Here is a 1075710-nt window from a genome sequence, read left to right as displayed (position 1 = left end):
TCTGTATAGCACCTAATTAAATCCTATTAAGACTTTTTTTTACTTATTAGAAAACTGGGGGTGGTGGGGTACAAAGCGGTTAAATTACTTCCTCCAAAGTCACACAAATAGCTGACTCTTGAACCCTAGACCTAAACTACTACTCTCCGCTACCTCCCCAATGTAAACACGTGCACTGCATTTACCTGCTCAGATATGCATTTAATACCAGTCCAGGAAGGGGCAAAGCTCTTGAAATAGACAAAGTTTGTGTTCACGATATTCGCTCCTGCCCTCCCTTCTCTTTCAGCATTATCCCCTGGTCACTGGGCGCTGGAGTCTAGTGCCTAATACCTTAAGCTGCCTCTCCCCATCATCAAGAAACTCCCACATCTGCCATATAAAGGAAATGTTTCTCATTCACCCCCTCTCACCTCTTCCCCCATGATAACTTCTTCCATTTTCAAAGGATCTTCGGCTCTACTTTTCAAGCAAATTCAACAAATCAGTGTATGCCTATGTAACTGGTAAATAGTGAAGGGTAATTATTTCATGTGCTTCTAACTCAGAAACAATGGAATATTAACAGGGGTTTTCTGAAGATCCAGTTGGACAATTTTCATCTTCATCATATAATGGACATTTATCTCCTACCTGTCTTATCCACTGTCTTCCCTTGGAGACCTTCACTGAAGGCAGCATCTATGTCTTATTCATGCTTGTGCTCTCTACCTCCCCTGACTCAGAAGGACTTACTCTTCTTTCTGCACATTTTAGTAGATGGGTAAAAAAAAAAAAAAAGTTTGTTAAAAAGATGTTTTAATGGAAGGTTTGTCAGGCATATAGCAGGATACATGACCATATTTTTGGAGCATGCACACCTTGTAGCCCATCTCTATCATAGCCTGTTTTCTCTGCCTGTGTGTATGGATCATCCTATTCAACATTTTGTAAGGTCTAGAAGCTCTCCCCATCATGAAGAAACTCCCGCATCTGCCATATAAAGGAAATGTTTCTCATTCACCCCCTCTCATCTCTTCCCCCATGAAAACCTCTTCCATTTTCACTAGGTCACTGGAAAGTAATTTTGTTAATTTTGCTGTGATGTGAAGAGGTTCTCTATGATGATGTATGACTGATAAATTATGATGATTAATGTCAGAATAAAAGAATCACTGCCTAACTCATTCTCCATTATCAGTAGAGGGAAAGGAGCTGCTTTCTCTTCACTGTATTTTTTTCTAGAAGAATTTTCTATCCCTGTGTTTTCCAGTACAGTGACTGCTAGCCATTTAGCCACGTAAGATGTGGCTAGTTCTGCGATGTGAAATAGATGTTAAACACACATTGAATTTCAAAGACTTAGTACAAAAAAAGCAAAATATCTTAATTTGTATAGTGATTACATGTTGAAGTGGTAATATTTTGGATATTTGTGTTAAATAAAATAGATTATTAGAACTGATTTTACCTGCTTTTTCCTTTTTTAATATAGCTACTAGGAAATTAAAAATTACTTATGTAGCTTCTATCATATCGTATCATATTATGCAGGACTGATGTAGAAAACCAGGAATCTGATTCCTAGGATCACAATTTGAGATGATGACCAGCCCATTAAGATGGCCATTTATGACTTTGCCCTTGAAATGTTCATGCAGGGAACTAGAAGGGCTTTGCAAGGTCAGTACAGTATCATAGACTGAGCAAAAGTCTGAAGAAAGTCCAAAACTAGCACTCAAGCCTACCTCCACGGAAGACCTAAAATAGAAGCATGTTTTGTCAGCATTACACAGCTGAAAACTATAACTGAATTCATCTGCCTAGAAGCCCACCTCAAATGCTGCCCTGGTTAAGAGAGCAAGATAAGCTGGAGAAAGAAGGGATTGGAGAAAATCGTTTTGACACCCAGCTGTACCATTTATATCCTGTTTTGTTTTGTTTAATAAAGTAATACTAACAATCCTTGCCTTGTCAATCTCACTGGGTCAGTGGGTCATAGGACATGAAAGGGCTTTACAAACTCACCCTAGCTATACTAAAGAAAGAGAACATTATCAACAAGAATGAAGATAATGTTAATGTGTCCTGATACAGTACTCAGTTCCAAACCAAACTTCAGATTAGTGGGGCAGCCCTATTCCCAATTTTCTCTCAGGCATAAGATTTCAATTGCCTATGGAGTGTAATTGGATTGTAACTCAAAAAATAAATGCTTGAGGGGGATAGATACCCCATTCTTCATGATATGCTTATTTCACATTGCATGCCTGTAACAAAATATGTACCCCAAAATATATACACCTACTATGTACCCGTAAAAAATTAAAAAGAACAGAATCACCTATGAATGTCACGATGAGCCTTGAGTGCTTTAATTAATAACGCTAAGTCACGTTTAAATGGCAAGAAAGAATGTCCAAAACCCAATCATAGAATTCAATCTGTATTTTGGCGCTGACACTGTATTTTCTAGCGTGATGGACTACCATTGACCATGGGAAACATCAGCAAAGAGAAATAGCTACTGTATAGCTAGTCCAACTTGTCTCTCTTGGTCATTGTTAATGTTTTATGGTGGAGGGATAGGGTCACAACCCTCATTGAAACTCATAAAATCCATGGACACTTGCCCCAGCACAACACAGATACTGCAAATTTCTGCACCAGTTCTTTAAGTTTCTTGTACCAATCCTCTAAAAACCATTCATAGATACCCCCACAAGCTTAGATTATCTTTCAGCTCCATTTTTCGGTGATTTTTATCTCACCATTCAGATAACCTCTTTGAAGATAGGGACTAAGTCCTTTAAATATAGGACCCTTTGTAGCATCTAGTTCTGTTCTGGATACAGAGTAAGCATTCAGCACTTACTGGCTAATTGGAACTTACAAAGATGACCAGAAGAAATGACCTGCAGACACTTAATCAACGCTACTTGACATGGAAAAAGTGGAGTTGCTGTTCGAACAAGGGCAGGAGAGAGGACAATTTGGTATGGAGCTATAGAAAGTAAGATGTTTTCTGAATCCAGGCTCTAGATGTCCTGTGAGAATGACAGAAGACACAGCAAGAGGGCCTATTTTTGTTATCCTATCTCTGAAGTGTGGAAGAAACTGCTGGTCAGTCACCTTGTGAGTCGAGGGAACATGGACAAAATGTCAATAATTTAAAATCTGTAAGGCAGCATGATAACTACAAAATAATGCAAAAATTAAGGAGTTCCTAGTACTCTATGCTTTATGGAAGTAGCTGCTATACCATCTCTGATGATTGCTGCCAGTATTGTCTAGAATCATGTAAGCATGTAAAGAGAACTATTACTTTCTTATTCATTATTTTCCTGTAAAACATGCAGAGCCAGGGGTCTATTATTAACTACCCCATCTCCTGCCTCCCACCTGCAAGACTGTCATCCTAAATTGCTCTAGTAGACAAGCTAGATCTGGAGACTTGAAGAAATCTTGGGAAAGGCTTTTTTGTCTTATCTTAGTGTTTAAACTGAAATGAAATCTGCGTATCAAAGGAAAAACATAAAGCTCTTCCTTACAGAATAATTCAGCTAATACATGTAGGAGAAATAATAACATTAGAAAATCACCATTTTGCAGCTTCCAGTATAATGATTTATTTAGATAGGCCAGGCACAGTGCCTCAAGCTTATAATCCTAGCACTTTGAGAGGCCGAGGCGGGCAGATGACTTGAGCCCAGGAATTCAAGACCAGCCTGCGTAACACGGCAAAACTACGTCTCTACAAAAAATACAAAAATTAGGTGGTCATGGTGGCATGCACTTGTAGTCCCAGCTACTTGGGTGGCAGATGTGGGAGGATCACCTGAACCCAGGGATATAGAGGCTGCAGCGAGCTGTGATTGTGCCACTGCACTCCAGCCTGGGCAACAGAGCAAGACCCTGTCTCAAAAAATAAATAAGTAAATAAATTAGGCAGCTTATCAATAGATGCCAAATGTGGGGAAAATGTTGATGAGTATGTGGTCCTAAAAATCACTCTATACATCACACATGAATTCTGAAGTGAAAAATGGACCTTTACAGTAAAGAGATAATGGCAATCACCCACATGATTCACCCACGTAGCCATGTGATCAAATTTATTACCAGCAATACTGGGACAACTAGACACTATTTACATACATATATGATTCTATAAGAAGTACACAACATCACATATGAAATGTTCTTGCCAAAAATGTTCGTGAGGAAGCACTCAAACAAACTCAGAATGCAGGACATTCCACAAGACCATTGGCCTGTATTCTTCAGATAAATCAGTGTCATTTAAAAAAATATGGCAGGAGGATTATCTAGATGCAAATGTTTAAAGTGATGCATTTGGTAATTATGCTGATTGGATCATTATACTATGTATACATCCATTGAAACATCACATTTTACCCCATAAATATGGATGATTATGTGTCAATTACAAATTAAAAACTAAATTTAAAATAGAGACTGAAACAAACTTTACAACTAAATGCAACATGTGACCTTTGAATTTTGGATTAAAAGAAACATTAAAATGAATCTATAGAAGACTTTTTGAGCAACTGTAACAATTTGAATATTATAAAAATTGTAAATAATTTTATTAGGTGTGATGATAGCATTGTGGTTATGTATGAAAATGTCCTTGTCCTCAAGAGATGTATACTAAAGCATTTTGAAGTAAAATCTCATGGTATCTGAAACTCACTCTCCAAAAATGTGTGGTGGCATGCACCTGTAGTCCCAGCTACTCTGGAGGCTGAGGCACAAGAATCCCTTGAACCCGGGAGGCAGAGGTTGCAGTGAGCCAAGATCGTGCCATTGCACTCCAGCCTGGGTGACAGAGCAAGACTCTGTCTCACAATAAATAAATAAATAAATAAATAAATAAATAAATAAATAAATAAATAAAATGCATGCCCATTTAATCTAAAAAGTATATATTTTTATGTTTACACTTACCTATCTTATTCAAAAAATTATCTAAAATCTCACCACATTCATAGAAATGTTGGTGCCCATTTTTGTGATAGTTTTACAGTTATGCTGGAGAAATAATTATTTTTTACTTTTGAAGGTGATAGCCATGTTTCAACAAATGATTGAAAAATCTACTCTTGGCTTTTTGGGTAAAATGCAGAACAAGCTACTTACTATAACTAAGCAACTTTTGTGTCAGTCTCCAAGTTAGGAGTAATTGTATTTGTTGCAGTATTTCCTTCTTAGTGTCTTTTCAAATCAACCAGAAAAGCAAAAAGAATTATGCATAAGAAAACGGAAATGGAAGGCCAGGCACGGTGGCTCATGCCTGTAATGCCAGGACTTTGGGAGGCCAAGGCAGGAGGATCATTTGAAGTCGGGAGTTCGAGACCAGCCTGGGCAACATGCCAAAACCCCATCTCTACTAAAAATACAAAAATTAGCTAGGTGAGGTGGCACATGCCTGTAGTCTCAGCTACTTAGGAGACTGAGGTAGGAGAATCTTGGAACCCGGGAGGCAAAGGCTGCAGTGAGCCGAGACCGCACCACTGCACTCCAGCCTGGGCAATAAGAGCGAGACTCCATCTCCAAAAAGGAAGTGGAAAACTTGAGTATTGCAGGCTTCATCTTTCCCTTCTCCTGTGAAAGTTTTTTAATGATCAACAGACTTAGTTACTAAACTGGGCAGTGAATTCCACTATGTAATTCAGTTACCAGTGAAGTGAACTTACAGCTTTTTTCACTTGCCATGCTCTATCAGTGTAGACTCTTGCAAATTAACTGCTTTCTTTTGCTTCCACTTAATTTTATTTTGAGATTTTTAAGTAATATTTCCCCCTCTAACTTTAGCTTTAGGATATAGGTAACCTGTGTGATGAGTTCAACTCAGAGAGATAATTTGAGTCAATCCTTTATGAAACAGATCATTTAGGTAGGGTCAGCCCAGGGAAGTGGGATTGGAGTGGTGAGGAATAGGGTAGAGGGAGCTATTAAGAACATTTTGTTGGTTGCATGTCTGTCATTATTAAACTGATATTGAATGGGTACCTACCTACCCTACCGGGTGCTACACTAGGCACTAAAAAGACTGAACAGAATGCAAAGTACTTTTGCGCTCTGCCTTTTTCTTGATCACTACCTTTCCTACAGATGAATTTCATACATGGTGCTTAGAGGATGACAAAGAAGACTGGCTGCTTTTTAATCAGAGGTTATTGTCATCAGCTGGTCTTTCATGCCATTTCCCTCCTTGTTTCTTCTTTCAAGTAATAGTTTGCAGACCTAGTAGATGTGACCTAGGAAACAGCTAGGTGCTGTGGTCCTCTGATCTTCCTTGGTTTCTTCACCACCATCCAGGCACCTGTCTATTCACACTGGAATATTTCTCCATTATAGGTCATATTATCAAGATGATTCTTTGTCACTAAAACATTTATGTTGAATATAATATAGCAAGTGAATGAGGGAAATAGCTTCTTCTAAGTAGTTTCTTTGCTCAACTCTCCTCCAAACAAGCCCTTTTATTTCAATTTTTAACTGTGTTACCGCTTAGAAGGAAGAAGGGGAGGAGGAGGAGGAGGAAACAGAAAGTGCATCGATTTAATTTAAAAGTAGTCTAAGTCTTACTCAATACCTGAAATACCTTAAGAAACAGAAGGCGGCCATGGCTCATGCCTGTAATCTCACTTTGGGAGGTCGAGGTGGGCAGATCACTTGAGGTCAGGAATTCGAGACCAACCTGGCCAACATGGCGAAACCCCATCTCTACTAAAAATACATTAAAAAAAATTTAGCTGGGTGTGGTGACACACACCCAGGAGGCTGAAGCAGGAGAATCACTTGAACTTAGGAGGCAGAGGTTGCAGTGAGCCGAGATCATGCCACTGCACTCCAGCCTGGGCAACACAGTGAGTCTATCCAAATAAAAGGAAAGGGGACAGGAAGGGAGGGGAAGGGAGGGATTGGCTATCTTAAAGCAAATTAACCATTCTGTAAAGATCAGTGTTTATTAGAAAAAATAAATAAACAGCAAATAGTACTCTTATAATCAAAAATAAATAAGGGTGGTGACTCAGGCCTGTAATTCCTGCACTTTGGGAGGCCGCGGTGGGCAGATCACCTGAAGTCAGAAGTGCAAGACCAGCCTGGCCAACATGCCAAAATCCCTTCTCTACTAAAAATACAAAGAATTAGCCGGGCGTGGTAGCAGGCACCTGTAATCACAGCTACTCAGGAAGCTGAGACAGGAGAATCGCTTAGACCCAGGAGGCGGAGGTTGCAGTGAGCCAAGATCACGCCATTGCATTCCAGCCTGGGCAATAGAGCGAGACTCCATCTCAATAAATAAATAAATATATTTAAAAGAAAAAGATTGTTATTTCCAAAAGAATCTCACTCATAGGCAGATCAAGACTTTTCTTTCTAAGTTTCTGAATATACTCTTTTGTACCTGAATGAGGAAACATTGTTATAAGGCTCAATGAAAAAATTTCCATGCGGTAATATGTAAATAGATTTGGTCTTTCCAAAAAAGGATTCAGTCCCAGCACTTTGGGAGACCAAGATGAGCTTGAGCCCAGGAATTCAAGACCAACCTAGGCAACATAATGAGACTCTTTCTACAAAATAAAAAATAAAAACATTAGCCCAGTGTGGTGGCACAAACCTGTAGAACCATCTACTTGGGAGGTTGAGGCTGCAGTGAGCCATGATTATGCCACTGCACTAGCCTGGTCAGAAGAACAAGATTTTGTTCCAAAAAAACAAGGGGGGTGGGATTTGTTAATCATTTTTAACTTGTGTATTATTGAACACTCATTTGGCCTTCAGAAAAAGCAAAATGGTCCTGGTACAGTTGCTCATGCCTGTAATCCCAGCACTTTGGGAAGCCGAGGTGGGCCGACCACTTGAGATCAGGAGTTTGAGACCAGCCTGGCCAACATGGTGAAACCCTGTCTCTACTGAAAATACAAAAATTAGCCAGGCGTGGTGGCAGGCGCCTGTAATCCCAGCCATTCAGGAGGCTGAGGCGAGAATCGCTTGAGACTGGGAAGCGGAGGTTGTAGTGAGCCGAGATAGGGCCACTGCACTCCAGCCTGGGTGACAGAGTGAGAGTCCATCTCAAAAAAAAAAAAAAAAAAAGGAGTTTAAGTCCATCTGGTTTTGGAAATTTTCACTTGGTTAGAGAAGTAGGGTGAGAAGTTGCTATTATTAGGTTGGTACAAAAATAATTGCAGATTTTACTTTCAATGGGAAAAACACAATTACTTTTTCACCAACCTAAAAAAATAGAAAATCTTTGTATTATGTTTGTTGTCCTTACTTTTTTTTTCTTAAAGGAAGAATGTGTACATTCTGACCCCAAATCAGTATTAGAAACTAGGTTCTCAGATTAAATTGGCCTTTATTTCTCTTCCACTTAAATTATTTTCAGAGCATATCACAAGGGAAGAGGCACCAATGTTAAAAAGAAAAGGGAAAAAAAGACTTCTTATAATGTTAACCTATTTTAGAATGATGTTTTGAAGCAACAGAGTGGCACTTGGTAACATATTAATCCATACCACAAGGTAAAGGAAAAGGAAAAACACTTCTCATGGGTTTCATGTAATAACTCTTAATAAGTAAACTGATTAATTGTGATATTAAATTATGAGTCATATTTTGTGTCACTGTCTCACTTAAAATGCAATAGAGGTTGGGTGAGGTGGCTTAAGCCTGTAATCCCAGCAATTTGGGAGGCTGAGGCGAGTGGATCACTTGAGGCCAGGAGTTCGAGACCAGACTGGCCAACATGGTGAAACCTTGTCTCCACTGAAAACACAAAAAATTAGCCAGTCGTGGTGGTGGGTGCCTGTAATCCCAGCTACTCAGGAGACTGAGGCAGGAGAATTGCTTGAACCTGGGAGGCTGAGGTTGCAGTGAGCTGAGATCACGCCACTGCACTTCAGCCTGGGAGAAGAGCACGACCCTGTCAAAAAAAAAAAAAAAAAAAAAAGCAATAGAAACAGAAAAATTCTTGGTGAAATAAGGAAACAGTTGAGTTTGTCTTAAAGGTCTATTTTGGGTGAAAGAAATCATGGACCTCTATCATTACTCCATAAGGAAGAAGCCTATTCAGGAAATGTAGAAGACTTTCTGCCGTAGGATGATATACTCTTCTAGAGAAGTATATTTAGCAAATATTGGCATACATAAAACATACAATAATAAAGAGATTTGGGTAGAATTTAGAATGCACATGTGGATTTCAGGATAATTTTCAACACTATGCCTTTTTATTTTGTTGGTTCTTGGGTTCCTACCACAATGCCTGGCACATAGTGGATACTTTATATATGTATTTATTATATAGGTATGTGTAGTCAACATATTTATGGGTCTCTAAAGTGATAATGAAGATCCTTAAAATATTATAAACAAACTAGGTGACCCTGGTTATTTAATTTTCAATTATATATATTAAGCAAAATTCATTCACTTAGAAATTTTAATTAAGTTAAGATACAGCCAATTGGGCACAGTGGCTCATGCCTATAATCCCAGCACTTTGGGAGTCTGAGGCAGACTGCTTGAGTCTAGGAGTTCAAGACCAGCCTGGATAACATGGTGAAATACCATCTCTACAAAAAATGCAAAACTTAGCCAGGCACAGTGGCACATGCCTATAGTCCCAGCTACTGGGGAGGCTGAGGTGGGAGGATGGCTTGAACCTGGAAGGTCAAGGCTGCAGTGAGCCATGATTGCACAACTGCACTCCAGTCTGGGTGACAGAGCAAGACCCTGTCTCAAAAAAAAAAAAGAAAAAAAAGATATAGACAATACTGACTGGTAAGCTATCTGTACCCTAGACCGGCCAGACTTCAAGAAGCTTACCATGCCCATAAGTACAGTAGACTCAAAGTGCCTAGATTTTCCCACTCCTAGTTATCTGTTTACTCAAGAGAAATGAAAACATACATCCGCACAAAAGCTTGTACACAAATGTTCATCGTAGCATTATTCGTAATAGGTAAAAAGTGGAAAGAAATGTCCACCAACTAAAAAACAAAACATGGAATATCCATACAATGGTATATTATTCAACTATAAAAAGTGAACTACAGATATATGCTATACAACATGAATGAACTTTGAAAATATTATGATAAGTGGGGGTCAGGCACGGTGGCTCACTCCTGTAATCCCAGCACTTTGGGAGGCTGAGGCGGGTGGATCACCTGAGCTCAGGAGTTCGAGACCAGCCTGGCCAATATTTCTACTAAAAATACAAAAAGTAGCTGGGTGTGGTGGCAGGCACCTGCAATCCCAGCTACTTGGGAGACTGAGGCAGGAGAATTGCTTGAACCCGGGAGGCGGAGGTTGCAGTGAGCCGAGATCACACCATTGCATTCCAGCCTGGGGGACAAGAACGAGATTTCATCTCAAAAAAAAAAAGAAAGAAAATATTATGCTAAGTGAAAGAAGCCAGTCACAAAAGGTCATTTATTCTATGATTCCATTTATATGAAATGTCCAGAATAGACATATAGAGACAAAGCAGATTAGTGGTTGCCTAGGGCTGGTTGGTGGAGGGGGTACTGTGAGGAAATGAGGCAAATTGCTAAAGGGGATGGGATTTCTTGTTGAGGTGATGAAATTGTTCTGAAATGGATTGTGATGATGATTGTAAAGTCTGTAATTATCAAAAAAATCATTGAATTGTATACTTTAAATGGGCGAGTTGTATAGCATGTTAATTTTTCTTTTTTCAGACAGGGTCTCACTCATTCCCCCAGGCTGGAGTAAGGTGGCATGATCACAATTCACTGTAGCCTCAACCTCCCCAGCCCATGTGATCAACCAGCCTCGGCCCCCAACTCAGTAGCTGGGACTACAGGTGTACACCACCACTCCTGGCTGATATTTTAATTGTAGCCTAGGCTCATCTGGAACTTCTGGAATTAAGCCATTCTCCTGCCACAGCCTCCCAAAGTGCTGTAATTACAGGCATAAGCCACCACACTCAGCCCAGTTATTTATCAATGAAGTAGTTACCAAAAAACAAAAAAGTTGAATCTGAATCCTGGGATTTGCCATTTACTAGTTTAGGTAAATTACTTATGTGAAAAGGGACCAATATAGTTTCTACCTCACTGGATTGTTGCTATAAAGAGAAAATCCTGGTAAAAAGCCTCTAACTTAAAAAGCAAAAATAAGTAGTAGCTATTATTATTATTATTATTATTACTATTATTATTATTATTATTATTATTGACAGAGTCTGGCTGTATTGCCCAGGCTGGAGTACACTGGCACAATCTCGGCTCACTGCAGCCTCTGCCTCCTGGACTCAAGTGATCCTCTTGCCTCAGCGTTCTGAGTAGCTGGGACTACAGGTGCATGCCACCACGCTCAGCTAATTTAAAATTGTTTTTTGTACAGATGAGGTCTCACTATATTGGCCAGGCTGGTCTAGAACTCCTGGACTCATCAGGCTATTATTAATTAATTGTTAAAGGACATTGGTCCATTCACAGACCACCCTGCTTTACTTTGTACCATTCAGGATGCATCTCAGGTCCTATGCCTGACAACCTGCAGCACTGCCTTATGTAAAATGTGCCCTGGGTCAATCAAATTCCTGCTCTTTAGATTTAAGTGGTGAAACACAGACTAGGGCAAATGACTGTGAGGCCTGAATTTTCGGTCATAGGGGTTGGGTGAGCAACAGGCAAATTGTCATGATGAGGGAGCAGAAGTAACCATGAACTGTGAAAGATAGGTAGGTAGTGAGAGGAGAACACAGACGCCATGGAGAAGGAGAAATTCTGTGAGTGATGTCCGGGTGGACAGTCCCGAAAATTATCTGAATTCCTGGTAATTTACAGATCCAACCCCAAGCCATTTGGAGCGTTGCAATACGCCACCACCATTGTGTGAGGTGCCACCACCAGACTGCAGAGGTTCAAGACCCACATTCAAACCACAGTTTACCACACCACCTACTAGACTTCTGACTTGGGCAAGTCATTTAAACTCTCTGAGCCTCACTCCCCTCATCTGTCCACCTGGCATCATGATAGAACTTCCTTCACAGGATTGTTGAAAGAACCACATGAAATCTAAGCGCTCAGCACATAGTAAGTACCAATAAATGAGAACTATTATTAATTAATACTACAGTCTATTTTTATTAATGTGTTTTTACTCCGTGCAAGCAAAGATACTTAATTAAATAGCTGGTTATACAAAGTTATTCACAATGTGAAGTCTTTTGGTTGAAAACTGATTTTTATAAAAGGATACTTGGTAATGAAAGTTTTAGAAATGTTAGTGATCTACTCAATCCCTTCTTGTACTGGTAAGGAACTGACACCTAAAGATCCTTCCAGATCACACAACCAAACAGACTATGCCGGGATGAGAGGCTGAGCTTCCTGACCCCAGGCTTGAGTTCAGTCTGTTGACTCTCAGATTACTGGGATTTCAACTACTAAATACATTTAGCAAACTTTTCTATACCTATTCTCTTTTCCAGTTATTCATTCATTCATTCATTTTTTGAGACACACCCAGGCTGGAGTGCAGTGGCACAATCTCGGCTCACTGCAACCTCCACCTCCCGAGTTCAAGGATTCTCATGCCTCAGCCTCCAGAGTAGCTGGGAATACAGGCATGTGCCACCACAGCTGGCTAATTTTTGTATTTTGTAAATTTTATATTTTTAGTAGAGACGGGCTTTTACCATGTTGGCCAGGCTGGTTGCAAACTCCTGACCTCAGGTGATCCACCTGCCTTGGTCTCCCAAAGTGCTGAGATTATAGGTGGGAGCCACTGTGCCCAGCCTAGTTCTTTATTTAAAAATTTTTTTTAAACAAAGGCATGATTAAAGTCCTAATGCTACTTACTGTATTATACACATGTTATGTTATAATAAATTCACTGTTTATTACAGCAGTTTTATTCCACTGGGTTATTGTCCATTGATATGCCCAACTGTCACCAGGAAAGAAACACTTTTCCATGGGGGAAATCACAAGACTGTCCTAGTTTCCCAGTGACCTATCCTGTTCTGCTGCTGCTGTGACCCAGAGAATGAATTCCTCATAGCGGAAGGAAAATGGGGTCCTTCCACGGATGGCTTTTTCTTTTTTCACATAATGATACCAATTATCCCAGAACAAGGAGGAGAAAAAACCAAAGTTCTTACTTTCTTGTCAGATTTCCCAGAGGAAAGAGCATGGCATAGTTCCTTTTTCTTCTCTGAAATTATTTCCAAATTAGTTTGCTCCTGGCCCAATTTACGTCTATTCATTTCTGTAGCCATTGCATCACACCCAAATGAGTTTCCTCTTTCTATTGTTGGACAAATTTTCACAAAATATTTGAAAATTGTCTGCTTCCTCTTCCTTCTGTTCTGTGGGTAAATCATTATATTCAGACTCTTTCCTCTGGGAGTCCTTTGAGTTACAAAGTTAAATGACATTCCATGGGCGGGAGACTTGGAGAAAGCTCTCACTGTTGGGAGGTGAGCGGTTTGTGAGTGGACATTTATCATCTCTGTTGGCTTATCCATGGGTGTGCCTCTGGTGCCTTGTATGCTACTTAGGAACTTGTCATTAATTATAATAATGGTAACACATTATAATAGAAACTATTAAGGTCTTACTATGTGCTAAGTCCTTCACATAGATCATCATATTTAATCCTCATCACAATCCTAGGAGGTGGGTTTTATTTGCTCTATTTGATAGATTAAGAAAATTAAGAATTCCAAAATGTAAGTAAGCTGTCCAAGATCATTCAACCTGGAAGCAGCAAGGATGGCCTGAATCCTAAACTCTTATCCACTATTCCCATGGTGCTCAAATTGTGGTCCTCAGACCAGGAGCATCAGCACTACCTGGGAAACGGACAGAAATGCAAATTCTTGGACTGGGCAGTGGCTCATACCTGTAATCCCAGCTCTTTGGGAGGTCAAGGCAGGAGGACTGCTTGAGACCAGGAGTTCAAGACCAGCCCGGGCAACCGAGTGAGACTCTCCATCTCTGTAAAAAAATTTAAAAAATTAGTTGTGCATAAGGCTGCACAGTGAGCTATGTTGTGTCACTGTACTTTAACCTCTGTGACAAAGTGAGACTCTGTCTAAAAAAAAAAGAAAAAAGCAAATTCTCAACCTGCACCTCAAATCTACTGAATTAGAAATTCCCAGGGTGGGGACCAGCAATCTATGTTCCAACCAGCACTCCACGTGATTGATGGATGCTGAAGTTAGAGAATTAATTGCACCTTGCTATGCTTTACATGCACAAAGACATCACACATATAACCAGAGAACTACAAAGATTGTCTGGGAAATGACTCCAAAAACTCTGGGTTGTTGGCCAGGAACTTGCTGGGAACTGAGGTTTCCTATCTCTCAGTGGGAGGGCTGAGACCCCCATGGTGTTTCAGAGACTCCCCCGGCATCTCCAAGTCAGGGAAGTTAGCATTTTTCAAAATTCCCATTAACGCTGACATCTGAACTCAGACTATCTGTGCCTGAGCCCCAAATGGTTATCACCACCTCTACCCTATGCAAGACCACTCTCCCACTTTCCTGGCAAAAAATGGAGAGTGGTGAGAGGTTGAGGGGCAGAGTCCCTCCTCTGGTCACAGTCCCACTGTGGTCCAGCTGTGTCATAGCCAAAGCACATTGTCTGACTCGCCAAAGGATGCCGAGAGGATGGAGGACACACATCTGTTGACCCTTTTGCCTCTGAGTTCCAGCCTGCACCTAGTGATGATGGTGGAACTGAAATATTTGGATTAGTTTCCCCTTGTTGCCATTACAAATGATCACAAACTTAGTTGCTTAAACAATACAAATTTATTATCTTACAGTTTCATAGGTCAGAAGTCCGATCTGAGGCTCATTACGCTAAAATCAAAGTGTTACCAGGGTTGTGTTCCTTTCTGGGGGCTGTAGAGGAAAATGTTCCTTTGCCTTGCCCAGCTTGTGACAGCCGCCCAATTCCTTGGCTCTTGGCTTCCTTCCTCTATGTGCAAAACCAACAATGTTGCATGTTTCTGAGCATTGTTCCATGCTTTCTGACCACATTGTTGCATCTTGCTGACCACAGCCAGGAGGGGTTCTCCTGCTTATAAGGACGCTTGTGATGACATTGAGACCTTCAGGATAATCCAGGTTATCTCCCTATCTCAAGGACCTTAACTGAATCATATCTGCAAAGTCCTTTTTATCATGTAAGGTGGCATATTCACAGGTGAGATAGGAAAAAAAAGAGAAAATGAATTCACATATTATTTATCAATAAGAGGAATATATAAAGCCATTTTTCCTTTATTCCAAGACCATTTGCTAAAACATATATCTCTGCTTTAAAAACTTTTTTTTTTTTAGGGAAGAGGAATTATTACCACATTATAGGCATTTGTAGCTCAAAAAAATACGTCTAGATTTCAGAAACCATAAGCTGGGACAGAAATTTGTCTTATAAGCAAAATAATATGATAATAATTTCATCTAGTGTTTATTTTCCTTCTTATACCTGCCTGCTTGATTTCAATGGAGCGCTGTTATGAAGTAGGCAAGCAGAGGAAACTCAGGCTTACAGAAGCTTTGTGACTAAACCTAAAGTCCCCTAAATAAATTCCAGGACCCAAAGTCCAATCTTTGACTCTTAACTCCAGGACTCTTTGTATTATAGTAGGCAAGACTGCTCTAAGTAAAGTAAGTCTTCCTGGAAAGAAGTTACTTCCTCGCTGATCCCCTAAGCTTTAGTCACAGACCCCCGGGAAACCACAGAGTAATTACAAGGATTGAGAGTTCACTCATATGTTAAGCACTAGCTGAAGTCTGAAAAGGTGATGTATATTTGTACCTTCAAATATATACAGGTGCTGCTGATGTGATTTCATGTGCAGTTTCCTTTGCTAATGCACAGCCTCACAGCAGCATCTTGACATTCCATTTTCTAAAAAAAATGAACACGTAAAGTAAAACTGCTATTGAATGAACATCTGAAAAAAATACATATATACACACACAAACACATATATATCTCCTCTCTACAATTAAGCTCTCATTTGTGAAAAACTTGGGAATCATTTTTCTTCCTCATTTTATTTGACTTCAAACATTGTGATAGCTAGGCTCTAAAAGAGACTCATGACTGTGATTTCTGGTATTATTTCTTCCTCTTTCTTTCCGAAGGCACATAAACCATCTTTCACTTGCTCTAAATTTGTTTTGGTGCCATTCTGGCTACTTCTCACCCTTCTCTCCAAACACCACTGTCCAGAAACATCAGGAAGATAAACGGTAAGTTTTGAGGAGAATAATTATAGGCTGTACTAGAGTAGTCCATCACAATGCCTGCAATGCTGCTAGCATTGCTAAGAGAAAAGTGCCCCACCCAGCACAGGTAGTAAGGCGTAGAACTAGTGGCTTATTTTGTGAACACAGTAGTTTGCAAAATGTATGGATTAGCATCATTTGGAGCTTGTCAGAAATGTGAATTCTTGGGTCCCACCCAAGACCTGCTGAATATGGTGGCATCCCCAGCAATCATTGCTTTAAGAAGGCCTCTAAGTGAGTCTGATGCAAGCTACAGATTTGCCTGACCCAATTGCAACTGATTGGACCAGAAATAGCTACCTGACTCAAATGCAGCTAAACCATAGGCTTCCTATTGGTCTATGGTGTCTTATGGCGAGAGAAAGAAGAGCGGGGCAAACCAGGCTTCCCCTTTGTAGCGGGTGAATGGGGAAACAGTGATGCTGAATGAGGCTGTGCAGTAGCATTGAGGCCATGAAGGGTCATGAGCATGCTGGGAACAGAAACTGTGACTAAGCAGAAGCTGTGAAGCCAAAAACAACAATGACAAAAAGACAACGAGGAGAGGGTGAAGAAGGCAAGCCAACTGGAAGAGAAGAAATAAGTGTGCAGGGAAAAGCAGAACTTGGAGAGCTGGGGAGTGAACCAGGACAGCAGGAGAGTGAAGTTCAAGAAAGTCCACTGCTGAGCTCCCAGAGCTGCTGCAGCCTCTAAGCCTGGTTCTGTTTTTCACAGTGTGCCAGTGCCTTCTGAAACTAATCATTCTGTTGTCTGCAGCTTCTGTCCTCTGTATTCTTAAAATGTATCTTTTCTTTGCGTTTTCCTTAAGGAAGGCTTTCCCCATGCCCTCCACCCTCTACCCCAGTGCTTTCAAGGAGTGGGGAAAGTAAGACCAGAAGCATTAGAAAAAGAAAAGAGGGCCGGGTGCGGTGGCTCACGCCTGTAATCCCAGCACTTTGGGAGGCTGAGGCGGGTGGATCACGAGGTCAGGAGATCAAGACCATCCTGGTTAACACGGTGAAACCCCGTCTCTACTAAAAATACAAAAAATTAGCAGGGCCCAGTGGCAGGCACCTGTAGTCCCAGCTACTCAGGAGGCTGAGGCAGGAGAATGGAGTGAACCCGGGAGGCGGAGCTTGCAGTGAGCGGAAATCGCGCCACCGCACTCCAGTCTGGGCGACAGAGCGAGACTCCATCTCAAAAAAAAAAAAAAAAAAGGAAAAGAAAAGAAAAGAGGAAATGAACAAACGAAAATGAAACATTCTCTGTACATAACTTTCTCTAAAGCGTGAACTAGTAAAACTAAAAAGCCTAAATTAATAGGCTTTCCAATCATGATTTCACCAATAAAGGGCTCCGAAGAGAGTCTAAAGAAAGAACCATATGGAACAATTTTTTTCTGCATCTAATTATTTGGACTTCTCTCTTTCACTCTCTAAGTATAGAGGAAGGTGTCCAAAAAAAAAAAAAAAAAACTACTTTGAAATGCTCAGTTTAGATATTAAATGGGTTGATAATAGAAATAATCATAACTAAAAACTCTTGAGCTATTCTTATGCACCAAGCAATGTGTAAGTATGTCACATGTTTAAGTTATTTAATGTCATTTTCACAAGGGCAAGAATTCTTTTCTGTCTTTTTTTTTTTTTTCACTGATGTATTCTCAGTGCCTGGAATAGTGCTTGGCTACTAGTTGACACTCAATAAACACTTGTTAAATGAATTAATGAGAATCTTCATACAATCCTTGAGTACTATTATATCCATCTTGCAGGCCCTCCTGACCGTAAAAATGGAAAGCCACATTTCAAATGTCTATGTGAGCATAACACTGTCAGGCAGCAAGTTTCTACTTGGACCAAGACCATGAAGGTTTTTATTCATTTGATGATATATTCATTCATTCAGTAAATATTTACTTAGCACTTATACATACCAAGTATTGTTCTAGCCATTGAGGTTACACTATTGAATCCTAAAGATGCTATAGCTGCCCCCATGGGGAGACAGAGGAATAAACGAAGTCACTTCAGGTAGTGACAAGTGCTATAAAGACAATAAAAGAGGTGAGGTAAAAGAGCAGAATGGGAAAGGGTTATTTTGCATTTGACAATCAGGGAAGGTTCCTCTGAGGAGATAAGGTTTGTGCTGAGACCTACATGACAAGAAACAGCCAGCTTTGAAAAAAGTAGGATATTGCAGGTAGAAAGAACAGCAAGTGCAAAGACCCTGAGATAGGGCTGTGCTTGATATGTTCCAGGAGCAGTAAGAAGGATACCATGGCCAGAGCATGGTGAGTAAAGGACAGTTCGATGGAAGAGATCAGAAAGGAAGGCAGGGGCTAGATCATGGAGGACCTTCTTGGCCACGGTGTGGCAGCCTTATAGTATGGGCTGAGATTGCTCTCCAAGACAGACCCTGCCTCAAGGTGTACAGTCAACGGAGAGCCCACAGCAGAGCTCTCGTGGGATTGACCAGTGTTCCAACTGAGGCCACGCTCGCTTTTCCTGGGCAGCTCCAACAAATGATTGAATCTTGTGGGAAGAATAGGGCTCACCATTTTGGCTCAATGCATACCTCCTCTAATAAGCAGCCTTTGCTCTGGACTTCTGGTTGACCCGGACTAGACTTTCTCAGTGCAGTACCAGACTCAGAGGCTTTTCCTCCTCCATGTTCCTTCCTGCCTCCCTCCTTCCACAGGTATCAGACTTGTATTCAGTTTGGAGGCTTTCCCTTCTGACTGCTTCCTATTCCCTCACTCCTTGGGGTTTCACAGGTGCGACTTCTATGCCCCCCCGCCGGCCCCATTAAAATTTCTTGTATTTCTTTTTCTTTTTTTATTCTCTTTTTTCTTTTTATTTTCCTTTTCTCTCCTTTTTTTGCTTTTTCATTTTTTCCTTTTTAATTTTTTTTCTTTTCTTTTTCTTTTTAGAGGTGAGGTCTTGCTGTTACCCAGGTTGGCTTTGAACTCCTAGGCTCAAGTGCAACTACAGGTGCACCACCATGCCTGGCTTTCTCTTGCATTTTAATGACATCTTGGCATCTCTTTTTAAGAGGAACCACACTGAAACAATTGGTAGTGGGAATGGTCTGAGAAAGCAGGTGGTAAAGTGGAGTTTGGGGACTGGGTCACCCACTGCCTGCCTGATGATAAGGATCCCATCTTGAGTAGAGTATGACTATTTTTGGGCACGAGGCCCAACTGCTAAAAATGTTACCGGCAGTGACCCGGGAAAATGTCCAGGTGAAAAGGAATGCCTGCGCCAGCATGCTGACTCAGGAGTTTGAAAAGTGTACAGGAACAACGAATGAAAGGATAATGGAATTGGCTGATTATTACCAAGCTGCACTGACCCTCCTACAAGGGATAATGAGAAACTGAGAGCATTTAATAAACAGCTGAGAACCAAGTGTGAGAGCCAGAGGGCCTCTTTGGTAGCTTGCAAAGAAGTCTTCTTCTCCTGCTGTGCAAGAGCAGGCCCAGCCGAGCGGCAGGCTGATGATCTAACTGTCAGAACCCAGAGCTCTACAGATGTTTGGATGCTCAGCCAAAGTAGTCTCCTATGCTAAAGTCAGGAATCTGGTTGGAAAAACATGGGGCCTGGACCCTGAAAAGTGGGGCAGCAACATCTAGATGGATGGCCCTGTGAAATGTGGCTCTGCAGACTCCTTTGGGACCCCGGAGGGAGCTTGCAGAGGTAGCCTCCCTGTCGAGAACCAGTAGTTTCCACATGGGGAAAATACTGCATATACCAGAGCTTTTTTTTTTTTTTTTTTTTTTTTTTTTTTGAAAAAACAACAGCCTCCCAACCCCAAGAAAGTGCCTCCACATCCTCTTGTGGCTGCCGGGTTATAACCAGGGTCAAGTTTCAGTATAACCTGGCTGAGGGTAGGCTGGGCCTGATAAAGGAGAAGAGATTTTACTCTAAAGGAAGTGGAAGAATTAACTACATCATGGAGAAATTGGATGCCTCATACATTGTTAGTGGGAATGTAAAATGGTGCAGCCACTTTGGAAAAGTCTGGCAATTCCTCAGAAGGTTAAACAAGGCCAGGAGTGGTGACTCACACCTATAATTCCAGCACTTTGGAAGGCCAAGTCAGGAGGACCACTTGAGGCCAGGAGTTCAGGACCAGCCTGGGCAACATAGTGAGACCTCATCTTTACAAAAAAATAATAAACTGACCTGGGCGTGGTAGCAGCCTATGATCCCAGTTACTCTGGAGGCTGAGGTAGGAGGATTTCTCAAGCCCAGGAGGTTGAGGCTGCAGTGAGCTGTGATCATGTCACTGCATTCCTGCCTGGCAGCAGGGCAAGATCCTGTTTATTTGTTTGTTTTTTTTAAAAAAAAAAACAACAGCAGCAACAAAAAACCCCAAAAGGTTAGAGTTTCCATATGACCCAGCAATCCCACTTCTAGTATATATGAAGACAAATGAAAACATTTGCAAACAAAAACTTGTAAATGAATGTTCATATCAACATTATTCATCACACCCAAAAAGTGGAGCCAACTGTCCTTCACATGCGAAGTAGATAACATTTTGACCTGTGCCTTTCCTACTCCAAGAGCCTCAGGCAGCATCACTGTCTGAGGGCTCTCAGAATGCCTTATGCACAGGCATATATTCCTACACCACATGGCATCTGACCAGGGGACCCACTTCACAGTGAAGGAGGTGCAGGGGTAGGCCATGATCATGGAATCCAATGGTATTATCTCATACAATATGAACCCAAAGCAGCTGGCCTCATAAAAGGGTGAAAATGACTTACTGAAGGCACAGCTGAAATGCCAGCTTGGATGCAATTTCCTGCAAAGATGGGGCCATCTATAAGGATGCAGTATATGCACTCAATTAGAGATGTCAGACGTGTCCCCACGTAGGAAGAACATACAGGTTCAGGAACCAAGGGGTAGAAGTAGAAGTAGCCCCACTTACTATTACTCCTACTGACTCACTGGGATTTTTTTTCTCCCATCCCTGCGACTCTGAGCTCTGCAGAGTTGGAGGTCCTGATCCCCAATGGGATGCTCTCTTTCTGTGGATACAACAAGGATCTCATTGAACTACAAGCCATGGCTACCATCAGGGCACTTTGCATTCCCCGTGTTCAGGAACCAGAAAGCAAGAGAAGCCTCTAACCTGGAAGGAAAGTTGATACTGCTCAGCAGGAAGAGTGTCAGGTGTCTTCTCAAAACTGCAATGGCACCAACTTTCACAGTAAAAGCTTACCAGATCCTCCATAACCTGGCCCAATGTTACCTTTCTGATCTCCTTTCTTTTTTTCTCTCCCGCTTGCTCACTCCACTGTAGCCATGCTGACCTCTTTGATGTTCAGTGAGCAGACAAGGTGCTTTCAGGACTGGGGTCTTTCATCCAGCTTCATGAGATAGAAGAAACAAGAAAGGCTACAAAATGCAGAAGGAGCTCAAACGAGAGATGGAGGGTGGGAGATATTTTATATAATTACACTAATTTATTCAGAGCCAATGACAGAGTTGGACTTTTTAACTCTTAATTTTTAGAACAAGCATCCTCACTGAGAGGAGGAAAATATTAGTGTGGAAAATATTGATGAGAGAAACCTCTCATCAGTGTTTCTCTCATCAATATTTTCCACATACTCATTGATTAGTGACTAAAAAGTTAGACTGAGACAAAAGAATGATCTTCCTGGAGAACGAACAAAGTTCCATCTTTGATAATGATTAGTAATAGCAAACTTATTTTTGAGATATGCTAAATGTCAGGCACCAAGGTAAGCCTTTTACATACTTTGTCTTATTTAATCCCTATGAAATCTCTAAGAAAAAGGAATTATTATTCCCATTGTGAAATTCCCTTTCCTACACATGAAGAAATAGAGGCTCAGAAAGGTGAAATACTTTGCCTAGGTCATACTTCATGTAGTGGCCAGCTTTAACCACAGCTCTTTCTGAGTCTAAGACCTATATTATTTTCTCCACGATTTGCTTCCCCTTAAGAGAAAGAGCTAATCATTACTTCATTCATGCATTCACTTATCCATAATTTAATAAATGTTCACACTGAGTGTTCATGTGCCAGGCTTGGCCTGATTTTGCTGATACAGTGGCAAATGAATAGGCAGGAGCCTTACCTTCATGGAGGTTATTGCCTAATGGTGTAGCTGGACCGTGAATCAAAGAAGTTCAGGTCTCTGAAGCGCAGCTGACACAGCATGTGCTGAGAATGACATTTGAAGGAGGCGAACAAAGATTACCGTTGACCTAGACCTTGACTATATATTATGCACAGTAAATACATACAACCTTGGTTAAGACATTGACTTTTTAGCTTCATCAATTTTGAAATGGGTATAGTAATAATACATTTCTTGCCAAGTGGGTGTAATCTCAAATGAGAAAATGTGTGAAAGGCCTTGGCAAACTGTAAAATAGTCAACAAGGAGAAAGGGTCTTTTCTTTCCTTTTCCTTTTTGAGACAGGGTCTCATTTTATCACCCAGGCTGGAGTGCAGTGGCACAATTACGGCTCATTGCAGCCTCCGCCTACCAGGCTCAAGTGATCCTCCTGCCTCAGCCTCCAAAGTAGCTGGGACCACAGGTTTGCATCACCATGGCCAGCTAATTTTCTTAATTTTTTGTAGAGACAAGGTCTTGCTATGTTGCCCAGGTTGGTCTCAAGCTCCTGGTCTCTAGTGATTCTCCTGCTTTGGCCTCCTAAATTGCTGGGATTACAGGCATGAGCCACAGTGACTGGCTGGTCTTTTCTTTATGCTAAAAAAATTCAAACATATACTACATTAGAATAGTGCAATAAACACCCAGACACGTATCAACCAGCTATGACCAGTTATCAACTCATGGCCAATCATGCTTCATCTTTAGCCAGACCCTAATTACCCATTTTTTTGGGAAGCAAATCTTTGACTGCCTATATTTTTATCCATGTATATACCTCAATGAGGGGATTATCTTAAAAAACATAGCCACAAATACCATTATTACTCCTAAAAGCATAAAAACAAAATTTACAGCAATTCCTTAATTTTATCAAATATCATAATTTGACTTAGTGGTCAAAAGTCCCTGATGATCTCAAAATTTTTGAAATCAGTAGATGTGAATTAGTATTTAGATAAGGTTCATATATTGCAGTTGGCTGCTATTTTTGTTTGTTTGTTTTCTTGAGACACCGTGTTAGCCAGGATGGTCTCAATCTCCTGATCTCGTGATCTGCCTGCCTCAGCCTCCCAAAGTGCTGGGATTACAGGCGTGAGCCATCACGCCCGGTCTGCTATGTTATTTTTTAATCTGTAAGTTTTTCCTTAATCTTCTTTTTGTTTTGTTTTTGCATTTTGTTTGCTTACGAAACTGTAGAACAGTGGTTCTTAAACTTAAGTGTGCATTAGAATCATCTGGAGAGCTTGTGAAACCCGGGATTGCTGTGTCCAGTCCCCAGGGATTCTGATTCTGTATTGCATTTTTTTTTTTTTTTTGAGACAGAGTCTTGCTCTGTTGCCCAGGCTGTAGTGCAGTGGCCTGATCTGGGCTCACTGCAACCTCCGCCTCCGGGGTTCAAGCGATTCTCCTGCCTTGGCCTCCCAAGTAGCTGGGACTACAGGTGTGCCCCACCATGCCTGGCTAATTTTTTGTATTTTTAGTAGAGATGGGGGTTTCACCATGTTAGCAAGGATGGTCTGATCTCCTGACCTCATGATCCGCTTGCCTCGGCCTCCCAAAGTGCTGGGATTGCAGGAGTGAGCCACCATGCCCCACCTCCATATTGCATTTCTAACACTTTCCCAGGTGATGCCAATACTGCACTCAGGAAGGACACTTTGAGAACCATTGTTTTGCATATCCCACAGTCTGGATTTCCTTATCCCTTGGTAAAGTATCCTTACACATGTTCATCTTCCTCTCTATTTCTTGTTAGGAGGAACTTATTTAATTGTCTGCAGTACAAGATAATGGTTAAAACTCAGGGTTTAAAGTTAGATTCCCTGCATTTAAATCTTGCTTTTGATATTTATGTCATGATGTTGGGCAAGTCACTTCACTGTTCTGTGAACACAATATTACAGGGTCTTTGTGAGGATGAAATGAGATTTTAAAAAGTGAAGTGCTTAGCATAGTACTCTGGCACTTAGCAAATGCCCAACAAATTTGATTGTCATTTTTCAACCAAGAAATCATAAAGGGGTGCACGGTCTGTGGAAGGCCTTGAGTTTTGTGTTTTGCTGCGTTTTGATGTCAGCACAGGCAAGCAGCAGCGCCAAAAAAGAACCTATTTAAAAGTGAAGAACAACTCTCCTGGCCACTTCGTGTCATCTCAAAATTCTGCCCCTTTAAGGAGGGCTCAGCCACGTGACCCAACGGGTCACATGGCTCGCGGGACAACATGGCTGCGCCCGCACTAGGGCTGGTTTGTGGACGCTACCCTGAGTCGGGTCGCGTCCTCTTGCTGCTGCTGCTCTCGCTGCTGTGTGGAGCGGCAGGGAGCGAGGAGGCCGGGACCAGTGCGGTCGCGGGGTCCCTTGCGGGTTCTTGCGGCTGCGGCACGCCCCAGCGGCCTGGCGTCCATGGCAGTTCGGGAGCCGCTCACCGATACTCGCGGGAGGCTAACGCTCCGGGCTCCGTACCCGGAGAGCGGCCGCTCGCGCACTCAAAGGTGCTCCATCGATTCTTCCAAGGCGGGTGGGGGCTGCTGGGTTACTGGACCGGGTTGGAGTAGGCAAAGCAAGGGACTAGTAGGAAAGGAAGTAAAGGTTATAACCACACCCCAAATCGAGCACCTGCTGATCCCATATGAGGAGTTCTTCCTCTGTGCCTCACCGGAAGACTCCGTTTAATTGACCATTAGGGAGTTTGGTTTGAGGATTATTGTTACTTCTTTACCCCCTATTTCTTCCTCCCTCCAACCTATTCTCTTGATGAGGGTCTCAGAATTTTAAGTCAATCAAATTATGGTTTAAATCACCATTTCCTCTCTTATTAACGGAATAAATTAGGATCCTGGGTCTCAGTATCTTCAACAGGGTTGTATACTTATCTGTAGTCTCCTCGAGTACACTCTGCTTGAGGACAAGGGCTTGTATTGTTTAGCCTGCTATTCTTAGCACTTTAGCACATAGGAAGGACTAAGCAAACTGTAGTTGTTTTATTACTATTATTTATCTGTGTCTTGCTTAGCGCCTCTATGTGTTAGGTGCCAGGATATATAAATAACTTACTGACCGGGCGCGGTGGCTCACATGCCTGTAATCCCAGCACTTTGGGAGGCCGAGGCGGGCGGATCACGAGGTCAGGGGTTCGAGACCAGCCTGGCCAACATGATGAAACCCCGTCTCTACTAAAAATACAAAAATTAGCTGGACGTGGTGGCGGGCGCCTGTCATCCCAGCTACTCGGGAGGCTGAGGCAGGATAATTGCTTGAACCTGGGAGGCAGAGGTTGCAGTGAGCCGAAATCGTGCCACTGCACTCCAGCCTGGGCGACAGAGCAAGACTCCGTCTCGGGGAAAAAAAAAAAGAAAAAACAAAAAACTATTACTTCATTCTGTCTGCCCGGTATTTTGCATGTTGGTGTGTTGTCGAAACAATTTATGGAACTAGAAGTCAGGTGTTCTGACTCTTAAACTAGTGCTCTTTCTTGTTTTCTTAGCGGACCCTATCCTTTTCCCATTCCATTTTTCTTTTCTTTGGGTTAATCCTGACTAATATTTAGGGCTTAGGTGAGAGGTAACATCCACAGCAGGTTTTACCTGACCGCCTCTCTTTCTCTCTCCTTCAGTATTTCCATATCCTGCCTCAGTAGTATGTGTTTACTCTGACATAACAATTATTAAAGATGTTTTTCTGCTGATGTCTCTCCCCAGTTGGACTGTGAGGGTGATAGGGTCAGGACCATGATTTAGTCTCTCAGGTGTAGAGTGTAGGAGGTTGATACATGGGCTTCTCATTGTTTTTCCATCCTGTGTAATTTTTGGTCTTTAATTTTTTTTCTGTTACCCCTTAGAGCATGCCCTGCAGCATTGTGTATCTTCTGTGTGTTGAAGACTCCTGATTACTGTTTTAGTGTGTATTGGCCATACTTGATTTTAATTCCTCTCTAACTTGCCGATAATTGATAATCAATCTCTCCCTCTTTCTTTCTTTTTTTTTTTTTTTTCAGAAGGAGTCTCGCTGTGTTGCCAGGCTGGAGTGCAGTGGCACCATCTCTGCTCACTGCAGTCTCCACCTCCTGGGTTCAAACGATTCTCCTTCCTGCCTCAGCCTCCCAAGTAGCTGGGATTACAGGCACAAGCAACCATGCCCAGCTAATTTTTGTATTTTTAATAGAGATGGGATTTCACCATGTTGGCCGGATAGTCTCAATCTCCTGACCTCGTGATCCGCCCGCCTCGGCCTCCCAAAGTGCTGGGATTACAGACATGTGCCACCGCCCCCGGCCAATCTCTCCCTCTTTCTAAGGAGAAATCCTTACATCTGTTTATCTATTTTTTAATAGGGAGCCATCTCATTTGCATATATGCATTGGTCTGTCTCATAATTTTGTCTAGATTCCTCTGGCAAGCCCTGAACATTTCTCATTTTTAAACATTCTGTTTTCCTATGGGTTCCAGAATGGATGTGGATGCTAGAATCTTTTGAATTATGTTTACAAGATGTACATTTTTCATCCCTATAGAGTGGTTTTGTGTCTTGATTGATGCTATATGGGTCATCTTTGGCCAGTTCTTATAGTCTGCTTTCTACACTGTTTAGGGGCATCTCAATTTATTAACAAATTAGTGGTTGATGAGAATATACCTTCAAGCCTTCAAGGGCACAACCTAATGACTGAACCTGAAGTAGTCTTGTTGCAAATGTCTTAGTTCATGTGCAGATGACTTTGGTCTAATTCTGACACTTTGCCATTTATTCTAAATTCAGGAACTCCAATATTTCAGGAGAAGTAAATGATCATAGTGGTGGTTCTGCTTTTTTTTTTTTTTTTTTCTCTTTGTTTTCTGTTTATTTGGTTTAATTCAACAAATGTTTATTTGGTACATTACTGTATAACACTTGTTATATAAGATTCATCCTATGTGCTGGGCATACAAAAAAAGACCCATACACTACCCACATGGCATTTACACTCTGGTAGGTGTTTCTCTCTCTCTCTCTCTCTCACACACACACACACACACACACACGTACGTAAGCATCTTTTTTCTGTAGTGAGAATACTATAGGAGAAATATGTCCAGAGTACCTGGAGAGGAAGAAAGAATTCATTCTTCATGGACAAGTCAAGTAGTGCCTCAAAGAAAAGGTCACATTTGAGCTAGGCCTTGGAGGAAATATTTTTAGGAGCTGGGAATGGAATTTCAGATTCAAGGACATTCCAAGAAGGAGAATAGTATCAACACATGGCACACTGTGGAAATGCATGGTGTGTGCTGGGAAACATAAGTGATTTAAGATCTGGGAGTGACCTGTTCGCACTTTTTAATGTAACACTTTTTCGGTAAGTCTTTTTTGTTTTTCTATATTCATACAATGAATGTGTGGCAAGGTGAGGGACACAGAGAAATAACACTGGGCTTTGCCCTCAAGAAATTTTCAGTTTCACTGGAAAGTTATGGCAATTAGAATTGTCTGGGAAACAATATAGACATTTAAAAATTTGATGTGTATTCCCTCTGGTTATAAAAATACAATTCTCATTGAGAAAATTATCTTAACAGTTTTCTGCACGGCTTATGATTGTGTAACAAGGAAGCAAAATGTTTTAGTCTGCTTTTATCTTTTAGAAGAGTTATTTGAAAGGCATTTAGGATCATCGGATGCTAAGATTGTAGGTAGCATGTCTGTACTTGTGGATAAAGTCAGTCTTGATTTCCTGTCTGAGGAGGTTTCTGTCTGGTAATGCTTCCCTGGGCATCCAGGCACAATCGAATGTCGTCTCTTCCATGAAACCTTTCCACCTCCTACAAAGAAGTAGTTTTTCTATCCTCTCAGTTCCCATAGCTTATTTTGTTGTTGTTTGATGACAGCTTGTATATTTTCTTTAATATAGTGCTAGTGTTTTTTTTGTTTGTTTTTGTTTATGTTTTGTTTTGTTTTTGAGACGGAGTCTTGCTCTGTCGCCCAAGCTGGAGTGCAGTGGCGCAATCTCGGCTCACCACAACCTCTGCCTCCTGGGTTCAAGTGATTCTCCTGCCTCAGCCTCCCAAGTAGCTGGGACTACAGGCATCCACCACCACGCCTGGCAAATTTTTGTATTTTTAGTTGAGATGGGGTTTTACCATGTTGGCCAGGATAGTCTCGATCGCTTGCCCGGCCCTAATGTAGTGCTAGTTTTGTAGTTTTCTGATATTCTACATTGGAAGCATTTTTAGATGTTTTAATCTCTATATCTTCCACGTGCCTTGTACATTTTAGGCATTCTGTAATAATTTCTTGAATGACCTGTTTCCTTTTATGGTGGATACAATATTGAGAAACTGCCTTGGGAATAAAGAAGGTCACATCCTCTTTCAAGAAACATTTGTAAAGTATTCTTTTGCTCTATTCATCCTCCTGAGAATCCTGTGAGAGAGATTGTCTCCCACTTTACAGTGAGGCAACTGCGGCTTAATGGAATCATATAGCTCAGAACTGCAAGAAACTTTGAATGTCATTTCATCTATGATTAGTGTCTGTTTGTAGAGGCAGGAGGGTGACAGAATGGTAAAGATAGATAAGCCCTGTATAGATAGATAAGGCAGGGGTTTGTGGACAGATCCAGAGAGCATACTTCTCTTATTCACCCAGCTTTCTCATGAGCCTTTAGCTTATTTTATTTTATTTTATTTTATTTTATTTTATTTTATTTTATTTTATTTTATTTTATTAGAAGGGACTCAGAACAAGAGCCTTTAGCTTTTAATGTTAGGGCTGAGGAGAGGAAAGAAGGAAAAGGAGAAGTTACACAAAAAAGTTATGTATGATCTTATTTCATCTTTGTGTACAAGACAAAAATCACTAGCAAGTGAAAAAAAGACAAGACTGGCTTAAGCAGGAAAAAACTGGAGGGGACATTTATAGCTCTCCTGGTTGGAAGTTCAAGAGTAAATATGGTCCCAGACACACCCGGATACAGGGCCTCAGGCAGCATCTCCAAGGCCTTTCTCTTTGGCTATCTCTTGGCTCTTCTGCTCCATTGTCAGGTAATGTCCTTTCTCCTACTGATAAGATAATGAGAAGAGAAAAAGTTCTTTCCTGGTAGCTCCAGCAAAAGTTCAAAGATGAACTTTGATTGGGTCTTGGGCCTATCCCTAATTACATCTCTGTGATCAAAAGAATGCTATGGTTGGCCAGGCTTAGTGGGTCGTGGGAAGTAGGATAGAGTTATCCAGTACCCCTGGGCCACTTAGAAAGCTTAAGAAATGGTTTTGGAAAGGAACTTCAATATTTTACAAGTAGAGGGAGTGGGTGCTGGATGGACCAAAATAGCAGTGCCCACTGCACATGGCCTAAATGTGTAGCCCACATATGGTGCTGTTATTCCAATGAATAATAGAGTCATTCTTGACTTCACTTACACTTCTGGCTTGAGTGGCAGTGGCAGAAGCTGTGGTGTGGCGGGAGGGGTTTATCTCACCTTCAGATTGGAGGAGATGTGGATTCTTTGAATTTGGACCTTCAATGAAGAGTTGACTAAAATGGTCCTTTTTATGTGGCTTAGGATCCTACAGAGTGAGACACTTGATGCTCTGGTTTTGTCCTCTTAGGACTGCGCTATCTTGTGTCCCAGCATTTATAGTGAGAATAATGGACAAACTTAGTTCAGTCCTTGACCTGCATCTGTTAAACAGGTTTCACTGTGATGTTGACATGTTATGCATGTCTAGGACTATTTAAAATTAAATAGCATTTTTATAATTATGCATAATTCAAATGATAAATTGCTGATTACAGTCATGACCTCATTCAATTAGTAAAGATTTTTTGTGTCTACTGTGGACCATGCACCATGCTAGGCACTGGGGATATAGAAATGAAAGATTCATTTCTGGTCCCCAAAGAGCCTAGGTTCTAGGGAAGATGAAAACACAGAATTAAGATACTTTGGGTGAGATGCGGTGGCTCATGCCTGTAAGCCCGGCACTTTGGGAGGCTGAGGCAGGAGTATCACTTGAACTCAGAAGTTGAAGACCAGCCTGGGCACATAACAAGACCTCGTGTCTACTAAAAAAAATTAGCTGGGTGTGTTGGTGTGTTATGCCCAGACCCTCTGTTCTCTAAAGAAGACCACCAGAGTCCAGAGTCAAAGCCAAGCGGCAAGGATCTTTACGACAAGTTCGAACTTGGTCCTTCCATTACACAGCATACAAGAGGGCCCCGAACAATGCGAGTGTTTGCTTTTTATAGCCCGAAAGTTACAGGGGAACAAAGGAATTCTTTTGGTTCCCGCGCTTTCAGTAAAACTTTGAACGGCTGCCTCCTTATCGGAGACTTTTCCAGGTGGTGTTTGTACTGGGCTCAGGAAGTTTGAGAGATATATGGCGATATGTGGTGGGATGGGAGGATGGGATGTGTTTGTACTGGGCTCGGGAAGTTTGAGAGATATATGGCGATATGTGGTGGGATGGGAGGATGGGATGTGTTTGTATTGGGCTTGTTTGTTTTGAGCCCGGGGCTGAGGAATGTGCCCGGCTCCTCTCATTCCCCCCTTCTTTTCAGGTATCTCTAGAGCCAATCTTGGGTCTTACAAGTCTGATTCTGTTTCAGCGTCTACAGGTTGGTATTGGGCTCTGAGGACCATGAGTTGTACAGTGTCAAATCTTTCTCTAACGAACCGCAAAATTCTGTTAACAACACAAGGTCCTACGGTAAGCAGAAATAGAAGACTCAGCAGGGGTCTGAGGAAGGGGGCTAACAGAGAAAACATAGATGAGTTCCACCATTGGTCTGCAGCTGAAGCAAACTGCCGTGTTCTTACTTCTGTGCTTAACTTGCGTAACTGTTGGACCCGGTCCTCCACAAGTCCTGATTCATTTATGTAGAAACAACAGTCTTCTTTTAGGAACATACACGTACCTTCTTTTTCAGCAGTGAGTAGGTCTAAGGCCCTCCGGTTCTGCAAGGTTACCTGTGCTAGGGACATGAGCTGCCGCTGGAGGGAGGCAAGGGACTCAGCTGACTCCTCTATAGCAACGGCAAATTGTTGGTACAGCTTGTTACTTTCTATGAGGGTGTGACCTAAGGCTCCCCCCGCCAGTCCGGCTGCCATGAAGGATGCGGTGAGGGAGATTCCTGCAATGAGGGGGAGAAATATGGCTCGTGCAGGTCTCGGTCTAGGGACTGGGTGAATAACAGCACTAGTCCAGTTACCGGTATACCTTAGGAACTCTCCGGCAGTAAGTAGAGTCAACTGGGGAACTAATGTGACAGGAAGACACAGTAGGTTGGTAACAGAGGGGCTTGATAGGTTTTTAGATAATGTTCTATTACACCAGAAGAATATGCCTGACGGAGCCCTTAAGGTGATATTAGGGGGCGTTGCAGTGATGCTGCAGAGGCTGGAATTAGTTCCTGAGAAACAGTAGGGAAACTTTTCTTGACTGGGGTTTAGGTATAGTGGCACGTTAGGGATAGGGGCATATGAGAGGTTTCGGTGGTTGTTAGCTTGGGCAGAAGTAGAGGATCCTCACGGCAGGGGGACAGTGGTTAGTGGTGGACGCCCTAGAGTGGCACACAGAAAGCAGCCAGACAGGCTGTGAAGTCCTGTAAGGTTAGCAAGTTCTAATCCTTCTTGCAATAATTTTAACCAGGAAAAAGGACGTAAATCTTGTGTCAGGCGGTTTTCTTGTCGCTGGATATTTCCATGGACCAGGGGCCGTATCTGCACTAGACCCCGCCACAGATAGAGGTGACCGCTAGGCCATGTGGAGGCGGAGGAGTAGTATACAGCCTTGTGTTGAGGCGTGGTCCAGCGGGAGTTCTAGGGGTCTCTAACAATCCATGTATATGAAAGGTCTCCATCTCGTCTACGATGGAAGGGCCATCTGGGATCTATCTGTTCTTTTCCACCCCACCATTGGTATTTATGGACGATACAATAGTTATAAGGGCAGCCGGCACTTTGGTGCCACCAATAGTGCTTACAATTGTATTGAGTCTGATCATACTCGAAGCATATCATTGGTGCCACTGGTTTGGCTATTGGGAAATCGGTAAAATTTAGTAAAATTGGGCTATTGCACCCTGAGGAGGGGCAATCTGCACTGGCCACTAATTTCCTGGGCTTATGAGGTTGCCCAGGGTGGGTTTGGTTTTCATAAAGCCAGAATCTCCAGACAAAGGGATTAGGAGCTGGCTTTATGTTTTCCCTAGCGGCCACTAGGGCGACCAACGTTAGAGTCAGACTACCTAACTGCATGTTTGCAGTGAGCTATGCTGTCGGCTCAGGGTGAGTTTTAAGGGGTTGTTCTTAGCTCTGTCCACAGTCCACGTGTCCGGTGCTTCAGCCGCCACCGTGATTGGTCCCAGGAGGTCGGAGGTTGGGTCCACTGGCTTGACGTGGGTGTAGTGGATCCACGACGCGATGCCTTCTACCTTTAGGGCGGTGGGTGTGGTTAGGAGTACCTGGAGTGGTCCTTTCTACCTGGGTTCTAGGGTCTCTTGTCGGTGTCGCTTGACCAGGACCCAGTCTCCCGGCTGGTACGGATGGGGTGTCGGCGGGGGACCGGTCTCATATAGTTTTTTCAGCTTGGGCCAGATTTCTTGATGAATTTTCTGCAAGGCTTGTAGGGAAAATAAGAGTTCAGAGACATTTTCTGTTTCAGACTTGAGCAGATCATCTTTTAAGCTGGGAACTAGGGGTGGGGGTCTACCATACATGATTTCATAAGGGGTAAGGCCCAGTCTGTAAGGGGTATTATGGGCCCGGAACAGAGCGTAGGGGAGAAGGACTACCTAATTAGAGCCAGTCTCCATAGTCAATTTAGTTAAGGTCTCTTTTAAGGTCCGATTCATCCTTTCTACCTGTCCTGAACTCTGGGGCCTGTAAGCGCAATGGAGTTTCCAATTTGCCCTAAGGATGGAAGCCAAATCCTGACTTACCTTAGCGACGAAAGCGGGCCCATTATCTGACCTTATCTGGACGGGGAAGCCATACCTGGGAAGGATATCTTCCAGAATTTTCTTTGCTACGACCTGAGTAGTTTCTCTTTTGGTTGGGAATGCTTCAGTCCACCCTGAAAAAGTATCTACAAAGACAAGTAAGTACCGGTACCCGTACTTTCCTGGCTTTATTTCAGTAAAATCTACTTCCCAGTAGATACCGGGCCTGGTTCCCCTGAGCCTTGTTCCTGTTGCAGCTTGAGATTGGGGGTATGCGTTGTTAAGCTGGCAGACTTTGCAACTTGTCACGATACTGCTGGCCGTCTCAGCTATATGTCTGATTTTGAGCTTGGAGCGTCTGATCAGGTCTATCATCCGCCGGGCCCCCAGGTGGGTGGTTCGGTGGATGTGTTCTAACACCTGTTGTCCTAATTTTTCTGGTAGGATAGTTTGGTCATTAGTATCAGTCCACCACCTATTCTGGACTTGTTTCAGGGGAAGTTTGTCAATCCACTGGAGATCTTGTTCTGAATATTCAGGGAAATTTGGCAAGTCCTGGGAGCCCGGGTCAGGGAGCTGGAGTGTAAGGAGTTGGCTGGGAGCCTTTGCCACATTCCTTGCAGTTTGGTCTGCCAGAAAGTTGCCTTGAGCAGTTGGAGTAGTTGGTTTCTGATGCCCTGGGCAATGCACAATGGCTAACTTTTCTGGCCTCCATAGGGCTGTTAGCAGGGCTAGGATCTCTTGCTTGTTTTTTATTTCTTTTCCTTCAGCCGTCAGTAACCCTCGCTCCCTGTAAATGGCCCCATGTATATGCGCCGTTGCAAAAGCATATCGGCTGTCTGTATATACTGTCAGCTTCTTCCCCTCCCCTAAGGTAAGAGCTTGGGTGAGCGCTATCAGTTCGGCCTTCTGGGCCGATGTCCCCGGGGGCAGGGGTTCCGCCCAGATTACCTCAGTCTCTGAAGTCACTGCCGCTCCAGTGTACCTCTGGCCTTGATGCATGAAGCTGCTCCCATCAGTGAACCAGATGAGGTCGGCGTCAGGAAGTGGGCGGTCCTGCAGGTCTTCTCGAACTCCGTGCACCTGAGCTAGTATCTTGGTGCAGTCATGGAGTGGGGCGTCCAGGTCCGGGTTGGGCAGCAGCGAGGCAGGGTTTAAGGTCGTTGGGGGCAGGAAAGTTATCCTGAGAGGATTTAGTAGTAGTCCTTGGTAGTGGGTGAGCCGGGCGTTACTCATCCATCGATTAGGTGGCTGTTTGAGTACACCTTCGATGGCATGTGGAGTAACGACCCGCAATTCTTGTCCCATGACAAGTTTATCAGCATCTTGCACCATCAGAGCCGTGGCCGCAATCATTCGGAGACAAGGGGGCCACCCGGCAGCCACTGGGTCTAACTTCTTTTACAGGTAGGCAACTGGCCTCCGCCAGGGGCCTAAGTTCTGAGTTATTACTGCCTTGGCGACACCCGTATTCTCGTCCACATATAGGTGGAAGGGCTTGGTAACATCAGGTAGCCCCAGTGCAGGTGCAGAGAGTAAGGCAGTTTTAATCTGTTGGAAAGCCGACTCGGCTTCATCTGTCCAATTAAATGGCTGCTGCCCCTGGGTTGCCTGATACAAGGGTTTAGCCAGTTCTGCGAACCTAGGTATCCATAGTCTGCAAAATCCCGCCGACCCCAGGAATTCCCTCACTTGTCGGGTGGATTGTGGCCTGGGGATATGCAGAACAGTTTGTTTCCGGGTGTCTGTTAACCAGCGCTGCCCTTCTTTGAGCAGGTACCTTAGATATGTTACCTCTGGCTTACAGATTTGAGCTTTCTTTGCCGAGGCTCGGTAGCCCAGATTCCCCAGAGCTTGTAAGAGACCTTTGGTCCCTTGGATGCAAGCTTCTTGGGTCTCAGCAGCAATTAGGAGGTCATCAACATACTGTAGTAAAGTTATTTCAGGGTGTTTGCGTCGGTACTCACCCAGGTCTTCATGGAGGGCCTCATCGAACAGGGTAGGAGAGTTTTTAAATCCCTGCGGCAGCCTGGTCCATGTCAATTGGCCAATTATGCCCTTATCAGGGTCATTCCACTCGAAGGCGAAGAGCTTTTGGCTCTGAGGGGCTAAAGGCAAACTGAAGAAAGCATCTTTCAAATCTAAAACAGTGTACCATTGATGTTTAGGGTTTAAGGTACTCAGGAGGGTATATGGGTTAGGCACAGTTGGATGTATGTCCACAACCCTCTTATTGATTTCTCTTAAGTCTTGTACAGGTCTGTATTCTCTACTATTAGGTTTTCGTACCGGCAACAATGGAGTATTCCAGGGCGAGTGACATGGGCGAAGGACCTCTTGGTCAAGGAGCCAGCGGATATGCGGGGCATTTCCTTTCTTGGCCTCTAGGGGCATCGGGTATTGGCGTACCCGCATGGGGTCTGTCCTAGGCTTAAGTTCAACAAACAAGGCAGGCCGGTGTTTTGCTAGTCCTAAGCCCCCCGTTTCCGCCTAAGCTTCTGGATATTGCTGGAGCCAGGTTGCTATGTCCTGGTGAGGGGCCGCTCGCTCCTGGTGGAGCCGGTACTCATCTTCTAGGGTTATAGTCAGGACGGACACGGGTTGATTGTGGGAGTTGGTCACGACGGGCCCCTCAGGGAGGAAATGGATCTGTGCTCCCATTTTAGTTAGCAGGTCTCTCCTTAATAGGGGACAGGGGCTCTCAGGGATGACCAGGAAAGAATGGGTTACATTCTTGGCTCCGAGGTTTACTGTCCTTTGTGTTGTCCATGGGTATTTTTTAACTCCTGTGGCCCCTTGTACCCACGAGGACTTGGAGGACAATTTCCTATTAGTTTTAACTAAGACTGAGTGCTGTGCTCCCGTATCGACCAAGAACTGGACTGGGGACCCCTCCACTTGCAAAGTTACCCTAGGTTCGGGGAGGGGATCCGAACCCTGTCTTCCCTAGTCTTCATCTTGAGTGACTAGTACGGGTGTAGACTTAGGGGGTCCCTGTCCTCGTTGTTTCTTTTTGGGGCAGTCTCTTACCTAGTGGCCAGCCTCCTTGCAGTAGGCACATTGGTCTTTTCTCAGGTTATCATGCCTGGGGGGCTGCCTAGGTTGGGTGTACTCTGGCTGTAGATGCTCTTTCTGTACCACTGCTGCCAGGACCTTGGTCATTTTTTCAGTGGCCTTAAATTGCCTTTCCTCTGGAGTATCTCTGTTATTGTAAACCTGCTGGGCTATCTGAAGGAGGTCTTGAATCCACTTTCCTTCCAAGTCTTCTAATTTCTGGAGTTTTTTTTGAATATCTGGGGCTGCCTGATTTACGAAAGACATTACAACAGCTGCCTGACTTCCTGGAGCCTCTGGATCCATGGGGGTGTACTGTCTAAAAGCTTCCATTAATCTTTCTAAGTAGGTGGCTGGGCTCTCTGTCTTTCCCTGCAGAATAGAATATACTTTAGCCAAATTAGTGGGCTTGCGAGCAGCTGCCCGGAGACCTGCCATTAGAGTCTGGCGATAAAGGTGTAGCCGTCCCCTACCTTCTGCCGTGTTGTAGTTCCACGCTGGCCTGGTCAGAGGAAAGGTCGCGTTTATGAGGTCAGGGTTGGCAGTCGGTTGACCGTCGTCCCCTGGGACCAGCTTTCTAGCTTCTACCTGTATTCTCTCTCGCTCTTCCATGGTAAACAAGATTCGGAGGAGCTGCTGGCAATCATCCTAAGTGGGCTGGTGGGTGAACATGACACTATCCAGTAAAGCCAGTAAATCTTTGGGGTTGTCTGAAAACCGAGCACTCTGAGTCTTCCAGTTATACAGATCACTGGTGGAGAATGGCCAGTACTGGAGCCTGGGGATTCCTGTGTCATCTGGGGGTCCTATTTCCCGAAGGGGTAAAGCCACCGTGGAGTCAGGCGGCTGGGGGGGGGCTAGCCCGCGAAGTGCGCCTTCGCGTCCACCCCACTGGCCCTTCAAAGTTACCTTCCCTGTCAGCGGGCCCGTGTGTGCCGGCCGCCTCCCCTCCGCCTGCTCCTTCCCGCGACTCAGCCCGGGGGGTCGGGGCCTGGGTCCCGGAGGGGTACGGAGGGGGTTCTGTGAACAGTGGGTCCCCGCTATCAGGTAGAACAGGATGGGGGGGGACAGTTGGTTGCTTGGATTTTAGTGGTCGAGCAACCAGTGTCTTACAGGGTTCAGAGGCTAATTGGAAAGGGGACAGCCAAGGAGGCGGGTTCTCAACAAGGTCCTGCCATATGAGGATATATGGGATTTGATCTAAGTGGCCCGCACGCCCAGGTAGGAAAATCTTGGACTTTACCCTAGTGATGACCGCAAGTTGGAAGGTCCCTTCGGGTGGCCACCTTACATCAAAGGCAGGCCATTCGGAGCGACACAGAGTAATTAGCTTTCCTTTCCTGATTTCCATACCAAGATCATGGCCCCTTGCTCTTACTTCTTTGAAATTATTCGTAAAGAGAGATAGAGGAGTGCTCTGGGTATTACCCATCTTGTAATAATTTGTAGTCCCTTCCTGTAAAGGAATGTGGGTTTGAATCCCTGCAAAGGAAATCTGATCTGACTTACTAATGATATTTAGTCGCGATCGTGCTCCGACAGCCCAGATCAGAGACAGTTACTGCCCAAACCGCAGACCGGCGCTCGGGGCAGTTCAGGTCAGAGACAGCTACTGCCCAAACCCCAAACCGGCGCTCGGGGCAGTTCAGATCAGAGACAGCTACTGCCCAAACCCCAAACCGGCACTCGGGGCAGTGCAGATCAGAGACAGCTACTGCCCAAACCCCAAACCGGCGCTCGGGGCAGTGCAGATCAGAGACAGCTACTGCCCAAACCCCAAACCGGCGCTCGGGGCAGTTCAGATCAGAGACAGCTACTGCCCAAACCCCAAACCGGCGCTCGGGGCAGTTCAGATCAGAGACAGCTACTGCCCAAACCCCAAACCGGCGCTCGGGGCAGTTCAGATCAGAGACAGCTACTGCCCAAACCCCAAACCGGCGGTCGGGGCAGTTGAGATCAGAGACAGCTACTGCCCAAACCCCAAACCGGCAGTCGGGGCAGTGCAGATCAGAGACAGTTACTGTCCAAACTGCAATCGCGCTCGGGGCAGTTCAGATCAGAGACAGCTACTGCCCAAACCCCAAACCGGCGCTCGGGGCAGTTCAGATCAGAGACAGCTACTGCCCAAACCCCAAACTGGCGGTCGGGGCAGTTTAGATCAGAGACAGCTACTGCCCAAACCCCAAACCGGCGGTCGGGGCAGTGCAGATCAGAGACAGTTACTGCCCAAACCCCAAACCGGCGGTCGGGGCAGTTCAGATCGTAAGCTAGATCAGACGAGCGCCAGGGGACGTCTCCTACCGGTCTCCGCTGGCCGTCCTATAGCGCGTCCGCCAGGACTGTGCCAGCTCCAGTTTCAGACCTCGCGAGTCACAGATTCAGATTCAGAACAGACACAGACAGACAAACGGAGACGAGCCGGCTCACCTATCAGTAGATCGATCCTAGTAGATCCGTTGACCAGGGGTCTGGTGGGCTTGGGGGAATCCCGGACGAGCCCCCAGATGTTATGCCCAGACCCTCTGTTCCCCAAAGAAGACCACCAGAGTCCAGAGTCAAAGCCAAGCGGCAAGGATCTTTACGACAAGTTCGAACTTGGTCCCTCCATTACACAGCATACAAGAGGGCCCCGAACAATGCGAGTGTTTGCTTTTTATAGCCCGATAGTTACAGGGGAACAAAGGAATTCTTTTGGTTCCCGTGCTTTCAGTAAAACTTTGAACAGCTGCCTCCTTATCGGAGACTTTTCCAGGTGGTGTTTGTACTGGGCTCAGGAAGTTTGAGAGATATATGGCGATATGTGGTGGGATGGGAGGATGGGATGTGTTTGTACTGGGCTCAGGAAGTTTGAGAGATATATGGCGATATGTGGTGGGATGGGAGGATGGGATGTGTTTGTATTGGGCTTGTTTGTTTTGAGCCCGGGGCTGAGGAATGTGCCCGGCTCCTCTCAGGTGTTCACCTGTAGTCCCAGTTGCATAGAGGCTGAGGTGGGAGACTTGCTTGAGCCCAGGAGATAGAGGGTACTGTGAGCTATGATCATGCCTCTGCACTCCAGCGTGGGGTGACAGAGTGGGACTCCATCTCTTAAAAAAAAAAAATGTATATATATGTGTGTGTGTGTGTGTGTATATATATACGTGTGTGTGTGGGCTGAGAGTTTTAAGTAGAGGGGTATTGTTGGTTGGAGGGGTGAGGTGGGGGGGATGCTGTTGGTGATAAGAAATCCTGTGATTATGCTGCCTATTGTGAGGCGTTTAATTGGGTTTAGTAGGGCGGGGTTGTTTTCGTTAATGCTTGTTAGGGCTGGGAAGCGGGGTTGTCCTGTTAGGGTGAAGAGGATAGTTCAAGTAGTATAGGCGCTTGTTAGGGAGGTAGCGATAAGAGTAATAAATAGGGCTCAGGCGTTGGTATATGATGTATTTGTGGCTTCGATAATGAGGTCTTTGGAATAGAAACCTGTGAGGAAGGGTATTCCTGTGAGTGCCAGGCTGCCAATGGTTAGGGAAGTTGAGGTGAGGGGTATTGTTTTAAATAGGCCTCCTATTTTTCGAATATCTTGTTCGTTGTTTAGGTTATGGATAATGGATCCGGAGCATATAAAAAGTATGGCTTTAAAGAAGGCATGGGTGCAGATGTGTAGGAATGCTAGGTATGGTTGGTTGATGCCAATGGTGACTATTATTAGGCCTAGTTGGCTTGAGGTGGAGAAGGCTACAATTTTTTTAGTGTGTGTGTGTGTGTGTGTGTGTATATATATATATATATATTTTTTTTTTTTTTTCCTGCAGGCAGGAAAGGCCTCCTGGAGGAGGTGATCCTTGAACCATGACAATATTTACAAAGAGACAAAGTAGTTTATGAAAATGCAGGTGAAACACAGGGCAAGAGATAGTGTGAGAGATGAGCTCTGATGTTTATATATGTTATTCTGAAAGGTGATAGGAATTCCTGACAATTTTAAGTAGGAAAGTAGTATGGTCAGATTGACACTTTTTTTTTTTTTTTTTTAAACAAGAAGTACATTTACGTGGTTTAAAAATTTAAAAACATATAAAAAAGTATATAGTGAACGATTTCTCATTTACCCAATAACCTTCCCCTCAGACAACCACTGCATGCATTTCTTGTATATTTCCTCAGAGCTATGTTCTGCAAATATAAGTAAATACAAAAATATGTGAACCTATGTACCTCAACCTGCTTTCATGCTAATGACAGCATACCTTACTTACCATTTGTGCACCTTGCTTTGTTCATGTAGCTCATCATAGTGAGATCTTTCCATATCAATACATCAAAAGCTTCCTTTGATATCCCCCTCTTCTTTTTTCTTTCCTTTGGGCTGCTTAATTTTCCATTTTATCGAAGGCCCACAATTTACTTAAAATGAGCCTACTATTGATGGACATTTAGGTTGTTTCCAACCCTTTTCTGTTGGAAAATTGTGTTGGGTACAGTAGACTAACATTTTTAGAAGGATTAGTAGGGGCTTAAATATTTGTTGAATGAATTATTGAATGGAAAATAGATGACTTGGAAGCAAGTGGGGATGTGAAAGGGAACTGAAGACAGCAACACCAATTACAAGGCTTCTGCAGTTATCTGGGGATAGAAAAGAGGGAGAGATTAGAGAGATACATACTTAGGAGATCGAGTGAGACTAGGTGGCCTGTGTAATGTTGGGAGTAGGGGATGCGAGTAGTCAAGGTTGATTTCTTGGGATAGCAGTAATACATTGGACAAACAAAAACACATTTATTACTAATTTATCATAGATGAAAACAGCACAGTTTTTATTGGGAAAAGCATGCATAGAATCAAAGCAACCACTAACAAGGAAAGTCAGTAGAAATAGAAAGTAGAATCAATGATTGTGGATTCCTAATTTGTTTCTTCTGATGTTATTTTTTTAATGCTTCTGCCCTTATTGCTAAGCAACTCTTTTTTTTCCAGCTAGTCGTCTCTCCTTGACTTCTTTTTTTCCTTTTCTAATTTGAGCCCTTGTTTTTTAAAATTTTATTTTTAATCGACAAATAATTATATAATAATTTGTGGGGTACATTGTGATGTTTTGATATATGTTTACATTGTGGAATGAGTCAAGCTAATTAACAAATCCATCAGCTCACATACTTATATTTTTTGTGTGTGGTGAAAACATTTAAAATCTATTTTTTAATAATTGTGAAATATATAATGCATTATTTATTATAGTCACCACTCTGTGCAATACATCACTAAAGCTTATTTCTTCTATCTAACTGAAATTTTGTACTGTTTGATCAACATCTTTCTTTTTCCCATCTTCCCCACTCCCCTAGCCTCTGATAACCACCACTCTACTTCAATTAGTTCAACTTTTTTCGATTCCACATTTGAATGAGATCATCAAGGTATTTGTTATTTTGTGCTTGGCGCATTTCACATAGCATACCGGCCGCTAGGTTCATCCATGCTGTCATAAATGACAGAGTTTTCTTCTTTTTTTTTTTTTGAGATGGAGTCTCGCTCTGTTACCCAGGCTGGAGTGCAGTGGCGCAGTCTCTGCTCACTGAAAGCTCTGCCTCCCGGGTGCATGCCATTCTCCTGCCTCAGCCTCCTGAGTAGTTGGGATTACAGGTGCCTGCCACCATGCCTGGCTAATTTTTTGTATTTTTAGTGGAAATGGGGTTTCACTGTGTTAACCAGGATGGTCTTGATCTCCTGACCTCATGATCCAACTGCCTTGGCCTCCCAAAGTGCTGGGATTACAGGCGTGAGCCACCGCGCCTGGCCGTTTTCTTCTTTTTAAGGCTAAAATGTATAAATAAAATATATGTATATGCATATATATATATCATTTTCTTTATCCATTTATCTGATAAGGGACACCTAGGTTGCTTCTGTATCTTAGCTATTGTGAATAATGTTGCCATGAATATGGGATTGTAGATATTTTTTGAGCATACTGGTTTTATTTCCTTTGGCCATATACCCAGAAGTGGGATACCTGAATCATATGGTAATTCTGTTTGCAAATTTCTGAGGAACCTCCATATTGTTTTCCATAATCACTGTATTTACATTCGCACCAACTGCCCAAGGGTTCCTTTTTTTCTACACCTTCTCCAACACTTGTCATCTTTCATTTTTTTGATGATAGACATTCTAACAAGTGTGAGGAGATAGCCCATTGTAGTTTTAATTTGTGTTTTCCTGGTGATTAGTTGTGATGAGCATTTTTTCTTATATTTGTTAGCCATTTGTATGTCTTTTGAGCAATGTCTCTTCGGGTCCTTTGCTCATTTTTAAATTGAGTTCTTTGTTTTCTTGCTATTTAGTTGAATTCCTTATATATTTTGAACATTAACTCCATATAAGATGCATGGGTTGCAAAGATTTTCACTCATTCTGGGATATCTTTTCACTCTGTTGTTTGCTTTGCCTTTTGGTTTGATGCAATCCGATTTGTTTATTTTTGCTTTTGTTGCCTATGCTTTCGGGGTCAAGTCTGAGAAGTCTTTGCCAGGCCTGTCTCATGGAGCTTCTTTTCCCAATGTTTTCTTGTAGTAGTTTTACAGTTTCAGACCGTACATTTAAGTCTTTAATATAGTTTGAGTTGATTTTTGTATATGCTATGAGATAAGGATCTAATTTCATTCTTCTACATGTGGATATTCAGTTTTCCTAATACCATTTATTGAAAGATTGTCTTTTCTCCATTGTGTGTTCTTGGTGCCTTTGTTGAAAATCAATTGATGGTAAATGCATGAGTTTATTTCTGAGCTCTCTATCCTGTTCCATTGGTTTTTGTGTTAGCTTTTATGCCAGTACCATGCCATTTGATTAGGTTTGTATTTATTTTGAAGTCAGCTAGTGTGGTACTCCACCTTTGTTCTTCTTGTTCAAAATTGCTTTGGGTCTTTGGGGTCTTTAGTGGGTCTGTACAAATTTTAGGATTTTTTTCCTATTTCCTTGAAAAATGACATTGGAATTTCGATAGGAATTACATTGAATCTGTGGATTGCTTTGGGTACTATGGACATTTTACTATTAATTCATTTAATCCATGAACATAGGATGCCTTTCCATTTATTTGTCTTTTTATACTATTTTTTTCATCAATGTTTTATAATTTACAGTATATAGGTGTTTCACTTCTTTGGTTAAATTTACTACTAAGTGTCTTTTTTTTTTTGATGCTACTGTGAATGGGATTAATTTCTTTTTCTTTTTTTTTTTTTTTTTTTGAGACGGAGTTTCACTCTTGTTGCCCAGGCTGGAGTGCAGTGGCACGATCTTGGCTCACTGTAACCTTCGCCTCCCGAGTTCAAGCAGTTCTCCTGCCTCAGCCTCCCAAGTAGCTGGGATTACAGGCATGCACCACCATGCCCAGCTAATTTTGTGTTTTTAGTAGAGATGGGGTTTCTCCACTTTGGTCAGGCTGGTCTTGAACTCCTGACCTCAAGTCCTCAGCCTGCCTCGGCCTCCCAAAGTGCTGGGATTACAAGCGTGAGCCACCGCGCCCCGCCTGGGATTAATTTCTTAATATCTTTTTCAGATAGTTCATCATTAGTTTAAAGAAATGCTGGCTGAGCACGGTGGCTCATGCCTGTAATCCCAGCACTTTGGGAGGCCAAGGCGTGTGGATCACCTGAGGTCAGGAGTTCGAAACCAGCCTGGCCAACTTGGTGAAACCCCGTCTCTACAAAAAATACAAAAATTAGCTGGGCGTGGTGGCAGGCACCTGTAATCCCAGCTACTCGGGAGGCTGAGGCAGGAGAATCACTTGAATCCGGGAGGTGGAGGTTGCAATGAGCTGAGGTCACGCCATTGCACTCAAGCCTGGCCAACAGAGAGAGACACCGTCTCAAAAAAAAGAAAAGAAAAAAAAAAAGAAACGCTGCAGATTTTTACATATTGATTTTTGTGCCCTGCAACTTTGCTGAATTCATATATCAGTTCTGACAGTTTTTTGGTGGAGCCATTAGGTTTCTGTATGTAAGATCATGCTGGCCGGGCACGGTGGCCTGTAATCCCAGCACTTTGGGAGGCCGAGGAGGGCGGATCATGAGGTCAGGAGATCGAGACCATCCTGGTTAACACAGTGAAACCCCGTCTCTACTAAAAATACAAATAATAATAAAAAAAAAAGATTAGCTGGGCGTGGTGGCAGGTGCCTGTAGTCCTAGCTACTTGGGAGGCTGAGGCAGGAGAATGGCATGAGCCTAGGAGGCGGAGCTTGCGGTGAGCTGAGATCGCGCCACTGCACTCCAGTCTGGTAGACAGAGTGAGACTCCGTCTCAAAAAAAAATCAATCATGGCATCTACAATCAGGGACAATATAACGTCTTTGTTTCCAGCTTGGATGCTGTTTCTTTCTTTCTCTTGCCTGATTGCTCTGTCTAGGACTTCCAGTATTATATGGAATAGAAGTGGCAAGAGTATGCATCCTTGGCTTGTTCTGAATCTAAGTGGAAAAGCTTTCAATTTTTCCCCATTGAGTATAGTGTTAGCTGTGGGCTTTTCATATATGGCTTATATTAAGGTACATTCCTTCAATGCCTAACTTGTCAAGAGTTTTTATCTTGAAAAGATGTTGAATTTCGCCAATGTCTTTCTGCATATATTGATGTGAACGTTTGGTTTTGCCCTTCATTCTGCTAACGTGGCATATCACATGTGTAGGTTTGCATATGTTGAACTACCCTTTGATCCTAGGGATAAACCCCACTTAATTTTGGCATATGATCCCTTTAATGTGCTGTTGAATTCACTTTGCTAGTATTTTGTTAGAATGTTTGCATCTATGTTCATTAGGGATATTGGCCTGTGTGTATATATATATATTTTCTTCTAGTAGTATTCTTGTCTGGCTTTGGTATCAGTGTAATGCTGGTATCATAAAATGAGTTTGGAAGTGTTTCCTCTTCTTCAATTTTTTGGAAGAATTTGAGAAGGATTGGTATTAGTTCTTCTTTAAATTAGAATTCTGCCATGAAGCCATCTGGTTCTGGGCTTTTCTTGATGGAAAATTACTGTTGTTATTATTATTATTATTATTACTTGAGATGGAGTCTCACTTTGTCACCAGGCTGGAGTACAGTGGTGCAATCTTGGCTCACTGCAACCTCCGCCTCCTGGGTTCCAGTGATTCTCCTGCCTCAGCCTCCCAAGTAGCTGGGATTCCAGGCGCGTGTCACCACACCTGGCTAATTTTTTGTATTTTTAGTAGAGATAGGGTTTCGCCATGTTGGTCAGGCTGGCCTCAAACTCTTGCCCTGAGGTGATCCACCTGCTTCAGCCTCCCAAAGTCCTGGGATTACAGGCGTGAGCCACTGTGCCTGGCCAATTTTTAAAATTATTTATTCAGTTTCCTTATTTGTTATCAGTCTGTTCAGATTTTCTACTTCATCTTGATTTGGTCTTGATAGGCTTTATGTTTCTAGGAATTTATCCTTTTTTTTCAAGGTTATCAAATTTGTAGATATATAATTGTTTATAAGTAGTTTCTTATGATCCATTTTATTCTGTAATATTGAGCCCTTGTTTATAGATGAGGGACTTGACAGTTCCTAAGCTGCTGTGGAGTCTATTAATTGACTCACTCAAATGATTTGAAAATAAGACATTATGTCTGTTAAGAGTGTATTTCTGACAGATGGTATGGTTGAAGCCCTGTGGTTTTTGAAAAAAGTTGAGATAGAATTCATATAGCATACAATACACTCTTTTAACATGTACAATTTAGTGGTTTTTAGTATAGTTATGAGGTGTTACAACTATCACTGCCTAATTCCAGAGTACTTCATCATCTCAAGAAGAAACCTATGCCCATTATCAATCATTCCCCATTCCTGCCTCCCTCTAGCAACCACTAATCTACTTTGTGTCTCTTTGGATTTGTCTATTCTGGACATTTCATACGAATAGATTCATACAATATGTGGCCCTTTGTGATTGGATTCTTTCACTTAGTATAGTATTTTCAAGGTTCACTCATACTGTAGCATGAACCAGTGCTTATTTCTTTTTATGTCTGAATATTATTCCATTTTATAGATATACCATATTTTGTTTACTTATTCATCAGTTGATAGACATTTGGATTGCTTCTGCTTTTTGGCTATTATGAATAATGCTGCTATGAATGTTTTTGTACAAGTTTTTGCATGGACATATGTTTTTATTTCTCTTGGGTATATACCTAGGAGAACTGCAGGGTCATATAACTCTTTGTTTAGCTTTTTGAGAAACTGCCAGACTGTTTTCCAAAGCAGCTGAACTATTTTACATTCCTACCAGCTATATGTGAGGGTTCCAATTTCTTCACATCCTCATCAACACTTGTTATTGTGTCTTTTTTGTTATAGCCATGCTAGTGATCATGAAGTGGAACCTCATTATAGTTTTGATTTGCATTTCGCTAATGACTCATGATGTTGAGCATGGACCTGCATTTTTTAACTGAACATTTTCAGTGTGATCCTCAGACCCTGTGCTCAGTGTTGGGAACAGAGCTGTGAATAAGGCAGCCCCAGTTGCTGTCTTCTTGGAGTTTAGAGTTCATGTGGGAAGGTAGGTAGGAACAAAGTAATTGCAATTAGGGTTTTTATAAGGAATTATACAACACATAGCCCCTTAGTAAACTTTAAAACTTTCTATTTTAGTGAGGTAAGCCTTTTTCATGATTGTTGGAGGCCAAAATTCATGCAGTGGTTATTTAAAGATAGAGATTGCATTTTTACATGTGCTTTTAAAAATAATTCAAAGAAACAAAAGCATATGCGAATAAAATATGTATAAAGAAAACAGTGGGGCTGGTCACGATGGCTCATAATCCCAGCAGTTTGGAAGGCTGAGGTGGGAGGATCACTTGAGCCCAGGAGTTGGAGACCAACCTTGGCAACACAGTGAGACCCCATGGCTTAAAAAAAAATTAGCTAGGTTGGGCGCGGTGGCTCACACCTGTAATTGTAGCACTTTGGGAGGCTGAGGTGGGTGGATCACCTGAGGTCAGGAGTTCAAGACCAGCCTGGTCAACTTGGTGAAACCCTGTCTCTACTAAAAATACAAAAATTAGCTGGGCATGATGGTGGGCACCTGTAATCCCAGCTACTCAGGAGGCTGAGGCAGGAGAATTGCTTGGACCCAGGAGGTGGAGGTTGCAGTGAGCCATGATCATGCCACTGTACTCCAGCCTGGGTGACAGAGCAAGACTCCATCTCAAAAAAAAAAAAAAAAAAAAAATTAGCTGGTCATGGTGGCACATGTCTGTACTCCAGCCATTTGAGAGACTGAGGTGGAGGGATCTCTTGAATCTGGGAAGTCAATAGTCAATGCTGTAGTTAGCCCTGATCATGCCACTGTACACCAGCTTGGTCAAAAGAGTGAGAACCTGTCTCAAAAGAAAAGGAAAGTTGAATATTCTCCCTACCTCTGCATTCCAGCCATTAGCGGCTTGGTGACTGTTATTCCAGACCTGTTTCCAGTACAGGTATAGATTTGTATCAGTAGAGGTTTGATTAAGGAGATTACCTTCCTAAAGAATTTTCACTTCTTTTTGAGAGACTTGTGATTCACCTTCTTTGGGGTATAGAGAGATTTTTCCTAATTTTACAGTTATTACTGTGGTGAAGATTTACTAACTATTGAGTGCTTACTGGGTGCTAGGAACCTTACCCCTACACAGGTACACCTTGGTTGTGATGCATGACTTCCTGTGTTTCACCTTTCATTGTAGATGGTCCCCATCCCTGCCGGAGTATTTACAATGGGCACAGATGATCCTCAGATAAAGCAGGATGGGGAAGCACCTGCGAGGAGAGTTACTATTGATGCCTTTTACATGGATGCCTATGAAGTCAGTAATGCTGAATTTGAGAAGTTTGTGAACTCAACTGGCTATTTGACAGAGGTAATGGGATTGGGGAAAGGAGGGAGAACTTGTTCTTTTCCAGAACTTTTAAGAATGCTTTAATAGCAGCTCAGAGTGACTGACCACTTTTACCACATTCTGTGGTAGAACTGTGTGAAGCATTTTATTGTATATATTTCATCTTAATTTCTCACAACAACCCTATGAGGCCGGTTATTTTTCAGGTGACATACTGAGGATTAGAAAAGTGATTTGCCCCACATCACACAGCTAGTTGGTGGTAGAGCTGGGATTCCAGCCTGGCCAGTGTGACCTCAGAACCTGTGCTGTAACTATTATACTATATTGTGTTAATGCTTAATGTGTCAGAGAATACCACTGACCACTAAGGCTTTTTGAGATAACAGATGGCATGCAAAGTAAGACCACTTTTCTTCTCAGTAAATCGCAGTTTGGTTTTTCCAGAAGCATTTCATATTTTTTAAGTGATAAATGCAGAAGTGCAGTTTTTCATTTTTGTGGCTTTATTCCAACACCTTGGCGACTCACACACACTGTGCTGTGGCAGCTCCAAACATTATGTGGTGGTCACTGAATCACAAAGCAAGATTCTGAAAGTGGATGTTGTCCTAAATGGGAATAGGAAGAGGAAGGCTTTCTAGTCTATGAATGTTTATGTCACTTTCTGAAATACACTTATTTTATTTGCTTTCTAGTTTTCTCTCACAAAAAAACTTTACTCTTGTCTTCAGTTCGTGGAGTCCCTGTTCCTTTTTTTTTTCTTTAAGGCCCCAAATGTCTTTTTGTAAATTATTATTAAGTGAATAATTTGAGAGTGAATGTATAAAGTAAAACAACTTTCAAATTTGGTTTTGCATTGTCACATTTCTTTGGAATTTCCTCAAATATACAAAGTGGTTAGAAACCTTTTTTGTACACATTTCTAGTAAGCAGAAGTCCTTTTCCTTTTGGTTTCACAGGATATTCTCAGCTCAGGTTCCTCATTAGTTTACTTAAGTTAGAAAACTTCTAAAGAACAGGGTTGTCCATGAAGATTAGATAGAATAAGCAGAACTTAGGGCATCTAAAAACATGGATGGGGAAAAGTTATAAGTTGGTACAAAAGTAATTACGGTTTTTGTCATTGCTTTTAATGGCAAAGACCGTGATTACTTTTACACCAATCTCATATATCTGGTTATTTACTACCCTCAAGCCCAAATGTAATATTTCCTTTAATTATGATGCAAACAACAAACCACAGCAGTAGTAGCAGTACCTCTGACTTTGTTACCAGTAGAAATCACAGACATTTTTAATCATATTTTTGTTGTTGCAGAGATCTTGAAAGATTGTCTGCATTCATCCCCACTTTGAAATATGATAATTATGAGACCTGCCACTAGATCTTATTTAATATATTAATGAAGAGCATATTTAATACTATAGCACTAATTTGCTTATTAATATTTTGATATAATGACTTTTCCTCATAATACTATTGATTTTATTTTATGCATTTAAATGTTTTATTCTGAGAAGGGGGTTCTTAAGCTTCACCATACTGCCAAGGAGCTCAAAAAGGACCAAGAACTGCCTTGGACCATATGCTCTATTTTTTTTAATGGCACTCTATAGACTTCTTCTCCCATCTCTCCAGCTTCACTTTATATCACACTCCTCTTGTGAACCGTGTTCTAGGCCTGCTGGTTTTGTTTCTATTCCTTGAAAACTCAACATTCTTTCCCACCTCAAGAGCTTGGTCCTTATTTTCTCTCTGCTTGGAATTCACAGTTCTCTTGCTTATCACCCTTATGCATGACTGGCTCCTTCTCATTCTTGAGTCGTCTCATCTTAAGTGTCACTTTCTCAAGAACGTTTTTCATGACACTCTTTACCTTACAAGGTGAAGTAAAGTTATAATTATTTTCTTCCATTCTTTGTTTGCTTGATTTTTTCTGTGCTCCCACACTTAAGCACAATAAGGATAGGGACCATGGCTATCTGATATTGACCTTATATCCCCTAATTTAGCCCCAAACTAGGCACAAGGTAGGTGTTTGATACACATTTGTTGAATAAATAAATGGCTTAGGTAGTTAGTCATGGCAGTGTCACAAGGGAATGCAGGAAGAAGATTGGGGTGAAGAAGAGATGGTAGCCTCCCCTCCGGAAAAGGAGTTGGAGGTGCTTGTAAGATCTGCAATATAAGATCCGGTACTCAGTTAATTTCATCTAGTAAGAACAGGACAGAACTAGAGGTAGAGATTTGAGAGTCATTTGGAGTACTGGCTATAGTTAATTTGATGAGGTTGAAAGAAGTTGTCCATCAACAAGCATCCATCAGTGTATCTCAAAGTGTATCTCTTGAGCTACCTGTATTAGAATGACTAGCTGTGTGCTATTTACACATACAGACTCCTTGACCTCACCCTAGAGCCCCAGAATCAGAATCTCTGGGGTTGGGGAGCAGCAGTATATAGTTTGAACCAGCTGATTACATAATCTCAATTGCATAAAGCCTGAGAGCCACTGGTGTAGTAGAAGTGCAGAGAGCCAAGGGCAGAGCTCTGGGGAACAACAGTGTTTCAGTGGCTGAAACAAGAGCCCACATATTTTAGGAGATGAATAAGAACACTCAGAAATGTAGGAGGAGAGTCATGGTTACCAAGGGACAAATGACCTAATTTTCAGAATAGGGTTACATACAACAAAAATAATCAGGTGGATGAAGACTTGAGACACTAATGGTAAATAAAATCGTTAAAATACAGATTTCTATTTGGTGCTTGAATTGGCCAGTTGAGATTTGTAAGCACATTTGACCCCTTAGTGGAGCTAGAACGTGTCAGAATATGAGCAAACAGTGCCGTTTTTTTCATTTAGCTAGATTCAGGACAAAGGACAAAACTTGATTATGTAATCTCACATGTACAGAATACTATTTCCCAGAGTCATTTGTAATACTTGGGGAAATGTATTTCCTTCAGGAACAGTCATGTTCTCAAAAACTAATCTTGTTCAGTCTGCATTCTTATCAGCTAAGTGAGTCTTAAACGAAAATAGTCTCTGTAAGTGACATTAACTTGTTTTAAGAGGAAGCCAGAGACTTTTAGGTCATTTCTGAGTCCCCTGGGAAGTCATAAGAAAGACCCAAGTTCAACCGGACAAGAGGAATAACTTTAATAGTGTGGAGAGAAAATGGCACACATGAAACACATTACCACAACCTTTTCTGGATTTTTATTTCCTACCTTCCTTATAGGCTGAGAAGTTTGGCGACTCCTTTGTCTTTGAAGGCATGTTGAGTGAGCAAGTGAAGACCAATATTCAACAGGCAGTAAGTAATGTTTCAATAGGCTCCTGTATTTCTCAAAGGCTCATTGAAAAGGGTTTGGGTGAAAAATCCAAACCACACATGTCACCCCCCTCTCCCCCTGACACCTAACCATTCTCCTGCTGAGGCCTGACCCCAAATAATAGGCCCATGGACCAGGACGCCTTATCTTAAGGAAAATGGGACAAGACGGTATCTGAGGAAGTGCTGGGTCTGCCTTGAGCTTCTGTCTCATGTGCCAAGGAACACACTGCATTGCTAGGTAGAGCTCAGTAGGCTCCAGACACTTCTGAGTTTCATTTACTTATAGCCATTTCTAGAATGGAGAGCTCAGTGAGAACATTTTAAAATTCTGTTCTTAAAGTCTCCATCTCTTCAGGTGCTGGTGTGGAGATAGAGCTTCTTTAAACATTTTTGAATTCATGGGATCAGAGTAGCATTCAAGAAAGGAGCCTTTTGTTCTGGATATTCATAAAAAATGGAGGTGGTGAACTGGTTCTTACACGCAGGGGTATACCCTCTCATATGGAGGATCCAGGGGATGCAGATGAAGTGTGTTTTTCTCAGACATCATGGAAACAAATGGTGGAGTAGACTTCCACAAGCACCTTTGTGATGAGTGGAACTTGGGATTCTTGTTCCAGACATTTTAGCAGGTTTGTGTATGTTTGAGTATTTGCTTGCTTACATGTCTCTTGAAAATATAAGAACAAGGGATGGAGTGAGGGTAAGTTGGGAAGTTGAGGGTTCACAAAACAAAGAGGGTAGAGAATGCAAAAGAGATAGGAGATGGTGAGAGAGGGAAGGAAATGAGGGTCTGCCCACTCAAGGGAAGCTGATGAAGCTAGAGGCATTGAAGACAGAGGAATCCAACCCTTATCTTCCTTTTTAATGCAAGTTGCCTTTTAGTTCCTGTCTGCACTTCATCTTTATGGGTGGGCCTCACTCTGTCCTCTCTTGTGAGCATCAGTGCAAGAAAAATTAAACTGTCCTGGCTTATGTTTTCTTTCTCTTAAAACTGACGTAGAAAAACGGGGGAAATGGTGAGGTAAAACAAGACTTGTTTTCAGATCATATGTAGGTGAATCGAGCCACTTTTTAATATGTGTTTTAGATAAATGTTTGAAAAATGTGATTGAGTTCCATTCGAATTCACAGCTTGCTTTGCTCCTTACAAGTTTATAAGTCTAATATGGAATCTGATACCTGCCCCCCCCCACCTTTTTTTTTAAAGGACTTTGAGGTCAGTTTAGGCTAGTGTTGATGAGCCAGCAACTTGGGACAGAGGGCCTCATTTTAAGATACTGAGTTCAGGTGAGGGAGGGCGTTTGTGCTTATATTTGTAATTTGGGTTTTCAGGTACAGGGCCTCTTGTCACTTGAGAACCTCCAAACACATTAGGTGTGAAGACAGAGGTGGGTCATTGCTAGGCTCTGAAGGTGCCTGTTGAGTACATAGTGAAGTGTGTGTGCTTGTAACTAGGATGAGGACAAGCAGCTCTCACTGGGTTGTAGTGTCAGTCACTTGCTTAAATGCTTATAATGGAAAAGCAAACCTTTTAAAGCTTATTTAGAAAGGGCTGAACGAGTAACATAAATCTGTTGATGATCAGGGAGAGCAAAGTTTTTGTTTTTTTCATCCTCCTCATAAGGCCTGACTTACCTTCATTCACTGCACCAGAACTCTTTTTTTTTTGTAACTCATTGTCTCCAGAAGAGTAAGATGTGAGCTGGCCTACGAAGTAGATTTAAGCAGTAGGGAAGATGATTTTGAGTGGTAGATAGGCAAGCCTCCCATCTCCCTGAATCACATAGTGAGAAAGTGCTTTCCTTTTAGGTGTCTTTCAAGACTTGATTAAGTTAAAAAGAAAGACTCTTGAGTGCTAGCATATCCTTAACACTTGACTACACTTCTTATTCTCCATTTTAACATAGAAAAGGGCTTGGAAGTGTCCTCAGGCTACCGCAGCTAGTTAATAATATTATTTTCATGTAATTATTTTAACTGTTGCATTCTATTTATGACAGGTTATAAAAGTGAGATAAATTCTCCTTTTTTAAAAAAAATCTTTTTTTTTTTTTTGTAAAATTAGACAAATACTGAAAATAACACAACACAAATGTGCAGCTTACTGAGTTATCCTAAGGTGAACACACAATTAGAATTTTTCTGCCTGGCCTAGCAGCCCCATCCAGGTGCCACATCCTAATCATCACCCCTCTCTGTCCTTAAAGTAGCCACTACCCTGCTTCTCAAAGTAGACACTTGTTTGCATTTCTTTATAATATTATTATCCAGGTGTACATCTCAAGTTTAATCTTGCCAATTTAAAGGAAATTTGTGTCTTTTAAGACTCTTCTAATCTACAGGTTTCCCTTTCATTGCGTTGCTTCCCCTTACCCCCTAGTTTTTCGTCCAGTGATTTATCTGTTGAAGAATCTAGGACATTTAGCCTTGAGACTTTCCTACAGTCTGGATTTTGCTGAATGCTCTATCATGGTGCTGTTCACCTATTCTCTCTGACCTCTGTATTTCCTGCAAATTGGTAGCTGGATCCCCAAGTGTCATCAGACTCAGGTATGAACCCTACAGTAAAGACATCAGATAATTGGTGGGTTCTTTCCCCAAGAGGCACCTGATGTCTGGTGCTGTTTCTTTTTACGATGTTAGTGGCTGTTGATGCTCAATGTCTAATCCATTAATCCATTGGGGGCCATAAGATGGTGTATTACTCTCTTCTCGTGCTGCTAATAAAGACATACCCAAGATTAGGTAATTTATAAAGAAAAAGAGGTTTAATGGACTCATAGTTCCACACGACTGGGGAGGCCTCATAGTCATGGCTGAAGGTGAAGGAGGAGCAAAGGCACGTTTTACATGGTGGCAGGCAAGAGAGTGTGTGCAGGGTGACTACCCTTTATAAAACCATCAGATCTCATGAGACTTATTCACTATCATCAGAACAGCACAGGAAAACCTGCTCCCATGATTCAGTTACCTCCCACCGAGTCCCTCCCATGACAGTTGGCGATTATGGGAGCTATAATTCAAGATGAGATTTGGATGGGGACATAGCCAAACCTTAGATGGTGATAATCTAATCTTTTTCATTTATTAATGGAGATTCTTTCATAAAGAGATAGTTCCATTCATCTACTGTTTCTTAACTATTGTTGCAGGTCATACAGGAAAGATAGGATAAATGCTTGATTCTTTACTAGCTTTTAAGATATAGATTTGGTTCCCTACTGTTCTTCAAAGGTGACCAGTTAGAGTATTTTTTGATTAAATATTTCATCTTCAGATAATCATATATTCTCATGCATTGTAAGGAATAATACAGAGAGATCTGGTGTACTTTTCACCCAGTTTCCTCCAATGGTACCATCTTATATAACTATAGTACGGTTTCACAGCTGGAAAATTGAGCATTCATATGACCCACTTGTTTTTGTCTGATTTCACCAGTTTTATATTATTCATTTGTGTGTCTGTGTATATATTTAGTTCTGTACAATTTTACCACAAATGTAGATTTGTGTAATCACTGGATTTAAAAAAGTCTTCATGAACTCATGGATTTAAATATATTTTATGGCCAGGCATGGTGGCTCATGCCCATAATCCCAGCTGAATTTTGGGAAGCCGAAGCAGATGTTCGCTTGAGGCCAGGAGTTCAAGACTAGCCTGGGCAAGAGAGAGAGAGACCCCATCTCTACAAAAAATACAAAAAATTAGCCAGGTATGGTAGCATGTGTCCATAGTCCTAGCTACTTAGGCTAGCTACTTAGGCGACTGAGGTGGGAGGATCACTTGAGCCCAGGAGTTCGAGGTTTCAGTAAGCTGTGATAGCACCGTGGTACTCCAGGCTGGCTGACAGAGTGAGACCCTGTCTCTGGGGAAAACAAAACAAAACATATTTTATTTTATTTTATTTTACACTGAAATCATGATCCCTTTTGAAGGTTTGGGCATATCTTTTTTTCCAACAGCTTTATTGAGATGTAATTTACATACCATAAGTTTCAACATACTAAGTGTACAGTTTCATATTTTTTATATAGTACAGTTTCACAACTAGAAAGCTGACTGTTGATACAACTCACTTATTTTGGGTTTGTATCAAAAATTTATCTATATCATCACAATCAAATTTTAGAACATATCTATCAGCCCTAAAAGAAACCACATGCCCATTTGCGGTCATCACCGATTCCCATCCCCAGCTTTAAGCAGCTGTCCTGTGTCCTAGCAGTGACCCTGGTGGTCCTTCATGGCTTCATGGCTTCATAGCTTTGCTTTTTGTAATGAAAAGATCTGCTCCCATCCCTACCCTCACCCTTAAAGCCATTTCTTTAAGAATCTCTAGTATCTTTTAGTAGGAAATAGTATTTCGAGGACCCTGTCTAGGCCCTGGGTGTGCTCATTGCTATTAGGTTTCTAGGCCACTGCAGTGGACAGACTGAGATAAAATGCCAAAATCAGTTTACACTGATACTTCCATTTTGTGATTTTTAGTTTAACCTGTTCTGTATTACATCTATCCCCTTTCTTCCACAGCAGGAATCCTGGTTTTCAAGGACACAGGGGATGATAGACTACTCCATAATCACTCATTTATTTTATCCCAGATTATATACATAATGGTCTCAATAATACTAATGCTACCATCCCCAGTGTAATTACTGAGAATAGGTTTTTAAAAATCCAAAAAGTTTATATCTGCTTTTGCTGTTTCTCCCCTAGTTTTAAAATATTGTACTATTTCTGTATTATTGAAACATATGTCCATTATAGAGAATACTCTTTCCATTTTAGCTCTCAACTAATCTCAGTTCTATAAGTAACTACATGTTTAATGCTCTCTGTGATCATGTCTCTGTAGTCATTTGAATTGATCAAGCTCATTCTCAACTGGATTCTTCAGGAAGTGGCCATGGGAACAATATGCCCTGAGTTTTTGCATGTTGATAACAGTTTGTTAGTGCTCTTTATACTTTGAAGTCAACTTTTCTGGATATGAAATCTTTGGTTCACATTTATTTTTCTTGAGTAGCTCACATACTTTATTTTATTTATTTTTTTTGGAATGAAGCATTGCTATTGAAAAGCCTGATGATAATCTATTTTTTTCCCTTGAAAATTCGTTGTTTTTGCCTAAATACCCATTATTTTCTTTTTCTCATTCTCTAGTGTCCAGTGATTTCATTAGACTGTGTGTTGGTGTTGGACGTTGTGGGTCAGTATTCTCAGGTATGGGGTAGAAGCTTTCAATATCTAGTTTCATAATTTTTTTTTAAACTTCAGGAAATTTTTATATTATTACTTTTTATCATTTTTTGTGTCCTTACTTTTATTTTATTCTTTAGGAACTTCTCATATCTTTCTTTACATAATTCTTTTTACCCATTTCATTGTTTATCACTTTCTTTTTAATCATTTTTATCTCTCTCTCTCTTTTTTTTTTTTTTTGAGACAGGGTCTTGCTCTGTCACACTGGCTGGAGTGCAGTGGCACGATCTTGGCTCACTGCAGCCTTGACTTCCCGGGCTGAAGTGATCCTCCCACCTCAGCCACCCAAGTAGTGGGGACAACAGGCACATGCCACCATACCTGGCTAAATGTTTTGATTTTTAGTAGAGACGAGGTCTCACTATGTTGCCCAGGCTGGTCTCAAACTCCTGGGCTTAAGCAATCCTCCCACCTCAGCCTCCCAAAGTGCTGGTATTACAGGCATCAGCCACCGTGCCTGGCCTCTTCTTTTTATTTTAATTTTTTCTTCCTTTTTGTCTTCTGTGTCTTTTAATTATCTGTTTATTTTTGAAATGACTTTTTATTTTATTTCTAGTTACCACTTGACTTCTCTACCTCATCTGAGTTTGTGGATTCTGATTTATTTTGTTCTCTCATGCATCATTTTCTTTATGCCATTTACCTCATTTTATTTTTATTTTTATTTTTATTTTTTGAGACAGAGTCTGGCTCTGTCACCAAGGCTAGAGTGCAGTGTGCAGTCTTGGCTCACTGTACCCTCCATCTCCTGGGCTCAAGCAATTCTCCTGCCCCAGCCTCCTGAGTAGCTGGGATTACAGGGGCCCGCCACCACGCCCGGCTAATTTTTTGTTTTTTTTAATAGAGACGGAGTTTGGTCATGTTGCTCAGACTGGTCTCTAACTCCTGAGTTCAGGTAATCCATCTGCCTTGGCCTCCCAAAGTGCTAGGATTATGGGCATGAGCCACTACGCCACACCATGTTGTTATTTATTTATTTATTTATTTATGAGCATGTCTTCCTGACTGCATTTGTTATTCATAAGGATGTTGTTCTGCTGCTTCTTCTCTTACTTCTTATAGAACTTTGGATTGCATTTGAGCTTGAGTCATTTCTGTTGCTCATTTCTATTTGAACTCAGTTTTTCTGAACTTATAGAAAGAGATATGGTTCAGGGTAGCTTTGTAACTTCACTGAGCTCCCTCTTAGCTGTTCTCAGCATAGTGTTTAAACGATGGCCTCCTGTCTCCTGAGATTTCCTGGATTTCTTTCCCTCCTCCACTACTTCTCTTTCCTTTTTCTCTCTTGTCTATCTATTTCAGGAGTTTGGTTTTGTCTCTTGAGATTTCTCCTTGGTGTGAGGTTGTATTCTGGAAGGGAACCCTGGCAGGTCAGTTTCAAGAGTTCATGGTGCACAACTGCTTGGGCGCCTTCACAGTTTCTTACCATGGGCCCCTTAAACCTACTCCTTATTGGAGTGGACAGAATTCCTTCCAGTGTGAGCTACTATTGTCAGACTGTCCCTCTATGTTTTCTAGTAATGCCTGTTGGCTCTTTTGGAATTTTCCTTTTCACAGGTCTGATTGCCTGTTGCTTTGTTTTTCCTGCCCAGCCACTGCCCAGCCACAGACACCGTGCAGGTTATATGGCTGTTGGTGGTTTTTCTTCACCTTTTTGTGTTCTGGGTTTGGTGAGGATACTTTGTCACATGGATTTGCTGTGCACATTATTCCTGGGTTTTGGGTATTGCTCTCTAGTTGTTCTGTCTGGTTTTATACGTAGAGAGGAGAGATTCAAAAGCTTTGCTGATGTTGTTCCCATCTTAGCTAGTTTTCTTTTTATGTAAAGTTTTGAGGTGAAACATTGAGCTAACTTTCAGAGTTTGTGTGTCAAAATATCTTAAACTGGTGAATTTAATGGTTTAAAACAGAGTATGATTAATTCATGATTATTATTTGGACATTGAATTTGAGACAAGAATCTTAAAAGGTATAGATATTAAGTCCCAGAAAGGATTAAGGTTAGTTTTGCAATTGTGGCAGTGTTTGCTTTTTGGGGGATATTATACTATAGATCAGCAGTCCCCAGCCTTTTTGGCACAAGGGACTGGTTTTTGTGAAAGACAGTTTTTCCTTGGATGTGGGGCAGGGGAGGGAATGGTTTTGGGATGATTGACGCACATTACATTTATTGTGCACTTTATTATTATTAAATTGTAATATATAATGAAATAATTATACAACTCACCATAATATAGAACCAGTGGGAGCCCAGAGCTTGTTTTCTTACAACTATGTGGTCCCATCTGGGGGTGATGGGAGACAGTGAGAGATAATCAGGCATTAGATTCTTACAAGGAGCCAGCAACCTAGATCCCTTGCATGAGCTCTTCACAACAGGATTCGCACTTCTGTGAGGATCTAATGCCACTGCTGATCTGACAGGAGGCAGAGCTCAGGCGGTAATGCAAACAATGATGAGCAGGCTGTAAATACAGATGAAGCTTTGCTTGCTCGCCTGCCACTCACCTCCTGCTGTTTGGCCCGGTTCCCAATAGGCTACAGACCAGTACTGGTTTGTGGTCTAGGGATTGGGCACCCTTGCTATAGATAACCCTCCTTTCTTGAAAAAACGGATAATATTTAAGATATACTTCCAGTATTTAAGATGAAGACTGTTTTGATTTTATAATTGTGTTATTAATATGCCTCATAAAACTTTGACCCAAGGGATAGCCATAGGCTGGGTAGAAAACAGTTGCTGTTAGTGGGAGCTTGAGGAACAAAGATTATCTCTTCATTTGTAGCTTGGCACTTTCTAGATTAACAGTTTAAGGAAACAAATTCCTGACTAGGTATCCTTGACAAATGAGAGGAGTAGGCTATTTTAAGTTCTTTTCAACCGAAAGTCAGTTTCAGTGAAGGATGAGAATTACCAGGCATCTTTTTTCCCCCTGCAGTAAAAAGTAATTTCTAGGCAGTCATATCCTGCCCAAGTGGTGCTGGGTGCTTTGTTATGTGGATGACACTGGACTGGGACAGAAGGCAAAGAATAATGCAGTCTGACCTGCTGTTATTTAATCACAACTGCACAAAAACTCTAAACTAGAAAGAGAACTGTTAGTAAGGATGCCATCCAGTTATCTGAAGGTGCATGGGTTGTAATGAGAAATGCCTTGAGGTCCAGCAGAATTCTGTCACACCCCCCAAAATAATTTTTAGAAAAGCTTTACTAAGTTAACTTCAGTGTAAACCAAGCCAGAAAGTATTCAGGAAGGCAAGTTTCAGTACATAGGAAAAGTAAATTAAAATAACTGAAAACACATGTAAGTCAGATAAATTGCTCAGCGTTTTTTTTTTTTTTTTTTTTGAGATGGAGTCTGGCTCTTGTTGCCCAGGCTGGAGTGCAGTGGTATGATGATCTCAGCTCACTGCAACCTCTGCCTCCTGGGTTCAAGTGATTCTCCTGCCTCAGCTTCCCAAGTAGCTGGGATTACAGGCTTCTGCCACAATGCCTGGCTAATTTTTTTGTATTTTTAGTAGAGATGGGGTTTCACCATGTTGGCTAGGCTGGTCTCGAATTTCTGACCTCAGGTAATCCACCAGCCTCGGCCTCCCAAAGGGCTGGGATTACAAGCATGAGCCACTGTGTCCAGCCTGCTCAGCATCATTTTGAATGTTTGAACTTTCAGTTTTCTAGTAGTTTAAGCAACACCTTCTTGAAAACTTCAATTCTGCTTTAAGAGTTTTTTTTCTTGGCTGGGTGCCGTGGCTTCTGCCAGCACTTGGGAGGTTGAAGTGGGAGGATTGCTTGAGGCCAGGAGTTTGAGACCAGTTTGAGACATACTGAGAGCTCATCTCTAATATTAAAAAAAATAATAAAAATTTAAAAGTAAAAAGAAATTTAAGAAAGAATTTTTTTTTTCTCTTATAAGACCACTAAGACTTTTCTTGCCGAAACTCACTTGTTTATTTGGAAAAGCCATGTGGAAAAGATCATAGCCTTTGAATGAGAGAGATTTGGTTTTGAATCTGAGCTCTGCCATTTATCAAATGATTTTGGGAAAAGCCACTTAACTTTTTAAATTTAATTTTATTTATTTATTTATTTTTTTGAGGCAAGGTTTGGCTGTCACCCAGGCTGGAGTTCAGTGGCGTGATCTCCGCTTATGGCATCCTTGACCTCCTGGACTCAAGCCATCCTCCCACCTCTGCCTCTCGAGTAGCCGGGGCTATAGGAGTATGCCACCACACCCGGCTAATTTTTGTATTTTTTTGTAGAAATGGAGTTTTACCATGTTGCCTAGGCTGTTCCCAAACTCCTGAGTTCAAGCGATTCACCTGCCTCAGCCTCCTAAAGTGCTGGGATTACAGGCATGAACCACCACACCCAGCCTCACTTAACTTCTTTGCTCTTCTTTTTTTGACTTCTTAAGTTTAATACATAGTTTAAAATTGTTGAGTCTTCTTTGCTAATGTAAACATTTTAGTCTGCATATTTCTAAGTGACCACTACAAGTGTTATTGTAGTTTTGTAATTGTTTATTTCTAAATGTTTTGTAATGTCCATTAGCATTTCTTCTTTAACACATAGTTTATAAGATTTTTACTTTTTAGCATGCAGCTATTTTGCTATCATTTGGTGCTAAGATCTGACTCAGTGGGGCTGTAGTCAGAGAATGTGGCCCTCATGATATTGATCCCTGAAATGTGTTGGGACTGGCTTTAGCACCTACCAGGGGTCAACTTTCATAAATGAATCCTGTGTATTTGAAAATAATTTTTTATATTAATTGGGTGCAATATTCTATACATATCCATTATAGGAAGTTGTTAATTCTGCTGTGCAAATTTTCTATATCCTTACTAATTTTTTCCTTCTGCTTGATCTTAGTAATTGCTGAGAGAGTTGTTAAAAATCTCCATTTAAGATGGTAGATTTGATAATTTCTCTTAGTCATTCTGTCAAGTTTTGCTTTATATATATTAAAGCTATGTTACTAAGTGTATGTAAGTTTGGAAGTATGTCTTCCTCAGACAGAAAATTACTAAGAGGAAACATCAAAGATAAGTAGAGGTTCTGGCTCAACTAGCCTAACAGGATTCTTGCTGAAGGCAGGTCAGTGTGATCAGACATCACCTGGGGGACTGGGGAGGATGAGGAGTTTGATCAGATATCAAGGGTGATCACGCATTTAAGGGTAGGCAAACTGACTTAGCAGGATTCTTGGTGCAGCTGGACAATGCAGAGATGAGATTGGAAGCCCAAAACTCAGGGCCTAGTTGAAAAGAGAGTTCAGAGGAGCCTCATTAGAGTTTTGCCAAGGAGAGAATCTTTGTCATTAATGAGGTGCATCTTTCATTGTAATCTATGTACTTCTATGAGATGTCTCTTTTTTTTTTTTTTGCTCTTATAGCTGTTGAAACTAAATATTGAAATATTTTTATTGAGAAAAAAGTTTTTATGCTATTTATAAAATGAAATAATTAAAATAGTAAGAAAAGCATGTCTTACCATTGAATTGAACATTTTATTATTATATAGAGATTCTCTTTTACTTTGATAATGATTTTTATCTTAAAGTCTATTTTGTCTGGTATCTGCTATATAGGTATATAAGCTTTCTTTTGGTTAGTATTTGTCTAATATATACTTTTTCTTTTTTTCACTTTTATTTTATTTATTTTATTTTATTTTTGTGTTTTGAGACAGTCTTGCCCTGTTGCCCAGGCTGGAGTGCAGTGGCACGATCTCAGCTCACTGCAATCTCTGCCTCCAGGGTTCAAGAAAGTCTCCTGCCTCAGTCTCCCAAGTAGCTAGAATTACAGATGTGCACCACCACGCCCAGCTGATTTTTGTATTTTTAGTAGAAATGGGGTTTCACCATGATGGCCAGGCTGGTCTGGAACTCCTGACCTCAGGTGATCCCACTACCACAGCCTCCCAAAGTGCTGAGATTACAGGTATGAGCCACTGTGCCCGGCCTTCTTTTCACTTTTAATTTGTATCTTTATGTTTTTAGGTATATCGTTGTAAATAATATATAGCCACATTTAAAAGTAATTTATTCTTTGTGTTTTAATTAAGACTTTAGTTCATTTATATTTATTGTGGCTACTGATATTTTTGAATTTAGTTCTACCATCTTATTTTTTGCCTTCTGTTTATTCTGTTTTTCTCTTCTTTTTCCTTAATTTCTGGCCTGTGTTTTATTTTTCTTCTCATTCCAACTTTGCTTGTCTTCTTAGAAGTCATACACTTTATGTCTCCTCATTTAGTGATCAATTTTAATACTTGAGTATAAAATCTAAAGTTTATTATTCCATTAATTTTTCTGTTGTATAATCCCATAACCTTACTCTAGTCATCCTTATCCAACTTACGTATTACTGGTGTCCACTCTTTCATTCTAATTTGTTTTCTTCCTCCACTAATTAGACATTGTTAATACTTTTTTATATAGTCAGTATTTCTTTACTCCTATAATTACTAATATCTGTACTCTCCATTCCTTTCTGCATCTCTGGGATTCTGTCTGAGATCAATTTCTCTTCTGCCTAAAGGATTTCCTTTGGCAGTTAACTTTCTTGTTATTGTTTGAAATATCTTTAAGTACCTCATTTTTGAAAGATATTTTCACTAAGTAAAAATTTTAGGTTGGCAGTTATTTTCTTTTGGCACACTAAAGGCATTATTTCACTGTCTTCTAGACCTCCTCACTCCATCTTCCAACATCTCTTAACCTCACTTTTGAATATTTTCGTTTATATCTATATCTATGTCTATATCTATATGTATTTAGCATTCTATTGTAATTCTGTTGTCTCTTTGGCTATATCTTTAGTATCATTTTTAGTGGTAGCTTTAAGGATTACAATATAATATATATACATAACAACTTACACTATAGAGTTAACATTTTAACACTTTAAGTAAATGTGTCCTATAACCACATAGATTCCATTACCCTATCCCCTGTGTTAGAGTTGTCATATATTACATGTACATACATTGGAAAAAACCTAGACTATGTTCTGCATTTTTTCTTGCAATACTCATACATATTTAATTTAATTTATTTATTTACTTTTTAAAAATAGAGATGGGGTGTTGTCATGTTGCCCAGGCTAGTCTGAAACTCCTGGCCTCAAGTGATCCTCCCACCTTAGCCTCCCAAACTGCTGGGAATTACAGATGTGCACCACTGCATCTCACCTCGTACTTATTTTAAAGATGAAAAATAGTCTGTTATATCTATCCAAACCATTTCTGTTGCTCTTCCTTCATTCCTAAAGTTCCATGTTTCCTTCTGGTATCATTTCTCTTCAGCCTAAAATAAAACCCTCTAGTACTTTTTTTAGAGTAAGTCTTATGGTAATGAGTTCTCTTAGTTTTTCTTCATCTGATGTTTTTATTTCACCTTCATTTCTGAAGGGAATTTTCTGAGCTGACAGGTCCTTTCTTTCATCACTTTACAAATGTTGTTTCACAATCTTTTCTGGTCTGTGTGATTGCTGATGATAGTCATTTCAAACACTTTTCTTATATGTATTGTGTCATTATTTTATGTCTTCCTTCAAGTTTAAAATTTTTTTGTCTTCAACAGTTTGATGATGATGCATTTGGACATTGTTTTCTTAGGGATTATCCTATTTGGGGTTTGTTGAGATTCTTGTGTGTGTTCATTTATGTTTTTAACCATATTTGGGATATTTTCAGATATTGTTTCACTTGTTTTTTAAAACCAATTTCTCCTCTCTTTTTGGGACTCCACTGTATAAATTTTAGACCTTTTGATAGTATTCCAGAGGTTCCTTAGGTTTGTTCATTATTTTAAAGTAGTCATTTCTCTGTATTCTTCAGATTGTGTACTTCCTGTTGATATGTCTTCAGATTCCCTATTTTCTCTGTCATTCTCTTGAGTTTCTTCTCCATTTTTTTGCAGAGGTTATCTAGTAAGGTTTTAATTTCAGGTGTTGTACTTTGCAATTCTAAAGTTTCATTTTTTAAAGATAGCTTTTTTTTTTTTCTGCTGAGAGCTCTCATCTTTCCATTCGAGACCATTCACCTTTGCTTCATAGCCAATGATTGTAATAGCTCCTTTAAAGTCTTTGGCTGGGCATGGTGGCTCACACCTGTAGTCCCAGCACTTTGGGTGGCTGGATCACCTGAGGTCAGGAGTTGGAGATCAGCTTGGCTAACGTGGCGAAACCCCATCTCTACTAAAAATACAAAAATTAACCATGTGTGGTGGCGCAGCCTGTAGTCCCAGCTACTCGGGAGGCTGAGGCATGAGAATCTCTTGAACCAAGGTGGCAGAGGTTGCAGTGAGCTGAAATCACGCCACTGCACTCCAGCCTGGGCAACAGAGTGAAAGTATCTCAAAAAAATTAAAAAAATAAAGTCTTTGTCTGATAATTCCAACTTCTGGGTCATCTTGGGGTTGGCATCTGTTCATTTTCTTTTTCCTCCAGTATTGGGTCTCTAGGGCTTGTTATAATTCTCTGGGGAATTTTTTAATTTTTTTTTTCCAGCAAAATCAACCTTGTTAGGAACACACTGTAAGTTTTGTCTCACCTAAAGCTCGTGATCATTCTGCAACTCTGTTCATTCATGTTTTTCATGCCAGCACAACATTGTAGTTTTTTATTCACTAGTATTTTACTTGTTTTAATCATAGAAAGCCTTTTAGTAAGTGGCATTGTTCTAGTTTCTTCCAGTGGACTATCTCTTTGCTTGATATAATTGAATATTAAGTTAAATTTCCTTTACTGTTGCTTATTTGTAAGATTTGGTAATGCCTCATATAGTATTCTGCCAAGTTACAATGGTGTTTTGAAAAGATTTGCTATTGTGGAATACCAAATTGCGAAATTTACTATGAAATAAGTCCTCTTAGATTATCTCAGAGGCCTTGGCTGGAGGAATATACTAATAACATACATTGTATGTGTGTGTATGGTACACTATACATAACATAAAATTTACCATTTTAACCATTTTTAAGCATAAAATTCAGTGGCACTAAGTATAATACCAGTGTTATACAACCATCAACATTACGCATTTCCAGAACGTTTTCATCATTATAAACAGAAGCTCTATGCTCATTAAACAGTAACTCTTCAGCCTCTGGTGACCTCCATTGTACTTTGAGCCTCTATGAGTTCTCCTATTCTAAGTACCTCACGTAAGTGGAATCCTTGTCCTTTTGTGCCTCACTTACTTCACTCAGCATTACGTCTTCAGCGTTCATCCATGTTGTAGTATGTATCAGAATGTCCTTCCTTTGAGCCCCTGCTTTCACTTGTTCTGGATCTATACAGTGACATATCTCTTGATCTATCATTTGTATTCATGCCTTCTTGAGGTCTGTTATCCATCAGTGGGGTGTGTTCTTTGACTTCCAGTGATGGAAGTGAGTCTAATTCCTTCTGTGACAATTTGCTTTCTGGCTTAAGATGTGGTCTGTGTGTTTAGCATACAACTCTAGATGTCCCACTGTCTTCCAGGTACTATGGTGTTCTGTTCCTGAAAATAAAGGGATGAAAGATACCCTCCGTGCCTTTTAGCTGCTCAAAGTCTGGGAGATGCAGTAACACACTGAGCCAAAAGTAGGTTGGATTTCTCCCCCAATTTATACATTTTAACATCAAGTGTATTAGAGAAATAAAGTGAAATATATATATTTTAAAAATTATGCAATAATTATTCAAAAGGAACAAGAGTATGTGAAATCCACATTATCCTGGAGTGTCCAGGTCGTATGAAATAACAAATTGAGAATAGTATTAGGATGGGAACCAGCAAGGTGCTGTAGTCAAGAGTACCAATAAGGAGTTGGGGAAGTGTGTGGAAAGCAACATTTGTTTATCTAGGAAGGCCTGGGTGAGGAAGAGGCATTTGAGGGGAACTTTGCTGATGAGGAAGAAGTCATCTTGGGAACACTTGGGGCAGAGCATCTGACAGAGGGTCTGCTGTGTCCACATGCTTTAAGTGCGCACCTTTAGCTTTGCAGCATCAGATCTCAGCCACACTTCCTCTGGGATGTCCATTTGGAACACTGTTCTGTCATCCACATCCCAGATTTAGACGATCTGCATGTGTTACTTGTTCCTATGGTTTCTTGTGCCTTCCTTTCATATCATTAGTCTCACTTATGATAATTATTTCTATACATGTTTCTTGAATGTTCTTCCCTTTACTATAGGAGTGTTCAATCTTTTGGCTTCTCTGGGCCACATTGGAAGAAGAAATATCTTGGGCCACACATAAAATACACTAACACTAATGATAGCTGATGAGCTAAAAAAATTGCAATAAATCTCGTAATGTTTTAAGAAAGATTACGAATAAGTGTTGGGCTGCATTAAAAGCCATCCTGGGCTGCTTGTAGCCCATGGGCCATGGGTTGGACAGGCTTGCTTTAGTAGTTATGTTCTGTGAAGGTGGTGGGATTGCATCTGTATTAGTCACCACTTTATCCCCAGCACATTAACTGTTACTTAGTAAGCACTTAATACATATTTGTCAAAACATGAAAGAATGCCATTTGAATATCATCTATTGGAGCCTTTAGTTTTTGAAAGCAGCAGGGCTCAGACCTGGTATGACCCATCTCATGTTGTAAAGTCAGCTTTTCCTTGGCGAGAGAACACTGGCCCAGTCACCAGGGTGAAGGTGGGTTCACAGTAACTGAGTTATTTGGGAAGGGCAGGCCAGGGCTGGCTGACTGGATGAGATAAGAAGGTAACACTGTCTTTTGTGCCTTTTTTTGAAAAGAGTAGTTGTTCACTTGACTTAGGAGCCAGTGTGTGGCATAAGCTCAGGAAGCAAAACATGATAACCCTGGAAGGTGAGAACCTAATATAATAGGATAACAGGGCACACAATATTTTTTTCTAACCTGCTGCAAGAGACCTGATCAGAATGAGTATGTGTGAGGCCTGCTGGGGTCCCAGAGGTGCAGGTTTGAAATACCTGTTTAATATGACCTTAAATTTCTTTTCATGTCTTGGTTCTTTTGAGGCCAAACTTAGATTAAGAAGTAACAATGATTTTGATATTCCCCGCCCCTCGAATATTGGACTCTGTATCATTGGCCTCTGTGGGAAAACAAAGGTAAACTGTTGAGTAGAGAGTCATGCCCAGGGATATCTAGCTTTAAGAGAAACTTATGAAAAAATAAGAATTTAGAATGAATGAAACTTTCAAAATTATCTGGCAAAAAATCCTCTTATAGATGAGGCAACAATGGCCCACGAAGGGGCACAAAAGGATATCCCACTGAAAGACTGTATTCGAAATTGATGTTTATGCAGAAGAGGGTCACCTAGGGATAGGGTGGGTTTGGAAATCATGCAAACCTAAGGAACAGATGAATTTTTTCATTAAAAGTATTGTTTATCCAGTATGTACTATGGGCTAGGTTGTGTTTTAAGTGCTGTAAATACAACAGATAACTAGATATAAATCCTTATTCTCATGGAGGTTATAATTCTAGTAAGGAACAGATTCTAAACAGGTAAATTTATAACTGACTATGATGATGGACTGCGATTAAAATAAAACAGAATAATGGAAAAATGATTGGAGTATAATGCAGTTGAGCTCTTGGGTCTTTTATTTGTAGGATTAGTGATGGCCTGTCTGAGGTGATGACTTCTGAGCTGAAACCTAAACAATGAGCAAGGCTAGCATGACCAGGAAGGAGGGAGTTAGGAACAAGGGGGACTGTGATGTGGGGTCAGGGTTAGGTTGGAGAAGTAGGCAGGGTTGGATTACACAGAGCTTTGTAGGCCTCAAAGAAGTTTGATTTTCATCTTAAACACATTAGAAGCACATTTGAAAACACATTTTCATCTTAAACACTTAGAAGCCATTGGATCTAATTAACATTTTAAAGAGACCCTCTGGTTCTGTTTGGGGTTTTGTGATAGTCCAGGTGAGAAATGATGGGTCTGAGGAACAAGGTGGTAGGAGGAGAGAAGCTAAGAAGTGATCCGATATTTGGAAGTACCTCTGAAAGCATAGGGAGAAAAGAAAAGACAGGAATCCAGTATGACTCCTGGGTTTTGGGGAGATGGCGATGCCCTTAATTTGAGATTGGAGTGCCTGGGAAAGGTTGAATAAATTACTGAACCTAAAGACTAAGAGATAAATGAGTTATGATTATTCTACAAATGTCTGAAAGATGATGGAGAAAGAATTTGATCTATTCTGTGTGATCTCTGGGAACCTAGAAAGGGACAGCAGAGGCAAGGTCTCCAGGAGACAGATTTCAGTTTAGCTAAAGATTAGGAACTCTGTTAGAATGATCTGAACATGACAGGGACTGCCTACCAGGAAGTGATATCTGTCACCCAAATTGTTCAAGCTGAGACTGTGGGACCATCTATTCACAGAGTGACTTCATAATTTATTGTCCAAATCAAGGCACTTTTGAGAGTGAAATGGGATGCTCTTAATTATGCTTGGATAATAGTGACTTAGGACTTTTCTCAATCACTTTTGCCAGCTGGAGATACCTGGCTGGCAATGCCCTTGCCCCACCTTGGTCTGTGACTTCAGGGCTAGCTTGGCCTCACCACCATTTTTGTCATGTGGGGTGGCTGCTCTCTGCTGGTGAAGGGCAGAGGGCATGGTGTTACAGCCTTTTCTGCACCATGTTCAGGGGGTCCCAAGCTCTTGTCCCACATCCAGGAAGAATGAGGATATGCTGACAATCAAAGACTGAGGAGGCCGGAGAAAAATTTTGTTGAGCGATGCAACAACTCTCAGTGGAGAGAGGACATGGGGGTGGTCCCTACCCTCGCAGTTGGGTGGTTTCTCTCTCAGTGTGCCTGAGTCCAGGGCTTTTATGGGCTCGGAATAGGGGAATGCATGCTGATTCGTTTGTGTGTATGCAAAGAAAGGCTAAAGCAAAGAAACCACTCAAAGGTGGGCATGGCAGTGTAGAAAACCAGTTAGTAAAGGGTAGGTATATGTAAAATTAGTAAAGGGTAGGGATCAATCATAGGAAAGTGTGCCAAATGGGAAGGCAGGTTCTCAATCTGGTCTGTGGCTTTGACTTAAAGCTTGGCTTTCAGGCTTTAAACTGTCTTCCACTTTTAGGTGGGGTTTCACCTTGGACCTGCCTCTATCTGCCTAGGCATTTGTCTGCTTCCTGCCACTATCAACAGGTATAAATTTGGACTGCCCTTGTCAAATAGGGAACAGTATTCATCCTACCTTATTTCTGTTCATCCTAGAGACACTATAGAGGGAATGCTTTTAGGTACCTGTTAAAATCAAGTAACCTTTTGGCATCCTTCCAGATCTAAGGTTCTGAAGATCTTTGGTACATTTTATTTAAAAAAAAAATATTGATGCCCAAATTTTCTGGATTAGTTCAAATCCACCTGTAATACAGGTGGCCTCCTGTGTGGAACACCCTTCCCACTCCTGCCCTGCCTTACTTGCTCCTCCTTCTCACCTCCTGCAGGAAGCACCTGCAGGGCATCACCCCGCTGACTTTGGGTGCCCCACCTTTGGCTACCATAGCTCATTGAGCTTCTCTTGGCCACAGTACTTAGAACAGGCTTGAAATCATCTGCTTGTTTGTCTCTTTTCCCTTCTCAATTATGTATTTTGGTTGTGTATCCCCGGGGGCTAGCACAGGAGTGGCATAGAGAAGATGCTCACCAAGTATTTGCAGAATGAGTAGATAGCATCATGAACCTATTCTATAGATTTGCAGTCATGTGCCAGTACCTACATAATACCTAACTACATGTTGAGTGCTTTTTATGGTATATCCTCATAACAAGCCTGTATGATAAATTTTCATAGATTACTAATTTTACCGATTGAGGAAACTGAGGCTCAGAGAGGAAAGTAATTTGTCCAACCAACATTACATGGCTAGTGATGTAATAGGAGAGCCAAAATTGGCACCCAGAATTAGCCACTTGGCTCAAGTGCCTACTATCTGTCCTGTTACTCAAGACTTACCATACACTTTATAAGATTCTTAGAAGTCCTGCCGTTAAAAATTAGTTTAACTTTGAGTAACCCAGTGCTTTCGTAACTAGTGTGACTCCTTTGATGGTGGAAATCTTTTATTCTCTGTACCTTCTACCATCTTATGGAAAACTGTCAGGAAAGAGCTGTTGGGAAATGCTTGAATAGTGGAAAAAGTTCTGAATTGTAAACATGCAGCCGTGGGTTACTTTCCTGGCTCTGCCACTATCTTCCACTTTTCAAGGGCCTATTTTCCCATTTATACAATGAGGGAATTTCAGTAGATATCTTCTCAGATTCTTCCCAACTTTAAAGTCTTTGCCACTTTTAAAATCCTTTAAAAGTATGCAAATGTTTCCTGCATAGTTTGCCTCCACCAGGAGGAGAATCAGCAGTCACCATCTTGCCACTGGTGCGGTGTCCTGCTGCAGGGTGAAATGAGATGTGCCAGGCTGGCAGCCTGAGGAAATTAGCTTTGCAGAATGTTCAGAATTTGTTCTGTGCTCTTGTGGCCATAGGCTGAGATTGGCTTATATAGTACCAGCCTCTTGTTTGAAGGGCCAGCAACAGAGCCGTGATGTTATATAGTCATCTGCAGGTGTGTGTCTCTTACTATTAATGTTAGTAGGAAGTACATCATCTCAGGCTGTGAGCCTGTGCTGCCTTTGCAACTAGAGCCCCTGTCCCTTGAGGATGCTCTTTTTCCTGTCTTTTACAAATAATAGATGAGATTATTTATATTGTTGTTTACCTCCAAGACAACGTGTGTGGGAGAATTTCCTGTTCTTAGAATGCCTTTTCTATGTTCTGTCTTCTCTTTGACCCCTCTTCTCAGAAGCTTGAGAGCTTATAAGGCGTGAAAAAATAACATAGGAGCAATCAGATGGCCTTCCAACTTTCTGTAATTTCCCTGTTTTAGACACTGGAAAAGATCTATAAGTAAGCTACTAGCAATGTAAGGAACCTAATGGAGCCTTCTTTTAGAGTTGAAATAAATACCTTCATCTTGGGTGTACACTCAGACGTCTTTCCAGAAGGAAACTAACCATACCATCTAATAATATTGAGGATTTTTGTAAATTATTTTTAGCAAGGGCTATGAAGACACGCTGTTAGGTTGCAGTGATGCTACTTGTGGAAATTTAGCAGAAGCAAAAAATGTACATGAAGGTGTTTGAACATCTTCATTGTAGTGTTATCTATAACAGCAAAAAAAAGCACCAACAGACAAACTTGAACATAACCTGAATGGTTCAATGTTAGGAGACCGGAAATTATAGTGTATTGACAAGACAAAAATATTGGCAGCCACTAAAAGTGAACATTATGAAGTTCAGATAAAACATAGAAAAATATTTAATAAAATCAGTGAAAACATTTAATATAAAATTTGGAAAAACTGTAAAAATGTGTATGCTTACTGATGAAACTGGAAGGTGAATATAAAAATGAAATTTGTAGTAGAATGATGAATATAAGTAATTTTTAATGAACACTTATTTGATATTGCTTACTTTTGTTTTTTTCAATATAAAATTAAGCCTCAGCTCCATTAAAAGAAGAAACTAAATGAAACTAAAATGAAAATACGAATAAAAAAATATGTTCACTGTAGGCGTTTCAGACATTAAAAATGGAACAGGACCTAGAGAGGTGGCTCATGCCTGTAATCCCAGCACTTTGGGGGGCTGAGGTGGGAGGATTGCTTGAGGCCAGAAGTTCAAGTCCAGCCTAGGCAACATAGCAAGACTCCATCTCTACAAAAAATGAAAAAAATAGCCAAGTGTGGTGGCATTTGCCTATAGTCTTAGGTACTTGTGAGGCTGAGGTGGGAGGATTGCTTGAGCTCAGGAGTTTAAGATTACAGTGAGCTGTGATAGTGCCACTGCACTCCAACCTGGGTGACAGAGCAAGACCCTGTCTCCAGAAAAAAAAAAAAAAAAGGCACAAGAAGAACATTAGATATACCCATAATCTCACCACCCAGAAATAATCATTATAAACATTTAAATATATGTTCTGCTAATATTTTCTTGGGATGTGTGGGTATGTGTGTGGGTGTCTCTATATATTGATATATTTTTAATTGAGCTTGTACAAACATTTTTGTAAATGGCATTTTTCACTTTCAGTAAAGGGTAGACATTCAAATTTTAGTTTTTCAGCATATAATTTTTAATGACTACGATGTATTCTTTCAAATGGTATAAAATAAATGATTCTGAATATTGTCACATTGCTTTCAAGGTAGGTTATACCAATTTACAGTTACTTATTTGACAAAAATGAGTAAAACTTATTTTTAAGTAATAAAAAGTGTTTTTCTTTCATTTTTGTTAATTTTTTTTACAAGCCCCAAATCAGTTCCCCCTGCCCCCTGATAGTCATGCGGGTCTTAACTGAAAATGAGTAAACTAGGTCAATTTTAAGACTTCTTTAAGTCCATAGATTCCTTGGGCCATTTTTTGCACATTCTCAATAGTGCCTAGAAATTCTGCCTAGAATTTCCACTCCTCTCTTCAGGACATGAAATGTTTTGAGTATGCTGATTACTGATTGTGTGCCTTGGGAATGCAGTGTATTATAGCATGAGGAATTTCACTAAGAACTGAACCAAAAAGTATTGCAAAAGTTCAAGTCTGCCTGAAGTTTCATAAATATTTTTACCCTATTTGAAAAAGCACGCATTTTTGTCTCCCATGCAGTCTATTAAGTCGTCAAGGAACCTGATTTAGGATTTAACTTGAAGTAAGCTGTCAGACTTGACTACCTATTTTCATGATGAATTTGTTTTTAGCCTTTATTCAAGCCTCATTCTTAGCTTTCCACACTTGTATTGGGTACTTAAGAAATATTTTTACTGTGTGCTCTTTACTCCATTTAATTCCTTCAGTTGCTAAATCCTCTTCTGGTTTTATTTACACTTCATGAATTTGAGCAGATCTGTAATTTCTCATTGTTCACTGATGCCAGCTGAAAAATTCTCCTGGGTTGTTTTTATAGGGGTAGCTGTCATGTTTATACTACATTTCAAGAGACGTCCATCTTTTAAATTTGCTTGTCTAAATGCATTTAAAATTTTTTTTTTTTTTTTTTTTTTTTTTTTTTTTTTTTTTTTTTTTTTTGAGACGGAGTCTCACGCTGTTGCCCAGGCTGGAGTGCAGTGGCGTGATCTCGGCTCACTGCAAGCTCCGCCTCCCGGGTTCCCGCCATTCTCCTGCCTCAGCCTCCTGAGTAGCTGGGACTACAGGCGCCCGCCACCGCGCCCGGCTAATTTTTTTTTTGTATTTTTAGTAGAGACGGGGTTTCACTGTGGTCTCGATCTCCTGACCTTGTGATCCGCCCGCCTCGGCCTCCCAAAGTGCTGGGATTACAGGCTTGAGCCACCGCGCCCGGCCAATGCATTTAATTTTTAAGAGAGCAGTTGTAAAGTTGTGAACTTGACATCTTTACACTTGAGTATGCATAATTATACAGAGCTTTCTTTTTTCTGTGCTGATTTTATCCTGGGCTGTGTGTGTATAAGAAGCATAATTTGCCACCTCTGGCAAGAATAAAGACACCTTTGCTGTCTTGTTTCCTTTTCTTTAAGCTGCTACTACAAGTCTGGTTATGTCCCCAGGGAGAGGTGGGAAATACGTCTTTGCTCTCTGAAGCCCATTTCTCAAGGGGACTTCAAAACTCACATGGGTCCTATTTACATTGTAATTGGTCACTGGCTGGCTCATACAGCTGTTTCAAGTTAAACCCTAGACAGTTGCTATGGAGATGGTTGACTAGAAATAGGTCATGTTAAAGTACTTTTTCCTCTGGATATAAGGGGGTGCTGTAACTCTGGAAATTGTCTCAGTTGAGCAGAGAATGCGTAGGTGGAAAACCACATCCAAAAAAATGTCTCTTTTTAGGTTGAGGTTTATCATAGATGCCAGTCCATTCATGTTGCTGCTTCTGCTCTGTAAACAACACACCTGAACACTATTCCTGTTAAAAGGAATTAGAGATGTCACAATCTGCAGTATAGCCTTGATAAAATGCCTAATATATGACTCTTAAAAGTTGTTTATTTTGTTAAGTTCCGAAACCTAGTAGAATAGCACTTATTTTCAAGACAGAGTCAGGATTTCAAGAACAAGTTATTTGAAATGTTTAGAAACAGTGACACTTGGAAAAGGAAAGCATTTAGTGAGTTTGGATGGGATTTGCCCTAAATTTGGCCAGAAAATATTTGACATTCCAAGGGAAACTTGGGCAGGATGAATAAGGCCCTACCTCTGATTTTGTCAGTCCTCAGTTGTGGGGTGACTTTGATTACTTGTCTTTCCTTCTTCATGTGTGAAATGGGAAAATGGTTTCTGACTGTGCATCTGACCATCACAATGGTGACTTATGATCTGTCTTACAGACAAGTGTGTAGTTTTGTTCCCTTACAGGGGCCCAAGCTTTCTGGAGTTTAGAGGTTGAGGAATGTGGATCCCTCCTGTATTGTGTTTACCCCTCACACCCTCCCTGATATGGTTTGACTGTGTCCCCAACCAAATCTCATCTTGAATGAATTGTAGCTCCCATAATCTTCACGGGTCGTGGGAGGGACCCGGTGGGAGGTGATTGAGTCATGGGGCTGGGTTTTTCCCACACTGTTCTTGTGAGAGTGAGTAAGTCTCACAAGAGCTGATGGTTTTATAAAAGGGGGTTCCCTTGTGCATGCTCTCTTGCCCTCTTGCCTGCTGCCATGTAAGGCATGCCTTTGCTCCCCCTTCACCTTCCACCATGCCGTGATTGTGAGGCTTCCACAGCCATGTGGAATGTGAGACAATTAAGCCTCTTTCCTTTGTAAATTACCCAGTTTCGGGTATGTCTTTATTAGCAGTGTGAAAATGGACTAATACACTCCCCTTGCCCTACCCTCATAGTGCTGCTTGCTTTAGAGAGTGGGTTAGTTCATGTGTGGATGGTTCTCACATCATGACTGTGATGGAAGATGGTACGTCTTCTTGAGAAGTCTTTGGAAGTGACACATGTTCCAACACTTCCTTCACCTCTTAGCACTTGGTCACTTTTCTCAGCTGATCAGTACTCTGAAAAGGGTGAACTGGTGGGTGGAGGGGGCTCAAGCTGAAGAGATATGGGGGTAGATTTTCACTAATTAGCATATATGTTCTTTGAAAGCTCTAAGAGAATATTGTAACTTGTAATAACATAAATGAATAGTAGTAATAATGACAGCTAACATTCTGTACCAGGTGCTTTTCTAAGCACTTTACATGTATTTTAAAATTTAATCCTTATAACAACCACAGAAAGTAGATAGTAGTATTTTATCCCCACTTTGCAGATGAGTAAACTGAGGCCTGAAGGGGTTAAATAAGCAGCTAGAGATCTTGTAGGTTGTAAAAAGTGGTACTGTTGTTCAAGCTTAGGCAGCTTGGCTTCAGGGTCAGATACTCTTACCACTATGCTACTAAGAACTGTATATTAATATTTAAGAAGAGTAATCTTTTTTTTCCTAATTATCATAATGCAGTAGATAATTTGCTCTCCCCAGAGGACATTTAGCAATGTCTGGAGACATTTTTATGTGCCACAGTTGGTGTGGGAGTGGGAGGATGCAACTGGCATCTAGTGGGTAGAGGTCAGAGACACTGCTAAACATCCTGCAATACATAAGACAGTCTCCTATAACAAGGTATTTGGCCTTAAAATATCAGCAGTACTGAGGTTGAGAAAACCTGTGATAGTGATGCACACTCACTCTAAAAATGTCGAATAGTACTCTCCTGATCCTTTGCTCATGTTAAGTTTATGTATAGTCTTTCCAGACATTTTTCTCCTGATGATACTAACAAAGATTGTTATGCATACATTTTACAGAAGCGGAATCAGATGTGTATTCCATAGGTTACCTTTGTGACAGTATATTATTTTCATATTTCCATATTAGAGTATATTTTGATAACTAGCCATATAGTATTCCTTTTTTCATGGACACCAAGGACAGTTGGGTTATTTTGTAATTCTCAGTTAGAAATAATATTATGTCTAGATTTACTATACATATATCTTTGCATACTTGCTTCAGGTCTTACTGTTTTGGACCAAAAAACTAGGTTGCAGCCCTTGGTCAAGGATAGTGTTATCGTGGTGGTGTTCTCTTTCTCGTGCTCCGGCTAGTGTGTTGACGTGTTTTTTCCATCTTACTGTGCACCTCATTGAGATTGGTGATCATCGTATAGCTCCATGATGTTAAGCTAGTAGTGTGTTTTGGGTGGGTTGCTAGGGTAGCATGAAAGATTTCAGAAAGAATAGATCCTGAGAAAAAAGAAAAACAGGTGTCTAGAATGAGAGAAAGTGTGAGTGAGTAGGTGTGTGTATAGCAGAGGGTGGGGTAGCGGGTAGAAGGAGATAAAAAACCTATAGTACTAACATGTGTAAGGTGATATCTGGACCCACCAGTTTGAATTTTAGAGACATTTATCAAGGAAAATGAGGTGATTAATTGCACACTTTCTGTCCCAGTTATTGCAACTGAGGAATTAATTGTTGTATTAAGCCATTCTTGCATTGCTATAAAGAAATACCTGAGGCTGGGTAGTTTATAAAGAAAGAGGTCTAATTGGCTCACGGTTTTGCAGGCTGTACCGGAAATGTAGCTCTGGTATCAGCTTTTGGGGAGGCCTCAGGAAGCTTTCGATCATGGCAGAAGACAAAGTGGGAGCAGGCGCTTCCCATGGTGAAAGCAGGAGCAAGAGAGTGAGGTGGGGGAAGATGCCACACACTTTTGACCAGATCTCCTGTGAACACAGTGAAAGCTCACTCATCACCAAGGGGACGGCGCAAGCAATTCATAAATCATACTCGGAGGATTACTGGGACTTGTAGATCCCCTCCAAGAATCAGGTTCAGTGCTAGCCATATAGTGGGTGCTCAATAAATATTTGTAACCAGATTGAATTGAGAGGAAAAGGAGAGTAGAAGAGTATGGGCCGAGAGGCCACTAGAGAGAAGCCCTGGGGACTTCTATACATAAACTGACTTGAGGGAAAGCTCCCCTTTGAAAAAGGGGTAGGCTCCAATCCCATCCAGGTTGCTGTGAATGCCCTTAATTCATTCCTTTTTATGGCTGAGTAGTATTCCATTGTGTGTGTGTGTGTACGTGTGTGTGTGTATCACAGTTTCTTCATTCACTTGTTGATTGGTGAGCGTTTGGGTTGGTTCCACATTTTTGCAATTGGGAATTATGCTGCTAGAAACGTGTGTGCAAGTATCTTTTTCACGTAATGACTTCCTCTGGGTAGATACCCAGTTGTGGGATTGCTGTATCAAGTGGTAGTTCTACTTTTAGTTCCTTAGGGAATCTCCACGCTATTTCCATTATTCTAAGTGAAGTAACTCAGGAATGGAAAACCAAACAACATATGTTCTCATTTATAAGTGGGAGCTAAGCTATGAGGATGCAAAGGCATAAGAATGACACAGTGGACTTTGGGGACTCAGGGGAAGTGATAAAAGACCACAAATTGGGTTCAGTGTATACTGCTTGGAAGATGGGTGCACCAAAATCTCACAGATCACCACTAAAGCACTTACTCGTGTAATCAAATACCACCTGTTCCCCAGAAACCTATGGAAATAAAAAGTTTAAAAATAAATAAATAAATAAATAATTTAAAAAAAAAAAAGAAGAAGAAAAAGGGGTAGGAAATGGCAGGGGCCTTCTCCTGTTTAAGGCTTGTGTGTGTTTGTCTCTGCTAAAGCTGTGCACATGTGTATTCTAGGACCCAGCTGTTCCACTCCACCATGTACTGGCGGCAAAAATGCATACATATATTTGCCAAAAGCCACAAACTCTTTTAAGAATATCCATAGAAGCAGTACTATTCATAATAGCCCCAAACTGGAAACTACCCAAATGCCCATTAGTAGTAGAATGGATAAACAAATCATAATTTAAAAAAAAAAATCACTAGTGACGAAATATTCTCATACCCACAAAAGGGTATGAGAAGAAAAGTCGTTCTAGTATCTACCACTCAGATTTCACAGAGGTTAACATATTGCTATATTTTATCATTCTTTTAAGCTTTTTTGTTTTTAATTTAAGAACTAGAACCTTCTGGTGGTGGCGTTAGTGTTGGGGACAGGGTAGAGTTGGGAGAATGATCTGAGGATCCTCCTGAAACACAAGTGTGGACTAACCTGAGCTTTCACTGCAGCTCCTCCCTTGACACTGAATGAGTTACCTGTCATGGGCACCTAAACCTGCACAGCCCAGTCAGTGAGAACAGCCCCAGATGAGCTTCTACAGCACCACAAATGAAATAGAAAGAAGCCATGCCTTTTCACTCTCCTGTTCTCTGTAAAATAAAACACCTTTCCGTAGTGTCATTTAAGGACCTAATGCCTTCTTTAGTTGAAATATTTTAAAAATTGGTTTTTCCCATCAAATTGTGATTGAGATATCATGAATGTTCTGATTGTGTTGGTGTGAAAAGAGAATGAACAAGAATGCGGCTTGGTGTTTTCAGTGATTGCTGTAATGGTTAGCAGGAACATGTTCTCCCTTAACTTCTACTCAGACAAACTCAAAAGGATGAAAACAATCAAAGAGTAACATTGTTGTGGGGATAACCGTGAGTCACTTTCTTTTGTATTTGTATTTGTATTTGTATTGGAAGAATCATTTGCAGGCCAGGTGCAGTGGCTCACACCTGTAATCCCGGCACTTTGGGAGGCCAACTTGGGCAGGGATCACTTGAGCCCAGTAGTTCAAGACCAGCCTGGGCAACATGGCAAAACCCCGTCTCTACAAAAAATACAAAAAATTTAGCTGGGCATTGTGGCGCACATCTGTAGTCCCAGGTACTTGGGATGCTGAGGTGGGAGGATCACCTGAGCTGGGGAGGTCAAGGCTGCAGTGAGCCATGACCGTGCCAGTGTTCTCCAACCTAGGCGACAGGGTGAGACCGTCTCAAAAAAAAGAAAAAAAAAAAAAGAATCATTTGCAACGTCTGTTCTTTAGCTAGTATTAGCAGCAATGATTAGTTTTGTGGCTCTCCTTGTGACTGAGTGTCATGGGGCCATAGTGAGACTGTTTCCCTTTACTGAGTGCTTGCTAAGTCATATTAACCTCAGTTGCTAAGGGCATAGTCATAAGTCCTGTATGCGTATTATATTTCCTCCTTGTAATAACCCAAGATATAGGTTCTGTTACTATCTCTATCTCCACATGAGAAAACAGGCTTGGGGAAAGAGGTTAAATAAGTTGCCTTGGGTCACACTGTGAACAGCAGAGCCATGATTCAAATCTCATTTTGACTGGCTCCAAAGCCTGTGTTCCTAACTAAACCATTCACTAAATGAGGACCACTGACTGTTGTTATTTTGGTTAACAGAACCATAAAGTAGGAGTTAAGGTTCTAGTTGCAGTTTGCTGAGCATTTTCCAATCTTACCTCATTTGACCTCTGTATTCTGAGTTAGGTGAGGCAGGTGGGTGTGCTCCCATTTCACAGACAAGGACTAGGAGGGTCCAGACAAGTAGTGAACTTGCCCAGGGTCACCCAGCCAATGTTGGGTTGGAAGTTTAATCAGGGTATTTTGAAAACACACCCCATTTTTTCCTCTGTGCTTCAGCTTGATCTCTGACCACCATGGTTGACCTTCAGCCTCACATTTAATTGTAAGGTTAACTCTGTTTCCCCATCTTTTAAATAGGAGCAGCACTACCTGTCTCACTTGTTAGAGATTATAGAGGATTGACTAGCCATGCACTTTTAAAAAATTCTTACAAAGGCCGGGCACGGTGGCTTACTCCTATAATCCCAGCACTTTGGGAGGCCGAGGTGGGTGGATCATGAGGTCGGGAGATTGAGACCATCCTGGCTAACACGGTGAAACCCTGTCTCTACTAAAAATACAAAATATTAGCTGGGCGTGGTGGCACATGCCTGTAGTCCCAGCTGCTTGGGAGGCTGAGGCAAGAGAATCAGTTGAACCTGGGAGGCAGAGGTTGCAGTGAGCCAAGATTGTACCCCCTGCACTCCAGCCTGGGTGACAGAGCAAGACGCCGTCTCAAAAAAAAAAATTCTTACAGATAAACACCATTTAAATATGTATTTATTTGTTCACTCTGATGCTTTATGATATTAAGTAATACTTTTTTGTTAAAGATTTATTTACATATAAGTCTTTTTTTTTTTTTTGGTATTCTGGCAAATGTATTTGTTTGGTAACCCAAATGGAAGTTGAAGACATTGAGATTTTTGCTGCATGCACTAAGTTGATGTTTTTCTAGAGTTGATGTTAGTAGCTAACATCAGCCTGTTCTGGGTTGCTTTGAGGTTGCAGCTGCTCCCTGGTGGTTACCTGTGAAAGGCGCTAACTGGAGACACCCAGAAGGGCCTGACTCTACTATTCGGCACAGGTGAGGCTGGTCCCTCCTTCCCCAGTTGACAAGTTCCATTGCAAAATAGATACCCTTTGCTCTGGCAAAAGAACTCAGTGGGCGTCTTCATCTGTAAAATGGTGAGAATGACAAACTGTAATTGGTAGGAAAATAAGATGGCGGGAAATAATGTATGTAAAGACCCAAACATTGCACCTTGCTCATAAGAAGGCTCTTAATTAGTGGCCTCTTTCCTTCCTCATTTGGCCTGTCAAAGAGTTGCCTCTTTCCAGTTTCCCTGCTCCTTTTGAGAGGCCTATTCCAAATCTCATGACATGTTTAATCTTTACATTCTGTTTCTATTCTCTCTTATTAGTGGGTCATTATGAGGAAGAAGACATCTGTCTTATGGATAATTAATTGTGTCCTGCCAGGTTGCCACTGTAGAAGCCTAGGCCTTGGGTATAGGATTCACATGATCTTTAGTCCCGGATTGGAATTCTTTGAAGCCACCATCTAACTGGAAAACCACAGAGAGCCAAGTCGGTCAGCAAGTCTCCAGGGTGGCAAGGAAATAATTATCTCAAGCAAAAATAGAGTAACACTTCAAACTCTGGAGTTGGAGCAAGGTTTGGGTTAGGACTCAGCATCTCAGCAGCCCAAGAAACCTGCTCTTCTAACCTAATTTTTCAGATGCCATTTTTAAGTCACTATTTTTAACAACATTCCTGGTTATTGCCCTCATTGTCAGGGAGCTGGGAGTATAGGAAGTTCAGCTTTAGGGATATAGCCCCTTGACAAAAGTCAAACGTCTTTCAAAGCCTGAGTTGGAAACCTCTGTGCTGAAATTAGTCTTCAAGGTGGAAAGTTATAGGATTCCTGGGCTTCTCAGGTGGACTTGGCTTCTTAGCTCCCAGTTAATATCTGCTTTCCTGAATTTAGTAACAGAGGAAAAAGCTAAGGGAGGAAGGAAAACCCAAAGGGAAATGTATGTTATTCATGCAGTCAACACCAATGGGTCTTCTGAGAAGAGTACATCTCTTGTCTGTGCTGGGAAACAGTGACTGGCACGTGATGGGTACTCAGTAGATGTTTGTTGAAAGAATAAATGGAAGGCCTGGTGTAATTACTGTGGGGAATTGAAAGGTGTATAAGGAATGGACTAGGAATGTGTAGCCCACTTTAAGAAAAGTGAGCAGGGAATTCATCCAAAGCCATCTAGTGCTGGGTGAATAAGTCTATCCCCTTTTTCTGTGTGTGTGTGTGTGTGTGTGTGTGTGTGTGTGTGTGTGTGTGTGTGTTTAAACCAAGCTTCCACACCCTTTATACCCTCAGGAAAAAAAGACTGGCCACCTGTAGAGGAAAATAGAAAGACACAGAATTGAAAGCCAAGGGTCACAGGTTGGGTTCTCTGGAAACAGAGGCTGAGTTGGAGTTTAGGATGCAGAATGGTAGGGCTCCACACCTGTGGAAAGGAGGGGGCCAGAGCAGGACCAGGCAGAGGGAAAAATCAAAGCCACAATGCAGGTCCAACCAAGCTCCAGCCAATACAGGAGCCTCTAGGGTGTATATGGCCCTTAGGTTGAGCCACTATAGGCTGAAATGGCTGGGTCTGTATGCCCCTGCTGTGGTTGGTTAGTCACTGGTGGCTCTGAGATGGCTGTCAGCTCTGCTAAACCCCAAAGGAGCTAGAAGCTTCTGCTGATGGCCCTCCTAGCAGCTGGAGTATCTCTGCATCTGCCATAGCAATGAAATTCTGTGGGAGTCCAAGCCTACAAAGTGAAGAAATGTTTTCAGTCTAGTTCCCAGTGGAACTGTAACCCATTTTGGAGCCTGGGTTGTCAGAAACCTTTGGTGGAGTGTGACAGATGTAGCATGGCTGGGGTTTGACTTCAGGACCAGGATGACCTCAGTGTCACAGATTGAAATGAGGGGGATTATGGGCGCTTTGCTGAAGCCAGTTCCTGCTTCCTGTTCTGTTGCTGCTTTTCATTCTACTTTTGCTGTTCCCCAGGCCGGATCATCCAGTTCTCCATGTCTCCTGGAATGATGCGGTTGCCTACTGCACGTGGGCAGGGAAGCGGCTGCCCACGGAAGCCGAGTGGGAATACAGCTGTCGGGGAGGCCTACACAATAGGTACATAGAGGGTCTCATCTTGCCTGACAATATGTTGATCATTTGAACAAACAAACAACAACAAAAAACTCCATGGAACTTACTTTGGTTAGAAAGTTAGTAACGACAATAATTCTTTTTCTTATTTTTCCACAAAATTACTTAGAAGACACTGCAGAATGGTTCACAAATCTTTTATCGCCCCTAAACCAAGTGTCTGGCCAAGTGGGCTCCCTGCAGCCCCAAAGCAAGTCCTAGCAATTCAACCCCCTTGAGTTACATATCACTGCTTAGAGCTTGGCAGACTGCCTTGCTTTTAGCATTTTCTTATTTTGGGCATCTCCTGAAGCAGCAGTATTTCTCTGCTTCTAGAGCCATGAGACAGAAAACTCATGTTGGGTTCACATCTTCTAGGAAAGGCTCCTTAAAATAGCGCAGGCTTTATAAAAAAGTGTGGTGTGGTGGTGCCTGATCACGCTACCATATAAGTCCAAAGTGAGGTCTACTCTCCCAGCTTTCTATAAGTCCTTCTTTTAGTTTTGTGATTTATTTCAGGCCTCCTGAGTACCTGGGCAAGACTGAGGCTGTTGTGGATGTGACATGAGAAGTTATAAGGAAATTGAAAATAAATCTTGATTAAAAGCTTTATTTATTTATATATATATTTGAAAAGGCTCACTCAGAACAAGTGAGCAATGTTCTCTTTTTCATTGCATCCCTTCTCTTGACTTTAATCCAAAACCTGTGCCTGTTTGACAGGCTGATGCCTATGTCTCTTCTGACAGACTTTTCCCCTGGGGCAACAAACTGCAGCCCAAAGGCCAGCATTATGCCAACATTTGGCAGGGCGAGTTTCCGGTGACCAACACTGGCGAGGACGGCTTCCAAGGAACTGCGCCCGTGAGTAATGAGACCTCTGCAGGAGGGTGGCAGCTGCTGAGAACTGCGGCTCCCAGTAGACATGGGTGAAAGGCATTGCTCATTTTCTGACTCACATGGTGTTCCCTTCGTGTATGCATTCACTGTTGCACGTAGTAAATACTAATAATTAATCAGATGCTCTTTTTGTATAATGGATTTTCTTTTCTAATTCCATAATACTTATTGTAGAATATTTGGAAAAACAAGAAGACTATAAAGGAGAAAGCTAAACTGACCTGGAATTCTACCACCCAGAAATAACCCCTGTTAGTATATCGGTGCATTTCTTCCCCGTTTGTTCTCTGTGTTGATGATGCTAATAATGACTTGTAGTTGTTGAGTGCTTGCAACGTGCCGGGCATTGTGCTAAGGCATTTGCATGAATTGTCTCATTTACTGTCCATTCAACTCTGTAAGGTAGGTACTATTATCCCCATTTTCCAGGTGAGCATTCTGAGGCACAGAGAGGTTAACTAACTTGCACAAGGTTACACAGCTGGAAAGCGGCACAGCTGGAATTTGAACCAGGTCGGTTTGTTTCCAAAGCCCATGCTCTTAACTACCATATTTGCCAGCATATGTGTTTCTGGGGTATATGTATCATATTTTTTTACATATTGCATTTAGGTCAGACTGGATACAGTATTTAAAATCGTACTATTTTAAATAGTTTTAAATTATAGGCAGGGACTATATCAGAAACGTTTCATCTGTCATTAGCAGTATGCCACAAATACATTGTCTTTCAGCAGCTGGGTAACCTATCATATAAATAAGCCCCAATGTATTTATCAGAAACAGGTTATTTCTGTTTTTGTTTTTGTTCCTACAGTGAATATCTTGTACATAAATATTAACCTACATCTTTGATGATTTTTGAAAGATAGATTCCCAGCAGTGAAATAATTCAGTCAAAGGCTAGAAAACTTTCTTTTTTTTTTTTTTTTTTTTTTTAATTTTTTTTGAGATGGAGTCTCACTCTGTCGTCCGGGCTGGAGTGCAGTGGCCGGATCTCAGCTCACTGCAAGCTCCGCCTCCTGGGTTCACGCCATTCTCCTGCCTCAGCCTCCCGAGTAGCTGGGACTACAGGCGCCCGCCACCTCGCCCAGATGGTCTCGATCTCCTGACCTTGTGATCCGCCCGTCTCGGCCTCCCAAAGTGCTGGGATTATAGGCGTGAGCCACCGCGCCCGGCCTAGAAAACTTTCTTGGTAAGAGTTTCAGATATATGGCCAAATTGTTTTCCAGAACGCTTGGGCCATGTTTTCCTCTGTGGATGTATAAGAGTTCTTTTCTCACCGTTCTTTTGTTGGCATAATCATATACTCATAAAGCCATGACTTAGTCTTAGTCCCTTTGTGCTGCTATAAGAAAATACCACAGACTGGATAATTTGTAAACAACAGAAATTTATTTCTCACAATTCTGGAGGCTGGGAAGTCCAAGACCAAGGCACTAGCATGATTGATGTTGGCTGCATCCACCAGAAGGAACTCTCCTGGCAGAAGGCAGAAGAAGGGCAAAAGAGCACTCACTTCAACCTTGAGCCATTTTATTTGCTTAATTATCTATCTATTTATTTATTTAGTTTTGAAACGGAGTCTCACTCTGTCACCCAGGCTGTAGTGCAGTGATGTAATCTTGGGTCACTGCAACCTCTGTCTCCTGGGTTCAAGCAATTCTCCCATTTCAACCTCCCAAGTAGCTGGGATGACAGGTGCACACCACCATGCCTGGCTAATTTTTTTGTTTTTATTAGAGACAGGGTTTCACCATGTTGGCCAGGCTGGTCTTGAATTGCTGACTTCAGGTGATCCTCCTGCCTCAGCCGCCCAAAGTGTTGGGATTATAGGCATGAGCCACTGCACCCAGCTCTTTGATGATTTTTTAAAGATAGATTCCCAGCAGTAAAATAATTGAGTCAAAGGTTAGAAAACTTTCTTGGGAAGAGTTTCAGATATATGGTTGAATTATTTTGCAGAACACTTGGGGCATGGTTTCCTCTATGGGTGTACAAGAGTTCCTTTCTCACCGTCCTTTTGTTGGCATAATCATACACTCATAAAGCCGTGTTAAAGAGTGTCTTAGTCCCATTGTGCTGCTGTAACAAAATACCACAGACTGGATAATTTATAAACAACAGACATTTATTTCTTACAGTTCTGGAGGCTGGGAAGTCCAAGACCAAGGCACCAGTATGATTGGGTTGACTGTATCTGCCAAAGGGGACTAACGCTGTGTCCTCACCTGGCAGAAGGCAGAAGAAAGACAAAAGAGCACTCCCTTCAACCTTGAGCTCTTTTATAATGGTGCTATTCCCACTCGCGAGGGAGGAGCCCTCATGATTTTGTCACACCCTCAGAGGCCATACTTGCATTGAGGATTAAGTTAATCCCCAATGGGGCACAGTGGTTCACGTGTATAATCCCAGCACTTTGGGAGGCCGAGGCAGGTGTATTACTTGAGGTCAGGAGTTTGAGACCAGCCTGGCCAACACGGCAAACCCCTGTCTTTTGTAATAATACAAAAATTAGTCAGGCGTGGTGGCAGGCACCTGTAATCCCAGCTACTCCGGAGGCTAAGGCAGGAGAATCACTTGAACCCAGGAGGCGGAGGTTGCAGCGAGCCGAGATTGTGCCACTGCACTCCAGCCTGGGTGACAGACCAAGACTCTGTCTCAAAACAAACAAACAAACAAAAACAACAACAACAAAAAATCAAGTTAATTCTGTTGCATTGGGGATTAAGTCTCAGTATGAATTTTCGAGGGGACACCATTATTCACAGCATAGCAAACACATTTTTATTTTTTCTTAACACTGTGAGAAAGGAAATCTTGTGGTGGAGAAATAGCCCTTTACTAGGTTTGTTGTTACAGAGACTAATTTTCTTCCAACAACCCTTCTAACAGTAGTCATTTAAAAAAATATTTGTCTTTTTGTTTCATGCAGTAATTGTTCTTCCAAAAATTTATTTCTTTTTCGTTTCCTTTTTTTGAGACGGAGTTGCACTTTTGTTGCCCAGGCTGCAGCGCAGTGGCACGATCTTGGCTCACGGAAACCTCCACCTCCCAGGTTCAAGCGATTCTTCCACCTCAGCCTCCCAAGTAGCTGGGATTACAGGCACCTGCCACCAAGCCCGGCTAATTTTTTGTATCTTTAGTAGAGATGGGATTTCATTGTCTTGGCCAGGCTGGTCTCAAACTCCTGACCTCAGGTGATCCACCTGCCTTGGCCTCCCAAAGTGCAGGGATCAAAATTTATTTCTAAGTGTGACACAGACAAGCTATTGGAAACATCACCAAGTGATTCCAAGATTTAAACTGAAAAACTAAACAAGCAATAGAGAAAGAACAAGAGATTTTTAGAAAAGATGAAGAACAAAGAGGCACTTGACCTAACAGAAATGAAAGATTATTTTTAGCTATAGTAGTTAAAACATTATAGTTGTGGCCCAGGCACGATGGCTCATACCTGTAATCCCAGCACTTTGGGAGGCTGAGGCTGGTTGATCACCTGAGGTCAGGAGTTCAAGACCAGCCTGGCCAACGTGATGAAACCCTGCCTCTAGTAATAATGTAAAAATTAACCAGGCATTGTGGCGGGCACCTGTAATCTCAGCTATGTCGGAGACTGAGGTAAGAGAATTGTCTGAACCCTGGAGGTGGAGGTTGCAGTGAGCCAAGATTGCACTACTGCACTCTAACTTGGGCTTCAGAGTGAGATTCTGTATCGAATGAATGAATGAATGAATGAATGAATGAATGAATAAATAAATAAAGCATTATTCTTCTTAGGGTGGAATTAATATAAGAAACAAAATACTGCATGAGAGTATTTGTCCCTTAAATAAGTATATGAGTGCATATGTGTATAAAATTCCATGTATGTGAGTTGCATATGTAATAAACCAACACAAACTCATGGGAAATGGATGCATTATTTGGTAGCGGCAAATGACTTATCAAACCTAGTAGCTGTTTCCTCTGATGTTTCCCTTAGAATGAACTACTATTGCAGGTGAATCATTTTATTAGAAAAAGTGACTGATTAGAGGTCTTGGGAAAAAAATGATCTCAACCTTTTCTCAAACTTTAAATGGGTAGGAAGCCCGGCTTGCTGGTATAGAGCTGGGTGTGGAATGAAGGTGCCCAGCGAGCTACTTTTGGTTCAGCAGAAGTGGTACTGCAGGATGCACAGAATGTCAGTGAAGGTACCTGCTGTGGATGCTCATTAGACACCAGGAAAGGTATTGGTTGTTACAGACAGCAGGACAGTAGCCATTAAAGTCAGAATCTGCTAAGGAGTGTATAACAACTGACCTGTGGATGCATCTGACCCTGAAAATGGATGGCACTGGGCCACCAGGCCCATATTCGGCCTTCTTAGGCAGTGGACACACTAGAGACGCTGGCAGGAAAAGGGCCTTAGCCGCCTGGATCCCCCTCATGCATGCCGGGGTGTGACAAGCAAGGCAGCTGCAGTACAGCTTGAAGCCTAGGTATGGGCCTGGGTGGAGCTGTAGATGCAATTCTTAGTTGTCCTAGTAGCAAATATTCAAATAAGCGCTTTGAAAGCCAAAGAGCAGGAGGGTCCATGTGATCAGCAGTTGAACAGGATCAGTTGGTCCTGAAAGATAGGTGAGCTCTGTTCCAAAGACACCGGCGATGGCCTTTTTGGCCCTCATTTGGACAAGACCGTGATAATCATTTCTTTTCTTTTTCTTTTTCTTTTTTTTGAGGTGGAGTCTTACTCTTGCCGAGGCTAGAGTGCAATGGCGTGATCTTGGCTCACTCCAGTCTCTGCCTCCTGGGTTCAATCGATTATCCTGTCTCAGCCTCCTGAGTAGCTGGGATTACAGGTGCACGCTGCCACGCCTGGCTGACTTTTTTTGTGTTTTAGTGTGTTTCCCAGTCTGGTCTCCGAATCCTGAGCTCAGGCAATCCACCTGCCTCGGCCTCCCAAAGTGCTGAGATTACAGGCGTGAGCCACTGCGCCTGGCCTGTGATAAGCATTTTTGATGAACCAAACAAATGATATAAGTGCCTGTTCATTTTAGCAAAAGGCCATGACAAGGTTTTCTTGGACAGTTATGCATATTTGACAGCACTTGCAGCTACAGAGTTTCTTTTCTATTTAATTACATGAGCTACCAAGGAATATAGAGCCATTTACTCTTTTAAAATCAGTGTACCTTTTCAAAAAACACGTTGTTCAGTATGAAATAAGGACACTCTACAGATGTTTAGAATTGGAATATTTAACTGGAAGTTCAGCATATGTGTAGGAAATTAACCTGAAGAAGTTGCCATGGAAGTTACTAAAACAAATTAGAACATTTACTGGGAGTCCTAAAGGAACCAATTTGACAAACAGGACTAAAGGAAAAAGCAAGCAAGCCAGCCAGAGAGACAGCTGCCATCTGTGTTTAGAATGAGACTTAATGAGATCTCTATCTTATGGAAATCGTTTACACGTAGTATCTCAAGTCCACCTAAGCTGCTCTTTTGTATCCACATGCTCTGGTCAATTGGAGCAGGAATTTAACTTTGATGATGAAATGGACTACAGGGAAATAGCTTCCTGACCTGATATTTCATGTATTTATTATTTCAGGTCTGATTTTATTTATTTGAGACAGGATCCTGTTCTGTTGCCCAGGCTGGAATGCAGTGGCATGATCACAGCTTGCTGCAACCTCAGCCTCCTGGGCTCAAGTGATTCTACAACCCCAGCCTCCCAAGTAGCTGGGACTACAGGTGCACACCACCATGCCCAGTTAATTTAAAAATTTTGGTGGGGCAAGGCACAGTGGCTCATGCCTGTAATCCCAGCCCTTTGGGAGGCCGAGGCAGGTGGATTGCCTGAACTCAGGATTTGGAGACCAGATGGGAAATGCAGTGAAACCCCGTCTCTACTAAAATACAAAAAAATTAGCCGGGCGTGGCAGCGTGCACCTATAATCCCAGCTACTCAGGAGACTGAGGCAGGAGAATCACTTGAACCCAGGAGGCAGAGATTGCAGTGAGCTGAGATCAGGCCACTGCACTCCAGCCTGGGTGACAGAGACTCCATCTCTAAAAAAAATATATATTTTTTTTTATGGAGGTGGGGTCTCATTGTGTTTCCTAGGTTGGTCTTGAACTCCTGGCCTCAAGCTATCCTTCTTCCTCAGCTTCCCAAAGTGCTGGGATTACTGGCATGAGCCACCAGACCCAGCTAGATCTGATTTTATACTGAGCAAACTATTTTGACCCCAGTGAGCCTAAAGAATTTACATTTTGCTATGCTGCTTGTTACACAATGATTAGTTTTGGCTTTAATGCATATCAGCTCATTCATCTGAAAATGTGCCAGGAGTATTCTCATATACATTTGTTTGCTTTTGAGGCTCCTGAGAGGAAGCTTTAGTTAGTGGATTGGTTTAACAGCAGGCAGTTAAAATTTTTATTTTCCTTAGTGGTATACTCATGTATGGTAATTTTAGGGGTGGTGACCTCCACATTCTACCTCACTTAAACATCCAATTATTTAAGGTGGGTAAAGAAAAAAATACCCAAACCCTTGAGTAGGTACTATTATTTTTCCCATTTTACAGACAAAATATAGGTTAAGTTACTTAACCCATATAGGTTAAGTTGCTTGCCTAATGTTAGCTGTTAACTGTTGGTGTCACTGGGTCTGGTGCCTCATGCTTATAATCCCAGCACTTCGAGAGGCTGAGACAAGAGGTTTGTTTGAACCTAGGAGTTCAAGACCAGCCTGGGCAACATGGGGAGACCCCATCTCTATAAAAAATTCCAAAAATTAGTTGGGTGTGGTCGTGCACACTTGTGGTCCCAGCTACTCAGGAGGCTGAGCTGGGAGGATCGCTTGAGCTTGGGAAGTTGAGGCTGCGGTGAACTGTGATCGCATCACTGTACTCCCGTCTGGGTGACAGAGCAAGACCCTATCTAAAAAAAAAAAAAAAAAAATAGTGTTGGTGCACAGATAGGACCTCAGGCAGACGGATTTGAGAGCACTTCCACCTGTGCTCTTTGAGTCTGGAAAATGATTCCTTCCTCCAGCATGTGTTTCATCTGTTTTTGTTTGTTTGTTTGAGATGTAATCTCGCTGTGTCACCCAGCCTGGACTGCAGTGGTGCCATCTTGACTCACTGCAACCTCCGCCTCCTGGGTTCAAGCAATTCTCCTACCTCAGCCTCCTGAGTAGCTGGGATTACAGGCATGGGCCATGCACCTGCCTGGCTAATTTTTTTGTATTTTTAGTAGAGACAGGGTTTCACCATGTTGGCCAGGCTAGTCTTGAACTCCTAACCCCAGGTGATCCACTCACCTTGACCTCTCAAAGTGCTAGGATTACAGGCACGAGCCACTGTACCTGGCATGTTTCATCTTTTAACTGCACTTGCTCCCCTGGCTCCTTTCCTTTTCTTCCTAAAATAACTGAATTTCTTCTTTTCCTTCCTACTCCTTCCAGCTATTACTCTACCAGGTTTTTTTGGATCCTCTCCAAATTGTTGAAAAAGTTGTTTATGTCTGTGGCCTCTTCTTTCTCTTTTGAACTCTGAGCCCTATTCGAAATCTGCCCACACAGCTCTACTTTTGTAAAGGAGAATGCCTTCAGCCAGAAATTTCTCCCTCTTGTGAATTTCTCTGACATTTTATTTCCCTCTCTTACCCTACTCATCCCATTCTGCCTTTCAGAATTGGATTTTGAGTTTTGGGCATATTCTTTTTTTCTCCCTCATTAAACTAGTTGAGGTCATTCATTATTTGTCATTGAAGCCTTCCCTGTCTTTAGTCACTGTGCATGGAATTACTGAATGAACCAATGAATAAGTACTGCTGTTTCCATAATGATTGCTGATTTTGGAAGCAGTGTGGTGAGAATTTTCAGCTTTCCAACTCATCCAGATTAAGTTCTTTTCACACTAGCTTCGTGACTTTGATTGGAGTGCTCTGAATTGCCCAAGCATCAGATGCTTCCATATTCATGTGTAGATGTGAAACCATCTGAAGCCACATGGAATGAATTTTAGTTTATTCATTCCTTCCATTCTACTTCATTTAGTATGGAAAAAGCATGGATTTACAAAAAGATTGTTAAACCCCCAAGGATTACTTGATATATGTATATATATTTTTCATTTTAAAAATGAAATTTTCCTTTATGTTTGAGAATTTCCATTTTAAAATGTTGAGAAAAATGTTAAGCCATTAAGCCAGCAAAACTTTCTGCATTTACTATTGTTCAGTTAGATTTTTTTTTTTTCTCTTGCTCTCCCCGCTTTTATAAAAACTCTACACTTTGGTCCCGTGTTTGTGACAGTATTATGTGGCAGACTGTCTGACCTGCCTTTGAAATGTATAATTTTCTGCTGAAGAATACATACACTTTGCCTGAGACTCAGGTTTCAGAGACTGAAAACCCTCTATTACCAATATAGTTGATAATGAATTCACATTTTCTTTATAAAAACAAATCCCCTTAAGTTTTGAGGCTTAAGATAAGATGATGAGTTGGCAGAAACTTGTGGAGAGGACAGAGCTGACTGACTTGGGGTCTCTCAGTGCTGAAAGACATTTTGTGGCCAGGAAAGTTGAGCTCTGATGGCAAGACTCATATTGGGTCCAATGGGATTTTCCTGTGAATGATTTTGAAAGTCTAAGTATCTTCTATCCTCCCCCTACTCACCCAATGTTTGATACAAATTTTTAATTTATGATAATATTAGTAACTCTATTAGGAATAATTTATCTGACTTTCATGCCATTTAATATGAACTCTCTTTAGGTTTCTGAATTCTCTAAGAGCTCAAAGCCAAAAAAAAAAAAAAATGCCCCTTTCTTTGTCTTTATGTTGGCCGAATTGTACTTTGACTATTGGAATAAAAATCAGTATTCATACTCTGAAATTAAAGCTCTTGTTGCATTTCTGCACTGAAGACTTTTTGTAAACCAGGTGAATAGTTTGACAGCATTTTTCCTTTCTTTATTTTTAGGTTGATGCCTTCCCTCCCAATGGTTATGGCTTATACAACATAGTGGGGAACGCGTGGGAATGGACTTCAGACTGGTGGACCGTTCATCATTCTGTTGAAGAAACGCTTAACCCGGTGAGTATTATTCGCAGAGCATGTATCTTGGAATGGTAGCATCTGTCCTCTGGGCAGTCTGCAGCCAGACTTTCATGTATTTCCAAAGGGTATTTCCATACTCTGGAAATTAATCTTGGGATTTCCCTAAAGGGGCGTTAAGCACATGTTTCTTATTTCAACCTTAGAGCATTTTGTAAAAATGTCTGTGAGCATCTTATCTTTTCCAGGATTGTGATGGTGATAACTATTTGAGGAAATCTGCCTATAACTTTAGAAATTGTATTCAGTCTCGTAAATTTGATCAAAGCGTGATATATAAATAATTATAAAGTTTATTACTGTTTTATTATTAACTATTAAGATCTGTTAGATGGTATTTATCATGCCTCTAGTTGCCTGAGTTCTGATGGGTTGAAATTTTGATTCAGCAGCATTGTTTGGAGAGAATGAGAAAGGGTGTTTTCTGGTTAAATGTTGAAGCAGGAAGTTGTGTCATTTAGTGATTAATTCCTGAACCTCTTAGTATGTCAGGTCAAGGCACCTTATACCTTGGGAACAGAAGACAATCATGTTTGTCTCAGTTTTACTTATTCTGGCATGTGAAAAAAGTTGAATGCAAATAGTATACTACCCTGCCTCTAAAACCAAACTATCCCAGCAGAATGTATACAAATTGAGACACTACATGGGCATGTGTGTGGAAAGTGCTTCCTTTAAAAAGAACATCTCTGAATATTTTTTATGGTGTGAACAGATTGGGGGGAAAATATCATGCAAAATCCTATCTCTAGCAAAGTAGCCATTCATAAGTCAGTTCCAGGAATGTATATTTATAACCAAACTAGCTAGACTGGGTACTTGATGTGCTTAATTTTAAACCTGAACCTTTTGAAAAGACTCAAAGGGTAATGATAAAGAAAATTAATTCTTAAGTATTTTCTCAATATAGGATTATAGAGCAATTGAAGAAATAGTCAGACTCTGCCTGAGGTTCATTTTTCAGAATATGGGAATAAAGTTGTTTGATATGCTTAATTTTTCTTCACAGAATAACACATGGGCTGCTCATGAATAATCTAGAGAAACAGATCTACTTTTGGGGGGGGTGCAGATAAAAAAGCTGAGTTCTTCAGAAACTGTCATCCCTCCTCAGTTTCTTTTAATTTCCAGCAGGGCTGGTGGAAGTAGTGGTCAAAATGAAAATAAGGTTGTAAAATTTTAGGTGGGTTTGTGGTTGGGAGATGTCATTCTCTACTGGCAAGATGTGACTTGGCATTTGCTGTCAGAATCAGAAGTAGAATTTTTTTCCTCTCAGATAAAAGCATCTGCATGCTTGGAAGGGGGTGCACAAGGCCTTAGAATGCTGGCAAGTTGTGAATGTATCTATCTGACCATCTGGTGTGGAGCTGAGTGCTTGTTAGCTTTCAGTTTTAGAACTACTTGTGTTTCTTCTAAGGATTTACAGAAAAATTCACATTTTTCTTTTTACCAATCCCAGGCTTTATCCTGGATGTTGCCCTTGCTCTAATGAAATTGTTCTCATTTTAGGTTTCTCTTTGTCCTAGTGGCCTCCTTTGCTTCCTCATTTGACTGGGATATAATTTAGCAGTTTTGAGAACTAAACCCCAAATCCTTAGACAATTCATACTCTGTAATTCAGGTCTTTACAGCTATTCTTCATTGCCAGCAGAAAAGCCATGATCATCCCTTATCTGGGTTACTGCAGCAGCCTCCCAGAGGGCTCCCTTGCCTTCCCTCTCTTTGTCATATTGAGACTAGACTGATCTATATAGAGAGCAAGTCACATGCGGTCACTCCGCTGTTTAAAATCCTTTAATGCCTTCTTATTACCTGAAGAATAAAGTGTAAAATATTTTTTAAAAACTTATTACTTTTATCTTTTTATTATTATTATTATTATTTTTTGGAGAGAGAGTCTCGCTCTATCCCTCAGGCTGGAGTGCAGTGGTGTGATCTCAGCTCACTGCAGCCTCTGCCTCCCATGTTCAAGTGATTCTCATGACTCAGCCTTCCAAGTAGCTGGGATTACAGGTGCCCACCACCACACCCAGCTAATTTTTGTATTTTTAGTAGAAATGGGGTTTTGCCATGTTGGCCAGACTGGTCTTAAACTCCTGACCTCAGGTGATCTGCCCGCCTTGGCCCCCCAAAGTTCTGGGATTACAGGTGTGTGAACCACCATGCCAGGTCTTATTACTTTTATTTTTAATTTTTGTGGAGATGGGGTCTTGCTCTGTTACACAGGCTGGTCTTGAACTCCCGGCCTCAAGCAATCCTCCCGCCTTGGCCTCCTAAAGTGCTGGGAGTACAGATGTGGGACACTGCACCTGGCTGATTAAGTATAAATTCTTGCACATGACTTCTGAAGGCTAACATAATTTAACCCTCGCTGATCTCTCTAGCCACATCTTTTTTTTTCTTTTTTAAACAGTTAATTATGAAATGTTACAAAAATTCAGAATAGTACAGAAAATAGTATAATAGATAACTGTGTACCTACTATATAATGTTAATAGTTTACTGTGTTTACTTTCTGTCTCTTTTAGCCAAAGAAAAAGAATAAAAACTGTTCTTCTCATCAGTGCTTGATATCATCGGTATGTTTTATTTAAGCTGCTCTGGTCAGTGTGCAGGGCTATTTCACTGTGTTTTTCAGTCATCATTTTTTAAACTTTGTCTGATAACTCTGATATCTGGCCACCAGGTTGATCTGTTTCTGTTGTTCTTGGCTTTCAGTCACATCTTTTTCTCTCACATGCCTGGTTAGTTTTGACTGAGTGTCAGACATTTTATGTGAAAATTTGTGGAGGTAATTTGAGATCTAGATAGTGTGATGTGTCTCTGGAGAGGATTTACCTTTGCTTCTAGAAACTTCTATTTCAGATTAGCTTTAATCTAGTCAGGAATTGAGATGATTTGAAGCAGAGCTTCAGACCCTGTAATGGCCGGACTATTCCAAGTTCCCCCTGGGTATGGTTCTTCCGGGTGCCAGCCAAAAGTCTAGGGGTTTTACCATAGATCCTCCACCTTGGAGGGCCTTGAACTCCAATGTTTTATTTCCTCAGGCCATGAGTCTATTGAAAGTTCTGCTCAGCTTCTCAGCCTTACATCTGCCATTTGAGGCAGTAGATCTCTAAGGACAACAGTTTCACCTCTCTAGGATTTGAGCCCTGCAATTCTTCACAGCTGTGGTAGTTCTCATCGGGTCTGGTTAAGTCCTATTTCTCTTTGAGATCTTAATTTATTTGCTTTTCTTCCCTAATGGACTGTGTATCTCTAGTGCTTAGCAAATAACCTGTATATAATTATTGACCCTACAGTAATACCAATTCCAGATATACGGAATTGGGGGAGTTTGGTGACTGTCCAGACTCCAGGTGTTTCATAAGCAGAGGCTGGTTAGAAGAGACATTTTCAGGGAAAGTTTAGAACCAAAATATCCGTGTGGTTAGTAAATATTTCAATTCAGGAACTGACCTCTTCTATGTCGTGTATTTATGTTAGTTCTGTGACTAACTCACAACGGCAAGTCATTTTAAAGCTTCTTTGGAGAGCTTGGGAATATCAGTGCCCTATATGCAAAGGCTATTCAGGAAATATATTTTTCTTATTCAGTGATTTCCAGGGCACAAAAGTTAATCATTAGTTTTTATTTTATTGGGCAGTCATTTATGGCAAAAGCAGGTTGTGGAAACAGCCGTGTGTGCTTTGTACACATCTAAAAGAAGATGAGGTATTTGTCCATGTGAAAAAAGGATCAGCTTGGTTAGCATGTGTGTGTGTGTGTGTGTGTGTGTGTGTGTGTGTACTATGTGTGTGTCCTGTGGAGGTGCTACATTAAGATGGCCTCATTCCCCTCCTCACAGACACAATCTAGTATATGGCCAGTGCTGCAATGTATTTTAACCCAATAATTGGTTTTTGCAAATGTAGTTTGTGGTTATTTGCTTCTCAGTTACCTAAGTCTGAGACGAATATTAATCTGTGGCGCCATGTAGTGCTTTCAGTTAAAGAAATATGTAGAGGTTATATAGCATTCTAATTTCCCACATCTGCGTACTCACTTTCAGTACCAAGGTACCCTGCTGACTTGTTCAGTTGATGATGTGACAGGATGGGGTGATCTGTGATATCTTTCCCTCTCTGTTAGGGACACAGTTGCATTTAGGTGGCGTCTTTTTCTCAGGGAAAGAACTCTAATTTTGTTTTTGTTTTATTTGAGGTGGAGGCTTGCTCTGTCACCCAGGATGGAGTGTAGTGGCACAACCTTGGCTCACTGCAACCTCCGCCTCCCAGGTACAAGCAATTCTCCTCAGCCTCCCGAATAGCTGGGATTACAGGTGCCCGTGCTACCATGCCCAGCTAATTTTTTTTGTATTTTTAGTAGAGACGAGGCTTCACCATGTTGGTCAGGCTGGTCTTGAACTCCTAACCTCTGGTGATCCACCCGCCTCTGCCTCCCAAAGTGCTGGGATTACAGGTGTGAGCCACCACGCTTGGCTGTCAGGGAAAGAACTCTAATTTTGGACTTAACCAAAATAACTTGGATTACAGCTCTGCCACTTAATGTTAAAGGACTACTGCTAAATTTGGAATATATCTTCATTTTCCTTGTCTACAAATTGGAAATAATTATACTGGATGAAATTGTGTGAAATTTAATTTGTCACTGTATGTGCAAACTTTATATCACTTCCAGACCACTGTTGTTATTTTACTGTTTTTGTTTATATTATGTTTTGGCTATCTAATTATAATATTGCTTACTTCCATCAGCAGAGTTAATGAGAAACGTTGGTCTTCAGAGGCATGGGGGAAAAAAAGAAAAAAGAAGCAGAGGGGAAGTAAATGATATTTATAAATACTGATTGCTGATATTCCTCTTACCCTTACCTTTTGTTGGCTTATCACATACTCATTCTCTCAATGAAAACCTTGCTCATCAAAGCCCAGTGAGATCAAAGTTTTCCAAAACGTATTCCTCCTCTGAATGAATCTCTGCTACTTACCACATTTTAGCCAGAAATTCAGTTTGTTTTGCTTCCGTTAATGTGGAATTTGATTGTCTAATAGATTGTATAGCTCTCGATATTTTGGAAAGTGTCCTCTGTTTCTCAGGGTTGTTTGATGTATGGAATTGACCTGGGATATGCTGGGTGCAGTGGCTCATGCCTATAATCCCAGCACTCTGAGAGGCTGAGGTGGGAGGATCGCTTGAGCTCAGGAGTTTGAGACCAGCCTGGGCAACATGGCAAAATCTCATCTTTACAGAAAACACAAAAAGTTAGCTGGGCATGGTGGCACATGCCTGTAGTCCCAGCTACTTGGGAGATTGAGGTGAGAGGATGGTTTGAGCCTGGGAGGCGGAGGTTGCAGTAAGCCGAGATCACACCACTGAACTCCAGCCTGGGCAACAGAGCCAGACCCGGTGTCAAAAAATAAACAAAATACACACAAAAAATAAAATCGACCTGGGATAAGCCCTCCTTGTCTGTCCTCCGTGGTGTGCAGAGGCCACCCCTCTGAGCTCTTGCCTATCCACACATAGCACATTAAGTACATTTGGGGCACATACCAGTTCTCTGGCCAGAGATTAGCATGTATACTCATGCTTGCAGATGCCATACTTGTTGACCCTGCTCAGATCCTTCTTTGTCATTGCATGATAGGGCTTAGGGCTTGGACTCACAGTAGTTTTTTAGATCCTCTAAACTCCACACTTGATTGTTCCTCTTCCCTGTGATCCTCTGGCCTCCCACCACTGTGTCTCAGTGTGCAACAGAAGCATGAGACTGTTACTTAGCTTGCCTCCTGATCTTCTTCTGCCCAGGCGATGAGACTGCCATTTTCTCAGTCTGGCAAAAACCAGTAAATATCATGTCATCTTTCTCCTTAATTAAGACTTTCATACCAATTGATGGTCCCATCAACAGTCTCATCATTTCAAGCAAGCATTCATTGAGTACCTAGTATGTGCTGGGGGCTGAGGGAGGAAGTTGATTGAGAATTTCTCCCTGCCCATAAGGCCTTCACTCACATGTTTTTTGTTTTGTTTTGTTTTGATTTTTGGAGACAGTTTCCTTCTTGTTGCCCAGACTGGAGTGCAGTGGCACTATCTCAACTCACTGCAACCTCCACCTCCTGGGTTCAAGTGATTCTTCTGCCTCAGCCTCCCAAGTAGGATTACAGGCATGTGTCATGTGCCACCACGCCTGGCTAATTTTGTATTTTCAGTTGAGATGGGGTTTCACTGTGTTGGTCAGGCTGGTCTCGAACTCCTGACCCCAGATGATTCACCTGTCTCAGCCTCCCAAAGTGCTAGGATTACAGGCATGAGCCACTGTGCCTGGCCCACTCACATGTTTTTGATCAGGACATTCTGAGGACATGAATAAATCAGTTTGATGGAGAACTAACCTAGTGTTCAAAATGAAAAGAAGCATAAAAGTGATAATGAAGTTCACCTGATAATAAATTTAATACGGCTACAAGTTATACATAGTAAATGCCAAGGGCAAAACAAGGTGATCAAAATAACAGCCTTTTGGGGCTATGTTTGGGAAAATAGTTTTATCTCCTTATCCCTAGTGGAAGATGAATGTCTTCTGGAGGAAGTACTAATATTTGCCCATTGTAATTTTTCACTGTGGATCAGTTGCAAGGTTCTTCATCCAATAAAATAGAACTATTGAGAAGTAGAAATAAACTCAAATGTATGGTTCAGATATTTAGATCCTGCAGACACATTTCCAAACACGTTATCCAAACATATGCTTCTTGCTTGAAAAGAACGAATTCTAATTCCAGTTACTCTTTGGACGATGTTAGAAATACCATTTGTTTCCAGTTCGGGACAAAATTACCCTCAGAGCCTCATGTTACAACTACTGATTGTTCCTGAGCAAAAAGAGCAGAACACCAAAATGTACCATGGCCTCCTTAGTTTGGAGGGTCAGGGGGGTATCTGAAAGGTGGGAAGTGGAAACCTCCTCTAACCTCTCACCCTGTAGGAATTCCTTCTTTGATACCCCTGACAGCTGTGGTCCTGCAGCCTCTTGCTAAAAGCTTCTTGGTGAATAAGCTCTCCCTAACACTTGGGGCAACTTACTGCCTTGTCAGATGTTCTCACTGAAGGTTCCTCTGTCCAACTCAAATCCTCCTTGAAGTGTCAACTCAGTGGCCCTCATTCTGCCATTGCTGAGAATAAGAAAGTATCTTCCTTCTGCCTTGTACATACAAGCTCTTGAGATACCTAAGGACAGTTGTCGTGTCTCCCCTGCCCCACCCATTTTTCTGTTTCTAGATAAGCATTCCCATTCTTCTGCTGCACCTGGGATAACTGGGTTTGCAATTCAGGGCAACCCAGTTACATTCCTCTGAATAACATGAATTGGGGGAAAATGTCCCTTTTTGTAAATGGACACCCAGAATTATACACAGTGTTCTTATACACAGTGTTCTAGATGTTGTTGGATAGATGCAAATAATAGTGGGGCTATCCTTTTTTTATTTATTCTGTCTCATCAGGTCTCAGATTATGTCAGCAGTTAAGGGTTTGGTTAGTGGATGCCAATCAAGCTGGGTTTGAATCTTGTCACTGTAACTGTGGCTTGCCAGATGTGTGACCCTGTGCAAGTCACTTAACTGCTCTGAGACTCAGTTTGCTTCCTTCTTAAATGGAGATGAAGATTCCTACTTCATAGAGTTGTAAGGAAGTGAGAGAGTATAGTACGGTACTTAGCACAATGTTTGGCAAATAGCATGTGATACATGGTAGCTTCCATCCTAATTGCTATCAGTGCTACACTACCACTACTATGGGCACTACTACTGTTACTATGAGTAGTAGCTGCAGTAGTAATGAAGAACAGTATCCCACTGATGGTTCCTGTTAAGCTTGTAGCCAAATAAAACTTGCATTTTTCTTCCATGTTGATCTCAGGCTAGGTCTCCCCTAATGTTGTTGTTACACGGCAATTTTTTTTTTATGTAGCTATTTTTTACATGCAGTTATTTTTTAAGAAATATTTTTAAAAATTTTGAATCTTTTCTTTGTTTTGTACGTGCATTTTGAAACTTCATGCAATGCCTATCTCATGTCTCCATGAGATTTCATTTTGTTTATGGGTTTCAACCTTGAGAGACAGCTTATAGAAATCATTCTGGCTATCAGTGCTGTCTTCAATGGTGGTAGCTTTCCCTTCCAATTTATTATAACCAACAGATTTGGCTGTTTTAAAGTCATTGATATAGTATGAATGGGACAGGGCCCAAGGCAAAGCCCTGTAGCACTGGAGTCAGCCTACATTTCCTGAGTATCTACTGTAGTATCAGGATATATATACTCTTGGGATACAGAGATGTGTAACACAAGTCTTGCTGTTAAGAAGCTCCTAGTTTGTTGAGGAAAGATTGAGTGCCATTCAGATGAATCAAGATGCACTATGGTAAGATTTGTTATGGATATGATTGAGGTGGAGCCTTGGTGACCTCTCTACTCTCTACCAGTTGGAGCTGTGAAGGCTTCTTGGAGGAGGTGCCTTTAGAAAGAATGGCAGCAATTGGCAAGGTAACTATGATAGGTCCGAGGGATCCAAAGATGAAGAAGACAGGGTCCAGCCTTTTGAGGAATTCAAGGTAAGTGGTGAAAGGATTTTCTTCTTTCTTTCCCCACTTCTTTTAGTTTCTTAAGTAAATGCCTAATCAGTGCCCTGAGCCATAGCTGCCCTCCATTTACCCTTCAGTCCTGAAGCGTGATGACTTTTCCATACCCAAAGTAAATACAGTGAGAGGGAAGCATGTGTGTATGTGCACTTCTTTCTTCTCGTTTTTCTGCAACATATTTTCCTACTTCTTACGGAGCAGTAGAACTGTTTCAAGAATTTCCTTTAGCTTACCAGCTAGAGGCTTTGGAGAGTGACTGGTAAATTGTCTTCCTTACTTCAGTGTGCTGAAGAAAGGGGCTTTTATTGGTTACCTTTTCACAGTGTTCACACTCCTGGGAAGGGAGAGCCATATGCTATAAGATTGGGATGGCAGCAAGTGAGCAGAATGGGTTGGGCTTATAACAGAAACATTAAAAAAAAGAGCAGAGAGTTTGCTAATGTAGTTATTCGTCATTCTCAGTAAAGTTATTTCTGCTGCACTGAATAACAGAGTCATGGTTAAGTGATGAAAGTGAGGTCAGTCGCCTGGGTTTCCATCTGAGATTTAGCTTTAAAATGTCGTGGGGCCCTAGGTGAGTTATGTCACCCTTGTAGGCTTACTGCTTCATCTATAAGTTGTGCTGAGGATGTAGCAAGCCATTCCTAAGGGTGCATTAATCTGGGGAACTGCCCTTGGGTCTGCTGCTGGCTTGCAAAGTAGGCAGTGATGGAGGCTGCAACTGACAGTAACATGGTTAAGAGGGTGGTTTTAAAATGATTTCCACAGAGTGTAAACTAGTTCAACCATCGTGGAAGACAGTGTGGCAATTCCTCAAGGATCTAGAACTGGAAATACCATTTGACCCAGCGATCCCATTACTGGGTGTATACCCAAAGGCTTATAAATCATGCTACTACTATAAAGAAACATGCACACGTATGTTTATTGGGGCACTATTCACAAAAGCAAAGACTTGGAACCAACCCAAATGTCCATCAATGATAAACTGGATTAAGAAAATGTGGCACATATACACCGTGGAATACTATGCAGCCATAAACAAGGATGAGTTCATGTCCTTCGTTGGGACATGGATGAAGCTGGAAGCCATCATTCTGAGCAAACTATCGCAAGGACGGAAAACCAAACACCGCATGTTCTCACTCATAGGTGGGAATTGAACAATGAGAGCACTTGGACACAGGGTGGGGAACATCACACACTAGGGCCTGTTGTGGAGTGGGGGGAGGGGGGAGGGGTAGCATTAGGAGAAATACCTAATGTAAATGACAAGTTCATGGGTGTAGCACACCAACAAGGCACATGTATACATATATAACAAACCTGCACGTTGTGCACATGCACCCTAGAACTTAAACTATAATAAAAATAAAATAAAATAAAATGATTTCCACCTAGGTCCACATCCCAGCTCTGCTATCTTAGGGCCAGGGGGTGAAATCCTTTGCTTCTGTTTCCTTGTCTATAAAATGGAGTAATAGTAAGATTCAACAATATCGAGCTGTTCTGAGGATTAAAAAGAAAGGTTAACTCACTGTGCCCACCACACAGCAAGCACTCGGTAAATGAGAGCAGATTATGGTTTCTAAGTGCCTCTCAGTCAGAACATCTCCCTTTGGAAAATCCTTTCCCCTTCAGCATTGCCTCTTGTTGTGTAGTAGACCAGATTATGTTCTTTTTCTTTCGTTTATTTAATAGCATTTTTGAGCACCTGCTCTGTGCTAGTGGCAACCATAAACATCACACAGTCCTTGCCTTCAGAGAATTTGAATCTCAGAATTCCTAATGGTGGTTTCTTATCATTTCCATGGTAATAGGCACTTTTGCTCCACTGATGCTTAGGAAGCCAGAACCAAAGCCCAGGTTTTTGAATTTCTTTCAATGAAAAGATTGTTTATTCCTTTCCTGTACTTTTCTTCACCTGGAAAGGCCATGGGGAAATTTCAGGGTGACGGCTTGAAAGCCTGTGTCTCTTGGCTCCCTTAGTTGCATCCACAGCTGACAGGCCATGTCTGAGCAGCTTTTCTGGGCAGAGGAAGGGTACTCTGGGAATTCAGGTAGAATTAGGCCGCCAGTTTGGGTCAGTTGCTTGAGGATTTTTATCTCTTGTCTTGGTGTGGTTTGAAGTATGAATTGAGAACATAAATTTAGGCTCTCGGCTGGGTGCAGTAGCTCATATCCGTAATCCCAGCATTTTGGGGGGACCAGGTGGGCGGATCACATGAGGTCAGGAGTTTGAGACCTAACATGGTGAAACTCCGTCCCTAATAAAATATACAAAAATTAGCTGGGTGTGGTGGCATGCACCTGTACTCCCAGCTACTTGGGAGGCTGAGACACAAGAATCACTTGAACCCAGGAGGCAGAGGTTACAGTGAGCTGAGATCGTGCTACTACATTCCAGCCTAGATGACAGAGCAAAACTCTTGTCTCAAAAAAAAAAAAAAAAAAAAAAGAAAGGAAATGTATGCACTGTTTGGAGGGCCAGACCCTTTGCCAGGACTGGCATCCTGTCTTCCACTTCCGTGTTCCTTCCTTTCCATCTTCTTCATGACCTGGGATCTCCCTGGACAGATTGTTTTTTCTTGGCAGTGAATTACAGTTAACCCCAAATGTTCCTGCATTGTCTCAGCCTGTGATTGCTGCTTAATATTTTCAGATAGAGTTCGGTCTCATCACTCTTGGCTGTAAGCAAAGATTAATATACATATATACTCCAACTCACACAATAATTCTCTTCCTTACATTTTCTCACATACAGTAGTCCATATTCATAAACAGTTTTCCCACAGTACTCCTGAGTCATCACAAATGGTTTGGGGAGGAAGAGTGGTCTCTGTCAACTTAAAGATGGCCCCCAAGCCCTTCCCCACTGTAGCTTTATAGATTTTTAGTGTGAAATGTGTTTCGGGTTAAAAGTATATGCCTCAGACCCTGCATCCCTGTGTAATAGTCCTGACTTTACTCCAGACTGCGGTGCTTCTGGAGTGAACAAAATGAGGAGTGAGGAGTGAAGTCAATGTCTTAAAGCTTTGCATTTATATGGGACTTTTCTCCCCTGAAGAGCTCTAAGTGTTCACGCATGCGTTTTCCCCACCGCTCCGCCCCCTCTCGTTCTCATATCCTCAAAATATTCCTGATTATGCAAAAAAGAAGACGTGGTCTTGGACTCATTTTTTATGGTGTGGAGCTCTAGAGGTTTTGACTTAGCCGAGATTTTGAACTTGATTTGTGGTCAGGATTAAATCCCAGATCTTCTGATCCCCAGATTGTTAATGTTTACTGGATTCCAGATGTTATTTCAAATACAAAATACGAAAGTCTACTTATTTCCTTCTAGTAGTATTTTGTCACAAGCCCCATATGTTAAATCAGGCATCTCAAGACTTGTTATAAATATAAAGATAATTTAAGAAATGGGAATTGCTATGTCATACAGTGGCTTCTTCCAAAAGCAAGAGAGAGGCAGTGAATTTTTTCTATGGTTTTCGATCTCTTGAGATTTTAAATCAGTTTCTTGTCCTTCTTACCTTCCTAACCTCTTATTTCCATTAGATTATTTTTTAAAATTATTGATTTGGCAAGCTAGTTTTTGTATCTGACGTCTGACTTGTTAATGAATTGTAAAGTAATATAGTGCCATTTCCCATTCCTATAGCTTACTTTTAGTGACTTCCCCATGTCATAGTATGACTCATTTGTTCTTTCCCTAAGGATCTGAAAATAAAACCAGGTTATTAAGAAGAGAAAATAGAATAGTTAAATTGTCTTTTTTTGTTACCAAATTATGCTATGATTTTTTTCATGTGGATGTATGGATGCCTTTTAAATATGGGAATATGCAGATCCACACATAGAAGTTTTATGCAAGGGTATTCTCCTATCCATTCAGCAAAATTTACTGGCAAGCTACTGAATGCCAGATTTGTGTGCTGGGTTCTGGGAATCTAACAGACAAAATCCTCTTTTCTTAAGGAGCTTGCAGATGTTAAAAGAGCAAGCAAAACCCACCTCAGTGGGTTTACATACATATACATTTATAGCAATAAATACATATACATAATTAAGGAGGAAGTATAGCATGATGGTTAAAAGCATGCAGTTTGGAGTGGGACCTGGATTTAGGTCATAGCTCAGCCACCTACTTGCTGAATAACCTGGAGCAAGTTAGTTAACCTTTCACCCAGCTTCCTCATCTGTAAGTGAGGAAATAGTAAAACCCTTTATGGAGTTATTGGAGGTTTCAAGGAGATGCTACAGAGAAAAGGTCTAGGATAGAGGCTGTCATGTAGTAAACACTTGATATATGTTAATTATGAGTATTATGTTTTATGTATAATGAAAATTCAAATAAAATAAGCTAGCAAGCTATGAAATTATACCTTACTCTGGAATCTAATCCATGGAAGACATTTTTTTTGGACCTTTTTAGGGATGTGGAAAGGAGATAGGCCATCTGGTAGCATGCGATTATAAATAACACTTCTTTCCATGGACAGTCTCCACTTTATACTCAGTAAAGGAAGTAAACATGGCATCTAATCAAGCAGCAGAACATACAGAATTGGGCTCTTAGCACTTATCCACTTTCAAAACGTCCACATAAAATCATGGAAGTCTTCAAGTGGTTCTCTGAAAATAATGTTTAAGTAAAAATGCCATTTGGTATAAGCTAATTGCTTTATTCTCTCATAACTTGCTAATGAATTGTCACAGAAGAACACAGAAGATTGTGAGAATAAAAGAATGTGATAGATCCGTAGTGAGACTAAACCGTGTCTACTTTTCTCACTTCAAGTAATACTTAGAACCATATGTGGCCTTGCAGTCAGGACTGACAGTTTTATACAGCTATTCTAAGCAATATAAGTGATTGATTCTGGAGCAAATCTTTCAGTGAATGTAGTCTGTACCCTGTGTTGTTGGTGGTTTGGTTTTAGTTGACCTAGAAGTCGCCTTTGCATTTCGGATGCTGCTGCTGTATAACATGCATTGCTTAGGATAAAACAAACTGATTTCTCTATACCTTAGATCTAATCTGTCTGAAATTGGACAAAGCAGGCATGTTCTTTTGTGTGGCATATTAGTGTGTTACACTTTCTGAAGTTAAAGAACCACCTGCATTATTAGGAAACTAATTCCATCTAGCAGTCTACTGCATTCCATCTGACAGTCTACCACTACCAGTAGGTGAGGAGGTTTCTTCTTTGTTGCAGAAATCTAATGTGTTATATGTTTTCTCTTAATCGTTGCTTCTTCTGTGTTTAGGTTGACTGGTTTTCAGCACATAGATGCTTTATAGCCTTGTGTTTCACAGCTATAATAATTCATGCTTCTTAAACAGAGCATATGTATCTACCGTTATACAGGTCAGAGAATTAACCGTTCTCCTGGGGCCTCACTCTTTTTTCTACTCTCTTTCCTTCCTGTCTCGTAGTGGGGAGAGAGGCTGCAAAACTTGAGGCCCTCGAATGAGGCACCTCAAAGAAGATTGTAGTTGCTTATCTCACACCTCAGCAAGAAACCATGGAAAGTTCCCTGAAGGAAGTGACACAATTTGGGATGGAGAAGCTCCAAGATGAAAGGATTTGGACATGTGTCCACCAGCTCATATCAAATGGTTGGCAGGGAAGGACCTTATAAGGTCTCTAGAGGAGCACAAATGAGGGAACTCAGGCCAGGAGGGAAAGAATGGAGCCCAGACTAGATACTGGTTCTGCCAACTACCTGGCCTATACGGTGGGTCCCCGGTGATGCCTTCTGCCTGGGCTCACCCTGTGGAGTCTCTGCAGGTTATTTTGCAGGCACTTTCTACTTGCAATCTCTTGTAAGACTTTTTATTGTGTGCTTTTAGGCCTTGTGAAACTTGTGAACTATAGAGAGGTTTGTGTGTCTGAAACTAGAATAGTTGAATGATTTATTTGAAAAATGTTACAGTCTATGAGTTAGCTCAGAAGGGGCACATGGCAGAATGGCTGAGTATAGTGCTGAAGCCAGACGTCCTGGCCTTCAACCTGGCTCCTCTGCTTACTAGCTGAGTGACCTTGGGCATACTATTCAACTTCTCTGTTCCTTAGTTCTTTAGCTGTAAGATAAGGCCAATGAGTGGGTATCCAAACATTCCTGGTTTGTATCTGTGCCTGGCACAAGTGTTAATAGTGCCACCTTTCAATCTCTAAAGTATCCTTATTTGGATGATCAGTTATATGTCTGCCATACCAATAAGAGAATCTATATCAAAAATTTTTTTGGAAGACTAAAAATATAGAAAACAATACCCAATTGTAACATGCTCAGTAAATATTAGCTGCTATTGTTTTTTTATGTGCTATTTATTTTACAAGTAGACTGGTATTTTAAATACCCAATTTCATGTATTACTCCAGGAGCAAAAACTGTTACCACAGACTTTGGGATCTGAAAGTGACTTATATTATTGGATAATGAGGAGCTAACAAGGTGTGAGCAAGTGTAATACAATTTCAAAAATTCTCTTCCTTTCTAATCTGGCGTGGGTGAAACAAGTAGCATGGAGGAAATGACTGTTTTCATTCATTTCACTAAAATGGTAATCACCTCAATGGCATGCTGGTTTTACAGAGAAAATACAGTGGAGGTTGCTAATTTGGTTCGTGTGTTTTACTGCACTGTTCTTTCCAATTTGATCTCTAGTTTTCTTTCTTTGACCTTTCTTTGGGTGTCACCTTTTCCTCTCGCAGGAGAGGCTAGTTGCAGTCCCTTCTTCATTGATCCTTGTCTCCAGAGATAAATAAAATTAAACATAATTCAGAAAGCTTTATTTGAAGTAATGGTTTCATCTGCTCACTCTTAAAATATTTTTTCATGTTGGACATTAGGTAAAATAAATACAAAATATTTGTATTTTGACTTTATTTTTCACAAATATGTACTTTGGGTAGAGATGCTGCTGAACCTAGAAGATCCTCTATCTGGTTAGGCAGGGGGGTGGGATAAGCTTGCGGAGGCCATGGTGTGATGGACTTTGACTCCTGGTTCTCACTTGCTAACTGTGTGATCTTGGGGATGCCATTTATTTAATCTCTCTGAGCTTCAGTATTTTTCATCCTTAAAATGAAAAGAATGATACTTCCTGCTCTACAGGGTGATTATGAGGATGAAATAGGATGATAAGGATTAGTATACTCTCAACAAATGGATGGTATGGTAATTAACAGTTGTCAGTCATTTTAAATTCTAGGATATTTGGAAACAAAGAGTTCCTTTCTCAAAAGATGGTTGAGGTGATTGAAAGAGACTTCTTTTAGGAGGAAGATGTGCAGAGGCTGTGTCTCTGATGATAAAAATGCTTTGATGATGTGGGTTTCATACAGGAGAAGCTAGTGCTCTTCATCACAGAGCTAAATACAGACCTGCCCAGGACCTGGAGAAGCTAAAGGAGGATATAAGGTCAGTGAGAAACAGCTGTAGCCCCACCTGGATCCCTTGTATCAGTCTTCTGAGAATAAAAGCACTGTGGCTATTGCTAGTCTTTTGTCTTCCAGATCGCTCAGTAAATGTCTTTTGTAGCACACCCTAACCAGAAACATAAAAGGAAGAGAATTCTGGGAAACGAGGTTCAGTCTAGCCAAGGTGACACATTACCAAACTGGCACAGTAACAGTTATCCAATCTAGTTTAATCTAACACCTTTAAATTATTTTAAAACCAACTCCAAATAATATATACCTTTTTCCCTAGAAAACTTCAGTATGTGGCTGGGTGCTGTGGCTCATGCCTGTAATCCCAACACTTTGGGAGGCCGAGATGGGAGGATCACTTGAGCCCAGGACTTTGAGACCAGCCTGGGCAACATAGTGAAACACTGTCTTTACCCCAAAATTTAAAATGCTGCATGTGTCTGTGGTCCCAGATACTCAGGAGGCTGAGGTGGTAGGATTGCTTGAGCCCAGTAAATTGAGGCTGCAGTGAGTCATGATCATGCCACTGCACTCTACCCTGGGTAACAGAGTGAGACCCTGTCTCAAAACACACAAAAAAGCACTTCAGTATGTGACTGTAAAAGCTAAACACTCTTTTTTTAAAAAATAAAAAAAAATAAAAACAAAACTAGAATGACATTATCAAATCTCAAAAAAACTAAAAATAATTCCTTAATATTATCAGATACCCAGTCAGCATTCACATTTCCTTAATTATCTCATGAATGTTTTTCTGTAATTGGCTTGTTGAGAATCAGGATCCTAATAGGTTCCATTCTTTTTGGGATCCTAATTACATTTGGTTGAGTTCTTATTTTGGTAATTGCAATGTCAGAAGTCAAGTGATTCACTAATACAGAAAACAAGTACAAAACTGAACAAAATTGTAAAGATAAAAAAACACACACCCAACCACTGGAAACTGAAAATCCACCAAAGCGAGGTGAAAAATTGAGAAGTGTTGATTCTTGAGAAGCTTCTGTAGCTTTGGCCAAGAATGGGTGAGAATGTGGCATTCTTGCTTGGAACTGATTCCATATCCTCTTCCTGCCACACTCTATTATTTAAAAAAAAAAAAAAACGGCCAGGCATGGTGGCTCACTTCTGTAATACCAGTACTTTGGGAGGCTGAGGTGGGATGATCACTTGAAGCCAGGATTTCAAGACCAGCTGGTCAATATAGTGAGATGCTGTCTCTGCAAAAAAATAAAAAATTAGATAAGTGTGCTGGCGTATGCCTGTAGTCCCAGCTATTCAGGAGGCTGAGGTGGGAGGATAACTTGACCCCAGGAGGTCGAGGCTATGGTGAGCTATGATTGCACCACTGCATTGTAGCCTGGGTGACAGAGGGAGACCCTGTCTAAAAATAAAATAAAATTTTAACTCAGTTCAGGACTGGCGGCGAAAACCAAAACCTTACAGCCAAAGGTAGACTTGATTCAGGGTGGAGGATGGGGGCACTGAAAGCCTGTGGCTTTGTGAGCTAAAAAAGCAGACTCACGTTAGAATATTTCAGGAAATCCTGCAGCATGACTAGCCCACGGTAGCAGTTGTGATTTGGGATGGGTGGTAGACCAGCCAGAATTTAACAGGGAGATCGTGCAAGTGAGAGAGACATTAAAGGTGTGAAATAAGCTTTTCTAGGCTTTCTGGGAAACTAAACATAAGCAGGGAAGACCCAAGAGAGCCCAGCAAAAAGTAAAAGCCAGGGAGACCTGCGATGACTGCCACTTTGAATGCCATTCCTCAATCCATACACCTTGGTTAAGGAAGGGTGAAAGCACAGTGAGTTCAGGGTGTCTAAATTATTGGTCAGCTGTTCAAGTATGTAACACAAATATGACCTCAATGGAATTGGAAAAAAAAATTCTGAACAGAGACATCAGTGGGTACAGACCATGGAGAATGAGATTCTACAGTTTATATTCAGGTAAGTTATCAAAACAAAACAAAACAAAAACCTTCAGAAAAATAAGGTAATCAAGTGTTGATGTTACATATACATGTGCTCTCTCTCTCTATATATATATGTGTGTGTGTGTGTAGATATATATACACACACATATATATCTGAACATATAAACATTTAAGATTATATATGTAATCTTAAATTATGTATATTATATATATAATCTTAAATGTCTAGTTTTCAGCTAAAATGCAATAAACATGCAGACTAACAAGAAAGTGTGACCCATACTAAAGAAGATGAGTATTTAAGTTAAAACTAACTCTGAGTAGGCCCAGATGCTAGATTTAACAAAGACTTAAAAATAGTTATTATGATTATATTTAAAGAACTAAAGTATATTTGAATAGTTGCTATAAAATATGCCAACTGTGAATCAACAAATAGAGAATCAAATGGAAATTATAAAAAAAGAACCAAGTAGAATTTCTAGAATTGAAGAGTATACTACTAACTGAAATGAAAAATTCCCTAGTTGAACTCAAGAGCAGATTAGAAATGGTAGAAGAAAGATTCAGTGATCCTGAAGGTAGATCAAGAGAAAGTATCCAGGACAGGTGCAGTGGCTCACACCTACAATCCTAGCACTTTGGGAGGCTGAGGTGAGTGGATCGCTTGAGCCCAGGAGTTTGAGATCAACCTGGGCAACATGGAGAAACTACGTCTCTACAAGAAATAAAAAATTAGCCAGGTGTGGTGGTACACATCTGTAGTCCTAGCTACTTGGGAGGCTGAGGTGGCAGGATCACCTGAACCTAGGGAGGCTGAGCCTGTGGTGAACCAAAATCGTACCACTGCACTCCAGCCTGTGTGACAGAGCAAGACCCTATCTCAAAAAAAAAAAAAAAAAAAAAAAAAAAAAGGAATTATCCAAACCAAAGAGCAGAGAGGGCTGGGCATGGTGGCTCATACCTGTAATCCCAATACTTTTGGAGGCTGTGGCAAGTACATCACTGGAGCCCAGGAGTTTCAGACCAGCCTGGGCAACATGGCAAAACCCTGTATCTACAAAAATTAGTCAGGTGTCATGATATGCACCTGTAATCCCAGCTACTCAGGAGGCTGAGGTGGAAGGATCTCCTGGGCCCAGGAAGTTGAGGCTGCAGTGAGCCAAGATCATGGCGAGTACTCCAGCCTGGGTGACAGAATGAGACCCTGTCTCAAAATAAATAAATACATAAAAATTTAAAAAGCAGAAAAAAATTCAGAGAAAAATCAACAGAGCCCTGTGCAACAACATCATGTGTCCCAACATAATTTTAACACCTGTGTAATGGGAATCTCAAATGGAAAGACGCAAAAGGGACAAAAAAATTGAAAGAAAAATCTGAAAACTTCCCAAATTTGATGAAGATTATCTATAGATCCAAGAAGCTCAGTGAACCGCAATTAGCGCAATTACGATAAACCGCAAAAAAACCAAAAAACAAAAAACAAAAAAAAAACCATTTAGACAAATCATATTCACACTGTTGAAAGACAAAATCTTGAATATAACAAGAGGAAAACAAATCATCACATACAGGGCAACAATAATGTGATTAATAGCTGATTTCTGATCAGAAACAGTGGAGACCAGAGGATGATGGTGTGACATAATCAAAGAGCAGAAAGGAAAAAACAAAAAACCTGTCAACTAAGAATTCTATATCCAGGAGAACAATCCTTCAAAAATGAAGGTGAAGGAGGTTTGACTCATGGTTCTAGAAAGATGGAGTAAATGTACATTTACTAGTTGTATCTTACTAAATACAACTAAAACTCTGGACACTGCACATAAAAGAATTGTAAGCATAATTATAACCATGGAAAGTTAAAAGAAAGCAGAGTGGCTAAAGATCTGAGTCCTAGAAATCACATTATGGTGAGCCCGGGAATTCGAGACCAGCCTAGGGAACGTGACCAAACCTGGTCTCTACAAAAAATACAAAAAGTAGCCAGGTATCATGGTATGTGCCTGTAGTCCCAGATACTCAGTAGGCTCAGGTGGAAAGATCACCAGGGCCCAGGAAGCCGAGGCTGCAGTGAGCCAAGATTGTGCCACTGCACTCCAGCCTGGGTGACAGAGTGAGACCCTGTCTCATATATTTCCTTTTTGCTGCGTATATCCCAGACTTGGACCTAAAGAAGCAAGCAACTCAGAAATGCTAACAGGTGCAGACAAAGGAAGTCTCAACAAAAGCCTGCTCTCTCTAGCCAAAGGAGCAAGTAGGAAATGGGCAGTCTAGCAATACAGAAAGCTTTTAGACAATAACCACTCTACTCTATCTAAACACCAAAGAAAAAACTGTCCAGCAAAGGTTGAATGGGGAGCCTAGGCTTGTACCCTCGTGAGGCTGTATTTAGGTGCCAGAGAAGGCCAAGTAGGTATTCAGGTCTTTCATATTGTCTAGTAGTAAAGAGGTTACCTCTACCTTGCTGTAAACAACCAGGTGGGGAGCCAAAACGCCTACCTACATCTAGTAGTAATGAGGTGTCCCTTTTTTTTTTTTTTTTTTTTTTTTTTTTTTGAGACGGAGTCTGGCTCTGTTGCCCAGGCTGGAGTGCAGTGGCCGGATCTCAGCTCACTGCAAGCCCCGCCTCCCGGGTTCACGCCATTCTCCTGCCTCAGCCTCCCGAGTAGCTGGGAGTACAGGCGCCCGCCACCTCGCCTGGCTAATTTATTTTTTTGTATTTTAGTAGAGACGGGGTTTCACCATGTTAGCCAGGATGGTCTTGATCTCCTGACCTCGTGATCCGCCCGTCTCGGCCTCCCAAAGTGCTGGGATTACAGGCTTGAGCCACCGCGCCCGGCCGAGGTGTCCCTTTTGAGTTGTTAACGGAGGCTGAGCAGGGAACCTGAACTTCTACTTCTGCCTGGCAGTAACAGGATCACACCTCCTCTCTTCACCTGCCAGGGTGGTATCAGAGAAAGACAGCTAGAACTGGGTGTTTAATAAGATCTAGAGTCTTTTAACATAATAAGAACATGTCCGTTTAACATAATAAGAACATGTCCAGGTTTAAGTTGAAAAGTCACTTGCCATTCCAAGAACCAAGAACTTGCCAGGAAGATATCAAAGTAAATTTAAATAGACAGCAGATGCCCACACTGAGATGACAGAGATGTTAGACTTACCCACCAAAGACTTTAAAGAAACCGTGGGAGAAAAAAGAAATCAGTGAGCAACTATGATCACACTTGAAACAAATGAAAAAATTGAAAGCTTCGGCAAAGAAATAGAAAATATAAGAAGAACCAAATGCAAATTTTAGAACTGAAAATTGAAAAATCAAACTAAAAAGCTCAGGGTATGGGCTCAGCAGCAGAATGGAAGGCACAGAAGGGAAAAATCAGTGAACTGTAAACTAGAACAAAAGAAATTACCCAATCTGAATAATGGAAAGAAAATAGTAAATAAATAAAGAAATGTTGACAGCCACAAGGATCTACGTGATTATAACAAAAGATCTTACATTTATGTATTGAGACTCCTAGAGGAGAAAAGAAAGAAGACAGCACAAAAAGAGTACTTTACAAAATAATGACTGAAAAGACCTCCAGTTTGGCAAGAGACTTAAACTCACAGATTCAAGGAGCTAAGCAAGCCCCAACGAGGGTAATTCCGAAGAAGTCTACAAGAAGGCACAGTTATAATTAAGCTTGTGAACACTAAGGACAAAACTTGTAAAAGCAGCCAGAAAAAATGACACCTTACCTATAGGGGGAAAAAAAAACAATTTGAATGACAATGGATTTCCCATTGGTGACCATGAAGATCAGAGGAAATGGCATGATGTTTTTTAAGTGCTAAAAGAAAAGTACTGTTAACCCAGAATCCTTATCCCGTGAAGTATCTTTTTGGAATAGGGAGAAATCAAGACATTCTCACATAAAGGCAAACTAAGAGAATTTGTTGCTAGCCAGCCTATCCTAAAAGGATGGCTAAAGGAATTTTCTTAAACAGAAAGAAAATGATTAAAGAAGGAACCTTTGAATATCAGACTAGAAGGAAGAACATGGTAAGCCCAAATATGAGTATATACAATGGGCTTTCCTTCCTCCCCGGAGTTTTCTAAATTTTATTTGACAGTTAAAACAAATTATAACATTGTCTGATATTGTTCTAAATGTACTTAGAGGAAATATTTAATATGATTATATTATAAACAAGGGAAGCTAAAGGGATTTAAAGAGAGTTATGGTTTTGTTACTTCACTGGAATTGTTAAAATGACATGAGTAGACTGATACATTTATGACTATACATACATGAGTAGAGCGATATGTTTATGAATATGCATACACCTTTTAGCAGCCACTAAAAAAGCTACACAAAGAGGTATGCTTAAAAGCACAATAGGTAAATAAAAATGGAATTCTTTTTTTAAAGTTTAGGTAACCCACAGGAAGTCAGAAAAAGGAAAATAGACAAAAACATAGAGAACAGACAGAAAACAAAAAATAAAATGACAGACTTGTCGACATATCAATAATTATATTAAAAGTACATGGCTTATTATATCAATTAAAAAGACAGATTGGCATAGTAGAATAAAAAAACCAACCCAATTATATGCTGTATACAAGAAACTTCAAATATTATGATATATAAGCAAGTTGACAAGAAAATGATGGGGAAATATATATTATGTAAACATTAATCAAAGGAAAGTCAGAGTGGCTATATTCATATCATGTAAAGCAGACTTCAAAGCAAAGAATATTACCAGAGTTGGGGAAGAACATACATAATGATAAAATGGTTAATCCGTCAAGAGGACGTAGTAATACATATATGCCCAGTGAATGGAGCTGAAACATGTGAAGCAGAAACTAATAAAATTGAAAGAAGTAGACTAATCCACAATTTTAGTTTGGGACCTTACCACTCCTTTCTCAATAATTGATAGTACAATTAGACAGAAGGTCAGCAAGGATATAGAAGAACTCAACAATACCATCAACCAAAGGATCTGATAGAGATTTCTAGCACTGTCTAGCACTACCCTATAACTACAGAATACCCCTTTTCAGGTATGCCTAGAACATATACCAAATTAGACCATATCCTGTGCCATCAGATGAACCTCAATACATTTTTAAAAATTGAGGACATACAGAATGTGTTCTCCAACCACAATAGAATCAAACTAGAAATCAGTAACAGAAATATAATAGGAAAATCTCCAAACAGATGGCAACTATGAAACATGCTTCTAAATAATCCTTAGGTCACAGGGGAAGTTCCAAGGTGAATCAAACAATGTGCTGAACTGGGTGAAAATGAAACATATCAAAATTTGTGGGATACAGTGAAAACATTGCTAAGAGGGAAATTTACAGAACTGCATGTGTACATTAGAAAAGAGAAAAAGTCTAAAATCAGTATGTTTCAACTCAAGAACCCAGAAAAAAAAGGAGAAAACTAAACCCAAATCAAGCAAAAGGAAAGAAATAATAAAAACAGAAATCAATGAAATAGAAAACAGAAAAACAGAGAAAAATCAGTTAAATGAAGAGCTGGGTCTTTGAAAAGATTTATAAAATTGACAAACCTCTAGCAAGTCTGACAAAGCAAAAGGAGAACACCCAAATTACTAATATGAGAAATGAAACAATATATCAATGCTAACTCTGTAGACATCAAAAGGATAATGAGGGAATACTGTGAACATCCATATATACACATAAATGTGACAACTTAGACGAGGAACAACAATTCCTCAAAAAACTCCAACTACCACAGTTCACCGCCTATAACTATTAAGGAAATAGATTTAGAAATTTTAAAACTTCTCCAACAAACAAACAAACAAACAAACAAACAAAAAACTCCAGGCCCAAATGGATTCATTGAAGAATTTTACTAGACATTTAAAGAAGAATCAACACCAATTCTACACAATTTGTTTAGAAAATAGAAAGAAGGGAGCACTTTCTAATCATTTTATGAAGCTAGTATAGCTTTGATTCCTAAACCAAAATCAGTTAAAAAAAAAAAAGATTACTACAGGTGAACATCCCTCATAAATATAAACACAAAAATCCTTAACAAAATGTTAGCAAATAGAATTCATCAATGTATTTTTAAAAACATGATAATTGAGGTTTATTCCAGGAGTACAGTCTGGTTAAATACTTAAAAATCAGTCAGTTTAATCTACCATAATAAGAAGCTAAAGAAGAAAAAAAAATCACATGATTATATCAGTGCAGAAAAAGCATTTAACAAACTTCAACACTCATTTATAACAAAAATTCTCAGGAAAATAGGAATACAAAGATTTTCTCAAACTTAATAAAGAGCATCTACAAAAAAACTGTATAGTTACCATTATATTTAATGGTAAAAGACCAAGTGCTTTTCCACTAATATCAGGAAAAAGGTAACTATGTCTGTTTCAAGAACTCTTATTCAACATAGTGCTGGGATTTCTAGCCAGTAGAATAAGGTAAGAAATGGAAATAAAAGGTATACAGATAAGCAAGGAAGGAATAAAACAGGCCCTATTTGCAGATATATGAGTGTTTGTTTACATAGAAAGTCCCAGGGAGTCTACCAAAATCTTCTTAAAACTAATATATCAGTTTATAAAGTTTATAAGACACAAGATAAACATAAGTTTATTTCTGTAGACTAACAACAAACACATGGACATTGAAATTTAAAATACAATACATTTACAGTTACCAAAACCAAATGAAATGTTTATGTGTAAATCTAATAAAATGTGTATAGTACATGTGTGCTAAAAGCTATGCAACACTAATAAAAGAAATATCTGAATAAATGAAGAGACAACGCTCATGAATTGGAAAATTCAGCCTAGTAAAGATGTCAGTTCTACCAATTGTTTAATGTAATTCCTGTCAAAATCCCAGCAAGATTTTTTGTAGACATTGTCACGATTATTCTGAAATATATATGGAAAGGCAAAGGAACTAGAATTGCTAAAACAATTTTGAAAAATAATAATGTGAGAGGAACCAGTATACCCAATTTGAAGACTTACTACATAGCTACAGTAATCAAGACTGTTTGATATTGGTGGAGGGATATGCTCATAGGTCAGTGAAACAAAATAGAGAACCCAGAAATAGACCCACACATATATGATGCCCAACTGATTTTTGACAAAGTTGCCAAAGCAATTTAATGAAGGAAAGAAAGCCTTTTCAACATATGGTGCTGGAACAATTGGACATCCGTGGGCAGAAAATGAACCTCTACCTTAGTCTCACACCTTACACGAAAATTAACTCCAGATGAATCACAGAGTTAAAATTTAAACTGCAAAACTCTAAAACCTTTAGAAAAAAACACAGGAGAAAATGTGAGATCTAGGGCTAGGCAAAGAGTGTATATAGACTTGACACCAAAAAGCGTGATCACCCACATATGGAAAAATAAATAAACTGGACTTTATAAAAATTAGAACTTTTTTGCTGTGAAACATCCTGTTAAGAGGATATAAAGACAAGCTACAGAGTGAGAGAAAATATTCGCAACCCATATATCTGACAAAAGCCATGTATATTTACAATATATAAAAAACTCAACACTCAACAGTAAAAAACCAAACCATCAAATTAGAACATGTGCAGAAGACATGAAGAGACACTTCACAGAAGAAGATATACAGATGGCACTAAGCACATGAAAAGATGCTCAACATCATTAGCCATTGGAGAAATACAAATTAAAACCATAATGAGATACAACTATACACCTATCAGAAGGGCTAAAATTAAAAAGTAGTGACTGGCTAGGATACAGATAAACTGGATTATTTATCCATTGCTGGTGGTTATGTGACAGAGTACAGCCATTCTGGAAAACAGTTTGATGTTTTCTTTAAAACCTAGACATTCGACTGGGCGCAGTGGCTCACTCCTGTAATCCTAGCACTTTGGGAGGCAAAGACAGGCTGATCACATGAGGTCATGAGTTCGAGACCAGCCTGGCTAACATGGTGAAACCCTGTCTCTACTAAAAATACAGAAATTACCTGGGCCTGGTGGCGTGTGCCTGTAATCCCAGCTACTCAGGAGGCTGAGGCAGGAGAATCGCTTGAACCCAAGGCTCAACCCTTGGAATGAGCCAAGATTATGCCACTGCGCTCCATTCTGGGTGACAGAGCGAGGGACTCTGTCTCAAAAAAAAAAAAAAAAAAAAAATCAAGTAAACATTCGACCACCATATGCCCTTCTTCGGCACTGATTCCAAAGGGATGAAAATTTATGTTCATACAAAAACCTACACATGACTGTTTATAGCATCTTTATTCGTAATAGCCAAACAAACAAACAAACAAACCTAGAAACAGCCGAAATGTCCTTCAGTGGGTGAATATTTAAACAAACTGATACATCCCCACCATGGAATACTACTCAACCGTAATAAGGGATAGACTGTTGGTACGCGAAGCAACCTGGATGAATCTCTGGAGAATTATGCTGAGTGGAAAAAAAGCCAGTTCAAAAAGTTTACATACTGTATGTTTCCATTTATATTAATATAACATTCTTGAAATGACAAAATTATAGGAGTGGGAAGGGGTTAGTGTTTTCCAGGGGTTAAGAAGGGGTTGGGGGATGGGAAGGAAGTGGTCGTAACTATAAAAGGGCAACGTCAGGGATCCTTGTGATGGAAATGTTCTGTGTCTTGACTATGTCAATGTCAACATCCTGGTTGAGATAGAGTACAGAGTTTTGGAAGATGTTGCCATTGGGGAAAACTGGATATAGAGTACACCAAACATAAGATTGTTTAAAGCAATAATGGTCACACTGTGTTGTTAAGATTTTCACGTATATAACTGGAATATATATGCCAGTAATACTATGCATTTTGTTTGTTGATATGTCTTCATCAAGACTATGAAGAGTCTGAAATTTTATCCTGTTTGCAAGCTCATGAGTTAGGCCACTACAGTATCATGGATGCTGGCAGAAGACATGAAGTTTCTGTGTCAGAGTTACAGATTTTTCTAGTCACAGCACAGCAGGCAACATGGACTTCATGTTCACATCGCTTCCCCTTGTCCCCCAAGTCCCACAAGGATGACACAGTAGGTCTTTGTCACAGCTAGATAATCCTGAGCTTAGGAGACTTCCAGTCTTATAAAGAGGTTTATAATAAACACACCCAACCTTTGACATTATTGTTCTGGCCAGGAAACAAACCTGCCTTCTTCTGTCATCTTCTGAGACTCTTGGTTACACAAACATCCTTCAAAAGATAATCCAAGACAAAAACTGCCACAAGGCATATAGAATTGCCCCATGCCACCACCACGACCAGAGAATATTTTAAGTCTCTCAATTTATAACTTTTCTCTTTTTCCTCCCTTGTTATTTATTTGTTGAAAACATGTCTAATCTCTTCTTATTTTTATTTATTTATTTATTTATTTATTTATTTATTTATTTATTTGAATTGGAGTCTTGCTCTGTCGCCCAGGCTGGAGTGCATGGTGCAATCTCGGCTCACTGCAGCCTCTGCCTCCCAGGTTCAAGTAATTCTCTTGCCTCCCCCTTCCTAGTAGCTGGAATTATAGGTGTGTACCACCATGACTAGCTAATTTTTGTATTTTTACTAGAGACATTCACCATGTTGGCCAGGATGGTCTTGAGCTCCTGGCCTCCAGTGATTCATCTGCCTTGACCTCCCAAAGTGCTGGGATTATAGGCATGAACCACTGCACCCGGCCCTGATCTCTTTTTTTTTTTTTTTTCCTTTTTATTGTACTTTAAGTTCTGGGGTACATGTACAGAATGTGCAGGTTTTTTACTTAGGTATACACATACCATGGTGGTTTGCTGCACCCATCAGCCCATCACCTGCATTAGGTATTTCACCTAATGCTATCCCTCCCCTAGTCCCCAACCCCCAACAGGCCTCAGTGTGTGATGTTCCCCTCCCTGTGTCCATGTGTTCTCATTGTTCAACTCCCACCTATGAGTGAGAACATGTGGTGTTTGGTTTTCTGTTCTATTGTTAGTTTCTTGAGAATGGTGGTTTCCAGCTTCATCCATGTCCCTGCAAAGGACATGAGCTCATCCTTTTTTATGGATGCATAGTATTGCATGGTGTATATGTGCCACATTTTCTTTATCCAGTCCATCATTGATGGGCATTTGGGTTGGTTCCAAGTCTTTGCTATTGTGAGCAGTGCTGCAATAAACATATGTGTGCATGTGTCTTTATAGCAGAATGATTTATAATCTTTTGGGTATATATCCAATAATGGGATTGCTGGGTCAAATGGTATTTCTGGTTTTAGATCATTGAGGAATCACCACAAATGATCTGTTTTTAGAAGAATTTCCCATGACCTGGGTTTTGTTCATTGCATCTTTGTGGAATCATTTTAGAATATTCTTCTATTCCCTGTATTTTCTACAATCTTTATTTAGATTTAAAGTCTTGATTATATTTAGGCTTTAGGTAGGGGGTGTGTGTGTGTATGTGTGCATGAATGAGTGTGTGTATGTATAAGAGTAATTAAAAATACTTCATAGGGCTGTGTACATTCTTTATATCATATCAGGAGGCATATTATGCATGGCTTTTATTGTGACACTGATAAGATTATGTTTGTTAATAAGATTGATCAGTATTTAAGTAGACATTGTCAGTCTGAACCATCTGTTACAAGGTTCTTCATTAGCCTTTCACTCACTGATTTTAGCAGCCATTGATACTCATTGCCTAGATTCAGTTCTTTAGGAGGGTTTGTTTTTGTTTGCTTGTTTGTTTGTTTGTTTTCCTGAGACAGGGTTTCTCATTCCTGTTGTCTGGGTTGCAGTGCTGTGGTGCAGTCACCGCTCACTAGAACTTCTGCCTCCCAGGTTCAAGTGGTTCTCCTGCCTCAGCCTTTTGAGTAACTGGGACTACAGATGTGCCCCACCACGCCTGGCTAACTTTTGTATTTTTTGTAGAGATGAGGTTTCACCATGTTGCCTAGGCCGGTCTTGAACTCCTGGGCTCAAGCAATCTTCCCACATTGGCCTCCTAAAGTGCTGTGATTACAGGCGTGAGCCATTGCACTTGGCCAAGATTTTTGAAATAATGATATTCTATTACTCTTTCTGCATTAATTATCTGGAATTCCTCTATAAAGAACATTCACTCATAACTCTTCTATTTTCCTGAGGCATAGTTTGTGTGAGGAAGTCAGAATAAATGCTTGATGCTGTTATTTTCATAGTAAAAAAGTGATAGTAATGTGTACACATACAGAAGTGCCTCATTCTTTTTAATGGGTGCTTAGCATTTCATTACTATGGATTGTGTCAAATAACATGTTTATTATTTGTTTTATTTTTAAAATTTTTATTGGTTATTGGGGAACAGGTGGTGTTTGGTTACATGGGTAAGTTCCTTAGTGGTGATTTGTGAGATTTTGGTGCACTCCCACCTGAGCAGTATCCACTGCACCCGATTTGTTGCCTTTTATCCCTCACTCCCTTCCCACCCTTTCCCCCTGAGTCCCCAAAGTCCATTGTGTCATTCTTACGCCTCTGCATCCTCATAGCTTAGCTCCCACTTATGAGTGAGAACATGTGATGTTTGGTTTTCCATTCCTGAGTTACTTCACTTGGAATGATAGTCTCCAGTCCCATCCAGGTCGCTAGTAGTGCCTTTTGACTGTTCGCTGAGTGATGGAAATTTGTCACACTCTCCATCCCTTCTGTTGCTTTCCTTGTCAATGTATTGGGCATGATAAGGAGGGAAAGGAAAATGTCTCTTGACTACACAGAGTGCAGTCATTGTGCTGTGAAAAATGTCCTGGTAGCCCTCAGCAGGATGGCCACCCCTCTTCCTTACAGACTCATTCCTCCTCTAAACAAGCCAGTCTCACTGATTCGTGGTTCTGTGGCATCTCCAGTGGATTTGACTCATTGTTAAACATGCCTTCCCAGGTGTTTTAAACAGGAGTAGATTTCTCTGCACTAATGCTGAGCGTTGCTTCTTCATCTCTTTTCCTGAGAACTTTAGCTTTACCTTGGCCTTTTGAGATTATTGGGACTGATATGTAGAAACCTGTGTGTTTGGCTGTTCTTGCAACCATGCAAGCATTGGAGATGTGTTAATATTTTGGTGTCTATGGGACTAGAGCAGTTACGGGCAATAGTACCTTTGAAGATAGCATTCACGATGGTTCCTGCCTGGTTATAGGCAGAATCCCTATGTTCCATGTGTTTTTCCACTGAGACTTTTTTTTCTTTCCAACTTTCATTTTAAGTGCAAAGGATGGATGTGCAGGTTTGTTACATGGGTAAATTGTGGGCTGAGGGGGTTTGGTGTACAGATAATTTTGTCACCCAGGTAATCAGCATAATACTCAGTATGTAGTTTTTCAGTCCTTATCCTTCTCTCACCCTCCACTTTGCTCAAATAGGCCCCAGTGTCTATTGTTCTCTTCTTTGTCTCCATGTGTACTCAATGTTTAGCTCCCATTTATAAGTGAGAACATGGAGTATTTGGTTTTCTGTTCCTGCGTTAATTCACATAGGATAATAATGGCCTCCAGCTCCATTCAGGTTGCTGCAAAGGACATGATTCATTCTTTTTTATGGCTGTGTAGTATTCCATGGTGTATATGTACCACATTTTCTTTATCCAGTCCACTGTTGATGGATATCTAGGTTAATTCCAAGTGGTTTCTTATGCATCCCTGAGACTCTTGAGCACAGGAGGTGGAGGTGGTAGGGCCCTGCGGCTGCTCTTCCTGCTGCGGTATACAGGCAAACAGATGAGGTGTTTAAACACCACCACCAGTAGCCACTTAAGTTGTTTAGCCTGCAGTAATAAACTTGATCATGAGAGAGTGTTAATTTTGATTTATTAATGTTTTTTTTCCACAAATGGATATGGAGATACCCGTCTTCCCCAACTCTCCGGATTAGTCTGCTAGGGCTGCATAACAAACTACCACACACTTAGTGTTTTTTTTGTTTTTTTGTTTTTTTTTTTTTTTTTTTGAGATGGAGTCTCGCTCTGTTGCCAAGCTGGAGTGCAGTGGCGCGATCTCGGCTCACTGCAACCTCTGCCTCACAGATTCAAGTGATTCTCCTGCCTCAGCCTCGTGAGTAGCTGGACTATAGGTGTGTGCCACCACAACCAGCTAATTTTTGTATTTTTAGTAGCGATGGGGTTTCACTATATTGGCCAGGATGGTCTCTACCTCTTGACCTTGTGATCTGCCCGCCTTGGCCTCCCACACTTAGTGTCTTGAAACAACAGAAATTTATCCTCTCACAGTTCTGGAGGCTAGCAGTCTGAAATCAAGGTGCCAGCTGGGCCACACACCATCTGGAATATCTAAGGGAAGATCCTTCCTGGTGGCTTCCAGGAATCCTTCGCATTCCTTGGCTTGTAGCTGCCTCACTCCAGTTCCTGCCTCCATCACCATATAGACTTCTCTGTGTTCCTCTGTGCATACTCTCCTCATCTTACAAGGACACCAGTCGTTGGATTTAGAGCCTGCCCTAATCCAATATGATCTTATATTAATTACAAAATTTACAATCTGCAAAGTTCCTATTTCTGAATCAGGTCAGATGCTAGGGCTGTGAATGAACATTAATTTTGGGAACATTTTTCAACCCACTACACCCTCCTAGTAATTTTTCTGTTTTTTGGCAAAGTGGCAAGCATTTCAAACAGTTTTAGTTAATTATCATGTTGTTTGCTAGCAAAAATAGTTTTATTTATAAGAAGCAGCTGAGCAGTCACCTAAATTGAGGACTGTGTTAGGGGCTACAGTTGTGTCAGTCTGGGATGACTGTCATTAGTACTCGCGTCACTGTGGTAAGTGTCGTAGTTATTGATTGCAGACTTAGTTCATTGAAGTTGATGATGAAAGGGAACTATTTTGTTCCCATGCCTTCCCATTGGCAAATCAGCTCCTCCTTGTTCCTAGATCTACTTGAAGAGTCTAAATTGCATGCTAGCAGATACTGTGAAAGACTTGAATCACAATTTGATACATTGTAACAGAGCATGCAGAGAACCACCTAAAGCAGTGTAATGTAAGAACTGTTAAGCAAGAAACAGTATAGGAGAGTGTGGCCGTTACATGGAAGAGTTCCACAGTTTTAAATGCTTTCATTGATGCCACGGTGAATTCTCGGTAATTGTCTTACTTTTATAGAGTAATAAAAGTGACTCAGAATGTTTGTCAGATTCTAGATATTCCTGGGAAGAAAACTGCTGCCAGCCATTATTTTGACATGTAGCTTTTCACGTTTGCAGTGTGTCTGTTTATAATTAACAAAAGTTTATTAATATAACATTAAGCATTTAAGGCCTTGGAAAAATTGTAGCCCTACAGATGAAGGAGGACTAGCCAATGGCTTTGTCTGTGATAGTTTCTAAGCACAACAGTCCCCTACTTACAATGGTTTGACTGAAGATTTTTTTTGAGTTTACAATTGTGTGAAAGTGATATGCCTTCGGTAGAAACTGTGGTTTAAGTATCCATACAACCATTCTGTTTTCCACTTTCAGTTCAGTATTCAGTAATTTACATGATATAGTCAACACTTTATTATAAAATAGGCTTTGTGTTGTTAGATGATTTGGCCAGCTACAGACTAACGTAAGTGTTCTGAACATGTTTAAGGTACGCTAGGCTAAGCTATGATATTGGGTAGGTTAGGAGTATTAAATGCATTTTTGACTTAATAAATAGTATTTTCAACTTATGATGGATTTATCAGGACAGGACCTAATCCCATGCTAAGGAGCATCTGTACCTGGAAATGCTTAGAAGATAATGTGCACTTCTGCCCACATGGTTTACATTTGCAAGAAAGTACATTAGCTATGCTTCGAGAAAGCGTGGTTCTTTTAACTTCTGCCAGTTAACTAAGGACCCTTTTGATTCACAGGAAAAGGAAAAACTAAGATGTGAGCGGGGTTGTCCCAGCTTCTTGCGTTTTTGGAGCAAATAGTAGACGGGTGTGTGATTGTCTTTTTGAACCAAAAAAAGGAGATAAATCCCTCTCCCCACAGACTCCCCTGATATCGTTCTGACTTATTAGAGCCTATTTATTGGTACCTTTCAGATGCTGTGTATGGCTTACCTGATATTGAGGCTTTTATCTTGGCAACTGATGCCTTAGGATTTTCATTTCCTTTGAACTTTTATCTGAAGCCCTTCCTAGAAAAAAGTCTTGCCATTGTGCTGGCTCTGTGTAGATCTCAATTATTATTACAGCGGTAGACATTGCTCTTTCTTGCCTCCTTTTAAGCACTACCTAATTTCCTATACTTCTTGTCTCTAAGTGGGTGCACAGTGGAGTGCCTCAGAGCTTGGAGTCTGGAGCAGGGCTTCCTGGTTGTGCCACTTATTTTGCTGGTAACTTAACCTACCTCCAAGATTGGATGGAGAATACCTGAGTTAATATTTGTAAAGTGTTCAAACTGTGCCTGGTTCATAGTATGCATGTGTGTCTTTTTCTTTCTTCAAGATAAACCATGTTCTATATCTTGATTGTGGTAGCGGTTACATGACTATATATGTTTGTCAAAACTCATTGGAACTGTGCACTTAAAAAGGATGAATTTTGCTGTATACTAATTATATCTTAATAAACCACACCTAAATTTTTTGTTAAGGCTAACAAACAAACTCTTTCATTCAATCAGCAAAGTGTTTATTAAGTGTTACACAGTGGGATTATAAAAACATATAATTCTGGCCTGGCATGGTGTTGCATGCCTGTAATCCCAGCACTTTGGGAGGCTGAGGTAGGAGGGTCACTTAAGCCCGGTAGTTCAAGACCAGCCTGGGCAATAGAGCAAGACCCTGTCTCTACAAATAATAATTTTTAAAAATTAGCTGGGCGTGGTGGTTCATGCCTGTGGTTCTAGCTACTTGGGAGGCTGAGGAGGGAGGATTACTTGAGCCCAGGTGGTCAAGGCTGTAGTGAGCTGTGATCATGCCACTGCACTCCAGCCTGGGTGACAGAGGGAGACCCTGTCTCAAAAAAATTTTTGTTTCAAAAAAAACAAAACAAAACATGTAATTCAAAGACGCTTGCCAGTGTAGATGAATAAACTAATTATAACACAGGATAAATTTGCTTATTAGCATGACATGGTAAGAGGTGCGGCCAAGCAGCTTATTAGTCATCCAGGCAAGAAATGCTGTAGGGGCTTAGAGGCAGGATTGCTTCCTGTAGTCACGAAGACTTCACCAAAGAGTGGGAACGTGAGGTGGACCTTAGAAGATGGGTAGGATTTAGGGAGGTGGGCATTTGGGAGGGCCCATGAATACAGATACAAAGCCTAGGGGTGGAAACACATGTGGAGAGTTTAGACAACCATGAGAGAGCCGGTTGGATCAAAGTGGATTCTCTCCCACTGTGTAAGGGGCAGCTTTGCCTTCTGGTCTAACACAGCCTTTTTTCTTCATCCGTAGAAAGGTCCCCCTTCTGGGAAAGACCGGGTGAAGAAAGGTGGATCCTACATGTGCCATAGGGTAAGTCATGTCACTAAACTATTTTGTCGTTCTTGTTCTGATAGCAGTTTTATGGATCCATTGTAAATGATAGCCCCGAATGTCTCATTCACTTCTGCAAATGCATACCTAACCCCACTGAAACCAGAAAAAAAGGAGGATAGTCATCTCAAATTTGGTTACAAGCACGGAGAAAAGTAACACAAGTAGCAGAGGTTGTGAATGACGTATTGTCAACCACATTTCATCTATTGAATCTTGCCCCTTTGAGAGACCTTTGTTGTCTCGTGAACTGCGTGGGGGTGAGTGTATATACCTTTTCCAGCATGTGAGTCTGAAAGCACACCCTTAATTTATTTGAGAATCCTGTACATTTGTGGATTTTTTGTTGAGATTCAGGTGAGAGTTATATATGGAGGGCAGATTGTGATATACTGAAATGGAAGCATCCCGTGTTCTAGGTACAAAGTGTGCCTTGTGAAATGAGCATCATTCCCAGAGTGTTTCTTCTCTTCGGGCTATGATTTTAGTGTCTGAGCTGGCTTTCTTCATCAGTTAGAGTGACTTGGTGTTTCATAAATAACCTTTATAAGGAATTTGGAAATAGAATACCTTCCCTTCCCTTTTTTCTTTGAGTCATGTATTTTTCACATCTCCTGAACTCCAGCTTTCTCTCCCTGTGCAGAGATGGCATTTTGCAGATTGTTATTGCTGCAAAGCTTCCCCTAGTAATTTATTCAGTCCAGGTGGTTAGAGACTTAAAACCACCTATAATGGCTCCAAATTAAGTTACTAATTTGATAATGATGGCATTATCGAATTTTGTCTTAAAACAGTGGTTCTCAAACTTTATTCCACATTGTAATCATCTGGGATCTATATAAAATACTGATGTCTGGTTCCTCACTCACCCCCATTCTGATTTGATTTTTCTTCAGTGTGAGCTGGGCATTGCATTTTTTAAAGCTCTCCAGGTGATGAAAACATACGTCCAAGTTTGGGAATCACTAGCCTAAAGCAAATCTCTCTAGATTATATATATATATATGAGTTTGTATGTATGTGTATCTTCTGTATTTCTTAGGATTTTTAATCCAGTGATTCAGGTAGAAGTTCATAAAGCAGAGCTCAATTGATGCTTTAGACCTACACTGATAATAAGATGTAGACCAATTTACCTTCATAAAATCTTTTTTTTTTTTTTTTTTTTGGTGACAGGGTCTCACTCTTCATCCAGACTGAGGTGCAGTAGCACAATCACAGCTCACTGCAGCCTCGACCTCCTAGGCTCAAGTGATCCTCCCATCTCAGCCTCCCAAGTAACATGGCTAATTTTTAAATTTTTTGTAGAGATGGGGTCTTGCCGTGTTGCCTAGGCTGGTCTTGAACATTTGGGCTCAGAAAATTCTTCCTGCCTTTGCTTCCCAAAATGTTGGGATTCACTGCGCCTGGCCTAAAATTCTAGTTTTAATTTTAAATTAAAAGCGTTGTCCCAGGTCTTCCCAATATATTTATATGTTCACATATACATCAGAGTCTTTAATCCCAGATTGTTTCTCTATTTGAAGTTGTTGCTACAAATGTACCTGGATCTTCTTGCCAGGGAAGCAGGCTTCCATGGAAAACAGGTGAATCTCTCTTTGTACAGTAGTGTCTCAAAATCCTAATTGTCACCAGTTATGTCTCTGACATATGGCACTTTTCTAAATTGAGAATCCATTTACTTTCTAAGTAATTTAGGACCAGAAGATTTTTCTTCAAGAATAAATGGGGTAACAGAAGCTTGTAAAAAACATTTTAAGCAAGTAAAGAACATTAACTATCCTAATTCCATGCATATGAATGTATCTACTTTCATGTTTATAATTTTTAGCTTACTTGTAATCTACATTTTTATAAGCTTCCCAGTAGATTCTTTAAAAATATCTTTTAACCTCCTACATGCTTTATTAAGTATGCTTACATGGTACTGATTTTTGTATGTTCATCTTGTATCTTGCAACCTTGCAAAACTCATTTATTAGTCCTAGTAATGTTTTTGTAGATTGTATTATATTTTCTACATAGGTGATCATATGATCTGTGAATGTTGACAGTTCTTCCTTTCTAATCTAGATGCCTTTTATAACTTTTTCTTGCTGTATGTCATTGGCTAGAACTTTCAGTATAGTGTTGAGTAGGAATGATAAGAGTAGACATTCATACCTCATTCTTGATCTTAGGAAATAAACATTCAGTTTTTCAAAATCAGATATGTGTTAGCAATAGCTTTTTCATAGACGCCCTTTACAGCTTGAGAAAGTTTTTTTCCATTGCTAATTTTTTGTGAGTTTTTTTTTTTTAATCAGCAATGGATGTAGATTTTGCTGGGTGCTTTTTCTGCATCTATTGAGATGATAATATGATTTTTCTTTTTCTTTTTTTTTTCTTTCTTTCTTTCTTTATTTTTTATTATTATATTTTAAGTTCTAGGGTACATGTGCATAATGTGCAGGTTTGTTACATATGTATACTTGTGCCATGTTGGTGTGCTGCACCCATCAACTCGTCAGCACCCATCAACTCGTCATTTACATCAGGTATAACTCCCAATGCCATCCCTCCCCCCTCCCCCCTCCCCATGATAGGCCCCGGTGTGTGATGTTCCCCTTCCCGAGTCCAAGTGATCTCATTGTTCAGTTCCCACCTATGAGTGAGAACATGCGGTGTTTGGTTTTCTGTTCTTGTGATAGTTTGCTAAGAATGATGGTTTCCAGCTGCATCCATGTCCCTACAAAGGACACAAACTCATCCTTTTTTATGGCTGCATAGTATTCCATGGTGTATATGTGCCACATTTTCTTAATCCAGTCTGTCACTGATGGACATTTGGGTTGATTCCAAGTCTTTGCTATTGTGAATAGTGCTGCAATAAACATACGTGTGCATGTGTCTTTATAGCAGCATGATTTATAATCCTTTGGGTATACACCCAGTAATGGGATGGCTGGGTCGTATGGTACATCTAGTTCTAGATCCTTGAGGAATCGCCATACTGTTTTCCATAATGGTTGAACTAGTTTACAATCCCACCAACAGTGTAAAAGTATTCCTATTTCTCCACATCCTCTCCAGCACCTGTTGTTTCCTGACTTTTTAATGATTGCCATTCTAACTGGTGTGAGATGGTATCTCATTGTGGTTTTGATTTGCATTTCTCTGATGGCCAGTGATGATGAGCATTTTTTCATGTGTCTAAAACATGTCTAAAACACCAAAATGTCTAAAACACCAAAAGCAATGGCAGCAAAAGCCAAAATTGACAAATGGGATCTCATTAAACTAAAGAGCTTCTGCACAGCAAAAGAAACTACCATCAGAGTGAACAGGCAACCTACAGAATGAGAGAAAATTTTTGCAATCTACTCATCTGACAAAGGGCTAATATCCAGAACCTATAAAGAACTCAAACAAATTCACAAGAAAAAAACAAACAACCCCATCAAAAAGTGGGCAAAGGATATGAACAGATGTTTCTTAAAAGAAGACATTCATACAGCCAACAGACACATGATTTTGCTTTTTCTATCTGTTCATATGGTGAATTACATTGATTTTCAAATATTAAGCTATCCTTGCATTCCTGGGATACGTATCATTCCACTTAGTCATGATGTATTATCTTTTTTATACATTTTGGATTTGATCTGCAAAAATTATGAGTGAGTATTTTTGCATCTAGTTTATTCTGTGTTTTCTTGTAATATCTTTGTCTGATTTTGGTTTCAGGGTATTGGTGTCTTCATAGATTGAGTTAAATATTAACTTATTTTACATTTTTTACAAGAGTTTATGTAGAATTAGTGTTATTCTTGAAATGTTTGATAGGATTCCTTGGTGAATGCATTTGGGCCGAGAGTTTTAACTATTAATTAATTTAGAAAACAGGATCGAATTTCTGAACTCAAGCAATTGTCCTGCCTCAGCCTCCCTAGTGGCTGGGACTATACATATGAGCCAGTATGCCGATTTTTTTTCTTTTACTATAGGCCTAATTTTTAAAATAGATGTGGGACTATACAGCTTATCTGCTTCTTCTTGAGTACATTCTGGTAGTTTTTATCTTTTAAGGAATTTGTCCATTTCATTTGATTTATTGTATTTATTGGCATAATCTCTGCCTTTCTTTGGGTGTTTAGACTATTTATATTTAACGTGGTTTTTGATATGGTTGGGTTGAAATGTGCCATCTTGATTTTTTTTTCTCTTTGTCTCACCTGTTCTTGTTCTCTGTTTGTCTTCCTTTTGATTGCATACTTTTTATCACCCTATTTTCTCTCCTTAATACTTATTAGCTGTAACTCTTTGTTTTATAATTTTAGTATTAATTTAAAGTTTATATTACGCATTTTTATCTTTTCTTAGCTTACCTGAAGGATTTGTTTTAATTTAGTTAGGTTCCATATGATGGGGATAACATTTTAGAAGAGGAGAATAGCAGAGTGACAAAACTGAGTGGGATCCACAGGATTTTCCATAGAAAAATGGCACTTCCAGGATCTTGGTCAAGTGAATTGTTTATTAGGTTGGTCTTTAACATCAGTCTGATTATATCTGTAAGGTCAGGAAAATAGCACAGTGTTGATTGTGAATTATTTTCAGAGTGCTTAGCCTTTCCAGTAGATTAAGAGTGACAGCTTTTACTAAATTATTGGGATGTGGATTAGGGAATTACATCTGGATTGGAGTTCCTATATCTGTTTCTTGCCAGGTATGTGACCTTGGGGAAATTACTTAATCTTTCCAAGCCTCAGTTTTCACATTTGTAACATGCTATAATTATACCCATTATAAGGTTCTGGTGAAGATGCTATAATTATACCCATTATACCCATTATAAGGTTCTGGTAACATGCTATAATTATACCCATTATAAGGTTCTGGTAAATGAACCAACATATATAAGTTCTTGGTACAGTGCTTAGCTTGTGGTAAAGGCTCAGTAAAAGTTAGTTGCTCCTATCAGCATCATCTTTATTGTAATTAGATTATTTCCCCTCTTCTTTTTTGAAGAAGGAACTGACTAATAAACTGCCAACTAGACAGGCAAAAACAATGTTTATGGCATAGGTGAAAATCAATAAAAGGAAAAAAAATCAATAGAAAGAATAATGTTATAATTCATTTTTAAAAACATTTTCTTGCTTAGATGATAACTTATTTTTGATCATGGGCCAACACGAGTTTGTCTGGCTAAAGTAAATTCTTTTTTTTGAGACAGACTCTCACTCTGTCACCCAGGCTGGAGTGCAATGACATGATCTTGGCTCACTGTAACGTCGGCCCCCCAATTTCAAGCATTTCTCCTGCCTCAGCTTCCTGAGAGCCGGGATTACAGGTGTGTGCCACCACGCACGGCTACTTTTTGTGTAGAGATGGGGTTTTGCCAAACTGGCCAGGCTGATCTCGAACCCCTGACCTCAAGTGATCCTCCCGCCTTGGCCTCCCAAAGTGCTGAGATTATAGATGTGAGCCACCATGCCTGGCCTGCCTGGCTAAAGTTAATTCTGATGATCATTCATAATTTTTTGAAAATCTATCCAAAGTATAGCTTCAAGAAGGAGATAGGGGCACAGAAAGAAAAACTATGAGGCAACATGTCGTCTGGTTAAGGGTGCAGACTTTGTAATCAGATTGAATAGGCTGGAACCTTGGATCCACCATTTATAAACCATGTAACCTTAGGCACACTATTAACATCTGTGTGCCTCAATTTTTCCTCAAGTATATAGTGCAGATACTAATAATGCCTATCTCATAGGATTGTTGAAAGGATCAAGTGAATTAATACCTAAGAAGTTCTTAGAATAGTTCACATAGTAAGTACTCAAGAAATACTCGTTGTTGATGTTGTTAGATTAATCCCTCTGGGTCTTTAGCTCAGCCTACAACATTGAGGAAATCCTCACCTTCCTGCCAAGATGAAGAGCGAAAGGAGTTGGTCTAGTGTCAGTGGCAAGTGTAATGGATGGGAAATTGAGACATCTCTTCTGTTGTGGAGTTCTCAATAATGATTTTGTTTAACATGAGCTACAATTATCTTTAAAATGCCCTTTGTCCCTAAAAGTCTTCCTCTCATAAAAACCATATTGCTGTTCCACTTGACTTTGAAGCCCCAAGGCTGGTAAGTCCTTATCTTAAATGGATTGTTCCCAAGTCCAGGATCACATTCTTAGCACAGACATGGAGATCAATTTCACACAGTAATTAGCCATCTTGATGAAATAGGACTAAAACAGGTCCTTCCCACTTGCCCTGTTCTTAATTAATAGAATGACCCATTTTTCAGCCACCTAGACCTCGCATCCTTAAGAACCACTTTTGGTGCTAAAAATAAAGTTGGAAAAAAAGAAAGAGCAATGAGGACATTTATAATGAGGCCATTTACCTCTTTCATTATATGCTTTGAACGATTAATAAATGTTTGCTGAGTGAATGAGTGCATTTGAAATGGAATGATGTGTGAATTGACTGTTTTCTCAACTGATGGCTCTGACCTCTCAATACTAACTTTTGTAGTGAGTGTTGCTTTTTAGGGTTTAATTTTTTATTGTCATTTTGGCTAATGGACAGTGTCAGGGATTGCTGTGATCTAATAAAAAACTTTTGGTGGTGGGGAAGGGAGAAGCACTGATTTTAAACTTTTTATTATACAAAGAAAACATTTTCATAGCATACAAATTAGAAAATATATAATAAAGATCAAAACGAAAATGAAATCATTATGTTTCCTAAAGAAAACAATTGATAGTATTCCAGCAAACTTAATTTTTGTCTTTCAAGAATGGAATTATTCTGTATATTCCAGGGTCTTCAGATACAGCCCTGGGAATAATCTCTTATATATCTCTTTTCTACTGTCCTGTGTCACAGCTGTAGAATCCTCAACACAGTGCTTTGGGCAGGTCCCACCAGTTCATTTGAGTTGTTATATGCTAGGTTTTGTGGCATATGAACATCATCTTATTTTAAAATAGTTTCTGATATAATTTAAGAGATAAGTGACAGGTAGAAATATGCCGTTCAACAAAAACCTAAGTCCTATGCCCTATCACCAGAGAGATTTCTTAACTTTCCCATTTATGCAGCAATTGTATATCCACATTCAGATGCTGGCAGGGGTATTACCATCTTCCTGCAGTTGAACACAAGGTTTCTAAGACCTACTTAGAAGCTGGCTAATACCTTTGTTGTTTTAGTGAGGAAGCCAGTTACCCCAAAGACAGTCATTGCTCTTGCCTGGAATTCTCATGCTCCAGATCTTTGAGCAACTCAGCCCACATGTGATCTTAGAGGGGCCTTTCCCGACCACGACCCTATCCAAAGTAGCTACCCAGTCACTCTCAGTCCTCTTTCCCTATTTTCCTTCCTGCAGAGGTGACTACTCCTGGAAAACAGCTTGAATGTATTGGTTGATTTATTGTCTGACAATTCCCTGTTGAATGTCAGCTCCCTGATAACAGGTATCTTGTTTGTCTTGTTCTGATTGTATCCGCCATACCTAAAATAGCATCTGGCATATTGTAAGCTCTTATATATTCAATGAATAATTAATCCATGCTCTGATATTATCAGGCTGTGGCCTTGCTATCCTCTCAACTTGCCCTTCTAAATCCTATAAACCAGTGTTACTCAAAGTGTGGCCCATGGGCCTGTAGCATCAGCAGCACCTAGAAACTTGTTAGAAGTAGGTTCTTGAGCCCCATACTAGACTTCCTGAATCATAGTTTCTGAATGTGTGGCCTAGGAACATGGATTTAAGCAAGCTGTATTGGCCGTTGTTATGTATGCTGAGGTCTGAGGACCACTGCCATGATCATGGAAATCTCATCCACATCAACTTTTGCTTTCTAAAAAAGCCTTTCCTAAAATCTGTGGCATTCTACAAGGGACAACTCCTTCACCTGAATTACTAATTACCTCAGAATTGTTTACCCCTACATGCTTTGTAGCTGTTTGATGTATAGTCTGTTTCTTCAACCAGTCTGAGATCTCCAGCAAGACGGGAACATAATTCTACTCTGATCTTTTCTGTGGGTGTAATGAGTGAGCAATCAGGAAACACTTGATTGTTTTGGTCATGTGTGTACATTTATGGGACAAGAATGTTATGTCGTCTGTGTAGCTCCCCCGAACCTGATCTTTGCTGCGGTGTGGAATTGGCCACACATGCTTGGTTGCATGGGGCCCTGGATTATCCACAGGAACTTGGTTCTGGAAATACCAAAGCACTGTTGTTTCACAGCAGCCCAATGAGTAGGCCCTGCATGGGATGAGGCTTTTGCTCTCTCTTCCTGCATGGTCACCTCTAGTCATTTGAGAGCTTCCGTTGCATGCGCATCACCTATAGTAGGAGATGCCATCAATTTATCAATTATTTCAAGCACATTTTAAATTCATCGTCCCTCTGTCTACCTGAGAATTGCTAATGTCATATTCTTCACTGACCACAAGGCAAATTAGAAAATTGGTTGCTATCATTTCACTATCTATAGAAGACAAAGCACTGTGTCTCTCTTTTTACAGTAGAAGTGCTCCAGAGAATTTCTGTATCAACTTTAGAGATACTTTTCATAAAGATAAGAAGCATTTTATTCTTCTGAGAGAAAGGAGAATAATTAAAAAATAAAAAAACCTTTTGCATGCTGACTTCCCCCTGACTCCAAATTATCGCTTCTGCACAGATTCTAAAGTTATTCCACACGTTTCTTTGTGAAACTTCTTTAACCAGCTTGCGGAGACTTGAGCTGTACTGGGCCAACTCATAGTGTATGCTCATGGCACACAGGATGACTAGTTTATTTTTATTCTCCGTTATTTTGGATCGGAGAACAATCCTAGGGCACAAGAGTTTCATGCGTGGTTATTTTTGGCATGTGGAGGCTTTTGAAGTAATCTGTGGTTAATCACTGAATACCTGCTAGATAGGCAGGGATATGTGCGTTAGGCTGTCTTATGTTTGTGCAAGTGTACAAGTGCATGCAGGGCTTGTGTATTGGGCAGTGGGAAAGAAGACATGAGTTGTGATAACCTTCCCTCTGGAATGTAGAATCTTGCCAGGAAAGCAAGCACACCAGTTAGACCTGAGCTGGAATTCTGCTTTCTTTAATAACTGTGCAATCTTGGGTAAGAGTTTCTCTGGGCTGTTACAATCAAATGACGTAACAGATGAAGATGCCTAGCCCCATGTCTGGTGTGTACTAGGTGCTGAAGGTCTGTGTTGGTGTGCATGTGTGTACTTGTGCCTGGCTCTTATTTAATAACACAGATGTAAAACAAACTGCACACAACATTGTATAGCTTTATTAGTTACTATGTTTTAAACTCCCAAAGCAACACATTTTTAAAAAGCAATGTTGTCCCACAGCCTTTCCTACATTTGATGTTCCTAGGCTTATTGTTTAATTTTTTGCCAATCTACTGTATTAAATGAGATCATAAATATGATTTAGATAGTAAATGATATCATAAATATTATTTAGATATTAAATGATATCTTAGTGTTATTCTTAATATTTTTTCAGTGGCCATCTATCACTTATTACTTAGTTTAATTTAAAAAATTAATATATATTAATTCTTATTGTATAGGAATACTGCATAGGTTTCATATAGGAAGTATGAAACTCAGGTTGCTTGAGGGATAACTGCTGTGCACACTGTGGTGCATTCAGAACCTTCCAGTCTTTTCTTCTTGGCATATGTAGTTATCTACACTGAGGTCATACCACATATACAGCTTTATATTCTGACTTTTTCATTTAACTTTTTTTTTTTTTTGGAGACAAGATCTTGCTCTGTCACCCAGACTTTAGCACAGTGGCTCAGTGATGGTGCACTGCAGCCTCAAACACCTGGACTCAAGAGATCTTCCCACTTCAACCTCTCGAGAAGCTGGGACTACAGGTGCACATCACCATGCTCAGCTAATTTTTTGTAGAGATGGGGTCTTGCTGTGTTGCCCAGGCTGGCCTTGAGCTCCTGGCCTCAAGCAGTCCTCCCATTTCAGCCTCCCAAAATGTTGAGATTACAGGTGTGAGCCAGTGCACCTGGCCTCATTTTACATTTTGTCATGAAAAAGTCTTGTGCCATTAAATGTTATGTAAAAACATGACTTTCAATGGCTGCTTGCTTTTCTGTTATATGGATGTGCCTAAACTTAGGCAATCACTGGTTTTTATGTTTTTCTTTTTTGCTGTTCTATCTAACGCGGAACATCTTTGTACTATATCTGTGTTACGTTTATAAGGTAAAGGATGTTGGAAAATATGTGGTTAATTCTTGAATGTACTGCCCTTTTTAAAGCATACATGTGAAGTATCCATACAGCCAGGGTTGTGGGGAAGCACTGTCTGCAGCTGGTGCTTTTGTGTAACATGCATCTGACAGGTTAGAGCCCTCAGCTGAGAGTCCCAGTAGCACTTACCTTGCTTTTTCTCTCTGCACAGTCCTATTGTTACAGGTATCGCTGTGCTGCTCGTAGCCAGAACACACCTGATAGCTCTGCTTCGAATCTGGGATTCCGCTGTGCGGCCGACCGCCTGCCCACCATGGACTGACAACCGAGAAGAATTTTCCCAATCCAAGAAGGAGTCGTGTCCGACCTACAGAACTCTGAACGATCTCATGCAAAGAATTCCCACCCTGGGGTGGGTTACATACCTGCCCAACGGCCAAAGGAACCGCCTTGTGAGACCAAATCGCTGACCTGGGTCAGTGCATGTGCTTTATTGTGTGGTGCATCTTTGAAGATCATCGCCATATTTTACTTTTGAGAGTCTTTAAAGAAGAAGGGGAGTGGAGGGAACCCTGACCTAGGCTTCAGGAGGCCCGCATCCTACACAGGCTCTGCCACAGGGGTTAGACCCCAGGTCTGACACTTGGCCTTCCTGGGCCTCAAGTTCCCTCCCCTATCAAATGAGGGGATGGACAGCATGACCTCTGGGTTTCTCTCCAACTCATCAGTTCTAAAGAGGATATCAGATTCTATTGTGACTTCATAGTGAGAATTTATGATAGATTATTTTTTAGCTATTTTTTCCATGTGTGAACCTTGAGTGATACTAATCATGTAAAGTAAGAGTTCTCTTATGTATTATTTTCAGAAAAGGGATGGTGGTGACTCCTTTATATTCATACTGCACTTTGTTTTTCCAAGGAAATCAGTGTCTTTTACATCGTTATGATGAACCCCACATGGGCCAGTGATGGTATGCTGAAGTTCAGCCATTGAACACACAGGAATGTCTGTGGGGTGACTCTACTGTGCTTTATCTTTTAACATTAAGTGCCTTTGGTTCAGAGGGGCAGTCATAAGCTCTGTTTGCCCCTCTCCCCAAAGCCTTCAGTGAATGTGAAATGTGTGCTAAATGGGGAAACCTGTTTAATTCTAGGTATAGGGTAAAAGGAATGAGGACCTTGAATTAGCTATATTCAGGGTATCCGGTATTTTGTAATAGGGAATAGGAAACCTTGTTGGCTATGGAATATCAGATGCTTTGAATCATGCACTATGTTGAATAAACTTATCTGCTAAATCAGGCTTCACTCTCATCAGCTTCTTTTCTCTTTCTCTTCTTTGAGTTTTCTTTTAAAGAAAGGACTTTGTGATATGCATGTTTTATTTGCTAGAAGACTTCCATGTTTATTAGCTAGTGGATAACTTTGATATATAGGTAATTTGTGGGAATTTTTATTCCAAATAGCAAGGCTATTCCACCAGGAACCCTATCATGACCTTGCTGCTTGTTGCCACAGTAGATAAATGCCAAGTCAAAGGCACTGCCCCGGTTGGTGGTCTTGTAAAACCCAGCATTTGCTTCCCATGCCAGGAAAGCACCTTGTTTTAGAACAAATGGATTTTGACCTAAGGTCCCTCTTATCAAAGTTCCCATCCTGATTCCTCAGTCCTGAGAACCCCTAAGCCATTTCTTGCATGCCATTCAAAAGAAATGTTTAAATCAAATAATATTCAAAAGTGTTTAACCAACACATTTACTACTTTTGTGCTTCGCCTCTTAACATGTTAAAACATTTCACTTGAAAAGCAATTGTGTAGGCCAGGCTCAGTGGCTCATGCCTGTAACCCCAGCACTTTGGGAGGCCAAGGTGGGTAGATCACTCAAGGTCAGGAGTTCGAGATTAGCCTGGCCAACATGCCAAAACCCTATTTCTACTAAAAATACAAAAAAAAAAAAAAAAAAAAAAAAAAAAAATTTTGCCAGGAGTGGTGGCATGTGCCTGTAGTCCCAGCTACTCAGGACTGAGCCAGAAGAATCGCTTGAACTCGGGAGGCAGAGGTTGCAGTGAGCCAAGATCACGCCATTGCATTCCAGCCTGGATAACAGAACAAGACTTTGTCTCAGAGAAAAAAAAAAAAGTCATGTAGCTGGCATGTTTAGCCACATTTGTGGTTCATTTTGTGGATATTAAATGTTTTTCTACAAACTTCCACCTACTGATGATTAATCCCGGGGCAGGGGGGAAAAAAACATTTGTAGCAAATAACTAATGTAGGAAATAAGAGATTTTATTTTTAAAGTCGTCCTACTCCAGTACAGTTTGTTTTTACTTGTTACCTCCCACCTGCATATATTTTTTACATTGTTATATTTATAGTGTGTATATTTTGAATTCTTCTCTTGTTAATTAATGTTATATTGCATAAATATTTTTGGTGTTTTGGGTATACTTTTTAGAATTGCATTTTTAGCAGCAGCACAATACTGGAAGGCATTTAAAATGAATTCCTAAGTTGGGGACAGTGGCTGATATCTATAATCCCAGTGCTTTGGGAAGTTGAGGCGAGAGGATCATTTGAGGCCAGGAACTGAGACCAGCCTGGTCAACTGATATGGTTTGACTGCGTCCCCACCCAAATCTCATCTTGAATTGTAGTTCCCATAATCCCCAGGTGTTGTGCAAGGGACCTGGTGGGAGTAATTGAATCATGGGAGCAGTAACCCCCATGCTGTTCTTGTGATAGTGAGTTAGTTCTCACAAGTTCTGATGGTTTTATAAGGGGCTTTTCCCCCATTGCTCAGCACTTACTCTCCTGCCACCCTGTGAAGAGGCGCCTTCCACCATGATTGTAAGTTTCCCCAGCCATGTGGAACTGTGAGTCAATTAAACCTCTTTTCTTTATAAATTACCCAGTCTCAGGTATTCCTTCATAACAGTGTGAACATGGAGTAATATAGCAACAAAGCGAGACCCCATCTTTACAAAAAATGAAAAATCAAAATTAGTTGGGCATGGCAGTGTGTACCTGTCATCCCAGCTAACTGAGAGGCTGAGGTGGGAGGTTTGCTTGTGCCCAGGAGCTCAAGGCTGCAGTAAACTATGATTGTGCCCGTTTACACCAGCCTGGGCAACAAAGAAAGACCCTGTCTCTAAAAATACATAAAATAAAATGACATCCTAACAAGCCATTTATTTAAGAACTACATGTCTGGGTTACCAACTAAAGAGTACCCTAAACTATGGCCAGCTATAGTCACTACGGTTTATAATGCTGGATAATGACATATGAGCAGACCAACAAAATGGGACTGTGAAAAGTTCGGTTTGAATGCCATAAGTCCTGAAAAGCCTCACTTTCTGTAAAATTGCACACAGAAAAATAGAGGCATAAGGGGAAAATAGGGGTAGAGGCAGATTACTCAAAACTTAAGGAACTTTGTACATTGTACCATAGCACTAGCAAAATAATAACTATCCTAACAAAACCAGTAGCTTAATTCAATCTCCACTGGCATTTGCAGCCAGCATTACAGCCCAGTTGATCCTTTGCAGCCTTAAGCCTTGAGGCACCTTCTTTCTTCTCCAAGATGTAAGACCTTCAGGACATATGCTTCTAATGGAGACCACTTCCATCAAAAGTAAAAAATCTGATCTGGGATGTAGATTTCTTCATCAGTCAACTTCAAGAGGGGCAGTGTCTTTGCAGCGTCTTTACCTGCACTCTGCTTAACGCAGAGAGAGCTTAACACAGTGGAAACTGTAGCAGTTCTTGAAGCCACTAAATAAATCACTAGATGCACTAAAAGAAGGCACTTTCATAGGATTATTTTTTTTTTTCCTGAAGGTCTTCATATATTGCTAAGGTTTTCTCTTAAATTATGAGAAAGTTTGTGCCTGCTTGTTTCAATACATGTTTTAAACCACATGTGATCCAACATGACTTCCACATTCTACTGTCCTCCATTCTGTTTATTAATCGCTTGTGAGCTATTTCTGCTTTAAACAAACACTTGGAGCAGAGCAGACCATTTGGTCAATGTGCCAGTTCCAGTTGCAGTATTAAAAAACTGTTTTTTATTGTTGTTGTTGTTGTTTTAGGAACTCTTATATCTAGAGTTGGTTTCTAATTCTCGTTTCTTGCCCCATTGAAACATGGAAGGAATTTGAGGTTTGTTCTCAAGTCTGCTTTAGTCCTGAATCCTGGATGGTCTTTATTTTTGGATTGTACGTGACAGTTGAGTGAGAAGCAAGGTGTATCTCTGTTTTTTAAAAGCTGTAAACATGATTAGAAGAAGGTAGGGGCTGGGGGAAATAGGGGTGGTAATCAAGAGGGACCTCTTCATGGAAAATGGGCTGCATAGATGCCTCAAACTACATGGTTCAACCTACAGCTTAAAATGGAGTACAGCTCTGTGTCAATATGGACATTTTCTTTTCACCCTCACCTTCTACCTTTTTTTGAACAGAGCATCTCAATTGTCCATATGACCCTTGAGGAAAAAAAGAAATGGAAGCTACCATTTATTTTAGTAAGAGTTTGTTGGGGCCAGGCACGGTAGCTCATGCCTGTAATCCCAGCACTTTGGGAGGCCGAGGTGGGTGGATCAGCTGAGGTCAGGAGTTCATGACCAACCTGGCCAACATGGTGAAACCCCGTCTCTACTAAAAATACAAAAATTAGCTGGGCTTGGTGGTGGATGCCTGTAATCCCAGCTACTCGGAGGCTGAGGCAGGAGAATCAATTGAACTCAGGAGGCGGAGGTTGCAGTGAGCTGAGATCACGCCATTGCACTCCAGCCTAGGTGACAAGAGCAAAACTCTGTCTCAAAATAAATAAATAAATAAAAGTTAGTTGGGGCAGGGGTGTGGTGGGGGTGGTGGCTTCAAAGTAGTGCATTGGTAAATTCTATTTTTCAGGGACTGTCTTTACTGAGAATTCTGTTGATAAAAAATAATGACTGAAATTTCATCCATGAGAATCTAGTATTTTAATTCTCTTGCTAATCACCTTTTCAAAATAGATCACATTTTTGTCCTCAGTATTCAAGCTGCAAACAGAATTTTTGCATGTGGTAAAATCCATAGTTGACTTCAGGAATATCTTGAAAAAAACACCGTAAACATAGTGCTTTCTGTTCTGAAACTTCAGGAATTTTGTGAAAGGGATTAGTGTGGGCTTATGTTTTCTTTTTTAAATATTTGGCATTTCTGTCTCCCTCCTGCCCTCCTTCCTTCCAACAAATATTAACATTCTATTATCAGTATTTCTCATAAGGGAGTTAACCTGCAGGCTGGTTATGGAGGAACAAAGGAAGTGCAGAGCCAGGCAAGATGTGTCAACAGGTGAAGCAGGCTGGGCGTGAGTGAGGCCTGTTGTAAGCGTGCTGCCACTGCTCTGTTCTCGTCCATGGCTGCCCTGCAGAAATGTCAGCCGGGAGTTGCTCAGTTATCCAGTTTCCAGGACTGGCTGGATGTTTGCATTTTCGTGTGAAGTCTTCTGAGTTTTTAATGTTGGCAACCAACTAAGATTTTAAAAAAGCAAACACTGTGAAGACCTAATAAATTGCTTCTACAGCTCTGTTTCATCTGTGGGGTGCCAGTTTGCATTTGCAGCCTGGATTATGAAGAGTTGACACAGAGCAAAAAAAAAAAAAAAAAAATTTGTATGTATTTATATCTGAAGAATGACTGATGAAGTAAGTAATGTACTAGTAAGAAATGTATAAATGTGAAAAAGGGCCGTGGCTTGCCCAGGGACCTCATCTTGCCTAGAAATGCCTTACGAGACTCCTCTCTTCTATCCCCACGCCGTCCCCACCAAAAACCATTTAACAGCGATGGGTAATCTCAGCAGAGCCATGGACAGCCCATTTTCATTAACTTGAGCACTTATGGCTAAGTGTGCAGATTAATATCAGAGAATAGCAAAATTTTAATTTATTGACTGTTGATTTACTTTTATTTGTTAAAACTTAATTCTCTGGATACAAACCACCCTAGAGCAGGCCTCATTTTTATAGGTTTTCCAGAGTCAGTTGTGCTATTAGTGAAAGCTAGCCTTTGTTGTTTCAAATGCTTAAAACACCATGGAAATTATTAACTCCGAGAGCCTCAGATGGAGCTTTGGCAGGTGGCCAGAACTTCCTTCCTCTGACTCTTGTGTTTAGACCATTAGAGCAAGAGTTTAATTAATTTTTTGATTAAGCAAAATCGTTACAGACAATATTCAGGTAGGCTGTAAAATGAGAAATGCTCTTTCCTGAAACTTGCCCTATTTAGGATTGGAAAGTTCAAGGGATTAGTACCAAGGGAGCGGAATTTTTCAGCTTCAGATCAGATTCTAATCTGTCCCCAAAGTAATTGACCCCAAAGTCATCATTACGAGCAGGCTGGTTAGGCCTTTGGAATTAGTCACAGTCGTCAGGGAAGAAGGCGATTCCAGTTCAGAGTAATTGAAGGTCGGATAGGATTGCTCTCCCACCCTTGGGTGTGGGCCATATTTGACAAACCCCTTGTTTTCTTTGCCAAGGGAAATGGAAGACTGATCAGAGCGACTCTTTTCCAGCATGTCAGCTTGGACCTCAACAGGGTAATGCCAGAAGCTGTGAATCAACGCTTAGGGGAAAAGTGAAACCACTAACAGACTAGCAGGGGAGAAGAGATAAGGCTTTCCTTGTCAGGTGGCACTGATAAAAGGTTCGCCTACATTTACTTTGGTGCCTGTGGGGAAGAGCCATTTGTTGCTTTTTCAAAGTCCACCATTTTTCTCTGCTCTACACCTTTGCCAAATAAGATTTTATTTATTTACCTTTAAATGACATGGGAAGGATGGCCTTTTAATCTCTTCAGTCACTGTGTTTTATTTTTATTTTTATTTTTTTGAGACAGACTCTCCCTCTGTCATCCAGGCTTGAGGGCAGTGGTGCAATCATGGCTCACTACAGCTTCTACCTCCTAGGCTCAGGTGATCCTCCCACCTCAGCCTTCTGAGTATCTGGGACTACAGGCACATGCCACCATGCCCAGCTAGTTTTTTGTTTTTTTTTTGTAGAGATGGGGTTTTTCCATGTTGCCCAGGCTGGTCTTGAACTCCACGGCTCAAGCAATCCACTTGTCTCAGCATCCCAAAATGCCGGGATTATAGGCGTAAGCAACTGTGTCCGGCATCACTGTCTTTAAAAGGCAGTTTAGCACCGTGGGTAGAGAGCCTTGGGATAAGATTGTCTGGGATCATATCCCTGCACCACCACATACGTAACTGTGCCACCTTGAGGCAAGCAATGTCCTCTAAGGTAAAATGGAAATAATAATACCTCCCTTGTGGGGTTGTGAGGAGATATGAGACAATGCAAAAACAAAGTGCTTAGCACAAAGTACTGGGATACGTGCTTCCTAGGTACTTGGACAAGTGCTTCCCAGGTACTGGGATAAGTGCTTCCTAGGTACTTGTTCCTGTTACAAATATGATTATTAGAAGCAAAGGAGCAGGAAGGTACTACCAGATGGTCCTGGGCAGTCATGGAGTTACAGCCACAGAGCAGAGGACAAAATAGGCTAAGAGTAAGAAAGAACGAAGAGACTGCATAGAAAAGCTTAACCTTGACCCCCATATCAAACATTAAAAAAGAAAAAAGCTGGCATGATTAATCCCCAAACTTCTGTTAGTACTTGAATTTGGAAATACCTGCTCCTGCATGATCTGTCTGTCCTACAAAGTTCTCACGGAAGGGGAAAGTGAGACCTGGTTATTTCTACATAAATCGTGAAACTCTGGGACTTTTCCTCTTGAATCCACCTCACAAAGGACCTCTAGCAGGTTTAATACCAATGGAAAAGTCATTCGTGGGCATAACAATAATTAAAAAGAAGGAATAAAGAAAAGGGAGGATAGTCTGTTGGCCCATGCTATGTTGATCAGCCCGTTCAAGGTTTTCTGTGGTGTCCTCAGTGCTAATTTGCATTTCAGTTTTAGAGAATAGTTGTTTGGGTAGTTCTGCCTAATTGTTTACATTCTTCTTATTTAATCCTTCTTTGAGATTACTGGTCCAGGATCTTAATTCTAACTACATAAATTACCAGATTTAAAAGTCAAGATGGGGGCTGGGCAGGGTGGCTCCTGCCAGTAGTCCTAGCACTTTGGGAGGCCACGGCAGGAGGATCACTTGAGGCCAGGAGTTCATGATCGGCCTAGGCAACATAGTAAGACCCCATCTCTACCAAAAATAGAAAAAATAGCTAGGCATGGTAGCACAGTCCTATAGTCCTAGCAATTCAGGAGTAAGGCTGAGGTGGCAGGATGGCTTGACCTCAGGAGTTTGCTATGATCACACCGCTGCACTCCAGCCTGGGTGGCAGAGCCATACCCTGTCTCTAAAAATCATAAAAATGAAAATAAACAAATGAAAATCAATATGATGTCCAAGGAGAGGAGTTCAGGATGTGGCAGACAGAACTCATTACAACCTGTTGTAGGAGGTTTTTTCTAGCTCAGCAGTTCTCCAAGTGTGGTCTGGAGACTCCAGAGACCTCCAGCCTCCTTTCAGGGGGCCTGTGAGTCAAACCGATTTTCATATTAATATTAAGATGTTGTTTGTTTTTTAAATTATCTCAAGAGTGTGCAGTAGAGTTTTCTAGAGATTACATGATATGTAGCCTGAGGGCTCACAGAATATGAGCTTGTATATTTTTAAGTTAAAAAATTTCCTAATCTTAATTTTTTCTTAAAATGCAAAGGGGGGGGGGGTCTTCCTGTGTTGCTCAAACTGGTCTTAAGCTCCTGGCCTCAAGCCATCCTTCTGCCTTGAGCTCTCGAAGCTCTGGGATTACAGGTGTGAGCCACCGTACTTGGGTGAATCTTTTAATATGTTCAATGTCTGTAGATAAAATGCACATTACAGACATTCTGTGGGGTCCTCAATGATTTCTAGGAGTGTAAAGGGATCCTGAAACCAAAAAGTGTGAGAGCTGTTCATCTAGTAGAAGAGCAAGGTCTGAGGGTGATTGAATCTGTCTTGGGAGAAAATGACAACCTTTCTCCATCTCGTCTGAGGATGGTCAAAAAGAACTGGGTTTAAATGACCACAAGAGCAAGTTAAATTAACTGTTAAGAAGCACTTCCTTCCTGTTTGTTTTGGGAGACCTATGAAATGCAGAGGTGAATTTCCTTCCCTGGCCCCTTCACAGACAGATGGCCCTGCCATGGGTTGTCACACTTTTTTTTTTTTTTTTTACAGGCAGCAATAATGGACCTACATCCTTTGGAACATAATTCTATGCAAGGACTGCCCTCAACAGTCCTGTAGTTGGAATCACTTTGTATACAATGACTCCCAAAAAGGGCTTTGCAAGTATTCGGTGCAAGTCATGGAAGATTCCCTATTGCAGCCTCCACTCAAGGTGACGTGGTGGTGGGACCCTGCGATGTCCCCAGCCATCTTTCCCCAGATGGTGGCTGTATTATAAGGCCAATGAGGAAGGTGAAAATGTTACTTTCTGAAACAGCTCTTTTCTCCTGGTAGACTGTGTTCATTATGTGATAAATTGTGGTTGTTCTATGTCTTCTCTTGTCTTGGCTGGTTTGCTTTCCAGCCAACGGGCACCTCTCAGGTGCCAAGCACTGTGCTGGAGGCTTTGTGTAAATGACCTAATTTAATTTGCAGAGCAGTCTTGGGGGAACTGGTTATTTTTGGTTAATATTCCCAATGTGCATTTAGAAAACTAGGACTCAAGATGCCCTAGGTGACATGGTTGAGTGAGGCAGAACCAGGACTCACACCATTTTTGTGACTTCCATTCTCTCCACTGTATCATTGAGTCCGTTGTTTTATTGTGAGTTTGGGGTGGGGAGCAGTGGACTGAAGACAGGAGATTACTGGGGCAAGGGATAGCTTTCAGGAGAAAAAAGGCAAAGAGTGAGGAGGTGGAATGGATTAGTGGTTAAGAACATGGGCTCTGGAGCCAGACTGTCTGGGTTTAAATTCTTCTCCTACCACTTACTAGATTTGTGACTTTGGACAAGTTACTAAATCTGTTTCTTCTTCAGATTTTGAAAATTAAGTGCAAGTACTTCTAGAAAAGGTAGAATCAAGGCAGGAGGGTTAAAGCAGTAAGTATAGAGGGATCTGAGTGTAAACCTTTGACCTGCTTTAAATCCACTCCAAACTTCAAGAGCTAATGCTTAGTCACAATGCAGTAATTATTCTCAATATGGTAATGAAATGGCCAAGGCTAAGACTACACATTTTTGAAAGACGTGTTTTCATCACACCTCCCTCCCCACCCATGTGTCACTTCTTTTTTAAAATGATTATGTTACCCTAAAGAAATGGAGTATTTTTTTTTTTTTTTTTAGGGGCGGCATGGGAGAAGACTAGGGTGCATGGAACACATTCATCCACTGGAAAAAATGATCAAAAGGTGCATTATCAGCTAATTTGTTCCAGGCACAAATACATAAAAAAAAATGTGGCTGATAAAGATGACTGAGATCAGTGTGTGAAGAATGAAAGGGAAAGTGTGCTGCATCCTCATTAAATAGCAGTCTGAAAAAGTATACGAGAGGACTTCCTTGATAAGATTAAATCCCCTGGTCTTTGTAAAATGAGGCTGAAGTTTCTTGCTTGCTTCTAACTCTGCGGCTGGGCTCACAACTGGGTATTGTTTCTTAAGACTCAGTTTCAGGGCAGCTTCCAACTCAACATTTGCTTCTGTTCCAGAACATTTTGTAAAAATTTAGTTCAGAGCAGGGAGGGTAGGGGGACTTCGCTAATATGGGAAACATATTTGCATTTGTAATTTTATATTTATTAACAAAACCCTTTGCTTCAGGACATATTAGGCAAGCCAAAGACTGAATCACATTGATGATTGCTTGTGGGCTTTTAGCTTTGAACAGTCTCTTGTGGAGCCAACCCTTGTGCCTCCGTCTGTGGGTATGGTTCTCCGTGGAGTGGGAGCTCAAAGTGGTTTTATGTGTGATGTTCTCCCTCTAGTGGCCAGTTTGGGTTTGTTGTATTGATTTGATTGGATTTTTTTTCTTTTTTTGTCCTACAAATGATCTCTAGAGTTGGCAAACCTTTTATTTAGGGGTAGTGTGGATTTGGGAAGGCTAGGGGGTGTGAGTAAAAAGTGAGGGGGTGCAAAATTTTATTCCATAGGTAAAACAATTGTTCTAAAGTGTCTGTTCCAATTGCTAGCTTTTTAAAGAGGAGAAAGAGAAGGAGATAGAGAATGTGACCTGCAGAGATGAAGAGAGCTCTGGAATAATTTGTCATCTTTTTACTCTAATCATTTTCTGAACTTCTACTGCCTTTACTAAGAATTATCTCATTTTTAACTACTTATCAAGTTTCTTTGAAAATTTATTATTTTTTAGTTATCAGAGCATTGAAATGCATAGATAAAATTAGAAACTCAAAACATAAGTAAAATATATATAGAAGCTCCTCATTCTGTGAGTTTCTGGTCTTCTCCCACATCCATGCTAATAGGCGACTACTATCAACAGTCTATCTTTCTGGACTTTTAAAAAATGTATTTACAAACATCTATACTATATGTATATATGGATATATATTGAATACAATTACACACACACACACACACACACACACACAGAGAAAGTGGTGGCTCACTCCTGTAATCCCAGCACTTTGGAAGGCCGAGGTGGGCAGATCACGAGATCAGGAGTTTGAGACCACCCTGACTAACATGATGATTTTATATAGTAAAAAATGGTGATTTTTTTATACTAAAAAAATACAAAAATTAGCCGGGTGTGGTGGCGGGCACCTGTAGTCCCAACTACTCGGGAGTCTGAGGCAGGAGAATGGTGTGAACCCTGCAGGCAGAGGTTGCAGTGAGCCGAGATCATGCCACTGCACTCTAGCCTGGGCGACAGAGCGAGACTCCATCTGGAAAAAAAAAAAAAAAAAGGGAAATAATACGTAATATATACAACTTATTTTTTATTTCTTCTAAAAAAAATGGATACATGTACAGAACGTGCAGGTTTGTTACATAGGAATATGTGTGCCATGGTGGTTTGCTGCATCTATTGACCCATCCTCTAAGTTCATTCCCCTCACCTCCTACCACCCAACAGGCCCTGGTGTGTGTTGTTCCTCTGTGTCCATGTGTTCTCAATGTTCAACTCTCACTTATGAGTGAGAACATGCAGTGTTTGGTTTTCTGTTCCTGTGTTAGTTTGCTGAGGATAATGGCTTCCAGCTTCATCCATGTCCCTGCAAAGGACATGATCTCATTCCTTTTTATGGCTGCATAGTATTCCATGGTGTATATGTACCACATTTTCTTTATCCAGTCTATTATTGATGGGCATTTGGGTTGGTTCCATGTCTTTGCTATTGTAAATAGTGCTGCAAGTAACATACGTGTGTGTGTCTTTCTAGGAGAATGATTTATATTCCTTTGGGTATATACCCAGGAATGGGATTGCTGAGTCAAATGGTATTTCTGGTTCTAGATCCTTGGGGAATCACCATACTGTCTTACACAATGTTTAAACTAATTTACATTCCCACCAACAATATAAAAGCATTCCTATTTCTCCACAGCCTCACTAGCCTCTATTGTTTCTTGGCTTTTTAATAATCTCCATTCTGACTGGTGTGAAATGGTATCTCATTGCATTTCTCTGATGATCAGTGATGTTGGGCTTTTTTTCATATGTCTGTTGGCTGCATAAATGTCTTCTTTGACAAGTGTTTGTTCATATGCTTCACCCACTTTTTGATAAGGTTGTTTGTTTTATTCTTGTAAATATGTTTAAGTTCCTTGTAAATTCTGGATATTAGACCTTTGTCAGATGGGTAGATTGCAAAAGTTTCTCCCATTCTGTAGATTGCTTGTTCACTCTGTAGTTTCATTTGCTGTCCAGAAGCTCTTTGGTTTAATTAGATTCCATTTATCAATTTTGGCTTTTGTTAAAATTGCTTTTGGTATTTTTGTCATGAAGTATTTCCCCATGCCTATGTCCTTAATGGTATTGCCTAGGTTTTCTTCTAGGGTTTTGTTTGTTTGTTTGAGATGGAGCTTCACTCTTGTTGCCCAGGCCAGAGTTCAATGGTGCAATCTTGGCTCACCGCAACCTCTGCCTCCTGGGTTCAAGTGATTCTCCAGCCTCAGCCTCCCGAGTAGCTGGGATTACAGGCATGCACCACCACACCTGGCTAATTTTTTTTTTTTTTTTTTTGTATTTTTAGTAGAGACAGGGTTTCTCCATGTTCATCAGGCTGGTCTCAAACTCCTGATCTCAGATGATCTGCCTGCCTCAGCCTCCCAAAGTGTTGGGATTACAGGTGTGAGCCACCGCACCTGGCCTCTTCTGGGGTTTTTACGGTTTTGGGTTCTACATTTAAGTCTTTAATCCATCTTGAGTTAATTTTTGTGTAAGGTGTAAGGAAGGGGTCCAGTTTCAGTTTTCTGCATATGGCTAGCCAGTCTTCCCAGCACCATTTACTGAATAGGAAATCCTTTCCCCATTGCTTATTTTTGTCAGGTTTGTCAAAGATCAGATGGTTGTAGATGTGTGGTGTTAATTCCGAGGTCTCTGTTCTGCTCCATTGGTCTATATGTCTGTTTTGGTACCAGTACCACGCTGTTTTGGTTACTGTAGCCTTGCAGTATAGTTTGAAGTCAGGTAGTGTGATGCTTCCAGCTTTGTTCTTTTTGCTCAGCATTGTCTTGGCTATACAGGCTCTTTTTTGGTTCCATATGAAATTTAAAATAGTTTTTTCTAATTCTGTGAAGAATGTCAACAGTAGTTTGATGGGAATAGCATTGAATCTATAAATTACTTTGGGCAGTATGGCCATTTTCATGATGTTGATTCTTCCCATCCATGAGGATGGAATGTTTTTCCATTTGTTTGTGTCCTGTCTTATCTCCTTGAGCAGTGGTTTGTAGTTGGAGAGGTCCTTGCAGAGGTCCTTCACATCTCTTGTTAGCTGTATTCCTAGGCATTTTATTCTCTTTGTAGCAATTGCGAATGGGAGTTCATTCATGATTTGGCCCTCTGTTAGCCTATTGTTAGTATAAAGGAACGCTTGTGAGTTTTGCATATTGATTTTTGTATCCTGAGACTTTGCTGAAGTTTCTTATCAGTTCAAGAAGTTTTGGGGCTGAGATGATGCAGTTTTCTAAGTGAAAAATCATGTCATCTGCAAACAGAGACAACTTGACTGCCTTTGTTCCTGTTGAATACCCTTTATTTCTTTCTCTTGCCTGATTGCCCTGGCCAGAACTTCCAATACAGTGTTGAATAGGAGTGGTGAGAGAGGGCATCCTTGTCTTGTACTCGTTTTCAAAGGGAATGCTTCCAGCTTTTGCCCATTCAATATGATATTGGCTGTGGGTTTGTCATAAATAGCTCTTACTATTTTGAGATATGTTCCATCAATACCTAGTTTATTGAGAGTTTTTAACATGAAGGGATGTTGAATTTTATCAAAGGCCTTTTCTGCGTGTATTGAGATAATCATGTGGTAATTGTCATTGGTTCTGTTTATTTAATGGATTATGTTTATTGATTTGTGTATGTTGAACCACCCTTGCATCCCAGTGACGAAGCCAACTTGATCGTGGTGGATAAGTTTTTTGATGTGCTGTTGGATTCAGTTTGCCACTATTTTATTGAGGATTTTTGCATCGATGTTCATGAGGGATGTTAGCCTGAAGCTTTCTTTTTTTGTTGTGTCTCTTCCTGGTTTTGGTATCAGGATGATGCTGGCTTCATAAAATGAGTTAGAGAGGAGTCCCTTCTTTTCAATTGTTTGGAATCGTTTCAGAAGGAATACAAAGCTCCTCTTTGTATTTCTGGTAAAATTCAGCTGTGAATCTGTCTGGTCCTGGGTTTTTTTTAGTTGGTAGGCTATTAATTATTGCCTCAATTTCAGAGCTTGTTATTGGTCTATTCATGGATTCAACTTCTTCCTGGTTTAGTCTTGGTTGGGTGTATGTGTCCAGGAATTTATCCATTTCTTCTAGATTTTCTAGTTTATTTGCATAGAAGTGCTTATAGTATTCTCTGATGGTAGTCTGTATATCTAAGGGGTCAGTGGTGATATCCCCTTTATCATTTTTTATTGTGTCTGTTTTATTCTTCTCTCTCTTCTTCTTTATTAGCCTAGCTAGTGATCTTTTTGTTAATTTTTTCAAAAAACCAGCTCATGGATTCGTTGATTTTTTTGAGGGTTTTTTGGTGTCTCTATCTCCTTCAGTTCTCTGATCTCAGTTATTTCTTGTCTTCTGCTGGTTTTTGGATTAGCTTGCTCTTGCGTCTCTAGCTCTTTTAATTGTGATGTTAGGATGTTGATTTGAGATCTTTCTAGCTTTCTGATGTGGGCATTTAGTGCTATAAATTTCCTTCTTAATTCTGTTTTAGCTGTGTCCCAGAGATTCTGGTACATTGTCTCTTTGTTCTCATTAGTTTCATAGAACTTCTTGATATCTGCTTTAATTACATTGTTTCGCCAGGAGTCATTCAGGAACAGGTTGTTCAATTTCCATGAAATTGTGTGGTTTTGAGTGAGTTTCTTAATCCTGAGTTCTAGTTTGATTGCACTGTGGTCTGAGAGACTGTTTATTATGATTTCAGTTCTTTTGCATTTGATGAGGATTGTTTTACATCCAATTATGTGGTCGATTTTAGAGTAAGTTCCATGTGGCACTGAGAAGAATGTGTATTCTGTTAATTTGGGGTAGAGAGTTCTTTACACATCTACTAGGTCCAATTGATCCAGAGCTGTGTTCAAGTCCTGAATATCCTTGTTAATTTTCTGTCTTGTTGATCTAATACTGATAGTGGAGTGTTAAAGTCTCCCACTATTATTGTGTGGGAGTCTAAGTCTCTTTGTAGATCTCTAAGAATTTGTTTTATGAATCTGGGTGCTCCTGTATTGGGTGCATGTCTATTCAGGATAGTTAGCTCATCTTGTTGCATTGATCCCTTTACCATTCCCTTGTCTTTTTTGATTTTGTTGGTTTAAAGGCTGTTTTGTCAGAGACTAGGATTGCAACTCCTGCTTTTTTTTTGCTTTCCATTTGGTTGGTAAGTTTTCCTCCATCCCTGCATTTAGAGCCTATGCATGTCTTTGCACATAAGATGGGTCTCCTGAATACAGCATGCTGATGGGTCTTGACTCCTTGTTCTATTTGCCAGCCTGTGTCTTTTAACTGGGGCATTTAGCCAATTTATATTTAAGGTTATTATTGTTATGTGTGAATTTGATCCTGTCATCATGATACTATGTGGTTATTTTGTGCACTAGTTGATGCAGTTTCTTCGTAGTGTTATTGGTCTTTATAGTTTGGTGTATTTTTGCAGTGGCTGGTACCAGTTTTTCTTTTCCGTATTTAGTTCTTCTTTTAGGAGCTCTTGTGGGGCAGGCCTTTTGATAATGAAATCCCTCAGCATTTGAATCCCTCAGCATTTGCTTGTCTGGAAAGGATTTTATTTGTCCTTCGCTTATGAAGCTTAGTTTGACTGGATATGAGATTCTGGGTTGAAAATTATTTTCTTTAAGAATGTTGTATATTGGCCCCCACTCTCTTCTGGCTTGTAGAGTTTCTGCTGAGAGGTCCACTGTTAGTCTGATGGGCTTCCCTTTGTAGGTGACCTGGCCTTTCTCTCTGGCTGCCCTTAACAGTTTTTCTTCATTTCAACCTTGGAGAATCTGATGATTATGTGTCTTGGGGTTGATCTTCTCGTGGAGTATCTTAATGGTGTTCTCTGTATTTCTTGAATTTGCATGTTGACCTGTCTTGCTAGGTTGGGGATGTTCTCCTGGATAATACCCTGAAGTGTGTTTTCCAGCTCGTTTCCATTTTCCCTGTCTCCTTCTGGTACTCCAATCAATCATAGGTTTGGTCTTTTTATGAGGTCCCATATTTTTTAGAGGCTTTGTTCATTCCTTTTCATTCTTTTTTTCTCTATTCTTGTCTGTGTGTCTTATTTCACTTCAAAGTCTTATATCCTTTCTTCTGCTTGCTCTATTTGGCTGTCGACACTTGTGTATGCTTAACGAAGTACTTGTGCTGTGTTTTTCAGCTCCATCAGGTCGTTTATGTTCCTCTCTAAGACTGGTTATTTTAGTCATCAATTCCTGTAACGTTTTATCACGGTTCTTCGCTTCTTTGCATTGGGTTAGAATGTGTTCCTTTAGCTCATCGTAATTTTTTATTACCCATCTTCTGAAGCTTACTTCTGTCAATTCATCCATCTGATCCTCCATTCAATTCTGTGCCCTTGATGGACAGACGTTGCAATCATTTGGAGGAGAAGAGGTAGACACTCTGGCCTTTTGGATTTTAAGCATTTTTTCACTGATTCTCATCTTTGTGAGTTTGTCTAGCTTTGGTCTTTGAGGCTGCTGACCCTTGGATGGAGCTTTTGTGGGGGGCCTTGTTGTTGTTGTTGATGATGTTGTTGTCACTTTCTGCTTGTTTTTCTTTCACTAGTCAGGTCCCTCTTCTGTAGGGATGCTGCAGTTTAGTGGGGGTTCACTTCAGGCCTTATTCGTCTGATTTGCTCCTGTGCCTGGAGATGTTACTCAAGGAGGCTGGAGAGCAGCAAAGATGGGTGCCTACTTCTTCTGGGACCTCTGCCCTCAAGGAGCACCGACCTGGTGCCAGTGGGGGTTCCTCTTCCCTGTGTGGCTGTCAGGTAGGCCGCCACACCACACTGCTCTTCCTTCTCTCCATGGGTCATGGCAGCCTTCTAGTCAATTTTGATGAGAGAACCTGGATACTTTGGTTGCCAGTGAAGGATTCTCATGCTTATTATGGTTTTTTTTTTTTTCAATGGGAGCCTCATTATGCTGCTGCTTCTAGTCGGCCATCTTGGCCTGTCAATCACAACTTATATATGGTTTTTATAAAACAAAATTGAACCATACTGTAAAGGCTATTTGTTTAATTTATTTTGTATACCTCATGAAAGTTCTATACAGGTCTAGGTCTTTTTAAAATAGCTGAATTAATTTATTTAAGCATTTCCCTACGGATGAATATGTGAGTTATTCCCAGTTTTCACTGTTAAAATTTTTTCCAATGAACCTATTTGTACCTATTTATATCTTTGCCAATTTGTACAGCTATTTCTGTGAGATAAATTCCTGGGAGTCTAGCTGCTGCATCAAAACATATGGTTATGTCAAATTGTGTTGGATATTGACAGCCCTCCAAAAAGGTTTTACTGGTTTACCAATTTACATCCATGCACAGTGAATTTGCAGCATTTCAATGCTTCTTTATTCTAAAACTAATTTGAGAACAGCCAAGGTAGCTCAACATAGGAGAAATTCTTCTGTAGGGTGCAGGCATAGTTGTCAGGGGAGATGAATGAAATCAAACTGAGATCTTCATCTGGTCTCAGTTCTAGAGCATTCTCTGCTTTCTGTGGCTGAAATACAACCCTAGGGTATGCTAATTGGTCCAACTATAGTTGCAAATAACTCCAGTCTGCAAAAGTGACTCACTGTTAATGAAATCAGTCTTCAGGAACAAATTGTTTGCACTCCCCTCTCTGCCTCCAATCTACAGTGACCTCTAAACTGTCTGTAATTGCCATGCTCTTTTTCTCCCTGTGGTTTGGTGATCCGGAGCTCCTCACTGAGTTAATAATTCTGACCTTTCCTACATATGGCTTGGTTGGGAATGCTTCTGACCTCACGTACTCGTGAAAGTTAAAAAATCATGTTCTGTAGGCCAAGGGCCTTATGTATTATCCAGTCTCATCAGCCTCCTCTCTCCCATCGCCCGTCTCCATGTTATAGTCCTCAGAGCTGGTCCCTGGCCTAGGCCTGGCTTGTGTTAGAAGCAGGGGAAATGGTTCAAAATGCACCTATCTGAGCCCTCCCTCTAAAAGACTGAGTTAATAGGACTAAACTGAGACTGGAGATTATATACTTTTAAAGTCCCTATTTGTATCCCCTGAGCCGTGGGGCTTTTTATCCCTTGGGAGCTTTAGTTACATTATCTATAAAATGAGGACTTGAATTATATTGAGCTCTCCTGTAGGAGAAAGAGGAGAGAGGGTTGCCAGGAAAATTCTGCCTGGAGACTTGAGGACAGCTGTTCCTGGGAGTCACTAGTGAGTCCACTTTGGTGGTTCTGTGACTGCAGATATTGGTGGGGTGCTGCTTCTGTGTTAGGCTCTATTTCTCGAGTAATAGTAAACCAGTTGGTGAGAAAACAAGACTGAAAAAATGCTCCCTTGACATAAACCTGTTGTAGACCCCTCATTGTACATTCTTTGAGGACCTTCCACTGTGGAATTCTGTAACTGAAGTCCAGGGGTAAAGGAAGCCCAAATGTGAAACCAGCCATATATAACTAAGGAGTGACTTTTGTTTTATAATTATTATTGTTATTATATATTTTTTGAGACAGAGTCTTACTCTGTTGCCCAGGCTGAAGTGCAGTGGCATGATATCAGCTCACTGAAACCTCTGTCTCCTGGGTTCAAGCTATTCTCATGCCTCAGCCTCCCAAGTAGCTGGGACTATAGGCATTTGCCACCACATCTAGCTAATTTTTGTATTTTTAGTAGAGATAGGGTTTCACCATGTTGGTCAGCCTGGTCTTGAACTCCTGGCCTCAAGTGATCCACCCACCTTGGCCTCCCAAAGTGCTGAGATTACAGGTGTGAGCCACTGCGCCTGGCCAACTTTTAAAAACAACAATGACAACAGAAAGCTTAACCATGATGTTGAAGCACCTCAAAATAGCTGGTATGTAGTGAGTGCTTAAAAAATGTTGGCTAAATGACCTGAGTTTTGACATTTGTTGGAATTGAAGACCTAAAGTTAGCCTGCTAGATTACATTTGGCATGTGCTTTCTTTGTTGGAACCTGTGGGTTTTTCAATATAAACTTGGAGTTTTAGAACTTTAATGTCCCATAATCTCTATAAGACCCTTATAATCAAATTGGATTTGTGCTAAAGTATAAATTATTACTTATTGCCTTGTTTGTCCTTAGAGTGGCACTATTTATAAACGAATAAGCTGCAACTGGAATTGGAGTATTTTCAAATGAAAGACTTCTTATTTTAAAAAAACCGTATAAATAGCATTTGATATTTTGTGACAGTGTCTAGGCAAGGAAGGTAAGAAGTCTAATAGTCACAAAAGCCACAAGCCATGTATAGGTGTCTTGGGAAAGAAATAGGGGTTTTTAAAATGTAGATAAGAAATACACATTCTTTTAAATGGGCAGTGAATCCATTTGATCTTTGTCCAATAGCAAATGACTTATAAATGCTTGTCATACCTTAAACCATTTCAAAAGACGAGTGTCAAAAAATCTCTCTTGGATGTAGCCTTGTAAGTCTCTTAAAATTCTGAAATTAAAAAAAAAAAAAAGATGTCTATTTGATGTAACACTATTGTATTCTGGAAACAAAAAACCCTTTGTCCATTTGGCAGATTAAAAAAAATATAAAAAAGCTGTGTATTCATTCACAGCAGAACTAAAGAAAGAGTCCTAAATCTTACAGGTTAAAGCCTGAAAATTCCTTTTAAAAAAACCAAAATGCCCCTAGTTTACCAGGGTCATTATTATTCTAAGAGCCACTCCGGCATGGTAGGAGGTATGCTTGAATCGTATCGTGATGTCTACACTGTTTGATCATATTCTTCTTTATGTCAACTCTCTTATTTTTCTTTTTTTTTTTTTTTTTTTTTAATGTTGTCATCATAGTGGCCAGAGCTTGACTGAGGAGAACAAATTTGGCAAGATGCTGATGTACTTTCTGGCAATAATGCCAGCCCATGTGATGTTCTTTGTTACTTTTTGGGGGGTACAGACAGTTCAGGACACAATGTTCTCTTAGGAGACTTTAAATCAGGTTTTGACAATGAAATCTTCTTAAAGCATTTGCAACTTGATGCTTTAAGGAATTAAAAAAAAAAAAAAAAAAGTTGTAAAAGCCCTGTAGATGAGGCCCTCATGTTCTACAAGCTGTTTCTCTTCCAGTGTTCGGGAAATGGCGCTTCAACACATGTTCAGCTGTGTGAGCAGAAACTGCAGAGTCATTCTTGCCCTCACAGGATCTCCCTTCCCTGACAGCTAGTCCATCTCCAGGTCCTGTCACTATTGCCTCCTGAATATCCCTTGAATCTCTCTGTTTCTCTCCATCTTCATTAGTGCAAGCTCCTCCTATTTATTAACTCTCCCCTGGACTACTAGAACAAAACTCCTAATTCCACCTGAGTCCTCTCTGGCAACATCCCTTTGCACTCCCATAGCAAGTCAGTTCTCTTCACTGTAGCGAAAGTGATCTTTTTGAAATATACGTGTGACCCTACCCCATGCAGCTCAGATTCCAGCAGTTGCTTTCCATTTACTTTCATGAAGACCATAAACTATTACACAGTCTGTAGAGCTCTGCATTCTCAAAAGGATGTAGCTCGGGAAAAGACAACACAAATAACATGGCACCAAGCAGCAAGTGGTAAGCGCAATGTGAATGATCAGAAGTTACATGGGTTGAGGCTTTGTGTGGGTACAGTGTGTGGTGCAGTGGTTCTTAAAGTGTGGTCCTGGGTTCAGCAGCGTCAGCAGCATCTGGAAACTTGTTTCAAATGCAGATTATCAGGCTCCACTCCAGATCTACTACATTAACAACTCTGGAGTTGGGCCAAGCAGTGCGTGTGTGTGTTTGGTGTGTGTGTGTGTGTGCATGCACATTGGTGCCTGTGTGTGTGTGTTTTGAGACGAGGTCTCACTCTATTACCCAGGCTGGAGTGCAGTGGTGCGATCATGGCTCACTACAACCTCGACATTCTGGGCTCAAGTGATCCTCTTGGTCTCAGCCTCCCGAGTGGCTGTGACCACAGATATGTGTAACCACACCTGGCAAATTTTTGTATTTTTTTGTAGAGATGGGGTTTTGCCATGTTGCCTAGGCTGTTCTTGAACTCCTGGGCTCAAGCAATCTGCCTGCCTGCCTTGGTCTCCCAAAGTGTTAGGATTACAGGCGTGAGCCACCATGCCTGATCCAGTCTGTGTTTTAAAAAGCTTCTGGGTGATTTGGATGGGTGCAAAACTGTGAGAACATTTGTACAGCAGTTGCTGTGTGCATTGCCCAGATGTCCTAGAAGGACTGAAAGATTTATTCATCTAATTGCTGAGAGTGCTCTCAGCCTTCCTACCCAAGACCTCTTTCCAGGGGGCAGTCTACATCCATTGACTGGTTGATGCAGAAATCTAAAGCCCTTGTCCTCAGCTACAACATGGAGCCACCCTAAAAGGCCACCTTGGCTTCAGAGCTCCCTGTGAGTTGGCTGAGGTCTTCGTTGAGATTTCATTGCACCCCAACTCCTCCTTTGCCCAGCCTGCTTCCTTTCCTTCCGTTCCACAGGTGGGAATCCTAACAGCACCTCTTGATCTTCCCATGCTCCAAATTTCCTCCCAGAGACTGCTTCCTTGGGTACCCCTGAGCTGTGGGGCGTACTCCATAAGGAAAATGGGACAAGTTAAGACTTTAAAGAGGATAGGGAAGAAGTCAATAAGTGATGAAGGGAGGGGTGGAAGGATTGGACATGGGAGGTGTCCCAAGAGAGGAAAGCAGCATGAGTGAAACATATCCTAAGGCCCATTAGGAACAGGAGAATCACAGAAACGGGCTAGGTCACAGGATCAGGAGGGAGTAGTGGGATATTGCCAAGTAAGTAGTTTGTGGAAGGTATTAAGGTCCCCAAATAAATAATTTGAACTTGATTGTAAAGTTAACATCAGGCTCATCACACTAACATTAGTTGGCTCAGTCAGCAATACCCATTCAGTGCTGGAGAGGCACTGGAGAGCAAAGACAGACCTGGTCCCAGTCCGCAAGGATCTTACAGTCTCACAGAGTAGCTAGACATAACTGAATCACATGAATGCCAAATTTGCACACACTAAATTATAGGGGTTCAAAGACCCCATGAAAGGTATACCTATGTACTAGGTATACAAATTTTGTTGTGGTTTTTCCCTTATGAGACTCTGTCATTAAAATTTTATTGTGGTTTTTCCCTTATGAGACCATGAATTATTTGAGAATGAAAATTGCTTTGGGTCCTGATTTCTCCAGAATGTAACAGTAGTTGCTTGAAAACATTTGTTGAATGAATTATAAGCTCAGGGACTCAACTTCCCACCACTTAACACGTACTAGATTCTTGACAGACGTTTGTGAATGAATGAATGAACGGTTTTGGTGTCAAAGTGGTTCAACAAGAACTACTTTCAAAGTGCTGATAAGGTGTCATGTTGTTCATAAAGTCACACTGACTTTATTTTAAGAACTGCTGAGAGATTTTAAGAGACCTTCCTTGTGTCAAGATGCCTTTTCTTTTTGAATGGATAGGGATAGTAAATATTACTTTATTTTTAAAGTATCTTTTTTTTTTTTTTTTTTTTTAAAGAGACGGGGTCTCACTTTGTCCACCAGGCTGGAGCGTGTGGTGTGATCATAGCTCACTGCACATTTGGACTCCTGGGTTTAAGTCATCCTCCTCCTGCTTCACCTTCCTGAGTAGTAAGGATTACAGGGATGTGCCACTGTGCCAAGCTCTTAAATATTCTTACTACTCAAAATAGTCAATAATTTCATTGCCAAAATTAATTTTTGAACTAGTCAAAAATTTGGAAGCAATTTCTGCAAAGCAAGTTGGGATAGAGGGGAAACCTGGTGTCTGTTGAAGATCAAGGATTAATCTTTGAGCTGCCCTTGATTTTTTCATCCTTGAAAAAGTTGAGGATGTCTATGATTGGGGGTTTACTGGGAGGAAGGTGAGGTGATTACTGGAGAGGAAAGGGAAACAAGGTTATTTTCAAGAGTTGGGTAGGAGATACAGATTGGCAAGAAAACACTTCCAAAATAAGCAACAAAAACAAACCCACCTTGTAAAACTGTTTGAGGGCAGATGAAAATTCTAACTGAAGAGATTCAATTATGTTCAATGCAAGTTAGGAGAAATCGGTTTTAGATTCATTTGAAAGCACCTTTCTGTATCCACCTACTATGCACAAATGCTTTGATGTAGTGGTAAGTTAGGAAAGAGGAGGGAAATGGTCAAGGGATGGAGGGAGGGTAGAGTGTGGGCTGCTCAGGAAGGTACCATGGTGAGCAGAGGTTGTGGGCATGTGGGGTTGGAATTAGTGGGATTAGCAGTTTGTAACTGACTGCCCTTATAAATTCGGGAGCATTAAATATGTCTGGATGAGAGGACTAACAAAAGTTGGCAAAGCGATACATGGTAGAGATGGTCATTCAGTAATCAAGTAATTTGTGTTTTCCCCGGAGTGTAGCAGTGAGGATGAGGCTGGGCAGCTGGCTGCAGAAAGATGAATGACAAGGGGACAGCAGGTTGATGGAGGTGATGGATAGTTGGTTGACAGCAAACAGGAAGAAACAAAAGGAGGGAGGGAGAGAGTGAAGGAGGGAAGGAAGGAAGGAAGGAAGGAAGGAAGGAAGGAAGGAGGGAGGGAGGGAGGGAGGGAGGGAGGGAAAGGAGACAGAGAAATAGAATATATTGCTAGATGTCTTGTTGTTTTAGCTGCCTAGTGGCTATGTAAACAAGAATCATAAGAGATGAAGTATGGGAAATCCCAGCAATATCCAAAAAAGAAACCACGACAAAGAAAATCCAGAGTGTTTTGCAAAGAAGGCAAGGGTAAGAGCGTGTAGAGTTGGAATTAGTGGGATCAACAGTTTGCAATTGGTTGCTCTTATAAATTAGGGAGCATTGAATATATCTGGACCAGAGGACTAAGAAAAATTAGCAAAGTGGTACATGGTAGAGATATTTATTCAATACATCAAGTAATTTGTATTTTCCCAGATTGATGAAAGTGTCTTCCTAACCACAAGAATGAAAAACATGTATGAAGCTATGGTTTTTATGTGACTAAAAGTTGGCAAAATATCAAATGTATCTAAATTGAATTACCTTTGATCATGCCTGGGCATTCAGCTGAGCTAGTGATATTTGGATGGGTAATAAAATAATAACCTATCTGATTAATAAATTATGATATGTTTTTCCATAAAATTTGTTCTTCTTGGCTTCCTTTCAGCAAAATCATAAATTGTGTTGTTGTAAAAGAAAAGTAGAATATCAGGACTTCAAACTCACTATGCCAAAGGGAAAGTTAAGTTTGGGAATTGAGCCACCAATACTGTTTTCCTTTTGTACCCAAATAGATAACTGTAATTTCACAACCGGTGTCATAGCCTCCTTTGCTCTACTCCCTCTTTTCACATGCTTACTTTATCTTATGTAAAATGTAGATTTACTGAGCATGAGACAATACACAATTGGCTCTCCCACACTCCCTCTTTTCACATGTAAAACGTAGATTCAGTGAAGCTAATCAGAGCTTCACAAGACTGTAACCATCTGCCTCATTGCCTACCCTTCCTCCCATTTCCTTTTTTTCTCCTTCTTGCTTGCTCTTTCCCCTTTAAACACTAAAGTTCACAAAATCTCCCTTGGAAAAATCATAGGTCAAAGATGCTCCTGGGATTTGTGTTTCTTCCTGGGCACATCCTCAACCTTGGCCAAATAAACCTTGAATCATTTAAGACCTGCCTCAGTCACTTTTTGGCTTCCATTTTGGTAGCCACAGAGGGATTGTCTGGGTAGAGTTGGCCCTTGGACAGCAACAACTCTCCTATCAATGCCTGGTACTGGCTGGGGGTAATTTTTTTTTGTTTTTTTTTTGAGTTGGAGTCTTGCTCGGTCGCCCAGGCTGGCGTGCAATGGCATGATCTTCAGTTCACTGCAACCTCTGCCTCCTGGATTCAAGCAATTCTCCTGCCTCAGCCTCCCGAGTAGCTGGGATTACAGGTGCCCACAACCACACTGGGCTAATTTTTGTATTTGAAGTAGAGATGGGGTTTCACCATATTGGCTAGGCTGATCTTTTGGCCAGGCTGGTCTCGAACTCCTGACCTCATGATCTGTCCGCCTTGGCCTCCCAAAGTGCTGGGATTACAGTTGTGAGCCACTGTGCCTGTCCAGCTGGGGCTATTTTTATTTCTATGACTACTGGGATGATTTGCTGAGATCTGGGAGCTTCTCCCTTCAGAGGTCCCTGACTTCCCCCAAATTTTCAGTTGAGATGAGGTTAATTCTGCTGCAGACCTCCTTTATGGGAGTTTTGTTTACTTTCAACAAGGAAGATGAGTTTCCCACTTCCATGATTGTGGAGAGCAGCCTTTAGCTTAGACCCCATCTCCAGGTAAGAGGCTGATTTGGGGAATCATTTTGGTATTTGGTAGCTGTAGGTCAAAGTTAATTGTCAGCTGCCTATCACTTCTCCTTATGATCAGAGATCTAGGCTATATGTAAATTTTAAGAGGTGAAGTGAAGAGGTAGGTAGGGGCGGTCTGGTCTCGTTAAGTTTGAGCATCATCTTTCATCTGAGAGTGATGACAAGTCATTGAAGAGTTTAAAGGTGGAAAATGCATTGTGAGGAATGGGTGGGAGGATGGCTAGGCTGCAGGCAGAGATCACTTTTTTCTGTTTTTGTTTGTTTGTTTCAGCACATCTTTTGTTAGATTTGACCAACTTTTCGTCCCCTCTTATGTCAACTGAAACCCCTGCAGCTGCAGATGAAAGGACACAAAGATAGATGTGTACCCGCCCCCCACCCGCTACACCCTTGTTCTGCTCTCTAATCTTTGCACATACCAGAGATTTCGTAAGTTCTGTGAGTACCTGGTTTTCTGCACGTACCAGAGATTTTGTTTTGCACATACCAGAGATTTTGTAAGTTCTGAGGCAAGGTCACAAGACGTGTTTAAGTAAGATAAACTCTTGCTGCCATAAACCTGCTCTCCCGCCTCAAAGTTTGAACCAAAATATCAGAAATGGCAGGAACCAATCATAGTTAGCCAAATCGCCTTGTTCAAACACTAGCCAATCATATATCTGATTTTTATAATAACTCTATGCCCACTTTTCTTAGACTATATAACATCGTTCGGAGCTGAGTGGGGGAGCTCTCCTGCCCGTCTTGTTTCACGAGCGAGGGAGAGTTCCAGGTTCGAACCTGTAATAAAGATCCTTGCTGCTTAGCTTTGACTCTGGACTCTGGTGGTCTTCTTCGGGGAATAAACGGTCTGGGCATAACAAATGGGGGCTCGTCCGGGATTTCCCCCAAGCCCACCAGACCCCCAAGTCAACGGATCTTAATCTGTAGGTAAGCCGGCTTTGTCACTGTCTCTGTCTTTGTCTCTGTCTGTCTCCCTGAAATTTCGCGAAATCCGTAATCTGTAATCTGTATTGGTCTGTTCTGTAAGTGGCACGGTCTTGGTGGACGCGCTAGAAGACAGCCACTCGGGACTGGTGGGAGACGTTCCCCAGTGCCCATCTGGGGGCCTCCATCCTTGGTTGCCCCGTCTGACTCAGGTCGGAAGTCCGACACGCGCTCGCGAATGCTCATCGTTATTACTGTCTGTCCGTTATTGTTAAGTGTTAAGTGTAAGCCCAAAACGAAACATAAAACCTTTTCTTCCCCTTCCAGGACCGGACCTGTCGGATACTCCCCTCTGCTTCACACTCATTTTCGTCCCCCCTTCTCTTTGTAGGAGCAGTCCAAAGATGGGCAACAACCAGAGCACGCCGCTCTCACTCCTTGTTACCAATTTTAAGGATGTGAAGGCTCGGGGGCGTAACTTAAGCGTAGAACTAAAGAAGGGAAAGCTAGTTACTTTCTGCCATTCGGAGTGGCCCTCTTTCGGCGTAGGGTGGCCCTCCGAAGGAACTTTCTGTCTCTCTATTATTACTAAGGTAAAAACTAAGATTTTCCTGCCAGGGCAGTCAGGACATCCTGATCAAGTTCCTTATATTCTAGTGTGGCAGGATCTTGTGGAAAACCCACCACCCTGGATAACTCCATTCATCCCTGAGCCCTGCAAAGTCCTAGTAACGCGACCTACAAGACAAAAGACTCCCTCTGCCCCCTCGGCCCCTGTGCTGCTGGACAGCCAGGACCCCCTAACGTTAGAACCCACATTTCCCCCACCATATCCGCACCTTATCCCGCAGGACCCAGTCCCCCAGGGTGGTGCTTCCGTAGAGGGAAACCGAGAAGCGGAAGCAGCCGAGAGCGAAAGTAACCTGGGGGGGCCGGCCGGCCGAACACGAGGCCGCGTACAGCGGGACCAAGCTTCCCAACTCCCTGACTCCACTGTAGCCCTGCCTCTCAGAGAAATAAGATCGCTCGATGATACCGGGCTCTCCCGTCTCATGTATTGGCCTTTTTCCACCAGTGATTTATACAATTGGAAGTCCCAAAATGCTCGGTTCTCAGATAATCCCAAAGATCTAACCTCGTTGTTAGACAGTGTCATGTTTACTCACCAGCCGACCTGGGATGACTGTCAACAGCTCCTCCGAATCCTGTTCACAACGGAGGAGCGGGAAAGAATCCAAGTTGAGGCCAGAAAACTGGTTCCAGGAGATGACGGCCAGCCAACTGCAAATCCTGACCTCATTAATGCGGCTTTCCCTTTGACCCGGCCCAGATGGGACTACAACACGGCAGAAGCGGCCAGGTCCCCGGAAACTTGTGTTCAAGGGACTGAGGACCTCCTGAAGACTCTGGGGGAGCTAGGCTACCGAGCCTCAGCAACAAAGGCTCAGATCTGCAAGTCGGAGGTAACTTATCTAGGGTACCTATTAAAAGGGGGGCAACGCTGGCTAACCAAAGCCCGAAAGGAAACAGTCCTACGCATCCCTAGACCCCAGTCAACACGGCAAGTGAGAGAATTCCTGGGGTCGGCAGGGTTCTGTAGGTTATGGATACCCGGATTTGCTGAGTTAGCCAAGCCCCTATACCAGGCAACAAAGGAACGGCAGCCCTTCAATTAGACGGAAGAGGCTGAGCTGGCCTTTCAGCAAATCAAAACTGCCTTGTTATCAGCCCCCGCGCTGGGGCTCCCTGATGTCTCCAAGCCCTTCCACTTATACGTGGATGAAAGTAAAGGTGTTGCAAAAGCCGTGTTAACACAGTACCTAGGCCCCTGGCAGAGGCCAGTTGCCTATTTGTCAAAAAAATTAGATTCAGTGGCTGCTGGCTGGCCACCCTGCCTCCGGATAATCGCGGCGACCGCCCTAATGGTCCGAGACGCTGATAAACTTATCATGGGGCAGGAGTTGCGCGTTATAACCCCGCATGCCATTGAAGGCGTCCTCCGGCAGCCGCCGGACCGATGGATGAGTAACGCCCGGCTCACCCACTATCAAGGACTGCTGTTAAACCCCCTCAGAATAACTTTTCTGCCCCCAACCTCTTTAAACCCTGCTTCACTGCTGCCAAATCCAGACTTGGACGCCCCGTCCCATGAGTGCACTGAGATACTGGCTCAGGTGCATGGGGTGCGGGAGGACCTGCAAGATCGTCCGCTCCCTGACACAGAACTCACCTGGTTCACTGATGGCAGCAGCTACGTCCACCAAGGCCAGCGGTATACAGGAGCGGCTGTAACGTCAGAGACTGAGGTAATCTGGGCGGAACCCTTGCCTCCAGGGACATCAGCCCAAAGAGCCGAACTGATAGCCCTTACACAGGCCCTCACCCTAGGGGCAGAGAAAAAACTAACAGTATACACGGATAGCCGCTATGCTTTCGCTACTGCGCACATACATGGGGCCATCTACAGAGAAAGGGGACTATTAACAGCCGAAGGCAAAGAAATAAAAAACAAGCAAGAGATCCTAGCTCTATTAACTGCTTTGTGGAAACCAAAGAAATTGGCTATCGTACATTGCCCTGGGCATCAGAAACCAACTACGCCAATTGCTCGAGGCAACTTCTTAGCCGACCAAACCGCAAGGAGCATAGCAAAAGCTCCCAGTCAGCTCCTCGCGCTCCAGCTCCCCGATCCTGGCCCGCGAAATTTGCCATGTTTTCCCGACTATACCGAACAGGATCGTGAATGGATGAACACGCTTCCCCTAAAACAGGTTAAAAATAGGTGGTGGACTGATATAAATGACCAAACCATCCTACCAGAAAAATTAGGACGGCAGGTGTTGGAACACATCCACCGGACAACCCACCTGGGTGCCCGGCGAATGATGGACTTAATCAGGCACGCCAAGTTTAGAATCAGGTGCATAGCTGAACTGGCCAGCGATGTCACAACAAATTGCAAAGCCTGCCAACTAAACAACGCTTGCCCCCAAACCCAGACCACCGCAGGAATTAGGGGTAGAGGAACTAGGCCTGGTATCTATTAGGAAATAGACTTTACTGAGATAAAGCCTGGAAAATATGGGTATCAGTACTTACTTGTCTTTGTAGATACTTTTTCAGGATGGACAGAAGCGTTCCCAACTAAGAGAGAAACTGCTCAGGTTGTAGCAAAGAAAATTTTGGAAGAAATCCTCCCCAGGTATGGCTTTCCCGTCCAAATAAGGTCAGACAATGGACCAGCCTTCGTTGCTAAGGTAAGTCAGGATTTGGCTTCCATTCTGGGGGCAAATTGGAAATTACATTGTGCTTATAGGCCCCAAAGCTCAGGACAGGTAGAAAGGATGAATCGGACTCTGAAGGAGACCTTAACTAAATTGACCATGGAGACTGGCGCTAATTGGGTAGTACTTCTCCCCTACGCTCTGTTCCGGGCCCGAAATACCCCTTACAGACTAGGCCTCACACCATATGAAATCATGTATGGCAGACCCCCACCCCTGGTCCCCAGTCTAAAAGATGACTTACTCAAACCTGAAACTGAAAATGTCTCTGAGCTCCTGTTCTCCTTACAAGCCTTACAGAAAATTCACCAGGAAATTTGGCCCAGACTACGAGCGAGGCAGGACCTCCACCGACGCCTCATCCGTTCCAGCCGGGAGACTGGGTCCTAGTCAAGCGCCACCGGCAAGAAACTCTTCAACCCAGGTGGAAAGGACCACTGCATGTACTCCTGACTACTCCCACTGCTCTCAAAGTAGAAGGCATCGCTTCGTGGATCCACTACACACATGTCAAACCAGTGGACCCAACATCCGACCTTCTCGAGCCGTCTGGAGCACCGGTTACATGGACTATATACAAAGCTAAGAACAATCCCTTAAAGCTAACCCTGCGCCGTCATCCCCATAGCCGTAACCATGTCTAGCTTACCTATGCTTTTATGCCTTATGCATCTGACTCTCCTCACTGCTGTGCCGTCTAATCCCTATGTCTGGAGGTTCTGGCTCTATGAGAACAAAACTCACCCCGGGGAAACCCCCCAAGCAGGTAAACTGCTAGCTAGCGCAGACTGCCCCCTCTCAGGGTGTAATACTATAGTTTACCTCAATTTCACTAGGTTCCAGATTGCCCAACCAGCAATACCCATGATCTGTTTTGAATATGATCAAACTGAATATAATTGTAAAAATTATTGGTGGCACCAGAGTGCAGGTTGCCCATATAGCTACTGTAAGATGCACTCTGTCCGATACTGGAGAGAACGACAAGGGTGGTATTTTTACAAAACTGAGTCTCCCGTCACTTACACTTGGATAATTAGAGACCCATGGGACTCTCGGTGGACAACCCCACAACATGGGGGAGTATATTACTCATCAACTAGTACCTGGCCCAGTAGCCATTTATATCTGTGGAGAAGTCTAGTCCAGATTCAACCCTTAATCCACACACAAATCCACAGGCAAGAAACCAAGCCATCACAAGACTTGCAGCCCTTCTCCTGGCTAACTCTATTACGGGAAGGGCTAGCATTCGCCAACCTCACTGGTTTAGGCGACCTGTCCTCTTGCTTTATGTGTGCAACCCTAGGAAGACCACCATTAACGGCTGTTCCTCTATCCTCCCCTCCCACAAACTATACAGGTTTTAACTCATCGATAGTCACGATACCCAATGTGGCCCTGTACCGTGACCCATACCAAGAGAAATACCCCTATTGTTATTCGGCATTTAGCAACAGCCTCTGTAACCAATCGGCTACATACCCTAATAGTCCCATATATGCTCCCCCTGGTGTGTTCTTCTGGTGTAATATGACTCTGTTAAAAACTCTGTCCAAAAGCATCTCTGACGGACAGTTGTGTATCCCTGTTACCCTAGTTCCCCGACTGACACTGCTAACCCCGGCAGAGTTCATAGGCTGGGCAAGGACCGCCCCAACTAAAACTGCGCGAAATAGACGAGCAGTTTTTCTACCACTAATTGCCGGAATATCCTTAACCACCTCTGTCATCGCAGCGGGGTTAGCAGGAGGGGCCCTACAACACTCCATGATAGAAAACGACAAGCTGTTACAACAATTCTCTGTTGCTATGGAAGACTCCGCCTATTCCCTAGCCTCCCTTCAGCGGCAGCTCACCTCCCTAGCACAGGTCACCCTTCAAAACCGCAGAGCCTTAGACTTACTCACGGCTGAGAAAGGAGGTACCTGTATGTTCCTCAAAGAAGAATGCTGTTTCTATATAAATAAGTCAGGGTTAGTTGAGGAAAGAGTCCAACGCCTACACGAACTAAGCTTAGAAATGAAAAAGCAACAATTCACTACAGCCGCTAACAATTGGTGGAGCTCCTCAATGTTTTCCCTTCTGGCACCCCTTTTAGCCCCCCTAATGTCTTTACTACTTCTATTCACTATAGGCCCCTGTGTGGTAAATAAAATTTTACAATTTGTCAGAGAAAGGTTTAATACCATCCAACTAATGGTCCTCCGTAGCCATCACCAGCCTCTCCTGCACCCAGAAAGTGAGGCTATATTATAAGACTCTGGAAATCCAAGATTGGACATCCAGTTACTTATGAGAAGGGGGAATGAAAGGACACAAAGATATATGTGTACCCGCCCCCCACCCGCTACACCCTTGTTCTGCTCTCTAATCTTTGCACATACCAGAGATTTCGTAAGTTCTGTGAGTACCTGGTTTTCTGCACGTACCAGAGATTTTGTTTTGCACATACCAGAGATTTTGTAAGTTCTGAGGCAAGGTCACAAGACGTGTTTAAGTAAGATAAACTCTTGCTGCCATAAACCTGCTCTCCCGCCTCAAAGTTTGAACCAAAATATCAGAAATGGCAGGAACCAATCATAGTTAGCCAAATCGCCTTGTTCAAACACTAGCCAATCATATATCTGATTTTTATAATAACTCTATGCCCACTTTTCTTAGACTACATAACATTGTTTGGAGCTGAGTGGGGGAGCTCTCCTGCCCGTCTTGTTTCACGAGCGAGGGAGAGTTCCAGGTTCGAACCTGTAATAAAGATCCTTGCTGCTTAGCTTTGACTCTGGACTCTGGTGGTCTTCTTCGGGGAATAAACGGTCTGGGCATAACACAGAAAGACAAATTCTACCTCTAAAATCCCTGGCCGGTTAAGAAAAATCAAAATTTGACTACCTGAGAGGTTTTATTTACATAAGACTGCCTTCCCAGCCTCTCTCTCTGTCTCTGTGCTGTTAAAGACTTTAGAGATCTCTTATACTAAGCAATTAATGAAAAAGATAAACTTTTTACAAGGACACATAGTAGTGTTAAGGCTAGCCTAAAAAAATTCTCTTGACTAAAATAGGTGCAAAGAAGTCTGACCTAAAATAGCTCTGGTAGTTAAAATTCCCATCAGGGCTTGAGTTCGTTTCTTAATCTGGGAACAAGAAAGGCTACTCTATCTTGTGGCCTAATAGTTAAAATTCTGCAGTTTTACCTCCACTGCGTGGGTTTGATTCCTGGTCAGGGAACCTACCCCTCTTGGTTTGATACTTGTGTGAATGTCTTTTGGGGTACCAATTTATTATTGATCCTTTCCCTTTCCTTGGGAAGCTTTTGATTTCCTGTTTTCTTCTATCTGTTTGGGGTCACATAAGGCGTTTGAGCCCTTTGTGTGTGGACAGTCAGCTGAGAAGCTAAGATCCTAGAGTACATGGCCTGACAGAAATGTGGTCTATACCCGCTTTATGGATAGTGAAATTTTCCTTCTCTGAGTTGTCTTTGGGGTGATTCTGGATCCTGCAAAAAACTGCTTGCCACCTCTTTGGAGACATCTCCTGTGTTTGTGGTTGTTATAACCTTGATTAAAACACTTGGGAGGATACCTTTGCTTAAGAAGTTCAAATGCAAGAAAAATCATCCGTTTATCCCAGCTAAAATCTGATAATAAAAGATCTGAAAGGATTTTTTTTAAAGAGCTCTATGGTTAGAAGTCAATATAATTAGAAACTGATATCTTGCCTTTATGCTTTCAACACCTTTTGTTTCCTGTTTTTTGGGATTTTGTTTTAGTTGACTAAAATCTTTTTATTTAATTTTATTTATTTATTTATTTATTTATTTATTTATTTTCTAAACATGGGTCTTGCTTTGTTGCCCAGGCTAGAGTGCAGTGGCACAACCATGGCTCACTGTAGCCATGCTCTTTGGGGCTCAAGTGATCTGCCCACCTCAGCTCCTCAGTAGCTGAGACTACAGGTGTGCACCATCACATCTGGCTAATTTTTAAATATTTTTGTAGAGATGGGGCTCACTATATTGTTCGGGTTGGTTCTAAACTTCTGGTCTCAAGCAGTCCTCCCACCCCAGCCTCTAAAAGTACTAGGATTACAGGTGTGAGCCACTATGCCTGGATGGCTAAAACTTAAAAAAAAAAAAAAAATTATGAGCTTAGTACCTTTGTTTGCTTCCTTTAAAAGAAATTGTTCTCCTGTTTATATTTACTCCACTCTATTCCTCCTTCTTCTTTGCCATTTTCATTGCTCTGAGTCCTCATCCCATGGGATACGGGCTGATCATAAAATCGGCTGATTGGGTTGAGTTGTCCACCAGACTTGAAGGAACGTCCTTGCAGTGAGGTGCACTGCGGAAGCATTGTCCTGTATTATCCCATGGCTTTTGCTTCTTTTTGGGGACCCAGGATTTGGTATAAAAAATGGGATCCTTGAAATTTTGGGGGACCTGTGTTTTGCCTTCCAGCTATGCCTGCTTCTGACATATTTAAATATTAAGCCCTAAAAATTGCATGCTTTCCTTTCTGTATTCACTAAATGGCTCCACCTGATGAGGTGGGAGAGTTAGTTCCCTGATATCCCCCAGAGGACATATGACAGGGATGTGGCATGTCTGTTTGGTCATCACCGCTGCTCAAACCCCTTATGGGAGGGGGAACATGCAGACGGACAGGTGCAGGAGCCGAAGTGGGCATATGTTACAGTGTGCTCGTTTAGCCTTGCCATCCGTGGATGGCTTAAGTGTTAACCAACTCAGTGGACCCTCTGCCTTTCTGCAAGGGCAGAGGGCAAGTGTGACAGCTTCCTGTATCCTGAGCTCTTGTCCAGTGTCCTGGAAGAATCAGGTCACACACAAACTTAAAGGATGGTGAATATTGCGTTTTACTGGGGGTGGAGGTGGCTCTCAGCAGGATGGATGGGGAACTGGATAGGGGCTAGAGTGTGAAGCTAATCTTCCCTTGGAGTTTGGCAACCCAGTGGCCGATTCTCCCCAGCCAAACTCCTCCCAACGTTTCTTATCTTCTCTCCTTCTCTGCCGCGCTGTTCTGCCATTTGTCTGTTCATTGCCTCCTGGAGCCAGGGGTTTGGGGTTTATATGGGTACAGGATAGGGGGAGTGGTGGGCCAAAAGGCAACTCCAAAACAGGAATGCCTGTTCTCTTAGGGCCACAGGTATCCAGGCTTGAGGGTGGGGCCTTTGCCAGGGAACTGCCCTCTTCTACCCAGTATTTCCCTGTCTCCTGTCTGTATCACCATGAAACCAGTAATCTAATTAAGAAAACAAGCTAGCCAAAAATCCCAAATACAACTTTCAGGCATTTAGCTGGTTATCTTTAAACTCCTTTGTAAAAGAAACTTCTTTAAGAAAATTCCCATTTTGTAAGGGTGTCATACCATTAATGTCAAAACATTAAAACATTTACCATTGTTTTAATGTTACAAGTCATTCCTTTGCTTAAGGTGGTTTTCCTGGCCTCTTAATTGAACTTTTACTTACACCCTTTAAAACCCCTTTGGTTTGAGCAAATGATGGTACAATATTGGTGCTTTGAGATATGAATTTTCTACCTTGTTTCACATAAGAGCTGTCTCTTTAGAAATGCAAATTTAGGGTTGCCTAGCTAACAATTGTTTAGGGCAGGAAACAGGTAATCAAGAGCCTGATAGTCTAAAGTGGAGGTGAGATTTTGAAAACTGGCAATTGAAGAATCTGATATATATAAGATCTGCTACTGTCTATCTGTCTATGTGTTTATATGTGTGGTGTGCATGTGATGTTTCACTACCAAAATATATTAAAGGGCTCTAATTAATTGGCTTAAAGAAAAAAGTAAGTGCTTAAATCAAATGTGTTATCACAAAAATAGAAACTTTAATTCAAATGCCTCATAGTTCACATGACTTTACTAATCTTTAGTAAATTAAGACAATTTAAAAATTATTGGTAAAATAAAAAGTCTTCAGAATTTAATTTAGACATTTTGTCTGAGTCTATTGATCAGATACTATCTCTACTAGATGTTTTAAGGCATAAAACTTGCTTGTATGATTTGTTTTGATACCTAACTTGTATATAAGCTTATGTCTTTAGATTTGTTTATTTGTTTAATTTTTTTGGTGATGCAGTCTTGCTCTGTTTGTTACCTACGCTAGAGTGTGGTGGTGTGATCTTAGCTCACTGCAACCTCCGCCTCTTGGGTTCAAGCAATTCTCCTGCCTCAGACTCCTGAGTAGCTGGGATTACAAGTGTGTGCCACCATGCCCAGCTAATTTTTTGTATTTTTAGTAGACACAGGGTTTCACCATGTTGGCATTGGCTGGACTTGAACTCCTGACCTCAGGTGATCCACCCGCTTCAGCCTCCCAAAGTGCTGTGATTACAGGCATGAGCCACTGTGCCCAGCCTTATGTCTTTAGATTTAAGTTTTTAGGATATGACAAGGCCTAGCTCCAGGCATTGTCCTTTGTTCTGGACTTTGCATCTGGTACATAATTAAAACTGCTTATCTCCTGGGTTTTTCACTAAAAATCAGAGTTACTAACAGTTAACATTGTAATAAATGTATATAATTAACATTACTAAATACAAGAGAAAAATTCTCCATCGAAAATATATAAGGAAAGTAGGATATGTTTTTGGTTAAAAAAAAGTTATCAGAAGGCACGAAAATGTGTCTTTTGTTAAAAGGAAAGTAATTTTGCCTAGTTTAAAGGGTTTTTTAAATTAAAGGAATAAAAAAAGGACAGATAAAACTAAACAAATATAAAAAGTTGGGAAAAAAGGTCAATTTTTGTCCTAAAGTAAGATGACAGGACAAAAGTGAAGGTTTAAGCAAATTGTAGAAGACTGACCTTGTGAAAGGAATTCTATGTGCAGTTAAGTTGGCTAAAATTTAAAATGATTATTTACTTTTTCTATACAGTAAATATTAATATCAAAAGCACATTGATGTTAGAGTCTGGGCCCTTGTATTGGAATAACAGAGTTTTATAGGAGCATTGATTTGTTCTTTAATAGAAAACTGTAAAAAGGTTATAAAAAGACTTATGGAAATCTTACCTTATGATCAAACTGATTGAGATTGAGATGAATTTGTTGAAAATATTTTAATAAGAATTGGCTTTAGCATTAATAATACACTAACGTAAAGGTAAAATTTGCTTTTCTCTTTTAAATAAGATTTTTGTGAAATATTAAGAGATAAGAAAACATTTATCTTTTGAATGAGCTGGAAAAAAAACACAGGTGAGAGACAAATTCATCTGGCCTCATGCCATCTGATTTGGTTTGGCTGTGTCCCCACCCAAATCTCACCTTGAATTGTAATAATCCCAATGTGTCAAGGGCGGGGCCAAGTGGAGAAAATTGAATCATGGAGGCAGTTTCCCCCATACTGTTCTCGTGGTAATGAATAAGTCTCATGAGATCTGATGGTTTTATAAATGGGAGTTCCCCTGTACAAGCTCTCTTGCCTGCCACCAAGTAAAATGTGCATGGTCCTCCTTTGCCTTCAGCCATGATTGTGAGGCTTCCCCAGCCATGTGGAACTGTGAGTCCATTAAACCTCTTTTTCTTTATAAATTATGCAGTCTCAGGCATCTCTTTATTAGCAGCATGAGAACTCACTAATACAGTAAATTGGTACTGGTAGAGTGGGGTGCTGCTGTAAAGATACCCAAAAAATGTGGAAGAGACTTTGGAACTGGGTAACAGGCAGAGGTTGGAATAGTTTGGAGGGTTCAGAAGAAGAAAGTAAGATGTGGGAAAGTTTGGAACTCCCTAGAGAGTTGTTGAATGGCTTTGACCGAAATGCTGATAGTGATATGGACAATAAAGTCCAGGCTGAGGTGTTCTCAGATGGAGATGACGAATTTGTTGGAAACTGCAGCACAGGTGACTCTTGTTATACATTAGCAAATAGACTAGTGGCATTTTGACCCTGCATTAGATTTGCAGAACTTTGAACTTGAGAGAGATAATTTAGGCCATCTAGTAGAAGTAATTTCTAAGAAATACAAAGTGTTCAAGAGGTGACTTGGGTGTTGTTCAAAGCATTCAGTTTTATATATTCACAAAAATATGGTTTGGAATTGGAACTATGTTTAAAAGGAAAGCAGAGTATAAAAGTTTGGAAAATTAGCAGCCTGACGATGTGATAGAAAAAAAACAAACAATTTTCTAAGGAGAAATTCAAGCTGGCTACAGAAATTTGCATAAGTAATGAGGAGCCAAATGTTAATTGTCAAGACAATGGGGAAAATGTCTCCAGGGCATGTCAGAAGACCTCACGGCAGCCCCTCCCATCACAAACCTGGAGGCATAGAAGGAAAAAATGGTTTTGTGGGCTGGGCCCGGGGCCTTGCTGCTGTGTGCAGTCTAGGGACTTGGTGCCCTGTGTCCCAACCACTCCAGCCATGGCTAAAAGGGGCCAACATGGAGCTCAGGCCATTGTTTCAGAGAGTGAAAGCCATAACATATACACACACACACACACACACACACACACACACACAGGCCATATTTGTGCCTGCCACTGATGTATGGACTTCTCAGTAGTACAGCCTGAATTGGTTTTCCAGGATTGCTTTCCCTTTGCTGCTACAATTTGTCCTTGGTCCCTTTTCTCTTTCTTTTTTTGGTCTTTTTTTTTTCTTTCTCTCCCTATCTTTCTCTGTGGGGTATAAGACTTCATGACATCTTAGAAATGAGCCTTCCTAGCCATGTGGATACTAACCTTCTAGGAATAAATCATTCCAGTGATGATTTATTTTCTTCTACAGTACTTTCTTTGAAATATTTTGAAGAAGAGTGGTGATATGGTTTGGCTGTGTCCCTACCCAAATCTCATCTTGAACTGTAGCTCCCACAATTCCCATTTGTCATGGGAGGGACCTGGTGGGAGTTAATTGAATCACAGGGGTGGCTCTTTCCCATGCTGTTCTTGTGATAGTGAATAAGTTTCATGAGATCTCATGGTTTTGTAAGGGAGAGTTTTCCTGCACAAACTCTCTCTTGTCTGCTGCTGTGTAAGGTGTGCCTTTCACCTTTCAAAAATGATTGTGAGGCCTTCCCAGCCAAATGGAATTGTGAGTCCATTAAACCTCTTTTTCTTTATAAATTACCCAGTTTTGGGTATGTCTTTATTAGCAGCATGAAAATGGGATAATACGTGGGGGGAAAGTAAAAGAAAAATAGAATTACAGGGCCTCCAAACTCACTATGCCAAAGGCAAAGTTGAGCTTGGGAAATTAACTTGGTAATCACCAATACTGTATTTCTTTTGAACCCAAACAGATAACTGTTATTTCACAACCCCATGTCATAGCCTCATTTCATCTGCTCCTTCTTTTCACATGTTTACTTCATCTGATGTAAAAATGTAGATTTACTGAGCATGAGACAATGCATAATTGACTTTTTCCTCTCCTCTCACTTTTCACATGTAAAATGTAGATTTAGTGAAGCTAATCAGAGCCTCACAAGAATCGAACCATCTACCTCACTGCTCATGCTCACTCCCACCTCTTTTTGTCCACTCTCCTGCTTATGTTTTCCCCTTTAAATATCCAAGTTCACAAAATCCTCTTTGAAAAAATCATAGGTCACAGACACTCTTGTGATTTATGGTTTTCCTTGGCACTACCTCAACCTTGGCAAAATAAACCTCTCATCAATTGAGCCCTGCCTCAGTCACTTTTTGGTTTATATTATAAAAAATATTTTTACATAGTTGGTGTTCTATTAACAATGATACCAAATGAGGCCATCTTTCTTCAGTCAGTGTAGGTCTTTGACAGTTTTTTTAAAAAATTAAGTTCAATTTGAGAAAGCTTCACTCTGCTGAGACACAGTTGAAAACAAACCATGAAATTTATGCATCATGTTCAAACATTCTAATGGGGTCACATTTGGTAAATTATTATTGCAGAAAACAAAAAATCTTAATTTTATCACATAAGCTATCACTTATGCTTTCATTTTCATCATCTGTTAAATCTATACAGTAATATAAAGAACCAGTATCAAATTTCTAGACTTACACATACACAGATTTAAAATAGGAATTGGAATTCTAAGTAATAGTAATAGGAATTAAAAACTATACATTGTTATTCATGAATCTGTTAAATTTATGCTGAGAGGAACAGCTGTCAATTAATGTGTCTCTTACCTATTTAACTAAGCACTTCTGTCCAAATTCTCCCTGCACTCCAAAGCTGTGTCACCCTCTGATGGTGGTAATGGCCCAACCCAAAAAGGTTGAGAGCATTAGGCACAGTTATGTTTTGTTTTTGAGGACAGAAAGTAAGTGGAATAGCATTTTCCTGGGGCCTAAAGCGTTCTCCCAGAAACAAATGTTCAGAGTCACAAGTTACCAGTCTCCAAACCAGAGGTACCAGGTGGTGGTTGTCCTCCTCCTCCTTCTTCTGCTCCTCCTCCTTCTCTTTCTCCTCTTCCTTCCTTTTCTTCTTTTTCTTCTAATACCTTTATGGAGATATAATTCACATACCATAAAATCCACCTAATTAAAGTGCTTTTTAGTGTAGTCACAAGTTGTGCAACGATCACAACTAATTCTAGAATGTTGCATCACCCCCAAAAGAAACCATGTACTGCTAGTAGTAACTAGCAGTCAATCCCTATACTCCTTCCTGCTCCCAGCCCTGGTAACCACTAATCTACTTTGTATCTGTATGGAGTTGCCTATTCCAGAGAGTTCATGTAAACAGAATACCACAAATGTGACCTGTTGTGTCTGGCTTCTGTCACTTAATGTTTTCAAGGGTCATCCATATCAGGGCATTTTTTGGTATTTCATTCCTTTTTATGGAATGGCCAAATAATATTATGACCAAACAATATTCCATTGCATGGATACTACATTTTTCTTTAATCATCCATCAGCTAATGGATATTTGGGTTGTGCCTACTTTTCTTGCTCTTATGAATAGTGTTATATGAACATTTGCATGTACTTTTATGGCTAAATAATATTTCACCATATGGATACTACATTTTGTTTATTCATTCATTGGCTAATGAATATTTGTGTTGTGTCCACTTTTTTGTTGTTATGAATAATGCTATATGAACATTTGTGCATACTTTTTTTTTAAGACAGCATCTTGCTGTGTCATCCAGGCTGGATATGCATACACTTTTTGTAGATATGTTTTCAATTCTATTGGATCCATGCCAGGGGTGGAGTTACTGGGACATGTGGTAATTGTATATGGGCTTTGAGAAACTGCCAAACTGCTTTACAGAGTAGTTGCACAATTTTGCAGCCAACCAACCAACCAATAGATGAGGCTTCCACTTTCTCCACATCCTTGTCAATGCTTGTAATTGTCTTTCTTCTTTCTTTCTCTCTCTCTCTTTTTTTTAATAGGCAGGTCTCCTTCTTTCACCCAGGCTGAAGTGCAATGGTAGGATCATAGCTCACTGCACCCTGAGCTCCTGGGCTCAAGGGATCCTCCTGCCTCAGCCTCCTGAGTAGCTTGGACTGAAGGCATGCAGGCATGCACCACCATTTCTGGCGCCAAAACATTTTCATTTACAGTAGACTTTCATGGAACAGTTTTAGATTTTCATAAAAATTGAGAAAATAATACAGAAAGGTCCCATATATCCCACAGCTGGTTTTCCCTATTACTAACATTAGTTATGGTACATTTATATTACATTATTATACACATCATTATATATTATTATATATTGATACATATATATGATATACATATCATTACATGATGCTACATTTGTTACAATTAAGAACCAATATTGATACATCATTAACTAAAGACCATAGTTGATTCAGATTTTTAATTTTACCTGTTTTGATTCTAGAATCTCACCCAGGACACCACATTACATTTACTTATCATGTCTTCTTTGACTCCCCTTGGTTGTGACAATTTCTTAGACTTTTCTTGTTTTTCCTGACCTTGACAGTCTTGAGGAATGTTCAAGTATTTCATAGATGACCCTGTATTTAAATTTATCTGATTCTTTTCCTCATGATTAGTCTTGGGTTAAGGGTTTGGGGAGCAAGACCAGAGTTAACGTACCATCTTTATCACATCCTGTCAATGGCATATACTACCAACATGATTTATCACTGTTCATATTGACCTTGATCACCTAGCTGAGGTAATTTGTCAAGTTTCCCCAGAGTAAAGTTACTCTGCTCCCCTCCCTTTCCTCCACCCTCAACTTTCCATTCTACACTCTTTGGGAGGAAGTCACTATGTATAGCCTACACTAAAGGAGTAGGAATTTATGGTCCCCCTTTTTGTGGGCAGAGTAGCTACATAAGTTATTTAGAATTCTTATGCAAAGTTAGATTTGTCTTTACCCCATTTATTTATTGATTCAATCATTTATATCAGTATGGGCTCACAAATATTTTATATTTTGTATTATAATCCAGTACTACTTTATTTATTTTCTTGCTCAAATTATTCCAGATTTGGTCACTGGGAGCTCTTTCAATTTGTTTCTATACTCCTTTGACACCCCCATCAATGGTTTCTTTTTTTTTCTTTTTCTTATTTTTTTTTTTTTTTAAACATTTCCTTACTTTCTGGCACTGCAAGATACTCCAGTCTCAGCTTGTTGATTTCCTTCTCTAGTAGCAGAATTAGCCATTTCTCCAAAAAGCCCTGATTTTTGTTGTTGGAGAATGGTATAAAAATCAAGATCTGGGTGCTAAGTGTGCTCCTTGCTACTGGAGCATCATTGCTTCTAGACTCTCTGAGCTGACAGAGAAAGGAAATATATGTGTGCATACTAACTGTAATACAGACACTAATCTAGAAATATTTCTATATGTAACCTTCTGTATCTATATTAAGCTAAATGTGAGTTCATGCTGATGTCTCAAATTGATCTATTACCACATGAATCATCCTTCCTTTGCTTAAATGTAAATTCCCAATCCAACAGTGAGAAACCTGGCTCCCACGATCTGCAATCAATTTGTTTAATTCCAGTATATACGTAAGGCAATAGCAGAGTTGTTAATATCAGAATTGTACCCTGTTAAGGCTCAGAAAATGATACCCCAATGTATAGTCTTTTAACATTCCTCTAACAAGCACTTAGAATTAAAGGAAATTGAAAAGCCTTCGAAGCTGCCCAAGAATCGAGGCCTGTCTGGCTTTCTCTTGTTTCTCATCCTACTCCCATAAGTGCAGGGAGGGGCTCTCCTGAAGTTCCCTTCTCTGACTGAGGAAAGTTCTTCCAAAAGGAATACATTTGTTTGGAGCCTCCTCCCTAGGAATTTCAACAAACAACCAGGAAAGATTTATCACCAGAGGAGATTAAAAGTTGTCACCACACCAAAACAGGCTATTGCCTATTCTTCAGCAGCAATAAAAAACTCCTAAACAACTTTTATGACCTGAGAGACTTTATTTACATAAGACAATCTTTGTTCACCATGCAGTTCCTCCCCTTTTCCTCCCATAACTTGTCATCACCTCCCCTTCAAGCCCCTATTCATTTTATGCTATAAAGCCTTCAACCATCTGCCCCCCTCTTTGAGTCTCATATTTTTCTGAGGCTTCCACGTGCATGTACATAATTAAAATGGTGTTTCTCTTCTTAATCTGTTTATTGTCAGTTCATTTCAGCAGACTTAATTATCAAACCTCCAGAGGGAATGTTTAAACTTCCCTACCCCATGGGAAACAACTTGTATCAGCTAGGAACTGCTTACATGCAGTTCCTTTTGCCTTTAGTCTTACAAACTCCAGTAATTTCCAAAGTTACTTAGATCAGCACCTTTCACCCCTACTCTCGAGTTTGTTTCTACATTTGTACTAATAGTTATGTTCTCTTGTCACAGTCTGCATTCCTATGATTCCCTGACTTCTTAAATGATTAAAATTGTTTACATAGAATTTTGACCCTTTGTGCAGTAAAGTTCTATGTTTTCACAAATACACAATGTCATGTATACACCATCACAGTATCACACAGAATTGTTTCATTGCCTTAAAAATCTCCTGTGCTTCACCTATTCATTCCTCCCTCCCCTCAAACTCTGGCAACCACTGACATTTTTATTCTCTATTGTTTTGTCTTTTCCAGAGTGTCATATAGTTGGACTCATAGTATGCAGCCTGTTCAGAATCACTTCTCTTAGCAGTATGCATTTAAGGTTCATACGGGACTTTTTTTGTGGCTTGATAGCTCATTTCTTTATTGTTGAATAGTATTCCATCATATGGATGTACCAGTTTGTTTATCCATTCACTTACTGAAGAAATGTGTGTTGCTTCAAGTTTTAACCAATTATAACCCTGTTATGAACATGTGTGTACTGTTTTTATGAGGACAAGTTTTCAAATCAGTAAATACCTAGGAGTGAAACCATTCCAACTGTCCCATAGAAATGATATTTAAAAGTTTTGACATAAACATGGAAATTGACCCTTCAGGTCTTAAAACTTGAAATTTACATTTGTCTCATCTGAGTTCCTTCCTCAGCAAACAGATCCTCAGGCAAGGGACTTAAAACTCACCAGATCACCACATCGAAACAAGATGCCAGACACCCTCATTCATCATAATTGCTTTTTTTACCCTCAATTTCTTCCCTCAGTATATAAGCCTCCCCAGTTGTAGTTGGTCAGGGATTTGAGACTTTATCTCCCATTCTCCTTGGCTGCAGCACCCAATTAAATACTTCTTGGCAACATTCATTGTCTCAGTGATTGACATTCTGTGTGGTGAGCAGCAGGACTGAACCCCTGTCATTTTGGTTAACAGGAGCATGATTGCTGGATCAATGCTATGTCTAGCTCTTTAAGAACCCACCAAACCGTCTTCTAAAGAGGCTGAACCATGTCACATTTGAATGAGCAATGAAGAGTTCCTGTGTCTCCACATCCTTGCCATCTTTTGGCATTTTTAGTGTTTTCGCTTTCTACCATCCTAGTGGGTGCTAAGGGATAACTTATAGTTTTAAGTTGCAATTCCCTGATGACAAATGATGTTGACCACATTTTCACATTCATGTTTATTTTTGATGTCTATTCAGATCTTTTGCCCATGTTTAAATTGGGTCATTTGTCTTATTTTTTTAAAGTTTTTTTTTTTTTGAGAGGCAGTCTCACTCTGTCACCTGGACTGGAGTGCAGTGGTGTGATCTCAGCTCATTGTAACCTCCACCTCCCAGGTTCAAACGATTCTCCTGCCTCAACCTCAGGAGTAGCTGGGATTACAGGTGTGTGCCACTAAGCCCAGCTTGTTTTTATAGTTTTAGTATAGATACGGTTTTGCCATATTGGCCACGCTGGTCTTGAACTCCTGACCTCAGGTGATCTGTCTGCTTTGGTCTCCCAAAGTGCTGGGATTACAGGCATGAGCCACTGCACCTGGCCCTGAGTTTTAAGTTCTTACCTGCTTAATTGTCCTTGCTAGAAACTCCAGTACAATGCTGAATAGAAGTGGTGAGCTTGGAGATCATTTTCTTGTTCCATATCTTAGGATAAGAGCTTTCAGTCTTTCATCATTATGTATGATGTTAGCTGTGGGTCTTCATAGATGTCCTTTCTCAGGTTGAAGAAGTTCCTGTTTACTTTAGTCTGTTCACTGCTTTTATCACGAAAGGCTGTTGGAGTTTGTCAAATGCTTTGTGTCTATGGAAATCATTATATATTTATTTTTTGTGAATTATCCCATTAACAGACTGGATTTACTGATTTTCATATGTTAAAACAACCTTGCTTTCCTGGGATAAATCCCACTTGATCACGGTGTATAATTCTTTTTACATCTTGCTGAATTTCATTTGCTAGTACTTTTTTTTTTTTTTTTTGCCTCTATATTCAAAAGGGATATTGGTATTATTTTTCTTTCCTAGTAATGTCTTCGTCTGGTTATGGTATCCATGTCTTCTTTATGCATGTGTGCCTATGTATGTAACCCTAGGCACTCTAAAACGCAGGGCTCAGGGCATGAAACTCTCTTGCTCAGCTCTAACCCTTCTGGTCACCTCTTTGTGACTTTTTCCCCCTTTAAGTCTGCCATTGAAGGACATTATATCCTAATTACACCTGAATAGAAGGGAGAACTTTGGGTCACATGCTACAGACAGTTCTCAAGACTAATAATTTACATTTATTGAATACTTTCTATGTACTCAGGCATTGTTCTAACCCCTTTGCATGTGTTAACTCAATCTTCCCAACTAAGGAAACTTTCACTTGGAAAGGTTCAGTGATTTGTTCAGTGGTAACACACTGGAGAATGACTACATTTTAATTAGGGCAAAATTTTTCATTTGGCCAAGAACAAAATCTAATATCACTGATACTTTGTGAATAGTAATTTGAAAATTAAAAAAAAATTTTTTTTAAAGAAAAGCTTTGTTCTTCAAGTGTGATTGTTATTATTCTTGGGCCAAAATGTTTTTCAAGGTACATATTTCTACTCTTTTAAAAAAAAATTATTTTATTAGAGTCGGGGTCTCACTATGTTGCCCAGGGTGGTCCTGAACTATCAGACTCAAGTGATCTGCCCACCTCAGCCTCCCAAAGTGCTGGGATTACAGTTGTAAGCCACCATGCCAGGCCACATTTCTACATTCTTAATGAAGTCTGTGGAATCTACTTCAAATGCAATTTTAATTTATGTTTCAATTCTATGAAGATATTGGGTTGGTGCAAAACTAATTGCGGTTTTGGACCGTGAATTTTAAATCATTATAACTAGGCTCAACACATTTTTATTAATCAAAATAGGCACCATTACAATCAACACATTTTTGCCAACGAGAAATAAGTTGGTTTATTCCTGTAGCATAAAAATCCGTGCTTCGGGATTTGACAAACTCTTGGAAAGCATTTTCTGCATCCTGCTGGTTGTGGAAGCGTTTTCCCTGCAAAAAGTTGTTGAGATGTTTGAAGATGTGGTAGTTGGTTGGCAAGAGGTCAGGTGAATACGGTGGATGAGGCAAAACTTCATAGCCCAATTCATTCAACTTTTGAAGTGTGGGTTGTGCAACATGCGGTCGGGCATTGTCGTGGAGAAGAATTGGGCCCTTTCTGTTGACCAATGCCAGCTGCAGGTGTTGCAGTTTTTGGTGCATCTCATCGATTTCCTGAGCATACTTCTCAGATGTAATGGTTTCACCGGGATTCAGAAAGCTGTAGTGGATCACACCAGCAGCAGACCACCAAATAGTGACCATGATCTTTTTTGGGTGCAAGATTGGCTTTGAGAAGTGCTTTGGAGCTGCTTCTTGATCCAACCACTGAGCTGATCGTCGCCGGTTGTCATATAAAATCCACTTTTCATCGCACGTCACAATCCGATCGAGAAATGGTTCGTTGTGGTTGCGTAGAATAAGAGAAGATGACACTTCAAAACGACGATTTTTTTGATTTTCAGTCAGCTCATGAGGCACCCACTTATCGAGCTTTTTCACCTTTCCAATTTGCTTCAAATGCCGAACGACTGTAGAATGGTTGACATTAAGTTCTTCGGCAACTTCTCTTGTAGTTGTAAGAGGATCAGCTTCGATGATTGCTCTCAGTTGGTCGTTGTCAACTTCTGATGGCCGGCCACTACGCTCCTCATCTTCAAGGCTCTCATCTCCTTTGCAAAACTTCTTGAACCACCACTGCACTGTACGTTCGTTAGCAGTTCCTGGGCCAAATGCGTTGTTGATGTTGCGAGTTGTCTCTGCTGCTTTACGACCCATTTTGAACTCGAATAAAAAAATTGCTCGAATTTGCTTTTTGTCTAACATCATTTTCATAGTCTAAAATAAACATAAACAGCAAGTAAGATGTCATTAGCAAAAAAACACAAAGAAATGCCCATTAAAATGATGTATATGACCACATTTATTTAAGAATGTATTCCAATATTAAATGCCAAATTCCAACAATGCAAAAACTGTTACTACTTTTTTTTTTTGGAGACAGAGTCTCGCTCTGTCACCCAAGCTGGAGTGCAGTGGTACAATCTTGGCTCACTGCAATCTCTGCCTCCTGGGCTCAAGTGATTCTCGTGCCTCAGCCTCCCGAGCAGCTGGGACTACAGACATGTGCCACCACATCTAGCTAATTTTTGTATTTTTAGTAGAGATGAGGTTTTAGCATGTTGGCCAGGCTGGTCTCAAACTCCTGACCTCAAGGGTTCTGCCTGCCTAGGCCTCCCAAAGTGCTGGGATTACAGATGTGAGCCACTGCACCCAGCCCCATCTTTTAAAATTTGAATCTTATAATTATAAAAATGTTACTTTATCATGGGAAAATAGGCAAGTGGAAGTATATTTTTAAATGTTTTCTCTCAAAAGAAGTGTCAACATTCTTAAGAATATGGCACTGAAGCAAACAAATGCAGTTAACTTGCTGCTTAGAAAAGACTTGGAATAAAGACTCTTTGACTCTTACCTTAGGAATCGGGTTTCTAGGACTAAGTGCTATATAATAAACTAGTGCCTGAGTACAAAAAATTTTCAGGGGTCCACATTCAGTCAGTTGTCTCTGGCAGAGGCACTGAGTTGGAGGGGGCTGTTTGTGTCCTTGTCTCTGAATGGAAGATTGTCCTCTGGGAATATCTCTGCTGTTCAATAGAGAAAGGCAAAAGGACATAGAAAAGGGTATCTGCAGAATCAAATGGTGAGCCAATCATTTTCCTTCTGACCATTTCTGTATTGCTTCTGAAGCAGCTCAGTTATTAGGTGAGCTTGTGAGTGAGAAAAAGCACATTTTCGAGTGAGGGATACAAACTACCTTACAAAAAGCAGGACTGCTTCAGAGACATTGAACTAACAGAGGAAAGTTGGCATGGAGAAATGATTAATTTGGAGGAAAATTTTTGATACTATATATTTGTAATTTGGGGCATGTAACTAGGACCATTTGTTCACAGAGAACCATTCCATATAACGTTATATGAACACGAAAACCCTAAGATACTTAAAAACAACCCAGCTTTATTGAGATATAATTCACATGCTATACATTTCACTCATTTAAAGTGTACAATGTACTTATATTACAGAGGAATAGTGTTATATATAACACGGATTCCTATAATGTTGAAACTGCAAGGCCTCCTAGTGGTAGGGTTTAAATGTACTAGAGAAGAAATTAAATTACTTAATATCATAGGGGCTCTAGTAATTATTTTAGCTTTCAAAATGTCTGATAAACTTACATAGTAATTTTTTTGGCAACATCCCTGCTTTAAGGAAGGTAGTTAGAGATGTTTGATGCTCTAGAAGTTTAAATGGGATTATAAAACTCCCATCTCCTTCTGTGGTGTGGACAGCGTTATTTTTCTGTTATTTATACAAGAAGTGAGGCTGTTTGAAGTTTTGAAGCATAACTTCACAAGATTTGGAGTACAGCCAAGTATATAATGAAACATTTACAATGTGTTTCCTTTTCTGACTTTTGGTTACAACATGTAAGTCATTTTCATGGTTATATTTTTCACTACTGGTGGTACTTATTAGGGTTTTAGCAGGTGATGGTTAATAATGCGTTTTTCCTTGATTCATGCTTAGAAACAATTAAGTAGGATACAGGAGTCAGACAGAAATCAAAATGTCAGCTTTATTACTGTTAAAATTGGTTGGAAAGCAGGTTTAGGTATGCAGCCACAAGGGTTTCTTGGATTATTAGGTTCGATGTTAGTGCTAGAAAACTTACAATAACAGTGGCTTAAACAAGGGAGACACCATTTCTCACCTGAAAGTACAATGGTGTCAGACCATGACTGGCAGGATATTCTACAGTACCAGACACCTAGACTCCTTTTAATCTTGTTGATTTTTCTATGCAATGGCTTCCTTTCCCAGGGTCATCCTGGGGTCTAGGATGACTGCTCCAGTTCCAGTCATCATGTATACATTCCAGCCAGAAGGAAGAAAGAGGAGGTGAAGGGCAGGATATCTCCATTTAAGGACTTGTCATTTTTGCTTATATCCCATTAACTAAAACAGTTACTAAGACAAATCTAACTAGGAAAGTGAATATTCTGGGTAGTCATGTACTCATGTTAAATGGAGAATTCTATTACAGAAAGGGAGAAAAGATACTGATGGACAACTTGTAGTCTCTGCCACATTCCTGAGTTCAACTTACATAACTAGGCAGAGGCAAAGCTAGCCAACCACTGTCTTCCACTAGAGGGAGGCGCAAGCTGCTTATCACTGAACAGACTCACCTCAAGGGTCAATCGCTTGCAGGAGGGGAACACAGAAGGGGCTGAGCCACACATGCTGGGTTCCTTCTCATTTCCACAACTGATGTTCGACTTTTCTAAGGGGCAGTACAGAGAACCGTCAAAAGGCAGGAAAGCAGTACATGATTTGGCACCACAGTAACAAGGTTTTCTTAGTTTCCCATTATCTAGCCTTTCTTTGTCTTCACTGCCTGTTAGATTAAGATATCTTCCTGAATAATCATAAGAGAGTTCTTCTTCTGGCACAATATCTTTGGCTGCAAAAAGTGCCAACTTAGGTACCATTGAGTCAATTCGGACAGGAATCATCAAAAGGTTTGGCTCACAAGAATGATTAAGGAATCTTCCAATATTTCCTATATAAGTAGGGTCAACAAATGTTTCCATTACCTGCCCAGTATAAACATGTTCCCTGATGGCTATAATGTAGTTAGAGTCAGATTTTGTTTGTAAGTGAATTCTTCTCTGAACTTCAGAGAATCCTAAAACCTCACCAGCATATTCACAGACAAACCTTCCTTTTGGTATAAATTCCAAGGTACGAAGCCCCCAGCCTTTTCTATGCGTCTTGAACACTTGGAAGTGGAACTGCAGACCTTTCTGGACCACTCTGTTTCTGCAGTGGTCACTGCATCGGCACAGGACATTGCATTCAAAAACAGGCTCTGCATACTTTCCTCCAGATCCTATATCTCTAAGGCATGAGTTATCATCATAGTTCTCTCCATGGCGGAGACAGGAGCAAGTGCCAGGGAGGCAGGGAGTTTTGACACAAATGCATCCGGGAAAGGTTATTTGAGTGGGATCAATGTCTGCTCCAGGTCCAACTACATGATCAGGAGTGTACTGTAAAAAATATACACACTGTAAGTGAGCATGGCATGTCATATATTTCCTATATATTCCAAGTAGTTTTTGACTGGGACCCATTCTAATTCTAACATATATAAAAACAGTTCAAAACTGACAAAACACAGTGTACTAAGATATTGTCCAAAAAGATCTTTCTTCAATAAAACAAGAATTTTTTTTTTTTTTTTTTTTTTTGAGACAGGGTCTTGCTCTGTTGCACAGGCTGGAGTGCAGTGGTGTGATCACAGTTCACTGTAACCTGGGCTCAAGTGATTCTCCTGCCTCAGCTTCCTTACTTGCTACAGCTACAAGTGGGAACAACCATGCCCAGCTAAGATTAATTTTTAGAATTTGTGGTTTTATTTTAGGTTATGTATAAGGATGAGTTGGGCATTATAATACTTAATGTATATAATAGTATGTTATATATAGGTATGCATAATGACATATACATGTATTTATATATGTATTATGTACGTATAAGGACAATAAGAAAAACAGTATTTTTTTCTCTTATCAGAAACGGAAAGTTTTGTAACTTATTTTGTTTCACTCTTAGCTTTGGATGTCAGAAAACTCAGTGCTGAATTTAGTGTCTGAGTACAGTTAAGCATTTTATCCTTAGCTTTTGATCTCTTTTACCTTTACCTTATATACATGCATATATGTATTTTAATTGTGAGTTACCTCAGATACTAGTTGGGGATGAGAAAGTCATAAATGACAAGTCAATTGCACACAGAATTCCAAAAATGCTATTTCTTAATTAGATATTACTAGATATTTAAATTTATTATAGATGTACACTTGTAAAGAAATTCTGTTCTAATTAAATGGGAAAGGAATATAAAAAATTACATTTATATAAAATATAAAAACATTACATTTATAAAATGTTATATAAAAAGAAGACAATCCTCAATCTAAACTCTATGTGAAGCCTGATCTCTGGTTAGATCCTCATTAGCATCGTGAAGCATATTTTCAAACTGTGATTTCATATTAAAGTATCTCTCATGAACCCAGATTTTTTTTATGTATACAGTAATTCTTGCTTACATAAAACCGAATCCATTTTATACCTGCTTTATTCCAAAAAGGATTTAATGAGACTCACAAACAGGTAAGATAAATGAACAAGTAAGGACAGTAAGGTGAAAGGGAAATAGAGCAAACAGGTCCAGTGAGCTTAGACACACAGTGTGTGGTAGAAGTAGACTGGACATTTGGCTCTGCCTAAGAGCTGCCAATTCAGAGAAGGATATATGATTAGATACGCAGTTTGCCCTGCCCGTAAGGAATAATCTCATTGTTCAGAAGCGGCACTGACTTTTTTCAGTATTGATACCAGGAAGGAATTCCACCAATGTGTTCTTCTAAACCATTCTTTTCCAGGAAGCAGTTTCATGGGCTTTTAAAATTCTGGTCCTCAATAAAGGCTGCTGGGATCCCACAACAGCAGAGTCGGGTAAGAGCAGTTCTGCAAGGAACGAGTTGCATGGCCTTTCATTGGGGATAGATTTTAAAGCACCTGGAGGAACGTTTGCACCATGTCTTCCAGTCAATCCTCCATTAATATTTTGTCTCCAGTCCAAGCTTTAGAAAGGTATTGAACAGCAGGTAGTTATACTCCTTGTGGAGGCCTCAGGTGGAGCTATGTAGTTAAGTGCAAAACCCTATGCTAAAAAAAACTCTGAGCTGGGGAGGATTGACATCCTCTTGTGAAAGATGAGGAGGACAACCAGTGGGAGGAATTGTGGGGGAAGGCCAACATTCTGCTTAAAAAGTCATTTGGGGGTGGAGAGAGGAAATAGCTTTTGTTTGTGTTGTTTCTTACAGCTTTAGCTTAGCAGGAATATCCTAAATGGATAAAGGATGGGTTAGAAAATGATGCTCTATCAGTCAAACTCAATGACTGCTGTTTTATATAGAATCTACCTTCAGCTTTTTAAAGGTTCAGTGTTGAAATGTAAATGGTTACTCAGACATTTTAAAAAGTACTTGTAAAACGAAGATCTCTGTTAAACTTTTCATGTTAAACTTGATTTGTCATTAAAGGCGCACATAGTTTTAAGGTATATATAAATCACTAAACGCTAAAGTTTTTTTTTTGACATGGATAACTTCTTTTAAAATCAAGTCTGACTTACTGCAGTTTTCTAATCAGGAAAGCAGGTGAAAAACAGTTTTATTTAGTTATTTTTACTTACAAATTTAAAAAGATTTTGGAGAATCTCATGATATTTCTTAAAATTCTGCAATTAAACTTGCTGCACAATCTATAATCCTCTAGGGACTTATAGATGGTAGCTAATTCCAAATGAACTGCAGATACCTTCCAAAAGGTAACAGAGACTTCTGGGAAAAATTCCTGTTTAAACAAATTTTTTCCCCTTGATGGATATAATAACTGATCCTGATACCAATAATTGCTTTGAGTCATCTTATCTTCATGTTTCCATTTTCTCCTCCATAAAAGGTCAATAAAATATCATTTCAGATGATAATGACTTATAAAATGACTATACTCAAGAATAATCTGGCCGGGCGCGGTGGCTCAAGCCTGTAATCCCAGCACTTTGGGAGGCCGAGACGGGCAGATCACGAGGTCAGGAGATCGAGACCATCCTGGCTAACACAGTGAAACCCCGTCTCTACTAAAAAATACAAAAAAACTAGCCGGGCGAGGTGGTGGGCGCCTGTAGTCCCAGCTACTCGGGAGGCTGAGGCCAGAGAATGGCGTAAACCCGGGAGGCGGAGCTTGCAGTGAGCTGAGATCCGGCCACTGCACTCCAGCCTGGGCGGCAGAGCGAGACTCCGTCTCAAAAAAAAAAAAAAAAAAAAAAAAAAAAAGAATAATCTTTTGAAAACCTTAGTCTAATTTAATATCTGATTATGTAATTACCCATCTTTAAAGGTATTTACATATTGAAAAGCTATTTATTATTTTCAGAAATAATGTTAGGTCATTGTCCTAACATTCTATTCAAATATTTACATGCCATGTGGTTAAACTTTGAGTAGTCATGTGCTGCGTAATGACTTTTCAGTCAGACTACATATATCTATATACAATGGTAGTCCTGTAAGATTAGAATACAGTATTTTTACTGTATGTTTTCTATGTTTAGATACACAAACACCACTGCATTACAAGTATCTACAGTACTCAGTGTAGTAACATTCTGTGCAGGTTTGTAGCCTAGGAGTGATAGGGTATTATCATACAGCCTAAGTGTGTAGTAGGCTATACCATCTAGGTTTGTGTAAGTACTGTGCACTCTATAACATTTGCATAATGATGAAACTGTCTAATGATGCATTTCTGAGACTGTTTCCCCATAGTTAAATAATAGTTGTTTCTGGAGTATAACTGTATCTGAAAGCTAATGTAAAGTAGGTTACAAACTGGGAGTCAGCTGATATGACCTAAGCCAGACTTCTGCTGAAACAATTAGGGAAGAGGCATTCTCTTTCCACTAGAATTGTTCAACTGTAGTGTTTGCCTGGCATTTCCAAGTTCCGCCACATAGATGAGGCCTACTGAGTGGGTAGCCTACCACAGAAATGGGGAGCAGGGGTGTGAAGGGGGAGGGTGGTGGGAAGAAGTATCTGACAATACTTTTAGAATTATTGGGTCCAGACATGCCTATAGTTACCACTTTTGGACTTTTCTGATTTGAGGCAATTCCTTCCCTTTTTTGTTGGAGCCAGTTTGTATTGTTTATGTTTCTTGCAAACAAATGAGTCCTGACTGATACACCCTGGGTAGAAGCTGAGGATGGTTTCAGGAAATGGTTAGAAAATGTACTCTGTTAACCAAAAATAAAATTCTAAGTCTCCTGATCATCTGAACAGACCCCTCCTCTCAGCAAGAGCATTCCAAAGCTAACCTGAAAAACTGGTTCAGGTCATGATGGGAAGGGGGCGGGGGTCAGACATGCCTCATTATACCCTCTTCCCTTTTGGAATTACTGATAGAACAGACTCTTTAAGTCTGATAAAAAACATTTACAATCTATTCTCTCTGAAGCCTGCTACCTGGAGGCTTCACCTGCATGATAATAAACCTTGGTCTCCACAACCCTTTATCTTCCCCAAGACATTGCTAAGTTTTTAGATAATAACAATTCCTTCAAGCAAACTGTTAATCAGAAACTGGAAGCTTCCGCTTCCAGCTGTGCTGTCTTTCTGGACTGAACCAATGTACATCTTACATGTATTTGACTGTTGTCTCATGTCTCCCTAAAATGTATAAAACTAAGCCATATCCCAACCACCTTGGGTGCATGTTCTCAGGATCTCCTGAGGGCTGTGTCATGGTCCATGGTCACTCATATTTGGCTCAGAATAAATCTATTCAAATAGTTTGCAGAGTTTGACTCTTTTCATAGACAAGTCAAAGGTGTAAATGGTCAATGAACAAAGATGTCTTCAATTAGGAGGTTAGACTAGAGCAAAGTATGCAGGAGACCACTCAGGAAAACTCTATGACTATGGTCTTGAACTGTGAGGAAGCAGCGGAGAGCTTCCTAGTGTAGAACATGGAATGCTCTAAAGGAGATACAAACTACAGCCAAGTATTAGCACTGTGATTCTGGACAAGTGACTTGTTAGGCTTCAGATTAGTTGCTATAAGACAAGGATAATACCCACATTTGGGGTGCTATCATGAAATTTTAATGAAATAATGCTGGACTCCATGTCAGACACTTTATAAAAATATTGGCTTCTTTCAGTTCTTCTAGATATTACTTTTAGATGTGATATTTAAAACAACATATGTTTCTGGCAAATTACTTAACATTACTAAATATCTTATTTATTTCACAGGTTTCTGTGAAAGAAAAACTGACAGAACAGGCTTAAAAAGCTTACTCTAGGGATTAGCACATATATGTTCGATAAAAATTTTGCAGGTAGTATATAGTAGGGTAGTGAAGAAAATAAGTTCTGGAGTTAAACATTCCAGGTTCAAACATATTCAAACCAAAACTGTGTCTAGGAAGTCATCGGACTGTATACCTTTCCTCCATTACTTCTCCATTTGAGTGGGGAAAAGCTAAGAGCTGACCCAGACCAGACTTCTTTCATTTATCAAGTATTACCTTACTGTCTGCAATATGCACATACAGGGATTTAGAAACAGTCAGAAAAGTATAAAGGACATGGAGAATGGGATTTTTTTTTTTTGAAGATACTGCTGCCCAGGCTGGAGTGCAGTGGCATAATCATAGCTCACTGCAGCCTCCAACTGCTGGGCTCAAGGTCAGCCTCCCAAGTAGGTGGGACTACAGGCATGCACCACCATGTCTGGTTAATTTAAAATACAACGTTTTTGTAGAGATGGGGTCTCACTTTGTTGCCCAGGGTGGTCTTAAACTCCTGACTTCAAGTGATTCTCCCACCTTGGCCTCCAAAAGGGTTGGAATTACGGGAGGGAGCCACCATGCCTGGCTGGGATTTTTAAAATTTCCTGCATTTTTTTTTTTTTGTTGTTGTTGAGACGTAGTCTCGCTCTGTCACCCAGGCTGGATGGAGTGCAGTGGCCGCATCTCAGCTCACTGCAAGCTCCGCCTCCCGGGTTTACGCCATTCTCCTGCCTCAGCCTCCCAAGTAGCTGGGACTACAGGCGCCCGCCACCTCGCCCGGCTAGTATTTTGTATTTTTTTTAGTAGAGACGGGGTTTCACTGTGTTAGCCAGGATGGTCTCGATCTCCTGACCTCGTGATCCACCTGTCTCGGCCTCCCAAAGTGCTGGGATTATAGGCTTGAGCCACCGCGCCCGGCACGTTTTACTTTTTCTTCGTATGTATCAAAGCACAGAATTACTCATGCAAGAGCTGGGAATAAATGCAAAATGATCAGGGCAAAATGATATATTGGAAACAAGCACTGGGTGAAGAGTTCAAGTTTTCTGACAGAAAACTTAAGAGAAAATACACTCTTGTCTTGGCTATTCCTGTCTGCAATACTTTCTTTCTTCTCTGAAATAGACTTAGTTAATAGCATGAACTTCAGGGTCTAAATGACACAGACTGTAGGGCTCTCTAATTGTGTTGAATGTGTAGGTCTTACCTTTCTAACAGATATGTGTCTCAGGGAAAAGCATGGTTATGAGGTTTGGAGTGTGGCATGCTGATGGGGGTGGGGTTCCTATCCATAGGACCAGGCACACAGCAGGTGCTCAAGAAGCATTTTTTGATTGCCAGATTGCAGCTCTTGATACTTTTTTTTTTTCTTGATACTTATTAACGAGAAGTTTGACTTTTCTGAATCACATTCTGTACTGAAGACCCAGAAACTGAAGTATGACACTATAATATTCTAGGCCTAAAACCTGGGCCTCTGAATTATAAAGAAGTGCTGTGAAAATCTTCATTCCTTTTTTGGTTGTGTTAAAACCCCAGCTACAAGAATCTTTGTACTTGGCCTCTAGCCTCATAAGTTTGTTTTTCCTCCAAGCAGCTATTAGAAGACTGTGAGCCAGATAATTCTTGTCAAGGCCTGCTGAGATCTTAAAAATAATGTTTGAAGCTGGTTTCAGAGACCTGAAAAATGGTTAGATCCAACTGTTAGCTCAAGAAAATCAATTAGTTTATTCTCTACTTGGCTTTCAACACTGATGACATTATGATATGCTTGTTTCCAATATGAACATTTGAATTTCTTTTTGCTTTTTCACACAGTAGCCAAAGGCAAAACAGACACAAAGTTATTTTTATCTTGAAAGTTTTTCATGCCTTAATTCTTATGTGTGCATATGCCTGTGAAGGCAGGGTTTGGAGCAAGCAAGCTGTTTTGACCTTTTATAAGAGTGGTTTTGTGTTCCATGAATATATGGAAGAAAACGACTTGAATGCACTTTTAGGCTTGTCACTTAAATGTTTTAAGCATGTTTGATCTTCTTGGTAAGAAAGACAATAAGGTCTCTTAGGAGGGGATCCTGTCTTATTTTTGTAACTCTATCTCTATTGAGAACTGTGCATGTACAGAGATAGAACACTGGGGGACTGGGTTTTAATGTCCCAGTTTTCATTTATGCCTACCAACTGTAGACATAACAATCAATCATAAAGCTTCCTCTTGTCACTCCTTTCTCCCCTTTTAAAAATAGATGTGTTTAATATACTCTGCGAAATATAAAACCTCAAGATTTTATGGACATTAATGATTACAGTGATTCTAAGGGAGATACTTATATTACTTATTTTTAAATAATGCTTAAAGTGAGTTAATTAAAAAATATGTCGGGCAGTTTTACAGATTGTTCTTGGATATGGCAAAGAAAAATATGACCCAAGATTGTAAATAGAATAGCCTCAAACACACACACATACACACACACATATATATATATATATACACACACACAGGCACAGCAGGAATATTGAAGCTAATCATAACAGTTGTAAACACCTTGAGGGTAGAATGTGTTTTTCTGTTTGTTGTATTCTTTGCAGCCCAACCCACCACCTTGCATATATTTAGCTCTCAATTTGTTGAATTAAGAATGGACTAGAACAGTGGTTTTTTTAATCAGTGTTTTTGACCAGGAACTCAGCAATGCTTAGTGCTGAGTAAGTTTTCAGGGACCACTGTTTAATATTGGGCCAGCCAACTGTATTATTAACATAAATTGCCAAAGGTAGTCTGGGGAACAATAATAATTTCTGACATTAATCTTATTCTACTCTTTTGAGGACTAAACTCTGATTTTTTTTATCTTGCCCAAATTCCTACCTAAGGCACCTGAGGAGTCATGCCTCACAAACCATAAAATCTCATCAGAGGAGTTTTAATTTTAACCCTATATAGCATGGTCTGCTTTCTAACCTGACTCTGGCATAACATCACATAACAAATAAAGGAAGAAATCAAAATATTTTAACCCCAAATATATTTCCTTGCCATATTTTGACATTGCCCTGGAGGGTTGTCTCTTGTGGGAAAAATCCACACTCTATTATAGAGAATCCCCTTTCCCCCTCTTTTTCTTTCTTTCCACAACCAGGAGATAATAAACTAAGAGCGAGGCACCTTTTTAAGTTCGGTAAGAAACACTTTCCAAACTGCTCCCTCTGAAGTCGGCTGAGAGTTTCCTCCGCACAATAAAACTTGGTCTCTACTTGGCCTGGTGTGGTGGCTCACTTCTGTAATCCCAGCACTTTGGGAGGCCGAGGTGGGCGGATCACTTGAGGTCAGGAGTTTGAGACCAGCCTGGGCAACATGGTAAAACCCTGTTTCTACTAAAAATACAAAAATTAGCTGGGCGTGGCTGTGGGTGCCTGTAATCCCAGCTACTTGGGAGGCTGAGGCGGGAGAATCGCTTGAACCTGGGAGGCGGAGGTTGCAGTGAGCTGATCGCACCACCACTCTAGCCTGGGTGATGGAGTCAAGCTCCGTCTCAAAAGAAACCCCTTTATCTTAACCTAAACATTTCTATTGATCCCAGGTCTTCAGATAAACTCTACCAATTGTTAACCAGAAAAATTTTAAATCTACTTATAGTCTGGAAGCCCCTCTACCACTTTGCGTTGCCCTGACTTTCTGAACCAAACCAATGTACATGTTAAATGTATTTGATTGACGTCTCCTCTCTCCCAAACGAGTATAAAACCAGGCTGTGCCCTAATCACCCGGGACACATGTTCTCAGCATCTCCTGAGGGCTGTGTCACAGGTCATGGTCACTCGTATTTGGCTCAGAATAAATCTCTTCAAATATTTTACAGAGTTTGATTCTTTTCCTTGACATCTTTGAAAGCTGCTATTGAATCTATTATCTTAACTGATCCTCACAAGATTCCTAGGAAAAAGAAAGGGCAGATAGGGTTCATTGTTGATAATGGATGGCTATGTATTTTTAAATTATTATTTTCATTTTGCAGATGAATAAACTCAGGCTCTGGGAAGTAGCTAAGATGGCTAAGCTCTGAACCATGCGGATTACCTGAGGTTGGGAGTTTGAGACCGGCCTGACCAACATGGAGAAACCCTGTCTCTACTAAAAATAAAAAAATTAGCCGGGTGTGGTGGCACATGCCTGTAATCCCAGCTACTCGGGAGGCTGAGGCAGGAGAATTGCTTGAACCCGGGAGGTGGAGGTTGCGGTGAGCCGAGATAAGAGATAATGCCATTGCACTCCAGCCTGGACAAGAGCGAAACTCAGTTTCAAAAAAAAAAAAAAAAAAAAAGAGTAGAAAGGGCTTTGAGAAGTTAATAGCAGCGAACATTTACTGAGTTCTTAGAGCAAACCAGAAAGTGTATTTTCCTTGCAATTTTCAAAGCAATCCGGAAGAGAGGTACCGTTAGAACTGGAAGACTCTAAGGCTTAGCCAAAGCTAATTTATACTTGCCCAAGAGCCCACAGCATGAGGGAGACCACAGCTAAGGCTGACTCGCGGGGCTGTTTTTATGCACGACACCGGGTGCTATCCACTAACAGGCCCCACGGCTTATCCTACCTGTGAGAGACACCTGAGACCGGAGAGGTAAATGACTCCCCCCTTGATGCCTCCTTGAGTTCTGAGGACAGGTCTGGGACAAAAAGCCGGGTTCTCATAAGGCCTCTGGTTCTGCGCTTCAGGGAATGGACTGAAAAGGACAGCACCCTTGCTAAGGTGATGCCGTGGGTTAACAGAAAAAGGCCCAGGCCGGGGCATGCACACCTATTCCCGCGCACCACCGGTGTGCTATAAGAGAAGACAAAAGGTCGCGATTGGGAGGCCGTCCCGGCGAGGCTGCTTGAGAAGGAGACCACGTGGGGGAGCCGCGCGTCTGCCTCCCGCGCCGCCTGGCCCCGCCCCTACCTGGAAGGGCGCCGGCGCGGCCCCCGGGGGCCACGCGCCCACCGGCAAGTTTTCCTGGCCGCACGCGACATCCAGCTGCTCAGTCGGGGCCTCAGGCTTCTTCTTAAACTCCGCCATCCCACAAGACCCTGTCTTCTTCGCCGCTTCCGCGAACATTTACCCGCCTCACGCAGCGCTTACTACCCTGACAGGCCTGGGCCGCGCAGTGGATGCTGGGACTTGTGGTCCCTTGGACCCACCGCCTCATGGGAATTGTAGTTCTTTTCTCCTCACGCGAGGCCTGTGAAGGCGCTTCCCTTCCTTGACTTTTTGGGTCTGGCTCCCGCTTTGATTTGAGCCAGAGGCACCACAGATAATTACAAAGCCGTGTAAGGTACGGACAAAACAAACTGAGGTGCTTTCGTTTTTCCTGGGAGCATCAGAGAGGGGGCTTTGGAGGTGAGGTCATTTGTCCGGGTTTTTGAGGACTCAATGGACGTTTGTGGAGTGGAGGCAGGGGTGCGTCCTAAGCCGAGCAGGGAAATACACACCAAGGTTTCTAAAGATCTGCGACTTGCCGGGAAGTTGACTGACATGTGATAGGGTTTGTGCCAAGGCGATAGCCTCACAGGTTGCCTTAAGGAATTTGTGTGGGGCATGCTCACTCCCTGATGGAGATATCTGTGCCCCTTTGCCTGTCCTTTTCTCTCCTCTCCATCCCTCTACCCTCACCCCTCCAAGCCCCTACCCTGCCAAAGGATTCTGATAGCTTAAAGACTGCTGAATCTGGTGGAGCATTTTCAGCCTCACTGAAGCTCTCTGACATGATTGTCCTGCTTCTCCTTGAAACTGTAAACCAAAAATAAAATTCTAATCCTCCAAATCATCTGAATGGACCCCTCCTCTCTGCCAAGGTTAACCTGAGAAACTGGTTCACGCCATGATGGGAAGGGGGGTCCAACATGCCTCATTATGCCCTTCTTCCTTTTGGAATTCAGGAAAAGCCAGCCAGCATCAACATCAACACAGACCTTAAGTCTGATAAGAAACATTTACAATCTGTTCTCTCTGAAATTTGCCACTTAGAGGCTTCATCTCCACGATCATATTTGGTATCCACAACCTCTTATTGCAACCCAGACATTTGTTTCTATTGTTTCTAGGTCTTTAGATAATAACCAATTGCCAATCAGAAAATCTTTAAATCTACCTATGACCTGGAAGCCACTTCTCACCCACTTCTAGTTGTCTGCCTTTCCAGATCCAACCGATCTTACGTGTATTGATTGATGTGTTATGCCTCCCTAAAATGTGTGAGAGTAAGTTGTATCCCGACTACTTTGGGCACATGTCATCAGGACTGCCTGAGGCTATGTCAGGGACGCATTCCTAAGCTTGGGAAAATACTCTTTCTAAATTGAGACCTGTCTCAGATACTTTTGGGTTCACAAATCCTTCTGACCTTGCAGTTTCTGAAGTCCCACTGGCCTAAACTTGCTTCCATCTTGCAGACCTTTCTTTGTTAGTATCCTCTTGTTGTTCTCCTGTCTGACTGTTTCTGAAAAGTGGGTGTGATTCTGGGTTCTGCCCTTGACTTTTTTTTGGTTGCCCTTCCCTGGTCTTTCTCATTAATAACATCCACTCCCACGGCTTCAAATATAAAGGATTAGGTCACCAGTCTCCAACTCAGATCAGACATTTCTCCTCAAATCCAGTTATGCGTATTCAGCTAATGATTTGGCATTTCTGTTTTCTGTCCTACAGGCTGCTTAAACTCAAAATAATCTGAATTGACTTCTTCTTCTGCCAATCTTGCTTTTTCTTCTTTAAAGTTAACTGGGAAAATAATTTGTCAGCTACAGAGCCACTAAAGCAACACACCAGTTACTCTGTATTCCTTCTCTTCGCTAGACTCATATAGCTAAGGACGTGGTGGGTAAGTCTTGTTGATTCTGCCTTCATCATGTTTTCATTTTTGTCTCTTCTCACTTAGTCCTAGGCTCTCTCATTTCTTGCTTGGACTTTGGAAGTTACTTTCTTTAAGTCTGTCATTCTTCATACCCCCAAATCACCCTACTGCCACTGCTACAATGACCTTTGAAGATGCTTGTCCAGTTATTATATTTTGCTGCTTAGAGTCTTGTTTGCTCCATTTTCTCTTAGTTTACCTTCTATGTGCTGCGTTATAAGCCTTTGAGGACCCAGACTTTACCTATTTCCTTGGTCTCTGTTGCTGCTGTTCTCTGTTGGAACCCCTTGTTCTGTTGATGTTCCTTCAATAAGCCATTCTACTTGGCCTATGGGCCTTTGTCCACATTGTTCTTGTATCTTCAGTGCCTTTACCCAGGACTGTCTGTCTGCTCAGCTCAAGTAGTCCCTTCTCTATATCCTTCTTTACCCTGTTTCCCATAGCATTGGTTACATTAGTTCTCCTACTTTATAAGCCATTTCTTATGTTCCCTGCAACTATGTAATGTAAGCACAGGCAAAAAAACCCATCTTATTGAACTCGTAAAAATTACATGTATATTGGTGGAGGGTGGGGAAATAGATAGGGAAACATTTTGTTTTAACTTAAATGATTTTGGTACATTTATATTCTAGTATTTTGGTTTAGGGCCAAAAGAGAAAGAGAGAGAGTGTGTGTGTATGTGTGTCTCTCTGTGTGTGTGATTTCTACTGATTAGAGCTCCAGGTCAAGCTTACTCTGAGTTTCGGCTTGCAATGTAACGGACAAATAACTATATACTTACAGAACGTGATAGAAACTGTAAGAATATTGTGAGAAAAGAATTATAAGAGCCATGAGGAGAGCCACACTCCTGTATTTGCTGACTGTTATGCCGTTTTTAGTTTTTGACTCTTTCTTGGTAATACTGTCTGCTATTTGGAAAGTTTTTTTGAAAGTTCCACTTTATTTTATTTTTTCGGAAGCTGTCAGCAGTGGTGCTTCCAGAATAAGATATTTTGTGCATATTGGCCCTTTTGTTTAATTTGTTTTTATCTTGCTGGCAAAGGATCCAAAAGTATTTTATAGAGTATGAGATTAAAATAATGAGAGGATGTTTGCAGGCTGATATAACCAATCTTCAGAATGCCAAGCAGTCGGTCTTTCAACTTTGCGGGGTCTAGAAATCTGTCTTATTTTCTCTAGACACCTGCTTTTCATTGACCAGGAACCTTGATCTTCAGAATTTGTTCTGAAAATGATAGATGGTGGGAAAAATGTATTTCTGGACATTAATGAATTGCCCTAATAGATTTCCGTATATAGGTTTTGGAACTGAATATTGCGTTGATTATTCAGATTTCTTTCGGATTTTTCACTGGCAGAAGAGAAACTAATCTGATCAGTAATAATAATAAAAAAAGAAAACAATGCAATATGGTAAAACTCTGACATTTCAAAAGTTCAGTTATCTTTGGCTAAATTATGAGGTATGACTATTTGAGCTTTACATTTATTAACAAAAGTGGTCTTTAGTTGGGGTGTTTTTATGCTTTTTGGTCAGGGTTTTTAAGAAGTTCTGCATGGCTTTGTATTCAGAAGGCATTCTTTTATGAAAGTTTCACTAGCATTATCTAAGCTTAATATTCTGGGATGTACTTTATTGCCAGTGATGAAAGGACAAAAGTCAGCAGAAATTACTTACGTATTTGTTAGCATTTGAAACATCTTAGCCTTTTAATAAGAACTATCACAGCCAGGCACAGTGGCTCATGTCTGTAATCCCAGCGCCTTGGGAAGCTGAGATAGGAGGATGGGGGATGGCTCGAGGCCAGGAATTCCAGGCTAGCTTGGGCAACATAGCCAGACTCCATCTCAAAAAAAAAAAAAAAAAAAAAAAAAATCCAGGTATAGTGGCTTGTGGCTGTAGTTCCAGCTACTAGGGAGGCTGAGGTGGGAGGATTGCTTGAGCCCAGGAATCTAAGGCTCCAGTTAGCTATGATTGTGCCACTGTACTGCAGCCTGGATTGGGCGCCAGAGAGAGACCTCCTCTCTAAAACAAACCCCAAACACTTGATACCAGTAGATACCAAGTAGGCATAGTATAGGAACTGAATCCTCTCATGAAAAAAGATTATTGCATGAAATCATTTTGAAAAGAATCATGGTAATTGATACTTTTGGGATTTCTGTCCAATTTGGTGACCATTTCCCTCGTGAGAGCATGCCATCCCTCACCCAGCCCATCTAATGGGGGTGGGCTCACAGGCAGTCATGCTTATGTTACACAGTGAACTCCTAAAAAACCTCGGCCCAAGTTTTTAGCCTACAAGTGCACACCTTTTTTCAATCTAGGACAATTAGATTCTCTTGGTCAGGAGCTGAGACCAAATCACAGCTAAAACTATTATTTATAATTCTGGAGCTGAGAGGTAGGTTTATTTGGTATATAGACGGAGAAGCAGAGTAAGGTCCATCATTCAAGAGAAACATAAAGCAGATGAGTGATAAGGAGAAAGGACAGCTATCTATTTCTGGTTCCAGTCTCTTTTGATTCACATTACATAACTATATTCTTATAATAAATTCTTCCTTTGGGTTTAGGTTAAGTCGGAGGGGTTTCTGTTACTTTAAAGAATTTTAGCCAGGAAAGGTACTGTGAACATTTATAATGACATTATTATTATCATTGTTATCATTAGAAAGTGTGGGTTGGATAATTAGCTACTTTGCCCTTGATACGGTTTTGCTGTGTCCCCACCCAAATCTCATCTTGAATTGTAGCTCCTACACGTGTCATGGGAGGGACCCCGGGGGAGGCAATTGAATCATGCAGGTGGGCTTTTCTCCTGATAGTGAAAAAGTCTCATGAGATCTGATGGTTTTATAAAAGGGCAGTTCCCCTGCACACACTCTCTTGCCTGCTGCCATGTAAATGTGCCTTTGCTCCTCCTTCACCTTCCACCGTGATTTTGAGGCCTCTCCAGCTATGTGCAACTGTGAGTCCGTTAAACCTCTTTTTCTTTATAAATTACCCAATCTCAGGTATGTCTTTATTAGCAGCCTGAGAACAGACTAATACAGCTCTGTATTGAAGTTTTATGATCTTTATGAATTTTAAAAGTTGGGTAAGCTAAGCTTTTTATTTTTTATTTTATTTTTTATTTTTTTAAACTACTTTGCCTTTCTGATGTGTCTTCACTAAAGAGTGTCTTCCCAAAATAATATTAATAGAATTTTATAACATCAAACAGTAGTACAAAATAAGAAATTTCTATCTGGTGGAAGGAATAATAATACAGTAATAATGGCTAATGCTTCTATAGCACATAAGTCATACCCAATATCTTCTTTTTTTTTTTTTTTTAAAAAGGCATATGGGTCATTTTTTGATAAGGAAAAATATGGCAATTGATTAAAATAACTTGAAACTTTTATCTTACAAAATTGTGACCCTGTGTTATTTGTGTTTTCCAAAAGACAGCAGCTTACATTTTTGTGTTTAGACTGCTAGTAAATACGTTTTCAGCAGAATAAAAAACTCTTCCATATTGTGCTGGGTTTTTATCATTGCATTATGGTTTCAGGAAACCCATAATTTCCCTTGTTGATATGATTAAAAACATAAAGATAAAATCACAATCAGAATATTGTTAGTGTAAGTACTTTAGCTGTGAAGTAATATCCAGGATTGATGATTGTAGACTGTCTCAAAATGTTATGCAGTCAAATGTGGATTGTTTGATAATATGTGAAGAGGTGAAAGAAAAGTATTATGTATTTATATAACCTGCAGTGTCACCAGCAAGAAATTAATTTCACTCACGGAAAACATATGAACAAATTTATTATCATGCATATTCAAATACTGTTATCAAGGCTATGAGAGCAGACTTGCTTTGTTGGCAGTTTGACCTTGAAAAGCACAGCCCGCAGTTATGTTCATTTCATGTTCTAGGTAGTAAGCTTTGCATACCACCCATAAGTACAGCATCTATAAACAGATTTTTTTCTGAAGTACTAGATCTTCCTTCTCATCTGTAAAAGGCACACCGCCAGCCTTTTCTACTTGCAGTTTTGAAAGCAAAGATGTGTAACCTTTGAAGTTTAGTTCCACAGGTGTCCTATTTTAGAGCAATCTACCCAAAACATTCTAAGCCCAGATCTACAAGTATCTACAGGATAATGTCGCCGGATACCCCCAAATATCATTTGAGACTAGAATCCTTCTTATAGACTGTATTAATTTTCTGCTTCTTATAATACAACGTTTCTGCAACTATATAGGCCCCTGGCATTCTCACTCTGGTAGCTTCACAGCCCCAGTTCTAGCATTTGGGTGGAGAAAGGAAATGAAACCATGGAAACAAAAAAAACAAATGCAAAAAATTTTACTCAGTGGCCCAAGACTAACTTGTCTAAAGCATCTCTTGGAAAAATGTTGATGATCTATAATTATTTTTAGATATTTCAACCAGGAAAAGTTTGGCATAAAAAGAATTCCAGAGAGGGAAAAGTTCTTTTCTTTTTCATTATCTCAGTGTTAATGTGTTAAAGTCAGCGTCACTGCAGACAGTGGATCTCTACATATGGATTGAAGAGTACTGTGGAGACTCCTTTTTACTCTCCTCACACATATAGTTAGTCCAAAAGACCTTCTTCAGTGTCTGACTACCGTGCCTGAAATCCTCATCATTAGAACTCCCATTTGCGATCAACATTGCTGTTTCCATGTCATGTTCTTTTAGAACTCCAATGTTCCTGGGAATGAAAAACATGGTAAACACAGATATGTTTTAAATACTGCTTTCTTTCCAGACAAGGAGAAACCTGGGCAGCCTGATAACTTAGAGGAATTGGTGAGGAGGAGGAAAAAAATGTCAGACACACCAAATTAACATTTGTTGTTGTTGAGACAGGGTCTTGCTCTGTTGCCCAGGCTGGAGTGCAGTGGCACACCCTCTGCAACTCAGAGGCTCATTGTACCTCAGAGGCTCACTGCAGCCTCGATCTCTCAGCCTAAAGCAATCCTCCTGCCTCAGCGTCCTTTGCAACTGAGACACACACTATGATGCCTGGCTAACTTTTTAAATTTTTTGTAGAGATGGGATCTTACAGTGTTGCCTGGGCTGGTCTTGAACTCCTGGGCTCAAATGATTCCTCTCCCTTGGCCTCCCAAAGTGCTGGGATTGAATTGATGTGGCCACGTGTGACTATTGAATACTTGAAATATGGCTAGTGTGACTGAAGAGCTGAATTTAAAATTTATCAATTTGAATTAAATTTGATTTAAATAGCTACATATAGCAATGAACAGCACATTCCTAGATACTGTAGTAAACATTACGCATATTTTAAATTTGATCCTCACAACAATTCCATGAAGTAGGCAGTATTAATATCTCCACTGCCCAAGATCTGAGAACTGAAATTCCGACAGATTCGGTATTTTAAAAAATGTATTTCACATGTATGAGTGGTAGGGGTGAATGTGGGCCTAGGTTTGAAACTCTGCCTTTCTGAAGATAAAGTTTCTCACTGTTTATGTTTCTAAGCCTTTGCCATATTCAGAGACTACTTTTCTTCTGGCTGCTGTGCAGGAAGGAAAGGATTAGAAATCACGAAATTAGAAAACATACACAGTTTTTCATCCCATTTGAAAGTATAGTGATTTATATAGTGAAGGGCATTATGTAGCTTGAGAGATGTTTTTACTAATGGTTGTGCTCTTGGGCTTTGAAAATATAATCACATTAATTAATCTGCCTCAGAGGAAACCTTGATCTCACTGTGAATATCCTAGTCTTACAGCCTGACTACTTAGAACAGTCTATTAGGCTACTGAGGTTTCTGCTTTGTGACATTCAAATGTTACTACTATGATTTTACTAATTGTGAGTTACCTGAGTGAGGGAACTGAATAATAAATCTATTGCATATATGATTACGTCTCTCTTAGTAGTAAAAATGTGGAGGAAATTGCCAATTTATGAATGGTCATAGAAATGATTTCTCGTTCTATTCTCTTTATCTTTTGGGGCTTTTAAAAATAAGTGAATGGAGGCAACAAACTGCTCTATGCCTGTGCCACTCAGAAGAGGCAAAAGAGGTGGCTCTTTGAACTCCAAAACCTTTTAAAAAGCTTCAGAATGGAAAGTCAAGGAGGTTGTGTTTTGGGAAACTGAGCTTTCTTTGCAACAGTGGAAAGGATTTTTTCAGTGTCATTCTAATCCTAACTCTTCCACTTCCAGTTACGTATTATAATTGCACTACGTGGTTGATGAATGATTGGCCATATCATGCAGTTCTGAATTCCCATCTCCGGAATCCTGACTCTAGCTTTAATCCCTCAGTTCGAAAGTCTTTCATTTAGTTGTTCATTTAGCTGTTCCCTTGTCATTTTAATTTGCAGTTTTTAAAAAACTCAAGTATTTTCAAACATCTTTGCTTTGGTAGAGTTTCAGCTCTGGAAGATTAAATTTCATGTTCTGGAACTCACCCATGAGCTTAGCTTAGAAGAACATTGAATATAATTGTTTTTTACAGAGCCTGGAAATTATAGGGTTAATGACACAGGAAACCACTTCTCACTGCAGATGAAATATGTATGTCTTTCTTCATCTCTTAGCAAATTAGGTAAAGTTTTCCCCCAAAGAGCATTTTTGTTTTTAGTTGGTAAATTAAGCAGTTCAGATTGCACTTTCCAGACCCTAAATTTTGTAGGTATTTGTTGCTGGGGCTTTTGTCTTAATGAAATCTGGCAGTACCTGTTCAGATGAAATAGCCAATTTTACCTTTGCTCTGGCACTTAATCCAGCCATCTTCTCTAGCTTTGGCTTTCAAGCACAAAGGGAAAGTACAAAGTATAGCTAACTTGTTGGTGACAGCTGGTGGGTAAAAGAATCATTGTGTTTGACAGTGTCCTTTGGAACAGACCATGAGGTGAATAAAATACAATATACTGCCTCATCTTATAGCTGCCTTTAGGTTAGTTGAAATTTAAATTTCTGACTCACCCACCTTATTTTCAGTTCTTAGGCAAAGCCCCTTCTTGTCATGTACTGCATAAGCCATATGTTCTTGGGTAAGGGCATTGTGTAGACCAACACTGAAGTAGATATTCCACTAAACAAAATGCCTTGCATTTAACCACTGACTTATAGACATGCTATTTGTTTTAGCCTATGTGTATTTTTAAACTAGAAATTATCATGGACAGCATTTATATATTCTAGGGCAAATGATCCTCTTAGAGAAAAACCAATACTTTAAATTTTTTTCCTGCATTTAAAAAATGTGCCAATGAATAATTGATAAATAAGGAAAATTTTATTTTTGATCAATAGATTTACATTTGAACAACTGGTGTTTTATTCCAAACATGTTTTTGCAAATAATTAGTTGTTTCAATCTTTGGTTTTATTTTTTAGTGAGAAAATGAAGCTATTGGCTGATCCTCAGACATACTTAACTATTGGAAGCAACCTTGTATCTAAAGAAACACCATGTTAGGATTGGGATAAGGTAGCTGAAGTGAGGTGAGAGGAAGAGAAGCTCACAGGAGAGAGTTGGCAAAAGACATTTGGCGGAAGATTATTTTAGATAGAATTTATTCTAATCCAGATCAGAGAAGCAGTGAGAGATTATATATTTGGAAATGTGGCCCACATCAACCTTTAAAGATAAGGACATTTTTTTGCTTCCCTTGGTGGAAAGTATTTGGAATTCATGGCAATTTAGTTTTCCACTTTGCACTTCGAAACTTAATTTCATCTTTCCCCAAAGGTCTATATAAAGAACCCATTTTCTGCCAAGGACCAATCAAACAGGATCATGGAATCACTGATAGAAGTGGTAAAAAGCAACTTCATTTCCTTCCCTTGGAGAAGTATAAAATCCTTACTCACTAAACATGAAACCAAGTTATCTATTATTCACTGCAAACCTTTTCTGGAACAAAGTGAGGCATAAATTATTTATTTTACATTATGAAATAAAGTGGTAAAAAGAGGAAGGAGAGAGGAAGGTACTTTAGAGTCAATAAAAATGGGAGAGAAATGCAGGAGACAAGCAGAGAGAGCAGAGATGAGTGGGGGAGAGAGATTGATTTAAAGCAGGAATAAGATGGGAGTCAGAGCAAGCGAAAACATCTGGATTATTTATAAGTCAACAGTTTATATCCCCTGTAATGATTTCGCCTATGTTAAGCTGGGACTACCATCAGTGTTAACATATCTTAAATTTCCCATTGAAATTCTTGACTGTCATTTAACAATTGAATGTTTATTGAGGACCTGCTACTTGCAATGCACCATGATAGAGTTATGGGGAATAATTATTATAATATTTGGTGGACACATACTATGTGCCTGACATTAGACAAAGCATTTTATGTGGGTTCTTTTATCCTTACAAGAGTCCTGTGAGGTAGGCACTATCACTACCTCTCCTCACTACACATTACTGTAGAGATAATGAGATATGAAGAAGTTAACGTTGGTCAACAAAGTTTTATAAGTGTTCTGATTTACAATTTGTTTTTTTTTTCCTTCTGACTTCCATTTTGTAAATGCACCTACCATGTCAAATTTTAAGCTACCAACACTTTAACAACCAACTTGCAAGCTTTCTGAATATTAAGCTATTGATGACAGTAGGTGTGGACTGACTTCAGTACACCTCTGAAGGTGACTGTCCACATATCCTCAAAATACCTACAGTCTAGCAGGGGAGATAAGACTATACAATATGAAGTAGAAAATAAGAACCAGATAAGGCGGCATGGAAATTTAAAGAGATACAGTTTGATTTAGAAGGTTCTATGAGGGGGACATTTAAACTGTGTTTTGAGGAGTGAGTAGGATTTGAAGATGTAGAATTGGGGCAGAAGAGCTGGAGGGGAAGGGAAAAGCATGAGCAGCCGATGTTCAATGTTACCTTCTCATTCTTAAAATGTGCTTTGGCTCTATAGCAGCAATACCCTTACAGTCCACGAGGTGGTGTGATAACCCTATCCTTTTGTCCATTTAATTACAAATGATAAAATACCCATTTTACATAAACTGGACAAGAAGTTTTTGCTCTGTTGAAAATAAGGAAGGAGTTAAAAAATGTTTATAGCAAATTGTGATGAGAAAATTCAGATAAACGTTTTCCTTTGCTGTGATTTGTTTAGACTCACATTTACACAATCTAAGAGAAATTTATGTTCAAGGTATAACGAGTACATATGCAGTTCTAAAATGACTGAGTGAATATGTTTGACAAAAGATGGAAAATACAGTCTAAAGATACTAAACTTGGGAATGTGTTTTATTCGAGAGTTAAAAATTGGGTATGTCTTTTAAGTTTCATTGTGATTAAAAAACCAAACCCAGCATAATTTAAATTGATCCACCAGATCTAATGGCCACAGTGTGCCACTCATTATGCCATGTGTGATTTGCCTATTATACCTTATACCTAGATCTCATATCTAGATCTGCCAATAGTTGCAAAAATGCAACTTAATCAATTATGGAAGAAGTTTTGAAACATTTTGTTGTTTTTGTTGATACCACAATTTATTTGATGCTAGAGTCATTCATAATAAAGAAAGATTTATTTTTAGCATTTGTTCATTTAGTTATTCAACATATTTATTAAGTACCAACTGTGTGTTGGCCATTGTGCTAGGTGCTATTTTAAATGGTCATTTAGTTTGCAGAGTGCTGTAGCTAGAAACCCTGCAACCAGATGCTTTACCTCTTCTGGATGATAGCAACAAAGAAAATGGGTTTAAATTAAGAGAAGTGATAGATCCAGTTGACAAAAGGAAAGGAAGTACTGTAATGGGAGATGGAGGGGGTTCCTTGTAGGAAATCTGTAAGAACAGAATTGATATAATTAAGATATATACTTGCTTGAAGGCAAGGGCTTAAGCCCTGACTCAGAGCTTCCTATCTTATTTCAGGTTTCTAATTGCTAGCGTAGTAATGTAAGAACACCCTTCAACAGACAGTCTATAGGTGACCAGTTTACACCACAGTGTCCCAGTGCGGTTCCTTGCTCTTTGGAGCCTGTTTCCTCACCCATAAAATGAGGTTGATAATAATGCCAGTTTCATAGGATTGTCCTGGAGATTTAACTGAGCAGGAAATGTAGGACTTACTTTGGAAACAACTTTGTAAGTGCTAAGAGGAGGAGATCCTTGGATTCTTGCCCCTCCCTAAGTGGGACTGTCTTGGCCTCCAGCTGCTCTGTCACCTCCAGTCTGAGTTTCCCAGGCTTCCTTTCTGTCACTGTCTTCCTCCCCATTTCCCTGAAACCTCGTAGTTGCTTTCAGTGTAGTTCAGTTCTGGTTTGGCTGGGATAGGGTTTAAAATAGCCCTCGCTCTGAATGTGGTGGCATTACAGCCCACCAGGAGCAAATTATGCTATGTACTGTAGCAGAAAAGGCTGCATGATAATGAATAAAGAGATGGAGTTGGTAGAAAGAACACCACCACTGTGGGCTTGAGGTCCTTCTTGATTTTCATGGGTAAAATGGTAAATAATAAGGAAGTTAAGAGAACGTTGTGAAGTTCTGAAACCATCTTCCTTTGGGGGCAGAAATTAAATTGTATTTAGAAACAACAGAGGGGCTTTGAAGGTTCAATTTTTTTTTTTTTTCTAGACAGAGTCTCGCTCTGTCGCCTGGGCTGGAGTGCAATGGCGCAATCTTGGCTCACTGCAACCTCCTCCTCCCGGGTTTCAAGCGATTCTGCTGCCTCAGCCTCCACTCTGAGTAGCTGGGATTATAGGCGCGTGCCACCATGCCCAGCTGATTTTTGTATTTTTGGTAGAGACGAGGTTTCACCATGTTGGTCAGGCTGGTCTCGAACTCCTGACCTCGTGATCTGCCAGCCTCGTAGCTTCTAATTTTTGAGTGGGGTGATTATATTGCAATACTAAGCTATGTTAGCGGGTATTAAATTTTTCATACTACTGTAGAGTTAGGAAAGGGAACTCAATAGGACTAGTTGTTTTGGGGATAGAGACCCATCATAGTAATTCTTTCAGAATGCTTTTACATCTGTCCAAAAGCTTTGGAATATTAATTTTTTAAAGTGGAAAGACACACAAAATAATAATTTCTGGTTCTTAATTCTTTGCCTAAAGCTGATGACATTTTTGTGCTGTGCCAACAGGAAGATTCTGTCCATGCATAGTTTTTTCCCTTGTCAGTATGTTTGCTTACTGCTCAGATGTATGACAGAAATTAGGAAACTGGCATCTGTGTACCAGTGATGAAGCAATTAAGAACTTCATTCATATTATCGTATATTCCTCACCTTCCCTAGGTGTTTTCTGGTGAGGTAATTCTAAATGGTCGCAGACCTAGATTGCAGATAGCAGGTGCCTGAACTCTCCGGGGTCATTATTTTGCCTTAGCATGGGATCATCTTTAAATTTTTCATACCACTGTAGAGTTAGGAAAGGGAGCTCAAAAGATGAGCAGAAGAGAAGTATGGATGTGAGAACAGTAGCATCAATTATCCAAATCCATGAATTATCAGAAAGCTTACAAAATATTCTATTTCCCTATATTGGAACATTTGCTAATTTACTTTAAGCTTTGCTTAGTTGATGATAATAGAATTTTCTAAGCACAAACAACTAGCTAATGCAGAACTAACAAGATGACAAGGAAAAGCCCTCTATTCCTTGCATCTATTGTTCCTAAACTGCACTGAGGCACCTTGGGACTCCAAAGGGAATATTATAATATATTTTAAATATTCAAGGAAAACAGCGATATTCAACATCTGGGCAAATTACTAGCTCTAGGTGGGTCATGGTTTCAATATTAGATTGTGCCACTTTCCTTTTGGTCATATATTTGTGAAACTGGGTTTTTGGTAATTGCCGTAATATGAAGCAAATACCAGTGAAAATCAACGTGGAACGGGAAATGAGACTGACAACATCCCATCTGATTCCAAAGTTAGAAGGTTGTGTGGTGACCAACAGGCACACACATCCCATTAGTAAGAAAATGTGTGAAAGATTTTTTTTAAAAATATAATTTATGTTCATTATTCTTCTAAATGGCTATTTGGAAAATAAATGTTTAAGTTATTTGAATCTAATGGAACTCTTAGGCATTTCCTTTGACTTGTAGACATCATGAAAAAATTAGACACAGAGGTCACCACAGACCAAAACAGTCTGGCAAACTACAGTTTAAACAAATTTAAAATACTGTATATGGTGGCCTGTTTTCTTAAAAGCTTTTGTATTTTTTCTCCATTATTTAATTTAAATGTTCAGATATAACCACAGACTTGTTTTAAAAATATCTTTCCTGTTTCTTCTAGCTTTCCTCTGCTTCCCCACTCCCCTACCAGATGAAATAGTAGCAACCTAGTATGTATTAAACGTAATAATTTATTCAACCATACATTGCACTTCAATGTATATTTCATTTCAACAGTGGCTGGGAAGGGCCACTGTTTTATGAAAATAAGATCATACTATTGCATTGCATCTTGCTTTTTCAACCTATCTGGTACATTTCTAATGTTTTCACTGAAAATTTTATTGAGTAATTTTAGTGATTTCTAATTTTAAAAGCATTTTATTCATATTGTGGAAAAATTAGAAGAGAAATAGGCAAAAAGAAAAAAGTTAAAATCATTCATAACTATTATTGATATTGTGGTATTGGAGCTTTTAAACTTTTAAAAAAAGTGTGTAAAAAATGCCTGAGTGGCTGATGCATATGTACGTATGTTTCTTTTCATGAAATAAAAAGCAGTACATACTTGTAAAAATTCAAGGAACGTAAAATACCTAAAGTGAAAGTCCTCTCACTTCTATCCCTCAAAGTTAATTTCTAGAACTTTGTTATTGTATGTATAAACATCCATATATGCATATATACTTTTTCCCTTTCCAAAATTGAATAATTTCATGTTAGTACAACCTGTAAAATATCTCATTCTTTTTAGTGGTTGTATAGAATTCCATTGGACTGGCCGGGCTCCGTGGCTCAAGCCTGTAATCCCAGCACTTTGGGAGGCCGAGACGGGCGGATCACAAGGTCAGGAGATCGAGACCATCCTGGCTAACACGGTGAAACCCCGTCTCTACTAAAAAAATACAAAAAAACTAGCCGGGCGAGGTGGCGGGCACCTGTAGTCCCAGCTACTCGGGAGGCTGAGGCAGGAGAATGGCGTGAACCTGGGAGGCGGAGCTTGCAGTGAGCTGAGATCCGGCCACTGCACTCCAGCCTGGGCGACAGAGCGAGACTCCTTCTCAAAACAAACAAACAAACAAACAAACAAAAAGAATTCCATTGGACATATCTACTATAATTTAACCTATTTTCCTAATGGTGAGATTTCCGGTTGCTTATAGGTTTTCATATTGGAAATAATGTCTTAATGAATATCCTTATGTGGGTAACATATGTTTTTATATGTAAATGAGAGTATTTGGTTGGTCATAATACTAGAAGTGGAATTTTTACCCAAATGATGTTCTATATTTTACATTTTGGTAGATAATACTAGGTTGTTTTCTAAAAAGGTGAGCCAATTTGTAGTCTAAATAAGTAGAGAATTTTATTTATATCAGTGATCTTGTTTGTGGTTTTAAATATCTTCCTAGTTTTTGATGAACTAACATAATTTACATTAATTTTTCTAACACTTATAATACCACCTGAGATTTCTATATATTCAATATCTGTGTTTCAAGTAAATAATCATTTATTGGCCTATCATGTATAATTAACTGGCTTAATTTATTTTTGACCACTTTTTTTTTTTTTTTTTTGAGACGGAATCTCACTCTGTCGCCCAGGCTGGAGTGCAGTGGCGCGATCTCGGCTCACTGCAAGCTCCACCTCCCGGGTTCACACCATTCTCCTGCCTCGGCCTCCCGAGTAGCTGGGACTACAGGTGCCCGCCACCATGCCTGGCTTATTTTTTTTTTTTGTATTTTTAGTAGAGACGGGGTTTCACCATGTTAGCCAGGATGGTCTCGATCTCCTGGCCTCGTGATCTGCCCACCTCCGTCTCCCAAAGTGCTGGAACTACAGGCATGAGTCACCACGCCCAGGCTTTTGACCACTTTTAGTTACGGAGCTTAGCAAATATCATTCAGCCAACTTTTTGGATTCAATAAATTGAAACAACTTAAAAAATTCATTATGTCATTCACTTTTATCATCAGAAACAAATGCAGTTTTACATCTAATAGTTCTTTTTTGAAATTGATTCCTTATTTCAAATTGTCTAACTTGTAAAAATGTCTGCTTTTTCTCTTTTTAGCTACTTTTAAAAATTTTATAAATTACATTTATTTTTGTCAAAGTAATGTGTTAACTATAAAAATGTGAGTGAGACGTTTCTTGAAGCTAAAGATAATTCTGCTACAACATTGTTTATTGAAACCAAATCTCCAAAAAATGGTGTATTTCCTAGGTTTAATTGTTCTTGTTTCATAGTTGCCTTAAAAGTGAATATATAAAGTCTGATACAATTTTCAAACTGCTTTTGCAGTTCTAGACTTAGAGCCTAAGTCTGGACTTAAGACTAAGGCCCAAATATTTCTCCATTTTTCATTATTTCAATTCTGAGCTCTTAAGGTATATTATTTAAATTTTTTGCATATTGCCTATTAGAGTATGGTAATACACAGAAAGCATGTAAGAAAAAATATAGTGAGAACTTGATTAATACTGTGCCTTTTATGGAATCACCCATAGGTAATTGAACAAGGTACCTTAGCATCAAATTAAATATTTTTTAACATTTGCTATAATTTTGGCTAAGCCTCTAGACTTTTTCCTTATTATATTGCCTGTAAAAATACAGTAAAGATTTATAATGTAAATATTATTTATTGGCATCATTTTCTCAAGAACTTACAAAATAATTTTGATATATTATATCAGATATTATTCCTCCCAGCTCCACAAAATCAACAGAAACCATTAAATAGTCTTCAAAAGTTTTAAATTTCATGTGACAATATAATAGGAAACATTTGAATATTCATTGTGAACAATTGATGTTTTACTGCCTTGATTTCTGAAAGGTTATTTTCTTATTTTGTTAGGTTGCTGGTTCTGAACTTTTTGGTTTCAGTTCCCTTTATATTCTTAACAATAGTTGAGGACCCCCCGAAAGCTTTGCGTTGTGTGGTTCTATCTACCAGTATTTAACATATTAGGAATTAAAACTGAGAACATATAAAAACTCAGGAACATACAGCACGCATTCCATTAGCTGTGAGAAAGATGATGTCATGTAGCCTCTGGAAAACACATACACTTGTGAGAGAACGAGAGTTACAAGGCAAATGACACTTACATATTATTATGAAAATAATTTTGATATTGCAGCCCACCTGTAATGATCTCAGGTATCCCAGGCATCCCTGGACCACACTTTGAGAACATTGCAATAGATAGTTTTACAATAACTGAAAACAGAAATCTAGGTTGCAGTGATACACCCATTGCATTGTTTTTTATTTTAAAGTCTGTGTAAATATTTCATGTCTAAAATGCTTAATAATTTTTATCTATAGTACACAGTTTTATAAGTGTATGTTAGGTGTTATATGTTATGACAGTGTTATGATGGATCTTAATGTTTTACATTTGCCTTATTGACACTGATAAAACTTCTTTGAACTTATTATTTTACAAGCTTTAACTTGTGAAACTTATTTGTAATATTCTTTTATATTTTCCTCATTAATGATTGCATTTTCTTTTGGAATCATGGGCTTTAACAGAACATGACTGCTTGTGTGATGAAAATGAAATTTAGACAATAAAACCTTCAGCACCATTTTACTCATCATTTTGTTCAGAAAATAAACCAATCATATTCTTTCTTCAAATACGTTTTTCATTCCAGAGCTAAAATTTGTTTTACTATGCACTGATTGTTGCACAGCATAAAAAGACTTTCTAGGCCGTTACTGCTTTTGTGCTATATTAGAAGATGTTCCCAGCCCTGGTTCTTTGTTAATACAGTTTTTACTTTGTTTTCCTATAGATGCAGAAAATTCACGTTTATAATATTCAAAAGGAACAATAAGAAACTTGCCCTAACTTTATAGTACTTTTATTCTGATAATTTGTTTTTAATATTTTATTGTAAACTTTTCCATTTATAAATATTAAAAAGCTACACTTATTACTTACACAAGAATTGTAGTGCGCTGACAATAAAAACCAGAGAAAAAACTAAACTATTTGAAAATAGAACTATGTAATTTAAGAATGTAACAAATGAATGATACTCTTAAGGAGTCTTGTAAAGAATGTGCAGTACGTTCTTACTGCATACTTTTGCTGTGGGCCAAACAGGTGGATATTTCTGCAAGTATTTCTAATTTCTCCCTTGATGGGGGACCTAGTTAGAATTTATTTTCACAACATGCTCTGACAATTAGCTTGAATTAATGAATTTGAATTATAATTTATGCTTTTAGTTATTATTATTATTTTTTTGCTTATTGCATTGCTATTATAGTGTTTACCAATTAGTATGGAAGTATTTCAACATTTGAGCAATTCTGTGCATATTGGATGAATAGATCAACTTTAACCTTTGTGTTATTGGAAGTATCATTCATCCCTCATACAGTCCTGATCACTTAGCAAATATGAGGCACTATGAGGTACTATAGGAGGCGACATATATGTGTAAGGCCCAAAATGCGTCCTCAGAGAGCTTGTAATCTATTACATACCTATACAAGGAAATATAATATATGGAACAAAGTACTAAATACTAGAAAAGAATTGTTAATATTACATACAAGTTGTATTCATGTAGAGAGATTAATCTTGTTTGGGAAATTTCATTGTCAAAGTTTAGGAACAACCATATACATTTTTTCCTTATAAGAATCATGCATTCTCATTGTGAAAAATTCATAAAGTCTAGAGACTCACAAAAAAGAAAAATCACCCGTAACTTTATATAACAATTACCATCATTAATATTTTGGTATTTAGCTTTAGCCACTTTATTATTCTGAGTAGACTCTTTAGAAAAGTGCCTTGTAAAGTTACTCATTCTGAGCATAGTCGTAGGAGTAATGCAAGTATTATATACAGCCCTTACTATTAGTGATTTCGAAAGAGGAGATACTATTAAGTCAAACTACTTTAAGCGTAAGTTATTTTGTGGAGAATAGTGATTTGGCTATAATTATGCCCATTATAATTATAATTATAATTGTACCCAAGAATTATGAAAGAGATAATGCAGCTGCCTTACTTGGTGACTTAGAGACAGGAGAACTACACTTGTGGAGTTCTAGGAATGTGATAGTTTCTATTGAGAAACAGAAGAAAGCCTCATCTTACTTCTGAGAAGATGATCAGCTGATTCTTAGAGACTTATTCTAAATGGCGTGAAAACTTAGCAAATCTACCATAAAGTATGTTCATATCAAAGTTATCAGCTAAATCTTTGTATTGGAAGTAACATTTGCTTACTAAGATACTCAATTTACCAGAAAAATAATGTATTAAATAATCCCTTTATCTTAGCTTTTCTCATTTACAGGGGCCACAGATAATCCCAAATAACAAATTACCCCATGCTTCTTTATATTTTGTGTTGGAATCTATGGTACTGTTTTTTTTTCAGTAGATCTTTTTGCCTTCCCTGATTTTTGAAGTAATTGTTGACACTAATGTGAATGCCTAGGAAGAGCCAGCTTAAAGACATTCTTGGTGGCAAGAAAATGTCACACTGGTGTGAAATATATGTCAAAGATAGTATTTAAAGTGGATCAATCACATGTGGGAAGTGCAAACTTGATGCCAGGGCCACCTGTAGCAAAATGGGAAAGCAGGGCAAACCTCTTCTTTTGTACTGTCTCTTCTCCTCCTCCTTCTCCTCCTCCTCCTCCTTCTCTTTCTACTCCTTCTCCTCCTTCTCCTCTTTATCCTCCTTCTCCTCCTTCTTTCATTTTTTATTTACTTATTTTTTTGGGAGGGGACAGGGTCTCATTCTGTCATCTAGGCTGGAGTGCAGTTACATGATCACAGCTCACTGCAGCCTCAACTTTCAGTGCTCAGGAGATCCTCCCACCTCAGCCCCGGGGTAGCTGGCACTACTGGCACGTGCCACCATGCATGACTTTTTTTTTTGTAGAAATGGGGTTTTGCCATGTTGCCTAGGCTGGTCTTGAACTCCTGGGCTCAAGCCATCTGCCTGCCTCAACTCCCAAAGTGCTAGCATTCTAAGCATGAGCCTCTGCTCCTGGCCTCCCATCTTCTCTGTTAGCACTTCACATTCTTAGCTCCTCCTTGATATTTTCTCTAGGGTTCTTGCTATGGTCTGAATGTTTGTATCCTCCCAAAATTCATATGTTGAAATCCTGACCCTCAAGGTGATGATAATGGAGAGTGGGACATTTGGAAGATGACTAGGTGATGAAGGCAGATCTCTCGTGAATGGGACTAGTGCTCTTAAAAAAGAGGCCCCTGAGAGATCCTGTACCTCTTCTACCATCTGAAGACATAGCAAGAAGGCACTGTCTTCTTGAAAGCGGTCCCTTACCAGATGCCAAATATGCTGGCACCTTGATGGTGTACTCCCCAGCCTCCAGAACTGTGAAAAATGAATTTCTGTTATTTATAAGCTACCCAGTCTACAGTATTCCATTATAGCAGCTTGAATGGACCAAGTCAATCCCTTTCTGGTGAGTAACACCATTCTCTTTAGGTAGTGGCAATTACTTAGACTTCTATTATGATTTTTTCCTTTATTAAAGCCTATACATACTGTTGGCCATTTTCTCTGTTATCATGTTGAAAAATAAGGCATACACTGATCAAAGGTATTCGTTACTTAGGTTATTTTAATTTGTTAATCGTTTGCTCTTATTTGAATTTTAACAAAGGGTTTCTGGAGTCAAAGCTTTAACCAAGAAAAGACAAATATTTAATGAAATTTAATGAAATTTCAGATGGGTTGGAGAATGTATTAATATTTGGAAACAGGCTAACATTAAGGACCCATAAGTTTATCCCACAGACTGTCAAATAGTTCTAGTTGAACGTATAGTTCTTTTTTGACAACAATAAAGGGATGAAATGATACTTGTGTCTTTTAATACAAATGGGCATTTGAAAATTCCTTTTCACAAGGTTTTCTGTGCTTCATTGTTGCCTCTAGAAGTTGAAAGTGGGGGTGGTTTTCATGAAGAGATTGGAGCCAAAAGGAACAAACTGGTAGCAGGTTTGCAAGCCTTCTCTCCTTAGCTATTTCTCTGAGAGTCTAAAGATCCTCAAGGGAGAGGCACCAAATGCAGGTCATCAATTCCATTCAGGTCCATAGTCTGAGCTCCTAAAATGGCATAATATGCAGTCTGAAAAAGAGAGGCAGTCATCTAATTCATTTTTTTCTCAGAGTAGAGAAGTGTAGTACATGATTACAGATTGAGCCTTTAGGAGATCAATAAAAATAGCTCTGACAGCCATTTCCAATAAAATTTTTTTTTTTCACTGAGCAGAGTAGCCAATCAATGAAGACATTTTTGGAGTTCTTGTTTGGTAGAATGTTTGGAGATATTAAGTCTCCAAAGGCAGTCATGGGAGAAAGGAACGTATGATTGATGCAGGACAAAAACGAGATTCCTTATTTTAAGAGAGTGTTTTATGACCTTTAAGTTTCAAAATAAGATTTTCTTTTAAAATCTGTCTCTAAATAAGAGTTGACTGAGCAATAGTTTTCCCACTTTCCACTCTTGTGCTGGTATCATTATTTTCACTGAAAGTGCCATTTAGTATAAAAGGGTTGAAATTGTAATAACTGTGGTCTGAGAGTCATTCATGTTACCATAAGGATTTTTCCCCACTCTCAGTGCCAAGTAGTTATTTCTTTGCTCTGATAAGGCAAGAATTAGGGAGTAGAGAAATTGTAGAAGGTTTGTGTGAATTGATTTTTATTCTAACTAATTATTGTAGAAATTAAGAATAGCAGTGTATTCACTTTACACCCTTTTCATCTGTATATTTCTTCCCTTTAAAAGACAAAATTTAAAATTCTTAGTACTGTATTTTATTAGCAACCATGCATTTCTTCTGGTAAAACCACAATAAAGCCTTTTCCCTCGTATTCATCTGAATGTGATTTCTTTCTGCAGCTGGATAAGTACATTGATTTTATGTTTCATGGAGATTAGAGGTTTAACAAAATGATAATAGGGATTACTGATTCTAATTTTTCCTACATTGTTATTGGATTTAGCTGTCTTTTTAACCCACACAGAGTCTTTAAAGATGTTTTCTCTTTGCTCTAGACAACGTTAAATAAAATGTATCATCATAATGACAAATCAGTCATGTTAAATAAACAAAATTAGGGTTGTAAATTTTTACCAAAAGACTTAAGCCAGCTTTTAAATGCCTATACAATCTTCTTCATTCTGGCTTGTCTTTGCTATTTTACTGAATTTTTCTTTCTTTCTGAAATCTTTTTTGTTGTTTTTTTGAAGAGGAAGTATGTTCACATGGATTAAAAACTCAAAAGAATATAAAAATATGTGTTAAGGAGTCTCATTTCCACTCCTGTTCCCACTTTTCTTCTTCTTTCTCTACTCCTTCCATTCTACCCTCCAGGTAATAACTTTTATTGGTTTATTGTAAACTCTTCCAATTGTTTCGTGTAAATACACCTATTTATTTTCCTTACCCCCGTTTTTTTCCCCCCCAAAGTTTATTTAATATGTAAATTGTTCTAAACCTTTTTAATTGTTATTTCTTCTAATTATTTTCTCTCATCCCTGAAACTGTAAACATCTCTCAAATTTTTTGGCTTTTTCGGTCAGACAAGTCTCTGAGTGCTGGTTTTGCTACTTACTAAGTGTGTGACCTTGGATTAAACTTGAGGGTCTTAGTTACTTTACCTGTAAAAATGGAATTATCAATATCTATGGCTTAGGGTTGTTATGAGGACTAAATGAGGTAACTTACAGCTAGTAGCCAATGTGGGTGATCAATATATCTCAGTTTCTCTTTTCTTTCCTCTGGCTTTTTCTCTCTCTCTCATAGTGAAAGCAACCCTCTCCATCATCCCTTCCCTGAATCAAAGCTATAGTAACATCACAGATGGTCTCCTTGTCTGTAGTATAGCTCCTGTACATCTATTCTTCACAGTGCAAGTAGAGTGGTCTTTCTGTGGCTTGTATCACCTGCACAGAGGAGATCCTTCAAAGGGCATGTTATACTCTTCATGATACTCTTCTTATCTGTGCAGTTTCATTGTATATGCTTTCCTCCTTGTCCAGAAGTCCCATTCCCAGCTTTTGACAAGCTCTTATGGATTGATTTGTGGCCCCCCACCCCCACTGTCACCCCACTCAAAGATGTTGAAGTTCGAACTCCTAGTACTTGTGAATGTGACCTTATTTGGAAATAGGGTCTTTGCAGGTGATCAGGTTAAGACGAAATTATTAGGGTGGGCCCTAATCCAACATGACTGTGCCCTTATCTAAAAAAAGAAATTCAGACACAGACCACACACACACACACACACACACACACACACACACACGGTGAATGCCGTTTGAAGATTGGAGTTATGCTGCCATAAGCCAAGGAACTACCAGAAACTAGGAGGGAGGCCTGGAACAGGCTCTTCTCTAGCTACCTTCAGAGGGAGCAGAGCCCAGCACGCACCTTGATGTTGGACTTCTAACCTCCACAACGGTTAGACAGTAAATTTCTGTTGTTTAAGCTTCCCAGTTTGTGGTGTGTTGTTAGGACAGCCGCAGGAAACCGATATGCAAGCCTTTTAAATTTTCGTCTCAAAGCTACCTTCTCTATAAAGCCTTCCTCTCACATAAGGGGTTCCTGCCTCTGTTTTTTTTTTTTTTCTTTCTCTATTAGATTATCTTGCTTTATAAAAAAAATTTAAGTTAAGGTACTTCAAGTTCAGTACCTCTAGACCATGAGCTACTTGAGGAGAGCCATTGCATCTTTTCATCTTTGAATTCCCAGTGGTCCATAACATATAGTATGCACCAAGCAAACCTAAGTTAAATGGAGTAGGCTAAAACTTTTTAGGACCCCAGGGTGTTCTTGGTTAGATCTTTGGTTACATTTGTAGTGCATTTATAAAATGCCTCTTGGAATTTTTAAAAACATTTTAATTTTTAATTGACAAACATTCTATATATTATGTACAACATGATGCTTTAAGATATGTATACATTGTGGAATGGCTCAAGAGAACTAATTAACATCTGCACTACTTCACATAACTTGCCTTTTTGTGTGTGGTAAGAACACTTAAAATCGACTGTCTTAGTAGTTTTCAAACTTGGAATTGTTGTCTTTTTACAGATGGCTAGTGTCATCTCTTATGTATGTGTTTTTACTATAGTTGAGTCACATCCTTTAAAGAATACAGCTTTAAGGATTCTTTAAAGTTAGCTTTAATATATAGCCAAAATTAAATTTAAAAAATCTTTAAAAAATGTCTTATAAAATATAGTACATACAGTTTTTTTGGTGTGTATGCCATCTGGTACACTAATTTTTGTGCATCCTAAAGTTGAGAATCTTAGGAAATGGGTTCCCTAAATAAAGCCAGAAACTGGGAAAAAGTAGTTCCATTTAAAAAATTATCTTCCAGCCTGCAGAGGTGGCATATGTAACTTGGTTCGTATTATGAGTCTCTTCTCAGAGTGTAAACACAACATGGCTTTATTTTTTTTTTGCATTTATTGCTTCCAGCTCTGCTGTGATGAACCTTCACCTCCCACAGAGAAAGCAGTCCCAGCTCAATGGCATCTCCTCAGATTTGTTCTCATATAAGTGGGATCATAACACCTACTATTTGTGACTTGCTTATGTACTTTCCAGTATATCTTGGAGACAGTTGTGAATCAGCACACATTAAGCTACCTCATTCTTCTTCATGGCTTTATAATATTTTGTTGTATGACTGTGTCATAATTTATGTAGTTGTTAATGGGCATGCAGGCTGTTTTCATTCTTTTAGCTAGTAAAAACACGTATGTGACTTCTTAGAGGCCCTTGATTGTTTTGTTTCTACATTGTGAGATTATGAATTGACAGAATAAAAGTTTAAAGGTATTTAGATGATTTTCTTCACATATCTGGCTTTTAATGAACTATTTTAGGTTACCATGACTTTCATATAGTACTTCAGTGTAATACTAATAATCTGTCAAATGAAGTGACTGGTGAATCATTCAGTGTTAGTCTAGAAATGTCTAACTCAGTCGTGCAGGGTTGAATTAGAGCAATTCTTCTCAAACACACATGTGGCAAAAGTCAGGTTTTGTTTTGTTTTAAAAAATTTTTCCAATCCTTTGTAGACCAATACTTTTGTAAAATACAGTAAAAACAAATTATCATAAAAATAAAATTAAAAATGCATACAAACTACAAAGCCTAGATGATTAATACAGACCAGTGGTTCTTAAAGGATACTCTGGTATCCTCAATCATTTGTCTGATGTAAAAGGCATCAAAAAATTTGACAACAGCTACTATCAGGAATTTTTATTATTTTTATAAGTTTTTGTTTTTCCACCATTATAAATAAATGAAATGTTAAAAGTGAACCCAGGGTTTCTTTTATTATATACCTATAACCCATTTTGAAAGAATACCATGTATATCAAGATTCAATGCCTTCGATGTGACAAATAAGCTTGCTTTTTGCTTGTTAATTTATCTAATCTTGGTTCGATTGATGACAGTGCCACTTGAGGGAGATAACGTATGTCTAAACTGTTTCCGTTGTCTGTTTTAATAACACTCCTAGTAGAGAAACCAGTCTCATAGAAGTATTTGATTGTTATATAAGAAGAGATTTTAAGAAAAGTTTAGCAAGCTCAGGATGTTCTTTTTAAAATTTTGCTCAAAATTAAGCAAGTCATCCTGTATTTTCAAAATTCATCTTCAATTTTTTATCAGTAGTTAATTCTAACAATTTGTCCTTTAAAGTTATAGCCAAATTTAAATGACCTTTCACTAGAGGTAATAGGTTTGAAATTAATGCATCTCCTATGTTTTGATCTCCTTTAATGGAAAACAAAATTCAGAAGTTTCATGAAATTAATAAGGTAATTGGTATAATATATCAATTATCACCTACTTCACTGATAATTATTGATAAATTATAGAACATGCCATAATGTTTTTCCAAGGTTTTAAAATTTGCTTTTCTCCTTTGATCTCATATGCCATCCCAAAAGATGTTGCAGTCCTTTTGTTCTATTGAAATATTAAGAAAATAAAAATGCCACAAATATCAGCTAAACAAATCTGGGTGTTCAATTAACATGTTTAAGTACTTGGGACCAAACTGCTCTCTTCTGTTGCAGCCAAAAAAGAAATTCATTTTGTAGTTCAAACATTCTCTACATAATTTTTCCCCTTGATAACTGCTGTAATTCAACTGCATAAGTTTTTTTAATTGATGATGATAATTTGATGATAATGATAGTGATGATTAGATTACCATTTCAATACATTAAAACTCTGGATGGGTCCTGCTTAAAGGTACTTGTGGAAATGGGAGACCCCAGAGGAAGCTCTTCCTGGGCTGCAGTGACCTGGTTATTGGCCTAGTATTTAATGGAGGTACTCTAACACTGCTGATAGTGCTCTGTTGCAATCTGTCCATCCACAGATTATTATGCTGATTGAGAAAGTATAATACAGAAATGCAGCATATAAAGTCATTCTCATTTATGCCAGTTCTTTTGAGCCTCCTAGATGTAAAGATTATACATGTTTTTCATTTTGAGTTTAATTCAAGGTCCTACTGTGTCTATTTTCCCTTACTAATTTGCATAGCATCCCTGTCTTTCCTGTCTCCTGCTTCTTTTCCTCCAGTTCCCTCTGTTCTTCTTATTAGGTCTAGATCTCTCTATATGATGTAAGTTTTCCTCTAGTTAATCCTCATTTTCTTGCACTGTCCTGGGTAATCTTTCTCCTTGGATCCAAAGAATTGTAACTGGTTTTTAATTTAATGTTAGGCATATTATTTATATGTAATTATAATTTATGTTGATAAGGTAGTGGAAAGAACACCAGGCTTTTGGGAAAGGAGGCCTGGATATTTTCATTTTGTCTTCATTCTTTATTTGAATTTTATTTTTCTCCTTTATTAAATAATGTGATTAGACTATATTGATGGTTCTTAGACCTGCCTGTACTTCAGAATACCTGAGGAACTTGATAAAAATACAGATGTTCAGTATTTTACTTTACTCCAGAGCTACTGAGTTTGTTTAGGGACTGGGGGATTGGGAGTGAGGGGGATAGTTTGTTAACAGCTTCCACATATAATAGACTTCATAACAAGGTTTGGGAATGACTGGATTAGATTACCTCCAAAGTCTTCCACATCTAAAATGATGTGTTTGATATTTTACCTCATCTTTCTTTCCTTTCAACCATCCCCATCTTCCATCAGAACATCTTGAAGGCTGAAAGTGTGAACTTATTTAAGACAGTGGGAGATTATTGTGTCCAGATCTATATACTTATTTTGTCAAGGTTTCTAAACATTGCTGTATTTTGCAAAATTATTTTTTAAATGACTAATAATAATATGCACAGTATGGGAATTTACCTAGAAAATAAAAAGCCACTAAAGAAAGACATACATTACAGGCATAAAGCCTATGAAACCATATTTGGAAAACATGAAAACAAAAAGAAATACCGTAGCTTGTTGCACCCAAGAACCATACAAAATTTATGATATGGCACAATATGACTGATTCCTGGAATCAATTATATCTTGCCATAATAAATTGTGAGGTTTAGAAGGAGCCTATAAATCATGTGCATTTTACAAAGGAAGGAATGAGGAGACCCCAAGAACTTAAGACCACCATCCAATGAGTGATGGAGCTGGAGTTACAAATGATTTTCAAAGAAATAGTTTCTTCTTTTAATGGAAACAAGACTACTTCTACAACAAAGTATTGGAATATTCTGCTGATTTTTAATTATGCTTAAAACTTCTCATTTGTCATAGTAGAAGATAGTTATATTTTGAATATAATAAAGCATTTTGAGAAATCAGTTAAACATAATATTATTATGTCTTTTTAGGTCATTTCTTCATTTAAATCAACTTGCGTATTCATAATGTGCTGTCTTACAGCCTCAGTTTTAGGAAATGCAATAAATATTATTATCTGTCCGTTCCCACAGCAGTTAATCATGCCTGTTGTCCCCTGTAAAAGATCTCTTCAAATCTCTTATCAGAGAATGATGCTGGGCCTTGGGGGTGGATTTCTGGTCAATAAATTTCCCTAGGGAAGATAGGATCTGAGAAGAATTAATGTCTTGTGCTTGAACTCATGAACTTGGAACCACACAGATCAGGGCTTGAGTATTTTATTTCTTATGGGTAGGTTAACCAGAACTACAGAGAAATGAAACTGATTTGGGAAATCAGCCTTCTAGGAGTTAAAGAAAATATTTTTAATGATCTAGGTTTTCTTCGGATTCTAGTATACAAGCAGAAACAGGCCAGTATGATTATTTTCTGTTACTGTTCTAAAGCTGGTGCTTCTGCTAGTTCTGATACTTGTACCATAGTTGCTTGGCTAAGTGACATTTACTGACTTCAGCAATAGCATCCTTAGGTAGAGAACATTGTAGGTTACATGCTCAACCAACTTTTTGCTTTTGTCTTCTTCCTGAGAGAATTCTGATTTTGTCCAAACATCCATCTCTCCTCCCCAGAACTAAGTGCTTTAGGAGAAGTTGGCTTCATCCCCAGTTATAGCAGACAGGTCCTGAACAGACTAAGCTGGTCTTGACTATTCCAAAGGGATCACCAGTGATTGGTTTAGGAGTGACATGTCTTGTTCTGACAAATAAGATGTGAGGGAAGGTCTGCTGGAATGCAGGTGGAGAGTTCTGGGAAAGGTTTTCTTGGTCTTATGAAGGGTGCACCAGAAGAGACCATCCCTCTTCTGCCTCTTGACATTGCCCTGTTGAATGTTATATCTGGAACTAGTCCATTTTACTACCATCCTAAGGATGAAGCCAACACAGAGGAGAGAACCCGTATCACAGAGGGAAGTAGTGCCCCAATCATGCAAAAGCTGCAGTTTTTCTGCCTGTGAACATCTCATATTGTATATGAGACAATACATATTATTTCAACAAATTAAAACTGTGTTTAGAGCTGCAGTGATTCTAACTACTTCATCTCTTCTATCATTCTACCACGGTCAGGTTTTTTCCTAATTTCTCATAGCACAACCAAGGCCAGACTATAAAGAAAATAATGTACAGTCTGGAGGCTAATTTTCAACTGCTCAAAAACCCAGACCAACCCTAGGGTCTGTTCCTAGGTTTGGGAGACATGCACATGCATCAGAGAACACTTCTGATGGGTAATGCTTGCTCCAGAGATGCCCTCCGGTGTGATCAGGGCTTCATCAGGCTTGTATGACATTTGGACTTTTTCCTTTGTCCAGTTCTGCTTCCTTGCCCCTCCTCTCACTGGTGTTATTCCCTAATAAATATTTTGATCCTAAACAATGTCTTGACAGCTGCTTCTGCAGAATTCAACCTGTGATTCCAGACCAGCTTCATATTACCTTCTGTCCTGCCTCTATGAGGCCAAGAGCAGGTCATCTCTTTTGATCATTCTAGATTTTTCTGAATTTTCGTCTCCTAAGCAGAGTGACCAGAGAGAAGCTTTTTTATTTCCAGAGATTCATTTTCAGCTGCAGGAAAAACTTCTTCCCAGGATGTTTTACAGTGGGATATTCAGTTTTTTCAGGGGAAAATCCATCCCTGTTCATAGGGGCAGAGTCTGGCTGCCTAACTCCAAAAAGACAATTGCAAAGTAGTCTGATATTTTTGTATTGTCTTGTTTATATAGTCTTACCTGTGTTCATCTTATTACCATCCTAGCTGATTTCAGATGAATGGCTTAATCCTCTTAGTCTCTACTTTCTTATTCATTAAATAAGAATAATGTCCCCCTCACAGAATTGTAGTTAGACTAAGTGACATAATATGTAACAAGTACAGTGCTGAATATAATATGCTTTCAGTAGAGCTTAGATACCTAGGCCTTCTCCCTCCCCATCCTCACTTCTCCCTTTGCCCCCCTATAAATTTAGTTTCTTGGTGAAATTGTGTAAAAATGAACATCAAGGTCAATCTTGAAAAGGGAAGTTGGTCAAACATGGTATTATTATTAAGCCTAGGTATATGTGTAGAAGGGAGGAAGAACAGTTTCATTTGTCAGACTGATGAAGATTTTAGAGATACATTGAAAGTATATATCTTAGAGTGGTTTGTTTGTTTTTAGCAGTTTGTTTTAGCAGTCTCCTACCAGCTGCTTTAGGGAGGTAACTGTCATACTGTTTATGGGCTCTGTTTATGCTGAGCTTTCCCCAAAGTGAATTTAGATCCTAAACACTGAGGTCCAGGGACCTGCTGATATGACGTATTCTGACAGATGCAGACTAGGCTATTATTTTAACCCCATATCCTATGTTTAGATTAAAAAAAAAAAAACAAAAAACTGATCAGAGTTGGCCACCTAGGAACATCATGACCTCTCCTCCCCTCCCATGCTCTCCCTTCCCGCATCCTCCCTTCCCGCATCCTCCCTTCCCGCATCCTCCCTTCCTTCTGCTTTATTGAGTGTAATTTACTTAATGTAAAATTTACTCATTTTAAGTATATAGTTAAAAGATTTTTAGTACATTCACAGAGTGGTGCCATTACAATTCATTGTTAAAACATTTCTATGACCTCCAAAGATTGCTTATGCCATTTTCAGTCATCCTCTGTTTCTGCCTTCAGCCTCAGGCAGTTGTTGATCTACTTTCTGTCTCTATAGATATTTTTCTAGATATTTCATATAAATGGAATCATATAATATGTAGTCTGTTGCTTTAGGGTTTTAAAGCATATTTTGAAGTTCATCCATGTTGTAGCATGTATCAGTACTTTGTTCCTTTTTATTGCCAAATACTATTTCGTTCCATGGGCATAACACATTTTGTTTGTCCATCCACAAATTGATAGAACTTGGAATGTTTCCATTTTTTGCCCATTATGAAAAATGCTATTGTGAACATTCCTGTATATGTGTTTGTGTGGACAAACGTGTTCCACTTCTCTTCCATCTAGGAGTGGAATTATTGAACCATATGGTAAATTTTATACACACACACACACACACACACACACACACACACACACACACATATATATGTATATATATATTTTGGAGACAGAGCCTCACTCTGTCCCAGGCTGGAGTGCAGTGGCATGATCATAGCTACATAGTAGCCTCAAATTCCTCCTGCCTTGGCCTCCTGTGTAGCCAGAACTACAGGTGCGTAACACAATGCCTGGCTAATTTTTAAACTTTTTTTGTAGAGATGGTGTCTGGCTATATTGCCCAGGTTGGTCTCAAACTCCTGGTCTCAAGTGATCCTCCTACTTTGGGCTCCAATAGTGCTGGGATTACAAGTGTGAGCCACAGTACTTGGCCCATATGGTAAATTTAATTTTTAAAGAAACTGCTAAATTGCTTTCCAGTGTGGCTGCATCATTTCCTATATTTATTACCTTTAGTTTTTGTAATCATTGCAAGATTAGTTACACTGTGTTTGCCACTGTGTTTATTAAGAAACACTTATTCACGACAGTATAGAATAATTATGTAGCAGACACTGTCATACCACCCCCAGGTTCTCCCTTAGGTCTGAAAGGTCTACTCTTCCTGCTTCCAGGTCTGCTGCTACTTGATAGTTTCCTTGTGACAGCCCCCTTCAGAAACTGTTCTTAGAGAGAGTCACTTTGCTCAGGGTCCTGGCTCCTTGTCCAGGGCCGTGGACGCCTGTATCCAAGGGCTGGTTGATGTGAGGATGTGAAGGCCTAGTCATCTTGTCCCAACTCAGAACAATTCTGAAGGTCCAGCCAGTTTCAGAATTCTCTGTGGTGTCGATTAAGGCCCTCGCTGGAATCACATTACAGCCCAGCCTCTGCGTTTTCCTCCCTTCCGCCAGAGAAGGGGTTGATCCCCAGAGCTCTCCCTAATGTTTCCTGCACAGTATTCTTCATCTCTCAGGAAACCAATCTTGAAAACAACAAATCTCTATCTTTTAAATATTACAGATTACTTTTACAGTTGCCTTATTAGGTAGATTTCCCTACTGGCAAGAATCAAGAATATTGTCTTGAAGCCTGAAGCCAAATTCCAATCCCGATCAGGAAATCAGCTTCTGTTATCTCAGCATCTACCAAGAGAGGGCAGTCATGTAGTGAGATAAAGAAGAATTTAATTATCACAGAAATTCCCAGCACTTTGTTCTTAATAAAAAAAAAATTTTTTTTGGCTTATCTTATATCAACCAGAGGCTATGTAGGAATAGTCTTCATTTGTGTGCTCTAAGAGAAGCAGAATTCTGAGGAACTCCTTTTTAGGGACACTTTTGAGCACAAGCTATGATTTTAGTTTTTAATTAATGTTTAAATTGATGGCATAGACCAGGTTGGCTCATTCTTGTAATCCCAGCACTTTGGGAGACCAAGGTAGGAGGATCGCTTGAGGCTAGGATTTTGAGAGTAGCCTGGGCAACAGAGTGAGACTCCTGTCTCTACAAAATAAAAATAATTAGCTGGGTGTGCTGGCATGCTCCTGGAGTCCCAGCTACTTGGGAGACTGAGGCGGGAGGATCACTTGAGCCTGAGAGTACAAGACTGCAGTGAGATATCATCATGCCACTGCATTCCAGACTGGGCAATGTTGAGATCCTCTCTGTCTCTCTCTATCTCTCTCTCTCTATCTATCTATCTATCTATCTATCTATCTATCTATCTAGATATAGATAGTATAAAACATTTGAATAGAGTAGTTTTTTAAACAGTCAAGGATGCCTTATGAAATCAGAGAATGTTAGACTCCAGAGTTGATCTGGCTTCACCTCCTTATTTAGTAGGTGGAAATATGTGGTACGTAAGACATGGAGTGGTTGGCCCAAGATCACCAAGGAGAACCAAGACTGAAATTTGGTCAAATGCTTTTTTATTATACCATGCTCCTTTTCTTGTATTTTAGGACTTTGGTTATTTCTAGTTTTTCAGGAGTTAAAAACTTTTCCTCATAAAGAAAATCACTGTTGAGATCCTCATGAAATGTGATTGGTGGTAGGTATTAGCATAATCAGACTGACTATATAGCACTTTCAGTGACTTTGAGTTTGATGTATTCTAGGACTTAGTTTTTATCCTCTGCATTTCAGTTATTTCTAATACTACCATTAACAAAAACGTTTGTGAGACATGTAAGTATTCAGACTTAAAAGTGTTTTCTCTTTGTTGCCTTCACAAATAGAAGAGTGCAGTCAGAGCTAGTTGACCAGTTTCCATTTTACATGATTTGGTTTCACTTTGTGGTGTCTATAACTCTTCTCTTGGGTAAAATGCTATTTAAGAATACAAAGCTCTTTAGGGAAGTTCCTAACAAAGTGAAAACCAAATACCCATTCCCTTATCTTTGTTAATATCAATATTAAATTATCTAACTTTTTTGCTTGGCAAAGCCAGGAAATGTCCTAGTTCCAGACCTGATTAATTTTTAATATCAGTTACACTTAGGGAGCACCCCACATGCTGGTATCCTTTGTTGAAATCTGAGGCAAAGTTCAACGCTCTCTATTTTTTGACGAGCTTCCTTCCCATAAATTGAAATTCCCCTTACACTCAATTCCCTTTGTCTCTGTAAATATATACCCTTGTTATGGCAGAATCCTTAAGAATTAGTAGTTGTAATTATAAATTCATTGCTTATTAAGTGGTTTAAGCTTTCTATTTACCTATATCCTTCGAATTTAAGTGGGTGGGGTGTGTGTGTGTGTGTAAGAGAGAGAGAGAGAGAGAGCAAAGAGAAGAGAAGCGAAAAGAAGGGAAGGGAAAGGAGGAGATAAGGAAGAGACTTTGCCCTCTTGATCTCCCTGTTTTCTTGCAGATGGAGACCTGGGACCACTTTATCACCTATAGTCAGTATTGCTTCAGTGCTTAATTATTTCAATACTGAGGCTCCTTTGAAAGGAGCCCAAGGTCATTGACTCAGCATCAGTGTATCGTCAATTTATTTCCCTGATAGTCCAGCTCTGACCCCAGATTCTTCATTTGTTCCTCCTGAACTTTGGGTAAATAACCTACCTTTTCTGGGCCTTGGCTTTCTTATACATGAAATGTGATTAAAAATACCTTATTTGTAGCACTTATATGGGGACTAAATGAGATGGTAGCTGTAAAAAGCTTAGCACATTATAGTTACTTAATATATGGTATCATTACTTCATCATCAGCTCTTCACCTTCAAAAAGTTCCCTCTTGTAGACTGTCCTTACGCAGAATGCGGGTAGCTAAGAGCAGCTTGTATTGTATACCCTACATTTTCTAGTCTGTCCAAAGAGGGGTGAGAATTCAATAGGGCAAAATCCTCAGAGGGAGGCATTTCTGGTAGAATTTTGTGCATTAATAGTTGAATGGAAGTGCCATTGTGAGCTTCATGGCTTCCAGTATTATTCTACTTAAAGAATTTGCCTGTTTTGCCTTTGGGCATGACTGTTGGATTTTGGGAAACGTGAATTTTTGTCAGGGTAACAACTCACCCATTCATTCTTTCTTACCCCCGCTTTTGGTCTTTGTTAACTCTCCCCTGCCCTGTAGTGCTGCCCTATCTTGTGCATATACCAAGTAATTGGGAATATGGCACTTTGGTTAAGATTGTTTGATATTTGCATGTATCTACTAAACACCCTTTAATTATGATTCATAACTAGCTCTGGATTAAAATCGTATTTCTGCATTTAAGGTTTAAAAAATTGGAATGCTATTATAGGCCTTTGGTAAGTATGTGTTGCTAATAGTGAATTATGAAGCACAAACGTTTCTGAGATAAAATCCTGTAATTCTTTCATTCTTTAAAAGAAAAACATTTCATTTTACCATGTAAAAGTAAATTGTGGGGTTTTAAAATATTTTCTGCTTTTGTAAAATAGCATAATTTGGAGGGTAGTTAGGTAAACTTGGAGCAATTAGCAGAGACACTGAGAATTTAAATAATATTGTGTGAAAAAGTGTTTTGTAAACTATAAAGTGTTATTTATATATGAAAAACCATGATCATTATTGCCAAAAAATTGACAAATCACACTGAAGTCACTGTTGTAAATAACTATAGGAATTTTAAATGAGCAAAAAATGTGGATTACACGTTTGTGATCTCTAAGCTAAAAGTTTGGCTACATTATCTTTAAGATACTCAACATTGAGATTCTTAGAAAACATGAGCAGGAATAAAATAGTAACAAAAATATTCACACAACCGGGGATCTTCCTGCTCCTGCCAGATGCATAGAACATATTTGTCCTAAGTGTTCTTTTTTTTTTTTTTTTTTTTTGAGATGGAGTCTCGCTCTGTCACCCAGTCTGGAGTGCAGTGGCGCAATCTTGGCTCACTGCAGCCTCCACCTCCCCAGGTTCAAGCGATTCTCCTGTCTCACTCAGCCTCCTGAGTAGCTGGAATTACAGGTGTGCACCACCACACACAGCTAATTTTCTATTTTTAGTAGAGATGAGGTCTCGCCATGTTGGCTATGACGGCCTAGATCTCCTGACCTCAGGTGATCCACCTGCCTTAGCCTCCCAAAGTGCTGGGATTACAGGCGTGAGCCACTGCTCCTGGCTATGTCCAAAATGTTCTTAACTGATGAGAGTTGGGGTCAGACTTGTTAGAAATTGTTGCTGTAATGATGTCTGATATTAGGTAGTTAAACGTCACTTTTATAGCCTGAGAGAGTCCAGGCTCTCCTCCCCTGACATATCTCACATTTGCAATAAGCCCACTTTCTGATGTGAAAGTACCCATTTTATCACCCAGACTTGATGGAAAACCTAAATGGGTGTTATTTCTCTCAGAAGAAAAGCACTTTAAAAGTAGTCAAAGGGCAACTGAGTTAGACGTCTACAAGTCATATCTATGGAAAAATAAAATGTGTGCCTTTTCCTGCTGTTTCTTGTGTATATAAAAAAAGTGTTCTGATGCTGAGAATTACAGAAACGTCCCATGGCTCATGAAATTTTCATCCCTCCAACCTCCCCTTCCCCATGTTTGTCAGTGTGGTGATGCTTGACGGTGAGAAAGGAACTGGGATATTTTGAAGAGGCATAACATGAATGCGATGACTTGTGGGGCTCTTTTGCTAAAAGTCTCGCTGCTCCTTCACAGACTCCCTCGTTAGCTCCAGGCTCTGGCCCAGAGGACTGTGCACGGCTGTATCTAACTGCCTCGGAAGTGTCTCTGGAAAGATGCTGGCTCAGCCTAACTGGGTTGTATCCTGGCTGCCTTTGGGTGGGAGCTTTATTTTTAACTCTACTCCCAATTTCAGATGATTGCTGAAGTCAGATTATAGCAAGGAGAGCTCAGTTTCATTCTTAGACCTTCTTTTCTTACTTAGTATGGATCATAACCATTTTCCTCTTCTCTTTTGCCACTAGGAGAAGGAAATAAAATGATAAACTGCTTCAGAAAGTGTTATGTGCGTAATAGGGAAGATTTGCTATTAGTATGTATTTTCCTGTCTGAGGTTATAGAGGAACAAGTCTATCTTCTTATCTTTGGGCCCTCTATCACTCAGTGAAACAATAAACAAAATAAGCAACTCAGTTGCAATCATCAGGGTAGGAAAGAGATTATAAATATATAGATATGGCCTTGCCTACTAAGTGCACAAGACGACTATAATTTTAGGCAGAATGGAATAAGGGCCAGAGAGGAGTATTCATAATATGCCTTGAGTATTCAGAGAACTTAATAAGTGGGCAAGGGAATATTTCCTAGAAAATGTGGTGTTTGAATTGGACCTTTAAAGATGAGAAGGATTTTATAGGCGAAGAATAGTCTGAGGGCATTTCCCAGTGAACTGGGTGAAAGAAGACAGGAATCATGAGAATGCTTGGTGGGTTGCTGGAATAGAAATGGACCAGTGTTGATGAGTGTGGCATACTTGGTTGAGTATACTAGGAGACAAAACTAGAGAGACAGATTGGGGCTGGATCAAGGAGGGTTTGGATCTGCTAGGCTAAGGAATCTTTATAGTACTAGATCTTTCCTCATAGCATTTAGAACCAGTTGAAATATCTTTTTCTTGGATTTTTTGAAAACATCACACACTTTTACCTTGAATTATTTTGGAACCATGCTCGTGGATTTAGAACAAGACAATTTAATGAAGCAGAAATCATTTGGAAGGCAGTTCATAATGCCATTTGTCTTAAGTCATCTTCAGAAGGAGTGACTTTTAAAACTGACCAAATGAGATTATACACATGGAGAGGCATTAAAAAGGATAGCCTAATATTACAGATAGGAGATTTTCTTATTCTGCAGGAAACCCTTGACCTTTATGTGATCGTATCTCCATATATTTAGAACTTATCATTGCTTTTCTTTTTCTTTACCCCATGCCCTATACCCCCATTAAAAAAATAAAGATAATATAATAACATTACAGAAAGTTTGGAAACAGGAGAAAACATACACATGAATTGCCTCCTCTCATAGAGCTAGTGCCATCATTCTGGCCCTAGGTTAGGGCACAGTTGTGCTTTGGTTGTTTCTGCCAGCCCAGCGTTAATTTCCTTTTCTTCTTTAAGTAGCACTTAGATTTTCCTTAGACAAACAAACTACTCTTGGACCATGTGGTTGGGGTGGAACTCACCTATTGATACATCTAGGTGGATCCTGTCATGGCCTAATGGACAGTTGCACCACCCTGGCTATAGTGATTGGTTTAGGGCGTATGGTCAGCCAGGCTATTGGGAGCCAGAGATTCACTTCTGTGACTTTTGTTGAAACTTTTAGAAAAGAGGCATGCCTTTCTGCTGGGGCTGCTAAGAAAATAGAATGTAAAGCTTAAAGCTGCTGGTAGCCATTGTGCTATGTCTTGGGTAAGAATGGAACCACATGGCGGAAAGCGAAGCCAGGAGCCAGAGAGAGATCACATTCTGATGATCTTGCTTGTACACCAGCCATGCCAGAATTTGGCACCTTAGTCATGGATTTTTTGGTTCGTCTACCAGTAATCATCTTTTTATTGTTGTTGCTTTGACCGCTTTGGCACATAGAGAAATACTAGAGGTGTTAGGGTTTGCACTCAGAGGGAAGAGACAGTCTCTGGGAGTGGAAGTGAACTGGGAAGTCATAATGTTGAAGATGGAATTTATAATGAGCCTTGCAGTGTGGCTAGGATTGCTTTGTTATGTTAGGCCCAACACTCTCCATCACATTTTGGAGGTTGTACTAAGCAATGTGCTTCCTCCTACCTGGCTCAAGGAAAGGGCACTTTCAGGTACCCTCCAGGTCTGTTTTTATGGCAGGAGGGGCAGTTACACTACCCGTTAGCTCTTTGCTTGGGTTGAGGCCTGGGCATAGACATACTTTGGCTTTTAGCAGCTCTGAGTGCACAGAGAATATCAGGGATGTGGTCAGTTTTGGCCATTTTGAAAAGAAGAGGGCCAGACCTTGTTATATGTTTGGTTTCCTTCCCTTTATTCTCATTCAGAATATTTATTTCTTGGTGAAATCTGGCTAAAATGTACATCAAGGGCAGCCCCTGAAAGGACAACCTGTAGGTTGCTTATAGAAGTGGAACGGAATGCTTGCTGTGGCCCTGCCACCTGACTCTGTACATCAGTACTGAGTTGCCAGCAGTGCAGGCACTAGTTGTGGGGCCTTTGGGAGAAGTCTGTATGTGGCACTGATGCTGGTTATCTACTGAACACCAGAAAGGGAAGCAGAAGTGAACATGGATAGATTTTTCAAGCAGGCTTGAGCTCTGATGTCCTTCACGCTGCTGACTCTGGCATTGCTGCCACCGTTGAGCTGTGATTGTAATCATGATCTCGGCAGGCATATCACAGCTCCAGTTACACTGCAGATGGTTGACACCTAAGCCAACAGAAAATGTGCATAATCCCTGGGATAACAGATCCTTATAAATCCTCCAGAGACAGCGGGACAAACAACCCATGCCCAGGCTGTTTTAATTTCTGCAAATTCCAAACTAGACAGCAAACTAAGTTCCCAGTTAGACAGCAAAGCATCAAAGGCAGGCGTTTAAGTAAAAGTAACAAGGTAAACTGATTTCATTTATTGGAGCAGCTTTGTGTTTTTGAACTGAATGTATCTTCTTTCTTTTACTTACTTGTCCTCTCAATCCCAAACCAGATGTTTCTATTCAAGTAAGTCCCAGTTAAACAGAATGTTTCTCCCCCTCTGTCTCTCTGCATGTTATTTATTCTGCCCTTATGAGAAAATTACATAAAGGCAAATACAAAATCTATCAAGGCAGGCTCATACAGTGGGAAGATCACCGAATGGGGACTCTTGAGATGTGTTTTTTCCCTTGCTTTGCCTTTATACTCTGTGGACCTTAGTTTTCCCATCTGTACAGTGTCAAACTAGGGTGAGTATTAGTTATTGTTGCCATAACAACTTATCACACATTTAGTGGCTTAGTGACAAAAGCTTTTATGGTTCTGTTGATCAGAAGACCAACACAATTCTCACTGGGCTAAAATCAAGGTATCACCAGGACTTCCTGGGAGATCTGGAGGAGAATTCATTACCTTGCCTTTTCCAGCTTCTAGAGGCTGCTGCATTCCTTGGCTAGTGGCCCCTTCTTCCATCTTCAAAGACAGCAATGGTGGGACAAGTTCTTCTCACATTTCCCTGACCTACTCTTCTGCCTTCCTCTTCTATTTTTTAAGAATTCATGTGTTTATATTGGGCTCACCAGGATGATCCAGGATAATCTTCCCATCTCAAGGCTTTAACTTTAATCACATCTGAAAAATCCCTTTTGCCATGTAAGGTAACATATTCATAGGTTCTGGGGATTAGGACACGCACATGTGGAGGGTTAGCATTAATCTGCCTACCAGTTGCTGAACTCCTAAGTCTCTGTCAATATTAAATTTTTCTTTTTTTCCTGAGATATGTTCTCAGTCTGTCACCCAGGCTAGAGTTCAGTGGCTCCCTGCAACCTCTGCCTCCTGGTTCAGGCGATTCTCGTGCCTTAGCTTTCTGAGTAGCTGGGACCACAGGCGTCACCACAGCCAGCTAAATATTAAATTCTCTTTATGGAAGCTTACTATCTGTCCAGAATTCTTCTACAAATAAGACAATATGATCTAGGTTCTGCCCAGGTTTATCCCAGTCTCTGATAATCAGGGCTGGAAACTGGTAACCAACAGGCCAAATTAGGCTCATAGTCATGTAGATTGGCCTACATATTTTAAACATTTCTGTTTACTTGAAAAATTTAAAATGTAGAAATTTCACGTAACGACACAGATTTTGGGCTCCTCTTTAAGAAACAACAGTAACAACAATTAGGAGAATGTGGTAACCCTAGGCTGTTTTATTGCCTGGTGGCAATTAACCAGAGCTGACTAGTGCCTGTTGGTTGTCTTTTATAGAAAGGATATTTGTACCTGCTTTTAAATATTACCAATATGTTTTATATCAGTCACTGTGTGAGCATTTGCATATTCAAGCCCTGTTCTATTCCTTTATGACTTCAGCCCTTGCATAAAAATTGATTTTCACCCTGATGATCCAGAAGTATTGTAAGTTCCTGAGTCATAAATTAGATTCTAGATTTCACTAATTCATTATTCCTGAATTATTGACCTAGATAAACATATTACTCTTTTTTATCCTTTTTCTGGTTTCAAAGTCAACACATATGTTATGACATTTGAGAAAACTTTTTAACTCACCACAACTATAACTTCTCCTCTGAGCATTCCAGTTAGTTGAGGATTTCAATATTATTGTCTCCATTGATAAATAATATTAAACAAATGGTAATAGTTGCTAAGTAGTAAATTATGGGTTGTTTTAATAGACTTCCCTTTGGAAATATATTTTCCACCTATCCTTGATACTTTTGTATCAAGGTGCAAATGATAGGTGCAAATGATAGGTGCAAATGATACTTTTATAATATGAAAAAATGTAATATAAGTTATTTATTTTAAAAATATCCTTTTGCCATTAGGCTTTGTGCTTTCACTACTGAGCTCTAGGCAAAGAGAGTTGAATAGAGAATTATTCATTGCTTGGTATTTTGAGATATGCAATTCCCTTCTTAGATTGTCCCAAGCTGTTTGTAACCCAAAAGGCAAGATGCTGAGATTTATTGATAGAAAAAACAAATAAAATAAAAATAAAAACCAAATCACAATCCCCAAAAACCTTATATCCCACATGGAATCCAAATATTTTGTCAAAAAAACAGAAGCATGTAAATAATTCACATCTGAGATTTTCATATTGTGTTGAATGATCATTTGATCATATGACTGCAGATTCTGTAAGTGCTGTCCTTTTGCCTTATGTAACATGTAGGTCAAATAAGGTGATATTAATGTAAGTTAACATCGCAATAGCCATGAAAGTACAGGAACAATGAAAAGAAACTTTGTTTCTTTCCCTTTTTTTCCAATGGAAAGAAAAAAGCAAGATTCATCCTCCAATTATGATCCCTTCTTGAGAGGAATACAAGAGATAGAAAGTGAACCAAATTGAGCTTGTGTCATAACCCAAAAGCCTTTTCACAGTGCCTTTTTTCTTTCATTATACTACATGTTATACATATAACATATAGCTAGATTTTTTAAAATTTTGAAACTCTTATGAGAAAACACATAATAAAGTGTAATTGGTGATAAACTGCATTGAAAGTTAGGTAATCTAAGTCAAATGTTCCCAATGCTGGTTTCAGAAGAGTAACGAGTCAGTGGAGAACTTGATATTTTAGATAATGAATATACCAGGATCACGTTTGTTTTAGGGTGCATTTTTGTGTTTAAATATTAAAAACAGGTGCAATTTTAGATTATCTATTGACTGCCTGAATATTCACTGCGTCAGGCCATTGGCAGTTTTTTTTTTCTTGGAGGTGAAGTTCTTTGCTTTGCTACTATTTTTCACTGTACTTGGTGAAAGAATGGATTTTCCCCATCATTAAAGGGGTTGGCCGGGTGCATGTAGCAAATTGGGAAGAAAGTGGTTTGATGGAAACTGCTTGAGCTCGTAACTTTCAGCTTTCCTAGTTTTTTGTTCTCTCTCTGAGACCTTTAAGTTCATTGTACCTGTAAAAATGGCAAAAAGGCAGGCTGGTAATGAGCTTGGCTGCCTTTATTCCCTACTTTTGCCACTCAGGGTTTGATTTTTCAATATTTGAAAGTTCAGCAGTCTCAAAGGGTGAATCTATTTAGAGATTATTTTATTTTTATATTTTGGGATAATAGACAATGCAGGCAGGTTGTGCCAATGTTTTAAACAGCCAATGGTGTGTGTGTGTGTGTTTGTGTGTGTGTGTGTGTGTGTGTGTGTGAATGCGCTTGTGTGTATTTGAAGGGAATCCAAAATGTCCCTCAGAACTATGATTTGATACTTTCTTGTTGACTTTTCGGAAGATTTGGCTGTCCTAGAAATGACACTTATATAGCTCATGGAGAAGAGGACATGGGGCAACCGTTAATTCCATCATCATTTGTAGCTACAATATATTTTGTAGGAGATTAGAATTGTTCTCAGAAACCATTGCTGAATTGTGCAGTGTTACTCATTTCTTCACTTAGGTCAGTGGGGTGAGGACAATGAGGAAATTATGATGGAAACTACCACTATCTACAGGCATACCTTGAAGATATTGCAGGTTTGGTTCCAGACCAGCACAACAAAGTGAATATTGTTATAAAGTGAGTCACATGAAAATTTGGTTTTCCTGTGCATATAGAATTTATGTTTACACTACTGTAGGTCTGTTAAGTGTGAAATAGCATTATCTCTAAAAATGTAGATACCTTACTAAAATACTTCATTGCTAAAAAAATTCTAACAATTAACTGAGCCTTCAGTGAGTTGTCATCTTTTTGCTAGTGTAGGGTGTTGCCTTGGTGTTGATGGCCCCTGACTGACGAGATGGCTACACTAAACAACAGATTTTCAATGTGGGTAAAATAGCCTTATAATAGAAGAAGATGCCATCTGGTATTTTCAAAGCTAGAGAGAAGCCTAGCTTCAAAGCTTCAAAGGATTGACTGAATATTCACCAGGATGGAGGTCACTGAACATTGGGGTGGCTGTGGTAATTTCTTAAGACAACAATGAAGCTTGCCACATCAATGGACTTTCTCTTTAGCAAAAGATTTCTCTGTAGCATGTGATGATGTTGGATAGCATTTGACGCACAAAACTTCTTTCAAAATTTGAGTCAATTCTCTCAAACCCTGCTGCTGCTTTATCAACTAAATTTATGTAATATTCCAAATCCTTTGTTGTCATTTCAACAATGTTGACAGCATCTTCACCAGAAGTAGATTACATCTCAAGAAATCACCTCTTCACTCATCGATAAGAAGCAACTCCTCATCAGTGAAAGTTTTATAATGAGATTGCAGCAATTCAGGCTCCACTTCTAATTCTAGTTCATTTGCTATTTCTACCACATATGCAGTTATTTCCTTCTCTGAAGTCTTGGACTTACAAAGTCAACCATGAAGGTTGGAATCAACTTCTTCCAAACTCCTATTAGTGCTGATATTTTTACTTCCACGCATCATGAATGTTCTTAATGGTATCTAGAATGGTGAATCCTTTCCAGAAGGCTTTCAATTTACTTTGCCCAGGACCGTCAGAGGAATCATTATCTATGGCAGCCATGAATATGAAATTTATTTCTTAAATGAAAGGACTTGAAAGTCAAGATTACTCCTTGATCTATGGAATGCAGAATGAATGTTGTTAGCAGGTGTGAAAACAACATTCATTTCCTTGTTTATCTCCATTGGAACTCTTGGTTAAACAGGTACATTATCAATGAGCAGTACTATTTTGAAAGTAATCTTTTTTTCTGATTAGCAAGTCTTAACTGTGGGCATAAATATCCAGTAAACCATGCTGTAAACAGACATGATTTCATCTAGGCTTTGTTTTTTTTTTTTGTTTTTTTTTTTTGAGACGGAATCTCACGCTGTTGCCCAGGCTGGAGTGCAGTGGCGCGATCTCGGCTCACTGCAAGCTCCGCCTCCCGGGTTCCCGCCATTCTCCTGCCTCAGCCTCCTGAGTAGCTGGGACTACAGGCGCCTGCCACCGCGCCCGGCTAATTTTTTGTATTTTTAGTAGAGACGGGGTTTCACTGTGGTCTCGATCTCCTGACCTTGTGATCCGCCCGCCTCGGCCTCCCAAAGTGCTGGGATTACAGGCTTGAGCCACCGCGCCCGGCCTAGGCTTTGTTATTCCATTTATAGAGCATAGGCAGATTAGAATTAGCATAATTCTTAAGGACCCTAAGATTTTCAGAATGGTCATTGAGCACTGGCTCCAACTTTAAGTCACCAGTTGTATTAGCCTCTAACAAGAGAGTCTGCCTGTTCTTTGAGGTGTTGAAGCCAGGCATTGACTTTTCCTCTCTAGTATGAAAATACTATATGGCATCTCCTTCCAGTATAAGGCTGTTTCTTCTACAATTAAAATCTGTTGTTTAGTGTCACTACCTTTATCAATTATCTTGGCTAGATCTTCCAGTTAGCTTGCTGCAGCTTCTCCATTGGCCCTTGCTTCTTCACCTTGCACTTTCATGTTCTGGAGATGGCTTCTTTTCTCAAACCTCATGAGCCAACCTCTACTAGGTTACTTTCTTTTCTTTCTTTCCCCTCCCTTCCTCCCCTCCCCCTTTCCCTCCCTCTTTCTTTTCTTTCTTTTTTTTTCTTTCTTTTCTTTCCTTTCTTTCCCCTCCCTTCACTCCCTTCCCCTTCCCCTTCCCTTTCTTGTCTTGCTCTGTTGGCTGGAGGGCAATGGCACAATCTTGGCTTCCTGTAACCTCTGCCACCTGGGTTCAAGCGATTCTTGTGACTCAGCCTCCTGAGTCATTGAGATTATAGGTGTGTTCCACCATGCATGGCTAATTTTTGTATTTTTAGTAGAGACAGAGTTTTACTATGTTGGCCAGGCTAGTCTCGAACTCCTGGCCTCAAGTGATCTGCCTGCCTTGGCCTCCTCCAAGTGCTGGGATTAGAGGCGTGAGCCACTGCCCCTGGCCCAGTGAGACTGTTTTGCATTCTTATCATTTGTGTTTTGACTGGAGTAGCACTTTTAATTTCCTTGGAGAACTTTTCCTTTGCATTCACAACTTAGGTAACTGGTACAAGAGGCCTACCTTTCAGCCTTTGTTGGCTTTCAATGTGCCTTCTTCACTAAGATTCATAATTTCTGGCTCTTGATTTAAAGTGAGAGACATGTTTTTACTTAAAAACTTAGAGACCATTTTAGGGTTATTAGTTGGCATAATTTCAATATTGCTGTGTCTCAGGGAATTGGGAGGCCTGAAGGAGAGGGTAAAGAGAAGGTAATGACTAGTTGGTAGAGCAGTCAGAACACATGCATTTATTGATTAAGTTTGCCATCTTATGCGGACATGATTTGTGGTGCCTCCAAACAATTACAATAGTAATGTCAAAGATTACTGATTGTAGACTACCATGACAAATAAAATAATAACAACATGTTGGAAATACTTCGAGAATTACCAAAATGTGACACAGAGACATGAAGTGAGCATATGCTGTTGGGAAAATGAGGCCAATAGACTTGTTCGACTCAGAGTTGCCATAAACCTTCAATTTGTAAACAATGAAATATCTGTGAAACACATTAAAATGAAGCAGAATAAAATTAAGAATGTATATTCTATTTGGTTTTGGCACTTAGTAGAATGCATAGTTCATAGCAGACTAAAATTCCTTTGATATTTGATATGCTAAGTGTCAAAGACAAATTATATTCACTCTTCTAGAGAACACAGAACTTATTTTCCCTACTAATTTTAAAGCCAATGCATTAGGAAGATACTTTCTGAGTTAGGGGCAGGTGACCCCATGTGCCTCATGGGCCAAGCGACTCCAGGCACATCAGCAAGGCCACTCAGTAAGAAGCGAAGGAGAAGGGGACCAAAGATGAACTGCCATGGCCACTGGTGGTTTGTTTGTCTTCTTGATCTTTGAGTCTGCTGATCCTCTCAGCAAGTCTGCAGGCCACAGTGTGGGTAGGTGGGAATGTCCAGTTTTCGTCCATACCACATGCAGGCTCTAGGAACGTATTGCTCTCATCAGCACTTTCTTTTCCTATACTTCTTTCCTTCTGTCTATAGTTCTCTTTTTCTTCGATAGCCACCCCATGTTGCTGGATTATACATTGAATGATTGCATTTCCCTGGGATTCCAGGTGGAAGCAGGAAAAAAGTCCCTTCTGCTTTTGGATTCTAAAGTGTAGCTGAGAGATGGGATGTTTCTTGTATCAATTCTCCCATTCCAGAAATGAAATCTCAGGTATGTGGTGATGCGTGGGGGGATGTGGCAGAAGCCCTCAATTATGTCTAAAGCTTCTCTTTTTATCTTGCCGCTCATTAATCCGGACTAGGAATGATTTTGAGGACCTTTCTTTTTAGTGGGAAATTGCTTTTGCCTTGTGGTCTTCTATGTTTTCTTCTCTACAGCTTACAGGAAAACAAAAAGTGATGTCTTGAATTAATGAGGTACTGGTTTTTAATATAAAGCGTGGCTCCTGGAATTCAGAAAACTTAAGTGTATGGTTCTTGTAGTTAAAACGAATTCCTTTCATGACTGGTATGCCTTTTATGATTTAAAACATTCTATTTTGAATGTTGAAGGTTTTGCTCTTCAGTAGTGGACATTTCAGCCTCAATGGCTAGAGCATCACTGGGCAATGAGACTTACCCAGGACAAAAATACATCAGTTAATCTTTAAAATATTATCCCATTAAATTAATACTAGTAATATCAAAAGCCATGATAATGCCATCACCACCACTAAATATTTTTGTCAATTTGCATTTTACAAAATATTTTCTGATGAAATAGGTAGTTTTCCCCCATGACTTTGCAAAGTAGTTTGAAAAAAATTCCCATTTTGTGTGAAGGAATTAAGACTCAGATCAAGGGACTATCCTAAGATCATATATGTGAGTTTTCAATTTTAGACTGGAACTGAGAAATTTTGATTTCAAGCACTTTTTGCACTTTATCAAGGTCTTGGTTTCTGGATCAATGGGCTTTATAAGGACTTGTCTGGATCATTACATTTTTCTGCTTGTATTCTTTTACGCCTAGTGGACTGCTATTCTTCCTTGGGTTCTCAACTGACTCCCTCTGTCTATGTTGAAACTTGTGCCTCCAGTTTTAGTCTAGATGTCAGCTGCTTACTCCAACTCATGTCTTAATTAGTCTCCAATAAATCTAAGCCAGTCTTTTTCCCCCAGCTAGTACTACAAATCTCCAGCTGGGCTTCTCACCCCCTCTTTCCCTTCTTTGTAGTACTAATCTACTGTAGTAGGTTATAATCAGATTTCCTGAATGATTAATGCAGTGAATGGTGAACATTGCCACTTTATAAAATCCTGAATTCTAATTTCAGAACCTAATATTGAATTTAATAGCTTTACATAGAAATCTTTATTGGTAATTTGGGGCCTGTTGACTTGACTGTAGCATAGAGTTGAATTGAATTAATGGTTTTTGCTGTTCCTGGAAATATCAAGAACATTTAGCTCAGAGTAGACTGGACCAAGAGTGGAAATTATAGAACACATGTTCTTAAATACTACTATATTCGATGCAGTGGAAGTTGCATAGTAAATTAATTACTTGGCCTTGACTCAGGTTTTGCTTCTGTTGCTGACTCACAGTTTCACCATCTGGGCAATGGGGCAGTGCAAAAATTGCCTCCTTTGCGTTGTATTGCCATACTCTCTTATTATTTGCAGAGAATCTATTTAAGTGGCAGGGTAGAAATTAATACTTAAAACATGAAGTCACCTCATGTATATGCCTTGAAACCAATTGTACATGATATATACTTAAAGCTGCATAGTTTCTAGGCACTCATGAGCCCTGAAAAAAACTGGTTAAACTTACCCAAAACCAAATTATGTGTTAAGGAAATATACAATTAAAAAATGGATCCATGACTTACAGAATTAGCGCTGAACTTCCTCAGGTTACTGTTGTATTTGCCCTTATTCTCATGTCATGGGGAAACTTAGAAAGGTCAAGATTTGAAGGGAACTTGGTTAAAGCTGCTAACTCAACCACTTCTCTTGGTGGTTAGTGAAATATCTTCAACTAAAAGACATCAAGAAACAGAGAAAAAGGCTGGATGCAGTAGCTCACGCCTGTAATCCTAGCACTTTGGGAGGCCGAGGCAGGCAGATCACGAGGTCAGGAGTTTGAGACCAGCCTGGCCAACATAGTGAAACCCTGTCTCTACTAAAAATATAAAAATTAGCCTTCATAGTGGTGTGCACCTGTAGTCCCAGCTACTCAGGAGGCTGAGGCAGGAGAATCTCTTGAACCTGGGAGGCGGAAGTTTGTGGTGAGCTGAGATTGTGCCACTGTACTCCAGCCTGGGCAACAGATGAGATTCTGTCAAAAACAAACAAACAAACAAAAAAGCAAACAAACAAAATAAATGTCCTCAAGATGGCCGAATAGGAACAGCTTCAGTCTACAGCTCCCAGCGAGACTGACACAGAAGACGGGTGATTTCTGCATTTCCAACTGAGGTACCTGGTTCATCTCACTGGGTCTGGTTGGACAGTGGGTGTAGCCCACAGAGGGTGAGTCAAAGCAGGGCGGTGCATTGCCTCATCTGGGAAGTGGAAGGGGTCAGGGGATTTCCCTTTCCTAGCCAAGGGAAGCCATGAGTGGCTATACCTGGGGGAACAGTACACTGCTGCCCAAATACTGCACTTTTCCCACAGTCTTCACAACCAGAAGACCAGAAGATTCCCTCCCATGCCTGACTTGGTGGGTCCCATGCCCACAGAGTCTTGCTTGCTGTAAGTGCAGCAGTCTGAGATGGACCGGGGACGCTGGAGCTTGGCCAGGAAAGGGACATCCACCATTGCTGAGGCTTCATTAGGTGGTTCTGTGCTCACAGTGTAAACAAAGTGGCAGGGAAGCTCGAACTGGGTGGAGCCCACTACAGCTCAGCAAGGGCTACTGCCTCTCTAGATTCCACCTCTGGGGGCAGGGCATATCTGAACCAAAGGCAGCAGACAGCTTCTGTAGACTTAAACATCCCTGCCTGACAACTCTGAAGAGAGCAGTTGTTCTACCAGCATGACATTTGAGCTCTGATAATGGACAGACTGCCTCCTCAGGTGGGTTCCCTGACCCCTGCATAGCCTGGCTGGGAGACACCTCCCAGTAGGGGCTGAAAGACACCTCATACAGGTGGGTGCCCCTCTGGAAGGAAGCTTACAGAGGAAGGACCAGGCAGCAATATTTGCTGTTCTGAAGCCTCTGCTGGTGATACTCAGGCAAACAGGATCAGGAGTGAACCTCCAGCAAATTGCAACAGACCTGCAGCTGAGGGTCCTGTCTGTTAGAAGGAAAATTAACAAACAGAAAGGAATAGCATCAACATCAACAAAAAGGACATCCACACCAAAACCCCATCTGTAGGTCGCCAACATTAAAGACCAAAGGTAGATAAAACCAGAAAGATGGGGAGAAACCAGAGCAGAAAGGCTTAAAATTTCAAAAACCAGAAAGCCTCTTCTCCAAAGGAACACAACTCCTCGCCAGCAAGGGAACAAAACTGGATGGAGAATGAATTTGACGAGTTGACAGAATTAGGCTTTGGAAGGTCGGTAATGACAAACTTCTCCGAGCTAAAGGAGGATGTTCAAACCCATAGCAAGGAAGCTAAAAACCTTGAAAAAAGGTTAGATGAATGACTAACCAGAATAACCAGTGTAGAGGAGAACTTGAATGACTTAATGGAGCTGAAAACCATACTACGAGAACTTTGTGAAGCATACACAAGCTTCAGTAGCCAATTCCAAGTGGAAGAAAGGATATCAGTGATTGAAGATGAAAGTAATGAAATAAAGCAGGAAGACAAGATTAGAAAAAAAAAGAGTGAAAAAAACCCAAAAATGAACAAAGCCTCCAAGAAATATGGGACTATATGAAAAGACCAAATCTACGTTGGATTGGTGTACCTGAAAGTGATGGGGAGAATGGAACCAAGTTAGAAAACACTCTTCAGGATATTATGCAGGAGAACTTCCCCAACCTAGCAAGGCAGGCCAACATTTAAATTCAGAGAACACCACAAAGATACTCCTCGAGAATAGCAGCCTGAAGACACATAATTTTCAGATTCACCAAAGTTGAAATGAAGGAAAAAATGTTAAGGGCAGCCAGAGAGAAATGTCGAGTTATCCACAAAGGGAAGCCCATCAGACTAACAGTGGATCTCTCTGCAGAAACCCTACAGGCAGAAGACAGTGGGGGCCAATATGCAACATTCTTAAAGAAAATAATTTTCAACCCAGAATTTCATATCCATCCAAACTAAGCTTCAAAAGCCAAGGAGAAATAAAATTCTTTACAGATGAGCAAATGCTGAGAGATGTTGTCACTACCAGGCCTGCCTTACAAGAGGTCCTGAAGGATGCACTAAACATAGAAAGGAACAATTGATACCAGCCACTGCAGCAACATGCCAAATTGTAAAGACCATTGACACTATGAAGAAACTGCATCAATTAATGGGCAAAATAACCAGCTAGCATCATAATGACAGGATCAAATTCACACATAACAATATTAGCCTTAAATGTAAATGGATTAAATGCCCCAATTAAAAGACGCAGACTGGCAAATTGGATAGAGTCAACACCCATTGGTGTGCAGTATTCAGGAGACCCATCTCACAGGCAAAGACACACATAGGCTCAAAATAGAGGGATGGAAGAAGATCCACCAAGCAAATGGAAAGCAAAAACAAAAAGTAGGGGTTGCAATCCTAGTCTCTGATAAAACAGACTTTAAACCAACAAAGATCAAAAGAGATAAAGAAGGCCATTACATAATGGTAAAGAGATCAATTCAACAAGAAGAGCTAACTATCCTAAATGTATATGCACCCAATGCAGGAGCACCCAGATTCATAAAGCAAGATCTTAGAGACCTACATAGAGACTTAGATTCCTACACGATAATAATGGGAGACTGTAACACCCCACTGTCAATATTAGACAGATCAAGTAGACAGAAAATTAACAAGGATATCCAGCACTTGAACTCAGCTCTGGATCATGCGGACCTAATAGACATCTTCAGAACTCTTCACCCCAAATCAAAAGAATATACATTCTTCTCAGCACTGCATCACACTTACTCTAAAATTGACCATGTAATTGGAAGTGAAACACTCCTCAGCAAATGTAAAAGAACAGAAATCACAACAAACTGCCTCTCAGACCACAGTGGAATCAAACTAGAACACAGGATTAAGAAACTTACTCAAAACCATGCAACTACATAGAAACTGAACAACTGGCTCCTGAATGACTAATGGGTAAATAATGAAATGAAAGCAGAAATAAAGATGTTCTTTGAAACCAGAGAACGAAGGAACAACATGCAACAATCTCTGGAACATGGAACACATTTAAAGCAGTGTATAGAGGGAAATTTACAGCACTAGATGCCCACAAGAGAAAGCAGGAAAGATTTAAAATCGACACCCTAACATTACAATTAAAAGAACTAGAGAAGCAAGAGCAAACAAATTCAAAAGCTAGCAGAAGGCAAGAAATAACTAAGATCAGAGCAAAACTGAAGGAGATAGAGACACAAAAAAACCATTCAAAAAATCAATGAATCCAGGAGCTGGTTTTTTGAAAAGATCAACAAAATTGTTAGACTGTTAGGAAGACGAATAAAGAACAAAAGAGGGAAGAATCAAATAGACACAATAAAAAATGATAAACGGGATATCACCATCGATCCCACAGAAATACACATTACCATCAGAGAATACTATAAATACCTCTATGGAAATCAACTAGAAAATCTAGAAGAAATGAGTAAATACCTGGACACATACACCCTCCCAAGACTAAACTAGGAAGACGCTGAATCTCTGAATAGACCAATAACAGGCTCTGAAGTTGAGGCAATAATTAACAGAGTACCAACCAAAAAAAAAAGTCCAGGACCAGGCGAATTCACAGTCGATTCTACCAGGGGTACAAAGAGGAGCTGGTACCATTCCTTCTGAAACTATTCCAATCAATAGAAAAAGAGGGAATCCTCCTTAACTCATTGTATAAGGCCAACATCATCCTGATCCCAAAGCCTGGCAGAGACACAGCAAAAAAATAAAAATTTAGGCCAATATCCCTGATGAACATCGATGTGAAAATCCTCAATAAAATACTGGCAAACCGAATCCAGCAGCACATCAAAAAGCTTATCCACCACAATCAAGTTGGCTTCATCCCTGAGATGCAAGGCTGGTTCAACATATGCAAATCAATAAACATAATGTATCACATAAACAGAACCAAAGACAAAAAACACATGATTATCTCAATAGATGCAGAAAAGGCCTTCAACAAAATTCAACAGCGTTTCATGCTAAAAATTCTCAATAAACTAGCAGAAGGCAAGAAATAACCCAAGATCAGAGCAGAACTGAAGGAAACAGAGACACAAAAAAACCCTCCAAAAAATCAATGAATCCAGGAGCTGGTTTTTTGAAAAGATCAACAAAATTGATAGACCGCTAGCAAGACTAATAAAGAAGAAAAGAGAGAAGAATCAAATAGACGCAATAAAAAATGATAAAGGGGATGATATCACCACTGACCCCACAGAAATACAAAGTACCATCAGAGAATAGTATAAACACCTCTATGCAAATAAACTAGAAAACCTAGAAGAAACGGATAATTTCCTGGACACTTTCACTCTCTCAAGACTAAACCAGGAAGAAGTTGAATCCCTGAATAGACCAATAGGAGGCTCTGAAATTGAGGCAATAATTAATAGCCTACCAACCAAAAAAAGTCCAGGACCAGACGGATTCACAGCCGAATTCTACCGGAGGTACAAGGAGGAGCTGGTACCATTCCTTCTGAAACTATTCCAATCAATAGAAAAAGAGGGGATCCTCCCTAACTCATTTTATGAGGCCAACATCATCCTGATAAAGAAGCCTGGCAGAGACACAACAAAAAAAGAGAATTTTAGACCAATATCCCTGATGAACATCGATGCAAAAATCCACAATAAAATACTGGCAAACTGAATCCAGCCACACATCAAAAAGCTTATCCACCATGATCAAGTGGGCTTCATCCCTGGGATGCAAGGCTGGTTCAACATACCCAAATCAATAAACATAATCCAGCATATAAACAGAACCAAAGACAAAAACCACATGATTATCTCAATAGATGCAGAAAAGGCCTTTGACAAAATTCAACAGCCCTTCATGCTAAAAACTCTCAATAAATTTGGTATTGATGGAACATATCTCAAAATACTAAGAGCTATTTATGACAAACCCACAGTCAATATCATACTGGATGGGCGAAAACTGGAAGCATTCCCTTTGAAAACAGGCACAAGACAGGGATGCCCTCTCTCACCACTCCTATTCAACATAGTGTTAGAAGTTCTGGCCAGCACAATCAAGTAGGAGAAAGAAATAAAGGGTATTCAAGTAGGAAAAGAGGAAGTTAAATTGTCCCTGTTTGCAGATGACATGATTATATATTTAGAAAACCCCATCATCGCAGCCCAAAATCTCCTTAAGCTGATAAGCAACTTCAGCAAAGTCTCAGGGTACAAAATTAATGTGCAAAAATCACAAGCATTCTTATACACCAGTAACAGACAAACAGGGACCCAAATCATGAATGAACTTCCATTCACAATTGCTTCAAAGAGAATAAAATACCTAGGAATCCAACTTACAAGGGATGTAAAGGACCTCTTCAAGGAGAACTACAAACCACTGCTCACTGAAATAAAAGAGGACACAAACAAATGGAACAATATAGCATGCTCATGGATAGGAAGAATCAATATCGTGAAAATGGCCATACTGCCCAAGGTAATTTATAGATTCAATGCCATTCCCATCAAGCTACCAATGACTTTCTTCACAGAATTGGAAAAACCTGCTTTAAAGTTCATATGGAACCAAAAAAGAGCCCAAGACATTCCTAAGTCAAAAGACAATCCTAAGTCAAAAGAACAAAGCTGGAGGCATCACGCTGCCTGACTTCAAGCTATAGTACAAGGCCACAGTAACCAAAACAGCATGGTACTGGTACCAAAACAGAGATATAGACCAATGGAACAGAACAGAGCCTTCAGAAATAATACCACACATCTACAGCCATCTGATCTTTGACAAACCTGACAAAAACAAGAAATGGGGAAAGGATTCCCTATTTAATAAATGGTGCTGGGAAAATTGGCTAGCCATAAGTAAAAAGCTGAAACTGAATCCTTTCCTTACTCCTTATACGAAAATTAATTCAAGATGGATTAGAGACTTAAATGTTAGACCTAAAACCATAAAAACCCTAGAAGAAAAGCTAGGTAATACCATTCAGGACATAGGCATGGGCAAGGACTTCATGTCTAAAACACCAAAAGCAACGTCAACAAAAGCCAAAATTGACAAATGGGATCTAATTAAACTAAAGAGCTTCTGCACCACAAAAGAAACTACCATCAGAGTGAACAGGCAACCTATAGAATGGGAGAAAATTTTTGCAATCTATTCACTGACAAAGCACTAATATCCAGAACCTACAAAGAACTCAAACAAATTTACAAGAAAAAAACAAACAACCCCATCAAAAAGTGGGCAAAGGATATGAACAGACATTTCTCAAAAGAAGACATGCATACAGCCAACAGACACATGAAAAAATGCTCGTCATCACTGGCCATCAGAGAAATGCAAATCAAAACCACAATGAGATACCATCTCACACCAGTTACAATGGCAATGATTAAAAAGTCAGGAAACAACAGGTGCTGGAGAGGATGTGGAGAAATAGGAACACTTTTACACTGTTGGTGGGATTGTAAACTGGTTCAACCATTTTGGAAAACAGTGTGGCGATTCCTCAAAGATCTAGAACTAGAAATACCATATGACCCAGCCATCCCATTACTGGGTATATACCCAAAGGATTATAAATCATGCTGCTATAAAGACACATGCACACGTATGTTTATTGCAGCACTATTCACAATAGCAAAGACTTGGAATCAACCCAAATGTCCATCAATGACAGACTGGATTAGGAAAATGTGGCACATATACACCATGGAATACTATGCAGCCATAAAAAAGTATGAGTTTGTGTCCTTTGTAGGGACATGGATGCAGCTGGAAACCATCATTCTCAGCAAACTATTGCAAGAACAGAAAACCAAACTCCGCATAGTCTCACTCATAGGTGGGAAGTGAACAATGAGATCACTTGGACTCTGGAAGGGGAAGATCACACACCGGGGCCTATTATGGGGAGGGGGGAGGGGTGGCATTGGGAGTTATATCTGATGTAAATGATGAGTTGATGAGTGCTGACGAGTTGATGGGTGCAGCACACCAAGTATACATGGCACAAGTATACATATGTAACAAACCTGCACGTTGTGCACATGTACCCTAGAACTTAAAGTATAACGATAAAAAAAAACAAAAAACTAGGTACTGATGGAACGTATCTCAAAATAATAAGAGCTATTTATGACAAACCCACAGCCAGTATCATACTGAATGAGCAGAAACTGGTGGCATTCCATTTGAAAGCTGGCAGAAGAAAGGGATGCCGTCTCTCACCACTCCTATTCAACATAGTTTTGGAAGTTCTGGCCAGGGCAATCAGGCAAGAGAAAGAAATAAAGGTATTCAATTAGGAAAAGAGAAAGTCAAGTTGTCTCTTCGTAGATGACATGATTGTATATTTAGAAAACCCCATCGTCTCAGCCCAAAATGTCCTTAACCTGGTAAGCAACTTTAGCAAAATCTTAGGATACAAAATCAATGTGCAAAAATCACAAGCATTCCTATACACCAAGAACAAGCAAACAGAGGGCCAAGTCATGAGTGAACTCCCATTCACAATTACTACAAAGAGAATAAAATACCTAGGAATCTAACTTATAAGGGATGTGAAGAACCTCTTCAAGGGGAACTATAAACCACTGCTCAATGAAATAAAAGAGGACAAAAGAAATGGAAGAACATTCCAACCTGACAAAAACAAGCAATGGGGAAAGGATTCCCTATTTAATAAATGGTGCTGGGAAAATTGGCTAGCCATACATAGAAAGCTGAAACTGGATCCCTTCCTTACACCTTTTACAAAAATTAACTGAAGATGGAGTAAAGACTTAAACATAAATCCTGAAACCATAAAAATCCTAGAAGAAAACCTGGGTAATACCATTCAGGATATAGGCATGGGCAAAAACTTCATGTCTAAAACACCAAAAGCAATGGCAACAAAAGCCAAAATAGACAAATGGGATCGAATTAAACTAAAGAGCTTCTGCACGGCAAAAGAAACTATCATCAAAGTAAACAGGCAACCTACAGAATGGGAGAAAATTTTTGCAATCTATTCATCTGGCAAAGGGCCAACATCCAGAACTTAAGCAAATTTACAAATAACTTAAACAAATTTACAAGAAAAAAACCAACACAACCCCATCAAAAAATGGGCGAAGGGTATGAACAGATACTTGTCAAAAGACAACATGCATCCAACAGACATATAAAAAATGCTCATCGTCACTGGTCATCAGAGAAATGCAAATGACAACCACAATGAGATACCATCTCATGCTAGGTAGAATGGCAATCATTAAAAAATTAGGAAACAACAGATGCTGGAGAGGATGTGGAGAAATAGGAATGCTTTTACACTGTTGGTGGGAGTGTAAATTAGTTCAACCATTGTGGAAGACAGTATGGCGATTCCTCAAGGATCTAGAACTAGAAATACCATTTGACCCAGCAATCCCATTACTGCGTATATACCCAAAGGATTATAAATCATCTACTGTAAAGACACATGCACACATGTTTATTGCAGCACTATTCACAATAGCAAAGAGTTGGAACCAACCCAAATGTCCATCAATGATAGACTGGATAAAGAAAATGTGGCACATATACACCATGGAATACTGTACAGCCATCAAAAAGGATGAGTTCATGTCCTTTACAGGGACATGGATGAAGCTGGAAACCGTCATTCTCAGCAAACTATCACAAGGACAGAAAATCAAACACCATATGTTCTCTCTCATAATTGGGAGTTGAACAATGAGAACCCATGGACACAGGGAGGGGAATATCATGCACTGGGTTCTGTCGGGGTTGTTGGGCTAGGGGAGGGATAGCACTAGGAGAAATATATATATATATATATACACATATATATATATCTCTCTCTCTCTCAGATGGCAATGGCAATTAAAAAGGAGTGTTATAAAGTGAATCTCATGAGGATAAGGGGCAGATTGATGGTTACCAGAGGCCAGGAAGGGTAGAAAGGAGGGGTATATGAGGAAAGGTTGATCAATGGTTAATCAACCATGAAATATGGTTAGATAACAAGAAATAAAACCTAGTGTTCAATAAATCAGTAGGGTGACTATAGTTAACAATTTGTTGTATATTTCACAACAGCTAGAAGATATGTTTAAGGTAATAAATATCCTAGTTATCCTGATTTGATAATTACATGTTATATGAATTTATCAAAATATCACATATACCCCCAAAATATGTACATCTATTATGTATCAATGAAAAAATAAAAAGTAACAGAATAGAAAGGAATATTGAGTGACCCTGGGAGTTCCTAATGAATCCTTGTATCATAAGGTCATATACCTAGACCAGCTCTTAAACAAATTGTAACCAAAGATATAAACATAATGACTTCAGTCGACTAAATAACAAAAGGCTATGGAGTATGGAAGAAGTATTTCAACAGAGTTCTCTATCAGAGAAACAAAAGCAGATATCTTCAGGAGAAATAAAACAAACCAGCAATTGGTCCAACCATATGCCATAATGGAAGAGGTCCTGATAATTACCAGAAATGTGAGTACACTTCAGAAAGATAGATGAAGAGAGAGATAGATAGAAAGATAGATAAGAGGCCGGGCGTGGTGGCTCACACCTGTAATCCCAGCACTTTGGGAGGCTGAGGCAGGTGGATCACGAGGTCAGGAGGTTGAGACTAGCCTGGCCAACATGGTGAAACCCCATCTTTAGTAAAGATACAAAAAATTAGCCAGGCATGGTGGTGTGAACCTGTAGTCCCAGATACTCGGGAGGCTGAGGCAGGAGAATCACTGGAACCCGGGAGGCAGAGCTTGCAGTGAGCCGAGATTGTGTCATTGCACTCCAGCCTGGGCCACAGGGCGAGACTTTGAAAAAAAGAAAAAAGAAAATAAAAAAAAAAAAAAAAGAAAAACAAGAAAAGAAAAGAAAAAGAGAGAGCTGGATCAAGATTTCAGTAAACTAGTTATCAGAATTATTTAATTCTTACAGAAGTTAGGGATTCCAAATTGACTTTGACTATGGATGAGGGAGACACTGTCACTTAAAGTAGTAAAAGTAATTTAAAATATTTTGATTCTTTAGGATACTGTGTTTTCCATTATCTTCTTTTGTGGTCTCAATATGATCTTTGCTTTTATGTTTTGTCTACTAATCTGAGGGACAAATTATCATTTGTTACATACTATAATATTGTGTATGTGGTAGGCACTCAATAACTATTCGTTAAATTGGATGAATGGCTGGATCAGTCAATAATTACAATGAAAATACAGGGATTTTGTTATTGTAATGCCTTGTAGTTTTACATTTGCCGTGATTGCTTGTTGACTGGCTAGGTTTAGGGCAAAAATTGATTGAGGTCATGGATCTTTCAGAGCTGATTTAGAGTTTGATGTTTCAAGGTGACAACTGTAGAAAAAGGGATGTATTTACTACTAAAAATGTAGGTTGTGAACGCTTTTACAATTAACTTTTTTTTCAAGTCCCTCATTTTCTAAATGTCTCTTTGAAACCCGCTGCTCCCAACAGGACCTGTTTAAACAATGCCATCATTTACTTGACATATTTGTAAGTCATGATTATCTGAGGCCATTTATACAAAAATAGGAGCAATTGAATTTTTTTTTTTTTTTAAAGCAGCAGGAACTTGAGGTTAGTATTACACAGCTGCTGCTTTTGGCTATTGTTTGAATAGAAGTATGATTTGGGTGGACAAGACTTCTAGAGCCAATGAGCCAGTTTGAGCACTGAGGCCACATTGTCCAAAAGGAGAGTTGTAGACTAATGAATATTTTCAGTTATTCCCCCAGATAACTACACTGTTCTGAGAGTGAAGAGATTATTTGAAGCAATAAGTACTCATTTCTAAGATTAAGAATATTGTTCAGTCATAACATGTGTAGAAAGGAAAAAAGAATCACATAAAATCAAGGGAGGGAATACTAACTATATGTAGAAAAGGCCACCATGGCTTTGTTACATGTATGTGAAACAGAAATCGTCTGTATTACCCTGTTGGTGAAAAGTGCTGATAGATATAAGGGAGAATGTATGGAAATGGACATTTATTTTGCCAGGATCCTTGTTCTTTCACATATATTTTCCCATATATGGGGGTCTCCTTAACAGCTTTGAGAAGTGGAAATTATTAGTCCTATTCATCTTATGTACATAAGGAAACCAAAACACACGGAGGTTAAATAATTGACCTGAATTCAAGCTGTTCATAATAGAGTCAGAATTTGAACCCAGGGGTGATTTTCATCCCTCCATCTGAAGCATCTTACACAATGAATGTTTTCTAGTTAATGTTCTGTTCTTTGTAGGTTTCCCTGCTTTTTAAGATTTCCTTAGGAGGTTGAACTCTCTGGTCACAAGAAGTGTGTGCGCCTTAATGGCTGCTGGCATACTCTTTTGTTTTCCCGCACCGAGCCGGGAGCCCACAATCTGGGCTGAAGTCAGATTCATTACCACTCTCTTCCTGTCCTCTGCACTCTCAGTGTTTGGTCTGTAGCTCTTATTGCCATTTTTTAAAAGCCTGGATTCCAATTCTTATTACTCTCAGTGTCTGAGTCACTGCTCCTGTGTTCCCTGTGTTCTCACTGAAACTCTTACTTCTAGTTCCCTTCACCCTCACTATGTGTTTATGCTACCCACACTGTGCTGAAAGCCAGCACCTCTTAACTCTTTTATGCTTACCTGTCCCTTCTTACTTGTGTTGATCTGCCTCTCCAATCTCAGCTGCCCACTTCACTTTACCTTGTTAAGGCCCTGAGACACCAGACTTTTTCTGACATGATGTTATTCCCATGCATATTACCCTTCCACGGATGCACCCAGATTTGGATAAAATCCAAACCACCGGGTTTTACTCATTTAGCATGGCATTCCTTAAGGTATTTTACTGACATGTAATACATTTTCCAATTTTATAATCTTAAAAATTATAATTTATATGGGAAAATCACTTAACATGACTAATCTGGTTTTTATCTTTACTTTAGGAGTTATGCTTTAATAGATGATGAAGCATGCAAGTCTATACTTCATTTTATCATGATTGTAAGACTTATAATTTCAAGATTTTAAATATGTTGAGTGGCTAGTATTACTATGAGGCTTGCTTGTCCTGTCATGTGGTTTTTTACCTAGAAATTGTAATTGTATCAGTATTAGCAGAAATATTCTTAGCATAATTTTCACTCATGTACTGAGTACATGTGTGTGGACCATTCATTCTTGCTTTCTTCTCTTTTTTTTCTAATTTAAAAATAAACTTTAATGTCAAAAATGCAAACCTGGGGAGGGCATAAAGATCACACACAAGGCTGCCACTTCACACTTAGAGGGTTGCACAGCCGCCCGGCAGAGGTGCTCCTCACTTCCCAGATGGTGGAGCGGCCGGGCAGAGGTGCTCTTCACTTCCCAGATGGGACTGCGGCCGGGCAGAGGTGCTCCTCACTTCCCAGACGGTGGGGCAGCCAGAGGGAGGTGCTCCTCACTTCCCAGATGGTGGGGCGGCCGGCAGAGGTTCTCCTCTCTTCCCAGACGGTGGGGCAGCCGCATTCATGCTTTCTTAATCTATGCTTGCTTTCTTAAATATTATTAAATATGTATGCATGTTTAAGAAGAAAAAAATAAAATTATGGATCACATATGGCACAAAAAAATTAAAATAGTTTCAACTACCGATAGTATATTAATGATGAGAAGTCAGTGAAGTTTTTAGCACAAATGAGAGTCTGTGAGTCTCCTATTTAACATAGTATTAGAAGTTCTGGCCAGGGCAATCAGGTAAGAGAAGGAAATAAAGGCATTCAAAAAGGAAGTACAACTATCTTTGCAGATGATATGATTCTATATCTGGAAAACCTAATTGTTTCAGCCTCAAAGCTTCTTAAACTGATACATAACTTTAGCAAAGTCTCAGGATACAAAATCAATGTTCAAAAATCACTAGCATTCCTATACACTAACGACAGGCAAACAGAGAGCCAAATCATTAATGAACTCTCATTCACAATTGCCACAAAAGAATAAAATACCTAGGAATGTGGCTTACAAGGGAAACAAAGGACTTCTTCAAGGAGAACTGCAAACAACTCCTCAAAGAAACCAGAGATGATACAAACAAATGGAGAAACATTCCATGCTCATTGACAGGAAGAATCATTGTGAAAATGGCCATATTACCCAAAGCAATTTATAGATTCAGTGCTATTCCCATTAAACTACCATTGACATTCTTCACAGAATTAGAAAAAACTATTTTAAAATTCTTATGGAGCCAAAAAAGAGCCTGTATAGCTGAGGCAATCCTAAACAAAAAGAAGAAAGCTGGAGGCATCATGCTACCTGACTTCAAAGTATATTACAGGGCTATAGTAACCAAAATAGCATGGTATTGGTACAAGACAAATATACCAATGGAACAGAATAGAGAACCCAGAAATAAGACCACACACCTACAACCATCTGATCTTTGACAAACCTGACAAAAACAAGCAATGGGGAAAGGGTTCCCTATTTAATAAATGGTGCTGGCAGAACTGAGTAGCCATATGTAGAAAATTGAAACTGGATTCCTTATGCCGTATATAAAAATCAACTCAAGATGGATTAAAGAGTAAATGTAAAACTCAAAACTGATCCCTAGAAGAAAATCTAGGTAATGCCATTTGGGACATAGGCGTGGGCAAAAATTTCATGATGAAGACACCAAGAGCAACTGCAACAAAAGCAAAAATTGACAAATTGGGATCTAATTAAATGAATGAGCTTCTATACAGCAAAAGAAATGGTCTACAAAGTAAACAGACAACCTACAGAATGAGAGAAAACTTTTGCAATCTATGCATCTAACCAAGGTCTAATTTTGAGCATCTATAAGGAACTTAAACAAAATTACAAGAAAAAAACAAGCAACTTCATTTAAAGTGGGCAAAGGACATTAACAGACATTTCAAAAGAAGACATACATGCAACCAACAAACATGTGAGAAAAAGTCTCAGCAGCACTGATCATTACAGCAATGCAATTAAAACTGCAATGAGATACCATCTTACACCAGTCAGAATGGCTATTACTAAAAAGTCATAAAATAACAGATGCTGGTGAGATTGGGGAGAAAAAGGAATTCTTTTACACTGTTGGTGGGAGTGTAAATTAGTTCAACTATTGTGGAATACAGTGTGACAATTCCTCAAAGACCTAAAGACAGGAATACCATTCGACCCAGCTATCCCATTACTGGGTATATACCCAAAGGAATATAAATCATTCTGTTAGAAAGAAACATACACACTTATGTTCACTGCAGCACTATTCACAATAGCAAAGACATGGAATCAACCTAAATGCCCATCAGTTTTAGACTGGATAAAGAAAATGTGGTACATAAACACCATGAAATACTGTGGAGTCATAAAAAGGAATGCGATCATGTCCTTTGCAGGGGCATGGATGGAGCTGGAGGCCATTATGCTTAGCAAACTAATGCAGTAACAGAGAACAAAATACTGGATGTTCTCACTTACAGGTGGGAGCTAAATGATGAGAACACATGAACACATGGGGGGCACAACACGCAATGGAGCCTATTTGAGGGTGGGGGCTGGGAGGAGGGAGAGGAGGATCAGGAAGAATAGTTAACGGATGCTGGGTTTAATACCTGGGTGATGGGATGATCTGTGCAGCAAACCACCATGGCACACATTAACCTATGTAACAATCTGCACATGTACCCCTGAATTTAAAATAAAAGTTGGAAATAAAAAAAAAGATTATTTAAAAAGATATAGTCTGAGTTATGCACACTTAACTGTGCTGTAACTGCTTCTTTTTCTTTCATTCAAAAAATATTTCAGAATATGAGTGAGAGTGAAGTTTAGAGGGATAGCCGTAAAAAGCTTGATCATCCACTAACTTCAGCACTTTGGTACCTTTGCTATTGTTAGGTCCAGTTACCTTTGATACCTTACAGTTGATCAGCACCTGTACTATATCTTAATATTGTGAGTAAGAACTTCGTTGTGGATGTTGTTGGTTAAATTTACAGTACTTGTTAGCATTTTCCAGTTTTTCTAGACTTCAGCCTTTGCCTGTTTTTATCTTTCTTATTCTTTTCATTAACCAAAACTTTTTGATATGCCATATTGGGAAGGGATGGGAAAAATGAGGCCAGAAGCTCATTATAGTTTATTAATTCCTCCTAGGATGTATTGATTATGATAGGATTCATTAAGAATGTCTTGCTATTTTTGTTCATCAATATTATTGTCTTATAGCATCAAGAAAATAAAGTGGTCTTCTGAAGTTAAAAAAATTTTTTAATGTTTTTTATTTTTCAGAGACAAGGTTTCACTCTGTTGCCTAGGCTGGAGTGCAGTTACATGATAATAGCTCACTACAGCCTTGACTTCCTGGCCTCGAGCAATCCTCCCACCTCAGTCTCTTGAGTAGCTGGAACTACAAGTGTGTGCATCTTTACAAAATTGTTTTGTAAAGATGAGATCTTGCCTTGTTGCCCAGGCTAGTCTTGAACTCCTGGCTTCAAGTGATCCTCCTGCCTTAGCCTCCAAAGTGCTGGGATTATAGGCATGAGCCACTGCACCTGGCCTCGAGTTAGAATTTTAATAAAACACTTTCAACTATACCAACTTATATGTGATTGTGTATGTAAAAAAAAAAACCTTTATGCAAATCTCATATTCATTGACCTGACTTTCTGATATATTATAGTCTGAATGATCTTTTAAAATGTGAATTAGATATTGTCATTTCTTTGCTTGGAAGCTTTTAATGGCTACCATTGCTCTCAGAATAAAGACTACATAGTTGCTAGGGACTCATGAGCCCTGAACATAGTGTACCCTTGACATAGTCTACCCTTTTACTTTTATCTTGAACCACATTTATTTTCATGCTCTGTGCTCTAGACATATTTTCATCTTACCATTTTCTTGAATGTCACTGCCTTGTATCACAGGGTCTTTTCACATGCTAATCCCTTTACTTGATTCTTTTACTCTTTTCTCCCCACCTATTCATCTCTCAAATGTCAGCTCAAGAAAGACTTCCCTGAACCCCTTGGTATAGATTAACCCCTCTGATATGGTTTGGCTGTGTCCCCACCCAAATCCCATCTTGAATTGTAGTTATCATCATCCGCACATGTCATGGTAGGGACCTGGTTGGAGGTAATTGAATTATGGGGGCAGCTTATTCTTGTGATAGTAAGTTCTTATGAGATCTGATGCTTTTATAAGGGGCTTCCCCCTTTGCTTGGCACTTACTCATTCTCTCCCGTGCCGCTCTGTGAAGAGATACCTTCTGACATGATTGTAAGTTTCCAGAGGCTTCCCCAACCATGTGGAACTGTGAGTCAATTAAACCGATTTTCTTTACAAATTACCCAGTCTTGAGTATTTCTTCATAGTGTGAGAATGGACTAATACACCCTCCAACTAAATATTCTGATAACCCCAGAATCTCTCCTTTTATTGTCATCACAATTTCATTTTACATTTGTGTGTATGATTCTGTGATTAATACTTGATTCTCCCTCTTTGTATGGTCTCCAAGTGGGTAGTGATATGTCTGATTTCTGTTCTTTATTTCTTGTTTTCAGTGCTTGGCACATAGTATTCTCTCATTGAGTAGATAAGTGGACAAATAAAGCAATATAACATGAAAGTGGTTTATGGTGCATTTGGGGGCTTGTTTGTAATTCCACCTAGAAGCACACAGCCTTATATAAACTTCAGCTAAAGAATGGCCATTATCCATATTCTCATTTATAAGTGGGATCTGAACAATGAGAACACATGGACATAGGGAGGGGAACAACACACATGGGGCCTGTCAGTGGGGTGAGTGTGGAAGGACAGCATTAGGAAAAATAGCTAATATATGCTGGGCTTAATACCTGGGTGATGGGTTGATAGGTGCAGCAAACCATGATGGCACGTGTTTACTATGTAGCAAACCTGCACATCCTGCACATGTACCCTGGAACTTAAAAAACAAAAAAAAGGCTGTTGTCTACAGTTGAAGGTTATCTGCCATTTTGGACCCAGATTCAGGAGTGCTGCACATAGAGTAGCCAGGGAGGAAGAAGTTGCTTCACTTGGCCACCAGATCAGTCTGTCACTTAACCTTTCAACCAGGGATTACATTTTTCCTCTTTTTGATATAGGAGTTAAAAATAAATTATTTAGGCAGATAGCTAGGGTAAGGAAGTTCTCAGTAAGGTTTTCCTTTTAATGAAAAGCAGCTCCCAAATAATTTTCTTTTCCGTAAAATTGAGCTGCAGACATAGACAAACAAGCTGGAAGCTTGCATGAGTGAATGCTGTCAGCTGTGCCAATAGGGAAAGGCCACCTGGGACTAGGCATGTTCAAAATGGCAGCTCCATCTTCCCTTTTCCGAAGCAAGAATCATACCCCTAGACCAAAGAGCTGGCTATCTTCCCTTTTCCTTTCCAAGCACGTGTGCAGTAGGGAACAGAAAACATGGTGCCAGCCAAGTGGAAAGCCCGTTTGCATAATAAGCAGATTAGGGTAGGGTAGCCAACTTTCCTGTGTGTTATGTAAATCTCACAACTGGTCCAACCAATCTCTGGGCCCTATGTAAATCAGATACTGCCTCCTTAAGCCTGTTTATAAAATCTGGTGCAGTCTACTGTGGGCCAGAAGTCCCATTTGGTTGCCCCCCTCTCTCTCTCAGGAGAGAGATCTGTTTTCCTGTCTCTTTCTTTTGCCTATTAAACTTCTGCTCCTAAACCCACTTCTTGTGGTATCTGTGTCCTCAATTCCCTTGGCATGAGACAACGAACCTTGGGTATTTACTCCAGACAATGCTGCTGCTTCATTTTTAAGTGGCTACTGGAGGCCAAACAAAGAATTGTTGATAGAATGACAATTTCATTATAAAATACATTGTTTAGCACTTCTTAGCTCTCATATATAAGATCTCATTTGGTTCTCATGATAACTCTATGTTAAGAGACACAGCCGGTAGCATGAACAGATGTGATAACTTCTATATTGGTTACATGACTCAGCCAAGTCAGGCCATAAATAAATAGTTGAGCTGGGACTTAAACTTGGATCTTCAGACTTCCATCCAGGACCTATCCCACAAACACCAAGCTGCTTCTTACATAAGCATACATATTATTTGGGAATAAAGGGTCAGAAAAGTTTTATTTGGTAGCTCCTCATCCTGAAGTGAAGATACATGTGAAGCATCAGATAGTCTGAATGTATTAATCATTTATATCACAGAGTTTCAGAAGTTGAAGATCCTTTGCACTCTGTAGAAATGTTCTATTATGCAGATATATTTGTAGAGCCTTTTCAGGTTCCTGACTATAATTCTCTCATTTATCCTTACCTTGTAGTTCCTAACCCCCAAACCTCCCCCCTAATTATCTAAATTCTGTCTCTAATAAGCCAACCACTACTAATTACTTTCTACTGATTTCGGATGTAGAGATTTACATGTGCTTTGGGTGCTGAAATCTACTTCATAATAACATTAGGAAAGGATATCATATCTTTGGTTTAGTCTGGTGTCCTGAAAAATATGTCATTTGTCATTTAAATCTTTATAAAGGCCTTTATAAAGGGTCACTTGACATTTCAGTTCCATAGGAAAAAAAATCTTAATTTTTTTTGATTATAAAATGAATACATATTATATAAAAACATATAAAAATAAACTATAAATAACCTACATTCTATATTTTAATGATGACGTTTGGTATAATTTCTTCCAGGAAAGTAAAAAATATTTAAAAACAATACTTAAAAGAGCTTTATAACATTTTATGAAATGGGTATAATCTACTTTAATTTTTCTTGTAATTTTTGATACTTGGGTTGCTTACAGTATCTCACTATCATAAATAGTGTTGGATGAACATCTTTGTCTAAGCCTTTGGTTATTTTCTTAGAATAATTGCTTAGAAGTTGAATTATGAAATTTATGGGTAATCTTAAAAAATCATTATTCTAAAAGTAAAATATGCAATTGAAGATAAAATAAAATAGAACCAAAGGGTTCAAAATGAAAATTATTAACGTCACAAACTTTAACTAAAATATAGGCTATAATCCAAAAAACAGCCCAGGACCAGATGGATTCACACCCGAATTCTGCCAGAGGTACAAAGAGGAGCTGATATTTTCCTTCTGAAACTATTTCAAGCAATAGAAAAAGAGGGAATTCTCCCTAACTCATTTTATGAGGCCAGCTTCATCCTGATACCCGGCAGAGACACAACAACAAAAAAAAGAAAATGTCAGGCCAATATCCCTGATGAACATCAATGCAAAAATTCTCAATAAAATACTGACAAACTGAATCCAGCAGCACATCAAAAAGCTTATCCACCACCATCAAGTCAGCTTCATCCCTGGGATGCAAGGCTGGTTCAACATACCCAAATCAATAAACGTAATCCATCACACAAACAGAATCAATGACAAAAACCACATGATTATTTCAATAGATGCAGAAAGGGCCTTCAGCAAAATTCAACACCCCTTCATGCTAAAAACTCTCAATAAACTAGGTATTGATGGAATGTGTCTCAAAATAAGAGCTATTTATGACAAACCCACAGCCAATATCATACTGAATGGGCAAAACTGGAAGCATTCTTTTTTGAAAACCAACATAAGACAAGGATGCCCTCTCTCACCACTCCTATTCAACATAGTATTGGAAGTTCTGGCCAGGGCAAACAGGCAAGAGAAAGAAAGAAACAGGATAGGAAAAGAGGAAGTCAAATTGTCTCTGTTTGCAGATGACATGATTGTATATTTAGAAAACCCTATCGTCCCAGCCAAAAATCTTCTTAGACTGATAAACAGCTTCAGCAAAGTCTCAGGATACAAAATAAATGTACAAAAATCACAAGCATTCCTATACACCAATAACAGACAAACAGAGAGCCAAATCATGAGTGAAATCCCATTCACAATTGCTTCAAAGAGAATAAAATACCTAGGAATCCAACTTACAAGGGATGTGAAGGACCTCCTCGAGGAGAACTACAAACCACTGCTCAAGAAAATAAGAGAGGACACAAACAAATGGAAAAACACTCCATGCTCACGGATAGGAATAATCAATATCATGAAAATGGGCATACTGCCCAGAGTAATTTATAGATTCAATGCTGTCTCCATGAAGCCACCATCAACTTTCTTTACAGAATTAGAAAATCTACTTTCAATTTCATATGGAATTAAAAAAGAGCCCGTATAGCAAGACAATCTTAAGCAAAAAGAACAAAGCTGGAAGCATCACACGACCTGGCTTCAAACTATACTACAAGGCTACAGTAACCAAAATAGCATGGTACTGTTACCAAAACAGACATATAGACCAGTGGAACAGAACAGAGGCCTCAGAAATAATGCCACACATCTACAACCATCTGATCTTTGATAAACTTGGCAAAAGCAAGCAATAGGGAAAGGATTCCCTATTTAATAAATGGTGTTGGGAAAACTGGCTAGCCATATGCAGAAAACTGAAATTGGACCCCTTCCTTACACCTTATAGAAAAATTAATTCAAGATGGATTAAAGACTTAAATGTAAGAGCTAAAATAATAAAATCCCTGGAAGAAAACCTGAGCAATACCATTCCAGACCTAGGCATGGGCAAATACTTCATGACTAAAACACCAAAAGTAATGGCAACAAAAGCCAAAATAGACAAATGGGATCTAATTAAACTAAAGAGCTTCTGCACAGCGAAAGAAACTGTCATTAGAGTCAACAGGCAACCTATAAGAATGGGAGAAAATTTTTGCAATCTATCCATCTGACAAAGGGCTAATATCCAGAACTTTAACAAATTTACAAATAACTTTAACAAATTTAACAGGATAGTAAATAGTTTAAAAGGGCTAATATCCAGAATCTACAAATGACTTAAACAAATTTATGAGAAAAAAAGAACCCCATCAAAAAGTGGTCGAAGGATATGAACAGACACTTCTCAATAGAAGACATTTATGCAGCCAACAGACATATGAAGAAAAGCTCATCATCACTGGTCATTAGAGAAATGCAAATTAAAACCGCAATGAGATACTATCTCATGCCAGTTACAATGGTGATCATTAAAAAGTCAGGAAACAACAGATGCTGGAGAGGATTTGGAGAAATAGGAACACTTTTACACTGTTGGTGGGAGTGTAAATTAGTTCAACCACTGTGGAAAACAGCATGGCGATTCCTCAAGGATCTAGAATCAGAAATACCATTTGACCCAGCAATCCCATTTTACTGGGAATATACCCAAAGGCATATAAATCATTCTATAAAGACACATGCACACGTATGTTTATTGCAGCACTGTTCACAATAGCAAAGAATTGGAACCCACCAAAATGCCCATAAATGATAGACTGGATAAAGAAAATGTGGCACATATACACCATGGAATATTATGCAGCCATAAAAAGGATGAGTTTATGTCCTTTGCAGGGACATGGATGAAGCCGGAAACCACCATTCTCAGCAAACTAACACAGGAACAGAAAACCAAACACCACATGTTCTCACTCGTAAGTGGGAATTGAACAATGAGAACACATGGAAACAGGGAGGGGAACATCACACACTGGGGCCTGTTGGGGGTTGTGAGGCTAGGGGAGGGATAGCGTTAGGAGAAACACCTAATGTAGATGATGAGTTGATGGGTGCAGCAAACCATCTTGGCACATGTATACCTGTGTGACAAACCTGCACGTTCTGTACATGTATCCCAGGACTTAAAGTATTAAAAAAATGGGCTGTAGATCTATGTGTAAAATGAAAAAATTATAAAAGTCCTAAAATATAACTGCAAATCTAGATGATCTTAGACTTGGCAATGACTTTTTAGATCTTTCTAGACACAACACAAAAGGCACAATTCACGAAAGGAATAATTTATAAGTTGTACTACATTAAAATTTAATACTTCTGCTCTGCAAAAGATACCATCAAGATAATGATAAGTGACAGACTGGGAGAAAAATATTTGCAAAAGACATCTATGATAAAAGACTATTATCTAAAATATTTAAAGGACTTTTAAAACTCAGGAATAAGAAAATGAACAACCCAATTAAAAAATGGGCAAAAGATCTGAACACACACATAATCAAAGAAGATATACAGGTGAAAAATAAGCATATGAAAATATGTTCAACATCATATGTCATTATGGAATTGCAAATTTTAAAAAGTGTGATACCAGTACACATTGATAAGGATTGTGAAAATCCTAAACACTAACAACATCAAATGCTGGCGAGGACGTGGAGCAACAGGAACTCGTTCACTGCTGGTAGAAATGCAAAATGGTACAGCCACTGTGGAAAACAGTTTGGCAGTTTCTTGTAAAACTAGATTTACTCTTACCATGCACTCCAACTAAAGATGTTCTTCAGTGGGTGAATGAGTAAATAAACTATGGTATATCCCTATGATGGGATATTATTTAGCTATATAAGGAAATGAGCTACCAAGTTATGAAAATACATGGAGAAACTTAAACACATATTACTAAGTGAAGGAAGCCAATTTAAAAAGGCTATATACTGTATAATTTCTATTATATGACATTCTGGAAAAGGGAAAAGTATGAAGACAGTAAAAGATCAGTGATTGACAGGGGTCTGTGGGGTGAGAGGGATGAATAGGTGGAACACAGGGTTTTTTGGAACAGTTAAACTATTCTGTATGATATAATGGTTTGTCATTATACATTTGTCAAAACCCATAAAATGTACCACACTAAGGATGAACCTTAATATAAATGATGGACTTTGGGTGATAATGGCGTATCAGTGTTGGTTCATTGATTGTTACAAACATACTGCTGTAGCACAGGATGTTGATAGGCAACAAGGGATATATAGGCTACAGGGGATATATGGGAACTCTGTACTTTCTGCACAATTTTGCTGTGAACCTAAAACTGCTCTAGAGCATAAAATAAATTTATTTATTTATTTATTTATTTATTTATTTATTTATTTATTTAGAGATGGGGAATCTCACTATGTTTCCCATGCTGAACTTGAACTTCTAGGTTCAAGTGATCCTCCTGCCTCGGCCTCCTGAGTAGCTGGGACTATAGGTACATGTCTGCTTGCCTGGCTAAAGTCTATTTTTTTAAAAAAGTGTTTTCCCCTTTTCCTAATGGCCCAATCATTAGAAAAAACATTTATCTTTGACCATTTCTCATTTTTCTTTTTAGTTCTTTGGTAGTTATAAGGTGCTTATATTTCTTGTCCTTGATTTCTTAGCTTTGGAAAATTTACAACGTATCAAAATGAATATGAGGAATTTACCTCACATTTATTATCCCTTGCCAATTTCTGTTAGATATGTGGTTTTTCTATATTAGTTTCCTTTGTAGCTTTTAAACTGAATTTTTAGTGTCTAGGTGGGAGGATCACTTGAGCCCAGGAGTTCAAGACCAGCCTGGGCAACATGGCAAAACCCCATCTCTACAAAAAATACAAAAAATTACCCAGTTGTGGTGGTGCACGCCTGTAGTCCCAGCTATCTGGGGGGCTAAGGTGGGGGAATGGCTTGAGACAGGTAGGCAGAGGTTATGGTGAGCCAAGATCCCATCACTGAACTCCAACCTGTATGACAGAGCCAGACCCTGTCTCAAAAAAAAAATTAATGTATTGTACACATTGGTATAGACAAGTGCTTGTAGTTCCTCTTCAATACTTCATCACTGCCATGGAAACCACCTCAGAGATGAGTAGGCATGGCAGGTGGGGAGGGGAAGCAGTGATTCAGGGCAGTGTTGAATGAAAAGAAGGGAGGGACATGGTACTTGCATCTTTTGGCAATATCAATTCAAAATGATCTGAGATGTTTATTCATAAAAAATAACAACAGATAGTTTTCCTGACTCCTTGTCCCAGCCTCCCGCTGCCATAAGAAATATGAGGGCATGAGGTTCTCTAAGAATGTCCAGAGAAGGGCTTAGGATGTCCCCTTGTAAGTACATGGAGGTAATACATTTGGTTTTAGGATATATCTCTTAAATGCAACAGAATATCATAAAGCATTTTTCCTAATTACAATTTTTAGCACTTGTATAATTACTTTAGCGTTGTATAATGGCTAATTTAGCCATTTACTAATTGGTTATCCCTAAGGGCTTTCTTCTATGCCCTATTTTCTTCTTAGCACTTTCTCCCTAGTTGATTTTGCCTTCAATCTGCTGGTGACTCCCAAATCTGTATCTCTGGTCTAGCCTAGTATTATTCTCCCAAACAGGTGCCTCAAATTTATGAAATTCAAAACTGTATTTATCCCTACCTCTAGAACTTGTTAATCTGCCACATGACAATGGATGGCACCACCCTCAGATAATTGCTTAGGCAAGAAAATAAGGTGGTTAATCTTGACTCCTTCCTCTCCCTTATCCCCCTTTATCCAGCCACTCATCAAGTTCTGTTGATGCTTTCTGCTACATTTTAGATATTTCCATCCACTTTTCTTTGTCTCTACTGCTGTTGCCCTTGTCCAGTCCACTGTTGTTGCTCAGCTAGGTTACTGCAGCTGTTTTCTGCCTGGTTTCTCTGCCTCTGGTGTTACTGTCTTCAAATTTATTCACCCAACTGCAGCCGGAGTGATCTTTTTAAAATACAAATTCAGTCGATGTTACTTTCCTGGTAAACCTTTGATATATATTATATATACATAGATATGTGGATACACATACACATGTACATACAAATGCCCTTGATAATGCACCTTTAGACCTCATTATCCCATTTCTTGCTAAAAGAATTTATTTTCCTTGACTATGCCATGCTCTTTTTGCTTCTGGAATGTCACGTAGGCTTTTTTCTTTTTTGACCTGAAATAGTCCCTCCACCCCTCTTTAACTGGTAGCTGATTCTCATCTTTTGCATCTCAGCTTGGCTGAGATACTCCCTTCTCCCCAAATCCTTCCTTAACACTAGTCTGGAGTAGGTACCACTACTAGGTGTTTGCAGGGAAATTTTTACTTCTTCTTTTGGAGCGTATATCATGCTGTACAGTAATTCTTGCTTGCACAAATGATCCTACTAGGCTGTGAGTTCTGTATATATGTGAATACACATAAACAGTCATATACATGTTAGTTGAATGGATATGTGAATGAGCAGGAGAAATGAAAAGATTCATCCAGCATCTACATAGGGATTTAGTGTTATAAAGTCTGAGGGAGGATAAAACAAAAGCAGAAACATGCAAGAAAACATTTAATACCTGAAGGTAAAATTTCTAATTACTGCTTGTGCTTAGAAGTTGAAAGACCTATAACAGTTCATATTCCCTTTGACTTTTGATGAATCAGTTCCTTTTCTTGCATGCGAATTTATTTCTATAAAATATAAATATTTAGTTATAAAAATTATGTAATTATTCGAGCTCTGACTTTAAAAGTGAGGAAACAGAGGGTCAGAAAGGTTAAGCAACTTGTAGAAACAAGAGTCAGGACCAGATCCCAGCTCTTTTGACTATCAGTTACTATGGATAAATTAAACACCCTTACAATTGTTAGCATTGTGCATCTTTTGAAAAATTATCCAAGTCCCCAGTTTAGGCACCTTTAGAAAAATGGCCATAATTCTTTCTGGTCAGGAGGTCATTGCTTCAGTACATATGGGACACTAATGAACAATAAGAGTTAATTGCTAATTAGGTAAGTGTGACCTAGTCCCTCGGGGAATCTGGTCAATACTGGAGCAGCTCTGGGTACAAATGAATGTTTATTGGTGCCTCAGTGCAGACCCTGGTGCTGTTACTTTGAGGAAGGGAAGAGCAGTACTCTGCTTTTAACCACATACTCTTTTTTTCTGAAGCTTGTTTAGTATTGACTTTGTTTTAAACTCATGTCCTTATCTAACTCACATAGGTTCAGGGACTCCCGTGAGAAACTTCTGTAATAGCATTTCACGTCTGCTCATCTGTGCCCAAACAGTCTTTCATGACTCAGACATTTTGAAACTGCAGTGTGGTATTTTAAGGCCTTTCTAAATTGCATACTTTATTTTAAACAATTCAAATTGGTTGTGTGTTCTGTCAGTGTAACAGGGAAGCCTTTTGTTTATGTTAAAACACCACACACACCAAATTAGCTTGGTACTTATTTTATGGCTTAGTAATTGCTCACTAAAAGCATCTAAGTTGACTACTTTCTCATAGAATAGGAGGAAGAGCTTGTGAGAAATTTATATCAAAAAATGAAAATGGCTCATAAAAAAAGAAAATTGCCCACTGTAGGTCAAAACTCCCTACAAGAAATTTTATTGCTATACATATACCTCATTGTTCAGTGAAGTAGGAAGGTTTGGAATAGATAGATTTTTAAACACATCAACTAACATTGACATGCTAGGCCATAATGACATCTCTCATAATGCCATCTGCAGATCTCAGAATAAATGCTGGCCAAGCTCCCACCGAAGGTGTAGCATTTACCTAGTAATCTATAAAGGGTCTGCTGCTACCAAGCTTCCCATTTGTTTTTGGGATCTGAGGATGAGGCTTCCTAAGTCCAGATCATTTGTTTTGGATTCACTATTGAAAACCTGGCTTAGGAGTGGGTACAGATGTTTGCTTTACTTAGCACCATAGGCTTTTGTTAACTGCAGCTGCACATATGAAGTATTTAAATTTGAAAGTTAGGGGCTCCTGGTGAGAACCGTGGAATCACCTGCATTTTTTACTCTTCTTCAGATGAGGGAGGAAAAGGAGGACAGCAACCCAGTGACTTTGTGAGGATTTGTCCAGCAACCTGGTGCTTGGACATTTTTGCTTTTAGTACAGGCATAACACCTGAATTGGAATCCCATTCTTTCTTAACACACAACAGCTCCAGACATCTAAGGTGGTGAGAATGTATTAGATACTGCTTTTTTTTTTTTTTTTTGATAGTGAGATCTTCTATACCTAGACTGCCTTTTTAAAAAAAAAAAAAAACCATATGGCCTTGAATAATTTATTAAATGATAACCAAACAAATACAGATACGACTCTGTTGGTTATAGCTTTCTTTTTTTTTTTTTTTTTTCTTTTGGCTGCAAGCAAGCATAAATTCTTCCTTCTGAATAATTCCCTGGTTTCCTTTGAGGGACTGTTCTTCACTGTTTCATGTAGCACCGCTGGGAGGGTAAATTTTCAGGTGCTTGTCTCTCTGTGGAATCTGAGGAGCACAGAGCCTCCTTCTCTCAGCTCACAGGGGACTGATGTGACCAACCCTGGCAGTCATATTCTTCCGCAGAATTTTGAATCTTGAGTGAGTGATTTAAGGACACAAAGTACAGTTGGATATTATTCATCATGGGGAACAGCTGCAGTGACATTTTGGTCTGACTGTTCTGGCAACAACGTGCTTGCTGTCTTTCCCTCATCTTGGCCTCTTGGAGTTCCTTGATTGCTGCATGGTTCTAAGCTTGCTCTTCCAGGCTCCTGTTGGGTCTGACACTCTTCTGCCCCAGTATGTTTGCTTTTGGTAAAATTAGTCAATGTCAGTTTTGCTGCTTACAAATAAGAACTTTGATGCATATGCTAAGTCTGGTTACCTAAGAAGGACTCCATTTACATTTATCAATGAAGCACCAGGAGGAATTTACATGAGATACTCACTAGTTTCAGTTACTTGTTCCGATCACTCCCATTAAAATAATTCTCTTCAACACCACCTATACTCTTTGCCACTTGACAAATTAAGAAATGCATCTTTTTCCTAGACTTAATAAAACGTATAATGAATTTCTCTGTAATGAGATCACTCTGAGAGTTGATACATTCTTTATGTGATAAAATTCTTTATGACCGTGACATAAAGGCAGGGTGATTTTTGTTTCCCAGATTCCCATGTAGCACACATATTTACCTCCCATTGCTAAGATTCTTCTCAACATGCATCTGTCTACACACTTCTCAGATAAACGCCCTGATTTTTCCAACATGAAGGGCTATGTGTTATTAAGGTACAGTGGTTTCTTAACAGAAGGCTGTTGTGCCTGCCAGTGACTTTTGAAGAGGATGTCCTCTTCTTTGCATGTAAATCAGGAAATGGCATATCATTGGGGTAATTAGGATAGCAGATACTTCTGTGACCTACTCTTCAAAATAATCAGTTCAAGTTTCATTTCTTACAGATTAAATTGTTAGCTGGTTTGGTAACAGCAAGGGACAAGGTTAGAGATTGAAATAAAGTATTAGTAGCATGCTTTCTATTTGAAGTGTGGTGTTATTTGAGAAAAGTTCTCTGTATCATCTTCTGCAGGCAATGGTAGCCTTTCTAAGGTCATTGCATTTAAAAGCCAAAATGGAACTGAAAAATCATTTATGTACAGTGATCTCGTTTCGTTAACAGGGAAACTGAAGTCTTAAAGGTTCTGTGACCTGGCAAAGATTACATAGTTGGTTGCATCACAGTCCTCTTCCTCATTTTCTTGTAATAAATGCATTCCCACCTCTCAAAACTCGATTGTGCCTAGCTATTAACAGACCAGCTCTGTAGTCCATTCCAGACTAGAAAATTTTGCTTTTTGTCATTCTCTGGCATGGTGAATTGTTTGGGAATATCTGTTAGCTGGTGTTCTTTCTCTAGAAATGGACAGGTCTTTCTGATAACATTCTTATTCCTTCTATAAATCTTTTGTAGACATAGGGTTATTAAGCCCTGTAATTCACACGTACTTCCCTTTAAAGCATGGACCTTTTTCGAAGTTGTGGTAAGGTAACTTTTGGGTACCCATATGTGATAAAATAAAAAATATGTATTTGGTCCCCAGTTTCTTATACACAGGTCCTAAAGTTCTTGGAATCTCCAGAGTGATAATAGCATCTTTTGTATACCAATGGAATGACTGGTGGCTGGAGGCCCCCAGACAGCTTCAGAATGGGGGCTGGTCACCAGAAAGACCAAGGCATGATTAGAGGATTGGGAATTTCAGCCCTACCACTGGGGAAGGGAGAGGGGCTAGAGATTGAGCTAATCACCAGTGGGCAATGATTTAATCAATCATACCTAGGTTATGAATCCTCTGGAGAGCTTCCAATTTGGTGAACATGTTGAGGTGCTAGGAAGGTGGCGTATCCAGAGAGGGCATGGAAGCTCCACACACCCGTCTCCTCCTTTCTTGCCCCATGTGCCTTTTCCGTCTGGCTTTCCTGACTTGTATCCTTTACAATAAACAAATAAATATAAGTCAAGTGTTGCCCTGGGTTCTGTAAGCCATTTTACCAAATTATCAAAGCCGAAAGGCGGGTTGTAGGAACTCTTCCTCCTTTTTTGCCAAGACAGACAAAACTGTGGGCACTTATGATTGTGTACACAATACTTACGATTGGCATCTGAAATGAGGGCAGTCTTGTGGGACTGAACCCTTAAACCTGTGAAGTTTAACTCTGAGTAGTTAGTGTCAGAATTGAGTTGGATTGTACGGCACCTGGTTGGTGTCTGGAGAGTTGGAGAATTGGTTGGTGTGAGGAAAGAAATGACATATTTGGTGTTAGAAGTGCTGTGAGTAGAAACAGCACAGACCAAGTCACATTTGTAATGCTCTAGGGAAACTTCTATCTAAAAAAAATTCTATGGTAAGTCCTCTAAAATGAAGTTTCTTTTTTCTTTTCTTTCTTTCTTTTTTTTTTTGTGACAAGGTCTTGCTCTGTCACCCAAGCTGGAGGGCAATGGAGTGATTATAGCTGACTGCAGTATTGAACTCCTGGGCTCAAGGGATCCTACCGCCTCAGCCTCCAGAGTAGCTGGAACTCTAGGTGTGTGCCACCTTGCCCAGCTAATTAATTTTTTTTTTTTTTGTAGAGACAGGGTCTTGCTATGTTGCCCGGATTGGTCTCAAACTCTTTGTCTTAAGCAATTCTCCTACCTTGGCTACCCAAAGTGCTGGGATTAGAGACATGAGCCACTGTGCCTGACCCTGAAGTTTCTTTTAGTGTTGTTAATAATTTTTAAGTTATCCATTTGGAAATCCTGATTTTCAGACTTCGTATTTTCTTGGAGCAGATCATGCCTGATCTGCCAATATATATATATATATATATGGCCAATAATAATTGGAATTTATTAAATGTTTACTGTGTGTCAGGCACTATGCTAAATGCCAAATGTTATATATGAGTTATTTCATGTAGTCCTCACAGCAACCTCCTAAGCAAGGTAATTTCATAGATGAGAGAAATAAGGCTCAGAGAAGTACAATAGTTTTTCTCAAATTACCTGGTTAGTAAGGAATGGTGCTGAAAGTCTTAGGAGAAATGACACGACTAAGGCATGCTCTGGTGGTTTCTCTTCTTGGCTTTTGGGGCTGTGGACATTTATAAGAAAGGTGGATTATCAAAGGCTCACCAGAGGATTTCACAGGAATGGAACATACGCAGCTAGTTGCTAGCATATGAAGGAGGATGATTGTCCGGATGGGCAGTGGATTCTTATGACAACCGGGGAAGGATGCTTCTCTTGAGCCCTAAGTTTAGACCAGCCAGTGAGAGATTGGCCACACGGGGTGTGTTTATTTGTTCAGCACTTTACTTATCTCTATGTATGTCCTAGTTTTATTTCACTTGGAGTTTACATTCCTGGAGGTTAGTTGCCGTTTTGATCTAAATTGCTTCGTATATCACTCAGCACAGCTTCTTGATAATGAAGGTCACATAACACCGTAGTTATTGGCACACACTTTGGCATCTGGGTTTGATTTTCATTTCCTACCTTTACCTTCTAGCCACGCTTAGTTGCAATAATTCACCTTTTTAAATTTCTGTATTTGTAATTTGGAAAAAATTGTAGGTTTATGAGACAAAGGATGGAGGGGCTCCTCTTGGTGCCTGACATCTAGTAATGGCTGTAAGAGGCATCTCTTTCTAGTGCTGCTGCCACTGGGTACTTTTATTACTAACTAAAATAGTCCATTTAAAAGAATTGATATGTCAGGATTCTAAGAATTTACAGCATGGTTTTTAGGATTTGGGACCTTGGAAAGCTGGAGGAAAGAATATTGAATGTCCTTTTATTTAAAGAGAGCAGGTGTTTGAACTTCTCAGTAACCACATTTTCTCCCACCCTTAAATTCCCCGTACATCAGACCTAGGGAAGCAGTAAAGCAGAGCTGTGTAAAGGTGAGGGCAGATCAGAGAATGTGGCTGCTGCTATTAGTTAGAGTTGGTTCTAATTGGCCCCATGGGGGCTCCTTTCCATAAACTTAGTTATTGGAACAGCAGTGCTATCCTGAGTATTCTGTCCCCTGCCATCTGCTACCATAGGATGTATTTTTTTTCTAGTCTAGGATGGGGGAACTGGGGCCCAGAGTTAGCTGAATGTGGCAAGAGATGCGTATATACAAAGGGTGAAGGAGACATAGTAGAATGGCTTGGTATGTGAATAACTATGTTTTGAGTTAGAGCAGGTGTCTAGGAAAATTAATTTTGACTTAAATAAAATTATTTTAGCTGAAATCATAAGATTAACTGCAGATTCATAGTTATAAATGATATATTGAAAATGACTTACAAAGTCATCCCCATAGTCTGCCTGCTCTGACCCCAACTACCTCTCTCTCCTCCTCTCCCACCACACTGGTCTACCACACCCGCTCTGCTTTTAGTTCCTGCAGGAAGCTCTTTCCCACTGCAGGGCCTTTGCATATATTGTTTTCTTTTTCTGTAACCTCCAACTGTCCCCATGGCTACTTCTACTCATTCTTTAGGTCTTAACCTAAGTATTACTTCTTCAAAGAAGCATCACATTCAAATATAAATTATGTCTCTATTCATAATGATTGTTTGCAATAAAGTAATGAAAATTAGAAAAGGGAATGTGTTGGCTCCTGAACCAGCGAGCCCAGGGATGGAGCTGACCTCAAGTATGGCTGGCTCTAGGGACTAAAAGCAATGCCTCCTGCATTTGAGCTCTGCTCTGCTCCTTCCACTTCTTAATTCCACGACTCACTGTTCTCATTCTTCCCACCTGAGGACTGACTTCGACTACATAGCAGGGGGAAAAGGAGCAATGCCTAGAGACCATTAAGGTTTCTTTTTTCTGGCCTGGCTAGGCCTGGATTAGGGAGAGTGGGGAGCCCTGTGTTTGAGGTCAGTCTCCCAAGGTAGTGTGGAGAACATGTCTGTCTGTGTGAGGGAGGGGTGACTGAGGAATTCTGGCGAGGAGGAACAGGGAAGAATGGCAACTGGATAGATGAAAGCTGATGGATCTCCACTACAGTCTCCCTTGTGGTTTTCTGTTATAGAAGCAGTCATTTTTCTTCATAGCATTTGTCCAATTTGAAATGTAGTGTATTTTGTGTGTTCATTTGGTTAATATCTGCTGTGTGCTTCTCCAGGGTGGCAATCAATTCTGCAGTGTTCATGGGTGTATCCCCGGTGCCTGTGGCACATAGTAGGAGCTTGGTAATCACGTGTGGAATGAATGAACTGAATGGTCAAGGAAATTAGAGTGTGTGAAAAGGAAGAAAATGGATATGTTGTAACCATATCCTTATACCTAAAGAATCTCTAGAATGCTTCTTGGAGAACTTGGCCATTTGAATGATTCGTAGAGACATGAGTTGAGGGCTAGAATGGGGCAGGGGTTGTTACAGTGTAGTGTCTGTACTAGCAGGACCAGTATTATTAGAGAAAGTGCCAGAAATGGAAACTCCCAGTCCCACCCTATGCCTCCTAAATCAGAAACTCTGAGGATGGGACCCAGAAATCCGTGTTTTAGCCCCCAGAATAATTTTAATGTATGTGATGTTTGAGAACCACTGGAGTAGGGGATAGGGAGAAGTGAGAAGGTCATGCTTACATAGTCATAGCATGTAAAAATTACTGGCAGGAGGCAGTTTCTTGGGTTTTCTGAAACTCCGTTTTGATTTGAAGTGAGGCAGTGGAGCATAATGGTTAAGAGCACTTGAGCCAGGTTGTCTGGTTTAGAATCGAGGCTCCTCTGCTTATAGAGTAACTTTGTACAGCTCACACTATCTCTCTAAGTGTCCAATTCCATATAAAATACGGACACAAATATATTAATAAAATAACCATAGCAAATAGTAGCTAATTCGTATAAGTGCTGTGGGGATTAAAAATGATAATCATGGGCAGGCGCAGTGGTTCATGCCTGTAATCCCAACTCTTTGGGAGGCCGAGGTGGATGAATCATGAGGTCAAGAGATCGAGACCATCCTGGCCAACATGGTGAAACCCCGTCTCTACTAAAAATACAAAAATTAGCTGGGCATGGTGGCACATACCTGTAGTTCCAGCTACTCAGGAGGCTGAGGCAGGAGAATTGCTTGAACCCGGGAGGTGGAGGTTGCAGTGATCCGACATTGTACCACTGCACTCCAGCCTGGGGACAGTGTGAGACTCCATCTCAAAAACAAACAAACAAACAAAAAACCAAAAAAAAAACCCAATAATCATGATGGTGGTGATAATAGCTAACAGTTATTAGGCCCTTTAAGTGACTAAACACTGTCGAAGCTCTTTCCAAGTGCTGGCTTATTCAGTGCATACAATTTATTGAATGCTTACTATTATTATGCTTACTATTATTGTTTATAAATGGAGAGTGGGTAGATCCTATGTATTTGGAGTGGGCCAGAAGTTTCCCCAGTTGAGGGAATCATGTTAGAGGTTAATCAGTCATCTTTATGATTTGGAAGAGTGTGGGGCTGGTGTCCTCCTCCTATTCTGTTTCTGCTCCCATCATCCTGCCCTCTGATGGGCTCTCCATCCCACATGTTCTTGTCTTATTGGCTTCACTTGATGCATAGCCTTATAATAAGCCATAAGTACTTGTAAGCCTAGTCATGTCTGACTGGGGTTATTCAACCATTTTGATGTACTTTTCCAGGTGGGATAAACTGAAGGTATTTTTTTGGTACAGGCCTTTACTAAGCTTTGCATTTTTAAGTATTTGCACTTCAGGGATTTTTCTTAAATGCAAAGAACCTGCAGAGACTTTCATAACCTCAGTTGACTTCTACTCTCTGCTCATGACTAAGGTCACTGAGATGTGGATCAATCTGACAAACCCATGGGTTTTGGTCATTTGAGTTCCTGTCACCAGGGATTTGGACTATTCACCAGTGCTGCTTGTCTGTATGTGTGTTAGCTGGGTTTATATACCATAGACTGAAGCTGCTATTCTATCTGGTCAGGTTGGAGATTGAGAAATTTGTGTTGTGGTGCATGGTTATTCTTTTATGACACTAGCATTCACTGGGTGTTTACTATATGTGAAGCCCAGAGACTTCATTTCTGATGAATGCTTAAACAGTAATAGTTTGTCATAGTGGAACTTGCTTGCTCAAAACAACCTGGGGTTAGTGATATCTCAGCCCAGGAAAAGGTGTGTATTAACTTGAAGCTGACTGAACTCCTGAGGCCTGGGGGGTACTTAGCACAGTCAGGGATGCTGTGACAAGGAAAGGCACTGTGAGCCTTCAAGGCTCAATTGTCAGCAGATGCTTTTCTAAGATTAACTATCTCCAGTGGCCAAATGTGCTGTGGGTGGAGATGTTTTTCTCCCAAGAGTGAATCCTCAGATTCAGGACCTTTCCTTTTTTTCTCCTTCAAATGCTCCCTTGTCTTTCTATTGTAATTAATTTGGTACATGGCCACTTCTTCTGCACAGCTAAAGTTCGCCATTGTGAGTGGAGGAGTTTTTGTCAGAATCCCTGATTGTCCGTGACAAACCCAATTTGAATCAGCTTAAGAAAAAATGAGTTGATTGGCTCAGGCAACTGGGAAGGATGGTGGTGCAGACCATAGAATTAAGGAAAGAACTGTAGGATCAGGGACTTGAGAATCAGGACACAACTTCACCAGGGATTTTTCCTTGCTCATCTCTCATTCCTGCTTGTCTGATTGTTTTCATTTTGCTCTCTTATCTCAGGTTTTACATCTTAACTATCCTAATGTAAAGAGCTTTACTTCTTTCCAAGGTCCATTTTTTTTTTTTCATGCCTAGAGAAAGATCTGATTGGCCTCATGCAGTCTTGGGTCCACTGCTAGACTCATCCTATGCCTAGAGGAGTGGGCAGGGCTGACATTCAACAGGTGTATACCATGGTGGCAGGAGCCCATCATGTTGGCCCCCTTGCTGTGCTAGTTGTGAACTATTTTGAGTAGCATCCCTGGAAATGGGATATCCAGATTGGCTGATCTGGGTCATGTGTCTATTTCTGTGAGCTCAGGGTGAGGGTAGTGGTGCACATGGCAGGGTTTGCTACAAAAATAAGAGATGGGGAAAATGTGCTAGGGAGCCAAAAACCCAAAAACTTGCCACCAAAATATGCCTTGAACACTGGTTAGTTGAATTCAATATAAAACAGTTCCTCATTACACAGCTTGTCATGGAGCATCTGTTGACACTTTGAAGGATAAGTTGTTGCCTTTTTCTCCCCTATCCAGGTCTTTTCCTAAATAATACCTACCTTACTTTTCTGATAGAAACTTTATCTGCCCCAATCTGCTGGCATGAGGCCCATTGGGCTCTGCTGATAGGAATCATGACTGGTTTTTCTGCTAATGACGGACATGAGGTCCTTGCACTGTTCCCCTTAACTGGGTTTTGTCCATCTTCATCACACTCCACCCCTGGCCCCTGGTCCTGTTGCCTGCCTTTGATTCTTTTTCCCTCCTGTTCCTTCTTGCTTGCTCTTATTCTTAATGCTGTTCTCTATTGGACTGTTTCTGTCAGAAGAGACAGCTAGGGGGATTATGATGCTTATTTAACAGATGAAGAGATGAAGGCTCAGAGAGTTTAAAGTGATTTGTTCCAGGTCACACAGTTGGTATTTGGCAGATGAACAATTTTTAGTCGGAGCCTTTTGATGCCAAAGCTCAGCCTCTTTCCTCTTTGCTGTGTTCTCTCACTGTGTTTGCTCAGACCTTTAAACGTTACCACCACCTTCCCAACACATAATCACCATTTGGAGAGGGGGAGACTTTTGACAGTGATTTAGGGATAATTTTGGAGTGTAGAAGGAAATTCAGGCTTTTGATGGGCTGGAAGAAGAGAGGAGGCCATTCTAGGGAACAAGAGCAACCTGAATAAAGCAGCTGAATGAGAAGTGGCCTCTGTCTCGTGTCACGAAACCAGTGTGGGGGTAGTGGTAGCAATAACAGTAGCCTCAAGGAAAGTGATGATGAAAAACCAAGGTGGCAAAGTGAGCAGCTGCTATGCTCCAGGCACCATTCTGAGCACCGTCATCCTTTACCTTGTTTAATTCTTAAGGTAACTCTGTGAGCTATGAAATACCATTATCTCCATCCTCCACTGCTGAGGAAACAGAGGCACAAGGAGGCCATTAATTCACCCAAATCACATAGCTGGTAAGAAATCAAGTTTACATTTAAACTTGAACCTATCTGATCCTGAAGTCTATTCTTTCTCTTAACCGCGTACTTTGCAGCTAGAGGCTGTTGCATGAATTTGAGAAGAAGCCAGACAACCTGTCCCAGAAATTTGTCCAGAGAGCTGATGCTATTAGTACAAACTATTCTATTTGTCAGATGTTTTTGTTTTAAAAAGGTGTATCTTTGTTGAACATTAATCATCAATTCATAAATATCTTGCAGTCTCCTTGTACAAGATGCAAACAGCACAGAGAAAAACATGAAAGTTTCCCGTTTACCTCACTGTCCCCTCATCCTGTGCAGATTACTTTGTATTCTAATTTATCTCTTAGGCTACTGCACTCTGCCATCAACTTATTGTAGGACTAAGGGCACATTGCTCATTATCTCTGTACCTGGCTTCTCCGTTGGTAAGCTTGAGCCTCTTGCTTGCCTCCCCCTTCCGGGCTCAACGTTTTCCGAATCTCTTTCCTTACCCAGCAGCAGTGACTCAGGAATCCTGTGGGTAATAAATTATGTTCTGTAATAATGAGCCCTTTCCTTCTGTTCCATCTGCTGGTTTCCCTTTTCACAGTGAACCTTGATGGGTTGAGGCAGAAAAACTCATTTCATTTAGAAATGAGCTTCTACCCCTTGGAAGTTCACTTGCTGTCAGGAGATGATGATGACAGGCCCTCAAGGAGAGAGCTAGGAACAAGGTGTGGGGGCTGCTCTGGGGAGTAACTCATAAACCAACCCTACACACAGCAGTGGTACATCCAGGTAGGATTTGAGGGTACCAGTGATTGAATGGAGATACCCGTATTTATTGACCATGATAAAATAGTTGTGTGAGTGAAAGAACTCAAACATCTGGTACCTCCCTCACAGAGCTCACAGAAAAATAATGATGAACCGTATCTTGTGCTTGGTGTTAAGGTGGCAGCAAGCTGTACAGGCATTGAGTAGAGGAAGATCACGTGATTAGAGTATGGTGCTGGCCAAGGAAGGCTTCCTCAAGGTGGTGAGATTCTAAGGCTAAAATAAATAAAATGTTATATGCTCAATATAGAAATCTTGGATAATTTTTGAAAAGCATAAAAGAAAAAATGGTCTATTATCCCACCAAAGATAACTGCTACTAGTATTTTGGTATGTGCTCTTCCAGTTTCTTATTACTGTAATTATATAATCAAAATGAAATCCTATTATATACTTGTCATTTTGAAACTTTTGTTTTTAGCAATATATGATATTTTCCTGTCAATACATCTTCAAAAGCATAATTTTTTTACAATGGAAATTGCTTTTTTTTTCTCATTATAAAACTGTAGTGCTTGCAAAAAAAATCAGAGGATATGCAAAACATTATAAGGAAGAAAAGAAAAAAAAATCACAATTCTACCCCCAGCAATTATTACTATTACCATTTGAGTATATATACTTCCCAACTTTTTCCAAATGTGTGTGTGTGTGTGTATGTGAAACATATAGGTATAATATATATTACATTTCATTCTTGTAGATCTTTGATTACTATCTCTCATCCACCTTCCTCTCACAGATTTTTAAACATCATGAGGGCAGAGACTGTGCCTGTCCCCTTCACTAGAGAATTCTTAGTTCCTTGCACAGTGCCTGGCACGTAATGGGCATTCATTTAGTAAACATTTATCAAATGAATGAATGGGTGAATGGTAGGTACACATTGTAACGGATCTTGAATGAGATGATGATAACAATGTTGTCTAATCACTGGGAAATGGGACAGGGCTTTCAGAACTATGGACATCAGGTTATGGATCTTTGCTTATATATGTTTAGCATCTGTGCATTAAGAAAATGCAACACACACACACACACACACACACACACACCCAAAAAACCAAACCCAAACCATTTGTTGCTTTTAACTACATGAAAAGTTGCACTTTTTGCTATATTATGACTGTTAAGATTCATGACAACTTAAAACACCTCCATCCATCACTGTCCACATGTCTCTAACTAGCTCTAAGAAGGCAAGGAACATGTGTTGTTCATCTTAGTACTGCTGCTGCAGTGACATATATGTCTTCGGCATCAGCTCATGTTTCTTGGTGAGTGTGATGGTAGGAGGATGAAAGGGGTGGAAAATTATTTCTAGAGAGGCCCTGTGGTGAATAAAAGGCATGCAACACTTCTCTGATGTGACCAGATGCTAAGGTGACTGCTTATTACTTTAACATTTCTCTCCCTTACCTAGTTTCACTGGACCTGATTAAACAAGTCATAGTAAGAAATATGTGTGGGCAGACAGTTAAGTAGCTAAGCCAATTTATAGTTCCACTGCCGTAGCATAAGACTCTGGTGCACACTCTTAGAGACATTTTTTACGCTCTGAACTCAAATGAACCAAGTAATAATTCGGACCTGGAGATTTTAAACTTTCATGTTGCTGGAAGGGATCCAAATAAGTCAACTTAGAAATTAAGAATATTTGGATTGGAGTGACCTTGGATACCAGCTAGTTCTGTCTTCTCATTTTACAGACGAAGAAACTGAGCCCCAGAAGGGAGAGTGGAGTTACTCAAGGTCCTATAGCAAGTCCATGGTAAAACCGGAACTAGAACTCGGGCATTCTAAATTCTAGGGTGATATGACTTTAGCATCTGCTGTGAGAAAGATAAAAACTTAAAACATCATCCAAGAACACTTGACCACCATTTGAGGGAGGGAGGGAGGGAGGGAGGGAGAGAGAGAAACGGGGGGGGGGTGGGAAGAGAGAGAACAGAGGAAGTGAGGACAAAGGAAACAAATGAAAATGAAAACTGTCCTAGATAATATATTCTGTGGTTTCACAGAATGACTAGGAAAGCAGTGCTCCTATGAACTTCTCCAGCACACATGAAAAACCTGGAGGGTTGTAGTTTTAGAAATGAATTTGAAATGCTTTGGACATCACTATTGGAAGCTTACCACCTTTTCTTCTGATCTAAATGAATTTAGCAAAGGAACTCAATTTTAGTCACTGGAGACTAATTAAGCAGTCTAGCATGAACCGTAGCTAAATCCCCTTGTATAAAGTGCAGCACGTACACAGATAGATGAGCTGAACTGTGGCCCTGATGAAATATGCTCACAGAATTGGTCTCTTACTAACAGCTAATGGAGCCTGGGTGAAGTGAAATTGTTATAGAAAACAAAGAGAAGAAATTGTAGTGACTTCATGTAATGCCCCTTAGAATTTTTCTTTCTATTTCCGTGTTTACTCTTTCCCTCCCATCCTGCTTCTCAAGTTGGGCTACTGCAATAATCTCGGACAGTTCTCCTAGACTCCAGTCTTTCTACTCCAGCTCATGTGAAACATTGCTTCCAAGTTTATCATCGGAAAATAACCCTTTGGTGATTCTAGTCTCTGGCTTAGAACATCCCAGGATTTTCATTGCTGAAAGCTGCGCTTCTCAACTTTAAGGCTGGTAATCAGCTTGGGAGAGCTTGTTAAAAATGCAAATTCCTAAACACACCCCCAAAAGATTCTGATTCCATGGATTTGGGATGATGCCCAGGAATTTATATTTTTAACATATTCCCAGTGTATTTCTTATGGAGATAACTCAGAAACAATAGTGAGAAAAACTGGCCTGCATGGTGAAGTCGAGCTTGTTAGCTGAGGAGTAACCTCAAATGGTGGAAATACAGATCCATGGCAGGCCAGAGAGTGAGGAAAGAGAGACTTTGGGTCCAAAACATCTAGAGGAATTGAATACATTAGACAACCATGACTGTGAGAGACTTTTCAACTTATAGGTAGATATAAAGGAATTTGAAAAGTTGTGTCACTAGTTTTTTTGAGTTGAGTCTGCAAACATCTGGCACAGTGGAAAGAACTCTGCAATAGGGCCAGAAGATGTGAGTGTGGGTTCCATTCACCTATGAGCTATATAACTTTTTGGTTAGCCACTTCAGTTCCCTGAGTCTCAGCTTTCCTCATCTGTAAAATGGGATCAACAATACCTCCTCTGCCTCTTCATTGATTTGTAAGGACTGAATATGTGAAAGTGTATGAAATGTGGAAAGTGTTGAATAACATAAGGTACTTTGTATTTACTTATATGAATAGTCTGTTCTCTTTACCCTCTTTTCATCTTTGCTAAGTGGCAACAAGAATCTTGCTCAGGAGAGTAATTGCAGTTAAACAGGCTAAGCTTGTCTGGGGGTGGTGTGGGGGAGTGTGTGTTGACATTAATCCTGCTACTGTTATTTGCAGGAGGAAAGAAAAAAGTCATACAGCAGCCTACAGAATGTTTTTGATTACCCAGTGGATTTGGGTAGCTTGGAGATCTGCTGTCGAGCTGCATACTAGAATCTGACTTCCTCTGCGAGCACGAATTTGGCTGAGTTTAATAGTGAGAAAAGCTTAAGAAAACCCACACATGCTGAAACCCAAAAGGCTAATGAGGAGAATAAACAGCTTGTGTAATTAGACCTTGTGCATTTCTCTAAAAAGAAATCATGAAATATGTACAAAATGTTGTCTCTGAAGGCATCATAGTCAGTCTGGTTTTTAATTTGGAAACTATGCTCATTGCCTATAGGAATTACAAGAACAATAGGCTTCTGGTTTGTCTGTAAACTGATGCTCTCACATGAAGTCTGACATTTGACTCTCTGGTCTGGCCCCCATTCACAGCAGCAGGCATTCACACAGGTCCAGATTTGCTCTGCACTGAATGCCCACAGTTTAGTGTGACCTTAGGTGGCTCCAGAGTGACTTCTTGATGAGCCAAAACCTTCTAAATGTACTGTATTGTTTTGGCTTCACACATGTTTATTCTTCCCTATACTGTATGTCCATACGAAACACACAATGAAATGCTTTATCTTTGAAAAATCAATTATTATTCTCAGAGGCCCATGGTGTCTTCAATAAAAAGGACACAATTTAACTTTTTCCCCCTACCATCTAAATTTGTCAAATCTTTGCATTTTGCCATTTTTGCTTCATGTTTTTTATTACATATTATTATTATTTTGTATGTGGCTTACACAACAGAAGTTTATTCTCTCACAATTCAGGAGGCTAGAAGCCTGAGGTCAACGTGTTCGGTTGGCAGGGTTGATTTCTTGTAAGGCCTCTCTCTTTGGCTTATAGATGGCCTTCTTCCAGGGTCTTCACCTGATCTTCCCTGCATGTCTATTTTTTTTTTTTTTTTTTTGAGACGGAGTCTTGCTCTGTCACCCAGGCTGGAGTGCAGTGGCCGGATCTCAGCTCACTGCAAGCTCCGCCTCCCGGGTTTACGCCATTCTCCTGCCTCAGCCTCCCGAGTAGCTGGGACTACAGGCGCCCGCCACCGCGCCCGGCTAGTTTTTTGTATTTTTAGTAGAGACGGGGTTTCACCGTGTTAGCCAGGATGGTCTCGATCTCCTGACCTCGTGATCCGCCCGCCTCGGCCTCCCAAAGTGCTGGGATTACAGGCTTGAGCCACCGCGCCCGGCCGTCTATTTTTTTTTAAAGAAGTGAAATAAAGATACAGTTCAAGCCTCTGAGAAATCCTCCCCTCCTCGTTCTTGTTCCTCTCCCTTGCTTTCCAGAAGTGACCACTATGCCGATTAAGCGAATAACATGATGTTAAACTGAACGTTTTGACCGAAGTAACAGGATTTCAAGGTGAGATTCTCATCCACTTGTGGAAATGTGGAAGTAGGTGTCCAAAATCAGACCTTGCCTGTCTTTCAAAAACGGTATGAAATTCTGTTTCTCCTGCAAATTGTTTCTTAACTGGTATACACCTTAATTTTTTCCCTGGAGAATTTCAGTTGCAGTACTTATGGCTATACCTTATTCTTTTCTTGTGTTTTTAAAAAAATAGGTGAGAAATTTTGTGGTTCAAAGATAAAAGTTATTTTTTAGTTTTAAAAATAAAAATATATAAGAAAACCTACACATGCTGAAACCCCAAAGGCTAATGAGAATAAACAGCTTGTGTAATCAGACCTTGTGCATTTCCCTAAAAAGAAATCATGAAATATGTACAAAATGTTGTCTCTGAAGGTGTCATAGTCTAGTGTTCTTTTTTATATATATATATATATATATATATATATATATATATAGAGAGAGAGAGAGAGAGAGAGAGAGAGAGAGAGAGAGAGAGAGAGAGAGTACTTTTATGTTCTGGGATACATGTGCACAACATGCAGTTTTGTTACATAGGTATACATGTGCCATGGTGGTTTGCTGCACCCATCAACCCATCATCTATATTAGGTATTTCTCCTAATGTTATCCCTCCCCTAGCCCCCTACCTCGTGACAGGCCCTTGTGTGTGATGTTCCCCTCCCTATGTCCATGTGTTTTGATTGTTCAACTCCCACTTATAAGTGAGAACATGTGGTGTTTGGTTTTCTGTTCTTGTGATGGTTTTCTGTTCTTGTGATAGTTTGCTGAGAGTAATGGTTTCCAGCTTCATCCATGTTCCTGTAAAGGACATGAACTCATCCTTTTTGATGACTGCATAGTATTCCATGGTGTATATGTGCCACATTGTCTTTATCCAGTCTATCATTGATGGGCATTTGGGTTGGTTCCAATTCTTTGCTATTGTGAATAGTGCCACAATAAACATATGTATGCATGTGTCTTTCTAGTAGAATGATTTATAATCCTTTCGGTATATTCCCAGTAAAATGGGATTGCTGGGTCAAATGGTATTTCTGGTTCTAGATCCTTGAGGAATTGCCACACTGTCTTCCACAATGGTTGAACTAATTTACACTCCCAGCAACAGTGTAAAAGCATTCCTATTTCTCCACATCCTCTCCAGCATCTGTTGTTTCCTGACTTTTTGATGATCCCCATTCTAACTGGCATGAGATGGTATCTCATTGTGGTTTTGATTTGCATTTCTCTAATGATCAGTGATGATGAACATTTTTTCATATGTTTGTTGGCTGCATAAATGTCTTCTTTTGAGTATTGCCTGTTCATATCCTTTGCCCACTTTTTGATGGGGTTGTTTTTATCTTGTAAATTTGTTTGAGTTCTTTGTAGATTCTGGATATTAGCCCTTTGTCAGATGGATAGATTGCAAAAATTTTCTCCCATTCTGTAGGTTGCCTGTTCACACTGATGATAGTTTCTTTTGCTGTGCAGAAGCTCTTTAGTTTAGTTAGATCCCATTTGTCTATTTTGGCTTTTGTTGCCATTGATTTTGGTATTTTAGTCATCAAGTATTTGCCCATGCCTATGTCCTGAATGGTATTGCCTGGGTTTTCTTCAAGGATTTTTATGCTTTGAGGTCTTACGTTTAAGTCTGTAATCCATCTTGAGTTAATTTTTGTATAGGGTGTAAGGAAGGGGTCCACTTTCAGTTTATTGCATATGGCTAGCCAGTTTTCCCAACACCATTTATTAAATGGGGAATCTTTTTGTGTCAGGTTTATCAAAGATCAGATGGTTGTAGATGTGTGGTGTTATTTCTGAGGCTTCTGTGCTGTTCCGTTGATCTATATATCTGTTTTGGTACCAGTACCATGCTGTTTGGTTACTGTAGCCTTCCTTGTAGCATAGTTTGAAATCAGGTAGCCTGATGCCTCCAACTTTGTTCTTTTTGCTTATGATTGTCTTGGCTACGTGGGCTCTTTTTTGGTTCCATATGAAGTTTAAGGTAGTTTTTTTCCAATTCTGTGAAGAAAGTCATTTGTAGCTTGATGGGGATAGCACTGAATCTGTAAATTACTTTGGGCAGTATGGCCATTGTCATGATATTGATTCTTCCTATCCATGAGCATAGAATGTTTTTCCATTTGTTTGTGTCCTCTCTTATTTCCTTAAACAGTGGTTTGTAGTTCTCCTGGAAGAAGTCCTTCACATTCCTTGTAAGATGTATTCCTAGGTATTTTTTTTTTTCTCTTAGTAGCAATTATGAATGGGAATTCACTCATGATTTGGCTCTCTGTCTGTTGTTGGTGTATAGGAATGCTTGTGATTTTTGCATTGATTTTGTATCCTGAGACTTTGCTGAAGTTGCTTATTAGCTTAAGCAGATTTTGGGCTGATAAAATGGGGTTTTCTAAATATACAATCATGTCATCTGCAAACAGAGACAATTTGACTTCCTCTCTTCCTATTTGAATACCTTTTATTTCTTTCTCTTGCCTGATTGCCCTGGCCAGAACTTCCAATACTTTGTTGAATAGGGGTGGTGAGAGAGGGCATCCTTGCCTTGTGCTGGTTTTCAACGGGAATGCTTTCAGCTTTTGCCCATTCAGTATGATACTGGCTGTGGGTTTGTCATAAATAACTCTTATTATTTTGAGATACATTCCATTGATACCTAGTTAATTGAGAGTTTTTAGCATGAAGGGATGTTGAATTTTGTCGAAGGCCTTGTCTGCATATATTGAGATAATCATGTGGGTTTTGTCATTGGGTCTGTTTATGCGATGGATTATTGTTTATTGATTTGCATATGTTGAATCAGCTTTGCATCCCAGGGATGAAGCTGACTTGATCATGGTGGATAAGCATTTCATGTGCTTCTGGATTTGGTTTGCCAGTATTTTATTGAGGATTTTCGCATCGATGTTCGTCAGGGATATTGGTCTGAAATTTTCCTTTTTTTTGTGTCTCTGCCAGGTTTTTGTATCAGGATGATGCTGGCCTCATAAAATGAGTTAGGGAAGATTCCCTCTTTTTCTGTTGTTTGAAATAATTTCAGAATGAATGATATCAGCTCCTCTTTGTACCTCTGGTAGAATTTGGCTGTGAATCCATCTGGTCTCGGAACTTTTTTTGGTTGGTAGGCTATTAATTACTGCCTCAATTTTAGAACTTGTTATTGATCCATTCAGGGATTCGACATCTTCCTGGTTTAGGGTTGGGAGGGTGTATGTGTCCAGGAATGTATTCATTTCTTCTAGGTTTTCTAGCTTATTTGCACAGCGGTGTTTATAGTATTTTCTGACGGTGGTTTGTATTTCTGTGGGATCAGTGGTAATATCCTCTGTATTATTTTTTATTGCAGATATTTGATTCTTCTATTAGTCTTGCTAGCGGTCTATCTATTTTGTTGATCTTCTCAACAAACAGCTCCTGGATTCATTGATTTTTTGAAGGGTTTTTCGTGTCTCTGTCTCCTTCAGTTCTGCTCTGGTCTTAGTTATTTTTTTGTCTTCTGCTCGCTTTTGAATTTGTTTGCTGTTGCTTCTCTAGTTCTTTTAATTTTGATGTTAGGATGTCAATTTTAGATGTTTCTTGCTTTCTCTTGTGGGCATTCAGTGCTATAAATTTCCCTCTACACACTGCTTTAAATGTGTCCCAGATGTTCTGGTACATTGTCTTCATTCTCATTGGTTTCAAAGAACATCTCTATTTCTGCCTTCATTTCGTTATTTACTCAGTAGTCATTGAGGAGCAGGTTGTTAAGTTTCCATGTAGTTGTACGGTTTTGAGTGAGTTTCTTAATCCTAAATTCTAATTTGATTGCACTGTGGTCTGAGAGACTGTTTGCTATATTTTCCATTCTTTTGCATTTGCTGAGGAGTGTTTTACTTCCAATTATGTGGTCAATTTTAGAATAAGTGCGATGTGGTTCTGAGAAGAATGTATATTCTGTTGATTTGGGGTGGAGAGTTCCGAAGATGTCTGTTAGGTCCCTTTGGTCCAGAGCTGAGTTCAAGTCCTGAATACCCTTGTTAATTTTCTGTCTCATTTATCTGTCTAATATTGACAGTGGGGTGTTAAAGTCTCCTATTATTATTGTGTGGAAGTCTAAGTATCGTTGTAGGTCTCTAAGAACTTGCTTTATGAATCTGGGTGCTCCTATATTGGGTGCATATCTATTTAGGATAGTTAGCTCTTCTTGCTGCATTGATCCTTTTACCATTATGTAATGGCCTTCTTTGTGTCTTTTGATCTTTGTTGGTTTAAAGTCTGTTTTATCAGAGATTAGGATTGCAACTACTGCTTTATTTTGCTTTCTGTTTGCTTGGTAAATATTTCTCCATCCCTTTATTTTGAACCTATGTGTGTCTTTGCACATGAGATGAGCCTCTTGAATACAGCACACTGATGGATCTTGACTCTTTATCCAATTTGCCAGTCTTTGTCTTTTAATTGGGGCATTTAGCCCATTTACATTTAAGGTTAATATTGTTATTTGTGAATTTGATCCTGTCATTATGATACTAGCTGGTTGCTTTGCCTGTTAGTTGATGCAGTTTCTTCATAGTGTCATTTGTCTTTACATTTTGGTTTGTTTTTGCAGTGGCTGGTGCCGGGTTTTCCTTTCCATGTTTAGTGCTTTCTTTAGGAGCTCTTGTAAGCCCGGCCTGGTGGTGACAAAATCTCTCAGTATTTGCTTATCTGTAAAGGATTGTATTTCTCTATTTCTCCTTGACTTATGAAGCTTAGTTTGACTGGATATGAAATTCTGGGTTGAAAATTCTTTTCTTCAAGAATGTTGCACATTGTCCCCTACTCTCTTCTGGCTGGTAGGGGTTCTGCAGAGAAATCCGCTGTTAGTCTGATGGACTTCCCTTTGTGGGTAACTTGACCTTTCTCTCTGGCTGCCCTTAACATTTTTTCCTTCATTTCAACCTTGGTGAATCTGATGATTATGTGTCTTGGGGTTGTTCTTCTCAAGGAGTATCCTTGTGGTGTTCTCTGTATTTCCTGAATTTGAATGTTGGCCTGCCTTGCTAGGTTGGGGAAGTTCTCCTGAATAATATCCTGCAGAGTGTTTTCCAACTTGGTTCCATTCTCCCCATCACTTTCAGGAACACCTATCAAACATAGGTTTGGTCTTTACACATATTCCCATATTTCTTGGAGGCTTTGTTTGTTCCTTTTTATTCTTTTTTCTCTAATCTTGTCTCCTTGCTTTATTTCATTAATTTGATCTTCAATCACTGATATCCTTTCTTCTGCTTGATCGATTTGGTTATTGATACTTGTGTATGCTTTCCGAAGTTCTCGTGCTGTGTTTTTCAGCTCCATTAGATCATTTATGTTCTTCTTGAAAATGGTTATTCTAGTTAGCAATTCGTCTAACCTTTTTCCAAGGTTCTTAGTTTCCTTGCATTGAGTTAGAACATGCTCCTTTAGCGTGGAGGAGTTTGTTATTAACCACCTTCTAAAACCTACTTCTGTCAGTTCATCAAACTAATTCTCTGTCCATTTTTGTTCCCTTGCTGGTAAGAAGTTGTAATCCTTTGGAGAAGAGGTGTTCTGGTTTTTGGAATCTTCAGCCTTTTTGTGGTGGTTTCTCCCCATCTTTGTAGATTTATCTACCTTTGGTCTTTGATGTTGGTTACCTTTGGGTGAGGTCTTTGAGTGGATGTGCTATTCCTTTCTTTTTGTTAGTTTTCCTTCTAACAATCAGTCCCCTCTGCCACAGGTCTGCTGGAGTTTGCTGGAGATCCACTCCTGATGCTGTTTACCTGGGTATCACTAGTGGAGGCTGCAGAACAGTAAAGATTGCTGCCTATTCTTTCCTCTGGAAGTTTTGTCCCAGAGGGGCCCCTGCCAGATGCCTGTCAGAGCTCTCCTGTATGAGGTGTCTGTTGGCCCCTACTGGGAGGTTTCTCCCAGTCAGGATACACGGGGGTCAGGGACCCACTTGAAGAGGCAGTCTGACCCTTAGCAGAGCTAGAATGCTGTGCTGGGAGGTCTGCTGCTCTCTTCAGAGCCATCAGGCAGGGACGTTTAAGTCTGCTGAAGCTGTGCCCACAGCTGCCTCTTCCCCAGGTGCTCTGTCTGAGGGAGATGAGGGTTTCATCTGTAAGTCCCTGACTGGGGTTGCTGCCTGTTTTTTCAGAGATGCCCTGCCCAGAGAGGAGAAATCTGGCATCAGGCTGCAGAGGCCTTGCTGAACTGCAGTGGGCTCCTCCCAGTTAGAACTTCCTGGCTGCTTTGTTTACACTATGAGCATAAAACCAACTACTCAAGCCTCAGCAATGGTGGACACCCCTATGCCCACCAAGCTCGAGTGTCCCATGTTGATCTCAGATTGCTGCTGTGCTGGCAGTGAGAATTTCAAGCCAGCAGATCTTAGTTTGCTGAGCTCCATGGGGGTGGGACCCGCCGAGTCAGACCTCTTGGCTCCCTGTGCTTTTAACACTCAAAACACTGTATTTTGTATTCATTGTTCTATATCATTTTTTCCACTTAATAACGTATCCTGGAGTCTCCTCCTATCAGTACACAGGTACGTATTAGTACGTAGGCATCTCTCACTTTCTTTCTTTTTTTTTCACAATTTCATATGTTAAGATTGCATAATGTTTCATCCAGCGAATGTCAATATATAAGACTCCCCTCTGTTATTTTTATAGTTACACTGCATGGGTATATTTTTTCAGCCATACTCCTACAAACCCATATAGCTGGACACTTGGGTCATTTTTAAGTTTTTGATATTCTGAACAATGTTATGAAGGATGATCTTGTACACATGTATTTATGAAATTCCAGAAGTGAGATTGTCAGAGGGTAGATGGGTCATTTCATATGGGTTCCAACAACATTCTACATTCCTAAAAATGATGTTAACTTGTGCCACCCCATGACTGGGCGCGGTGGTTCATGCCTGTAATCCCAGCACTTTGGGAGGCCAAGGCGGGTGGATCATGAGGTCAGGAGATCAAGACCATCCTGGCTAACACGGTGAAACCCCGTCTCTACTAGAAATACAAAAAGTTAGCTGGGCATGGTGGTGGGCACCTGTAGTCCCACGTACTCGGGAGGCTGAGGCAGGAGAATGGTGTGAACCTGGGAGGTGGAGCTTGCTGTGAGCAGAGACCGTGCACCACTGCACTCCAGCCTGGGTGACAGAGCGAGACTCTATCTCAAAAAAAAAAAAAAAAAAAAAACAACCTTGTGCCTCCCCACAGTGCACCAAGTGAGTATATTAAATAATGTTTGGATCTTTTGTTCCACTACAATGGTAAGAAATGATACCTGAAGGTAGTTTCATTTTTTTTCCTGAGAAACAGGGTCTTCATATGTTGCCCAGGCTGGTCTCAAATGCCTGGGCTCAAGTCATCCTCCTGCCTCAGCTTCCTGAGTAGCTGGGACTATCACGCCCAGCTTCAAGGTAGCTTTAATTTACATTTATCTTACTTAGGTTCAGCATTCTTAACAATTTTGAAAGTAATGTATACATAAAGTATAAAAATGTAAAGTCCACATCTTGATGAATTTTTGAATATGTAGACATCCATAAAATCACAACCAAGATAAGATGTAAAACATTTCCAGTACCCTGGAAGGTTGCCTTGTGCCTCTGTCTACTCAATACTAACCATTATACTGAATTCTATTATGTAGCTTAATATTTGAACTTCATGTAATTAGCATCATATGTGCTCTTTTATGTCTTCTTCACTAAACATTATGTATGTGAGATTTGTCTGTGTCCTTGCATGTAAACATTAGTTTATTCACCTTTTTATTGCTATGTATTTTTGCTATCAATATACAATAATTTTTATATCAATTATCCAGGAAATTTACATTTTAGTTGTTTCCAGATTTTGGCTGTTATGAATAAAGCTGCCCTCAACATTTTTGACATGTGTTTTAGAAGAATTATGCAGTTTTTTGGTGGGGGGTGGGGATATGAATTAGGATTGGAGTTGCTGGTATGTTTAGTTATAGTAGATACAACAGTTTTGCAAAGTGATTATATCAATTTATATTGCCAGAAGCAATGTATGATAGTTCAGATTGCTCTATATCCTTACTAAGACTTGATTTATTATTGGTTCTTATAATTTTAGCCAATCTGGTGAGGATGAAGTGGCATTTAATTGTGGTTTTACCTTCTAGTACCAATACCCTCTAGTTTATAGTCTAATGGCATCTTTTGGAGAATTGAAGATCTGAATTTAAATGAAATTGAACTTGTCTATGTTTTTTAAATGATTGGAGTTTTCTGTGTCCTGTTTAAGAAATCTTCCTTACCTCAGGGTCATGAAGATATTCTCTTATGTTTTCCTCTTGAACCTTTATTATTTTCTCCTTAATATTTACCTCTTTCAAAAGCTGGAGACCATTATCCTTAGCAAACTAATGCAGGAACAGAAAATTAAATACTGCATGTTCTCATTTTATTAGTTGTAGCTAAATGACGAGAACATGTGGACACAGAGAGGGGAACAACACATACTGGGGCTCATTGGAGGGTGGAGGGTAGAGGAAGGAGAGGATCAGGAAAAATAACCATCATGGGAGAAAGATGTATGCTGGGAGGCTAAACCAGTCTAGCCTTTTTATGTTTTTCTGCCTGCTTTGTATCCTGGCTGCACTGGCAGCTGATTAGGTGGTGCCCACCCAGATCAAGGGTGGGTCTGCCTTTCCCAGCCCACAGACTCAAATGTTAATCTTCTTTGGGAACACCCTCACAGACACACCCAGGATCAATACTTTGCGTCCTTCAAACCAATCCAGTTGACACTCAGTGTTAACCATCACACTGGGTGATGAAATAATCTGTACAATAAATGCCCATGTTGCCAGTTTACCTGTGTAACAAACCTGCACGTATACCCCTGAACCTAAAAGTTAAAGTTAAAATAAATAATCTTTGTGCATTGTGGAATTTAAGAGTCAAGGTTGCTCTTTCTCCATTTAGTTTTCCAATGATCCAGCACCATTTATGGGGACTGGGAAAGGGTCATTCTTTCCCCTTTGAACTTCAGTGGTATGTAAATTGGTGATAACATGTGTGGGTCTATTTCTGGGCTCTATTCTGTTCCATTGGTGTATATGCCACATTGCCTTAGTTGTTGTAGCTTTTTTCTAAGTATTGACATTTGGTTGTGTAAATCCTCAAGTTTTGTTCTTTTTCAAGATTGTATTGGCTTTTCTAGGTCATCTGTGTTTTCATGCACATTTTCCAGTAAATGTGGAAAATGTCTGCTGGAATTTTTTTTTTTGATTGCATTGAATTTATGGATACATTTTGAGGAGAATTGACATTTTAATATTTCTAAGTTTTGGCCGGGCACAGTGGCTCACACCTGTAATCCCAGCACTTTGGGAGGCCGAGGCGAGCAGATCATTTGAGGTCAGGAGTTTAAGACCAGCCTGGCCAACATGGTGGAACCCTGTTTCTACTAAAAATACAAACATTAGCTGGGTGAGATGGAGCACACCTGTAATCCCAGCTACTTGGGAGGCTGAGGCAGGAGAATTGCTTGAACCCAGGAGGTGGAGGTTACAGTGAGCTGAGATCATGCCATTGCACTCCAGCCTGGGTAACAGAGTGAGACTCTGTCTCAAAAAATTTTTTTTTTCTAAATTTTAAAATCCATGAATATTTATTTTGGCCTTCTTTAATTTCTCTCAGCAATGTGTGGTAGTTTTTAGTGAAGAGATCTTATACAAAGTTTGATAAATGTATTCCCAAGTATTTGATGTCTTTTATTGCAATTTAAATGATTATTGTTCTAAAATTATGTTTTCCAGTTACTTGTTAGCATATAGTTGATTTTGATGTTCAGTAATTTTCCTGTGTTTAAGGATCATTTGGTGTTTCTTTTTCTGAATGTTATTTTTCTGTTACGTTGTTGTTTTTTTCTTCTTGATCTCTAAGATCTTCTCATAAATTTGGAATAATATTTTGTCTGTGCTTTGAATTACAAACATTTTTCTTAGATTGTCATTTGTGATAAAGTTTATTTTTAAACTTTCCTTATAGATTAAATAACTTAAATATTGGAAGGATCTTAGAAGTATTCTCATCTAGCTCTATTATTTTACAATGAGGAGACTGCAACTTAGGATGTTTAAGTGATTAAGGTTCAACTACCAGGTAATGACAGAAATTGAATTTGAATAAAGTTTCAGTTAGTGTTTTGTTCTCCATGATGTTTGCACATAATTAGAAAGTACTTCATATTACAGCATGGTTGATTTTTGTATGTGGGATTTTAAAAATCTTTATAGTAGAGTGGAAAATTTATACATATTGGAAACTGTATGTCCTTAAAGTCAACTGCAGAGGTGCATATATAATAGGTACCCAATAAAATTTTATTGAATTGAGTCATTAAAAGGATAATATCCCATAAAGTGGCTGGGTCTAGATGTTTTAACTGGAGGATCTTGTGAAGTATTTAAGGAAGAAATCATACTGGTTCTACACAAACTTTTTCAGAAAACAGACAGGAGAGAACTTCTTCCCAACTCATTTTAATGAAGCCTGACAAAGCTGACAAAGACATCACAAGAAAACTATAGACCAATATCCTTCATGGACACAGATGCAAAAATCTTTAACAAAATATTAACAATCTGGGTCTAGCAACAGGTCCCTTTCTTCTCTTTGTGATATTCCCATTGTGCATATGTTACCTCTCTGGTTGTTGTCCAGCAGTTCTTGGATTTTATGTTAGTCTTTTTTCTTTTCAGTTTGGAAAGTTTCTATTGTCACATACTCAAGCTCGGGGATTCTTTCCTTAGTCACGTCTGGTCTACTAATGAGTGCATTAAAGACATTCTTCATTTCTACTATACTGTTTTTGATCTCTGGCATGTCTTTTGGTTCTTTCTTAGAATTTTCATCTCTCTGCTTGTGTTACTTATCTTTTCTGCCATTAACCTTAGCATATTAATTGCAGTCAAAAAAATCCTTGTCTGATAATTTTAACATTTCTACCATATCTATCTCTGATTATGATGCTTGTTTTGTCTCCTCATGTGGTTTTTTTTTTTTTTTTTTTTTTTTTTTTTTTTTTTTTTTTTTTTTTTTGCCTTCTAGAATGTCCTATACATTTTTTGTAGAAAGGTTGATGTGATATACTGGGTAAAAGGAACTGCAGTTAATAGGCCTGTAGTAAACCAGCAGTAAGGTTTGCAGGGAGGGAAAGCATTAGTCCTATGAGTAGGTTTCAGTCTTTTTATAAGACTGTGTCCCTGGACTGTGACAGTTGCAAATACTTCTTAGTCCTCTCCTTACCCTTTAGGTGGGACACGATGGCTAGAGGGGGCTGGAGTTGGGTATTTCTTTTCCCCTTATGGAAGGCTAGAATTGGCTGGAGTTGGGTATTTCCTTTTTCTGAGGTAGTCTCTGGTAAGACCCTAGCAGTTTAGGCTATAATAAAATTGTTTCTCTTGAGGGTATTCCTTATTAAGAAGAAGACAGTGATCTGGCATACTTCAGAATGCTTACTTTTCCCCAACCCCTGCCAGAAGCATGAAAAGATTTTCCTAGATCTTCACTGTGAGAGTTTTGTAGAGCTCCTGCAGGTGGAACTCATAAAAACATGGGGGCCCTCCTATGACTCGTTCTCCCTGGAGTTTTTAACTTTCAGACTTGTTCACACTGAGTCTCCAGCAATTGTCAATTACATTTCAAGTTTTCCTATCTGGGCACTGGTTCTGCACAGGCTTCTTCTTGTGAGTTTCTGCTCTAGTAAGTTGTGGTACTCTGTATCTCCTTGTCTGTTGCTATGATTTTGGGGGCAGAAGTTTGCCCTGCTACCTCACTTCTTTGATGAATTTAAGAATAGTTATTGATTTTTCAGTTTGTTTAGTTTTTTATTTGTTGTTTGGATGGAGTGGTGACTCTTGAGATCCTTACATGGCAAACCCAAAATCAATTAGTGTAATACATCATGTCAATAGAATAAAGGACAAAGTCCATATAATTATCTCAATAAAAACATTAGAAAATATCCAACATACATTCAAAGTACAAATTTTCAACAAACTAGAAGTAAACATTTCTTCAACCTGATAAAGAGCTGCAGATAATTTCATGGTTAATATTAAAAGCCTGAATGCTTTCTCACCTTAATATTTGAAAGGATACAAAGACGTCTCTTCTTACCACTTTTATTTAACATTGCACTGGACATTTGAGGCAGTGCAATGAGTTAAGAATAAGAAATTAAAGATATGCATATTGGAAGAAGGTAAGAAGTAAAATTGTCTTTATTCATGGACGATATGATTTGTATGTAGGAAATCTTAAGGAATCTGCCTTAATAAGCAAGTTTAGCAACATCATAAGGTACAAGATCAATATACAAAAATCAATTGTATTTCTGTTTATTAGCAATCAACAATCTAAAAATAAAATTAAGATAATATCATTTACTATGAAAGTAAAAAGAATAAAATATATAGGAATAAATTTTTAAAAATACAAGAACTGTATAAAAAAACTATAAAACGTTGTTAAGAGAAATTAATGAGACATAAATAAGTGGAAATATATACTATGTTTATGGATTAGAAGACTTAGTTTAGTTAAAATGACAATTCTCTTCAAATTGATTTATAGATTCAACATAATCATTATCAAAATTCCAGCAGGCTTTTTATAGAAATTGACAACTAGTTCCTAAATTTAAGTGGAAATGCAGAGTACCTAGAATAAACAAAATTTTAAAAAAAAGAATGGGGGAGGTGGAGCAAGATGGCTGAATAGAACCCTCAGTAATTATTCCCCCACAATAGTTGTTCAGTCACCAAACTGAACAACTGTTGACAAAAGAAAGCACCTCCATGAGAACCAAAGAATCAGGTGAGTGATCATAGTACCTGATTTTAACATCATTTCAAGGAAAGAGGCACTGAAGAGGTAGGAAAGACAGTTTTGAATTGCCTCCAACACCCTTGCCCCATCTTCTGGCAGTGCCATGTGACATAGAGAAAGAATCTGTGTTTGGGAGGGGGAGAACACAGTGACTGTTGAACTTTGCATTGGAACTCAGTGCTGCCCAGTAACAGTGAAGGGCAGAATTCACCTGGTGCCCGCAGAGGCGGTATTTAGACCAGCCCTCACTGGAGGGGAATCCTTCAGCTACAGTGCTCTAGGGTACTAAACAAATTTGAAAATCTGTCTAGGCCCCAAAGACTGTGATTCCTGAGCAAGTTCTGGTGCTTTGCTAGGCTTGGAACCAGTGGACTTGGGGTGCACATGACTCAGTGAGATACAGCTGGGGCAGCCAAAAGAGTGCTTGTGTCACTCTTCCCCAAGTCCAGGCAACACAGCTCGCAGCTCCTGGAGAGACTTCTTCTGCTTGAGGAAAGGAGAGGTGAGAGGAAAGAGGATTGAGGAAAGAGGACTTTGTCCTGTAACTTGGATACCAGCCTAGCCGTAGTAAATAAAGCACCAAACAGTCCTGAAGCCCTCATTTCAGGCCCTAGTTCCTAGATGACAGTTCTAGACCCACCCTGAACCAGAAGGAAACTTGCTGCCCTGAAGGGAAACACTCAATCCTTGCAAGATTCATCACCTGCTGACTAAAAAGTCTTTGGGCCTTGAATAAACATTAGTGGTAGCCAGGCACTAGTTAACATGGGCCTTGGGCAGGACCCAGTACCATGGTGGCTTCAGATGTGACCCAGTACAGCCCCAGTGGTAGTGGCCATAGGGATGCTTGCATCACCTTTCCCCCAACTCCAGGCAGCTCAGCATGAAGAGAGAGACTCTGTGGGAGAAAGTAAGAGAAGAGAACAAGAGACTCTGCCTGGAAATCTAGGGAATTCTTCCAGATCTTGCCCAAGACCACCAAGGCAGTACCTTTATCAGTTGGCAAGAGTCACAGTGTTACTGGACTTGGGTTGCCATCAAAGCAGATATGGCTGCAGTCATCAAAGGCTTAAATCACAACACTCAATGCCCTTTGAATACTTAGAAAGCTTTCTTAAGAAGGATGGGTGCAAACAAGCCCAGAGTGTGAAGAATAGAATAAATCCCTAGCTCTTTAATGCACAGACATCACTGAATATCTGCAAGCACCAAGACCATCCAGAAAACATAACCTCACCAAATGACCAATCCTTGTGTGACAGAGATATGTGACCTTTCAGAGAATTCAAAATAGCTATTTTGAGGAAGCTCAACAAAATTCAAGAAAACACAGAGAAGGAATTCTGAATTTTATAAGATAAACTTAACAAAGTAACTGAAATAATAAAAAAAAATCAAGCAGAGATCCTGGAGCTGAAAAAGTCAATTGACAAACTGAAAAAGATGCATCAGTGTGTCTTAACAGCTGAATGGATCAAGCAGAAGAAAGAATTAGTGAGCTTGAAGACAGGCTCTCTGAAAATACACAAGCAGAAGAAACAAAAGAAAAAAAAAGGAATGAAGCTTGCCTATAAGATCAAGAAAAGAGCCTCAGAAGGGCAAATCTAAGAGTTATTGGCCTTAAAGAGGAGGTAGAGAGAAAGATTGGACCATAAAATTTATTCTAAGAGATAATAACAAATAACTTTCCAAACCTAGACAGAGATATCAATATTCAAGCACAAGAAGGTTATAGAACACCAAGCAGATTTAACCCAAATAAGACTACCTCAAGACATTTAATAATAAAACTCCCAAAGGTTAAGGATAAAGAATGGGTCCTAAAAGCAGCAAGAGAAAACAAACAAATAACATATAAAGAAGCTCCAATATGTCTGGCAGCAGACTTCTCAGTGACAATTTTGTAGACCAGGAGACAGTAGCATAACATGTTTAAAGTGCCAAAGATAAAAAAAATTATCCTAGAACATTGTATGTATTTGAATATCCTTCAAACATGAAGGAGAAATAAAGACTTTGCCAGGTGAACAAAAGCCAAGAAGTTTTGTCAACACCAGGCCTGTCCTACAAGAAATATCAAAAGGAATTCTTCAGTCTGAAAGAAAAGGCCATTAATGAGCACTAAGAAATCATCTGAAGGCACAAAACTCATGGGTAATAGTAAGCATACAGATAAATACAGAATATTACAGCACTGTAATTGTGGTATATAAACTACTTGAGTAGTAAGACTAAAGGATGGAACTATCAGAAATAATAACTACAACAACTTTTTAAGACATCAAAAGTATTATAAGATAGAAATATCAAAAAGTTAAAGAGCAGGGACTTGAAATTAAACTGTAGAGCTTTTTTAGTCTTCTCTTTGCTTGTTAGTTTTTGTAATCAATGTTAAGTTGTCATCAATTTAAAATAATGAGTTATAAGATGTTATTTTCAAGCCTCATGGTAACCTCAAATAAAAAAACCTACAAATATATACTAAAAATGAAAAGAGAAATTAAAATGTATGACCAGAGAAAATCACTTCCACAAAAGGGAAGACAGGAAGAAAGGAAGGAAGGAAGAGAAGACCATAAAACAACCAGAAAACAAATAACAACATGACAGGAGAAAGTCCTTACTTATCAATAGTAACATTGAATGTAAATGGACTAAACTTTCCAATTAAAAGACATTGCATGACTGAATGGATTTAAAAAACAAGACCAATAATCTGTTGCCTACAAGAAACACACTTCACTTATATAAAGACACATGAAGGCTGAAAATAAAGGGATGGAAAAATCTATTCCATGCAAATGAAAACCAAAAAAGAGCAGGAGTAGCTATATTTATTTTACATAAAATGGATGTAAAGGTAAAAAAACATAAAAAGAGACAAAGAAAGTCATTGTATAATGATGAAGTGAATTCTGCAAGAAGATATAATAATTGTAAATACATATCATCCAACACTGAAGCACCCAAATATATAAAGCAAATATTATTAGAGCTAAAGGGAAAGGTAGACCTCAATACAACAATAGTTGGGGACATCAATACTCCACTTTTGGCACTGGACAGACCTTTAGACAGAAAACCAACAAAGAACCATCACACTTAATTGGCATTATAGACCAAATGGTCTATTTGATGTTTGATATTTATGGAACATTCATCCAGTGGCTGCTGCTGCTTCTCAGTACATTCTTCTCCTCAGTACATGGATAATTCTCAAGATTAGAGAATATGTTAGACCCCAAAATAAGTCTTAAAACATTAAAAAAAAATGGAAATAATATCAAGTATCTTCTCTGACCACAATGGAATAAAACTAGAAATCAATAGCAAGAGGAACTTTGGAAACTATATAAACACATGGAAATTAAACAATATGCTCCTGAATGACCAGTGGGCCAATGAAGAAATTAAGAAGGAAATTGAAAAATTCGTTAAAACAAATGAAAATGGAAACACAACATACCAAAACCGATGGGTTACAGTAAAAGTTCATGGACTGGAAGAGTCAATATTGTTAAAACATCCATACTATCCAAAGCAATCTACAGATTCAATGCAATCTCTATCAAAGTACCAATGACATTCTTCACAGAAATAGAAAAAGGAATCATAAAATTCATATAGAACCACAAAAGACCCAAAATAGCCAAAGCCATTTGGAACAAAAGGAACAAAACTGGAGGAATCACATTATCTGAGTTCAAATTATACTACAGAGCTGTAGTAATCAAAACAACATAGTACTGGCATAAAAACAGGCACATAGACCAATGGAACAGGGCAGAGAACTCATAAATACAACCGTAAACATCTGCAATGAATTCATTTTTGACAAAGGTGCCAAGAACATACAGTGAGGAAAGGACAGTCTCTTCAATAAATGGCATTGGGAAAACTGGATATCCATATGCAGAAAAATGAAACTAGACCCCTATCTGTTGCAAAATCAAATCAAAATAGATTAAAGATTTAAGTCTAAGACTTCAAACTATGAAACAATGAAAAGAGAAAATTGAGAAAACTGTCCAGGACATTGGTCTGGGCGAAGATTTCTTTGGTAATATCCCGCAAGCACAGGGAACCAAAGCAGAAATGGACAAATAAGATCACATCAAGTTAAAAAACTTCTGTACAGCAAAGGAAACAATCAACAGTGTGAAGAGACAACCCACAGAATGGGAGAGTATATTTGCAAACTATCCATCTGATAAACAATTAATAACCAGAATATGTGAGGAGATGAAACAACTCAATAGGAAAAAAATTTAATAATTGGATTAAAAATGGGCAAAAGATCTGAATAGACATTGCTCAAAGAAGACATACAAATGGCAAACAGGTATTTGAAAAGGTGCTTAACACCAGAGAAGTGCAAATTAAAACTACAATGGGATATCATCTTACTCCAGTTAAAATGGCTTTCCTCCAAAAGACATGGCAAGGATATGGAGAAAAGGGAACCCTCGTACTGTTGGTTGGAATGTAAATTAGTACAGTCACTATGAAAAACAGTATGGAAGTTGCTAAAAAAACTAAAAATAGAACTACCACATGATCCAGCAATCTTGCTCCTAGGTGTTTGCCCAAAAGAAAGGAAATCAGTATATTGAAGCAATATCTACACTCCCATGTTTATTGCAGCACTATTCACAATTGTCAATATTTGCAATCAACCTGTTTCCATCAACCAATGAATGGATAAAGAAAATGTGATTCATATATACAATGGAGTACTATTCTGCCATAAAAAGAATGAAATCCTGTCATTTACAACAACATGGGTGGAAGTGGAGGACATAATGTCAAGTGAAATAAGCCAGATGTGGAGAGACAAACTTCACATATTCTCACTTATTTGTGGGAGCTAAAAATCAAAGCAGTTGAACTCATAGAGATAGAGAATAGTAGAATGATGGTTACCAGAAGCTGGGAAGGGTAGTGGTTCAGGGGTGGAAGTGGTGATGGTTAATGAGTACAAAAATATAGTTATATAGGATGAATAAGATCTAGTATTTGATAGCACAATAGGGTGACTATAGTCAGCAGTTTGTTGTACATTTTAGAATAAGTGAGGAAGTAAAATTGGAATGTTCGTAATGCAAAGGAATGATAAATGCATGAGGTGATGGATACCCCATTTACTCTGATGTGATTATTATACATTGTATACCTGTATCAATATATCTCATGTACCTCATAAATAGATACATTTACTAGGTACCTATAAAAAATTACAAAGAACAAAGTTGGAGGGTTTATGCTACCTAGTTTTCAAAACTTTACTATGAAGTTATAGTAAGACAGTGTTGTATTAGCTAATATGAACTATAGCTCAATGGAACAGGATAGTCTAGAAATGAATCCATACATTTATGGCCACTTGATTTTTGACAAAGTTGAAAGATAATTCAGCAGAAAAACATGCTAGGACAATTTGGTATCTGCATTAGTCAGGGTTCTCCAGAGAGACAGAATCAATAGTATGGATAGACAGATAGATTGGTACATAAGAGGAGATTTATAAAGGAAATTGGCTCATGTAATTTTTGAGGCTGAGAACTCCCATGATAGGCCATCTGCATGCTAGGGAATCAAGGAAAGCAGTAGCATGGCTTGGTCCAAGTCCAGAGGTCTCAGAACTAGAGAAGCTCATGGTGTAACTCTAAGCCTGAAAGCCTTAGAACCCAGGGAGCTGCTGGTGCAAGTTCCATGGTTCAAAGGCTGGAAAACCTGGAGTTCTGATAATCAAGGGAAGGAGAAGGGTGTCCCAGCTCCAGGAGAGAGAGAAAATTCATCTTTCCTGTGCCTTTTTATCTGGGCTCCCAGCGGAGTGGGGAGTGACCAGCCCACACTGAAGGCAGATTTTTGCCCACTGAATTCACTGACTCACACACCAGTCTCCTCTGGAAACACTATCACAGACAAACCCAGAAATATTGCTTCACCAGCTATCTAAGTATCCCTTAATCCAGTCAAGTTGACACCTAAAATTAACCATCACAGTAGCCATATGAAAAAAAGAAAAATTCTTGATGCTTACCTCACACCGTACACAAAATACAACTCAAAACGGATCATAGATCTAAATGTAAGAGCTCAAAGTATAACAGTTCCAGAATTAAAGATGAGAGAAAAAATTTGTGGCCTTGGGTTAGGCACAAAACACATGAACCTTTATGTTGTGACCTTTAGATAGGATGCAAAACACATGAACAATAAAAGATAAATGAAAACTTCTGCTCTACAAAAGATGACATTAAGAAAATGAAAAAAAATAAGCAAAAAGGAATGGATGCAAATGCTTGAAAATTATATATTTGATAAAGGACTTGTGTCCAGGTATGAAAAGACCTTTTACAATTAAATAACCTGAAGATTCATAATCCAATTAAAAATGGGCAAAAACTTGACTAGACACTTCGCCGGAAAAGATCAATAAATAGCAAATAAGCATATGAAACGATGTTCAACATTGTTAGTCATTAGGGAAATGAGAATTGAAACACCAGGGAGATATCACTACACACTTATTAAAATATATGTAATCAAGAAAGACAGAATGCTATGTGTTATTTAGATTTTTGAAGAAACTGGATCCCTCACACATTGCTGATGGAAATGGAAAATGATATAGCCACTTTGAAAAATTACCCGCCAGTTTCCTAAAAAGTTGAACACATAATTACCATACAACCCAGAAATGTCTTTCCTATATATTTGCCCAAGAGGAATGAAATCTTATGTGCACACAAAGATTTGTATCTGAGTGTTCATCTTATAATACCTCAAAGTTGGAAACAATGTAAATGTCCTTCAGCTGGGGAATAGGCAACTAAAATGTGGTCTGTCGCTGCAATGGAACACCATTCAGCAATAAGAAGGAGCAAACTACTTATACATGTAACAACATGAATGAACTTCAAAAGTGAAAGAAGCAATACACAAAAGAATACATATTGTATGATTCCATTTATATGAAATTTCTGGAAAAGACGAAACTATAGAGACAGAAGATCACGGGTTTCTGTAGAGCTGTGAGTAGGAACAAGGATTGAAGGCAGCTGAATACAAGGGAACTTTCTGAGTGATAGAAATATTCTAAAGCTTGATTGTGGTGATGGCTGCACAACTGCATACATTTACCTAAACTCATTTGATCTGTATACATCAAGTGCGTGAATTTTATGGTATTGTAAATTGCACTTTAAAAAGTTGTTAAATGAGAAAAAAATTTGGAAGAGGAAGCATTTCAGAGAAATAATAGCTTGGAAGGGTATCTTTCTTCAATGATTATTTCTTTTTCTTCTTTTTAAAGTGAGTAGACTTTTTTTTTTTCTTTTTGGATAGAATACTTCCTGGTGGTTCTTGGAAGGGATTATTCCCCAGAGCAGATGTACATTATAGCACATGCTGAGTCTCTTCTTCAGTGGAGACAGTTGCCAACCAAGAGTGAGACTCAGCGGGAGACGGTTGAGTGAGGCTTCTGGGGTAGGCTCCCCTCAGATCTTCCTCTAATTACTCCAGCTGAGCACACGAGAAGAAAGGCAAAGCCACAGGGAGGCATATTAATTAAAATGTCTTCTTTTTGTTGGGCCATTGTCAGTCTTTTCACTTTTAGGAGGCTATAGTTGTGGGTTTACAATTTGTTATTTCCTTCCATTTCCAGGATAGTTGCATAATGAAAGAATACCACATTTTAATTTTCAGGAACAGTCACTTAGGTAGATTAATAAGCAGGAATATCTATTTGTCAAGTGGGGAGCTGGGAGGAAGAAGTATCTACTTCAAACTGAGACTGTTGGGTACCATCTTGTAAGGGAGCTTTTAGTAAATCAAGAGATGACTTCCTTCAGAATGATCTTGCAGTTCCCATTTCCTTCTGGTGTCACATACTTAGACATGGCAGGAGAGATCTTGGCCCTTTAGCTTTTTGGTGTCTAACTGCATGTTACTCCATAGGAGGTATAACAAGAGACATGAAAAACCCCAGTCACTGGTTTTATATCCACTCTTTGTTTATACCTTCACTGCTAATGAATAAAGAATAGGAGAGAAACATACCTCTTAGGGAATATAGAGAAAATATTGCTTTGATTTTATCTATTGCAATTATCGAATACATTTTTCATTTGACCAATAAGAATCTCTCTTTCCAGAAAAAAAAAAAAAAAGCCTAAAACAAAGAACAAAAAACCATCAACTTAAGCTCATTGTTATTCAGGAACATTTTTGATTTGATATTTTAATTTAAAGATTACCCTGTTCATTGTAAGATCCGAGGCTGATATTTTCAGAGCCATATGCTGCTTTGATTCCATGAATGGATACCCCGTGGATCACAGTGGGAGTTGAAGCAGAGATAGTGGCAGAATGGTGCTTTCTTCATTGTATTGCACAAGGCGTGTTTTACTTGGTTTTTCTGAAGAGTGTAATCTGCATGTATTAAGGTTACTCGTTTGGCATAAATGTTTGCTGACATGTTTGGATAGATAATAGAGTATCTTTTATAGGCATTTCCTAGTTTACTTGTCAGAATAGACTTGCTAAAGATTATTCTATAAGAGTAGCATCCTTCGCTATTCGTTGGGGGACCAACTGTATTCTATTTCCTTAATCAAAACATTCTTTCTCCTGTTCTTTTCCAGAGAAGTAGGGTAATTTCTTCTCTGTCTCAGAAGTTTATTCTTTCCTCAAAACCTTTCCTTAGACTATTTATTCCATCTGTCATGCCCTCTCATCTCTAAACCTTATCTATCTTTTAGAGCTGGTTTAAGTTTAATCTTTCTATGAAACCATCTCCTTGCTGGGTACACTGACTCACATCTGTAATCCCAGCACTTTGGGAGGCTGAGGTGGGTGGATCACTTGAGCCCAGACTGGGCGACATGGTGAAACATTGTCTGTACAAAAAACACAAAAATTAGCTAGGCATGGTGGTGTGCATTTGTAGTCCCCACTACTCGGGAGGCTGAGGTGGGAGGATCACTTGAGCCTGGGGAGGTTGAGGCTGCAGTGAGCTGCCATCGCGCCACTGCACTCCAGGTACGTGATACCATCTCCTGATAGTTCAGCCAAACTGCTCTCTTTTCTGAACTCCTAAACCTATATTCTCCCTATAGAATTCATTTCCAAAGTATGTCAGTCACTGATGGTTGTCTTTGTAGACAATTTTATCTAGGAGTGGCCATGTGTATCTCAGTTGAGGCCAGTAGGGTTAGAATGGAAGGTTGCTGTAGTGTCCCTGGTAAGGTTTGTCATCCTGTCAAGATGCCAGGTGTTGAGGTAGCCAATTAGGACAATGAGCCAAATGAAAGTAACAAACAAGGCTTTATTGATTTATTGCAACACAGCAAGCAAGAAGCAAAAAGTGGCACTGGCTCCCTAGTATTTCATCTCTAGTACTTTTCCCATGGAACAACACTTTGAAAGGGTGAGATGGATACATTGCAGATGGGGAAATATTTTATTGCTTAGGAGCCCTGAACAGAAGAATCCTGCCTTTTTATGGACCCAGGAGGCCAGAGAGAGGGAAAAGGGCTAGGGGTAGAAAAGCACTAAGTCAGAGTGTAGAATACTACTTTAGCCAAGGTCCCTGATAAGGAGACTTCAGTGTAGATGTCTGGGAAGTGCCTCAGCCAAGGCCTCTGATAAGGAGGCCTCTGAATGGAGGTGCCAGGACTGGGAATAGAGATATGCATATTAGTATGACTGGCTTCAGAGAGGATGTCTCAGTCCTTGACTGCAACTCCTTCCAGAAAATTGCAATGCACTCACTGCGTACCAAGTCTGGTATAGGGAGGGAAGCTTCCGCCCATTAAGCCTGCCAAGGAAAGCCTGGAAATTGTCTGTGGTTGGGTCTGAATGGTCACTTGTAGGATTCTGGTTTAGAGATGGACTCCTCAATAAGTACCACCTCTTTCTTCCTTCATTAAGCTGAGATGGGACCTTATGATTGGAGTTGCAACAGGTAACCTGGGTCCATGAGGGAAATATCAAGGGAATTCAGAGGCTCTGGAGCTAACTAAACCAGAACTAACAACTGCATGATTCTGGACTTCCCCTTATGTGAGAAGAAATAAGTTACTAATATTTAAGTCACCATAGGCATGTTTTCTGCTCCATGTAGCCTAAAGTATTCCTGATGATATACCGTTTAATCATATAGTGCTTTTTACTATTGTATAATTGATATGATTTAAATTATTATATATAGTTTCTGGTATCCAAAGGGACCAAAGTCAGCCATTCTTTCCCACCATACTGTTTCCTTGTAATCTTAGTGCAATTTAGAGTTGATGACAAGCATGTTTTGAAGCTATCTGTTTTGGTGTTTTTTCAGAGATAAGGTATGGAAGATGAAAGCTCTAGGATTCTTAGTTTATTTCTTAGTGTTCAAGAAGAGTGAAATTGAACTAAACTCTTAACTTTAAAAACCATGATCAATTGCCTTGAAATGAAAAACTTTAGTCTGGGTCCTAGTAAGTATCTCTGATTAAATAAAGAACAGATAAAGGTCATCTGCTTTTGGAATATTCAGCACTGCTCTCCATAATATGTTTAGATCCTTGTCTATTCATAATTCCTACTCCCTGGGAGTCAACAAATACCTAAAATCATACCTAGAGTGATTATGATAAAAAATATTTTCTGCTCCCTCTACATTTTCCCATTTAAATGTAGGCCAGTTTCCTTTTTGTTGAATGGCAAGTCTGGGTTTTTTAGGACAATATTTTGTAGGAGGAATATCAGGGCTTTAGGCACAGGTCTTGCCTTGTTGAGCAACATTGTATAAGTAAACAGTTTGTGAATAAGTTCTTTGAGAACCTTGAAAATGTTGATTTTATTGATCTTCCCTTGGCTTATGTATAGGAATTAGTTATGACCCACATGTATACTCCTAGCTACTGATACTTATATGGAACTTGTAGCTTGTCTCCTAACACCACTGCCAGAATCTATGTCATTAGACACAGTTTCTTGGCAGATTAGATAACTTCAAGGAAGACAAAATATGATATGTTTCAAGTTCTCCTTTTTAATGTGTATCTTAATGACTTGTTATTATTCCTGAATGAGCCAAATTCGTGTTTCCTTGCTATAGAGAACAGACAGATAAGCACTTGCCTAAATGGTGATGACACAGTTTTATTTTCTTGAATAAAATAAAGCCTCCACAGACAAGACCATATGATCTAATTGCTTTACTTTAAATAAGTGACTTCAAAACCTAAATCATTAGTTTTGGCAGACAGCCTTTAGCATTTAATTGCTCAAGAACTAAAAATACTATACAGAAGTGTTAACTCTTTTACTTTTTATAGCTTGTATTTTACCTCTAGCTTATCTTGAAGGGGTCATCAGTAAATAACATTGTCCGAAATTCTGTATTATATAGGAACTGTAATGACCGTATTAATGTGTGCTTACATAGTTTTACAGGTTGAAATTATTACAGTATATTTTATAGCATAGAATAATTCTGCTAATGATAACAAGAGCTAAAATGTATTGAATGTTTGCTGTGCAAGGCAATGTGCCAAGCAATTATAAGCATTTTCTCCTGTAATTCTCACCACAACTTGAAAAGGTAGGTAGAACTTTTGAGTCTCTTATTATTATAAATTATAGTAAACTCTGGACTGTTTAGACTAAAGAAAGCCTTATCCATATCTGTAAATATTATCTTGGCCCGTCTCCACATGGCAGATGGTGGGCTTCTCTCCAGGCTCCTGCCTGATGGGTAGACTTCTTGAGTTTCAAAACAAAATGTTAATCCTACTCTTTATTCAGATGCACATAGCACATGATTCCACCCTTAACTAGCCACTTAGAATTAAGTGGACTTGAACTCTTGCCTGCCCAGTTGTTGCCAGAAGCTTGATTATAAGAAATATTGTTCATGAAAGAGCACCCAAAGGGCATGTGACCTGTCTAGTATTCACCTGCATTCTCTGTTGTCCAATATATGGTAGTATCTAGTCTCATGTGGCTATTTAAATCTAAATAAAACAAAGTAAAATAAAAAAACTCAGTTCTTCAGTTGCAATACCCATATTTCAAGTGCTCAGTATCTATATGTGCCTAGTGGCTTCCAGATTGGACATCACAGATATAGAATATTTTGATCGTAGTGGTCTATAGGACAGTGTTGCAATAGACAATTGTAGAGCTTCATATCTGGACTGCATTAAAAATTACTTTCATTGAATTGTGTTTTGATATCCTTATATTGGCCTGTGTTGTAGCCTACTCCAATAATAATAGCTAGTGTTTATTGAATATTCATTCTTACATGTCAGATACTGTTTTAAGTACTTTTTATGAATTGACTAATTCTTAATTTCATGAAGTAGGCATTATTTTAATCAACTCCATTTTCTACATAAGGGAGTGGAAGCTCAGAGAGGTTGAGACTTGCCTATGGTCGCCCTGATGGTAAAACAGTAGAGGTGAAATTTAAGTCCTGTAAGTTTGACTCAAACCCATGTTTATAACCACCACATCATGCTACTTCTGAAATCCCTATGAAACTGCTTTGGAATTATTCTCAGGGTATGAGGAGTAACTACGTTACTTTTATGACACTATTTTTGTACTCCTGCTCCTCCTGGCTATAGCTGTTTATTTTATTATTATTATAATAATGTCATAATACAATTCTGATGCTAACTACATGGAGTTGGCACAGACTCTACAAGTTAAGGGCACAGTCTCCCCTAAAAGACTGCCAACAATTAAAATGCCAGCCACAAATTCGGGTGTCCCCAGACCACCTGCACTTCTGACCAACTGGCTACAAATTCAGGCGTTCCTATTAATCCAGGACTAGCTAAATGAAGAGACACAAAGGGTGATGGCTGGGAGGGTCTTGGATGTCGAACTTCCATTATTTATTTAACTTTAATAAATTAAAAACAAAACAAAATTTCAGTTCTTCATATATAATACCCAGATTTCAAGTGCTCACTATCTACATATGCCTAGTAGCTTCCAGATTGGACATCACAGATATAGAACATTATGATCATTGCAGAAATGATTATTGGACAGTGCTGCAATAGACAATTATATGGCTTCATATCTGGACTGCATTTAAAAATCTTTAATTGAATTATGTTTTGACATGCTGATTTTGGCCTGGATTGAGGCCTGTTCAATAATAATAGCTAATGTGTATTAAATATTCTTACATGGCAGACATTGTTCTTACATGTCAGACTCTCCTTTTGGAAGCAGGGCCCATCATCCGCTTGACACTGTAAAGGTAAACTGAGGCTGGAGCTGAACCGGGAACGAAGACACAAGGCAAATGGCAGTGAGAATAGCCTTTATTAGGACTTGCAGGCTAGGTTCGTCTGTCCAAAGGTGCGGGCCGAGGAAGTCGCACTGAGGGGGGAGGGTAGGGGCTTTTTATAGCCCGAGAGGTAGGGAAGCTGGTTGTGCAAACAGGGCCTGGGGGTTCTTGAAACTACTAGGGCAGGAGTTGAGTAAGGGTTGAGGAAGGGGTCTTTGGAAACTGTCAACCGAAACTGCTGTTTACGAACATGTGGAATGCAGGTGAGCTGCAGGTCATGGGGGAGTGTGGTTGCCCAGCCAGAACTCTGACGCATGTAAATCTGCGGGTGTGTACAAGGGTGAAGGGAGTCTTTAACAAAAGGCCTGCTACACTGGGTAATGCCACCATGTTGGGTCTAGATGCCTGCCTAACAGACACATTGGTCTATCCACCAACCATGATGCTTACCTGAGCCTTGACATCCAGAGTTTTTATTGGAGTTTCATTACAAAGGCATGATTAATTAAATTATTGGTTGCATGATTGAACTCAATCTTCAGCCTTCCTGGAGGTTGGCCTAACTCAAAGCCTCAACCATTTAATCTCCTGGTTAGTCTTTCTTTGACCCATCCTGAGTTATCTCATTCACATAAATCATGTATTATGCAAAGAACCTATCAAGAATAACAAAGACACTTCTATCTCAGGAAATTCTAAGGATTTAGAAGTTATCTCCTAGGAACCAGGAACAAAACCAGACAAATTCTTTATTATACAATAGTATGTATTTTTTTAAGGTGGCCTCAAATCCTACTTGAAATAAGACAGAGGATTTATGTATGTTTGTGTGTGTATATATAAATAAAAATATAAACATTATAGGTTTATACTAGAGGACTATTAACCATTGTCATATGGATTTCTAGAACTAAAGGTTGCCTTAAAAATAGTTTGGCTTTATATTCTTATTTTATAAATGGAGAAATAGGCCAAGAGAAAGGAAGTGGCTCGCCTAGCTTCTTAGTGGCAGAGTTGGAACTGGATCTTTAGGACTTTAAAGCTTACATTTAATGCTCTTATCATCTTCATAGCCTCAAGCTCCTCCTGTGACACTGGTCATGAACTGACTGTCTCATACTTTTCTCCCTGCTTTACTATGCCTAGAAACCTCAGGCCACTTTCAGGAGACAGCTGTGGTCCAATGGGCAAAACTCAGCCCAGACTGTATTTTTGTACCTCCTGCCTTTCACATATGCCATTCTCTCAGCCTCTAATGCCATTTTTATCCACTGGCCATTTCTTAATTGTTTTTAAATATACAAGCTAAACATCACCTCCTCTGTGAAGCTTTCCCTGATGTCAATTAAAATGCCATTCTTCTCACAGAATTAATCTCTGTTTCCTCTGTGTTATTACATTATTTAGAATATGCCTCTACCTCAGCAGTAATTATCACACTGTATTGTAATTCTTTTTCACCTTGTCGAATAGACATTTCAAACCTTAACAGAATTCTTGATTCACTCTTATTACCAATAAATCTGTTCCTCTTTTTGTCTTTCCTATCCTGATATAGCATTATTACTGACCCGGATGCTCAATCCAAAAATCTAGAAATCATCTTGCTTTCTCTCTTGTCCTCATCTTACACATCTAATTAACACCAAGTCCTTTGATTCTCCAGCCTAAATATATCCCAAAGCTTTCATCTCTCACTGCCTACCCAGTCTACCTGCCTCTACTCCTGCTTTCTTTCAGTTCATTCTCCATGCAGTAGCCTGAATTCTTCTTTCAATATATAAAACAGATTATGTCACTTCTAGGTAAAAATCTTCCATTGGTTTCTCCTTTCAGTGAGATTAAATCTAAACTTTTTGTCGTGGCTGGCAAGGACCTACATGATGTAACCTCTTACTCCTTCATTTGGTACCAGGCTTGCTAGACTTTGCCTAAATTTCTTCCTTAAACACACTTCGTTTGTTTCTTTATCAAAGCTGCACCAAAGCGTGGCTTGCTCTGTGAGTATGGTGGGAAGAGAAAGATTTGCCCTCTCTCCAACTTGCATATTCTCCTTAACTTTCCTCAAAGCCACTCTACATGAACATAAAATCCAAGTAAAAACAGTTGGCTTGCTATACAAAGGCAGCCTCAAGATGAGTTTCCTGGTCCCTCCCTTCCAAACAGATTGCTGCCAGAATGTCCAGGCTTTATTCTTTACCAGACTTGGTTAAAATGTCATCTCCTCAGAGAGGCCTTCCTTGATCCATGACAGCACCCTCCCAGCTCTGTGATCCCACCTTGTTTTTAGAGTTGGTAGGACTCAATAAATTGTCTTGTTTGTCTGTTTGCCTACTGTCTGGCTTCATTAGAATGCACACTCCTCAATAGCAGGAACCTGGTGTGTTTTGTTTATTCCTTATTTTCTAGCACCCCAATTGTAGTGGGGACACAGTAGACCCTCAATATGTAGTTTTCAAGTGAATGAATACCCATCTGTGATCTTCAGTAGGCTGTGAACTCCCTGAAAGCAGGCATAGTGGCTTATTTTTTGGTATCCCCAGTGCTTAGTACAGGGTAGGAAGTCAGTAAAAATTCATTGAGTAATATTGAATTAAATTTGTCCTGTACGATAGTCTATGTGACCTTGGGAAAGTTCCTTAATCTCTTTGAACCTCATTTGTAATACCTGTTTCTTAGGGTTGTTGTCAGGATGAAAGGTGATCAATGGATACAGAGTTCTACAAATGTAGGGAATCAGTATTGTTATCGTTGGTCACTTTTCTGCTAAACAGGCCCACAGAGCTCATATTAATAATGCATTCCTCATTCATGCCAAAGGTACTTCTTCTTGGCCTTCATAGGACTGAGATGCCCCATATGATAAGTTCTCAAGAGGCTGAAAGGATGTTATAATAATTCTTTTGCTTCTGTACTCTTTATAGTAATGGAAGCCTACTTGGTAATGGGGAGCTGCCTACAGACACGTTGCTGTTGCCAACACACGGTTCTTATTTCCCCTGTGCTTCCTTAGTGTTTCCATTAGCTATGTAATATAGTTTTCACCAGCTAAATGATTAGCGTCCAGCTGTTCCTGTGTTAATGCTTGTGTTCAGTTCATTAAAAAAAAAAACAACTCATGATAAGTATTCTTAGTTCATTTAAAAACTGTTTAAAGCTCAGAGAATACTGTTTCTTAATTTTTTTTACAAAAGGAATCATTCAGCTCAGGGAATTTTTTCTATGGCAAAACTAAAAATCTTTATAGATATCAATGGTTATTTGGAAAAGTTAAATTGGAGTCAATTCACTGATGTTGTTAAGCACAACAGCTACTGGAGCTATATTTAAAAATGCGTTTCTAAGTGGAGGGCGAGGAAAATTGATTTTGCAGATGCTCAGATGAAAGCAGTCACTTTACATGTGGCAGAAAAGGCAGTATGAGCTAATCTGTTGGAGAAAGATTTTAGACCAGCAAAAGAATAGGCACATAGTCAGGGGGCGTAGTGCTGGAAATGTGAAAGGTGTCATCACTGATCCAAAGGGTACAGAGGATTTGGGGGAGCAGGAGGAGATGGTACCAGCCCAGGTGAGGTTGGATCGTTTACTTTTAGCTTTCTCCTCCTTCCTTTAGTTCTTCAAAATCTTGAGTCTTTAATCTAGGATCCTCTTGTTCTCTTGCCCTACTTTTTATATTTTAACTTTCCCCACCGTTTGCCTCGTCACAGCATCTATATCCTCTCACCTAACCCGTCGACAGTCTCTTAGCTGAACTGAAACCCTATTTAGCAGGTATTGAATGGGTAAAGTATGATGTTGTTCAGGTATCATGTTTGTACATTTATCAGGAATCTTCTAGGAAAATTATTGCTGACCCCAAAATGACTATGACTATGAACTTGGATTTTAGACACTTTAATTTAATTAACATGGCTGTCTTTTCAAAATTTCCCTGGAATCACTTAAAGGCATTCACCAACTCTATCATAATGGACAAAGTTAGCCTTGAGTTGGACCACTGGGTAGTGAATTGTGGGTGATAGTGAAATGCAGAAGTCTACTGGTATGGAGTATTCAAGGTCGTCTCCCAATTTTGGACCCCTCCCCACAAATAGGCTTTCCTGTTCTGTCCTGAGCCAGGAGATACAAATACAACAAATCCCCAGCTTGTTATATTAAGATAATATTACTGATAGATTAATGTTTTGGACTTGATGTATAAGCAACTAGTTTATATCATTTTACCATGTTCTGATTTAACAGAACTGATTGACTTGACCGAATCACTTATGTATCTTAAATTCATAGCATAGGAGCTAGAACCCATGTGAAATTGTTTTTGTAGGTCAAAATGGTGAAATATTGGAAATTTTTTTACAGTTAAACCTAATAACAATAGCTAGTAACTAAGCTTTGTTACATATAACATGTATTAATTGTAGTGTTTACTCAAATTAATATAAGCAAAGCACTTATGATAGCCCTTGGCATAATAGGGATACCATGTACAAGGCACTATTGAAAATGTTTTACATGGATGATCTCACTTAATTCTCACACTTTTTGAGGTAATTGTTCCTATTATCCCCATTTTATAGACAAGGAAAATGAGGCTCACAGAGGTTAAGCAAATTACCCACGGTAAAACAGCACTAAAAGATGAGCCAAGATAAGACCCTGAGTGGTTTGTCTCCCAGCTGCACTCTTAGACACTAGGCTGCACTGCCTTATATAGTCCCAGGCCATGTCTGTTGCCACCTCATTAAACTCATGTTTTGTGGAAAACCTAGTGCCCAGAGTTCTGTCCTTGGTGAAGTTTCTGGAGAGAGGGAACATGTGTATGAAAAGGTTTTATCACGGATTGGGATAAGTTAGGGCTGAATAGGTGGAACATGGAGGATTTTTAGAACAGTGAAAATATTCTGTATGATCCTTTAATGTTGGATACATGCTATTATATTAGACATTTTTCCAAACCCATAGAATGTGTAATACCAAGAGTGAACCCTGCCTCCCGTAGTCCCAGCTACTCAGGAGGCTGAGGCAGGAGAATTGCTTGAACCTGGGAGGTAGAGGTTGCAGTGAGCTGAGATTATGCCACTGCACTCCAGCCTGGGTGACAGAGTGAGACTCTGTCTCAAAAAAAAAAGCATGAACCCTAATGTAAACTATGGACTTTGGGAGATCATGTATGATGTGTCTGTGTAGGTTCGTCTGTAGTACACATGTACTACTCTGGTGAGGGATGTTGATAATGCGGGAAGCTAAGAGCACATGTGTAGGGGGTATATGAGAAATCTCTGTACTGTCCTTCTAATTTTGCTGTGAACCCAAAAGTGCTCTAAAAAAATAAAGTCTTTTTAAAAAAAGTTTTATCATGAGGGGTCAAAATCAATGTCATAACGAAATAGTAACATCGGGCTATCACAATCAAGTGCATGTTAAGGTCCGGGTATATGGTCAGAAAATACTGTTAAATTAAAAAAATTATTTTGGCAATATGAGGTCCAAAGGAAGTTTAAGACAAACCATCAGCTTAGGACACAATATTCAAAACTGAAAGAAGTTTACTAATCCATAGGTTTCAATTATTATTGGTACACATATGCAAACATAATCACTCCTCTACACACATGCTATTAACATACTACCTGTAGTTAGTGAGAATAGATGCAGGATTATTTATACTTGCTGCTCTGGAAACAACTTTGATTTTTCATTTATTGGGAAACCCTCAACAAAATTCTGTCTTCTTCAATTTTAATTCCTCAGTTTTGTTCATTTGTTCATTAAACACTGAGCATCTGTATTGTGCCAGGCACTGGGAATTATATACCTGGGAATTACATACCACTAAGCAAGACATAGTCCCTGACATTAAGAAGCCTACAGTCTTCTGAAGGAAAAAAAAATCAAATGTTTGGGCAAGAATTCAAATGTCTACACAAGACCTTGTCTCTAATTTTTTTTTTTTTTTTTTAAGAGACAGGGTCTCATTCTGTCACCCAGGCTGGGGTGTAGTGGCACAATAATAGCTCGCTGCAACCTCAAGCTCCCATGCTCAAGCAATCCTCCCACCTTTGCCTCCCTAGTAGCTGGGACTGCAGATACCTGACATCGTGCTGGCTAATATTTTTATTTTTTGTAGAGATGGATTCTTGCTTTGTTGCCCAGGCTGGTCTCATACTCCTGGCTTCAAGCAGTCTTCCCACCTCAGCCTCTCAAAGTGCTGGGATTATAGGCATGAGCCATTGTGCCTGGCCTGTGAATTAATTCTTTTGGCAGCTCAGAAGATTTATGGTCCACCATCCAATGGTATAGTCCCAACACACAAGGTCCTGAACATAGTGCATAACTAGCGATATGTTATGCTAGTAACGTATTGGTTTGTATGTGTTACGTAAAGGATGATTTTTAATAGGCGTCTGGTTTTGGGGTACATCTAAACTTTTTCTGGAACCAGGTAAAATTATATAAAAGGAACATAGAGAAGAAAGAGAAGATTGTGGCTCATTGCATCTTCATTGCTAACCTCATGAATATCTGGCATCACACAAAAGGACAATTGAACTTCTCACATTTTCTCTGAGAGGAAAATTTTAGTCAATATTTAAATAGTGAATTTGCATTTTACATGCAGGTTACCTTCTGTAGTTAGTATGCAAGCCAAAATTTGGGTATAATAAATATTGTTTATGAACACCAATTAAAATTGGTCATAGGGACAATTTTATTTTTCAGCACAAATGAACTGAGATTGGCTAAAGGAGAGTATATTAATGCATTATATTTCAGCTTCCATTCACTCTAGGCCATATACTTACTGAGCGAAATGGTGGGCTGAATTGCCCTATTATTTAAATTATTTCTTACCGAGCAACATATATTTGAATTTGTGTAGGATTAAAGAGCATATTATGATAAGCCACTGTATGGGTTATGTCTTTACTCCTCTTTATATAATTATCTCCAGTGCAGCTCACCTCCCCCCATTACCATAGCAACCTACATGAGTAGAGTCTTAATGGAAAAATAGTAGGATTGAACCTCCAAATACAAATGTTATGCCCAATTTGGAGGTGTTGGCCTCCAGGTTCTGATTTTCTTCTTGTGGATCTTTGTATTTTGTGACATACAGCATCTGCCCATTAGCATGAGCCTCTAGGTTAATTCAGACCATCTTTATGTCTTGGTGCCAAGGATATAAACTCTCTATGTACAGTAAACATAGAACTTACAACACCTTGAGTGTATTTAAAATTACTCTATCCCCAGTGATGACTGGAATAGAAACACAATTGATCATCTTGAAGGTACTGTCCGTAGGAAAGGGAAAGAATAAAGGATCTTAGGTCAAAGTGAGTTTGAGATATCCAAGGCAAGACATTTGCTTCTGGTACTTCCAGTGTGGCTCCATCTCAGAGCCATGAGAGAATGCCCCTTTTTTATCCTGCCACTATAAGGAAGTTTTTCCATGGAGGAACATTCCTGAAAAAATAAGAACAAAAATATCCTTGTTCAAGACAGTATAATCTATCATTCCAGTAATTAACATGTACCTGCAGTTACCCATGTATGTACAAACACTTTCCTTCTCTCTCTTTATTAATCTTTTATAAAATTATACTCTAACCCACTATTTCAGCATTTATTACAATTGATCTATTAATTTATAATCATTATAAACATTGCAGTAAATCAACTGTGGCATCTCTTAATATCATTGTTGTTTTGGGTTCCAAATATTAACTTTCAACTGCTATAGTTCTCATTAGTTTAACTTTGGAAGTGTGCTATCCCAGTTTAGAGAAAGGAAACATTTCTATCTGCTAGATCCAAGGCTTAGAACATTGTAGACTCTCAGATATCTGTTGAGGACAGAAAGCATGAAAGCATTCATAGTAGTTATTGGACTGGAGGAGGATAATGTATCTTACATTAAATAATTCAACGTCTCAGTTGTTAGATTCAAAAAAAGAACGAAAAGTAAAATAAGTCTGTTATCATCCCCTAGAGCTGGAAAATCACTTTTCACCCACTGTTGGTTATTTTTGTGTACTAGCCAACATTTTGAACATATAGAAATCTTTCTCTATATTAATATGGGATTATATATGATGTTCAGTCATCTCTTTGAAGCTTCAGTTATGGATTGTTCAGTAACCAAGGACTATGCCTCTGAAGCCTGCATACAGTATGATTTCTTTAGGGAAATTCATAGACATGAGAAAATAATGATATGTAAACAATCTTTACTTCTTGTTATGAAGCCATAGTCTACTTCATAGGTCTAATTATCTCATAAAATTTTACCAACAAAATCTCCTTGTATATGAAATAGGATGACCATACCTAATTTTAAATCAGAGAGGAGTATACACAGCATTTTGGAAATCCTTTTAAAAGCATATGGAGGCCAGGTGTGGTGGCTTATGCCTGTAATCCTAGCTCTTTGGGAGGCCCAGGCAGGTGGATCACCTGAGATTGGGAGTTCAAGACCAGCCTGGCCAACATGGCAAAACCCCCGTCTCTACTAAAAATACAAAAATTTGCTGAGCATGGTGGCAGGTGCCTATAATCTCAGCTATTCAAGAGGCTGGAGCAGGAGAATTGCTTGAACCCGGGAGGTGGAGGTTGCAGTGAGCTGAGATAACACCACTATACTCTAGCCCAGGCAACAGAGCAAGACTCTGTCTCAAAAAAAAAAAAAAAAAAAAAAAATCCAGGGAAATTGTTTTCTGCAAATATATAGACAGATGGTATTTGATTTAATTAATTATGATCTGAATCTTAGATCACAAAACATTAAAGTTGAAATGACCTTCAAGATCATTATGAGACCAAGTCTCTCACTCAGTGTAAGAATCGACTCTTTTACCTTTTCTTCTTCTTTCTTTTTTTTTTTTTTAATTTTATTTTTGAGACACAGTTTCACTTTGTTGCCCAGGCTGGAGTACAGTGGCATGATCTCGGCTCACTGCAACTTCCACCTCCCGGGTTCAAGTGATTCTCATACCTCAGCCTCTGGAATAGCTAGGATTATAGGCACACACCACCATGCCTGCCTAAATTTTGTATTTTTAGTAGAGACAGAGTTTTGCCATGTTGGCCAGGTCTCGGATTCTTGACCTCAAGTGATCCGCCCACCTCAGACTCCCAAAGTGCTGGGATTATAGGCATGAGCCACCACACTTGGACTCTTTTGCCTTTTTTCTTTATTTTTTATTTTTTTTGAGACAGGGTCACATGCCATCACCCAGGCTGGAGGGCAGTGGCACGATTTCAACTTATTGCAACCTCCGCCTCCCAGGTTCAAACGATTCTCATACCTCAGCCTCCCGAGTAGGTGGGTCTACAGGCATGTGCCACCACGCCTGGCTAATTTTTGTATTTTTTTAGAAGTAGAGATGGGGTTTCACCATGTTGGCCAGGATGGTCTTGAACTCCTGGCCTCAAGTGACCACCCAGCTCCCTAATTGTAATTTATCTTTAACGCCTCTTTTGATGGGGTATCACTACTTTTAAAGTAGCCCATTACCTTGTGAACCAACTTCCAGTTCTTTGTTTTAATTAATGAGAATCTTATTTCCTTTTAACCACTTTCCATTGGTTTTGCATATCCAAGAATCATATAGGCAGGCTTAAAGTGGATAAGAAAATCATACTGATACTGATTTTCAGTGTTTTTCAGTTTTTCCATGAATTGTTTTTGTCTTTAACATCATGAACTATTTTTTAGGTGTAGATCCTGCCAAAGAAGTGAGCTTGTAATGCTTTTCTCTGTAATTAGTTAACTCTCAAACTAAATTAGTTCTGAATCAGCAATCTGCAATAAATACATCAAAATTATTATCTGATGAGTGCTATCAATTTTACTCCTGTCTCCAAATTATTAGTCTCCTATTTGTTTACATTACAAATTCAGTAGGAGTAATTATATAATAAGAAAATGATACTGTCACTTTAAATAAACTGCTCAGCAACTATAACATCAGGTCTATAATTAAAGGCATCATTCACAGCTTCCAATTTTAATACATAAAGGAGAAGGACATGATTAAATGTCAGTGAATTTGCTTTTGTTTTAACTATATTTTTGTTTTATTTTAATCTAGATGTGGTGATATCAAAATGCCACAAATACTACTAAGCATTCTTAATTTTATACAATGGGGTTGTAGTAAATTAACTGTCCTTGCCTTTGACACCAAGCTTTTAGTTTCTAATTTGTTCCTTAGATATAAGCTCAATACTTGCTAGTACTTGGAATGGAACAGTTATCCTAGGCAATTCAGACAAGTTCCCACACCTATAAACTTTCTTATTCCCAGTTGGCCGATAGCAGAAAGTGTATAGTCACACATTAAACCCTCAAGCCAACTTCAGTGTCTACTGGGGCCCCGAGTCCAAGATAATTGGCTGGATTTTGTCTGTCTGAGGAATAATGGAAGGAGACCCATGACCTGAGCTGAGTGTCCAACTTACCCTCTTTCCCCATAGGTAAAACAGAATATAATCTACCTCTAGGATTATTGTTATGAGTGTCCCAGATTCAGGATGTGAGCCTGTTTTAACTCTAAAGCATAGTACTAATATTAACCATCATTACTCTCCCCTAGTGTAATCCCAAGTGTTCCAAAACTATGCCTGAAGTCCAATAAGATCTTCCCATTGTCCTGCCATCATGTCTGAAATTTGCATTATAAAAATCATGAGAAACCACAGCGAGAAAGGGAGAGAGAATGAACACCAGCATTTGGAGAACTGGAATGGAATACATAGCAGAACAAAGTCTATTGAATTATTCCAGCTCTTTGGGATCCTTAAGACTTCCTTTTCATTTAATGGAAGCATATGTCTGAAGTTCTACGTTTTACCCTCTGAACACAAGTTTCTTTTTTCCTTAAGGCAAAGGGGGAAGAAAAGAGGGGAAATAATATAATAATAAATATAATAAAAATATAAATAAATTATAATATAATTTATTAATAGATATTACTTGGAAGTTAGATTTATGATGCACAGATTACTGATTTACAGTGCTCTATAAATGCCAATAGAATAACCTAGGGGCTTTAACATATTTAGGAATAGGCATAATATTTTATTTTTGAGAGAATGACAATTCATTTGTCACTCTGAATTAATGTAGATAAACTCCATCTACCCCTTGCTTACCCATACCCTGTATCATTATTTACACCTTGTATTAACTAAAACTTATAAAGCTCTGAAGATCTAGACTCTTGAATATGAATCTCTAGGGCAGCCTTTGAGATTTTCAGGGCCCAGGGCAAGAATGTAAATAGAAGCTCTATCACAGTATGCCTTGTATTTCAAAGTTACAAATCAAGCTATAACAAACTATGAAATTATATATATTTTATATAATAAAATATTATAACACATTAACAAATATTATAATGACTTGGAAGGCCAGGTTCTGGACTCTTCAGAGCTCAGTGCCAGAATGCAGTAGCAGAGACAGCCAATCAGCAGCCTGCGTTCCCCAGACTCAGGTCCATGTAGTGCTATATGAGGCCCTCAAACACACATGCGTGTGATAAGTATGTCAGCCTGCACAGCCAGAGAATTCTGGGGTCCTGGGCTCTTGGAGCCAGGTCCAAGACTAGGCTCATCCCTTTAGACCCTGAGACTATGTAAAATGTGGGTTCCAGGACAGGGGGCACTCTTGCCTGGGCATAAGGCAGGTACTGGGAACCTCAAAAAATCATGGCATTATAAAATTGGAAGGAAACATGGAACTCATTTGATCCAAGGCATTCATTTTACAAACAAAGCAACTGAGATACAGAGAAGTTTTGTGACTAGCCCAAGGTCAAACCCTGAACCAATGGCAGAGGTAAGAAGACTAGAGCTCAGATCTTCTTTCATTCTTTCCTCTCTGTCCAGCGTCTTTACGTAGACCGAAATCCCCAAGGAGATATATTTTTCTATTGCTTCTTCAGCTTCAGAATGTTTTTCAAACAGTCTTTTAAAAAAGAATGCTCCCTAGAGTAGCCAGTGATTTAAGTATCAAACCATAATCACTGAGCTGGCAGAGGGTTCATCCGGGTGTTGTACAAACCAGAAATGAGGAAGAAGGTAGAGGTGAGGAGGTGAAGGCTCCCCTGAGCAAAAGCTGTAATTGACAACAGAGCGAAGGAAAATATGAATTAAAAAATGCTCCATTTACCAAACATAAGTCAGAGAACCACCCTCATGAGGAAGCACAATGGGAGATACCCTCGATGGCACACCAGTCTTTTCTTCCACTATTCTCTATGTGGAAAGAAATTCCTGTGACTGTCCATTTTCTGATATGGATAGCAATTACATAAAATACGTTTTTACTCTAGCTACTTGATTCACTAACCCCCAGAGTTAACCAAATGTATTATTATTATTTTGGTTAGTAAATGAATTGGAAGCATGTTTTTCCTTGTGTTCTCAAAGAGAAGTGTATTTTAGTAGGAGAATTCTTACCAACCATGTGGGGTGGGGACTCTAAGTTTATTTATTTTTTGTTGAGATGGTCTCACTCTGTCACTAAGGCTGGAGTGCAGTGGCGTGATCTCAGCTCACTGTAACCTCAACCTGCCAGGCTGAGGTGATCTTTCCACCTCAGCCTCCCAAATACCTGGGACCATAGGAGTGTGCCGCTGTGCCTGGCTAATTTGTGTGTGTGTGTGTGTGTGTGTGTGTGTGTGTGTGTATTATGCTTTAAGTTCTAGGGTACATGTGCACAATGTTCAGGTTTGATTCATAGGTATACATGTGCCATGTTGGCTTGCTGCACCCATCAACTCATCACTTACATTAGGTATTTCTCCTAATACTGTCCCTCCCCTAGTCCCCCACCTCACAACAGGCCCTGGTGTGTGATGTGCTCTGCCCTGTGTCCAAGTGATCTCATTGTTCAATTCCCACCTATGAGTGAGAACATGTGGTGGTTGGTTTTCTGTCCTTGTGATAGTTTGCTGAGAATGATGGTTTCCAGTTTCATCCATGTCCCTGCAAAGGACATGAGCTCATCCTTTTTTATGGCTACATAGTATTCCATGGTGTATATGTGCCACATTTTCTTAATCCAGTCTATCACTGATGGACATTTGGGTTGATTCCAAGTCTTTGCTATTGTGAATAATGCCGCAATAAACATACATGTGCATGTGTCTTTATAGTAGCATGATTTATAATCCTTTGGGTATATACCCAGTAATGGGATGGCTGGGTCAAATGATAATTCTAGTTATAGATCCTTGAGTAATCGCCACCCTGTCTTCCACAATGGTTGAACTAATTTACACTCCTACCAACAGTGTGAAAGCATTCCTATTTCTCCACATCCTCTGCAGCACCTGTTGTTTCCTGACGTTTTAATGATTGCCATTCTAACTGGCATGAGATGGTATCTCATTGTGGTTTTGATTTGCATTTCTCTGATGACCAGTGATGATAAGCATTTTTTCATATGTCTGTTGGCTGCATAAATGTCTTCTTTTAAGAAGCGTCTGCTCATATCCTTTGCCCACTTTTCAATGGGGTTGTTTGTTGTTTTCTTGTAAATTTGTTTGAGTTCTTTGTAGATTTTGGATATTAGCCCTTTGTCAGATGGGTAGATTGCAAAAATTTTCTCCCATTCTGTAGGTTGCCTGTTCACTCTGATGACAGTTTCTTTTGCCGTGCAGAAGCTCTTTAGTTTAATTAGATTCCATTTGTCTATTTTGGCTTTTGTTGCCATTGCTTTTGGTGTTTTAGTCATGAAGTCCTTGCCCATGCCTATGTCCTGAATGGTATTGCCTAGGTTTTGGTTTTTTTCTTCTTGGGTTTTAGGTCTAACATTTAAGTCTTTGATCCATCTTGAATTAATTTGTGTATAAGATGTAAGGAAGGGATCCAGTTTCAGCTTTCTGCATATGACTAGCCAGTTTTCCCAACACCATTTATTAAACTCCTTTCTCCCATTTCTTGTTTTTGTCAGGTTTGTCAAAGATCAGATGGTTGTAGATGTGTGGTGTTATTTCTGAGGCCTCTATTCTTTTTCATTGGTCTATATATCTGTTTTGGTACCAGTACAATGCTGTTTTGGTTACTGTAGACTTGTAGTATAGTTTGAAGTCAGGTAGTGTGATGCCTCCAGTTTTGTTCTTTTGCTTAGGCTTGTCTTGGCAATGTGGGTTCCTTTTTGGATACATATGAACTTTAAAGTAGTTTTTTCCAATTCTGTGAAGAAAGTCATTGGTAGCTTGATGGGGATGGCATTGAATCTATAAATTACTTTGGGCAGTGTGGCCATTTTCATGATATTGATTCTTCCTGTCAATGAGCATAGGATATTCTTCCATTTGTTTCTGTCCTCTTTTATTTAATTCAGCAGTGGTTTGTAATTCTCCTTGAAGAGGTCCTTCACATACTTTATAAGTTGGATTCCTAGGTATTTTATTCTCTTTGTAGCAATTGTGAATGGCAGTTCACTCACAGTTTGGCTATTTGTCTGCTAATGGTGTATAGGAATACTTGTGATTTTCGCACATTGATTTTGTATCCTGAGACTTTGCTGAAGTTGCTTATCAGCTTAAGGAGATTTTGGGCTGAGACGATGGGGTTTTCTAAATATACAATCATGTCATCTGCAACCAGGGACAATTTGACTTCCTCATTTCCTAATTGAATGCCCTTTATTTCTTTCTTTTGCCTGATTGCACTGGCCAGAACTTCCAACACCATGTTAAATACGAGTGGTGAGAGAGGGCATCCCTGTCTTGTACCAGTTTTCAAAGAGAATGCTTCCAGTTTTTGCCCATTCAGTATGATACTGACTGTGGGTTTGTCATAAATAGCTCTTATTATTTTGAGATGTATTTCATCAATACCTAGTTAATTGAGAGTTTTTAGCATGAAGGGCTGTTGAATTATGTCGAAGGCCTTTTCTACATCTATTGAGATAATCATGTGGTTTTTGTCAATGGTTCTGTTTATGTGATGGATTACATTTATTGATTTGCGTATGTTGAACCAGCCTTGCATTCCAGGGATGAAGCCCACTTGATCATAGTGGATAAGCTTTTTGATGTGCTGCTGGATTCGGTTTGCCAGTATTTTATTGAGGATTTTCTCATCGATGTTCATCAGGGATATTGGTCAAAAATTCTCTTTTGTCTTTGTGTCTCTGCCAGACTTTGGTATCAGGATGATGTTGGCATCATAGAATGAGTTAGGGAGGATTCCTTCTTTTTCTATTGATTGTAATAGTTTCAGGAGGAATGGTACCAGCGTACCTCTGGTAGAATTTGGCTGTGAATCCGTCTGGTCCTGTACCTTTTTTGGTTGGTAGGCTATTAATTATTGCCTCAATTTCAGAGCCCATTATTGGTCTATTCACCTTCTTCCTGATTTAGTCTTGGGCAGGTGTATATGTCCAGGAATTTATGCATTTCTTCTAGATTTTCTAGTTTATTCACGTAGATGTGTTTATAGTGTTCTGTGATGGTAGTTTGTATTTCTGTGGGATTGGTGGTGATTTCCCCTTATCATTTTTGGTTTCCTCTATTTGATTCTTCTCTCTTTTCTTCTTTATTAGTCTTGCTAGTGGTCTATTAATTTTGTTGATCTTTTCAAAAAACCAGCTCCTGGATTCATTGATTTTTTTAAAGTGGTTTTTTGTGTCTCTATCTCTTTCAGTTCTGACCTGATTTTAGTTATTTCTTGTCTTCTGCTACCTTTTGAATTTGTTTGCTCTTGCTTCTATAGTTCTTTTAATTGTGATGTTAGGGTGTCAATTTTAGATATTTCCTGCTTACTCCTGTGGACATTTAGTGCTATAAATTTACCTCTACCCACTGCTTTAAATGTGTCCCAGAGATTCTGGTATGTTGTGTCTTTGTTCTCATTGGTTTCAAAGAACATCTTTATTTCTGCCTTCATTTTGTTATTTACCCAGTAGTCATTGAGGAGCAAGTTGTTCAGTTTCCATGTAGTTGTGCAGTTTTGAGTGAGTTTCTTAATCCTGAGTTCTAATTTGATTGCACTGTGGTCTGAGAAATAGTTTGTTGTGATTTCTGTTCTTTTACATTTGCTGAGGAGTGTTTTACTTCCAATTATGTGGTCAATTTTAGAATAAGCGTGGTGTGGTACTGGAAAGCATATATATTCTGTTGATTTGGTGTGGAGAGTTCTGTAGATGTCTATTAGATTGGCTTGTTGCAGAGGTGAGTTCAGGTCCTGGATATCCTCGTTAACCTTCTGTCTTGTTGATATATCTAATATTGACAGTGGGGTGTTAAAGTCTCCCCTTATTTTTGCGTGAGAGTCTAAGTCTCTTTGTAGATCTCTAAGGACTTGCTTTATGAATCTGGGTGCTCCTATATTGGGTGCATATATATTTAGGATAATTAGCTCTTCATGTTGAATTGATCCCTTTACCATTATGTAATGGCATTTTTCGTCTCTTTTGATCTTTGTTGGTTTAAAGTCTGTTTTATCAGAGGCTAGGATTGCAACTACTGCTTTTTTTTTGCTTTCCATTTGCTTGGTAGATTTTCCTCCATTCTGTTATTTTGAGCCTATGTGTGTCTTTGAACATGAGATGGGTCTCCTGAATACAGCACACTGATGGGTCTTGAGTCTTTATCCAATTTGCCAGTTTGTGTCTTTTAACTGAGGCATTTAGGCCATTTACATTTAAGGTTAATATTGTTATGTGTGAATTTGATCCTGTCATTATGAAGTTCACTGGTTATTTTGCACATTAATTGATGCAGTTTCTTCATAGCATCAATGGTCTTTACAATTTGGCCTGTTTTTCAGCGGCTGGTACCAGTTGTTCCTTTCCATGTTTAGTGCTTCCTTCAGGAGCTCTTGTAAGGCAGGCCTGGTGGTGACAAAATCTCTAAGCATTTGCTTGTCTGTGAAGTGAAGGATTTTATTTCTGCTTCACTTATGAAGCTCAGTTTGACTGGATATGAAATTCTGGGTTGAAAATTCTTTTCTTTGATAATGTCGAATATTGGCCCCCACTCTCTTATGGCTTGTAGGGTTTCTGCAGAGAGATTTGCTGTTAGTCTGATGGGCTTCTCTTTGTGGGTAACTCAACCTTTCTCTCTGGCTGCCCTTAACACTTTTTCCTTCATTTCAACCTTGGTGAATCTGATGATTGTATGTCTTGGGGTTGCACTTCTTGAGGACTATCTTTGTGGTGTTCTTTGTATTTCCCGAATTTGAACGTTGGCCTGCCTTGCTAGGTTGGGGAAGTTCTCCTGGATAATATCCTGAAGAGTATTTTCCAACTTAGTTCCATTTTCCCCATCACTTTCAGGTACACCAATCAAATGTAGATTTGGTCTTTTCACATAGTCTCATATTTCTTGGAAGATTTGTGTGTTTCTTTTTACTCTTTTTTCTCTAACCTTGTTTTCTAGCTTTATTTCATGAATTTGATCTTCAATCACTGATATCCTTTCTTCCATTTGATCAAATCAGCTATTGAAGCTTGTGCATGCGTCACGAAGTTCTCATGCTATGATTTTCGGCTCCATCAGGTCATTTAAGGTCTTCTAGTTAGCCATTTGTCTAATATTTTTTCAAGGTTTTTATCTTCCTTGTGATGGGTTTGAACATTCTCCTTTAGCTTGAAGAAGTTTGTTATTACCGACCTTCTGAAGCCTGCTTCTGTCAGCCTGTCAAAGTCATTCTCTGTCCAGCTTTTTCTGCTGCTGGCTAGGAGCTGCGATCCTTTGGAGGAGAAGAGGAGCTTTAATTTTTAGAATTTTCAGCTTTTTCTGCTCTGGTTTCTCCACATCTTTGTGGTTCTATGTACCTTTGGTCTTTGATGTTGGTGACCTACAGATGGAGTTTTGGTGTAGATGACCTTTTTGTTGATGTTGATGCTATTCCTTTCTGTTTGTTAGTTTTCCTTCTAACAGTCAGGTCCCTCAGCTGCAGGTCTGTTGGAGTTTGCTGGAGTTACACTCCAGACCCTGTTTGCCTGGGTATCGCCAGCAGAGGCAGCAGAACAGCAAATATTGCTGCCTGATCCTTCCTCTGGAATCTTCGTCTCAGAGGGGCAGCTGCCTATATGAGGTGTCTGTTGGCCCCTACTGGGAGGTGCCTTCCAGTTAGGCTACATGGGGATCAGGGGCCCACTTGAGGAGGCAGTCTGTCCATTCTCAGAGCTCAAACGCCGTGCTAGGAGAACCACTGCTCTCTTCAGAGCTGTCAGACAGGAACGTTTATGTCTGCAGAAGTTGTCTGCTGCCTTTTGTTCAGCTATGCCTTGCCCTCAGAGGTGGAGTCTAGAGGCATTAGGCCTTGTTGAGCTGTGTTGGGCTCCTCCCAGTTCAAGCTTCCTGGCTGCTTTGTTTACCTACTCAAGCCTCAGCAATGGCAGACACCCCTCCCCCAGCCAGGCTGCTATCTGGCAGATCAATCTCAGACTGCTGCGCTAGCAGTGACCAAGGCTCCCTGGGCATGGGAGCCACCGAACCAGGGATGGGAGAGAATCACCTTGTCTGCTGGTTGCTAAGACCTTGGAAACAGCACAGTATTTGAGCGGGAGTGTCCCATTTTTCCAGGTAGTCTGTCACAGCTTCCCTTGGCTAGGAAAGGGAAATCCCCCAACCCCTTGTGCTTCCTGGGTGAGGGAATGCCCTGTCCTGCTTCGGCTTGCCCTCAGTGGGCTGCACCCACTGTCCAACCAGTCCCAGTGAGATGAACCACGTACCTGAGCGGAAATACATCAATCACCCATCTTCTGCATCAATCTCACTGGGAGCTGCAGATCGGAGCCGTTCCTATTCGGCCATCTTGGAATGCCCCCCCCCCCCCATGTGTGTGTGTGTGTGTGTGTGTGTGTTTAGTAGAGATGGGGTTTCACCATGTTGCCCAGGCTGGTTTTGAACTCCTGAGCTCAAGTGATTTGCCTGCCTTGGCCTCCTAAAGTGTTGGGATTACAGGCATGAGCCACCGTGCCTGGTTGGATTCCAAGTTTAATTTCCAAACTGGGTAACCATAATTTAATCCTAGCTAATACTAGGTAATTACATGTCTCTGGGTAAGTCACAATTTCTCATTAATAGAGTAAGGGAGTTTGGCTATATATCATAGAGATTAAGAGAATGGGCTTTGAAACTTACTCTTTTATTACTTAATTAATTTATTTATTTTACTTTAAGTTCTGTGATACATGTGCAGAACCTGCAGGTTTGTTACATATGTATACACCTGCCATGGTGGTTTGCTGCACCCATCAACCTGTCACTTGCATTAGGTATTTCTCCTAATGTTACCCTCCCCTACTCCCCCACCCCCTGACAGGCCCCGGTGTGTGACGTTCCCCTCCCTGTTTCCATGTGTTGTCATTGTTCAACTCCCACTTATGAGTAAGAACATGCAGTGTTTGGTTTTCTGTTCCTGTGTTAGTTTGCTGAAAATGATGGTTTCCAGCTTCATCCATGTCCCTGCAAAGGACATGAATTCATCCTTTTTTATGGTTGCATAGTATTCCATGGTGTATATGTGCCACATTTTTTTAATCCAGGCTATCATTGATGGGCATTTGGGTTGGTTCCAAGTCTTTGCTATTGTGAATAGTGCTGCAATAAACATACGTATGCATGTGTCTTTATATAAGAATGATTTACAATCTTTTGGGTATATACCATTAGTGGGATTGCTGGGTCAAATGGTATTTCTGGTTCTAGATTCTTGAGGAATTGCCACACTGTCTTCCACAATGGTTGAACTAATTTACATTCCCACCAGCAGTGTAAAAGTGTTCCTGTTTCTCTACATCCTCTCCAGCATCTGTTGTTTCCTGACTTTTTAATGATCGCTGTTCTATCTAGCATGAGATGGTATCTCATTGTAGTTTTGATTTGCATTTCTCTAATGACCAGTGATGTGACTTCAAAGATACTACAAGGCCACAGTAACCAAAACAGTGTGGTACTGGTGTCAAAACAGATATATAGACCAGTGGAACAGAAGAGAGGCCTCAGAAATAATGCCACACATCTACAACCATCTGATCTTTGACAAATCTGACAATAATAAGCAATGTGGAAAGGAGTCCCTATTTAATAAATGGTGCTGGGAAAACTGGCTAGCCATATGCAGGAAACTGAAACTGGACCCCCTCCTTATACCTTATACAAAAATTAACTCAAGATGAATTAAAGACTTAAACTAAGACCTAAAACGATAAAAACCCTAGAAGAAAACCTAGGTAATACCATTCAGGACATAGGCATGGGCAAAGACTTCATGACTAAAATGCCGAAAGCAATGGCAATGAAAGCCAAAATTGACAAATGGGATCTAATTAAACTAAAGAACACAGCAAAAGAAACTGTCATCAGAGTGAACAGGCAACCTACAGAATGGGAGAAAATTTTTGAAATCTGTCAAAGGGCTAATATCCGGAATCTACAAGGAAGTTAAACAAATTGACATGAAAATTTAAAAAAACACATCAAAAAGTGGGCAAAGGATATGAACAGACACTTCTCAAAAGAAGACATTTTTGCAGCCGACAAGCATATGAAACTTATTCTCAGATGTGTGACCTTAGGCAAGTAACTTAACCCCATCTGAACCTCACTTTTCTCATCTGCAAAGCCGAGCTAATAATCTTATCTTTCTCATAGAGCGGCTGTGAAGATTTAAATGAGTTGATAAGAAAAGTTCTCAGAAGAATGCCTGGGATTCAAAAAGTGTGCTACTATTATCAGCTGGACTTTAGGTCCTAGTTTTTAGTGAATACCTGGAAAGCACATTTTAAAAGTTTATAGACATTAAAAACTCAACGTGTCTAAAATCAAGCTTATCATATTTCCTGCACGTCTCTCCTTGTATTTTTAATTGTGGGTCTGACACCACTATTCACTCAGTTTCCCCAAAACGGAAATCTGGGAATCATCTTTAATAACTCCTCTTTCCCTTTTTCTGCAAAGTCCAATCAACTTCTATGTATTGCTAATTGAATTTTCTAAATATTTAAAGTCAGATCAAGATTTCATTTAAGTATTTTTCATTCCATCCCCCTACTTGCATTGGCTACTGTCTTATTTGAAGTCTGTTTCCTACAGAAACTTTCTAACCAGTTTCTCTGCCTCATTTCTTGCCACATTCAACCCGTCATATTGCCTTCAATGTGATCTTTCTAAAACATACATTTGATAACATCACTTCTTAAAAGTGATTTAAAGGTGCCTCAAAGGGTAGAGTGTGCTTTCCTCTGACTGGCATAGAAGGATATCATGGATGAACCACTGTCTCATTCCTCTCTACACCTTCTGGTACCTGATGTTTCAGGTATATGGAAGAACGTGCTTTATCCTGAACTTAGCTCGTGATTTTTCTTACCTCTGAACATGCTGTTCCTGTGTGTAGCATGTGCTTCCCAGACTACAGCTCTATCTCCTCCCTACCTCACAAGTGCATTTATCTGGAACATCAGCCATTCTTCAGAACTTGCTGTCAGTGTGAAGCCTTTTGGGCCAGGGCAATGTTGAGTACTGCCTCTTTGTGCTTCCATATCAGAGGGTTATCTATTTTCTCATCTACATTCAGATTCTCCTAAGAATAGAGACGCTTGTATTTCAGTGCCCAGGCAAGTAAACAATAAAAAATATTAATTTATTTTTGACATAATTTTCTGGTCTAATTTAGATGTAATCATTTGGCCGGATTATTCAGATGACCCTTGGGTTTGTTTGGCCCATGTAGAAACATCTGTGAAACTCAAGTCTAACTATCACCTAACCAACACCTCAAAAAGTTAATTTACCCTTTCCTTTTTGATTTTTCTTCTGTTCTGGAGAGCTACTTATAGATTCATGTGTGCTGACGAACATATTTTGTCAAACGCATGATGAGGGGATTTCCTTATGTATTCGAGAATCCTGGAATAGATTGCAGAGCATCTGCAATACTTCTTGCTGCTGATGGCAAAATCCTTAGTAGTTAGCAAAATTCTGCATGATGGGGGTGAAAAACTGTTGTAAGGAGTAAGGTGTTTATTCAGCAATAGTTGAATATAAAGTATCCTCTCTCCTTAAGGGCACTGAATAATTCTTTTTAACAAAATTTGAATTAGAGATTGAGATTCTGTTGAAGTCTTCATGTTAGAGTCTCAACAGTATTCTTCTGATGTGAATGCAGAGTTTGGGTGAATGGCGTAGAGTACTACATTGCCACATTCTTCAAACTTTTTCAATTTTTCCAACTTATAAAAATGTTGACATGTAGTTCATGCAACAGTGCCTGACTTCATCTGCTTCTGGGTTTATTTCTCCTACAAACCATGAAGAGAAAGCTGGCTATTCTCCTTTTTGTACTATATATATGGTATAAGGAATGAATCAAAGTTCATTTTTTTTGTTGTTGTTAATGGATATCCACATGTTCCATCAACATTTGTTGAAAAAGCAATTCTTTTTTTCCCTGAATTATCTTTTCACCTTTGTCAAAGTTTAGTTTACTATATATGTGATGGTTAATCCCAGACTCTCTACTCTGTTTCATTGATCTGTTGTCTGTTATTGTGACAATACTACACTGTCTTGATTACTGTTGCTTACTAGTAAGTTTTAAATCAGTAGGGCAAATCTTCCAACTGTGTTCATTTTTCAAAATCAAATGCAATTTTAAAATTAACTGCCCTTCCTTATTCCCCACTCCTGTCTTACATCATGCTTAAATTGGTGCATCGGTCAGCATAAACTTAAAGCAGTGATTCTCAAAGTGTGGCCATTGGAACTTAGAAATACAAATGCTCAGGCCCTACACCCAGATATTTTGAATCAGAAAATCTAGGGCACTCAGCAATCTGAATTTTAACAACGCCTCCAGGTGATTTTGGTACCCACTAAAGTTTGAGAGCCATTAATATAGATCATTTTTCTACTCTAGGGTTCAGCCAACTTTTTGTGTAACAAGCCAGATAGTAAATATTTTAGGCTTTGTAGGCCCTGTGGTCTCTGTAAAGATGACTTCACTTTACTGTTGTAGCACAAAAACAGCCGTAGACAATATGTAAATCAATGAGCATACTGTGTTCCAATGAACTTTACAAAAACAGGTGGAGTGGTGGGCAGATTTGGTCTGCAGGCCATAGTTTGCCAACCCCTGTTGTATTCCATTCTCACCTCTCCCACATCTAAATACTTGGCGTTTGTCTCATTCTTTTTGGAAATCCATGTTCTACATCATTTTAGAATCTCTTTAATTTAGAACCTTTTAATTTAAAACCTCTTAAGGAAAACTATCTTGCTGAGTAGTTCTTTTAACAGGTCTTTTCCAGTGCTGAAATTTGATAGTTCATCTCACTCCATCTTATCCTTAATGCCTGCTACTATATCTCTACTGTTTATTTGAAAAGCAGACAGTTTGTCATTTAGCCTGGCATTTGCACGAGCATGCCATCGAGCATGCCATTTGCACAAGCCCTACATTATGGCCATATGCTATAGGAGCTTTTAAATCACTGCAGATCGCCAGCCTCAAATGGGGTCTTGGTAATGGTGATTGCATTATTTTGCTACAGCTTCAGTAAAAAGGTACCCAAACTGGTTAAAACAAAAGAGATTCATCTCATAGTTCTGGAGGCTAGAAGTCTGTAATATAGGTCTCTGCAAGGCCATGCTTCTTCTAAAGGCTCTAGGGGATCCTTTTTTCCTCTCTGGGATTCTGGTGTTGTTGGCAATCCTTGGTGTTCTTTGTCTTGTAGATGCCTCATTCCAGTCACATGGCCTGTTTTCTCTGTGTCTTCACATTGTTTTTTCTCTGTCGTTGTGTCCAAATTTCCCCTTTCTATAAAGATACTAGTCATATTGGATAAGGAGTCACTCTAATGACTTCATCTTAACTTGATCATTGTTAACTTCTATTTCTGTAAAGTCAGATTCACAGGTACTGGGGATTAGGACTTCAACATTTTATTGAGGAACACAATTTAACCTATAATAGTGATTAAGGTGGAAACTGAAGTTTAATAGAAGCTGTTCCAGATAGAATCTTCACATGTGAATTTGCCGGCATTATCTATTAGAATGTGATATTTACCTCTGGGAAAGCTGCAAAGAGACATCTTTGCCTTACTTCAGGAAAAGAGACAACAATTACAGTTTTCTATCTATTTTTTTTCCCAAGAGAGAAAAATATTATGACTTGTACAGCAGATGTTAGAAGGGACTCAAGCCATCAGCAGGGGTTTAACCAATATGTTCCTGGAATAATACCTAACATGGTTGGTGAATATAGCTTGTGCTTAATTAGTGGAAGAAGTGTCTAGAGTTTAGATGGAAATTGACATTCATTCATTTTATCAACTGTAACCACGATTTGTTAAGCTCTTATTGTGTGTTCAGCACTGTGCTAAGCACTTCACATGTATCTCATGAAATCCTCGTCACAATACTGGGTAATATAACGTCTCCTCTTTACAGATGAATCTTAGAGAGATGAAGTATGAAATGACTTGCTCATTACCAGAAAGTGACAAAAAAGAGATTTTACCCAAAGTAGCTTGAGAACTCATTAAAAAAAACTTTTTAAACTGAAATGTAATATGTACACAGAAAAGTATACATATTGTAAGTAAAGAGGAAGCCCATGTTTTTAACCACTGTGCTAATTTTATCCCACTCTGAAATTCATTTGCATAAAACATTTATTAAACTACATAATAATTTAGTGATTAGTGATTTGAAGACCAACCTTGCTTCTGAGCAGAGCTGGAGTTGGAGAGGGCAGATCTCTTCATCTGTCATCACATTATTAAAGGCTCAGAACTCAAGGCTAAAGAGTTTTATATTTATCTTTGGGAAATCTATGTCATCGAACGTTTTTAGGCAGGGTAGAGACACAAATTGAAATTTGGGATATGTTTTTGGGCAGGTCGAATCAGTAACAAATGTAGATTTTGTTCACTAGTTCAAAAGTGTACTCCTTAAGATTCAGACCACACGGGGGTTGTAATCATATTTGGAAAGAGAAGAGTTCTTTAATTCCTATTAACAATTACCGAGTTCTGACTGAAGGGATATAATGTGCCACACTGTAAACTCCCTGAAAATAGAGGCTCTGTATTGGGTAATGGTCACTGCCAAGTGCCCAAGAGAGTTTTAAACTCTTATGAGCACAATAAATATGCATGTATAAGACTCTGGACAGAACTGGACAAGAGTATGGCTATCATTGGAATACTGTACTTCATGCTTGGCTTTCCAAGAACCAAGTGACAAAGAGATGCCTGCTCTATCTTCCCCCGTATCTAAGAAGTAGTTTCCAAGAGATGTATTACCTCATCGTTCTCAGATAAATATAAGTCAAATCCTAGGGCTTGCTTCTTTGACCTTTCTGCTGTGCTCCTTGCAGAAGAAATAGGCAGGGTGTATTGTCTGAGTTGCCACTGCTACTGACAGGTGAAGCAGCTGGACTTCCTTGATCACTGGGGACTTAGAGAACTTTTCTGTCTTACAAGGGGATTGTAAAATACACCAATCAGCACTCTGTAGCTAGCAAGAGGTTTGTAAAATGTGCTAATCAGCACTCTGTAAAAACACACAAATCAGTGCTCTGTAGCTAGCAAGAGGTTTGTAAAATGTATCATTCAGTGCTCTGCAAAATGGACCAATCAGCACTCTGTAAAATGGACCAATCAGCGCTTTGTAAAATGGACCAATCAGCAGGAGTCTAAGAGTAGCCAATCGCAGGGAGGATTGAAAAAAGAGCATTCTGATAGGACAGAAACAGGACATGGGAGAGGACAAATAAGAGAATAAAAGCTGGCCACCCCAGCCAGCAGTGGCAACCCGCTTGGGTCCCCTTCCACTCTGTGGAAGCTTTGTTCTTTTGGTCTTCACAATAAATGTTGCTGCTGCTCACTCTTTGGGTTCATGCCACCTTTAAGCGCTGTAACACTGCGCAGGTCCGCGGCTTCATTCTTGAAGTCAGTGAGACCATGAACTCACTGGAAGGAACCAGCTCCAGACAGATCTTGGGGTCTCATCTGGGATATCACCACGTGGTGAGTACTGTCGGACCCCTTTCACTTGCTATTCTGTCCTGTTTTTCCTTAGAGTAAGGAGGCTAAACACCGGACACCTGTCGGCCAGTTAAAAGTGACTAGTGCGGCCATGGGACTAAAGACATGAGTGTCAGGCTTTCTGGGAAAGGACTCTCTAACAACTCCTGACTCTTCAGAGTTGGGATCATTGGTTTGCCTGGAACCAGCTTCTGCTTTTCCTGTACTTCCGGGCTGAGCCGAGAGTCAACAGAGAGGAAAGCTATTCAGCTCTGGGGTCCTGACAAAAAGTTGGTTGACCCTGCAGTCATGAGCAGAACTCTCAAAGTTATGTTGCCCAAGTGAGACTCGCCCATCTATCCTACCTATCCTGACCCTTGCCTCCTGGGTCCTAATGCCTGTCTGACAAACTTCCTTCCGCCTCTCTCCTCCGAGGCTAGTCCTGCTTCTAAAACCACTTGCTGTCTCTGGTGCTATTCTAGTTTATCCAGTAAGAATGATTTCTAGTATAAATTTCTGGACTCTGTTCCCTTCTTTAGGCACCTTGTCTGACCAATTAGAAAGACATAATTTTTGCCCAAAGTCCTGTTGCAGGGGACTATCTGGAATTTTAGGATCCCTTCTCAGACTAGTAGGCCTAACGAAGCCTATTCCTGAAGCTAGGATATGGGAAGCCTCAGAAGTTATATCTTTCCTATTCATATGGTGAGAAGTGCAGACAAAAGGCATCACTCCTCCAACCCTGGAGATCCCTTCCCTCCCTCAGGGTATGGCCCTCTGCTCCATTTTGAGGCATATCATCTTTATAGGACAAGGGTAAGGTCCCAATACTAACAGGGGAAAATGCTTAGGATTCTAAAAGTTTTTCAAGAATGCATCAGTAAGGGCCACTAAATCTGATTTTTCTTGATCCTCTTTGTGGTCTAAGAGGAAAGGCAAGGGTGTAGGTTTTCAAGAATGCATCTGTAAAGGCCACTAAATCTGACCTTCCTCAGTCCTCTTTGTGGTCTAAGAGGAAAACTAGTGTTTCTGCTGCTGCTTTGGTGAGTACAACTATTCCGATCAGCAGGGTCCAGGGACCGTAGTGGGTTCTTGGGCAGGGGGAGAAAACAAACTAAAACCGCGGGCTGTTTTTTCTTTCAGATTGGAAACACTCAGGCATCAACAGGCTTACCCTTGAAATGCATCCTAAGACATTGGGACCATTTGGCCCACAAACCTTGAAAAAGAAGCGGCTCATTTTTTTCTACACCACGGCCTGGCCCCAATATTCTCCCTGTGATGGGGAAAAATGGCCACCTGAGGGAAGTATAAATTACAATACTATCCTGAAGCTTGACCTTTTCTGTAAGAGGGAAGGCAAATGGAGTGAAATACCTTATGTCCAAGCCTTCTTTTCGTTGAAAGATAATCCACAACTATGCAAAGTTTGCAATCTACATCCCAGCTTACCTCCATATCCTGGCCTTCCTACAGCTCCCCTTCCTATTAATGATTAGCCTCCTTTAATCTCCCCCACCCAGAAGGAAAAAAGCAAAGAAATCTCCAAGGGACCACAAAACCCCCCGGGCTATCAGTTATGTCCCCTTCAAGCTGTAGAAGGAGGGGAATTTGGCCCAACTCGGGTACATGTCCCCTTCTCTCTCTCTGATTTAAAGCAGACCAAGGTAGACCTGCAGAAATTTTCAGATGATCCTGATAGGTATATAGATGCCCTACAGGGTCTAGGGAAAACCTTCAATTTCACTTGGAGAGCTGTGATGCTATTGTTAGATCAAACCCTGGCCTTTAATGAAAAGAATGCAACTGTAGCTGCAGCCCGAGAGTTTGGAGATACCTGGTATCTTAGTCAAGTAAATGATAGAATGACAGCCGAAGGAAGGGACAAATTCCCTACCAGTCAGCAAGCCTTCCCCAATATGGATCCCCACTGGGACCTCGACTCGGGTCATGGGGAATGGAGTTGCAAACGTATGTTGACCTGTGTTCTAGAAGGACTAAAGAGAATTAGGAAAAACCCATGAATGATTCAATGATATCCACCATAACTTAGGGAAAGGAAGAAAATCCGTCCTCCTTCCTCGAGTGGCTATGGGAGGCCTTAAGAACATATACTCCCCTGTCAGCCAACTCACTCGAGGGTCAATTCATCCTTAAAGATAAGTTTATTACCCAATCAGCCGCAGATATCAGAAGAAAGCTTCAAAAGTGAGCCCTGGGCCCTGAACAAAATCTGGAGGCATTATTAAACCTGACAACCTCAGTGTTCTATAATAGGGACCAAGAGGAACAGGCCCAAAAGGAAAAGTGAGATCAGAGAAAGGCTGCAGGCTTAGTCATGGCCCTCAGGCAAACAGATCTTGGTGGTTCAGAGAGGACAGAAAATGGAGCAGGCCACTTGCCTGGTAGGGCTTTTTGTCAGTGTGGTTTGCAAAGACACCTTAAAAAATATTGTCCAACAAGAAACAAGCTGCCCCCTTGCCCATGTCCACTATGCCAAGGCAATCACTGGAAGGCACACTGCCCCAGAGGACAAAGGTTCTCTGGGCCAGAAGCTCCCAACCAGATGATCTAACAACAGGACTGAGGGTACCTGGGGCAAGCACCAGCTCATGTCATCACTGTCACTGAGCCCTGGGTATGTTTAACCATTGAGGGCCAGGAAATTGACTTCCTCCTGGACACTGGTGTGACCTTCTCAGTGTTAATCTCCTGCCCTGAACAGCTGTCCTCAAGGTCCGTTACCATACGAGGAATCTTGGGACAGCCTGTAACCAGGTATTTCTCCCACCTCCTCAGTTGTAATTGGGAGACTTTGCTCTTTTCACATGCCTTTCTTGTTACACCTGAAAGTTCAACACCGTTATTAGGGAGGGACATATTAGCCAAAGCTGGAGCTATTATCTATATGAATATGGGGAACAAGTTACCCATTTATTGTCCCCTACTTGAGGAGGGAATCACTACCATCAAGCTATTCATCAAATAGCCAGTGGTTCTAACAGTTTTGCTGACTATCGTTTGGCTTCTCACAGGTGATTCTCAATACAGGCTTGTGTGTGTTCCAGGGCAGGGCCATAGAAATGGAAAATATATGGTCTTCCCCACTCCTTTCCAAGGTAATTCATAGAAAAATACAAGATGATGCCTGTCTATTAGAAGACTGATGTTGGAAACTAAGAAACAGGATCAAACTTAACGATACATCTTGATCTCCCTTTGTGATGTGGATTGGTAGAATTGAAAGAACATGGAGCTGCAGTTAGGAAACCCAGGATGTTGTTTTAACTCTGCACCACTTACTCTAGACCTCGAGCATGGCACTTACCTTTCTTAGGCTTTGATTTCCTCTCATACAGAGGAGCTGGAAGACTGTTCCTTTACAGAAATGTTGGAGAAAATGAGTCCAAGGAAAGTATCCTGGATGCCAGTACAAGAAAACCAAAAAGTCACCAAAGAGATAGAAGAAAGGTCCTGTAATAGGTCTTTGAGAGATACATTGGAGAGATTTTCTTACATCTTTATAAAGTCTTTATAAATTCCCATTCTCCGTTCCCTCCCTCCCTACCTCCCTCCTCTCTCTCTCTCTCTTTCTCTCTCATCTTCATGAAAAGGAAGGTTAAAAAGAGGCAAGAAGATTAAGCCTGTTTTTGGCACAATGAAAACAAGGAGAGATAATTGGTTGTTGGAGTGTTTTTGTTTTTCTTCTCTTCAATGAACTAAGTGCAGTGACCTGGAAACCCTAGCAATCTACTGGGAGAAGAGTGGAGGCTGCATTTCCTAGGTGTAGCAGTAGACAGTGATTTTTTTTCATGCTGCTGCTTAGTTCGATACCCAGTGACTTTACATCAGACATCTGTAGGTTTTTGATCCATATGGGGCATTTTTCTTCCTTCAGCTGGGCTAAATAATAACTTTACATTTTTAGAGTGCCAGCAGTGGGCACTAATGTGGTGAGTTTGTAGCTCTGTGAAACAGTCCACATTTTTCATTTTTCTTTCATTACCTTCAAAACCTTTTTTTTTTTTTTTTTTTTTTTTTTTTTTTTTTTTTTTTAGGAGGGAGGCATAGTGAGATGGCTGAATAGAAGCCTCCACTGATTGTCCCTGCAACAGGAACACCAAACATAACAACAATCCACACAAAAAAGCACCTTCATAGGAACAGAAAATGAGGTGAGTGATCACAGTACCTGGTTTTAACTTCATATTGCTGAAAGAGGCATTGAAGAGGGTAGGAAAGACAGCCTTGAATTGCTGATACCACCTCACTCTCATCCTTCTGGCAACAGCCACATGGCATGAAGAGAATCTGTATGCTTGTGGGAGGGACAGTGCAGTGACTGAGGGGCTTTACATTGAAACTCAGTGCTGTGCTGTCACAGTGGAAAGCAACACCAGGCTGAACTCGGCTGATATCCATGGAGGGAGCATAGACAGGCCCTAGCCAAAGGGGAATTACCCATCTCAGCAATCAGAACTTGAGTTTTGACAAGCCTTGCCACTGCTGGGTAAAGGGCTCTGGAGTCCTAAAATAAACTTGAAAGTCTGCCTAGGCCACAAGGACTGCAACTCCTGGGCAAGTCCTAGCCGTGTGCTGGGCTCAGAGCCAGTGGATGTGGGGGATAAGCAACCTAGTGAGACACCAGACAGGGCAGCCAAGGGAGTGCTTTACCACCCCTCCCCCAGCCTCAGGTAGCACAGCTTGCTCCTCCAAAAGAGACTCCTTCCTTCCACTTGAGGAGAGGAGAGGGAAGAGTAAAGAGGACTTTGTCTTGCAACTTGGATATCATCTCAGCCACAACAGGATAGGGCATTGGACAGAGTTGTGAGGCCCCCATTCCAGGCCCTAGCTCTCAGATGATATTGCTAGATATACCCTACACCAGAAGGGACACTGCTGCCTTGAAAGAAGAAAGGACCCAGTCCTGGGCAGGATTCGTCACCTGCTGACTAAAGAGCCCTTGGGCCCTGAATAATCAGCAGTGGTAGCCCAGTAATACATTCTATGGGCCTTGGGTGAGACTCTGAGATGTGCTGGCTTCCAGTGTAACCCAGCACATTTCCAGCTGTGGTGGCTATGAGGAGAGACTCCTTCTGCTTGAGAAAAGCAGAGGGAAGAGTAAAGGGGACTTTGTCCTACAGCCTAGGTGTCAGCTCAGCCACAGTGGGGTAGAGCACCAAATGGGCTTTGGGGGTCCCTGCTTCTAGGTCTTGGTTCTTGGGCAGCATTTCTGGACCTGCCCTAGGTCAGAGGAGAGCCCACTGCCCTGAAGGGTGAGCGTCAGGCCTGGCAGCATTCACCAAAAGCTGACTGAAGAAGAGCTGTTGGGCCTTAAGTGAACATTGGTGGTAGGCTGGCAGTACTCTCTGTGGGTCTGTAATGGTGACAGCCATGGATAGAGACTCCACTCCACATGGAAAGGGGAGGGAAAGTGGGAAGGACTGTGTCTTACGTTTTGTATGCCAACTCAGCCAGTAGAGTAGAGCACCAGGTAGATTTCTAAGGTTTCCAATTCCAGACCCTGGCTACCAGACTGCATCTCTGGACCCATCAAGGGCCTGGAAGAACTCACTGCCCTGAAAGGAAGAACACAAGCCTAGTTGGCTTTCCCACGTGCTGATTGTAGAGGGCCTTGAACAAACATAGGTAGTAGCCAGGTAGTAGTTACTGGGCAAGATGCAGTGCTGTGTCTGACCCAGTGTAGTTTCAGTGTTGGTAGCCACAAGGTGCTTGTGTCACTCCTCCCCTAGCTCCAGGCAGCACAGCATAAAGAGAGAGACTCCATTTGTCTGGGAGAAAGTAAGGGAAGAGAACAAGGTCTCTGCCTGGTAATCCACAGAACACTTTTGGATCTTATCTAAGACCACCAAGGTGGTATCTCTATGAGTCTGAGCGCTACTGGGCTTGGGGTATTCCCTAAAGCAGATACAGCTGTAATGACTAAAAATTTAGTTTACAATACCCAATTTCTTTTGAATACCTGGAAAGCCTTCCCAATAAGGGTGGGTACAAATAAGCCCAAACTGTGAAGACTACAATAAATAACTCTTCAATGCCCAGACACTAAAAAAACATCCACAGGCATCATGGCCATCTAGGAAAACATGACCTCACCAAACAAACTAAATAAAAGACTAAGGACTAATTCCAAGGAGACAGAAATATGTGACCTTTCAGACAGAGAAGTCAAAATAGCTGTTTTGAAGAAACTTAAAGAAATTCGAGATAACACAGAGAAGGAATTCAGAATCCTATCAGATAAATTTAACAAAGAGATGGAAATAGTTAAAAAAAATCAAGCAGAAATTCTGGAGTTGAAAATGCAATTGACATACTGAAGAATACATCAGGGTCTCTTAATAGCAGAAGTGATCAAACAGAAGAAAGAACTAGTGAGCTTGAAGAGAGAGTATTTGAAAATACACAGGCAGAGGAGATGAAAGAAGTAAGAATAAAAGAGAATGGACCAAAGAGGGCAGATCATCTGAGGTCAGGAGTTCGAGATCAGCCTGGCCAATGTGGTGAAATCCTGTCTCTACTAAAAATACAGAAATTAGCTGGGTGTGGTGGCTCACCCTTGTAGTCCCAGCTACTTGAGAGGCTGAGGCAGGAGAATGACTTGAACCCGGGAGGAGAGATTGCAATGAGTTGAGATTCCACCACTGCACTCCAGCCTGGGTGACAGAGTGAGACTCTGTCTCAAAAAAGAAAGAAAGAAAGAAAAAAGAATAGAGCATGCCTATAAAATCTAGAAAATAGCCTCAAAAGGGCAAATCTAAGAGTTATTGGCCTTAAAGAGGAGGTAGAGAAAGAGACAGGGGTATTAAGTTTATTCAAAGCAATGATAACAGAGAGTTTTCCAAACCTAGAAAGAGATATCAATATTCAACTATAAGAAGGTTAAAGAACACCAAGCAGATTTGAACTAAGGAAGGCTACCTCAAGGCATTTAATAATCAAGCTGCCAAATATCAAGGGTAAAGAAAGGATCCTAAAATAAGCAAGATAAAAGAAACAAATAACATACAATTGTGCTCCAATATGTTTGGCAGCAGACTTTTCAGTGGAAACCTTATAGGCCAGTATAGAGTGGCATGAAATATTTAAAGTGCTCAGGGAAAAAACTTTTACCCTAGAATAGTATGTCCAGTGAAAATATCCTTCAAACATAAAGGATAAATTAAGACTTTCTCAGGCAAACGAAAGCTGAGGGATTTCATCAACACCAGGTCTGTCCTTTAAGAAATGCTAAATGGAGTTCTTTAATCCAAAAAGGATTTAAAAAAGATGTTATTTAACAATAAGAAGTCATCTGAAGGTGCAAACCTTACTGGTAATAGTAAGTACACAGAGAAACACAGAATAGTATTACACCATAATTGTGGTGTATAAACTATTCATATCTAAGTAGAAAGATGAAAAGATGAACTGATAAAAAAATAACTACAACAACTTTTCAAGACATAGTACAATAAGATAGAAAAAAAAGTTTTAAACTGGGGGGAATGAAGTTAAAATGTAGAGTTTATATTATGTTTTTCTTTTGCTTGTTTGTTTGTTTGTTTATGCAATCAGTGTTAAGTTGTCCTCAGTTTAAAATAATGGATTATAAGATATTATTTGCAAGCTTCATGGTAACCTCAAATCAAAAAACATGCAATGGATACACAAAAAATTAAAACATAACTGCCAGAGAAAATCACCTTCACTAAAAGGAAGACAAGAAGGAAGGAAAGAAGGAAGAGAAGACCACAAAACAACCAGAAAACAACAACATGATAGGGGTAAGTTATCTGAAGGTACAAACCTTACTGGTAATAGTAAGTACTCAGAGAAACACAGAATATTATTATACTGTAATTGTGGTGTATGAACTATTCATATCTAAGTAAAAAGATGAAAAAATGAACTGATAAAAAAATAACTACAACAACTTTTCAAGACACAGTACAATACTTATCAATAATAACATTGAATGTAAATGGACTAAACTCTCCAGTCAAAAAACATAGAGTGGCTGAATGGATAAAAAAACAAACAAACAAAAAAAACAAGACTCAGTGATCTGTTGCCTACAAGAAACACACTTCATGTATAAAGGCACACATAGACTGAAAATAAAGGGATAGAAAAAGATACTCTGTAATCAGAAACCAAAAAAGAGCATAAGTACCTATGCTTATATCAGATAAGATGGATTCCAAGATAAAAACTGTAAAAAGTGACAAGATCATTATATAGTAATAAAGGGGTGAATTCAGCAAGAGGATATAATAATTGTAAATATATATGCAACCAACACTGGAGGACCTAGATATATATGAGCACATCTCTATCTATCTATGAGTCTGAGTGAATAAAGGAAATATTATGAGAGGTAAAGAGAGAGACAGACCCCAGTACAACAATGGCTAGAGACTTCAACACCCCACTTTCAGCATTGGACAGATCCAGACAGAAAATCAACAAAGAAACATTGTACTTAATTTGTCCTATAGAACAAATGAACCTAATAGATATTTATAGAACATTTTATCCAATGGCTGGGGAATATATATTCTTCTCCTCAGCACATGGATCATTCTCAGGGATAGACCACATGTTAGCTCACAAAACAAGTCTTAAAACATTCAAAAAAATTGAAATCATATCAGGTATCATCTCTGAACACAATGAAATAAAACTAGAAATCAATACAAGAGGAACTTTGAAACTATACAAAACCTTTGTTTATATCTCCATTGTAACTTACTGCATTTGGCCTCGTATCTTTATGTTTATCTTTTAATCATCTAGAACATAATAAGCTCCTTGAAGACAGAGACTGTGTTTTTGGCCTCTTGATAATTGCAAAGGATGCCGAGTACAATGCTTGGCACAGGGCGGATGCTCTTTGAACTGAACTCAATTGGATTGAATTATCTTGGGTTGTCTAGCAATTAAGGCACTAGTTTAAATGAAATAAATGCTTTTCTGTAATATATTAAACTTGCTCACACCAGATATTGGGTAGGGCTGCCAGACCCAGAGACTGAAAATACAAAGTACAGTATGGGATCTATGACTGAGTATAGAAGTATCATTCTTGTGGGATTAGCACCCAGAGGCTAAATCATTTTTAACTTGGCGACAGGGTAGAAGTGGTCACTTCTACAACCTATGTCTTTTGTAATAATAGTAATTACTAATAGATGCCTGTCTGTCTCATTTCTATGGGAAGAACTGAAAGTCTTGATTGCCTTATGCTGGAAAAAGGAATAAATAAAGAAGCATATAGAGATAAGGAGAGCTATAAGGGAAACAAGATGTAAATCACTCTGATGATTAGAGAGAAGAACACAGGGAAGAGGAAATCCATGGGCTCATTACAGCAGGATGACCCAGAAGTCAACTCTTGCCCTTTCAATAATATGTGATTCTGAGAAAGTGACCCTGAGGGTAAAATATTGTGATATAAAACTAAGAAGAGAATTATTGATTTAAAAATATTTTTGGAAAAGAAGTAAATCACTTTCTACATGAAATGGAACAGAATAAAATAGCTGTAATGTTGATAAATATTCCATCATAAACTTATGGATAATGCACAACCACTTGGAAAGCAGCCTCAAGTGACTGTCAAGGGCTAACACTATGTTAAGTGAGGAGGGAAGGTAAAGGCCTCTTCCCTGAAGTGGTTGCTAGCTTAAGGAACATGACCAGCACATGTGAAAAACTGGCCCAGCAGTGAGCTAGAGAAGTGAGAATTCTGAATTGGAGATGTCTGTAATGCTAAATAACCTAGTATTCTATGAATTATCCCTGTGATAAGACCAAACACCAAGCAATTAAATGGGGTGGGCACACCTGAGAGCAAAGGGATTATTGATTAACTTCATAGTCAGGAGGATGAAGGGTAAGAAGTTAGTCTCCAGACACTGAAGGGTCCTATAGGTATTCAAAGATGCAGACAGATGTGTTCAAGGCTTCTCTCTGGATCAACTTTGAAAAAAAAAAAGAAAGGCTGTGAAAATGTTTTAATGATGGCATGCATTTGCATATGAAGACACATGCATTTTATAATCAGCAGCGTTACTCATTCAAGTTTGCACTTAGTCACTGGGAACTAGGAAAAAAGTATTAATTTATGTAAAATATTTACTGAGATATACTCTTTGAGTTGAACTCAATTGGATTGCATTCTCTTGGGTTATCTAGCAATTAGGGCAATAGGTTAAATGAAATAAATGCTTTTCTATAGTCTATTAAACTTCCTCACTCAGGGAAAAACCTGGGCAGGGCTGCTAGACCCAGAGAGTGCAAATACAAAATACAGCATGGGATATATAACTTGAATATAGAAATATCATTCTTGTGGGATTAGCACCCAGAAAAAAAAATAGGTTTTTGCTTGGTGACAAGGCAGAAATGGTCAATTCTAGAGTCTGCTTCTGTTGGAATAAAAGCAATTATTGATAGATGCCTTTCTGTCCCCCTTGTTTAGGAAGAACTGTATTGTATACTGTTTTATACACTGAAGATATAGTGGGGAACAAACCAGAAAACACCTGCTCTCACAGAGCCTTCATTCTAGCAAACATATATAACATTAGATTCGGTACTAATTAGTGCTGCAAGGCTGAAACGTGGTAGGGGATAGAAAGAGTGCAGGAGTGTTGGCAGGAGATGGAGAAAATTTTCATTCCGGTTTATGAAAGTTGCGTGACCTGTTGCAAGTTGTTTCCCTTCTGCAGGCCTTGTGTTTTTCATTTGTCAAATCTAAGAGACAAGCTAGCTTAAAATTCCTATGACTCCTTTCTTCTGTTCTGCAGGAACCCTTAAGTCAGATGTAAAGGACCAGGCTACTTTATGGTGGAGGGAAGCCAACGGCATTTTGCTATTTTATACTTTAAATTTCATAAGCCAAGTTACTCTTGTACTGTGGTGTGCAAGGTTTCTTTCTTAGTTTCAGATAAAAAAAAAAAAAAAACACAAACCAAAATTCCTAACTAGACTGCTGGGCCCAACTTTGGTCAAGTGTTATACCTGGAGTCATTACTGTGTTCAGGGGAAAGGGACACCATGATTAGCTTGGTGTTTGATTATGAAGAGTATCTGTGGAGGGGAAGGTCTTGGGGAGCCTCTATGATGGGAAAATTGATTTTTGGCCCTGGGTTTAATTTGATATTAAGGCAGTTCCCCTCCGGAAATGGTGTGATGTTACAAGAAGAAGAGGCTAAGGGATGCTTCGGACTGACAGGGTTCGTATCTGTAATCAACGGAGGCTGATTCTGGCTGCTTAAGCATGAAAGTTTACTAAATTAATGTTGGGAAACACACAGATTTGTTGAGATTTGTTGTGAAGGCTAGGAGCCAGGTTTAAAGCTGAGCCCCAAATCACATCATAGAACTGACCTGAAGAGAAAATTGCTGCCACCACCACTAAATCTTGGACTGCTGCTAAAGTTTGTACTGCTGCTATTTTCTCACCATAAATGTGGTTTTTCTGTAACTTACTGCTGCCAGGAGGGTAGGAGCGGTCCCTTATCTCCTTCCTTTTGCTTCAAAGCTCCTACATCACTGTTTGACATGAGAACATCACATGCCTAAAGGAGCTGGGAAAAACAAGTACCTAGCAGTTTCCATTCCTATGAAGGAGGAATTTTTGCTCCCCTTCCCTCATTAGGACTCATTAAGTGGAGATTCCTCAAACATGGAAAGAGTTTCTGAATCTAGGCAGCAAATATCTGCCATACCTGTTTCACATCATTAATAGCACAGGGCTTCCTTCCTCTGTACATGAACCCAAGCACAGTGCCTTACTTGGCATAGGCACTGGCCTGCAGGGGTGAGACACTCAGCCCTCCATCACAAAAGCATGCCTCATGTCAGGAGCTATAGAAAGAAGGTTGATGTCTCAACAAGATGATAGGTCCCTAATGTCTTCCTCAGCAAACCCTGTGCACCCCTTTGAATGAATGTCACCTGTGTTCCTTTCAAATTGCCTTTTTGAAGTCTGCCAACATAAAACTAAAAGGTACATCTCCTTTCTCTGCTGAGCCTCAGCAGTTTTCCCTTACCTGAGTTTACAATGACCTCCTTCCTTGCTGACCATATGACAATTTTCAGAGAGGGTCTTACTTCAAGTTGCAGTCATATATCAAAAAAAGCTGTAATTTTGATGTATTCTGGAACTGGGATGTAGTGGTTGACCAGATATTGGCTGGTGAGCATCCTCATTTTTCTTTCCTACAATGCAGTTCTTAGAAAATTCTTATTTAAAAATTCTCAGTCTATGGACCTGTTTTCCTCAGCAGAGGGCACACAGTAGGCAATCAAGAAATATTTTTTTGAATAGATGAATGAGGCAGTGTGGAGGCCTCAAAAGAGCCCAGGTTTGGGGGACAGATCGACTGAGAGGTTGAATTCTGTTTCAGATACTTCATAGCTGTGTGACCTTTGATAACTCACTTAATGGCAATGAAACTCATTGATTCATCTATAAAACAAAGATAATAGTCCCCAGCTTGGAGGTTTGTGGCAAAGATCAGATGAAATAATGTATGCAAAGTGACTGGAACATAGTTGGTGCCCAATAAGTGTTAACTATCTTATTATTCATGCTGGAGTGGTAATTCTTTAAATGTTAAGTGAATAAATGAAACATTAATGAAATTCCACTGATGGGTGGAGCTTCCTAGTGGGTTCCTGGTGAGGTTATGTTCCCCAGGATTAGAGTCACTTTATGTGATGGTTGTGAAGGAGAATAAAAACACTTTAATTCATACCCAGAATCCACCATCATGCCTTTCTCCATGCCATCAGTTCTTTCTGGAGTAGCTCTGCCCCACTTCTTGGATACCTCCACACATTCTACCACATGTAGCTCAGGAGTCACCTCCTCCTCTGAGAAACCTTTCTGGACTTCTCAGTCTAGGTTTGGTGTTGTGCCGTTCCATTTAATTCTGCCGTAGTCCATGTTACAGTGCTCAACTAGACTTGGGTCACTAGCCCCAACTGCCCGACTCTTTGCAAGTCGAAGGAATGAATGGGTGGATTGTTGTCCAAAGTAGGCAACAATAATTTCTATACAATCATTTTTGCTGAGTGTAACATACAGAAATGGAATATGTTTTACAATAACTATACAAAGAAGGTGAATGGTAATGTAGTTATGTTGAAATAAGGAAGTAACACTAGTTTTTAACTGAAATTCATAGGCAAAAAGTGAAAATGAAAATGGTAAATAAGAAAGTTAATATTTTTTAGGGCTTGAATATATTTTTTATTTATAGGGAATTCTTCTGCCAATGAACAGTGGAAAAACTGGAAATACAGTAAAAAAAAAAATCTACAAGGCACGGCATTGTGGCTCACACCTGTAATCACAGCACTTTGGGAAGCCAACATGGGAGGATTGCTTGAGGCCAGGCATTCAAGACCAGCCTGGGCAACATAGCAAGATCCTGACTCTACAAAAAATAAAAATAAAAAATTAGATCAGCATAGTGGCACATGCCTGTAGTCCTAGCTACTTGGGAGGTTGAGGTGGCAGTGCTGCTGATTCCAGGAGTTCGAGGCTTCAGTCAGCTGTGATTGCTTACTGCATTCCAGTCTGGGCAACATCCATTCCAGGCATGATGGTGGATTCTGGGTATGAATTAAAGTGTTTTTATTCTCCTTCACAACCATCACATAAAGTGACTCTAATCCTGGGGAACATAACCTCACCAGGAACCCACTAGGAAGCTCCACCCATCAGTGGAATTTTAGAGATCCTGTCTCTAAAAAAGCAAAAAAAGAAAATCCTCAAGTAACTGATCAAATATATGTTTCTGCTCAAACAACTTTAAAAAATTTTATTGTATGTATTTAAGGTGTACAACATGATATTTTGATAAATGTATCTATTAAACTTTTTGAGGATAAAGTGATTGTAGTTGCAACTTTGCAGGGTTCTGAGAGCTTGCTTGCAGTTCTCAGAAGAATAGGGCTTGGTTCAGGACCAGGCTTTTTGCTTAGCTTATGCTAAACAACTAGCTTTTATTGTGTTGAGTGGAGACTGCAAGGTGATAGGATTTCAAATATCTGTGCCAGGGAGAGAGACTAGGGATGTATAAGGGATTCTAAAAATGTTTTCTTCTGTCTATCCATGAGTCCATCAGTAACAATGATATTACTCAATAGTGCTGTTGGAGTTAAGTGTCTGGGGTTTTGTTTGAGAGGTGGGGCTGGGTGCAGAAGGTGGGCTGAATTAGTGGCTGTTACTAGCCTCAGGACGGCCTTGGGCTGCATGAAGCATTGGTCCAGCCAAGTGTAGACAGTTTGATTTATAGAAGTAAAAGTTATTTGTATTGAAGCTCGTGTATGAAATAAGTTACGGAGCTGATCCACATACTGTCACTTCTGTTTTAGAAACCACACTGGGCCGGGCATGGTCGCTCATGCTTGTAATCCCAGCACTGTGGGAGGCCAAGAGGGGCAGATTGCTTGAGCCCAGGAGTGTGAGACCAACCTACACACCATGATGAGACACCACAAAAAGAAAAAAACAAAAAACAAAAACCAAAACCCGGGTGTTGGGGCATGTGCCTGTAGTCCTAGCTACTCGGGAGGCTGAGGTGGGAGGATTGCTTCAGCCTGGGAGGTGGAGGTTGCAGTGAGCTGAGATTGCACCACTGCTCTCCAGCCTGGGCAACAGAGTGAGACCCTGTTTCAAAAAACAAACAAACAAACAAACAAACAAACAAACAAAAAACCAGACTGCTCTTCTAGACTGTTCAGAAAGTGACTTCTTGAATAAATCCTTTCCTATCTCTCACTGCTTTGTGCCAGGCAAATTTCTAAGTTCATTTCAAACATTACAATTTTTCCAGTTCTGTGTTATTTGCACTGCTCCCTTCCCCAGTATAGTGCTTCTGTATGCTCCTAATCTTCATTCACCTTTGTGGCTCATAGTCATATTGGGAATATTGGTTATTTAGATATTGAGGTTAGATTATGAATGCTTGTATTTTCATCATATTAATTCTTGAACTGAATTAGGGAACAAAGGTCATTGTTTCTCATTAGTAGGATTTCAGAAACCATCCAGCGAGTAGAGGAGAATTTTGAGTTGATAGAAATAGCTATTTACCATGCTTACATGGGAAGGTCAGTTATGCCTGGAGTTGTCTAATCTGTCCTAGTGTGTCTTTTCGCTGTGTCAAGCTTGTCCAACCCATGGCCCACAGTCTGCATGTAGCCTGAATTGGCTTTGAATGTGGCCCAACACAAATTCATTAACTTTCTTAAAACATTATGAGATTTTTTTAGTTCATCAGCTATCATTAGCATATTTTATGTGTGGCCCAAATCAATTCTTCTTCCAGTGTGGCCCAGGGAAGCCAAAAGATTTGACACCCCTGCTCTGTGTACTTGTGTGTGTGTGTGTGTGTGTGTATATATATATAGTGTGTATGTATATTTATATTTTTCTTCTTCCCTGTAGGGAGAAGCACCCCAGACTAGCAGCAGCACTCCATATTTACATGTATAAATATCTATATTTTAATGTTTATTATACATTGATATATGTATTTATATTCATTATATATTTCTTTATATGTGTTTAAATATATATTTGCATGTGTGTGTGTATGTGTGTGTATACAGTTAAGTCTTTGCTTGTCCTCTGTTGCATGAAACCCCCAGACTGATAGACTATGCTATACTGTTTCTTGAGAACAGTGATTCTAAAAGATGAGACCCCAGCAGATGTTTATCCTCTGTTGAAGTGTGATGAAGCAGGCTGTACATTGGACTTCAGGTGTGAAGGCCATTTGTCCCCTTGGTGTTCCAGAGGAGATACTCTGTCACTTTTGAAGAGAGCAGAAAGAGTTTGTTGGCTGTTTGGGGGCACAGGGAGACAGCTAAAGCCTGTGGAACCTGGTAATATCAGGGGTCTCCTATTCAAGTCCTATCTGGTTGCTACCACCCTGAGCTCCGAAGAACAGAAGAGATGGAGCTCCTTTTGTCTGGGGCAGCCATATACTCCTCAGCCCAGCTATGAGATGATTCAAAAGCATGCCCAAACTTCCCAGTGCATGTTTTCATAGTGGTATCACTGTTGCTTCTTTTTCTTATTAAGAGTAAAGTTGAAGCCCGGCATAGTGGCTCATGCCTATAATTACAGCACTTTAGGAGGATGAGGTAGGAGAATTACTTGAGCCCAGGAGTTTGAGACCAGCTTGGGCAACATAGCGAGACCCTGCCTCTACAACTTTTTTTTTTTTTTTTTTTTGAGATGGATTCTCACTCTATTGCCCAGGCTGGAGTGCAGTGGCACAATCTCAGCTCACTGCAACCTCTACTCACTGCAACCTCCACCTCCCCGGTTCACGCAATTATCCTGCCTTAGCCTCCCGAGTAGCTAGAACTACAGGCACACGCCACAACACCTGGCTAATTTTTTGTATTTTAGTAGAGATGGAATTTCACTGTGTTGCCCAGGCTGGTCACAAACTCCTGAGCTTAGGCAGTCCACCCGACTCGGCCTCCCAAAGTGCTGGGATTATAGGCATGAGTCACTGTGCCCAGTCTACAATTTTTTTTTTTTTTTAATTAGCTAGGATGGTGGCACACCCCTGCAGTCCCAGCTACTTGAGTGGCTGAGGCAAGACAATTGGTTGAGCCCAGGAGATCAAGGCTGCAGTGAACTGTGATTGTGCCAGTACACTCCAGCCTGGGAGACAGAGTGAGACCTTGACCCCCATCCCCCCAAAAAATAAATAAAAATAAAGTTGAGATAATTATTATAACGATTACTAATCTTAAGGTATTTGTTTAGCAGCAGAATTCACTAAAGTTTTTTTCTTCATATTTAAACCTATAAATCAGTAAACCAAATCTGCAGAGGCTAAAATTTAAATATGGAAGATATGCAAGTGAAATCCACTGTTATAAATATGTACCCATTGAAGTGATGCATTTCTTATAACAAGTAAATCAGTGGCTCAGACATGGCATCAACTGAAACAAGCAGAACTTCATTGGCCCCTATTCATCACCACTCTGCTTTACCTCTAGGCACCAAGTAGGACTGCACGTCCACAGACCAGGGAGCAAGCCTGTATGTAGGAAACTCCCAGTCTTCCTCATCCCAAATTGCAATATCAGTGAATTTTCAAGATAGTAGTATATGGACATAGATTTTAATTGTGCCAAGTGGGGACAGTTGCATCCTGTGTGGGGATTATCTGTAGTACATGCAAAATTTTGGAAGGACAGATATATCGGCACAGTCTGAAGAAGAAATTCCTAATTACGTGGTTCAAAGAGGAACATGTTGCCTCCAGAAGTCATTAGCTTCCTATTATGGTGATTGTCTCATTATGTTGGCTCAGTGACCACGTGGGGATGTGGTAGAGATGTTGCAAGCATTGAGTAGATTGAGTAGGGCTGGGCTAGGTGTACTGGCATTGAATCCCAAGGTGAATAAGGTTTTGAAGAGTATGTTTAAGGATAAAATGGTGTGTAGTCAGAATTACTTTTGAAAAATCCCTCAAGAAGACTCCATTATGGGGCTATAAATGCTCTCAGCAGGTTCAGTGATTCTCCTTTCCCTTCCAGGCTGGATATGATTGCTGTTACTTTATTTGAACACCAGATGAAGTAGTTTATGAGCCCTATAGTAAGAAAGTAATATGGCAGCTTTAAACACTACAACAAGAACTCCTCTCTGTAGGGCAGAACGCTCATGTGAGGAAAGTTCCAGAGAGTTGCAGAGCTCCTGAGGAACTCCAGAGAATCCAGAGTTAGGAACTGTGAATTGTTGTTGAAACGTGAGATTTCACTCCTTAACTTCCGGTCTCTCTCTTGCACCAGGGCATAAGTTCAACTAAATGGGATGGTAGGTTAATGTCCTATGCTCTTGAAATTGTTAAGTTTTTTCTCTTTCCCTTTCTCTTTTTGAACTTACAGCATGTAGAATCGAATTTGGGTAAGTAAATGCACAGTTGGTATGACCCCTGTGTAAAGGTCCTTCCAAATGTGAGATTTGGTGATTTCTGCCTTATGGATCTATAGAGATCTAGTTTAAGAAGTTGCTAATGTTTTTAGGCCAGGATTAGTAAACTGTGTTCTGGTCTGTGGATCAGATGTGGTCCATTGACTGTTTTTGTAAAGAAAATTTCACTGGAACATAGCCATGACCATTTACTTGTATACTGCAGCTGCTTTTGAACTACAATGTCAGAGATGAGTTGTAGTAACAAGGAGTGTATAGCTTGCAAGGGCTAAAATATTTATTATCCTGTCCATCACAGGAAACTTTGCTCATCTCTGCACTAACCCTTTTGTGTGGGAGGGGTGGGGAGGGGAATAAGAAAATATCCACTAGCGCATATGGACATAAAATGACTTCTTGTGAGGTAGGAGTTTTCTAGGTGATTCTGGGGAAATAGCTCATCTACTGAAGCACTTTGACCCAGAAGATTACTATTGCTTGTTTTCCATCTACTAAACTGAAGCAAATAACTTCTATAAAACAATCCTTGAAACGCTACATGTAACTATATCAAATCTACCAGTAAAAAATCAACCCCCATCTCTTGGGTGAGAAATTCTGCAAATGGTTATGGCTTATGAGAAAGATATTTATCTTATCCCTTGTCTCAACAGCAGCTTTTCTTTGCCTGATTAGCTAGGGTGAAATTTAATTCTGCATTCAAAGATTTCAGATTAGATTAAAAGAAATGTTTGTTCAAAGGAGTGGGTAGGAGCTACACCTATGTGCGGAAATGCTGATATTCAACATTGTGATTAAACTTAGTTAAAAAATGCTTCATTTTTTTAAAATGTGCCAAAGGAGGCTTATATTTCATGCAACCTCAATTTCCCTGAATAGAGCTAAATGAGATTTCCTAGCATAGTGCAGAGCTGCTTATCTTCAGGTGGGAAAAAAAAAAAAAAAAGGATCATTAGCTGATTCCTGCTGAGCCATCATATTTAGAAGGCCTAATGGTTAGCTGACTAAAGATCAGGGAAGGGGAAATTATTGCTTATTATAGGACTGTTTCCATCTCCGATTGATATGTTCATTCTGCTGGATTAGGTATACAGGAAAAGAGGGTGGTGGTGGTAGGTAGTTCTTTTTATCTGCATCCTGTATCATGACTGTTATAAGGAAGCATCTGGTTCTGTACAGCAATAAGTTAGTCACTGTATGTGGCAATAGTTTATTTTCTAAAATAATTTTTATGTAGGCGTGGCACATAGCTTTTGTCATTTTCAGAATGGCTAGAAAAAGACCATAAATTCTGTCAAACAGCTTTTTAGGCGAGGCATTTATTATCTCGGCTCTGGTACCAAGCAGCTGCTAGCAGAGTTAAGAACTTTCCCTTTTCTAAGATTCAGATTTCTCACCTATAAAAAAATGAAAGATTAGGTAGATGATTTATGTGGGTCTTGATTTTTGATCAAGAAATTCCAAAGGTCTTGGTGCTATCTATAACTGCAAAGTTTTTGTTCTACTTTTTCATATGCTGACAGTGTTGATTTCATGTGGAAGGTTGGAAAATACTACAGACTTCTCCATTCACCTTTCCCCCCTCGCCTCTCTCTACTGGAGGCTTCATCACTCTCCATTTTTTTTTAGACTGTGGCTCCCTCTTTTTCCTTTACCTCCATAGTCTCTGAAAGCTCCCCATTTTTGTGCTGCTCCCTCTTCTGTTCTTACCATCTCCCTTCATTTCTGCATGTTTTAATCATTGCCTTCCCTCTCTGCCTTGTTTCCTTCCCTCTTTTATCCACCCCTCTTTTCCCCAGGTTTTCTTTGAAATCCTCCCAGAACACATGTATGGTTCTTTTCTCTCAGCCGTAATGAAGCTCTTAGGTGAAATGCTTTGCTGGTGGTTTTGGGCAGAATGCTAAGTGTGCTAAAGATCTGTGAAGGTCAGGTACTTGTCTGCTGGGATAAATGGGGCTTCACAGTGAGGCCAAGTCGACACAACAGGGAGACCCAGTGGATTTTCCCTCTCTCTTAGCCCATGGTGAAATCAATCATAATATGCCGCCCTGAAAATTGAACTCAGGGAATTGGAATTGCTGAGGTTCTTTGTAACAGGGCCTAAAGCTGTAGAAGTGGGGAAGAGGAAGAGATGAATGGGGCTGGGCAGCCTTTTAACAGAAGTATCTTAAAATACTTATCCCCTGCCGATTCATGTTTATCCTTTGCCTCAATTGTCTTGAATACAAAACAACAATCAACCATTCATCATGAAACCCAAAGCACTCAAAATTCCTGGATTGAGTTTTGAATATGTTTTCCATTAATCTTTGATGCAGACATGAAAAGTCAAAGGAGGCTTATGGCAAAAATTGACCATGAACTTCATATCTATTACGAGTCAACCCTGCATTATGCACAGAGACAAAAGTAATGTATGTATCGATTGAGAAGGCATTGTAATTGCTTATTGCTGAAGGGAGGTCCTGTAGGAGAAGAAAGCAGTTTTGGTCTGGCCAGAACAAAAGGGACAAGATATGAATTGCAGAGAGGTAGGATTTAGCAGAGTATAAAGAAATAATTTCTTTTTTTTTTAATAGGATTTATATTGAATATATTTATATATTTATAAATTATGTATACACACACAGAGAGAGATACAAATACTGATTTACTTAAAGTAACTGGCTCATGTGATTGTAGGGGCTGGCAAGTCTGAGTTTTGCAGGAGATACTGGCATACTAGAGAACCAGGGAAGAGTTGATGCTGCAGCTTGAGCCTGAAGGCAAGCTGGAAATATACTTTTTTTTTTTTTTTTAATTTTTTTTAAATTTATTTATTATTATTGTACTTTAAGTTGTAGGGTACATGTGCATAACGTGCAGGTTTGTTACATATGTATACTTGTACCATGTTGGTGTGCTGCACCCATCAACTCATCATTTACATCAGGTATAACTCCCAATGCAATCCCTCCCCCCTCCCCCCTCCCCATGATAGGCCCCTGTGTGTGATGTTCCCCTTCCTGAGTCCAAGTGATCTCATTGTTCAGTTCCCACCTATGAGTGAGAACATGTGGTGTTTGGTTTTCTGTTCTTGTGATAGTTTGCTAAGAATGATGGATTCCAGCTGCATCCATGTCCCTACAAAGGACGCAAACTCATCCTTTTTGATGGCTGCATAGTATTCCATGGTGTATATGTGCCACATTTTCTTAATCCAGTCTGTCACTGATGGACATTTGGGTTGATTCCAAGTCTTTGCTATTGTGAATAGTGCTGCAATAAACATACGTGTGCATGTGTCTTTATAGCAGCATAATTTATAATCCTTTGGGTATATACCCAGTAATGGGATGGCTGGGTCATATGGTACATCTAGTTCTAGATCCTTGAGGAATCGCCATACTGTTTTCCATAATGGTTGAACTAGTTTACAATCCCACCAACAGTGTAAAAGTGTTCCTATTTCTCCACATCCTCTCCAGCACCTGTTGTTTCCTGACTTTTTAATGATCGCCATTCTAACTGGTGTGAGATGGTATCTCATTGTGGTTTTGATTTGCAAGAAATAATTTCTAATAAGTAGATCTTTCCCACAAAGTAATGGGTTCTCTGAGTTCGTAGTTCAAGAGCTGGAAGAAAGTTTGCTAGAGATTTATTCATTCAGTCAGCAAATATTTACTGGGTACCCACCTAATGTCAAACACTCTGCTAGATTCTGGCACTCAGCAATGAACAGAGATGTCTGTAGGATTCAGGTATTACTTGCTTGACTGTAAGAGTCAGCTTTTTTGTTGTTGTTGTTTTGTTTTGTTTTGTTTTGTTTTGAGATAGAGTTTCACACTGTTGCCCAGGCTAGAGTGCAATGACACGATCTCCGCTCACTGCAAACTCCACCTCCTGGGTTCATGCCATTCTCCTGCCTCAGCCTCCCAGGTAGCTGGGACTACAGGGGCCCGCCAACTCACCTGGTTAATTTTTTGTATTTTTAGTAGAGCTGGGGTTTCATCGTTAGCCAGGATGGTCTCGATCTCCTGAGCTCGTGATCCACCAACCTCAGTCTTCCAAAGTGCTGGATTACAGGTGTGAGCCACCGCACCCGGCTGAGATGGCTTTTAAGATCCCTCATACTGTAAGAATAATTCTGTGGTTTGTTCAGCTTTTAGGAATTTGGATTTTAATTAGCTAAAAGTAAATGAAGCTATCACACATGAATTATCTGTTTATCAAGAATCAAAATAAAACTTACTTATAACTGAAATTACGCTAAACCTAATGGTAAGAAAAACTCATCTCTGTAGATTTTACATACAGTACAGTAATCATTCTGAATATTAGTTACAAGTCTCAGAAAAAAGCAAGTTCTTTGTGTTTTGGAGTGGGTTGGATTATGAACAAACAGGCATTAACCTTTCTCATTAGTTTTTTCTTAAAGTCTAATATTGAAATGCATTTGTATTCCTAATAATAAGGCATGTATGAGAAACTGAAAAGAAAGGAAAATTTGTTGCTGAAAAGAAAGGAAAATTTATCTCTTCTTTTTTGTTTTGTCTTCTCCTAAATCCAGAATCTTCTCTAACTTGCTTCAAAGATTAGTGATGCTGTCAGGGTCCAAAGCGCCCATGCTTCACATTGTTTTCTACCTTCCTCTACCTTCCCAAAGTATCTCAAGCTTGCCAAATCGTATATTTATATCACCTCTCTTCTCATCTGCCACATGCTTATTCTTTTCTTTGGCCTTGCTTCCCAAACTACCAATATAAGAAGAAAGTGGGCCAAGTGCTGTGGCTCATTCCTATAATTCCAGCACTTTTGGAGACCGAGGTGGGAGCATTGCTAGAGCCCAGGAGTTGGAGACCAGCCTGGGACACATAGTGAGAGCCCGTCTCTACAAAAAAATAAAAAAAATTAGCCAGGTATGGTGGTGCCTACTTGTGGTCCTAGATTGCTTGAGCCCAGGAGGTAGATGCTGCAGTGAGCTGAGATTGGGCCATTGCTCTCCAGCATGGGTGACAGAGCAAGACCCTGTGTCAAACAAAAACAAAAACACAAAACAAAAAAAAGAGAGAGAGAAGACAGTGGTCACTTTAAGGAGGCACTATGGCCTGGTGCAGTGCTTCTCTAACTTTATCATGCATGCATATCATTGTGGCTCTTGTTAGAATGTGCATTAAGATTCAGCAGAACTGGATTGGAGCCTGAAATTCCACATTTCTAACTAGCTCCCAGATGATGCTACTACTACTGCTCTGTGAGTCCAAATTTCAATAGTGAGGGCTTGATGGATTAGGAATTAGGAGCCATCTCACTTGGCTTTTTGACCTTGGGAAAATTACCTAACTCCCTTGGCCTAGTTTTATATAAGAATGAAAGAGATAAATAAATTCCCCCTTTCTCTGTACATTCTCAAATCTAAGATTCAACTAGTCTACATCCACAGAAAATGGGTTTTTAGTTCACAGAGAGGGCTCATGAATATAATTTGATTACATTTTATGTCAAAATAATAATAATGTCAAAATAAATGATGACTTTCATTTGGGCCCATTGGAATATCAAGAGTGAACTCCTTGTTCAGATGTAATTGCTACTGTTCTTGCTTGAAATCCTACTTTCTGACCTTCTCATTATGTTCCTTAGGAAAAAAGACAACTCACTTCTTGCAAGATACTCTTGACAATCTTGTAGTGAGGGTTACCTGGGAAAAGTTACTGCTATGCAACCTGACTTATCCCTGGTACACTCTGGGGAGAAATTTGTGCCAACTTTTCTGCACTGGTCTGTTCTTGAATCTGGCACTTAGCATCTCTCTAAATTTAATGGGCATTTTCTGTTTTAATGAACATCTAACTGTGTAAATATAGATGTTGTTTGTTCAGCACTTTTCCCAGCAGTATTTTCCAGGGATAATTTGCCTGCAGTAAACTCCCGAGGCAAACATGCTTCCCCTCTACCAGCCTTGCACAAATAGCTGATTGAGGCTCAGGGACATAAATAACCTCTTTGCAGAGAGACACTTACCTCCAGAGAGTCCCAGACTTTGTCAGAGTCTTCTTTGTCTTGGAGGTGACTGCCTTTCACATTTCTATTGATTGAGTCTCTGAGTTCTTCTTGGGACTTAATATTGGAAAATACTACCTTCTCTTTTTTAGGATTCTGGATCCTTTTGGAGCTAGAAAGTCTTTGAGATGAACATTCTAGTAGCTCTTAACCTGGAGTCCATGGATAGATTTTTGGGGGCTTAATTTGCAAATCCCCTCAAATTATATGTATGCTTTGGAGGTGTGAGGGCTGTGCGGAGAATCTCGTAGCATTCACGAGATTCTTAAGCAGTCTGTAATTCAAAGAGTTTTAAGAACCTCTGATCGAATTGAGGTTCTCTGATTCCCAAGGCACCTATTTTTCAAACACATAAAATAATGATTAGCCTTTATCTGTATTTTGTAGTCCTTAAGCAAGCAGAAAACTGATTGTGTTAGGTACTATCAAGTATACAAAGAGTTGCAATGAATAATAATTGCTTTCCTACACCTTCCAATGTATTGTTTATTCATTCATCAAATAATTAAGGATTACAAAATATATGATATCCCCTATTTAGACTGGGGATACAGAAATAAAAGACACTATTCCTACTCTCAGTAAAACTTTAGTGTAGGTGAAGGCATGTGACTATACAGCAATATGTGTTAACCATCAATGTGTCATATGTCTCTCAACTTCTTAAAGGAACTGTAGGACATGTGATGGAATTGTCAAAACTCTGTGGAATCAGCTATGTGAATTCGGAAACCTAGCTGACAATGCCATTTTTTCTTTAACAGTGAAAAAACTGTTTCTCAACAATAGAGAAAAATAGACAAACTATTCCTTGGGAAATTTTTGAGAGGAGTTAGCAGTATACCAGGATTAAGAGAAACAACCACATTTTTCTAAGTAGCCCCCAAATTTTGCTATACATTAGAATACCCTGGAGATACTTTTGTCTTTTAATACATATCAAAATCATTCATGCAGACAGTTATAAATATCACATAGTAGTTTGCTGATAATGAAAAACAGCACCCCTGTTCAACATTCTTTATTCTCTGGTCTTGCTTGAGCAATTTTTAAAAACATGTGGGTTCCTAGGGCTCCACCCAGAGCTCCCAAATTGTTGGATGAGTGGGAAAGGTCCCAGACCTTCATTTTGTGCTGGAGAAGTATAGTTTCAAAAGTTCTCTATGGATTGGCCCAGGCTGTATGATTAGAATCTCTTGGCCTGGGACTTTTCTGCTCACCCCAACATTTTAGGCCTTCACTGTCTGTGGATAACGTGCCATAAAAGTATAATTTTTTTTTTTTTTTTTTTTTTGAGGCTTTGAGGCAGGATCTTGCTCTGTTGCCTAGGGTAGAGTGCAGTGGCATGATCATAGCTCACTGTAGTCTTAAACTCCTGGGCTCAAGCAATTCTCCCTTCTCAGCCTCCTCAGAAGCTGGGATTACAGATGTGAGCCACTTGAGTTGACATTTAAGTGACCCTTGATAAATAAGTTGGATTTTGCGGCATACCCTGCTCTTCCTTTCCTGGGAGGCCAGCTTTGTTGCTGGTCAAGTTATCCTCTGGGCAGTGGCACAGTTATAACTGAGGTTGCATTTCTGGTCAGATCTTCTTAAAGGCTTCTAAGTGAGATGGATTTCAATTTCTTCTCCCCCTTGGCCATTTCAATAAATCTTTTGTTTACACACATGCCTAACTCCAGTATGCACAGTGCTTATTGATGATTACCTCCAGATTAGGGGGGAAATGAGATAAAAGGTCAACACAGTACTCTCACTGCTGCATTTCTTTGAAAGGAGTACACATTGCCTTGCAAAATACTGTGGCAGAAAATACAGTGAACCAAAATGAAAATATGCTTGTGACTGACTTGACCTATTCTCATAACAGTCTCTAAATACTAATCATATTATATGCTTCTAATACCGTACATGAGGATGGATTCTTTTAAAGGTCAACAAGTGAATGTATTAAACAGTCTCTTATTTGCTTATCAGGTGAAAAATCATGAAATGCAAGCTTTTTCTATTTTCCAGGGACTGTGTTTTTTTTCCTCTTCCCTATTCCTATTATGTTTCCTTGACCTTAATCTTTACAGATTACTAATAATCTGAATTCCTTGAGAGCTTTATTTTCTTCAATGAAACCTTTAAAAAAAAAAGTTTACAGCTAGAGTTTTCTCTTTTCTAAGGATATCCCTCTACTTTGAGGATAACCTATACTATTCTCTGCTGAAGGGACCACAAAACTAAATATTATATTAACAAAATAATTTTGTATTTTGGGGAGAAATATACTACATAAAGTAGTGTCACATTGTTTCAAGGAAGAAGTACAAAAATTAGGTAAAGTCAAGGAATAATGTAAATAATTACATGGGAGTATATGAATAGAAAAATAATTTATAAAATATAGGATGAAGTCAAATGTTTCTTTATTTCAACAGGAAAGAAAGCAAATAACAGATGAGTCCAAAGTGCACTGATTTTTCCTACTTGACAAAATACTAAACTCTATTTGAAAACTGAAATAGACAAATGATAGAGTTCTAGGTGGGGACAGCAGAAAGTTACATAATAACAGAGTGATAATCAGTTTCCTGAATCCTTAAAATGATTTTCAAAGAATGTTAGCTATGGGAAAAGAGAGAGAAACCCTAGTCCTTGGAAGGATTTACAGATGCATCTGATGTGTAAATAAGAGCCCCGTTTTACTACATTCACATCAGTGTCTAGAATTTGGGGGAAGCATCAGGGGTTAATCTCAGAAGGGGAAAGCCAGAAGTATAAATTCTATTCCAGGTATCCTATGGAGAATTAAGTCAAATGCTATGAAAATTCTGATAAATTCCAGTCCAAGGCCTAGAATTAGGATTAGAGTTAGGATGGAGAGCCGAGAGTTTTGAGTTAGGTGAAAATAGTGGCCTAGGAAAAGTTGAGAGTTTTCAGAAATGCCTTAGGACATTTATGATCCCCTTATTTTGAGTTCCTGCAAAGGACGTGTGGTCCTTTGGAATGTCTGAGTGGCTAAAAGAGACAGAAAAGAGACATGAACTACATATGCCAAGAGCATGTGTTCAAATAGCACAAATAAACTCTGTAGTCTGTCTTAAAGAGTAGCCTGGAGTCATTGCAGAACTGGTCTGTACCATTTTTCAAGAAAAGATGGAGACCCTGCAAGTGTAAAGGGGGGATTTTTTTTACTTGTCAGCCTAACTTCTCTCTAGAAATTATTAAAGGCAATTGACTTACTATGCAATTGTTTGCCATATCACTAGTCCTCTTTCCTCCAGAAAAAAACACTAAAATCAGTTGTGTCCTGGTAAATGATTCACAACTGGCACTCCCCTTAAGAAATGTGTGTGTGTGTATATATATATACACACACATATGTATATATGTGTATATGTGTGTATATGTATATAAGTGTATATATACACACATGCATGTATATTATACATATATACACATGTATGCATCTATATAAGTTTATTATACATTTTGTCAACATGAAAGGTGTGCAGCACACAATTTACACTTAATAATAAAATATACATGACTATTATAAATTCCATATTGCCAGTTGATTCTCACAGGATGCTATTGTTGGTTCTTTTCTGAATTCTTATATCCATAGCCCAGCTATGGTTGCAGTTGATGAATGAATCTAGCTCTAACATGAGTGTTGGTTGATCTTTTCGTTTATAATAATGACTGATATGAAACTGAAACAGTGAGGACATGTGCTGGAAATTTACTCTTTTGTCAATGATGTCAGTAAATTCTCTGCTGAATTGGATAATTTTAAATACTGATAGAATATTTCCTCAACTTTTTGTACTATTTGCAATGTAATGGCTATCGAAACAATACAATTTTATATTTAATCTGTATTATTAATAGTTTTGCTATTAGCAAAATAATAAATTAAGCTCTGATTCATAGCATTTGCTGATTTCTGTGATATACTTTCCCCATGGTTGATTTCAAGGTACCAAAGTGAATCACTGAAAGTGGAGTTGAGAAGAAATGTTCATTACCGTACTATGCTATAATATATAAAAAATCCAGCATACAGAAAAAATATATGTAAATAGCCTAAAGAGTATGACATCAGCTGGCTACAAATTTGAGGGTTCCCATGACCATCCTCAGGTTTAGTAATCCACTAGAATGATTTACAGAACCCAGGAAAGTGCTATACTCACTATACCCATAATTACAGTTTTATTGTTGCAAAAAGGTATAAATTAGAACCAGGTAAAGGAAGAGTTGCATAAAGTGAAGTCTGAAAGGGGCCCAAATATGAAACTTCTAGTCATATTCTCTGCATGGAGTCCTGGATGGCATTACTTCATCCTGGCTGTGATGTGTGACGATACTCAAAGCTCAAAGGGAATTGCGAACTAGGGAAGCTCACTGGGCTTTGGTTTTCAGTTTTTAGTAGAACTTTATCACATACTGTCCACATGACTGATTTTTAGTCTCCAGTCTCTTCTGGATGGTCAGGCTAATAACTTTAGTCTCTTATTCCTCTGGAGGTTGGAATTGACATGGAATATCCCAAAGCCCCCATCGTAAATCACAGTGTTCGCTGTCCAGTGGCCAAAGCTCCAGGCAAACAAAGATATTAATATTAGGCAGGACATCCCAGGGATGTAGAGATCAACTTCTGATAGTTGAGGTGAAAGGCCAGTCCTCTTTTTGAGTAAAGTTAACTTTTCACTATGCAGAGTTCGATAGGAATTATGTTGAAACTGTAGATCACCTTGGGTAGTGTTGTCATCTTAACAATATTAAGTCTTGCAATCCATGGACACAGAATGTCTTCCCACTTACTTAGGTCTTTAGTTTGTTTCTACCATGTTTCATTGCAAAAGACCTAACCCTTGTTAAATTTATTCCTAAGTATTTTATTTTTTTGATGCTATTATAAATGGGAATTTTTCTTAATTTTATTTTGGGATTGTTCATTTCTACTGTATTGAAATACAATTAAATCTTGCATATTGAATTTGTATTCAACAACCTTGCTGAACTCACTTATTAGTTCTAATAATGTATGTGTATATTATTAGTGTTTGCTATATACAAGATTATCTCATCTGCAAATAGAGATGGTTGTACTTCTTCTTTTACCATTTGGATCTTTTTAATTCTTTTTCTGCCTAATTGCTCTGGCTAGAGCCTCCAGTACAATGGTGAATAAAAGTGGTAAGAATGAGCATCTCTGTCTTGTTCTTGATGTTAAAGGAAAAGCTTCAGTCTTTCATTAAGTATGATGTTACTTGTGGAATTTTTGTAGATTCCCTTTATCAGGTTGAGGAAGTTTTCTTCCATTTCTTGTTTGTTTTAATAACATGTTTAACAACAGGCTTGCAAAATCCCTCAAAGTATAACAACTGGCGCTTTTGAGTCAGTACATGCCAAATCCAGCACATCCACTGTAAAGTCAACTGTTTTGTTTTTTTTTTTCACTTCAACATACCATCTCCAGGTGGGGCAAACATAGGCCTTCCAGATGCCAAACGAATGGGTGTTAATTTGGTTATAGTGCTAACAAGTGCCTTAAAAATAAACTAAATGAAAACATTTCCATAATAAAAATTAGTTCTCATGCTTTTTTTTGAAAACATAAAATATTTATTGTATAAAATCAGTAAGTAGCTTGATCTGATATTAAAAATGTTCAAGTGCCTAATATATTATGTAACTTATGTGATTACTGTATGAAATGAACATTTTCTAAATCAATTATCTAGAAATCTGGTTGTCTTTGTGCTAGTTTAATTTACAAAAGAGATTTTCAATGAACATCATGTCTATTTTGATCAGGGAAGTTTCTGTGATGTAAAAAGTTTTAGCCACAAAATAATATCTAGTAATAACAATTAAAACATCAGTACTATATTCATGCAAAAGGCCTCGTTAAAAAACACATTTCAAGATACGATATTTTGGTTTTGTCTCATTTCATGGGCAATCAAGGAATAAAAATGAGAAATAAAGTTTTCTGCTCTCCCTTACTCCAGTTGTCTTTAGGAAGTTTGATTAGTTTATGACATTTGTAAAAGAAGTAAGTTTAGATATGCAGTTCTGTCATGTAGCATGAAAATATATTAGTGGAACTCCATAATGCTTATATCTATAATTTCTATGGAAATGGAAAAAATGGCATCAATGAAGCTGGAATCTGACATTTATGGTCTTCACTTATATTTAATCTTGTTTTTCAAATTATGTTCAATTATTAAGACATTTGCTGCCTTTTGTGTTCTTATTGAAACTAAGTTGTTTTTTGAGCACATAGTAGTGACTGTGGGGAAAATTTATTTTCCATCTTAGAGTTTGCAATAGAGAAACCTCCTGGGCACAGCAAGTTGGAACTAGGAAAGTAGTCTGACCCAATCATTGTAAGAAGGTTTTTCCCCCAAATGCCGATTTGTGAGAGAGTGAGAGAAGTTCTGGGTAGCCACTTAGGAGTCCATATGGAAAATACAGTTCTAGACTGTCATCTGTTTTACTTCTAGGAACACCATGATCAACTAGCCAACAGTATAGGCCTATGTGAGTCAGACTATTATAATTCTTTGACCCTGCTGTTCATTACAATAACCATGCCCACCATGCCTTTGACAATTGAGTGCCACCACTTGGCCCCTACCACTCTGGGATCTAATTACTCCCACTGCATTCAGGCCTCCCAATCCAGTGACAGCAGTTCCCACTAAGTTCTGGCCTACAGAGAAGAGCAATCATAGAGTTCTTCAGTAATGCTGGAGTTCCCCTCACAAACTTATTTTTCAAAGTTTTGGTAAAAGACGTGTTCTCTGGGCCTTCTCAGAGCAGGTAAGTAGGTCTTAAATGAAAAATCCACTTTAACACAACAATATCCCTGAGCCTTTGAATCTCTTCCTCTGAAGTAAACCTAGACAGGTATGACATTTCAAATTTATGTGGGCTGCCTTTTGGTCTATGATATGGTTTGGCTGTGTCTCCACCCAAATCTTACCTGGAATTGTAATTCCCATAATTCCCATGTGTCATGGGAGGTGATTAAATTACGGGGGCAGGTCTTTCCTGGGCTGTTCTCCTGATAGTGAATAAACCTCATGAGATCTGATGATTTTTAAAATGGGAACTTTTCTGCACAAGCTCTCTCTTTGCCTCCTGCCACTCACATAAGATGTGACTTGCTCCTCCTTGCCTTCCATCATGATTGTGAGGCCTCCTCAGCCATGTGGAACTATAAGTCCAATAAACCTCTTTCTTTTGTAAATTGCCCAGTCTCTGTGTGTCTTTATCAGCAGAGTAAAAACAGACTAATACAGTCCATGTTTCAGGTAATCAAAGAACATTTTAGAGGCCTTTCTGATTCCTTGAGCTATAACATTAAATGCAGCATCTCTGTCTGCTTAGTGTGCTCATACTAATAAATTTGGCCTGTTTTATTATGTCCCTTCCAGCATTATCTCACACCCTTAATATCCATTCCTGTACATATTCCCTGAATTTCTATCTGTACAAATTAGAAAATTCAAGTAGTTCTTTGGGAATATAGCACTCCTTCTGATGGGTCACAATTTGTACCTTATCTTTAGGGACGTGCTGGGACTTGATTCTAGTTATAGGTCTAGAAGCAAAGAGGAGTGGAGGGAGTGGGTCCTGCAGAGAATCAGCATTGTCTTGCAGTTTCATCCCCTTAGAGGAGGTCATACAGTTTTCTCAGAAAATGTAGGTTTAATCAGACCGGGGTAGAGTGGTGGGGTGGAGAGAGAGAGGCTGCTTCTAGTGGCAGAGAAGAGTCATTGGAATTTAGGAGCTCAGTATCCCCAGATTCATCAGAGTCTGCCCGTATGTTCCTATCCCAATTTTAATGATCCTGTTCCTTCCCAATCAATGCCCCCACTTTAGCAGTAGACACCTGTATTAGCCAGGGTTCTCTAGAGGGAAAGAACTAATAGAATAGATACACATATATAAGGGGAGTTTATTAAGTATTAAGTCACATGATCACAAGGTCCCACAATAGGCCATCTGGAGGCTGAGGAGCAAGGAGAGCCAGTCCGAGTTCCAAAACTGAAGAAATTAGAGTCTGATGTTCAAGAGCAGGAAGCATCCAGCATGGGAGAAAGATGTAGGGTGAAAGGCTAGGCCAGTCTCTCTTTTCACATTTGTCTACCTATATATATTCTAGCTGCACAGGCAGCTGATTAGATTGTGCCCTCCCAGATTAAGGGTGGGTCTGCCTTTCCCAGGACACTGACTCAAATGTTGATCTCCTTCAGCAACACCCTCACAGACACACCCAGGATCAATATTTTGTATCCTTCAATCCAATCAAGTTGACACTCAGTATTAACTATCACAAGTTCACCCCTTGTCAACTTGAACCCATACACATCTCCTGAGATCATATATAATTTTCAAATAAAGATGATAATAAGGTCATAACTATGCCTAATGTAATATAACTATCCCTCATACAACCCAAAACACACCAATCCCCAACCCAAATGCTATTACATAAAGTTAACAATACTTAAATGCTGATTTGAAGTCAATAAATCTTATATCACATGATAAAGGAGAAAGGAAATAAAATGAAGATATTTTCTTAGTACATGTGTATACATGCACAAACATGTTTTTAACAAAAGAAGAGGAAGTACTCATGACAATTACAGTCCTCTTTCTGCAGCTGGTCATGTCGTCATAGCTGGTATTAATGACTACATTATTCCAATACCCATTCTGTATTCCCTTTGCCTTCAGCAAGCACCTAAGCAGGTTGTGGTTTTTTTCCTGGTAGAGTGACCCAAACCTTCGTTCCTGAAGGGTCTGGGCCATTTGTAGTCCATCCTGGATTGGGGTGCTGTAGTTTCCCATTGATCTTAATCACAGGGCATGGTAATACTAAGAGATGCCCTAATGGATCTCCTGTATTCCATGCATACTCTCCCTTACCTCCATTATGGAGTAGTAGACTGATTTCATCTTGATAATCTGGGTCAGTCACCCCAGCCAACACTGTAACTCCCTTCTTAGCCTGTTGACTTAAAGGTTGGAGGAGCCCCAAGTGTCCAGGTGGCAGTCTTAACTTCCAGTTTAATGGAATCGTGTTTCCTGGTGGCAGCATTCCTCCCTCCGGAACTAAGACGTCTAGGCCAGCAGAACATAATGTAATGGAAACAGGAAGCAAAAATTGTGCTAGTGGATCACTAGGGGTGATGGTGAGTGATGCCACTTCCATTTTCACCCCTTGATTCCTGGACCCATGAATCCTGGCTATGGGAGAAAGAGTACCATATATTGGATGCTGATTCAGAGCATACATGGCCTTCTAGAGAACTTTGCCCCAGCCCTGCAAAGTATTGTCACCTAGTTGATATTGTAATTGTGACTTCAAAAGGCCATTCCACTGTTCTATCAATCTAGCTGCTTCAGGATGATGGGGAATGTGAGAGGACCAGTGAATTCCATGAGCATGAGCTCACTGCCACACTTCTTTAGCCATAAAGTGAGTGCATTGGTCAGAGGAAATGCTATGTGGAATACCATGATAGTGGCTAAGGCATTCTGTGAGTCCGTGGATGGTAGTTTTGACAGAAGCATTGTGAGCAGGATAGGAAAACCCATATCCATATCCGGAGTAGTGTTTATTCTAGTGGGGAGAAACCTCTGCCCTTTCCATGATGGAAGAGGTCCAATATAACCAACCTGTCATCAGGTAGCTGGCTCATCACCCTGAGGAATGGTACCATATTGAGGGCTCGGTATTGGTCTCTGCTGCTGACAAATTGGGCACTCAGCAGTGGCTGTAGCCAGATCAGCCTTGGTGAGTGGAAGTCCATGTTGCTGAGCCCATGTGTAACCTCCATCCCTGCCACCATGGCCACTTTGTTCATGGGCCCACTGGGCAGTGACAGAGGTGGCTGGGGAAAGAGGCTGAGTGGTATCCCTAGAATGGGTCATCCTATCCACTTGATTATTAAAGTCCTCTTCTGCTGAGGTCACCTGTTGGTAAGCACTCACATGGGATACAAATACCTTTACTTTTTGACTACTCAGAGAGGTCCATCAACATACCTCTTCCCCAAATTTCTTTGTCACCAATTTTCCAAACATGCTTCTTCCAAGTCCCTGACCATCCAGCCAAATCGTTAGCTACAGCTCATGAATCAGTATATAATTGCATATCTGGCCATTTCTCCTTCCATGCAAAGCACACAACCAGGTGCACTGCTCGAAGTTCTGCCCACTGGGAAGATTTCTCTTCACTGCTGTCCTTCAGGGATGTCCTAGAAAGGGGCTGTAGTAGTGTAGCTGTCCACTTTTGGGTGGTGCTTGCATATTATGCAGACCCATCTGAGAACCAGGGCCTAGTCTTCTGTTCCTCTGTCAACTGATCATAGGGAACTCCCCATGAGGCCATTGGTGTAGGCTGGGGAAGAGCAGGCAGGGTGGCAGAAATGGAGACCATGGGAATTTGAGCCAATTCCTCATGTAACTTACTTGTGCCTTCATGACCTGCTCTAGCCTGATCATGAATATACCACTTCCATTTGATGATGGAAAGCTACTGTGCATGACACACTTTATGGCTAGATGGGTCAGAAAGAGCCCAGTTCATGATAGGCAGTTCAGGTTATATGGTGACTTGATGACCCACAGTCAAATTTTCAGTTTCCATCAAAGCCCGGTAACAGGCCAAAAGCTGTCTCTCAAAAGGAGAGTAGTTATCTGCAGAAGATGGCAGGGCCTTGTTCCAAAATCCTAGAAGGCTCTGCTGTGATTCACCTATGGGGGCCTGCCAAAGGCTCCAAACAGCATCCCTACCTGTCAGACACCTCAAACACCATTGGATCTGTTGGGTCATATGGCCCAAGTGGCAGAGCAGCTTGCACACCAGCCTGGACCTGTTGCAGAGTCTTCTCTTGTTCTGGACCCAACTCAAAACTGGCAGCCTTTGGGTCACTCGATAAATGGGCCAGAGTGATACACCCAATTGAGGAATGTGTTGCCTCCAAAATCCAAATAGGATCACTGGGCATTGTGCTTCTTTCTTTGTTGCAGGAGGGGCCAAATACAGCAACTTATCCTTCATCCTAGAGGGGATATCTCAACAGGCCCCACACTACTGGATCCCTAGAAATTTTACTGAGGTAGAAGTTCCCTGAATTTTAGTCGGATTTATTTCCCATCCTGTGGCATGCAAATGTCTCACCAATAGTTCAGTGTGTTTGCTACTTCTTATTCACTGGATCCAATCAGCATAATGTCATCAATGTAATGGTCCACTGTGATATCCTGCTGAAGCAAAAAGAGATCAAGGTCTCTCTGAATAAGATTATGACACAAAGCCAGGGAGTTGATATACCCCTGAGGTAGGACAGTAAAGGTATATTGCTGGCCTTGCGAGCTGAAGACAAATTGCTTCTGATGGGCCTTATAAACAGAAATGGAGAAAAAGGCATTTGTCAAGTCAATGGCTGCATACCAGTTACCAGGAGATGTGTTAATTTGCTCAAGCAATGAAATCACATCTGGTAGAGCAGCTGCAATCAGAGTCGCCAGTTGGTTAAGCTCACAATAATCCACTGTCATTCTCCAAGATCCATCTGTCTTCTGCACAGGCCAAATGGGACAGTTGAATGGGGTTGTGGTGAGAATTACCACCTCTGTGTCTTTCAAGTCCTTGATGGTGGCACTAATCTCTGCAATCCCTCCAGGATGCAATATTGTTTTTGATTTGCTATTTTTCTAGGTAGAGGCAGCTCTAATGGCTTCCATTTGGCCTTTCTTACCATAATAGCCCTCACCCTACCAGACAGGGAGCCAATGTGGCAGTTCTGCCAATTGCTAAGTATGTTTGTGCCAATTATGCATTCTGCCACTGGGGAAATGATGACAGGATGAGTCCAGGGACCCACTGAACCCACTGTAAGTTGGACCTGAGCTAAAACTCCATTAATTACCTAAGCTCCATAAGCCCCTACTTTAACTGGAGGACCACAATGACATTTTGTTTCCCCTGGAATCAGTGTCAGCTCAGAGCCAGTGTTCAGTAGCTCTCCAAATGTCTGATCATTTCCCTTTCCCCAATGCACAGTTATCCTGGTAAAAGGCTGGAGGTCTCCTTGGGGAAGCATGGGAGAAAGATTCACTGCATAAATTGTCAGTATTGTAGTGGTGTCCTTAAGAGGACCCAGCCTCCCCTTCATTCAAGGGGTTCTGGGTTTGTAAACTGGCTCAAGTCTGAAAATTGATTGAGGGGCCATGATTTGCTGTTTTTATAATTCAAATTAGTCTTTTTTCCATTTGATCTAGAAGTTTTCTGCTTATATAAATTAAGTAGGAATGCAGTAGGCTTCCTATCAATTTCACTTCTAGGAATGCCATGATTAATTAGCCAATGCCAGAACTCTACCTGAGTCAGATTATTCTGATTGCTGCTTTGTGTTTGCTGTCCATTATGGTAGCTACACCCACTTTGCCTTTGACAGTTGAGTGCTGCCACTTGGCCCCTGCCACCTTGGGATCCAATTCTTCCCATTGTATTTAAATTTTGTAGTTGAGTGACTGTGGTTCCCACTGTTAGATATGACACACAGAGAAGAGCAATTACAGGGTTCTTCAAAGATGCAGGTGCTGCCCTCACAAATCTATGTTGCAAGGCATTGGTCAAGGGTATATCTTCTGTACCCTCCCAGCTGGGATGAGTAGGTCTAAAGTGACTAATCAACTCCACCATCCCAATCTCCCTAAGCCTTTGGATCCCTTCATCTACATTAAACCAAGGGAGATCAGGCATTCCCAGCTCACTCACAGTAGGCCATCTTTCAATCCATATTTCAGCTAACCAAGCAAATAAACTATTAGAACCATTTAACTGCCTGAGCTGGAACATTAAATGCAGAGTCCCTCCTTAGTGGGCTCAAATTAATGCATTCAGCCTGATCCAACTCTATGTTCCTTCCACCATTATCCCACATCCTTACAATCCATTCCCATGCCCGTTCTCCAGATTTCTGTTTATATAAATTATAAAACACAAGCAGTTCTTTTTGAGCACACCTTTTCATGGGTCATGCTCCGAACCTAACTTCTAAGTGCCTGCCAGTACTTTAGTTATAGGTCTAGAAGCAAACAGGGCTGTTGTGGGTGGCTCCTGAGAAAAATGTACATTATCTTGCCTGGTAATGAGGTATCTTGCCTCAGGGGAGGCCATCACTGTTGCCCCAGGCAGTGCAGGGTTGATCTCCTCAGACAAAGGTGGAAAGGCTGATGGCAGCATGGGTTGGTTAGGGGATGTTGCCACTACTGGGGATGGGGAAGCTGTTTCTTCTGGGATGAAAAGTTCATCAGAGTTGACAAACTCAGTGTCCCCAGCTTCATCAGGGTCCTCCCACATGTCCCCATTCCAAGTTTCAGGGTCCAATATTTTTCCAATCAATGCCCTCACTTTAACAGACACCTGGCAAGGCTGTGCATGCACCTTTTGTTGCAGGTCAGTCACTCGCATGATAAGAGCTTGTGTCTGGTTTTCCACAATTTTAGCTTTCTCTACGGGAGATAAGACTCTTACTCAGGGCAATCTTAGCAGATATGAAGCTCAGTATCTGATTCTGAAGCCAGGAGATAGAATCCCGGAGTTCATCATTTTCTTTTATCACTTTGTCCACTGAAGTTAGGAGCAACTAACCTGCTTCATTATGTTCCTTGGTTCTCTACGTATGGTCAAAAGTATTATGTATAGAGTCACTAAACTCCTTGCCTCTCATAAGTGATGAATCAGGAGTGTCAAATGCATTTGTATAAGTCTCTAAACAGTTCATGCCAAGGACTATCAGTGTTCTCCATACTATTAGAAGTAAAGTCCTTAGCATTTTTGAGTCTAATCATATTAAGCAGCCAACTCCAGAAACCCCAAAACCAATGAAAGAACTCCATCCTTAATATTCTGTTCCTCTGGAAACACTTCTGGTACCAAAGTCTGTGTCAGTCAGGGTTTGCTACAGGAAGAGAACTAATGGAATATATATAATATATATACAAAGGGGAGTTTATTAAGTATTAACTCACACAATCATAAGGTCCCACAATAGACTGCAGGCTGAGGAGCAAGGAGAGGCAGTCCGAGTTCTAAAACTGAAGAACTTGGAGTCCAAAGCATCCGGCATGAGAGAAAGATGTAGGCTGGGAGGCTAGGCTAGTCTTTCTTTTCACATTTTTCTGCCTGATTATATTATAGCCTCACTGGCAGCTAATTAGATTGTGCCTGCCCAAATTAAGGGTGGGTCTGCCTTTCACAACCCACTGACTCAAATGTTAATCTCCTTTGGCAACACCCTCACAGACACCCAGGATCAATACTTTGTATTCTTCATTTCGATCAAGTTGACACCCAGTATTAACCATCACAACACCCTGTGAGGTTGGGAATTCAATTTGCATTGTAACCAACCACTCTCAGGATGAAATCCTGGGTTTGGTTTTTAGCAATTTCAGCTCCCTAGATTGGTATCACTACATTTTTGTATGCTGTACATTAATTTTTATTGTTTGAACATCACTGTGGGCTCATAGCCTTTTATACATCCAACTTGTTTCAATTAATTATTATTTGCTTAAATAGACAACTTGGTCAGTGAGAGATCTCTTAAATGGGCTCCTTTGTCATCTGGAATCCTTGGAAGCAATCTTTACTTTTTGGTCACGGTGGATTTCTAACCCCATTGTAATTTTGTTCTTCTCCACGATGCAGAATCATTTACCCTCTTTTAAGTATTGGTGAATTACCTCAGGGAATAATATTAGAGATTTGAGTTTGAGTACACATTAGATTGAAAGTAGGTAAGACTACTGCCACTTTCATTGAGTCACTCTTGATAGTGACAGGACTGAAAAAATATTTCTTTTCATGATTATGAATTCAAACATCTTTTCAATTTAACTTGTTGTTTTCTACTTTCCTTATATTATAGGTTTATCAACCAATAAGACTTTTGCCCTCTTTGAAATCTGATACCCCTTCCACTGCCAGTTTTAGTTCTTCCTGAAAAGTGGTTGTATTAATTCCCTTGTTTTGGGGGCATAGCCTTACTTTCTTAGACTCCTGTTGCTGAAGTTAGCTCGAGTGAGCTTCTCCTTCTAACAATCAAAGGTCTTAACTAACAAATCTTATTAACTAAGAATGAATGTAGTGAGTCTAGTAGATGGTTTGGAGGCTAAGATGTACTAAAATCTGCAAAAAAAGGTTTTAAAAATAAGATGAACAAAATTCTACGTATAGTTGTGTTTAGAGAAAGAAGAGTAAGGAAGGAAATCCTAATGATGTATCACTAACAGAAGAAAGAGGAAAAGCTAAATTAATAGAAGAAATAAAACTGTCAAGAAATACTATTTTTAAACTTGAATAAGTAGAACAAGCATGAAGAAGAAAGAGCTGACATCTACAGTCCTACTTTTAACTGAGTTAAAATTTATCTACGATGCACAAATTATATTTATGGGTACAAAGAATTGGCTAGACTATTGTTAGTGATCTTTGAGGAGTCCTGGGACACAAGAGACACAAAATGGAAAGGAAGCATCTATAGTTCTGATTTTTTTTTAAATTGAAAGCAGAATGATCAGCATGGCACTGACAGGTGGGATGCAATTCTAGGGATAGTTTGTGCATGCTTAGGAAAATGGCATGAGGCACTAGCATGGGCTTCATAATAAGTGATGGTTGGGCATGGTGGCTCATGCCTATAATGCCACCACTTTGGAAGGCCAGTGTGGGAGGATCACTTGAGCCCAGAAGTTTGAGACCAGCCTGGCCAACAAAGCAAGACTCTATCTCAATGAAAAATACAAAAATTAGCCATGTGTGGTCATGCACACCTGTAGTCCCTGCTACTTAGAGGGTGCTGAGACTGGAGGATTGCTTGAGCTCAGGAGGTCAAGGCTGCAGTGAGCTGTGAGCATGCCACTGCACTCTAGCCTGGGTGGCAGAGTGAGAGCCTGTCTCTAAAAATAAACAAACAATAATTGACCATGACAGAAGAACTTTCTATTCGGTATTTCTTTTGACAGAGTTACAGATGTCTGTTACAACAGACAGTGGGCACTTGGATTTCAGCAAGCAATTTGATAATATCTCTCATGACATTCTTATAAATAAGGAGAAAGTTTGTGAGTCAATGGTAAAAAGCAGATAGATTTGTAACTGGTTGAATAACTGTGCCCATGGGTGTTAATGTATAGATTGATGTTTATTGGAATATTCAGTTGAATGACTGAAACATTTCTTTTAGTGCTATGTAAAGATGATAAAGCACAGTGCTTTTTCTGTCACTTCATACCAGTGCCATTAAATAAATCTTCCTGTGATTACAAAAATGTTCTATACCTGTGCTGTCCAGTACAGTAATAACTGGTAACATGCAGTTATTTGAGCACTTGAAATGTGGCTAGGACAACTGAGGCATTAATTTTATTTTACTTTTAATTATTTTAAATTTAAATATCCACATGTGGCTAGTGGCAATTGTATTGTACAGCACAGCTTTATGCTATCTACAAATTTTTAATAAAACATATGCAAAGGTTTTTTTATTAAGAGGTATTTAATATTTTATTTTGTAGAATCATAAAACCGCTTTACTAAGATGTTCTTCTAGTGTTTTACAACTGTTTACAGTGAGAAAAATTAGGCCTAAAGCAATTAAATGATTTGATTGGAATCGCATAACTATCAGATGGATAGGGGCTGAAATGAGGGTTCTTTGAATTCCAGTCAATGCATTTTTTATATGTACCATATTATAGAAAATGGCCCTTCATGAGTATATAAGTGTATATGAGATATTGACTTTCAGTGGTCAAGCAGTAAAAATTTTTCCTGAGATTTTTTTGATATTAGATATAGACAGGTAGTATTCTCAAATCAATACATTGATTCTTTGTAGGTAGGTATTGCTAAAAACAGAACCTCAAGATTTTTGTTTCTTGGCCATGAAAGTCAAAGATAATTAACATTAGCTTCCAATGAGTAAATGTGTGTCCTTTTGGAGAAGACTATTTTTAGGGCCCTGAACTTCAGAGTTATTTCCTCTTTTTTTTTCCTTCACTCAGTTAAAATATATAGTATTTAGAACTATGGTACTGTGCTAATGTATTTCTGAGAAAATAAAGAGGTCACTTGCTGCTGTGTAAAATTGTAGCAAGAAATCAACAGGGAAGGGATTAGAACAATTAAAATTTTACATTTGCAAAGGGAGGAAGTGAAGTCTGATTAATAAGATCTACAGTCTGTATTTATAGGAAGGAGAACAACATTGTGTTTCATAAACATTACTTGTACCGAACTGACCTCGATATCTTCTCCTACTTTCCAAGATACAGGAAAATTCCTCCTTCTACTATTGAATTGAATGGGCATTTGCTGCTTTTATCATTTTCTTCAGGGTAGATTTGTACTGTCTTGATGCCATTTTAAAGAAAAATCTGTTTATTCTGTCTCCCCAAGTGCAGGGAGGTAACGTGTAAAGCTAATTTGCTTATAAGTGAGATTTTTATTTTTTGGAAAGAAAAAGACAAAAAGAAATTGATGTAGCTTTCAAGTGTTATTGCTTTATTCAAAACCTCTTGTTTTATTTATCAACAGGAGTCTCAATCATTCTCGTAAGTAAAGAGAGGGAGGGAGAACTTTTAGAAAAGGAGCTGAATCTGAGAAGTGCTTATATGAATGTGAAGACAGGGAGAGCAATTATGTCCCAGAGAAATAAACACTCACATGGATCAGCCATTGTCGAGTCCCCATGTCTGATCAATGTCTGTGATGCCCTAGTTAAACCTTTCTCTCTGAGCCCTACTCTCCTCTGATCCCATATAGATCATATACCAGAACAAGACCTCAGAGATTGTATAGTTCATTTTTCCCACTGTTTAGAGAAAATCAAGGTACAAATAGTTGAATTGATTTTCCTATGATTGTATGGAATGTTAGAGGAAAGTTGGGACCAGAACAATGGTCTCATAATTCCCAGGTCAGGGGAATCTCTCTACTGTGCTACTTTTCTAGTTCTGCTTTTCAAGGAAGCTTGAAAATGGCTTAATTCTTCCTTCTAACCATTTGATCAATAGAACAAGTACAATACATGTGCTTCATTCTGAGCCTTGTCAGCAGTTATATTTGAGTAGAAGAAACGATGTTTTAGGGCAAATGTCTTGCTTCCTACAGACAAAACTGGAACAAAAGCAAAGCAAAACCAAACTAAACAAACCTTTTGGATGCCATCTAGATACTCCCTCTCATTCTTACCTCCATCAATATTTGTTAAGTGTTCACTGTGTGCAGAATATGGAACTTAGCTCTGTAAGGAGTTAGGAATTGTGAGGTAAAGTGTCTGTATTAGTAAACTAGCTTCTGCTGTGCTGTGGTATCACTCCCGCACACCAGTCCTCATGCTGAAGATTTAGGTCTCAACTAACATATTACTTCTTCAAAGATGTTTCCTTGACCACTATCTAATACTGCGTCTCTCATCCCCTCTAATCACATCTACACAAGATTGCATTGCCTTCTTTTCTTCATAGCTGTGATCAATTATCTGAATTCATCTTTTTTCTTTTCTTATCTTTTGTGTACTTTACTCAATATTATATACGTTGCATGAAAGCAAAGGCCATTTCTGTCTTACCTAAAGTATAGAACGATGCCTGGTACTAAGGAAATGCTGAATACCTATTTGTAGAATGAATGGATTTGTTGTTGAATGGGCACACATCCACTGTGCCCCAGCGCCTGGGTGGTTGATGCAAAGGTGTTGCAACGTCAGCCACACAGTGCCCTATGGACTGCATCCTCCAAAAGCAGACCAGATCCTGCTGCTGAGCCTGGGAAGCAGTCCCAATACACTCCCCTCCTTTGAAGGCAGGTTTGCCTTTCAACCTCTTGGCTTCTCTCCTATTAGTTAACCACAGTCACAGCCACTTAAGTCCTTCTCAACAGATTTTAGTTACTTTAAACTTTGGACAGAATGGGTTGAGATCTTGATCCCATCTCTGCCATGAGGACTTTGGATTCTTAATGCTCCTTTTCCTTCATCCCTATGTCCAGTTTTCTCATATTATTGGGCATGAGTTTTTTTTTTTTTATTGAGCTGAAATTCACATAACATAAAATTAACCATTTTAAAGTCAACAAATTAGTGGCATTTAGTACATTCAAACTGTTGTATAACCACTGCCTCTATCTAGTCCCAAAACATTTTCATGATCCCAAAATAAAATTCTATACCATTAAATACTTACTTCCTATTTCCCACATACCTTCTCCCTGGACCCTGGCAACCACCAATCTGCTTTGTGTTTGTGTGGATTTGCCTATTCCGAATATTTCATAGAAATGAAATCATATAATATGTGACCTTTGTGTTTGGCTTCTTTCACTTAATGCTTTTGGAGTTCATCCATGTTTTAGTCTGTATCAGTACTTCATTTTTATACTGAAATAATATTCTATTATATGGATATACCACAATTGTTTATTTATCTGTTGATGGACTTTTCAGTTGTTTCTACCTTTTGCTTATCGTGAATAGTGCTGCTGATGTAGTCACCATAGCAAAGACATGGAATCAACTTAAATGCCCATCAGTGTTAGAGTATATAAAGCAAATGTGGTACATACACACCATGGAATACCATGCAGCTATAAAAAAGAACATGATCATGTCCTTTGCAGGAACATGGATGGAACTGGAGGCCATTATTTTTAACAAACTAACACAGGAACAGAAAACAAATACCACATGTTCTCACTTATAAATGGTAGCTGAATGATGAGAACACATGGACACATAGAGGGGAACAACACACACTGGGGCCTATCAGAGGGAGGAGGATGGGAGGAGGGAGAGGATCAAGAAAAATAACTAATGGGTACTACTAGACTTAATACCTGGGTGACAAAATAATCTGTACATAATCCCCATGACACTAGTTTACATATAAAACAAACATGCACACATACCCCTGAACTTAAAAGTTACATAAAAAAAAAATAGTGCTGCTGCTATGAATATGCATATATAAGCATTTGTTTGAATCCTTATTTTCACTTCTTTTGGGTGTATACCTAGGAATGAAATTGCTAGGTCATATGGTAACTATATCTTTAACTTTTAGAGCATGTGTTTACTTTTCAAATTATGTCTACAGGCTGCAAGGAGCCTCAGTGGTGGTTCTTGACAGAAAAAAAGAAGGTCTACCTTAAGTGGACATCACCAGTTCTACTAATCATAAACAACACAACTATCATTTTTAAAGGGTTGGTAGCTTTGCTAAAAACATAAAGAGACTCTAATACCTATTATAAGAAGATTAAGTGAGATCCAAGAATAATGCATGGAACCTAGTACATAGTAAAGATAATATATCTTAGCTCCCATCTTCTGTAATTTATTAGCTATTTGACCTTGGAGAGGTCATTTAATCATTCTGGCCTCTGTTGTTTTATTGTTAAAAGTTATGTTCTTTTTGAAATTGGGGATCTAAAGCTAGATGCATGGAATCTAGAATGTTAATAATGGCTGGAAAAAAAAATTAATTGTCAAGTCAAATTTCCTGGATTTATAGTTGAGGAAGCTGTATCCTTGAAAGATTATGTAATTAGCCCAGGGTCACAGTGCTGTTGCTGTTTATTACCCTGGTCTGAAGTCTGCTCCAGTGTTTTTCTATCCCATAAAGTCAATTCTTCTTCTAGTTCAGTTATTTCCTATCTGTTATCAGCTGTTATTTACCTAGCACAAAGTCGATACTAGGTTAGGTATGTGAAATACTTTATCTTATGCTCTTACAATTATCCTGCGTCTTACCGATGAGAAAATAGAAGTTCATGGAATTTTGGCAGTTTGCCATGGTCATTCAATTAGTAAATTGTGGAACCAAAATGAGACTTCAGGTGCATCTAATACAAAACAGTGTACTTTTCCTGACACCATAAGTTGGGGGTCTTGCTGAAGGAGGGGTAGAGTGTAGAACCAGCAGTCCAGCCAGCCCAGCTGGAGTGACCTCATAAGTCACTTTGCCCAAACCTCTTCCTGGTAGCATCCTGGAAATCCCCTCCTCCAGACAATCTCTATCTGATATCTGTGGTGAGAGAGGGACCCTTTCTTTTTTAGGCTGACTGTTTGGCCTTGAATTTCCCATAGGGGTAATTGTGACTCCAGGAGGCCAGGCAGTATCATGATTATTTTCCCAACAGGTAGACAAAGAAGATGGTATTTTAGGTCAGAATTGTACAAGACCATCACAAATAACCTGTAATTTTAGCTGCCCAAGATTACTTCTTTGAAATATCTTTTTGTACAGTGTGTATCCTTCACCAAGTTATAGAAGCTCAGAATTACAAATAGATTGTGAGATCTAACAAGCTTTCAGAAAACCAGATTTTGAAAGGCGTTTTAGGCTGGCTCATCTAACAAAATTTATTGTGTGTCCTACTAGGTACCAAATGCTGGGCTTGTCACTGAGCATACAAATATGAATAATATATGGCTTTTGGTTTCAGAAAGCTCACAGTTCAGTGCTAAAGACAGAGACATAAATAAATTATAATACAAAATTGGCAACTTTAATAGTAGAGGTGTGGGAAGATGGACTTCCTGTGACTGGAAGTCTGCAGGCAGAGACATTATTCAGGAACATTGAGCCCTGGCTCAGCTCTCTCTCCTCTGTGATGATATGTCTGCACAGGGGCTAAATTAAGAATCAGGAGGGTCTGCTGTTTGTTAACATTTCCTAAAAAGGAAGCTCATAGGTGGATGATGCTATAAGTCCGAGTATAAAGGAGGGATGGTGTAACAATATTGCCACTTTTTTCTCAAACATAGCCATACCCTACCTAAATGGACAGTGGCAGTGGCAGCTGCACAACCTGTGGGGAACCAAGAACCAAGGAAAGACTTCCTGCATGTGCCTGTACTCTGTGCAGCCACTTCTATTAAGTTTTGTACTTACTGCAAGCTAAATACATGAGAACTTGGAGGGGTGTGTGTGTGTGTGTGTATGTGTGTGTGGCCTCTTGCTAGAGATCCAAAGCCTGACTCACAATGCTGCAGGAGATAACAACACAGGATATCAGGATATTGGGAACACTGAAGAAGAATTTTCCCTGCATGGCTTTATAGATAATGTGATATTTCAGTAAGGCCTTGAAGAATTAGTAAGTTTTCCAGTTGAAGAAATCAAGGTGGGGAATTCCAGGCAGTTGGACCAGGTGAAGTGATGAAAGAGCCTGAGGCATTCAGGACCAGTGAAGAATCCAGTGTGTCTGGGGCGGAGGTTCTGTATTAAGGCACATTGTCTGGAACATGGGTCATAGTCAGACTGTGAAGGCCTCTAATGACAGGCAAAGAAAATGTTACTGATAATGAGCTGTTGAAAGCTTTTAGGCAGGAGCAGATATGGTTTTAAGGAATATAACAGGCAGTAATGCAGAGGATGGACTGGATAGGAAGAGAATAGCATCTGAAGATAAACGATAAACTTAAGATAAGGTAGTGACAATGTAGGCGGAGAGAGCAGTCCAGACTTATAGCTCTTTCTGATCTGAAGATTGAGGAAGGAGTTGAGAGTAACCTTAAGGTTTTTAGCTTGGCCAGGCCATTAAGCTGGAATGAAAAATGTAGCAGATTGGGTGGATTTGGGTTTGGGGAGTGGAGGAAAATAGGTAAATAATGAAATCAATGTTGTGTATGCTGTGTTTGAGGTGTATGTAGGACATCACATAAAGATGTAGACAACTGGAAATCAAGCTCATGGGATACAGATTTGGCAATTATTGACTTACAGATTGGAAATCAAAACTTAGGAGTAAGGCTATCCAGCAAGTGTGTAGAGTAAAAGGAGAATAAGTATCAAGATGGGACATAAAAGTTTAATGTAATGTAGAAGAAAAAACAGCAATGGTGATGTTGAGCTCTTGGAGAAGGAGAACTAAAGAAGAGTGACATTCTAGAAATTAAGGGAGGGTTGGGGAGTGATCACGTGACAAATGTTACATAGTTCTCAAGTAGTATGGGTATTGGAAGCTGCCCACTAGATTTGGCATTTAGAAAATCAATGTTGACTTCAGTAAGTGTAATTACTATGGTGTGTTTAATGAGTAAATTAGAAGTGACAAAGTGGATACAATAAGTACAAATAATACTTGAAAACTAATTTCTGTTTTATTAAAGCAATACAGGTACACATTTAAAATATTTAAATAGTACTAAAAGGCTTTTCAGAAAAACTAGCAGTGCCTTTCTCTGGAACTAATGTTAGACTTCCTGGATTCATTCTCTAATTTTCTTATTTTTTCCTCTTTTATTTCCATTTCTTTGATTTTTTTTTTTGACTCTATATTTTGGAGTTTCCTTGATTGAATCATTAACCTCTTTTATTGCATTTTAAATGTGGATAATCACACTTAAATCTTCATGGTTCTTTTTTGTTCTCTGTTTCTTTTTCATGTATCCTGTTCCTTTTTTCAAGCATGCAGTATCTTCTTTTATCTCTCTAAATAAAGAGAGGCAAAGCTAGAGGTGATGATGGTCAAGAGTATAAAGAGAACTCAGGAGAACATTCCTATGTCTTGTGGGGAGAGGAGGGTCTTATTTACTCATGCAAATGAATTCTCATCTACCCTACCCTATTATCTGCCAGATCTGCCCTGATATGTCCTGACCATGAATGTTAATGGTGGACACAGCTTAGGTTCAAGCTGAGAATCCTGCTTCAAAGACACCTATTCATGCCTTGTTTTGAATGTTTAAAAAAGTTCAGAATAGTCACAGTCTCTTGGTGGGAACCATGTCTTCTTTGGCATAATAGGATGATTAGAAAGGCCTAGCTGTCATGCCATCTCAGCTTGAATACCAATTAGAACCATGCAGCCAATGGAAATGAGATCCGAGAACCTGTGTACTTAATGTATCTGTTTTTATTTCAGACAGAGCAGAAAACCAGTGTGAGAATCGGGAGAGATTCATGTTTAAGTTACAGCTTTTGATTTCTAACTCCATGCTCCAAATTTTCACACATATTTTCTCAGGGAATTCTTACCTGAATTAAGTATTATTGTCTTCATTCTTGATAAAGAAATCAAAACTCAGAGAGCTGGTGAATCCTACCCAATTAAGAGGAGAGACTAACAAAGTAACCAAGGCCTTCTGACTCTGAGCCCAGGCCTCTATCTTACTAAGCCACCTATTTGCTTCCCCTCCCCCAAAGGAAGAGAACTAAGAAAACAAGTTCCAGAAAAGATGAGGAAGAAGCTGCCCTTAAGTCCCTGCTTACCTAATTTATTGAGTATTAATTAACATGTATCATAATTTAAATCCTTCCCAGGAATAATTTGTCATTTTGTCCTAAGAGATTTTTTCCTTTACACTTGTTGTATTCTGTAACTCATTTGAAAGACGGAAAGGGAGGTCCATGGCCCTATTAACCTTTGCTTTAGTTAAATTTCCACAGACAGGCTTTGATTTATAAAGTAAGAAAGATAAACTCATTAGAGAAAAACTAGAAAGTATAAACAAAAATTTAAAAGTATAAAAAATCCATAATTCTGCTGCTTAGAGAAAATTACAATTTCCAGATTTTCTTCTACACATGGATAAAATTTAAGATGCAGTTGCATTATCTATACTTCTATAAAATGTTATGAATATCTTATATCAGTAAACATAGATCTATGCCATTGTCTTTAATGACTGTAGACTTTTCCATGTATAACTGTAAGTAGGGTTTTGTTTTGTTCACCTAGCATTCATTAGCTGTTTGCAAACTGTTTTATATAAAGTCTCAAATAGATTTCCTTTGTTTTTTGCAATCCCACATCCCTGATCTTATTTATCTTCCAAGTGGTGACAGATTTGGACTCGTGATTTGATAACTGCCAATCTCACTAAGTATTGAACTGACTTGATAGAAATTGCTGGAATTGTCCAGTGAGAAGTAAATAGTTGTATAGTACTTATTTTCAGCATGATACCCTATAGTGAAAATACCAGATAAGAAGTGATTAAAGTACAGACCAAAGAGTCTCTGAGTGAAAAGCATGGGTCACTGGTTTATTGCTTTTCGTATAAAAGAAAGGATAAAAAGGAAAGAAACTTGGGGATAAAGTGTAAATGAATTTGACTTGCTGACCCTTGAGCAATTTGGGATTTGAGCACTGAATTTTAAACACCTTTAAAGAAGCACTGAGCTCAAAATTTAATAGATCAAGCTGGGATATGGGAAGATAAAACCACAAGCTTCTTCACACCTCCATCTAGCAATAGATAACTTTTTTGAAAATTTCAGGGCTTCTAGGGGAAAACTTTGCAGGAAAGCAACTATGTATGTTAGTAGCTGGAAATTGCTTGTTCTGCACAATGCAGAGAGGAGAATCCAGGGGAATAATAATCACTGTTCTTACCTGCGTTTCTTGAACACACTAAAGAGATGTCGCTGTTGATGTTGGGGGGTGAAGTGACATGGTAGAAAACAAATTAGCAACCAGGAGATCTGTGTTGATCCCTCTTCTATGTTAACTTTCTGTGTGACATTGTATAGGTCACACAACCTCTTTGTGTCTCAGGATCCTCATATATAAATTGGGGATGATGTTAACTGTGGCCTGATCTACCTCATAAACATATGTGGGAATCAAGTGACATAATCATATAATGGGTTTGGGGACATTTTGAAAAGTATAAAGCTCTGCAAATTAGGGGGTCATGAAAAATATCAATAACTTTCATTTATTTATGTTCAATCAAATGCCTGATTTTTGTTTCCAGAGTCCAGTGTTTAAAAACCAGAACTGATAGAGCTCTACAGTAAAAAATCTGCCAGTCCAAATGGCAAATATGCCCCAATTTAGTCATTTGTTTACAAAATAGTTTTTTGGTGGTATATTTTTTGAATGTAGTCTGGTATCTAGAAAGTTTCAGCATCAAGGTATTGAGAATAAAACATAAGACCATTTCATTCAGAAATTAGACTCAAATATGGAAAGAATGTAATTCATTTTAAAATGAAAAATTAGCAAGGAAATAAATAATCAATCTGCTCAGCTAGTCCAGGTAAATGAGAAAAGTTCCCTTATTCCCCTCGCAGTGGGTGCGATGAGGGTGTGGCTTGATCAAACCCCTCGGAGGAACACGCAGACTGGCAGGTCGTGAGGAGCCTTTTTGGGCTCTGACCCAAGGGCAGCATCTAGGGTTGATTGACTACAGCTCCCGAAGCCCCGGGTGTGTGTTACAGTGCACTCTTTCAGTGTAGCCATCCTCAGGCTGCTTGTGTTAGTCTGCTCAATTAGACCCTCTGCCTTATCGCAAGGGCAGAGGGCTTTCTGTATCCCGGGGTTCTTGCTTTCGTGTACTGGGAAAATGGGATCACACGCGGGCTTGGAGAATGATTGCAAGGTTTCATTGAGTGGAAGTAGCTCTCAGTGAGGTAAATGGGGAGGACAGAAGGGGGATGGAGTGGGAAGGTGATCTTCCCCTGGAGTCTGGCCACCCGCAGCCAAATTCCGTGTTGTCCTGCCTTTCATGGCCCGCCGGAGTCCACTGGTGCCTGTCAGTGTGCTCTTCCGTTCCTCTGCTCCTCTCGAGGTCCAGCTGCCTGTATTTGTGCCCGTTATGGTCTTGGGGTTTTTATAGGCACAGCATGGGGGGTGTGGTGCACCAGGGTGGTCTTGGAAAAATGCAGCATTTGGGCGCAAAAGCAGGAGTGCCTGTCCTCGCCTAGGTCCGTGGGCACAGGCCAGAAGGGAAGAGCCCTAGCCAAGGACCCTGCCTTTCTCTACCCAGCGCTTCCCTGCCACTTCCTATGTCACAAGGACTAGATATTTTCCTTCAGAAATAAAGCATATATATTTTAAATAAGTTGAAAATGTATATTTTTATTATACTTTATGTTCTAGGGTACATGTGCACAACGTGCAGATTTGTTACATAGGTATACATGTGCGATATTGGTGTGCTGCACCCATTAACTCGTCATTTACATTAGGTATATCTCCTAATGCTATCCCTCCCCCCTCCCCCGACCCCACAACAGGCCCCGGTGTGTGATGTTCTCCTTCCTGTGTCCCAAGTGTTCTCATTGTTCAATTTCCACCTATGAGTGAGAACATGCAGTGTTTGGTTTTCTGTTCTTGTGATAGTTTGCTGAGAATGATGGTTTCCAGCTTCATCCATGTCCCTACAAAGGACATGAACTCATACTTTTTTATGGCTGCATAGTATTCCATGGTGTATATGTGCCACATTTTCTTAATCCAGTCTGTCATTGATGGACATTTGGGTTGGTTCCAAGTCTTTGCTATTGTGAATAGTGCTGCAATAAACATACGTGTGCATGTGTCTTTATAGCAGCATGATTTATAATCCTTTGGGTATATACCCAGCAATGGGATGGCTGGGTCAAATGGTATTTCTAGTTCTAGATCCTTGAGGAATCACCACCCTGTCTTCCACAATGGTTGAACTAGTTTACACTCCCACCAACAGTGTAAAAGTGTTCCTATTTCTCCACATCCTCTCCAGCACCTGTTGTTCCTGACGTTTTAATGATTGTCATTCTAACTGGTGTGAGATGGTATCTCATTGTGGTTTTGATTTGCATTTCTCTGATGGCCAGTGATGATGAGCATTTTTTCATGTGTCTGTTGGCTGCATAAATGTCTTCTCTTAAGAAGTGTCTCTTACATATACTTTGCCTACTTTTTGATCGGGTTGTTTGTTTTTTTTCTTGTAAATTTGTTTGAGTTCTTTGTAGGTTCTGGATATTAGTACTTTGTCAGATGAGTAGATTGCAAAAATTTTCTCCCATTCTGTAGGTTGCCTGTTCACTCTGATGGTAGTTTCTTTTGCTGTGCAGAAGCTCTTTAGGTTAATTGGATCCCATTTGTCAATTATGGCTTTTGTTGCCATTGCTTTTGGTGTTTTAGTTATGAAGTCCTTACCCATGCCTATGTCCTGAATGGTATTGCCTAGGTTTTCTTTTAGGGCGTTTATGGTTTTAGGTCTAACATTTAAGTCTCTAATCCATCTTGAATTAATTTTCGTATAAGGTGTAAGGAAGGGATCCAGTTTCAGCTTCTACATATGGCTAGCCAGTTTTCCCAGCACCATTTATTAAATAGGGAATCCTTTCCCCATTTCTCATTTTTGTGAGGTTTGTCAAAGATCAGATGGTTGTAGATGTGTGTTATTATTTCTGAGGGCTCTGTTCTTTTCCATTGGTCTATATCTCTGTTTTGGTACCAGTACCATGCTGTTTTGGTTACTGTAACCTTGTAGTATAGTTTGAAGTCAGGTAGCATGATGCTCCAACTTTGTTCTTTTGGCTTAGGATTGTCTTGGCAATGTGGGTTCTTTTTTGTTTCCATATGAACTTTAAAGTAGTTTTTTCCAATTCTGTGAAGAAAGTCATTGGTAGCTTAATGGGGATGGCATTGAATCTATAAATTACCTTGGGCAGTATGGCCATTTTCACGATATTGATTCTTCCTATCCATGAGCATGGAATGTTCCTCCATTTGTTTGTGTCCTCTTTTATTTCATTGAGCAGTGGTTTGTGGTTCTTCTTGAAGAGGTCCTTCACATCCCTTGTAAGTTGGATTCCTAGGTATTTTATTCTCTTTGAAGCAATTGTGAATGGGATTTCGTTCATGATTTGGTTCTCTGTTTGTCTGTTATTGGTGTATAAGAATGCTTGTGATTTTTGCACATTGATTTTGTATCCTGAGACTTTGCTGAAGTTGCTTATCAGCTTAAGGAGATTTTAGGCTGGGATGATGGGGTTTTCTAAATATATAATCATGTCATCTGCAAACAGGGACAATTTAACTTCCTCTTTTCCTAATCGAATACCCTTTATTTCTTTCTCTTACCTGATTGTCCTGGCCAGAACTTCCAACCCTATGTTGAATAGGAGTGGTGAGAGAGGGCATCCCTGTCTTGTGCCAGTTTTCAAGGGAAATGCTTCCAGTTTTTGCCCATGCAGTATGATATTGGCTGTGGGTTTGTCATAAATAGCTCTTATAATTTTGAGATATGTTCAATACCAAATTTATTGAGAATTTTTAGCATGAACAGCTGTTGAATTTTTAAAAGGCAGTTGATGTTCTCTTTTGTGAACTGAACTTGTGTGTTCATGGGTGTGTCTAATGCACATGGACAAATTAGGTTTAATGTTTTCTTAAATACTTCTCTGTTATGTAATGTTAGCGAAGAAGCTAAACATACTCCCCAGTGTCCCACGACCTCCAGTTTAGCCTCTCCTTACCCAAGTAACTCCAGATCAGCTGAGGTAGCTTTATGAAGTGGTTTAACCTGATATGAGTCTCATTAATTTTTATGTTGGCCACTTAAAGTACTTATGAAATGTAATGTATTATAAAATGCAAACAATAGTTTGCATTAACTAGTGCTAGTCAGTAACTTGGTCAATAAGGGTAGTACATTAAGGATTCTAAAAATCATGCGAACAGTTACACTTAACCTTGGATGAAGTTGTATTTTTCTAGCATCTTGCCTTAAATGTGGGGAATTACACTAGAATTTAGAGGTACTTTCACCACATGGTAGTCTAGACTCATTTCCTTTTTCTTTTGTCCCAGAATTTTGTAACTGTAGATGACATAGGGGTGTGATAGAGAATATAAAAGCTTTGATTCTGCCATTGCAAACTCTGCATGGTACCTTACTCACTCAAAAACTTCATCCTTTCCCAATGTGAGTAATTTTCTCTTTATTCATGGGTAAAATCTGTCCTAGATCAAAAAGTTCAGTGGTGTAACAGGAAAGAAAGCTCAATCTTGATTTTAGGTATTTGGTTCCTCAGTTTAAGTGTGGGACATCTCCCAGCTTCCACCCAAGAAATTAGCTGATGAAATTACCACCAAGAATCTACAGATGAAGTGGGATCTCAGAAATATCCATTCAGCATCTTTTAAAATTAGCTTGTAGAGAAGGGATGACCTTTCTGTTTGCTCTCTTCTATATAGTATATGTTGTTAATGTCCATATTCCCACGATCTAAAGGAAATTTAGAGAAGACAAATGTACTTTGTTCATTATTTTACCTTTTGAAGAGGCATTGGATCTGTGGAGTAACTTTCAGTAATTTGTTCCTATCTGCCTACCCCATATAAAGGTCATGATGACCTTTTTTCCTGATCCTGATCTGGGAGTGGTGGTACATCTTAATTGTGCCACATAAAGAGAGAGTGAGGTTATTTTTTCCTGTTGTTAAGAGTGGTACATCTTCCAAAAAACCTTTAGTATTCTCTTAGTTTTGACCACCTCTTTTAGCATTACTAGTTTAAAAATCCTCTCTTTTAGTTCTAATGTTTGATAGCAGAATAGGATGACTATAGTTAGCAATAATGTGATATATATTTCTTTCTTTTTTGGGGGAGGTGACAGGTTCTCATTGTGGCCCAGGCTGGAGAGCAGTGGCACCATCATGGTTCACTGCTACCGTGACCTCCTGGCTCAAGGAATCCTCCTGCCTCAGCTCCCCACATAGCTGGGACTACACGTGCAGGCCACCATGCCTGGCTAATTTTAAATTTTTTTTTTTTTTTTGTAGAGATAAGGTCTTGCTATGTTGCGCAAGCTAGTTGAACTCCTGGCCTCAAGCAATCCTCCTGCTTTGGTCTCCCAAAGTATTGGGATTACAGGTATGAGCTACTATGTCCAGGTTGTAACATATATTTCAAAGTAGCTAGAAATGTTCCCAACACATAGAAATGATAAATATTCTAGGTGATGGATACCCCAGATACCCTGACTTGATTATTACACATTCTATGCATGCAACAAAATATCACATGTATCTCATAAATGTGTAAAATATTTACAATTATTTTTTAATCTCACTTTAAATCAGCTTTACCAAATGTATTTTCTCAATGAGTGATGAGGACCAGAGGGAATAAGTGCATATGGGATCAGAACACCTCGTCCTGCCACATACTTTAGAAATTGTAACAATTTATGCAGATTGGCCTTCAATATTTGATTGACAAACAAGATCAATTCAGATTCTGTGGGCTAGCTAGCACCATGAAAGCTTGAAATTATTTGAGTTCGTTGGTAAGCATCTACGGCTTTTAGTGTCTGAAAGCACAGATCATTCTCTATTGGATAGTGGTGTGGAGGGGTAAGAAGAAATCTCAAGTTTGCTGTTTGCTTTCTCCAGCTGTTTCCACTTATGCTGATTATAGCCTCATTAACAATTTCCTTTGCCCCTTTCTTTCCTCATCCAGCCCCCAAGTCTAGCTTCTTACCCAGAGTAACTCCAGACTAGCTATGGTGGCTTCATGAAGTACTTTAACTTGATATGGGTCTCATTCATCTTTATGATGGTCTTAAGATACTTTGAAACAGCCAATTTTAAGCAAATTATAAATTAAAAAGAGATACTAGAAGATGCTGAAGACAAACAACTTAGCACCTTCTAATGCCTCTTTTTACAATTTCTTCTCACCATTAGCAGTTTTATCTATTTTTGACACAAGCTAACTCTTTTATTGGAAGGGACCAGGTACACTAACTAATGCTAAGGTATAAATGAACAAGAGATGATTTAGCTGGCTATCCCTCTCAGCATTGTCATGTGTATAAAGAAAGAAACATGCTCTTGGGCTTAGAAATGTTTTGTTCCATTCATCAGGCATATTTTATGTCTCTGGCGTTCTAGTTTCATTTATAAGTATCCTCAGTAGATTGATTCTTTGCTTGCTTGAAGTGCATTCCGATTTGCTTTATTTACTGGAATTATCAACAGATCTTAAGGCCAGTCTAAACTAGAGTTAATTGTAGATCTTTTTGTCTCAGATTAGAAATAAAAAACAAAATGAGGGGTAATAATCACATACATCTTCTTAGAACAACGACTGTTTTCTCATGCCTTTCTTGTCATTTACATATGCACATTCATATTTTCTATATTTGCCATCCTAATATCTACACCACTTTGTGACCAACTTTTTCCTTAACATTATTATAAATTTTCTCCAGAATTTCTCTCAAGTAAATTCTAATGAATGAATAATAACCTAGGCCAGTGCACTTCAAATTTTTTTGTCATTTTCCATACTAAGAAAGATCTTTTACATTATACTTGGTATACATACACATAAACACATTCATATTTACAGAGAAATAAAGGTTGTTTTTTTTTGTTTGTTTGTTTTTTTGACGGAGTCTTGCTCTGTCGCCAGGCTGAAGTGCAATGGCGCAATCTCGGCTCACTGCACTCACTGCAACCTCCGCCTCCTGGGTTCAAGCAATTCTTGGGACTACAGGTGTGCACCACTAGACCCAGCTAATTTTTGTATTATTAATAGAGATGGAGTTTCGCCATGTTGGCCAGGGTGGTCTCAATCTCTTTCCATCTCTTGACATCGTGATCCGCCCGCCTCGGCCTCCCAAAGTGCTGGGATTATAGGCCTGAGTCACTGCGCCTGACTGAGAAATAAAGGTTTTATGAGATAATTCTTACCCTCACAAGGAGTGATGTAGTCTGATATTTTCTATTTCATTTTGTTCTGTTTTATAATACAGTTGACCCTTGAACAACACTGGTTTGAATTGCACAGGTCCGCTTACATGTGGACTTTTTTCAACCAATCATGGATTGAAAATGAAAATACATTATTGGCGGGAGGTGAAACTCAGTATATGGAGTGCCAAATTTTCCAATACCCAAGTTCTACTAGGCCAACTGTGGGACTTGAGTATGTGTGAATTTTGGTACATGTGGGGGTCCTGGAACCAATCTGTGAATATCCTGAGGGAGGGGTGTATTTTCTTTCTTAATCATTTAATTAAAAAAAACTGCTGACTTTGATCAGCTGAAATATTTTCATCTCTCCTTATGAATTGCAACCTACAGTTTGAAAAACACTGTTCTAGCCTTCGATATACTACAGTTTATTCCCCTATTTTTGGGCATTTGGGTTATTTCCAGAAATTGTTTTCTCTGTCTTCCATCTCTTTCCTGACCTCTTTAATTCCTTCTTTCTTTTTCTTTTAGTTATCACAGAAAGCACAACACCAAACAGCTCATGTATTTAGTAGTTTACTTTTGTCGAATTATTCCTAAGAATTGAATTACTAGGTTAAACTTTTTTTTAAGGTATAGCTCTTTATATTTGCACTTAATTCATTTATTTATTTTAGGCTGTAGTGCAGTGATGCCTTCATAGCTCACTGCAGCCTCAAACTCCTGGTCTTAAGCGATCCTTCAGCCTTGACCTTCCAAAGTGCTGCTGTTACCGACGTGACTTGCCACACTAGGCCCTGATATTTGCACTTTAATAGGGAATAATTTCTTCCGCTAGAGGGCTGAATGGCTGATCATTGAATGTCAGGCAATTCAGATAGGCGGGTAGGAGACAGGTGGGATTACAACGAAGAGAGACCTTTATTCACAAATATCAAATAAGCACCTACAAAAAGCTAGGCAGGATAGTACTGTGGGAGAATGATAAGAGTCAGAAACCCTGGATATCAGTCTCAACTTTGTCATTTGCCCATTTTGTATCCTTAGGCAGCTGTGTGAGTGAGCCTTAGTGATAGCTCTAGAGTGTTGTGAATAGTAAATAAAATAGCACACTACTGCAAAACATTAGTTATTGTTTTATTACTACTAACTCTATTCCTAAGGCTAACTCTGTACACAGCTCTCCTAAGGAAAATTATCTTCCCCATTTATTCAGTATGGGCATCAGAGAAAGAAAATTTGGCAGATATTAGCTCTTAGACAGTTTACTGTGTATCTAAAAACCAAGAACAATTCTCAACTCAGAGATTAGTGACACCAGAGACACTGGCTTCTGCTGCTTGTCTCTGAAGCTCCTCCATGCCCAACCTTGGGCTATTGATCTGAAGAGCCAATGGTAGAATGAAGTTGAAGAGGTAATACAACAGGAAACAAAAGGAAACCACAAAGCCCTCTAGGTACAGCCTTTCTGAGTAGGTTGGAGGGATATCTGAATTTTTTTCTCTTTTATATTTTGTCTTTGTCTTAAAACCATCATGTTCTGGAAAAATATAGTTTATTTTACCTGATAGTGTAGCTTTATTATGAGGATTCTAATAAATGTGGCCTGTGTTTATCTAGGGTAAATCCTAATTTATTTCACTGCCAGGAGTTATTGAGGGTTTCTGATGCAAGTTTGACATCTTCAGTTAATTGAAGAATAGATCTTTTTGCCTCAAACCAGCAAACCCTCATTGGGAGGACAAATAGATTTTAAGAGTTCAAGTAGAGTCAATTCCTGATTTCCCCAGGGGTTGACTACTTTGTGGATTATTCAGCTTCTACTTTTCCTATTGCCTTCAAGTTACTCATTATTTCTTTATTAGTGACTTTACTCTTTGTTTACATTGGAAAAGATGATTTTAAAAAAGGATACACTTCAAACAGTTGGAATTTCCTATCTGTTGCATTATTCTGATTAAAAGAAAAGGGAGTTATAGTGGAGGTGGAAACTATTACCCAAAATAAGGCATTGGTGAATGTCAGTTATCTCTTGAAGGGTATAGGTGAAAACTAAATGAGATAATGACTGTAAGGTGCCTGGTTTATGGCCTGATGAACAGTGCTATTTTCATCCCCTAGCTGGAAAAAGAAATAGAAATATCACTACAAACAGATATCTTTATCTTCATTTCTTCTTTGTTCTTTTATCTTTTCCCTTTAGGCCTATATTTACTAATGAGTACTGTTAAAATTCCATTTTGATGCCCGATTGCATAGCCTATACCTCAAAAATAAAGGTTTCTAAACTCATTTTGGTTTTTTTGGCCCAGCAATGCCACAGGAACCCTACAGAAATTCTCCTAAGGTGACTTAGACAAGGAGGTTCCCTGAAGTATTGTTCATTGTAGTGAAAAGTTTGTTGGTAGAGGAACAGATAAATCAAACAGATAAAGCAATTATGACCAATTATTGCGTAACTGTTAAAAAAATGAAACAGAGGTGTATATGCCAACATGGATAGATCTTCAAAACATAATTTTGAGTAAAAATTTTAAGTTGCCAAATTATGGAAATAGTGATTTGTAGTTTATTAAATAAACCACATATCATTTTATAGTTGTATTGTTAGGAATAATAATGTCCTTGGGCCAGGATATACATTTCTGTAAATAGCATATAAAAATAGTTTGTAAGAATGCATATTCAATTTATGATACAGATTGCTCTGGTAAAGGGAACTAATAGGAGCGGTGTAGACTCTAATTTTATCATATTGTCTTATTTCTTTTTAACAGAAAAATTGTAGTTCCTCAAACAGATATTCAAATGAAGAGACAGATATTCACAGGAAAACCTCTTAAGTTTCCTTTAATAATGTTCCTATTTCTGTCAGTATTACCATTTTCCAGATTACCTGAACCCAAAAATCTTTGATGATTTTTGATATTATTCTGCTTTTCTTAACCTCTTTCAGTATTTCACTCAATGATGTTCCTTTTTCCAAAATGTACCTCAGATCTGGACCTTTCCTTATATTTTAAATATCACTATTCTAATTCACAAACTTATTGCCTTTGTTAGTCAGGCTTACTGCAGAAAACTTAAGTTGTGTAATTGAGGAAAATTTAAGGGATTCTTTTTAAAAATATGCATTATTATTAACTATAATCACCAGCCTATGCAAGATATCGCAAAATCTTATTCCTCTTGTTTAACTAAAACTCTGCATTTGACAGACATCTCCTTTTCCTCATTCTACCCTCCCAGGCCCTGGCAACCACCATTCTATATTCTGCTTCTGTGAATTCAACTGTTTTAGATTCCACATGTAAGTGAGATCATGCGGTATTTGCCTTTCTGTACTTGGGTAATTTCACTTGGCATCATGTCCTCCAGGTTCATCCACGTTGCAGCAAATGACCGGATTTCCTCCTTTTTTTTTTTTTTTTTTTTAATAGCTTAATGGTATTCCATTGTGTATATATACCACATTTTCTTTCTTTATTCATTCATTGATAGACACATAGGTTTATTCTATATCTTGGCAATTGTGAGTAATGCTGAAATGAACATGGGAAATGCAGGTATGTCTTCAATGTACTGATTTCAATCCCTTTGAATATATACCAGAAGTGGGATTGCTGCATTTTATGGTGTAAAAGGACTGTATATATGTTTGAGCATAGAAAAAGAAGCAAAGGGTGATAGAGGCTGATGATAGGAAAACTTTTAGTTCTGGAAAGGTTAAAGGAAAAAAATATTACATTGGAGAATAGGGGAATTGATAGGGGTTGGAAGGAGAAAGAGAGAGAGAGAGAGAGAGAGAGAGAGAGAGAGACAGAGACAGAGAGAGAGAGAGGAGAGAGGAGAGAGAGAGGGAGAGAAATTGAGATTTACTAGGATCCTCTAGATCTTCCACCTTTAGTAGAGGACACCAACCTGAGGTGGCCCAGCAGGGAGGGTATCTGGAGAATACGGACCCTGACCTCTCTCTCTCCTTCCTGATTCCCTGTGAGTACATTCTGCTGGATAACCTCTCTGGGAAGCTAAAGAGAGGTGCACTGCTGCAGACTCCACAGATTACCTGTTGGTGCACAGAGCAGGATGAAGGGTGGTGAGTGGATCTGAAGGGCTGTATTAGTCCATTTTCATGCTGCTGGTAAAGATATACATGAGATGGGGTAATTTATAAAGAAAAAGAGGTTTAATTGACTCACAACTCCATGTGGCTGGGGAGGCCTCACAATCATGGCAGAAGGTGAAAGGCATGTCTTACATGGCAGCAGACAAGAAAGAATGAGAGTCAAGTATAAGGGGAAACTCTTTATGAAGCCATCAGATCTTATAAGACTTATTTACCACCATGAGAACAGTAAGGGGGAAACTGCCTGCATTATGCAGTTATCTCCCACCAGGTCCCTACCACAACATGTGGGTATAATGGGAGCTACAATTCAAGATGAGATTTGGGTGGGGACACAGTCAAACCATATCAAGGGCTAAATGAAAATATCCAGCATGCTGTCTCATCTTCTCGTATCTGGACTTCTGAAAACTTAGATATAGAATGTAAAGACAAAAACTTAGGTTAACCAGAGTAAATTTTGCTGTCAAGTAAACTCTGTGTTATCATTAAAATGAAAAATTTGAGAGGGAATTGGAGGGTCTGTTTTTGCTCTTTGAAATTTTCTAAGCATCGGTGGTTGATTTCTTCTATCAGCTGTTTTCAGTTGTGTGATATGAAGCAACTGGTTCTTGGCCTGGGTTCAGTTTTCTTATCTGTAGAGTGGACATAATCATAGTGGTTTGTCTAAGGATCAGATTAAATGATTTATGTTCAGTTCCTAGCACAGGACCTGTTACATAGTAAATGTACCCATTAAATTTTTGGGTATTAAATGTTGGTATTTACTCTCCATCGGGGTGAAAATTATTCTCCAAGCCTAAGAAAGTCAAGCTTCAATTACTGTGCTATTCAAAGCAGAAATCACTCATCACTAATGACAAATACAAGAAGAGAGATAGAATATCAAGGAACATTCTAGGACTTGCCAACATCTTTCATTTTTGCTTATCCATTTCACCACTTTCTTCATGTTCCAGCAAAGAATTCCCTCCATTTCATAAAGACTTCACTGAGTTCTGCAGCCATGCTGAGCTTCATATTTGAATTCCTATAGTATTCCTTTTAGAAGCCAAGCACTAGATTGTGTGGTTATAAATCATCTAATATGGACCTCCTGTTATAAAAAGTAAATATATTTCTATCTACCCAACTAGGTCAGAAGCTTTTTGAGGGGAAACATAATCTTTTTTTTTTTTTTTTTTTTTTAATGCTTAGAAGTGTTGGTTGAGCGCAGTGGCTCATACCTGTAATCTCAGCACTTTGGGAGGCCGAGGCAGGCAGATCACTTGAGGTCAGGAGTTTAAGACCAGCCTGGCCCACATGGCGAAACCCCATCCCTACCAAACATACAAAAATTAGCGAGATGTAGTGGCAGGCACCTGTAATCCCAGCAACTTAGGAGACTGAGGCAGGAGGTTGCAGTGAGCTGAGATTGTACTACTGCACTACATCCTGGGTGACAGTAAGACTCCATCTCAAATAAAAAAAAAAAAAAGAAGTGTCTGTTCATCTATCCATTTTTCCTTCTGTCTCTTAATCCTTTCCTCTCTCCTTTTCTCCCTTTCTTCCTTCTTCCCTTCCTAATTTCTCTCCTTTCTTCTCTACTCCTTCATTCACCCTATCAATTAAGCTACATTAATTTATCAAGCACCTATCAAGTACTGTGCTACTGGTGCAAGGACTCTGACCTTGTAGAACTTAAGGTACAGTTGGAGAGATAGAGTACATGAATAAATTAACCATAATCATAATTGTTCCATATATAATACTATGCAATATAGAATACAGGAAGCACTGTTAGAAAATTTCAGTTGAAGACCTTTGCATATTTAGACCTTAGTAAGATAAGCTTTGAATAATGGACAAGGCCTCAGCAAAGAAAGCTTTGACAAATGGCTAGAAATTGAGGTGAGAAGTTACCCTCACTACTGGCTAAGTAAGGAGTGGATGAAGACAAAGGAAGACTGGACTCTATCATTACTGCTGGTATGGGGTTCCAGGGACAGACACAGCAGTAAGGTTAGCCTAGAGGAACTTATGTTTTGGCTAATAAGGGTTTCTTGGAGGCCACTTTTCTACTAATCTTTTTATCACAGCTTTCCAGATAAAACATCTTCTAGTATTAAACTTTTTCTAAAAATGCTTATTGACATCTCTTACAAGCTCCTGATCTTTCAGAATCAAGTCTTCATATAGATTTAATGACATTAAGAAGAATATTCCAGATTATGTTATGCAAGTGATATAGTTTGGCTGTGTCCCCACCCAAATCTCATGTTGAATTGTAGTTCCCATAATCCCCACATGTTGTGGGAGGGACCCAGTGGGAGGTAATTTAATCATGGAGGCGGTTACCTCCATACTGCTCTTCTCTTGGTAGTGAGTTCTCATCAGATCTGATGGTTTTATAAGGGGCTTCCCCTTTTGCTCAGCACTCTTTTATTCTCTCTTCTGCTGCCCTGTGAAGAGGTACCTTCCACCATGATTGTAAGTTTCCTGAGGCCTCCCCAGCTGTGTGGAACTGTAAGTAAATTAAACCTCTTTCCTTTGTAAATTACCCAGTCTCAGGCAGTTCTTTATAGCAGTGTGAGAGTGGACTAATACAGTAAATAGCACATTTTAAGTAAAACTCATATTTTCCACCTTTCTGAAAAAAATTGATAGTAGAGTTCTGTGGATCCACTATAGAACTATAGCTATATGAAACAAATCAGAGTAAATAGCATATCTGTCACCTCAAATAGTTATCAGTTCTTTGTAGTGAGAACATTTAAAATCCTCTCTTTTAGCTATTTTGAAGTATACATTATTATTAACTGTAGTCACCTTGCTGTGCAATAGAATACCAGAACTTATCTCTTCTATCTAACTGTAACTTTGTGCCTATTGACTGCCCATCTTCTCCACCCCCAGCCTCTGGTAACAACCATTCTACTCTTTACTATAAATTTGACTTTTTTAGATTGCATGTATAAGTGAGATCACATATTTGACTCTGTGCTTGACTTATTTTACTTAACATAATGCGGGTCCTCTAGGTTCATCTATATTGTCATAAATGACAGAAGTTACTGTTGTGTTTTTTAAGGCTGAATAGTGTTCTATTGTGTATAGGTACCACATTTTAAAAATGTATTCATCCATTGATGGACATGAGTTGTTTTCATATCTTGACTATTGTGAATAATGCTTCAATAAACATGAGAATGCAGACATCTTTTTAACATACTGATTTCAGTTCCTCTGGGTATATACCTGGTAATGATATTACTTGATCATATGGTAATTTTATTTTTAGTATTATGAAGATCCCCCATACTGTTTGTATCAATTTATAATATCACCAACAGTGTATAAAAGTTCCCTTTTCTTCACATCCTTGGCAATACTTGTTATATTTTATCTTTTTAATAATAGCTTATCTAATAGATATGAGGTGCTATGTCACTGTGACTTTAATTTGCATTTCTCTGATGATTAGAGATGTTGAGTATTTTTATACATCTGTTGATCATTTCTATGTCTTCCTCTAAGAAGTGTCTATTAAAGTTCTTTGTCTATTTTCAAATGGGGTTGTTTGTTTTCTTGTTATTGAGTAGTTTGAGTTCTTGATATATTTTGAATATTAGCCTATTATCTGGTATATGATTTGCAAATATTTTCTCTCAATTCGTGGGTTGTCTCTTCACTCTATTAATCATGTCCTTTTAGTTTGATGCAATCTCATTTGTTTACGTTAGCTTTCATTGCCTGTGTTTTTGGGGTCATATTCAAGAAATCTTTGCCCAGACCACTGTCATGTAGCTTTCCCCCTATGTTTTCTTCTGGTCGTTTTGTAGTTTCAGGTCTTAAATTAAGTCTTTAACTCATCGTGAGTTGATTCTTGTGTAAGAGTGAGATAAGGGACATTTAAATTTTATCTGTGGTTTTTCAAGCACAATTTATTGAAGAGACCATCTTTTCCTCATTGTGTGTTCTTGGCACCTTTGTTGAAAATCAATTGACTGTAGACATGTGGGTTTATTTTTGGATTCTCTATCCTATTCCATTGGTTGATGTGTCTGTTTTTATGCCTGTACTATGCCATTTTGATTATTACTACTTTGGAATATATTTTGAAATCAGGTAGTGTGATGCCTCCAGCTTTGTTCTTTTTGATCAAGATTGCTTTGGCTATTTGGTGTCTTTTGTGGTTCCGTATGAATTTTAGGAATTTTTTTTTATTTCTGTGAAAAATTATGTTAGAGTTTTGATAGGGATTGCATTAAATCTGTAGATTGCTTTGGTTAGCGTAGACATTTTGATAATACGAATTCTTCCAATCCATGAACATGGGATATCTTTCCATTTATTTGTGTCATTTTCTATTTCTTTCATCTGCGTTTTGTAGTTTTCAGCATACACGTTTTTTACTTCCTTAGTTAAATTTACTCGTATGTATTTTTTTGTGCCATTGCAAGTGGGATCATTTTCTTAGTTTCTTTTTTCAGACAGTATGTGGTTAGTGTATATAAATGCTACTGATTTTTGCATGTTGGTTTTGTACCCTGCAACTTTACTGATTTTATCAGTTCCAGTAGGTTTTGGGTGTGGAGTCTTTAGAATTTTCTATATAAGATCGTGTCCTCAGCAAACAGACAATTTCAACTCATATTTTCCTATTTGGATGCATTTTGTTTCTTTCTCTTGTCTAATCACTCTGGCTAGGACTTCTAGTAGTATGTTGAACAGAAGTAGTTAGAGTAACTATCTTTGTCTTATTCCTGATCTTAGATGGAAAGCCTTTGACTTTTCACTGTTGAGTATAATGTTAGCTGTAGGCTTGTCATATATGGCCTTTGTTGTGTTGAGGAACATTTCTTCTGTATCTAATTTGTTGAGAGTTTTAATTAAAAAATTATGCTGGCTTTTGTCACATGCTTTTTCTGCATCTATTGAGATGATTTTATGGTTTTTGTTCTTCACTCTGTGAATATGCTGGATCACATTTATTGATTTGTGTATGTTGAACCAAACTTGCCTCCCAGGGGTAATTCTCACTTGATCATCCCACCACAACCTCTTATAATATCTTGCTGGTGTATGGAGTGGGGAGGTATATAGCAAGGGAGGTTGGCGGTTTAAAGTCCACAACTATCTGTTATCATTTAACTCCTGATTTGGAGGCACAGCAGATTATACCCAAGCCACCATTATCTGGATGCTATATCAGGGCAGATCCTTATTTCTTTTAATGCCATCTCATAACTCATGGAGAATAGGCTTTATTTTGCTGTGTTAAGGACTGCAGTGACCAGAGTCTACTTCACTGTCACTAATGGGTTAAAAAAACCTATTTTCTGAGGCCCTAGTACATCAGATGTGAAGTGAATGCTACAAATCTGCTTAATGAGTCTTGAATGTTAACAGTGTTTTGGCATATTTAAGACAAATTGCAGTGGTCAGAAATTCCTTTGTGGCTTCTTCTCACGCCTGTGAATGGAAGTAAGTTAACTCTATGGTTTTCTGGCAGTTTTAATCTTTAACTTTTTTCCCTTTTGGTTTGAAACCATGAAGGATGATTATCTGCAGAATGCCTCTCGGCAGATGGAGGAAACATCCCAAAGGTCTCAAAGTAAAATCCTATACCAGTGTTTATCTAGCATGATTATGCAGTTTCCAGGGGGAAAATATTGTGCATAAAAATATGGTGATATTTATCACAGAAAAAAATAGCATACATTTAGAGTGTCAGAAAGCTTTCAGAGGAGACAGCTTCTTTTGCTTTTGAGAGCCATTAATCATTGCCACACAGAGGGCATTTCTGATGTCTGGAGATAGAAGAATACAAGAGAAATACACTTAAGAATCCTCTTTGAAATAAAACAAGATTAAAAAACAAAATGTAGGTGGGGCACACAATTTTTCAGCCTCTACCACATTTTAATATATCATGTTGTGTGTCATAGTATGTGTCTATAGCCTTGAAATGTTTATGTATGCTGGTCCTGAACCTACCTTGTTAGAGATATCAATGGACTTGGAAACATACTTCCTTCTAAATTTTTAGTATATTTTGTAGTTTTGTTGATCCTCTGAAGAGATGTCTGTAAGAATGGCCTTGTGCTGCTAGGCCATTCAGTTTCTATCTGATGCTCTACCACTGAGTTATTCTGATGTCCCAGTACTTCTCAGTGAACTTTAACATTAAAGATAAAAGCAGTATGAAGCAATTTTGGAGGAAGTTTTGTAGTCTCAACCCTGACAGGAAGATAAGTTATTCTTCTGGGCATTTCAGCAGACACATTGTTTTGAAAGGCAAGGGGCCAGAGAAGGCCTGAAAAATCATAGCCATTGTTTCTGACAGTAGTCAGGGTGTTGATCAGATTAAGCAAGACCAGCAAGCTGTGTCTTGAGAATTCTTAGGAGCGTGTCTCTTTTTGTGTATGCCACACCAACTTCAGGCCCTTGACTATTGTCAATCTGATGGATAGCTGGAGCTAAAGCTTTAGGTCCAAGGACAGCTGGATGTAAGAAAGGGTGGTACTCTTGAGAGAACTCTGGTTAATCTATGCTTCTTAAACAGGGTTTGTAGAGGTTTTGAAAGCCACAGAATAAATGTGGCACATTGTCCTGGAGAGTCTTTACTAGAGATTTTGGGGGTGAAAAATCACCTTTCTTGATATTAAAAGGAAGAACACATGCATTGTGAATTGGAAGGCAAAAAATATGTGAATTTTTAATATAAAACCAGAGGTTTTTTTTTTTTTTTTTTTTTTTTTTTTTTTTTTTTTTTTTGAGACAGGGTCTCACTATATCACCCAGGCTGGAGTGCAGTGGTATGAGCTCGGCTCACTGTAACCTCTGCCTCCCGGGTTCAAGCGATTCTCCTGCCTCAACCTCCCGAGTAGCTGGGATTACAGGCACCTGCCACCGCACCTGGCTAATTTTTGTATTTTTAGTAGAGATGGGGTTTCACCATCTTGGCCAGGCTGGTCTTGAATTCATGACCTCATGATCTGCCTGCCTTGGCCTCCCAAAGTGTTGGGATTACAGGCGTGAGGCACCATGCCCAACCCAACCAGAAGTTTTAAAGAAATAATAAACTTATAATAGGTATATTTAGGTTGACTCCCCAACCCTTATCTCAGTGAATAGGTGAAAATTCTAGTTTACTTCTGTGAGCCCTCTTTTGGACATTTGGAGCAATTAGATACAATTTTTCATGAACCCAGAAATTTTCAAACATGTCTTGTTGAATAAACCAGAAGTTTTAATAATGAAATTTGAAGTTGAAAATTGTTAGTCCACAGGCTGAATCTGACATACTGGCTAACTCTAATCAACAGACATGTTTGGTTGGATCCATGCTATGTTACTTTTTTCATTTAGTTGCTAGGAATCAAATTCCTCCTAATAATCCAGTTTCTCTTTAAAGATAAAAGGGAAGATTTGAGAACACGGAGCCTGTTCTCTTGCATAACAGGACTCAATTAGAGCTAAATAGTGCCATTCCTTTCACATAGTAGCTCACCCCGGTTCCTACTCAGCCCACTTCCTTCACTATGTTACCTGCCTGATTGCTGTGCACATTTCCTTTTGTGACCCTCAACTTCAGCTAAGATATCACCAGAGTTTTTCTTGCTTTATCTTTACAGATTCATGTCTCCTCCTAATTTTGGTTATGTGTCTTTCTGATGACCATGGCTATCATGATAATCTGTAAAGAGATTTAGATTCCTTCGGATTCTGTGGACTAGTCCTTACTTAAGTATTGATTTCACCTGTATACAGAGAAGCTGCTGTGCTCAATGGCTGTCTGAAGACTGAGTCCATAGGCTAATGTCTGCTGCCTTGATATCAGGGACCTACAAAAGCTGCCCATTTCTACTTTTCACCCACTGTTTGACTGGGTGAAGTCAACCCTTTCAGTTGTTATCATTTATTTTAAAACTTATTGCGAAAGAGGCAAGCAACAACTTTGTTATGAGGAGCAAGTATAGAGAACTTGATTGCTTAACAGCTATAGTGTGGGAGAAAGATCCTTAGATAGGGAATTAGGGTCCTTGTGTTGCAGTCCTAACTCTGTACTTACTGGAAGTTCTCAGGCATGATGACCAGCTGAGTTGGTGATGCTCAGCTTTCTGTTCTGATTTGGATGTTGTATTACCTGCCTTGACTATCTCACAAGCGTATTGAGAAACTCAAATGTAGCGATGTAAGTGAAATAGGTTAAAGACCATACAATCTAAGATATCTTGTTTATATAGAATTCTAAATCAGTGGGCTATGCCTAGTAATTCTCTTTTCTCTGTGACCACTATAATCCCATACAGTTAAGTGCTTAGTATTTATTTTACCAGGTGGTGATGTAGTTTCTATTTTTAAAGACTGAAGAGAAAAATCAATTAGAAAAAAATGTGTCTTTATTGGCTGAGTTGGGCCTTAAAATGATAAGAGTATTTTGCTTTCTCTTGTTCAGTGAATGCCAGAGTTATCTACCACTAGCCCTAAACAAGAAATAATAGAGTTATATAAAAGTGTGTTTGATTTTTACAGGCTTAGAGGTCACTGGGACCAGGTTTATATTCATTTTTTTGTTAACACTATTTTTCTTTCATGCACTGTGGATTTGTGAGGGTTTTTTTCCTTTCAGGCAGTCAGGAATATGAATTTGTTTTATATTGATCTGCTTATAGTAGTTGGTGTAACAGCATCTTGTAGCAGACATGCTGCTGGTCGTATCTCATTTTACCTTTTATAAAAATCTTAGTGTTTCTCGTCAGTGGCAGAAAACATCAATGTTTCTCCTTGAACAATGCTGAACAAGTCATTTGATGTTTTCTGGCTTGGCTCTTAAATCTTGTGTGGTGTGGATTACAAAAAAAAGAGACATTGGGAATTCTATCATCAATCTCATTCTTCAGAGCTTTCAAAAGAAAACTTTGAAAGGCACTAGATTTTCTGCAGCCATGAAGGTTTCTGGCATTTTACATTCATAGAGATGAGTTGCACAATAATCCCTTTCAAAAAGAAAGCAGAACTCCATTTGTTCTGTTGCTTATGGTGCCCTATGGTCAGAATTTTAAAAACTGTTCTGGAGTTTAAAATATAGAGTTTAGGACCATAGATCGAGTCGACCCTGTAAAAAATCATTTCTTAAACATTTCATTATTCCTTTGAACAAGCCAAGACATTATTAAGAGACTTGTATTTTAGAGCAATCTATCCTATATAAATATTACACTGTAGGTGATACAGAAATTATCCTATTTCTATATAGAAATGCCTAACTAACCATCAATACTTCATTCAGCATTCATTTTTCTCTTTATAACATCACTGCCAATTGATCGTTAGGTTTTATTTTCTTGAAGTGTGTTCTGTAGAACACTGGTTCCATGAGATGCCTCCTCAAAGTAGGGTTCAGTGGTGAAGTAAGTGTTAGCATGACTTGGAGTCAGCCTACATCATGATCCCTCTCCTTTGAACATAGTTCCCTTTTCTCTTTGTGATATTAGTGAGTAGTTGGTTTTGGGACCAAGGAGAACTGGTCCTATAAGTATTATATTATTATAATACTAGCTATAAGTATTATATTATTAACAGCCTTTTGTCTCACTGACATTGCTTTTGAGCACAGGATGGCACCCCTTCACCATAACTAGGGCATTCTTTATTGTTAAAATTAGAGAGTGAAGGTGGGGTTAAAATTAGAGAGTGAAGGGGACTGTTAACAATTATGCTTGACAAAAGGCATAACTGGGACTGTGTAGTGTAAACTGGGACTTATGGTCACTCTGTGTTTAATAAGCTTACCTCACCTTCAAAGCCTAGCTCACATCCTAACCTCTCCATCATGACTTTTCTGGTTTCCCCAGTTGGAAGTCATTTTTCACTACACTGATACATATCCTTCTTTGGTAATTATATCATTTACTACCTTGTCTTATATAGTTACTTAGGTACGTTCCATTTCTCCCCTAGTAAGCTATAAATACATGATCTGCATTTATACCATCTTTCTATCTCCAGTGCTTATTCATATTACCCTGTCAGGAGAAATACCAATAAATATTTGTTGAAGGAGTGAGTGAATGAATAGATTAATAAATGAGCTCAACACAAAAAGTCTGATAGGCTTCTCAACTGTTATATCTTTTCCCTCTTAAAGCAAATCATCTACACTCAAGCTACACTCAAGGTCATTTCATGGTGACCCATACCTTATAAACCTTACTTCCTCTAGGCATCTTTGATTGTCTTTCTTATTTATTTTCTGTATCAGTTCAATTTAGGTATCTCTTGGATTCATATCTTCAAAATCCAGGTCCAGAGCCTTACTGTATCATTCTTGAATATACCTTATTTCGAATCTCTTTCCAATTCCCATTTTGGATATATACCTGCCTAATCTACCTAAAATAGAATTTTAATATTTATCCACTCTCTTATAACTGAAAATACTTTTCAACAGTCCGTAGGCTGAAATTCAAACTCCCGAGTTGGCATTTAAAGCCCTTCATTAACAGAATAATTTACAGATTCCACCTTGCCTTGTTAATTTATTATTCTTCTTTAGAATTAGTCGTTATCATCTGACTCCTTTGCCTGAAGAAGCAAATTCAAATCTGTTTTTTCCTAATTGTTCAGCCTTGTCCCCTATTGTTTCCCCTCCATATCCTATACTCCATCTTCCACCAAACCATTTGCAATTCTTAGATTGTTTCTTAAATATCTGTATCTTTGCATGTAATATTTATTCTATCTGGAAAACTTTTTTTGTTTAGTGTTTGTATGTTTCTACACATTCTTTTGGACTTAGAATTCTTACCATCTTTGTGATCTATTTTCCTCATCCTTTCCTTCTCCCCAACCACTGTTAGGTGCTTGCTCCCTGTGTTCCTATTTGCAAAGCTCTGGTACAATATGTGTCACAGTGAATTATTGATTTGTCAGTTGGTTTCAGATTGAGAGTTTTTGTGGCCAGCATCTTAGTTTTAATTTATTTGTATTTCTTGGGCCTAAGAGTGATTGACATATAACAAGTTCTCTACAAATATTAGTTGATAGTGATATCAATTATGACTAAGCTTATTGAATACTTGCTATGTGGTAGGTATTACCTTGTTTAATTTAATTTAATTAAATCCTCATAACCAATTCCTGAGCTAGCCATTCTAAATATCTCCATTTTATAGGCAAAGAAATGTAAAGGCTCAGAGTGGTCAAGTGGTGACTTACCTAAGGACACACAACTACAAATGACAGAACCAGGATCAGAAGCCATTCTACCAAATTGCAAAGCTCTTTCTTTCAAGCATTGCGTATATTCAGTCATTTCTATCTCTACAAACATTGGCACATTCATGGAATAACTTCCTCCTTGTTTTTTTTTTCCTTTTATCAAAGTTTTTTATATTGTAAGGCACACACCAAAATTTACCTTTCTAACCATTTCTTCCATGACTATATCAGCCTTACTTTCTTATATGTTCACTCACCTGGCCATATGAAGTTCAGTACTTAGGCATGAATGTTTCACATGCAACAATTTTCTTATCAATTCCTTGACTCTCTCTAGACTTGGATTGTGTTCTAAATGACACATTACTCCACCCCCTGATATACACACACACTACAGTTCTGGACACTTAGTAGATCTTAACAAGAATTATTGCTTTTATACTATACGTAGTTGGTCACTTTCATTATTTTTCTTGTATGAGTCTCTAGAAGATTGGAGGCAGCTAGGAATATGACATGGTTAACCAATCTGAAGATTAATCCTTGTCAAGTTTTCTTCACTTAAGGAAAGGCTTAACTACTTTCAACAAAGAGAGAAAGTAAAGCAAAATAAAACTGACACATTAAAATAGTGGTATCATTGAAGGCATAGATGCTCAATGTGGAAAGGATCCTTTGAAGTCATGAAATTCACCACTCTCTGAAAACAGAAAAGGAAACTGGGGGATACTTGTGCTGTTACTTGCCTTGCTCCAAATCTCCCACTTTAGATGCAAAGCCTGGAGCGAGAATTGGGATCTCCTGGTGATTTGAAGTCCTGTGCTATCTCTCTTTTGGACAGGGGCTTCTGTGAATTAATGTGCAAAGGGTCAAATGCAAATACTTTGCACTTAAGAGTGTTCCAGACTGGAACCCTGGCCCTGTGTGAGATTGTGCTTTGAACACCACTGTGTGTCAAAGCAGATTATGATAGTGAGCTATGGAACAGGACAAGCAGCCAAGCAGCTCTAAGAGAGGATTAAAGAATTGATTGTTGATAGTTGGCCTATACAATAATACATCAGGCCAAGTAGATGAAGCTGGCCAGGATACCCAGTGAGGCATTTCCAACCTATTCGTTTACTCCTTGCTGATGTGGCCTTTTGAGAGAAGAGGTGATAACTGGATGACTAAGTGCCTAAATGTATTGCAGCTGTCCTTTGGGGGGGGTCCAAGAATTACTTAATGTTCCCTGGAAGATTTTTTTTTTTTTAATTACACACTCAAAAATACAGTTGAATTGAAATGGGAGCATCCAGAATAATGACTACGCTCTGAACCAGGCTGTGAGCTGTATGTCCTTGCGAGTAAATGATGGTCCCATGCAAGGGCCTCTTACATAGCCATTATTACCAGCGAATAGGTTGCACAAACTGGTCCTGCCGTGCTGCCAAGTCTGGCAGAATATTTTTTTGCCTTTTGGTTCTAGTACATACTGGTTAATTTCAATAAAAATGAATTTTTGTTGAAGTCATAAAGGGCTATTATCCTATTTGAGGTTGTCTTAAAGGCTGCAACAGGTTCTTTGTCAACAGCGTGACAACCTTGTAATTGTTTAAATGAATATTAGACTTGTACATAAAAAGGAAGTCTTCTGAAGGAAGACACAGGTAAAAGGCAGAAAGCTGTGAAACATTTTTAAAGGTACATTCAATTCCTTGCCACACAGATGCACATACACCCTCATGCACATATACACAAATACAGCTTTATGAAACTATATCCAAGTTAATATTTATGGAGCCACTATCATGTTCAAGGCATCAGATTCCCTGTTATGAGAGGTAAAGGAGTTTGCTGTCTTTTGGGAAGATACCACAGTAAGTCTTCACTTAATGTCAATAGGTTCTTAGAAACCGCAACCCTAAGTGAAACAATGTGTAATGAAACTAATTGATGTAAATAAAAGTTAAGTTTCTATGGCATTTTTCTGGTCACAAAACATCACCAAACTTCTAAATAAAGACCCAAAATCCTTTTTTTTTTTTTTTGACAGAGTCTTGTTCTGTCGCTCAGGGTGGAGTGCAGTGGCACGATCTTGGCTCATTGCAACCTCCGCCACCTGGGTTCAAGTGAGTCTCCTGCCTTAGCCTCCCGAGTAACTGGGACTACAGGCACGTGCCACCACGCCTGACTAGTTTTTTGTATTTTTAGTAGAGACAGGGTTTCATCATGTTAGCCAGGATGGTCTCGATCTCCTGACCTTGTGATCCACCTGCCTTGGCCTCCCATCACACTTCTACTATTAAGCATTGAAATAAATGTGAACTATGTATATACTTAAGAAAGAATAACAAACATAAGATAATATTTACCCAATTTTTAATGAATCTGTGAGTGACAGTGGTTGTAGTAGTGGCAGGTTAAATCAAGGAATAAACGCAAAGTGAAAATTGTCAGGAGCCCCTCCGACCACCATGCAGTTCAAAAACAGTAACAAATATGGGGGTTTGCTAGGTGCTTTTATACTGCACAGTTTATTGTCAGGCATCTGTGTGTTTACTGTACACTCCATAGATTTTTATTTTACAGTGGTTTATATTTATTCATCCCTTTATTCTTTTTCAACCTGCTGAATTCCAATTCAGGGTCATAGGTGGCTGGAGCCTATCCCAATAGCTTAGGGTACAAGGTGGGAAATGACCTTGGACAGACCCCATCCCATTACAAGGTGCACTCACACATAGCTGCCTTTATTCTGAGTGGGACAACTTAGACTTGCCAGTTCACCTGACATGCACAGCTTCGAAATGTGAGAGAAAACCAAAGTACCTAGAGAAAATCCATGCAGACATGGGGGAATGTGCCAGCTCCACACAGACAGTGGACCTGGCTAGGAATTGATTTTTTTTTCCTCTCATCAATTCTATAACAAAACAATGTTGAATGAAGCAGCATTATTCAAGGACCTGCTGTACATGCACTCAAATTACATATCATTCATTAATCTATTCATTTACCAAATATTAATGAAGCACCTGCTATGACCAGGCACTGTGCTAGTGCTGGGAATACATGGCCAACAAAATCACATGTGGTCACTAGGGTCATAGAGCTCACAGTTTATCGATTTGTGATAGTCTCAAGCCAAATGAATATAAAGATAGTTGTGTAACTGTCGCTGAAATAAGTGCCCTGAAAGAATGGAACATGGCTCCATGAGTATGTAGATCAAAGGAAACAGTCTGAGATTGCAGTAGTGATCAGTGAATGAAAGAACTCTGAAGCTGAAATTGAAGGACCAGCATGAGAAGAAATGTGATGAGTATCTTAAAGAAGATACTACAAAAATATGATGTGATCAATGTGTAGGAAAAATGAAATTTGGGTTGGGGAAGTCAGAAAGACTTTGCTAGAAGGTGGTGGATGAGTCTCAGAGAATGAGTTAGGAGTTGCATAGGTTTGAGACCTTTAGGATCTCTGGTATATCACTTAATGACTACTACATTATTCTTCCTGTGTTCTGCAATTTAGTTTTTTAATCCAGTGCTTTATTTATTTATTCATAATCCCTGAAGTTCCAGGCATATGATAGGCTGTGTGATAGAAGGGCATTGGGAAAATAGACAAAGAATAAGAGCTCACATTCCGGAGAATAAGACCTGAAAACAATGTTCTGTATTTTTTATACCCAGTATTTTCCAATTGTTTATTAAATATTTCTCTAATAGACCAAGTAGCTTTCCTTATTTCTCAAGTGACATTCTTCATTCTGTTTTCTAGGCAAGCAGTTTTACAAAGCAGAGCTGGACATTCTGAAGTGTTGCTAATTGTTAAGAGTTGTATTATGAGTAACTGATTACTAATCATAGGGAAAGTATTACATTTTAAGAAAATTTATTTTACAAAATGGAACTGATTCAAGGTCAACCCTATGCAAATACCATGTTCAGTCTAGATCTTGGATGCTTTGTGATAGGAGCAAAAAGGTGGAGTTTCAGAATACATGAGGGAGAATTATACATAATCTGCAGTTCATGTTGTTAGTGCCAGCGTCCACAGTGTGGGTGGCGGCCATAGAAATGTGTGACAGGGGTGTATGTCATCTGTCACACATACCTAGTTGAGAGTCATTGGTGTACTGTAGGCTCCTTGAGAAGATAGTCCATGACTTAAATTATTATTTTTCTCCCCACCTAGATTGCTACATTCATTTGTCCATATATTCATTCTAATCACGTTCATTCATTCAACACATTTTTGTGTGTGTGTGGTTTTCTCATCCCATTTCTACCTCTCTGGAATTAAAGAACTTATGCATATTGAGTCAGGTGGGGAAATTGATCCAGATGGCCAATCAGAGACTTGTGCATCTTAAAATCTCTTCGGTAAGGAAGGAACTATGTGCAATAAAGGCAGAAATAATTTTATATATGTCAGGCTCCCTCCTAGGTGCTGGGGACTCAACTGTGAAGGAAACATTAAAAAACACTATTTGTCTTCATGGAAGCTACATTTTAGCTGTGGAGATAGAAAATAAGTAAGTAAAATGAATAAATGAAATTTAAAATGTGCTAGTGATAAATATTATAGACAAAATAAAGGAGGAAGGGAGGAGAGGGAAGAAGTAGAGACATGGTGATATTAGTGCTGTTTGTGGTAATGGATGGCTCTTGAAGGCCTTGCTAAGATGATATTTGCATAAAGACATGGAAAAGATAAAGGTACATAGTAGTTGTTCACAAAACATTTTTTGGGCAAATATATATTGTCTCAGTGTGAGGTGATGTTTATCTGGTGGACCAAGAAGTGAAAGGAATTCAGAATATGATTTTTGCCTATTTCCTAAGGTTGAATGTCAATATCATGGCATTGTAAAAAGCAGACTGGTCTTACCTGAGTATGGAGAGTGGAAGGAATAGATGGAGGAAGGAATGGTCTGGCACAGGTTTAAGGAAGGAAATCATGGAAGTAAATCAGAGGTGTCCAAAGAGAATACTCACCTGAGTTCAGAGGCTACCTGGATCCCCATCTTCTCAGTGGAGTCAAAGTATATATCTCACTGACTTATTAGCCTACTCAGGTTATCATTTTCTTCCTTAGACCATAATTCTGCTTAGGAAAAATTGTATTATGCCTTCTTAGAATCAAATAGGAGTGTGCCTTTTTTTTCAAATCAAGCTCTCAATCATTAATTTCTCTTCATAAACTTTTTCAGGCTGTTAACAAAAATAAATTACCAGTAATTGCTGGGAATGGCTGATTTATCTGGGATTGTCACTGAAGTAAAAAATGCAATTTAGAATCTCATGATTATTATTACATTTCATTCACTAAATATGTGACCTTCTAATTTAGAAATTTAAGATGCATATTAGGTAAATATTAAAATTGTGCTGTTTTAATTGTAATTATTTTTTTTCCAGTTTCCTTTTAATTTGATTATATAATATTTTGTTTGATTGGTATTGGGGGCTGCGGTGGGGAAGTAATGGCCATTTCTCCTACTGTCTTCCATGAAGCCAGACATTAAAGAGACTTCTAAAACTGTAAAACAATGTGATTCTTCGTACTATTTTACTTTTTGGAAAAATATAGTTTAATTTTTAAGAATCCTCAGGCCAAAAAGTTTGAGAACTACTGGTTAGAGGTCAAGAATATGGACACTGAAGTTAGATTGACTGCCTGTTACTGAGCTGTAGGTGACCCTTAGCAAGTTATGTACCTGCGCAGTGCCAGATACTCCACCTGTAAGATGGGAATGGTCATCTTACCTATGTCATATGGCTGTTTTGAGGTGTAATTGAAAGAAGGCATGCTGCATAGTAACTATTCAGTAGATATTTGGTATTATAACTTGCCCAGCTCTATGTCTGTGAGATCAGAAAGCTGAGGCAATCAGATTAAATATCTTGGTTGAGGTCACGCAGAGAGTCAGTGTCAGGACTTGTCTTCTGATTCTCACTACCCCACATTGACTTTCCAGTACCTTTATCAGCCATTGGCTCCAAAGTTGCTCAGAGCCATAGAATCATTATTTAGTGATTGTTCTTTGGAAACTAAAGGGGGGAAAGATCTTTTCTATTCGATGTTTTTTGGGAAGTTAAAATGATGATAGTGCTTTGTATTAGTCTGTTTTCACGCTACTGATAAAGACATACCCAAGACTGGGTAATTTATAGAGAAAAAGAGGTTTAATGGATTCACAGTTCCACATGGCTGAGGAGGCCTCATAATCATGGTTGAAGGCAAAAGGCATGTCTTACATGGCAGCAGACAAGACAGAAATGACAGCCAAGTGAAAGGGGTTTCCCCTTATAAAACCATCAGATTTCATGAGACTTATTCACTACCATGAGAACAGTATGGGGGAAACCGCCTCCATGATTCAATTATCTTCCACTGGGTCCCTCCCACAACATGAAGGTATTATGGGAGCTAAAATTCAAGATGAGATTTGGGTGGTGACACAGTCAAACCGTATCATAGTTCTAGTTCATTATGACTGTATGACATTTACAGTTCTCTAACCACTTGCAATCTGATTATCTTTATCCGTATAAGATAAGCAGAGCAGGTGATTTTGTCTCCATCTAATAGATGAGGAATTCTGGTACTCAGGGAAGGTTAAATGACTTGCCTAATATTTCATGACAGATCAGGCATGAGATACCAGGTCTTCTAACTCCTTTGTGTTGTATTATGCAGCTGTTCAGTATTGTAAATATTATCTAATCCAACCTCTTAATTCCACAGAGGAAAATAAGTCCCAGAGAGGTGAAGTGACTTTCCAAGGGCACAAAAGACCGGAAAAAGTTGGAGAAGAAGTTAAAATAATAAATGTGGGGTGGGGATTATTTTATTTCTTTGTTAGAGGTTTTAGTTTACCCTAGTTTAATGATAATAATTATGGTTTTTTTCTGATTCTAGGTGTATAAACACTGCAGGGCTATAGTTTTAGTGGTTTAATTATCATGATTTGGGTAATGTATATTTTGCTTAATCAGCCAGGTTGTTTAATGACCCTTGTTCTTGTGTTCTCTGTGTTTAAAACCCCAGCCTTATTGTGTTGTGGATCTTGTTGGAGGCGATTGGCTTTAACTTGCACCAGGGGATACATAGATTGCTTCTCAGGACTGAGTTTCACTTCAGATATTTGCAAATTTCAGTTGTACACACTTTTCATGCTAGACTCGGTGGTCTGAGTGTTTATTCTTTTTTTTGAGAGAGGGAGGAGGAAAGGAATGATTGATATCAATATCAAATCATGGGAGTATTATCTATTTTTGTAGGAAAGATGTGTAGTATAATGTCAAGAAGGCAATATTTTTGTCTACTTTTGGGCTTTATATTAAAACAACTGCATATATCATGTTTGTAGTTCTTTGGTTAAAAGAAAAGGGCAAAGTAGAGCAAAAAACACTAAGTCTTTGTAGCATTATTGTTTTTTTCCATGAGTGCCATATGACATCAGTCTTGTCCAGGGTGGTCTAGGAGAAGGAGAAGGGGTATGGAAATGATTGAATGACTGGAAGAATGAATTTTTGTTTTACTTATGTTACTCAAGACTTTAAGACTGTGTGTGACAAAAGGGACTATTCACAATTTAACAAGACATGTGGGTATCTCTTGCAGGCTAGTAATTTGATGCCTCTTTGAACAGATGTACTTAATAGTTTGTTCGTTTAGAGGCAAGTTTGAGTACTCTATGGGGTAGGGATGAAGAAAGATCACCACTGGTGGAAGCTCTCAACCTCATCTCTATTGTCTAAGCTCTGGTCCCCAAATTTATATTCTCCCCTCAGCAAAGCCAAAACTCTAGGCTCTTCACATCCACCCTCCTTATGAGGCAGTCATCTTGAACTTGCTTTCTGGGGACTCACACAACACCCAAAGCAGTTTATTAAGTAATTGTTTCCAGCCACATATATTTTAACCCTACTTGAAGTACTGGGAAACACATGTTCTTCATCTCGTTACTTGTATAATAACAATTTAGTATCCCAAGACCCATTTTTTTAGCTTTCCGTATTTGATGGGGCCCTGACTACCTAAATGGTTGGCCCACCCTTAATCTGCCTCTGAGTCTGTGATATAGGATGGGTCTTCTATTTTAATATGCATGGAGTAGATAGACATCATTTATTTCTTGAGTAAATGAATCAAGACACATACTATAAAACTTATATTTCATTGACTTGTAGTTGCTGGAAGATTCAAGATGGTCTGTTTGAAACTTGACCCATTATGTTGAAAACTGGGAAAGATGTAGAATTGGCACTTCTGAGGGATGATGGTCCTCTCCTCATCTTTAAACAAGATAACCACACAATGTTTTTTCTAAACTCTAGGAATTGTAACCATACCCTTTTGCAAGATACAAAGAACACTATCACGAATTATTTACCAATCTTTGAAATAACTTTTTTTTAATATTAAGGATAAGGTAATCATCTTCCCAATTTACAGAGTAATATTGCTAATAAACTCAAGAGCAGTTCCATATACCAAAGATCACCCATTGTGCTAAGTGTGAAAATCAGGAAGAAACTTAAATCTTGAGTTTCTTTGTCTTGTATTCTGTCTACTTCAGTTCCTTGCCTTGGTTTTGGAAATGCTTTAGTTCTTACTAATCAAGTAATTTTAGCATATACTCTTCACGTATCCTGTGTCTGAGAAAGTTTTGTTGTATGTAATTTCTCAAGCAGATTCTCTATAGCAGAGGTGAATTATTTCCACATCATTCCATTGGCTGCTGTGACTGCTGAGTGGAGGAACACTCATAGGCAGGTCAGAATCATGAGCTGGCACTTGTTACTGACATTTTGGGAAGTTACAACATTTCTCAAAACATCTACTCCTGAGTAGCCTCCTCTATAGTCAGTCTGTTGGGTCCGGTGATTGAAAAGACCCTTGGCTTTCATGCCACTTGCATTCTCCTGGACTTTACTGGCAGAATAATTAGAGACAAGAAGCAGGGAGTTGTGAATTTGCTCAGGCTCATGAAAGAGGTGCCTTTCTTCCTTTAATGACTTCCAAAGGAATTAGAGTAGGGGTCAGATAAACAACAAATGCTTTATTACTCCTCTGAATTATGTCCATTTAAAAAGTGCCATTTCCTCCATGAACCCTTTTTTCTTTCTTATTCCATCTTGAAATAAACATCATTGTTTTCGTAAAAACTATTCATACTTACTGTAAAATTGAAACAAATCATAAAGTACAGAGAAAAAGGCAAGAAGCATCCCCAAACCAACCACTCAGAGAAAACACGATAACATCTGGTGAACACCCTAATCCTACAAGGTCCATTTCTAAGCTCCTTTTGACATGCCTGTGTGCCAAAGATGATGTCATATTTGTATTTGTATTTGTGTCTGGTTAATATTTATGTTTTATCTCTCCCACAGAGTATAAACTCTGAGGATAGGCATGGTGTCACATATATTTTTGTACAGTGTCTAATAAGGCATTACATATTTGGTAGGCTTTCAAATGTATGCTTTAAAATAAAGAAGCCAAATGTATAAGTTCTTCTATAAGACCCTAATTTTGGATGGAATGTGCTTTCCTTGGAACAGATTGCAAATGGGCGATAGTGGTAGCAGAAGATTGGGGGAATTAGATAAAGTAACAAGGCACATCAACTTTTCTTTCCTTCTCCTGGGTGTTTCATAGTCATGCTGGGGTGCAGCCCATAGGCGCCCTGGTGATGAGCTCTGGTTTGCTGTGTATCCTCATCGGCTTAACTAGAGCTCCTCACAATGGGTATTGAAGGGTGGTGATCAGGATTCAGGGTTTGATTGCTGAACTTCTGCTGCATTTAGGTTCCAGTGATTTTTTAGTAATGTGTGTCTTGGAAAAAGGACAGGGTATTAACTCAAATGTCATGTTTAAAGGGTAGGCAGACTGTCCGTGAGGTTCCAATTGTCTAGCTGCCAACAAAGTTTGAATTACAGTATTAACAAGTCATTTGCAATCTCTTAATCAAAAGTGAGGTGTTAGAACAAAGCTGCATCCCAGCAGATGGCCCAGGATTTCATCCTTTTCAGTCTGGGCACATTTATCCATGGGGTGCCCTTTGATCAAGCAGGAGGGCCTGCCATTGTCTCTAATATTCTAGACCCAGGAGACATTTAGATACTTTCTAAATAAATTTCTTAGCACTGTGCTTGGAGGAGGAACTTTTATATATGAACCTCTTTCAGGCAGTGCACCAGTCTGGTCGTTTATCTGCTGGGCACTTATTACACAGAAGAAGAGTTTAAACAGACATAGATTTCATCATCTAAAATAGATTGACTTAACTTGGCCTGTTCTGATTGCCTGAGAGACCCTCCTTTTCCATCTTTTATTTTTTCCTAGTGAAATTATACCCATTCTCTCTATAATCTCCTCCAAACAGGATGCAATCTCTCTTTCTCTCTTTTTAAAATGTCTATTCAGTAATAGTTCATAGAGGTAATATTGCACAATGAAAATATGGGTAATTGAGTTGTTTATTAAATAGATTAATAATTTTAAAATGTTTACAATAGGCATTTTAACTAATCTGTTTCACTCCACATCAGCAATCCTTGTCTCAGAACTTTGGTTGTTGCCAGAGTAAATCTGTTGGAACATTTTAAATATAATTTAATTCTATTGATTTTTAAAATTTAACGTTAATTTAATTAATTAATTAATTAATTAATTAATTTTTGAAACAGGGATCTCACTCTGTTGCCCAGGATGAAATGCAGTGGCATGAACATGGCTCATTGCAGCCTCAACCTCCCAGGCTCAAGCGATTCTCCCAATTCAGCCTCTCGAGTAGCTGGGACCACAGGGTGCATCACCATGCTGAGCTATTTTTTTTGTATTTTTTGTAGAGATGGGGTTTTACCATGTTGCCTAGGCTGTCTCAAACTCCTGAGCTCAAGCGATCTGCCAACCTTGGCCTCCCAATATGCTGCGATTACAGGAGTGAGCCACCATGCCCAGTCTAACTTTTTTAAAATAATGATTTCAGACATAAAATGTTTTAAAAGTAGTGCAAAGAATTCCCATTATCCTGTCATCAGACTCCCCAAATGTTAATATTTTCCCATATATGCTTGATCAATATCTATCTATATACAGTTTCAAACTACTTGTTGAAGGCATAATCCCTTCAGGACAACTGTAGACAAATACATATACCCTTACATTTAAAGTCATTGTGTTAAGGCTTTTGGTATGTGTTCAACAACAATGGAAATATCACTAACACTATTAGCAGTTAACATTCATAAAGTATGTTGGGCCAGGTATGAGCTTTATATACTTTATCAGTCAGAGTTCCTGATTGTAGATGTTAAACACACCTACAGAATACTTTTGTGGCTGCACCTAGTTGTGTTGGATTGAGTAACCGAAATTATAGGCTAGTCAAGTTCACACATACAATTGACCATTGCCTGTTATTCCAAGTTATCACTCATAACCCTGTGACAGAGTTGTTATTGTCCCATTTTATAACTGAAGAAGCTGAGGTGAAGTAACTTGGCCATGGTCACATTAATTAGTAAGTAGCAGAAGTACAATCTGAGTCCATACAGTGTGGCTGTGGAGCCTTTCTTCTAAACCACTCTACTGGACTGTCTCCTTAAGAACTAAATAACTGGCAATCAGCTTATTTGCAACATCTAAAACAACTCAGGTGTATAAAGTAAAGAGCTGATGAATGAATTCAACTGCATTAGATAATAAAGTTTACTATATTGTAGGAACGGTGCCAGGCAATTAGAATATGACACGAATCTTCCTCTCAGGAAACCCATCTGAGTAGAAGCAGGTAGTGAAGCAGGAAGATGGGTATGTGTATCTACCCGAGGTGAGGCAGAAGGAACACTGATTTGAGGAAAGCAGTGCTCTGAGGTTTAGAAAAATTGGGTTCTGGTCCTGGCTTTGCTACTAGGTAGTGTTCTGTCCTGACCTGCTCAGCGAATGTTACTTTAGGCAACAGCTCTTCTCTGAACTTCAGTTTCTTTATCTGCAAAATAGGAGGCAATAAATAAGTTGAGGTCGTTATGTTAAGAGGCTTGAATTCACCTTTATCTTGACAAGTGGGCAGTCACTGGGCTAAACGCTTAATATGTATTGAGTCCTCGAAACAATTCTTTTTTTTTTTTCTTTTTTTTTTTTTTTTTTTTGAGACGGAGTCTTGCTCTGTCGCCCAGGCTGGAGTGCAGTGGCGCGATCTCAGCTCACTGCAAGCTCCGCCTCCTGGGTTCATGCCATTCTCCTGCCTCAGCCTCCTGAGTAGCTGGGACTACAGGTGCCTGCCACCACCCCTGGCTAATTTTTTTGTATTTTTAGTAGAGACGGGGTTTCACCATGTTGACCAGGATGGTCTCGATCTCCTGACCTCATGATCTGCCCGACTCGGCCTCCCAAAGTCCTTGAAACAGTTCTTACCAGGTCATCATTATTCCCATTTTTCAGTTGAGCAAACTGAGGTAAGAGAATTTATTTAATGACTTGCTCATGGTCACCAGCTAGGAAGTGAGAAAGTCAAGATTTGAATTCAGATCATGTGGCTCTTGAGTCCAGATTCTTAATATGTGTGTTATACTTCTCTGAAAGACATCAGGAATGTCTTAGTGAAATTTGAATATGTGACCTGCTCCTTTACAAAACCAGTGCTTTAATTCCTGAGCTAAGAAACCTTTAAAATATTTATACAAAATTATCTAGTACAAATATGTGTTTTATATTGTATTCTTTTATTTGTTCCCACTATAAAGATAAGGTATATTACATGTATGTCTGTGTGATTAATGTTAAGTCCATATTTTATTATTTTTCTTCCTTTTTAGAACATTGTTTGGATGCTTAATTAGCAGTAAATGCCTATCAGAAAATGAATAAAAACCTGGATTTTTTCCAGTGTTTTAAATTTGACATCAGATTTTGAAGCAGGGTTCCCAGGTACATTGCATTGGATTCAATTTAAAAAAGAAGAGTTGGTTCAAGTATTATCATAGGTGCAGAAAGTCTGAGATTAGGAGAGTTGGAGATAAACTGGGAGTTGCACCTCACCACCACCTTGGCCCCCGGCTCAAGAGGAAGTGGAAGGCTGCTGAGATGACCATGTGAGTCATAGCCCATTAGACCCCCTTAGGCATACTGAAAAATTAATGGGATAATCTTTTGCTGTCCAGCTGTAGGATTCATTCATAAAAAACTTGAGTTTGAGATCAAAGCAGATGGAATGTACATGTGCATTTGTGCAAGGAACACTGGAGTGATTAGTTAGCACTAAAACTGTCAAAACTGGAAGGAAAGAATTGCTGTTTGTAACATCCACTGAACTAAGGGTAAAAGTGTTCCTCACCCCTTGGAAATACAGGACCTTCTGAGAGTGACTACTCTGTGAAGATCAGTTTGGATTCTGATTGATTTATTATACAGATAAGGACACTGAAGTCCAGAGAGCAGTGCTTTGCCTGAGGTTGCACGCAGGCAGAGGCAGAGACTGGGCAAGAAGATTATGTTCCCTGAGTATCTTTAGTTTTGAAGGAGACAATATATGTGATTTTGGGAAAGCCCCACAGTTGCTGCAGCTTCAGCTTCTCCATATGTAGGTTTAAAAGATAGGATTAGATCAGAAATGGCATATATATGGCACTGTTGCTGCCACTGTCACCTCCAGGACCCATGCCAGATATCGCAAGTTGTTTATGATCAATATGTGATAACAGCATGTTGAGTACTTAGGGCATACTAGATATTCCAGTAAGCACTTCCCATATACTATTTCACTAAATTCTCACAACCAACCTATCAGGTAGATTTTATCAGCCTTAGTTCACAAACAAGAGAACTTAGATATATTTAGAAACTTGCTTAAGTTTGCACTATCAGCAAACAGTGAAGCAGGACTTTGATCCTAGGAAATCTAACCCCAGAGCCCATACTCCTAAGAGCTACGCTGTACTGCTAGGACAGCATATGAGCTGCTGCTGCTCTCTCCTTGTACCCAAAACTTAGGCATGTACCTTATTCTAGTAAACTCCAAATGGTATCAAAACCCTCCTCATGTAACTCCAGGTATCTACTACCAATCGATCATATCAGAATGGGCATGTGAGGTAAACCTTTTTATTATCCGTTGATCAGATTATTTCCAAAGACCCTTCCAACTCTCAGATTCTACTGTGTGGTTTTAAGGATTGAAGCAAGGTGTTAGCTAATAATATTTACAAAACCTGGAATACAGGGTGTTTTGGCTGGCTGAGCTGATGCCATGGATGTTGTTACTTCTTGGGCTGATCTTGAATTCATGGTTAGTGTGACAAGGGCTGAAATGAGTGAAGTTGCTCATCAGGGACTGTGAGGTAGCTCAGATAGAACTGCTCTAAAGGTACAGATGACAAAGAATGTCACATAGGAGGAGCAAAAAACCCAGAGAAAACCCTGAGAGCTTCCTGAAACAACATCTTTAGCAAAACATTGCCATGTCTGTGATGGACACCTTCTACAGGGACTCCTTCAAGAGATTTTTAGAGTATAAACTCTAAATCCACACTACTTGACTCTGCTATTGATTAGGTGATGACCTTGAGGCAGTTATTAAACTCCTCTCTGTCCCAGTTTTCTCACCTATAAAAATGGGATAACCACAGTACCTACTTCATAGGTTGTTGTATGGATTTAAAAAAATTTTTTTTGATTTTTTTTCTAGAGATGGGGGTCTCCCTGTGTTGCCCAGGGTGGACTCAAATTCCTGGACTTGAACTCTTGGCTTCAAGTGATTCTCCTGCTGTGGCCTCCCAAAGTGCTGGGATTATAGGTGTGAGCTACCACACTGGGCCTGTTATATGGATTAAATGAGTTAATATATGAAAATCACTTAAAAATAGCACCCGGCATATAATTAGCACCATATAAATAATGATCCATTCATTGCATTATACATTTTTTAGAGGATTCTACTCTAATATAATGAGAAAGAACTCTAAATTGTGGGCTGTTTCTGTAACTAATGAAAGACATGATCAAAGTTAAGTCTAATTACCTTGTTTGTCAAGCTGATTTTTGTTATGTTGTTTTACGTATAGAACTGGGATGATGGGTTCACAGGTAGGGGATAGTTTGCAGTTTAGCAAGCTTGGCCTACTTGTTACTCTGATACACACCAGCCAGTATTTTCTTTGGAAAGCCAGCTCCATTTCCATCTGCATAGTTTGATATTGAAGGATGCCCATAGATTTAGCTTGTATGCCTGCTCAGATTGCACTTTTGAACTCTGCTTTCAAAAGAATTTTGAGGTCATATTTGGGCTCAGTGAGGAACAATACCATATGCAAACGGTAATGTCTGCTATTAGCATAGGAAAGGGGAAGCTGCACTCTTGCGAACAGGGCTGGCTACATAATTTGTGAGTCCCAGTGCAAAATGAAAATATGGGCCCTCTTGTTCAAAAGCAGGAAAAAAGTGCCATGAAAAGGACTAAAATATCAAGCTTTTTTCTTTCTTCCATGGTCTCTTTGTCTTGACTTATCATGGTCTTTTTACTTACTACTTAGTATTGTTAATAAATAAAATTTTAAATTTAAATTATTAGCATGAATTTTACTATTCATCTTATATAGTTTAATGCCAGTTTTTAAAATTATCATACTTTAAGTTCTGGGCTACATGTGCACAATGTGCAGGTTTGTTACATATGTATACATGTGCCATGTTGGTTTACTGCACCCATCAACTCGTCATTTACATTAGGTATTTCTCCTAATGCTATCCCTCCCCCAGCCCCCAACCCCATGACAGGCCCTGGTGTGTGATGTTCCCCTCCCTATGTCTATGTGTTCTCATTGTTCAACTCCCACTTATGAGTGAGAACATGTGGTGTTTGGTTTTCTGTCCTTTGATAGTTTGCTGAGAATGATGGTTTCCAGCTTCATCCATGTCCCTGCAAAGGACGTGAACTCATCCCTTTTGATGGCTGCATAGTATTCCATGGTGTATTTGTGCCACATTTTCTTTATCAAGTCTATTATTGATGGACGTTTGGGTTGGTTCCAAGTCTTTGCTATTGTGAATAGTGTGGCAATAAACATACATGTGTATGTCTTTATAGTAGCATGATTTATAATCCTTTGGGTATATACCTAGTAATGGGATTGCTGGGTCAAATGGTATTTCTAGTTCTAGATCCACAATGGTTGAACTAATTTACACTCCCACCAACAGTGTAAAAGTGTTCCTATTTCTCTACATCCTCTATAGCATCTGTTGTTTCCTGACTTTTTAATGATCTCCATTCTAACTGGTGTGAGTTGGTATCTCATTGTGGTTTTGATCTGCATTTATCTAATGACCAGTGATGATAAGCATTTTTTCATATGTCTGTTGGCTGCATAAATGTCTTCTTTTAAGAAGTGTCTGCTCATATCCTTTGCCCACTTTTCGATGGAGTTGTTTTTTTTTCTTGTAAATTTGTTTAAGTTCTTTGTGGATTCTGGATATTAGTGCTTTGTCAGATGAATAGATTGCAAAAATTTTCTCCCATTCTGTAGGTTGCCTGTTTACTTTAATGATAGTTTCTTTTGCCGTGCAGAAGCTCTTTAGTTTAATTAGATCCCATTTGTCTATTTTGGCTTTTGTTGCCATTGCTTTTGGTGTTGTATTCATGAAGTCTTTGCCCATACCAATGTCCTGAATGGTATTGCCTAGGTTTTCTTCTAGGGTTTTTGTGGTTTTAGGTCTTACATTTAAGTTTTTAATCCATCTTGAGTTAATTTTCGTATAAGGTGTAAGGAAGGGATCCAGTTTCAGCTTTCTACATATGGCTAGCCAGTTTTCCCAGCATCATTTATTATATAGAGAATCCTTTCCCCATTGCTTGTTTTTGTCAAGTTTGTCAAAGATCAGATCAGTTGTAGATGTGTGGTGTTATTTCTGAGGGCTCTGTTCTGTTCCATTGGTCTATATATCTGTTTTGGTACCAGTACCATGCTGTTTTGGTTACTGTAGCCTTGTAGTATAGTTTGAATTCAGGGAGTGTGATGCCTCCCACTTCGTTCTTTTGCTTAGGATTGTCTTGGCAATGCAGGCTCTTTTTTGGTTTCACGTGAAATTTAAAGTAGCTTTATTTCCAATTCTGTGAAGAAAGTCAGTGGTAGTTTGATGGAGATAGCACTGAATCTATAAATTACTTTAGGCAGTGTGGCCATTTTCATGATATTGATTATTTCTATCCATGAGCATGGAATGTTCTTCCATTTGTTTGTGTCCTCTTTTATTTCATTGAGCAGTGTTTGTAATTCTCCTTGAAGAGGTCCTTCACATCCCTTGTAAGTTGGATTCCTAGGTAGTTTATTCTCTTAGTAGCAATTGTGAATTGGAGTTCACTCATGATTTGGCTCTCTGTCTGTTATTGGTGTATAGGAATGCTTGTGATTTTTGCCCATTGATTTTGTATCCTGAGACTTTGCTGAAGTTGCTTATCAGCTTAAGGAGATTTTGGGCTGAGATGATGGGGTTTTCTAAGTATATAATCATATCATCTGCAAACTGAGACAATTTGACTTTGTCTTGTCCTAACTGAATGCCCTTTATTTCTTTCTCTTGCCTAATTGCCCTGACCAGAACTTCTAATACTATGTTGAATAGGAGTGGTGAGAGAGGGCATCTTTGTCTTGTGCCAGTTTTCAAAGGGAATGCTTCCAGTTTTTGCCCATTCAGTATGATATTGGCTGTGTGTTTGTCATAAATAGCTCTTATTATTTTGAGATACATTCCATCAATACCTAGTTTATTGAGAGTTTTTAGCATGAAGAGCTGTTGAATTATGTCGAAGGCCTTTTCTGCATCTATTGAGATAATCATGTGGTTTTTGTTGTTGGTTCTGTTTATGTGATGAATTACGTTTATTGATTTGTGTATGTTGAACCAGCCTTCCATCACAGGGATGAAGCTGACTTGATCATGCTGGATAAGCTTTTTGACGTGCTGCTGGATTTTGGTATATTGTATCTTTGTTCTCATTGGTTTCAAAGAACATCTTTATTTTTGCCTTCATTTTGTTATGTATTCAGTAGTCACTCAGGAGCAGGTTGTTCAGTTTCCATGTAGTTGTGCAGTTTTGAGTGAATTTCTTAATCCAGAGTTCTAATTTGATTGCACTGTGGTCTGAGAGACTGTTTGTTGTGATTTCTGTTCTTTTACATTTCCTGAGGAGTGTTTTACTTCCAATTATGTGGTCAGTTTCAGAGTAAGTGCGATGTGGTGCTGAGAAGAATGTATATTCTGTTGATTTGGGGTGGAGAGTTCTGTAGATATCTATTAGGTCCGCATGGTCCAGAGCTGAGTTCAAGTCCTGGATATCCTTGTTAATTTTCTGTTTCATTGATCTGTCTAATATTGATAGTGGGTTTTTACGGTCTCCCATTATTATTGTGTAGGAGTCTAAGTCTCTTTTTAGGTCTCTAAGACCTTGCTTTATGAATCTGGGTGTTCCTGTATTGGGTGCATATATATTTAGGATAGTTAGCTCTTCTTGTTGAATTGATACCTTTACCATTATGTAATGGCCTTCTTTATCTCTTTTGATCTTTGTTGGTTTAAAGTCTGTTTTATCAGAGACTAGTATTGCAACCCCTACTTTTTGTTGTTGCTTTCCATTTGCTTGGTAAATCTTCCTCCATCCCTTTATTTTGAGCCTATGTGTGTCTTTGCATGTGAGATGGGTCTCCTGAATACTGCACATCAATGGGTGTTGACTCTTTATCCAATTTGCCAGTCTGTGTCTTTCATTTGGGGCATTTAGCCCATTTACATTTAAGGTTAATATTGTTATGTGTGAATTTGATCCTGTCATTATGAAGTTCGCTGGTTATTTTGCCCATTAGTTGATGCATTTTCTTCATAGCATCGACAGTCTTTACAATTTGGCATGTTTTTGCAGTGGCTGATACTGGTTATTCCTTTCCATGTGTAATGCTTCCTTCAGGAGCTCTTGTAAGGCAGGCCTGGTGGTGACAAAATATCTCAGCATTTGCTTGTCTGTAAAGGAATTATTTCTCCTTCACTTATGAAGCTTAGTTTGGTTGGATATGTAATTCTGGGTTGAAAATTCTTTTCTTTAATAATGTTGAATATTGGTCTCTACTCTCTTCTGGCTTATAGGGTTTCTACAGAGAGATCTGCTGTTAGTCTGATGGGCTGCCCTTTGAGGGTAACCCAGCATTTCTCTCTGGCTGCCCTTAATATTTTTTCCTTCATTTCAACCTTGGTGAATCTGACGATTATGTGTCTTTGGGTTGCTCTTCTTGAGGAATATCTTTGGGGTGTTCTCTATATTTCCTGAATTTGAATGTTGGCCTCCCTTGCTGGTTCAGGAAGTTCTCCTGAATAATATCCTGAAGAGTGTTTTCTGCCTTGGTTCCATTTTTCCCGTCACTTTCAGGTACACCAATCAAACGTAGATTTGGTCTTTTTACATTGTCCCGTATTTCTTGGAGACTTTTTTCCTTTCTCTTCACTCTATTTTTTTATAATCTTGTCTTCTCACTTTATTTCATCAATTTGACCTTCAATCACTGATATCCTTTGTTCTGCTTGATCGAATCAGCTATTGAAGCTTGTGTATGCTTCATGAAATTCTTGTACTGTGTTTTTCGGCTCCATCAGGTCATTTATTTTCTTCGCCACACTGGTAAGCCATTCCTCTAACCCTTTTTCAAGGTTTTTAGCTTTTTTTTTGCGATGAGTTAGAACATGCTCCTTTAGCTTGGAGAAGTTTGTTGTTATCCACCTTCTGAAGCCTACTTCTGTCAGCTTGTCAAACTCATTCTCCATCCAGTTTTGTCCCTTGCTGGTGAGGAGTTGTGATCCTTAGGAAAAGAAGGGGTGTTTTGGTTTTTGGAATTTTCAGCCTTTCTGCTCTGGTTTCTCTCCATCTTTCTGGTTTTATCTACTTTTGGTCTTTGATGTTGGTGACCTATGGATGGGGTTTTGGTGTGGATGTCCTGTTTGTTGATGTTGATGCTATTCCTTTCTGTTTGTTAGTTTTCCTTCTAACAGTCAGGCTGCTTAGCTGCAGGTCTGTTGGAGTTTGCTGGAGGTCTACTCCAGTCCCTGTTTTCCTGTGTATCACCAGTGGAGGCTGCAGAACAGCAAATATTGCTGCCTGATCCTTACTCTGGAAACTTCGTCCCAGAGGGGCACCTGCCAGATGCCGAGCATGTTCTCCTGTATGAGGTGTCTGTTGGCCCCTACTGGGAGGTGTCTCCCAGTCAGGCTACACAGCGGTCAGGGACTCACTTGAGGAGGCAGTCTGTCCATTATCAGAGCTCCAACACTGTGCTGGGAGAACCACTGCTTTCTTCAGAGCTGTCAGGCAGGGATGTTTAAGTCTGCAGAAGCTGTGCCCACAGCTGCCCCTTCCCCCAGGTGCTCTGTCCCAGGGAGATGAGGGTTTTTTCTGTAAGTCCCTGACCAAGCCTGCTGCCTTTTGTTCCGATATGCCCTGCCCACAGAGATGGAATCTAGAGAGGCAGTCGGCCTTGCTGAGCTGTGGTGGGCTCCACCCAGTTCGAGCTTCCTGGCAGCTTTGTTTACACTGTGAGCATAAAAATGCCTACTCAAGCCTCAGCAATAGTGGATGCCCCTCCCCCTGCCAAGCTCCAGTGTCCCAGGTCGTCTCAGACTCCTGCGCTAGCAGTGAGAAATCCAAGCCAATGGATCTTAGCTTGCTGGGCTCCGTGGGCGTGGGACCTGCTGACCCAGGCACTGGAGGGAATCTCCTGGTCTGCCGGTTGTGAAGACCATGGGAAAGGCACAGTATTTGGGCAGGAGTGTACTGTTCCTCCTGTTACAGGCTCTCATGGCTTCTCTTGGCTAGGAAAGGGAAATCCCCCAACCCCTGGTGCTTCGGGTGAGGCGATGCCCCACCCTGCTTTGGCTTGCCCTCCATGGGCTGCACCCACTGTCCAAACAGTCTCAGTGAGATGAACCAGGTTCCTCAGTTGGAAATGCAGAAATCACTTGTCTTCTGTGTTGATCTCACTGGGAGCTGCAGACCAGAGCTGTTCCTATTCAGTCATCATGGAAGCACCTCCTAATGCCAGTTTTAAATGCAAGTAAAAAAGCAATTAACTTGTATGTAGAATCACCAAAATTACTCAACTTGTTTTTCATAGCTTACATATATATACAAATATATATGTATTGTTCTTACCAGAACAGTGAAAATGCTACACAAAACTAAATCGACTTACTATTTTTCTTCTTGATATGCACACAGTCTCCCAACGTCTCTGCCTTAAGGTTACTGATGAGTAAGAAAGGACTGAAAGGAAAATCAATATGAGTTGCCCTATCTTTCCCTTTTCTTTTGTGTCATCGTTTTCAGCATGAGTAGTTAGTTAATAAAGTAGCATAATTAAGAAAGGATATGATGGGTTTCACTGGTTGTTCGTGTTTCTTAGAATGGTGTGTTTCTTAGAAAGAATGACTTCATTCTGTGATTGAAACCATTTCTGGTTCAAAGGGACATTGTGGCTTCTTGGGGTGCTGTCTTCTTACTCCATTTGTTGATGAAAAGAGTCAAACTTTTTATAATATTTTAAGAGATTGATTTTGAGCCAAATGTGAGTGACCATGCCTGTGACACAGCCCTCAGAAGGTCCTGAGAACATGTGCCCAAGGTGGTCAGGGTACAGCTTGGTTTTATATATTTTAGGGAGGCATGAGACATCAATCAAATACATTTAAGAAATACATTGGTTGGGTTCCAAGAGGTGGGACAACTCAAAGTGGGAGCTCCCAGACTATCAGTAAATTTAAACACTTTCTGGTTCACAATTGGTTGAGTTTTTCTGACGACCTGGGATCAATGGAAAGGAATGTTCAGGTTAAGATAAAGGATTGTGGAGACTAAGTTTTATTGTGCAGCGGAATCTCTCAAATAGCAGACTTCAGAGAGAGCAGGTTGTATGTTTCTTATCAGACCTAAAAGGGTATCTGGCTCTTAGTTGATTATCTCTTGGATCTGAAAAGAAAGGAAGGAAAACAAAAGGGAAAGGGGATTTTCTGTAGAATGTGGATTTTTCCCACAAGAGACTTTCAGGGCAATTTCAAGATATGACAAGAAAATATATTTTGAGGTTATATATTTTTCCTTATCTCATAATGGTATTCCAGAGTGAGATTGAAAAGTAAGTTACGATATATAGGGTCAAATAAAACCCATCTGATCAGAATTTGTGTAGAGCATGATCCTCTAGACCCCTTATGTAGGAATTTGGGCAACATAAAAAATCAGAGCTTAGTTCTCAAGTTATATTCATAACACACTCACCTTGTACTCCCTTTAAATCTCAGTAAACTCCCACACATGTGCTCATGGGGCATCATGAATGCTGTATGCAAATAGGCAGCAAGAAATGGAAGAAGACACATAGAATGCATGTTACCTGTATCTCCTCTGCTCATGAACATTCTCCATTGTCCCAGCAGACTTCACTTAAAAAATATAAGTTCAGTGATAAAATTATTAATAATTTCAAGACCATGATAGCTGAGTATTTAACCAAGTGTGGGACTCTTCTGAGCACAGGGCCCTAAGTGATTGCACAAGTCACACATGCCCATGAAGTAGGACCTACTTGCATTTGCTGTTGTATTTCATCTCCCCCTTGCAGGGCCCTAAGACTCTACATGGATCACTGCCCCTATGAATTTCTGTAGAGCTCACCATTGTTTGCCTGTTACATGCCATAAACTGCCTTCTGTGACTAGTTATCTCATCCCATGTGTTCTTTCTCTCTACAACATTATAAGCTCCTTGAGGGTAGTGTCATAATAATGGCTCCATTTATCATGCAAGTTTGGCCTTGCTGAGGCCTTGCTGTGGCCTTGCTGATTCTATCAACTTCCTGGGTATTTAAATATATTATTTGTAGCTATTATTGTTATTATTATTATTATTCTCGTAAAAGGGTTCAGGCCCTGTAGTCAGATTGTCAGTGCTCAAATTGTTATCTTAGTTGTGACCTGGGGCAAGACACTTAATCACTTTAAGTGTTGATTTTTTGTTGTATTTTGTTATAAGAATTAAGTGCTATAAGTTCTCTAAAATTTAGCATGCCTGTCACATGATAAATAAATATTACCTATTCATGTTATTATTATTTCTTCTTCTTCTTAGTATTATTTGTTTTAGTCCCAAGAGTACTATGATCCCTATTTTCAGGATGCGGCATCTGAGATGTTGAGAAGAAACACAGCCAGCAGGTGGAAGACCTTCTCATCTCTAGAACCATGCTGCTCAATATGTAGGCATCAGCAATATGCAGGTATTGAACATTTGACATATGACAAGTTTGAATTGAGATGTGCTGGAAGTACAAAATACACACTGAATTTTGAAGACTTAGTGTGAAATAAAGAATGTAAAAAACCCCACAAACACTTTTCTATTGATTACATATTGAAATAATATTTTGCACATATTGGGTTAAAGTACATTATTAAAATTAATATCATTTTTTTTTACTTTTTAAAAGGTGACTCAAATTTAAAATGTAAATTTTTAAAACTTTGATAATGTGGCTCACATTATATTTCTATTAGACAGATTGCTATTTCTGGAGGCTGTGATTGTGGGGGCTCAGGACTGGGGGTGAAGCCATCTTTAAGAAGACATTCCACTGAGCAAGCTAATAAAGCTCTTTGAATTCCTTGCTCGTCATAATCTTTAAGATTTAATTTTAATGACCACAGGAGGGAACTTTGGATTTTACTTATCAATATAAGAAAATGTTTTAAGCTGGTAATTGTTTTGCATCTCAGATGAACCTAATTTTCCTTGACAGGAAGCTGAGAGGCTTTCTATTCCTCCATGTGGTACTAATGGCCTAGGGAAGAACACGAGTTTTAGAATGGAAGATTTGAACCTCAGCTTCCTCTTCTAGCTGTGTGACTTTAGGCAAAATATTTTTGCTTTTTGGAGTCTTAGTTTCTTTATCTGAATAAAGGGACACTAGTATCTACAGAGCTGAATATCTTTGCCCTCTGGTTACAGTCTTTATCCTCTCTACCTTGTTCTGTGCTCTGGTGGGATGACCTATGAATGACACCAAAGGGCTCTCTTGACCATTGGTTTCAGGTTGAGTTTGGACCTGAAACTCCCTACTCTCTTGAGTAGGGCTGTGCACCTACATGACATCAAAATTCTGGGAGAGAAGTATATGAATGGATTTCTTTGGAGTGAGCACAGATATTTGTGTACTGTGTTAATGTCCATAGAGAGCACCCAGAGTGGATGAGGCTCTCCACAACTAGGTGGATGAGCTGCCCATTCTGGGTATGCCCCAGAGCTTGCTCAATTGTCTCCTGTACAGAATGCCTTATCTGTCCCAATATTACTTATGACTTGGGGTCACTTTTTCTTGCAAGAGGTATGACATAGTCAACTTAGCCTGATGGAATTCATTGGCCTTATCATGTGCAACATCATCTAGAAGCAGCTACTTAACAGAATGGTGGGATGGCCTGCCAAAGGCTAAGTTATGAAGATGGTAGGAAGGCAACGTTCTACCAATTTGGAGTGCTGTCCTTCATGATATGGTATACATGCTTCAAAACCAATGGCTAGGATATAGTGTCATCCCTTCGAGCCAGAATGCCCAGGTATGGGAACCAAGGGTGGAGATGGGAGTGGCCTGTCTTACCAATACATCAAATAACCCATAGGAAGTACATCTGCTTAATGTTCTGGAGATCCTAATGCCCAAAGAAAGAACACTTTTAAAAGAGTCATGTTCCTAGTGAATTGGAAGCTGAAGCTGCCTCTGGCCATTTTGAGCTCCTCATATAGCTGGACCATTGTATAGAAAAGGGGTCACTGAATTCAGTGAGGTGACTGGTCCTGATTACCAGGGGATAATGAAGTTATCCCCTAATGAATTCAGGCCCTTCATAAATCAAGACTGTGGTCAATTTTTCAGTAAGGAACACCATCCAGTTGAGAAGTGGGCAGAGGATAGGGCAAACATGGAATAATGGTAGAAGAAGGCTGGCTGCTACATTTATTACCTTAGGTCTTATGCTCACATGCGAAGCTACAGGAACTGTTATGGAAATGCCAGGTGTTTGATGTAGGTCCTGTCATTCACTGCTCAGAAAACCAATCACTGAAACAGTGAGTATTGCCAGGGGATAAGGCTTTGTTATATTGCAGGTGACATCAGCTGGGAAGATGGGAGGCAAGCCTGTTCTTTCTAACCAGCTAAAATGGGGTTGGGGGTATATATAGCAGGAAGGAATTTAGAAAACAGAAATTAAGAAAGAGTAAGGAAGCAATCAGGAGGAATAAGGGGTCTGGCATCTCACCAATCTGGTGAGTATCAGTTTCCTTGATACTATCTGGGAAGCCTGAGGGTTGGTTTTCTGAGAAAGGAACTCAGATAAGACAAATGTAAGTTTCAAGCTTTAATACCAGGAGGACCAATTTCTATGTTTATTCAAGAACCATAAACATCATTCTATGAGACAATTGGGTTGGTTTCAGAAATATAACAGTCATATTTTATGTTAACTAGTTATTTCCTCACCTTTTATTCTCATATTTTTACGAAAAAAGATAGTTTTATGGAAACCATCTTTTGGTGATTACTCATGTTTTGGGTTTCTGTTGGGAAGATGACTGAATTGATATCATTTCATCCTGGTTTGGTATTTTTGCAATTGAATTAAAAATACAGTAAATGATGGGGGAGGGTTCCTGGGGGAGGGTTGGACTGTGCTGGATGTCTTCTGTTTCCCTTTCAGATCCACTTTTCACCCTTCCCTACCCTGTTTTATGACCCAGGAGGCTCATTCTATTGGGTTTCATCAGTGGGATCCCTTGTCCTCTGATTCCAATTGTGTTTAGACAATGGAGTGGGAAGGGAGGCAGAAGTGGTAGATCAGACAGCAGGTGAGCAGTGAGTTAACAGTATCTATTCCCCTCATTTTTTTCCCTGTCATATCACAAGGGTTGGCCCCTCACTCCATGGAAAGCCATAGTTTGTGTTGCCATTTACTACCCTCTCTGAGTTGTCAGAGCTGTTGCTAGCCTCAGGTTGCTGCAGCAATCCTTGCTGGATGACTTTAAACTCTGCTGGGACCAGGGCTGATGTTCCTGCCTTGCTGGGTTGTTGTAAGAATTGGAGATAATGAATGCAAATCACTTGGTACAATGACTAGCACTCCGTAGGCACTTAAAATGATAATTTTTGTTTCTGCCAAATCCTTTTAAATTCCTAGTTCAAATGATTGCTTAAGGAATTAGCACTGCTTTAAGAAATAAATGAGATAATGTATGTGAATGCTTTGTTAAGTGTAAATCACTGTAGAAATGCAAGATAGAGTTATACTAGATTCTCTGAACCTTAAAAGTATTATTTTTAAAAAATACAGTTCTGTTTGTCTTGCCTTAGTCAGATGCAATTAGGTTTTTCTCAGAAATGGAGTAGGATAGAAACTTGAACTGCAGATTTTCATGCAAATCTCATTGAATTAAAAACTTTATACATCTTCTTCAGGCTCTAGGCCTTTGGTTTTAGATTTCCCATTCTCATTTCCTCTTCTTTCTAGCCCAGTGAAGCATAGGTATCAAGATGAGCAGATGGAGAGGTAATTGCTTCTCTGTCTCATTGTAGAAAGAGAAGCAAAAAGCAGTGAGAAAGCATCTTGAAATGCGGAAGAAATTATTGAGTCTGCATAGTGGCTTTGCACAGTCCCTTCTGAGATGGGAAGGGAAATGGTGAGGCAAGGTAAACAGGAGTTGATTTTCCTTCTGATGTAGAACTTTACATACCATAAATCAGAGTTATTAGGAGGACTTGCCAGGGAGAAATCAGAGTAATTAGGAGGACTTGCCAGGGAGGGTGGAGAACTGCACCATGGTGCAAACCTTGCTTTTTTATTTACATGTTGCAAGTGACCATTAGAGTGTTTCTTCTCTGTGCTTCCATTTGTTACATCAGTTTAATGAAACTCACCACTTTTTGCTGTGTCCCATGCTGTTTTATTTTTCTTTCAAATGACATAGCTTGAAGAAATTATCTGAGCAAAGAAATTTAGCACTTGTTCATTGAAATGTGTCTGAGGCGTATTCCTTCTTAGGAGTGCAGAGACAATGATTAGAGCACAGTGTTTAAGAGCATGCTAGACCTGGGTTCGATTACTGAGTTCCCCACTGATCAGGCTGTTACTGGAAAGAGGTCCTGACCCACACCTTGAGAGAGGGTTCTTGGACCTTGTGTGAGAAAGAATTTGAGGTGAGTCCATAGAGGAGTGAAAGCAAGTTTATTAGAGAAGTAAAGAAACGAAAGAATGCCTACTCCACAGGCAGAGCAGCAGTATGGGTGGCTCAACTGAGTATTAGTCATTTCTTGATTATATGCTAAACAAGGGGTGGCTGATTCATGAGTTTTCCAGGAAAGGGGCAGGCAATCCCAGAACTGAGGGTTTCTTCTTCTTTTAGACCATATGTTCTGCATGTTTCTATGGCATTTGTAAGCTGTCATGCACTGGGGAGAGTACTTTTTAGCATGCGAATGTATTATAGTTAGCATATAATGAGCAGTGAGGACGACCAGAGGTCACTTCATTGCCCTCCTGGTTTTGGTGAGTTTTGGCCAGCTTTTTTACTGCATCTTCTCTTATCAGCAAGGTCTTTGTGACCTGTATCTTGTGCCGGCCTCCTAGCTCATCCTATGACTAAGAATGCCTAACCTCTTGGGAATGCAGCTCAGTAGATCTCAGCTTATTTTACCCAACTCCTATTCAAGATGAAGTCACTCTGGTTCGATTGCCTCTGACAAGGCCATTATCTCAGCCTCAGTTTCTTCTCTGTCAAGTAGTGCTAATAATTGTATCTTGTTGGGACAATCAAGTTCAGCAATGACTGGCTAAGCCCTTTATAGAATGTCAAGTGCGGTACTGATTTAAGGTGTTATTATTACTAAGCTACCAATCTATGATTAATAAATCTGACTTTCATCAAACTGTATTTGTTTTGAAATAAAGACCAAGAAACATATAATAATTTAATAAGGTATATGTTGACATTGTCCACAAAAGTAAGTTTTCTGATTGAATATATAATACATGTAAAAATATCTAGAATAGGGCCTGATGTCTTCTCTGAGATTGCAGAGACAATGATTAGAGTGCAGTGGTTAAGAGCATGCGTTCTGTAGACCTGGGTTCAATTCCTGAGTTCCCCACTTAATCAGCTGTTACTGAAAAGGGGTCCTGACCCACACCTCAAGAGAGGGTTCTTGGACCTTGTGCAAGAAAGAATTTGAGGTGAGTCCATAGAGAAGAGTGAAAGCAAGTTTATTAGAGAAGTAAAGAAACAAAAGAATGCCTACTCCACAGGCAGAGCAGCAGTATGGGTGGCTCAACTGAGTATACTTATAGTTATTTCTTGATTATATGCTAAACAAGGGGTGGCTTATTCATGAGTTTTCCAGGAAAGGGGCAGGAATTTAGAATGTTAGACTCCCTATTATCTAAAGCAGGCATCTGGTTGCCAAGTTTCTTTCCCAAAAATGTATAAGTAACTAGAATTTCTATACATCTCCAGAATGCATGCATGTTGAAACTCATTGTGCAACCCTTGCTGACATCCAAGTATCAAAACACCTATAAATGCAATCATTTATCATGACCTACATGGCTAATATGGTTCTAATTACCCTTAAGTACCTGCTTTAAGATTCATAAATACTCCCAAGGAAAAATCCACCATGTTGCACTCATTCCTCTCCTGCTGAGGCACCCTACTCATTCTTCTGCAGTGTTCTTTCTATCTAATAAAATTTTCTTCTTCAAACCTATATGTTTGTTGGTAAATTCTTACTATCCTATGACCCATGAACCAACCACTTTCTGATGCTGGGGCTCTGACACCTTGTCTGGCAGCAACAGTTGATAATAACAATAAGCTGCACTTTGTAAGGTAACTTTTACTTGCGTTGCACCTGGTGTGACCCTCACAGTAGCAGTATGAAGAAGGTTCTATTGCTATTAATATCATTCCAATGTTGCACATAAGGGAGCTGAGGTTCTGAGCAGTTAATTTCTGACTCTTCCAAAGTCATATGGCTAGATTCTTTGATGCCAACTTTGACCATGCTCCCAATACATTTGAAAGCAAGCACAGTGAGAATAGTTGTCAGCTTCCATTTCCCAGGCAAGGGTTGGCTCAGGAGTTTGTTTTTCCTGGGAGTCTGATGATTTGTATCAGTGATTAGGAGCTTAGGGGATGACTGAATCTGTGGTAAGGGTGCTATGAGGAAGGGAGGCTGTTCAGGCTGAGGTGTAGGAGAATGAGGGTGAGATGGTATTAGAGGAGAGGTAAATACAGAATCGAGTCTGAGTGTAAATGAACTGACCAGTGGGACAGAAGAGGTGCGAGGACCAGGTATCAAATGGCTATAGCATCATCATTACCTGTTGTTAATTTAAGTGTAGCCTAAAGCGGCCTCCTTACATACTTTAAGTTTGGCCTCAAGGTTTCTCCTTACACAGTGCACTGTAACCTAACTAGATGTGTAAACCGACTATAACCTACTCTTGTACCAATCATAGAGTTTTGGCCTGTCACAGGCTGCCAGCTGTTCAACCCATGTTCTAATAAGGCAAATGCCAAGCTGTACCCAATCCAACTGTTTCTGTATCTCACTTATGTGTCCCCACCACCCCACTATTACCAAAATGCCAGCGGTTTGGTCTAGTTCTTGCTGCTCACTGCATAGAAAGCCAATCGCTGAGACAATGAGTATTGCCAGAGAAGAAGGCTTTAATGGGGTGCTGGAGCTGAGGAGATGGGAGATCAGTCTCAAATTCATCGCACTGACCAACCAAAATCAGGGGTTTATATAGCAGGGAAGAAATGTAACTACATGCAGGAAAACATGAGTTAATGAGGGGTAAGGAAGAGGAACTGGTCAACAGGAAGCAGGGAGTCAGTTAGGCAATCATGATGGGTGAGAGATCTGGTGTTTCATTGTCCAGATGTGGTGTCTAGTAAGCTTCAGTTCCTTGATACTATCTGGGAGGCCTGATGGTTGGTTTTTTGAGAAAGAAACTCAGATAAGACAATTCTAACTCTCTCCACTTTTAAGATTGGGAGCATCAATTTCTATGTTTATTCAAAAGAAACCATAAACATCAGTGCTGTGGGACAATTGGTCTGGTTTCACCATTGCTCTGAAGCTATTCTGGATCAGGGGGCTGCCCAATTCTCAAATTATTTTGTGCTCAATTAAACTCTGGTAAATATAATTTGCCTAAAGTTTTTCTTTTAACAGTGATTAGGAATAGATTCAGGGCCATCTCCTGACTTCTCCACAAAGTATTGGAAACAGACATTCCTCAAGACACTTTGAGGTCTTATGGAACTTGAAAACTGGAAGGACCTCAGAGGTCATCTTACCATCCTTCCATTTACAGAGTAGGAACTCCTAAGTTCATGCAGTTAGCTAGTTTGGTACATAAGAGCTTTATTTACTTAACAAATGCTATTTACTATGTGCCAAACACTTTCCCAAGGGTTTACAATGATTCATTTATTCCTCATGATAACCCTAGGAGGAAGGTACTACATATGCATAGTCCCTCATTTGCAGTTCTGAATTTCAAAAGATTCTGAAAAAACGTAATTTTCTTGAAAGTTGGTGCAAACTCATTTGATGGCAAAACTTGATCTGAATTGACGTAAGTCTTATTGGTCTTTATTCCACAGTGTTAATAATCATACATCTTGCATCAAAATGTGTTTGAATATTAATATGTTTGAATATGGGGTGCTACCTAAGACTCTGCTGGAGGTGTTACAGAATATTTAGTATAATCTCATGCCTTTCAAAGTCCAAAACATTCTGAATTTCAAAATATATTTTGGTCACGAAGATTTTGAAACCTGTATTATTATTCTCATTTTACAGTTGAGAAAACTGATGCAGAGAGATTATATAAATTGTACAAGGGCACACAGTGGCATTCCTGGGATTCCAAACCAGTTCAGCAGTCTGTGTTTTTAACCAATCTGTGCCCTGGCAGGCCAAACATGGATTAAGAGGCTGCTATTCATTGCTCTGCCCAAATACTCTGTATATGATGTCATGTAAGTTCAGAAATCTCTAATCTCCATCACTTTAGTTCTGACATATTGCTTGCCTCCACCAATTTATTTACCACTGGGCAGTTAGAGTGATTTTTCAAAACATAAATCTGATTCATATCATAACTTCTTTATCAGCCTCTGCTTCAAATGGCTTTCTTCTGCATTTATAATAACCTAAATCATCCACTTGGAGTGGTTTGACCATGCCTGTCTCTCCCATCTCAGCTCATCCAGAGCCCCTCAGGCTTCCTGTGTTCTAGGCATCCTCACCTTCTTTCAGTTCCGTTTAACTGTATTGTGGTCCCTCTTGTTACAGGACCTATGCATATATGGTTCCCTCTTCTAGGAAGACTCTTCTCATTATCCAGCACATCACCCCTGTCTTGCCCTGGTCACCTCTGATTTACTTTTCAGATCTCAGCTCAAGGGTTTTTTTTTTTCCCCCACCACAGGGATACCTTTTAAATTCATAACAATGATCACAGGTTTTTTTGTTCATTTATTTGTCTGATTATGCATTAATGCCTGTCTTCCCTCTATAATGTGAACTCCATGACAGCAGAAATTGTTTTCATTTTTGCTCACCATTGTGACTTCATATACTCAGTAACATAGTCAAAGCTGCCTTTTGGCTCGCCACAGCCCCTATCCTGTACCCATGTAAACCCCAGACTGCAGGCTCCAGAAGCAGATAAGGAGAAGAGTAGACAAGTGGCAGAATGGCATGGGAGGGAGAAGAGAAGGGCCATCTGAATGCTGAGAGGAGTTTGGCTGGGAATGGTCAGAGAGGAGATTGGCCACCGAATGGCCAAACTCCAGGGGAAGATCATCTTCACACTCCACCCCCCTTCCAGCTCCCCATTCGTCCCATCGAGAGCAATTTCCACACTCAATAATACCCGTGCGTTCATCCTTTGAGTCTGTATGTGACCTGACTCTTCCAGGATGCTGGATGAGAGCTTGGGTACAGAAAGCTGTAACACTGGCTGTCTGCCATTGTGAAAAGGCAGAGAATCCACTGAGCTGGTTAACACATAAGCTGTCCACGAATGGCAAGGCTAAAAGAGTGTACTGTAACACAGCCCATTTGGGCTTTGGGAGTTGCAAGCTCTCAACCCTGGATGCTACCCTGGGGCTAGAGCCCAGGGGTGCTTGGCTCTGGCTCCTGAACCTGCCTGTCTGCATGCTCCCCCTCCCATAAGGGGTTTGAGGAGCAGTGGTGACTAAACAGATGAGCCACACCCCTGCCGCACGTCCAGCAACGGGGGGTCAGGGAATTCTCCCATTTCAATTTCTCAGTGTTTTCTCCTATGCAGTCTGTTGTGGTGGTGGTCATTAGTGCCATCCAGCAAATGTTTTGGCATGACCTCTCTCCTGTGGAGTAACAGGGCATTTTATCACTTCCTTGAAAGTAGACATAGCCAATGAAATATGAGAAGAAGTGATACAGCATTACATCCAGGTAAAAGCTCTGAGAGCTATTGAATTATTTGCCTTTGCCCCACTTTCCTTCTGCAACCAGAAATGCTCTGTTAGCTTAGGTCCTGGAGTTAGGATGATGTAGAACAATGACCTCAGACAGCCTGCAGTGTCTGTGTAGTGTGAGTGAGAAACAAACCTTTTCTTTAAGCTGCTGTGTTTATCATAGCAACATAGCTTAACTTATTTTGACTGATACACTTTTGTGACATGGGTTTCATGCTCCCCATGGCTTTCAAATCTATACCTGTTAGGTTAGAAAACTCTTCTGTGGGCATCTTATTCTATAATTAAATCCAAGGCCTACTTAGAAGCCTTGGATGTTACAGAGTTTCAAATGGTACAGACAGACTGATAAGCAAAATTTATCCAGTAAATGTTTATTGGGTTCCTATGAAGTACAGAACATCATGAGGGATCCAGAAATAAATTAGGTTGGTAACCTGCCTCAGAGAAATTAGAATCTAGCAGGGAAGGGCTCTTTTTATGTATTAAATGTATACAATGATATGTACGTGGTTTGTGCATTTATTCAAACATACTTGTATAAGGTCTGTGACTACTATATTTGTCAAGTGTTGGGGATTTTATAGAGCAAAAAGAGATATGGTCATTCATACATGGAGTTAGGGCCTAAAAAAGGAAATTAAAATTAATCACACAAACATAGATAAAATTATAACTGGGGTGGGGGCTATAAAGAAGCACATGGTGCTATGAGGTATTATAACAGGGGGAATTATTTAGTCCAAGGGCATAATGAAGAGCTCATAGTAAGTTTGTGGAAATGCCCTGGGCTCCACAATCAAGCAGACCTGGGTTTAAATTCTGGTTCTGCCACTTTGAGCCATAAGACTCTGCTCAAGGCATTTTACCTTTCAAAACAGATATGAAAGTTTTTTTCTCAGGGTAGTTGTAAGACTAACATAAGCTTTTGACTGTGACAGTACCTGCATACTGTATATGCTATTAAATGTTAGTTACTGAGTCTCCTTCCCCTATGTGATTGACTCTATATGACCAATGCAGAGAAAGGTGATGGTGAATATGGGTCTGTCTGGGGGTTAGAGAAAGCTTTGTGAAAAAAAGTAGCATTTGAGCCCAGACTTGAAGAATGGAAAAGGTTTGAATAAAAAAAATTGTCATCATATGATGAGATGATAATTATAGGAAATGGAATATTACTTAGTAGCTAAGGTCATAGGCTTCTGAATAAAACAGACCCCAATGAAAGGATCCATCATTATTAGCTCTGTGACCTTGGGCAAGGTGCTTCTTCTCTTTATTTGGAAGTTTCCCCATCCATAAAATGAGGATAATATTGGAACTATGCCATAGGATCAAAGTAAAGATCAAATGATAAAAGCATGTAAGATATTTAATACAGATCCTGGTAACTAAGGAGATGCTCAGTATAATTGGCAACCAATGTTTACTCTTATAAGCAGAGAAGGGATAGTCTCTGGGTTCTTTTTTTTGCAGTGCTTTAGATTCAAACTCCCAATGCATTGTTTGACTGTAAGGGGCTGATGTCATTGAGTACAGCATGAGATTTATTGTCTCCTTTGAGTATTAATCCCCACCAATTAATAGTGACAGTCACTAAACATTTAGTACCTAATGAGGTGCATCTCCTCAGTATGGCTGGAATGGTGTAGCAAAGGAGCTATGTAATCCAACTTACCAGACTTCCTTCTCACTGGCTCTCCATGACCTCCCCACTGGGCTGCCTGAGGGCATTGACTTCATTTGGAAAATGCATTTAGAAATGTCACTGGCTGGAAAGTATTAAGCTCTAAAGCCTCCTTGGAACTGTGGATGCAAAGAATGTCAGAGCCGGTCTCCTGTAAGCACTGAATCCCAAGTCATCATCTTAAAAATGGAGAAAATAAGGGTTAGAAAGGGGAATGAGATGACCAAGATTGTGCCGTTGGGGATACAGCAGAAAAATAAAGAAGTTAGGTAAGGTCCTTGCTCTTATGAAGCTAAAGATTCAGTGAGGGAGATTGACAACACGCAAGAAAACAAATAATTCCAAAAGTAAAACAGAGTACAATGACAAAGAATAATGAGCATGGGAGATATTTGATATATGGTAGTCAGAGGATTTCTCTTGGAAGAGGTGATATTTAAACTGAGACTTGAAATATATAAAGGCACCAGCAAAGATCTGGGGCAGGAGTGTTCCAGGAGTGGAAAGGAATAGCAAGCTCAAAGTTCGTAAGGCAGGAATACGCTTGGTGTGTTTGAAGCTTGGTGTGGCATGAATCCCAGTGAGCTAGGGTGATAGTGGTAAGAGATGCAGTGACAGAGGTCAGTGAGGCAAAATGTGTAGGGTTTAGGTCACGTTCAGAGTTCAAATTTTATTTAATTTCAAAGGAAGAGAAGCCTCCTGGAAAGTTTCAAGCAGTGGAGTGACATCATTCTGCCATGGTATACAGAATAGGCTGTTGGAGGATAAGAATAGAAACAGAGAGACAGTTAAGAGTTTAAATTCCAGGTAGGATTTTATTTCAATAGTGTAATTGAGAGATGGTGTTGGAGTAAACCAAGGTAATAGACTGGAGAAGAGGGAGAGAAGTGGACAAACTGGAACGATATTTGGAGCCAGATTTTGCAGGACGCTGGGAAAGAGTAAGGTAAAGGGAATGAGTAGTTGAGGATGGTTTTCTCCATTGTATTTTTCCTTGAATGATTGGATATGTGCTAGTGACATTTACTGAGACGAAGAAGGCTGGGAGAAGAGACGACATGGGGGCATAAGATTAAAAGTGGGAAGAGTTGTGGGGAGGAATTTATGGGTTAGGCCAATGGAAACTTCCATCTTTATCCCACTGGCTGAAACTCAACTTCACAGCCAGATCTAACTGCAAGGGAGACTGGGGCAGGTGATCTAGGTGTGTGACCTGAAAGAGAAGAAAATCGTTTGGTGATTATCTCTCCCACAGTGCACCACTGGCCACTTGATTCTTAGGTATGAAAGCTTCTCAACCTAAGAGTCATTCGACTCACAACTTGGGCCGGGGGTCCTTTCTTCTCAGTCATGACCTCACTCAGCCCCTTGGGAGCTGAGCTAGCCCACATTCAGGTAAGACCTGAGCTAGAATTTGGAGTAGGTTCCCCTCCTTTCTCCCCCTGAGTTCAGTTAACTTCTTTTTATCCTGGAGCTCTAACACTGGACTCAATCTTTTTTTTTTTTTTTTCTTTTTTAAGAGACAAGCTCTCGCTCTGTCCCCCAGGCTGGACAGTAGTGGTGTGATCTTAGCTCACTGCAGCCTCAGACTCTTGGCCTCAAGCAATCCTCTTGCCTCAGCCTCCTGAGTCACTGGGATTATAGGCATGGAGTCAGTGTGCCCAGCTCTGGACTCATTCTTTATCTCAGTCATGTCCAGGCTCCTGTTTGAACATAGACCTTATATACTTTAGACTTGTCTTCTGATACCTATCCCTGTAGACTCTGTCTCAAGTTCATTATTAGTTTCTTGTGAGGAGCACCACATTTGGATGTTTGTGGCTTTGGGTATGATTCTCTGTCTTCCAAACTGTAAAGCTGGGTTTGGTAGTGTTGTGAGGCGGCCTTAGAATGTAACAGATGTGCAGAATCTGGAAAACAAAATCAAAAGCCAGTTAGGAAAGAGCAGTGATTATATGGAGTTGTTAGCTGGACTTGAGTTAGTCATATCAAATAGTAATTCTATGTACATATCCTTACATTTATTTTGTGTTAAAATAATTTCTATGTATACAGTCTCATTTTATTCTTATAGCACTGCTGCAGAATATGCATTATTATCCTCATGTATCAGTCAAGATATAACCAGAGAAACAGAAGCAGTAAGATGGATGGATGGATGGAGATGGATGGATGGACATAGCATTATTGGAAGGAATTGGTTTACACAACTGGGGTCTGCTGGGTAATTTCAAAATCTGTAAGGCATGCTGTTAGGATGGGGAGGCTGGAGCTCCTTGGCATGATCTGAAGGCACAGGCAGAACTTCTTCCTCAGGGAAGCCTCAGTTCTGTTCTTAAGGACTTTCAGTGGATTGAACTAGACTCACCCAGATTACCTAGGATAATCTCCTGTACTTAAAATTAACTGACTGTAGACTATACTCACATCTACAAAACACCTTTGCAGGAACACCTTGATTAGTGTTTGGCTGAATAAATGAGGACTGCAGCCTCGCTAAACTGACAAATAAAACTAATCATCATAGCCCATTTTATAGGTAAGGAAATAGAAGCAGAGAGTAGGAAGTTGCAGAGCTGGTTGTTAAACTATTTATCATTCTAAAATATCCCTTTAACTATTTTTTTCAAGTCCTTAAATTTCATATAATATTCTCAGCAGAATCTAAAGAAAATGTTTGGATTGACTTACCAAGAATGATCTAAATGATGCAATATTCCAAACAGAATAGTGAAGAAAGTTATTACCTGCTGGGCAGCCAAAAGAGTGTGAGAATGACTTATTTTTTTCCTGGTCTAAGAGTCTCATCATGAATAATTTCCAATATGGATAAGGCCTTGATTTTAAGTAAGTCAGTGATAGTAGAGTTTGCTCCTTTAATTCTTCGTGCAAGATTACGAGACACAAATCCTTAACATTTATTTCCAGCCCAAGGCTGAACAAGTTATTGGTTTAATTATAGAAAGCTGAACTTTCATCTTTCTTTAATTGAGCATGGATAATTTGTACCTGTGATCAGTAGCCAAAATGCCATAAAATTACTTATGAAGCCTCATACTCATACCCTTTTAATGCAGTAAAAATACCAATTTTGTAGGCTTGTACAGTCATCATTTTGGGCAACCATTTCAATTTGTTAGTAATTATTGTCAGCACTTCATGACTAATGTGGTTTGGAAAGTGTCACAAGAAGTCCTTTTTCCCTTTTGGTGATGGGCAGTACATTTAGAGAACAAGAGGCTAGTGAGGAGAGAGATGCTGGCTTCCTGGGCCCATGGTTTGAATGACAATCAGAGAACAGCAGATCATTATTTTTCACAGCAAGGAAAGGAGGAAGGGTCTCAGAAATCCTAAACTAAATGTCAGCTCTTGGGTGCTTTTTGTTATGCATTCTAACATAAGAAGGCAAGGGCATTTTTATTTCTTTTCTTTTCTCCAATCACACCCTGGGAAGACAAAACTATTATTATAGGTTATGTGTAACCACTGAGCTCATGGTCTTTAATGAGAAGGCACCCTAGAGGCCAAAATGACTATTGTGCCTCTTTCTGCTATAAATTTTGATGATGAAAAAGAGTGTTGGGCCACTGAATTATTGCAGCCTTGGAGACAGTTAGCAGCCCATGTGCTTAGTAACAATTGTGATCTAGTCTGAAAGAAATGCACTTGATTGTATTGCCAGTGTAGAAATAGTTGGTATAACCTTGAGGGCAAAATTGATAGGGTAGTCAATTTTTTATCCCTTTTAGGCAGAACTACCTTTAAAAAAAGAATAGTTTACAAATTCAGAGTTGAAAGAAACATAGTTTGAATAGAGTATGTTTCCCTGAAGGTATTCAAAGAGTATTTTAATGCTCTGTTTCTCAATCCAAATTATACAGCAGACAGATCGATAGTTCAAATTATTTCCTGTGGAGAAATAAAGTGTGAGACAGACGAAGAAGAGAGGATAGGGAAATAGGAGCTAGGGAGAGGGCTTAGCATCTTTTAAATTAATAGAGAAGAACTGGCAAAGGGCAGGTTCAGACCCATGGTAAATTCGTGCCTAGAGAGGAAGGAGGGTGGCTTATGGCTTCCTGTGAAGGGAGTCTGGGTAACATGAGGAGAGGGCTGAGAGAGGAACTGGGGACAGGTGGTAAAAGTTTTCGGCAGCCTGTGAACAAATTGTTTGAAAAGGAGGAGTTTCTCAGTTTTCTCAGCAGAAATAGAAGACATGCTCCATTGGAATTTTACAGATAATTGAATAAAGGTACAATTTAAAGATGTACAATTTAAAGGTACAATTTAGAGATGTGTGGGCAGGGCTGAGGCACCTAGGAAGAGAGGATGAGGTGCCAGGTTTTAGCAATAGCAGGAAGTTGTTGTACTGCCCAGGCCTGAAGAGCACGGGGTGAGCATGGGGACCCAGTGTTCATGGGGTGACATGACCTACCACTGTGGAAGGAGGCACTAGATAAGAGTTGAAGTTGTAGAAGGATCCAGTCATTGTCAGAGCCACAGTGCTGAGGCAGGGGGAGAGCCAGGGAACGAATGCCCAACTCCACTCTCCTGCCACCTTTTGGTCTTTCTATTAACCAATCCAACCTGAAGGCAGAGGAGACAGGAGCTCTTGTGATGTGGAGAAGGGCAGTGAATGATTTTGGGGAAACAGCAGAGAGAATAACCAGCACTGATGGAGGGTCTAGGAGGTGATGGGATGCAAGGGCACTGAACTTGCCTTGGCAGCCAACTTGCTGAGGGACTTTAAGCAAATAGCCTGATCCTTTTCTGTTTCTCCCCCCAGCCCATCAATAAAATAGGGATAATAACTTACCCATTTCCTGGGGTTGTTATTGTCAGCCTAAATAACAAACAGAGAGAGGCTTTCTAAAAGAAAAAAAAATACTTATTTGGGAATAGTGCATGAGAATGCACTGCAATGAGAATGCTGTGCCCGTGTAAGTACTCAGGGAGGTAAAAGAAAGAAAAGGTTTTTAAGGGAAACAATGAGGAGAATTACAAAATTGTTTTGAAATAATTATCCTTGGTTACAAAGCTAAATAAGAAGAGTGACACCAGTCTGAGTTTGGACAGGCAATTGCTGGGCAGATGTCCTTGCAGAAGTATTCTTTTGTGTAAGTTTGTAAAGGTCTTTGTACAAGGTTGTGTTTTTTGCAGTCACTGTGATAGTGTTTCTTATCAGGTATACAAACATGAGAACCCTCTCTTCATGGACTTCTCTGGCTCTATTTGTCAGGTTTTTTTTCTTTTTAAAAAAACAAACAAACAACAACAACAACAAAAAAAACTTTAGGGACTCCATTTTGATTTGGACAATTGCCATGTTATAAAGATCAGGTGACAGATGTACCTTATTAATTTGTATTTATGTTGAATTTTATAATTTCTAAATCTTCCTCATGTCTCTTACCTCATTTGCTTCTCAATACTAATTTCTAGAGTAGTCAAGATAGGTTTTATTATTCCCGTTGTATAGCGAAGATAACTGAGTTGGAGAAATTAAGTGGTTTCCTAAAAGTTACCAGATTAAGAGATTTTTTGACTAACTTGACTGTAATTTTCTCCTAGTACACTTTGAATGCTATTGAATTCAGCATTGTAGGTGGTTTTGAGGGACTATTGTCATCTTTGTAAAGCATAAAAGTTCCAGATGAGGAGCCTGAGACAGTACCTTTCATGTGGTCTGGAAGAACAGCACCCGGGATTCAGGCCTGCTTTCTTATCTGGGAAGATACCACAGGGAGGGAAGCTGCCAGTTTTCATAACCAGCCACTCCTATTTCTCTCTGTGAAAAAGGCAAAAAGTGGTATAGCTCATGTAGGTAGCACACAGCCACAGATTGGAGTTACCTTATGTGTATGCCTGTGCCTTGCAAGATGTGTTATTTTTTATTTTTGCCCTCTTGGAACTTACCTGTAGAATGTCACCTATGCATAAAAATGCTACTAATGGGGGCAACTTTTCTTCCCCCTAACTTGTGTCTGGTCTGTAGATATGCCAGCTATCTGAGATAATCAGATACTACTGTATTAGGGGAATTTTACCATCTGCTGCTTTTATGTGGCACTTCCTTCTTACTCAGTAAGTTTCCACCTGAGCAAGATTGGAGTACTGAAGCTCTCTGAAGGGTATTGTCTACAAAAGTAGTTATTTTGTCAGGTGAACGTGAAAGGGAAATAAAAAATAAGTCACCTGATATATCATCATAAAGATTGGTTGACTGGGTGCTGTGGCTCGTGCCTGTAATCTCAGCACTTTGGGAGGCCGAGACGGGCAGATCACTTGAGGTCAGGAGTTCAAGACCAGCCTGGCCAACATAATGAAAGCCTATCTCTACTAAAAATACAAAAATTAGCTAGGCATGGTGGTGTGTGCCTGTAGTCCCCCCTTCTCAGAGGCTGAGGCAAGAGAATCGCTTGAACCCAGGAGGTGGAGGTTGCAGTGAGCTAAGATTGGACCACCGCGCTCCAGTCTGGGCGACAGAGCGAGACTCTGTCTCAAAAAAACAAAAGCAAAAACAAAAGGAATGGTTGCAGTGATTGAATCTGAATATCCCAGGAGGGAGGCACTCTTTGGGAACTGCCATAAATTTCAGACCACAAGGGCACCCAACCTGAGGTTACTCCTGAAAAGTCTGAATAAATGAGTCTACTAACATAGTTCTGCCTTTGCTTGAACACTTCTGGTCATGGGGAACTCAGTGCCCTCTGAGTTAGCCCACTCGGTCCATAAAGAGTTCAGTAAAAATGTTTCACTCCCCAAACTGAAATTGGAATGGATTGCCTCTCTGGTTCTAGTTACTCCACATCTAGTAATACACAATTAGCCCATTTCAGCAGCAATGTTGCACACTGTTGAACTGTATTAAGCTCACTGTCTACTAAAATCAGATTACAATTTGTCAGTTTTACATGACATACTGCTGCTAAATCAAATCTCAGACATTTTTCACTTTTTTAGGTTTTATACCCAATCTTGTATTTTTATTTATGTTAAACTTCCTTTTATTTAGACTGGCTTGATGGTTATGAGTATTTTGGATGTTGATTTTGTTCATATAGTTGCTATTGTTTCAATTGCATGTTCAATAAATATAGCCCCTGTATCTTCATCTAAATCATTGATTAAAATGCTAAACAGGGCTGGAGGAAGAGTTGTTAGAGGCCTACTGGGTTCCTGGTGACTATAGTAGGGAGACATGGGGAAGAATAAATTATGAAGAGTGACCATAGTATGTTGTAAAATTAATGAGTTAGTAGCAATAGGCCTAGAAAAGTAGGTTATAAGGAGCCTAGGAAATAATTTATCCCCATTCTGAGGGACATAATTTGACCTGTTGTTTTTGTTTATTTTCCCCAGGTTTATTGAAGTATAATTGACAAATTAAAATTGTATATATTTAAGGAGTACAAAATGATGTTTTGATATATTTACAGATTGTGAAATGTTACCAAAATTAAGCTAATCAACGTATCTATCACCTTACGTAGTTATCTTTCTTTTGTGTGTGTGTTAAAAATACTTAAGATCTACTCTTTTAGCAAATTTTCAAGTATACAAAACATTTCTTTTCTTGAGGCAGGGTCTTGCTCTGTTGCCCAGGCTGGAGTGCTATGGTGTGATCATGGCTCATTGTAGCCTTAAGTCCTGGGCTCAAGTGATCCTCATACCTCAGGCTCCCGAGTAGCTGAAATTGTAGGTACATGCCACCGTGTCCAGTGAATTTGAAAATTTTTTTGTAGAAGCTAAGTCTCACTATATTGTCCAGGCTGGTCTCGAACTCCTGGCCTCAAGAGGTCCTCCTGCCTCAGCCTCCAAAAGTGCTGAGATTACAGGTGTGAGTCACCATACTTGATCATACAAAACATTATAATTAACTATAGTCATCATGACCTATTGTTTTTAGAATATTTAGCTTTCTTCACTTTTTAATCTATGGTTAATTTGCATAGATGTTTCATGCATGCTTGAAAGAAATTCTAGATCCATTTTTAGAATATGGATTATGATGTATATTAGACTAAATGTATTTTCTGTAATTTTTTTCTACTTGAACTATAAAAAATTAAGAGGGGGGTGCTTTAATGTTTTCCATTGCTGTTGTGTTTAAATGGTTCTCTTTTCAAACAAAATGTAAATATTATGATATGCTTTTTTCTTTATAAATGGTTAAGTTGCTGTCTTAATTGTGAATTAATGAATTAATCTCTTTATGTTCTTTATTGCTTTTTTGCTTGAATTAAGCATTGTCTGATATTAATATCACAACCCCTGAACTCTTTTGATTTACATTTTCTGGTAAAACTTATCTATCCTGGGCATACCGAGTGGTAGTGGTCTGGAGTTTCTCTGGGGAGAGGCTCCAGAGCCATCTGACTGCCTCTGTTCCACTGCCACAGCAGTGGTTCTATTCCTGCTGCCCTAAGTCTTTGGAAGAAACAAAGAGCCAGAGGGCTACACCTGAGCTTACAGCATGCCGCTATCACCATATGGAGAGACTAGTCTCTCTTCCCAGTGAGCCCTTTGCCTTTTGCTCCCCAACAAGAGGAGCCCCAAGCTCACACCAGCAGTGCAGCTGCCCTACCCCAATGACTGAACACTCTGGGTAACAGCTGGGAGTCCACATTTATCAGGCATAGAGCCCTCTGGAGCAACTGAAAGCCACTCTGCTACTACCTCTGTAGTGGTACTATCCCTGCTACCCTCAGTCTAATGAAGGAGCAAAGACTGTAAATGTCTTATTCACACCTCTAACAAGCTTCAGTCGTCCTATGGGGAGGAGGCCAGTCCTTCTCCCACAGGCTCCACCCTGTCACCCATCACCAAGCAGGGAACCCCTGGCTTGGGCCCACAGCACAGACCCCCTATCCTGGGCTGATTGCTCTGAGGGATTGCTGACCTGCATCTCTCTGGGATGGAGCCCCCAGGAGACAAGTGAAAGATCGTCAGCCACATCTATTGATAAGGCCTCTTCCTCTGCTGCCTCCAAGTTGGTGAGGAAATATAAACCTAGAGATCACCCCACAGCAGTGGTGGGCAGCCCAGGAGTGCCAAGCCACGATCTACAGCCAACACTTAAGTGGGAGAGGAGCCCACACTTTCAGGGCATTGAGAGGGAACATAGTGACTAAGCAAGAACCTGCCAACTGACCACTCCACCTAAGTGCCACTTATTGGATCATACCCCAAAGCTTCAACACCAAAATACCTCATTAACTCACCCACTGTGAAACCAAAGGCAAGATGTCAGTTACAAATGAAGACCCTACACAAAGCCTTGGCCCTGTGAACATACCCAGAAAAGAAGTCTACTGACCATATTCAATCTATGTCACAGTTAAAGGAACACACACATGTAGAGATGAGAAAGAATCAGCATAAGAACTCTGGCAACCCAAATGGCCAGAGTGTCTTATGTCCTCTAAATGATTGCACCAGTTCTCTAACAAGGGTTCTTAACTAGCTGAGTTGTCTGAAATGGCAGAACTAGAATTGAGAATATGGATAGGAATGAAGATAATCAAGATTCAGGAGAACAGCAAAACCCAATCAAAGGAAACTAAGAATCACAATAAAATGATACAGGAGCTGACAGATGAAAAAGGCAGTATAAAAAAGAATCTGATAGAACTAAAAAACACACTATTCCTCCCTCTACCATTAACTTTCCTTCATCTCTTGTTATATTGGCATATGTGAAATTTTATTCCGATGTATTGGCCATTTATGTTTTTTGGGAAGAATGCTAAAATGGTAGATGTGAAAAGAATGGGTTAAAAGTGGAGGTGGATAAGGAAAGCAGTTAGAACTTACTATAGAAGTTGAAGGAAGGAGGCCGCGATGTCAGAATGAGACGGAAGGGACCAGATAAGGGATTATTTAGAAACCTAGTTTCAATTTTATCTTTGCTATGTTACTTTCTTCATTGAAAATAAATGTGGGCCATCCATATTATTTCCTTATTCTGTGTCACTCATGCCAATAGATCATTCTTCTCTCAATGTATTTGACTAGATCTGAGTCTCAGAATATTTCTGTGGTGTATTCTAGTTTGGGAATACTTGAATTTATTTGTTTCTCCTCCTGTGGTGATACACCTTTCTGATTTGTGTCTCCTTGAAACTTTTAAGCTGTGTGTATATCTTGGAACCTGGTCATCTTCATATTCGGAAACCCCCAGAGTGTTCAGAACAGTGTGTTGGTTCCCTCAGTATCTCCACCTAGTTCTGTATGATTCACCTTGTGATTTCACCATGGTCTCTTTATTTATTTATTTATTTATTTATTTATTTATTTATTTATTTTTTGCCTCACTGATCTCAGCAGATCTGCTTTGCCTGGACACTAACAATTAATTTTTTTCTCTTGTTTTAAAATTAGAAAAAAAAAATTAAAGCAAAGCCCCTCTACTTTGTTGAGGTAGAGACAGAACAGTCAGCACTAGATTATAATGTTAGTTTCTCCTCACAGTGGGGCTCTGTATAGCTTCTCTGGACTGAGCAGGTCTTGGTTGACCAGCTTTGTTTAGTCTTTTTTTCTAATGAATTCGTTTCTGAGGATCATAGCAAAGAAGGAAATGGAAGTGAGGAGTGAGAAAACGCCTCCTGCAGCAGTCTTCTTCACTCAGGCCTATGGGAAGAGTTATAGAACCCTCATGCAGGTCTTCTTCCCCCCAGAGCCTTCAGTTTTTCTTTGTGCCCTCTGCCCTCCAAAAGTCAACAGAAAATTTTCAGCAGTACTTAATTTGATAAGAAATGTGATCCAGGGAGGTGGTCTCTCCCTGAACATCTGGAAGGGCAGACTTCTTGCCCAAGGCAGAGCCTCAAAATAAGATAACAGTTTATAGGAGCTCTAAATGAGCTATTTCACACAAAAGTACTTTGTTTACATTCCAAACACGAGGTCTCCATGTGTGAGTGACTACTTTCTCATACACATGATCCTTTGTCTCATCCTCATAATCACCGAGTAGCTCAATTACTGTGTGCTAGGCTAGGCACTGGGATAGATGTTTTACATTCATTACTTGGTTTTGTTTTGTTTTCTCATATTCTAGTGGGAGCTAAATACATTCATTATTTTTTTAAAACACTAACAGCAATGTACTGATGTAGTAAATATTATAAATTTCCTTTCACAAATATCAGATTAAAAAAACTCCAGGGGACAAAGTCATTTTCCTCAGGTCACATAGGCCATTGGTCATATAGGCTAAGAACTGCACCAAAAGCATTCATTTCTCAACCCTGTCCACTCACCTGCTAAACTGCACTGCCTCTTTAACGTATCGCATAAAGCCCTAGTACTTTCATGTCATTAATATTATTACGGTTTATTGAGACCTCATTATGCACCAGACACCTACTATCCTAGAAAGGTAGAGACATTATTCGAATCCTCACAACAACCCTACAAAATATTTGTTATCACCATTGTGCACATTTTTTCTATGCCCAATAAGTAGCAGAATTGATTTTACAAATCAGGGTAGGTCTGTCTTCAAAAACTGCTCTCTGTCTCTCATACTGCCTAATGGAAGCCTATAGTAGGTTTAATTGTGGCCTCTCTAAAATATATCCTTGTCCTAACCTTCTGTGAATATGACCTTATTTGGAAAAAAGGGTTTTTCAGGTGTAATTAAATTAAGCATCTAAATATGAGACCATTTTGAGTCATCTGGTTGGGATCTTAATCCTATCACAGATGCTCTCATAAGAGACAAAAGAGGATGACAACAGAGAGAAGATGCGAAGCTCACGTCAACGCAGAGGCAGAGATAGAAGTGATAGAGCCGCAAGCCACGATGACCTGGAGCTACCAGAAGATGGAAGAGGCAAGGAAAGATTCTCCACTCTAGCTTTTAGGTGGAATCTAGCCCTACCAACACTTGATTTCAGACTTCCAGCCTCCAGATCTGTGAGACAGTACATTCTTGTTGTTTTAAGCCATTCATTTTGTGATTTCTTATGGGAGTGACAGGAGAATGATACATAGCCTATTTCATTTTGAAACCATAGACTAACTCATACCATTTCTTTAAAAACTCAAAATGTACCCCACTTTATTATGGCCATGAGTGCCTTTGGTGTCCTCCAGCTGGACTGATTTTCTGACTTCCTTACTCACAGCCTTTGAGGACCTCTCTTCCACCGGAGCATCAGCCCTGGACGTGCTTTTGTGCCTTTGCTGACCTTGGTCTGGACCTTCCTTCTGCTTGTGGAACCAACTTACTATTCCCCAATCTTACACTGTAATCTGCTGACCTCATTGTCAAGTTTAGTCTGACTGATACCTTTCCCTAAAATCCTGGAGGGAGAGCCCTGGCTAGAATTAATTGCTCTGTTTCTGTGTGCCCAGAGTGGTCTACTTATACCTACCTCTATGTATGACTTATGTCTGTCTGTCCTGTATTGTAGTTCATCAATTGCCTGTGAAATCCTGGAGCCAGGGCAAGAATTTTTATCTCAGTACTTCTCATGGAGCCTGCCACAGAATATCTGCTGATGCCTCCTGACTTACCTCTGGATACCCATGTAAGTCTCTACAAAGGGTTTCTTAAACTTGAATTTGCAAGAGAATCACTGAACGAACTTGTTAGAAATGCAGATTCTGGGCTTCTGCAAATTCTTTGCTTTTGGGAGAGGGACAGGAAGCTATATTTCTTTCAGGCAACACAAGTAATTTTCAGGCAGTGGTTGCCTGACTATACTTGAAGTGGTCTAAAATTTGAACTAGAATCTCCTGTGGTATTCACCTGTTGAGTAACAGTTTCATGGATTTCTCTTGGGATGTAACGAGTGACCTAAAATTGCATTCTGCTTGGGAAAAGAAGAATCAAATCATCCTTTAAGACTTTGGTCAAAAGAGACTGCACATTTGATCCTATTTCTAAACTGTGTCTCAGTCCACCTGAAGTCCATTTCGTATTTCCTGAGCTGCTGAGGATTTGGAGTCGGTTTCCTTATTTAAAGGTCACATGCTGTGGGCTCTCAGCAGGCACATGGCTAGGATTGTCTTGCTCAGACAGCACAATTCTTTTCTGTCTCTTAAACAGTTGCAAGTTCTAGTGCTTCTGTGCACCTCTCCCTGTTTAACTTGATTTCAAAGAGCTCCAACCATCGCTTTAGGCATTGATGGAAAGAATGTGTTGTGTAAGTATCTATACTCATTAAAGGAATAACTCATTGTGCTGTATTTTTGTCTTTGGGGACATTATGAACTTTTCCCTCCACTTAGGAATGTCTTATGTCCTTGATAGCTTCTGCATAACACAAAATCACTCAGAGCAAACCTCAGCATAAGATAAATGAACTTTTCTGAGCTCCAGTTCCTCATGAAAATAGGTATAATTGTACCTACTTCATAGAATAGTTTTGAGGCTTAGATAAAATAATTTACTAAATAGAAAACGTTTAATAGGATATCAGATTCACAGGAGGACCTAAAAATCTTAATATTGTAATTATAGGCAGGCTTAATATTCATAATTTCAGATGTAACCTAAAACTTCTTTGTCATTCCCCTCTTCCTCATCAACATTGCCGTCATCAAATTGCTGGATTTTAATTAGATTTTACTCTGTGTGCTGGGGACATTCTAAGTACTTGACATTCTGTACCACAATTCCTTTACTGCCATAACAAATTACCACAATCTTAGAGCTTAACACAACAAAAATCTACCTCATAGTTCAGTAGGTCAGAAGTCCAACACAGGTCTTATTGGATTGAATCCAGGTGTTACGAGGACTGCATTCCTTTCTGGAGGCTCTAGGGGAGAATCCGACTCCTGCTAATTCAAGTTGTTGGCAGAATTCAGTTATTTGCTGTTACAGGTCTGAAGTCCCTGTTTCCTTGCTGACTGTCAACTGAGTACTGTTTCTAGCTTCTAGGGGCCACCCACTTTTCTTGACCTGTGGCCTCCTTCCTCAATCTTCAGAGCCAGCAAGGGTGGGTTGAATCCCTCTCATGCTTTGGAACTCTCTAGCCATGTCTCTGTCTGACTTTTCTGCTGCTTCTTCCACTTTTACTTTTACGGGCCCATGTAGTTAGATTGTGTCTACCCAGATAATCCAGGACAATCTCCCTATTTAAAAATCTGAAACCTTAATTTCACTTTCAGCATCCCTTTTGCTATGTAATATGATGTGTTTACAGGTTCTGGGAATTACGACATGGACTTTTTTTGGGGAAGGGGACATTATTCTGCCTATCACATATTCATTGTCTCACTGAATTTTCTCAGTGTCTCTATTTTGTTGTTCCCGTTTTACAGATGATAAAAGAGAAGGCTAGTGAGATTAAATAACTTGCTCGGGTCCAGTTGATGATAAGCGGTGAAGCCAGGATACAAATCTAGGGACTTTGCTTATAGAATATGATTAGTTTAGAACTATGCTAGGTTGGGCTATAAGATTAGCTCTGGTACCAGGGTCAGGAACCCCTTTTCTGTGTTTACGACCTGGGACAACACAAAAGGAGAAAAAGACTGGCTTGGATTTAACCACTTGGGAGAATTTAATTTTCCACAGAAGGTCAGAGAGCCAAACAAGAGCTCTCAGGTCTGTCTCAAAGATGTATGTTTCTGACCAAGTTTTTTTGACATAGGGCATGAACACCATCTTATTGCTCATTTCGCAACTTTCTCCCAATTTCATACCTTTTCCATTCTAACTTTCTCACCACTGAAACTTTCACAGGAAGTTGGAGGAAACATTATTAGGAACAAGAATTTATCTCAGCAAATATGTAGAATACCTCATAGGGTCACATCTATTACCTATTTAATACTTACCCTGTGTTAAATGCCTTACTTAGTGACCCTGCAGGTAGATACTATTAATGGGGGGAACTTACAGACAAGGAAGCTGAGACACCGATAAGCAAACTTGTTGGGATTTCACTCTTGGCATCCTGATGCCAAACCACTACACTCTGTGATCACTGTAATCTTCTCTTATCAGATGAAAATATTTGGATCTTTTTTTTCCCTGCTCTTAGCAATTTCCATACTTTGCCGTTAACTGAAGTATCTGATACCAGGCATCTTGGCATTAAGGCTGCTCTCCTATGTCCAGCTGGATGCTATGATAATAGAGCCTCCATACCTCTAGGCCAGGCAAAGGAGAAAATCATTTTCGAACAAGAAGTTTGCAGACTATCACCTGGTAGCTCTGTGATTTGGTTTGGCTGTGTCCCCACCCAAATCTCATCTTGAATTGTGGCTCCCATAATCCCCACACGTCGTGGGAGGGACCCGGTGGGAGGTGATTGAATCATGGGGATTGAGTTCCCCCACGCTGTTCTTGTGGTAGTGAATAAGTCTCACGAGGTCTGATGGTTTTATAGGGCGAACCCCTTTTTGCTTGGCTTTCATTCTGTCTTTGCTGGCCTCCATGTAAGATGTCCCTTTGTTCTTACTTGCTCTTCTGCCATGATTGTGAGGCCTCCCAGCCACATGGAACTATGAGTTCATTAAACCTCTTTTTCTTCATAAATTACCCAGTCTTGGGTATGTCTTTATCAGTAGCATGAAAACAGGCTAATACACTCTGTTTTATTTATATGTAAATGCACGGTATATTCACATATTAAGTGCAGAGAACTTTTATATTGTTTAACCTGAAGTAGATAAGTCTTCTGACTCCTCAGGTTTAAGTGGGAGCCTAGAACTTTGTCCCAACTGTTATTATTAGTCTCATAGTATGGGCCTTTTTGATAATATTATTTCTTTATGTCTGTATTAGTCTATGTTATTCATAACATAGTTTTAAATGTTTTTGTTCAATCCTCAAAAACATCTAGTGAAATAAGAGGAAAAAAATCACATGATTATAATTAGATGGTGATGATGAAGATGAAGAAGAAGAATGCTTACCATATGCCAATGTCATATACTCTTGTGGTGGTTAATACTGAGTGTCAACTCGACTGGATTGAAGGATACAAAGTATTGATCCTGGGTGTGTCTGTGAGGGTGTTGCCAAAGGAGATAAACATTTGAGTCTTCACTGGGCTGGGAAAGACAAATCTACCCTTAATTTGGCTGGGCACAATCTAATCAGCTGCCAGTACAGCTAGAATATAAACAGGCAGAAAAATGTGAAAAGATAGACTGGCCTAGCCTCCCAGCCTACATCTTTCTCCCCTGCTAGATGCTTCCCGCCCTCGAACACTGGACTCCAAATTCTTAGTTTTGGAGCATGGACTGGCTCTCTTTGCTCCTCATCATGCAGATGGCCTATTGTGGGACCTTGTGATCATGTCAGTTAATAATAAACTCTCTCTCTCTCTCTCTCTGTGTGTGTGTGTGTGTGTGTGTGTGTGTGTGTGTGTATGTATATATACACACATATATATGTATATATACACATATATACACACATATATATGTGTGTATATATATATTCCATTAGGTCTGTCCCTCTAGAGAACCCTGACTAATACACTCTACAAGTTTTAACTTGTTTAATCTACTCAATATCTATTGGGGTAGGTATTGCTACTATTTCCATGTTAAAGGTAAAGCTAATTTACTTCTTCAAGTTCATCCATCTAGTAAGCATGGGACTAGGTTTTAACCCAGGCTACTTGACTCTTCGGACCACATCCTTGACTAAGGCTCCATAGCATTATTTTCATTCTGTAGCTGAGCTAATTAAGATCCAGAGTGAAATTAAGATTTGTTATAGGCCGCCCAGCTGGCGATTCTAGGACTCTGACCAAGTTTTCTGCCTTCTATTTGGAGGCAGTAATGATACAGCAGAATTATATGGAATCAGAGAGAGAGTTCAATTCACATCATGGCTCTGATGGACAATAAACATGTGACCTTGGGTAAATCATGAATATTCTCTAATCTTTAATTGACTCAGGTAAAAAATGGGGGTAATCATACCTATTTCCTTAGGTTATCAGCAGAATGGAGATAATGCATGTAAAATGTTTTGCATGAAGTGAGTAAACAATAGCTGTTATTATTAGTCAATGCTCTTTCCACTACACCAGCTGCCTCTCTAGAAATAATGGAGCAACGCTCAATTATTTTTAGCGTGAACCATAGGCTGTTGGCAGTCACTACCTGATAAATCAACATCATCGTAGGGGACAGGCTCAGAGGTATGTCCCAGACCTGGGAAATACAGTGGCTGAGACTAGGATACCTAGTAAGGTTCCAGTGAACTTGTTAGGTCTAATGCAATCAAAGCTGAGAATTGGGGCTTGTTAATAAGCTTCATCCCCTCTCCTTAGCTGTTTTCCTAGATGAGTCTATAGTAAACATGATTGCTTATTATCTTTTCTGCTGCATATAAGCTCCCTCCTAAAGATGAGATTCCAAAGGCAGTTCTGGAAAGCTGAGCAAAATGTGGTGGTGTTGGGGAACTGGTGAAGGCTGAAGATTGTTCTTTGTGTCACATTATAAGTATTGGAGTAGATTACTGAAGTATACATTGGTGGTTAGTTTCTAAAGCATGATCCTTTGAATAAACATTGATGTGCCCCAGAAACAGAGTTCTGTTCAGAATGATTTATGGTCCGTGGTGCTATGGTGTGATCTGAATTACCTTTGAAAGGAAGAGCAGATATCAAATGAATTTAGAGGATAAAAATAGGTGGATGAGCAAAAATGCAGAAATGTCCTAGATTTCTCAGTTCCTTGCAAGGAGACTTTCAGGGGCATACCTGAAGCTGTATTACCTGACACTTACTGACACTGAAGGTTAAACTGTAGAAATGTGTGAATTGTCTGCTCCTTTCTGAGGTTTGTGTATTCCTCTTTCCGCCAGTCTTTCCCTCCTAAAAAAGGAAAAAAAGGAGTAGAAGGAGGCTCAGAAATAGTGACATCTAGCCTGTCTTGGTGGCTGCTTTTCAGTGAACACGAACTAATGTACAGCTCTTTTAGATGTGTTAGGCATCTCAGGCAGAAGAAATGATCAAGTCTGTCATATCCAACTTGATTTTTTTTAATCAAAATGAATTCCAAAAAGCCATCCTGATGGTAAGGGAGGTACCTCTGTAAGCTCTGGAATCAAGTGGATCTACCTATCTCTAAATCCTACCTCTGTCACTTAATAGCTGTGAGTCTATGGGAAAGTTACTTTATTTCTCTAACCTTCAGTTTCCACATCTGTAAAATGGCAATAATCGTAGTGCCTATCTATTACATAGGCTTGTTATAAAGATTAAAGATTAAATTAGAAATATACTAATTAACAATATCTAGTTTGCAGTACACATTTGGTGTTATCTCTCATGATTATTTTAGCATTTCCTGTCCCAATTCTATGGATGTGTTAATCTTGGCAAATTACAATGGGACTAGTTTATTCTACTTTTCTTGTAGATTAGTATTTAATAAAAGGTCAACCTTCACTTCAGAAGGCAGAGTTTTAGCCAGGCCCAGCGAGACAATACCCAGAACAGTGTTTGGAGCCAAGAAGAAGGAGAGACAGCATTAGGTGTTGACAAGACCCTTAGGTATCTCCTGGCTCAGTCACCTGGGACAGGAGGCTCAGAGAACATCATAGACAACTGCTCTTACTCCTAGCCTGCTGCCAGTGCAGGCGGGAAACAGAAAGCTCGAGCCAGCCAGATTGCAGGTGCAAAAGCCACTGGAGACAGGAGCCCATTCCAAAGCTGCCTGGCACAGCTGTTTAAAATGAAGGTCGGCCAAATTCTGAGGCATCACCTCTATTGCTCTTGAAGAGAAACAAACCAACAGAAAAAGTAGATTTGAGAAACATGAATGTCTGATTTGGCCTTTCAAGGTGGTCAACTAGGGTGCTTTGAAATTATAGAATTAGACTAAATGTAAGCACAAACTCTGCTTTTACAGAGGGGCACACTCAGAACCAGAGAGGGAGATGAATTGTCCTATCCCACACAGACATTGTTGCAGAGTCAGCCTGTGGCCTGAATCTCCGGACTCTGGCTTCTGTTACACAGCACTGCTGGCCAATGCCTCTTGGCAATTTGAGGGATACAAGTCATGCAAGAATCTAATATACTGAGTTTCTTAATAGTAAGTTTCTGAAAAATAAGAAACATAAATGTGTTTTTCTATGATCTTCTAAATCTCCTAGACGGGCAGGATTTTGTTCACCCAAATCTGGACCTTTGTAGCTTGAGAATGGTTTTTCTGCAAGCAAATGAGGGAACAAATACAATACCTTTTATGTTTTTGCCTTTGCTTGGCTTTTGAAACTTGTAACAGATGTAGCCTTAAAAAAACCTTCTTTTTTAACAAAGGAAAATAATATGCTTTCCTTTATATGAAAAGGTGGTACAGGTGATGCTGTTCCCCTAAAGGATGAAACTGAGCTACTTTTTGTAGTGGTGATGATGGATTTGATAAGCGTACAGCACCATTATTTCACTGGCCCCTGTTGTAACCAAGAATGAACATTTGCAAGAAAGCAACCCCAGGTGGTGAGTGCATCCCTGGTCCACAAAAAAAGCTGAGCTAAGTTTGTCTGGCTGGGGATTCAACCCTTAACCTTAGATTCCTTAGCACGAGATTCTAACAGCTGAGCTGTAAGCATTCTTCTCAAGTGTTAGAATTGAACACCCACGTGCCCCATCACACAATGCTGAATCCGTGTAGATCAGTTAAACAGACACTGTTCCTACCGGAGATAATGAAAGATCAAACTGCCCAAAACAACCAGGCAAACAAACACACTGTTTTCATCCTTCTACTTTCAAAGAACCTTAGACAGCAAGTAAGCACTTTCCAACTTACCCAAATTCAGGGTCATTAAAACATTGCATCTATTAAACCTACCTAAATGACTTGATAGAGATCTTGGGGAATAAGGATATGTCCTTCAGAGCATTAAGGCCCTATAAAAATATAATATAATTCACACATGTGAACTACGTTTGTAATTTAAAATTTTCTAGTATGTATATTATTTAGGGTAAAAAGAAACAGGTGAGGCTGGACGCAGTGGCTCACGCCTGTAATTCCAGCACTTTGGGAGGCCGAGGCGGGCAGATCACGAGGTTAGGAGATCAAGACCATCCTGGCTAACACGGTGAAACCCCGTCTCTACTAAAAATACAAAAAATTAGCCAGGTGTGGTGGCGGGCACCTGTAGTCCCAGCTACTCGGGAGGCTGAGGCGGGAGAATGGCGTTAACCCGGGAGGCGGAGCTTGCAGTGAGCCAAGATTGTGCCACTGCGCTCCAGCCTGGGTGACAGAGCAAGCAGAGCGAGACTCCATCTCAAAAAAAAAAAAAAAAAAAAAGAAACAGGTGAAATTATTTTTAACAATATATATTTAGTAATCTATTTTACTAAAACAATCCCTCCAAATTACTATCGTTTTTACATGGAATCAATATAGAAATTACCAATGTTATTATTTTTATTCTAAGTCTTCAAAATCTGATGTGTATTTGACATGTACAGTCTGTCCTGTGAAAAGGCCGCATATGCAAAGTGACCGCCAAGCACAGAAGGAGCTGAGAAACCAAAGAATGAGGCAGACAAATCCAGTTTGCTAGTAAAGGGTGATTTACTGGGGAACTTGCCACATGGTCTTGGGTGGCAGCAAGACAGGTAGATCTCCACGCCATTACTCCTCAGACCAGGAGCTTATATACCACAGAGAAAGGGCATATGTGCTCTATAGCCAATTAAAGCCAACCCTCCAGAAAAGGCAAGAATGTTATGTGTGTCATAGCCAATAATTTGTGCATAACATCAAGGTTGCTTTGATGTAAAGGCGGGATTTATAGCAAGTACATGTTCTCACACTGAGGACAGTAAATAGAGTGGGAATCAGAAAGCATTCCTGGGACTGGGGTTAATAAGTCAACGTAGCTATTAACATTTAATATGGAGTCACTTTGTCTGCACACAGTCCATGCCACTTTGACTGGCCCTATTTCAGTGCTCAATAGCTCTGTGTCACCTGTGGTGACTGTGTTGGTCAGTGTAGTGTCAGAGCCAACATGAATATCCCAGCCAACAGAGATCCCAGGGATTGCTAGCATTCTCCAGGACTGATGTCTGGAAACAACTGGTTCTCTTAGTCAGTACAATTAGGTAGAACAAATACTAACTAAGCAAAAACCAGAATAGTTGTTTCGGGGTAGATTTTACTGAGTACTCAATGGATTTATCCATTCAGCTCTCTGGGGGTTGCACAGGAGGTTAACATATTCTTATAGGCCTGTTGGTGGGTGGGGGGCCAGTCTTGTCTGCCCCAAGTCACATTTTCTTGTGGAACCCCTCTTTGGCAGCAGACAACTGCCTGTGTAGACAGGAGTACAAAGGGGCACTGTATTATTCTCTTGTGTGTGGCCATGGCTGTTTTTGAGGATATGTTATGGTATAGATGTATCCATAATGCTTGAAATTTAACTAGAGCAGAGTTGTACACTTTTTTTCCTTTCCATTATCAAGTAATCAAAAGTTATTTCTCAGGGTGAAGCTGTTCCTTGTGGTCACTCTTTAAAACTAGGCAAGAGGAAGTGATCTTGTCACTCCAAAAATTGTCTAAGGCTATTGCCTACAGGCCAAGGGAAAAGGCTTCCCTTTTCTGCACGAAGGCTAGTTTTGTCAGTGGTTACAATTTTATGGTTGACACTGTACCTCTGTATTAGTGTTAGTGCAAGGCTCATAAACCTTAGCAACTTCGTTACTTACCAATTAGTTTCGAATGAATTTTACTATCTTGAATCTAATGGTGCTCTTCGTGGAGTAAGCTCCATGTTCATAAAGGATTTAAGGATTTCACATCTGACTGTCTGGAGGGATAGCACAGATTCAGAGACACCAGTTTTTTCATGTGCATGTCTGTGTGTATGTGTGTTTGTTTAGAAATGGGGTCTCACTAGGTTGCCTAGGCTGGCCTTGAACTCCTGGTCTCAAGTGATCCTCCTCCGTCAGCTTCCTGAGTGGTTGGGACTACAGGCTTGTGCCACTATGCCCAGCTTACCACCAGTTTTTTAGTTGGGAATTTTGATTTGATGGAGACGCCTCAGGTCTCTGAGTCAGAGGAAAATGGCTTCCAATCGCTGCCTTCCAATTCCATTGATGCGACCTTCCCTTTTCTCAGAGGCTGTATACAAGTGTGGAAAATGCCCTGGAAATGGAACCAGAGGACTTGAGTTTCAGTCCAGGCTCCTCTGCATCTTGGTATGGGACCTCAAACTGGTTGCTTAAGCTTCCCAAGTTTCAGTTTGTTCATCTATGAAACGGAGATTAAACACATAGGGCTGTCCTGAGAGTTAAGTGAGATGATGGACATTAAAGTGCTTTGTGAACTATAAAGTATTCTGCAAGTGTGAGGAAGGAATGCTTGTTGAGCCAAGGAGAAGTATATACTTGTAAAGACCATGCTCCTCTTGAGAGCCATTCTTGAGTTCAAGAAACTTGGGGTGCTAGCTTAGATGCTGCTCTTTTTGGAATCCCCCCATTCTGGTTTGGTAAGACAGTGACTTAGGAAAGACATGAGGCCTTACATGCATTCCAGCCAGTGGAATGATCCCACCATCACCATATTAATTTTTCTCCTCTCTACGCAGACTCATTTCCCTTCCAGGCTGTCATTGATTGTAATTTCATCCTGGTTTCACCTGGATTAAAAGTTTAGGATAGAGCAGCATTGTTATATGTTGCAGGTTCAGGGTGGGTAGATTTGGCCTTATACATTCTTAGCCCCATGGGAGAAATATTCCCTGAGTTCAGTTCACATTGTAGACTTCTGATTACCCTATAGCAGATGTGAGTTTAAATAGATCTCATTATCTTGTATTTCCGCAAACTCTTGTCTCAGAGATAGCCAGCTTAGTTTCCTCCGTCCCCACCTTCCTCCCCCTCTCTCTTCCTATCTGTCTCCTTCCCTGTCTTTGAAATTAGGATAATAACATTTGATATTCAGGTAACTTATTAATTTGAGCCATTTCAAACAGCTAGATTTGTTTATGTATTAATAAGTTTAACCTGTAACACTTTTGTCTATTGGAACCATATCTTATTTATGTATGTCTTTTTATTCTGTAGAACCTAGTACAGTGTGTTATACATTGTAGCTGCCTAGTAAGTGTCTACTGAATGAATAGTGAATAATAACAATCAATACTCTTGAAGATCCAAAATGTGTCAGAAATCCTCCAGAGACATTCCTTTACTCTTCACAGTGATGGGTTATATTCCTCCCATTTTGTAGATGAGAAAACTGAATGGCAGTGTGCTTAAGAGATTTACCCAAGGTCATTCAGTGGCAAGTTACATGGATTTAAAATTGGTTAGTATTGCTCCAAAGCTCATGCATTTTATGCTATATTTCCACATCTTTTAATACTTGCCTCTCAATCTTAATATAAATAGTTCTTTTTTAGAAAATGAAACTTTTAAAAAAGGTAAAATGGTATTAGAATAGGGGCCAGAGGCTATAGAAAATTCATATTTAAGAAAGAGAAAGAGTCTGACATGGAGATACTTCTTTTCTTTAAATCCCATTCTACTATTACATTTCTCTTTAATTTTCACAAAACAACCAACATTTAATGAATGTTTATATGCCAGGTGCTTTAATTAGTGCTTTACATGCATTTACATCTCACAAAAACCCCATGCAGCAGATACTATTATTTTTCTAATCATCAGATGAAGAAATTATGACACAGAGAGAATAAGACCCTTGTCCAAGATCACACTGCAAATCCTAGATTAATTTTAAACCTACGTCTCTCTGACTCCAGAGTGGAAACTTTTAACTGCTACATGGTGCTATCTCTCACTTTTTCTGCCTTTATAGTCAGAACTACCAGTTATGTGTTAGTTTGCTTGTGAATGTTAATAATCCCTGTAAGATTGCAAGCTCCTTGAGAGTTGGGCATCTTGACTTTAACTTATGCATTGCTTCATACTGCTCAGCTAGTGTTCAACAAGTGCTCATTTAATACTTGGGCATTCTCAGACTGAGTCAGCTGATCAGTCAATCTCACTATGACACTAAGAGAAATGAGTGTTTATATCTTCAGTGATATTCTTAACAAGATCATTTTAAACAAAATTTTATTTTTAATTAACAACATAATTTTTATGCTGAAATAGACACTTTTTGTGCCCTGTGCTACAATCTCTTGATCCACCACTAATTTCCACTATAGCTGTGCTGGACAGTCCCATGCAAAATGACCTCATCCCACTTTAAGCACCTCCCACCCCTCTGCACTTCCACCTCAAGGCTTTTTCCAAAGGCCCAGGAGCTGGCTCGATCTGCCTTTTGGGTAGCACAGAACTTTGGAAAATTAATGCTCCAGGGGCAAACTTCAACCAGTGGAAAGTAGGATAGGTGCCTTAACCTCCTGTCCTTCAGAAGGAAATTCTTAGGTACATTCTACCTGCCACTCAAGAATTAGTCACCAGCTGCATTGAGCACCACTTGCTTACAGTGGTTACCAGCACCTCTTATTGTTTCTTCCTACCTCTCTGTTCCAATCTCCCCATTCCTTAACTGCTGCTTCCTGGGGGTATCTCCAAAATAAACTCCTTGCACCTAAGTCCTTGTCTCTGTTTATTTATTTATTTTGGATGGAGATGTATAAAAAAACAAATTAGATACATGCTTATTTGCTCATGGCTTCATGCCAGAGGCCACATATAATGTCACATAATGTGAATAAACCATGTGGTTGGATTCATTAGCCAAGTCATCTCAGAGGAGGTGGAGCTTTAAAGGTCTTGGATACATAAGGTTAAGGTGAATGGAGAGACAGTTTAATTTTAAGAATTGCTCTTTCCACCTTTAATAGTTTGCAACACATAACCAATTAAACTGATGAAAAGGTGCAATGTTTTAAAAGAATGCAAGAAATAATTTACTGAAAACTAAGATGGCTACAAATTCAGTTTACCTTCATTCTTAGTTGCATTGTTGATTTTGGTGTAAAAAAGGCTACCTTGCAGTGCATTCCTAGGTCTGTGGTCCATAGCACTTGCCAGTGGATATTTGTTCGTTTTTTGTTTTGTGAGACAGAATCTCGCTTTATCGCCCAGGCTGGAGTGCAGTCACACAATCTGAGCTCACTGCAACCTCTGCCTCCAGGGTTCAAGCAGTTCTCCTGCTTCAGCCTCCCAAGTAGCTGGGATTACAGGAGCCCGCCACCATGCCTGGCTGGGGTTTTTTTTTTTTTTTTGTATCTTTAGTAGAGACATGGTTTCACAGTGATGGCCAGGCTGGTCTTGAACTCCTGATCTCAGGTGATCTGCCCGCCTTGACCTCCCAAAGTGCTGGGATTACAGGAGTGAGCCACTGCTCCTGGCCAGATATGTTTTTATTACTTGTTTTACTCCTTGAGATCTCTGACAGAGTTTTAGTTTTAAAAGATGCCATGACATTATGACATTCATAATCACTGAGTAGTCACCCCACCAAAAAAAGTTGAGAAAAGAACATGGCAGATGGTGTCATGAAAATTATATTGAAGAATATCCCTCATAATGATGAAAGATGAAACAGTGAAGTCCTGGCGTACATATGGATGGCAGGAAGGATTTATGCCTGGTGTGTCTGGGCTCATAATAACTAATGTATCAACTTGTTTGAAAACTTTTTAATTAGGAGGATCAGCAGGCTTTGTGGATGAGTCATGAAGAGAAGACCTTTCCCTTTCAGCAAATGAGGACAAACTAACCATCAGTAGCAATAGCTGCATTTATTTCAGTCCCCAATATAAATGGCACTGTTCAAATGAAGATAAGACCAAGGGTTTTATCTTTCTATGGGCCAAATCAGCTGCTTGGTTCCTTTGCCCTGACTGCCCTTGGTACTCTCTGGCAGCTATCACACAAACCACAGGTCTAATGGACTATGCCACAAACTACAAATTTAAATCGGACCTTGCCGCTTGCCTGATGAAAAACTTTTGCTGATTCCCTATCACACTCAGCATAAACCCCAGACTCCTTACCATAGGTTTTAAGTCCCTAAACAGTTTGTCTTCTGCCTCTTATTTCTATTACCTCAGTTTGAGGGATGCTCTCCTTGCTTCCTGTTTCAGCCAAACTGTCATCCAACAGATCCAAGTTCTTACCAAGCATTTTTATACTTTGGCACTTATCACTCTGAAATGCTGGACCTGGAGTGCTTTTTTCTGGCCTTTTAATGACTAGCTCCCTAAGGTCTCAGCTTAAAGTGTTATCTCATAAAATCCTCCCAGCCTGTTTCTGCTACTCTTCTCTAAGCATTTGCTATCAAGTCCTCTGCTTATTGGCTTTCTGGCATTTATGATGAGCCATATTATTTAGTTTATTTATTTATGTATATATTTTTGCTTCACTGTCTATTTCTCCCATGAAGACAAAATATGTTTCCCAACAACTAGTCTAGTGCCTAACATCTAACAGGCATTCCATCAAATATGTGTTGATTGTGTAGCAGACAAAGTGAAATGCACACTCTAGGGGTGGTGGGCTAGAAAGATCATCTTTTGCACGTAAAATGAATTTGGAACAATCTAGAAAATGTCTACAGGATTCACATCTGAGCCTTTCAAGCATTGGTTGGTGATTCTTGTGTTGGTCCTAGCTAGAGAGCTGCAATTTCTGTTTGGAAATTTGTGTTGACATGCTTGGGAAAGAGCTGATGTTGAGCTGAGGTATTGCAACATAGATGAACAGTTTTCTGGCCATTAAATGAAGTTATGAACTTCCCATTGGCATAATGATCCACAGGTGTTTCAGAGATGAAGCGTTGAGACTGCAACCCGAATGCCACATTTCTTAGATCTCACTCTTGCTCAGTGTTGAAATATGATGTTATTACTTGAGGTTTTTGTGACTGTGAGGTTTACCATTTTGAATTGGTTTTTAGCAGGGTAGAACTCCCAATGGTACATTGTAGATATTTGACAAATATTTAGTGAAAAAAGAAAGATTTATGTTTTCTATGATTAATCAGTAGCTCGTCTTTTGACATTCAAGTCCTAGTTTAGCCTCTCCCACGTTGGATGGGGTGGATCTGTATAATCAGTAGGATATTGTGGAAATGGCAGTGTGACTGCTGAGGCTAGGTCACAAAATATAGTGTGACTTTCTCTTGTTCTTTCTTGGATCATTCACTCTGGGGGAAATCAGCTTCCATGTTGTGAGGATGTTCTGGCAGCCTATGGGGAGGTTTCTGTGGTGAGACTGGGGCCTCCTGCCCATATCCATGTATGTGAACCATATGGAAACTGATCTTCAACCCCCAGTCAAGACTTCAGATGACTGCTGCCCCAGCCAACTAAGCTTCTAAGCTGTAGGATAATAAATATTTAATGTTTAAAGCTACTTAGTTTTAGGTATTTTTATATGAAAATAGGTAACAAATACACAGAGGAATCAAAGCAATGACCCTAAACAAAACTTCATTAGAAACCAGGCCTCAATTCTATTGTCTTTATCATTTTTTACCCGTGTTCTCACTGGTGTCTTAGTGACCTTGTTGTATATTTAAGATTGTAATCTGATGTCTACCATATTATTTGCCAATGTTTTCCCCAATCTATAGTTTATCTCTATTTGGGGTTATTCTTTTGATATTCAGAAGTGTGTTCATTTACAGGTGACATAGTATGTCCATCTTTTTCTTTCTGGTTTTTCAAATTGCTTCTAGTTCCTCTTTCCAAAGCTTTGATAAGTATTCAATTAGTTTTTTAATAACTTTGTATATATTTAAAATTGTTAGTATACATTATCCTGTTGTTTAGTTAACCACTCTTTGCATATAACTTTCCAGTCATCTCATTACTATAAAAATCTAGATTTTTATCTTATATGGTACTATGTATTGCATGGCAGAATTGAAAAGTTTGCTAAGGTTACAATAGATTATACACTCCTTTTCCCCTTTGTTTATGTGGTCTTTCGCTTTGTCAAAGAAGAAAATTTACATTGATCTGCTCTGTATTACCATGCTGATTGCTATCTAGTATGTTGTTTCTACAAATTCCTTTCCATTTAAGTTGTAGATGGTTCTGGTTTAGATTTTCTATAAGCATAAAATCCCACAGGTCTGCAATTTCGTATGTCTTAGCTTGTCCAGAAACTTTTAACCCACTTTCTGGGTTATACAATATCACCTTGACCTTCTTCCTTCCTTTGGGTTTGTGTTTGATCTGATAGTCTGAACTTGCAGAAATGTCAACAGTCAATTTTCTTTTAATTAATATCCTTATCGGAGCTGACATTATATCACCCTCATTTATAAGTCTTAAAAGTAATTTCCCCAGCAGTGTTCTTGAGAAAGACAAATGACCTATCAATTCTATTGATATCTTTTTTTTAGTTTCATGCAAGTTCAAAAGAAAATATCCATTTTGTGGGATAAATTTTAGTTGTGACAAAGTCAGCTTATAATTTCTGTGGTTGAAACTTGACCCAGGAGTTCAGGAAGTCCGTTGTTTGCATTTTGAATTGTTTCTGAGCAGCTGCATTTGATCACAACCTGGGGGCTTCTGTTCTGGCATTTTACCTGTACTGTGTCAAACTGGGTTGGTATTCATTGGTGGTTCTGCAGTGGAGATTTCTGACAAATTCTGTCATTTGTTTGCCCTACAGGCAGGTTCTTTTATGCATGGTGAAACTGTATCTTTTGTTTTTTCTGCTGCAAGATTTTCAACTTGAAAAAAGTCACCGTGGTGCTGTTTTATTCCATTCCTGCCTTTATTAGCAGAGTACCCTAGTCACTGAACAACACCAGCTAGTATTTTGACAGTGCCTTTGTGTTGGGGAAGAGTTCTTTTAGATGATTCGTATACTTTTATCCTATCAACACCTAATATATTTTGTGCTTTAATACTTAAAGAAATGTTCTGTGCCCTGTTTCATATTGTCTCACAGCTACCCTGTAACATTCACTCTCATATTTTAAACTTTTCAGTGGCCATTTTTACTGGCCCTCTTTTCATTTCCTCAAACCAGCTATGCTTCCTGCCACCACAGAACCTTTGAACATGGTGGTACCTTTTCCTCGAATATACGTCCTCTTAACTCCTTCCTCCTTTCAGTGAATTAATGAATACTCATCTGTCAAATCCAAGTTGAAGCATCACCTGCTACGAAGGAGGTCAGGTACTTTTGTTATATTCTCTGAAGGGACCATATTAGTTGTCTTCAAAATCCTCATTCATTTATTGTATGATTATTTAATATTTAACTCTCCCACTATACCATAAACACCATGAGAATGAGTGAATAGTTCTTAAATTATACATATGGAAATTAGGCTTAGAAATCTTAAATAGCTTGACCAAGATCCTACCACAACTGAGTAGCAGAGGCAGAACTTGAACATAGGTCTTTTATTTCCTAGTTTCATGATTTTTCTATTAAACACAGCTGCTCTACACTTCTAAGTCAGCCCTAATTTTAAATATATCTTCCATCTTCAAGTCGTTTTTTGTTTTGTTCCTTGCAGGTGACCAGGATAACTGTGATCCACACCTTGAGTGTGGTTGCAGCTTGAAAGCAAATTATGCAAAGTAAGTGATAGGTGTATGAAGGCTCTTCACAAGTTCATAGAAAATGTGTGTTATGAAAAAACTATGCATAGATTTAAAATTTTTGCATCAAAGTAAATTTGTACTAACTTATTATAACATGTCTGAACAGAATCTAGTTTGAGACACTAAGAAGGATAAGACATCAGTCTGAAAAGAGTCCTATCAGAGCAACATGAACATCAAATTTATAATGAAGCTTGGGTGAAATCATTGATGCTTTACCAAAAGGTTATGGGGACAGTGCCCCAAAGAAATCAGCAGTTCACAAATGGATGACTTGTTTTAAGAAGAGACAAGATGATTTTGAAGATGAAGCCTGCAGTGGCAGGCCATCCATATCAACTTGCAAGAAAAAAATTCATCTTGTTCATGCCCTCATTGAAGAGCACCAAGGATTAACAACACAAACAATAGTATACACCACAGATATCTCAGTTCATTCAGTTTACACAGTTCTGATTGAAAAATTAAAGTTGAACAAGCTTTCTACTGGATGGGTGCTATAAACTTTTGTGCTCAGATCAGCTGCAGAGAAGAGCAGAGCTTTCCATGGAAATTTTAAACAAGTGTGATCAAGATCCTGTAGCATTTCTTTGAAAAATTGTAACAGGAAATGGAACATGGTTTTATGGATACAATGCTGAAGATAAAGCACATTCAAAACAATGGCTACAAAGAGGGAGAAGTGGTCCAGTCAAAGCAAAATCAGAACTGTCAAGAGCAGAGGTCATGGCAATAGTTTCTTTGTATGTTCAAGGCATTTTGCTTGTTGACTTTCTGGAGGACCAAAGAATGATAACATCTTCTTCTTATGAGTGTTTTGAGAAAGTTAGCCAAAGCTTTAGCACAACGCCTGGGAAAACTTCACCAGAGAGACCTTCTCTGCCACAACAACGCTCCTGCTCATACTTCTTAACAAACTAGGGCAATTTTGCAAGAGTTTCAATGGGAACTCATTAGGTATCCACCTTACGGTCCTGATTTGGCTTCTTTTGACTTCTTTTTGTTTTCTAATCTTAAGAAACCTTTAAAAGACACTCATTTTTATTTTATTAACAGTGTAAAAAGACTGTGTGGACATGGTTAACTTACCAGGACCCTCAGTCCTTTAGGGATGGCTAAATGGCTGTTACCATTACTTATAAAAATGTCATGAATCTGATGGTGATGGTATAGAGAAATAAAGTTTATATTTTTTATTTGTATCTTTTAATTCTGTTTTTCCAGAAAAATGGTTTTAGATTTGTTACCTGGGTTTATTATGTGATGCTGAGGTTTGAGGTCTGAATGATCCCATCACCCAGGTAGTGACCATAGTACGCTGTGATTTTTTGCCCCTTTCCTCACTTTCCTCCTTTCTCCATCTAGTAGTTCCCAGTTTCTATTGTTGCCATTTTATGTCCATGAGTACCCAATGTTTAGCTCCCACTTATAAGTGAGAACATGCAGTATTTGGTTTTATGTTCCTCTGTTAATTCACTTGGGATAATGGCCTCCAGCTGCATCCATGATGCTACAAAGGACATGATTTCAATCTTTGCTATGGCCGTGTAGTATTTTATGGTATATATGTACTACATTTTATGTATCCCAGGGATCCCCAGCCCCTGGTACCAGTCCATGGGCTGTTAGGAACTGGGCCGCACAGCATGAGGTGAGCAGTGGGCAGGTGAGCATTACCACCTGAGCTCTACCTCCTGTCAGATCAGCTGCAACATTAGATTCTCATAGTAGTGCAGACCCTATTGTGAACTGCACATGAGAGGGACCTAGGTTGCATGTTCCTTATGAGAATCTAATGCCTGATGATCTGAGGTAAAACAGTTTCATCCTGAAACCATTTCACCACCTCCCCTCCCCACCTCCATCTGTGGAAAAATTGTCTTCCACAAAACCAGTCCCTGGTGTCAAACAGGTTGGGGACCATTGCTTTATCTGATCCACTGTTGATGGGAACGTAGGTCGATTCCATGTCTTTGCTATTGTGAATAGGGCTGTGATGAACATATAAATGCATGTGTCCTTTTGGTAGAACAATTTATTTCCTTTTGGATATGTAGCCAGTGATTGGATTGCTGGTTTGAATGTTTTACATTTTAAGTTCTGTTCTAAGTTCTCTGATAAACCTCCAAACTGCTTTTCAAAGTGGCTGAAGTAATTTACATTCCCACCAACAATGTATAAGCATTCCCTTTTCTCTACAGCCTCAACAGCATCTGTTGTTTTATGATTTTTTAATAATAGCCATTCTGAATGGTATAAGATGGTATCTTTTTGTAGTTTTGGTTAGCATTTCTCTGATAATTAGTGATGTTGAGTGTTTTCTCATGTGTTTGTTGGCCACTTGTATGTCTTCTTTTGAGATGTGTCTGTTCATGTCCTTTTCCCACTTTTTAATGATGTTATTATTATTATTTTTTGCTTGTAGAATTGTTTAAGTTCCTTATAGGGTCTGGATATTAGATCTTTGTCAGATACATATTATGGGAATATTTTCTCCCATTCTACAGATTGTCTGTTTACTCTGTTGATATTTTCTTTTGCTGTGTAGAAACCCTTTATTTAATTGGGTCCCTCCCACTTGTTAATTTTCATTTTTATTACACTTCCTTTGAGGACTTAGTCAAATTCTTTCTCAAAGCTTGATGTCCAAAATTATATTTCTTAGGTTTTCCTCTAGGATTCTCATATTTAAATCTTTAGGTCTTACATTTAAATCTTTAATCCATCTTGAGTTAATTTTTATATATGGTGAAAGGTAGGGGTTCAGTTTCATTCTTCTGCATATGGCTAGCCCTTTATTCCAGCACCTTTTGTTGAATAGGGAGTCCTTTCCCCATTGCTTATTTTTGTTGCCTTTGTCGAAGATTAGATGGCTGTAGGTGTGCAGTATTATTTCTGGGTTATCTTATCTGTTCCGTTAGTCTATGTGTCTGCTTTTGTACCAGTAACACGCCATTTTGGTTATTGTAGCCTTATGGTATAGTTTGAAGTTGGGTAATGTGATACCTCTGACTTTGTTCTTTTTGCTTAAGATTTCACAAAATCTTTAAAGTCCCTTTTTATATCAGTGTGCCTGTACATATGTGGGTAGAAAAGGAAATAGAAATTATCCTTCTTCAAAAGTCTTTTCCTTTTAATGTGTTTCAGTTTCAGAGATGTGGATTGGGCTGTGGAAGATATCATAAAGAAATTCTTTGGGTGTAGGGCTGTGGGGGATGGTCAAAGCACTGTTTTAAACTTATCATATGTTTAGCCTAAACTCTGAGATCTAAGAAGGATTACACTCAGCCCAGAAATGATTAAATATTTATAATCCTGAATTTTCTACTCATTAGCTGTGAGATTTTGTACAAGACCCTTTGCCTCTGTGACCTCAGTTTCCTGTCTAATAAATTGTGTGTGTTGGGGCTGGAGATGATTGTAGAATTATTGACAGATCTTCTGACTGTAAGTGTATAAAAAGACTCATTCTGTTTTCCCTCGCATTCTTTGCTTAGTGAACTAGAACGTGCTAGTGACTTGGGGATCTATGATAGAAAGTTATTCTATTATGTAATCCAGCTTTTCCAAGAGTTCAGAGGGACCGGTCCCACTTGTCTTTGGATTATAGCAGTTTGTGGGCCTCATTTTAAGCCATATCTCATAAGACAGGATTGAATGCCTGGTGTATTTATTTCCAGTTAGAATTATGAAATGTGAGTATTAGTAGGGACTTTGTGAGTCAGTAAATACAGCCACTTATTTTATATATGAAGACAGCTGAGGCTCAGATAGGAAAAACAGAGAGGTGGAACTCACAACTGAAGGCTGGCTTGTAGGTCCAATATTGTTTCCACTACACTGAGTAGTTTAAAAAGATCTTAAAATAATATCTGATATAAGTAATATTAAAATTTGGAAAACATAATGAAGAATTAGTCTCTTTATCTTCCTTTTCTGATAGAAATATCGTTTTTCTAATTATAAAAACAGTACATACTCATTGTAACAAAGTCCAAGCCATTCAGAAGTGCATAGGGAGAAAATGAAGGATTCACTAAAATCCTAGTCTTCCACAGAAAAATCACTGTTAATTTGATTCACCATTTTTATGCTTTTCTCTTTCTCAAACATACATACAAAGTTAAAAATTAGTTCATGTTATACATACTATTTGCATCCTACTTCTTTTTCTTAGCAATATTTAATGGACACATGGGCAACAGATGGACATCTTTTCTTGTTAGTACATCTAACGTACTCTGTTTATTGGCTGGATGATAGTTCAGTGTGTTACTGTAATATACTTAAGCAGTCATCTCCTGATGGATGTTTATATTGTTTTGAGTGTTTATCTTGGGCATTGCTGCAGCAAACATCTTTCTGCATACATCATTCCATATTTATCTGTTTCCTCATAAGAAGTTTTTGGAAACCACACTTCAAGTTAATCATAGTATTTAGGTACAAAGATGGCATAAATAGAACAATACAGTTAGTCAATTCCTGTAGAAGAAAAAAAGGATATTTCAGACTAAGGGTGATTTTAGGTACAAGTCCACAGAATGCACGAAGCTTTCTTTGGTCAAGCTTTGTAATTTTATAATCATAGTTTTGCAGGATTAGCTCAGTGCACCAAATTCCAGCTCAGTGGATTCCACAAATCCTTTCTAGCTGCTCTCTAAATCATTGCTTCCCTTGGCTAAAGTTGACTGTAAATGGATCTAATGAGGTCAAAGACGCCTAGAGTTTAGTTTATTTCTTCCAGCTCACAATAGTTATTTTCTCTTCAGCTTTGTTCTGAGATATGGGAGGTACTACCAATTATGTGTTAAGGAGTCAGGCAGAGGAAAAATATCACTTTCTTACTGATAAGTAGCTTCCCTTGGCTAAAGTTGACTGTAAATGGATCTAATGAGGTCAAAGACGCCTAGAGTTTAGTTTATTTCTTCCAGCTCACAATAGTTATTTTCTCTTCAGCTTTGGTCTGAGGTATGGGAGGTACTACCAATTATGTGTTAAGGAGTCAGGCAGAGGAAAAATATCACTTTCTTACTGATAAATTGTTGTTTGTGAGAAAATAAGCTGATGATGTCTCTGAACTGGCTTCTTGCCCAGGGGGATCATGAGAAAGGGAAGAGCCCCCCACATAGCTTGGATTTTCTATTCCCTTTAGTTGCTTGAACTTTGCATTCTTTGTGATCCCCTAAAATATAGCCATTCTTTCAGAAGGATTTCATAGCTTCCCCAACCTCCAAGCCCTATCTCAACTGATGTGGTCCTTATCTATGATAAGGGATTGTTGTTTCTTCTTCAGCATGAATCCTTCAGCATGAATCAGTGATCTGAGAGGGAGATTTCAGAAGTCACTTGGTAGGGTAACTTCTTCTTCTTCTTTTTTTTTTTTTTTTTTGAGACAGAGTCTTGCTCTGTCACCCCGGCTGGAGTGTAATGCTGCAATCTTGGCTCACTGCAGCCTCTGCCTCCTGGGTTCAAGCGATTCTCCTGCCTCAGCCTCCTGAGTAGCTGGGACTACAGGCATGCACCACCACGCCCAGCTAATTTTTGTACTTTTAGTAGAGATGGGGTTTCACCATGTTGGCTAGGATGGTCTCAATCTCCTGACCTCATGATCCACTTGCCTTGGCCTCCCAAAGTGTTGGGATTACAGGCGTGAGCCACCTTGCCTGGAGGGTAACTTCTTATCTCTGGAATTTCTCTGTCAACATCTCTGTAAGGTCGTCTTCTTTGAGTGGCTCCTATTGGTCCTCAGAATAAAACTTACATTCCTGGTCTAGTGGTTAAAACTGTCTCCAAAGAAGATATAGACGACCTTTCAAATTGTATTTTCTAGCTCCCCAAAACATGCCCTGTACTCCAGTCAGCCTTCAACTTCTCTCTATCTTGGCTGATACCATTTTCTCTATCTGTTAATGTCACTCATATAGCTTAAATGCCGTCACTCTCCCAATATCTTCCTTCCTAAACTACTCTGAACTCCTGTGGCATTTTAACTGCACTTTTTCTATGACACATAGTTTTATATTCTATACTGGAATTTTCTACGTATCTACCTTATTTCTCCTACTAGAACCTAAACTCTTTGAAAGCATGATTGATGTGACTGGAACTATTCTTTGTATTCCTCCAATATCCAGGACATTGCCTAATACTCAATAAGTATTTATTATGGAGTTGAATGGATAAATGAACCCAGTCTTCAGTTGAATTACGCTGTGCCAGGAATGCTAGATGAGGAAAGCCATTCTATTGTGGAGACAGCGTTAATTATCAGGCCATCTGAATCTCATGAACAGAAAACAGTGCTATATCCAGGGTGTCTAGAGCCACTTACTTCTCACCTTGTTCCTAATTTATCACCTGAAAAACTGATCCTGTCAGATGAATGGGAGAAAAGTGGGAAGTCCGACCCTCCATAGAGAATCAAAACATCTGCCCAGCTCATACTCAGATGAGTTTCCTGATAGGTTAACATATACTAGTTCTCCGCTTTTATAATTTTGTGCTAAAAAACAGTCCCATATTCCATGGCCCTTATGTTATCTCTTTTTAAATGTACTATAACAAACCCAATAGTATCTCCCTTAACATCCTTCTTTTATAATCTTTACTTTGAGGGCAATTTAGCTAAATTTATAACAGGTTTAACATATGTAACATGTGTAAAAGGTGTCTCACAGGAGGAGACTCTATGTCAGCTTGGTCGGGGACACTGTGTGAGGCTGTGTGGTGTATGACATCTAAGGCAGGAATGCACCATGATGTGACCCTGGGAATGCTGCCCTCTGGAGCTCTGCACTGTACAGTTGGATGGCTGCAACAATTTAATGTTCATGGACATGCACTTCCAGTTTGAAACTCTGAATTTCTCCTGTATTAGTTTGTTGGGACTGGCATAACAAAGCACCACTGATTGCATCACAGTCTTGGAGGCTGAATGTCCAAGATCAAGGTGTTGTTGGTAGGCTTGGTTCCTTCTGAGGATTGTGAGGGAATGATCTGTTCTAGGCCTTTCTCCTTGGCTCATAGGTGTCTGTCTTTTCTCTGATTCCTCTGTGTCTCTTTCTTGGTATTCATATTCCTCTTTGTATAAGGACACCAGTCATATGGGATTAGAGCTCACACCAAATGACCCTATTTTAACTGTTACTTCTATAAAGACCCTATCTTCAAATATAGTCACATTCTGGGGTACTAAGTGGTTAGGGCTATAAAATATGTTTTTCAGGGAGGATGGAGGAAACACAAGTCAACCCCTAACAGCCCCTAACAGATGAAAAAAAAAAAAAAAACAACTAGACCTCTTCATGGGAAAGAGCATGGGGTTCAGAATCAGAGAGAGCTCAATTTGAATCCCCAGCTCTGCCAGTTCTACTTGTACTCAGAGCAGAAAGGAACATGTGGGCCTGCATGCCAAGCCACCTTACATAGTATCGTGGGCTAGACTGAAATTAAGAACGGAGCTATAGACAAGAAGGATAATATGGTTTTAATCAGGACACTGAGCCAGAATTTTTTATTATGGACTAGGCTGGGCATTACTCCAAACTCTCCTGATAATGGGACTATGACAGCAATGCTAATTTTCTGCACAATATATTGCAGGAAGTGTGTGTGTGTGTGTGTGTGTGTGTGTGTGTGTGTGTGTGTATGTGTGTGTGTTAAGGGGACCTGGCATTGCCTAGATCAGTAAAAAAACTGGTCAGGATGGAACATCTAAATGAAGATCTTTCCCATCTTTGAAGGGGTGGGGAAGATAGGGAACTGCACATTATGAACTCTTTTGCAACAATCCTCTGAGACACAAAGACAACCCCCAGATGCTGCCTCTGCTACAAAAAATTATGCTGCCCTGCTTCGTCTCCCAGGCATCCTGCTCCCAGTAGTGTCTACATAGGTGGAGCTTTGCACCTTGAGGATATCCCATGCTGACTTTTGTGCAGACATGGCCAAGGCCTTTACCACAGGACCTCAAAATGCCTAGAAATATAAATATAGATAATACACACAGACACAGAAACACACACAGAGACATATATGTGTATATTTACATGTTTACTCCAGAGTCCAGAGGCTCATGTGATCTGAGAAAAAGAACTATCAGAAGTTGTAAATATATATAACTATACATAAAAATGTAGACATTTGAACCTTCTTTTTCTATTTCATCAACTTCCAAAAAGTTATCAAGAAGTATTATTCATCACTTCATAAATATTATCAATGAGGTATTGTGGGGACCAGGACAAACAGCCAGAATGTATACAACCAGAATGTATCTCAGCCCTAGAGGTAAACTTACAGAAGTATGCAGTAGCAGATATATGATTTTCTCATTGTTCATCACATTCTAGGGTAGCACACAGCAATTCGGCATAGCTGCAAGTCAGATTCTGGGAGAGACCCCCCTGGGGCTTTCAAGTTGAATTTTTAGGGAAGCATCAGCTCCTCCTTGCTATATTCAGAGATCAGCCAGGATACAACAGCAATATGAGTTGGCTCTAGCTCCATGCTGCTAACTCAGCGTTGATGTTTGGGGTAGCACCAGCCTCTCTGCTGGAGTAATTAGCAGGCTGGAGTCCAACTCTTGTGGTTGCAGCTGTGTAGTCTAGCAAGCTATTGGCTGGATTTACCACATCAGCATTCACTGCTAGAGAAACTGGCATAACTGGGGGACTGGGATCCAAGACTTGCCATCATTGACTAGGATTAATGTCCTTAAGATTTAGGCCATTGCCAGTTTTCATTGGCACTTTGCAGAAAACCCACTTGTTTCTTGGGAGGCCTGCTTCAAGGGACAAGTCTTAAATACTAACCCTTACCTCTTAAGGGAAATAGGTAAGTGTAGAGCACAAAAATAGATAGGTGCAGTCCCAGTTATTCAGGAGGCTGAGGAAGGAGGACTGATTGATCCCAGGATTTCAAGGCTGTGGTGTGCTATGATTGTATTTGTGAATAGTCACTGCACTCCAGCTTGGGAAACATAGCAAAATCTGTCTCTTAAAAAAAAAAAAAGTAGGCAGCAAGGGAGTTGGTCTTTAAGTAAAGATTCAACATATTTGCCCTCCTGTCTGATCCTCCAGTCTTACCTCCCACAGAGTCAATATTTGAATACAGATGTTTTTATTCCAAATTCACTGATTTTTGCAACATCTTTTAGCTCCTCACCTGTTTTTCTTTGGAATGGTTGTAGAGCCTGTGGGAGGTGGGCATAGTATGGATTAATCTTTTTTTGGCTATAGCAGCTATGTCCAAATAATCCCCCAGATAAAAATAAGATTTACTTCAGGGTCCAGAAGTTCCTTTTCTTCTCTGTGGGTTGTGGAGAAATCTTAAAGACATATCAGCACTATATTCATTTTTCTGCACAGTAAGACTTCAATTAATCACTTATTTCAGTTCTTTCTTTTGGGAGAATCAATCTTTTAAGTAAATTGTGAATTAAAAATTATACATGTTTCAGGCCACACATCTTGTGGATTTCTAGTTTTGTTGCTCTTATTGATTGGTATTTTGCTTTCTTCCAGTCCTGGATAGCCACACACTATTCAACAAAACCATGTTGCTGCAAGTGAAAATAACTACATTTGTCAGCTCGGAGAGTTACAAAATGGAGTCCAAATTAAACTGCACATTAGATGCCATTCTTGAAATTGAAATGTTTATATGACTAATAAATATGTGAATTGTACAAGATGTCCAAAGCCATGCTCTTGGTTGAAACACACCATTTTTGATCCATATGGAGTGAAAGACTCCTCCGCAAGTCTGGTGATTGCACTGCAGCCAGTTTCCACTATTTTTGCCCAGGACACAGACTTATGGGTAAAACTACCTTGGCAACATAGTTTAAGAAAAGCTAGTCTTTAATTCACACTATTCCCTTGTTTTGAACTTCTTTTCCTATGATCTTTGCCTATTAAATTTCTACTACTCAAAAATTAGTAACTAGTAGCTAGTAAGCACTTACTATGGGCCAAGCATGGTACTAAGAGACCTACGTACACACGCTCATTCATTTTTTGGTTTGTTTTTGTATGGCTTGTGCTGCTCTAGGCAGGCCGTGAATGAGAAAGAAGTAATCTCATTGATCCGATTTCTCTATTACTTACATTCTAATAGGGGAGATAACAAAATAAGATAATTTCAGAGAGTAGTAAGTGTCATGGAGAATGTAAAATAGGGTAATGGGAGTAGAAGGGGCAATTTTAAAGCAGGTAACCCCAGAAGGCCCTTCTGAAGCTATGGGAAGGAGCCAGCTCTGTGAAGATCCATCAGCAGACCTACAGGAGGAGAGATTTTTCAAAACCCAAAACCTGAGGCAGGAATGAGCATAACAATGTCATGAAGTTGGTAGGTCCATTTGTGTGACCTGGCCAAGATGCATAGCTCGTCTGAACCCCAGTTTCATATCTTGCAAAGGCAGATTCATTAGCTCATTCATAAAATTTCTGTTGAGCGCTTACTATATGTCAGGCACTGTTTAGACTCCTCTGGGGATATATAAAAATAAACAGTCACTGCCCAGTATCCTGAGAGAGAGTAAATGTTTACATTCTAGTGGAGGAATGGGGAGACAAACAATAAACAAATATAAATAAAGAAAGATTGGTAATGACAAGTGCCTTGAAGAAAAATAAACCAGAGTAAGGAGGTGAGAGTGGAGCTGAGAGGTAGGTTATTAGGGGAATCAAGGAGAGCCTTTCTGTGGAAGCAATGTTTGAGTAGAAGGAAGAGAGAGAGAGAAGCAGGCCATATGGACATCTGGAGGCAGTGGGGGGACATTTGAGCTGGAGAGAACAGCAAGTGCCCTGAGGTTGAAGGGAGACTAATATGTTCAAGGCATAGGAGAGGGATCAGTGTAGTAGGATGTATGTCACAGAGGAAGGCAGGAACCATATCATGCAAGACTAGGTCATTCTAAGGGTGATGAAGGTTAGGAGGAGGAATATGATGGGAGTAATGATATTGACAACTGGGTATTGGGAGAATTGAGATAAGGCAATATATAGCTAACACAGTGCCTGACAGACAAAGCCTGCCTGCCTCCCTCCCTCCCTCCCTTCCCTTCTCTCACCTCCCTTCCTCGCTCCTTCCTTCCTTCCTTCCTTCCTTCCTTCCTTCCTTCCTTCCTTCCTTCCTTCCTTCCTTCCTTCCTTCCTCCCTCCCTCCCTCCCTCCCTCTCTCCCTCCCTTCCTCACTATCTCCCTCAATTCCTCCCTTCCTCGATCCCTCCCTCCCTCCCTCCTTCTCTCCCTCCTACCCCAGCTTTTCCTCAATGTCTCCCTCCCTGTTCATTTTGTTCCCCCTTCTTTGTACATGTGCACTGCTCAAATATATCTCTGAATAAGATGTCTAACTTGCTGTTGTCTGTTTACTTACCACTTTCATGCTAAACTATAAATTCTTAGAGGACAGGAAAGTTGTCTTTTATGTCTGTGTAGTAGCCACATTTCCCCCAGTACCTTGCAAAATTTGTTGAATTTGCTTTCCAAAATTCTCTCCATGGGGAATGGAAATGATTCCTGGGAGTTAAGATGTATGAATGGATTAGCACGACCTCCTTGTTTGGACTGGAGAGCCCCGAGTTGGTCATGGCAACTACACTGGGAAAGCTGCAGTAATACGGTTGTTCACATAAGAGCTCTCTAGTTTGCTATTAGTTTGGAGCCTGGTGCTAAATCTACTGGGATTTGGGCAAGTCCCTTAATTTTTCTGAAGTTCAATTTTCTCATGTGTACAACTGAAATAATAATCTAAAGGATTATTGGGGGATTGAATGAAATAATATACACCAAGCTGTAAGCATGGTGGACAGCTCTGAGTGACTGATAAATACTATCTAGTATTGAAGGTGTTGTCCCAGTTTCCTTCTCCTCCCCCATAATCATCAAACCAACTTTGGAAGCTGTGAAAAAGCATGGGGAGCCTTTCCCCTACTGAAGTGGTAAATTCTACTCTCTTAGTTATAATTATACTATGATCCTGGTGCTGGGAAGAAAGTTGAGTCACTTAACACCAACTCCTCCTGTTGGACTTTGCCTACCCATCTGTGCCTGATTTACTGTAGTTGTTTGAGATCAAAGAACTTGTTTTATTTTTCTGTATGATAAAGAGGATAACTAACCTAAGGTCACACATAAAAGTGGCAGAGGAGGCTTTGCATAAAGATGTGGCTCATTCTGAAGTTCATGGGAACAGAAGAAAACATGCTCTCCTAAGAGGCAAGAAACAAAATGTAGGCACTCTACTACTTATCTTGTCACCTTGGGAAAAATTATTTATCCTCCTTCAGGGAAAAGACTACCTTTCTGATTCCCAGGCCAGTGCCCCTTCTGTTGACCTTCTTGGGTTTCATTTTTCACATGTATGAATTGAAGATGTTGGCATAGCTTGACTCTGTCCTGCATTTTCATACCTACGTGGTGATATACATGCCCCAGGCCCTTTTTAGTGACCTGGTTCTGTAAAGTCACCTTTCTGCTGAGAGATCCATGTGATTATTCCTAGGCACTGATTGCCACCAGTACTTGCTAGAGTCATTCAATATTGCAAAGCAGTAAATAGAACCACTTTGTGTGTGTAGTTCAGCAGAGGAAATAACCTTACATTTCAGAATTCTTTGCTTTTGTTCTCCCAGTCCTTCTCTAAACACCCTTCCCCCAGCCTTGCTTTTTTGCTTTCATCAGGTACCTTCTGCTTTTATTCCCATCTATTCTTCCTTTTCCTCATTTTCTCTCCAATGGGGACCTGGAAGATAAGAAAACATACATCTGAAATCCAAGATTTGTTGCCTGGGAGAGATCAGAGGATTGTTTATTTCTTTTCTTTTCTTTCTTTCTTTTTTTTTTTTTTTTTTTTTCCTTAACAGCATGATCAAATCTTGGTTCTTTGCTGAAAACTTTTCCAGATGGGGTAGTTTCTTTGCTAATTAAAAGGTTGGATAATGAGCATTTAGTGTTCTGGTGATTAAGACCTCCTCAGCCTCACAGGTCAGTGCCACCTGAATTAATTGGCACCTTCTCAGTTGGGGTTCAGTTCTCACATCTTATCCTACTAAGAATGGCATTCAGAGCTTTCTGTAATCCGCCCTCATGCAGTTTTCCCAGCCCTTCCTCCCTTTGCTACATCACTCTCTGTTGATGTAGTGATTTACCCTCTGTCACTCTCTTGCTATGTGATTTGCTTTCTTGCCACTATATTCCCTTTTTCTCTCTGCCTGAAATGGTTTAGTTATGATTATAGACTCAGGAGACAGTATGCATTGGAATAATTGGAACTAGCCCTGTCACACTAGTTGTTTAGCACCTCAGCTTTCTTTTTCTTTTTCTTTTCTTTTGTTCCTTGTTTTTTTTTTTTTTTTTTTTTTTGTTTTGTTTTTGAGACAAAGTTTCTCTCTTATTGCCCAGGCTGGAGTGCAATGGCGTGATCTTGGCTCACTGTAATCCTTGCCTCCCGGGTTCAAGCAATTTTCCTGCCTCATCCTATCAAGTAGCTGGGATTACAGGCATGCACCACCATGCTGGGCTGATTTTGTATTTTTAGTAGAGATGGGGTTTCTCCATATTGGTCAGGCTGGTCTCGAACTTGCGACCTCAGGTGATCCACCCATCTCGGTCCCCCAAAATGCTGGGATTACAGGCGTGAGCCACCACGCCTGGTCTAACCTCATTGATCTAACCTATAAAAAAGAGAATAATAACTTACCTCATTGGATAGTTATGAAGATAAAATAAGATAGAGTATAAAGGGTTTGGCAGAGCACCTGTCCTATGGTAAATGCTCACTAACTGTTAGCTACTGTAATTTTCTATTTATATCTATTCAAATCTCACTGCTTCTGCAAGTCTCCTAAAAAATATTTTGCCAAAATTTCTTTTGCCATTGAAAGTAATGGCAAAAGCCATAATTTTGCACAAACTAAGAAGCCTCCTTTGCTCATCTTCCAGCCCAAGATGATCTCTTCTTCCTAGTATTCTTATTTTGTGACTTTTATAGAAACACTTGGTTGGTCTGGATTTATGTTCAAAGTTCCTGACTACAGGTGAAATACTCTTGGAGGAAGAGACCCAAGCTTCTAGCACAATGCTGAGGCACATCTCCATAGAATAGAATTGTTATTTTATGTCCCCAGTTAAAGGAATTTTATTTTTGTTGATGTTGTCTTGGGCTCTTGAGTGTTCTACTGATTTATTGAATAGTCCACTGATTTCTCATTATGTGAAAACTCTGGAGTCCTAGGTGTGTTTCTTCCAAGAACCTAATTAATTCAGGCTGCTAAGGCTGCCACATGGACTGTGGTTTAAGGACTAGGCTATTTGGTGAGCAATTCTAAGTCCTGCTTTGGAACACTAAGGTCATATACCTTTGGCATGCCAAATTACAAGATGCTTTGAAGGAACTTTTAGGGTAAATCACAATCTCATCCATGTGCATCCTTAGTTAAGGTTTATAAAGAGAAGTTTGGTTCCTGATTTTCAGTAGCAGTATCATTAGTTTTTTAAAAACCACTGAAATTTTACATATATTTTGCCTCATAAATACCTACAATTAGGTCAGCATTCAGAAAAGGGGGCTTCTGTTTGCATAGAATTACATTAATTCTGCATTCTCTCATAGCAAAGTTGAAAGAGAGGATTAATCACTTATTCATGCAAAACCAATTCGCATGAATCATTTATTTATCTTGTTCTGGTAATTTTGCAGAGCTCATTTTTACATGCCTCAGGTTGCAGATAAAGCGAAAACTCAGAGGGTGATTTACCCTCCACAATAAAGACCTGATGGCCGTGTAAACAGTATGCTTCCTATAGGAAATCAATAGGTAACCATGGAAATGACTCCACAATGGGAAATTCTATTTCTTTATGAACAAATCATCAAAAAGATCAATTGTAAGAGGAAAAGGCTTTGCCTGTGTCCTTACCTTTCACAAAGCCTTTTGGTCTGTGTAAAGAAGAAAACATGTGCCTTGGTGACAGTAAAGAATTATCTTAAAGCTGTATTGAGAATGAACACACTTTTTACTTTATAAAGTTTGGGCTGAAATGTCTTGTCCTCCGTTCCTGGAGGTCTAGCTAAGAAACTTATATCTAATGGCAAGAAGAATGTTCCAGAATACAGGATGCTTGAATTCTTGATCTGGCCTAATTTCTTCCCTCCCTACCTTCCTTCCTTCCTTCCTTCCTTCCTTCCTTCCTTCCTTCCTTCCTTCCTTCCTTCCTTCCTTCCTTCCTTTCTTCCTTCCTCCTTCCTTCCTTCCTTCCTTCCTTCCTTCTTCCTTCCTTCCTTCCTTCTTTCCTTCCTTCCTCTCCTTCCCTCCCTCCCTCCCTCTCTTTCTTTCTTTCTTTCTTTCTTTTTTTTTTTTTTAAAAAAAACAAGGGTAATAATATCCAACGCCAAAGGAGTCTTTGATAATTAAATGAGGTAATAATTAGTAAAGAATATAGTACAGTGCCCAGCACACAGCAAGTAGAAAATGCTATTAACAGCCACTTTTACAGTAATGACAATTGCCCAAACAATATTAATCCCACTAGTAAAGGGTTTTCACATTATAGGTACTTTTTAAAAACTTTCGTCTTAGGTTCAGGGTACATGTGAAGGTTTGTTACATAGGTAAACTCATGTCATGGGGGTTTATTGTACAGATTATTTCATCACCCAGGAATTAAGCCCAGTACCCAATAATTATTTTTTCTGCTCCTCTCCCTCCTCCCACCTTTCCCACTCAACTAGACCCCAGTGTCTGATGTTTCCTTCTTTGTGTTCATAAGTTCTTATCATTTAGCTCCCACTTATAAGTGAGAACATGAAGTATTTGGTTTTTTGTTCCTGTATTCATCTGCTGAGGATAATAGCCTCTAGCTCCATCCATGGTCCTGCAAAAGACAAGATTTCATTCTTTTTTATGGCTGTATAGTATTGTATGGTGTATATGTACCACAGTTGCTTTATCCAATCTGTCACTGATGGGCATTTAGATTGATTCCATGTCTTTGCTATTGTGAACAGTGCTGCAATGAACATTTGTGTGCATGTATCTATATGGTAGGGTTGCTTTATATCCCTCTGGGTATATACCCAGTAATAGGATTGACCCAGCCTAATTTCCAGCAGCAATGAGATCTTTAACAAGCAATTTCATCTCAGTGGGCCTTGATTTCCTCATCTGTAAAGTGATCAGACGAGCCTAGGGATGGCAGTCTGATTTAGCCCAGATACAGATGGATGTTGCACATATAGCATTATCTCACTTTCTCTTACTTGGAAGACATTACTAATCAATAGTAATCTTCTTTGTCACTGAGCTTGGATAGAGTCTCCAAATCCTTATTTATACATTTCTCCAGGCAGCTGCTGCCTATGGATCAGAGTTGTCATGTGTAAGACATCCGTTTACCTCTATGTGACCCTTAAGGTTTATTTAGCCCTGACATTACAAGAATCTGAAAACTAGCTTTAAGTACTGAATATTCATGTCTATTCAGCTAGTCTTAAGCACACAGTCCAAGTAACAAGGATAGCACCAACAATAAACAATTATGATATTGTCTTTGTTAAGCCAAATAAACTGATCTCATTAATGTCAAAATATTTATTTCAATGCTAAAGTTACTATTGAACCACTAATTGATAATAATGAAATAATGTTTGTAGCACTCTGCTGCTGTTCACTTATCAGCTTAGTGACACAACTTAAGTAGCAAATCTGATTGCAGTTTTCATGCTTGCTCTTTTTTCAACAGTAGAGGGCAGCACAGCTATTTTTAAGTGTCTTCTTTGGGAGCCATTTGTGTGTGCACACAGGCATTGTATACAATGGGTGCAAAGATGTGACCTGTGGTGGGTTGTAATAGAAGAGTATATTCAGGTGACAAAATAGTCTGCTTAATTAGATCTCTTGGATTGTGGTGTGGAATTTTCCTCTTTAGGCTTTCAGAAATTACCATTACCCTATTAGTATTTACATGTTTCAGCATCTCATATTGATTCTTTTTATTTTGTTCTTTCTGTTGTTTTTTTCCTCCTGTTGTTACTTGTCTCACTTTAGAGGCAGTGTTATGTAAGCGAAAATATCACAGCTTTTGGCTTCTGAAGGTGTAGACTCCAATCCCAGCTCTCCTGCTAGCTCTGTGACTGAGCTGATCAGAATCTCAGAGCCTCAAGATTCTCCTTTTTAAAACAGATATAGAAATACACAATTGAGAGTTTTTAGCATGAAGTGGTGTTGAATTTTATCGAAGGTCTTTTTTACCTCTATTGAGATAATCATGTGGTTTTTGTCATTGGCTCTGTTTATGTGATGGATTATATTTATTGATTTGTGTATGTTGAACCAGTCTTGCATCCCAGGGATGAAGCTGACTTGATTGTGGTAGATAAGCTTTTCGATGTGCTGCTGGATTTGGTTTGCCCATATTTTATTGAGGATTTTTGCATCAATGTTCATCAGGGATATTGGCCTAAAATTCTCCTTTTTTGATGTGTCTCTGCCAGGTTTTGGTATCAGGATGATGTTGGCCTCATAAAATGAGTTAAGGAGGAGTCCCTTTTTTTCTATTCTTTGGAATAGTTTCAGAAGGAATGGTACCAGCTCCTCTTTGTACTTCTAACAATTCAGCTGTGAATCTGTCTGGTCCTGGGCTTTTTTTGGTTGGTAGACTATTAATTACTGCCTCAATTTCAGAACTTGTTATTGTTCTATTCAGGGATTTGACTTCTTCCTGTTTTAGTATTGGGAGGGTGTATGTGTCCAGGAATTTATCCATTTCTTCTAGATTTTCTAGTTTATTTGTGTAGAGGTATTAATAGTATTCTCTGATGGTAGTTTGCATTTCTGTGGGATCAGTGGTGATATCCCCTTTATCATTTTTTATTATGTCTATTCAATTCTTCTCTCTTTCTTCTTTATTAGTCTGGCTAGCCGTCTATTTTGTTAATCTTTTCAAAAAATCAGCTCCTGGATTCATTGATTTTTTGAAGGTTTTTGATTTTGTGTCTCTATCTCCTTCAGTTCTACTCTGATGTTAGTTATTTCTTGTCTTCTGCTAGTTGTTGAATTTGTTTGCTCTTGCTTCTGTAGTTCTTTTAATTGTAATGTTAGGGTGTCAATTTTAGATCTTTCCTGCTTTCTCCTGTGGGCATTTAGTGGTATAAATTTCCCTCTAAACACTGCTTTAGCAGTGTCCCAGAGATTCTGGTACGTTGTATCTTTGTTCTCATTGGTTTCAAAGAACTTATTTATTTCTGCTTTAATTTCGTTATTTATCCAGTAGTCATTCAGGAGCAGATTGTTCAGTTTCCATGTAGTTGTGTGGTTTTGAGTGAGTTTCTTAATCCTGAGTTCTAATTTGATTGCACTGTGGTCTGAGAGACTTTATGATTTCCTTTCTTTTGCATTTGCTGAGGAGTGTTTTACTTCCAATGATGAGGTCAATTTTAGAATATAAGTGCAAAATGGTGCTGAGAAGAACGTATATTCTGTTGATTTGGAGTGGAGAGTTCTATAGCTGTCTATTAGGTCTGCTTGGTCCAGAACAGAGTTCAAGTCCTGAATATCCTTGTTGATTTTCTGTCTTATTGATCTGTCTAATACTGACAGTGAGGGTGTTATAGATATTGATGGAACACATCTCAAAATAATGAGAGCTATTTGTGAAAAACCCAAAGCCAATATCACACTGAATAGGCAAAAGCTGGAAGCATTTCCTTTGAAAACCAGCATGAGACAAGGATGCTGTCTCTCACCAGTCCTATTCAACATAGTATTGGAAGTTCTGGCCGGGGCAATCAGGCAAGAGAAAGAAAGGGCATTCATATAGGAAGACAGGAAGTCAAATTGCCTCTGTTTGCAGGTGACATGATTGTATATTTAGAAAACCCTATTATCTCAGCCGAAATCTCCTTACGCTGATAAGCAACTTCAGCAAAGTCTCAGAATGCAAAATCAATGTGCAAAATCACAAGCATTCCTATACACGGTTAACAGACAAAAAGAAAGCCAAATCATGAGTGAACTCCCATTCACAATTGCTACAAAGAGAATAAAATACCTAGGAATACAACTTACAAGGGATGTGAAGGATCTCTTCAAGGAGAACTACAAACCACTGCTCAAGAAAATAAGAGAGAACACAAACAAATGGAAAAACATTCCATGCTCATGGATAGGAAGAATCAATATTGTGAAAATGGCCATACTGCCCAAAGTAATTTATAGATTCAATGCTATCCCCATCAAGCTACCATTGTCTTTACTCACAGAATTATAAAAAACTACTTTAAATTTCATATGGAACAAAAAAAGAACTCATATAGCCAAGACAATCCGAAGCAAAAGCAACAAAACTGCAGGATTCACACATCCTGGCTTTAAATTATACTACAAGGCTACAGTAACCAAAACAGTATGGTACTGGTACCAAAACAGATTTATAGGCTGATGGAACAAAGCAGAGGCCTTAGAAATAACACCACACGTCTACAACCATCTGATCTTTGACAAACCTGACAAAAACAAGCAATGGGGAAAAGAATCCCTATTTAATAAATGGAGTTGGGAAAACTGGCTATCCATGTGCGGAAAACTTACACCTTATACGAAAATTAACTCATGATGGGTTAAAGACTTAAATGTAAGACATAAAACCATAAAAACTCTATAAGAAAACCTAGGCAATACCATTGAGGACATAGGCATGGGCAAACATTTCATGACTAAAACACCAAAAGCAATGGCAACAAAAGCCAAAATTGACAAATGGGATCTAATTAAACTAAAGAGATTCTACACAGCAAAAGAAACTATCATTAGAGTGAACAGAATGGGAGAAGCAATCTATCCATCTAACAAAGGACTAATATCCAGAATATACAGGAACTTAAAGAAATTTACAAGAAAAAAACAACCCCATCAAAAAGTGGGTGAAAGACATGAACAGACACTTCTGGAAAGAAAACATTTATGTGGCCAACAAGTATATGAAAAAAAGCTCATCATCATTGGTCATTAGAGAAATGCAAATCAAAACCACAATGAGATACCATCTCATGCCAGTTACAATGGCAATCATTAAAAAGTCAGGAAACAACAGATATTGGAGAGGTTGTGGAGAAATAGGAATACTTTTACACTGTTGGTGGGAGTGTAAATTAGTTCAACCATTGTGGAAGACAATGTAGCAATTCCTCAAGGATCTAGAACTAGAAATACCATTTGACCCAGCAATCCTATTACTGGGAAATATACCCAAAGGCTTATAAATCATTCTACTATAAAGACACATGCACACATATGTTTACTGCAGCACTGTTCACAATAGCAAGGACTTGGAACCAACCCAAATGCCCATTGATGATAGACTGGATAAAGCAAATGTGGCACATATATACCATGGAATACTATGCAGCCATAAAAAAGGATGAGTTCATGTCCTTTGCAGGGACATGTATGAAGCTGGAAACCATCATTCTCAGCAAACTAGCACAGGAGCAGAAAACCAAACACTGCATGTTCTCACTCATAAGTGGGAGTTGAACTATGAGAACACACGGATACAGAGAGAGGAATATTATACACTGGGGCCTGTCGGGGGTGGGGGCTAGAGGAGGGATAGCATTAGGAGAAATACCTAATGTAGATGATGGGTTGATGGGTTCAGCAAACCACAATGGCACATGTGTACCTATGTAACAAACCTGCACGTTCTGCACATGTATCCCAGAACTTAAAGTATAATTTGAAAAAATTCACAATCTTCTCTATCATCTCATCGTGTTGTTGTGAATATCAAATGAAATCAATATATGTGAAAGCATTATTGAAATATAGGTTTTAAAACTAATAACCAATCTCTTTATGCTATTATTGCTGAATCAAACTTTTAATTCAAATGAATTACACAAATAATTTTTAGGATTTATTTTTGAATTATAGGATGGCATCTGCCAATGGGTAGATTTGTCTGCAAGGCATCCTGAGACATCCTTGGCCTGCAGGATGCCTTGTTGGGAGCTGAAGTGCAGGAACTGATGCAGCTGTAAGGGCCAAGCCATGAAAGGGTATGGTTGGAATCTACAGGGTTTATTGAGAATATTCACTGTATTCTGGATAAAGACTAATACTGAACGTAAACCTATCAGACCTAATGTCCCCTTTCCAACAGATATTTTGTAGTTCCCTTTTTACTTTCAAAGATAATATAATTTTTAGGTAATACAATATCTCTACATACCTAATTTCACACAGAAAATAAATTAATATCATGCCCTAATTTTTATATAAAGGTTTAAAAGTGTAAAATAATTAAAAGTAACATAATATATATGTCAATACATAAGTGCTTGAGCTTGGTTACTAAAAGACATGATGAGTTAGTCAGATGCTATACCTACATGAAGAATGGAAATTGCAAATGCAGACTGTCACAGGAGCTTTGTACTTGTGACTCAAATAGCAAGAATGTCATTGTAGTATTGGTGAAGTGATTTTCAGGATGGTGAACAATTTTTGGTAAAGTTTCCTCCCCATGATTTACAGAGTAGAAACTGTCCTGGAAAATTAGTTGTATATTAAAACGTGCTGCAAAAAGTACTTTGAGATTATGTGTGAAACCGAGTTAGCTTCTAGGCTCAGATACTAACAGAGAGGTTTTTCATCTATATGAGTGTTTGAGAACACAGTACAACGAGTCCTTGGGTGGATTATACAGTGCTTTCATTGTGGGATGTCTGTTTTCTCTGGCCTGCACACTCTAAATGCCAGTAAACATGTGGTGATGTTGTAGAAGGAGGCAGATGTTACTGTTATGACAACCAAATATGTCATCAACAGTTTCTGAAACATTCTATTGGGGGTAGAACTATCCCATCTGAGAATCAATTGATCTAAGCCAGGAGTCCATATAGCAGCTCAGGCATGTCAATAGTAAGGAAATATCACCCAGCCACTGACTAGATGTATAGGGAATGGAACCCAGCCCTGAAGTGTGCAGGTGGCAATGACTGGACAGAGTATCAGACCAACCAAACAGGCTGGGGTTCCTGTGAGAGCTCTAGTGGAGAACAGGAACCCCAGATAGAAGTCAGTTGAATGGGTTAGACTGAGGGCTGGCAGCAGGCGGGATGAAAAGGAACACTGCAGTGTAACAGATATTCAGCTGCCCTGGGCTTATAACCCACTGAAGCCTGGGATAATGGCCACAAAATTAATTCCAGACTCCTAAAATACTTCTGCTGCTAAGCCTAGTGATCTTGATCAGCCTTGGTCCAGATTTGCTCAGGAGCTTCAGAGGGCTATGTTCTAGACATAAGGCATTGTGGAACCTCACCCTGAAGACTTCTGGAGAAGGCATGCACTGAAAAGTATAGACCTAGACACATTGGAAGAAAGTTACAAAAAAGAACCATGTGTTGGCTCAGTATTTGGAAGCTCTTAAAATGAAATGATCTGCCTTGTAAAATGGTGACCTACTGAGTAATAATAATCTTTTATGTTTAGAAAGGGATTTCATGTCTTCTATCAAGTTTAATGTGCATTATCTGAAATCAATCATGCCTTCTCTTGCCCAGTAGTCTCATATTGTTCTGGATCATTTATTGCTAGCCATCTAGAGAGTTTATTTACACTGAGGTAGTAGGTTCTTCACATATTATCTTCTAGAGTCATTAGTGTTTAGAAGAAAAGGCCAATGCTTATCTCAGGTCTGGACGGGATTTTCATATTGCTGTGCTTCAGAATCCCCTAGAGAGATGTTTTATATATATATATATATATATATATATATATATATATATATCTCAATGCCCAAGGCGTCCCTCAGGCTGTTTAGATTCAGAAGATATGATTATGGAATATGTATTTTTTTAAAGTCTCACAAGTGATCCTTTGTGTAATTCAGGTTAAGAACAACTTTCTTATACATAGATTTTTTTCATCCATATTAGAATGTAAATGTCTTCAGCGAGGAATTCAGTTAACATACTCTGTTAACACTAGTTCAGTGCCAGATAGAAAGTTCTTCCTTGATAAATGTTTGTTGAATCTTTGATTAATATGAAATTTTAGGCACTGTGGCCCATGTGTGTTTATGTGCAGCATGTTGGAGCAATGTGAGGCTTTTCTAACACTTTTCAATTTTTTACCTCACAGGCAATAGTTTGCTTCCAGCAGATTTAAGTCTGACTGTAGTCCTACCTCCTTCGTGGCCCCACCCTTATAAGCTCATTTAACCTTAATTATCTCCTTAAAGGCCCTATCTCCAAATACAATCACCTTCGGGTTAAGGCCTCCTTCATGAGTTAATCATATCCCTCCCTCCCTTCCTCCCTCCCTCCCTTCCTCCCTGCCTTTTTCCTTCCTCCCTCCCTTCCTCCCTCCCTCCGCCCCTCCCTCCTTCCCTCCCTCCCTCCCTTCCTTCCTTCCTTCCTTCCTTCCTTCCTTCCTTCCTTCCTTCCTTCCTTCCTTCCTTCCTTCCTTCCTTCCTTCCTTCCTTCTTTCCTTCCTTCTCTTCTTCCCTCTCTCCCTCCCTCCCTCCTGTCCATGCATCCATCCATACATCCATCCATGCATCTGTCCATCCATCCACATCCATCCATCCGTCTATCTGTTATGGACTGAATTGTGTCTCTCATCAAATTCATATTTTGAAGCCTTAACCCAAAGGTGATTGTATTTGGAGATAGGGCCTTTAAGGAGATAATTAAGGTTAAATGAGCTTATAAGGGTGGGGCCGTAATCCAATACCTTATACAAAGAGGAAGAGATACCAGAGAGCTCATTTCATTCTTTCTCTGTCAGTGCACAGAGAAAAAGTCATGTGAGCATTCCACAAGAAGGCAGTGACCCGCAAGCCAGGAAGAGAGGCCTTGCTAGATACTAACCCTGATGACACCTTCATCTTGGACTTTCAGCTAGCAAAAGTTTGAAAAAATAAATTTCTATCATTTAAGCCACCCAGTTTGTGGTTTTTAAGATAGTCTGCTATGGTCTGAATGTTTGTGTAACCCCCAGATTCATATGTCGAACCCTAATCCTCAATGTGGTGGTATTGGGAGGTGGGGGAAGTAGTTAGGTCATGAAGGGCAGGTCCCTCAGAAATAGGATTCCTGCCCTTATAAAAGCGGCCCCAGAGAACTCTCTTGCCCCTTTTGCCATGTGAGGACATATCAAGAAGTTGCCATCTGTGAACCAGAAAGTAGGCCTTCACCAAACAGCAGATCTGCCAGTGCCTTGATCTTGGACTTCCCAGAATCCAGAGCTGTGAGAAATATGTTTCTGTTGTTTATAAGCTATCTGGTTTATGGTGTTTTGTTATAGCCAGCTGAATGGATTATGACATAGCCCAAGGAGGCTAATACATTATCTATCCTCTATCAATCATCTTTTACCGGTGGGTAGCAATTTGTCGGGCAGATAGTAGCCTCTTTCCCATTAATTCAGAGGCATCCCAGAAATGATTGAGTTTTTGGAATTATTATTAATAACAATTCCAGGCACTAAAGTTCCTGTTATTATATGTGAAAAGATGTGGGTGGCATAAAGGATTAGGTGACCTAGGTATTTTTCAGAATTGAGGCTTGAGTGACAGACAGTTTAATAACATATCGGCTGACATCTCGTACTGCTAATGAGATATATTTTTTGAACCCTGGGATTGAGTATCTTGAGTAACTCATGAGGTCAAAGGAGAGCCAATGTCTTCAGGCAGTTTTATGCATAATAAGTTTAATAAGATTTTTATTTTTAGGAGCAGTGGCTGTGCTTTACTTTCTGATAATTTATGAGAACAACAAATTGAGACAATAAGGCAGAGAAGGTGAGAATTTGTGAAGCATTAATTTTAGTTTATTGTCTATTGCATTTTTTGTCAGTTGACTCATTTCCTCTCATTTTTACACTTACCAATGAGCTTAACACCTTTTTAATGGATTACATGCCCAGTAATGAAGGACTAGACAGTCATTTTCTCTCCCTTACAATTCTGTTTAATATGACTAAATTATACCCAAAGAATGGCCTTTTCAGACCACCTTTTATGAGCTCTAAGAACGTAACAAGAAAAGGATCTGAGTTTATGAACCTATCTAGGTGGAGTTTTAAGTCAATGCCAAGTGGTTGTATGTGAAAATCTGTAGATTGCAGTTAGATTTTCAGTTGAGTGAAAATGTTTCCCTGGGAGTTTCTATTCTAAGAATTATTCCTCTACTTATAAATTATCTATGTGTCTGTCTATTTCCCTTGAGAGTGCGTATGTGCATATTATCTCTCTATCACCCTTAGCACTGAGCTTTCCATAGAAAACGTCATTCATTCATATTTATCAAACATATAATTATTTAGAATCCTACCGTTTTTAGACTTATTTGGGAGATAGACATGTACGTAAGCAAATAATTCAAGTAATCTCTTACAAGAGATGTAAAAGTTGTTATAGGAGCACAAACGAAGAGGTAATTAACTCTCCCAGGGAGGTTGGAGAAGAAGTAATATTGTAGATGTATCAGGAGGGACAGTGGGGAGTTGGCATAGAGGAAAAGGGTAAGGCCTTTCTTGACAGAGGGCACAGCATGGATACAGGCAAGGAGAACACAATGATGCTCTTTAGAAGGGCTGGGGAATATAGAGATTACCTAAATGTGTACAGCTGTGAGGATGATTTACCATGATAGGTCTGTGTAAAAGCAAAGGCTGTTTTGCTTTAGATGTGCAGTATCTTTCATGCTGTATGCTTGCTGCTCCTCAAACATGTTGTTCACATCCATGCCTTTGTTCTCATCATTCCTTCTGCCTAAATACCTCTTACTCATCCTTTGGGGCCTAGCTCTTCTGTGAAACTTTTTAACACTTTCCTGGCAGAATTTATTGCTCCATCTTCTATGTTCCCGCAGCACTGTGCTCATATTGCTATGCAAGTATCATATGGGTATTGTTCATGTTGACATTTTCCTTACTGGATTGTGAGGTCTTCAAGTGCTGATACTACATATAGTTTTCTTTTTGTATTCTTATTAGCATAATGACTGGCAAACAATATGTATTTAAAACATGAAGAATCAGTACGGATGGCCCCCTTAATGCTCCAGACAGAATTATTTTTAAAAGAGAAGTAGCTTGGCTCATTGGGAAGAGGCCAGTATGAGGATACTAGAAACTGAAATCTAACTTCACTTTGCTTCTTGGTGCTAACCAGCTGTATGGCAACAGGCTTGCCCCTTAACCTGGGGCTTCATCTTCGCTCATATGGATAGCGTAGTACCTTATCAGCATAAAGCCAGGAGGTGGAGTGAAATGATCTTCTGCGATTCTTTCTGACTCTAACAGCTGGAATTTAAAAATGTCTCTGATGAATTGATTTTATATTTACTCATATTTTCTTCATTTTCCTTTGAAGTGTCAGGAGACTTTATTATTTATCTGCTTAACTGTTCTCATAAATAATACATGGAGGTTTTTTATTACAAGGTATTAGTGAAGGAAACTAAAATCCTGAGTTTGTGCTCAGAATAGTCATAGAGTCAGAATGGATACTTGGAGCATCTTGAGAATATCTTGCTGTCTCTAGACAGTTCTCAAACTATTCTCCAACTGACCTTGTGCAAAAGTAATTGTATGTTGTTTTCTCTAAACTGGTATATTAACATACTATCTCCAAAAACTTTCTTTTTGAGTTGAATTTCTAATGAATTGATTAGCAGACAGATGGTCAGAATCTAGGAAAATAATAATAAATTATTTTGTCAATATTCACAGTGAACATCCTTTGAGATACTGAAGGAAAAAGGAAATAACTCAAATTCTTTTTCATCTGTTTGTTGTAATCAGCAAAACATGGCCAACTAAGTGTATCAGGTAAAAATATGATTTTATAAACTATTATGTGATTCATCAATGAAGTATTAAAACAAAACCAACATTTATAATACTGTTCCAATAAGCAATAAATCACTTTCACTGTTCTGATAACTGAGAAGATTGTGAATCTATTCTTGAAAATTATTACTTTTTATTAAGTGATATTGTGAACTGAGCACTGTAGTAATTAACACAAACACAACCTGTGGCTCTTGGGCATTGAGGGACTTTTCAGAGCTTTGTCTGAAAATGGTGGTCTGCAGTGAGAATAGCAGTTAAGAGCACACAGAGGGCTGACTGGGTAGGATAGGGCTGCAGAAACAGCCTTCTGCTTCTATGTGTTGGAAGGTAATGGCAGGTTAACCTGAGAAGGGAATGGTGTCTTGTTATGAGAGAGACCTATTTTTTTTCCTCTATGTCTCAGAAGAGAGTAGCTACATCACAGATATTAGTCTTCCTTAGGGGAGTATTTAGAAGGCTTTGTTTTGATGTTGCAGTGTCCTGTAGGGAGGAAGAGGCTAGGCTCCTTTGCCAGCTTGCCAGCTTGCTAACCTGTTTGGCAGGGAAGGTGGGGCATAGATATTAAGCTCTCAAGACCCAGACCAGAGTCTAGCTAGATTTAACACCTTCAGCTGCGTGCAATGACCACCTGGACCAGGTAATCTTTTCACATGCATAATTTAAAGTAATATTTCAATAGTTTTTTGATTATAAAAGTAAAACATTACTATTGCAGGAAACTTGAAAAATATAAAATAGAAAGTTCAAACAAGAAAATTAGAAACACCCCAAATCAGAAATGCCCACTGTCAATATTCTACACACTTGAACATAATTGAGATCCTAGTTTGTATACAATTGTTTGTTGCTGAACATTATGTTATAAGCACTTGTTAAACCTTTGAAAATGCTTCTTAAGCATTATTTTTAATAGCAGGTTTACATGGAAGAAGATTCATAGTTTATATAACATATCCTCTATTTTTGATATTTAGATTGTTTCAAAATTTTTCTGCTTATATATTCTGTTCAAAGAATGGCTTTCTTCATAAAGTTTCTTCTACTCTTTAGATATTTCAGTAGGATGATTTCCTAGAAATAGAATTATGTCAAGAGATATGGGTATTTTTTAGACTCCCAGTATGTACTATCTTTATAGAACTGTTATGTTGCTGCATCCTCTGTTTAATTTTCATGTTTCCTCTTATGCTTTTCTGATGGGGTGCAAGATTTTCTGAAACTGAGAATGACTATGTCCACCCACTCTAGGCCAACCACTCTAGTGCCAATCAGTGGATCAATGATGGTCCTTTGACTTTGACTTAGACCCTGTGAGAGATTTAATAAGAAGTGAAACATATAGTTGTGTTATAGAAGTCTATAATCCAGCAAAACTAATGCATGTGGAAAAATTCACAAACAATTCAAGATAGAATCTCTGTAACCTTTCTTTGTAGGACACCTATGCAATAGGAATCTGAGGTTTCTACAACGTAGATTCTCAATGATCAGTGTGAGTCCCCAGTCAATCCTGGGCCACCATCTGCTCTAGGTTTCAGGGAGGAGTTTCTTATTCTGTCTTTTCAATGAAGGTGTCTCAACATACCAACAAGTGTGCCTTCTAATCCCCACAATCTTCCCCTGGATAATGACAATAATGATGATGATGCCTAACACTTACTGAGCCATTTACCTTGTGCCAGGCATGGAGTAAAATCATTTATATGTATTATCTCATGTTATCTGTCTAACATCCCTGTGAGGTGGTAGTATTATCCTTATTTTATGAATGATAAAACTGTTGCTTAGAGTGATATTAAGAGATTTCCCCAAGGTCATACAGTAGTCAGGGGAAGAGAATTATTCCAGCCAGGTGTGTCAGTTCAGAGTCTGTGATCTTGAACACAAAACCACACAGCCTCTCATGCTGGAAACGCAAGAAGCTGAGCCTCTGCTAGGGAGTGTTTCTCTGTCAGACTCTCCAGCTAGAGTCTAACTGCTCTTTGCAGAGGCAGCTCCAGGCAAAGGATTTTCTTGTTGTTTGTGGGCACAAGTCCAGCAGCTACTCTCCATGATGTCTCTTATCAGGGATGTTACTATTCAGCATTGCTCTTACAGATCCTCCCATCAGAGCAGTTCAATAGATTCTCTGGTGTTTGCTGAAGTCTGACTTTCTGGACTCCCTCTCAACAATGGCGTATTTAGCCTTACTCTTGGCATCACCTCTGCAGGGTGTCTGACAGCACTGCACCCACAGCTCTGCATAAATTCTCAACCCTTTGGAGGAATGACGGAAGCTGCAGTTGCCCCCACTCAAGGCTAAATGCCTAGACTCACTCATGGCGAGTACGTGTTCTTTCCCTACGTATACCCTCTGTAGAACTGCAAAATCATAGAATATTATCATTCTCTCCCTGCAATATTAAAATCCATACCTGTTGTGGACTTGGCAGTAACCTAAAATTCCTCTTTTTGTGTTCTCCCCATGGACCTTTGACACAGATGAATATCAAGCTCCAGGAATATCTTCCCAACCAAATATGCAAACTCAAGTCTTTTGCCTGGATCCCATTAGGTGGTATTAAGGTTAAGCATTATAGGAACTCAAAGAAGATGCCAATAAAGGCTGAAATGACCAGGAAAGATTCCTTGGAGGAGGTGAAACTAGAGGTGAGTCTTGAAATGCCTAGGATTTAAACACCTGGGCTTGATGAGGGTGGACATTTTGAGAGGGACGACTTACATGTGTGATGTCAGGATACAAGAAATTGTATTTACCAGAATGTGAGAAAGCTGGGCTGACAGGAGTCACGCTATGGGCACAGAGATTATTTAACCTTCTCTTTGGTTGCTGAGGCCCCACAGCTCCTCTATGTAATGTACTATTTAAAGGCCAATGCTGAGCATTTCCTGGTGTGACAGCTCTTACATTAGCTGCTTCTCCTAGGTAGATCTTCCTGGTAAATGCCTTGAAAGTAGCGGCCCCCTCTAAATGTTTCTTTTGCAAGCAAGCTAGCTAGCTGCCCACTCAGAACTTTCTAGTTGTTCTTGAGACAAGTTTTTTCAGTTTTTCTTTATTCTGATTAATTTTTTTGTTTGTTTTTGGTTGTCAGATATTCAAAATAGCTTAAACATTGAGGGAAATGTACTGGCTTGTGTATCCAACAGAAAAGTTCTTCTTAGGTTTCAGGAACAGCTTGATTCAGGGGCTCAACGTTTCCATGTTTCCGTATTTTGGTTCTTTATCCCTCTGTTTTGGCTACCTGCTCAGAGAGAGTCTTGCCCTGTTGATGTCCCTGGATTCTTCTTTATATGTCTAAACATGTGAAATAGAGGGCTTTTTTTCTTACTGGTCGATTTGAAAAAGTGTCCTGGACTTGACTCTCAGTGGAATGAATTGCATCATATGCCCAACCCTGAGCCAGTTACTAGGGAAAAGGAGATAAGATGCTCTGATTGGTCAGGCCTGAATCATGCACTCACCCATGAAGGCAGACATGAAGTGCATTCAGCCCAACTACATGGACCAAACCTAGACCACATATAGTCTTCCATATAAAAGTAAGGGATGATGTTAACCAAAAAGGAGTAAATATATGCTAGGTAGTAAAAAACAACCTACATTTCCCATAGTGGGTCTCTGACTCTCCAAATATTAGGTCGAATAATCTCATTGGCCTAAAAGAATGGCTGGAATACCCTTCATTATTGCCTGGATTCCCTGGAAGGCTAGAGAGCTGTGCTGCTCACTGATGGATGCACCTGCCTCACGTGGCCATGGCTGACATCCTGAAAGTCACTGAGAAGATTGAAGAGTCACTTTGATCTCAACTGGGAGAAAGTGATGAATGCTCTGGATGTGCATTGGATCAGCAGAGAGAGAAAGGAGGATGAGTTTATTATCTGGCTTGACTATGTTGGAAGTAAATAAGTGAAGCTGCTTAACTTAATCTCTCAGAGGCATCTTGTCTGAGGCAGGAGAGCACAGAAGTTTATAACATTGGCCTCTAAAGTCAGGCTGCCTGGGTTTGAACTTAGTTTCTTAGTATCAGTAAGCCTTAGTTTTCTATCTCTACAAAACAGTGTCCTGAGGATGCAATAAAATTATGCATGTAAAGCACTTGATACAGTGCATGGTACATACTCTATTATCGGCTTAATTCTAATGTTAACAAATAATCCTTTACACCAGCACATAATGTCACAAGAGCTTGAGAGAGTCTGTCTATCCAGAGGCATGTGAAGTGTAGGACATATTTTCTCCTATTGGACATGAAACTCTTTCAGCTCCATTTTATTTCCTGAGGGGCAAACTAGTCTGACTATAATCTTCCCATATGTGCTCTGACAACTAATGGCTTCTGGGAGTCACTACCACATCCCCTTCTCCCTCCCACAGAGTCCTGCCTATTCTATGAAAGATTTCATGAATCTGATCTCCCACTTCACTGCCACTGCCCCTATTCTTGTTCACAAGCTCATCTCTCCTGCCTGGTTAATTCAGGAATCTCTAACTGAGTTCCCTGTCTCTAGTCTCTTTCCATCTGGTCTAGTCGATATAATAACGACCTTACTACTTAGCAAGGTATTACTTAAGGCTCTTCTTAGTCTGATTCCAGTCAACCCTTTCATCTGCAAGAATCTCCCCAACAAGACTTTTTTTTTTTTTTTTTGAGATGGAGTTTCACTCTGTCGCCCAGGCTGGAGTGCAGTGGCCCGATCTCAGCTCACTGAAAGCTCTGCCTCCCAGGTTCACAGCATTCTTCTGCCTCAGCCTCCCGATTAACTGGGACTACAGGCACCCGCCACCGTGCCCAGCTAATTTTGTTTTTTTGCATTTTTAGTAGAGACATGGTTTCACCATATTAGCCAGGATGGTCTCGATCTCCTGACCTCATGATCCACCCGCTTCGGCCTCCCAAAGTGCTGGGATTACAGGCATGAGCCACCATGGCCAGCCCACAAGACATTTTTTTAGGATCACAGCCACTGATGTTCGCTGTTCTTAGAAAACTCCATGCACCAGCATACTGGCAGGCCTTTCCCGCATTGTTCTCACTGCCTATCTGCCTTAGCTGTTCTCTGCTTGGTTAACTTCTGCTTATCTTTTAAAGTTCAGCTCCTCTTCCCTGGGTCCCTTGTCCCTGTGCTTCCAGAGCTAGAGACAGATGTTAGTAGCATAGCATTTATCACACTATTTAACAATTGGCTGTGTACATGCCTCTACTCTGATATGCACCATAAAGTCTTAGAAGAAAAGGAATATGGCTTATGCATTTTTATATACCAAGGGCCTAGAAAAGTGTCCTCGAATGCATATTTTTCTACAATAAATATTTATTCTTAGGTTGTAAATTAAAAAGAGTAAAACACACTGCTATACATTTCTCATAATACACCACCATTTCAAGTGGTGCTTAGGACTTTTCTTTCTTTTCAAATGTATTTTTAATTATGTAAGTAAAAAGAAATATATGAATGTTGATATGGTTTGGTTCTGGGTCCCCACTGAAATCTGAACTCGAATTGTAATCCCCATAATCCTCATGTGTCGAGGGCCGGACCAGGTGGAGGTAATTGGATCATGGGGGCGGTTCCTCCCATGCTGTTCTGGTGATAGTGAGTTCTCATAAGATTATGGTTTTACAAGTGTCTGGCATTTTCCCTGCTTGCATTCACTTCGTCCTTCCACCTAGTGAATAAGGTGCCTGCTTCTCCTCTGCTTTCTGCCATGATCCTAAGTTTCCTGAGGTCTCGGCAGCAATACGTAACTGTGAGTCAATTAAAGCCCTTTCCTTTATAAGTTACCCAGTCTTGGGTATTTCTTCATAACAGTGTGAGAATGGACTAATACACATGTATTCTTTTTCTTTTTTTTCTTTTCCCGGAGACAGGATCTTGCTCTCTCACTCAGGTTGGAGTGCAGTGGTGCAATCATGGCTCACTGAGCCTCGAACTCCTCCCACCTCAGCCTCCTGAGTAGCTAGGACTATAGGTGTGCTCCACTATACCCGGTTAACTTTTAACTTATGTTTTGTAGAGACGGGGGTCTCATCATATTGCCCAGGGTTTGTGAATCTATTCTTACTCTTAAAAATATATTAATTCCCTTTCCCTACATAACCACTGTTACTGGCTTGGTAGGTACTTTTCAAGACCTTTTACAATTTTTATTTATTTTAAAATAACAGCTCTATTGAGATATAATCCACATGCCATAAAATTCACTCTTTAAAAATGTACAGTTCAGCGGTTCTTAGTGTTTTCACACAGTTGTGCAACTATCTGATTTTAGAACATTTTCATCATTCCTTTAGTAGTCACTTCCCATTCCTCCCACTCCTCAGCCCCTGGCAACCACTAATTTACTTTCTGTCCGTATGGATTTGCCTCTTGTGGACATTTCATATAAATGGAATCATATGAAAAGCATTTTGTGTTTGACTTGTGTCATTTTAGCATAATGTCTTTAGGGATCATACATTTTGTAGATATGTTAGTATTTCATCCCTTTTTATGGCAGAATAATATTTTATGTATGCCATATTTTGTTTATCTGTTTATCAGTTGATGGACATTTGGGTTGTTTTCAATTTTTGGCTATTATGAATAATGCTTTATGAATATTATTGTATAAGTATTTATGTAAATGCCTGTTTTTAATTCTCTTTGGTATATATCTAGGAATGAAATTGGTGGATGATATGGTAACTATCTTTAACTTTTTGTTGGACTGCCAAACTGTTTTCTGCAGCAGCTGCACCATTTTGCATTCCCATCAGTAAAGTTTGGGGATTCCAACTTTTCCACATCCTTGTTGCCATTTGTTATATTGTCAGTCTGTTTGACCATAAGCATCTTAATAGGCATGAAGTATTCTCTGATTGTGATTTTGACTTTGATTTTCCCAGTGACTAACGATCTTGAGCATTTTTTAATGTGCCTATTGGCAATTCATATATCTTCTTTGGAGAAATGTCTATTTAAACCTTTTGTTATTTTTTAACTGGGTTATTTGCCCTTTTTTTGAGTTGTAAGCATTCTTTATATATTGTGATATGTGACTTACAAATACATATAGAGATATTTGTATATGTTATTAGATATATATCAGATATATGATTATTAGATATATATAACTTACAAGTAAATACCTCATATATGTAATCAGCTATTTGTGAATAATATATATTCACAAATCACGTATCAGATAATTATTTACAAATATTTTCTTCCCAACTTTATCAGATATATAATTTGCAAATATTTTATTCACCTTTTTATATACATTTAAATAAATATATATTTATTTTGTGCATATATTTTTATATATAAAGATTTAACTTGTTTTTTTTGATACAGAGTCTTGCTCTGTCACCCAGGCTGGAGTGCAGTGGCACGACCTCGGCTCACTGCAACTTCTGCCTCCCGGGTTCAAGTGATTCTTCTGCCTCAGCTTCCTGAGTAACTGGAACTACAGGTGCATGCCACCACTCCCGGCTAATTTTTGTATTTTTTTTTAGTAGAGACGGAGTTTCACTACATTGGCCAGGCTGGTCTCGAACTCCTCAGGTGATCCACCCACCATGGCCTCCCAAAGTGCTGGGATTACAGGCATGAGCCACCGTGTCTGGCCTTGGTTTCTCTTTTTAATACACGTGGGATTATGCTATTTGTATTGTTGTGTAGGTATCTTCCTAGGTCATTGTAGTGTAAGTCTTCCTCATTATTTTAAATTGCTGCATATATGTGCATAGATCATTCCCCTGATGATAGGCATTTTGATGAGTCTCAATATTTTTACTATAATGAACAATGCTGTAATGAGCATCGTGTAGAGGCTGCTTTCTATACATGTGCAAGTATGTAGCATACCTTGAAGAGGAATCACTGAATTTAAGGACATCTGCACTTCACACTTTAATATACACTATCAAAATTCCCATTAGAAAGGCGGTACAAATGTACTACTCTTCTAGCAACATACGTGGGAATAACATTTCCTTGAATTCTGACCAACATTCAAATTTAGCTATTCTTGACTATCTGATAAGCAAAAATGTACCTGATTGTTTTAACTTGGAAGACATTATTTCAATATCATGATTTCCATAATTTCTATCATTTGGTGTTCTTATAAAAGCTATCTCTCATCTTATTCTGGAGATCTTTCCTTCACATGGGAACCTCTACATGACACACAAAAGAAAAGATGGATGGGCGGGGAGAGTCTAGATTTTTATTCTACCTGTTATGTATGGTGAGGCCAGCTTAAGAAACACATGGCTTTTAAAAGACTTTCCATTGTATTTGGAGCAGACCAGACTTTTAACCACAATCCAGAGACTTTTAACTTCACAAAGATGTGGCATTTTATTTTAATAAAGCTATCGACAGAGCTCCCTTTTCGAGTGACTTTTCAAAAGCATCTTTTGTCAGCAGAGGGCTTTTATTAGCTAATGTAACCTTTCTGTACTCCATGTTAGCAGAGAGAGAAAGGAAATGTCCTTGGGTTCCAAATATGGAAAGTTGTGCAAAGACTCTCAAGGAGAAAAAAGGTGTTCCGCTTTCCGAAGCTGCATTTGTCACTCAATGTTGTATCGTAACTGAAAGTAATGAACTTTCCAATGCTACTGTCCAGAAGGTAAAAGGTTCACAAGATTATGCCTCTAAACTGGCAATTGCATAAAAAGAGATCACAAAGGATTAAAATGTGAAGAAGAAGTAAAAGTCTGAATTTAGCTGTGAGTGACAACTTGGATAGACTCAGCTATAAAATATCTGAAATGGGGGGAGTTAGGCAAGACCTAGGAGGGAGGAGTGAGAGTAACAGTCTTGGCTGTGGAACAGGGTAGCTAAATGTTTAGGGCTTAATCTGAGCCACTACTGATAATTAAGCGGCATCGATAAACTGAAGGAGCATGGGGAAGGAGTATAGATTGTGGACTCTGGGTGCAATTCATGTGGGGTGTTGGTGTTGTGGTTCCATTAATTAGTCCTTCGATGTAAGAGCTCAGTCAGTAGCGGAAGAGGCTGGTGACAGGGGCTTTGACAGGTCTTAGGACACTGGGAAAATAGATTGAGATTCTGGAGCAGGGCTAGTGCAGTGTGGGATCTGAACGTGTTGTCAGGACCGAGCCCAGCGCTTTGATTAAGGTCAACATAGTAGGAATGGAGAAAGTCACGTAAACGGGAACCTGAACCGGGGCTTCATTTCAAAGCCCATGGAACAGATAGGGAAGGGTGACTAATGACTTTTCTGCTGTTGCAGTCTGGCTTACAAACTGAGTAAGGCACAAAAGGCAGAACTGGTGTTGATAGCAAAGGGTCATCAGAGAAGGCAGGAAGGACACCCTGTCACACTGCCCCTTGGCTCCCCTGATATCACTATGTTTTTCTTTTTTTTTTTCCGTCATCCTTGTTAGGAACTGGCAGGTAGTTGTGCTTGATATCTATTAGACTCCAATTCAATTTTGAGGTCCATAATTCAATGGGGATAGATATAAAAAGGGTTCCTTTTTCATTAAAAGGGTAATTACCTTGTTATCAGAGTGCTGGAAAGATGAGAGCTTATGGATTTTTCATAAAATTATAAGTTTATAAGGGGCCGGGTGAAGTCATCTTATTCTGTCCTCAAGCCAGGGACAAATTTAATTCACCCTTGATGGATGGGACATTGTTTAACAAGGATCTCTAGAGAACAAGCGTTGATAACTTTCAGTGTTTTGCAGCCCTCAGTTGTGATATTTCTTCTATCCTGTTGAATATATTGACACAGAATGGAAGTCCATAATCTTTTGTGTTCTCTTTGGGTAGAAAGAACAGTGTTATAAATGTACTTCATTTTCATTATGTTAAAGAATACTTATCAAATGCCTTGTATGTGCTTGGTGCCAGATACAACTGTGACACAGGGAGGAAGACAGACTTGATCCCTGCTGTCATTTAGCTGTGAGACTCATGAGGGATAATAACCAATAATCACATCAGTAAATGACTACAAATTGTAATAAGTGCTGTGAAGGAAACACTAAGGCATAGCTACAGAGGATAGCAGGAGGAAGCTAAGACCTCACTGAGCCTCCAGCTCTGGCCGCTGAGCGATGGTCCCTTCTGTCTGCCAGGGTGGGATCGGGCACTCATCCAGTTGCAGGTGTGAGCACTATTGAGTAGCACAGGGTCTTGAGCTGTGGCCGTGGACTTGGGCAACAGGAAATTAGAAATATCCTCTGGAAAGCTGGCCAGATTTGCAGATGGCTCTGCTGTAGTACAGTCAGGTGACACTGCAGTAATGGTCACAGCAGTCAGTAAAACAAAACCTTCACCTTCCCAGTTTATGCCTTTGGTGGTTGACTACAGACAAAAGGCTGCTGCAGCAGGTAGAATTCCCACAAACCCTCTGAGAAGAGAGATTGGTACTTCTGATAAAAAAAATTCTTACAAGTTGAATAATAGATTGTTCAATTAGACCTATCTTTCCAGCTGGCTACTTCTATGATATACAGGTTCTTGTAATCTGTTAGCTGTAGATGGTATTAATGAGCTTGATGTCTTAGCAATTAATGGCATCTCTGTAGCCCTCTCATGATCAGATATTCTTTGGAATGGACCTGTTGGGGCAGTATGAACAGGAATGACTGATGGAGAATGTGTTGTTAACCCAACAAGAAAAGAAATGTCTTCTAGTACTTTACATGTAGTGGTTGCTGGAGCACCTAAAAGTCAGATTGTCATGTGGAAGCCTCTGCAGAGAACATTTTACAGCAGGACTTTTGCCATGCTGTCAAAGTGGGAGTGAAATATACCCAACAAATAATTCAGGGCATCCAGCAGTTGGTAAAGAAATTGGTGTTACCAAGAGGACACCTCAGAAGTTACTTACCCCTTCACCAGAGATTGTGAAACATGCTCATAAACTTGCTATGGAGAGACTCTATGCAGTTTTTACAGATTGTGAACATGATAAAATTTCCAGAGATGAAGCTGTTAACAAAATAAGATTAGATACAGAGGAGCAACTAAAAGAAATATTTCCAGAGGTTGATCTATATGAAATAATAGAATTATTCAATGTTGTTGCAAAGGAAGTTTTTAGAAGTATTATTTTGAATGAATACAAAAGATGCCATGGTCGGGATTTGACTTTACTTAGGAATATAGCTTGTGAGGTAGATATATTTAAAACCCTTCATGGATCAGAATTATTTCAAAGAGGCCAACACAGGTGCTTTGTACTGTTACATTTGATTCATTAGAATCCAGTATTAAGTTGGATCAAGTTATAATAGCTATAAATGGGATATATGGGATACTATGAGTTTCCTTCTTATGCAACTAATTAATTGTCAAAGTCACTGGTTTAAATAGAAGAGAACTTGGGCATGGTGCTCTTGCTGAGAAAGCTTTGTAAAATGTTATTCCCAAATATTTTCTTATCACTGTAAGAGTTACATCTCAAGTCCTAGAGTCAAATGGGCCATGTTCTATGGCATCTGGATGGGGTGGAAGTTTAGCATTAATGGATTCAGGGGGTCCAATTTCACCTACTGTCACAGGCGTAGCAATGGGATTGGCCACCAAAACTGATCTTGAGAAGGGTGAAATAGAAGATTATCATTTGCTAACAGATATTCTGGGAATTGAAGATTACAGTGGTGACATGGACTTCAAAATAGCTGGCACTAATAAAGGGATAACTGCATTACACGCTGATATTAAATTACCTGGAATACCAATGAAAATTGTAATGGAGGCTATTCAACAAGCTTCAGTGGCAAAAAAGGAGATATTACAGATCATGAACAAAACTATTTCAAAATCTCAAACATCTAGAAAAGAAAATGGACCTGTTGTTGAAACTGTTCAGGTTCCATTATCAAAACTAGAAAAACTTGTTGGACTGGGTGGATATAACTTAAAAAACATCAGGTTGAAACAGTTGTAACTATTAGGTGGATGAAGAAACGTTTTCTATATTTGCATCAACACCCAGTTCTATGCATGAGGCAAGAGACTTGATTGCCGAAATCTGCAAGGAAGATCAGGAGCAGCAATTAGAATTTGGAGCAGGGTATACCGCCACAATAACTGAAAGCAGAGATACTGGTGTAATGGTAAAATTATATCCAAATATGACTGCGGTACTGCTTTATAACACACAAGTTGATCAATGAAAGATTAAACATCCTACTGCCCTAGGATTAGAAGTTGGCCAAGAAATTCAGGTGAAATACTTTGGATGTGACCCAGCTGATGGAAGAATGAGGCTTTCTCATAAAGTGCTTCAGTCTCCAGCTACAACTGTTGTCAGAAGTTTGAATGACAGAAGCAGTATTGTAATGGGAAAACCTATTTTACAGTCATCATCTAATTATTCTCAGTGATTTTTTTAAAGAGAAATCCAGAATTCTATTTTTTCTAGGGTAAGGTGCTATAGAGCAAAATTTTAGTAGTATCTTCCATTGTGTAGATTTATATACGATATAAATATATTCTAATTATTTGTATTAAAATGCTCATTTACATGTGCCAATTTTGAAATTCAAGAGTAACCCATATTCGTTTAATCTTATTTACATTATAAATCAAGAAATATTTTTAAAAGTAAATCATCTATACATCTTAGAAAAGATTACATACCTTTGTTTCTCTAATTCTGAAATATATGAAAAACATAGATATGTCATATATAGTATTATAACAGATCTCTTCCTACATCTCATTTGTCTTCTTTATATACAGTAGTGACAATTTACCCTCAGTCATCCTACAGCTCACCTCTTTGCCCAACAACTTTACTTGCCTACAACTGTCCATAAACTGGAACAGGCCATATTCAAAGCCAGTGCCTATTTATTCAGAATGATTACTAGACATAGTGAGTTGAGGGAGCTAATCTTATACACTTTTAATAATACGATGTCTTTTAAATTTGTCACAAAATCATGAACATAGTGGAATAAATATAAATGAGATTCTAACTAGGATGAGGTAGTAATTATGTATATTTTTCAAATTTACCTAAACATAGGAAAATTATTTACTTGTCAAATTGAACTAGGTCACTTTTGGAATATGTATATTGCTCTAATGTCTGGAAGTTCTTAGTATAAGAGCTGGAGTAATCATGACTTTCAGTTAATAGATGTTTGAAATAGATGTTTAGAGGTTACTGATATACATGTCAAGTTGTTCATTCCCATCATTTAAAATATCACCTTATAATTCCACACAAAAGTAAATGGCATGTGGATGTCATAATTTAGAATGTGTAATCTTTTAAAAAATCTTATAAAAATACACTGGACTCAGTGGTACGTGCCTGTAGTCCCAGCTACTTGGGAGGCTGAGGTGGGAAGATCACTTGAACCCAGAAGTTCAACACTGTAGTGTGCAACAATCATGTCTATGAATAGCTACTTCACTCCAGCCTGGGCAACATAGCAGGACTTTATCTCTAAAAAATGTTTTAAATCTCATAAAAAATAAGTAAATCTGGCCGGGCATACTGACTTGCGCCTGTAATCCCTTTGGGAGGGTGAGGCGGGTGGATCACCTGAGGTCAGGAGTTTGAGACCACCCTGGCCAACATGGCAAAACCCTGTCTCTACTAAAAATACAAAAATTAGCTGGGCGTGGTAGCAAGAGCCTGTAATCCCAGCTACTCAAGAGGCTGAGGCAGGAGAATCTCTTGAACCTGGGAGTCAGAGGTTGCAGTGAGCTGAGATCGCACCAGTGCTCTCCAGCATGGCCACCGAGAGTGAAACTCTGTCTCAAAAAAAAAAAAAAAAGCAGGTAAATTCATGACTTAGGGCTAATTAGTTCATAAAATATTAAAAATTTAGCTGGTTAAACCAAATATTTTAAAGATATGTATATTTATGTCAAACATTGATCATATATCTATTGTGTGTAAAACAGCATGTTAGGCAATGTTGATATACTTTCTGAAATATTAATGATTAATTGAAAATGAAAAGTTAAATTAAAAAGAAAACCTCATTGAGATGAGTGATCGGGAAAGGCCTCTTTTTTATAAGTGACACATAACATGAGCCCCGAATTATAAAAGGAACTAGCCTTTCACAATGAAAAGAAGAACACTTCTGACAGTGGGAGCAGCATGTGCAAAGGCCCTGCACTAGAAAAAGCACAGTGCATTTTGGGAATTTAGAGAGTTCACTATGCCAGGAGCGGAGGGGTCAAGGAAGAAGGTGGCGTGCTATGAGATTAGAGAAGTAAAGGGCCAAATAATGCTTGATCTTATAGGCAATGGTGAAGAGTTTAGATTTTATTGTAAATGGAATGTATTTAAAAGATCACTCTGGCTGCTGTGTGGCAAATGAACTGGAAGTGGAAAAATCAGAACAGAGAGAGAGGGAGGTTAGGAGGCAGTCCAGGAGGAAGATGTTGGTGGCTTGGACTAAGCTGGAGTCAGAGAAAGTGGATAGATGTTTTCGAGATACACTTAGGAGGTCTTACTGATGGCTGGATGTAGGGAAAGGGTAAAAAAAGATACAAATTCAAGACTGACACTGGTAAGATGATAGTTCCATCTGGTAGATAGAGAACAAGCAGGGAGAAACAAGCTTGTAGTGGGAAGGATGGGGGCAGATGTTTACATTTGCACATGTTAAGTTTGAGCTGCTTGGGAGACCCAGAAATAGAACTGTTGATTCTAAGTCTGGAGTTCAGAGATGTCAAAACTGGAGAAATACATTTGGATGACTAAGTCTGTCAATGAGAATAAAAGCTTGGGAAAAGAATGAGATAAGGAAGAGGAGGAGAGAGAAAGAAAGGAGGCCCAGTTGTGAACTTCAAGAAACTCTGAACATCCCCCCACAGCCTTGAGAACAATTGATTGCAGAGTAGAGAGAGCACCAGACTCAAAAGGATGTGGGTTCTAATCCCATTTTAGTTTTAGACACTATGACCTTGGGCAAGTAACTGCTTCTTTCTGAACTCAGGATCTATACTTTAAGGTAAAAATTATTCTCTAATTCTCTTCCATCACCAATATTCTGTAATTCTCTTGGTATTAAGCTCATTTTCCAATTACTTTGGGCATATTTGTAACTCTCTTTACCTACCTTAAATTGTCATATCCAGAATACCCTTTTCTAATCATGATTTGAATCTTAGGTGCATTAAGTTAACATTCCTCTAAATCTTTCCTTTCTGCCAAATTGTGATTTCTTGGGGGGTGGAGGGGCAATTGTGCTTGTGCTTTTTGGCTTGTGCATTCCAATCCAATTTGGGCACAGTGAGGCATCTGTGGCACAATGGAGATTGGTATTGGTAGGCTTCCTTGTTTGTTAAAAATGAACTTCCTTATTTTTGCCATTTCTGTTGAGCTCAATTTCCCAGTCTCTTTTAAATCAGCTTTAGAGATTTGAGGATTGCCAGTGGGGTGTGTTATTTGACCTCACTTAATGTTTGTGTTTGGTTCAGATCATAAAGCAAACCAAATTGACTGCCTCTGCTCAGTACCCAATAGGACTTATAACCCAGGCAAAATGTGGGTTGAAAGATGTATTCCCAATTGCAATGTAGTGGAAGAGTTTGTATTAACAAAGTTTCAGAGAACTGCTTAAGGATCTCTGTTCTAGAGATTTTTTTCTTAACAAATTAACACTGTAAAATTATTCCGGTGGAAATAATTTTTTAACAAAGTGTCTTTGCTGTCCTGTCACAGTGCTTTATTGCTAATTTTTCTCATGAGATGATTCTCCCTGTTGCTTTTGCCTTTGTCTCACAATGCACCATCTGAACCTACTAAGAAAGTTGGAAAATTTTTTTTAAAAAGACTTTATGCTAAAAAACAAAAACCACAGTTCAGTGGTTAGTAAAAAATGATAGCTAAGATAGCAATTAGATGTCCTTTCCTTTTGACCTAATAAAGACTCTGAAACTGGCACTGGGTCATCTCAGCAAACACAATTGTTATAGTGATGACTTTCCTCCTATTATAGGTAAGGGCTTTTCAGTAATTTATCTTTACTACATATCCCTGTTTTCAGGATTCAAGCCTCTAGTCATGACTGATATGGTTATTAGAGACAGAAGAGGTTAGATTAAAGAAAGCAATAATTCCTTGTTGCATCTTGGGTTATTTGGCCAAATTAACAGTGATGTTAAATGCATGATGCACGTAATGAATGTAGTGAGGTATAAGCCAGTACCATGATTGTGCCCAGGTGAAATACAACATTATCAACCTGCTTTTGCATATTTTTTCCTTCATGGTCCTAGATGGAAACCCTTTCAAATTCTTCAAAATAGATTCAGCTAGGGGAAACCTCAATATCTGCTTTTATATGAGGCAAATATTCCCAAATTGTGACTTTGACTGCATTATTTACCCTTCCCCTTTTCTACCTTTTGAAAGTTGAATTGTGCCCCCTCCCAAAAAGAATATGTCCACGTCCTAACCCCCAGTACCTGTGAATGTACCCCGATTTGGAGAAAAGGTATGTGTGGATGTAATTCAGTGAAGGATCTCTAGATAAAATCATCCTGAGTTTACTGGGCGAACCCTAAATCCAATGACAAGTGTCCTTATAAGAAGAAGAGAAGACATAAACAGAGGATAGGATAAGGCCATGTGAAAACAAGGCAAAAATTGGAGTGATTTGTCTGCAAGTGAACTAACATCAAGGATTTCAAACAATCACCAAAACTAGGAGAGAGTTGTAGAATGGATTCTCCTTCAGAACCTTCAGAAGGAACTAGCCCTACCAACACTTTGGTTTTGGATTTCTGGTCTGTATAATTGGGAAAGAATAAATTTTTTCTTTCTTTCTTTCTTTCTTTCTTTCTTTCTTTCTTTCTTTCTTTCTTTCTTTCTTTCTTTCTTTCTTTCTTTCTTTCTCTTTCTTTCTTTCTTTCTTTCTTTCTTTCTTTCTTTCTTTCTTTCTTTCTTTCTTTCTTCCTTCCTTCCTTCCTTCCTTCCTTCCTTCCTTCCTTTCTTTCTTTCTCTCTCTCTCTCTCTCCCTCTCTTTCTTCCTCCCTCCCTCCCTCACCTCTCTCTCTCCTTCCTTCCTTCCTTCCTTCCTTCCTTCCTTCCTTCCTTCCTTCCTTCCTTCCTTCCTTCCTTCTTTCCTTCCTTCCTTCCTTCCTCCTTCCCTCCTTCCCTCCCTCCCTTCCTCCCTTCCTCCTTTCCTTTCCTTTCCTTTTCTTTCTTTCCTTTCTTTCTTTTTTTATGGAGTCTCACTCTGTCACCCAAGCTGGAGTGCAGTGTTGTGATCTTGGCTCACTGCAACTTCGACCTCCTGGGTTCAAGTGATTCTTCTGCCTCAGCCTCTCAAATAGCTGGGAATATAGGCAAGTGCCACCACGCCTGGCTGATTTTTATATTGTTAGTAGAGACAGGGTTTTACCATGTTGGCCAGGCTGGCCTCAAACTTCTGACCTCAAGTGATCTGCCCGCCTTGGCCTCCCAATGTGCTGGGATTACAGGTATGATCCACCACTCCCGGCCAGGGAGAAAAAATTTCTATTGTGTTAAGTTTCCTAGCTCGTAATAATTTGTTACAACAGCCCTAGGAAACTAATATACTATACTCTACCAATCATTCTGCAAGAGGCAGCATGCTGGAGTGAGAAAGACATTGCACTTCAAAAACAGCTTCTGCGCTTGATGCTTTCACCAGTAGCTGTGTGACCTTGAGCATACTGCAACTCCACCCTGAGTCTCTGTTGCTTCGTCTACAAAAGGGAAGGGTGTGGACTTTCCTTTCAAGTTCTTTCTAGCTCTATCCTTGCTCTCCCACCATAAAGAAACCCAGAAAATTGAAAAAACTTTAAAATAATGATTTTTGGTTGTTGGACAACCGGTATTGTAGGACTGTGGCTCCTGAGAGAAGGACAACAGACAAGATAATTCCTAAGCTCACTCCAAGTTTAGCCTGAAGGTACTTTCTGGACTATGCCACAGAGAGATGAAACATAATCAAAGCCCATCAGGACTTCTGAGTTGAAGGGATAAATATTGGAATTTGTGGAGAACAAAGTTACTGACATTTGTGGTACAGAGCACCAGGAGGAGAGAATCATGTATAAAAAATAGTTCCAGAAATATGCATAGGATTCTTCTTGAATGTTTGCTGAATGCTAAGATGTTCCTGCAAATGGTGAAGCTTCACAAGGCTGGGCAATGGAAGTGACTGGATAACTGTGAGCTAAACCTTTCCCAGATCTCACACAGGGTTGGGAGATGTTTTAAGTTCCAACCATATTGGGAGACTGCATTAAACACCTCGTGCATTCATTAGAGCCACCCAAAAGGGTTATGTCTCAGTAGGATGACTAAATTAGCTCTAAGGTAAAGGCTACATTCAACTTATCTTAACAGATCATAAAAATAAGGCTTTAAAATCTCATTTGCAAGAAATGTTTACTGCTTGCCAAAATAACCTTCAGCAGTCTTTAGAAGAAGACAGCAAAATCCAGATACTCAGCAACATAATGTTCATAATGCCTTTCATCTAATTAAAAAGTACTAGACACTCTGAGTAGCAGGAAAATGTGACCCATAACCAGGAGACAAATTAGTCAATAGAATCAGACCCAGGTATAATAGAAATAGTGGAATTACCAGACAAAGATTTTAAAACAGCTCTGTAAACATGTATGAGATTTCAATTAAAATATGGACACAATGAAGTGATGAATGAAAAATACAGAAAAAGTCAAATGGAACTTCTAAACTGAGAAACACAATATCAGGAATAAAAAAACTAACTAGATGAGGATAACAGTTGATTGGACCCTCCAGAAAAAAAAGATCAATCATATAACTTAAAGACATAATAGAAATTATCTGAACTAAAGCTCAGAGGAAAAATAAAGCTCAAAAATAATGAACAGGGCCTCAGTGACCCATAGGAACACAGGGTTCTATCGTATGTAACTGGAATCCCAGAAACAAAAGATGGGACAGGAGATACAAAATTAATGACTGAAAAATCCCCAAATTTGATGGAATCTGTAAACCTACAGATCCAAGAAGCTCAATGAGTCCAAAGTAGAATAAGCATAAAAAAACTATAACAATGTATATCACAATTACAATCAGAGATTCTTTAAGAGTCTTAAAAGCAGCCAAAGAAAAAGACATCTTACAAAGAAACAAAGTAAGATGTACCACTGACTTTTTGCAAGAAACAATGCAGTCCAGAAGATAATGAAATGGCATCTTTAATATCATGTGCAGAAAGAAACAAAATAGTAACTTAGAATTCTATATCCCCAGTGAAAATATCCTTCAAAAGTAAAGGTAAAATGACGCTTTCAGACAAACAAAAGCTGAGATAACTCATTCCCAGCCTTTCTGCACTAGAAGAAATCATAAAGAAAATTTCAAGATGAAGGAAAATGCCAGAGGGAACTTTGAACCTCCACAAAAGAATGAAGAGTGCAAGACATAGTAAATATGTAGGAAAACACGCAAAGACTTTGTTTCCTCATGTTTACGTTTCTTTGAAAAACTAATTTTATTTTTAGCAAAAATAATAATGCATTGTGGGATGTATAACATAAGAGTAAAATATGATAATAGCGCAAAGGAATGAGGGAGGAATGGAAGTATTCTGTTGTAGTGATTTGGTTATTACATTATGTATGAAGTAGTATAGTATTATTTGAAGGTAGACTGTGAAAAAATTAAGATGCCTATTGAAATCGCCAGAGTACTAGTTGTATTATTGTGATGACCTCCTAACTAATGTCCTTGCTTCTGGCCTTCTCAATTCAGCAGCTAAGTTATATTGTATCATACCTCTGCTCAAAACTTTCTGAGGACTGCCCACATCAGAGCAAAAACTGTTGTTTTATCAATCCATATATAATTTGGTCCAAAACTACTTCTCTGACCTCATCTCTAACCTCTGCCCCTATCACTGTCTCTACTGCAGGTATGAATCCTGCTTACTGTTCTTTGAACCTGGCTGGCAAGGTCCTTCCTCTCAGTCTTTGCTCTTGCTCTCTCCTTTTCCACTACCACTCTTCTTCCCAAATATCTGGTTTACTTCCTTCCCTCCTTCAAATCTTTCAAACTTTGGCTTTGCCTGTAATCTTCTCTGAACACCAATTTTAAATGGCAAGCTACCATTTGCCCTTCTGGCAATTCCTATATCTCTTCCTGGCTTTATTTTATTTATAGTGCTTTTTATTTTCTAAGGTATTATAAACTTATTTGTTTAATTTATTGTCTGTCTTTGTCCCCAAAGTCTATTGCAACATAACCTTCACATGAGTAGATGATTTTTTTTTTCCTGCTTGGTTCACTAATACATCCACAGGACCTAGAATAGTGGCCAATATGTAGTAGGCACACAATAAATATTTGATTGAATAATAGTATCCATGGTCAATAAAGCCTGGGAACTCCAATAAGAGCACCAAGACTCCTCTTTGCTGTTGCTGCCCCTCCGAGTTTGTCTCTGAATGCCAGCATATAGAGTATAGCCCTTTCCCTGCCCCATCGGCAGTTTCCCAGTCATCTCCCAGTTCTCAAGGCTGCAAAAAATTGGGAAGGCATTCCTTAGCACAGAGAGACTTGACAGTCCTGCTCTAGGCTTTTTATTCACCCTGACAAATGTAACAACCTGTTTTTGTCTTTAAAGCATTTGTGTGTCTGGTGTCTGGAAAGTAGCCACTCTGAGAAGGCCTTTTTTTTTTTTTTTTTTTTTTTTTTTTAATTTCAAAGTGAACTTGTGGTCTTTTTTGTTTTTTTTGATTTTTATCTTTTGGAAAAGTCGGCGCCTGCAGCTGTGTTGCACTTGAGAGTTGGAATCTTTCATCCCTGACAGCAGGAGGATAAAAGGGGGCTTACCATGGTCTACTAAGGAGCCTTTCTTTAGCGTTAGGCAGCAATGGATGTAAGCAAAGGCAAAATGACCACAAGACTCTTGCTTTTTCCTGGGGCTGGGGTTGAGGAAAGGATAGAGCCCATTTTGCCCTACACTAATTAATTTATTTTGCAGACACAGCATTTGTCTGTTTCCAAGTCTGCCTCTATGCCCCATGGATGGAGTTCTGGTGGGAAAGCCCAGAGCACTTTGATTCCAGCCTCAGCCTTTGGCAGCCAAGTTCCCTTGACATCCAGGGCACTGAAAGGAAAAGTCAGTACAAGACAAATGGGCAGATGTTGAATGGTCTAAGGTAAAGTTTGAGACTAAAGCCTGCTTCACTAGTAATGAAAAAGTACCTTTTAGGTAATGCTTTTGCACCATATTTGAAGGTTAAAAGATTAGGTGGTTATTTGTTGTTTTAAGCTGGCTTTATCTTTACATATGCCCAGGAAATGAATAGTGGTAGTTTCCATTAGTAAATTTAATTTTCTTTTGAATTGATAATCAAAATAGCAGTGCTTCTCCATTTCCCTAACATATTCAGCATAGCTAACCTTCTAGATTTATTTCTGTAACAGTAGTGAATAAGGCTTTTCTGAGCTCAGGATTTTTGAGCATTTGCTGATGGTTAGACATGTTAGCTATTGTGCCACTAGGCTACAAACTAAGTTTTATCTTCTTTTCTTGACTCTTTCTTCTGTCCCCCAGTTCATTTCCTGGCATCCTGGAGGATAGCACTTTGTGAACTGGTAATTAAAAAGACAGGTTAAGCTGGGTGTGGTGGCTCATGCTTGTAATTCTAGCACTTTGGGAGACCCAGGAGGGCAGATCACTTGAGGTCAGGAGTTTGAGACCAGCCTGGCAACCTGTCTGTACTAAAAATACAAAAATTAGCTGGGTATGGTGGTGTGTACCTGTCCAAGTAGTCCCAACTACTTGAGAGGCTGAGGCAGGAGAATCGCTTGAACCTGGGAGGTGGAGTTTGCAGTGAGCCGTGATCACAACACTACACTCCATCCTGGGCAACAGAGCAAGACTCTGTCTCAAAAAAAAAAAAAAAAAAAAAAAGAGAAAAAAATCTGTGTTGATCTGTAGTTAGACAAGGGAAGAAGGGGCTTGACTAGAAAGTAAAGAATGCAATCAGGTTGGTGGCTAGGATAAGAGTGTTACATTGTGTCCCTTGCTTTTTTACTACGGTCTTTCTTAGTTTACTATTAGAGATACTTTTATCCTCATAAGAGATTAATTGCCCAAACAAATTATGAAAGGTCTCAGATGATTTCAATATACCTCTGATGCTTTCATTTTATTTTCAGTCAAGATTCTTTTGGAACCAGTGGACAGAAATCCAACTTACGTTAACTTGAATGGTAAAAGAGAATTTTTGGTTCACACAACTTTGAAGTAAAGGTTTATCACAGTTTTAGGCACAGCCTGATCCAGGGGACCAAGCGAAGTTATCAAGACTTGGTCTGTCTCTCACCTCTGTTTGTCTCTATGGATCTCATATTTTGTTATAGAATATAGGCTTTCTCTGTGCAACAGGGAAGATAGTGGGATAGTGTTTGATTCACATCCTTCTGACCAGTGACTCAAAATTCAAGCCCTTCCTCCATTAGCTCCAAATCTAACAATTCTTGGGTGAGGAATCTGATGGAACCAATTGCATGCCACACCCGGCTCTGAGGACAGGAGGACAGAGTATTACAATCCTCAGCCCTATTAGAATTGCCTGTTTGAATGTGGGGAGACATTGTTTAATTAAGTTTGGGTAGAGATTTTACAGTTAATTTTTATTTTCTTCTGCTGCTTGTAAGTGCATAAAAGATCACTTTTGCATTGCTGTGGTCTGAATAAGATAGTATGTAAGTAAGTTCTAACCCCAATATCAAGATTTGATAGTTGTATCTCATAATTATCATTTTTGCATGGCATAATAAACCTCGGGGCAGGTAGGGGTAGAATCATCTTAATTTTTCATTTAAAGAGACTAATCCTCTGACAGGTTACGAACTCAGAAGCCTTAAGAAGAGCCAAGCAAAAGAGCAAAAGCAATTGAATACACACTCTCTTTTATGTTCATTTTTTGGGGGCTTAACATTCTATGGGTAGAAATGAAATATTAAAATCTAAGTACAGTACATATTTCATAATTTACTTTGTGTATTATCAACAGCAAAAATTAAAATATAGACTGGGCTTCTCCAATTTTCCTCTTTGCTTTCCTTAGTTTTTCTAACTTCCACTTTACTCTTTTGGGAATGCATAAGAGTCAATCTACCAAAAAGTATTTACCTTCTGTAGACCTAAAAGTTCTTAAAGGCAGTAGGCTTATCTTGATTTACAGTAGGACCCATAGTAGTTAACAAAGACACTCACATGTAACAAGAAATAGGGGCTTAATGAATATATAAATGAATAAGTTTAAATTAATGAGTACATGAATAAATAAGTGAAGAAAAAGAGCCATAGTCTCTTCTGATTTTCCTACTTTACCAGGCTTTCAGTAAAATAATCATACCCAGCCACAAGAGAAAAGCAATTGCTTCATCACTTTTTCTTACTTTTAGAGTTGTATTTTTCTATATTATGCCAAAAATATTGTTATAGTTATTTATTTTATTTCTAGAGTTGTGTTTTGCTATATTATACCCAATGCTCTCATTTCAAGAAAAATACTGCAGCTCTTTATCTATTGCTGTATAACTAGTCACCCCAAAATTTAGTTGTTTAAAGCAACCATTTATTATCTCTTGCTATTCTGTGACTTGACTGTATACTGCTGGGTGGTTCTTCCACTACATGTAGTGTTAGTTGGGGCTGCAATGATCTCAGTGTTCAACAGGCCTGAGATGCTAAGATTGCTTACACACATGACTAGCTTTGGTGCTGGTTACTGAGGCTGCTGACTGGCACATCCTGGTTCTGCTCCCTGTGACCTGCTGCATGGCTTGGGCTTCTCACTCCACAGTGGTATGGTTCCCAGAATGTTCCAAGAAGGTGATAGCAAAAGCAGCAGATCTCCTTTGTGCTAGTTTGGAAGTATCTTAGTCACTTCTACCACATTCCATTGGTCAAACCAAGTCACAGGGCAAGTCTATACTTAAGGAGAGAACAATAGGTTTTGCCTTTCAATGAGCACAGTGACAAAGAATTTGCAGCCATCTTTCTGCTACAGTGGCATTTCTTTAGGACAAAGATATTTGTTGAATAAATTAATATACTCATGAATGAATGAAAGATATAGGACATGTCTGAATTCAATCCTAGCTCCATCATTTATTTAAAGTGTGGTCTGATCAATGTATTTAAACTTGCTGAGACTCAATTTTCTCAACTGTAAGTAGAATTGTTTTAAGGATTAAATGAGGTCACTATGTAAAGTATTTAAGTCTGATTCAGTTCTGTTGTATATACTCAAGAAATTGTTAACGATTATTGTTTTTGTTGTTATTATTAGTTGAATAGTTACAGATCTATAAAGGGCAGAAATAATCAACTGCACTCAGATATTCATTTTAAATGAAGTGTTAATGCCTTTTTAAAAGTAATCAGTACTGAGATTATATGAAAGCATCTTGGTATTCCCAGGTACTTGAATTAAACTCAAATTCCTATTTTTACTGATTGATCTTTTTTCCTGCTGACTTTAGTGATTGTTCTGTGGATAGGGTAGGCAATGCATCAGAACAATATAAAGGCTGGCATATTCAGGTCCAGGGCTGTCATATTTTATTGATGTTAGATTTGTGGAAGATACTTAGTAGAAAATGAAAAGCCTTATAGGTTTTTCACTTTTCAAAATTTGCTTTCAGTGAGTCAGAGTAAAAGATCAGAGAGATTTTTAAATAAACCTATTGAACTAATAATACGAGAACTGAAAAGTGAGCCAATCTAGTTTTCCTCCTGACTTTGAAATGGTGTTTCATTATTCACAAATAATCTTTCTGAACATTTTGATGCACTTTTATAAAAATAGGTTTTGAAATAGTACTTAAATATTCAGTTCAGGGGTCTTTCAGAAGTGAGTAACAATTTTTGTCTCATCACCAACGTGTGCTCATTACAACAATTTAAAACACATTTCTCGATGTGGTTGTAATTCTTGATAGTTCAATCTGAGGTACACTTCAGATGTTTAATAGTCTTATCTTGCCACAGTTTGGTACAGGTTGAGTATCTGTTATCTTAAATGCTTGGGACCAGAGTGTTTTGGATTTCATTTTATTCAGAATTTGGAATATTTGCATATACATATGAGATATCTCAGGGAAGGGACCCAAGTCTAAACACGAGATTCGTTTTTGTTTTATATACATCTTATGCACATAGCCTGAAGGTAATTTTGTACAATATTTTAAATAGTTTTGTGCATGGAAAGGTTGACAGCATTTTGACTGCAACCTGTCACATGAGGTGTGGTGTGGCATTTTCCACTTGTGTCATCATATTGTTGGCTCAAAAAGTGTTGGGTCTTGCAGCATTTGGATTTTAGATTTTCAGACTAAGGATGCTCAACCTGAAGCAAAGTTAGAACCATCATTTTGATAACTTGTTGTTATTTTATTTTTGGCTTTTTAAATTAGACAAGATTTTTGGGGTAAAGTTTCTTTAAGATACTTGCCATGTTCTTCAATCAAAAATGTGTTAAGCATATCTAGAAGGATTTAAAGCTGAATTTTAATGATTCTTTCAGGGCACAAAATAATATAAATTGAATGCCTACTGGAAGCCAGGAGAATTCAAGTTCTCAGAAACTAATACTTTAAGGTAGGTATTACTCATTAGCCTCATTTTGTAAAATAGAAACAAAGGCTCAGGGAGCTGAAAACACTTTTTCAAGGTCATATAACCAATATGGCAGAGTCAGGATTTAATGTAAGGTCTGCCTTGTTTCAAAAGGTTTTGGTCATCCACAATACAAAATACTATTTTTTAGGGTTGGTATCATCTTAACCTGTTCTTCACGATCATTTGAAATATTAATGATGAAAATTAGAAGGCACAGGAAGGGAGTTCAGTGTAAGACTAGTAAGCCCCAAGGGAAATTAATTGGAAAATTTCTAATTTACAATATTTGTACAGCCACAGAATTTTATAGAGGGGGAAGCATACCTTAGAGATGATCTGTCACATCTAATCCAACCTCATTGTGCATATGGTGAGGGTGAGATGCTGATTGTTTGGGTTCCCACAGTGAAAAGGAGGTTGACTGGATTAGAAACAGGCTTTCATCTCTAGAAAAAATATTTTCCAATCACTGGAAGACCATACCCCTCTGTAATACCAATGCTTTTGAACTTCTCTCCTATGCCTATAATATCCACCATTTCATGATGGTCAGGGATATAACTAGGTACTTTGCAACAGTATCTCATTTGGCTTCCATAGCAGCTTGTTGAGATAAATAGTATAATCCCCCAAATAGTAGTGAGTGTTGGAACTGGGAAAAACTAAATAAATATTCTTTGTCAATAGGTGAATTGGGGAGTCAAGCCCGAGTCTATTTGACCAAGCTGTGATGGCCCCCACGAAAAGGTTAAGTGTGGCAATCTGATTAGAAAAGAGGTTTAGGGGAGGGCACTTGAAGCTACTTGGATTGAGGAAGATCACAAGAATCCTACCAAGGTCTTAACTTAGAATCGCCAATGACTCTTTCCCAAGCACCTGCTGCTTGGAATCTACCTCATTACATGCTGTGCTGAAACCAGATAGTCAGGATTATATCCTGTGCCTGATTTTAAGGTCTTGTTCCTTTGGATGTTGTTGATTATGATAACTCTGTTGTAAAAAAATAACGAATACATTTTAGGCTGTTTGCAGAAAGGCGAGTGAATTAATTTTGAATCTGTGAGTGATAACAGTGGGTTATCAAGAAAAAAACTGGAGCAAGTCCTACTAAGCTTCTAAGAAGTAGTTCACTTATATGCTATGTTAAAATTTTTCTATTCTTATCTTTATTTCTTTACATTTCCTTTGTTCTTTACCTTGTGCTCCCGATTCTCTGTTCTCTCTCTTAACAGTAACGTTACGCAACTGCCATTTTTTTTTGTACCCATTGCTTCCTTGTATTCTCCATCCATCAATCAATAAGCCTTGGGCTTCCAGGACTCTGCTTCTTTGGATCCAAGCCTGGCCTTCCCTCTCTGTTATTTCTGGTGCATCCAACCTCTAATTTTAACTTTGCTTGACCCTATCATGTAAAAATGACTATTTAGAACAAATCATTTTAACCTACTCAAACTACAGCATTAGCACATATTGAAAATAAGTCTGTATTAGGACAATATGAAATCATTCTGGCTTGAGTATATCAGAATCAATAAAGTAGTAAACTCAGGACAAATTCAAGCTTTAGGAATTTTGCATCTCTCTGTATATGCATATCTGTGTATATGTATACATATTATGCTCGGCTTGCTAGGTTCTAATGTTTACAGACATACTTCAGATACAATGTAGGATTCTCTTTTGCTATTCAGTATTTTATTTTGTATTGGAATAACCTATATTGTTCACTTTGGGGACTTTGAAACTGAAGTACCTAGGTTATCATCCACTATTAGCAAGTGGACTTCATGGAATGCATATTGAGTACAAACTTCATTCTTGGTTTTAGCTTGCTTTTATACTCTATTTGCCTTTTGCTTCATCTTGTTTATTTTACTTTGACATCTTTGAAATTGCTTTAAATTCCTTTTAGAATTAAATACTCTCTCTCTCTATATATATAAACAATAAAACATATATACATTAGAGTTAAGTATTTACACTTAACATTATTATTTATGAGCTATTTAGAGATATATTTAATTTACTTAGCTTGAAAATAGTCACTTCTTAGGCTGGGCACAGTGGCTCACACCTGTAATCCCAGCACTTAGGAAGGCTGAGGTGGTTGGATCACTTGAGGTCAGGAGTTCGAGACCAGCCTCTGCTTGGCCAACATGGTGAAATTCCGTCTCTACTAAAAATACAAAAATTAGCGTGATGGTGCATGCCTGTAATCTCAGCTACTAGGGAGGCTGAGGCAGGAGAATCGCTTGAACCCAGGAGGTGGAGGTTGCAGTGAGCCAAGGTTATGCCACTGCACTCCAGCCTGGGTGATAGAACGAGACTCCATCTCAAAAAAAAAAAAATAAAATAAAATAAAAAAATAATCACTTGTTCCTAGTAAGCAGAAAGAATGTTCATTGTACTTAATCTGTTGTCTGTTTCTAGCCACAGGGGTTTGTGAAATGGGAGAAAAAAGAACAGAAAACAAGGAACAGAAAATAATCACTTTAAAATAATTTGCAAGGCTATAGACTCCATGGTATATTAATTTTTCTAAACCTGTTAACAGTTAAAATAATTTTTTTTATCTTTATCTTGAAGAGGTGGATACAATGTCTGAAAGTATTTCTAAGAAAAAATTTTAGTTTTATTTTACAAATGTAGTGGGCAGCAATGTATAAGTAATAAATGTATCATTATTTAGGAAGAAGAACTAAAGGCTATTTTTTGTTTCAACTAGAAGTTATGAAGAGTTGGATTTTCCCTGAGGAGCTAATTATTTGCTGAGATTACTATAGTAACAGATTTTACAAGGAGATCAAGATTCTGGTAAATAGCAATTAAAAATAACTATAGATGTCATTTAAATGGAGCACTGAAACCATATAAGCCTGTTCATTTTTTTAAAAGAATTGCCAAATATATAAACGATTATATTAATTTTGAAGGATTTTTTAAATTAAAAATTTTATAATTATGAAGTAACATTTGAATTTTTTCTGATTGCCTAGTTTCTTGGCCTACCATTATAAAGGCAATAACATTTTATAATTTTCAAGTTGGCATATAAAGTTCATACTCTTTCAGAAGATGTCTTTGTAAAGCACCAAGAGTTATATTATATGGTTCATCCATAATGATCATCCATATGTTGACATCGTTGTAAAATACTACCTTTGGGAATATTCCATGGCAACATATGCTTTCATGAGGTACTTTCGTATTTTCTAGAGTATGTGTTCTGGTAGTGAACCTTCTGTTTCTTGTCCTTGTGACCAGAATCTATTCTCTCTTTTTCTGGTAAGAGAACCAGGTTTTTGTGCAAGAGGAAACTATTCCTCCCTTCCAATTAGTATATATAATTCGGATGGCCTTGAGTCCACCTTCTAATCACAGGGTCTGAAACCCAGGCTTGCCCAAAGAGAATACTCACATGCTTTGTCAGGGATGGGTGTATGACCCAAACCATGTTATGGTCAGTGAGCATAAGTCCTGCCATATTTTGCTGGAGCTTCGGAAAGAGGTTCTTTCTCTTCGTTAGGGTTGGTAAGCTGGGAGAATGTCTGTGTCTATAACCAGACATACCCAAGGATGTTCTAGCTACTTGCACCACTATTTTACCTCATTTTGAGGTATTATTTTACCTTATTTTGCTTACACTAGTTTGAATTGTGATGATATCATTTGCCAAAAAGGTTGGAAAATTCAGATTGAATTTTAGATAGTCCACTGTACTCTGGGTTACAATATGTGATTTAATAACAAGATACAGTTTTACTAAGATGAAGCCCATGTTTTTTGTGAAGGAAATTATTGAAGCAATTATCAGGAAAATTCAAGGAAAAGTATTCTTAATTACATATTTTCCACCTAATTATTTGCATTTTAAAAATTTTTAGTAGAATAGTATAACTTTGACTAATATTAATCTTGAAAGGATGAAAGGAAAGGAGCAAAAGTAAAATGTCAGGAGCACTAGATTAAGAGTGAGAAAATGAATTCTGCTGGGTGGATGTAAAAGGGAATATTCAAAAAGCATGGAGTTGAGCTCTACTGGGCAACTAGCTTAAGATCCAGTGGTCTGGCTGGGCAGACATTCCAAGCCTGCTTTGGTAGGCTTCTGTTTCCTCTTCGTTCCCCTCAATATGCTCTTGTATCTTGGTGACATCTTAATATTTTTTAAATCAGTAGCATAGTTTCCTACAGACCTTTCTGTTATGAAACAGTCTTTATAGTCTCCTTTTGTGATTAGGATTTAATAATTCAGTTACAGCTGGGATTCTTCATCTCCCCTCTCTTTGCTATGTAGGATTTATATAATTTGGAGGTTATCTGTAATGATGTCTTTGGGCATTGTGAAAACCGTGTAATGAGTCTCAGTGATAAATCTGACCTAGAGAAGTTAGAATTACCTAGGATTCTTCTGGGAATATTTTTCAGTCCTAACTGGATAGTGTGCTATAGCAAACAAAGTCAATCCTCTACAAGTCAAGATGCTTAGATCTTGAAAAGAGATATCAAATCTCATCTCTTTTGTGTCTCTTGATAATGGCCCCTACTCAGCTTTTTATGGATTGTGGTTTGCTAAGGTTATAGTTGGAGGAAGAGCACAAACTGGGAGTGAATTGGGAAACATGTTACTGTGTGTGCGCGTGTGTATATATATATTTGTTAACATATATATATTTGTTAACATATGTATATACACAAATATACACACACACATTTATATATGTCAATCTCTTGTTTATTATGAAGGGTTGTGATGTGACCTTGCTAACCCATATATAATAATATGAAGAAAGTCTCTTGAGTACCTGAAAACTAGATGTATCTCTTTTGTCTATTTGTCTATGCCCACTGACTACTTGGAGGTCAAAACTACTAAGCAGTGCCTGTTATTAGTAACAGGTTCTATTCCTGTTACTAAGTAGCCTTGACCTTGAGCAAGGCACTTTCCTTATCTGGATATTTGCCACAGATATTTTAAGTTATAAATTTTTTATTCTATGGGAATCTTTTGTAGGTCATTCTAATCTTAACACCAGAAATATTTTGAGCTGAAAAGTGTAGTCATATTATTTGATATTTGAGCTGAAAAGTGGGTAGTCATATTATTTCAGTTTCTTTAGCATTTCTTTCTTGCTTAATTATCTAATGTTGTTCTCTGTATCCTTGGGGGAGCACAGCACACTACATTAACATAAATATTCTAACTAGAGAGAAAACTGAGTGATGAATCCATTATTCTATATGCTTATCAAGAAAGATTACTGTGAGTCAGAGCATCCTTCTGAGACATTTTGTTTATTTTTGATACAGGTTGTCCTTCATGTAACCTCCACCTTGAATTCTCTCACCTTGGTGATCTTCAAACTAGAACACTAACAGGTTCCTTTTATGTTGCCACTTGTTATAAAGATAGACGGTTTCTGACAATAACTTGTACAGATTTGGTGACATGTTTGAAAATAACGTAGCATTTCCTAGAAAAGTACTGTCTTCTGGACGCATCATTGATTTTTTTCCTTCTACAATTCTGTTTCTTACCAAGTGTACTACCAGATTTCTTATCAATCTTATCAGAGATATGAGAAATGCAGTATTCCTCTGGGAATATTATTTGTGTTGTGTCTTTCCAAAAATGCAACGGACATAGAGACTCTATAACTTCATACAATCTTTCAGACAGAGTTGGAATACTAAAATTGTAGAACAATTGTATATTCTAGCTATAAAACAACCACTTGTTAATTTTAACGTTAATTATCTTAATTATTAAAATAAAAAAGAGATACTTTCAAAATTTATATCAGTAAATTGGCATCGTAAAGTAGTGATTATAATGACTTCAAGGTTATGAATGATAGCTATTTAAGGACAATTAACGAACAGAACACTTCTGTGTATTTTATGCAAGAGTTAATATTAGTTAGGATAATCTACTATCTTAGAAAGTTTAGCTTCATCTACGTTTGCTTTATACATAGAATGCTAAGGCCGTATGGGAACTTATCCAACTCTTACATTTTATAGATGATGAAACTGACCAAAAAAAGGTAAATGATTTGCCTAAAGTGCATCATTTACCTTTTTTCATCAGTTTCATCATCTATAAATGTATATAGTGATAGAGATGAGAAAAGACCACAGATCTCCTAATAGTCACTTACTTTTTTATTTTAAAAGATTCTTTTATAAATAAAGACAAATTATTTTCATTCTTGGGGCATTTTAGAGTAGGTATCTTTGGGAGTCTCCCTTATTTAATAATACACGTTTTAGTAAAAAATTGAAAACAATAGCATTTAATTAAAAACAACAAAAGATCAGTTTGTAATTAAGTTAACACAGATACCAATCTAAGCCAAGTATTACTTTTGTTTTTTATACCCAAAGCCTATGTTTTCAAAATGTAAAGAGCCTTTGGCTCTTTTCATTTCTCTTTCCTATGCCTTCAGAAAGTTGGTCACATTTCTTCAGGTCTATAAGAGCTGACAACTATTGTAATGATTTTATTCAAGAAACCAGGGATGAATCCTAAAATGGACAGTTTATAATACACAGACATAAAAGAAATCTTCTAAAGGCATCTTTTATAGTGTTGTTCACTTATTTATATTGTGGATATGGCTAATTTAACAAGTTTTTTTTTTTTTAATTTTAGCTGTGGATTCAGTATAGTGTTTAGAATTATTTTCTGTCTTTATGCAAATATTTGTGCAGATATGTATTTGTGTAGAATCTTTATTTGTGGTAATCACAGGTAACATATGCACAAAAGTAATGTACATATTTTAAAAAGCGTAAGCATATAGCCAGTGAATTTTCACAAAGTGAGCATGCCTATTTCAGCACTATGCAGATCAGAATAAAACGGTATCAACTCTTGACAACCTCCTAATGTGCCCTACCAGTCTTCAGCCATGCCTCTCACTTACCATGCCCAGAATCAGCTGTTCTCCTGACTTCTATAATCACTAATTAGTTTTTCCTGATTTTGACCAATACATTAATGGAACCATATATTAGGTACGCTTTTATGAATGATTTTCTTCATTTAATGTTGTATTTGTGAGATCTATCCATATTGTTGCAAGTGACTGTAGCTTGTTCATTCTCATTGCTGTGTGGTATTCCATGGTATGAACACATCATAATTTATTCTATTATTGATGGGCATTATGTCATTTGGCTATATAGATAGTGCTACTCTGAACATCCTGCACATGCATCCTGCACAAATATATATATTTCTGTTTGATAAATACCTAGAAGTAAAATTATTGGGTCATAAAGTATATATGTCCAGTGTTTGTAAATACTGCTGAACAATTTTCCACATTTTTATTCCTAGCAGCAATATGAAAATTATAGTTTTTCCCCAATTTCATCAACATTTTGAATTGTTAATCCTTTAAATCTTGCCATTCTGAAGGTCTGGAGAAAAGGGAACCCTTGCATACTGTTGGTGGGAATGTAGATGGGTACAGCCATTGTGGAAACAGTATGGAGGTTCTTAAAGGAATTAATAACAGAACTACCTTATGATCCAGCAATCCTCTTCCAGGTATTTACCCAAAGGAAATGAAATCACCATCTTGTAAAGATATGTGCACTCCCAAGTTCATTGTAGCACTATTCACAATAGCCAAGATATAGAAGCAACCTAAGTATCCATCAATAGATGAATGGATAAAGAATTCAGTTTTAAAAGAGGATAAGATTCTGCTATTTCCCACAACATGGGCAGACCTAGAGGATGTTATGCTAAGTGAAATAAGCCAGACATGGAAAGAAAAATATGTCATACTCTCACTTATATGTGGAATCTGCTGGGTGGGTTGGGCAGCAGAGGAAGGTCAAACATATAGAGATAGAAAATAAAATAGTAGTTACAAGGGTTGGGGTTGGGAGGAGAAATGGGGAGATGTAGGTCAAAGGATGCAAAATAATAAATATGATGGATTAACAAGTCAAAAGATCCAATGTAAAACATGAGGAATATGGCTGATAATAGTGTATTATATTCAGGACTTTTGCTAAATGAGATTATAGCAGAGTAACTATGTGAGATGATGGATTTTTTTTTTTTTTTGTAGTTTTGCTCTTGTCACCCAGGCTGGAGTGTGTGGTGCAGTCTCAGCTCACTGCAACCTCTGCTTCCCGGGTTAAAGTAATTCTCCTGCCTCAGCTCAGCCTCCCAAGTAGCTGGTACTACAAACACCTGACACCACACCCAGTGAATTATTGTTATTATTGTTATTTTTAAGACAGAGTCTCGCTCTGTCGCCTAGGCAGGAATGTAATGGTGCAATCTTGACTCACTGCAACCTTCGCCTCCTGGGTTCAAGTGATTCTTCTGCCTCAGCCTCCCAAGTAGCTGAGACTACAGGCGCCTGCCACTACACTTGGCTAATTTTTTATATTTTTAGTAGAGACGGGGTTTTACCATGTTGATCAGGCTGGTCTTGAACTCCTGACCTCAGGTGATCCACCCAGCTCAGCCTCCCAGAGTGCTGGGATTACAGGCATGAGCCACCGTACCTAGCCGATGATGGATATGTTAATTTGTTCCACTATAGAAACCATTTTACTATATATCTTATAGCGTCATGTTATGTACCTTAAATATATACAATAGTATTTATTTTATAAATATTGCCATTCTGGTAGTTACACAGCAGTGTTTTATGGTGGTATTAATTTGCATTTCCTTGAAAATTAATAAAGTTGAGCACCTTTTCAAACATTTATCAACCATTCAGAATATCCTCTTTCGGAAAGTGCTTGTTCAAGCTTTGTACCCATATTTTTTTCTATTGAGTTACCTTCTTCTTATTATTATTTTGTAGGATTTTAAAATATATCTATACAAAGTATACATATACTGCAAATAACATTTTCTACTCTGTGGCTTGCCTTTTAAATATCTCTTTTGGTGAACAGAAGTGCTTAATTTTAATGTACAATTGACCCTTGAACAACATGGGGGTTTTTACCTCCATGAGGTGAAAAATACATGTTTGGCCCAGCGCGGTGGCTCACGCCTGTAATCCCAACACTTTGGGAGGCTGAGGTGGGTGGATCACCTGAGGTCAGGAGTTCAAGACCAGACTGGCTAACATGGTGAAACCCCGTTTCTACTAAAAATACAAACAATTAACCAGGCATGGTGGCACGCACCTGTAATCCCAGCTACTTGAGAGGCTGAGGCAGGAGAATCACTTACACCCAGGAGGCAGAGGTTGCGGTGAGCCGAGATTGCACCATTGCACTCCAGCCTGGGCAATGAGAGTGAAACTCCATCTCAAAAAAAAAAAAAAAAATAGTGTTTAACTTTTGACGACCCAAAAACTTAACTACGAATAGCCGACTGTTGACTAGAAACCTTACTGATAAACAGTCAATTAACACACATTTTTTATGTTATGTATATTACATAATGTATTCTTATGATAAAGTAAGCTAGAGAAAAATGTTATTTAAAAACTCATGAGGAAGAGAGAATGCATTTTTAGTATTGTATAATATTGCTCAATATCATGAATTTACATTGTCTGTTTACAAGATGAATTGTTTATCTGACATGGTGGGCAACTACAGCTGCAGACTTCATTCTGTGGTACATATCAAACAATTCAACATTTTATTGGAATGCCGTGACTTTTTCCTCTGCTTTTTGGGAGCACTTCCAGCATCACTAGTGTCATTTCATATGGGTCCTTTTGGTGTTATTCTAGGTTTATGGTATGGCGCTAAACACAGTGAAAAATCCCTAAGAACTTTTTATTGCAATAAACAATTTACTGGAGAGAGGAGCTGCTCAAGCAGAGATGATTACCATCACATTGTGTTTTAAGTAGATACGTGCAACACTTGAGCTCAGCAGAACAGCAACAGGAGGTAGCTACAAAATTATTACAGAAGTACAATATGTACTACAGTTAATTTTATGCATTTATGATTTAATACTGTATCTTTATGTTTGTTTACATTTCTCTCAACTGTGAATATTGCCATGTAAGGTCTTGTGTTTGTATGCCTAAGTTTTGATAATTTTAACTTTTCGTAATAGATTTGCATATATTTTATGGTATTAAATTATAAAACAGATTAGAATCTACATATATTTTGTGCATTCATGACATACATAACTGTTTCTTTGTTTCTTTTGATATTTTTGGGCTATGCTACGTGGTTCCTCTGTGAGTTTTTTCAAATTGTGGCAAATCTCCAAAAAATTTTCCAATACATTTATTGAAAAACTCTGCATATAAATGTGCCTGCACAGTTCGAACCCTTGTTAGTCAGAGGTCAACAGTAGTCCAGTTCATCAATCCTTCTCATTATGGTTAGTGTCTACTGTTCTGCTTAAAAAATCTTTGTCTACTCAAGTCATAAACATATTTTCCTAGGATATCTCCTAGAAATTTGTGGTATTACTTTAATATTTAGATTACAGTTAAATTAAGTGGTCATATGTGTGTAAGACGGTTTTGATTTTATTCCATTTATATATTTGTCTATCCTTAGGCAAAACATTCTATCTTAATTATAGTTTTGAATAGGTCTTCTTATCTGGTAGCATAAGTCCTTTAGCTTTGTTCTTTTTCAGGTTATTCCTAGATATTCATGGCCTTTTGCATTTGTATATACATTTTGCAAGTAGCCTATCAATTTATATTTTTAAAATGCTAGCTAGAAATTTGATTGTGATGATGCTGATCATCAATGCAATCAGCATATTGCATGATGCTGATGAAATAGGGATAATTGTCATTTTTACAATATTGAGTTTTCTATTAATAGTTCACAAACATTGTATAGCCTTCTACTTAATTACTTTTTCTTTAATATGTCTCAATTATTTTTGTAAAATAAGCTTTAGTTTTTAGCTCAATTCTAGTTTCACCACCAAATTGAGAGGAAGGTTATAGATTTTCCATCTACTTTTCTACTACTCCCACATACATAGCCTTCCCCATTATCAATATCCTGTACCAGAGTGGTACATTTGTTGCAATGGATGAACCTACATTGACATATTATCACCCAAAGTTTATAGTATACATTAGGGTTCACTTTTAGTGTTGTACATTCTATCATTTTGCATAAATATCTGATGACATGTATCCACCATTATTCTATCATACAGAGTATTTTCAGTGCCCTATAAATTATCTGTGCTCAAGTGGGCATGGTGGCTCATACCTATAATCCCAGCACTTTGGGAGGCAAAGGCTGGTGGATCACTTGAGGTCAGGAGTTTGAGACTAGCCTGGCCAACATGGTGAAATCCCATCTGTACTATAAAAATACAAAAAGTAGCTGGGTGTGGTGGCAGACACCTGTATTCTCAGCTATTCAGGAGGCTGAGCCAGGAGAATCTCTTGAACTTGAAAGATGGAGGTTGCAGTGAGCCCAGATTGCACCACTGCACTCCAGCGTGGGTGACAGAGCAAGACCCTGTCTCCAAAAAAAAAAAAAAAAAAAAAAAAGAGAAAAAAAAAGAAAAAAAAGTTTTCCATGCTCCATCTATCACCTATTCATTCCTCCCTCCCTCCTAAATCCTGGCAACCAGTGATCTTTTTACTGTCTCCATAGTTTTGCTTTTTCCAGAATGTCATATAGTTGGAATCATACAGTATGTATCCCTTTCAGCCTGGCATCTTTCACTTAGTAATATGCATTTAAGTTTCCTCAATATCTTTTCATTAGCCTGATAGCTTATTGTTTTTTATTACTGAGTAACATCTCATTGTCTGTATCTGCTACAATTTATGCATTTACCCATTGAAGGACGTTTTGGTTGCTGGCGATTATGAATAAAGCTGCTGTAAATAGCCATGTTCAGATTTTTGTGTGCACATAAGTTTTCAACTTATTTGGATAAATACTAAGGATCATGATTGCTGGATTGTATCATAAAAGTGTATTTAGTTTTTAAACATTTTAATAATATTACTTTTAATTGACAAATTGTAATTATATACATTTGTGGATTCCAATATGATTTTTTGATAGATTTATACAGTGTAAAAAGATTACGTCAAACTAATCAGCATAGCAGTCATGTCACTTACCTACCATTTTTTATGTTGAAACACTTGAAATTTACTTTTAGTTATTTAGAAATATACAGTACATTATTATTGATTACAGTCACCCTGCCATGCAATAGATCTCAAAACCTATTGCTCCTGTCTGTCTGAAACTTTGTACTCTTTGATCACCATCTCCCATTTCCTCCCTCCTCAACCTCCTAGCCTCTGGTAATCATCATTTGACTTTCTACTTCTATGAGTTCAACCTTTTTATATTTCAAATGTAAGTGAGTTAATGCAGTATTTGTCTTCCTGTACACAGTTTATTTCACTTAGCAAAATGTCCTTCAGGTTCATCCATGTTGTTACATTTGAGAGTGTGTTTAGTTTTGAAAGACACTGACAGATTGTATTCCAAAGTGGGTGTACCATTTTGTGTTCCTACAAGCAATGAATGAGAGTTCTTGTTGTTCCACATGCTCATGAGTATTTAGCAATGTCAGTGTTTTGGATTTTGGCCATTCTATTAGATATGTGGTAGTATCTCATTGTCATTTTAATTTGCAATAACCTAATAATGTATGATGTTGAGCATCCTCTCATATGCTTATTTGCCATCTGTATATCTTCTCTTGTGAGGTCTCTGTTCAGGTCTTTTGCACATTTTAAGGTAGGGTTTTTGTGTGTATGTTTTCTTATTAAGTTTTAAGACATCTTTTAAGAACCACAGTGTTACTAGACTTAGGGTGCCCTTGAAAGCAGAAACAACTTAGATCACAACATCCACGTTCTTTCAAATATCTGGAAAGGACAGCTACAAATAAGCCCAGATAGTGCATACTACGATAAATACTGAGCTCTTCAATGCCCAGACAATGAAGAACATCTACTAGCATCAACACCATCTAGGAAAATTTGACCACACCAAATGAACTCAATAAGGCACCATGGACCAATCCTGGAGAAACAGAGATATATGACCTTTCAGGTAAAGAATTCAAAATACCCATGTTAAAGAAACTCAGAGAAATTCGAGATAACACAGACAATGAATTCAGAATTCTATCAGATAAATTTAACAAAGATATTGAAATAATTTAAAAGAATCAAGCAGAAATTCTGGAGTTGAAAAATGCTATTGGCATACTGAAGAATGCATCAGAGTCCTTTAATAGTGGAGTTAATCAAGCAGAAGAAAATTAGTGAGCTTGAAGACAGCCTAATTGAAATACACAGTCAGAAGAGACAAAAGAAAAAAGAATAGAAAACAATGAAGCACACCTACAGGATCTAGAAAATAGCCTCGAAAGGGAAAATCTAAGAGTTATTGGCCTTAAAGAGGAGTTAGAAAAACAAGGGTAGAAGGTTTATTCAAAGGGATAATAATAAGAACTTTCCAAACTTAGAAGAAAATATCAATATGCTGGTACAAGAAGGTTAAACACCAAGCAGATTTAACCCAAAGAAGAGTACCTCGAGGCATTTTATAATCAAACTCCCAAAGGTCAAGGATAAAGGAAGAATCCTAAAAGCAGCAAGAGAAAGAAACAACATACTATGGAGCTCCAATATGTCTGGCAGCAAACTTTTCAGTGGAAACCTTATAGGTTAGGAGACAGTGGCATGACATATTCAAAATGCTGAAGGGGAAAAACCTTTAACCCGAGAATATTATATCTGGCAAAAATGTCCTTTAAACACAAAGGAGAAAGAAAAGTTTTTCCCTGACAAACAAAATTGAGAGAGTTCCTTAATACCACAACCACCCTACAAGGAATGCTAAAGGGAGTACTTCAATCAAATAGAAAAGGATATTAATGAGTAATAGATAAGCACCTGAAGGTATAAAACTTACTGGTAATAGTGAGTACACAGAAAAATACAGAATATTATAATTCTGTAACTGTGGTATGTAAACTATACTTGTACCAAGTAGAAAGACTAAACAATGAACCAAGCAAGAATAACAACTACAACAACTTTTTAAGACATAGTCAGTGTAACAAGATATAAATAGAAATAATAGAAAGTTAAAACTTGGGAGGACAAAGTTAAAGCAAGTTTTATTAGTTTTCTTTTTCTTGTGTGTTTATGCAAATACTGTTAAATTGTTATCAGGTTAAAAAAATGGATTATAAAATAGTATTTGCAAACCTCATGGCAGCCAAACCAAAAAACATACAATGAATACACAAAACATAAAAGGCAAGGAACTAAATCATATTGTTAGAGAAAATCATCTTCACAAAATCAGGAATGAAAGAAAGAAGGGAACAGCACAGAACAAACAGAAGACAGATAACAAAATGGCAGGAGTAAGTTCTTATTTGTCAATAATAACATTGAAGGTAAATGGACTAAACTTTCCAATCAAAAGTCATAGACTGGCTGAATGGGTGAAAAAAACAATACCTATTTGTCTGTTGCCTACAAGAAACACACTTCACCTATAACGACACACAGACTAAAAACAAAGGGATGGGAAATGATATTCCATGCCAATGGAAATCAAATGAGTAGGAGTTGCTATACTTATATCAGACAAAATAGATTTCAAGATAAGAACTGTAAGATGATACAAGGAAGGTCACTGTATAATGACAAAGAGGTCAATTCAGCAAGAGGATTCTATTAGTCAGGGTTCTCTGAGGAACAGAACTAAAGGATATATATATAAATGAAAGGGAGTTTATTAAGGAGAATTGACTCACACAATAACAAGATGAAGTCCCATGACAGGCTGTCTGCAAGTTGAGGAGTAAGAAAGTCAGTAGTGGCTCAGTCTGAGTCCCAAAATCTCAAAAGTAGAGAAGCTGACAGTGTAGCTTTCAGTCTATGGCCAAAGTCCTGAGAGCCGCTGGCAAACTACTGGTATAAGTCCAAGAATCCAAAAGCCAAAGAACTTGGAGTCTGATGTTTGAGAGCAGCAAGCATCCAGAATGAGAGAAAGATGAAGGATGAAAGACTCAGCAAGTCAGCTAATTCCACCTTCTTCTGTCTGCTTTTTCTACCCATGCTGGCAGCTGATTGGATGGTGCCCACCCATATTGTGGATGGGTCTTCTTGAGGGTGGGTGTTTGTCTCCCAGTCCACTGACTCAAATGATAATCTCTTCAGGCAACACCTACAAACACCCAGATACATCCAGAAACAATACTTTGCAGCCTTCAATCCAATCATGTTGACAATATTAACCATCACAGGGATATAACAATTTTAAATATATATGCACCCAACACTGATGCACCCAAATATATGAAGGAAATATTATTAGAGCTAAAGAGACTGATAGGCCCCAATACAATAATAACTAGAGACTTCAACACCCCACTTGCAGCATTAGACCAGTGTTCTAGACAGGAAAACAACAAAGAAACAGCAGATTTAATCTGCACCATATACCAAATCGATCTAATAGATATTTACAGAACATTTCATCCAACAGCTGCAGAATGCACATTCTTTTCCTCAGCACATGGGTTATTCTCAAGGATAGACCATATGTTACATCACAAAACAAGTCTTAAAACATTCAAAAAATTGAAATAATATAAAGTATCTTCTCTGACCACAATGGAATAAAACTAGAAATCAATAACAAGAGGAGTTTTGGAAAATATAGAAATACATGGAAGTTAAAATATGTGCTCCTGAATGACCAGTGGGTCAATGAAGAAATTAATAAGGAAATTAAAAATTTTCTTGAAACAAATGATAATGAAACACAACATAGCAAAACCTATGGACCATAGCAAAAGCAATAGTAAGATAGAATTTTATAGCTATAAGTGCCTATATCAAAAAAGAGGGAAATTTTCAAATAGGCAACCTAACGATGCATCTTAAAGAATCAGAAAAGCCAGAGTAAACCCGACCCAAAATTAGTAGAAGAAAGGAAATAATAAAGATCAGAGCAGAAATAAATGAAATTGAATTGAGGAAAACAATACAAAAGATCAATGGAACAAAAAGTTGTTTTTTTGAAAAGTTAAACAAAATTGATACACCTTTAGCTAGACTAAGAGAAAAAAGAGAAGATCCAATTAAATAAAATCAGAAATGAAGGAGACATTCTAGCTGATACTGCAGAAATTCAAAGGATTATTGTAGCTACTATGTGCAACTATATGCCAATAAATTGGAAAATCTAGAAGAAATGCACAAATTCCTAGCCACATACAGCCTACCAAAATTGAGTCAAGAAGAAATCCAAAACCAGAACAGACCAAGTAACAAGTAATGAGGTCAAAGCCATAATATTAATAAAAAGTCCCCTAGTAAAGAAAAGTCCAGGACATCAGGGCTTCAAGGCTGAATTTTACCAAACAAGAACTAATACCAATTCTACTCAAACTATTCGGAAAAATAGAGGAGGAAAGAATACTTCCAGACTCATCCTGTGAGGCCAGTATTACCCTGATACCAAAACCAGATAAAGACAAATCAAAAAAAGAAAACTACAGGCCAATATCTCTGGTGAATATTGATGCAAACATCCTCAATAAAATACTAGCAAACTGAATTTAACAGTACATCAGAATGCTCATTCGCCATGACCAAGTGGGATTTATCCCTGGGATGAAAGGATATGCAAATCATTTGATGTGATATATCATATCATCAGAATGACGGATAAAAACCATATGATCATTTCAATTGATGATGAAAAAGCATTTGATAAAATTCAACATTGCTTTATGATAAAAACCCTAAAATAACAGGGTATAGAAGGAATATACCTCACTATAATAAAAGCCATATATGACAGACCCATAGCTGGTATCATACTGAATGGGGAAAAAATGAAAGCCTTTCCTCTAACATCTGGAACATGACAAGGATGCCCACTGTCACCAGTATTCAACATAATACTGGAAGTCCTAGCTAGAGCAATGAGATGAGAAAAATGTGAAGGGCATCCAAACTGGAAAGGAAGAATTCAGGCTGGGTGCAGTGGCTCACACCTATAATTCCAGCATTTTGTGAGGCCAAGAAGGGTAGATTGCTTGAGCTCAGGCATTCAAGACCAGCCTGGGCAACATGACAAAACCCTGTCTCTACTAATAATACAAAGCATTAGCCAGGTGTGGTGGTGCACTCCTGTAGTTCCAGCTACTTTGGAGGCTGAGACACAATAATTGCTTGAACCCAGGAGGTGGAGGTTGCAGTGAGTCGAGATCATGCCACTGCACTCCAGCCTGGGTGACACAGTGAGACTCTGTCTCAAAAAGAAGAAAAAAAAAGGGAAAGGAAGAATTCAAATTATACTTGTTTGCAGATAATATGATCTTATATTTGGAAAAACCTAAAGACTCCACAAGGAAACAATTAGAACTGATAAATTCAGTAAAGTTGCAGGATACAAAATCAACATACAAAAATCAGTAGCATTTCTGTATGCCAACAGTGAACAATATGAAAAAGAAATAAAAAAGCAATCATTTACAATAGCCATACGTAAAATTAAATACATAGGAATTAACCCCAAAAGTGAAAGACCTCTATAACAAAAACTATAAATCACTAATGAAACAAATTGAAGAGGAGATCAAAAAATGAAAAAATTTTCCATGTTCACAGATTGGAAGAATCAATATTGTTAAAATGTCTATATAACCCAAAGTAATATATAGATTCAATGGAATCCCTTTCAAATACCAATAACATTCTTCACAGAAATAGAAAAAACAATTAACACACATGAAAAGGTGCACAGCATCACTAATCATCAGAGAAATCAAATGCAAAACTACAATGAGATATCACCTCACTCCAGTTAAAATGACTTACATCCAAAAGACAGGCAATAACAAATGCTGGTGAGGATGTGGAGAAAAGGAGACACTTGTACGCTGTTGGTGGGAATGTAAATTAGTATAACCACTATGGAGAACAGTTTGGAGGTTCCTCGAAAAACAAAAATTGAGCTCCCTTATGATCTAGCAATCTAACTGTTGTGTATATACCTAAAGGAAAGAAAATCAGTGTATGGAAGAGACGTCTACACTCCTATGTTTGTTACAACACTGTCTACAATAAGATTTGGAAGAAACCTAGTTTCCATCAACAGATGAATGAATAAAATAAATGTGGTACATATATACAATGGAGTACCTTTCAGCCACAAAAAGAATGAGATTCATCATTTGTAACAACATGGATGGAACTGGAGATCATTTTGTTAAGTGAAATAAGCCAGGCACAGAATGACAAACATCAGATGTTCTCACTTACTTGTGGCATCTAAAAGTCAAAACAATTTAGCTCATGGATATAGAAAGTAGAAGGATGGTCAGGAAGGGTAGACCATCTGGTAGACCAGAGTCAGGAAGGGTAGTCAGGGGCTCATCGGAGAGAAGGTTGGGATGATTAATGGATACAAAAAAAAGCTAGAAATAATGAATAATATTTACTATTTGATAACAGGATGACTATAGTCAATTATAACTGTATTTCATAATAACTTAAAAGTGCGTAATTGGATTGTTTGCATCTCAATGAATAAATGCTTGAGAGGATGGATATACTATTCATGATGTGCTGATTTCATATTGCGTGCCTATATCCAAACATAACACGTACCCCATAAATATATATAACTACTATGCATCCACAAAAATTAAAAATCCCCAAAAAAATTGGTATAAACTGTGGTGCACAAGGGTAATTTTGTTTCATGCATAGATTGCATAGTGGTGTAGTCAAGGCTTTTAGGTTAGTCATCACAATTTTTAAAAAATATATAGGTCTATTTGAGGCAGGGGTGGAAGGAAGAAGATGGCTGAATAGGAACAGCTCTGGTCTGCAGCTCCCAGCACAATCAATGTAGAAGATGGGTGATTTCTGCATTTCCAACTGAGGTACCTGGTTCATCTCACTGGGACTGGTTCATCTCACTGGGACAGTGGGTGCAGTCCACAGAGGGTGAGCCAAAGCAGGGCGGGGTGTCATCTCACCCGGGAAGTGCAAGCGGTCAGGGGATTTCTTTTTCCTAGCTAAGGGAAGCCGTGACTGACTACCTGGAAAAACGGGACACTCCCGCCCAAATACTGTGCTTTTCCCAAGGTCTTAGCAACCAGCAGACAAGGAGATTCTCTCCTGTGCCTGGCTCGGTGGGTCCCATGCCCACAGAGCCTTGGTCACTGCCAGCGTAGCAGTCTGAGATTGAACTGCAAAGTGGCAGCCTGGCTGGGGGAGGGGCATACCCATTGCTGAGGCTTGAGTAGGTAAAAAAAAGCAGCCAGGAAGCTTGAACTGGGTGGAGCCCACTGCAACTCAAGAAGGCCTACTGCCTCTAGACTCCAAATCTGTGGGCAGGGCATAGCTGAAAAAAGGCAGCAGACAACTTCTGCAGACTTAAACGTCCCTGTCTGACAGCTCTGAAGAGAGCAGTGGTTCTCCCAGCATGGCATTTGAGCTCTGAGAATGGACATACTGCTTCCACAAGTGGGTCCCTGACCCCCATGTAGCCTAACAGGAGACATCTCCCAGTAGGGGCCAACAGACACCTCATATGGGTGGGCACCCCTCTGGGACGAAGCTTCCAGAGGAAGAATCAGGCAGCAATATTTGCTGTTCTGCAATATTTGCTGTTCTGCAGCTTCCGCTGGTGATACACAAGCAAACAGGGTCAGGAATGGACCTCCGGCAAATTTCAACAGACCTGTAGCTGAGGGACCTGACTGTTAGAAAGAAAACTAACAAGCAGAAAGGAATAGCATCGACATCAATAAAATAGTGATCTACACCAAAACCCCATCTGTAGGTCACCAACATCAAAGACCAAAGGTAGATAAAACCACAAAGATGGGGAGAAACCAAAGCAGAAAAGCTGAAAATTCTAAAAATCAGAACACCTCTTCTCCTCCAAAGGATCACAGCTCCTTGCTGGCAACGGAACAAAGCTGGACGGAGAATGACTTTGATGAGTTGACAGAAGTAGGCTTCAGAAGGTCGGTAGTAACAAACTTCTCTGAGCTAAAGGAGGAAGTTTGAAACCATTGCAAGGAAGCTAAAAACCTTGAAAAAAGATTAGACAAATGGCTAACTAGAACAAACAGTGTAGATACGACCTTAAATGACCTGATAGAGTTGAAAACCATGGCACGAGAACCTTGTGACGCATGCACAAGCTTCAATAGCTGATTCAATCAAATGGAAGAAAGGGTATCAGTGATTAAAGATCAAATTAATGAAATAAAGCAAGAAGAAAAGGTTAGAGAAAGAAACAGTAAAAAGAAACGAACAAAGCCTCTAAGAAACAGGGAATATGTGAAAAGAACAAATCTACATTTGATTGGTGTACCTGAAAGTGATGGGGAGAATGGAACCAAGTTGGAAAACACTCTTCAGGATATTATCCATGAGAACTTCCCCAACCTGGCAAGGCGGGCCAACATTCAAATTCAGGAAATACAGAGAACACCACAAAGATGCTCCTCAAGAAGAGCAACCCCAATACACATAACTGTCAGATTCAACAAGGTTGAAATGAAGGAAAACGTGTTAAGGGCAGCCAGAGAGAAAGGTCAAGTTACCCACAATGGGAAGCCCACCAGACTAACAGCAGATGTCTCGGCAGAAGCACTACAAGCCAGAAGAGAGTGGAGGCCAATATTCAACATTCTTAAAGAAAAGAATTTTCAACCCAGAATTTCATATCCAGGCAAACTAAGCTTCATAAGTGAAGGAGAAATAAAATCCTTTACAGACAAGCAAATGATGGGAGATTTTGTCACCACTAGGCCTGCCTTACAAGCACTCCTGAAGGAAGCACTAAACATGGAAAGAAACAACCAGTACCAGCCACTGCAAAAACATGCCAAACTGTAAAGATGCTAGGAAGAAACTGCATCAATTAACAGGCAAAATAACCAGTGAATATCATAATGACAGGATCAAATTCACACATAACAATATTAACCTTAAATGTAAATGGGCTAATTGCCCCAACTAAAATACACAGACTGGCAAATTGGATAGAGTCAAGACCTGTCAGTGTGCTGTACTCAGGAGACCTATCTCAAGTGCAAAGACACACATAGGCTCAAAATAAAGGGATGGAGGAAGATCTACCAACCAAATGGAATGCAAAAAAAAAAAAAAAAAAAAAAAAAAGCAGGGATTGCAATGCTAGTCTCTGATGAAACAGACTTTAAACCAACAAAGATCAAAAGAGACAAAGAAGGCCATTTCATAATGGTAAAGGGATCAATTCAACAAGAAGAGCTAATTATCCTAAATATGTATGCACTGAATACAGGAACACCCAGATTCATAAAGCAAGTTTTAGAGACCTACAAAGAGACTTAGACTCCCACACAATAATAATGGGAGAATTTAACACCCCACTGTCAATATTAGACAGATCAATGAGACAGAAGGCTAACAAGGGTATCCAGGACTTGAACTCAGCTCTGCAACAGGCAAACCTAATAGATATCTACAGAACTCTCCACCCCAAATCAACAGAATATACATTCTTCTCAGCACAACATTGCACTTATTCTAAAACTGACCACATAATTGGAATTAAAGCACTCCTCAGCAAATGTAAAAGAACAGAAATCACAATAAACTGTCTCTCAGACCACAGTGCAATCAAACTAGAACTCAGGATTTAGAAACTCACTCAAAACCATACAACTACATGGAAACTGAACAACTTGCTCCTGAATGACTGCTAGGTAAATAATGAAATGAAGGCAGAAATAAATATTTTTTTGAAACCAATGAGAACAAAAATACAATGTACCAGAATCTCTGGGACATGTTTAAAGCAGTGTGTAGAGGAAAATTTATAGCACTAAGTGCCCACAAGAGAAAGCAGGAAAGACCTAAAATAGACACTATCACATCACAATTCAAAGAACTAGAAAAGCAAGAGCAAACAAATTCAAAAGCTAGGAGAAGGCAAGAAATAACTCAGATCAGAACAGAACTGAGAGAGATAAAGACACAAAAACCCCTTCAAAAAATCAATGAATCCAGGAGCTGGTTTTTTAAAAGATCAACAAAATTGATAGGCCACTAGCAAGACTAATGAAGAAGAAAAGAGAGAAGAATCAAATAGACACAAACTACCATCAGAGAATAGTATAAACACCGCTACAAAATAAACTAGAAAATCTAGAAGAAATGGATAAATTCCTGCACACATCCACCCTCTCAAGACTAAACCAGGAAGAAGTTGAATCTCTGAATAGATCAATAACAGACTCTGAAATTGAGGCAATAATTAATAGCCTACCAACCTAAAAAAGTCCAGGACCAGACAGATTCACAGCTGAATGCTACCAGAGGTACAAAGAGGAGCTAGTACCATTCCTTCTGAATCTATTCCAATCAATAGAAAAAGGGGAATCCTCCCTAACACATTTTATGAAGCCAACATCATCCTGATATCAAAGCTTGGCAGAGACACAATAACAAAAAAGAGAATTTTAGAACAATAACCCTGATGAACATTGATGAGAAAATCCTCAATAAAATACTGGCAAACCAAATCCAGCAGCACATCAAAAAGCTTATCCACCATGATCAAGTTGGCTTCATCTCTGGGATGCAAGGCTGGTTCAACATACAGAAATCAATAAACGTAATTCTTGACATAAACAGAACCAACGACAAAAACCACATGATTATCTCAGTAGATGCAGAAAAGGCCTTTGACAAAATTCAACAGCCCTTCATGCTAGAAACTCTCAATAAACTAGGTATTGATGGAATGTATTTCAAAATAATAATAACTATTTAGGACAAACCCACAGCCAGTATCATACTGAATGGGCAAAAACTGGAAGCATTCCCTTTGAAAACTGGCACAAGACAGGGATGCCCTCTCTCACCACTCCTATTCAACATAGTGTTGGAAGTTCTGGCCGGGGCAATCAGGCAGGAGAAAGAAATAAAGGGTATTCAAATAGGAAAAGAGGAAGTCAAATTGTCCCTGTTTGCAGATGACATGATTGTATATTTAGAAAACCCCATTGTCTCAGCCCAAAATCTCCTTAAGCTGATAAGCAACTTCAGCGAAGTCTCAGGATACAAAATCAATGTGCAAAAATCACAAGCATTACTGTACATTAACAAACAAACAGAGCTAAATGATGAGTGAACTCTCATTCAAAATTGCTACAAAGGAATAAAATACCTAGGAATCCACTTACAAGGGATATGAAGGACCTCTTCAAGAAGAACTACAAACCACTGCTCAAGGAAATAAAAGAGGACAGAAAAAAATGGGAGAATATTCCATGCTCATGGATAGGAAGAACCAATATCGTGAAAATGGCCATACTGCCCAAGGTAATTTATAGATTCAATCCCATCCCCATCAAGCTATCAATGACTTTCTTCAAAGAATTGGAAAAAAAAAAACTACTTTAAAGTTCATATGGAACAAAAAAAGAGCCTTCATTGCCAAGACAATCCTAAGCAAAAGGAACAAAGCTGGAGGCATCACACTACCTGACTTCAAACTATACTACAAAGCTACAGTAATCAAAACAGTATGGTACTGGTACCAAAACAGAGATATAGACCAATGGGACGGAACAGAGGCCTTAGAAATAACATCACACATCTACAACTATCTGATCTTTGACAAACCTGACAAAAACAAGAAACGGGGAAAGGATTCCCTATTAATAAATGGTGCGGGGAAAACTGGGTAGCCATATGTAGAAAGCTGAAACTGGATCCTATCCTTATATCTTATACAAAAATTAATTCAAGATGGATTAAAGACTTATATGTTAGACCTAAAACCATAAGAACCCTAGAAGAAAACCTAGGCAATTCCATTCAGGACATAGGCATGGGCAAACACTTCATGACTAAAACACTAAAAGCAATGGCAACAAAAGGCAAAATTGACAAATGGGATCTAATTAAACTAAAGAGCTTCTGCATGGCAAAAGAAATTAACATCAGAGTGAACAGGCAACCTACAGAATTGGAGAAAATTTTTGCAATCTACCCATCTGATAAAGGGGTAATATCCAGAATCTACAAAGAACTCAAACAAATTTACAAGATAAAAACAACCCCATCAAAAAGTGGACAAAGGATATGAACAGACACTTCTCAAGAGAGGACATTTATGCAGCCAACAGACACACAAAAAAATGCTCAACAACACTGGTCATCAGAGAAATGCAAATCAAAACCACAATGAGATACCATCTCACGCCAGTTAGAATGGCAGTCATTAAAAAGTCAGGAAACAGCAGATGCTGGAGTGGATGTGGAGAAATAGGAATGCTTTTACACTGTTGGTGTGAGTGTAAATTAGTTTAACCATTGTGGAAGACAGTGTAGTGATTCCTCAAGGATCTAGAACTAGAATTACCATTTGACCCAGCCATCCCATTACTGGGTATATACCCAAAGGATTATAAATCATGCTACTATAAAGACACATGCACACATATGTTTATTACAGCACTATTCACAATAGCAAAGACTTGGAACCAACCCAAATGTCCATCAGTGATAGACTGCATTAAGAAAATGTGGCACATATACACCATGGAATACTATGCAGCCATAAGAAGGATGAGTTCATGTCATTTGCAGGGACATGGATGAGGCTGGAAACCATCATTCTCAGCAACCTATCACAAGGACAGAAAAGCAAACACTGCTTGTTCTCACTCTTAGGTAGGAATTGAACAATGAGATCACTTGGACACAGTGCAGGGAACATCACGCACTGCGGCCTGTTGTGGGGTGGGGGGCTGCAGGAGGGATAGCATTAGGATAAATACCTAATGTAAATGATGAGCTGATGGGTGCAGCAAACCAACATGGCACATGTATAGCTATGTATCAAATCTGCACGTTGTTCACATGTACCCTAGAACTTAAAGTATAATTAATATATATTAATTATATATAATTATATATGATTATATATTTTATATATATATAGGTCTATTCATATTATCTACTTATTGTGTGAGTTTTGGCAGATTGTGCCTTCCAATAATTGGTCCATTTTATCTATGTTATCAAATTTGTGGGCATAGAGTTCATGCTATTCCATTATTATCCTTTTAATGCCCATGGGATCTGTAGCAATATCCCCTTTTTGATTTCTGATATTAGTAATTTATGTCTTCTCTCTCTCTTTCTTATCCTGGCTAGAGTCTTATCAATTGTATTGGTCTTTCCAAAGAGCCAGCATTTGGTTTAATACATTATCTGTATTAGTTTCCTGTTTTCAGTTTCATGGATTTCTGCTCTAATTTTTATTATTTGTTTACATCTGCTCACTTTGGATTGAATTTACTCTTCTTTTTTTCTAGTTTTCTAAGGTAAACACTTAGAGAATTGATTTTATATCTTTTATTTTTTTCTAGTACCAAAATTAATATAGCTACCCCAGCTTTCATTTGATTAGTATTAGCAAAGTGTTTCTTTCTGTATCCCTTTACTTTCATATTTAAAGTGAGTTTCTTGTAGGCAACATATAGTTGGGCCTTATTTTTTTTTTAATCTACTATCTCTGTCTTTTAATTAGTAAATTTAGCCCATTGTCATTTAAAGTGATTATTGATTTAGGTGGGTTAATGTGTAGCAAATTTGTTAATGATTTTTATTTATTGCCCTTCTTCCTATTTTGTATCTCATTCTTTTCCTATCTTTTGTGGTCTTAGTTGAGCATTTTCTATGATTTCATTTTCTCTCCTTTCTTAGCATATCAATTATACTTCTTTTTGAAACTTTTTTAGTGGTTGCCCTAGAATTTGTGATACACATTTACAATGATTCTATGTCTATTTTCATATAACAGTATATCACTTCATGGGTAGGACAAGTACCTTAAAATATCAAAATATTCCCAATTCTTCTCTCCCATCTCTTGTATCATTGATGTAATTCATTTCACTTATTCATAAGCTATAATCATTGAATATATTTTTACTATTATTATTTTGAGCAAACTGTTACCTGTTAGCTCATTGGAAAACATTAAAAATAAAAGTTTTTATTTTACCTTCACTTATTCTTTCTCTGGCATTTTTCCTTTTTTAATGTAAATTCAAGTTTCCGAACTATACCCATTTTTCTTCTTTCTGAAGAATTTGTTTTAATATTTTTTGCCAGGCAGGTCTACTGGTAATAAGTTCCCTTAATTTTTGTCTGAGAAAGTCTTTAGTTCTCTTTTGTTGTTGAAGGATAATTTTGCAGCATATGTAACTCTAGATTGGTGATTTTTATTTTCTCTCATCACTTAAAATATTTCACTCCAGTCTCTTCTTGCTTACATGGTTTCCGAGGATAAGTTGTTTGTGATTCTTATCTTTGCTCCTCTATAGGTAAGGTATTTTTACCTCTGGCTTCTTTCAAGGTTTTTTTTTTTTCAATTTATTTTCTGCAGTTTGAATATCATATACCTGAGTGTATATTTTTAATGAATTTATCCTGCTTGATGTTCTCTGAGCTTTCTGGATCTGTGTTTTCATGTCTGATATTAATTTGAAAAAATTCTCAGTCATTATTGCTTAAAATATTTCTTCTGTTTCTTTCTGTTGTATCCTTCTGGTATTCCTATTACTCAACTACCTTTTATGGTTGTTGTGCTGTTCTTGGATATTCTATTTTCTATTTTCCAGTCTTTTTCCCTTTGTTTTTCAGTTTTGGAATTTCCATTGATATATCCTCAAGCTCAGAGAATCTTTCCTTAGCCATGTCCAGTCTACTAATGAGCTCGTGAAAGGCATTCTTCGTTTCTATTACAATGTTTTTGATATCTAGCATTTTATTTTTATTTTTTCTTAGAATTCCGTCTTTGTGTACATTAATCATCTATCCTTGCATGTTGTCTATTTTTCCACTAGAGCTCTTAGCATATTAATCACAATTCTTTTACATTTTTAATTCAATGTATCTGCCATATCTGAGTTTGGATCTGATGTTTCCTCTGTCTCTTCAGACTTTACTTTTTAATATATCTTGTAATGTTTTTTGTTGAAAATTGGAGCTGGTGCACTGGAGAAAAGAAACTCTGGTGAATAGGCCTTTAGTGATATGGTAGTAAGGTGTAGGCATAAAGGAAGTATTATTCTGTAGTTCTATAATTAAGTTGCAAACATTTAGCGAGCCTGTTCCCTTGCACTGTAATCTTCGCAAGTGCTACTCAGTCCCTTTTCCTCCCCTTAGGTAGGGCAGATAGGATGCCTAGAGGGAGTTGGGGTTGGATATCCCTTCACCATATAAATGTTTTGTAGTTTTGGGTTTGGCATTTTTTGCTTATCTTTTAATAGATGTCTTTCTAAATACTTCATTTTTTGAGCCACTATGTAAATGGTCTTTTTAAAACAATTCTTCCTCTAATAATATTTTTTCTCATATATGAAAGTGCAATAGATTTTTTAATACCAATCTTGTTTCCAGTAACTTTCTGAATTCACATATTAGTATTAAAAATTTACAGATACATTTGGACTTCCTACATAAATGATCATGACATCTGCATGTAACAGTTTTATTTCTTCCTTTTTAATGACTATACCTTCTTTTCCCTGTCGTATTGCACTGGCTAACATGTGCAGTTTAATGGTAGTAGAAAGGGTAATAGTAGAGGTCTTTATCTCATTGCTGATTTTAGAGAAAAAGCTTTTAATATTTCATGAGCATAATGTTTATTATAGTCCCTTCTATTTTTGTAGATAAGATTTGTCAGATTAAGGATGTTCCCTTTTGTTCTTAGCATATGAGGTTCTTCTTAAATAGATATTACATTTTATGAAATGCTTTCACTGCATTTATTGAGATGCTTATACATTTTTTTGTTGTTGTTTTGTTAATTGGAGAAATTTATGGATTTTTTTTAAAGAGACAGGATCTCACTCTGTTGCCCAGACTGGAGTGCAGTGTCATGACCATAGCTCACTGCGGTCTCAAACTCCTGGACTCAAGCTATCCTCCTGCCTCAGCTTTCTGAATAAATGGGACTACGGGCATGTACCACCACACATGGTTGATCTTTTAAAAAATTTTTGTAGAGATGAGGTCTTGCTATGTTGCCAAGGCTGATCTCAAACTCCTGACCTTAAGTGATCGTCCCACCTTGGACTCTCAAAGTTCTGGGATTATACACATGAAGCATCATGACTGGCCCTGGATTAATACCTTGATAGTTAAACCAATCTTGCATTTCTAGAAGAAACTCAATTGGGTCATGATGCATTAGCCTTTTTGTGAATTGCTGGATTCAATTTCTTAATATTTTCCTAATATACATACATCTATGTTCTTGACAGAGATTGACTAGTAATTTCCCTTTCTTGTAATTTTTTTGGTCAGATTTTGGGACAATGTTATGTTGTTCTGATAAAATAAGATTGTATTTTTTCTCTCTTTTTCTAAAATCTACAAAGATTTGTGTAAAGTTAGCATAGTTTCATCATTAAATGTTTAAAAAATTTCAACAGAAAGGCCAACATGAGCCTGGATATTTTCTTGTGGGAAGCTTTATAAACTATGGATTCAATTATTGGACAAATAGGGAATTATCTAGACTTTTTGTTTCTTTTTGTGTTGGTTTTTGTAGGTTTCATCATTCTAGAAATTAGTCTATTTCATTTAAACTTTCAAATTTATTGTCATAGAGTTGTTCCTAATATGTTCCTGTTATCTTTTTAACATCTATAATGTCTTTACTGATGTTCCCTTTTTAATTATTGATGTTTAAAATTCGTGCCATCACTTTTTTCTTAATCAGCTTTGTTAGGTGCTTATCAAAGTTATTCATTGTTATAAAGAACCATTATTTGGTGCTATTGATTTTTCTATTGAATTATTTTATTCCATTAATATTTGCTCTTACCTTTATTGTTGCCTTCCTCATACGTTCTTTGGGTTTTATTGGCTGTTTTTCTAATTTCTTGAGATAAATCTTAAATCATTAATGTTCAGACATTCTTCTTTTCAAATAAATGAATTGTAAGGCTAAATATTTTCTTCTGAACACACATTTATCTCCATCCTCCATATTTTTTCGTTATCTAAAATGTTTTAAAGTTGCTTTAATATTTGAAGAATAATTTTCTCTGAATGAAATTCTGTGTTGTAAGTTTCTTTGTTGTAGCATGTCAAATATGTCATCCCAGTTTTTCTTGGATCCTATTACTTATTTTGAGAAGTAATCTGTTAATGTTATTGTTCTTTCTCTGAAAATAATATTATCTTTCTTTAGCATGGCTTAAGATTTTTCCCTTGCTTTTTTAAAATTAGTTTTGCCAAGATGTGCCTAGATGAGTTTTTCATGTATTGATTGTTCTGGGAAGCTGTAGTACTTCTTGAATATATGGGTTAAGGTGTTCTGTAGTTTCTGAAAAATTCTCAGCCATCATCTCTTCACATATTGAAGGATGATGAGAACGTTGTTCTCTTTTCCCTTCCCTTCTAGGAGGCAATTACACTTATGTTGGTCCTTTTCACCGTGTCTCCTGTAGTAGATTAAAGATGGCCACAGATTATTTGCCAATTTTCCCATTAGGAAATGGAATCTATTTCCCCAAAACACACTCCACCCCCTTAGAGTCTGTCCTGGCCCTGTGACTTGATTTGATTATGAGTATCATCCCTATAGCCAGTGGTACACAAAGTGTGGTCACTGGAGCAGCAGTTTGAATATCACCAGAAAAACACATATTTTGAGGAGCTATCCCAGACCTACCAAATAAGAAACTCTGGGAGTAGGGCACAGTGAGCATTTTTTAACAAGTCTTTGAGGTGATACTGATGCATGCTAAAGTTTTAGAATAGCTGTCTAAGCTAATAGCAGTTGGTTCAAGGGCGTGGTTAGATAAACTAAGCAGGATATTTGAGTCATTTGCTATGATTATATAAACCCTAGAAGGAAGACGCTCTCATTTTCTGATGGCATTGCTAAGCTAGTGTGATATAACCTGGAGCTATTGACAGCCACTTTCTGTCTCTTTGCAGAAAAAATGCCCCTGGAGTAGGACAGAATAAGACTGACACATAGATAAGAGAAAGCCCAGACAACTTTGTGTGAACCCTTAATCCCATTGTACCTGAAGTCCCCGATTAGCTCTTGATTTCTCAGTTATGTGAACTTTTTTCTTGGCTCAAACTAGTTCAATTTGGTTTGTGCACTTAAAACTAAAGAATCATGACAATACACAAGTAAGCCCCCATCCCCCTACAAATGATATCTGAAAGAGCACCTCTAACATATAAAACAGATAAATGTAGGTCTACCTTGAATGAGGAAGAAGTAGAAGTTCTAAAATCCTACCATGTGGCTCTTCCGGGGTGTGATGGTTAATTTTATATGACAATGTTACTAGGTTAAAAGATACCCAGATAGCTGATGAAATATTATTTCTGGGTGTGTCTACGAGGATGATTGATCCAGGATATCAAAGGGAAATTGGATAACCGCTCAATAATGGAAGTAAAGAAGCATATGTCTAGAATACAGGATATCCCATAGGGCATATCTTAATATTACCATACCCTTTAATTAAGGTCAATGAAAAAGTACAACTCAATCCAGGCAGGACTACAAATGGCCTAGACCCTTCAGGAATGATGGTTTGGGTCACCTTGCTAGGTAAAGAGCCAAGACTGGATGAGATGTTTACTGAAGGCAAAGGAGACACAGAATTGGTAGTAGAAGAAGGTAGTTATAAATACCAGCTACAACTACATGACCAGTTAGAAAAACAAGGACTATAATCATCATGAATATTTTTGTTATAAGTGAATTTGTGTGTATATATACACATATGAAGGAAATACCTTTGTTTTCTTCCCTTTACTGACTTATGTAAGTATGTATAACTGTAACAATACCTAATACAGTTTAGTATTAGGTATTGTTAATTTTCTTCATAGTATTTAAGTTATGGGATATCAGGAGAAGAGTAAACATCACTCATGGACTTTATATCCTCTGGGAAGGGATTTGTTCATTTTTGTTTGTTTGCAGGATAGTTGCATCCTGCTAGGTGGAATTAGGATCTTGTTATTATCTTTAATCGGAGAATAAGTATGGTGTAAGGAGATACATATGAGTACCAGCTTGACAAGGGAGGGACTTGTGATTGTTAATTTTATCCATCAAGTTGACTGGGCCATATGATGCCTAGATATCTGATTAAGCATTATTTCTGGATGTGTGTGTTACCAGAAAATATTACTATTTGAACAGGTCAATTGAGTAAAGATGATCCCCCTCATTAATGTGAGTAGGCATTATCCAATCAAGGGCCAGGACAGAACAAAAAGAGGGGGGAAGGCAAGTTCACTATCTTTTCTGGAACTGGGATATCCATATTTCTCCTGCCCTTGGACTTCAGAACTCCAGGTTCTTGGGCCTTCAGACTCCAACACCAGCAGCCCCTGTCCCCGCCCCAGGTTCTCACACTATTTCCTGGTTCTCCAGGTTGCAGACAACTTATCGCGGGACTTCTCAACCTCCATAGTTGCATGAGACAATTCCCGTAATAATCCTCTCATATATATATAAGTATCTTATTGCTTTTGTTTCTCTTGAGAACTCTAATACACTAGGTCCTTTCTCAGCCCACCTGGAGCCTCTTTGCAGAACAACCCCAAAGTTGTAGGCAACATAGTTTAAAAACCACTTGTAGTGGATTCTTTGTGGCCTATGACACAACCTCTTGTTCCACCTGTTTTCAGCTGCAGCTGTGATGGAGAGTTGCTTAAAGTTCCCTAACTCAAGTACTCAACTGTGTCTCTCTGCTTTTCTGTCCTTAGGCTTTTTCTAAAGTCACTAGGCTTGCTTAGTCATAGCCTGAAAACTTGGGGAATTTAAGGCCTGTGGGAACAACCCTCTACTGGAATGAGTGGTTAAGTGTTGTGGGCTTCCATCCTGTGAAGGCACATTGCTGATGTATGTGGCGTATGGTTCTAGTGGGTCCATAGTGGGATTGGGCCCTAGTTTCCCATAGTGATAACCAAGTCAATGTTGTATTTACTTTTCTCTTCTTTCCGGCCTCATCTTCCTGCTTTATTGCTCCCATTTCTTATGATTACTTCTAAAATAAACCACCTGCACCCAACCCCTTTTCTCAGACTCTGCTTTTGGGGAAATCCAAACTAAAATATCCATGTTAGAAAGTCTTATAGTTCTGAGTCTCAGCTCTGCAAGTTAGGTTATGATAGGCCAAATTGCTTCCTTTCTGTCGGCCTTAGAGGTGTCATTTGTAAAATGAGGAGGTTGAATTAGCTGTTTACTTGGTTCCTTCTAGCTCTGACTTTCATATAACACTATATATTGTTTCAGAAACTGAACACTTACAACATAAAACTAAAGTGATGAGGCTGGTCAATCTGAATAGTCAGGCCCTTGAAACTTCCCTGTTTTCTAGCCATCTTTTTCCGTAAGTGTCCAGATGATCTGCCTCATCCTCCACCTTGATTGGTGCTTATAGATACAGACACAGAAAAACACCAAAAATACCCAGCCCAAGCAAACTATACACAGCTATTTTGACAGGGAAGAAGCTCTCAAAAACCACTGACATTCAAAGCCTCATGTTTATGCAGGACAGAAAGATTGAGAGTGAAAACAAGTATAGGCTGAATATGATCAACTATCTGGATGACTAAATGCATCATAATAGCCTTAGTACTTTAGAGCTGGAGCCAAAAATACTTACTGCAAAATGGCTTCCATTTCACATTGATTTTAAAAAATGAAATGTTACACCTGGGGATCCAGCTATAGATTTCAATCTACTTTTCCTTGTAATTTGAGACAAATTGAAATCTATGGTAATGAACATAATCAGGAAGGGAAAGTCTATTATTTTCTTCTTTTAGTAATTAGAAATGATCAATTTGAAATTTTATTGTTTTTTATTTTTATTTTTAACACAGTGGTGGCTTCCCATGGGGCCTTAACACAATGATTGCATTGATTCCTGTGGGGGAGAAGGACAGAGAGAAGCAGTGCTTGCTGTTTTAAATGGAAGCAGGTCTGGAAGGGACGATATTCTGCATACTACTTTCAGGTAAGAGAGGTACTCACTATGCTCACCAGTGGCTTCCTTTAGCAGAACTGGTCTTACATAAGAAGAGAGTAGGCAGCCACCAACAAATATGGTTTAAGGGGTTCAGGCAGGGCTCCTGTTTTTCAGTATGTTTTCTCTTTACTCTTTGATGTGTAAAATTTCTTTGAGGTCAGAACATTCCTCTGAAATTAAAAAAAAAAAAAGAAAAAAACCTTTGTGAGGGTATAACAAATAGAAATGTGAGTTGGGAGTCAGGAAACAGAATTCTTTCTTCTGTTTTGTAAGTACATCATTGGCTCTGTGAACTCAGCTAAGTCCCTTAACCTTTCTGTGGCTTGGTCTCCACATCTGTAAAATGACTGAGTTCAGAAATGGTTTCTATCATCCTTTGCAGCTCAAAAATCTGGACTATTGGTGGAAATTCATGCTACTTCATAAATGACAGGTGTCATATTGTTTCTTAGAATTCATTGGATGGGAAGAGAGAAGTAGACAAAAAGGAAGATAAGTATCAAGGCTAGGAGAATCTGAAAGTGGCCTGGGGACACAGAAAGGATGAATATGCTTCTTTACAATTTCACCTCTCATGTGTATTACCACTGCATCTGCAGCATTGCATAAAATGACATGAAATACAGGAGGAGGCTTGCAGTGGTCTAATAGCAATAGTTTAATACTTTCATTGAAAGACAAACTTCAATTCTGATCCTGGTTCTGCCACTTATTAGTGACTACAGGAAATGACTTAGTAGTTTTGAGCCTCAATTTATACATCTGTAGAATGGGGAAGGAAGGAAGGGTTTATAAGGATTTATAAGCTGGTTTTTGCCCTCTGGATGACATTGTGTCTCTCTAGTACAGAAGATCATGAGCTCTGCTCTCTGCAGGATATTAACTTGAGAGATAGAGGGAATCATCAGACATGCTAATACTTTGGCAATTTCACCAACAGTTAACCTACATTAGTACTGCTCAGTGCTGCATCATTTCAAAGATAGCATGCAGTGCTAATATCTTTAGAATCAGCAACATTTTCCAAAAGTAGTGATGCATCATAGATCTTATCAATATCACTGAAAATGGACTCATATCTAGGTATATGAAAAGTTAAAGCTTAATTATGGATAATTGCTGTGCAGTAAACATAGTCTGTGTTCATGTAGCAAACAGTTTCAAATAACTGAAACCATTATTTTGAAGAGAATAGTCTGAAGTGAAATCCACATTTATTATTAATGTTCCTGATGTTGTCAGAAAAGCTCAATATTTTCTTGTATTCTAATTGGTTTGTTAAGTGTAAAGCTTCAACCATAGAGAAGAAAACATCTCAGAATATATCTTTAGTTGACTATGAAAATTCATCATTCCATAATGTATTTTTTACACCTTGGAGAGGACTTGATGATTAAAAACTCCTTTTATAATTATTGATATTTTAATTTAAAAGCTCTTTAGAGCCTTTAATACTCCTTTAGAAATCATGAATCCCATTCTTCCAGTGATATGTTACCTTAACTGACTACCTCCAAACCAAGAGAAGTTGAATTTCATCTTAACTCTGAGGATGACAGATTTTGAAAACCTTAAAACTTCTTGAGCAGTTTGGATCTAATATGTGGACCTCTTAAGTGGAAAATGCTGTGACTTTTCAGCTCCAGCTATTATAGAATCATCAGAATTTATTCCTCCTTTTATTTCTGCACAGTAGGAATAGTATTCAAATTTCCTGCAGCTCATTGCTGCAAGATGAGGCAGATTACATATACCTACTATAAAAAGTTTGTGTGGGAAAATATGCAAGTTTCCAGTAATTTTCATTACCCAGTTTATCCATTCATAAATACCTTCCAGTGAAACAATGCAATATATACTTTGTAAGTATTACATATTTCCTTATTAGAATTGGAAAGGAGAACCATAAAATATAACTGGCCACCTCCTTCTTGGTCATTATAGTGCATTTACTGGTGATACTACCAAGAAACATACATTAAGCTCCCATCCAATAGATGTTTTTCTTTATGAGAAGAACAATGTATACATCTTCCCTTTCTTTGTAACCTCTAATGCCATATACCTGTGTGAAGAGGGGAAATCTAGACTCATTCAGGAGCTCACTGATGAGCACAACAAGGACCTAACTTGCAGCGTCCCTACAACATCATTTTATTGAGACAATTGTTATTTATCAGCAGAAGCAGCAGTGGGCTGTTTGTTTCATAAGAAAACTCCCCAGCTCTTATTTAATTACCTTGGAGGACCTTATTCTCAGAAACAACACTATAATGAGTGTACCATCAGACACCAGATTTATTTCGTGAAACAGAGGGGATTTGAAATGTACAGTAAACAGGGAGTTCCTGTGAGCAGAGAATCCAAACAGTGGAGAGAGCTTATTAATGTAGGGCATGGTATTTGACCTCTTTTAATTGGTTAAAATTTCAAAATTGGCTACAGTTTCAAAAACAAGGCTGTGAGGAAGAAGAAACAGCATGGGTGGTGATGGAAGAAGTGACTGGATCTCTAGAAACAACTTGAACTCTTTCTGCTCTGCAGCTTGTTGAATCCTTTGAAGATTTTTCTGCATTATGGCTAGGTTGCTATGCTGATTATGAGACAGATCCTGGTTATGAGCACATCACAGGGTGACGGTCTTGGTACATGATTGCATTATTGTTTTCAAGTATTCACTGTGTATCATGAAGTTGTTATCAGGTAAGTCTTACCTAGATAGACATCCTTGCTTTGACAAAATAAGTTCTTAAGAGATTCGTTTGTTTTATTTTGGCTGATGTGAAATAATCAGAATGACAGAAAGAATGAGAAAGAAAAGAATCAGACAGGAAGAATGAGAATCACTGTATATGTGATATTCACAAATCTTGGCCTCTTTTTCCCGAAGGTAGCCAGATCTTTTGTGTTCTTTGTGTCAGGGCATTTATCAAACTTAAAGTAGAAGCTGCTTGAAAATAAATTTTCTAATTGCCTTTTGTGACTGTTATTGAGGAAGGGGAGGCAGAAGAGGGAGAGAGATGAGAAATTCCCTAAAGTAGAAGTGGGGCAGAGAATGACATGATAGGTGCCAAGTGTATCGGAGACCAGCACCATAAAGCTTGGCAGCATGCCAGGTAGCGGGCTCTGGAAAGAGAATGGTGGTGTGTCCAGACTGGGATCCCTAGGTAAGCTGGTCAAAGGTGACCCTTTTTTCTAGGCTCACTTCCCTAGGGTCAGCCCCCTGGCTTGGCCTGGTTTTTACACTGGAGTCTAAAGACATCTCCAGAGCATGATGAGGGAAGGGTGGAAATACCCCTAAGGGTTGAAATTCAACCTCCTATCAACTTGGCAGAACAGGGGCTTGTATTAGATTTCCAGGGCTGCCAAAACAAAGTACCACAAACTAGGTGGTTTAAACAACAGAAATTTGTTCTTCCATAGTTCTGGAGGCCAGAAGATAAAGGTATCAATAGGGTTGCTTACTTCTGAAGGCTGTGGGGAAGAACTTGTTCCATGCCTCTTCCCTAGTTTTTGGTGATTGGTTGTTAATCTTTGATAATTTTTGGCTTGTAAGCCCATCACCCTGATTTCAGTCCTTGGCTTAATCAACTATGTACATAGTGATGCCACTTGCTGAGATGGGGAAGATTGTGGGAGGGACAGATCTACACAGGAAAAATCAACAATCATATTTTGGCCAAGTTCAGACTGAAGTGCCTATAGACACATAGATAAGGATGTCAAGCAGTTAGCTGAACAGATAAGTTTCGGGCTGAATTAAGAGGTCAGGGCTAGAGAGTCCTTGTTGTACATATTATATTTAAAACAGAGGTCTAGATGAGGATGAATGTAGGGCTTGAAGAATGTAGGCACAGAAAAGAAGACTAAAGGAAAGCTTGGTATAGTCACACTTCAATGACTGAAACAGGAGAGAGAACTAGTGAAAGTGATTGAGAAGTAATGGTCAGTGAGATGGAAGGCAAATCGTGAGAAATCAAGAGAAGGGAATATTTTAAGAAGGAGGGAGTGGACAACAATGATAAATACTGCTGAGAGGTCAAAAGAGATGAAGAGAGAGAGAGATGATCATTTGAGTTGGAAATATGGAAGACACCCTGTTAAGACTGGTTTCAGTGGAAAGGGAAGGAGTAGTATGGTGGGAAAGAAGCCTGGTTTTAGAGGATTGAGGGAGAATAGAAGGAGAAGAAGTAGAGACAGCAGCTTAGAGAGCAGAGAAACATGGATATATAGAGCTAGATGGGATTATACTGCAGTGGCAAAAACCAACTAAAAGCTTCAAACAAAGTTGGTTTGTTTCTTGATCACATTCCATGACAGTAGCTAGAGGTCAGCTATGCCCTGTACCATGTGTCTTATGTCTGGACACAAGCTGACAGAGTTCCCCCAGTCTGGGGCACATCCTTTTGATAGAAGAGAGAAGAAGCAAGAGACAGAACCATGCCATGCAATGTCTCAAATCTTCAGCTTGAATTTGCCATACTACACATTTACACACATTCCATTGACCAAATCAAGTTACAGGCCAAGCCCAATGTCAATGGGTAGAGAAGTACACTCCTTCTGTAAGGCACTTCACTGCCTATGGTAATGTGCAGAAATGAAGAAATAGTGAATACTTGAAGACAATAATGCAATCTATCCCCTCACCTCTGCAACCACCACATACACACACCTTTTTTTTTTTTTTTTTTGGTGGGTGATATAGACCATGTTTGCCTGCTGTTGGAAATAATGCAGTAGATCAACTAATTGAAGAAAAAATCCTGTGAGGAGGTGAGGTTGCTTTCTTAGGGGTAAGAATACTATATTATTAACAGGAAGAAAGGTATAGAGAGAGTACAGAAACTGAAAGGTTGGTATGCTTGCCATGTTTTTTATATGATGACTTCTTGATTCTAAATTTTGGTTCTGTTTTTGCTTCCGAATAATGTGTAAGATCAAGGTACTTGGGGAGTATGTTTTCTGAAATTTGAATGTTTAGACATCTTTTGTTGCCTGTTGCCTTCAACAAAACAATTTGATGGGTCTGGAATTATTTTTTTAATCTCCAAATGTCTAGCCATGTTGCTACATTGTCGTATAGTAGTATTTCGGTTATAGAGGTGTTTAATACCATGATCTCGTTATCTCTAGGACATGCCCCCCACGGGTTATAGCAGCTCAATCCCTACTTATTGAACTGCATGCATTACATTTTTTCAGACAACTCTTTAATGGCTCATTCTTTAATATTTTTAATTAGATCATCTTTTTTAGCTCTGGCAGAGTAAAATGCAATTCTCTTTGATGAATACTAAGTATGAAAGGAAAAAATAAGTGTTATAAGCATGTATTTTGAGAATGAAGTCCTGTAAAATGTAGATAGATCAGGTACAATTAAAAACTAACATGTAGGTTGTAGTCTCCTTTCTTGCCTGAGAGAGTATGAAGAAAATCATGTGTCTATTAAGGTGGTAAAGCAGCAAGGCTTTCAGGGTGAAAACTGGATCTTCCTTACAGTCTGTATATTAAGATCATCAATCTTAGTAATAACTTCTACTAGATGAACAAATATAAGAGATTTCACCTACCCAGAGTTAAGAAATGAACTCACTTCCTTCTCATAAAATATCCTTTCTTTCATAGCAGTGGTAAAACGTGGTAACTCAAGTAATTATCATTGAAGAATGAGAACACCTACTTAAAGCATCCTTGCATAGATGGCTTCCTTGCCCTCTTCACTGAGCAAAGCCATTGGGATTGGAGAGATGGGTGTGAATGCTCAAGTCTATGGCACTTCAATATGCCATGGCATTTTTCAGTAAGTTTTGAGCTATTGAGTTGCTACTTGTCTTCTTTGAAAACCATGATTCTTAATTATAAGAAACCCATTTTGACAAAGATTGAGAGCGGCAGAGACTTAAGTGGAAAGTTAACTGTCAGAATATCATCTGCCCCGGCCCCCCCGCCCCCATTTTTCTGTGTTCTGGAGAGTATTTGGGAACAAAGTTCCAATTTCATAGCTATTGCTCTTTAGTATATTAATTGGCAGTGATAGGAGGGGGAAGTTCATGACATTTCTGCCCAATAACTTTTAAATTATTCCTAAAACAAAAAAATCACTTGGTTCATTTTTGAAATTTAGGTGTTGTCTAACCAATAGGAAGCTCAGGGACCTCTGGGAGACAGCAAGCCTTCTTCTGTAGTTTGGCCGTAGAGAGACCCAGGTTTGAAAAATGATTCTGTCACCTACTACTTGACTGAAATTGGGAACGATTTTTGTTTTCTTTTTGGAGGCTGGTTTTACTCATGTATAAATATGAATACTAGTGTTTGTCTTATTAACTCATCTATTTACTCTTTTAATTATCACTGAGTAGTTACCATATACTCATCCCTGGTTTGTGGATACTAAAAATGCAAATAACAATAGCTAACATTTGATGAGTATTAACAAAATATAAGCCACTCTGAATACATCTCTTTTATTGTTCCCATCAAATTTGTGAGAAAAATGGATTACCATTATGTTCATTTTACAGATAAGAAAGCTGCACTTAGAGTTCAAGTACCTTGTCCAAGTTACATAAATTAGGAAGCATGGAGCCGAAATTCAAACCAAGACAGTCTTCAGTTGAGAGTTTATTTTCTTAACCACTGTGTTATACTGCAAAGGTGTAATGATACACTCTCTGCTTGCTAGTATGGACACAGACAAGAAAGTAAGCAATTATAATAAATGGACGTGCGAAGTATCCAGGCATTGTAGAGGAAAAAGCATTTACTTCCTTAGAATCAACTTTATTTTGAGATCCAAGATCCTGATAAATCTACAGAAGTCTTATCTGATGTGTTGGATTTTGTGCTGATATCAAAGCCGTTGGCATCAGAAACACGCATACATACTATAATTTTGGAAATGTCAATATTTAACATCAGTCACTCTCTATAAAAATTCATGATGTTATAGTGATAGAGTACCAGAAATCTTACCAAATTTCTGCTACTAGGAAATACTTAGCACAGGCCGCCATTTACATTAAGAAGATGATTAGACTATTTTAAAGATTCTGATTTTGTTAATGACTGATGCTATTAAGAATACAATTCACAGAAAATATGCTAAAAATATTTTCATTAATCAAGTGCATATTTTAATAAAAACCAAAACATAATTTTTATAAGCACATTATAGGAGGATGTGATGTGTGAACTGTACTATAAAGGCACCGATAAATCAGAATGAAACCAATGAAAATAATTAATTTTTAATGACTTGAAGTTTGGGTCAGAAAAAAAGTGAAATTAGAACGTTTTGAATTAGTAGCAGACCGCGAGCTTGAAGACCTCGATAACAATCCACCCTTTGTATGTACGGTGTGCTATTAACTTGAAAGCAAAAATGGCCTCTGTAAAACATTGCCTTTTGTTAATTAGACAACTTTGAGCCTTTGAACATGAATCATTAACTAACTACTGATATTGCCCTAAGGCCAAATATTTGTGATCTCCTGGGGCTGTGAGAGAGAAAGAAGAAAAAATGATGAGGAAAGGAAAGTGCTTATTTCTCAGTTTTAGATTATCCAATTATTTCAAGTAGAGAAATATCATTAATAAGGTCACTTAAAATAGAGTAAGTGGGAAAATAGGAAGACAGCATCCCTGTTTCAGGCATGGAATTTTATGACAATTACAAAAGCCTAGCAATCTATCATTTTAATGGTGGCAGGAGAATAGTGGGTTGCAAGCTCCTCTGTGTGAGGAAGATGTGACATGTACCAGTAACATCTCTATTACTACAAAGTAGGGGACCCAGCTTTCAAGCAAAGCCTAGCTACTATTATTAAGGACTTCTGTGATGTTCTTGGCCATGTGAGACTGTAGATTGAAAGGGAAATTTCATTATATCTTTAAACATTTAAATACTTGGCTTCATAGTTCACTGATCTTGAGCAGCCTGACTCTCATTTTGATTCAGGTTTCCTTTGTTCCTTGGTTATTTATTGATGGTGCCTTTCTCATTTATTGTGTCACATTGAGAGGCGCTCCGTCCCTAAATGTAGAATTACTCTGGTGTGCTGATTTTGCCAGTGATGTGACAGATTTCCTGGGATCATTTGTAGGATTATCTCTTTGAAGCTCTGGTGTCAGGATCCACTGCACACGTGGTGAGGAGAGTATTCTTTATCTGCAAAACTACAGATTACTAGGAAGAGCCTGCTTTACTCTGCTCTTACAGCTCTTTTGTGGCCTCTGTTCCTAGGAAGCAAAAGAAGTAGAGGTGATAGGTAAGGACCAAAGTGTTCTCCACTCTGTTCACATCAAGAGACTTCAGCACCCAGAGACTATAAGCAGCGGCTGAGGAGAAATGGAGTGAAGAGGTAGTGTCAAGGAGAAAATGGCTCTGAAATAATTCACAATATAGAAAGTGCTGTATTTAAGGATTGTAGGTATTAGTATTATTTTTATTTCTTGCTTTGACAATTTAAATTTCCTGTGCTCCCTCTGAAATGAAGCAAGGGACCAGGCTGTATTTTTCCTTCTAACACTTTTCTCTTTCCTGCCACTTTCTTTCCTCTTTGGTACTTTTCATGCTATGCCCCTTACCCCTCCTCTAATAATGAGGTCCAGTAAGCGGCGAATAGAAGGTCTGGGCAGATCCACTCCCTGTCTCTGTTCCATGACCCCTGCCCCTTCAAACCATGAGAAAACTAATGGTGATCTTGTCGACTATTCCTATGTTCAGAACCTTCCACATGAGTCACAGCTAGTTTCTACTCCAGCATCCCAGCCCTCTAAGTGCCTCTCCCAATGTCCTCTCCCTCATATCTAGCTTTTTCTGTGGCCTATTCTTTGTCTCCATTGGCAGGTACTTTCTTTTTTTTCTTTTTGGTCTCTTTATGTGCTCAATTTTAATAAAAATCATGGCCCTTTTGCACTGTTAGAGGCATTTTGTCATAATCTTCAGGCAATAAAAGAGAGAAACATTTCAAATGAAAGCAACAGGGACTGTGCCCAGATCATCTTTGTTGGATACATGCCAGTTTGCACAGCTAATGGTCTTCTTTGTGCATGGGTGCTTATTAGATGTTTAATGACCATTGCTCTGTTAGAACTCTAGATGGTCTTAGCTCTGGGTGAACAGTTTAAAATCTGGCTGCGTAACAAATACCTCATTGTAAGAAGACATATTTCTTCCTATTTCTAAGTGAGGACACAAGGAAGATTTAGTTTTTTATTTTTGCGGGGGATGAGATTCGGTGGGACAGTGGATCTGTTCCATCAATAATTCTTATTGAAAGACTGCTAGGTAAGGATATCATAAGCACCTGGGTATTTAGAATGAAGGGTGATATAAATAGAAATAAATCTTGTTTATAATTTTATTTATGGAGGAAACACATAATTTCTTGATCAGAGATTTTGGGATTCTGTTTCCTTCTGTTTCCCTGGACCTAGGAAAGGACTTGGTCCATAATGGATACTCAATAAGTGTCCTAGCCAACTACATAGTGAATGAATGAATGCAAAATGTAAACACAGGAAGAGAAATACATGGCAAGCAGAAGGTAAGTACTCAGACACTGCTAATGAAACCATCAGTCAAGGAAAGCCAGCAGTTCAGTGGCAGTATCTCTGGTAGAAAAGGTGAATATACATGGAAAGCAAGTAGTTTTCTTTTTGTGACCTCTCTGTGCCTCCGTTTCTTCATCTGTAAAAATAAACAGTCTGAATTAGATCAATATTTTTAAAACTTTAGCTTTGTGCATGATAATCACCTTGTTGAAGAGTAAGTTTGGGAATCTACTCCCAGATAATCTGATCTGGTGGTTCTGGGGTAGAGGTTAGGAGTCTACGTTTTTCAAAAGCCATGTTCAGTTACCTCCATGGATTGATGGCCAGTCTTTGAGTTGGCTGACCTTGGGTCAAGCGTACAGAGTTCTGGCTGGAGTGAAGCTATTCAAGTATACAGAAGATGGCCTTCCCAACTCAAAGAACTGCTTTTCTCAAAACAGGCTGTGAGTGTAGCAAGCGCTATGACTGACCTACCCACTTCAGTATTAACCAACTTGGCTCTCACATGCTCACGTGGTAGAAATGGCCTTGCTCAAAGCACCAAGATTCTTCTGATGGAGCTGAAGTCACAATGGGTTTGGCTGCTTCCTGTTCTGGTGAGGCACTTCTGCCTTCCAAATGCCATGCTTTATGCTAACAAAACTGACAAGGCTCTGTGTCAGCCTTTGCTGATGTTATTGCTGAAAAACTGGTACCTGTTTTTACTTCACCTTGTACCTTCCTAAGTTCTTTTCAGCTGAGTTGATGGACTGTGGCACTCCTGACTTGAGCTCAAGTACATATGCCTTAAGTAAAATGGCATTTATTTTCCTTATCTTTCATTTTTTATGTAATTTTTACAGGAATACACTTTGTAGTTTTATAGCTAGGAAAAAAGTGAATGAGCCCAGGTAGTCTTGTTAAATACCTCTCTTCTCTGGGTGTAATGGAATTTAAAAAAAAAATTCTGATAAATCTCTCCAATCAGCTTGACATTCCTCCCATCTCTTCTTTAGGTGACTCTTATTTCCTGGTTGGTGAAGAATATCTATGGCATTCCATAAGTGCTTCTGTCTTAACAGGGTCTTGTGAAACATTTATTATTGTTCATTGGCTCCAGTTGCAAAATTGTAGTAAGAGTTCATTTCCATGATATGTTTTGGGAACTGGGGTGATGCTGACAAAAGAGCACAGTGCCTGGCACATAGTAGATACCCATAAATGCTGTTGGATGAACAGATTAATGCCTAAGTTGGGGATGTCAAGTCCTGACTCTGCTATTTATGAGTTCTGCCTTCTGAGGCAACTCATTCAGCCTTTCTGAACTTCAGTTTCCTAATCCGTAAATGAGTTCAGATTAGGTGGCCTCTTTCTGCTAAAAAAAAAAAAAAAAAAAAAAAAAAAAAAAAAAAAAAAAAAAAGTTGCAATTCTGATATGACTCTAAGCATAAAAGATACCTTGGATAGTTGTGATTGTATATTGAATATTTGCCTTACCTCTCAGGATGCTTTCTGCTGCATATTCAAAGTAATAGAATCCTAGACTGAAATGGCCTAAAGGACATTTATTCTCTTACATAACAGGAAGATGAGAGGTAGTGCAGGCTTTATATTTCAGTGATTCAGCAGCTCAGCAATGTCACAGGAACCCAGGAGCTTTTGTATCTCTGCTCTGTGATCTTCTGCATCAGCTTCATCTTTTTGCTGGTTCTCCTGGAGACTTTATGTAAATTGAAGTGTCATGCTTTTCACATCCAATGTGTGAGAGAAGAAAAATCTCCTAGCCAACTACATAATATAGTTCCTTTTCTTCAGTCTGTTTGGGCCAAACAAAGACCTGTGCTCCTCGCTGGACCAACTGAGCCCCCACAGGATTAAATAGGGTGATTAAATTTGACTGATCATGTGGGATGGAATAGACATGAGTCTACTCATGCAATGTCTACTTAGGTTTCTTAATCATTTCTGCAATTGCTATTCAGGTGCCAGTCATATATCTTCTGTCCATTATTAACTATTATATATCTGGTCTTGCAGTGGTGAATAGAAGGCAAAATCTACTTTGATGCCTTTATGTATGTACTAGTAGGTATTAGGCTTGCTATTGTAACTATGACAGACCAAGAACCCAGTTTCAACTTGGTTACTATATTGAAGACACCTTTGATATATTTCAAGTTATTCCTTCTTTTCTCAGTATTTTTTAATTGACAAAAATTTTATATCATGTACAACATCAATCCTTTTTGGTATCTGTATTTGTCAGGGTTCTCTTAGAGGGACAGAAGTAATAGGATATATATAAAGGGGAGTTTATTAAGTATTAACTTATACAATCACAGTGTCCCACAACAGGCTGTCTGCAAGTTGAGGAGCAAGGAGAGTCAGTCTGAGGCCCAAAACTGAAGAACTTGGAGGCCAATGTTCAAAGGCAGGAAGCATCAAGCATGGGAGAAAGATGTAGGCTGGGAGGCTAGGCCCATCATTGTTTCATGCTTTTCTGCCTGCTTTATATTCGTTGGTGGCTGATTAGATGGTGCCCACCTGATTAAGGGTGAGTTTGCCTTCTCCAGCCCACTGACTCAAATGTTAATCTCCTTTGGCAACACCCTCACAGACAAACCCAGGATCAACATTACATCCTTCAATCCAATCAATTTGACACCCAGTATTAACCATCAGAGCATTATATAGAAAATCCAGATTAAGTAAATAGCACATTTCTTGCTCTCCAGGAATTCAGAGTTTCATAGAGGAAGCAAGAAAGAAATACTCAAAAAGTTAAATTAGAATACAAGGAGAGTACATGTGAAGTGCCAAAGGACCCGTAACAATATATAACCAACTACTAGACACCTATTGTGTACGAGGCGTTGTTTAGGTGTGTTGTATATGTGGCTATATTTAATTCTTGCAACAAACCTACTAAGTAGATGGTGATATCTCCATTTGATGGAGGAGAAAACTTAGGCTCACAGGGATTAAGTACAAGACCCAGATAACAAAGAGCTGGGATTTGAACCCAGAGCTCTGTTTCCAAAGCCTGTATTAATTTTACTACATCATGCTTTGAACAATATGTAAAAGTAAGACCAGAAACTTCCAACCAATTAAGTATTTTTTATCAACTTATTTTGGGGTGTTGGGCTAAAGGGGATGCAATTAAGAGGAGTTAAGGTCACAGAACAGAAAAGGGTGATTGTCACAGATTGAGTTCTCAAGAAGCAGATGCTAAAATGGAGTTTGAGATGCAAGACATTTATTGGGTTTCAACACATGCAAAGGGGAACAGCAAGCAAAATTGGACAGAGAAAGAAGTTAAACTGTGATGCAGGCCCAAGAAACTCATGGCCAGGTTGGCAGGGAGTGCTGCAGTGAGCATTGCCCTGCATAGTGTCCTGCTACAGGCTGAATGGCAAGACCTGTCTAGCCCCACTTTGCCCAACCACTGGATAAAGCTATCCTGGGAAGGGCATGACCTCTGTGAGCCAGCTCTCTGCAGCTAAGGTGGTCCTGCAGAGGTTGACAGCTGGAGGCTCCCTGCTGGCAATACTCCCTGCGGCAGGGAAGCAAGGCCTTCCTTGAAGGGGACCTGGACCATGCCTTTCTATGTCTGCCACAGTGATGCCAAGGGCAAATTCTGCCTGTATCCCAGTTCTACCCATATCCTAGTTTGTGTCCAGTGGGTGTTACTGAAAGTGGTGAGTGGGGACCTATTTGAGTGAAATGGATAGGGGCCTGGGAGTGATGAGCCCACAGATGTCATTTCCATGCTTGCCAAAATGCTTAGGGAAGGACATCTTTCAGTCTGGCCTCATTTCTTTCAAACTAGGGTCTCATTTACTTTCTCAGAAACAATTTTGAAAATGGGCCATGGTGTATCAAAAGACAGGAGTCATGCTTTTTATCATAGCAGTGAGGTTGGGCCAAACCAGGTCACCAGAATTTATTGTTTTTTCAAAGCTGATGGATTTCTAGGATTGGGCTCTGTGGTAATCACCAGATCACAGAAAGCTTCTTGAGGTCAAAAGTTTACTCCCATCATTCAGGGATCCTGGCTGACTCACTGACTCATCTGCTGAGGCCTAGGTTACTAAAGTGACCTGGAGATCTTTTCTTTCCCACACTGCTTGTTTGAGTTTGCATGTAATAATTAAGAGATATTACAGAATCTAAACCACACTAATGAGCCCATGAAACAAGGCTGGAGGAGAAGTGTAGATTCTCCTTTCTCACTCAGATGTCACACATAACATTCCACCTTGCCTTGCAACGGTCAGACAGGTCTGGAGTAGTCTTTCCTGGCTCTCTGAGATGCTAGGATAACTGAGTGCCCAGCATACCCAGTGCAGGTTAGTGGGGATATTTGCAAGCAGGCAGTGTGCATCTATGAAAGAATCCTCCAAAGAAGCATTGGAGTTGCTAATGGAAGCTGTTTTTCCTTCTCTCCTTTCCTGTCCAGAATGTGCTGCCCATCTCCTTCTTAGGCTCTGTATTAGTCCATTTTCATGCTGTTGATCAAGACATACCCAAGACTGGGAAGAAAAAGAAGTTTAATTGGGCTTACAGTTCCACATGGCTGGGGAGGCCTCAGAATCATGGCGGGAGGCAAAAGGCACTTTTTACATGGTGGCAGCTGGAGAAAATGAGAGAGAAACAAAAGCAGAAACCCCTGATAAACCCATTGGATCTCATGAGACTTATTCACTATCAGGAGAATAGCATGGGAAAGACCAGCCCCCCATGATTCAATTACCTCTCCCTGAGTCCCTCCCACAACACGTGGGAATTCTGGGACATACAATTCAAGTTGAGATTTGGGCCACAGCCAAATAATGTCAGGCCCCATCAGGTTCCTAGGCTTGCTAGGCGGATGTGAAAGGCCTTGATACACTGAAGCTGAGCTCTCAAGCATCAAGCCACACACAACCTCAGCCAGGAGAACAAGGGAGCTAGCTTTTGGCAGGGTTCCACATGGGCTCTATTGGAGAGACAATTGGTGATACTGTCATTAGGTACCTCTTAATGGCTTTCTTAAATGTGCTGACTTAAATTTATTTAGTTCTAGAGGTTCTCTGAGCATCATAACTATATTTCAAATTGTGATTTCTATAAATTAGAAATGCCACTTTTCTTCAGCCCAAGAATTTCAATGAACCAATTATTCAAAACCAAATTTAATCAAGTGCATTTTTTTTCCTTTGCAAGCGTATGTCCCTGGGCCTGCAAAGAAACACAATGTTGCCATCGGATTGGCTGAACAGAGCTGATAGATGGGGCTGTCAGAATTTATTGCTAATTTGGCTGTTAAGCCTTGCAAGGACTTGACACAGAACTGGTGCCTTACATAATAATATTTAGTGTCTGGCCTTGGGTTTAAACTTCAGTTTTCCCAAGTGTTGGTAAACACATGGCTTTGCTGTGCTTTTGCAAATACCCTCGACTTGGTTGATTTCCTTTGACAGAAGACAATGTACAGTTGTGGCAATTGTTTTAGTGCATTCTCTCTTTGTTCTCATTGTGCCCCATGTGCTATAACTTGTGCGTGCGTGTGTGTGTGTGTGTGTGTGTGTGTGCACTCATGCACACAGGTGTTTCAAATACCTCTGACTGTGGCATCCACAACCTATTTTATTGGATAAGGGTATAAATTCTGGCCAAGGAAAAAGGACTGCAGAAAGTTACCAGAGTAAGAGAGTATGGGAAATATTATAAATTCTTTTGTCATATTTAGAGACCAAAAATGTACTAAGAGCACAAAATAAGCCCAAGATTCCCTAGGCTGAATCCTGGCATCACTATTTACTAGTTGTATTACGTTGGTGAGTGACTTGTTGTGGGAATATGATCCATGTAAAGTGGTTACTCATTGCCTGGTTAGAAACTGCCCACTTTATGCTGGCTATTGTTACCATCAATACAAGGTTAGAATGTGCTACTGAATGATTGCTTCACAGAATTCATGGACAAAGGTAACCCCATACAACAGAGACAAGGCTTATAGACCAATAAATGATGATCTTCCCACCTTGCACAAGCGTTCATTGAGTTTGACATATGTATAACCTTGTAATGGGATCTCTGCCTCTCCAAAAACTAAATAATAATAAAGGAACAAGGTCTTGCTCTTGAGGATTCCAAAATCAAGATATGTTAGACTACAAGATATCTGAGATATTTTTCAGCATAAAGGTATATGATTTACAGTCTCTTTACCCACAAATTTGGTGATTGTTATCTTCTAATACTCCCAGGGAACTCTGGGATGAATTTAATAGTGTAGCATTCAGTTACAGCTTTCAGGTCTATATATGGAAGATTTTGGAAATACAACCAGAGTGCATTCCTCATCTTCACCTCATGCCTTCAGGACCTATTCTGGCCCAGTGTCTAGTGTCTAGGAACTGAACTGAAGGGGAGGATTTCCCCACGTATTATGGCTGGCTCCAATTTGTGTTCTAGGATGGGTCTCTATCATGGATAATAATTCTAATAGTTAACATTTATTGAGCACTTACTATGTGCCAAGCATTTTGATGATTATGTGCATGTCATATTTAATTGTTACACTCACCTTGTGATCTAGGCATGATTAGGATCTTTATTTTACCTGGGACAAAGTTGAAGCTAAGCGGGATAAAATAAGTGGCAGAGTTGGAACCTCACCCCAGATTGCCAGGCCCCAATGCTCTTCCTGGTACAAGCATGGTGGCATGGACAGTTCTTTCCTGGCTCTTTTTCACCTTTCTCATCTATAAAGTGAGGGTGCTAGGCTCTGTCTCTAAGACTCTTCCAGTTATAACATTCTATGACTTTAGATGCGTTGAATGCTTTATATCAAATAAAATTTTTGTAGAATCCACAGTCATATACATCATCTCCCTAACTCTTTCTTCTCTTCTTTGGCTTGCTTTCAAATGACCTGAGAGTGGATTGCAGAGTAGTATACAAGCATTTTATTTTCTTCTTTTTACGTGTGAACTCACCCCAGTGGATCATTATACACTTTGGGCTTTGCTGGTTTCTGTGTCTGATTCTGGTCCTGATGGGGACCCTTTCTTGCCTACATTGATGTCTGAGAGCAGCTCTCTGGGGACATTTGGCAAGTCATGGCTTAAACAAGGTAATAGTTGTGTTCCGTAGAATGTTTTCAGCCAAGTTAGCACTGAGGCTTGAGGAAAATAGGTGATAGTTGGCCCTCTATTAAACAGAAGCATTTGAAAATATGTGAGTTCTTTGGAATGCCTGATAGTAAATATGTGGTATAATTTTTTTCAGGTTTAGCCTATCACTCCTTCAGGTTTGATTATTAATGAGGAGGCTATGAACTTTGGAGAGTGATAAAGCACTCCCTGCTCTCTGATAAATGACATGTGAAATCAAATGACATGTAAAGACACAGCAAAGAGAAAAGGAAGGTGAACTAGAAAAATTTCAAATCCTGTTCAAGGAAATGTTTAGGATAAGCCTTTTTAGGCCAGGTGTGGTGGCTCATGCCTGTAATCCTAGCACTTTGGAAGGCCAAGGCAGGTGGATCACTCGAGATCAGGAGTTCAAGACCAGCCTGGCCAACACGGCAAAACCCTGTCTCTGCTAAAAATACAAAAATTGTCTGGGCATGGTGGTACATGCCTTTAATCCCAGCTACTCGGGAGGCTGAGGCATGAGAATCACTTGAACCAGGGAGGCAGAGCTTGCAGTGAGCTGAGATTGCACCACTGCACTCAAGCCTAGGCAACAGCATGAGACTGTCGAAAGAAAGAAAGAAAAGAAAGGAAAATAAAAGCCTTATTAGTTTCTCAGAGATTTTACTCCCTTCCTTAGAACAATGCATAATATAAATGTAAACTTATTCAATACCTGATGACTATGATATTTATAACAAAAACAGCATTACAGAAGGCTTTTGATTTCAACTCAACAATTAATAGCTAAGAATGGGATGATAAGCAAGTATCCATCTTTTATTCTTATATTTTGTCATCACCCATCAGTGTCTAGAATCAGAATTATTCATGTAGGATTGTGTCTGAACTTTGGAAAGATTTTTGTTACTTTTACTTCAGTTTCTTTCTTTGTGAGATAAATTAGAAATTGCTAAAACCCAAAGACCTTGACATTTGAAGGCCAACATAAATTTTTAGGAGCTTCCTCTAAAGGCTGGATGTCTTGGTTTCTTAGCTACCTGACCCTCCAAAGACTGAGAAACTAGTTTTTGGAGCCTTCTGATGTCTAAAGCACACATGCACACACACAAAGTTTATATATAGGGAGTATAAAAATGAGGACCAAGGGATGGAAGAAGCAGCAAAACTATGATCATTGGATTTTATATAGTTGCTAAATATAAGTTTAGCTAAGAGCTTCCTGGTTGCCAAGACAAAAATGGCAACACTAAAAATTATGAGCTTCCCCAGTTTCCTTCTGGTGGCAAGAAAGAAAAATATTTATTTTACTTCCAGTGATATTTTACTGTTAGAATATTCCAGAAGGCAAGAAAACAGTAGAAACCCTGTCAGTAACTGTAGAGGCATGCCTCGTTCGTAGCTCAAATATATACAGTGGTTTTATAAGCCAAGAATAACCCTTAAGTGAGCTGCCTTCATGGTTCAGATTTTTTCTCTCTCAGTTTACTTCTACTCCCTTACTGAGTTGATTGACAATTCTCTATGTATATCTTACATTCCTCTTCCCCAGGAGAGGAGAACTGGTTGGAATTGTTGGTCACTATTCAATATGGAGCATTCCTGTTGGGCACACTTCTCAAGTTAAGTAACCCTAGAAGTTATTTCCCAGCATATAGAACACCAGTTCAGCCATGTATGGCTAATTCGACCTGGTCCAGTGGAAAGAGCATGCCAAACCTCTGAGTAAACATCGTGTTGTAATAGTTTCCTCAAAAGAGAGGAGTGTAACATGTAAGAACTTTAGGTTTTGTGACCATTTGATACACTTTCCTTGCCAGAAAGGAAGAAGCCAGTGTTGACTCTATCCCTTATTCCCCACCTTTGAGCAGACACACCATTCCTGGGAAATGGTAATGGCAGGGTGTGCAATTGTTCCATTTTACCCAACTTATTCAGGGCACCAGATGAGTGAGTATTCACCCTTTTCTAGTCCTAGGCTACTGGGATTTGTTTTCAAGTAGCAATGCTAACAAGTGAAATAGATAGAAGGATCTGAGTTACAATGACCTTATTTTTTGCCTAAAATGACTTAATCAGCATCAGTGAGAGAAACAACAGGTCTACAGAATCTAGAAATCCACTTAATAGTGTAATATCAAGTTAACTTTTTTGTATATAACAAATTCTTCTCCTTCCTGACTTTTTAAATCTCCCCAAATCCTCCGTAGACTTTTTCTCAAGATGGAGACACTAGATCACTGTGGCACCAGTTCTAATTACTGTTTGTTTTATTCACATGTGGTTTTTCTTATTTTAATGCCAGGACAAGCAGGAATGAAGTATGCAGAGGGAAGCATTTAGCAAACACCACATTTTCATTTATTCAGCTTCATACTGTGTTCTTAGTCAAAAGAATGGAAACCATCCCAAAGTTACTTTGATTTCTCCCACTGTATTATTTCCCTATTTAACCACAATTCCTGACCTGAATTTATTTATCTGAATTTATTTACTCTTTTTATTTCTACTACCCAACTTTGATATTCCCTCTTTGTATACAGTTATTTCCCCTTCTATTTATAATACTGCCCATTTGATATGTAACACTTTTACAAAAGAAACAAAACTTTTCCTGGAATTGACTTCAAAAATAAGGTTCCAATATGGACTCTTAACTGGGGATTTAGTAGTATAAATGAGGAACAACTAATGATGAGTTTTATAGCAAAACGAACACAGTTTAAGTTTGATCAACACCCAATATTCCTGGGCAGGGAGTTGAGGAGTCATGTGTTAGACTCCCATGAGTGGAAGTATGAGAATTCCACTTTTTGCCTTGCTTTTCTTTGTCTTGCATTTCCTGCCTGTGATAAATGTGTCCCAATATTTGTCCTTTGGATGTTGTTGTTGAGAATCATTTCTCATGATGGGAAATGTCAAGTCAAATAGTGTGACAGAACTTGTTGAATGATTGAGTCAACTCAACCACCAGTGGTATTGTCAACCATGGCTGTTGAATTAATAAGAACAATTAAAACTCATTTTTCAGAGGTCAAGAGAGGCTCACTTTTGTGACTTCATGTCAGATGATTGATGACTTTTTTTTTGAGATGGAGTCTCACTCTATCACCGAGGCTGGAATGCAGTGGCATGATCTTGGTTCAGTGTAACCTCTGCCACTCAGATTCAAGCAATTCTCCTGCCTCAGCCTCCCAAGTAGGTGGGATTACAGGCATCAGCCACTGTGCCCGGCTAATTTTTGTAGTTTTTAGGAGAGATGGGGTTTTGCCGTCTTGGCCAGGCCAGTCTTGAACTCCTGACCTTGTGATCCACCTGCCTTGGCCTCCCAAAGTGCTGGGATTACAGGCATGAGCCACTGTAATGAGCCACCCAGCCTGATGACCATTTTTCCACCCTTTATTTTGACATTTTTGATATTGAAAACCACCTGCAACAGAACACCATTTAAGATCAATGACTAGTGTCAGAATGAAAGAGACACTGTTCAGATTTGAGAGGCAGAATCTTAGAAGAAACTGGGTGTTAGACGATTTGTGTTAGAATTCTAGCTGTGTGATTAGCTGTGTGACCTTGGAAATATCATCAAACCTCTAAAAACCTACCTTCTATTTTTTTTTTACCTTGTAAAAGCTAGGTAATATTCTTGCTTTATTTTAATAATCAAATAACATGATAAATGTGAAAGTTTGCAATCTGTAAGTCACACTGCAGATCTGTTATATATTATAATTTTCTTATTTTTTTACTTAAAATCTGTTCTGAAAACATTTATCAAACGTTCCTTAAATTAACTTAGTGAGTGCTATATTGGGTCTTCCTTTGGCAGGGCTGTGTATTAGTCCCTTTTCACACTGCTATAAAGACATACCTGAGAATGGGTAATTTATAAAGGAAGGAGGTTTAATTGACTCACAGTTCTGCATGGCTGGGGAGGCCTCGGGAAACTTACAATCATGGTGCAAGGCGAGAGAGAAGCAAAGGCATGTTTTACACGGCAGCAGGTGAGAGAGAGAGAGGGTGTGTGTGTGAAGCAAAGGAGGAAGAGCCCCTTATAAAACCACCATATCTCATGAGAACTCACTCATTATCATGAGAACACCATGAAGGAAACCACCCCCATGATGCTGTCAGCCTTAAACTAGGTCCCTCCCTAGATACATTGGGGATTATGGAGATTACATTTTACAATGAGATTCAGGTGGGGGCACAGCCAAACCACATCAGGCTGTTAAGGGCTATTTCACAGGAGATGTGATAGTTTCAAACAAAAGGCAAGAAAACTTTTCTTTGAACAAAAAGCTTAATTGTATGCCAGGAAGATTGACTAGAATGCTGAATAAATGTACATCTACTTAAGTAATATGGCTGTATTAGTTTTCTCTTGCTACATAACAAATTACCCCCAAATTTAGCAGCTTAAATGATACATATTTAGTATCTCACAGTTTCTCTGAGTCTGGAATTCTGCTTAGTTAGATGTTTCTGGTTCAGTGTCTCTCATGAAGTTATAGTCAGAATATCAGCTTGGGTTACAGTCATCAAAAGACTTGAGTGTGGCTGTTAATAGGAGGCCTCAGTTCCTCGCTAGCTGTTATCCAGAGGGCTCAGTTTTTTACCATATGGGCCTCACCATAGGGTTGCTTGAAGGTCTTCACGAAATGGCAGCTGGCTTCTGCCAGAATGAGTGATCCAAGAGAGAAGGAGGAAGCCACAGTGCATTTTATGACCCAGGCTCTGAAATCACACACTACCACTTCTACTAGGGTTGCCAGATATGACACAAAATACCCAGTTAAATTTGAATTTCAGATAATAAATAATTATTTTTAGTATAAGTATGTCCCATGCCTGGCTCACCTGCAGTATTGTTGATTCCTAACCACATCTTTTCTCTCTTTGTAGCTATCAGTGGTGCTAAAATCTGAGTTCAAAATGCAAAGAATTTCATATATTTAAAATTAAATAAAATGCAGAGAAACTTAGAGGCAGAGAAAACGCCATGTCAACCACAAGTGTAATTAATATTTTCCAAGTAATTATAATTCTTGAAGGACTGTGGTATTATCAGATACTCTCCATCCTGAGCCCTGAATTCTATGTATAGTGTAACTGCACCCCATCAGGGGAAAATACAGGGTGCCTCTAAGTTCAGAAGCACAGGAGAATGAATATAATGTTGTTCACGACCACTTCTCTCTCTCTCTCTCTCTGTGTGTGTGTGTGTGTGTGCGCGCGTATAAGCATATATAAAATTTACATTTTTAGACTTTGTAGACATCCGATAGTTAAATGTCAGACAATGTAAAGACAGAGTAAGAACAGTTAAGGTGTAGAGATAATGCCTGAAGAACAAAGCAATTCTTTTTGAACAGCATTCTGGGATGATGTACATTTATTCCAAATTATCCAATATATGTAGTCTGCATTGATCACAGAAATGAAGTCAATGTGGAGGCAGTATGACATAGTGGCTAGGAATATAGCCTCTATGGGTCCCATTATGACTCTGGGACTTTAGGCAAGTTTCTTATCTCAGAGGGGCTTGATTTCTTTATCTGTAAAATGGGACAAATAATAGTACCTCACAAAAAAATTCTTAGAATCAAATACATTAAATTTTCTACATAGTAAGAGCTCAAAAACTGTTGGTAATAATTATTTAGGAGTGATTGAAATATAGAAATGAATAAGAATTGTTCCCAAGGAAGAAAAAGTCTGGCTTTGAATAGCTAATCGGAAAGAAGTGGTGGCTTCTACATTTTTAGGTTTTATGTGCTTGGTTATCATGCTTGTATAAGACTGATGTGCTGATTGGTAGGGTAAAAATGCTTGCGTCCTTCAGTTGCTGAGTTTCCCCCCAAATAGCAGCGACTGCTTTGTTTTCCCTCAGTTCCTTTGCTCAAAGACTCAAAGACATTCCTGTTTTTTTCCACACATCTTCTTCCTCCTCTTCTCTGCTACCTATTGCAGTTAGTGGGAAAGTTTTCTGAAATAAATGAGAACTCCTTCTCCTCTTCTGTCATTTATTTTCCAGATCTTTTCTAAATTATACTTCAAATGCTACTTCCCCATTTGTCACCCACTTTCCTGTCAAGGTTGACAGTGATGATTAGCATACCCTTACATCCTGCCACTCATTCCCCGCCTACCCTAGCGTCATCCTGTGGAAAGGAGTCTGCATTTCCACAAGAGCAACGCCAAGTATCCTTGAAAGGGGCCATGAAATGAAATGCAAAATAAATATCATTGGTGCGCTTCAGAGATGCTGTAGAAGAGACACTTGCTTTGGGTAAGAAAGGGGACTAATGACTGATAAGTTATCATTCTCTGCAAGGACTCCATGAATGTTATGGGAGATTTATCATAATTCACTATGATCTTATTTTATGATTCTTTATTGGCTCCCTGTGGCAAGTTTCTTAATTTTTCTTTCTCACTAACAAGAATGATAATTTGGGGTATGTGAGTGAGATAAAAATTCACAAATAGCTCCAAGACCACGGAGAAATTAGTTTGATGAGAATTTTTTATTTTGCCTTTTCCTTCTCTCCTTCATCTTTTATCATTGTACTACTTATTTAAAGCTGTTAGAGTTCATTGATTCTAAGGTGCTTTTTCTCCCATACAATTTTACTTCTCTGCAATAGGGCTATGTCTCATGTTTGATGGTGTTTTTACAATTAATTGACAGAATTTTTTTCTTTTGCAGAATCACATGCCACAATGGTGCATCTTATAATGGATGATTTCTTAGAAGCAATGAAATAGGGCATTGTCCAGGCTTTGTGCTTTGTCTGTTGCATACATTTTCTAATTTAGTCCTCACAATAATCCAGTGATTAATTAACCAGTACGTTTACTCTTAACAAACATTTAGAGTAATTGTATTTGAGCTAATACAATTAATAATAATATTTAACATATATTGAGGAGGCACTATGTAAGTCCTTTACATAGACTTTCTCCATTTAGCACTTAGATGACCCTGGGAGATAGATATTGATATTTTCATGTTTGCATGTCATAGGCCAGCAAAGGAAATACTCAGGCATTGAAAAACTTGCCAAAGTTAGAAAGCTAGTAGCAGGCAAGGCAAGATTCAAGACTGGGTTGTTCTGACTTCAAAACCTATGCTATTAACCACTACCCTACATTGTGTCAAATTATTATAATTAACATTGGTGAAGTACTTTACCATTTACAATAGCTTTCACAAACATCTAATTTAATCCTAGCCTAATAACAAGTCAATGCAATTCCTTTTATATATTTTACTTTTAAAGATATAAAACACTGTTAAAAACATTATTAAAAGCCTTCTTAAAAAGGTATTAGCAAACCAAAGAAACATTAAGGAAAACTGAAAAGCTGGGACTGTTTCACTTTATTAGGATAAAGTAGAGAAAAGCTGAATCAGAGTTCATGCTAAATAGTATCCAAAGGATAATTGTCTACTTTATTATAGAAAATCAAGCTATTGCACCATATGAGCCTTTGCTCTGAGATCTAAGTTTGCATTTCCAACTAACCAAGGAAAATCAATTGGAGTATTAAAACAATGGGTAATAATAATGTGTAAAATGGATCACTGGAGTTGATAAATATGATAAATGAACTTAGGTCAATGACTCTTTTGTATAGCTTCAACTTTACAGGGAATGACTTGAAAATTCACACTATTAATGTATTTGGGTTAAATCTATTGTCTTGTTATTCTAGTGATTTATGGCCAACAAAAAAATACCCTAAAAGAGGCATATGTCTGGATGAACAAGGGAGCTATAGTTAGATTCACATTGTCCCCAAAGAATTCTAACCATTTAGAATTCTTGGTGGCTGGCAAGGTGGCTGAATAGGAGCAGCTCCAGTCTGCAGCTCCCAGCAAGATCAACGCAGAAGGCGGGTGGTTTCTGCATTTCCAACTGAGGTACCCAGCTCATCTCATTGGGACTGGTTAGACAGTGGGTGCAGCACACAGACGAGGAGCTGAAGCAGGGTGAGGCGTTGCCTTACCTGGGAAGCACAAGGGGTCAGGGAACTCCCTCCCCTAGCCAAGAGATGCCTTGAGGGACTGTGCCTTAAGGAACAGTGCATTCTGGCCCAGATAATATGCTTTTCCCACAGTCTTTGCAACCTGCAGACTAGGTGATTCCCTTGGGTGCCTACGCCACCAGGGCCCTGAGTTTCAAGCACAAAACTGGGCAGCCATTTGGGCAGACACCGAGCTAGCTGCAGGAGTTTTTTCATACCCCAGTGGTGCCTGGAACACCAGTGAAACAGAACCGTTCACTCCCCTGGAAAGGGTGCTGAAGTCAGGGAGCCAAGTGGGGGTCTAGCTCAGTGGATCCCACCCCCACGGAGCCCAGCAAGCCAAGAACCACTGGTTTGAAATTCTCCCTGCCAGCACAGCAGTCTGAAGTCGGCCTGGGATGCTCGAGCTTGGTGTGGGGAGGGGCGTCCACCATTACTGAGGCTTGAGTAGGCAGTTTTCCCCTCACAGTGTAAACAAAGCCACCTGGAAGCCTGAACTGGCTGGAGCCCAACATAGGTTGGCAAAACCACTGTAGTCACACTGCCTCTCTAGATTCCTCCTCTCTGGAAAGGGCATCTCTGAAAGAAAGGCAGCAGCCCAAGTCAGGGGCTTACACTACAGATAAAACTACCATCTCCTGGAACAGAACACCTGGGGGGAGGGGCAGCTGTGAGCACAGCTTCAGCAGACTTAAATGTTCCTGCCTGCTGGCTCTGAAGAGAGCAGTGGCTCTCCCAGCAGAACACTTGAGCTCTGCTAAGGGTCAGATTGCCTCCTCAAGTGGGTCGCTGACCCCTGTGCATCCTGACTAGGAGACACCTCTCAGCAGGGGTTGACAGACACCTCATACAGGAGAGCTCCAGCTGGCATCTGGCAGATGACCCTCTGGGATGAAGCTTCCAGAGGAAGGAACAGGCAGCAGTCTTTGCTGTTCTGCAGCCTCTGCCGGTGATACCCAGGCAAACAGGGTCTGGAGTGGACCTCCAGCAAACTCCAGTAGACCTGCAGCAGAGGGGCCTTACTTTTAGAAGGAAAACTAACAAACAGAAAGGAATACCATCAACATCAACAAAAAGGACGTCCACACAGAAACCGCATCCAAAGGTCACCAATATCAAAGACCAAAGGTAGATAAATCCACGAAGATGATGAAAAACCAGCGCAAAAAGTCTGAAAATTCCCAAACCAGAAGGCCTCTTCTCCTCCAAAGGATGACAATTCCTTGCCAGCAAGGGAACAAAACTGGATGGAAAATGAGTTTGGCAAATTGACAGAAGTAGGCTTCAGAAGGTGGGTAATAACAAACTCCTCTCAGCTAAAGAAGCATGTTCTAACCCAATGCAAGGAAACTAAGAACCTTGAAAAAAACGTTAGAGGAATTGCTAACTAGGATAACCAGTTTAGAGAAGAACACAAATGACCTCATGGAACTGAAAAACACCGCACAAGAACTTCCTAAAGCATGCACAAGAACTTTGTGAAGCATACACAAGTATCAATAGCTGAATAAATCAAGTGGAAGAAAGGATATCAGATATTGAAGATCAACTAAATGAAATAAAGCATGAGAACAATATTAGAGAAAAAAAATGAAAGGGAAGGAACAAAGCCTCCAAGAAATCTGGGACTATGTGAAAAGACCAAACCTACATTTGATTGGTGTATCTGAAAGTGATGGGGAGAATGGAACCAAGTTGGAAAACTCTTCAGGATATTATCCAGGAAAATTCCCCAACCTAGCAAGACAGGCCAACATTCAAATTCAGGAAATACAGAGAACACTACAAGGAAGCACCTCAAGGAGTGCAACCCCAAGACACAAAATCATCAGATTCACCAAGATTGAAATGAAGGAAAAATGTTAATGGCAGCCAGAGAGAAAAGTCGGGTTACCCACAAAGGGAAGCCCATCAGACTAACAGTGGATCTTGCTGCAGAAACCCTGCAAGCCAGAAGATAGTGGGGGCCAATATTCAACATTCTTAAAGAAAAGAATTTTCAACCCAGAATTTCATATCCAGCCAAGCTAAGATTCATAAGCAAAGAAGAAACACAATCCTTTACAGACAAGCAAATCCTGAGAGATTTTGTCACCACCAGGCCTGCCTTACAAGAGCTCCTGAAGGAAGCACTAAATATGGAAAGGAAAAACTGTTACCAGCCACTGTAAAACATTCCAAATTGTAACGACCATTGACACTATGAAGAAACTGCATCAGCCAACGGGCAAAATAACCAGCTAGCATCATAATGACAGAATCAAATTCACAAATAACTATATTACTCTTAAATGTAAATGGGCTAAATGCCCCAATGAAAAGACACAGACTGGAAAATTGGATAAAGAGTCACGACGTATCAATGTGCTGTATTCAGGAGACCTATCTCATGTGGAAAGACACACATAGGCTCAAAATAAAGGGATGGAGGAATATTTACCAAGCAAATGGAAAGCAAAGAAAAGCAGGGATTGCAATCCTAGTCTCTGATAAAACCGACTTTAAACCAACAAAGATCAAAAAAGACAAAGAAGGGCATTACATAATGGTAAAAGGATCAAGGCAACAAGAAGAGCGTACTATGCTCAATATATATGCACCCAATACAGGAGCATCCAGATTCATAAAGCAAGTTCTTAGAGACCTACAAAGAGACTTAGACTCCTACTCAATAATAATGGGAGACTTTAACACCCCACTGTCAATATTAGACAGATTAATGAGACAGAAAATTAACAAGGATATTCAGGACTTGAATTCAGCTCTGGACCAAGTGAACCTAACAGACATCTACAGAACTCTCCACCCCAAATCAACAGAATATACATTCTTCTCAGCACCGCATCACACCTATTTTAAAATTGACCACATAATTGGAAGGAAAACACTCCTCAGCAAATGCAAAAGAATGGAAATCATAACACACAATCTCTCAGACCACAGTGAAATCAAATTAGAACTCAGGATTAAGAAACTCACTCAAAACCACACTTGGAAACTTAACAATCTGCTTCTGAATGACTGCTGGGTAAATAATGAATTTAAGGCAGAAATAAATGTCTTTGAAATCAATGAGAATGAAGACACAACCTACCAGAATCTCTGGGACACAGCTAAAGCAGGGTTTAGAGGGAAATGTATAGCACTAAATGCCTACAGGAGAAAGCAGGAAAGATCTAAAAATCGACACCCTCATATCACAATTAAAAGAACTACAGAAGCAAGAGCAAACAAATTCAAAAGCTAGCAAAAGACAAGAAATAACTAAGATCAGAGCAGAACTGAATGAGATAGAGACATGAAAAACCCTTCAAAAAAATCAGTGAATCCAGGAGCTGGTTTATTGAAAAGATTATAAAAATAGATAGACCACTAGCCAGACTAATTAAGAAGAAAAGAGAGAAGAATCAAATAGATACAATAAAAAATGATAAAGGGGGTATCACCATTGATCCCACAGACATACAAATTACCATCAGAGAATACTATAAACACCTCTACACAAATAAACTAGAAATTCTAGAAGAAATGCATAAATTCCTGGACACATAAACCCTCCCAAGACTAAACCAGGAAGAAACTGAATCCCTGACTAGACCAATAACAAGTTCTGAAATTGAGGCAGTAATTAATAGCCTATCAACCAACAAAAAGCTTGGGACCACATGGATTCACAGCCAAATTCTACCAGAGGTACAAAGAGGAGCTGGTACCATTCCTTCTGAAACTATTCCGAACAATAGAAAAAGAGGGACTCCTCTTTAACTCATTTTCTGGGACCTGCGCCATCCTGATACCAAAGCGTGGCAGAGAAATAAAAAAAAGAAAATTTAAGGCCAATATTTCTGATGAAAATTGATGCAAAAATCCTCAATAAAATAGTGGCAAACCAAATCCAGCAGCACATCAAAAAGCTTATCCACCATGATCAAGTCAACTTCATCCCTGGGATGCAAGGCTGGTTCAACTTATGCAAATCAATAAACATAATCCATGACATAAACAGAGTCAATGACAAAAACCACATGATTAACTCAATAGATGCAGAAAAAGCCTTTGATAAAATTCAACACCCCTTCATGCTAAAAACTCTCAGTAAATAGGTATTCATGGAACTTATCTCAAAATAATAAGAGCTATTTATGACAAATCCACAGCCAATATCACACTAAACGGGCAAAAGCTGGAAGCATTCCCTTTGAAAACTGACATAAGACAAGGTTGCCCTCTCTCACCACTCCTATTCAACATGTTATTGGAAGTTCTGGCCAGGGTAATCAGGCAAGACAAAGAAATAAAGGGTATTCAATTAGGAAAAGAGGAAGTCAGATCATCTCTGTTTGTAGATGACATGATTGTATATTTAGAAAACCCTATTGTCTTAGCTCAAAATCTCCTTAAGCTGATAAGCAACTTCACCAAAGTCTCAGGATACAAAATCAATGTGCAAGCAATATGAAAAATCACAGGTATTCCTCTACAACAATAATAGACAAACAGAGAGGCAAATCATGAGTGAACTCCCGTTCACACTTGCTACAAAGAGAATAAAATACCTAGGAATGCAACTTACAAGGGATATGAAGGACCTCTTCAAGGAGAACTACAAACCACTGCTCAAGGAAATAAGAGAGGACACAAACATGGAAAAACATTCCATGTTCATGGATAGGAAGAATCAGTATCACAAAAATGGCCATACAGTCCAAAGTAATTTATAGATTCAGTGCTACCCCTTTCAGGCTACTATTGACTTTCTTCACAGAATTGGAAAAAACTACTTTAAATCTCATGTGGAACCAAAAAAGAGTCCATATAGCCAAGACAATCCTAAGCAAAAAGAACAAAGCTGGAGGCATCTTGCTACCTGACTTCAAACTATACTACAAGGCTACAGTAACCAAAACAGCACGGTACTGGTACCAAAACAGATATATAGACCAATGGAACAGAACAGAGCCCTCAGTAATAACATCACATGTCTACAATTATCTGATCTTTGACAAACATGACAAAAACAAGAAATGGAAAAGGATTTCCTATTTAATAAATGGTGTTGGGAAAATTGGCTAGCCATATCCAGAAAACCGAAACTGGACGGCTTCCTTACACCTTATACAAAAATTAACTCAAGTTGGATTAAAGGGCTTGAATTTAAGACCTAAAACCATGAAAACACTAGAAGAAAACCTAGGCAATACCATTCAGGACATAGGCATGGGCAAACACTTCATGACTAAAACACCAAAAGCAATGGCAACAAAAGCCAAAATTGACAAATGGCATATAATTAAACTAAACAATTTCTGCACGGTAAAAGAAACTATCATCAGAGTGAACAGGCAACCTATAGAATGAGAGAAAGTGTTTGCAATCTGTCCATATGACAAAGGGCTAATATCCAGAATCTACAAGGAACTTAAAGAAATTTACAAGAAAAAACAGACAACCCCATCAAAAAGTGGGCAAAAGATATGAACAGGCACTTCTCAAAAGAAGACATTTATGCAGCCAACAGACAAATGAAAAAAGGCTCATCATCACTGGTCATTAGAGAAATGCAAATCAAAACCACAATGAGATACCATCTCATGCCAGTTACAATGGCAATCATTAAAAAGTCAGGAAACAACAGATGCTGGAGAGGATGTGGAGAAATAGGAACGCTTTTACACTGTTGGTGGGAGTGTAAATTAGTTTAATCATTGTGGAAGACAGTGTGGCGATTCCTCAAGGATCTAGAACCAGAAATACCATTTGACCGAGCAATCCCATTACTGGGTATATACCCAAAGGATTATAAATCATTCTACTATAAAGACACATGCACACATATTTATTGTAGCACTACTCACAATAGCAAAGACTTGGAACCAACCCAAATACCCGTCGATGATAGACTGGATAAAGAAAATGTGTCACATATATACCATGGAATTTTATGCAGCCATAAAAAAGGATGAGTTCATGTCCTTTGCAGCAACATGGATGAAGCTGGAAACCATCATTCTTAGCAAACTAACACAGGAACAAAAAACCAAACACTGCATGTTCTCACTCATAAATGGGAGTTGAACAATGAGAACACATGGACACAGGGTGGGGAACATCATACACTGGGGTCTGTCAGGGGGTAGGGGGTTAGGGGAGGGATAGCATTAGGAGAAATACCTAATGTAGATGACAGGTTGATGGGTGCAGCAAAACACCGTGGCATGTGTATACCTATGTAACAAACCTGCACGTTCTGCACATGCATCCCAGAACTTACATATAATAAAAAAATGAAAATTTTTAAAAAATCTAGAATTATCATAAAGGCACAGAGTTGTAGAATTTTAGAGATAGGAGGAGTCTCAGGAGGTTGGGCATTTCCCACTTACACAGATAGAACATGAGCTCTCTTAAACAGCCATCAATATTTCATTTCTTCTTTCTTGGGCATCTTCTTTAATTGCAATTTGTCCTTGTCTTATAAGTCTTTATAGGTGCCTGACCTGGGTTTGTGGTTTTGATACTTTTATTTTCTGGAACAATACCCTTTCTAATCCCTTTCTGACAGGGGGAGGGGAGGCAGTGATATGGAATGTAATGTCACTTTTGACAAAGGGGTAGAAATATTACCATTTTGAACACCAGGCATCCTTTTCCAACATGTCCCATGTTTTATGCAAGAGATGGATTATGTTTGGCCCTGAATGCCTGCCTTTTAGTCAAAGATCTCTAGGGTGAATGAAGCACCTACCAACTAGGTAAAGGATTAGTAACCAAGGTGAGGAAAAGAAATCTTTCTTTTATCCAATTCCAAACTTTCCCTTCTTCCTGTCCTTCTGTCTATGGAGCAAAACCCTCACAATAAAAAAGCCTGTATAGCCCAAGAGACAGGCAATAATTTTTTATCTCAATATTTAAATAAAATTTCTTATATTTTTCTTTAAAAATATTACCCAACATTATTTGCCATGGAATTACAATGGATTTAGAACTGGAATATACCTCAGAGATTATCCATTCCAAATTCTCTTATTTTGCAAATGAAAGATTTTGTAACTGGAGTGATTAAACGCCTTACCCAACAACATATAGCTATTTGTGGCAGCTGTAAATCTAGAACCTTTGTGTTACAGTCTGTTTGTGCTGTTGTAACAAAATACCACAGATTAGTTAATTGATAAAGAACAGAAATTTATTTTTCACAGCTGTAGAGGCCAGGAAGTCCAAGATCAAGACTCTGGCATATGATAAAGGCTGCTGTCTGCTTCCAAGATGGCACTTTGAATGCTGCATCCTTTGGAGGGGTACAGCGCTGCACCTTCACATGGCACAAGGTGGAAAAGCAAAAAGGAACAAAACTCCATCCATCAAGCCCTTTTATAACAGCATTAATCTATTCATGAAGGCAGAGCCCTCATAATCTAAACACCTTCCAAAAGACCCCACCTTCCAACACTATTGCAATGGGGATTAAATTTCCAACACATGAATTTTGAGGGACACATTCAGACCATAGCACCTCATTTGCTGACTCCCAACTTGACTCTCCCCCTACAAAAAATTTTTCAATTTTCAATTAATATTGTAAACTTCTTACAAGTAAGAACAATTCCCATAAAACTTTTTTCTTTGGAAAACTGGCAAAAGATCCTGACTAGGTTGCGAAAGAGATTGCTCTTTAAGACAAAGTTTCAGAAATGACCTTTGAGGGCATTTTCCATATTTCTGATTAGTGGGTGCAATAACCTTTAGCTGAAGAAAAGGGCACCCCAAAGAGCAGAGCAATAATAGAGGAATTACTTTGGCAATTACTATTACAAGTCCACCTTTGAAAGCAGGTGGAGAAGTCAGTGATGGAAAAAGCCAGCATCACAACCTATGATAAGAACAGAAATGTCAATATCAACCATCTAGGGCATTTCTTTGCCTTCTCTGATTGGTAGCAAAAAACAAAACGAAACAAAACAAGCAAAAAAAAAAAAAAAAAAAAAAACCTGTATGGTTTTTTCCAGTTTAGTGAAAGGTATTTTCTATGCAGCTAGGTGTAATTAAACCTAAGAAATTACTTGGTATCTTTTAATTAATATAAGCCATAGCCTTGCCACCTCTAAAATGAAAGTAGTGTAACTGAACCAGCTTACCTCATATGATAAACATAAATTTAATAAATAATAAGACTGAGAAAACCATTCTGGTTTTGAGTGAAATGTTTGAACTCTGTTAGAGCTTCCTCTTAATGAGAGTAGCCTTTAGATGCATTTCTTTAGATTATTTTATTTAAGTGCTGACTCCTGCTTCCCAGTTCTCTATAAGATATGGAAGAAGACAGAGCGTATCTTATTTAAGATGAGAAAAGCTTCAGGTCATTTTTATTTAACCTATTCAACTGAGGACAATTGAGTGAGGGAATGCTAGATGTACCCAAGTGTATGCCTTCAACATTTCCCACAACACAGGCTTGGCTTTGCCCATGGTGGGCATACCGATCATAAACAAAGCCCATCCTAGCATAGCAGAACACAGATTAGACCAATAAACCCTTTATTTGAGCAAGTTACATTGGCTTTAGTTTCTTTTATCTCACCAAAGAATGCAATGAGAAAAAATTACCTTTTCTCTGACATTAGTTTTTCTAGATTCCCAAATCCTTCTTTTTCTGTTTTTTTTTCCTCCCCCAGAATTAAGAATTTTTGGCTTGTGGTGACATGGAGTGTCAGCAGTTTAAAGAAAAAAAAAGACCTTCATGACTCTGCCATCCATCAGTTCACACTCCCACTTGGGACCATGACAGTTTTCTTGCAATTTCTCTTCCCTGTTGCCTCCTTGAAGGAGAAAAATACTGTCTTTTATCCATAGTTTACCCATTAGGGATATCCTGAGAATAAATGAAACCATCACATGTTGAGATAATCCTCTGAATAAAGATCTCTTAGAATCTGATACCATTCAGAGTTTTAATAGAGTTACAGAGTCCAAAATCTCTCACTCTTTGCCGGGCTATCCCAGCTGTAGTGCCAGAAGAACACCACCTGTCAGCTCCGTGCCAAGCCTTCCCTTCTCCAAAGCAGCCACCATCATCTTTTGACATCTTTTTTTTTTTTTTTTTTAATTGAGACAAAGTCTCACTCTGTTGCCAGGCTGAAGTGCAGTGGCATGATCTTGGCTCACTGCAGCCTCCACCTCCTGGGTTCAAGTGATTCTCTTGCCTCAGCCTCCCAAGTAGCTGGGACTACAGGCGTGCACCACCATGCCCAACTAATTTTGTATGTTTAGTAGAAACATGATTTCACCATGTTGGTCAGGATGGTCTTGATCTTTTGACCTCCTGATTTGCCTGCCTTGGCCTCTCAAAGTGCTGGGATTACAGGCATGCACCACCTTGCCTGGCCCATCTTTGACATCTTAACCAGTGCTCCTAACCGGTTCCTGACCTCCAATTTAGAATAGGACTCTACCTGGACAGATGATTTAACAAACCATATAAAACAAAAATATTTATAGCTATATAGCACCTTTTTAGATATAAAAGTACTTCCTCATTCATTAACAGAAAATTAGGCCAAGATTTTGAGGAATATGCTTTCTCAAAACCTGAAGTAATCTTCACAAACCAGCTATCTTAAGGCATCAGCCTAGCTTTGCCACTGGACTTAAAATTCCTGTGTTAACAGCTTTCCCCTCTGGGGAGAGGCCAGAAATGTTATGAGAATAATGAAGCCACCACTGGATTCAGACAATTTCCTGGACAAAAAATGAAAATGTCCTGTGAACTCAAAATAATGTTAGTTATTCTGTGGACTTCGTGGGTTTCTGTGCATGCATTTATGCATATGCATTTTTATCTCTGTTTCCCTGGACACTCCTTCATCAAATTTAATTGTTCTCATTTTTTTCTGTTAATACCCCTTGACCACATCCAAATCCTTGATTTCATGCTAAGGCTTTGAGACACTAAGAAGGAGCTATGCTACTTGGTATAAGTGGAGGTTCCACTTCAATTTGAGAATTTCTGAAATTGCCTTAAGCTGTAATCAGAGCAAAGGAGCAAGTGTCAGAATATTTCTGTCTGTAATGGAAATAACCAGAGAAATGCAAAATATTTTTCTCTAGTCAATTCTCACCAATTCTATTTTAGATTCCAAGGCAACTGTCAGTTTGATACCTGGGTCCCTTTAAGCAGAAGTTTTGACTTGTAATAAATTTAACAGGCTGCAGGTTATTAAATGACTGTTTTCTTTATAACAGCTCCCTCTCCCTTTTGTTTGAAAAATTAAAAATGGAAATCACATAGTCAAAAAATCCTGATTTATTTAGGTTCCTCCTTAACCTCACTTGTCCAACCAATTGGGAGAAACAGTGCTTTTAGAAGAATGTCTTAATTTTGGTTTCTCTGGAAGCAAACTCTGAGAAAAGAAATTGAGTACAAGTAGTTGATTTGGAAGGTGATCCCAGGAAACAGCAGTCTAGATGTGGGGAAGAGAAAAACAGAAGGAGTCAATAAAGCCTTTCTGATTAAACAAATTACCACTGTGGATAACTGAAGCTCATTCCTGCTGGAGAACCCTGGGAACTAGTGTAGAACACACAGCTCCATGCTCTCTCCCTGGAGGAGTGAGAGAGCTGGGGCATTTATAAAACAACTCCAAAACCATCAGATTTTGTTTGAGAAATGCTGGTGGGGATGTTTTGCAACTTACCAGCAATAGGTCCTTGATTATATCACTTAAGTCCTTGAATTTCATTTTCTTAAGAACAAAGTGAAAACAAGAATATTGCTTCACAAGATTGTGGTAAGAATTCCATGCACTAGTGTGTTAAAGGGGTTTGTAAATTACTAATTTGCTAGACAAATGTTATTTATTATTAATATAGGTGAATAACACATGCTCTACACCACCAAGGAGCTTGAAGTCTTATAGAATGAAGACATAAACATAAATAAATACAGCAGTTCTCCCTTATCCTTGGTTTCACCTTCCACAGTTTTCGTTACCAAAGGTCAATCACAGTTCAAAAATCTTAAATGGAGAATTTCAGAAATAAACAATTCATAAGCTTTAAATTGTGCACTGTTCTGAGTAGCATGATGAAGTTTCACACTGTCCAGCTCCATCTTGCCTGGGTCATGAATCCTCCGTTTGCCCAGCGTATTCATGCTGTAGCTGCCAGACATCCACTAGTCACTTAGTGGCCATCTCAGTGGTCAGATTGACTATCGCAGTATCGCAGTGCTTGTGTTCAAGTAGCCTTTATTGTCCCTAATTGTTCTATTTTATTATGAGTTATTATGGTCAATCTTGTACTGTGCCTAATTTATAAATTAAACTTTATCATATGTATGTATGTACAGGGGAAAAAATGCATAGTATATATAGGTTTTTGTCCTATCCGTAGTTTCAGGCATCCACTGGGGGTCTTGGAATATATTCCCCATGGATAAATGGTGAGTACTGCAACTATCAAAGACAAGATGTAATCCATGCCATTAGAGAGGAACATATTTGTCTGATAGTACAATGGATTAGGAACCTAGGCTTTGGAGTTCCAACCTTTGCTCTGCCACTTATTAGTTTTGTGATCTTGGGCAATTTACTTGCTCCCTATGAGTCTCAGTTTTCTTATCTACACAATGGGAATGCCAGAAATGTTCATGAAGTTGGTACAAATATTAAATTAGACAATACAGGTAAAGTGCTTAGTACTTATTAAATGGTGGTATTATCACTATTATTATTATTTCTGCTGCTACTCCTACATGGGACTCAGAGGAGGGAGAGATTACTAGTTTGGAATGTGAAAGGCTCTGGGAAGTCTCCTGACATGAGGTAGTGAATATGGAAGTCCTTCATTAACTACTTTCTATCATCAATTTCAAGGTATGATTAATCATACATAAGGTTACATGACTGGGGCATTATAGTCTGTAGAACTATGGAGGCAGACATAAGAGAGGAAAGGCATTTTAAACATGAGAAATGGAACATGGAAATGAGAAAAGACTGCAGTGTCTCACGCATGTTTTGCAAAGAGTGAGCAGAGTGGTGGGCATGAGGAGGAGGAAGAACGAAGTGGGAGATGGTGTCAGTACAGGGAAGGTCTCAGGGACCAAGGTAAAGAGCTGGAGACCCAATTAACATTTCGAAGAGATGAGTGACTTGGAGTCATTGCTCTCACAGCCTTGCAAGCCTGAGCCTTCAGATCCACTCATGTGTGGCCTCTTCAGTCCTGAATCCAGAGCCACCATTGTACTGCCTGGCTTGATTTCCTTCTCCTTCCTCTGTCCTGGGTGCTTCTCTTCTGACTCTCCCACTTGTCTTCTTGCTAGTCTTTGCTAATGCTGCACTCCTCACCTGGAGTCGCCTTTCCCAATTGCATCGTCCTTAATCACAGCCAGCCATGCATTTCCCACAGCGATCCCTTCTGCCTTAGCACTTTCAACACTTTTAGTCCCTGCCTTCCACTTGACCCATTTCCCAACAAGAGTAAGGCCTTTCAATGCAGAGAATGTATTTTCTATTTTCATATTCCACATAATTTTGGATTCACAGAGAGTTCTTAGCAAATACTTGGCTGCTGAGACCAGTGGCCATACCTTCCCAAAAGGGCCTCAGCTTGTGTTTGTTAGGTCAATTGTGTCTTTCTTGAATGCACCTGGTCATAGTCAGCGTAGTAAAATGACAGGCCTGTCTCGACTTCTTTAAAGAAGGTCTGGTGATGTTACCATTATATGGCAATGTGAAATGGGATCCATGAAGCTCCAGGTAGCAATTTGGGAAAAAAGACTGATGTTTTCTGTGATATTTTGGATGTAACTCTCTTGTGTGCTATTAAATTTCACCTCTATTCACTACTAGCTTTGAACCAGAAGTCAAGAGATCCCATTTTAGTTCCAGATTTTCCATGAACTAGCTGTGTGCATTTGGGCCAGTGTTTTCCTCTCTTTACCAGTAATGGCTGTCATTTATTTGACTGAGTGCTAGATACCCTGCTAAGTGCTATACATTCATTATCTCAATCTTCACATCACCCCTGTGAGGTGGGTACCACGACTCATCCTATTTTCGGATGAGTAGAATCAGGTTCCAGTCAGTAAAGTAACTGGCTCAGAGACACAGAACTAGTTAAGTGGCAGAATCAGAACTTAAAGCCCGGGATGTCTGATTCCAAAGTCTATGAGTTTAACCACTGTGCTTCATTGCCTCAGTTTCTTCAATACTCTGCATTTTCAGCCTTACATAAAGAGATGGGACTCAGATCTTTAGGATAATTTCTAAGTTTATGACTGTACTGTAGGATCTCATGTTATTTCAGGCATGAAATAGAGATCTGTAACTTGTAACTCTGCCATCATCCAGCTTCTAGCTAAGGCTATTCCCTGAGGAAAGTCTCTCACTCTCACTTTGCAGGGTGTGTGTGGTGGGGTGGCTGACCTCTGCTCCTCCCACCACCTCTGGGGCTGGCATGGGACCAAGGACCAGGCTGATCAGCTTGTTGTATCCTTGGGCCACAGTGCTTGGTTCAGATTTGACCATGTGATTTAATTCAGGCCAGTAGTAATGAGGTTCAGGAATTTTGTTCTGACTTTGGAGGGAAACAAGTACTCATTTGCACTGAAATTGAACCTGGGAAGATGTAGATTCAGAGCTCGTAGCAGTCAGCCACATTGCTGCTTGTGGAATCTGGGAATAAAACTACACAGAACAGAGGAGAGTCAAAAGAGGGAAGGACTGAATCTTAGTGACATTGTGATATCCCCTGAATCCAGCCCTGTCTGAGGTCAAGGTCTAAGGCTGAACTCTGCAGATAATTGAACCAATGTATTCCTTTTGCAAGGTTCGGTTTTCTGTTTCTGAGCACCAAAAGATAAGAGGAGATCATGAATCTTTTCTTTTTGGCACAAACCTACCAAAATCTGATTGAACAAGCAATTTCTTCAGGATCACACCCAGTCAGAGTGCATCAGGCCTGGAATCACCTCTAATTATTGTAGGACATATATTATTACAGTGGATGGAAAAGTACCTAATTTATCATGTGATAAAATATCTGTTAAGTGGTACGATGAAACTTTATGATTCCCTTCTGCCAAGAGGCTTCCTGATCATTTGCTTGTCTCCAGAAGACGTTAATTGCTAATTGTCAATGTGCATTTCAGGAAAGTGAGCTGCTGACCGTGATGCCTGTTAGCTTCCAGTGGCAACTCATGTCTGTCCTCTTCATTTCTTTGTAATTACATTTGAACTTTGAAACCCAAAATCATTTCGATTGAGGCAATATAACTTGATTGAATGAATTATCTCTGTATTTTTACATTAGTCATTATATTTCACTGAATCGTGGAATGTTAGGGTCAAAAGAGACCTTTAGAGAATAGATTTTCCAACCTCTCTAATTTAGTAGATGAGGGAAATGGCAGCCAGATGTTGACACTGAGTCACAGGGTAGTGAGAGGCTGTTGGGGACTAGAATCAAGGTCTTCTGATGAAACCAGGATAATTTTCACTATACTATACCATCTCTCTTGACCCTGTCCTCATGTGTTACATGAATATAAACTAAGAAAAGCCCAAGAGACATGCTGAATAAGTGTAGTCTGCCAGATATGAATTTACATCATTGATAGTTCCCCCTCCCCAGTTATTTTTCCCCACCTTCTGTTCTTTCCCTGTGTCAGGCTAAGGGGGTTGAAATGTCTCCTGGGTAGCCGATTCAGTCAGGAAACCTACCAAGAAGTGAATGCAAAGTAAGGTAAAACCTTAGGCATTTGTCCCCACAATTTGTGATGAGTTTTAAGGAATTTGTGATGAGTTGTGGTGCCTGGAAAAGAACAAATTTTTCTATGTGATATAAGAAGATTTATTTTCTAATTAAAGGTGGTTTTTGAGTTTTCATTACAGTAGGTTTGATCCATTCTGTGCCTGGCAATACTGTTAGAACTTCAATTTATATTATTATCCTTGAAAATAAGAAGATCCTAATTATTAGTTACATTCTGTAATTTATCTATTTTTCTTTCTTTCTGTGTGTGTTTGTTTTTGTTTTTGTTTTTTTGAGACAGGGTCTCACTCTATCACCCAGGCTGGAGGGCAGTGGCATGATCATAGCTCACTGCAGCCTTGACTTTCTGGGTTTAAGCAATCCTCCAACTTCAGCCTCCCAAGTAGCTGGAACCACAGCCTCCCAAGTAGCTGTTTTTCTTTTTTCCAGATTTACTTTGTGCACCAAGATTTCAACTGTTTCAATGAGAGAGAAGATGAAATTTGTTTTGGGATCACCGAGTCCGTTGTAGACTAAAGCCACTTAGCAACACTGCAAAAATGCTATCTTAATTCATCATTAAGCGTCTCCCTCCTAAAAACTTAATTAGTACACTGCTGTCAGTAGTTTTTCAGAATAAGAAATCAGAGAAGAATCAGAAGGAGGACCAATAGGAAACTTGGATTTCCTGTTGGATTTATAAGGACACATTTTAAAAGATGGCTTTCACTTTAGTGACAGTAAATAACTGGAAGTGCTAACAACCATCCCTGAGGTTGGTTAACCAAGGGCATAGACTGTCACTCAGACTCTCAGAGTGAAGAGGGACAGCTGCAGAAATTACCCTTTGAAAATGGACGTGTATAAGTGATGGCCCTTTTCTGTTGTCTCTGAAAATTTACATTGCAATTCATCAGTACAGCGTCAAAGACAAAATTTAGGCTCCCTGAATTTTTGAGCTTTTGATAGACAGGCTTAATAATAAAAAGTGAGAGCCTCAGTTCAGAATTAGAAACATAACTTAGCAATTTATAAAGTAAAGTTAAATTTTGACACTAAAAAAAATCACATCATAAATATCTGTTTAATTATTGATTCTTGCTAGAAGTATTAAGGTCATAAGAAGAAGAAAAGTAACTTTGGAAAATATCAGAATGAAGCCCAGTGTAACCTTTCCTAAAGTAAAATGATTGGGAGGTGATTGTATATTTTTTTAAACAATTAAGCAAGTGATAATATTGATCCTGATAAACTGGGTTTCTAACCAAAGGTGATAATCTTAGGACCCAGTTCTATTTTATGGAAGATGTATTGAGAGCTTAGTGGATGTCTTTTAGAAAGTGTTAAATCCCTGTGAAAAATTCTGTCAAGCCAATAGGAAAACTCCCCACTCTCTGCTAGCAGTAAAGCATATTTTATGGACTTGAAATGTTAAAGGTAAATGGACAAGTTTACTGCCGATTTAGTGTCCTGTCTCTGCCGAGTTCTAAAGCTTCATGTAGTAAAGAAAGGAAGGGCCTTTTAATAGGAACTGCCCCATTGGACCCCTGGAAGGGGGCTGAAGGAGGGCAAGGGACTGAGCAAGGGTGGCCGTTTAACACAGGTGGCAGGTGTTACAAAGATGGCTGTGTTAACAGTGCAGAAATGCCCTTCGGAGCCTTTTCACAAAACCACTACCACAAAACAAACACCACCACAACAAAAACCAGCCAGGACGGTGAAAAAATGAAAAAGTGCCAGATTGTAGGCCCCCAATCACATCTGACAGGTGGGCACAATGCCAGCCCTTCCTGAGGACCCTCCCAGCCTCCAGGGCTCCTCAGGGTCCACAGTCCTACAAGCGTATGGCACTCTAGAGTTGACCTTTTTCTGCTGTCTGTGCCATTATGTTGACCCATGTTTGAAGATGAAATAATTAATGCAATCTTCAACAAATCCTTATTGGACACCCATTCAGTGGCATCCTATGATTCTTATAAAAGTATCCAAATATGGATTAACATAACTACATTTTTCACTGATACAGGAGTAGATTGTAGACCTCTAATCCAACTAGTTAATTACATTCCAACTAGTTAGAACTCTTCACTTGAATATTAAATAATTAATGCAAATCTTAAATACTGAGTGAACACCTATTGGGTGGCAGATTTTATTGCCTCACACCCCAGAAAGACTCTTTATTTATTGAAAAACAATGACATTAAATTAATAAGAAGAACATAGTCCCTGCCATTTGGGTTTAGTGAGGAGACAGGCAATAAGCAAGTAAACAAACAAACAGAGAATTTATAAATTGTTGTAAGTACTAAGAAGGAAACAAACAGGGCTCAATAATAGAGGACATTAGGAGAAAGAAGAAAGCTGAGACCAATAGATGGACCATTACTTGTGCAAGAGCAGCCAAGAAGTTATTGGTGGAAAGGAGATTTTAGAATCTATAAGCAATTCCTGAGCTTTATGTCCCAGGTATTGTTCTAGGCACTGGTAGAATAGCAGCAAAAGCAACACCGACTAAAATGTTTGCCTCTATGGACCTTTAATTTTAGTTTGGAGATATAGACCACAAATAAATGAGCAAATAAAAACATATAGTATGCTTATATTTCTAATTACTATGGAGAAATAAAGCAAACCAGGGAAGGTGGATGAAGAGTGCCAGGTGGCAGTGACTTACTCTATTAAGTACTTTGATTGGGAAAGCCTCACTATTAAAGTGACATTTAAGCAGATACATGAAAGAAGTGAGGGAATGAGTCATGCAGGTATCTCAAGAAAGAGCACACTAGACCTGCTTTGTCTAATATGGTATGCACTAGCAACATGTGGCTGTTTACATTTAAAGTAAATAAAACACGTACAATTAAAAACTCAATTCCTCAGTTGCATTGGCCATATTTCAAGTGCCCAATAACCGCAAGTGCCTGGTAGCTACTGTACCTAAAAGAGATCTAGAGCAGATCTAGAACAGCACAAATCTAGAACATTTCCATCATGACAGAGAGTTCTATTGGATAGACAGAGGGACTAGCCAGTGCACAAAGACTTTCAGAGGAAAGAGGGTATGGAGTGTTTGAACAATGGCAAGAAGACAGGCGCAGTAGTAGAGGACTGACTGACAGAATTGGAGGGTGCGAGGTGTCAGCGGTAGCTGGCAATGATAGGAGCACAACTGGGCCTCGAAGGCAGTTGTAAGAATATGGGCTTTCACTCAGAGTGAGTTGGGAAATCACTGGAGGGTTTTGAGCTAGGGAATGCCATGCTTAGCCTTACATTTAAGGGGATCATTCTAGCCTAGGGTCAAGGGCAGGAGCAAGGGGACCATTTAGGAGTCTCTTGTAGTCGACCAGGCAAGAGATGATAGTGAATTGATCCAAACCAATCATAGTCTGGATATTTTTAAGGCAGAGCCAAGAGAATTCGCCAATATTTCAAGTGAGAAGTGATGGTGGCATGGATTGGGTTTGTGTCATTGGAGGTAGTGAAAGGGTTGGATTCTGATTTTGCACCAAAGGTAGAGCCAACAGGATTTACCAGTAGAGCAAATGAATGGTATGAGGGGAACAGAAGAAGCCAGGATGTGTCCAAGATTTGAGACTTAGACAAAATGCAGGTGGAGTTGCCCTTAGCAGATATGGGGAAATTTGGGGTAGAGTACGTTTGGGGGGAAAATTAGGAGTTCAGTTTCAAACATGTTAACCTTAAGAGGCTTAGTAGAAATCAGGGTAGAGATGCATATTAAAGACTAGAACTCAGGAGAGAGATGTGACCTGGAGGTAGAAATTTCAACTATGAATGTGCAGGTGACAATCAAACCCTGAGACTGGAGTGTGTGCAGATGGAGGTGTAAGGACTGAGTCTTGGGGTACTCCACAGCGAAGAGTTTGGGGAGATAAGGAGAACCAGCAAAAGGGCTGAGAAAGACTGGTCTGTAAGGTAGGAAAATCAAGAGGGCGTGGAGTTCCCAGTTGCCATGGGAAGAAACTGTTTCTGGGAGGAGGGAATGATCAACTGTGTCAAATGCTGCTCACACTTCAAGTAGGATGAGGACTTTAAAGCAGTCATTCAATTTAGCAGCATGGAAACCACTGGTGTCTTTTTCAAGATCAGTTTCAGGGAAGTGGATTCAAAAGAGTATGGGAGGGGATGAACTAGAGAGTTTTGCTTTAAAGGGCAGCTGAGAAATGAGGTGATAGCTAGAGGGAAAAGTGAGTAAAGATTGTTTTGTTTTGTTGAGATGTAAGAAATTACAGCACACTTGAATGCTGATGAGGATAATTCAGTAGAGAGGGAAAATTTAATTATGCGTGAAAGACAGGGAACAACTGCTAGGGAAATATCCTAAAGTAGGCAAGAGGGGATGGCACCTACTGCGCAATTGTGGGGAGTGAATTTAGGTAGAAGCAAGGACAGTGAGTCCAGGAAGCAAACAGGAGTGACAGGAGGGAAGGCAGGGCATATGGACACAAATGCAGGTGGGAGGGTAGATGTGGTTATGAGAGCATTCAGAATTTCTCTTCTTATTGCGTCTGTTTTCTCCATGAAATAAGGAGCAAGGGCATTCATTAGCTGGGAGTGAGGGAATGGGAGGAGTTGGGATGCTAGGGGAAACACAAAGCATGAAATACTTCTCTTAGGAAAGGGTGAGAGGGAATGGACTGGGGGATGCAGTAGGATTACTGGGTACTGCTATAACCCTTTGAGGTTCAAGGTCTTTAACTTAAAGGCAGAGCATTTTTAATGGTTGTAGTTTTCTTCCCCTAGCCATTTCAGCTACGCAGGTATAAAATCAGGGCTGGTAAAGAGTTGGATTTACCTAGAGTAGGGTTTGGTTGGAGAATACAAAAACAATAAGGGGCATAAAATTGGGGGTTGTATACACATCAAGGAATGACACACCTGGCATAGAAGCTGGGTAATAAGGAAGTGAGGACATATGAGGTTTAAAGGACAGGAAAATGGCTTTAGAACTAGCAGACTGCTTGTCCTAGTTGGGAATGAAGAATCACAGGAGGCGATGGATCTGCTTTCCAGAGTGGACTATTTGGAATTGAGATATGGAGCATTGTTAGGAATGATGAGGTCCAGAGAATGACTGTGGGGTAAGTGGCTGAGACTGTGTATGGGACAAGGTCATTGGAAGACAGGAAGGAAGTCAAGGAATTAAGATGTCATGCAACTGGAAGGATTCTCTACATCAATATTAAAGTCATCAGGAATGATGACAGGAGCAGTATTGGAGAAAGCAGCAGTAAGTCAGGACCTAAGAAAGATCTCCAAGAATAATGGGGAGTGACAGGGATCTGTAGAAGCCTGTAACAAGAACTAGTAGTAAGGGGTAAAGCCAGATCTTGTGGTGTTTATAGAGGAGGGGAGGAGAAAGGTCTTTAAGTAGAATGAAGCATAGGATGCCTTAGAACCCTATTCTTTCCTTAAATGCCTTTATCTTCACCTAACTACCATAAATACCTTTTTCCTGCTGGGTCAGGGGAAAGAGCTGGGTTGGCACCAGACAGAGTTGGCACTGCTCACGATTTTTGTCAGTTGAGGACAAATTGTGTTCTTATAATATTCCTGGGTCTCAAGGTTGTGAAGACACATAATTGCAGAGATGCCAGAGGGAACATGGCCCATTGGTGAAAGTTTTCAGTTCTAGAATCAGAAAACCTATATCCAACCTGCCTTTCTCTACTTACTGTGTGACATTGGGCGAATCACTAAATCTATTTTTGTTCTCCATGTTCTCATCTGTGTGACAGAGTTAATAGTAGCAATCCTTACAATTGCATGGCATCTTAATCTATTTTATCAAATTGTGGTGAGGATTAAAGGAAATAATTTACATTAAGGGCCTTGAATGTAGAATGTAACTGGTAAGTTTCAGCTATTGTCAATGATATTCAGATTGTGATGTTCATCTTTACTCAGCAAAATGTACTTTGCAAAGTACATTCATTCCTAGATTGGGAACTGGTTGGTTCCTTACAGATACTGGATTTGTAATTCAGGTAGGTCTCACCAGAAGTAAAGGCCTCTTAGATTTCCCAAACAGGACTTCTCCCCAGGCTGACCTAGTGGATTATCTGTCCTCCATTCAACAGTTGAGAAATCTCCAAACTGCTTTCCACAGTTGTTGAACTAATTTACATATACACCATCATTCTGTGAGTGTTACCTTTTCTCTGCAGCCTCACCAACATCTGTTATTTTTTGACTTTTTCATAGTAGCCATTCTGACTGGTGTGAGATGCTATTCCATTGTGGTTTTGATTTTCATTTCTCTATGATTAGTGATGTTGATCATTTTTTCATGTTTAAAGAAACATAAATTATTCTACCAAAAGGTACATGCACTCATATGTTCATTGTAGCACTTTTCACAATGGCAAAAACAGGGAATCAATCTAGATGCCTACAAATGGCAAATGGGATAAAGAAAATGTGATACATGTACACCATGGAATACCATGCAGTCATAAAAAAGAACAAAATCATTTTCCTTGCAGCAACATGTATACAGCTGGAGACCATCATCCTAAGCAAATTAACACTGAACAGAAAACCAAATACCATATGTTCTCATTTATAAGTGGGAACTAAACAATGAATAGACATGGATATAAATATGGGAACAAAATACAACAGAGGCTGCTATAAGAGGGGGTGAGGAAGGGTGACAATGGTGGAAAAACTAATTATTGGGTACTGTGCTCACTACCTGGGTGATGGGATCAATCGTACCCCAAACCTTAGCATCACACAATATACCCTGCACATGTACCCCCTGAATCTAAAATAAAAATTGAAATAAAAAAAGCTGGTTGAAAGGAGAATTTGCTTGTGACCTTGAGCAAACTATTTAATCTTTTGAACATTAGTTTTGGTATCTGTAAATTGAGATAATAATACTTCTCTGATCTTACTCAGGTACTCAATAAATATTTGCTGAATCAGTCAGTCAATTCGCTACTACTTGGAGGAAGCCTATCTTTACAGCCTTATTTCTAACACTCCCCACCTTGAAATCCATGCTGTAGTCATGCCAGACTATCTGCATGTCCAAGAGCACACCATTTACTTACACATCTCTGTCCTTTGACTGTACTGTTCTGTCAACTGGAATTTCATCCTTGCATTTCCAAACAGCTACATTCTGCTTTTCTTAAAGGATCAATCATAAAATAATCTCTTTTTTGAACCTTCTCATTGTCTTCACTGAATTATTCAGTCTCTGTTTTCCCTCTCCAAGGCATTCTGCATGTAGAGTTATGTTTGTATTGACCATAACACTGTATTATAGTAGGGGATATAGGTGTTTTCATTATTAAAGGACGGGTTCTTTATGGGGAAAGGTAAGTCTTCCTTATAATTACACCTCCAAAGGCTAGCTCAGTACCTCAAAATTAGAACATGCCTGATAAATGTTGGCTAGGTATATAGGTTATAAGCAGGCTCTGTGTTGGTTATTTTACATCCATTTTCTTTCAGATTTTTATAGTAGTATCCCATAGGGATAATTACTATTATTATCTCAACTTTGAAGATGAGGTTAAATTCTTGTCCAAGGTCTCAGTAACTGGCAGAACCTGTATTTAACCCTAGACAGTTTGACTCCAGAGCCCATAATCCTTAGAATGTAGCTACTAAAATGGGGGTTTCAAATACAGAACTCTCATTTTGGGCATCTCTCATGTTTCAAGATGCCAACTTTGCAAATCATTTTTGTGAAAAATAGGATTTGCTGAAAATGTGCAGTGCAGAAGTCTGCCATCTATTCTTACATCAGTACAGTTATTGCTGTCTCTCAATTTTGTTTCTTTAGGAACAAAGTTACTTATTTTAATCTCTTCATTAAAACTTAATTTTCAACTCCGAGAGCTACTATGTTTCGAGCGAGAGGGGGCAAAAAAAAAAAAAAAAATGCATAAAAGCAGAATTGGAAGAACAGGATAATTAGAAAGAGTCGTGTGCAGCTGGGCCTATTTCTATATCCATAATTTGGTAAGAAGCAGATCCTAGCACGTCATAGAAGAGCCTCACTTTATGTTTTCTTGGTATTTCTGCAAAATTCCCCATCCATTCTCTCTTCCTCTGAACTACTGACATAGGAATCTAGATTACACAATTTATTATTTGATTTCGTGGTGTCTAGATGTTTTTGGGGTGCAAGATTTCCTAAAATTCTAAGATTTTAGAAAGTTGGAGCTAAGAGACAGCTAAGACATCATCTGTCCAAGTCTATCATTTTATTTTATTTTATTTTATTTTATTTTATTTTATTTTATTTTATTTTATTTTATTTTTTTTGAGACGGAGTCTCGCTCTGCCGCCCAGGCTGGAGTGCAATGGCCGGATCTCAGCTCACTGCAAGCTCCGCCTCCCGGGTTCACGCCATTCTCCTGCCTCAGCCTCCCGAGTAGTTGGGACTACAGGCGCCCGCCACCTCGCCCGGCTAATTTTTTGTATTTTTAGTAGAGACGGGGTTTCACCGTGTTAGCCAGGATGGTCTCGTTCTCCTGACCTCGTGATCCGCCCGTCTCGGCCTCCCAAAGTGCTGGGATTACAGGCTTGAGCCACCGCGCCCGGCCCTATCATTTTATTTTATTTATTTATTTATTTTTATTATACTTTAAGTTCTAGGGTACATGGGCACAATGTGCCGGTTTGTTACATATGTATACATGTGCCATGTTGCTGTGCTGCACCCATTAACTCGTTATTTACATTAGGTAAATAATGTAATTACATTCCTCCTAATGCTATCCGTCCCCCTCCCCCCACCACACGGCAGGCCCCGGTGTGTGATGTTCCCTTCCTGTGTCCAAGTGTTCTCATTGTTCAATTCCCACCTATGAGTGAGAACGTGCGGTGTTTGGTTTTATGTCCTTGTGATAGTTTGCTCAGAATGATGGTTTCCAGCTTCATCCATGTCCCTACAAAGGATATGAAGTCATCCCTTTTTATGGCTGCATAGTATTCCATAGGGTATATGTGCCACATTTTCTTAATGCAGTCTATCATTGATGGACATTTGGGTTGTTTCCAAGTCTTTGCTATTGTGAATAGTGCTGTAATAAACATACGTGTGCATGTGTCTTTATAGTAGCATGATTTATAATCCTTTGGGTATATACCCAGTAATGGGATCACTGGGTCAAATGGTATTTCTAGTTCTAGATCCTTGAGGAATTGCCACACTGTCTTCCACAATGGTTGAACTAGTTTACACTCCCACCAACAGTGTAGAAGTGTTCCTATTTCTTCACATGCTCTCCAGCACCTGTTGTTTCCTGACTTTTTAATGATCCCCATTCTAACTGCTGTGAGATGGTATCTCATTGTGGTTTTGATTTGCATTTCTCTGATGGCCAGTGATGATGAGCTTTTTTTCATATGTCTGTTGGCTGCATAAATATCTTCTTTTGAGAAGTGTCTGTTCATATCCTTCGCCCACTTTTTGATGGGGTTGTTTGATTTTTTTTCTTGTAAATTTGTTTGAGTTCTTTGTAGATTCTGGATATTAGCCCTTTGTCAGATGGGTAGATTGCAAAAATTTTCTCCCATTCTGTAGGGTGCCCATTCACTCTGATGGTATTTTCTTTTGCTGTGCAGAAGATCTTTAGTTTAATTAGATCCCATTTGTCTATTCTGGCTTCTGTTGCCATTGGTTTTGGTGGTTTAGTCATGAAGTCCTTGCCCACGCCTATGTCCTGAATGGTATTACCTAGGTTTTCTTCTAGGGTTTTTATGGTTTTAGGTCTAACATTTAAGTCTCTAATCCATCTTGAATTAATTTTTGTATAAAGTGTAAGGAAGGGATCCAGTTTCAGATTCTACATATGGCTAGCCAGTTTTCCCAGCACCATTTATTAAATAGAGAATCCTTTCCCCATTTCTCGTTTTTGTGAGATTTGTCAAAGATCAGATGGTTGTAGATGTGTGTTATTATTTCTGAGGGCTCTGTTCGTTTCTATTGGTCTATATGTCTGTTTTGGTACCAGTACCATGCTCTTTTGGTTACTGTAACCTAGTACTATAGTTTGAAGTCAGGTAGAGTGACGCCTCCAGCTGTGTTCTTTCGGCTTAGGATTGTCTTGGCTATATGGGCTCTTTTTTGGTTCCATATGAACTTTAAAATAGTTTTTTCCAATTCTGTGAAGAAAGTCACTGGTAGCTTGATGGGGATGGGATTGAATCTATAAATTACCTTGGGCAGTATGGCCATTTTCACAGTATTGATTCTCCTATCTATGAGCATGGAATGTTCTTCCATTTGTTTGTGTCTTCTTTTATTTCACTGAGCAGTGGTGTGTAGTTCTCCTTGAAGAGGTCCTTCACATCCCTTGTAAGTTGGATTCCTAGATAGTTTATTCTCTTTGAAGCAATTGTGAATGGGAGTTCACTCATGATTTGGCTCTCTGTTTGTCTGTTAATGGTGTATAGGAATGCTTGTGATTTTTGCACATTGATTTTGTATCCTGAGACTTTGCTGAAGTTGCTTATCAGCTTAAGGATATTTTGGGCTGAGACGAGGGGATTTTCTAAATATACAATCTTGTCATCTGCAAACAGGGACAATTTGACTTCCTCTTTTCCTAATTGAATACCCTTTATTTCTTTCTGTTGCCTGATTGCCCTGGCCAGAACTTCCAACACTATGTTGAATAGGAGTGGTGAGAGAGGGCATCCCTGTCTTGTGCCAGTTTTCAAAGGGAATTCTTCCAGTTTCTGCCCATTGAGTGTGATATTGGCTGTGGGTTTGTCATAAATAGTTCTTATTATTTTGAGATACGTTTCATCAATACCTAGTTTATTGAGAGTTTTTAGCATGAAGGGCTGTTGAATTTTGTCAAAGGCCTTTTCTGCATCTATTGAGATAATCATGTGGTTTTTGTCTTTGGTTCTGTTTATATGATGTATTGTGTGTATTGATTTGTATATGTTAAACCAGCCTTGCATCCCAGGGATGAAGCCAACTTGATCGTGGTGGAGAAGCTTTTTGATGTGCTGCTGGATTCTGTTTGCCAGTATTTTATTGAGGATTTTCTCATCAATGTTCATCAGGGATATTGGTCTAAAATTCTTCTTTTTTGTTGTGTCTCTGCCAGGCTTTGGTATCAGGATAATGCTGGCCTCATAAAATGAGTTAGGGAATATTCCCTATTTTTCTTTTGATTGGAATAGTTTCAGAAGGAATGATACGAGCTCCTCTTTGTACCCCTGGTAGAATTCGGCTGTGAATCCGTCTGGTCCTGGACTTTTGTTGGTTGGTAGGCTATTAATTATTGCCTCAATTTCAGAGCCTGTTTGTGGTCTATTCAGGATTCAACTTCTTCCTGGTTTAGTCTTGGGAGAGTGTATGTGTCCAGGGATTTATCCATTTCTTCTAGATTTTATAGTTTATTTGCATAGAGGTGTTTATAATATTCTCTGGTGGTAGTTTGTATTTCCATGGGGTCAGTGATGATATCCCCTTTATCATTTTTTATTGTGTCTATTTGATTCTTCTCTCTTTTCTTCTTTATTAGTCTTGCTAGAAGTCTATCAATTTTCTTGATCTTTTCAAAAAACTAGGTCCTGGATTCATTGATTTTTTTGAAAGGTTTTTGGAAGATTTTTTGAAAGATCAGTTCTGCTCTGATCTTAGTTATTTCTTGCCTTCTGCTAGCTTTTGAATGTGTTTGCTCTTGCTTCTCTAGTTCTTTTAATTGTGATGTTAGGGTGTTGATTTTAGATCTTTATTGCTTTCTCTTATGGGCATTTAGAGCTATAAATTTCCTTCTGCACACTGCTTTAAATGTGTCCCAGAGATTCTGGTATGTTGTGTCTTTGTTCTCATTGGTTTCAAAGAATATCTTTATTTCTGCCTTCGTTTCGTTATTTACCCAGTAGTCATTCAGGAGCAGGTTGTTCAGTTTCCATGTAGTTGTGAGGTTTTGAGTGAATTTCTTAATCCTGAGTTCTAATTTGATTGCACTATGGTCTGAGAGGCAGTTTGTTATAATTTCTGTTCTTTTACATTTACTAAGGAGTGCTTTACTTCCATTTATGTGGTCAGTTTTGGAATAAGTGTGATGAGGCCTGGAACATGTAAATGACTTGCCTAAAGTTACATAGCAGGGAAGTGGCAGCACCAGAATTGGAGGGCAGATCTGCTCACACTCAAACTAAGACTTTGGACACTAGATCAAGGTGTCTCTTGCCTTCCAAATTAGATGTTGAACATCTCTTCAAATATTTACTCTTGCCTTCATATAACAAACATTGACAGAATGTTTTCTATGTGCCACACATGTACTAGGTATTGAAGTATGAAGAGGAATATGTTCCCATCTCGAGAGCTCAGCCATGGGGCATCCTTACCTCAGTCCCTTGAAAACTCATTCTTACAGGCATGAGCATTAACGAAGGTGTATACAGAATCCTCTCAGATCTCTGTGTGTACAAATAAGTTTCCAAGCAGGAGCTGGGAGGCAAAAGTCATCCCAGCAGAGGGATGGGCATTTGCAGTGGCGTGGTGCATGAAGGAGGATGGTTTGGCTGAGAGCAGAGTGTACAACGTAAGAAGGTATGAGAATGAGACGGGAGGAAGAATAAGGGAGCCACTTGGGGAGTGCGAGCAATGAGGCTGATGACTGTGGACAAGGGTCAAATTTTGAAGGGCATAATATGGTATCCCTAGAATGATAGACTATATTCTATAAAGAGTAGGAAATTACTACAAGTTATTAAGCAGGAGAATAATATGATCGGGCAATATTCTCTTTACTTTTCTTAAACCCCCGTGTAGAGTCAGGGTTGTGTTGGGTAGATAATAACTGATATGGTTGGCTGTGTCCCCACCCAAATCTCATCTTGAATTATAGTTCCCATAATCCCCATGTGTTGTGGGAGGGACCTGATGTTGTGGGAGGGGTAATTGAATCATGGGGGAGTTTCCCTCATGCTATTCCATGATAGTGAGTGAGTTCTCACGAGATTTGATGGTTTTATAAGGGGTTTCCCCCTTTGCTTGGCTCTCTTCTTCCTGCTGCCACGTGAAGAAGGATGTGTTTGCTTCCCCTTCCATCATGATTGTAAGTTTCATGAGGCCTCCCCAGCCTTGCTGAACTGTGAGACAATTAAACCTCTTTACTTTTTAAATTACCCAGTGTCTGGTATGTCTTCATTAGCAGTGGGAGAATGGACTAATACAATAACATGAACTTAATTGACTTAGAAACTAGACTCAGTGGTAAGTTTCCAATCAAATATGCACTTTCTCTTTCAGGAATTTCTGGAAATGATCATGCTTTATTAAAATTTATTGACTTTTTTGGACAAGTACAATGGTTTATACGTATATTGGTTGCTGCAAAAATTATAGCCTTTAGAATAAAGAAGTAGCCCACCTATTCTGTCTGTCTCACTATTATACTTCCCTACTGCCATGCATGTAAAATGAAGGCAAAATGTAGAAGGAGGCACAATGGATAAGCCGAGGATGCTCAAGAGGAACTTCAGGGATTCACATTGGGCAACTAACTCTCATAGGTTGAGAGTTAGTGGATATTTCAAACCCATCTTGGCCTTCATTTCTCCTTGAGTTGTTTCCTTATATACTGCTTACATCCTGTATTCTCTTCTATAGAGAGTTCCATAAAATAACATTCTCCAAGTTTTTTAAAGAACATTTTTATAGTCTTTCATTATTCTAGTATAAATCCACTTTCCCTTAGGTTTGCCATGTAGATGTTTGTAAACTGACCTTTGGTCTTATCTGTGATACTTGTTAAGTATTGCAGAGTATATGGTGAAGCTAAGTTTTACCAATGATACCAAAATTTTATAAGCCTCTGTCTTTCTCGGGGGCCTTTTTCAGTCATAATAGACAACGTCCTCTATCTCAAATTGCCAAGAACCCACAGCAAGAAAGTAACACATTGAGATGAGATCCACAGAGAGACACATCAAAGTGTGCTGCTTTGGCCTCTTTCAGTAATGCTCCTCACTGCTTATTTAACGACTGAATTGTTGTAACAGAAGAGAGTGTTGGAGGGGATTAGGAAGTCTGGTAGTATGGGCAGTCAGTGCTCTGACCTTATGTTGTTGAATTTACACCAGTCTGAGTATAGATGTCTACATCTGTGTCTCGTTGCCTGAGGCCTCCTCCAATCACAGCATGCAGAGTGGAAGTGCTGGTGAATAAATACCCCCAGAACGATCCTTTAAAAATGGCTGATGAGAGTTGGTATATATATTAGTTTCCTACTGCTGCTGTAACAAATTACCACACACTTGGTGGCTTCAAACAATACCAATTTATTATCTTACAGTTCTGGAGGTCAGAAGTCTGACACAGGTCCCACCAGGCTATCTCAACAGGCTGTCAGGGGTGTGTTCCTTTGGGAGGGTCTGGGGAAGAATCTGACTTCTTGCCTTTTCCAGCTTCTAGAATTCCACGGTCTGTGGCTCCATATTGCTCTGACCTCTGCTTCCGTGGTCACATTTCCTTTCCTGACTCTGACTCTTCTGCCTCCCTGTTGTAAGGACCCTTGTGATTACATCGGGACCACCCAGTTAATCCAATCTAATCTCCCCATCTCAGTATCGATGTCCTTAACTTAATCATGTCAACAAAGTTCCTTTGGCCTTGTAAGGTGATATATCCACAGGATCTGGAGGTTAGGGCATGGACATCTTTTGGTGGGTGGTGGACATGATTCTGCTTACCACAGTGTATGAATATTCTAGTTTCCTCATTCTTTAAGTGGGGTAACTGAAGCATATGTTCTGCTGTTTTCAAGGTCTCCAAGTGAGATTTAGCCCTAGCTGTTCATATTGGTTACTTGCGCAATAAATACCCTTTCCTGGTTTCCTTCCCTTTCCCATTTCACTGCCTCATTTCCTGCCCAATGGCTCCCAGAATTACCTCCCAAGTCCAAATACTTGTATTTAAATCCTTTTCTCAGGGTCTGCTTCCTATAGCTTGTTTAACTTCTGTCATTTCTTATGAGTAAATTTGAGTGCTCAAATAATGATGGACAAAGGGACAGGTCAAAAGGACACAGGTGCCAGCTTGAAGGAAATCCCACTGGCCAAATCTGGGACAACTGGAAAACCAAAATAAATAATCATAATAAAGAATTACAATGTATTGAATAGAGTATTATAAGAATCCATGAGTCCATAGATAAACAAAAAACAAACAAATGAAAATGGAAAACTCTTTCGTATAGTCAAAATCCAACTAATAAATGTAGAAAGGAAGATGAAATTATCAAATCATTATTTGGCAAACATCATAATAATAACTAATCCAGACAAGAATATTCAGTGACTCTTAAAACTAGTAGGTGAAAGTTTGAGGAGTAGCAGGATATTTACATAGTCTCAAAGCATTTCCCTCATGAGACAATTACGAAGGGTAAAAGAATAACTTTATAGTGGAGAAACTTGATACACTACCTTAACCAAATGACCTAATTGACTTATGGAATATGGGATATATATGTAGCATGTGCCTTCTGATATGACGCACCGAGAAGAACTCAGCATCACTTCTGTGATGTTTCTGCCAAAAGTGTGAAACTTGAATCTAATCTTGAAAAAAGATCTGACAAAACCAAATTGAGGGACATTCTATAACCTTGGCCTGCCCTCTTCAAAAATGTCAATGTCATAAAATACAAAGAAAGACTCATGAACTATTCCAGACTGAAAGAAACTAAAAAGACATGAACACTAAGTGAAACACTTAATCTTAGATTTTTTCTTTTGCTATAAAGAACATTGTTAGGCAATGTGATAAATCCAAATAAGGACTCTAGATTAGATAATAGTGTTATCTTCATATTAATTGTCCTGATTTTATAAATTGTACTGTGGTCATGTAAGAGAACATTCTTTGTTTTAGGAATTACACACTGAGGTATTTAAGGATAAATGGACATCGTGTTTGTAACTTGCTCTTAAAGAGTTCAGAAGAGAGAAATGAAACACATGTAGTCAAATGTTAACATTTGGAGGATCTGGGTAAAAAGTACATGAGAATTCTTTGTATTATTCTTGTAATTTTCCTGAATGTCTTTAAAATTATGATAAAATTTTAAATGCACAAAAATTGTATGGTGTTTTGAGTCATTGGGTCTTTGTGCTTGCTTACCTCCATGATGGATCTTGTCATTATGAGATAAGTGAAGTGTCCTCAGAATTCTTGAGCCACGATATCCCTGTCTATATATGTCCATTGGGAAACCCAAGGATGTACTGACTATTAAGGAGACTTTCTAATACCTGTACCAGAGCACAGGATTTGGATTAAAGAAAACAGAATTTGAGTCTTGCTCAAAAGTTGTAAGACCTTTGATAAGTAATTTCACTTTTGTTGGCTTTAAACCGTGTCTGGAATGTGAAGGGCTTGATATCAGTGATTCTTCTTTAACCCTTCCAGAACATTAATTTATTATTCTCATATGTCCTTTGAGTATTTAAATAACTGAGTCTGTTCTTCTGAATGTGGCTCATGATGGCTGCCTTATAATAAATTCCACTTGATGTGGTCATGAATTCATGTGAAAGAAACTTCTGTTGTAAGGTTACTTGTTTGTTGTTTTAAAGGAAGAAAAAGCCAGATGAAGCAGTCAACAAAATTATTCAGTTTGTGATTCTGTTGACTAGATTTTCTCACATAGGAAATTGTATGAGTTTAGGCAAACAAACTTCGTAATAATAATTATTGAAAACAATTTACTTAGTGTAACAAATATGCCCCATTTGTTGAGTTGGGATTGAGTTGGTTTATTTCTAAAACCTTCGGGCATATGTTAGTTCCCAACTTACACTGAAGGATAGAATTAAATGGTCTAATGTAAAAAGCTAGGAACAGGGGGATCTGAGCTGAGCCACAACATCAACCCCACAGCTGCTTTGCTCCTTAATATTTGGCAGAGGGTAGTTCTCCAGTCATTGCCCTTCCTCTTTCTTAAATAGAAGTAATGAGGCTTGAACCTCTCTTGCCTCTCAGGAGTGCTGCAGTGATGAGTGGAAGTGCCATTTGAAAACTGCTGTGAGTTCTCTGCTAGGAAGATATTTAAGTAACAAAGCATCCTCATCAGAGTACAGTCAGTTATTGCTACAAAGCCAGCACCAGGGGACTGAATCTTTTCATAAGAGCGTGATCTAGAATGTGCTGTAGATAGCCATTGGCCGGGGACGGGGGGGCGGGGCGGGGAACGGAGGGAGAAGCGGGGGAAGGAATAGGCTACCTTTCCTCTCTCACACCAAGTATTCTTATCTCAGTACTCTTATTTTTTTATGGCACTTATCATAAACCGAAATTAACTAATTATTTAACTTATTATCTAGTTGCCCTTCAAAAACATAAATTCAAAGACAGCAAGAAACAAGCATGCTTTGTTTTCTTGTATCCCTTGACAAATGGTAGCTCAATAAAGATTTATTTAGAGATTAATGAATGAATTAGAAAATCCATGATACAATTTTGCTATTCTTTTTTGACAGAATTTGAGCAAATTTGCTAATATGCTTATAATTGCTCTTAAACATTTGAATTTCCATAGCCAAATAGGCAATTTCCCATGCATGTGATTTTTAAGATACCAATTGTAGACAACAAATAAATAAGTTGGCATGAGATGCTTAAAAGTGAGTACTTCATCAGCACAATCTTCTTAAGGAGCTTCAGCATGTATACCTAGTATCAGTGAAATGGATAATTGAGAATGTAGATTTTTTTTTTTTTTTTTGGAAAGTAATTGTGTGTGTGTGTGTGTGTGACAAAGTCTGGCTCTGTCACTCAGGCTGGAGTGCAGTGGTGTGATCATAGCTCACTGCAGCCTTGAACTCCTGGGTTCAAGGGATCCTCCTGTCTCAGCCTTCTGGGTGGCTGGGACTACAGGCACATGCAATCACACCCAGCTAAGTTAAAAATAATTTTTTTTAGAGATGGGAGCTCGCTATGTTGCCCAGGCTGGTATCAAACTCCTGACTTTAAGTATTCCTCTGCCTCAGTCTCCCAAGTAGCTGGGATTACAAAAGTGAGCACTGCAACCTTGAAGTAATTTTTATATCTGTTTTTTCTGCTCCATATCTTGTCACATTTTGTTGCGTTACATTGCTATAAAAAGCGCATCATCCACTTTATATCCATCTCTTTATATCCAGCTCTTTATATCCAAAGAGCTAAGGGGCTCATACGACTGCAGGCAGAAAGGGAGCAAGGTGGCAGTAGGGCCACTCACTGGGATTAATCATTTGTCACAGGTAGTCCCCATACTTCTATGGGTAATTGATCTTTACTTCCATGCTGGTTTTAAAGATGAAGAAACTTGTGTGTTGCACCTTCCAACAGCCACCAGTGAACATTTGCTTCATTCGTCCCTCTGTACTGGTGCCCCATAGTCTGATGTCCTTAAGCAATTCATGAAATACAGGTGGGGAAGGATGAGGACTGTCTTTCTTTTATTAACTGCCTCAGTTCTTTAATGGTAGCTGAAGCAGGGAAATGACCTTGGTGCTTGAAAGCTACACTTTTATTTATTTATTTTTTAAACTTTTTGTAAGAAGCCTTGGTGGGGGTCTTTTTTGCATGTATTTTGGACACTTGATCCTTGATCATTGTATTATTACCTTGACCCTCCTAAAGAATGACATTGATTATGTCATTCTCATTGTTCAAAGTCCTTTAGTGGCTCCCCTCTACTTAGAGAAGATAGTCTCAGGCCTTCACTCCAGCATACAGGTTTCCTCATAATATAATTCTAGGATAGTGTCGTGGTGATGAGCATTGATTCTGGGTTAAATACCTGATTCTGCCTCTTGTGACTTTGAACAAATTGCTTAACCTTTCTGAGCTTCCTGTTTACTCATGTATAAAATGGAGGAAACAAGAGAACCTGTCTCATAGGATTGTTTTGAAGATTAATGCAATCATTCATATAAAGTGCTCACCATTGTCCCTGGAACATTGTAAAGGCTCAAAAAAGTTTGTTATTTTTACTACCTCTCCTCCCTGAACCAGTCCAGCAACTGAACTAATTATTGTTGCAAGTACCCCATAATTTACATTTTCCTTCAGACTTCCTTTGGTTCATGCTTTTCTTTACTCTTTCCCCGACTTTCCCAAGTTCAAATGCTCCCCGTTCTCTGAGGCCCTGCCACAGTGTTACCTCATCTCTAAATCCTTCCACAAAAAAATATTTGCCCCTGTTTTTCCCTCTACAGTTCTAAGAGATCTCTCCTTTCCCTGAATTCCCTTAACACTTTTTGAAAGCCACAGCCACTTAAATCAAGGAGGCTCTCTGGAATTCCACTTAGGTGAGGTCTGAGGGATGTGTCTTCTGTGATGAGGTAATGTCAGTCCTCTCTACCATGCTGACTCTAACCAGTAAAGGGGACCACCCATAATTATGCCCAACACATAATAGTTGCTCAAAAAGTATTTATTCAGTGAAAGGACCTTTCCGTGACTACTGTACAGATCACTCCACCAGAATCCCTAGTTTCATCCCAAACTGAAATTCCTCAGAAAGCGTGTGTTGAGATTTCAAAAACTGTTGAGCCTTGGGTGTGGGGAGGATTTGGTGACATGTCAGATATATTGTATGACTCATGAATTTAAACTGGTTTGGGGGATTCTATATGCTAGAACTCGATCTTTTCAAACTAAGAGTTCTTTTCTCCATGACAGCTATCATTTTTGCTCATGTTAGAGCTTCAAAATGATTGCGTGGGAAGTGGAATGCTTTGGTATTTGAAAAGATTAGGAGGAGTTATTTCTGTCTTGCTATCTTCCCTTACAAGATGGCAGGGAAAAAGATGACACCCCTATATTTTGAAAAAAAAATGTATTTTTTATCCAGAAGAATAGAAATGGGCTTGAGGGTTGCTGCCTGTGGTTTGGCTCAGCGCAGTTGATCTAGGCAGGGTGTTGGGGTAAAAACAGAATGGAACTTCTACACGTTATAGGAGGTAACAGCAAGACTGGTTATCAGTGTTATAAGATAACACTGACTGGTGCCTGTTGGAAGGTGCAATATATGTATAGCCAGAAATATATATGACTGTAGATTATTCCTCCACAACAGACTTAATGAAATTAGCCTCAGGCAATTTTCCTCATAATGCAAGGTGAGAAAATTTGGGGGGAAAGCTTAAGTTTTCCTATTTCTAAATAGGAAAGGCTTTAGTTCTAGTTTCAGCTTCTCCAGTCACGGGTTGAGAGTGCTCGGCTAAATTATTCTCTTTCCCTGGGCCTCCATTTCTCCATCTGCAAAACAAGGGTATTGAACTAAATGGTCTATAAAGGTTCCTCAAATTTTTATCAATATGCCGTGATGAGACATATCAGGTTGGGAGCACCCATTTGGTGAGTGAGAAAAGCCCAACTTGTTTTGTATGTCATTGTGAAGGGTATGCCCTACCCAGGATTCACAATGACAGTCAACTACCTAGACATAGTCATCCAAGCAGGACCCCCAACTGTTGTGGTTGAATTGTCTCCCAAAAGTTCCTAACTGCCAGTACCTCAGAATGTTTACTATATTTAAGATGGTCTGTTTCAAGAAAATCAAGTTAAAATGAGGTCATTAGGGTGGACCCTAATATAATATGACTAGTGTCCTTACAAAAAGAGAAAATAGGGCCAGAAGCAGTGCTTCATGCCTGTAATCCCAGCACTTTGGGAAGCCAAGGCGGGTGGATCACCTGAGGTCAGGAGTGTGAGACCAGCCTGGCCAGCATGGTGAAACCCTGTGTCTACTAAAACTACAAAAATTAGCCAGGCATGGTGGTGGGCACTTGTAATCCCAGCTACTCGGGAGGCTGAGGCAGGAGAATCACTTGAACCTATAAGGTGGAGGTTGCAGTAAGCTGAGATTATGCCATTGCACTCCAGCCTGGGCAACGAGAGCAAAACTCCATCTCCAAAAAAAAAAAAAAAAAAAGAAGAGGAAATAGGACACAGACACATGGAAGGAAGATCATATGAAGACATAAGGGGAAGACAGCCATCTACAAGCCAAGGAGAAGAGCCTCAGAGGAGACCAACCCTGCCAACATTTTGCCTTGGACTTCTAGCCTTGAGGACTATGAGGAAATAGATTCCTGTTGTTTAAGCCACCCCGTCTATGGTACTTTGTTATGGCAGCCCCAGCAAATAAATACAAGGACTGTGCTCTCTAAGGAAAAGTAGAAATGCTATTGTGGTGGGGGAGAATAGCAGGAAAAAATTGGGGTGAGAGAAAATAGTTTGCAGGGCTGCTCCTAAAATTGTGTTTCCTAAGTGCCCGGTCCTTGGGTCAGAAGTTGGGCATACATTTACTCATTATTTAGAAACGGGGGAGAAGACAATTGAGAAGTTACCTGGGGCCATGTGTCATAGGCCCTGGGCATGCAGTAGTGAATAAGGCAAATATCTTCCAGTGGTGAATAAAGTCAGCAGCCAAGATGGTTGCTAAGATGGAGAGAACGGCCTAATATAAGACGGTATGACAGGCAAAACTAACTTAATCTGAGCTCTTTGAAGGCTTTGTCTAAAAAGCTCCAAGGAAAGAGTGAGGATTAAGCAGGAGAAAAAGGAGGAGGCATTTCAGTGAGAGGATCTATGTGAATGTGAGAAGGTATGACCAAGGTTCTGAAAAGCAGTCTAGTGGAACTGCAATACAGCGAACAAGAAGTAGGGATGTGGAAGTATAAGCCAGTAAATTGGAAAAGATAAGTAGCTTAATTAGCTTAATACTTTTCATGGAGGAAGAGAAAAGACTAGGGTTAGAATTTAATTGACCAAGCCATTTGGCTCTGACTGCTAGCCATTCTAGACTTTATCCATCATTCTTTCACCTTCAAGATGACTAACCAAGGGATGGTCAAGCCTATCATATGCATTTTTTTTTTAATGCATGGAAAGAGCTTTTATTCTGGATTCCTCTTTCCATATTCCCTGGGGGACTGGCCAGGACAACTTAAAAAGAAAATTTTAGGATCCTTAGAGTCCAGACCTCTGCCTCCACTCTTCTACATCCAACTTTGAGTTTTCCTCGCTCCCCAGAATGGATGTTGCCTACAGAGAAGAAGAGAACCCAAATGAGAGAGGTGTTATGAGTAATTGTAGAAATTCTGAACAGCTTTGCTTAGAGAAAGTGAAAAAGAAGAGGGAAAAAGATAAGGACTGTTTCCTAAGAGGCCAGTTTAAAAGGCTCTTCTTTCAGCAAACTTTCAATTATAATTTCTCCACTCCCACCAGGATCTCATGTTACAGAGCTTTGAGGGGGAGAGAGAGATGTCTACCACTCTGCCCCTAAGCAGTATTTTCTGACTACACCATCTCCACGGTTTGACATTTCCACAGTGGCTGTATGGCTTTCTTTCCCTTCCTCCTCTGGTGTCATTACTCCTTCCCAAACTTCTCCCTAACCTGACCTTTGGTAGTTGTGATACAAGAGGAAGATTGTGTGTTAATTTCTGGTATTCATTTCCAAAGTGCAAGATTTGCTGGGGTAAAAAAAAGATGGCTGTACTCTTTTGAATAAGGCTTCCAGAGTTTGAGGAACTGTGAAAGTGTACCCCACTGAACTATGAAGATTAGGTACTCATCTGCATGGTTACCAAATCTACTGAAAGTTGCTATGTGCCCAGAAAATGTAAGCTGTTACGTTGTACGTTCAGAGTAGCACCTTGGGGAGCTGAACACAAATCCAAACAATCCCAGATCATTACAAGTGGCTCAGCCCAAGCAAGATGTCCTGGGTTGTATGATTTCCACAAACTTGGAATGAAGTTAAGGGAAATTTTCCCAGGTCTCAATATGGAAGAAAAGAAAGAAAGAAAATTTAAGAAATGCAATCTGTTTCCCCAAATCAACCAAATGCCAGCTTGCTCTCTGCAACAGTCCAAAAATCTATTACAAGACAAAACAAAGTATAACCAGGGAGATGAATGCATTTGCTTCTAGCAAAAACTTATTATTCACTCCAAAGTCAAAGTTGTGAATGAGTTCATTCATTCAACAAACCTCTATTGGCTTTTGGATGGTCCAGTGTTTTTCATTGTTTACAAATTGCTCCTCTCAATTTATGTAGTTAATGGGAAGCTAACTATAACTTGTAAGTCTGGGGAAATGAACTGAAATTAAGCTTTTTGTAAGATGGCCAGTTGAGTATTTCTCCAGAGAGAGACCAATAATTCAGAGGAGGTGGTGATGGAATCTGCCTCGGACAAATCTCCTAATGATCAAAACAACAAGAAGTATAATGTCCACCCATATACTTGTTGAGAGCAGAATTCGGGAAAATAACCTTTTCTATCAATCTCTTCTTGCTATCAGGAATTTCTGTGATCAGAAGTCAATCCAATTAAAAACCCAAGGAAAATCCCATAGGAGTAGAATCTAGATTCAGAAGTATTTTGTATTAAGTTATACTACAATGTCTTTGACCTGTTTTACTTTTGGAAACGGAGGGGTGCAATATGGAGTTTGGGGGTACATGTATCCAAGTATGAATTGTTCTTTATTACTATTCCAAGTATAAGGCCTTGTTTGTTACACTAAGAAAAGGATCAGAATTTTGTCTAAGCAAGTGAACTAGAAATATTTGTATTTAGTGGGCAAAGGACAAGCTGAAGAGGATTCATTTGTGCTTTTAAACACCACAAAATCAGTTTCAATTTTCCAAACATGCACTTCCTATTTTCTTTTCTTTCTTTTTTTTTTTTTTTTTTTTTGAGGCAGAGTCTCGTTCTGTCACCCAGGCTGGAGTGCAATGGCCGGATCTCAGCTCACTGCAAGCTCCGCCTGCCGGGTTTACGCCATTCTCCTGCCTCAGCCTCCCAAGTAGCTGGGACTACAGGCGCCCGCCACCTCGCCCGGCTAGGTTTTTTTTGTATTTTTTAGTAGAGACAGGGTTTTCTTGACACCACAGACACCAAAGAAAACCTGTACTAAGTGGAAGCCACTGACTGGGATAGTCTTAAGCAATTAGGGCAATCTCACATCTGTTTAATGCTTGTGTCTTACATATTACCACAGCTGAGGTTCCACACTGAGGCCCCAGGGCTTGGAAGGTTTATCAAATTGCTCTTGCGAGATTCTCTTATCTCACCAGGAAGGCACTCCCCCCAGTGATTATGTGGAATGGCTTAAAAAATTAAACTGGGAATAAAGCTTCATCTGGGGACCATAGGCTCCTCATACAACCCAGCCTCTCCCTCTCCCCTCTGCACAAAACCTTGCTGTAGTTTCTCTCCTACTTCAGCTTCCAGTGTAGTTACCCTGTATTTTTAGGAGCCCCTTCTCCTTTATCAGAAGGCCTCCAGAGTCCCCAAGTCCTCCGGGAAGACTTCTTCCACATCCTTGGAAAGTCTGTGATCACGGCAATTTGTTTGCTGCGTAGGATGCCCTGTCTCGGGATGCTTGCTTCTGAAGCCCTCAGCTCATCTTTTCATTCTGAGCTTAAGTAGTGAAATCTGAAATTTGAGCTCCCCAATCTGACCAGGGATCTTCTTCCCTGTGCTGTTGTGCCGTTTCATCTTCTCTGTGTAGTCATCATACTGGATGGTCCTTTACGTGGATGTCTATCTTCCTCTGTGACTACACCCTGGAGAGCAGGGGCAGGGTGGGCTCATCTTCATGTCCCTGGTGCTTGATATGGAAGAGGCAAAATGCTTCCAAAAGGACTTATTCCATTACTGAATATCCGTATGATAGATGGTTATACAGCCTTTAATACCATGGTTTCCAAGATAGTTTAATAATATAAAAAGATGCTTACATTTTGCATAATAGAAAAAAGTGTACAAAGCTATATATACTATGATGCTAATTCTATACTCATAAAGGTATATATTTTTATAATTATATGTATATCTACATATATAAATACATACACAGAGAAAAAAGAGACTAGAAAGAAGTGTACCAAAATCTCATCTGGTTTTGAGTTGTAGAATTATATGCTATTTGTAATAAATATTTTTCTCTAGATTCTCTATAGTAAACATATACTACTGTTACAATCAGAATAAAAAATGCGATTTTTAAATGAGTTGCAAACACGAACCATCTTATGATGGTGGAAGCACCCCTAAGCCAGTTAGAATAAAATTTGGTAAAATCAAGTACTGTTAATAAGTGTGTGGTGCTCTGATAAGTGGGAAAATAATATAAGAGCATATATTTTGGTTAATATTCACAGTCGCCTTCTTTTCATAGTTTCCTCAGTAGCACAGGAGATACTTAAACCAGTCTGCCTCTTACAAGCTTGAAAGTAATACATTTTTAAACTAAGGGTGACTGAGATCACAAAGACACAGGATTAGGCATAAAACTCTTCACTAACAGTTCTCCAGGGAATTTATCCTCCTAGCACCCTCAGCCCCCAGAATGATCTATAGGAAAGTTAAGATGCAATTACTTACAGCATCAGAACATGTCTTTGCTCTGGATGATGTGGTATATGATTAAAATGGGAGACTAACTTTAATGGTTAAAAAATAAAAAGAGCAAGGTAGCATTTTCTTTTTTATCTAAGGCTATGGCATTAAATGCCACATTAACAAGCCTTCTGTGGGGAGGTTCCTTGCAAGATTATGACACCTACTCTTTTCTTTGTTCCTCATTCTCAGGAAAGAACTGAATTCACCAGGCCAATGAGATGGCCAGTCCAGTACTCTGAGTGCCTTTTCAGCTAGAACAGTTTCATGGTTAGTCTTGGGCCTGGGAGTCTGACAGCCAGGGCTGCTTGGCTTCATCACTTATAAGTGATGAACTGAGGCTCAGTTTCTCTGTGTGAAAAATGGGGACATGAATACCTACTTTACAAAGTTATTAAGGATTCCACAAGATAATACAGGCCAGGTGCTCACCACGGCATCTGAAGCATAACAAGTGCTCAAAATGTGGCCATATTTGGGACCTACTTTTACTCCCACTCACTTTCATTTTGACTGATTGCTTGACTCGTTTTTTTTTCTTTTGCAGCTTCAGTTTCTTCCAGTTCATTGTATGGATTTGTTGTCACAGCCATGGAAGACCTGTCCTTTACTTTTTCCTCTTTGGCTTGTGGTTTCCGCATATTGATCTCAGGTTTGAGTCTTAAATTAGACCTTGCCTCTGCTCCATTGTTCCTGACTCAAATGCTGAATATTTGGGGGTTATGTGTTCTCTATTCCTGACCTAGATTTGGTTTGTGGACCATTATACAGGTGGAAAACTACTGGTTTTAGTCATACAGTCTTGAGTTAAGTCTCAGTTGTTTCTTACCAGCTGTGAGATTTCAGGCAAGTTGCCTGGCTCTGTGAGGCTGAGTAAACACTATTCTCTAACATAGGGACAACACGGGCAACTGAAAGGATTCAAAGTAATCTATGTGAAGCTCCTAGCAGAGGGCTTGATGCACAATAAATGCTTCTCCTCACTTTTCCTTAAGTCACAGCTGTAAAAATGTAGTCCTGTGTGCCCCAATTATATGGTTTTCCTTCTCCTCATGACCACTGTCTTCTATTTACATGAATGAGGCATGCTAATATGCAGACTGATGCATTAAAATGCTACCTTATTAATTCAGTATACCCCCCTTATTAGGAATTCATGATCATTCTGTCAGGGCCCAGGCTGAAATTTACCTTGTCAATCTAATCTTATGGGAGGGAGACAGGGAGGCCTAGGTGGAAAGGAGAGGCATGATCTGACCCACTTTGTGACCAGAACTACTTTCATGAGGTGCATGATACTGGATTTGCTTCATATTTAATATATAACTGATGTAATGGGCTGTCAGGCGGGCAATTACATAATGCCACTTTCATGTCTTACGGCATCCATATAAACTTGGGAGGGGCCTAGATGATTTCCTAAATATAAACATATCCACAGACTCCGCAATTTGGTAATTATGCAAGAGCCATTGTGTCTGGTTCTTCCCTGTGTTTTCAGGCATGTCAGATACCCTTGCAAACTGCTCAATTTATATGAACTTCACATTTCCCCATTTAAGCTTTGGAGCTAAACACTTGAGTTTGTCATTAATTTTATAAAAGCTTTCCATGGTTTAGTGCTAAAGAAAGAGTGAGTTTGGTGTCTTCTCCACAAAATCTATACATTTCAAAATTTTAGGAGTGTGTAACAGAAAATAGTATTGGGGAGTTCAAGATTAGAAGTAAAATTTAGCCTGATATAAGTATAGTTTTGGAATATACCTCAGATTCCCAGCATATAAGGTTTCTTAAAGAAGAAAAGATAAATCAATCTGAAGACATAAAGAAAGCCTGCATTGTCATCTCCCGCCGTCAAGTCTTCTAGGAATTCTTTAATATGAGAAACCCATTGAGTTCTGTTTACCTGTTCTGGGCAATGTTGAACAAGCAGATGTAAAAATCATTAGTTCCCTCAGCATCTCCTTTTTACTAAAGAAGTTGGTATCAGTGCATATGGGGGAAGCGGGGGTGGGGGCAGGGGGACTGTCCACACCAGATTAGATCAAGTCCTGCAGAGATTCCAGGCCAAAATTATTCTAGACCTCCCGATAATGATTCTGAATCACCAATTTTTAAAGAAACATTTTTTTTTCCTCCAAGCTAATCCCTTTTGAATGATTAAAAAAAAAAAAAGTCTATTTGCAAGCAAGGCGAGAGTGAAATAACTGAGGTGAAGAAAGCATTTGCAATTGTACTTAGAATGCATCAGAAGTAGTTACACTTCCCCTTTCAGTGAATAGAAACGGAAAAGGTATGGTTTTTCCCAGCAAAGTGTTGGAGATCTAAAATGTTTCCCCCTATCCCAACAATGGTGAAAACAGTAATAGAGAAAATGCCTTGGAAAATGAATACAGAAATAGAAAGCAAACACCAAGTAAAGGGTTGACTATGGTGTCCTTAGCAAACGAATGATTGAATAAATAGAAACCACATGAGAGAAAATATGCACTTTGATATTCTTTGCAAAAAAAAAAAAAAAGCCGATGATTCCTTTTTGCCAAATCAGAAACACTGGCAATCAAACATTGCATTTGTTTTTATATCCATGGCATCAGTTCAATTTTTCATTAATTAAATGAGCAAGTTAGGGAATGCCTGTTTTAAGAAACTGCTCCAAAAATAACCTTGAAAAATCAGGTTAGAGATACACTATATACCCTGAGGGCAGCAGAAAGCAAAAGGGAAAATATGAAATTAGAAAGTGACCTATAATAACCGCTTCACTGTTAAATGTGACATAACATTCATTATCAATCAGGACCTAGTTTGATGTCTAATTTCACTGGCTGTCTAATTTATCAAATTAAATACAAATGAGAAAATACTTGGCCACGGAAAAAAGTACTCTATCATTTTGTTTTCTATCAGCTGAAAATCAACTGATTAGCACAGACAGGGAAAAGTAAGCTCCAGTACTTTACTGAAGAAAAATGTAAAAGGGATTTTTTTCCCCTAAACTGGGCTGGCAGAAGATATTGTTAATGAAAAATCTCGGATTTCCCAGTGCTTGCTATATCTTCAGAATGGAGAAATGGCTGAGGTTTTCCCCTTCATTTATTGCACCAGTATTTAAGTGCTCATTCTGTCTAAGTTCAAGTATTTGCTTTATGGGCTGAATGAAGCCTCGCAGATTTGCAACTGCGGGCTGCTGAGGGTCTAATGCATCAGTGCCACCCCTTTTCATAGTTCACGGATGGAAAGGAAAGTTGTAATATGGTCCACTACTCTCTGCATGGTCCACTACTCTCTGCAGACGTTTGAAGACAAGAACTCCTCAAGGGAAACACCCCAAATTTGCATTCAACGCAGCTCCAATTCTGTGTGTTTGCCAAACATACTTTGCAGTACTAACGATAGAGACACCATCTGATCTGCCCTGAGCTAAAATGTATCCTGAGTAAATGGGAACTTGAGGATGTACTGCATTTTTGAAGCAGGCGCACCAGAGGTTATTCAGAACTGTAAAAGAGGGGCCCCGCACAAGAACCTAAAAGGCTGCTGGGCCTAGAACAATCCATGGAGTGCAGAGCACTGAACCAGCAGGAGTCCGACCTGGGTAAGCTGCAAGCCCTCCCTGGGCCCAGGTTTTTCTTTTTCTTTTTTTTTTTTTTTTAGACGGAGTCTCACGCTGTTGCCCAGGCTGGAGTGCAGTGGCGCGATCTCGGCTCACTGCAAGCTCCGCCTCCTGGGTTCACGCCATTCTCCTGCCTCAGCCTCCTGAGTAGCTAGGACTACAGGCGCCCGCCACCGCGCCCGGCTAATTTTTTGTATTTTTAGTAGAGACGGGGTTTCACTGTGGTCTCGATCTCCTGACCTTGTGATCCGCCCGCCTCGGCCTCCCAAAGTGCTGGGATTACAGGCTTGAGCCACCACGCCCGGCCTGGGCCCAGGTTTTTCTCACCAATAAATGAAGGCTTTGGGAAGGGATGCTTTGAGCTCGGGTACTTCTTATTTTTCTGTTGCAGCTCATTTGTTTCAAGATCTGAAATTCTGTTTGCCAAAACCCCTTAAGAATGGGAAGAAAGTGATTTTTTTAAAGTGATTCACAAAACCAGGATATTGCCAAAGAAAAATACCTCAGCCTACATCACCTGGACTTTCTGTCAACTTTTCCTTGCTTTTGCTTGTCTGGCACCTGTCTGATGGAATGGTGTGTGCCTGGTGGCAGCTGCCTTTTGAAACAACCTTTATTTTCAAATGGGTTCTTCTTTACCTATTAAATCCCATCCCTCTGCCCTTTGTGGAACTGGCCTTCTACCTAAACCTAGTTCCATCTGCTCTAAATGTTACACACGTTTGCTTTGTAATCCTGAAACTATTCTCCAAAACTGTCTATGTATATTTGGATGAAAAACGTCAATTGTATGGAAGTTGTTTTGTTTTCTGTTAATCATTTACTTGTCTCAGCAGATATCGCCACACAGATAGAGAGACTAATTAGGGTCTAAGCATATAGACAACTGTTAAAAAGAAATAACATGTCATACATTTTGGGACACTTCATAGATGTTTTTGTACTTTGATGAAGAATGTGGATACTACAAAAGAAAATCAGGTTTTAACAAAACTCTTACAGAAATGACATATCCAATATATTCATATATATACACAAGAATTATGTGTGACAGGTTGGGATGTGTGCGTATATGAATATATTGGGGTGTGTGTGTGTGTGTGTGTATATATATATATATATATTTACCTTTATGCAAGGGATACAACAATACACCTTTTTTTCTTCATATGAACTATCCTCCCACTGCCCATTATGTGCTAGTCAGTACTATTTAAAATACAGAAATCCTGTTCATTAAAATATCTTAATTAAAATAGACATTTCTTCCCTTAGAAAAAGAATTAAAACCTTTTAGGGCCTAGCTTTAAAAAGCAACATGCTACAGCTGATTTATTTTGGTGGTTGTTTTTATGGATGTGAAAAATATTACCACTGCAACTAGCAAGAACTATAAATGATACATTATTGCAATTGTTCTAAAAAATCAGAACAAAACTAATTTATTATAGTTCTGTCTTCATTATACACCACATGTTGGTGAGTTAAACACAACAAAATTGTCTTTTCTTTTAAAAGTGTCTACTAAAGATAAAAAGAATAAGATAACAATTAACATGTAGTTTGTTACATTAAAAAATTTGATATACATATTTCTATTGCCTGTTAGCTTGTTCTAAGCCTCTTTATTACAAAAAAAAAGGAAAGAAAAAGAAAATTCATTGTTTAAAGGCAAACATTCAATTCAGTTGATACAACATTACAGTACAGTCAACTAACATCATTCAACGAAGGTAACAAGTCTAGCCTTAGCTTCTTGAGTTAAAAGTCTGTAGACCAGATTGCTACAAAAGTTTCAATGCTGCTTCAAAACTGTATGTTAGCTTTTTGGAGGACAAGGTACTTTCTACCAATGGCTTCAGAAGGGGTCATGCTACTGGTAAAAGCACAGGGGAACCCCAACCTGTCATTAATCATTTTATTGAGCACTGTAGTTAGAAGAGCATTACTGAGCTTAGCACAACAACTAAAATAAAATAATATAATAATAATCATAATAAGAATAAAAACCAAACACAAACTGGAAGCCTAGAGTCGCTGCCAGCCGTGTCAAACCCTTGCGATACGCTATACTAAAAAAATTTGAAATATCCACCCGTCCTCTCCACTCTGCCACAAACTAGCAAAGTCAAAAATACAAAAGTCTTCAACTGGTTTACTTTTGCAGAATAAAGCAAAAACGTCTTTGTGCTCCTTACTACCAGAAGCAAAATATCCTCTGAGTTACCACATGTAATAGCTTCTGGATGTGTCAACCTGGGTTGGCTTGGTGTCTGAAGAACCATCTTTGTCTTTCTCACTGTCGCCTTCCCAGAGGTTAATGAGTGGTGGGTACAGCTCATTTAGTGGGATTGAAGAGGTTTTTTGCATATACTTTTTTAGTGAGTGGTGGTAGTTTTTTCTCTTAAATCTTTTGGCAAAGTACACAGCAATGGACGCAAGGCTAATGACGGCAAACATGGACCCCATTACTGCAGCAAGCGCTGTACTGGTTTCTTGATCAGAGATGTCCAGTGCGAAGGCGGCATTTTTGGTTGTGACATTTACACATGACTTTTGAGTCTGCTGATGAATATTGGACACCGTGAGACACACTTCATAATCTGTGGAAGGCTGCAGATGTGTTAGGTTGTATTCATGGACATCTACTGGGACCCTGGCAGTATATGTTATGTGGGGGTTATCAATCTTCATGGTGGCGGACGACCATTTTAAGTTTGACGTCATGACGTTGGAATTAACTTTCCAGGACACTAAGATGGAATGGGATTCTGTCTGCTTGACGTATATTTTTAGCACCTGGGTACCATCCAGAAGGGTCCCATTAACCTTAATTGTTGCTACCCGAGTGTCTGCCCCTTGGACATTCTGGGCAACACACGTGTATCTTCCTGAGTCTTCAATTTGTATGTTAGATATTTCCAAGGTGCCTTCGCTACTTAGCTTGTATTTATCTGAAAGGGTTTCCACAGTTATCTTATTTCCAATGGGCGTGACCCAGTAAATTTCAGGTTCTGGCTCAGCCATGGCTCGACAGTCTAGGAAAACCGTCATGCCGATATCCATGTTTAAACGATTTGGGAAGGTGTCGTGAGATATCATTGGGAGGCACTGTTCACTCGAATCCTGGATTAAAACTTCCTTCACCTGGTGCCCTTTATATTCGGGTGGCATGGCACAGAACATGGATAGGGGCTCCATGAAGCGGATGTTGGTTTTGTTGGAGTTAATCCAGTGGATCACACAGTCACACCTCAGGGGATTGCTATGGATACTGATCTCACGCAGATTGGGGAGGGATTCGACTGTCTTTTGGTAAATGGCATTCAAGGCATTGTTGTTCAACATCAGGCTTTCCAGAGCAGGGACACTTCGGAAAGCCAAGCGGTGGATATAAGAGAGTTTAGGGTTATTGGTGGCTTCCAGCTTTGTGAGTTCAGGCAAGTTATCCAGGGCATAGCGGTCGACAGAAACGAGTTCTCCCATATTGTTGATTCCCAGTTCTTTTAACCGAAGCATATTTTTGAAGTCCCCTTCTTGGATTTTGTGAATGGGGTTTTTGTTGAGGTCTAAGAATTTCAAATTTGGAACTTTTTGCAGGGCAAGTTGAGGGACTTTGACCAGTTTGTTATCATAAAAAGATAGGCTCTCAAGGCTATCCAGACCCACCAAAGCATTTCCAGGAATATCAGTGAGATACATTCCTGCCAAAACTAAGCTTCTCAAATTTACAAGGGGTTTGAAGTTCATATCCAGAATTCCAATCACAGGGTTTTCTCCAATCATGAGAATTTCCAGGTTGGGTGTAGAATCAAACCAGCGACTATCAATAACTTTCAATTTGTTGGAGTTCAGGTGGAGCCTTAATAGATTTTTTAAGCCTGCAAAAGCATTAGCAGAAATAGTGCTAATTTGGTTGTGGTTGATGTAGAGTTCTTGAAGGTTGCTGAGGTCTTGTAGACAGTAGTCAGTCATCTCCGTAATCTGATTTTCCTCCAAATGCAGTGTCGTGAGCTGGGTTAGGTTTGCCAGCCCAACCTCCTTAATGTTAGTAAAGTTGTTTTGGGAGAAATCTAGTTCAGTCAAGTTGAAAAGCTGCTGCAGCTCATCCACAGTCTTTGCGATGTTATTGCTCTGTAAGAGAAGCACTTGTGTGTCACTAGAGAGGTTACTGGGAATCCTTGTTAAGCGGAGGTCATTGCAATCAACAGTCGTGGCTTCTCTGTAAGTTGACTGTGGGGTAAACCAGGGACGAATTTCACATACGCAAAGTTGTGGACACTCACTATTCTGTATGGAAGACTCAGTTAATGAAGTCATTAGTAGGCCCAGCACCAATTGGCAAGCTGCTACAACAAAGCTCATTCTAGCCATGCTGGCTTGCTGAGCAAGCTCAACTCCTGACACCCTTAAGTTTTAACAAAACGTGAACACGATATTGTGATATGTAGGACAGCGAGCAGAAAATGTAAACATTCAAGCAAAGTCTTGGTTGAGCTGTGTAGAATTCCAGAGTCCAAAAGGATGGTTTTCAGGAGTTTTTAAAAGGCAGAAAGCAATCTGAAGTCTTTTAAACTGTGTCTCAATTCCAGGCATGTGCACAGGTCTGTGGCATGAGTTACTTCAGCCAAATTGAAGTCTGGAGATGTGCCTGAAAATTAGATTAGGACAGATGTTATGCTTATTCCATATACTTTCTACATTACAGCCTTTCTTTTGTTTACTAAAAAGGCACAGTCACTCACAAATCTAGTATTGAATACATTCAAAATCCATTCAGGATAACCAAATAGGCTTTTAAATAGTAGGACATTCTTACTATATCCCACTTACTATACTAAAACTAATTTTAGAACTCCTTCAATTTTACAATTAAATTTAGACTCCATGTACCACCAGAGTCATATATGACGGTGTACAGTTGTATGTATACACATGTAAATCACTAAACATGCACACACACACATACAAGTGCACACACTCATACACACTTACTAGAAACACTAAGAAAAAGCCTGCAGATGTCATTTCTTTAAAAACAAAGATGTCTTCAGAAACTACATTTATAGCTCCAAAACATTAAAAGTTCATTCCTAGTAAAAGCAAAACATGAATGGTAGCTTATTAAAGACTCAAAGCTAAGTTTTAGATCTTTACATTTTAGTTAATACCTCATTTGTCTCCAGGAATTGTTTCTTTTCTAAATGGTACATTCTGTAGACATATTCAGCCAATGCTTTTCTAGCTCAATTATTCTTATGCAAAAAGTTAATTTAATATTCTACAACATGGATGGAAACATCAAAAACATGCTTGAAAGATGCCAGTCATAAACGATCACATATTGTATGATTCCACATATACAAAGTATCCAGAATAGGACAACCTGCAGAGACAGAAAGTAATTTGGTAGTTGCCTATGGCCAGGGGTATGGGGGGGTACAGTGGGAGGAGTGCTAAAGGCTACAAAGTATTTTTTGAGATGATGAAAATATTCTAAAGATTGTGGTGATGGTTGCACAATTCTGTGAATCTTCTAAAAACTCTTGACTCAAACATTTTAATGAGCAAATTACGTTATGTGAATTATATCTTGATAAAGTTATTATTTTTAAAGTTAATTTAATATAACTAAAAAAGGAAAACATCAGTTTTTCCTATATTCGAATAGCCACATCAGATCTTGACTGAATAATAAAAGGACTTCATTCTGTCACACCACTGGTCTCCATTTAAAAACACAAACATACACAATAGATGTATTTGTATCTCACACAGATGATTTCATTAATCTCATGAGAATGTCACTCACCGCTTAATGACTGTTGACCACGAACATGTTTACATAACCTCTTGAAGCCTCAAGTATCTTCAGTTATAAAATGGGGTTGCTCATACAAGTACAGTTCTCATAGGATTATTGAGAAAATTAAGGGAATCTATGTAAACTTCTTAGTGTAGTAGCTGACTCACATTATATGCTCACAAAAGTTAATAATAGTTGTTATTCATCATCTTATATCTCTAATCCATTTAGTTTTAGCTAAATAGTGGTTGTCAGAGGACAAGTGAAAGAAGGAAAGCTGAGAATATTTGTTTTTATTAACCATCATCTATTGATTTCAATAAAATCTTCTGAAGTCAGATATGTACTGCTCACCTGCTTGCAAAGATGATATTAGTAGTTAATGGCTCTATTTTTTCTGCATTCCTATCAGCTGTAAAAAGCCATTATGGATCCAGTGTTTGTCTTGCTTTCCCTAACTGGGCCATTCACTTGCTAAAGTAGTCAAAGCAGAGTTACATGTTTTCCTGGTGTTCGTCTTGCTATAGTGCACTTGAGTCTTGAGCACTGAAGAACTTCAGTGACTAATGTATTCTTTACCTTCCTACTATAAGGATCTAATAAAATCGAGCATATGTGTTTAAACCCAGTGCTCAATACATAGCAAGCTCTGAATTCATGCTAGCTGCTATTAACAACCTTTTGACTTTGTAAAACATAGTGATCTTTGTGACTAAGAGTATAAGAATACAAATAGCCAGTACTAAAAGTTATGTATTTAATGAGTCATATTTTCATAGTAAGAAGAAAAAGTCCTACAACTTTTTTGTTATACAAAATACGAAAACTGCATTACTGGTCTGACAATAAAGAAAAAAAAAATCCAGATTCTGGCAAGTATGAGACAGGAGTAGGAAATGATTGTGTAGGAGTAGGAAATAAGTGTGTTGCCTGATACTAGATGCCTTCTAGTCTTGGTGGGAGGAAACATACATCTGGCATTCTTCTCCCTCCTCCCCATCTCCAAGTCTGGTTACTTCACCCTTTACTATGTAGTCTTGTGCCACCATAAGGAAAGTCTGGCCAATGATGGACCACATATACAATGGTAGTCCCATAAAGTTGTATTCATAGTACCATATTTTTATTATACCTTTATGTTTCAATACACAAATACTTGCCATTGTGTTACAATTGCCTATTGCCTTCAGGATAGTAACATGCTATACAGGTTTGCGGCCTAGGAGCAACAGGGTATATCATATAGGCTACATACCACCTAGGTTTATGTAAGTATACTCTATGACATTTGCACAATGATGGAATCACCTAATGACACATTTCTCAGAACATATCCCCATCATTAAGTGACATGCCTGTATTTGCAAAACTTTTCAGTATTATAAAACTAGTTTGACTCTGACTTTTATCCGGATATTCTATGAAATGAAAAAATATGGACTGGGCGCGGTGGATCACGCCTGTAATCCCAGCACTTTGGGAGGCTGAAGGGGCGCAGATCACGAGGTCGGGGGTTCGAGACCAGCTTGACCAACATGGTGAAACCGTGTCTCTACTAAAAATACAAAAATTAGCCAGGCGTGGTGATACATGCCTGTATTCCCAGCTACTCAGGGGCCTGAGGCAGGAGAATCGCTTGAACCCGGGAGGCACAGGTTCCAATGAGCCAAGATGGCGCCACTGCACTCCAGCCTGGGCGACAGAGTAAGACTCTGTCTTAAAAAAAAAAAAAATACCGCAGAGAATAACATTTTTATTATTAACTCCACAAATTTATTTCACTTTTGTTTCTGTTTAGAGGAATCTTGAAACAGGTGCAACGGCCACAATAAATTGCTAAGAAAACTTCTGCCACAGGTTATTTCTCAATCATAACTCAAAATAGAAAACCAAAAGAATAAAGCTACCTTTCATAACTGAGATAGAATTTAAACTAATTTTTATTTGTTTATTTATCTTTGAGACAAAGTCTTGCTCTGTCTTCCAGGCTGGAGTGCAGTGGCGCGATCTCGGCTCACTGCAACCTCTGCCTCCCGGGTTTAAGCAATTATCCTACCTCGGCCTTCTGCATAGCTGGAACTACAGGCACGTGCCACCACGCCTGACTAATTGTATTTTTAGTAGGGACGAGGCTTCACTGCATTAGCCGGGATGGTCTTGATCTCCTCACCTCATGATCCGCCCACTTCGGACTCCTAAAGTGCTTAGGATTACAGGTGTGAGACACCGCACCCGGCCTCAACTAATTTTTATGTTTCAAATGAATGTAAGGAAATGTATCAAGAAGTAAAATATGTATTAAAGTTGTGTGAGAGACTTCCAAATCAGTCTATTAGTATTGAGAAATAGCCTTTATGGGGCTATAGTTTGAACATTATTACAGCTAATACCCCCATTTTAGTTTAAATTATATGATTTGAGATAATTGTGTTGAAATCTTCAAAATTTTCTTTGACATACACACATACCTTTTTCAACCAACCAACCAACCAATCAACCATGGAAACCCAGAATGTTAGAAATCAGATCAAGCACAGAGGAAGACATTTTTTTCTTCTACATTCTATAAGAATGTATGTATAAGAATTTCCTCTCCACATCCTACAAGACATTCCTTTGGCAGCAAGGAATTAAACATCCTTAATACAAAAGGAGGTGTTAAGATATTTCTATTTCTATTTAATTCTGAATTCTCTTTAGTAAATTTCACCAAATGTTTTTAACATGACATTATACATAGAACAACTTTTATAGCGCCCTTAAGCCAGTTTAGATGTTTGCAATGTAGGGCATTTCTCAGGAGCTACTCACTAATAGTGTTTAAATGTAAATCCATTATCACAACAAGAAAACTACAGACCAATATTCCTAATGCATACTGATGCAAATCTTCTCAACAAAATGTAGCAAACCAAATTCAAAAGCATATTAAAAAGATTGTATACTATGAACAAGTTGGATTTATACCGGGAATGCAAGGAAGGGAATGTGAAAAACAATTAGTATAATATATCAAATTAACATAATGAAGAAGTGAAAACACATGATCATCTCAATTGATGCACAAAACCATTTGACAAAATTCAACACTTTTTCATGATAAAAACACTCAACAAACGAGGAATGGAAGGAAAGTACCTACACATAATAAAAGTCACATATGAAAAGTCCACAGTTAAAATCATACTCAATCACGAAAAACGGAAAGTTTCTCTTCTAAGAATGGGAACAAGGAAAGGATGCCTATTCTTGACATTTCTATTCAACATAGTACTGGAAACTCTAGTCACAGCAGTTAGACAAGAAAAATAAATAAAAGGCATTTAAATGGAAGAGAAGTAAAATTATCTGTTCCCAGATTACATAATCTTATATATAGAAAATCCTAAAGATTCCACAAAAAACCCACTAAAACTAATAAATGATGTTAGCAAATTTGCAGGATACAAATCAACACACAAATGAGTTGTATTTCCATAAACGAACAATGACTAATCTGAAAAGGAAATTAAGAAAACAACCCCGTTTACAAAAGTCTCAGAAAGAATACAATGCTTAGGAATGAACTGAGAAGGCAAAAGACTTGTACAATGAAAATTATAAGAGATAACCAAAATAAATCAAAGATGACATAAACACAATGGTGAAACATCCCATGTTTATAGACTGGAAAATTTAATATTGTTATACTGTCTATAACACCCAAAACAATCTACAGAGTCAATGCCATCTCTATCAAAATCTCAATGGTAACTTCCACAGGAAAAATTTCTAAAATTCATATAAAATCAAGAGATTTTACATTGCCAAAGTAATCCTGAAAAAGAACAATGTTGGAGACTTCACACTTCCTGATTTCAAAACATACTGTAAGGCAACAGTAATCAAGATGGTGTAGTACTGACATACAGACAGACATATAGACCAATGGAACAGAGTCCAGAAATAAACCCTTCTATACATGCTCTTTATGATCTTTGACAAGGGTGCCAAGACTATACAATGAAGGACAGTTTCTTCAACAAATTGTGTTGGGAAAACTGGATGTCTACATGAAAAGAATGAGGTTGTACTCTTCCCTTATGCCATATACAAAAATTAACTCAAAATGCATTAAAGACCTAACCATAAGACCTAAACCTTTGAAACTCCTAGAAGAAAACATAAGGGAAAAGCTTTTGGGTATTTGGCAATGGTTTCTTAGATATGACACCGAAAACACGGGCAACAACAACAAAAGACAAATGAGATGACTTCAAACTTACAGCCTGTGCATCAAAGGAGACAATCAACAGAGAAAAAAGATGACCTACAGAATGGGAGACAGTATTTTTAAATTATATATATGATAATGGATTAATATCCAGAATATATTGTAAACTCCTACAACAAAATAACCTTATTAAAAAATGGGCAAAGGACTTAGACAGTTATCCAAAGACATACAAATGACCCACAAGCATATGAAAAAATGCTCCATATCACTAATCATAAGAGAAATGCAAATAAAAAGCACAATGAGGTATCACCTCATACTCATTATGATGGACACTATCACCACAGAAAATAACACGCACTGGAAAAGATGCAGAGAAATTGTAACCCTTGTTCACTGTGATTTCTCAAAAAATCGAAAATATAATCACCATATGATTATATCCCAGTTCAGGGTACATATCCAAAAGAATTAAAGCAGCATCTGAAAGAGATATTTATTTGTACACCCACGTTCATTGCAACTATTATTCACAATAGTCAAGAGGTGGAGGCAGCCCAAATGCCCAATGACAAATGAATGGATAAAGAAAATGTGGTTTAATTAGATCCCGTTTGTCAATTTTTGCTTTTGCTGCAATTGTTTTTGGTGATTTTGTCACCAAATGGTGATTTTGCCTGTGCTTATGTTTTGAATGGTATTGCCTAGATTTTCTTCTAGAGTTTTTATAGTTTTGTGTTTTACATTTAAGTCTTTAATCCATCTTGAGTTAATTTTTGTATAAGGTATCCAGTTTCATTTTTCTGCATATGGGTAGCCAATTCTCCCAGGATTATTTATTAAATAGGGAATCGTTTCCCCATTGCTTGTTTTTGTCAGGTTTGTGAAAGATGATATGGTTGTAGATGGGTGGTCTTATTTCTGAGTTATAAAAACAAGATCATGTCCTTTGCAGGGACATGGATGGAACTGGAAGCCATTATCCTGAGCAAACTAAGGCAGGAACAGAAAACCAAACACCACATGTTCTCACCTATAAGTGGGAGCTGAACAATGAGAACACATGGACACACAGGGAGGGGAACGACACAAACAGGGCCTGTTGGGTGGTAGGGCGAGGGGAGGGAGAGCATTAGGAAATACAGCTAATGCATCCTGGGCTTAATACGTAGATGATGGGTTGACAGGTGCTGCAAACCACCATGGCACACGTTTGCCCATGTAACAAACCTGCACATGTACCCCGGAACTTAAAACAAATTAAAATTAATTTTAAAAAATGAAAAAATGTGTGGTGGCTCAAACTAGACTGCTCTGATCCCACAAGAACCCTGCTGCTGTCCATTCACATCAGGACCACCCAGGAAAGCAAACAATTTAGCCTTCCCGGCATGATATCACCTAGTCCCTTGGACTATAGAGTGAGGGCTTATGTGTCTCCTATTTAGAGAGTGTGTTTCATAATTATACAAAGGGTAGAAAATGGACCAACCAACAGGCTGAGTCATTTTTTAAGAGGGTGGCAGTAATAACCCCAAATGAGCTCAACAAAACTGGGGAATCCAAGGAATGGTGCTTGAAGGGAAGTGGGGTTGGTTGTGGTCCTTAAACCTCTTGGCACTTTTATAAAATGGGGCAGGGTGGGGATGGAGTAATACAGCCCTTGCCTCCAATCCAAATGCACTCAAGGACTTAGTATTTAGTCTTATTTTCCAGTTTTGTTTGTTTACAAAGCAACCTTGCTTGATACTGCAGGGAAAGTCAAGTTTTTCATTTTGCCCACTCAGGGCTACCCGCCTGGGTCAGCATCTTCCCTAGCGTCTTCACAGCACTCCTAAGGAAGACTTTTGCAGTGCTCTCCAGAGCTGAGGGGAGTGGAATTCAGTCGAGGGAAAGTGAAAGGAAACTAAGGTTTCCCGTTTCTTCTCAAGGCAGATGTTCTCAGCTTCCTTCACACCTCCTTCCCATAGGTGCAAGAGACAGTACAGCTGGGTTGTGTAGGAGGGCCGAGAAGAAAGGGGCACTTGGTCTAGCCCCACGTTTGGCCAAAGACAGGTACACAGCAGATACCATCCTATCTTCCCCTCTTAATAGCAGGCCAACCACATGTAACCCTTCCCCTTCTTTACTAATGCACCCTCTTTGTGGTACCAGCAACAAGGGACAGATAGGCCCACCCACTCTAGTCTAGGGAGAGTTTTGCTACTATCCCTAAAATTGTACCACCCCCATATCCCACTCCTTTTTGTAAAAACAAAAGGAGTTTAAACCTGTAAGCATGCTATTGCTTTCTATGTGTTAATCAGTTTCCTTCCATTTGAGCTGCATAAGAGGGAAGGGTATCGGAAGCATAGGCCGTAATCTTGTGCCAATCAGTAAAAACCACTACTACACACACACACACGAAAATGTGGTGTGTACATACAATGGAATATTATGCAGCTTTAAAAAGGAATTCCTGTCATATGCTATAACATGGATGAATCTTGAGGACATTATGAAATAAGCCATTCACAATAGCGTGAATACTACATGATTCCATTCATATAAAGTAGTCAAAATCACAGAAACAGAAAGTAGAAAGGTGGTTGCCAAGGGCTTGGAGGTAGAGGGAACTGGTGTTTCATGGGAATAAAGTTTTAGTTTTGCAAGATGAGAAAGTTCTAGAGATCTGTTACACAATAATGTGAATATACTTAACACAACTGAACTGTACACTTAAAATTGAGAGATGATAAATTTAATGTTAAGTGCTTTTACCACAAAAAAAAGTGAAGCCATTATAATTCAGGCCAACTTTTATAACATATACAAATTAATTATTTAAATTCTGCAACAAATAAAAAACAGCTGGAATAGATTTTTTTTTTTTTTAAAGTGAAATTGCTTTCTTCTAGGGCTGATTGACAAGATCTATCAAATGTACGAAGAAAATGTCCTGCTAATTACCAGGGTGATGTTTCACAAACAAGTCTGGAGGTTTAAAGAAACAATCCCTTAAGTAACAAAACATGGCTTTAAGGCCCAGAATTGGCAAGGGATGCATTTCGAAAGTCCCACAAACAATTATACAATTACATTTGATGCTTCTTTTTTTTTTCCAACAAGATATATTTGGGACACTCTGCTCTGAGTATAAAATTCTGAAGGCAATGAACTGCATGATCATCACCATCACTGCACTTGGCAAGCGCTCTCATTTTCCCCATAGAACTGTGTTAGATAGGAAGTTAGTTCAACAGAATAAAAATATTTGGTAAGACTTAGCACTATGATTTATATGCATTAACTTCTTATGAAGTTAGGCAAAAAAGAAATATGTACTCACAATAACAAGTTGGTTATTTGTATTTGTTACTGGAAAAAAAAAAATCTGGCAGCTCTGGGGTTGGAGAAAGAATTCTACCCTGGAGGAATCAAGTGTTCTGTATTCGAATTATGCTTCTCTACTTACTAGATGTGTCACCTTGTGCAAGCTGTAGACCTTCCCCAACTTACGATAGTTCAACTTACAATTTTTTGACTTTATGAAGGTGTGAAAGCAGTACACACTTAGTAGAAATCTGAGTACCCATATGATAGCATTCTATTTTTAACTGTCACTGCAGTATTCAATTACACGAGAAATTCAACAGTTTATTAGAAAACAGACTTTATGGTAGATGATTTTGCCCAATAAAACTAATGTAAATGTTCTGACAATATTCAAGGTAGGCTATGATGTTTTGGTAGGTTAGGTGTATTAAATGCATTTTCAACATAATGATATTTTCAACTTAAGATGGGTGTATCAGGACGTAACCCTATCATAAGCTGAGAATTCTCTGTGATTCAGTTTCCATAGCTAAACTTAAGGCTAAGTATATATGGTTCATATATGTACATTATGATAACAAAAAAGTACCTATGTAAAAATATTCAGCCTAGGGCCTGGGTATGATGGTTAATACCCAGTGTCAACTTGATTGGATTGAGATACAAAGTATTAACCTTGGGTGTGTCTGTGAGGGTGTTGTCAAAAGAAATTAACATTTGAGTCAGTGGGCTGGAGAAGGCAGATCCACCCTTAATCTGGTGGGGACAATTTAATCAGCTTCCAGCAAATATAAAGCAGGCAGAAAAACATGAAAAGGAGAGACGGACCTAGCCTCCCAGCCTACATCTTTCTCCTGTGCTGGATGCTTCCTGCCCTTGAACATCGGACTCCAAGTTCTTCAGTTTTAGGACTCGGACTGGTTCTCCTTGCTCCACAACTGGCAGATAGCCTAGCCTATTGTGGGACTTTGTGATCATGTAAGTTAATACTTAATAAACTCTCCTTTACACACACACACACACACACACACACACACACACACACACACACACACACACACACACATATATATATATCTCCTGTTCTGTCCCTCTACGAGAACTCTAATACAGATTTTGGTACCAGGAGTGGTTCTAAAGGAACAGAATATTAAAGGATGGAGTTCTTTCATTGATTTTGGGGTTTCTGGAGTTGGCTGCTTAATATGATTAGACCCCAAAATGCTAAGGACTCTACTTCTAATAGTATGGAGAACACTGATAGTCGTTGGTGTTAACTATTTAGAGACTTATGCAAAATAAATGCATTTGACACTGCTGATTCACCGCTTGTCAGAGGCATGGAGTTTAGTGACCCTATACATATAATACCTTTGACCATATGTGGAGAACCAAGAAACATGATGAAGCTGGTTGGTTGCTCCTAAGTTCGGTGGACAAAGTGATGAAAGAAAATGATGAACTCAGGGATTCTATCTCCTTGCTTCAGAAGCAGATACTGAGCCTCAAATCTGCTAAGACTGCCCTGAGTCTTATCTCCTGAAGAGAAAGAGCTGAAATTGTGGAAAAACAAACACAAGTTCTTATGCTAGCGGCTGACATGCAATGAAAGGTGCATGCACAGCCTTGCCAGGTATCTATAGTTAAAGTGAGGGCATTGATTGGAAAAGAATGGGACCCTGAAACTTGGAATGGGGATGTGTGGGAAGACCCTGATGAAGCTGGGGACACTAAGTTTGTAAACTCTGAGGAACCTTTTTAGCCAGAAGAAACAGCTTCCCCATCCCCAGTAGTGGCAACATCCCCTCCCCAACACATGCTGCCATAGGCCTTTCCACCTTTTTCTGAGGAGACAAACCCTGCACTGCCTGAGGCAACAGTGGTGGCCTCTCCCCTGAGGCAGCATGCACAGCAGCATTTCATCATCAAATGGAAGTGGCATATACATGATCACGCTCAAGCAGGTCCTGAAGGCACAAGTAAGTTACATAAGGAAGTGGCTCAAATGCCCATGGTCTCCACTCGGGCCACCCTGCCTTCTCTCCCCCAGCCTGCTCTGATGGCCTCATGGGGAGTTCCCTATGATCAGCTGACAGAGGAAGAGAAGACTAGGGCCTGGTTCACAGATGGTTCTGCATGATGTGCAGACACCACTCGAAAGTGGACAGCTGCAGCACTACAGCCCCTTTCTAGGACATCCCTGAAGGACAGCAGTGAAGTGATATCTTCCCAGTGGGCAGAATTTTAAGCAGTGCACCTGGTTGTGCACTTTGGATGGAAGGAGAAATGGCCAGATGGGTGATTATATACCGATTCATGGGCTGTAGCCAATGGTTTGGCTGGATGGTCAGGGACTTGGAAGAAGTATGATTGGAAAATTGGTGACAAAGAAATCTGGGGAAGAAGTATGTGGATTGACCTGAGTGGTCAAAAACTGTGAAGATGTTTGTATCCCATGTGAGTGCTCATCAATGGGTGACTTCAGCAGAGGAGGCTTTTAATAATCAAGTGGATAGGATGACCCGTTCCATGGACACCACTCAGCCTCTTTCCCCAGTCACCCCCGTCATTGCCCAAAGGGCCCATGAACAAAGTGGCCATGATGGCAGGGATGTAGGTTACGCATGGGCTCAGCAACATGGACTTCTGCTCACCAAGGCTGACCTGGCTCCAGCCACTGCTGAGTGCCCAATTTGCCAGCAGCAGAGACCAACACTGAGCCCTCGATAAAGCACCATTCCTCGGGATGATCAGCCAGCTACCTGGTGGCAGATTGATTATATTGGACCTTTTCCATCATGAAAAGGACAGAGGTTTGTCCTCACTGGAATAGACACTCCGGATATGAGTTTGCCTATCCTGCATGCAATGCTTTTGCCAAGACTACCATCCATGGACTCATGGAATGCCTTATTTACCATCATGGTATTCCATACAGCATTGCCTCTGACCAAGGCACTCACTTTACAGCTAAAGAAGTGTGGCAGTGGGCTCATGCTCATGGAATTCACTGCTCTTACCATGTTCCCCATCATCCTAAAGCAGCTGGATTGACAAAACAGTGAAATGGCCTTTTGAAGTCACACTTAAAATGCCAACTAGGTAAAAATATTTGCAGGGCTGCAGCAAAGTTCTCCAGAAGGCCATGCATGCTCTGAATCAGCATCCACTATATGGTACTGTTTGTCCCATAGCTAGAATTCATGGGTCTAGGAATCAATGGGTGGAAGTGGCGCCACTCACCATCACCCCTAGTGATCCACTACCAAAATTTTTCTTTCCTGTTCCCACGACATTTCGTTCTGCTAGCCTAGACATCTTAGTTCCAGAGGGAGGAATGCTGCCACCTGGAGACACAATGATTCCGTGAAACTAGAACTTAAGATTGCCACCTGGACACTTTGGGCTCCCCCTACCTTTAAGTCAAGAGGCTAAGAAGGGAGTTACAGTTTTGGCTGGTGTGACTGACCCAGATTACCAAGATGAAATCAGTCTGCTACTCTACAACGAAAGTAAGGGAGAGTATGCATGGAATACAGGAGATCCATTAGGATGTCTCTTAGTATTACAATGTCCTGTGATTAAGGTCAACGGAAAACTACAACAGCCCAATCCAGGCAGGACTACAAATGGCCCAGACCTTCAGGAGTGAAGGTTTGGGTCACTGCACCAGGAGAAAAAAAAAAACCAACAACCTGATGAGGTGCTTGCTGAAGGCAAAGGGAATATAGAATGGGTAGTACAAGAAGGTAGTTATCAATACCAGCTACAACCACATGACCAGCTGCAGAAACAAGGACTGTTGACTGTCATGAGTGTTTCCTCCTTGTTAAAAACATGTTTGTGCATGTATATACCTGTACTAAGAAAATATCTTTTTTTTCCTTTATCATGTGACATAAGATTTATTGACTTCATATCAGCACGTAAGTATTGTTAACTTTACGTAATAGTATTTGGGTTGGGGGATTAGTGTGTTTCTGGTTGTAGGAAGGATAGTTGTATTATGTTAGGTGTAATTATGCCCTCATTATTGTCTTTATTTGTATGTATGGTCTCAGGAGATGTGTTCAAGTTGACAAGGGATGGACTGGCGATACAAAGTATTAATCCTGGGTGTGTCTGTGTGGGTGTTGCCAAAAGAGATTATCATTCCAGTCAGTGGGAAGGCAGACCCACCTTTAATCTGGTGGGCACGATCTAATCAGCTTCCAGCAAATACAAAGCAGGCAGAGAAACATGAAAAAGAGAGACAGGTCTAGTCTCCTAGCCTACATCTTTCTCCCGTACTGTATGCTTCCTGCCCTGGAACATCGGACCCGAAGTTCTTCAGTTTGGGGACTCGGACTGGCTCTCCTTGCTCCTTAGCTTGCAGACAGCCTATTGTGGGACCTTGTGATTGGTTGAATAAACTCCCTTTATATATATAATAGTCACATATACTAATGGGAGATATATAATATATATAAACTATATATATATAATATATAATATATATACATATATACATGTAATACGTATGTATATAAAAGATATATACATCTATATTAATATATACATATATGTATATAAAATATATATAATATGTATATATTATATATAAATATATACATAGTTTATATATATTATATATCTCCCATTAGTATATGTGGCTTATATATAAGATATATATATGTAAATATATCTCCCATTAGTTCTGTCCTCTAAGAGAACCCTAACACACTGGGAAAACATCCAGCACATCGTGCGCCCTCAAATACTCATTTTTGAACCTCTGGAACCCTATCAGATTTGCCTTTGAATTTCATTTTCATCTTGTTATTGGGAGTAATGAATAATCTCTTTAAGGCCCTTGGGCATGGTAGATGCTTAGTAAAGAGTTGTTATCATTATTATTTGTCATTTCCATTATATTTTCAACCATTATCATTGGAATTAATAAAATTCAGAGACCCAATATTGTATTAGAGCTAAACTGAAACGCTATCCAGGCAAATTATAAAACACAAACCTCCAACCTGGAAATTATTATCTCCATCTCATAGATAATATAATCACAGCAAAGAACTAAAACTTTGATCCCCAAATGAAGAAAAATGCCTTCTGAGGGTGTGAACTTTATTTGTCCTTTCTGGATTGGCCAAATTCATATCATGTAGATAATGTTAAAATAAAAAACATTCTTTTAGCTCTTTCTCAGGCTCCAAATAGATTCAGGGCTAATGCAGCATTCAAATTTGCTTCCTTACTTTTAGGAATGGCTTGAATAATGGAGAAATGGGATTTTTGTTCAACCAAGATTTCCTTCTGGCCCTACAGAGTTTAAAAAAAATAGATTGCCTCAACACCAACATTCCCTGTAGTTACTCCATGGGGCAAGGTGGACCCAGACTCCACTGTGTGGACGGACCTCCCAGAAGGATCCTCCTGTCCCTGAAGGCCACTCTGCCTCCTGCTACAGGTCCCAGTGCTGATTGTGATACTTAACAAGGGCTTTCAGATGTCTGAAACAAGAGTATAACATAGAGTTAAGAATGTGGCTTCTGGAGAGACAAATTCAGTTTCAAATTCAGTTCTGTGACCTTGGGTACGTTACTGAAACTTTCTAAGTCTCAGTTTCCTCTTTAAGAAAATGGAGATTATGAAACCTGCTTTATAAGGATTGTGAGAGAATCAGAATGAACTGTTAAATGTAAAGCTTTTGGCAGAGGGCCTGGCACATGGCAAGCCCCCAGTAGATGTTAGCTACTATTATTTACCGGATTGATGTCTCGTATTCAATCTGAGTCTTTTTCATGGGTGTTGAAGATGAAAGTAAGTCACAGATAGTTGAAATCAGTAGAGAATGCCTTTTGTGATATGATCCAGTACAAGTTCTGTACCTTAAATAATGTAGCTAGCCAGTACAGGGTGGTCAAAGAGAGAAATTACAGTACATTTTGTATTGAGGATGTATTTGATTCTTCTTGGGAAGGAAAGAGGGCCTTGCACATACATTCTGAACACTGAATCTGCACAGACTATTTTTAAAAACATTAGTTTCTTAGACATTTTTCTGGCACCTGACCCTTTGTGACTTTTAGATTTCTTTCTCCAACAATTTTCCAAAATTATGTTCCCGGTTCACACATTATCCAAAGCCAAACACTCTGTAGTGTGTGTTAGTGATCACAGACGGAGGGTCGTATGGGAGGAAGAGCTATAATAGTCTCCATAATGCATTAAGGAAACAATAAAGTATATCCCCTTGCAAGGATATAATGGAGCTTCCTGAGGCTCTTTTTGCATAAGGAACTGTTCCTAAAAGCCCACATTATTCATCAGCAAGCAGTGCGGCCACACATCTCAGTAGGCCGGGCAACAGAACAAGGATCTTCGCCAGGAAAGAAATTCTTAATTTTGGCTTCATCACAAACTTTCTGGACGACCTTGAACAAGTCATGTAACTTTGTATCCTATTTTATTTATCTTATCTTAAGTAGTCATAGCTTCCCAGACCTAAAGGAACCTCAGGAAGTCGTCAACCCATTCCTCTGGTGTCATGGAAAACTTTACTTCCAACCATTTTCAGAGAGGCAATGCTTCCTCCGTCTCCTTCTCTTCCTTTCTTCCCTTCTTTTTTCTTTCTCTTGTGTTATTAGATTGTTTTGGAGGGATGGAGTTTGATTGTGACAAGGATCTCAAACTTAATTCTTTCTAGGGCCAGGTAGGTGTAGGGAGTTGAGTCTAACACAGTAAGAAGCAGTAGTCATGTAGAAGGCTGAAGAGTGCATGAATTCCAAAAGGCATCCCAAAATGTTTTAGCTGTGCAGGCCAAACAGAACCTATCTGCTTTCAGAGTCCCTTTATGGCCCATGGCCAGTTTGCAACCTCTGAATATAAGTATAAAAACAGCACCTATAATGCTGGGCTAACGGGAATATATGGTAACTAGATGGTTAGATATACATTTTCAAATAGTATTGGCAAATACTCCATATGTGAAAAATCTATAAATTCAGTTTATTATGGTGTGAATCTCTGCTCAGAAGAAAACTTCTTTAGTGCTTTAAGAATTACATTTCCAAAAATTCATTTTACACTCCTTTCTTTCAGAAGACCTACTTTAAAAGATAGTCAGCACCTTAGAGATCCCCTAGGTGATCCAAATTGACCCAGATAATTGCCAGGGGAACAAAATAAAACCAGAGTGCCTTGCTCCCAAATTCAGTGTATCCTAATCTGGCCATGTTAAATTTCTGGGGTGGTTTTACTGGCTCCCAGAGAAAATCAGATTGTTCTCCTCCTAATTTTCTTTTCCTTTTTTCCTTTTTCTTGTATGTTATTACTATTAATTAATACAGACAAAAATTATCTGGTGTACTTGGGTGATATAAATGTACTAGTGTACAAAGAAGGGGATGGATACAAGTGATCTTTTGATTCTCCCTTATTTTCCTTCCTCTTTCAGGCGAGGGCAAATCCATCACACTGCAGGTGCAGCCTCATCCAACATCTCTGGGAAAAGCCCAAAGGCGCAGCTGGTCTCCAAGTCGAGCATAAAAGCTGGGGTCACAATTCATTCAGCTCCTAAGAGGAACTGGGCATGGATGACACTTTAGCCCTTTCAGGAGGGTTGGCCAGGCATGGGAAGCAGGGTAGGCTGGACTGGATGGACTTAAGAGTTACAACAGAAAATGTAAAAAGCAAAAGAAAAATGAAAAGCCAAAAGTCCAGTGCCAGCTGGCACAAATCCAAACCCAGGAAGGTGGTCTTGGGACGGACGGGAAGGGTGTCTATGAAAGAGCCCTAGGGAATAACGTTGACCTCAGAGTCTAACTTGACTTCAACTGATCAAAAGCAAGCAGGCTAGCCTCCCTGTGAAATACACAGAAGCACAAACTGTGAAAGGTAGAGACGGCCTTACAGATCACCTGACACATCTACAATAACCTCTCATTTTGCAGAGGACACCTCAGAGAGGTGAGGTCACATATTTGGAGGCCAAGCTCCACTCTCCAAGCACCCTGTCCTGCACTCTAGATAAGAGAATCCCACACTGCTTTGCTTTGTCTAGGGTTAAATTCATCATCTTTACCATGAGGGCAGGGCCTACAATTCTTTGAATGACATTAGTCTTTAGTGCTCCATTAATCAATCATTTATCAGTAGCATAGGCAAACATCACTCAATTTAGGGATAGTTCAGTGGCTGGTTTTCTTTAATAACCTCCATTTTGACCTTTGCTTAGGTAGGTTGGGGGTTGTGTAGCAACTTCAATCAGTTACACTGATGGCCAACTTATTCCAAAAAATTAGGTCAGCTGAACAATGTTCATTGATTTTTTTTTAACATGGCAATAAATTGATTGTAATGTTGATCTGTGCTATATAAGCAGAGCCGAATTGCATGTATAATTTGTAAAATGCATAGGTTAAACTTGTCTTAATTGGTGATAGAACATGTGCCTTTAAAGTCTATGAGGGCATAGAAATTCAAATGAAAGAAATGTATAGATTTTTTAAATAATTAGGAGTTGGAGTTAGACATTCAAGATAGGAAAGCCCTCATGAATAATATGAATGTAACTAACTCTACTAGTAAACTTACTTTAATAAAAGACTATGTACTAATCACTACACTGAGTGATTTATGTATATATGGTATGATCATCCCTATTCTTTACAATGAAGTCAACTCATTTGTCTCAAGTAAGCTAGTAAGTCATGGACATAGATGCTGTCTGGTTCTGAGTCCTATATGATTCTCAGGTAGTTTGAGCAGCAGCATGGTACAAGGGCTGGAGCACTGGACCAAGAGTTAAGGGACCTTATCTCTGGTCTTGACTCCAGCTCAGTGCATGTTAGCCATCTTTCCCGCCTCTAAATGATGAGGCTGGGCTGAAACTAGGGCTCCAGCTCCAAGGTACTGTGTATTTGATGCTTTGTTCAGGTTTCTACTCTTAAAAGATAGATACCCATGTAAGCAGCACTTCTTGATTGGGAGCAAAACACTTGCTCCTAGATTTTTAAGAGAAACTGTGTTTAGCTTTAAAAAAGAAATTGAAAAGAAAGGTACAGTCTCAAGAGGCAGACAGAGCTGGGTCCACATCCTGGCACTACCTATGCCACCTGGCACAAATGACTCCACCTCTGTAGGCCCTGGCTTCCCCCTCTTTTTGATGGGCATAGTTATACCTACCTCATTTGGATGTTCTGAAGATTAAATGAGATAACAGGTCTTGAGCAGTGGATCATAGCAGGATTTCAACAAATTTCCTTTGGCGTCAACTTAGACAATTAGAGTCAGGTGCTGAAAACCTAAGTTAATAACTACTCTTCCGATAAGAAAATTAATTTATTTCCTGAAAACAATCTCCTGAAAATTATCTGGAACTTTTCTTCTTTTTAAACTAGGCCTTCTTTGGTGTTTTTTTGCTTTTTTTTAAAAAAAACCAACATCCCCAGGAGCTAGGTACTATGATTGTCCCCTTTTTACACTGAGGAAATAGATGCATAGAGATATTAAGTAACGTGCTCAAGATAAACATCTAGAAAGTGGTGAAGGAAGGAATCAAATGGAATCATCTTGGTTTCAAAGCCCGTGCTCTAAGTGCCACCTCTCACATGACACAAAATCATCCCAAAGAATCCCCAATTTTGAATCAAATGAATGAAGTATCAACAGTGTAGTCTAGCTGCCTGGCAGCATTTATAGCTCCTAAAGCCAACACCAATTTTTCCCAAATGATTTGAGCCCAGCCAATTACAGTGAAGACCCTGGGATAGTTCCTCTGTTCATTGAACAGCTTGGGTGCCACAGAAATACCCTCTATCCCTTGGGTAAGGATAGAGCAGATTTCTAGAATATTAGAAAAAGTTTAAAGCAAAGGCAGTTTTCATGGAATCTGAAGTAAGAATAAAGCAGGTCCTGAATTTGAAATTAATTTCACTATTATATACAGGTGCACAAGAAAGTGTTCTTCTCCCCCAGACAAAAGAGTGGGAAGGACTCAGGAAGGCCCAACTTGCAAACTCCCCAGTATCAAGTGGCTGCCTTCAAAATCCAACCCTTCTCTTCCCAGCTCATTTCCAGTATGTATTTGCAAAGGCCATGCCATTTTTGAAGGTAAGAAAAAAAGTCACACATTTATTTTAATAAGACAAAAGTTAATTAAATATTTGCATTCTAGTTATTAGGATTTCAGTTTTGCAGGTTAATGGTGAGCCTCTTTAAAGAATTCTCCTTTGTGATCTCTCTACACCAAGATAGGTTGAATGACACCTGAAGCATTTCCATATTCTTAATTGTCCGGAAAGAAGTGTTTCAAACAAGTTAAATCCTTCACCAAAGAAACACAAAAAATAAAACACGAGATAGGCATCTACCAAAACATTTATATATCCATCTCAGTCATTCGGGATGCAAAGATGTAAATAACAGTAAACTACAGGAATTAAACTGCGAGCTCAAGAAAGACAGAAAACACCCTTTCCAAATAATGAATTATTTTCTAACCTTGCAGACACCTCATTTTTTACATCTTAATGTTAATTGCAGGGTAGTTTTGGCTGAGTAGTAGTTGTAAGAGTAACAGTAGTTAGTACTTATTAAGCTCTTATTATGCAACATGCACTGCACTGAATCATTTACATAAATTATTTCATGGAATGCTCACAACCCTATGAGGTGAATGCCATCATGTTCCTATTTTTATGAGTGATGGAATGGAGACTCAGAAAAATAAAATGAACTACCCAAGGTCTTGGAACTAGTACAGCAGAGTGGTTGAGGTTCTTTGTGAATCCAGGCATCTGATGCCAGAACCCAAATCACATCGCTTTTCTATCCCAATCCGTCTAGGCAGGGAGAGTCCTTGCCAATATTTCAATACGCCAGCATGAGAGTGTGCGTCTCACAGAGTGAGGAACCCGTTTCCGTCTTGTTCACTGTGAGTCATTCCAGGGTCAGGCAATGAGTCTGACATCTACATAGTGGGCACTCAATAGATAAATCAAACAGCTGGCTGAATCAAATCGAATGTGCTTTCTAGGTACCCAAATATGACAACAGGTTTAGGCTTGCAAATACTCACAGCTCTGGTGGGTCTCTCCTACATTTGGTGCTTAAGAAAACCTTGCAATTTAGCACAAATCCATCCTACGGTTTGTGATTGAGACAAACCTGCTCTGTGATCCATCCTTTTCTCTAGACTCTGATGAAGTCTAGTGTCAATCAAAATGCAAAATAGATCCAATAAAGTGATGCCAATTGAATCACACTGATTTAATTAAAAATACATTGAGTGTTTACTGTGTCACAGGGCCAGGAAGACCAGACCCTGCCCTGAAACAGCTTCTAATCTTAAGGGGAGTGAATAAGACAAGTACACAAGTTACTCTAAAAAAAAAAAAAAAAAAAAAAAAAGAAAGAAAGAAAGAAAGAAAGAAAAAGAAAAGGTACATGTCAAAAGGGAGGACTAAAGAGACAGGTGGATCTCCGGGAGGGAGGAATGAGAGTTGCTAACTTGTGTTTGCTCTATCAGCACTATCTAATGCAACTTCCTGCAATGACAGAAATATTCTCTCTGCACCGCCTAGCATGGTAGCTCCTGAGTGGCTACTGAGCAAGTGAAATGTAGCTGGTGGGAATGAGACATGGAGGTTTTATATTTTATTTCAATTGACTGGAATTGCATTTAAATAGCCAGATGTAACCAGTGGCTACCACACTAGGCAGCACAGCCCTAGATCTCCAAACTTAGTTTTCATGAATCTGGAGATTGTTTTAAGGGAATGCACACTGTCATGCCTCATGGAGATTTTGATTTATTAAGTCTGGGATGGGGTCTGGGAATATCTGTGTATTTTTAAAAGCACCAGAGTCCCGTCATGCAGACCACATTTAAAAAGACTCCAGCCTTAGTCTAGCTCTGACCTACCACCACTCACAGGCTCAGAGGATCCAGCAGGCATGTCAGCAAAGACACAGGTAGCCATGGCTTTGCTCTAAGTCACACTGTTTCATTCTTCCAGTCACTCTTCAGAGTGTTCTCAGAGGTGACTCAAACTCTTTAAGTCCAAGGTTATGTTTTATTCATCCTGGTAGGTACTGCACTTAACACAGTGACTAGCCTGCAAGTGTTCAATGAAACAACCAGAGTACGTCACAAAGTATATTTAGACCTTTCTTCATTTATTGCACTTCTCTTGCTATACCTGAGAGAACAAAGGCTGTCTGAAACAGGTGTATGGACTCTTATAAAGTTCACGTAATTTGAATCCAGAAGGAAATACGTAAGAATTATTTTACCTAAACCCTTAGGATGGAAGCAAGCAAAGGTTTCCATCAGAATAGAGCTCCTCTTTTCAAGCATCAGAGTACACCATTGCTCTCCTTATTTACTGTATTCGAATATAGTAACTGAAGAGCAGTTTACATAGAAAATAACTTAAACAAAAAATGTTCAGCCCTGTATGAAATGTCATGACTCCCACCATATTCCCTAAAGAAAAGGCTGAATGAAACTTTTTAGAAATTAAGAGCTTTTGATGGCAAATTTGCTACACAGGGCCTAGTAGAATGCTAGCCTTAGAGGGGGTACTCGAAAATGACTGTTGAATAACAAATACGCCTTTTTAGGTGATACCTATTTGTTTTGTACTTTAGGCATTTTAGTTACTTCCTATTAAAAATATGTGTCATTTCTAGATCACATTCTTAGACAATGTAATTACAGAAGATATGAAGTAAAAGTAATTCTAAAAACTAGCAGGGCAAATGAATATTATTGTGAGAAAGGTAGAGATGGTTTTTGAGAACTCGGGAAATTATTTCTAGATTTTTCCAACAACAACAACAACAAAAAAATGAGAATGGGAAAACAGGATCCCTGAGAAGGCAGCTCTTTAGAATATGAGAATGAGCATAGGCTTTGGAGTCAACAGATTTGAGATTAAAATCTAGCTCCACACATGATACTTTTCTAGTTTCCACATCTTCCTTTGAGAGTAGTGTCAGCATCCTTTCCTCATGTGGTTGTTAAAAAGATGAAATGAGTTAATATGTACAAAATGCCTACATCATTTACCATGAGTCCATCCCATGATCTGGGTCAAAGTGCTTGTTAGTTACGGATTGTGGATTCAAAAAAGATGTTGAAGTCCCAATCCCAAGGACCACAGAATGTGGCCCTTTTTTGGAAATAGGTTCATTGCAGATACGATTCATTTAGATGAGGAGTACACTACTGGAGTAGGCTATAGGCTAGGCCCCTAATCCAATATGACTGGTGTCCTTTAAAGAAGAGGGAAAATGATGTGAAGACAGGGACACACAGCAAAAACACCATGTGACAATGAAGGCAGAGACTGGAGTTCCACAGCTGTAAACCAAGAAATGCCAAAATTTGCCAGCAAAGCCCCAGAAGCTAAGAGGCAAGGACTTATTCTCTTACAGGTTTCAGAGGGAACATGGCCCTGTTGACACCCTGATGCTTTCATCTTGGACTTCTAGCTTACAGAAATGTGAAATAATAAATTTCTATTTTTTTAAGCCACTCAGTTTGTGGTGCATGACCATGGCAGCCCTAGTAAACCAAATAAGTGTAAGATTTTAAAGTAGTTAACATTGGGCTGAGCACAGTGGCTCACACCTGTAATCCCAGTGCTTTGGGAAGCTGAGGCAGAAGGACTGCTTGAGCCCAGGAGTTCAAGACCAGCCTACCAACATAGTGAGATCCCATCCCTACAAAAAATATAAAAATTAGCCAGGCGTGGTGGCGTGTGCCTGTAGTCCTAGCTACTTAGGAGGCCGAAGCAGGACGGTTGCCAGGAGTTTAAGGCTGCAAGGGAGCTGTGATCACGCCACTGCACTCCAGCCTGGGTGAAAGAGTGGGACTCTTGTCTCAAAAAAAAAAAAAAAAAAAAAAAAAAAAAAGTAGTTAATTGAAATGTGTATTAGCTACCATCTAAATTATTTTTATATGAATGCTTATTTTATCAAATAGGGTCCTGACTTTCCTCACCCTGCTTCTCCCTGTTGTACTCTTACTACACATGATTGATTATGAAAAGAGTTTGCTTTCTACTGTTGCCTGTATATCCTACAGATAGGGAGACAGAGGTACCTGTTCCTTAACTTTAAAAGCTGTGGTAAGCTCCATGATCTTTGTAACTTCTTCTAGGATCCAGCAGGCTAGACTTCTTATTATTCATGAACTACCTTAGCTCTGTGCCAAAATCATTTTCCTCCCATGTTCTGAAAGTCACACACCAGATACAGTTTGAAGAATCTTGAGCCTTTAGTCTTTCACAGCCCTTTTAAACCCAAGATTCTATCATAGGCAAAGAAAGTAGGATGAGGGAAAAAATTTTTTTCTGTTTAAATCACTTGTAAGATCAAGAAAGTTTTGTTTTTCTTTTTAAGAAATGGACTATTTGCATAGCTGGAATCATAAAAGTGGCAATTTAACATAATTGAATTGAGAAACTGACAGAAGGCCCAGCACAGAACAAAACATCAACCAACAACTGGGCTGTTTTTATTGTTCCTTTTTAGTACCAGCAAGTGAAGTTATTAAAAACTACCATGAAATCATTTAATTTTAGTCTTTTACAGATTATTTTAATTCTCTTCCTGTAATATGTCTATATGAAATAATTGCTTTGTAATTAGCTGCATGATTAAATGTTAAATGCTAAATCTTTACTTTGGCAGGCTTAATATGCCTGGAAGGCCCAGTTGCACGACTTCTGTTAAGTATTTCACAGTACAACATTAGGTATCCTCACTTCAAACAGATTTCACCATGCCCTGTTAATCAATGTTGCATAAGGAACTGGTTGCTACAGTGGTTCCGGATTGTACATTCAACACTACACATACACCAGTGGAAAAAATAGACCCGTCACTGTGGGTACTGAAAGTGCCAACATGTAGGCGGCTAATACCGAGCCATAGATTTTTGGATGCTGATCAAGTCAAGCAATTCCATTAGACTATATCAGATTTGCTTTTGCTCCCAGACTGAATTAAAGTTTAGTTTGTAATGGAGAGGATAATTCTCCTCATCAAGGAAATGGCTAACATTTTCACATTCATTTCAGAACATTTATTGCATTTTTCTCTGCTCATCTAGAGCTCTGTACTGTCTTTTGTTATATTTTTTAAACCAGTAGTAATCTGTACTAATTATCTGACATTTTAACAACATTTTTATTAAAAAAAAAAAAACCCACTAATATCCAATGTCCTTAAGATGGGAGCCTTTAGCTCTGATCTAGTGATATTTCTCTAAAGAGCCTGACTGCTTAGGATTCGCTCATTAGAAGACGAAGTGCTGTTTAAACTTTAGACTGAGAAAATGTCAAGAACATATCCCTTCCACATTAAAATGTTCCTTTAAAATTTGAAGACAGATATACAGAAGTGTGCATACATTTAACATAAAAGTTCCTGCTAGTCAAGGTTAAAGACAGCAGTGCTTGGGTGAATGACACAGTACTTGTCCTTTGACTTGATAGAACCCAACCACATTGAATGCCATCTTTTTTTAAAGAAGCAAAGTAAAGCCATCTGTCCCTGAACTCTTAAAATAAACTTTGTTTCAAATTCCTTTTCTAAACTAATTTTTATGACTATTTCTAATAAAGACTTAAAGAACTAGACATTTTTAATCACTGCAAGGAAATGAAGTAGAGGTGTGCCTGCTTGTTGAAACCTTCCCTCTGAAGGCTTGGGGGTCACAGTGGGTCTCTAAGTAAGTGGCCAAAGACAGGGGTGGGGAACAGAATACAAAACAGAAACTGTGGAAGGTGCTTTACCTACATTCTTACAACACTGGGACAGAACATCGGTTTTCCAGCTTCTAGATGGCAGGTGGTGGGGCTTCTCAGTCTCCACAATCAGGTAGGCCAATTCCTGTAATAAATCTATCATATCTTATCTATCCTATCAATCAATCAATCACCCATCCTATTCATTCTCTTTCTCTGGCGAATCATGACTAATTCAAGTAATGTCACAATTCCCACAGCTATAGGTGAACCAGCTGAGGTTAAAGCCAAGTTCGTTGCACAGGACCTTTCTGTGATACCACCTGCCTTAATTGTCTTATTGGACCCCAAGAGTACATTGCGGCCTTCTTTTAGACACGTAGAAGAAAACTAACTTGTAGAGTGAAACCTTCTAATGCTCAGGGAATTTGCAAATTTAATTTTCTGTTTGACTGAAGGTTTCCTAGAAAGCTTTTGTAGTTTCAAATTGTAATACCTATATTTTTGCCTTTAATAAGGGTGGTTATATATTTTTTATTAAGACATAGTTTTCTCCAAGGCCCTAATAATGAACTCATATTGGAATTTTTTTTCTTAATCAAAAGCCCTGGTTAAATTATTTTCTTCCAGTCTTCCCTTTTCTTCTAAAAGTGGACTGAGGGTGGAGGGGATCTAGTTAATTAGGATTTCTGTTAATCAGGTTTTTTAATTGTTTTGGTAAATTAAAATCAGGTGAAAGTTATGTCCCTGAATTTGAAAGAGTTTCTTATTATAGCTTTTCCTTGATGCCAATGTGTTCCCCTATCTTAGTATGCATTTGAAACTAATGGTCCGATACTCAAAGTGCTCAGATCATCGATGACCTGGACACCATAAATCCACCAGTGCACATTAGTGGATGGTCCTTAATTACACAGCTTAGGCCTGTGTAATCATATGGTGCAAAGGAACAGCTGAGAACATTAAAATGCATTACAAATAATAGTGCATTCTATAATCTCTCTTCAACTAATATGTTTATTATTAAAAGTAAAAAGAAAACTTTTAGTTGAATATCCACATTGTCCTGCATAACCATTAAAATATAAAAGAATCCAGTGCTATTATAAGATCATCTTTATTGGTTTACCTCCTAGTTTTCTAATAGAAATTATAGCTGGATTTTGAACTTTTAATATAGAAATGTTTTAAATGAAGCAAAATTAAAGTTGTCTCTTAGAAAGACTAAAGAAGGGTTATTTCTTAATAAAATAAATTTTAGAGTAAACTGCAGTGCAATCACACGTACCTTAAAAATTTCTGTAGAGTTTTTGATTTAAGGGGACATAATTTAAACTATAGAACATTCAAATGGTTATAATAGTGAGGAAATATATTTTAATGGTGGTTTATTATTACTTCAAATTACATTTAATTGAGGATAATGAAGACATAATTTGAAAACAAGACCAGAAAATGAGAATTATTTTATTGGAGAATTAAGCAACATTAAGTAGTATGCTTCCGCAACTTAGCATAAAATGTGAGCAAGTAGTTTATTTTCACTTCAGGGTTTTCAAGTCTCAAAAATCCAACTAGTACCTATGTTGGCACTCACCAAAAAATTCTGGGTACACAAATATTACCATCAACATGTGGCTAGTAAGTAGGTTTTTGTACCATTCCAAATGCCCACAGGAGTGATAGAAATGAATTAAAATAGTTTATTGAGCAACTCTTCTGTGTAAGGCACTGAGGGCAGTGGCAGGGGAGGTGGGGAGAGCATCCCAGATGGAGGGGGAGTTGTACACAAAGCGGTGGTATTCTGAGCCAGTTGTGAGCATTTCTTTCCAAATCTGAGTTCAGAGACATCACACTGGTAGCTTAAAATTGGTCATAAAAAGGAGGGCTTATCTTTTTAGAGAGCCAGTTGTTAAACATTTACAGGCATGCCACTATTGTAAAGGTGCCAAGGCAGCAGACACCAATAGGGGACAAAATAGGAATGCTTTCATTTTGAATGGGATTTTGGTTATGCCACAGTAGCAATGGAAATCAAGACAGAAAGGTAGGATGGTTCCTAGATATGGAGGGCCTTTATGCTTCACTAAGGAGTTTTCTCTGATTTCTCATCCTTATCAGAGACTTAGAAGAAAACAGATGGTACATTAAAGAGGGAATGAATAAAGAAAGGTTTTAAAAAGGGAACATTTATAAGATGTCTTACTCCACTCCTGTCACTACAATAAAATACTTGAGACTGGGTAATTTATAAAGAATATAAATTTATTTTCTCACAGTTCTGGAGGCTGGGAAATCCAAAATCAATGTACCAGGAGATGTGGTGTCTGGTGAGGCCTGTTCTCTACTTTGAAGATGCTGCCTTCTTTCTGTGTCTTCACATGGCAGAAGGGGGCAAAGACAAAACTGAAGCCGTGTCCTCAAATCCTCACATGGCAGAGGAGATGGAAGGACAAAAGGAGACTAAAGAACTCCCTTCGATCTCTTTTATAAGAGCATTAGTCCACTCATGAGGGCAGAGCCCTCATTACTTCATCACTTCCCCAAAGGCCCCACCTCTTAATACCATCACGTTGGGGTTTAAGTTCCAATATACAAATTTTAGAGGGATGCATACATTCAAACAATAGCATAAGGGATGGGCAAGGTTAAAGTCAACTCAAAAAGGATGGGCAAGCAACCCTGAGTGAGCTACCACAGGATGCAGAACCCAACAAGAAGCAAGGGACCCATTTATGGGTCTAGTCCACAAACATCTGATTCCTGGGGTACAAAGCAAAGTGGAAAGGGGTACCGGGTGGAACTGGAGGGACATCAAGAATATCCAGCACAATACTATAGCCAGGGGGGACCATTTAATGCCTCTTTACAGGGGAACCATGGGATCCCGTCTATAATTCTGAAAGATGAATCCACCAGCTGTATGTTAGACTAGAGAGGAGGCACACTACATAGGGGGAAACTGGTTAAGAAGTACTTTCAATAAGCTAAAGGAGAGGTGATAAGGGCTGGAATTGGGGTGGTGTTCACAGGAACAAAGAAGAAGTGCCATATTTGGAAGACACTAGGGAACTATAACTAGAGAGGCATCTATTGGATACTGCAGTTGACTAGATGTGCAGACAGGGGAGGGAAGAGTTAAAAATAATTTCAAGGTTGAGCCTGAGTGATGTGATAACAGCAGTTCTCAAAACAAGATAAGGGCCAGCAATGGCAGGAGCTCATTTTGGAAGTGGGGTGAGTTTCCATTTGAATGATTAGAAGAGGGCAGGAAAAGACAGGCTGGAGTACTTCTCCTCCTGCTTCCCTCCCTGCTGAGTCAATAGGCAGGGGTTTCGATCCTCTACAAAAGGAACATTCTCTCTCCTCTTCTACAGCCACAGTTCACTCTGCATCCCGGAAACCACTTCTTCCTCTTGCTGCTTCAGTGATGTTGTGATTTTCAGGGTGAAAATATGCAGCAGGCATTTGGAAACAAAGGACTGGAGTTTGGAAGTGACATTATGGTTGGAGAGAAATTTGGGAGTTTTTCTCATAATCTAGTAAGTAGAAGACTTAAGATCTCAAGGGACACAGAGAGAAAAGCAGGTTAGGAATAAAAGGGTGCAGGGGAGTCCAAGATTTACTGCCATAAAGCATGCAATAAAGGATAACTCAGCATCTTGCTGAAAAATAACCAACTCTATCCCCACTATCTTTTTTTGATAAGTATTTGGTAATAGTGTCTAAATTTACTTATAAGTCAATACAAAGATGGAACTAAAACAAATTGTTACAAGGGCAAAATGCTAACTCAGTGTTGAAATGGTCTAATATTACGACCCATAATTAAGATCAGGCAGAAAAGTACATCTCTCCACTGAGGACAAATCAATAACAACTAAGTGTTATGGTCATTAGAGCCCCAATGAAATTGCCATCTAAAGCTTGTGGAAGATCTTGTCCACTCACCATCAGTCACCTTTGTTCATGCGAACAGCAGCCAGATGTGGCTAAGTGCATTTTACACACACCAGCAGTCACCTCTGTTCATGCGAACAGCAGCCAGATGTGGCTAAGTGCATTTTACACAATGAGTTCATGAATGAGAATGATAGTGCATGCATGAAGCATTTGCATGCCAAGCAAGAGAAATGTTTCAGCTATCACCAAACTACTATAAAAAATCTACATCTGCGGGCAACACAGGTGATGTGTTGTCAATTAGCAAGTGTCTTAATCAGAGGTTCACTACAATGAAAGGAAAATGTAGAACAGGGAAGAAAAAGGCAATGAAGAGCAGAAAATAAAACAAAGTAAGCTAATTTACTAGACACTATGTGCCATGTTCACATGCATTATATCTTCCCATTCTCACAAACTTGTGGTGCTACATCTTTCTTTTTTTTTTTTTAAACCAAGATTCAGAGAAGTTAATCAGCATGCTCAGAGCCACACAGAAATGGAGAAGAAACTTTCTTCCTGGCGTGCCCGACTTGGCATCTGCCAGTCCACACATGTAAGACACTGGCATGCCACCCAACCTGCCAAGACTCAATAGAATTGCTCACACAATTTCCCTCTCCACCAATTCAACCCTTCTGTTATGGTGACATATCTCTTCGGTATAGGATGCAGTCTCTTGGTTTGCTGAACTTTGTACAAGTTCTGCCTTCTCTGAACTCCAAGTGCACTTTGGAAGTAGGCAGAAAAGAAGGTCCCCTTTTATTCTATTCTAAGCCTCACTGGTCTTCTCCCTGTTGATCAAGCATACCAAAGTCCTTCTCACCTCTGGGCTCTGGCTTACAAAGCTCTTCCCTCTCCATACCCTTTGCCTGGCTAACTCTCCCATGACCTTCAGATTTTGGCTTAAATAAACGTCACTTCTTTAGGGAGGTCTTCTCTTCGAAGGCTTTATGTTACATTCTCCTGGCCTCATGTACTTCTTCACTGGACTTAACACAGCCATCATTTTACACTTACTTGTGTGATAATTGGATTATTGCTTTTATCTCACATCAGACAGCAAGCTCCACATGGGAAAGGAACACACATCATCTGTTTTGCTCACCACTGTACTCCCCGCTCACAGAAAAAGATCTGCACACAAGTGGGGCTGTCGATATCCGCCAAATGATTGCAGTGAATGTCATGTTCTAAGAACTGTACCAAGTGCTTTCCCGTACATTCTCATAGCAGCCCTATGGGTAGACATTATTTCTCCTTTCTACAGATGAGTTTGGGGGCAATAAATTGAGTCTTTTAACCAATACTGAGCATAGCTATTACGTGACAGAGTTGAGATTCAAACCTGTCTGGTCTGAGCCCCTGTTTTTCTGCTTTGTTGCAGAATTCCTACAGATGATCACTTAATTATTTTGATTTGCTTCTATTCACTCTATCACCCCAATGAGTCTGGAAACTCGTCTGGACAGAAATAACACCATGTACATTTTCTTCAACCCTCATATCACCTTTCTAATAGCACTTGATACTCAACATGCATTTAATGAATACTTTTTGATTAATAACACTTCCTTGGCAATAGTATCACAAAAAGCATTCCCAAATGAGCTCAACTTTCTATAATAACCTCTCTAAAGCAGTAACATAGTAATATCTCTGAGTATAATACAGGTTTATGAACTACTCATTTTCTACCAAAATACAGATGAAATAACTTTGTAAAAATTATTTTAAAGAAGCAATATGGTAAAATGAAATAGACATATGATATGGAAATCCCTTTCCTCTTTCAATGACTGAATATTTGCTAAGTACATTTTCCACATGCCAAATGCTTTCATAGGTGCCAGGGACCTAAGACTCAGTCACAGTCTTTTCCCTTAAGGAGCTGCTTGGTGGTGGTGGTATTACAGGATGTAAATAAAGATAATACATGCTAGACTTGAGTGAGGACAAGGAGATGTGGGAAAATCAAGGACAGTGTGACTAACTCCGTCTGGAGGAAAACCAGAGTTAAGAGTATTGTTCCTACGCATACTTCTTACTAGCTGTAAGATACTGGGAAGATCCTTGTCTCGGGTTTTTTTTCCCACATCTTTAAAATGGGGATAATACATAACTCCCAGAGTTGGTATGTGTTCCTCTCAGCACACTTAGAAAACTCTATTTATTGGCTTGCAAGGGTAGCCAGGTGGCCAGCTGTGCGGTACTGGCTTTCCCCCAGAGCTAAGAGTCTGGATATCTACAATTACCTGTAAATGTGATCACAGCAATTGGGAGGCACTGATGATGAGGATTAAACAAGACAATGAATATGAAGTTCTCTACAAATAATTACTATTTCCATCTCACAAAGAATTCAAAGAAAATCAAGTTAATGGTATCCTCAACTCTTCCCTTCATGTGCAAGTGAAAATCAGCTAGCTGAAACATAGGAGGTGCTAGGGAGGCCAACTCATAGCAACCGGCCTCTGTGGATTCACCAGGGATCTCCCTAAGGGTCACACCTGATTTGGCTTGCCTGGTGACTCTCTCTCTTTTTTTCTTTCTTTCCTTTTTTTTAAGAGACAACATCTTGCTTTGTCACTCTGGCTAGAGTGCAGTGGTGTGATCAGGAATCACTGCAGCCTGGACCTGCTGGGTTCAGGTGATCCTCCTGCCTCAGCCTCCCAAGTAACTGGGACTACAGGTGTGCACCACCATGCCCAGCATGCCTGGTGACTTTCTCTTGCTTCCAGAAAGATTTGTGGCTAAATTGCACTGTTCTAATCTGGTCCTAACCAGGAGCCTTGTGGTTTGGTCAAGATACAAGGTAATGATGATACTAAGAATTAACAATAACAATGGTAGCTGCATTGTCTATGGACCATTTACAAGATGCTCAGCATTGTTCTCAGAGTTTTACATGGCCCAACAACCTTAATGTTACAATGGATGCAGAGAGATGAAGCTTTTGGGTTTGTTACAATGTCTTAAATTCAGCTCTTCTTGGTGGAATGATAGCTCTGAATCTAACACATTCTCTTTATTTGGAAAATGTGATTCCATGAATTACCAGTTAGGGGCATTATAATATTTTCAGATAGAAAAGAGAGTGTGGGATACAGAAGAGGATCTAGAAACAAACAATAAAACGCTCTAATGTATTCACCTGTTTGCCAGTTCTTTCAAGGCACATCAGCAGAATCCAGATTTCTCATGTCTGGACAAATATAAAGCAATCTCGGGGTCAACCACGAAAGGTGACAGCCATGTGAACTACTGGCTTCATAAAATACCTAGTCTGAGTCTTCTTGTCCCTTAAAATCTCTCCGCTTGCCTCAGAATTAGCATCCTCAGAATGCAGACCTTGTAGCAGCAGAAATATCAGATGTGAACATAAATACTTATACTCATTGCTACTATATGCTAAGTATGTACCTTGGAACAGGAACTGTTCTAAAGACTTTATATGCATGTTCTCACTGAATGATTCCAACGATTCTAAAAGGCAGGCTCTATTATTATCCCATTTTGCAGATTTAGATACTGAGGTTCCATGAAATCACTCTAGATCACACAGCTGAGAAGCAGTTCTGAAACTAATTCTTCCCAAATCTAGGACATGCCTTGTTACCCACTCCTTCCCCTGCCTTGGGCTGCACGTCCTGTAATACGATGGCAATGACTGACACATTGCTCTGATGCTTCACTTGCCTGTCAGAAGGACACCTTAAAGCAAAACAATCTTTAGAAGCGAATCTCAAGCAGTAGTTTTTAATACTGCTAGCAGTTTGAAGCTCATAAAAATCATTCAGTACTTTTCATGGCTGGGCATGGTGGCTCACACCTGTAATCCCAGCACTTTGGGAGGCCGAGGCAGGTGGATATCTTGAGGTCAGGAGTTCGAGACCAGTCTGGCTAACATGGTGAAACCCTGTCTCTACTAAAAATACAAAAATTAGCTGGGCATGGTGGCAGGCATCTGTGATCCCAGCTATTCAGGATGCTGAGGCACAAGAATTGCTTGAACCCCGGAGGCAGAGGCTGCAGTGAGCCAAGATCGTGCCACTGCACTCCAGCCTGGGCGACAGAAACAAGGCTCCATCTTAAAGAAAAAAAAATCATTCAATACTATTCATTAGATTCAGCAACCTACTTATTTCTGCAAATATCGGCAGTAATTTTTTCAAAATTAATCACTTTACCTGTCTTTTCCCTGTGTAACAAAAGATGCTTTTCAATTTTTAGACACCTTCTAAATTTAGACAATGATGATATAACTTAATAGGCAGTGAGATGGTAATGGTTAGGAGAATGCAATCTGTATGTCTTCTCATCCCTTTAAAATGATTTAAAGAGGGTTTATAAATATGTTGTTAATAATAATTTTAAAAGATAATTCAATGATTGGTTAAATAAAAATACCAAACTAGATTTCAAAATTAAAAGTAGTAAAAAAAAAAAAAAAAAAAAAGGTGATTTATTTTACATAGACTTTAATATGGAATTATGTAATTTTTTAAGCGGAATGGGCTGAAAGCTAACGTAGTCCAGTCCTCTTGTTTTATCGCTGCAATTGAAGAGGAAGAAACATAGCCAAGCACTTTAACAGTACAGGTTTCGAGTCAGACAGACCCAAGTTCAACCCCTGCTTCTCCACTGACCAGCTCGTCCCCTATCATTCACAAGTCACAGAGGCAGTTCTTGAAAATGCCCTGCCTGGGAAGCAGGAATGCCATAAACTGAGAATTCAAATAAAGGACTCTCTCCTCTAAAACAGATGTGTATCCATTCATTCATTCATCCACTTGACAAATATTTATTACATACACACTAGTTGTTTGACCTTGGGCAAGTTACATAGTTGCAGTCTGCCTTGGTTTCCTGAGCTATAAAGTGGGTGTCTGTCTACATTACAGAGTTGTTGCAAGGATTAAAGGAGTTAATGCACATAAGGTGTTGGTGGTGGGTCTTAACACGTTGAAAAGGCACAGTGTAGGATATCATTATTCTACTGCTACTACTATATGCTACGTTAGGAAAAATGGTGGTCACTAAAGCATCTCATTTGCATAGAACTAACCTCTCGCTCCAGAGATCCATCCTGGTAGTGAAGCCATTTGGGAACTTGTTTGCCGGGACTCCAATTTGACAGTGTGAATGAATGCATGAAGAGAAAAATATCCCACCAGCATTTGCCCACTATTTTGTGTTTTGCCTTCAGATGGCTTTGAAGTGACCTACGTTTTTCACATGGCCTTCCCATGAGAAAGGATGAGTTTCTGAGTATGTGAGGAAGCTGGCTACGTCCCTGTAGAACACAGCAAAGCTAACTGGTCCTTTGGGGGTTAGGCCTTACATGTAGTCCTCACTGCATGGAACCACAGTCAGTTGGAATAACAACCTGGAGAAAGCCAGTCATTGCTACTGCACTGTCCTTATGGTTCTCTGACGGTCCGAAGAGTTCATGTAGATTCCACATGTGTCCTGGAAACGCTCAGGATATGGCTGACGTCCTACCTAACTCTCACTCCCGATCCTGGAAACCACAGAGAATGAAAAGAACCTTGAGTAGTCGTGCGGCTTCTCAGTCTTACTTCTCAAAGGAAACCTTACACTCATCAACCCAGAGAAACCAGAAATAAGACCTTGAGGGAAAGTTCTCTCCAAAACTCGTTCTGATGTGCAAGTCTTACTAAACAAACAACAAACAAACATAAGCTTGTATGAAATCTGTCTCCCCTGCTGTATATGTGTGATATGTGTGAATATCTGTATACACTGATCATTATTCTCTGAAAGTTAAAATGTTCCTATCAAAGAAAAAACAAAAATCAACAAAAAATCATAAAAAAAAGTCCATTCTTCCCACATGTTCTGGGTTGTCCTATTTTCTATCTCGTTTTCTAACTCTAGCTGCCCTCTCCTATGAACCTTTCTTCCCAGATTGTCACAAGTATTTTTTAAGTGGCTAAGGTCAGCTTAAGATAAGCCATTAGGGAGGGGGTGTGGTTAATCCTTAGGTGGAGGGGAAACCCAGTTGAAGTTTCCCTGCATGATACTTTTTAATTGATGTGTCCCAGGTCCTTGCTTTTTTCGGTAACCCAAGAGCTAGCATGCTGAGTCACCGTCATCTTGTTACCGGTTAGGACTCCACAGTTTAGGAAGCAGCTACCATCTGAGTGGAAGACACTAGGTCTGAGAGAGGCAGGAGTCTCATGTCTTATCCCACCTCCAGTCTTCTCCTAGATGCGTGACCCCAGACAAATTCAACTTGTGTTAGGAAGAGGAGCCTCACAAGACCACTTCTTTTACAGATGAACTTCATTGAGTGACTTGTCCACAGTCACAATGAACCTTTCCATGACTGTGATCTCTCAGTTATTGGGGAAAAGGAGAAAGAACAATCACATTTGGTATCTCAGGATGTTACAGGTCAAATGAGATACATATTTAAGGATCTGGCAAAGTTTAAAGCTCTAAAATATGAGGCAGTGACAGCTTTGTCAACTCAGCTGCATCTTCTCTTCATGCAGCGTGTGCTGTCCTACGTTTATTGCTATCGACTTTCTGTTTCCAGCCTCCTCTCCTGTTTACTCAAGACACACTGAATTCTGACCAAGTCCTACAAGGAATTAACTCCATCTTCAGTTTAAAGTTCTCGACAAACTTAAGGAGTCTACCCTCTCTCAAGCAACCATCCAACATACTTATGTTCAACGAGGCTAGATCGAAAATCGTCTCCCACTGAGCACTTGTGTGGCAGGTAAAAGCCCGTTCTGTGAATTAACCAGTATGTTTCATAAAGCCTCTGCTGGCAGCCGACATCTGAATTAAGGCTGCTGCTTTTGTACTTCTGTAGCCTGCACTCTCACCATCATAGCACACTATGCTGCACTTGTCAGTCTCCTTTCTGTAACCCTGACTAGACTGAAGCTCACTGAGGGCAGAGGCAGGATCCTTGGCACTGCTGACATTTGGACCAGATAATTCTTCGTTGTGGGGCTGTCCTGTGCTGTGCATTTTGTTGAGCAGCATCCCTGGCTTCTACCCATTAGATGCCAGTATACCACCCTCATTTCTACCCTCACTTGTGACAGCAGCTGACAAAAAAAGGTCTCTAAATATTGCCAAATGTCCCCTCAGAGGCAAAAATCACCCTTGGTTGAAATCCTCTGTGCAGAATGCCTTTTTCATGCAGAGCACTCAAGAAATACTTGTAGGAGAATGCACAGGTTGATGGAAACAAAATGCTCCAATGTACAAGCTGCAGAAAAATCAAGCTAACTTATTTTAGTTTTATTGCTTTCTGTAACGCCTGGCATACAGCAGGTGCTCAACATATACTTGTGGGGTGAACAAATGTTTAATGATTGTAAATGGCTTCCTGTACCCCTGGTAAAATTTTTCCCCTCAGGTGGGCCCAGGTGAGGTGGTGAGCAACTGTCAATGCTAGGGAGAGAACAACAAAATCTCTTAGCTATGGAATTAGGGACTAGAAACATCACCTTGCAGAAAGGTAGGGGCTGTGCCCAGACCATTAGCTCTCCATATAATTCTAGCTCTTGGGACAGAAATCAAATTATTTGCACTGGTAATATTTAAATCATCTACCAGTGTTCCTGGATCCTTTAATGCACAACTCTGATAGGGCCGTGAAGCACCAGGAGGGTTGCAGGACATCCAGAAGGTCAGACATTGAGTCATTAGTGTCACTGCTGGGAACTGAGCCTGCGCCTTCCTGATTCTCTGTACAGTACTTGATTACACTGATTATTATGGATGCAAATTAAGACTTATCACTATTGTGAAATAACAATGCAGGTTAATGATATTCTTTATTGCCATGCTAACATCTTTTTTCTAGAGGGGAAAATTATAGGCATGAAACCAATTAAGCCACCTTTCTTTCTTTTAAAGCTTTTTTAGTCTAAAGGATGATTCTTTCTATGGCTCACTGCTTAATAGTGCAAACTCATTTTTTGTTTCCTAGGTCTTACTGAGATAGATGCTAATATTGGTACTGCCCACTGTCCCCCTACAAATTGAAAATGACTAGGCTAATACATTATCTCACAAAGGGCAGTCATAAATAGGAAGAGCAAATATTTTGAAATGAATATTCAACGGACATTCTCCCGAAGAGGTTAGGCATTGCTGGAAATGGCTCCCTTGAAAATCTTTGTTTACAAGATTGCCCTTTCCTGGACACCCCTGTAGGATGGCTCTCTTCCCTGGATTGAAATGGTGGCTCCAGAATACAATGGCAGACTAATTTATGTGTTCCCCAAACTTAAATATTCCTTTACTCCAGGTCTACAAAATATCTGCCACAGAAACCTTTTACATAGAAGGATGTCATGTCATATGTATATTGTTAATGTAACTATGGTAACCAAAAATGCCACCAGTGTGTCTGTTTCATACACAAATGAGGGGACAGCTGTGGAGTCCACATGTCTGCCAGTGGTATAATAGATGTGAGCTAGGACAGCCTGGGTTGGAAAATTACAACTCATTTATATTAATCAGAGCTTTCAAATAACACTCCAACCTCTGAGCAATAAAGAGTATAAATGGAAGGCAATAAGCCACTCTAAAAGCAGTTTTCACTCCACAGATTTTAAAACTAAGTGTCTTAAGCTGATACAGCAGCATCTTTAGAGGGTACTCTGAAGTCAGAGTGGACAGGACCTTGGGAATGTATTATTCCAAGTTCACCCTTAGCTTCTTCGCATCTCAGTTCATTAGGTAAAATGGTTCCATATAAGTTAAATGTTTATGTTAATTGTGGTACTGGAGGTATGGCTTACAAAACCTTTTAGTAATCTCGCTGATTATGGCAGTTAGTCCTTCCAGTCTTATTCTCCCAACTTGATTATGTTATACATGACAAAATTGAAGGTTGGTATGGAGTTAAGCAACTGATCCAAGATCTTCCAGCTATGACTGGATAATAGCTTGCTAACCAATCAATCAACTGATAAAATTGTCAATAACTCCCGACATTTGCCTAGAGCTTTGAAAACATTCAAAAAGTAAAACACACAATAGTAGTAAAGCTTGCATATTGTTTCTTTTAAAAAACTGTAACATAAAATGGTATGTATTTTAATTATTGGATAGTACGCTTAACAGTTCTACAGGGTGCCCATAAAGTCTGGAAACATTTATCATTTTATCATGGATTATAATGCAATGTCAATAAACCATTTATCATGCATTTATCTATATTTGAAAACTTGGGAGGCTACATTCTGTAATAGATCTGTAAAGCAGGTGAATGCTAATATGCTAAAACAAGAAATTAAAAAGCAAACTTCACCTAAAAAGACTTGAGAACAAATGGATCCCTTGGTCACTAAAGTATTGAATTTTACAGATAGGGTTTAACTTTTATCTCTATTCTGTACTTTGAGCCAAAACAAGAGAGAATAAATGTTTTTCTGACTTCATCTATATAATTTCATCCTGAATTAAATATTAATCAAAGCTCTATTCATGAGTTAAAGATACTTTCATTGTTCCCAGAAACATACGACTCTAAATGATCATATGATTCTAAAATGGAATTTGCTTTATCTCCAGATTGGCTTAACCCAAAATAGATGTTCAGCATAATTTTTAAAAATTAAATACAATATTTGAATAACCTGACATTAGTGCTGAAATGAATCATTCAGAGAACTATTATTTTGTAACTTAAAAATAAATTTTAAGTAAGCATTATGCAAGTCTTGTAAAAATGGCATCTGCATCCTATAATTTACCATATTTTATTTATGACTTATGGCCTACTTATGGTGGTATAAAAAGCCCACCATTCTGATTATTTATCATCATTATTTATATTCCACTGGCTTGGGAAGTAGCAATATAACTCTGTAGAGACCGATTTTCTTTAGTACCTAGTATATTCCCGTGAGTGTCACTGCTTTAGAATATGTGGTAATGGCTCTAGCAGTGTAGGTCAAGAAGATAGCCTTAGCACAGACTAACTAGAGATCAGTGGTTGAGTTTTTCCTTGCTTTCCCAGAATTTCAGACATTAACCAGAGCTAGCTGAGGTTATTTTTTTAGAACCACAGTCTGCAGTTGGATCCGGTCTTGAGATCTTTTATTTAGCAGAATGATCCTTTTCTAATAATTAAACACTTTATTACTTTTATTTACCAAGGAATGAGTTCTAATCTTTCCTTTCATTAGACTTGCAGAGTAAAGATTACTCAGGCAGGTTAACTGCCAAAGATAAGGTTTCACAAATGTGAGCGTCATTTTTAAGTTACCAGGTTTCAAAAATACCTTGATAACTTTACAACAAAATGGTTTATAGTCTAGAAATGTCAAGTTTATTTTAAGTTACCCTTCAACTCTATCAGGAAGACAGAATTCCAGGCGTGAAGAGCCAAATTAACAGTTTATTATGATGATTTGTTACTTTCTGACTTCTATATAGCTCTAAGAGAGAAAATGCAAACTTGGCTATAACATTTTCTTACTGAAAATGGATTCAATTCATTTTTCCCCTCCTGGGAAAATATGGCCTTATGTATAAAAGGCATTGAACCTGCAAAAATAACTTAAGGGAACATGTAAAATAGCAGACTAACATCTGTTGTCCACCCCTCCCCCCAAACACTGGGCCCTCCAAAACAATGTTGTCTTTTTTTTTCTGGTGGGGGGTGGGGGGTGCTGTATTTTAATGTCCCTTTCAGTGAATATATAGGATACAGGGGCAAATGCTGTTCCGTGAATAGGTTCTTTTTCCCTTCAACAGTGTTTGAGGTTGACAAAAGAAGAGGCCACTGGGGCTGGTTAGTCGTAGGTATTAATGAAATCGCCTGCCTCACGTGCGGCCCACACTGCCTGCCTTTTGTTCAGCTGTCGCACAATGCCAAGAGGTGAACAGTGCAGTGTGGTCACTCAGCTAATGTTAGACACAGCAGAAAGGCCCTTGCTCCACAGTCTATTGCACGACTGCCTCCCCGTTCACTGTTCTGTGACCTGAAAACCATTAGGGTAACTAGGGATGGGACAGTTGCATCACCTCCAGTTCTACAAGTTTGGTGCCTTAAGAACAGAAATGACTTTGACCAGACAGTGGACATTGTCAGGAGATCTTCATGTCGGTCAACGACAACGATCTTCTACTATAATGAATAGCCCTGAAGATGAGTACCAAATTTGAGCAAGAGTCAAATTATTAAAAGAAAACTCGAAAAGTTGAGGGGTGAATTCAGAAATCACTTCAAGCCGCTGGAAGTGGGTTAAAGTTACTGTCTGCTTCACACAAACCTTTTCCTAACTAGCACAGAATATCCAGCTTGAATACTGCACGAATATATACAGCCAGGTAAAGAGCAAGCAGCACTTTGAGCTTTCAATACAATAGCACTTAAAGAATTTGTCTCTTGAATAAAGGTGTCAGCAAGCCATGGAATTTCCAAACAGAAAAACTCACACTGCGTCTTTATTCTATTTTCTTAAGGTCTATTGTTAACTGAAGACTCCTTGTCTTTTCAAATTCCTTCATGTGAATGGATGAGGCCAGACATCTGCCAGGATCCGCTCACATTTGCATGCAAATCAGAGACTTCGGGACACATATGGCCCTGGAGCCAATAACACTTTTACTCTAGATTTATACTGATTAAAGTGCCTTCCTGAACTTTCCACTCCTCCAGCCCTAGCTTTTAAAAATGAAATAATGAGCCTATTCCACTAATATTATTTAGACTGTCATGGCAAAACAAAACAAAACATGTTGTCTTTTATCCTCCACGCAAAAGCCCAAGTCGGCAGTACCTGTTCCCTCAGCCAATTAGAATTCCACTTTTCCTTTACTAATTTAGGTTTGGGAATGAAAATACTTACGGTGGGATGGGATTTATACTCTTAGCCTTTGCCTGTGAGGTTCAAGTGCTTCAAAACCATTTGTACCCCGGCCAGTCATTCCCTCACGGCCAGGCTCTGTTCTTGGCGTTGGGGCTACAGCGGTGAACACAGCAAGCAAGGTCCCTTCTGGATCTGGCATCCGGGCCGAATCGCCTGGTCAGCGTTTCCGCGCGGGCTCCCCTGGAACCGTCCCGGGACGAGCGGCCCTCCCGCTGCTGGACTTTTCCCCCCAACCCCAGCCTGCCAGGCAGGGACTCCCTGGGCAGGAGGCGGGCGCCGCGGGAGGCGGGGAAGCGCCGAGTCGGCGGCTGCCCACACCCCTCTCCACGCAGCACAAAGGACACTCGCTGGCAAACTTTCCTCGCTTCTGACCCCGGCCGAGCCGGGAACTCAGCGCCGGCTCTGTTCCTGGCGGGGATGAGGCTTCCCTAACATTTTAGGCTCTCTGGCAAGCGTCCTTAGGTTGCCACTCCTTCTGGGCTCAAGGCTCACAGGCTGAGGTCTGTCCCTGCGTGGACCGCGGAGAGTTGGGTAGATTCTTCCCAAGGCTCTGACTTCAATACTTTCAATGCCTTGTCAATTATGCCTCTTGCCCCTTTCTCTTACCAAGGCCACCGCCAAGACACCCTTTTTCTTTTCTCTCCCCATAACCCGTCACTTTCCTTTCCCTCCTCTTGGCCCTCTTTCCAACTCCCTGGGCACCCTTTCCGCGCTGTTCTCCAGCCCCAGCTGCCTTCCCCAGTTCACATCCCGGCAGCCCTCCTCCCTCCCAGTCCCCGGGCACCACCCTCCCCTGGTCGGCCCCTGAAATCCATCGGGCTCGGCTCCAGTCACTGCCTTTTTCCTATTTCTCTCTGGTCTGCCTTCCCAACTAGCGCTCTCCCACACCTTTGTTTTTTGGTAAGGGGGACAGAGGGAAACGGGGCACTATATTCCCGTTTCCCGACTTCGTCATTTTCCCCAGCTCCATGAGCCGCGCTCCCTCGTCCCCCTTAGGCCCGCGATCTTATCCCGAGGTTCTCCAGACCCTGCAGAGTCTCCCACGCCACCAAGTTTGCCTCTACTTCCCCACAGTGCCTCCCACACCTCCCCCGCGGCGCGGCCGGCCAGGGCACTTACCCCGAGGCCCAGCTGGTGGGGGTGTTGGGGTGCGCACGGACCCGGCACCCGCGGCAGCAGCAGCAGGAGGAGGAGAAAGACGAGGAGGAGGACCGGCTGAGCGGCGCCTCCTTCCCAGTCCGCAGCGCGCACTGGCTCCTTGGGGGACCCCCGGCAGAGCACCAAGACTGGAGACGAGGCGGCGACACAAGCAACAGCTGCTGCACGAGGCTGGGCTCAATCGGCTCTTGGAGGCCAGGGCAGGGGGAGGCAGGATTGGGAAGGAGGGTCGAAGAAGTGGGGTGCAGAGGGCGGGGCAGCGAGCTGCCAGGTCCTGAGGAAGGCGCCCCAGGCGCCTAGGGATGCCGCCGCGCCGTGGCCGCCGCCCGAGCTGACGCCGCCGGCCCCTCTCCCTGCCCGGCGGGCGCTTGCAGCCGCGGGCGCACGGGCCTCGCCTAGTTCCGCCGCTAGCTGCCTGCGCCTTCGGTGCGCCCCGCTTTGTGCTCCCCGCAGCCGGCGTGCACCTGGTGTAAGCAAAGGCGGTCAGCTGATGGGCCGCGCGCGGATTGGCTGCTCCGCCGTCTCCTCCCCTCCCGCCCGACCCCCTTCCCGGCCTCCCCCTCCCGCCCCCGCCCCCGCCCTCGGCTCAGCCCCGTGCTGGGCACCATCTGTAGACCGCCCAACAAAGGCGCAGCGCGGCGGGCCTCGGGTGGCCGGGCCGCGCTGCGCCGCCGCGGTCGTCGCTGCAGGGAACAGCCGGCCGCCGCTTTTTGTCTAGGGGACAGCAGGCTGCGGCTGGGTAGAGAGGCGAGGCGCACTGCCGTTTCTTAGCAAAAGACAGACCAAAAGAAAAAAAGCGTCCGTGCTAGGAGGCCAGCTAGGCACAATGGGGCCACATCTCTTTGCAAGGTAGAACTCGGGCTCGGGAGCTGAGAATCAGACACAGTTCGGCCTGGGGTTGTGAGAGCGAAGTTTCCGGGTGAAATCCGACCCTGCGTCTTAAAATACAGGGCGCGTCCTCGGGCTGTGTGTGCGCGCCCGGGGGCGTCCTCCGCGGAGCTGGCCCGGGCCAGTGTCCTTGCCGCGGGAACGAGCATTCGGACGCTTAACTCGGTGGAGAAGCCGCTTCCTATTTGAGGAGGCTTTCCGAAAACGTTTCTGAAACTTTGAAATTACAGCTTTCTGATTTGTTAGGTGTGGAAGTTGTGTTTAAATAGGCGGTGGAGGACTGAGAACGCAGTCTTATGTGGAGGGTGTCTCAGAGAAAGGGGAGGAGAGTGGGGAGGGAATGGGTCTTCGGAAACTGCACGTGAACCTGCGTCTCAACTTCAAAGTCGCCAGCCCCGGAACAGGGCTCCAGAGAAGACTTGGCATCCTTTATTGGGGGAATCGGCTTTAAGCGAAAGTATCATTAGCCCGTCAGTACTGAACAACTTCTGGCAAAGGAACGTGGTGACATTTCGTCATGATGTCTAAGCTTAGAACTTCTGGAGAATTTAGAAGGATACATTATTAGAGAATCATCTTTTGGATTCTTCAAAGCCACAGGATAAATTCAATGTCAGTAATCATGTTCTTGATCCCTATAAAATTTCTTGGTGTCTGGCGTAGTCTCTGATAAATGTTTGATGTCTTTGTGTGTCTTAATACTTTGTTATCCTGAAACTGTGTCATGTAGACATAAATGGTCACAATTTGTCTTAAAAGGCTTTAGGAAAAGATGATATTAGCACTTGGGCTGGAAGGTCGTGCAGAGAAGAGGAAGAAAAAGGCCCACTGCTGTCTACAAATGAATAGGAAGATTTAAGATCTTTCAAAGCAAGTTGAGTCTAGACCCTTACCCAAATTTTGTAACATGATTTGGTCTCTTCCCCCCTTTTCATGCAGATTATCCATGGAGTTAGCATGCAGATAGCATGGAGTTATCTGATAGAAGGTGGCCTCTGGTGGAAGTACAGAAATCGAATGGTCAGGGAAAGATAGAATGCAGGTTTCTTAGGTAGTCTGTGTTAGGTTTCCAGTCTGACTTCCTGGGAGTGGAAGAGAGATGAAGTTGTGCCCTTCGAGGAGGAGCTTTATAGAGGTAGGGCTTGGAGGAGCAGTTGGAGCAATTGATTAATGATGGTGAAGGTTGCTCCTAGGAGGCCAGATCTAGAACAGCCTCCAGGTTTTGGAAGAGGCTTCATGAGAATGGTATGAGTCAGGGACCAAGGTATGAATTTTGAAACCAGGCCAACACTGCTTAGATCCCAGCCCTGCAATTTATAAGCTGTATCCCTAAGGGCAAGTCACTTTGTCTCTTTAAGCCTTAGTTTCCTTGGCTGTAAAGTAGGGTTAATAACAGTACTTATCCCAAAGGATTGTGGTGGTTAAGTGGGAGTAAACACATAAAATGCTTAGGACAGTGTTTAGTATATAGTAAGCATTCAACGACAGGTGTAAACTCTAGGCATTATTAGGCAGATATTGAAGACTAAAATAAGACATCACTTCAGACAGGTGGGATAATGATTCCACATGTGACAGAATATCTCAAAGGCACTAGCTGCTCCAATGGAGGAAATGGACTCTGTCTCCCCGCTGTTCAATTCATTTCTTTTCAAATTAGCATATCATTTATTTAAACTAATTTCCCTCTTCCCCAAAGCAAGAGTGAGAAAGGCAGCTTTTCCCATTTCTACTTGACCACTACATGCATTTGGTTCCAGACAGAGAGAAGAGCATTATCATTAGGAAGACGTGTGTCAGGGATGGGGGGAGGGAATTTGGGTGAGAGGATGGGGCTTGCTGTGGACAGAAGAGGACACATGAGCATGACAATTATAAAAGAGTCCGAAATGTGGTGCAATTATTACAAATTTGCTGAATTGCCTGAATTGGTAATTGGTCCACATTTTCGAGATTGTTAACTCTGCAAAGGGGTTTTGGGACTGTCTTGTTAACTGACACTTAAAAGCTCCTTGTCATTGGGATGGATGAAGAGGAAACATACAGTCAATGAACCAGCATAACCAAGTCTCTTACTTCTTGCTTGAAGAGCTCAAATCCATCTGAATTACTCCTAGTGAGCTCACCCAGTCCTGGGATCCTGAATTTATTAGTAAAAAAGCACTTAATAGTTATTTATTAAGATGTGGTAGAAGACCTTGGAATCTTTGAAGGAGAACGGAATTGGAGACAAGAGCCCAAGAGTTCCCAAGAGAACAAGGTCTTACTGTTGATGTAAAGAGTTCTTGCCCCTGGATTGGCTGTGTTGAGACACTACAAACCCCTCTGGATTCCTGCACCCAGTCCCTCGAGGTTCTTTAGCTTTGGTTTGAAGGAACATTATAATTGGTATTAGCCTAATTGTACTGATCTATGTGGTAAATGAAGAAGAAAAAAGATGAAACTTCAGAAGATAATCATATTTGAATAATCTTTAAAAGAACATCTGTTTTTTGAAAAGAAAATTATCATATGCCACTTAAAACTGCAATTTTTCAAAGTTGAAAATATGTCTCTAATTGAAATATTAATAGAGTACTGGTAGTCAGAGTTCTTTCCAATTTCTGAACTAAAATTGTAGTTTTAAAACAACCACCAGCAAGCTCTTAGAGGGTGATGGCTGCAGCTTAAATTTATGTGACTATTGTGATCATTGTTAACTTTCATACCAAATATATTGTTTCCCTAAGAATTTTTGACAATGACTGAGTTTACTACATATACATAGTTCCTGTTCTTCTAGGTTTCTTTTTTTTTTTTTTTTTTTTTTTTTTACTGCATATGAAACATCCCAACAACAAAAAAAAAGGGATTCGTTGAGATTTCTGTAATTAAAACTAGTTTTTGCATTTTTGCATTTAAGCTTAAAAATTTGACATAGAACTAAAGTGATCAACCATCTTAGTTTGCCTGGGAATCTCTAGGTTTTAGTCCTAAAATTCTCAACATCTCAGGTAACCCCTTAGTCTTGGATAAACCAAGATGGTGGGTGGTTCTAAATGGAACTAACATTAATAGGTTTATGGTGCTGTTGCAATTTTAGTTGAGTTGCAGCTTTGCAGATATACCAAATAACATTTTATTCCTGACTGAATAAAGGGTTCTATTTCCACTTGTAGAACTTGGTTGTTGCAGAGAAGTTGACAATCATTGTATTGGTCCATTCTCATACTGCTATGAAGAAATACCCAAGACTGGATAATTTATAAAGAAAAAGAGGTTTAATGGACTCATAGTTCCCATGCCTAGGGAGGCCTCACAATCATGGCAGAAGGCAAAGGACGAACAAAGGGATGTCTTACATGGCAGCAGGCAACAGACCATGTGCAGGAGAACTGCCCCTTATAAAACCATCAGATCTTGAGACTTATTTACTATCATGAGAACAACACGGGAAAAACTTGCCCTCATGATTCAATCACCTCCCACCAGGCCCCTCCCACGACATGTGGGGATTATAGGAGCTACAATTCAAGATGAGATTTGGGTGGGGACACAGCCAAACCATATCAGTCATCAAATCCAACTTCTTTATTTTTGTAGATTAAGAAACTAAGCCCTAGAAGAGGAACACGGCCAGTTTATTTACAAATCCTACTCTGAAAGCTAGACCGTATACTCTTTGGAGAGGGATGATGTGACCAGCTCCCAGCCCAGGGCCTATACCATGTAATGGGTACTCAGTAAACTTCTTTAAAATAAATGAAACCATAAATGTCTTTATGTAATCGGATCACATTATTTCATGAGTATTTTCTTCATATCATTAAAAAGTCTTTGAAGCTATAACGCTTAATGGCTGCATAATTCTACCAACTTTTTGTTGGTGAGAAATAAGGATTTTCTCAATTATTTGTTATCACATATAATAAACATACTTTTTTAAAAATACTATTTTGGTTATTGATCTATAGATACAAACTACACTTTATTATCAGTTTAACATATTCAACTTTTTCTATTTCCTTACTGTTCACCTTTAGCCAGCCAAACCTTACTAAAAAATAAAAGAACATTTGTTTGCTTTTGTAAAGATTTCAGTTGATAGAATTTTAGAATCTTCTTTGTTTTTAATTGTTTGTTCTCCATTCTAATTTCTCTTTTGTTTGTATAACAATGGTTAACATAAACTAAGAATTAACTCTGTGTCATTACATTACACTTAGTAATTTTTTTTTGCATTGAGAGAGGCAGTCTAGTGTAACGATTAAGAGCCAGAGCTCTTGATTTGGGGTCCCTAGATTTACATTACAGCTCAACACACTGTGTGAATTTGAACAAGTTACTAAGTTCTCTGTGCCTGTAATAGTACCTGTATCATGGAGTTTTGTGAGGATAAAGAGGTGCATATGCAGCATACCTATGTAACAAACCTGCATATATACTCCCAGAGTCTAAAATGAAAGTTTAAAGAATAATAATAAAAAAGATGCTCAACATCACTGATCATTAGGGAAATGCAAATCAAAACGACAATGAAATACTACCTCATGCCCATTGGGATGACTATTCCACAAAACAAACAAACAACAACAACAACAACAACAACAACAACAAAAAACCACCAGTGTTGGCGAGAATGTGGAGAAATTGGAACCTGATATGGTTTGGATTGGTGTACCCACCCAAATCTCATGTCGAATTGTAATCCCTAATGTTGGAGGTGGGGCCTGGTGGGAGGTGATTGGATCATGGTAGTGAATCCTTTATGAATGGTTTAACACCATCTCCCTAGAGCTGTTCTTGTGATAGAGTTCTTATGAGGTCTGGTTGTTTAAAAGTGTGTAGCACCTCCCCCATCTCTCTCTTCCTCCTTCTGTGGCCATGCAAGACATGTCTGATCCCTCTTCGCCTTCTGTCATGATTGAAAGTTTCTTGAGGCCTCCACAGCCATGCTTCCTGTACAACCTGCAGAATTCAATTCAATTGAATTGTGAGCCAATTCAACCTCTTTTCTTTATAAATTTCTCATTCTCAAGTATTTCTTTACAGCAGTGTGAGAACAGACTAATACACAATGCTTGTGCACTGTGAGTGGGACTATAAAATGATCCAGCCACGGTAGAAAACAGTATGGGAGTTCCTCAGAAAATTAAAATTAAAATTACCATATGACCAAGCAATTTTAATTCTATGTGCCCAAAAGAACTGAAAGCAGGGTCTCAAAGAATTATTTGTACACCCACATGCATAGCAGCATTATTCACAATAACTAAAACATGGAAGCAACCCAAATACCTATTGAGGGATGACTATATAAACAAAATGTGGTATATACATATGTATTAGTCTGTTTTCACACTGCCAGTGAAGACATAGCTGACACTGGGTAATTTGTAAAGAAAAAGAAGTTTAATGGACTCACAGTTCCACATGGCTGGGGAGACCTCATAATCATGGCAGAAGGTGAAAGGCACGTCTTACATGGCAGCAGACAAGAGAATTGAGAGCAAAGTGAAAGGAGTTTCCCCTTATAAAGCCGTTAGATCTCGTGAGACTTACTACCACAAGAACAGTGTGGGGGAACTGCCCCCATGATTCAGTTACCCCCACTTGGTCCCTCCCACAACATGGGAATTATGGGACCTACAATTCAAGATGAGATTTGGGTGGGAACATAACCACACCATATCAACATACAATGGAATATTATTCAACTTAAAAAAATTAAATTCTGACATACCCTACAACATGAATATGAAATGAGGACATTGTATTAAATGGAATAAGTCAGTTACAAAAAGACAAATACTGTATGATTGCACTTATATAAGATACTGAAAGTAGTCAAAATCATACAGAAAGTAGAATAGTGGTTGCCAGGGCATGCAGAGAGCAGGGAATGTGGAGTTATTATTTAATAGGTGTAGAGTTTCAGTTTTATAAGATGAAAAGAGCTATGGAGATGGCTGGTAGTGATGGTTGCATAACATTAGGAGAGTGCTTAGTAACACTGAACTGTACACTTAAAATGGTTAAGATGGTAAATTTTATGTTTGTATATTCTATCATAAGGAAAAAAGAAGTGTGTATGTGCCTAGCATATAGCAAGCACTCACTAATATTAATGTATTAATATAATGGTCACTGAGAACAAATAAACCAAAGACCATCAGTGGCTTAAATAAGGCAAGTTTATTTCATATTCAAGTAACAGAGTATGTTTCTGGCCGGGTACCCTCTACCTAGTCGTTCCAGGCCCAGGTGACTTCCATTTTTTGCTTCTTGCTCCTCTATGGCTATAGACATTTTTTCATTTGCACAGAGTGTAGAGAAAGAAAGAGAATAAAGGATCACATGGGAACATTCTATGGGCCAGCCTAAGAAATGGCTCATATTATTATTGGTGAGAACCCAGTTACATATCTATGTCTAACAACAAGGGAAGCAGAGGAATATAGGCTAAGTATGTGCCTAGAAAGTAGACAGAGAAATTGTGCAACATATTGCAATCTGTATTAGCAATATGGCAACGTACATTAGAAACACAGTCATCTCTCCTACCATTGGCTGTTACCTTACTTAGTCCTCATAACGAGTCTGGTAAGGTAAGAGAGAAAATGACTAGTTCAGGGACATCCTGCAAGTAGGAGGGTTTCATTATAGCAAACAAAATGTGTATACAACAGCTACTAGAGCAGTGCTTTCCAGTTCTCTGTTCAGCTTAAAACTTTTCTTGGTTGATTGCTAACCTATTTACCATCAACACAGTGCCTTCTTGAAGCTCCCAGAGACTTCAAGCAGGGAGAAGAAGACTGTCAGCTGCCCTGCCGGCTGCTTGTACTTCTTATTCTTTCAGTAACGTCTTTCTTCTTTCAGTAACCATAAAACTTTAAGGAAGTTCAGAATTGTTCCTCATAAGAAAGTGCTTAGAGACTGCTGCACTGGAATTCAATGCCCCTATTATCATAAATTTAATATCCACACTTACTTTTAGTCCTAGGGGCCTATGAGGCTATAAAAGAAAGATTGGCAGATAGAGTAGACACAATCGGCTTATACACATTTTGCAGAAACACTGAAGCCCACAGAATTTCCTCTACATTTCATTTAGTACCTTCTTCTGTCAAGTTTGTCTCCATTTTGCCTGTACTTCATTTTATTTTCATAATAGAGAGCTCTCATACTTGTTATCTCTGAGTATGTTAACAGTCTCTTTTGAGTAAAACATTGCCCATGTTGCATTTTCATGGATAACTAAGTATTCACCTACTGGACCAATCATCTGTTGAAATCCGTATTTTCTTGAATTCAATTCATATCATACTCTTGAGTCTGTATCACTTTGCTCAAACTTTGCATCACATCCAAGCTATCTTTTGGAAAGGAGACTGAATTTTTGAGTTTGGTAGCCTTGGAGAAAGAAGGCTGCAGATGGATGTGTGATGTATGAATGGTGACTTATCTAGTTACTAGAAGCAAGGTCATATTGTAATTCAATTCAGTAAGGACCCGCAGGAGCTATAAAGAGCCTTAGAGATGATCTGGCTCAACCCTTTCATTTTATAGATGAGCAAACTGAAATCTCAAGAAGGCCAACACGTCCACGTACTTCAGAGCATCTTGGAAATTTGACTGGATTTAAATCCTTATCCAAGGTCCCACTGCTGGTTAATAGGAGAGCTGGGCTAAAATCTCGTTTTCTTGATTTTTCTCTTATATTAGTGTAACTTTAATTAGGATCCTCAGACCTTCCGGAAGTTCATGGGATATACTTTTAAGAGTCTGCGACTTTGCTATATATGAACCTCAAAGCACGGATAACAAAAGCAAAAGTATATGAATAGGATTACATCAAACTAAAAAGCTTTTTCACAGCCAAGGAAACAACCAACAGAGTGAATAAACAGCCTACAGAATGGGAGAACATATATGTCTCATACATACCATACATCTGATAATGGGTTAATATCAAAAATATATAAATAAACAGTTCAATAGTAAGAAAATAACCTGATTACAAAATGAGCAAAATATCTGAATAGACATTTCTCAAAAGAATATGTACAAGTGACCAACAAGTATATGTCGATTTTTTAAAAATTCTCAAAATCACAAATTATCAGAGAAATGCAAATCAAAACCACAATAAGCTATCACTTCACACCTGTTACAGTAGCTATCATCAAAAGATGAAAGAAAAGTTTGGCAAGGATGTGTAGAAAAGAGAACATATATATATATATATATATATATATATATATATGTTTGGAGAGAGAGAGCTCTGAACCGAAGTCAGAAGATTTGAGTGTGTCACTTGCCAGCCGTGTACCTCTCAATGTGCCATTGACAGTCTCTCAGCTTTCACATGCTCCCTGAGAAGTCAGAGTGAAAACATCCATCTGGCCTGCCTCCTCAGTTTCCAGATCAAATCAAACTGTTCAGGGAAGTACTTTGCAAATGGTGGAATGTGTAGACCATTTTATCATGATGCTGGGATAGTGGAAGGCTCTGTGAGTGGTGGGCTTCCAGAATGGGGTTCCCACAGACTGTGGCAGCCTGTGCCATGTGGATGATGTCTAGTGTAGAATATACCAGCCAACTGCACCTGCTCCCTTTCACTTCAGTGCCTGAGAAGAAAACAGAACTGCCAGCAGTCCATGGGACAAATGACTAAATGCCCTCCAGACAGTTCAGAGTCCTCTGCCTTTCAGACTTCGGTTTTTCCTGAAGGAATCTCGGTCTGGAAAGCAGGAAGAAATTTGTTATGGAATTTTTCCATCACAGGCAAGTTTTGGTTTTCATAATAACAGTAATAATAATGGCTAATTAAGTATGAACTGTGTGCTAGGCATGGTGCAATTTCTGCTTGAATTCTATGTAATTCTTAGAATAATCCCATGATACAATTAGATATTATTTATTACTCTCAATTTTTTTTTCAGATGAGGCTACTGAGACCTTAATGAAGTTAGATTATATGCCCTGGATCACCAATCTGATACCAGAGCTCAAGCTCTCAACTCTGATGTGATATATAGTCCCAGATTCTATCTATGCCATAATACTAGAGTCTGAAAGGCTTGCACTGTTTTGACCATATCAACACTAATACTACGCCTACTGGGGAAAAGATGCTAAATTCAAAAAACATAATGGATTGAAGTCGTGTCCAACGAGCTGTCCCCAGATATATTCTTTCTAAAATGAGGAACAATGAGGAACATGAGGACTACTGCTCACATTTTATTAGAATAACAGTCACATTCACAAAATAATATTTGAAAGTAGGGTATTTAAAAATTTTTGATGTGGCCGGGCGCGGTGGCTCAAGCCTGTAATCCCAGCACTTTGGGAGGCCGAGGCGGGTGGATCACGAGGTCAGGAGATCGAGACTATCCTGGCTAACACGGTGAAACCCCGTCTCTACTAAAAATACAAAAAAATTAGCCGGGCGTGGTAGCGGGCGCCTGTAGTCCCAGCTACTTGGGAGGCTGAGTCGGGAGAATGGCGTGAACCCAGGGGGCGGAGCTTGCAGTGAGCCGAGATCGTGCCACTGCACTCCAGCCTGGGAGACACAGCGAGACTCCGTCTCAAAAAAAAAAAAAAAAAAAAAAAAATTTTGATGTGTAAAAGGTAATGAAATTTCTGTTTATGACGCTGGAGCTTTCTGACTGGGGCGCATGGAGGGCCAGCCATGGGCCACGTGGTTGATTCTTAAGGGTGGGGCAGTTATACGGGATATGGTTTGCCAAATCACTTCCTGGAATGCTTCCTGGTGAGCCTCTGGTGAGAACTGAATTCCAGACTCAATCTCACCACTCATCACTTTCCATCTCTGACCCTCTATGTTCTGTATGTGTAGAATGAGATCACTGAAAGTATCTGTGGTATTCATACTTTCTTTCCTCCCGGAACTTATAGGTTAAATAGAAAACACCATATTAGGCCAGTTGTGGTGGTTCATGCCTGTAATCCCAGCACTTTGGGAGGCCAAGGCAGGTGGATCACTTGAGGTCAGGAGTTCAAGACTGGCCTGGCCAACATGGTGAAACCTTGTCTCTACTTAAAAATGCAAAAAGTAGTTGAGCATGGTGGTATGTGCCTGTAATCCCAGCTACTGGGGTGACTGAGGCAGGAGAATCGCTTGAATCCGAGAGGCAGAGATTGCAGTGAGCCGAGATTGTGCCACTGCACTCCAGCTTGGGCAAGAGAATGAGACTCCATCTCAAAAAAAAAAAAAAAAAAAAAAGGAAAGGAAAAAGAAAAAAAACCATTTCAAGGCATAACAGCTAATTTATCCAGGCTCTTGGTCACAACAACCAAATCTACTCTAGCTAATTGGGCAGGAAGATATTTACTAAAAGGTTCCAGTTAGCCTACAGGATCTCTGGAAGGGCTGGAGAACCTGGATGTTGCCCAGCCAGGAATAAGCCCCCAGAGAAAACCCCCTGACATCCCATGTGCCTCTTCTGCTGGAATCAATGTTGTCATTCTTGCCCATCATTCGATACCTATCACACTACGGTCTGGTCTGGTTAGAAACTCTGCACACCTCTCCCAAATGATACTGCCATTGTCCTTGTCAGAAGATCTAAGCCCCTAGCCATAGCTGTCTTTTTATGTAGCTCACTGTGCCGCTGTGCTGCTTGACCAAACCTAGGCCCAGTGCAGAACAGGAAGCCAGCTAGAAGCCAGGACTCGGTGCTGGTTGGGCCAACTCACTGTTCCTGCCATCTGCACTCATTGAAGATGGCCAGAGCTGGAGCTCCTATCCGGCCTTCTCTTGTCACTGTTCCTTGGGGATGATAGTGCCTTGTTAGCTGGTCATGCACTGAACAGGTCCCCAAAGCTCTGCAGATCAAAGTCAGATAATGACCAGACTAGATTATTTTTAAGATTCTCTCTACTGCTAAAATTCCTTGATTCTGTTTTCCAAGGTTAAACTAAAGTAGAGGTGTTTAAACAAGTACTTTCCTGTGGATCTTGGCTAATTCCAATAAATTCTCTATAATTATCAGTAGTTAATATTATACCCAAGGAGTATGGCTTTGTCTACATTTACATTGTAGTTGATTTATTCAATTAGGTATATCAATACAAGATTACCCAATTCACATAAAATGAAACGGGAGGTAAGGGAGAAAAAAGGGGAACATTTGACGAAGGTCTTCTATGGGATTTCTTTTCAGAAGAGTAGATTTGGGGTCTTTCAAGAGAAGCATTTTTGAGTTGAGAGTACTTACAGATAGGAAAACTGCCTACAGTGTGTGGTGCAAGTTCAAATTTACAAGCCCCTAGCACAAAGCCCCAAAAGTCAAAAGAAGGAGTGGGCAAACTTAAGCTACCTTAAATTATACAGAGCTCTGTTTATATAATCTTTTGGCTCTCTAGAATCTCTCAATTATCAGAAAATAACTGTTATAAAGATACCCCAAAGACATCAGATATGAATGAGGTGCCATCTTATTAGGCATAATATGTCCATCACTGTATGATAACTTGGGATATACCATGTCATTTTGCCCAAGAGCTTGGGTTCTGGATTTATTCCCTTGACTTTTGGAAGCATTAGTTAACTTATCCATTAGATGGGAATGATAATAGTAACTGCATCACGTTGCAAGGATTAAATAGGACAATATATGTTAAATTATTAGTACATTGCTTGAGACAATAGATGTTTTGTCTAATGCAGTCATTGGAGCACCTACCCTAGCCTTTGGACCTTTGGGGGCCCAAATGGGACCTAAATGGTGTTAGGAGCTGAGCAGTGATTTGGGGAGGCTGCTGCTGGGGAGAGAAAAAGCCAGAGATGTGATATTCATAAATGTGCCATCAACCCACAAGTCCTCCATCATCACCAAGACATAGGGACAGAGTCTCCCTCTGAGTCTCCCTTAACTCTTTAATATTGCCCTTGATGTTTATTATTGTATTAGTCTGTTTTCAGGCTGCTGACAAAGACATACCTGAGACTGGGCAATTTACAAGAGTTTCGACTGGACTCACAGTTCCATGTGACTGGGGAGGCCTCACAATCATGGTGGAGGGCAAAGAGGAGCAAGTCACATCTGACATGGATGCTGGCAGGCAAAAAGAGAGCTTGTGCAGGGAAACTCATTTCTAAAACCATCAGATCTTGTGAGACTCATTCACTATCACGAGAAAAGCACAGGAAAGACCCGCCCCCAGAATTCGATCACCTCCCACCGGGTTCCTCTCACAACATGTGAGAATTGTGGGAGTTATAATTCAAATTGAGATTTGAGTAGGGGCACAGCGAAACCATATCAATTATGGACTGATTTCATCTATATTTGACTCAGTAGACATCGACAAACATCAGCTACTTGTAAAACATGATGGCCTATGAACTGGGAGACTAGACAAACATGGACACTAATTCAGCAAATATTTGTTGAGTTTCTACTGTGTTCTAAGAACTGTTTTTTGGCTCTCAGCTTTAGCAAGGCCTGAGAGGATCATGTGGGGGCAGAGGTGGGGACATGAGGGATGAAGTTAAAGAAGAGACATTAGGGTTGACTCTTCCCCATATACATTGGGAAACCACAGATAGCATGAGTTACCATCCCAGTTTGCCTGGGACTGAGGGATTGTCTCAGATGTAAAACAGTTCTTTTTAAAACCAGGATTGAGTGCTTTCCCAGGATGTGGCATTTCCACGCTAAAGCCAGGGAGGTTCTGCTAAATTGGGATAAATTGGTCATGTTAACGTGTTTTTACATCCCCGGTTGGACAGCCTCTCTACCTTTGAGGAATTTAATTCCCTGCATTCAAAATGAAAAGCTTTGAACTGAAATGCAGTGGTGATGTAGTACAGAGAGGTCTGGAGTGAGATTTAAGACAGCAGCTCAGACCCTGGCTCTAGTTCTTGCTATTGTGATGACTCTTGGCAAATTGATTACCTCTCTGAAATTCAGCTCTCTCATCTACACCAACAGTAATACCCACCTTCTGGGAGTTTGAACAGGTTACATGAGATAATATGTGCACAAGTGCCTAGCACAGAGAGGGACTGCATTTACGTTTTAATTTTCTTTTGAATAAGAAAACATGTCACATTGGCTTAGAGATAAGAAGTTCCACGCACACACTTGTCTGCATTAGCCTTTCTTCATTTATGCTTCATGTACAGACCTGGTAATGCTATTTAAATGTTTCAATTGGGTGTGTTCCAAGTTACTAACAAAACTGTAAACTCCCCAAATGCAAGCGTTAATCTTTTCATGTCTTGGCTATCTCCTAAAAGCTTCTAGAAATTAGTGTAGTCAAATTTTGGGAACACAAATTGCCGAGATTGGTTCGTAATGCCCTTAGAATAAAATATGCAGCAAATATTTAGTTTTTGATCTGCATTTTATACTGCAAGCCTACCATCGTGAATGTTAATGTTATATATATATATATAAGAGGAGCCAACTCAGAACATATCCTCTTGAAGACTTTATCTTACCTAAATTATTGCATTTTAATCCCTTTATCCGTGTGATTTCCTTGCCATGTGCAAATGCAAGGGCAGTGAAAGGTGGTAGAGACAGGACAGATGTATACCTTGCCATGCTAAGTAAGCAGAAATCCTTCTGTGCCCATGAGCCTGAGAAAACATGGTTGAAATGTCAAAGCTAACTGTGGGGCCTGGAGTTTATAAGCAGCAACAAGCAGCACATGCAACCCCACATTAGCCAAATGGAGATAAACTTCTTTGTAATTTCTAATTTTCTGTTAACACAATAGGTTAGTCGGTCTGCTCATTTGGGAAACTCTTAAGGGCTTTCTTTAAAAGTACCTAGGGGAGAAAATGTCACCCATTAGCATTGAGCTTGACTCTTCCCATATTAATTCGCTTTCTCTCCTTTTCCTCCCTCCCTCCATCTCTTCTACACCAAGCAGTTTCTGTGATTGACTTTATGCCAAATGTTCATTCAGCATCCTTGGCATATGTTGTTGTATGATGACTGTGCTGGTCTGCACGTTAGGTCTGTCCTCCAGATGATTGAATCAGGAGAGCCAGAAGCTCTGATGGCAAAAGGCATTGCAGATTCTGAGACACGGTTCAGCCCTGGTCATTGGGATCATCCCCTAAACCAGGCTGGAGAAATCTGCTAAAATCACTTAACTAGAAACATTCCCTTCTGCTGCTTGAAAGATGTTCCTGGGTTTGTGCCCATAGATTGAAAGAGGTGATTTTCAGCATTTTATTTTTAGGGTGGCAGAAGGGAGGTGGGCTTCAGCTGAATATTGCCAAAAGAGCTAATATGACCTTGGACTTCGTTAAAAGAAGTATTGTGCTTAAAACAAGGGAGGAGAGGTTTTGCTGAACATGAGCAGTGGTCTTTAATTTATTCATTTATTTGACAAAATATATGACATCTATTCTGTGAAAGGCACTGTGCTGTGAGAGATACAAAAATAATAAGTAGCACAGCAAGACAGATGTAAATTGTATTAAATGAGAGTTCTTTGAGGGGCTACTGCTTTCTAGTTTGGCTCATGAAACTGCTAGATTCTTTTTTTTTTTTTTTTAGACAGAGTCTCGCTCTGTTGTACAGGCTGGAGTGCAGTGGCGTGATCTCGGCTCACTGCAAGCTCCGCCTCCCAGGTTCATGCCATTCTCCTGCCTTAGCCTCCCGAGTAGCTGGGACTACAGGTGCCTGCCACCACGTCTGGCTAATTTTTTGTATTTTTAGTAGAGATGGAGTTTCACTGTGTTAGCCAGGATGATCTCAATCTCCTGACCTTGTGATCCATCTGCCTTGGGCTTCCAAAGTGCTGGGATTACAGGTGTGAGCCACTGCGCCCGGCCCGGAACTGCTAGATTCTATACTCCAGCAGTTACAAACCCAGATGTCTGCAGGGGGCTGGCAGATAAGTGAGCAAAGTGGCCTGTTAGGGACTGTGCCAAATTGCAGAGGATGTGCCCTGTCTAAAGTGGGCAGCTGCTATTCAGTCCTATTTGATTGCCATCTTCTGAGACTGTGGGTCTGGCTTTGCCAAGAGAAACTGGGAATCCAAAATTTGGGTGAAATATTCTATTTAAAAATGTCAAGATAGCAGCTAAGTCAAATTTTTAAAAGCTCTGTAGAATGACTCAATGTCTTTGGGCTACATCCTGCTCATGGGCTTCTCATTTGTAAATTCTTTTTTTTTTTTGAGACAGAGTCTCGCTCTGTCACCCAGGCTGGAGTGCAGTGGCCGGATTTCAGCTCACTGCAAGCTCCGCCTCCCGGGTTCACGCCATTCTCCTGCCTCAGCCTCCGGAGTAGCTGGGACTACAGGCGCCCGCCACCTCGCCCGGCTAGTTTTTTGTATTTTTTAGTAGAGACGGGGTTTCACCGGGTTAGCCAGGATGGTCTCGATCTCCTGACCTTGTGATCCGCCCGTCTCGGCCTCCCAAAGTGCTGGGATTACAGGCTTGAGCCACCGCGCCCGGCCTGTAAATTCTTCTAATAAGTAGTGTTCACCCAATCAAGGTGTATTTGCCAATAGTTACAGGAGTCCTTTAAATTGAGATTTCACATAAATAACCAATTGGTGTATGCGATAGGTAATATTGAATGTCAACTTTTTTGAATTGAAGGATGCAAAGTATTGTTCCTGGTGTGTCTGTGAGGGTGTTGCTGAAGGAGATTAACATTTTAGTCAGTGGACTTGGAGAGGCAGACCCACCCTTAGTCTGGGTGGGCACCATCTGATCAGCTGCCAGCACAGCTAGAATAAAGCAGGCAGAAGATGCAAGAGCAGACTTGCTGACTTTTGCCTTCATCTCTTGCCTTCATCTTTCTTGCCTTCTTGTCTCTCTTCCCTTCATCTTTCTCCCGTGCTGGATGCTGCCTGTACTGGAACATCAGACTCCAAGTTTTTCAGCCTTTGGACTCTTGAACTTACACCAGTGTTTTGCCCGGAGCTCTCGGGCCTTTGGCCACAGACTGAAGGCTGCATTGTCAGCTTCCCTACTTTTGAGGTTTTGGGACTCAGACTGATCCACCCCTGGCTTCCTTGCTCTTCAACTTGAAGACGGCCTATTGTGGGACTTTACCTTGTGATTGTGTGAGTCAGTTCACCTAATAAACTCCCCTTCACATATACATATACCCTATTACTTCTTTCCCTTTAGAGAACCCTGACTAATATAGTATAGATTGCCTGGACTTCTTAATAATAATGACTCTGTTTGCTTAATGTAACAGATAGGTAAAGACAAATGAGTGACACCCATGCAATTAATATAATTTTGGTGGGGAGTAAGAGGAGTTTGTTCTCCACTTACAGTGGAAAGTTTTAGTGTATTCTGCTGCACATGACATGGGAGTATTTTGCGCCTCCTCTGGAAAGAAGTAAGGGGAATAAAACTCCCTGGATTCTACTTGCTAACTTGAGGGTGACTAAAGCGATTTATCTGGAGGTTCCCCAGGGTGGATTCGTAGTGGACTAGGGCCAGATTCTCTGCTGATGCTTTGAACTTATGTCCAGAGCATCATCTGCAACACAAAAGACCTTGCCTGCTCTGTGTCCTGGCCAAAGAAATGCACATGCTCAATAGCTGGGTTGTGGCTCTTGAGTAACTCCTGGAATTACCCGGCTGGAACTCCTATTCCTTTTGGACCACAAATTTCATATCTTTACCTGCTGCCTATATCATGCTAAAAGTTAAAAATGTTATTTTTAACATTTTTTACATAAATGTCTCAACTAAACCATGTAGGTGGACTAGCCCCATTAACAAGAGAAGCAATGGGCCATTTTCTCACTGGTTATTAACTATGTACGTTATCTATGAAATAACAAATCTGGCCATGGTTACCGTTGTATTCTGTAGGGTGGAATAGAAAAGGTAGAGGGTATATATTTCAGTTGCATTTTTAAAATTGTTTATTTTATTTTGTTTTTTAATTGACAAATAATATTAGGTTGGTGCAAAAGTAATTGCGGTTTTTGTTCCATAACTACCTTTGCACCAACCTAATAATTGTACATATTCATGGGGTACATAGTAATGTTTTGGTACTTAAAGTGATCAGATCAGGGTAATTAGCATATCCATCATCTCAAACATTTATCATTTCTTTGTTACTGTATTAGTCCTTTCTCACACTGCTATGAGGAAATACCTGAGACTGGGTAATTTATAAAGGAAAGAAGTTTAATTGACTTACAGTTCTGCATGACTGGGGAGGCCTTAGGAAGCTTACAATCATGACAAAGGCAAAGGAGAAGCAGGCATCTTCTTCACAGGGCAGCAGGACGAAGTGAGTGCAAGCAGGGGAAATGCCAGATGGTTATAAAACCATCAGATCTTGTGAGACTCACTCACTATCACAAGAACAGCATGGAGGAAACCACCCCCATGATACAATGACCTCCACGTGGTCCTGCCCTTGACACATGGGGATTGTGGGTATTACAATCCAAGATGAGATTTTGGATGGGGACACAGCCAACCCACGTCATTTGTGTTGGGAACAGTTGCATTTCATGTTTTTTTTTTTGTTATTATTATATTTTAAGTTCTAGGGTACATGTGGATAACGTGCAGGTTTGTTACATATGTATACTTGTGCCATGTTGCTGTGCCGCACCCACCAACTCGTCAGCACCCATCAAATCATCATTTACATCAGGTATAACTCCCAATGCAATCCCTCCCCCCTCCCCCCTCCCCCCTCCCCCCTCCCCATGATAGGCCCCGGTGTGTGATGTTCCCCTTCCCGAGTCCAAGTGATCTCATTGTTCAGTTCCCACCTATGAGTGAGAACATACGGTGTTTGGTTTTCTGTTCTTGTGATAGTTTGCTAAGAATGATGGTTTCCAGCTGCATCCATGTCCCTACAAAGGACACAAACTCATCCTTTTTTATGGCTGCATAGTATTCCATGGTGTATATGTGCCACATTTTCTTAATCCAGTCTGTCACTGATAGACATTTGGGTTGATTCCAAGTCTTTGCTATTGTGAATAGTGCAGCAATAAACATACGTGTGCATGTGTCTTTATAGCAGCATGATTTATAATCCTTTGGGTATATACCCAGTAATGGGATGGCTGGGTCATATGGTATATTTAGTTCTGGATCCTTGAGGAATCGCCATACTGTTTTCCATAATGGTTGAACTAGTTTACAATCCCACCAACAGTGTAAAAGTGTTCCTATTTCTCCACATCCTCTCCAGCACCTGTTGTTTCCTGACTTTTTAATGATCGCCATTCTAACTGGTGTGAGATGGTATCTCATTGTGGTTTTGATTTGCATTTCTCTGATGGCCAGTGATGATGAGCATTTTTTCATGTGTCTGTTGGCTGTATGAATGTCTTCTTTTGAGAAATGTCTGTTCATATCCTTTGCCCACTTTTTGATGGGGTTGTTTGTTTTTTTCTTGTAAATTTGTTTGAGTTCTTTGTAGGTTCTGGATATTAGCCCTTTGTCAGATGAGTAGATTGCAAACATTTTCTCCCATTCTGTAGGTTGCCTGTTCACTCTGATAGTAGTTTCTTTTGCTGTACAGAAGCTCTTTAGTTTAATGAGATCCCATTTGTCAATTTTGGCTTTTGCTGCCGTTGCTTTTGGTGTTTTAGACATGAAGTCTTTGCCCATGCCTATGTCCTGAATGGTACTACCTAGGTTTTCCTCTAGGGTTTTTATGGTATTAGGTCTAACATTTAAGTCTCTAATCCATCTTGAATTAATTTTCGTATAAGGAGTAAGGAAAGGATCCAGTTTCAGCTTTCTACTTATGGCTAGCCAATTTTCCCAGCACCATTTATTAAATAGGGAATCCTTTCCCCATTTCTTGTTTCTCTCAGGTTTGTCAAAGATCAGATGGCTGTAGATGTGTGGTATTATTTCTGAGGACTCTGTTCTGTTCCATTGGTCTATATCTCTGTTTTCGTACCAGTACCATGCTGTTTTGGTTACTGTAGCCTTGTAGTATAGTTTGAAGTCAGGTAGCATGATGTCTCCAGCTTTGCTCTTTTGACTGAGGATTGTCTTGGAGATGCGGGCTCTTTTTTGGTTCCATATGAACTTTAAAGCAGTTTTTTCCAATTCTGTGAAGAAACTCATTGGTAGCTTGATGGGGATGGCATTGAATCTATAAATAACCTTGGGCAGTATGGCCATTTTCACGATATTGATTCTTCCTATCCATGAACATGGTATGTTCTTCCATTTGTTTGTGTCCTCTTTTATTTCAGTGAGCAGTGGTTTGTAGTTCTCCTTGAAGAGGTCCTTTACATCCCTTGTAAGTTGGATTCCTAGGTATTTTATTCTCTTTGAAGCAATTGTGAATGGAAGTTCATTCCTGATTTGGCTCTCTGTTTGTCTGTTACTGGTGTATAAGAATGCTTGTGATTTTTGCACATTAATTTTGTATCCTGAGACTTTGCTGAAGTTGCTTATCAGCTTAAGGAGATTTTGGGCTGAGACAATGGGGTTTTCTAAATATACAATCATGTCATCCGCCAAGAGGGACAATTTGACTTCTTCTTTTCCTAACTGAATACCCTTGATTTCTTTCTCTTGCCTGATTGCCCTAGCCAGAACTTCCAACACTATGTTGAATAGAAATGGTGAGAGAGGGCATCCCTGTCTTGTGCCAGTTTTCAAAGGGAATTTTTCCAGTTTTTGCCCATTCAGTATGATATTGGCTGTGGGTTTGTCATAAATAGCTCTTATTATTTTGAGGTACGTTCCATCAATACCGAATTTATTGAGCGTTTTTAGCATGAAGGGCTGTTGAATTTTGTCAAAAGCCTTTTCTGCATCTATTGAGATAATCATGTGGTTCTTGTCTTTGGTTCTGTTTTTATGCTGGATTATGTTTATTGATTTGCGAATGTTGAACCAGCCTTGCATCCCAGGGATGAAGCCCACTTGATCATGGTGGATAAGCTTTTTGATGTGCTGCTGAATCCGGTTTGCCAGTATTTTATTGAGGATTTTTAAATGAATGGCATAACGGTTGACATTAACAGTGTGAGGTGATCACTCACTAGTTCTGAAGAACTAAAGATGTGACTGGTAAATTTGTTCAGATTTGCCTTTATTAGACCGGGGAAGCTAGAATTCAAGCAGAAACTGTGACCTACACAGAAGCTGAAATTAACATATTTTATCCAGATTCACCTGGATTAGCCTGTCTCACATTGTCATAGATAAAACATGATTAATACGCTTTGGGAGGGGCTGGGAGATTGAAGAACACATTTTACACTTGGCCATAAGAGGAACAGGTGAAGCACCATTAGCTATTGAATTTTTGATTTTTATTTTTTCATGAAAAATTTGTTATTTTTAACATTTTTAATGTAATAAACAGAAGAATAAATTATGTATCACATAAAAATTTGTGTTTCATAAATTTATGTTGATTGATGTGCTTTTGACACATCACATTTTCAACATTTATAATTTTCTTCCAATGGGGAGTTGAAGTTTTTGTGCATTCTTTCTGTATGTTTATGCAAAGTGTGTTTTTCAGACTCTTTGTTTGCATGGTTTCTGTGCACTAAGGACTTTATAAAAATCAAATCATTCTTCATCCCAACAATCTCATGAGGTAGATATTGTTATCTGGCTTCACTTTGCAAGAGCTGAAGCTTAGGGCAAATAAGAAATGCTTAAAATCTTGCAGTTAACAACTTATAGAGCCAGGATTTGAACCCAGTTCTGTCTTATTCTCATAGACTTCATTGCCAGCTGTGAAATATCCATGACACCTGTTTACACCTCAGAGAAGTCACTTTGATATATTTATATTAACTTCTACTGAGAACATAGTTAAACTGAGGCCAGATATTTTTAGCAAATGCCTTTAAACTGGGGAGGTGATTAACACTTAAGAGGCAAAGAGATGGCACAAGACCCAGGTTTCTATTAAATTTGAAATTAAACGGAAATATAGTTGACACCTGTGTCTTTGCGCAAATTAACTGCTATAACTAAGTAGAAATTACCCTCTTCCTTGTGGAAATATGCCAGTTGGAGCTGTGTAGGTTATGAACATCTAGCTTGCGATTTGAAAAAAGAACCCATTCCATAAGCCTGGGCCCATGGGACTTTTAGGCAAGTCATTTAGATCTGATCTCATCAAACCGGCTGTGTCAAAATGCATGTAACCGAAATAGAATTTGGCGCTCGACATACCCTAGTACTTGTTCAGTGTTGCCTTTGAAAAAAATACAAGGTATCAATCAAAAGTAATGTAGACAATTCAAATCTTTATTGGAATCTCTTGAATAATGTCAAGGCAGATAAAAATCTGAAAATCCCATCCACCTTTATTAAAATAATATCTCTTTAATTCTCTCAAACCCAGTATCTCTCAGACCAGGAGCTGACCTTAAAATTAAGGTCTTTATTTATTTATTTATTTTTAAATATTGCCTCTCTCAAGCCTTGCCTGAATTCTCCACCTCCTCAATCCCAGGAACCAACAAGCTATCGAAGACAGACTTTGCACAAGAGGACAAAGGAAGGTAAGGCTGGGAAAACTGATATTTTATTTTTGCTCTGTCAGACATGAAAATACTATATGTAATTCGTAAGGATTGTGTATAACAGAGATACCAGGACACACTGCATCCCTAAGTCTCCCTTGCGCCATTGCCGTGGGCAAGACCCAGGAGCCACAGGAGTTTCAGGGAGAGTACGAGAGTTGAGAATGGTGAGAGATTCATGTATGTGGTGGGAGGGGAGGTAAGATTCACAGGTGGATTGAGTTGAGGCATGAGTTGAAGCTTAGCATTGGGGTGAATATGACAGACTTTTTTGGTATGTAATTTTTAGATAACATGTGATGCCTTCTGTTTTAGGCAGCATCAAAACGATCCCCTGCCACAGTGACTATGTCAGAATGTCATTGACCTTGCCTTTGATGCACTCTGATGAGCTTGCCTCTCTCTTTTCCATTTATATCCATCTTTCCCACTTATATCCGTCTTTCCCACTTCTGGATACCGATCAAATGTCAGGTTAGGTTGGAATCATAGAAAGTCATGCTTGGAAAGAACCTTAAAGGTCATGCACTTCAGCAGTTCCCAAATCTCATACCTGGGCTGCATTTCAAATATGCATATTCTTGTATTGCACTTCTCAGAGTTTTTTCATTTATTTGTTTGCTATGGAACCCCAAAAACTGCAATTAAAAAAATATTCCCAAGTGTTTTCTTAACCACTCTGCTTTGAGAAATCTGGATTAAATTCACCTGCTTCCATCCCACTTGATCCCATGCCTGCTACTCAATTCAGTCCACCTGTGAACCTTACCGCCCCACTCATCACATACTTAAATCTCTCACCACTCCCTCCACCAGCAGGGCTCTTGGTCAGCCGAGGGATGGTGTTGGTGATGGCAACAGAAGCTCACATGTACTGAGTGCTTACTAATTGTCAGTCACTGAGCTAAGGGCTTTACCTAATTTATCACTCTTAATATATATAGCAATCTCAAGAGACAAACAAGATTATTATCCTCGTTTTCCCTTAAGTCATTGAATTTGCTGTAAACACACTCTTTTTCAGGTTTCTGCTCAGGTATTTCTCCCCTTGTGAGGCACTCCTGCCTACTCTATGGTCTTGGTGATGTGCCTCACCTTTGTGCTTCTGCAACGTCTGTGCTAACTTCTGTTTTTCCACATATTCTTGGGACGATAATACATTTAACAGCCAAGGGTGTGGAGTTACTCTGCCACTTCCTGGCAATGTGGCTCCAGGTAAGATAAACTTGCTCTGCACCTTTTTTTTAATCTGTAAAATGAAGAATAAAATAGCACCTCCTCTTAGGTCTGATATGAGGACCAAGGCACAAATGTATGTTAAACACTTAGAATAGAGCCAGGGAGAGAATAAATGTCCTGCAAATGTTACCTATAATCTTATTATACCAAATTTTAACTGTCCATTTACCTGGCTTTCCCCTTTCATAGGCTATAAGCATCTTGAAGGCAGAGATTATATCTTGTTCAATCTTCTATCTCAAGTATCTGCTACAAGACCAAGCAAATGGTAAGTGCTCAATAACTGGTGATTCTTCAGGTCATCCTTGTCAATGAAGGGGTTCAGAATAAAACATCATAAAGACCTCCAGCCCGCACACTTATTTATTTCTCTGAACATTTACAACATTACTAAATGATACCACTCTAGTGTCAATTAATAAGAATAATTTGTTTTATTGTGATTTAGTCACAGGGCCCTATACATTTACCCACTGCTTTGCCTACCAGACAAACCTAGATTTGAATCTTGCTTGCTTGCTTGTCTTGCTCTCTGTGTGTCATTGGGCCAATCATTGCACCTCTTGGATCCTCATTTTTCTCATCTATAAAACAGAGATGATATAATACATCTTCCTTGCAGAACAGTAAAAGGATTAGCAGTGTTGTATAAAGGACATGTTGTGTGGTGGCTGGAATGGAAAAGATGCCCAGGAAGAGGGATCTATGCTTTCTATTTCATGGAAGGAGTTCACCACAAATATTTGTTAATTTAGTCTTGGCCTCTGTTTAGTATAGCCATACACCTCAGAGATGTTGAGGGTCTGGTTTCAGATGACTACAATAAAGAGAATGTTACAATAAAGCAAGTCACACACACTTTTTGGTTTCCCAGTGAATATAAAAATTGTGTTTACACTATGCTGTAGTCTATTAAGTGTGCAATAACATTATGTCTAAAATGTACATACCTTAATTTAAAAATACTGCTAAAATATGCTAACAATCATCTGAGCCCTCCTTGAGTCGTCATCTTTTTGCTGGTGGAGGATCTTGCCTCAGTGTTGATGGCTGCTGACTGATCAAGGTAATGGCTGCTGAAGGTTTATGATGGTTGAGGCAGTTTCTTAAAATAAGGCAACAATGAAGTTTGCTGCATTGATAAACTCTTCCTTTCATGAAATATTCCTCTATATCACGTGATGCTGTTTGATAGTATTTAACTCATAGTAGAATTTCTTTCAAAACTGGAGTCAATCCTCTTCAACTCTGCTTTTTGTATGGTAAATGCACCTGATAGCATTAACTTAAACACACCCTGAGAATGACCCTATATGGTAGATGCACCTGAATATTTGTTCTGAGACAGGGATTCTAGGAGTTGCCAACCTGGAGATTAATTCCTTGCCTATGAGGAACATCTGAGTCCTTGTCCCATCCCATGGAACATGGGCCATACTGGGGATTGAGACCCTGAGTTTGGGGTTAAATAGAGGTTGCCAGGTGGAGGTCGTTAAGGGGAGCGTATTAAGTGAAAATGCAGTGTAAACTGCATGCTGTTTGCAAATTGTCACGGCCTTCCTGTCCAGCCCACCACCACGGGATCATTTATGTATGTAAGGCGGTTCTCCTGTCCAGCCCTCTGCTACTGAACTCCCTCCACTGTATGTAATCCCCTAATAAACCCCACATCTCATTTGCTGACTCTGGGTGTCATCTTCAGCTTCTTGAACATGGTGCCTTCACTATTGAGGTTAATAGGGGTTTGGCACAGCACTATTGCTTTATCAACTAAGTTTATGCAATATTCTGAATTCTTTGTTGTCATTTCAGCAATGTGCACGCACTTTCATTAGGATCACCAGGAGTAGATTCCATCTCAAGAAAATACTTCCTTGGCTCCTCCGTAAGAAGCAACATGTCACCTGTTTCATTTTTATGAGATTGTAGTAATTCAGTCACATCTTCAGGCTCCACTTCTAATCGTAGTTAGCTTGCTATTTCTACTACATCAGCAGTTACTTCCTCTACTGACATCTTGAACTCCTCAAAGTCATCCATAAGGGTTGGAATAAACTTCTTCCAAACCCCTATTAATCTTTTATTTTGACCTCCTCTCATGAATCACAGATGTTCTTAATGGCATGTAGAATGATAAATCCTTTCCAGACAGTATTCAATTTACTTTGCCCAGATCCGTCAGAGGAATCACAATCTATAGGCTTATGAAACATATTTCTTAAATATTAAGACTTGAAAGTTGAAATTACTCCTTGACCCATGAGCTGCAGAATGAATGCTGTTAGCAGGCATGAAAACAACATTCATCTTGTACATGTCTGTCAGAGCTCTTGGGTGACCAGTTGCATTGTCAATTAGCAGTAGTATTTTGAAAGGAATCTTTTTTTCTGAGCAGTAGGTCTCAACAATGGGCTTAAAATATTTAGTACACTATGCTTTAAAGAGATGTGCTGTCATTCAGGTGCTGTTGTTCCATTTTGAGAGCACAGGCAGACTAAATTTAGCATAATTCTTAAGGGCTCTAGGATTTTCAGAACAGCCAATGAGCATTGGCTTCCACTTAAAATCACCAGCTGCATTTTAGCCTCTAATAAGTGAGTCAGCCTGTCTTTCGTAGCTTTGAAGCCAGACATGGACTTCTTTCTAGCTATGAGAGTCTTAGATGGCATCTTCTTCCAGCATAAAGTTCTTTGATCTACACTGAAAATCTGTTATTTAGTGTAGCCACCTTCTTCAGTCTTAGCTAGATCTCCTGGATAGCTTGCTGCAGCTTCTCCATCAGCACCTGCTGCTTCACCTTGCACTTTCATGTTATGGAGATGGCTTCATTGCTTAAACCTTATGAACCAACCTCTGCTAGCTCTAACCATTTCTTCTGCAGTTTTCTTACCTCTCTCAGCCTTCATAAAATTGAAGAATTAGAGCCTTGCTCTGGATTAGGGTTTGGCTTAAGGGAATGTTGTGGACAGCATGGTTTTCTTTTCTTTTCTTTCTTTCCTTCCTTCCTTCCTTCCTTCCTTCCTTCCTTCCTTCCTTCCTTCCTTCCTCCCTCCCTCCCTCCCTCCCTCCCTCCCTCCCTTCCTTCCTTCCTTCCTTCCTTCCTTCCTTCCTTCCTTCCTTCCTCTCTCTCTCTCTCTCTCTCTCTCTTTTTTGCTCTTGTTGTCCAAGCTGGAGTGCAATGGTGTGATTTTGGCTCACTGCAACCTCTGCCTCCTGGGTTCAAGTGATTCTCCTGCCTCAGCCTCCCAAGTAGCTGGGATTACAGGCACCTGCCACCATGACTGGCTAATTTTTTATATTTTTAGTAGAGATGAGGTTTCACCATGTTAGCCAGGCTGGTCTCAAACTCCTGACCTCAGGTGATGCACCTGCCTCAGCCTCCCAAAGTGCTGGGATTACAGGCATGAGCCACCGTACCTGGCCACCAGTGTGGTCTTCTATCCAGATCAGTAAAACTCTTTATATTAGAAATAAGCCTGTTTTGGTGTCTTATCATTTGTGTCTTCACTGAAAAAGCACTTTTAATTGCCTTCCAGAAATTTTCCTTGCAATTTATAACTTGGCTTTTAGCACAAGAAGTTTAACTTTTGGCCCAATTCAGCTTTTGACATATCTTCCTCACTAAGCTTAATCATTTCTAGTTTTTGATTTAAAGTTGGAGATGAATGACTCTTCCTTTCACTTGAACACTTAGAGGGCATCATAGGGTTTTTAGCCTAATTTCAGAATTGTTGTATTGCAGAAAATATGGATGTCCAAGGAGAGGAAGAGAGACAGGTGAATGGGTGGTTTGTGGAGCAGTCAGAATACACGTATTTATTAAGTTTGCCATCTTATATAAGGCATGGTTCATGGTGTCCCAAAACCATTACAAAAGTTGTATCAAAGATCACTGATAACAGATCACTGTAATAGGTTAAATAATAATGAAAGAGTTTGCAATATTGTTAAAAGTACCAAAATGTGACATAGAGACATGAAGTGAGCATGTGCTGTTAGATAAATGACACCTACATTGGAGACTAAGAAGAGGGGAGGGGTGAGGGATAAACAACTAAATATTGGATACAACGTACACTATTTGGGTGATGGGTACACTAAAATCTTAGACTTCACCACTATACCATTCATCCATGTAACCAAAGACCACTTGTACCCCTAAAGCCATTGAAATAAAAAGTATGTATGAAATAAATTGAAGAAAAATGGCACCTATAGACTTGTTCTATGCAGGGTTGCCACAGATGTTCAATTTGTAAAAAAAAAAAAAAAAAAGCAGTATCTGAAAACTACAATAAGGAGAAGCACAATAAAACAGGGTGTGCTTGTGCTTTTCATTGACATGAAAACTCTTTTGGGCCTGAAATCTTTTGAGTCAAATTTCCTGAAGTGCTAGTATGGTTGAATTGTGTGCCCCTAAAATATGTGTTGAAATCCTAACTCCCAAAACCTCAGAACGCGACCTTTTGGGAAATAGCATTGTTGCAGATGTCATTAGTTAAGATGAGGTCATTCTGGGGTAAGGTGGCCCCTAATTTGATGTGACTGGTGCCTTATAAGAAGAGGAGAGAGAGATGCAGGGGGAAGAACGCCATGTGACAACACAGGCAGATTGGCGTGACCTGGCTGCAAGCCAAGGAACCCCAGGGACTGCTGTCACCAGCAGATGCTCGCAAGAGGCAAGGAAGGATTTTACCCAGAATCTCACAGGGAGCATGGCCCTGCTAACACCTCGGTTTTGGACTTCTTGCCTCAAGAACTGTGAGAGGATACATTTTAAATTGCTTCAAGCCACCTAGTTTGTGGTATTTTGTCATGGCAGCCCTAGGAAATTAACACAAGTACTATGCTAAACTTAATGAGCATGTTTAGCTACTCTAGAAAAGTAGCTTTCTTAGAGTTACTCTAGAAAAAAAGAAATATTTCTATTACTTATGAAAATGAGAACATTGAGGTTTTCCACAGGTGATGGATTTTTCTATCCTAGAAGTGATTATAGCTATAGAATGACTGGCTGACTTCCAGGGGAAAGAGAAAAGAACCTCTTGCTTTACCACACTATTCAGAGGCTTTTTTTTTTTCTTCCCCTGAACTTCCAAACTTTTTGCAAAGAAGTTTGGGTCCCAGGAGGACCAAAGGGCTTTCAGTCGTAAGATAAGAAAATTCTGCTTGCATTTACTATTTATGACTTGTGGCTTCATATTGTCATGTGACCACATGATGCTCTGCTTTTAAGAACCTGCAAATAACATGAGATTCATTATTTTTTCATGTAAAGAGGATGATGGCAAGCTCTGCTGTGTAATACACAACCAGGCTGTCACTCTTGCTCTGGAATTGGTATTAACATTGTCCGTTTAGAAATTAGTGGACTACATGCCATATTCATGAACATAATATTTGACACACAGGCAGTATTTGATGGATAGAGCATTCAAGTGTTTAATTGCAGTACATGATTCATGGGAAAGTCTTCAACTCTGAGCAATTTATTCCCTGGTACTAAACTCAGGAGCATATTTTTCCAAGCACACATCTAATAAGGAAACCCATTAGCTTTGTTCTCATATTTCTCCTCCAACAAGGGGGCTGCTGCTATTTGTACTGCTAAGTTTGATTCAGTTTCTCAGTGCAAGCAGAATGAAATTGAAATAGTCAAATAAGTTGGAGTAAATACTAAAAATTCACCTTATAGTAATCCAAAGTGTCCTAGAAAAGAATTTATTTTTATTTGTTTGTTTGTTTTTGTTTTGAGACAGAGTCTTGCTCTGTTGCCCAGGCTGGAGTGCAGTGGCGAATTTGTATGTATTTTTAAAAAGCCTTTCTTCTGGGGGAAAGAAAGTTTTGTGTTTTGGTCTGAAATACTGCTAATTAGAAACCCAGTCCTGTCATGGAAATGCTGCTCTGTTCTGTTCTTTGCACACGTTCAATGCTAATGTATTCTGTTCTTTGCACACGTTCAATGCTAATGTATCCCTCCTAATGGCCTCAGCTTCAAGGAATGTCTTAAGCTATGGAATGATGAACTTCCTCTCTTTTTGTTGGAAGAAATTCCACATTTCCTTGAGTCAATTTTTGGCCCAGGGTACTACTGCACAGTTATGACTATTTTTAGTGGTTTTCTTTTATACTTTAACATGTTCCCCAGAATTGTTCTAAAATAGCTGAATGATCATATAATTATTTTCTCTTCTTTTGAAATTCATCTTCCATTGCTTTTGGTGTTATCTCTGTTCTCTAAAACATTGAATAAAGGACATTCATTCATTCATTTGTTCAACTATTGTCTACCACTGGAGTTGGTGAACAGAGGCTCTCTGCCTGTATCTGTACCATTTGCAGGCTAAGAATGCTTTTTACACTTTTAAATGGTAGGGGAAAAATTGAAAGAAGGGTAGTATTTTGCGACACATGAAAGTTATATGACATTCAAATTTCAGTGTTCATAAATGAGGTTTTATTGGAACAGGGCCACACTCATCTGTTTACTATTGCTTATGGCTGCTCGTGGCCTGGAAAAGCCTCATGGCCAGTCTAGTAACTCAGGACTTCTGCCTCCTTCTCATGGCTCCAAATTCACCAGCACTGCCCTAAGGGCTCTTGTTCCTAGGATGTGCCACTGCCTTGCATCTATTTCTCTCTGGTCTACCCAGTCCCTTTTGTGTGACACCCCAGTAGGGCTCTGCATGGCTTGAACCCAGATGTTTTCCTTTCAGGGTAGATCAGCAGCTTATGATCTAGCTGTATCCACATCCCCATCCAGCCTCATCTGCTAGTTTGGCATCCCACGTACTCTCTGTCTGGAAGGGGAGCTTGGACAATAATGAAATAAAAGTTACTATTAAAAAAAAAAAGAAATGGCTCTGTAGTTGAGTTTCTCTCATCTTCCTTTTGTTTAACTGATTTTTTTTTTTTTTAAGCTTAAAGGTAGGAACCTACTTTCACAATTGTTAAATTTCTTCTGATTAGTTTTGGCCCAGTATCGCTGCCTGTGGAGATGTTTTTGAAACTTTATTTTCTTGGCCATTATACAGCTATCTTTCTTAGAGTTGTCTGTTCTAGAGATTTTGTTTGTTTATTTGTTTGTTTTGCAGACATATGTTCTGCATTTTAATCTGATGTATTGATCAAATGTTCAAGAGCACTGATCCCCAAACAGAACTTCATGTCACTATCCTAAAGACGTCTCCCCAATTCAATATTAATCTATTATGTAGCATTCATTAGGAATGATTTTTTAAAATAAATGCTAATATCCATAACAATACATGATTATGGAAGATTGTCATATGTTTTATAAAATTAAGATAAACTCTGTCTAAGACCTTCCCTTGCTCCCAAAGCTTAGAAGTTCTCTTCAGGCTCTCTGTGAATATAGCAGAACCAAAAGAGAAATTTTTGGAGTCAGAGAGACCTGGATTCAGACTCTGTGTCTTCCACTTCATCTAGGGAAGTGCTTCTCTACACTTTAGTGTGGTGGTGAGAGTTCTGTGGAATGAGGGGTGTGCTAATAAAGCAATTACATACACACATGGCATTACTAATAGATTCCCCTATAAATGGTAGATTCAATTCTTACCAGTAATGAAATTATCAGGAAAGAAATGAGGTTAGCTTAGGGTGACTTATTCTTAGTAAATTCACACTGGCATCCAGTGGAGAAGAAATTCGTTTCTAAATATCCATGTATCATTTTTTTTAATCATTGGCCTTGTGGTTTGCATGGGTTCAATATCATGTATACTGTCCTGGGGTTTCTGCAGTCTATTCTTGGCTAAATTTTGTTATCCCACATTTCTGACTCCAGTCCTTGTCAAATCTCCTATATACTGAAATTCTTAAATATTACTGATGGTCTTTTTATCTTCACACCCCCTAGTCCTGTATATAATTATCTTGAGCATGTGAATATGAACACATGAAAGCAGCCAGGTATTTCTGTATAATCTCCTGTGAGGCTTCTCTTCAGCTGAAAAATTGGATATGGGGTGAAGAGCTCTGGATCAGGAGTAGAAACCTCCAAATACTGGTGTTAATCTGCTTCTTAACTAGCTGTGTGACCTGAGATGTGCTGTTTAACCTCTCTTAACACTAGTTTATTCCTTGGTAAAAATAATTGGTTTCTGCCAGATGCTGTCCATGAGTTCCTTCTTGTTCTAGAATCTCATAGTCATAAGCAATCTATTAAGAATATAAGAGAAACCCTTTGAAACGTTTATAGGGAGGGAACATGCATGCACTGTTCAGTAAACACACAAGTTTCCTGTAATGACTGAGAAGATCGTGGTGGCAGGTAGATTCTGTAGGAATTCAGAGAAGAGAGGGATTTATGGGTGTCATATTGTTGAGAATGGATTATCTGGAAGAAGTATAACCAAAAGAGAGAATTGAGATGGAAAAGGGTTTTTTAATTCTTGCAAAAGTAAGATAAACTGCATGCAAGCCCTTCCCTTGCTCCAGAAGCTTAGAGGTTCTTTTCAGGCTCTCTGTGAGTATAGCAGTTAAAAGAGAAATTTTTGGAGTCAGATAGACCTTGATTCAAACTGTGTCTTCCATTTCATCTAGTGAAGTGCTTCTCCACACCTCAGTGTGGTGGTGAGGATTCCGTGGAATGAGGGGTGCGTCAATAAAGCAATTACATCTTGTTGATGTTTTAATCCTTTCCAGGATGAATGTTAGTGTAAGATGGCTGCTGACCACTCTTTGGAATACTGCCTTGACCTGATCTCAGAAATGGGCAAGATGGTACCAATTATTTCCAAGCATACCATTTTGAGACCATATATAATTTTAGTTGGAGTGAAATAACATTCAACAAGTAGAGTTATTTTGAAATGGTCCTCTGGCCTCAGAAAATTGCTGAGTATTTCTTCTTAGCAACTTTAGAAGGCAAACAACTCATATAATTGCTACTAAGCTTTTGCTTCTTAATGTTCAATCAAGGTTGAGAGAAAAAACTATGGAGTAATAGACGGTATCAACTTAGGGTGCTCTTTTGAGGGATGCAGTGAAATATGGTGGCTGGGCATATAGGTTCTGGACACAATGGTTTTAACTGAATGAAGTTAGAGAAGTAACTTAACTTTTTACCTCAGCTTCTTCATTTTTAAAATGGCTTTAATATAAAACCTGTAACTATTTTGTTAGGGTGAAATGTGTTATTACCTACAGAGCTTACTCTAGTTGTTGGATTAAAGTAAATGCCTCCTAAATCTCATTTATTATTATTCTTAGCGTTTTTGTAGGCTCCCACAAATGCATACACATGTTGTTAAAAGAAAACAGTACTTTATGAAAACTTATGAAACATACTTATGAAATAGTATGAAATGGAGAGGAGAAATGTGAAATATTCTGGGCATTTCTCCAGGCATAAATTATAATACATGGGACCATTTTATATCCTCCTTTATGTATAGGAGGAATGACTGGCCTCTCTGACAGTCAGTCCCATCACATCTTCTTAGTTTTTGAATTGAAAATTGTTACACAATTTTTTAAAAAGATCTTAGAATTTTGAGTGACCTCTCTGTACCTTAGAAATCATTCTATCATATGACTCTAATCAGTGGTTTGATCATTTAAGATTAATTTGTTTATTATCATTGAAATGTCAAAATCTAAACATCGTTTTACCTAACTTGTGAATTTATTTTAGTGGATCAACTGTGTAAAGGATTTCGTTATACAATAAAATAATAGTAAATCTGTTTTAAAATCATTAAAAGGAATAGCTAAAGATAAATGTATTCCTCTAGGAGTTTCTGGCAGAAAAAATAAAAAACAACATTATTCCCATGAAATGGGTGTAATAGATCTTCCTCGTTCAGAATTTCTGTGACTCTTTCATCTTGCGTTCACTCAGCTGTGGAAATCAACACCCAAAGGATGTAGTAGGGTGAGACATAACATGTGGGAGTGAAGAAAGCATAAAAGACATTTAAAAAACTGGGGGCACTGAGTAGAAAATTCATCTGCTACTGCAGGAAATCAACTAACTCATAAAGTACTTCGTGCATTATTAATTCTGTCGCAGAATTAAAAGCTAGTTCTTCAACTCTGTCTTCTTTTTGAAGCCTTCTGACAATCAATTCTCTGCTCTTTTTCTCCTCTCTCTCCATAACAATTGTTACTGGGGACAAAATAGGGTGCTGGTGGGGAACAGTAAAAGGAAATAATGGTTTGAACTTAATTCAGTGTATGTTTAGTATAAGGAAGGAAAGCTCTTGGACAGTGAAGAGCACTTCTGCAGTGAAAGGCTCTTTGCTTGGTGTATTTAAAATGGGATTAAGTAAAGTACTAGAAAATACATACTATGCAAAAATGCCACTTTGGCAGGAAGATGGGTTAGAGGCCTCCATAGAGGTTTTCTGTCTTAAAGTTCTCTATTTTGATAGCACAAGACATTAGTTCATCAAATGGTGTAGTGGAAATATTGTTTGCTTATGCAAACTGGGTAGATTTGAAGAATTGAAAACACAGCCAATAAGGAGCTACAAGACAATGGTTTGTGCACAAAACTAAAAGACCTTGGTTTCACAGTGAGCCTCTTGCTGGCTGCCAGGCTTAGTTCTCTTCCAGGTAGGAAGAGAACCTGTGAATCGATGAAATGTGGATAGACTCAACTTTGTTTATAGAGTTGGATTACACTGTAGAGAAGACACATGCAAGTATTTGTCACCAAAGTATTTATTTGTCAGTCATTTTCTACTATCTTTATTTTTTCCCTCTTGAAATACAACTTGGCCTTCTCTGCAAAACCCATTTTTTTCTATTTGAAGGACAGATCATAGTTGAAATGACACAATAATTTCCACATACTCTCCTTCCAAAAAAGGATTCAAAACCTCTGAGTATCATGGAAAACAAATTTTTATAACCTTTTCAAATGTTTTGATTTGTAACATCCTTATGTTGGACTTAATTTTCACCTCCTGCCTGATTATCCCTCATCACCTTGACGGGAAAAACGTGTTCTCCCCTGTGATCTTCTCTCTTAAAATGAGTGTGAACAGTAAAGGCCACCTGTTACCATTTAGACGTGCAGTTTTTCTCTAAATCCACTTGACATTTCAAGCCTTCACATTTGCTACTTTGCAATAACATTTTCCTTTATGGACTATGTGATTTCTAGAATGGTGCCATGTAGGTCAAAATCTAGCCTGGAATGAATGGTGTTAAAATCTCTAGGCTTAAGGTTATTTTAGGTATTCATCTCCTACAGGGGAAAGATTATACTATGTCCTTACGCAAAAATACGTGAAGCAGATTTCTTCTTGTGTGCCAGGTCTGATGAGTTGGAAATGACTGCCTGGATGGCTGCGTTGAGATTGGCTATTTATGGACAACCAAGAAAAAGTCTGCACCAATTTGGGATGTCGGTCCTGGGTTAGGGGTTGGGCAGTGTCCTGTATTAGCCTTTCCTTCTTTCGAAACCTCTTCCAGGATGTCATTGCTGTACTATACACCCCCACATTTTTAGCTGAGAAAGTAGCATGGCCACAGATGTGTGGCAACAACTTCTGCCCTGTTCCTTCCTCCTCTTTCCCCTATCTACTGCCTTAACCTGATGGATATTCAATCCCTGTGCATTTTCCAAACAAAGAGGGACAATTACTGCCTGGATTGAAAAGCCCAGGCAACGTGATGTGTGTTCATCAAGATATATCTGCAGCCCTTCCCTCTGAGCCTCAGGGGGGTCTTAGTCACCAAAGAGGTGCAGGTTGCAGCAATATTTGCTCTTGGTGAATTTTCAGATGCTAGGGTAATTCCACAGCCTGTAAATGGAGACAAGATGCAGGCTGCAGACTGGGCAGCAGTTGTGGGCAGATAAGAGCGTGTCATTCGATGCCAGAGGTTAATGGGAATTGTCAGTGTGTTGGTGATTTTTCCAGTCGTTTGTTCTCATTTTGACAGAGGTTGTGGTCTGAGCCAAACCTAGGATCCTATTTCCAAGAACACCTGTTGCTTCATGGATCAAATGTAAGAGATCCTTCTTGGGAACTCCTTCTATTCCAAATAGCACCATGTCTGTCCGCTGCATACTGTCTACATTCCTGACATACGCTTTCCCCTGGCTGAGCCTGTGGTCACCAGATGGCTAATCTCCTCTTTGCTGCACGTTGTTTTCTTGCAAAGCTTTAAAAATATTTCTTTCCTTTTTGTTTCTGAGTAGGGTATATAAATATACCCAGAAATATATTTCAAGTCAGCACTTAAATCTCTCTGCCGGCTTTAGCAGAGAGTTCGGTGTAATAATAATCCATGAAGTAGTCAAAGTTAAAGTTTATTTTAATATTTATATTTAGAATACAATCAATCAAATGCACATAAACACACCCACTCAGTACCCATGGCTCCTCTCTCTTTCTGACTGGTGTCTTCATGTGAGTCCAAACCTGGGAAAACCTGGCCCCTGCTATTATAAATCATTTGTACCCAGTCATTGAATGACTTGCATTAGTTTTCAGTAGATTTTTTTTCTTCAGCTTATTTGAACAGCTGCAAATTACTTCTATTATTTTAAAAATGAAAATATTTAGTGGACCAATCTATAACGTGACAGGTACCATTTAGCCTAAAGAGAATAATTTACAATAATCAGGTTCTTTCACCTGGAAAAGAGAAAGGGCATCTTGAGAAAGTAAAAGGCTTGTTGGCTTTGTTTTAAAGGTATTAGCATTGTGTTATTTGTTATCTCCTACAATAATGCCATATCCCATTTATTGAGTGTTTACCATGTGCCAAGCATTGAGCTAATTTTGCATGCATGATCAAACTTAATCTTCATGGAAATTTCTGAGGCAGTTATAGATTTCTAGTTGATGGATGAATATAATGACTTGAAGTGAGAAAGGTAATAAAGCACCTTACCAGAGGTCACACAGACAAGAGGTTGAACTAGAATTTGAACTTAGGTCTTTCTGCTTCCAATGCCCTTGTTCTTTCCTGCTTCACAATAAAGCAAAAGACAGGGCCTTCAACCAAACAGTATTGAGAGATCTCTTTCCAATTTTTTAATATCTCAAGTCTTCTTGCTTTTCTAGGCTTGCCTAAGATCTTGAATATAAGTGTCCCTAACAAAAATGAGCCCTTAGTGAGAAGGGTGTAGTGAGGGCTCATATCTCCTGGCCTTCTAACTCAAGACACTTTCTGGATTTCATCACCCTCTTGATAGGAGGTATGACATTGGCAAACCATTTCATATGACCTTCCTTCAATTATCCTTCCCAGCCACCTTCCGTCCTGTCCTCTTTTGCTGCAAAACTCATCTGCAGAGACCATTATCCCTCCTTGACATTTTATTGCACATTGATTTGCTTTTTATCATGTTTCCCCAAATAGAACCTCTGTCCCTGGAGAAGGAGACTTTATTTTATTCACTGTTGTATCCTCAGTACCTAGAAGAGTGTTGTCCATAGTAAACCCTTGCTAAGTATTTGTGGGATGAGTGAATGAAAACACAAGGCTTAGTTAGATGGTTGCATTTTCTTGTGCTCACAGGCATTTGAAATTTAGCCAAGAACCTCTCTCTTTCACACAGCATATATGATGAGCTGTGGATACTTTTTTATTTACTCTAGAAGCAGGGTTTTCGTTTTATAAAACAATTTAATATATCATTAGTACAGCAATGTTTTATATTCAGGACATATCTATGTGTAAGCCCTGTCCTTTTGAAAACTCAAGTCAATTTGTAATTAAATACACTTCAGAAACATTGCTGTAATTTATCATGCAACATCACAGAATTTGAAAAACATTTCTTCCTCCCCTACCCTCTCAATATGCAAACACACACACACACACACACACACACACACACACACACACACACACACAAAACCCATAAAAGATCTATTCTATTGCATTGCTTGAGCTTTCTGTGAAACCTTTGAAACGTTCATTATATTTAGGCAGAATGTGTACATGTTATCTCATGTCAATAGGTCCAGATTTCCCAAGTCCAAAAGGTAGAGGAGAAGAAACTCATGCTTCTACCACGTTTTGGTGGCTTTGAAGGAGAGAGGAAAAATAGTTCTAGGGTTTTCTGGCTTTGGTTATTCCCTCTGCACAGCAGGGTATTTAAGGATTGGGATTCAGGCTGCATTACAAACCTCCCCAGGAAGCACTATTTACAATGGTGTGAGTGTCGAAGGGTTAAGAAAGTCCATGAGATCTTGGTGCTGCAGAGCAAGCTAGGAAGAAAATCTTTTTATGTTCCTAATGTTAATGGAAATGATTTTTCTTGCACTTGGATAAGGGGGGAAATATTTCCTCTTATTTTACTTGCATAAAGGGGGAAAATTCCTGTATTTCACAAAGCCAATGCGTATCAAGTGATCTTCCCTGCTTGTGTAGATGACTTGTTCCTTTTTTTTTTTTTTTTTTTTGAGACAGAGTCTTGCTCTGTCGCCCAGACTGGAGTGCAGTGGCACAATCTCGGCTCACTGCAGGCTCCACCGCTCGGGTTCATGCCATTCTCCTGCCTCAGCCTCCTGAGTAGCTGGAAGTAGATGACTTATTCTGAAAGGATTTTCTCAGCCTTTCAGCAAGACTAGACATTCTACTGCCTTTTCTCATCTCCCCATTGTAAGCTTTTGCTGTGTGACTCCTTGAGAAATATCCAAATTCTCAATGACTCCTTTTAAGTTAAAGTGTTTACTTAACAGCGAATGATCAATGTTGAGCTAAACAGGGAAGAAATCATCTGTATAGTTACATTTCTTTATATCTCCCAGCACATGTTTGCCTATTTTAAATGCTAACGTGGCAAGCTATGTTGGATAAGCATTCTGGGGTGTCCATGCGTTCATTATTTTGCAGCACAAAATGGAGATACTCAATCTTTGAAAATTGCTTTCTGAGGTTGGATACTGTATCATGTCTTGTAACTCATATTTGTTCTCAATAAAAAGGCATTACCTGAGGAATATTCTTGTTATTGCTGGATCAACTCATTACGAGAAAAGTGGGTTAAGATATATTGACATTTATTCTTTTGGGAAAAGCTGCTCTGGTGTGTGTGTGTGTGTGTGTGTGTGTGTGTGTGTGTTTACTATGCAGTTATTTACCAGTTAGATTGACATCTTTAGAAAAGGAATGGCTCTTTTACAAGAAAGTCAAGTGTTAAGGGCATGGCATGTCAAGGAGGGCAGATCTGGATTTGATTTTTGACTTTAGTTTTCCAGCTTTGGGCAAGTACTTAATCCTGCTATGCCTCCACTTACTTCCTCATCTACAAAACTGGAAAAATAATAACACTGGTCTTAACATAGATTTAGTATGAAGTTTAAATAACTGATTTGTGTAAAGCACTTACCACAAAGCTGAGCACATACTAAGTCCTCAGTTTATGTTAACTGTTGTTATTAGTTCAGTTGGCAAGTGAACAGACAATGATGCAGACCAGGATTTGGAAAGGGATGGTCAGTGCCCTGTGGGTCCTAATTAATTAATGTCACGTCCCCACAGAAAACTGCTTTGAGTCCCTAAGTTAAGATAAGCAGCCTGTGGTATACACTTTCATGGCATCTTGTACTTTTTTCTTTATCACAGTTTTAAGACATTATTGGTATGATTATCCACTTAGGGGCTGATAGGAGATGAAAGGTACCCTATGTATTTGGTGTACTGCTGTGTATCCAGTGCGTATTCCACAGTGCCTGAAACAGAGTGGATGCTCAAACCCATTTGGTGAGTGGATGGATGTATTCAACAAACAGGTATGAGGAGACCTTGTGTCTGCCAGGACCTTCGGGAAGGAAGGTTACATGACCATTCTAGAGACTCTAGAGTCTGCACATTTTAAATCTGCCTCCTTACATAGTTTAAGTTCAGCCTAAAGGTTTCTCTGTACATTGTGAACTATAACCTAATGGAATTGTAAACAAACTGTAGTCTACTGTTGTACCAATCACCGAATTTTGGCCAATCAAAGGTGACCAACAGTTCAAACTGTGTTTAAATAAGGGAAACACTGAGCTGTAACCCACATGGCTATTTCTGTGCCTCGCTTCCATTTTCTGTACATCACTTTCCCTTTTCGTCCATAATCTTCTTCCACCACACAGATGCACTGGAGTCTGAGCCTACTCTGACTCCGGAGGCTTCCCAATTGATGGATCGTTCTTTACTCAACTGAACTCCTTTAAATTTAATTTGGCTGAGGTTTTTCTTTTAACAGCGGCTTAGAACTCAAGAAACATGGTTCTCAAGGACTTGAAATAGATTCTGTCTCTTCATTGTGCCTTGTAACATCTAAATTCCCCTTTGACGATGGTTTCTACAAGCATGCAGTAACTTGAGGATCTTTGAGCAATTGGTTTCAGTATATCAGTTTGCAGTAGAAACAGCATGTTTCATGCACATAGGGGCCAGACATAAACTAGTGAACTGGCTGGATGGGGACAGTGGCAAACTGGAGACAAGTGTCCTATTCCAGGGGCAGCCCCTACTCAGTTCTATTGATTTTTGCCAATGAGGGCCCAATATTACCAAATCTTCCAGTTTTTCAAGAGAAGCTAGACATCTACCTTTCTATGGGCAATCCTCCAACTTAAAAATGTTATCAATTAGTTAATTCTTTCTTAATAAAAAATTACGTGGTCCAAACCAACAGTTCTAATGGCTGAATGCAGCCTATGGGAACCTGTACAGAGCGCTATGTCTGTACAATCCTAAATCACGTACTACTAAACAAAAAAAGAAAACAGCGTCCTAAGTAATGTGAAAAAGCTACTTCAAAAAATGTCTGCAAAGAGTTGGGGTGCAGAAGATAGAAACACAGGTTTTAAGTTCATGGATCTGGGCGTGAGTCCTAGATCTGCCACTCACTAACAGTATGACCTAGGGTAAATTATTTACCCCCTCTGGGATTGCTTCTGCTGAGATGCCTTAATTTCCTGGGGGTTTATTTAATAGAGAGGAATAAAAATGTTTATCTATATTTTATAAGATGCTCAATTTATTACATGAAAACGTACAGCTCTAATAAACAGAATTTGAAATGTCAAATGGAACATTTAAAAGTTACTACAAATGGAATTCATTACATTCTCCTAGAATATATAAATTAAAATTAGAATTTTAATATGACTAAAATTTTGAACACTATAAATACCTTAAAGTAGACAAAATAACTATAATGTTTACTAAACTTATTCCTATAATTATACTTACACTATTCAAAATTATCTGTGCTCTGATTTATTTCTTGATTATTCCTACATATGTTTTTAAATACCTTTATAGGGTTATAAAAACATTTGTTTTAATTTAACTTGAAAATTATACTAGAATTTATGTTGATGCCATCCCAGGATTACAAAGGTTTTCACTGATTCAAAAAACAAACACCCAATACTTTCTCATATTAACCAACATAAGATCTGGATTAACAGCCAGCTGATTTCTGATCTCTGTAGAATTGCTCATCCCAAAGTGATTTAAAAAAACTGAAAAAAAAAACTGATCGTTTGAATAGGTTCCTTATAAAACTCTACTCTGTTTGTTATACATGTGAAATAGTTTAATCTTATGTCTTCCCACAGGTTTATATACTTGCAAGTTGTGTTTCTTTTATCTCCAAAATGAAGCACTCTTAAAAAGTTTTGCAAAGCCAGAACCATATTTTCACTGCCTTGTCAATGACTATTAATTGCCCTGTCCTAAATGCATTGTTTAAAACTTATCTATTTATTAGTATTAATAAATACTACTTAGTATTTTATTATACTCAGTAGGGCATCTAGCTCTCCGAGGACATTTGGTTCACCAGTCATTTCAAAATGTATTGTTGAACCCTCTTTCTGTTTGGTCATTGAGTGTGACCACACACTGCATCTTCATGCTACCTGATTACTACTACCTGTAATGAATCCTTCCTAACTTGGAGTTTCATTCCGAAGTTCCTTGGAACTACTTGCGTGACTCATAATTCCTTTATCTACCCTTCTCTACTTAGACAGAAGGTATATATCTACAACGTATGAACAGATGTACAGGAGAATAAATAGAAGAAACACTACACTTACATGTAATCTCTCTTCTAATTATTATAACCAATTGAAAATAATACATACATATTTATAGTCACTCTTCTTTTTGCAATAGAATGACTGCTTAGATCACTTTGTGTTAACTTTCTCCATTTGTTTTCAGAATAATGAATCATGGTCTTTTACAGACTCAAATCGGTTCCATTTAGCCATAATTATTTTTCTCTTTTTGATCCTCAAATTACCTGAAGTTGGTCAGTATAAGCTTCTTTAAGCTGACTGTTTTTCCCTATGTTCTCAAGAGCACCAATTTTTTTTTTTTTTTTTAAAGCAAATTTCGTTGTTCCAGGATGTCCTGATATTACTCAGTTTCAAGGCAGGGGATCAGTCACCCTCTAAGAATCCTAGGTTTCTTTACAGGAGAAACTTATTGGAAACTGATATCTGGACCCTAGAGAACCACATAAAGAGTTGATGAGGTAAAAGTGCTGCTGACATTGTTGGGTCAATTTTAGAGAAAAAAAAAAAACTGAAAAAAAATTTCCTTTTAGGTAAATTGAGTTCATTTTGATTTTTCCAACTTAACTATAATATTACTCAATTCTCCTTTAAATGTGATTTTCTAATTAATTTTCTCCATACTAAAAAATGTTTTCCTGCAACCAAGCTGTAATAGTATAATCTCTGTTACAATTCTTACATAGTCTCATATTCCACCAATCTGTAGTCACTTTGGGGGTTTCTTCCTCCTCGGTGGAATGATTCTAATAACACGCAGCTGGCAGGGTTGTTGTGAGGAGCAGAAAAGAACTCTCACAATGTGTAGTAGAGGACACATTTGGCAAACGGAAGCTAATATAATGAAGCATACATAACCCAGCAGCACACTTACCTACCATGCAAAATACCTCTTTCTCAGAAAGTAGAATTTGTGTGTAAGCTGTAGAAGCTCTATTTAGAATGCACTAGTGATACACAGAAAAAAAAATTACTTTTCCAAAAATAAATGCCTTCTATCTCTTTTGTATTGCTAATCCTCTATGTGACATTCTGTAGCTCTTTTAAATATTTTTGTATTAACATTGAAATTATACATCTGGGTGGTTTCTGCATCTGCTTGGGTATTAATAGTCTATTCTGATCTGTCTCCATTTATGGAGGAACTGTTATACCATTAAGGGTTGGATTGTGTGGCTGGAAACCAGTAGTTAAAAAACCAGACCCATAGGTTAGGAAACTCAGATGTATCTTGAGCAACCTTGGCCACAAGCACAGACAATTTTTTTTGTAGCTGTTTTTTAAATCCAAAAATTACTGTCCATGGCACTATAAAAGATGAATCCTCATCCTCAGTTCTTTTGCATTACCGATAAAGCTGATTTTGAAGGAGGCCTCATTTTAATCATTAACCATCAGTCACTTCATCTTTCAATACTACCCACTAAATACCTACGATGTGGTTAAAACTGTGATGTGGTTAGAGGTGTTTGTATCAAGGGTCCTGTATTTGAAGACTCTTTACTGTTATGGTGAAAGAGCACTAGTTTTGGAGTCAAAAGTCATTTAAAACTCAGCTCTGTCTGATTAGCTGTGCAATCCCAAGTTAATTGGTTCCCTTTTCTGAGCCTGTCTTTTTTCCCCTCTGTCCACAGGTAAAGAAAATACCTACCTAAGTAATAGGGATCAAATTTAATGAGATAAGATTTGTCAAAATGCTTTATATACTGTATATGTATATACAAATGTTTTACTAGTAAAGAGTATAAGATACGTTGCTCTTATGACTTAGACAGACATACCTATTATATGCTAACTCCTAAATGATAAATTGTCATTGCAACAACAACAACAAAAAGAATCATTTTCAAGAGGGGCCTCATAAGTTCAGAGGAGAAAAAGAGCATGCCCTAGAAGTTAGGGAATTGGCTGCGTGGTGGCTCATGCATGTAATACCAACACTTTGGGAGGCCAAGGTGGACGGATCACGAGGTCAGGAGATCAAGACCATCCTGACCAACATGGTGAAACCCTGTCTCTACTAAAAATACAAAAAATAGTTGGGTGTGGTGGCAGGTACCTGTAATCTCAGCTACTTGGGAGGCTGAGGCAAGAGAATCGCTTGAACCCAGGAGGCGAAAGTTGCAGTAGGCTAAGATGGCACTACTGCACTCCAGCCTGGTGACAGAGCTAGACTTCATCTCAAAAACACACACAACAGGCTGGGCGCGGCAGCTCACTCCTGTAATCCCAGCACTTTGGGAGGCTGAGGTGGGCAGATCATGAGGTCAGGAGATCGAGACCATCCTGGCTAGCACGGTGAAACCCAATCTCTACTAAAAATACAAAAAATTAGCTGGGCGTGGTGGCAGGCGCCTGTAGTCCCAGCTACTTGGGAGGCTGAGGCAGGAGAATGGTGTGAACCCAGGAGGCAGAGCTTGCAGTGAGCCGAGATAGCCCCACTGCACTCCAGCCTGGGTGACAGAGCGAGACTCTGTCTCAAACCAAACAAACCAACCAACCAACAAACAAAAGAGTTAGGGAGTTTAGGCAAAGATATACATTAGAGCTCAGATTTAACTTAGGCTTTAAGGAATTGTTAAGAATTTGAAAAGAAAATAAATGAACAGAGGCAAAGAACACCCTAACATCTAGGACATAGTCAATAGACCCACCTGACTGTAACAGAAGTTTCCTGAGAGGGGCAAAAAGATGTGAAATTGTATGAGTAAGATGGAGATTAATGTTGGAGAGCTTTAAATGCCTGGCTAAGGATTTCAGACTATCCGGTCGGCAATATGGGGAAACTTTAATGGCCTACAAATCAATTTTAAACAATCAGCTTCCTGAAACACAGAGATTTTTATTTATTCTATTCAGAGAGAGGCAACTTCTTTATTCAATGATGGGCTGAGATTTGCTTTGATTTTCAATAATTTTCAAATAATCTTTTCAGTGGTTCTTGAAGATGATTCTGGGAAACATTTTCCTTTTCCTTTACAAAGGCAAAATTTCTGGATGAAATTCAAGCCCAGTGTGTTTGTTCTCTAAGCCCATCTCTTCATTTCCTCTTTCTTCTTGGAGACAAATACTTTGATCTGTTTCCCAAACATTTCTGTTTATAGACCTTCTCGGGCTGCCTAGCAGGCTGTCGTGTGTCTGGTAGCATTCCGTTGCTCTATGAGTGTGGAGACCCATCTGCCATAGTACCAGACACACAGTAAGCACTCAGGAAAAATTTCTTAGACAGGTGAGGAAAGGAAGGAAACAGGAAAGGTTAAAAATAAAGGACTGAAGAGAGAAATGCAAGCCTACCTGGAAAACGATGGGACAGCGTCATCTGAACCCAGCAAATTGCAACCCTATGCCTTGGACCATTTACAAGCTCACTTCTTCATGATTAGAGTGTTAAAGACTGAAATCAATAAGAAAGATTTATCTTGTAAAATAGCAGAATGGTTTGAGAAACACCTTGCAATAGAAGGTCAGTAGGGAATTTCTAATGGACCATATATTCCTGACCATTTTCCCCATCCCTCCACTTGGTATGATGTAATTTAAAAGGGCCTGGGGAGCTCAAAGCAGATTTAAAGGAACTCTGAGTGGTGACATGAGAAATAGGAGGGTTGGGCAATAGTTGCTGTGTCAGTTGATTGCAGCTACATATTGACAAAACAAACGTGTGTACAAAGTCACAAGACTATTTTGTTTTCTGTGGTCTTCTAACTTTTTTCTTCCATAAAAGAGGAAGACTTTATGTCTAAAATGTGGTGATATTTTTAGGAGAAAATGTGTATAGAAGCATGAGTAATAAATAATGCTAATCTATTCTTTATAGACATTAACAAGCTCTTCTGTGTATATACGGCTTTGAATGGGGGGTGGGAGGGTGGCTGGGAATGGGCAGAAAATAGCATCAGGAGACTAAATTGCTGAGTGATCTTTAAAATGCTTTCAATGTATTACCTCTCTCCTATAGGACTAGGTTTATTTGGGAGCAGGGGTTTCATTCAGATATAAAAAGAGGGAAGTCACCACTTTTTGTTTTGCCATTAATATTCTCTAGAACTGTGACACCCATTATGGCAGGTCAAGTCATATGTGGCTCTTTAAATTTAATTTAAATGAATTCAAGTTGCGTAACATGTAAATTCAATGCCTCAGTCCCATTACCACATTTCAAGTGGTCAGTTGTCACATGTGGCTAATGGCAACCATATTGGGTAGGGCAGATACAGAAAGTAGAAAGTTCTACGATGATGGAAAGTTCTGTTGTGCAGTGCTGTTCTTGAAACCAGCCAGGTTTGGGGCCTAATTATCAATAGCCAGTGTCACCTGACTTGGATTTCACAGTGCCTTTAGGTCTTTCACTGGATTTTTTAAAAAGCGATTTCACTTTTATCACTTGTATGAATGGCAGTGATTTTACTAAGCCTGTTGGGAAAGCCTAGGTTGGTTTGGTAGGAAACAGCAAAGAAAAAAACCCATATGAATCACACTTAAGTGTTTGTTTCTTACTATGCGAGAGATTGAGAAATAATATTAGGTTGGTGCAAAGGTAATTGTGGCTTTTGTCATTACTTTTAATGGCAAAAACTTCATTTACTTTTGTACTAACCTATACATTAACTCGTTACAAGCCTCTTTATAACTCCTGATTTAACATTTTCCAAAATGCACTGTGAGGGACACTCTGGAGAAAGATCCTTGGAGAAAGCAGGGATTACAGTCAAAACACAGTAGAAAATGCCCCAGGCCATCCTCCACACCCAGTCAGAGTGAACTTGTAAAACTGCTAGGGAGAGTTCACTTCCTTCTAAAACTAAACCAAAATGACCTTCAAGTGCTTGCTTTTGCATTTTAAAATCCAAACTCCCTACTAGGAGCTCCAAGACTATACATGTAGCTTGTGCCTGCCTTTCCAAATCCATCTCTCATTCTCTCCCGCTACCCACTCCAGTCCAGGCAAAATGGCCTTTTTAGTCCTTTAAATGAGTCCTTAAATGAGCCTTTTCAGGCTCAAGGTTTTGCCTGTGCTGTTCTTTTCACCTAAAATGCTTTTCTTTTCCTTGCTCCCCTGACAGGTTCCTTCCGATAATTTAGTTCTCAATTTTTTGTGGGAGGACTCACATGACCATCTCCCTAGTTTCTGGTGGTTGGCTGTCTCAGAGGGCTCAGTAATTTTCCCCTTGGCCATCCTCTGCACAATTCAGCTTCATTGTACATTAACTCATGAGGTTTATTCACTTATTTATTTATTTTTGCTCCCTCACTAGACTGGATGTTTACAAAGCCAGAGAGCATAGCTGTTTTGCTCATTATTGATTCATTAGTGGTTATCACCTATGTTGTGCTGGAACCAGCTTGTACTGGCTGGTGAGTGCTGGTTGTGTGCATTTCTTCCCTACTCAGAGTTCAGTGATGTCATATTGATAGCTTGTAATCAGCCATGTGGGAATATTTACACCACAGAAATTGGCAAACACTACAAATTAGTTTTTTTAGTTAGTTTATTTTTCTAAGAGAGCTGGTTTTAAAACATTTACCAATATACCTTTGTTAACACCTCACATATTACCTGGCATATGGTAGATTCTTCATGTTTGTCGAATGAATGAATGAATAAACATAGTGTTTCTCTCTTGGGCAACCAAAATACTCACCCATAGGTAAATGCTCTGAGTTCTGTAGATCGAATTCATACATAACTTGATACTCCCAAACATATGTGGCCTAGGCACTCCTTTTCAGGTAGCTTCTGTTTCTATCACTCAGAACTAGTGAGAAGCACATTTTGAAAACTACTACCTAAACATTAGGGAAGAGGAAGTATCCATGCCCTAATTTGTCTTCTGTGTTGTGCAAAGACTCCTAATGCAGAAGTTCCCACAGCACCTATTCCAGGGAAATTACAAAAAATTTTTAAAATTTGTTTAAAATAATCATAATCACAATCATTGGGCGTTACTGCTGTGCCTACTACATAGGACATGCTGCTGTGCAAAAGCAGTAATCTTAATCAGTAGGGAGCTATTGGTGGGGGGCGGGGCTACTTATACAATCTATAAACAGGAATCAGCTATGTATTGGGCGTAAAAGTCACAGAAGCCAGGTAGCATCCAAAAGAAATAACAAAAATGTGACCTGCCCCCTGGGAAGTTACAGTCTCACTCTGAGAAGACAGGGCCCTTATTAGAGGAGATGCTACGTGGTCTTGCATCTGACCATGTATTCAATTTATGGACCATAGTTGAGGCTGGAGCAGAGCAGTAGCACATTCCAGGTGAAGACAGGGAGGTGGGAAAATACCCCACTTGATTGGTCCCTTCTGTGGGAACAAGGGGCTCACATTATACTTGAAAAGGCAAATCAAAGTTTGAGGGCCTTGTGTGGCAAGCTAGAGGATTTGGACTTGATTGATAAAGGCGGGGAGGGCTCTGAAAATGTGGGGAAATGAAGATTAAATTTATAATAAAGGATTCTGCTTCAGAGAGACTCTTCATGGGGTGAGTGCAGCCAAATCATTAATCCATTAACCCTCCCTACGAAGCCCTTACATGGTCTGGCCTTGTCTGTGTCTATGGCATCACCTTGTGGGATTCCTTCTGTGACCACTGCTCTGCATTCCAGACACCCTGGGCTTGCTTCAGGTCCCTGAACTATGCTATGCTCCTTCTCCTCCAGGGCCCTTTCTCCAGGGCTTTTCCTCTGGCTGGACTGCTCCCCTCCACTCCCCCATTCGCCCCTGTAGCTAGTTAACTTCTCTGTCTTTGAGGTCTCTGCTCAATCATCATTTCTGTAGGGAAGCCTTTCCTTACCACTCTCCTGCCTCTATCTACCTTAGAATACTTGGCTATAACCACTAATAAAATTGTACTTTTAATTTCAGAGAGTTTGTAGCTACACATTCATTATTCTGATCAATTATAACCTGCAATTTTGATTAGACTGTATATTTCCTAAGAGCAGGGACCAATGCTCACTATTTATCCCCAGAGCCTCGCCCAGAGTCTGATACCATAATTGACAATATATGTTAGTTGAACGAATGAATTGGTGAATTAAATGCAATTGATCAAAACCGTAAATGCGGAATAGGTTGAGGGATCTAGCATTTTAGATCACAGATATACCCTCCAAAATTACTTTGACAGATTAATTACAATGGGCCAAATGCAATAGGATGAAACTTAAGGGGGAAAATGTGATGAAGTGTGGGGGCGGAGGAGAGCAGATGGGGAAGGAGCGAGTTTGAATGAACTGCAGGTTTCATGTGGTCTCAGAGTGGCGAGGCAAGAAAGCTGATGCAGTCTCCAACTGCAGTCGTGGAAACGTGTATACTCACTCCACGTGAAAGATCACTGTTTCCTTCTACTCTGTATTCAGCTGACTACTCATGGAAGCTTGTGCCCAATTCTGGAGGAAGAATGTAGAGAAAAAGAAATTGTGTTTAAAGGAGGATGCCCAGAATGATGTGGGAGACCCCAAAAGATGTTTTGAGAGCAAACTTCAAGGAATTAGCAATGCTAATCCTGGAGGAAAGAAAGCTTGGTCAGATGGGATGGTGGTTCTGGGAGGGGTCGCGCTGGGCATCTGAAAGTCTCTGCTTATTGTAAATATTTTAAGAGAATAAATTTTAAAAGTGCTTGAAAAACCAATAAAGCAATAATTGTTACTTTTTTTTCTTTCAACAATAGAAAAATACTAAGATTTTTCTCATGGATGGAGCTCGAAGTCATTATCCTTAGCAAACTAATGCAGGAAAAGACAACCAAATACCACATGTTTTCACTTATATGTGGCAGCCAAGACTGAAAATCTAACTTAGGAGCTTAGGAGTATGCACCTATAACAATAGCTGAGTCTCGGACAATCCCAGCAGCCATACTTCAACCACTCATACACTGCTGAGTGTCAAACTGTGTTCAAATAAAGCTAACGCCAACCTGTAACCAATCCAGCTGCTTCTGTACCTCACTTCCGATTTCTGTACGTCACTTCCCTTTTTTTTTTTTTTGGTCTATAAATTTGTTCTGACCATGAGGCATCCCTGGAGTCTCTCTGAATCTGCTATGATTCTGGGGGCTGCCCTATTTGTGAATCGTTTGTTGCTCAGTTAAACTCCTTTCAATTTAATTCAGCTGAAGTTTTTCTTTTAACAGAATGTTTGGACACACAGAGGAAAACAACACACACTGGGGCCTATGGAGGGTAAAAGGTGGGAGGAGGGAGAGGATCAGGAAAAATAACTAATGGATACTAGGTTTAACACCGGGATGATGAAATAATCTGTACAACACACCCCCATGACACAAATTTACCAAGTAATAAACCTGCACATCCTGCACATAAGCCTCTGAAACTAAAAGTTAAAAACAAAGAAAAATACTGCAATTTTCATGTAAAAAGATACATTTGTAAACACATAGAAAAGAACTGGATTTATCTTGAAAGGTGTAGGGAAAAAAACCCACCATTAGGATGAATTGTTTAATAATAAATAGAAATGTCTTGTAATGAAATGGATTGCCTTATGAAAATAATGAGTTATCATTAGAGGAAGAAGCAAGCAAAGTCAATCTGACAGTCTGTTGGGGTTGTTGCTAAGGGGAATTCATGCATTCCTTAAGAGTTGTCTTGGTCACCTTTGAAATTAAGTAAGAAAATAAAGACAGCAATTATTCTGAGGTAGCCACTGTTTAAATAATTAAGTTTAAAAGCAAATTGTTGAACTTGAAGGCAACCAAGCTCTTCTTTAGTAGGTGAATGGATAAATAAACTGTGGTATATCTAGACAGTGAAAAATTATGGAAGAATATTAAATGCATGTTATTAAGTGAAAGAAGCCCATCTCAGAAGGCTATATACTGCGTGATTCCAACTGTATGACATTCTGTAAAAGTCAAAATTATGGAGACAGGAAAAAAATCAGTGGTTGTCCAGAACTGGGGAGAAGGAAGGACTAACGAGTTGAGCACAGGAGACTTTTAGCACAATGACACTATTCTGTATGATATTATAATGGTGGCTACATGGCATTACACATCTGTCAAGACCCATAGGCTGTAGTGAACCCTAATTCAACTATGCACTGTGGGTGCTAAGGATGTATCAGTGTAGGTTAATGAGTTGTAACAAATGTGCCATCTGGTGAGGGATCTTGATCAGGGAAGCTTTGTATGGGGTGGGATGGTTATATGGAAATTCTATATTTTCTGCTTAATTTCATAGTGAACCCAAAACTGCTCTAAAAACAGTGTATGTATATTTTTTAAAATAATTGTTGTAGTAGTTCATGGGTGTGTGGATCCATCAGCTTATCTTTTTTAATTTAAGACTTTTTGATTTTCAAATTTTGACCATGTCTCCCTGTTTTTACCAAATATTAAACACATTTGTTGTAGTTTTACTGTAAGTGTAGAAACATGTTTTTTGAGTATTGGTGCCAAAATCACTTAAGTGATTTCCCCCCAGTATGTTATACAAACATCTAAATTTAGCCACAAAAATGTTTCAGATTTATCTGATAGCATATGCAAAATCATGTTCTGAGTAATACAGTACTTTGCTATTCAGGACAATGGAAAAGGAAAAAAAATAGGAGAATGTAAGACTTCAACATGTTTTTCTTCCTTTTGTAATAAATAGAAATTGAGAATCAGTTTCTACAAGGGAAATGTTAGTATTTTGGGCAACGAAGGAAAATGCTTGATTCTCTCTGGTTGCCAATATAATTCAGATTCTAAAACAGTGATTTTGTAAGCTTCAAAAGAATATTTGCTTTTGATTTTTGCTGTTTCTGAAATCCATCTTCTCCCAGGAACCTGTGGTCTGAATCTACTCAATGGGGCTGTTGGGTTTCTGAGGTTGCCTTAGATGAGAACAGTGGTCTGGACCACATGGAATCAGCCACTGCTTTGATTTTTATCAACTAAAAGATTAAAAAACTTAAAATTTGGGATGTTTATCTGTATCTCTATCTGCTTAGAAACAGTATAGGGAATTCTGAGGTCTTTGCTAACAGATTTTCATTCCCGTTTGCCCCATGTCAGCATTTTCATATCTATGTTTGTTTGATGTTTATCTAGTGGATGTTCATATACGATAGAGAAGTCTCTCCATTATGGTCAGCATTTTGATTCAAACTCCAAAGAGACTCCCAGTAGGGGAATGATTCAGGTGTAAATCAGAATGTGTAAAGAGAAATGAAATCTGGGTTTTCTAATGCTATTGAATCAGAAGTGAATGTTTTCATTACATAAAGCTGGAAAGTAGCGTGTCCTAAGGAGGGGAAGTCTTGATCTCAAAGTATCTGAGGGCCTTGAACTGAGGCTGAGGTACCAGGCCTGCCTCATGCTGGGCAAGTCAGCCATGAACACCCAGCACCTATAGATAGCTTGGTCCCAGGGAGTTGGTGGAGCAGGAGTTATCAGTGGGCCCTTTCCACACAGCACCTTCAGGTCAAATGTTTCTGCCTCTCAGAAATCCATCAAGGACTCATAAAGCAATATTGTTGTTTTCTTTTATGGGTAAATGTTGTGATCTGACTTTTTTTTTTTTTTTGAGATGGAGTTTCACTCTGTTGCCCAGGTTGGGGTGCAGTGGCATTATCTTGGCTCACTGCAACCTCTGCCTCCTGAATTCAAGCAAATCTCCTGCCTCAGCCTCCATAGTAGCTGGGACTATAGGCACACAGCAACACACCTGTCTAATTTTTTTATTTTTAGTAGAGATAGGGTCTCACCATGTTGCCCAGGTTGGTCTTGAACTCCTGACCTCAGGTGATCCACCTGCCTCAGCCTCCCAAAGCGTTGGGATTGTAGGCGTGAGCCACCGTGCCTGGCCTGATCTGACTTTTTATGGTGGCTTCCATTAAGGAGGTGAAAGGCACCTTCCTTCTTCCTCTTAGCGTTCTTTCCTCTTTCTCCATGGAGTGGGAGTGAACTACTGATTATAGAACTCAGAGCTCTGTGGGAGTGTCAGGTGGAGGTTCCCTAGGATGGGATGAAAGGAGCCAGGCAAACCAAGGTAGAAAAATACAGATAGGCCCTACTCACATGCAAAATTCTCCACAGCCCTGCCTGTGGCTTCACGTCTCCCATTCCCTCTTTGTGTTGTGTGCTTCCCAGCACACCAAGCCGCTTCCCACACATGCTCATTATTTTGTTTACACCTTCCATGACCTTCCCCCATTGCTGGGCAGCTAACTCTTAATCCCTCCTTTGAGAAGTCTTCCCTGGCTCCCTCACAGCTGGCTTGGTACTGCCATAGCCTTCTGTGCATAATTCTTGCCTTTCCCACATTTCTTTACAATGACCTGTTGAAGCATGTCTCTTGCACCAGAGAGTGAGTTCCTGAAGAGTAGAGACTGTATCTGATGTGTGTTTTTATCCCCTGTGCTTAACAATAATCTGAAATATAATTGATGATAAAGAAAAGTTTTTGAATGAATGAATGAGTGAATGGATAGATGAATAAAATACTTCTCCTGCTATGGCTTTCCTGGAGCTTGGGTACCTTCATGAATTCAGTCATTTATACACATTTTTATTGAGCATGTGCTAAACTTGGGGGTTGTTGAAGGCATCTTTAACCTCTAGTACATCCATAATATCTCTTCCTGAAAGCAGACAGAAATACCCCCTCCAAGGTCCACTTTTACAGTATTTACAGTAAATGGTTAGATGGATTGTGAGGCTCAGATGAATAAAGCTCTACCACTATTAATTCCCAGTTGAATGCACTGTGAGTGGCCATTTGCATTTCTTTCTTTCTTTCTTTTCTTTTCTTTTCTTTTTCTTTTTTTTTTTTTTTTTTGAGATGGGGTCTTGTCTGTCACCCAGGCTGGAGTGCAGTGGTGCTATCTTGCTTCCTGGGCTCAAGTGATCTTCCCACCTCAGCCTCCTGAGTAGCTGGGACTACAGGCATGTGCCACCACACCTGGCTAATTTTTGTGGTTTTTGTACAGACGGGGTTTTGCCATGTTGGCCAGACTGGTCTTGAACTTCTGACCTCATGGTCTGCCCACCGCGGCCTCCCAAAATGCTGGAATTACAGATGTGAGCCACTGTGCCTGGCCTACATTTCTTTATAGAGTATAAAGCATTGATTTTCAAACTCGCCTCCTGGAGCACTGGGGAGTCTTTGCACAACTCAGGAACAGGTCCAGGGAACAAGCGTGAGAGGCTCAGACTGGGAATATTTGTTACCTCCATCTCTTGCCTCACTTTCAACTCCATTTTTTTTTACTTTTATTTTTCTCATGAAACTTTGTTAGAAGAACGAATTTGCTATTTAAAACAAAATTTGAAAACCACTGGTGTTGTTTTTGAAAAATGAGGATGTTAAAGAAAGAAAATAGGTGCCCATATTACTTTTTTAAGTTGTGGCGAAAAATCCCATAGTATAAAATTTACCGTCTTTACCATTTTAAATGTACAGTACAGAGTTGTTAACTACATCATTGTGTAATACATTTCTAGAACTTTTTCATCTTGCAAAACTGACATATTCTTTTAAACAATAACATTTGATATAGAATAGTGTGACATTTTGCTATTAATTGCTCCTTTCAGCCTTATAATCTATTCCCTCCCTCCATAGCAAATGTATCATGCTGTCATGATAAGAGATACTTACTTCCCCCTCCTTTTTTTTTTTTTTTTTGCGTGAAGAACTATTAGCATGCTAAACTATGACCCTTCATTCTTAAATACCATGTCTTGACTTGATTTATGTAATAAAAGCCTCTAAGGACTTGGATTTCATGTAAATTATCTAGTTCAACCCCCTTATTTGGCAGATGAGAAAACAGGTCCAAAGAAGCTAAGTGACTTGTTCCCAATCACAGAACAAGTTAATTCCAACATATGGACTGGTTTTCTTATCTCCTGATCCAATGTGGTTCACCTTCTTATAAGCTTTACTTCAAAATCAAGGGTGAGTGAATTATCGGGCGTTTGTTTGGCTATGTGGCATTAAATCCTTGGCTATGTGCACACTCCAATTATTTTTGCAACTATTTATGGTGGGGAGGAGGGAGAATATTAAAGATGGAATGTGTCTAATAGCTACCTGCTTCTATTCTAGGCATTGCATTAGGGGATTTCCTTAAGCTGTTTCACATTTTAAAAAATGTTTTAGGATTTATTTTTTAAATTTATTTTAAAATTTATAGTAAAATATATAACATAAGATTTGCCATCTTAACCATTTTTAAAGTGTACAGTTTAGTGGCATTAGGTATATTCACATTGTTGTGAAACCATCATGAGCAGGCATCTCCAGAACTCTTTTCATCTTGCAAAATTAAAACTTTCTACCCAGTAAACAGTAGCTACTCATTCTACCCTCCCCCCCAGACCTTGGCAAAAGCCATTATGCTTTCTACCTCTATGAATTTGACAGCTCTAGGTACCTCACATAAGTGGAATAATACAGTATCTGTCTATTGATGACTGGTTTATTTCACTTAGCATAATGTTCTCAAGGTTAATCCATGTTACAGCATGTGTCAGAATTTCCTTTCTCTTTAAGGCTGAATAATATTCCATTATATGTACATAGCACATTTTGTTTATCCATTCATCCACTGCTGGTTAGACTGTCTCACTTTTGAAGGAGTATTATTTTCCTAATTTTACAGATGAAGAAACCAAGGCTGAACAAAGTCACATAACTTCCCACTGGTCACAGAGCTGTAGGGGTAAAGGTAGAAGTTGAATCCATATGTACTTGAATCTAAAAGCCATGTTCTTCTCAGTGTATGAGGCTATTTCCCAATATCTGAAATATAGTTTACCTACATTAGCATGGTTGGGGGAGTTCAATATCGCATTTTGGAATCTTTATTTCTTTTATTTTAGGAATAATATAGAAGGAGCCTTTTCTAGCCTTGTTTAAATTGTTCAGATTTTTAACATTTACGGTTTATTTACTTGCTGGGAGTAAGGTATTTATTCAAGGCAATTGTATCATAGTAGGAATACGTGGCAATATTCAAATAAGAAGTAAATTTTATTCAAATATATAGTTGCTTTGTAAAGTACAAGATGTAAAAATCAACTTACACTGCTATGAAAAATCATTATGCCCTTTAGAGTTGGAGGAAAATGTTATCCATATGGGCTTCTCTATGAGCAAAGCAAAATAAATTGAGCTCTAAGACTCTATATCCCCATTTCATAATAATACTAGCTAACATTTGATGCCTTCCAGCCATGTGCCAGGCAATGTGCTAATCCTTCTACATGCATAGCCCCAGCTTCTCCACAGCCCTGTGAGGTCAGCACTTATATCCTCATTTTATAAATGGGAAGTGGTGTTAGGAGGAAGGTTAGGTAACTGTAATGGGTTGAAATGTGTGTCACATAAAAGATACATTGATGTTCTAATTCCTAGTATCTCAAAATGTGGCCTTATTTGGAAATAGGATATTTATGGGGGTAATCAAGTTAATATCAGGTCATTTGTTGGGGTCTAATTCATTAGGACTGCAGTCCCTATAGAAAGGGGAAATTGGGACACAGAGAGCAATACACACAAAGAGAAGATGGCAATGGACAGGAGTGGCATATCTACAAACCAAGGAATGCCAAGGACTGCCAGCAAATACCAGAAGCCAGAAAAGGAGAGGAGAGATTATCCCCTAGACTCCCCAGAGTCAGCATGGCCCTGTGACACCTTAATTTCAGACTTCCAGCCCCCACAGCTGTGAGACAATACATTTCTGTTGTTTAAGTACTCAGTGTTAGGTACTTTGTTATGGCAGCCCTACAAGACTAATACAGTCACTTTCCAAAGTCAAATCCACAGCAAGTGGTAGAGCTGATTTTTGGATGGAGGCATCTATTAAGTGCTCAATAAATATTATCTGCTATTATTATTTATAACATTATCAGCAATGATATTTAATGTTGTTATTAATAATAAAACCTGGGGTGCTTGTGGTTTCCTTTCTCTTAATCCTGTGCTATTATATCTGTCTACTTTTGCTACAATTGTTTCTTCCTTGTCGTAGATTCAAAAGCCCATCAATGTCACTCAAAACTGAATGTAAAATCCATTGTCTGTGCATGAGCGGCTTGGCAAATTCAGACAACAGAGAGTCTCCACTAAAAGGAAATGTACCCCCAACTGCCTGCGTGAGGCATCTGTGAAACTTTTGAGAGAACATATGCAAAATAATCACTAAATATAGGCCCTGCACACAGTCCATACCCAAACCTGAAACCTGAATCTTGAGCGAGTGAAAAGAGCAGATTGCTGAAGTCCTGTGTTTTGATGAGGATTTATCTGGAGAGGATTGTTAGAACTCTCTTCCCTGCACTAGTGCCTAGCATCTGAATATGCATCCATGAGAACATAATTCAACTTTTTAATTTTCCAGGTCTGCCGATAATTGGTTCCACAGAGACACAAAGACTCACACTCTCAATACACGTCAGAAAGGCTGCTTACCAGTAATCAGAGGATCAGTTCCCTTTGAAGTTAGAAAAATGAGTGTAGCGGGGGTAGTGGGTTGGGCAGAGCATCAGTTCTGGGTTCCTTATCATAATTATAGTAGATTATGATTTTTTAAGGTAAATCAAGTTTAGCAGCACGAAACCCAAATTCTTCACCCTCTCCCTGCCCCATACCTTAGATAAAGTCTCATGTGATTTGCATGCTGAAGAGTACATTGAATTGAAAACAACATGAGCAATTTTTCTATTTTCATGAATTATCCTTGTTCTCATCTTTGGGGAAATTATAAGCAGTTAAGTGAGGACAGAGCTGAGAATGTGGATAGGACATTTGGAGGTGCGGTTTCTAACTCAGGTTATGTTGCTGACTTGCTCTGGCCCTCTAGTAAGTCACATGTCGTGACCTTGGTTGGGTTATTTGTAAAATGCCACACACACAGCCCAGAGCTGCAGTATGAAGTTGCTGAAAGGGTTACAGTGATGAACTTTGTAAACATGGAATCTTCAAAAGTGAAGGGCACCGTTATGGAACACTGTCTCTACCTTGAATTTGTTTGCATGGCATAATGCATCCAATTCTTAGAATAGTTGGGGAGAAGAGTAGCATGGCTAAAATCAGGCAATGATTTACACCTCCTTTCTTACCTAGCCTTTTTATCATAGCTTTGGAATCAAAATAATTCCACAAATCTTCATTACCTTTCAGTTCTGCTAAGTAACTCTGGCTGTATGCAAGGGCAAAAGAGTCAGGGCCAAGAGGTTATAAACATCAGCTATAATGAACTCCAACATGAGCTCTGTCTCAGAGTTGTGAAAGCCATTCCTTTATCCTGACCTGAACTCCAACTGTGAACTATTTTTCTATATAGTTCAGCTGCCCTGAATTTTAGATTATTTTGTTGGTATCCCTCTTGCATTGGCACGTGGTAATAGTTCAATTGCCTTATTATCTTGGAATCCCACCCCTGGCTTTTGCCCTGCACTTGAGAAATTTAGATCCAAAAGAGCAAGTCTCACATCTTCTCTGGAACAAGTAGCTCTAGGTGGTGAATCCATAATATAATGAAGCGTTCCTGTGTGTGTCCTGTCTCAGTCTTAGTGCTAGACAAATTCAGGGAAGGGGAGAGTATAGGATTGGTTTACCTATTCCAGTGAGAAACAGCTAGAACAACTGCTCCCTAAATCCCGCAAATATTTTCAGATTAATCTTAAAGTCTCAGTACGTATCCTTCCCTCCTCTAAGACCCTTCAATAACTCCCCAGTTGTATCACTCGTTTTCACCGCATACTAAACCACTCTAAAACTTAGTGGACTAAAACAATGAATTATTATTTCTCATAATTCTGAGAGTTGCTTAGATCCTTCTGGTGTGGGTCACTTCTGCTGGGGCTGGTGTGTCTAGGATGGCCTCACTCATAGGTGTAAAGGTGGGTAGGCTGGTTGGCATGGGAGCCTTTTGGGGAAAGCTTGTCTTTGGTGTACCTGGTCTCTCATCCTCTGGTAGGCGAAGCCTTGGCTTCTTCAAATGTGATCTTAGGGTTCCTAAGTGCAGCAAGAGAAGGAAAGCCCCAATATGCAAGTGCTTCTCAGGCTTTGCTTGTATCACATTTGCTAATGTACCGTTAGCCAAGCCCAGAATCACAACATGGATATAGAGAGCTCCGATTCTTGCAGGGGCTCATCACTACCACACCATGTAATAAGGTCCAGGATTCTCAATGAGATATTAATTTATTCCAACTGCAATCTACCATCCCAACGTACCAGACACTGCTTGCACTTGCACTCCAGCCAAACTGAACTTCTTGCTTTTTCTAGTTGGTAGCATACATTCTGGTCTTCATTATTCATGCATATCTCTCTGCTGGGATACATTTCTTCTGCTTGCCACTTGGCCAGATTTACCAGAGAACAAAAATGTATTAAGCCCCTGCAATGTGCTAAGTATGCTAGGTTCCAGAGAAACAATGAATATAGCCTATGGTTCCCAGAAACTCAGAGGCTACCTATCCTCAAAGAGCCGGTTCAACTGTTGCCTCTTTAAAACCTTCATGATACCCCCTCAATAAAAGTAAACTTTATCCCTTTTTAACCTCTTTTGTTAATTTAATGGTCTTTTCATTGTTCTGATCAGTTACTATATTATATTATAGTTAACAATATCTGTGTATATTTCCTCTATTCATTCATTCAATATTTATTGTGACCAGCCATGTGCCAGGCATTGTGCTAGGAGCCAGGGATCTAGGGAAATAGAAGATACTGCTGGTGTCCTGCCCATTTTCCTGAGGGCATTGGCTGTGTCAGTGCCTGCTGCTGATGTTCTATGCAAGCTCCTGCAACTCTCTGCCTGGGGGCTTTCTATCAGGTACCCAGGGCAGGTGGAAGTGCCAAAGAATCAATGTGCCAAGAGCAGCCCTCACCCAAGAGTGAATGGGAATTAGTAGATTAACAGCCCTGCTTCCTCGCTCGCTCAACTCTTACCTTCGTGCAAACACGGACATGCTGGGTAGATAAGCACCCAGCTCGCTCACCATTCCAGTGGGAAATCCCTGAAGCATGCTGTCCTAGAGGATCCTAATGGGACTGGGCCTCAGCCACCCACAGCAGTAGCAGGCTAGACACTGCATTCACCACTCCCTCCCCCTTTCCTGCTGTGTTTCCCTAGTCCCCTACTCCTGCCTCCTGGGACCACCGCCAAATGAACTCATTGCTCTCAAATCCTTGTCTCGCGATGCTTCTGGAGCAATCCAGCCTAAGCCAAGAGATGAGCACGGAAGTCAGTTTCTATTCTTACGTAATTTATTGTTTATTAGGCGATTCAAACAAGAGAATGGGTAATTACAATACAGTATGATAAGAGCTAACATTTATTGTGTAGTCTAAAAGCAATTCTAATAAAAATAAGAAACATTATTCCTACTTTATTCCCACTTTACATATAAGGAAATCAAGGCTTAGAGAGGTTAAGGAGTCGCCCAGGAGCAACACAGACTGATAGCTTTTGGGGATTTCATTTCAGGTTTATAAGATTTCAGAGCCAGAAAGCTGCCATTTAGTTACCTGCCTCTCACTTAGTTCTTCCTCCTTCATTGGCAGATGGCTTCAGAAGAGTTTAATTTATTAAAAAATGTTAACAGAGATTGAACTCATGGGCCATAAGCATCACCCAGGTGTCTAATTAATGGTTACAATCCATCACGTGGAAACTTGGCACAGAGTAGTGAGGCTCTGGGGCCCAGAGCTGCTCAGGCCCTGAGATACGTGCCTCCCTCTAAGCCAATTGGTGGCTTACAGCTAACCCCCTTTCTCCAAATGCCAGCTAGGTCCCGGGAATGCACAGGTCACTTCCTGTAGCAGAGCCAGAGGGCCCTGACATCTTGGATAACAGCAGCTCCTAGGATTGTCTGCTCCCAAGTGGTCAAGGCCCCCAGACTCCCAGCTCACTGTAATATTGTGATGAGGGCAGGCTCTTTCACCTCTACTTCCCAGGTCACTGATGGCAGCAGCTCAGCATGGACAGCTAATTGCTCCATTCTCCAAATGACGCTTTTGTCTGTTTCAGGTCACCAGGGCACCCTTTCCCATGGGAAGTCAGAGAGGCTGCTTATTGCTGAGAGCTGGCCTTGTGGGGAGCACAGCACTGGGCACCTGGGGAGAACCAGGTAAGCAGCTTCAGGCTAATAGCCCTGGACTGGTGTTTAGCAGAGATGTCACTCACAGTTCGGATGCAGCACCTGGAAGGCCAGCAACCTGTCTCACTTTCCCTCTTCTCCTCAGATTAAAAGCAAACATGTAAGCGACAAAACTCCAAAACAACAAACCCCAAAATCATGATAAATTATTCCATTCTGTCTTTACCAATTGCTATGGATGATAAAACCTAGATTTGAGCTTCTGTTCTACCAATCCCTGGCTGTGTGATTTCGAACAAATGGCCTTGCCTCTCCCACTCTCTGCTTCTTCAGAGGTCAAGTGGAGAAACTACTTTAAGGCCGTGCAGTGAATGTGGCACAGCTGAGCCTTTATCTTCATTGGTATCAAAACACACATTGCTCCCTCTTAGAAAGGGGTTTGGCGCATAGTAAGGGCTCAATAAGTTGAGCTCTAGCTCATCGCACTGCCGCTGCGGGGAATCTGTGAAAGAGGTATGAAGTATGTACTCATTGCGCTCAGCAGCTTTCTTTCTGTCTTAAACTTCACACACCCAGAATCCTTTACATCTTTCCCCTGTACCGCATCACACCTGCTCCTTCAAAAGAGCCTGGAATTTGGACTCCAAAATTCAGAAATTCTTGGATGTGGGTTCCTGCTCTGCCAATTCCTGGCTGCATGATGGTGGTTGCATACTTCTACTGTCTGCTTCTCAATTTCTCATTCTTTAAAAAGAAAGCATTGGTCTAAATGATCTATACATTCCTTTCTTGGTTTAAAAGATAAATCTGATGTCAGGTGATCAGGATGATAGTTTCCAGGTGTGTGCACTGGGGCACGCCTTTGTCTTGCCTAAGTCTGCAGTCACTTGTAAAATGGGAATCATGAAAGCCCTTGCCTCAAAGGTAGTTGTGAGAATGAATTAGTGCAAGTGAAGCGTTTCTTAGGACAGCACCTGGACCGTGCCATTGTCAGTAGCACCAGTAGCTATAATATTCTCAATCTAAGATTCTATAATCTAGGATCAAGTGGATCATTTCTACCCTCAACCTGAATTTCAGTTATGGTGTTTTCTTTCCCTGGAGGCAGTTGCTTTATAGAGACATAGTTAGCTGTTAAAAGGATTTCAGTCAAAAGGAAGTATTTCAGAGGTTTTCCAAGCTCCCTGGAAATCATGCCTCTTGGGCATCTGCCTGCCTCAACAATCTGTAAAACCTCTTTTGTGTGGAGCAACCAGGTAGTTAGACCAGGAGGTCAGATTTTTTTCTTAGAGGATCTCTGTGGAATCCCAAGAAGTGCAGACCAAAGTATTCAGTGTATGTGTGCTTGTGTGTGTGTCTGTGTGTGTATGTGTGTGTGTATGTGTGTGTGTGCTGGGGGAAGAAAGTGGAGGAGCTCGACTGAAGATGCAACTCAGCCCTGGTCTGACATTTTCTTTTTAGAATTTAGAAAGGCTTCCGATGCCTTTGCTTTCTCTCGGAGAGGCCTGCTTGGCATTCTTATTCAAATCAGACCCCAATCAGAGGGGAGTATACATCAGTCTGTCAGACACGCTTGCGTGTGTGTGGGCTTTAATTACCCTGTGCCTTCTGACCGTTCACACCCAAAGGAAATCACTGCAGTGCAGGATCTGGACTATATTCTCAAAGGAAGCACTCAGTGAATAGAAAGTGCAAAACCTGTGAAATGTGATGGAAATTGGCATGCAGTCATAGATGGAGGCAGGCCATGGAAACTCAGTCAGGGTGACTCACAGGACCCAGGAGAGAAACTTACTGGACAGTACATTTTCCCAGGAGTCACTTATTTGGTATTTTCACTTGTGATCTGTAAGCTTCTATGACTGAAGTCCTTCTAATGATAGGAGCATAGTCTCATGTGGTTCAAAGGAACCTTCGTGGGCACATGGCCTAATCATCCATCTGAAGTCCGAATCCCCAGTGCCTTAGTCAGGGTTCTCCAGAGAAACAGAATCAATAGAATATATATAAATGCATCAAAGGGAAGATTTATTCTAGGAATTCACTCACTTGGTTATGAAGGTCAACAAATTCCACGACCTGCTGCTAACTGGGGAACCAGGAAAGCCAGTGGTGTAATTCAGTTTGTGTTTGAAGACCATGACTCGGTGGGTTTGGGTGATGGTATAAATTCTAGTTTGAGTCCAAAAGCCTGAGAACCAGGAGCTTCCATGTCTATAGGCAGGAAAGATGGACATCTCAGTTCAAACAGAGAAAGTGAGTTTTCCTGTCCCTTGCCTTTTTGTTCTGTCTGAGCCCTTAGTGAATTGGATGATGCCAGCCTATGTTGCTGAAGACTGATCTTTCTTACTCAGTTTACTGATTCAAATGCTAATTAATCTCCTCCAGAAACACCCTCACAGTCACACTCAGAAATAATGTTTTATCAACTCTATGGGCATTCCTTAGCCTTCTCAAGTTGACACCTAAAATGAACCATCATATAATGTTTGCTTGAATGTCTCCAGCAGCAAAATAGTTACCTGGTCCATTCCATCTTTGTTCAGCTATCTTAAAAAGTTCTTCCATCACAAAGTACTATTCCTGAAGCTTCCATCTTTTGCTTCTGGAACCTTTTTGGACCACCCAGAACATCTATATGAATGCTTCCCAAAATTTAGTCATGTATGTATCCCACTATACAATTGTTTTATATCTGAGTACTACCTGTAATGCTATTCACTTAATACTTTTTAATTGACTTACTTTTTTAACTTAAATACTTTAGTTTTATCATAAGAAAAATTACCTATGAAACTATGGCTTTGAAAGGGGAGTACATACATATACCGTGTAAAATCATCTTGTACACCATGAGGGGCGGCACATCATTTGTCTATACTTCACGTAACACAGTCTTATTGTACTTAATTAAATGAAATAAATGGGGGGGCATTAATGTTGAGCAATTATTCTGTGCCAGATACACAGTAAGTGCTTCACATGTTATCTCAATGAATACTTTGGTACTCAGGGTAACCCTCTGAGCTGTGTTATCTCTATACTTGTTTTACACATGAAAGAGTGGAAATTCAGAAAGGGGAAATCCTTGTCTGAAGTTACACAGTTGGTGACTGTAAAGGTTAGGACTTGAATTCATGTCTTCTAGTTTCAAATGCCGCACTTTGCTCACGGGGCTGCAGAATGACTGGGAGTTCTATTTGTCCCAGAAAGAAGGAACTTCCAGTGGCTTCGTGCCTTTCTTTATTGTCTGAGCCAGGGTGGAAGAAGATATATTTTTCTCCAAACAGCTGACTACTGATTAGAACAGTTGTTCATTCTTCAGTGAGTGCTCTTAAACATTCTAAATAGATAGCTCAATTGACAGACATATATGTGGCAGGTGTATTTTAGCCACAAATCCTTTCTCTTGAGAAATGTCTTGGTCTCTAATGGAGCCGAAGGCATGCCAGACACAAATAACAGATGTAGATATAGAATTGGGTTAGGGTGGGGGAAGAGACAAGAATCGTTAGTTTTCTAATCCTTTCAGTCCCTTTATAAAATGTGTTTGTGTATCATGTAGTGGGTTAGGGGAGGGGAATGAGAGACAAGATGAGGACAAGTTGCAGGAAATCTGTAGGACCAGTTTGCTTACTCAGGACATGAAAAATTGTTAAGCCACCACAACCCTCAGGAAAGAGAATCCTTTCTTCTGTTATCTCTAGGAGGTATTAATATTCAGGGTTTCCCAAACAGAGCTCTGCAGAATACTGAGGTTTTATAATATCTTAAAAAGAATTCCATGAAAAAGAATCTCACAGCCACATAAATTTGGAAAATAGTCCATACTAAATGGATCTTAACCATTAAAGGCTTTGAGACCAGCTAACTGATAACTTTGTTTAACTCAATGTTTATCAAAATTATTTGATCACTGTCAGGAAAAGATGAAAGACTGAAATGGTCAGAAGAGATTTCTGGGTGTCCCTTTAATTGAATATGAGGCATTAACTACTGCCTTGCTCTTTTGGGTTATCTGATTTTATGAGTCTTGGTTTTTTATTGCCTTTTTTTTCTTTTGAGACAGTCTCACTGAGTTGTGCAGGCTGGAGTGCGGTGGTGCCATCATGGCTCACCACAGCCTCTAACGCTTGGGCTCAACTGATCCTCTCACCTCAGCCTCCTTAGTAGCTGGGACTAGAGACGTGTGCCACCGCATCTGGCTAATGTTTAAAACTTTTTGTGGAGACGGGGGTTTCACTTTGTTGCCCAGGTTGGTCCCAAACTTCTGGCCTCAAGCAGTCCTCTCCTCTCACTGCAGCCTCCCAAAGTGATCCACTCTGCCTGGCCAAAATAGTGCCTACCTCATGGGGTGGTTTGAGACTTCTGTAAGATTTTTATTTTGTTTATAGAGAAACGGTCTGGCTCTGTCGCCAGGTTGGAGGGCAGTGGCACAATCATAGGTCACTGCAGTCTCAAACTCCTAGCCTTAAGTAGTCATCCCATCTCAGTCTCCCAAAGTGCGGAGGTTACAGGCATGAGCCATCATCGCACCTGCCTTTTGTTGCCTTTGACCAAGCTATTTTACAAATCTGTAAATTGTAGGAAACTAATAGTAATGCAAATGATTCTTGTACTTGGAAGTACAATTGCATGTTTTTATTTGGTGGAGTTGCCAGGTTACACCTGCTGGCAGGTTGATTTCAGCACTCCTGGTTGCCTCTGTGTTCTTTGGATTTCCCTTTGTTCTCAGTTTTTACGTCTTACTTGTTCCCTCATTATTTGATGAGCGAAATAAAATCTTTGACACATTTTAATTTTACATTTGCAGGAGAGGCATGATTTTTCCTTTTTTCTAAAAATTATCTTTTCATACACAGAACTTCCTTTTGTTTCTTGCCTGTTATTAGTTTTGTCTCTTCACATACCTACGTGTCTAGCCCTGTGCCCTACCAATTCTGGCTCCTGGTTTCTCTTTGTCCTCTAGTTTGTTATCTCTAAGTCTGACTCCTGCAGTAACTGACTTCCTTCAGGTTCTCAGGACTCCCTCCTTGTAATGCCTGTGGGTCAGGTAGCCTAAGAAAGCGCACCATCTGACATGGTTTCCTTGCTCATCCTTCCCAGAATACACTTTCCTTTTCTTCTTGTCTTTTCTTTTCCTTTTTTTTTTTTTTTTTTTTTTTTTTTTGAGAAAGACTCTAGCTCTGTTATCCAGGCTGGAGTGTAGTGGTGTGATCTCTGCTCACTGCAACCTACACCTCCCAGGTTCAAGTGATTCTCATGCCTTAGCCTCCCCAGAACCCGGATTTACAGGTGCGTGCCACCACATCTGGCTAATTTTTGTATTTTTTTTAGTAGAGATCGGGTTTTACCGTGTTGCCCAGGCTGGTCTTGAACTCCTGACCTCAAGTGATCCACCTGTCTCGGCCTCCCAAAGTGCTGGGATTATAGGCGTGACCCACCACACCTGGTCCCACTATTCCTTTTTCCACATTCACTTCTGGCATCATTTTCTCCTTGTCCTAAGTTGCCATCACCTAATCTTTGTGTATCCAAATCCTTCCTATCCTTCCAGACCCAGTCCCTCTCTCCATGCAGCTGTCCATGGCTTTCCCAGCCTGAATTACTTTATTCCTGTGCTGCTGAAATGCCTTGACATTTCATATCCCCCATGTGGCCTTCTTCATATACTTCCTGATGTCATGTCATTTAAAAATCTCAACCAATTCCAGAAGGGGGAACACAATTTATATTTTTTGATGGAAGAAATATAAAGCTAGTTCTAGTCCATGAATTTGTTCTCACCGAACCAAAATGGGGTATGTGTGGGGGTGCAAGTAGTATCTTTAGAAAGGGGCTCCCAAGGGAGACTGGTGTGCATGACAGGGAACCAGGGAATGGGAGGAAGCCAAGCGAAGGTGAAGTCTCATGCAGAACCTTTCAGAGGCTGTGTTCAGCCTGATCCCATGGGAGCTCTGCGGCATAAGCTATGTGCGGAGTTGTCCTGACTGGGGAGCACCCCTGAGTTGTTGGCTGGAGGCCATCCAGGCACCTCCTGGGCATTGGTGAGTGCAAAGTGGTTCAAGTTACCTGAGGGAAGTCCTCAAAAGATTATCTGTGGGTGCTGGTTGCTGGAATCAAGATTATACAAGAACGAGATGCACAGAAATGTTAAACAGAAACCCGGAGCACCAACAGTGTCTACGATGCTCTGCTTCCTAAGAAATTTTTAAAAATTGGTGTAAAGTACACATAACATAAAATTCACCATCTTAGCCACTTTTAAGTGTACATTTCAGTGGCATTAAGTGCATTCACATTGTCATGCTGCCGTCACCATTATCCAACCACAGAACTCTTTATCTTGCAAAACTGAAGCTACACATTAAACAACAACTCTCCATTCCCCCTCCCTCCAGGCCCTGACAACTACTTCTGTTTTGTATCTCTATGAATTTGACTACTCTAGGTACTTCCTATAAGTGGACTCATACAGAATTTATCCTTTTGAGAAACTGTAACATTTTTAGCAAATGCCAATTGTACTTTAAAAAGTAGTGCCCTGAAATATTTACATCACAGAAATGGCCTCTCCAGGCTTTTCTTATTCTTATTGGGCACTAGAGACGCCTCTCTCTCCTGCCAACAATTTCAAATAATAGATAAAAAATGGGCCCAAGAGGACCCTGATTTATGTGGAGTTCTATGACACCTCATCCTACAGGTGACATCAAGCTGCCATAAAGTGCCAATTCCAAGGTTCCTCCCAGGCCTGGGACTCAGAATCTCCCATGCTGGGAGTATATGTTCTCTTTAAGAAGATTCTTTCCATGTGGATTTTATGAAGACAGAAAAGCATTTTCAGAATCACCAACCTTAAAAGGGTAGTTTTCAGCCTTGGGTTTAAACCACTGAATTCTACCTTGAAATGATGTTTCTCCCAGGATGCTATTTTCCAAAACAGGAAAGCAGAGCTGATTTTCATGATGGGGAAGTGAGGAAGAGGCCTGAGGACTCAGTCACATCTCACCTTTCTCTGTGATTCCTGCTCTGGCCCCTCAGAGCCCCAAGGCTTTTTGGAAACAGCTTAAAAACTAATGATCTAAAACATAGATATGGAAGTCTTCTTTTCTCTACTCATGTGTGGTAGGTTGACAAATAGCCCCTTAGAAGATATCCACATCAAGTCCCTGGAACTGTGAATGTGACCTCATTTGGAAAAACGGTCTTTGCAGATGTGATGAAGTTAAGGATTTTGAGATGGGCAGATTGCCTGGATTACTCTGGTTGTCCCTAGATGCTATCATATATATCCTTACAAGAGGGAGGCAGAGGGAGATTCAGACAGAAGAGAAGACACAGACACACAGAGGAGAAGGCGATGTGAAGACAGGCAGAGATTGGAGAGACGCCGCCACAAACCTAGGAAGGCTGGGGCAGCCGCAGGAACTAGAGGAGGCAGGGAACGGACTCTCCCCTAGAGCCCTGGGTGACAGCACGGACCTGCCAGAATTTGGACTTGTAGCCTCTGGAACTGAAAGAGAATACATTTCTATCTTTTTAATCCATCAAGCTAGTGGTAATTTGTTATAGCAGCCATTGGGAACTGATACACCATGTAATTAAAAATAATTTTCAGATGTGTTATAAAATGTCCATAGCCATTCTCTATGAAAACAATTGTTGAGTCTTGTCATCAGCCTCCCCTAGGAAGAAGATGGGCCCAGTATTAACATTTTGGATAAGCAGGAAAATGGAATCAGAAATCTTCCTTTCTTTTTCTTCCTTAAGGGAAATAATAACTATCTTTTCAGCTAATTTGATTTTCAAGTGTCCCCCTATCAACTTAGGCTTTAGAGGAGCTCTTATGTTAGAAGAGATTCAGATAGTTACAGAGTACAAGCCCTTTCTCCAGTCAAATTTCTCCCTGCAAGGACTATATTTTGTTTCTATGCCACGAATCCATTTACATAAGTTCTGTCTTGGGGAGATGGAAATATAAATGACTTGGAAAAAGAGGGCTCTGTCTGCAGTAAGAGATAATGTACCTTTTTATTTTGTTGAAATTAAGCTATTACTGAGTCCACATAATATAAATATTTAAGCATTAAGTGGCATTTTATGCAAATCAATAAATGAGAAGGAAACAGCACTTGCAGAAAGATAAAATCCACTTTTGTGGAAGTAGCAAGGCCACTTCCAGTCAGTTCTTATGTGCAGCATAATCAATAAGATGGCCATGTGCTGTAAAGCTCAAAAACTAAACTGACAAGTAAGTATGCTTTGTTCCTAATCATTCCTAATGCTGGTGTAGTACTTTTACAGCTTGCAAGATGCTTTTGTAGCCATCTGTTATGGGCTGAATTGTGAGCCCCTCCAAATTTCGTATTCTGAAGTCTTAACCCCCAGTATCACAGAATATGATCTTATTTGTAAATAGACTCATTTCAGATGTTAATTAGATAAGATGAGATGAAGCTGAGATAGGGTGGTCCCCTAATCCAATGTGACTGGTGTCCTTATACAAAGGGAAAATTTGGAGATAGACACACATGGAGGAAAGATGATATAAAATAAAACAGGGAGAAGATGCCTGAGGCTTACAGAAGCTGTGAGAGAGATCTGGAACAGATGTTTCCTTCACAGCCCTCAGAAGGAACCAACTCTGTCAACATCTTGACCTTGCACTTCTAACCTCCCAACTATGAGACAATCAATTCGTGTTCTTTGAGCCATCCAGGTTGTGACATTTTGTCATGGCAGCCCTAGCAAACTAATACATCAGTAGAGTTTAGGAAGTGATTTCATATCTAGAGACTATTTGCCAAGATCATCTAGAATGAATGCAGGATGAAAACCTGGATCTTCTGATTCCAGTAAAGTGATGTGAAAATTTCAGGTTCTATTAGGTTGAGGTACCAGAGCTGGGTCAGATGAGAGGAACCACTATTGCAGCTGAGGAATATCGTGGGATGACTTAAGTGGAATATCATCCTCTTCTAGCATTGAGACTAGAGAGGTTGAGAACCCTGGGCAGTTAGCATGGACAAACACAGTCATGAACTTTGAGTCATCTTAAGCAGGTAGGTTATGGGGGTTTGCAGGGATGTGCAAAGTCTAACAAATAGCAATTGGTTTATGGGTCAGAAAGTGGCTAATGGCTGAAGAGGTCAAAGAGTTGATGAGTTAAAGCCAAGCCCAGCTTTCCAGCAGCCCAAGAATATACCCAGAATAGGGCAGGAGCCCTGTCAACCAAGTGTGGGAATCTCTGTGGGACTCAAGGGAGTACGTTCCCAGAAGCAGGGGGTTCCCCCAAAGAGCATATCAGTTGTCCTTGCTCATGACTATTATCCACTCGGTGATTGCTTTTGTATGGAGACATGTTAGGGAAATAGTGTGTTGCAAAGAGGACTGGATGCCAATTGACGTTCTCTCCCTGCCTTTGATAGGCCCAGTAGTGAGCCAACAATTGAGGACGACTGCATGGTCTCATGCTACCTTGTGAGGAAGACGTATATCTGATAGATAGAGGAGATCAGTCATGGACTGCTGCTCCCTGAAAGTCAGTTGTGTGTGTGATAATGAAATGTGCAGTCTAATGGGAAGCATAGAAGGTAGATTCTTTGGGTTATGGGAAAGTGAGACTCAGTCAGGGTACCTTAAGGATCCAAGGGTTTATCATATATTGATTCATGGATGAATAAAGAAGACAAGAATATTGGCCATGCAGTTCCTCCTCTCAGAAGCTTGGTTATTGTTTGGATAGTGGAGGGATCTGCACCTCTCAATGACCTGGGTATCACACTGCCCATCAGCAGAGCAAGTACCCCAATTCCTACTCCTGTCCTCTGCTTCTCCTTCCCTCTCCTTCTGTGATTTCTGCCAAAGGAGGCTGCAGGAAACAGAAAACCCAAAATGTGACACAGATATTATGGCCAGTGAAAGTTCTGGGGCAAGATAAAGAGTGTTTCCCAAGGGAAGGCATGGAGAGGTAGATGCCTAGCCAAGTTACTCCTTGAATAACAGCAGAAATATTTTGTTCTGAGAATTTGAGGAAACAAAGTGAGCAAGCTACTGATTCAAATTTAGTTCATTTTTTTAAAAGAATTGGCTATGCACTATACTTGATGCTTTCACCTAAATTATTTAATTTTAAAGCTGAAAGTAGAATTCCTGTTCAAAAGACAATTTAGGGAATGCTTGGATTGATGGCTTCTCTGGAACTCCTCCCTGCACCCCACTTTTTATGGGCAAAAGGCAGACATGGAAAGATCTGAAGCTCTGTGTAATGAAGCTGGTGAATGTCGAATTTCCAAAGACAGCCTGAGAAGGAGGGGTTTTAGCATCCTACAATTTAATCCTTGCAGTGACTCTGTGAGAGGGATACCCTTGCTATCTTTATATCACCAAATGGAAGACTGTGTGCAGTAAGTTTTAGAAATCTGCACAGAGCCGTACAGCTAACTAGTGGCAGATGAGATTTAAAAACATTCCGTTTGACAATAAAATTTGCACCCTTAATCATTAGGCTGTACTACTTAGAAATATTTGCCTGTTAATATATTTCTCATGCAATCACAACAAATAAATCCGAGATATCTCCAGGTAAATTTCCACTTGACTTGAAGAATCTAGCTTCCCTTTCCAGTGTACAAGAAGTGAGTCTGGTTCACAGACATGCAACCTACATGGTGTTCTTGAAGCTGGTCATTGTGAGGCAGATGAGAGCCTCTGCTTTCTTTCCAAAGAGTGGGTGTAACAGCAACAGAAAAAAATGGCATCACAACAGAGCTGCTTCTTATATTCTTGGCTTAGATTGACTTTGTAATATGTTATGAGCAAGAGAGGGAGGCTGAAAGTTATGTTGTTTTTGAGATAATGCAGTAAACTGGAATGCTTAAGCGATTTTCAGGGAAATTATTTACCAACAAAAAACAGAAAACAGATTGTGTTTAGTGAATTTAAGCAAATGTGTCTTTAATGTGGACTGGACAGCCTATTACTAGAGTGGACTTAGCTAATTGTAAGCTTCTGGACAGACTTATATCCCTCAGGTCATTGGTAGGGAGAGATGGAGTGTCAAATTCTATTTGTGGTAGAGACCATGTGTTGAGCTCAAAAACTTACAAAAATCACTTTTAATTTGCTTCTGCTGTAAGCGGATTATGTAGAATTTGATTTTCACGTTCTGAGGATCTTGCTTCTAACCCAGGCACTATTACTAGAGCTGTCACAGGGAAGGGAGATGCTCACGTTCTGCAAAGCCAAATCACAGTGTTTCCATTGAATTTAACAGCAGCAGAAGACAGGACTGTTTTCTCTGGTTGCACTTTGCTTTAAATCCTGAAGAACCTGGAGATATTACACACCCACCTGACTTTGAAAACGGAGGATTCCTGTGGGGTGTTTATTTCTTTCATAACTGCAAGATGAATTGATAGTGTGTGTGCTGGGAGAGAGGAAACAAATAGACCATTTCCAAATGCTTTTGCAATGAATATAACTAAACTGTCTCAAAAAACCAGCCTAGTCAAAATGAGTGCAATTATTTTAAAAAATAAGTCATCTTTATAGGAGAAGCAGTCTGAAAGTATAAGCTGGGAAAAGATCTGTGTGTGTGTGTGTGTGTGTGTGTGTGTGTGTGTTCTTGTGTGCATTTGGGTGTCCGTCTTCAAAGGCTGCGGTTATGTGACAATGCTTCCTTAAATTCTTCAGATAATTTTTCACTGTAGTGTATATCAAATAAAGAAGGATAAGAAAATCTAGCAAACCGTTGTGTAGTTCAGGATGCAGCCTATACATTGTGCACAGGGTTCTTATGATGAAAAACATTAATTTCCCTTAGTTCCTAGGAGCGTTTTTGAACATAGGTGTGTATTCCCAGCTCTGTGGGGATGCATTTTTATGTATTTATTATATTCATAAAACCACAAAAACCTGGTCCCATTTAGCCTCAGGATGTGCTAATGTCACTTTAAAAAATGCAGAATTAATAACCATTTAAAAATTTCTGGTGTTTTGGTATCTTAAAAAAAAAGAAAGAAATTCAGGAAGGCAGGATAGAAGAAAAGAAAAATAGGAAACTAAAAACATATCAAACTCACTGGCCAGTGAGGTAGCTTGAGAGCTGAGTCCCTCTCCGCTCACTTCATAATGACCTTGCATTGCACAGTAACATCCTTGGAACACAGTGGCTGCTCATTAAATATTTGTCTTTCTTTGGAACTGTTGGAAGAAGAAACCTACAAATTGAGTAGTAATGGCCATAACATTAACTATTATTTGTATATAGTCCTTTAGAGATTACAAGGCAAATGCCACACCATTAGATCCTGGTGACTCTTGGGGATTTGTCAGATAAAATGTGACCAGGGGTTGAGGTTGGATGGAGAGTCCAGGGAAGGGAAGACATTGGCCCTTCCTGGGTAATAACTCCTTGTTTATTCCCTGATTTCAATCATGGTTCTTTTACTATCAGTTGTTAAATTTTAAAGGTAAGAAATTGAGAAATGGGTCAGGTGTGGTGGCTTATGCCTGTAATCCTAGCACTTTGGGAGGCCAAGGTGGGTGGATCACCTGAGGTCAGGAGTTCAAGACCAGCCTGGCCAACATGGTGAAATGCTGTGTCTACTAAAAATACAAAAATTAGCTGGCTGTGGTGGCACAAGCATATACTGCCAGCTACTCTGGAGGCTGAGGCAGGAGAATCACTTGAACCTGGGGGGCAGAGGTTGCAGTGAGCTGAGATTGTGCCACTTCATTCCTGCCTGGGCAAAAGACTGAAACTCGGCCTCAAAAAGAAAAAAAAAAGAAAAGAAATTGAGAAATGAGTAAAAGTTAAGAACTTATTCCTTAGACAAATAAACACAACCAAAACTGTCTTTATTTTCAGGAGGTTAGTAGATGCCTTTCTGGCTAGTTGTGGACCTGGCCTAGAGAATTCTGCCTCTTAGTTCTTAGTACAAGATGGACAATAAAGAACAGATAGCTAAGAGAGTGTGGGCAGTGATTTTGTACATCTACTTGTAGCTGTATGCCTAATACTTAGCATTTCATGTGGTGGGTAGAACGTATTCAGTAGATATCCATTGGATGAATGAATTAATGAAAATGAGACTGTTGTGTAGTTCAGGATGCAGCCTATACATTGTGCACAGGGTTCTTATGATGAAAAACATTAATTTCCCTTAGTTCCTAGGAGCCTTTGCCTTTCAACCAAGCATCTTAAAGTGTTATTATGGTCATCCCTTGATTGCTTAAGGATAGTTGTGGTTTTCAGGAATATCAGCAGAAAATATGCAATTCGGGTCAGTTTTTTGTTTGTTTGTTTGTTTTTGTTTTTGTTTTTCCTGTTGTATCCTCTTGTCTGACTTCTAACCAAATGAGTACTGGCTCTAATGTCTCATAAGCAGCTTTGTGACTTTGAACAAATCTTGTCTTTGCTGAAGTTGAGAAGCTAATTTAATAGCTTTTCTCCTGATCCCACTGGGATGTTGGAGAAAGGAAGTAAAATACGTGTGAATTTTACTTTAAAAGGGCCAAATATTTCTCAAAGAATTCTAACTTACCATTGGTGTGGTGCCAGAGATAAGACTTCACCCTGTTGATCATTGTAGGAGAGATATACCATACGCTATTAAACATCAAGTGGCCAAGGTTTTGTCGGCCACATAGGGCATCATGTTTAGGTGATGTTTTGTAATGGTATTTTCTCAGGTAGATAATAAATTATAAAACAATACATTGGAAGGGTTGCTTATCTGCCCAGTACTGAGCCAGAGACCTCCTACTTCCTTCTCTTCTGATGTCTTCCTTTCCCACCATGCCACCATCATCATCCTAACAGGTTAGTTCAGAGTTTCTCACCAGAGTGATGATCTTGATAGTTGTCTTGCCCAAGACTCTCCAAATGAAGTCTTTTTGTTTTATCCGTGTTGCTGGTTTGGAAGTTTAAGCTCCTCTCTATTTTCAAGGATGCCACTTAAGTAATAACTGTTGTTAAAATCACCGCATGTTCCTGTACATCACCACACCCATGAAGAGTCTCCTCCTTTTTTTGTTTTGTCCTGTGATTAAAGACCCTTACTTGCTCCATTATAAGACAGACTTGGGTTTAAATCCAAGGTCTGCTACTCACCAGCTGTATGTTGATGAGTAAGTTTTTAACCTCCTAAGACTCAATGTTCTTGTTTGTGATGTAGAAATAATATGATAACCTCATAGGGTTATTGTAAGGCTTAAATCTTAAAAAAAAAAAAAAAAAAGCTTACATAGACAAGATAATGCTTATGCAGCACTTAGTACAGTGTCTGACCACGAGAAAGAGTTTTGTAGCTCTTTGTTGCCGTGATCTTGTCATTGATGCTGGAGACATTTGTTTGTTGAAGAAGCTGTCCTGAGAACGGTAGTCTGGCTGTGACTTTAGAGTGAGCACTGTGGCCTCACACAAAAGGCTTCACCCAGGGCACTCCTGCAGGGCCTTCAGTCAAGCTTCAACTCAGCTGTCTGCCGACGCTTATAATCTGACACTCTGAGACTTTTTCCAGGAGACCTTGAGAATTTTTCTTTCTGGGTCAGGATGTACAGAAGCTTCATCAGGAGATGAACCTCTTAATATTCAAGGAGCTGATGAAATAAACTTTTTCTTAGAGTAAAAACTCAGCAAGAATCCCCAGAACTCTCTACCTACCCACAAATAGCAGTTTCTAGAAACAGCTCTACACAAAAGGCTCCGTTTGGTCCATACTAACTTTGTTAGCCCCTGCTAGTGTCTCTCTTTGCTAATAGTTTAGTGCTTCTGTATTCGACAAATTGCCACATCAGAAAATCTTTTTTTTTTTTTTTTTGAGATGGAGTTTCACACTGTTGCCTAGGCTGGAGTGCAGTAGCGCGATCTCGGTTCACTGCAACCTCAGACTCCCAGGTTCAAGTGATTCTCCTGCCTCAGCCTCCCGAGTAGCTGGGATTACAGGCACCCACCACCACGCCCAGCTAATTTTTTGTGTTTTTAGTAGAGATGGGGTTTCACTATGTTGGCCAGGCTGGTCTTGAACTCCTGACCTCGTGATTTGCCCGGCTCAGCTCAGCCTCCCAAAGGGCTGGGATTACAGGTGTGAGTCACCACACCTGGCCCAGAAACTCTTAATCAATCTTCTCTTTACCACTAGGCAAACCAGTTCTTTCTATCCCCTGTGTAAAGCACACTGCCTAATGGCCAGCTAATGCAGATTGTCCCCAGCTAATGGCCAGTTCTCTGTTTCGTCTTGGTACTTCTGTTCCCACCAGTGCAGTTGATTACTTGCCAAGAGTCAGTTGTGCTGCTGCCCATATCTATTTACGCCAGTTTTATTTGTTATGTAATTACATGCTTCGATTAAATGTTTCATAAACTGATTTAATATAAGCACAAAAAGAGAGTTGTTGATTCCATGAATGTTTTGGAAACAGTAGGGTTGAGTTGCTAATAAACGATGCTGAATTAGATGTGGGCGAGATAACACTAAAAGCTTTGGGGGTAGAAGGAATCATAAAAACTCCAGAGTCTGCACTCAGATTGTTCCACAAAGGTCTTTACATTCTCACTTTGCTTTAAAGAAATAAACTTGTAAATCCCAGGAGATAGTGCATGTAAGTTATTCCTGCAGCAAAGACAATGTGAACTCTGTTGAACCTATGTAAAGTCAATCACACCAGAAAACCTTGGCATCAAGAGCCTAGGATTGGATCCAGTTTATTCATTGTAAGTGACAATCAAAATTTAAGTTATGTATATATCATTTTAAAGGATTTTCCAATTTACCAATAGTCTCTGTTAACTGACCTACTACTCATTTTGTCACACTGCATAACAACCGAGCATTTCTGCTGCTCAAGGTGTCCCCTCCAAGTTACCTGATGCACCCACTGTCCACAGCACAAGCTCTGTGGAGACGGGCCAATGGTGGCAGTGGCTTGTATAGGCGGGTCCACCATCTCTGACCTGGTCTCCTTTGAGCTTACCTGTAGGGCCAAGGGTGCAGACTGTGACTAAAGAATATACATGTGGATGCCTTTCTATATTAACTAATATTTTATGGATAATTTTTATATACTGTTTTGTTGTATCTCCAAATAGCCCCCTGGGAGGTAGGAATTATTGTCACTGTTTTATAGATGGAGCTGCTGAGGTTCAGAGAAGGTAAATAACTTGGGCCCAGTCACACAGCAATTAGAGACATGGCTAAGGTGAGTCCTAGACTCTAAGCCCTGTTATTTATCCATCAAGACTGATGTGCCTGATGATTTTGGTGGTAATGTTCAGTAATCCACTTGGTGCTGAGATCCATGCCCTGATGCCTTTAGCACTGAGCTCTAACCCAGCTTTATCTTCAGGTTCTCAACGATTGGACTAGATGTAGGTGGAGAACTTGATGCAGATCATTCTGAGTTTCCAAGTCAGGAATTTGTCACAGGAGCACAGCTCCTGACAAACCTCAGTTCCCCTCCATTCTCCAGCTGGCTGTGCTGCAGGGAAGCTGTGAGTGAGTGGACGCACTAAAACATTCAAAGTGAGTCACCAGAAAAGAGGAAAATGCTGTTGGCAGCATGTGTCATTTGCAGTGTTGCAACACCTGCTCATTTTGATAAGCGTCTGTCAGAATTTCCATATTCCCCCTATTCACTGGGAAAGTCATTTGGCGAACTCTGGTCCCTCTGGTCTACAATTTGGGATATGGTATGTCAGTTTAGTTAGCATTGCTTTATCATGAAAATTATTGTTGATCATTTTGGGTTAGTATTAAACCAAATACACCTGCTTGTTTTTTGTTCCCTGGTCTACTTGGGAAAAAGCACAAGAGAAAGAACCTGACTTTTGATTAAAATCAGGGAAGAACCAAAGCCCTTGACAGTTTAAATTAACATTTTGTAAAATTTTGGCTGCAATCCACCACTACTGGAATCACCTGAGTGTCTTATTAACCACACACATTTAGGCTTTACCCTGGATATACTCAGTCAGACCTGGTAGAAGTGGAACCTGAGGTCACAAGTCTGACAGTCACTAGTTTAAATGGGTTAGATGGAGCAATAAACACCTGTATCAATTTCCAACAACTGCTGTAACAAAATACCACAAACCTGGTGACTGAAAACCACAGAAATTAGGCTGGGTGCAGCGGCTCACACCTGTAATCCCAGCATTTTGGGAGGCCAAGGCAGGTGGATCACCCAAGGTCAGGAGTTTGAGACCAGCCTGGCCAACATGGCAAAACTCTGTCTCTACTAAAAATACAAATACAAAAATTAGCTGGGTGTGGTGGCAGGTGCCTGTAATCCCAGCTACTCTGGAGGCCGAGGTGGGAGAGTCACTTGAACCTGGGAAGTGGAGGTTGCAGTGAGCCCAGATCATGCTACTGCACTCCAGCCTGAGCAATAGAGCAAGACTCTATATCCAAAAAAAAAAAAAAAAAAAAAGAAAAAAAAAAAAAAAGAAACACACACACACACACACACACACACACAGAGAAATTAATTTTCTTACAGTTCTGGAGGCCAGAAGTTTGAAATCAAAGTGTTGGCAGGGCCATCCTCTTTCTGAGGACTCCAGGGGCTGTTGTGTGCCTTTCTCTTAGTTTCTGATGTTGCTAATAACCCTTGATGTTCTTTGACTTGAGATGAATAACTTCAATCTCTACCTCAATCTTTGCGCAGTGTTCTCTCTGTATGTCTGTGTGTCTCTTCTCCTCTTCATATAAGGATACCAGTTATGTTTAATGGGATCCCACTCTGATCAAACACACCCTCATCTTACTTTGATTACATTTGCACAGACCCTCTTTCCAAGTAAGGTCACATTCACAGGTGCTGAGGGGTGGGCTTAAACCTGTCTTTTCTGGGGACACAATTCAACCCATAACAACATTTTCTGAGAGGACCTTTATATCAATGAAAATTATACCTATTTACATCCTAATGTGAAAATTTAGCAGGATTTATGAGAAATAAGCATTCAACTCAAACTGGAGATGTTACTTTTTATTTCACGATAGCCACTTGAAATTCTGAAACCTTATTTACAGTGTGCATTTAATCGTGAAATCTCCTTCACATAAAGCACTCTTAAATTTCTCATTTTAAAAAGTAATTTTTCTACTAATCAGAAAATAGTGGTGAATTTCTCTACTTTGCAACTTATCCTAAACACATGATTTAATTGCCACACTCACCCATTTATTCATTCAGAAATATGTATTACACCATCCCTTATATTCCAGGCACTGTTTTAGGTTTTGAAGATACAAAAGCAAATGAGTCACAAGTCCTTAGCATTGAGGGATTTGCATTCCAGTGGTGGGGACCAAGAAATACATTAGTATTACACACACTGTTGTGGCGAGTATTGTGATCAAAGTAAAGAAAATTTGGCAGGTGGGGGAGGGAAGAGGATGGGCAAGGAAGGCTTCCTGGAGGGGCTAAATTTTAGTAGAGGTTTGAAGGAAAAGTAGGGATTTGCCAAGCAAAGAGGACAGGAAGGGTGGAACAAAGGACAGCTAGTCTATCTGTAAAGCCTGCAGGAGTTCGTCATGGTGGAGCAAAAGGGATGGTGAGCTGGCGATGGAAGATGGAAAGGTTGATAGGTCTACTATGGACTGAATGTGTCCCCCCAAAATTCATTTGTGGAAGTCCTAACTCCCATGTGATGGTATTGGAGGTGGGGCCTGTGGGAGATCCTTAGAACTAGATAGGTCTTGAAGGTGGTGCCTTTATGATAGAATTAATATTCTTCTAAAAAGAGGAAGAAACATAAGAGCTTGCTCTCTCTTTCTTCAAGAATATACACCAAGGAAAGGGCCCTGTGAGCACACAGTGAAAAGGTGACTGTTTACAAGTGCTAGGACCTGAATATTTATATCCCTCCCCAATTCAAATAATGAAATCCTAAACCACAAGGTGGTGGTATTAGGAGGTGGGGCACTTTGAAGGTGGTTAGATCATGAGGGTGGAGCTCTTATGAATGGGATGAGTGCCCGTATAAAAGAGTTGGAGGGAGGGGGCATTCCCTTTGCTGTTTCTACCATGGGAGGACACAGAAGATGGCAATTTTCAGAAGAAGGCCATCACCAGAACCCCATCATGCTGGCACCCTAATCGTGGACCTCACACCCTCTAGAACTATGAGAAAGAAATTTCTGTTGTTTATAAGCTGGTCAGTCAATGATGTTTTGTTTCAACAGCACAAATGGACTAAGACAAAAGCTAGGAAGTGGGTCCTCACCAGAAACCAAATCTGCACCTTAATCTTGGACTTCCAGACCTCTGGAACTATGAGAAATATATATCTGTTGTGTAAGCCCCTAAGTCTATAATTTGTTTATTGTTGTTGTTTTTGTTGCTAGAGCTGACTAAGATAGTAATGGACAATTCAGAGCCTGTGTCTACTGGATGATTTGCCCAAGTTTTTCTCTGGAACAGAGTTTGCTAAAGGTTGAACAGTATTCAATGCAAAAACCTATTAGACAAAGTAAGTAACACCAGTACTTTCTGGTAAAGTAGTTTCTAAGCAATGCGTATTACTGCACATTTCTTTCATATAGATTCACCAGTCTTTCCCTATCAAAGACTCTAAAATATCCTGCAGAAAAGAAACCCATTTTAATGCAACTTAGCATTTTCCAAACTTCTTTGATAGTGGAACTCTATTATGTAACCGTGACTCTAAGAGTTTTCTTGTCCTGCTTTGGAATAGGCTGAGGGGATAGGGCTAGAGCTGGATAAGGGAAACTGGGTAGAAACTCCTCCAAAGTGGCTCAAAAACAATGTCTTCATAGTCTCAAGTGTGAAGTTTTATAATGTTGCTGCTCTGAGTTAGCAAATAAGACAGGAATAAAAGGATCATCAAAGAAAATTGTATTAAGGGATATTAAAGATCCTACTAAGGTTAGGGATGCTTTTTTTTAATAAATAAAAACACATCATTGTAAAGGAAATATATATTCATAGGTTTAAAAATATTTTAAATAATATGTAAGTATATAAAGTAAAATAGAAACAATTTTTTTCATATTTATTTATTTATAAATTAGATCATGCTCTAATCCCTGTTTTCCAAGTTGTTGTTTCACTTAACTATATATTTTAACTCTGTTTTTACATAGAACATCATCACATTTTGTTAGCATACTATAAGTATTTCATCCACATTCTTAAAGATTTTAGAATTACTTATGTTTGGTTGTTTCCAATAGTGCTGCAGTAACTATCTTTAGGCATATATCTTTGATACCTGTGTAACTAGTTGCTGGAAGTAGAAATCCTGTGTTAGATGCATAGCAAAGATTACTAGTTGCCCCTTAATATTCATTCTTTCCTTCTTCTTTAATAATATAACCTCACATTTTTTTCAGGGAGCAGAGCAGTCAGCCAAAAGACTACATTTCCCAGATTCCCTTGTAGCTAGGTATGGCCATGTGACTTACTTTTAACCAATGAAATTTGAGCTCAAGTATTATTTAATTTTTTTGAGCAGTTTCCTTACTAGTTAAAGAGCAAACTTTTCTTCATTCCTTCCTTTTTCATGCTAACTGGACTTAGGAAGCTGTGGTGAATCATGGGGTGACATGCTAAGGTCACAGGGGAACAGCAAGACTAACAGAGCCTGGGCTTCTGAAAACTTTGAGCCACCATAGTATCCCTGAAACACTTGGCTCTGGATTTCTTTTACAAAAAGAGAACTAAGTTTCTATATTGTTTCAGCTACTATAAAAACGTTTTCCCTATTACACACTGTCACATTAAATCCTAACTTTTTCAAAGGAAATATGTATTGAAATATTTGAAAATAATATCTAAATGTCCTGAAAGGGGGCTGTACCTGTAGAAACTGTAGAAACTCTCATCTGCGGTGAATGACATTGCCTGAAAGAAAGTAAAATTCATTACAAATAATGCAGTCTTTATCATGTTTTTTCAAAAGAGTTTTAAGGGTTTTCAGGACTACCATTTTAAGCTTTCAAATATCCATAAATCAACAGCATTCAGTAGAGAGGAAGTAGAGTCATACAAACATGTGTTCAAATCTTGACTTGGCCACTGAAGAGCTGTGTGGCTGTTACCCTGAGCTAGTTTGTAATCTTTCAGAGCCTCAATTTCCTAATTTGTAAAATGGGGTTAATAACAGTAACTCCTTGGGTAATTATGAGGCATGAATAAGATAATGCATCTAACATGCTTAGCCTGGATAACACACTCCACAAATGTTAGCTGTTGTATGTAATAAACAAATTAAGTGTCTGCTTTTGTGAGTTATTGTGTGGGAGACAATTGTGGATGGCACAGTGCCTAAAATCAAGTAGCCCAGTAGACTAGTTGGGATCACAAATACTGTAACCACTACAGTGAAGAAAGCAGGAATCCCAAAATAGAAAAATACACAATCACAGGAATGAAGGGAGGGGAAGATTACTTCTGTTTTGGGGCACAGTGTAAAGAAAATCATTGCAAAGCCTTTGAGGGATGGGGGAAATTCCAGCTGCCAGAAATATCAGTGGACTTCTTTGTAAACCAGCCAGCATGGCAGGAGCAAAAAGTTGGGATGGGAAGGCATGAGTTAGCTGGTGAGCCGGGTGGCTGCAGTGCAAGGAACATGCAGGGAAAACCCAGGGAGCCACAGCAGAAAGGTGAGGCCAGATCCTAAAGGGCTCTCACTGAACAGCTTGCATGAGTCTATAATGCACTGGAGGATCCCTGAAGGGCTTCAGCATGCATGTGAGCTCAGAGAGGCGATCAGAGGTGTGCTGTGCAAAAGCTACCTGGCACTAGGGTGCAGCATGGATTCAAAAGAAGTGAGACAGGAGGGGGTGATGGAAATTAATAGGGTCACATCTCTGCACAGAGCATCCATCAGATAATTTTTTCTAATTACCATTTGGGGAAACCAAGAGGCAGAGCAGCCCTATATCTTCCAAGATTGATAAATGAGTCAGTAACGAAACCATTGGCAAGTTGCCTTTGATTCCTTTTCCTTATCCACAGGGCAAGTTTGTCTCTTAGCAACACATTTTGAACTTGGCAGCACTCAAAGCTCTCTGTGAATGAATAAAGCAAAATGGAGGCAAATGTGAAAGTTATTTTGATGTGAGAAAGTGTAGATGCTGGGCCTGTGTATGCTGGGCATGTGCCGGATCCCTAAATCACAGGGAGCCCATGAAACGTACAGTAGGAGACTCAGCACTCAGTAAATTGAAAGTTCCCTTCTCCCTGCAGTTGGAAAATAGGACATGATTTTAAAATACATAAATTAGACACTTATAGAGAGATTGCCTGCTTTTTGTTATTATAGAAAAGGACAGTCTTATATGAGAGGTGACTTTTCAAAGGATATAAAGAATACCTGTAAAGCTAAAATTTAAGCAGAATCGCCACTGCCTCAGCCCCATCATCTCCCTTGGTATGTGGGCTTCATGCATCTTGAAGGCCTGCCCTGTGTCTTTGTAATCAATAGGTCCATTGCTTATTGTTGTATTATACACAGGTAACTTTTTAATACTTTTATATTCTTATTCATTTAACACATTGATTGAAAACCTGCTTTGTCCTGGCCCTTGATGTATTTTAGGCATGACTTTGACATGGGGAGATTTGTTTTGAAGAAGGATGAAGAAAAGAGAAAAACTGTGGATATAAGAGCAGTGACAAGGGTCTTCTTGCACCTGTCCGGCTAAAACATTGTCAGAGCCTGCATGGTTTTCTATTGTGTATAACAAATTGTCACAAACTTAGCTGCTTACAGCAACACACATTTATTACCTTACAGTTTCTGTGGATCAGAAGTTCAGGAATGACTTAGCTGGATTGTCACCGAGGTGGTTTCGGGGTCTCTTGTAAGGCTGCAATCAAGATGTTGGCTGGGTTGCATTGTCTTCTGGGGGCTTGACTGCAGAAGAATCTGTTTCCAAGCTCTCACAAGTTATTGGCAGAATTTATCTGTTTATTTATTTTGCAATTGTGGTGCTAAGAGCTGCCCTCAGCTCCTGCAGGGGATTGGCGGGGGGACTTGGTTCCCTGCCACACAGTCCTCTTGACAGGCAGTTTATTATTTTTCAGCTCACCTTTTTAGGCCAGCAGTGCAGAGACTTGAAGTAAGTCTGGCAAGGAATCTTATAAAATGTAAGCACAGGAGGGACTTATTTTGATATATACTCTTGGTTAGAAGCAAGTCACAGGTCCACCTTCCCACATACACTCAAGGGGAGAAGATTATACAAAAAGATTACCATAGCATGTGGAGACTAGTTGGGGTCACCTTACAGTTGTTAAAGTAGATTCTTCACCAGGCCCAAAGAATCTCTGAGCAGACAAAGCCAGTGCCCTTAACTTGAGTATACTGCAAAGATAAGTGAAACATAATTTGAGCTCTTTCTTGTAAATGTCTATATTAAAAAAAGGCAGAACTTAAGCTCAACCAATCAGAAACAGTCAACAAACTTATGTAAATAGAGACTTTCCAACAGGATAGACGAAGTAAGGCAACTGTATAACTGTAACCAGTCAAATATTTTCTTTGCTTTACTTCTGCATTTGTTCTATAAAGCCTCCCCCTTGAGATCCTTCAGTGGATCCCCTAAACCACTTCTGGTTTGGAGCTGCCCAATTCATGAATTCTTATTTGCTCAAATAAACCCTTTAAACCTTTGTTGCTCCTCTGTTTACTTTTTAACAGAGTCTGTCCACCACAGAGGGCATTGGAATTAGAAGACGATTATTTAAAGTAAGGTTGGAATATATTTTATTTAACTGTCTATCCTTATTGCCCAGCACACAGTAACTAATGAAAAATGTCAACTTGATTGGGCTTCTTTCTTTGCTGATTGAATGTGAGGAGTGATGAAGGAGTAAGTGAAGAGGAAGCATTAAACACAACCTTGGGGTTTCTACTTAGGGTTAACTGGATGCTGATGCCATTAACAAGGACAGGAAAACAAGTGAAAGAAATGGAAAGAAATGTCAAAGGTTAGGGATATAATAGGTTAACTTTGAGACACTAGGTGAAGGAATCTTACAGAGCTTCTTAAACCTTAATGGGATATGGGGCAGTTGGAAATTGTATTTTAGTGATTCTGATTCAACAAGTTGACAGGAGGCCTGCTATATCTATTTATAACAAGTTCTCGGGGATGCCAGTGGAGTCTCACTTCGAGTAGCAAGGCTCAAGAGCAATGGGTTTCAAACATTTTTGCTTCTAAACTACCTAAAGAATTTTGGAAATCTACTCTCTTGCACATCTCTAAGTTGACAGCTGTTATTTTTTATTGTGTTTAAACAGTTACAAAGGATAATTTCTAGACTGTTGTAGTGACAACATATCTTAAATAACACAGTTATATCCTTCTGTATTAGTTCATTTTCATTCTTCTTTAAAGAAATACCTGAGACTGGGTAATTTGTAAAGGAAAAGAGGTTTAATTGATGCACAATTCCGCATGACTGGGGAGGCCTCAGGAAACTTACAATCATGGCAGAAGGCAAAGCAAACACATCCTTGTTCACAAGGCAGCAGGAGAGAGAAGTACAGAGTGAAGGGGAAAGGGCCTCTTATAAAACCATCAGATCTCATGAGAACTCACTCACTATCATGAGAATAGGAAGGGGGAACTGCCCCTATGATGTAGTCACCTCCTGCAAGGTCCCTACTCCAACACGTGAGGATTACATTTTGGATTACACTTCAAAATGAGATTTGGGTGGGGACACAGAGTCAGAACATATCACTGTGTCTTAAATGAATCCATGAGCCTATGAAACATAGTGATTTGATTTCCATTATCATCTATTTAAAATACACTTGAAGTCCAGGCGCAGTGGCTCATGCCTGTAATCCCAGCACTTTGGGAGGTCAAGGTGGGCGGATCATGAGGTCAGGAGATTGAGACCATCCCTGGCTGACATGGTGAAACCCCATCTCTACTAAAAATACAGAAAATTAGCTGGGTGTGGTGGCGAGCACCCGTAGTCCCAGCTACTCAGGAGGCTGAGGCAGGAGAGTGGTGTGAACCTGGGAGGCGGAACTTGCAGTGAGCTGAGATCACACCACTGTACTCCAGCCTGGGCAACAGAGCGAGACTCCATCTCAAAAAAATAAAAATAAAAATAAAAATGAAAATAAAAAATAAAATAAAATACACTTGAACAAGTACAATATACTTGTATTTAAAATATAGTTAAACAAGTTTTTCTTCCACAGCCAAAAAAAGAAAAAAAAATATGTCATTCCTTTCACTCATATTTCATTCTATGTTTCCCCACAAAATTTTATCCTAAAGTGATAAATTTTTGTGTTGAAAGTTTTTTAGTATTCTGTCTACTTAGCTACCATAAAAATATGCATATAAATTGAAATTTTAAAAAGATCAAAGTTTTTTTAAGGCCGTAAGGTCCAAATGTTAAAAAACTTTCTTCTGGATTAAGTTGTTTGTTTCAATTAGTTGACAACTGATCAAAATAACACCTAATACACATTTCAATAAATACTAAATATGAAATGATTATATTGGAAATCTTTATATTTCAATCTTTCAATTAGATGATTGAGACTGGTTTCCTTTTTAATTAGCTCATGTATTAATAAAGATTACTTATTGCTGGAATGAGAGATGATGCAGTATCAATTCTCTGTCATTTTTCTGTTTGTTTTTTTCTTTTTAAGGACAATGTTACTCAAGTCTGTGAATACCTTTACAGATACATGCCAAAAATCACATAATAATTTATCATCAAACTAATTTTTAATGATGTGTTAGTGGTCCTATTTATTAAATTCTTCATATTTGCTGAAAGCAAAAAATTGGAGATTACCAGGTTTATCTTATAGTGGTAAGATCAGGATAGATGAGAGTTATGCTTTTCTTTTGTTAAAATGGAGAAAAAGGAGGCGTTGTGAGGGTGGAAAGAATATTGCATAATGCTGACTGCAAGCACTTTCTCAGGCGGATAGGTTAGGCGAAAAGCACGTGTAGAAATTGAGGATCTGGAAATGTCTTCCCTTGAAACTATTTGTGCTCACATACCCTTTGGAATGTCTGTACATTGAAATGTCAGAGGGCAGAGATTTCCCAGTTTGAAGATTGCTGCAGTAGAGAATTGAAAACGTCTAGAGCTCAGGGAAGGGGCTGGCCTGAGAGTAAAATCAGGGGATATACAGACAGAAATTTAGGCATATTAAAACCTTCATTGCATAGACCCTATTAATTCTTAATTTTGGAGGTAGAGTCTGGATGGAAGGGAATTTTGTTCTATATATGAAAAGAAGAAAAGTGGTTAGCAAATGACATTGTAGAACAGGTTTATATGGAAAGGGGTCTTGATCCAGATCCCAAGAGGGGGTTCTTGGATCTCACATAAGAAATAATTCAGGGCGAGTCCACAGTGTAAAGCAAAAGCGAGTTTATTTATTAAGAAAGTAAAGTGATGAGAAAACAGCTACTCCATAGACAGAGTCGGGCGTTCCTGAAAGTAAGAGGAGGAATGTGTTCACTTTGGTTACAGTTTTGTTTAAATATAGAATAAAAAATGATCATGAGGAAGTCCATTATGTTACAAGGGTTTGTGATAAAGGATTAATATCCTTAATTACTATATTTTGCAAGAATCAATATTATTTTTAAAGCAAATTTAGGAGGCTTCTGTTCTCAAGGTATCAGGATATCAGGACACTCTTAAGCCTGGGTCTGTTTAGTAAACGCTATCAATCTGTTCCCTTAACTGTACACATTCAGAGGCTAGGAATACCTAACTTGTTGGCAATGCAGCCCAGCAAGCCCTAGCTTCATTTTACCCAGCACCTATTTAAAATGGAGTTTTTCTGGTTCAAACACATCTGACAGAAGCACACAAAGTACCTTCAAATGCCTCAGGACATTCATGTGTAAATAAATAATTGATAAATGACTATAAGCCACGCTTATCTATTTGTTAGAGTTGGTTCTCCTCTCAGCAACTCTTCCTCAACTTCGTTCTAAGTTACTCAGTGTAGACAGTGTGCTTGAGGTAATAAAACCTCATTACCTTAAAAAAGACAGGAAGTGAAATTTGACCCTTTCACTCAATCTACCTGTCCCTCTCTTGCTACGTCTGCTACATTTATGTAGGTGTTTAGAAGTTTCTTTCAACATCAAGGTATCTTGATTGTACAAATTGGTCATCCTTTTAGGTTATATAAAATAGACCAAGTCACACTTTTCCTTTTTACTTTTATTTTGAACAGATCCTTGGAAAGGCATACCCAGATCTGCTTATTTTTGTAGGGATGCCAAGTGAGAGAGAGAGAGAGTGAGAACTTCTACTCCCAAATTGGTATGAGAGCTCTCCTTTATTTGCATCTTGATCAAAGCATTGATAAGGGAATGCTATAATCCAAGGCTGGGGAATGGCTGCCTTAGCTGAACAAGCACAAGGAAAACAACTACAGGGTTGCCAGCCACATTCTAAAACTAAATCATCATTCTCGGAACGAAAGTCTTATCTGTCTCCCACATCCCCAGGTCTATTTTGTGCCCACCTCTGTCATTTCTTTGTGCTTTTCTCTTTCTGAGCAGCAGGCTTTTGCCTGCCCTATTGGTATCTATCTTTGATCAAATACCTTGTGACATTTAAGCTTAAGCAGCAAGATATTCCTGAGAACAACTATGGTTCAATATTTTCCATAGAACTAATAATAATTCTGCTGCCTTAAAAACTATAAAGAGCAACTGATGCCTCATGGAAAATGTAGAGGAGATTGAATTTTTTCAGTAGAGTCACAGGGCTAGAAGAGACCTTTCTTTGTTCCTATAAATCCATCCTGGATGTTTTCTTCTCCCTCACCCCACTCCCACTTTCATGAGAAAGTTGCAGGAGGCATAATAAAAGGTTCTAGATTCTGGCCTATACATTTGTTATATCTCCTCTCCCCACTTCTGTCCTATTTCTCCTCTTCTGACCTGATACTCATGTGCACCCTTCCTATTTAAATAGGTTAGAGGCCATGTCCACACTCCGAAGCAGCAAGTCAGCAGGGAGAATAACTAGGATCAAAACTCCACTTCACTGCAGACCTTAAATGCACAAAGGCAAAGCTGTTTTTGCCTAATACATCTTTTATCTTTTCTTCATCTGCCAATGCATGCTTGGCATTAGGTAAGGGCTTAATTCTTAAAATTGGATGCAGAATTTTGCATGTTAATGCATTTTTCTCCCTAGCTTTCATCAGAACCTTGAAGAGAGAAATTTCTCCCCAAAGATAAAAAACTGCTAATGTGATGGGCTGTTTTTTCTCTGTGGCATCGAGTGACTCTTCGGATTGCCCTCATGAAGTGAATTCAGGGCACCTCCAACACCTTGGAGATTTGAGAACTTCAGCTAAATAAAGACCAAAGTTTGCCCTCTGCCTATGTTCCTTTGGAACAACTGTTCTCTTTAGCTCTAGACAATTTCAATTGTTTTTTGTTTGTTCATTTGCTTTTGTTTGTTTTTTTGTAAAATATCAAGTGGAGATCATGAGAATATTTTTTCAAGGTCTGCTGTGTAACTGGAAAATCCTGTCTATATAATCTGATACTGATTCACTAGTATCTAAACACTACATCTCCCCCAGCATTTATTAGGTCCTTGCTATGTGTCAGGCACTATGCTAAGCTCTTCATGAGCATTATTTTGCTTAATTCTTTTAATAACCGTACTAGGTAGCCATGATGACCATTCCCATTTTGGATATTGGGATATTGGCACAGAGAGGTCAGGATCTTTCTTATAGTCACACAGCTGATATGTGATAAAGCCCACACTCACACCCAGACAACCTGTTCATGGAACCCGGGCTCTGGTTTCTCGAGGTGTTCCTGTCATCAGCTGTTCCTGGATGACATCCATAATGGTATGATCAATCTAGCAAGCAAATGAGAAAATGCAGATATAGCATCAGAAGGCTGGCCTTAGAGAGGGAGCATCGGGTTGGGATCCTGGTGTCAGAGGCATTTGAATCAGAGCAACTGCATCTTGAATAGGAGCTAGGTAAAATCAGGCTGAGACCTACTGGACTGCATTCCCAGATGGTTAGGCATTGTAAGTCACAGGATGAGATGGGAGGTCAGCACAAGATACAGTTCATAAAGACCTTGCTGATAAAACAGATTGTATTAAAGAAGCCAGCTAAAACCTACCAAAACTAAGATGGCCACAAGAGTGACCTCTGGTCGTCCTCACTGCTATGCTCCCCCCACTGCCATGACAGTTTACAAATGCCATAATAATGTTAGGAAGTTACCCTATATGGTCTAAAAAGGGGGAGCATGAATAATCCATCCCTCAATTAGCATATAATCAAGAAATAACCATAAAAAATAGGCAACCAGCTGCCCTCAGGTCTGTTCTGTCTAGGCAGCCATTCTTTTATTCCTTTACTTTCTTAATAAACTTGCTTTAATTTTACTCTAAGGACTCACCCTAAATTCTTTCTTGCCCAAGATCTAAGAACCCTCTCTTGGGTATATCCAAGGTACATCCAGGGTAATATTAGGATAGTTATTTACTATTTCTCTGCAGGTTCCTCTAAAACATGGAAAGTTATTATTTTAAAAATTTATTTTTTATTATTCAAGTTAAAGAATAGATATCAAGAGCTTGGATGAAGGACATAATGATGATAGTAATGATACCAATATCAATGCATCTGTAGATTCAGAGTAAAGGCCTGAATGCAGAAAAGCCTCAGGTTTCCTTTGTGAAAAAGATCCCTTTGTCAGGATTACTTTGAGCATGGTTCTTATTGTCAAGAAGTAAATTCCAGTCTTTTCTTCAGAGATCTCCTATTTCTCTCTTTCTCTCTCTCTCTCTCTCTCTACCCCCCTCCCCACCCCCTTCATTTCTTTCCGCCTCATCCTTCTCCCTCCCTCTCCTTCCTCCCTTTGCCCCTCTCCTTCCCTCTTTCCCCTCCTTTCTTTCCCTCCCTTGCTCCCCTGTCTTGGATTACAAAGACAGCACTGTGCCTGGGAGAGTGCCGAAGGGGTGCAGCGGGAGATGAGAATAAGGCCAAATAAGTTTTAACAAACTCAGTCTCTTTTTGCAGCTGCTGTTTGGAAAGCAGGCTTCCTGCCATTCTGGGGCTGAACCTGCCAAATGCCTTATCCTGGGCTGAGCCCCAGGACCTCAGCCACAGACTACTTTCTATGGCATTTCCAAATGCAGTCCCTCAGCTGTGCTGCAGGCAATAAATATCTCTTTCTGTAATAGGGAAATGGGCCCATGAAATCTATCTGTTCATCCTTCGGAGCCTCCACTGGGCTGCCTCTTTATTTTTCACCAAAATTGCATTATTGCTCTCTAAGATATAATCTGGAGACATTTATCAAGTGCCTGTGTGTCAAAGTTCTGTTCGAATAGTCTCAAATTCTCCAAGAGAAGAATCAATAGAAAATTGTAGTCAGATGACTGATTAGCGAGATAGTATAGAAGATACATATTTTTTCCCTACAGACTGTAGCCTGCTCGACTCATATCACTTAAATTTCCTAGCCCCTTATTATTAAAGATAGTCACTCCGGGTCTTAAGGTTAGAAAAGTTTAATTTATTTTCTTACCATTAAAAGATAGAACTAGGACCACCATATAAAAGTAATTTGATGTGTCAGATAAACCACATGATAATAATACCAATAACAATATGAATTATTATCATTTATTCATACGTATTTTGTGGGCCAGGCAAAATATATGAAATTTCTCCTTCTATATCATCTCATTTAATGTTTACAAACAGGCTTGCCAAATAGCTATTGTTAGCTGACTTTTAAAAATAAGAAAACCAAAGCTAAGAGGCTTTAGCCTTTATTTTTTCTTCCTCATATTCTACATGTTCAGTTTAGATGCTGAAAAATAGACATTCTCATATACTGTTGGTAGGAGTGTAAATGTGACTATAGATAGTTTTTCAATGAATCAAAATTGAATGTAAGTATAATATATATTATAACCTTTTTCAAAAAATAGACTATATATAGCTATACTTATGCATGTGTGTATATATGTGTGTGTGTGTACAAACAACAATTACATTTATTTTTTCTTTGGGCAAACATTATGGAAGGATACACATGGTTGTCTCTAAGGAATGACCCTGGAAATGGAGTAGAAAAATAGGGCTTTTGTTTGTAACTTTATGCTTATCTGAACTTTTGATGTATTACTTTTTGCCAAGATTATATATTACATTTACAGTATAAAAAACTACTTTAAAATGAAATGAAACTAAGCGTAATCTTTGACTCAGCCATTATATTCTTCAGAGTGTATCCCAGGGAATAACTAGACAATTATATAGAAGTATGCATAGAAGGGTGTTGATATGGTTTGGGTCTCTATCCCCACCCACATCTCATGTTCAACTGTAATCCCCAATGTTGGAAGTGGTGCCTGGTGGGAGGTGATTGCATCACGGGGGGTGGATCCTTCATAAATGGTTTAGCACCATCACTTTGGTGCCGTTCTTTTAATAGAGTTCTCATAAGATCTGGTTGTTTAAAAGTGTGTGGCACCTCCTGCCTCTGTCTTCCTCCTGCTCCAGTCATGTAAGATGTGTCTGTTTCCCCTTTGCTTTCTGCCATTTGTGAAAGTTTCCTGAGGCCTCCCCAGAAAAGCTGCTATGCTTCCTGTACTGTGTGCAGAGCTGTGAGCCAATTAAACCTCTTTCCTTATAAATGACTCAGTCTCAGGTATTTCTTTCTAGCAGTGCAAGAACTAATACAGGTATTCATTAGACTATCATTAGAGACATCACAATATCTATTAACAGATGTCCAGTTAAATAAAATATGATACATCCATACAATGGAGTGATATCACACAAATTTTAAAAGTAAACAAATAGATCTATGCATATTGAAATCAACTTCTCCACAGGCAAAGGCCATCAGGAACACACCTATAGTTGAATCAGTGGGTTAATTACTCATTGCAGTGAGACAGAATCATTCCATGGGGGACTGTGGGTTATGTGAGTAAGAGGGTGTCCGAAAGAACTTGACCAGGTTTTTATTTTAAAATGGTTCATTTGTCAATAGTGAGGAGAGGTATGGTAGGGCTTAAGAGTTGGTTCATGGAAGCTGGGAAGGTGATTGTTGTGTTAAGTGCAAGTGAGGGTGCATTGTACTGCGGTGATGGCCTTGGGAGTGGTAATAAAGGGCTTCATTGGGTAGATATACAGGAGTACCCTAGAACTTAAAGTGTAATAACAAAAAAAAATTACACTGTATCCATTACTGGGAGTACTGGACAGAAAACGTATACACAGAAATCTTGGGAGGAAATAATGAGAGCATCTTATGGAAACTCCAATCTTAGTACAGCAGAAGTTGCCCAAGGTTGATGGCATTGTCATCTTATCCGACGTATTATACCATTCCCCAAACTGCATCTCTGCCCCTCCCTTCCGCACCCATTTACAGAAGACACCACTGATTGATCAGCATTCCCAAATACACCCCTCTGAGCCTCATTTTCCTCACATGGAAAATGAGGATAGTAATAGTTCTTATTGCCTAGAGTTGTTTTGAAAATTAAATGAAACAGTGCATGTAAAGTGGTAAACACAAATGGGTATTAGCAGTTGTTATTGTTGCTATTATTATTATTATTTGTAATCTGTAGGGGTTTGAGCCAAGTGCAGGGCCTTCTGCATATACCAGCTTCAGAGACAAACCACTGATTGATCAACGTTTCCCAAATCAAGCAGCCTCTAAGCAGCCTGTAAGAACTGTTCCAAGCCTCTAAGAACACATTCCAAGCAGCCTCTAAGAACTGTTCAGGATGATCGTGCATGAAAATGTCTATCTGCCACCTTGCTTAATTAGGGGAGCGATTATTTCACAAGTGCCCTTACCGATTAAGTAGATCTCCTATGGCTTCATCTTTCTCCCCTGCACCGGGCGATCTGAGCATCTGATGGCAGAATTGTAAGAGGTAAAAGAAAACTCCATGGACACTCTGGACATGTTCTGTGTTATTTGGATCCAGACCGGTCTGAATTTATCAAAAGAGATTAACATGATGTAAACCAAGGGGGGAAATGAAGCATGTTCATTTTGGATTGAGGGAAAAGTTTATCATTGTAATGTATCTTCAGATTTGGTTGTCATGCAGGGGAATTTACTGTTCTTTTGATCTTTTTCTCTGTTTAAAAAGACATGTTGACTAGGAGAAGAATGGAGTAGGTGAAGGACCCCTAACATTATTAGTGTGCTTGTGAACATCTGATATGCTAATAGGCAAAGTGGGTGGAATGGAATTGCTCTTAAATAAGTAAAAAACTTAACATTCAATTACCTTTAAAAGTGGGTGTAGTTTGGAGGGTTTCATTTAACACATTGCAGGTAAAATCTAATTTTGTTTTTTTAAACTTTCCTTTGCTAGTGCAAGGCAGGAGAGTTTTTTGTGTGTTTAAATAGACTAAAGTCTCACTGGGGAGAGTCAGAGGTCTGGGGTTCTCATATTTTGGAGATAGTAATTTGATTTTCCTAGGATCCCTTTTTTTTAAGCAGAAAAATGTGGTAACAGTGTCATCCAGTCACAGCCATGGAGACGACCCAGTAGAGATTCACAGAATTTTGCAAATCCTCTTCTGTCCCAGGAGATGAAACTCCCTTCCCATCCAAAGTACCCACCCAAAGAGAAAACTATTCTAGGACTTTTGCTTCTTCCAGAAATTACTTCAGACACCTCCCCCTTTCATGCTCTCTCTCTTTCCCCTGCTGTTTCATTTCCTCTGGTTGTAGCAATGCAGGGGAAACCCTTTGTGTCATGCAGGGGCTAAGAGCATGCTCTCTGAAGCCACACAGCCTCCCAGTCAGTCTAGACACTGCTATTGATGAACTGTATGATCTTGATTATTTCATTGAACCCCTTTGAGGTTTCCCTTACAAAGAAAATGGGGATAGTAATAGTTCCTACTGCCTAGTGTTGTTTTGAAGATTAAATGAAACTGTGCATGTAAAGTGGTAAGCACCAAATGAGTGTTAGCAGTTGTTATTGTTGCTATTATTATTACTGTTACTTTTAATTTGTAGGGGTTTGAGCCAAGCCCAGGTCTTCCTGCATGTGCCAGCTTCGGTACCTGCCCCAGCAGTCCCCATTGGGCACTGTGGCAGTGGTGGTGATGGAGGAGGAGGTGGTGGTAAAGAGGGGAAAATGTGGATTAAGCAGAGGGGGGCGAGGCAGGAGGAAAGCATGATGGGAGAAAGGCAATAGGGTTATGCTTTGTGTCCCTACCCAAATCTCATCTTGAATTGTAATTCCCAGGTGGTTAGGGAGAGACCTGGTGGGAAGTAATTGGAGTATGGGGGCAGTTTCCTACATGCTGTTCTCATCTCATGGTAGTGAGTGAGTTCTCACTAAATCTGATGGTTTTATAAGGCGCTCTTCCCCATTTACTCCTCATACTCTTTCTCCTGCCACCATGTAAGAGAAGGTCTTAGCTTGCTTCTCCTTTGCCTTCTGCCGTGATTGTAAGTTTCCTGAGGCCTGCCCAGCTGTGTGGAACTGTGAGTCAATTAAACCTCTTTCCTTTATAAATTACCCAGTCTCAGGTGTATTTATAACAGTGTGAAAACTGACTAATACAAAGGGAGAGGCTGGAAGAGCACCTAGAATCAGGAAGTATCACACACTGAAACTGTGATTACTGAATCTATGAATCAGAGAGCTTTCTTATCCAAGATGCAATGTCACTGTTGAAAAATAACTGATAATATGAAATTTTCTTTTAATGCCTAATCACACTTGAAACATAGTGTAACAAGGAGCTTTCACCCTTGGCATTTAGAATACTTAAAGAGTTTAATAATAAGAACAATCATTTCTGAACAATAGCACCTGGACCAGTTGAAAAGAAATACTGCAAATAGCTGGTCGAGTCAGAATGCAGGAAACCACTGAGAATGTTAACTATCTGACCTGCCCATACAGTGGCTGGCATGGCACTTATCTCCACATGCCTGATTAGACAATTGTAGTTATTTGCTTTCTGTCAAATACACCTGGATTCTTAGTAAACACCCTGATTTATGTCTACTGGAACTCAAAATAGAATCAACAAAATCAGGATATGACTGCTTAGGATTGTGTATGGGTAGAAAACTGGATCATTTTTCAGGCCTGGAATCACCAAACAATAACTACTTTTTAAGTTTCTATTTACCAAGGGGTAGCATGGAACTGCTTAATAGGCATAACCCTTGATTTCAAGGAAGTTATAATATTCCTGCCAGGCCAGTGGGAGTAGTTATTAGGAGTCAGACAGCCCGCATTCAAATTCTGGCTCTGCCATTTACCAGCTTTCTTATCTTGAGAAAATCATTTTATCTCTTTGTGCTTCTCTGACAATAATAATGGTATCTACCTCACAGGGATGTTTTGAAGATGAAATAAGTTGATATCTGTATAGCGGTTTGCCCCAGATACAGGCAAGAAGCTGCAGCCAAGGCAGGGCATGCATGGTTCATAGAAAGTTTAGGAAGAATAATGAAACCAACGAATCATCTGGATGCTTTTTATTATCATCCTGCAGTTGAAATTCTAAACAATATCAGTGATAACATACTCCCCATTGGGGATCGGTAGGAAGAACTGTGCCTGCACAGAAAGCCCTCAGTGCATTGTCCCCTGCTATTATTTTTCCTTGAAGTTTCAGGCCTCATCATTGACTCAAAATCCTTCACTGGCTCCCTACTGCAAGCAGAAAGGTGGTTCAGACTGAGCCTGCCATTCAAGGCCCTCCATATCTGATTCCAGCACATATTTTCCTAATCATAGACCCATGCGGCATTGTCTTTGAACTTTCAGGGAAATGAAGAGTTGTTTTTCCCTGAAAGCTTCCAGTTACATATGTATAGCATATTGCTTCTTTTATCTCTTCATGACCAAAGAACACATGGTCTCCAGGATCTAACCAAAATGAAGCCTATTCTTTTTTTTTTTTTTTTTTTGAGATGGAGTGTCCCTCTGTCACCCAGGCTGGAGTGCAGTGGCACCATCTCGGCTCACTGCAACCACCTCCCGAGTTCAAGCGATTCTTCTGCCTCAGCCTCCTGAGTAGCTGGGACTACAGGCACGTACCACCATGCCCAGCAAATTTTTGTATTTTCAGTAGAGATGGGGTTTCTCCGTGCCTGGCCAAAATGAAGACTATTCTAAATTTTTCCATCAAAATTATTGATATCACTCAGAACTTTCCCAGCATTTCATCTCTTTTTGTCATGGGATTGCTTTTCCTTCTTTCCACCTAATTACATCAACACTTTCTGTCTCCCACTGTACTCTAATTCCTGGGGCAGAATCTAAGGCAAATTAACCTTTGATTTCTCACAGTACCTTACACAGTACTTTACCGCTACTGAATATGAATAAAAGCATGTTGAATGAATGGGTTCCAGGAACTACTATGGAGTGAACTCCAAAGCCAGTCTTCCTAAGGAGGAAGACTCACACCTTGCCACCATGATCACCACTCAACAGAAACACTCTACAAGGCAATGAGCCACACTGCACATTTGATTTGGCTCTTTCCAGAGATTTAGAAATTGGATAGTATGCTAAGGATAACCAGTTGTATAATTTGTTTTAAAAACTTGTTTTTTTTGGCTGGGTGTAGTGGCTCACGCCTGTAATCCCAGCACTTTGGGAGACCGAGGTGGGTGGATCATGAGGTCAGGAGATTGAGACCATCCTGGCAACGGTGAAACCCTGTCTCTACTAAAAATACAAAAAAAAATTAGCCAGGCATGGTGGCAGATGCCTGTAGTCCCAGCTACTCTGGAGGCTGAGGCAGGAGAAAAGTGTGAACCATGGAGACGGAGCTTGCAGTGAGCTGAGATCGTACTACTGCACTCCAGCCTGGGCAGCAGAGCGAGACTCCGTCTCCAAACAAACAAACAAACACAAAAAAACTTGTTTTTTTAAATAAATATGGTCATTCAAGTTGCAAATATTGAGTGCTATATATATAGCAAGAATGCATTAGAGATGGCTCTGAAGATAGAAGACATCATCCCTGCCTCTGAAGCTTATAGTCTGGTTGGTTAAAAAAAGTAAAGTGTATACTAGCTAAAAAGTAGGCAACACTTATAAAGCACTGTGTATACATAAAGCAAAATGTACAGATTTGCTGAATAAATGTTACCTGAATAAATAGAGTCATTCGGCCGGGCGCGGTGGCTCAAGCCTGTAATCCCAGCACTTTGGGAGGCCGAGACGGGTGGATCACGAGGTCAGGAGATCGAGACCATCCTGGCTAACACGGTGAAACCCCGTCTCTGCTAAAAAATACAAAAAACTAGCCGGGTGCGGTGGCGGGCGCCTGTAGTCCCAACTACTCGGGAGGCTGAGGCAGGAGAATGGCGTGAACCCGGGAGGCGGAGCTTGCAGTGAGCTGAGATCCGGCCACTGCACTCCAGCCTGGGCGGCAGAGCCAGACTCTGTCTCAAAAAAAAAAAAAAAAAAAAAAAAAAAAAAAAAAAAAAAAAAAAAAAAGTCATTCAGGGGATCTCTCTCTCTCTCTCTCTCTCTTTCTCTTTCTCTCTTTCATCTTGCTGTGTTCCCTGGGCTGGAGCGCAGTGGCATCATCATTGGTCACTGCAGCCTCAAACTCCCAGGCACAGGCAATCCTCTCACCTCAACCTCTTGAGTAGCTGAAACTACAGGTGTGCACCAAAAATAACCATGCCTGGCTAATTTTAAAATATTTTTGTAGAGACGGGGATCCCCTAGATTGCCCAGGCTGGTGTCGAACTCCTGGGCTCAAGCAATCCTCCCACCTTGGACTCCCAATGTGTTGGGATTACAGGAGTGAGCCACCACGCCTGACCTCACCCGACTTTTCAAAGGAGGAGGCAGTGGTGCTGGGAGCTGAGTGTGCTGGATATTCTCTGTTCACCTTCTCCCTGGGTAGGCTCTCCACCCCACTCCTTGCCCTGCCTGGACAATTGGCCGTACTTTTCTCGCTTCCCATTGTGTTCAGCCAACGGAGGTGCTGGCAGGAGATGAAACGGCTTGAAGGAAGGACGAGGGGAGAGAGAGGTTGGGGAGGAGGTATGTGGCCAGGAATTCCTTCCCTTCTGAGATACAGGTCAGCTGGTTTCTTCTAAAGAAGGTCAGGCAGTGCACTCTTAGCACCTAGAGCTTCCATGACTTCCTCAGAGTTCCTTTAACAGCTGTCTTCCCCTCAGCCCGTCAGGGCTACCAGGGGTAGTAATTATTGCCATTGCTAGCCTTGGGGTGCTTCACCACCCCTTGATGGTGGATTCACCCTAATGCTGCTTAGACATTGTCAATAGTCCCTTTAGTAAAGTCACCTCAATTGCCCTGTGTGCGTGGACTGCCTGTTTCTTGCTGGGCCACTGACTAATAACACGAGCGAGGAGATTGATGATGTATGGGTTCAATTCTGGAAATACCTTTTGAAAATCTTTCCTTGTCAGGCATAGTTCTAAGCACTGAAGATAAAATGAGATTAAAACAAAGTCTGTGCCATTAAGGGACTTAATGTGTGATTAGGTGGTTTCAAACTCAGAATGGGCATTAGAAGAAGGCGTGTAACCTGATAACAAAGAAGGCGTGTAACCTGGAAGAGAGGAATAGGGCTAAAGCCAGCTGGCTGACATTTTATTGTAAAATATTCTCAGGATTTTTAGAACTAGAAGGGATGGTAGCTGTTTATCTGGCCCAATGCCTTTATTTTACTGAGGAGATATTGCAGGACCCATTGAATTAAAATGACCTGTCCCCACTACTGAGTAGTGACCAAATGGAGGGAGACCCCAAGTATTCTCACTCCCAGCCCACTGTCCTCTATGCCCCTTTCTCTAGATTGCAAATCCTGCCAATTCTAACTCCATCTATGTCCTCCGAGCCTGTCTTGGCTTCTTCCTCCTGAGCCATTTTTCATTTCAAAGCACTGGAGTCTGTGGAGCAAGGAGGGTGAACTTATTGATTTCAATATTCTCATTGTCACAGTCAGAGGGAAAGGTGAAGAGGGCTGAGACATATGGAGGTGAACTGTGTGGCTAAGGACATACCACCAATACTAATCCACCGGCGACCAGAAGCAATCTGCATGTCGGCAGGCTTTGAAATGTTTCCAAGCCTCCTTCCTGTGCTTGGGAGTATCCCGGAGGCTCTAGCCTGGCTGGGGCGCTAATAGACATCTTGTGTGTGGCTGATTCATCCTTCCTTCCACCAGCATCACAGAAAGACTAAAAATGCAGTGTGGATTTTTTCACTTGATATTTTCAATGATAGGAAAACAAACTACTCGTTTAAAATGACTTTGAATGTTACAACCTAATTTGCATGGGTGCTGAAAGACTGATGTTATTCACTCAAGTAATTGTGAGTGGTTCAGAATTACCTTAAATGTTAGGATTTTAATAAGAAGAACTGAATTTATGGAGTGATTACTGTGTGTCAGATACTGTCCGGAAAAAACTACATGTCTTGACTAATTTCATCCTATGAAGCAGATAATATTATGATTGTTAATATTGTTATTATTTTCCCCTTACAGATGAGGAAACAAAGACATTTAGAGTGGAGGTAACTTGCCCAAGGTCACACATCTCATTAGCGGTAGATACAAATGCAGGCATGAGGCCCCAGGGCCAGCCTTGTGCATTATGTTAGGATTCTTATATAGACAGTTGTACAAATGGTAGTGCACTCTTTTGTTTGCCTTTTTTTTTTTTTTTTTTTTTTTAGACAAGGTCTTACTTTGTGACCTAAGCTGGAGTGCAGTGGTGTGATCATGGCTGTCTGCACTCTGGAGCTCCTGGGCTCAAGTGATCCTCCTACTTCTCAGCCTCCCAAAATGCTAGAATTACAGGCATGAGCTGCCATAGCCAGTGCGCATCCCCCTGCCACACCCATTTTTTCTTTTGTTTCCTTTTATTTACTGGAATACTTTCTTTCCAGACATGAGGGTAGGGAATTTGGAGGTAGATATGTAACCTCTGGGGGCAGGATCTTCAACTCAGGGCCTCATGAGTTTTTAAGCATCAGGTCTGACCTCAGTATGTATCACAGATTTGAATCAAGAAAGGAGTCAGTTGAAGTGTGTGTCGATGGAGGAAGGCTGGTGCAATATGAAGTCTAGAGGAATGCATGAGATTGAGGTGATGATGCTTAGGTCTTCTGTGAGCTCCTGACACAAAAGCATGTCCCTTTATGCTAGGGTGACCAATTGTTCCAGTATATCTGGGACTGGACGGTTTCCTGGAACATGGGACTGTCCATGCTAACACTGAGAAAGTTCTGGGTAAATTAGAATGAGTTGATCACCCTACTTTTTGCATTGTTGTGGCCAGTTGAAGCTTACTCCCTTCTCAGACTTTGAAATCAACCTTACCTTAATTCACTGCTTCCTAACCAAATCCACAGGCCACTTGCATCTGAGGCACTTAGGACACTTGTTAAAAATGCTGATTCCCAGACTTCACTCTAAACCTATAGAAGCATAATATATGGGTAAGGTATGGTGAGGGCTTACCTTTAAATGTTTAAAACAAGCCTGCAAGGTGATTCTTATGCGTGTAAATGTCCCCACACTACTGACTTCATTTATAATCAAATGAAGAAACTGAAATTTTATAGCTTAGGGGCTCTGGATCTATCACTTTTGCAGCTACACTTATTTTGACTTGGTGCTCAGATTTTGTCAGTGGGGTCTTGTTTTGTTTCTTAATCTTTATGTGTACCTCAGTTTCCAGAACTGTGTTCTCAGTCTCTACTCTCCACTCTATGCATCCTATTGTCTGCTTTGAACACAGATCCAGCTTCTCTTTTTCTATGAGACAAAGATCTGACCCCCCTTCTCTGTTCTCCTGGAGTTCAAATTTCTCTCCTGAAGTCTTATTACCTGTAGATTTCCAGGAAGTCAACCTGTAATCTGTCTGATGCTACCTATACATCTGCTGGTCAGAGTCAACGCGAGAATAAAGCAACTGTTTTCATATTTCTTGTAAGAAACTCCTTGTCTGTTATACTGTCAACAGCTTGGAACATCTACATTAGCTCTGAAAACAGGGCACGCTGAAACCTGTACCTACCTAAGCAAAAGCATATATATATATATATATATATATATAGTGAATCTGATCACAGCTGATGCAAAGGTAGGATTTACTGACCTATCTATAGTCTGATATTCTACTTGAATGTATTTGCAATTAAGTAGCAGTCTTCCACCTTTACTCCTTGTATTTTCTAGAGCAGTTAGAGCAGTGGTCCACAACCTTTTTGACACCAGGGACTAGTTTCATGGAAGACAATTTTTCCACAGATAGGAGATCATTTTGGATGAAACTGTTGCACCTCAGATCATCAGGCATTAGATTCTCATAAAAAGTGCACAACCTACCTAGATCCCTTGCATGCACAGTTCACAGTAGGTTTGTGCTCCTATGAGAATCTAATGCTACCACTGATCTGATGGCAGGCAGAGTTCAGGTAGTCATGCTCACTCACCCACCACTCACCTCCTACTGTGCGACCTGGTTGCTAAAATGCCATGACCCAGTACCAGTTCACGGCCTGGGGATTGGGGACCCCTGTTCTGGAGAATACTCAATCATCTCAGGCATCTGTTGTCCTCTGAAATGTTGACTCCCAGGTAGAACTGATTCTTTCCTCTTCTGGTTCCCACTCTACGGTGGTGGACTCTAAATCATCATCTGTGGCAGAGGCTGCTGATGTCGTACCCATGCTCCGTGGCCACTGTAGAGTTCATGGGAAGCTGTGGTGGGTGTCTCCCCTGTGTTTCCATGGCTACCCACCTCAAGAGCCTGCATCTCTCTGCTTCTCTGCCTAAGGGCTTTTTATGGGCCAGACAGCCCAGAAGTTCCAGGGACAACCTTCAACCAGTGAGGAAGAGGTTGATGGAGACCTCTACTTTCGCATTTCTAGCAGGATGATTCTGAGTGCACTGTTCGTGGTTCCTCACAAGACTTCAGTGGCATTGAATCCCAGCAGCCCACATGGTCACCTACTCATTTGTGTTCCTAGGGTCCGCTTCCAAGTAAACTACCTGTACCCATGTTTTTGTAAGAGAGTCTGCTTTGGGGGAAGCCCAAACTTAGCCACTATCTTTTCCATATTACTAGAAGTGTATATCTATATGCCTGTCTTCTCTCAGACAAGACGTGGCCCCCTGTGGAAGGCATCATTCTTCCCTAACATGCAGCTTGACTGACACGCAATAGGTAGGTGCTCAAGCAACATTTGCAGTGTAAAAGAATGAGTTTATCTACATTTCAGTGACATAATTATGTCTCTGAGGCACAGTAAAATCTTAAGGTATATCCTAAAGTAGCCATTGTTATGCTATAGGGATTTTGACATAGTAAAATTTGTTTTAACAATTAGAAATCTAGTCTGGGCACATTGGCTCACACCTGTAATCCCAGCACTTTGGAGGCTGAGGTGGGAGGATCACCTGAGGTCAGGAGTTTGAGACCAGCCTGGTCAACATAGTGAAACTCTGTCTCTACTAAAAATAAAAAATTAGCTGGGCGTGGTGGCAGACATCTGTAATCCCAGCTACTTGAGAGGCTGAGGCAGGAGAATTGCTTGAACCCAGGCGGTGGAGGTTGCAGTGAGCTGAGATCACACCATTGCACTCCAGTCAAAAAGAAAAAAACTGGAAATCTACTAGGTTTCTACAGGAAAGTTAATATTAGCTCTCTTATTGGATTAACCAGAACATTCTATTCCTATTATGGAACCATATAAAAGAATTTATTATATTTTTGTAATTATTTTACTATACTTTGCTTAAATCAAGGAAAATCTGAGTCAATTCTTCATGGTCTATAATAACTATTAAGCCTATATTGAAAGTAAATCTTTCATCTGTAAATGGGGATAGTGCTAAAGAGGTATGGGGAAATTGTTAATAAACTGAGGACTCCTTTTTGTTGTCCCATTGAAATATATATATTTTTTAATGTATTAGACTGAGACAAATTCAAATTAGTCTATTCTTCAGGGACTACAGTCTTTAACTACCTTCCACTGGAGAAAGAACTCCGGCAGTGTGTGTCATTTTGTTAATATTTTCAGAAAGTTGGCAGTTCTTGAGCATTATTATTAAACTAATAATTTATTCCAGTTTCTATCTGGAATCAGTAAATAAGACATTTGACATCAGTGAGCTCTTTCTTCTTTATTTAATATTTTTTTCTTCAAAGTTATGCACATTCGTTTGCTTCAGCAGTGAAAAAAACACAAAGCCTGCAGAATTATGACTGTCACTTTGCTTCTAACAAAATACCAGAAAGGACTGAAGGAAAACAATATTAACTAACATAAGATGCACCAAGTGACCAGAGTATTTATGGTTTAAAAATGAAAAATTTTCTATTTATCATCCTTGCTCTATACAAGAATAAGTGAGATTTTATTTGTAAGAGCAATGAAATGGCTGAGCTTATAAGAAAGTTTTTAGATAATTTATGTCAGAAACATTGTTGTCATGAGCTATTATTTTTAAGAAATCCCTCTAATAATCACATATCATCGAGCTTTTGGGTATCCTAGTTTTCATTAAAATATACAATTACTCAAATATTTAAAAAGCTTGATATACTTACTATAACTAAGGATCTAAATCATGAAAGAATTTTCAGGAAAAATATAAATGTTGAAAATGGGACTTTCCAACCAACATTTAAAAATAGCAAGAAAGTCATCTTTATATTATAAGAAATACCTAGCATCGCAATGACAAAGCCAGGTAGATAAAAATATAAATTGGTCTAGTAAAGAATGTTGTGGTATAGATGTTTATTGTACCAATTTTGATCAACCTTGACATTGCTTCTTTATTATATTTTAAGCTCCTCAAGAATAAAACTTTTACATTTCCCTTGGCGAATGCACACAATAGCATTTCAATTGTCTTTTGAATAGATATTTCCCCTTTAAATATTAAAACAAATCTTAAAAGTAATTGTGGAAATCCTTGTGAAAGGACAAAAGTAGAAATATGACATTGTGATTTATTCCAATGAGTCAAAGAAACCATCTTCTAAAGCAAGCATACATCATGGGCATTTGATTTTCCCCAAGAAAAATAGATTGCTGTATACAAATACATGGTAAAGCCTGAACAACTAAAGATAACATATTCCAAAAGTCTAAGTTTGTCAATGCATCTAAAAGGAAAATAATAGAAATAATAATTTTCTTCATTATAAAGAGCTATAATATTTCTTCTTGCAAAGTTCCTGAAATTTTACATTCATGTACTGTGTGTTAATCTTCAGCTGGTATGCAAAACCCAAAAATGCTCCTCTCATGTTTATTCAATTATTCTACTACATACTTGTATAGAAAGTCTTACTGTAAATTCAGCCCATGCATTGAAATTCTTGCATCAGGAAGAAAAGTTAACCAACTGTGAGGGAGATTGGTTTCTAAATCCATATAGCCAGATAATATTTTGAGGGTGTTCTGAGGTTTTTTCACCTGAATTTATTTTATATGGACCCTTTCATTGTCCACTTTCTTGAATAAATTGCTCTCTCTTATTTCATCATAAGCATTCATTGTTCCAGATAAGAGAGAATATGTCGGAAAAGCAGAAAAGCTACTCAAAATGTACACAAAAACAAAGGCTTATGTGTCAGAAGAACCTGGAATTAGTTTCAAAAGTTAAAGCCCTGAAGGATTTAGAGTGTAAAATTTATGCAATAAATTAGATGAATTGAAATATAGGATGCTTCCCCCCACCCCCAGCATACTTACCTTTAAATTGCGGTTATTACAGTGCGAGCTGGGCTCTCTAGCTTTGAGCAATGCATTTGAAAACATTTTACATAATATCCTTGAGGAAAATGTCTGCATTTGATGGTGTCTAAGGGGAATTCAAAAGTTGATTGGTGTATAGGTATCAACGTGGAGCCAGGTTGCTAGTGTCATTCTATGTGGCTCTGTTTTATTCAATAATTTTGTTAATTATTTAGATAAGATATGAAAGGGTCTGCCAATTAGATCTGTGGGAGGCTTGACATTGGGGAAGTTTGGAATCATGTTAGAAAATTCATGGCAGATTTAAACAAAAATAGCTAGGAATGCAAATTGGACCAAATTTGAAAAGATAAAAATATACAAGTAAGACCTTTGCTTAGGGGTTAAACAAACAAACAAACACTCACATTAACTACACAAATGGGGGGGTGGCAATGCCTGCTTGAAGAAAATGTTCCGGTGGGGCTATGAGTTAACTTCACTCAAGCTGAATGAGTGACTTTTTTGCCAGAAAAGATACTGTTTCATTGTGTTTCAATCTTCACCTGTAAGATTGTGTTCAATTCTGATCTTTATCTTTTGGGTAGGTTATTAACAAACTGTAGGACAGGTAGAGTATGTGGCTGTATTTTATGTTTAGCAAAAATGTCTTTGAATTTCTCTTATATCCTAGCTACTGTCCTAGGTATTGGGGATGTATTGGTGAGCAAGAGTTGCTGGAAAAAGGGGATGATTAATCTGGAGATGATAATAGAGGCCCTTGCTAGCTGACAGCAATTGAACAGCTGACATGCAGAAAAAGAATTAGCCCAATACTGTGTGGCTCCTTTGGGATTAGGCAGAAGTTACAGGGATGCAGATTTTGGTTACAGCATCTGTTCACGAGTGAGGAGCGTGGCCTTGGGTTAGAAAGTGCCTTGTCATATTCCAGCACAAGCAGATGCGCATCCGTCAGGGCAAATGACATAATGCAGTAAACACTTAGCACAGTACCTGGGCATATCACAAGTGCTCAGCCAATGGAACAAAACAGTTGAACAGGGGATTCTTCTATCTTTGGGGAATATGTGATAGATCATTCTAGAATTCTAAAGAACAGGAACCCTTGCCCATATTTTTATCCTCCCTCTCCATCACTGAGCTTGGCATATGGTTGGTGGTCTTTAAATGTCTAATAAATGAATGAGAGGTTTGTATCATCTCCAATGTATACATTAATAATTATGATAGTAAAAGAATCATAAGCCTTCATTGTTCCAGATAAGAGGGAAGATGGCAGAAAAACAGAAAAACTACTCAAAATGTACACAAAAACAAAGGCTTTTGTGTCACAAGAACCTGGAATTGGTTTCAAAATTTAGAGTAGCATTTACAGTTCAGAAATCATTGATTCCAGCTTGTGGTTTAGTAGCAATGTGATCTGATGTTATATGTTACAGCATCTTTTTTCCCTCCTTGCTTAAAGAAAATCTCAATTATTCTCAGGAGCACACAAATCTTTTTGTCATTTCATAGAATGTCAACATCTGGTGGCTCGTGGATTTACTGAGAATTTACAGAGGATTCATGAGTTCATTCTCCAAATCAAGTAAGAGCCCATTTAATCCTGTTATAACTTGCATTATTCTGATCCACACAATTCATCTTTCTCTTAATTTATGAAGTCTTCTTACTTTCAGAAGGTTCTTTCTATTTCTTTTAAAAATGAATATTGTATCAGTCTGTTTTCATACTGCTGATAAAGACATATCCAACACTGAGAAAAAAAGGGGTTTAATTTGACTTACAGTTTCACATAGCTAGGGAGGCCTTAGAATCATGGCAGGAGGCGAAAGGCACTTCTTACATGGTGGTGGCAAGAGAAAATGAAGATGCAAAAGCAGAAACCCCTGATAAAACTATCAGATCTCATGAGACTTATTCACTACCAGGAGAATAGCATGGGGGAAACCACCCCATGATTCAAATTATCTCCCACTGGGTCCCTCCCACAGTACGTGGGAATTATGGAAGTACAATTCAAGATGAGATATGGGTGGGGACACAGAGCCAAACCATATCAAATGTTATGGTTCTTATAAACTAAACAAATAAAACTCTAAGCCCTCCAACCATCAGAATGGACCCCTCCTCTCAGCCAAGGGCATTCCAAAGTTAACCTGAAAAACTAGTTCAGGCCATGATGTGAAGCGGGTGGGGAGCCGGACATACCTCATTATACCCTCCTCCCTTTTGGAATTCAGGCACAACTGACAAGCATTAACATTAAAACAGAGATCTTAAGACTTTTTGTAGCAATAAGACACCAAATTCCAGCCTGACCCTAGTGTAGCATCACCTGGCAGAGAGCAGGTCTTGAAAAAAATCAAAATATTTTACCCTAAAATATATTTATTTGACATGTTCTGAATTGGCCCTGTGAAGCTACCTCTTATGGGGAAAATTTACATTCTGTAGAGAATCCCCTTCCCTTTCCAGGTCTTTCCCCTGATGTGGGAGAGAATTAACTAAGAATCTGTCACCTTTTAAAGTCTAATAGGAAACATTTACAATCTATTCTCTCTGAAGCCTGATACCTGGAGGCTTCATCTGCATAGAACCTTGGTCTCCACAACCCCTTACTTAACCCAAAGACTCCATTCTATTGTTTCCAGGTCTTTAGATAAACTCTTTCAACCAATTGCTAATCAGAAAATATTTGAATCCTCCAATGACCTGGAAGCTCTCAATTCAAGTTGTCCCACCTTTCCAGGCCTAACCAATGTACATCTTACATGTATTGATTGATGTCTTATGTCTCCCTAAAATGTATAAAACCAAGCTGTAGCCTGACCACCCTGGGCACATGTCATCAGTACCTCCTGAGGCTGTGTCATGGACACATCCTTAACCTTGGCAAAAGAAACTTCTACATTGATTGAGATTTGTCTCAGATACTTTCTGGTTTATGTTCTCAATACCCTTTCTAACCACCCTTCTCTCCCTCTAAACTCCTTCTGGAAATAATTGATTATTTCCAGTTTTCCCATGAGCTGGATAAACATGTCAATATCAAAAAAAAAAAAAAAAAAAAATCCTAAGACTACACTACCATCTCTAGAATGCTTATTATATTCCAGGGGCCCTACATATATTATCTCATTTGATGCTCATGACAACTTTATCTGTCAATGCTACCATTTCCAATTTACAAATGAGGAAATGGAGAGTCTGAGAAGGCCAACAAACAGCTCATTAGTGAAACCACTAGGGTTTGAACTCATTTCTTTCTGTTAACTCCACATTTTATGGACTATTCAAGTTAACTGGAATTTTAGGTTGAAAGTATAAACATTCAAAAAGGAGAAGTTGAAAATTGAGCTCTGTTCTGAATGGAATTTATTTTTGCCAAATACATTGTATAGCTCCTTAATGCAATTAACTGTAAACAATGAGATATTTAAAAGACTGTTATTTCCCAAAGTGTCACCAGACTAGAAACACTGTTTCAGAGGATGGAGGTCAACCTCCTCCTTGTTTTAGGACTCAGAGTGTGGTGTGGTGCATTGACTTGCTTAACTTAAGGTCACCTAGCTGGTCATCAGCTCCGTGAGGACCAGAGGCCAGACTCCCAGATTTCCAAACTATTCCTGGAGAACTTTGAATGAAATCATGGATACTTTTCCCTGATCGGAAACTCTAGTCAAACATAAGACACAACAGAAGAGATACGTGTTGATAGTTTCAAGCTAAAAAATAAAAAAATAAAAATCTTGATTTAAGATCAAACAAGTGTTTAAAAGCATTTCTGAACCCCTTGGAGAAAGGCACTTTCTAAATAAAAGTTTCATTCGATCGTTTTAAAGTGTTTATTTTAGGCAAGCATCCTTCTCATAAAATATTTACACATGTTCTAATAGCAAATATTCACATTAGTGTGTGTTAAAGATCTGAAATTTACTTAACCAAAATTGTTTGCTTTTCTGGGTCCAACCAGCAGGATTTCCAGAAATCCAAAAGAGATAAAGGGATTTTCTTACAAAGCCAGTTAAAGCATCAGATAGAAATTTGGAAAGGGCAGTTCTAAAATAAGCCTCTTTTAGAATAAGAGCTTGCTTAAGATCTTGACTTGAGGAGTCCACACTAGCTTAAACACCTGCAAAATGAGCAAATAAGGCATAGTTTCCCCAAGACATTATGCCAGAATCTTGCTAAATTCTTTTCACTGCCAAGGACTCAGTTAATGTTTCAAAGGATAAAGCACAGCAGGTTTTAGCAGTTTTTCTGGGTATCGAGAAGAGAGAATAGATTTAGGAATTGCCTGTTTTTATCAAAAGAGAACAGATAAGGAGTCGTCTTCTGCCTCCATTAGAGTTGCTTCTGAAGATGTCAAAATATTTCCAATGTTGGCAGCAGGCTCTGTGGTAGGTATATTTTGGGTAGAAAACAACTCCACCTGTTTCTTGGAACTTATTTTGAATAAATCTCCTGGGAAATCACGAAGCACAAACTCTTTATGATAAGAGGAAATCTCACTGCTGGAAGCCCCGCAATATGCAGAAAGAGCATCAGAACAAGATAACCTGGAGTTCTAGTTTTTCCTCCAGCTTTGCTGCCTGTCAGATCTGTGGCCATAGGTAAATCGCTTACCTGGTCTGGACTTCAGTTTCTGTCTCTGTAAAAGGAAAACACTGGACAGTTTCTAAGTCTTCACTAATGCTCTGTTATCACTAGCCTTTCCTGGTGTGTTGGCTGTGGCTATTGCCAGCCTCCTTCTCCCAGAGGCACTATATCCTTAGGAGACACGACGTCTATCTACCCTTGTAAATGATATTTATAAGGCAAAAGGCACACATATAAATTTCTCACCTTTTTAATGGCTTTTAAATACTTCTAGTAAATACAATTTACTAGCAAATTGTATCTAGTAAAACTTCCTTGGCTGGAACCCTATTAAGTTCTTTCTTTCAAAAAAGAAAGAGGAGGTCACTTAAGAAAACTAAGTCAGGTCTGTAAGGAGAAATTTAAGAAAATTAACTCTTTAGGCATTGTGGTAGCAGACAGTCACTAACAATGAAATAATGACAAGACCAAATGTACTGAGTTGGGCAAGGGTTAACAATCCGTTAGTCTTAGTTGGATTTATAACACATGATTGAAGGTAATGAGGCCCAATTCTTTAATAGTGGCCTATGGTTGAGATTTTTCACTCTTTGTGGCTACATACATAGAACTAATTAGGCCTTTAGATCCAAACTGGCCTATCAAATTGAGTATCAAGAGTAAAAAAAAAATCCAATTAGTTACATTTTTCAAAAGTACAATTTGCCAAAATAGTTAATCTGGTTGCACATCTAAATAAATGCTTTTCAGTCTGTAGATCAAGACTCATTAGTGTGTTGTGAGATCAATGTATTGAGTCGTGGAGAGCAGTTTGGTTTTTTTTTTTCAATAAAATACTAGAATAGAAAATATCAGAGTATATCATAATAATGGCTAGTATTAGTTTGTGAACATTTATGTTATGTATATAGGGAGAACATATATGTGTGTATATATACATATGTGTATATATACATATGTGTATATATGTGTATATATACATATATGTTTATATATACATATGTGTGTGTATATGTGTATATATACATATGTGTATATATACATATGTGTGTATATATGTGTATATATACATATATGCATATATACGCACACATATGTGTGTGTATATATGTATGCATATGTGTACCTGGTCACAATGTAAATTTTATTTCTCACTCTAAGTCTGGTAAAGAGAGGGTCAGTTTCCCTGGGAAAGATTCTGAGATGGAGATTTGTGTGCAGTGAACTTATTGAAAAGTACAGGGTGGAAAACAACACCTGTGCAAAGGATGAGGGCAACAGGACTGGTCAGGGGAGGAAATCGAACAGAGATGTCATTGCCACAGAAGTCTAAGCTCATCCCCATGGGTAACTGTAGAGCTTGGATGGCCCTGCAGATTTGTCCTGAATTGAGGCCAGAGGGCGGCAGGACCTTTGTATCCTCACAGCCAGATGGATATTGGGCAGCCCCTGGGGATGGGTGGGGAAAGGGTGTCACCTTAAGTGAGGAGGCTTTTTTCACTGACTAAAGGTAATTACAGAGGGGGTTTCTGTTGCCAGCTGGACAGCAGGCTGACCAGCACTGGAGGACCCCAGCAGTGAGGGAGCCTGTCTGGGAGGCACCCTCTACATCCACATAGCCACCACCTAGATACAGCGTGAGTCAGACTAGCCTTCCTCCAGCACAGGGGTTCTCAACCTTGGCATTATTGAGATTTGGGGCTAGATAAATCTTCATCATGGGGGGGTCTCCTGTGTATTGTAGGATAGAATAAAGAGTCTGACTCCATTTTTTATCATTGACCACTGACAACGTTCCAGTCCCACCACCCTCTATTTCCCTCTTGCCCCACATCTGAGCAAGCGCTAAGAAAGCTTGGACCATCTCTCTCAGCTCCAGGGGGAAGTTCAAATCAAGCAAACCCAGGTCCATGAGTGGGAATCTTCACCCAACTCACTTCCTAACCACGATAAAAACCCAAGTCACATTCAGACTGACTTGGGTTTCTGCCTTACATTCTCCAGAAAGCCTCATTATGTGAGTAATAAACCTTTGCTTACCCTCTTCGTGTGTGTGTATGGCATCAGCAACCTTAACATTAGAACCAAATCTTGGGCATAGGGTGTTCAACAGTATCCCTGGCTTCTAGCCACTAGATGCCGTTAGTAATCCCCTCCAAAATTGTGACAACCAAAATGTTCCCACACATTGCCAGGTGCTCCTGGGGGGACAAAATCACCCCTGGATGAAAGCCACTGCTCCAGGTATAAATGAATCTTGGCTAGCTAGGTCATTGATAGCAAGATTTAGGTCCAGTGTTCCACGTCCCAAGTATTGTATAGGGTACTCAGAAAAGACCTGTGGTAGCTCTAAATCCTCATTACCCAACAGGATGGCAAAGATAGTTTCATGGGTTCTCTCTGATTACTTACTTCCAGGCTGGCTGTGATATCAGAGTGGGTGGTCTGGTGTGAAACAGGCTGAAGGCTTTAAACTTATTGTTTTATTTATGGGGCACATTAGCTGCTTCTTTAGAAGGCACATAAAATCGTTTAGGCTCAGTAAAATGGGATAATGTGCTGATTTGCATTTGCCTGCCATTTACAAAATCCATTTTATGAAGTGGGAGTGAAGCAGAATGGTATAGTTGGGTTTTAATCACTAGAGTATCTACCTCCCTCCTTGGGAGTTTTCATGCTATTCCAAAGACTGGAAACTACAGAGAGCAAGAGAAGTAGGGGTGGCTGAGCTAAAGGAGCGACTCTTAAGTGAGTCATTGCTGAGGATGTTTTTGCTAACAATTGTAGACCTCAGAATCACTCACTTGTCCTTGGTCGCCTTAGTTTTTAAGTCTATGCTTACACTAAAATATGGGTTGAATTAAAATATGAGATGAATTAGAATTAAGTGACACAATTGCATTAGACCCTCTAGCAGTTATTTTCAAATACTTATTTGGAGTACAAGAGTAAATCTTTCCCAGCTTTTATTCAAGGTTCCTTTTTTTTTTTTTTTTTGAGACGGAGTCTCTTGCCCAGGCTGGAGTATAGTGGCATAATCTCCCCTCACTGCAGCCTCCGCCTCCCAGGTTCAAGCAATTCTCCTGCGTCAACCTCCTGAGTATCTGGGAAAACAGGCATGTGCTGCCATGCCCGGCTAATTTTTGTGTTTTTAATAGAGACGGGGTTTCACCGTGTTGGCCAGGATGGTCCTGATCTCCTGACCTCGTGATCCGCCGGCCTCAGCCTCCCAAAGTGCCAGGATTACAGGTGTGAGCCACCACCCTCAGTCTACCCTCCCTCCTTTTTTTTTTTTTTTTTTTTTTTTTTTGAGACAGGGTTTCACTCTGTTACTCAGGCTGGAGTGCAGTGGTACAATCATGGCTCACTGCAGCCTCGACCTCACAGGCTCAGGTGATCCTCCTACTTTAGCCTCCTAAGTTACTGGGGCTACAGGTGTGTGCTTCCATGCCCTGCTTACTTTTGTAGTTTTTGTGGAGACAAGGTTTTGCCATGTTGCCCAGATTGGTCTTGAATCCCGAGCTCAAGTGACCCACTTGCCTTGGCTTCCCAAAGTGCTGGGATTACAAGCGTGAGTCACCATACCTGGCTGGAGCCACCACACCCAGCCCAAGAAAGTAGGTTTTAATGGGGAAATTATTAACTCATCTAGAAAGAAGTTGTTGTCTTATGCTGGGCTTGAGTGTCAAGGACATCAAGTGTAGAGTCGATTATTTTCTGCTGATACCTACTTAGATTATAAATGGTTCAGATATATGGGACTAAGGGTAGGAGTTGACATGACTTGCTCTAAATTTCACACCGTTGCTGACCCAGGGTTCCAAAGCCCGATTTCTAGGAAAAGAATCAGACTGGGTTATGTGTCCATCCTTTGGCCTCAGCTGTGGCTACTGGGTCAGCTCCTTCTGCAGTGTTGTGGGTGGGTGGGGAGAATAGGAAACCATGTCTCCTAGGCTTTCATTTCAAAGAGGAGAGAATTGAACACCTGTGAGGTGAAGTGGTTTGTCCATGATTATACTGCCAGTCACTGACTTGCGGACAGCAATGAAACCCAGGGCTTCTTACTCCTCTACACTCCACACCATTTTGCCTTAAAAAAAGAAAAAATCACCGAACGTGTATTCTATCTGTCCCACTTTTCTAGCACTTCTCCCTAATTAAAGGGAAGAAGGATATCCTTAGATTGGGAAACTGAAGCAAAGGGTGACTTGCACATCATAGAAATGCATCTAAGTTTTCTACGTTACTATTCAGTAATTCAGTAGGTTGTCAGTTTGATTTCTTTTCTACTGTTTTATTGAGATATAATTTACATACCATATAATTTTCACTCTTTTTTGAGATGGAGTCTCTCTTTGTCACCCGGGCTGGAGTGCAGTGGGGCAATCTCAGCTCACTGCAACCTCTGCCTTCTGAGTTCAAACAATTTCCTGCCTCAGCCTCCCCGAGTAGCTGGGACTATAGGTGCACACCACCATGCCCGGCTAATTTGTCTCTACTAAAAATGCACACATTTTAAGTGTATAAGTCAACACAATTATGTATATTTCCAGAGTTGTTCGACCATCCCCATAATCTAGTTTTAGTATATTTCCATCACCACAGGCATGTTTACAGTCACTCCCCATTCCTACACCATAGAGTAAATGGTATTCTACTGACTTGCTGTAGGTTTGTCTTTATTGAACATATCATAAAAGTGGAATAATGGAATGTGTGTTATTTTGTATTTGGCATCTTTCACAAAGGATGATGATTTTGAAGTTCGTTTGTATTGTAACATGTATTTACTTAGTTCCTTTTAATTGCTGAATAATATTTCAGTGTATACATATAATACATTTTGTTACTCTGTTCATCAGTTAATGGATATTTAGATTTTTCCACTTGACAGGGTCTTGCTCTGTCACTCAGGCTGGAATGCAGTGGCATGATCATGACTCACTGCAACTTCAGCCTCCTGGGCTCAGGTGATCTTCGTGCCTCAGCCTCCTGAGTAGCTAGGACCACACAGGTGTATACCACCACAGCTGGTTAATTTTTGTTTTCTTTTTTTTTTTTTTTTTTGAGATGGAGTCTCACTCTGTCACCCAGGCTGGAGTGCAGTGGTGCGATCTCAATCTTGGCTCACTGCAAGCTCTGCCTCCTGGGTTCACGCCATTCTTCTGCCTTAGCCTCCCAAGTAACTGGGATTACAGGAAGGTGCCACCACACCTGGCTAATTTTTTGTATTTTTAGTAGAGACAGAGTTTCACCCTGTGAGCCAGGATGGTCTCAATCGCCTGACCTTGTGATACACCCATCTCGGCCTCCAAAAGTGCTGGTATTACAGGCATGAACCACTGCACCCAGCCCCACAGCTGGCTAATTTTTTAAATTTTTAGTGGAGGTGTCTCACTATGTTACCTAGGCTGGTCTCAAACTCTTGGTCTCAAGTGATCCTCCTGCCTTGGGCTCCCAAAGTACTGAGATTACAGGTATAAGTCATTACACCCAGCCTGTTTGCACCTTTAGGCTATTGTGAATAATACTGCTGTGAATATTTGTGTACAAGTCTTTATGTAGACATACTTTTTTAAATTTCTCCGGAGTATACACCTAATAGTGGAATTGCTGGATTATATGGTAACTCTATGTATCAAACTGCTTCCCAAAGCAACTCCACATTTTACATTCCCACCAGCAATGTTTGCAGATTGTTTCTCCACATCTGTACCAACATTTGGTTTTGTCTGTCTTTTCACTTTTAGCCATCCTAGTGGATGTGGCATGGCATATTCTTATGGGTTTCAATTGCATTTCCCTAATGACTAGTGGTGCTAAGCGTCTTTCCATGTGATTATTGACTAAGCATTTTTTTTTTGGAGAAATGTTTATTCAAATCTTTTGGCCATTTTAAAATCAGGCTACTTATCTTTTCATTATTGAGCTGTAAGTGTTCTTTATGTATTCTGGACACAAATCTCTTATTGAATATAATTTGCGAAAGTAAGTTGAATTTTGCATACCCAACAAAAAATTGAATCCAGTATGTTTTGTATTTTTCAGCTGTACTGTAAAGCAGGCATTGGGCTAAAATTGCTATAAAACTCTCCTGTGTATCTTACATATGGTGTGACATATATAAAATAATACATGATAATGCCATAATAGATGTATGGATAAAGTGCTATGGACACACAGAGGAAGAACCAGTTAATTCATCAGTAGATAATATAATAATTGATAATAACGACAACATTTAAATGGCTGTCAATTATGAAACTTACTGGATAACAATGTATTGATAATTTTTCATATACAATCTAATTTAGCTCTAAAACTAATTTATGGAAAATGTGTCCCCACATTTTCTCATTCAGAGATTGTGATGTCTTAAAATACATATAATTTTAAACAAATTCTGGAAATAGGTATTGACTATCTATGTAGAAGTCACTGTGGATAACGCTAAAAAAAGTGATCCTGGCCTTTATAAATCTAGGAGGGGATAGGATATATTACCAATAGTATTTTATAAAGGCAGATTATTACCATCTCTCTTCAAATAGCCATAAAATCAAAGAATAGGGGAGAATGATAACTTATAAAATTAGGGAAGGCTTCTTGTAAGAAGTAGTGATTAAACTCTACATTGAATAATAGGGAATATTTTCAAAGATAAAAGTGAACATTGAGGGCCAGGCACGGTGGCTCAGTCCTGTAATCCCAGCACTTTGGGAGGCTGAGGTCGGTGGATCACTTGAACCTAGGAGTTTGAGACCATCCTGACAGCCTGAGCAACATGGTGAAACCCCATGGCTCGTACTTGTATTTCCAGCTACTCAGGAGGCTGAGGTGGGAGGATCATCTGAGGCCCAGGAGGCGCAGTTGCAGTGAGCCGAGATCACACCACTGCGTTCCAGACCGGATGACAGAGCGAGACCCTGTCAAACAAACAAACAAACAAACAAACAAACAAAAAAAACAGGCATTGGTAAGATGATAACTTATTGCTTATACTTAAAACAATATGAGAGAGACCAGAGAGAAAAAAGGCACTCTTCCCAATTATGTGGATGTGATATGAATAAACTGGGATGTTCTGGGAAAATTGGGATATGTGGTAACCCTAGTCATTGGAAAGAAGGTAGCATAGGTGGAGAAGATTGAGCAGAAGTTCAAAGGTGGGAAAGGGGAGTCCATTTAAGGATATAGCACATGAAATGATTTGGCTGTGTTTACCGGTACTCTTGTTCATAGGGGACATGTCTAATGGGCTCTGTCCTCTCACACTTTTGTGGGTCCTGAATTCACTTCCCACTAATTCCCCACCTTTATTTGGGGAACAACAAGAGATGAGGGTCCAGGGAAGCATAAGGAGATAGGGACTTGGGATACTCAATGGCCAGTGGGCTAGACCTCGAAGGTCAGCACTTGGCTCCCAGTTCACTTTCATTCCCCAGGAGTGGTCCTTTTTCCTCCTTCCCACCGCAAGTATGCCAGGTTCTCTACTCCCGAAGTTTAAGTTATCTTTTTAATTTCTCCTCCCCCTTCCTAGCCCAGTTTTGTCTGTTTTTGCAGAAAAGCAAACTCTGCAAAATTTTCTCTCTCCAACTTCTGCCAGCTAATTATTTGAGTCTTTGTTTCTAGTTCAGTGTGAGCTGAGGGATAAAGGTGAGTTATAACACTGCCAATCAATCTATTGTGGTTTCTACCTAGTTGTAACTAGGGCAGTGGTCGTGGGACTGGAAACACTCATGAATGAGGGACACGATTGTTTTCACTGTAATTCCTGTGGTCCAGTTTCAAATGCAAAATCTTACAGAAGTAGAGAAATTATATGTCTTCAACATGGAACATATGATACCTGTGACAAAGGAACCAGATATTTAATACGGAGCTTAAACTAAGACTCTAGAATGTGAGGCCAACAAAAGAATTGGTTATAAATTTTTTTAAATGATGCTGAAAATTTTTTTTTAAAAAAATACTGTTTTGTTTAGAAGAGATTCTGTGCATAGACTCACAGTGCTAAGATTTCAGGGCTAATTTAAAGAAGATTTAATATGGGAAGGCTTGAGCTGTGTCTTTTACAGAAGCTACCTGAACCTAACCAGAAGTCTGCCTCTTGTCTTGCATCTTGACAACAACCATATTTTATCAGTTCCTTTGCTCTAAGGATTACATAGATCCTTTCCATGAAGCAGTAAGAGGAAAACTGTACATAAGAAGCTATAGTGGGCTATGTACATATGGGATTTGTTTCAAGATATTGCCTAGAAGTCAAAAGCCTCCTAAAATAATGACTGAAAGAACCTTCCACTCGTTTCCCATCTATTGACATTTTACTGTGCTTAATAAATGTAACGATTTTAGGATTTCCAGAGTCTATATAGTTTTCTAATTTCCATATGAAATATTAATATTAAGTAGGTTTAAACAAAGGTGGGACTTTGGTTTCATGTGCTTCTGGAGCAATTTAATAAATACACCATTTTAATACACTGGCAACATTTCAAAGATACTAACTCCAAAATGAAACAAAGTGATCTTTATGTACACTAAGCTAATTAAAAAGAACTTGGTAATTTAAGTTTTTCCATTGTGGTTATAAGTCAAAGTATAATTAAAATCATGAAAATAATATTATGAGACACTGATATTTTCATTCCAGTGATGCTCCTATGATGTGAATCAACACATTGGAACCATCATTATTCTGTTAAAATTGAATCAGCTTTGAGTGTCTGTCAAAATTTATCACAGTCCTATTATGAAGCCACATTAGCTGTAGTTTATTTAAACTGCCAGCATACAAAAATCTCTATAGAGGTTCTTATTAAGAGCATAAATCTAAAAGAAATGAATAAATCCATAGCATTATTGCAATAAACAGAGAAAGTTCTTTCATTGTAACCTAACGGTTATAGAATTTTACCCAAGTGAAGAGGACTGGATTTCGTCTTGTATAACCTAACATTTTATCAATGAGGAAATTGAAGATCAGTAAGTTACCTGTGTTATCCAAGATCACACAGCTAACCAGCAACTGATTTAGAACTAGAACCCATGTGACAGAGTTAAAGTGATAAATACTAATAGGAAGTAGTGTTCTTTATAGAATACTGCCATGTAATTGTGTCTTACTGGTAAAAATCTTTAGAGAAAGGTATGTGTTTGTTTTAATTGGGGATGAATGGTCAAGTATCTCCCCACCACTTGCTAGCTATCACCAAATGATTTAAACTCAGTGCCACGATTTATTTATTGGTGAATGGAGATCTTAGTCATGCTTCCTTCTTAGGGTTGTTGTAAAGAACAAATGAAGAAGAGATTCCTTTATTTATTCCATATTTTGTTGGACACTTACATATTTGTATTGTTGTGTTGAGTGTTAAAAGTAAACAGGGTAGTTGAGGAGCTCAGACTTGTCTGTCTTCCCCACCAGCACATAAAATGTGTTTGTAACTGTGTCCCCAGAATCTAGCACAATGTCTGATATGCAGTCAATGTTCAAGAAATACTAAGTGGATAAATGAATAAAGGACCAATTGAGCATCTAGAAGTAACTCCAGTGGAAAGTAAGAAGTAGTAAGGGCTGTAAAGGAACAAATTGTGTGTTCTAGGTGTTTACAGGTTATTCACAGATTCCAAAGAGCCCATGAAGATAATGCTAACACACTGAGCTTAACCAGAAGCCTTGGGCCTAGGGCCCAATATTAACACTATACCTGTATCTATGACCTTGACCAAACCACTTAGACCTCTCAGTCTTATTTGCAAAGTGGAAAGGTTAGACCACAGAGTCCAGGCTGATAATGTAAATGAGTGAAGTAGAATAAGTGCAAGATAATGGGTGCTGATAGGAACTGTGTTAATCTAGAAAGATTAACACAGTCTGTCTGGAAGGACTCACCCCTTCTTAATCTAGCAAATTGTTTCCTTTGGGAATGAGGACCAAGTATTGTCTGCTCTTTCTTTCTTTCTTTTTTTTTTTTTTTTTTTTTGTTGAGACAGAGTCTCGCTTTGTCGCCCAGACTGGAGTGCAGTGGCCGGATCTCAGCTCACTGCAAGCTCCGCCTCCCGGGTTCACGCCATTCTCCTGCCTCAGCCTCCCGAGTAGCTGGGACTACAGACGCCCGCCACCTCGCCCGGCTAGGTTTTTGTATTTTTTAGTAGAGACGGGGTTTCACCGTGTTAGCCAGGATGGTCTCGATTTCCTGACCTTGTGATCCGCCCGTCTCAGCCTCCCAAAGTGCTGGGATTACAGGCTTGAGCCACCGCGCCCGGCCTGCTCTTTCACATTTTCAAGGGAAATTTAGATTTTTTAGCTTTCAGAATTTTCTAATTTTTAAATGTTGGCAACTAATTCAAAATTAAAACAATCACAAAGCACTAAGTGACTATGCAAGTCAGATAAATATTTGTCTGGGCCAGCAGTATTTCAGTTCTAGACTGGTTGATCTTCAAAATTCTAACAATCTGACTCCCTGCTTTAGCTGCATGTCTTAAACTAAGATTGCTGTTTCAGAAATGATGTGGTTACTTTTGGAGTGACCCGTGATTCCTCCCCCAAATATGTCCCAGTCCGTTTTTCCTTAGGAGGTTTGTGCTGACAGTTTACCATGCAGATATGGTCTGTCACACCACAACATAAATGTTAATTCTTGGGATTTTTGAAAGATAATTAATGTTTGAAAACCATACTGGAATGGCTGCTAACCACAAAAGGACAAAAACAAAGAGTTTATCTTTATCAGGCTCTCTTTGTTCAGTTTATCTTGCTGAATCTTTTATGTACTGTTTTCCCAAAGAGTATACCCTTAATTGAATGTTGACAGCTTAGAACTAAATGGAAGAGGTTCTTGGCTTTCCCATCATGCATTTCTCTCTGGTCTGGGTATCCATTTTCCATGAGCTCGCTGTTTTAGAACAGTAGATGCCTCTTATTATTGCTGACATAGATCTTGGTTTTTGTTTTTTTTTTCCCACATTTGCACCATGTAGATTGATTTCTTTTATGTTTATTCAGCTAAAACTTGCATGCCTGAGAAAAATTGAAATGGTATGCCATTTGTCATTCTACCTGGCCATATCTTTAAATAACACTTGTTTTTTATTGAATATTTGAAAAATAATTTCTTTATAGAATTTATACAAAGGCAGCCTGGCAGCATATTATATCTTCCATCTCTTGACCTTAAACTGCACTTCTCCCTACTTCCTTTTGTACAATATACTTTTTAGTGGGAGGGGAATTCACAGGGCTCCTTTTGCTTTCCTGTACTCTAGTCTGCCTTCAGCAATTTATCTTCACTGTGGGTTTACTCTAAGTAATTTTTGAACTAAAAAAAATAAGACAAAATTTTGCATGGAATAACATGGTATAGGCTCTGAGTTAGATTGTGGATTTCATCCATTTCTACCACTTACTCTGTGACTTTGGGCAAGTTATTTAACCATGCTAAACCTCAGTTTCCTTATCTGCAAAATGGAGATAATAGTACCACCTCATGGGACTATTTTAAGAATTAAATCTAATAATAGCACATGGTACACAATAATTGTTACACAATACATATAAACTATTATGTTTATTATTACTGTTTTAAACTCTGCAGTTTAGAGAATAACATTTCCATTGCACCACCTCCTTTTCAAAAAAATTCTTCCTTTTCTCCTGCCTTTCATTGTTGCCTCTGTGTGTTTTCTCACTCTTACTCTCTCTTTAATTTATTCATCAAATATTTGAGTACCCACTAAGTGCTAGGTACTGGGCAAGGGACCAAGAAAACAGTGGTGATCGAAAGAGACTCAGTCCCAGGTTTCAGGAGCTTGTAGGATGCTAGGGGGCAGGAAAAACCATTAGTACAATAATCACATGGATATACAATTACAAACTATGACAGCTAACCAAAATTAATGAGCACTTTCAACTTACTCTTTCTTGAAGAACTGTGAAAGATAATAGTGTTATCAATTAACGTGTATAAGGCGTTTACCTCTTGCAAAGCACTTGTACTTACTTTGTTTTATTTGAACCTTATAATGGTGATACGATGTTCACAGATGAAGAAACTGAGAAGTTAAATGACTTGCTTAAGGTCACACGGTAGTCTTATTAAGACTCAAGGCAGGATCTTCTATCTCTAAACTTTATAATCCTTCACAGATGAAGAAACTGAGAAGTTAAATGACTTGCTTAAGGTCACACGGTAATCTTATTAAGACTCAAGGCAGGCCGGGCGCGGTGGCTCAAGCCTGTAATCCCAGCACTTTGGGAGGCCGAGACGGGCGGATCACAAGGTCAGGAGATCGAGACCATCCTGGCTAACATGGTGAAACCCCGTCTCTACTAAAAATACAAAAAAAACTAGCCGGGCGAGGTGGCGGGCGCCTGTAGTCCCAGCTACTCGGGAGGCTGAGGCAGGAGAATGGCGTAAACCCGGGAGGTGGAGCTTGCAGTGAGCTGAGATCCGGCCACTGCACTCCAGCCTGGGCGACAGAGCGAGACTCCGTCTCAAAAAAAAAAAAAAAAAAAAAAAAGACTCAAGGCAGGATCTTCTATCTCCAACCTTTATAATCCTAATAATCTATAAAATAAGAATTTTTGAATTGTCTGGCTCACCTGGCATCTTCTGGAAATGACTATGTTTCTTAAGGGACATGTATTCAAGCGGCATTTTAGAACCCAAGCTCTATGTGTCAGACCCTGAACAGGAAAATTGGACAGCCTAACTCTAGGTTATGATTGAAATTCCAGTCAGTACTCCCAAGAGCAAGTTCCAGATACCAAGGAAGGCCATTGAGATTATAGCCCTAACTTCTCAGTACCACCTACTGCTCTTGGGAGAATGCCCTTAAGACCCAGAAAAATATTTCCCACCCACTTCAGTTGCCAGCCTATATGCCAGAGTTCTTTTTGTTGCCACTCCCAACCATCTTGGTTTTTCTTAGTTTACAAAGACAGCAAGGCAAATTAGAGAAAACATCCATTGCTTTTTAGCAGAATTACAATTTTTGAGATTTGCAAAGCTACCAACCATGGCTTGATCAGGTAGGAATTCTGTTCTTCCAGTTGTGTGTGCCTGTGCTTCCCTGGGCACAATGGAGCCCATAGTGGCTTCACATTTCAGGAAATGTGCCTGGGACCCAGTCATCGTACCTGGGATACGTGCTTGAAGAAATATTTGGGGACGCTTTGCATGTATTTCCCTTGAGGTTACACATTTCAACAGTTCATTGTGTTGACTTCCTTGCTTTTTAGTAAATGTGGCTCTAATAGGAGTGATTCTATTTCATTACATTCAGGAGGACTATCAGCAGTCATGTAACACCAGGCAGCCCATCATGTAAAAATGATGCTTAGTTTCAGGGATCAACCCTGAACATGTTCCCAACCCCATCCCTGAGACTGACTAGTAGTTATATAGCCATGACACTGTAACTTAGTGATATGATTTGGCTCTATGTCCCCACACAAATCTTACCTTGAATTGTAATAACTCCCACATGTCAAGAGTAAGACCAGGTGGAGATAGTTGAATCATGGGGAGACAGTTTCCCCCATGCTGTTCTCATGAGAGTGAGTTCTCAAGAAATCTGATGGTTTTATAAGGGGCTTCCCCTTCACATGACACTAATTCTCTCTCCTGCTGCCCTGTGAAGAGGTGCCTTCTGCCATAATTGTAAGTGTCCTGAGGCCTCCCCAGTCATGTGAAAGTGTGAGTCAATGAAACCTCTTTTCTTTATAAATTACCCAGTCTTGGGTATTTCTTCATAGCAGCATGAGAATGGACTAATACACTTAGTCTCTGTCATTTGTCTTAAATGAAGTGAGCACCCTCTTCAACTGAGAGATTCTGCCTTCACTCTCAGCAAACTTGTCTAGGATTTGTCACAAAAAAGAAATATAATTTCTAGTTTTGGCAAAATATGGAAGCAAAACAAGTCATGACATTTTGGATTTGAAAGAGCTTTAGCTCAGTGCTTTCATTTACTGAAAAGGAAATTAGAGCATTGTGGGAGGCAGAATAATGGCTCCCTAAAGATATCTTCTTCTCAATCCCAGAACCTAGGACAATGTTACCTTCCATGGCAAAAGGGACTTTGCAGAAGTGGTTAAGGTTAGAGACCATGAGATGGGGAGATTATCCTGTATTATGCTAATGAGCCTAATCTAATTATGAATCCTATGAAGAGAAAAGCAGAATAGATCAGAGAGAAGTGATGTGAGAAGGACTTTACTGCCATTGATGACTTTGAAGATGAAGGAAGGGGTTTATGAGCCCAAGAATGTGGAGGTTGTAAGTGCTGGGGATAGCCCTCCCTTACAGGCAGCAAGAGAGCCAGAAACTCAGTCTTATAACAGCAAGGAACTAAATTTTGCCAACTGTGTGTCTCAAGGGACATGTATTCAAGTGGCATTTTAGAGCCCAAGCTCTAAATGTCAACCCCTGAACAGCCAAATTGGAGAGCAACAACCTTAATGAGCACAAAAAAAAAGAAAGAAAGAAAGAAAAGAAAGAAAGAAAGAAAAGAAAGAAAGAAAGAAAGAAAGAAAGAAAGAAAGAAAGAAAGAAAGAAAGAAAGAAAAATAGACTTTCCTCTGTATCCTCCAGAAAGAAACACAGCTCTGCCTAATCCTTGCTTTTAGCCCAGTGAAACCTGTGTCAGATTTCTGACCTACAGAAGTCTAGGGTAATATCTTTGTGTTGTTTTAAGTTGTTAAATGTGTGTCAATTTGTTACAGCAGCAATAGAAAATGAATACAGACACAGAGAGGGAGAGAGACTTACCTAATGTCACATGCCTAATTTGTGGCACAATAAGGCTGTGGTCACGAGTAGCTATATTCAGGACTTTTGATTTTCTGTTGATCTAGATATTCCCCCTCCCATCCCAATCTCAATCATTCTCTCACACAACACCGGATTATTTCCTTTGTCCTGGTTATCACACCCCAAGCAATTCTGAACTTATCTTGCTTCCTTATTTCATTTATCATCTGTCTCTATTTCGAATGGAAGCTCTATGAGGACAGAGGCTATTTTTCTTATTCACTACTTTATACTTAGTTATCAGTTCAGTCCTGGACATGGAGTAGGGTTCAATAAAATTTGTTGAATAAATAAAAAAAAGAATGAATGAGTTAATACTATGTCAAAATGAATGAAGAAAAGGAACTATCAAACTAAAGGGAATTTTATAAAATTTTGCTCCAATCTTTCATTTTACAAATGAGGAAACTTCTGGGACTCAGGAGAACACAGGTCCTGTTCTTAGCAGATCCAGAACCTTGATCTCCTGACCACTAGCCAAGCATGTTCCTGTTTTTCATTTGACCTGCACCAAAATATCTCATTTTAAAAGCAGTGTGGAAGTAGATGGATATTGTTCAACTAGAGGGTAAAAATGGGAACTGACATCACCTAGGTGTGTATTTTTCTGAAAACACCCAGGAAAATACCTGTCCTAAAACTGTTCACCTTTTAAATCTTTCTTTCTATATTAGATCAGATGGACTCCAGACAAGCATGCACTTTCATTCATTCTTGAATAAAGGTCGTAAAACACTTTAGAAGGAACAGGCTTGGCCTGTCAAGCATCCTGATTGTGTGTTCTAGGGTAATAGGAGTTGACTCTCTGGGCTACTGTATCTATATAGAGATATTTGGCTTTTAGAACCCATTTCTAACTGGCTCATTTTTGTCCCTATTTCTTTATAGCTTTTATACACTCAGTGTCCATTTTTGGAGATGGGATCTTACTATGTTGTCCAGGCTGGACTCCAACTCCTGGGCTCAAGCAATACTTCTGCCTCAGCTTCCTTAGTAGCTGGGACTGCAGGCATGTGCCACTGTACTTAGCTCTGTGTCCAATGTGTTAACTACCACCTCCAGGTGTTTAAGTAAAATGTTCGCTGGTTTTTGTTTGTGTTTCATTCTGCTGAAAAGAATTTGGAATCAAGCAATTTCTTATCTAATCTATCAGTTTCATCACCAAAAATCTCTTGATAATCTACCGTTGATGGGAGCAGAAAAACCAGCTTGGAGGAAATGTGCAGGCTTAGACCTCCCTGCTGTGACTGTTACAAGTAGATACTTGCAGGGGCTTCCCTGAAAGGGTCACAGCAAGGCCACTGATTCCTTGTGACGCCAGGCAGCAGGCCAAATTGTGGTTTGCGCTCCTGCATATTCTTGGGGTGTGATTTTCTGTTTGAGACATTCTTCTGTGATTTATAAATCCTTCTCCACTCGTCAACACTGGCTACATCTCCTTCTCTTCCCCAAGATAAAACAACCCTTCACCCATCAGGGCCCAGGATGAGAAAAACAGGATATTTCTTAAATGGGAAGTAAACAGCCCAACAGAATCAAGGGAAAGACAGTAAAACAATTCCTGGCCACTAGTGACCACAGCCTTCTTGGATTTCTCTCCTTTCTTGTCCTGTATTGCCATTTCCACTTTTGCCAAGCAGTATCTTCCGTAGGACCAGAAGGACGAGTCAGATATGTCTCCTGAGCTGCCTGGAAGCACAGCCTGTGCCCAGGCTGGTGGCATCTATCAGCGCGGCAGCCAATGACGGCTTCACCTCGGCCTCCTTGGCCTCCTGCCAGCAGTAAGGAAGTGGCAAGCACAACCTGGCTCCCATGGGTGACAGCCACAAATCACATTGTCGTTCCCTTCATAAACCTGACCCAGGCTGTCACTCCCACAAGATGGCCATTTTCCAGGAGAGCTTTTTCGATTCTGACAAAACCTGTGAGGCAACTATTTTGTGAAGAGATTGAATCTAGCCTTCCTATCAGGAAGAAAACTTGCAAAATTATACTCTAGGCAACGCTGATTTCAGCACCCAGCAGCAGACAACTCGGAGTCCAGTTTCATTTCTGCTGCTGACCAGCTGGGCCAAGGTGGGAAAAATGTTTTAACCTCTCTGGGCCTTGGTTTTCCCATGTGTAAAGCGAGAGTTGATCTAGAATCAGAGATTACAAAATAGAGGCCTGGGGTCTGAAATTAGTTTACATGTGTATTTTATTTATTCTGAGCAATTCCCATCTCCCTCCCTCCCTCCTCCTTTCCTCCTCCCTCCCCCTGTCCTTCCTTCCTTCCATCCTTCCTCCCTCCCTCTCTCTCTCTCCCTCTGTCCTTCCTTTCTCCCTTCCTTCCATCCTTACTCCCTCCTTCCTTCTCTCCTTCTGTCTTTCTTTCCTCCCTTCCTTCCATCCTTACTTCCTTACTCCCTCCCTCTCACCCTCCCTCTCTCCCTCTGTCCTTCCTTCCCTCCTTTACTTCCTTCCTTCCTTCCTTCCCTGCCTCCCTCCCTCCCTCCCTCCCTCCCTCCCTCCCTCCCTCCCTCCCTCCCTCCCTCCCTTCCTTCCTTCCTTCCTTCCTTCCTTCCTTCCTTCCTTCCTTCCTCCCTTCCTTCCTTCTTTCCTTCCTCTTTCTCTTTCTTTCTCTCTTTCCCGCCCTTCCTCCCTTCCCTTCCCTTCCCTTTTTTCTTGTTTTGAGACATGATCTCACTCTTTCACTCAGGCTGGAATGCAGTGAAACAATTATGACTCACTGCACCCTAGTCTTCCTGGGCTCAAGCAATCCTCCTGCCTCAGGCCCTCAAGTTGCTGGGACTACAAGCACATGCCACCACGCCTAGCTGATTTTTAAGATTTTTATGAAGATGGGGTCTTGTTTTGTAACCCAGGGTGGTCTCGAATTCCTGGATTCAAATGATCCCCCCACCTTGGCCTCCCAAATTGCTGGGATTATAGGTATGAACCACTGTGCCTGGCTCTTTTTTTTTTTTTTTTTTTTTAAAGCAGGAATTTTAATTATCTCAGCTGGGGTAGTTTCCAGCCATTTTCTCAGTCTCTCCTGCTCCATTTTGGCTTAAACCCATTTAAGCCAAATTTTGCTCATTTATCTCACTTATTTTGTCTCTAAAGCATTTAGGTTTGCAATCCCTGGACTACATGATCTTCACTTTATTACCGGCTTTAACAGTTTATTATTTCCTGATACTAAATCATCTGCAACTAAACAAAACAAACGAATTAGACATTTCAATAATGTGTTCACCTAAACTCTGGATTCTTGGGAGCAATTACTTTCCATTTCACACATCCTCAAATTTGCATGCATGGTGGTAATTCCCGGCAGTAACTCTGTGTTTGGTAAATGTTTGGTAAGTGACTCAATGCCTTATGAAAGAAGAAAACACTATAGGTGGTGGTTAAGTCAGGTAAGGGAATGTATTTGATAGTTATGGACTTGCAGAAAGGAAAAACTCTGGTTGATGGCAGAGTGGCCACAGTTCTCCACCCTTCCCTTTATGCATAACCTTGGCAGTGTGACTGTGTACCCTTTCCCATTTAGAGATAGTTCATTTCTCCACTCCTTGAATCTGGGCTGGATTGTTACTTTCTTTGGTCAACAAAATGTGGCAGAAGTGATGTTATGCCAATTCCAAGTCTCCAGCCTCAAGGGACCTGACATGCTTCCACTTTTTGTCTCAGAATCATGACAACTGCCATATGAATAAGCCCTGGTTAGCTCACTGTGGCTCATACCTATAATCCCAACACTTTTGGAGGCCAAGGCGGGTAGATCATTTGAGGTCTGGAGTTCAAGACCAGCTTGGCCAACACGGTGAAGCCACATCTCTACTAAAAATACACAAATTAGCCAGGCATGGTGGCCAGCTCCTATAATTCCAGCCACTAAGGAGGATGAGACAAGAGTTTGAGCCTGGGAGGTAGAGATTGCAGTGAGCCAAGATCGCACCACTGCACTCCAGCCTGGGCAGCAGAGCAAGACTCTACATGAGAAACAAAACAAAACACCAGATATTCAGAGGTACAACTAAAATATTTTGGCTAGCTTTGATCTAATCTTATATTTTTCCTTTGCCAGGAAAAGGAACCATATAGTTGTTATGATGGTTAATCTTATGTGTCAACTTGACTGGTTCATGGGGTGCCCAGATATTTGGTTAAACATTATTTTTGGTGTGTCTATAAGAGTCTTTCTGGATAAGACTGAATTTGAATTAGTAGACTGAATAAAGCAGGTGGCCTTCCTTGTGTGGGTGGGCAGCCTTCAATCCACTGACTGCCTAAATAGAACAAAAAGGTAGAGAAAGGGATAAATTTTTCTCTCTGCCTAACTGCTTGAGCTGGAACATTGGTTTCCTCTTGCTCTTGGACTGGAACTTACACCATTGGCTCTCTTGGGTCTCTAGCTTGCAGATGACAGATCACTGAACTTTTCACACTCCATCATCATGTAAGCCAATTCCTTATCCTCTCTCTCTCTCTCTCTCCCCCCATGTGTATTAGTCTGTTCTCACCCTGCTAATAAAGACATACCCGAGACTGGGTAATTTATAAAGGAAAGAGGTTTAATTGACTCAGAAGTCACAGATTGTGAGGCTGGGGAGACATGACAATCATGGTGAAAGGTGAAGGAAGAGCATAGTCACGTCTTCTATGGTGGCAGGCAAGATAGCTTGTGTGGGGGAACTCTCCTTTATAAAACCATCAGATTTCATGATACTTATTCATTATCATGAGAATAGCATGGGAAAGACCCACCCCCATGATTCAATTACCTCCCACCAAGTCCCTTCCATGACACGTGGGAATAATGGGAGCTACAATTCAAGGGAAATTTGGATGGGGACTCAGCCAAATCATATCACCATGTGTGCATACTATTGGTTCTGTTTCTCTGGAGTACCCTAATACAATGTCTATGTCATTTACTGAAAATCACACACCCAGTTAGTGCTGGAGATACTAGGACCCAGGTCTCCCTTAGAGACCCCAGTCAGGAACAATGAGTACATTGAATCCACGAGACGGAGCAAGCCTGAGCCTTGCAAGCTAGAACCACAGGGGAAGTGCCCTGGTGGTGATGGAACTGGGTTGGGTATTGAACGACAAGGAGGATTAGACAGGACAACTGAAGCTGAGGGCATTCCAGAGAGTGCACCGAACATTCCAGATAGGACCTGCTGTCACTGCTGCATTGCTCTTATATTTGCCATAATAGATAGAACCAAAATATAGCAAAATACTTCCACTTTGTGCAAGAAAAGCATAATCCAATTAGGGGAAAGTACTACATTGCATTACAAATACACTTTTATAAGGGATTTGGGTTTAGGTTTTTTAGACACACATTCATGCTGTGATGTCATGAATACTATCCAGTCACCTAACAGGATATAATTCTCTTCTCTGTCTTCCCGCTTGTGCTTGAGTACGTGATCATTAATTGCTCTTGTCCTCTGGATATGACTTTGCTTTCAGAGAGTATTGATTCAGCTAAGATTGAGGAATAAGCCAGAAGCTTTTTAGGAAATTACAAGAGCAGGGTAGTGAACAGAGTTTTGTTTACCAATATTAATTACATAATGTTGTAAAGATGCTGCGTGGGGGTCATGTAGATTAGGAGTAGAGGAATCGCACAGAATGTCGGTATAAAGTGATGACATGTCTGAACAAATGATGAGTGTTGCCCAGGCCAGAATTCCATTATACCTGATGTGTTCTTAGTCTCCAGCATGACAAATGGGTCTTTTGTTCCTGCATTGAGTATTCACACTAAGCAAGGAGAATACATTTAAACATGAAGAGAGAAAAATAAAAGAAAATAAATGAAGAAAGGAAAAGTTAAAATGTATAATATGTCTTTAGATTGGAGGGCAAAGGGGCCTTCTATTGAGATTTTGAGTATGATATTCTTGCTCCTTAATTTAATTTCCCCCTAAATGGACACAAATTTAGTGCTGGGTTGACCACTCTGGAGGGGGTTATTCCTTCCCCCTCTCCGCACAATAGGGATAATGCAGAATTTGTCAGAGGTCTTGTCTCTCCATATCTCCCTTCAATTTGCTTTTGCTTCAGGTTCCTCCCTACTCTTGTAATTTGAAATATGCACATTTTTTAGAGAGAACATTATCTTTTTTTTCCCATTTAAATCTGTTAGCCCTACTTCCAGAGATCAGAGGCATTGGTTAGCAGGTGTAAGACATGTCCTTGCTGTGGCCAGTATCCCCTCTCTAATGAAATTTACATGAGATCATGAAAAACAGGTGTTTTAAAAGTTCTCTGCAACTTCAGTCACATCTTTTGAAGCCTCAGGTTAACCTCCGGAACTTTGTTGGCCCAAATCTTACAGTTGGCGTCTCCTTAGATGTTGCAGTCTGTTTCTTCTTCTAAACCTGCTGCTTTCTCTCTAGGCTGCATCCTGCTTCTCTCCTCCCCGCCTAGAGAAGCAACGTGCTTCTTGCTTCTGGGAACAGAGCAGAAGTGAACTACAGCGGGATTGGTGTTTGGCTTCCACTCCGCACATCTCTCGCTGACTGATTTACAGAGACGTGGTTCACAGTGGCTGTCCTGGGACCAATAAAGACTTTTAAAGGAGGGGATTATGAGAAGGAATGGCCCAGTCTTTTCCGTGAGAATTTGTCTGTACTCCAGAGAGGGTCTGAGTTTCACAGGATGGTAGGATCTTGGCTGCAAATTGCAGCTTTCTGGATAATGGACTGTAGGGTTCCCCAGGTGGGGCTGGAAAGGGCTGGGTGGGGGCAGTTTGGCCAAGAGGTTATAAGGCATTGGAGGAGACCTTAAGTGACGGAAAACATAACACCTGTCCTCTAGGAGTGCAGAGTCCATTGTAGATAGGCAGTAAGGTCACAAGGAAGGGGAGAAAAAATAACTATAAGTCACTAAAATGGTATATGATAGATGAATATCATGGGCAACAATTGTGAAAGCATTCAGAGGGGAAACATTATTTCTTTCCAGAAGGTTCTTGGAAAATTTTCAGACAGAAAGTACAATATGATTTGGAGTTCAAAGAGTAAGTGTTAGATCAACTTAAAAATTATAAAAATATTTTTAATGTAAAAATATTCCAATAAAACAAAACCATGACCCTATCTATCATGAATACAAAGCAACTACTTTTATGTTGCCTTTCAATTTTGAGCTATATATTTCAGAGTTATAGTGTGCAACCAATTATGTATTGTGCTTTTTCTCCCATATTGTTTTGGTAATAAAAGAGAAAAAAGCAAAATTAGTTTATCTTTTATGTGTTTCAAAATGTAAACAAATGCCTGGTCGTAACTACAAGGAAGGCCTACTGAATTGATCCAATGGTTAACTCTATATGCAGAATCACTGGAGTCACCTTTTTATCCTATACATATTTTGAAGATATTTTGTAGAGACTGCCATAGATGTCCTGAAAATGGCAATGTAAAATAGAGTGATCAAAGCATTCTGTTTTTGTTTTTTCTGAGAGTTTTCTGGTTTCAGCACTGAAAGCTCTCCGTTCAGGGACTCCCTTTTCCTCAGCCTCCCAATTCCAGCAAACTGGGACTGTTGGTCATTCTATAAAAAGACTGTGGCCTCATGGAGATTACAGTGTGGTAGAGACAAGACTGTTAAGAGTGTAATTGGGATCTTATAATGATTAGCCAGGCGAAGGCATCCTAGAGGAAGTTACATTACCTTCTTAGAGGAAGGTTGGACTTCCTCCAAGAAAGAAAAGTTAGGAGAAGAATCACCTTAAATACGCTACATCTGGAGACACACCCAATGTGGGAAGTCAAGTCATAATCTCAAATTACTATTGACTCTAGAATCAAGATAAGGAGTTCATGAAGAGTGACTATAATGTTTAGTTATGGTAGAACTTTCCATAGGACACATTAGTAAAACTGCATATCAGTGTCATTCTGTAATAATAAAAAGATTTTTTAAAATTTTCTATATTGGTAACAAATTTTGCAAGTTTTCAATTATTGAAAAAAATGTTAATTTGTGGGTCACAATTTATTTAACTGACTTCATATTTTTCTGATCTTTCCTCATGTCCCTGACAGTTCCACACATTTTTTTTCTGAAAAATTAGGGACACAGGACTTTGATCTTCCCTTTGCTTTACTATGCTTAAGAAAGGGTGACAATCTTAAAGGATTTCTCTTGTTGTGGTTTAAATGTGTCCCCCCAAAGTTTATGTATTAGAAACTTAATTTCCAATGTAACAGTGTTGAGAGGTGAGGCCTTTAAGAAGTGATTAGATCTTGAGGACTCTGCCCTCATGAATTGGTTAATGCCTTTATTGCAGGAGTGGAGTCCTGATAAAAGAATAAATTCTGCTGCCTTCCTTTTTCTCTTGTTCTCTCTTGCATGTACTCTTTTCCCTTCTGCCTTCTGCCATGGGATGCTGCAGCAAGAAGGCCCTCACCAGATGCCTCTCTGTCTTGTACTTCTCAGCCTCCAGAAACATGAGCCAAATAAATTTGTGTTCTTCATGAATTACCCAGTTTCAGGTGTTCTGTTATAGCAGCACAAAGTGTACTAAGACAACGCTCATGAAGCTAGCATGGCTCTTTAAGGACAGAATGGTGGAGGGCATTGCATCTCCTCAGGCCTGGATAAATGCTGTCCAAATCTTTCCCTGAGAACACCTCTTTTCTTATATTCCATATGGAACATAACCTGTGTCTATTGACATGCTCTCTCTTCAGATATGCTAATACCATTGATTAAGCTGCAGTTTTCTTACGTAGTCAAACTTTGATTAGATTTTCCTAGTTCTTTTCTTTTTGTCTTTGAGCCTGGGAAATATTCTAAAAGGAGAGCGGAACAGACTAAAATCTGCTGTTAGGATTTTACTAATGAAGCTCTCAGAGATTGCAGGGGTATTTCACAGGTTCCCCTAGGTTTTCAATATATTTCTCTGTTGATTTTCTCTCCCCAAATCCAAAAAGAGGATTTTATGTGGTTGGTGCCTCCTTAGGCTTCCAATAGAGTACCTACCCCTGAGCAGGAACAATGAGATCAGCCCCAATGGGAAGCTTAGAAGTTGTCTTTACCCCCAACAACCTGACTTTCAAAAGCTGTCATAATGCATTATTTATTTCCAAATGAAGGATAGAAAAAAATGTTTAAGTCCAAGGAGAGATAATGTTTTTGTATAATCCAAGAATACTTAATGGAGGAAGATACTTGATCTGGATTTTTCAGAACCGGAGAGAGTGGATCTCACAGTAGAAATTGCTATTTCCTTTATTAGCATACTGTCACTAGTAATGTTAAGATCTGGCAGTATTTTCCTTTACCAATGTGTTTTATATACTATTCAAGACTTCACATCAAGCCCACTAACCCATTAAAAGAGGCCTTGAGAATGTCCTTCAAACAGGCACACTCCTGACCTGGAATGGATTAAAAATAGTAATCTGAGGTAAAAGGTTTGCTTCTCCATTTCTGTCTAAGCTAATGAATGTGCCTCTGTGGCCAACCTGCCACTGTGCCATTTATACATCAGCATCTTCTAAAGAGAGGATGATATATAATGGCCTCCTGGACACAGCAGTGTGTGGGGCATGGAAATTTAGTAGGGAGCTAGGAACGAGAAAGAAAGGTTCTCACAATGGAGATCACCTGATTAGATTACTGATCTTGCAAACTGTGGAGGAAGGGACAAATACAACTTTACTACTGCATAAATAATAAATCATGAAGGAGAATGCGCTAAATTTTTTCCAAATTAAGTTTTCATTGATGCCCATGGCTTCTGAAGAATAAAATGCAGCCAAGACAGATATTTATTTTGTGGATGAATACAATAAAATTTCAACAAGGCAAAAAAAATTAATAATAGAATAAATGCAAGTTTAATGTCTAACAAGACATACAGTATGTAATTAAACTCAACTTTATCAGCTCCAACATTCATTAATGGATTCAAAGCCTGGGGAGCTATGAAGTTCTTTAAGAGGCAATCAATAACCCATTACAATTGTGATATAAACTCTGAACTCTAACGACCAGCAACAGTAGAGTTGTGGCCCATTTAATGAGATAGTAGTAATATTAAAGGTGAGCAAATGTATGTGAGGGTTAAACTGCATTGGCTTTTATTTCACCCAAACCTACACCTTCATTTTTCCTGTGCAATACGTCTAGGAAAAATGCTAATTAGAGCTGTTCATTGAACCATCTTGTTCTTTCTAACCTTGAACTCCAGGTTTGTTCCTTCTGAAAAGTTTGCTTTTCAAGTGCTCTGAAAGGTGGATCATTTAATTTTATGGTATTTTACAATATTTCCATTGAACGTTTCTTCTTTTCAGTGGCCTTGTGAATTACCTTTACCATTCTTTCTTTTAATGCCCTTTAATTGACTCTGTGAGAACCCTGCTCTCCACAGGCATTTTCACTGGGATCTTTGGAGTGTCACTGTCATTGAACACTATATATTGAAGCTTCCCTGTGCCTGCTCTGCTAGAACAGATTTGAAAATACCAAGTTTAGTACATGTTATTACCCTATGTTTCTGATGTTACCTACTATCTTACTTTGGGTTCTCCAGAAGGAAACCCTAGGACAAGATTTGATGCAAAAAGCTTATTTGGGAAGTAAAGAGGCCACCAACAGGGATTGGGGAAGTAAGACAGTCAAGGAGAAATGTGGTCTAACAAATATATATGGCCTTGGTCCCAGGTTCCCTGCACAGAGCTCCTAAAACCCTTGGAATTTCCTAAGTGCTACTAGTATCTTTTATTATTCGCTAGAAGCCCCTTTGGTCACACCTGAGTTCATGCTAATGGGGTGACTTAGGGTGGTGTCCCTAAATAGCCTCAGGATGGAAAGGGTCACCAGAAAGACAAGTGATTATAGGGCAGAGGAGGTGCTGGAGATTACGCTGTACAAAAACTGTTTTTGTTTGTTTGCTTGTTTTGAGACAAAGGCTCACTCTGTCACCCATGTTGGAGCACAGTGGCATGATCATGGCTCAGTGCAGCCTTGATCTCCCGGGTTCAAGCAATCCTTCCACATCAGCCTTCTGAGAAACTGGGACAACAGGTGCCCATCACCATGCCTAGCTAATTTTTAGGTTTTTCTATAGAGATTGGGTCTCACTATGTTGACTAGGCCGGTGCAAAAACTCTTGACCAAGGGGATTTGAAAAATTTGAGCCTGGAAGGGTGATGTACCCAGAGAGGGCATAGAAGCTCTATGCTGCCCCTCCTCACCTCTATACTTGGACCTAGACATCTTTTCCATCTGTCTGTTCTTTCATTGTATTCTTTATCACAAATTTAGGTATACCTAGGTAAAGTGCTTTCCTGAATTCTATCAGCCGTTCTAACAAATTATTGAACCTGGGGAGGGAGTCTTGGGAACCTCCTATTTAGAGCCAGTCAGAATGATGCAGGGGTACCTGGGACCCCTACTTGCAGCTGGCATGTGAAGTGGGAAAGCAGTCTTGTGGGGCTGGATCCTTAATCTCTGTGGTCTGCACTAACTCAGGGTAGTTGGAATCAGAATTGAGTTAAATTGTAGGACATCTTGTTAGTTTCCAGGGATTTGGAGAATTGGTTGGTGTTGGAAAACAGTCCAGAGGAAGGTACTTGATAAAGAAGGTTGTTCAGCAAATCAGATTTACCAGGGCCCCTTGAAGCTTAATCCTGCTGGGGAAACTTAATCCTGCTGGGGAGGTCAGGGTAGAATATACACCCCAAAGTCCTGTCATCCAGTGGGCAGAGGAGCTCAGTATTTACATACTAATTCCTGTCAGCCATTGGTTGAGGACTGCTCTAAGGGCGCATTAATTCCCTGGTACTTCTCGTCTGCCAGTTGGGTGGCAAAGAGTGCTCAGAGCTTGGAGAACACCCTCGGTATTGGCAATCGGAAGTCAGCCTGGTGTGCACTAGTGTGGTAGGGGAAGGGGCATGAGAAATCATCCAAAACTCTGCCCCATCTACCATTGGTAGACCTTCTGCCTGAGCCTCCTGTTATAGTTTGGATATTTGTCTCCACTCAAATCTCATATTTAATTGTAATTCCCAATGCTGGAGGTGGAGCCTTGTGGGAGGTGTTTGGATCATGTGGGTGAATCCCCCATGGTTTGGTGCTGTTTCATGATAGTGACTTCTTGAGAAATCTAGGTGTTTAAAAGTGTGTGTCACCCCCGCCCCCCAACACTCTCTTGCTCACTCCTGCTTTCTCTATGTGATGGGCCTGCTCCCCCTTCACCTTCCACCATGACTGTGAGCTTTCTGAGACCTTTCGAGAAGCCAAGCAGATGCCAGCACTCTCTTCCTGTAAAGCCTGCAGAACTGTGAGCCAATTAAACCTCTTTTCTTTACAAATTACCCAGTTTCAGGTATTTCTCTTTATATCAATGCAAGAATGGCCTAATACACATCCTTTAGTACTTGATTAGAATTTTACATTCCTAGCAATGCTTGTTGTCCTGTTAGACATTTAGATTTACACTGAATATTAGTAGCTGGAGAAATGGGCTTAAAGATAGCTATAGAAATATAACAGGTGAGAACTTGGAAGGAAGGAAGCTTAGTGTTACTAGTTATATGAGAAGAGGTGGAGAGAAGATGCTTACTGACTGTCCCTGCAGATTTTTTTAGTGTCGCAGCCAGAGGCAGAAAGAAATCACATAAAGAGGTCATTTGACAACTTCTGGTGGCATCCAAGGGTCAGAATTAGGTAATAGCCTAGGATTAGACTGGGTATGGAAGGGTGCAAGATGTGATATGTGTGTGTGTGTGTGTGTGTGTGTATTTGTACCTGTGTATGCCAGAGCATGTGTGATGCAAGCACACGTACTGGGAGACAGACTCAGAACTGCAAATCTGACATCGTGGGTTTTGTTTAGGTTTTGCATGAGTCTAACCACCCTAATGCAAACCATTATTCCCCTTTCCCTTTTCCTAAAACACTATGCTTCAGGTTTATTTTCAAAACCACAACCTGTCTCGAAAGACCAAAAGATTCCAAGTAAATAGTATTGTTTTAATGAAGGAACAGAAGGACTCCTTAAGGAATTCAGCTGATTATCCTGAACATAACCCATGAGGCTTTTCTGTGATCTCAGCTTTCTCTTCAGCAGTGCTATTTTGGGGAGGAAAATCAGCATGTGTGAGGTTAGAGTTCCAGACTGAGCTAAGAGTGAGAAAAATCAGATTTAGCTTTTCAGCCTGGATTTTTCAATTGTCTCTTTTTGGGGCTATCAGTGCTTATGGTGGCAAATCCTGCAATTATGTATGCTTACCTAGGTCATCTAGATAGGAACATGTATAGATTACATTGTGCATATGCATGCAAATGGAATCACTTTAGTATCTGGAAGTTTCTTTTCTTTTGATTGAGCTCTCATCTAAAGTATTTTTTCCCATTCATTTTCTACTTCTCAAGGACCATTTGTATATCTTAAATTGATTTTATATGTAATAGTCCTGTGGATGCTAATTAGAAAATCATCAGCTTTTGTAGTCTTCTGGAATCTCTTTGGAAATTAACATAATTGGCTATTTCTTGCATTTTGAAATTTCACACACTTGATGAAGGTCACATTCATCTTGCATTGATTATTCCTCAATTCCACACCAACCCTGTTCTTTATACCTAATAGCTGTTCAATAAATCTTGGTTGAAATAAATCCATCATTTAAATCTTTCAGAGTCAGTCCTTCAGTGTGTCTAATGAATATTCTAGAATGTTTCATGACAGTCAAGAAACAGTCAAGCTGTACTTGTTTACCAGTGCCTTTCAATTGCAAAGATCTATAAGTCCCACTGGAGGCTTAGTTTACCCAGTTCGTGATTCAGTCTCTATTCAAGTAGGCAGTTATAATGTTAGTCCAAGGGAGTGAATTTTGGGAATAGACTTGTTGCTCCAGATTTGGATCTGTTTTGCCTGCGGGGGGCGCATGTCCACTAAGCCTAGGCATGCCCTTCCCATGGTGGCCTAGGATGTACGACTGTGACTTTGCCTTAATTTCCTTCCCTAATTGGTACTCAGTTCCCTACTGAAAATGCAACCTGTGTGGGATCCAATTTGCTCACTTGAGGCCCTGATACCTTACTTAAATCAAGCTAGCTCTTTCTCCCAGGAGCTGAATCATACGCAAATAACTCTAGACCACTGTCTGTAGTTCTCCTGTGAATGTGTTTGTCACCCACAACTATTCTTCCACCACACACTAGACCTGAAGAATTCAGTCTTAGACCTATGACATCACTTAGACCTATGACATTGTATCATCCTGCTTAAATTTCATCACCTCATTTTTCTGTTTTCCTTAGCCATTCATCCATCTACCCCTCCACTTTTTTATTCATTCACTCCTTTACCCTTCTGTGGGGACCAGTATGCCTTATGCACAATTCCAAAACAGATTCTACGTTTTTGGACCTGAACTTTGAATTGTCAATTACTGCACCAACCATCAATTTTACACCTGGTCAATTTCCCTTATCTCTTGATTTTCACCCAGACTAAACTCCTCCTCATCAATGCAGTTATAGAAGTCTTTATTTGTCTTACATCCAAGCCTATCACAGTTTTTTTTTTTTTTGTTTATTTATTTTGAGACAGAGTCTTACTTTGTCACCTAGGCTAGAGTGCAGTGGCATGATCTTGGCTTACTGCAACCTCTACCTCCCAGGTTCAAGCAATTCTCCTGCCTCAGCCTCCCGAGTAGCTGGAATTACAGGTGTGCACCACCACGCCTAGCTAATTTTTGTAATTTTAGTACAGGTGGGGTTTCACCATATTGGCCAGGCTGGCCTTGAACTCCTAACCTCAAGTAATCCATCCTCCTTGGCCTTCCAAAGTGCTGGGATTATAGGCGTGAGCCACTGCGCCTGGCTGCCTACCACAGTTTAATAAGAGCTCATCTCACTTTGGCCTTTCTATTCCATCTATTCTTGCTGAGTACATCCTATTGTTTCTTTATAACTTATATGGAAATTGGGGTTGAGAATTAAGTTTTGTATCCTCAAAGGAAGAATAAAATTATATAAGTTTTTTTTCTTATTATACTTTAAATTCTAGGGTACATGTGCACAACGTGCAGGTTTGTTACATATGTATACATGTGCCATGTTGGTGTGCTGCACCCATCAACTTGTCAGCACCCATCAACTCATCATTTACATTAGTTATAACTCCCAATGCCACCCCTCCCCACTCCCTCCTCCCCATAATAGGCCCCGGTGTGTGATGTTTCCCTTCCAGAGTCCAAGTGATCTCATTGTTCAATTCCCACCTATGAGTGAGAACATGCGGTGTTTGGTTTTCTGTTCTTGTGATAGTTTGCTGAGAATGATGGTTTCCAGCTGCATCCATGCCCCTACAAAGGACACGAACTCATCCTTTTTTATGGCTGCATAGTATTCCATGATGTATATGTGCCACATTTTCTTAATCCAGTCTGTCACTGATGGACATCTGGGTTGATTCCAAGTCTTTGCTATTGTGAATAGTGCCGCAATAAACATACGTGTGCATGTGTCTTTATAGCAGCATGATTTATAATCCTTTGGGTATATACCCAGTAATGGGATGGCTGGGTCGTATGGTATTTCTAGTTCTAGATCCTTGAGGAATTGCCACACTGTTTTCCACAATGGTTGAACCAGTTTACAATCCCACCAACAGTGTAAAAGTATTCCTATTTCTCCACATCCTCTCCAGCAGCTGTTGTTTCCTGACTTTTTAATGATTGACATTCTAACTGGTGTGAGATGGTATCTCATTATGGTTTTGATTTGCATTTCTCTGATGGCCAGTGATGACAAGCATTTTTTCATGTGCCTGTTGGCTGTATGCATGTCTTATTTTGAGAAATGTCTATTCATATCCTTTGCCCACTTTCTGATGGGGTTGTTTGTTTTTTTTCTTGTAAATTTGTTTGAGTTCTTTGTAGGTTCTGGATATTAGCCCTTTGTCAGATGAGTAGATTGCAAAACTTTTCTCCCATTCTCTAGGTTGCCTCTTCACTCTGATGGTAGTTTCTTTTGCTGTGCAGAAACTCTTTAGTTTAATGAGATCCCATTTGTCAATTTTGGCTTTTGTTGCTGTTGCTTTTGGTGTTTTAGACATGAAGTCTTTGCCCATGCCTATGTCCTGAATGGTACTACCTAGGTTTTCTTCTAGGGTTTTTATGGTTTTAGGTCTAACATTTAAGTCTCTAATCCATCTTGAATTAATTTTCGTGTAAGGAGTAAGGAAATGATCCAGTTTCAGCTTTCTACTTATGGCTAGCCAATCCCAGCACCATTTATTAAATAGGTAATCCTTTCCCCATTTCTTGTTTTTCTCAGGTTTGTCAAAGATCAGATGGCTGTAGATGTGTGGTATTCTTTCTGAGGGCTCTGTTCTGTTCCATTGGTCTATATCTCTGTTTTGGTACCAGTACATAAAATTATATATATAGTTGCTGGACAAATATGTATTCTGTGTGAGGCATGGTGGGAAACAGTGAATAAGACTGGACTCCTGTTCTCATGAAGCTTATACTCTAGCAAGGGAAACATTCATTAAATAAGGAGAGTCAGTCTCTCATTTTTTGTGGATTCTGTATCTGCAATTTTATTTACTTGCCAAAATTTGTAAGCCTAAAATCAATACTCATAGCCCTTTCATAGTCATTCATGGATGTGCACAAAGCAGCGCAGAATTCAAGTTGTCCAGCCCACATGTTGCATGCTGAGGTTGAACAAGGTGATGCCCTACCTTCTTGTTTCACCTCTCCGAATGTAAAGAAGTATCCTTATTGTGGTAGACTTAGCACCATGTGTTTTTGCATTTTTGTGTACAAAATGCAAAATTGTGGTGATTTTGCTGTTTTGAAGGACCCCCAAATGTAGTGCTACAGTGCTGTCTAGTGTTTCTAAGCACAAGAACGCTGTGATGTGCGTTACAGAGAAAATATGTGTGTTGGATAAGATTCATTGAATCATGAGTTACAGAGCTGTTGGCCACATGAGTCTGATGCTAAAGAAACAGCAATATATATTACATAATGTGTCTTTAAACAGACACATACATCAGACAAAGACATGGATTGAGCCATCGATGAAAATCTTCTAACCAGAGGCTTGCAGGAACCCAATCTTGTATTTGCTAGTTTAATGTTCACAGTGACTTTGTAGAATCTAAGGGCTGTGAATAGCAAGAATGACTGTAATTAAATGAATAACTCTTTAATTGCTTGTATGATAAGTACTACAAATTAATAGCACTCTGTACCACAACAGCATATATAGAGGAACTTATCCTCACCTTAGAGGTTAGGAAAGGCTTCCCTGAGGAAGTGGCATTTCCCCTCTGTTGTGAAAGAGACGTAGGGATTAGCTGAGTCGAGAGTAGGAGGTAGGGAGTTTCAGACAGAGGGAACAGCATGGGTAAAAGCCCTGATGTAGGAAAGAGTGTGATTCATTGGAGGAATAAGAGAAGGCCACCGTGAGAAGATGATTGTGTGTGGGGTGGGGTGGAGGGTGCAGGGGAGAGTGGTAAAAAAGAGAATAAAGCTGTAGACATGGACAGAGGACAGTTCATAGAGGACTCTGTGGGCCAGGTTAAAAATCTAAACTTTTTAAGAATAGCAGTGAAAAAAAATGCTGATGGGTTTTAACTAAAGAACTGATAGTTCCTTCTGCTCTGTGAAGAATGGATTAAAGACAGGCAAAGTGAATATGGGGACACCTGACAGGAATCCAGACGGGGGATGACAATGGCTTGAGCTAGAGTTTGAACTAGGGTGTGACCATGGATATGGAGAGGAGGAGACAGACTCATAAGAGATATTGAAAGTAAAAACGGTAACATTCAGTGAGTGAGGAGGCATGAAGGATGAGGGAGAAGGAGAAGTTGAGGATAATCATGACAGGAGCAACTGGGTAGTTAATGATATCATTTACAAGAAAGGGAACTCTGGGAAAGGAACACAATTAGAGAAAATGTAGTATATTTTGTTTCCAAAAATGGCTGCAATGGTATCTCCCACCTCACCTGCTTTTTGTGCAGTGTGACCTTACCACTATCCCACTAAGAGGCAGAAATTATTTCCCTTCCCCTTGAATCTGGACTGAACCTGTGATCTGCTTTGTCTTATAGAATATAGTGGAAGTGATGCTTTATAGCTTCTGAGCCTGATATTTAAGAGAATTGCAACTTCTGCTTTTGTTTCTTGAAATGTTCCTCCTTGGAATCCAGTTGCCATCTTTGAGGAATCTCAAGTGGCTACATGGAGATGCTAACATGGGGGAGAATCAGAACCCGTGGCTGATAATCCCAGCTGACCTTGAGCTGGAAGCCAGCATGGACTGTCAGCTATGTGAATCTTGGACCTCTCAGCCTTCTCAGCACTGTAGCTGCACTACATGAGCAGAATAACTACCCGGATAACCTACAGAAGCATGAGAAACAATAGTTTGCTGGAATAGATTCTGAAACGGAGTATGTAGGAATTCAGTTTTGGACATATACATGAAATGTTGCAGGGCACTCAGATGAAGATGACTGCTAAGGAGTTGGTTATAAATATCTAGAGCTGAGAAGTGAGATCTGGGTCAGAGATATACATTTGAAAGTTGTTAGTGCTTAAATCATATTTGTAACCATGGGAGTTGCTAAACATCTGTTGAGAATGTAGAGTGAATAGAAAAGCAATATAGAATTAGGACTGGGACTGAACTTCGAAGAATTCTAGCGTTGAATGGTCATGTTGCCAGGAGGTGCCCTCATTGGAGATTAAGAAGGAGCAACCACAGTTTTCTTGTCATCATGGAAGCCAACAGACGAGAGGAGAATACTTCCAGAAGGAGCATGTGCTCCACAGTAGTATCAAAAGCAAATGAGTAGTTACAGAAGATGAGTTCGAAAAGTTTCCATTATTGATTAAGAAACATGGTGGTCATTGATAATTCATCTAAGTAAATTTCTAGAGAGCTGTAATTTACTTTGTACAGTGCTGATGATATTTTTATTTTAACCATTTTAATAATAATAGCTTACATTGCACACTTCGTGTACGCAAGGCACTGTGTAGGATTCTGCATCTACATTACATCATGTTTAATTTAGTCATTATAACAATTACATTTATTTTTGAGGCAACTGAAACTTAGGGAAATTAAATGAGTTCCTTAAAATTATTCAGCTAGTCCATGGCTACATGCTCTTCCTCCCTGCCCCACCTAATCTACTGCTGTAAGTCTGTTGAAGGGAAGAAAGCCACATTATTGTTAATTGTTTTAGGTACAGTGATGGTCATTTTTATGGGAGTCTTTTTAGAGCTTATATCTTTTAGAGATACAAACTGAAATATTTACAGTTGAAGTTTTATACCTTACATATGCTTCAAAATAATCTAAGTGGGAAAGAGGGAGTCATTGTACCATACTCTCTATTTGCCTATAGTTTGAAATATTCTACAATGACAAGTTGTTTTATTTTAAAGTGTCGCAGTGAGGTTCTGAGGTCTGCCCAGTGAATAAAGGTACGTGGGCTTTGTGTTAGCTATTTTAGGTACTCAGAGTTTTATTTCTGGTAGTTTTTCTCTGATGTTGTGGATAGCGAGCGGTCTAAATAAATGGTCACTGGACATGGGAGGAACTATTAAGTCCTCCATAAAGCCTGCAAAAATAAGGTAACGAACCTTCGTATTTTGATTTACTGAATAATTGTGAACGGTGACATTCATCATCATTCAAAAGGCTTAGCAGCATTTGTGAGATGACAATTAATTAGCAGGATGGCTTTATAAAATGCATGTTGCTTTTCATTGCCATGGCCCATTTTCCTTGTTTAATGCAAACTTGCAGGCTCTTAAATGCATCCTAAATCTTTCTGGATTTGTTGTTGCATGGTTCCACAGACATTTTTTCCCTAGAGACATGGTAATTTTGCAACTTTTAAATATTCAACACAATTCTAATTATAAATAGTTCTCATTCAAAAGCGATAGCCAGACACTTGGCACAAACCACATCTTGTTATATTGGAAAAGGATGACAGCATAATGACTGATGATATGTGTTAGATTCTCTCATTTCTCTTAATTAGAATTTTCTCTGCATTATCATGCTTTGTAACTAACCAGCTTATTCCTGACAGTGGTTAATGTGATTAGGAATGGTTTTAACTTTGTATTTCATTTGGAGAAATAGCCCAGCCAGTCTGTCTGATAGCCTGTGTGGGCAGAGGAACAAATTTCCCCCAGTCCTCCAATTTTTCTGTTCTGCTTGGGCTGGGCTAGTCAGGATATGAGACGAGATCAGGGAAATGGGAGCATGTTTTGTCCTGTCAGAAAGAGAAGGATACATGCAAAAGGAAGAAGGCTGTAGCCTTGGGATACAATGCAATGAGAAGGTTAGAGAGGGTGACCATATGGAGCTATAAATCAGTAGCTACCCAGGCAACAAAGCTGACTTTGTACATCTGGTATGTGACTCACTAGTTATTTATTGAGCACCTGCTGTGAGCACAACCCGACCATCACCACTGCTGGGGAGTACAAAAGACACCAGAGACCTTTTCTTTGCCTTCAATTCTAGTTGGAGGCAGACTTCTACAACTTAATATCCTCCTTGAAGATAAGGACTCATCTCTTTGGTTCATCTTCATATCCCATTGCCTGGTACCAGGTTTAGCTCACAGTAGTTACTCTTAATAAATGGTTTGCTAATAAATGAATGAATGGATGAATATAATAACATGAGAATAGTTATAGTGTCACTTACAAGAGATCCAATAGCCCACTTCAAACTAAATATGTAAATGCCGATAGGGTGGTCATAGAATAAAGGAATATCAGAGCAACGTGAGGTTCTGCAAAAAGGTTTCAGGCTTCTGACAAGCCGGTGCTGGTTTCCACTTCCTCAGTCTCCCCAGACAGGGTAAATTAACATGATGACCCTGACAGTTAAACTGCCCAGGCCCCACTCATGGAACATTCATGCCAGCAAAACTTCTGGAAATTATACCTCAAGGTAAGTGAGAGGGTGTCTGGTAGATGTAAGAAGGTGAGTGAGTTTCACCTCCTCATAAGTTGCACAGACATTCCTGGGCTTGGGATACCTAAGAGAGGAGATCGTGCAGCCTTACGAGGGTCCCAGGTGAGCTGGACGTAGTGTAGGTGGATTTATGATCTTTTTTGACTGTGCTGTGGCCAATCCTGAACCTTTTGAAACGTAAGGAGACACGGTGTCCCAGAGGTCAGTCATTACAGAGTCCTGGAGAAAGGGATTTCTGAGCCTTCTACCTATGATTTGGGAGAGAGATCTGTGGCAGCTTTATCTGCATTATCCTGGAAGATTACGAGAAGATACTTTGGTTTGCCTTTAGCTCACAGATTGCTCACTATCAGCAGAGTGAAGACTCTGGGAGGAGCTGAAAACATAATTTTTGTTTGGGGATTCTCCTCTGAATTCAACACAATACCTGACTTGAAACAAATATTTGGATTATCTGTGGGGTTGCTTTATCTAGAAATCCACATATTTGTGCTTCAGACTAGTGACATATATGGAAAAAAATAATTCAGCTGGAGAATTTATGGGGAACACCCTTCCATCCTTCCCTTCCCCACACACAGATATTCAGGAACGTGTTGTTTTCTTCTTCCAGTGAATATGTGAACGTTTTGCTAAATAGAACCTGTTGATTAATTGTCACCACATGGCCAGACCTCTTCTTAGGAAAGAATATCATTATTATGAACTGAATTGTGTCCCCCTAAAATTCATAGGCGGAACTCAATGTGACTGTATTTGGAGATAGGGCCTTTAAGGAGGTAATTAGGGTTAAAGGATATTATAAGAGTGGGTTCCTAATCTAATAAAACTGGTGTCCTTAGAAGAAGAGGAAGATGCCAGGATGCCTGTGCACAGAGGGAAGGCTGGGTGGGGACCCTGCAGAAAGGAGAACATCTGCAAGCCAGGATGAGAAGCCTCACCAGAAACCAACATTGCCAGTGCCTTGAGCTTCGATTTCCAGTGTTCAAACCTGGAGAAAATACATTTCTGTTATTTAACCCACCTAGTCTATAGTATTCTGCTATATGGTAGCCTCAGTGGATTATACAGTAAGGTAAATAAATAAAACATGACTTCTGTGGTTAGTGGATTTATTGCAGTCAGTTGAGGAGAAAAAACAAATGTGGATAAAATGGAGAAAATATACTGTTATGTTGAGCAATGCTGACAGTAATATAATAAATATAACACGAACAGAAAAACAAGAGCGTATTTTAATGATTAACTTACCACGTGTTAGTTTCGTATGAAGGGTTGAAATCTGTGCCCCCAAAAAGACATGTGGACGTCCTAACCCCTAGTAACTTTGTATGTGACTTTATTTGGAGATACGGTCTTACAGAAATAATCAAATTAAAATGAGATCATCAGAATGGTCTTTAATCTTGTACAACTGATGTCCTTATAAAAGAGGGAAGTCTGGACACAGAAACAGACATGTGCAGAGGAAAGATGTCATGAGGACACACAGGGAGAAGATACCATGTGACTGGAAGAGGCATCTACAAGCCAAGGAGTGCGAAGGACTACCAGCAAACACCAGAAGATGTTCGGTTAGTGTTGTAGCAGGACAAGCCACAGACAAAACCCCTCAGACACCGAGTTAATGAAGGAAGGGCTTTATTCGGCCAGGAGCTTCGGCGAGACTCAGATTTCCAACAACCGAGCTCCCAAGTGAACAATTCCTGTCCCTTTTAAGGGCTTAGAACTGTAAGGGGGTCCACGTGAGAGGGTTGTGATCGATTGAGCAAGCAGGGGTACGTGACTGGGGGCTGCATGCGCCAGTAATCAAAATGGAACAGAACAGGACAGGGATTTTCACGATGCTTTTCCACACAATGTCTGGAATCTATAGATAACATAACCCGTTAGGTCAGGGATCGATCTTTAACCAGGCCCAGGGCACAGCACTGGGCTGTCTGCCTGTGGATTTCATTTCTGCCTTTTAGTTTTTACTTCTTCTTTCATTGGAGACAGAAATTGGGCATAAGACAATATGAGGGGTGGTCTCCTCCCTTAGTGTAATCACAATTTTTGCCATTACTTTCAATGGCAAAAACCACACTTACTTTTGCAGGAACCTAATAGCAGCTGCAAGGAAGGATTCTTTCCTAGAGTCTTCAGAGAGAGAGAGAGAGAGAGCTTGACCCCCCAACATGTGATTTCAGACTTCCATCCTCCAGAACTGCGAGATAACACATTTCTGTGGTTTCAGCCACCCAGTTTTTGGTGCTTTGTTACAGCAGTGCAGGGAAATGAATATAGCCTTGTTCTCAGAGCTGGACAGGGCAGCTTCCTTAGTCACTAATTCATCACAGATTTTAAGCTATCACTGGAATGATTTAGAAATTATAGTGCCAGTTCACTCAGATTTCCTCACATGGGATGAGCTGTCCTCACCGAAGTGGTGAAGTGTATCTAATGGAAAGAAAACAATATGAATAATAATATAAAACATCCCTTGTCATTGACGAACTAATGCTGTATTTTTGTGATGCACACACAAGTTGTATAGTGACTACCTATAAAGTAGCTACTATTATTATCTCATTTTATAGCTCAGGAAATGAGAGTGAGGGAAATTCAATGATTTGCCTGACTTACCCTTGGTCTCACAGCCAGTAAATCCTGCAGCTGGCATTCAAACTCAGGTTTCCTCCAGCTAGGTAGTGAAAGGTAGGATTTGGATAAATAGTGTAGGAAGTACCTTTGAGCTGTGAGAGTAAACGGAATTATTTCCACTAGAGATATTTCCAGGTGTAGCTAAAAGAAAGAGTCAAAAGTGTACTTGGAGAACAAGGAGCCCAACATAACAGGACTGGCACAGATAAGATTTCAAGGTGGCCTGTTAGTTTCATGGAAGGTCAGCGTTTCCCCATCCTTAGGAATTCCTGCTTCCAAGAATTGATTAGCGGTAAGCAGACAGTAGAACTTGACCCAAATCCATTTTACGTGCCTTGCCCACTGAAACTGCCTTTGCAAAAATTGTGACAGTGAAAGAAATCTGACCTAACTGACTCCATCTTGCTTTTAACCTTTAAGCTACCCTTGTTCATTCCTGTGTTCATTCCAAAGTAACTTTGGAAGGAATTTAGTTTGTAGTTTAACTTTCAAACAAAAATTATAACAGGCCCTCCCCAAAACAAACTATCTCCTTCCTTGGGGAGCAGACCACCTTTGTGAAACTAACAAATTAGCCATAAGATTAGAAATTGTGGTTAGGAGTTATGCAGCCAGAGGCCATAAGATTCCTAACCTTACCAATTGCTTCTGCAGATAGCATTGCTGTTGTAAAACCTAAGATCGGTATCCAAGACATCTTTCAGACCTTGCTTATGATAGACCAGCTGCTGCCACCCAGACTGGCAATCTGGCTCAATTGGTTCTGCAGTCCCACCCAGGAACAGAAGACAGAAAGAAGAACCTGCTCCAACCCCCTGTGATTTCATCCCTGACCTAATTAATCGGTGTTTCCCATTTCCTAGACCCTGCCTGCCAAACTATCTGAAAAATCCTAGCCTCCAAATTTTCAGGAAGGCTGGTCTGAGTAATAATAAAACTCTAGTCTCCCCTTTAGCCGGCTCTATGGGTATTAAACTCTTTCTCCACTGCAGTTCCTCTGTCTTGATAAATCAGCTCAATTTGGGAAGTGGGCAAGAGGAACCCACCCAGTGGTTACACCAGCATGAAATTCTGTGTTATCTTCTTGCCTCTTCTCTATCCTCTTTATCTCTTGAGTTTCTCTATGTATGGCATGGGGGATGATGGAGATCATTGACCATATCAATCATATGGAAAATCCATGTGTCCCTTCTGAGATTTACAGAGAAACACCTAAGCAAATAGTGAGTTTCCTCCAGAGCTATTCAGTATTTTACAAACAAGTAGCAGAAACATCCATTATCTTTAAAATCTCCGTTCATTAAGCGCTGTGCTGTAGCAAAACAAAACAAAATGAAACAAACAAAAGAAACCCCAGAATGCAATATAACATAACATGGCATGACAAAACAATAACAACTAACTGAATGCAGATGTGCTTACAGCAAGAGCAGCCTGCTTTACAGAAATTCTGAGTTGTGGCATATTTAACAAGAAATGTAGCTTTATAGCAAAAGTCTCCAGCTAAATATGAGGCAATAGAGTGTGGCCAAATGCAGGCCTAAGATTTCTTTACTAGGCAAGAGCATTTTGTCATTACCAAAGCAAGAGAGAGGGGGTAACATTGAGTAGAAAAGGTGGTCATTTGTGATGGGATCATCTGGTTTGGGTTTTGCTGCTGTGTGACTTTGGGTCTCTTTGTCTCCCAGGGCCTCAGTGTTTTCATCTACGAAGTGAGGAAATTTCACTAAAAATCATAAATTCCTCTTAAGCTCTATTTCCTGCCTTATAAAAATCAGTGCTTCTCAAGTGCCTAAAACTTCTTCAAAGTGGGCTTTTTATGATTTGAACCTCTTTAAGATGGGGAAGAATCTTCTCCAAGCATTACCTTTTGGCTCGGAAAACCCTATCTTGGTCCAATGTAAGTTATGATAAATGCAAATCAATGACATCTAAATTAGAAAGGTCTTGTGATAGTTATCATACAAGAAGGCTTCAGTCATTATATTAACATGACTTTTCTCTAATCAGGTATTTCTCATGTCATATTGATAATTTATTCCTTGGCAAATGACTATGTGTCTTACATTTTGAACCTGGTTATTTATGGTTGTGTCAATATACAAGCTCTAGTCAACTGCTCGTATTATCATCCCAAACATAGAATATCTATAGAAGTCACACTGCAGTCTTCTGGATTTCGCGTATTACCTACATGGAGTTCCTTTGGTACATATGTTAATTAGACATAAGGCAGCTAATGACACAAATCATACTATTTGGAGAAAAGAGTAATGTTTCTATCTACTAATTCATCTACTCATCTGGTAAGGAACCTCTGTCCCTTCTCTTTCTATTCTTCCTATTCTTAAAAGTATTTATAATATTCAGCTTTCCTATAAAAGGATTCCCTATTCAATAAATGCTGCTGGAATAACTGGCTAGCCATAAGCAGATAATTGAAACTGGACCTCTTCCTTACACCATATTCAAAAATTTACTCAAGATGGACTAAAAACTTAAACATAAAACCTAAAACTATAAAATCCCTGGAAGACAGCGTAGGCAGTACCATTCAGGACACAGGCATGGGCAAAGATTTCACGACAAAGGCGTGCAGAGCAATCCACCCATCAGTGTGGAAAATGCAGAAAAGACAATTCTGATACCCTTCTATTCTCCTTTAGGGCTACCTTTCGGTTCTTCATAATGCTTTAGTCTGAATTCTCCAAATCTATACTTTTTTAAAGGCATTCATTCTCATTTCTGATAGTAGCTAGCATTAATAATTAATACATGGGGCCTATCAGATACTCTACATAATTGCTTATTCTATCAGCCTTTAAGCTAAATCAGAAGAAAAACACATCTTTCCAGTGAGAAGTGGTAAGTTAGAGGAAGCTAACTGAGGGACAAGTTAGAATGGTTTATGAAAGAACTATACTAAGGCTGAAATGAAAAAACTAAGTTTGAGGATTTCACTCCACTATTTACTATCTGGATGACTGAAGATAATTCATTTAATTTCTCTCAGTCTATTTCCTCATATATAAAATAGAACTAAATAATAAATAAACAAAGATAAATAAATAACAGCAATATGCACATCCTCAAATTCTTAGTGCCCAGCACACAGTAAGTGCTCAAATAATGCCTGCTGAATGTCTGATCTTCACCATTTTATTGGTAAATAGAAAATAAGTATTGGGCAAGCATTTAGTATTGTCAGCATCAATGAAGATAATAAATACGAAAACACCTCATGAACCATAAAGCACGGTACAAATGCAAGGGCTTTTAAAAACCCAAAGGAATATGATGGTTTTCCCACTTAGAAGATATAAAATCCCAACCCACTCTCTCTTTTCCCTTCTGTTACAATAAAATGGCAGCAATAGCAATTTCAGCATTGGGTTATGAGACTGGAGTTACAGGAGCTCGGCTTCATGCCCCAAAGCACAAAGAGGTGGAGATACGGGAGCATCTTCCTGACTCAGCAAAGGAAGGTTTTAAGAGCAATAAATGAGAAGACAAAGCTATTCAGAATTGCACTGCGTCCCAGAGCTTCCCTCTGCCATCTCTGGGCCCTGGGAAAGGCAGTGTCAGGAAAGCACAGGCGAAACATATGGTGGGAGAACAGCATGCTGACAGCTGAAGCACAGTTTTATAATAACACATAAAAGTAACAGCTATGCTAGTTAAAACAGGATTACTTTAAAATATATGCATAGATACACACACACACACAGACGTGTCTTGAAAACTGGGATAGAGAGGCTGTCTGAAGAGGCAGCCGGAATCAGAGGAAGAGTTAGGAGTTTGCAAGCTCTTGTCTGCAATGCTGACATACAGCATCATTGGAAGCTGGGAGGGGGCCAAGACTCAGCCCTCCTCCTCCCCAAGGTTTTAACCAGTGGTTGTGAGAAACTGACATAACACATCAGCTTTACCCATGGCTGGCCAAGCACCCAGTGATCCTCAAATGCTGGGGTCTGGTAAATAATTTTTGAGAATGTAGCTTGGATTTGAGGTCACCAAACACCTTTTGTTTCTTCCATAAGCCTGGATCTCGAGGTCAACCTGTGTGAAGGTATCTGAATCTGCAGAGGAGATTTGTTCCCCTGCCTGGCTGAATGAAAGATCAGAACCTACCCCAAACATCATCACCAGTAGAATGCAACCACAACAAAGCAAGTGATAGGTTGGGGTTGCTTTTGTAATTTAGTTATTCCGTCCTTTAGAAAATGTGGCTCAACAAATGTTCCAGTTCTGACCAATCGGATTATTTATTCTCCCTAAAGTAGGGAAGAATAGGAAGAGGAGGGACAGAAGTTCCCTACCATATGGGTTGATGAATTAGGAGAAAGAAACATTACTCTTTTCCCCAAAAAGTATGATTTATGTCATTAGCTGCCTTATGTCTAATTAATATACATACCTAAGGAACTCCATGTAGATAATATGTGAAATCCAGGAAATTATAGGGATTTCCATAGGTATTCTATATTTGGGATGATAACTGCCAAAAGCAATGGCAACAAAAGCAAAAATTGACAAATGGTATCTAATTAAACTAAAGAGTTTCTGCACAGCAAAAGAAACTATCAAAAGAGTAAACAACCTACAAAATGGGAGAAAATTTCTGCAAACTATGCATGTGATAAAGGTCTAATATCCGCACCTAAAAGGAACTTAAAGAAATTTACAAGAAGAAAACAACCCCAATAAAAGGTGAGCAAAGGACATAAACAGACAATTCTCAAAAGAACACATACATGCGGCTAAAAAGCGTATTAAAAAAAAAAACAACATCACTGATCATTAGAGAAATGCAAATCAAAACCACAATGAGATACCATCTCACACTAGTCAGAATGATTATTATTAACAAGTCAAAAAATAACATGCTGGTGAGGTTGTGGAGAAAAAGGAATGTTTATACACTTTTGTTGGAAGTCTAAATTAGTTCAACCATTGTGTAAGACAGTGTGGTGATCCCTCAAAGACCTCAACACAGAAATACCATTCTACCCAGCAATCCCATTGCTAGGTATACACCCAAATGAATACAAATCATTCTATTATAAAGGCATATCCATGTATATGTTAATTTCAGCACTATTCACAATAGCAAAGACATGGACTCAAACTAAATGCCCATCAGTGATAGACTGGATAAAGAAAATACAGTGCATATATACCATGGAATATTATGCAGCCATAGAAAAGAACAAGATCATGTTCGTTGCAGGAACATAGATGAAGCTGGAGGCCATTATCCTTAGCAAACTAACACAGGAACAGAAAACCAAATCCTGCATGTTCTCACTTATAAGTGGGACCTAATGATGAGAACATGTGGACACATAGAAGGAAACAGCACATGGGGGTCTTTCAGAGGATGGAGGCGGGAAGGAGGGAGAGGATCAGGAAAAATAACTAATGGATAGTAGGCTTAATACCCGAGTGATGAAATAATCTGTATAACAAACACCCATACCATAACACAAGTTTACCTAGGTAACAAACCTGCACATCCTGCACATGTACCCCTGAACTCAAAATAAAAGTGAAAAAAAAATGGCCTATAAATGCATAAAAAAGCTCAAACTTCTAATAAAAAAAATCAAACAACAAAATATACAATTTTTCAACTATGAAGGTGAAAACTATTTGGCAGCATTTTAAAAATGATAATTTTTAGTGTTAGCACATTCAAGAAACACAGTCAGAAAAATAGGATAAACTTTTATACTCTTACCACTAGACGGGGGGTATGGGTTGGTGTGATCATCCTGAAGGGAATAAACTATCAATCAAAGGTGTAACCAGCGTTCATGACCTTTGACCCAATAATTTGACTTCTAGAAATTCAAGAGAGATGTATATAAACAATAATGTATAGGAAGGTTTGCTGTATATTTATTTATTTATTATTTATTTGAGATGGAGAAATTCAAGAGAGCTGTATATAAACAATAATGTATAGGAATGTTTGCTGTATATTTATTTATTAATTATTTATTTATTTCGCTCTGTCACCCAGGCTGAAGTGCAATGGTGCGATCTTGGCTCACTGCAACCGCCGCCTTCTGTGTTCAAGCGATTCTCATGCCTCAACCTCCCGAGTAGCTGGGATTACAGGCACCCATCACCACACCCAGCTAATTTTTGTATTTTTAGTACAGATGGGGTTTTGCTATGTTGGCCAAGCTCGTTTCAAACTCCTGACCTCAGGTCATCTGCCTGCCTCAGCCTCCCAAAGTGCTGAGATTACAGGCATGAGCCACCATGCCTGGCTTGTATTATTTATTTTTAACAAAAATCAGAAAGCTCATTGTTTAATGACGAATGACCAACCTATAATTTATATATAAATGATTGACTACTTTGCAACTATTGATATGTTTTCAAAGAATAGCTTATAAAATAGGAAAATATTACAAATATAACATTAGGTGAAAACAAAATAGGACCCACAATTATATATGTGAATGAGTTATTGAGTTAAAAACCACACTAGCCTGTCAATAATGGCTATATGTTGGAGATAAAACTTAGGGCCATTTCAATGTTATTCTTTATATATTTTTATATTTTCAAATTGTCTACAAAGAGTATGTGTTATAGTTACATTTTTAAAGGATGAATTATATTTATTCTTTTCCATATTTATTTAGTTAAAAGAATTATTTTATGTGTTCAAAAACCAAAAGATAGTTAATTACAAAGTCAGCTAATCAACAAGATTCCATTTCCCTGAATGCTTCCCTTGGTTATAATTGTACAAATTTCTGCTCAAGAGATGTCATTTAATAATTATAAGTAGTATTTTTGATGTTTTAATTGGTATTTCTCTGATATTAATAACAAACATAATTTCATACATTAAGTGATTATTACTTCTACCAATTGTTTTTATATACTAAATACAAAGATATAATTCTTTTCTATACATTCTGTTGAATTCATCAATTATGAATGGAGTAAAAAGATGATCAACTATCCTACTCCATTCATCTCTGGCTGTCCTTGTGTTACTACCATATATTAACTGTATAGTACCTAATTTTATGATATGCCTTCCATATCCAGCAGAGTAAGTCATTCTTGCATGGCCAAATTATTCTCCCTTTCCACTGCAGCTCTTCTTGTACTTCTTTTTAAAGTAGTCTCAGCTGTTGATTTTTTTTTTTTTTTTTGAGAGGTTCATTGGTACACAGTAGAACTTACTTTCTGAGATAAATAGATGATGACACTTAAGATTACATAGTTGGGGCCAAACTTTAAAATATATATTATATTTGAGTTGATGATATAAATCCCACTAGTAAATAATTTTCAATCAAGAATTCACGCCTGTAATCCCAGCACTTTGGGAGGCCAAGGCAAGCAGATAGCTTGAGTCCAGGAGCTTGAGACCAGCCTGGGCCACACAGTGAGATCTCTACTCTACAAAAAATACGATATAAATTAGCCAGTGTGGTCACGTGCACCTGTAGTCCCAGCTACTCTGGAGGCTGAGGTGGGAGGATCCCTTGAGCCTCCGAGGTGGAGGTTGCAGTGAGCTGAGATCATGCCGCTGCACTCCAGCCTGAGTAACAGAGTGAGATCCTGTCCCCCCCCAAAAAAAAGAAAAAGAAAAAAAAGTAAAGGAAAAGAAATTATTTTGAATATACAGCAGAAAGCCTCAGTTCCATTTTCTGATTTGCCATTTAGTAAACAAGTGACGTGTCACTTTCTCTGAGCCCTAACTTCCCAATCAGTTCAAGGGATATTAACTAGTCTATATTTCCTCATGGGGGTGGTGTGAAGATAGAAAGTGATCACTGAAACTGTAAAGTGCTATGTAGATAGAAATAAGAAGTAGTGTTGCATGTGAGATGGCTGTGTGCTCAATATGACTGGCTGGTGACCCACTTTTCTTTGGTTTTGGCCACAAGGCACCCACATAAAGGGCATTAGGCTTTCTACTAATTTCCCTTTTCCTTGCATAAATGGAAGAGAACAGCCAGCTGACTGAACAAAACCAGCTTTAAAACATAACTGCTAACTTTGAAGAAGAATCTCCCATCTAGAATATTCAGAGCTAGTTCTATTACCTAAGAGGTTGTGGAACTTTTTTTTTTCCTATAAAACTACAGTTCCTGTATTGGACAATTAAGGGCTGAATTGGGCCCCACCGAAATTCGTATGCTGAAGTCCTAAGCCCTAGTACCTCAGAATGTGACTGTATTTGAAGATAGGGTTTTTTACAGAGGTAATCAAGTTAAAATGAGGTCATTAGGGTAAGCACTAATTCAGTAAGACTGGTATCTCCACAAGAAGAGGAGATTAGGACACAGGGACAGAGAGAAGACCTTGTGAGGACACAACCAGAAGGTTACCATCTGTAAGCTGAGGACAGAGGCCTCCCTGTGGACACATCCATCTCTCTGGCTTCCAGCCTCCAGAATTGTGAGAAAATAAATTTCTGTTGTTTAAGCCACCCAGTCTGTGGTACTTGGTAGTGGCAGACCTAGCAAACTAATACAGATGGCCATTCTAAGTGTTTCTCTCTAGAAAGCCACAGCACATAAAATACACATCTGGTCTTTTGACTCCAAGATGTTGGGGTAATTTCAGTAAATAAAACTTGGCTCTAGAAAAGGCTTTGTGTTTTCATTACCTGCCATACTAGGACTTTTCATGGAGAACAGGGACAAAGGCCAAAACCATATAAACTCAGATGGAATCATTCAAGGGGTTGTTGTAAATTCGTCACTTCTGGGTTCCAAGGAATTCTCAATCCCTCCTCTCCTGCAGCCTTAGAGAGCGAGGTTCTGTGGCCTTCTGTGGGCAGCATCTGTTGCTTCTCTGTGTGCTCAGCCTGAAGGCTACGTGCTCTGCTTCTTTGTAAGTGTCTAGCTAAAACTAAATGTGTTGGATTGTTGGTGATGGCACTGCAAAATGGAGTCTCTAGGTCGCAAATGTTTTGTATTCATCTGGCCCAAGTTTAGCAGATGAGACCTAAAAGCATTTTGTTACTCTCCTGGGATAATGGCTAATTTGACCCTGGGGCATCTTTGGAGCAAGATGCATCTTCCTCAGAAGTTGCTTTCCCTTCCAAGATAGTCCTGGAATGTGCTCAAACATGCTCTGTTGTTTGTACTTGTTTGTGCAAGAGCCTAGGGCAGTGCTCCGGCTGGGGCCAAGTTGCCTGGGCTCTGACATTTCCTGACTTTATGATGTTGGGCAAGTTATTTAACCTCCCTGTGCTTTAATTTCCTTTCTTGTGAAAAAAGATAATCCTACTACCTACCTCCTATGGCAGTTGTGAGGATTAAGCAAATTACTGCAGGTAAAGTTATTAGAGCAGTACTTGGCATTGTAGTAGTCTTTCAATAAATGTTACCAGTGTGGATGGAATACACCAGCTGTTCAATATGAGTTCTTTTTTTTCTCAATATTCTAGAATGAGAATGGAGTCACAAAATTTTTGCCATGTAAGTGCTGCAACGTATTTGCTCCCTTGGGCATAAAAAAAACCCAGTATTTATTGAGATTTCTTATTTTCCAGACACCATGCTGAGCAATTTATGTGCTTTATCTTAGTTAAACCTCATAACAATCCTTTGAGGTCAACACTCTGTTCCAGTTAGGATAGGTTAGGTCATACTGCGGTAGCCAATAACACTAAAATCTCAATGGCCTAATGGAACAAAGATTTATTTTTTGTTCACACTGTCTTTTCAATGCAGGTAGTCAGGGGTCTCTGCTTACCATTATTACTCAGGAACCAAAGCCGATGGAGGATGATACTGTCATCTCAACAAATGTCTTAAGGACTAGTCATGGGAGGGGAAGAGAGCAAGGGGAATTGGGGACCAACTCTTCAATACTTCTACACTGGAGTGCTACACATAATTTCTTTTTGGATTAGCCATAGAAAGTCAAATGACAATGCCTAACTTCAGAAAGGAGTATGTCTGGAAGAAGAGGAGAAAGAATAATCTCAGCACATACTGACACTGTTCCTGTTTTATACCTGAGGACACTTTCGGCCTAGAGGAAAAGGGAAAAGTAGTTGGTTCAGTATCACATACACACAGTAATAAATAGAAAGCCACAATTCCAATATTTCACTGGCTCTAAAATTAGTTCTTCTAGTCTCTTTGATCACTGCCTATTGAGGCTGGTGACATTCTTGCTGGAGCCTGTTGGGAGTTGAATTGTTCTCACCAAAAAGATATGTTGAGATTCTAACCCCTGAAACATCTACATGTGATCTCATTTGGAAATAGGGTCCTTGCAAGTGTAATCAAGATGAGGTCGTATTCCATCAGGGTGGGCCCTAATCCAATATGAATGGTGTCCTTATAAGACAAAACAGAGACACAGACAGACACACGGGGGAAATACCTTGCGATGATGGAGGCAGAGCCCAAAATGCCAAGGATTGCCAGTAACTCCGGAAGCTAGGAAGAGACAAAGATAGATGCTTCCCTAAGTCCTGACAGGGTGCAGGAGCCTCCCAACACCTTGATTTTTGACTTCTAAATTGTGAGAGAGTAACTTTCTCTTGTTTAAAGCCACCCAGTTTGTGGTACTTTGTTATATCATCCCTAGGAAATGAATATAGAGCTCATCCTGTAATTCTGTGTGTTGGATCTTCATTTTCACATTGTTTATTTAGCCACATGTCCCTTCTAACAAGCTCGGGTTCTTCTCAGGAGCTATCTCCTTCAGGAAGCCTTCCATGAGAGGGCTCTGCACCATGTCTTACTCTTGAGGTCTGATACTGTCAGATCAGATGGTGTCTGATGCTGACTAGGCATTCAGGAAATGCTTGCTGAATTAATACAATGGAGTTGGTTCTATTCTTTTTCTCTAATCTTCTTCCCATAGTTTAGATGTTTCAGCTTTGTAACAGGATGGGACATTTATTTCAGACTTTGAGAGACTCTGAAGAGTTTGTCAGAGGACAGATAATTCTTTAATTGGTTCTCATTTTGTAATGCTTGAACTCAGGGAACACATCTCAGCTTCATACACAGAGCCTTTGTGGTTGGATCCATGCTGGTCTTTCAGGATGGGTTCTCTGGAAGCAGATGCCAGATGGAGTTTGGGACTCAAGATATTTGTCACAGAGCCGTGTTAGTAGAAAGGAAGGAGAGTAGTATTGGACAAAAGAAGTCAAGTTGGGATGCAGGCCTGACACAGCCTTGTCAACCTATCTGTGAGGGAGCTCTGGAAAAGTACCTCCAGAGTGTCACCCATCAGGCCAAAGTGGTCGGTCTTTACATCCTGGAAGGGCAAAACTCGGACAAAGCAAGTGCCTCTGAGGCTGACCCTGAGACGCTGGCAGCAGAAGGCCATCTGCTGACTGCACCTCCTGTGACTGGGGTGCAAGACTTTCTTTGAAGAGGAGTTTAGGGGGCCCATAGTTTTATCTGTCTCTCTGACTTTATCTCACACCACTTTTCTTTTGCCCACTGCCAACTCTTTTGCCCACTGCTGGTGCATCCTTCAGTTTCCTTCACCCCAACCATAGTAACTATGAGCAGATCTTCATACACGCCCTCCTGTTTTCCACCTCCCTGCCATCACATTGCCACCCCTGCCTCCTAGAATACCACTCCTCTCTCTCTTCCAGCAAGCTCTGTCTTATTCTCCAACATGCCACATCTTACCTTTTTAGGAATTCTTTGCTGCCTTTACGTTCATTTCTTCTTGTACTTTTAAATACCTTGGAACTTCATCCTAACAGTGCTTATTACACGCCATCACATCTACTCACTAGACCATAAACTGCCCTAAAAAGGGACTTAGAATTCAAACTTTGTAAAGGTGCTTATGTCTAGTCTGGTGCCTGGCACATATAGGCAATTAATCAGTGCTGATTAATGATGACTGAATAAAATATGCAAAGGAAACAGAAGGAGTCATGTGATGTCAAGGGAGGGAATATTCTACTTGACTGTAGTAGAATTCAAATTACAATGATGTATTTATTACCCACTTTCACTTGGCTTTAGGCCAATCAGAACCAGTGTCCTGTGAAAACCAGCTCTAACAGATCAGTTCCTCACAGACCTGAGAATCCACACAAGAATGCTACAAAGGCAAACAGGAAATATGTGTGACCCAAAGGATGCATAACCAAACCAGACTCCAACCTGCAGAGGGAAATGTGCCCTAAGGACTCTTTACTGGAGTCAGCCTGCTCTTTAAGCAACTAGTCCAGAGGCCCAAAGGTAGCTGCCTGTCTCAAATCAGGGCTTACAGAGCCCTAGATGGCCCTAGTGGACATCTTCTATCACTGTCTAGTCAGTACCAGTTTCTCCTTTATCTGAAACAGCCTTAGTTTTTTTTTCTTTCTCATTTGCATCCAATCCTGTGGAGACTATCAGTCAAGGATTCTACCCTCCCTCAGATACAATGAATAGTTTTGCAGAGGTCATGAGCCCTAAGCCAGGCCAATCAAACCAGTGGGCATCAGCTCTGGGAAGGAGAAGCTCTTATTCTACTAGTTGTTAGGGTGATGGATGGTAAGAATGGAACACTGGAGATAGTGAGGAGACCAGGCAGGGAAAGCTGCCTGAGATGAAGCCAACATAAAGAGCATTAGCCACAAGGGAGGGGAAAGGACAAGTCCTCAATGACATTGTTAGAGCACCAGGATTTAGATTAGCTTGGATTTAATATAACTGTCAAATGCTGATTATTGAGCCAACAAACCAATCACCCTTTTTTGCTTAAGCTCTTTCTTTTCAGTTTTATCAGGGATATAATTGACAAATAGAAACGATATATAATTAAGGTGTATAGTTTGATGTTTTGATACATGTATACATTGTGAGATGTTCACCACAGTCATGCTAGTTAACATATTCATCACATTCACATAGTTACATTTTGGGGGGCTGGCATAATGAGAAAGCTTAAGCGCTATCCTCTTGGCAAGTTGCAACTGTACCATATAGTATTGTTAACTGTAGTCACCATGCTGTACTTTAGGACGCCAAAATTTACTCATCTTGTATAACTGAAACTTCATACCCTTTGAGCAACATCTTGCCATCTTCCTCATTCTCCAGCCCCTGACAACTAGCATTCTACTCTGAGCTTCTATGAGTTCAACTATTTAAGAATCCACATATAATTGAGATGGTGCAGTATTTGTCCTTCTGTGTCTGGTTTATTTCACTTAGCATGTCTTCCAGGTTCATCCATGTTGTCACAAATGACAAGATTTCCTTCTTGTGTAAGGCTGAATAATATTCAGTTGTATGTAAATATATACACCATGTTCTCTTTATCCATTCATTTGTTGATGGGCATTTGGGTTGTTTCTGTATCTTGGCTATTACGAATAATGCTGCAATTAATATGGGTGTGCAGATATCTCTTTGACATATTGATTCCATTTCCTTTGGCCTGTATACCCAGAAGTGGAATTGCTGAATCACAGGGTAGTTCTATTTTTGGTTTTTGATGAACCTCCATGCTGTTTTACCCAAGGTCTATACCAACTTACATTACCATCAGCAATGTATAAGTGTTCCCTTTTCTTCATATCCTTATCTCTTGTCTTTTTGATATTAGCCATTCTGAAAGGTGTGAGGTATTTAATTGTGAATTTAACTTGTATTTTTCTAATGATTAGTGATGTTGAACATCTTTTCATATATCTGTTGGCCATTAGCATGTCTTCTTTTGAGATGTGTCTATTTAACTCTCTAGCTTGTTTTAAAATCAGATTACTTGGTTTTTTTTGTTGTTGTTGTTGTTCTTGAGTTGTTTGAGTTCCATATATACTTTGTAGATTAGCCTTTTGTCAGGTACATAGTTTGCTTAAGCTAGTTTGAATTGGGTTTCTATTACTTGAAATGGAAAGATTCCTCCTACAATCTTGTCCTTTCTCTTATATTTTCAGATGAAAAGAGTAAGAGCCCTACAGTAGGAGCTAGCTCTTGGTCTACCATAGCTTTGACTAAGCTTTGCACTTCAGATCAAAAAGTGAAAAACCAGAGTAGAACTATTTTATATTGCATAGAAAGTGAATTTTGTCCCCCAAAATGACAAAAGATGTATGAGAGCTCCTCTCTGTCCTCAAGTCATGCATAGTTTAGCTGGAGAGACAGGCTCGGCATATATCAAAACAAGGCAGTGTTTAAGGTTTAGTTCTGTTAATCAGGGCAAGAAAACCCCAACTTTTGATGAACTTGGTTCATTCACTCTTTGGTAGACCCATAATACTCATATTTCTACCAACATGGTTAACAGGCAGTTTCATCTGGGGTCATGAGTTGGTGATTCCTTCACTCTGGTAATTAGGTTTTGCCAGTCTAGGGCTTAATGAAAATTATTAAAATGGTGAATTGGGGGAGCCTTGCCTAGCTGTGTCAACAGGAGCATAGTTCCTTGGGGATAGGTTGCTCAGAGCTTCAGTGTTTTCAGGGTTGAACTGAATCATTTATTGGTTATATTGTTTAAGAAACATATAATAAACAAATGATGAAAACTTGAGAGGCACGGGAGATGGCCTAGTTTTTGCAGGGATGTGGAATACAGTTAGGGATCTCTAGACTTGGTTCCACACATAGCATAGCTTTTTACAGTTATCATTTATTGGACATTTACAATATGCCAGATACTATGCTAAGTCCTTTATATGGATTATTTCATTTAATTCTCCTAACAACTCTTGAGGAATGCAGTTCATTCTCCTTTTGCAGATAGGCAAACTGTGGCTCAGAAAGGTGAATTTGCTTGCCCAAAGTTAGAGAGCTAATAAACATGGGAGGCAGAATTTGAGATCAGTTCCAGACCCTGAGTCTTAACATTACCTATACTGCCTGCCTAGTAAAGCAAAGGATGAAGAGACAGCAGGGACCGGGGGTGGGGGGGAGGAGTGTCACTTTGCAGAGAGATGTGCAGTGAGGGGACCCTGGGTTCCAATGGACTAGCTCAGGTTGTGCTTCAGTTATCCCAGAACAAAGTAAAGAAGGCCTGAGTAGGTGTTGGGGGAGAGGCAAGGAGGATGGCAATGGGAGATTTTGCAAAAGAACACTGAAACACTTAGAAAAAAATGAGAGATGAGTCAAAACATATCAGAGTCCATTTTAAACGCGGGTATAAAATATCAGTGTCCAAAATAGTAGCTGTCAGGAGATTACTTGCAGCATATTCTGGGAATGCATTTAGTTTCCATGGCAGAAAACTGTGTCAAGGAAAGAACTATTCATGTATACATTTATTGGAGACTCATTAGTCTATTTAATATATTTTTAAATTTTTAAAAGGCCATTCACCACAATTATGTCTGGGCAAATGTACAAGGGGAGAAAATCAATGTTGAATTTTACAAATAGATGCTGTCTCAGTCTTCACTTTATCATTCCCATTATTAGGCAAATGGCAAATCAACATAATTTTGCAGAGTGGGGTTGTTCAGCGGGCTTGAAGAAAGTTCCTAAAATGTGATTCCACTTTTATAATGTAAGTTCTTGATGTCAGCTTTTCTTCAGTTTCATTTTCACAGTGACCCAACTGTGTTTATTATTTTTGAAGGCTCATGTTGAAATAGATGAATAGGAAGGATAGCAGATGGGTTTCCCAAAGCCTGCAGGCTGGGGTGAGCCTATATCACAAAAATGCCTACTTAATACTAGGAAAGAAATAGCAGTCGGGGCTGGGATGACACAGGGAACCAGCTGTTGGTTGCTACAAAGTCTGACCACAAAGCCTGGTTTTATTTGCTACAAGATTCAGAGACCTGGCCAACCCAGGTCTCTGATCATTTTCAGCACTTCCCATGACATGCTCTCCTTAAGATACCACAGTACAAAAAAAAAGCGTGTCAGGCTTTCTCTTACCCTCTGCCTTATATTCATTCCTCTAAGCAATTCTGTACTGGTGAAGTTGCTGACTGAAGGTGATGAAAAGACCCCTGCACTGAGGTCAAAAGACTGAGATGCAGTCCTAGCTGTGTAGAGTTGGGCGAGTCATTTCCTTGTGCTGAGCTTACATTCCATCTGAAAAATTAGAGATTGTTTTGTGATGGTTTCCTGGCATTTACACAATATGATTCTATTCATGTGGAACACTTCTGAGACACATAAGGTAAAAGAATATGGATTTGTTGGGGGAAATAGTGTAATAAACTTAATTCAAAATGAATAAGTGGCAATGTAAGATGATTTTGGATGATATGCAGATAAACGTTTTAAATTTTAAGTCACTCATCTCTTTTCATATGTATTAGAAAAGATTTGATTAGCACTAATTAAACTTGTGATTACATTATGTTGTTTGTTATTATGGCTAATTAATTTAAGGCAAAAAGGAAATTGATTTAAAAGCGTGATATAGTAGATAATTTGGCTGCCATTTGTCCCTGGCTATTGGGGAGTAATCTCTTAATCTTTGGAATTGCCAAGCGATAGAAGAGTCTTTGTTATTCATAGAGAGCTCTTCCTGAGTTTATGTCAACAAAGTCAGTCATGCTGGACCTTAGGTAGTTTCAGGATGGGAACTGGCCATACTGGAATGACCACCAATACAACTTAAGGGTTGGGACTTTGAGCCAGGTTATACCAACTGTCCTCTGGGGAGTTTGTGGATTGAGTGCAGCCACATGGCCAATCAATCAGTAATAACTGCATAATGAAACCATAATAAAAAAACTCTGGACACTGAGCATGGTTGAACTTCCTTCTTGGTCATGCACATTAACGTGCTGGGAGGGTGATGCATCCTGAGGACATGGAAATTTTGTATTTGGGACCCTCCTCGATCTCACCCTATGTGTCTCTGCACTTGGCTGGTCCTGTGTTTTCATAAGAAAACTAGAATCATAGTTTCATAAGAAAACTAGAATCATAAATATAGCTTTCCTGGAGTTCTATGAGTTATTCTAGCAAATTATCAAACCTGAGGAGGTAATGAGAACCCCTGAATTTGTAGCCAGTTGAGCAGAAGCACTGGTGACCTTGGAGCCCTGGAGATTGTGTCTGAAGTGAGGGCAGTCTTGTGGAGGAGTATGCCCTTAAGCTTTGAAATTTGATCATCCCTAGGGAGCAAGTGTCAGAATTGCATTGCTCAAAGGCAATATCAAGTGAATAGGAGTATTAATTACTTAATAATAAAATGGTGCACAGAAATATGGTCAAAATCCTATACATAGTTTAAAAATGACCAAAGATTGAGAAACATTTATATAATGTTCTCTGTAGTGAGATTGACTGCAGTAAGCCTATTATACATATTTGGTAATTTACTCCCTGCAAGCACCATGTGAGGTAGGTAACTACTAATATCTCCATTTTACTGATTTAAAAAACTGGGGCTTTGAGCAGTTAAATAACTTCCCCAAGGTCATGTCATAATTAACTGGCAGGATTGGGATATAAACTCAGGTAGTCTGGCTCTAGAATTCCTTGTCCGTAGACATGTTCATTTCCACACTATTGAAGTACCTGCCTCATAGAATCACTGCGAAGATGGAATGAAATACTGCATACAAAGTTCATTGAAAAGCTTCCAGCACATAGTAATCACTCAGCAAATGTTAGCTTTTATTATTCTTATTCTATATCAAGTAATGTCAGTTCTTAAATTAGGAGACACTGAATTTGGTTATACACTATAACACTGTCTAGTATCAATTGATAGGCATATACATTTTCTGTTTTTTATGAAAACAGAGGGATTTTATGTTTGTAAGTTAGAGAAGGTATAGGACTTACATCGCAGATCTTTCTAGCATGAAGCAATTTCGTTTCCAGTCAAGAAACATTAAGTCTAAAAGTAAAGTCAGTATGATAAAGAACCTGGTTTTTGCAACCTTTTCTTGATATTATGTAATTCTAGTTCACATAGTCGAAGACAATGGGAGGAGAAATTTTAGCAAACAAAGCAAAATTTGGGTTTCAAGATTTATTTAAGTGACTACAATGGCTTAGTTAGTTAGAATGCTCTGGACTGGTAATTCATCTTTATTTGTCAGCTCCCAAGAGTCAAGTTGTATGAAGGGCAAAAAGTGAGCAGGAAGCAAAAATAACTGCCTGTTTTTGACTAATGATCATCCTCAGATTTGGGGTGGATATATTTCTAAAAACTCTTACTGGGAAAAAACTAAGTGCTCCCCTAAAATGTTAAATGTATAAGTTGGCAGGGATTGGGAAGCATATTAATAGTTCATATATTTTCTTTCACATAAATACATAACAACACTAACAATATTAGCTGTGGATATAATATCTAGATATATAGGGGCTATTAACAGTGTGTAGGAAAAATTTTGACCTGAGCCCTTATTCTGGCTGTGATATTTAGTGAGACAGTCCAGTCCCGGGTCCTGTGAGAGAAATCACTCTGTGAGTTTCCATGGAGGAAGAAAAAGCTTCATTTTTTTACCCTGCAGGAACAGCAGAGGGAGGGAGATCCTATCTTCTTTGCAAATTCATTAACTTTGTGGTTGAAGGGAGCAGTGTTGGAAACTACTTTTAGCTCAGTAGGAGGAAAACAAACAGATTCATCTCCAGAAACCAAAGGAAAGCGTAAGTGGGTTTTTATTAGTCAGCTGTATTCTAGATGGTCAATTTCCAGTGGAAGAATACACCTTATGCACATTTCTTTTGCTTCCTATCTAGACCTGATCAGCTGGGCACTTACTTGATTCCACTGGGGTAGCTGTAACACTGGACAGTGTATTGGAAATTCTGTTTTCTGGCCTGTTCAGGAAGGAGCTATTCTATTTTGGTTATTAAAATTTTCTATTAAATATTTCTATAAAATATTCTATTAAATATTTTGATCATCAGGGTTATCAGAGTTATCAGAGTAGATGACAGCTGTGGTACCAATTCACTCATACATCTACCCTACAAATATTTATTGAGGACTTTCCATGTACCAGGCACCATTTTATTTTTTTACTTTTTTTTTTTTTTTGAGACAGATCCTCGCTCTGTTGCCCTGACTGGAAGGCAGTGGCACAATCTCAGCTCACTGCAACCTCTACCTCTTGGGCTCAAGTGATCCTCCCACCTCAGCCTCCCAAGTAGAACTACAGGCATGCACCGCCATGCCTGGCTAATTTTGTGTGGTTTTTTTTTTTGTAGAGACGGGGGTCTCACAATGTTTTCCACACTGGTCTTGAACTCCTGGGCTCAAGAAATCCTCTTGCCAGGTGCCATTTTAGATACTGTGAATATAAGATGCTTGTGAATACAACAAAGATCCCTGCTTTCCTGGAATTTACATTCTAGTGGAAGGCAGTACAAAGGTTCACAGATGCGTATAATGATTCCAAATAGTGAAAAGTACTTGAAGAAAGTAAATAGACTGCTGGAACCAATATTATACAGTTCTCAGATAAGATCTTCAGTGTAGAGGGAATGTCAAGTGCAAAGACCCTGAGGTGGAAGAAAGAAGGTAGACTCACTCACAGGACAGAAAATAAGTCTCATGTGAACTAGAGCATTGTGAACAGAAAAAGTAAGGTTGAGAGGTCAAAGTGGCAGGCAGAACCCACATCACGTAGAGTCTTGAAGCCTTGAGGTCAAAAAGTCTGGGGTTTTATTTTATAAGTGATGGGAAGCCATCAGAGGGCTAATACAGAGGAGTGATGTGATATGCTATGTATTTTTAAAGCATTAATCTGGCAGCTAGATGTTCAGTGGGTTGATTACAGCGGGGGGAGGTGGGGTGGAGATGGATGGAAGAGTGGGCCCATTTGTGCTTCCAAAAGTCAGAGAAAAGTAGTAGAAGAAATGCCATTACCTATTAAATGGAGCAAAGAGGGCCTGGAGTCAGATTTGACTGTCACTCACTTGTTGTGTTGTCTTAGGCAAGTCTCTTCCCTCTCTGAAACTCAGTCATCTGAAAGAGAAAAACAGCCTTTAGTCCTAGATTCCCTTCCACGTGCTTCTGTACGCTAACATATGATTCAGAGGGTATAGCCCTGTCTAAAGGGAGAAAAATCTCCAAGACTGAAACAAACTGTAGCCAAGCCCACGCATGGATGATGGAAGCAGTGGGGTGAAAGGGGATCCCTGAGTGGCAATCGCTTCTCGTGATCTGGTATATTGCTCCTTTATTGACATGAGCTCAGCACACAGGAATTAGCCTTTGTTTGGTGGCTCTTGTCAGTCCTCATTTGTGTGGTTATCTTTCATCTTTGCTGCCTCTTGACATTCCTTGGGCCTAGCATTGTTCCTCACTGCATCATGCCTGAATAGTTTGGGAACCTGTTGCAACAGAAAGCATGTCTGACTTTGTTAACATATGTACCATTTTGGTGAATCTAGGTGTCAGCTTTGACATTTCAGAGTAGGAAAAGATGAAAAGGGAACAATTCAGTACTTGGCATCTCTGCAGACTGGGATTGTTGCAAATTCAGAGTGAATGGAGAGGCTAAAAATTCCTGCCTAAACTTATGTAGACATCTTCATGGAGACATCACAGCATAGTTTAATAGCAAGGTGGTACCTTAAGAAACATAATGTCATTGGACCAATTCTGCCTACCCTTGTGCCTGTAAAGAGGAGTTTCATTTCCCTCAAATTGATATTTTCATGGTTTAATTTCTTTTAAATTACCTTTTCAAGGATTATTGTTTAGGTATCCATTTTAGAAGTATCTGTATTATCATGTTACTTTTTAGTGTAATACATAATACATGAGGTATGGAATAACGAGATTAAGTTAGATTTTGAAAATGAAAAAAAATTAAAAGTTGTGTTAGCAAAGAGAGTGGGAATATTTCCAAACCATATACCTGATAAGGGCTAATATTCAGTGTATATAAAGAACCCACATGACTCAATAGCAGAAAAGCAACTTTATTAAAAATATGGGCAAAGAACTTGAATAGATATTTCTCAAAGTAAGACATTCTGTATAGACAGTTTTCTAAAGAAGATTAAAAACAATCAACAGGTATGTGAAAAGGTGCTCAGTATCACTAATCATCAGGGAAATGCAAATTAAAACCATGTGGAGATATCACCTCACACCAGCTGGGACAGTTATAAAGGCAAGAGATGACAAGTTTTGACGAGGGTGTGGAGAAAAGGGAACACTTGTACACTGTTGGTGAAACTGAAGATTGATGTAGCCATTGTGGGGAACAGTGGGAAGATTCCTGAAGAAATTAAAAATAGAATTATCATATGACCCAGCAATCCCTCTTCTGGTTATATACCCGAAGAAGGTGATATAACCACCTTGAAGAGATATCTGCATTCCCATGTTCTTTGCAGCATTATTCACAACAGCAAAGATATGGAAACAACCAAAGTGTCTATTGATGGATAAATGGATAAAGAAACTGTGGTATCTACAAAAGGGAAAATTATTCAACCTTAAAAATTGAGATCTTGCCATTTTCCACAACAGGGATGAACCTGGAGGAAAGTAAGCTAAGTGAAATAAGCCAAACACAGAAGGAAAAATGCTGCATGATCTCACTTATATGTGGAATCTTTAGGAAAAAAAAATGTCAAATGCACAGAGATAGAGAATCAATCAAACATGGTTATGGAGGAGGTGGGCAGTGGGAGGTAATGGAGAGATGTAGGTCAAAGTGGCGATATGTAAGATGAACAGGTCTGGAGAGCAAAGGTACGACAGGAGGACTATACTGCAGTTAACAATATTGTATTGTATTCAAGATTTTTCTAAAAGAGTAGAATTTAGGTGTTCTTACAATGCCAAAAAACAGAAAACTATGTGGGATGATGGATGTTAACTCACTTGACTGTAGTGATGATTTCACTATTTATATACATATCGAAACTTCATGTTGTGTAACTTAAATATATACAATAAAATTTAACAAAAAACAAAGGAATATGTATAAATACACCATACTATTTTCCAAATATTATTTGAATTATCCTGAATGATAGTACCTGATTTTCTCACTACACTAGACATTTGGGTAGTTATCTCTTTACTTGGTATATTAGTTTTTCTTGCTGTGTAACAAATTACCACAATTTAGCAGCTTAAAACAATGCCTATTTATTTATTGATGATGCTGTAAGTGAGAAGTTCTATGAGTTCAGCTGGGTTCTCTGCTTAGGGTATTGCAAGGCTGAAATCTAGGTGTTGGCTGGGCAGAATTCTCATCTGAAGGCTCTGGGGGAAAAATTTGTTCCAAGTTAATTCGTGTTGGAATAATTCAGTTCCTTGTGGCTGTCAGACTGAGGTCCAGTTATTTTTTGCCAGCTGTCAGCTCTCAGTTCCTAAGAGAGCCTGCATTCTTTGCTATGTGGCCCTGTGTCCATCGGCAAGACAGCAATGGTGAACATGTGGAAATCTTCCTCATGCATCAGATCTCTCTGACTTTCTCTTGTGCAGCCAGCCAGAGAAAAGCTCTCAGCTGGGTTCATGTGATTAGGTTAGGCTCACCTGAATAGTCTCCCTATGTTAAAGTCAACCATGTCATAAGATAGAATCTCATTATGGAAGTAAAATCTATCCTATTCAGTCTTGAGGATTGTGCAGGCAGGTATTCCATGGGGTGGGAAATCTTAAGGCCTACCTTAGAATTCTGCCTATCACACGTGATTACTTAACACAAATTTAGTTGAGAATTGTGTTATGTACGACAATTCTCAATTTGGGTTATCCTAAAAGGAGGCATAGATTTTGGTACACACAATTTATTTGGGAGGTGATCCCAGTTAGCACAGTGAGGAAGTGGGAAAAGTGGGTCAAGGAAGAAAGTCAACAAAGGATGACTTAAGGAGCCAGTTACCGATGCAAGCAAGTAGGGCTCAGTCCTTCTTGGGGCTCTCCAGGAAAAGATAATACATCCCTCAAAACTGCTCACTCCCACCCAACTCCCATTTGTTGAAACTTGCTCTGAGGGCAATCGTCTTTTCATCCTTCAGTTTAGATCAGGGAGTGGATATTATTGTTGCTATTTTGCACATTAGGAAACTGAGACTTAGGGGGTTAGGTTTGTCTAAGACTATTCTACTGTGAGGTGGTGGCCTATATTTCACCTTTTGTCCAACTTGCCTATGGGGTATGCAGGCTACTGAGAAAGACAGAGCCAGAAGTCAGTCTCCTGCCTCCTGATGTTGATCATTGCGTCTTTTCAGTCCATTTTTAAACCACCTTGGGGTAAAAAAATGCTGAGATTTTAAATGAATATAATCAGAGTAATAATAATCTGTTAAGGCTGAATGGAGAAGGTCCATGCTAATTCTCAAAGGAAAAATAACAGGCTACCTCACGTTTGTGTAACTCTTCTGCAGACTCCCAGAAACCCACAGTTACTAATAAAATCCCATATATGTGAATACAGTTTGATTTTCAAAATGCCTTTTTATTCAGGATGCTGTTTGCTCTTCCTATCCATCTCTGAGGTCTATGAGAAAGGTACTATACTGCTGTCATTCTGAGCTTAGGTTTTGGACTCAGACCCACCTAAGTTTAAAACCAGGTTCTGCCACTTTGGGTGATCTTAAATTACTTAAGTTTTGCTGGCCTCAGTGCCTTGTTCAAAGAACTCTTGTGAAGGCCAAATCAGATGGCATGTTCAAAGTGTAGAGCATTATAAAGTACTCAAATATATGGTAGCTGTTTTATCATTCTCATTGACATATGAGAAAACTAATGTTCAGAGAGAACTGACTCGCCCAGAGTCATCTGCTAGATAGTGGTAGAATTAGGGTTAGAACCCAGTCTCAGAGTTTCAGGTGAGCTCTGTTCTCCTCTTCATGGAGAGAAGATAAGAATCTTCCTTCCTGTTCTCCAAGATGCAGGACAATATCCAGGCAAATCACCTGTTCTCTTTTAAGAGCCACTTTGGCTGTCACACAAAAGCCAATTCTCCTCTCCAGGTGTAGGGCTTTGTGTCAACAGAGTGGAATGGAGGTAGCATCCTCTCCCCTTGGGAAGTTCTTTCTACAGTTCCTCTGGGCACATGGCCCTCAGTGTACTATTCCAGGAATCAACTAGAAGCAGATAAATGGTTTCCAGTAGGTGGTGGTGGAGGGGCTGTGTCTGACCACTTCCTTGATGGATTTGAAGGTATTTTAAAGTTCATTTCTCTGCATTGTGACCAGCATGGGCATTTGATTTTATGGTGGCATATCCTGCCAATCAATTTTTATATGAAGAGTTACTTTTTATGCAAAATTTACTTCTGAGCAAATATCTATAGACTTTTTTTTTTCTTGTCCACCCTAACAGATGAATTGAAATCTGGATTTTCCTGTCACCATTTTTCACTCAGTCTTTCCTTCACTACTCATTCTTTCATTTAATCAATATGTATTGAATGTCTGCCATGCACCAGGCACTATTCTACACCTTGGGAATACAGTGGTCAATAAAATATACAGAGCCTTGCCTTCATGGACTTTATAGGGGAGAGAGAAGTTGCAATAGAAAAAAATCAAGTGAATTATGCAATATGTCAAGAAAATAAAATAAGGTACAGGGGATAGAGAAGGCTGGAGGTTTATATGAGGAAGATCAGGAGAAAGGGGTTTGAGAAGGTGATATGTTAACAGAGGACTGGGAGAAATGATGCAGAGAACCACAAGAATATAAAGGTGAAAGGAAGTGATAGTTGGCAGTATATTTGGTGTGTGTAACTTGAGGAATAGTAGGGAAGCATGGCTAAGAGAGTGAGCAAAATAGAGAATGGTAGTTGATGCGTAAAAAAATAGCCAGGAGCCATGGCTGGTTTGCCATTGTGAGGACTTCAGTTTCAACTCTGAGCACTCCTCAGACCCCTATGTATCTGGCCTTACAGTTTTCTTCAAAGTATTAAACAGCTTAGATGTAATGGTGCTTAGATGTAACAAGGCAGTCAATTCAAGCAGGAGGGCGTTTGTGGAAAATATTTTAAATCCTGGTACTAAGAGTTGCAAGAGAGATCTTTGGGCTATTCCTCTACTACCCTGTGGGGCTTTAACAATGGGATCCTGCTAAACTTGTGGTTATTTCTGGTTCTTCAAATTTGGATTTTCTTCATTTTTTATTCTTTCACATGTCTTGATGTTTTGAGCTAAAAATCATCCTTTCAAAAGAAAATTTTAGAAAAAGACATGGAATGAACTGGCAATATCTTAACCCTCTACCATCAATCACTGACTTTGAAATTAGAGTTTGAATAATTAAAATCAATTTTTATGCATTTTGCCTCCCCCATGACAGGATATTTCTGTCAGAAGGCTCCTGTGGGCTCCAGATTAAGTTTGTTAATGGGATCTGGCCCATCTACAGCCAAAGCATTTTCATCAAAAAGCCAATAAAGCTCCAATTGCACAGGCTATTCTTTTAAAAATTCTCCATGATGATTCTATTGAGCCACATTACAAAAAGCAAAATTGCATAATTAAAATGACCACTTGATTATTTTTTCGGTTTTTTAATTCTTCTTACTGTTATGGAAAAAAATCTCATTTTAGGTCTCCTTAGGATTTGTTTCTTCTAAGAATTTACTCTAAAATAGAGGCTGGTGGGAAAATTGTAAGCCTTTGTGCAAGCAATAATGGACCTGTGCTAACCAATGTGTACATATTAAATGTGTGTGTTTGAAAGAGAAATACATTGGGACAGTAGTATTAGTGTCATAAACTGTATCAGGATTACCTCCAGGGCTTGTAAAACACATTATTGTACCCCATGCCCAGACTTTCTGAATTGGTATATCTAGGTGGGGCCTGAGAATTCACATTTCTCGTTTCTAGATGATGATGATGATGATGATGATGCTGGCCCCGTGACTCACATTAGGAACCACTACATTAGGACTATGTTCTGCAACAATGCATTAGATTCTGGATTTTATTCCACCTGGTTAGTGTTGGTCCCCATCCGAGTGAGTCTAGATATTAGAGACTTCACTACTCTGCTTGAATGCATACTCAGCTGTAGCAAGTGTCTAAGACATGATAAAAAAAAAAACCACACACACAGAAAGGCTTCAGACTTGATTTGAATAAAGTTGAAGTCTTTGAAAACCAAAACATGGTTAATTTTGGAGTATTTCCCAATAAGTTTGGGATCTATGAGTTAATTATTTCAAAACCCATTCTCCACATCAAATTGTTTACTTTTTGCTTTGGGCACCCTCTGGATACACCATGTTTTCACTCATGCTGTCTTCCCACCTATTATAAAATGCCTCCTACCCTGCTCTCTGTTCAAATAAGTCCTAGGTCAAATCCCAACTCCTTTATGAAACCTTTGGTAAAGCAATTTATGAAGGTCTATAAACCTTCTTCTAGATCCAATTGCCTTTATTATCCAGACAATTCATTTGGAATGACCCAGTGAATTGTTTTTGCCCCAAATTACTAGATAAACCTTGTACGGTTATGTAAGTTCTTACAGGAATATGTTTGACCTTGTCAAATAGACTGTCAGCTTTCTTCGAGCAGAGATTAAGACTACCATGCAGTTCGTGTTTAATATGTACTTATTTTAAATTGAAGGCACAATTTCTTTAAAACTAAGTATCTACTATCTCAAATATATATAAAACAATTAATGTGTACTGAGCACTGATTCTATCCCAGGAGCTTGACCCACCTCATTGGTACCCTGTAATAACTGTATGGGGTTGAAAACATTGTTATCCTTATACCAATGAGAAAACAATGGCTTAAAGAGGTGAATGACTTGCCCAAGGCCACACATCCAAGAAAGGGAGAGTTGTGATTGAATCCTAGTCAGACCTCAGAGCCTGTGTCTTACCCTTTGCAGTGTTATTGAGCCATAACCTTTTTTCTTTCTCTCTCATTCTCAGCAGCCCATACCCTCAACTAGCTGGGCTACACAGTATGAAGCTAGCTTTTCTTCTCTGCCCCAAACTCACTTGAAACCACAGAAACCACATGAAAAATGGAGTCTGGCCACCTCTCATCTATGGATCTCAGACTTCTTCTGTAATGATTCACCATCAAGGGCTGTGGAAGCCACAGCAGCAATAAAGGACTCTTGTATTGATCCACTTTGAAATTATAGAGGAAAACAAATTACCCTGAGGTTCTTTATTGGCATCGAGTGTTAGGTCCAGACAGATTCCAGAAAAATTTAGCTTTTAAGGTTTAATTCAAAAGTCCCTTGCAAACTATGGATACAGGAAAATGAATCATTTCATATTAGGGGATGGGGCGATAATGATGATAAATGCCTTTTTAAAAGCTTTGTGTTCCAAGCATAAGCCCTTCTCTACTAGTTCTTCAGAGCTGATTATAAGTTTAAAAAGTCCCATTTAGGTCAAGAGCTGGGAATTCCTAGTTTCTCTTTGGTGGAAATAATTGGTCGGATAATATCCAAATAATATTTATTAATTAAATAATACTCATTTTATGAGATTGTACTATGTACATGTTAATTGGATGCTGAATAATCAGTTTTACTATCTTCATTATGTAAGTAATGCATAAATCCAGTTTTGTTTAAGAGTTTCAGATAATATGTACTATGCAGGAGAAAAATAGAAAGTCTTTCTTCGACATCCTTCTCCCACCTGCCTCAGCTACCCTGTTCCAGGTGTAGCCACAGCCGGTAGATGAGTATGCGTCCTTAATTCTCCTTGCTGCACACACACAAGTGCATATATGAATGTATATAAACAAATAACTTTTTCCATAAATGAGATCACATTGTAAGTTTTTTCCTGTGACCTTTTTTCCACTTGACATGTTGAGGAAGTCTTTTCATTTTAATTTGATACAATGCCTCTACTTCATTCTTTGTAAGGGCTATTTACCATATTTGAATTAACATGGCAAATAAATGTCTAAATGTCAAAAATGTACCTGAGATTTTGTTTTTACTCAGGTGTAGTGAGGCCATAGATCAGGAGACGACTGCCATTGAAAAGAGAGTGTGTTACTCACAGTTCCCAAGAGGAAGGGGCACGCCACACCATGCCACACTATTACTGGTGGCAAATCCATGCAGGTCTGCAGTAGGTCTTTCTTACTGTACAGGTCTGCAGTAGGCCTTGCCTCCTAGGAAGAAACAATTTGACTGAAAGGCATAAGGGAGAAGGAGAGACCGAGGCAAGTTTTAGAGCAGGAGTGAAACTTTATTAAAAAGCTTTAGAGCAGGAATGCAAAGAAAGTAAAGTACATTTAGAAGAGGGCCAAACTGGTGACTTGAGAGATCATGTGTGTGGTTTGACCTTTTGACTTAGGGTTTGACTTGGCATACTCCCACGGTCTTGTGTTCCTTCTCCCCTGATTCTTCCCTTGGGGTGGGCTGTCCGCATGCACAGTGCCCTGCTAGCACTTGGAAGGGGAGCCTGCTCAGTGTGTTTACTGGAGTTGTACACATGCTGACTGGAGGCGTTCTTCCCTTACCAGCCGAATGTCCTAGGAGGTCATATACCAGTTAAACTCCACCATCTTGCCTCTTAGTGTGCATGTGTGAGCCCATTCACCCAGATTCTGAGATCTTATCTGGAAGCTACTGATCACCAGTTTCAGGTTTTTCCTATCTATTGGGAGACTGCCTTTCTCTAGTGCCAGCTGTGACCAAGTATTATTTTAGAGCAAGAGTTAATGACCGCCTGACCATCACGTGATGGTCACCTCACATTCCTCATTGTCGCAGGGGCTCTCTTGCCCTGTTTACGTCCAACTAGCTACCTACAGTAACACCACCACACAGGGCCAATGGGGGAGTTACCAGGGTCAGTCAGGAGGCAGTGGGAGTGGGGAAAAACATAGGCAAGATAGTTTTCATGTTAAGGAAAGGGTGAGGTGAAGTAGGCAAGCTAAGCAAGCTTAGGATTGAATCGTTTGAATAATTTTGGTGGGCTCTGGACTGTAGGGGTGGCCCCTAGTTTTCCAGTATCTGGTCCTCAAATGATTTAGAGCAGGGGTAATGTTGGCTTGGTGTGTGAAAATTAGATAAAGGAGGTGGTTGCAGTTATGGCTGGTTTGCATATGAAAGGCGTGCTCTCAGGGAAGTTGTCTGTTACTTCTAGGAATTAGCTTAGTATGGGAGAGGCGGCCCCTCCCCGTAGTCACAAAGCCCCAAGTTGTCAAAGCATCATAAAATATGGAAAAATACAAAAAACATGGTCAATACAAACATTTTTCCATTTGCCAGACATTTTGCTGTTTCCAGTGTGTTTTGATTCTGACCACCTAATACTGTGAAGATCAAGCCAGACAATGTTTGTGAAAAGACTCTACCAGTGGAAAAGTGATATACACCTGTATGAGATGTTAGCATCATCTAGAGTCTATAGTTGAATATGCTATAGCTATAATGTTTCCTATATTATCATATTTTATATGTTTGTCTATGTAGTTATTAAGAAGTGGATGAGAGTTTATATCTGGGTTAGCTCTAGGTAGAGTGTAAGGAAAAATACCTTACATTAATTTTATCTCCACAATGATGCTATTGGCTAGCTCTTATACCCACTTTACAGAAAAACAAATGAAGGCTTTGAAAAGTTAAGTAATTTGCCAAGGTCTCTCGTTCCTAGGACAAAACACCGATATGGTTTTTAACTTGGGTTTTTCTGGCCTTCAAGTTCTTTCTATGCATTTCTGACCCTTCCTAGTTTCAACACCCTCCCTCCTCTTTCTCCACATCTAGGAGCTAACTGTCCCACATCAATGAGTCTGTAAGTCAACCCTGCTTTCAGCCTCTGGGCTTGGTAGCTAAAAGAACACCTAATACCCGTCCTGCTGACAAGAGCCCCCCAGGACAGAGGTCCTTATTAGATTCTACAATGTCCCTCCCCAGGGCTGGAGTCACCATGAAGCCCAGTCTGTTCCTGGGATCTCATGGCTTGCCCGGAGACTCCCCATGTGTGGACTGCCTCCTGGATTCCTTTCCAAGATTCTGGCCAAGTTTCCACCCCTACTCAGAATCCCAGGTGCCTGCTGCTTGCTTGTTCCATGACTCATTTTTTTGCTCTGCCCTTTGAATACTCTGCGTTGCCTGCCAGGCTGGGTTTTTCCCTCAGCATCTGCAGTTGCTCGGTCCCCTGGTGTCATTCTCATTCCAGGCTGATTAGGCTGTGCCTGGCTGTGTCTCTAGTGGTAATACTTTTAATGAGCTCTCCGGTCCTCTGCATTTCCCTCTCCCGCGGTGGTCCACTACCTCAGAGGTCAGGTGGGCAGCCTGGCTCCCCATTCTCCCCTTTGAAGACATCGCTTACCTGTGTCCTACTGCCTCAGAGGTGCTTTTGTCTTCAGTGATCTTGAGAAAAACAATTACGATAATGATAGCCACCATCTATTGATCACCTACTATGATGTAGTCAATAGAGGAGGAGGCACTTTCCTTTTATATCTCATTTCATCTCACAAGTTTTTCAGGTGTCTATTATTAGTCTCATTTCTACTAGAAAGGGACTGTGCCTCAGAGAGGCCACCCAGCCTGTGCAAGGTCACACTGACTAGCTAGACTTCCCTTTCATCGCCAGGGGAAGAAAAGTTACCACTCAGTTCTAGCTGACTCTGAAGACCTTATTCTTCCCACGACTCTATGCCTCCTTAAATAGATGCTCTAACTTCTGCTCATGATGGGCTGATACGTTCACACATAAGCATCTGAATGGTACTCAAGCTGGAGGATAAAAACTAGGACAGTCACAATTCGCATGAGGGGAGCTTGCCAGGATCTATACTGTCAGGGAAGCAGACTTGTGCACCTCTCAAATTATCATTTTACTCTTCACTGAGAAGACTAGTTTTGGGTGTCCTGTGTATTGAGCCCCCATCTGGGCTCTAAGGGCTGTTAAAAGATGTTGCACAAGTGGAACAAGTGAGGGTCTTCAGCAGCACAGGAGAAAGAAGAAGAAGCAGAGTGAAGGTATAAAGGCACTGAGCTGGGCGCCATAGGACTTGAACCCTATTCTTGTCTCTGCTTCTAACTGATGTTTAGAAAGTGGGAACTGGCCAGCGAAGGCATCTCTTGTTGCAAATCCTGTTCACTGAGTGTCAGTGCCTGGAGCATAGTACTAGAAAGATGCCCAGGCCACATATGGGCCCAGTGGTGAATCTGTGGATATGGGCAGTGTGAGAATGCCACAAGGGCCAGGGATGGAAAGATTCTAGGTAGCTGAAAGAATTCCAACTGTACCATTCAAGCTCCAACATTTGGAAACTGTGGTTCTTCCCTTCATCTTCTTGGACTCTCTCATGGGGGATTTTAGGAGCCATCACAATTGAGAAATGGTGTGATTTTCTTCTACACCGACCTCTCCCAGGACTCTGAGAAAATGTCATACAATTTAGCTGGTTAGCTGTGCCGAATTCTGCTAAGTGGTCCCCTAAGAGGAGCACCGTGGACTAGCACTTGAAGACCTAAAAGGTTTAAAGTCCTTAAATTCTTGAGGATACAATCCATGTTCCAATATCCTTTGCCTTCAACCATTGCCAGCACCATACCAAGCACATACTACACAGGCCAGATACAAAATCCTTTCTTTCATGGGAGAGACAAAAGCCCTGGAAATGCTGAGGGTTTTTCCCCTCCCTGTTGCCAATATTGTTAGCTAGAAGTTGAAGACCATTCCATAGCCCACGATTTTGTTGCTTAGTCTTCCCTCTAGCCTGTTGATGTTCTTTTCCTAGCACACATTTGCCCTTTGGCCCTTGTTTGTATCTGTCAATGACTTTTCCCATCATAAAGCAGGTTCTTTCTGCAAGGGCATGGGGGGCCCTTTGCCCTCTATAACTCCTGTGTAGTAAAACACAGGGGAGTTGCTTTGCTCTGACTGGCTCTGCCAACCCATGGACCCCTCCATAATAATTCAGCGCAGCAGGAGCCAGATTGGGAAGCCAGCCTGCAAGTTATTAGTATAAAGCCCTTACCGCTCTTTCCATCTAAATCTATTCCTTATTTTCAGACCCTTGGCACTTTTTATTCCAGCCCCTTCCAGCCCCTTCCTCTGGGTTTTGTATCTGTGAGTTTGCATTCCAGGCAAATGCTTCGTTTATGTTAAAACAAACAAACAAACAAAAAAACCCACACAGACAGCACAGGTTAGCACTACCATCCCTTCTTCATGACACAGGGATGGCAGTTCTGTATTGGGCTTCTCTCTTTGGCTTTGTCCAAGACTCCTTCTCTCATTGCTGCCACCAATGGTTATCTGTACTTTCCTTAATGAATTAGGGCTCTTGGGACCTCAAGACAGATGAAATTACAATGCTGCATATTTAGCAGCAGCACTAGTAAGAGTTGTGGTGTCAGGAGCTTCCCAAGAATAGTTCTTTGTTGGACCCATCCTAAATAACCTGGGAGGACCTGCAGGTGATAAATAGGTCTAGGCTTTTGGGGTGGTAGTGCGCTTAAGATGCCCCTGATCTTTAGCTCAGGACAAGGTGCAGACACTGTAACACTTTATGGCCTTAAGCTCTTTGCAAAGCTCTTGCATTTCTATGTTGAGCTTTTTAGTTGCCTGTCATTTTTCTCCTCCTTATCCTAATTTTTATCATCAGAATTTGATTTCTCAAAGGCTTTTCTTATGCCTGTGAATTACTGGAAACCTTCTCCACTGTGTCATTTCTATATCTGTCCTTATGTTCTCTGTGGGACCCACTTTACAGTGTCTTCTACTCATTTTTTTTCCTCTGCCCTCTGCATCCTCACCAACTTAAAAACTGTCCACTCTGTCTTCTGTCCACTAGTCAGGGTGGGGGTTGACCTGGAAAAGAGCCTGCAGTGGAATCAGTAGCTGTGTCCCCTGTCCTCTTTGGCAGGTCATTTCATTTCTCTAACTTGTTTCCTCATTTGTAAAATAAGAGGATTGAACTAGATAATCTCTGCTTTTCTGTCCCATGCTATAGTTTTGTGATTCTAATTGATTCATAAGTAATAATATCTGAAATTTATGGAATGCTTAATGAATGCCAGTCATGGGGCTACATACCTTTTTATTATGGAAACAAAACATATACAAACTACATAACATCTTCTAGGATTATGATAATAATAATGGCCACAGTAGCAGACATTTCTTGGCTGCTTCCCGTGTGTCAGACACAATGCTAAACCCTGTGTATTTAAATACAATAATTATTTGTGGGCTTTATTATTGCACTCATTTTACAGATAAAGAAATGGAAACTCAGAGAGGTTGAAATAGTTCATTCAAGGTCACCCAGTCTGCAAATGAGGGTGTGGGAATTTGAATTGCAGGTAATTTTACTTCAGAAGCTGAGATCTTCTCTTAGTTACATTTAACTTCCAGTAGATATTCCCATAATGAGTGGCAATGTTGGCCTTTGATTACTATGACTAAATATATTTCAGGAACATGTATCAGGAGGACCTTGCTGCAGGGAAGACCCTGCTGCATGTTTCTAGACTATATTAATATTAATAATTCTGCAAGGTAAGTCTAAGGCACAGTGAGGAAATTCAGTTCTGAGCAAAGAAAAAGCAGACCTAGGTAGAGGCCTCCCAGAAGCTTATGAAGACAAGGAGGCAATAATTGAAATTAAGAAGATTATAGGCCCTGTGGGTGCTGATGACCCTGAGCCACCCAGCGGGGAGCCGGGAGGGCTGACATTTCAACGGTCCATGAAATCATAAGACAATTAATGAATTTACTCAGTCCTTCGCCTTGGGAGGAGGTAATGTGGTCCAAAGTCAGTTTACTCTGAGATTGAATGTAATTAGAACACCTCAGAATCAAATTTTTGATTAAAAATTATCAAAATAAAATATTCCCGAGTCAGGCGTGGAAATGGGAGAGGCAGTTACTTAAGTCCACTCAGTAAACTTTTGAGCACCACCCAGTCCCAGGTTGTTTAGGAGCTCATGCTGTCAGGCTGAGTAATTTGGATTGAATCCCTTCACTCACTGACTATATTTATCAAAATCTTAATGTGTCGCATCTGTTACCTTGATATTTCCAACTCAGAAGATGTACACAAGAAGTGAATCGCTGTAGGAGTTTTGTAGTGGAGACTAAGAAAAAATAGACAAGATGCTTTTGAATTTAAGATGCATGAATTTCACAGAAAACAGTAGATTAAAAATGCAACTTAATTCCATGAGGGAACCTTCACAAGCTACTTCTCCAGCTATAGACAGCACATCTGCTAATGGCCTCGGCATCTCCCCATCTTCTGCCACAAACAAAACCCCTTTAATATAGATTAGGTCCCAGTATCTTGTTGTTTGAAGAACATTCTAAAAGCAGTACTTCGCCTGAGCACATTCCTCCCTGAATGCATTCCTCAGTTACTTGTCTAACACTTTTTCACCAAAGGTATCAACAGTGGAGATACTGAGTTATTATATATTCAACTTTGCAGTTTGAAATTTAGCTCATCCTTTTGGTTTCTGCTGTGATTTCACCTCTGCAAGAGATGAACTCCTGACCACCCTCTTTAATGTGGACCTCTCCTCCAATCTATTTCTGCTTTGTTGCTGCATTTTATTTCCTTTTTGACTGTTGGAATTTTTTTTTTTTTACTTATTTGATCACTTGGGTATTTTTCTGTCACACCCTGTGAACTGTAAACTCTCAGAGGGCAGCACCTTCATCTGCCTCTTCAGCTACTGTTTTCCTGGAACCTAGCACAGTGCCTGAAACAGTAAGTAAATATTTGTTGAATTAATGAATTAGTGGAGATGCATTCAATCATAAGTCACAAGTTTACTGTGCTAAGTGTTAAGGACACCAAGTTTCTGAAACACATTCCTTGTTCACAAGGGCCTAATAGTCTACCTAGGCAATGACACACAACCTAAGATACACTGTGTTGATTTGTATTAGTATTTAAGTGCTCCGTCAATGTTACATTGAATAAATACTCCAATCATTGATTCATTCAGCCAACATCTGCTGACACCTACAATGTGCCAGGCATTTTGTTTGATGCTATTATGCAAAGATGAATAAGCCCCAGTTTCTGCCTTTGGGGAGGTGAGAGCCTAGGGGGAGAGAGTGGCATGTACTGAAATGATTTCTCTGGCAGCATTTGTTTAGTCTGTTCAACATATAAAAATTGAGAGTCAGCTATGTGCTTGGTGGAAGATGCATTTGAGAGGATCTAATAGGGACAAGGAAACCACCAAGTGAGTACTGCAATTACCCACACCAGACATAATGAACTGAATGAAGGTGGCTGTAATAAGGAAAGACAGGAGAGGAAGGAGACATAAATATGAAGGAAGCAAAATTAATCTGAGTTGATTAGATTTGGAGATGAAGGAGGAGAGACTAGGTTAAGTTTCCTAAGGGACATCTTCATGGAAGAGAAAGGATGTAAATTATTCCTTGAAGGCTGGATTGGATTTAAACCATGGTAAGCATTCTAGGTTTGTGGCCTGGCATGCTTCTGTCATGTTTAGATATAGTGAGTAGTTTGTTTAACTGTAATGAAGAGCTCATTTGGGGTACTGATGAGAGATAATAGTAGAGATGGTAGGGTGGTATATTTATGACCTTGGACTTGGGATCAGGCTACTAGGGTACAAGTCTCAGCATCACCACTATCTCATGATGTTGGGAAAATCATTATAACTCTCTAAACTTGAGTATCTTCTTCAGTAAAATAGAAATAATAATAGCATATATCTCATAGGGAAGGCTGGATACATATCACTATAGGGTCATGACCAGCATCTCTTCTAATTTTGGGGCAATGCTAAGGAACTGTTGAATGGTTTAGCAATGAACCTGGCACTGGTAGGCAGGATTTGGGTGGCAGAGTTCAGGGGCAGGGAGACCGTGATTTGCTGATGACTGGATATGGACATGGAAAGAAAAAGGCAGCCAAAAGGGATGAATCCTTTATAATATAGGTAGCCACTGGATATGTGACGTGAGGTCAACAATGCCCTCAGAATTTCCAGCTGGTGATGAAGTTTTGCATTGGTTATCAGGAAGACTGGACATTAATGCAATAACCACAGAAGGGCAAGTGAAGTCAGAAACCTATACTGGGATCCCTCGGAAAATTTTAAATCATCACCTAGAAGAAGAAGGTATTAGAATTGATGTTGAGTGGATTTCATTGGATTTCTGTTCTTTCTCATTCTTGTGCTTTCGTCTTCTGATATCCCTCCCTTGCTTTACTTAAAAATATATATTATTGTGGGAGGGTAAAATACACACAGCATAAAATTCACCATTTTAATCATCTTAAAGTATGCAGTTCAGTGACATCTAGAACATTCATAAGGTTGGGCTATCATTTTTACTATCTAGTTTCAGAATATTTTCAATTTCCCAAAAGAAAACCCTGTACCCATTAAACAAGCACTCCTCCATTCCCCCTTTCCCTAGCCTCTGGCAACCATTAATCTGCTTTCTGTTTCTATGGATTTGCCATTCTAGATATTTCATATAAATGGAATCATATATTTACATGATACATTTATGACTGACTTCTTTTACTTAGCATAATGTTTTGAAGGTTTATCCATGTTGTAGCATGTATCAGCACTTCATTCCTTTTTACAGATGAATAATATACAAATGAATGGATAAACACAATGGATTATGGATTATAATCCATTTTATGGATATACCACATTGTGTTTATTCATTCATTTGTTAGTGGACAACATTTGGGTTATTTCCATCTTTTGGCTATTGTGAATAATGGTGCTATGATATTTGTGTACAAGTATTTGTTCGAATACCTGTTTCCAATTCTTTTGGGAGCTGAATTACTGGGTAATTTGGTAATTTGTGTTTAACTTATCGAGCAACTGACAAGCTGTTTTCTACAGTGGCTGCACCATTTTGTATTCCCATCACCTTGTTCTACATTTAGTGGATGAAGTGTTCAAAAAGATGATCATAGTCCATGTAACCAAGTCTGATTGCAGTGGTGGCTCATGTCAATAGTCTGTCATTCTCCCTCAACCCCTTAAAGACACTGAGTGGAGAAATAAGAGAACGGAAATAATAACAAAAGAAAAACTCTCTCAAATCAAGAGCTATTTAAATTTAGAAAAAAAAATTTTAAATGGTACCAAATTATATACAAAGAATAGACTATTAACAATACATAAAAATAATTGTGTCTGTTCTTGGTTAGTGGCATTATAGACAATTTTTTTTCTTATACCTTCTTCCAAATTCTTTAAAGCGAACATGTTACACTTTATAACAGAAACTCCATAGATATTGTAGAACAGCAGTCCCCAGATGTTTAGGCACCAGGGACCGGTTTCGTGAAAGACAATTTTTCCATAGACCCGGGGAGGAGGTGGTTTCAGGATGCTTCAAGTGCATTATATTTATTGTGCACTTTATTTTTATTATTGTTATATTGAAATATATAATGAAATAATTATACAACTCACCATAATGTAGAATCATTGGGAGCCTTGGGCTTGTTTTCCTCCAGCTAGATGGACTCATCTGGGGGTGATGGGAGACAGTGACAGATCATCAAGCATTAGATTCTCATAAGAAGCATGGAACCTAGAACCCTCGCATGTGCAGTTCACAATAGGCTTTGCGTTCCTATGAAAATCTAATGCTGCTGCTGTTCTGACAGGAGCCGGAGCTCAGGTGGTAATGTAAGAGATTAGGAGTGGCTGTAAATACAGATGAAGTTTGCTTGTTCACTGCTCACCTCCTGCTGTGTGGCCTGGTTTCTAACAGGCCACGGACCAGTAGTGGTCCATGGTCCAGGGGCTGGGGACCCCTGTTGTAGAAAACATCAATATATATATTTTTTTGTTTTCACTTCTTAAAGCTTACAGTTGTTTTTTTTTTTTAAGTGCTACCTTTATTTTCTCTTTGAAGATTAATACATTCAAATTACACCGTTAATGTTATTGTAGAGTCCAATGTGAAATTTGTGCATTTAATATGGATAAGGAAAGTATAGAATTCCAGTGGCTGATTTTATCCAGCTGGGAATATGGTCCATTCAAGCTTGGGAGGGGTCACCCATCAAACAGAATTGAACAGAAAAACTAAACATCCATATTTAAAAGAAGACAAGGACCCACTAACACTGCAACTCAGCTCCTATGAGACTTCAGCTTTGGCCTTATCATCCCGTACTTCCCATTAAATAATTTCCTGTATTTCATAGCACCCCAATCCCATGCTCTCTGCCTTTTGACCTCGGCTTCCTGATGCTGCTCAAGTTGTGTGAAGATTCTGTTCATTTTGGGTCTCTAGTGAATTAGGATGTGATTCTATTCAGTTCATGCAAGAAATGCAGATAGAGTGTTTCTGACTTTTTGGGCACTGTGGCAGGCACAGCAGGACTTATATTCATGACATTTAATAAGTGGTAAGGTCTGGGTACCATCCTGGTACTAGAAGGTTGTCACAGAGGGTTTCCAGTGTGCTAGCCATTATTCCCTTTAGTTGCTAGGTCACAAGGATAACTGGAATATTCCAGAAGGTTAGGTAGCAGGGGCATTGAGAAGTCCCAGGGTTACAGAAGCAACAATTTACCAATCAAAACAAATTTATTTCAGTGTCATATCATCCCATATGGCCCAATCAGGCCAACTTGTTGAAAACCTTTGTGTAGCTTGCTGCTGCCTGCCTAGCACTACCTTAACAATTCTTCTCTCCAGAGCCCTCTTAAAATTCTTTCTCTGAGCAACAGGGTCCTACACAGTACACTCTTCGCTCTCTGCTTTCCAGCCACACTGGGGTTCTCTTATGTCCTGAATTTGCCATTTTTCCTCTCTCTAAAGGGCAGTAGTGCCTCTTGTACCTTACATCTGGAATGCTCTTGGTTGACTCCTACTCTTTCTTCAGATCTTAGCTCACTAGTGGCTTCCTCAGGGAAGCCTTCCGAGACCTATCACTGAGACAGGTTTCTTGGGTACATACTTCCTAGAATCTTTTTCCTTGAACCATCTTTCTACATTTTCAGTTTTGCATTCATGAGTGTGAATATTACAGAATTGAAAGGTCGTTATCTGTTTTGCTCACCCCCGCGTCCTCTACCACCTGGCACAGAGCATGCATGGCCTGATGCTGGGAAATGAAAAAAAAAAAAAAAAGAAAGAAAGAAAGAAAAGAAACAAGGATAGAAGGTGAAATGGGGAGTCTGGAAGGATGCTATTCCTTCCCTTGCTGTAATCCATCTTCCTCCTGCATCTGAGCGGGAACGTGGGAAAAACTGGATAGGGGACTTGTCGGGTGGCATTTTGCAGTGTCATTTTATCTTCTGAGCGTAATTGCAAGAAAAGCGAATCCAACTTTAGTTGAAACATTGCAAAACAGTTTCTCTAGCCAAATGATGACTGATTTCTCAAATTGGCAACATTATCGCAAACATGAAAAGGGGCTGCCCAGAACAAAAGCACCTGTGCCTGCCTGTGCTCTGAAGAATTTGGTGAACAGATAAAATGCCAAGATTGGGCAGAGTGTGTAGGGTATGGGAGTGCAAGTGAAGGTGATGTGAAGGTAATCAACAAGACATTCAGACTTGAGGACTACAATTTGTGGCTGATGAGTACAGGCTTGGCCTTCCACATTAATGAGGTTTCCTGGTAATTGTTCAATTTTATATTTGGTTTGGACACACACACACACACACACACACACAAATTTATGCCTTGGTGTCTCAAAATCGGCAATGAGAGGCCATAGGAATGTGTTCATGCTTATTTCTTTTTCAGTCTGTTAGCTTAGGATATTAATGTTACTGTGGGAATTGTTACCATGGTTGTTCCATGAGCATTTGCAAATTTGTACAGATATTCCTCGTTGATATTTCTTTAGTCGCTAAGATTAGCATCAGCACAAACAGTTGGAATAGTCAATATTACCCATTTGAGTGGAACAGTTGGGATGATACATGAACGTCTGTGGAGAGTTTTATTTAATGCATTACATTTTCAGTCCTAGAGGATATTTCAGAAAGGCATGGAGTGTCTGGAGAGATATCTAAATGTGAAGAAGACTAAGTGTGAGTCACCTTGATTGGAATATGAATTCTGTTTGGGAGAAGGAGTGTCTTATAGAGAAGGTACCTGTAGATATAACCTTCTTGCTGACTTTGACGACTTTGAGAAAGACTGTGCTGAAATCTATGCTTGGAAATTTGTTCATCAGGACTTGAAAGCAATTGCTTAAGAAAGCCATGTTATACCTCATGCTTCAGTTGGTTCTCAGAAAAAAAAAATTGAGAATGAAAATATACTTAATGAATAGATTAACTGCCTAGCAATTGGGTTACATTGCCTCGCTAACGCAGTGGGGCCCAACTAATCTCTTAGGAGGCGAGTTTCTTAAATACATTGTTAGACCAACTGGAAAATTAACTAGGGTGTTGTCTGGAAAGATCTCATTTTCATCCTAAAACTTGCCAAGTAGAAATGAAAGAGGTGTCCAACAACTCATTTTTCAAAGCGTGTCAGCTGTTGCTGTACTTTTTCATGTAAATTATCTTTCCCAGGGAATGAAGAATTGAAAAGCTTTCTTAGGCATTAAAAACAAAACAGAACAAAACAAAAAGTGCTGAGACATTAAACAAGATAGTGGTTAGCTCAAATGACAACTTCTCTAAATATACTACCTTAATCCTTCTGGCCAAAATAATTCTCTCATTTAGTTTTCTTAACAGTTAGTTTTATCTCTCTCCAACCGAATTCAAACTGATTTAGTTAAAAACAAAAGCAGGGGGTAGAGGTATTGCCACATACAACTGAAAATCTTAGGAGTGATGGTTCAGGCACAGTTGGAGTCAGAGGATCAAAAGATATCAGCATTATTTATTCAGTTTTATGTGCTCAATCTCTCATTGTTTTCCTCTGAATTGATACATTCTCAAGGTTTCCTCTCATTGTTGCACAATAGCTATCAGAAGCTATAGGCTTATGTTTTAGCCTCTCAACAACTTCCTTAGAAAGAGACTTTTCTTTCCTAATAACTCCAACAAAACACCAAGAATTGAATTCCATCAGCTTGACTTGGATCACATGCCTATTGCTGAACTGATGACTATGGCCAAAACGAATAGAATGCTGTGATTATGGAGATCTGAGCCATAATCCACTCTTGGGATCTGGGAGGTGGTCAACAATCCATGGACCAAAAGCGGAGGAGGTATAGTTCCCTAAGGGAGAGTTAAAGTGCTCTTTTCAGAAGTAGAAATGGACACTAAACAGATGAGAGAGAGAGCAAGTGTGTGTGTGTGTGTGTGTGTGTGTGTGTGTGTGTGTGTGTGTGTGTGTGAGAGAGAGAGAGAGAGAGAGAGAGAGAGAGAGACAGAGAGAGAGAGAGAGAGAAAGAGAGAGAGAGAGAGAGAGAGAGAGAGAGAGAGAGAGAGAGAGGTGCTGTGATAGGCTGCATTCCTGAGTCCTTCCCGAAGGTGGAAGATATTTCCCCACTCCTTGATTTTGAATTACTCGGTCATATGACTAGATTTGGCCAATGAGATTTAGCAGACACAATGCAAGCTGAGACTTGGGAAAGCACTTACGTGATTGGGCTCCCTCTTGCACCTGTGCTACCACTGTGAGTAGGATGTGCCTGGACTATGTCACTGGACCCAGAGGAGAAAGAGAGACATCTGGAGGTAAGATGTTCTCAGTTAAGCCCCACTCAGAGTAGAGGTCCCAGTTGGCTGAGACACATGAACGGACACAGTCAAGATCAGTTGACTCATTTGTCACCCATGAAACATAGTAATTGATGGCCATTATTTAAAGCCACAGTGCTTTAGGGGAGTTTGTTAGGTAGTTATAGCTAACTGATACATTTCTTGCCACTGTAATATCTCCTATAGGGTTGATAATCAATAAGTTTGTACTAATTCTGATGCACCAGTGACTGTAAAATTGAATCAATTAGTACATAGTCTCTTTCCTAAACCCCCTGAGTGTCCCAGAACCCTGGGCCCACTCCCAGACCCCTTGAATCTCCCTATGATCCAACAATTAAAAGAGTGATGTCTGGAATGTGAGGGGTCCTCCAACACCCTTATCCAGTTCTACAGATAAATCCATTCTGATTGGTCAGTGCCCATGCATTGCATTTGTTAAAAATTCTGAATATAATTTCTGGTCATTCATGGACCTGACTTATCTCCCCATTAGGTTCTTAGCTTCCTGAGGGTAGTTTCCACACCTGGATCATTCTGAACACTTCTGGGCCATGCACCGTGAATATTTGTTGAATGAATCCTGGATAGAAATATGTACTGAAGGACATAATATGGTCTAGTGTGGTCACCAAAAAGGCTGAAGTCATTTGCTGCATGAGTTTAAGTGTCCAGGGAGTTAATTGGCAATGACTCATTGAATGTCAGAGGGGAGAGAATTCCTTCAGGGCATTTACACATGTTCTCTTTTAGAATAAAAATGTTAGGGCTTATTTGAATTTTATTTATCAATAGACCAAAAACTCAGTCATGCTTTTATTTTTTATTTTATTTTATTTTTAAGACAGGGTCTCACTCTGTTGCCCAGGCTGGAGTGCAGTGGTGTGGTCATAGTTCACTGCAGCCTCAACCTCTCAGGCTCAAGTGACCCTCCCATCTCAGCCACCTGAGTAGCTAGGACTACTGGCATATGCCATCACACCTGGCCAATTTTTTTTTTTTTTTTTTTTTTTTTGTGAAAAGGAGATTTTGTGACTTTTCCCAGGCTGGTCTCAAACTCCTGGGCTCAAGCAATCTGCCTACCTTGGCCTCCCAAAGTGCTGGGACTAGCAGTGTGAGCCACCACGCCTGGCCTTAGTCAGTCATGTCTTAAGCAGAATTACCATCTTTCCCCTCTTTCTTGGCCTCCATCAAATCAATTGCCATAACTCTTCATTCTGTATTACCAAATATCTCCCAATTATTCGTGCTCAAACACTTGAGATCAGTTTTCATGCACTATGCTAGGAGTTCTGTCCTCATTGAGCCGGGAGCACAGCTTCTGCCCAGAAGCAGTGTCGAGGCTACTTTGGAGACCATCTTGACTTTGATTTCTCTCCTGTCCTGTTGTCTAATCGGCTACCAGATAGCAGACCTGCCACTCCTACCTCCACAGGGTCTCACATCTGTTCCTTCCTTTGCATTCTTAATGCCCTCCCCAGCTCCGCCCGATTTGAGAGAGGCTGTGGTCACAGTGCAAACTGACTTGTATTGGATCCTTTGTGTTAAGGCAGACTCCCCTAAACCTCTGCAGGAGCCACTTCATTTCCTCTTCAGACTTCCGCAGCTTTTAGATTCCCAGTCAGGAGGGTAGAAGGAGGTAGAGACTGATGCTGAAAACAAAATCCCCAAATGGGAGTACTGTACGGGTTGGTTACTCCAACTTCTCCCAAGCATGGATGTCCAGGGGGGCTCTGGGCTTGTTCCAAGTTGTCTGAGGAGATTTCTCTTCCCCAGCACCACACTTCTAGTGTTCTCACCAACCTCCTCCGCTAGCATCTCAGAACTGGCCTCTCCGTTCTTGTTCATATAAATGAAGCTTCGTGGCAAGAGTCACAGTCCTTGTTGGAATTACGTACCTGCCACTCACTCTTTGGGCATGTGGCTTAGCTTATCTGAGATGTGGTTTATTTATCTTTAAAATGGGGGTGGGAGGGGTGCAATAGTGAAGCTTAAATGACATAATTTATGTAATGCAACTGGCACAGTGTTTGCACATAACAGGTTATCTACTAAACTACGATCATTATCCTTATCCCTACCATCTTTCCTTTTTATTAAGGCTATTTTGGCTAGAGAAAGTTGGCCAGTTTCTCTTTACTCTGGTCTAATATAGACTTACATTTTTTTTTCAACAGTAACAGTCCACACTTCTATTAAAATATGCAATCCACATCTGGCATTTTCTTAAATGTAATTTTCAGTGTTACTCTCCCTGAGTGGTGGGAATGTTAGTTTGGGGCAGAGAACCTCGGCATCACTCTACAAATCACGCTGCAGGCACTTCTTGCTAGTTGTGCATGCCTTGTCTCTAGTCATACAAACCAGCTCTTGGATAATACTGTTATTCTTGGCCCAAACAGAAAACATTGGGACGAAAGAGTTGGAAGGAACCTGGAAGGTCATCTAGATTCTAGTCCCTCACCCTACTGATGTTTGATTTTCTCTCAGATCCCCCAGTGCAAAAGTTTGTCCTGCTCTTCTTGAGAAGAGCCTTTGAAGCATAAAGTCCATTTTTTTGTTAGCTTTGACAACTGTGAGCCATTCTTCTGTACTGACAGTCCAAATGGACCCTCCTTTAACTTCCCTTCTTCTGCAAAGAACTCTTTCAGTATAGATTGCAGAACTAGTGCGAGAACAGCTTTTCAACTATGGTGCGGTGCTCCCATTAAAACCTTACTTCTGAGATCAAATACGCAGGAAAAGAACGGGCTTAACTATCAGTTATTCTAATGTGAACAATGCTTTAGATGTTGGAAAATTATCAAATGAAATTACAGCCAGGAAAAAAAAATCTCTAAATTGCTATCCACACTGAAATTCATGACTTTGGGATAGATATTGAGCTCAAATAGTCCCCAGTGGGAATATTTTCTGCTTCTTCAATTTTCCAAAGTTCCTTTTCTTCTTTTGTGGCAACATGACACAGCACATCCTTGACTTCCTCCAGGGAATGTGGCAAGCGGTGTTCATGTGGATGTGTCTGTCCTTGACACCAGGCTTCCAGAAAATGTGAATGCAGCCATTGTTCTGAACAACACAGAACTCCTTGGAGGGTCTGGGAGAGGCAGGCAGAGAATTGCTGTAGAGTTTGTTCATGTGGGAGTTGGAAGGCTGGAGAACTTTGAGCAGGGAGAGTTAAAACTGAGGTTAAAGTGAAGAGCCCTTTCTGAATATCGCATGGGAGCCCTGCTGATCTCAGTGGTGGCCAGATCATCTCAAACTACACCATGTCTCACCTTTGACTCTGAGTCCACAAGGCTGCTGTCTTGTGCCAAAAAGCCTAGTTGGTCTGAAACTTGGTAAACATGAGGCCATCGTTATCCATCTTTAGCAGTTCATGCTGGGTCCATCTGTGCCTTTTAACAGCACACAGTTTACAGAGGAAAAGATGGATGTGTCTTAGTCCTAGAGGAGCTTAGCTCTTTCTGTTTATGGGGTTTTTGTTTGATTTTCTTGTTGTTTTGTTTGTGCTTTTGATTTGTTTCCACCAGGTCAGCCTTAGGCCAAATTAGAAAGCTGGGGAGTAATGATACCTTACTTATACATTGTGCTTCATAAATGTTACAGTGTTTCTGCCTTTATGACTTGATTTTACTTGGCACTCACAAACCAAGGAGGCCAAGGCAGGTGCTGCCTCACTGCAGATTGTAGAAGAGCTGGCTGTTGCCCAGAGAGGCTAAGCAGTCTACCAAATAACACACAGTAGATTAAATGGAAGAGTGAGCACTAGAACCCGGGGATCCTGTCTTCTCATCCTGGGTTCTTTCCCCTTGGCTCCATCCTCAAACACTGCCCCCTTTTTCTTTCTAGTCCCAAGCATTCCTCACACACCCACCCCCTGTTGTGCAGAGCCCCTGTCACCAAGGTCAGTCTGAACCACCAAGGCAAGCAGGTTCTGGATCTTTCCCTGAGCTTTTTCTCTATCACAAGTTCATGCCAATCTAGGATTTCTTTAAGGCCTATTCTCTGCTATTAAATGATTTCAAAATATATAGATAGATATGTAAACAAGTGTTTCTAGAAATATTTGGTCATGGGGTAAGGAGTAAAATAGGCTGCAAATGCAAATGCCTTAGGGACCAGGCAGGAAGTGCTAATGAGCGAGATAGGCTCGGTGACAACACTAGGAAGTGGTGAGAACTGTGGCGAAATAGGGAGCCGCGCCTGGTCAAATGGAGTAGCCACTACTCAGCTTCGGCTCCTTGTGGCATGGGAGGAGGCAGAACTAAGGTTTTCAGATATTTCCAGATGTTCTTACCTCCAGGAGAAACTGAAAGACTGGACTTTAGTGTGTTATTTTCCTATGCAGTTGACCCTTGAAAAACTTGGGTTTCAACTGCATGGGTCCATTTGTATGTGGATTTTTGTCAATAAATATATTGGGAAAGTTTTTGGAGATTTGCAACAATTTGAAAAACCTCGCCCAGATGAACTGCATAGCCTAGAAATATGGAAAAAGTTAGGGAAAAGTTAGGTATGTCATGAATGGATAAAATATATGTAGGTACTAGTATGTTTTACCATTTAATACCATAAAATATGCACAAATCTATTATAAAAGTTAAAATTTATCAAAACGTATGCACACAAACACAGATCATGTGTAGTGCCATTTTCAGTTGAAAGAAATGTAAACACATTAAAGATGCAAAGATGCAGTATTAAATCACAAGGCATAAAGTTAACTGTAGCAAACACTCTACTACTGTAATAATTTTGTAGCCACTCCTGTTGCTATTGTGGTGAGCCATGTGATGTAGATCATCTCAATGTGAGCAGTCTCTCCAGTAAATTTCATATTGCAGTAAAAAATGATCTCCCTTGGTTATCCCATATCTTTCATCATGTTTAGTGTAAACCGTAAGCCTCGAATAACACAATGGGATCCATACAAAAGGCCACTAGTGATACTGGAAGCAGATGCAAGAGGAAAAGTCATGACATCATGAGAAAATGTTGAATTGCTTGATATTTACGATAGATTGAGGTTTGCAGCTGTGGCTGTCCACAATTTCAGACAGACAATTCATCTTGTAAACAGATGATATAAACTCCCGGGATTAACAAATACAGTACAGTAGTGTAAATGTGTTTTCTCTTCCTTATGATTTCTTAATCACATTTTCTTTTCTATAGCTAACTTTATTGTAAGAATACAGTATGTAATAAATACAACATACAAAATAAGTGTTAACTGACTGTTTATGTTATTGGAAAGGCCTCTGGTCAACACTGGCTATTAGTAGTTAAGTTTTGAGAGAGTCAAAAGTAATAAGCGAATTTCAACTGCACAGGGCTCAAAGCCCCTAACCCCCACGTTATTCAAGGGTCAACTGTATTTTAAAACACTGGGCAGACTTAACAAAAGCCCTGTGTGTGACTTGGCATGTCGCTGGCTGGTTTGTGTCCTCTGACCTGGGGAGACAGAAGAGGAAGGCCCTTTGTGCTTGGCATCCCTCTGACACGAGTAGAGGAACAGCCAGTCTGGACACCATAGTTTGAGAGGGATGTAGACCAACTGGAACAACTTGGAGACGAGTGTTCCTCAGACACTTATGAGGAAAGTTGGTGGAACTGGAGACATTTACTCTGAATGAGAGGATACTTGATGAGCTGTCATAGGGAAGATGCTAGAAAATTATTCTGCTCAGTCCATAGGGTCATTTCTCTTGTTATATTAACCCTAGAAGTCAGGCTTGTCCCTTCCTTCTGTCCATCCTCCCCACCCCCCATTTAAAAACAATTATACTTGATGCACTCAGGACACATGGATTTAGTTTTTTAAAGGTTAATTTCCTAGGGCAGGTGTAGGCAAACATTATTTATAAAGGGCCAGATAGTAAATGTTTTAGGTCTCTGTTGCTTCATCGTTTTTTGTTGTTGTCTTAGTTTTTGTTTTTACAACTCTTTACTAATGTGAAAACCACCGTTAGTTCCTGGGCCTTGTAAAAACAGATCCCAAGCCAGCTTTTGTAAGTTGCTGACCCCTGCCCTAGACTGAGACCGGCTAATTGGAGCATTTAAAGAAATCTCCTAAAACAGCAATAGTATGTCCCACATAGTATCAATGTTCTATAAATATCAAAAGGTGTTATAAATCAGAAAATGTTGAGGTCAAATACATTTGAGAAACATCAGCTTATGCAAAGGTAAAAATTGTTTTCCCCTCAGAACTTTTAATATGCTAATCTGAATTAAGAATTTCTAAGAAAGACCATTTCCAAAACTGACCATGGGGCTTTCTCCTGAGGAGCATGTAATATTTCTCTGGATATTTGCTTGGGAAATGCTGTCCAAAGTGAAACTATAGTTGAAAACCAAGCCAAAATAAAACAACAACAAAACCTGTTTTGGTTCCTAATTCACCTTTATCTAAGCCACTGTACCTGTGCTAAGTATGGAAAAGACATCTATTTAGAACCTTTCATATTCTAGAAGGCCAGAGAGGTGCAATTAATATTCTTTGGAGGGAAAGGGCAGCCAGCCGACTGGGAAGGAAGTGGGGAAATGTTTGGCTTACCTTCCACCTAAAGATGTTTTCTGTGAAGTGAATTCCTAAATGCTTTAAATTACTCTGTTACTTGCCATTAATCTATGAAACCCGCACAGCAACCAATGGTCAATTACTTGACCATTTTTATTAAAAACAGCTACCTGAAACTTTGTCTGTTTGCTGGTAAATGTTCATTTCCTTGAAGAAAAATATTGACTTAAAATGTATAGGCTTGGTTCTGAGCTTTGCAAGGCAAAAGAAGACAAAACCTTGCCCCATTTAAAAAATTGATACATAATAATTGTATTTACGGGACACTTGATATTTTGATACATGCACACAATGTGTAGTGATCAAATCAGAGTATTTAAGATACCCATCACCTCAAACATGTATCATTTCTTCGTGTTGGGAACACTTCAGATCTTTTCTAGCTATTTTGAAATAGGCAATGCACTGCTGTTACCTGTAGTCACCTTACTGGGGTGGATACTAGAACTTATGCTTTCTATCTAACTGAATGTTTGTACCTACTGACCACCCTCTCTTCATCCCTCTACCCAGCCTGAAGAAGGGAAGGAGGCAGATGCATATGCGATGCATATGTGATACGTATAAGACACTAGATGTGGATCTCACCCTGAAATAAGTCATTCTGCACTTGGGGACATCTGTGAACAGTTCTGCAGTGTCCTGGCTGCACTTTGAGCCAGGTGCATCTGCACTGGAGCCCAATTCTACCTCTTAGCCACTGCTTATGCTCAGGCAGCTTATTTAAACTTATTTGATTCCCAGTTTATTCATCTCTAAAGTGGAAAGAGTGAAATGTATCCAACAAAGCTTTTTGCAGGGTTTAGAGAGTGTGTACGTAAACTATTTTGGCAGTCGTAGGTACTCAATAACTAGTAGCTATTACAAGTGTAACAAAGCCATATGAGACACCCAGGAATAGGCAAGTCAGCACTGCCCCAGTTTTTCAGGTCAGCCTGGAACTTTCTGCTCCATCACCCCTAACATAAGACTTTCTGCCTTTGCAGTTGCAAGACAACTGCTTACCCTTTAGCCTTGTGGGCATGATCCAAGCGGGACCAAGGGGGATGGTTGAAGGGAAAATCATCCACGCCAGCTTAGTTTATCTACTTTTTATCAGGAAATCAATAGCTGTCCCTGAAAGCCCACACAGTTTATTCTGTTTATACAGTAGCCCCCCTTTATTCATTGGTGGATATGTTCCAAGACCCCCAGAGGATGCCTGAAACCATGGATAGTTCCAAACTGTATGTTTTTTCTTATACATGCATACCTATGAAAAAGTTTAATTTATAAATTAGGCTTAGTAAGAGATTAACAACAATAACTAATAATACAATAAAACAATTATAACAATATGCCAGCATTGCTATTCTTACTTTTGGGGCCATTATTAAGTAAAATAAGAGTTACTTATAAGACAAGCACTGTGATAGCACACCAGTGGATCTGATAATCTAGATGGCTCCTAAGTGACTAACAGGCAGGTGACATCTACAGCATGGATCTGCTGGACAAAGAAATGATTCACATCGGAGTAGGACAGTATGAGATTTTGTTATGCTACTCAGAATGGCACACAATCTAAAACTTACGAACTGTATATTTCTGACATTTTCTATTTAATATTTTAAGACCATGGTTGACCCTAGGTAACTGAAACTACAAAAAGCAAAACTGCTGATAAGGAGGACTACTGCATATCCTTTGCCAAAACTGGATCACAAAATAACTCCTAACTGCAAGGGAGTCTGGAGAAGTGAGTATTTTACAAAGGCAAAGTGCCACCTGAACAAAACTGGGAGTCAAAAGAGTGAAATAATAAAAAGAAGGAGAAAATGGATAAGATCACCAGGTAAAAAGCAGAATCTTCCTCCCACCCCCACCCCAGGGATTTCACATCCTCCATATTTTGGCCAGTTGGCTCCAGTTTGTACTCCAAGGTACAAAGAAGTTGAACTGGTTCTTCCTGTCTCTGCCATTAGAGAAAATGATAATAATGGCTCTCATGGACTGAGCATTTACTACTCCGTGCCAGGTTCTTATTTAAGTACTTTGCATGTATCATCTCATTTAATCCCCAAAACAGCATCAGGAGCTAGGTACTGTTATTATCCTCCTTTTACAGATGAGGGTCTTGCTGTGCAGAGAGGTTCAGTCACTTGCCCCAAGCCATACAGCTACTAAAAGATGGAATTAAGATTCCTTCCCAGGTTGTTTGAATCCACAGCCCAAACTCTTAAGCACTATTCCATATTGCCTCTTTAAACAGTCAGTAATTTGGCTGGGTACAACAGCACACGCCTATAATCCCAGAACTTTGGGAGGCCGAGGCAGGAGGATTGCTTGAGCCCAGGAGTTCAAGGCTACAGTGAGCTATGACTGCACCACTGCACCCCAGCCTGGGTGACAGAGTGAGACCCTGTCTCTACAAAAAAAAAAAAAAAAAGTAATTTTGTATTCATGCTTAATTGATTTTGACAACAAAGTACAGGAAATTTAACTGGGGAAATGATAGTCTTTTGAATAAATAGAGCTGGGACAATATGGAATACAAATTCATAGAGATGAATTTAGACCTTTACCTCATACCACACAAAAACTTAAATCAAAATGGATCAGGCCTAAATATAAGAACTAAAACTAAAACTTTAAAAGAAAATCTTTGTGACTTTGGATTAGGCAAAGACTACTTAGCTACAATATCAAAAATATGATCCATAAAAGAAATTGATAAATCAAATGATTAAAATGAAAAAAATGTGTGTGTCAAAGGACATAATTAAAAAGTGAAGACATTGTACAGACTTGAAGAAAATATTTGCAAAGAATATAGATGATAAAGAACTTGTATCCATAATATATGAAAAAATCTTACAATTCAATAATAATAGAAACAAGCTGATTAAAAATGAACAAAATATTTGAATAGCCATTTCATTATAGAAAAGATATAAATGAATTACAGGCATATGAAAAGGTGCTCAGCATCATTATTCACTGGGGAAAAGCAAATTATGACCACAAAGAAATTCTACCACACACCCACTGAAATGACTTTAATTAAAAAGACAGAAGGAATGGTACCCTCCCTAACTCATTTTATGAGGCCAACATCATCCTGATACCAAAGCCTGGCAGAGACACAACAAAAAAAGAGAATTTTAGACCAATATCCCTGATGAACATCAATGCAAAAATCCTCAATAAAATACTGGCAAACCGGATTCAGCAACACATCAAAAAGCTTATCCACCATGATCAAGTGGGCTTCATCCCTGGGATGCAAGGCTGGTTCAACATTCGCAAATCAATAAACATAATCCAGCATATAAACAGAACCAAAGACAAGAACCACATGATTATCTCAATAGATGCAGAAAAGGCTTTTGACAAAATTCAACAGCCCTTCATGCTAAAAATGCTCAATAAATTCGGTATTGATGGAACGTACCTCAAAATAATTAGAGCTATTTATGACAAACCCACAGCCAATATCATACTGAATGGGCAAAAACTGGAAAAATTCCCTTTGAAAACTGGCACAAGACAGGGATGCCCTCTCTCACCACTCCTATTCAACATAGTGTTGGAAGTTCTGGCTAGGGCAATTAGGCAAGAGAAAGAAATCAAGGGTATTCAGTTAGGAAAAGAAGAAGTCAAACTGTCCCTGTTTGCAGATGACATGATTGTATATTTAGAAAACCCCATTGTCTCAGCCCAAAATCTCCTTAAGCTGATAAGCAACTTCAGCAAAGTCTCAGGATACAAAATTAATGTGCAAAAATCACAAGCATTCTTATACACCAGTAACAGACAAACAGAGAGCCAAATCAGGAATGAACTTCCATTCACAATTGCTTCAAAGAGAATCAAATACCTAGGAATCCAACTTACAAGGGATGTAAAGGACCTCTTCAAGGAGAACTACAAACCACTGCTCAGTGAAATCAAAGAGGACACAAACAAATGGAAGAACATACCATGCTCATGGATAGGAAGAATCAATATCGTGAAAATGGCCATACTGCCCAAGGTAATTTATAGATTCAATGCCATCCCCATCAAGCTACCAATGAGTTTCTTCACAGAATTGGAAAAAACTGCTTTAAAGTTCATATGGAACCAAAAAAGAGCCCGCATCTCCAAGACAATCCTAAGTCAAAAGAACAAAGCTGGAGGCATCACGCTACCTGACTTCAAACTCTACTACAAGGCTACAGTAACCAAAACAGCATGGTACTGGTACCAAAACAGAGATATAGACCAATGGAACAGAACAGAGTCCTCAGAAATAATACCACACATCTACAGCCATCTGATCTTTGACAAACCTGAGAGAAACAAGAAATGGGGAAAGGATTCCCTATTTAATAAATGGTGCTGGGAAAATTGGCTAGCCATAAGTAGAAAGCTGAAACTGGATCCTTTCCTTACTCCTTATACGAAAATTAATTCAAGATGGATTAGAGACTTAAATGTTAGACCTAATACCATAAAAACCCTAGAGGAAAACCTAGGTAGTACCATTCAGGACATAGGCACGGGCAAAGACTTCATGTCTAAAACACCAAAAGCAACGGCAGCAAAAGCCAAAATTGACAAATGGGATCTCATTAAATTAAAGAGCTTCTGCACAGCAAAAGAAACTACCATCAGAGTGAACAGGCAACCTACAGAATGGGAGAAAATGTTTGCAATCTACTCATCTGACAAAGGGCTAATATCCAGAACCTACAAAGAACTCAAACAAATTTACAAGAAAAAAACAAACAACCCCATCAAAAAGTGGGCAAAGGATATGAACAGACATTTCTCAAAAGAAGACATTCATACAGCCAACAGACACATGAAAAAATGCTCATCATCACTGGCCATCAGAGAAATGCAAATCAAAACCACAATGAGATACCATCTCACACCAGTTAGAATGGCGATCATTAAAAAGTCAGGAAACAACAGGTGCTGGAGAGGATGTGGAGAAATAGGAACACTTTTACACTGTTGGTGGGATTGTAAACTAGTTCAACCATTATGGAAAACAGTATGGCGATTCCTCAAGGATCTAGAACTAGATGTACCATATGACCCAGCCATCCCATTACTGGGTATATACCCAAAGGATTATAAATTATGCTGCTATAAAGACACATGCACACGTATGTTTATTGCAGCACTATTCACAATAGCAAAGACTTGGAATCAACCCAAATGTCCATCAGTGACAGATTGGATTAAGAAAATGTGGCACATATACACCATGGAATACTATGCAGCCATCAAAAAGGATGAGTTTGCGTCCTTTGTAGGGACATGGATGCAGCTGGAAACCATCATTCTTAGCAAACTATCACAAGAACAGAAAACCAAACACCGCATGTTCTCACTCATAGGTGGGAACTGAACAATAAGATTACTTGGACTCAGGAAGGGGAACATCACACACAGGGGCCTATCATGGGGAGGGGGGAGGGGGGAGGGATTGCATTGGGAGTTATACCTGATGTAAATGATGAGTTGATGGGTGCAGCACACCAACATGGCACAAGTATACATATGTAACAAACCTGCACGTTATGCACATGTACCCTACAACTTAAAGTATAATAATAATAAATAAATTAAAAAAAAAAAAAAGGACAGACAATAACATGTATTGGTGAAGATATGGAGAAATTGGATCTCTTCACATTCCTGGAATATAAAGTACTACAGCCACACCAGAAAACAGTTCAACAGTTTCTTAAAAAATTAAACGTATGCTTACCATTTGACATGGCAATTCCTTACCTAGATAACTGGAGAATTGAAAACCTATCTTCATACAAAGGCTTGTACACAAAAAATTCATAGCAGCATTATTTAATAGTCAAGAAGTAGAAACAAACCAAATGTCTATTTTCTAAAGAAAGTGTGCTTTAGAAAATATGCATCCATACAATAGAATACTCTTCAGAATTAAATACTGATAGATGTTACAACATGGATGGACCTCAAAATTGTTAAGCCAAGTGAAAGAAACCAGATGCAAAACACTGCACATTGTCTAGTTGATTTTAGGTGAAAAGTCTAGGAAAGGCAAATCTATAAACTGAAAGCAGATGATTGGTTGCCTAGGCGGAGAGTGGGGATTGACTGCAAATGGCTGTGGAGAATCATTTTGAGGGTGATGAAAATGTTCTGAAACTAGATTTTGATGATGTTTACACAACTCTGAAAAATTACCCAAAATCATTGAATCATATACTTAAATTGGTGAATGTTATATTATGTAAATTGTACATTAATAAAGCTATTTTCAAAAAGTGATCCCAAAAGAAGATGGAGGTTGTATTCCAGATGTACTGCTGTACTTTGTTTTACTAATGGATTTATAATGAAACACATACAACTGAGCAATTCCCAACAGGACCTAGGCTGCATTTCAGTGCTAAATTTCGTTGTGCTTGTTGTTGTTGTTGAACTGTTATTTTTAAGATAACAGTTCAAGAGTATATGTGCAGGTTTGTTGCATAGGTAAACTTGTGTCTTGGGGGTTTGTTATACAGATTACTTCATCACCCAGGTATTAAGTCTAGTACCTATTATTTTTTTTTCCTGATTCTCTCCCCCTCCTACCTTCCACCCTCCAACAGGCCCCAGTGTGTGTTGTTCATCTCTATGTGTTCATATGTTCCCATCATTTAGCTCCCACTTATTAGTGAGAACATGTAGTATTTGGTTTTCTGTTCCTGCATGAGTTTGCTAAGGATAATGGCCTCCAGCTCCATCCATGTTCCTGCAAAGGACATGATCTCATTCTCTTTTATGGCTGTATTCCATGGTGTATATGTACCACATTTTCTTTATCCAGTCTATGGTATATATATACCACATTTTCTTGATCTAGTCTATCATTGATGAGTGTTTAGGTTGATTCCATGTCTTTGCTATTGTGAATAGTGCTGCAATGAACATACACATGTATGTATCTTATAATAGAATGGTTCGTATTCCTTTGGGTACATACCCAGTAATGGGATTGCTGGGTTGAATAGTATTTCTGTGTTTAGGTCTTTGAGGTATTGCCACACTGTCTTTCATAATGGTTGAATGAATTTACATTCCTCCCAACAGTGTGAAAGTATTCCTTTTTCTCCACAACCTCACCAGCATCTGTTACTTTTTTGACTTTTTGATAATAGCCATTCTGACTGGTGTGAGATGGTATCTCATTGTGGTTTTGATTTGCATTTCTCTAGTAATCAGTGATTTTGAGCTTTTCTCATATAATTGTTGGCTGTATGTATGCCTTATTTTGAGAAGTGTCTGTTCATGTCCTTTGCCCACTTTTTAATGGGGTTGTTTTTTTCTTGTAAATTTGTTTAAGTTCCTTATAGATATAGATGTTAGACCTTCGTTGGATGCATAGTTTACAGAAATTTTCTCCCATTCTGTAAGCTGTCTGTTTCCTCTGTTGATAGTTTCTTTTGCTGTGCAGAAGCTGTTTAGTTTAGTTAGATCCCATTTGTCAATTTTTGCTTTTGTTGCAATTTCTTTTGTCATCTTCATCATTAAATCTTTGCCCATTCCTGTGTCCTGAATGGTGCAGCATAGGTTGTCTTCCAGAATTTTCATAGTTTGGTATTTTACACTTAAGTCTTTACTCTATCTTGAGTTAATTTTTACATATGGTGTAAGGAAGGGGTCCAATTTCAGTCTTCTGCATATGGGTAGCCAGTTATTCCAGGACTGTTTATTGAATAGGGAATCCTTTCCCCATTGCTTGTTTTTGTCGGGTTTGTTGAAGATCAGATAGTTATAGGTGTGCAGTCTTATTTTTGGTTTTCTTTTGTATTCCATTGGTCTATGTGTCTATTTTTGTACGATGACCACGCTGTTTTGGTTACTGTAGCCCTGCAGTATAGTTTGAAGTTGGGTAGTATGCCCCTTACAGCTTTGTTCTTTTTGCCTTGGATTGCCTTGGCTATTCAGACTCTTTTTTGATTCCATATGAATTTTAAAATAGTTTTTTTTCTAGTTCTGTGAAGAATCTTAATGGTAGTTTAATAGGAATATCCTTGAATCTATAAATTGTTTTCAGCAGTATGGCCATTTTAACAATATTGATCCTTCCTATCTGTGAGCATGGCATGTTTTTCCATTTGTTTGTGTCATCTCTGATTTCTCTGAGCAGTGGTTTGTAGTTCTTCTTGTAGAGATCTTTCACCTCCCTAGTTAGCTGTATTTCTAGGTATTTTGTTCTTTTTGTGGCAATTGTGAATGGGAGTTTGTTCCTGATTTGGGTCTTGGCTTGACTGTTGTTGGTGTATAGGAATGCTAATGACTTTTGCACATTGATTTCATATCCTGAGACTTTGTTGAAGTCATTTATCAGAAGCTTTGGGCTGAGACTATGGGGTTTTCTTTATACAGGATCATGTCATCTGCAAACAGGGATAGTTTGACTTCCTCTATTCCCATTTACATGACCGTTATTTCTTTCTCTTGCCTGATTGTTCTGGCCAGGGCATCCAATACAATGTTGAATAGGAGGGGTGAAAGAGGGAATCCTTGTCTTATCTGGTTTTCAAGGGGAATGCTTCCATCAATTATAATTTTGAATTAATATCCTGCATTCACTCATTAAGAGCATTTCCTTGAGTAAGATTTACGTTACTCAGATTTCCGATCATTCAAGAAGAGTATTCCAATTTAAAAGGATTAGCCAGTCTAGCCGGGCGCGGTGGCTCAAGCCTGTAATCCCAGCACTTTGGGAGGCCGAGACGGGTGGATCACGAGGTCAGGAGATCGAGACCATCCTGGCTAACACGGTGAAACCCCGTCTCTACTAAAAAATACAAAAAAACTAGCTGGGCGAGGTGGTGGGCGCCTGTAGTCCCAGCTACTCGGGAGGCTGAGGCCGGAGAATGGCGTGAACCCGGGAGGTGGAGCTTGCAGTGAGCTGAGATCCGGCCACTGCACTCCAGCCTGGGTGACAGAGCGAGACTCCGTCTCAAAAAAAAAAAAAAAAAAGGATTAGCCAGTCTAAAAAGATTACTAAAAAAGATTACTAAATTATTTAAAAAATCGTCTGTGCAATGGAAATCAGGATTAACATGCAGTAGAGATCCTTGGGTTGGCCCTTGAGCTTGTCAAAGTCCCTTGATGGCTAAAATATCTCTTTATGGAGTGGTCATTTGTCCCTTTGTCATGAAACTTTATGTTAAATTTGTTTTGTACAGGACTGGGCAAAATGCTAAAATGTACATTCTAAATGCTAGTCTAATACAATTTAGAAAGATGTTCACAATTGAAACAAATCATCAAACCATCGAAATTTTATATTTCTGTCAAATTGGAGCTTCACCATCTCCCTTGAGTAAAAGCTGTAACATTTATAACTTTGAAGTGTTTGGAAAATATGTTTATGATGTTCCACTTGTAAAAATCTTTATAGACCTAGTTGATATACATTCTCAGCATGTAGCAGTTCTCTAACTGGCTTTTTAAAATGAAAATGTCACACTATACTTTTAAAAAAATCTAGCCTGTGACATGTTTTTTCTAGACCCCTAATTTGTTTGAAAAGAATGATATTGCTTACAAAAATCACACATTCTGCCTGAATGCCACAAAAAGGATGAGACTTTTTATTTTTAATGGTGGGAGCCCTGCCTACATGGCTCCCAGCCTCTGGAAGCAATTTACATGGCACCAGGCCATTTGTCCTTCACTTCAGTTATAGTAAAGACATAGGTGCTTTAACATTTTAAAGAGTTTATTTGAGCAGATAGCAATTTATAAACCAGGTAGCTCCAGACTGTGACCAGTTTGGGGCTCTGCTGAAGGGAATTAAAGGAAGGATTTTTTACAGGGTGAATAAAGAAGCAAGGCAAATAAATTATTTGATTCGGTAAAGTGGAGTAGTGGCTTTATTTGAATCGTTGCAGTGTAAAGTCCCTCATTAGATGTTAGTTGGTGGTTTCTGATTGGCTAAGCTGAAGTTTCATTTTGCATTTTATGCTGAATTGGGTTTTGGTTTGTTTATGCAGGAGCCCAGAGTGCTGGAGCCACCTCACTCTAATGACCTCCCAACTAGTTATTTTAATACAATGTTAGAGCCTCATATGGTGTCAGAGGTAGAAGGGACCTCAGAGGATATATAGCCCAACCCCCTCAATTTGCAGCTGAAGGAACTAATCCCCAGAGAGGTGCTGTAGCTTGTCTCATCCAAAACCACATATCCAGTTGGTGGTTACTAGCCTAGTGCTTGCTTTACTACACTGCACTGTGAATATCACAGAACTTCAGAGTCTCAAGAGGCCTTTGAGACAATGCTATCCAATAACATGTTTTCACAGACAGGCAGCCCAACACAGAGATGTAAAATGACTTCTGTAAGGAGGTCCCAGAGCTTTTTTCCCCTTTGATAGAATCATTTTTGGATGCTGGTGTTCTGCAACATTCTTAGGATTCAAATATGTAGGGTACAATTGTAATAGTTGCAAGTTATGTTTAGTATCCTGCAACTGTAGCAGAATGCAGACAGGGAAGAGGAGTGAAATTGTTTTAGTCTGTATAAGGGACCATGTAGAATAGATGATGATGCTTGATGGTAATAAATGATTGAAGAGCAAGTACATTTTGTTTTTATTGTGAGTGCAATTTATGAATTAATTCACCTTAACATGTTTTTCAAGTTTATTTTATAAAGTCCTTTTCTGGTTTTAGAATGCTTTCACATTTATTTTTACTTTTTCAGGCCATTCTAACAGCACCATGATGTCCAATTTAACAGAAAAAAGCTGTGAAGTGATAGAAAGTGTAGTTGGATTGCGTAAGACCACACTGCCATTAACTGAACAGGGAGGTATTTAAGCCTCAGTCTTCTCATCCTAGAACGTGTATGCTCTTTCCAATCCATATTACTACCTTTTAGAATTTAACAATATTTTTGTCCTATGTTTTCTAGTTTCCTGATAAAACATATAATTTATCACAGGCCATATCTACAAGCAGGCCAGTACGAGAAAATTTAATAAGGCACAGGGGCTGTTGTTAATGCTATGTTTTTAAAATTTTCCAAGTCCATATCATTGTTAGAATAATTAAACTTATATTATTTTTCTCTTGGAGCACAGAGAAACTCACTAGAAGTATTCCATACTTTAAGAAGGCAAGATATTTACAACGTTGAAACTGCAAAGCAAATGACTTAGTAATTATTCTTTTTGTGTGCATCCACTTCACAAAAGACTTACTAAAAGAATCCTATAATAATACACAAATGTTCTTTATGCATTTTAAATAGAATTCAGTTGACCAAAAAATTTAGTCATCTTGCAATCAACTTTTCCAAGAAATTCCTCTCCTGTTCTTTGTTGACTATATCTTTTCATCTCCTGAAAATTTCTTTTTGGTAACCTTTGAACAGTAAGATTGGCCTTATCTTCCGTTTGCAAAAGTAGTAAAGAGTAATGGATTCTGTAGGGGTCAAGGAAAAAACTCAATATTTTTTAAACTTGAATATACAACAACTAGAGCTAACTCAGAATTCCTAAGTGACAGATTATTTTCTACTCTGTGGTTATTGAAGTTTCACCTGTTCTCATAGTTGCAGCTCGAAAGGCAGGTTCAGGTGGCTTTCAATTTAGGTGAAGAGTAAAGAACTTCATCCCTGAATTCTGGAATTTCATGGTCCAGAGTGTTTACAAAAGCATTCTTTGAGTTATTTTTGTTTTTTTAGTCTGACAATAAAAGCCTCTTTATTGCAATTATGTTTCTGGTCCAAGATGAAACTTTTCTTTTAGAAGTTCCAAATGAAGACATTTTGGGGGCTTTTTTTTCTGGAGGGTGGGGTAGGTGTGGGGGTGGGGCTGGGTATTTGTGAGTTGTAAGAAAAGAGGTTGGTGGAGAACAGATGGCCTCCTTCAACCATACATATTCATGAGTGCATTTATTTCATTATGCCATCCCCTGGGAAACCCTATACTTCAGCTTTTATAAGTTCGAATGCCATCAAATTGAGCAGTCAGAAGGCCCTCTGTCAAAAACTGTGTTGCTGAAAAATTTGAAGAAAAGTATGTGAAAGCCTTCACTTCACGCTTTTGTCTTGACTTTTTATCACTGCAACACCTGTTATTTCGAGATCCAAGACTGGAGTGTCATTGAGCATAATAAATGTTAAGTGTTGATAGCTGAACTGACACGTTCCATTAATCAGATGGTGGTGTGTTATGTTTAGAGTATTGCCAAGCACATTGTTTGCTAATGTCATATGAAACATGAGATTAAAACATGTCTATGTGTCTGTTGGATCATCTTCCAAATTGATTCCAGGCCCTCTCCATTTGCAGAAGGGGAAGGGGTCATCTGATGGGTTGAAAAATGTTCATTATTAAATTCCCTGTGTGTCTAATCATTTGGCAGGAAGTTCTCTCTTGTGTGCTTCATGAAATCTTTTCCACTGGACCAAGAAAGAGCAGCACAGATTTTTTCCCCCCTTTCATGCTGAGCGAGCTCCTGCTAGTGATTAATGAAGGCATCTAAATAGCCTTTGGTTTAAATGATGTTATCACTGTCTCCATTTAACTCCACATGTCTTCACCTCAAACAGGAATAAGACTGCTTCTGTCTTTTCCCATTGTTGCCTGGCGGTGAGGAACTGTTGATGTATCATGATTTGTTTTATAGATCTGTCAACATCATCACTCATGCATTTCTCTTGTTCTCTGCTTGTAGATTCTATGGAAATTGAGGTATGCATGAAGCTGCCCACTTGGGTTAAGCACATCATTCATTTTCTTACAAATCTTTAAGATAATAATCCTGATAGGCTTAATAACAACAATAACATAACCTAACATTTATTAAGCATTTATAATATAACAGGCAAAATATTAAACATTTTACAGAAACCTTATGATGTTGATACTATTAGTACTACATTTTGCAGTCAAGGACACTGAGGTTTAAAGAAGTTGGGTAGCTGTTATATATTGTGCTAAAAAATGTGAGAGGCTTTTAAAGAAAGTGTTATCTCATTTAATTCTTGTGATCTCTCAATAGTAGTAAAAGACCCAAGAATTATGAGAAGCTGACAGGTCCCATGGGGTCCAGGCCTCTGTAGACTTTTCACCAATGAAAGTCATGTGCAGATGAAGCATACTAGGCATCGTAACTATGAGAAAGAAGAGGAAGCCTTTTGTCAGAAAAGAGAACAAAGTATAGAACAGAGAGAAATATGCAGTGAGATAGGGGCGAGGGGTGAACAGAGAAAGGAGTTCGCTAGGTCTCTGATTGTTTCACAGTTTTTACCTGCATTTCCCAGAAGCTCCAACTGCAGTTCATTTCCAGGTATAATTTATATTTTTACAATAGCCTTCCTTGGGCTTTAGGCAGCTTCAGTGGGTTTCTCTTTCCTTGCAGCTGAAAGTCTGAACTTTTAAATAATGGACCTAAGATGCAACCTTTGCTTTCAGACCTCAAAGCCTGGCCTCACTCTACTACACCACCCTCTGTTTAGAGGCCCTCCACATTGGAAGAAAATGTGTCCAGTGGTCCAGTGACAGCAGACAAGTCTTTTTAGATCTCTAAAGTTTAAGACACACAAAAAATCAATAAAGGAGGAGGCTGGAAAGGCAATGACTTCTGGTAGCATGGCAATAAATCTAAACAATAGGTCATGCTAGTCTAGGACTACCTTTATTAAAATACATTTGCTTGTTTTTAAAAAGGTTATGAAAATGAAAATGCTTATTAAAAGTTACTATTATAATGAAACGTTACTACAGGAATGTGTACAGTAAAAACTAAAAGCCCTTCCTCTTGTTTTCCCAGACTCCTGTCCGTAGAGATTACCACGGTGCACGTTTTAGTATGTGCCCCTCTCGGACTTTTCTATGGATAGACTGGATATGTGCCCATGATGGGGCTATGTTCAGAATCTTCATGCCACTCGTACTTGCTTCTTCTTGCTTGGTAATCATATCATGGACACTCTGCCATGTGAATACACACAGATTTGCCCGATTCTATTAATATCTATGTGACATATTCCAGGGAATGGGTGCACCAGTTCTCTGTTGGTGGGCATTCGATCATCTCCAAATGTCTGCCGTTACATGTCGGACTTCAGTGGATAGAAACAATTCTCTTTGAAGTGCTTCATTTGCTCGTTTTAGGCCATATTTCAAAAGCACTATTAGGAAGTTTAAAAATGTAATCATCCACCCTTAGGATCCTAGGGGCAGGTAAGTATGACAGGTATTCACAGTTTAAGCATCACCTAAAAACTGGTTTTGGTGACATGTATTAAGGTCCCACAATCCTAACCCATTAATCAGAATTCTTCTGGGTTTTGTGTAATTCAGGGGTGGACAGGGTGAATATCCATTGCCATTGCCATTTCTTTTGTTTATCTAAAAGATATCTTAAAACATTAAAAAATAATAATAACTAGCCCTCAGAGGAAATTTGGGCTTGCTCTCTGAGTCATTCATCCCTGACTGCTGTGAAAACCAACTAAGAAGCAAGTATACAATGATCACCTCTGTATCCAGTATAGATACAGGAAAATATCTATGATATTTTCAGTATGCTTTAAGTAGAACCTGTAGAGCAGGCATGAAGGGACCTACTGTAATCAGATGTTGGCACCAATGTGTTAGGACTTAGTATGTGTGATTTCAGAAGCAGAGTAGATGTACACAGCACAGAGAATGTAACAATATTGAGAATATTAGAAAACTCCTGGTAATGTTTTATAAAATATGGGACTTTTCCTTACTAAGCACACAAAATACATCCTGTCAAAATCGGTGTGTTTTATAAATATTTTCTGCCTTCCAAAGCCATGGTAGATAAAGGAATCTTGAAAACTAGAGAAGCAATATGATAGCTATCTCAATACTACTTTATTAAGTGTCGATTGTGTGAAGACTCAATTTTTAAACTTTAGATGATGCCAATACTAATAAAACACAGTCCTTACCTGAAAGGAACTTAAGGTTAATGTTGCATAATAAATAACCAGAGTACACACATCGTTTTTAGCTTTAAAAAGTAGAAAGTATTGTTAAAAGCCAATTCATTTTCATGTCTTTATCAATTCTCCTTTAAAAGTGTAACCAGTTCTGTATGATGTTCCTAAAAGTGCTTTTCTGTGCCCATTTTCACCCAGTCCAAGGAGTTTGTTTCGTTTTGTGGCTGGATGGGTACTTACGACTAGACTTTTATTAGGATGAATAATTATAGCTATTGTTTATTGAGGGCTTGCTAGGTAGCCAGCACCATGCTAAAAGCTTTAGGTGGAATTTAAAAATTCTCCCAGCAGGCCCTTGTTGGGAAGTTCTAACAAATGTGGAATCTGACACCTTCTTAGTGGCCAACCCAGGGTCTTAGGCCAGGCCTAACTCCAAAGCCCGGGCTGTGTTCCCACTGTGTCCGTGTGTATCCACTTCCAGTCATTCTCATGCCACTTTCGAGATGCTTGCCTTATCTTCATGCCACCAAAATAGTACTTCCTTAATGTCTTTTCTAAATCATCTTACTTTTCATACCTGTTACCTATCCTAAGCGTTGGGGTCATAAAAGTTTGGAGTTTAGTGTACTAGTTACGTATTTTCTCCTGTAGGTAATCAAATAAATAGATAAGCATTGAAATAAAAAAGCTTGCCCATGCGTCACCTGTAATTATTTAATTTTATTACCAGTGGTACATGCACCACCCTTGGGGAAACCCTCTCCCATGTAATACCATTTTCAGGTTTTTCTTCTTTGTATCATTATATTTTCTCTGGATACATGTTCATTAAAGATATTCACCTCCTTGTAAAGAAAGGAGGTGTGTAAATCAGATTTGCATTTCAATCACCATGAAAACAAATTTGTGCATGGAGGAGGCACTCAGTCCACAGAGGCTAATCTCGCACAAACTGAATATAACAGGAAATACATTTTTTGAGATAATCCTAACAAATATAACTTGACAATTAAAGTTGTCAGCTGTCTGAAGATACCAGAATTTGCCCTTGGCAACAAAGTATTGCCATGTAGGATATTTTATCATTCAATTATTCTGGCTTTCTTTAAAAAGGTAACCTAAAAAATAAAAAGTAATAGGAGAAAAGGCTTACATTTCACCATTTGGACTGTTAAAGCATGCCATTTAGTCTAGTTCATTCCATTATTATTAACATTAGCATTATGGAAAGTCAACAGAATATATTGTTCTAAAAATGTTTAAGGGTTTTATTCATTTTGAGTAATCAGAGTCATGCATGTTACAGAGCAATATATCTAATCAAAAGAGGCAATTGCTCTAGAGAGGTTATTACTGGGCTGCTTATAATCAAACCAATTTTTGGCTTTATAACTTACATAGAGGAGATTAGTTGGGAAAATAATAATATATAAAGCTGCCCTTTCAGAAAATTAATTTCTAGGACCATGCAAAAGACAAAAATTAAAATTAACTGAAGAAGGGCCCAGAAAAAAAAATATAATATTTTGGACTTCTCCCAATTAGGACAAAGTCCTCATTGCTTATTCTGAACAGGGAAGCCCATTAATTTGTACAATGCAGGTGGAATATAAAACATTAATTTCCTTTGGTTGCTGGAACTTTAGAAAAGTGCAAAAACCTTCCTGAATTGTCTCAACATCCCAAGAGGTAGATAAGTATTATTAAGTTTATTTTCTCAATAATTTGGAAATTGAAGCAAAATGTTAAATTGCTTGGCTCTATTTTCAAATTTTCTTCTTCGGCTCTGACTAAGGCAAGTGGGCAGTATCTGAATTCAAGACCTAGGACCTTGCAGCTCAGGACCTCAAGGCATCAAAAATAATGGCATAGTATCTCCAGGAGGTATCAGGAGCAATGTGGGAGGACTGCACAGCTCTGTGCTCAGTGTACCCAGTTTTGTGCTTTGGAGAAAGGACAAGAAGAACTGGTCTCTTTCCAAAACGAGCCTATTTCCAAAGAGAGTACAGCATAATGGTACAGACATAACCTTGCTGTATGCCTGGCAGTACATACATTTGTCTTGGAGAGAGGAGTAGTAGTTGGAAAACTTAAGATAAAAGATCTGGGGGTGGCGCTGGCTTCTGATGTGTTGATGTCAAGGCAAGTGTTTTCTGCACCGTGACTTCATGTTAGTCCTATACTGGAGAACGCTTTTTTTTTTTGGTGAGGGTGTAGGGCACCAGGAGAGCCTCCTGGGCATTATGAATGTGCGGTAACAGACCTGAGAACAGACTATGTTCTTTCTTTTGAATTCTGAATTTGTGATTGGACATTTAGACAATAACTAAGGCATTTCCTTGTAAGAAGATGTTTTATAATGAAACAAACCCTATACTTAGAGACATGAAGAAGGCATCAAGAAATGGAAGGTTATTTTTATTGTTTGTTTGTTTCATGGAGGAAATCATGGAATACAGTGAAGCTTTTTCTTTCCATTTGAGCCGACTAAAGTGAACCAATCTGAGACCTGGATCTCAGTTTTCTATTGCTATTTCATGTGAAAATACGTTATGCTGGTTAGGCAGGTGAATTCTGGAGTCAGCAACTTGGGTTAGACTCTTGGCTTGCCACCTTTTAGTTGTATAGAATCATGGGCAAGTTAGTTCATTTCTTAAACCTTCAGTTTCATCATCTGTAAAATGAGAATAATAATCTTACCTGCTTCACAGATAAAGATGAAATAAGTATAAGATATTCTGTAAATTTTATCTATTATTAATGCTGTCATTAGACTCGGTGTCCAGTGAAACAGAATTTCCAGCTCATCACAATCAATAGTGGCAAGAGAGAAAGTGGGGGAGAAATAGAAAATTGTCCCTGCCTGTCATGAGTAAGGAAAAAGGAATGCTACCTAATTTTACATCAGCGGCTCTGTTGCTTAGTGATTTACAGTGGGTGACAAAAATACATTGTTGGAACATATTTTGCCGATCTGGGAATTAATCTTTTCACAATCCACAAGGAGGGTGAGTTTTATACATGTTCACTCCAACCAGCAGATGATTCGCCTTCTGATCTAACAGGATAGTCCACTTCTAGGATATAATGGAAAAGTGGCAACGCATTTGACCAACAAGATAACAAATGCACAGAACTTAGCACAGTGCCAGGCGTTAAGAAAGTACTAAGGAAATGTTTGTTCCTTTTCTTTCCTCCCTCTTATTTCTTGTCTGAACCCTTGATAAAGTCATATCCTATACTCCTCTGTTCCTATCTGGAAATCATTTTCTCACAGTAGATCCACACATTGTGAGTTTCTTTGAGAGCATCACATCATGTTGTATTAATTAATTATACAACCTCCCATCCTCAACCTCTTAGCATGGAGCTTGCATGCAACAAGTGCTCAAAAAATGTTAATTGTATGGTTGAAAGTAAGTAAATGTTGTTAGGGTTGGATAATTACTTCCTTTGTTCACTATTACGTTTCATTAAAAGAATATAATTTTCTTGTTTGAGAAAGACTGCCTGAAGATTTTTCAAAGGGGGCCTATTTTGGTGGCATTGCAAAACTTGATAGAATGGCTTTGCATGTTAGGCCACCACACATATTCCTCCTGGCACCTTATTGTGTTGCTTTCCCACTTTTGAGTAAACTTTGGTCCATCAAACAGCTTGTAGCTTCGCTAGAACAACTCTTGATTGCAAATTAAAACTCTTGAAGGGGTAGTTCACTCCAATGATTTCTCCATGACTATATTGTCAGTGGGGATTTGTAATTATAACCACTGCTCCAAATTTCTGTGAGCACTTTGAAATGATTAGAATGACTATTCATCGAGAAGACAATATATAATTATTTTCTTTTGATCTTTTAGCAGCTTCTTGCAAGGAGAGCAAGAAGAAGGAATAAATTGCCCCTGTGTCCATTTGGATAGGAGCCCACTTCAGGGAGATTTGGGAGTTGTGGCTCCAACTTTGGCTCTTATTTTAGCCATTTAGAAGCATTTCCACTTGAGTCATTGAAGGGCTTTTAGAGAGTTAAAACATTCCAGCAGCTATGAATTCTTAATAAAATACAAAATTTGACTTTTAGTTTGAGGTATTATTATTCATGCTGGGAAATGGGAGTGAATAGTGAGGAAGAAGTAGAACAAAAATATTTTGGAAGGTTAAAATTGCAGTTCTTTCTCTTCCATCCCTTTCTCTCTCTCTCTCTCTCTCTCTCTCTCTCTCTCTCTCTCTCTCTGTTTCCTTCCTCTTTCAACTTCCCCCAAAATTCAGTAAAGCAGCTGGGAGAGGGGGCACATGGACAGCATTACCCAAAGCATGGTCCATTTATGACCCTCGTTATCAGAATCAGATGAGGTGGCCATTAAACCTTCCGATTTCTGAGCGTGACAGCAAAACTACTGACTCAGAAGAATCTCCACGCTAGTGAATTTTTAACAAGAACCCCATTTTGTGTCCCTAAATTTTATGAATTATTTTTTGGGTTGTATAGTGGGATTCAGGGAAGCAAAATCAAACCCAATAGGTTTTTCAATCTTTTCTCAAGTCTTTACTATTTTATTTTTACAAGTCATTTATAAAAACCTCATTTTAAAAGATGTTATTTCTCCTCTTGTAAAATATGAAGGACTATGGTTTGCAGTTTTGTGGCAGTCCAGAAGCAACAGGGTAGGTGCTTGCTGGGCTGCCATTGACATCTGCCATGGATAAATTGATGCAGTGAAGCAACAACCTACTGAGAAAAACTGAGCATCATCTTAAGTCTTCTTTACGAACAGCAGTATCCCCATGGTACCTTGGCAACTGAGATCAGATGTGACTTCATTGAGGAGATGGCCCATTCCTCCATCCTTAATGGAGAAAATGGGCTTTATATAGCATGTAAATCATACTAGCTCTCTCTAAAATCATATTGATGTAACCAAATTTAGTACTAATCTCCTTTTAAATATGTTTTTAAAAGCAGCAATGGAATTCAAATCCAGATGCCAAAATCAATTCCTGTCATTCCATAGGACTGTTAAAAGGTTTCATTCCAAAATCATATTTCTTTTTATTGAAGTCTGACATTTGAGGCTATGAAATTGTTTACTCTTGATTTTTCAAAAATCAGTTTACTGGCATGTTTTGACGGATGCTGTATAATCATATCCTCTATCACCAGGTATTGTTCATGCCTTTCAAATTGGATTTTGATCTACTTTGCATACATAAATATCAAATAAAAGCCAGTCATCTTGTGATAAAACTTCAGTCCCATATGCAGGACAACTTTCTAGTTCTCACTACTGGTTCCCTGTTGGCAACAGCACAGCAAAAGGTGACCACAAAAAGTGGATTGGAGGTGAAAATGCTTGACGGTGAGAAAGAAGGTCACCAGAGTGGTCACTCATTTGTCTCAGGGGAATGCCAGAAAAGAGAAGAAGAATGCCAGGGAGCCAGATACTACAATGTTATGTGGCCTTAAGGAGTCTAGAAAATATTAATGATATGAAAAGAAAGAGGGTGATATAATTGAGTGGTGTGGGCTTCAATGGATGGAAGGCAGAAAGGCTGCCCGGAGGTGTTCATGGCCTGAAACCCAGAATCTGGGAATATGTTACACAACATGGCAAAAGGAACCATGCAGATCAAATGAAGGTTCAGGGCTTAGAATAAGTTTAGCCTGGATTATCCAGGTGGGTTCAATTTAGTCGTATAAAAATCCTTAAAAGCAGAGAACGTTCTGCAGCTGGAAACAGCAAAGATGAGGCAGATGGGAAATGTTGGAGAGATTCAAAGTGGGAGAGAAGGATTTGACCCACTATTTCTGATTCTAAAGATGAAGGAGGCCACAAGCCAGGGAATGTGGAGGTCTCTGGAAGCTGAGAATGACCCCTGGCCATCAGCCAGCCAGAAAACGAGGACTTCCGTTCTATAGCCACATTGAATAAGTTCTGCCAATGACCTAAATGAGCCTGGAAGCAGAATCTCCTCGACGCTGAGACTTTAATTTTGGGCTTGTCAGGCCTAAAGTAAATAAACCAATCTGACACCCCTATCCCACCACTACCAGGGACGTCTGGGCTACAGAGCTGTGAGGTAATACATGCGTGCTGTCGTGAGTTGCTAAATTGTGATTAATCTGTTATTGCAGCAATAGAAACCATACAAAAGACAACGAGGTTGTTGCAGGAGAGCTGATGAACTCAAAGCTGGAATGACTGGGGAGACAGCACTGTGAAGCCTCTGCACTTGCAGTACGGAAGTTCCAATCTCAGCTCTGACACTTAGTTATGTGATGGCACTCAGGAGACCCCACTTTGATAAAGCTTGATTTCCTCCACAACCTGGAAGTAATAACAGTGTCTCCCTCGCCAGCTGTGATGAGGCTTTAATGAGGTAATGGACGCGCACGTGCCTAACAGTGTCTAACAGGCACAGAGTTGCTGCTTTAGTATGCTTTATTGAAACGCCACACAGTAGTCTCTTGTCCCTGAAATCCAAGCCAGTGAGCAGAGTTTACTTGAGAGGAATTATGGAGTAGCATCGTCAAGAGGAAAGCCAAGTTCCAAATAAGGCCTGGAGATGGAGAAAGTGTACCCAGAAAAGGGTATGGGGCAAGTGTGAGCCAAGCGCGAATCACAGCAGCCTTCTTGGCTGCGAATGTGCGTAACGATCACCCAGAGATCTGCGCACAGGGCAGATTCGGACTCTGCAGGTGGGATGGCGCCTGAGACTCTGCCACTCCTACAAGTTTCCAAGTGGTGCAGGTGCTGCTGGTCCATGGACCGCAGTTTCAGTAGCAAGGAATTCGAGTATGTGAGAGAAGCGGCACTGGCTCTCGTGATGCGGCTGGATGATGAGAAGAGAGGAAAGGGAGAGCAAGCAGGAGGTACCTTCGTGTGGCCATCAGAAGCAGGCCTGAATGAGCAGGCTCCACTCATCTACCTTCTGCTGAGAGGGCCTCCCTTGTTGGTGAAGCCTGTTCCCAGGGGCGGGAGTGGCCCACTTGAGCATAGGAACGAGGGCCTGCGTGTGGTCAGCACTGCCAGACAGAGCAATTCTGAGGCTTTGTGCTTCCTTGTGGCTTCCGTTCTCAGAAAGCCCTTGCAGCAGGTCCTGTGGAAAGGTCAAACCCAGCTGACTTCTCCATGCTGCAGAGTTGAGGTGGACATCGGAGCCCAGCCAGGTAGGACACTTTTGATAATCTTACAAATAAAGGCCTTGGCAATGTATGACTGAAGCCTCCCTTTATTCCTTTCCAATTTTTCATTTTCGAAGTGCCTTCACGTGTCTAATATCTTCTCACAGGCCTTTAAAAAATTAAACTATAAAGGTGTTCACATGCAAACTATAGATATGATGCTTTGCATTCTCTTCTGAAATTAAATAGGTAAGCACGTCTGCTGTCCCTGAGGCCTTAGAACACCGGATATGGAATCTTTTCTCCTCCCTCTTTTTGTCATCTTTTAATAAGGGAGTGTTGTGCTGGTTACAAACTCAGAGGATAAACTTTATGGGGAAGGATCTTGAGCTCTGCAGGTGTGCCATGGCCTCCAGTCTGAAAAGCCAGAATCCAATCCCAAATGCCGGGTTTAGAGACAGGCGCCTGGGACTCTGGCCTCAGGAATGTGTATGGTTCTAGCAACAGCGCTGGGTGTACCTAGCAGGTGCTGGGTACTGTCTGGAGCTGAGGAGGGGTCTAAGGAAAGATCAGCTAGACCAGAAAAATGACCTCTGCTTTCAGGGACAGTGCCATCCAGTTGGAAGGGTGAAGAGCAAACACCTGGAAGTGATTTAGGGATGTTGACCAGGGTTGTTGTCATTTGAAAATAGATGATAGCAGAAAAAAGAGAAGGAGATGCAAAGGTATGAGGAGAGTGGAGTGGCTTCCTTATGAAAGTAGCTGGCTAGTGCTTATGTCTCTGGTTTTACAGATAGTTTTTATTCAGGTAATATTGGCCGTGTTTTCTATTTTTCTCTGTGGGGTTTCCCAGTCTTTATTTGTATCTATAGCAGTTGGTTTCATGGCGGTCTCATGCATCTATTCTGTTTTTAAAATTTTAATATGACATTATTTTTATGACACTTCAGTCTCTGCATCACTTCTAATTATTTTACTATATTCTATTGTGTAATTATGTAAACTCTTTGTCTTTTACTTAAATTACTCATTATTTTGATCATACAATACTGTCACAATGAACATCTTTTTTATTTGGGCATTTTTCTTTCTTTTTAGTTATTCAGATGAATTCCCCAGCATTGAATTACTGGATCCAAGGGAGTGATGTTTTTAAGGATATAAAATCACATTTCTAAAGAATTGATCTAATAAAAAAAAGTGCCGCTAGTAATATACCTATTTTCCCTGTTTACTCAGTTTGAGTTATAGAATTAAATCATACTTCTCTGCTATTGTTTTGATATAAATAATATTGGCTAAACATTTCATTATATCATTCTTCTATTTGCATTTTCTCTTGAAAGGATGTCTGTTCATAGCCTTTCTGCATTTATCTGTTAGAGTCTTGGTGATGTGTATTTTTAAAGCTGCATTTAATCATTTGATACAAATTCGGTGCCTGCTCTATGTTAGGAACAGTACTAGATGCCAGAGACACACCAGGGGAGAGCATCCCTGTTTTATTTGTGAATCCCTTGCCCCTCTCCTATCCAAATTCATTTTCTTAATATTAATAGCCTCACTTGTTAGGGTTTTTTCCTCTTTCCCAAATGAATTTTAGAATCGTAATAAGTGCTATTTCAAAAAGGACTTTATACATGCTAAACATACACATACATACATATATATCCAGGATGTTGCTTCTCTTTCCTGAAGATGGATTTTGATTGATATCACAATATAGCTGTATGCCTCCATTTATCCAAAACTTCTTTTATATGTTTTTTATATATTGCCAAATTATATGGTGGTTTTGTTTTTAGTGTTTGGAAAAAACTCTATAAATATATTGTTTTCCATAATGGATCTACCAATTTACATTTCCACCAACTGTGGGCAATGGTTGCTTCTAGCACTTTGTCAGTGATGTTTTGCTTTTCAAATATTGAAATAGTATCATCTGTGATTGACTTTTTTTTCTCCCTCTATATACACTTTTTATTTTATATCTTATTGTATTAGTTAGAACTTGGGACATAAGGTAGATGGCAGAGGTCATGTATGTCTTGGTCCTATTTTTGATCCCCAAAATAGGATCAAAACTGGTAAAATTGGTACCATAAGTGGGGCTTTGCTATATTTTCTCTGTGTGACTCTTGGTTTGAAATGTTCTATCTAATATGTATCTTTTTATTTCTAGTTTACAATGCTTTATTGAGAATAGATACTACAGTGTCACAACTCTTTCAGTAATATTTTAAAGAAGTCCTTAAGGCTTCTAGAAATTTAACATTGATACACAGTCATGTGCTGCATAATTATGTTTTGGTCAACAATGGACTGCATATATGGATGTGTGACTGTGGTTCTGTAGATTACAATGGAGCTAAAAAAATTCCTATTACCTAGTGATCTCTTAGCTTTCATAACATCACAGTGCAATGCATTATGTATTTGTGTTAGTGGTGATGCTGGTGTAAACAAACTTGTGATGCCAGTCATATAAAAGCCTAGCCCACACAATTATGTATATAGCACATGATACTTGATAATAATAAATGACTATGTTACTGGTTTATGTATTTACCATACTTTTACTGTTATTTTAGCGTATCCTCCTTCTCCTTACATAAAAAACAATAACTTTAAAACAGCCTCAGGCCAGTCCTTCGGAGGTATTCCAGATGAAGGCGTTGTTATCCTAGGAGATGACAGCTCCATGCATGTTATTGCTTCTGAAGAACTTCCAGTGGGACAAAATGTGGAGATGGAAGACAGGGATATTGATTATTCTGATCCTGTGAAGGCCTAGGCTAATGTGTGTTTGTTTTTAACAAAGTTTGAAAAGTTAAAACTGAAAAAATAGCTTGTAGAATAAGGTTATAAAGAAAGAAAATATTTTTGTACAGCTATGCAATGTACATTTTAAGCTGTTATTACACAAGAGTCAAAAAGTTAAAATATTATAAATTTATAAGCTTTGTTATAAGGTAATCATATTACAGTCAGCTAAAGTTAATTTGTTATTGAAAGGATTTAAAAATAAATTTAGCGTAGCCTAAGTGTACAGTGTTGAGGAAGTCTACAGTAATGCATAGTAATGTCCTAGGCTTTCACACTTACTCACCATTCCCTTATACCCAGAACAACTTCCAGTCCTGTAAACTCCATTCATGGTACAGGTGTATGTATTTTATCTCTTATGCAGTATTTTTACTGTACCTTTCCTATGTCTAAATGCGCAAATACTTAACATTGTGTTACAATTGCTGATAGTATTCAGGACAGTAACATGTTGTACAGGTTTGTAGCCCAGGAGCCATAGGCTATACCGTAGCCTAGGTATGTAGTAGGCTATCCCATCTAGGTTTGTGGAAATACTCTCTATGATGTTACTATTTTGTAGTGCTAACTTCTATTTTCAGGCGTTTTACTGGTGACTCGTAGGTATGAATATATCAGAGCCGTGTAGTTTTTGTGTTATCACGTTTTAGAGAAAACATGAAAAACCTGTGGGTGGGATACCACCTTCCTGATGTTTTTCCTCTCCTGGGTTAACAAATGAAACTGTGTGACCGTCTTAGGCAGCAAGTAACAGTAGCCCTTCCCCAACTGGTGTCAGCCGACTGCTGTCAAAGAGGGAAGAAAACATAAGTCTGCAAATTTTCTTGTGAAAACTGCTTCTTTTCTTTAAAGTGTGCTCGGATTTTTAGAAACTTCTGGTAGAGGAAAGAATCATGCCTCTCAGTTTTGCTGCCCCGGGGTAGAAATAAAAGACATTAGACAACCCTCTATCCCTTTTTCTAGGTTTTCCCTCACTTCCCCCTGAGGGTGATGAATATGTTCACTTTCCTGATCATGGTGGTGACTTCATGGGTGAATGCATATTTTAAAATACATCAAACGATACACGTTGCCTATGTGCAGCCTAGGGTATGTCAATTAGACTTCAATCAAGCTGTTAAAATAACCTTGGTTTTTAAGGGAAGAAGTCATGTGGGCTGAAAAGGGGAAAAGGGCAGTCTTTCTATGTGGGAGACAAGGGGACCCCAGGTGGGAGGGTGTATTAACAAAACCGTTTAAAACATTTCAGTGACTCTTCATTTTCTCACAAGAAATCATATCTGTATGGTCCGTTTTCTATGTAATATTTCTTGTGAGATATTAAGCATGTGTTTCATTTAATTTGAGGTTTGTTTTAGGGGTTAGAATGTAAAATGGAACTCTTACGGGAAATATTTTGTGTAAATGATTCTTATGCTGCTGTAATGCAGAGCAAAATGACAGTAAAAGCACAGCTAAGTAAAATCTATATTAACACTTTTATATATTCATTACTGTAGATGTTTTTATCAGTTTTAAGACTGAATCACACAGTTACTGACCAATTGCATGCTATAATCCTCAGGAATGCAATGCATGAGTGAATTTATTAAGGTACTCCTATGGGTTTAAGTGATTTAATGAAAAACGAACTTTTCAGGAGAAAGATGGTAGGTAATAAATATGAGATACTTCCCACCTGCTTCTGATATATAACCCAGTGGTAGTTCTATTCGCTTAATGCTAAAGATGGATCACTATAACCACGCCAGAAAGGAACTTTAGCTGAATTTTGTGAATGGCAATCAAAGTAGGCCAAGGTCACTTGAAATTACTCTCAAAGATTATCTTGTCTAAAGTGAAATTTTAAAATGGGGAGGGATTTGGATATTTTAAAAAGGAGAGGCTTGTAAATACAATAAGGTTAGGCTGTAAGAAAGTTCTAGGGGACTAATCTACTTGTTTATTCAAATAAAGTGAAAATTCTTAATTTTGTCTTTGTTTATAATACTACTGCTCAAAAGGTGGATTTGGTGCATTCCGTTTGTATGTCCTGGGGTTTATTGTTTTGGACGCCTCTACTTGTATAATTTCATGCCTCCAAGTCATGGAAACATAATGGCTAAGGAAGGACCTCAATTATTCTGTCCTGGTGTGGATTATGGCAAAATGTATTCATTCAACCGACAAATAGTTCAGTGCTTACAGTGTCCCAGGCACCAAACTAGTAACTGGTGAGGCAACTGTGTGCAAGAAAGACAAGGTGCATACCCTCAAGGTTATAATTCTACCTGGGCAGATGGATGTTAGACATTAAGAAATTGATAAGGATAAATGCCATGAAGGACATAAAAAGAGGAGTGTGATGGGACTACTGGAGGGGAGAAAATCTTCCTCCCAAGAGCTAGGAGGGTCCTGAGATGGGGAGAGCCTCACCTCCACCTCTCAACCTGGGCATCAACTTTAAGTGGATTGCCAGCAAGAACAAAAGCCATGGGTCTGGACCCCCTCTCCCACAGGGTGACATCCTAAAGCAGTGGTTCTCAAACTTGGTTGAATTTGGCAATCACTTAGGGAGTCTGGAAAAGAATAACTGATACCTGATTCTCACCCCCAGGGGTTCTTGTTTAATTGCTATGGAGAGCTGCCTGAAGAAGTGGAAAAGCTCTCCAGGTGTTACTCATGTACGGCACGGTTGCAGAACTCTCAAGAAGTGGTTCTCAAAATTCCCTGGGTGCCCAAATCTCCTGGAGGGCTTGTTAAGACACTGATTTCTGAACCTACCACTGATGTTCTTGAATCAGTACATCTGGGGATTGGGGGTTGGGTTTGAGAATTTACCCTTCTAACAAGCTCTCAGGTGATGCTGCTGCTGGCCCAACGACCACATTTTGAGAACTATTCTATGATCCTTTACTATGTACTTAATCTGCACATCGAAATAGCATTTTAAGTGTTCCATTAGTAAAAATGTGGTTTTATTCTTCTCCCAGGTTAATGGGAAAAATGTTCTAGTGACTCTACAGATTTGGGGAAATTGAGCCAAATTAAAGCAAATTAAATATTACCCAACATAATCGTTGTCCAGACAATTTCTATTGCATGTCGTAGATCAAGTCTTTCAAGAGCCCCAATTATGTAATTATGTGGGAACAGCTGAAAAAAAAATTTGTTATTGTATCATCATACCTCGGAGATATCACAGGGTTACTTCTAGACTACTATGATAAAGCCAGTATTACCATAAAATGAGTCATGTGAATTTTGGTTTCCCAGCATACATGAAAGTTATGTTTATACTATGTTGCCTATTAAGTGTGCAGTAGCATTATGTCTAAAGTAACAATGTACATATCTTAATTAAAAATACCTTGTTGCTAAAAAATCTTCTGAGCCCTCAGCAAGTCCTAATCTTTTGACTGGTGGAGGGTCTTGCCTCCATGTTGATGACTGCTGACTGATCAGGGTGGAGGTTGCTGGAGGTTGGGGTGGGTGTGGCAATTTCTTAAAATAAGACAACACTGAAGTTTACTGCACCAGTGGGCTCTTTTCACAGAAGAGTTCTCGGTAGCATGTGATGCTGCTGGAGAGCATTTAACCCACAGAAGAAGTTTTATCAAAATTGGAGTCAATCCTCTCAAATCCTGCCACTATTAACTAAATTTGTGTAATGTTCTAGTTTGTTGTCATTTCAACAACATTCACAGCATCTTCAGCAGAAATAGTTTTGTACCTCAAGAAACCACTTTCTTTGCTCATTCATAAGAAGCCAGTCTTCATTCAAGTTTTATTCTGACATTATAGCAATTTAGTAACATCTTCAGTCTCTGCTTCCAGTTTTAGTTCTTTTTATTTCCACCACATCTGCAATTACTTCCTCCACTGAAGTCTCAAACCTCTGGAAGTCATCTATGAGGATTAGAATCTATTTCTTTCAAACTCCTGTTAATGCTGATATTTTGACTTACTCTCATGAATCACGAATGTTGTTAATGGCATCTAGAGTGGTGAATCCTTTCCAGAAGGTTTTCAGTTTACTTTGCAGAGATTCATCAGGAGAATCACTATGTATGGCAGCTATTGCTTATGAAATGTGTGTCTTAAATATCAAGACTTTAAAATTGAAATTACTCCTTGATCCATAGATTGCAGAATGGATGTTGTGTTAGCAGGCATGAAAACAACATTCATCACCTAGCACATCTCCATCAGAGCTCTAGCATGACCAGGTACATTGTCAATGAGCAGTGATATTTTGAAAGAAATCTTTTTTTTTCCTGAACAATAAATCTCAATAGTGGGCTTAAAATATTAAGTAAACCATGCCATAAAAAAATGTCTGTCATCTAGACTTTGTTTTTGCATTTATAGAGCATGGGCAGAGTAGATTTAGCAAATTCTTAAGGGCCCTAGGATTTTTAGAATGGCCAAGGAGCATTGGCCTCAACTTAGTCACTGGCTGCATTAGCCCCTAACCAGAGGGTCAGCCTGTTCTTTGAAGCTAGACATCGACTTCTCCTTTCTAGCCATGTAAGTCTCATGTGGCGTCTTCTTCCAGGATAAAGCTGTTTCATCTACATTGAAAATCTGTTGTTTAGTATAGCTACCTTCATCAATTATCTCAGCTAGATCTTCTGGATAATTTGCTGCAGCTTCTCCATCAGCACTTTCTGCTTTACCTTTCACTTTTATGTTATAGAAACAGCTTATTTCCTTAAACCTCATGAACCAACTTCTGCCGGCTTCCAATTTTTCTTCTGAAGTTTCCTTACCTCTCTCAGCCTTCATAGTTTTGAAGAGAGTTGGAGCCTTGCTGTGGAACAGGCTTTGGCATAAGGACGTGTTGTAACTGGTTTGATCTTATTCTTTCCTAGCTTTTGGTTAAAGTGAGACATGTGACTCTTTCTTTCACTTGAACACATAGGGGCATTTTAAGGTTTTTAATTGGCCCAATTTTAATTTTGTGTGTCTCAGGGAGTAGGGAGAACTGAGGGGAGGGAGAGAAATGGGGGAACAGCTGAACAGTGGAGCAGTGAGTTGAGGATAACACACAACATTTATCTGTTAAGTTTGTTGTCTTATATGAGCATGATTCATGGCACCCCAAAACAATTAGAATAGTAACTTCAAAGAATGCTGATCACAGATCATCAAAACATATAATAATGAAAACATTAGAAATATTGCAAGAATTACCAAAATGTGACCCAGAGCCATGAAGTGAGCACATGCTGTTGGAAAGTGGCATTGATAGGCTTGCTTAATGCAAAGCTGCCACAAACCTTCAACCTGTTAAAATAAAAGAACACACAACATCTGTAAAGTGCAATAAAAAGAAGTAGAATAAAATGAGGTGTGTGTCTCGTAAACTTCACTGGCAAGTTCCAGTCTTAAAATCTTGTTGCTATCTTTCTCTGTGCTCCTATAACAGAATATGAGATTGGGTAATTTATAAAGAGCAACAATTTATTTTCTCACAGTTCTTGGTTGAGAAGTCCAAGAGCAAGTTCAGTTGCCTAGTGAGGACTACATCCTCTAGAGAGGAGGATCACTATGTCCTTACATGGCAGGGATGGATGGGCAAGAGACAGAACATTGCAAGAGACCCTTTTTTTTTTTTTAGACAGAGTCTTGCTCTGTCACCCAGGCTGGAGTGCAGTGGTGCAATCTCGGCTCACTGCAACCTCCGCCTCCTAGGCTCAAGTGATTCTCCTGCCTCAGCCTCTTGAGTAGCTGGGATCACAGGCATCCACCACCATGCCAGGCTAATTTTTGTATTTTTGGTAGAGACGGGGTTTCACCATGTTGGTCAGGCTGATCTTGAACACTTGACCTTGTGATCCACCCGCCTCGGCCTCCCAAAGTGCTGGGATTACAGGCGTGAGCCACCGCACCCAGCCAAGAGACCTCCTTTATAAGGACCTTAATCCCATTAACAAGGGAGAAGCCCTCATGACCTCACTATCTCTTCATGGGCCCACCTCTTAAAACTATCACATTGGCAAAACCAGAATTTGGGGGGGGAGGGCACACATTCAAATCATAGCAATTACTGATGAGAGATGCCCCCAAAAGCTATCCATAAGTGGTCAAGCACAATATCTTCAGGTTCTGGTAGCCATTTTGTGTGTAATTTCAAGAGGTAGATTGAAGGGGTCTCTACTGTCATCAACCTCTGTTGACTGAAAGGAATTGTTCAATGAAGAAAGATGGTAAAGGGTAGAGGCCTTATTTTACCAGGAGTGCTACACATTTTTTTATAAATTCATGTTAAGGGTTTGGTTCATGCAGTAAGAATACATGTCAAACTAGATTGTGGGTATCAAGAAATCCAAAGTGGCCACTCGGGGGGGAATACCTGTAATCTGTCACTGCCATCGTTATCAGCTTAATCTGTCTTCAGGGAACTGGCTTGTCTTGTTCACTGTGATATGCTGTTGGGGCTGAAGCCACTGGCTGCCTTGAACTCTAAAGTGTATTTTCTAATCAGTCACTGCATATTAACTTGCTGGTTCTTTGGGTTTGCACATGTTCTTCCTCATACACACACTCACAAGAACACCAAAAAGTAGGCCGGCCTCACAAGCAATTGCAACAAAAACAAAAATTGACAAGTAGGACCTAATTGAACTAAGGAGCTTCTGCACATCAGAAGAAACTATCAATATAATAAGGAGAAAACCTACAGGATGGGAGAAGATATTTGCAAACTATGCATCCAACAAGGGACCAATATCCAGAATCTATAAGGAACATAACAACTGAACAAGCACAAAACAAATAGCCCCTTTAAAAATAAATAAAATACATGAATAGACACTTCTCAAAAGAAGACATACAATCTGCCAATAAACATGGAAAAATGCCCCACGTCACTAATCATTAAGGAAATGCAAATCAAAACTACAATGAGATACCATCTCACATCAGTCAGAATAGCTATCATTAAAAAGTCAAACAGCAGATACTGGTAAGGCTGAGGAGAAAAGGGAATGTTCATCCACTGTTGGTGGTAGTGTTCAGCCACATAGAAAGCAGTTTGCAGATTTCTCAAAGAACTTGTAACTACTCTTTGAACCAGTCATCCCGTTACTGAGTATATATCCAAAATAAAATAGGTTGCTTTACCAAAAACACACATGCATTTGCATGTTCATCACAGCAATATTCACAGTAGTAAAGACATGCCATCAACCTAGATGCCCATCAATGGTGGACTGGATAAAGAAAATGTGCTACCCATGCACATAGAATATTACATAGCCATGAACAACAATAAGTCCTTTGAAGCAACATGAAGACAGTTGGAGGCCATTATTCTGAGCAAATTAACATGGGAACAGAAAACCAAATACTGCATGTTCTCGCTTGTAAGTGAGAGCTAAACATTGTGTACTCATGGACATAAAGATGGAAACAATAGAAACTGGGAAATATTAGAACAGGGAGGGAGGAGGAAGGGTAAGGGCTGAAAAACTATACGGTACTGTGTTTAGTACCAGGGTGACAAGATCAGTTGTACTTCAAACCTCAGAATCTTGCAATACACTCAGGTAACAAACCTGCGCATGTAACCTCTGAACCTAAAAAGCTAAAATTATTAAACAGAAAAGTAAGCTGGCATGGAAAACAGTATTTTGCCAATTGTGCAAGAATTTGACTAAGCCTTCCAAGGCAACATACCAGAGTGATTTTTATTGTCTGACTTCATAAGAAATGACACATTTATTTCTCTAAACTAGTTTTCAATTCCTCCGAGTGCCTAGTTTGCCTGGCTATTGGGAAATTTAGTCTCAGTCATGATTGAGGCTCCATGTCTCATGATTGAGGCTCCGTGTCTCTTGATTGAGTCTTCATGTCTCATGATTTAGACTCCGTGTCTCTTGATTGAGGCTCCGTGTCTCATGATTGAGGCTCCGTGTCTCATGATTGAGGCTCCGTGTCTCTTGATTGAGGCTCCGTGTCTCTTGATTGAGGCTCCGTGTCTCATGATTGAGGCTCCATGTCTCTTGATTGAGGCTCCATGTCTCCTAATTGAGGTTGCATGTCTCTTGGAGCTGTCTAAAGGTCCCCAAATCTTCTATTTTCCACCTTGGAGAGTCCTTCTGGTATCAGTTATTCTTTATAAGCCTCTATTCCTTAACTGTCTTCACCCCATCAAAAAGAATCCCTTTCATTTCATGGGGAAACCTTTCTTCCCTCCTCACGTCTATCCTCTTTGCCTAGGCATTCAGCTCTTTCTTCTTCCCCTCTGATCCCTTAAAGTTAGCATAATCACACTCAGCATTCCTTTTTTGTTTGTTTGTTTTGTTTGTTTGTTTTTTTTGAGAACAAAAGCAAAATGCTGCTTTCACCCAGCAATACACATGCCCTTCAGGGAAAGGGATAAAAATGCTAAACTGTCCTCTTATAGTGGAGCAGAGGAAAAAATACAGAAAGAGCAAAATAACAAATTAATAATTTAAAAGTATCCTATTGGAAGTATAAAAATTCTAAACTGTTGTTTCCCCTGAATCTTCTGGCAAAATCAAACCTCTGATGAACTATGCTATGTGTTTAATTTAACTTTACATACTCTTGGTATTCCAAATTATTCCCTGGGGCACATGTGTTCCAGCTGGAGAAGCAGGGATATAAATCTCATTTGATTCTTCATAACCTATGGGTTGGGAGCCATTATCTCTCTTTTACAGATGGCAAAACTGAGGCTCAAATAATTCAGGACTTGCCCTTGGTTACCGATTGATTCATTCAGCAAATCATTTGAGTATCTGTGATGTGCCAGACACTTCTCTAGGGGCTAGGGATACATTTGTGAAGAAGAACAGTCCTGTCCCACTTCTCCTACTGTAATTGGTATGGGAGTAGGCAGGGGAGATTAATATCATAAAGTAAATTTAGAAAGAATTTCAGATTATGGCAATAGAAACAGCTAAGACCTTTGAGTTCTCACTGTATTCCCATACCAGATATAAGTGCTTAAAACACACTATCATCTAATCTGTGTGAAAACTTTGTCCAGTAGGAAATGTTACATTATTTCTGATGAGAAAACTAAGGGAGGTTGAGAGAGGTTAAGAGACTTGTATATAATAAGCAACAAATTCAATTCCGGACACCCAAGAATAACTGATGTGATGCTATGAAGAAAACGAAAGATCACAAGATAGAGTGTGCGATGGAGGGAAGCTATTTTCATAAGGAGGTTGGCATCATCTCTCTGGAGTTACCTGTGCGTTTAGGCCAAAATGGGTAGGAGACATGTACACATTTAGGAAGAGAGATATTTTCTGTGCAAAGGCCCTGTGGCTGGATAAGACCAGTTTAGAAATTCTTGTCTATTGGAGCCTAAATTCAGTGATCTCTCTGCTTTATAAATGTAAAATCACTAACTGTGGGGCCTCTAGCAAATAAAACCCAAAGCCTTGGTGACAGGAGGACAGCTTTGGCCAACAAAGTTTTTAACCCATTTGCTGAGCATTCAGCTCCAACAGGTTTTACGATTTTTCATAACAGCCTCATTTTACTTTTAGTTTGGTTAGCCAACCGAAGGCTCCAGAGCTGTTTAGAAGTTCACATTTTCTCTCAGTTATTAGTTTCATAACATGGGTCAATTCTTACTTTTCGGATCCTTTTCTAGCTCTTAGTTTTGCATCAAAATGATATTTTGGAAACAGCTATTATTTCTATTGCATTGCTGGAGTTTTTTCTTTTATGAAGTTTGGGGAAAAGGTTTTTTAATTTTCCTGCTTGGACTTATTCTGTTTAGCTTAAGTTGTCAGCAGCTGCCTTTGTGAGAAGTCTTTCAAGTGTACTGATACGATAATGGATGGATGGTCTCCTTTCTCAACTGAAGATTCTTGGTTGGCTATGTTTCTGAAAGCACGGGGGTGAGAGATCTCCCAACCTGGTTAGGTGCTCCCAAAAGTTATTTTCGTTCCAAGACTGAGCATTGGCATCAGAGGACTGGGTCATACTACCTACTAAATTGTCTATTCCTTAGTTAAACAGAATTACTATTTCCTGGACATGCCAAGTAATTGAAGTATATTCAATGATTTCTTCATTCAACAGTGTATGATGAGAAGAGCAGTATATAACATCTCTCTGAGCCCTATTGCTAGCTCTGCCTTGAGCCAGCAAGGTGACTATCAATAAATGAACCTGTATTTCTGAATCTCAGTTTCTACATTTGTAAAATGAAGCTTAATGTCAAAGGAAGGGTGATATGTATCTGGTACTAGTTCTGTACTAGTTCTGGAGAACCCTGACTAAAAAGATTTTGGTACCAAAAATGATTCTAGGGAATTTTAAAGATGAGTTTTTCTGAATTGATTCTGGTGTTTTTGGAATCGGCTCTTTGATTAGATTTAAAGATGCCAATGACTCTATTTCCAGTAATACAGAGAGAACTGATATCCCATGGCCTTAACTTTTACAGAGATATACAAAATATTCTTACTCCTAATAATCACTTAAAAGAAGCAAGGAGCTACATGACCCTATATGATACTTTTCAATATTTTTGGAAAATAAATGAAACAGTGACACTGGTTGATTGCTGCTAATGTCACTAGACAAAGTGGTGATAGATAAGGATGAGCTCAGGAATTTGAATTTCCAGTTTAAGGGCTGCATAAAAGACCTAAGATCTTCTACGTGTGTCCTGAAGGAGACTGTTTTCTCCTGTTTCCACAGGGCTGAAATTGCTGAAAATCTAATGCAGAACCTCATCCTGCAACTGGCTTAATTACAGTATAAGTTGAACTCACAGCCTGACAGGGTGCCAACTGTTTAAAGTGAGGGCATTGATGGGAAATAATGGGTTCTTATAAGTTGAAATGGGTACATGTGAGAAGACCCTGATCAAGCTGGGGACATCAAGCCCCTAAATTCTTTACCGGTGCTGTCAAAGACAGAAATTAGCAAGAAAGCATGTTGGCCGGTTGTATCCAGTACCACTAAGTATAGCAGGGATGTTTTCGAAGGGTCTGTTAAATTTATTGAGAAATCATCAAGAAAAATTTTGAAATAATTTTAAATGGAGTGATGAGGGCAGCATGACAAGGGATTCTCCACCCTAGGCAAAATATCCCTCTCCACCCCCAGCAGAAGTGGCCTAATCCCAGTTGTATAGCCTTTCTAGCTTGCCTGTGGAGGTTTACCCTGCATTGTCTGAGAAAACTGTCTCTCCTCAGGAACCTGCCATACAAAACAATGCTGATTCTCTTCAGGACCTGCCTTTCTTTGCCTCTAGACCTGTAAGTAGACTTAAGTCCCAGCAGGCCCCTAAAAGTGAGAGACAATGTGTGACCTACAAGGAGGTGTATTCATTCCACTATTTTGCGTCTCTGGAGAATCCTGAGTAATAAACACACTAAAGGCTGGCCCAACCTGGAAGCAAAGCAAGTATAAGGGCCAGCGGGTGGCCATCCCCCAAGTTCACGTTGTTGCTCAATCCTCTGGTTCTACCACTCTAGTGTCAAGGAATAATCCTTCTAGGGTCATTCTTCTAGGAAGACCACAGCTTTCTATGAGACAAAACAAGACCAAGAGAAGGAGACTCAGAACTCGGGATAATATTTCCCAATGTTGAGAGTTTCCTAGTCCGTAAGTCTTCTCAGATCTAAACAACTCCAAAGCAGAAGTACAGCTTTCTAATCTTGCCACAGGAGAACAAGAGAGCAGGGCTGGGCAAACTTAATTGGTTTGTTACTCCAACCTCATGAATGAAAGTGCCCCAAAAGACTTTCCCCCACCAAAGCTTATGAGCAAGGAAACACATTCTCCCCTGGACCCTCTAAAATGAAATACAGCCCTGCCAGCACTTTGGATTTAGCCTGGTGAGATTCATACTAACTTCTGATCTAGAGAACTGTAAGATTATAAACTGTTTCTGCCAAAGCTCTATACCCTAGAAAATACAACCTAATGAATATCTTTGAAGTTCATTAATCATTGATGGATAGTTGTCCTCCTTAGTGTAGAATAAGTGATGCAAAACAGGAATGGAAAAGAGCTATGTGTTACCATAGAAAACAAATGGGTCCAACTATGTGATTTCTAAGGCACTGTCTATTTAACAATTTACGAATCTTAGTCTAAGAGTCTAGGGCCCTCAACATGTGAAGGAGTGGGAACTCTGCTCTTTTCTCAGTGGTCAATGTAAGCCTCACAGGGTATTCATCTTTATTTCCTTTAGTTTGTTTAAAGGCAAGGTAAGTTTAACTTCAATGTGCTAGGACAAAATTGAAAGTTAAAGGACAGATGCATACTAATGTCCTATGTTTTAATCTAATCTGAATCAATAGCTTTGCATTAGTCTCAGCATCTAGAATATATATGTACATATACTATATGGCCTATATATAGTTTGTCTATCTCTGCCTCATCCTGTGTGTGTGTGTAGTATATGTATATATATATATACACAGGTCCTCAAGACCTGCCTTTCTTTGCTTCTAGACCTGTAAGTAAACTTAAGTCCCCGCAGGCCCCTAAAAGTGAGATACATACACATATATATGTATGTGTGTATATATATGTATATGTACATATATACACATATATATATACACACATATATATACACACACATATATACATATACCATTCTTCCAGAATTATAGTTTTTACACATTCATTTTCTACTTCAAAATCAATAATGACAAGGCATTTGCTGGAAACTCTGGAACATTTTGTTGACTAAAACAAGAAAATGGGAATTCAAATAAAGTTAACTTCAGGTTCAAATATAGTTCATATACTTCTCCTTACCAACAAATTTCCAAAGTCATTGGAAATATTTTGATGAAAGCTTTTAGTGTTCACAAATAATGTTATATCTAAAAGTGCATTTCTCCTGATAATGCTAATATACATATGGCATAAAAATAGGTTGTCTGTAAAGATCTAGCTGAATGTAGCTTTTTATAAACTCCCATATTTATTCTATTTTTATTGCACTTCTGCCTAGACTGAAATAGGATAGATCTGACCTTGACCTGAGACACATCTGTACTGCAAATCCTAGAGTTTCCACAAGGACTATTTGACTAGCTCATGTAAATTAAGGGCCTTTTACTGCCAGTGGTAATGAAGTCTCCCTGTCTAAAAGTCTCCTCTTTCCCTAGAGGGTCCTCTAATCCAATGTGAGTACTACTTTAGTATTATTCTCATAACCCAGGTTACAACAGATCTACCAGCCATTGCTGGCTTTGCATGTGTAGGAAGGGGTAACAAGCCAAGACACATAGGCAACATCTACAAGCTGGGAATGGACCTCAGCTGTCAGTCATTAAGAAGATGGAGACCCCAGTCCCACATTGAAAGGAAATGAATTCTGCCTATAACCTAAATGAGCAAGGAAACAGATTCTCCCCTAGACCCTCTAAAATGAAACACAGACCTGACAGCACCTTAGTTTTAGCCTGGTGAGAGTCATACCAACTTCTGATCTACAAAACTATGAGATTATAAATTTGTATTGTTTTAAGCCACTAAGTATATGGTGTTCTGTTACAGCAGCACAGGAAAACTAATACATCCAGAGAAGGAAAAGTCAAAATACTTGCTTAATGGTTCAGAAAGGAAATGATAGCAATGTAAGTGTGTCAAGACGTCATGTGACATGCGACTAAATTTCCTCTCTTTATTAGAGTTATGGAAAGTAATAGAGAAGGCGGATTGAAGAACTGATGCATGGATGAGATTTTTGATACGAAGCACCAACCTGTGCGCTGAATTCCACAGACAAAACTGTGCTGATGTACTGTTTCCTTCTGTCCCTTTGGAGCTGGGTAAATATTCCCTTTCTTTGTGTCTACTTAACCCTGTTGAGCCAAACCAAAGTAGTATTTCTTAAATAGTGTCAGCAGCAATTTTGCCTTTGGGAAATAATTCTTTGAAGCTATAGTTTGCTTCTAACAGCATTTCTGGAGAACAGAAGACATTATCATTTAAATTTCACCACTTTCGAGTAGACTCGAAGAGGTTATAAACCCTAGCCCAAAGAATAACAATTCAAGGCAAAATTAGAGCAAAAGTTTTATATATATATATATATATATATATATATATATATATATATATATATATACATTTCAAGCTGATTCAAAAGAAAAGTATTCAGGGTTTCTGCAGTTTGTTTTATATTTAACAGAAAAGCTTCATCTGTTACTTCATAGTGCAGGCTGTTATCTGATCACTGGTGCCATTGACATCACTCTGTAGGCATTTTTGTTATTTCTGGAAATAGCAGCAGCAGGAAAGACTGTTAAGCCCTAAAGAGAATTAAGTCTTGGAATGGAAAATTCAGTTCAGTCCTTAGTGACAGGCTTCCTGTCAAAGCTGTTTAAAGATGAAGCTCTCACTTATAAACAACTTGGAATTTTCTCCCACCTTGACTCATTTTCCATGAGAGACTTCAGCTGCACACTCTCTCTAAGGGGTTAATCAAACCAACTGCTGGGATCCAAGCTGTCAGTTTGCTCTTCGGAGTATCTGAATGCTGATTGGCTGCCCTCTCCCCATGAGGGATGCTGATTGGCCCAGGAAGAGTCTGGAATGAAGGAGCATTGTGGTAATTACTCCCCTGCAATGGCAGAACACAGGATGCCTGTGGTCCATGACTCCATATTGTTTGCTGAGGCCTGTATTTCAGGACAATATAGAGACAGGTCGTTTCTCTATGCTGTGACAGGCTGGCAAAGCAGAGTCATAATTATTTAACAAACATAATGTCCACGAAAACTAGAATATCACAGAATCTGTATGTATATACTATATATGTATGTATATACTAAAACTCAGAAGTTTTCAAGTTCAACCCCAGTGCAAGGAAGAAGGCGCTTCAGGCTATTCCCTGAAGACAAGATTGAACCTCACAGCTGTAGAGACTGACCACCCATTACGGAAGCCTGGCTACCTTTCAGAAAGTTGCATTTGTTAGAAATGGAATTTTCATGGTGACCTGAATGTGAATCTTGGTCATCTTTTCCCTGGTGGTTCTGTAGTCTATGGCCATAGAGAGTAAGCCCAGTTTTGTCTACAGTAGAATTCTCAAGCTCTGCAGGGTTCTTAAATATGATGTTGCTCAAACCAGTCATTTTACAGGCAAGAAAACTAGGGTCAAAGAAGATTCATTGTTTTGCTCACAGTCAGAGCTTTATGGTGGCCATTATAAACCCAAACTGCATAATGCCCTGAGTTTTTGCCCTCTATACTCTGTCCAAGAAAACACCCCAAGTAGAAGGGCTGTTGTGTTAGAGGGATAAAGGAGTGTAGGAATGAAAAAATCCTGGGTTCTAATTATGATGTTAGAACTTATCATGTATTTGACTTTGTGTGTTTTTCTTAATTTTTTCATTCTCAAGTTTCTTAATTAAGAACAACAAGACTTCCTCTGAAGAAGAAATGAGGTAATCATTTATAAAGCACCTAATCCAGTGCCTGAATTGGAATAAACATAAACATATTTTGTAGTTCTTATTTGTTAAAATCTTTCAGCAAATGTTTTATGGGTTCTTTCTAGATTCTGGGCACTGATACAGATGCTGGGTGTATTGAAGTGAACCAAAACATGTTCAGTCCCTGCCTTCATGAGGAGGGAGAAAATGAACAAATATACACATTTATCTAAGTCATATTTTAATAAGTGCTCTGAAGAAACACAGCGAAGTTTGGGGGATAGAGAGTTAAAAGGTGCTCTTTTCTTTCATTAATTTTAATTTTAAGTTCTGGGGTACATGTGCAGGATGTGCAGGTTTGTTACATAGGTAAACGTGTGCCATGGTGGTTTGCTGCACGTATCAACCCATCACCTAGGTAATAAGCCCAGCTTGCATTAGATATTTTTCCCAATGCTCTCCCTACCCCGACCCCACTCCTGACCGGTCCCAATATGTGTTGCTCCCCTCCCTGTGTCCATGTGTTCTCATTGTTCAGCTCCCACTTACAAGTGAGAACATGCAGTGTTTGGTTTTCTGTTCCTGCCTTAGTTTGCTGAGGATAATGGCTTCCAGCTCCATCCATGTTCTTGCACAAGACATGATCTCATTCCTTTTTATGGCTGCATAGTATTTTATGGTGTATATGTACCATATTTTCCTTATTCAGTCTGTCATTGATGGGCATTTTTGTTGATTCCATGTATGTGCTACTGTGAATAATGCCACAATGAACATAAGCATGCATGTATCTTTGTAATAGAATTATTTATATTTCTTTGGATATATACCCAGTAATGGGATTGCTGGGTCAAATGGTATTTCTGCTTCTAGATATTTGAGGAATCACCACACTGTGTTCCACAGTGGTTGAACTAATTTACCTCCCCACTGATCATCAGAGAAATGCAAATAGAAAGCAGACTGAGATACCATCTCAGGCCAGTGAGAGTGGTGATGATTAAAAAGGCAAGAAACAACAGATGCTGATGAGGTTGCTCTTTTCTGTAGAGAGGTCAGGGAAAGCATCTTGGCAAATGGGTATCTGAGGAATCACCTGGATGAGCTCAGGTTTTGGACCGTGTGAACATCTGGGAAAGAATATTCTAGGACAAGAGATGTAAAAAGCAGAGATCCTGAGGCAAAGGTCCTACTTGAAGCATGTCAGGGTTAACAGGGAGAGCAGTGTGGCTGAGCAGAGAGGGTTGGGGGCGTGGTTAGAGATAAGAGAGGGATAGCCAGGGGCTAGATCTTGTAGGACCCTATGGGTCGTGGTAAGAGCTTTGGGTGGTGGTCTTGATGTGACTGGTTCTTTAACTAAATGTGACCTCATATGATGTATGTTTTAAAACACTAGTTGTCAACCCTGCCTGCTCAATGAAATTACAAGGGGATATTTTTTTTAAATGACTAGTGTTCAGCTTTATTTCCAGGAAGTTAAATTTAAATGGTCTGGCTTGAGGCTAAGCATCTGTATGTTATGGAAGTAGTCCTCGAAATTCTAATGGGTAGATAGAAGAAGCACGGTTACGGAAGGTATCAGTGGCTAATAGGATAGGAAATGTATATGATGAGCTAATGAGTTCCATCGTGTGCCGAGATAAGTGCAGCCCCAATGCTAGGTGGAAATCAGTGCCATCAGATAGCCAGTAGGGATGAATGAGCCAAGAGAGCGTTCAAGTCTTGATCAAGAATCAGGAAAATCTTAACAAAGAAAAGGGATTTTCTTATTCCCTGGCCTGGCCCTGCAGACTTTTTCCTGAGCTGTAATAAGGAAAATGGTAAAAATGACCAGAATACCAGGAAGACAGAATGGATCCATAAGAATGAGCATCTAAAATTCTATTGCTAAAATCGTTTTAACTACAAAGAATTGCCTTGTGCTCCATTCTGTAGTTGATGAAGGTGGTTAATTTAGGTTCCACATTGGTCTTTAGTTAACTCATAAGTATGATTTCCAGTGTCTTAAATACTTGTAACAAAACTTATATGAGTAAGATATCAGTTACCCTTATATTTTATCCAGTCTGCATTCTTTAAAGTATATGTTTTAGCAGTTAAAAAATTATGTAGTCAAAAGTGTTGTAATTGCTCATTGATTCCCAACTATGGACAATTTTGCTCTACTTGGTATATCTGGCAATGTCTGAAGACATTTTCGGTTTTTACATATCTGGGATCTAGTGTGTAGAGATTAGAGATGGCCCCAAATGTCAATAGTGACAAGGCCAAGAAGCCCTACTTTTTTAAGGTCATTGTTCCCTAGCTTGGGGGATAGGGAAATCCAATTCTACATTTCCATAGACAATAAGTCAGTCCTCTGTAAACCCAGAGGAATCCTCATCTGAGAATAAGCTGTTGCATTAGGTTAAATACAATGCAACAAATATAAGTGCCTATTGTGTGGTCGTCACTATGCAAAGCTGAAACATAGAAACATTCCTTCCCCTTTAGAAGTGATCTATGAGAGCTATAATCAACTGTAGCCATGATAATCCTATATAGCAAGCCACATCAAATTTTCTGACTTAAATTATCATCATCCTAACTCATAAATTTGCAGATTGACTAGGGTTCAGCTGATCTAGCCTTGACATGTCTGTGTTCTAGGTAGGATCCGGTTCTAATGCTTAATGTGATTTTCATCCTTCTTGGGCCACTGGGTAACCCAAGGGGGGATCCACTCATGGTGAGGGCAGAAAGTGCAAATGGGTGGGTAGAAACATTCAATAACCATTAATGCCTGAGCTCAAAACTGCGTCACTGTCCCTTTTACCTACATTCTTTTGATCAAAGCATGCCATGTGGTTAAGACTAGAATCAAAGAGGTGGATTCTGCCTCTAGGGGGAAAAATGAAAAATCATGTCAAGGGACATGAACATAGGAAAGGTGAGAATAAGGAACAATAATGCTTCCTATGTCTACCTTCCAACTCCAATATGTAATAGTTCTAAGACTATATTCTTGTCTTTGCACGTTTTGAGATATTCTTTTAAGTTGAATTCAATGGTGCTGCTTCATTTAAAGTTCTTAAGAAATCCAGTTTGGCTTCCAAGATCCACCTAAACTTCCTTCGCTACTGTTTCCATCACTTGGGTGACCTAGACAGTTGGATATCTCCAACTTTGTTTAGCTTGATGTATTTCTTCCACCATAGACACTTGCTACAGAAAGGGGTAGAACTTGATTGCTGCAGAAGATAATTTATGATACTCTGGCAGTGAAAGAAAATGAAACAGATGGCCGGCATCATCGATGCCTTACAGTGTGTCAGCTGAGTGATATGTCAGAAGTTCTTTCTCCTCAGTGGGTAATGGCTTCCTTCCAGCTACTGCTCCTAGAATTTGGGCACTAGCAAACATTGTATATTGTAAATGATTCTTTAAAGTACTTTGAAAAACCCGCTAATAATATGATTAGGGACTGGATGCCTTACAAACTTTATCTACTTGCCTAATTGACAACCCTAAAAATAGATACTCAGATGTAATTTAAAAATATGTATGGGTGTAAATGTGTGTGTTTATAAATGCATGGAATATCTGTAGAAGAGAACTCATGAATTAGGTAACAGGCATTGTACCAGGGAGAAGCATTTTGTGGCTATCAGTGGAGGGAAGAATAATGTGTTTCACTGGATACTCTTGTACCACATATATTTTGTATCATGAGTATATAATATGTATTCAAAATATTTTAATAAAAGGAAGGATGGCACTAGCATTCACATTTTACAATTGAGGGAGCTTACCTACTCAGAGCCTCTAAGCCATATTCCTAGAAAAATGGCAGGACTGAGATTTGAATGCAGGTCTCTGGAACTCTAAAAACTTTTAGGAAAACTTCCTGCAAAATTATATCTCAGAGTTTTCTGTAATAACTGTTACAGAAGTAAATAACTGTTAATTAATTGGCCTTACTGTTCAGGAGACAGTCATGTATTTTCATCAATAATGTCTCCATTAGCTTGATCATTAAGTTTCTGCATGCCAGGGATTCTATTTGATGGGCTCTATGAAGCCCATTAATCAGGCCAGCTTATCATTATCTCTAGTCTGAGCATAGATTTATCAAAGCATAAGAGTGACCACAGTATATGAAGTCATCTATTAAGAGAAGCTGAGAAGTCTAGTTTGCCAACTCTTTCGTTTTTATCCTCTTTGCCTATTAAACAACTAGTAATAACATTGTTCATCAATATTGATCACTTGTGTCTTCTAGTAATAATAATTTCCTGAAAAAACTGTTCTAAGCCCAGTCAATGTCTGGAGGCTCTATTTTTTCTGACGGTAGAAAATAAGCATCCAGGAACTCAAAAGTAAAATATTAAAGGAGAAAGTTATCCAGAGTTTGTGAACTGATTTTGCACCAAATATCTGTGTAATCCAGTTTTCCCAGGAGCACAATAGGAGATGAGAAATGATTGAGGAGTAAATTAAGCGTTAGAAATGGATGCTATTTATTCTCATGCTTTGGAGTAGGCACTTATAAAGTCAGTTATCCTTCCCAATAGTTGCTGATTGGTTTTTAAGAGGAAACCCTATCAACACTTGAAGCTTGAAGCTGTTCTTTGGCCCTTTGTAGGTTTGGGGCATTTTGTTGTCATTATCTTTTATTTTAATACATCTATATGGAGAAGAGAGAACATGATACCATGGAAAAAAATCCATCATCTGAGAATTAGGCTACTGGGACTTGAGTCCTCTCTCTTCACCCAAGCTGAAGTGTGACCCTAATTAAGTATATCTCCCCTCTTTGGTCCTCAGTTTCCTAGGTCTAAGAAGAGTCAGACCATATGCTCTCTAAGGTCTCTGATTCCATGTGTGATAATGTTACGAATTTTTTTTTTCCAGGACTCAGAAACCAAAGAGCCTCAGTTTCTCACCTGAGGCAGTCTAAATAAAATCATCAAATGGTTCAAGTTTTCTTTGGTGGGATTTTATTTCCCTGCTCTGTGTGTATCATTCCTTTACCTGCCTCCTGCTAGGTATCTATGACAAAGGTTCTTTATATCAGCATGCTACCAGCTAGGGCAGTAGTGTGCAGGGAAAAGAACAACAGATTTGGAGTCAGTCAGGAGCTGGTTTTATTTCCTGCTCTTTCATGAGCTGTATGATCTTAAAAGAGTCACTCAACTTCATCAGCAGGATGACAGGGATGACCTAGATAATCTCTATCATTTCTTCTAAACTCTAAAATAACTATTCTAAGCCCTACTAAAGTGTCTGTGTACAATGTTGCTTTCTTCAAACCCCTTACCCAAAGTAGGTAATTTTACAGAGTGCATTTTTTCTCTTGATTTCTATTTATATCAAATGATAAAGAAAGAAAACCCACCCCCACAGTTCCATCACCTTGACATGTTAACTGTTTTCATTATCTCATTTGAACTTCTAGTTCTTGTCTATATGCATGGATTCAGGTTTTGGTTGGTCTAGGAATTTGATTCATCATAATATGTTGTGGAAAAATAAATTTTTGTTTAAGACTTCCTAACTAGTGTTGTCAAATCACTGTATAGGCATCTAGTTTGTTGTAAGGACGACTTGTTTCTTAACAAGTTCTTCTCTGACTTAGTTACATATAAGGTCAGAGTAAAGATGTCTCATAGAAAAGAAGCTTTCATAATTTTTTGATTGAAACCCCCAATAAGAAATACACAAATACACACAGCTGAAATATTTTACAAAATAATTATTATCTTTAATACATGCAATGCATTTTGATTTTTGGTGTCAAACCCCTGGAGAATCTTATTAGGGTTGTCATTCTGCTCTATGATATGTTTTCCTATAGTTTCTTATTAAAAGAGTTTTGTATCATGTAACAACAAGTAACCTTGCCATCCTGGAATAGCTCCGTTGCTTAAGTGGCTCAAGGCACTCTGGGCACACTACCCCATGTCCTTCTGCTATGACAACTCCAGGTGGAAACACAGGTAGTCTTGGCCCCAAAGAGAAAAGGGCTGAAGCTCTGACAAACTAGCGGGAAGTCTGTTGGGAAAGTCATTTAACCTCTTTGGGAGTTAGTACCAGATGATAAAACGAAGCGATGGGGATAAGGTCTTTAATGAAGCCCTTGGATATGCATGCCTGTCCACCTGAAGCTTTCAATCAGCTTCTAGAAGTCAGTCATCTCTGAAGATTTCTTTTAAGCCAGAATCCTTGCCATGTTGTTACGTAGGAATTATTTCCATGCCTTTCAGGTTGAGTTTTCAAAAATAAAAGAAATATCTTAGGACTAATTGATATTTCCACAAATGAATCAGAGCATTGAGGATATGTATACTGATTCCCAAACTGTAGAAGCCCAGTGATTTCTGGAAAGCAGTTCAGAAGATTTGGGACTGAAAATAGTGTATTAACTCCTAGATTTTTCTCAGCATTTTCCAGATACCCTAAGTAATTATCTATCTTCTGTTGGAAGATACAACATTGATGTCCCTGGATTTGAGAATTATCTTATTTGAAAACTTAAGTTTTTGAAAAATATGCCCATTTCAGATCTTATTTTTAAATGCCAGAATGTTTTTCAGGACTTTCTCCCATTCTGTTGTAAGGGGAAAACCACAAAACACAAAGGAATTAGGCGTTCCAGTCATATGAGAAGCAAATCTACCAGTGTTAATCTACTAAGGTCATGCTACTACTTAACATGACTAATGATAAAGGCATATTTTCAATTAGCAACAAGTGCCAGAGCAGGCCTTAAACTCAGATCCTGCTGGCTCCACAGCTGACTGCCCACACAACCATGGGGAAAGCAGAGAACTGCTCCAGGCTTCCTTTTCTCAAATGTAAAATGGGGATCACAACAAAATGCACCTGACAGGGCAATGCTGAGATTAAATAAGATGACACTTAGCACTTAGTATTTGACCTGCAAAATATTATAAGCAAATGTTAATTGTATTATTATGTAATTATAAGGAAGGGAACTAATAGTTTTTAATGATAAAAGTAATGTATACTCTTCAAAAATTCAAAAGCATTAATAAAAATTTTAAATGTTAGAAGCTAGGTAAGCTACCTTCAGGAATTTTTTGCATGTAAGATATATGTACATATGCAATATATATGTAAACTTGCAAATAGATATGTGCGAGTATGTGTATATAGATGACAAAAACGTTCCACATCATTCTGCAACTACTTTCTTGCTTTAATTAAAAGATACATACATAGATTCTTTTAGACCAGGACCACAAATGTATTCTGTAACAGTTCCCAGTATCCCATTTTACAAATATGTTGTATTTTCCAATCTCTGCTTGATGAATATACAGATTGTTGTCATGTTTGTAATATAAATAAAATATTTCAGTAAGTAGTTTTAATCCATATATAATTTATACTTGTATAAGTTATTCTATCAGATTGAACCATAGAAAAGGAATTCATGGATCCATGAATTATGCCCATGTTTTAAAAAAATGTTAGCACATTCATCAAATTGCCTTCTAAAAATGTTTGTACTTAATTATTAACAGTTAGGGGAGACCCTATTTTTCCACATACTCCCAAACAACAACCTTCAGACTACTTTCAATCAATTATTAATAAAATGAGTATTTTTATATGTAAATTTGCATCTATTGACAATGAAAAATAACACAATTAAAAATTGGGCAAAAGAGAATTCTGGAAAGATGGCAGAATAGGAAGCACTGGGCAATTGTCTCCCTTGTCCAGGCAATAATGGCAATGGCAGAATCAGTCTGATGATTTTAACTATTTTGGAATTCTGAAGTCTGTTGAAAGCTTGCAATTTCTAGGGGAAGGCTTGGGAAATCAAGTGTAGTTAATTTCAATTGATTTTAGCCCTTAGAACAGTAACAGTTATGCATCTCTCACTCCCATGACAGGCAGTTTGCACATATTTTTGGAGTAATTTGTACACAACTCATAAGAGACAGGGTGGACAAAGAAAAGCCTTATCTTCCAAATATCAGTGATCTGATTGCTGATTGTTGCTTTTAATCACAGAGGTGCAGACAGAGAGGTGGGAGACCATTGTTGTTGCAAGCCCCTCCCTTCTATCTGAAGTGACTCACAGAGGATTTAAAAGACCAGCATCACATTTTTCCTCTCTTTATTTTTCTTTGTTCCCCATTTTGGGAGCTAGACATTAAATAGTAAGATAATAAGAAATAACTGCATATACAGGGAAGATTAGAAAGTGATCTTACATGCCCTGGGAAAGGCACAGACTCAGAAAAGACCTGAGAAGACCTTGAGTTTACACCTTAGGCTGATGCTTGGCACAGAGACAGTCTGCAACAATAAAAAAAATCAGTAAACAAAAACAAAAACAGCAACCCTAGGGAAAGGGGAGACTCTGATTTCCAGAGTTGCTATTATTAGATTCAAATTTTTTAGATTTAGATCCAAATGTCAAATCCATTTTTTAACAAAAAATTGTGAGTCATAAAAAAAACAGAAAAGTATGGCACACTGAAAAGAAAACAAAAATCAACAGAAAAAGATGTGATGGAAGATATACTAGACAAAAACTTTAAAGAAGCTGTCTTACAGATCCTCAGACAAATAAAGGAAGATGTGGAGAAAGTCAAGAAAATAGTTGATGAACAAGATGAAAATATTAATAGAGAGAACCTAAAAAGAAACCAAATTGAAGTTTTGGAGCTGAAAAGTATAATAACCAAAATAATAAATTTATTGGAGGGATTCAAAGGCAGATTTTCAGACAAAGTATCAGCAGAATCAAAGATAGGACAATGGAAATCTTCAAGTCTGAAGAACAGAAAAAAAGATTGAAGAAAGGTGAACAGAGCTTAAGAGACATGTGGGACATGCATTGTGGGAGTCCTGGGAGAAGAGAAAGGAGTAGAGAGAATGTCTAAAGAAATGATGGCTGAAAACATCCCAAATTTGATGAAATACATGAATATAAACATCCTAGAAGCTTAATGAACTCCACATAAGATGAACTCAAGGAGACCCACAGAAATACAATACAATCAAACTTTCAAAAAACAAAGAGAATCTTGAAAGCCACAAGAGAGAATCAAGATTTCGCATACAGGAGATCCACAATAAGAGTAGCAGCAAATTTCTCATTAGAAACTTTGGACATCAGAAAATAGTGAGCTGATACATTCAAAGTGCTAAAAGAAAAAACCAGCAACCAAGAATCCTATATCTAGCAAAACTGTCCTTCAGAAGTAAGGGAAAAATTAAGATATTCTCATATAAGCTAAAGCTGAGACAGTTGTTACCACTAGACTTGCCCTACAAGAAATTATCAAGGGAGAATTTCTTCAAGGTGAAGAAATCCCTTCAAATTCTCAAAGGAGAAATTCTTCAAGGTGAATTGAAAGAACATTAGGCAATAACTTGAGATTGTATAAAGAAGAAAAGATCTCAGTAAAGGCAAATACATAGGCTTATATTATTGTGCCATTTATGTGTAACTCCCTTTTGTTTTCTACATGATTTAGGAGACTGATACATTTTTAAAAATTATGATATGTAAAAGCTAGTAATTTTGCTGTATATAAGTTCACATTTTGTTTTCTACATGATTTAAGAAACTAGTGCATTAAAAGAATTATTGTTGTATTTTAGAGCATATACATATATACAGGGACATAATTTTGTGACAACCACCAAATGGGTGGGGATAGAAATACAAAAGAGCAGAGTTTTTTATGCTATGAAGTCAAGCTGGTTATAAATTCAAAGTGGTGTTAAAACTTTAGAATTTTAAATGTAATGTCCATATTTTCCACAAAAATAGCTACAAAATATGCACAAAAGGAAATGAAATCAAAACACCTCACTACAATCAACTAAAAAGAAGACAGTAATGTGGGAAATGAGGGACAAAAAAGCTATAGGGCATATAGAAAACAAATACAATTACAGGTAAGCCCTTATCAGTAATTACTTTAAATGTAAATGGACTAAAGCTTCCAAACAAAAGACAGAGATTAAAAGACTGAATTAAAACATACAATACAACTACATGATGTCTGCAAGAGATGGACTTTAGACCCAAAGACACAAATAAGTTGAAAGTAAAAGGATGAAAAAAATACTCCATGCAAATAGAAATCAAAAGGAGCAGGGGTAACTCTATTAATACCAAACAAAATTTAAAAAGATGAGACAAAGAACATTATATATTAATAAAAGTTTCAATACATGAAGAAGCTATGGCAATTATAAATATTTGCCCACATAATGACAGATCATCTAAATTTATGAAGTAAAGACTGACAAAACAGAAGGGTAATATAGATAATTCTACAGTAATAGTTGGAAACTTTAATGCTATACTTTCAATAATGGATAGAAAAGCCATAGAGAAGATGAGTAAGGAAAGAGAATACTTAAACAGGACAATAAACCACCTAGATCTAAGAGACCTAAAAACAACACTCTGCCCAACAACAACGTACACACTCTTCTCAAGTGCACATGGGACATTTTCCAGGATAGATAATGTATTAGGCCAATGTATTAACAAATTAAGTCTCAAAGATTTTAAAATATATGAAAGTATGTCCTCTGAGTACAACAGGATGAGGTCAGAAATCAATAACAGAAGTAAAACTGAAAAATTCGCAAATATACAGAAATTAAAGAGTTAAACAACAAATGGATCAAAGAAGAAATCACAAGGAAAATTAGCAAATACTTAGAGTGAAAAATTCTTAGCAAACTTAGGATTAAAGGGGAACTTCCTTAATTGATTAAGAACATCTACAAAAACCCACATTTCATATCACACTTAGTAGTGAGAAACTAGATGCCTTCCCAGTAAGATCCGAGAACAAGACAAGAATGTCCCTTTCCACCACTCCTATTCAACATCATATTGAAGGTCCTGGCTAATACAGCAAAACAAGAAAATGGAATAAAATATATAAAGATTGGAAAGGAAGGAATGTAACTGTTTTTGTTTGCAGGTGACTTGATTGTTTATATAGAATGAATCAATCAGAAAACTCCTGGAATGAAAAAGTGACTATAGCAAGGTTTCAGGAAACAAGGTTAATAAATATCAATTGCTTCCTTATATGCCAGCATGAAGCAATTGGGATTTGAAATTAAAAGCACAACACCATTTACACTAGTGCCAAAATAAATTTATATATAAATCTAACAAAATATGTACAAGATTTGTATGAGGAAAACTAAAAGAAAACTCTGAAAGACATCAGAAAAGAACTAAATAGATAGTCTATGTTCATGGATAGAAAATATTAAGATGTCAGTTTTTCCCAACTTGATCTATAGATTCAACATAATCCCAATAAGAATCTTAGCAAGTTATTTTGTGGATACTGACAAAATGATTTTAAAGTTTATATGCAGAGGAAAAAGACTCAGAATACTCAACACAAAATTGAGGAACAACAAAAATTAGAGAGCTGATACTATCTGACTTCAAAATTTACTGTAAAATATAGTAATCAAGACAATATTGTATTGGTGAAAGAATAGACATATAGATTAATGGAATAAAAGCATAGAAATATAGTTTTGATCATTGACAAAAGATAAAAGGTAATTTAAAAAGAAAGGGTAGATTTCTCAACAAATGGTGCTGGAACAACTGGATATCCACTTGCAAATAAAGATGTATGAACATTCATATACCAGTCTTTGGACATATGTTTTCATTTGTCTTGGATAAATACCTATGTATATTTCCTGGGTCATATTGTAGGTGTATATCAACTTCTCAACAAACTGCCAAACTAACCACCATGGTTTAATTTCAAAATAATTGTGCTAAGTGAAAGGAACCAGAGAAAATAATGCATATATTATGATTTCGCTTATAGAAATTTTTGACAATCCAAACTGACCCATAATGGCAGAAGACAGATCAGTATTTGAGAAAGGAGAAGGATTACAAAGAGGCACAAAATCTGGGGGTATGTTTGATATGTTCATTGTCTTGATTGTGGCAATGGTTTGATAGGTGTAGAAAATATACATATATATACGTATCAAATTGCACATTTCAAATATGTACAATTTACTGTATGTCAAATATATCTCAAAGTTGTTTCAGCATAATAAAACACTGCTTTCAAATTAGCAATACAAGTTATTAAACATCTAAGAGCAAATGTAACAATAAATATCTAAGAGCAAATGTAACAATAAATAAATACCTAAGAGCAAATGTAATAGTAAATAAATATCTAAGAGCAAATGTAACAATAAATGTGCAATGCCAAAATTACAAAGTTTTTTTTGAAGGACATAGAAAGATCTGAATTAATTGAAAAAGAATTAGCACAATAGCATATCTTTTCATATATAGATTCAGCATTTTTGAATTTAAATTCTTCTTTCAATTAATATATTAATCCAAAGAATCAATCAAATTTTTCTTTTTTTCCATGGTGTTGGAGAAATTGACAAATTGATTTTAAACTTCATCTGGAAAAGCAAATTTGAAACTCTATCCAAGAAATTTTTGTAAGAGAAAAATAATGATGAGGGGGTTGCCTTCTCTCAAAACATATTTTCACTCTGCAGTAATCAAAACAGTGTGATACAGAAATAGAAATTGAAGAAAGATCCATAGAAACATGAGAATTCAGCATGCCAAATTTAAGTTGACTTTTAAAATAAATAGCTTTCTATTTGGAGTGCTTAGCTATAGAGTATGGAAATGGTAGTTTTTGAGTTTAAGAGACTTTAGTTTTCAGTTTACAACTTTCAGTACTTTTTAAAATAATAAATATGGATTACTTTAAAAATATACATAAATACGAAGTAAAAAAGACCAAATTCAAGCTAAGCCACCAGATTAATTATTGTTATTTTAAGGATTGCTAATGAAGGAAATGCTACAATTTTCCCATGAGACCCTTTTCAGGTTTCCAAAATGTGTTATAAAAGGAGATCAATCCTTTCAGACAAAGAGAAATATAGTCTACTGTAAGTTCTAACACCCATTTGTTTTAGGTTAAAAAAATGTGTTCTAGAGATCTTTATTTATCTTCTAACATTGAGTTTCCAGATTGTGGATAAGTCTTTAAAATATAGGTAAAGGCTGAAACAACATTGATTTCTAACTAAGCACCAGAAAAGAAGTCTATAAATAGAATTTTTCATGGCTGCGGGGTTTTATATTAAAAAAAAACCTTCATAACTATGGGTGATAATATGCAGAAAAAATTTCATTAGCCAATTATAATTACATTGGTCATCATACCAAATAAAATGTCTTACATCACATCATATAGATACATAAATACATATGTGCATATATGCATACATATTAGCAGATATTAAAAAGAGTGCTGTGGATCTATATACATTGCCATGGCAGGACTTTTGAGGTATAATATTGGGTGACAGAAATAAATAACAGAATTGTAAGTATAATGTGATCCAATTTATTAAAGAGGAAATCATATGCACACGTGTGTGTAGTATTGTAATTAAATGTATTTAAACACATATAAAAATACTTTAGAAGATGCATTCAGAATTCCTTTGAAGAGAGTAACCAGAACCTTTTCTCTCTTTTGTGGAATTATTTGAAGTTTTTACAACAAATGTACTTTACTTTTGTAATTTAAAACTTTGAATCAAAAATTTAATGGGGGAAGCGGATGCTTCTTAATAGATGTTGGAATAAATTGACTTGCCTTTAGAAAAGTAGATTTGATTAATACTTCATACCATATAGAAAAATAAATTCCTCTGGAATAATATTTACTGAATATTTAATTCTGTGACAGGTACTACGCTAGGATTTTTCTACATACTCATTTAATTCTCACGACCAAGAGAACGTGCAGTATAGTGCATTCCATTTATAAGAAGAGCTGGGATTTTACATACGGAAGAGTTGGCATTTTAATGCACATGCTCCTTTCTGTTCCTCCCTTTCTACTTCAGTGTTGGCTGCAATTTCTAAGGATGTCAGAAAAGTATAAAGTAGTTTCAGATAAAATATAAAGTATCCTGTTGGTTTTTGTTTTAATTGACCCAGGAAAAATTCTTAAACTTCCTTAGAAAAGATAAGAAAAAGAAAAATCAAACTTATACTCTATATCCTCATATTGTCATTTCACTGCTGGAGTGCAGTGTATTTCAAATAGTATGGGATTCACTGATAGAAGGATTCTGATTACCATAATCTCTAAGTGGGAGATCTAAATTTGACTCTGACATTGAAGAGCCTTCAATCATGATGTTATGACATGAAATCAGAATGCAGTATCATGCAGCGTTCTGTAAATAATCCTGTAATTACATCTTCTAGGCTTTTCTAAACTACAACTGTTTTCCCATGTGGCAACTTGTACTAGCTGGCATACTCAATTTATTTCTCTTTTATTATAAAAGTACTATGTGCCCATTGTTAAGTCTTTTCTTTCACATGTATGGTTAATATCCACTTCCAAAGTGTAGAAACCTTTTAATGTCTATCCTCTTAGTTAAAAATCTAGGATGGCAAGGATTATGTCTATTTGTTTATCACTATATCCAAAACTCGGCTTATAGTAGTTTTTCTTTTTTTTTCTTTTTTCTTTCTTTCTTTCTTTCTTTCTTTTTTTTTTTTTTTTTTTTTTTTTTTGAGACAGTCTCACTCTGTCGCCCAGGCTGGAGTGCAGTGGTGTGATCTCGTCTCACTGCAAGCTCTGCCTCCCGGGTTCACGCCATTCTCCTGCCTCAGCCTCCTGAGTAGCTGGGACTACAGACAACCGCCACCATGCCTGGCGAATTTTTTATATTTTTTGGTAGAGACGGGGTTTCACCGTGTTAGCCAGGATGGTCTGGATCTCCTGACTTTGTGATCCGCCCGCCTCAGCCTCCCGAAGTGCTGGGATTACAGGTGTGAGCCACCGTGCTCAGCCAGTAGTTTTCCAATAAATATTTAAGTGACACTTTTTTTTGCTTTGTTTCCTATTCTAGAAATATACCAATTGTAACATAGTCAATAAGAAATAATTTAATCACATTTATTGTATTATCTTCATGATCTCTGAATATTTAGCCCTCATGTGAGACAGTTAATACCAAGAAACTAATCCACTTTCTCTGTTTTGCCTTGTGTTGCATTGTTAATACTTTCCCTGTCAGTTTTAAGAAATGTATATTCATTCAAGAGATTAGAAAGGTGTCAGGGAAACAGAACTGTGAATCAGAAGATGTGATTATCTCTATACCCAGCCAACCAGCCACGTGACCTTGATGATAACTTCCATGAGGGTAGGTTCTCAATTTTCTTCATGATCTACTCAATATTTGCCCAGCACACAGTAGTAAACTGGCAATTGTTCCATCGTGTATTGGTCTTAAAAAGAAAACTAAAAGCCAATCGTACCTCATATTTTTAACCTAAAAGTTGGCGTAGTTCTTAATGCCATACTCAAATCATGTAGATATAATGGTCATTGAGGTAATTAATGAGTAAAAAGCCTCTGAAAGGGGATGAAGTTTGTAAGAACCAATCTAAGCAGGCTTGAGAACATTCTAACTCCCTGTACCCCATAGCCAAAGCAGCAGGCATTTCTATAGGGCATTAGAGCTGTGCCCCAGAATGTGAAAGAATCTCACTGTGGGTACCACATCTTGCCTTTCATTTTGAGCCACCTAAACTCAGATTTTGTGAGCCAGCTTCTTTCATGAAATCTGTATCACCTTGCCTTGGGTTTTTAGATTAACTACACTTGCCCAGTTCTCCTTATCAGTTTAATTTCTGTTCCTCTCTCCATTCCCACCCTGTTCAACTAATTTTCTCTGACAGCACCCTGTCTCTCGCTGACTTTCTCAGCCTGTCCTTGCTTATACCTGCACCCAGGCCAGGGTCCTAGACTCTCACACAATATAATAAATTATTAAACTCGGTCCTTCACCAAACCTCTGGGCTGCCATGCTTCAAATCTATGTCAGTGAGAAGACGTTCCACGGAGGACAATATAAAGAATAGCATTAATTCTGCTGGACCTCCCTTTTGGTACTGGAGCCAGCAGTACCTGGCTATTCAACCAACACAAGTGGCAGCTCACAGGGTGCTGTGGTGTTTATGCTGATCAACAACATCTGATGGACCTGGAGCTTGAGCATCCATCCACCCCAGGGGTAGGACTCAAAATATTTACTTACCTCTGAATGCTTTCTGGACTCTACTTTTTCTGGCGTGGTTACATCTTTGCCTCTAAAGAAATCATGCAGGGTTTGAAATAAGGAGATGTTGAAAATTTTACCTTTCACTTTAGTCAAGTGCCTTCATTTAATTTTAAGGTTAAAAGATTAAGTTATTATTCTTTGTTGGGCAGCAACTTTATTAAATTCTTTACTAAACATTTAGTATGGATTCCGATTCTGTGTGCCACAGCAACTTAAAAGCATTCCCTAAAGTGTTTTGCCTTTTTTAAATGAATGCCTTGTCTGAGCCTTCATTTTATCATCTGTGAAATGAGGATACAGATGGCAGCTGACATTTACAGAGGGTTTGCTATGCCCCATCCTTGCTCAGCAATTTACAACAAAAGGAGCTCTAGCCAAATGAGAAGGTCCTTCCCCAGGAGGTCATTACTGTCCCCATGGCTCTGAAGGGACAGGGAGGACACCGGTTGAGGTTCAGGATTCTGCTTACCTACTTAACAATATGTCAAGTCTCTTGATATGTAGAGCAAACATAGATAGTCTTTGAGTAGCAAAGGTTGACTTTGAGAGAAACAAGGGCAATAGAAGAGTTAGAGAGAGCAGTGGTTATTTTCCATTTAATACTGTGTTGGGGAACTTATTCTCCTCCCGCATCTTTGTTCCAAAGTAGGTTGCCAGTCTTCCATGTCCTCCAAACACACATCTTGGTGCAAGAGTAAACATTTGAAGGGAAATAAAATACACAGCTATTTTCCTGTAGCACACTATGGATGGGGTGAAAGCATAGGACTCTCACATTTATTAGACTTATTCGGTTTGATCTGAACCAGAAGCTACAACTGACCATTTGTTGCCTTTTTTCTTCTCGAACACATATGAGCCTTTATTTTTTATTAAAGATGAAAATATCTCCTGGAAGTAAATCAAATGCAGTATTAACCTTGTCATCCTGGACTTTGTAGGTTTTCTCAAGGCTTTGAAGTAAAGATGCAAGTCAACACACTGACTATAGTCAGATCTACCCCAGAAAGCTATTTCCTGGAGAAAGTCACATCATACATACCTGCAAGAGAATGATGGTCACACAACACACACAGTAATGTCAAGGAATAAAAAATTCTCATACTGCTGTTATTGTTTTGTGGTTAATCATCATTCAGAATGACATACATTGTTTTATGAACAGCCCTTCAATAATAATATTTATTATGAATGGTTCATTACAATTATTTCTGGTCCATAATATCTAGCTCTCTACAAAGGTATTAGAGTGAGGTGAATAGTGTCTCCCCCAAAATTCATGTCCATCCAGAACCTCAGAATGTGACCTGATTTGGAAATAGAGTTTTTGCAAATAAAACTTGTTAATTGAAGATGACATCAAACTGGATTAGGGCAGGCCTTAAATCCAATGACTGGTAAATATATAAAAAGAGGGAGAGGACACACAGAGATACACATGGAAAGGAATCCAGAGATTGGAGGGATGCAACAGGTCAAGGAATGCCACATATTGCTGGGAGCCATCAGAAGCTAGGAAGAGAAAGGGATGAATGCTTCTCTACAGCCTTCAGTAGGAGCATGACCCTGCCAACACCTTGATTTCAGACTTTTAAACTCCAGAAACTGGGACAATGAATTTAGATGTTAAGGGTAATTTTTTATGGCAGCTCTAGAAAGCTAATATAGGTGTCAAGTGTCTCCCTTAATCGGATTTGAGTTTGAACCTGGTTCCCTCAATTATAAACTAGAGTCCTTGAGCAAGTCACACTTCCTCTCAAAATTTACAGCCTCATCTATAAAACTGAGATAATGATACTGACCTCAGGTTGCTGTAAATATTAAGTGAAATGATACATGAAAAGCTCTTAGTAAAATGCTAGGCATGAAAGCAGTGCTGAATACAGCAATAGTAGCATCAGCAGTTGCTATTATTGTTCAGTGTGACAATAATGCCAGTGCAAAAAGACCAGATATTATAATCATCTTGTAGAATGAAAGTGAGTCTTATACCTCCCCTATAGACTTAAAATCTTTTACCTGAGTGATATGAAAAACAAAAAATAAAAGCAGGTCTTTGTTATCCTAACATGTTGGTAATCTGAACCCCTTGCCATATCCATCTCAAACTCTGAATTCACTTGCTTTCTGGTCCCTACTGTATATACTTGATATTCATTCTTGTTCTTATGATCTTCGTTAGTCTCTGACCTTCAGCACAATTTCTATAGCTTTGACCTTTAGCTTCCCAATTTTACTATAATGAGATGCTAACTTTGGTATTCCCATTTCCTAACGTGTTGCTCTCTATAGCTGCATATCAACAGCAGGTGGTAGAGAAAAATCCAGAAGGGCAATTAGAGCATGATTATCTGAGGGCTTAGGCAATAGAAAATTAGGTAACAGCTCAAGGAGGCAGCAGCTGTGGAGACAGGCTACAGGGAAAGTGATTGTAGGTTTGTGTTTTGGTCATCTGTTACTAGTAGACAGTTGCTTTAAAGTGTTCCTGATCCCCTGGGTTTTAGATAAACCTAAGACCAAGTGGAAAGAAAAATGGATAAATATATGTGATATGAATGATATGTTTAGATGTCACTTTAAAATATAATGTAATTTGTAGAATCTTAGTGCTTCAGTGGACTCTAGAAAATCGCATAGCCCAGAAATTCTTTAATCAAAGTTTAGAATATTTTCTATACTACAATGTCTCATACATACACACACAAAATTAAACATACAGTTTTTCATAGACTGCCTGAACTTGGGAACTAGACATCACATAAAGAACCCCTGACTAGACCTAAATATTGGTGTGTTTAAATGAGGTAATGTAAGTCTAGGCAGGATGCATAATCTGTCCAGGATAGTATGAAGTTTAAGTGACAATGCCAAGACCAGAACCTGAAATTCCTAAATGCTGGCTCTGCAGGATATTGGTAGAAAGAGAAAAAAAAAATGATCTCGATTTTAGTCAGATTAACCTGAATGAGCCAGAGAAGCAATTTTGGGTGATAAGGGGAGGAAGTTTAAGTCTTTGGTTCTTAAATGGGCAGTGATGCAGTAAAAAGTTGGCTTGGCAGATCTTAAAGGAATGCTTATAGTTCTTGTAGACCAGTGGAGATCACCAGTTAGTGCATCCAAGAATACTTAAAATTGAATGACTCCATTTGAATTCCTGTGCAATCTGAAGCATAAGAATTTCGTTTGTTGAGAGAAAGGTGTATTTTGAAAAAAAAAAATACTTCCTCATTTCGATTTTCTCATTAGCTTCCTGAGTATCTTTAAGCAAATCATCTAACCAAGTCATCTATGAAATAAAAGAGGTTTTACTGGGGGAAGCTTAAGGCACCTCCTAGCTTGAAAACGTAATGACCCAATGATTTGTTTACTGCGACTTAAAGAGATCTGAAGCTTTGCTTGTATTTGTTTGCTGATGCATATGAGAAATGTTCAGTCCAGGAGACACTGGTTTCTGCAGTAAATGTAATGTCAACTGGGCTGCATTTCTCCCATTACTGGAGTTTGCTTCTCAGAACTGTAAGTGATGTCACATGGCTGTTCGTCTATGCACAGCAAGACACTTCCAACAGTTTCATCTTGGGAGTGTGATACTCAGTGTCCTACAAGGACTTGTAAAAGAAGGATTCCTGAAATATTGTATCATCAATGGTTCAATATTTACCTAGTAAAATTGAAAAAGAGCATCAAGATGATCTATAGTCACTTTGCTCCAAGGTACAAATGTCATATTGGAATAAAATCCATTACTGTAATAAATTTTATCAGTTTCCCATGGGGGGAAGCTCTGTTAGGTGAGTGTGGACCCAGATAGTGGCTCCTACAGGAAGCCAAAGGGGAGTTGTTGGCTCATCATTTGATATTAATGAGGCATCTGCTTCATAAGATACTATGCAGAAAGGAAATATATTGCCTGAATTCTCCCACTATGAGCTTTCTCTATGATGGCCTAGCAGCACAGACTTAGTACAGCCCTAAAAGCAATGGCATAAAAGAGGAATTTGTCGTATTTGTTTTCATATAAATATATTTGGGAGTAGCTCCCAATACAGTTTTTCAGTACATGAAGGAGTGATGAAAAGAGGTGTTTTATTTTAAATTGAAGACAGCATGGGACAGGATTTTCCATTTCAGTGTGCAAGATCTACATTAGATCTTGCACCTATTTTATTATACCTTTTACCTATTTAATTATAAAGCTTATGATTGCAGAACATCTGCAGAACTATGTTCTTTGGAGCTTTTTACATATTATACTGATCCATAAAACTGGGATTGGTGGAACAATGGTATTGACATAACAAATCAGGTGATGAAAAAACATGGCTTACAAACATGGCTATGTGAAGCTTATGATTCAGTATTTGCAATAGAAAGGTTTTTTGTTTGTTTATTTTTAAAATTGTCTGCCCATGCCTAAATTAATTGAAGCACAGGGACACTGAAAGGTGAAAACTATATCTGAGCATTAGTTGCCATTATATCAAATATATATATGTATGTTTATATATATATATCATATATATCAGATATATATATGTCTGCTTATATATCTGATATAATGGTATGTATATATGGTAACATGAAGACGATTGAAAGTTGACTATATTCTGATCTTTCTTTTTGCTGCTTCAATGTAGATTAGGTCTATGAGTTACCAACCCAGGGGAGACTGGAAGTGGATTCCAGTCTGGATTTTGTTTCCATGGAAACTCATCAGCAACCATAGCTTGTTCTACTTCTTTTTCTGGCTGTTTAACTGACTTAGGTATTTATCTTAGTGTAGTGAAAAAGACTTGACTATTTGTAGGAGTTACGCCAAGTGCAGAGAATCTGAGGAGTAAGAAAAGGTTGATTTCCAAAGGGAAGCAGTTATTAGAAATAAGGTTTTTTAAAATGCTAATCTTGCCAATACTGATAGATTTAGAAAAACCCAGGTGTGATTAGATTGTCATTTAGCCAGAGAATGCAAGAATATCTATGTCTCATCTACTGCTGATCAGTAGTCTTCACAAGGTCCCTGAAAGACAGGGAGGCACTGAAGGCCCTCCAGCCAGCTAAGAGTTCCCATCAGAGTTTAGTTCCCAAACTAATGCAAGGGGCTGAAAAGCAGCACCATATGGGGGACCTATTACTTCCTAAGCAGCATCAGAATTAACAATGGGAAAGGACTTCACAGTCTATATCACAGCCCTGGCCCAGACGGTACGTCGGACCTTAGCACTCTACTGAGAGAGACCGTGAGGTAATCACTCTCCTAGTAACTTGTCCAGACAGACAAAGAAAGTGAGAAGGCGTGGCTCCGAGACTTGGTGGTGAGTTGCAGGGTAGGAAAGAGGATCTCCATGAGAGACGACTTGGCCTTAGGCTGGTTCATCATTCTAGAAGAAAGGACAGAAATAAAAGAAAAGCTTGCCATACACAACTTGCTAAGGTTTTGATCTCTCATGACTCCTCCCACCAGTGAAAAGACACTGTCTGAACCCAAGAATCTCAAGCATGAGTGGGGAGAAAAAAGCAACCTGTATAACTTCCTCTAGAAGCAAATGAGAATTAAACAGTCAATTCCCATTTTCTTCTTTCCAACTTGCCATTATAACTTGCCATTGACAACTTAGCCATCCTGAGGAGGAGTCCACTGACTCGGAGACACCCTGAATGTTGAATCCCAACGGGACATTGGAAATCATCAGGCCTCCTATGCGTTTATGCCCCAGTGGTAACTTGCGTAATGTCACAGGGTAGTGGCAAAACCAGGACCGGGACTCTGGTGCCCATCCCTGGGGCCTGTTGCCCACACATGGCTGTCCTCACTCTACTTCTGTGGTTTCGTGGGCTCTTTCTTGCCACACTCTCCCCCTCATGTTCACTTGTTTGTTTTAATGTGGTTGTTTTCTGGGTTCTGAGGGTAGCTTGGCTAAAATGTTGTTATTTGTTTAACAACCCAGATTCTGTTCAAAGTAGGACTTCGGTGTTGCTATTGTAGTTTAATTCATTCTTTATTTTAAGTGTATGGGGTAAATAAAAATCAGAATTAATGGCCCAAGGAACCCTGTTTAATACGTATTTATACAATAAGATGATAGCACCTTATTGCTGTGAAGAGGCAAAGAATGTAATTAAACCTATGCCATCTTTGAGGATAACTCTCTACTGACCTCTCATTTGGCAAATCAAATGTTTGCACTGAGAAAACCTTCCTGGTGCCACTTACAGAGCTCTCATCTTTCCTCTGTGTTCTCACAATACTGGGCTCAGAAGCAATTAGACCATTTGCCACCTTGTTATAATCCTCTGCTTCTATGTCAACCGGCCATGCCTTTCCCTGGAATGCTTTCCCACTCTAGTGGGGACAAAACAGATCCTCTTAACAGTGCAGTGCAAGACTCTTAGCCTAGCTTTGCTCACCTCCCTGGCTTCATCTAGTGCCACTGCCTTTCCCACAGCACACTGGCCCCACTGGCCTGTCATTTCTCTCATGACCCTTTTTCTTTTTGTAGCACTTATGTTAATTTATTTTACATTGATTTCTGTGATTATTTATTGATGCTGAAGGAGAGATAGGGTAATTCTTGAAACATGATTCCCAGCCAGTTGGGTCAGGATGTTCCCTTGATGGCAAAAGCAGAGATGGAAGAGGAGGTGTGTGCAGAGGTGCAGACGGGAGCCTGAGAGAATCCTGTCTGATGGCTTCTTTTGTCTCTGTGATTTGCAAGCCTTAGAGAGGGCCATGGGGAGTGGGAAACATGATAGAACTATCTACCTATGTGTGCCTCAGCTTCTTTATTCAAATAAGGATAATGAGAGGATTTCATTCATAGGATTCTGTGAGGATGAAGTGAAGATTTTATCCGAAAGCTCTCAGGAAGGTGACTGGCACATGGGAAGCACTAAGAACACATTAGCAGTCGTGGATGTTAGTCCAAACTGCACCATTTTGTAAGCTCCCTGCTATTTTGCAGACCTTGGTCAAAGTGAAACATTTCATGGGGGTTTGGGCCGTAAGAAACATCCTGCCTAACCACCTAACCACAAGGCAGACAAAGGCCCAACTAAAGACAGAAGCCGAACTAAAGAAACATCCCTATCACATCCTGCGGGGCAAAGGTCCAAGGAACACCACTATCACATTCTGCGGAAACAAGGGCCGAAACTGCCTCCTCATGAGAACATCTTATCGATATCCTGGTGGGCAGCAAGCCATACTGCCTAGACCCCTCCCACACACAGCTATAAGTACCCCAGCCTCTAAGTGGTGGTGGACTCTGGCATTAAGCTGGTCCCCCACTACCACAGGCATCTGCAATATACCCATATTGCTGTTTGAGCAGCCTTCTCTGTTTGTGTGTGTCTTTCTTTAACCCTCGCCTTCCCTTAAAAAAAAAAAAAAAAACAGTGGAGGAGGGAGCACAGTTCTGCATAATACTTTATAGTGCATGGGTTGAATTGGGGTCCCCTAAAACGTGAATGTTGAAGTCCTAACCCCCACTGTCTCAGGATGTGACCTTGTTGGGAAATGGTGACATTGCAGATTTAATCAGTTAAGTTAGGATGAGGTCATGCTGGAGTAGGGTAAGCCCCTAATTCAACATGACTGGTGTTCTTATAAAAAGTGAAATTTAGACATATTCACTCACAGAGAGAATGGCATATGAAGATAAAGGCAGATATTAGGGTGATACATCATCTACAAACCAAGGAACACCAAGTTTGTTATCAAACCACCAGAAGCAAGGAGAGAGGCATGAGAGAGATCCTCCCTCATAGCCCTTGGAGGGAACCACTACTGCCTATACCTTGATCTTGGACTTCTAGCCTCCATAACTGTGAGACAATAAATTTCTGTTGTGCAAATACCCAGTTTGTCGTACTTTCTAATGGTAGCCCTAGCAAACTAATATAGTGTATAACAGAGGCTGTGGAGAATAGTTGGCTTGATTTGGTGGTTTCATCATTTAGTAGCTGTAGAACATTAGGTAAGTTATTTAACTCTCTTCTCTCATCAGTAAAGGTGGGAGAACAGTAGCAAACACGTAGTGAAAACTTACTCTGGGCACGATTCTCTTGTATCTCAGAATATTTAATGTCATGCTGTGTCCAGAATTGGTGGATTATTGGTCTCACTGACTTCAAGAATGAAGCTGCCGACCCTCGCGGTGAGTGTTACAGTTCTTAAAGATGGTATGTCCGGAGTTTGTTCCTTCAGATGTTCGGATGTGTCCACAGTTTCTTCCTTCTGGTAGCTTTGTGGTCTTGCTGACTTCAGGAGTGAAGCTGCAGACCTTCGCCACGAGTGTTAGAGTTCATAAAGGCAGCCTGGACCCAAAGAGTGAGCAGCAGCAAGATTTATTGCAATGAGTGAAAGAACAAAACTTCCAACACATGCAAAGGAACCATAACAGCTTGCTGCTGACTGGCTTGGGCAGCCTGCTTTTATTCCCTTATCTGACCCCACCCACATCCTACTGATTAGTCCATTTTACAGAGAGTTGATTGATCTATTTTACAGAGAGCTGATTGGTCCGTTTTGACAGAGTGCTGATTGGTGCATTTACAATCCCTGAGCTAGACACAGAGTGCTGATTGGTGCATTTACAATCCGTTAGTTAGAGTGCTAGACGGAAAAGTTCTCCAAGTCCCCACTACAGTAGCTAGATACAGAGTACTCATTGGTGTTATTTACAAACCTTGAGCTAGACACGGGTTTCTGTTTGGTGTATTTACAATCCCTTAGCTAGACATAAAGGTTCTCCACTAGACCCAGGAGCCCAGATGCTTCACCTAGTAGATCCCACACCAGGGCCGCAGGTGGAGCTCCCTGCCAGTCCAGCGTCTTGCGCCTGCACTCCTCAGCCCTTGGGCGGTTGATGGGATTGTGCGCGGTGGAGCAGGGGGCGGTGCTCCTTGGGGAGGCTTGGGTGGCGCAGGAGCCTCCGCATTGCGGAGGCTCGGGCATGGCGGGCTGCGGTCCCGAGCCCTGCTCCACGGGGAGGCAGCTGAGGCCTTGCAACTATTCCAGCACTGCATGGGCAGGCTGGCACTGCTGGGGGACCCAGCGAACCCTTTGCAGCTGCTGGCCCAAGTGCTAAGCCCCTCACTGCCCGGGGTGGCAGCACTGGCCAGCCGCTCCGAGTGCAGGGCCCACCGAGCCCATGCCTACCTGGAACTCGTGCTGGCCCGCGAGTGCCTTGTGCAGCCTCGATTCCCACTCACGCCTCTCCCTTCACACCTCTCCGCAAGTAGAGGGAGCCGGCTGTGGCCTTGGCCAGCCCAGAGAGGGGCTCCCACAGTGCAGCAGTGGGCAGAAGGGCTCCTCAAGCGCGGCCAGAATGGGCGCCAAGGCCGAGGAGGTGCTGAGAGCGAGTGAGGGCCGCCAGCACACTGTCACCTCTCAATGCTATGTCCTGGGTACTAATCTATTCTCTCATATGTTCTATAAAGGCCCTGAAGTAGGTTCTAATATTATCCTTAGTTTATGGCTGCAGTAGCAAGAATAGTAGGTTAAAAGCAGGTGGCCAGGGTAGGGTTTAGAGCAGGTTATCTAGCTTTAGAGCCCACCCTAAACCATGCCACTCCCCTGCTCCCTGGTGCCACCTCACAGGTATGCTAGGAAGATAAAATGAGATCATGCTTATGAAGAACATAGAACAGTGCCTGGAATGTTGCATGAGTGCAATAAGAGATTAGCTATCTTATTTAAGGAGAATGAGGAAGGGATGTAGCAGTTCTTGTAGGTAACAGGACAGCCTCCTCACTGGGAAAAAATGGAGAGATAACTGGGCAGTCACAGGTGTCCACTTCAGGATAAACAGTTTGGTTGCATAATTTTTCTCTGGCAATGCTTATATTTTAGAAAGGGTTTAGTTTCTGTATGAGTATGATAGTATGAGACAGCAATTTCCTTCTTTTCCTTCTGGAAAAGCCAAAGCAAAAAGATGAATGCAAAAAAATAAAAACAAAAACAACAAACTAGTAACTCCTTTTTTTGGTGAAAGTAGGTGATAGATACAATGTGCTGAGATAAAAGTATGTAAGAGATGCCTAAGTGGCTAAGATCTTCACAGGAGCCATGTGGGTGAAATGCAACATACTTTCATCAGGAAGGTGGGAGTCTCAGGAGGATGGAGAATGAAAAGCAAAATAGAACAGGGAGAAAAGAACACATATGCTGGACATAACAGCTAAGAGTCAAATTCATGCTAAAGATATTTGATGAATTTTGCAATGTATGATTTTTAAAATATTCAAAAATGGGAATAAATACATTCTTGGCATTATAAAACTATGCTTTTCTCAACTCAAAAGCCAGCATCAAACAATAGGACAACACTAGACTCATTTCTGACTAAAGGTAGGGACAAAATAAGGAAGCCCTTCTCATCACTTTTATTTAACACTTATTGAACATAAAATGAAGAGAGAGGAAGATGTTATATCTTAACAAATTTTAAAAGGAGGTGGTAAGGTGAATTTTATGGTATGTGAATTACATCTAAATAAAGCTGTTACCAAAAAGGAGGTAGCAAAACAATTACTCTTTTGTAGATGATATGGATAATAACACATACCTAGAAAATGTAGGAGTAACTCAAATATTAAGCTAACAAACGTTCTGCTAAAAACTAGAGTGCAATTATTATGCAGATATCAGTAGCTTTTATATATACAAACAGCAAGCAAAGTAGGCATTCCACATTGGATGTAGGAAAGTTGCAATAGGAGAGATGGACTATGCAATACAACTGGTAAAATCAGGTGCCATTCCAGAAAAAAAAAAAAAAGTTGAATCTATCTCATACACCATATACCAAGAAAAATCTCAAATGCATTGATTAAGTGAGGAAAAATGGAATTATGAAATTGCTGGAAGAAAACACACAAGAACTACATTATAACCTAGGAGTAGATGAGGTCTTATTAAATATTTCTTAAAATCTAGAAGCTATAAAAGATTGATGAATTCACCCACATACATTTTTTAAAAAGGAATAGAAAAAATTAACATAAGTCCAAATACAAATGACTAGGAAAACATTTTGTAATTCACTTGTGGATAAAGACTAATTTATATCTGTCAGACACTTATCTAATATTGAGGGTTATTATCAGTGACTAAAACTGACAAAATCTCTGCTTTCTTCTACCTTACATTCAAGTTAGTTTACAACTTGTGCCTTCCTTATGTATGAGGACATCTAGAAATTGATCAGAATAAGACCAACAACTTAATAGAAAAGTCAGAAAAAAGATGAACAGTTTGAGCACAGCAAAGAAAATACAATAAATTAAGCACACAATGGCTCTTGACCAATGACACAAAAAATATCAACTCTACTCATAAGAGAAATATAATTAAAACTATACTTATGGGCCATATCAGAGCAACAAAATCTGAAAACTTAATCTGCTGGTGAAGCTCTGGAGAATAGGCTTACTCACATTCTGTCTAGGAATCTAAACTGATAAAACCTCTATTTGAAGGCAATTTGGAATACCTATTAAAAATATAAAAGCAAAGACCCTTTGAGCCAAGTATTTTCCCTTGAGGAATTTAGACTCAGATATTTTTACAGGTAATAAATGTCATATATATAATGCATTCTATTGAAGTGTTTTTTGTTATAGAAAAGGTTAGGATCAATCCAGGTGTCCCTTGATAGAGGATTAAAGTATGGTACATCTATCTCAGAGATCAGCAAACCTCAGCCCACAGGTCAGGTCAGCCTGGGTTTGCATGGCCCACCAGCTAAGAATGGCTTTTGCATTTTAAAAACCTAAAAAAAATCAGAAGAATAATATTTTGTGACACATGAAAATTATATGAAATTTTGATTCCAGTGTTAATAAAGTTTTTTTGAAACACAGCCATGTTTGTTTTTTTACATATTGTCTATGGCTGCTTTTGAGCAATCGAATTGAGTAGTTGTGACAGAGGCCACATGTGCTACTCTTACTGCTTGACACTTGCTAAAGTGTTCAGCTTGCTAAAAAATGCAAGGATACAGTTAGAACTTGAAAATGTTTCTAGTACCATACAGCTAGTAGAATTTCATGACCTAAATAAAACAATCAAAATTATAAACCTCCATGTATGCAAGCAACATTTTTATTTGGAGGTAATATTTACATATTCATGACCAAAGACTTCTGGAAAAAATAAAGGAACATTATGTGTGCAACTTTTTTTTTTAAAGATGGCAGAAAAATAAGGATTTTTTTTTTAATGAGACAGGGTATCACTCTGTCACCCAGGCTAGAGTGCAATGGAACAATCACGGCTCACAGCAGCCTCCTCCTCCCAGACTCAAGGAATCCTCCACCTCAGCCTCACAAATAGCTGGGACTATAGGCATGCACCACTATGCTTGGGTAAGTTTTTAATTTTTTGCAGAGACAGGATCCCACTGTACTGTCCAGACTAGTCTCAAACTCCTGGGTTCAAGTGATCCCCTGCCGCCTCAGCCTCCCAAAGTGCTGGGATTACAGGCATGAGCCACCATCCCTAGCCCTGAAAATAATTTTTTATAATTTGATCATTTTCTAGAACAACAAAAATCCAAGGATAAAATATTATTTTGCCAAAATGTGTATTTTTGGATTACCCTTTTAAACATACGTATATACACACTTACTAGAGAATGGGGATTTTGATATATTCAGCTGGCTGGAGGGAGACTGCTGGACACTTTACAATGAACACACATACTAATTCTTACAATTCAAAAGCTTAAAGAACATTTTTCACAGTGCTGAGTTGTATAGCACAGGTTTATATTTGTTACAAACCAAACTTGTTGCCGTTTTCTGCCAAAATAAGCATAAGCTCCAACACTTGCTACCATGGCATTTTCAATGCACTTTTCAGCCGTCATCAGCATTTGCTATTTTCTTTTCACTCTGTGGTTTTCATGGAAACCACTCCTACTCTCTTCTGAGTCATGCATGTCTGCCTTTCAGGTGTAACTCAATTAACACCCTGCTAATTTATCAGTGGATTGGATAATTATTAAGTAATTTTGATCAAAAATATTCCCATCATCTCTCATGTAAGCACTGCCACCAGAACTACTTATTGGTCTCAGCATGTCAGTTTCTCTATGTGCTTGCTCTTAAGATTTAATACACTGATGGGGAAAAAAAAAATGAACAGGGTGCTTAATGAATCAAAACATACTCAAATCGAATAATTAGAAATTCCCAGTTAATTACTAGGAAAGAAAATAATTAAATTACGACTCAGCTTTTATGTGGATTACTGGAGTAAATGCTGAGCTGGGTCCTTTCAATCATTTTTCCATGAAAAGGCAGCAGGGGCATTGAGAGATACAATTTTCCCTTTTTTATCCTTTCCAAACTGTATTACTTAAGTTGTGTTTTATGCTTGGGTTGCTTATACAAACAATTTTGTATAATGTTAATTGGCTTTTGAAGTGAAAACTTAGCTTATGGCTATACTAACAAGCACTGGGTATTTCTGAATACATATTCAGGTTAAGATTTATAGGCATTAGCCAGGCGTGGTGGCTCACGCCTGTGCTCCCAGCATAAAAATATAAAAATTAGCCAGGTGTGGTGGCACGTGCCTGTAGTCCCAGCTACTTGGGAGGCTGAGGCAGGGTAATCGCTTGAACCCAGCAGACAGAGATTGCAGTGAGCCAAGATAGTGCCACTTCACTCCAGCCTGGGTGACAGAGCAAGATGCCATCTCAAAAAAAAAAAAAAAGTTTCATTTGTTTCAAATAGAAGATAGGAAAGAAGTTTTATTACTTTAAACCTAGAACATGAAGTAAGACAAAATCTATCCATCTATTTTTTAATTTTGCTTTGCAGTTATTTTGTAATAAATAATTAAAGGAGGAAAGGAAAAAAAGGTAGATGGAGTAGAAGCTTCTCTGCTGACATTAAGATGTTTGAGGGGCGAGAAATTTTCAGGACTCTAGACCAAAACGAGGCTCAAAAATGAATTGAAGAGTTTGTCTTGTCTATTATGAAATATAGAGATATATCACAGATGCCCCAAGTCCCAGCATTAGGAAGTTATTTTTTAAATAAGCTTGCTCTCTGGCAGCCGTTCTCTTTAAAGTGTTAACATTCCCAGAAGACAGATTACCTTTTTCTTGTCAAAATGGGTGATTGTGGTGGGAATGCTGGCCATGTAGGTGAAGAAAACTACAAAGGGAGAAGACAGGAGTGGCGAGCATTGATAAAGAACTCCATGTATGTAGTTCTGATAATATTCAGCTCCATTCTTGGGTCTCTTTAAGTCCACCAACAAGGTGGATGATCTCCATGAGTTAGTATGGGCTATCTCCTGAGAGTCATTCCCAACGTGAGCATGCATCAGAGTTACCAGGAGGGATCTATACAGCTCCCTCCCAGAGTTTCTGATGCAACAGGTCGAGTGTGATGACCAAGATTCTGCATTTCCCTGAAGTTCCCAGATGATGCTGAGGCTGCTAGTTTGGAGCCCATGCTTTGGGAACCACTGTTAAGTAGGTGACGGGCATGCATATTTGTGGAAGAGAGGACGGGATCCACATTCCCTTGAGAAAGTCAAGGCTTGTTGCTGGAATCATACAAGCCCTGGGTTTTTTGTTTTTTTTTTTTTTTTCACTGCATGAAGGGTGAATTTGGGAAAAATGGGAAAGTTGTGTTTGAGAGAATATTAGTAGCTTGTGGAAATATTTATACTTTACCAGTGGGAGTGAAATATGTACTTAATGTACATACTACATTGTTTGGTGCCCATTTAGCTGGCTGGTTGCAAAAGGACTCATATTCCTGCTGGTGTGTACTGTCAAAACATGGTCCTCCTTCATTTCACTACTCAAATGTCAATCTGTGGGTGAAAAGATGAACTTTATTAATGGACTAACAGTTATCACATATTAAGTATTTTTTCATCCTGTAAATAGGTCTTAGAAAGCTTGGTGTGTCAACTCTGTTGGCTCTGAAGCCTTTGCTGAGTAGGACATCAGGATGGTTTCCTAGAAGAGGTGAAACTGGGAATTTTGAAATTGTGTAGAGATTAGTCTAGCAATTGGTTCTCAACATTTGGTGTGAATTAGAATTACCTAGTGCAACAATAAAAAATACAGAGGCCCAGGTTCCATGAAGTAAGATGGGGCTTAGGTGTATCTCTTTTTACTAAGTTCCTCAAGCGAGTCTAATGTATAACAAGATTTAAAAATCTCTTGTTTAGACCTATGCTACTCTAGCTATTTGTGGAGAAAACTAGATTAAAAACTTCTAATCATCATAGTCGATACTTTTGCATAAAAAAGGAATACAATTAATTACTAGAAAAAATGAAATTTAAAAGCACATGTTAAACATAAGCCCCAGGAGATGACAGACTATGACCCTGCCAGAGGGCTCCCAAAACAGAAAACAACTATAAAACCTGGAGGATTGAAGAGTGAACAGAAGCAGACAGATTCTGGTGGGGAGTATGTAGTCAGAAGAGGGAAAGAGGGAACTACCTCTGAAGTAAGTTCCTCATTTTTGTGGGTTTTACTCTTAAGTACGGTTAATTCAAGCACACAGTGGTAGTGACTGCTCCCACAGTGAGTACACTGGTGGGAAAATCTTCAAAATACTCCTGTACAAAACTCAGGGACTAAATGGTTGTTTTGGGGATCATTCTAACTTTTCATGGGTCTTGATTGCGTAGAGGGTACATGACTGTATCTAGCTACCAAAATTCATCAAACTATATACCTAAAATAAGTGTACATATTATATCTGAATTATACCCCAAGAAAGCTATTAAAATCTATAGAATAAAATCAATAAAAGAATACACTTCTAAAAATGAACACAAGCATACATTAAATTTCAAGAAAGAAAATGGTGAATAAATTGAATGGTTTTTATTTCCCAAGTTGCAAAGAGAATGAAATGTCAACATGAGAAGGTATCTCTAACATTCTAATTTTTATAGTTTGAGTAACTGAATGCTGGAATTCTTGCTAATTGATCAGTATTGTGATAACAGCTAAGGTGATATTTGGTTTAATTTTCAGGGTTTTCCAGAGTTGATGAATGTAGATTATATTGACTATCCATAATTCATTATTACTGTCAATAAAATTAATAAAAATATAATAATAAAAATATAAAATAATATTATTATATTCAAAGATATAAAATTACATGATCAAATCTTTATTAATATTTTGAATGGCTTCCAATCTCTGTCTCTATTTCACTGAGGACCAGTAACACACCCTTCACAGACATACCCAGATCAGTGGACTGCACTTGGAGTAGCTCCCTCTAGAGGAATGAAATTAACCAGTTGTCCCAAGAAGAGTCACCAACAGTGAATTAACTTCTGTTTGCGGGCATTGCAAGTAATTCACTACATTTGGCTTATATCCATTTTGTTGCAATAAAGCAAGGTAATAATTTTTATAATGTATTCGATTAATTGTTTAATGTTTGACTCCATTACTGAACTGTAAGTTGCTTAAAGCAGACCCAAAACCTATGCAACTCTCTCTGGAAGAGCCTAGCACCACAGTCTTATAAATAGTAGCCACTCAATATAATATTTGTAGAACTTAATGTTTGTTGAAAGAACACCAGCTGTGTTTTAGTTCTTTATACCATCACTGATGAAACTGACTTATAATTAAAGCAAAGTAATGTTTTTGACATAACTGAAGATTTTGATGAAGACATACTGAGACAGAGTTAGAGTTCTGACATTAATTATCACAAAGCTATAGCAAGCAAAGCAAACCTTATTTGACAATACATGTGAACTCTTTGATGTTATAAGATGATTAAATATAAAATTGAACACTAGGGGCAATTGACACAGTATATTTCACTCAGTATCATGAATAAGAAACCAAGACTATGTCAAACAATAAGCTATAAAGATAAGTTATGTAACTCTTTAACATAGTAGTAAATTCTTGCCAACCAACCAGACATTTTGCTGCTTGGAACATTTCCATGCCTCAGATTCCTCTTTTGTTCAGAAGATATACTTCAGGAATGTACACTAAGAAGATCAATACAGAATATAATTCAGACAAAACTAAATCAAATGTGGAAATTGAAGGAACATTCCAGGTAAGTCTGGAAATTCACACATTGGCAACCATCTTATAACTAGGATGTAACTCTGATAATATCTTGTAATATTGATTATGGCTTATATGTCATTTTTTTAAAGTTACCTTAATAATCCTTGACAATATAATATTTTATTGATTCTATTTGGTATTGGGAAGCAACCATGAGGACCATAATCAGAATGGAATTGGTAACTGGGGAGGCACCTTGAGGCTAACCAAAGAAGGTTTTCTGAGAATAGGGAAGTCATGGAAGAAAATAAGAGATGGTCCCTATAGAGAGGCATAGAAAGGCCAGAGACTGATAAAGGTAGTATAAAGGCATACAAAGTAAACTTTAGAGGAACTGTAGGCAGAAGTCATCAGAACAGCAGTTCTGATTTACATAGAGACTCAGGAGCAGATATATTATTCATTTCTTCAGTTCTTGGTAAACATCCCAATTCTGCTTACCAGTTTGTATGACTGAGCAAAATGCTTAGTATCTCCATGCCTTAGTTTCATCATCTATAAGATATCCCTTTTCAAGGTGAGGGTTAAATAGGATAATACCTGTGCAAAGCTTGGAAGAGTGTCTGGCTTATGATACCCACTGAATGTTAGCTTCTTGCACTGGAAATGTTTGTTTTAATTTCATTTTATTATCATTGGGCACCTATTAGATGATAGGCACATTCACTGAACAAGTAAAATAAATGGACACTCATGTCCTTAAATTTTTTTTCCAAGTGGTATAAAGGAAATAAATAGGATGTTGGGAAAGGAGAAGAGGTGCATAAATTCATCTAGGAGCTCACCTGGAAGAGAGCAACCTCCTTTCTCCAGCCATAAATGTGGGGAAACTATAGAGAAAAAGTGGATATTTAGATGTTTAATTAAAAGATAATAGAGACTTTTATGAGAGGAGAGAGGTCATGCTCCATACAAGTTAGGACCAGAAAAACTAGGACAAGCTGGTTTATGAGGATAGGAAAACAGGATCCTTACTATGACTAGGCCATTACCTTCTCCCAAGCATATACCTGCTTTCTGCAAGCCCACCCTCCCCAGTGTCTGCCCATTTTTTTGATTGCTCTTTGATGCCTTCAGGTAGTTTTGTTCAGGGCTTATCATTTTTCTCTGTCATCTGATAGAAACCATGCCACTGTAATGGGAAGCAAAATCTGAGGATAACATTGGTTTATGGTATCAGTTTAACTTAATCTGGAAAACTGTGATATTGAAACAAGATTTCCCTTGTTATGTTATTATTGAGGTTACTCAGGATAGTGTAAATGCTCTATGTGTCCTTGAATCCAGCCCCATCAAGAACAAAATGAAAGAGCAATACATAGGTAGTGATAATGCATTTGACTCTACTTCTACTACTTTCCACATTTATGATTTACTTTCATGTTATTGACCATATTTTTTCATAAAGCAATTATAACAAAATCTAGTATTATAGTAAATATGGTATATAATGTAGCACTAGCACAAACTTCAGCAGCCAAGAACAATTTGAAATAGTTTAGCATCACTCTGTTTTTATTAAAGAAAATGCATCTTTTAAGATTTGTTGAGTTTAAAATGCCATCTTAAGAAAATAAGCTCTTAAGATATTCATTGGTTTACTCTGACATGCAGTAAAGAAATTTACTTAAGTAAGTGAAGGAAATAAGAAAATAATTTCTATGTTCACCTGATTAAATCAGTGATTCTATATCATTGGCATATGGCAGGGCAGCTTCCGAACTGAAGTTAATTTAGAGGTTGCCATTTTCTGGAAAATCCAATCATCCTGCTACTTGGCACTTCTCACACTGATGAGAGCTGAACTCTGAAAATAGCAAGAATTGGAAATCTTATGTTACAACTGTAAAGTTTCCCTGAATCTCCACCATTTTTCTGTCTGAAGCTCAGGGACTAAATAATTGGTTTAGAGGTTATTGTACCTTTTCTTGACTTTTAAAAAATAACTTAATGCATAAGCCTAGAACAAAGTCCAAGACAATGCTATTTTCCTATAGTTTACTAGACACCATAAATCGCTTCTGGAACAAGGTAGAATAGAAAATATGAAAAAAAACCCCACATATTTCTGCTCTACAGTAAATGATGATATTTGGTCGCACTGAACTAGCAAAATAAATGAAACTATGACAATGAGGAAATTGAAGCTATTTCTTTTATTTTAAGCAAATGCCTTTTGAGAGAGTTTGAACCTTTTGTCTTGTTTTTCATCTTCTTAATGTAATATGGTGTGTCCTTCAGACTGATTATTTCAAAACTGTACAAATAGATTTGTAATAAGAACGTCATTACAAAAACTTCATTGCAATCTGGATAATTTTTAGCCTCTGGGTCTTAATTCTGACTAGATTAATGACTCCATATTGATTTTTTTAGTGTGTGTCACCATAGTTAAAACATGATAATCTGCTGTTATATCGATCATCTTTCTTCATTAAGGATGGCAAATTACTTTCCAGACAAGTTATAGAAAGATGTTTTCAGTATCTTAATATAAATGCTGAAATCATTAGACAGTGCTAAATAAGATTCACAGTTTTCACAAAGAAATTTTGGCTGTCATTTTTTCTTGTTTATTCACAGAGCTTCCAAATTAAATGCCTTTATCAAAAGACTTTTGGGGGAGGGTGCCATCTTCATGATATTGCCCCTTTTAAAAAGATACCAAAACCCAAAATGAACAGGTTTCCATTGGGAATGTAGTCACCAAACTATACAATTAAAGTAGTTGATTAAAAATTACATTTACTATTTAATAGTTAATTGAATGGTTATGAGGCATCAATAAGCAGGCCAGAGCTGTCCATCATAGAGGGAGGAATGCATAATCCAAGTTACCTTTGTTCAAACCTGGCTCTATCACTAACTGAATGACAGTGGGCAAGTCCCCCCAACCTCCCCGTACCTTTATTTATTCATCTATGAAATGGAGTTTATATTAATATTACCCACCTCACAGGACCATTGTGAGGATTAAACAAATTAATATATGTGAAGAGTATAAAATATGGTAACAATCTATAAATATTGGCTTTTATTATTACAGGCAAGTCCAGAAAAGAGCTATATAAGAATATTCTATTAAGGGTCAGTTACCTTTACAAAGATGAAGCTTAGAAAGCTGCACTGTGAATTATTTCTAAACTTGAGCCGGAACTAACCAGAAGTCAAAATGCTTCATTTCATCTGGGTCAAGAAAATAAAACAAAATGAAACTCTAAAACCAAGTATCACACAGGTTTCTCTGTATTACCATGGCTGGATTTTTTCTGTATACTTATTTCATTCCTGTAGAATCTCCTTAGTTTTGACTGTGAGAGTCAACATACAGATATTTTGGGGAGAGTTGAACTTTTTCTTTGTGTCTTTTTCTTTAATCCATTCATATATTCTGGAAAACAAAAGACAATAAACCTAGGTAGCTCAAATAGACTGTGGTTTGAAGCACTGATTTTAAAAGTGTCATATGGGATTCAAGGAACAACATTGTACTTTGAAAAAAAAATCTATTCTTTTAAAGAACAATTTGATCAATGGATAAAAGACAAAAGTGATAAAAAGGAATTTTGAAGTTTCACCTGAAAGCATTTTCAATTGTTTAATGTTTTAAAAAGAAGGAACTGTGCAGGTTAAATTAGGAACTGAGGAGAGAAAGACCAAGAATCTCTATTGATGCAGTTAACTCTTCCTGGATTAGCTGGATTTCTCTAGGGCTACTTCATTATTTGACATCCATATCACTTATGTATTCAGCGTGTACTATGTGATTTCATGCTCGTCAATATATTCATTTGTTCTCAAGCATATAGTTAAAGAGTTTGTTATGGAAAACCGTGGATGAGCTGTGGAGTCTGAAACTTTTCAGTTATGCTTCTGATTCTGAGATATATTAGTTTAGTCATTTAGTTCCAATTTCTTCACCTATAATTTGAAGAAACTAATACCTATCTCTCCCCAGATGGGAAGTATAATGAAATAATAAATGGACAGTGCACATGTCTCATGCAGAGTAGGCACTCCAATTTAGTATCATTATTTTACTCCTTTACACCAAAAATTGGCAAACTTTTCCTGTGAAGTGCCAGATGGTAAATGTTTTAGGATTCCTGGGTCATGTGATCTCTGTTGTAACTACTCATCTCTATTGTTATAGAGTGACAGCAACTATAGACAATATGTGAACAAATCAGTTCACATATTTGTCTCAATAAAACTTTATTAATCCACATTGAATTTTAAATTTTGTATCATTTGCATGTGTCATGGGATATTATTCTACTTCTGATTTTTTTTAATCATTTGAAATTTGAAAATTATTCTTAGCTCACAGGCAGTATAAAAACATGGAAAGCTATCATTTGCCAAACCCTGCAACACCCTGAAAATTAGAACTACATGATGAAATTAAGAAGGGTTATAAGCATAGCATACTTTTTGACAATGAGGAAGTCGAGGAATGCGTACTGGGGAATAATGAGAAATAAGACCAGATTAGAGAGATCTATGGAGACAGATGAGTGTTTTGGATTAAACACATAGGAAATAGGAAGCTACTGAAAGCTTCGAGTTATGGGTCTTCTGTATGATATTTGGGAGAGATGGACCTGGCACTTGGCAACAGAAGTAACAGCAAAGTAAGCCCTTTAAATAGCTGCTACTATTGTTGGGGTATGAGGTAGTGAACAACGGGAACAGAATAGCAAAGATAAACCAGAAACACATTTTCAGGAGTAGGTAAGTCTCCTCAATTGGGACACTGAGGCAGAAGGATCTCTTGAGCCCAGGAATTTGAGGCTGCACTGCAGTGAGCTATGACTGTACCACTGTACTCCAGGCTGGGCAAGAGAATAATACCCTGTCTCTTAAAAAAAACAAACAAACAAAAAAAAAAAACAAAGAAAGAAAAGAAAGAAACAAAGAAGAAGACTCTTAAGGTGACAGACTATCTTTTTGCTTTCATTTTCCTTCAAAAGGTAGTGTATGGGAGTTTTTAATTATTAAGTGCCTTTCCGCTCACTGATCATTTAACAGTCTATGTGGGTAAGGAGTAACTATTGTACAGGCTAAAGCTGAAGCCTCCTTTCAATCAAAAGCATTTATCCATTCCTTCATTGAGTAAATATTCAGCATCTCTAGCATGTCCGGTATTTTGCTAAGTCCTGAGGATGCAAATAAATATATACAGTCGTGTGCTGCATAACCACATTTCAGTCAACAAATTACCACATATATGATAGTCCCATAAAATTATAATGGAACTGAACAATTCCTATTGCCTAGTGTAACACGATGATGATCCTGAGTCTAGGCTAGTGTGTGTGTGTGTGTGTGTGTGTGTGTGTGTATGTCTTAGTTTTTAACAAACAAGCTTAAAATTAAAAAATATTTTAAAAATGAACAAAAGCTTATAGACTAAGAATATAAAGAAAAAAGTTATTTTTGTACAGCTCTACAATATGTTTTTAAGCTAGTGTTATTACAAAAAAGTCAAAAAGTTTTTAAAAATTTAAAGTTTATAAAAATGTTACAGTAAGCTAATTTATTATTGAAAAAAGAAAATTTCCTCAATAAATGTAGTGTAGTCTTACTGTACAGTGTTTATAGAGTCTGTGGCCATGTAAATGTTCTAGGTCTTCACATTCACTCACTACCCACTCACTGACTCAGCCAGAGTAACTTCCAGTTCTCTAAGCTTCATGCATTGTAAGTGCCCTATACAGGTATATCATTTTTTATATTTTATACTGTATTTTTACTGTACCTTTTATATGTTTAGATACACAAATACTCACCATTGTGTTCCAATTGCCTGCATTATTCAGTACAGTAACATGTTGTACAGGTTTGTAGCCTAGGAGCCATAAGCTGTACTATCCAGCCTAGGTGTGTAGTAGGCTATGCCATCTAGGTTTGTGTAGGTACACTCCATAATGCTCTCACAACAATGAAATTGCCTAAGGATGCATTTCTCAGAACATCTCCTTGTTGTTAGCTGACACATGACTGTAGAGTATATGTCCTGTAAAGGCCTCACACTTAATGGTTAAGGGCCTTGGCCCCAGAATCTGACCAACCTGGGTTAGAATCTCAGCTCTCTCTGTCCCAAGCCATGCAAACAAGGACAAATAAACCTCTCAAAGGCTCACTTTGCTCTTCTCTAGTACAAAGATAATAGTAATGCCTTAGCTGCTACGTTAGAAACTTGAACAAGACGTTGGGCAAAGGAGTGGGGAAGCAGGTGAGAAGGCCTTATACCGTCTGGACGGGGAGGATGGGCTTCCCAAAAGACACCCAGGCACTCTTCAAGGAGGAAGAATGGAAGAAACCAGGAAGCCCCGCCGAGGGGCAGGGTGGAAAGTGCTCTCGGTGAAGGAAAGACCTCAAATGCTGGATTTGCTATTTAGACAGTTAAAGATATTTGCACATTTGTAAACCATAAAAAATGTTAAAGTTCTACATTGTGTTTAATAAATTATGCAGAACTGATTTCCTTAAAAGTTCACAAGGTCAAAATTACTTCAATTTGAAAAAATAAAGCAGTGCCTCATAAACTTTTATTTCCACTAGGGTTTCAAAAAGTCTATTATAACAAGCCTACAGGTAATAGACCGCTTGCTAGAGCAGTACTGTGATAAAATGGCATCTTTAAGATAGCATCCCCTTTATCTCTCTTTCTCCAAAAGTATTGGTAATTTTACCAAAATATCGATAAAACAGATTTCATCTCAGATTTCTATCAGTATTAAATAACACATGGAAATTCACTGAATATTGACATCTGTATTTCAATATAAGGTCTCTGTAGTGCTCTCAAACGTTGAGGGTAGATTTCAAATATCTTAATCATAGACTGTAGCACTAGAATCTTGTCAGAAGCTGTTTCTGAAATACTATGTCCTCTTTCTCTCCAAATTAATGGCAGAGTGGGGATGAAGTGCTACATACACAAACAAGCCGGTGTTCAAATCTAAACTCTGTCTTGGATAAGCTTAGATATTAAGCAAGTCATTTAAACTACTTAACAATCAGTTTCTTCTTATACAAAATTTAGGTAGCTATACAGTGTCTAGCTTATGGGGCTATTATAAAGATTCAAGATATTGTATACGAAACACAGACAGGGCACAACTACTAGTTCATAGTATGTTTTCTCTAAATGGTGAGCATTGCTGTCATTGTCATCATCGACATCATCATTTACTATGTATAATAATCTAACTTTGCCCCCTTTTTTTTTTTTGAAATGGAGTCTCTCTCTGTCACCCAGGCTGTAGTGCAGTGGCACGACCTTGGCTCACTGCTGCCTCCACCTCCCGTTTCAAGCAATTCCCCTGCCTCAGCCTCCTGAGTAGCTGGGACTAAAGGCACACACCACGCCCAGCTAATTTTTGTATTTTTAGTAGAGACGGGGTTTCACCATGTTGGCCAGGATGGTCTTGATCTCCTGACCCCGTGATCCGCCCACCTTGGCCTCCCAAAGTACTGGGATTACAGGCGTGAGCCATCACACCCTGCCCCAACTTTGCCACTTTTTTGCTCAGATTTTAAACATTGAATCAGGTCACCTAGGCCACTGGGGACTGAATTAGAGAATTATAATTTACAGATTCCCCAACGCACATATTGTCCTTAAGTATTTTCTCAATCTCCAATCATCTTGTCTGATACTTAAATGGTAGTGAAAGAGGGAATGAGCAAACAAAATGTCATTTTTTGTTTCAAGCTACCAAATAAGTTTTCTTAAAAATGATCAGGTTACATCTGGGTTCCCCATCCCCTTGTTGTGCATAAAGAAATTCAAAGGATAAGTGAGAACCAGCATGATTATTTTGCTTTTCTAGTCTTCTAAATTAGAGCCTCCATGTTCTCGTATTTTATGGTTTGAAATTAGGGACCTTTACCCTAGAGAAAAACTTTGCAGCAATTCCTGAAATAGCTTCCTAGTACATCTCTACCCCATCATCTCCCCTCCCTCTGCCAATTCATCCCACACACACCTGCCAGAATAATCTTCCATAAATATTCTTTTCTTTGTATCTTATCCCTGTTCTAGAATCAACAGTGCCTCCCTGTTATTATTCTCTATCTTAACTTAGCATTCCAGTATCATCATCGGCTTTTCTTTTTCCTTACTCTCCTACTTTATGTACAATTATTCCTTCATGAAACAAATCAGTTCTAGACAAGTCAATGAATTTGCCATGACTGGAAAACTTCTTCAACATGCACTGCCCCAGGCCTTTATAACTGTGATAACATTTCCTTAGCCTACTAGATCCAGAATCTGTTTGTTTTTACTGTCTTCTATAAAATGAGTCAGAACTCATACCCACAAAGCCATTTTTTTTTTGGCTCCTTCCCCTTGTCCTCATTTTTTTCACAGCTGAATCTTTTGATATTTTCCTAAAAGGTCCTCACTGAAATTTAAATTAATTTATTAATCCTTCAACTGGTATATTGGTGTGAGGTTTCTGAGGTGAGGAATCTATGCATCTTAGTTAATTTCAGCTTCACATTCTAAATATTTAATAACATCACTTAGTCCCAGGAGACTTCAATGGATGTGTATTAAAAAGAAGAGAGGCAAATTGATAGAGTTAAATGTCTTTTTATTGCCAAGTCAATGCCAGAATCAGGACCAGTGGCACAGTTACAATTGCTAAACTTTTAAGTTAGCTCCTTAGAGTCTTACTTTTTATGTAAAATTCCATTATGCCCACAGTAAGCTCTGGGAAGCTGTGTGGTCTCATAAATAATTCTGTTCAGCCTTCTTCTATGTACATGTTGGTTCTGATGACAGAACTGAATCCTGCCTAGCCTCTCCTCCTTGTCTTCTTCCATACACACATTCCAAGAATGGAGCCTTCTATGAACTCTAGTTCCTAACTGGGATACCAGAACATGCAACTTGTGCTTGGTACTGTCCTCCCCCATTGCTAGATCCTACCCCTTGATCCCAGCCAGCTAACTGGAGTGGTGACTGGATTCCCTGCTTTCTTGTCCTATACTCATTGACAAAAAAGTACCTTTTGCATTATTATTAGCACTGTCTTCCCAAAGTAATGAACCTTTGAGAAGTCAAAAACAAAATAATTCAGAGATGACAACACCGAAAATATATTAGACAGGCTTTATTTTCCTGTTGGTTTAGTAGTGTTTTTCTAAACCCGACTAATTTTTATAATGATCTGGTAAATTGTTCAGCTTCATTTAAAAGGTGTACCACATCAGCAAAATGTCTAGAAGATATAGATTCCTGGTCATTGTTTCATCAATAAGGACCTTCTACTTTATGAGACTTCGAAAGAATATTCGGCCCCGAACTCTTAGTTCTTGTTCCAAGAAATGCATTTCCTCTTGATTTTTAATCAAACCTTGGTGGTTGTAGCCTTTCTCCTATAAGGTAGGTGAGAAAGCATTCATTAATTCAACAAATACTTACTGAGCACCTACTATGTGTAGAATTGTGTAGAACTTTATTAACCTCACTAGAAAAAAACTCCCATTTGGGTCTAAACCAGGAGACTAACAGCTATTTAAAGGTCTTTTATTATGTTCAATTATTATGATGTCACTAACAACAATTTTGGACTCTGGTAACTCCTACAGACAGGTTAATTAGTTCCCCTAACCATAATCCTTCTTTCCCAAGTGGGTCTCCATCTAGTCCTGGTTTCCTATTGTATTAGACCACATTTGTGTTGCTATAAAGAAATAATGGAGGCTGAGTAACTTATAAAGAAAATAAGTTTAATTGGCTGTGGTTCTACAGGTTATAGTGGAAGCCTGATGCCGTCATCTGCTTCTGGTGAAGCCTTCAGGAAACTTACAGTAACACCAGAAGTTTAATGGGGAGCAGGCATCTCACACGGCGAGGACAGGAGGAAGAGAGAGAGTGGAGAGGTGCCACATTCTTTCAAACAACCAGATCTTACATGAACTCACTGATCACCAAGGAGATGGTGCTAAGCTATTCAGTAGGGATCTGCCCCCATGAGCTAAACGTCTCCCACCAGGACCCACCTCCAACAGTGGGGATTGCATTTCAACATCAGGTCTGCAGGGGACAGTTACACAAGCTATACCACCTACCCACACTCCAATGGCACCATGTTGCATTAAGACTAATAATTCATAACGACTTCTTGCTGACTTTCTGATCTCGAACTACTTCATGTTTCCAAATCACAGAACCATAGAATTTCAGCCCTGGAAGTTCCTCCCCTTGGACAGTCTCAGAAATTGATATCCAGTGAAGGGCGGTGAGTTGGCCAAAGTCCAAAAACCTGCTAAATTCTCATGTTTTACGTGTTCCTTTGTCAAACATCAGATGATTATTTCCTGAATATAACGTAGGAATACTTGGTTTTAGAAGGCATGATAAAAATTGCTAAGTCATTTCAGGTATGGTTGTTTAAAATGTAGCTAAGAAATACTAAGTTCATTAACTGAAATGTTATACTTAATGTGTAGCATCGTATATTTTAGCAAATATTGTGTTGATTCAAATATTTAAATCACAGAGGCATTTTTGGGAAAAGTGTGAAAAAGCTTTGTGGCTACTGATAAATATTCACAGAAATATTCACTCATCAGATACTTATTGGGTGCTTGCTTTGTGCCAAGCAAGGTTCTAGGTGCTGAACTTTGTAGCATTTTAACAATTGACTTTGGATTCAGGCAAAACCAGATATAAATCCTAACTTGCTGGCTGTGTGCTTCTGAGCAGGTTTCTCTAAACTTCAAATTTCTCATGCAGTAAGATGAGGATAATAGTATTTACCTCCTAGATCTGGAGATTCATACATGCAGAACACTTAGAATCATCCCAGGCATTTAATAAAATACTCAAATGGTAGCTCTAAAAACATGTGCATACCAGTAGGAAGTTGAAGGCATGGTATTCAAGTCATTGTGAAAAGATTTTTGCCATTTCAGAATTGGCTCAAATTTGTGTCAGGGCTGGCACATTCCATTTTAGAACACTGCTTGCGTCTGTTAGAAATCAACAAATTGTGATGTGTTCTTTTGAAAGTATTCTCAGGTTTGTATATAGGCAAATATTTTGCCAGTGCACCCAGGCAGCAGCTTCCTAAGTGCCAGCATTATGTTTTGGGTTCCTTTGTTTTTGTTTGTTTGTTTGTTTGTTTGGGGGGATTTTTTTGCAGTTGGCATTTAATCCTTGTTTCTTGTCCACTAGTCATCTATAGTAAATTAATTCTCTAACAATTCTCTAATAATTCCCAGCTTCTCAACAGAAAGCTAGATGACCTTCTAACACAGATACAAGATGACTCTAACAAGAAATGGTAAGGAACCACTTGAATTATTTCTAAACTTTCACAGAAAGGCATTCCTGAAGGAAAATCCATTTTAACGTTACATGCTTAATCTCTAGTGAGCCAATGTAAGTTTCTCCAAGTCATGTATATTCTGTACTGACTACTTTTCATGTGGGAATGTAATGTGCAGTCATACAGTAAACAGAATGTCAGTTCCTGTACACTGCTTTGGCATTATGAATGCTGTCGTGTTTGCAGTGAAAAAAATTAGCAAAGTGTGAAATTGGAATTTAATTGTGATAAGATACTCTCTCAAAAAATCACTTCACAGTGAAGGGTACACAAGAAGCTTCCCTCTTCCACTTGGCTCTACTTTAATTAATCACAGTAACAAACTCTCAGCAGATGATTGTCTTTGTAAGCCACTTAATACATGTGCTTATCCTGGCCGCCACAGGTAGGGGAAAAAGGATCTGGTAAAAAGGTGAAGGGGTCAGGTATGTTTTGTGTCTTACAACTGATCCAGAAGCAGGAGATGAAATGCTTTTGATTGTGTTTGTGCCTGAAGTGGGTCATTACCTGACTGGAATTTGAAACTTAGCCCTGAGCAAAAATTTTAAAGAAATTCCTCATATCAAGAGCCTAAACTAAAACTTGAAGACCGGTGACCAACATAGATGTTTAATTTGAAATATTGGTGGTATTGCTTCTAAGGCAACAATAAGACTTTTTAACTTAAGTTCCAGATACATGTGCAGGACATGCAGGTTTGTTAGATAGGTAATTGTGTGCCATGGTGGTTTGCTACATCTACCAACCCATCACCCAGATATTAAGCCCTCCATGCATTAGCTGGTTAACCTGAAGAGCATTAGCTCTTCCTCCCCACAAACAATAAGACTTTTAATTTGTTGCAAAAAAATGTAGATCCATAATTTGAGTTTCTGTTTAAAAAATGGAGAACTTGCATAATGGGACCTACATTTTCCTATGACGCCAAGTGCCTCAAGCTGAGTAGCACCTGCCCCTGATGGCTGGGGTGCTTGTGTCTTGGTGTTCCAGTCTTATGCTGTTCCACTTGCTATTCATCTGTGAACCTGCATTAATTTTTTTATTTAAAGTGAAAACTCTATCTATGTCTTTAAAAGAAGTTTCAGGCTGGGCGCGGTGGCTCACGTCTGTAATCCCAGCACTTTGGGAGGCCGAGGCAGGTGGATCGCCTGAGGTCAGGAGTTCAAGGCCAGCCTGGCCAACATGGTGAAAGCCTTCTCTACTAAAAATACAAAAATTAGCCAGGCGTGGTGGTGGGTGTCTGTAATCCCAGGTACTTGGGAGGTTGAGGCAGGAGAATCGCTTGAACCCGGGAGGCAGAGGTTGCAGTGAGCCGAGATGGTGCCATTGCACTCCAACCTGGGCAACAAGAGTGAAACTCTGTCTCAAAAAAAAAAAGAAAAAAAAAGTTTCAAAAAACATATAGACCCAAAGAGTTGCATGTTTCAGAAACAATGGAGGAGTGCATATATATATATATTTTATTAAAGTAAATAACTTTCCCAGGTGCTTAAAGAGCAAAGTGTACATGTGTCAAAATTTATGCCAGCCTGTTTGACTTATTTTTCTTCCTTGTCATTGTATAATCAGTCCCTGGTACAATTTTTCTTTGTTTTTGTGTTTTTGATTACTTGACTAAAATGGATTACTTTGGTATTATGCAGAAAGCTATGTAGAGATAAGTTAACAGTAGAAATCCTCAGGGTTTTATTCTCTGCTGTTTTTCTTACTATTCTATTTAGAACCCTGAGAAATCTCATCCACTCCTGTAGACTCAGCTGCTGACTCCTGATGGCTCCTAAATCCTACCCACATTTTTCTTCTAGATTCTGATTGCCTTCTTGACATCTCCATCCTAATATCCCACTGCCTCTGACTCAGTGTGTCTAAAACAAGCCTTCTCCTCATAAGTCTCTCATCAACACAAGGCCCTAATCTCCCACTGGGTCCCTATCTTAATGAATGAGGTTATCTTCTACCAGTTGCCTAAGCCAGAAGACTAAGTCTCTTTCTTGACTTCTCCATCTCCTGTTACATCCAGAAACTTACCAAAACACATAGATTTTAGTAACTGTGGAAAATTCTTCAAAATTACTTCTTCAGTATCTCTGGAATTCATCCCACTTTTTCCAACTTCAAAATCACGGAGTTAACACCCTTATTTCCCATGTACACTCTATAGCAGACACCTAAACAATATTGCCCTTTCTGATACATTTTCTTTACTGCAACTTGAGTGATCTTGCTAAAATGCACAGCAAGTATCCTTGATTCCCCAGTTCTTCTTTGCTTATTAAATTGTAAGATGAATGTAAATCCCATGCAGTGATACCTGAGGGTCATTGTTACGTGCTCCCTGTCTGCCTCTCCCATCCCATCTTTCAATATTCTGTCCCAGGTACCTTCATTTGTATTATACTAAATGGCATGCCTTTACCCATGCATGCTGTGATTTCTGTAGCTTTCCCTAATTGAAAATCCTTGCCCCTAGTCTTCACCTGGCTAATTCTTCTGTGTCCTTCCAAATTCAGCTGAAATGTTAACCTTTTCAGGGGGTTTCTACCTCAACACAAAACCCTGGACAGCATTAGCTCTTTTCCTTTTTTGGTCTCACAGTACTGTGTACTGGATCATAGTTATTCTGTAATTGACTCTGTTCTCCTTTGTCACCACTACAATCACTGGATTGAGTGATCATTAGAGACAGGTCCCCGGCTTTATTTGTCCTGGAGGCCCCAGTGCCTAACACAGCTGGCACACAGTAAGTGCTCAGCAACATTGTGTTGAATGAATGAATGAATCAGTCAATTCAGTGCATCAACTAGGAATGTTGGCAGTGAAAACATAAAAGGTGAAATTTAAGATTCACTATTTTCCATACAATAAATATTTATTGAAATTTTCCAGTGTTTTAAATATCTCATATAGGCCTGCTGTCTATCAGCATTTATCATGTTTCTTTTAGCAGCCTCCTAAAAAATTTGAACATTTTGTTAAGAGGAGTTGGAGCTGTGAATCTTGCTAGTTAGGTACCTTTGAGGTCTGTGACCATAGAAAGAATCCCTGACTCTAACCAGTTATGTCATACTTGAATTACGAAAGATGCCTTTGACCTGCTTAGTTGCAAGATGCTTTTTCTTCTTAATTCTTCTTCTTCTTTTCTTGTAAACTTGCTTTATTTTAAAATTTCATATTTTAGATACAGGAGATACATTTACATATTTGTTACATGGGAATATTGCATGATGCTAAGGTTTGGAGTTCAGATCCCATCACCCTTATAGTTAGCATAACACTCAGTAGATAGTTTTTAAGCCCACCCCCTCACTCCATCCTCTAGTAGTCCAAAGTGTCTATTATTGTCATATTTATGTCTACACGTGCTCAATGTTTAGCTCTTACTTATAAGTGAGAACTTGTGTTATCTGCTTTTTTTTTGTTCTTGTGTTAATTTGCTTAGGACTGTGGCCTCCAGCTCTATCCGTGTTGCTGCAAAGATCATGATTTTATTCTTTTTTATGGCTACATGGTGTTCCATGGTGTATATATACATTTTCTTTATTCAGTCTACCATTGATGGGCATCTGGGTTGATTATATGTCTTTGTTGTTGTGAATAGTGCAGTGATGAACAAACAAATGCATGTGACATTTTGGTAGAATGATTTGTTTTCTTAATTTAAGAATGATTCATTTTCTTAATTGAGAAAGTCTTTTTTGAGAGGTTAGGAACATACTAGAGGGCAGAATAAAAACAAACCAGAGGAACAGGCGGATTCCAATAAGATACATTTTAGCACAGACTTCTGACTGTGAGTCTTTAACATCAACTACCAAATATTGGATGAGGGAGAAATACTGCTTCAAAGTGCTAGAGTATATTAAAAAGTTCCATGGTCTCTACTTGACAATGAACTCCAAAACTGTCATCTGAATGATGTGGCTACGCAAGATGGTCGTGCATTCTTGGATTACTTGGATATAAGCATGGTTTGTGAAGTGAGGAAGAGAAAATATCATTCATTACTGTTCTAGACAGGGAAAGAGTAGTCCCCACACCAGAGCTGGGCTTCTAAAGTAGATTTTGTGCAAGAGAACTTAAAAATGAAATACACACCAACAAGAGCACTTCCGAGAAGTGGGCCAGCATGCCATGAATGTTAAAACTTATTTTAGGAGGAATGATTGAAGGAAGGAAAGATGCTTAAGCTAACAAAAAGGAAGACTCAGAGGCACGTGATGTTTGTGTGGAAGTTAGAGAGGGACAAAAAGTTCCTTCTATAGCAGGAGCCAAATAATATCTCTCTGTGCGCATGTTAAACAAAAGTTTTTTGCTCTGAGCAATTTCACCAATTTCTTTACAAAAGGGCCCCAGTCTCCTTATGCAAATTGATGTCCTTACACACTAATGACCCGTGTGGTATACCATGGAGTATTGTGAGGGGGCCACTTCCATAGCAGTATATAAGACCCCCTTATCTAGTTTCACTTTTCAGTTATACCACTGAGGATGAATCTTTTTTTTTTTTTTAAAAAAGAGTATCTGTCCAAGGTGACTTTGCATGTCACACAGGCAGAGAAATGGAGGTGGGGGAGAGGTTGCTTCTGGTACCCCCATTACATGATTACAAAGATGGAATGAATGGTCTTGGAAGGTGATGAGTTTCCACTCCTGGGAAGAATCCTGAAGAGGCTTGGCTGGAACACCTCAGGCATGGTTCAAGCATCAGCATTGGTGAGACCTGGACTCTTAAGATCCCTTTGGTCTACAAAACATGCCAAAGCCTAGCATGAATGATGCTCTGCTCTTGGAAAAACGCGGACCATATGCCCTGAATAACATCAGCTCCTATGAGAAGAAATGTCTTTTCCCATTTCTAGGACAGGGAATCCTGGTTTTACCAGCTTATTGTTTTAGTCAACTTTCACCATTTTGTAGGATTAAGGTGACTATTACTTTAATATAGGAGGTGGTATAGTGTAGCAGTTAAAGGATGGAGTGTAATAGCTAGATATAAAGTCAGGCAAGCCTGGGATTGAATCCTGCCTGCACTTAAGCACATAGCTGTAATAGATTAACATGCCTAAACCTCAGATTCCTCATCCATAAAATGGGCAATAGCCACCAGACGGGGTTGCTGTGAGGATTAAATGAAATAATGCATCATAATACACACTTAGCAATATACCTATATCCAGCTGGCACTCTGGAAAAGCTGCTACTACCATGATGGTATAGTAATAAGAATACTTTTTAGTAATGTTAGTATTACTAAGACTCTTGACTTGCCTCATTTACTCTACGTTTCTTTGAGGTCCCCAGCTCAGTGGTTTATTTATTTAATTTAGACAGTGCTCTTACACAGGATCCTCCACAGAGAACAAGGCTCATGCACACACTTGGTGGTGCTCAGAAATAAACAAGAAAATGTATTTATCTGTGTAGGTTTTGAAATTAAAAATGACATTTATGAGTCCCCTAGTAGAAAAATAAATTTCATCTGTTTTAGTAAGGAAAAGTAGGATAAGAAACTGCTTGTTGGTAGAGGTAAGAGACGTGGGGAACAGGGATTTCAACTTTATTTTTTAATCATAAAAGCATACAGTTAGTTATTAAACATGACTTTGCAGATGGGAAGTAGAACAAAAAACAAATCTCAGTGTTTCTTACTGGATTGCTATGACAATGCATGATCAGCAGCTTCTGTCAACATATGCTAAGACACAAGAATGAGAACTCCCAGCTATCATTAAAAATGTAATATTTAGAGAGCTGGAGTGGGGTACAGGAGGGCTGGATGGCTGCCTAATTTATAAGCTTTCAGGCCGCTAAGCTGAGAATGGGGAATGGAGTTGTCTTGTTTGAAGTTGGTATTCCATTTAAGTAGTAAGCATGACTTCTGGTGATATGCTATCTCCAATAATCAGCTAATTACTGTTTTCAAACAGAACCCATACGTTATTTGATTAGCAAGCACAATCATTTTCTTGATCACAAGTAACAATATTCATGCATTTTTGAAAGTACAAGCTTAGAAGTCTTCAATAGCTTGATTTTCTTGTTTTACTATTTTTTTTACAATGACAGTCGATAACCCAGATGCATCTGTCTTACGCCTTGTCTTACCTCGTCTACATAACTCCCCCTTCTCTCCCCACCCCCTGAGACTGCCTCAAAAGGATATACTGCACTGTGTTGCTTCCCAAGAGCTTGTCAGAGGGAACAGTTTTGTCATTTGAAGAATGTGTTCACGATGCCGTGACAGATTTGCCAGCATCCTTCCAGCACAGTGCCTTAGATGTGATATATTCAGAACACCCTTTCCTTTTCCAGATCCTCTCCCCCACCATCCTTTATTCCAGAATTCTCATTTGCCTAGAGGATTACTGAATCTGAAAACTTTGGTGCAGTAAGTGACCTTGGATGAACATTGAATCCTTTAGTTCATAGCCTTTTAAAAAAATGGAAAACTAAGTTTTATATGGAAATGTCTTGGTACTGCTATATAAGCAGACTGTTTAAGACATTTAAAAATAATCCTGGAACTAAAAAGAGTCAAACTTTATAAGCAAAAGGCTTCTGAAGACACATCTATTTCTAATAACTTATATAATTTCTACATTCTCAATTAAAAACATATTACTCTTTGACATTTCTTTGCATTAAACCTATGAATAGAAGTTAACAAAGATGTCACTTACCATTATAAGAAGGTTGACAATTCACAAATGTCAATGCTTAGTATCAAGTTTCCATTTGAAGATGGAAATCTGTTGCATTGTCAGATTTGTTCATGCTTTGCTCTTCCCATACCTCCCCTTGATCATGCTGTGACCACCTGCCATGTGTGCACAGACCCAGGCTGGGGTCTGTGGACTCAATCCAGCCCTCTGTGTCCTGTATCTATGCTATGGCTAAGAAACAGGCCTTCCATCTCTAGTTGACCATCTTTAGTGAGGAAAGCCTCAGGAACACAGGAGCCTCAGTAACACAGGAGAAGTTTAATTCTTTTGGGAGTAGCTCTAAGTATTGGACTGATTTATCTTATTTGGAACAAAATTCTAGCTCCTTGCAACTTCTTTGGAGTTGTACACAATACTAGGTTATTTTTTCCACATTATTATCTTCTCCATGATAATCTATCATCAGGAGAGTACTTACCAAATGATAGGTGAATCTCTATCAAAAGTCTCATTCTAATCATGCCACTACTCTACAAGGTATGTATTTTGGTTCCTGTGTTGCATATGGTGATTCTAAGACTGATAGTGTTTAAGTAATGTGCCCAATATTATCCCTTGAGTAGTTGTGGAGTCAAAATTCAAACCTATGCTTGTATGGATTCTGAGATTGTTCAGCTAATGCAGAATGTTAATCTGAGATCTGTGGTTAACTTAGGGATCCATAAAAGGGCTTCAGGGATCCATAGAGTCCCTGAAATAGAAACCTAAATTTGGTTTGTATATGGATTTTATGGTAAAAGCAATTACAGCCCTCCCTCATCAGAATTTCAATTAGGTGTATAACCTCAACAATATCACATAAAATATTAAATAAGATACACATATTTTACATTTTTCACTCCTATTTTACTCAGTCATATTACATAAAAATGCTATATCCCTCTTCATGTATGTTAATTAGTTGTGCCTCCCTCATTCTGTATATTTTTTCTCTCCTTTTTAAGCCCAAGTGTAGGACTTGTACCTATTCATACTGTATTTAATTTTTTTAAGTTCAAGCTATTGGGATTCTGATTCTGCTATCTAGTGCTTTTATTACTCATTTTTCTGCTTCGTGTATTCTGTCAATTTATATCATACAACTAAAAACCAAATTAAAAATGAACAGCTTTCAACAATTTTGGACTATGGGATGTTACTAAACTCCAAGAATCCAGAATACAGGATATAATTCATTCTCTCTTTCCCTCTCTCTCTCTCATTCTCTTTCTCTCTCTCTCTCTCTCTCTTTCTCTCTCTCTTTCTTTCTCACTCTCAGGCTTCTGACAAAATTATCCTTGAAATAATTTCTTGAATATTTAACCCTCCATAGGTCTGTTTCATCAGGAGTGATATGAGTATACCACTGCCAGCATCTCTAGGCTGGACTGAGACAGGTGGGCATCTCAGACAGCCTAACAATTTGAATGTATCCCTTCAAATTGGTGTTCTTCAAAGAGTTGTTTAACATTTATTTAGTAGACACCAAAATAATTGACTTTTCTATTGATACGGTATATACATTTTTTGTTCATTTTTTTAACTTGTTTATTAACTTGAATTATTTATTTTTCAGGTTTTTTTTTAAATCACTCACAGCATCAGTCACTTATAAGCACACAAAAAAGTGGTAACTTATATAAGGTAAATGTGTTACATTTTGTTTAAAATATATCTCCAAAATCTAATTTTCTAAATTTCAAGCTGATAAATCATTTTCAACCTTTCACCATTCTTGTTCGCACTTCCATTTTATGATTCCATTTTATATATTGCGGGCATATTCTAAGGATTGAAATTTAGGTAATGAACTAAATCACTCATTTTTAGTTTTTTTGTTTTTGTTTTTGTTTGTTTTTGTTTTTTTTTTAAACACTTGGCCATTCCTTACTTCTGTTTTAGAACATCAACTGTCAGTTGTCCTGTCTCAAGGCTGCTGGAGCAGCCTAAAATTGCAACATACAATTCGCAATTATTCTTTGAGAAATAACTCCACAAAGTAAGTTCAGCACCGGGAGAAATGTTTTCCCAATTTTTATTTAAACATGTTGCCTACTTTTGCCAATTAATTTAGTAGTCTCATGTGGAAACTGAATTAACTAGCACTGTATCAGTTCGTTCTCACACTGCTATGAAGAAATATCCGAGACTGGGTAATTTATGAAGGAAAGATGTTTAATTGACTCACAGTTCTGCATGACTGGGGAGGCCTCAGAAAACTTACATTCATGGCAGAAGGCACTTATTCACAGGGTGGCACAAGAGAGAATGAGTGCCAGCAGGGGAAATGCCAAATGCTTATAAAACCATCAGATCTCGTGAGAACCTACTTATGATCCTAGAACAGCATGGGGGAAACCGCGCCTATGATTCAATTACCTCCCACAAGGTCCCTCCCACGACATGTGGGGATTATGGGCTTACAATTTAAGATAAGATTTGGGTGGGGACACAGCCAAGCCATATCAAGCACCATATTTACACTTTATTTTAGGAATGTTTTAATGTGCTTTATGAACTGATGTGCCAGGCAGCGGTCCAGCTGTCTCTCCCTTAATTTAGCTCTATAGACAAGAATACAGTAGAGATTAAATAAATATAGCTGTCAGACACTCCAGGAAAGTAGTAACTGCAGACGGTAACCAGAAAGGAGGAGAACCGGTTTGACTAGACTAATTTGACTAAATCCTTAGTTTCTTTGGAGGGAAAAAACAAATGTGATTCATCACATCCCCGGCTTTGGACTGTTTTCCTAATTTAATAGGGTTCCAGCGGGAGTTTGGGAGTGGAAGTTTGGGTGTACATTTTGAATAAAATCTTATCAATTTACCCATAAATGATCCTGATACAGTTCCTTTTGGGGAGCTGCTAGACATGAACAGCTTTCTTCCCGCTATGATTTCAGTAATGACAAAGGCCGAACATCAAGAACTCTCTCTGCCATACTTAGGAGTTTAAATATAACCCTGAAAGATTTTAAGTAATGACATGATGTGAATAGGAAAATGACAATAAAGAAATTTGGTTGGAAAAAGAAGATTCTAAGGGCTGGAAGACCAGCTCCTGGGCCCCAGGAATTATCCAGATGAAAACAAGAGGGACTTGAACTAAGACAACAATGCAGATAGAGTTGACCCCGTAGAAAACTCCTGTGACTTCTCTCAATTAATGTTTCAGCCTGCACACTCATTCCAGTAAGAATCACAGATTAGGACATAAACAGTGAGGATAATAGGAGAAAACTTTAAGTTATGCTTCAGTCTGGTAAAAAAAGATGCGCTACTTTTCTGACTGAAGAATGAAGAATAAAAGGATACTTCACTCCGGTTACCTTCACTGGGAAGTCACCGCACTCCTTGATCTGACCCCCTATCCCAGGCGATGGCAGGAGAAGCACATCGCCATCATACATCAGCCTCCAAACCGATGACTAGCCTGCAAAAATAATAACTTGACTCCCATGCACCTGAGCCCACAGGGAGAAAACTCATTTTAATTCTGCCATGGTTTAATGATATTTAAATGGCTTAAATGGTTTTTATAAATGAATATATTACAAGGTTCATGTTCAAGAATCAGCAATAAGCTATAATGGACTTTACAGTTTATTAGTTCCATAAATGTCACCTTGTTATTAACAACACAGGTAAAGCAACTTTACGAAATATTCTATTATCATCCATTGAATGAAACATCGAATTTGTTGAGCTGGAGTTTCAGGCATTCTCATTTCACCCGTGTAAACCAACTTTATATTGAGGCTCACAGATATCACCAACATGATTTTTAAGACTCTTTAAAATTCTGTTTTCATGTAAAGATAAAATTTCTAAATTAAACAAGCGACTTACTCTTGAGAAAGGTGGCACCACCAGATAGAAGTGTGGAAACTGCATACAGAAGCCAGTTGTGTGTGACCAGCATTTGCTCTTCACAGGTGTCGTTTGGGAGCCACGATTTGCTCCCCGCTTCCAAGAGTGTGAAACAGCCACATTCCATTGCATTTCAGTCATTGCAATAAGGCCAAGGGAGAGGTTGTGTGTCATCTTACCATTCTTTGTCTCCTTTTTCAAAATTTGTGAAACCAGGTCATAGTCAAATGAATACTGAATTATCTCTAGCATGTGGTGGTTTTGCAAAACCTTTAACATTACATTAGAAAAGTTGTCAGCTTTGGTTAGTGAGAGACCTTACTTTGGGAGACTTATTAATAGACATTTGAAAAGTGAAGTTGTGAAACTTACAGCAGAGTGATGAAATTCCCTACCGAATGGCCCACTGTCTATATGTTTGTTTTCTTGTTAAGAAGGTAATTCTAGAAACAAATGTAGCAGAAATCCATGATTCAGCTTTCTCATGAGCTTTATCTCGCCACTAGTCTTGGAATAAGTGTTGAGCACATCTGTGTCCAGCATCACAGCCTTTGCCTTCTTCATGGCCTCACTGCAACCCCACTGCTTGCCAAGTCAGACAGTCATTATTCACTCTTTTACTCAACAAAGATATGTTTACAAGTCCTAGATCCCAGGCATTGTCTCAGGAACTGGGCTGGGTCTGTGAGTAAGTGAAAATTTCAGTTTCACAAGGGAGACATATATTTTTAAAAATTACAAAAATGATTGCAATTGTACTGAGAACTATCAGAAAAAAATTACAGGCTGAGCTACAGTAATAGGGTCCCAAATTGACCAAGGGAGGAAGGGAAGGCTTCCCAAGGAAGTAAATTAACTGTTGCTTAAAGGCCAAAAGAAAGTTGGATAAATAAGGGTTGATTTAAAAAGAATCCAGTTTTCCACCAGGAAAAATAAAAGATCCTAATACAAAAGAAAGGAGGGGTCAGGGCGTTGATTGACTAAGAAGAGGCAGTGCAAGCATGCAAGCAGTAGAAACAGCATGTGTCAGGTGCTCAGATAAAGAATTTTGATAGCTAGAGGAATAAGGAAATGTAGAGAAGCCAAGCATAGAGAATAATACAGGAGGAAGCATGGGAGCTCAAGATCTAGCCCTTTCCTACTCCTCTTCACTATTATTAAGGCTAAGAATTTTTGACTACCTTCATCAGAGCAATGGATAATCACTAAAGAGTTTAAGCAAGGAAGTGACATAATCAGTTTTGCATCTGCCACAAGGAATACCACTTAGATTCCTATAGTGCTGTGAAAATTGCTCTATGGATTGTAGAGCTACAGAGTAGCCCGTAATAAGTTTCTCTTTAGGGCTATTGAATGATTTACTTTCAGCCTGCCATGATTTCTCTTGGAAACCAGTTAAGTAGACAGTTAATTATGCTCATGTCTGTTTAATCAGGCAGTGGTAAATAACCCAGGCATTGCATACATATCCGTAGGGAGAGTTTTTCTTTTGTTGTTTTATTGCCAGTGGAGGTAGGATAAAGGGTTGGGAACATCTCAGAATGTGGGATGCTGTTTTGTTCATGATACCTATAACCATTTGGTCATTGGCCCACAGCTGTGACAGTAGGGAGACTCTTGGAGAGGAGCTCTGCAGAAGACCTGGATAAGGGGGTCTGAGCTTTTCTAGGGGTAATTGTTTTGCCCTTGCTGTTTCCCAAGCAGAGACCTCTACCGTCACACTATCTTTTTCTGCCTGATGAGTCTTTGCTCAAACCGGCTGTTTTTCAGATTTTAGCTGAACGTTTATCATCAAAGTTACTGAGATTAAAGCTCACTTATAACTCCCAGCCATCAACTGTACCTCTGTGAGGCCATATGTTTGGGCAAGATGCTTGAAGATAAGCCACGTGCTGCAATGGCCACATGCACTGAAGAGCCCCACTGGGGGATTATTGGAATGCAAACTTCTGAACTCAGACGGACTCCTCTGGCCATCTGGTTGCAATTTTAGTGTCTGGGCTCTGAATGTATGTAATCCTATATATTTGAGTTGACTTGAAATAACCCATTTTTTTAAAGGGAGCCAGAAAAATGTCAATGCATATAGTTGGTTTGATTATTTCATCTGTTTAATTCAACTAACTTATAAAAGAACATGACTGTATTCCTATCTCCAGAATATAAATATCAGATTGTTTCTAAGCCTCTCAGAAAAAGATGAAATTTTTGCTTATTATTTATTAAGGCTAACTTAAATCTGTGTAAATAGTCTCGACTCATCCTGATTTTTAAGTTCAATTATGTTTCGCTAAAGTATAAAAAATTATTTACTGGATTTTATTTTTGTCATTAATAAGGAATAGAGTGTGTTGGAATATTTTGAGAAAGGGATTTCTTTCCTGGTGTATCCCGCAGACCATCTTTTAAAATCTCTTCCTGTTGGCACATATTCATGGGGATGCAGATGGTTTCGTGAGTTGAAACAGGGTAGGTTTGAAGGTTAAATCTTAAATTGTTCTGCTCACCACTGTATGCTGGGGAAACCTGGCGAACATGGAAATCAAACCCCTCTGTCTACCCACTTTCCGAAGGCTCTTCCTAGATTCAGCCAAGAATAGATGCTGAGCCCAGCCTGCCTTCCTTTTTATCTCCCGCTCCTCTCCTGACATTTCTGGTGGCCACACATAGAACAAGTAGTGGAGATAGAAGGCAGAGGAGGTGGTGATATAATCTAATAGTTATGAAGAATTACCGTGTGCCAGGCGCTGTCCTAAGCACTTTCTGTGCATTAAATTAATTTATTTCTCATAAAAACTTAAGAGTTAGTTAGGTACCTCTGTTATCCACATTTTATAGATGAGGCTGATGAAGAGTTTCCAGGAGGGGATTAAGAACTCCTTTCACTTATTTACTGCTTTTCTAACCCCCTTCCTGTGAAACTGTTCAAAGAGAATTTCCTCCCACGGAACACATATCACAGGAATAAACACAAGCTGAGTTTTCACTGGCCTTCATAGGAGACAAAGTTTTTGTTTCCACCTCCCTCCCTCCAGGAAGCCTTTCACAGCTGTCCTGGCAACCTTTGTACCCCATTAGTTAGACAATCTGATTCCATCCATGTTAGGATTTGTGTTCACTACATTAAATGTTTTTCTCTTCATTGTAAAATTTATTTCAGGTTTATTTGTAATTTATTGTAAAATTATATAAAGATAAAAGATGTTCATAATACCATCCTCAGGTGTGATAAAAAAGTAATTATTTCATTTATACAATTTTTAAATGGTCATTTATTAAGCAACTTTCCTTGCTAGACCATAAATTTACTTGGTGAACAAATCGGGTAACAGCTGTCCTGAACTGCCTAGGCCTGAGGGGCTTCCTGAGACTCTGGACCTGCAGTGCTAAAACCGATAGTCCTGGGAAAAAGCAGAGGAATTGTGTGCACTCTTTGCAGGAACCAGGTTGGCTTGGGTTTACTCTTACATCACCAGCACTGGCAAACTGCTTGATGCTTAGTGAGTGTCTCATAAATACTAAATGAATATAGTAAATGGGTAGTAGGCTCTGTCCTAGAGCCTAAAGGTAGAAATATTTAAATCCAGCAGAAGGTGTTTTAGATGGAAGGAATAGCATGGTTCTGAAGGTGCGAATCCTCAGTATAAGGTTAGGTAAGTACAGAAAAGCCCATGCAGATAGGGAGTTAACAGAGTAAAAGGGAAACTTATGCTTGGGACGTTAGAAAGATTTATGGGATCTGGATCATGGAGTGTATTAGTCCGTTTTCACACTGCAACACATATCCGAGACTGGGAAGAAAAATAGCTTTAATTGACTCACAGTTCCACATGGCTGGGGAGGCCTCATAATCATGGTGGAAGGTGAAAGGCACTTCTTACATGGTGGTGGCAAAAGAATGAGGGAGAAGTGAAAGTGGAAACCCCTTATAAAACGATCAGATCTCATGAGACTTATTTACTACCATGAGAACAGTGTGGGGAAAACCGCTCCCATGATTCAATTATCCCCTACCAGGTCCCTCCCACAACACGTGGGAATTATGGAAGTACAATTCAAGGTAAGATTTGGGTAAGGACACAGAGCCAAACCATATCATGGAGTCCTTTTATTTAATAATTAGTTTTTATTTTGTATAACAAGTGGCAACTCGAGAATTTTATGCAGGGGCATAATATGGTCATATGTCCACAAGCATAGTTTTTTGTAGACAGGATGACTGGTACAATAGGAGAGAGGAGAGAGAAGAATGAGCATGATGGAGGGAGGGAACAATTTCAGTTGGAAGTCTATTACAATGTTGCAGGCAGGGATGCTAAGAGCTTTAACTAGGTTAGTAAAGACGAAAATGAAGAGAGAAAGGGCCAACAAGAGGAAGGCCTTGGTCTGAGAACCAGGTGGGCAGTGAAATTAAACTTGCTTAACTACTGACCATATGGAATAGAATGGGGTAAAGTGTCTGGGGTAACTCCCAGGTTTCTCTCTTGAATGGGTAGGTATATCGTGGCTCCATTCACTGAGAAGAAGAATGAAGATGAGGAGAAGGTAGGGAGAGAAGATGAACTTCTGTCCATTTGGAACTGGTTGGGTTTGAGCTGACTATACCACGTTCAGATCAAGATGTTCAAGGGGATATATCTGAATCATCAAAGTGGGTAAAGCTATGTTCCATACATGAAACATTTTGCTCTGAAATGACAATAGCTATTGATGTTTATTTCTTGATTATAAAGATATATAGCTTTTAAATGAGAAATATTTATAATGTTCTACAAATATTAAAAATAACAAAGTGAGCATAACAAAGAATCCTACCTTAATATCAAGAAATAATCACTATTAATTTTTTGTTGAACACTATCACAGATTGATTCATCCATCCGTCTCTTCATCCCTCTGCCCACCTCTCTGAGATGATGGGAAATTTTCTTAACTTCTCTCTGTGCCTAAGTTTCCTCATTTGTCATGGTAATTTGGTATTTACCTGTAGAGTGAGTACTAAATGAGTTCATGAATATGAAGCAGTCGGAAAAATGCCTGGCCCATAGCGGAGTGCCATCTAAATGCTAGCTACTATAATATTCCATCTTTTCAAAATAAATGGGTTATATTAAACACAGTTTTATAACTTGCTTTGTTGTACATTCTTGTTGTTCAATGCTTACTAACTCTTAGTTAATAAAAATATATTTCTACCCAATTCCTTAACACTTCAGTCCAAAACTGGTTTTCCCCACCAAAAAATCAAAACAAAGCAAACATGAAAACAGAACACAAATGAAAAACCACCACCATCACAAAACACGTAATTAGATCAGTAACTGAAAATGCTTTGAGGTAGTTTTCAACCTACAGGGACAGTGGCAAGAAGCAATTCATTACATGCAGGCCATTTTGTGTAGTGATTTATAAAAGAAATAAGCAAAAAGAGTTCTGCTTTTTTGCCTTTTTCACTGTCCTTTTCTCTTCTGTCTCCACATTAATAATTCTTGTAACCTTTACTGTCTCATCAATCAACCATCAGGTGAGGTTTCTGCTTCTCATCCTGGCAGCCTCCACATGGTGCCAGTTTTCATTCATCTTCACTGTGTGCTGTTAAGACCTAGATTTTGTTTCTGTGACTAAATAGGGAAACTTATATTATACCTTTAACCCAAACCATTTCTTTTTATTTTTCAAACAGAAAAAAAAAATTCGAATGAGTGTAATTCTTTATCAGAGGACTTGAAAAATCTATTTTTCTCAGGTCTGAGAGTAAAGGCAAAGATAATTTTGTCACTGTATTGGAATTCTAACAAATTATTCTGTCACCCTCTAGAAGGGGCTCCATTGGAAAGAATCAAGTTGTATTATAATAACCTTTAGAAAGTCAAATGATTGAAGTGCGGGCATTCTAAGATAAAATAGGACCCCTAAAATATAGGATGTGAGTAAAGCAATTTTTAAATTACGTGGTGAGGAGGGGAAACACATTAGCATTTCTTTTATGGCATTAGTTGTATCTTTGTAGGCATGCTGTTCCTTCTCTTGACGGGGGAATACCTCTTTTACCACAATTTATATTGATACTTTGCATTTATATAGCATGTTCCATGCCCGGAGCATTTTAGTAGCATTAAGTGTAAATGGCATACCTACAAGCCAGGTAACTGAATATTCTGATACCACAGATGGAGAAGCACCAGTGCACAGAGCTATATTACTCTGGAGTTCTTAGTCACTGTAAGAAACTAAAATGGGAGCTCTGAGTAGTTTTCCATGTTAAAAAACAATTGATCTGCCCTAAAAGTTGAGATTGTTTCTGATGGCTCAGCATTTAATCTTCTGGAAGCAGGAACCTGAGATTTTTCAAGACTTCTACTCTCTGTCATGTTTTGGATGAGCCTGAACCCCTGGCTTTAGGGGTGAGAATAGGGCCCAAGTGTGGCTACTTGGTGTAGTTGATTTTCCTGGTGACTCTGAGAAAGATCCCAGAACAATGGTTGTAACCATGGTTTGAACTGTTGGAGCTTCTCTTGCCACTGAGGTTGCTGAGAAAATATGCTATATGTCTGGTGCTGCAGGAGACAAGCAGTGAAGAAAATTCTAAATGAAACCAAAAAGTAAGCAGAGGCAAGAGAAAAAGTGGAAAGTTCTGAGGCTATCTGTTGACTCCTGGATCAAACTATACCTGAAGACCAGACTCTGGAATTTTTAGTTACACGAGCCACTAAATTATCTGTATTTCACCTAAAAACTATGAGTGAGCTGGAAGGATTCTTATATAAAGTTATTAGAATATTTAAAATATGATCTTTTAGTTTAGAACAGAAAATAGTCCTTAATCAAAGCTTTTGTACCTGGTTGTATATTTCAAGAAAGTATCAAAAGTTATTTAAAAGAGAAATTCTGTTGAATAAATAACAGAGGAAAAAGAAATAATGAAGTGGAAAATTTCTTATTGTTTTCTGAAAAACACATAAAAAGTCTAAAGCATATTTTTATAATGTTAGACTTTTTTCAGAATTCATTTTGAAAGCTATTAATTTTAATTATGTTGTTTTCAGTGATATAACATATTAAGTGTTCTGATGTCAGAACTGGATCTTCTAATGCTCATTTTTTCATAGTTTTTTTTTTCATAAGTACCCTTCAGATAGACTATTTTACAAATTAGTGATGTAAGTTCATGTATTGCTTATTTATAGGCAGGTATTTGGCAGAAATACCCAAATATCTGTGTTGTAAAGGTCAAAGATGGACAGGGATAAAGAATGAGCTCTGATTCTTCCATGTGTAAACCCCTCCCTGGATGAGAGTGTTTTTGGGTTGTCTATCAGTGTCTCCCGAGAAACCTGGGAGAGATGGAAAGTTCATGTTTCTCATTCATCCCATAAATTATAAGCCTTCTTAGGATGATAATTGGCCTTGAATAACATGAAAAGTGTAAGAAATGTTTTTTCCATCTCAGTCATTGAATGATTTTTGTCTTTCCAGTACTTGACTTTCAAACAAGGTTTTATCATTGTCAAGGTAGGCAGAGTAGGATGAAAGATCATAATTTTTAGAATGGTAACTGGAAGTGGCTTGAAGTGGATTAGAAGGGAGTTAAGAGAAAAGATTTCTCTATAGGTTTACTTGTGGCCAGGCCAGAGGGGTGGTGGTGGCTGTACAGGAAGAGGCGGTGGGGGACTAATACAATTACTACAGTTTGGATGCTGATTACATGCAAGATGTTGACATCTCATTCCATCCTCACAGCAAATCCATGAGGAATATATAGGTATGGTCGGTCCTCTGTGTCATTGGGTTCTGCATCCTGTACTCAACCAACTGCATGTTTGGGGGAAAAAAATTTGTACCTGTACTGAACATGTCCAGGCTTTTTAAAAAAAACCATATTCCCTAAACAAGATAGTATAACAACTATTTACATAGCATTTATATTTTATTAGGTAATACAAGTTTTCCAGAAATTAAAGTGTACAGAAGAATGTGTGTAGTTTACATGCAAATATTGTGTCATTTTACATAAGGGACTTGCACACCCTTGGATTTTGGTGTCCATGGGAGATCCTGGAACCAATCCCCCGCAGATACCACAGGATGACTGTACTTCATTAACCCTGTTTTACAGATGAAAAAAACTGAGACTTAGCAAAGTTCAGTTCATAACTTTTAGTTCATAATCATAATTAATTTGTGCTCCAGTTCATGCTGTGAGTATGTGGCTGAGCTGGTATCAAATACCCATCTGCCTCCTTATGTTCATTTTCCATTTTTTTTCTCTCTGAGACTGAGTCTTGCTCTGTTACCCAGGCAGGAGTCCAGTAGTGCGATCTCAGCTCACTGCAACCTCCACCTCCCATGTTCAAGCGATTCTCCTGCCTCAACCTCCTGAGTAGCTGAGATTACAGGGGCATGCCAACACTCCTAATTTTTTTTTTTTTTTGTATTTTTAGTAGAGACGGGGTTTCACCATGTTGGCCAGGCTAGTCTCTAACTCCTGACCTCAAGTGATCCTCCTGCCTTGGTTTCCCGAAGTGCTGGGATTACAGGAGTGAGCCATCACAGCCGGCCATGCCTGCCTGTGTTCTTAGCCACTCTGTGCTACAGCCTGTGCTCTGTTCAAGGAAATATAATAGCACCATCACCACTAAAAGAATAGGGACGGTGGCATTATCAACTAAATAACTCATTTACCAACCTGGTTGAGGAAGAATTAAGAAAACCAGAAATCTTCTGTATATTCTCGTCACGATTGTAGTAATTGTTGCTCCCTTTTCATTCAAACCAGATTTCTTGTGCCCCTTTTTAGTCAGCACATTGTGGAAGGATGAGAGGAGACAGAGGACCTCAGAGCAGACGGCGTGCATTCAGGACAGTGATCATTTAGAGGGTCTTTGGCAAATCATTTCAGCTCTGCAGGCCTCACTGTTTTTATCTGTAAAATGGCTCTTTTTGTTCTAACAATCTGTGCTTTAATATAGTGATGCTGTAATAAGCATACTGAGTTTTCCTTTTTTTCTGGATCTTCGAAGATGAGCTTTACTAATTTTATGTCTGATTCAAAGTAGTAATTTAACTAAACCCACTGGTCCTCTGGATCCAGTGTCTGCAGCTGCTGTCTATGCTGATGAGTTACTGCTCAGCTGTACCACTTGTAAATATTTACTGTGTTGAATATAAATATCACTCCTTATCTTTTTTCTTAAAATCCCTTATTTCTGGTCTTTCAGTTATTGTTTTTTACTGTGATAAAATATAAGACCTAAAATTTGCCATTTAATTTTTAAAAATAATTTTATTGTGACAAGAACACTTAACATGAAATCTGTGATTTTAAATTTTAAGTGTACAATTCAGTATTGTTGACTATAGGCACAATTTTGCACAGCAGATCTCTAGAACTTATTTACCTTGTTCAACTGAAACATTTTGCTCCTTAATTAACAACTATCTTCTCCCTCACCACCTAGCCCCTGGCTACCTTCATTCCACCCTTTGATTCTGTGAATTTGACTATGTTGGATGCCTCATGTAAGTAGAATCATGGAATATTTGTCTTTCTGTTCCAGGCTTATTTCACTTAGCATAATGTCATCAAGATTCATCCATGGTGTTGTGAATGGCAGAACTTCCTTACTATTTAAGGATGAATAAATTCTGTCATGTGCATATATCACATTTTCTTTAATCACATGTTGAAGGACATTTAGGTTATTTCCGTATCTTGGCTGTTGTGGATAGTGCTGCAGTCATCATTGGAGTGCTGATATCTCTTTAAAATCTTGATTTCCTTTCCTTTGGATATGTACTCACAGTTGGGATTGCTGGATCATATGGCAGTTCTATTTTTAAATTTTTGAGGAACCTCCATATTGTTTTCCATAGGAGGTGAAATCATTTTATATTTTCACCAGTAGTGTGCCAAGTGTTGTTGAGGATGTGGAGCAGTTGGAATTGTTTTTACCCTTGTAAGTGTACAATTCAGTGGCATTAATGAAAAAGATTTGAATAGCATCAAATTGTACAACCATCATCGCTGTTCAAATCTTTTTCATTACTCCAAACAGAAACTCTGTACCCATTAAGTAATAATTTCCCATTACCCTACCCCCAAAACCTGCTAATATCTAATCTGTTTTCTGTCTCCATGAATTTTCTCAGGATAGGTATTTCATGTGAGTGAATTTATACAATATTTGTCCTTTCGTGTCTGGCTTACATTACTTAGCATAATGTTTTCAAGGTTCATCCATGTTGTCACATATATTAGAATTTAATTCCTTTTTAAGAGTGAATGATACACCATTGTGTGTATGTACCATATTTTGTTTATCTATTCATCTATTGATGAACACTTGGGTTGTTTCCACCTTTTGGCTGTTATGAATAGTGCCGCTATGACCATGACTATACATGTATTTGTTTGAATCCCTGTTTCCAATGTTTTGGAGTATATACCTGAGTGAAATAACTGAGTCATATGGTAATTTTATTTTTTATTATTTTATTTTGTTTTTTGAGACAGGGTTTGGCTCTCTTGCCAAGGCTGGAGTGCAGTGGCATCTTGGCTCAGGGCAACCCCCGCCTTCCAGGCTCAAGCAAACCTTCCGCCTTAGCCTCTTAAGTAGCTGGGACTAGAGACACGCCACCATGCCTGGCTAATTTTTGTACGTTTTGTAAAGACAGGGTTTTGTCATGTTTCCCAGGCTGGTCTCAAACTCCTGAACTCAAGCAATACACCCTCATTGGCCTCTCAAAGTGCTGGGATTACAGGTGTGAGCCACTGTGCCCGGCCTGGTAATTTTAACTTTTTGAGGAACTGCTACATAATTTTCCAAAGTAACTACACAATTCCACATTCTTACCAGAAATGTACTACGGTTCTAATTTCTTCACATCCTTGCCAACACTTGTTTCCTTTTTTTTTTTGATTATAGACATTGTAGTAGGTATGGTATCTCAATGTGTTTTTGATTTGCATTTCCTTAATGATTAATAGTGCTGAGCATCTTTTCAAGTGATTATTGGTAATTTGTATATCTTCCTTAGAGAAATGTCTACTCAAGTCCTTTGCCCACTTTTTTATTGATACATAATTTTTGTACATGTTTATGGGTACATGTAATCTTGATTATATTCATAGACTATGTTATGATCAGGTCAGGTTAATCACGGTGTCCATCACTTGAGTGTTTGTCATTTCTTTGTCGGAAACATTTCAAGTGCTCTATTCTAGCTAATTTTAAATATGTGATACATTGTTAATTATAGTATCCCTACTCTGCTATCAAATATTAAGACATATTACTTCTATCTAACTGTATGTTTGTAGCCATTAACCAACCTTTATTTATCCCCCCACTGCATACACACATACTCACACACCCTTCTCAGTCTCTGGTATCTCTCATTCTATTCCCTACCTCCATGAGATCAACATTTTTAAACTCCCACGTATGAGTAACAACACAGGATATTTGTCTTTCTGTGCCTGACTGACTTATTTCACTTAACAGTCACATCCATGTTGCAGCAAATGTCATGATTTCACTTCTTTTTTTTTTTTTTGGCTGAATAGTATCCAATTGTGTGTGTGTGTGTGTATATATATATACACACACACACACACACACACACATATATACACACATGCAATATTGTCTTTACCCATTAGTCTGTTGATGGACACTTAGGTTGATTCCATACCTTTGCTATGTGAATAGTGCTGCATGTGAATAAACATGGGAATGCAGGCATCCCTTTGATAGACTGATTTGTTTGCCTTTGGATGAATCATAGTGGGATTGCTGGATCATATGGTATTTCTATTTTTAGGTTGTTTTTTTTTTGATAACTCTCCATACTGGATTCCATGGTGGTTGTAATAATTTACATTCCCACCAGCAGTGTATAAATTCCCTTTTCTCTGCATCCTCACCAAGATTTCTTATTTTTTGTTGTTTCAATATTAGCCATTCTAACTGGGGTAAGATGATATCTAATGCATATGATTGTTTTGATTTGCATTTTCCTGATGATTAGTGATGGTGAACATTTTTTCATATGCCTTTTGCCTATCTGTATATCTTCTTTTGATAAATGCCTATTATGTCCTTTGCCTACTTTTTAATGGAATTATTTGTTCTGTTACTGTTGAGTTGATTGAGTTCTGTGTATATTCTGGATATTAGTCCCTCATTAGACAAGTTGTTTGCAAATATTTTCTCCCATTCAGTGTTTTTTTCTTCAGTGTTTATTGTTCCTTTTGTTGTGCAGAAGCTCTTTAATTTAATATAGTCCTACTTTTCTATCTTTGTTTTTGTTGCCTGTGCTTTTGAGGTCTTAGCTACAAAATCTTTGACTAGATGAATGTCCTAAAGTGTTTCCTTTTTGCTCTCTTCCAGTAATTGTATAGTTTTAGATTGTATGTTTAAGTCTTTGTCTTGTGTTGATTTTTTTAAATGTAGTGATAGGAGTCCAGTTTTACTCTTGTGCATGTGAATATCAATTTTTCCCGTAACACTTATTGAAGAGGGTATTCTTTCCTCAATATATGCTGTTGGTACCTTTGTAAAAAATCAGTTGATTGTAAATACGTGGCTCTATTTCCGAGTTCTCTATTCTGTTCCATTGGTCTATGTGTCTGTTTTTATGCTAAACCCACATTGTTTGGGTTACTATAGACTTGTAATATATTTTGTAGTCAGGTAGTGTGACACTTCCAGCTTTGTTTTTTTCGCTCAGGATTGCTTTGGCTCTTCAAGCTCTTTTTTTGGGTCCATATGAATTTTAGGATTTTTTTTCTATTTCTATGAAAATGACTTTGTATTTTGATAGGGATTGCATTGATTCTGTTGAGTGTCATGAACAATATATTCATCTTAATAATATTTATTCTTCTAATCTGTGAGCATGGGATGACTTTACACTATTTGAGTCTTCGTTAGTTTCTTTCATTAGTGTTTTGTAGTTTTCCATGTAGAGGTTTTTCACCTCGGTTAAATTTACTCCTGGGTATTTCATGGTTTTTTGTAGCTGTTGTGAATGAGATTGTCTTCTTGAATTTTTTCTCAGCTAGTTCATTATTGTATAAATGCTACTATTTTTTGTATGTTGATTTTGTATTCTGTAACTTTACTGAATCTATTTATCAGATCTAAGAGTTTTTCGTTAAAGTCTTTAGGATTTTCTAGATATAAGATCATATCATCTGCAAAGAGGGACAATTTGAATTCCTCCTTTCCAATTTGGATGCCTTTTATTTTTTTATCTTGCCTTATTGCTCTGGCTAGGACTTCCAGTATTATGTTTAATAGGAGTGGTTGTGTGTCCTAACATATGGTCTATCCTAACATGTTGTCTATTCTGGAGAGTGTTCCATGTGCTGATGAAAAGAATGTGTATTCTGTAGATGTCAGATGAAATGTTCTGTAAATATCTGTTAGGTCCATTTGGTCTAATGTGCATTTTAATGTTTCTCTGTTAATTTTCTGTCTAGTGATGGGAGTTGGGTGTTCAAGCTCCCAACTATTATTGTACTGGAGTTGATCTCTCCCTTTAGATCCAATAATATATGCTCTATATGTGTGGATACTCCAGTATTGTGTTCATATAGATTTAGAATTGTTATATCCTCTTGCTGAATTCATCCCTTTATGATTATATAATGCCTTTCTTTTTTTATTTTTACTGTTGTCAGCTTGAAGTCTGATTTATCTGAGATAACTATAGGAACTCCTGCTTGCTGTTGGTTTCTATTTGCATAGAGTATCTTTTTCCATCCCTTTACTTTCAGTCTGTATGTCTCTTTACAGGTGAGATAAGTTTCTTATAGGTAGCATGTAGTTGGGTCATGTTTTTTTTCAATCCATTCAGCCAGTCCTTATCTTTTAAGAGGAAAGTTAGTTTAATGCATTTATATTTAAGAGATTATTGATATGTGTTTATTTTTGTCATTTTATTAATTGATTTGGGGGGCATATTCTTTGTTCCTTTCTTTCTCTCTTATTGTCTATCATTTTGGTTTGGTGATTTTCTGTAGTGGTAACATTTGAGTTCTTTCCCATCCTTATTTGTATGTTAGCTTTACCAGTGGGTTTTCTATTTTCCTGTATATTCATTATACTAGATACAGTTCTTTTGCTTCCACGTATAGAATTCCATTAAGCATTTCTTGGAGGGCCAGTCTAGTGGTGATAAATTCGCACAGCTTTTGCTTGCCTGAGGAATACTTTATTTCTCCTTCATTTATGGAAGGATGACTTTGCTGGGTGTAGTCTACTGGTTGGCAGATGTGTTATTTTTTAACAGTTCAAACATATCACCCTATTCTCTCCTGGAGTTTCTGCTGAGCAATTCACTGCTAGTCTGTGGGACTATCATTATAAGTGACTTAGATGCTTTTCCCTTGCTGTATTTAGAATTATCTCTTTGTCCTTGGCTTTTGACAGTTTGAGTTTAATGTGCCATCTAGAAGATCTTTTAGCATAGTATCTGTTTGAGATCTCTGAGCTTTCCATATCTAGATGTCTAAATCTCTTGATAGACTTGGGAAGTTTTCAGATGCTACTTAATTCGCTTTTTTATCCCTTTCATTTTCTCTTTACCTTCTGGAACACTGAAAATCTGAACATTTGGTCACTTTATGGTGTTCACTTATGTCATGTAGGCTTTGTTCATTCTTTTTTATTTTTTCATTATTTTTTTTTCTCATGGGGTTATTTCAAAAGGCCTGTCTTCAAGTTCTGAAACTCTTTCATCTGCTGGATCTATTTTATTGTTGAAGATTTCTAATGTATTGTGTAGTTCATTGAATATATTCTTTAGTTCCAGAATTTCTATTTAGTTTTTATATCTCTTGGATAAATTTCTTATTCATATCCTGAATTGTTTTTCTGATTTCTTTGTATGGTTTATCTGAGTTCTCTTGTATCTCACTGAGCTTATTTAATATCATGATTTTGAATTATATTTCCAGGATTTCATACATTTCTTTTTTATTGGAATCTTCTGCTGGAAAATCATCGTGTTCCTTTGAAAGTATCATACTTATTTTAATTTTTTTATGTTTCTTGTGTTCTTATAGTTATATCTGAGCATCTGGTATAATTATCACTTCTTCCAAATTTTGAATTTGCTTTTGTATGGGAGGACTTTTCTCTGAATATTCGTTTATGGTGTTAGTTGAGTAGGGCACTTTAGTTTTGATTCTGCATACATGCAATAGTGTAGTCTTTGAATGATTCCTTAGGCTGTAAACAGTATCAGTGGTATCTGTGATTTCTTCCGTGGCTTAGGGTGCAATTGTTAATGAAGGCTGTAGTCAAGTTTTGCTGGGGATGGAGACATCAGGTGGACATGTCGTTAGGCCCCAGTGGTGGCAGTGACAGTCCAAGCATGCCTGTCCTTGGGCCTCCAAGTTGCTCACTTAGATGCCAGTAGTAACAACAATGGGCTGAGTGAGTGTGTGGGTCCTCAGGCCCCTGGTAGGTGGGCATGGCATGAAGAATGGCAGTAGCAATGGTGAGATAAACCTCGGGCTCCAAAGTAATTCTCACTGGTGTTGGTGGTGGCCGCAACAGGCTGAGCAGGACAATCAGCATGCCTGCTGATGGTGCAAGCAAGTGGATGTCAGCTCTACTGGTAGTAGCAGGTTGCGTGGGCCAACCTCAGGTCCCTGGGAAGAGTGCTTAGGTGCCAACATTGATGGACTGGGCTCGATGGTCATCAGGTCCCTAGATGGCATGCCTGGGCACTGGGGGAGGCTGAGCTGGGCTGGGCAGATCTGTCTTTGGGCCCCCCAGTGGTGTGTGCAAGGGAGTTTGTCCTCAGGGCATGTGAAAATGCATATGGCCTTTGCTTTTGAGGGTAGCAAGGTCTTTGCCAATGGCACCTACTTCAACCCTGGAGGCAGCAGCCAGCCATGCAGTGTCTGTGGTCAGAGAATATCAATGGCGCTCCAGAAATACAAAGATGCAGAGGCTGTTGAGCCCCTGGGCAGGATGCAGTCTCATGTGTGATGGATTGTCAAAATGGTTCCTTGCTATAGCTGCTAGGGGATGGAGGTGTGTGGGACCCAGCATCAGCTGCCTCTTTCTGGAGCAGTGCCTTCACACAGTCTCCAGGAAGCTCCTTATCTTAGTTTGGGGGCCCACAAAGATCTAAGGGCTTTCCTTTAACTAGGATATAGGAATTTACTGTGGAAATGTGGACTGCTGGGGGTCCTCACTTATCCTTTCTCCATATAGGAGAGCCTCTCCAGGCACTCAGCTAATCCCTGAGCAGGCTGCCTTTCTTCCCTCTTTTTCCTTGCTTTAGGTGTTTCCTGCTGCTTCTGAGTTGAATTCCAGTGTCTTCTGTTAGATAACCTATTCAAAGTGCCATTATCTACTCACTGTTTTGTTTCTTCTTTATGGAAGAAGCTGGTACCAGATGCCTCTAGTCAGTCATCTTGAAGCCCCTCCCCTTTGCCCACTTTTGAATTAGTTTATCTCTTCGTTGTTGCATTACATTCTTTATATATTCTGGATATTAAGCCTTATCGCATATATGATTTACTAATATTTTCTCCCAATCAGTGGGTTATCTTTTTGCTTTCTTGATAATGTCCTTTGATATAAAAAGTTTTTAATACTAATGAGATCTGACATCTATTTTTTTCTTTTGTCTTTAATGCTTTTGATGGCATATCTGAGAATCCATTGCCAAAAGTTATTATCATTTAACTCTGTGTCCTTCTATAAGGGGTTTAACTCTTACATTTAGGTTATTGATACACTCTGAGTTGGTTTATGTATAACTTAAAGGGGCTATACAAAAATTATATTGAGGTAAGGGTCGAATTGCATTTTCTTACAAGGTGAAATTCATTTGTCCCAGCACCATCTTTTGAAGAAACTCATCTTTACCCATTGAATGGGCTTGCTACCTTTGTTGAAAATAAAATTGGGCATATTTTTGAACTCTCAATTTTATAACATTGGTCTGTATGCCTACCCTATTCCGGTAGTGTATTGTTTTCATTATTGTAGCTGTGTATCATTGATTTTTTAAAAAATGTAGTAAATATGCCTACTATCATTCTTTTGCCACCCCATCTCATGTTTTTTTACTTCTAATCTATGAATTTAAGACACTAACCAATCAAGTTTATTACATCTGCATATTGCTAAAGTTTTGGAGCCTCCCTTAAGGAACAAATTGGATTTGGTACACTGGCTTTGTGACATATGGCATAGGCCAGTGACCTATTCTCTCTTTTTCTCTTTCACAACAGAACCTCAGATAATATATTAGTTAAAAACAGAAGTGTTCAGGTTGAAGGGCAGGAAAGTATAATTACATAGACCCAGTCTCTGCCATATCGACATGCTCTAAAAGCTATTATGGCAGAAGTGACATTATTTGAAAACTGTTAGCATCAATATATTTTTAGTTTATTTTTCTATTACATTTTGTATGGTTGTAGCTTTCTAAAATTCACTCTCCAGATAAACTAAGTATTATGCTAACTTAAAAAAAAAAAACCCTGCATTGTTATTGATTTTTTGCTATATTAATAGATTTAGGGGGAAAACGTTTACACATATATTTATGTATAATTACAATCTGAGATTTAAATGTCCCACAGAGTTGCCTTTTACTGAATTCTTTTACTCAAATATCTAAAAATAGCAAGCAATTCATATTTGACTCTGCAGTCAATCTCAACACATGGGTCGCCCTGAGCATTGTGTGTTAAGTGAGAGTACGTACAATCTAACATAGCCATGACTGCTGTCAAGTTCACACTTCCTGAGGATGTGCATTCTAAGTGTCCCTGGATGTACAAGATGACAGATCAAACTAGTGGTTTGTGCTGTTGGGCAATAGAACCAAATATTTCAGTTGTTTCAAGTAATGTTATGGTATGCTCCATAAATTCACTAAGGTGACCCGGGAGTGCTGACAGGAATTTACTTTAGCCTCACTTATTGTCACTTAACAGAGTAAATGAGAACCAATGACTCTTCAAATACTAATAGTAAATTACAGTTATGGTGAACACAAATGCTTCATTATGTCTAGTCAAGGTCTGTTTCCCTTTTATAGAGCTAACTGGTAGAAAGCATTGTTTTTAATTTATGAATGAATATGCACAGGAATCTTAGCTATCCTATTTACATAAAATTGATAGACAATTAATCTTCAGTAAAATACCTACAGCAGGTTTAGAAAATGCAAGCCATGGTAAAAATTTAAAATGTGGTCAGAAATATCAAATGTCTTTAGACACCAAAATGCCCCTTTATTAGCGTTTTATTATCTCACTGGTAAACTTGCAAAACTGGTAATAGTTTAATGAGATTATAAAGCATACATGCACGTGGGTTAAATAAATTTTAAATCATTAATGTTGGTTAATAAAACACTAGAAAAGGCATTTAAATGTTTGGAGTGCAAAAAAGGCAATCTTTAGGGGGTTTGTAAATGCAGCTTGAACTTTGCTTGAAATTTATGTTTTTAGGTCAACATAATTTAGAAGGGATTTGTCCACGAAAGTGAGGCATGAGAGAACTTTTGCAGGTGATAGAAATGTTTACTATCTTGATTGGTATGTCGGGTAAATAATTATAGACATTTATGAAAATGCATTAAAATGTGTATTTAAGATTTGTGTTTATTACTGTATGTCTGTCTCTCTCTAGATACACAAGTGTCCATATCTATTTACACACACACACATACTCAAAGGTGAAAAGATAGACTCCTGAAAATATTCATGGAGTCTGCCATCCCTGTAGCTATATTTGTCTTCACATAATTTTGGTACACAGGTCAATAAGTTTCCTTATATATAAATCAATTTGAATTGTGTCTTTGTTACTCACAATCAAAAGAATCCTAATGTAGATTTCTCCTTGAAATCTTTTTACTGCACCTTTGTATTTAATATTTGGTAAATCCTGTCTTTCAGAGAATTGAGATGACACTCTTTGCACCAATAAATACTCTACTCTCAGTACTTTTTATGCACTTGGCGTCACTGGACTACTCATAAAATCCTAAATTTTGGAATGGTGTTAAATCTCTCTCTTCATGCTGTTTCATCAGGAGGCAAATCTTAAGGCTACCAGTAGTGATGTCTTTTTCCATGTAATTGCAAAACTATGATGCCAATGAAAGCTCACTCAAGCCAATGTTTCCACGTTTCTTTTTTTTAGGAATTGCTCTTACCCTAGGGGCAAAAAGGACAACACAGAGCTATAAACTGTGTACAGGAAAAGCAATCAGCAGGAACTCAATCTTATACTTCAATCAATTCCCTTATGCACAGCGTCTTTTGTACTTAGGCTTGGGCTTGTAAGGACAGGAAAAAATGATTAAAGTTTCCTTGGTTTCAGAATATTAGTAATGCCAACACAGAAGCAAGATTTAGTTTAACTAAATTTAAATATGTAATATTTGATTTCTACCCAGAGGAATCAAACTGAATTTTAGCAAATGTTGACTTACGAGCATAGGCTAGATAGTTTTTGCTCTTAAACTTACAACTCAGAAAAAGTGTGATTATTAACCATAGTTTTATAGACTTCAGAGCCCCTGAGGGCAGGAAACATGTCCAGTTTGTCCAGAGTAGGCATCAAGTATCATTTGTTAACTGATTCTGTCTGAGAATTTAAGTAATCCCCTGAAGGTCAGGGTATAATAGAGACTGTAAACGATCCCTCTGTATCTGTACTTGTTAAGGTTTAACATTTAAAAATCAGTGGAGATTGTCTTTGGCCCTAGCCAAGCTCCTCTTTCTTTCTCTTTTCCCATATTTAGGTGCATTCTCTCTTAGATCAAAGGCTTAAAGGTTTCGTTGTTGCTATAGTGCAAAGTCAGCGTAGACCACTGGAGACAGGTTGAAGCAGCAGATGCCTGTAATGTTAGCCAGATGAAATAAAGTTAATAGCCAGAAAAGTTTGGCAATAGAAAAAAAATGGTTGTGATCAGGAAGCACTAATGATTTTATGAAATGGAGAAGCCCTCAGGATAGAGAAGTAACTAAGATGAACCAAAAATTATAGCCATACAGTAAGAAGGTCAAACCAAATAGGAAGTAGGAACATTGTCTCTAAAGTCAGAAAATCTGGGATCACCTAGATTGATTGAAGTGTAAGATTGAGTTCCTGCTGATGCTTTTCCTGTACACAGTTTATAGCTCCGTGTTGTCCTTTTTTGCCCCTAGGCTAAGAGCAATTCCTAAAAAAAATGAAACGTGGTAACATTGGCTTGAGTGAGTTTTCATTGTCATCATAGTATGTTTGCAATTACATGGAAAAAGACATCACTACTGGTAGCCTTACGGTTTGCCTCCTGATGGAACAGCATGAAGAGAGAGATTTAACACCATTCCAAAATTTAGGATTTTATGATCCCAAATTTTCTGACTTTAGAGACAATAATTTGTCTAATGCCACTTAATTTCAAGTAGAAGATCACCTAGTTCTTCTACTTGAAATTAAGTGGCATTAGACAAATTATTCAGTTCTCTTGTCTGTAAAGCATGAATTGTATACCTACCACTGTTCTGGAGATTGAACAATCCATGTAAGGTGATCTGTAGAATGCCTGGCACATCATAGGCACTGAGGAAATTTTTGGTGATGATCATTATGGTGCTTGGATACATGAATTCATAAGTAGCTAACAATAGTGAAGAAAACAATGACTTGCAAAGAACTGGATCAGCTTTAAAAGGGTCCTCACTTTGGGCCTACTAGCTTCTTAAGTAATCGGTGTGCAAAACAGACCCTTGAAAATCCATCTGATATGCTTTTTTCATGGTCCATAAATCCTAAGAACCCACAGGTTCCCCAAAATGCTCCCTAACCTATTGACCTATTCAATTTTGCTCCCCCTGGAGTATGGAGTGTTCTGTACTCTTTATCTGCATCAAAATGATCATCCTCTCAATGCAGATATGTTCCCCACTAGGTGGTGGGGATAGCATTGTCTCATTAAATCTATTAGCTCAAGGATAAGAATATTTCATCATTCATATCTTCTGTTTATTTTAGAAGATATAAGTTTATCTGAATATTCTCATATATTTTGAGTGTTAGTGAAATAGAGTGAAGTAATAAGTTCCAGATAGCATGGGGAGATATTTTAGTGAGGGAGATTGAAGTCACATTCCATGGATTTACAGCCAACTGGGCTTTAGTAACTTTCATTTCTGAACGTTCTGGGTGAGCAGCTGAATGTATTTTTATTATAATCACCCTCTCAAACTATTATAATGTATGAGACATCTTTATACACAGCCAGTCAAATCTAGTTAATTACTATGTAAGTTAATTTGTTATTGTAAGGTTTTACAGCACTTTGTAAGGCAAGAGTGAGAGTGACTTTAAAAAGTAAGTAATTCGGCCGGGCGCGGTGGCTCACGCCTGTAATCTCAGCACTTTGGGAGGCCGAGACGGGCGGATCACGAAGTCAGGAGATCGAGACCATCCTGGCTAACACGGTGAAACCCCGTCTCTACTAAAAAATACAAAAAAACTAGCCAGGTAAGGTGGCTGGCGCCTGTAGTCCCAGCTACTCAGGAGACTGAGGCAGGAGAATGGCATAAACCCGGGAGGCGGAGCTTGCAGTGAGCTGAGATCCGGCCACTACACTCCAGCTCGGGCGACAGAGCAAGACTCCGTCTCAAAAAAAAAAAAAAAAAAAAAAAAAGTAAATAATTCAACACCAACCTGAGCAACATGGTGAAACCCCGTCTCTACGAAACATACAAAAATTAGCTGGGCATGGTGGCATGCACCTGTAGTCCCAGCTACTTGGGAGGTTGAGGTGAGAGAATCGCTTGAGCCCAGGAGGTTAAGGCTGCGATGAGCTTTGATTGTGCCACTGTAATCCAGCCTGAGCAACAGAGTGAGACCTTGTCTAAAAAAAAAAAAAGTTATTAATCCTCTTGCGGTGACTAGCTTACCATCTAACTTAATCTGATACTTCTCTAGAACTAACAGTACACTTGCTTAATTAGACGTGTTAATCATCCATCTTGATCACTGCATAAAGTTAGTTATCACTGTGCATGAACAAGATCAAGGGTTTAAGCTGCAAGTATTCAATACTTGGCTTTAGGCCAGGCGCGGTGGCTCAAGCCTGTAATCCCAGCACTTTGGGAGGCCGAGACGGGTGGATTATGAGGTCAGGAGATCGAGACCATCCTTGCTAACACGGTGAAACCCCGTCTCTACTAAAAAATACAAAAAACTAGCCGGGCGAGGTGGCGGGCGCCTGTAGTCCCAGCTACTCAGGAGGCTGAGGCAGGAGAATGGCGTAAACCCGGGGGATGGAGTTTGCAGTGAGCTGAGATCCGGCCACTGCACTCCAGCCTGGGCGACAGAGCGAGACTCCGTTTCAAAAAAATAAAAAAATAAAAAAATAAAAATACTTGGCTTTACATTTCAGTTACTGGCCTTCAGCACCATGAAGAGAGGTGAGACCATTCTAGGTCATTATTTTTTCCTTCTCCATCCTTTCAGAATTGTTGCCTACATGTAACTTGGGCACACACTCTGTATATTGTATTTGTTGTGTAAAGTGACCTATTTGATCTGTTTATTTTCTTCTTTTGCAAATAGTTTCCCTATTTTCTTGATAGCACATTTGTTCTTTGCACTTTCAAAGAATCCGTTAGAAGTATAGTTAAAGGTGCCTGTCAAGACAAAGATAGTTGAATGTATTCCCATTTTCCTTTTTCAAAAAGTGATTATTTAGATCCAGAATTGCTTCCTTTTCTACATGTAATGTAGAAATTATACAGCTGAAGATTTTTTTTTTTTTTAGTCATCCACGTCAAATCATCACCAGAGAAGATGCAAAAGAAACTTCTAAATCTGCCCTGAATATTTGAAAATTTGCATGAATATTTCTAATGACTCTTTGCTGGGAAGGAATTTTCCTCCTGTAAATTCCCATAATAATTGGTTTACATATATTTCATAAAATATATTAATAACTTACATTTGTATTGAAAACCCTTGACATTTATGAATTTAATATAAGTGGTTTTGACTGTTTGCAGATGACCCTGATAGTCCAGGGCATGCTTTGATTTCAAATTTTGCTGAAGCACATATTCAAATTGAGCACACAGACAAGCTGATGTGTGGGAACAAGTCATGTAGCTAATGGGTAATTCTAGCTCACTGCCTGACACCCACATCTCAATACACTTTTGTTATTCTCTCTTCACTGAATATATGGTAATTCCTCTGTGGTGATTGAAACCTTTGCTTCTTTGTGGAAAATGGCCATAAATCAGAGACAACTTTTCAATAGGATTTTAAATGTTGGCAGACATTGTGAGGATATGAAGAAATGAAACCAAAATAAAACATGATTCCGGAGGAATTCAGGAATCTGTACAAAACTAGCAATCACAAACAACAATTTCTGAAGCTAAAAACATACTCATCCAGAATTGTAAAAGTTTAATTCAAGGAAAAAAGGCAAGTTTCAACTCTAACAGCAACTCTGACTGATTTTTGAGGCTGTACATTTACTATGTTATGTCTTAGGTTATAGTTATATGTATGTTTTTCTTGCCTTTTTCCCTACCACTATGCAAAAAATAAATTGTAAAATCAACATGGAAGATATTGTCAGTTGCTTATACAACATTCATATTTATTACTCCCACTTCCTAACAGAACTACAAACTTTATCCAGTCTTCTTCTAAACATCCATATTTTTTTTGGCATGGGTATGGGGATATTGATTATCTGAGCCAGTCTCTAGCATTCCTTCTAGAATCTATTCTTAGTCCAGTGCATCTATTAAAATGGCCTCATGAAACCAAAAAGAGAGGCTTATACTCTGTAACCGGGGTAAAGTTTTTCTATCTATTTTTGTGGTTCTCGTTTACTTTCCGCTCACCTTCTCTCTCTCCCTAACTTCCCTGAATTCTACCTTTCTTGTTCACACTTTCACTCACACATACTAGATATCAATAGGAGAGCTCATAGTCCTAATTGTCACTGACAGCCTCCTTGAACCAAAAACGGAACCTGCTTTAGGGTAGATCTGCTATTGAGGATATCAGGGTGAACAATAGAATTATATCTTTAGTGCTGTGATTGAGACACTTAAATCATACCCCAAATCTTTTCTTTCTAGATTCCACTTATGGAAAATGGTAAACATATTTTTCTTTTAAATTTATTTGAGCCAGTACAGTATATTCTTTATCTAGAAGACAAATTTCCTGACTAGGATTCTCACTGAAAGTGGGAACTTTATCATTTTCATCATTGGAGCCTCTGTATTCCCTGGTATGTGTTTTGAATGCAAAAGTATGTACATATAAAATCTGTACAAATCTTGATCTAGGTATGTTGATTTCTTTATGAATAAACTTAACACCTTTTCCACCAAACCTTTGACGAATCTCCTTGCTAACCACCCCTCTCCCTACCCAATTCACCCTGCACCTTACAATAATTTTCTTGACCAGTCCTCAAAAGTATCAGGCACATTTTGGGATATATTAGCCTTGGATTTTATAAACAAAGCCTCACAAAGATAAGAAGTTTAGCCAAAACTTAGTTGCAAATGTAAAAACATCCTCGAAAAATTATTTGTCTGTATAGTGAGTGACACCTTAAGTGTTAATTTTTCACTGTGGTTTTGTTTATGCAATACCCAAGAAACCTATAAATCTGTTTAGTTCAATTAAACAACTAATTAGTTCACCAGAGAAAAATAGTAAACCCACTTATTTGATTGGATTGACCAGTCAGTTCAATTGAAATTGCAAATCTATCACTTCCATAGGGATGAAATTGGCTAGACATTTTTATTTTCCTGATAAAAAAACAAAAAGGAGAGGATTTTACAAAATTGACTCAATCAATCAATTATGATGTTTCAGAGATGCAGCCTTATTTAGCATTTGAACACTTTTAGGCAGAGTGAAACTGAAAGTTTTTAAAGTTCCAGTTGGATAAAAGGAAGAGAATGGACTTGAAGAGAAAATGGCTAGGACCTTTTTATAATTGTTGGAAAGAGCTTCTTACACATTCAAGAAGATTGTTGAAACAGACTTTTTTATTAATGAAAGGGAGAGGACAGTGTCATGATCCATTTTCAGACCACATTAGGAAAGGTTTTACCCAGAGAAGCCCAAGAGGAACTAATATTAATACAACGGATTGTCAAGGAGGAAATCCAGAAGCCAGAGAAATAATACTAATCAACATACCTGCGGTGTGAGATAAGCTTCAAAAAGGCAATCCCGTTTTCAGGAGGCAAGAAAATCATACAAGAGGTTCGGAAAAGTTATTGAGTAAAGATGCTTTCAACAATAAAGTCGTATGAAAGGCTCATCTACATGGCATTTAAAGGTGTATCCAGATGTTTCCCCACTCTTTTTGTAATGTTTAACTTTCTTTTTATTTAAAATCTCACCTTCCTTAAATTCTCTTTTCAAATGTTTCCATCTCTTCTTCCCTTTTCTCCTCTACTGCCTCTGAAGAAGAGGTATTTCTCTTGTATTCCAAACCTAACCCCTTATCTTTCTGTTCATTTCCATCTTTTCCAGGGATTAAAAACTCAGAAGTTTTCATAAACCAGATAAATAAACAAATGGCCTGGTGGAAGACATGAGGGATTTGTGGGGACAGTAAGAAAATAAAAGGTGTATGCCTCACATAAAAATATTCAGGTTCTGAATATTTCTGTGCTGACTAAATATGCATGTCCTCTGGCTACATTGGGCTCAGTGGTCAGCAGTTCGTGATTTCTGCTTTCTCAGATTCGAAAGGTTCTTTCTCTCCTTCTCCTTCTGCCCACAGGACTCTTCAAATAAAGCCATTCTTCAAGCTGCTATTCACTGCACAGCATCGCCCTTTCATGGCCATGTATGTTCTCACAGTTCTTGCTTTCACAGTACTTCTTTTTCTTTAAACTTTTATAGCATAATTAATTTGAAAAATAAATTTAATTTTGAAATATTTAGAACATGTAGAAAAGCACTAAAAACAATATAACTTATTCCCATCTGCCTGTTGTACACATTTAACAGATGCTAATGTTTTTCCAACTTTAATTCCTATAAAGTTTTTCCTTTAGATATAAAAAGTTCAACCCCCATTTTTCTTTTTCCCTTCTTAGAGATAACTACTAACTTGAAGTCCAAGTATATCATTACTATCGGTTTTCAAAAATCTTTACCTTGTATATATATCATCATAAACAACATATGGTGGTATTGTATGCTTTCATCATTTAGATACACATTTTCTTGTTGAATATATCATTTTGAAACTTGCACAATTGTGTCTTTCACATTTATAATTATATAGAGTGCTTCAGTGAATATCTTTATTACTTTCTGTTCCCACATGTGACAAAATCTCCAAAGTATAGTTCTTGAACTGGAGAGTTTCAAACTTTTTAAACTCACCTGGATGTCAGCCGTATACAAAAATTTTACATTTGTTATATCTTTACCAACACTTGATGTTTCCAGACTTTTTAAAGTTTACCAATTTAATGGATGCCAAATTGTACCTCAGTGTTCTAAATTGTGTTTTCTCACTAATAGTTAAATTGAGCCAGTCTTCAAATGTATGTTTGCCATTCAAGTTTCCTTTTTCAGGAATGACATGCCCATAGCCTTTTTTTTCTATTGGGTTATTCATTATTTGTTGTTGTTTTTATTTATTCATCTTTAAATATCCCACTCTGCCACTAACTAACATTATTAGCCTTGGAAAACTCACCTAATTTCTCTGTGATTAAATTACTTGCTTTGAAAAGTGGGAAGAATAACAGTACCCACAAATTTGTTTTAAAGAATATATGAGTTTGTATGTCAGGCACTTGAAACCATCTGGCATATACAAAGCATTATATGTTTTGTGCCATGTTGTATTTTTATTATTATTAAACCTTAATTCTCTCACCGTGTTACAAGTAGTTTTCCTAGTCAGCAGCTTATAATTTGACTGTGTTTATAATGTACACAAAATTTTCATTTTGATATAGACAAACGATGATGTTCTCCTTGATGGTTTGCAGTCTTTGTGCCTTGTTTAAGTAAGTGTTCCCCAGCCTAATAGAAAATAAATATCTTATTGTGGGGTTTTTTTGTGTGTAAATTCTTTGCATTTGCCACTTCTAGTTTTAATCCATCTGGAAATTGTGTGAATGCGGGGATCTAGTTGTATTATTTTCCACCTGAAGAGCAGATGTCCCTGGCCTCCTCTGTTGAATGAGTCTTCCTTTCTCACTGATTTGCTCTACCTCCCTCCTCTATCAGATTCCATGTTCCCAGTTATAGTTCGGATTATTCTAAGTCTCCATTTTGTGACATTGATCTATTTGTCTATTCTTACGCTTTTCAACCCTTGATCCTGGCAATTTTCTGACTTGTGAGTCTTCAAAAGCCTTTCAGTTGACAGTTTTTGAAATTCTTTTGCTTTCCAAGGGAATATATCACCTTTGTTTATGAGTACAGGTTCCATGAAGCTATACTGATCGATGTCTTGAGTATTTCTAATCTTATCTTGTCCCTTTTACAGGCTCAAATATCTGGTGAAAAAAAAATTAAAATGTTAAGTTAAAATGTATAGTGTATAGTGTGCATGTGATAAGTCGTCATTCCAGAGCCTATTAGTTGCCTAGGACAAGTAAAAAATATATAACCACTTTTGGTGTTAGAAATTAAATATCTTGAAATGACTATGTTCCCTTTCTTGTTCCTAGTAAACAGCACCAAAATACATTTCACAGCATCATTTATTGTGTTGCATTCCTATTCCTTTCTGGATATAAAAGACTAGATTATAGTTCACAGATTTGAATCTGCAGTGGATTGATTTGTTGCCATGGACTTTAAAAATCCATTAAGAATGGAGTCAGAAATAGTGAATTAATTTGAAATTCTTTGTTGCTATGGATGAAGTGAGAAACGTATTTATAAAACCATTAATCATACTTCAAAATATACTTGAAAATGGATCAGAAGACAGATGTAATAACTGTATTTTCCTTTTGTTATCCCCTTAGAAGTCCCAGCCCTTTGGAAAGTCTTAGTTAAGTGTTGCTGAATATTACTTGTTTTTTCCCATTTCTTTTATTTTGATAAGTATGTCTTGTCATGGAGCTACCTGTGCCACTTAAAGAAGTACGTGGTTCCCTAATACATTCGGGTTGTACCTAGTTTAAATGAATATAAAAATAAACAGCCTATAAGGCTTGGAATCATATATAAGGTCAAACATAATTCATATAACAAAAAAACCCTGAAATCACAGCCCCTGTTAATTAATGAAGTTAGCTATATTCCAGCCATTCTTTAATTCCTCAAACTATAGTTACAAGGCTGTTTTCAAGATAACAAAAAGTTTTAAAGTGATACTTTATATTTGGCTGAAGTAAAAACAAGGAAACTGCAATGATTGTCTAGGAAAATAAATTATGTCACACAAGTACTTTTCTTATTGGTTTAACACATGAGTAATTTTTTTGGAACATTACTGTTAGTTCTGTTTCCTGATAGGCAAGCTTGAATTCAGTAGACCATATAGAAGTTCAAATAGCATTTCAAACATGGTAATTCAAAATTTAGCACTTATTCCTAATTTCAAAAAAAAAAAATCAAAGCTAATTAGGAATGGAAGGAAGCTTCCTAAGTATGATAGAATGTTGAATAAAAACCAAGAATGAACATCTTACTAAATGGCATTCCTATTCAAATCAGGAATATGACTAGTTTGGTCACTTAGCATTATTATCCAACACCATTTGGAATTCCTAGTTAATACATTAAGAGAAACATAGCATAAGTGATACACATAATTGGAGGGGAAACATTTATTATTATTATTCGTAGTAGTAGTAGTAGATGATATATACTTCCATAATAAGGAACTTCTTAAAACTAATAAGAGAATTCAGTAAAGTAGCTAGCTACAAGAGAAATGCCACAAAAAGCAATAATTTTCTTTTATATGAGCAACAACCAATTAGAAATTGGAATGGAAGGAAATCATTCATCATAGACAAAAAATTGAGAGACCTAAAGGTAAATAAGAAAAATGCAAGACCTAGTTGAAAGAAAAGCATAAAATTTGATAGAGGAGCACTAAATAAGACTCAGATAAATGGTAGCATATACTCTGAAATCATAACATTACACATGTATCAATCCTTTTTAAATTAATGTGTGAATTTGCCATAAATGCTTGGCAAATAAATGCATACATGAATGTATCAACACCTAATGTAAAGTAGACTTCACAAAATTGGAAGCTTGTATTCTTCCAACTACAGTGCTTCAGCTACAGTCTTTTATGTTGGCATGTGAGCAACTTTGAAAAATGTCATGATGAAAGAAATTTAAATCTGTAGGGAAGTTTTAGTGACAAACATTCAATGTTTCTTAATCATAAAGAAAGCATCCATTGTAAGCTTTAGCTTTATCTAATGAAAGGAAATATTTAATTTCCTCAAATGATTAGAATAGTAAATGCTTAAAATAAGTAGCTATAAATTAATTTTCTTCCATAAGGGAATAGAACATAGACAGTATATTGAATTAATCTGTAGGGTTTTCCCCTGTATCTGACTTTATATTTTTAGTTAAAATTTCTGTTCCCAAAACCAGGATTGTCTTATAATTGCCTGGTGACAAATTCCTTGGTATCTTTCATAGCACCTGGAATAGTATGCCTACACAGTAAGTATTTAATAAACACCCTTGGGAGAAATTAATCTATTATAAATAAATAGTGTAAAGGGAAAGCGTGGCTTCTTTTGTGATGTTTATCTTGCATCTAGCTACTTTAATAAATTTTCTTATTATGGAACAATTGTTCTTAAATAGCAATGTCTAAAATAGTGAGTGAAATATTCCATGTTGCTGTAGTCACTCAACTTAATCAGGATGACTCTTCACTCAAAATTTGGTTCAGATGTCAAGACAAATGATAGCACACATGCACCAAGGGAGCATGAAAAGGTTTATTAATCACATAATGAGGCTTTCTGAGAAGAGCAGGGAAGGCCTCCAGGCAGGTCTAAATATGGCTTGAGAAGAGGGAAGAAACACTAGTTTGAAGTTTTATGGAGGCCAGAGGGGGCTCAGAGAGAGCTCCCTCATAAGGGCTAGGACTTGGGTGGTTTGAACTTCCCACTGGTGCTAAAGGTACACCCAATTTTCCCATCAGCTTGCCTAGATACACCCAGGATTTTTTAAAATCAACCTAGTGCACCTGGACTTCCTCGTTAGCTTGCCCAGACAAGGAGCAAGGGGAAGAGAAGAAGAGGTGGTGCTTGAAAGCTGTCAGCAGTCAGACAACAAAAATGGAGTTAAACTCTTTACTCTTTATTACAAATGCCTTTTTTTATAGTTTGGAAATGTGGAATTTCACACATGCAACTGTCTATTCATTGTGATATGTCCTGTAGGACATTAAAAGACATTTCCCTTTACATTATTGTGAAGGCGTGGGTCTAGAATGTAAATTGATGGTAGAATTTACATAGTAGAAAAAACTAATGATTTCCAGGTCAATTTTACCAGTTAGCCACTCTACTCTTTTTACTATGGGAAACATTTAACAACTCTGAGATTCAGTTTTCCTGTCAAGAAATGGATGATGTCTTTACTTCATAGTGAGGACTAAACTAGCCAATATATGTAAAACACTTAGCACACAGTGTAGCACATGGTACATATTCAAATAAATGACATTTAATTGTTATTGTTATTACTATTCAGAAAAATGCAGAAAGTAACATAGGTATAAAGAGAACACTATCTGAATAAACAGAAGAGAAAGTCTCATATTGTAAAAATGTTAGTGCTTCTCAAATTAATATACATATTTAATGCATTTCCAATCGAAATCCCAATCAGTTTTGGAAGGATAAACAAAATTATTGAGAAATTATAATATAGAATAAATGTGAGAATTGCCAAGAAAATGTGAAAAACAATAACTAATAAAAACTTGCCTACAAAATGTCAAAACTTACTATGCAGCTAGTAAGATTAAAACAATATGAGTCTAACACATTAACTAAAACACAATGGAATGGAGTAGGGGGATTTTGAACCCAGATTTCAATATAATTTATTTCCTTTGTAATCCTTTGTGTCTCGTTCTATACATTTAAAAAGATTGTAATGAGGAATGCTCTATAGACTTCATCAGTCTGTCAAGGGATACTTAGCACAATAAAGTTAGATTAAAAAGTTTAAGATTCCTCTAGAAACACCAAGTAGAAATTAACGAAGAAATTAGCAGTCTAAAGTTGCATGACAAATTACCTCAAAGCTTCATGGCTTAAAACATTAATGTTTATTATCCCACTGTTTCTGTGGGCTGCTTCTATAGGTGTGGCTTAGGGTCAATCACAAGGCTGAAGTTTTACCTCCAGTGTAGGCTGGGGAAGAATCTCCTTCCAGTTCACTCCAGTGGTTGTTAGCAAGACTCAGTTCCTCCTAGGTTCTTGGAGTGAACTCAGGCCTCACTTCTTCCCTGCCTGTTGACACAAATTGTCACATTAGGAGAAAATTTTTATACTCTTGTAACATATAAAACATTAATATCCTTTATATGGGATATATATGATATACGTGTGTATATATATCTTATATGTGATATAGACTATAAATATCATATATAGGTATAGACTATATATCATATATCATATATAGTGTATACATAGTATACTCATATATAGTGTATATATAATATACACACATATAGTGTATAGCATACATATATGCACTATATATAACATCTATCATATATATCACAGGATATATGCTATATAGCTATATATACAGGATATATATAGTATATATATAGTATATATGCTGTATGTATAAGTTTCACCTCAATAGGTAATGCTGAACTGTTTCCAAAGCATTTGTAATAACTTGCTCACCTACCAGCATTTTAATAGTTCTAGTTGCTCCACACCTCATCAACATGTAGTATTGTCTAAGTTTTGCCAATCTCTAGGTATAAAATTGTTTCTCATTGTAGTTTCAGTTTGCCTTTTCTAATAAATTGAAGTTGAGCAAATTTTTATGTACTTATGAGCCACTTGTACTTTCTTTTGTATAAAATTCCTATTTATTCTCATTTCTCCATTTTGTTTCTTATCTTTTTTTTTTTTTGCTTACTCTATATATTCTGTAGAGTAATCTTTTGTTATATGTATTACTAGTATATTCTCTTATTAATTAGCCTTTAGGAATATTTGTAAACCAATTTTTAGTTCTAGCCCAATAACATCCATAAATTATTTTCAGAGCAGGAAATCTTTATATCACATGAAAATTTGATGCCATGAAAATATTTTGAGTGAAATAATGTTTCAGGCTGAGGAATGAAGAAGTGCAAAGACCTGAGGCAGCTAAAAACAAAGTAATTTTTAAAACCATTTTGCTGTGCAATATATCATAAAACTTTTTTTTTTTTTTTTTTGCACCAAAGACCTAAAAGAATTGTTAATGCAGTTTGGTTTTGTCTTAGCATTTTTCTGCTCAGTAAACATCTTTGAAATAACCACGGATTAATCATAAAGAAGCCACTATAAGTGCATTTGCTGTAACAGTTTAGTGCTAATCCACGACTTTAGTTCAATACAAGTTACTGAAATCTACTGAGGTGATTGAAATTTGCCATTTATATATTAAAAACAAAAGTGTTAAACCCCATCTCTCTATTGGAGATTCTTTTAGATAATTTAGATAAAATGGAAAACAAACAGGCAAAATCCCTGTTTCTGCAGAGTGTACATTTATGTGGAGGAGACAAATATTAGACAAATACACAAATAATATGCTAGTATAAATGATTATAAAAGCAATATATAATATGTAAATAATTATGAAATATCAGATAGTCATAATATTTGTTGCAGTGTTAGGAATAAAATCTCTGGGGAAAAGCAGAGTATTGACTGGGTAGTCAGGGATTGAGGTGAGTGATGTCATGCTATTTCTGGAAAGGGAATCCTCCAGGCTGAGGGCCCTACATGTACAAAGACGTGGAGACAGGAGCATGGATGACATGTTCAAAGAAAGCAAGGTCAGTAAAGAATGGCAGCAAAAGGGAGAGAATACAAATAAAGCATGAGAGCGCAGGTCACATAGGGCCTTGATGTTATGTACCTTGTCACTTACTTTGGCTTTATTCCAAGTATGATGGGGAACTTTGGAGAGATTTGAATTGGAGAATGTTGTGATCTGACATACATTCTGGATGCTGTGTGGAGAATAGGTGGTAGGTGGCAACATTAAGAAGAGATGCAATATATTAGTTAGAAGGCACTTGCTTTAGTGCAGAAAAAAGATGGTGGCTCCTCGGACAAGGGTGGTAGTGGTGAGATTGTGACTAGTGGGTATCCATTGAGGTGGGCCCAGTTGGGCTTACTAATAAATCTGATGTAAGCTGTAAGAGAAAGAGAGGACCAAGGATGAGTCCTAGATTTTTAAACAGAAAAACTGATAATGGAATAATTTAATAGAATAGAAAATCCTTAAGAACATGCATATTTGGGGGTGGCATGGTAATCAAAGAATCAATATGAGACATATTAATGTTGAAGTGCTTAATAGCAGGTGAGCAAAGATGCTGAGTAGGAACTGAATATGAGTATAAAGTTTAGGAGAAAGACTGAGACTAGAGGTCAAATTTGGGATCCATCAGCATACGGATAACATCTAAAGCTGTGAAACTCAAGGACATTGTAGTGGAAATGAACATGAGTTGAAATAAAGACTAATCTCTGGAACATTCTCCCATTTATAAATGGGGAAGAAAAGGAGGATCCAGCAGAAGCAAATGAGGAGGAGCAGCCACCATACTGGAAGAAAACAGAACTGCAATTGCATAGTATCCCAGAAGCTAAGGCAGGAAAGTGTCTCAAGGAGGAAGTGACTGTATCAGAGTCAAATGCTGCTGAGAGATTGAGGAAGGCAAGTACTGAAAAATGGTCACCAATGTGGCAATGTGGAAACTCCTGGTGACTTTGATGCACATGAAGCTTGACTGGAGTAGGTTGAGAAAAAAATGGATCAGAGGAGGTGCCAAAATGGGGACTACAGTATATATAATCATTTATGGGAATTTTACCATATGAAAGCAGAGAGCATGCACAGTTAGAAGAAGACATTGTAGGATGGGAGGTATTACAGCAAGTCGATGTGCTGATGGGAATGACTGGAATGGGGACTGATAGTGCAGAAAAAGAATGGAAGAGCATTGATCTTAAGGAGATGAGGCACCAGTGGATCTCATGCATTAGTGGAAGGGCTGCCTGAAGGAAGAACGTAAGGAGTTAATGCCTTGCAGTAGGAGGGAAGGTAGACAATACGGTCTGAGAGGCAGGTAGGTTGATGGATTTGGTAATGACACAGTGAGAAATTTCTGTTGTGACAGCTTGTGGACAAATCTGGGATGATGCTAGACCACTGGGACTAAGGCAGGCCCCGAAACTTAGAGCAGAGACTTAGGTGTATCCATCCATGGGCCCTGGATTAAATTTTCTATTCTATTAAATTATTCCAACATTATCCGTTATTCTGTTTATTCATGTGTTTCTTCTGCACAGAATGCCACTGGTGAGGGCCGCTACCCCACCAACAGCGAGGCTCTGCTGCTCTCACATCCAGCTTCTTACAGTGAACCTTCTCACTGACCCAGCTCAGAATCAACCACCCTCCTTAGTCGCTGCTCGCACGGCCAACAGGCTTAGCCTCCAGCCTCAGTATGTATCTCCAAGGCTAGATACCACCTGAAATCCTTTAGTATATTGGGGCAATGTCACATGCAACTGCCTTTCTCCAAATTCACAAATCCCACCACTTCTCTTATCTTCTGATCCATGCCTTATGGGGCAGGAAACTTCCCTCCATGCATTTTAACCTGTATCTTCTGTCCTATCTGGAATGGAGAAAAGATAATACTTATTACTTTGCCTGACCCAAGGGACAGCACCAACTAAAACCTGTCTTAATGGCATCATTTTTAATTTTCTATTTAATTTCTCTTTTATCTTTGTAAAAGCGTAATCTGAGTAAGACACAGATTAATAAACCTAGGTGGGTGGTCCAAATGGTGGCGATGGAGCAGAGCTGGATATCACCTCTAGTTCTGACAGCCTCCAGTATCTACAGCTGCTTCTCTGGGAGCAAGAGTGCTATGTTGTCAAGAGCTGGCAATGTGTGCACTTGCAATTTACATGAAACAGAGGGAGAAAAAGTAGGTCAGCGATGTTCTGTTCCCAATAGAGTGTTAAATCTCTAATATCTGTGCCTTGTTTACCTAGTAGATAGAGAGAGTATTATCACTTTCTTGGATGCTTCACCCTGTTGTCCATTCATTTATGACATATATCTATGTATAGCTAAGTCCTAGGAACACCACTGCTCTCAAGAATCTCACAATTTAAAAAACTATTTGACCAAATCAGTGACATCATCAGCACTAGTGCCTGAAACTGAGTCAGGGGCTATATGCTGCTTGGACACCTCTCTAGAAATATGCTAGCTGGTAGCTTCCACCCAATTCCTCCAAATAGTCGATGGCTCTGTTGCAAATAAGGCCTCGAAACTGAAAGAAATAGAGTGATGCATTATATGCAAGAGGGATAAAGTGATAATTAACTTAAAATGAAATTATTAATAGAGTACTAGGAAATTATAAAATTCTGATTTGGCCAGTGAAATCCAAAACTCAAGGGTTGATTATAGAGATAAGCTATAATCTTCATGTGTAGTCTAAGGCTATTACATTAGCCCCATTAGTCTTGAATCATTCCCTTCTTGTGTCCCCGTATGGTTTCACATCACATTGCTGAGCCATACGTTTAGCTGTGTGAGAATGGACAAGTGGCTTAACCTTTCTGGTCCAAACCAACACAAACTAAAGTCTCCCCTATATGATTATGCAAAGCTAAAAATTTCCTTTTTTAAAAAAGTAACAAATGCCTTGTGTGTGAATTTGAACTGCATCAGCACTTCAGTTGATATGGCTAAATGTGCATGATCAGACACCAGGAAGAGGAATGAGGCTGGCATTTCTAAGTCCAAGCCTTTCCAATCTTCTACTCTATGTTGATGGAAAATTGCATTCAGAAGAGTATCAATCTTAGCCCTCACTCTGGACTAATTACCTCAAAAAGTGCCAGTGTTACCAGGCCTGAGGTTGCAGCCAAGGCCAGGGGAAAAATGTTTCTTGGGACATTGAACCATATTGCCTGCCAAATGCCTCATGATTTCCAGTTGTACTCCCTAGTCAACCTTACTGGACAGGTAAGCATTCCTACAGTAATGTTAATGAAATGTTGTCCAAAGTCAATAGAATAAAGAAGGTTAGAGATCGCACATCTCCTCCTCACTGTTCAGATCTTAAGGTACTACATGAGCAAGTTTACTAAAATGTGACCACATGTTTGCATTTCTCAAAGAGGAGGAAACATTAGAAGGGAAGCACTTTGGGAAATGGAATTAAGAAGGCATATTTAGAAAGTCAGCAAGAATCGTCTGTAAATATTTACTCCCTGTTAGGTTTAAGGCAGCAAGGTGCCCCTTGCCTTCTAAAAAAACAAAACAAAACAAAACAAAACTCAGGGCTGGGTGTGATGGCTCATGCCTGTAATCCCAGCACTTGGGGAGGCCGAGGCGGGCGGATCACGAGGTCAGTCGTTCAAGAGCAGCCTGACCAACATGGTGAAACCCTGTCTCTACTAAAAATTCAAAAGTCAGCCAGGCATGGTGGCTCCTCCTGTAGTCCCAGCTACTCAGGAGGCTGAGGCAGAAGAATCGCTTGAACCTGGGTGGAGGAGGTTGCAGTGAACTGAGACCGCACCACTGCACTCCAGCCTGGGTGACAGAGTGAGATTCCATCACCAAAAAAAAAAAAAAAAAAATCAGCTGGACTCTCTAACTGGGAAAGTGTTGGCATCTGTCTCCATGGCTTGTCAACATTTAGTATAGCTCCCTTTATTTCTCTGGAGTTAGAAGATCCAATCATGAGTAATATATGTCACAAGTATCTTAAAGAATTTTTTTGCATAATTATATACATAATTGTATAATTATGAATAATTATAGGACTTTTATTTGTTTTGGCCTTATGCTAAGCCACATTGGAAACAAACTGCTTATACATGAGCAAGTGCTACATTGTAGTTAATGTCTGAGTTAGCAAAGCCCTTTGTCCTACCAGATAACCTCAGCTCTATTGCCCAATCCCTGAATATGACATGCCCTGCGTAAAGATGCTAGCTCAAAGAAAGATGGTGATCATGAATCATTATTTTAAACTTCTTGATTTCTTCTTGAACATTGGCCTTAATAGATAATTTAATAAATAGAAACAATATCATTTAAAGATGTGATTTTTAAAAATCCTCCTCCCTCTCATATTTAGAACTGTTTTCCAGAGATGCATTTTCATAGGGGGCTATTGTGGGTCAATTTAGGACTTTGGACAGTCTGGCTATTTGCTTCCCAGAAAACAATAATTAATTTGCATTCCCAAGAGCAAAATACAGGAAGGCCCATTTCACTATATTCTCAGCTAAATTTGGAATTATCTTTTCAAAGTCTTTACCTATTGTGTTTGGTTAAAAAGAAAGTAAAGTTACTTCATTATAATTTTGATTTATAATTTTGAACACTTTTTCAAAATGAAGTTTTGAAACTTCATTTTGCACACTTTTTCTTATGCTTAACTGTCTATTTTGAAATCGTTTTCTAATAATTCCTATCTAAATCAAATTTATCAGTGGAAGGTCAGTTGTAGGTTGCAGTGACAACAACCACCCCAATATTTTCAGGAAGTAAATTCTGGAAGAAACTTTAAGGAACTAACCTAAATACACAGCTGAGAACAGCTTGTTCATAGAGCAAGTCTGGTATACTGCAATGTGCTTTTATTAATGGTAAAGTTGGGAGCTAGAGCCCTCGGTTCCTGATGGTTTTCTTTTTTTTTTTTTTTCTCATATTTATCTGTTACATAGTTTTGATTTATTGTTGATATTTGTCTGGGGGCAGTGATGATGTAACTGGGGAGGGAAGAGCTGGGAGGAAAAGATTCCTTTAATAATTCTTCTAAAACTTTTATTTTAGAAAACCATTCTAGATTAACCCAGAAACTTTAAAAAAATTCAGTAGGTTTTTGGGCAACAGGTTGTGTTTGGTTACACGAATAAGTTCTTTAGTAGCGATTTCTGAGATTTTGGTGCACCCATCATCCAAGCAGTGTATGCTGTACCCAATGTGTAGTCTTTTATCCCTCAACCCCCTCCTAACCTTCTTCCCAAGTCCCCAAAGACCATTGCATCATTTTTATGCCTGTGTGTCCTCATAGCTTAGCTCCCCAACAGATGTGATTTTTTTAAACCTCTAGGTCTACCTGGGCTTTCTTGCATTTGTTAATCAGTGCGTACATTTTACAACAGCAAAAAAAATACACCTATTTCCAGGCGAGAGTTAATGATTTGAGGGATGTGTATATAGGTAGGTAGATATAAGACATACACAGATATATGTGATGGTGAAAAAGCTGGAAAGGCTGGATGCAACTTTCCATTTCATCTCCATTTCATTCTCTTTCATCTCCTCTTCTGTTTCCCCACACAGAACAGCTGCTCAGGAACTTTTCCCTTACCAACCTCTCAATCAGCACTTTTCTCAAATTCAGATCTCCTGGCTCTCGTCTTTGTTCCTCCTGTGCCCTTTCTTTCCCCCTCCATTTTCAATTCATTCTCTCTCTCTCTCTTCCCTCCCTCTTCCCCCTCCCTTCATTTCCCTCTCCCCTTCCCACTCTCCCCTCCCCTCTTCCCTCCCCTGTCTCCCTTCTCCCCTCCTAATTCTAAGTTTCAAAAACCAAGGAACCAGACAAGCAAAAGAGAGAGAGGGGAAGGGAGGTGGATAAAGAAGAAATCTGTTTAGCAAGAAGGTGAAAATAAAGAAGGCCAAGTACCTTCACAAGCAAATATTTGAATCTTGTCACCCATTCAAATTAAAAAACTATAATAAAAGAGAATTACACATGCTGAAGTTTGTCCACAGATGAAGGTAGACAAACACCAAGCCAAAAAGTGCAAGATCTGTTTTTGGCTTGGGGCATAAGAAATAAGGAGGACGAAGAATTGAAAAAAGCAGTAATAGCAGTTGTAGTATTAACTGTAATAATAATGATGATGATCATCATCATAGTAGCAGCAATTATATATTTAGCAGTGCCTGTATTTCTATCAGTGAATTGGGCTGATTGTTTAATTTTGTTTCATTTAATTTTCACAGTAGATTTGGTGTAGGGGAGAAGCAGCTACTGTCATTTCAACTTAGCAGATGAAGAAACTGAGGCTCCTGGCATTTTTAATTATCTCAAGTTTATGCAACCAAGAAGTAGTAGAGCTGAAATTTGAAACCAAGCTGCCTGATACAGTCTGTGCTCATTCTGTTAAGTGGCCTTGCCTTCTGGAGAGGCTGTAGAAAGGGCTGATAACACTGATGGTTGTTGTTGGTTATGGTTGCTAAGTATCCCATTACACCCTCTTTTGGTAAATTCCCTCTGACCCTTTTCCACTCCTTGTGGTGCCCCTGGAGAAAAGGCAGCAAGAAAAGGGCCATGCAGACCATGCCTGCCTATCAGAGTAATTGTGCCATAGCACATGATGCAAGTCTGGTCAACCAGTTGTTATTTTCTGGGACCTTCTATTTCTAGATGCTACAGGTAAAAGTGTGTTCTCTCCTCCAGGGTCACTATGCTGGGATGAGGTAAACCTGGATCTGCTTTGCTCTCCACACTTCCCGTGGCTCCCCGGCCCACCCATAGGCAAAGACGAATGGTTGCAAAAAGACAGAGTGAGGCCAATCCATAAGAAAACAAAAAACTGTAAAAGCAAAAAACATAGAGCTATGCAAGTCTGGGAAATAATAAGCAGATTGTTACTCCTGTCCTGAGAGCCAGGTCAACCCCCGGACTTCTGATGGCCTAAGCCAGCAGTCCCAATGTCTTAATTAAGCACATGGAGGTTGGGTTTCTACCACTTACAACCTAGTTATAACTATGGCAGCCTTAAAGAATGAGAAGGACTTTGAGGGGAAGGATACTTGCAAAAGAGGGAAGGAAAGGAGTAAAGAGAAGAGAGCAAAATGCTCAGGGCCATTTTGGAGAACAAAACACCTTAGTTTAACATCAGTGTAAGTTGGTGAGGTGGAGGGGTGGGAGTGACATCTGAAGAAACAGAAGTCAGGGGGTGACACTGGAAGTTGCAAGTTGAGTCCTCAGGAAAATGTCACTGTGAATACTGAGTATGTGAAAATGGAGGTTAGACTAAGACATAACCCAGAGGAGTTAGGAATGTTGTTGGAATTTAGTGATGAGCCCATAACATTTTCATCCACAAAATGCTTTTTTAATCTATTTTTTATTTGCATGCCTTTAGAATAGGCACACACAATTTTCAGCGGTCCCTAACACTCATTTTCTCACACAGAGTCTACTTTCTCCATGTATGGTATCTACTGTCCTTGGAAAAAACTTGAGAATATACTATCCCTACTCTCTGCCTTTTCAGTTCCTGTCATTCTAATCTTTAGCAAAGTTAAAGTGCATCACTCTTCCAAGTCCTTTACATCACATTGTATGATGTTTGTTTGCTGGGAGAGTCCTGTCACTCTTGCACATCAGTAGGTTTCATTAAATCATTATGGTTATCATGATCATTTTGCACTGAGGAATGCCCTGTGCTTTCCACACTGTCTAAATCCCACCCAACCTGGAGAGCCTTTCTGAGACCCCAGGTTCACCAGGCACTTCCTTCAAAATATTTTTTTCATCAGCCTACCCTCCACTGATGTCTGGTGAATTGCTCTATAGCTCAAGTTCACATACAAGTTTAGCACTTAGTTATACTTTATACCTCTTTTTCTTATTTGTGTCATAAAAATATTTTCTGTGTATTCAAGGAGATTGTCGACTTCTTAAAGGCAGAGATTATTTCTTAGAACTTGTCATATCTTTCCATCGTGTCAAGGACACCAGGGGATTCTCCAATAAACTTAGTGGTTTATGATAATGTGTCAAATAATCCACTGTCTCTCAATAAATCTCAAGTTTACACATAAATCACTGGGAGGAAATCTACCTCCTTTCATCTTCAAGGGTTTCATCATAATGTTCAGCTATCAAGGTAGAATCAAATTTTAGTCAAAATTCAGCCTGAGACAGAATATTATAGTGAGCACAGATGGCTTCTAACTTGAATCCAGGCCCTCCAAGTCAGAAAAATGGAATATTCTCAGCTTCTGAGAAGGCAAAAAGCCTTTAAGTTTGAGTCAAAGTGGGACATAACTTTGATCTTGCCTTCTATACTCTACAAGCAGTCTTTATACTTGGCCGTTTAAAGAGAAGAAAATAAGTTTTGATCTAGTAAAATACATCTTCCAAAGACTCCTGGCTGATTTGTTTCTGTGAAAAGCTTTGGAAACTATATTATTTTCCATTTTAATTAACTTTGAAATGAAAAGGAGCCTTAAATAAAACATCTTGCGAATAAAAGTGGAGACTTGACTTGATTCTAGGAAAAGAATCACTTTCCAAGGTACTTGCTCTCTCATTTTTTCCTCTTCACCCATATTCCAGTAATTTTTAAGGTCTATCTCAAAACATTCTCTACAGAGTCCTTGTAGCCATGACAAGCTCTGTAAAGCAGGTTAATGGCTGTGACCATGTATCTCAAGTAGTACAGGACCACACATTGATAGGTTAATTCACATTGTGTTGAAAGTGGCCTAATGGTGGAGTCCTCTCAGGGGTATGTTTATACAGATGGTTCAACTTGTGATTTTTTTTCCCTTTACCATGACGCAGAGTTATATGCATTCAGTAGAACTCATACTTCAAATTTTGAATTTGGATCTTTTCCTGGACTAGGGATATGTGGTGTGATACTGTCTTGCAGTGCTGGGCAGCAGCAGTGAGCTGCAGCTACCAGTTAGCCACACGATCATGAGTGAAAGCAGCCGATGCTCTACAGTGTTCTATGTTGCCAGAGTGTTTTGCCCATCTATAGGCTAATGTAAATGTTCTGAGCACATTTGAGGTAGACTCAGCTAAGCTGTGATGTTTGGTAGGTTAGATGCATTAAATGCATTTTTTACTTACAACAAGTTTATCAGAATGTAACTCCATCATAAGTCGAGGAGCATCTGTTTTATAAATGGAGGGTTCCTCCAGAGGAATCACATGTTGAAATTTCAGGCACTGTTGTATTGGCACGGAGAAGACATTTTTTGGGAAAAGTAACCTTGTGACACTCTTTGAGAAGCATGTGGTAGATCATTACTTTGCAGAGCATCACTGACGTTCCATTCATAGAGCCTTGAGGGCTGGTGGTCAGAAAGCAAGCAGGGCTTAGCATCTGTGGAAAAGTCGCCCCACATTTCACTGAGTCCATGCACTTGTATATGGCCCTCAAACTTTTGACTACAAGAACAGAAATAGGACTGTAACTTCCAGACATCTGCAGGTCCTTGCCTGGAGGAAGTGAAGCTTACAGCTCCTAAACCTATAATAAGCTTTTTACCTTAAAGTGTTTCCTTCTGCCCTCCAGCTATTTTAACAAGCACTATCATTTCACACACCGTTGTCCCAAAAATGTGATAGTGTTGGTCCTGCATTTAGATGGGAAGAGCTCCCAGCTCATAAGTGCATAATGGATTCCTGTATTAAAACATTTGCTTCCCCAGTCTGGTGATTGCAGTCCCCACCATCATTTCACATACCGTTGTCTTGGAAACATGATGGTATTTGTAGAGCTTCATTGCATCTACTCTGAGTCCCAGTCCTGCACTCCATCTAATAGGACCTGGGTGAGATCGTCTGTACTTTCACTAAGAGTTGACTTATAATGGAGTTTTAAAAACACTGCTTGACTGTGTCCACAGAAAAGCCCTCCAATGCTCTTACAAGGCTGGTGTTCCTGATTCTCCCATGTACTCTGAGGTTAATGAACAATTTGCACAAGATCTTTTGGAAGGCATTGTAGAAATTCAGGCACTTCTCTTTTTGTTGCTGTTGAGACAGTCTTGCTCTGTCACCCAGGCTGGAGTGCGCTGGTGCAATCTCGGCTCACTGCATCCTCCACCTCCTAGATTCAAGCGATTCTTCTGCCTCAGCCTCCTACCATGCCTGGTTATTATTATTATTATTTTTTAATTTTTAGTAGAGCCGGGATTTTACCATGTTTACCAGGCTGATCTAGAACTCCTGACTTCAAGTGATCCACTTGCCTCGGCCTTCCAAAGTTCTGGGATTACAGGACTGAGCCACTGCGCCTGGCCAAAATTCATATACTTTACACAAACTGGGATGAGGAATGTTTAGTTTATGGCAATCATGCATAGTCTGATATTCCTCTGTAGATAAGTGACTGTCTAGAGTCTTCTCATCATAATAGTTTATGTTGCTGAATTCCTACTACATAACCAGCAGTTCACATTTAATTCCCTCAACAAACCCAAGAGGAAAGTGATAATATCCCAAGCCTATCTAGTTAGTAAGGTCATTCTTTTAGGAGTGAGATGTAAACTTAGGACTGAGTCAAAAGTCTTTCTATCATATTATGTGGCCTATAGCCATTTATTTTGTTTTAAAGCACCAATTCGTTCCAGAATAGAATCTAAAAGAAAAACACGTTAAGGAAGTGCCACCTAAACAATGATAGAGGAAATGGCATTGAAATGGCAGTCGAAAAAACCTGATTTTGCTCCCAACTGGCTGTCATCTTAGACTTGTCATTTAACCTCTCAGAATCAATTTCCTCAGCTAGGCCTGTTTTCCCTTTTATAAAATTAATGATTTGGATTAGTTGATTTTTAAGTTTGCTTCAGCCTCTGTGAGGTTCTGTGATTCTATGAAGTGGTTTTTAGTTTACTCTCTAAGGCACATTTTTTAACTCCTTGGATCCCTAGGAGATGGTGTTGAGTTTGAACTCCTTTCCCATATTACACTGGGGGTTTCTTCTGCCCCATTTGCCCTTGCTGGCCCAGAGCCTCAGTTCTTGACTCTGGTGGAGCCCACCCCAACCCCCACCCCCAGGTCTAGTGTGTTGGATAGCATATAACCAGTTATCTGCTTCAGGGACCCTTCTTTTATTTCATTAGTCTTCATCAATACTTCAGCTCCCAGTTGGGCAGCCTCAGGCCCAGCGTCAAGGGGAAAGTGATGAGGCAGTCTTTTCACAGTGGTCTGACCTCAGTAGGTCTGACCTCAGCAGACTGCATGTACAGTTTCTGCATTCTGCCTCACTCTGTTCAATCTATATTGACCTCAAATACACCAGGTTAAGCACCTGCCTCAGGGCCCTTGCACATACTATGCACACTGCCTACAATGATCTCTCCAGGTAGATCTCTTCCTTCAGGTCTTAACTCAAATACCTCATTGAGACCTGCCTTGATCATCCTGTGTAAAACTCTAAACTGTCTCCTTTCCACCACCACTCCTCCAATATTCTCACCCTTCCTTTTCTACAGTAAGTTACTTTTCTATAGTAAGTTACACACACACGCACGTCTTTTGTAAAGATTTTTATATATAAAGACATACATAATATGAAGACATATATATAAAGCCATGTATATATACTAACATAGACTTAGTATATGTATTAGTGTGTATGTACACACACACACACACACACAAAGCCTCCTATATTGCATTTATATTGCATACTACATATTTTAGGTAATTTTTCATTGCTCATCTCTCCCATAAGTATGCAAGAAGTTCCATGAAAGCATGGATTCTTGTGTGTTTTGTTCACTATCTTCCTCCAGTGCCCAGAGCAATGCTTGGCCCATTGTATAGTATCTAGTAAATATTTTTAAATGGAATGCCCAGGAAACAGTGGCTGTGGAGTCCTGTCACCTCATCCTTAAAAAATATCCTACTTCCCCAAGGTATCCTAAAGAAAAATAAAAGTTTATAAACACAAATTTTCCAATATGACATATGACGTATGAATAAAAGCATCTTTAATAAACTTTGCTATTTTTAGATTTCCTTTAATTTAAACATAAGAATAGTATCCTTGTGAAGGGAATACCATTGATGACAAGTTCCCTGGCCCCTTTTCCAACCAGACCGCAGCCACTGTGCCCTCTTCTATAGAAATTCTGAAGCTGCCACTGTGAAATAGTATTTGTTTTCTGTTTTATACTTAACCTTGAGAGGAGAAAGGGGAATTGAGGAAAGAAGAAGAAAAAACCCCGCACTGCCACTATAAGACTAACAATGGAGTGAAACAGTGTATGAAACCCAGTTACATTTATGTGAGTAATTCATTGAAAGAACTTAATTCAAGCAAAAATCTAACCCATTGTTTTTCTGATTTGACTCTTTAAATTGTTTGCAAGGTCGTTTCTACCCAACTTGGAGAAAGTGTCTCTATTCTCAGATCACTAAGTGCTCAGCATTCAATAAAAAATGGTCTCGGTGAACTTCTCACAGTGTGAGCTCCAAATCATCCTCGTTCCAAGTGAGAAATTATCTTTTGAAAAATGAAAGATAAGAGGCCTATAGGTTATATAAATTTTTCAAAAGCTTTAGATAGATGATGAAAAAGGGCAGATCATATTTGTCCTTCGTAGGGGCCCCCCTCCCCAATTAAAGTATAAAATTAGAATTGCTACCCCAAAGCTTAAAACAAGCTTTAAGAATAAAATGACCATTATATTTTCTAAAAAAAACATTGGAGTTCTACAGAAATTAAATCATTAATCTTTGCCAATTTTACCAGATAATATATAAAAACTCCCCCTCCCCCCCCACACGCAAACGCTAACTGATACACTTCACCATTTGCTCTAATACAGTGTAGATAGGTTTATCAGAAGGGCTTTCTGTTATGTAAATGGCTCTAAAATCTTGGTGTTTTAACATAGTAAAAGTTTATCAATAGCTGACATCACTCTCCAATGTAGTTTGCAGGATACAGGGGAAAGGCTCTTCTCCACAAAGTGACTCAGGAGCCCAGCTTGTCCCCCTTGTGACACAGACATGTTAAAAATGCAGCTGCACTCATGCCTGTAATCCCAGCACTTTGGGAGGCCGAGGCGGGTGGATCATGAGGTCAAGAAATTGAGGCCATCCTGGCCAACATGGTAAAACCCCATCTCCATTAAAAAATACAAAAAAATTAGCCGGGCATGGTGGCAGGCACTTATAGTCCCAGCTACTCGGGAGGCTGAGGCAGGAGAATTGCTTGAACCTGGGAGGTGGAGGTTGCAGTGAGTTGAGTTTGCGCTACTGCACTCCAGCCTGGCAACAGAGTGAGACTCCGTCTCAAAACAAACAAACAAAAAAACCAAAAACAAACAAAAAAAATGTAGCTGCAAAGTCACCACGAAAGACGAAGAGAGAAGTGGATCATGTAGAGAAATAATTTATGGTTCACACCTTGGAGAGTAAACATTCTACTGGCCAAAACCTAGTCACGTGGCCGCTACCTCACCATTAGGAGTGAGAATAAAGCTGGCTTCTTTGATTCTGATGGGAAGATAAATGGGCCCTGGTACTCACTATAGTGGGTTCTGCAAAAATGTGTTTGTGTTCGTATAGTTGTATAGTTCTGAAGTTTTGAATGTGGCATTGCCACAGAAGCCTACAAAGCAGCTTCCCCAAATCTCTTTCAACACTGCAGATGGCCTAATGCTCAGATAAGAGAAAATGCAACATTTACTACTTTGTTGTCTTAGCACAGATCATGCTGCTAGGAAGAAACAACATTGAGTAAACAAAAATGGTTGGATTGAGAATCAAAACCACAGATTGTGCTTTTTATTAGCTGAGACTTCTCTACTGAGTTGTAAGCCTGGGAAGATTATCAAGTCCCTGGACCATAAAAATAGCCCCATTTCTCCTGACTGCAGATACGGGCCTGTTTCCATTTTCTGATAATATGAATACTTATAAAGCAGGTCTTTGACATTTTGGGTAAGGATTTGATGTCAATACCAGATAAAACAAAATATTCCTCTGCTTGTACTTCTCAGAGTATATCACTGATCTGGGAGTAACCCGTCTGATCAATAGAAACTGACTCTGTTCTCAGCCCCTTGTGAGCCCTGAGGAATCTCTCCTTGAATTCTTCTGGGGGTTCTTCCAGGAGCCTCAGGGAGGTAGTTCCCTCACATACATGTACGGACTGGTACTCTGCTATACTCAAGAGGGGCCCATTGCAGATCCCCACAGTTCTCGCTCTGTACAGCTGTCTCCTCTTCAGTATGCTGCCTTGAGAACTCTAGTTATCTTGGTCTCCCTGAAATCTCAGCTCCACGTCCTTAACCCAGGATGTCCAGCAAGCTCTCCCTGGGTTTCCCTGTCTTGTGTTGCAGTCTGGAAACTCTCGCAGGCAGTAAGGTAGCATAATCATAGGGCTCACCTCATTTTTTCCCTGCCTTTCAGAGATTATTGTCCTTCATTGCTTGATGTTCAGGGTCTCAAAAACCACCTTCATGTATTTTAACTAGTCTCAGCAGGAGAGTAAACGCAGTCCCTGTTATTCCCATCTTGGGAGGAAGCAGAAGTTTCCCAGTATTATTTAAAAACACCAGCCAGTTTCCTACCCTTTCAGAATATAGGGTGTTTAATTTCTGCCTAATGGATATTACTTTATAAACCTGTATATATTGTCTTCTCCCTGGCAGACTCATTATTTTTATTGACTTTTCCCACTTACGAAGTTCTCAATTTGAAACCACAACATGTCAAAGCATTTATATTCTCTTAGCTTGGTTTTTCTTTTTAGGAAGCAGTGGCTATCATTTCTCAACATATCGTCTAGGTAGTAACACATCTTTTGAAGAGATTTGTTAGAATAGCCCAATAAACATTTAGGCTCCTAAATACACTGGAAGGAAAAGATGATGCAGAAAGTCCTCTTGCTTAAGGACTCCCCACGTGCAAGTGCACTGGCCTAACATAGTTAATTCTCTTTTCAATTTGAACACGGGGAAGGGGACAGAAATGGCCTCACTGGCTTTTCTGAGCCAGAAAAAGGTACAACTCACTTGAGAATGTGATCTATTAGGAGTGCTTTTTGCCTGCATCACTGACTGTTTGGCTGTTCACACTGGGAAATGTGTTCCTGATGCCGACAGCCTGGCAGACAGACCATCTTGATCAAAGACCTAGTCACAACATTTAATGCTTTCTGGAAGCAACCTGAGACAGTACTGACAGGGTCCCAGATTCTCATGAAAGACAGATCCCTGGTCCTTGAGGATTATGAGCAAATCTTAGAAAACACGATCATGGCAAATTATATTCAAGGAATTTGTTTTTCTAACATAAAATTTTAATTTTGGCCATTTGAACCTGATCTTTAGATTCTGAGTGGTTTCATATCTGCTGAATCAAAACTGCTCTGGGCACATGTAGCCTACTTAGGAAACTGTTTTGGTAAGTTGGTTCCTAGTTTGGTAACCTGGGAGATGTGCCAATTACAGACATGTCTCTCCATAAAGAATTTGAGTCAATGTTTTATAGTGGAATAATCTGGACATCTATCAAATATTAGCTCTTTAGTACAAATGTAAAATGCTTTGACATATACTTATTTTGCAAACAGATTTTCTAGAAATGTTCCTATGATCTACAGGATGGTGTATTTACCCAAGTATCCCTACATCTGAACCCAAATCTATCATCTTTTCAAACATGTTTAGGAGAATCCAAGAGAAACTAAAACTCACTTTTGCTGTTGAAAATACAAAATCCTTTTACTGTTTTTGTCTGTTCAATCCTCCCATACTCCCCTCTTCTTCTTAAAAAAAAAAAAAGGGGCCCAATCCATAGGCGAGAACAAGGCTGGTCACCTGTTATACCTGTATGCCAATTGAGAGGGGATTGGCTTCAGGATGGTGATATGGTTTAGATCTGTGTCCCCATGCAAATCTCATGTTGAATTATAATCCCTAATGTTGGAGATGGGGCCTGGTAGGAGGTGATTGGATCATGGGGATGGTTTCTCATGCTTTAACACCATCCTTCTTGGTGCTGTCATTGCATAGTGAGTTCTCATGAGATCTTGTCGTTTAAAAGGGTATGACTGCTTCCCACTTTCTCTCTTCCTCCTGCTCTGGCCATGTGAAGTGTTGGCTTCCCCCTCTGCCTTCTGCCATGATTATAAGTTTCCTGAATCCTCCCTAGAAGCCGTGCAGATGTTGCCATGTTTCCTTGTACAGCCTGCAGAATCATGAGCCAATTAGACCTCTTTTCTTTATAAATTACCTAGCCTCAGGTATTTCTTTGTAGCAGTGCAAGAACAGACTAATACAGAAGGGCACATGACCCAAGCTAGGCTAATGAAGGTCCTTCTTCAGTTCTCTTCTAAAAGGAATTGTCAGGAAAGAGTCTTTTCTTCTCTGGCCAGAACTTTATTAGGATACCGGTTTATGTAAGGTGAGGGAGGGTGTTTATGGACTGAGGCAGTAAAGCTGCCGTGCTGAAGAAGGAGAAAAAGCGATGGAGAGAAGTGTGCCAATGGTGTCTGAGTCCTTGTTTCCATCCCTTGTCCTTCTGGAAGTTTGGGAATCTGGACCAACATATTACTGTATCTTATACTATTTGACATTGAGTTTTTGTCATTTGACTGTATATTAGAGTGCTAATACAAGAAGATAATGAAATAAAAAATTAGTTTTTATTCTGATCAAAGACATCACTAATAATTGTAAATAATTTTCAAGCAGAGGAAAAGTGGTTTATTACTTAAACTTAAGAGATTTGGTATTCTAACAAGAGATGGTTAAACAGGTTTTAGAACTTTTTGTGAAAAATAAATGAAACACATGACAAATGAAAAAAAAAGCCAAATATAATCTTTTCCTTATTAATAAAAGATAAAACAAAAATACTAATATCAAATAACTTTTTGCAATCTCATCCATGTCATTTTATATTCTTTTGGTAAAAGCCCTAACATTTTATGAAATACAAGAAAAACTGTTAAGAGAAATTCTCTTTGCCCGAGGTGAAAATAAAAATGAAATGAAGAGCCATAGAATGTCAAAGCTCTAAAAGAGAAGAAACAAGCTCTCTGTGCCGTTGAAGGTCACATCTGTAAGATGCTGAAGCAATTTTCAGGGTTGTGCTTCCAAATTTCATTCTTTACTTCCTTGCATGGCTCTGCAGTCCTACCAGACCCATCTTTTCCATCTGTTCTCACTACAAGTGTCAGCTTGGATGGAGCCTTTCCTGGATCTTTATGGTTGCTTTCCCTAACTCCTAGGCATCATTGATTTGGATTTGATACTTATGATTAGCTTTAAAGGAAGAATATTGATCAGTTTTCCCATTATAAAAGCATGCCAAAAAACACTTAGAAAATAAAAAGGGTCATCCGTAATCTCACATCCCAGTAATAGCTGTTAAGGGTGTGGTGTATTTTCTTGCATAGTTTTTGTGACCATTTGATGTAATGGGAATCTTTTTTTGGGTTCGGAGTCTCGCTCTGTTGCCCAGGCTGGAATGCAGTGGCACGTTCTTGGCTCACTGTAAGCTCTGCCTCTCGGGTCCATGCCACTCTCCTGCCTCAACCTCCTGAGTAGCTAGGACTACAGGTGCCCACCATCATGCCCGGCTAAATTGTTTGTCTTTTTTAGTAGAGACAGGGTTTCACTGTGTTAGCCAGGATGGTCTCGATCTCCTGACCTCGTGATCCGCCCGCCTCGGCCTGCCAGAGTGCTGGGATTACAGGCGTGAGCCACCGCGCCCGGCCATGGGAATCTTTTTTTTTTTTTTTTTTTTTTTTTGAGACGGAGTCTTGCTCTGTGGCCCAGGCTGGGGTGCAGTGGCCGGATCTCAGCTCACTGCAAGCTCCGCCTCCCGGGTTTACGCCATTCTCCTGCCTCAGCCTCCCGAGTAGCTGGGACTACAGGCGCCCGCCACCTCTCCCGGCTAGTTTTTTGTATTTTTTAGTAGAGACGGGGTTTCACCGTGTTAGCCAGGATGGTCTCGATCTCCTGACCTCATGATCCGCCCTTCTCGGCCTCCCAAAGTGCTGGGATTACAGGCTTGAGCCACCGCGCCCGGCCGCCATGGGAATCTTACTCCACAAAGTGTGCGTCTTCTTTTTGCTCAGAACATTGAAACAAAAGTATTTTCTTATATTACTCTTAGCTCTTCATACCCATATTTTTTTTACTGGCTGAAAGATAGTACTAATATTTAGAGATTTCTCTCTTTATGAGTACAAATGATAACATAGTCATCCATGTTCATAAACTTTTTCTGGTAATAATACTTAAAAGTTTATATGTAAACTTTTAGAAATAGAATTGACATGGAGGGGCTGGGCGCCATGGCTCACACCTGTAATCCCAGCACTTTCGGAGGCCGAGGTGGGCGGATTACGAGGTCAGGAGATTGAAACCATCCTGGCTAACATGGTGAAACCGTGTCTCTACTAAAAATACAAAAAAACAAACAAACAAAAAAGGCTGGGCGTGGTGGCGGGTGCCTGTAGTCCCAGCTACTCGGAAGGCTGAGGCAGGAGAATGGAGTGAACCCGGGAGGCCGAGCTTGCAGTGAGCCGAGATCGCACCACTGCACTCCAGCCTGGGTGACACAGCGAGACTCCGTCTCAAAAAAAAAAAAAAAAAAAAAAAGAGAGAGAGAAATAGAATTGACATGGAGGAATGCTTCACGACATCAAATTTCTTCTAGATAATAGAAATTATCAAGAGAACAGAGTAAAATGAAATAATTATTTTCAAAAAACTATTAGAAGGAAACATCTGCGGTTTAAAAAAAGAACAGGAAAGGTTTTTTTGTTTGTTTTTTGTTCGTTTGTTTGTTTGTTTTAATAATGACCAAGCTTTGCAAATGCCAAATAAATAAATGTATCCTTATTTTGGTAGAATTTCTGAATGGTCTTACAGACAGGAAAAAAAAATGGTCTTATAGACAGGAAAAAAATCAATGTGGCATCAGACTTTTAGCATTTAGTATTTCAGAGAATTAAATATTAGAAGACTTTTCAGTGAATGATGTTTAGAAAATTAGCTTTTTATTCTAAAAAACATAACCAAAAAAAGCTCTAGATTAGTTAAAAAAAATTAACTAAGTAGTAGAAGATCATCTAAAAGATGGGTTTTATATTGGGGGAAAGTCAGGAAATTATAAAGAATGATTTGACTATACAAAAGTTACAAACTTTGACATGGCAAAACAAAAAAATCCCACCACAAAAGTCACAAAAATAAAAACACATATGTATAAGATATGTGATTGGCAGAAAGTTAATATCATTAATATATAACAAGATTATATAAATCAATAAAAATGAAACCCCATCCCAAAAGAAAAAATAAAATATAAATACTGACAGTTGAGACAGAGAAATAACCAAAAAATACATATAAAGATACATACAAATAAATGTCATTTAATAGAGAAAAATATATCTTTAGCCATCTGTTCAGTAAATATATTTTAAAGTGATATGGGCAGGGTAGTATTTCTCAGACTTGTACAAATGGAGATTCCTAGACTCAATCCATTTTGATGACTGTCTAGTAGGCTAGCTGTAAAACCCAGTGATGTGCATGCATAACCATCTAAGGCAGGCAGTCCTGAAAACACTTCCAGAAACATTGGTCTAGAGATTTTAATAGTGAAGAGAATAGGCCCTCACTATTGATTTTTGGTGAGGTTATAATTTTTTATAATTTTCTTTGAGGAATGTCTGGCAATATGTGTAAAAACTTTTAATGTGCCTACCTTTTAATCCAGCAATGCTACTTCGAATTTTAGGAAAATATTTGTTGTACATTTAAGGAAATTATCTGTTAATTGTGTCAATAATATATATAATAGGGTATCGGTCAGTACGTTATTTAGCACAAATCTCAAAATATCCTAAAGGTCTAGAAGCAAACCAATTGTATTAAGGTACATTCACCTACTAGAATACTAAGCTGCCGTATAAGGAATGATAAATGTCTGCATTAAGTGATTTATTTCTGCATTGCAGAAAAAAAAAATGAGGTGCTAAATATGTGTGTATTGGAGTGGGGCATTATAGGATAGTATAAGTGGTTGGATTCCAAGTGAGTATATATATTTAAACATACACAAAAGTTAGCCAGACACAGTGGCTCATGCCTGTAATCCCAGCACTTTGGGAGGCCAAGGCTGGTGGATCTCTTGAGCTCATAAGTTCGAGACCAGCCTGGGCAACATGGTGAAACCCCATCTCTACAAAAAATACAAAAATTAGCAGGGAGTAGTGGCGCATGCCTGTAGTCCCAGCTACTCAGGAGGCTGAGGTGGGAGAATGGCTTAAGCCCAGGTGACAGAGGTTATAGTTAGCTGAGATTGTGCCATTGCACACCAGCCTGGGCAATAGAACCAGACCTTGTCTCAAAAAAAGAAAATATACAAAAGTCTGAAAGGTTATACAGAATACTTCATGATTCTCAGGATTTTTATGTCTATTATATATAGTTGAATATTATATATTTTTTAAGTGTATGTGTAGTCAATAAGCAATAAAAATACTTATTTTCTTTCAGGTTGTTCTGTTCAAAGAAAAAGTAACCCTAGACTCTATTAATGGTTAAGAAGAAACATTTTGGGTGGTTAAAGAGTATGGATAAACTTATCTCAGGTAGAGGCAGGTTAAATTTATGAGGAATGACTAAGCCTGCTTCAGTGGATAGAGTAGGATTGGACAGACTATATTAAAAAATAAGTACCTCACAAATAATTTGATTCTTCTAGAGATAAGCCACTTGAATCAGATTTTTTGGTTAAATTTAGAGTGTCTCAGAGGAGAAAATATTCCATTGACTAGAATTGTAAAGCTTAAACCAAGTTTGTCAGAGGTGAAATTAGAACATGTATTACCAGGAAATACCTTCGCAGAAGAGAAGTTTCTCTGTGACTCTCATAAAAAGAACATCATAATAAAGCAAAATTAAACATCGATAATCTTTGTGAAAAAAAAAAGATAGGCTACACAGTGGGATGTAGAAAATGTATTAAAATTTAAAAAAAAGACTGCAGCAGATTTCATTAAAAGCTACAGCTCTAAGTTCAAGAACAGAAAATGTCTTTAGCTTTTAAAATTTAATTTGGTTTATTATGAAAGAAATAATTAAAATGTAATTTGAAATCACTAACTTTCATTTTCTTAAAGTCAAACAGCAAGATGGCTCGAGGGAAAAACCAGGGCCGAGAGGCAAACATTGGATAAAAAATGATTCCTAAGGGCTTACAAACTCATAAAAATCAACCTTTCTTGGGAATTAGTATGTAACTCCCATTGCAAAGATGAGCAGTGTTTAATTTAAAATGGCAACTAAATAGACAGAATAACATGCTTATTGGCAATGTATATTACTATTCATTATGGGTCTGCACAGTACAGTTGTGGCAGTAAGATCCCATTTAATTGCAAGTAACAGATACCCAATTCAAACTAACTTAAAAAAGGGGGGAGGAGAATTTACTGTTTAATGTAAGAAGGATATTCAAGAGGCAGAGCTTGTGGCTTATGCCAGTTGCATTCAGGTACTCAAACAACATCTTCAGAATTCTCTCTCCTTCCTTTGACTCTGCCTTCCCCTGTTTTTATTCTCACATAGGCTTTATCCATGGGGAGGAATCCTGGCCAGCAGCAGTTCCAACCTGCATTATTTCTCCAGCTTAGCATCCTAACAGTAAGGTTCTTGCCCAACAGTTTTAGCCAAACATCTCAGGAAAGGCTCCCATTGGCCCATCTGAGTATCTTGTCCAATCCTGAGTTAGGACAGTTGGGGCCATATGAATGACAGCTCCCATCGGGGAGAGAAAGCAAAGTTCCCCAAATGAAAACTTGCTCGATCTTCTGAAAGTAACAGTTCTCTATCAATCAACCTTTTTGTCTTAAGGAATTCTACCACATACTAGGCAGTCTGCTAAGAACCATAAGAAAACAGAAAAGTGTGTTAGACAAAGTTCAGGCATTTGCACCTTAACATTAAGGTTAACAAATACACCTGAGAAAGATGCAGATAAGAAGTACAAAAGGAGCTGAGTTGCTTTGAGGAGATAAGATTTGAACCAGACCTTGAAGCATGAACAAAGGGCAAAAGCAAAGATTGGGAGGTTACAGAAAATATTTTTAATGGGTTCAGTTAACAGTTTTGACCATTGAGTAGTCTCATTGACCATTGAGTAGTTAACAAAGTTTTGACCGTGGAGTAATTCTTGGGTTCTTGGGTTGTTCTATTGCTTCATAAATATAGATTTTAAGGTCTGTTTTAACTGCTCAGGACTATTCAGAGGCAAACACTTAATTAAATATAAGGAAATACATGTATAGGCAGGACTAAACTTCCTTTCTGGAAACTATTGCCTACATGTTTCAAGAGGGTTTTAATTTTTTTCACTTTTAAAAAATGTTTATTCCCTTTAACCCAGTTCTTTCACTTTCAGGAATCCTTCCAAAAAAAAATACAAAATGTGAACAGCTGTTTGCACACTTATTACAGTATTATTTACATTTTGAGAAATTGGAAAATCTAGAATGGCTAATAAAAGGGAAATATGTAAATTATTTTACATTTATATACAAGGGTATGCAATTATTGAAAAATCTTTTACAAAAAAACCCTCTTGAAATGTTAAACTGCTCATTGGCATGTTACTTACAAAAGCAGTATGCAGAATTTTGAGGACCTTAGTAAAGGTTTTTCAAATGAACTGTAAACATAACTAAGTGGGTGGGTGGATATACATATGTGTGCAGAGAGAGACAGAGTGAAAAGGTCAGAAAGCAAAGAGAGAAAAAATGGAAGGAAATAACTAACAGTAGCAGTAATTATTCATTATTTCCACAACCAGTTACCAAGCTTCTATTTGGCCTGCATGATGGGCACAGTGGTTGGCAATAGAGATCAAAAGAACAATAGTGTCATAATGGAAGCGAGAAAGAAAAGGAGAAATTAGAAAGCTGATCAGAGTACATACAGCTGAGAAATACACATGCACAGTTTACATGGTACAAAGAAATTGGTTAAGGTCAAAGCTAGCCTAGCCTGGGAGATCAGGACAGCCTTCTCTGGGGGAAGAGATGATTAAGTTGAGAATTAAAGGCAGGTGGGAAAGAGGGTGGGCGGTAGTAGGACAAAGATTACGAGGTCCAAGGTAAAAACTAAGGAAGAACAAGGCACTTGACAAGAATTGAAACAAGGGCTTGTGCCTGGAGACTTAGGCAGTGAACTGTGGAAGATGAAGCAAGAAATATGGATGGGGCCAAACCAAGCAAAGCCCAATATGGACACTAGGTAGTGGGTTCAGTAGAGTCTTGGTGTATTTTTCCCCTCTTTTTCATATGTTTCACTATAATTCACAATTCTGACACTGAGTATATATGCTTCTATAATTAGGGGGAAAAGAAGTAATTTGGAAGATGGGACGGGGAAAGAACCGTGAGTGAAGAGACTGTGTGAGCAACTTTATCTCACTGGGCTTTGGGCTCTTTTCTGTAGGGTGTGGGGATAGGATGTTGATTTCCAAAAGTCCTTTTGACTCTGACACCCTCTTGTCTTGTGAACACCAGACGCGAAGGCAGTGCCCATGCTCAGGAGCCATCTTCAGAGCCTGCCCCTGTCTCTGGTCTCATTGCTTTCCTGACCCTGTGTGAATGGCTATTTCTTTTTCACTTGGGTGTACTTTGTTCTGAGAAGGGAGCCTCTTTGGCTGCTTAAAGAATTAGTCATCCAGGCAGACCTGGAGTTGGATGAAAAGGGAACAAAGGAGAAAAATCTACTAAGAAGGAATTATTGAGTAACTTCTATTTAAAAGCCACGCCAAATAGCAAGGCAAGTTAGAGATTTATCTCTATCTAGTGATGATTTATCAAGCACGAAGTAAGACAACTAGGTGAGGATAAGAAGCTGTAAATGACAGTTGCAGGTAGCAAGGGCAGATCATGAATGATCATGGGCTTGAGAATCAAAATGGAGTGGATAAATCACTCCCAACTATATCAAAATGAGAGCTCTTTTGTCTTTTTTTTTTTTTTTTTTTTTTTAAAAAAAAAAAACAGAGTCTAGCTCTGTCACCCAGGCTGGAGTGCAGTGGCGCAATCTCGGCTCGTTGTAACCTCCACTTCCTGGGTTCATGTGATTCTCTTGCCTCAGCCTCCTTAGTGTCTGGGATTACAGGCATGAGCCACCATGCCCAGTTAATTTTTGTATTTTTCGTAGAGACAGGGTTTCACCATGTTGGCCAAGCTGGTCTCGAACTCCTGACCTCAAGTGATCCACCTGCCTTGGCATCCCGAAGTGCTGGTATTACAGGCATAAGCCACCCTGCCTGGCCCCTTCTGTCTTCATTTGAATGCCTTGTCACCTCAGAGGGGATTAAATTAGATAATACATACTGAAACATTTGACTCTTACTGGATATTTAGTAAATGGCAGTGCCCCTCCCAGAGGCCTTCAGAAGGGCCCAGGAGCTGGAAGGAAGGAAAGAAAGGTTTCATGGACAAATTGGCACTTGAACAGGCCCTTTAAAGTTTGGGTAAATGTTTAGAAGGCTCAAGAGGAGGGTGGAAGAGACTGTCATCAAGGGTGGGAAGAAGGTGGAAAAGAATAAGGCAGAGGTAGGAGAGGTAGCAAATAGTCAGAGAACATTTATGAGGGCAGATTGTACAGAGTGAACATTTAGTTCTTCACAGGGTGGTAGGAAGTGAGATTCAGGATTCCACACAAGGTTTCCAAAGGGGATGCTGCTGTGGTGGGAACTTCCAAAGGGGATGCTGCTGCGGTGGGAAGATATAGTCCCTCCTTTTACACTCTTGTTTTTTCCTTTTCTTGGCCAAGGGGCGACTTCCATAGACCTTCCAGAGAGGCTCCTCTCCTCTCCTTTCCATTTCCATTGAGCAGCATCTTAAGTTGTATGATGCCTGGCACGAAGTAAGCATCCCCCATGTATTTGTTAAGTTGAACTGAAACCAAAGTTGAACATATTTGTTGACTGAGAAAATTACAAACTCATTTAAAGAACTCAACTGATATTCCTCTACTCATTGGTGCTTGCATATTTAATTCCTCACTTTCTGGAAGCATTTCTGTATTTATGGAAGAGAATAGGACTAAAGAACGATGTGTTTAGCGTGTTCCTTTCATAGAGAGCCTTCCAGAAAATTTTAATAGAGAGGAAAATGTATTAAGGCTGCATACTTTTGGCAGAATTTCTTGGCATTAATTTCTTTTCAAGCAGTTTCTCCATGTTGTGACATGACATAGCATTTTGTGGAATGATTCTTTCACCATCTTGCTTTAGTTTGCATTTGGTAACTATGGAACATCGTGACTATTCCCACATGGGTTTCCATGGAGTGACAGTAGCTTCCACTGAATTTACTTGAAGTAGCACCATAGAATATAATCATAGTATATCCTAAGGGGTTTTTTTTCCAACCCAAACTTTTAAAAATTTACTTTTTAAGACATCATCTGCCACATTGACGTAGGCATAGTATGTGAAGCAGGCTGTGCGTACAAGTGCCTCGAAAATATCTTTGGTCTTAACTTTCAGGGGCTTTCCAAAATCCTCAAAGCCTGAAATAAATCTCCATTTGTTCTGCTGTGGCCAGAAGAGGGCCTGAAGCAGAACTCTCTAGATTTTTTTTTCCCCCGTCTTCTTTTTCCCTTTCCCTATACTAGCATGAGTATGCTAAGCTCTCGAACCTGGTAGAAATATATGTTAATCTTTTCCTTCTCACTGTGCTAGGGTCAATGATAGGCTTATACTGCAAAGTAATAAAGAAATCTGAATTCCGTGAGATGGCTTAGCTCAGGGGTGGGGTTCTCTTCAGAGATTTGAGAATGTAGAATATAAAGAAAGAGAACAGCAGAAAAGGAGCAGAGAGTTTGTGGGTGGGAAATAGTATTAATTGTAAGTACCACCCCTCAAAACAATCCAAATATAATGAAGCTTGTTCTCCTTAAAGAAAACAGTGAACTTGTATATTTTAAAAAAGTCTATTGTTACTCCTAAAGTGACACAATTATAGTGTAGAGAATCAGACCTTGGTTGCCAGAGGTTAAGATTGAGGGGACAGTGCAACTCTTAAGGGGTAACATGAGAGAGATGCTTGGTGATGATAGGACAGTTCTGTATCCTGAGTGGGTCCATGTCTACTAGAATCTACAAACATGATAAAAATTCCATAGAACTATACATCTGGAAGGAAAAAGTACATGTAGAAGCTAGTAAAATCTGAATATAATCTCTATTTGAATTCATAGAATTGAACCAATGTTGATTTCTTGGTGTTAACTTACTGTAGTCCCATGAGATAGTATCATTGAGAAAGCAGGGTGAAAGAAACATGAGAACTTCTTGAGAGTCAAACTATTTCAAAGTAAGTATTTTTTAATCCCATGATTTTTCCATGATAGAAATATAAAGCTCTGTTGTTACCCCAAATTTCCAATAAGCAAACCAAGCCCAGATGCAGATGTGAGCCGTTTGGGACATCCCTTAGAGAGTCTAATCCATGACCACATCAAAGGAGTTCATCTCCTTTTTGTATCTCAGGAGGCTGGCTTATGATATCAGTAGAACTGACCGTGATCATGAAATTTTTTCTACCGCCAAGGGTTGGGGATGGGATACTAGAGAAGAGGTGGCTGCTCTCATTTAGTAGAGGAAGAGAATACTTTTTTGTGTGTATTTTTGCTAGGAGACCCAGGATTGACAACTCTACTGCTATTTCAGAGACCTTAAATGACTTGCTTCCTAGTCGATAAATCACGCACACTCTAGTTTGTTCTATGTTTTTCACAAAGCAGTGAGCAAGACCATTAAGCAAGATTGCCAAAGGCCCTGTTGAGTTTCTTCTGTTCTGTTCCATTGTGTGGCCAGTGCCTGGCAAGCAGAAGGTATTTTATAAATATTCAAGAGTGATATCGAGTGGAAGCTGCCTGAGGTCTGGGACTTTGTCTCATATACTTCAGAATCACCGGCACTTATAAATGAATCTGGTACATAGAAGAAACTCATAAACATGTTTTGCAGGAAGAAATGTATTCTGTTCCTCAGATACTATTAACAGGACACCTTTTATTCTGCCTTTGGAATGGGCCCATGAGAAACTGGTATTTATTTCAGGATAACCAAAAAGAAGCCACAGAAATCAGCCAACAATCAATGATTAAGTCATGGCTGTGATTTTCCCTAAACTTTGGGGATAACTATTAGATATGATAATTACAGTGTAGGAAAAAAAAAAAGAACTTGAAACCGTGCATACAATATGATGGTTCCTGAAACCCAAAGGAAAATGCAAGTCTAATCTTCACAGGGGTTCTCCCCATACCTCTCATTCTTTAACTTCCCTGTCTCAAGATTTATCCTTCTTTGATATCCCTTTCCATTCTTCCCTTTCCCAGAATCCTCAAATTACAAACCCTGAAAGCAATATCTCTGTGGCTTTATTTTTCAGAGAAAGATGCCTCCTTTTTTCTAACAAACCAACACCATGTTGAGGGACCTCCTCCCTCTTGTCGAAAACAGTCCCCCAGGCGTTGTGCTAAGCAAGAGAGCTGCTCTGCTCTGGGGTGTGTACGGCCTCTTTCGAGTAATTCAGAGTAGATCACACAGAAGGTATTTCACGTGTGGAACAACATGGAAATGATGAAGAGGCGAAAAAACAAGACTGTTATGTTTCAGGGATAAGAAGGCGGAGTTGATTGAGGGGAGAATACTTTGTGGAGAAAAATGGCAATGAAGTTTCCCTGATAGTGTTGGGTTAGAATACACAGCAAAAGAGACCAGGATCTTGGTAATGGAGACCAATAGAGAGTGGATAAAAGAGGATCGCACTTGACATCCCACCAGGCTCTGCCTGGTCTGACTCCTCCCTCTTTCCAGCTTTACCTCCCACAATGCCCTCGGCTTTCTGCTCAAGCGACACCAGGCTTTTTTCAGTTCCTCTTGTCAGGTTATTCCCTCCACATTTTTTCAATCTAGTTATTTCTTTTTTTATTGTGATATAATTCATAGTCCATAAAAGTCACCCTCTCAAAGTTTAAATTGAATGTTGTTTAGTGCATTTATTAATTTGCACAATTATCCCCATTATCTAATTTCAGAACATTTTATCACCTCAAAAAGAAACCTGTACCCATTAGTAGTCATGTATTTAAATTCTTTTTATGGCAGAATACTATTCTGTTGTGTGGATCTACCATACGTTGTTCGTTCCTCAGTTGACTTTTTAGTTATTAGGAATAATGCTGCTGTGAACATGCGTGTACAAGTTTTTGTGTTGAACATGTTTTAAACTCCCTGGGGAATGTCTAGTTAACTCTTACTCATTCTTCAGATCTGGGCCCAAGCCTTCCTTTTCCTCACAGAAATCTCTGACACAGGGTAGTGCCTCACTCTTTCCAATTAATAATATGCTCTGTGGTACTATATGACTTTCCTTCAGGTACCTATCACAGTTGTGATTTATGTTATTTGGTGGATATATAATCAGTACCAGTAAATGTTTGCTCAATTACTTCAAAAGGTCCAAGTCTGGAAACATTGATTTGCCCCATTTTACAGCCTCTTATTCACATAAAATCTTAAGTCTAATGGCTTCTCCCAAAGATAGTAACACTTCACCATAAAATAAATACCAGTGTAGAAAGATTATTTGCCTGAGCCCCTCTGTAAGCTTGAGCTTCTCAAAGAGATTTGACCATTTTTTACAGGTGTTAAAATGTTGTATGTAACTAAGAAGAAAAAAGCTTATAAGTGGGGGAAAAATTAAAACCTACATAATGCTTCTCACACTATTGAACTTATTTGAAAAAAAAATAGATAATTAAATGCTCTTACAGCGTGCTCTTGACAAAGGCATTTGTAGCAACAACATGTTGTCACTTTCAGCACTTGCAGTTCTCTTGGGATTGAAACAAAACCACCAGGAAAAATTCACCCTTGAAAAAAAAATAACAATTTTTTTCCTGTAAATTTTATGTCTTGAGTGAGTTCTACATTACATATGACTGAGCAGTCAAAACTCCTCCCTAAATACTCTGAATGTGAAATTAACAGCAGATAAAACCTTTTACCTTCTAAGGTGAATCCTATCATAGCCTGACTTACTGATCATATAAAAGAACTAGTTAAATGTTTTTAATATTAAAAAGTATTCTGGGCCAGACACAGTGGCTCATGCCTGTAATCCCAGAATTTGTGTAGGCTGAGGCAGCAGCATTGCTTGTGTCCAGGAGTTCAAGACCAGCCTGGACAACATAGTGAAACCTCATCTCTTAAAAAAATAAAATTAGCCAGACACGTTGACACATGGCTGTAGTCCCAGTTACTTGGGAGGCTGGGGTGGAAGGATCACTTGAGCCCAGGAGGTTGAGGCTACAGTGAGCTGAGATTGTGCCACTGTACTCCAGCCTGGGCAACAGAGCTAGACCCTGTCTCAAAAAAAATCAAAAAAAAAAAAAAAAAAAGAAGTAACCCGTACATCAAGTATACTTTAGTAACTCTAGGAATCTAAAGCCAAAACAAAAAAGAACTTCTTGGAACTTTTCTTTTCCTATAAATTATTTCATTGTGTACATTGTGTGTGTGTGCGTGTGTGTGTGTGTGTGCATGTGTATTGAAGTTTGTCTGTTTTATTTTTTGTTATTTCCTCTCCTTCATACCCCTTTGTACCTGTCCTGTTGAGGCAGCCACACTTGTCTGAAACCACAAATTCTCATATTTTTCAATGCTTACTACACATGACAGCTAACATTTTCTTTAGAAACACATTCATTGGGAATACTTCAATTTTGCTGAAACTTTTTTGCATTGTTTTGAATATTTGATTCTCAAATGATTGCAAATGCACAGGAAGTTTCAAAAATACCAATACAATTTTTCCAATTGTATCTATTATGTTAAAATACACATAATATGAAATTTACCATCTTAACCACTTTTTAGTGTACAGCTTAGTAGTATTAAATACCTTCTTAATGTTAGGGAACCATCACCACCATCCATCTTCAGGACTCTTTTCATCTTTGAAAGCAGAAACTCTATACCTATTAAATAATAATTCCACATTTGTTCCTCCCTACAACCCCTTTACGTCTCAATGTTTTTTGTTTGTTTGTTTCTTTGTTTTTGAGACAGAGTCTTGCTCTGTTGTCCAGGCTGGAGTGCAGTGGCAGGATCACAGCTTAGTGCAGCCTTACCTCCCAGGCTCAAGTGACCTTCGCACTTTAGCCTACTGAGTAGCTGGGACTACAGGCACAGGCCAGCGCACCCAGCTGAATTTTGTATTTTTGTAGAGACAGGGTTTCACCAAGTTGCCTGTCCTGAACTCAAGTGATCCACCCACCTTGGCCTCCCAGAGTGCTGGGATTACAGGCATAAGCCACAGTGCCTGGCATGTGTCTCTGATTTTGACTGCTCTAAGGACCTCATGTAAATGAAAAAATACAGTATTTGTGTTTTGGTAACCGGCTAATTTCATTTAGCATGATATCTTCAAGGTTCATTAATGTTATTGCATATGTCAGAATTTCCTTCCCTTTTAAGCTAAATAGTATTTTATTGTAGGTATAGACCATATTTTGCTTATCCATTCATCTGTTGATGGACACTTGGGTTGCTTCCACGTTTTAGCGATTGTGAGTAATACTGCTATGATCATGGCTATGCAAATATCTCTTCAAGAGCCCATTTTTCATTCTTTTGGAAGAAGTGGAATTACTGACCATATGGTAATTACATTTTTATTTTTTTGAGGAAACATCATACTGTTTTCCACACCAGCTGTACCAGTTGACATTCCCACCAAGATTGCACAAGAATTCCAGTTTCGCCGGGCGCGGTGGCTCAAGCCTGTAATCCCAGCACTTTGGGAGGCCGAGGCGGGTGGATCACGAGGTCAGGAGATCGAGACTATCCTGGCTAACATGGTGAAACCCCGTCTCTACTAAAAATACAAAAAAAAAACTAGCCGGGCGTGGTGGCGGGCGCCTGTAGTCTCAGCTACTTGGGAGGCTGAGGTGGGAGAATGGCGTGAACCCGGGAGGCGGAGCTTGCAGTGAGCCGAGATCACGCCACTGCACTCCAGCCTGGGAGACACAGCGAGACTCCGTCTCAAAAAAAAAAAAAAAAAAAAAAAAAAAAAGAATTCCAGTTTCTCCCCATCCTCACTAACACTTGTTACTTTCTATTTTTATATATAGTAGCCATCCTAATGAGTGTGAGATAACATTTTGTTGTAGTTTTAATTTTCATTTTCCTAATGATTAGTGATGTTGAACATCTTGTTATGTTCTTCTTGGCCATTAGTATATGTTTTTTGGAGAAATGCCTATTAAGTCCTTTGTACATTTTGACTTTGGGTTTTGTTGTTGTTGAGATTTAGGAGTTTTCTGTATATTCTGTATATTAATCCCTTATCAGATGTGAATAGCAATATATTTTTTGCTTTTTAATTTCTTTTGAATAATAGTATACTTTTAATCAAAACTTTTATTTTAAAATTTAATATTTTTGAGATAATTTAAGATAATATTTTTGCTAAAGATGTATTCACAATTTTTCATGCATTTCAAAAATATTTATGAAACATCTACTCTGTGCCAGGCACTTTTTAAGATTATCTTAGATATAAATAGTGATCAGTTAAACATCTACTGCAAACCCTACCAAATTGTTATTGCTTCAGGGTAGAGTTAACTGGTTGTTAATACCAATCCTGTGAGCTGTTTAGGTAGTAACATTTTCTTTTTAATGATGAAACAATAAGGCTCTGGGTAGTTGAGAGGCATATCCACATTTTCTGCCTCACCTGGGACAGATCCAGGAAGAGGACTCGGATGTTCTGACTTCCAGGTCAAAATTCCTACCACAGCTGAGACCCTTATCTCTGCAAGCATTCTTTTTTATCCAAATAAAGAATGCAAGAAGATTTAAAGGTGAATATTTTCCTGATTATAAGAAACAAACAAAAAACCTCCCTCTGTTTTCAATACTTTTTTAGGCTCATTAGTTAAATAAAACAAATGGGAGACCAATTAAAAGTATGTTGATCTATTTTTTAAAGAAGGGTCTATTTCAGAGAATATTTTTTAACCTAGTCCTGGATAGATAGCTATATATGCTGAGTATGTGGACATAACACAGAGATTTAATCCAGTTTGAATTTTGTGTACATTTAATTATTTTTCCAGGATTTTTACTCTTTTAGACTGGCCTACCACCAGTGATTTGGGAATCAGTAATGCTTTGTACCTTTCAGAAAAATTGAGCGCCTCACTTGGTTTGCCCTTTTATTTGACATTAAGAAATCGGCAGACATAAGAATAAGGCTAAGGCAAATGGATTCATCTGGTGATAGGGCAAAGTGTGGACTGTGGAATAAGAAAGTCTCAGCAGAAAGGCTGAGGTGCAGTCTGTTCACCAGAGCGAGACATTTTCTGTTCAACTTTGGAGATTTAATAATAGCTTTATGATGGTCACTCCTGGTGGCATGGCTAAAATGCTCTGACCTGGGAGCTGTGGGGAATTTATAAAGTCATGAGCTTGGTAGGTGAAAATCTTAATAGAAATTGAAATTTGACTCTGTCAGAGATTTAATTGTGTCCCCTCAAAAAAGATATGTTGGTATCCTAACCTCCAATACCTCGAGATGTGACTTTAGAGGGAGATAGGGCCTTTACAGAAGAAATCAAGTGAAGATGATACTAGGGTATTCCCTAACTCAGTAGGACTGATGTCCTTATAGAAAGCGGGAATTTTAACACAAAGACAAGCCTACATATACAGGGGGAATGCCATGTGAGTGTGAAGACAGCTTGGAACAGATACTTCCTTCACAGTCCTCAAAAGGAACTAACCCTACTGACCCTCAGGTTCAGATTTCTAGCCTCCAGAATTATGAGACAATAAATTTCTGCGCTTAAGCTACTCAGATTGTGGCACGTTATTACAGCAGTCCTGGAAAACTAATACAGGCTCAGGCTCCTTGCTGCCTTTTATCAGATAATCCACCAGTAAGCATAAATTTAATGAGACCGCATTATGTGAAAACCTCTGGGATAGTGCTAAAGAATTGAAAAGCACAAGAACTTGGCAATCTAGTTAAGTACAAAAGACACAATCCTAGGAAACTCAAAGTAACAACACAAGATAATATTTGATTAAGTGAATGAAGTAGAACTATATACCAGTGTCTCTCAACCCTGAGTAAAACAAAATTCCCTTTTTTGGTACATTTTTTACAGCTTCATTAAGAAAATCACATACCATAAAATTCACCAATTTAAAGTGTACAGGATACAAGTTCTTAGTTTGCAAAAGAAAAAACTAAAGTGAAGAGGTTAATAGTTCACAGTATATTCTATATAGTTTTTAGCATAGTACAGACTACACTATGACAGATGGTATAATACAGATTTGTGATAGCACAAATCACAGATTTGTGTAACCATAATCATTATCTAATTCTAAAACATTTTCACCTCAAAAAGAAACCCCATACCATTAATAGTCACTCTGCATTCTTAATCTTGCCCCAGCCCCTGGCAACCACTAATCTACTTTCTGTTACTATAGATTTGCCTATTGAGAGCATTTCACATAGATGAAATCCTACAACATACGACCTTTCGTGGCTGACTTTTCACTTAGCATAATGTTTCAAAGTTCATCCATGTTGCAGCATGTATCAGTACTTCATTCCCTTTTATTGCTATAGGGGAGGCAAAATTTTACCTCTACCCTTTTAGGATTTTTGGCTGGACATGAGAATTAAATTGACATCAGACAGATAAACAAGAGAAAAGCACTTACACACATTTCATGTGACACAAGAGACCTCATAAGGAAATGAAGACCCAAAGAACTGGCAAAACCTAGATGCTTTTATGCTAGGTGTAACAAAGACAGGCAATTGTAGAAAAGTGACTAAGCCATATGGGGAGGCTAAAGGAAGATAAGAATTATTTTTAACAAGGCCCACTTGCACAGAACTCTTTCTGCTATAATTCCCTGTCAAAGAATGCTTTGCTTTCTGCTGGTAAGTGAGGGCATCTTTCACACAGGAGTTTCTGTGGTCTGTTTTCAGGAAGAAAAGAGTAGATGAGAATGCCTTTCTTGTATCTGCTGTTTCTCAAGTGCCTTTAGCTCAAAATAATCTTTATGTCAAAAAGGCATATTATGGCATATTATGGGGTGCCACTCTTCATTACCAAATAATATTTCATCACATGACTACACCACATTTTATTTATCCATTTATCATTTTATGGACATTTAGGTTGTTTCCACATTTAGGCTATTGTGAATAATGCTGCTGTGAACATTTGTGTACACGTATTTGTATGGTGTCTTCATTTCTCTTGGATAGATGCCTAGGTGAAACTGCTAGATTATAAGGGTACTGTAACTCTATATTAAGCATTTTGGAAGAAAAAAAGAAAGTATTACTTCCTCCTACTGTTGTTTTTTATGTTATTATAATCTCTACTTAAATACATTCAAACGTCAGATCCATCCTGTCTAAAATAGACCTCCCCACAATCACTCAAACACACAATCCTTTTTAATCTCCTTCACAGCATTTATCACCTGAAATTTGCTTACTTCTTTATGTATTCCTATCACTTGATATTTATTTATTATTACCCATTGCACATTCCTTACTAGAATATGAGCTAGGTCAATAATCTTGTGTGTCTTGTTCATTTCTGTATTCTCAGTACATATCATTGTGCCTGGCACAAAGTAAGTGCTCAGTAAATAGTTAACACAGAATAAGGAATTAAAATAAAAACTTTATCTGAATACCTTAAGGATCCTAGCGTTTCTTGAATTCCAGTTTGAGAAACTCTTGCATGGATAGGATGTCCTATGTAAGAGGTTCCCTCAAAATGAAGGCTAGAAGCTCATGGGAGAAATGGGACTTGAACTGAACCATAGATTTCAAACAAAGAACAGTATGACCGAAAGGCAAAGATGTCAGGGTCCACCGAGAGTATTCAGAGTCTCACTATTGCAGTTTTTGTAAAATGGGTTATTGATTAATCCGTATTCATAATATGGATTATTGATTAGACCTCTTTGTGTTGCATGTCACAGAATCTAAAGTCGAATTTACTTACCAACAAAAAATTATGTATTGACTCACATAACTGTGATGTACAGGATTAAATAAATCTCAAAATCAACTTGATACAGAAACCTATATGGCATCCTCAGAGTTTTGACTCTTTTTCTGTCTCTCAGCGCCCCTCATCTCTATGTGTTTACTTTGTTCTCTAGCAGATTAATTTCATCTGTAGGGTGATGTGGTGCCTGATCACCTCAAGCCTGTGTCATCATGACTGATGATTCAAAAGTAAGACAGAGTCTCTTTCTCTAAGCACCCATATAGCAAGTCTCAGAGAAACTCGCAATTGATGCTCTGTAAGTCCCGTGCCTATCCCAACAACGAAGTGGGATAGAGTTCTGATTGGCTGGGACTGGATCACACTGGAGAGGGAGCATATCTTTCATGCCACATGGCCAAGAGGCTTTCACTTCACCCAAACTAGATAAAGAGATTCCCTATTGAAAAGAAGCATTCTGGTCTCAGAAGAAGGGAGGATGGTGCTAAAAAAAACTGACAATAACAACAACAATAGTAGCATAATAATTCTACAGTAAAATAGGCAAAGAAAACTTTTCTGGGACATAGAAACTAGACTTTTTAGACCAAGAGAGGATGAAATTTATATGCATGACTGTGCTAGAAAACTCTTCCTTACAATTTCTCTTTTAAGACAGACATATTTCTAAAATCCAGCAGCAAGGTTTCTTTTTGAAGATGAAAAGCCCTGCATATGGGCTGCAAACTTATGATTAACTGAGCGTAGGATTTGGTAAAGAGTTCTATATTCATTTTGTCTACACATTTTTTAAAAATGTGAGTCTCCCTAAAAGGACTCATTTTCATCTCTCTGAGCCCTTAATACAGAAACATTAGTTTCTCATGGGAAGAGTTCACAATTGCTTCTCCATGTTACATCCATCTGAGCATCACTCCCTGGGGGAAACTGGCATCTGAGAATCTAGACTGCTTTCCACTGTGTCTGTCTATTTTAAATTGTTTGTTTTTCTTTAAGAACCCAAACAAGAAATACCATTAGTGGGAGCACCAATTAGGAAGCCCCAGTGAAGAAAAAGGGATTAAATAAAATAATACTCATTCTGAACATATACTTCCATTATCCCACTGTCTCTCCAAACTGTGTTCTTTAATTGAGGTCAAATAAGAGATCTGTTATTTTAGCTAGCCCAATGAGCAGGATGAATAAAAAATAAAAAGTAGATAAACAAGACCTGAATACTTTTTTGAATGGCTGATCATAGAATTCAGTGTCTTTATTGGTAAGTAAAAGGACAATGCTTTGACTATGGAATTGTCTCCTTTATTTAAAAAATACACTCCTTAAATCATTCACAAAGTATACAGAGAACACTGCCACACTTCTCATACCAAGGAATGGGCACAGAATATGTTTTTTTTTTTAATTACTCAGACTTTGTCTCAGGGAGTTCACCAATAGGAAAGGAAACTGACAAGAGAAAAACTAAGTCAAAAGTAGAACTTCTAAAAGTGTTTTAATAAAGGTATAGGCAGGCTTATATAAGAGACAGGACCATATAAAATCAAAGCAATTAACTTCAAAAGAGGAAGATAGGATAAATCTTGGCTAAGTGGGTGGCATTTAAGCTGGAATTTGAAAGATGCATACATTCATAATAGGCAAATGAGTGAAGGTGTTCTCTTGTTCAATGTTCTATTTATTCATTCATTCTTGGTTGTTCTTAACTCATTCGGTACAGTGTGCCCTTACAATGGAGAGTGATGTTCATTAGAGAGCATTTCCAACCCAACAGTACATGTGATCTGTGCTACATGTTATTATCATTAATGAGGCTAAAAATTCTATAAACTAATTATTTTACTTTTTTCAAAATTAGGTATAGCAATCCAGGACTTAACAAAATATAAAATTCTCCACCTCTGACACTTATGGACTTGTTCTATCTCCTCTACTTGGCTCTGTCTACACAGGCTTTTTCTCTCCTCCTTGTTTGAAATGACTTAAGAAGTCAATACATAGTACATCTTCTGGTGGTGAAAATGTTGTGTTGTGTTCCTTACGATTCAGTTGCTTGCATGTGCACGATGGAGTCCACTGCATTTCTAAGGTCACAGTAATTGGCAGGTGGAAGAAGTTCCATGCTATCAACTTTGAGGAAGGCTCTGGCTGCCTTCCTGCTTGACAGCGCAGTGAGAGAGATGAAATCTGCGTAAACTGACTGTGGGATGCATAACAAACAGCCCGGGCCATCAAACTGTATTGTTTTTAACCAACATGCATTATTCCCCCTGAAAAGTAAAATCTCCTCTTCATATTTTTCTTTCCCCAAAGAATGCATTTTCTTCTTTGGAAACGGCTTCTTTACCTCTCCTAGGCACTCAGTGCCGACAGTTACTGCCCTAAATGATGGATGGGCTCACTCCCCAGTGGCTCTTCTCTGCCTCTTGTCAGTGGCACTAGACAAGCTGGCAAAGCTCTTCTGGTCTGTAGGGCTCTTTGAGACCTGTCACTGCCTCCTGTCAGCTGGGCTAGAGTAAATCCTCTTAAATCTATTGACCTGACCTCAGCCTTCCTCTCTCTCAAGAAGCTATTTCTCCTTAGCCTCCCGTATTTCCCACAGATTCAATTTCTCATCAAAGTATTGGGTGCCGACTTTGGGCCAGTTGCTGTCTCCATGTGATGGACAGCTCATCAGAATGGTAGGTTTCCGTAGATGGCTCAATTAAAGTGAGCATTCTATTCCTCAGTGGAGCTGTGATCCATAAAGGGATTGTGTTCTAAATCTTTACATTAAAAAAAAAAGCATTTTGAGTAAAAATTAACTTTGAAAATCTCACATTGGAGACCAACATACCACTCTCAATAGGTTCAACATAACCAGATTTTCCTCCAGGGCTGGAACAGATTGCTATTTCTTCATTTGGACATGAGATGAATTAATTTGTTTTTTATTTTAGTAGCCATTGTGTAAAATCACACTTAGCAGGACAAGAACCTCATGCTATAGAAGCAATGGGGAACGAAACTCAGCTGCAATATCAGCCTATGACTGCTTCAGCACTCATGGTCATCTAGGACAGGTGCTTGTTTACTAGAATGGCCACTAAAGTGACCCACACTAATCAACCTCTCTCCCCATCCCTCCTTTCTTCTCCCTCCTTCTCTAACCTCCTCTCCCTTCCCACCCTATCCCTCCATATGTTTTCTTCTCTTCTCCCTCTTCTCCATTTTCTTCACTCTTTGCTGCTAAAACACTTGATTGATAACTTGAAGTAGGTTGCTAAACAATCCCAGGGTACAATTTGTCTTCCATGCCCTGCTGCCCCTGGGTTTAATTATGCCTTACAAATGTTGGCTGTGCATCTTGAGTGCAGGGGGCCTTTCCTTTCAGCAGAGCCTCATATCCTGCTCCTTCAATACTCAGGCAGAAGGATACCTTTTCTCCATTTCAATACCTCCATCTGTTTCAGATTTGCCCCACCCTTCCATCCCTTAGAGTTTGGCTAGCCCACGTATGGTAGGTGCTTCCAGAACATCAGTTCCAAATATGATGCTCTGCAGGCTACAATAACAATGTCCTCTTTAATTTTTTCCCAACTCGATCTTTCCAGTCCCATATCCTTAATCACTGGAAAAATGCCTTGCTCCTTCGTTCTAGTCAGAACTTCATCTCACACATCTTTCTTCTACCCAAAATGCTCTTTTTCTTCTGCCTATCTAAATGATATTCATTTCTTTAGGATCAACTTAAGTACTAGTCCCTTCTGTCAAGCTTTCTCTGATCTATTGATTCCTCTACTCACCTTCCCCAATACTTGAAGTCTATATTTAGCACTTAGTGATAATTCAATGATGTTGTTTATTCAATAAGGCCCTCATATGTCCATGGTCCAGATGTGTTTGACAAATGTTTATTCTGCCTGCATCATGTTTTAAAATTTTTAAAATTAGTTCTCACTGTTATAAAATGAAAAATTTTTCTATCTAAATTCTGATTTCCTGCTTCTTTTCTCCACTAAAAAAGGAAGATTTGCAACATTGGACCTGCATTTCCCCCTGGCAGAAATCAGCTGCAACAGAATGGTGATTGCTCTTCTTCCCACTCAGCTGAGGCACAATCTGTCCTGTACCAACGGTCCCACCCAACTCCCTTTTTTCATTTATAGTATCGACCCCCAACTATGTAAAGCCCTTAATACAATGTCTAGCAATAACTGCGGCTCTGTTCATAGTCCTGGTTATGATGTATCTCACATTTGTTACTGATTCATTTCTTACCTTCCAAGTAGACTGAGACTTCCTTGAGAATAGGGGCCATATGTGAGGAGATGATCAGAGACTTTTTCTGGGGAAAAACTCATTGGGATTGGTAAGAGACTTTCTAATAAGCAAATAATGTTACTTGAGCCTTTTATTTGTGAAACAAGAATAAGGGAGGTGAACATGCCCCTGAGTAGAGGGATTTAGGAGCCCTAGTTGCCAAAACAAGGAAAACAGCAGATCAGTGTGGCATTATTTCCCAAAACAAAAAGCCTAGAAATTGAAATGAATGAATGTGTCTTAAATCAGACTCACTTTTATTCTATTTCAGTCATTTAATCAAGGAAGAGTAAGTTAGCCCCTCTGATATGGCATTTATTGTGCAGAGTCCTAGAGATTCAAGGATACTTAAGATAAGAAGTCTTTAGGATTGTACTAAAAGTTTATCAAGGAGAGAAAAAACACCCCAGAAATCATTTCTCAGGTTTATTAAAATATCCCTTTTGTTATATTGTTTATTCTTGTCTCCCTGGTTACTACCAGAAAAATATACTTCAAAATCAGAAGAAGCTAAGCAAGATGATATGGAAGCAAGTGAAGAAGCTCATAATTTCAGAGCTAAAAATCACACCAGGAATCACTAAGGGCACAGTCCTTATTTGCAGATAAGGAAACTGAGGCTGTATGTGTGGCAATGTGCCACTCACATCTCCCACTAAGGGGACCATAACTGACACATCCCCAACTGGTGTCCCCTGGACCCACCCCAAAGTTCACACCAAGTTCATTCCTCCCCCACTCTGCTCCTAGCAATGACAGCTGCAGGAGGTGATGCTAGTGAAGATCTATTCCTCCACTATCTGGCCTAACCATCAGCCTGGCCTAACCTTTCTTATAACCCAGTTGCAATTCTCTTTCCTTCCCCCAGTCCTTTTGTGGATTTCAGACCTGCATTGCAGTCTGATGCCACTCACCAGCCACTCCTGCTTCCTCTCCTTTAACCTTCACAGGCATTTCCTCATTCAGTTACTTGCACATCTAACCCAGTCTTAGTGCCTACTTTTTGGAAAAACCAAATAGACACACTATGTAAGCGTAAGTGATAGTTGAGGTCATAATTGAAAAAGAAGGAGGAATGAACTAATTGAAGGATTGGGGGTGGAAGGTGCATTAATGATAGAGAGATAAGCATGTGCAAAGTCTCCTGGGTGACTAGGAGCATCACTCCTTTAGGAAAACTAAAGGCCACAGTAGCAGGAACTGAGAGAGTAGGATAAGTAGCATTAAGTGACATTACGCTCAAGTAGTGTCACTTGAGCATGTTTACACAGCTGGTGAGCACCACAGCTGGTGCCTGGACCCGATATACTTGATACCCAATCTAGTGTTCTTTCCATTAAACCTCTGTCCTGCCATGATCCTAGACAGAGAAACTCCTGGATGGATAAAATGATGTTGACAGAGGGAAAAAGAAATGGCTAGGCTAGGAGCCGCTATTCTTGGGAGAAAAGTGGATCCTGGAAAAGAGCCTAGACCAGAAACATCTCCTAGGTTTTGAACTAGCATGTGGTCCACGTATTTTGCTCACCATATCCTATTACTTTTCTGGGAAAAAACCAAGTGTGGTGGGAAGAGTACCAGCTTTAGAGACACAGAGACCTGGATTCAAATTCCAGCTCTGCCATTTATGAATGATAGTTGAGGTAATAATTGAAAATTCAGGAGGAATAAACTAGTTGAAGGATTGGGGATGGGAGGTGCATTAATGATAGAGAGATCAGCATGGGCAGAGGCTCCTGGGTGAGTAGGAGCATCACTCCTTTAGGAAAACTAAAGGCCACAGCGGCAGGAGCTCAGAGAGTAAGGTGAAAGTGGCATAAGATAAAGCCAAAAGAGTAAGCAAAGGTGAGAACACATGGGGCCTCGCAGGTACGATATGAACCATGTTAGAACAATTACAGAACATTCTAGGGCTTTAAACAAGTGTGTAGGCTTCAGGGAAGGCAAAAGGATCAGATTTTCCACTTAAAACTATCACTTTAGTTGTAGTGAAAACAGCTGGAGAGGGCCAGCATGGATGCTGGGACACTTAGGAGAAAAAGGCAAAGGAAATGGTGGCTTGATCTTGGGTGATGAAGACTAAAGGAAGTGGGTTGATTGAAAAGAAGGTTGGGAATTTAAAGCGACAAGATTTGTTGATTGATGGGATCTGGAGGGGCAAGGTAGACACCTAGGTTCAGGAGTGGTGTGACTCCATTGCCTGTTTCATTTGGTCTTGTGCTACACCTGTGATAAGTACCCATTGACTACTTGCTGTTTGATGGAGAACAGACGCTAGAGGTGTTCATCCCACCAATCCTGGAAAGAGGAGCGATTCCAATTTGCATCACCTCAAAGAGCTGGCACAGAAGGAAGAAGCAGGTGTGTGCCCCAGAGCAGAAGTGATTTTGTTGGCAAGGGAAGACATTAAACTGGGGCTTCAGCTCCATCTTGCTGACCTTATACAATATGTTCTCCTGAGCAGAGGGGAAGAAATAAGGTCATGGAATAAAGGCCAGACATGATGTAATGACAAACGTCTTCAGTTACCAGTTCTATTCTGGCTAAATGGCAATAATCAGAAAGTAAATTTGAAAAGCAAAGAACAATTTTCTTTTATCACAGTCCTATGTCTGAAACCTGGCTTAACCACAAGCCAAATTTTTTATTGAACTATGGTGTCTGTTGAATGCCTACTCTGTGTTCCCGGTAGTGTGAATTTATGGCATTGAGCTTTTCTTGGGAGATAGACATTGATCAAATATTCACACAAATAACATATAATTGCAAAGTGAGATGAGTGCTAGGAAGAAAAAAATTTATGCTACTATAAAAACATCTAAGGGAATTTTTGGTCCAGACTGTGGGGCCAGGAATCTGAGCTTTAAAGAACAAGTTGGCACTGATCAGGTGAAAGGGACAGTGGATGCCTTATGGACAAGCATTTGAGGAGGAGGGAACAGCCTAAGCCGACTGCATGGCATGTATTATTAGGACTTGCTTTTCCAGTGTTCCTCCCCTTGCTCCAGGGAATCTTCCCATTAGAAAGGCAATGCAGTGAGGGTAGGGTAAGATAGTAGGAAGCTGTAAGTGAACTACTGTGCAGGATCAAGGCTACAAACAGTAGCTTCAACAGTAGCAAAACATGCTTAACGAGAACACCATTGTGCCTTGCAAGGACTGAAATTATGACTTTTTTTTTTTTTTTTTAGAAAGTGTCTGCCTCTGTCACCCAGGCTGGAGCACAGTGGCACTATTACAGCTCATTACAACCTCTGCCTCCTGGGCTCAAACCATCCTCCCACCTCAGCCTCCTGAGTAGTTGGGATTACAGGTGTGCACCACCATGCCTGGCTAATTGTTTTCTGTTTTTTTTGTTTTGTTTTGTTTTTTGGTAGAGACAGTGTTTCACCATGTTGCCTAGTTTGGTCTCAAACTCCTGGGCTCAAGCAATCTACCCACCTCAGCCTCCCAAAGTGCCAGGATTATAGGAGTGAGCCACAGCACCCAGCCTGACTTATTTTCTTAAGAGGGTACAACATGGGTGTCATGAGTGTTAATAATGAATAAAAGAAAATGTCAACCACCTTCATTCTGTAGCCTAAGGTAACACAGATATTTTCCCACCATGCTGTAAGCTTCCTGAGGAAGACTATGTCTCTTTGATACCTGACTCCCAGTCACCTAGCAAAATGTCTGACTTGTCTGTTAGGAAATATTAAGTATTTCTATTTGAATTTATATTACTGAATTTTTATTACTATTTTAGGATGTGGGAAATTAATTGAAAATGTATCTTCTAAGGCTGCTAGAAGTCACTTCTCAAGTCTTTTGGGGTTTATTCTCCTTTTGAGGATTACAGTGGATATCCAGGTCTTAGATCATTTATTCAACAAATGTTTATTGAGCATTTGACATATGCCAGATACTATGCAAGGCATGTGGATATAATGTGGATATAATGTAACAGCTGAGACTGGAATGTAGATAAGTAATTATAATAAAATCTGGTGTGTCTTAACACCCAAAGAAAGCAGAAGAGAAAGTTTCAAATTAGAGGTAGCCATTACTTTTTGTGATTTTAATATGCCTAAATTTTGATTACCAAGGTCTAGTTGAATAAATCCCCCAAGAGCATGGATCAAATTGCAGTTACCTGAGCCTATCAACTGTAACTGTATAAAGTACAAAAATACATTTTTAAAAATCACAGAATACAGCTGGGCACAGTGTCTTACGCCTGTAATCCCAGCATTTTGGGAGGCCAAGGCAGGTGAATCACCTGAGGTCAGGAGTTTGAGACCAGCCTGGCCAACATGGTGAAACCCCATCTCTACTAAAAATACAAAAATTAGCCAGGAGTGGTGGTGTGCACCTGTAACCCTAGCTACTCAGAAGGCTGAGGCAGGAGAATCGCTTGAACCTGGGAGGTAGAGGTTGCAGTGAGCCAAGATTGCACCACTGTACTCCAGCCTGAACAACAGATCAAGACTCTGTCTCAAAAATTAATTAATTAATTAATTAATTTAAAAATAAAATAAAAATCACAGAACAGTTGTAATTTTTCCCATGATTGTACAGGTTCATTTTGCATTGTCATTTTTATAGGCTGGCACTACTTTGCAAAGCAAGGAGTACCTGTACTTTGGTTTGTCTTTATTATAAACTTTTATATTGATGTGTAAAATATACAGGAAAATGCACACACAAGTCATAAGTGTACAACTTGATGAATGATCACAAAGTAAACACTTTTGCGTGACGCTACCAGCATGAAGCAGAACATTACCTGCATCACAGATATCTCCCTTGTGGCCCCTCCCCAGGCGTAAGTCCTGTCTTGATTTTTAACAGCATAGATTAGTTTTGTCTGGTTTTGAAATTGATGTAAATAGAATCAGTAGGTACTCTTTTGTGTCTTTCTGTCGCTCAACATATTTGTGAGAGTTGGCCACGTTGTTTTCTTTGGCAGTAGTTCATTTTTATTACTGTTCAAAATCCCATTGTGCAAATTTGCCACAATTTTAAAAATCCATTCTACTGTTGATGAACATTTATGCTGTTTCCTGCTTGGGGGCTATTATAAATAATGCTGGAATAAACATTCTAAAACATCTCCTTTGGTACACATGTTCACACATTTCTCTGATTATGTACTTAAGAGTGAGATATGTAGGTTATAGGTTAGGCACATGTTCATCTTTTAATAAATACTGCAATTGGTTTTCCAAGGTAATTGTACCAATTTTTACTCCCATCTAAAAAACACAATTGCTCCACATTCTCACCAATATTTGATATAGTTAAGTGGTGTTTTGGTCACTTGTTTTGTTTTCAAATGTCATTCTGGTGCATTTATACTGATAAGTCATTGTGGTTTTGTTTGCATTTCTCAATGACTAATAAAATTGAGAACTGTAAAAAATACACTTGCTGGCCACATGTATGTCATCTATTGAAAAGTGTCTGTTCATGCCCTTTGCCCAGTTTTTACTGGGGTTGTTTCATTAGAGAAATGCAAATCAAAACCACAATGGGAGACCGACCATCTCACACCAGTCAGAATGGCTATTCTTAAAAAGTCAAAAAGTAACATATTGGCAAGGTTGTGGAGAAAAGACTGCTTACATACTGTTGGTGGGAGTGTAAATTAGTTCAACCATTGTAGAAAGCAATGTGGCAATTTCTCAAAGAGCTAAAAACACAACTGCCATTTGACCCAGCTATCCCATCACGGGGTATATACCCAAAAGAATATGAATCATTCTGTCCTAAAGACACATGCATGCGAATGTTCATTGCAGCACTATTCACAATAGCAAAGACATGGAATCAGCCTAGATGCCCATTGATGACAGATTGAATAAAGAAAATGTGGTACATATATACCATGGAATACTATGCAGCTATAATAAAGAATGAGATCATATTTTTGTGGGTACATGGATGGTGCTGGAGGCCATTATCTTTAGCAAACTAATGCAGGAAAAGAAAACCAAATACCACATATTCTCACTTCTATGTGGGAGCTAAATGGTGAAAATGCATGGACACATGGAGGGGAACAACACACATTGGTGCTTACTGGAGGGTGGTGGATGGGACGAGGGAGAGAGTCAGAAGAAATAACTATTGGGTACTGGGCTTAGTGCCTGGGTAACAAAATAATCTGTACACCTAACCCTCATTACACGAGTTTACCTGTGTAACAAATCTGCACATGAACCTCTGAACCTAAAATAAAAACTTTTTAAAAATTGAGTACTTTTAAACTTATTTATTGGTTATTTGCATTTACTTTTCTGTGAATTAACTTTCTATATATTTTGTCTTTTTAAATTAGGTTATCTGTCTTTTTCTTACATATTAATTGGAGTTATATATTGTGGACAGAAGTTCTTTACTGACGATTTTTATCTTGATCACTTTACTAGGAGTGTCAGTCTTGTAAGACTTTTCTCAACCATCTTTTTACTCTTGGTTCTATTGTTTATTGTTTTTCTAATTCATTTATTTCTGCATGTTATTTACTTCTTTAGGGTATGTTAATTTGGTATACTTACACAATTTCTTAAAATTTTTATTTATGTAATTGATTTTCATTTTTCTTTTCTAACATAAATAAGGCTTATTTTATCATTCTACTCATGACTTTAATTGTATCTTACAGTTTTTTTTTATATTTGGTTTTTTATTATCATCCAGTTCAAAATATTCTCTAATTAGTACTGTGACTTCTTGTTTTACACATCGGCTTACAAGTAGAAGGCTTAACTACCAAACCTTTAGGGAGTTCCTCAGTATCTATATTACTGATTCCTAATTTAATTCTCCTCTGGTCAGACGAAATACACTCTACATTTTGAGTTCTTTGAAATGCATTGATATTTGCCTTATGCCCAACAATATTGTCAATTTTAGCATATGTTTAACAAATGCTAAAATAATGCATATTCTGCTGTTTGTTCTTTGTTTTGTTTTGTTTTAGCAATAATCTGGCCAGGAGTCATGGCTGATGCCTGTAATCCCAGCACTTTGGGAGGCCAAGGCAGGCAGATCACCTGAAGTCAGGAGTTTAAGACCAGCCTGGCCAACATGGCAGAACCCCATCTCTACTAAAAATACAAAAATTAGCTGGGCTTGGTGGTGCATACCTGTGATTCTAGCTACTCAGGAGGCTGAGGCACAAGAATCACTTGAGGCAGAGGTTGTAGTGAGCCAAGATCATGCCACTGCACTCCAGCCTGGAGTGACAGAGCGAGACTTCATCTTAAAAAAAAATCAATAATCTGTATGACATTTAGATCAGTTTGTTGTGTTACTTAAATATTGTATACCTTACTTATTTGGGGATTGTTTGTCTTATTAGGTACCAATGAAAGTATGTTAAATTCTCCCACCATGGTTATGCTTTTTCTTCTTCTTCTTTGTTCAATCAATTTTGGCTCATCATTTTGAGGATGTTTTATGTTGGGTGCCTACAGATCTATAATTCTCATAGTTTCCTAGTGGATAGACATTCTTATCATTATAAATGCTTCTCTTTGTCCCCAGTAATGCTGCTTCTTGTAAAGTCTGCTTTGTAATTAGTATTGCTATAGCACTTATTTTTTAGTATAGCTTTTTCTAAATTACGTTATGTTATTTTTTTGCCATATTTTATTTTCAACCTTTTGTATCTTTATATTTAAGGAATGCTTGTAAGCACCACAGGATTGAGTTTTTGAAATCCAATCAGGCCCTCTTATCTCTAATTTGGAGCATTTATTCTATTTACCTTTAATGTCACTACTGAAGTATTTAAGTGTAGTCTCTTTGTTTTCTATTTGTCACACCAATTGTGCTACATTTTCTTTCCTCTCTGGCCTTTTATATAAAGTATTTTTTATATTAATTAACTTTTACTTCATTTCTTCCTGTGACTTTTTAGTCATAAATAGCTTTATTCTTCTTTTGGTGGTCACCCTAAATATCACAACACTCATATTGACTTACTAGAGTCTAATATAAATTAAGAGTTTTACCATTTATCACATTACACAAGAGTGCGTTACCCCCTCTAAACCTTTTTGTTTTTCATTGTGGCAAAATACACTTCTTCCTCATTTTTTGTACTATTGTTTTAAATGTAGTCAATTCTACATATATTCTAGACCCCGTAAGACATTGCACTTAGGGTTTTATTATACAGACAACATTTCTTGGATTGATCCGCATATGTGTGCTTCCTGTTGCTCTTCATTTCCTTCTGAGAAAGGGAGAGCTTTGTGCTTCCTTCTGAGAAAGTTTCCTTCCCCTGGAAGAATTCCCCTTAGCAATTCCTCTAGTGCAGGCCTGGTAGTGACAAATGCCTGTAAGTGTTATTTTTCTAAGAGTGTATTTATTCACTTTCATATTTTGGGTGTAGTTTTCTATGTTGATAGAATGTTTCTTTAAGCATTTTGAAAACGTCATTCCACTGCCTTTCAGCTTCTATTGCTTCTGTTGGGAAGTCAAATACTAGTGTTACTGTTCCTTCTTTGAAGATTATACTTAACTTTTTTCCTAGCTTCCTTCAAGATTTTTTTCTGTTTGGTTTTAAGCAGCTTTACTATGATACGCTTATGTATTTATCTTGTTTCAGGTTCCTAGCCATTCTTGAATCTATGCAGTTTCTAGCATTTCTTAATGTATTTTGTCTATTTGGGAAAATTCTCAGTCATTACCTTTTCAAATATTATTTCTGTCTCATTCTCTCTCCTTTCCTATTGTAACCCTAAAAACACATGTTAGATCTTTTCATTGTTTTCTGTATATCTCTTATGTTCTTTCCTGTATTCTCTATCTTTATTCTCTGTGTTTCAGTCTAGGCATTTTTATCTTACCTATCGTCTAGTTCACTAACCATTATCTTCTTATATCTAATCTCCTGTTAAACTTATGCTTTGAGATCTTAATTTCTGTAATTTTTTTTCTTTTGAGACAGAGCTCACTCTGTCACCCAGGCTGGAGAGCAGTGGCGCAATCTCAGCTCACTGCAACCTCTGCCTCCGGGGTTCAAGTGATTCTCCCACCTCAGCCTCCCGAGTAGCTGGGATTACAGGCGCCTACCACCACCGGCTAATTTTTGTATTTTTAGTAGAGGAGGGGTTTCACCGTGTTGGCCAGGCTGGTCTCAAACTCCTGACCTCAGGTGATCCATACACCTCTGCTTCCCAGAGTGCTAGGATTATAGGCATCAGCCAGCCCACCCAGCCAGTTTCCATAATTTTTAATTGTAAATTTTTATTTGATTCCTGTTCAGTTTTTAGTTCTCAACAAGATTTCTGATTTTTTTCTTTATGTTTGTAAACAGGTATTTTCCCCTGGTATGACTACTTATTTTGAATAAACATTGAATAGTGGTAAAGGCAATTTGAGGCATTTGTGTGATTTTGTATTTCTCCAGAGGAGAAGTAAGAAGGAGTCATAGAGCAAGTATCAAAGCTAAGGAACTTTCAGGAAAATATCTCAGTAAAAATGAAGATAAGAGTGTGATTCTAAAGTGATTTTTTAAGAAGACAGAAAAATGTAAGGTGGTACCTCAAAAACTCTTTTAAACATAGCCTTATAAGGGTATTAAGAAAAAAATCTCACAGATGCTTTTTGCTAAATAATCACAATCAGACTCCTATGAATATTCATTTTATTATTTCATGCTGGTCCCACAGGGGTCCTGGGGTAGAGAAAGATAATTATTTCAAAGAGATTTGTGAGGTGGGCTTTTAATAGATGGGTTTGCAAATTTACATGCAGGAAGGCCATTATGCTTTTAAAGAAATTATATCAACTTGTTTTGAAAAGGACAAAGATAGAATTAATAGAGGCAGAAAGTAGAGTAAGAATGATACTCAGTTGCAAACACAGGCAATTTCTTCTGGATAGGGAAAGATGACTGAGAAGGTGAACCAAGAATCCAGAAGGAAAGTTAAGATTCCTGGAAAATAACAGAACCTTAGTTAAGAAACTGAAGGGTGTATCTGGTTGGATTCAAACTTGCTATGGGCCAGAAATTGCTTCTACCTCCTGTTTTCCTCTTTTTAAAATAGAAATACATAGAGTGGTTATCCTATACCCATCCACACTCATGTGTGGGGCAGAGAGCAAATAATTTATTTCTTCAGCTCATAGGTCTTCAAAATAAGAGGACTCACACTCAAGGAATAATACATAAGGACTCTCATCCACACTAGACCTAGTTTAGAAGACAAGGTCCTGGACTTCAAGTTGATATCAAAATAAGAGGAGACTTTGGGGACTTACGATGAAGAGAAGAGTATATTTTGCAAGTGGAAGGAATATAAAGAATTTGTATCCAGAGGGAAGACTGTTTACTTCAAAGAATTATTTGATAATCTTTCCATTGAATGGTAGGTTCTATATCCTCTTCCTTTGAATCTGGGAAGGTTTGTGACTACTTAAACCAACAGATTTTGAAAGAGGTGGCACTACACAAGTTCTGTGGTTAGGCCAGAAAAGCTACACTCCTCCATCCTGGCCCTGTTGGGACACTTACTCCGGGAGAAGCTAACTGCCATCTAAGAAGTTTGACTACTTTAATCCTACTGTGCTGGAGAGGCCCGTAGAGATGCTCTGGTCAACAGTTTTAGCTAAGGTTCCCAGTCAATAGTAAGCATCAGCCCCTGGCTATGTGGACACACTATCTTGGATATACAGTCCAGTTGACCCAGTCCAATTGGTGGGTCTAGTCTCTGCCAACATCTGATTCCAATCATGTGAGAAATTCTAGAGCATCCCTTCTGAGCCCTTCCTGAATTCCTGACCCACAAAATGGTAAGCAAAAACTTTTGAATGGGTTTTAAGTCACTATGTTTTGAGATAATTTATTATGCAGCCATAGTAACCATTCACTAGGTGTGGGACCAGGAATCTATATTTTAACAAACGTCTGTAAATGATACTTTTACATTTAAAAACTCTCAAGTTTTTACAGCAGGGTGTCATGTGTACTGAATTGAGATTTTTTTCCACTTCACCTTACTACCCTAGTAGAGATGGCCAGAGAACAAAGAAATCAAACCAACTTCTGTTTCTAGAAGTGAAACACAAACAATCCAATACCTGAATAAGGAATAATGTCGTGGCTAATGGGGAAGGCAACTCCCAGACTTGCCTCAATTCTTTGATTTAAGGTTCTGGGAAGAGATTGTTTTCTCTCATAGGCTGTACCCCATGCTGTTAGCTCCAAATATGTGGAGCATAAAAAATGCTACTTCATTCTTTTTTTACACCTCCTGCTTCCTTGCCAATGAGAGGGAAGAAAGTAGGGTTTGAGTCATTCATTATCCAAAAGCTCTATTGTGCCTGACTCTGAGGAAAAGGCATATGTGAATGGCATTTAGCATTAAAATGGTCTTTCACATACATGAGAAGCTGAGTTATATTAGCATTTGCATGCAGAAAACTCAGTATTTTCATAATGCTTTATAATCATATGTTGGTTATTTACAGTCCTTTGAATTGTGCAGTACAATCATTCATTAGTTCTTTCTAATGAACCTGCACACCTGGTAACTTTTAGCCCCAATCCTCATTGCTCTTATTTGCTTTTTGCCAGTCATTAAAGATAATAGGGATACACAGGAAAAAAGAATGTGTTTGTCAGAGAGAGACCAAATGCAGGTGGTGATGAGATTTGAGTAATGCACCTGGGCTCATACATCTCCTTCCCTTTGGATTTTAAGAAGAAAAAAGATTGTAAGTCTTGAAGGTAGTGCTTCTTTTCTAAATCTCTAATTATCTGATCTAGTGCTGGTTTTCCTGAATGATAGAAAAGGAAACAAGATGGGTAACTGTGGATGCTAACAGTATCTATTATCTTCAATGTGATGTCCTTACAGGGAGAAATTTGCTCTATTTAACTTTCCATCTTGACAGACGTGAGTAGGTCTCTATTTACCAAGCTGCTTAAGTGCTCAGCAAACAACTTAGGTTCTTTTAATTAATTTAACAACTCAGGTATAGTTCCATTGGTTTTCTTCTTTTTTCTTATCCTTTTTTTCTTCCCTCTCAAGACATTTAGGCTGTCATAATCCTACAGAATGATCTAGAACACATAAAATAAAAGTGTGCATTGATGAAGGAATAAAATTTTTAACCAGTCCACATTTTTAGAAACAACCCTTTACTATCTATTACATTGATACTGAAAATAATTAAACATCGTCTTGTGAGTAAGATAATTTCTATGACATTTCTCCTCTGTGTTTACATTCAAAACAGTGTAACAGATGAGAAACAAAGTTCAGGTAATAATGCCAATTGTAGAATTTCTATTTTAAAATCTTGTCCTCTATTTTTCTTATTGTTAAATAGTGTCCTACATAGTTAAAGTATTAAGAAATAACTGGCTGTGTTAATTACTTATTAAACAATAAAAAGAGGAGGATTTCAGCTTTGGGGAATTTTTTCCTTTTCTTAACTTGTCACTTTCCTGTTAATAATTCGTCCACAAATTTGTTGGGTTCTTGGTTATGAAGTCTTTGCCCAAGCCAATGCCTAGAAGGATTTTTCTTTGTTATCTTCTAGGATTTTTATGGTTTCAGGTCTTTAAGTCTTTGATCCATCTTGAGTTGATTTTTGTGTGAGTTGAGAGATGAGGATCCAGCTTTATTCTTCTACATGTGGCTTGCCAGTTATCCCAGCACCATTTGTTGAATAGAATGTTCTTTTACCACTTTACTTTTTTGTTTGCTTTGTCGAAGATCACTTAGCTGTTAAGTTTTGGCTTTATTTCTGGGTTCTCTATTCTGTTCCACTGGTATATGTGCCCATTTTTATACCAGTACTATGCTGTTTATGTAACTATGGCATTATTATATAGTTTGAAGTCCAATAATGTGATGTCTCCAGATTTGCTCAAGACTGAGCAAGACTTCTTGTTCAGTCTTGCTTTGGTTATGCAGGCTCTTTTTTGGTTCCCTGTGAATTTTAAGATTGCTTTTTGTAATCCTGTGAAGAATGATAGTGGTATTTTGATGGGAATTGCATTGAATTTGTAGATTGCTTTGGGAAGTATGGCCATTTTCACAATATTGATTCTACCCATCCATGAGCAAGGGATGTGTTTCCATTTGTTAGTGTCATCTATAATTTCTTTCAGCAGTGATTTGTAGTTTTTCTTTAAGAGGTCTTTCACCTCCTTGGTTAGGTATATTCCTAAGTGTCCCTCTTTTTTTTTTTTTTTTTTTTTTTTTTTTTTTTTTTTGCAGCTATTGTAAAAGGGGTTGAGTTCTTTATTTGATTCTTAGCTTGGTTGCTATTAGTGTGTAGCAGAACTACTGACTTGTGTACATTAATTTTGTGTCCTGATACTCTGCTGAATTCATTTATCATTTATTTCTAGGTGCTCTTTGGATGATTCTTTAGCATTTTCTAGATATACAATCATATCATGGGCAAACAGTGATGGTTCGACTTCCTCTTTACCAATTTGGATGTCCTTTCTTTGTCTTGTCTGCTTGATCTGGCTAGAACTTCCAGTATTGTGTTGAATAGAAGGGGTGAAAGTGGGCATCCTTGACTTGTTCCAGTTCTCATAGGGAATGCTTTCAACTTTTTCCCATTAGGTATTATATTGGCTATGGGTTTGTCACAGGTGACATAGATATTTGTTATGTCCTCTCCTAGTTTTGGTATTAGGGTGATAGTGTCTTCATAAATGATTTAGAGAGGATTCCCTCTTTCTCTGTATTTTGGAATAGTGTCAGTAGGATTGGTACCAATTCTTCTTTGAATGTCTGATAGAATTCAGCTGTCAATCACTCTGGTCCTGAACTTTTTTTGGTCAGCAATTTTTAATTACAATTTCAATCTTGCTGCTTGTTATTGGTTTCTTCAGTGTTTCTATTTCTTCCTAGTTTAATCTAGGAGGCTTGTATATTTCCAGGAATTTATCCATCTCTTCTAGATTTTCTAGGTTATGCATGTAAACGTGTTCATAGTAGCCTTGAATGATCTTGAGTATTTCTGTCATATCTGTTGCAGTATCTCTCATTTCATTTCTAATTGATCTTATTTGGATCATCTCTCTTCTTTTCTTGGTTAATCTCACTAATGGTTTATCAATGGTATTTGTCTTTTCAAAGAACCAGCTTTTTGTTTCGTTTATCTTTTGTGTTTTTTTGTTTGTTTCAGTTTTGTTTAATTCTGCTCTGATCTTTGTTATTTCTTTTCTTCTGCTGGGCTTGAGTTTGATTTGTTCTTGTTTCTCTGGTTCCTTGAGGTGTGACCTTAGATTGTCTATTTGTGCTCTTTCAGACTTTTCGATATAGGCATTCAATGCTATGAATTTTCCTCCTACCACCACTTTTGCTGTATCCCTGAGGTTTTGATAGGTTGTGTCACTATTGTCGTTCAGTTCACAGAATTTTTTAACTTCCATCTTTATTTCATTGTTGACAAAAAGATCACTGAGGAGCAGGTTACTTAATTTCCATGTATTTGCATGATTTTGAGGATTCCTTTTGGACTTGATTTCCAGTTCTATTCCACTGTGGTCTGAGAGTACTTGATACAATTTTGATTTTCTTAAATTTACTGAAACTTGGTTTGTTGACTATCATATGGTCTATCTTGGAGAACGTTACATGTGCTGATAAATAAAATGCATATTCTGCAGTTGTTGGGTAGAATGTCCTGTAAATATCTATTAAGTCCTTGTGTTCTAGGGTATAGTTTAAGTTCATTGTTTCTTTGTTGACTTCCTGGGGTTTTTTTGTTTGCTTGTTTTTTTCTTTAAGTTCTGGGGTACAAGTGCAGAACATGAAGGTTTGTTACATAGGTATACACGTGCCATGGTGGTTTGCTGCACCCATCAGCCTGTCATCTACATTAGGTATTTCTCCTAATGCTATCCCTCTCCTAGCCCCCCACCCCCTGACAGGCCCCAGTGTGTGATGTTCCCCTCCTTGTTTCCATGTGTTCTCATTGTTCAACTCCCACTTATGAGTAAGAACATGCAGTGTTTGGTTTTCTGTTCTTGTGTTAATTTGCTGAGAATGGTGGTTTCCAGCTTCATCCATGTCCCTGCAAAGGACATGAACTCATAATTTTTTATGGCTGCATAGTATTCCATGGTGTATATGTGCCACATTTTCTTTATACAGTCTATCATTGATGGGCATTTGGGATGGTTCCAAGTCTTTGCTATTGTAAACAGTGCTGCAATAAACATATGTGTACATGCGTATTTATAGTAGAATGATTTGTAATCCTTTGGCTATATACCCAGTAATGGGATTGCTGGGTCAAATGGTATTTCTAATTCTAGATCCTTGAGGAATCACCACACTGTCTTCCACAATGGTTGAACTAATTTACACTCCCACCAACAGTGTAAAAGCATTCCTGTTTCTCTGCATCCTCTCCAGCATCTGTTGTTTCCTGACATTTTAATGATCACCATTCTAACTGGTGTGAGATGGTATCTCATTATGGTTTTGATTTGCATTTCGCTAATGACAAGTGATGATGAGCTTTTTTTCATATGTTTGTTGGCTGCATAAATATCTTCTGAGAAGTATCTGTTCATATCCTTTGCCCACTTTTTGGTGGGGTTGTTTTTTTCTTGTAAATTTAAGTTTTTATAGATTCTGGATATTAGCCCTTTGTCAGATGGATAGATTGCAAAAATTTTCTCCCATTCTGTAGGTTGCCTGTTCACTCTGATGATAGTTTGTTTTGCTGTGCAGAAGCTCTTTAGTTTAATTAGATCCCATTTGTCAATTTTGGCTTTTGTTGCCATTGCTTTTGGTGTTCTAGTCACAAAGTCTTTGCCCATGCCTATGTCCTAAATGGTATTGCCTAGGTTTTGTTCTCGGGTTTTTATGGTTTTAGGTCTTATGTTTAAGACTTTAATCCAACCTGAGTTAATCTTTGTATAAGGTGTAAGGAAGGCTTCCAGTTTCAGTTTTCTGCATATGGCTAGCCAGTTTTCCCAACACCATTTATTAAATAGGGAATCCTTTCCCCATTGCTTGTTTTTGCCAGGTTTGTCAAAGATCAGATGGTTGTAGATGTGTGGCATTATTTCTGAGGCCTCTGTTCTGTTCCATTGGTCTATACATCTGTTTTGGTACCAGTACCATGATGTTTTGGTTACTGTACCATTGTAGTATAGTTTGAAGTCAGGAGTGTGATGGCTACAGCATTGTTCTTTTTGCTTAGGATTGTCTTCACTATGCGGGCTCTTTTTTGGTTCCATATGAACTTTAGTTTTTTTAATTCTGTGAAGGAAGTCAATGGTAAGTTGATGGAGATAGCATTGAATCTATAAATTACTTTGGGAAGTATGGCCATTTTCACGATATTGATTCTTGCTATCCATGAACATGGAATGTTCTTCCATTTATTTGTGTACTCTCTTATTTCCTTGAGCAGTGGTTTGTAGTTCTCCTTGAAGAGGTCCTTCATATCCCTTGTAAGTTTTATTTCTAGGTATTTTATTCTCTTTGTAGCAATTGTGAATGGGAATTCACTCATAATTTGGCTCTCTGTTTGTCTGTTTTTGATGTATAGGAATGCTTGTGATTTTTGCACATTGATTTTGTATCCTAAGATTTTGCTGAAGTTGCTTATCAGCTTAAGGAGATTTTGGGCTGAGACAATGGAGTTTTCTAAATATACAATTATGTCTTCCACAAAGAGAGACAATTTGACTTCCTCTTTTCCTATTTGAATACCCTTTATTTCTTTCTCTTGCCTGATTGCCCTGGCCAGATCTTCTGATACTGTGTTGAATAGGAGTGGTGAGAGAGGGCATCCTTGTCTTGTGCTGGTTTTCAGAGGGAATGCTTCCAGTTTTTGCCCGTTCAGTATGATATTGGCTGTGGATTTGTTATAAATAACTCACATTATTTTGAGACACATTCCATCAATACCTAGTTTATTGCGAGTTTTTAGCATGAAGGGCTGTTGAATTTTGTTGAAGGCCTTTTCTGCATCTATTGAGATAATCATGTGGTTTTTGTCATTGGTTCTGTTTATGTATGGATTACTTTTATTGATTTGTGTATGTTGAACCAGCCTTGCTCCCAGGGATGAAGCTGACTTGATCATGTTGGATAAGCTTTTTGCTATGCTGCTGGATTCAGTTTGCCAGTATTTTATTGAGGATTTTTGCATCGATGTTCATCAAGAATATTGGCCTGAAATTTTCTTTTTTTGTTGTGTCTCTGCCAGGCTTTGGTATCAGGATGATGCTGGCCTCATATAATGAGTTAGGGAGGACTCACTCTTTTTCTATTGTTTGGAATAGTTTCAGAAGGAATGGTACCAGCTCTTCTTTGTACCTCTGGTAGCATTCGGCTGTGAATCTGTCTGGTCCTGGACTTTTTTTGATGGGTAGGCTATTAATTACTACCTCAATTTCAGAACTTGTAATTCATCTATTCAGGGATTGGACTTCTTCCTGGTTTAGACTTGGGAGATTGTATATGTCCAGGAATTTATCCATTTCTTCTGTATTTTCTAGTTTATTTGTGTAGAGGTGTTTATAGTATTCTCTGATGGTAGTCTGCATTTCTGTGGGATCAGTGGTGATATCACCTTTATCATTTTTTATTGCATCTATTTGATTCTTCTCTCTTTTCTTTTTTATTAGTCTGGCTAGCAGTCTCTCTAGTTCGTTGATCTTTTCAAAAAACCAACTCCTAGATTCATTGATTTTTTGAAAGGTTTTTCATGTCTCTACTCCTTCAGTTCTGCTCTGATCTTAGTTATTTCTTGTCTTCTGCTAGCTTTTGAACTTGTTTGCTCTTGCTTCTCTAGTTCTTTTAATTGTGATGTTAGGATGTCAATTTTATATCTTTCTTGCTTTCTCTTGTGGGCACTTAGTGCTATAAATTTCCCCCTAAACAGTGCTTTAAATGTGTCCCAGAGATTCTGGTACATTATGTCTTTGTTCTCATTGGTTTCAAAGAACATCTTTATTTCTGCCTTCATTTCGTTATTTACCCAGTAGTCCTATTCAGGAGCAGGTTGTTCAGTTTCCATGTACTTGTGTGGTTTTGAGTGAGTTTCTTTAATCCCGGGTTCTAATTTGGTTACACTATGGTCTGAGAGACTGTTTGTTACAATTTCCTTTCTTTTGCATTTGCTGAGGAGTGTTTTACTTTCAATTCTGTGGTCAGTTTTCGAATAAGTGCAATGTGCTGCTGAGAAGAATGTATATTATGTTGATTTGGGGTGGAGAGTTCTGTACATGTCTATTAGGTCCACTTGGTCCAGAGCTGAGAACTGTAGACCAGAGCTGTTCCTATTTGGTCATCTTGCCAGCAATCCCCGACTTTCTGTTTTAATGACCTGTCTAGTGCTGTCAGTGGAGTATTGAAGTCCCCCACTATTATTGTGTTGCTGTCTATCTCATTTCTTAGATCTGGTAGTAATCGTTTTATAGATTTGGGACCTCCAGTGTTCAGTTCATATATATTTATGATTGTGATATTTTCCTTTGGGACTAGTCCTTTTATCATTATATAATTTCCCTCTTTGTCTTGTTTAACTGTTGTTGCTTTAAAGTCTGTTTTGTCTGATGTAAGAGTAGCTACTCCCACTCACTTTTGGTGTCCATTTGCATGGAATACCTTTTTCCATCTTTTTGCCTGAAGCTTATGTGAGTCCTTATGTATTGAAGACAGCAGATATTTGACTGGTGAATTCTTACCCATTCTGACATTCTGTATCTTTTAAGTAGAGCATGTAGGCCACTTACTTTCAACATTAGTACTGAGAAGTGAGGTACTATTCCATTCGTCATGCTAGTTGTTGCCTGAATACATTGGGTTTTTTGGTAGTGACGAATCCTCTCAGAATTTGTTTGTCTGGAAATAAAAAACTATCTTACTTTCATTTATGAAGCTTAGTTTCACTGGATACAAAATTCTTGGTAGATAATTGTTCTGTTTAAGAAAGCTAAAGATAGGACCCTAACCCCTTCTAGCTTGTAGGGTTTCTGCTGAGAAATCTGCTGTTAATCTGATGAGTTTTTCTTTATAGGTTACCTGATGCTTTTGCTTCACAGCTCTTAAGATTCTTCTCTTCATCTCAACTTCATGATGACTATGTGCTTAGGTAATGATCTTTTTTGATAAATTTCCCAGGCATTCTTTGAGCTTGTTTTGTTTGGATATCTAAATCTCCAGCAAGATTGGGGAATTTTTCCTTGATTATTCCCTCAAATATGTTTTCCAAACTTTTAGATTTCTCTTTTTCCTCTGGAACACCAGATCTTTTTAGGTTTGCTCATTTAATATAATCTCAAACTTCTTGGAGGCTTTGTTCATTTTTTAATTCTTTTTTCTTCATCTGTGTTGGATTAGGTTAATTCAAAAGCATTTTTTAAGTTCTGAAGATCTTTCTTCTACTTGTGTGATTCTATTGCTAAGAATTTCCAGTGTTATTTTGCATTTCTCTAAGTATGTCCTTCAGTTCCAGAAGTTGTGATTGTTTTTTACTTATGCTATTTATTTCTCTGGAGATTTTCCGTATCCATATCCTGTATCTACTTTTTTTCTTTAAGTTGGTATTCACCTTTCTCTGGTGCCTCTTCGAGTAGCCTAATAATCCACCTTCTGGATTCTTTTTCTGGCAATTCAGAGATTTCTTCTTGGTTTGGATCCATTGCTGGTGAGCTAGTGTGATCTTTTGGGGTATTAAGAACCTTGTTTTGTGATATTACCAGAATTGTTTTTGTGGTTCATTCTCATTTGGCTAAACTATGTCACAGGGAAGATCTGGGGCTCAAGGGATGTTGCTCAGATTCTTTTGTCCCGTGGGGTGCTCCTTTGATGTGGTGCTCTTCCCTTTCCCCTAGGGATGGGGCTTCCTGAGAGCCGAACTGCAGTAATTATTTCTCTTCTGGGTCTAGTCACTCAAGCAGAGCTGTTATGCTCCAGGCTGGTACTGAGGAGTGTCTGCAGAGTGCTGTGATGTGATCCATCTTCAGGTCTCTCAGCTGTGGATACCAGCACCTACTCTGATGAAGGTAGCAGGAGAGTAAAGTGGACTCTCCGAGGGTCCTTGGTTGTAGTTTTGTTTAGTGCACTGGTTTTGTGTTGGTTGGCCTCCAGCCAGGACGTAGAGCTTTCAAGAGAGCATCAACTGAGGTAGTATAGGAAGGATTCAAACTGGCCCTAGGGTCACCTGGATAAGTATTCAGGTTTCTCAGGTGGTCGGTGGGGTCATAGAGTTCAAAAGAGATTATGTCCTTTATCTTTGGCTTCCAGGCAAGTAGAGTAAGACCATCAGGTAGGGGTAGGGTTAGGCATGTCTGAGCTCAGTCTCTTGTTGGGCGGGGCTTGCTGCAGCTGCTGTGGGAGATGGAGGTATGTTTCTTAGGCCATTGGAGTTACGTTTGAGAGGGATTATGGGCACCTCATGGAACGAAAGAATCTGTCTTCTGCTGCATCACAGAGGTTATGAGGGAAGTGGGGGAAAGCCAGCAGTGAGAGGCCTCACCCAGCTCCCACACAGCCCAAAAGGCCAGTCTCACTCTCACCAAGTCCCTAAAACAGCACCAAGTTTATTTCCAGGCAGCCAGTGAGCAGGGCTAAGAACCTGCCCCAGGCTACAAGCCTCCCCACAGGGAAAGCTAGCAGGAATTTCAGTTTGGGTGCCTTTCTGCCTGCCACAGTTTCTGTACTTGTATCTGTACTCCCTATTCACCCTCTCCCCCAGATTCTGTCCAGGAAACTTTGCGTTCAAGTGAAATTGTTACAAAGTTCAGCTGAAAATTTTCTTCTCCCCATGGTCTTTTCCCAATTCCGCTTGCCCTCCCCAAGGACCCCTGTGAGACAAAGTCAGGAATGGCTTCCCTGGGGACTGAGCGTGCCTACAGGGCTTTTCCCACTGTTTCCTCTACCCCTATATTTCATGGTCTAAAAATTTGTCTCAGCTCCAGGAAAGGTCAAATCCTTCTTTTGTGATCTGGACCTTCAGTTTCCCCAGTGAGGATGGATATGTGTTCAGAGGGGGAAGCTGCTTCCTTCAAAGGGTCTGTGGACTCTCTCAGCTTTCCTGGTATGTTCCTGTGGAAGTTCTTGGAGCAAAAGTTCACGAGTCTCCACGTGCTGCTCTGTCTGTCCGAGTTGGTGCTGTAAATTATTCCTGCCTCCTATCTGCCATTTTTCTCGGTATTAATTGAAAATGCCTATTTCTTTTTAGTTTTATCAACTCCAGAATTCATCAGTATTTGAGTATTTGCTAGTCTGATATTTAAAAGGAATAACTTCTACACATTTCTGAAGTTGTGAGTTTGTTTCTGTTGGTTTGCTGTTACCCTTTTCTCCTCTATTTCTTGATCATGGTGGCTTGTTTCCCTGTAGGCTTATTTGAACATGTTGCCAATAGAAATTAATTTGTGAGCATTCTTTGTGTTGTAGGTTTAAGTGTTTTCATCCACAGAGCCTTTGTGTTGCTACTTTTAGGTACCAATAGGCACTTATTTTCAGGGACTACATTTACCTAAAGTCTTCATGAATTTGCAGGACTACAAAGGTTATGTGAATTTTGCCACATAATCGCTTATTGGTCTACCTGTAGCCTTGAATTTTTTGGGGAGTGGTTTCTACACAATAAATACTCGTTTCCCTATCCACTTGTTCAAGGCAACTTTCCTTTAAGTCAGCTGGGGGGGATTTTTACAGGTTTACTTCAATTCACTTTTACCTGAGTGAATTTCCCTTGGGGAAATTGAACTTATTACACTGAGCTTTGATCACTGTACATAAATCCTGTAATACTGTCACAACTTAAGCTCTATTGCTCTCATTTGACAAAAACCATCAGACTAACATGATTTTAGTGTTCTTCTCACCTCCTTGGATTCATGCCTTTGTACTTTCTTCAGATCTAATTTCCAGTTTTCAAATTCTCTTCACTTGCTACCTCATTGCCACATGCTCAGCTTCCTGTCATTGGCATGCTCCTGCCTCTGTGGGTGCCTTCACCCCTACAACGCATATTTTGCCTTCCACCACTCTTTCTGCTGCTTCTACCTCCTCTTTTTTGTAGTAATTATTTTTGCTTGATAGTTTTCTAATAACTTTTCCTATTTACTAAATACTAAAATGCTTATAAACAATGTATTTATACTGTGAATTTTCACATACGAGATATTCGATATTTTTTAAAATATACTGTCTTTTTTCTGCTGAGAAAAAATATAACATTGAGTTATTTTTCATCATTTAAATTATGTGTGAGATTGACCATATTTCTATTAATTCGTTGGCTATTTGTAGTCTTTTTCAATGACATCCCATTTTTAAGTTTCTCATTAGTTCATTGGGTTGTTTTCCTTTTTTATATATTTTTTAAATTTATTTTTTGTTTTGTATATTTAAGGTGTATAAGATGATGTTTCGATATACATATGAAATGGTTACTGTAGTCATGAAAATTAATATATCTAACACTTCACATAGTTACCTTCTGCCCATTTTTAAGCCAGGTTATTTGGGGTTTTTTTGCTACTGAGTTATGTGAGCTATTTATATATTTTGGGTATAAATACCTTATCAATTATATGGTTTAAAAATATTGTTTTCCATTCTGTAGGCTGCCTTTTCATTTTGTTTATTGTTTCCTTTGCTGTGCAGAAGCTTTTTAATTGGATACAGTCCCATTTATTTACTTTTGCTTTTGTTGCCTGTGGGTTTTTAAATTATTGATTTCTAGTTTTATACCACTGTCGTTAGAAAACATACTTGAGTTGATTTCAATCTTCATAAATTTCTTAAGACTTGTTTTGTGTTCTAACATGTGATTTATCCTGCAGTATGTTTCATATGCACTTGAGAAAACTATGTATTCTGCTGCCAATGGATTAAATGTTCTATATATGTCTGCAAGGTCCATTTAGTCAAAAGTGTAGCTTAAGTCAAATTTTTCATTTTTGATTTTCTGTCTGGATGATCTGTCCATTGCTGAAAGTGGGGCACTGATATCGCCTACTATTATTATATTGCCCTATATTTCCCCTTTAGATCTATAAACGTATGCTTTGTATATTTCAGTGTTTTGATGTTGCCTGCATATACATTGACAGTTGATATGTCTTCTTCATGAATTGACTCCTTCTTTGTCTCTTGTGACACTTTTTGTTGTAAAGTATATTTTTTTCAGATATTAGTGTAGCTACTCCTGCTCTTTTTTGGTTTCTATTTATATGTAATCTATTTTTCCATCCCTTCTCTTTCAGTCTATGTATGTCCTTAAAGGTGAAATTTACCTTGTTGGCAGAATATAGTTGGGTCTTGTTTTGTTATTTATCTAGCTACTCTGTGTCTTTAGATTAACATACTTAGTCCATTTACATTTAAAGTAATAATTGATAGGTAAAGATATACTATTGCCATCTTATTAATTTTTTTGGTTGCTTTTGTAGATCCTTTGTTTCTTTCTTCCTCTCCTGCTGTCTTCCTTTGTGATTTGGTGATTTTCTGTAGTGGTATGCTTTTATTCCTTTATTTTTTTCACTTTTGTATATGCTATAGGTTTTTGCTTTGTGGTTACCATGGTGCTTATGTAAAACATCTTTTGGCTACACAAGACCATTTTAAGCTAGTAACAACTCTGACTGCATACAAAGGGTCTACACTTTTACTGCTTCCCCAATTTTACATCTTTGATTTCATAGTCTACATCTTTTTATATTGTGTATACATTCATAAATTAATATTAACACAGTTGTTTTTAATGCTTTTGTCTTATGTCTTTTAACCTTTATACTAGAGTTAAAAGTGATTTACATACCATCGTTGCAGTACTAGAGTATTTTGAATTTCACTAAACATTTACTAGTGAGTTTCATACTTTCATTTGTTTTCATGTTACTTACCAGTGGTCTTTCATTTCACCTTAAAGAATTTTCTTTAGCATTTCTTGTAAAGCAAGTCTGGTGGTGATTAATTTCCTCAGCTTCTGTTTGCCTGGGAAAGTCTTTATCCCTCTTTTCTAAAGCACAGATTTTCTGGGTAAAGTATTCTTGGTTAGCAGTTGTTTCTTTCAACACTTTAAATAAGTCAGTCAAGCAGGGAGAAAAGATGGCCAACTAGACATAGCCAGAAAGAGCTTTGTGCACTGATAGGCAAGACCATCAAGAAGACTGGCACATTTTGAGCAGATCTTCGTAAGGCATTGAGAGTGGATGAGGGGAGGACACAGACTCTGGCATAAAGCAAGAGGAAGCTGAGAACCTTGCACAGGGTTGTCAAACACCAAGACTTGTTGCTGGCCCCAAGTGACTCCTGGGAAAGGTGCGAGTTAAATATGCATGGAGTAGCCCACTTTTGCCACAACCTCTGGAAGCCTGGCTGCAGGATACCCCATGTTCCCCATGGACATGTGAGCTGGCATAGAAAACTGCTTGGAGAGTTGCCAGAGAGAGGACTCCAGCCTGTACACAGCCAAGGGTTTGCTATGGAAACAGCTACAGTGGAGTATGGCCAGGGATGCCCACCCCCCAATGTTCATCATGTTCCTCTAGGTGACATTATCTTTTATTGACTGTTGGACCTGGACAGAAGAGGGCTATCTTGCCTCTGAGATGGGGTCTCAGTCTGATTTGGATGCCCCCCTGTCTGCTGGCCTCTCCCAAGATTCCTGTCTGTCTACACTTGCTTGTAAGGAAGTCTCAGGTGTCCAACCAGGACACTTCCCAGTGGCCACTGTCATAACTCTTTTGTTGGCAGACACCCCTCTCCCCCCGTCAACCCACCAACTGTCAGAGAGTTTCTCCAAATAAGTCCCTGCTGGCAAGTACCCACCCTTGGCCTCCCCCAACTGCTTTGCTTGTGCAAACCCACCCACTCCCTCCCTCCATATCTTTGCCAGATTACACTCAACTACAGTCTTCCCCCAGTGCTTCACTGGTGTGTGTCCATGTGTGGACCTCACCACCCAACTACAATGAGTGTGTGTACATGCAAACATTACCACCACTGTCCTGCCCTTGTGGGCATGTGTGGACCCCACAACCCCACTGCCACTGGCGTGAATACATGCATTTAAAATCCACCACCCCACTGCCACTGCTGCTGCCCATATGTGTGCATACTCCAGTACATAACCATCTTGCCACCACTGGTGCATGCACACAGACTCCACCATGCTGCCACTCCACTCCTGGCATGCATGCATGGACCACACCACACTGCTGCCACCAGCACACATGTGCATGCAAGCCATGCTGCACTGCTCGTGCATGTATACATACCCTACCACACCACTGCCCTACCACCACTGGTGTATGCATGTGGACCCTGCTGCTACTGCTACAATGAAACACTTGGCTGGAACTCCCCACAACCACACAATGAAATGTTATTACCAGTGGCCCAAGAACACCTTAGCCCCTGCAGCACAGCATGTGCTTAACCTAAAGGGACTGGCAAATAAAGCTGTGGGCTGGCTCCTAGAGTTCTAAGCTAGGCTTTGCACCCTGAAATCATCCAGAAACAAAGCCAGTCAACTGAATTCAACTTATACTACAGTCAAATCCTGAATAGCATCACAGAATATAAAAGCAAAAAGCCCCATCCAAAGAACAGCAACTTCAAAGATTAAAGGAACATCAGCCTACACAAATGAGAAAGTATCAGCACAAGAAAAATGGCAACTAAAAAGGGCAGAGTGTTTTCTTACCTCTAAACAACCACAGTAGCTCGCTAGCAATGATTCTTAACCAGGCTGAAATGGGTGAAATGAAAGACATAGAATTCAGAATCTAGATGGCAACAGAGATCATCGATATTCAGGAGAAAGTTGAAACCTGATCCAAGGAATCTAAAGAATCCAGTAGTACAACACAAGAGCTGAAAGATGAAGTATCCATTTTAAATAAACCAAACTGATCCTGATAAAGCTGAAAGACTCACTACAGGAACTTCGTAATACAATTGAAAGTATTAACAGCAGAATCAACCAAGCAGAGGAAAGAATATCAGAGCTTGAAAACTGGTTCTTTGAATCAACTCAGTTGCACAAAAATAAAGAAAAAAGAATGTACAAAATGAATAAGTCCTCCAAGAAATATGGAATTATGTAAAGAGACCAAAACTACAACACATTGGTGTCCCTGAAAGAGAGGGAGAGAGAGCAAGCAACTTGGAAAACATATTTGTCGATGAAAATTTTCTCAACCTCACTAGAGACATCAACATTAAAATTCAGAAAATTCAGAGAACCCTTGCAGGATACTATAAAAGAGGACCATACTACAGTTAAGCCCTCAATGGCATCAAAAAAACAAAAGCAAAAGCCCCATCCAAAGAACAGCAACTTCGAAGATTATAGGAACATCAGCAGGCCTGTACACAGGTTTCTTTCACATTTATCTTGGAGAATCTTATGACTACGTGTCTTGGGGATATATTTGAACAAAGATACAACATACCAGAGTCTGTGGGCCATCCCCAAGACACATAGTTATCAGATTCTCCAAAGTGAACATGAAAGATAAAATATTAAAGGCAACTAGAGAGAAGGGACGGGTCATCTAAGAAAGGGGAACCCAATCAGGCTAACTGAAGACCTTTCAGCAGAAACAGCCAGAAGAGATTGGGAGCCTATATTCAATATTCTTAAAGAAATCCCAACCAAGAATTTCATACTCAGCCAAACTAAGCTTCATAAGAAAAGGAGAAATAAGATCCTTTTTGGAAAACCAAATGCTAAGGGAATTCCTTACCACTACACCTGCTTTACAAGAGGTCCTTAAGGGAATGCTAAACATGGAAATGAAAGACCATTACTGGTCACCACAAAAACACACTCAACTACATAGACCATTGTCACTATGAAGCAACTACACAATCCAGTCTGCATAACAGCCAGCTAACAATACGATGAGAGAATCAAATCCTCACATATCAATATTAATCTTTGAATGTAAATGGGTTTAACACCCCACTTAAAATGCACAGAGTGGCAAGTTGGATAAAGAAGCAAGACCCAATTTTATACTGTCTTCAAGAAACCAGTCTCACATGCAGTGACACCCACAGGCTGAAAATAAAGTGACAGAGAAAGATCTATCAAGAAAACGTAAAAAGAGAGAGAGAGAGAAAGAACAAGCACAGGTTGCAACTCTTATTTCAGACAAAATAGACTTTAAACCAACAATGATCAAAAAGGACAAAGAATAGTGTTACATAATGATAAAGGGTTCAATTCAACAAAAAGACTTAACTATTCTAAATATATATGTACCCAACACTGGAGAATCTAGATTCATAAAACAATTTCTTAGAGACAAGAGACTTAAATAACCACACAATGATAATAAGAAACATGAACACCTCACTGACAGTATTAAAGAGATCATTGAGGCAGAAAACTGACAAAGATATTCAAGACCTCAATTTGACAGTTGACCAAACAGACCTAACAGATATATATATAGAACACTCCACCCAATAACATCAGAATATACATTCTTCTTATTGGCACATACTCTAATATTGGCCACATGCACAGACATAAAGCAATTCTCAACAAATAAAAAATGAAAGTATACCAACCACTGTATGATAAAAATAGAAATAACTAGGCCAAGGCAGGCGGATCACGAGGTCAGGAGGTCAAGACCATCCTAGCCAACATGGTGAAACCCCATCTCTACTAAAATACCAAAAATTAGCTGGGCATGGTGATGTGCACCTATAGTCCCAGCTACTCAGGAGGCTGAGGCAGGGGAATCAATTGAACCTGGGAGGTGGAGATTGCAGTGAGCTGAGATCTGCCACTGCACTCCAGCCTGGCTACAGAGCAAGACTCTGTCAAAAAAAAAAAAAAAAAAAAAAAAAACTACCAAGAAGATCTCTCGAAACCATACAATTACATGGAAATTAACATCCTCCTGAGTCACCTTTGAGTAAACAATGAAATTGAGGCAAAAATCAAGAAATTTCTTGAAACCAATGAAAACAAAGATACAACACACCAGAATTTCTGAAACACAGCAAAATCAGTGCTAAGAGGAAAGTTATAGCACTAAATGTTCACACAAAAGAGTTAGAAAGATTTCAAATTAACAACATAACATCACACCTTGAGGAACCAGAAAAACAAAAGCAAACCAACCCAAAAGCTAGCAAAAGAAAATAACCAATCTCAGAGATAAACTAAATGAAATGGAGACATGAAAAACCATACAAAAGATCAGTGAAGAAAAGTTGGTTCTTTAAATGAATAAATGAGATTGGTAGACTGCAAGCTAGGCTAGTAAAGAAAAAAGAGAAAATCCAAATCACCACAATCAGAAATGAAAAGGGGAACATTACCACTGACTTCACAGTAATACAAATATCCCTCAGGGTTTCTTACAACCACCTCTATGCATACAAACTAGAAAATCTAGAACAAATGGATAAATTCCTGAAAACACACAGCCTCCCAAGATTGAATCAGGGAGAAATTGAAACCCTGAACAGACCAATGAGTTCTGAAATTTAATCAATAATTGAAAAAACCTACCCACCAGAAAAAGCCCAGGACCAGATAGATTCACAGCCAAAATCTACCAGATGTATAAAGAAAAGCTGGTACCAATCCTACTGAAGCCATTCCAAAAAGTTGAGGAGAGATTCCTCCATAACTCATTCTATGAGGCTAGTGTCATTCTGATACCAAAACCTGGCAGACACACAATAAAAAAAATACTTCACGACAAAAACCCTGATGAACATAGATGCAAAAATCCTCAACAAGATACCAGCAAACCAAATCCAGCAGCATATTGAAAAGCTAATCCACCACAATCACGTAGGCTTTATCCCTGGGATCCTAGGTTGGTTCAACATATGCAGATCAATAAATGTGATTCAGCACATAAACAGAACTAAAAAGAAAAACCATACAATCATCTCAATGGACACAGAAAAGGCTTTCAATAAAATTCAACATCACTTCATGTTAAAAACTCTCAACTAACTAGGCGTTGAGGTAACATACCTCAAAATAATAAGAGCTATCTATGACAAACCCACATCTAATGTCATTCTAAATAGGTAAAAGCTGGAACCATTTTCCTTGAGAACTGGAAGACAAGGATGCCCACTCTTAGCACTCCTCTTCAATACAGTCCTGGAAGTCCTAGCCAGAGCAATCAGACAAGAAAAGAAATAAAATGCATCCAAATAGGAAGAGAGGAAGTCAAACTATCTTTTTGCAGATGATATAATTTTATTCCTAGAAAACCCCATAGTCTCTGCCCAAAGGTTCCTAGAGCTGATAGACAACTTCAGCAAAGTTTCAGGGTACAAAATCAGTGTACATAAATCAGTAGCATTTCTATACACCAATAACATCCAAGCTATGAGTCACATCAAGAATGAAATTCCACTCACAATAGCCACAAAAAGAATTAAATATGTAGGGATACAGCTAACTGGGAGGTGGTGAAAGATATCAACAATGAGAATTACAAAACACTGCTGAAAGATATCAAAGATGACATAAACAAACGGAAAAATATTCCATACTCATAGATAGGAAGAATCAATAGTATTAAAATGGCCATGCTGCCTGAAGCAATTTACAGTTTAAATGCTATTCCTATCACACTACCAATGACATTTTTCACAGAATTAGAAAAAAAAACTATTCCAAAATTCATATGAAACTAAAAAAGAGCCCAAATAGCTGAAGAAATTTGAAGCCAAAAGAATAAAACCATAAGCATCATGCTACCTGACTTCAAACTACAAACTATACTACAAGGCTACAGTAACCAAATAGCATGGTATTAGTGCAAAAACAGACACATAGACCAATGGAGCAGGTGAGAGAACCCAGAATTAAAGCTGCATATCTACAACCATCTGTTCTTCAATGAAGTTGACAATAACAAGCAATGGGGAAAGGATGCCCTGTTCAGTAAATGATGCTGCAATAACTGGCTAGCCAGATGCAGAACAATGAGAATGGACCCCTTCCTTTCACCACATATAAAAATCAACTCAAGATGGATTAAAGATGTAAATGTAAAAACTAAAAACCCTGGAAGAAAACCTAGAAAATATAATTCTGGACATAGGCCCAGGAAAAGATTTTATGATGAAGACTCCAAAAACAATTGAAACAGAAACAAAAATTGACAAGTGGGACCTAATTAAACTAGGTTGCAGCAAACGAAACTATCAGCAGAGTAAGTAGACAAACTACAGAATGGGACAAAATATTTGCAAACTATGCATCTGACAATGGTCTAATATCTAGAAACTATAAGGAACTTACTAAGCAAAAACCCCATTAAATACCTAGGAATACAGCTAACTGTATTTTAAATAACCCGATTTTAAAATAAGCAAAGAACATGAACAGATACTTCTCAGAATAAGATATACACATGACCAACAAGCATATGAAAAAATGCTAAACATCACTAATCATTAGAGAAATGCAAAGCAAAACCACAATGAGATATATCTCACACCATTCAGAATGGCCATTATTAAAAATTCAAAAAATAACAGATGCTGGCAAGGCTGAAGAGAAAAAGGAATGCTTATATACTGTTAGTGGGAATGTAAATTAATTCAGCCATTGTAGAAAGGCAGTTTGGACATTTCTCAAAGAACTTAAAACAGAGCTACCATTTGACTCAGCAATCCCATTACCAGGTATACATACAAAGAAATATAAATTGTTCTACCATAAAGATACATGCCCATGAATGTTCATCACAACACTATTCATGAGAGCAAAGACATGGAGTCAACCTAAATGCCCATCAATGGTGAACTGGACAAAGAAAATGTGATGCATATACACCATGGAATACTATGTAGCCATAAAAAAGAACAAAATCATGTCCCTTGCAGCAACATGGATGTAGCTAGAGGCCATTATCCTAAGCAAATTAATGCAGAAACAAAAAACTAAATACTGCATGTTCTCACTTTTAAGTGGGAGTTAAACATTTAGTACATAAGGACACAAAGAAAGGAACAATAGACTCCAGGGCGTACTTGAGTGTGGAGGGTGTGAGGAGAGTAAATAAATTTTTAAATAAAAAAATTACCTATTGGTTACTATGCTTCTTACTTGGGTAATGAAACAATCTGCACACCAAACTCCCACAACATGCAATTTATCCATGTAAAAAATCTGCATATGTACTCCCTGAACCTAAAATAAAAGTTGGAAAAAAATCAATCAGTCTTTAGAATTGTCGAATGGTGGGGAAATATATATGTAAAATTCCACTCTCTCCAGGCAAGATTTTTGCTGAGACATATGATAGATTTATTAGGGTTCCCTTGCATGTGATATCCTTATTTTCTCTTGCTTTCTTTCAAAATCATTTGTGTCTTTGATTTTTGACACATTGATTATAAAGCCTCTTGGTGTAAACTTCTTTGGACTGAATCTGATTGGAGACCTTTCAACTTCATGTACCTGGATGGTCATATCTTTCTCATACTTGGGAAGTCTGCAGCCATTATTTCTTTAAATAAGCTTTCTGTCCAGTTCTGTCTCTCTTCTCCTTCTCTAGCTACTATTATGCAAATGTTAGCTCTCTTGATGGAGTTCCATAGATCTGATTCCATAAACTCTCTTCATTCCTTTTTATTTTTTTAACTTTTTTTTTCTCTGCTGACTGGACTCTTTGAAATAATCTGTCCTTGAATTCACTTCTTCTTTCTTCTGCTTGATCTAGCCTGCTATTGAAGCTCTCTATTGCATTTTGTAGTTGTACTTCGTAATTCAGTCATTGTGTTTATCAGATCTAAAACTTCTGTTTTCTCTTTGTTTAGCTTTTCATTTTGTTCTTGTATTGTTTTCCTGGTTTCATTAACATATTTATCTGTGTTCCCTTGTAACTCAGTGAGCTTCTTTGGAATAATTATTTTGAATTCTTTGACAGGCCTTCTGTTGACCTCCTGTCCTTTAGGGTCAGTTCCTAGAATTTTTGTTCCTTTGATGTTAACACAATTTTCTGATTCCTCACATTTTTCTCATTCCTGATTATTATAGCCTTGTGAAGATATCTGCATATTTGGAGTCGTCATGTCTTTCAGACTTTATGGACTAGCTGTAGTTAAAAAAAAAAGGCGGGGGGTGGTTCATGTGCAAGGGATGGAAAGGGTGTGCACTGTGGCATCAGGTTTAGTGATTCTGGACACCTCCTGTTGGGGCATGCTACTGCTCCAAGTCTGTGGTTGAAGAGGTACCCAGTATCTCATCAGCTTAGGCAGCTAGGGTTTGTGATATAAGCTACTATGTGTTCCCTGGTGGCAAGAGCTGTGGGAGGTCCACAGTGGCAGTGAGGACTGCTCTAGTCCTTAGTGGCTAGTCCACAGAGGAGTGATGGTCCTGTGAGCTAGAGTGCTCACTGTGACAACAGCAGAGGTGGCTCCAGGCTGTTGGGAGGAAGAGGGAATTGTGCCTTAGGTACCTGGAGACTGTGAAGGAAAAAACTGCAGGACCCTCAATGGTGAAGGCTATAGGAAGTCTGCTGCGGCTTTGCTAGCTATTGTCTACCTCTTTAGCAAAAGCTGCTGGGATCCTCTGTGGGGCAAGTTGATGGGGTCTGCAACAGCAAACATTGCAGAGTTCTTAGTGGTGAAAGCTACAGAGGGGAACACGATAATTGTAAGTGTTGTTGGGATATGCAGCAGAGACATGTACTAGAGTCCTGTGTAGAGCAGGATAATAGTAACTCTGGTGACTCACAACATAGCTGATACCAGTAAGTCCACCTTGCTCTTCTTTGCTCCTAGACTTTTCCACATGTCCCAGGTTTGCCATTTTCCCCAGTGTTGCAGGAAGTCAGAGACTCCAAACAGAGGGACGAGTTGAAGCCATGGCAGAAGAACATAAATTGTGAAGATTTCATGGACATTTATTAGTTCTCCAAATTAATAATTTTATAATTTCTTATGCCTGTCTTTACTGCAATC

At 39.2% G+C, this 1075710-nt stretch overlaps 3 protein-coding genes, 2 long non-coding RNA genes and 1 pseudogene across 17 annotated transcripts; 4 read left to right on the top strand and 2 right to left on the bottom strand.

The window, feature by feature from the left end:
- Nucleotides 1-24657: 24657 nt before the first annotated feature.
- On the top strand, nucleotides 24658-139566 carry LOC105477621 (sulfatase modifying factor 1). 4 transcript variants are annotated; one of them, XM_011734167.2, is made up of 10 exons: nucleotides 24670-24951; nucleotides 48153-48326; nucleotides 51553-51627; nucleotides 56818-56877; nucleotides 81234-81316; nucleotides 83292-83414; nucleotides 84179-84293; nucleotides 93317-93430; nucleotides 127948-128007; nucleotides 138474-139566. In XM_011734167.2, the coding sequence occupies exons 1-10, from the start codon at nucleotides 24682-24684 to the stop codon at nucleotides 138582-138584; spliced, it is 1185 nt and encodes a 394-aa protein (XP_011732469.1). In that variant the 5' UTR covers nucleotides 24670-24681; the 3' UTR covers nucleotides 138585-139566. The 4 variants fall into 4 exon arrangements, with proteins under 4 accessions (XP_011732470.1, XP_070948216.1, XP_011732469.1 ...); XM_011734168.2 differs by lacking the exon at nucleotides 56818-56877 and having other exon boundaries at nucleotides 24658-24951; XM_071092114.1 differs by lacking the exon at nucleotides 127948-128007.
- A 39589-nt stretch (nucleotides 139567-179155) lies between these two features.
- On the bottom strand, nucleotides 179156-199841 carry LOC105477615 (histone-lysine N-methyltransferase SETMAR). Of its 4 annotated transcripts, XR_011620194.1 has the most exons (4): nucleotides 199289-199606; nucleotides 188953-189816; nucleotides 184168-186532; nucleotides 179156-179241 (listed from the first exon to the last, which is right to left on the bottom strand). XR_011620194.1 is itself a non-coding variant. In XM_011734163.3 (3 exons), exons 1-3 carry the CDS (start codon nucleotides 199787-199789, stop codon nucleotides 185498-185500), a joined length of 2055 nt encoding a protein of 684 aa, XP_011732465.2. In that variant the 5' UTR covers nucleotides 199790-199841; the 3' UTR covers nucleotides 181262-185497. The 4 variants fall into 4 exon arrangements, 3 of the variants coding, with proteins under 3 accessions (XP_011732465.2, XP_011732464.2, XP_070948214.1); XM_011734163.3 differs by lacking the exons at nucleotides 179156-179241; nucleotides 199289-199606 and adding an exon at nucleotides 199634-199841 and having other exon boundaries at nucleotides 181262-186532; XM_011734162.3 differs by lacking the exon at nucleotides 179156-179241 and having other exon boundaries at nucleotides 181262-186532.
- LOC105477617 (uncharacterized) lies at nucleotides 199673-702083 on the top strand. Of its 7 annotated transcripts, XR_011620199.1 has the most exons (8): nucleotides 199673-200006; nucleotides 201377-201548; nucleotides 437445-437547; nucleotides 507405-507572; nucleotides 530451-530524; nucleotides 563464-563597; nucleotides 700472-700553; nucleotides 702003-702083. It is a non-coding gene; the product is annotated as an uncharacterized lncRNA (long non-coding RNA). The 7 variants fall into 7 exon arrangements; XR_011620195.1 differs by having other exon boundaries at nucleotides 199675-201548; XR_011620200.1 differs by lacking the exon at nucleotides 201377-201548 and having other exon boundaries at nucleotides 199676-200006.
- LOC105477616 (polyribonucleotide nucleotidyltransferase 1, mitochondrial pseudogene) lies at nucleotides 514689-517335 on the top strand (annotated as a pseudogene).
- On the bottom strand, nucleotides 634215-677283 carry LOC105477619 (leucine rich repeat neuronal 1). Its single transcript, XM_011734166.3, has 2 exons — nucleotides 677013-677283; nucleotides 634215-636771 (listed from the first exon to the last, which is right to left on the bottom strand). Exon 2 carries the CDS (start codon nucleotides 636492-636494, stop codon nucleotides 634344-634346), a length of 2151 nt encoding a protein of 716 aa, XP_011732468.2. The 5' UTR covers nucleotides 636495-636771; nucleotides 677013-677283; the 3' UTR covers nucleotides 634215-634343.
- A 255880-nt stretch (nucleotides 702084-957963) lies between the features above and the next one.
- LOC139361783 (uncharacterized) lies at nucleotides 957964-960081 on the top strand. The gene is made up of 3 exons (XR_011619417.1): nucleotides 957964-958417; nucleotides 958554-958624; nucleotides 959610-960081. It is a non-coding gene; the product is annotated as an uncharacterized lncRNA (long non-coding RNA).
- The last annotated feature ends 115629 nt before the right edge of the window (nucleotides 960082-1075710 follow it).

Source organism: Macaca nemestrina, chromosome 2 (assembly GCF_043159975.1).
Source record: "Macaca nemestrina isolate mMacNem1 chromosome 2, mMacNem.hap1, whole genome shotgun sequence".
Classification (NCBI taxonomy): Eukaryota; Metazoa; Chordata; class Mammalia; order Primates; family Cercopithecidae; genus Macaca; species Macaca nemestrina.
The sequence above is the reverse complement of the archived record's forward strand: the minus strand, read 5'-3'. Positions and strand labels throughout refer to the sequence as shown.

Coding starts and splice junctions, on each gene's coding strand:
- LOC105477621 (XM_011734167.2), top strand. CDS start 24,682: ATGGCTGCGCCCGCACTAGGGCTGGTTTGTGGACGCTACCCTGAGTCG. Junction 24,952..48,152: donor GGCCGCTCGCGCACTCAAAG/GTGCTCCATCGA, acceptor CTTTCATTGTAG/ATGGTCCCCATCCCTGCCGG. Junction 84,294..93,316: donor GCTTCCAAGGAACTGCGCCC/GTGAGTAATGAG, acceptor CTTTATTTTTAG/GTTGATGCCTTCCCTCCCAA.
- LOC105477615 (XM_011734162.3), bottom strand. CDS start 199,486: ATGCCCCGGCCTGGGCCTTTTTCTGTTAACCCACGGCATCACCTTAGC. Junction 189,817..199,288: donor GTCTCAGGTGTCTCTCACAG/GTAGGATAAGCC, acceptor TATTTTTTACAG/TACACTCCTGATCATGTAGT. Junction 186,533..188,952: donor GCAAGCGATTGACCCTTGAG/GTGAGTCTGTTC, acceptor TGTTTATTTTAG/ACTATGAAAATGATGTTAGA.
- LOC105477619 (XM_011734166.3), bottom strand. CDS start 636,494: ATGGCTAGAATGAGCTTTGTTGTAGCAGCTTGCCAATTGGTGCTGGGC.